The 1,015,938-nt window shown below is 41.1% G+C and overlaps 2 protein-coding genes, 2 long non-coding RNA genes and 1 other non-coding gene across 11 annotated transcripts; 1 reads left to right on the top strand and 4 right to left on the bottom strand.

Annotated features, from left to right (window-relative positions):
• Nucleotides 1-69,911: 69,911 nt before the first annotated feature.
• On the bottom strand, nucleotides 69,912-965,466 carry MACROD2 (mono-ADP ribosylhydrolase 2). Of its 6 annotated transcripts, none has more exons than XM_062610792.1 (19): nucleotides 965,224-965,465; nucleotides 960,706-960,822; nucleotides 943,309-943,416; nucleotides 773,990-774,019; nucleotides 691,386-691,502; nucleotides 440,436-440,557; nucleotides 365,753-365,783; nucleotides 335,198-335,271; nucleotides 157,714-157,795; nucleotides 143,758-143,799; nucleotides 136,525-136,605; nucleotides 124,270-124,332; nucleotides 120,816-120,884; nucleotides 111,459-111,536; nucleotides 110,773-110,847; nucleotides 110,076-110,180; nucleotides 81,151-81,234; nucleotides 75,370-75,438; nucleotides 69,912-73,442 (listed from the first exon to the last, which is right to left on the bottom strand). In XM_062610792.1, the coding sequence occupies exons 1-18, from the start codon at nucleotides 965,267-965,269 to the stop codon at nucleotides 75,377-75,379; spliced, it is 1,386 nt and encodes a 461-aa protein (XP_062466776.1). In that variant the 5' UTR covers nucleotides 965,270-965,465; the 3' UTR covers nucleotides 69,912-73,442; nucleotides 75,370-75,376. The 6 variants fall into 6 exon arrangements, with proteins under 6 accessions (XP_062466776.1, XP_062466777.1, XP_062466770.1 ...); XM_062610793.1 differs by having other exon boundaries at nucleotides 69,912-72,999; XM_062610786.1 differs by having other exon boundaries at nucleotides 69,912-73,446; nucleotides 965,224-965,463.
• On the bottom strand, nucleotides 553,694-553,883 carry LOC134160201 (U2 spliceosomal RNA). The gene has a single exon (XR_009963478.1). It is a non-coding gene; the product is annotated as a U2 spliceosomal RNA (small nuclear RNA).
• Nucleotides 850,390-863,210, top strand: FLRT3 (fibronectin leucine rich transmembrane protein 3). Its single transcript, XM_062610749.1, has 3 exons — nucleotides 850,390-850,559; nucleotides 858,014-858,745; nucleotides 859,854-863,210. Exon 3 carries the CDS (start codon nucleotides 859,899-859,901, stop codon nucleotides 861,846-861,848), a length of 1,950 nt encoding a protein of 649 aa, XP_062466733.1. The 5' UTR covers nucleotides 850,390-850,559; nucleotides 858,014-858,745; nucleotides 859,854-859,898; the 3' UTR covers nucleotides 861,849-863,210.
• Nucleotides 965,467-975,717: 10,251 nt separating the features above from the next.
• On the bottom strand, nucleotides 975,718-982,872 carry LOC134159610 (uncharacterized). 2 transcript variants are annotated; one of them, XR_009963215.1, is made up of 5 exons: nucleotides 982,530-982,872; nucleotides 978,946-978,986; nucleotides 978,063-978,249; nucleotides 976,767-976,871; nucleotides 975,718-976,007 (listed from the first exon to the last, which is right to left on the bottom strand). It is a non-coding gene; the product is annotated as an uncharacterized LOC134159610 (long non-coding RNA). The 2 variants fall into 2 exon arrangements; XR_009963216.1 differs by lacking the exon at nucleotides 978,063-978,249 and having other exon boundaries at nucleotides 975,724-976,007.
• An 18,723-nt stretch (nucleotides 982,873-1,001,595) lies between these two features.
• LOC134159608 (uncharacterized) lies at nucleotides 1,001,596-1,009,083 on the bottom strand. The gene is made up of 3 exons (XR_009963205.1): nucleotides 1,006,754-1,009,083; nucleotides 1,006,031-1,006,137; nucleotides 1,001,596-1,001,699 (listed from the first exon to the last, which is right to left on the bottom strand). It is a non-coding gene; the product is annotated as an uncharacterized LOC134159608 (long non-coding RNA).
• Between the last annotated feature and the right edge of the window lie 6,855 nt (nucleotides 1,009,084-1,015,938).

Here is a 1,015,938-nt window from a genome sequence, read left to right as displayed (position 1 = left end):
CTCCCAGGGCCTTTCTGTGCACTTATCATGCCCCTGATGAGGGGGACATGTCCTCTCTTCCTCTTTCACCCCAGCATTTGGCTTTGCTAGTGCTTCCCAAATCAGAAAGTGAAGGTTGGATGCTTCCTGGGTTTCTGTGGTGATCTGAGTAACTGGAATCTGGTGTTGCTGCACATGTTAATGGAAGATTAGTAACTTCACTTGGCTATTATTGCCCTGATGCCCATATGAGTGCTTCAGAGGCCAGAAGTGGGCATTGTATTGTTAGTTTTCATATCCATCCCTAAATCTCACTTCAAAATGAGAGTCTTTCCCATTTCTCCTTCTTCCCTGGCCTGCTTCTCCCTCTTACCTCACTATAATTCAGTAAGATAAAGAATTAATGCTTCAAGAGTTTTAAAATGTGAATTTTACATCAATGTAGAGCGTTATTTCTTGTGTGGCACTTCTATGAAAGGACCTGGCAGGCCAGGAAATGGCAAGCTGCTTTATCTGCTGCACAAACCCGGTTTCCACAGATGTCCTACCTGAAAAACAACCGCTAGTGCCAAGCGCTTTCCCGTGGCAAGCAGTGCAGTGCCTGACAAGCAGGAACTCCATATTGCCACCCAGCAAACGCTAGTCTGTGAGAAGGGCTGAGCGTGCAAGACTCCCAGAGGTAAGTCCCATGCTTCGTGTCACTTTGAATTTGGAGAACCTGCTTGAGAAAAACACGACCAGACAGAGAGCTGAGTGAAAAAAAAAGATGAATATTCGTATTTTTCGCATGAATTTAAAAGAGCGCTCGTACTCGGCTCCTGTCTGCAGTACAAATTAATTCAGGGAGGACCAGATGCTCTGGTGGTATAAACCTGCCAATAAGGTGACTAATTTATGTTGCCTGGTTTATCTGGCCCGCAGTGTTGAATGTGTACGTCGCAAATAACAAAGTAAAGGCCGATTAATCTCTCCATTTAAAATGTCATCAAGTTAAAAGCTACAGAAATGCAAGTGTAAGCATGCAATTAGGACTACAACCCCAGGCTACCAGCTTTTCCCACCTTCTTATCTACCCTTCAATGATATCCAGAGTTTAATCAATGACTGCAAGATCAGGCTAAACTAAGAGGCATCTTTTAATAATATCATCAGTAAAAAATACCATGGTTCTTTATAACCTGCGGTCTTCAAACCCAGACTTCATGAGAAGTTTTCAATAGAAGCCGAGATGCATTTAGAAATTATTAACCAGTTTCAAGGTGTTCTAACTGCGTTTCTGTGAAGATATCCTCAGGCTCTCAAGTTCTCCATAAATTTTATTTTCCAAGTATTGTCACTTTCAGAAACGTTGTGAAAGTACCTCCAGGGCTGGTACAGGTTGGTTGGTTTGTGGTTTTTTTCCACAGTGCCTCTGTAGCTCGGTGAAACCCTAACTTGTATCACGGCTGTTTATACTTCAAGCAAAGTGTTCATTTAGGGGTGATAGTATATCTGTTGGGGCCACTGTTGTTACCCATGCAACTGAAGTTGTGCCTCCATCTAAGTCACCAAACCACTTGGCTCACATCCTCGCTGACCCTGAAGCAATTTTTTATCAATAGGGACACATAAAAGAGGCCAAAAAGCACACTGGAGGTGGTTCTGGGCTATTTTTATGTATAACGACTTGATCAAGATGCAGAAAACTTTTGAGCAAAGCCTTCTTTTTGGTCTTGAGCCTCTGCTTCTTGAACTGAAAGTGCTTTCCTGAATATGCTTCTTCTCGTAGGAAAGCAGCCCCAAAAGCCCTGCTGATAAAGGGACTGCTACTGGCAGTCCCTCGCTCCCAAGAGCCCACAGAGTCAGTCCAAAAACTGATGCTCAGATGCTGCTGTTGGAGATGACTTGCTCCAAACAATCAGACCCAATCTTTCCAGTTTCATCAGCAGGCCTTTAAAAGCTATTGCAGATTTCCTCTTCACTGTCCATGCCACCTATACTGTATATAAAAATAAGAAACCCATTTGTACTAGACTGTGATAAAGCTTGAAATTTTGTATGCTAACAGCTCGCTAAAGCCCCCAGAATGGAAGGAATTAAGTATTTTTGCCTTAGCAGGATTATTATGGCTGCACTGGGTTTGTTTTCTCTGTGTTTCCTTAGATCCTGCGGAACAAAAGCCTCAAACATTTGATAAGCTGAAGAGCAAAAATTCGGCTTCCAACCCCATCAAGGGAAATGGAAGATGTTTCCATAGGAAAGACTTCATGAGCAATTAAGATCCATGGCGTTGCATAGGCCCTGAGATCCAGTGGAATGGATGTAATCCAAATTTATTTTCTTGGCAGACCTCTGAAGTGAATTTTTGATACACTGGATCCTGCCACTTTTTTTTGTTGTTTTATTACTTTATGAGACTAATTTATTATAATGGGTTGCAGACCTGAATGCTATTGGAGATGCACTTTGTTTTCTAATTACAGCACAATGACAACAAAGTTACTTAGGAAAATAAAGACAAAGAAACAGGTAGGGAACATGAGCTGTGGCCTGAAAATGGTTTTTGTGGGAAACAGGAGAACTTCCCTGATGCCATCCTGTCTACCGTGGTTAACTCAGGAACAGAACTCATCCAGCTGGATGAAAATACCAGATCACAGAAGACACTGTTCTTTTGTGTTCTTGAGATTGACTTTTAAAACAGTTTTAAAAGGAATGTGTGTGGGGGGAAGCCTTATTAAGGGATCACATTAATGTTTGATAAGATGGAGGCGATTTTGGACTAGAGGCTTTAGCCTTGTGACTGGTGCATAACAAGCCCTAGGACCAAAAAATGCCAGTGGCAGCATGGAAAGCCCTGTTTGTATTTTCCTCTTTATAAATCTATTTTCTTTATAAACACTGCCACTTCTCCCCAATGTCATGCTGACAGCTGAAGTGTCAGCTCCCCATGGCACAGCTTGTGCGCTCACACAGAGTTTCAGCAGCATTTTTATTGGGGTTTTTTGAGATACTGGTCTCAGAAAAAGAAACAGGTCTAAGCAATAAAGTCTACAGACTTGTTCAACGTCCTTCTCAGTTTCTTTTGATAGCTTCTGTCTTCTCAGAGCGGTTTTGTCCGAATGGCTTGTTCTTATTCTCTGTAAGTTTTCAATTATTTCCCTTCTGTTTTCTTGTTTTACAGATGGTTTAGAAGAATATGCTGGGAAGAGCTGAAGAAAAAGGAAACCCTTTATTATGTGAAAAGAGAGAGTTATCTCATCATCTTCTGATCTAGCAAAGTGGAACACGAGTTTTTGATCTTTTTACATATTGTGAACTTCTGAGCCTTCAAAGGTCTCGCATGCTGCAGCTTTTGGGGGTGTCATTGTACTTCTCCGTGATCATTGCTGTATTCTTTTCCGTTGTAATTAACATTTGACATCAGCCTTTCTTCAAATGATGTGCTTGAGGAGAGGGAGCCTTCTACTTAATGGTCTGCTGAATTCCTTGTTTAGGTTCAGTAAGTCTTTGTAGGGCTCAGCCTTTTGTCACCATTCTTGCCCAGCAGTGTATTTTCTCCATGTTAACCTGTTTCGTTTGACGTTACCTTGAGACAGTGTTAAAACATTACTAGGAATGCCTTGTTTTTCCATTTCCTGAAGATACGGATCAGAGATCACCGACTGAAATCAGGTTCTAGTCATGTTTCTGTTGCAACCAATGTTCTTGCTTTTTGGTATTGTGAAATAAAGCAGAAACCTGAATCTCAAAAATGAGGAGGGGAATTATTATGTGACCTGGGAAATCTCAGTGTGTTTTCAGGACTTTTGCATCACTTTTCCGTTGTCTTTTATGTGGATAGCTAAGAGATGCATGGGTTAGAAATTGTTCCTTACCAGCAGTGAATGCTTCAAGAATTTTCTGTGTAAACTGAAAACATCTATGTATCAAATCAGCTGCTGTTCCCATTCAGTTTAACAGCAGACAAGGTAATGCACTACTGCTGAAAAAACAAGCCATGGCTCATTTCCATCCATAACCACCTCTAATTCTCATCATTTTAGTAGCTGAGCAACAGGAGGACTGCTGGACAACGTAGGGGCCATAACAACGCTCTGAAAGGTTAGCATAAAACTGTGTGAGCAATCAGATGCAGACCTCAGTTTGTCCCGTATTCAAATCTGTCCAGTTTTGAGCTTGGGAGTATTCATTAGTGCAGTGTGGGTAAAAGAAATTGCTAGTTCTGGGAAGCAAGAGCTTCCAGAAGTTACAGTGGATGCCCTCTGTGCTTCAACACGGAAAGGTTGCTTAATAGTGTGTGAAATCAGTGTCTTGGACAAGCTTCCAGGCTGCCTGAGCTTATTGATTCTGGCACCTGCTTTCATAAGCAGGTGCTCAGGTTTATGTGTCCAGATAAAGTTACCTCTTAACATCTTAATTACATGCCAGACTTTGGCTTTATCTGTTGTACGAGTAGCACTGGGTGTTGTTAGAAAAGGCAATGGAGAATGGAAATACACCCCCAAAATTGCAAAGAAATTAAAAACAACAAACAAAACAAAACAAAGTGTTTGTTCTAAAAACCATCTAGCACTAATTTCTTTATCTGTGGTAACAATAACGTTTGCATGGCATTATCTACTGAATGGTACCACAATTGCTCAACTGTGGCAAGTCCAGCAAATGAGAGCATCCTTCAGCACAGCTTATCTCATATGCAAAAGGATTTCACTTCCCCCGTTCTCTTGTAGTGATGGAGCAAGGTTTTAGGGTGTCAGTGAGAAATGCAGAGAGCTTGCCAGCCTTAACTGGGACTCTGTTAGGGTGTATTTCATTCTGTGTGAGTTAAATCAAGGGTTGCATTTGAAAGTCGTACTGAGTAGTCTGGCCTTTAAATTCAGGATGAAATTCTACAGGGTGAGTTTTGGCTGCTTTATTAACACCCATCTGGCATCCTGCACATTGCAGGACAAAGGGCATGTAATAATTTTCACTATATCATTATGAAGGTCGTTGTAGTAGCTTTCCAGCAAGAGCTTGACAAGGCTGCTAAATGAGACTGCCTCAGTGATGTCCTGGAAAATCAGTAAGAACAGGACTTTCTTAGGCTGAGTGATTTATTATCCAGGTAGAGGAGCTGGGATGGGGTTATTGAGGCTGCACAGAGCGCTCTGCTGGAAATTTAATGGTCAGTATCTCTCTCCTTGGAGATACTGTCATGGTTTAACCTGGCAGGTAGCTGAACACCAAACAGCCACTTGCTTACTCCCCCTACACCCCCAGTGGGATGGGGGAGAACATTTGGGGGGGGGGGGGGGAAGTAAAATTTGTGGGTTGACACAAAAACCCAAGTGGAAGAGAAAAAAATAATAAAATAGGATTAGAATATACAAAATAAGTGAAGTATATCACAGTTGCTCACCACTCACTGGCCTTTGTCCAGACAGTTCCCAAGCAGCTTTCCCCCATGAGCATGATGCCCTATGGTCTGGAATATCCCTCTGGCCAGTTGGGGTCAGTTGTCCTCATTGTGCCCCCTCTCGGTGTCTTGTGTCCCCAGCCTCCTTGCTGGTGGCATGGTGTGAGAAGCTGAAAAGTCCTTGACTTAGTGTAAACACTGCTTAGGAACAACTGGAACATCGGTGTGTTATCAACACTCAATCCTAAATCCAAACACAGCACTATACCAGTTGCTAGGAAGAAGAGTAACTCTATCCTAGCCGAAACCATGCTGAACGTACAGTAACTAATTTATTTTGTGAGCCTGTGATCTGTCTACACTTTGGCCAATGTTCACTGCTCAGGTAGAAACTTTACAGCCTGTGGTAGGTGCCCATTCAGAATGCAGGGTACTAGAGGTGGCAGGAGGGTAGAGGCAGACGGGGAGCAGGGAAGGTCCCTCAAGAGCCCTTTCCCCAGGTTAACCTGCCTGACAAAGCTCAGCATCCCTGACTGCACCCAGTGGCAGAGGAGCTGCTCTGTGGTTTCTCTGTGGGTTTCCAATGACATTCAGTTCCTCTGGTTCCTTTGCCCAAGCCCTTTTTAATTTAAATCACATTTCAGTTTCAGTTATTTTGGAGATTAAATGCATATGTTGTGTTGATCAGTTTTTACTGCCTTGGTGTAATCTGTTTGCTGTGCTCTTACATATTGCCAGAGATATGGGTTAAAACCAGAAAGCTGAAGTCCCCATTTGTTTTTGTATTTCCTCTCGTTTCCTTCAGCTTTATGGTGTTCAAAATCCCCTGTTTTCACCTTCACATAGAAGTACACCTTCAAGGACAATTTTACACTCTGATTAGTCTCCAGGTAACCTAAATTTTTCATTCCCTTATTATTAAACCTAAGCTGGTAACTGAAACCGAACTCTCATCCCTTTTCAAATTAACCCCTTAGTGCAAAATGTCAAGGATTTTCCAACTCTATCAAATGGAAGTCAGTGAAGCTGGGAACCTATTGACACCAGGGGGGTTAAATCTACAGAATCACAGCTAGTGCTGTGACTTACTAACCCCTCCACAAAAATGTCCAAGAGCTGGTGTTATTAGGTTTTTTTATTTAAGGATAGACTTGGGAGAAAAACCAAACAACTTCACACCTGTAAAGGAAAACAAATAAAGGGCCCGGGGGTGGAAAGCAGCAGTAATGAGGTGCATCCTATCTCAACAGCCTGGGGCAAAACCAACTGGTAATTATAAAAGGTTCCTCCAGGTTTCTAATCTCAGTGCAGCTCTGTTGGGATGGGGGATGTGGTACCTGCAGCACCGTGGGGGCTGGAGGGGACTGGGCATACTGGTCTGGAGTGGCTGCCCATGGGAGGGCTGTTGGATTTGGCTGAGCTATGTCTGATGGATCTCCCGGCTCCAGGCACGTTTCTCCCCAGCAACCAAGTCCAGCTGCATGATTGGGTGTACATGGGACCACGGGAATGAATGGATGCTCTCAGTGGATGCTTCAAAGGGCCACTCCAGGACACAGGAGGCACTCCCCTGCCTCTGCTCCCAGCGCTGGAGCTGTCAACAGATGGTTTGCATGTTTGAGAAATCAAAGCCAGGGTTTCTGCAGATGCACGTGGTACCCATGAGAACCCCTCCTCGCCAGCTATTAGCTCAGGTAACACAAATAGGCCAGGAGCAAAACACCAAGCTTTTTGTAGGACTCCATCGCCAAATGCTCTATATCCCCACAATGCATGGGGTGGGAACGAGAGCCATGGCCAGATGGTGAGGAGGATCCAGAGGGTGTAATAAGTAAAGCCAGGACAAGTACTGCCTGCCCTGCTCCCAGCTCTGCACAGCAATTTGTCTTGTTCCTCACATTACTCAGGTACAGAATGGGAATACAGCATTGTTTTCTGGCTGCACAAATCATGTGTTAGCTTGAAAAGCAAAACTTGAACGTGATCTAACACAGGGAGATGGGCAGCGAAATGGGACACTGAGGTTGGATTTGCAGAGGATGGTGTAACTTTGGGCATTCAGGGATTTTTTGAGGAGTGGGCTCAAAAAAGATTTACATGTATTGTTTCTTCCTTGGAGAAACACTGGTTACAAGTAATCCTGTGGTGTAAGGCTCCAGACTGGCAGTATAGCTTTATGTTGTTCGAAATGCGCTGCTTTCCTCTTACTGTTGCCTGTTTTTTCTTCTACAGGAATGCTTTGACAAGATATTGCAGCAATTTTCCCAACAGATCTGATAGTCCATCTCTACTGCAGAGGCTTTAGAAGGTATTTGTTCAAGGAGAGCATCTTCCCAGTACCACCAATTCTGTGAAAGTAGTAAATTGGGATATTAGTTATTAAATTCAACTACACAAATTACCATTTATATCATTATAAATCTCTCCCTCCTGAGCAACCGTTTTTATGGTGATGATCCTAGTATTTACATAAAAATCGCAGTACGCAAGGTGGATTATGTATTCCAACCTGCAATTTTTGTTGAGGATTTACACACGCAGAATAAATTATTTTCTCCTTCTTGAGCACCAGTAGTCATAAATAACGTGCTGAAACAGTCGTAACCATGGTCTCACATGAAAGCTACGTTTCTTCCCTCAGTCACCTGCTGTAATTACAGTGTACATCAATCCCTCCATAGGTAGATACACCAGGTTTTGTTCTCCCCTTTTCCTCATACAATTTTAATGACTATCCCTGCTCAGAATACAACATTTTAAATTAAAATATTAAAAATTTAGAAGTGGATTGTTTCCCTGACAACAGCGACAGCAGCATTTAATTCCCCCCCGTGTCATCTGTAAACAAATGCATACAGTTGCTGATACTAGTGAGATAATGTGCCTGAGGCTAATTGTGCCATTACAAATATTTTGAGCCTGAGCTTGATAATGCAGGTCATGGTGCTTAAATATGTATGAACTGAACTAATTCGACCTTCCTGCTGCTTACCAGTGTATTGACAAAACCTTTTGTAACAGGGCTACATGGGCGTCATGAAGCAGCTGAGTTCCGCAAAGTTGGGTGTTGTGGGATTTGGATTTCTTTGGACTTCTGGTGGCAGCCCAAGGGAAGAGGCCTATATAGGGTCATGGTGGGTGCAGATCAGATCCTGCCAGCTTCCTTCAATCCCATGGATGTTTTCTGGGGCTTTAGGGTGGGTTATACTTAGAGACGTCCCAGACCTTTCAGCACGTATGGTATTTAAGAGAGCTTTGCCTTATTAAGCCCTGCATAAAGATGGCAGGCTCAGCTCTTTGATCTATTAACTAGCCACCAGGACCGGTCCCAGGAGGAGCTGTGTGTGGATGGGTTTTGCTCAGATCCACATGTGAGGCTGTTTAGAGCCTGGAGCTCTGCAGAGCAGTTGTGTCATGCTAAGCTCCTGATAGTGAGGCTGGTCTGGGTATGGCCGGAGGCATCAGACACCCCAGAGGTGTCTGGCAAAGGCCAGATGTACTTTTGGCACTGCAAGTTAATGAGTCAATAAGGTAGAAAAACTAGAGGAGAAAAATGCCAAGCATTTTGGTCTAATCCCCGTGTCTTACCCTCTGGCTATATGAGAAATCATTTAAGTTTACAAGCTCCCTGTTTGCAGGATGCTCTGCCTGCCATGAACTCAGCTCTTGGTTTTGTCCTACCAGGCACGGAGCTCAGCGGGAAAAGCCCCTTTAAAGCCCTCTGTGAGCATTGCTCTTAGGCTCAGCACTGCTGGTTTAGCCTGTAAAGAGCTTTGGCCAGGCTCTGTGGTGCTGTGCCTCTCAAAGCAGAGTGCAGCTGGAGGCGAAGAAAGCAGATTCCTTGTCTCTGCTCCTCTGATCTCTGGGTTGAGCCTCGCTGGGAAGGGAAGTATCTCCTGCAGGGCTTTGGCTTGGCATGCTCCCTCGGGCTGGTGGCAGATGAGCTCTTGCGGCATTGCTGCAGTATTGAGTTTGGCTACAGACAGAATCCAATGTTTAAGGTACAGGTTCTCTTAATTTTCTTATCTCCACTGCTAATTAAGCAGGTGCTGAACCAAGTAAAAATTTGCTGATGGTGTTAACCCCAATTCCAGCAACAGGAAACTTTGGAAACCAAACTGTGGTCACCTCCGTCTTGGCATGGCACCGGCTTATCCTTCTTAAGACTTGTGTGTGTCAGCTGAAGGCTGCGACCAGCACAGCGTACATGGATTTGCTTGGATACGGTAGCTGGATGGGTTTGTTGCCCTCATTGCAACTGTTGAGGCTGGCCCAGATCCTCAGCCCGTGCCTGCTGCTGGGGCTCAGTCACAGTCAGTGGCGCTACGATGTTTTATAGAGCCTGAGGCACTTGCTGTGTGCTGTGGGGAAATATAATCCTGAAAGTAACGTGTTCTAGGGGCTGCAATTTCAGCAGAGAAGAGAGTTGCTCCTGCAGGGCTCTTAGCCGGGAAATGGGCTGCCACAAGTCACCTAATAAAGCTCGAGGCAACATGCTATGCATGTACCATGATGGAAGGAAGGAAAAGCAGACATAAAGGGAGAAGTAACAGGAGAGAGAAAAGGCTGGAAAACCCGACCATCATGATTTGAGTCACAGTAAAAGGATTATTTGGCTGTGAGTAACAGGGTCAGCAATTCTATATCTAACTGGAAGAACCATATACATCTTATTACAGCAAACTGTACTTAAAGCTTGTTAGATGTAATGTGTTGAAATAATGTTACACATGGTCAGCCTTGGTCCAGGCCAGTAATTAATGTGAGCGCAATTAATCTGAGAGGAGATGACACCTTTTGTCAGCAACAGGTAATCCTTCCTAGCAAAGGTAAAGCTGAGCAAGCAGGTGAAAGGGAAATCATTAACAACATTCCACTGCTATCCAAAGTCTCTTCACATCTTGTTGCTTCCTTGGATGCATGCACTAAACACGGAGAATAACAAAACAGGTAAAAGACCTTCATGAGCTTCTGAAGCTGCTCTTGCTGGTTGAAAGGGAAGCTTCCCTTCGTCTATATTGGTATTTCTTAAATGAGATGCTTTGATGCTCCCTGAGGGATTTAGCTCATCTCTCTGTGAAATGTAGAATTTAAAGGAAGTATGCCATTTGTAAGACAATCATACTGTTTGAGGAAAGATTGGTTACAAGTGCCTTTGCTCAGATTTAGCACATCTAGGTGTGTTTAGATCCATTCCTTCTTTGCTGGAGTCTCTTGTCAGCAATACAGCCCCCATTTGGGTACCACGCAGGATGAGGCGTTAAGCTGCTTTCTATGGCCCGGCCAGCCAGCACTGCGTGTGGCTGTCTGGGGATCCCTGCAGAAATGTCAATTAGCAATAAAAGTTCTGCAAATAAGCATTATGCCATCTCCTTATAACTCCCCTGCTGCTGCTCAGTCACACAGTAATGTCCAGAGCTAAAAAATGGATGTCATGGGCTTCTGCGGCTCCGCTGTTGCTAAGATCAGTGCAAGCTTTTTCTGGACACACTCTCATGTGGAAGCTGGGATGTCAAACTGAAATAGAGGATTTAGCTGTTGGTATGCTTTCTCAAGGGATGTTTTTCAGATTGGAGTGCCTGTAGCTTGCATCTAATTCCTCTTGGGCTAAACATCTTTGCTTTTGGTTCCTGAATGTGCTTTTCTCTCAGGTGCCGTTTCCGCAGGTGACTTGGGAATCTCGTACATCCACAGGGCTCAGCAGGCAATATCTACCATTTCTGTCCCCAGTTCTTTTTATCATTATTTCTTTTTTTATTGCAATCCCCTGATTTTAAAAAGGAAAAGCTCTTATGTCTAGGCTGTCTTCTCTCCAGTGTAATTAATTATCTATTCAGATTAGATTGCTCCATCAGGGGCTGTGTAATTTAGGGAGGCTTTCCCAAGTAGCAGTCCCTTCCCAAGGGGAATGAGCTATGGATTTGCCCTTCCTGTGTGGGTGGAAGGAGAAGCCCAGAGGCCTTCCCAGCACTGCCATCGCACAGCACAGAGTTGGATGCACGATGCACAGCCTGGAAAAAGGGTGCAACAGCAATTGCTGCATTGGTGACAGCCTTGCAGGGGACGTGAGAATTAAATCAGGAGCCAGAGATCATGCCTGTTTGTTGCTCTCAACACCACCTAGAAAAGCGTGTCATGGTGTTGGACTGGAGAAGGGCTTGGGCTAAACCTTTCTTCCATTAGGCAAGTGCTTGTGTACCGAGCGGCTTTTATACTTCCCACATAGTACCTACAAGGCTGATGCGAGTCATTAGGTGCCTTTTTCCTACCTGAACACAATGCCTCTCCTACCCTAGGGCTACATGTCTGATGTATGTCATCCATCTGGCATTGAGTCTGTCAGGCAGAGCAGCACTTTGGTTGCAAGCTGACACGGGCTGTTTTGAGCACTGTCAGCAGTCTGCAGATCTGGTATGTAGCACTCCTCTGCATGGAGATGCTTCCTCGCTTTTGAAACACTCTTACAAAGCCAGTGTGGTCCAGAGATGAAGGGTGCTGTGGGTACACCTTGCATTTTGCTTGGCTTAACTAATTTGTTCTCTTAATCATTCATTATCCAGTTGGGAGCAACTTCAGAGTGCTGCTTCTCAGCAAGATGTGTTCACCCCTATCACTTGAATATGCTCAAAGCCTCTTTCCTGCATGACTTGACTTAACTTTTTTAGTGTATAGTATTTCAGAATTGCCTTGTGATTGGACCAGGATCACTAACAATTCAATTTGTTATGATCCAAAGGTGTTTTGAGGGCATATTTTTACCAACCAGGGTGCCAGCATAAAGGGCTCAGCTGCAGAAGGCCTCCAAGTGCACCACTGCTCCACATAAAGGAATAATAATGGATGTTTTCATTAATAAAAGTACAATCTGTTGTTTATTTATTCCTAATCCTGGAGTAATTAAATGTCTGGAGAGGACGGTGATTCATACCAACACTCACTACTCTCAGAGTTCATTTTCTGTGTGTTTGAATGTGTCTCTAAGAATGAATTTGCTTTGCTATATCTTGTGAATAATTCATTATGCTCTTGTTAAAAGGCTTTCTGGGAAGGGGAACCTAAAAATCACTGTATTTGGTTATCATGGTTTACCACACAACCTAACGTTGACCAGTGAGCATTCGAGAGGAGCAGTGTGAGATCTTGCAGGAGAGCATTTCTAGTCCAAGGCGAGAGGGAGATGCAGCCCTGTCGCAGTTTTGGTGTTGTGAGCCCCTACTGCGTGGCTCGTGGTGTTGGAATTCTCCACTTCTCTGTGAATATCAGCTTTCATTTAAAAAAACATTTTGGTTTTCTATTTAGTTCTCATGACTTCAGAAAAATGGTCACAAATGTAACCCTGCAGGCTCAAAAAGAACTCGAGTTCACTTCGCATTTATCTCGTGATTAATATTGGGGCTGACTGGCCGATTTATACTACTTGAAAGGCCGACTTAAATAACCTGTAGCATTTATATACTGCCCTTCAGATGTGGATTGAAAAGCCCTTTCAGATGTGAAACTCTCTCCCCTGTGATATACTTGTGATAGATTGTTACTGTGAATTCCGGCTAATTTGGTCTCATTTTTCTATGGTGATTTTTCTTAGTTCACTCTCACTCACCCATGAGTGATGGGCTGTGCATACACATTGCTCTTGCTGGGATCTATAGAACCCTGCAGTACCCAGTGATTTCACCACAAAATTATCTGGCTGGGGACTTCACCTGCCCCAAGGTTAATCTGGAGAAGGGCATGTGTGCAGAAAAGAACTGACAAACAAGAGGTGATATTAAGGAAACCTAGCAAGGAAATCCCCCAGGAAGCAGAGCAGCTTCATGTATTCTCCAGCTGAATTAGCTCACAGGTCTTTGAGAATATAGAGTTTAGGAGCAAAACAGAGAGCCTTTCTTCTGCTAACTTTCAGAATGATCTTTGCTTTAAGTAATGCCAGTCTGCTTCCAGGTGGGTTGGGGTTGTCCCTGTGAGTTAACACTGGCCCAGGAAGGCTTGAAAGGGATCAAACCCAACCTCGCAGCTAATCCCCTGGCCAGTATCACTTAGCATCTCATCACGTAGGTCTCCTTTCCCCACTTGCTCACAAATAACAGACACTAAGGTAATTTATAGGGCACCACAGCAGCACTAAGAGCAAAGCAGTACACCCCAGAAATCTCACTGCTCTGTGGTACATGTAGCACCAATTGTTTGTACACTGACATTGGCACCTCTGGCTTCACTGTAAGTATTTTTCCTACTAGTATTTAGGAGGAAATTTCCCTCCTGTATAGCTGTGAGCTGATGGGAGTTCAGCAGAGCTCCCTTGCCAAAGTCTTGTTGTCTTTTGCTTTGCATTACCACCCCCAACTGAGCAAATATTTCAGTAATCCTCAAATGTGTGACCCTCTCTTTCCAATATTGAGCTTCTTTCTCCTTCAGGTTTTCCCAGCTCCTCCAGGTTTTCTCATTCTTCCCCTTTAGTGCTGTGACCCACCTCTATGTTGATAAAGCCTCTCATTTGCAGTTCATATCTGACTTCCCTATGGGTATTATGTCTGTTGAGCAAACCCGATTGCCTCCACTTGTCCCTCAAGTGTCCCAAATACAGGCACTGGTGAGGGAGTGCAGGAAATTGCACTGGGATGCTGCCAGGGGATTTATGCAGCGATGCTCTGAGCATGTGTTAGAGAAGTATGAAATGTGTTTGTCGGGTTTAGGATTATGCTTTGACTCAACCCACCTCAGAGCATATAAATAGACCCCAAACAAGCCACCTGGTTTATAAGGACGTGCACAAGATGCACGTATGCGTGAATATGTTATTTAGGCTCCCAGGAGTCGGTTCATACGTGTGCTCCCCCATGGAAACATAAGTCCATTAATAACGTGAGTGTGAGGTGTTTTTCTTTGCAATAAAATGTGAGTCATGGCTCCCCACACCCAGCTGGCAAACTGAGCCAGGGTGTGCTTGGGGGAATGGGTGATATTTAATTCATGTGTGAGCATAATTAAAGCAGTTTCAGTCTGCAAAATCAACTCGTCAGAGCGCTCCGATTGCCACCTCTCTGCTCCTTTCTGAACCTCCTCCTGATAAAAGCACAAGGCAGAGATGGTGGGAGCTGGGCAAGCCTCCCTTTATCTGCCAAGATTAAGCTGTGATTTGCCCACACACCTGAGGTGAACAATATCACTAACCAAATCAGATTAGAGAAAACAGCAGAGAGAGCAGCACAGCTGCGGGAAAGATAGGAGCGTGAGAGTTGTGAAGGCTGGAGTTCTCCTCCCAGCAAATGAATGGGACCAGATGAAAGGATGAGATCAGTGAGCAGATGAAGCACAGAAGTTGATAAAATCTCAGACTTTGGAAGATTTACCTGAGCCTATTAAAATGCAGCAGGCTTCCCTCACTGGGGCCATGTGAATGGAAGCATGATTGACAGCACAGCCAAGCCTTTCACCTAACAGCAGAATTAGCAGGGCATGAAAAATAAGCAATGCTGGTGCTTGAAAAGCTCGTGCAAATGAGTCTGAGGCAAGAAAAGGAGAAGGGATGTGATGGTGCAGGTGGTGTGAATGCTGAATCAGTGCTATTAGCTGTGAGTCTGGTAGAAGGCTTTGCTGTCCTGCTAGAAGTGAAGGGCTGCAGTTGGTGTCTACCTTGTCACACTCACCTCAGTGCTGGGAGGGTGCAGAGGAAGGCGAATGCGTTCCCTTTAATATTTTCTAGTGATCTGGTCAGGAGCCTGATTTAGGTTCATTGGGATGCTCTGAATCCCTTCCCCGCCCTGTGGATAGGAGCCAAGATTTTTCATGGCTGCACTGTGTTGCCCACTTCCAGGGATGTAACCGTGTCCTTGCTCTGTGCAGCAGGACTGTAAATCACTGCAGCGGCATTCACACTGCTGGGATTGGAAATCATTGAGACACTGATATTTCCTTCTGTCCAGTTGTATCAACTAGGCTTCCCCCCCCCTTTATTTTACATTTCTCAGCTCATCTCATTATTGCAGTATGTACATTTAACTCAAACATAATGCTTTGGAATTAGCATGAAGAGAATTAACCACACTTTCCCAAGAAGACCATTAACGCGCACAGCAAGGAATCCAGCACGGGGACTGATAAAAATCCAGAGTCAGAGAGCTCAAGAGGGGAGGTTTAATTAGCCTGTGAGGTTTGTCTTTAAAATTCTGAAAAAATTAAAGATATTCTCCAGGAGTTTATTATGGGCTCTTAAATGACTTTCATTTAGGAACTTAAAGGTTTGACCCAAATCTTGTCCTTGTTACACCTTGGAGAAACTGCAGCATTAAGTACAGGTAAGCCTGGAAGCTGAAGACAAACCTTACAAGAAGCTGACCCAACTCCACAGCCAACATGGTCAGAATGGTCTCCCTTGCAGAAATAGGGAGGCTTTGAAGCCAAGTTCTTGGTTTAGAACAGGTGCTTCTCTACACAGGGCTTTGCTCTGCTGCATACCTGAGCCTCCAGTGGGAAAACAAGGGAGATAAGACTAGAGGCTGCTTTCCCAAGTTTGCACGTTGAAGGCAATTTAACTCCAGGCTGCAGATGAAAGGCTGAATTTGTTTAGTCACTGTCTCCTGGGAAATTACCAAAGTCTTTGAGGAATGCTGCGAACCTCAAGGCAGGCGCTTGTTGTCCCTCTGGACACTTGGCAAATCAGCTTTTTAAATTTAAAGTTGTTTCTAAGAATATAAATAGGAGGAAAATGTGTTTGTGAGGATGTAATACTTCCCCAGAGCACAGAGAAACTGAGCTTATGGCTGAAGCATCGAACACCAACCAGTGGTGTGGAGAACAGGCTATAAATACCTCAAGCCTCCTGAAGCCCAGGATATCGGTAGCCTTTTCTTTCTTGTTTTTCATGGGTGTGAAGAAATTAATTACTTAAACTGCACTGTAATTTGATGCAGTCAGATAATGGCCCTGAAATTCAAATGGGGGACATCAGTTTTTGCTTGCTATGAGCCAGGTCTTATTTCTTTACCATGTTTAGGTTTCCTCTTGTGGCACAAACCAGCCAAAGGAACTGCTCTACCTTTGGTCCTTGCAAGGTGCTGACAGAGGAAAGGCTGTCTTAAATATACAAGTGGAAGATCTGGAAGTTTCTGGAGGCTGAGTGGGATGAGGAAAAAAGCCCAGTTTTGCTGGCAGAGCTGTGGGAAAGTGATTTCAGACCTCTGCCTCTTGACCTGTCTCATCCCAAAGTGATATTAGTCTGCAGTCTCTAGCTCGGGCTCTGATCGTGCAGAGCATCCAAAGCCTTATTGCTTCCTCACTGTCAAAATCAGATGCAAGTAGCTCAGGGTTCTGGCAGGGCAACATCCTGGTAGAAACCACCCTTCCTCCTCTCGCCTGCCATTCCTGCTGCCTTCCAACCCATGGTGAGGAGCCTGCAGTGCCAGCCCAGCAATGACCCGTGGTGTTTGGTGACCCCGCTCCCATAGCAAGATGCTCTGTCAGTTGCTGCCATGTTTAGGCTGCTCTGCTTTCTACCCTCAGTGGCTCGTTCAGAGGTTGGTTAATTAAGCATCTGGGCACAGGGGGTTCCTCAGTTAGTTTGCTGCATGCTCAAGGATGTTTAGCACTGGGCAGCATATGCCCAAATTTCCCATGTGTGCTTTTGCAGTAGAGGCTTTATATACCCGTCCTGGTTTGCTGCTTCTCCAGGCATCTTTCTCAAAATGACATTCTTAGGTAAGGGAGGTTGTTTCCTCAGCACTGGTACCTTGGTGATGTTACCAATTTTCCCCCATTTTAGTGAGTGCTTTTTCATTTTCTCTGCTCCTCCCATTACTCTTCTTCCTGAATCTCTTTGGATAACATTGCTCTTTTTCCCCAGAAAGCCGCCTTCCTTCTCTCCTTCACACATAATCTGACAGCAGCTAACCTTCCTGCATCCTTATCTCGTCTTAAGTTCATTTGCACTGAGCAGGTTGGGTTTCTTTTGATTCCAATTGTAAAAGCACAACAGAGTGAAGTCAGCCTTGCATTTGTACAAAGAGGGAAAACCCTGGCCAGTGTGGCAATTAGAGATCTGACAGATTAATGCCCAGTGTAAGAGCTATATGAAAACGTTTGTGCTCAGCACTCACTGTTAATTATTCATCATTCCAAGGCAGACCTTATCTTTGGCTCGACATCCCAAGGTACAAGGAAGCTGCAGGGTCCCCTTGAAGGAGGAGACAGGGAGAGATGAACAAGGTAGCACCTCATGTTTTACTGTCTCCTGCAGCTATGGAGGATCTCAACAGGGTCTAATGGCTGTTTTGTTTCTGCAGCAAAACTCTTGAGGCATTTTGGTGAAAGGAAAGATTTATTAGTTGGGCAAACATTTTACATGGGCCTCCCTTGGCAGCAGTAACCACAAGTGGGCTTTGCTGGGATGTTTTTTGTTTACTCCCCCCTCCTTAAGGCAGCGGTTCCTGTAAGGACTCAGGTATTTATTGAAGTTCACACTGAGGAAAGGCAGCATTCCTGTTGGAGGGGCCAGCAGAAGGAAGCAGGAATGGTGGTGGAGACCTGAATACAAACGAAATATGTTTTATTTGTATTCTAGTGTTCTAACCCTGAAGAAAAAGATGGTACCTGTATGTATAGCTGTACGTATAGCTGGTATCTTCAATAGCTGAAGGAGGCCTACAAGGTTGCCAGAGAGGGACTCTTCCTCAGGGACTGTAGCAATAGGACATGGAGTAATGGGTTTAAACTTAAACAGGAGAGATTTAGGTTGGATATAAGGCAGAAGTTCTTCACTGTAAGGGTAGTGAGGCACTGGCACAGGTTGCCCAAGGTCGTAAATGCTCCATCCCTTGCAGTGTTCAAGGCCAGGTTGGACAGGGCCTTGAGCAACGTGGTCTAGTGGAAGATGTCTTTGCCCATGGCAGGAGGTAGGAACTGGATGATCTTAAGGTCCTTTCCAGCCCTTCTATGATTCTGCTTTGATGGTGTTTGTTGTTTGTCCGATGTGTTTTGTGTCCTTTCGCCTGTTGAAAGAGTTCTCAGCTGCCCATGTGCTGACCAGAAGTACCCTCGTATATAAAATCCTCTAGCTAACACCAATATCTTTGCATCATGTAGACAAAATACACAGTCACTGCTTCACGTTGGCTTCAGGTACTTTCTTACACAACTCAGGCCTGCTCTCCTCGTGCCAGCTGTGCACATCTGCTTCTATGTCCTGCAGTTACATGAGTCAGGGCTGCACCGAGGTGATGGAGGCTACAAGAGCATGAAGTGGTGTCCAGTAGAGTCAGCAAAGGGGGAGCAGATCCTGGGGGTGGTGAAGGAGCCCTCATGCAGCTCCCTTGCCTCAATGGCATTTCTCAGCTATATGGAAATCTTGGTTGATCTCTGGTACAGGTTCCCTCTGGATGTGTCCCAGGCTGATGGGACCTCCATTGTTTTAGGTGTTACATTGTTTTAACTATCTTTATTGATATCTTTGACCTTATCTCTTCACCTGCTCTGCAAGAGTTTAACAAAAAGGAGTTTTAAATAGCCTAACCTATCTAATGGATGAGTTGGAAACTTCATTGACTGACTTACCCAGGAGAGATGTGTGCAGCTCATCACACTGAAATTAAATTATATCTTGAGCACCTTTCCTTTGAGCACTGTCATTTTCATCCAAGAGGCTGTATAAATTGCTTTTTCATTTTATTTGATGTGGCAGAAAGCCAGGATTGGAATCTATTGTTCTCCAAATCCTGAGCAGTGGTGATGGGTCAAAGCAATCTAACATGAAGGTTATTATCACCAAATGTGTGAGTGCGCACGGTTGAAGAAAATAATGTATTTGCCTGAATTAACACCTAAGTGCATCCTGACACAGAAACTCTGTTCTCACAAGACTTTTTTGATTCAGGAGCTCCTGTGAACTTCATTGATTGCTTCAGTCCCTGATTTCCCACGAGTGACAGAGGAGGCAAATTCAGTTTATGGCAGAAAGTCTTCTAAAGATTGTGTAAATCTTTATCCTAATTCTGCTAATGAAGCAGGTGGGGTAAGCTGAAGTGGGGAGTGGACTGCACAGTGGAACCGTACAGGGGATGAATTTTGAGTCACTTGTGAAAAAATATCAACATTAATGACGGAATTTGGTTTATTTTCCAGTCCGAGTACGCTTGGTCCATCGTTTTCATGGTGACCAGTGCGTTTGCACTGCAGGTTGCAGGTCAAGCGAGTCAGTAGTGCCAGAATATGCTGCCACACCAGCTTGGAGATGTCCCACTGCCAAAGGTCTGCAGGGCATCTTACTGAGAATGATGGGTGCCTTGGTGCTTACCTGTGAGATCCCTTAGTTTTACGTATTTGAGGTGTACATCAGCCAACACGTACAGTATATATTCCCCTTGCAGATCCTCCTTGTGTTTGGCAACAACTGCATGAGCTGAAGTGACCCAGTGATGGGTGGTTACCCTAATTCTGTTCCCACTGCACCCCAGACTGCTCTTCTCCATCTTCCCAAGCCTAATATAGGACAGAGCACAGAGCTGTGAGGTGGTGCCAAAGAGGCAAAAGAGGTAGGAGATCATAGAAAGATCATAGAATAGTTAGGGTTGGAAGGGACCTTAAGATCATCCAGCTCCAGCCCCCCCCTGTCATGGGCAGGGACACCTCACACTAAACCATCTCACACAAGGCTCTGTCCAACCTGGCCTTGAACACCCCCAGGGATGGAGCTTTCACAGCTTCCTTGGACAACCCATTCCAGTGCCTCACCACCCTTACAGTAAAGAACTTCTTCCTTATATCCAATGTAAACTTCCCCTGTTTAAGTTTTAACCCGTTACCCCTTGTCCTATCACTACGGTTCCTAATGAAGAGTCCCTCCCCAGCATCCCTATAGGCCCCCTTCAGATACTGGAAGGCTGCTATGAGGTCTCCACACAGCTTTTCTTCTCCAGGCTGAACAGCCCCAACTTTCTCAGCCTGTCTTCATACAGGAGGTGCTCCAGTCCCCTGATCATCCTTGTGGCCTCCTCTGGACTTGTTCCAACAGTTCCATGTCCTTTTTATGCTGAGGACACCAGAATTGCACACAGTACTCCAACGCTTTACACAAGTCCAGGTAGATGACATCAACTGCTCTACCCCTGTCCATCAGTTCCGTAGCCCCATCATAGAAGGCCACCAAATTGGTCAGGCAGGATTTCCCCTTAGTGAAGCCATGCTGGCTGTCACCAATCACCTTGTTGTTTTTCATGTGCCTTAGCATGCCTTCCAGGAGAATCTGCTCCATGATTTTGCCAGGCACAGAGGTAAGACTGACTGGTCTGTAATTCCCTGGGTCATCCATTTTCCCCTTCTTGAAAATGGGGGTTGTAGTACCCTTTGTTTAGTTCTGCTCCCATCTGCATGCTTTCCTGCCCTCACAAACACACACCTACATTTGTGTGACACAGGTATCCCAGGACAGGGAATAAGACATACTAAGTATGCAATCAGAACTCATTTAATGTGTGAGTGATTAGTAACTGCATTTGTAATGGTGCAAATTGAGGAGGAAATCAAACCATCGTCTTTATACAAAAGAGCTTTGGCTAGTTAGTTAGGATTTGATTTTATTTTGTAATTTGCATATTTTATACATATGTATTCACACACATACATATATGTGTCTCCTGTCTGAATCTGACATACTAAGGAGTTTGGGATCTTAATGGTTGAGTTGAAGCAGGTTAGAGTTATACAAATGCAAATTATTTCTGATGTCCAAGTACTTTTACTAATGGTACTTCGTGGTTAAAACAGGGTTTATGTCCTTTAATGCTCTGAAAATACTGCTAGTCTCCACAAGAGCTGTGAAGTCAGTGAGCATTATTGCCCTATTGTTGTTTAAAACTAATGGATTTCTCTTGGCTTTTTTATAGCTTTCTGTGTTGGCAAGAAGTGAACAAGGTAAGTTATACAGTGATTAAGATCCAAAGGCCATTAGAAGCAGTGAAAAGATGACCACTGACTGCTGAGCTTTGGATCAGACCCTAATATTTTCTTGGAAACAATTTGTGTGGCAGTTCAATCCTATTTATGTTACATTCCTCTCTGGTTTATGGTTCCTTTTAGGTTTGATTCAGTAAAGGACCCGATAAGGATCAGAGTTGAGCAATGGCTGCTCATCTCCCTCAGTATCCCAGCTCCTGGCCAAAGGTTTGCATCTCACAAGACAAGGGTTTTGCTGAAGCCAGGAAGTGATGCTGCCTGTGTGCTGCTTCTCCCTTATGGATCCTTCCTCCTCTTGGGGCTGGTCCCACCCTGCTCCAGCTCTTGGCTCATCAAAGGTATTATCTATCCTCACCACTTTGCAACACCTTACTTACATTAGCAGAGCATAAATCTATGCAAGTTGTCTCCCACGATGTTAACAGCACAGATGTGCTATTCATTTTCAGGCCATCACTGGCCACCTGCCACTGGGTTTTATAATGTGTCTGAAGTTGATAGACAACTTGTGAGTGCTCCGACCAGTTTTGAAGCATCACTTTGAATTTTGGTGTTGTTTTCCTTTCAGACTTCTCCTGACCCTCCCCTTTAAAGCTTTTCCGAGCAGAATAGGAGTGTGTGGGGGGGAGATTTTCTTATGGGTCTCTCTTAATTTTTAATTAATCAGTGAGGTTCCTTACTGATTTGGGTTCCATTTAGCTTTAGTGCTGCCATCTCATTAATCGCAGCCAGTTAGCACAGTGGAGACGCAGCCAAGTGTCAGCTGGTATGTGCTTTTTGTCTCCTTTGTCGACATAATTAGAGAGTATTCACTGGCTATCCTGTTGCTCAAACATACTCCTTTGTGGTGTTTCCTCTGTTGTGTAGCTGTATCTTATGGCCCCTTGGCTGAACTTTGGCTTCTGCAGTGGGGAAAGGTGTTTGGGAGGGGATTAATTCATGGTGCTAAATAAAAGCATGGCTCGGGATATAAAAGTGTTGCTGGGAAGGATCTGCAGGCTGATGAGTGTGTTTCCTTGGCAATCCAGGACCTTGTGCACAGCGCTCAGCTTTGTGATGAAATGGCAAGGGAACCACATTGCCCTGACACGGTGAGCAGGTCTGGAGAACCAGGATATACCCTCAGTGCCCAGAGTGGCCTTCGCAGGCCATTGTGAGGGGTATTAGGGACCACTTCAGGGTGAAGGGGTCAGAAAGATCTTCCAGGGACTGACTGCATCACCAGAGAAACCCCCAAACCCTGGTAGTGACAGGACAGCAGCATCTCCATTCTCCCAAGCCATCACTCCCCTTCATTGAGTGATGGCTTGGGAATGGCCAGCCAGGAGGGATTGGACAGGAGCCTTTGCATGGAGACATCAGGCTCCCAGTCCTGGCGAATATTTTCCATGATGTTCCTGAAGTCTCAAAGCCAAACATCTTGTTTATGATTGTATGTAATGTCTCACTCAATTATGCAGCAAAATTTAACAAGGGTGGGGTTTCTTAGGTAGCCGGTGACCTGCAAAACCACTGATGCCTTACGCATGGATTCAGCCTCATTTATTGTCCCAATCTGGTGCATAAGGCAAAAGCAACCCCTGCCCACTGTAAAGCAAAACTAAGGCAAGGGAAACTTAAACCACTCAAGCTCTTCCCTCCTCCAGGACAAAACCACCCAGCACCTTTGTGCCACCGGGGCATCTGCTCACTGCTCCGAACTGGTGTGTGGTCCTATTCTTTTCTCTCCTTTCACCCCAATTTGAAAGTGGAGCCTCATGCAAGGATGTAAGTTACAGTTCATCTGCACTATGCATTTCCCTCTCTGTCTTCTCTCTGTGATCAAAGAGAGCAGATGGAAATCTTTGCAAAGAGAACAGACATCTCTGCTCCCTGCTGCAAGTCAGGAGGGGGCTCAGGTGTTCTCTCTCATACTTCGTGCTGCAGTTAACTGAGTTTGTCCAGGGGATTTAGGAAGAAAAGATGCCATTGCCAGGCATCTGCGTGTGGGTAATTTGTCTTGGTATGTTTTCGGTGTTAGTGATGAGAGAGGGAGACGAATGCTTAATTAGGGAATTAACCGTCTTTTAAAAGATTAAGTTTTCTTTGAACTCATTTATCAAAAAGAGGGGATAAAAAAGTGCTGCAAACTGTTTGACAGAAACCTCTTTTCTCAGTGTGAATGAAAGGCTGAACAGGTAGAATAGAAGATGCGTATAATTACTAGATAAACCTAGGACTAGGCTTGCCCTACAGGTCTACTGCTTTCCCTCATTGTGTCGTGTGATGGTCCTGTTTTCCCCCTGGGAAAAGGGGGCATCTTCAGGTCACCCTGATTCTGCCCCATCACGTAACACAGAGCTTGGCTTTGCTCCCAAAGTCCCTCTCAGTTATCCATATACCTGTTAGCTGGAGTGATCAGAATTTTATGACACCTGAGCACTTGGGGGAAAATGGGAGCTCGAGCGTACGCATTGGTGCAAGACAGTTGCGGGTATCTCAGGGTGACATGGAAAACTTGTCTGATGCAGTGCTACTTCTCACAGTCATATCCTAAGTTGTGCCTCAAATCTTGAAGCCAATCAAAAGTTAATTCATCCCTCTTCTATTAACAGGGATGAATCCAGTTTGCTATGCGAGAGGGAATAACCTTTTTTCCCTGGGATGCACACCAGGACCAAACGTGTGCACGCACTCACTACTCCTATGCGCATCCCTCTGGTTGAGACTTAATATTCAGGGTGGTTAAAAATATTCACATTTTATGAGCAGAAAGAAGCATTGTACAAACAGTGACAATATGCTTTGCCCTTCATGAGCAACTGATATTGGTGGGTTTTCTCCTAGGTTCCTGCCTTGCATTTTGTGGATATTCTCCAATTCAAATAGACAGGTGCTTGTACAGCAGGCTGAAAAGCTGGATAACAAGCTACAGTTTACATCTTTATGCATATATGAGTGGAATATGAATTATTCCAAATTTATTGTGGGAATGGCAGGAGTTATCCATTGTGGACTACCTTTGGTGGTGTTGTTTCTGGTGAACTTCATCTGCCCCTCGTGAACCTCAAAGAGCGCACAGCTATTTATTAGTGGTTTCCATTTGCAGCAAAGAAACACCTCTGATGCTTCTTTAATACTTGCCATCGTATGGTTGGAGAGGGGGGATGATTTTTGACTGTGAAATGCCACACTCAAACTCTGCCCCAGGCCTTGCTTTGAGGCTGTATGTAGGAGAGGGATGGTACACAGCCGCAGGTCCATGGAGATTCAGTGGCCCGGAGGCGATGCCACAGCCTCATTTCCTGTGTGTCTTGAGCAATGATTTAATTTTGCTCTTGGCAGTAAAGGCTGTTACTGGTCTCTTGCAGGAACAGCAGCTTCTGCAAACACATCCCATGTGAGTGCTCCCCTGGTGCCCATGTGCAGGTGGGTCTGTCGCAGGGGTCCCTTGAGGGCTGCAGGTGAGACCCTGGGTGCTGTGCAGCTTTTGGGTGCACAGGGAGGACGGGCAGCCCCTTGGGCATGGGGGTTTCCTAAGCAAACAGAGAATCATAGAATCAGACTGGTTTGGGTTGGAAGGGAACTGGCTCATCCAGTTCCAACCCCCTGCCACGGGCAATGACACCTTCCACTAGACCAGGTTGCTCCAAGCCCTGTCCAACCTGACCTTGAGCACTGCCAGGGATGGGGCAGCCACAGCTTTTCTGGGCACCCTCTGCCAGTGTCTCACCACCCTTGAAAGCATGTTTCAAGGGATGAGAGTGTAAGCAGATGCCCATGAGCCCAGGAGTAACCCCACCATTGGATACTCCTTTGGGAAAGCCCCACTCGAGTCCCCATCTCCAGGGGCTCCAGGTGTCCCCATCCTGGGGCATCACCATGGAGCCCAGAAGAGAGGACCCATGTGCACATCTGTGCCTGAGCTCCCTTCTCTCCTGCAAGCCTTTTCAGGTAAAGAGCTATTCCCTGCACTGGACACGGTAACCAGGAGATGTTTGCAGGTCAGAAATGTTTGCAAGTGTGCTGGGAGTTGTCTTGAAGCTGTTGTTACTTGTGTGCTGAAAAAAAAAACAGTGTAAAAAGAAGAGCCAGCTTCACTGAAACTAGAAAAAGCAGCTGTGTTTGGCTGGAAACCTGGAGCAATAATTGGCACCTCGTTTGCTGTATAAAGCTGCAAGGGTAGCTTCTTAACATGATTCAGTGCTTGTTAACACCTTTGTAAAGTGAAGGTTATGGGTACGAATTTGCTGCACTGGAACGAATCCCTTTGTGTCTACTTCTTAAGCTAATGGAGCATCCTTGGTAAACCTTGGTCATGCGAAGAGAGCTGAAAGCAGACTTGTTCCCTGAAAACAGGGGAGTGATGCTTGTGTACAGCACCTGGGCCTCATCTCTCAGGCAGCATTCTTGAAGGGCACATCCTTTGGGGCAGGTGTTTATCGTAGGATCATTGCAACCATATGTGTTATTTACCATGAGTAAATAAAGATGTTCCAGATCCGTATCCATCGGCACAGCATCACTGAAGGGAGACAAAGCTGTGGTTTATTATTTAATGAAAGCTGCTAACAAGGTGTCCCCATGGCATGAGGGCTGCTCTACTGCTGGGAATCCCTCACTTTGGCGGGAATGATGCTTTCATCTCTCCTTCCTCTCAAAGGCTATGGCCACAAATGTGTTTCCTATGGAATTGTTTAAATGAGCCATAAAACGAAAAGGCTAAGGCAGAGATGCAATAGGTAGGCTCCTGTGTTGGCAGAGTTGTGTTACCTTTGGATTATTGCTTGTTCTGGTTGCAAAGCAGGGCTTAGTCAAGTCAGACCTTCTATCCCCACCTGTATCAGAATAGGCTGAAACTAAAGGCGTTTGAATGATACCCAAGTGCTCCTTTTGAGTGAGCCCTCCACACCAGCTGCAAGCTTGTCTTCACACCCACCCCTGCAGAGCACTAATCCCAAGTCTTTTGAGTTTTTTGCCTGCTAAGGAAAACTGAAATCAATGGGACAGATTTACCAGACAGCTAATCCATAGCAGTGGTCCCCCCTCCAAGCTTGGTATTCTCTGCAGGCAATGCAATGATGATTAATTAAAGCACCCCAACCCTTTCAACTAAAGTTTCTAAAGTGCTCACTAAGCATTAGCTGCAGTGATGCTACGTGAGACAGCGTATTGTCAGCCCCAGTTTGGTCAAAGATCCTGAACTAAAAAACAGAGCTAAAACCCTTGTACTGTGCAAATCCATGTTCAGAGTCCCGTGGTGTTCAGTAGCACCAAGTTTCCACTGCAGGGACCTCCTGTGCCCAGTAACCCTCACAGGGAAATAGTTCAAAACGTGAAGGAGAAGAAAACCTGTTACGTTGTCCTCAGATTTGCTTCAACATTTTAGATCATTTTCCAATAACTTGTGATGAGGCACCTGTAATTACTGCATGAGTTTAATTTAGACGAGGTATTTACCAATCAAATTATATCTGACACAGTTCTTGAAGGGATGGAAGTTATCTTAAAAAAAGAAATCACTGTGTGCATCAGTAATATTCCAAAAATCAATGTTGTTCAGCAGCCCATATTGACCTTCTTAGAAGCAGAGATTTTTTTTAATTACACCTTTGGAATAAGATTAAAACCTGTCATTATACCTTTAGAATTGCCTTAAAATTAATAAACAAAAAGCACCAAAGCATTTCTTAGTGAATTAAAGCTATCTCCAGGCTCGTAATACGTCTTTAAATCCAAACAAATCAACATGAAAAAAAACACCCAAGCAGCCCACCCAAACAACCCACCTCTGTTATTTTGTGCATTGAGGGGAAGTTAAGCTTTGACATACATTTAGTAAATGTTTTATTAATGATTCCCGCACTGCTTTTGTCGTTGTTGTTTCTCCTTCACTGTGCCAGCAATAAAACCTACCTCTAAGCTCCCAAGGCCTCAGTAGAGATGGTTAATAAATGTTATTTTGGCACCTGAAACTATGCAGCGAGTAATGCCACTCTGTTCACGCCAGCACCGGCATCTGTTGCTCGTGAATCGTCGTTAGAATGCATAACTGAGGATCTGCTTAAATAAAAAGAAGCTATTAGCAGTGGGGAAATGAATACACAAAAAAGGTTTCAGCTCCGTGAGGAAGAAGGAGCATCCCTGTGCTGAAGTGTGCCCCGAGCTCCCGTCAAAGCCCACCCCAGGGCCTGAGGCATGTGTGGATATGTTGGGAGGAGGCAGGCAAAGAGAAGATAACTGTATCTAGGGAGATATAGGCAGTTTGCAGGTTTTTTTTGGGGGGGGGTTTAGCTGCTCTGGACCAGTCCAGCCCTTTAGGTTTTGTCTGTACACGGCTGTGACTTCCCCAGGTGCCCCCGATGGTGTAGTGCTGCTCCCGTGTGCCGGGCACACTGTGGTCAGTGATGCTACACATGGAAAAGAGATGTTAAAATAAGCAATTCAAGCAGACAGTTTTGTGGTGGTTTGGTGGTGGTGGTGTTTTGTTTGTTGTTTGGTTTGGGTTTTTTCATCCTCAGGGGGATTTTTGATGGAGAAGCTGGAATATTTTCAGGAACACGGGAAATATTCACGTTCTTAATACAATTGGAAAGTAGTTTGCGATGAAGAAAAGGAATTTTTTCACTTAAAAAAATTGATTGTTTTAGAATGTTCTTTTTTTTTTCTTCTTAAGTATTAATTTAAACCCTGTTCTCTGATACTAGCTTTACTAGCTTTAAAACAGTGTAAACAGGTTAAATGGAGGGGGAGTATGGGGGAAAAGCAAAACAGGAGAAAAAATGAGCAAGTGAAAGATGGGTGAGATGAAGGTGTCATTCCAGGGGTGCAGGTTAATTTGGGAAGTGAGGAGGTATCATCAGATGGGCTTCACCAAGATGTAGATTTTGATGTTTCCCCTTTTCCCTGATGTTTCCCATTCCTTCAGTGCCTTGTTTGGGAATTCACCTGCCAGCGGGGTTGCAGTGTATGGTGAAGAGTCAAGGGATGAACAAAACGTCATCCCAGTGCTCCTCCCCACAAGCCAAAGTGAGATATATGCACCTCAGCACAGCAACCCAGAGCTGTTGGCTCAGTTTTAAGTAAATGCCTCTGTGGCTGGAGGCCTTCATGTCCAAATGTATCCTTTGATGGCTCCAGCACATCCTCACGTGTGTAGCCATCCCCAGTGGGTCCAGCACAAGGGCGAGCTGCTTCTTGACCTACAGCCAGACAATCACTGTCCCGGGCTGCATCTCGGTTTGTGGCTTTTTCCTCAGGACAGTAGAGCTCCAAGATGGAGATGTCAATCTTCTTCAGTCCCGGACTTGCTGCCTGCTGGTGGCTAGGAGCCCCAAGGGCTACTGTGGGGCTCAGCTGGGCTGATCTGCTGGATCATCAGGGCCACATCCCCTGGTTGGTGTCTCCAGAAGAAAGTGAGAAAGCATGATGTCTTCTTCTTTGTACTGTTCATCACAGTACATCAGCCAGGTAGACCTGGTGCCTGCACTGCACAGCGCTTTCCCTCTGGATCTCTTGGAGGATGCTGACCTTAATACTCTCTTTGCATTTCAGTTGAGCATTTGCTGATTAAAGCGTTGGTTCGTGCTTTAGGAGAAGCATGCCTGATAGCAAAACTCATCCTTGCTCCAACGTGTTAAAGTATTTGGGCAGCATCTCCCCCACAGGCTGTAAGCTCCTTGCAGCTGGGATAATACTTTGTTTTGTATTCAGGACAGTGTCACATAACAGAGTCCTACTCCTCAGGGCTTCGTGATACTGAGATAATACAAATACAACAAATAATGAGTAATTAAGGATCTCTGTTAGAAATGCTTCTGCTGCTTCATGGTCCCATCATGGAGAAAGACAATGTGAAATGAATTATTGCAAGTCTGGGTGCCACGGTTTGTAGCCTCTGCCCAGCAGCTCTGATCCCCTCCAAGGCCCCATTGCGTCCTGCACTGCACCCGCAGCACTGGGGCTTGTCTCCCACCACAGGGTGCTGTGCCAGGTGCAGGTCTCAGATCTCTTGCTCCTCTCCTTGTCTGGTGTTTCTGGACATGCTGTGGCAGCCCCACCGTGTGGCTGCTTGCTGGTTTCCTCCCTTGCCTTGTAGAACGGCCCAGTAGCATCCCTGCAAGCACCAGTGGGTGAAGTCAAGCAACCTCATTTCCCCTCTTTAGAAGAACACTTACAGTTGCTGTCTGTATTCAATCGCTCTTCAGCGAACCCAATGTAATATTCATACCCCAGCTGGTGCATGCACGAGGATGAGCAAACACAGTGCTCATAAGGAGGGTGCTCAGCAGGCTGGGGACACTCCAGGGCCCAGCATGGTGGCTGAGATGCAAAACTTCAGTGCCCAGCACCACATGGGCAAAGCTCATCTGCAGAGGAGTCAACGCTGCCTCTGGAGCTGTGGGGTGAACTTAAAGCAAAGCAACAGCCTGCCCAGACGTCCCACCCTCTGCTCCCCGGACACAAGGCAGGTCGTTGGCTCACCTCTGTCATAACACAGAGCCACGTGTGTGCGGAAACAAACATAGATCTGCCAAAAAGGAATCCCAGGACGAACAGGCAAGTGCCAAATGTTGCTGACAAATGTTGATGTTGTCATGACCTTAATGGAGCTACATTATGTAAGCTAACAGCTGAATCTCATCCCGTGTTTTTGTTTTGCCAGTATTCAAATTGGGATAGCAGCTTTTGATCACATGGATGCCATAGTAATTCTGGCTTTTCAGGCAGATCATCAAGTCCAGCAGGTGCAGGAGGGCAGCGCTTGGAGACATGTCTCACTATGAGGGGATGCTTTTGTTTTTAGGTGTTCGGCAGTGGTCCCGGCAGTCACCTCTGTGTTTCCATCCTTGCAAATATGTGTCTTATAATTTCTCTCCTTTGCCCAATTGGTCACAAATACCTCTGCCCCCAGCCCTGTACTTCTCTTATTTCTCTTCAGTTTGTTTAGTTCCACCTTTTGCTCCCTCCAATGTAGCCGCATTAATTGCTGGAGGCATTGTTAATGTCCTCTGCTCTGTAGCAGCATAAAATAACATCAAGGACCTGAAGTGCACTGAACACAGCTTTTACAAACCGTCCTGTTGGCTGGTGTTGTGTTTTACCTGCTCCCCTAAAGTCTACGTTCGGGTTTGATAGTTTCAGATGAGCCAAATGGGCACCAGGAATCCTTTTTGTTTCAATGGAGAACCACAATGGCTCAGGAAAGTCAGTATTTTTCAGAGAAAGCACACTGCACCTAAAAGAAATTGCATATTCTATAGAGACATAAAAAAGCACGTAACATTTGCAAACAGCTGTAGCAATTTTAGGAACGTCACAATATGTTGTTTTTCTTCCAAAGAGGAGTGCTTATTGGTGTGAAAGGGGAGCCAGTAATTTGATTTTCTCCTAGTAATTTCCTTGTCTTTCATTTCATACCTTTAAAGATGTAGGGGGATGTGTGCTAACATGTTCGTTTGCAGCTATGTTTTGTTTTGGTGACTTAATTTAAGCAGTACTGGAACTCAAATTGAAATCAGTGTGAAAATGGAGGAGCATTGCAGAGACAGTCCTGAAGGAGGGAAAAATCCTTTCCATGTTGCTATCTTCAGCGGGGAATTTCCTGTTGTTTTCAGAGCTAATCTCTATATTGTGCCTCCATTGTTAAGCATTTAAGGACCCAGGCTGCAAAGAATTGATTAAAAATCTTGGCAATTGCTGCGTGCCATTAAACTTCCTTTCTGCTGTAACATACTTTGCTAATTTGCTATGATGTGTCTGATTTAGTAGTTCATTTAGCCATTGCCAGAAGCATTCGAGGAAAAGGTTAATTTTCAGCTTGTTGACTTGTTTAATAATTTGATTTAGCCCTTCCTCTTTGACAAGTGTATACCAATGGCAGCAAGAGCTATAACCATCACTCTGCCAGTACTTGAGTTTCCTTGTGCGCTGAGAAATACTTCAGGCTATAATGGGGTCAGGCTTGTTTGTGACTGAAGCTTTCTGAACAAATGTTACAGCAGCATAACCAATTCCTCCGTTTTATTTTTTATAATGAATTTCTTACCTGCAAGCTACTTTGCAAACACAATCACACACATTAAGTTCATATTAATTACTTCATTTTCCTGATTGTATGCATGCCCAGCCTCAGAGTGAATTGCAGAGGCAAGGGTTTATAAGTTAGCATTCCTTGACAGCAACCCCTGGGAGGATACACTTACTGTGATCAAAGCCTCGGGAAGAAGGACTTTGTCCTTAAGAGGTTGAGTCAGGTGGATACAGCTGGACATTGTCTCATTGCCTAAAGTAAAAACAAATGCTTCCAGTGTTTTGGAGTTCACTTACTATGAGCATTGGAGCAATTGAGTTTGGGAAGAGAACGTTTCAGCACTCAAATATTCATGAACTTCAAATATGAGCCAGAAATGCTCCTAGTAGACATGGTAGGGTTTTCTCCAACGAGGTTACTGCAAATTACTAGAGTGCATTTACCAGCACTTTATGAAGGCTAATGGTTTGTAGGTATTTTATGCCACAGTTAATCAGCTGTTACAGGCAAACTAGTAACCCAGTATGGGGCAAAAAGCACCAAATCACTCTGGATTGAAGGGCAGTTCAGTGAAGCAGTGTAGGATTCTGTATGTCATGCACACAGAGTTGTGGTCAATGGCTCAATGTCCGGCTGGAGACCAGTAACGAGTGGTGTCCCTCAGGGATCGGTGTTGGGACCGGTCTTGTTTAACATCTTGGTCGCTGACATGGACAGTGGGATTGAGTGCGCCCTCAGCAAGTTTGCCGATGACACCGAGCTGTGTGGTTCGGTTGATACACTGGAGGGAAGGAATGCCATCCAGAGGGACCCCGACACGCTTGTGAGGTGGGCTGATGCCAACCTCATGAAGTTTAACCATGCCAAGTGCAAGGTCCTACACCTGGGTCGGAGCAATCCCAGGCACAGCTACAGGTTGGGCAGAGAAGAGATTCAGAGCAGCCCTGCAGAGAAGGACTTGGGGGTGTTGGTTGATGAGAAAATGAACATGAGCCTGCTTCAGTGTGCGCTTGCAGCCCAGAAAGCCAACGGTATCCTGGGCTGCATCAAAAGGAGCGTGACCAGCAGGTCGAAGGAGGTGATCCTGCCCCTCTACTCTGCTCTTGTGAGACCTCACCTGGAGTATTGTGTGCAGTTCTGGTGTCCTCAACATAAAAAGGACATGGAACTGTTGGAACAAGTCCAGAAAAGGGCCATGAGGATGATCAGGGGACTGGAGCACCTCCCGTATGAAGACAGGCTGAGGAAGTTGGGGCTGTTCAGCCTGGAGAAGAGAAGGCTGCGTGGAGACCTCATAGCAGCCTTCCAGTATCTGAAGGGGGCCTATAGGGATGCTGGGGAGAGACTCTTCATTAGAGACTGTAGTGATAGGACAAGGGGTAATGGGTTCAAACTTAAACAGGGGAAGTTTAGATTGGATATAAGGAAGAAGTTCTTTACTGTAAGGGTGGTGAGGCACTGGAATGGGTTGCCCAGGGAGGTTGTGAATGCTCCATCCCTGGCAGTGTTCAAGGCCAGGTTGGACAGAGCCTTGTGTGAGATGACTTAGTGTGAGGTGTCCCTGCCCATGGCAGGGGGGTTGGAACTGGATGATCTTAAGGTCCTTTCCAACCCTAACTGTTCTATGATTCTGTGATTCTAACTGCAGAGAAACCACTTTGTCACTTTTTTTTTGTCCAGGATGTTGTTATTGCCTATATAATACCGTGATTCCATAATATGTTTGTATTTTATTATGTTTTATATATTTCTGGTTTAGATGTATGTGTTTAGCCTATCACATATCTATGTATTTCATTATTTAGCCGTAATTACATCATGAGCAGTAGAAAAGAGGAGACTGATAAATGTGCTGGAGTCAGAGAATACTATGAACTGGATCTGAGGTGGCTAACTTGCTATTTGAAGCACCTGTTGGAGACACACCTTGGTGCTTTGAAGATGTGTAGAGGGAGAGTCTAATATAAGCATTTAACCTAAAAATGACAGGCTGTCTCTGAGGTTTACATTTCTTTCTGTCAATTACCTGAGGTCCTGCTTCTCTACGCCTAAGGAGAATTTTCTCCTCTGCCATAGTGTTTCTCAGCAATGGCCCTTCCACATGGTGCTGTAGTTGGCTAGAAGATATGTAAACCATCACTAAAAGTGAAGAAATCAGGCTCTGCTGCAAATCCATGTTGGCCAAATGCTCCAGGGATGTCCCAGTCTAGGTTGGGAGCAGATGCTCCCAGAGATGAGAGGGTTTCTCAGATCCGCCTTCAAGCAGCTCTTTTATAGGAGGTTCATTACATTTATTTTCTTTAAGTAAAGCATTGGGCATGCAATTGTAGAATCGGAAAACAGAAGAAAACAGAAACTGTAGAGGAGAAAACCAGGAAAACAACCCAAGTTTGCAACAGTACTTGAGATTTTACCCTGAGGCCCCACAATACTGATTTCAAGCTATGGCCCCAGGGTGTGTGGCAGAGAACTCTGTCTGTGAGCTCCTCACTTACATTTGTATTTGAATTCACTTGCTTCTTCAGGGTTGTTGCCACGTTTCAAACACATCTTTATCACCTGATTCAGGTTCTCTTTTCCCCATCCAGCTTCTCCTTTGCATATTGGAATCTGCAAGATGTTGAAGACACTTCTGGGTATACGTGAGTACTCCTTTCATTACCAAAGGGGAATCCTGAGGGCTGTAGAGCTGTAGGAATAAGCTGGAGAGGTTTAGTCTGGAGATTAGGAAGCATTTCTTTACTGAGAGGTTGGTCAAAGGCTGGAACAGGGTCCCTAGGGAGGTGGTCAATGCCCAGGCCTATCACTGTTTAAAAGACCTTTGGACAATAACATGCTATAGTTTATATTCAGTCCTGAAGTGGTAACGCAGTTGGACTGGGTGATCATTGTAGGTCGTTTTCAATTGGAAATATTATATTGTATCGCATCCCATCCTATCCTATCCGTCCATTATGGCACATTATGAAGCTAGATGCCCCAAAAGCATCATGTAGTAGATTAACCCTCCCTGGAAAGCATGACTTGCAACAGGTTTGTTACTGCAAGCACAGCCTGCTGTGGATGGTGTTATGGAAGAGCATTATTTACACAACCTTTTCCCCACCTCTCAATTCAAGCTCCATTGTGGTGTTTCCAAATAGTGTACATCTAATATCAATATCAGTTACTAACTTGGCACACGAGTGCCTCAGGTTTCCCATTTGGAGGAATGTAGGGCATTGTGCCACCGCCCATTGAAAACCTTTGGGATGCAGAATCCTTTCCAGACCCATTCTTTCAAGGTCTCTGAGAGAATTAGAAAATTATTATGGCATTGATGACTCCTGGGCCACATTTTCAATCTCTTTTTTGCTTTAGGTGCAGTAAAGCCTGGAAACCCATTTTCGTTAACACATCATTGAGTCTTCCTGACATTTTCTTTAGTGCAATGTAATTATTATGGCTGCATGTGTTCGTTTGATATTCATCCTTTCACGTGGCTGTTCTACACCTTAATGTTCATCTGCATGCAGTCGCCGTCATCTTATGAGTGGGTATGTCCCTGGCAGCAACAGCTTGGTACATCCAGGTGTTCACAGGCTTGTTTCAGAGCATGAAGCCTGAAAGCACTTACAGATACACTTGGAAAGCTGAATGGGGTCCTCTATTTCCAGCCCCTCAAGGGAGGCAGGATGGTCTGTAAAACTTTATGAATAGGCTGGGAGCAAACAAGCAATTAGCAAGATGCCAACGTGTGTGTGAAAAAATGGTGCTGGGCAGGCTGTGCTGGGGCAGAGCGTGGTGCTGGTCTGATGGTGAAAAACCCTTAGGGGTGCAGGCAGCTGGACCTGGCATTGGGCTGAAACCCTTCAGAGCAGTTGTACTACAAGAGCCAACAGAAACTTTTACAAAGTACATCTTCTACATGTCACCAAATGCAAAGCTAAAGCAGCCAAACCAGGTGAAACTGGAGTTGAGGGTGTTCCACCTCCACTGAATCTGGCCCACAAATGAATACTGAGTGATGGAGACCAGGGATACAGACCACCCGGCTAAGTGGTGTGCTTGATAGGATGCTTCCCACAGACTGCTTTCAGCAGGTGTGCAGATATGCCCTTGGCTTATCTGAAACTGAGAAAAGCTCTGGAAAAATAAATGGCTCTTCTTCACAGTGCCTGAGCTGGCTTGTCTTGAGCGAGCATTTAAAGAGCATCCTCAGCACTGCTGGTGGCCTTACTGAAGGCAGAGGGCATGGATTCAGTGTTGCCGTCACTGAGCATCTCACCTATGTGAAAGAAACAGTCTGGAAAACATACCAGGTTTTGCATCTCTTCTCCTAACAGAGGTGATCAGCTGAAAGGGGAAGAAGGGTGGCACAGAAATGTCTTCAAACCCCAGAAAACGGTGGCTGGCTGACGCCACAAAATCCATGTAATCAATGACTGGCCACCAAAATAAAAGTGCCCACATCTCCTGCATCTTTCGGGTCTGTACCCTTCATGTTTGCATAGAAAAGCTTTGAAACATCATTGAAACAAACCCTGAAATTCAGAAACCACGTGGCAGCCCTAGTCCCAAAAAACCTCTTTTTTTTTAGCTAGTCTTATGATGGTTTGAATGTCCGACTCAGGGGTTTCTGTGTGTGTTTGGGATTGGCAGTGCTCCGGTGGACACAATGTAAAAGCAATCCACATGGAACCGGTTAGACTCTTTTTCTGCAGAAAATATTTGTGAAAAAAACATACCATAAACCACCCAGTAATTGCTTTTTAAATGAAATTTGAATGCTGAATTTTCCAACCCAAACTCCAGGCACAATTTTCTATCACTTAAAGTTTCTTCATAAACTGAGAACATCCTTCTGAAAACCAGATAAACCCATGACATGTTGCAGCATATTTTGGTTTTAAAGGTAAATAAAACCAGCTTGCTTCGTGCTGACCTTGGGGAAATATGGCAAATTATCAGGGGAATGGGGAAACTTACTTTCCAATGATTTTTTAAAATAGAGTATGTGTTATTGAAGATTCTCACTTAAATTCAAGTGTCTTCACCTTTTTTTTGCAGCTAAGTGCTGGAGAAGTTTTGCAGAGGCATATAATCATAGAATAGAAAGTAGTGAGAGAGACAGATCTCTGAAGAGAAAGGGAGCAAGGTGGGAGCCCCCAGGAGAACAAGAAGCAGCATCTACTGCCCCAAACACGGGTGTAATGAGCTTGCTGTACCTTTCTTCTCGAGCTGCCAGTGTGCACAGACTTTCATGGAGCATCCTTAGAACCTGGACCACCTCTCCAGTCCCACCTGCACTGGGCGCTGCTGAAGCCACCTCTGCACGACCAGGGATTCGTTTCACTTGTAGTTTGTTCCATGAGCTGCCACTGTTGCTATGATAATTCTTCTGTAGCTTATTAATAAGGGAAGAGTAACAGTTAATTCAGGGAAAATGAAAACGTAAAATATTTATGGCTGACTTCTGTTTTGTTATTGCTAGTTTTCTTTTTTTTATTCCCCTTTATAAGCCCAGCTTGTGGAAGGACAGATTGGATTTCTGTTTCGGGACTGCTTTATGTAATTAATTCGTAGTCATAAAACAAAACAACAAAAAAATAAATCCAACCCTCAAAAAGAGAACAACACAGAGGATCAGCTGAAGCCAGACTTGTATGATGGTTTTCATTACGTAACCACAGACAGCACCGACTGAAAGGGTTTATTGATCACCAAATAATGACGGAACAAGACTAAGCTTCCAAAAACGCAGCACCCAATCTATATGGACTGATAGACATAATTGATTCCTTTCAGCATGGAGGTGTTAACGCAGGAAAAGATTAGGTTATCTGAGAAGAGCAGCCTGAATGTTTAGATTGCCATTCAATAAGGGCTTTGTATGGCACCAGCACTTTGAGGGGGCTGTTTCATATTTTCAGCCTTATCAGTCAACAGCTGTGCATAATCCGCCACGGGTGGATCAATACCAGCCAAAGGTATTGCTTAACAGGGTGGTAATTCCTCAGAAAAGAGAGCATACATTTAGGCTTTCTCTGATAGCATTGATGTCAGTGGGCAAGCTAAAAGCTGGTAATTATCCCTCCCTCCAACATTGATTATGTAAAATTTCCCATGGATTGACAACATATGGTGCATAGACCGTGTGGAAGCGGGCAGCAGAGGAGAGGGCACCTGGCATGGTGCCCTTGTGTCTGATATGCCCCATTGCAACCAAAGCAACCTCTAATGTACATCATACATGTGATGGAATATATCTCTTACGAGGAAAGGCTGAGAGAGCTTTGGGGAGACTCCAGAGAGAAGTAACCGTGTCCCTTCTGTTCTTCACAGAGACCTACAAGAAAGGTGGGGAAAGACTTTTTAGCAGGGCCTGTTGCGATAGGAGGAGGGGTGATGGTTTTAAACTAAAAGAGGGGAGATTCAGGGTGGACGTGAGGAAAACAATCTGTATGATGAGGGAGGATGGTGAAACACTGGCACAGGTTGTCCAGAGAGGAGGCGGATGCTCCATCCCTGGACACATTCAAGGCCAGGCTGGATGTGGTTCTGGGCAACCTGATCTAGTTCAAGATGTCCCTGCTCATTGCGGGGGGGATTGGACTAGTTGAGTTTGAAGGTCCTTTCCAACCCAAACCATTCTATCATTCTGTCATTTTATCAATCACATCAGAGGCCCACAGTCAAAGAAGGACTCTTCATCAGGGACTGTAGTGATAGGACAAGGGGTAATGGATTCAAATTTAAACAGGAGAGATTTAGGCTAAATATAAGGAAGAAATTCTTTACTGTGAGAGTGGTGATGCACTGGAACAGGCTGCCCAAAGAGGCTGTGAATGTTCCATCCCCAGCAGTGTTCAAGGCCAGGTTGGACAGGGCCTTGAGCAACCTGGTCTAGTGGAAGCTGTCTCTGCCCATGGCAGGGGGCTGGAACTGGATGATATTAAGGTCTTTTCCAACCCAAATCTTTCTGTGATTCTATGATTCTGTCATGTCACAGGTCCACAAGCTGTGGGAAGAAATTTCACACCACACATCACAACACCCGACACCAAGGGGTTTCAGTGGCATGATCTGCATCCTCTATGGTCCCTGCCTTCAGACCTGGCATGACAGGGTCTAATGGAGGAGATGGTTTTGATGCTTGGCATTTCTTGCATGAGTGCTTTCATGGGGCAGGAACACTGCTGCCAGTGTTTTGCCACCTGCTCACTGGTGCTATGGAGCGATTCAGCCCTGAAAAGGGCTACCTGTCCACCCTGCTGCAGGACAGAGGAGCGGAAAGCAGCACCATTCGCATGCTGGCTCTGAACCAGCTGTGTCTGAACTCCTCCCCCTGTGACCATCGATATCAGTGAAAACCCTGAAATGAATTTTGAGCACTTTAAAAACCCTCGCTCCAGCTATCTCTGCCAGTGTCCCGGATCCCAAACCCAAGCAGACAGGGCATTGTGAGCTGGAATGGATGATACTTTGTGGCTGTGGCAGAGGTAAAGTATTCACTTGTATTGATCCATCCATCAGTTTAGAAGCTTGTGTCAAATATTCCTGTGTCCATTCCCACCTATGAAGGGTCATGTAATCCACAGGCTCACTCAGGAGCTGTAGTGTAAAGCACCAAGTTCACTGCTAAATTATAGATAAAGAGAATGCATTCAAGTGTACTACGTGTGAATGCATGTGTTTATTTTACACCATGAGGTTCTATTTGTAAGAACTGTGTTTTTCCCCCCCCTGTTTATATAAGAAAAGGAGGCAGCTTCCGAATGAACATCTCCTTTTGAGCAGAGACCATAAAACTGAATGAAATAACAGCAAAGCCAGAGCTTAAAGTTTTCAGACTGGGGCTCCAGATTGGATCAGAGCAAGAGCACCCATCTCCAGCGAGCTGGCAAGGCAAGGGCATCAAAAAGGCTCATGCCAAGCAAATGCCACGACGTTGCCCAGAAAAACCTGGGGACAGAATTATACTGTCTGGAGAGAGCTGAGCTGTGCTGAGAGGTCTAGAAATCCAAGATGGAATGATTCTGGCTCTTCGCTCCCAGCCAGGGGCAAGACAGTGCCGAAAGCCCTGGCCATCGGCCAGCGCTGATGGAGTAATGAGAGGAAAGCCGGCTTCCTGGCTGTGCTGTGCTCCTGCTCCCAGCCCTGAGCAGGGATCCCTTCTGGCAGCCCTCTTCTCATCCATCAGCTGGCATGGAATCTTTTGCATCCTAAATCCGCTCTTTGGGGGGATTAGGAGCTGGGCCTTCGGCAAAGAGGGGAAAGGAGGGCATCCCTGGTGGGATGTCAGGTGAGGGTTTATGGTAATAACTCGTTGGCACTGTGCACTTTTCATCCAGTTTTTAGCAACGTTATTCTGCAAGCTGCTTGGTTTAATTAAAGCTCCTCAGCATGAGCTTCTCCCTGCATGTACTAAATGCTGCCTTTAGGTCTTTCAGTGAGCTAACTATTAATTTCTGGAAGTTAATCTGCTTGCCTGCCTGCTCTTTTGCCTCAGGGGATGGAAGGTTTCTGTGCTTCCTGTTGTCCCATCAACCACTCAGTATCCGTCTCTGGATGGACATGGCATTGTCAAACCTTCATCTGTTACTTGGTGCCTGAAGGCTGCGCCCAGCTTTGCCCAGAGGTGCTGGTGGGGAAGCTACAGCCAAGTTTTCCCACAGAAAGAAGAGATTTTAATGTGCAAATCTCCTTCTAAGGAGTCATGGGGTGGCCGAACAAACATCCCAACAATAATTTGGTTTGTCTACCTGTTGTTTTAAAAAGCAAACACACGAAGGAAAAGCCTTGCTCTGGTTATGTACATCTATTTACAGATAATACACCCAGCAAAGTGAGCAAGTGTCTGCCCCAAAGTCAAAGCCAGCCTGTTTGCTTCTCCTCACCTCTTGTTTCTGAAGTTTTCCTCACATGCATATTTATAAGTCCCACTGAAGAAGAACAGAGCTGTTTCCTTCTGTCATTGGAATGCCAGAAAGAGCCTTTAGCTCCTCAAAAACTAATAACCAATATACTGGGATCGTTTCGCTTCCCGTCCTTCCTCAACAGCACATTAAACAGATGTCACAGCCTGCACCAGCGAGACACACGTGGATAAGCAACGACTGTCTGGAGTTTAACAGAACTGAGGGAGAAGGGAAAAGAAACATGTGGAGGAGCTAGTCAGGATCTGATTGTCGGGATCTGGTGGGGACGCCTGCCCTCTCAGCAGCAAAATGAAGCAGAGCCTCAGAGGCACTGGATTCATTTCTGCTCACTGACAGCTACATGCCCGCAGGAGCAGCTGTAATGCAGTAATGTCTGCATGTCTCTCGAGGAAGCATTGGGTATAGACACGTACGTCTCCAGGCTCTCCACTACTGCATTTCCCTTACAGCAGCATTGTCCTCAGACCTCTGCCCAAAGCCCACTGTGGCTTTGTTTCATGCCGTGTCTGTGAGCAGCTGAAGGAGCCAAGACGGGCTGAAAATATATCAGGTGAGGGCCCTATGCTCAGTGCTGCTCCTACTGCAGTGCAGGGTCTTGAATTTAGCCTGTGAAGCAAGCTGGATTATGGCTTCCCTGACATGAGAGGAATTAACCCTCCCTAGACCTAAATCTAGGGTAGGAGGGATGGCAATAGCTTGTTGAATCGCAGCATCGGTGGTGCTGGGTGAGCGCTTCTTCTGGGAAATTGGTATGTATGGATCACGTTCAAAACTCAACAAAGACCTCAGCTCCCCCAGTCTTCACCCAGAGGATCTCAAAGCAACAAGTCTGACAAAAGGAGATGATTGGTGAATGAATGAATGTATAATCAGAGTGAACCCTTAGCTAGAAAGCACATAGAGGTATTGATTAGGGGTTCGTGGTTTGATTCAAGGTGTCATGATTGTGGTCTGGTTGAGAGTTTGGGGACAGGATGTATTTTTGGCCAAGAGAAGTCTTTCTTAAAAGGCAATCATTCTGCTTGAGCCCATATTAGAATATGGATTTGATGTAATGAAACTATAATATAGTAGATCTAATCTATAGGTGCATTGCATTTAGTACTGACTGTTTCTGGGACATCTGTTCATGAACTCAAGCTCATCTTGAGAAAGCCAGAGGTTGCAGCTGTGACACTGGACTAATAGTGGTAAGGCTGTTGTCCTGATGAGATATCAGACCAAACACTTTCAAGCTGCTTCAGGTGACCAGGCCATAACAGTGCCCTAAAAGGCAAATATAATGTACTGCTATGGCTGCATACCTGGCAAGGGAAGGCTTCCCTGCCCGCAGTGAGCTCCTGATGCCTACCTGAAACCACTCATAGTGCTGCCTGGTGGACTCTTTCTGTTTAAGGACTTCAGCATTTATGTAGGGTTTTACCAAAGGGTTTCATCAGGAAAGCAAGGGTTTGCTAAAGCTGTCTCCTCCTTCAGCTATAGCATTTTGCTCTCGTGTCCACATAATGCAACTTCCTGAACAATCCCTATATGCCTTTTCCTGAAGCCATGATGCATAGCATCATTGTTGACAGGAATTACCATTTTCTGTAAGTCCTTTCCTCTTTCTTCTGCCATACAAAGAAAGGCTCATGGTTATGACTCAAGGATCCTTTGCCGAGCCTGTAGGCACCAGTAGCTGGAGTAGTCTGTCTACATGCTTTGCTTACTCTTACATTTCTTTTTCTTTTTGCTTAATTTAGACCGATGGCCCAAATAATGAGCTTTCTCTGAAAGCCTGGAAGAACTCCGAAGCAATGTCAGTGCCATGGAGAGAGACCAAAAGGAAAGTACATACTACAGACAATTCTAGAGCAGGAAGTGACACAGCTCTTTCTTTATAATGAAGAAAATGTTAATTAAACCCCTTGTAAGCCTAGAAAGAGCAGTTTCAAAAATTAAGCACCTATTTTGTCATATAATGAGGGACATGAAACAATTCTTTTGCAAAGGCTGAAGAGCTGTTTTGGCATCTGCTTGCTGGGTTTGTGGCAGTCTCTCTTTGAAAAGAGAGAACTGATGCATCTGATTCACCCTTACAAGAGAGAGCTTCCTGCCTTTCTTTATTTGCCTCTGCTGCTGGACTGCATTACTTTCATATATCCTGAGGTGAGGGAGAGAACAGCTCAGGTTTGCAAAGGCAGCAATGGCAAAGCCCAACATGGCTGTGCCTGTCTGCACTCTTTAATGCTTTGGAGGCTTGCACAAGGAGTGAATCATGCCAGAATAATAATGCCACATCTTGTAATTCATTCTCATCAGTTTTAATGAAGATAAAGGGGCTCACTTTATGAATCCACTTGGGCTTAACAAATTAAACATGCTGCTGAAAGGGTACGTGTGAACAGAATATTTGTCCTTATAATGTTCATTTAGGTGGACAAAGTTAACTAACCTTATTCAATATATTTTTGTTTTCTTCTTGCTGCCTAAGGCCTCACAGCCACACTATCAACTCTGATCTTGTTCCCTGCTCACGAAATACATTGATTCATTATCATTTTACCACCATTGCTGGTGGTGTAGCATCATTTTGGATGTCTGGCAAGAGGGAAAGAGCAGCAGGGGGCAGGGGAGAAGGGGGAGCAGCACGAGGAAATCTCCCTTTATATCTGCAGCAGCAAACCCAACCACCAAGCAACCAGTCCCACTCGCAGGCAGTCCTCCAGCCCCTCCACAAGCTTCATTTCATGGCCTTGTGTCTATTGATCGCTGCCAGACTGCAGCAGCCACCTGGAAGGGAGAGAGTAACCCTCTGCCTTGCTGGGGAGCTTGGCTTCAGTCTGCAAGTTGCTCGGATTTGTTACGAGCAGATGCTATGGGAAAGGCTTAAAGATAATGCTGGCTTTGCCTGCAGAAACTCGAAAGCAAAGCAAGCAATATCTATTACATCAAACACCTCCTCTCTCTAAACTGCTAAGAAGGATAAGATAATAAACACTAGAATGGAGGTCAATTAGCACCCTGACAAGATTTATTTCCAGTAATAAAAGATCTCTTGCAAATAGCTATGGAAGTGTTGCAAAGACTCGCTCGCCTGGAGCTGTGACCTTGGATAAAACACAGCGCAGAAGTGGAGAAGCCGATGGGAAACAAAGCTGGGCCGGGCTGGGGATCAGCGTTTATTACTGCAATCTGGGCAGCAAGGCAGGCTGTGCACAGGTGGTACAGGAGCCACAGAGGATGGGTCCCTGGTGAAGCCGTGCCATGGAACAGGTACAGCAGCTCCCTGCCTGCAGCCTGCTTAAAACTGCAGTGATGCCATTCACCACTCGCTTTTTCTTCCCTGTTAATGGTACGGAATAAATAGCTACGTGGAATATGAGGTGGTAACTAGGCTTTGACACTGAGCAGTGCTGCGCAGCTAAACAAGATCTGTGTTTGGCCTTGACCTCTCATAGACACTCACAGGCATTAAAACGTTATTTTTCCTTTCTTCATCTTTTAAGAAAAGGAGATGCCTCCAGTTCAGCACTCTGTTGAGAGGAAGAGAAGGCCTGAATGTCTCCTGGAGGACCGAAGGGCAAAGAGGGAAAGTTACTTGAGCTCTTGCAGTCCCTTTTGTTCTGAAGAACGGATCTTATTTTCTTGAAGACAAAACAGTATGTGCAAACACTGAAGAGGAGAGGCAAGAACACCAGCACCAGAAGATGCAGCTTTTGTTCTGCTGCTGTCTTTTCCTTGCAGCTTCATTGCTGAATAAACATAAGCACAGCATGCGGTATTATCAGTCACTCAAAACCTCTGTCAACATGTACCAGCATCTGTCTGCTCAAAATATTTGATCTTTGGTTTTGGTCAGGGACTCACAGCAGTTGTTAGAAAAAATCCCTGGTTTGGCAGCAGTACTGGGCTCTTACTGGCAGGAGGTAGAGAGGGAGGATGAGGAGGAAGAAAAGGATGCACAGGGCAGCAGCAGGACCACGATTGTCCCACAGATCATAGAATCACAGAACCACAGAATAGTTAGGGTTGGAAAGGAACTTAAGATCATCCAGTTCCAACCCCCCTGCCATGGGCAGGGACACCTCACACTAAACCATCTCATCCAAGGCTTCGTCCAACCTGGCCTTGAACACTGGCAGAGATGGAGCATTCACAACCTCCCTGGGCAACCCATTCCAGTGCCTCACCACCCTAACAGGAAAGAATTTCCTCCTTATATCCAATCTAAACTTCCCCTGTTTAAGTTTTAACCCATTACCCCTTGTCCTGTCACTACAGTCCCTAATGAAGAGTCCCTCTCCAGCATCCCTATAGTCCCCCTTCAGATACTACTGGAAGGCTGCTATGAGGTCTCCATGCAGCCTTCTCTTCTCCAGGCTGAACAACCCCAACTTTCTCAGCCTAAAATTGTCTTCAAAGACAAAAATGGGTTCAGTGGTGCTGGTTTGCACCAACTTACACTTATTTATAGGGGCTGCCTTGGAACACTGCCCATCACTAGCACAAGCAGCACCCACAGTTAGGATGCAGAGGTGGGCCCCAGCCCCACAGGGTGAATTCAAGATTTTCCAACATAAAAATCATCTCCCCATGGATCATTGGACAGACTTGTGTGGCCACAGCACTCAAGGCGACAGTATCATAGAATCATAGAATTATAGAATCGTAAAGGAGCAACTAGACCAAAAGTTAAAGCACTTATTAGACTGGCAGTGATTTAGCTCAGTGGTTTTCTTCTAGAAAGGAACAAAGATTTTGAGGCCATTATTTAAGGAAAGCTGTCTGCAGCTTTCAAGAAACAATGTTTGAGAAGAGACGATGGTGATTATGTCTAAAGTATCTCTAATAATTATTTCCCACCAGTCACCCATGTGTGAAGAAGAACAAAGTTTTCATCTTTTATTGCTGCCAATCTTGTCTTTTCAATGATTGTTTTCTTTTCTCCCTCCTAGTGAAAAGCCTTCATCGACAAGAATTCCTCATTAACCTGATAAGACAGCTGTCCCTTTCCTGAACCATTTCAAATATCCCCCTCCAGGTTCTGAGGCAGCTTCACTTTCTAGGTCACGCCACTGCATTTCATCGCTTAGGCAAGACCATCTAATTCGGGAATAATACAATAAAAAATAACAAACAATGATAACACAATAAATTCTGACTGAAACAAGAGAAAAGACCCAAGAATCTGTGCCTGGTGAGGTTAATCACAGTGCAGATCAACCTGACCAGCATTGTGCCTGCCTGTTCTTTTCCCTTTCCCCAACATCATTACTGAAAGTACATTAGAAAAACGTGGCACAGTTGTTTGCTTGCCATATGCTCTGGCTAGCTTTGATTTGCTTAACCATCTTTGACCTTTCCATCCCTCATGGCCGTGTCCAAATAGATATTGCCCGGTGAACCACTATGGAAAGGAATCAGTTCATGCAGCCCTCTCCAGCGTTTCTGAGCCAGGATCTTATTGCCCTCTCTGGGGTGATAACACATTAAAAACCCTCTTTTGCCATCTCATTTATTACCTGAAATTGCTTTGCACCGAAATATTAGAAGATCCAGCATCCACTGAGATAGGCTAATTTTAATGATTAACTGAGGAACTGTTAGATTTTACTTCAGTGCTCCACTGTCATTATGGAATTAGTATCAACGGCCATGTACTGAGAGAGCTGTAATGAGACTAGCTGGAAATGACAGTGCCAGGGAGCTGCAGCTCTATAATTATAAACTTAGCACATATCATTAAAAAAAAAAGAGAAAAAAAAAATAGGAAAAACCTCTCCAGAGCCTCACTTTGTTGCCAGATTGTGCTTGGGTCCCTGGAACGGGAAGTCCAATAACTTTATTTTTCCCCCCTCTCCTCCTCCCTCTGTCTCTCTTGCTCTCTCTCGTTGCTTTTAATTAAGCCTGGGTAAAATTAGCGGACAGAAAATCAACACTTGTAAAAATGTCTCATTACAGGATGATGGCGGGACAGCTTCCTGAGAACTCCAGCAGCTTTTTACCACACCAGCCCTAAAGGCTGTAGTGATGCCAGGCCTCCTGGTACGCCTGCCATGGCCACTTGGGAAAGCAGGGGAACAGAAGGGGCAAGTGGATGCTAAATTCAAGACTTCTGGTGTCACCCCCTTCCTGGCTGGGCGCTGATCCATTACACTTTACTGGTCTGTTTTATCGCTGCCCTGAAGCTCACATTCCCTCTGGTCTGGTATCGGACATTGACAAGCCAAGGCTGCGCCCTTTGCTTTGGTGGCACTTCCCTCTCCTGCACATGAAACCCAGGCTCCCTTTGGTCTCTGCCTATGCCGTGCGTCATTTGTCTTTGGCCCTTGACTTCATCTCTGTCTCCTTCCCACTTGCTCCCTCCCCCTTCTGAATACCTTCCTGACTGTATCCTTTGCTTCAAAGCATTTCAGTTCTCCAGTGAATAGCCTGGCACTCTTTGAAGATCTAAGCTCCCCCTTCATCAGTTGTTTTGGCTGTTTTCACTTTTCTGTCATGAGCATCTGATCCACCCATTGGAGCTTCCTATCCTCTGACAGCCATTTATGCCTCATTATCTCCTTGACAGTTGCATTTTTCACTCTGTCTTCTCTACTTGATCTTCCCAATCTTTCTCAAACATTTGTTTTCAAAGTTATTTTAACTTTCACCATTTGTTTTCGTGTGCTAATGTCTCATGTTCTCACACCATCTTCAGGTCAGTGCTCACCCGACAGTCCTCCCTTCAGTTGTGGATAGTCTACCTCTCATCTGAAGTCCTGAAGAACCTCCTGTCAGTCTCTCACACATCTGATAGCTGAGTAAGTGATCCTCTGGACAGATAAATCAGGTAGGAACAACGTTTCTGTGGTGAGTCCTGGTGGTCTTCTGCTGAGAGGAAGAGCATCCTCTTGATGGCAGAGGATATAAAACAGAGGCTCTGCCAGTACAAAGAGATATCCTGAGGCTTTTTGCTTTTCTCTCCAGCTGCTTTCCCTGGGAAGATGCGTGAATATAGTCCTTGTTGTTATCACCGGTTTGTAATACCCACAGGGGGTTGAGATCCACTTTCTGGACAGATTTTCATTTTATCTCTAGTCCTGCATGTGCTTTGATATCCTAAACACAGGAGTTATTTCTCACTGACCTTGAATAGCAGCTCTTGCACCGTGAGAAACGCGCTGCTCCTTCCTGCAACCTTACTTGAATGTCAGGGGTCTTGTGGCAGTATTACAGTGTGAATGCCTGCTCTGTATACCAGAAAACCATTTTCATTAAACACTCTTCCTTTTGCAAGATGCAGCCTGTGCACTGCTTGGTTACCTGAGGGGGATCCCTTTGTGATGCTCTCCCTTCCCTAAACTGCCCTCTCTAACATTTATGACAACCATGTCTAATACTGTTTTAAAGCTGCTCTTGTTCAGCTGAAAACACGGGACAGTACTTAGCTCCAAAAGTTTTATCACGTTCTCTTCTGTGTCTCCTCTTATGGAGAGATCTCTTTTGGTGTATAGGGTCTATAGGACATCCTGGAACAGACATCCTGAGACGTCCCAGAGCATGCAGGCGATGCCACTGTGCATGCTTTAAAGCTGATTCTAGAGACTTCCTTCCATGCCCACATTTACAAACTTGTTGAAGGGAAGGCTGGGGAGAAAACTCCTGTTCCAAACACTGTACCCCAAACTAATTAAATGTTAAGAGGCCACTTGTGCATGAGCCACAAGAAAGGAGTTATCTGAAGGGGTTTCTTTTGTCAGGAGGTACCAAGCCACCAAAACAAAGAAGTGAGTTGTGTTGAAACCCCATCTCTAAAAGAGAAACCAGCTCAAACCCAGTTAACCCAATGGCTTCCAGTTTGACCTTAAACCTTCAGGCTACATCACGTTCCATGTTACAAAGAAGTGGGGTATTTCTGTTGCGCGGTGGAAGCTGTGATACCCTTTCTTTAACACTACATCAAAATGCAGTGGTTTACCATGCTAGGGATTTATTTAGACCAAACCAAGCTGCAGGTAGTGGTTGATATCCAGTCAGCACAGGAATCTGTACTGCCAGTACTTGTGTTAGCACCGAGAGGCCACTCAGAACCAAGGTCCCACTTTAAGTATGTTATGGACAAATACTCTGCATCAAAACAAAGGGAGAACTGCATGTGGCAATGCAGTTCAATAGCTGTGTACTTTATCTCTGGAATAAAAAGGGATTAACAGACTCTTAGATGAATCTGACCTGTGTCTCATCAGACACAAAATTAAGACTTTTTTTTTTTCCAATTCAAATAGTTTCGGGACTTAAAATAGTTTAATTGTCAATGGCATTGTAATGACAGCACAAAGCATCACAAAGACAGTAAAGGCTATTGGGCTTCATGAATTTGCACCTCCACCCCCTTCTCTTTTAGCTAAAACCTTCTTCCTTACATAGAAAAAGTTAAAACCTCCAGTGCCTTTTTACCCTTTTCATAGGGATTCATTTCCTACCAAATACATCTTAGCTTTGCCCTGTGCCTGTTGTTCCTTGTAGAACCAGGTTATCACTACATTAACGCTTTAAAAGCTGCAATTCAACAGAAGCTGAAGATTCAAATGCCTTAGAAAAAAACCTCTTTAAAACTAATTTGAAAACCCAGCTTTAGGTCACAGGTATCTATTGATTTTTCCCTATATATCCTCCTTCTCATGTTCCTTCTGTTAGAAGAATCTTTCTGAAACAGTAATATCTTGACACCATAATTAAGCAGGCCTTTAAATTTCTGCAGGTATCACAAACTTTCAGACCAATCTCATGATAATCATTTATCTTAATAACTGCTCACTTGCTGGGGTATTGATCAGGCAGTGCGTCCTCATGGGACCTCTTGCCTCTATGTTTCTGCCGCTCTTCTGCTGTATCTCTGGCTTGTGTTAGCATGCTTGCCTAAATGTGACACTGTTAAAACTGACTTTATAAACATGATATGAAAGTTGAAACCAAGGAAAATAGGAGAAATATGCAATTCTACATCCCCAGTCCTTGAACTTCCTATTGGGAACGTGAGGCAACTCAATTTGCCCAACCTTTACCTCTGGAAATTTCCCTTTGGCTGAGGCTCTTACTTCAGCAGTAATCACAACAGTTGATAAACGTGGGGGATTTTCTGTCATCTTTTGTTCATTACATCTGCAGAAAAGTGAGCTTATTGCGGTCCTTGGAACTTCCTTCCTCTGTCTTTCTGCAGCGATTTCTTTCCTTGGTGCTGCCTGCTGGAAGCACTGCATTGTGGCCCACTGCAGTTTCTTCTCTGCAGTTTTCCACATGAAAGGGGGGTAAAGCACTTTCCAAGATACAAAAGGCTCCTGATTTATTTCCTGGAAACTCCTGTGTTTTCAAAACATCTGAATTCTCTTTATAAGCCTGCTGGAAATGGGTATATTTTATGTTTATTAAATTCTCTTCCCTTCAGAAAGCTGTCATGCTAGTGGATGCACTACACCATTTGCCTTCTGAAGGTATTGGCTATTATGTACCACTAAGCATTGCTCTAGCACTTCAGAATGAATTAGCCACTTGAAAGGATATGAGAAAGCAGTGAAAAAAGGAAAGAGCTAGGAGCTGATTTGAGATATTACCAAGTCACTGGAAAACTTTCATCCGTGTACAACCATGACACAGTTTATGATGACTTGCTTCCAAGATTTACCTTATCTATTTTATTGACAAAGTGGCAGCTTACCCAGAAGTAGATCTGTGAGAACTGGCTTCTTGTTGATGTGTTGATGCACAGTGACAGCCTGAGCAAGGGATGGCATTTGGGCCACAAGTACCATTTCATGAATTATCTTGTTTGGTCACTGAGCTCTCAATAATCAATACAAATGGGGTCCAACCCTCCGAAATGCCTCCTGCATGATTTACCAGGTGGGCTATGCAGTAAACAATAATATCAGCTAGAGTGAAGAAAAGTCCATACTGTTGTGATCCAGAGCTCAATATACACAGGTGGAAAATAAAGAGAGGCAGACGTGTAGACGAGATACTCTGAATGGCAAAAACATGAAGGAAAGGAAGGGTGTCTTAGGAGCAATGTCTTCATCCTTAAGCACTGCACAGATCACGTGGGTCGGAAAGGTACACCAAGGGAATAAAAAGATATATCTGTGTGAGTGAAATAAGTAATTGACTATTTTTTTGTAGCAATTAAGAAAATAGAAGGAAGGGGGCTAGATAAAGTAAAACATCATAGCAGAGTGGAAATGATGAAATGGGCTGCAGTGGGGAAATAAAGAAGAGTAAATGTTTGATAAGGATTATTGAAGTAGGGGATGGAACAAAGACGGGGATAAATGAAGGTAAAAGAAGGTCTGAGCTCCTACAGCACACAAGAAACAGAACCCAGGCAGGGTGCCACTGGGGCTGTTGGAGAGCTGAGCAGAGGAAGCTAGTGGCAAATGATCCCCAGGCAAACCGGCAGCTGTCTGATGCAAGAGGATCCTGGGGAATGGCGAATAGAGTGGTTATTCATTCCTTAGGTTCCAAAAATCCTGGGATCTCTTGCAGGATGTCTGGCCTAACTAATGTCAGGAGTTGCTTTGCAGTCAGCATCAACAGAGCCAGGGTTTCTCCTCTGACTTTGGGTGGCATGTGCCTGAAGCAGGTACTTGCTTGACCAAATTGTTTATTCTCAGATCTCTTTACTCCAGTTTCCTCCAAATCTGGAGGAAAACATCACAAATCTATCATTGGTTGGTGTATACTGGTTTGTATGCTTATTGCCTCCAAAGGACCTGTATCAATTCAGGCTGTCCAAAGGGACTATGTTGTTGGATCTGATGTACTTTGCACAGAAGACAGCAGTAGAGACAAGATTCAATTGCTAGAATTGATCCAAACTGGATCACTAGATAGTTCTTGTAATGCTTCAGTAGCTTTCTGTAGAACCAGAGGAGAGAGTTTCTAGTCTGAGGATTGACATGTTTATAATAATGTATGTGGTGGTGTCTTTGGGGTTCAGAGGAACCTGACAACTCAAAATCTCCATTACGAAAGGCTCCTCAAGGCTTTTGCTATATTAATAATTCAACATGTTTTCTTGTGTAGCAAGTTATTATAGCTTGTCTAAAATCAGGCAGTTAATGGAAGGATTAGCAATGAAATTGGAATGTCTTTGTAAGGGCCATGAAAAACAGACCATTTTAATGTGATCCCAACTTTCTCTTTTGCTATTTCATATTTTTATTTGAAGATTGACTTTTCCAGCAGGAGGTTCATTAAATCTTTTCAGGGTGTCTCATTTCAGCATACCAATAGCTTCTCATTTTCCAAATGAAACATCTAGAAGGGCTTTCTAAGAACTTGTCTGGAACTAAGTGGCATTTTAAAGTTTTCCAGGGGCTTCATCTAGAATGGGTGAAGTCCAGACACATCTGTCAGTTGCTTTTACGATGCTCCGAATTAGATCAGTCTTGCAGGATATTTTGATCTGCATCTGGTCTCCATAGGCAATACATGCAAAAGCTTTCTTCCAAACTAAGCAAATTTACCCATTTTCTGTTTCCCATAGGTTTCTTGAATGGGCATCACTTGGAACGCGGGCTTGGTTAGCACCAAGGGCCTCTGGTCTCTTCACTCCCCACTTCCCCAGCTATCGGCTTTGCCCCCTGCAGACACTGGCTAATGCAAGCAGAAGGGCTCTTCAGGGAGGAGCCTCTTTGGGGAGCTGCCACTTCACCAGTTGGACTTCTTGCTTTTTTGTTCTGCTACGAGCTCAACACGCCAAGTATTTGAGGACCAGCTTTGGCTGAAAACACAAGGCTTGAAAGTTAAAGAAACCTAAGAACGCGTCCAATTAGCACCAGGGGGAGCCTCTGTAATTCATTCTGTTGGAAGAGGGCACCCAATCAGCAGCACACATATGGCGCAAGTGTTTGAGAAGTTCATAGCCTGGCAAACGGAGCCGCGCCGCTCTCATCCAAGCTCGCAGCAAAGAGACCAGCCCATCTGTGAGCAGCGTCCTTGTGCTGGGGGCTCTTCTCCTGTTCCCTGTCTTTTTCTTTTGGTTGTTATTTTTTTCCTTCTCCTTCACTGTCATTTTTCAAAGGAGGTAACAGCATTTCAGGAAGATGGTGCAGACAGCACAATCAGATTTATAGCATTTCCACTCTCTGCTTCTCATTAATATTGACTTTTTTATATTTCATCTCTGACAGCAAACATGACTCTTACAAAAAATGAGAAGTAATTCCTCTCTTCAGTTCCCAGCTTTCCATGAATGGGAGATAACATGCCTTACTCATTCTGAGCGAAACATTCACTGCTTCTCTGTGTGGTTAATTACAGTGCTTTGCTTTATTGTCTGGCACTCCTAAACAATTGCTGCGAGTTTCTCACTGAAGTCTGCAACTGAGAAAATAATTTTTTGAGGGAACTGTATTCATTAAGTTAAATCATAATGTGTCGCTCTTTTTTCCGGACTTCAAGGCTTGTGTAATGCTGGGGCAGTGTAATGTGCACTTGTAATTAAGAAGATTCAGGATTCTTGGGAAAAGAGCTAGAGAAAAGTTCCAAATGGGAAATTATTTCTTGATGGGAGACGGTGATATTTTTGTTGTTACCACTCCCACATTTTCAGACAAAGGAGTTAATTCACCTCCCCACCAATTCAGGGCAACTGGCCTAAAATGGTAAAGATGGATATGAGAGCGTTTGGCTTTTTATGTTTGTTTTTCCATTGTCTGATATCTGCAGATCTAGAACAGTTTGAAGCACAAAGGAAAAACCTTTCTGTCCACTCCACCAGCATGGGTGACAAAAGCTATCCCGAAGTCTGAAAGATGCTGCTCCTGCCTAGCAGACTGCAGGCTTGGGTGGCATTAGGACAGTGCCAGCATGTAGCGCACAGCCATAAAATGCTCATCATGTGCAGCGGGACCTCCTCTAGCCTGTGTCCAAGAAATGCTGGGTCTGCCTTCTTACTTAAACTTCAGATAGAAGGGAAAGGCCATATGTGTGCCTTTTCCTAGAGCCTAGTATGTATTTTTTAAAGAACAGAGATTTGGGAAGGGGGAAATCCATTAGACAGGATAGATTTGGCTTATCAGCCTGTCTTTTCCCCATGCGTCTGAGATCATAGCTCTCCAAGAAATAAAGCCCAACAGATTGAAATGGAAACTCACTTTTATTGACTATTTAAGACTCTCCTTCGTTTTCCTGAAAGCCACTTGCTTGTCACAGGCAAAACAAGTAAGGACTAGACCACTAACAGCAAATGAGATAGTCCTTTCCTTGCACCAGGAAAATCCCCAACCTGCTCAAATTAGCCAAGTTTGGAAAGGTCAACCCTTCATCACAGGCCTATCCCATAAGCTGGGGTGTCCTCCAGGGAAGTATTGCACCACTTCTGCTTGAGTGCTGTCAGTGAGGAGGTACACACTCCACAAAGCAGATTAAAAAACAAATAAATCCTCTTTTGAGAGCTGTTTACAGCTGTAGCTTTTCTTCCAGTATTGAAAAAGGCATTTGAGTGCCATTCAAGCATCCACACACAGCACAGCAGTCATACTTGAGTTTTCTCACCACATTTGAGGCTGATTCAGTGTTGCGTTGATTGCAAATCCCCCAAATAAGGGGAATGAGGAGGGCAGGAAGAGGGATGTTGAAACTGGAAGGAGCATGTGGTGATGGAGGACTGGAAAGATGGGATCAACAACTTTTTGGCCACTGGGTGCCTGAAAGGGGTTTGAAACGGGGTGTGAAGTTATCAATAGCTGTCAGGAAGCATTGCCTGTGTTTGCTGCTTCACTCCTGGCTCGGTACTTAAAATGGAACGATTGATTGGTTTCAGAGCACGCCATAATCGATACAGCACGTTTGGATGAATATTGCAGCTTTCCACCTAATTAGAGTTGACTCGGTTGTTGAGTATTTCAAATCAGTAAAATGCTCGTATCAGTGCTGTAATTTCTTAAGAAGGGAAATACCGCCCTGTTTGGTCTTTACTTTGTTTTATGCATGTGCATCCTCATTTCTGTATTTGTTTATGTTGTTTGCTTTAGTGAATGTGCTTTAGTGAATATGCTTTAGTGTTTTTGTGGGCTTAGATTGAACAGAATTTGCCTTTGGGCAAAGCTTGACATAAAAGCTTAATCTGCAGCCAAACCACTTTTCTTTTTCCTCATAGGGTCGTAAAAGAACAGAGTGCACAGAGCATGGTCATCGTGCTCCAGTGCTCCATCACCAGTGGTCAGCAAGAGGCGCTGCGAGCTGGCTTTCAGCAGCAGCTTTGCAAGCGCCTGCAGAGCCTCCAGCACTCCACCGGCTGTCACCATGCACAGCGTTACAGAGACAACATCTCAAAATCCAGGCTAACCCTTTCTTAGAGCTCCATTTGTACTGTAGTGTTTTAATGTCACTATAAAATGCCAAGCGATGCCCTACAGCAGTGTGATTGATGAGCACATGTCTTGTGGTTTTCTCGCAGCCTCTCCAATTAGCCAGCTCTCCAGCACACGCCAGAGGTGCCTGAAGGGGGTTTCTGCTTGCTAAGGCCATCTGCTGTCCCTGCAGGGAGATGTGCTAATGAATTAATCACATAGGACTGAAGTACATGGGTACAAAGGAGGAGCAAAGGACCCTGCTGTCACAGGGTTGAGGGAGTCTTAGGTGCCCCAAACCACAACTTTAACATCCCTGGCAGTGTTCAAGGCCAGGTTGGATGGGGCATTGAGCAGCCTGCTTTAGTGGAAGGTGTCCGGGCCCATTGCAACTAGGTGATATGTAAGGTCCTTTCCAACCCAAACCATTCTATGGTTCTTCGATTCTCTGATTCTCTAAACCCAATAAAATCCAGATCAGGACAAACTGATCCAGAATCAGGACAAAGCAATGTCTTTGACCTTCTGAACAGCACATCAGCAATAATGGGTTCTTCCTAATTGTTCTCCTCTTCTAAGGATGCATCTGGCAGAAAAAGCGGCAGGTCTATCTCTCTGGTAGATATAGAAACTGAGATGCTTGATTTCACATGGGGGAAGAGTGAGGTCTGGCTCATAGATATGGCTTTGCCGTGCTCAAGTGCAGGGAGCATTTGCAGAAACACTGTCTGCAAGAGAACACCTGATGAATGGATCCAGAGAGGCATGCAAAGATAAATGAGCTCCATAACCCTTGGCTTTGTCCACTCCTCTAGTCTTTAATAACATCCCAGACGAGGTTAATCTGCATCAAATGCCTCCAGAAGCAACCCGAGCATGCTGAGACAGACTATCGCTTAGGCTGTTAGCACACCTAGCCACAAGGTTTTTTTCCTGTCACAAGGCTATTTAAGCTTGATGCCTGGCAATTAGTTGCCAGTCTGCTGGAGAAGCAGCTCAAAATAGGACATTTGGTTGTTGGATGAAAGAGCTTTTATTATATATAGGGGCATATATATATATATATATATATATATATATATAAACTAAATACAGCCTTATCCCCTCTTAGCAGCTGAGTCTGTTCAGCCATCCCCTGGCTGCGAGTGCTCTCAGAGCCTCCCCTAGTGTCACCAAACCCCACAAAGGCATATTTCCTCCAAAGAGAATATAAAAAGGGCAATAATCCATGGCTAAGCTGCAGCAGGAGCTTGTCTGGGGGCACTTGGCAGCAGCCAGCATGAAATGCCTAAGCAAGCAGCCTGAGCTGCCTGTTGACTACTTCTGCTTCTGGTTTCACAGCTGAAGCTTCCAGTCTTCCCTAAATTGCACCCATGCTTCTGTGAGAAGACTCAGAATAGTGGGAAAGAAAAGGACAAAAAGCTTTTGCCTGTTTTGGTCTGGGTTTAATTGCTGACATGTCAGAATTTGAAACCTCCAATTGCCTCTCAGCACCACGCTGGAGATTTCAAGAGGCTCCTGTTGGTATTTAAATGTGCATCAGGGTGGTGGGGCATCTAATTAGGGGCTGTCTAATTATGAGGATGTTGTCCCAAAATGCAGTGGTCTCTCAGAGATCAGAACAATCTTTGAGGTAAGCAAAGAGAGAGGCTTGCCATCAGAACGGGGCTGCCATCATTCCCAGAGAAGAAAGAGATCAAATTAGACCATCCCTCGTTTCAAAATGGGATTCCTTCACCCATAGGTTACCAGCACCGAGCCTGAAAGTGATGAGCAGTGGAGATGGGCGATGATGAGACGGTGGCGACTTCCGAATGTTTCTTTCATTGTAATGGCTTGAAAACCCTGTGAAGCTATAAAAGCTTTTTTCCTGGCTGTTTTGGACTTCAAACCAGCCTTTTCTAAGAGGTATTTTTATACAATTCTTCCTCTTTTCATCCCTTCTCCTCTCTCTCTCTTCCCCCCTATAACCTTTCTCCTCTGCCTGTATTATCCACCAGCGTGTTGCATTTCCCACACCACATGCTGCCCACAAGGGGAGGAGAAGGCATGGGTCTTTTCAAGGGCAAGGGTTGCCAGGCATTGCCCACCAGCAGGACCAGACCTCTCTGGCCGTCCCTTAGGGGACCATCCCGAGCAGACTGCACAGCTCCCAAGGCACAGCTCCTCCTGAGGCTGGTGGAAATCACACAAAGTCAAGTGAAATCCAGCTTCGCATCACCCCCTAACCTGCCTTCCCCAAACCACAAAACCTAAGCTGACATCACCAGACGCATCATGGAACACCCATCTGGAGTGTGACTGGTGGGCCTGTGCCTGGCTTTCCCCTCGAGGTCTTTCTGATCGCAGCAGTTTTGTTAAGAATCAAATCATCTAAATTCTCTGGTGGTTTTATTTGCATGTATCGATTCCCGGAGAGGCAGGAAGTTTAAATTGGAGTGGTTGACGTGCGCAGCGTTAGCTCTGATCGATGTGGCCCCTTTAGATGAATACAGTCATCTTGTACTTAATTAGAGATGACTTGGTTATTTCACTGAGCATTTCATGTCAAGACAGGTACCCAGTGTGGCTGTTCAGCTCGCTGCAAGGGTGAACGTGCCCAGAGGATAGTTCTGGTTTGCCCATAGATGTATAAAAGCAGATGAGAGAGAGAGCAACAGAAATGTGGAAGGGAGGATGTAGCAGAGGCCCTTAGGCAGGAGGGGAGAGTGGATTCAGGTCCTGGACCACATTCTCCATGCTATGGTCTGTTAGTGACGTAGTCACCGAGCAGACCTCTGCCTCATGTGTCCTTGGGAATGGCTGCAGGAGGAGATAGTGCATTTGTCAATGAAACAAACATTTATTTGACCCGCAGTGAAATCACTTTTTTAAGTGAAGAAACAAAACAAAACAAAAAACAAGTAAAAAAAAAAGAGAAAGAATAAAGGTAAGATGCCCATTTGTTTGTTTATTTCCACTTGGTCTATTTGACAGCATTTACGAATGTTCCCTTTCCTCATCCTTGTGCTCTGAGGATTATTTATTTTAGGGGAATAAGTCCAGGAGCTTCATCTCCACATACAGCTGGACAGCATGAGAGATGCCCCCAGTGCCCTGAAGCGCAGTGGTCCCTGAGGCAGAGGGGTCTGGGAGACCTTGGCGATGCTGCCCCATCTCTAAGTGAGGGAGCAGATTCCCCATCTATCACTGCCCTGGCACAGGCACCTGTTGGTCCCCTCCTCCAGAGGAGCTTTCTGAGTGCTGCCATCCCTGCTTTTGCCCAAGGTGATGCAAGGAAAGCCCAGGCTGGAGCCCAGTGCTGGGTCCGAGCCAGTGCTTGGTCCTGGTGGAGTTGGTTTAATGCCTGCACTGCTTAGCATTGGCTGTTTAGCCACAGATTCCCCAGTTTCGTGTGGGCAAAGCACAGCTGAGCACTCATCAGGCATTGTTATTAAGATTGTATTATGTAAATTAATTGCACACATAAGCACTGGCATAGCACAGTGGAGCGCAGGCTCTGCAGACTCAGGAAATGCTTGCAACTTCTCTGGATTTCCACAGTTTGAAAATGTTTCCTTTCCCTTCCAGACACCAAAGAACACAAATAGGTTTTTCTTACCCCGGGGCAAGGAGATAAATCATCCAGCACAGAAAAAGGGCATCCTACATAAAGAAGGAAGGATGCAGCACTGAAGTCTGCTGCTCACACAGCTTCTCAGTGCAGCAGCGTTAAGAACCACCTTGCTATCGCATCGACAGTGTGCTATCTGAGGCATATTCATAGAATCATAGAACAGTTAGGGTTGGGAAGGAATAGCTAAAGGTTTCCCCAGATCCCCATTAATTCTTTCAGATGAATGTTCTCTATAGCTTGGCTGTATTTATTGACATTCAAATATGTCTTTCCCAGCCCTCCTATTTGTTCTTGCCATTGATCTTCAGCTATCATCACCCCTGCGGTGATTTGGGAGATGGTTCTCTGCTGGCGCTGGGTGGGCAGCCATTATCCTCCTGGACCATGCTGCAGGAATCTTGGTATCTGTCTACCAGATCTTAATCTTGGTATCTGTCAGACTGCAGACCTCCTCAGAAGTGTGCTCCAGAACATTACATTTTCCCTCTGCAGATGTGATCCCACACCGGGTGGAAACAGAGTCCAACTGTGCCCTGGTGTTTCCTGAGCAATGTCACTTTGATGCTAATTTAACTTCCCAGGAGCCTTTTGTGGACAGACCCTCCAGTGGAGTACCTGTAACCTGCCTGTATCTTCCTCATGCTCTGTGTCTGGTTAGAACATTCCTCATCAGTTCACGGAATTAATGAAGACTGCATCTGCTAAGCTGATTTATGTAAATAAAGTCAAATACAGTTTAACAGTGGGTGAGAGGGTGAGCCTGGGTACCAGGGATGGGATGGAAGCTGAAAAGGTTTGGGCTCACAGGTGGGGAACCTACCACAAAGGGCTTGAGGTAAGAAATGGGGGAACGTGTGGCTCCTTCCAAGCATGCCAAGGCATCAGTTGTTTGATAAATTACCTTTCAGATTAAAACAATTCAGCTCTGCTTCCTATCAGTTGCTTTCATTAATGAAGTTTGATGTTAATAAAATCAACCACCCCATTTTTTCGCCTCCTTGTCCTGGAGGAAAAGCTGTGGGAAGGCACAAGTAATGGACCGGGGTAAAAACTGACTCCATTCATGGCTTCATCCCACTGAATTCCCTCTTGGTGTTTGGAATGGGAATTCTTAGTTTCTTTCTCAGGCAGACATGTTTTGTCACAAGGTCACCCACCCCACACACCCTTATGCTCAGCAGAAAAAGGAGCACATACTCCCTGTCTGTTCATAATTTGGGATAAATAAATTTGGGATTTGGGAAAACTGGGATAAGCATTGGGATGTGTCTGGTGCAATGGAGTTGGGGGATGGCTTGCAAAGCCACGTAGCTCTGTGGAAATGGAGATTTTGTGGTACCATAAAGGGTGGCAGATGGTGAACTGGCTCGAGATGCGTTTCCTCTGTGGCACATCCTTTCTTAATCCCCTCTGGGTCCCTCCACACTCCTGGAAAAAATGAAAAGGTCAACTGAAAATCATGAGTAAATAAGTTCAAAGTGTGTCAAGATCCAGGCAATAAATAAACCACCAGCTCTTGCATTGCTGCTGAGAGCTGGCACACGTCCCTGGTATGCAGGGACACGAAAAGCTGCCTGCACCTCTTCTTGCACACCCTCACCCTTCAAGGTTGGATGTATGAAACACTTGGACACACACATGCATGAGAAATGTGTAAAGGCTTTCATAAGTGATGCAGCTCTTGTATTGCCCTAATAGGAGAGGTGAGAGTGACTCTGGTATTGTGATCTGTGTGAATAAGGAGGTGCTTGCTACACCTGGGCTGTAATTTTGGGCTCATTCCCTAAAGAAGCTAAGTAAGTTCTCCACATGCTCTTCTGTCCCATCAGCCTCCTTGGCAGCACAAGGGATTCAGAGGGTGGGTTTGGTGGATGTCCATATTCCCTGCTGTGCTGGGTTACTGCAGCCCATGTCCCTGAGGGGGACCAGAGGAGGTTTAGCTGCGAGTGGAAGCTGATGTGAACCAGAGGGACCCAAAGCAAGCCAGGTAGATGCTCCTGGGTTGGGGGTTATGAACGGGACATTGGCCCTACAGTGTGACCCCAGATCACTTGAGGCTGCCTGTGGATGGGGTCTCATGTAGTGAGTGGCCTGAGTCAAGTTAAAGCACAAACCAAGCAAACTAAGAAACAAACCACCTACAAAGAGTTCCGTTTGTGTGCCTGAAACAAAGCATTTGGGATTCCTCTGCAGAAGGTAACAGAAGTCCCCTACTGAAACTGTTCCTTCAGATAAACACCATTTTTAACTAAAGAGATATCTGAATGCATTCAGTGTGAGACCGGGGGGAGAGGGCAGCAGGATCAGGAGAAGCAGCCAGGAATGCTTCGAAGATCCATCTTTGGGAAGAGAAAGCCATCCTGTCACCCTGATCGAGTAATCCCCTACAGTGGCACTGCCACCACAGCTCGCCTGCACATGGCAGAGTGGGTTAACTAAGCTCTAACAGAGGTTAGAGTCAAGAGGATTTTTTTCAATATATCTTTATTTTGATCTCCTCTTAAGCAGAGCCACTCAAAGAAAGCTGTAATTACTGCAGTATCTTTTTCCTCTTCCTATTCCACACATGCACTTGGCTTTGCATGGCCTCAGAGGCAATTTTATGGAAGAAAATGTGCTATTTTAGTATTTATTTTGGATACATTCCTAACAAGACTTGCCAGGGAAAAGGTTTTCTTTTTGTGGGGTTTTTCTTACGAGAGATGAAATGCCAGCACAGGCCATTATGGATCAATGAGATCTGGCATATAATTATGAAGCAAGCTGCTAGCTCTGCAAACCCTTGTCTGCCCTTGGCCCCATACAACAGCCATCGAGACTGTAATCCACATCTGTTGGTCCTGCCTCTTCCTCCTCCCTTGTACCTTTGATGATGGTGGCTCCATCGCCTCTCTGTAATTACCTTGCCAGGCAGCAGGGACAAGGCACAGGGGTGCCCTTGGGGGTAGCAAGGTGGGACTTAACTTTGGGGCGTGCGTTAAAGACATGCCAGCTTGTGTTTGTTTTGTTTCTAGTTGTCCCTTGTGCAGCCACAGGCCAAACCTTTCAGCCCCATCTTTCTGCAGGTCCCTTTTATTACAGTCTAGAGGAAGGTTTCCTGCAGGATTTCAGTCCTTCCTGGAGCAGCGTGACATCTATGGAGGAGCATGGGGTCTCTCAGCCCCAAGGATGCACTTGCAGCTGCTGTTGGGTAATCCATAAAGGGAAGAGCTGCCTCCTGGAGAAAACAAACCAACCAACCCCAAATGGCCACAGGTGGGGGAGATTTAGCACCAATGTGGTGTTAAATTGTACCTTCAGCATCCTTAAAAAGCCAGTGGGGTTAGATCAGAGCATGTTCCATTGCAGTGGGAGTATAACTGGGGTCCCCTTGGTACGAGGTTTAGGGGAGGACCTGGACCTCTATCTTGCTGAGTTAGGACAGGATCTGGTGTGGGATCTGCTTTTAAGATGGGAGCTGTGATGATGCATCCTCTTCTGCCAACCCCAGGTTAACTGATCTGATTAATCACTGTTGCATTTACTGACAAACTTTGTTAAATCACTGTTTTACATCCATAAACACATTGCTCTTTCTCTCTTCCAAGTGAAATATATCACTTTCTGTGACAGCAACTCAGCCTCTGCCCTTAGAGGGCCCTGGGTCAGTGTGTGCATCAGGTCCATTTCAGCCAGGTTTGGGGCTCCTCTTTGCTGCTCCCTTCTTATGTGGAGGTCAAGGGGTGTCTTTGGCCCTGGTGCTGCTTTCAGTCTTGGTTGCACTGGTGCTCATGAAGCCTGTCCTGTGGGAAGGGGCTGTGCATGTAGCTTGCCCAGCTCTATCCCTCTTTGTTTAATAATGGGGCTGCAAATCCCTGCATCTCTTTGCCTTCCAGTCTTGCTTGAGTATGTGCCTTTTCACAGCTGTCAAGGACACCTCCTGCCTGTGCTTAGCCTGCCCCTAACAAGACTGTCTTTGGGTGGTTTGTTTAATAATTACCACAGTGCTTAAACCATCTTTTTTTATGGTATCTTTTGGGGACCAGAAGGTGCTCCTGATACCTCTCTTTAATGGGTATTTCATGCCCTTGAAACAAGCTGCTTTAGAGAAAGGATGTAAAGACAGGATCAGTTAAATAGGGGGCTGTGTCTTATTTCTGTGTAAGGTGCTGGGGCTTCACTGAGAACAACAGGTTTATGTTCAAGCTGACTGCAGACAGAATTAGGTTGTGCCATATGAGTGGCTGCAAGACAAGCTCTTTGTTCATTTCATGCTGGCTTAAACAACAGCACCCCCTGTTCCCTGAGGTTCAGGTTCAAGATGAGGAAGAGAGGATCACAGGAGCCCAGCATAACTGGGGCATCCCAGCATTTGCAGGTGGTTTTGGGACATCACCTCACCCAACAGGTCTTTGGGGATAGGGAGCTTGACTAGAGGAGTCTGTTCTGTAGCAATTCTAGACCAAAACTGGCATTTTCTGCCTTCAACCCCTTACACTTCTTGGGAGATGCTGAGAACTTCTGCGATTCTACTCTCTTTCTAGACACTTTTGTAAGTCAATGGGGCTAGAACTGAAATACCTGCTCAGTCTGCTAAGCACGTTTGGATAGAAGTGATACAGGCAAACACAACTTGGTGAAACACACAGAGGTCCTGAATTTCAGCTGTAGCTTTGGGGTTAATGGTGATAAAATATCAGCTGTGTGGGAAGGGCACAGGATGCCCCCCCTGTTTCAGGCAGGCTGGAGTCACCCTCGGCTCAGGCACTGGCAAAATAACCCATCCCTAAGCCTCCCTTTCTGGGCGTTCGGCAGTGCAAGCCGGAGCTTTAGCAGGAATGACTGCAGTTATGGCATTGCTCTTGCTTGACACCAGAGGTCAGCCAGTGCAGGGGGGGTCTTGCAGGGTGTCTCCACCAGCAGCAGGAATTGCTGGCGAGCCGGGCTCTTCCTTTGCAGGGAAGGAAACAGCGATTCATCTCAGTCCTATTTTCTCCATCCACAGCGAGGCTAAACCACCAGGAGGCATCTCCATTGCTCACAGCTCCAAATCTCTTTTCAGCTAACAGGTAATGAAAAGCACTCTGCTTTTCCTTGGGTCACACTGCTGGGCTGCCATGCGAGCTCCGTGGCCGGATCGATGTTCCTGCCGCTGTCACGTTTCCCATCCCTTCTTCCCAGGCACGCAGCCATTCACATCTGCCTCCTGCTCAGATTTGCCAGGCTCCTGATGGGCCTTTGGCCTGAATTTTGGGCAAGGGCTGCTGTTTCGGAGCCCTTGGCTCTGGGATGGGGTTGGTGGCTGGCTGCCTGGAGCTCAATGGCTGATGTGGCACCCACCAGCCTATATAATTTTTTGCTGTCCCTGTGTCCAACTGTGTATTAACAAACACAGCCCAGGGGAAAAAAGGGCACTCCACAGCCTCCCCTTTGCAGCAGGGGAAGAAACAAGTGTGCAGCTTTGCCAGACAATTTTCTCTTTATCACAGGTTTTGTCATGCTCGCTCTGTGTGACAGGGTAAAACCAGAGGGGATTGCAGCCTTTTTTATTAGTTTGTTTTTAAATTAAACTTTACGTTTGTCTTTTACATTTGTCAGTAAAAGTTTTGTATTTTTCTCTTTTATATTTGACTGGAAACAAACAAAAAATGCTTCTTGTTATCCAGGTTTTTTAAGCTTTGGTTTCTGTCTTTAGATGATGGCACAAATCTACTTAACTTACTGAGGGAGACATGGATCTCATTTCCAGAGATGTGAAGCAACAAACCCACAATGCCTATAGCTTTAGCTCAGATAAATAGCCACTATTCAAGTTCTGGTGTCCTCAACATAAAAAGGACATGGAACTGTTGGAACAAGTCCAGAGAAGGGCCACGAAGATGATCAGGGGACTGGAGCACCTCCCATATGAAGACAGGCTGAGGAAGTTGGGGCTGTTCAGCCTGGAGAAGAGAAGGCTGCGTGGAGACCTCATAGCAGCCTTCCAGTATCTGAAGGGGCCTATAGGGATGCTGGGGAGGGATTCATCATTACGGACTGTAGTGATAGGACAAGGGGTAACGGGTTAAAAGTTAAACAGGGGAAGTTTAGATTGGATATAAGGAAGAAGTTCTTTACTGTAAGGGTGGTGAGGCACTGGAATGGGTTGCCCAGGGAAGCTGTGAATGCTCCATCCCTGGCAGTGTTCAAGGCCAGGTTGGACAGAGCCTTGGGTGACATGGTTTAGTGTGAGGTTTCCCTGCCCATGGCAGGGGGGTTGGAACTGGATGATCTTAAGGTCCTTTCCAACCATAACTGTTCTATGATTCTATGGTGCAAAGACCATTGGTTGGGGACTGGAGTTCATCTGCTGTCCAGAGCAAAGAGCTTGTAGGGACGGCCAGGGCTCTGAGGACTGTGGTGAGACACTTGGCAGCAGTGGAGTGCAGCACCCTGAGATGTTCTGGTGAGTTTTGCAGTTTGAATCAGGTCTTGTGAGGCGGGGAAGGAGGGATTTGTCATTGCAACTCCCCTCCTTCTGTGGTCACGGTGAAGCACCAGGATCCACAGGGATGTTTGTTCTCTGGGCTGATGTGAGGCTGAGAAGTTAAGTTTCTTTTAGGTAGGCAGCAGCAGTCTTGCTTATAACTTGCCTGGTAGGAGGGCTGCCATTCTGTGCAGCTTATTTCTGCATGTGGTAGTGGAGTGGCCACATGCAGAAACGTTATGATTGGGCAAGTCTTGATATCTAGACAGCAAGGACCAAGAGCACTGAATGGCTTCACAGGAGTGGTTCCATAGACTCAAGTGGGCAAGCACACTTGCTCTGCAGTGTGTGCTGGGTACTTATTGGGCTCGATACTAATTGCAAGGACTTCAGTATGGTGGTGAATCAATGTAACTACATCAATGTCTGATGGCATTCATACATTGGTCTGAAAAGCCAGGTGGTGGTATGGGGATGTGTGAGGTGGCATGGCCTCTAGTCAGTCCTTCCCTTTTGATTATGGGGAATATGCCAACTGAGCTGCTTGGGCAAAAGTCTTCTGCCTTCCTGCTCTCAGCTGAGGGGCTGCTTCCAAAAGCCTCTTGGCCTCAATACTCCCTGAACAGTGTGCAGGACCAGGAGGCCTTGTACTTGGCTCTTATCACCTTGCCCTTGGCGCAGGATGTCTTGTGCAGGATAAGTAGGTGCCCATCAGCACTGACTGTGCCATTTCTATATTACTGCAGCAGGCACATCACTGCAGAAATGAAATGGGGCAGCCCTCAGCCACAGCAAGAGGTTGCTCCCCCTGTTCCTGTTGGATCTGCACTGGAGACACATCAATTCAGAGGCAGATTTTTGTTGCTGCTTTCTGCTTTGTGCAGAGGATGCTGAAATGCAGCAGTAGAGCCTGCTTTCCCCTCCATTTTGTGCAGAGAACTGACCTGATTGCAGGGCAGTTTATTTCTCCCTTTCTCTACCTTAGACTGTGGAATTGCTGTACAGCCCAGAGCTCTCCATTTGTAAGATCCTTTCTCTTTCTGTCACTATCTTGTAACTACTCTGTACAGCGCTGCCTGCTTCCCAATGTATTATATCTGCGGGTTGATGGAAAGGGATGTTGAGGTTTCATCAGAAGCACTGGTTCATCCAGCAAAACAAGCCTGCAACCCACAAGCCCACACATAAAAAGGAAAATGCTCTTGTGTCAAATTGTTGGAGTGTTTTGCTTTGGGTTTGGAGTGGGGTTTTTCCACCCTAGGTTTTCTGTGGGCAGAGAGAGGAGGCACTTGGATATGGGGATGCACAGACAGCCGCTCACCTCTTGGGACAGGTACACATATATACACACAGTATGTATCTCCTTAGTAGGTACACACACAGAATCCTGTATACATACACCTTATGTACATATGTATATGTCACAGAGCATACGTATGGAGTGTCTATATACTTACACCAAGAATTATGGCTAGCGTGTATCTTCTGTAAGCTCTCAACTCTCAGTTTCCACAGATGTACCTACTACATGTATATACCATGTTTATGCATCCAGTAATGCTGTATGTATTTACCACAGACTACGTATGTGTAGTATATATAATATACAGCATATGTAGTATGATGGTATAATTACTGTTTTGAATGAAACAGTAAAATATATAGGAATAGTACACATCTCAGGATACTATAGAATAGAGATAATATACTACATAATATAGACTCTTCTGTACAGATATAGCTCCAGTTACATACATACTACATAAAATGCCACTATTATATTGTAGAATATATCAAACACCGACTATTAAACAGTACATGGTATCTATGTTACCTATAATATGTGGTCTAGAACATAGCATTTTTAGTAGATTGCTGATATAAACTCCATACTAGATGGTACCTGTAGGGTATAGGTTACATAGTATTTACATACAGGATACTATATATTTACTCTATGCTACAGCCTTTACCTTTATTGTTTACAGGGTGTATAGAACCAAATTTGATCTAAACCAAGTTTTCTATAGAGTACAAAGGTTATGTAACTGAATTAGATAGAGTATGTAAAGTATATAATTAAACTATACAATCTAAAATAATATTATTAACTATACATCTCTGACAGATAGTAGATACAGCATATATACCACATCATGTATTATGTAGTGTATATCCAGGCAATTCACAAGCATTCCCCACCATTCTCCACCATTTCCTGCCTTTCCTTGTAATCCCCTGCAATTCCATCTCGTTCCCTGCAATTATACTACATACAGTGCATACTATATATTCTATGTCTAATATTTTGTATTAGAATATGAACTAGATTATGTATGTTAGATGAATTGTCTTTTATGTACACACTATATGTCTCTCCAATTTCCCTTTCCTGTGCAAATATAACCCCCTCTTTACCCCCCCAGTGTGGTGGTGATGTGACTTGCAGGGCAGAGAAGAGAGTTTCAAATTCAGGATGCCTCTGGGTTGGTGGGCTCACCTGTTTGCTGCTCATTTCAGCTGTCTCATGATTTGATCTGTCTGTGTTCCATTGTTTGCTGTTCACCCTTCTATTCCAAAACTGATTTCCTGGGTTGGCAGAGAACAGGGGATAAAAAGGAAAAATGAAACTAAAAATCAAGTTTAGGCTTATGCTTCCCTTCCAGAAGGATGCTTCAAGTGAGCAGGTGCTCAGTAGCTGGTGTGAAACGAGTAGGAGTTGGAAGTATGCGGCACAGACCCACCCGTCTCCCTGGGCTGTGCAAAACCCAGCACTGGTGGTGGTGCTGCTTCCGAGGCTCCTGCTGAATGATATTACTACAGGCTTGTTCTGGTCTCCCCTGCACTGCGCTACTTTGGGACAGCAAGGTGGTTCTTGCAAGGCTTGACCTCCTTGCCCTTTTCCTTGAGCAATCGCATTGACTAAACACCAGTTCTAAGGGGTGGAGGGGGTTATTGTCTACAGTTTGCTGCTGAACACCATCATTTCTTTCTGTTGGAAACCAAACTTGATCACAATCCTGTTTTCTCAGTGATATCATTTCTAGGTGAGACGTGTCCAGGCACATTGACTGGACTATACAACCTGTACTATAACGCAATTTAGGTTAACCAGGTGCCACTTGCTCTGCAATCTTGCAACATCCCCTTCCTGTGGTGAGCACACTTACCTGGCATCACAGGAGTCCTGTGAAGCTCCTCTAGCACTGCTCCCTCCAAGAGCTTGCTGAACTCCTTGAGACAAGGCTTATTTCAGCTCACAGCACCAACGCAACCACTGAGTTGCAGACCTCCTGCATGCTTGGTGAGCTGGGTTCAGAGCTGGCTTTGGGCAATGCGCGTCTTTGCACCAGGAGCAATGGGAAGGTGAAAATTCTCTGTGGCAGACACAAAGACATTCCAATGTCCACCACGTGCACATGTGTGTGCCCTTCTACCGAGGAGAGGGCGATGCTCAACAGGTTTAAACACGAAAGAAACCTCATCTGACTCATGCAAGCAGTACCCCACAGCGACAGGCTGCCTGAGCTGCCACCAGATGGAGCAGCCTCCCTAAGGACATCCTCCACCGGCTGCGTTTTCATCAGGAATCTCCCCACCTCCCTTCTTTTTTTTTCTACAGGAATTCATCACGATAAATGTTTTATCAGTGAATTCCGAAGGAATTAACGGTGATTTGCCACTTACTTTAAAGGGTTGCCGACAATTCTAATGGAAGGAGAACTTAGGGTATTTAAATGTCTCCTGACAATTTTATTTAAAAAAAAATAAAAAAAGACCAATTCAAGCCTAATTAAAATCCCAAAACACAGTTTTCACCGTAAGAGATAGATCGAGGTCATAAAGACCCCTTTGGAAGCTTCTGTGCAAGAGGAGAGGGAGGCGGGGGGTGAAGAATGAAAGCCAATTTAAGGCATACACAGAGCTCTCTGAGGAGTGGTAGGTTCACAAGGAAATCCTGAAAGGCAACTCAGTTCCTCTTGGAGAATCTCTCTAAGAAGGCTGAGCAGGAAACGTGGTAACCGGGCCTCCAGACTTTCAGTGACCTCTGATGTTATCAGCTCAGCACAAGACTTCCCCAGCCACAATCTACCACCTTCCCAAACAAGATGTGGAAGGGGAAGTCCCAATCTGGCCAGCAGCAGCCAGAGTATAACCAAGGATAGTTTATTGCTCATCTCAGCCTAGCAGACTCACCTGCTCCTTGCCTAATCCATGACATCTGGACAAACACCCATTGCTGCAAGGCTGAGCAGCCTCAACCATGTGCCTTCTTCATCTTCGAAACAGAGGTTTTCCTCTTGACCCTGTGCTATTCAAAATGGGTGGGAGAGATAGTACTTGTTCCTAGATGAGAGATGAATTTATTTTTCTCCTTTTAAACATATACATTTGCCACGGACAAAAACATCCCCTTGCAGCAGAAACAGTCTTCAGGATGGGGAAAGCGTGCGCCTCCTTCTAGGCTGTGCAGTTCTTCAGATACAGTGAAAACAGAGTTCTTGAACTGAATCCAGCAAAATGCTGTGTTACAGCGACTGTTGGCATTTCTCTCTCTCAGGTTAGCTCATGCTACCAAGACTGTACATGACAGTTGGGTCCTGCATCAAGCAAAAAGGCAGGCATTCCCCACTGCCACGTGTCTCCTGTGCCTTTTCCTTTTCCATCTGGCAGTCAGAAGGTTTCAGGCAAGGAAAGGTCAGATTTCAGAGAGGGAATCCATCCGTTGCGGGGCTTTGAACACACAGAGCCACCCCCCTAACTTCAGTTATCAATGATTAAATCCTTGGCCTTGGATAAGAAGAGTGATGGTCTGTATGTGTGTTTTCATCTACACTGGTGCCATGGGAAGAAAAAAGCCACCTTCCTGACCTTTGCAATATCTTCTACTGATTAGTCTTGAAAGAAGTGACAGCACAAAGAGCAGATAACATCCTGTGTACGCTGCGTGTTCTCTGTGATACCTATGGATTGCATATTTGGGAGTATTCTTTGCCAGATGATAGATGTCTGGGATTTAGTACTGGTACATCTGCTGGAGTGGGTTTTATAACATCACTGGTGCGGCCATGGGACCAACTCCTTTTTTGTCCTACAGGGTGCAAAGTCCCTGTTCTCACCCTTTGCTGCTGCTGTCCAAAAATCCCTCCGAAGAGTCAGTTCAGATTCCACCATCAAGTGAACAATATGAAATGAGGACCCAGTTGGTTGCTCTGTCCAAGCTGAAATATGCCCCAGTGATAACCAAAACAACCCCTACACAATCAGTGAGGAGGGAATAAACACACGAGTCGCATCTCCTTGGCTTCAGGACAAGCTTTATTAATGTTTCACTTTAACAAACATCATAGTATGAAGGCATCAGTTCTTTAAGTTCTCCAATACGTGGCACAGACAAAGGAAAAATAAGACTTGGAGGCAAACTGAGCATGTGAGTGGGAGAGTAACAGAAGAGGCATGTGTTAATTGATAGAGGTGCTAGACCATCTATTAGAAGACATTTTGCAAGCAACAGTCTACACTTCTTTGCACTGACGTAAAAACATATTTTTGGATCAATAAAATTACTTTTTTAATTATTATTTTCTTAAAATGTTCATTTATATCACAAATGTCAGGGTAAGGCAAATCCTGGATGAACCATATGAAAAAAACCCTTATTCCCCAAGAAAATAGATCTGCATACTCTGTTAAGTTTGTAATTCCAAAAGCAAAGCCGGCATGCACTGCATATAGAGAAAAGTCTTTGTTGTTGTTGTTGTTTTAATTATATTTTTTATTCAAGTGCCTAAAGCAGAACAGTGTTAATTCACAGAGAGGCTTTCTCAGTGCTTTAGAGAAAGATTGACAATTAGTTGCAGCAAACGTGTGACCTGTTATTACAGACTCTCTCAAACATCCCCTTTGGATGTCTACGTGGAAGGAAACCCATTCGTCATTGCAGCAGTCACAGCCTGAGGAATACTGCGTCTAATGGTAGGGATGAGTGCTTCCAGACATAGGAGAAATAACCATCAAGCAGAGCCTGATACTCTGTATGCAAACATGAGCACCAAAGGGCTGCTAGTTCCTTTATGCCACCTACTGCAAACACATTTTGGGTTTAAAACAAAATCCTTGGTGTAAGTCCCTGCGGGGTGATCTGATGTGAATCTTGCTCTTCCACAAAATCATCTCCCTGCACCTCTGCAGCTCCAGCAAGAATGGTGGAGACTGCATCGAGGGGCACAGCTCCAGCCCCAACTACTAACTCAGCTGAAGTACTCATGCTGCCAAACTGTACTCACCTTATGACTAGTGAACCCCCCACACACCTCAAAGCAAAACACACCTGAAGAGACAAACCCTAGAGACACAGCTGCAAATTGTCCTGTAAGGACTTTATCAACTCCTATGTTTGCTTGCTTTTACACTTCCTACCTGGGCTTCATGCTTTGCTGCTCCATCCTTGGTTCATGATTTCAAAGACTCACTGCTGTTTGAGGACCAAGATGAAATGAAAAGTGTAATGAAATTACTGTCGGGGATTAGTGTCTGATGTGATGCACCTGATGATCTACCCACCTTGGATCTCCTCAACATATCACACAGCTCAAAGTTGAGCTTGCCCAGTTCATTCCCCACCCTGCAGGCTTAATTCCCTCACTTACCTACATAGAGGGAGCCCTGCAGTCCTGGTCTTTTCACACACAAAATGGGAATTGAGAGGACAGGTGCCCAGTGCATTTACTCCCCTTCCTCCCAAGGTATTTATCCACTCCTGCCCCACACATCAGGACAGGCTGTTTCGAACAAAGTTAACCACTGTGGAAAATATACAGGAACATACAGGATGCACCCATGTAGATGTACTACATGGTCTCCCACTGAGGAGGACAAGGGCCAGAGGAGTGGTATTTAGCAAATTTAGGTAAACTTAGCAGTATTATAAACCCAATTTATAGGATTTTACACCAGCTCATTTACTCCTTCCACAGTTGATCCAATTCAGAGTTACACATTCCCTCATCTCCAGGACAAATACATGATGATGAAGCTCCTCAAGATCTTCTGTAGCACAAGTGCCACCTGGGTTAAAATGCCACAGGAGCTGGCACATAGAAATACTCTTCTGATCCCACCACAAGGAAACTTGGTGGAACTATGCATAAGGAAGCAGGGGGCTGCCTTTTTAGGGGCTGTACTCTCCAAGTGAAATCTGGGGCTTTTCTTGCTTCCCTTTCTAACCCTTGTTTGTCATGACACCCTTTCTAACTAACCTGCTGCTGATGGGAGTCATCAACTGCTGTAGCCAGTGCTAGGTGCATTATGGCCACATTTGACTTGCTGTTACACCAGAAGATGATTTATCACCAAATCTAGCTGGGATAAACCCACATCATAGGAGGACAGAGCTACATATTACCTTGGTTTTTACTTCCCTCCCCCCCTTTTTTGTTTTGGGCAGGTAGTAAACAACTATTTTGGGATTCATGCATATTTGGGGAAAAAAAAAAGAATATAATCAATTACATTCCTTATGTAATGATCAAATTATCAGCCGTATTTGAAAACAACCTGGACACGGGTTGTGTGCTCTTCCACAGAGTGTACCGTCTATCGGTTTTGGTTACAGCACGGTTGGGAAATGTATGTGAAACCCTTTTGTTCCTTTTCTAAAAGTCTCAGCGCAGCATTTGCTGGCAGAACAATTGACATATGGTGAGACAAAATAGCTGCTAATTGCTTTTTTGTAAAAATTAAAAAAAAGGAAGAGATCATGCATATGCAGTAGAAGATATAATGAGGGCTCACACAAGATACGGTGTGAAGTTGTTAAAGCCAGGAGCTGTATTTAAAGATGCCTTGAATGCAGAGCGCCTGTTATCCTGTCACTTGCAGGACTGAGGAGGTATCTGTTGCCTACCCATACCTACAGCTCATACTTTCAGCACTGATTCTATGGGAAAGAGCAGGAATGATTTGCTCGAGGCCCAGTGAGTTATTCATGTGTAGGACCCACAGAAGAAGATGGCACAGGGCAGGCTGGTCATAGGTTAGCTTTCTCATGCCAGAGGGAAAGGGAAAGGACAGAGCCTCAGGCGATCCTGAGGCACTGGGATGACTGAGTTAATGTGCAAACTCTGCTTCTAGCACAGACTCAAGGGAATCCGGCCTCTTCTAGCAGCAAGGGTTTGGACATGATGACCTGCTGTCTGGTGACGGCAGAAGCTGCCCACCGACAAGCCTGGAGGTGGGCAACGTGCAGGGCTGTCTGTAGCAATATCTCTGAGATTCTGGAGCATCTAGTGTTTCAAGTCTCTAGCACAAGGAGGGCGGTTGTTTATCAGTGTGTGCAGATTATAATCCTTTGTGGCAGCTCATGTTCTCAAAGATTTCCATTTATATCCTAGGGAGGAGTTAAAAAAAAATAGGAAGCAGGGGAAGGAGAAAGCTGGCTCCTAGAGGTTGCCTGCAGACAGTACTGCAACTGGGAAACAAGATAAAGATGCTAGAAAACAGGTGGGCCTGGAAACAGGCTACTCATGATACGATGCAGGAGGAAAAGAGACCCAATATAAGACAGGGACCACAGTTCAGAAGAAACTGTTGTAATTGCAGGGATAATTGCAAAACATTGTTAGAACTCGGAACTCATGTTTCTTTCTAACAGGCTTACAGAACGAAATGCAATGAAGAACAAAGAGAAATTAAAGCAAAGAGTCATTCCCCCAAAGCTCCCTCCCTCCCAACCCGTGGAGCATCTCTGCATGCTCTTTTCTGCCAAGAATGATGCCATAGGATGTCAGCGCCTGCCCGTCTGGTTTCCTCGGGTCTTTCCTCTCCTGCATCCTTCCTTTGGCACAGTGTGGGAGAGAAAACATAGGAAACAAAAAGGAAACAAAAGGCACAATTTCAAATATCTGCACATGAACCCAGGCCTCATCTTTCTAGTATGTACCTATGGCTGCTTCTTCTGTCACACGCAGCACGTATATGTGTCACACTGTTTATATATAACAGTCACTATTATCTCTATAGCAAATTGTGATCATAAGGATTTCTTGCACCATGCTATCTAGGCTGATATCAGAGACCCCCAGCTCTCGTGGGTGCTTTGGTGCTAGATCACATATGTTAAACCCAACACATTAAAATACTAAACAGACTCAGCAAAGGGACTTCCTTGGCTCTGAAAGACCCTAATGAAACCCTATGAAATTTAACAGGCTGATCAATCCTCCCTGGGGACCTGTTCCTTGCAATTAAAACAGAGGCATCAGTGTCAGGAGGACGTTGATAGAGAGCTGCAAAGGATTTGATTCCTGCTTCTAATCCTACACATGCCATTAAAATGCCGAGGAAGAGATGGTGTGCCCCAGCTCAAGCCTCTTTGCTTTACAAAGGTGCCAGCAGAGCCAGGTCTTCAAGTGGAACTGAAGAGATTTATTAATTGATTGCTAATTGTGATATTACTCCTGTGAACTCTGCCTTCCTAAAGCAAAAATTACTCCAGCTCAAAGAATTCACAGATACTCATTTCCATGGGAAAATGCAGCATGAAACAGACCTAAAGGCCAAGTGAAAGGAGTAAAAATCATCAGATAATTCTTTTAAATTGCAGGAGGGTATTAACCTTTCCTTGTATTTTTAACAAAGATTCCATTAATTCCTCTTCCTTTTTTGATTGAACAGAACATCCAACCAGAAGCTAGGGGAAAAGGAAGACTTGTGGAAGCTGTACTTTAATGGTAAGGGCTTTTTCTAGTTTTTCTTCAGTACTTTTTACCAGGGACCCCATCAGGCCTATTTCTCACGCCAGCAGTACAGCAGCGCATCCCCTATGTGCTGACAAGGACAAAGGGCTAGGCTCAGTAATAAGACCTTGTATTTTAAATCTCTGTGATGCAGCTGCTGCCACTGTAAAGCTGCTAGATTTGGTCTTGAGCTACATGAAATTCCATTATAAGAATAAATAACACATTTTGCTGTATGTGAAATTGGCATCTCACAACAACACTACACCAAAGGAAGCACTGTGCATTAATGCTTAAAAACTACTTTCAAAAGAGAAATGACAACTGTTTCTTGTTGTAATTGGGGATGAGCCTCAGACTTCTGTCTCCCTACCAAATTATCTGTTTTTATCTAGGGGTGTGGCTGTTTATGACAAACTCTGCTGCAATAATCACCATTGCATGCTCCTGCCATAGCGCTACCATTTAGCACAGAAAGCCATAAAAAGCTCCAAAAGGCAGCAGAGCTCCAGAAGGCAGCTCGCTGACTTTGCCTTGTTTTTCAGTGCTGTTGCTACATGTGACGTTAAGGCATTGGAGAGCCAAAGGCAATAAACCCCTTGTGACGTGAACTGTTATTCCCAGAATACAGATCGTACGGAACTGAGCTTGGTTCCAACCACTATAAATTGCCTGTCATTTTCCTAAGCAATGCCAACATTTGTTCATTCAGTTGCTCTTCTGTTCCTTTTCTTGGTGCTGTCTTGCCTTCTCATGATCTAAGACTGTACTGTCTAAATCTATTACAGTTGCAGACTGCTACTATAATATTTACTTGACAAATCAAGTCTACTGGGTGCTTTCATTTTTTGGTGTAATATGGGCTGTATTAGACAATTTTTTCTTTTCCTTTGAATTCTGTCTTCCTCTTTTTCTTTGCGTAAATTCTATCTAAAAAATTACAGTCATTTTTAAAGCATGTTTTCAAAAAGAAAACGAACGGAAAACGGTGTGGGTGTGTGTAATAGCCATAAAGGTCTTACCTGTTACTTAAGCTTCCCTCTCTGTTTCCTTAGGATCATTTATACTTTCAACTTGACTATTCATTTCAGCTGAAAACAAAATGAGACAATCATCAAATTGTATTCATGATACTTAAGTTTATCACATCGAGTAATAACTGCTTCTAACCCAAAGGAGACATTTATTGCATTAAAAATTCTATGCCATAAATCCACAAAAGGTCTCTCGGGCCACTCCTCCTAACATGCGGTTCCATGGAAAGCCTGATGAGCAGTGCTGCCAGGGTACAGGCTTCAGCACTGCTAGAAACACCAGCCTCTGGATCTAGATTTTCCCTTGAGTCTGCATCACCCAGTTTGAATTTGGCAGCCAACCGAGGTGTCCAACTCAAGAGCTCAAAGACCCTCCTCTGCCTCTGTAGGCCACAGGCAAAGATACAGGTACCTCCAGAGGGTCATTCAGACCTCTGGGCTAAGTGGTCTCAACCCTCTGATTGGAACATCCACAGGCTTCAGCCAAAATCCCCAGCAGGACCCGGGGCTGAGCTGCAGGCTGAACATGGATCAATCTCCAGTCACAAGAGATGCTGACTCTGCCTCCAGGCATCCTTGAACTGCAAATTGCTGGAGCCTGGGAGAGGATTCAGGGGCAACATCACTATTCTCCTACACATACCAGTTTCACTCGTGTACTATCCATTTACAAAACCAATCTTCTTTTTCTTTTTATATTTTATTTAAAATTACCAAAAATAAGAAATAATTTAAATAGAGAGCTTAAACCCATTTCAGCCTGACCTTTGCTAAAAATATCATCTAAACTATGGGAGGTGTAATTGGTCCCATCTAGGCTAAATATAAAAGGGTTACTTCAGCATGTGGATTTTTAAGATTGATATTTAGTATTTGTTCTGCAATAAATTGGTATGAAGCCATTTATATGAAGACTCTATTTTTTTTCCCTTTCTCTAACCTTACTTTATGTTGTGGCATCAACTGCAGATTACAAGTCATTTGATGTGGGAGACAGGGAAAAACCTCAAACCTCAATGGGAGGTTTGGAAAACTAAGGGAAGATGGAGGGAAGAAAAGCCAAAAAGTCAATAACTATGCTACTTCCAGACAGGCAGTATGATCTCCTTCTGAATCAATATCATGTCAATACACCTGTTAGGGTTTTGATGGATTATTTGTAAATTATTCATTATCTATATGCAGAACAGATACCGTAAATGGCTTCCTGGATGTATGCAATGAATAATAAGAAATGTATCTGCTCCTGATTATGGTGCTCTGATGCACATCGTGTTTAGCTATGTTGTGTTCTTTACCCGCATTTGCACAGCAAAGACAGGATGCTTAATAAAAAATCATTAAGTGAAGGCTGCTGCACACTGACAAGAGCAGCCTCTCCCAGCCTCTTCATGCTGGCCAGCTTCACTGGTTGGGTCTTCTGAAAATACTATAAAGCTTCACTCATGTTTTACAGAGAGCTCCTGCAAAATGAAGCTTGGTTTGAAACCTGCGGCTAGGCTCTGTCAGCATCCCAGATGAGTACACCTCCTTCTCCTTCCTTATTTATGGCTACAACCCTGCCATGCTGATAGCACATCACATAGAGGGACATGCTTCAAGGGTAACGTGAAAGCACATGGGAGCCCCAGTGGTGCAAGAGCAATCACTGAGCCCCACTATTTTGCAGTGAAAATGGCAGCCAGGCATCACCATCACTAAAAGCATGCACACTGCAGCAGGGAGGTGGCTCATGATCGCTAAAGCACCAGCAGGTTTCACTATTAGCTTTATCCTATGTGTTTGTGACTATGCTCAGCTCTTTACCTTAATGCTGGTAGGGACAGGAAGGTCTAATTGAAAGATAAGCTTCTGCAGACCACTGGGTGAACCCCCAACAACAGATGTCACTGAGAGGCCACCTCCACAATCCACTATATTTAGCTGTAAAATAACATAGCAGCGAAGCACCTACCGCAAGAGCAGATGGAAGAGCTGCCACCACGTACGGCAGGGATGTGACTCACAGCCCTTGTGGCCTCCCAGCACGAGTTAGTGGCAGAATGATGCTGTTAGCCCTGAGCACGCTCCATCCGATTGGATTGAAAGCCAAGAGTGGTCCTCTCCCCACTAAACAATGCTTTTAGAGGTGTTAAACTGCTGCCTTATGTTAGTGGTATTTTTGCACCTACCATAACAGGCTACAACAGCCAACAGCTCAGTGAAGCACCTGAAGTTCAAGGAGGCTGTGTATCTCCTAAATTCAGTTTTACCTGCTGCCCCTTCTGCAGCTTCTCATAGGGCTTTTTATGACAGAAATGGACATTCCCATGCAATGGAATCAACCAATCTTCTGCACTCTGTTTTCCCTTTAATTTTGACCTGCTGGGGAGGACCTATCTGTACCTCCTCTCTCAATGTACAAGCTGCTTAAATTATGCCCAGGGAAGGCCCTTCCCTCAAAAGCAAGCAGGTTCCCTGCAGAGGAGAAGAAATAACCCAGCAAATAGTTCTCATCCATCAACTGCTGAGCTGGTGGACGTGCATCGGCAGCAAGTCATCCCGCCTCTCCCCTGCAAGAAAGCTACGTGCTTAAAGGTCAGCTAGCCAGGAGTCACAGCGTGTCATCTAAGTAGAGAAGACAGGCAAAGAGGAGACTGCAAAACTAAGTTTAGTCATCTACAAGAGAGCCAGTGCACTTCCCCACCCCAGGATATTATGCTGTAGACCTGGCTGGCAGATGACACTAAAATATTACTGTCTTGATTGAAATAGGACCTTGGTCAGACTCTTACTTGCAAACATAACCTATTTACTCAGCCACTTGCTAAACGATGTTTCCTCCTTGCATCCATGTAGCTTGGCTATAGCACATTCAGCTGTAACTCCAGACTGCCTAGAAAGAAAACCATCTATCTTGAATTCAACCTGCTGTGCAGTGATGAAACACATGCGCCTGTTTACTTGGTAGTTACTTGTTTCTTGGATTTTACATCAACACCATAACGAGCATAAGGGTGTTAGCTCTTGAGATCCTGCTTTTATACAGCTTTGGTGAATCACATGAAGGTGAGGTTGCTGATGGCGCATTCATCAGCTTGCACAAGCTTATGAGAAAAAGAAATAGGAAATTTCAGGTTTGACACTGCCTTCATCTTTTTCTTTCCTCCTATTGTGTCAGCAAGTCAGGATGCAGCTTTCCACAAGCTTGAAATAATAAAGGAGAATGAGTAACCCCATTATGAAAGGAGGGAAGAGTTTGATCCGCCTAATACCAGCTGGAGAGTAACATCTGTCTTAGTAATCTTTAAAGCTTTGGTGGCATGAATCAAGGAAAAAAAAAAGAGAAGAATAAAAAAGACAGCTGTCAGGGAACAAACATCTAGAAAGCCAATCACCAAAGGTGGGGTTTGTCTTCATTAAAAAACACTTATCAGGTAATCTGTCCTGGGTACAAGAAGTTTAATACCTAGGGGTTTTCACTCCAGTGGCCAATGGAGATTGCCAGTAGCAACCTGCATACTTGCCTCTATTCATGTTTATGGGACCACCCTCTGACAGCTTTCCCAATGGAGAATCACACACAGCTTTCAAATAATAGTCATTTCTGAAATGTATCACTACTGCAGCCCTGCCCACTAGATGAACCAAGATTGAGATCCACCCAAGCTGCCTAAACCCTCTGCATCTCTAAAGTGCTTTTCGCGGCGACATGGTACATGAAATTAAAACACAAGAGCCAGGCTGCCAAGAGGTACCTGGTGATATATGCTTGTGCTTTCAGCTGTGAAGCGATGAGTTCTCCTGGGGCGGAAAGAAAGGGACCAGAGAAAAAATAGGCAATTTACATAAAAATTACTGTCAAAGAGAACCTTTTTCTTGCTTCCTTTTTTTTTTAAATCTCAGCTAGTACCCACTACATTCAAAAACGTTAGGGCTTTTTTTTTTTCAGCAAAATTTAACCCTTCAGGTAAAACAGCATGGGGAGTTTGATCCTGCCTCTGTTCTGATCTTTTTTAATAGATAATATATGTCCACAAGAAAAATCCCCTGTAATATAAGCCCAAAAAGCAATTTAAGCTGTAGTGAAATGAAGACTTCCCTGAACAGCAGAGCACTTTTCTGCACCCATAGCAAACACCCTTTTCCTGTCCTTTCATACAGCTTGGAAAGATCACAGAAAAGGAAGTTAAAAGATGCATGACATGTGGAGAAGACCTTATAGGATAAGCAAGTCTGGAAACAAAAAAACCTATCAAGATCATCATTTCAGAAGCTGTCGGCTGATCCAGCTGTGCTGTGCTATGGCACATGTTACAATGGATATATGACCACTTTTCTTTCCAGTGGGAAATCCCTTTAGATGTTCTTTTAGTAAATTTGGACTTGTTTTCACTAAGCAGCCCAGATCCTTCCAAGGCTTCGAAACTGAAGTATTTTAATGGGAGTATGACTTTTTGGTGTGTTTGTTCAGAGGATGAGGAGAGAAGGCTGGTTTGGCTTTATTCTGCATGCTTAATAGTAACAGCATTATCTCTAGTATGTTTTTGCAAAGGAAATCCAATTATACATGCTTTCTTTCCTTGTGCCTGCAAAAACTTCCCTACAGGCCAGTATCGAAATCAGCCACTGATTCAAACCCTGCAGCATGATCTGACATCAGAGAAAGGAATCAGCATTAGGTTCCTTGTGTAATCAATAGCAAAAAGAATAGAACTGTTTTGTCTTTGAAATGCAGAAAAAAAGTATGCCTTGAATTTCTATTATGTGAGTGTTGAAGAGGGTAAAGGAGGAGTTAAAAATCAGCCTTCGTTATAAAGTCTACAGTAATAAAAGAAGGACTGGAACCCCAATTCCAAACCCACTGCCATTTGGAGCAGTAAAGAGGATGCTTTGTGTAAAACCCAAGAAAACCCCACACGTAGCTCTGTTAAGATCTAAGACCTGACCTAGAGGAGTGATAAAGGTCTGTTTCACCAAAAGTTCAGCCCCAGAATGTGGATCCCATCTCTTATTTCTTTACATACAGGAAGACCCTAGAAGGACAATTATTTTTGTTTATGAATACGTTATGCACTGCAGAGCTCAAGCAACATCCTGTTACTCAGCCTCTGCCAGGGCTTTGCCAGACAGCAGGGTCATCTGCTCACCAAGGTCAGTGTCAAAACAATTTCATTTCCACATCAGGAGATCTGCGTTGATAATGTCCATAAACCTGACTGGAACTGCTGCTGGATCAACCAAATTGTGACAGCTTTATCAATAGTAAATGTCCTAGGGAGAGAACTTCCATCTGCTACCAGACTCAGCTAGGCATGGACTCTGAAGGAGGAGGAGGAGGAAGGGAAATCAGCTCTGAGCTAGAAGGAGGCCAACATACAAGGTCAGAGTGGTTATACACCCAATAGCTGCCCCACAATGGAGCCAGGCACTAGCACAGAAATCTTCAGCAGTATCTTATAATTCCTGTGTGAAACCACACATATCTTGGCCAATTTGATATCCAGACCAGAATTACAATGGGCCTAAAGTATTTTGTAGTTAAAAGGCAGGCAGACTGAAGATACCAATGGAACACATAAAAACAGTCAACTAGAAAAGCAGGGCTACGGCACTGAGAGGTACTTCCAACAGACTTCCAAGACAGTAGAGATTGTGTAAACTTCAAGAAGACTCAGCTGAAGAGATTATAAATGTAACTCTTGTTTTAGGGGAGAAGTGTACAAACAAAGCCCAGAAAGGCACGCTATGTATCCGCTTCAGGACAATTACAGTTTTAAAACAGCATACCATCCTTATTTGAAACGTCTGCCGCTTCACATGCGAGGTCAACTTTCATAGGCTCTGCAGATGTTTCCTCTTTCTCTTGCATCCCTGTAAGAAAAAAACAAAGGAGAAAAATCAATACTTACAGTACCGATTAATGTATAATTCTCAGACTGCATATGCCTGTTTCTTTCTTTTTCTTCTGGGATGCTCTTACCTTTATAGACTCTACTGCGCTATAGCAGCAGCCATTAGAGAAAAGGGCAGAGAAAAGGATACAGGGGGAGAAATATGGCTTGAAAATAATTGCTGCAATATTTGTAGCAATTTACACTCTTTGCTAACCGGGACTGTTAAAACCACATCATGGTTTGTGCTTCTGCCTCCCTGCCATTCTTTTCTCATCATTTTTGAAGAAACCCTTATGCTCATAAAACGCAATATATGATGGGGACCTAATCACACTTTCTCTAGCTAGCAGAATAAAAAATAGATACAGTGAGAGTTCAAATATTCCAGTTAGTCAGACACAAACTAGAATTTGAATTTAGGAAAATACATTTTATCTCAGTAACTCAACATTTTTATCTCTTCTGCCACAGGCTTGCCCGGAAGCTTAGATTCAATCTCCTAACAATATCTGAAATGGAAAAAAAACCCTGTGGTTTTGCTGTTTTGTGCACATTTCTCCTAATATTCCACCATTTAGAGTGCTGAGAAGGCAATTTTTAGTTAATTTCCATCACACTACTACCCTACTTTTGTGGCAGCTATAAAGCCTGTTGCACCTATCCCGCACTTGAACTATAGGGTGTCAGGCTACCGGTTGCTAAGCAATCTAGACATTTGGGTGATTATTATGAGGCAGCAAAGTGTAGTAAGGACTGAGACACTGCAAAAATGGTTTACTCTTAAGCTGAAATAATTTAGCTCTTCAGCAATAGAGATGAAATGGTCACTGTCCCACAAACACCTTCCCCTTCCTGTGGAAGTCTGGAGTTGTTTCTTAAGCGCACTTATTTTGTCCATAAACATATATCTACCATCGAGGTTTTCAAACAGTCTCCCTTCTAATTGCATCTGTGAGCAAATACACTGTCATGGAGATTCTAGTTTCCTCTGTGCTTGCTTTGTTGGCAATGTTATTCTCACAGGCAACTTTCAGCGCACCTACCAAGAATTCAAATGCTCCAATAAGGACACAACACACAAAGAAACCATCCAAGAAAGCTCAGTTAGCCACCTTGGCAAGTGTAGGGGCAAGTGCGATGGATGACTTTACAGTGATGGAGATGTCACCCATCATTCTGACAGATCTTACTTCTCCTGCAGAAATCCCTCAGTGCATTACCTTATCACCAGCTCCACCTCTCCCTCGCAGGTTTAAAATCATCTCCCCAAACAAACAATCAAAATGCCTGTAAACATCTGTGACTGTGAACCCTGTCTGTCAGTGAATGCCTGAGATAGCTCCTTTGTGGGTGCGTCAAATCCCTGATGCTTCTCCTGGGAATTCAGGAGAACGAGCATTGGTTTTCTCTTGAGGTTTCATATGCACCAACGGGCCCAAGCATTCCCAGCACTTGTCCATAGCTCTTTTTGGTTCAAGCAAAGGATAAACCTAGGTCATCCCATCGCAGAAGTGTGTGCACATGACAGGAACTTGTCAAGTACAAGAAGGTGTGTTCAAAATCTCTGCCTGACTTCTCCTAGCAATACGGAATTGGGTGAGTATGAAAGCATGGTCTAATCAAGGAAGATACAATGAAGTTCTGCTGATTTGCTGGGGGAAGCAGCTCAGTGGAAAGTAAAAGTTTGGAAAATCAAGAGTCCCACCACAAGTGCAGTCTGGAGTGGACGCAGCCCACCAAGACACTTGGATGACTGATGCAGTGATTTGGGATCCCTGCTAAATCCGAAGGCACTCCAACTGGCAGCTGATGCCTCTGAATAGGACTTCACCTCCTCTAAACCACTGTCTATTAACCAAATAAAGCAGATTATGTCTTGGCTCCCAGTCTCTCTAACAGCTAACAATATCTAGTTGTCAGCTCCTGAAGATTCCTGCGTGAAGTTCCCAGGCCCTATCCCAAGATCTCCCATTAACTATCCAGCACGCTTGACTTCACCACGCTGCCAAAGGTTTCTCGCTTCCAATTTCAGAGCTCTCTCGTGCAGCTGACAGGTGTGAAGGATTACTGGCACGGTGCTAGGTGGAGACACAGACTCATTAAAGAGAAGACATTCTGTGCATACGTGTGCATGGGTACACGTATGCACATGGGCTAATTAGGGCTGCCCTTGCAGAGATGAAAGCAGAAGGTGTTGAGGGCCCTCAGTACCAAAAGCTAAAGGTTCCCTGCCAAGGTGAGCAGCCCTAGATAGAAGCTGGAAAGAGTAACGGCAGCAGCGAATGTGCAAAATTACCTCCCAAGAGGTTTAGGGCCATAAACACTGTCAGAGAGCACTAATGCCTGTTCTGCTTTTCCACCTTCTTCCAAGTGTGAATAGATGATTCCTCATCGGTCTAGGAAGGAATTATGGCCGTATCAGGGTTTTTTTTTATAGTGTGTGTTGATTGTTGGATGCTGTCAGCAAGAAAGTGATAGTGAGAAACAACGTTCAGGGACAAACAAGGCAGAAGATATTTTAAACCTTAACAAAGCCAAGCACCACTGCAAACCTTGGGAGGAGGCCTGCACATTATATCATCCAATTTTGGGGAAGACTTTCAAACTTGGTTAATATAAATCTTCATTTCTTCCCTTGCTGTTATTGTGGGAGGGGGACAGGAGCACTCACTATATTGCCACGCATGTGGAAAGGGTATTATCCAAACAGCTGCTTCCCCACAGTGCAGTAAACTCGAGTGCCACACACAAATGAGCCCATTTCACATAAACAGCAGAACTCGATCAATACCAGAACCACGTTGACAACCAATTTATTCTAGAGGCCTCCTCTCACTCCCTTGTTTTGATTGCTTCAGGTTAGAGCACAAACAAGCAAAGTATTTCAGGTCTCCAAGCAGGAGCTGAGAGTTAGGGAAGAGGAGGGAGTCTGGGAGATACCACTTTCAATTTCAATTACCATTTCCAATTGCGCTCCTGACAGAGCTTGTTACCCGAACCCTTTGCAGGCTGGTTACACAACCAGCCCTGCACTAAGTGAAAACAGGCTTCCAGTGCAGGCAGGGATGGCTCCCAGCCCTTTGAAATGCATAAGGCAGGTATATAGCAGGAAGATAGAAATCTTTGTACTGTTACTTCATCTTTATTTCATCTTTTTTCCTCCTTTATAGTCACAATCTGTCAATAGTTCCACGTGGTTACAGCTAATACGCTGCTCTTTCTCTGGAGAAATGTGGTTCCGGATTCATGTATGAATCACAAGATTAACATGAAGATGTGGTGGTTGTTGGTATATTAGAATCAATTTAAAAAGTGCCCGAATACAGAGGTCAGACATCTATGCTCTATACCCCTGAAAAATCTCAATAAGTAAGAAGTGTAACCCTCCTCCTCCTTCTCCCTCTTCACAAGGCTTACATCTATTTCAAGTGATAAAAGCAGGCAACTATGCAGGCTTAGAAGCTGTAACACACAGCAATCTATAAAACTCATTTTTCACCTGATCATCAGCAAGGCTTTGCTGCGTACTGGAAAGCACCTCTGTAATCAGGAGAGGGAGGCAGGCTCCTCTCCCTAGTAATTCAAAGCAAAGTCCCAATGTAGTCTCCCTAGAATTGATGAATCATGCCTGAAGTGGGCTCCTGCTCTGAGCTGCCCCACTCAGCAGGAGCTGAGAGGTAGGGAAGGGGAGGGAGTGTATTTTCTCTTTGCTGACTATTGAGGGAGCCTGGGAGATCAGGCTCCCTTGACAGAGACCAGCCTCTGAGACCAGCCTTGGCAAAGTCCTTACACGAGGTGTGGGTAAGGGATTGTCAAGTGACCTCTGAATCAGGAATGTGGATTGCTGCTATCAGTTCCCAGCTTGTTGTAAGGTCACAGACTAGCTTTAAGATGAACAGAACAACAGATTTCATGCATTCTTGAGTTCTGTCAGTGCAAACACCAAGACAACTTAAACCTTAAAAATTCCCTAATTTTAGAAGGCTTTCAACTAAGTGGCAAGTCCTGGCCCTGAGATCTTTCTGAACATTTGAGGAAGAAAAGGTTCATCAATAATACAACAGTCCAGACAACTACTATTTTCATAGGCAAACCAGCAAGATCATTATTCCTGTAGCATGTCTGCCCAGCAATTCTGGGTGTTGCCACAGGAATTCCAATAAAATACTATCCTGCCCATGGACAATTTGCAACCAGGGGAAATTTATCAGTTGTAAATTATTTGTAGAGCAGTTGCTTCTACTCATGTTATAGACTTGGAAAAAAATCACCTCTGTCATTATGCAGTATGAAAACCACATTGCAGCTATTCTGAACGATCCAGATTTCCCTGATTCATACCCACTGAATGGAATTTATTATTTTGAGTTTAGCTGTAAATACGCTCCCCTAATTGGGAGACTCTGAGAGATGGAGGCTCGTTAAAATCTAAATTTCTCTGGTTAAAACTCGAAGGCACCATTTTTCATCTGCAGCAACAAAACAGACAAAGCTGTCCTGACACACAGCTGCATTGTCTTATCTGCCAAAACCAGTTCCATTTTTCTTGCTCTGCAAATAGCCAGAGCTTTTTTTTTTACCCTTACTCCTTTCACTGTAGCTCTTTGCTAATGTGACTGTCAAGCCTTCATGTACTTTGTTTGCCACTGTATTTTAGTAGCATTACAAATGATGCTTCACTGGGAAACTGAAGCTGTCTGTGATACAAGGGCTCAGTTTGACTCCTGTTTGACACCCCCACCTGAGATGACTGACCCTTTTAAGCAGACCAGATTCTACCACATAAAAGTTGCTGTGTTCTTGTATGGCTCTATATGCAAAACCACCCAACCTGCTGCTCTCGGGGCTCTAATACAAACAGCAATCGCTGCCTGTCTGCACTCTGTTATGCTCAAGTCGGTGAGCAGTTTTTCCCCTTTGCTATCCCTTCTGCAATGCACAGCACAGGAATGACACTGCCACAAAGGTGCCTCTCACTATTCAGCGAGGCTTCCTTAACAACAACCATCTCCATCCATTAAATCAGGAATATTGTACATCGATCAACACCCCCACACACCAATTAGGCACCATAGAGATGAAAAGAACACTCAAGGATGCAGATTTTGGAGGAGGGTTTGCTGGCTGGGCCACTGGCTTTGCTGAGGTTTTGAAGGCACTGAGCATCATTCCTTAATGCCACACATGCACTGTCAGGATTCACGTCGCAGCCCCTTCACCGTTAAATGGAATGTTTACCCTCTCTTTTGGCGTTTTGGCTTTGTCTCCCAGAGTAACCCAGTGCAATGAAGCTCCCCGTCCCTCCAGTGTAGCGTGCATCATCTCGACTCTCTGTGTTTGTGCATGCAACTGTACCTAAAGGCATCGCACTGCTTCCAGCCACTGTTTTTCCCAGCTCAAGCTGAACTGCAATTTTTTTAATGCGATTTAAAAGTGTCTGAGATCCGCTTATCCCTATCCGCTTCCAGCCCTTTATTAAACATACTGTTAGTAAATCTCATTATGCCTCCTTTTCCCTAAAGGTGGGAACTGCAGGGCAGTGAGGATTGTCTCTCAGCAATATGGTCCATAAGATCCATACAAATTGGGCTTCTCTAAAATTGCTAATGCCCATCAGGAGCTCTTTGTGGCTTTTGTCTCTCTGTAACAACAGGATAAACCAGCACTCAGCAGGCTCTTGATGAATACAAGGGTATACCGTTTTAAGGAAAGCCCTTTCTCATTTTTCTTTAACTCTCAAAAAAGCCTGTGTAAGAGGCCACGTTGCTGTTTTCCTGATGCTCTTTCTGTGAAACCTCATATCTGAAATGGAGCACCCAGAAGCTTCCATTGCATTCCTCAGTCGCTGGCTGTTAACGTAGCTAAAATGTTGCCTGGTTGTATTCAGTCTTGTAGATCACCTGTCCTGTGCGGCTTCCAAAGACCTTGTGCTCCATTTCCCTTCCTAAGAATAAGGCAGACAGCATGGTCGGTGCTGTTACGAGATTAGATGGGTTTCTGAATGAATAGAAATGGCATGATCATTTACCTTTCATTCCCATTCTTTTTTCCTGCCACCTTCAACCATTTATGAAACTTGTGATTTGGTTCAGCTCCTGATCAGTAGCACCCCGATCCTGAAAATCTCTATAGGTGTGAGGAATTACAGCACTGAGGACCCTTTGGTGTAAGCCACAGGAAATCTCTAGGTCTAAGGCTCAGCTTTCATCAGGGGGAATGATGTTGGGCATTCAGAAATGGTTTTCTAATGCCATGGCCATGGCAGCAAGCCTGGTGATTGACCACCCACTGTCAGAATGGTACCTGCACCTCCACTCTTCTCTCTTTATTTTCTCTGCACACTTAAGATGTTCCTGTACTGCAGCCTCTCTGCAGCTGTCCTCATAGAGCAACTTTAATTCCTCTTTTCCCCACTAATCTGGGGTGAGGACTTGGTCCTTAATTTTGAAGAACTGATCCAGGAATTTAATGGTTTAATAGGCCTTGCTTTCCCCTCAACATGAACAACTTAACAGCTCGTGCTGCCACTGGGTTTTCCATCAGCACATCCTGTGCCCCTGCTCCATTTCAATCTTGCATTCACTGTATTTTCTGAGCATTTCAAATGATCTGGAGTCAAGTACAGCAAGGCAATAGCCTGTGAAAGCAAAGATTTGTCAGAATGCCACACTATTTGTTTCAGAAAAGGGGAAGAAACTTTCTGTATCCCTCCAAAAGTGCCACGCCAAACAGGAGAAAATGGGCCAGTCCTCATTCTGGACTATGAGAAGTAGGTGGGACTGAGCCAGTCCTCATTCTGGACTATGAGAAGTAGGTGGGACTGAACAGAAATAAGATGTATAACAGAAGTTATAAGGAAAGGATGGGGAGGGAGAGGGTAAGAAGCTGAGAGGACACAAATAGCAAGCTGCCCAAGAACTGGAAGTTGGAAAAGTTCCTTTCACACAAGCACCCTCCTCTTTATGAAGTCCTTGCTCCCCAGATACAGTGGAGAGGATGATGGGGTGAAAAAGCATGCCATCCGCACAGGGCAAAAGGAGGCTTTGCCTGAGTTTCTGATAATGCTCAGGAGGGGCTGCTCACCCTTATGGCTGCAACCATTTATTTCTGGGGTCACTGCTTCTGAAGGAGATTACTGCTGAGTCAAAGAGTAGCCTTGGAAAATATTCTATTCAATTCCTTTTCAAGGACACTATTGCCAAGTGTATGAAGAATGAGCTTCAAAGTAGCAGGGAACAGCAGCAGAAGGGTAAGTAAGGAGGGCATATGGGTCTACCTGAAAGGCATTAACAATACACAGTGCAACAGAAAGACTCTTCCCCATTATTTATCCAGAGGCCCCAACCTCAAGTTTGCAGCTTAAAATAAAACAAGGAGGGACACATGAAGTTCAGCAAAGTTAAGCTAACGGAGGTAACCTTGCAGGCACACAGTAAGTTTCAGACATTTTGTGATGTGAAGATACAACAGGCAGCATGAAAAATAAAAACTAATTAAAAAAACCCCAAACTCACAAAACCCCCCAAACCTCAATGAAAACTTGGATAACCAGAAGTAGAGCATACAGATCACTCTTGCTCTTTGGACAGAGTACTTGCCTTTCCGAAGGCCCATCACCTCCTGACCAAGCACCCTGTTTTTACTTTTAGAAGCCTGCTAACTTCCTAAAACCAAGCTGAACATAATAAGAAACTCACTTGCTTGAGAATGAAGAGGTAATTGGCAGCACTCAGTAATGGAGACCTCAGAGATGATACTTACCATACCTTTTTCCCCTACTGAGACCTATGTTCAATAATGACCTTTTCCCAGAAACAATTAACATACCCTTTTACTTTTTTAACTGAGCTCTGCTCTGCCTCCTTCAAAGCCAGAATGTTACAGTCAGCTTTCACTATATGGTGATAAACAAGAACCTGTTATAAAGGACTAATTTTGCTACTAAGCTCCTGCTCACCTGCTCCAGTTCTCTGGCCTGTTGTTTCAGACCTGGATGGTGACTCCTCAAAATAGAACAGATGTTTAAATAACACACAGAGAGGCACACTTGTGTGTATATATTCACGTTTAAGGGCAGTAAGCAATTTTTCATGAGTCAATGGCTGGGAGTTGTTTTCTCTCTGTAAGGAAGGGAAGAACCGAGTGATAGATGGTGGTGCTGGATGCGTTACCCAAGGCGATGCTCCCCATCCTGCTTGGGAAGCACCATGCACCCTGTGGAGAGAAGCCATTGCTGAAATCTTGCTTCTGGAGATCCATGCAGCTTTTGCTGTCAGAGGATGTCATTAATGCTGACTGCTGCCCTCATTTCTCCACTGAAAGCCTGGCATCCTCCTCTACAGCAGTGCGTGAGCCAACACCAGCCAGACTCAAAGGAATGGGAGGGAAAGAAAACATATTGCAAGTGCTAAATTACCTCCTAAGTGTGGATGCCATTTTTAATTTCCACTGATAGCTGGATGAATGTAAGAGCACAATTTTACCATGATGACATGGAGTAAGATGTTTCTTCAGGAAATAAGAGAACTACATGAAAGCAAGGGGTGCTCTAACCTTCAGCTGCCCTATGCCAGCAGGCAATAACCACATCCTCCTTTGAACACAGAGCATATACAAATAAGACATGACAAGACTAAAATCTCTAAATCACAGAGGGAATTGCATGCCACCTACTCCCACTCCGAGACAAGCCTAAAAGAACAACGTAGCTACTACCGTGGGCATTTCAGTTCCATGGTGGCAATCATGCTTTTCTAGCCATTTCAGTGGCACTGACATTTTGGGGAGCGAGGGAGGTGCAGAGGCAGACAGTGACAGTGTAGCTGGTATTTAACACCTGAAATACCCACCTGTCCTCCTGACACTCTTCCCACGGAGCCAAGAGAATTTCCACAACACTGAAAACACAATGGAAAGTATGTCTTCTGTGGGTTGCTTTTATTAAATAGCAACCCACCAGCCTGGGTGTTATCATCTGCACCATAGGAGCGTATCACCACATGACAATTGGCTTGGCCAGTATTTCCTGGCAAGGCTGAAGACTGGATTTAGATCACCAAACCAGTGAGGTTTATTTGCTCTGTTCCTTGGTCAAAATTTTAAGACCAAATCCAGAATTCACAGTGTGGGGTAGAAAAATGTTGCCCACAGCAGAGCTTCCAGAGAAGCAATTCTGCAGGCCAGGAGAAAGCAAGTGTCAGTACTGGCAGTCATGGGCTCGCTTCTTTTCCTTGCAGAGAGCCATTATGCAGTGTTTTCTAAAATTGTAAATGTTCTTTCTGGCTCACAATGAGAAACAATGCTAATATGCATCACAGGGTGTGAGATAAAATGTGCGGTGCTATTGTTGCCTTTGATTTGTCTCCCATTTATATCAGCTCGCAGTAAGAATTACACAAAGACAGAGCTGCAGATTTTGCTTCTCAACTTTGTCAAATTTCAGCCTTTGTTTGGTTCATAAATTCTAGGGTCTAACCAGGATGTTACATCAGAGGCAGGAATTTACATTTAGATAACAGGATGCAAAGAATACTAACAATCATAATCTTCTCCCCTCTAAAAAGCTCCAGAGTACTTCCCGATTGACCTCAGCTTTGTAAAACAGGGATCTGACTTATCTCCTTTAAGCTGAACATCTCTTTCTGCAGTAACCTACCATTCAGGGGGGCTATTTTATCTTTTTTTGGTGTTGTATTTGTTTCCTTTTCTCCCCCTCTTTTCCTTGATTTTACTGAGCCTTGCTCCTTGTGCTGTCCCTTGACTTAGCCTTTCCCTATGGAGATGGCTCCAGTTTGTAGTGTGGGAAAAAGCCTAGGAAAAGACCCTGAGCACAGTAAGATAACTGCAAGAGGAAGGCCATTTTGTTTTTTTTGTAAGATACCTAAAAAATAGGTAGCAGACGCTGCTAAGAACTGCTTTCTGACTGCAGGACACTTAAGAGAGACAGCTTTTCTTGCTTGGTACCCTATACAAGGACTCACTAGTCATGCGCAAGTAAAAAGCCAGCAATGTGCATTAGAGCCATAGTAAATCACTCTGGAGAAATCCTCAGTCAGGTTCATCAGCTCTGACATGTACCAACGGTGATACCCAGGTCCACTGATTAACCACATGTGCAGCTCAGTCCAGGTGAAGAAGGCAAGTACTGCTTTATTCTTAATAACACTTCCACTTACACAAGCTCATTGCACTCTTTTATATGTGGCATGTGGCATTTCTGAGTATCCCACAGCACTGGATGCTGCATTCTGGCTGATCTTCAGGGCACCTCATTGTAAGGAACCCATGTCAGCCATCAATTATTAGGAGAATTTGGGGAGATGTTATGGACTTGGTCAACAGCTGTTGAGCTGGTCACTCTGACAACTTTCTAAGCAGGAGAACAAGGGGTCAGAAATTTACTCTAGGTTTCACATATATCAGAGACTTATTTGTATCAAAATAATGTAAATTCAAATAGCAAGTTAGACTAAGGCTGGCTTAAAACTAGAATGTTACTGTTACATTGGGTAAAAATTGGAGCAACTCATCTGAAAAGCTTAGGCATAGTCTTTCTCTCAACCATCTTGCCTCCCCTCCAAATTATGGAAGATTCCTCAAAGTCTCCTTATACTTCGAGGCACCAAATAGGAAGTAGAGGCCAAAAATACAAACCACATAACACAGAGTCTGAACAAAAGTCTTCAAGACAAAAAGAGGGGGAGGAGGAGGAAACTTTCAATTTTGTCTCAATATGTTTCTGATCAGAGACCATGCTTTCAAAAAGACCAGGAGCGAGTTTTCCCTTTAGCACTGGAGATCGTATCCCCTCTCTCCATCAAACGCTCAATTTTAAGGCAGAGATTGTTCTAGATGCCAGCAGACATAAGTCAGTATTTTCAAAAACAGGTGACTAACATTAAAAGCTCTTTAAAATTGAGTTTAGATCCTGATTCTCAAAAGCTCCAAGCACCCAGCAGCTCCAGCTGGCTTCGAAGGGTCTTGTCTTCGTAAAGTGTTTGGAATGTGATCAGTGTTTCTGAAAATCAGGCTACCTATTTGGGATCTTAAAAATGGACTTAAATATTCAATTCTCCCTGCGCTAAGGGTGACACAACCTCTCTAACCCATGCTTAGAAAGCTCTGTGACATTCTAACTAACAGTATGGCTTTTGCCTTCTTTTTCCCACAATAGAATTTACAGAACTGTTAATAAACCCGGTGCTTATCATGAAAACTGGCAGACACTTGAGCCTAACAAGATAACAATGATTTTCCTTGAAGCCATTGAGCAATTCTGTAACATCTCCCCAAATCCTCTTAGTAACTGACAGCTAACATGGGTTCCTTCAATGAGGTGTCCTGAAGGTCAGCCACAATACAGCAGCCAGGGCTGTGGGATACTCAGAAATGCCACATTCCATACAAAAGCACTGAAATCCAGGCTGGCACACTGCAGTACTTAGCTCTTCCCATAACGCCATCCCCCTGCTATGGGGTGCCAGAAAACTTACACTCAGGATCTTAGAGCCAAAGTCAAGCCACAAGAGGATAATTGTATTAGAAGCTGATAGCAGAAGACTTTTGCCCTGCTAAAGGAAGATGACAGGCACACATTAAAAGCACTTCCTCAAGCTAAACTCCTTCAGATTGCTGGATTTGGACCATGTTTTGTGATTTATTCATAATGAAGAGCGTCTTAGCTCATGGACTTGCAGATGCCCAAAGCCTTTTCATTATAGAGCTTTCAACTATTCTGGGCTTAAAAAAAAGGGAAGGGAAGGGGAAAGGGAAGGGGAAGGGGAAGGGAAATGGAAAGGAAGGGAAGAGGGAAGGGGAAAGGGAAAGGGAAAGGGAAAGGGAAAGGGAAAGGGAAAGGGAAAGGAAGAAAAGAAAAGGAAGAAAAGAAGTGAAAAGAGAAAAGAGAAGAGAAAAGAAAAGAAAAGAAAAGAAAAGAAAAGAAAAGAAAAGAAAAAAGAAAAGAAAAGAAAAAAGAAAAGAGAAAAGAGAAAAGAAGAAGGAAAGGGAAGGGAAAAGGGAAAAGGAAAAGGGAAAGGGTAAGGAAAGGAAAAAGAAAAGAAATTGATATTGATAAAGTGCTTCCACCCATGGGTCAACCAACAGCAACATCTCCCCACTTCTTCTCTCAAGTACCCACAGCTGGAGGACAACAAAGAGCTTTTGCCAGCACCTAACACAAGGAGCAGAATTAGAAGCTGCAGATGTGCACTATTTCTCATGGTCCAATGAGAATCCAATGCAAGGATTTGCATGCTGGTGTAAGGATTGCCACTACCCACAGACTCCAGAAATGCCTCGGTGCCCATTACTTTCATGAGAACTACTGAAGCTTTCAAAAGAATGCAAAAAGTCCTAATCCCCTGGTGCAAGTGACTTCAGCCTTGACAGACGTTTTCCCAGAGTCACAGATAAAACTGAAGGATTCGGCTGTAAAGGATTAGGAGTGGTGTCACCTAGAATTAAGTCACTGGCCTTAAACCATGGTTTTGTTCAACCCCATCAGTAGCAAATTTCACAATCTTAAAAACAAGGTTTACTGACTTTCTTTAAACGTATCTATATCCTTTCAATTCCCTGAATAGGTTTAAAGGGGAGAAATAAGCCTTGTGTCCTAATGTTATTTTTCAGTTCACACTGCATATCTGTGACAATGGCGAGCACTGATTGAAAATCTTATGAGGGTCCTAAGCATAGAGCACCACTGATCCTCAGCCTGGTAAAACCTGCTGTAATTTGGGAGTATTGTGCAAAGCTAACTTTGACTTCATACTGAGCACTACAAGTCAACAAGGAATTTGCATGGCAGAGGCTAACCTGCACTTAAGTGTGATCGCCAAACATTTTGGCTTATTTAAGGAATATATTCACACAAAAATGCAACAGCTGAATAGAACAAAACCTTAAGCCTCAAACGTACCTCAAACATGGGGAAGGAGGAGGAAAGGGTCACTCTCCATGCCATGCCACGATGTGCAGCACCTCACACAAGTTTTGGCTGCTTTGCCTCCTGACATCAAAGCTTGTGAAAGTGTCTGAGTCGGGCTGGAAACTGTCTGGGCAGTCGGCAGCAGCCCTGACACTGTGCCAAAGCCACTGCAGCTCCTGTGTCCTGCAGGCAGCGGGTGGTCCGGCTGCACAGGGAGCTGACTGCAAAGGCACATGTGGAGTTGATCAAAATATTTCCAACAAAACCTTATCCTGAATCAAGTTACTTTTCCTTTTTGCCTTAAAAAAACCCAGGGAGTTTTATGGGGAATGCCATGTTTGCAGGGAGTCATGCAAACGTAGCCTGAGAAGCCCAAGATTTCCAGAGAAACGGTGCTGGCTCTTGCCAAAATTATGAACTGAAGCTATCAGATTTCTGTTTTAAAAAAAAAATTAAAAATTAAGGAAATGAGTATTTTTCAATTTGTAAAAAAAAAATTCATGGAGGAAGGAAGAAGAGATTTCTGACTAGCTGGCAGGAAGCTCCTATGAGTGTGTGTATTGGTCATTCACACAAGAATTATTTCTGGCAGAGCTAAGCAAGCTATTCTTTAACCAGTTGGAGCTGGAGTAAGCCTGATGGATATATGTATACAAGAGCAGTACAGCTGTGTTGGAAATCCATGAAAGGCATGCTCCAAGTGGGCTGATAAGCACTCAAAGCCATGAAATATAGGCCGTGCCCTCCTTGGGTGGAGACAACCACGTACAGCACCTTGCACCATGTTATCTCTTCAAGTTTAGGAACTGTGTGGCTATATGGCAGTAATGATTAACGATGATAGTAACAACGGTAATGGTTACAAAGATCCTGGTTGTGCTTCTGCATGTTCCCTGTCAGCAAAATTCTTCACTTAAATTTCATTTCCTTTATACAGAGTAATTCATAACCCGAGAAACAACTTAATAGTGTACCTATTACAGCACAATAGAAAGCATAATGAAAATAGACCCAAATTAGAGCTCTTGGAGTTCCGTTTACCAACCCTTCACTCTCATGGCACGTTTGCTATAGCAAGCTTGAAAGTTCAGCTCCATTTTATTTCTGCCTGTCTTCAGGTTTACCAATGCTGAATTAATGCAGCTCCTTCTGGAGCTCAAACACGAAAGAGCTCTGCAAATAACTGAAAGAAACGATAAGGACTCCAGGTGACACAGATCACATACTGTACACAGAATTACTTTCCCAGAGCGAGCCCATGTAGCAGCATTTTGTGACATTCATCATGAAAGTTCAGTCCTTGGAGTGCTGCCATTGTGGTCATGCGCAGCCGGCTCTCCGCTGCTAGAGCGGAGCTTATATCCAAATGCCATCCCTCCTGAGGGCAGCGCAAAGTGATTTGAATATCAGGCCTCGGGAAAGGTGGCTTTCAATCCTTAGCTGGTTTTATTTCAAACAGCCTTTCAAGGGCTGCTAGCGGGCCAATCAGTTTAAGCGTGTGATGGCTCGTAGCAACAAAACTGTGAAGTCTCCAGAAACTAGAAACCGGTGGAATGTGGAAAAAGAGTTGCCTTCTTGCCAGAACAAAATCCCTGGTAATAGATAGTGCTGGATCAAAGACAAAGTGTTCTGCAGAAACGCAGATCTTGCACAAACCTTGTCACGAAGGCTGTGGGGGCTGCTGGGTGGCAGCCTCTCTGGTATCCTAGGCTGGACCAGCCTCCTGCTATGGATATCTCCTCCCAACTCAGATGCATTCCCCATGTGGGGACACACATCACCAGCTGCAGGGCTGCTCAGTGAGCCACTGGGGAGTCCTGGCTGTTTGGGGCAATGCCTGCTCAGCATCTCCCAGCAGCAAGGCAGCAAAAGGACAAGTGAGACAGTAATTGTGAAGTGTGCCCAGCAATTTGTACCTGCTGCAGCTGCTCTCGAAGGGTTAGAGCTCGCTTCTTCATTTCCAAAGCCTGCAGCAGGCCTGACTACTTCAAGCTATCAGACAGCACTGGGATACAGTAAAGCACAGAGCAGCTTCAACTGGTGCGTTTCTTTCTGCATACATGTCCTTTGGGTCCTGGGGTCTTTGCCCAAGGACTCTTCCACCTCCCAGTCAATTAAGAGAGAGTGCAAAATACCAGAAGAATGGCATTTCCCAGCAATTTTGATAAACAAAGTATATAACCAGCTACTTTAAAAGCAGACTTTGAAATGCCACCGGCTTGCTTCCTTCTGAGCACATTCCCAGGGAGAATGTCAGGTCGCATAACTCATTTGTTATCTTTACACAGAGGAGCTCCACTAAGCACCAGCCATCATAAAAATACATTCTTTTTTTGTGGAAAACAAATAGAAAAGGAAAATACAGCATCTCTCTTAAAAAAAAAAAGCCAGTTAGCACTTCAAAGTTTACCACATGGTCTGTAAATAGCAATGTCAATACACCAGGGAGCTGCTCTCCTCTTTGTTTAACGACAGCCTGAGTTACTGACATAGAGGTAGTAATGTTACGGGCCTTCCCAGTGACACACAACTACATTGTGCATTCATTTAGACACGCTCTTTGTATTTTATTCCCCTCAATGGCCTGAAAAATACCAAGAATGGGAATAGCGTAAGAAGAGCATTTCAATCTAGCCTTGTATAAAGCATTGCTCTCCTCTGGGCAGTGCACACTCAGCAGCATTGACTTTACACACACCATGAATGGGAGTGTTAGGGAGAAAACAGCAGTAACTGAGGGCACGTCCTCTGTGTTTGTGAGGAAACCCCCTCCCAGGTTTTTCCATCATCCCTGGACACTTCCATGTATTTACAGCCAGCCATTTTAACTGCATCTAAGTGTTTATCTCCCAGGTGCCTAAATTAGCAGGTATTTAACTCTCTGATGCAAACACCTGATGTCTGGGTGCTCTCATTTGCCTGTGAATGCCAAACACAAACCACTGAATTCAGTGGCAAAAGTCCACAGGTACCTCTGAGGTATCTGACATCCCACACAAAATCTGTGCTTCACATGCTTAAACAGCTCTCTCCCATGCTTTATAGGAAAGAAGGTAAAGAGTCGTGTTTTGGGGGTTTTTTAATCTCGTTTGCAGTTGTACTGCTAAAGCTCAGGGATTAATAATAAAAGTGTGTATGTGACAATGCAGAAACAAACGCTGTTCAATGTCAAACACAAAGCAAGATGCAAATTCTTTTTCTCTGTTAATTAACCAAGCTTTCATCTCAACTGCTCTGATCTGTAAATAAAGCTCACAAGCCAGATTCAAACAAGTCTGGGAATTGAGCAAACAACCCTCGCTTCCCCCCCAACCTAAACCAAAATACCCCAACCCAACAGTCTCATAGCACTAGGTTAGCTAATTATGTTTGCCATTTGTCATTCAAGGGGACCTAAACAGATTAAACCAGGTTAAATGCAACAGCAGTCAGGCGCTGTTCAAGGGGCTCTGAATACCACCAGCCATCAGACACTGCCGAACACCGCCAGGAAAAAAAGGGGCATCCCTGACTATCCCAAAAGGTAAGAATGGGGAAGGAAAGATGGGCGGAAGATGGACTGGAGGACAGACAGACAGACGGAGAGAAGGGACAGAAGAAAGAACAAACGACTGGTCCCCAAGGCTAAAGAACATTGCATACTCCTGCTGCTATGCCTAGCCTCTAAGGATTTGCTTTCCAAGCTCTTTATTGAAATTGTTCAGGTCCTTAACTGATCTCCTGGGGGGTGAACTGGGGAGGGCTGAAAAGCCTTAAGCTAATTAAGCATGGCTGAGACATGCTTGATGAGATGGAAAAAACACAAAGCTTTTGAAAGGGTGAAAACTTTCCGACCATCTGGTAGGGGTGCTGCAAAGAGAAGAAAGAGGAAGGACAAAGGGGCAGCTCTTCACAGTCAGGAGGTACAGGACTTCTTTAATTACTGGGTCACTGAGACCATTACTGCTCCAAATGCAAGTGAAAGCCTGCAAAACAAGCTTAGGAGGCTCAGCAAAAACAACACCTCTTAGCAAGAAAAGCATCTGCAAGAAAGCGAATTGGAGCAGCTTTCCCCAAGATACATCCGCTAATTAGAAATGATAGCTAATAGATGGGGTCAGCGAGGCCCCCAGATCAGAACAAGCCTTTTCCCAGTGACCTCTCCCTCTCTCTTCCGACTGCTGTTCTCCAAGCCCTGCAGATGGTGCTCGCTTTAAATTAATACAACCCCACCAGCCAGAAGGAAGCTTCTGTTGTACTTGGCAATACAGGTGAACAGCCTGCATTTAGGTTCCAAAATGAATGCCCCAGGTGTTTCATCAATATGGCAAGCAGCTGATGTGCTCCAGCCTCTTCAGGCCTGGTTAAGGCTCATCTGTGTTTTCTCATCTCTAAGACTGGCTAGAGAAAATCACAGCATTCAGAGAGCAAACTTTGAACACCGGAGCAAAATCTGAGCTATCTTTGCTCTAAATGGCTTTGTCAGCCATGAGCAGCAAAAGCGCCAGTGTGATTCAAATGAAGAGCCCTCCCTTGCCTTCTCCTCTCAAATGAGCTGGATACAGCCATGGCTGACTACAGGTGCAGGCTAGCAAAGAGCAAGCTGGTTTCCACACCAGAAGCTGTGAGCAAACCCTTGCCAAAAAGCAGCACTATGCTAACTCTCGCTTTGGGATGTGAATACATGCAGCTGATTTCCTTCACTCCCACATGCAGACTCTTCTCCAACTATTCTGGCTGTGTGCTGTGATCCAGTCAGATTCACAAGCTGAGCAAGAACAGGCTATATCCATCCTTGGATGGGAGGCCTCATTAAATGAAGGAAGCAGCACCGACAATGTAACGCGGTGCACTGCCCTGCTGTCTCCAGGATCAGATATAAAACCTACGCCTTGACTACCTGTGGCCATTAAATATACCGAAGCAGATGTGATAAGAACAAATGGCATTAACTCCATTCTTTGGCCAAACCTCGACATGAATATCTCTTCACTAGGCTCCCCTGGAAGATTCATCTGGAAAGAGTTCCTGTGTCTTAAACTATCACACTTTTAATTCAGTACTGTTAAACATTGGCTGCATTTAATGCCAGAGGGAACAGTTTCACAAGCAGATTCTGTGATCTCTGTATATATCAGTTTCTAAGCTAGCTCGGGTTCCTTTAGATAGGCACCAGATACATACGTATTTCTTATTATCTGCTTTTCATGCTCACACACTTCAAGAGCCAGCTGGATCTGTGAGAAGAACTGCATCCAGAAAATCTACTCCCTTCCATGTCCTACGTAATGCTGGAAGCAGGCAATATTAGAAACACTGTTTAAGGACTTCTTTCTTTCTTTCTTTAAGCAAACTTGTTGCAGGGCCAGGAAATTCAAGATCAAGCTAACAAAGCATCTAAACTTTGGGATGCTTACCTGAAAAGCAGCTGTGTTCCAGCTGGTCCTGGATGTTATGGGGGGCTGCAGTACCCCTGTGTAGTTACTAAGCCATCTGGTGTGGACCGTGCAGTTCAAGACTCACGTTTATATGTGCAAGCAGACTTATGATGGGACAGCATTAAGGAAAAAGACAACTGCATAAAGTGCCCACAATAGCTGTACTTACTACACACTGGACAGTTATCACTTTGGAAGACAGAGAGATAAAACAAACCACAAAGGATGTCAGTATTACCACTCCAAGACCACTGTGGGTGCCATCAGCTACACTAATGTAAGAGGAACTGTAAAATGTCTGCTGTCTCAAGGAGAAGGCCCCAGAAGATGAGGGCACAACTCTGGTCTCTTTCAGAGATCCAGCTTTGTAGACGATTGTGATCACCAGAGAGGAGCAACCAATATCCAAAGGAAGGACTGGATGTGGTGGTAGGAACCACACCAAACCACTGTGAATGCACAAGGTGAGATGCCAAGAGGCAGGGCCAGGACTGAACAGAGACATGATTGCAGGGGCCATGCAAAACTCTGAGCCATGAGCATCCAAACCCAAGTGAGGGAAAGGAACTGTACCAGTGCTTACCACTGGCCTCATGCCCTGCTGATCAGAGCATGCTGGAAATAAATCTGAATTCAAGTCTGTCTCCATGCTGGAAGATCTCAAACCCCAATCCTCATGTCCTAGAGATCCCCTCAAAGCAGCCCCTTCCATCCCTTCCATGCATGTTGGGACACCACTGACAAGAACGTGCAACCTGCAGAGCCCTTTCACACTCGGAAAAGACCAAAACAAAAGGCAGTTTAGCTACTATGCCCTTGAAACAGCGAGTCCTGCTCAGCTTTCCATCTTCTCCAGACCAGCTGGGTCCTGGGCTGATGGAGGCACCAAGCTCAGCACCCCAGAGAGGGGGAGATGCTAAGATACAACGCTGCCAACTACCTCCCTGTTCAATCTGCGAGCTTTTCTGTTAATCTTCCCTGTTGCCTGGATAGCTGGAAGAATCAGGCAATTTAATTTCCTCGAATTGAGCTGCTGGAGTTAGGTGCTGATTTTTCAGCACAGTGACATCTTATTTTGAAGCACCTGAGGTATCTCCATTTGCGCTCGTTTGACACTTTTGTGCTACATTTCAGGCTGACAGATCATACAAACACATCCAGCAAATGTGTTCTAACTGACGAAACATCTTGCAGCCATGATAGCATTTGGCCACAAATTGGGAATCTCAGTTTCCTCCAGGCACTGAGACAGTGAATTTGCCACCCTGACCCCCCAGTTATTGACCAGTGTTAGCTGTAACCAGGGGGCAATGGTGAAAAGATTATTGACTTTTTCTTCTCAGAATCCAGAACACAGTTTAACTGATTTTCTATCCAGGTAAGAATGGTATAGCCTGTAAGTGACTGCTTATTTCCTCCACAGAGGAAATCCTGAACGTGTAAACATGCTGTCTTTCAAGGGCTGTCAAGTAATGTAGGTATTGAGTGGTTTTTGACAGGATGCTGTAAATGGAATAAAGGCATTTTTTGGCCTCCGCAGTAGCTATGCTTATTGGCAGAGCTATGCCCTTCACACCAGTGACTGGGGAACAAACAAACAAACAAGGCTCCACATCTGCAAAGGCTTATGCATCCCAACATTTCAGTTGCTCACAGACTGCCTACCGCTGCAACTCAAAGTGCATCATTCAGAGCACCGACTCTGCTGGACTGGTTTAAATGCATCTATGAATACATTCACAGCACACAGGAATGCTCCAGGAAAGGACCTCCAGAGCTCATGCAAGACCCCAAAAAGCAGATGCTGAACCCTTTCGTTAAATAACAGGAAGTCCCAAGGAGCTGCACCACTGCTGAGATACCACTACTGCATGATAAAAATACAGGTGCACTAAAGGAGATATAGGAGGTGAGATTAAATGTTAGCTTCCTCCTTGGCAGATCATTCACAGTGACTAGAGACAGGGTCAGCTTGGGCTGTTGGGCTAATGCTACGGGCCGGGTATACTGGTGGTGACCTCACACGCTCATCTGGAGGCAAAACGCGATGAAAGCCAACCAAGCAGAGGAAAACTGTTCCAGATGGCAAGATCTGCTTGAGAGAACACTCACCTGTCAACTGCATTAGGAAAAGGTGAGGGGACAGAAAACCTGCTGCCAAAAAATTACGAGAAACAGGCAGAAAAAAGAAGGGGAAAATACAGAGGTATGAGGAAAGTGTAATGCTTCACAGAACGAGACTGGGTGGGATTTTCCCCGCTCTAGTCTGCAGTAGTGAGAAGCAGATTTAATCTCACTTCAGGTCATGACCTGTCAAGACAACCTCTGCTTTATAAGTTGTAGACACGTCTTCCCCCTCACTGTGTAACAGTCCCTCCTTGTACAGCACTGACCTTCTCCAACTGCCAGGAGCGAGGGCACCTATGAAGCCATGGTGCACATCCCTGGCAGAGCCAACACTGTGGGACGTGCAGAAGAGAAAACAGAACAGAGCTGAATCACAAATTGTGCCTCCTGACCCCCTGATAGTATGCAGAGGGAGTAAATGCTGCCCTTCTCATAACAGAACAAGGTTAACTGCTCATCCACACCCTTTGGCACAACTACAGCGAAGGGACAACGTCGTTCCTAGGATCCTAGGACGTATGCTGCTTTCTTTGAATTTGTTCTTGTTCTGTACTTCAAATAAGGGAAGACTTAGATTAGACATGTGAAAAAAAGTCTTCCCTGTGAGGGTGCTGAGGCACTGGCACAGGTTGCCCAGAGAAGCTGTGGCTGCCCCATCCCTGGCAGCGTTCAAGGCCAGGTTGGATGGGGCTTGGAGCAACCTGCTCTAGTGGAAGGGGGTTGGAATTAGATGATGTTTAAGGTCTCTTCCAACCCAAACCATTCTATGACTCTATAAATGACAGCTCTCACAAATCCTCCTATCCCCACTCCCGCTGCTTGTGCTTTTTCCCCACACTTAGTTACGTCCACAATCCACTCAATTTCACAAAAATCACTGGCTTTGTGCAGTTTCTTTGTCGGCTGCCCTAAGTGTGTGGCCATTTGTGTTTATGAAATAGCTATAAACCAGTGCAACAACCTGGGCAGCATGGTACATCCATACATCATGCAACCAAGGGGGAGTACAGCATTTTCAGTTCCCAGAGCCAGCTTAGCTGGATCTGTGTATATTCCATCATAAAAAAAGGACTTTATTAATAATAAAGAGGTAGGATTCCAAAATCAATCAATGCAGAACAAAATGAAGCCTCTTTTTGTAGCAGAGAGAGCACAAGAACATAAAATCTGCCCACAAGGGATCAGATTCTTTCCTTGTGTACCTCCCTGCACTCCATTGGTGTGCTGGACCTGTTCTAATTTAAGACTGAAGTTCTTACTGTCACAAGCAGGAGTTAAGCCCACTGCTCAGACGCCTCTGTAGCTGTATAGTATATTTTAAAATGGTGCCGTTTCTCTGGAGGTGCTAAATCTAATTTCCAGATACACTGTTAACTATGATGCCATCTGTAACAGTGCAGTCCTTGGCCAGCGAGCCCTACTTTTTCAATGTGTCACAGGAAAACGTTTCTAAGATGTCACTGCCTCTCCCATATTCCTTTCGCTTGTTCCTTGGGTGCTATTTGAGATGCTTTGAAAGAGATACGTGTTTCGTTTGCATAAGGCAACACTGCTCTGGAGACTGAGCTAAACCCAAAGCCTAGTAGACTTGGACACCACCACATGAATATGGATTCCATTATCTTTCCAGTTTTCATATGCTAAAAGGGCATTATCAGTGCCTTAAAGCTCTTTAAGCCTTGTAGCTCCCAAGTACAAAACATGTAACACCATGTAATACTATTACAAACATATGAGGACTTAAAATGACTTCATAGCGTCTGCTTTTCAGTGGGATTTCATGACTTTATGTTTTTTTGGCATTCCTGCCATGGAAAATAAAAATGAAAACAGCACTTCAAAATATTCCATTAAAAATATCTAATTTCTCCTCCAGCTTCTCAGAGGATTTATTTCTTTTATTTCTTTTTATTTTCTGGATATGGAAAAGAGTTATAAAAATTACTTCACTTGATTTAATGGTGAGTGTGTTTCGGTGCTGTAACATGGGTTAATTAAACCAAACAAAGGCTCCGTTGTCAACGCTTCCAGCAAGAACAAAGAGATGATATTTTAAAATGAAATAAAAATTGCCAATTCATAATAGGATTTCTGTTCTGCTTACTGAAAATGAAATGAAGAAAGCAATCAAATACACCGAATAAACCTTAAACACTATCATTCTTAAAGTATTCCCTTCTCTCGTTTCTTTTCTTTTCTTTTGGCTTTTGTCTTGTACCCTTACCATCATGCCTGATAACAGAAAGTGACTGTGACAGCAGGCAAAATGTTTAAGCTGAAAAATTCCTTATGTTTTCTACTTTTTATTAGAAAAGCACACACCAAAACGTATCATTTGTCATTGAAAGAGATGAAAAATAATTAAAACTTAAAATTGATCTTGCCCTACCTATTCTTTACATATATTCAGGCCAGAATCTGATATATGGAAAATAATGAAAAGAAATGGATTCCTCCTGTGGCAGGGAGAAATGAGACTTTTTCCCTGTCACAGGAGGCTGAAATCAGTACCTGGGGCTGTCCACTGACAGTATAATAACCACCCCATCCTGCCAACGCATAGTGCTGCACAGCATCGCCCAGGCAGCAACCCTAGGGAAGACCTGCAGGGCCTCTGCATCCCATTTGTCACTTCTCTCAGAGCCAGGGAGGAACATTATGTTGGGCAGAATGTGCTGCCAGATGGGGTATGACTTCTGCACCGACCTGTGCTTAGAAAATGAGTGACCCCATCACCTTCATGGTCCTGCTGATCCTTTGCCATCAGTGAAGCAATTGCTGATAGCATCTACCCTTTGCTGATGTAAGAGCCTGGAGACCTCCTAGTTCAGCACTGACAAAGCCACCGCTACTATAACCACAGACACTGGGACAGAAAAGCCCACTCCTCTTCTTCAAGCTGCACCATCCGAGTGGAGCACAGAACATGCCCACACGGAGCCACTCACAGGCAGGTCAGCCTCACTTGGCTTCAGCTTTTAACAGAGCTACCACAGTTCCTTACCCATGCAGGACCTTTTAAATACATTCATGAAATTCAACATACCCTTTGCAAACTTAGAAGAAAAAGCCACCTCCTCTTCCAAAAGTAATCTTTACGTTCCACAGTTTCTTTTCCCTGCCTACAATTATGCCCTTTGCTACTTCCACATGGCATAGGAATTACCTGGATGTACTTTTCTGGCACAGCTATAGTGCCTTCAGAAGACCAAAGTCCTTCGCACTAAGAAATACAGACCAAACAGCCCTTGGGCCACCACAGCTTAACCGCAGCAGGCTGACAAGCAGAATCCGGTTGCAAAAGCTCCTCATCTGGTTGATATTACAACTGCAAAGTTGATAAGTTTTGTGAAGTTCTCAAGAAAATAAAGGCATGTAAAGCGAGGCTGCTTAAAACCTGAAGTTATCCCCTGGGTAAACGCACTTGTTTGGCTTTCCAGTGATAACTGCGTACCTGCAGCTACTTCCAGCTAATTGCTTTGCAACAGTCCACCTCTCTGCACAGATTATAGCTTTAGACACACAAGTTGAAATACCCATTTGCAATTTTGCGGCTCTAAATCACTTCCAGCATTTCTGCACAAGGTCCAAAGGTGCGCTTTTTTCTTTGCTAAATATCAATACCCGTCAGAAGCAGATTTTAAAGACATTTTTCATATTTATGGCCAGACTACCCTGTAACAGCCCCCCAAAATAGCATCTGATCTATTCAGTATCGGTTGTTATCAAAGACAAAACAAACTGTATCTAATTTGGGATATTTAATCCTTTTTTCCTTGGGCAATTGAATAGAAGAAGTTGAAGCCTTCATACTAGATCTTCAGAAGCCACAACACTCCAAAATATCTCTGTATTCTTGTCTTTCCAATACAGAAAATATCCTTTTAAAGACATGCAAGGAACAGCTTTTATATATCTTTTTTTTTCCCCCAAGATGTCTCATCCATCTCCACTTGAAGCTGAAAGAAGTTTGATTAAGAAATAATAGGTAGTTACAATTACCATGACTCAAGAATAAAGATGTCAGATTTGTCCGAAAAGATCTTTCTCGAGAAGTACTTCGTTTCTCTACAGCCACAGTGTCACTTCAAACCAAGACATTATTTCGACATTATTTATGACTGTACCAATGCATGTAAAATCCTATAAATGCCTGAGACTGAAACTATAAAAAATTGAGAGCTCTTTTCCTGCACGTTTTGGAATATTTAATTCCCTCCAAGATTATGCCATAAAATTCTCTCTCTCGCTAAAGTACAGGTGGGTAAATGACTTGAAAATCCAGCTGTTGAAGTGAAGAATGGATGAAATGATGGCTACTAGTTACAGCTATTTATATAACAAAGATGAACAAAACCTGGCTGAGCTTGAACAGAAATTATGTGGAATTCAAATTTACAGTAAAGAGGCACTGACCAGAAGACCAGCAAAGTAAATCATGTATACTGCAAATGATTTAAACTGTGTCACCTCCCCCAGCCTGTTCCCAAGCCTGCCTTAACATTGTATGGTTCATAGAGAGAAAAAGATACAGTTCCCTCAAAAAGTCATTCAAACAGGGTAAGATGCAACTGCACAGTAATACTAATTGTAAGGGCTGCATCCTGCTCTTAAGTGAAAACCCAGGAGATTTCAATATCCTTTTTATAGGCATTAACTATAGCATTGTGCTCCTTGATTGGGCTTCAGGAACAGACTGCTTCTGCATTTCTAAACTTGTCCAATGGAAAAAAAATGTGTTCTTTGCCCAGGGAGGATGCTATCCAAACACTCTAGATTTGTTTCATGGGGAAGAAACATGACAGGTCAAGCCTGAGTCATGGTCCAAACAGCACAAGACAAAATATTTTACCCTGAATACAAAAGAGATCCAACAGAATTACTGGCTATTTCTGCAGTGCTCTGGCAGAAATACTATCCTTCAAAGAGGTAAGAAGCTTCCAGAGATGCTCAGTGAGGTAAATCACCGTAGCTGATGTCTTGATGAAGGGAGATGGAAGGAAGCAGGAAATACGAAGACAGAGGGCAGAGCAGGCTCAGAGGAGGGACTGGATACATATTCACACAAACAAACATGAGCTGTATTTCCATATGCTGCAAATTGTGTTGTGGAAAAACTGGGATGATTAAAACTACAATTAAATGCTGAATGTATGGTCATTACAACATGACAGGACTACTTCCAAGCATACATATAAAGGGGGTGCCGAATGGTCTATTAAACCCATGTATACTTACCTAGTCAACAAATAGGTCAGTGATGACTATTTACTCTGCTTTTTAATAAAGGGATTTGAGAATATTCCCTAATCTTATAAGAAACACAGATTTTCATTATTCTTTTGTGAACCAGAAAGAGTGCATTATGGCAGATGGAAAAAACGAAAAAGGCATCTTGGTTTGTCTTTTTTCTTCAATTGCTCCCTAGTAATACATAACCTTAAGTTACAGTAGGGAAAAAAAGGGAATAAATTGGCACATGTTGTATTTTATTACTGATTTTAGAGAAAGCAAAGGCAGGTTTTTATGAAACACACACAGTGCCTTACATTGTTAAATTCTTCAGGGTAATCTGGTTTGTTTCTTGATGCTGGCAATGGGAAACAGTAGTGAGACTGCCAAGTCTTTGAGTCTTCATTCCCCTGAGCTCCCAGTGTCCCAGAACCTCGAAAGCACTAGGATCCATGACTCCTTAGTAATAATGCACTATGGAGTGACCCTAGAGCTGTGAAGCCAAATGAGCTATACAGAAAGGACCCTCTAAAATCCCCCCGAGCACGTAGATGAGCTGGCAGTAAAACTTGCACAGTTAGATCAGAAGTTTACCTGTGGTTTCTCAGAAGTTTGCAAAATCTGAGACACATCTCGAAACCAGCAAGAAACGGTCATTTTTTAACATGGAAAATGAGATCACTGAAAAAATTCCTAACACATTTCAAAGCCACTATCAGTAACTGAGCAGAAATCTAGCTTTAGGTTGGAAAAGGGACTTTGATCTTTTTTGGTCATTTAGTAGCTTCCACAGCTCCAGTGCTGGGGACAGCACAGGTCACAGATGACTCCCTGATGGTTCAAGGCAAGAGAAAGAGAGGACAGAAGCAGCAATGTGCTACCCTTTGCTCCAGGCTGAGCTTGCTAACACAAAAAAGGCAGAACAGAAAGACCAGGCAGTCTGCAGTTTAGTAGCTGTTATGTTTGGCTATGCATATAGATCTAGTACAGGTTAAAATTACTTAAGATCCATGTATTTCTATTTAATGGGACTAGCAGTCCCATGTTAGCTTTTTTCCCATGTGTTCTCAGACAAAAATATGCCGTTTTATCATATGTCAAATATACGGTGGACTCTGCTGGAAAACTATTTAACTGAATTAGTTTATGAGGTAGCACTTGGGTTACATAAAATAAAGTTACATATCTCTAGCTTATGCCTGGTAATCTCTTTCCATTAATAGGAGTCTCTCCTTGAGGAATATATCTTGTTTTATCAGCCTGAACTGCAGCTGATATCCTTTTTTTACTTCCCTTTGTCAAGATGCACCTTGCTTTGTGGCACACACAGACTCATGTGGCAGAGTTCTGTGTGCCCACCAGAATTAGAAACATCTAGCAAGATGGGTGCTGAGTGTGCTCTACGTATTCTTATACCTGTAAGAATGGAACAAAGCAAGGCAAGGCCTTAATTTCCTTCCTTTCTCAAAACCCTGAAAAAGCACCCATTTCTTTCCCCTGCCACAAAGACAGCGTGTTTGGAAGAAGCTAAACAAGAGTATCTATGCAGTTACCTAAGTAACCTGCATGTAGATTCAACACATCATCTTTTATCATGGAACTGACTGAGAGCTCACTTAAATCAATGAGAGTTCTTCTGTGAACTTCAACAAGCTTTGGATCAGATGAATCCTGCATAGGAGCAGTAGGAACACGTTCCAAAATGTTTGGGAAGAACCTTTCAGTTAGTACTTGAACCTTTCAAATCAGGGGCAGGAAAAGTGCCAAAACCAACCCTTTTCTGACATTACCTTCTTTTCCTTAATGTTGCATATTTTAATAGTAGGTAGAGCAGATGGTGAAATATAATCTCTCCACTGAGAACTGACAGTCACTAGCTGCAGGGGACACTAAAGTATCAAAGAGAAGGAAATGTACAAATAATGAAAGTACATTTTGTCCAACTTGCTTTTGACGAGGCATAAAATAAAATGTAAATAATTTCTATTAGGAGGAAATTAACACAACAACGTTGGTATCTGCAATCAGAGTGAGTTTACGTAACCTGGATCCACAACCGAGGTAGCACAGTATCATTTACCTGGATTTGAAGTAAGGGTTGCATCAATTCTATTTTCACCAGCAGTAGTAACACACAAAACCGATACCATTAACACGACTGATTATAAAAAGAGGTGATTAGTCTCAACTTTGATAGGCAACTAACAAAGAAAAGGAGAGGAAATGTTGTTTACCTGTATCTGAACAAAGAGGCTCTATTAACCTGGGTTTGCAGTGAAGAAAAGTGTCAATATTGCTAACACAGATTTGCAATTAAGTTAGTGTCAATGTGGCTGGAAAAGGAGTTCATAATTAGGATGACACAGTTAGTACTGACCTGAATTTTCAATAAAAATCAGGTGTGTGTTTTAATTTGGAACTGCAAAATGCATCCCTGTGCTCTACAAATGACCATTTAATTATTAACTTGCAGTTACTTCACAAATAGAGAATTACTTACATAATATGTTATTCTTTATGTAACTAGGTGTCTGTTTCAACTGGTGACCTGAACATAGGGTTCACTTGAAATGAAACTTCTAGATTTCTTTGCAGAAGCATTAAGGATTTAAATACTTAACTTCCAGAAAAATATTACTGCTTCAGCAAGACTCTGTGTTCCTGTTCAAAAACTGGTTTCTTTATTAAAATTACTAGTCTTAGTTAATTACCAGTTAAATTTCTATTAATGACCTTGCAAATAATTATCATACTCATTTATTGTAAATACTCTCGAAGCTCCTTGTGTACATGATCAAGAGGGTACTTAAATGGACATAAATTGGTTGTTTAATCAGCTTAATGCACTTTAATGCAGAAAGCCAACAATGAGGAGAGTATTTATTTTGAAGCCACTTTAGAATCGGAGTGGGTATTTTTTATACTTATTTTTCTATGTAAATCCAAGCCCAATATATCAAAACAACACTCAAGGATAGGCAAAAAAGGATTTTTCTCAAGAAAAAAACCCCACAACCCCATGCTTTTATGTCTCTTTCCGTGTTTCTCACAATAGAAAAGGAAAACATGAGCCCAGATGCCATTCTCTGTCTCCATCTATTTTATAAGTACCCTCACCTCCTCCTTCTTCTTTTCCTCCTTCTTCTTTTTCCTCTGCACCACGAATCAAAGGCATTTCGACTTCTGTTGTTTCTTCTTGGTTCAACAATGGCTCTGAATAAGTTGGGTAAAAGAAGATGAACCGTAAGGACATAAAGGATTAACATAGAGCTTACCAGTAAAGCACTGACAGAGGAAAAGGATCCTTTTCCCCAAGAGTACAGATGCAACAGCTGTCTCAGGAAATCCCAGGGGCTGTAGTTGAAAGCAAGGCCTTCATCCTCCAGGATACTGAGCTTTCTGGGACTTAGCACAAAATGCCCGTATCCCTACTTCAAGCACAGACCTTTATCAGGACTTGTTGCAAGCTCAGACACACATGTACTTAAGTGTTTTGTTGGACTGGGGACAGAGCAGTCAGTGCTCTGAACATAAAAGGCTGAAGTGCTTGTCATCAGGAATATGAAATGCAATGTTAACTTCTTTCCCTAGCAGTCACAGTCACTAAAACGTCAGCTTTTATCACTGAGAAGCCATAGATACTCCCCTGCTCAGGGTGGAATTTAGAGTTACCATAAGAAGATCTGGCTCCACAGATTTAACTTAGTAGGTATGGAGAAAGAAAGATAACTTAAACACTACTGATAAATCGCAAGCAATAGCTACTGTTTCTGCCTGTTAATCTTGCTCTTTGGTTTCAAGGCATACGCAATACCTTCTATTTCCATGCAGGAGGTTTGGGAATCTGCCCCAGTTTTCATCTCCTCCTCTGCTAAATCATCCTGTTGTCCTGTTAACACGACAAATTGAAAATGACATCAGCATGATGGCTGCATGCAGGCAACAGCAAGTTCCTTAAAACAGGACCCAAACCTAATATATAGCATGGTACTTCCCAGCCAAATACCACTTTTCTTCTATTTAACCAACAACGTTGAACTTAGTTTATAAGTGAAAATGTCACTTAACAAACTCCAAGCATTAAGTATGAAATGCCTGGTCAAAACTGACCCTTGCATCACTTTTTTTTCTTCTTCCGTCAGCCTTGACACTGTGTTTCTCATAGGAGCTGTTGCAAAGCACTTGCACTTGGCAGTCACTTTAAAAGGAACAGAATCACCCCACAGGCTTTTAGAACAACAAAAGGAAGGATAATAATAACAATGCTATGAACCTGCGATCAATATGGTTAAACCCACATATTTGGAGAGGAGCATCTTTTCCAGTAACATGAGATTACTGCACCACAACTAGTTGGCACACAACCTCTAGCAACCAACTAGCATTTTCTTAATGTGGTAGAGGTCAGGCTGAACCCCCCCGGATGCTGAAACTGGAAGAACTACGGCTCCCAACTGGTTCATTATCTCTATCTTTAAGAATTTTGATACAAAACTTTACCTTTGGCTTGATCTTGATCGCACCCCATGGGATACGCTGGGTCATTCTCCTGCGCGCCTTCGGAGTCTTTGAGGGAGTCTGAGGAAACAGCAAACAAACAAACAAATGCTGCAGCAGTTTTCATGCTGGAAAAGTCAGGTAGTTACTTCAGACATGGGTAGCCCTTAGGTGTTCGCTTCACATGCTAGAGACACTGACAGATTTTCTACCTGTTTAACCACAGTCTTACATACTACAAAAATATACTCGTGGGTTTCAATTATTCAAATTGATTTCAGAGCCTGTACACTTACTGTGCAGTTTTTTGCCTGCAGTACAAATCTTAAACAAGGAGCTGGCAAAAAAGGATGTGTAAGAATAATCGGCAGCGCTATGTAGAATTCTATTTCTAACGAATGGAGTGGCACAACGCTATGAGAAACAGCACGAACCATCAACTTGATAAATAAAGTGATATCTTACTTATTTAGAACAACACTTTTCATGGTTGGATTTCCACAAGCTTGACAAGTATTAAATCCTGTAACTCCTAGTGCAAATCCTAGCCTCATTTCACTTGATGACAGAACTCCCAAGGTCATTACTGTGGCCAAGACTGCTGTTCTTTCGGGAGCAGACCACCGTAATGAACTGCCCAAAGCCATATTTTGAACCAGTGGCACGTAAGTCTGATCACTATGCTCTCTGCAGTCTTCATAAACACAGGGCATTATTTTGTGTGTCAAACATTTTCTCACAACAGCCACTCCTTAGCTTCTGCTTGGGGATGGAGAACTGCATCATTCCATCGCAGCCAGGAAATCACAGCAACACAGCCACCCGTTTCAGCTCTGCTCATCTGTGTAACACACAGCTTCCATGGATAAAGAGCTCTCCGAGCCTCATTAAGAAACACCTCTGATCTAACTGGACATATCTGCAAACTACAGGGGTAAGTACACTTGAGGTCATAACAACAGTAACAGATAATCAGAATTCTCATTCCAGAGTGAAACACTTTCTGAAATGCTGCTGGATGGAAAACCTGAGCAACAGTGCCAAAAGATCTACAGTGCATGGTAATAAATTATGCTATGACAGCTCTACTTCTGGAAGGTTCCTTTCTACAATACAGCAGAGCAAATCTTACAATATTCCAAAGGATGCCTCTATAAAACCCGGTTCCTGAAACTTGCCAAGAATAATCTCTGATGGGTAAGTGAGAAAGCTGGGTTGTTAACATCTGATCCAAATTTAATAATCTGTGGAAGAGGTATGCACTGAAAGTGTGTGGCTTTAATTAACTGCAAATAATCCCCCAAGGCAAATATTTAATTACCTGCACAGCTTCTTACCTCTTTTGTGGCGTGACAATAAGTTATAAATCCAAGTTTGAAAGCAGAATAACTCACTGATACACAATTTGCTAAAATTTGCCCTTGCTGCACTTTCTTTCGCCCTACTGTGGACATAAAATGTTACTCACTGCTATCAGCTGGACCACTGTGCTGGCCTTTCACACTAGGATGCCACATTGTGCTATGAGTTACAAGGGATTACCCTATCTGCCCAAATCAGAGCAAAAATAAATCAGAATTTCATCAAATTCCAAGTTTAATCAGAAAGTGAGTTGAAGGACCTCTTGGTATAAATGGGAATGGCACTAAAAATCCATAGGGAATTTTTCAAGCAAGCTTTAAACCACTGAGTGAAATTCTGGCTTTGCTGAAGTTTTTGACAAAGCTTTCAGGACATCAAACAACCCAAGTTTTGTACCACCTGTAGCCCCATACTCTCAAGTAATATAATCTTTTCCTGTATGATTGAGTTGCATGTTCTTAAAAGGAGCTGTACAGACAAAGCTGGAATCAGAAGTCCTCTGCCTTAAGTACTGTGCAGACCTTAAGTACTGTACATAGCCCTTCAAATAGCTGAAAGTGATGACACAGTGTGGTATTACCTCCTGTGGGTGGAAGAGATGCACGTGCTCTGTCCCATCAGACCCTTAGAGCTATCTACTGTACACTTATTGAACAGTACTTCATACTCCTGGACCTGTGCCTTTAATCTCAGTTCCCAGGTGTCACGTTTTCTTCCAGAATGAGGAATGACTCCAATTTCATGCAAAAATCAATCCTCCGCATCAGAGGAACAATTACACACTTTTGGTCAATAATAACAAATGGAGTTTAAGGAGCATTGTGCTTGGCTGATATATGGGCCCTGTCATGCTGCTGTTTGTCATGGAGCATCGCATAGCTTATGGCAAACTACAGTCATCACATCGTGTGGGGAACTGTTATTCCCACCCCTGGGCACAGCTGGCAGCCTGACTCCACAGCTGTGCTGAGCATCACTGTTAGGCACCACAGCTAGGGTCCACCTATGCTATTTGGCACATCTTCACACGTTCCCATAGCTGGCTCTGCAAAGTTTATTCTTATGGGATTGCAATTTTGTGTTAAACATTCACTTATATTATTAAAGAGTTTTCGAATTGTTCCAGGGCTCAAGAAAACAATTTCACTGAACAGAATTCCAAGTTATCCCGGACAATATACAATGATAATTTTGCACAAGTTATATTTTGTAAAGCTTGTTTCTGAAAGGAGCAGAACATCGACAGAAGTTACTCTCTGTAAGAGTCCACTGCTCTTATTCCAGCAGCAGAAATCAGACTGTGCATTACTAAGCAGATTCTGAATTTCAAAATCTTTAGGGTCAAGACCATGTCAAAGATTTCTTCTTTTCAAATGCAAATATTAGATCAAATATTCAAGCCAAAAGGTCCAAAGACAGATTTACTTTTAGGATTAACACAAATAAATTGAAGAAAAGGAATAAACCCAGATTTATGAAGAAAATCTGAGACAAGCAAAAGTGTAAGACCAAATGCATCAGTCAATTAAAGCAGTTCCCAAATTGGACACAAAGCGAGAGTGTCACCTCCATTTCAGTTGCCAAGGAGCTCTGGGAATCTCACAAATGCTGATGATATGCTACTTTCTGCAAGCAAGTTTTCACCAGGGAAGTTGTATTCCTCAGGCTCAGCTGGTTCTCTGTGCTCACTTAGCCCTTTAGAACTGTATGGAACTGGGCAGAAGCCAGTACCATAGTCCTAAACAAGTCCAGGCTCTACAGAATCTTTGGTCATTCTTAAAGGCCTTCATTAACATCTAACTGACTACAGAACTAACCCTGATTTTTTAAATGGCATGAAGCAGTGTTAGTCTTCTCTTAATACAGCTACTTAAGTCATACTGCAGAATGCAAGTCAGGATATTATTTTGCAGCACAGCATGCTTATTTTTTTGGTAACACAATGCTGGGCACTATTTACCTTGGGTAACAGCAGATTGGGATTGTAAGGGTTAACATTCCTGCAGGCAGGACTGAAAATAGCCTGTTTCTGATACTACGCTGGAGCACACTTCCTAATGTCATCATTGATCACACACGAATGAACCAAACATGACATTTAATTACACAAATGAACCAACGACAGGCCAGTTTTACCTACTGTACATCAAGCATTGAAGTGCTCAGTGAAATCTGAGCATCCCTTAGTTCCTCCAAACATGCTTTTACCTAGTGGCCGCAGTGACAGTAGCAGGAGTGCTTGGCTCTGCACCCCTCCATTGTATTGAAACAAATGTCTTGTGGTGCTGCATGGTTAAACCCACCTGGAAATCAGCCCTAATCTTTAACAACCCATGAAGAAGATACTTGGACTATAAGCAAATCAGAACACCCCAAAGTATATTCACGGTTCCAACATATCAACTGTGTGCTGAATTCAGCTCCAAGAAAAGCATGTAGCTTGCAATAAGCTATCAATCCTACCCTTCCTGCCAATAATCAGACACTATTTTGTCTAAATACTGCATAAACCCCCATGCTTTTCCATGTCATTCATATTTTTTCTTGACTGTATAAAGCAATGCTGCTCAAACAAAATTTTGCAAATGCTAAGGAAGAGGAGAAATGGTAAGATCTGAATGTTAAGTGATTTTAATGATCTTTTAAAATTCACTTCCCCAGCTCTCTCTGTATGGCTTATTTACTGAGTCGTTTCTAATGTGCAACACACCTGGGTCCTGCACACAGCATAGATAAATCACCATGTTTTAGGGAACTGTAAGAAGATTAAAGAGGGAAAAAGCTGGTCATTATGAAAGAAACAGGTTCAGTGTGTTTTATTTTTTAAGCATGATACTGTGAAAAATGACTGGAATATTTCCAGAGTGAAAGAAATCAAGCAGGCGTCTAAAATTACAGGTAATGGTGTGCACGGAGGCTGCCACATGATTAGGGTATTCTTTTGCCTCATAAACTGAGGAAAATGTGTTAAAATGAAGTCCTATAAAATGGTGATTTATGAGAAGTTAGGGAGATATTCTTGAGCTTTGGCTTTAAAATGTTATTTTTATATCCACCAAGATTTCATTTTAATCTGCCTTTATGACAGATTAGATTTATTGGAGTTTATATGCCTTGGTAGATCAGACCTTTTTAGGTGTAACAACCTGTAGAGATATTTTTGCAAGTGTTCAGGCAATAGACCAGTTCATCTCCACAGGTGGGGTCCATCAAATAATGCTCTCACCCACCTGTGCTTTGAGCTGACAGAAGAGCATCTCCTCTAACCTCACCTTCTGTCCACAGGAGGAATTTCAGGCACAGCTGGTACAATATCTGTGGGCATCCTGCTGCTGCCATAAGGGGCAGGACCTGTTGTGCAGGGCTTTGGGATAGGAAAAAGCTGAAGCAAACCCTTGTCTGCTTTAGTCAGACCCTTCCCAGGAGAAGATGCTGCACAGCTGAAGCTAAGGGTTGAAGCAGGGAGATGGAAGGAGCCGGCACTCACATCAGACAGACGGGAGCACAGCTGGATGGCTCCAGGTCAGCTAATGTTTAAAAACAAGTAGTATCTAAATAAACCAGCTCAGGAGATTAGTGTTAGCTGTTGCAGCTGCCTGTACTGGTGAAGGGCAGAGCAGAAAAATACCTCTTGAGTAGTTTACGGGCTACAGATAGGTCAGTTTAAAAGGAAAAGTAAATAACCTGCATTATGCCCAGCTCGTCGGGACCATTATGGAGGGTGTTAGAACAGGCACTTGGTTGGAAGGTGATAGTTATGTACCTGGTTTAAAAAAGAACCAAATCACACCATTTAGTCCATGTTAGCCAATTTGCTTCCATATAAATCCTTCTCACCGAGGGAGAGAAAAATGCTATCACTGTAGCTGGCACACTGAGCCACAGCTATGGTTGGGGGTGTTGAAACTCTTCCATTAAAAAGGTTCTTTTTCAGTTACTTATAATTGAAATTTTTCAGGCTGAAATTTTCCAGGTCTAATCATAGCCTGAGGGTGAAGTGAAAACATTTCATTGGTAGCTGCTGAGCGCTCAGCACTTCTGAAAATCAGGTCATTCATTTAGATGTCTTAATATATACTTAAGAGCTGATTTTAAACACCTCTTTTTGAACATATTGGCCTTTCAGTCAACCTTTTTCACCCACTTATCAATGTCTAATTTATGTCGATTTTATGTCCCCTGCGTTTGAAATGCTCTATCTTCCAGTTTATCCCTTCTCCATCATTTTAGGACATCAAGATTTTTCTATGGTTAGAACTGCAGCTGGCTAAATGGGAAGGTCATATCCATGATGTTTTACAGGCAGGATAATTCCAGGCTTCTGGGTTGCACAGAATGCATCTTTAGGGCTAACCCTAGCCAAAGCATATATCTAATTCTGTTTCTGACAACAGAAGCCCTCCAGCTGACTGCATCTGATTCTATTTCAGAGAGTGTAGAGGAATAGTGACTTGCTTTAAATGGGACTCCCACAGGAGCCCAGACTTTGGTGAACACCTGGAAATAATTAATCGCTACTTTATTTTTAAAATTAATTAGCATATGATTTAATTTAGTTGACCTTCAAATGAAAATTCAGTTCTTATTAAGTGCTAATGAATTAAAATCAGCGCACTGTGCAGAGAGACTTTGCCTATGATTGCATAAGGGGGAGTTCATTCTTCACCTGTAGTAAATTCAGTTCCCTTTTTCATCTTTCCATCTGAAAGCCCTACCATTAAATCAGGTTAAACAGTAATTGGTAAGACAGGTAACTGAGGTGAAGATGCAGAATATTCTCTCCCACACACACACAAACTTGTTCTTTAAGAACTAAAAATAACCACAGGTTCAAACCAATCCCCAGTGATATACAATAGGGTCCATTTAAAATGGGTTTGTAGTCCTGGCACAATCTTGTATGGACAGGCATACTAGACTGAGTGCAGGCTGTCTGATATGTGTTTTATCTGCTGCATAAACTTTAATGACTTTAATCACTTTGCTCTGCCCTTACACTTCATAAAGAGAAGCATCTCCAACTTGAAATACGCTGTGTAGAAAGGATCTACTTCCATATGCACAGTAATGAAGCACTGCGAAGGTGCTGCCTGGAGATGTCAGCTCTCCCCCTAAGAGCTAATAGTTATGCATGCAAGTTTTCAAGGGTAAAATTGGAACATATCTTTGCAGTATTTCCAGACAGTGGAAAGAGAAACTTGGCACAGACTGGAATAACAGGATATCTCCACAGCATAACAGCAAACATCTTGGTATTCTTCAATATGACTGCTCTGCTTCCCCTTTTTTTTTCCTGAGGACAGAGCACTAAAAAATACAGTCTGCTCAAAGGCCACTTGCACACTGAGTCCATAAGGATGTTTTTATATGAACAGTGTCTCTTCTATTGTGAATAACAGAAAAGGTCCACTTTCACATTAATATGAGAGTTGTAATCTCACAGTAGGTTTTTGTTCTAAACAGAGCCCCTCAAAACATGATTCCTGCACTGTTCCATGCACTTAACACATACATCCCCTTTTATGTTTTCATCTTTGCCCTTTTCCTTTACAAAAACATGATCAACATGACTCAGGTAATACAAAAATACTACAACTTCATGGTAGCAGAGATGCCTGTGGTCTGTTTTGAATATCACCACATTTTAGAGCAATAAATAGCTACTTCAATGCCATTGCTATATTCTAATGCAGGAAATATGAGAAAAAATAAGCAGAAAACCTACTAGTCAACCTTAATTGGAGTCAAAATGCTTGTTTTGGTTCACTCACCAGAACTGCCATTTGAAGGACTGATGGACTTCCACAGTAGGCTTGGCAACCTCCTAATCCAAATGGTTTAAACTATACACTTTGGGAATGTGAAGCCTAGACTTATTTGCCACAAATCTCCTTTCAGGACAATTAGATGAAAGGACTGGAAAAAGCATAATTTCTTTAAATGCTTTACATCCCGTTCATTTAGTTGAAGATAAACTACAGAAATGAGTGTGTTCCAGAACCTGGCAGGTTTTAGCTGTGTTAACTCAGTGTGCAAACAATTTGAAGGCTGAAATATATTTTGGGAGCAGCAGGTGTTTTCAGAAATGCCAGGATTTTGTAAAAGTGCCATTTCCTGAGCGGGAACAAGTTTTTTGTAACACCAATGTTCCTTTTAAAACAACTCAGAATCTAAGATCTGAAAAGTTGAAGATCTACTAATGGAAATCAAGATCGAAACCATGGCCTGGTGGATGCAGCAGCCTCGTCACTCACAGGTCTTGGTCACATTTAGAAAACTAGCAAGTGAATCCCCAAATATGTTCTTTTCCTCAACATTCCTTCTTTCTACCTGTACAACTTTACAAACAAAATATATGGAGGAGAGTAAGTCTTGCTCCTTTCTCCCTGCCAGATGTTTTATGTCTTAATTTTGAAGAGAGGTAGGACATCAAAGAGAAACTGCTCTTTGGTTTTCTCAGGATGCTATCACTTCTGTCAACTTCTCCAGAGGCGAAAACACTAAATTCATAGCATATTATAGGAAAAGTGAGACCTAGAGCAAGATGGCTATTTTCCTGAGAAGAGACAACTAATACAATAGGTCAAAACCCCAGAGTACTGCATGGTCACTGAAAAGCTTATCAAAAGACACTGGCTTCATAGTCAGGAACAAGCACTCAAAACAATACCAAAATGGTGGGATCTCCAGTAAGACTGCAGACAGCAAAAAAAGATAAAATACTAACCCTCACATGATAAAAAAGGACAAACACACCTGATGGGGGAACTTACAGATACAGAATACATAAAGAGGCCAAATGTCAGTGAAAAAAGAGAAATGAATGGCAGGAAATCACAAACTGTGCTGGGGCTGAAACTATCCCTACTTCTGTATTCCACTAGCCTCGCCATGACTTTAATCTGTGAAGATAGCAAAAGCAAAAGCCAGTGCTTTTGCAAGGGTTTGTGGGCTTTTTTCCCCTGCAGGATAAATCAATCAGTTAAGAGAGCACTTAAATCAACCCGCACAAGGCTTTGAACTCATAATCAGGTAAGTATGTGGGTTCTTTAGCGTGTGTCTCTGGAACAAAAGGGCAAGATCTCACACCCCGTCACACTTATCTAGAAAAATGAGAAGAGAGTCAAGCAGTGATGCTGAATTAAACGTTAAATCTTTTAAAATAAATAAGTTAATGGATGTTAATAATTATGTTATCTCAGTAAAAAGCATTAAACGTTTCTATTAGTCTTTCCTGAAGGCTGTACTGATGGAGTGTCTTTATTATAGATAGCATAACTCCTGTTTTGAATTACCAGTAGTGGACAATTTATAAATCACCCAGGCTTTTTCCAGACGTATCCCCCCAAAAATGCCAGAACCTGTAGACTGGCACAAGCAATTAATAGTGTGATTATCAAAACCAGTACATCTGTGCACTGGATCCTATCTGTAAACCAACAACTCCACAGGAAAAAACTCAGCTTGAAACATTTAAATTAGATCATCTCTCTTGTTTTCTAAACTCCCTGTCATTTGGCCTCATGACACTTTTAAATATTTATCACAAACTAAATGATCTGAGTGCCCAGCACAGTCTGCACAAGACAAACATTACTTTCTCCCTCTCAATTATGACTTCATCTCCTCCTGTCTCTTCTTGATGTGTTTATAGCTATTGTGTTTTTCTTTTCCCCCATCAGGAGAGCACTGAATAGGAAGCTACTTTCTGCCCCAGAGAGCCCAAGCTTTGGGCTCATTTCTGATATGTCATGTAGGATATTTTAGTATTACCTCTATAACAAGGGGACTTAGGAATTCACAGCATCTCTCCTACCAGCACAACAGCTGGTGCCACGTACTTCATTAGAAAGGCTTTTGCAAATGAAAACTCAAGCATTTACCTATTTCTGTATTTTTTAACTGTGATTCTGGCAATTTCCAGGTAAAGGAAAAATAAAGCTTTATGAAATGTTCTCTTGGGACTGGATATTTTGAAATACAATTTGCAATCTGTACCTTTATCCTCGCTCAGCTCTATTTCTTCTGATGATGATAGGCTGGCTACAGCTGAAGGTTTCGTCTCCTCTGTAAGAACCAAAGGAAATGAAAAAGAAGTTATTCATTAGATAGCAAACTGATGAACCACTTCACTGAAAAAAAGCATTATGCCTTATTGAGGCAAGATACAAAACCTGAATTTGATTTGCTGGGCTTCCATCCATTCACATTGCATTCACTGGCCATTACTGGCCTGATTGTCTTCCCTAAGCCAGGGCTAAACTTCCATTACAACACTGCCAGATCAAGTCTATATTTCAATTTCTCATAATACAGAGAGGAACAGCTATCAGTTTCATAAGTAGCCTGGTGTTGCTATTTGCTTTGAGATTCCTATTTTCATTTAATCCATCTATTTTGAGACAAAAAAAAACCCAATTAAGGCATTCTTAACTTTAATCATGTCCCTGAATCCCACTGGAATCAAAATGATTACATGCAAATGCTTTCCTGAAAATAGAAGCTTTCATCAATCAGGCCTGAAATTTAGGAAGTCCCTGAAAATCTGCAGACTGGAGTTTTGTAATGGTAGAACCCACAGGTAAAAACTACCATAGTTAATAGATAAAACTAGGACCTGAATTTAATAGAATTAACTTCCACCATTGCTTTTCCTTGCCAATTTTCATAGTTCTAACCCCTTTATAAGCCCTTGTATTGATTCCTTTCGAAAGCCTTGCCTCTGATGATTCTGACAGAATTTTTGTCCTCATATAGGGGAGCATTTTTAACTAGCTTGAAAGAAGAGCTCTGAACCACCTGCCATTTTGTTTTTCCATGTGCTAACTGGGAAGTTCCCCGATGATGGACTGGAGGCCCTCTTTAAAAGAAACACACAGTAATAGCTGAAAAATTTCAGTCTTCATACACTATAACTGGCTTTTTCCTACTGCATAATAAGAATATATAAATGTTTATGTAATGGACTGGGTAAGAATAGCATCTATTTTTATTCCTACATTTTCTCATAATATAGAAGAAAATGATTTGTCATTTGTTACACTCGGATAAAGGTTATGCTTTTTGGTTCAGAAAATACAAATAAATTTAACATTTGATGGGATTGCTCCTTACAGTGATCATTCATAGTGATTAGAAATGCTTTAGGCATAAAAGTGCGTATCTTAGAAAATCAGGTCATTTCCTACTGCCAAGAAAGGGTGCAGAAGCAGCAATCTAAAAGTTCCTGATGACGTTTTGTCTGCACAATGCATAGAGTAGATAGCAGCAGCAATTCATTAGCTGAATGTAACTAACTCGAGGTAGTTGTACAGCTTCCTGTTCCTGTCACTGGGTGAACCAGTAGGGATAAACTTTAAGCCACATCATTTTCCCCTGTAACACTGTGTGCCTGGGGCCAAGGAGGTGATGCATGGACTACGCGCAGGCACAACGCTATCTTAAGGCACGTACCTAAAGCATGTTCTTAACGTATGACATTTTCTGGAGCTGGAATCTAAAATGTCTGGATCTTTTCTTTGACACTCTTCATGAGGGCAACAAAACACGACTACCAGTATGAGATAGCAAAAGAATGTACATCATGGCTCTGATAAACCAGCTCTGACAGTTTGTAACGTAACAAGTCATAATGATGGTTTGGGGAAAAACAGTGCATTTAACACCTCCTGTAGCAAAGCAGTAATTTAGAGAGGTATATATTCCTTGATTCTCTTGGGGAAAACGAAATATATCTCATTTAGTGAAACTGCTTTGGAGATCAAAATACCAGGAAAATACATATCCCTTCCAACTGAATGTAGCTGATAAGCACAATGGGCTGTATTTGGCATCACTAGTAAAACTGGGTTAAAAGAGGAACCTCTGCACTCAGAGCTAGGAGCTCTTGGAAGTACTAGCTCTCAGGTGAGCTAGCAGGCAAGAGTACGTGGTATGGTTAAAAGCTCAATGCTGCTTGGGCAAAGATATGTCCCTGCCTAGTCAGAGATTCAAAACAGAGCTTAGATTTAGACAGAGCAATTCATTCCTCCCTTTTCCCTGGTCCTTCCTGCCTGTTTAAATATAACTAGCATAAAAGTAAAAAACACAGGAAAGGAAACGTGGTTGTCCTCCAGCACTTAGAAAATACCACTGCATGCTTATCTCGGGAAGGGTCAAGGGCTTAGGTGCAAAGTTTGCTGAGGCCCATGGGAATCTTTTTTGTTCTGTATTACTGTGTGCCTATGGCTTCACCTCCCACTGCCTGCCCCGTGTGAGGACATAAAGAAGAGGTGATAAAGAGGACATGAAGGACTTCAAGCACTTGTGGACAGCATCATCTGTTAACACCTAGTTGCGAAGACTGACCTGTGGAGTGCAGGGAGAAATGCTGCACTCCCACAAACACAGTGCTTCATGTATAGGACAAATAGGACCCCTCATCAAAGGAATTCCTCCTCTGGAAACAGCCACAATGCAGTAAGCAAACCAGACAAGCCGAGAATATAGGCCTTCTGAATTTTTCTGCTGCATTTACTGGCTGGCCTTCTTCAGCTCAATCTTCCACAGACCAAAACCAATCTTCAATTCTGATTAAAACCCCAATGTAATAAAAGTTCTGACGGAGAGAGTTTGATACTCTCTGGATTAAGTATGTATAGGCAACATCCTGCACTATAATGAGAAAACCCCCAAACAAACAAGAAAAGCATTGTATTACATGTAATACTACACTAAAAGAAATCCTTGAGAAATAAGGGGATTTAGACATTTTGATTGTCGCACCAGCTCTTTTGGTAACTGATTCATTCCAGTTGTCTTTTGCATTGAAAAGAGCTGGGTAGGATGGAAACCACAACCATAAACAGAAAAATAAAGAATAGAAAACCTATTGTGAACACAGAGTGACACTGTATTTTAAAATACTGAACTGACTATAATCTATATGCATGCCACCTGCAAAACCCACTGCTCGTGAACTCTGACATTCCTTCGTTGTATATGAAATATCTTTCTGTATAGACTTAGATCTTCATAACCCCTGAGATTTGTGCAGACAATTTATTAAAACTTGAAAATACCCTGTAAAATCTCCAAAAGGGCAGTTTTCACCCGAAGCCTGCTTCCTCCTCCTCCAAATTTCCTTTTCCCTCGTTTCTATCCTCTGCAGAGGGCTACTCTGTTGTAGACAGAGGGAAAACAATTTCTTTCTAGTTAGAGGATTAGCTAGAGGTAAGTCCCCCTTAAAGGGAGAATGTAGAGCTGGTAAACTAAAGAGGGAAGTCTGCATTCCTGCACTGCAATACATTCATTCATAATGAATGGAGTTTGGTCTCTACTGGGAGAATTGCTCAAGACCTGAGCTAATCTGGTGAAAATGTACAAACATTCTCCTTCAATAGCATTGACTAGGGTTATTGTTCACCAAGGTGGATAAAAGCTAAGAAAGTCCTTTAAGAAACTCAGCACAAACCTGCTTTTTCACTCTGGGCCTCCATTTCTTCAGTGTTTTGCTTCTCCTCTGTGCTGTTACCACCTACAGAGGAAAATACATAAAAAAATATTTATGATATCTTTTATTGGCCACAGCAGCAGCAATATTAATTGTAACCAATTCAGCATAACCTGCTAATTTATAGCAAGGCACTGTGATAAAAGAGGAGAGACATAAAGGTAAAGTGAAAAAACCTGCAAACATAACCAGTCACATTTAGACCAGTCACATCTTCACATCTCAAGCTGAGGAAGGGGGGTTAGATTAAATATTTTATTTCAATAAGCACACTGGAAATATCTGTATGTCAAATAAAGGTATGTTTCCCTAAACACTGCCTGCAATAGATGAAATTGTTGCTTTATCTTAGTCTATGCATTTTATACAGATTATTTTCTAGGATTCTTTTCCTCCAGAAACACTTCCACCAGATCCTTTGAAGTGACTGCTTCGGACTCACGGAACCTACTTTAATGCCAATGGAAGGTAAGAATCAGAGGGAAAGAATCACCTGAGTTTAATTTTAAAGCAAAAGGCACAGTGCCACTTAGCATAAAGTATAAAAATGCATCACAAACGACTGCAAAGAACAGAGCAAAATAAACCCAAGTAAGACTGCTAGCATTGAATGCATTCTCCCCCTTCACAGTCATTCCCAATTTTATCCACTACTTTGCATTCATATTCATTACCCATCTTTTTCCCTTCAGCTCCCTTTTGGAAGGCGGGTACTGAACAGTGAATTGCCACAGAGAAAACTAACACCCCAGGGAACATCTATGGATCAAGCTCTCTTAACCTTTGCTTGGCCTGATTAGAAACGTATTGGGAAGTCTGTATTTTCAATGATGGAGAAGGCTCTTATAGCTTCATAATCATATTAGAGGCTGCAGTGCAGCATGCTGGATCAGATGCGGTGGTTACACTCCCTCTTCTCCAGCATGGCAAGGTAGATGGTGAGAACAGCTGAGTACCAGCCTTAATGAGGCATTTGAAAAACTGACTGCTGAGAACATATACAGGGAGAAATGAAATTCATTCCCAGGCCTGTAAATGGCTTGGTAATGATACACATATTTTTTTTCTGTGATCTTTTCTGGCTCCTGGGTTTTTCTGATTACAGCTTCTCTAAAGCAACATGGTTAAAGTTCCTCGTGTCACCACTTTGCTTTTACTTAAAACACGGAGTCTGTTGAGGAGAACAGCAGTAGCCCAAATGCAATTATGGGGATGGAAGAAAAACTGAGAAAGCATGTGTTTTTCAGGAGCAAATACACGTCTGGTGGCACGCAGCATTCAGCTCCTACTTAGAGGCTGAGGTATGATGCTCTCCCTTTCCAGCAGGCAATACATCCTGGCATCCAGCAGATGGGACTAGTGGAGAAGTATTTCCAGGCTGACCCTGCACGGAGCTGCTCTCAGGAGGAGAGGAGATAGAACAGGAGCTTGACACCCCACCTGAGAGGTGAGAGGTGAGCAGGGGGCGGCTGACAGCCATCAGCGGGGACTCGGGCCTCCTGCCTGTTGGTAACTCTTTGTACCGACTTCAACCAGCCTCGATGCCTCGCTATAGTGATTTCTTCTCACATTAGTGAGCTCTAACCTGTAAAAAATTGCATTACATGGATGACCAAAACGGCTTGATAAAACCAGCTGGGTTTTCCCTTCCCCTGCTTGAAATCCAAAAGCATTATTTTCAAACTCAGCATTCTGCCTGTCCACACATGACAGGAGGACTGCACACAAAACAGACTTAGCTGAGCTAGAAGATAAACTTTTCTCTCCCCCTCCCCTCCTCTTTTAAAACACAGGCTTGAGACTTTGCAAGCTTTGCAGCAAGCCATTAACAAATAAGGAAACACAGCCTTTGCATCACCAGGATGTGTGTTTCAGAGGGATAAAGTCACCTAGCCCAGGAGTCGCAGGAAGGAACAGTACGTTCGAAGCAATCCCACAACACAACAGCACAGTGACACTTGAAAAATCTTCGCCATTAGGTCAGATCCAAAGAGAATACCGCACCACTGCGCAACAAGGGGTGCCAAAGCTGAAAGGATTTAATTACGGCCAAGTGCAACATGTTCCGCTCAGCACAGATTTTACATTCAGAAAAAGCAGGTCAGGGATAAATGGTAACTACCTGAAAATCACTGAAAATCATTTCAGCAATCATCTTACTGTGTTCACAACATAAAACTGTGTTTCCAGATGATCCTTGTTTCTTCACTCATTACAAGGATGACTACAACCATGAGTTATTTGGCTAAAACCAGGTATTTCAAAGGCTCGTTCATGTTTATTGTTAAGGGATGACATCTCTTGTTAAAGACACTTATGCAAAGAGAAACTATCGTCTGATTCATCAATTATCAGATAAAGCACATATTCACCAGTACGCTTTGTCAACCCAAAGTCTATTATCTCACTGGAGATTCACTGTTTAAAACTGATAAAATAGAAGGATAATTACAGCAATACACTGGATTCTCAACATGTTTTCCATCTAACACTTCATTTCATTCCTTTAGAAAGAGAAATGTAAAAGACTTCAAGCAGAAGCTTCACCTCTTGTACTCTGACCCAGTCCAGCAGACTGACTGGATTGTGACATGAAAATTAATCTTGAGCAGCATATTGAAAGTATGCGTTGTGCCTCTCAAGGCACTCCAACAGAATTAGAGAAAAGGAAATGCTAAAACATTAAGAGTGGACAGGTGATCCTCTAGTGAATGGCCAGCAGAAGGAAGGGTTAAGCTCTGCTCGGCCTGGAGAATCTCTTCATCTCAGGAGAAAGGGAGGAAGCGGAGTATGAATACACCAATAAGAAAGCAAACTATAGGGTGGAGACGTGACTAATCCCAAAGCCTCTGACAAACAGTTTTTTCCAGTTTTTAAAACCCTTCTAATGAGCCTCTCACTGAGTGTCTTTTACTGATGAAGAGTCTGTCTGTAATTATTGCTCTCCATTGGAGCTGGGTGCAGAGCAAATGGAAAGGCTTTAAGCAGCACATGCTCATGGCAAAGAGCTGGAAACATATTTTACAGAAGTAGCAAGCCAATTTTTCACCATATTTTTATTCACCCCAGCTCTCCCTTTCTCCAGGCAGAAAAGCCAGACCCAGCGCATTTCCCTTGAGTCTTTCCCATGACATTATTTGTAATAAAAATGTCTTTTCCAGTGGATGGCTTCTACAGTATTTCCCATCCTTCTCTTTCCAGTACTGCAGCAATTGGTGATTGCATTTCCTTTAGGTGAAAGCCATCCTCACAGTATCTGCGCTTCTATTATACTAGTAATTGAACAGCAATCTGTCATTCACTCCAAAGGAGACAGAAAAAGTGGCGAACGGAATGTCATGTCATTTTAGGCCAGCAAATGTAAATGATCTTGAGCCATATCAAAAGACGAATGGGAACATCTGTTTCTTTTCCCTGGCATGGCAGTGAGTTAAAAAAAACGGAGTTTGAGAATTACAGTAGCGCCATATGAACAAAATAAGCACATCAGACACTAAAATACCTACTCCTGGCCATATATTTTTCTTTCCCTTGGCAAGTTAACTTCTGCCTTATAGGTGCTTGCTCTGTCCTCCTGGCCTTTTTCTTTGAGATCAGGAAGAAAATTCACCCCCCAAATGATACATACAGGCTAAGCAGTGATCAGTCAGCACACTCAGCAAGTTGGCATTGCAAGCGGCACTTCTAACTAAACTAGGAAACCAGATACTCTCATAGTGCCTGCCCACTTTATGTTAAGGAGAGGTATTTAGCATGCACGGTGATACGCCAGCTGCAGTAGCAGCCCCAAACAAAGCAGATAAAATGATAAATAATAAGCCTGCAGTCAAATTTGAGAGGACAAGATCCCTATGAAAGTCCAGAGGACAAACTCCCAGCAGCAGCACCAGAGCAGGCTTTAGTATTCTTCCCATTTTCACTGTGAAAGCCTGGAGACACGAGGCTTTTTACACCTCTCCTTGTTCTTGCAACAAACATGGCCAGTCAAAAATATTAATAGCCTGCTGGCCTCTTGGCTCTTCTCATTCCAGAGCTGAGTAAGTGCCAGGTTTGCTCATACACCTACTCCTTTTCAGCAATACCTTTCTCCATAAGCAGTGACATACTGGAAGCTGAGATTAAAGTCAGCACCTCAAACACTGGTGCAAAAAAAGACATTTTCCAGAAGAAAACAGAATTGCAGGTAAGGTAGTTTTAGTTAAAGGAAGAAGTTCTGCGTAACCAGTACAAACCAGTCTACTTCTACCCCTCCAGCAGAGACGCTATTAATAGTAAATCTGTCTTCATCACTGAGAAAGTTGTACTTACATCATTGATAGCGTGTCAACAGAGTAATGTTCCTTCAAACAACCTCCTTCTTTCTGGAGTAGAAATAAAAGAGACAGAGAGCCAACACCTCAAGCTCACATCTGGTTTGCCACTCTCACCTCTCTGTGTATGTACCACACCAGGTCTGACCCTGTTACAACCCTGCTCTTGCCATGCGAGCCTGAGTGCATCCTCTGGCTCCCCAGGTGGCCAGTGGCTGAGCATCAATCCTGCGGTCTGGCCTCTGAATGTCTCTTCAAGCTGAGCCACGCTTCTATGCAAATGCAAATACAAACCAAGATCTGGCAGATAAAGGATGCCAGTTTTGAATTATCTTTTTTACAGCACAAAAATATTGCCATGGTAATCATACTAATGATATGAAGGTCCTTCTATGATACCAGGGAAACTAATTAATGAGAAAATTAAAAATACAGGCCTTGATCTTACAGCTGTTACATTCTGCACACGAGTAGATATGCTGACTACAGTGAAACTCCTAAACTGTGAGAAGAAAGCACACCTATATCCAGATATACACTCAAGATTACACAGCCTGAAGCCATTTTCAGACTATTCCAGTGGCAAAATGATATCACACGTAAAACAAAAAGCACATACACACAAAGACCATTATTGCAGAACTACAAACGCATTAAGATGAATCATTAGGGTAGTGGCCTGAGGTTACTGAGCATTTTCAGTTTGCATTTTAATTTCTTTTAATTAAATTATGATTTAGGTCAGTTTTAATCACTACTTGTATATAACCCCTCTGGGGTAAATTTTAAGAAGGGTTAGTAAGGAGTTATCGGCTGCAATTGTTTAATGGAGTTATGAGACTTCTTCCCTCTGTGCTGCTCCAAGGATTTATCTCACTGTAGATGCAGACCTGAACACAGTGCTGCCTCTGCACCCAGCCTAGCCAAGTTGTCAGCGTAATAAATAACAGGTTTTCATTTTCAGGCAGCATTGTCAAGGAGTGTGGGAAAAGAATGAGCAAACTGTAGCTCATGGGGATTATCTCAGAGGTTAAAAATAACACTATTGTATTTCACCTATGTAACGTCCTGAGAAATATAGGAGCCTAATCTAAAGCCCACTGAAGTCACTAGGCGTGCTCCACTTGCCTCACTCCTCCGTGGATGGCAAGGCAAGTAACTCTGCTTTGTTAGACCTTTCCTGGCTGGGGAAGAACCAGGGGACAACAGCTACAGCATCAACTTAGGTGCTTGGAAGACCCTTGCGCTCAAATTTGTCCCAAACCACTTCGTGCATAACATTGATGGGAACGTTGTGCTAGGCTGTTTTTTCACTGGGTGTAATTCTTCTTTCTGACATACAGCATGACTCAGATTTTGCAATACAGGTGCCTGGCAAAAGACATGTAAAATTTCATTGCCAAAGAGGTCAATCATTGCTATTTCTGACAATCTGCAACTGTGACTGCTCAAAACAAATGAAAGCAGACATCTCCTGGAACTTGAGCTGCCTAACATAACCAGAATATGGACATCACACCCTAGATGTCATATGCAGCCAGCACAGAGGACAAAGACACAACTGGTATTTGGATGCAGAAGATACATGTGCTGTGCTGCACAAGTGTTATCACTGTTATCATAGTATGCAGAAGTTGACAGAATCTGCTCATGTGAGTTGGTGCGTGTCAAAAAGCAGAGCTCAGAGCAGAACAGAGGAGCCCTGACTCCCAGCCCTTCAGGCAGGTCTACCTAAGAGACAGAGAAAGGAAGGGACCCCATACTTGAGTGAAGGTGCACAGTATGACCACAGATTTTATTGTTGCTACATCAATTTACAATGCATTCATACATTACTAGTGTGCCCTAGAGACTAGGGAACTGCACACCACTAAGGACTGAGGCACAACTGCTTTTCCAAGCCACAGTCAGAATTAAACATGAGACCTATTTCAATTTTTCTGCCTAGAGGTCATGAAAGCTTTCGGTGGGGCAATGTAGCAAAGTGAAGAAACGCACAGAGAAGCCACACAGGAGATCATACTTGGTAAAACCAGCAGGATGCAAACCATGCACTATTTTACATCAATATTTCAGAAGTAAGCAACTAGCCCCATCTTCCACAGTGGTCCTGAGCAATCACGATGGTTTACTGCTATTCACGTCACGGTTAGAAATGAGAAATGAATTCCTTGACAGATGAGCCCCCTGCAGGTACGCTGGTTTGTCACTGTGTATAATTCTCTTCTGACAACACTGCATTAGTCACTTTAGTAACTTCGTATTTCGCACCTCAGCTCATCCCAGGAGAAAGAAAATCTTCTCTGAAACATCTAGTGTAAAAACAGGAATTGCAACTGTTTGCCTGGTACAGTTTACACAAACATATGTACCGCTGCTAAACGAAACCCTAACAGGTAAATGGTCAATGCCATAGAACTGTGTGTCACCAGCAGAGGCCAACATGAGCTTCACTTTCAAACTTGCCTTGTGTAGCCTCTGCATGACAATTTAATGAAACAGTAGAAGCCACTTCAGCAATGAAAAGAATCTTCTAAGAAGGGCTTGCTCAGAGAGTGAACACAAACAAAAATACAGATAATGTCCTGTTTTCCCCTTGGCTAAGAGGAAGGTGATCACCCGATATTCTGAGAGCTGTAATCAGTCAAGACAGATGGTGGACTTCAAAACAGAAGTGAAAAAAGAAGCTATCAACCAGAGTGGATAGGGGTTATTAGCACCACTTTAAATATAACCGATCTGCGTTAAGGTGGAACGTTTCACAGGCATGTTTGATACACATGCTTCCCAGGGATTTCTTCTGTAGTACTTTATCTTCATTTAAAAAAATTTATAAGGATTTGGTTTGGTGGCAAAAAGAATACAGTAACTTCTAAGCTATCTTAATAAGAACTAGCACTTTTAAGGGCGAATAAGAGAGTGTGTGTGTTTGAAGTATAATTATGTGTCCAGATGTTCGTTTTTAGTAGATTGTGAGTGGAGCAGAAATTTACTGAAGAATATTGCTTCCCTGTGTAATGCAAAGAAGAAACATAGCTACAATTTCTCAACTGATAAAAGAACTCCTTGGTATATAAGCCAAAGAACTTTCTGAAACCAATCAGAAGTCAAATCTAGTTAATATTAATCCATATCTTAAAGAGAGAGACAATCAGGAACGCAGAGTATTAGAAGGCCCTTAGAAAAGATGCTCTGAGCACCGCTGTGTAATGGCAACACACAGCAGCTGTTGTAGCCATCCCCCAGCCCGAGGGAGGATTAAGCCCACCTCGAAGAAAAGCAGCACAAGCCAAGTAGCACTAATTTTTGTGGGTGCATACACTATATCCCTGTGAAGCCAGGGAGTGAGCCGCAAAGCTGCAAAATTCATAGTACATAAAGGAGAACCAGGAAGGGGAAGCTTTATTTTAGTCTCACAATTAAAGACTAACCTCTAGAAGGAGTTTTATTTTCTAGTCCTAAAATGAAGCACTTTTTGGGAGAAGGGATGAGAGAGGCCAGGGTGTCTCCTTGGTGACAATTCTACCCAATTGCCATGACCTCCTGAACCAATGCGCTGTCGAGATAAGATGCGACTCCATTTCATCTCATTTCTGCTGTGAACTCCAATTACTAGACTGACATCTCCCATGGACAGAGCATCCACTGAGTGAGGCAGGTCCCTCAGACTCCTGACACTACCAAACAACATTTCAGACATTTGATGTTGCCCTTGAAAGTCGAGGGGTCAACAGTGTGATGACCCCATCAGGCAAAGGAACCAACTCTACCAACTACCTTAAAGGTGATTTGTGTTCATTTTGACCTTCCTGGCTTGGCTTATCCATCAAACTGTTCTCCTTCCCACCAAGTGAACAGAAAGCAGACAAAGTTCATCCCATACAAGCAATTCTAATAGACCAGCTCCTTGCACATACACTGAGCTCAGGTAGGGTGATCATGTGAGATCAACAACCTGTCAGTCTATCAGGAAGAATCTGGTCATTCGTTCTGGGAGAAGCTTATGAGAAAAGCTGGAGCAAGACAACTTGCAGAGCTCCAGTTCTGTCTTCACATCCCTTGAGGCAGGGCAAGGAGGATCCTGACCTCAGGAGGCACAGAATGGTTTTTGTTTCATGGATTGATTATTTTTCTCCTGGAGAAGGAGAAAGATCAGGCATTTCTGCTGCTGTTATTAGATCTATTAGTTGTCTTTGCTACAATATTGATCACCTGCAGACCATGGTGGGAACGGATGGGGCAGCCCTTGGGCAGGCTTCATTTATATCTGAGAAATCCTATGAGAAAGGAAAGAGCAAACAGTTTTGCTTCTCCCAGTATGAGGAAAATCTATTGCACACACTTGCTGCTCAGTACATACAGGGGGACATTTGGGGATGTAGCTAAGAGAAACAAGGAACATTTTAAATTTGTGTTTTATTAGACTTCTGTTTCAATTGCTTGCTTTTGCTTGGTGACAATCAGTAGGATGAGAGCAGGTGCCCTATGGCATTTGTGCTAACTCGTGGCTGCGATGCTGTTGAAAGCACTGCCATTTTGTCTACGCAATTACTTTAGGATTGTGTTATGAAGCTACTGAAGTAAGACGTGCTAAGTTTTGTTTAGTGCCAAACATATTTTTCTCACCTGAGACTTTACAATCACTCAATCGCTGAGTGCACCTGACCGAGGGGAAAGGCAAAATTACCACTGGCTGATTTTACTCTCCCAGGCCCTGGGAAAGGGGGTGAAGAGAAGAAAATTACACTGGATGTTTACACATGTCAAACCTGAAATACTGCAGGGAACCTGGGAGTAAAGAATGTTTCTCCATGTATCCAGTCTATCCATTTCCCCAGACAATAACCTGCGCTACAATGAAAAACTACCAAATACAGCCACTGACAGGAGAATCTGCTATCCAGCTCGTACTTGCTTTTCTCTATCAATGGTCTGATGGCAGAGAACAATATATCTAATAGCATAATAACAGACACCATTAATACTTCAGAGGTTCAGTATAAAATTGCTTTCATTAGCATGTCAAGTGTTTATTTTAGCTTACTGCAAAACAAGCTCCTTACACACAGCCACTTATTTGACTTCCCTTGATTGCAGAGAGGGTAATAATGAAGAAGCCTACTTTCCCTGATCTTCTGCGGAGATTTTTACATGCACTGAAAAGATATTGCTCCATTACCTCTAGCCAATGAGCCAGCTTGGTGTGCTGGAGAGAAATATTACAGCAGAAATATTACTGAACTCAGTGGAATAGCTTTTACAGACTGCCACAAGGGCAGGCATGCGGCTGTGAAAATTGCAAGTTGTATTCCCATCTTCAGCCTAAAAGGACGCCGACTAGTAAGCAGAGGAAAAAATATCTGGTTCTTCCTTTGCCTTAGTGTGCGTTTGTTAAATATTTATATCTGGTCATGTTACTAAGAGGAAAATAACGTTTTATGTTAAGTATCTTTGGACTTTCACTGCTAAAAGCTATGCGTTGGGTTTTTTGTTTGCTTTTTTGCTGTTGATGCTTGGGTTTTTTTAATCTTGGGGTACATAAAGCATGTGAATTATCCCAAAGTTAAAATACAGTGAACACAAAGCACTTCGGTTTTACCATGAGGAAAACTCAGTTGACCTCAGGCAGAGTTTGGCTTTATCATGTTTTATTGGAGACTGTTTATATGCATTAGCTACTCAGATGTTTTTTTACAAAGATTAAAAATAGGAAAAGGCATCATTTTGGAAGTGAAGACAAACTCCTCCCTAAATAAAATTACTCACGTATGTAGTTTTGGTCCATGTCATATTCAGAGCTCTTATAATCTTCAAGGCTCCCCATTAAAAGTCCTTTTAATTAGTCAAAACCAACAACTAATAATTAGGAAGTAGAGACTAAATCCTGTTCTCAGACAAATGCGTGCAAATCCCATTTACTGAAATGGAAATGGCTCACAGGTGTGTTACATTAGACTTCAACCACTCAGCAGCTTTATAGGAATTCAGTGTCTGGAGCCTAACTGCTTGACTCCTCTTCAGAACAGGGGCACAGGTAACACCACAGAAACCTGATCCAGGTTTCCTCCCTAGCTCCCCTCAGCAAACACTTTAATTACCTTTTTGTTCCCCACCACAACAACCCTCAAGTCTAAATTTAGACTTTCAATTCTAAACATTACCGGCCTGATTCCTGCCTAAGGAGAAGAGGACTCCGTCGCCGGCTAGATTAAATTCTGCAGCAGTGATTATGTGTTGCAAGCCTCAATTCTACATCAGCAAAATCTACTGTATGGCATCAAATTCAAGGAGTTCAGGCGTTTTACAGCTCGAGGGTAACGCAATCATTCTATTGCCATACTATTTACTTCACCCTTCCAGTGCATTTGTTTGTGCTCCACAAGGTGAACTGTAGGTCACCAGGAAACATTGTCAGGCAGAGTAAACTAGGAAACCACGTCTAGTAAGCCACAGAAATAGTGGAATAAAAGTTATTTTTCCACTGGAAGAAAAATCTTACAGCTTTGCAATACTTCCCCTCCTCCCGTTTTTTTAAAGACACTGATACAATGACAGCTTCTAGCCATACTCCATATAAAGATACCTCATAAAAACTATTACTGTTTCCCCTATTTAGGAATATGGAAAATGACACCACAATCCCACACGCTGTTTAGCCTGCATACAAACTGACATGTGGTTTGTCATCACCGAATTCTCTAATCCAAACATAAAATTGGTATTTTAATTTCAGTTGGGTTTAGTGCACCATGAAAGGAAAGACGACCAGTCAGGATGAGATTTCTTGGGTCCACCCACACCTTCCAGGTGATGACAGCTATTGCTTTAAGTACTTGCCATTAACAACCAGTCACAATGTTAGTGACAGGATGTTACTAGCAGTTAGTTAAAGTGATAAATGTTAACATTTTTCTGCTCTTTATGACTCACGCTATACCCCAGTCAGAATTATTTTAGGAGCTGAATGCAAAGCGCTAGGTCAAAATGATGAAGATTGTGGAGCCACTGGTTGAGGTGCAGAATGAGACGTGTCATTTGAGGAACATTAGGTCAAAGAGAATCTATGATAAGGAACAGGAATGAATTAAAGATTGAGGTTCATCCTTTTAACTATTTCACATAAGGGGAAGTCTCCAGCATTGGGGCATTTTGCTCTTTCCACGCATATGAGAGCAATGTGAACTCTGCACTGTAAAATTAAGTCTTTGATGTTAACATCCTTTAACAACCCTCCCAATGAGATATAGATTAAGAAGATACTTTGATCCAATCTTATAACAACATAGACCACATTTACCTCCATACACATTGACAAGCTGCCCTGTGAAGACTCAAGTGCAGGAAAGCGCTCTTACAGGAACAGCACTATAGGCATTATGTTAAGCACCTGTGACTTCTGACCATGGATAGATGTAATACATGCACAGTGTCTAGAGCCATGAACACCATAACTGGAATGGAAAAGGATACAGCAAAAAAAGTCTCGTAGTAAAGGAAAGCAAGCATTTTATTGCTCCATGCTTTGCAGCAGATAGCCGATCTACCTGACCAACTTCACCAACCAGATTATGACCCAAGCCCTGCACAACATGCATTGCATTTTGTATTATTAATTACATAAAGTCAGAACAGGTTAAACATAAACCAGCAACAGTTTCTCGTTACATACCAGCAATAATCAGTAGCCCACCACACAAAAATAGCATTTTTAATCCCGAATCTACCTTGAGGTGAAATACACTTCAGAAGAATTACAATCCATGATCTAGGCCAAAAGGTACTTTCCAAGTGTGTGCAAACACTCCTAAAGGAAAGTTTTCCAGTTCTTTCCCAAGAATTCTGAGTAAACTTTTACTCTAACATTCAAAATTGGTTAATAGCTCTGAAAAGGTGTCAGACCACCTACCTTTAGCATCATCTTGCAGGTCCTCAGGCTGCTCTGCTTTGCCCTTTGTGGGAGATGGAGGCTGGCCTTCTTGTTCCAATCCTTTAAACAAACAGAAAAAATAATTGCATATATTACTTTGGAATTGTTTTACTGTATCAAATATTATCATGTGAGATACCAGAACTGTGAGTCCATATTATCTCAACACGCCATTCAATATCCAGTGCCTATCTTTCTATTATTAAAATTCATTACTGCATCATCTGGTATAAAAGTCATAATAGGTGTCTTTCAGCTGGGACTGGACTTCCCTTAACTTTCACATAGCAGCAGTGAATAAAACCCATACCAAAATCATGTACTTCTTCACAAGCTCTTAATCTCTTCACAATTAAAAAGAAAATTAATAATGTTTCAATTTGTAGTTTTTAACATGATACATGTTATACTGCATTATGGAACTATGGGGAAAAATGTGAATGAAATTATCTTTCTCTCTGAGCTCAATTCTCTGTTCAATGTTATAACACAGTAACAAATTAATATTGACTAAAATCAGCAATGAAACGAAAGGTAGGGAAGCAAGTCTGATAGTGAACTAAAGTTTAGGAAATTAAAGCTTTACGAGATAGAAATGTTCAGGTTGAAAAAAATCCATTCCAACCTTCTAGCTGGAAAACAAGGGAAAAATGGAGGAAAAGGAAAACCCTCTAAGTAAAAATCATAACTGAGGCCAATTAAGTTTAAGATCTTCCCTATTTGTGGGGACCAAAGTTCAGTGTTTGGTATCAGCTGGGCAAAGTTTTAAAATCATAAACTTTTTCTACATCGTTTTCAAACTCTCCTGTTATTTTCACACACAGTATGAAATTACTGTTTGTTTGCTATGATAGAGGTGCAAGCTGGCAGCTCAGAAAGGCCGTTTGTACAAAAGGGAGGCCAAGCTGGAAATTAATCATAAAAGGTATTTGTAAATTAAGAGATTTAATGAAAGCAGGTTCACTAATTAAAACATTCTTCAAACACTGTTCCTTAACCACGAAAGCCGAGACTGGCAGACAATTAAAACCCAATTCATTGCACCTACTGAATCTACTCAACCGTGATGAGAAAATTACTTTCTGTCATTGGACTTCCCATCAAGACCCCTATTCCCTGTGGCCAATTGAGGGCCTGGGTGAAAGAGAAGCCTAATGAAAACATACTTCTGTGCATGCTGGGAAGAAACCTTGACCACTTGTAACCAGGCAGTTTTGGTAGACATACGACCTTGCTTGATTTACTCCTACCTGCCGTGATGTGAGAAAGTAGGAATCACAGTATTACCTCAAACTGATTAGCTAATTAGCACCTGGGAGAAAAGCTACCTACATGTGCATAATAAATTGCTCCAGTGTTCCAGAAACTCCTGTCTGTTCTGCTGTCATACATACCCCACACAATCATCTGCTCTGTATGTCGCTGGAGTTTTAAACAGCTCTTAGCAATCAGGTGCCCAGTTCTCATAAAGGACTTGGCTCTGCTAAGAGCTGTAGATACTACCCTTGTTATCTTCTACCCTTTCACTAATACATGTATGTAGAACCAAAATGCTACAAGTTTCCAAGCACGAGGTATGAAAGAAATAAATATGTGGAAAGGGAACTTGCAGAGTCAAGGGGAATATTGTGCTCGTTCGAGAGACAAAAAGGGAGTGAATCGTTGGCTTTGCATGGAGCCCAGGAAACTCAGAAATGTTCTCTGCCTGCCCTCCTGGGAAACTGGTTATTTTGTTGTACTTACATCCATAAAAGAGAAGAGATTCCACAGATTGGGAAGATGGCAGGAATTTACAAGAAGCAACAACTCAAAATGCCAACATAAATTCCAAAATGGAGATTGGTATGCAAGTAATTAAATTCCATCTCACTTGCTTAATTTTAAGGAATTAGCATTAACCAAAAAAGCCGAACAGTATTGTTCGTGAAAATTCCTTCTAGAATGGAATTTGTGTTTCATTATAGAATTCCATATAGCTCAGAGCATGGAAGGCCCTTAGCAATCACTAAATAAAGCCAGTTACTGCAAAGCAGTACATGCTTTGAGGTTTGGCTCAGGATCAGGAGGTAGACCTCTCCTGACAGCACTTAACATAGGACACATCATGTGTCATGTCATCACATTTGCTCATCTGAATTTGAAATTCAAATACAATATTTTGAGGAAAACAAGAGTTTTCAAGTGCTAAGATGAATTTCTTTTTGGAGCAGTGAGGATGTAGGAGTAACCACAAGAAATGCTGTGGGGAAAAACCAAGGCAAAACCTGCCAAATAAAGACACACTTTGTCAAACCTTTAAAAGGGTTACTCAGGAGCAATGGTGATAGAGTTCAACAAGAACTTCAGCACAAAAGAGAGGTCCTGAAAATAACCAGGCTTTTAAAGATTGATTCCTGCCAACATTCTCCCATTCTTTTAAAAAACAACTTGAATATTTATAATGGACCATATTGACGCAGATCTTCTTTGGTCCTAATACCACTCTGAACTACCTGCCACGCTCCCTTTTTTGGTTGACAACGATTCACATCAGGGGACTGAATCGATAGGAGTGTTTCAATCAACACTCACCCCTCTAGTGAGGAATTTTATCATCTAACCAATCTGTGAGGCTTCCACTAGTCCCACAAGTCAAATGTCAAGTTTAAGTGCAAATGTCCAGCCAGGTCTGTCAGGAGTATCTGAATACATTAGATCATATAACCACCAATTTAATTGACAGCAGAAAGATGGAGAGGGAGGAAGATTACATTCAGAGAAGTCAGAACTGTTACTATCTCAAAAGAAATTATCTTTTTGCACTCTATAAAGAACCTTAAAATGCTCACAAAAGGCTGCAGAGGCAGTGTCCCAGGAGAACAAGATTTCAATCACAATTTCACTGCTTTTTTAGCAGATTTCCCTTATTCCAGACACAGAAAAGGATTTGCACAGGCTTTAAAATAATGTCTTTGTATTACGGTCAAAATATAACTCTTAACCCTTTCTGCTCTCCACCAGTATGTATGTTTTTCAGAACAGCTAGCCAAGTATTACAGAAATTTTGCCTGCAAATTTCTGTTTAAAACCAGCACACCCAGACAAGTGCATGAACTGATCATATTGAAAGCTTTTCTCATTGTGATCATCTGTGCAAAAAGGTTTCTGAGCTCTAACACTGGGAGAAATGATTCTTCTTTACAGGCTGATTCAGAGGGCCAACAAGTCACTTAAATCTCACAGTCTGTCTCCAAGTAAGTTATTCCCAAAATCTCTCACAACTTCCAAATCTCCCTGGTTACAAGTGATTGCTATTTTCACCTCAGGTAAAAAAGAAAGACTCCCTCCAAAACCTATATCTAAGTACAAGAGTGTGCACACGGTGAAACACATAAAGAAATACTGTATTTATACAGCATACATATAGGGTTTCCCGGAATTGTTTAAGGCAGGTTGGATGGGACTTTGAGCAACCTGGTCTACTGGAAGCTGTTGCTGCCCATGGCAGGGGGTTGGAACTGGGTGATCTTTAAGGTCCCTTCCAACCCAAACCATTTCTTGATTCAAGGATTCTCTTGTTAGTGTGAATGAGATCCTTTGTCCTGCCATTCTAGGCTGTAAGAATCTGGACTGTGCTTTTCCTAATAGCACATGCTTCTATAATTTCCACATGCAATCACTACAATTGCACATGCAATTATGGTAGTATTATTACACTGCACGATTCTGTGCATGGATATGTGAATCTGTGGATATAAAAGCAAAATCCTTCAGAAGTTAAAGTTTAGAATAATCTTCCCTTAATGGAGCTTGAAACATTAAGCATCATGACTCTGTAGTGTTAAATCACTGAAGTTAAAGGTAGACAAGACTATTAGGTCACCTGGTCCTTCTCTTTGCTTATGTGGGAAATCATTCACAAAGGAAAGCTGAGATGTGGAACTGCACAGGTCCATACCCGCTACTACTCTATCTGCCCTTTTGACTCAAGCTGTTCTAACAGCAAACTGTGTGACATATGATAACATCAAAGCACTTTAAATTAAATGGTGCCGTTAAGTCAGCAGCTGCTACAAGATACAGCATCCAGAATAACAAACCGATGGGTTAAAATCCCGTGAGTCAAACACCATTAAAAGAGTGGGTTTGGGTATGTATATTTAATAAGACTAGGTTATTTTTTAAATGTTTTTCTTATTCTAGTACATCCAATATAAGCAGTGCCGTTATGTGATTAACTGGCTAAAATGATCATTATGCTTGTTGATTTTATTGTATTAATGTAGATATTAATGGACATTATCTGGCAGATGTAATTAAGGTATTCCCTTATTTATTTTGAAGAGAAATCATATAAAGATCTTCCTGCATGTAATGAGATATTTGCACTTCAAGGTGGTGGAAACACAAGACAGATTACTTTCATAACGTATCCATTACTCAATAATACACACATTTGGTCATCTGTTATTCCTTACTGCCAGCTAATTCTCTAGCTTTTCCCAAGGCCTGATCTGGTGTGCACTGAAGTCAGCAGACAGATTCCCACTGACTTCAGCTGTTACCAGACCAGGATCTGTGGTTTTTCCCCCCTAATTCTTGTCACCATCTTTAAATTCTGTAACCTCCAGCTCATTCTACTACATTCTTCAAATAAAAACTGGCACAGATACAGAGTGGACAGCTCATTTTTGTCCTTATTCTCTCTGTATTTTCTCCTGTTTTGATGTTGGCCGTCAGAAACACCCAACCAGTAGAAGTTGGAGGTATAGGAACTTAGGTGAAATTTAGAATACCTGGATCTCTGCCTAAGATCCTGCACATGTCTGCAATATGTGCTCTCCAGGAGCCCAACATTTCTTTTCAACCTTTATTTTTTTCTTCTTAAGTACAGGAATTGGAGAAATAACCCCAAAGCAGATTGAATATGGACAGCTCAAAAAACCAGGGTCATCAGTATTGGTGCCAACTGCTGACTCCATCTGTTGGAGTCATGACCCATGAAGTCAACTGGAATGAAGAATGATTATTCAATTAATATCTCGAGTGGTGACTAGAAGTTGCTACTCTGTATTTCCCTTAGAACAGGGAAAAGCAGATATCCTTCAAACTGATACAAATCTGAGTATAAAAATGAAAACTCCCCTCAATGCAGAAACTGTGTAATTATTATTCCTGTTAATACATTCTACTATTATTAGAACATTCATACACAAATAGGTCAAAAGGACATAACTTTTGTACCTCTGCCCCACTACTGGAGCAGATACACAAGACACTTCTTTTTAGCTGTAGGTATTGACTGCTGACAGTCAATGAACTGACTCCCAAAATATCTCCAAGTGATGAAGAAATAACCAAGAACATGTTGAAGCTCACAGAGCCTTACAGGCAAATCTATGAGGGAAGCTATGCTCTCCTCTATCTCATAAGCACAAAGAAACAGGTGGGGAAATAAATTCCTCAGATGACTTAATTCAGTGATAATTTCCCAGAGCAGATATGTAGCTTCACCTAAATTAATGAAGCCGTGAAGGATACAAGGCAAGAAAAAAAGAGACCAGCCATTAAGTGGAAATGTACTTCCTTTTAATTCTAATTTAAAATGCTTTTTAAAAAATCAATGAAATTTGCATAATCTCCATAAAAGCAACAAGTCAAAAAAAGCAGACTAATTGGTCTTATAAAAGTATACATGCCACGATAATGGTAAAAAGCGACACTGGAAACATTAGATGAATACTGCAAAATTCAACTGTAGAATAATCTTTGGCAAGTATTTGTTGTTTGATGACTGTCTTTATTTTTCTACTTTTATGTATCTACGTACAACTATACCAATCACACTAATTGTATTAAAATTTCTGAAAGTTCCTATCCTGAGATCTTCACAAGAAAAAGTTATTATATGTAATAAAATCAGCAGGCCAGAACAGCCATACAAGAATGTGCTAATCCATCAGTGTAACACGTATCTATGAATATCCATGTTTTCACATCTGTGCATATACACCATTCTTCAAGTATTTCTAAGCTAATTAACCAGTTGCATAAATCATCATAATCCATTTGTCTTTAGGACAATCTTGACGATTTAAGCATCCAACATATTGCTTCAAAAGCTTTTACCTCTGTTTTCTGGCTGGTGTATCTCTCTCTCTCTGTGGCTCTCCTTTCCAATCATCTCCTATCTTTTCATAATGAGAAGAACTGTAAGTTCCTGCACAGTCACTGGGCTATGATGGGATTAGGGTCACAGAGATCTGAGGACAGTGCACATGCCGGGTGCGCTGTCACAGATGGGTACCTGCTGCTCGGGAAGGAAAGGCAGAGAAGAGTAGGGAGAGCTATGCTGCATAGAAGAGGAGGTCCTTCACCACACAAGTCTCTTATGGAAAAGGAGATGTCCACTGAGAACCTCTAGGTGAAGGTCATCAGGGAAAGAAACACACGGTGCTGTGATAGAAGCCTGTTACAAAAAGCCTGATCAAGAAGATGAAGTAGATGACGCTCTCTACAAAGAAATAGCAGAAGTCTTCTGACTGGAAGCTTTTGTCCTCGTGGGAAATGTCTAATCCTCTGTCCTTTCCTCTTCTTGTTCCTCAGGCCTTTCTTTATACCTATCCACCATTTCCATTTCAAGCCTATTTACACCACCAAACCCTAAACATCAACATTTGTTTTAAACAACAAACTTGGATTGGGAAAAAAGTCCTCTGAAATATTGTCCAACATGTCCCTGCCCACGGCAGGGGGGTTGGAACTAGATGATCTTAAGGTCCTTTCCAACCCTAATTATTCTATGATTGTATGATTCAAGAGGCTGTGGGAGAGTTTTGCTACCATTTTCATTGCAAACAAACCATGGCCACTGATCAGAACTGCAGATGACTCACGAATTGCTGTATTCACACCCTTTCACACACAAAGAGACTGCAGAATTTTAATTATTTCCCATTCATATTCAAACTAGTTATTAATAAAAAAACATCAACCAGAGGCTCATTACAGATGATGACACCAAAAAGGTACCCTCAGCCATTCTTACTGTTTATTTTTTATTAACAGGGATGGTTTACCCTCTGTCAAGAAACAGAGATGACTGTTGTAGCATTGGCAATAAATGATTGGCACTGCTTATCACAACCAAGGCAATTAGTTTCAAGAATTCCTTCAGTTCAGTTGATGCTCTGGAGAAGTGATATATTTTAGCACAAAATATTGTTTACTCACCTGTCTCTTCATTCAGCTTAGTCCCATCTTCATTAGCATCATCTGTCAAAAAAAATATTGAAAGAAACTGATTATTAAGAATACCAGGAAATACCTAAAATTAAATATTCCATGTTTCAAACTGCTCATATCTTAGTTTGCCTCCTCCCATTTAACATTTTACAGTAAGATCTGGAGGTGGATGAGAAAAGAAGGCCTTGATGCTGGACTGTTACGACCACATACAGGAAACGCAGGGAATAAAAACAGGGGAAACATTTTCAGTATAATTTACAGATTTCTGCAAATTATGGCTTATATAAAATGAAACTGCATTCTTTTTTCTATCAGAGTGTTTGCTTGTTAAGTTTCAGTTTGCTTTGTTACCTGAGAACAGCTGACTATGTTAAAAGAGAACTAGTTATCCAGAAATCATATAACATGAAGAAGTTACTATGAATTTGCCAGACAGGACAGGTTAAGATGAAACTTGGGCTAGCCAAGAATCGAACACTTGTCATTATTAAGATACTGTATGAAGAAAGCAGATTCTTTCCTTCTGCAAAAAGCTGCACTTCTGTAACAAAGGAATTTCATACTACAAGTATTTTTGGTGAGACAAAAATCAGTAGCTTTAGTTAACATCTAAATAATTCAATATTCCAGAGCCTTAAACATTTAACGGAGAGCTTGATGACCACAGAACTTTATGTCAACTATGCTCCTAACTCATCTAGACTCCATTTGCACCCTTTTAAATGGTTTTGGGCATGTGCAAATTCTGTAGCGAGCCTACAGTTTCCATTGAAAACTTGACATCTTTCAAACTTGTGTATGTGCATATTATTTAGCCATTTGAACCCAAAGGAGTTTTGCAATATTATGATCAATAGTAACAGAAACTAGGAGTCGTGCTTAGGTCCTAAATATGTAGGGTCAGATCTTTATCCAAATGCTGTGACACTGGCACAGGTTGCCCAGAGAGGTGGCGGATGCACCATCCCTGGAGATATTCAGGGCAAGGCTGGATGCAGTTCTGGGCAACCTGATCTAGTTGAAGATGTCCCTACTCATTGCAGGGGGATTGGACTAGATGATCTGCAAAGGTCGTTCCAATCCAAACTATTCTATGACTGTATGACACACACTATGAGGGATTAAGTTCTGCTTTCATCAAGATTTAGAGGCTGATACTTTATTTTAAGAAGCATAAGAACAGAACAACTGGTTAATAATAGAGGCCTTGTGTTTGTTACAAGCATTAAAATCATGAGGCTGAGAATTTTCATGGATGCTTGTGAACCTACAGTAGATGGATCTGTATCCATTCTTCTCCCCTTCCACCTCATTCAGACATGATCTGGAGGGCAGGACTTTCAGAACCCACTATATAGCAGCCAGTAACACCTCTCTTGAGTCCACTTTAGTCCAGCCCGAAGGACCAGGGCTGAAAACTATCACTGCAGATTTTACTTCCTTTCTCCTTATTCTGCAAACAGTTGTTTTGGAGATCAAAAAGGCACATGAACCCCTACTGTACAAATACGAATTTTTACACAGAAACTTTAAGGAGCTTTGACAGGTAATTTTTGAGACAAGAAAATGAAAAATCTTGTTAAAGCCAATGGGAATTCTGCCACTGACTTCAACAGAGCCAGGATTTTCAACTGGAGTCCTGACATTTTTCAGCACACCACTCAGAAAACATTTGGTTAACACAGAGATTATTAATTATTCAGTTTCCAATAACATGTTCTTTACATGGAAGCGTTTATAATGAAACCACCACGATAAAATTTCAAATTAATCTAAGACTTTACACTAAATCAGCAGAACATAATATCTTAACATACATATATCACCTGGTCTTCTGCGGAAGTTCTTAATTATAGTTCTGTAAGCGACTTGGAATCTGAAATTCCCAAAGCAACAGAATAGCTTCTAAGCTGCTGATAATGGACACAGACAAGAAATCTGATGTTATTAAAAAGTAGTGAAGTCATTATGCAATATAATTATGAAGAGGCAAAAACTGTTTTTGTGAACTAATTGTGAGTTAAAGGCTGTTTTTTTTTCTGGGAACAGGAGCCTAAGTCTCACTAAAAGGCAGTAAAGTCCTTACATCATTTCTGAAAATGGGAGTTGGGCTCCCAGCTGTTTTGTGACATGATCTCTGGGTCATTGTGGTGCCTTTGTGGACCCCAAATTGGATCTGAATCTGAGCTGCACTTTGGCACACGACTCCCCAGTCACTTCATGTGTCTAGAATTCCTACTCTCACACTATGAATGCGTCTAGTGGAAGTGCTGCCCTGTTGAATATAAAGCGGTCTCTTTCACTGACCTTGGTGTGGCTGTCTGAAGTGATAAACACCATGTTTAGTTGACAGAGCTTTATGCCAAAATCAATTACTTGAGATAAAAAACGCCAGTGTTTTAGAAATCAATATCCAAAATTCATTCACTTTTGCCCCAAAAGAATCATATTAAAGTCAGTTTCTTGGTTCCTGGTTCTGAAGAAGTAAAAGGAAGTAAAAGTATTTTTTACTGAACCTCTATGTACCTAATATGAAGCAAAATCAGTGACAAGATGGCCATAAACTAGATTTGCAATACCTAGGCCTTGGGGTGGTTTTTTTATGTTCGCTATGCGTTTTTCTTACCCCATCAAGAGGAAGCCTTCTGGAGGTTTACTTTGGTTTGAAATACGCATCACAGACAGTGAATCTCAAAGCAAAATCAAGTAAAACCACAAAAGAATCGAAGAGTGAGTCTTTGATACCAGTAAACACTTCCTTAAAAACATATCATCAATATTTCTTGGCCAAACTCTCCCACCTGACAGGCTATAGCTGAGGTTCCTCTGTAACTCTCTCCTTTACCCAAGGGCTGGAAGAAGGACTCGTCATTAGGGACTGTAGTGATAGAACAAGGGGTAATGGGTTCAAACTTAAACAGGGGAAGTTTAGATTGGATATAAGGAAGAAGTTATTTACTGTTATGGTGGTGAGGCACTGGAATGGGTTGCCCAGGGAAGCTGTGAATGCTCCATCCCTGGCAGTGTTCAGGGACAGGTTGGACAGAGCCTTGGGTGGCATGGTTTAGTGTGAGGTGTCCCTGCCCATGGCAGGGGGGGTTGGAACTGGATGATCTTAAGGTCCTTTCCAACCCTAACTATTCTATGATTCTGTGACTGGGAAAACATGTTATAGTGTGTGTATGCATGTACCCACTTCCATTACCCTTTTGGCTACAGATGCAGAACAGCGACCTTTCATGTCGCTTCCCCATTAAAGCCCTGGATTTTGGGAAGCTCTACCAAGATGGCCTTGCTGGAAAAGAAATTGCAGACCTTGCAGCCCTGAGATAGAGGAAAGCTGGCAGTGATTCCCTGCAAGTGCCAGTCCACCCCCGAGAAAACACACATCAGTATTTAGAAGGCTTAGGATACAAGGAAGCCATCTAATCCAAAATGTGGGATATGGTTGAGAGTGCAAGATTTTCTGGCATGTAAATTGGGCTGTAGTATATAAAATTAACGTATTGGATTGGCAATGTATGGGAAAGCAGTTTCCAGTCCAGTATAAAATGATTTATATCTGAGAGTCAACCTGTGATTGAAACTCACCCCTAACTCGTGCTGTCTGGGATAACTATGTCTCGGAAGAGCACAGAACTTTGCATTTGGGAGCAAGCTGCTCGGAATATGCACATTTGTACAAGTCACAGGCTCCCTTTTAGAGTCATGTAGCAAGTGATGCCTGTTACTCCTTCATTCCCCTCTCCCTTGTTAACCTGCTGAGCTCTGTGAAACAGAGTAATTGCACTATAGCTGCTCTTACCGACACTGGGGAAGAGGATGCCTTCTTCTGTCATATACTTTTTATTTTTCCCTTTGCCTTGCTGGTGAGGTTCTTTCTCTGTCTCACTAGTCATTGCATAAAAGCAAACACAAGCCAGATGGCTAAGACCATCAATCTGTGTTAAGATTTATGTTAGGAACAGAGAGGTGAAAGGCTTTAAATACCGCTGCTAATCCCCAAAGCCATTAGACTGCTGCCTCCTTGCTGCTCATGCTTCTATTTGCATTCTACTTCATATTAGCACGCAGAGCCAACGCTGTACAAACACCTTTTATTTTTAACTGTGCATGCATTGAAGAGCTCTTAGTTGAGAGCCAGCTCCACACTGCAGGAGGCTGCTGTTTCATCTGCATTCAGGGCTTGCATCCCAGGCTGCCAGCGCTCCCTCAATATCTCTGCTAGCTCCTCCCTGCCTTCCTCTAACCTTTCCTCAGCTGCCTTGTTTCATCCCTCAGGTTTTGTTCCTTTTCTCAGCACTTTCTGCTGTCGCCTGATTTCATAGAATCAAGGATGGTTTGGGTTGGAAGGGACCTTAAAGCTCATTCAGTTCCAACCCCCTGCCACGGGCAGGGACACCTTCCACTAGACCAGGTTGCTCCATGCCCCGTCCAACCTGGCCTTGAACACCGCCAGGGATGGGGCAGCCACAGCTTCTCTGGGCACCCTCTGCCAGCACCTCAGCACCCTCACAGGGAAGAATGTTTTCCTAATCTCTAATCTAATATCTGCCAGTTTAAAGCCACTTCCCCTTGTCCTACCCCTACATGCCTTTGTAAAAAGTCCCTCTCCAGATTCCTTGTAGGAGCCCTTTAGGTACTGGAAGCTGCTCTAAGGTGTCCCTGGAGCCTTCCCTTCTCCGGGTTGATCAAAATTTCCAGACATTTCCTCATTTTCAGCCAGCACACATGCCTCAGCCTGCTCCCCGTGCGAGTGCGGCTCCATGTACTGAACATAACCAGGGAGGAGCTGGGAGGACGCTGGGAACAGACCAGTCTCCCCTCGTCAGGCTGCATGCACACGCACTGGCAACAGAGCAATGAGATGGGCAGAGCTCTACAGGAGGCTGAAGTGGCAAGTTGGTGATCGTACTGCTGATGATGTTTCAAAACAAGACAAACACAAAAGCCCCCATAAAACCTTCAGTACTGACAGCTCCAGCCATCCTGTTGAGCTTATTTACTATACAAAACCAGGGGTCCAGCTGAAAAAGTTCCTGCCGTGAAGCACTCACTGAGCAGGTACTCCATGATCTGCCTGTGCAGTTTCCATAGAACAGCAGATGATGTGCAGCACAACAACCTCGCAACATTTTGGAAAATGGATTTTGGGGCCATCTCTGCTTGCTCAAACAAAAGCATCTTGTCTCCAACCTGAGTAGGCAGCAGGGTGGGCCAGGGTACTTGCCTCATGCAAGCTGTCTAAATTGTGACATTATCAGGTTTCCAGCAACTGAAAAGACCCAGTGGGTTCTCACTCTCCATATTTCTCTCCACCACACATGTCTTTCCACAGTCTTGTCCCAAAGTTTCACCCATGGGTCTTCATGATCATCATAATATCCTTACGGAGCTTTACAGTCACGTCTTGTGCTTTTTCAATCCTTAGTTATTGAAAAGTCACTTCTTTTTGATTGCTTACAACCACTGCAGCTACCCAACGGGAGCTTCATAATAGTACAGAGGCTCTATGTCCATCTCAACCTAGAAGAGTTGATATTTTCTAGCATAGTAAAGCACATGAGAACACCCTAGGGTTTGATGAAGCCCAAACGTACATATGAGGTTTGCAATAACCTAGAAACTCACAAGGTCTTTTGGTTGTTTCGATCCTTCCAACTCAGTTCTCTGCTGGGAGAATACAACACACTGACCAATAACACAGGAAAAGGCAATGTTTTCTTTGAGGAAAAGCAGATTTAGAAATCACTGCCAGATGAGATCAACTAAACCCAGGCCTGATTCTTTTCACATCGAGTTGTTAAAAATTATACTTTCCATAAAGCTTTCCCTTGTCCTCAGTGCTCGTAAGAAGTAGACGTAAAAAAGAACACGGTAAAACAAAAGAACCTTTTCTGCTTTGGAATGAAAAATAGGTCTTCTTTCGGTTGTGAACATTTGTATCCTTTAATCATGCAATCCTGCATACGCAGCAATAGGCACTACGTAAAGCTCCATCTGACACTAAGCAAGTTTAATGAAATTTTTTAGTCTGATTATAAAGAAACTTCCTCTGATACACTCTGTACATCCTGGCCTTGCTGCAGCATCGGTGCAGTTTTTCTTCCCGTGTTGCTTAGTTACACCAGTCCCACAACACCAGAGTCTCACTGAATGTACAATGTGTTTGTAGCTTTTGAAGCCATATCAAATAGAAATCCTTAGTACCAATCTCCTAAGAAGTTAGGCACTGTTTTTTCCTGTCACCACATAGATGGCTTCTTTTATGTGCTGTATCACTTGATCTGCTGTAAAATACATATACGTGTACAAGCCTCAGCTGCATAAGAAGGCTATGTGGCAGCTGCCATTCCCACTGCTAGGGAACTGGACAACATTATTCCTGTGCAGGAAATGGTGCTCACAGCTAGGATCAGATTTGGATTTCTATTTCCCAGATGCTTCTACCTTACACAAAAGGAATGAGGCGCTCCTTGGGAAAATAAACATCACTTTTTAAAACAGAACCTATTGCAAAACTTCCTTATTTCCTCTGTGTCCTAAAATACTGGAAACAACTGGGCTTTGTTTACAAGTGCTAAAGTGGATTTCTCACCCCCATGTATGCTAATGTAGTCACACACAAAATGGTATGTTTTGCATGTGGTGACACTTTTCTAAACTCAAACTCCTAACAAAATCCCATCAGTAACCTAAAGCAGAGGTGGGGACAAATGAGACAAGCGCAAACTTAACTGCATCCTCTGCAATGAGAAGCACTTTGCGGTTAAAAGCATTTGCAATTAGAAGTGATTTGGTATCAGTGGCCAGAGAGGACAGGATAATTCTGGGAATGATAAAAAAGTGCATTTGGAATGTTTTACATGGGATGCCCAAATATACAACACAGCAGAAAGAAAAGATCCCTGATTTATTCACATTTGATGCTATACAGAGAAAGCTTCTGCTTGTTCACCTGCTGGAGCCAGGCATCCATGTGTGAAGGACTGCAATACACTTCCCTCTCTCCTTCCTGCAGCCTCTCCCAGAGCCTAAGGCTACATATAGACCATGCTGATTAACAGCCTCTGTTGGACCTGTTCTCTGGTGGTTGAGCTAATCCTCTTTTTAACTATATTTAAGACCTACAGGCTCTGCATCACCTCAAAGTGAGCATTCTTAGACCCTAACAATGTGCTGGGTGAAAAACACAACTACTTCCTTTTGCTTGTTTTCATCCCAGTTCATCATTTCCTGGCATACCTTGTGTTTCTTGTGTTGTTATAAGAGATGGTAAATAATTGCTCCATAGTCGTCCTTCTAATTACTGCACTCATCATCTTCCCTGTGCTCTCCCACACTGTAAATGCATGCAGCAGCCTCGTTCTTGCGTCTGTATAACCCCTGTGCTTTTCAAGGACATCCTCACTGCCTCCCTCTTCACTGTTTCAATACAGACCTTATCCAGGCACCATCCCAGGAGCTGGAGAGCTCAGGGATTTGGAATTGACAAATACATAGAAGCAGCCATTTCCCCTGACTTCTGGATTGACTGCAAGCTCCATTGTCAGTTTGACCAGAGGAGACAAAGAAAATGTCTGCAAGATGCTACTGGAGTAAAGAGGAGGAAGTTCTGCTTAGCAAAGCTCTTGAGTGTTGCTCTTGACACAGTTATGGTCTATCCATACCCTGCTCCAAGCTGTGCCATTGCTGCTATCAGGAATGAGGAGGCAAACAATTTTCCAGACCATAGAGCAAGCAATGTCATGAGCCTCTGTCAAACTGCGTACAACCAGAGGATCCAAGCCCAAATTTTGAGGGAATTGGTACTTTCAACACACAGCCAAAGTCTAGAGCAATGCTCTGTCAGCAGTTAGCCAGGAAATAATTCAAAGGGATAGTAACAGCAAGTTTAGTTAGGATTCAAACTGAAGGAAGAAAGTGCCCATTAACTTTTTATTAGGTACTGGAAACCCAATGCCATGGAACCCCCTCATAGTCTGCATATCTCTTAAGATGATGAAAATTGTATCTGAGCCACCAATTACATACATAGCCTCTCAAGCACCACTCCTGAAATGCTGCTTGTGCATCCTCCAGCACTACATTGAGATACTGGCAAAAGCAGCTAAGACAGACAACTGCAATGAGTGGTAGGACTGGCACATCAATGCCATGGCAAACGAAGACAAAAAGCCATAGCAAAATTTTGTTTCACAGGTTTTATGGACACCTTTAACTTTTAGTTAGCTTGAGGTTTCATGAGGTGAATTTCAGACACATGTAAAATGCACAGAAGCTTTAAGCATTATGTCTATATTAAACTTCTGGATTGAGAAAAAATTTTACAGCATCTTATTTATGTTGAAGTGTATTTTATCAGGTGAGAGAGAAATAGAGCAAAGCCAGCATCCTATTCAGGTGCACAGGCTCCTCCAGCTCCCTCATATAGGCAATGCTTCCTTTGAAGCCTCAGTTACTGAGGGGCAAGGATCCACCATGGGAAACAGCAGGGCTGTGCTTCTGCCCAACTGTTCTGAATGAAGTCCTTCAACAAGGGGTCTTGCAGAACCCCTTGTTGATCAGAAGGAGAAAGCCAAAGGGATTTCAAACTTCCCCAAATCTTACTCCCTAATGTCTATTTCCAGCGGCCTTTGCATGCCTGCCTGAACCAGTAAGAAAAACCAGAGCCCTCATGACTTACAAGGCACATCACTGCCCAGGTGAAATCTCAGATAAAGGATATCAGGTGCTTCCAGTAAACTGCTTGGCACCTCTCCACATAGTAAAATGAAGCCCATGAAAAATATTTTGTGGAATACATTCAGGTGACGAATTAAGGAAACGAATCGGCTCATGAACATTGCAAATGCAAATAGAGAGGCTAAATTTATCAAACAAATTACCCATTTGATACAGGATTACTTACTAAGGGCTAACTTATGATTCCTTTGCTCACACCCAGGACCGCTTCAGCCCCAGTGAAGTCTGCCATACTAAGCAGTGAGGGTGATGCTTCTCAATACCAGTACAGAAATTACAATCTCTACTTAAGAGTTCGCTCACGTATTAGTGCAGGGATCTGCCTTTTTAATACAAAGCCCTTCATTCAGCCATTTAGACAGTTCCCAATTTGATTCCAAGCCTGGGAGATCTCTTAACAATGAATTTCCTCTGCAATTGTAATATATTTGCACATTTATGCACAACTAGGATGCTGTGCATCCTCCTGAAGTAACAGGGCAATTAATAGTAGCTCTTATCCATATGCTTTGGGTAGAGGGGACAGTGTTTTCATCAACCAGGACAAAAGCAGAAAATGCATTAAATGTCATAACCTGGAATAGAGCAGAAAGTTTTTTTTCAAGAAGCAGCAATTTCTCTCTCTTTTTCCTAATACCAACTGATATGGCTCAAAAAAAAAAAAAAAAGAACAAGCTTTTGGGCTCAGCATCCTTTCATTAGCTCTGAAAGGACACGGAGTCTAAAAGCCTGCATCTTCCATCTATCAAATGGTCTAATGAAAGTGCAAACCTGTCCTCTCTCTAACAATTTTAGCAATGCTTTAGTGAAGTAATTTTGTTACTCTGTTTAAAGTAGTAAGGATGCGATATAACCTTGAATGCTGCAGCTTCACATACCCTTTATAACATTAGTTTTGTGTAAAGAACATTTTCCCCCTCCAAAATTATTCCCTTCTCCAATCCACTGATAACAGTGATAGTTTTAGAAATACTTTAAGCATTACAATTTAACCTTTCATAATATACAACAGCCACCATGAAAAATAAGCATTTGTCAAAGGTCCTTAGAAGATCATCTGCCTGACACATGAAGTAGCTAGGTATATACGCTATACAGGAGGGGAAAAAAAAGGTATCCTTGCTTCCAGCTGGCAACTGTTTACAAATACTCTTAATTTTACTCCTTTGATAGCATTGTAAAAGTATGGATCACTAAGGCAACTGTTGGTAAATCTAACTTTTCAAGGGGACTGGTTTTAATATCATTTTCCTGGTCAGGCTTATAAATTTATATATTTAACAATAAAAGCAATGTCTAGTACCAAGGCTCCATGTAGCAACAATGACTTCCAAGAGAAAAAATGGTACAAGTATCAGCTCCTTTCCCAGAAAGCTCACTCATAATACTAGTAGCAATGAACCCAGCTGAGCCAGAACTGCAGGGAAGGATATTTTATTTGCCTGAAATATATGTAGCAAGCCATTCTCTCGGATTAAGCAGAGAGAATTTGCCAGCACAGCTGAAGGGAATAGCTGGGCTACTTCCTTCCACCAGGAGACAGAACTTAACTGGTAAAAAGAAAAGGAATGATTAGAAAGAGTCACTGTTTGTTGCACCTAATGCATTAAAACAGTGATCCATCTTAAGCACAGGAGTTTGGTTATTCAACCAAAATAGTCTTCCACCGTTGCTCTTTATCTACCAGGACATAAAACCGCTCCTCAGCAAACCCCCAAAGGTTCAACAGAAAATTCTGTGTGGATCAGGACTCTTTACTTTCTAACCCAGTGCTTTTCTGGACAACCACTAGGATGAGATCCTAAGCCTGAGTAACAGATGAAGTGGTGCTCCCCTTGGAGCATGCTGGCTTTGGCTCGGGTTCTGTACAGGCTACTGATTACTGAGATTAAATCAGAAATGCTGAGGCTGTGACAACTGTCTCAGCATTTCTGAGTGCTTTGCTACACTCCTAAGACATGAAATTACTTAGAAGTCTGCCTCTTCCCCCTATATATTTAAAGTTTGCAAATGACAAGGCTCTTGGCAGTTGTCTTAATATCAGTACTATTACTCGACTAATTTCTTTGGCATTCCACTTGCAAAATAGGCCTAATGATATGTTCAACTAATGGAACAATTTCCCCATATCTATATTCCACTTACTCTAATGCACTGAGGTGTAACTCTCGCTTCATTTCATTATCACTTGACTAGCTCAAGCACTTCGATATCTTTTTGGATTTATTAATGCACCAGGTTTAAAGTAATAACTATTTATGTATATAACTCCAGGAATATATTCTTTCTAAGCTTTTTTGTCCACATCTATTAAAGTAGATACATTCCATAATGTTTCGGAACGCGAGACATGATTTAAAAATGTCTTGATGTTTTTTTCTCTAAGCTTAAAGCAATATCTCAGTGTTATTCTCTCCTGCGAGTGTTCAGATAGTGTCCTATTAATTTAAATTTAGGGCAAGTCTATCCTTAAAGACTTTCATTTCACTACATTAATAGATTCACTTAACACCAAAACAAAAACACCAGAGTTTTGGCAATTCCTTCCACAGTCTAAATATCAGGAATTAACTGTCAAACATAGAGACAGTTGCTAATTCCTTGACACAGAGCCATGCTGATGAAGTCCACTGTGCAAGAAACCAATCCTGCGGAGAGATGGAACAGCCCTGCAGAAGAAGAGTCTGCTGAAAACTCATCCAAGTCCTCTAGGTTAAATGCAGATGGCAATTCACAAGACACCAGAAAAAAAGAGCAGACGTGATGGTCATCTGGTAATAACCATCCAGACCTTCAGCTGATGTTCTCACCAGTAGGCTATAGCTGATTGAGGATGGGGCTTACTTCTGCTGACATCTGTTGTATTGGTGCTACCCTGCAGAAAAGCATCAATTCAAGATGGCAAAGAAAGCCTCAGACTGTATATTGATTGTTAGGGTAGTCCTCCAGAAGATACACCCAAATACTGATCATTTCTCCAGGGATGCTTATGGAAAGCCATCTGGGTAGCATGTATCTTCCCTGCATCTCCTTGCTGAAGGTCTAAGTGACTCCTAAAAGGACATACTGAATGTCTGTAGTGATATAAGACATTGCAATCAGATCTCCCGAATCACTGACTACTGACCTAACCACAGGAAAACCTTCTCTGAGCTTTAGATGCTAAACTGTTTCCTTTTAAAGCTCTGGTTCACCAGCCAGTAGATGCTCAGGTCCTTTTGGAAAACAGCATCATTAAGGCATATCAAAGCTGTCATTCAAAATCATTAGTTAAGAGAAAATTACAGTGGGAAGCATCTTGAAAAGAGCCCTAAGATCTTTTACCAATCTATACCAGACTCTTGTTGCTGAGCACTAAAACGTTCTTCTCTGGACAGCTGTTTGTGTAAGCATTGGACCAACCCTTCTGCACAGTCACATCCCTCCTAACCACTGCATTTGCTGCACCTTAGAGGGTCCCTACCACGACCCCCTCTTCATGGTCACATATCAAATTCCCAGTTTTAGTTCAAGCAAAAAAAATTGCAAACATTTCAATGCATGAGGATAAACATACTGTTAAAACTGTGTTACAACTGATCGTCTACATAATGTGGCGCAATGCAATTCTACGTCTTTATATAACACGACACATGACCACACATGTTCTCTGTGGACAGGAGTTCAACAATGACAGGTTTCTAAAACCCTCCAAAACAAATTAATCTCTCATCTTCCTCTCTTTTCCCCTTTGAGCTTGTCATGTTTTAGCTCTGAAGCATCTTCTTGTCTCCCAGGCTTTCAAACCCAAGCAGGTTTTACATTTATAACAACAATACCACCCTTTAATCCATGATTTCAAAGGCCTTAATGATGAAGGTGAGTATTATTACTCTAATCTGTTGACAAATTGACACTGTAGTTTACTCTTGCCTAATCTGAAGGGCAAGAATGCAGGCAGAGCACTGCCACTTTATCCTATGTGTTGGGGTACACTGCCAAAAAAAATTATATCACACAATGAATGGATTAGACATGAATGCAGTCTTTGAAATGCATGTTCAATGTGCTCCAGACGAAAATATTAAGCAGTTAGACACCATTCTATGCTACCTGAATAATTCAATAGGTCTTTAAGTTTCAGCTGTCAATCACCACAAACTGGAGATTACAAAGTCATCTACAAAAAGCTTTGTTCTAGTGAGATGAGACAGAAACATCACAATTTCCATACTCTCAGCCAAAAAGAAAGGAAAAAACCCACTGTGGCTACTGTGACAACACGGTCCTGCAGAATTAGTAGACACTCACACCACACCAAAGCTCTGCTTCCTATTACTCAAAGGCCCATTCCACCAGACAGACAGACAGGACAGCGAGTATTTAAGTTGACTCCCACTTCTGAAATGGGTGATAAAACAAAATACTAAAACCTGGATCTTGTCACATATAGTAGGACTGACGTCACAGAAAACAAAATAAAAAGGGAGAAGGTTAGGGCTGATAAAACCCCTTGAACACAGATTTCTAATGATATATATGATAAAAATAAATCACAGGCATATGGGGGAGGGGATCAAGGGGGATTAACAAATTTACTATCCACCACATTTTCTTAAATTGTAGGAAGTAACCTCCCATGTGAAACATAAGATGAATGGCTAACATTTCCCAAGTGCTCCAGCGAGAGCCATCTTTCTCCCATTCATTCTTGCACAGGGACAGCTCAAGTTTAAAGTTCTCATTCAGACACAGTTGGGCTCTAACCCCTGTGGTATCTTTTCAGACCCAGAGAAACCCTACCAGAATCGTTAATGAAAGAGCAAAGCATGTACAAAGTGCATGGAAAAGCAATATACACTAGGAGCTATATACATTAGTGCAAATCATTTTCTTCTCAGAGTCAAGAGAGCCAGCGCCACATACCAGGTCTCAGGAGGAAACACAGATACAGCAGAGAATGAAGAAACTAGCTGCACTGAGCATACAGAAGCAGGCCTTGACTTTGCAAAAGCATTATCACAAGTAGTTTTGCCGGTTCACAAATTTTAAATGTCTGCATTTGCCCGGGATCAGAGCCTCTATGTGCAGCTGATCTTAAAGAAAGTTCACATTTTAACATTCGGCTGAGGCAGGGAAAGAAGAAAGGACGCCAACTGTTTCCTTTTTGATGCATCATTTTTCCAAGTCAGATGGCACTTGGTTACTTTTACCTACCTAGAGGGAAAAACTCGCCCATTTTCTTCTTGAAAATCTTGTAGTCAACCTCCAAAAAGACGCAGAAGATGATCCGATCCACCTGTAAGAAACAACATTATTCACAGTGAAATGATCCCAATCATAGACATTAGAAGAAAATAATAAAAGCAAAGAAACTTTTAAGCCAACATGCTTTAATGCTCCAGGCAAGCATCACAGGGACATGTGTTTTGACTATTGTGTGCCTGTATTGTAATTTATAAACAACATTTGCAATCACAGCTCACAACTGTATCCTTTGTTAACTGCCTCCTGTTTATGCAAACCACTCTTCGGCACAGTATAAATGACTTTTGGCATCCTAGATGAGTACTGGGATGCAATGTTTGATGAAAGAGTCACATGGGGGGCTTCTAATAAGCATACAAAAGAGTAAATGGGTAAGCAAAGAGCTCTTTCTCCAACCCTTGTCCGACAAACCTATTGCAAAACCATTTAGTATTTTAAAATGGCTTTAAAAGGTTTCATGCGGCTTTAATTTACATGAAACCACTTACTCTTGCTATAATACAAGCAGAATGCAGCAAAAACAAAAGCTGATTAGACGACAGGTAGCACACAGGGTAAATAAAACATTTAATATGCCATCTACTTAGCGAGGCTGAGCATATCAATGAAACCACAGCCCATAATGTATGCGCCACCCACCAATGACTTCAAATAAACTGCTTGGGACATCACTGTGTGTGAAAAGCTTTTCTAAAGGAGACCAAAAAGAAGCTAAACAGAATAAAAACCAAACACAATTAGGAAGCCTTTAAGACTGAAAAACACCTACAGTGGACTTCACCCCAGCCTTGCTATTCCTTTGTTTCATCTGTTTGCACAGCCCAGCATAAATTGTCTCTGCAGCCAAAACCCGGCTCTGGGAGGGAGCTGTGGAAGTCAAAAAGACCTTCCCACAGCTGACCTGAGGGACCTGCAACCCAATAATCAAGTTTTTCTCTGAAGTGTGTGAAAGCTTAACTGGAGTGGGATGAAGCCCAAGGATCAGGGAATTCAGCATCTTGGCTGGCATTATGCTGCCCTCGTGTCTCTACGGGCAGTAAGCCGATCTGTCATAGCAGAGCTCCTCAAGAGTGCCTTTGCACACGCTAGAAAAGGCAGCAGCCTCACCCTGCAGGGAACCCAGCAGGAGGAACGCTCTCCAAAAAAAATGCCTTCTTTCCCTTATCTTCAGAAGAAAATGCTGTCCTTTTGCTAGAGTGGCTCTTCGAAGCAAAGTACAAGTCTTGGCTTCAAAGATACCATTGTGCTGAGCAGATGAGGATGTCATTTTAGAGCTCTTTTTGGAGCAGCCTGGTAGAATTCAGAAGGGAACAAGAGCAGGCAATAACTGCTTATGCTGGAAAATGCTAATAGTTGGTACCAAGGACATCTGTGAATCAAAGCTGTCTGCAAAACCTGAAAGAGCGAACTGCAGGTAGGAAATAATAGACTGAAGGTACATGTGATTTGGGTGTTAAGGAAGAAAGAGGCTTGTGAGCAGGAGAGAAAGCAGCAGGGCAGAGCTTGGGCAGGCACTGCTTGCTAGGCAAGATTTGTGAGCAGAGAAACTGCCTGTTGCTGTCTGCTCCTACGATGTCCACAGAAACAAACTGTTCTGGGCATCCCTCATAAACAAACCAGGCTAGGCCTTAGAAGTATTCACCAGCTACTCTCCCTAAGGGATATACACAATAAAGAATTCAAATACCGGTGAAGTGCTCAAGCCAAAAAGCCACACTCATCTGTGTACTCTCAAACATATAACGTAAAGCACTAATGACAAGAGGTGCCATATTGTACCTATATGAGAGTTTCCACCTAAGAAAAGCATGTCTTCAAGAGGGAAGCTTTAGACAGTGAATGCTTAAATTACATTTCTTGTGCAAATTGGTTTAGGGTAGTGCTGGGCTGATGCTAGATTGTCATCTTCTATCTCCGCCTCCCTAGTAGATACTCAAATCATTACTGTGATAGGCTCAATACATGAACCAGGAGAGGCATTAGAGCAAGAATGACAACTCATAAACCACAGGAGGAACGATATTGCCGGGCAGAGAAGTTCTGAGTCCTCTTCTTCTACAGATAGTTTCATATTCTCCTCTGTAATTACTAGAGGCACTTCCCTCATTTTATCCAGTTCCACTTCTCAAGGTGTTCCTTTTATTTATTCTGCGCAGTTGATAATGATAAAACTTTTGCAATTCTGAGAATTTCTGCTACTTCTAACATAATCCCTTAACTTAAAGATAGGGAATCTCTCTAGAAATGGCAGACTATTTCAAAATTTCTAGCCTCCTGAGTGTACACATCCTATATATAAACCTGTTCAGTTTCTTCTTGGTGTGAGAAAAAGTGCTCTATTTTTAAGTATGCATAAGATATTGTGATGACAGCTGAAATCCTGTGTTTATCTGATTGAATGGCATGTGTTGGCAGATAGTAAATCTGAAATTAAACCATATTCTATCATCCTGCCAGTCATTGACTATTTTATCTAACATCCCCACCTAAAATAACTTGAAATTAGGTACAGAAAGTAACCCTTGCCCTCACTGTTCCCGTTCCAGCTACAATAAGGAAAGGTTTAATCCAAGTGACTAGAAACCTGCCTTGCCTGCCGGCTCACAGAAGCTCTGTAGGCCTTTTGGGATGCGCACTTATGAAAGCTTCTCCGTATTCAAAGAGGAAATCTCTGCTCTCATGTGCTTAGGAAATGCCAACTTGATTAGATGTTTCATGCCGCCCCTTTGCAGAGGGCAAGGAATAGGCCCCCCAGGACCCTCCCAAGCATGCCCAGGGAGCCTCCAGTGTCTTTTGTAGGTGCCTGGCTCCTCCACAGCTGACCAAGCACCACTGAACTGCAGCAAAAGTTTAAAGGAACTGCAAGTTGAAGGTATTAAAGCTCATCCTTGATTGACAGCTCCTTTCTGGATGCCGGTATTAGAATCAACCCTCCCCTGTCAGAGCCTGATTACATTCTGCTCGCTTCAAAGCTATGAATAGGTGGATCAAAAAACCCCCAAATTAAGAGCACCACAACACAGGAAGAAGGGAGCTGAATTACATGAGCTGTTCACTTCGTAGGCAGCATCACAGCTCAAGGCTGCAAGTACAGTGATTGTTTTCAATATATTTATATGTTTGTATATATATATATATATATATATATATAAATCTATTTTTTTTCTTGGGCCCTGCTCTCCTTGCCAGGCTCCATTTACTTTGGAGGGGGGATGCCTTCCCACTGGTTTTGTTAGCTGCACCTGATAGGGATCTGTAGACTTCTGAGGTTCTGCATGGCTCACAGGGCTCAGGCTGGTTTGTAGTGGAATGGAAACAGAGTCAGTCATTGACACAAGGATTTTACAGGGATACAACCAAATCTAGTGAACTGAAAACCCTTCCACTGGGTATAAGAGCACCATTGGTCTTAATAGCAGCAGCACTGATCTTAATAAAAAGAAGCTAGCAAAAAATACCTCCTTCCTGGTTTTTATGCAGTGGGGTTTTGTTTGTCTGTTTTTTTCCCCTATGAGTTTGAGAGCACTTTGCATATAGCAAGTTTTAAGATTATTGGTGGGTTAATGCACCTTGGGTTAGATCACTCAGAGCACTAATGGTCTGGAAGAGTTCCATGGGAGGCTGGGGCAGGCAGGCGCTCTCAGACTGCACTGTCACTTCAGCATGGGCATGATGAAAAGCTGCTGGGGGCCACACAAAGCACTCAGCAGGGCTGGGAGCTGCACCCTCTGCATAGCCGAAATGCACCTACATGCAGACATCACCAGCCAGAGGCAATTCAGCTCACAGAAAGCAAACAGAGTAAGATGGACATGTTCTGCTTGAAGAAATGATCGCAAGCCTCCCCACATCCAAGGCCACAATAAAGTAAGAGTCTGCTGACACTTTCTGGCAACTTTACGCTCTTTATTTATGGATTATTTGAGAACAAATAAAAGCCCAGCCTTCCTAGCAAACTAAAAGCACACAACAAGTACCCTGAAGGATCCTTTCCTCTACAGCAGTGTGCAGGAGAACAGTGCACGCATGTGCAGGAGAACAGTGCACGCATATGCACGTATCTGTGACTGCAGCCACTGATACAGGAGTTCACACTATACAGCTGTACCCATATACATTTTAGGATCAAAAGTGTCTCAGTTTTTATCTCCGCTCTATTGCTGTGGCCTCTGGCAGGTTTCCCCATTCCTCTGACTTCATTTCCCTATCTGTCTGGGGACAGTACTACTCAGTTGTGCACTTAACACATCGCTACAAAGAGGTATTGCCAAGCACAATCCACAGGACAGCCAAATGCTGTCACACGTATAGCTGTATATATACCCAGGCACCAAGCTGCATATATCAAGCACAGATTTAAACAGAAAACTGATCAAAAGACATTCTAGACTATTCTGTCTAATGAATTTTTCCATGTCATTGCCACCTTGAGTCCTAACAAAATGACAGCATTTCAGCGCTACTGAGTATTTCAGGCATATCCCCAGTACCAAGACGTTCACCCAGCAGGCAGTGACTGCTTTTTATCATATGCTGCAACAAGTTTCATCATAATTTAAACCTTACTAGAAAATACACAATAGAAAAACAATACAAACTGGTAACAAACGTTTCCTAATCCCAAATCAAATTAATGGTAACAAACAACAAAGAGACTGAAGCAGCTTTCTGCTCTCTGCCTGCACAGCAAATCCCTTTTATGAAATGCCTTTGCCTGATCCCTCCGGGACCTGTTGTTGCAAGGTGATGGTGAACACCAGAAGCTTGCTGTAACATTTTTAGTTTACCAAACATTCTGTGGACTTAATTCAAAACTCAGTGAAGCCAAACAGAGGCTTTTTATTGAGTTCAGCGTGGTTGAGTCAGTGCCTATGCTCTGTAACACCAGAAATAAGATTTGCCTCCTTAAGAATTAAAGTTCTACTGATATCCAAATTTCATTAACCTAAATCTTCAGATACTTTCTCAAACATGCCATTAACAGTCACAGTGCAGAGCTGCCTGTACCCATTAAGACTCCTTGACTACAGTGCCTGTAAGTGCCCTGAACCTTCAACAGTGCTGCAGTCCCACGTTTTCCCTCTGCTCGGGTAGCCCTGCTGGCTTTCTATGCCTGGTAAGACTTCTCTTGTAGAGACCAGTGGGAACAAACCATGTAAGTCAGATTTCCGAAGCCTTGTCTCATGGAATCAAAATCCCAGTTGTGGAAAGCAAAGAAGAAGGAGGAAGAGATTTTTAATGCACTACAGGATCAGGCTACGAGTGTCCTAGCTGGTCCCTGGTTACTCTACTTGTGGCAAGGGCTCTGTTTGCTGTTCTGAAGTCTACATCTCTCTTCTCTCTCTTGCTTATCTTCATGGATAACATTTTCCACCTCTTTCTTTTCTGTTTTTCTAACAGAGTTCCTCCCTGCCCAGGACAGAGCTGATGTTTTGAACTGACTATATACAGAGGTACACTTCAAAAAGACCAACATCTGTTTCTGTCCCCTTAAAGTACTGGTAAATGATGCGCGCGATGCTGACTGTCTCCCCTTCAGCCTACCCTCTGCCCAATTAGATCCTCTGGTAATCCTATTGCAATCAACTAACAGATGGAGAAACCAGCTTTGTAAAATAACACAGGCATCTGCCATATCCCTTGCAGCAGCTGGGATCAGCTTTGCCAGAGGTGCTGCCTTTCCTGAGCACCACGCACATCTGGCCAGCTGTCCAGATAGCAGTTTGCCTGACCAAAAAGAAAGAGGAGAGAGGACTTCATTCCACTTGGAAATGATCCATGGTTAAGGCCATAAGTTTTCACACATTCCTTCCAAAGGTGAGTGCTTCAGGCACTATAAAACCTACTCATTTCATAGCACTGTAAATTAAAATTCAGCCTCCTGGTATTATTACTAATTTCACAGAAACCATTAAAGCACAGAGCTTAGCTGACTGTCTGCTCCTTTCGGCATGACATCACGGTCTATAATTGCAGAATTAGTCTCAAAAAGAACCTCAGCCAAGTATTTATGACAAATACAAAGCTTCGGCGCCGCTTCCATCCTCATAACAAGATTTAAGTGGGGCAGAGGTGTCAGACTGGTGATACGCTGAATTTGACAATCAACGAACTGTGTGATGATGTTCACAAAGCAATTCACCCAGCTTTAAGATCACCTGGCCCAGCTTCAAATCCACTGCAGACCTGAGCCAAACATCCCCCCCTTCTCATTTACCTGAACTTGCAGCCTCTCAAATGAGCCCAGCTACAGGCAAACAGGCAATCTTTAGATCACCCATCAGTGCTGGGGGAGGCAAAGATGTGCTCTCTTAGGACAAAGGTCTTTGATTTTCATGGATTTGAGTTTTGAGATTCTTTGAATTTCGTGTAAAAAGCTAACTAAAAATCCACATTACTCTCAATCTCCTGCAAGTAATGATATTAATGGAGCATTGTGATGCCGCATCAAGAGCAAATACCTGTTGAGTACCAGCTGTGAAGAAGCAACTCAAACCATTATATTACTTAGGCAGTCATTGAAAGAAAAAATAATACAAAACACGTGAGTTATAAAATGACTTATGCTTATCACAACTAGAGTGGAATGTTTTCTATGGGGGTCTTACTGAAGTTAAAAAACAGAAACAGAGTTATTATTAGTGCTTTAATATCCTACTTCATGATGGAGAGCACACTTTGCTTGGAGTGAAAGATAATTAAAAGTCCAAAGGCAATTTAATTAAAAAGAAAGGAAATAAAACCCCAAAACAAACCCACAAACAAAAAACCCCAAAACAAAGACTAGAAATTTATTACAAGTTTAAAATATTAATACAAACAACATCCCAAAGGAGCAGTACATAAGGCTTTGCAGCAATCCCTGCCTCTAAAGCAAAAGGCAGTAGCAACGCACTTCGCAATGAAACTCAAGATCAATTTAAAACATGGTCAGAATGTCTCTCCCTCCCTATTGTGCCTGTCCCTACAGCTCTGCTCGTATGCAACAGATGAGGGAAAATTTCTCCTTGCATTATAAGGGTACCAGACACGCCACTGCAGTTATCACTGTGGCACAAGCCTATCTCCGTATTACTGAAACACACTGAAAAGCATAATATCTTGCAGTGAAGAAGCACTTTTACCCATAGATCTCCAACACAGGCAAGCATTAGAGTTTTGTGATAGTCCTGATAGATGTCTGCCTCCAGGTGGAGATTTGACATGCCAAGGTCACAGAGAACAAGAGCAGCAGAAGTAGACCAGGACCCTGGGTTGGTTTTTTTTTCCTCCTGTTCTCATTCAAGCAAAGACGTTACAGAGAAAAAAGATCCCATCAATGGTCACAAGCTTCACTGCACACCACCAGTTTTCCTCTGGCGCATCCTTCCAATGTACCCATGTATCGTGAGAATCAAAAATGATAACTCTTTTCCCCTAATACACTGGGGTTTTTTGAATGTTACTTATTCTCTGTGTGAGAAATCACTCTGTGTCATCAATACTTTTTTAATACAATGTATTATTCAAGGACAGGTAGAGACTTCCCTTTTGGACCTGGCAACTCTCTGTGCTGAGGTCTTACTTCTTTTGTGTGAAGAAAGCACCTGCCAGACAAGCTGAGCGGCAGTCTTAAAGAAGCAATTTGGATCTAAAATAGGGAATTATGACAATGTTTTGAGAAAAATTTTCAAATGGTCAGCAACAAAATGGTATGTGCTCCAGTTACTTATATACTGCATGATTATGTGACAAATAAGACATGATAGTCCTGAATTGACAATATAAACACAGACTATAAGATAACCAGTAGTAAATCATAGAAACATAGAATCATAGAATGGTTTGGGTTCGAAGAGACCTTAAAGCTCATCCAGTTCCAACCCCCTGCCATGGGCAGGGACCACTTCCACTAGACCAGGTTGCTCCAAGCCCTGTCCAACCTGGCCTTGAACGCTGCCAGGGATGGGGCAGCCACAGCTTCTCTGGGCACCCTGTGCCAGTGTCTCACCACTCTCCCGGGGAAGAATTTCTTCCTAATATCTATCTAAAACTTCCCTCTTTCAGTTTAAAGCCATTCCCCCTTGTCCTGTAACTACATGACCTTGTAAAAAGTCTCTCTCCAGATTTCTTGTACATCCATTAGGTACTGCAAGGCTGCTATCAGTCCACATGTTTGGGTGTTTTTGCTCAATAACTAAAATCTTTTCAGTTTCCTAAAGGTGAAAAGCCCTGTAAAATCAGCCTAGGATTTAAGGCAACATCTCAGTATATTTCTTTTGATGGTCACTAAAACTTGTCAGGAAAGGGGCAAGACAGTAGTTTAAAAATGCATTTGTTTTTACCAAGATATCCATCAATCTGCACGATTCACTTTTATGCCACACAAACACGATGACATAAAGCCCATTAATCTTTTCCAGCTTAATACCTACTGTCCTTTGAAGATACATGTTTGGAATATCTGAAGGCGACCTCCATTTTTCACAGTTACCAGTCATAGGGCAGCTGACACAGCCAAGATAATCCTGTATTCAGCGAAACCGGGGGAATGAATGGATTCTGATGAATGTAATTTGCTATCTCAGTGACAAATGGCAAATGTGAAGAGAGGGTATGCATGCAAATATAACTGCGTTAAATAAGGGCTTGTGAAGGATAGTACTCTGAAAATATCTGATAGGCAGTTTTACAACATCCATGCGTTTTCTGAGGAGAGAAATCATCAGCTTACTTAAAGTTATCATTACATCCTCATTGTGGATCTCCACTGAATAAGATGGTATTGAGGCACACAATCAAGCAGAGCACTGTAATCCCACAGGGTGAGTTTTTGCACCACGTTGTACCTTACAACATAGATTTTTCAGTATCTTCTTAGTACAATTTTGACATAGATACCTCAAAGTTCCCAATGATTATGAGCACCTGAAGTTTATTTGGGTGTCAAACCTGCAGCAGAGTAATTCCCAGAAGATGCCATGTTCCACTAAGATAAAAGTCTTTGCTGGATCCCTTTGAGGCTGAGATGTCACTGAGGGAGATTCTTGTACTCTTGATGCTTTTACCAGTTTTGTTGTAGTACTGAGTAATATCAACCAATACAATTTCCACTCCTTCCCAGGGCCAGCAGCAGAATCAGCACTACTTGCTCAGAGTCCGCCACTCTGTGCTTGAAACCAGAAATGTAATCTCCTGCTTGCCATCCCCATTGTGGCTGCTGCAAGATTCTAAATATAAACCAGCCTCAGGCTTTAAAACCACACAGAGACACCAAGAGATGGTACCTCCTACCCTTCAGACAGGTACAAGTACTTTAGGTTTGGATGCAAAAGACAGTGCCAGGAGGAGGCAGAGCTGCCTGAGGCTGGGAAGCAGCAGGGAGAGCAATGAGGATTCACGTCCTGGAAAGCAAAGCTCCCTACTGCTGTGCTGCCAAGGGGAACACAGTGACTTCTAGGCGTTATGAGAAGCCACCAGGTCCCTGTGCAGTGGGAACCAGCTGTCAGTCCTCAACAGCTCTGCCTCCCACGCTCTTCCCAGTGTCAGGGGTGTGCATCCCCTCCTGCCATAGGATCAGGAGCACCCTGGTGTCTCCTGGCTGGGACAGAAATGTTTGTTTCTGGCTGTGCTGCTGAGAAGCCTTGAGCAGGCTCCTGAGGATGCACAACCAATGTTTGAGCTTAGAAAAAGAGCTGGAGAAACAGTTCCCAGAAGCAGCAGATGATGGGTTAAATACATTTTTAAATGCACTGTTACAGGCAGGGTAAAGTTGCAGTCATGATAAACTCAGAACCAATTTTGTCAGTGAAGTCGAGCAAAGGTTTTACCTCACCTTGGGGCTGGGGTACTCTACAACTGTTGGCTGCTGTCACTCGGGCTGTCACTACTTTCTAAATTCTGTCTCCATCTTACCAAGTTGGTTTAAAATTCAACTTCCTTAAGAGTTTCCATCAAAAGAAGCCAGATACACAAGGATATACACACCTAGGACCAGGAAGATTTCACCCTAGAGAGCTTTGCACAATACCTGATTTGATGTGGAAGTCCCTCCAACCTAATGCAATTGAGAACAGTCCCTGAAGAAAGCTCGCGCTGGGTATCTCCTTTGTTATCAATTCTTTAACTATTCTCACCTTCATCCTACATTAATGTTCACGTTGGTTACTCTTTATCACAAAGCCATTGACATCAAAGCGGGGTTGGATGAGCACAGTTAAACGTTTCCCACCCTGGTGGGAAGTCAACAGCAGAACTCTGGACACCAAGTTTGTCTGATGACAGCTAGGTTTCCAAAAATCCAGTAAATGTCCCTGCACGTCGAGGGATGAAGAGTGCTCACTTTAGCCTGTATTAGCAGCACTGCTACTGCAATCACAGAATCATAGAATGGTTTGGGTTGGAAGAGACCTTAAAGATCATCAAGTTTCAACCTCCCTGCCATGGGCAGGGACACCCTTCACTAGAGCAGGTTGCCCAAAGCCCCATCATCTGCACTGTTTTGCAAGTTCTCTTTCCCATATATTCTATATTTGAGTCAGAACAACAGTACAGAAAACACTGATGTGGAAAGTTAGCAATTACTCCCCATTAGGGCATTCAAACTCCTGTAGTGGAAGCAAAGTGAAGGGGTAACATACCTGCTACCCAGGTTATAAAGGAACAATATGCACAGGAATGTTTGCAAAACTCTTATTCAGAAAGTTTGATGCAGATAAAAAGAGACTTCTACAAAAAAAAGTAACAAAAACCCTGCTTTCTGAAGAATACAGGCTACACCACATAACTTGAAACAGCTCGGAAACCATTGCTCTTACTAAAACCTGGACTGAATCTCATTTATGTAAATATCACCTTATCCCTCTCCTTGAAGAAAATGTTTTACGATTAACTTATCTGTCATTTAGAGATCAAATTACACTCATTGATGCAAGCTATTAAAGATCATTTTTAAAGGACAAAGGCTGATTTTCTCAAATAGTGTATGTCTCTCACTCTAATGCTAGAGATAATCTATTTGCCACCTGAAAAAAGACAGAACCAGGCAGAAGAGGAAGCTATTAAATTTCCAGTACTGCTACAAAACACACTTCCATTTCCAGGATGATCACTGCAGTGTCTCTTCCAGAAACAAAATCAACTCAGGATCATTTCCTTACTGTGGATCAGCTAGACACCAGGTAAAGTATATGTAATTTAAAGAGAAGGTCTATTTATCTCCTTCTGACACGTAAGTCCTTTTTTCTTTTTGCAGAAAGTCACTTCTTGCAATCACAATTACACCCCATTCATGCCTGAGAGACTTTGTGAGGCATGACAAAATAATGTGGGTTTATGTTAAATACGAAATGACTGTAGAGTGATGAGTTATTTTCACAGGATTTCACAGTGGTTGATTCCCAGCATCCTGAAGCAAACCAAGTCAGGAGTCTGTGTGATCTAAATGTAACCTCTGTGTGTTTCTTGCTACTCAGAAGGGAGCTCAGGAGGAACGATGAGCAGCGAGAGAAGATTTGAAGTAAAGCACTTATTCCCCAAGAACTCAAGAACCTGAGCTGGTGGCTGGGGCAGCTCGGGAGGTGACTGCACTTCAAAGCCTGCCTTTGGAACATTTGCACCTGTGAGAGTCTGGGATCAGTAAAGGAAGATCTATGCTTGAAAGCAGACGTGATTATAGATTTGGCATGTGAGCCCAGTCTGTGATTCAGCCAGAACGTCCTCATGTGAAAGGTCATTAAGGCAGCTTGATACAATTGACAAATGTCTTCCCCAGAGGATACTGCAACTTTAATATAGGATGTTTAGAAAAAATCCGCTAGGATATAAATGTCAACTGTATGCCAGCATTTTTCACTAGGATTGGGAAGGGAAAAAAGCGATTCATCTCTGAGGGATCACTTCCAAATTAATTTTAATAGATGGTAATAGGCTGACAGTTCTCTGAAAATAGCCAGCAGATGTTCCAGTGCTTCACCGAGTCCCAGTGTCTAACCTTGGGTACACTCATTCCACAAAATCCATCTTCTAGACAGAGCTCTGTTTCTGCAGCTGGAATGCTAATGATGGCTTTTAGTGGTTTCTGACTTCTACCAGTGTGTTTATTTCTGCTGCAGATCACAGCACACGAGCCCCAGAGGTGACTAAGTGCAGATTTATGTTTTATTAGAAAGGACAAGAAGTTACCTTATTTATGGCGTGCTACCTACAGATAACCTTCGCTCTACCTATCTGCTCATCATAAGATAAAAAGCGTCTAAATTACTAAGATGTTGCTCAAATACAATTGAGAACATTAGTACAATTCATATGAGCTGCTCAAATGCACTGGCGCATATAAAATCTCCAGAACCATTTATTGTCAAAATGTCAATGCTAAATGCACAGAAATGTTACTTACTTTATGCCATTAATTAACTAATGTGTGCACAGCACTTTGAAAACGTAAAAAGCACTTTGAACACAGAGAGCTAAGCAGCATTATTTTTACTCGTGTGGACTCGCTGTATGAATCATACATAATAATCACCTCTTGTGGAAAGTATTTTTGGTCCACAGCCAAAACCTAACCTAAGATTTGGCACTTCTGTTCGGTAAAGCATCTGTAAATGGTCCTGTTCGGGTTTCAGCTGGAAATTTTCTGCAGCACATTCATTACTGAGTTCTTCACAGTATATACCAGGTATACGGTGCAGGTTTGTAATTAACGCTGCATAGTGAGGCAGCAAACATTTTATTGTATCCTCATTTGCCCAAAACGTTTGAGAACAGCAGCTCAGCAGTGTTAGCCGTGACTTAACTCCTTCTCTTTGATCTGTACAAGACGCAACAAGCTTACTGGATATAACACAGGATTGGGATTCCCTTTCACCTTTGTGAGAGCTGTAGCTCTCAAAATATTTTGTGATCTCCCGGTGAAAAGCATTACATGAAAACTAGACGGTATCATCATTATCTGTTTCCATGCTGTGATTTCTTCCCCTCTGATCACCCACTGTCTGGGCTTTTTTTTCCCCTCTTACCCTTTGTGACTGAAGAGATGCCACAAGCATGAGTTTTCCTTCCCAAGCTAGAGGGCAGGGAGCTTTCACAAGGTCATGTTTTGTACCTACAAGCAGATCTGTTGCGTCAGCCTTGAACAAATAATGCTTGTCTATCCCATCCTTGCACAAAATCGCTTCTCCGTGATCACGTTCATGGGGGAAATCAAAGTTGAAAATAACCAGAAACCAGCAAAACTTCACTATTCTCCTGTTCTGATTAACAAGAACAGTGATGACTTACAGCTGGCCTCAGCACCACCTGCAGTCAGGTCAGCCCATGTTTCCAGAGGTTCTGGCTTTCTGGTTGACCTGGCGGTGATATGTTCCATCATTGTTACAACTCTCAAATCAGGAGATACTTTATGCATACCTTGTATTTGTTTAAACACATGTCCATCCATAATATAAATTAGTCTGTGTGGGATTAACCTAACCAAGAATTTCTGTTCTACAGGTCTGTCCGGACATTCAGATTTAAAGAACCTTGTCTGTAATACACCCCACCCATCTCCAAATCACCACCCTGCTATACCCTTGATGGCTGATAAGTGTATTTATTCAGCATCGGTTTTTACTCTTGAACTAACAGAGAAAGAAAAACAAGACTGGGAAATACCTGATGTGGTTAAAATAGATCTATAAAGCTTGGCCCTGTTTTCTCCGCTTGAAATAGAGAAGCTAATGTAGAGGTTTTTAAAAAGAAAGGAGGGATATTTGAACCGCCTGACTTTGAACAGATGAAACATTTTAGTGTTTACAGTGTAAGTTTACAAACCGCTCCTGGGGCAGCAGCACTGCGTATCTTATCCATAAGGTAAACACAGCGAGATCATATACTGGCTCCCAGCATCGTGTGGCCTTGCAGGACTAGCACTCCGTTTGGCACAGCCACCACGTTGGACTCCAGAGGGGCCCCCACGCTGAAGGCGAGGGGTGCACCGAGCTTGTCGAGAGGGAGCTCAAATGCTGGAAACAGTGCTCAGCACCTGCTCGTCTTCTGCCTGGCTCCGTGGTGAGCTCTCAGTTTTCCCGGCTCACAAAGCAACATCTTTATCTCATTTTAGCTAGGCAGAAAAAGGGAAAATCGGGGAGGGCAGAGGAGAGCTGGCTGCTGTGAATGGAGTGGGCTGGCCCTGCTCTAAGTCAGTGTAGCTGCCAGGGGGCTACAGCAATTTACAACAGCGAAGTCTCTCGTCTGGCACATCACTGTCATGCAGCCGCTCTCCAGGTTCGGTAATTATTGGTGTTAAAAATCTGTACAGTCAGGATTCCAGATATAGACATTATTCAATAATAATAAGGTACAGACTTAGGTAATAATCTCCACTGCCTTTTAATCTGCTGTAGGTGGAGGGGGGACTAAAGAAAGGATAAAAGCACGTATCATGCAAATACTGTAAATAAACCGTTTCAGCTCAACCAACTGACATAATAGATGTGAGCCTACCAGGCACCTCTTTTCATTAACTCCTACTGATTCCCAGTTCCCTGCAACCTCTGACGGGCAGCCCTTGATCTCATACCTGGGGTAATTTGTGGCACTTTTCCCCATTACACAGCTGGGACCTGACTGCAACACCTACAGAGATGAGCAGCTCTATTCAGGTTCATTACTACTGACTTTGCCTGCAAGTCCTCACAGAGCATCTGCAGAGCTGATTTCAGAGATGACACCAACTGATTTAGCTTCTGACGTTCAGCAGCCCCGTGCTAAAATCCACACCGCATGTTCCTGTGTCTGCATTATTCGTTATTTATAAAACCAAATTATTACTTGCTGTGGATGATGTAACACCCAGCCAAAGCTCCACCTCCTTGTATCTGGTAACTCACCAACAAATTTCACTTCTGTAAATCTAATGTGCTGAGCGATAACTTGAACACGGCTAAATCTCTCAAAAGCCAAATCAATTTTCTCACGTGTTTTTTCTGTTATAAAAATATCTGCTCCAGGGCTGTGATTTTTATGCCAAGTTGCAGAGCACAATGACTGTATACAGTTAAATTACAACCCTCCACAGTGTGGATTTATAATACATGTAATAGAAGCCCTATAACATTTCAAATGTGACATTCCTACAAATGCCAGTTTCCAAGGGACGCTGTATGGTGGTTTGAGCGCCCCTTGATCCATTGCAAGACACTGCCATCTTGGGGGAGGAAGACTTTAATTATTTTCTGATTATTGTACAGAATGAAGGCGGCATCTTCCTCCTTCGAAGGCAACTCTGCCTACTAATAAGCGATTCCATTGGAGTGATAGATGATTGAGCTTCTGTGGGACTAACGCAGCTTTCGGTTCCTCTGTGCCTCATTCTGTTTGCAGAACTGAAAACATACTGTTGCTGTAAACACCGTATTTACATCCTTAACCATCCAAAATCATGACAACAGCTTAAAGCTCACAGCATTTCACAGATTAATAACTGCGGGCATCTCTTCTGCCTCGTCATTTCTGAGCTTTTAGGAAGGCAAATCATGCTTTCACCTCAGTTTTTCAACTACAAAGACTAAAACATATTAAAAGCACATATATACAATAGCTTAAAAAAATAAATCAGTGTCTTGTATGCCTTCAAAGCTCACGCTTTAAGAAAAACATCAAATATCACAAGAGTTGTCAACAATGTAGACTGTATTATCTATTCTTCAGAAGTACAGGAACACGAGAAAACCACCAAAGCAAAGGCATACGACCGAGTGCAAAGTCCCTGATACGATGTGCAAGGCTGCTCTGGCTCTGACCTGTTCTGACAGAACTCAATCGGGCTCCTTTGAATATGAGGGGACATGGGTCAGGCTTTCTGGGATGGCCCTTGTACACTTCTACCTCTGTGGAAGAGAACAATGGGTCACATCCCTCCTGTCATGATCCGTACACAAGCATCTCTGCATGGATGTTTTCTCTTTACTGTGCTGAAAAGGGAGGTGGCATTTTTTTGCAGAGTGGGTCATTTTCTCCTGAATCATTCAAGAAGGGGCTCTGAGGATCTGAAGCAGCAGAAGGAATTAACTTTATTCCTGCTGCACTTTTTACTACCGTGTGCCCCAGGATGTACCTTCACTTGGATCTCTACTTCTAGGCTTCATTTCCCTGCAGAGCTCTTCCACTGGAGCCTGTAACGTGGCACTCAGGAATAACACCAATGACGTGAAGACCTACTGCAGCAATGCCGTCAGGCACGGAGTGAGCAACATTGCAGCAATCGGCTGTCTCACACTCAAAAAGCTACCGCTCTCCTAACTCTCCCCTCACTAAGAAGAAACTGGCAAGAAATGCCCAAAATAATCTTGAGAGGATCCCACCTTTGGCCTTGGAAGCCTTTTGTGGGATTTTCTGTACGAGGTTTCAACCTGACCTAGTAAGTTTGCCCGGAAAGTTAATGACTTCAATAACGTTGCCTGTTGCAAACTCCTGTGAGTGCGTGTTGCTTGATTTGAGAGTCCATGAGTCCAGGTGGTGAGTGGGGAAGTGGTGCGCACAGGGTTCCTTCGGTGAATAGCAGTAGAACTTGAAAAGAAAACACTCATTGTCAGTAAACACTATGGCCACGGACAGGTTTGAAAGCCTGCTGCTAAACATGTTCTGGCAACAGAAAGTAGCTATTAAAAATATTTTCAATCAGAGGAACTGAAACGTGCTCTCTGTTGAAATGAGACAAGTATACAAATCACTGGGTTTAGGAGTTTTTATGTTTTCTTACCCCGCCATAACATTCAGAGCCATTTTATTCACATTGTATTAATTTAAAAGGTTCAATCTGCCTTAATTCAGAGCAATTTTGATTTCAATTCTTTTTATTTTATCATTTTTTATGTGCTATTCTTTTTCTTTTCTCTTTCTTTCATTTTTTTCCCTCCTCTGAAGCCAGGTTACAGCAGCTCATCAAAAGGAAGCGGCCTGAATTTTATCTTACTGTTATTGTGATATAGCTGCAGTGGGCAATCTAATCTCATCAAGAAACAATTGCAGTAAAGATATCTAAGTGGATGTCACAGCTCTGCTGAAAGATAATAAAGTGAAATGAACCAAAAAAACAATCTTTCCAATACAAATCACATAGTTAAGTTGTAGTGATTTGCAAGCAGAACAGGAGCGCAGGAGGAGGCAGATACAGTCAGAAATGCCCAACAAACACTTCCAAACTATTTTTAACACATTTGGCGAGTGCATAATTAAGGGATTTACAACATTAAAACCTGGAGCTGTTGTGCAGCACTACACTAAATGAGACAATCAGTAACAAGGGAAAGGGTGAATTACACACCTTCCACTGCAGTCTGAACTACTGTCTCGTAAGATAAACACTATTGATTGCTTTTAAGCCTCCTCTCTATTAGAAAGGGGCTTCTAATTTTGTGAAATCAATAATAAAAGATAGCAGAAAAACCCAGATTCTCTCACCATAAGCCTGCAAACAGGAAAGGGCAGAACCTCCTATTAAACTGGAAGATCATCCCTGATTTGCAGGGTGGAGGATTTGCCCCTTGGGCCACATTCTTCTTCAGCTCTGAATCTGCATCAGCATCCACAAACTATTGTTTTAATTTCCTGGCAGAACAAAAATGTCTTGCCACACGTGTTTTAACATCATTATTTTTTCCCCCTTTTTAATGTCAACTCTGCCTTCAGCACGTGAAAACCAACTCCTTAAGTAGTTTAACAAATATCTTTTCTGTTCCAAAGCAAAGCTTTTGTTAGGGACCAAAATAGCATCAGCTTTCAAGCTGTGGGGTCCTTTCTACTTCCTTTGTCTATTTAACAGCAAAGGAATGGGGTGGCAGTATTGAATTACCAATGCTGATGTGCTGGGAGGCTGCTTGGGTCTCTGCTTTCTGGTGGAGGGCTGTTTTTAAAGGCACATATTATATAAACCCAGTAGACAATCCCAAATCTTTAAGAACAGATATACACAGAACACTTCATAAACCACATTTGGGCAGACAGTGTGCACTATATACCATGCAAGATGCCCAACGTGCCTTCCAAGAAAAACACCAGCACTGACTGAACACAAGCCAAAGATTTTCTCATTAGCATGAAGAGAGGTTAGGCAAGCACCCAGCCTTTCCCCCTTCTGTTTTCCATTTACAGCAGCAACCACTCCTAGGCATGTTATACCTAACCCACAGCTGGATCTTCTACAAAGAAATAGTTGTGGTTTTGCCTGACTTCTACTGCTAAACTCCTGTCTGCTTGGAATTCGCATGATTTCCTCTGAAACCGGTGAGGTTTACCATAGTATGACACTGCTTTTCTTACAGCCTAACTGGGAATGGTCATCTCAGGCTGGTATTAAAATGGCAATTTCAGTGGTGACTTTCCTGTTAAAGCCATTATCTAAATGCATCACTTAGTCTTTGGTGGCAAATTGTTTATATAAATAAGACGGAACAAAAATAGCTAGCAAATACCAGGAGATAATTGTGTGGTTAACCCTATAACTGATAGTGTTCCGAGAACAGCAGAGGAATTTTTAATAAACTAATCACAAACAGATTAATAGCTTGGAAAGCAACAGGGGATTTTCTCTTCCACAGCAATGGGATTTTCAGCAGACCCAAACCAGTTCTCCTCCAAGTAGAAATGTGCTTATCTAGATCCATCTCCCCTGATCGCCTCACTTCTCACCATAAAGGGAAATCAATATGAGGACTTGTTATTCAGAGGAGTCTCAAGAGTCAGGCACTGTGATTGCACCTTTAATCCTGCAGGAATCTATTTCCAACAACTACATCATATTGAATGCAACAGGCACATTGTTTACAGCTGCTTTGTGAAGCCTACAATATAGGGAAGCATATAAAACCAGATATGGGGGATCCAAGCTGAACTCTGGGTCTGGCTTTTAGTACCAGTTGCACACTGAATAGCACAACTTAGTTGTACTAAAATAATTATTTCTGACTGCGGACCTCTGTTATTAGAGAAAACACTTTGATTCTCAGCACAGTGCTTATGTATGGATTTCTCCTGCAGCCTTTTGGCTGACCAATTAGGAAAACAAGGGCAGTGTAAGGGTTAAACATCGATCTCCAGGTTCCCCTGGCATGCTATGGAGCTGCTGCTAATAACCCTGGTGGCAGTTTCCTGAGCTGTAACTCACAGCATGATGAGAACAACTTCTGATCTGATGAAAATTCCTCCCTCACTGCAGAAAAACACCCCATCGTTTAAAAGTTTTGAATGTGCTAACAGCTAATTTATTAAAGGGACTCCTGCAGTGTCCATGTTTACAGGGCTCAGGCTGCACACAAAGGCAAGGCCTATTCGATGCACATAAGGGGAGTAGAATTGAGCTGTATTTTTGGAAAGGCAGCACAGTGTGCCAGAAGAACGGCTGGACTGATGAAAAGAACAGTTATGATGTTGTGCTGAGACTTCTTTCAGCCTTTACTAAAAAGAGCACAATTACGGACTGGAAAAGGAGAACAAATAAGAATAAGTTGTATTTTAGAAACACCAAAAAAAGTGAAGTGAGTCCAGGCCAGATTTGTACTGAGAAATATAAAACTTTCCCGGGCTGTTTAGTTACGGTAATGAAGGAGAATGTACATGAGGGCAGACAGAGTTGTTGGGTGTTTTCTTTTTTCAGGAAGGTTTATACGTTTCCCCATAAATCCCAAGTGAAAATCTCTCCGCCTCAAAATCTCTGCCCCCAAACCAGGGGCATCAAAGGGCTGGGAGGGAAGGGAGGCTGCATTTCCCAAAGACTTCTGCTTTTAACCAAGAAAATGAGATACCTTCCGCAAATTTTAAATGAGACAAATCCCCCTATCTTCAGCACAAAAACGCTGTGACATTTTTAGCCACCTCCAATAACAATCCCATTCCTTGATGTCTCTGTCTGACAAGCTGTTAGACTGAAAATGGAAGAAGTCCAAGAAAGAATTAGGTGTCCTCTACATCTAACAACATTACCTCATTACCTGCAAGTAAATATCAGGCATAGCCTGAGTTTAGAAAATAAGGCTAAGTGCAAGGAGCACCTGGTTAACAAGTTAATGGGCTAAATAATTCTGTATAATTTTCAGACACTAACACTTATGTGTCAGATTTCCTCCTCCCAGCTGTGTCGCTTTGCTGAGTATTCATAGAATAATCTTAACAACTTCGCAGTATTCATTTAAATTAAATATATACTTCAGCTTTCACTAAAACACCATTGTTAGAAGCCAACCACTTGATGTGTTGTCAAGTGACACTCTAATGAGCATGATTTTTAATGGGCTTTAAGTAGCTGAGGGGAAAGAAGTAAAACCACAGATGAAACGCCATGCTGAAGGTCTGTGTATCTATTTGAGGTACCGAGTTATCCCAGAGCCTCTGATGAAAATACATGTTTCTGTAATGAGTACGCATACATCAGTACACTGACATTACATTTTCCTTACTTCATTCAGCCTATTTTTAAAGTATCAACTTAAAATATATTCACAATATTTTTGGCTCTGTGAATAAATTTACATATTAAGTAGCACTAATTATAAGAAGCAACGTTCTGTTCCTTGCTACGCACAGTCCATACGATCCACATATGTCTAGATTAACACCTTTCTCGCCTTGGTGGGGCCCCAAAACACATGGTATGTTCAGCACAGCACAGTCACATGTGCAATGGGCTGGCGTATGCACAATTTCTTCCTCATTCAACTTTACTTTTCACCTATCTCTTCTTATTTTTAGCTCCCAAGTCTCCTTGAAAGAAGAAGCAATGTTCCTAAATCCTTTAGGGTCTACTATGTTTAATCCTTTCTAACTTCCAACTTCTAAGCTTCATCCACTGAAGCTCCCCACTCACCCAAGCTGTGATCCTACCACTGTCTCATCCTCCCTTTTCCTTTTGAAGCAAGAAGGTCACAGTGCGTTGGCTAGTTGTATCATCTGAAGTACTGTTAATATCTCAATTTACTTCAAAAGGCTTAACAGTCATCTTCCATCTGTGGTCTTCCTACGAGCGGGATATTTCTGTGCCTCTGCCCCAGCCTGTTTCCATGTGCAGCTGGCTAGTTCTGCCTCACTTGCCCTATAAACAGATTTATATCCAAGTTCTTCACCAAGGACTCATTAATCTCCTGAAGCTGGTCAGCAGCCTTTTCAGTGCTTTTGTTCCCTTACCCCAGAAAGGCACCTAAGCAATATTTTCTGCCACCGTTCTTCTCAGCAAGGCACAGTGGGAGGGTTTTAAGATGACCTTAATGTCCCGTTTCAGATGTCCTGCTAGCTAAGCCTCATTAGTGCCTGGCATGATCGATCACGGGCAGATATGGCTCCATGTTGCTATCAGGAAAGCCAAGTGGCGATGCCCCACAGTGGGGATGTTGGAAAAAAGAACATCAGGTAAAAGGGACAAGAGTAAACTAGTCTGGAGGAACACACAGAGAGCTCACAGAAGAGCATTAAACCTCAGGGTTTAACTGACTGGAGACCAGTACGCTCTTTACAGTAGTGTTAGAGCTGTGAAGTAACTTGAAGAGTTATTTTGATGCCAGTGGCTGCTCAGCCTATGGGCCAGGGTGCTTTCGCAGCTCTGGATGCACATACACCTCCTACCTGTTTGCACCTCCACTGTGATATTGGCTGGTAGCACAGTGATGAGCTATTGGGCTCATCATCTCATTTAGTCATCACATTAGTGTCCCTGTTAAAAAGCATCCCATATCACCCTTCTGCAGTTTCTTATATCGCTCACAATATTCCACTTATAAACAAGTCTGTGACATTTGATGTGAAGTCATCCATGATCATAAGGTACTGAAAACACATTAAAAATGACCCAACATGTTTTTTTTTGTGCATGTATATATCTTTTGCAGTGGTGACAATATGTATGCACTGGGCTGAAAGGCAAAAACTACTTTAGTTATCCATTTGCAAGAGGCCAGCGAACTTCCCTTCTGAAGGTTAGGCATTACATTAGACAATCCCTTATTTATGGATGACAGTCCCTGTAAAAGTCACCACAAGGCTGGAGGAAGAGGGAAAAATATTTTATACATTGTTCTTTTAGAATGTAACAAGGGAAAAAGTCTTGATGTCACAAAGGACAATTTCATTGCAGAGGGAACCATCCTGATGAAACACACAAGTACAAATGTGCAACCTGGTCTGAAGTCTCTCTGGAGCACAGGAGCATCAGCATAGGCTAAAAAAGCTGTGAGGCACAGAGGGGATGTGAAGTGCCCCAGCCCTAACAGCACAGGGCAGAAGTGGGGGCCAAAAGACACCTTTGGTGTTGCTGAGCACAGCTCAGCACCTTCAGGGGCTACGGGAAATTGGGGAAGTTTCCAGAGAGCACTACAGAAATTACCCTGTACCCTCCTACTGCATCACCTCTGAGGATATTGTAATTCTACCTGATAATGAATGCATCAGTCTGAGATATTCAAAAGAGCCTGAATTATTCCAAAGCACTGATCTGATCTGCCTTCAGAAGCTCTGGTACTAACAAGCTGCTTCCCTCCATGCATTTGATTATTTTTCCTAAGCTGCTGGAGATTTTGATGGCAGTCATGATGCAGACTCCACAACAGAGTTCAGTCCATTAAAACAAATTAGGCAGAGAAAAAAAACCTCTCCACTTATTGGTACCGCATTTCCCAGTTTGTCCCATATATTCCAGGAAATCCTGGTCATCATATGGACCATAAAGGCTAAGCCAGTCACTGCGTGAGGATGTAGGCATCAGCCTCCAATGCCTATAAGGAGCCATAATACTGAATCCAAACTGGTTAAAGGATGCTGGTGGGGTTTGTGTCTTCTGGGGTTTTGGCTTTTTAAAGTTCTAGCTTTTGTTGACCCAAAAGAGGAAAGCTCCATTCGAAATCAGTTACTTCTAAAGAGACATTTAAGTTCAAGAGTCAAAGCACCGATTTTTGACAGTCTCAAGAAATGATACTGCTGCAGGATTTGCAAACAGAAACAGCAGAAGCAACATCCAGGGCATCTCTGAAGAGACATGTCAAATTTGTTTGCTGGCTAAGCCCAGCAAATTCTGTCATCATTTGGTACCACAGAAATGTCTGTTGGAAAACAAAGAAAAGCCTTCTCCTAACAGTTAAAGAATATTTACAGATTCGTTACTTACGCTCTCTCTAATCGTCTGCTCTAAGCCTGTGGCTGGGGACTAATTACAGTAACTACTGAAAAAACAAAACATATATTACGTTGTGTATTTTACTGAAAATGTACTATAATGAATTTCAGTGGGAGAAGACAAACGGGGTATTTAAATCTCCTGGCTGAAATGTGTATTTATGAAAATCAGCCCCTAGGATGAGGTGATGAGAAGTATTTTTACCTATAAGCTAACAAGATTTCCAACATATGTACCCCTGTAGGTCAAATAAGAGACAAAAACCCCATCCTTGGGATGAAACTTTAACATTCAACAAATTGCAGACTAATTCCAACCTGACAAGTACAAGCTGGATGGAACAATTATCCTCAGAAACAGTAATTGTGAAACTTAACACTGCTATAAAAGACCTGTGTGCAGATGAGACAGGGGTTTCTAACATTTTCTCTAGTTTTATTCCTTTCTTTTTTCTCTCCCATAAAATGCAAGCAGCACCTATTCCTCCCCATTCCTCTGTTTTTAGAAACCCATAGCATCGGTTTGGACATGATCGATGAAGAGAACTTGTAATTCATAACATATTGTTGTCAAAATCTTTATGCCATACCTGGCAGATGGCTCAGTACTTAAACTAGGAACATCAATAAACACAGCAAAGAGCTGTTCTAAGTATGGTCCCAATCCTTCTAATGTACACAGTGCAGCTCCAGCATATGCAGAGGACACCTGTGAGATGCTCTTGCTTGCCGCAGCTAGAAGCTTGGCATGCTTGTGACTTCCTTCGCTTAGATAAGCTGAGCTGTTCCCAATGCACGTGAAGAGGAAACTGCCATAAGAGTAGGACGCTTTGAACCCCTCTCTTTCTCTATAGGGATGTGTTTGTGAGGCACCTGGCTGCATGTGGGTCCCTGAAAGAGTCTTCTCAGGTCGGGACTCACTGATGTGACCTCCGTTTCCCCTATTTCCTCAATTCATGGGGCAGCTTTTCTGCACAAACATGATTTCTTTGCTTCTCTTCAGGCGCCAAAATGAACCCAAATTGTAATGCACTTGGGCCATGCAAACCTGGGAAAAGCTTCTCTTCAGCCTCTGTGCCGAGCTGTATGGAAAGGAAGAAGAACCTACTCCCCTGTCAACCGGACATGAACACGGAAAGACCAGGCGGTTCTGAAGTGAGGGATTACAATCAGCAAGGTCCCTCCTTTTATCTTACACATTAGAAAAGAAGAAATAAAAGAAGACCTGAGAATAAAGTAGGAATCACTTCAGCTTTCCTGCACAGAAGGGCAAAAAGCGGCTTCAGCTACCAACTTCATTATTTTTGCAGCCTTGCAACTTACAGCTCAAACAAACTGCTCTCAGTTCTAACATTTGTTTCTGGTTTCAGACTAGTAGAAATCTAATTTCCTTCTCCCCAAGAGCAAATGTCAGCACAAGCGGGATCTGAAATTTGTTGCTTGACACCTGCAGCAAAGAGCTAAATTGAGAGTAATATTTCAAAGAGGTACTTGGGAGGTATGCGCTTAAATTTGGTTAACAGACAAGCAGGCTGGTATATGTTCCTCCTGCATACCGCCTCTAAAACGTATCCCCCGTCACCCTTGGCTTGACCTAAGGCAAAGGAAAGGGAACTGCTCGAACTGCTCTGATTGGAACCATGCAGGCCAAATTCGGCATTCTAGGGAACTTCATAAGTCTGGCTTCAGAAATGAGTGTTATGATTTTACACTTCTAAACACACAGGCCAAAAGAGCCTGCCTAGCTTTTGTATCATCTGCTGCATCAACAGTAAAAACAGCCTCCAACTAAAATTCATGTCTGATATTTGTGATTCAGGATAATTCCAGATCAAAATCCTGACTGCTTTACGCAGTCAGCATCCTCTTCTGCTCTTACCCTTGCTTTGTGGTCTACATTTCTTCACTGCTGCAGGCAATATGCTTCTGTTTGCAGGAAGAAATCAGCAACCAATACCGGCTGTAAGGGGTTTCTGGAGCGTTTATGACTCTCACGGACAGGTATTCAGAAATTCAGTATTTAATGTAGCAAATCAGCATACTCTGTAGTGCTATTTATTGATATTTATTCTAGCTAATCTGCAAAATACACTATTCCAAATACAACGCTTGGGCAGCACAACATGCAAGCTACTTCTGGTTTGGTAACTTACTCCAAGCTCAGAAAGCAGGCTAACTCCTGCCCAGGTCTGACTCCACATAGCAGAAGCTCACAAATTCACTGTATGTTACTACTTAACTGGTGTGGCTTGTATAATCCTTCGGTATAATTGCTTGGCACAAGTCTGGAATTTGCAGTACAGATTTTCATTTTGGGAACGGGTCCCTGAGCTGGAAACTGATAATACTTGAAACTACACTGGCAACTTCTGTTTGAAGATGTCAAAATGCATTTACAGTCATCACATCAGCCTGAATGGACACGTATCTTATTTGTACCTAAACAAACACACACTTTGGACAACTGAGCCACAGAAATCTAAGCAGGGAAGCAGGTAAGATTAAAAGTCAAATTGCTTGGCTTTTTGTCCGCTGCTACAAACACACCAGTATGAGAACGTATATGGCATTTCAACTTAATAGAGCATAAATGATGTAAATTAACATTGCTTCCACATTGCAAAGGAACAAAGTAAAACTAAAAGGATGCGACAGATCTTAAACTGATATGCAATTGGCATAGCTCCATTAAAGTCATAGGGACCAAGGGTGTAATCCGTTCACCTTCTACTCAGAAACAGCAATACTTGGCTAACAGTTATTAGTAATTCCACTGGCGTACAGTTTCTTTAATCTTAAAATCAAGTGATATCTCAAAGGTGCTAACTGGAAGACTGCCATTACTTTCAGCGCCCTCTTCTAAAGCTGCTACAGAACCAATAATTAATGCAAAGGGCAGATTATGCACATGCACTAGTACAAACATATTCAAAGTTTTGATTTAAGAAAGGAAAAAAACCCGACTGCCTGCAGCCTGCCACCCACAGGGACCATTCTACTATTTTTAAGTCAATTAGTTCACTTTCTGTCAAAAGTCAGCCCTCTCTATCCTTGTTAGTGGTGACAAACACAGTTTACTGCACTTATTATTCCTTTAACAGCTCATTAGGATTGGAATACATTAGTGCCAAAGGATCTAAAGGTCATTTATCATCAATTTTTTTAAATTAAAAAAAAAGACAAAAGCCATCGAAAATATCCAGGATTGCAATTACTGTAAATGGGATAACTCTGAAAGTGGAACAAAACCCAGCAACAATCACAGAATCATAGAATAGTTTGGGTTGGAAGGAACCTTAAAGCTCATCTGGTTCTAACCCCTGCTTTGGGCAGGGACACTTTCCACTAGACCAGGTTGTTCCAAGCCCCGTCCAACCAGGCTTTGAGTTCTGCCAGGGATGGGGCAACTGCATTTGTTGATCATTCCTAATTAAAAGAAAGTGGGACTCACTTTCCTAGCTCCTACCGAAGAAATAATAATATATATATATGTTTATATTATATTTTCTTCAGTTTCAAAACTGCAAACACATTCAAAACTCAATAGGACAATTCTCAGACACTGCACTGATGAGGAACGCTGATACACCAAGAGCAGGAAGAGTCTAACTGACTGATACTATCAAATGCAGGATCCTCTTACAAGAAACATCACTCAGAAAGTGCCATATTCACCATTAAAGCTGGTTGTTTTCCAGGATAGTGACTGCACATATCTAGTAAATGTCCACAGAACCATATATCTCGTTATTACTCACTTGCATTGGGCTTTTCCAGAAGCGCTGTATTACGATAAAAATAATCAGATGCATTTTAGGAAAAATAGTTAAGCTTTCTGCATGGAAAATTAATCATTATGTATAACTACAACATAATAATAGGAATTACCAGATAAATAGTGTCATCAATTCCTATAAGGAAAATGCCTCTGGATGCCTTCAGCTGAAATTAATTGAGTTGAACAGGAAAACAGTCTGAAAAGCTAAAGAATCTACCAGAGAGTGACAAGCTTTTTATGCAGTTTGGAACCATCTTATGATTTCTATCCCATAGGCATAACAGTTTGTGCTTCATTTAAAAAACACCCAAAACCACCTCCACAGAAATATAATCGTTACCTCTTAAATGTTACAGTAATTTCTCATAAGGGAAACACTATTCACATGTGGGGAAACCTTTAGTACATGGGAAGAATTCAATGTGTATGAATTAAGTCTGGGAAAAAAAGAAATGTATTCACAAACAGGTGAATCAGAAGCCAAAGTGCAACAAAAATCCTACACAAAATGGATCAAGGAAAAGTGTTTTGAGGCTACACGAGAGAGACTGTTAAAAATACAGATATAAATAAAAACTGGACAAAGACCCTTTTCAATATCCATCTAGCCAGCCTAGCAGAATAGCCCTAGCATGGCTTTGCATTACGAGTCCTGCCAAGGTCAGAAGAGCTGCTAAGAGGAATCCCAAATGGCAGCCCTGAAGAGCACTGAGTGCTCTCTCACCTCAGGTAGCAAGAGCAGAGGGTAGCTCAGGGTTCACAGCCAGCATCTGAAAAGCTGACAGAGGGCTGAAGTGGAGCAGAAAGATTTCCTCTGAGAATCTGGAGACCTCAGAGAGCGTTGCTGTGTCCTGCTGAAAGATCCTCTGCAGGTGGAAGGAGGCCAACCAGCAAGATGTGATTTACTACCAAGATCCTTTCAGTCATAAAACAAAATGCTTTTTGCCAAGGCCATGATCTTACACTTCAAAATTTAGGTTAGAAGCAAAGAAAGGTGATCAAGTTAATGCAAGGTAACAACTTACAGCTCCTCACCCGAGCACAGTAACTTATTACTCCCAGCACTAGCCATTTATAAGTGAAACACTTTAACTCACAGCACAGAACTTTAACCCCATAACTTTAATTCAAGTACAGTTTTTAATCAGCATCATAAGCCATTTAAAATGGAACATTACGGAAACACCAGCAATTTCTTCCTATACGGACAAATTAGAATCATTGACAGCAGCTTCTAATTTTACCCAAACCTATGCAGGTCAAAACGACAGTTTTATAAAAGCATTAATGCTTTAATGCTCTGAGTTAATGTAGAGAAGCCTCAATTAGTCAACTTCTTTCCTTAGGGAGAATCTCTGCTCTCTATGTTTACTTTAATTAAATACCAAACAATGTCACTGAAAGACTTTCCCGGCACCATGCAGGAAGCAAGGTAGCTAATCCGATTCTTCTTCTTTTTGAAGATGTAAAGACAGATGCATTCAGAGAAAGGGATAACTGCTTTTAAAGTACAGAACTGATATTTCCTACCTAATGAATTGGGAACCACAAGTATATCTAATGCATATTCATAGAATCATAGAATCCACTAGGTTGGAAAAGAACTTTAAGATCATCAAGTCCAACTGTTACCCCAGCATGGACGAGACCACCACTAAACCATGTCACTAAGGGCCTTGTCTACAGGGTTTGTGAATATTTCCAAGGATGGTGATTCCACCACTGCCCTGAGCAGCCTGATCCAATGCATGACTGTTCTTTCAGTGAAGAAATTGTTCCTAATATCCAATCTAAACCTCCCCTGGTGCAGCTTGATGCCATTAGCCTTTATTCTATCACTTGTTACGAGGGAGAAGAGACCAGACACCTCCTCTCTCCATCCTCTTGTAGAGAGCAATAACATCCCCCCTGAGCCTTCTCTTCTCCAGACCAAACAACCCCAGTTCCCTCAGCCGTTTCCCATCAGACTTGTGCTGCAGGCCACATGTTTATTAAAGGCAACATTTAACCACATTATAATATTCCAAATAAAACCCCATAGAAGGTCTGTGCAGCTTATTCTGAAGGCTGCCTCACACATATCAAAGAACAAAGGTGCAGACACCATGGGTCAGGCATCAGGCATGAACCAACAAACCTCTTCACTTGCTATGGAGGGACGATGAAGGATGCTCCACCCCGGCAGTGTTCAAGGCCAGGTTGGACAGAGCTTTGGATGACATGGTTTAGTGTGAGGTGTCCCTGCCCATGGCAGGGGGGTTGGAACTTGATGATCTTAAGGTCCTTTCCAACCCTAACTATTCTATGATTCTATGGCAAAGGCCCCTGCATAGACACCCACTCCACACCCAGCTTCTCAATGCTCAATGCCACTCGTAGGCAAGACCATCGGTGTATACAATAGCAGCTATGCTATGCCCTACTGTTCTTATCTGGAGTATTCCCTTTAACTTTGTAAAAAAAAGAGTTTGTTGCTCTCAAAACCGGCTTGAAAAGTCCACTCTTCAAGATAAGTGGTCTCAGACATTTCACAGGGCCCAAGTGTTCAGCGTTATTAATGTTCTATGAGGTTTTCATCATGTCATTACTAAATAAAACATCAGCCGAACCCTTCTTAAGTTCTACAGATATATGAGGCAGTTGTTAACTATATTTATATGGGACATCTCTGCCTTGCTGCTATAAAACTCTTCTTACTGCAGTAGGTTCTGATTCAGCACTTCCCCTTCAGGTGTAAAATTCATGCAGAAAAGGTGAAAATCTGGTTTGCTCATTTCATATGGAAGCACTAAAGAAAGTCGCGCTTAATTAACTTGGTGCAAACACATTAATAAGGTAAGAGTACCCATCCACACCTGAGAAATAGCTATGCAATGGCTCTGACCAATGTACCAGAGAAGAAAACCCAACCCTTCCCAGAGCAAGTGTAATTAGTAAGACGGGTTCCCTGTGGTTAAGCTGAAATTTCTGTAAGTGTTGCAAAGACGGCAACTTCTCCCCATGCTCAGCCTGTCCAGCCACGGCTGAACGCTGCGTTTGCTCGGGGAAATACAGACCTTGATATGCCACCTGCTTGCCATACTCTGCAGTGGCAGCTTTTGCTGGAGTACAGGGATTTATAGGGCCTGTCTACAGAGCTGGCGGCTGGGGAGAGACTGCAGTTCCCATCAGGCATGTGCCTTCTGTAAGGGCATCTACGAAGTATTTCCTTCCCTTCTGCTTTAGGGACATGGACTTGCTCAAGCAAGTATAGAGGAGACCACGAAGATGAACTGAGGGCTGGAGCACCACTCCTATGGAAACAGGCTAAGAGAGCTGGACTTGTTGAGCCTGGAGAAGAGAAGGCTCCAGGGAGACTGTGTAACAGTCTTCCAGTATCTGAAGAGGGCATACAGGAAAGTTGGAGAGGGACTTTTTACAAGGCCATGTAGTGACAGGACCAGGAGAATGGCTTCAAACTGACAGAGGGGAGATTGAGATTAGACATTAGGAAGAAATTCTTCCCTGTGAGGGTTCTGAGGCGCTGGCACAGGGTGCCCAGAGAAGCTGTGGCTGCCCCATCCCTGGCAGTGTTCAAGGCCAGGTTGGACGGGGCTTGGAGCAACCTGGTCTAGTGGAAGGTGTCCCTGCCCCTGGCAGGGGTTGGAACTGATTTAAGGTCCCTTCCAACACAAACCGTTCTAGGATTCTATGATTCCCTTCCCCAAAAGTACCAGCCAAGAGAACAGAGACAAAGGTGCATCAAAATGGAAAGTTTGCCACTCATTTTAAAAGAACGAGAAAGCCAAGAGAAAAATAAATACAGATTGAGAGAGATGAGAAAGAAAACACAGCTGTTGAAAGAACAAAAAGAAAGAACAACTGAGATGGTAAGGAGGAATATTATTTATATATGCTAAAGACCATTTCCAACAGCAAATAGAGAAAGCCATCCTGGGTTAATCATCCCTTCCCTCCAAATACACAGGAGCCCAACGGGCTTCACGTTGCATTTTGTGATCTGGCCAAGTGGCCACAGGGCTGTCTGCTCGCACCTCCTCTGCTCTGCTGGGCCACTGAGGAAAACAGGGAGGAATATTCTTTCTCTTTTTTTATAGCCTGTAGGTTTGGAGTAGAGACAGAAGACAAAGGGCAATGTTAGTAAATGCAAGATGAAAGGTGAGGTGTCATAAGTTAATGAATTCAGAATTAAAGCTTTTGGCTTGTTTCAGATCATATTTGCAGAGCTTTGTGCAGCAGGAATTCTCCCAAGACACACCTCAATGTAGCTCTGTAATTAGGCACATGTCTATGAGTTCATGATTGTGAAATCCCAACCTCTGAATCCTTAAATTCCCTGTGTTTAGCTCCAACCAATTTTTGAACTAAAGCAATCTTGCTAATAGGTGGCCATTGACCACAGGCTCACATCCAAAGGATGTTAACTTCACTTCAGTTCTGAAACACTGGAACTGCTACATTAGAAGAGACCAAGGGTCCAAAACCCTTGTCAGTGCCAGATGCTTCAAAACAAGTTAGATGATTAAATTTTGCTGCTAGCAAGATTAATTCACATACTAAGCAACTTGGCTGAAACCAAGACAGTGTAGAGCCCTAGACCAGATTCTGACCCTTACTGTACAATTTACAGCGTGGGAAAATAAGAAAGATTCCTTCTGACCACAACAGATGATGCCCTGGAGCAAAGTGACTGATAAAAGATTGGCACGCAGTGGTAATTTCATTTAAGCTAGTGTATCCAATTTGGTGTTTTGATCTTTGAGGATAATGTTACAGGGTAACATTTTCAAGAGTGCTCAAGCAACCTAAGCCCTTCGGCTCCACTTGCCTTCAGCAGAGTTTATACACTAAATCACGCAAGGACGTTTGAAAACTGTACCAATATACTTGAAGCTCTGGATGGAAATCAGCAGAGGCAACCAGGCTTTGCACTGTGTGCTCCACAGGGCATTTTTTGAGGGAGCAGAAGTGGCTTTTATTTCTGTCCCTAGTCTCCACCAATGTTTTACCATCAGCAGAGCAGCAATTCTCATTTCTCCATGGCTTCACCTCACTATGGCAGGAGAAACATGGGCAGCATCCCTCCTTTCCCCAGTAGACTCCCAGACTCCAGTTTGTGCTCATCTGGCCAGCTCCAGAACACAGCAAACACGCTCCCACTTCCCATAAGTTAGTGGGAAATTTCCTTAGGGGAGCCTGGCTTTTACTTTTCCAGCTCCTCTCATCTTGCAAAGAGGCAGAATATTTCACGCTTAGTGCAAGGGTAAGAGATGCGTTGGAAATGCAGGTCAGTTGATTTTGAACATTATTTTTAATTATAGACATGTCATTATTTATTTTGCACTCTGAACAGCTTATCAGGGTGATCCATTCCTTGTAGCATTAATTAAATTCTGTTGGCATAATGTAACATTTCAAACCCCTCTTTCTGCTCATTGTGTGGCCATATACATAGAATCATAGAATTATAGAATAGTTAGGGTTGGAAAGGACCTTAAGATCATCCAGTTCCAACCCCCCTGCTATGGGCAGGGACACCTCACACTAAACCATGTCACCCAAGGCTCTGTCCAACCTGGCCTCGAACACTGCCAGGGATGGAGCATTCACAGCTTCTCTGGGCAACCCATTCCTGTGCTTCACCACCCGAACAGTAAAGTTCCTTATATCCAATCTAAACTTCCCCTGTTTAAGTTTTGCCTTGGAATTACAGGCTGTTTTCTTTAATTCACCCAGATTCTGTTCTCTGAGTTTGCTTTCTACACTGCATTCATCCCAAGATGTTAAAATGACATACCCAGAACACCACCACTTCAGAGCATGCCACTGATGTTCTCCTGGCTTGGAAGGTGTATTCCCAGTTTGATGGATGGGGTAAAGCTCTCTTTTTCAGGTAGGAACGTACTGCTAAATCTATGCAGATGGACTATTTTTTCTGTGGTAGAGCAACATGAATATGGATATCCAGCTGTAGTGCTTAGGTGTAATCAGGGAGGGAGATGCAAAACCACAATGACAAGAAGGTCAATATGTTTTGATCTAGTAACAAATCCTACTGTTGGTGCAGCTGAAAAAGAGCTGGAGGGAAAGGCAGGCAGTAAGAGAAATATATTTCAATAATTATTTCATTCTGGGAAATGTGATAATTGTGTATGCACAGAATAGTCACCAGAGACCAACTGCAGAAGTTATGTTGTGTCATGGGTTCAGCAGTAGCAGTCATTTTTCCCCTTCTTGGTAGCTGGTGCAGTGCAATGTTTTGACTTTCAGCTCGGGAACAGAGCTGATAACAAGCGATGTTTTGGTTTGGCCAAGGACTTTGTGAGCCTCATGCTCTGCCAGGGAGGAGGGGAAGCCAGGAGGAAGCAGAGACAGGACACCTGACCCAAACTAGCCAAAGAGGTATTCCATACCACAGCACGTCATGCCCAGGAGGTAACTGGGAGCCGGAAGGGCCGGACGACGGCAGGGGTTGGAGGAGGTATCGGTCAGAGCTTGGTCGGGCTGGGGGGGCGAGTTATCGGTCGGCTGGTGGTGAGATGATGTATTCTCTTCCCTTGTTATTTCCTTTATCATTATTATCACTGGTGGTAGCAGTAGTGATTTGTGTTATACCTTAGTTGCTAAACTGTTCTTATCTCAACCCGTGGGAGTTGCATTCTTTTCGATTCTCCTCTCCGTCCCTCCGGGAGCAGGGGGAGGGCAAGAAAGGGGGGGGAAGTGAGCGAACGAATTACCTGACTGAGTTTAAACCACGACAGTTCTTTTTTGGCGCCCAACGTGGGGCACGAAGGGTTGAGATAACGACAGATTTGACTGGATTAATAGTCACTCGTCACAATGCTGATTTATTGGCTCTCAGAGTTGTTTCGCTTGATCTCACAGCTTCAGAATGTTGTAACTTACGTAGAGCCGGTATTTGCTGTGATAGTGTTTATCAAGTGTGGGGCCTGGGCTAAGGTTCTTGTCTCACTGTGCTTTATGGCAATGGCTTGTAATACGGACGGGCTCCAGCAGCAGGGCGGGACGGACGTGGCCGTGGACTTGTACCTGGCCGTCCGGCTGCTCTTCACCGTCCTGGCCCTCGCCCTACTCTCCATCTTCGTGAGGCTGCGGGGAGCCGAGGGGGAGCGGCCCCGGGAGCCGGCGGCAGCTGAACCGGCCCGGGAGAGCGGCCCCGGGCACCAAGCGGCGGCGGGAGCGGGGCCGGAGGCCGCGAGGGGACGGCTGCCGGTGGAGGAGGTCGGGGCGGTCGAGGAGAGGAAGGAAGCGGCTGCCGAGCAGCGGGAGAAGGCGGCGGAGGAGCCGAGCCCCGCGGCCGAGCCGAGCCTCGCGGAGGAGCCGAGCCCCGCGGCCGAGCCTCGCCTCGCGACGGTCGAGAGCGTTTCCCGGAAGCCGCCCGCCGAGCCCCAGGAGGATGCAGGAGACCAGGCAGCATTTCCCAGCAAGGCAGAGGAGGAAGAGCTGGACTCAGGAAAAGAGAAGCTGGTGGTGGGAGAGCCGGCAAGCACAGCAGCTGCACCAGCCCCAGTGACAAGTACAGCAGCTGCACCAGCCCCAGTGACAAGTACAGCAGCATCGTTTGAGAGTTCTGGAGGTTTTGAATGGCCTTTGGGTGTCCTTGGGACCTGCCTGCTGATTGTGATGGGGATCAGCATGTTGGCACACACACAGGCTGTGTTCTACCCGCGACCATTTTGTCTGATCTCAAAAGTTAAGCAGAGTCAGGTTTGGGTCTTGTCTGGGGTTAGACAAGGATATAGGGGGACCAAAAGGTTTTCTCCAAGGCTGGACAGTGATGAGTGGCAGGGTGTGTGGGACAGTATGGGCAAGTATCTAGTCCACTGGGCCCCTCCAGTGCTTTGGAAGCGTCGGAGATGGAAGGCAGCTGTATGGAGTCCCCAGCAACAAGCTGCAGAAACTGCTTAAGGGGACAGTGAATTATTTTAAGCCTGGTGGGCCCATGGCACTTCAGGCCATCAGAGCAGAGATGCAACACAGAGATGGCCTCATGATCAAGGGGTGGACTTAGCAATGGACACTATTGCCCAGGTTATTCACAAGTGTGAACACTGCACACAGTCTCTCCTGCTCTGGAAGACTGTTACAAGAGATGGAGCCTGACATCATGGACCAGATGGACTCAGCAGCTTTATAGGGACTGGTCCATGCACTGAGATAAGAGTGATGGTATATTGAAAATGTGGGATCTGAGCATGACATGAATGGTATGGAATAAGGGGTGGATAATGTCATGGGTTCAGCAGTAGCAGTCATTTTTCCCCTTCTTGGTAGCTGGTGCAGTGCAATGTTTTGACTTTCAGCTCGGGAACAGAGCTGATAACAAGCGATGTTTTGGTTTGGCCAAGGACTTTGTGAGCCTCATGCTCTGCCAGGGAGGAGGGGAAGCCAGGAGGAAGCAGAGACAGGACACCTGACCCAAACTAGCCAAAGAGGTATTCCATACCACAGCACGTCATGCCCAGGAGGTAACTGGGAGCCGGAAGGGCCGGACGACGGCAGGGGTTGGAGGAGGTATCGGTCAGAGCTTGGTCGGGCTGGGGGGGCGAGTTATCGGTCGGCTGGTGGTGAGATGATGTATTCTCTTCCCTTGTTATTTCCTTTATCATTATTATCACTGGTGGTAGCAGTAGTGATTTGTGTTATACCTTAGTTGCTAAACTGTTCTTATCTCAACCCGTGGGAGTTGCATTCTTTTCGATTCTCCTCTCCGTCCCTCCGGGAGCAGGGGGAGGGCAAGAAAGGGGGGGGAAGTGAGCGAACGAATTACCTGACTGAGTTTAAACCACGACATGTTGATTCAAAATGCATTTTTGAAACAACAGATTAATACACATTAAATAGTGAAAAGATGTATTAAATGATGCACCGATTATAAGAAATACATAATTTATGGCCATATTATTAAAACAGGGGAAAGCCTGTCATGTTCACACATGCATACCCCTCTCGCCGCAAGTATACTCACAGCCAGCCTGTGTATGGAGAAGTGTTAAATATAAACTGAGGCACTAGAGCAAGTTCACCAAAGGAAGACTCAGCTATGAATGGCGAAGTCTTGGGATCATATAAGCAATGCCATAGTGTAGCCATGGCCGTGAGTGAGCGGCAGCAGTTCTGGACACAGCCCTTTCTTCCCACTACCTCTGTTGAGATGCCAACAAACAACCCTGTGGCATGTGATAGACACAAGGAGCTCAGTCCTATGTCCTTCTTTCTGGGGCATCCCACCCAGATGTTCCCTACACAGCGGACCTGGGCAGATGGGGCAGCAATCCCTGCAACAGCCCCCACCACACACAGAGGTGCTGCACCACTCTCTGTGTTGGCGCTGAAGAGCGCTGTGGCCATAGGAGAAGAATGGGAGGCTTAAAAACAAGCAAGTCTCTCTATTTGCCCATTCCCATGCCCACTGCCACAACAGAAGTGAAAACTGAGGCACTTCAAGGTCCAACAGAGCCACACTCCTTCTGCAGGCGAAGTCTCTTCTCCAGACCTGCAGCGCCGATGAGAACGATACCACGACACCGTAACCCACCATTCTGCATTTTACCATTTCTATGCCGTATCTGAATCCTGATAGGCAAGAAATATGAAAAGGTCACATCAAAAGCAGAATCTCTTTTAAAACATTGAAAGAATTAGCAGCAACAGGCCCGTGTGGATCTCCAGGGCTCACTCATGCACCACTAGACATAAACTCTGCCTAAAACTGTTGACAGCAATTTACAATAAATCAATTCATTGATCCCTCCACTGCTGAACAGATATATGTTCCCATACAACTTCAATTAGCCCTGTGAACAAACTGACACCTGGCAAACAGAACCATAAATTACCCTTTGATGTTATCACATCCTAAGGCAAAGTACACAGGGGTTGTTTATTTTACTAGCGGGTCCACATTCCTGAGTGTGCTTTACAAGAAAAAAAAGGAACCAAAGGCACTATTAACACCTTTGTTTAGGGGACACTTCTGTAGCTGTCACAAAGTCCCTAGTCTTTTCTTCCTTAGAAAGGAAGGGAGCAATAAGGAGGTGCCACCTGAAAAGACTGCTACTGGAAGAGGCATGATGAGTGTTACAACATCATAAAATAAGAGAAAGTAGAAAATGCTGAGGTGTTTTCTCAGCACCCCTTCCAGTCAGCAAATACATAATGAAATGCAAAAGCAAGAAAAGAAAAGAATTAAAATGCTGAATGGGGACCATCTGAGATGATGACAGGCAATGAAGCATTTGTTTCAGAGCTCGCAGCCAGCAGAGTCCTGCTTTCTGCCACTAAATCATTCTTGGGGAAAACAGTCCTTAAGTGTCCATCTCTCCATCTGCAAACTCTCGTAACAGCCTCTTGTAATTCGATTGAGTTTGGAGAAAGTCACTTAATATTCAGAGAGATATAAAGTCCTTTAATAGTGTGAGGTAATACTATAAAATATCACGGTTGCACAAACAAATCAATAACCTGAATAAGGAAGAACAGCCAAAGACTGAATCAGGGAGATGAGAGATGGCAGTCCAACACAATGAAACTATCACAACGTGCTATTCATTTCTCTGCAGCTCCTATGTTCTGACAAAAGGGGTCCAGAAGGTCTGAAAGTTTGGAGTTGACACTTTCATGCCAAATGCTAAGTGATCAAGTAAGCTATGAAGCCATGAGTCAGCTTTAACAGTGACAGAAAGTTTCATCTATGTTGAGCACTCTCAGAGCTGCTTCCTAAATCATCCATGGTGATTGCTCCCTCACCAACATTTTGAACAACTGTTGTTTGGAAAAAATAAAGTCATTTGGAGCAATTTTTTAAAAGTATTTAAGTGTTATAAATTCTTGCCCTGTATCCAGGATTTTGTCTTCTTTCTGCTTTGTTTTGTCAAGCTCACTGTCAAGGAGGCTGAGATATCGGGGATCCCCATCGGAGATGCCCTGGTTGGATTTTGCAGTTTTTCCCTGTCAATCAAATCAGTTTCTGGCATAGTTTAGCATTAAATTGAGTGTATCTTGCAAGATAAACACAACACACTCAGTAATTCATTGCATGCTGTTAAACGAAAAGCAAGCAACTAAAGCATTAAACCCCACAATATACACTGAAGATTAATAAACAAAGTAATTAACATCATACTCTGCTAGATATATTCCAAGCCTAATGGTCCTAGAGGACAAACTGACAGACACAGTCCTCCACAACCACAATTCCTCCTCCAGGACAGCACAATCTGCAAAACCCAGCGCCAGTGAAAAGTACAACCTTTCCGACTTCAAACCCTTAGCTCAACTATGCAGCGCCCTTGTTTTTGAAAAGCAGGACTCTCTTCTAGCTTCCAGCTGAAACACTGCAGGCCAGATCCTCATCTGCAGTTAATCAGCATGGCTCCACCAAAATCAACAAATCTGTGCTATTTAACACTAGCCCAAGAACTGACCCCTCTGATATTTCTCAGCGCGTTGTCTTCAGCTGGGACTGCAGATGTAATTATTTTGATTCCTGCATCTGAAATATTTGATCAAGGGTGAGTTAATTATGTTCCTGCCAGTAGAGTGTCTGAAACTCCCACCAGTTTTGATGTTCCTAAAACAATACAATATTCTGCAGCTGAGTAAATATTTCTTGGGGGAAGGTAACATACAAATTGGTTCTCACTCCAGATGTAGATGGCATTTATACTAATTTGCAGTGTGGCTTTGATGTGAATCCTATCATCCTCTGCTCTGGGATAACCAAATGCCTATAGACTCACAGCTCTATCAATAGTGAGACTCTGAACTTTGGTAGTGCCTCTTTCTATTTAGTGCTTCATGCACATTAATGAACTGAGCCACAAGGATCCCATGTGGGGTAAGACCTATTCATTCTTCATATGGGAAATTTATGATGTAGAAAGATAAAGTCACTTGCCAAGGTTGTGTGAGAAGTGTGGAGTAAAGCTGGAGGGAACTGCAATCAATACATGAGAAAAGTTCCAGCCTTATTGAACAGTGAGACATGTTTGCAGAATTCAAGCCATACTTCTAATATGTTGTTAGGCAGACAAGTGCCATTTGATATAAGAGCAAGCAAGAAAAAAATACCATGTTATGTTGCCGAATGAGGATTAAACGCAGCGCATACTTATTGAATATGAGAAGGTTGTTTTAGTCAGCAAATCATTTTCCCCAAAGACTTCAACTTATATGTATTGGAATTTCCTTTGCTGGGAAAAAAGTCTCCCTTAGTGCATCCAGTAATAAGATAGCACAAGGAATAACTATTCTGGGTGGAAATTACTGGCATTCATTAACGGTATTGGCTCAGATATTTGGCATTCTGGAAGGGCTTGAAAAAAAAAGGGGTGTTTCATCACTGACCTCACTGACAGCAAAGGTAGACAAGTCCTGAGCTGTTCCTTAATCCTGCCCTCTGTTAGGGGGGAATTCTTCAATCAGATGTTGAAGAACAGCTAAAGCACAACCCACTGAAATTTCATAAGGAATCAGATTTTCATAGTCAGATTGTGTTTTCAAGTTAAATAGTGCAAAAGGATTGTAGACAGATATCTAAGAAGATACTACAGATCACACAGCTCAAGCTAGACAGTATTTTCCAATAACGATGGTTAACTTGACAGCCAGTAAGACAAATAACTACCTGAGGCAGTAACAACTGTGGCAGCAGAATGAAATGCTGGGGGACTAAACAACCCTTGACTCCAGAATGGCTCTGGCTTTAGAGCTGAGTATTACAGCGTGTTTGAGAATTACTTTAGGAAGGACTACCCTATCATTACCCATACTGGCTCAGCAGTTATAAGGATGGCAATAGAGGTGCTGATTCAGGGGAGCTTCCTCTTTCAGGAAGGAAAAAAGTCACGCCTGGTTGAACAATGGACTTCATCTTGTGCCTTTGAAGAGCACTAGGTGCCTGTGTTAATGTTCTAACAATGCAGAAGAAAATAGCATCACCATGTATTTAAGGAGAAATGAAATTAAGCAAAACAGGCTTTCTAACAAATATCTTGCTCTACCATACATAAAAAAAACAACCTCTATATCAAGTTGAAGTAGAAAACTATTGTACATTTTAATTACTAGATAATATTCTCTCTTTAGCATGGAACTATCTCTTTCCCTAGCTAATGTTCTGTATTTGCAGTGGAAATACGACAATTTGTTGAAAATGAGACTCTGGTCTTGTACATTCTCATATTTCAGAGGTGAATTTGCATACCAATCATGCACCTTTTCTATATTCCACGACACAAACAAGTTCATTTTCAAAATGTGGTACAAATTGACAAGGCGTAATAGTTTCTGTTAAAAATACAAACATGAACACTGTGGAGCTCTATTTTTTTTTTACCCCCCTCTCCCACTGGTGATAATCATTGGATAGACCTGGCTTTTTAATGCTCTTTTCTGACAAAAAAAACCAACCAAAACAAAATAGAAAATTTGTGTTTTATTCTTTACCCATTCTTCAGTGACACACACAAACGCTAACTACTCATAAAACCCTAAAAAGAAAGCATCGCAGGAGAGTTCTTGCATGGCTGAAAATAAAACCTAAAATCACATCAAAAGTGTTGGCCCAAAGTCATTTTCAGTGAACCACAACTGTTATTTCTCATGCCAGCTGGGAACATAAAGAGATTTTATTAATGCATGATTTCTGCGTTTACCTCATATTTCTTACTTGGAATAAATTAGAAACAGACTTAAAGGCCCCATTCCACAGCATGAAGTAAACAAATGCGTTTTACTATATATGCTTTTCAGAATGAATTAAATTCACACAGCATTTGCTCTATTTGCTCCCAGCAGACAGCTTCCATTCTGTACAAAAGTCGGTAAGAACATCAGAGAAGACAGTGAAGGCTGGCACTTAACCTTCAAACAACAGTCCTACCTCCCTCTGCCGTGTTCCCACCACTGCTGGGTCACTGCACTGAACAGCAATGGTGTTAACTGTATTTTAAAAACAGTAAATCCATTTCCCTGACTACCAACTGAACATGTAACTTCTATTCAGTGTTGTATTATATGGCAAGAACACTGATATCTCTAAATCTAATAGAAATTTGATGCAGGAAGACACATGGGAATGAAACCCCAGTGCTCATCCCTACTGAAAATGAAGCAGTAAACAGAACCAATATGAGATTCACAGAGAAGCTGTGGCTGCCCCATCCCTGGCAGTGTTTAGGTGCTCAAGGCTAAATGGGGCTTGGAGCAACTTGGTCTAGTGAAGGCCGATGGAAGGGGGGCTGGACTACATGATCTTTAAGGTCCCTTCCAACCCATTCTATGATTCTATGAGACTGGGGATATAGTGGCTCTGGAAGGCTGCCTGCTGCCCAGAGCTGGCTACATCTCATCCCTATCAGTTTCATCTCTTGTCCTGTGCAGAGAAGGATGGTCTCACAGGTCAACATGTGTGATCTATTAAACAATACCTGACCAGAAGAGCTTCCACTTTCACAAGCAAAATGAAGTGGGTCTTTTGGGGGAGGATGGAGAGGGTGTCTTTTGAAAGTTGAGGATAAAAAAGGAGCTCTGTTGCTCCCAGACTCAAAACCATCAGATTATTTGTTCTTTGTTTAAATGGGAGCACCAAATTCTACTCTTAATTCAACCTCATGGTTCTGAGTTTGAACTGAACTGATGAAAGTTGGGTCGGGATCAGGCTGAAATTTCTACCTTCTCTCAATAGAGAAGAGAGGCTAAAAGCACCATCAACACTCACTTCTTTTCTCATTTGGTGTGGTGAATACCTAAAATATCTTGGGGTCTATCCAATGGAAATAAAAGGGAACTCTCTCTTAGGGTAAATGTGAGAATTTGCTTAAATTCAGAATTTCCCCACTAATTATGGTTTACAGTGAGACCTGCCCTGGGTTCAGCAGTAGCAGTCGTTTTTCTCAGTCTTAATAGCTGGTGCAGTGCTGTGTTTTTGACTTTCAGCCTGGGAACAGCACTGATAACACCGATATTTTAGTTGTTGCTCAGTAATGTTTACTCTGACCAAGAACTTTGAGTCTCGTGCTCTGCCAGGGAGGAGGGGAAGCAGGGAAGAAGCAGAGACAGGACACCTGACCCAAACTAGCCAAAGAGGTATTCCATACCACAGCACATCATGCCCAGTATAGAAACTGGGGGCAGTTACCTGGAAGGGATAAATCACTGCTCAGGCTGGGCTGGGTATCGGTCGGCAGGTGGTGAGTGGTTGTATTCGCTTTCCTTGTTATTTCCCTCATCATTATTATCAGTGGTAGGCAGTAGTGGTTTGTGTTATACCTTAGTTACTGGACTGTTCTTATCTCAACCCATGGGAGTTACATTCTTTTGATTCTCCTCCCCATCCCTTCGGGAGAGGGGGGAAGAAAGAGGCAGGGGAGGGAGTGAGTGGCTGCATGGCTCTGAGTTACCGGCTGGGCTTAAGCCACGACAGATCTTAAGAACATACACAGTGCTGCTTACATGGCAGTCACTATTAAGGAAAAAAATGCATGGAAGAAGTAACAATTACGAGAAACATTCCTTACAAAATATATTTTCCAAGTTGTTTCTATGACAATTTTACAGACATATGGGAGGTTTTGTAGCATAAGCACAGATTTCCATAAAGAAATTCTTAATCAGATTTACTACGCCTTCATTTCTGTTTTATATCAGTTTTAGCATCAATGAAAATAATCTCGTTGTACTGGTGAAAGCCTGGATTCATACATTAGGGTGCCTCAATGAGAGTTCTTACTTTAGTGACAGCAATTTATGTTCCAAAGGAGATGCACAACACATAATAAACATAATGACATGAAATAAAATAAGACAAAATATTGAATCTTGAGTTAGCCCCTCTGGGGTAAATATATTTAGACATTCCAAACGATCGATGAATCAGGTTATCCATATAAATCTGTAATTTCTTAAGTGGAGTGCCTGTTTAGGTCCCATATGTGCTGCAGTTATGAATAACAGAAAAGACTGTATATCTTGTCTCTTCAAACTGTGTCTGAACTGGTGTTTTCACTGACAGGGATTCTAGTCATGGTGCAAATATGATACATACCAAATGCAAAAGCAAGTACATAACAACCCTCCATCTACAAGCAAATTAGAAGGAAAGATAATCACATTTTTAGCAGGCACATCTTAAGGTCTCTGAATTCAGGTGTTAATCAAAGGTTTAAGCAACCTTTCAGTAGGTGTTATGTGCCTCTCTCCTAATCACCACTGGCCTTGGCAAGCTCCTAAGAAGGTTAACTAACTATTAAAAGTAGTGTGAAAGTCTCATGATTCAAATCAGTATCAGGTTACTGTACTTTTTGAAGGCAGCACTGTTTCTCTTGGAGGGAAGGAGATGGCACCTTTCAGGTGTACGTAACCTTTTGACTGCTATATATGTTCAACCAACACGTGCAGCAATACAATTAAATTAGCCAAATGCTGTCATTCAGAGAACATTTCTATATACGACCCAGGGGCAAGAGGAACAAGGGGGTTTGGGTACAAATTCTGGCTCCTGTTCAGGAGAGCACTTTAGCATACTCCTGAGCTAAGCACTGAGGGTCTTTAAAGCCAGTGGACTGTAAGCAAATGCTTAATCACAGAATTTACTGTTTGCAGAATTCAGTCCAAACAGCTTGATCTTGCAATAGATAAACACTCTCAGCTGCCATTATATGGAGAGCCGTTAATGCTCAGTGCTGAAGTGACTGAAAAGTTTGGGTGTGCATGTGTTAGCTGGAAATCATCTCTTCAGCATTACAGAAGAGAGGCAGAGTGCTGAGGCTGAAGATCGGTCGTTCTACCCTTAGAACAAATTCAACCCTTTGAAATGTGGTACATCCCCCTTCTACTCCATGAAGAAAAGAAATACAAATAACTTCCATAGTAAACCTACAGAAGGATGGAAAACTCAGACAGAAATCCAAAAAGAGAGGAAAAAACAAGTTTAAGATTATAAAGCAAGTTTGAAAACATCTTCTGTGGCCAGGGTAGCATGGGGTGAATTCTGTGAGCACAAGTGGATTCTAAGTGTTTTAAGTGAATTCTAATGAAAGACTCCTTTTCAGCCCTACCTTGCTTTTAGCAGCATTATTTCATTACTATTAGCGTTCGAGTTTATTAATTGTCCATTGCATGCCTAAAAGTACTTTTGGGGAGCTATAATAGGAGCACTTTCTGTGATGGAGGGATAGACTTTGTTAGCACTTTGGCACTTGAAATGTGTTAAGTGGTTTGAGAGTGGTGCAACTTGAGCCCTGCGTGAAAGTGTAAGTAGCTTCCAGAACATCTGACAAAGTGGGATTTAGAGACACAAGTTTAACAAGTGTACACTAATGCAGATGAGTGTCAAAACAGAAAGGAGATATGTCACCTCCAAATGGCAGATTTTTTTTACCTGCTTGAGACTTTAAGAATGCATATTTGATTGCTCATTAAAGTGATTATTGTTATAGAGTTTCTTAAGTGCCTTGCGCTGCCTCTTTGCAAGATTTTCTATCCAAGCCATTCAACTGCCTTTGTTTTCTGTTTAAAGAACATTTAAATTATTTAACAGCAAACTGGTGCAGTCTGGTGACCAAAAGTTCAAAAAATCCCAGCAGAACTTCTAATGAATAAATTGTGGGAGCAATTTGAAAATTGTAGGGCTTAAAGAACACTACAGATCTCATCTGAGGAATAAAACCTCCTCAAAGAATACTATTTATCATTTCAAACACATTTCCTTGCCTGCTGAGGAAGGAAGGAAGGAAGAAGTCTGAGATCTTTAAGACTGAGCAAGTTGATGAGATTTTGTTATAAGAATAGAGTGCACAATTGCAGTAGCCCCAGCCTAAAGCTTCAAAGCTCAAGTGTTTCCTGTTGACAATTTATGTACATCAGAGGCCAAAAACTGAGCACACACCAAACTCAGTATATACCAAAACTTAGCACACAAAAAATAGGACCAGAAATCTGAATACTTTAAGAGTACATATGTATCTTTTCCTCCTTCTCCATATATACCCATTATGCCATCAAGGCATTAACCTGTAAGAAGATACAGTCTCTACCCTAATTAAAAACTAATCAAGAAGCTTGCCTATAGAAATAATGGCAGTAATGTGATCTATACACATGTATTCCCACATTAAAATCTTATTTTCCATTGCTTGCCTAAATAGGAATCCTTTTAAAAACCTGTCTTCAGCTGTGGGAGCCAAACTGTGAGACTCTGGCCCTTCGTGCCTGTTAAATCACTGACACACAGACATGGCAAGGAAGCAGTAAGGAACAACGGAAAGCAATCTGAGGAAGATGGTTTCTATGTATTTTCTCGCATACATTTCTTGTTAATAATTTACAGGAACTACAGCTGAAATTCAGGATGCTGTGTTCAAGTCCACAGAGCTACCAAATCTGCTTCCATTTTAGGAAACGTTAACGAATCCAGCAAGAGTTGCTCCTTTTACACACAAAGATTAGCTCTCATATTACCAGGAAGTTTAACAATAGAAGAAACTTTTGCAATATGTTTACATCTTCCTCCTAAAAATGTGGAATTCCCAGGAAAGTTTACTATCTGGAGTACTACTGTGGAAGTGAGCCGTGGTGCTGAGGCAGCTTTCCTACCCAAGTAAAGGTTATCATTTTTCAGAAACTGGCATTCACACAGATGGCAAGAAATAAGAGATTTACTGTTAAACTCATAGTTTTTCAATTATTTTCATACTGCAGACTTGGATTCACAAAGTAGGACTCTTGGCTTTTCCTAGTATTTCCCAACTATATACAAAACAGGTATGAAAATTATCACTCTACCTGCCCAGCTCTTTGCAATGCTAAAATTTAGTTTCTTTTACTTATAAAAACTCATCTTACACCAAACACTGAGCTTACTCAAAACATTTGTGCTCTTCACAAACATACATCTTTTTATTTTTGCAATCATACAGTTTTTCAGTCTAGGTTGCATGGAAATAAGAGGAAGTTTTGTAAGTGCTATCTATAGTCCTGTAGGTTGACCAACAGCCCCATGCTGAGTATGAATCCCCTGGACTGTAATATCTTATTTAACACTTTTTCTCAGCTTTAGGCAGATTTGTAGCAGCAAAGGATTTGTTGCTTACAAATTAATATTTACATTAACTTCCTTCAATTTTCACTAAATCATAATTTATAGGTTGGAAAGCAGATCCTCATCTAATTAAACTTAGAGACTATAGTCACCATTCTAGCAGTGGCACGACTGCACCCACAATTACATCATCCTGTCATATAGGAAATTTCCAACGTAATTATATGTAATTATTTTGAAATATTCACAACCAGAATGAGGGGGACGTGAATAAAGCTTTTTCTGTGTGTATGTGAGATGCTGTGTGTCAATTTTCTATTGAGAAGCCAGGACACCGTCACAACAGGCCCCTTACTTGCAGCACCCGCCTAATGGCACCAAGTCCCCTCTCCTCCTTGTTTCTACTCTTTGTTAGCCACAACACAGCCTCAGTCATTCAGGAGTCTGCCAACACTTTGACTTTGTCTTCCAGGAGTTATTGATGAGCTAATCCTTGTTATGATCACATACCTAGGTCTAGCCTGTGCAGGAATGGATGCTTGCACAGCCACACTACGTAAGTTTAGCAGTTAGACCAGGTTACTTTGCAAAACAAGCTTAACACAAAGTAGAGTAGAGTGATACGAACATCATTAAATGAAGCAAAGCATCTTTTCTTTTAAGGGGTTTTGCTGAGCAAAAGGAAAAGATTTAATGACACTTCCCACAAGTCTGGGAAACAAAAAGACCCAGAGCCCAAACACATGAAAACTGTGAAACACGAAAACAAAAGCTGCACCCCCGAAGCTCTCAGGGCCACATTTGAGCTTGCTCCCAGTTCCCAGCCCTGCTGAAACACCGTTTTTCACATTTGGTGGCAGTGTTTCACAAATCTCTCCCCAGCCCTGCCCTGCACCACCCTCCGCAGTGAGCCCAGACGCTGAGCACAGCGAATGGCATCAGGGAACTGATCCATCACAAGACAGACACGAGATAAAACTATGCTTTCTCAGCTGCCAGGCATGGAAAACGACTGTCACAAGAGGCTCTGCTGCCCAAATGGGTTTTCCCTTTGCTTCGAAAGGTGAGATCTTCGTCCAAAGCAGAGACCTTCTGCAGGGTATTCCCTGCAGAGTGCTGGCTACAAACCCAGCTGGAAGCGGCACGGCAGCTGCACGCAGCCTGCTCCTTCCCTTGGTAATACATCCAATCTGGGTAGCTGGCTTTGAGGGAATAAACAAAAACTTGCCCAGCTACAATCTGGCCTTTTATTTCTTTCCACCACGCACCATACCGTAATAGCAGCTTTCACTATCAGCCTCCCTCAGTCAGGGTTTAAGCCTTTGCAGATGCCAGCAAATCTTCCATTTCGCTTCCACATGAACTGCAGAAGCCAGCAATCCTCCCCTAGCTCGTTACAAGTTTCCTAACGTCAACCTACACAGTTCTGAGCAGCAGCAGAAATTGTGTGTGCATTCGAAGGAGGCTGCAACCGACTGCCTGTCCCCACGAGGAGCTGTGTGCTCAGACACCAACCTGGGACACAGAAGGCAACAGGTCAGCAATACCACCTAAATACCAGTTTTCTCCCCTTTGACTCTGTGCAGTCTGTTTTCTTCTCATAGCTGTAAAACACAATCAAGGGACAGACTTACTGAAACTTCAGGTGTTTCTGTCAAGAAAACCATTTAAAGACTTGTTGCTCTATGGCATGATACCAATTCAGTAATGTTTTGTCAGCTCCAAGAGCTTATCTGCTTTGGGTAAATGAGACAGACTGCCCACAGCTTCCCAACACAAAATCCAGACTCTTTCAAAGCCTGGTGTTGCTGTGATAAAATGCACATGATGTTGGTGCTGTTCAGTAAACAGAAAGCCCCATAGCAACAGTTGCTTAAAGGAACCTGTATTTTAGAAGCAGGCTGTGATCAACAGTTATCAGAAGCGATGTCTCCTTGTTACTGCTCTCTGCTTGCTTTTTGCAGGCACCTGGGCTTGCCTTTTATAAGATACCATCACCTGTAGAGTAAATCGCAGTAGCTACAGGCATCTTTACTCTCCCTGGACATGAATACATCCTAACAGTTTAAAAGTTCTCAAATCCTAGATAAACCTTAGCCCTTGGAGTATCCTTCTGTGCTCCTGTCTATGGCCTATGAAGCAACTAAAACCTGCTTCAAAGCAAGTACAACACTTCTCCATAACAACACACTCCTGCTGCTGCTTTAAAACGTGGATGAAGTGAATCCAGGAACATGCTGGAGCTGGTGTGATGAGCCCCTGTGCCCAGGTGTGTGGGGATGCTGGGGCTGCAGTGGAGTGCATGGGGTGGTGGCAGCTCAACTCCTTCCCTGCCCCAGAGACTGGAACTGACCCAAGATGTGCTGCGGCTACCGCCTTCATGGGCCCTATGAGCCTATGGGCTGTGTTAGTGAGATCAGCTCTGGTTGAACTGCACATCAAGAAATGAAGTAACAAAAAATGTAGTAAAGAATGAGGAAAAAAGCAGCATCTGCAGCAATTAAATGGTGGCCTCAGTTAATAGTCCCAGGACGTTCACACATGGAGATACAGGACTCTCTGGCATAGGCAAGCCTTCATTCTGTCTTTGCTCCTGGGTTTGATGCACTGCTGATCTCCCAAGAGAAAGGCAGTTATTTTTCATCTCATCCAGGAGATCTGTGGCTGAATTACTGACTACAATACAGGTGCTTGTGTGGAAAGAGACAGCTTGCCAGCCCACAAAGCACATTTAAAATGTCTGGGGATCCCTGGAATCACGCATTCAAACCCCAGCAGGGCTGCCTCAAACCTTCAGCTTTGTAAGCAAAGTAAATCACAGGGGATGTGCTTTAGGGCCCGAGGTCTCCCTCACTGAGATGAAAAGCAGGAAGAAGGCAAGAGCTGCCAGCCCTTTGGACAGAGCTGTGTCAGACCAGCTGCACCCATGCTCTCCAACTAGGAGACTTAATTACAACGTACTTAATTATAATGGAGATGGAGAAATCATTAAAAGATGGGGAGGGGGGGAAGAAGGAAATACATGTTATTACCAAACTCTGGTGAGTGGCACAGAAAAAAGGTGAGCAAATCTGACAGTTTTATTCATCTTTAAAACCAACGCTTGTGTCCTTCAGACTCTCATAAAGCCAACCCTGGTGTCTTAAACACAGTCATAATATACCTATACATTACCCCTGTGTCACTTCATCTGAATCATTAACATCAGGATGAAGGAAACAGTCTTACGTACCAGGTAATTACTGCATATCTATTAAAATGAATTAAGTTACTATTGAAAATGCTTGTTTGTTCCATATCCATCCTGCTAATGTGCATCTTTTCCTTCATTATATCAGGTAAAATGTCAAACCCGCTATGCTGGGGGAATCGATAATTAAATGGCTTTACAGTAATTACTCCAATAACACACATTCATGCCATTTAACAATACAATTTATATGCACTAAATGAAAAGTTACACTAACAGACAAAGATGGGCACTTCAAGCACTAGCCCTCAAAGAGTCTGCGCTGGTCAGAAAGTCATTACACTGAGGAACAAGTCTTCTGCATTATATTTTACAGAGTGTTTTATTTGCTCATTTGTTTTAATTGGCAGCGTGTTTCAAGGTATGAGAGGCGAGTCAATACAAAACCACAGCAAGCAGCAGCTGTGAGGAAAAGAGCGTGCTGTTCTCATAGGGCACAAACAAACTGAAAGCAATTGCAAATCATCTCAGTGTAGCTGACCCCATGCATCCGATCCGGTATTTACAGTATATACCTACATGGAGACATATGCAATATGACCAGCAGGTCGAGGGAGGCGACTCTGCCCCTCTACTCCACTCTCGTGAGACCCCACCTGCAGTACTGCATTAGCTCTGGGGTCCACAACACAAGAGGGATGTGGAGCTCTTGAGTGAGTCCAGAGGATGCCACAAAGATGATCAGAGGGCTGGAGCAACTATGCTGTGGAGACAGGCTGAGGGAGTTGGGCTTATTCAGCCTGAAGAAAAGAAGGCTCCAGGGAGACCTTGCAGTAGCGTTTCAGTATTAAAAGGGAGCCTCCAAGAAATCTGGAGAGGGAGTTTTTTTAAAGAGCCTGTAGTGACAGAAAAAGGGGGAATGACTTTAAAATGGAAGCGAGCAGATTTGTATTAGATGTTAGGAAGAAGTTCTTTACTGTGAGGGTGGTGAGACCCTGGCACCGGTTGCCCAAAGCAGCTGTGGCTGCTCCATCCCTGGCAGTGTTTAAGCCCAGGCTGGACAGAGCCTTGGGTGATATGGTCTAGAGTGTGAGGCATCCCTGCCCATGGCAGTGGGTGGAACTAGATATTCTTAAGGTCCTTTCCAACCCTATGATTCTCTCCCACCCTCCCTGACTGCTTCCTTATTTCTGAGGAATAAGGAACATTCACCCCAATGCAGCCTCACAGTAAAATTGATTTGGGATCAGAAAGGCAAATTTTTATCTCCATCATTGCCATTCTCTGTCTCCCCAGGGCTGCAGTGAGAAAAAGGGTGGGCAGGAGCCAGGATCGTCAAGCTGCTGCTTTGCACGTGGTGGAGACATAAACTATAATCTGGCAATCCAAAAGCTGAGGTATCTGGATTCTATCTGAAGGGCGAGCTCTGTTTCTTTAGGCCAAATTCTCTCCAAGGAGTAACTTTAATGGCTTAGTCATATTTGCTAAGATATGAACATTTTCTGATTCTTATTACAGAACAACAAATATGTGGACCTTACCTACATCAAGGAAAACCTTTCTTTTTTCTACAAGGGGGAAAAAAAAAACCCAGTCCAAAAATCCCATCTGAAATTATGACATAGACAGGAATCCTGCAATTACTTGCAAAAAATATTAATCTCACACAAGTATACTATATTCAAATCTACTCTCATTTAAATATCACTTCCTCATAGTTTGTAATAGGTATCGGTGGCCCACATGTGGAGCTAACCAGCAACCCCAAATTTCTCAATTGCACTGCAGTATACAGAATCATAGAACAGTTAGGGTTGGAAAGGACCTTAAGATCATCAAGTTCCAACCCCCTGCCATGGGCAGGGACACCTCACACTAAACCATGCCACCCAAGGCTCTGTCCAACCTGGCCTTGAACACCACCAGGGATGGAGCGTTCACAACCTCCCTGGGCAACCCATTCCAGTGCCTCACCACCCTTACAGTAAAAAACTTCTTCCTAATATAGTAGCATTATCTTGATTTGCCTGTTATCATATATAGAGAACAATTTCATTTATTGAACATCATTACCCAGACCTGAGCACTGAGCACAGATGGATGCAGGGGTGACCTCAAGCTCAGCGCTATGCTGCTCACAGGAAACCTTTGCAATGCTCTCCTACAGTGAACCGAGGATCTGGGCCCACAGAGGTATTTAGGCTTTTCTCTCACTTATGGGAAAGATTCGATGACCTCCTTCTTTTTCTAAGTTCAGCTGAGCCACTGATATTCAATTTTTGCTGAGAAGTTTACAAAACAATCACTTGACATTTCACAAAATATCACTGTATTCTTCCTCATACAAACTCTCCTGCTCAAGCCCTAGCTAGAGGAAATGGATGTACTAGACTACTGCTGTCAAAAGACCAAGCCTTCACCCCACTCACCCTTCTAACCGTACTGACTGAGGCTGCAATGATGACAGAGTTAATTCCAAGGCCCCTGGTTTATGCAAGCATATACCAGATTCTTTTAGATGCTGTCATTGAAAAGCTTTAGGTGAGATCAAGCGGCTGCAGACGGAGTGGGCAGAGCTGCTCTCCTGTCTCTATCACTATCCTCACTACCCTGGACATTCCTATTTTCGCTCTGTGGGGCTACTACTTAAAATGTGTGTTTTGACAGCAGGGAAGCGACTCCCTAGAAGAGTCTGAGCGGGATATCTGCTGTCACTCAACCTGAAGCAAACGCTCTGCATTAGGGTGTCTGATCCTTGAGATGAGGGCATTTCACATGCTAAGTGTACTTTCAATATCACACAGGTCAGGAAAGGCTAAGAGGTGTGGAAGAGACCAGAAAGGGAGTAAAGTGTAATCACAGAGGGAAAGGGGGGGGGGGGGTAAAGAAGCAAAAAGATCAGAGACATCTACAGTGGCAAGCACTGCATTATTGACTGATGTTTAACATAGTTATCACACAGAGCAGTACTCCATCTTTTTTAGAATACACATCATTTTTCTTTGTACGTTCCTATTTATATTTAACAAGACCTTTCACTCACTCTCTCTGTACCCAAATAATAAAAATAAAAAAATCAGAAAGCAAGCCCCACTGGGACTCAACTAAGCGAACACTTACACACTTTTGATGTGAGGGTAAAGAGACCAGCAAAATCATGGTTTCCTGACCTATATGGGAAGCACTGATATTATGCTGAGGCAGCACAAGAAAAAAAGATAGAATGCTTTGCTTTGTAACAGGTACGAAACAATGCAGAGTGTGCTGTGTGCTAAGTGTACAGCTACTGCTGCTCTGGCAAACGCTGGCGTGTTCTTTGCCCACATATTGCTTCATGAGAGCAAATTAAAAAATCCAGGAGAACATTTGAAATGAGGCTGAAGTTGAACTTCTTCCTGCCTTTGGAATTTCATTGCTGGATAGATGCTAACATCTCCCTTGACTGCAACGGCGTTCATCTAATCCATTATTCGCATCCAGATTTTAACTTGCACATTAATTAAGAGGATATGGCAGCAGCTTCTGAACTGGTGCCCTGATTGTGTTACAACTGGGAAATGGGATTGTATCAGCCGTCAAAAAAATATAAATAGTGCACGAGATTTGTGAGTTATGAATTATCCATGGATGCTAAATTAGCAACAGATATCTGAAATGTACCCTTTACATCATATTCATCCAAACAGAGAACAAGAGTGCCAAACTGCCATCACTTGCATGATTTTCAAAACAAAACCATACTCTCTGGATGTCTGGTATTTGTGTCATATCGTGCTACTTGTAAGCTGTCAGTTTAGGCCATGCTTTCCCTAGATTGGAATCTCCTCTGTCCTCTCCAGGTAAAGCAGCCCTCTCTGCACATACATACTTATTCTCAACAGAACGGTCAGTACTTAGGAGAGCAAGAGCATCCTGTTGAATGTTATAACCAAAATAACAGACGTAGTCACGGACAAGCATCCATGGTAGCAGAGAGGTGACAGTAAAGACTGACATACCTTTATGAGCATGTACAGGACAGAACGGGTAGGTTTTTCGCCTTGCAGGATTATTGAGACTCCTGGAATCATCGTTTAGCCAACTTGAGAACAGTTTACTCAGTCACAGAAGTACTATGTAAAACTTATGGAAGCAATGGACAAAGACAACAACTGCATCTCATTAGCTCTTCAGATAACGTTTATTCCAGGCCTGGGAATAACCATGTTATTAGCTTGCAAACGAGCAATTCAAACCCAAAGCACTGAGCTTTGATTCCCTAGCTATTCAGCTGAGCCAGTTCCCAGATCCTGGTCCTGCATAACTGCTCTGTCAGGAGCCCTTCTGACATGTGGCCGACAGGCCCACAACCTCAGCTGTAGCTCAATGGGCTGGAGCTTGGCATTGGAGCAAGTGGCAGGAACCTGGCTCAGCCCTCCCATTAATTTGGCAGTGTCAGACTGCTACCTAAGCTAAGGCTTTCCTGAGCACAGCCCTGTTCTACCATCTGCGTCTAAGATGGGAGTTGGTTGTGTCAGCCCATTTCCCAGCTTCAAAGCCAAATCTCAGCCACTGTCACTGCTGGAGACTATAGCACAGCTCCTTGCTTTGGCTGAAGAGAAAATATTCTAACACTTTTTAAAAATACTATGAAAGACAGACCCAAAATGAACATGCCTGGAAACATGGAGCATATCAGTGCATGTTAAACTTCTTACAGAAGAAAAAAGAGCAGAAAAAAACACCAAAAGAAAGAGGAACAATCCATTTTCCCAGAATTTAAGTGCATTTATTTAGGGTATGCATTTCCCATGTAGCAAAACCCCCCTCTAAATATATATAGATATATATAGATATATAACTCAATCATAAATACACCTTGTGATGGTCTTGCAAGTTATAACAAATATCTACATGGCACACTCTCAGTTTTTATATTGGTAAAGAATATGTTCTTTTTTTAATTGCATCATGTCATTTATTTCAGATGCAAAAGAAGAAAAGCGTAATTTGTGCTCCCAAAAGCACACCAAATCTATGTATTTTCAGTCCTGGAGTTGGTGGTTATGGCAGGTTCCCAATAAAGGGGATTTGTGGGGTGATGACCTCCCTAGCCACAATGGAGAGCCATAAAGACCAATGAAAGAAATTCTTTGTTCCAGCCAGTTCTTAAAAGTAATGATTACAGAAAATGCAATCTTGCTTTTTATATTATTAAGCAGTCCCGTCAAGCAGTGGGATGGAGCTGTGATTTCCTTCTAATTAAAGTATCATTATTACCCTATGCATACTGTTCAAAGGAGCTTGAAAAGGTCAAGGTTTCTGAAGAGAATCCCTTACTCTTTCTGCCTACGTACCAATCGTAAACCATGCAGACCTTTCATATTGCCAGTGAACACCTAGGGTTCCTTCAGTCCCAGTGAGCTGCAGGCTTATAGTGATGGTCCAATTTTTATAGTTAGATGAATATTTGGGTAATAGAGTTTGTCTGAGGCCAAATTAGAAATCAAATAAATGATAATATGACATGTAATCATTTTCTGTGGCTGATAGCTTAATAATAAGGAGCCATTTTAATGCCATGCCAACTCCATAATCCCACAAAATTGAATACATCAAAATGCATACCTCCTCTATTATATTTAGTTAGCAACTTGCTAATATCGCTCATCTGTTTCAGTATTTTCCACAAATCCTCTGCTTGGAACAGGCCATTATTTTATGATTGAAAAATCAGCAAAACTAAAAGGAGCAGCTGTTAAACTCAGCAGTCACAGACCAGATACAAGTATAAACGAATCAAATACTAATTTTTTAAAAATCACCTTTTTTTCCACTTCTCTCCATTTGTTGAAATCCCAGTTTGGATCCACAAAGATGTTGCCAATTAATCCAACACACAGCAGAATGATCACTTAGCTCTAAGCAAATTATTCATATTCCACATGACATTTAGGTGTCCCTGCCCACGGCAGGAGGGTTGGAACTAGATGATCTTAAGGGCCTGTCCAACCTTAATTATTCTATGATTCTATGACATCCTCATATTTACTCTACTGTTCTACATTTGGACATAGCTGATAACCTCCATTAACTGCTCTGATATTTCTAAGTCCTGATCAAACAGGATGGACTGCAGTGGGAATCCACTGAACCATCAAAACATTACCTGGCTTCACAGTTCTCCTTTGCTCAGTGGTTTTATCAAATCACTGCCAAGAATGTCACTTCTAAATGCCGATTACAGAAGAAGATTTATCCAGTGCAGAGTCACTGACACATAACTCATTCTACAATAACTACTTGCTTCTCATTTTTAACAGCATTAAAAGAAAAAATGCTGATGAGAAACCAAAATGGCATATGGAAAATGAGTCTGTGAAAGTGTGTGTGGGGGGGTTGGATCTGTCAGCATGGAAGTTCTGAGGAAGGAGCTGACCTTGCTCTATGTGAACGGGTAAAACCTCCATGGGGAAATGTAAGCTGGGAGAGGAGAAAACAAACAGGTGAGATGGACTGGGATCACATTAAAACCAGGGGAAGAAAGCAGCCACAAACATGAGACTGGAGAGCAAGAGCAGGACTGAGTCAGGGTACAACATGAAGAGGGCTGGGAGCCCCACAAGCAAAGACTTGACTAGGCAGCAGGAAAACCAACGAGGCAGGAGTAACTAGGAAACAGCAAAACAGTCCAGGTTAAGGGTCCAGGCAGTTTTTCCTGGGGGATGCATGGAGAAGTGACTGTGGGAGCTCATCATGCCTGTCTACAAGCCAGTACTCCCGAGAGGCTCTATACAGTGCCTCTCCAGAGCTGTGTCACATCAGGCTAACAGTGACTTCTGCCACCAGCTCCTCTCAGCAAAGTACAGAGGGCCCTGATGACTGACAAGTGGATGCCTCATCACAGCTTCTTCTTTTAAAACCCTAGGCAGCTGCATTTAAAGACCTACACAAAAGAACACCAGAAAGGCTGTCATCACAAAAAGTTAAGAAATGCATGAAATGAACGGCCCTTACAACCTTCCTTCAGCTCCGTTCTCCATATGCAGATGCCATGGTAACCCAGAACATGAGCAACACAAGGCAGCTGGATTCATACTGGAGAAAAGCTCTTAACATTGGCATTTCTTAATTTTTGACTGCTTTGCAACCATAATAAAGCTTACTTCTTTCAAATGTTGAGGGCTGGTTTTATGTTCTTTAGTAGCAGGCTTCTGAATGCCATCATTACAGCGTGGCATGTGCAATATCGCATGAGTTGTGCCTGCTGTCTGAGGCTTGGGATTGAAATTGAAGCCCCTCAAGATCTTCAGCCTTTTTGTTCAATGTATGTAATCTTTTCTAATATGAACTTACACATAGGTTTTGTAGGATAAAATTCCTTCAGGCACACACTAATGCTTTTTCCTCCTGGACTAAATTGTTGGAATGAGCTGCTTTGAAAGCTGTCACAATGACATAAAACACTTACTCTATCTGCCTCTTCCTTCACCGCCAGTGGGCAATATTATTTCATAAACAGTCGAATTCTCGGCTGATGTTGCCCACAGTACAAAAGGCACTCTTTTCGGAACATACATTTTAAGCAACCCAATAAGGGCTGAGCACATGTACAGTGTCACATAAAAATAAATGGGAATGTTTTACACCACAAATGAAGTACCTGGTGGAAGCAGAGGAGAAACAGTAGCAGAATAGTTATGACATCTTGTTAGGGATGCAGAGGGGTTTTCCAGACTCATGGCAAAAACACTCCCCTACTGACAGCCACAATGGGTACTCATGTCCATGGCCTCGCAGAAACTAGTTTAACCAAGTGAGACATTCTACTGCCACCCCAGTATCCATGACCTTTTGCTTATGAAGGCAGTCAGGGAGTATCTGCATTCCAGGCTGCATTCATCTTCAAGCATGAAAAGTAGTTTTCTGCCAATTCAATGCTTCTCCAAAAGTGACCACTTTGTAGATATGCTCCACTTTTAGTGAAAAAGACTATTAAAAGACTATATAAGGTGGGAAGCATCAACCCAAACTAGCCATGGAGCATCCAGTGCTTCAGCACCTCAGGGGAGGAGCTGCTCATCATCTCCTGCTCTTATTCTTTGCACTTTAGACTCTCAAATGAGACTACAGCAACCTGGCACTTCAGGGCATTCTCCTTTTCCTGGGCACACCATGAAAATCAAAGGGCCATGGCATAAACAAGGCATCTGAAGGAAACTTGTTATGAAGAGCATCAGTGACTTTTCTGACACAAAGCCTTTTCCCTCGAGGTGTTGTCTTTTTCCCCTGAGAAAAGGAACAGAAAAGGAACAGCAACAAACCCAAGTAATACAGATTTTCTCCCTCATTTCTACAGATGGATCTTTAACCAGATCATCTGAAACGATCACAACAGAACTTTGAAAACTTCCTTCCTTTACGACAATACACTTACCTTCACCCTCTTGCTCATGAATGAGCAACTGCAACTGCACAGAAACAGCTTAAAAAGCCAGTATTGTCTCTATCCTGCTTTACTTGAAATGACTGCTGCAATTGAGAGGAAAGCCAGAAGTAGATGAAAACCTATTTTCACTAATGCAATAACAATAATTCTATAAACATGTTAACAATTTCCTGCCTCACTCTTAATTTTATTTTCTCTCTCTTATATTCATTTAGAAGGATAATGATGTCATTTGTTATTCTGTCTAATCTTCACTGAGCATACAGGCTAGGAGAAAGACAAATGAGATTGTTGGCATTTAGACAAAAAGGCAGATACTGTGGGACATAATTTGGGTATAACAAATTATTAGGCAGGTACATAGTTGTAATTGGTACTTAGTTCTGCAAATTCATCACAAATTTGGTTGCATTTGTAATGGGTCCACAATGTGCTTTCAGCTATTACTCGAGGGAGTAAATCTTACTCAGGCAAGCTGAACAGAATTCAAGATAAACTCTTCCATGATGAAAGCTCACAGAAACCAGTGCCATGTGAGTTGGGATCGATTGATACATTCATCACCATTTATGTTTGGGTTTTCTGTGTTTTGTTTTTGATTGGTGTTTGTTTTATTTTGGGTGTTGTTTTTACTTTATTACTTCAAATTAAATTTATCTGTAATTTCATTTGCAGAAAGTGGAGACAAAACATTAAACCAGCATGCTTTCAAATAAATCCTAATTACTTACAAATGCAAATGCATCAACTAGCCTTGGACATGCAATTAGATAGCTAATTATTATGAAAGAAGACAACAGCAGATTGCAATACGCGCTGTCAGGTCCTGCGTTCATGAAATGTAATATCAGCTACAAGTGGCCCAGGAAGAAGCTTTTGCTGTTGTTCACGGGATATAAATGATGGATGGAGTCACCAGGGGGATCGATACGAGTCTGCCACAGTGGGAGGTGGTGATGTGTCACCTTGTGCTTTCCTTGGCAAGGACTTGTAACAGGAACAGCAGGACTGGGGTACTGGTTAGAAACACTCCTAAGTTGTGGCCGCCTTCTGGGTGCTTTCAGCTGCACCGAGGCGCCCGTGTGAGCAATGGAGAGGCTGTGAGAAGTGAGCAAGAAGCACATTTCCAGTTCCCCAATTTCAGGATTCTCTTTGCTTTGGGATTTTGAAACAGCAGTTGCACTGAAATGAATATATTTTTACGATTCTGCTTGTCTGCAAAGACAATTCTCCATGAAATCCTTCCTGTATAAGCCTCATTCAGATCACTGGCCTACCCATAATCCTTCAAAGGCTCATGTCTCTTCTTACAGACATGTAGCCTGACCCAGCAACGCCACTCTAACAACCCCCCACCGCGAGCAAAGCTGGGAGAAAGCGAAAACAAAGCTCTCCAGAGTAAATTTCCATTCCTAGGCTGCTAAAAAAGCATAGAGCTGACACAAAGGTAATAAAGAAACCTTCCCCGCATGAGCCACCAATCAGCAGAATGTGATTAGACCATGATAAAACCAGATTTGCCCAAAAACGATTCTGCAGAAGCAATAGCTGGCTAACAATACACCTCACGGGATGCTCTCTTGCTGATGTAAGGGAGATCTTAATCCTCCTGGAAAATTCACCAAAGATCAATAAAAAGCTGTTTATTTTCTATATGTATTTTTAAATAGTTTTCCTGTTGATAAAGTCTCTGTGTTTCCAGATACTTTTGAGACTTCATATATCATGGCTCTGATAGCAATTAAGAGAATGCTACACGAATCCACCCGAGTTATCTTTTTGCACCAGGATTTTGCCATGTTATATTTCCATTTTGAAATGCTATCACCGCTCACAGAAACGTAAAACAAATCTGTCATTTACCTTTGTTGCACTGTACCAAACACAAAGTCTAAAAACATTGAAAGCATTCCTAATTCACTTTGCCTATGGGAAGCAAGCAGCAATACGAAAGGCAGATAGCAGCGCTATTCGCTGTGCATCCACAGCAGCCAACTTCCCCCTTGGACCACTCCTTGTGCCGACTATTTTGTAGCCTGTGGCACTGGCATGAGATGATTTCAACTGATTGATTCAGCTCATTCCCAAAGCCACAACAACAGTAAAAAGCAGGAGCCAAGCAAGGGGCAGGGAGACAGGAGCCAGACGATCAGCCTCGGTGTAAGAGTAAGTTTAACCCAGGGATCTCAGCAGAGGCAACTGTGGCAAGATGGGATTTGTCATAAATCCCTTTAGATCCCGCCTGGCTGGTGCGAGTGCAGTCAGGAGAGAAAAAGCAAACGTCATCTGCACAACCTAGGTGGCATTCAGCGTACCCAACTGTTTCTGTCCTTTGGGATTCTTTTTAAGGGCTCTCAGGGATTTCTCTGTGTACAAACCCCTCACAACTCGCCTGCCGTTTTTAGGGCAGTGCTTTGAAGCAGCTACTCAAAATCAATACTATCCTACTGTGTGAGTAGCCCTGTTATAAGCGAGGAAACCATACATAAGGTGAAGTAGATGACTGTGATTAAAGGATTGCAGCACTGTTTCCTTAATCAGCAATTGACAGTCCCTTTTCTTCTCAAGTATAAAGTACCACAGCTACTCTAACTACAGCGCGAGATACTTTTTCCTCTCAACAGCTCCTTTACTTCTGGTTCCCCTTTTCTCTCACTCACACGCTTTCATTTCTGTTTCACAAAGCTCAACTTGGCTACAGTACTAACTTCTGTTCTTATTCCAGTATTCTGGGGTGTCATATGATATTTTGTTTTCCAAGATAGGAACAAAGTCAAGCCGTACCAATTCCAGCCACCACAAACACACTAAAATGCTTACAGTGAGAAGCAGGGAAAAAAAAAACATAAAGCCTTAAGGTGCTTAAAATGCTATATAGACAGGATCTACACACTGTGCCCTATTCCTGCTGAAATCTTTGATTGTTTAGGCAGCAGTCTATGTCAAAATCCATTTCAATAATACCCTAACTGGCTCAGCAGCCTCCTCTCATTTAATAGATTCAATCATTTCTTGCTGATGGAAGGCAGAAATCACAACTAAAAGATGCCATTTATAGTACATTTCTCTCCTGACTGTAATGTTTTATCACTTACAATCTTTTGGACAAGATTCCGTATCTTGCTCAATGTGTCATGAAAAGGGAAAACAAACATGAGGCAGCGGCAGCTTTGTCACCATCTTTACTGAACTCATTAATCAATGTTTGTACCGTTAGCAATCCAAAAACCAAGCAGGACAGCAAAGGCCCAGAATGCTGCCTGCAGCCCTGAGGCTTTTTTTTCCTTCCCAATGCAAATAATCTGCCTGTATTTTATAGTGCTAGAAGCCACATCTAGCATTCAATTATTCAGAATACTTCAGCATAATTCGTATTTTATGAGCCCACAGTAAACCCAGGTTAATTGGTTTCCGTCAGATTAAGAGTTTAATCCAGGAACTCCAAGCAGCCGGGTCAGATTAGCAGTGCTTCATTCCCTTCTCAGAAAAATCCATTATGCTGAAGAGGCCTGATCCTCTACAGCTGAAAAGTGTGGGAAAACTGTCATTAAACTGAACAAAACCGCTTTCAAATAATACAACCCAGTCGATCTTTGTTGCAGTGGGAAAGAGATGTATCTGATCAAAAGTGATTTCAAATGTTTCACATCTCTCTTTTACTAATAACCCCCCCCCAACCACAAAACAAAAACGCCCAAAAACCCACAAATATTTGGAAAAGATTCATTTATAACAGAAAACATTCATTTTTCAGAGTGCTTTAGGGCTATATATATTTCTGGCTGGATAAGTAGATTATTGGAACTGATTTTCTTTCCCAGCGCATTCTGCATGCTAAATTAAGGAGGAGGGAGACCTGGTGGGGTTTTGCAGTAAGAAGCATTGATTCAAAGAACGCCCTCTGATGTGTTTATGGCAACATCAGCTAATGACTATTCATTACATACAGTGAACATCTTTACAACTTGCTCCCTAGGTCTGCTGGAAAGGGAAACAACAAAGCCATTAGGATGCCAGCATGCCCCCTTTGGAAAGCCCCAGATGATGTAGTCTTCCCAGATGGTCTCTTCACTTCTTATGAGGAAAGGCCCTGGCTGTCAGAGGTGTTGAGCACCTATAATTTAGTCAAGAAAATTTCTTCTGTAGACTCGAAACTGGGAACTGACTTTGTAAAACTATTAAACCCTCACAATATTAACTTTGCAAAGACTGCTTATCTTGTTATCATGTTGTATCTTCAATTTCCAGGACAAAAATGCATATAAGACAATATGCATTTTTGTCTTATATGCTTTTTTGTCCTGGAAATTGAAGGACGAAACAGATTTAGGCTGTATCTTCCAAGGATGCTACCTGCAATAAAATGTGGAGCTGGAGATTGCTTATTCACTGAGTGCGCACAGTGGCTCAAGTTGGCCACCTTCAACTTCCCCTTCCTAACGTCTTCAGCTTTGCTTTGCCCTTTTTGTAGCTAATTTCTCACATGTCAGTTATAGTGCCTACGTCCTTTGTGTGAGGGATGTAGAAGCCAAAACAGGGGTGTTTTAAAGGACTTGTCTTGAACTTTTTCTTGTAAGAAAGATATTCACCCGGCATAAAGACTGTAACTACTTATTTTGTGAGGGACTGGAGAGACACTGAAAACTCATATGAAAATATCAGATTCCCATTACTGCTGTGAACGCCTTTTAAGATCAGATTTAGGTAAGTAATTAAACTAGAAATGTCAATTATAGTAATCAATCTTTCTACTCACACCAAAGGCAAAACCCGTTGGATCAAAGATGACCCTCAGCATCCCCGCCTCTTAGACTGACTCAAGAACTTAGTTCTATTTGCTCACATTAAAAGTCTCAGGTAACATTCTTTGCTGCTGTTTCATCAATGGTACCTGAATTCTTATCACCTTCACAGTTCAGGTAAATGAAATAGTAAATAATCAAAAGGCTGTTGGTCATGAACGAACAGACATTTCTGAACAGAATCTTCCATAATTAATGGATTATGTCCCTTAATCGACATAAATGAACACAAGAACGAATGCTTGAGATACAGCCACTTTTTTGGAAGGGAATTAAAATGAGGGTATTCTCATATTTGCATTTTGGTGATGGCAGATGGCAGGGGTCATATGCCCAGTAACAGCCAACTACACACCCTGTATTTGCTGTAAGCGGATAACTGACCTGCAGATGCGACACACTAAAATCAATAAGGGCACCTGTAGGGATTCTGTAATTTACCCTGCTGTGAGACAGGGAGTACAGGGCAACCGGTTATCCACAGAGGGTATGATTACCCAGCATGAAAAGGAATTTAATGACCTTGCAATGCCCTCTCTTTGATAGCCACTTGCTCTGTGTGATCAAAAGTATGAGGCTGCACACCGCACCACAGAGTTAATAAACAGTTTTTCCAGGAAATCTTTTTCCAGGCACTGAGAGGCTACAGATTTCTACACATACAGTTGACCTTTACATAACACTTAATTCCCATGTGGCATCCAAAAATGACAGACCCACCTGTAAAGTCATTCTTTCATCAAATTAAATGTTTGATGGCATCCAGCAGATTTAACTTTCATCTAAGCAGACAGATAGTAACTTGCCCTGTTTTCACCAGTGTGAAATTTGAAGGTGAACACAATGATTAATTATCTCTTTTCTTAAACCATTGCCATTTTTAAGATAGAACTTCAGCTCTCTGGTGGGGAATATGCCTATAAAGTACAGATTAAAAAAAACTCAGAATTGAGTAGATGCTTTATTCGAGATCAAAAGATAGGCAGGTGTCAAAATCCATCTTTGATAACACACCATCCATCAGCTTTGAGCCTCTTCCTAAAGTTTACATTTTTCTTTCCACCGCTACAGAAATGACATTTTGCACAACACATCACGCCACACTTTATATTCTCCTATAAAAGCAATTTTCATTCTTGTTTCCAAGCCTGTATCCAAGCTTAAGCTTTGCATTTTTGATAAAGTAAATCATATAAAAGGTGCACAATTGCAAAACCAGATTCTTTCCTGTTATAATCTCCCCAGTGACTACTATCAAAAGGCAGTGCATACCCCATTAAGAAGTGTTATGCTTCTGTATACAAACTTTACTCCTAATAGCTTGTTCTTTTAGAATAAGATTACCTCATTAGCATGGAGGAATGAGTTTGGGTAAATGAATGGCACCTATATTATCCATAAAGCTGAAATACTATTACATACATACTTCTCTAGGGAGATTCAAGTAAGATTTAAATCAATTCACAGCACATTTTTTATGATATAAAAAGGGGGAAGAAAACTGGTACATCTGGTGTGAGCTGACCTTCCCTTGGGATGCAAAACTATTGATCCCATTTTCTCCAGCATCTGTTAGATGTCATGGTAAATGCAATTAAAGATGTGGTATGCTGTAATTCTCATTTGTCTTGCTTTCCTGCAGGCAGAAAGCACCTTTCTAAATTCTAATATTTACCCCTTATAATATCTGTCCCCACTGTCAAGCAATAACAGCTGGACTTCACTAATCAGGAAGAAACTCTGAACTCAGACCTCTACTGTTTCTCTAATGAAGAGATGACAAATTCTTCTCTTCATCTGGTTTCCTGATCATTTTTAGGGCACTGACCTGCTCAACACTCAAATTTACAGGTGCTAATTGAACAGGCTCTAATTAAGCCATTTACTACATATGTAACATCACAGGAGAGCAATTTAAATAAACTAAGGATTTTAACACAGAGAAAAGGCTGTTGTTAGGATGTTGGAAGAATACCTGCATTCACTTACATTTCATATGGTGACTTTCCAGTTTTAATATAGACTTGGCTTCACAGATCCAAAGGATTTTTAATGCAAACTTTGTTTCACTAACCAATTCAATGACGTGTGCATTATACATACACTACTCGATCTTCTATCTGTATTCCAAACAGAGATCATGCTCCAGATAAATTCTTCATTATTAGCCGACAATACTCACACTGAGCTTTCTATTTTCTATCTTTTATACACAGACAAAAGATTGAGACCGCACTATATACCCATGGCATTCAGAGACCATAACCTCCTTTTAATCATGCACTCCCCCCCTCCCACTTCTTAATATTTGATAGCCACTCAGTCCTGAATGGACTGAAAATCAACCTATAACTTTTCTATACCAGCAACTTTATCACCAATGAATAAGACTTTATTAGAATTTCTGAAATATGATTATTTTGGGTGCAATTTTTAAGTCGCTCCCAGATTTCTGTGGAAAATCAAATCAACAGCAGCTTTAAAAGGATCAGAATCTGGCCAGGTTTTGAAAGAGTTGCTAGTTGTTGTGAAGAACTAGAACTCAATAAAATCTGACTGCTTGTTTTCAAATAAAACAAACAGCTTTTTTTGTCCATGTAATACTTGCATGAGGGTCTTAATAAAATCTTCATTGAATTTTGCCTGCTGTAATACAAAGCAATTACTTTTACAGGGGACTTGCTTAAGATTCATGAGCAAAAGACCTCCAAATGACTCTTCCTGCAAACCCCCACCTTTGAAAACTTCCTCACAGAAGTTCTGCCGTTTGGTGCCACCGTGCACCAAGCTGAAGAGCAAACTCCACACCACTAAAACAAACCCTCCCACCACTACAGCAGGAACCTCAGTGTGCATTTCTATGAGCACTGAAACAAAGGTGGAAAAGACTGGCCACATAGGTGGCATAAGGAATCTTCCAAAATACACTGACCTGCTCTAGGGCAGCCTCTGAGTAAAACACCATAATTCTCTCTTAGCAAAACTGTTATTCACAACAGCTTTGTTCAACTTCAGGGTGAACTTTCAGAGAGATTTACCTACAGAGAAAATCTAACGATTAAAAAGTCAGACTTCAACGTAAAAAATACAGTTTCCAAATGCGTTAAATGTTAAGATGCACCCTTCCTTCCAATATTTTCATTGGCCCTCAGATAGGCTTAATAAATCTCAGATAGATTTCTGAGCGACTGCTTGTGAAGTAGAGCACCACACAGCAGGAATAAAGCTCTGACACCGAGTGATCTGCAATGTTAAAACTGTCAGAATTCGCAGGTTTTCACTAAATCTTCAGCCTAAATTGCTTTATTAGCCAGAGCTACAGAGAGATTAATATGGCCTCAGAGCCCCAGAGCCAACTTAATTTGGTACCACCATCTGTACTGGCTAGTTAAATGTTTCTGTGTAGTCCTTCTTCTCTTCCCATCCCACTCAGATGCTCAGACCATTATGGGAACCTGTTCAAAGTTCAGAAGGCCTTTGAGGTTCTTTTGGTGGACATGAAAATCAGAATTTGCCATTTGAGAAAATGCCACCATCACCCTGATTAGGGCTTGCTCCATTTCCCACGAATTCTTTTCGTAACAAAGACACAGAAGTGAGCTAAAGTTACTCATTTTGTAGAAGGGTGCATGTAAAGAAACTTGGTGCAGGGTAGCTGATCTTTTCCCACTAACCAGTACAATGCAATGACTGTACAGTTAATATCAGATATTAGTTAATATTAGATATTAGGGAAAAATTTCTTCACTATGAGGGTGGTGAGACACTGGCAAAGGCTGCCGAGAGACACTTTGGCTGCCCATCTCTGGCAGTGTTCAAGGCCAGGCTGGATGGGGCTTGGAGCAACCTGGTCTAGTGGAAGGTGTCCCTTCCTGTGACCGGTGTGGTAGAACTAGATAGTCTTTAAGGTGCCTTCCAGTGCAAACCTCTCTGTGATTCTATGACTCTATGAATACAGAGTCATAGAATACTATGAATAGAATACTATAGAATACATAGAATACAAAATAACTTTCTCATATAAAGAGCTATCCTTCCTCTCTGCTTTTGCAGCTAAAAGGTTAAAGAATTTGGCACATTTAGAGCACACACTGGAACAGCTTCTTGGCAGTTGCACAGGTTTCAAGATCCAATTTGAACATGACGAAGGGATAGCCCCTGACCCAGGAAAGCACTTAAATGTATGCTGTACTTTATGGTGGCAATCCTAGTAGCTCAGTTTTAGTGAGCTAACACTGTGCTACTAACCCCATCTATTTCTCAGTATGGAAAAACAGAGAAGAATGAAGCTGTCCTGAATCTGGCTTCTGCTTTGCAAGGTTTGGGGACTTTTTTTTCCCTTTGTTGATTTCACAGCTCAGAAGTAGAGAAACAACTCTGCCTCTTGTCTGAAGATGACTGTCTACTTTACCAATAGAAACACACAATTTTCTCTTTGCTGCTCACAAGGAGTTTTCAAAAGAAGTGCGAAGGCTGGAAAAAGTTGGTTTGATATAAAACATTAAGGCTTGATTCTCAATCACCAACTTGGGTTTTTGACAGGAGAGGGAAAAGGCAGACAAGCAGTCCCAAAAGTGATAAACAAGTGGGAAACTCCTCAGGACAGATGACTTTCTGTTTAAGTGGAAACACAGGCTTGACTGGAAACTCTGGGGATCCTGATCAAAGCAGGTCACCCGCCTTTGCAAAACAGACCATCTGATCTCCATTTTATATCAACAATAGATGAACTGACGAACTAGCCACAAGTCTGACATAATAAAGGCAAAAAGCTTTCAGCCTACAATAAACTTGCCTTGAGGCTACAGGAATGTCATATTTGAATGTTTTCTGGCATTACTTGATCTGTCTCACCCAATTAATACTAACAAACTACCCAGCTAATACAAGGGATTCGAGGATTTGTTGCTCATCATTATGATGGTAATGAAGCACTCAGCACAAGATAAGACTCATGAGATGGTTTTGTTGTGGTTTAAAAAATATATTCAGAGAAGTAACATCCAAATATTGTGCTGCAATACGCTTCTATTACGTGGAGGTTTATAAATTCTTCTCCAGCACCCTGTGGCTTAAAGTTTCTTACAAATGTTATTTTAAAACCTTAAAAATTCACCTGCCATTCACTCTCACTGTCTTCTCTTTTTTAGGAAACTCAGGTTTAGGTACACACATGTACACATAAAGGGATATACCTATAGAAAAGCATGGTTTATAATTGCCAGTAATTCTATCAGCACTGCTGTAAGTTAAATGTTCTCTACAGTCTCATTCTTGAAAGAAAAAGATCTGTATTTCTTCTATATGAGAGAATGTGAGATTTTCAAATTTCTTCCAGAAATGTGCACGAGCGAGCTGTCCTAGCCACATCAGCATGAAGGTTCATTTACCTTGATGAAAACCAGGGTAAGGGAATCTAAGCAGAGCCTCCCTACACTTCCAGGGCTAAATAGCTCCTCTAAAGCTTTTATCTACCCTGAACTCCCACTGGGAGTGTCAACATACCTTGATCTCTTTGTACTCTATTCCCCATCTATAAAATGGGGATTAGTCAATGCCAAAAAGGAGCTCTGTAATATATTAAAGAGTGTCAGGTTCTTCAATCACATGAACCACAAATTCCTAAGTACCACTGCACAAATAAGCTCACTTCTGCTTCCAATGTAAAACGTTTTGGGCTTTAATATTATATTTTAACATCTCTTTTTAAAACACAAAACCTATCTCCTTTGCAGAATATGAACAAAAATAATCTCCTGAGACAGCTGCAATCTCAGCACAGTAATTACTACAGCTTCTAATATGCTGATGTTAAAAGGCACAATTACCGAGAAAGAACCTATGTGATTCTGTGTGTTTGCCAATATCATAAACTAATAAACAGTGGTAAGAAATCTACAACGCATTTTATGGGCAGAGCGTAACATATTCCATAAAAATTGATCTTATTATTTTGACTGTATCTAGACATTGGATCCCGTCTGTCATAAACGCTCTTACTGCCAGTTAACCTTCGATTTTAACAGGCAGCCCATGCTTGACATTTAATTAGTGACCCAATTAAATCTTTTGCTGTTCTCAGCTTATTTTACCACTTAGAAGTAAAAGAAAGATATCCAGACAGGCTTCCATGAGGAAGAAATTACAACTGCTTTTATTAGCTGTTAGAATAGTTATTCTGGCTGTATAATGAGATAAGGCCTTTGACCATTTCCTTAACATTGGGATGTTTGTCTTAGATCCTCAAAACCATTCACAGGGATTCTTTTAGTAGTTTTATGGGAACATGGCAGTTGTAAAAAAGAAGAATTGTCAATGTATGATGTACTGGCTATACTGCCATTAACAATACTAACACATGGTTCATCCACCAAGCTATGATAGAAACATGTCCATAGGCACAAAGGCTGTCACAAATTGATAATGAATACCTAAACGCTGGTCTATAGAGTTCTATGACCTCCCTTCAGTTTAATTTTACTCGCCTTACAAAGATTTCACCATTAGCTAACTAGACACTATGCTACGGCATCTGCTCAGGGTGGTTTCATTATGTCAATACAGCACAGTTAACTAGTAACCCTGCGTATCTGGCAGCAGTACTAAGTATCTTTCCCTCTTCCCAGCTCAGGAGAGGAAGGTTTTTGTTCAACTGTTTTCTTTTCAGATACCTTTTCCCTGGTGTTTTGATTCTGGAAAGAAGCTCCCATAGAGGGAAAGTCTTCTGAAGGTTACAGCTGTTACTGAGAAGTCATTACGAAGGCACTGGTGCAATGGCCGTGCTTGCAGCAGCATCCCTGGGCTGGCTGCCTGCTTCCTGCCTGACTACGCTCCTGGGACAGCCCTGGGAATTACTCCATGCCAAGGAACGAATGGAAGCCTAGTCCCATGAGATCCCTCCAGTTGTTACTGTTCCTGCATCTTCCTTGTATACCATCCTTCATATGGATCCCATCATATTTGCCAGTGGTACCACAGGGTTGGCCCACAATGCAGCCAATATCAAGGATCATCAAACTTATCTGCATCGCCGGGCTGATGGGAGAAAAACTGAAGTCCCCCAAGCTAGCTTGCAAAGTACTGAGTGTGTTCACAAGAGAGTTAAAGCAGAGCAACTAATGCTCTGTGAAATCCCACCTTGAATTACTGCGCACAACCATCCCACACACACGAACCCAATTAAGGACAACTGAAATCAACTGTTTCCCTCTTGCTAGCAGGGATGTGAGACTGATGTTCATCTTTAGAAGGGAGGGATACAAGGCAGGAAATCTTCTTACCCAAACTCACTCACTTCAGGTTTTATGTATGCCATGGCATTGATTTAGAAATCAAAGAGAATTTTAATTCTTTTTTTAATTATGAATTACAGAATTGTTGATGGAACAGCCAGAAATGTCATTGGTAGAAGTCTGTGCTAAGGGTATCTTATTAGAAAGTCTGCTTATAGATGTCCAAAAAATATTTATCTTTCTTTAAATCAATTTGAGTGAGAGTGACTAGCACCACATAAGTTTCTATTTTTACTAATTACAACTAAAGAGCAATATTAAGACAAGACAGTTATAAATAAAGCTTGTTGAGCAGCATGTCGTTATTTTATAAAGCTTAAGTTGTGCCAAGTTAATGGATGGAACTTCAAGCACATGTGGAAAGAACATATTTTGTTAACCCTTCCTATGCTAGTAACTGAAGACAATTGCTATTTCATTAATAACTGCCAGGCTGCATCAGTATTTACATCATTCTTTCGATGGCAGTCAAGGAGTTAATGGACATCTGGAATGTGCCTTTTTAAAGATCATGGACACATTCAAACTACTTTTATCTTGGAAGTGATTCGGTGCATCTGATCTACTGTGGTATAAAACTGGAGGAGCTGTCACATACAGTAACTGAATGGTTTGAAGAGAAAAACATTTCCAGCTGTAACATACAACAGTTCCCATGCAAGCCGGAATGCATTTAGTAAATGATCTTTTTCATGAGAAAGGGGCTACACTGTAGCACAGGATTGAAGGACAGCCAATGAATATACACTAAAACCAGGATTTAAAATTTATTATTAAGGATTTGACAACTGGATTTTCTGAATTATGAGCTCCATCCTCCAATAACCGAACTAACTCTTTTTCTTTTCTGCATCATCAGCAGTAATAAAGTTTTGGGTGTGAGTGGAAGAGTTTTGTTCTACTAATTTTTCTGTGGCTAACACCACCTGTACTTACTATGCTCTGTGCAGGTTCCAATAGGCAAACAGCTGGATAATGGTAAATTAAATGGTAAATTAAAACCTACACAAGTTAGTAAGATCTGACAGAAGAACAAGGAGACCAGCATTGAAATGAGTTGTCTGATGCAGAAATACATCTGTAGACTCACAGCACTGGAGATCCCTTGAATCACAGCCCAGTGAAGTTCCGGCTGTCAGACTTCCACATGGCTAAACATTGCAGTCTTTGACAGAGTGTCAATGAATTTTGTCTGTACTGGTCTGTGCACATGCTCTCATTTGCCTACCAGGCAGATTTACAATCTGCAGTTGAACTGCTAAACCCTTAGATGATGTTGGCTATAAGATGATGGTCTTGCTGTTTAGGGCTGGAGCAGTAACAAGCTGACCACCAGTACCATGTGGGATCTTTGTCATATGTGGTTGTGGGCCAAAGCAGCTAGTGGTAAGTAAATACTTTTCTGTGGTAAGTAAATACTTTTCTGTGGAAACACTGGGGTCTTCTAGCTATGTGTTTGGTGGAAAAGAGGGGTAACCTACTTGGCTGGCCTATCTTACAGTAAGATATCACTGTATCTGCTGTTCACAGTTAATTTAAAAATGATGAATGACATTCTACAATGTCGTAAGGAAACAGTTTTTTACTGGACTTGGCCATTTTCTCTATTCTGTATTTTAGGATATAAGAAAAGCAACTGCAATGAAATTAAAATAAATAAGCTGTCATGTGGTTCCTAACTGAATGCCCAGATAAGACATGCACTGGCCAGAAAGGCTGTCCCCTCTTTATTTTCTCAACATTGAGGAACACAACCTCTGCAACAAAACATTCTTATCTGAAGCTAATGTACTTCATCCTTCTGGATAACAATTGTGTAATATTTCCTCCCAAATATTTTGGACCTGCTTACTTCTGCTCATGCAGGCTAATGTCTTACCTGGAACTAGCAGGCTGGACAGCCCTCTCCCACTCACTTTTCAAGGTACGAAAGTAGAGCTTCTTCAAAAGAATTTCACTACCCTGATCCAATATTAGGCAACTGCTGCATTTGAGTTTGTCTTCGATGGATAAAGAACATTAACCTGTGAAGTTTTCAGTAATAAAACTACACACCATCAGCTAAGAGATTTTTACAACACGGCTTCATCTGTAACCCATTTCCCTCTCCCATAAGTACTACGTGATTCTGCTGCAAGAATCATACTATTCAACTATGTCATATTTCTGCTTACTGATTCTCGGTTTTGTGCAGTTGATGAAACATGCCCATCCACTGTGATGAAACAGCTTTTAGCTAACACTTTGTCTAAGTGAGGAAAAAACAATGCATAATTTTGTCACTAAAGACTCTCTAATAATATTAGTTAAGACTAATCACTCCGTATCTTCTCCTATTCTTTATCTATATTACATGCCAAATTATTCCATTATTTATCACTTTTCCCTTCTTTCTAGAGATTCCTCCCCTTGATTTGCTATATTCTTTCCCTTCATTGTTCCATTCCCCCTTCAAATCCCAGCTAGTCTGTGTATTTGGAAGTTGTTATTGTTCCTTTGTTCTCATCACTTAGTCTCTCACATCTGCGCAGTGACACACATCTGCCAGTCCTGGTCCTGCCCCTCGCTCCAGTGTTGCTATCCGAATGTTCCTCCCTTTCTCAGATTCTTCCTGCAGATGAACAGAGCTCACTCCAGCTCTCAGAGCAAAGAAGTTTTCAATTCAAAACTAAGGCATCTATTACTGGAGTTAAATAATTCCTTCTTAGCTATCATCATCAGTGTGCTCCTTGCCTGCACAGAGGCCAGCTGGTAGACAGCAATATTGCTTTTTATTCTGAAGCTAGCAGGGTCTGTATTAAGCCCTGAGTTATACCTTTGCAAACTTCTTGTCTCCCAGAATCCAGAAAATATAGTCACTCGCTTCCTAGAAATATACTTCATCCTCCCCTTGCTTACTGCACAACTACTTCATCTTTCCCTGAAGAGGAGGCAGAAGAGCGGAGGCAAGCTGTCAGTCCCCACATGCTGGGAAATCATCCACCACATGCACTTTGGTTCTGGAGCTGTGCTCGGTTAATCACAGTAAGCTATGAAACCCCAAGATGGCATCTGCTGTATCTAGAGAACATCCTTCTCTGGCAGACGTGTAAGACAAGCTGCCAAGTCCACCAGAGCAATGAAAACGTTCTGGCCCATGCCCTCTAGTAACTGAAGTCACTGCACAGCTTCCCATTTGCCTTACACAATTATTAAGAAAGAAGCAGTCTCATTGCTGGTTCACAGGCTGCAAGACGCAGAAAGGAAATACTAACTCCAGCTTACTTGAAAGCAGAATTTTTTACTCTTTATTCCTCACTATAGGTATTAAGAGAAGCTCTTTGCACTCTGCACACACAGAATTGACACATAAATGAGATTCCAATGCACTTGAGGCTGGCATAGCAAACGGAAGGCCCCTATTCCCACCAGCATGCCAACACTGCATAGACGCTTCAATGTTTTAACTTTAAATAAAAACTTAAAATAGTCCACATTCTTGTTCCAAAAGTCTTCTAAGAAGAATAAAATTTATCTTTTGAAGATTATTTGTTTCCATGTCATTCTATAACAACAAAAAGTTGTTTCAATCTATGCATGAAATTAAATTTCCCTGACAAGAGGAATCAAAAGAAATAGTTAATCTTCTTTCAAGATGCTCCCATTTCTGGCTGGCCTGATTTCCAAACAGTGCTTGCACCACAACTGCATTTCAATACCTGAATCCGAGCACAAAAAGCACTCTTGCTTTTCCCAGGAACCAGCTGGCTAACAGGGTCTGTAGTGCTCAATCACATGGCGCTTTTACAGCCTTGAGAAACATTTCTCTCCCAGATAGCCTCGGCCATATTTCTCCCTTTTCTCCCTAATTATCATGACTATACATGCATTAAGCTGAGGTCCTTCTAATGTTAAGGATTCATTTGCTACTGGGTGCACTTCCTCCTCCTTAAAATTTTAATCTACCATGATAACAAAACAGTTGTTGAGGTATCAGTGATGCTGTCACCAATGCACAGCTTTAAGTACATTTGGAATGATTTAGAGGTACCCTGGAATTTAAGATTAAATGCAGACAGCCTAAAAATAAGATAAGATATGGAAGTAAATTAATATCCGACATAAAATGCAACAGAGACAACACTGACCCAATACACGCCTAAGCTGCAGTTGTTTAGGTCCATTGCTTGCCTATATACTGTTCACACCATGAACATGGCAAACCAGGCAGGATAAAAATGAGGACAATTTATCTGGATTTAAAGTACAAAAAATGAAGGATTTGGATTAAAATAGCAATTTCTAAGCAATTTCTATACCTGCCTGTAAGAACTGATCAAGAAAACATAACTTTTTAAGGCAGACAGTACCAAAAATTCTATTAGTCTTCTTTTGGGAAACACTTGATATATAACTTATCAGATGTCACAATCAATAAGCTATCTTTCATTTTAACATGGTACACGCTAGTGTTTACAAATGTAATCTTTCCCTGTCTCTTGGAAGACTCAGCAGAAAGCATTACACTGTAATGCAGAAACTGGTAAAAACTAAGTCTTCAGAGGCAGGTGAAATGAAAAACATTTGCAAAAAATACCCTTTAAAAAACCCAGCAACGTGCAAGTCCAGCCATAAAATAAACACTCTAATGCCTTATTGTCTTGAGAGGAACAGGAAGTCTGTGTATATAAACCCAATGAAAGGATTGCTCAATTTATCTGAGCAGAAGTGCTTTTAAAACCTTGATAGAACGTGCAGATACTCATTAAACATTGCAAGTAGCTCACGGGCAAATGGGCATAACTTTCTCCCATGGGAATATGCAGCAGATGATCAAAGACAAGCAAAGAAGAATAAAACTGGCTAATATGACAGTCAAGGCTGGAAGGATTTGCTGAGATAAGAAATGGTTCTCGGCGTTCTGGCAAGTGTATTATTGTCAGACGTTCAGCACTTTCCATTTACAGAGAGTTTCACTGCTCTTTTTTATTTCAAGAATTAGCATATCAGAAGATGAAGCCTGGAGCCTGTGGGTTTTTTTTTTGCTTATTAGCTAATCAAAAGCATGTGCTCCTCTACCTTTTGATTTAGAGTACAAAGGAAAAAGGAAGAAAATAATTCTATCTTTCAAAGTTCTTGCTTCCCTAAAAAATACTTACAGGCTCCCTTGGCTGAGGAAATGGCATAAACGCTGCTCAGGAAATCAGAGAATGCATTAGAGTGAGCGTTAAATGAAGGTAATTTCACAGGTACTATTACACAGTGGATTTGTGATAATTTTTTTCAATACAGCCATAAATTACAGGGACAATTTCCTCAGAATTTCCAGAAACTGCAGGTGAAAATTTGGGAAGTCTACAGAAAGAGAAATTCAGCATTGGAGATCGACTTGAACAATTAAAACTGACTGACCACATTTAAAAGTCATGAGCGCCCTGATAGAAAAGATCGAGACACGATTATTTTTACTGTACAAAGAAAATAATCTGTAATAGTTGGAGGCTTTTTAAGGAGAGTGAGTTCACCAAGCCCAAAAGTGTTTATGGACCAAGAAACAAAAATAAGGAGCCTCAGTAAGAAATAAACCAGATAATTAAAAACTGTTTAAATATATGTCACCGACTGCCTCGTAACTCACAATCAAGATTAAATATACAGGGAAAAAAAATTGGCATGAGAGACAGAGAACAGCCCTCCATGAATAAACAGGCACACATACTCAGAATGGCTTAAACAGGGGGAAAAGAAAACAGGAGTGGCCATTAAAAACACAAAGGGAAAAACAAAGATTCAGACTATGAGTATGTGCAAGCCCTGCAGCAACCTGCAGAGTAAACATGTCTGGAGACATGCATATAAATAAACTCTATTACTTTTGTTATATGATGTATCAGTAAGGCACTTAACAGAGGTGATGATGTACTTCAAGTAGGAATTAAAGGAGACAGAAGAAATTGACAGTATTGGAGATGAGAGTAATAAAAGCGTATTTTTCTTTAAACTGTGTTAGGAACAGAATGAGCCACAGCTCTTTTGCCTGTTGATTAGCAATTGGAAAAGATTAGTTGTCAATACTGATGTAAAAGGGTACAAGCATTCAATAGATTTCTCTTTCTTGTGTCTGGAAAATAAGGCAGAAGACAAAATCATACCATCTAATGATGATAACATTTATCTTTCCTTCTAAAGTAACCGAGGGTGATGTTAAAGAGAAGCTTCTAAAGTTAGGCCCTTTTAAAACAGCAGGGCAGCATAAGCTCCAGGCCAATGCCTTCAAAAAGTATTTTGAAGCAATTTTTACCGTCAACATCAATTTTGAATAACTCTTTGAACACTGAGGGAATTCAAGAGGTTTGGAAGAAAGTCAACATGCTAATATAGCAAAAAGAGCACTTAGTGAGTGCCACCTCAAATCAGTCTTGGGCAAAATTATGGAACAAGCACCACAGCTTTCTTAAACAAGTAAGGAAAGAAGGACGACATCAATCAAAAGTGTTTATGAGCTTGTCAGTCTAAGTCAAGGTATGTGCTGATGACATTAACACACTATAGGGTTAATAGGGTTAAAGGTGCTCAGATGATAAACTGCCCCAAGGTATGAAATTCACTGTTGTGTAATATTTTGCTTAAGAAATAAGAACACTACAAATTTAATGTAAGATATGAAATATATCAAAGATAAGCTGATGGGTTTAAAATTGAATCGGATATTTTCCAAGCAGAGGCCAAAGAGGACAAAACCTCTACCCTACTGCTAGTGACCATAAATCCAGAAACAAAGAATAAAGACCATATTTAAGGAGTAAGGACTTTATCTTAGAAAGTAGCAAGTGAAAAGGGCACAATAAGTCACTGGTCACAATGACTAAGGGTGCTGGGCAGCCACCCAATGCTACTGCAACATCATCTTCAAAAACACATCACAACTGTGCACACATCCAAGAAAGGAGAGGAGAAGGATGCAAGAAACTACAGGTCAGTCAGCCTCACCTCAGTTCCTGGGGAAATTGCGGTGCAAATCCTCCCAGGTCCATCTCCAAGCACGTGAAGGACAAACAGGGGACTGGAGAAACCACCATGGATGCACCAAGGGCAAATCTTGTCTGACAAACCTGGTTGCTTTCCATGACTTGGAGAACAAAGGAGGACTAGCACATACTGGTGATCTGCATTTCAGCAAAGCTTTCTTCACTGTCCCTCACTATAATAGCCTGTAGTCAAATTCTTGTGATGTGGTTTGGATAAATTGTCTATAATGTGAGATCTTGATCCTTGGAGAGATTAAAAACTGAACTGGGCACAGCTGAGAGCAGCGCTTTGGGCAGGGAACAACAGCATGTCTCCAGAGCAACCTTCCAATCTGAATTACTCTTTGTCTCTTACTCTATAATCAAGCAAGCATTCGCTCCTAATACAACATTACAGTCTTTAACCTTGCAGATTAAAGCAAATGTGTAGTAAGAAGGTGCAAATGTTAACAGCAATGTAACTAGAACTTCAGTGACCTTACCAAACAGTGATGGATTTTCTAAGATGTTTTTCAGTTCAAAACTAAGACATGAACGTCAGAGTATTTCTATACCTGGTCTCTTCCAGAAGGCCTACGGGTTCATCAGAATCTTCTTCTCCAGCCTTATAATGCGTGCATCTCTTACAAGGCAGCGGTATTTTTTTTTCCTATTCTAATTCTTAGGAGAATTATACTCTATTATCCCGGTGATGGAAGGAAGAAATAATAAGAGAAGGTGAAACAACTGCAGTGCAAATAAACCAAGAGTAATGTTCCAGCATTCAAGAATCCAAACATTGAAATTAGTCCCGACAGAACATTAAATCACTGCTCCAGGATGCCATCAGAAGTATAAAGCTGGGTAAACTATTAGGAACTCTACAATTGCAAGTATCACTTGGGGAGAAATTCTGACAGAGAGAAGTGATAGACACATCATATTGTGAATATACAGCATTACTACTTTAATGTTTATATGCCCACTGTGTTTCGAAAACAAATGCTTTGTGCATAAAGAGACATAATAAAAATTCCTACTACTTCACAAGATCTCCTTTTTGGTGAAAATATTTTTCCCTATAAACATTTGATGTACGCATCTGCTAGGGCTAAAAAGTCAGAAACTTTGAAAAAAGAATATCACTATTCCCAAAACCTGTGTGCGTTACTAAAACATTATGTGCAAAATGCACATAACGTAGTCAGGGAGTAAAACTTTGCCTCTTATGTTTCTACACACCCAAATTAAAAGCTTTACAGGATTCCTTTTGTAACCTTCTTCACTGAAAACAGTAATTTTGAAAACTTTATTTTTAATTGTATAATGTCTGTGGTGTTACTCAGTGCACTGAAGTCCATGGATGCAATTTGCAGAAGAAAATTAATTATGATTGGTCATAGTTTCACAGGCAATTTGAAGAAGTTAATTACACATTCAAAGTGCTTCTTTCTCTTTTCAAATTAAAAGCAGAACTGACACCAGCATTACTTAACAGTTTATAAAACATAATTATATCCTTTTATTCACGCATAGGCTACATTTTTATAACAGTGATTTTGTCCAGTGTGTAAGTTTGTTCCCGAGACCAAGACAGTTCCAATGTAAGATTCTGCTGGGATTTTTCCCACATAACCAAAGCAAAGCTCAGGAGATTTAAAGCACAGAACTCCAAGCTCTCGCCAGGCTTTCGGAAGAGTGCTGGGAAAGCTGGTTCAGTTTCACCTGTTCACCCCTGTTTGGATCTGCCCGCTCTTACACTCGACACTTGGGAACACACGGTTTCCACTTTAAATATTGTCAAAACCCCAACTGTCATTTACACTTATCTTTTATCCCCTCTCTGCCATCGGATCATCCTTTCATCTCCGACCACCCACACAGCCTGACGGTCTGGATTTCAGCAGAACAGACATTCTGGAATGTCCACAATATATATAGTTCTTGCCATATGCACTTCTCTTATTACTTTCTAAGGACTTTTCTAGTGTCGCTTGCTGACAACAGGCCAAATGTTTCTCCTTCCACAGAGAAGGACAAAGAGGAGATGGGAGATGGGAGAAAAACAAAGCCAAATAAGAGATGATTTTCCTGTACAAGTAGCAAATCAGCAAACTGAAGAGCTGATGAACCCAAAGCAAGGATGAAAATGGTGGCCCAGAGATATAAACACCTGAAACTCCACAGAGAGAAACACACAGTTATGCTCTAGGTCATCACGGTATATGTAAGAGTACAGCTGATGACCGCCCTCAAAACACGCACAGCTTGATCCAAGCAGTCTTCCAGGGAAACACTGCCTAAATGGCAAGTTTAGAAACGTATTTCCCTTTTTTTTCTGTGCATTTGTTTTCTAGCATACTTGCAGGCCAGAAAAAATACCAAGCCAACAAATAACAGAGAGGTAGAGAGCATCTTCTACTCCCTATTTCAGATTTTCCTGACTATCATGCATAAACAAGCAATGGTTACTGTGTGGTTACAGTTACTGAACTATTGGGTTATAAGCCTGACAGCGATCTTATAACATTCTCGTGTGAGAATATAAAATGCTGCAAGAACAGATGCAGTAAGAAAAGAGCCTGTAAATACATTAGAAACAATAAAAGTGAAGGAAAGGAAAGGTCCTTTACTTAAGTACTAAAGTAACGGACAAATGGAGATGACTGAAGCATTCGATGCCTTTTTGCTTCACTCTTCACAAAAATGGTCCATTGTGATCAAAGCCTTGACATAATTTCAATGACAAAGGCATGAAAAAATGGAGGAAGAGTACATTCAAACATATGTAGCTAAAAGATTTGTCAGTGGAGCCTGACGAAATCATTCCAGAGAGTCCAGGGGAATACTGACCATCCTCCTAAGAATTCACAGATGATGAGAGGAATCCCAGAGGACAAGCAGGAAGCAAGGAATTTCTAAATTGCCGGCTACTTCAACATGCACATTACTCAGTAACAACTCAGTTAGATGAGCTTGAATCTGGTTTTAAGAACAGTTCTGAGTCAGGAAGAATCCCAGTTCTTCACTTTTCTAGCTGAACTAGATTTCATTGCATTATGGCATGTATAAACCCTCAGTAACTGTGTAAAAGTGTTTGCACACCTACCTACCATTTTCTCTGACAAACCTGCAGTGGGATACAACCATACAACACATGAAGGTGCTTTAATGGGACTCCATTAGAGTGAAACAACAAATCCCAAAGCTGCCATTTTTCCTGCTCCTTCAGACTAGATCACAGAATGGTTTGGGGTGGAAGGGGCCTTGAAGATCATCTTGTTCCAACCCTCTGCCATGGGCAGGGGCACTTTCCACTAGACCAGGTTGCTCCAAGCCCTGTCCAGCCTGGCCTGGATGCTTGATTTCTTTCAGCCTGAGCCACAGCTTCATCCAGCAAAAACTGCGTAGAGCTCTTAGCCCATCCTCTACAGGTGAAAGCTGCTAACTGTGCCTGCTTGGGTAAAAGGCAGCAATATGAAGCAATGGTTATTTCTGCTGAAAACTTTCTAAGGCTTCTTTAAGATTCTACAACTAGGAAGCTAAAACGAGGATGTGCCTAAAGCAAGTACAGTAATTTATATCATACCGATCCTCTGCAAGGGATGTAAACAAAACATAAAGTGCTATTTTAGCATACATGCAGCCTCTCGGGTTTGTTTGTAAAATGTTCTGGATCCCATCTGCAGTATCAGATGCATAAGTTATGCCAGGAACAAAGGAGAAAGAGTGCAAAGCAGACTTCACTGCCTGCAGCTGTCCCTTCCAGGTACAGAGCGGATTCTGCCTCATGCAGCTACCTGTCTTCAGTGTGTCATTCCCTGTTTCTCACAATTAGCAGGGCATCAGGCCAAAAGAATGTGTGCTCCATCCCACTGCCTTTGTATTTTTATGTACTTGGCTGGAGAATTTGGAAACACGCACATTTAATTCTACATATAAGCTGCCATAGATAAACTGGGCAAGGAATAAAACACAACAGTAACAAACCACTACCCCAGGAATGACAGAGAAGATACACGCTGTCTTCCTCTTTGAAAAAGAAGAGCGATTGTAATTAGCCTCTTCCCTTGTTCTTCCTCCATGAAAAATAGCGTTTTACCAGATCTTTAACATCAAAGAGCTGATCCTCACAATAATTTGTGAGACAGGTAAGTATCCCATTTCTTTTTATAGAAGCAAGCAGAGACAGATCAAGGTCCAGGCTGTAAGCATTCACTCACCAGAGTCACCACATTGCTTTGGTACTAATTTTGTGGAATAGCTGCTCCAGTATGGAAGTAAAGGTTCACAGGTGGGCTTTAAATGATTCTCTTAAGTTCACAGTGCAAATCATTATCAGAAATTCAATTTAATCACAGGAGTTCCCAGGGGTGTTTTATATGCTCAGTCCGTTACAGTAAGCTACCACGAGGAACAATGATAAGGTAATAAACTGGCTCCTGAAAAATTACTAAATGTGGGGTTTGTATTACTGATACCCACAGAGATGACTGAGTTTTTCAAAATCCTCATGCCATCCTACAGATTGCTTTCCAGAGAAAGGGTTACGAAGCCACTCCAGCTCTTTAGCGTTGTGTCTATAAACAATTTGAAGTGAAATGTTCTCGTATTCTGGTCATCAGGGACAGAGCTATACAGAATGAGTATCAGAAAGAAAATGTCATGCTTCAGGGGCACAGGCTGAATATACAAGGGGAAGGAGGTGCTTCATCAAGATCACGTTCTGTAGGTACCCCATATGTAATCCATTTGGAAAATAAAGCAGACTAAAGCAAGGCCAAATTGCAGCAGATGTGGAAAGACACAAGATTTCTGGCCCAAATACAATTCTGGTGCTAGCATTTAGATCAGAACTAATGGTTCCTTTGGAGCCAGAAAGCCCTGAAGAGGTTACATGTGCAAAATAGAAAGACCTGCTACATACACAAGTGGAGCAATTGCTCCACATTTTCATAGCCTTCGGAGATGCACGTGCCTAACGCTATCCCCCAGCTTCATTGCTTCCACTGGGGAGAAGCAGCCTCCCTTCTCTCACTTTAGCTGCTTTCCTCATTTCTAATACCATCCTCACATCACTTTCAGCTAATTACACTCTGGCCCGTGTTCAAAACCAAAAGCTTGGGTAACCAGGCAAGGTAATGGTTCCTGAGAGACACCTGAATTCCCGAGTATATATATATATGTACATACATCTTTACCCACTAGGAAACCTGCTAATTCTTTGGACGTAGCCCCTGGCAAGCCTCTTTCCAACGTCGCTGCACCTGAGAAAGGGGCTTTCATCAGGCTGTATTACACTACACAAATGGAATAGGCTGCCAATAATCTACTCCATTTGCACACCTAACAAAAATATTGCTTAAACAATTAGTTACAACGTTATTTTTAAATACCAGTACAACTCATGCATAGTATCAGTGCAGTAGTAAGTATATAGTATGTCATTGTCTGGTTTCTAGGTGTTTTAAATTAGGGGGGCTCTCTCCAGAAAAGCAAGCAGAAAAGGATTTAGGACAGTAGTTTATAACATGCTATTTCACACCAATCTCAACTATGGTTATTTTCTGTCTCCACAGTGAGGATGTTCAACAGGTGTAGCTTAATGTGCTTGAGAACAGGTCAAACACCGGGAGTACCTGAATCTACACACCTAATAGGAGCTGAGTATTCACAATAGGTGGTTTCAGGCACCTGAAGTCTCTTTCAGCAACCTGTACCCAGATGGGATATTCCTTTGCACAAGAGGCATCCACTACCCCAAAAGCCTTCCCACCTGCTAAAGAAAGCACCTAAGCCAGCAGGTCCACATCATGGGGCAGCAATCTACAAATTCACATTCCCAATCCTACCTTCTCTAGACCCTCAAGCAAAAAAGTCCATTAGAATAAAACAGCTTTCAGACAAATAAAAGTCCCTCACAGGGGACTATTCAAATTCATATTTCCAGTGACTGATGACTTACTTATTTCATGCTGTCTTTTCTGTGCTGTATATACCTTATCTAAAGGTGCCCATAATATTTAAGTCTTGCAGTAAAAGTTGTGAAACAGGGATTCCAGATATTAGTAATTCTTAAATCCTGGAGAGCATCCTCCCCCAAACCATTTGAACAATTCATTCCCAAGCTATGTATGCACTAAAACAACTTAAGTCTGTTGTCAAAAATTACAATACAAAATTACTCCCCAAGAAGCTCTGCACTTTATGATAAACGCTAAAAAGAGATTAAGTATCCATGTTACAGCATCACTCCTGCCTGAAAAATCATGGGGATAACCATTCATTTCTTCTTGGCATTCCAACTAATACTTATCTATGGTGTTCAAATACATTTGATACTAGTTTTCAAGGCAAGCAAAGCCACCATTGGCTTCTAAATATTATGCAAGTTTTCACTTAAAATATTGGGGATAAACTGTTCATTAATGACAACTTTTACTATTACACTCCAAAAAAGCACAAACGGTTGTCTGCACTGGTCACTTTTAGAAGGAAAGATACAGTAAGTTAGTAACAGGACATCAAGATGATAACAAGAAAGCTGTGATTTACGGCTTTAAGTAAAATGAATAATGTGAATTAGCACCAAGATTTAGAACAGTTGGCAGTGATGGAATCTGTAAAATCTAATACCTTTCATTTTAGATGTGCTTATTATAAAATAATGATCTCTTCTGAAAACCTTATTAGATCCAAGTGCTGGTAACCCGCCCACTACGCACCACTGGAATACGAACAGGATCACACAGAGGAAAGGTTTCTGACAGCGAAATATGATGAGCACGTTCTTCAGCATATTGTTTATGGTAACTCAGAACTGTCGTGGACAAGGAAGTCCCAGGAGGAATTAATGAGGTGTCAGTCCTTGGACTGCAAACGGGAAATGTCAACCAGGCACTTGCAGCTTTGTACAAATCTGTTACAGGTAAAGCAGACATCTTACGGACAGGTGGCCAGGGTTAGACAACTCCTTTTGCTGTGTTACTACTAGCAACACTATATATCTATATCTGTATGTGCCTCAGTCTTGTGCCATATGAATACAGAAGATACACTCAATACATTCTTATGAATCCCAAAGTGTTATTACCATATGTGATACAACTAAATCTGATGTTGCTCCTGAAACCAGACTATAACTGTGGGAATGCCAAGCTGATAAAATAACACACTTTTTGTTCCTAAAATGTCAAAATCCCCAAACACACAACAACCTCTCTGTCATTAGTGTAATCAGCCTGTATGAATTATGAAGAATGAGATTTTAGCAAATGTCACTGTTTCTGAATCCCCCCCCCTTACAGCCTGTATGAATTATGAAGAATGAGATTTTAGCAAATGTCACTGTTTCTGAATCCCCCCCCCTTACAAAAATGTGTATATTTACATGCCTATGTGTACAAATAAATATATATATACATTACAAATCAATGTATCAATTCTAGATGATTTTCTGGTTATTTTGCACTCTTCTGTATTCACCTATAGAATCATAGAATAGTTAGGGTTGGAAAGGACCTTAAGATCATCTAGTTCCAACTGCCCTGGCCAAGGGCAGGGACACCTCCCACATAGAAAGGTGCCATTTCCAATCATTTTGCTCTGGAAACCTCAGGCTGGGAAACACTGGTTGAAAACATTATTTTTGTGATACAAATAATCACTGCAAGCTTGTCAGTTATTTTCCCTCTCCCCCCTTTCTTCAAACTGCAGTTAATCCTCCACACCTTTTCCTACATCCATCCATTCTTCCTTCCTGCCTAAAGGATAAATGTCTCAATCTGCTTCTAACCGCCCGCCATCTAACTCCTTCACTTGGCTATTTTGTACCAAACTGTCCCCTACCCAAAATGATTTTATCAAGATTTTCTCAACACTTCACTACCATAAATCTCTGTTTTCTATATTTCAAAGCTACGGATACACAAAATATACATTCTGCTTTGTTCCCACAATTTACTAACCAGAAGGGAAAGCATTTGAGTACGTAAACTCAGTGGTTTGGGGTTTTTAACTCCGTCCCTCAAATCTCTGTGGGTGTCAGAAATGGTGGCAGACACTCATGTATGGGGAAATCAGGGAAAAATACAAATAATGCAGTTCCAGAGAGAATGATAAGTGATGGTGGAGTGAGATCAAAAGGGCTTTGGCTGAGATCCTAAAATTGCAGTCAGGTCCGACTGACCTTTTGTGCACTGAAGTTAACTGCAGATTGCCGAGGGTAAAGGATGAACTCTGCACCCATTTCACAAACACCCTCCTGTCAGCTAACTGGCAGCAGTGGCAAAGCCCTCCACTTGTCTCAATCTGCCATGTCCATCAACAGGCACTTCAGTAAATTCACCTCTAGCTACACTTTTTCTCTCTTTCAGCTACTCAAAAGTTATGACTCAACTTTAAGCAGCAAAGTGTTTTCCATAAAAACGGTATCCGTGTCCACTTCATGGAATTAATACAACCCAATGACCAATCCGCAGCCCTGCACAAATTGCAGCCAACAGTAGAAAGACACACGACCACATCATGCCATTGATTTTTAAAATGAACTCCCGATTGGAGTCAATAATGAAATACACTTAAAAATCAATGACATGACTGCTACGTGGTGATTAAATCTGTAAAATGAAGAAAATCCATTAAAACTTTGATACTTAAGCACTCCCAAGTCGCTAACATCCCTCTTTCTGCAATTCATCTTGACTGAACGTCAAGACAATATATTTGACTCAACTGCAGCAGGAGGAATTAGGATTACAAGTCTCAAAAAATGCCCCAAAGCAATTTGGTTTTCAAAAGCTGCAACACAGAAAGGCAGTTTGTGAGTGACCTCCGACTGCCTCACGGCCATTAATGCTACTTAAGAACAAAACTCTGGTTGTGGTGTTAAAATGCAAAGGCAGAATGATGGCTGCAATGAGTTCTCAAGATGAAACTGTTGACTCACTAATATCAGTTGCAGCTCTCTGTCCAATCATCCATTTTCAGATTTCATCATGACAAAAATCTTGTCATTGCTACTGAGATAAAACCAGGTCCTGGCTACACCACCTGCAGGAAAGCAGCACTAAGGAACACTGAATATTAGCCAAAATTTCCAGTGGGATTAATTTGTTTGCACTGATGTCTCCATGTTTACAAAGAGAAACAATCTTTACTTTCAGGTTATGCAGGGATGAAAGTGAGATATGCTGGACTACTTGTTTGCCCTGGATGGCAATCCCTGTTCCTGTGTTTTTTGGAACCTCACTGAAAATAAGACTGCACTGTTTGCTTGTGAATAAAAATGCAAGCAAATAGCATGGTACGATCATGATTTACTGTACACAAGTGTACAACAACCATTAATTACCATTATCTCTGGTTGTTGCAGGTGCAGTCAGGAGCAAAAAAAAGCCATTTTCAATTATCCACGGATTCCGCCTTAAAGGTTAAATGCCACCACCCAAGTCCCCACCCAGAAATGTGGGAAAAGTTGGTAACCTCCCTGGAGCAATTTTTATAGGTAGTATAACAGTACTTGACTGAATTGTAGGGTTGCTTTACTCAATTGCAGGGTTTAAAACACAGAGAATGCTGCTGGTAGGTGGGAAAGGAAGAAACATCAGGAAAAAGTTGGAAAATTAGTAAGTGATAAATCACTGTCTTTCAAGTGAGATTCCAATCCCGAGGGCATCTGGCAATTGTCTTAGCTTCAGCTCTCCTCCCGCAAATTTGGGTGGTTAATGGTGCAAAACTTGTCAGTGTTGCTGACTTGCTTTTCACCATTTTTCCCATACCCAGGTGCATTTACAGGTTGGTAGAAGCAGAGACTGTTGGAGAAGCCCAGAATTTCAGCAGGTAACTCTGGCCCTAAGAGATGTGCATCGTGGGCAGCATCTAGGGATGTAGCTGCAATATTAAGCAGTTCATGCCAGGACAGTTCAGGTACACATCTATTGGTAGGTCTCCCTAAGCTCAAAGCTACCTAACTTTGGGCCACTTTGCCCTCCCTGCCAGGGATGGAAAAATGGCAATATGCAAAAGCACTGACAGTGGGAGCTTTGCCACCAACGCAGAAACAAAAGAGAAGGTATGTGCCCTTTTAGTGAGTCATCTTCTTGCCATCTTTCTGGCTTGCAATGGTTACAGCCACCCAACCTTGTCTGTCACCGATCTTCACCTACACACAATATGTGCTCTTCAGGGTTTGACACCTCCAGCTGATCTTGTATCTGCTCAATCAAGAACACCACAGACTGACTCTTCACTTACAAAGCCAGCGGACACAGTGGGTACTTTCCAGGTCATGCCAATTGAAGATGGACAGAAAATTAAGCCCTGGGTTAATTTTCATTCAAACATAATAGATCTGCGTATTTTTATAGACATCAGATTCTTAACCTACAGACAACAGAGCCCAGTCACTGAAAATATTGCCACCATAGAGCACAAATTGACTTGGCTACAATAGTTTCTTTTCATATTGCTTAAAAAAAAGAGAAAACCCTGCATTCTACTGAGCATTTCTGTATCTTCACACTTATTCGATGGCTGATCTTTCTCTCAACAGCTTTAAAGTCCTAGAAAACAACACTTTTCCTCAAGTTTACCACAAAGCGATGTGTCAGGAAATGAAGGGTTAGCCTTTTAACTGATTTTATTCCAGCATCAACATCTAGGTAACATAACCATACAAAACCAGGCATATAAACTGCAACAGCAATTCACATGCTCTTTGAAGAAACACTACAGAATGTGCTCAAATCCAGGCCCTGTGACTAAGAGTATGCATAAAGCTAAGCAGTGCTGAAGTGTTTCTGAGAGAGCACCCACCGTGTACAGTGACAGCCAAGACACTCACGTTCTTCTCTTACAGACATCTACTTACCACTGGTGGCCCTGAAAAGAAACGAGCCTTTGCAATGTGCCCTGAAGGTCAATGCAGCAGCTAACAGAAGGTGTATTTTAAACTACAGGCTTTACAGTCAGCTATTAAAGCACCTGTTCTGCAATCATTTCTCCTAACTCAGTTTAAATCATTTGTGAGGCCTCTGATGTTTTAAACATATACATGAAAAACTCACTTAACATAGAATCACAGAATGGTTTGGGTAGGAAGTGACCTTAAAGCTCATCTGGTTCAAACCCCACTGCCATGTGCAGGACACATTCCACTATACCAGGTTGCTCCAAGCCCTGTCCAACCTGGCCTTGAACACTGCCAGGGATGGGGCAGCCACAGCTGGTAGGACAACGGGTAACGGGTTCAAACTTAAACAGGGGAAGTTTAGATTGGATATAAGGAAGAAGTTCTTTACCGTAAGGGTGGTGAGGCACTGGAATGGTTGCCCAAGGAAGATGTGAATGCTCCATCCGTGGTGGTTCTCAAGGCCAGGTTGGACAGAGCCTTGGGTGACATGGTTTAGTGTGAGGTGTCCCTGCCCATGGCAGGGGGGCTGGAACTAGGTTATCTTAAGGTCCTTTCCAACCCTAACTATTCTATGATTCTATGATTCTTTGGGCAACCTGTGCCAGCTCCACACCACCCTCACAGGAAAGAATTTCTTCCTAATATCTAATCTAAATCTACCCTCTTTGAGCTTAAAGCCACTTTGGGGATGGTACAGATGATACTGCAGTTTTCCTCTTGGACACTCTAAAAGCTATGGGTAAATTAATAGTTCAGTAATAGAAATACTAAGTGGAGCTTTGGCATTTGGGTTATTTTACCCCATTCTTTTTAAGACAGATTTACACTTGGGATGCACCGGCTGACTTAGAAAACACCCAGTTAGGCAGTTTTGTTGGCATTAACCTAAAGATTGGGTAAATTATGGAACCAATAAAATTGCCAGGATTTGTACTTTTCAAAACTAGTTGCTGCATTCCTGATTTATTAGCTAGAACTTTAAAGGTTTGTCATAAAGATAAATAAAAAAGCACAGATGGGAGCATAATACATGGGCTCGACAGGTCTAAAATACACTGTTTACAGTGAACCAGGAGAGAGCAGTATTTCAGGTCATATTTTATACCTAGCAGAGCGGAACATCAGAACTGATATAACTGATAACTGCTGTGAAGAGTGCAAAACCATTTTCCCAAAGATGGAAAACCTTTAGATAGAGCTGACCAGTGTCCAGCTTGAAAAACTAAAAGCAGACGAAGTGTTAGAAACGGACTGATGTTCACTGTGAAGGCCTAAGCCCATTGCGAAGAGGAAGACAGCAAAATATCGCTCTCCCATATGATAAATAGAATGTAAAAATACAAAAAGTAGCACAGGTAATTGATTATGCAGGTTCCTGCATCAGAAGAAAAATGCCCCTTGTTCACCACCTTGGTAAATTCAGGACAACAAAAGGGATGATACTTTAACCTTCAAAACTCTATTTGATTCATATGTTGCTAGAGAGAGTACTTGTAGAGCCCTGTAAGCAGGTAACAGGCATATGAAACAAGAGAAGCAGTTCAACCAGTTTTAACTCCTTAACAGAATCAAAGCAGACAGTGGCTCACAAATGACGTCCTGGTACTTGGTGAGGTCAATGCCAACTCTGCCATTCATTTCGCTGAGGTCGGGCTTTTACAACGTCCCTTCACGCTGGTTCTTGGCCACACATGCCAAACACTTTTTCACTTTGAGGACCAAGCTGTCATTTTTCACTTTGTTACCCTGCCCTTTAACTGTCACTGAAGTGACACTGATGTATACCCCAGGAAACAGAAGGACAGGTTTCTGTAAGTTATTATGTGCCAGGAACTCGTTCCCTTTTAGATATTACAGTTGCTGAGTTACAATTGCCTCACACCTTATTAAGGCTAACATTTACAATGTTGGCATCTACACAGTACACTCATTAACTGGTTTTGCTTTGTTACCAAGTCCAAAGTTAGTATTTAATTGCCTGGAAACACTGTTTTTTTTTTTTTAATTCAAGTCCTCTATTCACATTATTTCCCTTAAAAAGGAGTATATTCTGTCTCTATATCATTTCACAAACACGAGGTTTTGGTGTGGGTGTTTTTTAAATAACTCTAAGCAATTAACTAGGAATATATCAACCAATACTGAATTTTAAAATTAGTGTTTAAAAGTGAAACTTTCCCAATCTTAAAAAGCAGTGATTTACCAGAAAAAACTACGGCTGAATCTAGGCAAGCCTTGGCATACCACAGCTGATTTCTGGACAGAAAGAAAATATAAGAAACCTGAAATAATGGAAAACATTGGTTGAAAAAAAAAATATTATATCAATGAATTCAATGAAGGTTTACCCTGTAAGGGATCAGATTTGAACCAGGGACAACCTTGTCCTGAGAGATAAGAGCACCGCAAAGCTCTTGTGGGCAGCCCGGGAGGGTTGGGTTGAAGGCAGCAGATGGGCCAGTGGCTGGAGCGGATGTTCTGCAGCAGCTGTACAATGCTTCCTATTTGCATCCACACAAACCAAGACTTTCTCCACTTCCTTAAGAACAACCTCCACTTAGCCTTTCCCTGCCAGGTGTGAGACACTATTAACAAAGATGTTAATAAGGCAGCAAAGGGCAGTGCCCAGAATTCATGCTTGAGGGGATCCATCTTCTCAACTCCTTCATGCCACACTAGATATCTTCTTGGAGAGAGGTGCTCCCTACCCACTTTTATGCCTCAGCAAAGCCTCCCATACCTTTCACAGAAGGATGAACAGCTGTCAGCTCGGTGGTGTTCAAACAACGTTTTCCTTCTCTCAAAAGTCTTTCTGTGCACTTAGTTGGCCTTTTTTCTTAATCTAAAGATATACCCTCAATATTAACGCATGGAGAATTTTTACAACATTATTGCCATACACCAGCAAAACCCCTCGTGTATAGTAGATTCTCTCACCAGTAGCCATAGAGCTCCTGTGTGTGGCATGGACCTCCACCATAACACAGCACAGCAAAGAGAGGCCCCTGCCATGCAGAAAAACATGCTCCCAAGCCCTAGTCCTGGAGCCTCAGTTTCTTTCAGCTCCCCTAGTCAGAGCCCCAGATTAGGGAGTGCCTGCTGGAATTGGGAACATTCCAGGAGAAATTCAGTCCCTCCCCATTCCACAGAGTTTGGACTGGAAGGACCCTTGAAGATCATCTAGTCCAACCCCCCTGCAATGAGCAGGGACATCTTAAACTAGATCAGGTTGCCCAGCACCACATCCAGCCTGGCCTTGAATGTCTCCAGGGATGGTGCATCCACCACCTCTCTGGGCAACCTGTGCCAGTGTTTCATCACCCTCATTGTAAAGAATGTTTTCCTCACATCCAGCCTGACTCTCCCCTCTTTCAGTTTAAAACCATCACCCCTTGTCCTAGCACACTGGCCCTACTGAAATACAGCAGGCACTGAGGGCTCACCAAACAGTGATGTTCCCTCAGGCTCCTTCCTCATTTTCCCCTATATCAAGTACATTTTTGGCCTCTAGAAGGGAAAAATGACTTCCTGGCTCCGAAGTGTATTCTAACAGTTCATTTCGACATGAGTTTTGACAGTTCACAAGGAGATGTGGAATCCACTCCTGCACACTTCTTACAGTCACCATATTTTAGTTTAATGGGGACTTTTAAATAAAAGGAAAAATACGAAAACAGCTTTCAATGGCTCTTTTATTTGAATCACGATGGAAATGGGATGTTATCGCTCTGCTAGCATTTGGAATGAACAATGGTGCATTTACTTGGCCAGAACCTCACCGCAACCCAGTGGATCTGATGTTTTCAAACTTCAGAGTCCATAAATATGCACGGATGTTCTCAAAGGCTGCCAGTGTAGCCAGGCTGAGCTCACAATGCAAGCAAAGGGAGCAAGAAAGCCAATGCTCAAAAAGAAGCTTTATGTAACTGTTCAGAGAGTAAAAACTATATAAAAACCCCCAAAGTCCTTTTACAGTAATGCCTCAAATTGAAAAGTTTAACCAATGACAAATTCAGTGAAAACTAAACCAAACTCTGCTGGCTGCCTTTGCCTTGCTTTTTTCCCTTCTTTTCCTAAATACTTTTAAAATGTCACTGCTCAGAAAGGCCAAACCAATGGCCCCAGATCCTGAAATCCTCTGCCCAAACCTCCTGACAATGCCACCGCATTCCGTAGCAAAGAGGGTTACCACATTTTGTACCTACTTCACCACTAACCTCTGTCAAACCTGTGCAGAAGGGAAACACAGAAGAGCAGACAAACGCATGTGCTCAACTCTCCAGCAGATTGTTCACTTCAGAAAATTGGTCATATAGCAATATCACCATTTTCTCCAATTACCTGCCTGCACTCAAGATAAAGTGGTAAAGTCTAAAGCCTCTAAGCCTTTAGCATTTCCCTTGAATATCTAAGACTAAACACACTGTGTAAACCAAAATGTTAGTATTCAAAGCTGAAGTTAATCTTTGGCTGTGATTAATAAAACAAACAAAAAAATACTTTCTGAATGACCTGATACAGTAAATGTACAAATTCCCACTGAAGTTTTAATTAAGAAAATCTGGAATGTCTATTTGTAAGTTTTCATATAACGCCAGAAACGTCAATGACCAGTTGTTTGCTACAGTAAAAGCAATGCTCTCCAGAAACTTAACCATTTTGCTTAACTTCTGACCGTGTTCTCATCAGCCTGAGGTGTTCTGTGACACAGGAACAATGCATTGCTCCCACCCGAATGCTGTGCTGAGCTCCACAGATAGAGTAGAAAAAGCAGAAAAGGAACCAACCTAAACAATGACACAGCCCAATATGAAAACTTGTAATTTTCCATTTGATTAAACAAAAGGATAGAAGTAGTGAGAGAAAATACCCTGTTGGGAAGCTAGAATAAGCAATACCAAATTTGCAGTCACATCAAAATTTCTAATACTTTCAGTAGTATTAAGAAGCATAGACTTCTAATATTTTACCTCTTGATATGCAGTCCTAGATTCTGTAGCTTTTAAGTGACAATTCCAGTCAAAGCGCCAGAAACAGAAGAATAAAAGTCTAATAATTGTATAGAAGCACCACGCACTTTTCTCCTGCAGCTTCGTGCTCAGGTAATGAAGCAGGATGACACCACAATGATTTTCTGCTTGTTTAACACTGAGCAACACGGTGTCTTCTAATGGTTTATGTGCCTGTGTCCTTAAAGAAAGGGAGTATACTGACACTCATTGCAGAAATATATGTTTTCTTGAAATTGAGACATTTTGCTGCCTCTCAACCCTATAAGCTATATTACCAGTTATTTTCAAAGCCACAGGATTTAGGGATTTAGGTAACTTGGAGAAACTTGAACTCTAGATGATGCATATTTCTAGGCAATTGCATGCCACGCTGTTCTCCTCTCTGTAAGCAATAGCCATAAAAGTTCTATTTCTTGACATCTCAAGCACATTCCCTCTAGTAGGTTGGAAGATTGAAATCTTCCTAAATACCCAATTCTCAGCAAAAAAAAATTATATCCTGCCTCAAAGTTAAATGTAGTAAAACTATGACATGAAGAAGTCGCAAACATTTATGAATGTAGTGACATTTACATATACCAAAGACACTTTGACTTCAGATCAGCTGAATCCCTCCAACAATGCAGTAAGATGGAACACTGGAACAGGCTGCCCAGGGAGGTTGTGGAGTCTCCTTCCCTGGAGACATTCAAAGCCCGCCTGGACACATTCCTGTGTAACGTTATCTAGCTGTTCCTGCTCTGGCAGGGGGATTGGACTAGATGATCTTTTGAGGTCCCTTCCAATCTCCAGCATACTGTGTGTGTGTGTGTGTGTAATAAGATTTTCTGGTTGCTTTCTACTGCAGTCTCTAAAAATGCTACACAATCAAGCTGCTTATGCAAATCACAGAATCAACTAGGTTTGAAAAGGCTTTTAAGATCACCAAGTCCAACCTTTAAATGAGCACATCCTAATTGGCAGTAACTGAGCTTAACTTCTAATGAGCCTATCCAACTGTATATGTCAATGTCTGCTGGGATTGATTATTGGAGCTAATAGCATTTGAAGTTCAGGTAGTTTGTTTGTCCCCCACCTATACAGTTTTAAGATATCCGTGTATTGAGCAACATTATCTAAATTTAGGTAGAAGTGATTTGGTCAAAAACCTAGATTTTAGAAATACTTTATCAGAATACTTCTGAATTCTGATTTAGGTGCGTATAAAATAGGACAGATATGTGGGTAGCACTTTATATTTGTAAAATATACCAATGCCCTTCTCAAGAATCACTTGTTCTTACAACCTAATTGATGATCTGTCCCTGTTCAAGATCTATCTCATGTTTTTGGAAACAGATTAAAGCAAGCAGCAGAATTTATATGCCTTCTATTTACACGGCGCACAGCCTAGCCTGGCCTAGAGCACACAGCTTCTGCACTCAACAGCGCTGCAGTGAATGGTGTGATTCCTACCCTTTGGGGCAACTTTGGCCTCTTAACCTGCATTGACCAGGTAGCTGTCAATACCTTGCTCGGAGCAGGGTCAGCCTTCAGCACAAACCGACAGCTGCTGTTTCAGTGCGCCCTATGATGGGACCTTCCACGTTAAAAAAGGGGCTTTATATAAATATGTATTTGTATCTGTATAAATGCTCTTTTTATATATAAAATTAAGACGGATCTGAAGAATTTTGGACTTTGACTTCACCCATTTTGGCATCATCCTGTGCTGAAATCTTTGCAAATAAACTCACAATTCCACCACATTACACTGTGGAGCAAGACAAAGGTCTATTTGGGATGCAATTAACTACCTTTATCACTAGCCAATAATGGCTGCTCACTTAAGATGGATGAACTGAGCATGCAAATAGCAGCACCTCCCCTGAATGCCATTTTATTATCAGGGAGAAAGCATTTCCAAAGGCCAACAACTCTCTGCATAAAACCACTCGACACCGAGACCTCGAGGTGACTTTAGCTGAATGTGCCGGCTGTCAAAGTGGTGATGACTCAACCATGGAAATGTTCCTCGTCTATAGTCACATCTTGAGGGCACCAAACCTTGACCACATCTTTCCTGGATACACTGCACACTGCAATCTGCACTCGAATCTTTGCACTACATAGCATTTCGCTGCCTCCCCCAGGACCCAGAATGAACCTGTTCCCATGTACTTCCCCACAAGTGGGAAACAATCTGCTAGGCAGCATTGCATCAATCCAAATAATGTCATCTACACAGCACTTGTAAGCTCAGCAGTGAAATGAGTCATTCATTCAGGAAGGAATTTCACAGTCTGTAAGTAAAAAGCTCTGTTACGAACATTTGCTTTCTGATGCTAAGAATTTGGAATCACGGAAAATTCAGATTGACTGGTCCCTCAAACAGAAAAAATGCCTTATGTAACACTGGTAAATGGACCATGAGTATGGGTAGAAACATCTGTTACTTTAGCAACTTGGGCTTATTTTTCTTTCAACGTGGTAACAGGAAGCACCAAAGAGAAACGACATCTGGCACAGAATATTTCACTGTCAGCTAGACCTTTTGTGACTTGTAAATGTTCTTAGACTGGGGATGCAGAAAACAAATCTAACAAATATTTTCTGGAACAAAAGCATTAAGTGGAAAAAAAGATTTATATATACACATATATAGTTTTTCCCCTTTTAAATGGGGAAGGTATTTTGCCTTTCATAGTCGAAATGGAAGCATAAAAATGTTCTGGAAATCAAACCATCCCTGATAAACTTGTTTGTGTGAGTAGAGCAGGCAAACGTCAAGAGACAGCTGGCACCTGAAATTTTGTAGGAAATACCAATACTATCACTCCTCTGTATTGTTACTGACCAGATGGTTATTTATGGGCCTTTTGACCTCAATTTCTTTTAAACTGGGAGTAGTAGAGTTGAACAGCACAGAAGATAAGGGTAATTATTTTTAAAGAACTGCAATGTAAAACCAGAGCATTATTTTCTTCTAGACTGACATCAACTTCAATACAAACCAAAGGCAAATTGTCTGGCAGGAAATGAGACCATTTCAGCTGCTGATTCCAACTTTTACTTCAGTTTTTTTATTTCCCTAGGTAGAATATATCAGCTATAGAAATCATCACCAAATTTTGCTAGGAATTACCCTAGAGAGTACTGAGTCTATATAGAGAAGTAAAAGATTTATCCCAGTATCAGTTTGAAACCACATGGAAGTGATCTCTTTTAAATGCAACTTCTGTTAAAAGTGGGTTTAAAATCACATCCATGCAGTATATACTCAAATAACAATGTGAGCAACTATGTTTTCTCTTTAAACAAAGACAGCATGAAGGCTATAGTCTTTCTAAAATCACTTTTTCAGACTCACTGAAAGCCTAGTGCACTTAAAAAACCCTAAAACATCAGTTCAAAACAGATCACAACAGAGGTAGGTAACAAAGCCTGCCTGGATATCTTCCCTTTTTATGCAAGTGAGGAAAAAAATGGTCCTGGGCACACACTGCCACTACAACTACAAAAATGAACACCTACACAGCTACAGCTCCACTAAAAACACTCATATTTTTACTAGAAGAATATGGAGCATATGATATTTCACCTTTTCCTTTGAAGAATCCCAGACTTGGCTGTATCCCCTACAGCCTTATCCCAGAGTCTTTTCAGTTTTGTCTCCCATGGTATTTTATTGTTTGTTCTGTAAATCCATCACAGAAGACCCGCTAGCTTCCAGCTCCCTGCAGACGTTCCTTTGGATGATCACATTCTTAAAAGCCCGATACTCGTTTATAGCGAGACATGCCCATTCTAAAGCAGGCCAAATCTGTCATTTCTGGAACATTCAGGGAGAGGAGAGGCTGAAGCTGTTTTAATTCCAAATTTTTATTACAGAAATTTAGCATCGAGCCCTTTAAAAATGTACAGAAGCAAAAGCTTGATGGATGAATGTGCTCTCTGTGCTCTGCAGAAGGCAGGGATGCAGTACACGTTCTCATGTACCTTTATAGGTCACACACATTTATGTTTTCTGTTTGAAAGTGACAGCGTACAACAGTACCCAAAGAGCATGTATAATTGGTAGGGACTACTCTCCCACAACTTCTCTCATGAGTAGATGTGGGAAAAGTTACTCAATATTTCACTCACAGAAGTAACAGCCAAACAGTTAAGGAAAGGATAACACCAGATGTGCTATGCATTGCCCATGTCTACGGAGCAGTTTGTTGTGAGAACTGGTGCACTGTCGCTGGAATGGCAATTACAACAAACATCCATCCACTGAAACAACCTGGGCCTGTTATTCTCCTTTATGGCGTTTCCATTCCCGATGTTGTTAGTGAGGAAAAAAGTACTCCACCTGACATGCCATAAAGAAGGAGAGAACACAATATGAGGATATAATGCACTGTGTACCTTATAAATAGGTGCCCCTCAAAACTTTGGCAGCATTGAAAAACCCCGCTGAAAGCAAACATAAAGTAAGCGGAGGACACGGAATCACAGAGAAGCAGCATAAAACAAGGGAAACTTGTTTGTATGACAAGTAACGAAACCAACCTCCAGGAACAGAAAAGGATAGCCGTGGAAGAAACACCACAACAAAAAAAATGCACAGTATAAGCCCCCAAATTCTCGCTCTCCCATAAAACTGCCATAGCTAACTTTATCATGTTTACATGGGATGTTGGCATGAGTTTAAAGGAAATACTCACTATACTATATATAGTTGGCAAGAAAAAAGGTTCTCTCCAAAGCTTCTGGGAGCTTATGTTTTTCTGAATACACGGAATAAAAGTAGCGATTTGTGCCATTAGAATATATATTATTCTAAAATGTGTCTGCATAGCTCAATCAGATTTCTTCATTTAAAAATCTAATGCAATGTAATTTTATTCAACTTTTCAGAAGTGAAATAGAACCCATGAATAACCTCTTTCAAATCTCTGCCATGAGAGCAAGTTCTCTAAATGTTATTCTGAAGTACGAGATAATGACTCCCAGCATCTAAACCCCAAACCACTTGTGAAAATTCAGCCTTTCAAAGTGCTCTAACTCTATTACTTCCAGCTGCTTGCATCTGCCCAAATGTACTGAATCTCACACACAAAGCCTGTAAATCAAAGGAGGAAAGTGGAGGAAAATGAGAGTAACAGAACTCTAAAAGACACATACTGAAAAATAATTTGCTGCTATTAGGGTCTACTGAATTCTACGTAGTTTCAAAAACGCCACCAGCACTGGAGTTCCTAGACAGCTCTTTCCACAAAAGAAGCCATTTCAATCTTAAACATGCCTTATATTTCAAAGTAGTTTTTCCTCTAAACCTGCCCATTACCACAGTCAAGAATGATTCTGAGAGAAATCTCCCAGTAAACATATATCCTCAGGCATGACACTTTAAATATCTGCATATACATATAACAAGTAGCATAAGACAGCTGAAACTGTCTTTCACACTACAAAGACAATATATTTTATAGAGGAAGCTTAAATACATACATAGCCGGTTGAGGTAACCTGCACTTCCCTCATCAGATGCAAAGGGGTCAGTAAAAATCAACGTCACATTTCAGTAACTTTGAAGACAAACACTTAACAAACACACACAATTTCTGATGCTTTCTGATTTTAAGTATCAGACCACAGACTAGCAAATGTTCTCGATTCTGTTAAAACACTTAGAGATCTTTTTAATGTTAGACAACCTTTGGTTTATTGGTTTTTTTTCATACTTTTCCAGCCTTCCTGCTTATCTGGATTGCAAGAAACTGTGATTGCAGTTTCCTTACTCCCTTTGGTTAGGTTTATTTTTGACAAATATGCAACTGAGATAAAGCCACATGCAAAGACACTCACTAGAACTGGAGTCATTTCCCTTTCTCTCAAAGACTTTTGTCCTTCCATCACCAGAGCTAAGGACACTTGTTTCATTTGGTAAAGTCAGCAGTACTCTCATCCTTTCCTTTCTGCATGGCCACTGCAGAACCACCTCTCTCCCACACATGTAAAAGATCAATATTGTATATTCCTCTCTGCCATTGAATAGTACAGTCCATTTCTTTCCTCTTTTAATTTTTTCCATAAAACTTCATTTTTGACTCCAGTCAAAGGAAAATATCAAATACAGAAAAATGCAAACCTGGAAAAACCTTTTAAAAGTATCTTCATAAGTCTAATTTTTTAAATCATAATGGTACCTTTTATTATCCCAAATTAATTAGTTAATTTAATTATATAACTGTCTTCAGAGGGAGGCACGCATGTCCATTTTCTAGAGAAATCATATAGATGGCCTAGTTTCCTTTGAATTTTAACTTCCCTATATTTTGCCAAACGTGGCCAAATGCTTTGAAGTACAGCTAAACACAGGAAATAACCCCACAGTTTTACTGAAACCAAAGAATTCTCTATAAAATTCAAGGGGAATAAGATTTCAGTTTAAGGGCAGGCTTTAGAACTGAGAACAAATTAAAATTACAGAGATACTGAAGAGCAAACCAAGTTGAGAACATATTATCCCAAGGATGTCCAACCTGCTTTCAAAATACACCAGCAGATTTTGCTAGACCTCATTGCTAGCTCCTGTGCCTCTATATGCTGTGTGTACACAGTCATTCTTTCAGACATTTGTCCCAGTTAAAAATGGGACCATTTCACACAAAAGATGCTTGGTGAGCATCTTAGACCTGACACATTCCTCACCCCACTCTTAACTGTTGCAGATTCTTCCAAATTAACTACTAATATGCTGTCGTGGTTTAAACCCAGTCAGGTAATTCGTTCGCTCACTTCCCCCCCTTTCTTGCCCTCCCCCTGCTCTCGGAGGGACGGAGAGGAGAATCAAAAAGAATGCAACTCCCACAGGTTGAGATAAGAACAGTTTAGTAACTAAGGTATAACACAGATCACTACTGCTACCACCAATGATAATAATGATAAAGGAAATAACAAGGGAAGAGAATACATCATCTCACCACCAGCCGACCGATAACTTGCCCCCCCAGCCCGACCAAGCTCTGACCGATACCTCCTCCAACCCTGCAGACTCCCAGCCCTTCCGGCTAACTCCCAGTTACATCCTGGGCATGACGTGCTGTGGTATGGAATACCTCTTTGGCTAACTTGGGTCAGGTGTCCTGTCTCTGCTTCCTCCTGGCTCCCCCTCCTCCCTGGCAGAGCATGAGGCTCACAAAGTCCTTGGCCAAACCAAAACATCGCTTGTTATCAGCTCTGTTCCCGAGCTGAAAGTCAAAACATTGCACTGCACCAGCTACCAAGAAGGGGAAAAATGACTGCTACTGCTGAACCCAGGACATATGCCCAGGTGGAGATGCTCTATATAATTTCGTTTATTGGAACCTAAACAGTAGGTAATGACAAAAGTGTCAGGACACACTATTAAATACTTCTGCTGATTCTTTCCTCATTAAAATTGAACATCAACAGACTTGTGGTTAGAGAATACATTTCAACCTGAATTGAGATGGCAATCTATGAGAATGTAACGAAATAATTGACCTTAATGAATCAAGTGTCAGAAATATGGGTTCCTCTCCAAGCTGCCTGTGCATCCCAGCCATATACCCTATGGCAAATGATCTTTTCCTCCCTTTGCTTCTGAATGGTCTATCCATATCTTCCCATAAGAGAACCATTTTAAAAACCTGTGCTTTTGAAGAAAGCACTTTTATTTCCTCTTCTTCATATTTTAGGCTGGTTTTCACAGAAAGTAGTTACTGTTTCTGTAGTAAGAAAATAAAAAGATCCCTATCATCACTATTCCGAGCATTACATACTCTGTTTTACGGCTTTGAGTTATGGTGGAAAGTAGAGCTTCATTATTTTACTAGTTCTGTTAGTAAGGGGCAGTTGTTACAGTAATTAGGAGACTAAAATTCAAAGGAAAAAAATGTTATCAACTTCACCCTGCTACGCTGGCAAAATACAAAGAGAGAAGTTCTTACACTTCCCTACCATTAGCTCTGTCAAAGAAATCTGTATGTGTTTGAGCCTTAGAAGGAACTCTGAAGGAATAAAGGAGGTATGTCACAACCCTTCCCAAATCCACTCTGTGCAGAGCCACTCATTCGATCTCCCACCTGGGGCTTTGGCAGACTCTTGGTAGAGCACAGCTAAGCCCCACCAGCGAGACTGATGGCTTGTATCAAACATGGTCAAAACTTCAGTGACTCACTGGTTGAAACAGAGAATGAGCAAAACCCTCAGCACATTTGAGCTGATGGGGTCTGGGATGTGACCTGCTCCTTTGACAGCTTGATCCTGGCACTAAATTGGCAGGACCGTTCCCATGTGCTTCCTATCCAGGCAGGATAAAGAGCAGGTATCACACAGCCAGTATGCTCGATGTATACGCTGACAATGAGAAGACTCTTTGGGAGTCACATTAGGAATGCTAACCATGAGTTGTGCTTTGTTACAGTCACTTACTAGCAAATATTCATGTGGTGCAGAGCAAGTACTTGAAAAAGTGGAAGAGAACAGTATCTTTAAAAGCCAGCCCAAATGGTATCCACTACAAATTGCTCAACATTAAATGTAAGGCACACTAAAATTACAGTAACGTATCCCAGAAACTATCAGGCCAATGGGTTAATTTGAAATTTTATGGTGGGATTTGTAATAGGAAAATCAGACAGCAAACCCTAGGTAAGCTAGACTAGGAGGTGAAAAGGAAGTTGCAAAGACAGATGAATGGTGCAGCCAATATGAGAGATGAATATTTTTAACTATAAACTCTGAGAAAGACTAATGCTGATTCAAAAACTGCCTTTCAGAGTCATTCCATAGAAACGGATGTGGGTCCACAGTGTTCAACACTGTGCTAAAAAGGGGAAGGACAAATATTTGCAGATAAGTACTCTGATTGACAGAAAATGGAGAAATCATTTTTCATGCTGATAGGAGTATTCAGAAGGGAGGTATCGGGAAAAATGAAATGAATGAGGGAATGCAGCGTGTGCTAGAACGGTTGAAAAAGCAATGCCTTCTTCAGGCCTTGGCTCTGAAAACAGGAGTTAAAATCAGAGCTCCTGGGAGCATGAAGAAAAAGAAAGGGTTTCTCAAAAATATAATAAACATTTTAGCTAATATTGAACTCAAATCACTGCTACTGTGTGCAACAAACATCAACTGAAATAATTAAATCAGCACCCAATTGGTTTGGGAAAAAAAAAAGCAATATACTTCAGCTTAAATCAATCTTGTTTCTTTTCTCATGCTCTCTGCCCCTCATATTACTTATAGCATTGTTACTTGGTAGACAGGTCATCCTCTTCTTGTGCGCTTTCTTTTTTTTCTTCTTCTTTTTAACATGCCAAGTGAGATACAGAAAAGGTGCACTTCATCTTGTCAGGTTGTGTCTTATCCTTGCTAACATCCACAAAATAGAGAAGCCCTGTCTAAAAGAAATAACAAGTGGCCTCATGTGAAGCCTAAAATGTCAGCATGAAACATGAAAGCTTCTTCTCCACAGTTTTCACCATAAGGTATCAAGGCTTCCAAAGCTTCCAATTTCAAATAGAAAAGGAGGGATTAGAGCCACAAGACATTCACCTGAATTCATTCACTTACAATCTGCTTCCATGCTCAGGATCTCAGTCGTTAAGAGTATGTGTGCAACATCAACAAGCTCCTACAGGGAAAAGCCCACATTGCACTGCAGAGTGTGATAAGAGATGTTCCTTATTTAGCTTCAAAGGTAAGGCAGATAAACATTTACAAGATTAGCTCAGCACAGTTAACACAAGACTTCTGGGAATCTTGTAAATGTAAAGTTAGAGATGTCACCCTGGAAAAATCATTCCTCAAGTGGAAGCAAATTAAATGAGTCTTTTCTCTCTAAATTAGCAGATTTCATGGTGTGCTCATGGCAAACGAGCTTGAAGTTTCAGAGTCACCTTAAGAGTTAAACTACTGCTTTATTCAGATTTACTTGCAGCCTCTTTGAAAATCCTAAATCCTTTTCAACCATATACATATGCAGCCAAATGTCTAATTATATTTTGCCATACAAAGTAGTATGAAATAAACATTCATTTAAAATATCATTATCTTAATTATGGTAATGGCTTCAGGAGAAACCCACAGAATTATGGCTGATGATATTAGTCTGCTCAGTCTTAGAAAATAATACACACCCAACAGCTACATAGATCTAATAATGAGAAACAGCAGAGCAGAAAAGTAACTATAGCTGGAGCCATCCTGACAATTTAGTGAATGCTGCTAAAACTAGTGGATAAAGATGCCCTGTTTTCAAAGGAATTGGAGCTCAGCCTAGATTCTTAAGTCGAATCAAAAGAAGGCAGCTTCTTATTGTTATTGTTATCCCGGTAACATCCATGTTGGTTTCCCAGCTAATAATGTGTTCCCTGCCTTTGCAATTCATGACTAAACAAGGCCAACTCCCATAGACTAGAAATCCAGAAGTGCTCTTCAGGAGTTTTCCAGCCTGTAAGCAATGGGCTGCACTTCAGCATTAAAGATGACGGAAGAGGAACCAAAAATAGGAGAGCAAGGAGATGGAAATTTTTGCATACATATAAACATGAAGGATCTATGAGTAGAGGAAAGGGAGGGGGAAAGGAATTAGGAATGCCTTTATCCTTGTAGATAATGTTGCTTTGCCCCTCATCTAGTGTCACTGTACTGTGCTTCTGGCAAATGCACCCTGAGTTAATAAAGCATAACCATGAATAAGATAACCACACGTCATCTATTTCTGACTCTAGTTTAAGACTTGATTTCTTTTCTTGTAATAACAACAGAATTGGCTGCAGGTCTTAAGAAATAATTATCATTTCAGTTCACTTTAGATTGATGACGGTTTCTTTGCTGCAGCAAAACAGGTCCAGGACCACCATCTGTGTGCAGTGCACTACCCAGGGACATGCACTGGACAACCAGTGCATGTTCAGCCCTGTTTTCCCACAATTCCTGAGTAAATCTGATGTTCCCAGGGTGCCTCAGAGGAATTGTACTGTTTATGCAAAACTCCCTCAAATATGTGCTCTTATTGGGAATTAATGAAAAGATGCAGCTGTGGCTCTTGCTAGGAAAAGGAAAGGCCTTTGATCATACTGCACAAATGGATGCGGTGTCACCACATTTCAGAGAAAGACTGGCAGATTACATGGCACAGGAGTTCTGAATCTGAGAGAATGTAAACACCTTGATTTTGGTGTCACCTGCAAGTGACAAATACCTGCTTGTTATAAAAAGGGCACAATAGCTGTTAACAAATAGTTAATAAAAATAGCTTTGTTTTGTTTCCTCAGTGATGGATATGCACCAGGAACACACATTTTTCTTCTCTGTCTTCCAAGGACTTACACTGAACTGCAGAAAGTAGACTAGACTGTGCTTCCAGCAGCAAATCTCAGCCTGTTGTTCTTAGAATGAAGAACAGCTGGTTATCTAAGAGGTGTACTTTCTGGATTGCCAGGGATGTTATGCATAGTGTACATAGCAAAGCATAAGGAGATACAGTCTTTTCACCATCTGGGAACATCCCCCTAGTGTCATTTAAAACTAGGTTATACAAAGGAGATGCTAATGGCAAAGATGGTGATAATAATGCCCAGGCAGAAACTCCTTCAGTTATCAACAGCCTGTCTGGTCCTGACAACAATAGCTGCTGCAGCACTTCAGAGGTCACTGGCACCGGCAAGGCTCACTGAAGAAATATTGTGTGAATTTTACAGCCTCATTATAAGATAAGAGACAACAGATGGATGCAGAGAGATGTCAACTATTTTGTATTGTGCCAAAGGATATTTTAGGGAAGGACTTCCAGGGTTCAACAAATTCTAACAAATGTTTTCAGGGAGAACAAGGGGAATAATTTGCAGGACGCGTGGAAGGTCTTAGAATATAACAGAGAGGCTGGTCCAGCTGAGGAGCTGGCTTCTTAGTGCAGAATCATAAGGGAAAAGGCCACAGAAGTGACCACGTCCATCTGTTGTGCTAGAAAAAGGCAGTGTAAAAAAAAGGAGTAAGGCAGCCAAAGCAAAAGATAAAGATATGACCTTTACAGCAGCATCCTAAACAGAAAAGAGACCACAACTGAATCTGGGAGAGCCAGAGGAAAAATAAAGATAGCTGGAAACAAAATGTGAGATGAACTTTGGACCAGTTTCAGTTGAGCGGCTAGCTGAAAAAAAGAGAGTTAAAAAAAAAAAAGTGTGTATCTTAAAAACCTTCCAGCCTTAGGCACAGCATGGATTTGAGGTCCTAGAGAGAAGTAGCAGTGGCCCTTCGTTGCAGGATGAGGGGCAGCAATTCAGGTTGCAGTGACCAGTGAAGGAGAGAGAGACACTCTGGGAAATGTGACTGTCGAGGAGCTGAGGCAAGGAGTAAAGAACTGTAAACTTCATGCTTGGGTAGGAGAGAGCTCACCCTCATTTATGTGCTTTAAACAGGTTTCTGAATAACAGACCAAAAAACCCTCACAACATCTGAAACCCCTTGTTCTGTCTCCCTCAAACAACAACTGAGGTGACAGCACTGGCGCAGTTTTCCAACTCTACGGAATCGTTGTACTTTATTCTTCTGAGAAATGGTTTCCTGAACGAAACTCCCTTAATGCCTTAAGCATTATATGCTTCAGTCAAAGATGCACAAAGAAAGTGAGGGGAGAGCGATGTATTTAAGGCAATTAGATATGAGATGACATAGCTGTCATTGCTCATTGACTTCCTTTGACAGTATCTACTGCAAATGGCACAGATCCCTATGGAAGTCTTTCAGAAGCTCACACTATTTAATCTGCCGGCATTTTAATTAGAAATAAGTGATATTTTCTTTAAACAGCCTGAGAACAGGGTGAACAACAACAATCCAGACAGTCTTAAGGCACTTGAGAATAAGGCTTTCAACAAGCGATCCGCTTTGCGCACGCTCACAAGCCGTGTACATATCTTGGCACGTCAGAAAACTTGAATGGCAAAATCAGGAATATGTTTTCAATGGCATGAACATGAGAAGTGGGTGGTGTTTGATTCATTCTCCAAAGAATCCGAGTATCTCGTCTAGCTCAGAGGACAAAACAGGGGAGGGGGAGAAACAACTACACACACACACACACACACACACACACACACACACACACAAAGAAAACCAACAAAACAGCCATGTTCCGGGATGCGCCTAGAACATAAAATCTTGCCTAGCATATGTTTTATATATATATATGTTATGGCATGTTATTGAACAGAAACATGCTGTGCCCATATGCTGCTTGCAAAGAGGTGACCCAGCCAGTAATTTGGGGAGAATGTCTCTTCTACTGCCATCCTGTGGAAAAGCTCCAACAAAAATCAGCTTTGGGCAAACATCAAACAGGAGGTGAGGATGAAACCAACACAAAAAGCTCTAACCTTCAGCACTTGGTAATCAGCAAGTGGGTTTTCCAGGCCAAGGATGAAACAAGCCCCCATCTTCCTCCCATGCTGGCAGCCATGGTTTAGCATGGTAGGGTTTGTGATACAGAGCACTTGCCTCGGGCATTCAGCCGCTGTCCTGCCTTTCTGCTCGCTCAGCCCTCACGCCTGCAGAAATCAGCTGGCAGGATTTTAGAGGGGGATGTGCTGACTGCGTTCACTTTACATGTTTATCCAGGTTCTGCTTCACCCAGGCTACCCCTCGAGAGCCCAGAGTTGATTGTCTTTGGTAGATTCTCCAGTAACTCACAGCTTCAACAGCAGCTGGCCACTGCCAGCCCAGGCAGCAAGCACAGAGTGCTGCTCTGCCAAACAGAGGCATTAGCCCCTTATCATTAGTTGCCACTTTTTTTCCCATTTTGTGACAAATCCCAGGCAGTCAAAAGCATATCAAGCAAAGATACAATTTACACAGGTCACTATGTTTATTCCAGCTGTGTGCCTCCTCCGGGAGAGGAAATATCTCACTTCTGAATAAGGCATCAAGCAAATACAGAGCTACAGAAAGCATTATGGATATGGAAGTTCAATGCGTGAAAACAGGAAGGTATCAAAGCTTTGCATCAAATTTCCATTTGGAATCAACCGTTTGCCGCAAAATGAACCAAGGGAACCCCATAGTTTTCATAAATAGGTGACTTTTCAATAAAGCCATAAGGCTGCTGCTCGTTCCATGGTTTTGGACTCCAAGATATAATCTCTGACACATGCTTTTACTAGTTAAGCAATTATCTTATACCTTAAATATTGAGAAAGTGGGACATATGGATAAAAAAGTCCAAGCAGCTGAAACTAACAATTAAATCAAAAAGTGACCATTTTTTTCCCCATGACGGGCCCAGGTGTAAAAGTTCTGCAGATTCCACTTCTAACCCAGCAGAATATTCGTTTCTAACAGAAAAATACTGCACAGAGAGATGCATACTGAACAGAAGGATTACAGGCACCGCAGAACTCTCTGGGATCTGTTTTCATCTTAAGCCCAGTGTAGGTTCTGCTTCTTCGACAATTTTCAGTTCCCCACTCTGTGCTGTGTTTCTCAGCAGCACAAGTCCTCTGGAGAAATCTTGCACAGATTGCTTGTACCAGTCCAGCCACAGGCTGAGCAATCTGTTCCTGGCTTTTTGTTTTGTTTTGCTTTTTTTTCTTCTTGGCAATGAGCTCTTTAAAGGTACCACAAGCTGTTCCCTTCTACACCAGAGAACAAGAAACTGTCCTGAAGTTTTAAGTTCACCCTTTGAATTCCTACGTTTCACACCAAGAAATACATGCTCTGAGTGGATGTTTAGCTGAGCAGGAACACAATAACAGACATAGATTGCTACCAGCAATTTCAGCATTTATCATTTCTGACACAAGACCTTGCAAAAGTTACAGCCATACAGGAGTGTAATTTTGATAATAAATTGCAAAGTCAATTTCTAAAAACATCTTTTCCCTCTGCTATAAACCCAGACATTCCAGGAGTTTTCAATACTTGTACCAAGCATCTTCATGCTATCCAATGACAAGTATGCATAGTTCATGTATTTTCTTACATGTACCAACAGCAGTCTGCTTGCTTCCTGGTACTGCTAAGGGACGAGCAAAGAGCTTTGCCCTCGAGTATTTAAAGGGGCCAAGAAGAAATCTGGAAACAGACTTCTTACAAGGGCATGTGGTGACAGGACCAGGAGAATGGCTTTAAACTGACAGAGGGAAGATTTAGATTAGACATTAGAAAGCTCTTCCCTGTGAGGGTGCTGAGGCACTGGCAGAGGGTGCCCAGAGAAGCTGTGGCTGCCCCATCCCTGGGCTTGGAGCAACCTGCCCTAGTGGAAGGTGTCCCTGCCCATGGCAGGGGGCTGGAACTGGATGGGCTTTAAGGTGCCTTCCAACCCAAATCAATCTGTGATTTCGCAATATGTAGCAGTTCAAAGCACAGACTCATTGCATTACACATGATGCAGAGAACTTCCCATTCATTCCCAAGAAAGAGACAAGAAAAGGCTATCAAAAATGCCTCAGAGGTTTCTAGGAAAAAGAAAAGACTTGAAATGTTCAAATGGACAATCGACACAATATTGTTGTAATATGAAAGGTGTTTGACCACCTCTGGTTTGTGTAAAGTCTGTGTTATTTCCCATTTTGCAGTGATTATCTGATTTAGAAACCCCAACAAATCTGGGAGAGCGCCGGGAAGGACCTGAGCCAGCTGGAGTCACTGCCCCATGCATTGACCATGAAACTTCTCCTGTTATCGCCTGCTGTCTCTCAGGACGGAGCTCTTCACACATGGTCACAGAATCTTGTTTCATGCCCAATAAAAAGTGTATGGCTGTTGCTAGGGATTAACTGCTCTTGAAAAATGGAAGGATGAAAACCTGGGTAGAGAGAGAAAAACACTTCTAAGTATAGATGGCTTGTTCCTAATCCCACGGACCACAGGACATCTAACTGGCTTTACTGATCGGTGTCAAAAATAGGGAGGAAGCTGCTTCAATACTGCTGACAAAAAGCATGAGCTGGGTTTTAATGTAGAACCACAGAAAAAAGGAGAGTTATCTTGAGTAAATTACATTAACTTCAGGTAACAACATGTGCTCATCAGGCAATCCTCAAAGCCACAAACAATGCTCTTTTCTAACTCTTCATATGTGCATTGCTACATCTCTGAGCATGCAGTTAAGAACCTTTTACACTGTACACTGTAAAGGGCACATAAAACTTAACAAAACAAAATTTCTTTCCCTTCTATTAGAGGGAAGGGCCAGTGACTGAGCACTGCTCCAAAACAGAAGGGTAAGTTATAAAGCTTATTTGTTCATGGGGGTTTTCTTGGTGGGCTCCTTCTGGTGTTCTGGGCTTTTTCTGTTCCCTCCCCAAGGCAGAAAAAGATATGCTTTTCATGGAAACGAAATTAAAAGGAACATGGATTTAATAATGGGAAAGAGCAGAGGGAGAAAGTCACATAATTCAAAACTCATTTTGTGATATCCAAAACGTTTGGAAAATGTTTTATCTGCTTTAGAGAACTTTGAGCTGTAGTAAGTTCCCCTACCCCTACCTTCAACTGTTAGCTTCCTAAGTATTTTCCCAGAAGGAATATGAATTAAACATTAAAGGAAAAATTCCACTAAATACAGCCTAGAGAAAGCAGGTGCAGCTCGTAGAGAAGTGCCTGGCCCCAGTTCAACTTGACGGCGTAAATTACATCTCCAACATCCATATTGTTGGTATTAAATTAGGAGTGGATCCTATGAAATCCAAAAAGTGATGCTGATGTAAAAGTATGATAAGAGAAGGGAGAGCTGGGAGTGGGGAAAGAATGATGAGAAAAAATGAGTAAGCATGGCAGAGTAATGTAATGTATATGAACAAACAAACCCAGTATGAGTTATAGTCTCCATTAATTCTTTTCCTTCCTAGATTTACTTTTTTCCTTGCCTAGAGGGAATGTAACAAAAAGGAGAATTCCTTGGTTTAGATTATGGTTCTACTATCCAAAAAAAAAGGAAAAAAATTCCAGAACCATCTGAGTCTGAAGACTTCAGTAATTGGACCCATAAATCACAGCAGGTTATCAAAATAAACTTTTATTCTGCTTTGCAGAGCTGGTTATTTCATAAGTGAAGACCTAGGAAGGGACCAGTGCTAAGCAGTGCTGCATGCCCCCTGCAAGGTGCTAAGTGCCTTCAATGTCCATTAAAGTAAGTGAGAATTGAGAGCAGCCAACACTTCACACAAGAGATGCTAAAATACTTTGCAACACTGAGCTACAGATATGTCAGATCCTGAACGCTTGTTTTGTTGTTTTTCCTTTTTAACAAGGTCTGCGTGATGCCACTTTCATCCCTGTTCTTCAGAGGTGAAGACAGCACTGGAAATGTGCTGCAGGCAGAACTCTGCCATCTTAGAATCCCCTCTGGTTTTGTTCTAACTGGTACCCACTGCTGTGCAGGAGTAGGGCTCCTCACACTACTGATGAGCACCATGGGAAGCTGCTGAGCTGTGACAGCAGCCAGAACAAAGTCAGAGATCTCTGTCCTCCCCAGCAGCAGTATTTGGCCTTTGAGCTCCAGCACATTTCCTTGCTCCTGAATGCTGGAGTGTGGGGACCTTGTGGGAGCCAAGCACACCCTCCACGCTGCAAATAGCACCTGCAATGCATATTGTCCCTCTCCCTGCACAAGCACTGAGGTGGCAATGACCCGCTTCATCCACCCATCCATCCATCCATCCATCCATCCATCCATCCATCCATCCATCCATCCATCCACCCACCCACCCATACCAGGCTGGGGGAAACTTTATTTAGACACATCTGGTACATTCTTATCCTATTTACACGATGGCAAACAGCATGGGAAGAGTGATATGCATTAATACCCCAGCTGCTCACGCACTTCCAACAAGGAAGTCCCTGTTTGTGACATGATACAGCTTAAACTGATGCACTGTGGTTCCTTACTAGTCCAAACATACAAATCAGCAAACAAATGAATGTTCTATAATCTGTCAGTTATAAATGCCTGGCTATAATCGAATGGGGCATTTTTAGAAGGAAATGCAGAAGCAGATATTGGCTGTGCTGGACAGCATAAAGCAAGGCACTTTCATCTTGCATTATCACGGCTTGTCACATTAACAGGAGTACTCATTTCAATTTCTATGGTTTGGAGGAGCCAAAGGGAAACTCGCAGCTGATATAAAACCATGAAGCAGTCCCAGTAGCTTTCGAGCAGGCACAGCGTTTTCACAAAGCAAGTACAAGTGCTTTCTGTGAATAGAGAAAACACTGCCACGACAGGACTGACCTGCCAGGAGGAGACCCTGTGAAAGAAGGGGTAAACACAGGAACTATTTCAGTGTGAATAAATTGACTCTGAACAATTTCTTGTCCACTGCTATTTTAACAATCAATTATACATTTCCTGCAGGATGCCATAATACACGAAATAAAGGCAGCAGCAGTCAGACTCACTAAAAGAAACGGACCTTTAAAAGACAAGAAGTGACAAAATCCATTCCCTTAAAACACAGCAGGAGGGGAGGAGGGGGAAGGAAGAAAAAAAGAAAGGGAAAAAGATAAAAAAGAGTCACGTCTCCTCAATTTGACAATATTTCATTTATATAAAGTTAGACCGAAGCAAAACAATAGGGTGGTATAATTTCAAATCACAGGCTGCCTGATATGAATTGATGGGGCATTGAAAATATCCCTGTCTAAAGCACTGGTTCTAACTAATTTATTTCAATTTAGTGCTTGCCGATACAAAGCTTCGTTAAATCTTTCCCCCCTTCAAATACCTGTCAAGGAACAGAAAAAACTGCTCCTGTGCTTTCGTTTCTCTTTAGGAATTATCTGACTTGGAGTGGTAAATGGGAATTGGTGAGACAAGTGCAAAAATAATTGGGACCTGCATGATCTCTGTTGGTGTGAACATCCCAAACCACAACCCAGCCATTAATAATGTAAACTGCAAGGCTTTGGGAGGCCAAGAGCATCTCCTAGGATACGTCCTGGCATCCAATCATGACCGTTTCAGAGACAGGCACCATCGGGAACGTGTGGATTTGGGAGGTGTATGAGTGCTGGGGCCACATGGGTCTGCTTGCGTTTTGAGTGACATTAGGCAAGTGCAAACTTGCAAACAGAAGAGATGATGCACAGAGATGCTGAACAGCATTGGATGGGAACAGGTTTATATTGCTTGATTGTTGTAATGAAAAGACATGCCAGAAAAAGGATTTGTTAAAACGTAAGGAGAAGGACCACATTTCCAACACTGAAACACAGTCTGTATATCCAGACCTAATGTCTTTTGGATTAAAAACAAGAGCAGTGGTCACATCGCCCCACAAGCAAGACTCTGATCTGAGAAAGCAATTCAAGTGTGCCATAGCTGCTCTGTTTGTTCACAGCCTGTGACAGTTATAACTACTTTAAATAGCCATAATGTAATAACCCACAACACACCAACTGTAACAGTTTACCTACAATGCTCTGTTAAAACTCCTAGGGTGCTTTAGAAACCTTTAGCTACTAAAATCAAGTCTCTGATTCTCTTTAAGTCAGAATCTGATACCTGGCATCACATCTGTAATTGCCTGCGACCCCTCAGAAAGCCTCGTGCAGCTCAGCAGCATGAAGAGCATGGCTTGGCTCTACCTTCTTTCTCCCCTGCAGCTAAGGGAGGAGAGGCATGCCACACCATGAACCTACATTATCAGATTCAATTAAAGCTCTAGAGGGCAAGTCAGCAGCCAGATCCTGACTAAGTAGTTGGAGACAAACAGATGACAGGAAAAAAACCAAACCAAAAGAGGCCCTTAACAACTGATTTTCTCCACTAACCCAAAGCAGGATGTGGAGAGTTCTGATAAATAAAGGAAAAGTGAGAGAAAAATAATCTAGCTGAGTGGGTTTAAAAACTGTACTTTGCAGAGCACTCAGACAGCTTTAACCAGGCACTGGCCTTGAGCACTGGGAGCTGAAGGGACAGGAAGGATTCGCAGGAGTAACTACAGTGCAGTGCTGTGGAAGAGTCAGAGGTGTTCTGAAAACCTGAGCATTAGCTATGGTTTTAACGATAACTGTTAAGCAGCTGCCTAAACAGGGGCTCAGTCACAACACAGCACAAGAAACGAAACGTCTCTCAGACTGCAGGGATGAACTAATACAAATGAAAGAACAAAATCACATTTTCTCCTTTTGTGATTTTTTTCCTATTTTTTTAATTATTGTAAAGGTAATGTGTGAATATAAAATCCAGGTATAAGCCACCCTGAACGCAGGGTGAATGTCAGGAACCCTCAACACGCTAAGTCTGTTTATGATAAGCAGCATAAGAAAAAAAGCATTTTAGCAATTGCTGCCATACCCAAATACACAATCAATCAGAGACTGTTTACTATCATGGGACAGGTGTCCTCATATCAGCATGACAGATAGGAGTTATGACCTTACTCATACACCAGGGGTGTATATGTTTCTACGTACTGCAGCTGAGATTACACTGATAATCAGGGGTCCCACAACATAGGATGCTATTTGTCAAGACAACAAAAATAGCAAAGGTTACAAAGTAAATCCTGACCTTCAGGAGCCGATGACATGATTCCCATTTGAGTCAACAGAGCTGGAGTGCACCTGCAGTCCCTGCTGCAAAAAGCTTGTGAATTAGATTCATAGCAACAGCATAGATGGAGTGGCATGAAAATGGTTGGACAGTAGGATGGGTTGAATGCAAAATGAATATGTCTACATAATATGTATCACACATAATATATATATATGAATCAAAATGGATTGGCGATTTTCAGTGCACTAGTATTTTATAAATCTTCTAGGTGAGTTGAGTTCAATGTGTGCATTTTACCTCCTAAGCAATGAGAGATAAGTAATGGATTATGAAGATAGAAGAGATTTTCAATTCACTTAAGTTCTTCATGTGATAAGGCTAAAGAAAGCATTCAATTATGGTGCAACATTCAAGTTAACATGGAGATAACAATGGGCAGGTACTTGTTACCCAATTAGCTGAACAAAAGAAAAACGAATATTTGCAAGGGGGAAAAGAAAGACTGGGTAAAAAATAATTAATCTTGACTACCTACAAAAGTGTAGGTGACACTTGATAAGCTCACTCATTACAATTGCAGAAGCAGTCTTTTTTGAGGAATTTGGTGCACTGGGATTTCTAGACACACATGCTCCTAATTCTCCCTTTCCCTTGAAGAAATGTGAGATTTTTCACAGCAATCTGCTCACTAATGAGAATTTAATGATTTAATATTATTTGTTGCTTGAGAGTGCTCTAATAAAGTGGAGGATAGTAGCGAATCTAATGAAGAAAATAAGGCCGGTAAATTCCTTTGCACATTACCTGTCAGTCTTTTTACTTTGATTAGTAGGAAGTAAGAAAATGTAATTAATTCTCACAGCCTACATGTAAATGACATATTGCCTAGGGCCAATAAAGAGAGAATTTATCAGTGCTGTTCATATTTCTCTGCTCACGTGAAAGGCAAATGCCTCTTTTCAGAATGCCTAGGCAGCAGCGAAATGAAGTAATCACTATTATTTATCACAAATACTACAAATACCTCTTACATAGAGTCACATTGTTCCTACAATGAACAGCAGTTTCATTTCTCGAATAAGTGCAGGAATGTGCCACGTTCCTCTGGATGTTTACAGAAACATATGTTAAGTGCGAACGAAACAATTGCTGGTAAATATGTTTCTACAGAAAAGGAAAATGTTTATAGGAAAATGTTTTATTCCAACTACCATCTCTGCCCCTGTAAACCTGAATGGGAGGCAATACTGACAATGCCAAGCTTCTTAACAGAGAGGAGTGCCTCAAGAGCAGCATGGTAGCAAACCACCTCCCAGTACAGCATGTAAAGCCACCCTGTCACTCTAGTACTCAGGTTCTTTCAAAGCTCTACATGTTTCCACAGTTATGAGTTGCCAGATTGTTAAGATCGCGTGCTCCAGTCAAGTGACAATGTCATCATCAGGTAGAGCTGGAGAGAAAGAAACTTGCAAACTACTGGGTTATCACTAGGGAGAAACTGTTGTGTCCTGTTTACAATTCACTATTGCCTGGGCAGGCTTCTGTGTGGCTTAAAAACAGATTACAGTGTACAGTTACAGATTCTCAGTGCTCCCTTACAGCAGTCTCTTTCAAAAGCAGGGCAATTTCTAGCATCGGACTCATCACCCAACACATTTCCTACAATGGCGATTTCAGGAGCCACTATTTCTGGGGATAAATGCCTGAAATACCTTGTGATTTTCCATACCCTGTGTTCAGGTGCTGGAGTGCTGTATTTCAGACACCCAGTGACTGGAGAGTCTCTGACCTCTTACCAGATAGTGAAACCTCAACTTTATTTGCTAAGATGTGGGGTAGAACAATGAGGATAGTCTATCCATCACATTTAGTGTTGCTCCCCTTCCTCAGTAATAGAAAACTAGCTAGAAAAAGGTCACTTCTAATGACTTGACTTAGGAGAAATTTCCTCCAGGGCAGTAGCCCTATATTGATGTAAAACATCTTAAATATTAAGGGTCACTCCTGAGTAAATACCTGCAAAACCATTCCAGTTTAGGTGATATGATAATCACCTGAGGAGTATTTGATACTAGCTTCTTAGCTGGTGCTGCTAAGTGTGCCCGTGACAGGAGCTGCTGAGCTAACTCAGCATATGAAATTAAGTGATAATTCTAAACACGGGTAAGAGAGAGCTAATTGGAAAGTCCCCTAGCATTAAATAATCCCCATCTGTCTTCAAAAGCATAGTATCAATCACAGCAACTGTTGCACTGGTCTTCCTTTTCTGACATTCTCCAAAGAGGAAATGGGAAAAGCGCAGAACATATAAATCATTTTGATATAAAAAGAAAGTGCTTAGGCAGCCATGTAATGAATCCCCAGCACTGTCATCTAGGTTAAAGGCCACAAAAAGTTTTGTGAGGCCCTGAGTATAAACAGCATAGCATAATGGAAACCTGGTGTACAGCCTCACACAGCAATATGAAACTCCATCTTAAACAAACACACAAGCTAAATGCTAAATAAGCCCACAAACCAATAATCATAGTAAGATAAGGTCTAAGCTGTGCATCTTATTCTGAATCTTACTTTGCTTTTTGCATTTTAGCAGTATATATCAGATTGCCGCTTACATTAGCCACTTGCAATCATTTCCATATTGTGAAAAACGTCTGGGTTGCTTTCAAACAGTCCTTCTTTCTTCTCCACTTATGAGAAGGCAGGAACTGAAGCAATCAGTGGAACTCATGATCTGAAGGCGATGCTATCTCACACAGAAAGACTGCACATTATCATAAACCATGAAAACCACCCAGAACAGTGACTAGATAAGGAACCAAATGACTTGTACCTTGTTCAGAACAGAACCATGCTCCTCTCTGTTAAAAAACAATAGAAAAGAAAAAACCCCAGGTAGGGCTATTTTTAGAAATGAACAGGTTTTCTCCATCCTACTCAACACATGCCATCCTGGACAACTTGTAAGTCGTGTCAGCAAGTTTGCTGTGGGCTCTGCAACACACTGTGTCTGCAATTGCCTTCTGAATATTTATGTGTTTATGTTTCGTACACTCATGTTCATTTAGAAGCAGCAGCTCTTCATGCGAACTTAAGAGATGATAGATACACTGAAATACTTGATTCCAGGTGGGTTATGCCCTTCCATCCGTGGCCCTTCACTGCTCTGCCTGCCCCTCAATGACCAAAGGAATGGTTGACCAGGGTGTTTGGACTCATACTGCCAAGATTCACCTCTCCTCTTTCACATCTAAGTGGGCATCTTAAACTGCTCTGCCTGATGGTTTAGCCCTGCATGCATAAAGCTGGTTATAATTCACATATGATGTCCTCAGTAACAATGCTTTGAGATTTACCAGTGAAAATTAAGCTATAAAGGTTGTGTATTGTTAATAAAGCAATGTAAAAGAATAACTGGTTGTTGGCTTGGAGGACCCTTGGAAGATACCTTGGCCAAAGCATGATGCAGAACAACAGCCAGTGTCAGTAAGCATGAACATATTAAGGTTGGCATTGTAAAAGATACAAGAATTTGACTTTACATAGAATTATGAGACTACTGATTCTTTTAAAATTAATATAATGATGCTGATTTCTCATACACTTTCGATCAAGCCGATAAATATTCATGTTACTTTCATGCTGCCACACAGAGAAGAATGAACATGACATACAGCTCACCAAGAAGCAAAATCTGAGCATTAAACGCACGCATTACAGAAAGGGCATTCAGCTATGACTAGATAACTCTAAGCTCCATTTTAGTGTGGTTTAAGAAGAGATAGGCAAAAAGCCAAGGATATTTAATAATAACATTAATAAGGGCAACAAATTTTCTTTCCTTTCTCTACAACCTAGGAACCAATTCACTATTTTAGAAGGTATAAAGATTCCACTAATCTATGGACATCAATGTAGCGCTTACAAATCTGCAGATTACTCACATTAGCTTGCAAAATTTACTTACACTTGCATCAGGCACCATTAGTCCTACTTTTTATGCACCTAGTGTTCTCTCCTGATTCCTCCCTGTAGGATTATCAGTGATTTGCCTTTAACAAATTCACTTTCATAGTATATTAAGTGGATTTCCCTAGCTTTTTGGGAACTTCTTTGCTCCTGCCTTTGTCAGACCAGTGGAAAAAGACTTAAAGCGCTTCTGCTACTGACCAAATGCTGACATTCAACTGGGATAATCTGACTCAGATCTCAGGATACAAACCAAAATCATGCCCGTAATGAGGGATTAAAAATTGAAATAAGTATGTTTTCTTAGGAATTTTGCAATCTATAGAAAAATTAGGGCAAGACCAAATACTGATAAAGCCGAAAAACCTCAGGGTATAGCAATTGATTAAAAAAAGAAAAGAAGCAACAAGCAGTTCTATTTGTTTGGTTTTGAATTTGCAGCAGAAATGGACTATTTTGTCATTCCCACTAAAGTTCTCCACAGTAGTAATGCTACCTTTCTGTTTGTCTAAGCCTTTTCCACCCCTAATCATGAAACACGGAATGGTTTGGGTTGGAAAGGACCCTAAGACCACGTAGTTCCAGTCCCCCTGCCATGGGCAGGGACGCCTCACTCTAGACCATGTCACCCAGGGCTCTGTCCAGCCTGGCCTTGAACACTGCCAGGGATGGAGCATTTACCACTTCTTTGGCAACCCATTCCAGTGCCTCACCACTCTTACAGTAAAGAACTTCCTCCTTATATCTAATCGGAACCTCCCCTGTTTAAGTTTAAACCCATTACCCCTTGTGCTATCACTACAGTCCCTGATGAAGAGCCCCTCCCCAGCATCCTTAGAAAACTCTTGGTACCTTCATTTCTACAGCACTAGGAGCCCTTGTTTCCTTCTTTTAATGCTTTTCAGACACATGGCACAATTCCACCTTGTCTCAGGACAGACAGTACTGCAACAAAGCCCAACTGACAATGAGTTTGGGTAGTCTGTATTATTATCTGTGGGATAAGCACTATAGAGAGTCCCACTTTTGAATACCCAGCATGAACTTAAGAAAGTCTCCAATTCCGTAATTCAAGATTGACTGAAATAAATTTACTCCACAAGATGACATTAGTCAAAAATTGGTTTGATGGATTAACAGTCCCACACAAGGCATGAAGCTGTATTAGGAACTTTCTGTGTTTCCACCCTCATTCCTAATATCGTAAGTGCCATATTGCATGCTTTAGATAATGTGATCATATGTCTACATCAGGTCAGATAAAATCTGTACTTCTGTTGATGCAGTAACACATAGATCTAATATTTATAGGCATAAAATTGTGGTCTACATTTCCAGTTCCAATTGTTATTTATCCAGCCAGCAATTTCTGTCTTTTCCTGATTTCTTCAGAAACTGATTGACCATTTCCATCCACATCAGCAGTAATGATTCTGAACTCCATCAGATACTCATTTAATCCAAGTGACTGCATAGTCAGTCTCAGGCTCACTGTCAGGTCATCCTTCAGTATGGAGACAGGTCCACTTCTATGCTAAACTCTCAGGCTGAGGATCACTGAACTAAATGCACATAAGCACATGGAAGAAAGAGGCATTTAGGATAATTTTAGTCAGGTGGGCTTAAAACTGACACACAGCACGCATTTCAAAGTCATAGGCTGAAGAAACTGTATCTCCTCTGGAGGGGATTTTCTAAAGAATAAGCAATAACTTCTACTATTAAATAAAACCTTGAGTCTACAAAGTTTTTGTTATACCTTTGAAATTGTAATTTTTCCATGGGCGCACCGCATCAGTAGTTACCATTGTTGTGGTTTCTTTTATTTAGCTGACATTGGTACAGGCCTTCTCTGCCACTATTAAAGGTGCCACAGTAATTGCTATAGCTATCTGGGATAAACAGGAGAATTGTCCTCAATTTTCACTGCCTCTTACTTGCATTCACTTTTAAATTTGGCTTTTGATCAGAGGTTCCACTTAAACTTGAGAAGAAACTTCTTCTCAGTGAGGGTGACGGAACACTGGAACAGGCTGCCCACGGAGGTTGTGGAGTCTCCTTCCCTGGAGACATTCAAAACCCGCCTGGACACATTCCTGTGTAACATTATCTAGGTGTTCCTGCTCCGGCAGGGGGATCGGACTAGATGATCTTTCGAGGTCCCTTCCAATCTCTAGCATACTGTGATACTGTATGATCTCTTAACTTCATTTTCCACTAGCGCTGGAAACCTATAAAATAACTGTATTTTCTTTTATTTTCATTCTGATTTTCACTATGAATTTAAATTTTGAATTGATGAGCTGTAAAAAGAAGCGGTCCTGATCCTGGTATCGCGGGATTGAGGCAAAAAGAACTGTTGGCACACTTTAAGTCAAGGACACATTTCAGTGCCTACGTGCTGTGGGCTGTGATGGTTTTGTTAACTGGGACATTTGACTAGTCAGGAAAGAAACACAGATTTTGGACTGTCACAGGATGAGCTTTTATTCTCCATCTGATAGTACCCCAGGAAAGAATTGACCAGGTGGAAAGAAGAGCTTGTAAGTCATGTGGAGACCAGCTGAGCGATCATCAGTCTTTCATCTGTTCTTGACAGTGCTGATGGAAAACCAGAGATTGAAATTGGCTGTCCAGGCCTATGAAGATCTTTTCCAAAAAAGAGCTGCCTTTCCCCAAAGCTAGGAAGGTATCTCATATCCTTCTTACGACAACGACAACAGATACCGCACAGGAAAAGCAAGCTTCTTGAGCACACACAGCTCAAGAGGAAGGGGGAAACTAAGGGAAGAGGGCTCATGGTAGTCACAGCCAAGAGTCCAATGTCCAAGGTGAAAAGACAGCAGCAGCAGGTTGGTGGCCCCTGAACTAGGGCCAGAGACCAGCCTCCCACGACAGCTGCTGGGCTCTCATCCAGTCTGAGACCTATAGATCCCTCTGAAGAACTGTCTAACTCTTTCATCAAGGCCCCTAAAAGGACCAGAGAATTTGGTTGCTCTCCGTTATGGAGCATGTCCCTTCCAAGCCCTGCAGTGGACAAAGTTTATGTCAAGTTATGGACATGTAATATACAATCTAGCCTGACATTTAATCCTATATGTGGTACTTCCATAGGCCTTCACCCCAGCATCGAAACCAATGGTTTCATAACATCTGGCTGCATTCTGGCTTACGTTATCACAATCCACACAAAAAAGAGCAAAGCTTATTTCAGTTGGATGATGGAACCAGTGGCATTTGGAACCCGCTAGGCTAAATGTTACTGATCATACACAAGGGAAGTGGCAGAAAACTGCTACAGTCAATAGGATGATGTCTCAAACTTTTTGGAAATTGGCAAATGCCCCATATCCATACGTGACATCAACACACACCAATACCTGAATCCATGGTTATGACAAGATGGCAATAGTCTTGTATAGAATGCTATCAATATTTTTGCCTGATCTTTACTTTCTCAAACCTATATCAAACACACAAGAGAACCTGACACATAAAGGTTAAACTTAAAACTCTGAAGCATTAAAAGCCTGCTTCTACGAATTCCTACAGCACAGAGCCTTTCTCACCATTTCTCATCTTTTATCCATTACTTTAATTCATTTAAAACCTCTGTTTAAAATATTCTGGGCAAGCAGCACTATGCATTTCAGTTGTCCAACTGAATGTGTTACTTAAAGAATGTCTTTCTACTTATATTGCTCATTTTTGTACTAGCTGTGAGAAACAACCAGTCTTGACAGCTTATTTTAAGATTTAGATGTTTGGTGTTAAATGATGCTGGGCTTAGAAAGTAAGAAAGTTATTGAAGAAGTTTATAAAATATGTGTTAGCAATTATTAGGCATATAATTTCTGTTTACCATAGTACTTGTGCTAATAATCAGGAACAGGGGAAAACCACCTGAAACCATAAAAAGTCATTAAGTTGTCATCTTGCTATAAATCCCCATTCTCAAGTATGTTTTTCAATTGCCAGCTATGCCAAGTGGAAGATACATTATTTGTTCACACAGCTGGACTAGAAAACTATAGCAAAACACTTATTTCAGTGGGGTTTCTTATCCACATTCTTTTACTGCACCTTAAAGCAGTTGCTTATACCAAGTGGTTGTTGCTTAAAACTAAGTTACTGCTGGTCATGCCAATGTCAGGTTTCTTGTTTTAGCTGGAAATGCAGATCCTGTTACTGTAAACATACAGGCATACTCAAAACATTTAGGTAAATCAGACAAGCTTGGAATGAATAAAGACAAGCTTGGAAATAAAGAGGGGCATTTGCCATTTCATGAGTCTCCATTGGTTTGGGATCTGCAAGGGAAGAATTACCCAAGCTTCATTTTGCATGTGTAGTGCTTAAAGACTGATGGGATCTACACAGGTCTGAGAACTGTACATACCCCGAGGCACTACTAGATGTTGTCACTGAACAGAGACATGTGAGTCCAGTTGCTCACCCTAGGGATGGAGCCATTCGCAACACAAGTGCTGCACTAGCTGTCTTACAAGCATTTTACCAAGCACGCTTCAGGAAGAGCTTCTGAAAAATCTTAGTGCCTCTCACTGGGATTTCTAACAGTCCTTTACAGTATCACAGTATCACAGTATGCTAGAGATTGGAAGGGACCTCGAAAGATCATCTAGTCCAATCCCCCTGCCGGAGCAGGAACACCTAGATAATGTTACACAGGAATGTGTCCAGGCGGGTTTTGAATGTCTCCAGGGAAGGAGACTCCACAACCTCCCTGGGCAGCCTGTTCCAGTGTTCCGTCACCCTCACTGAGAAGAAGTTTCTTCTCAAGTTTAAGTGGAACCTCTTGTGTTCCAGTTTGTGCCCATTACCCCTTGTCCTATCATTGTTTGCCACTGAGTAGAGCCTGGCTCCATCCTCGTGACACTCCCCCTTTATACATTTATAGACACTTATAAGGTCACCCCTCAGTCTCCTCTTCTCCAAACTATAGAGACCCAGCTCCCTCAGTCTTTCCTCATAAGGGAGATGCTCCACTCCCTTAATCATCTTCGTTGCCCTTTAATATTCAGTGGGAAATGCTGGCTGTGTCTATAGGTGCACAGCTTTAGACACCTATGTCAAAACAACTCTAGACGTTTTCCCAAGAAGAGAGAGGCAAAATGCTTATCATAAATTTTCTATTAACATATTACGAGTTCTCTAAGAGTTTGAACTATTTTAGATTTGCAGAAATGTTCAGAAAGATTTCTAATCTTGTCATGCATCTCCGTTGAACAAGATTAGTACCTTCATACAAGCTTTTATTGCAAAGAACATGAATACAAGGATACTGAAGTCAAAATTCCACTACTGTACCTAAAATTCTCACAGCACGACATTAGCTCTGGAATCCTGAAGAGATGCACATATTTCTATGCTTACATCTGTTGCCCAAGTGTAATTTTAGTCACTTCAGCTTCCACAGAGTAAGTCATGCACATAACCTAGAGAACCCTGGTAGGTGCAAGAAGGCTTCAGCACATACTGGTCAACCTGCCCCACTGTTCCCCTTGGTACCCAGATTTCTTGACCATAAATGTAATCCTTTGCCTTCACCAAGATGTAAGCATGGGTTCCCGGGTGCTGCCTTTCCAGGCTGGTAGCAGTGGACAGTGCTCACTGTAGGATCATGGTTCTTAATAGCACTGAGGTAACTGCACAGAAATAATAGACAGCTGAAGAGGCACAACTATTTCAGTAAACCTGACTGCAGAAATGGGGGAAGGTTTTCTTCTCTGCCACACTGAGAGCAACTTGCACTTTTGTTCTTCCCCTTGACTCTTGGCACGACAGAGAAAGTGTTATGAGAGGAACAGCACGTGAAAAGTGCTTTCTACCAAGGGAGAAACAGCAAACACTTCTGAAGAGAAACACTTCTCGCTCACAAAGATGATGGCACAACTCATGCAACTTAGCTTGGGGACTTCTCTAGAGCAGCTTCAGGAGTCGTGCTGCCACAGAAATCAGGGCACAAATCAATCTTGTGAATGACAGGACACAAGTGTCATCAGGACATGCATTTAACAACAGCCATAAGTATCGGAGATTCTCTTTTTAACACCGCGAAGGTTAAAACAAGCCCATGTTATCAATCTGTCTGGAGAGACCAAATGTGAGAGAATGAGGTGGTGCAGTTTCACTGTGTGAGATGATGATAATGTGCAAAAACAACCTGGACATCAATATAAGCAAGAAAAAAGGAAACGGAAAGGCCAGTTGCTTCCCTTTATCTCATGGATAGGGTGATGAGGATCACCAGACTAATCCCATGAGGAACTCAAGGTCCTTGGTGCTGCCCTTGTACCCTGCCCCACAGGAAAGACAAACAGACCTACATGCCCTGGCGCTGGTATGCAGGAAATCCCACTGCAGCTCCCAGATCCCTCCCTATGCTCACCCAAGCAGTTTAACTGTCACACATGTAGCAAGACAAAAAGAAGTGCTCTCTTCTCACCTTATTTCTTCCTCCAGGACAGAATACATGCTGTAAAGGGTGCCCATGCAGTTCCTGAAGATTTTGGTAGGGAGTGCAGGTACTACCGTAAATTTAATACCAAGCAACTACATAAATCTACCTAATTTTTAATTTCTAATCCCACAGCCTGGCTTGCTGATCTGGCCAAGTCCATGACAAAACTTCCTCCTCTTTTCCCTTGCTAGCACCCAGTTAATAGTAGTCACAATCTATTTTTTACTGCAAAAATAGAATAGAAGAATTTGTCAGGGATTCAATTGAAAACCACGTTATAATATGAATCACCCATTTTCTAATCCCCCCTCCCCCCATTAAATTATTCTCTGGATAACGAATCAGATATTCTTTTATTAGCATATTTCATTTCTAAGCCTTTCAATACATAAAAATAATATTTTTTAGCAAGAGACAGCTCTTAGACAATGAGAAGATATTAAATTGTGGGCTTAAAAAATTCCTTTCTGCTGCAAGTCCATATATATTGAGAGGGTAACAGAACAATTGTGCTACCTCAAGATTCATTAACTGCTGATCTCACTAACAGACGGGCAAGAGAGAAAACGAGGAAGGGAACCTTCTGAATATTTCATTAACTCTGATATTCAATTATTATCACAATGCCAGCTTGCGCTGAATTTCTGGTAGAGATTGTGATTTGAAGAAAGCGATAACTGATCAATTTGAGCACTCACAGCATGGATTTCCAGTTTTGTTACTAACATCGATTACTCACCCCCCCTTTGGAAACAGGAAAAACTGTTGACGTTGTGCTAAAATTCTTAGAATTTGAAGGAAAAATAACAAAAAATTCTAAACTTGCATGTTTTGACATGAATGCTGACAGATGCTTACACAATTTCTGTGTTTACAGAATGGAAGATATACAGCATGAGGAATCATACTTTTTTCTTTCTTTACCCTCACCAGAGCCTACTTGTATGACAGAGTGGCTTTTTTTGAATTGTTCCTATTTTTCACATTATTCTCCTCAAAACTGTTACCATTTTTAACTATTCTCCTGTAGCTTTGATACTTGCAGCAAGGCATTTCCTTTTCATTAGTAACAGGCATGCTTTTATTTTTCATTAATTAGACATCTACAATATAAATGGGGCCTATGAAATACTTGCCATGCCATTAAAAGCCCTCAGCAGAAGTTATCCTTAAATGGTTACTGAATGAAAGCACTGCAGCACTGTTTCCCCCACTGCATTGCCCACCCTCCTTAGATATCTAGAACTGCAAAGGAAAATACATTGGTTTAATGCCTTTCCATTAAACTCATTAGAAACAGAACTGCTTTTGAAGGTAAATTACTAATGACAGCTACAATAGACCCAAGGAAAGAAATCTTCTATCTCAGCTGATGGAAAACCACTTGTCAGTTGGAGGCACAGCAACCTAGTAGGAAAGGTAGGTAAGTGAACACTAGTGAGAGATTTTCAAAGGATGCTCATGCCTAACATCTGCTGCAATTAGCAATTTACAGCACTTTATTCCCTGTGAAAGAGTATATGGATCCATTCTTAGCATCTTGCTTTAGATACCAGTGAGACGCTCCCACCTGACAGCCTATGCACCACTTCGCATTTTACTGTTCAAACAATGGACACTTGGCTTTGTTTTACTGAAACCAATCTTATGATATGATTCACGGTTGAATTTTGGGGCTAGTTTGTAATATTAGACCACTCTATAGCTTGTCACAATTCCATTTCCAGCTACATTCAGAGTTCAATACGCATATGAGGAAAGACAGGGGTTGCTGTTCTCCACACTAATCTTTACTTTTCAAACACTAATTATTTTGCAGTCTCACATTACATCTTTGATATAAAGATCAGATGTCACAGCCACAAGTGCTGGTTATCTAATTACACACAAAGCATATCTCTCTATTTTGAAAAACACAGTTAATGCACACATTTCTCTTGCTGAAAGCCAATTCCCTTTAATTGCATTGACTTCAGCAATAGCAGATGAGCAAAACTGTCCCTAAAACACAAGCAGACAAAACCATCCCACGACAAACCTTTTATCTGCAGCTAACAATTATGGGCCATTAATGTTCCCTGACAAAAACGCACACAAACCCCACACTGAAGCTAACCCAACCTAAGACATCAATTACATTCAGCAGGATCTAACCCACATATGAAAAGATGTGTCTCTCCTGCACACTGCTCTAGCCTCAACCCAAGCTGCTGCAGTGTGGTCACACCAATAGTCATTTGTAAAATTACTGCTGATATTTAAAAGTTTTAATAAAAAACCTGTATTCCATGATTCAGGAATTCTGGTAATACACTGAAGTCTGTCGAAAAACCTCCTACCCGAAACCGAAACAGCAAGCACCATGTGAGTTCAGATGCTGTTAAAGACACCTTTAACCAAAGCCTTATGCTCCCCATTTCTAAAACTGAGATGATACCACCAATGTCACCTACCAGTGCTGTCAGAAAATCATTGGTGGTATCTGTGATGAGCCGAGTGCCAACGTTGCTCTTTGATGCTGATTTTGTCAAGATTCTTCTTGCCCAAGGCCACAGTCAAATAAGACTTGACGATAAGCTGACCACTACGAGGCAGGCCATAATATGATAGAGACTGCCTTTGAAAAATAGCTTTAAGGAACAGTTACGATTGCAGTTTATAGGATCTCTCTATATAGAATAACTGCATTCAGTAACTGTTAAATGTAATACCCCCATACAGACAGAATTAAGCACTTTAAAACTTCAGCTCCTTTTGTCATGGGAAAGGACTTTGTTCATATAACACTGAGAAAGACTGGGTTTTTATTTTCCTCAACACCACTATTGGAAAAGATATTTAGTGTGCAAATTAGATACACCTTCAGATTTTTTCTCTCTCGAGATAAAACCAACAACAAACATATAAATTCCCTTCACTTTATTTTCAATATAACCATTTTATTTCAGCTAAAAACATGTTTATTAAAAGTTCAATGATTGAAGATAAACTAATCTTTAACTACTGTTGACAAACGACTGCTTGGGGACTCCTGCTCATCTAATAAAGTGAATCTGCGCTCCCCACATTCCTCCTTACTATCACACCATAAACTATTTTTATAGCATCTTCTATGCAATGCATCACCAGGCACTTTACATTATAAGAGTAATCAGCAGATAAAACACCACTGGAGCTGATAGCGCTGACATTAAACTCAACATCTAGTAAATCAAAACAACATCTAAATCAAAAAGGTAAGTTCTTCACATCGATTTGCAAACTCAGAGAAACACGTGATGCTTGCACTTGAGAATGGGAGACAAGTTCAGCAATGTGGAGTGGAGCAATTCAAAGCTTACATTCAATAAAGCTTGCACACAGACCTTAGAAGTTACTTTGGGAGACTTCAAAGGGCCTAATGCATACAGAATGAACATGTCAGATGCTAAGCCCATGTAATGTACATCCAGTTTTCTAAGAATATGGGTTTTAAATGTGCATTAGAGCCTTAGCCAAAAGCAATTCCAATTCTTTCAAAATTGTCTTGACAATTGCTTGTATTTTCTCCATTTTGGGAAGTTATAAGCAGCTGTTTCTCTCGCTACAGCAGCAGTCAAATTATTTTATTGAACCACTGAGATGGTAGAGAGATAAAAAAGAGTTTGGGAGGTAAACGAACTCGGCCAAAACCTGATCAGAAACAAAATAATTCAACATTTCAGAGATTCTGAAAATAACAGGATAATATAACAGTCCATTTCAGAATTTTTTGTTGGGAACCCACTAACCCAAGCCTCACTTATCAGGATTTGTATACATAACTACACAAAGTCAAACCAATCATAGTTATCAACAAAGTATAGAGATAACCATAAACCATTTTGGGTGACATGGTTTAGTGGGAGGTGTCCCTGCCCATGGCAGGGGGGTTGGAACTAGATGATCTTAAGTCCCTTTCCAACCCTAACTATTCTATGACTCTACGATTCTATAAAAAATCAAGTGTGCTTGTTAACTTATAGTTGAAAGAAGTTGCGATACTCAGTATAAAAATACTCCTCTATAGGAATAGCACTCCTGCAACAGTGATTATAAACCAGATTACCTGGGATGAATTCCAAACTTACATAAATCAATCTCCAGTATATTTCAGGGAAGAAAAAAAGCTTTAAGAGGCTGAAAAAAACTCAGCAATGAAATGACAGTCAGGGCTTGCCAAAGTCCACAGTTTAGATGCAAACCAACCCTATTCCATGAGCTGAGAAAAAAAGAGACCTTTAGCTAAAATGCCCTGAACTAAACAACATTTTAAAATAAACAGTAGCAGAGGACACACTTTGTGTTGAAAAACAACGGTGTAGCAAGTTCTCCAATGTGGGAAGAGGACAGATCACAAGCATTATCATAGGACTTTATATAGAGAAACACCATTAGGTGGGCTGTACATGTTAACAAAAGCAGTCTGAAGAGTTTTCATACAAATTGCCACATGGAAGCATTTAAAAACTTGCAAAATCAGATTAAAAGACTTCCTCTATAGGAATAATGAATAAAGGATCAGAGAGGGAAAAGGGGTTTGAAACCGTATGGCTAACAAGGCCAAAGGATGACCAAGCCTATTAGCAATGCTAAAGCCTGTAATAGTCAAACAAGATCTTCTGAGATCTATGTACCATTCTATGTATTAAACTAGATTTGCAACTCAATAGTCCACAACTGCTCAGCTATACACTGCGAAAGCGAAACCCCCTTCTAATTTTATTCTTCTAAATCCAACTAACTTATTAGCAGGTACCGATTAAGTCCCAATGCAGCATGCAGCAAGTTAAGTTACTGCTGCAGTCACTGTAGTGTTTGGCTTTCCATAAAAGCTCAAATTATACATACTGTTCCTTGCAACACAAACCAAAACCTGATCTACGTATATATATATATATTATATATGTATCTCGCTTGGATTTAAAAAGCACAATCTTTGCAGTCAGAGAGCGGAGCTGGCTACACATTGTGGCTCACAATCCCCAGCCTCACCTGTAGTGCTTATGTCCTGGCAGAGGATAGCGTTAACACTACCCCACTCAGGGTACTAGCACATGGCTGCAACACAGCGAGGGCAGGTATTATACCCCTGCAGCAGCATGAACGGGCATGGAGAACAGCCTGCCTTGACCATGCTTCCCTCTCCTCTTTGGGAAACAGGCGATACAATAACAAACAGGAGTCTGCAAGAGTAAGGAAGGATGATACCCGACATTAACACTTAAGCGTTTTACTGGAAGATAAAGTCTGATTTTATTCTGGGCTGCTGCTCTGTGAGTACAGAAATGAGAAAGAAGAAAGTGTTAAAAAAGTATACCTTGATATGTGGCTTAAAGTCCTAGCAAAATAATCCCCAATCCTCTTATATTTCCTAGATCTAATCCACACAAATCAGGAAGACAAACACAGAGGTAGCAACCTTGGATATGGCCAAATGACCTCACAAGATATGGCACTGATATTCACGCTGTTGCTTATGACCTCGCAAGGTCAAAACTGAAACTCTTCAAGGGGCTCATATGGCTCCTCATTGATTTCAAACTACCGAAGCACCAGACATAGCAACTGCAGTATCATCTGCAATAGACATGGTATACTGTATACTCGGACAAGTTCCCTCACAAAGAGCCAAAATAGGGCTGTGAATAATTATAGGGGAACAAGTAACTATTACAGGGAGCGTGGCCTGCAAGTTGAACACCAGTAACAAAGAACTAGATTGCAATGCTTTGTGATGAAGAGCAACTGAAAACCCCTGCTCAGTGGATTGTGGATTGAAAAGCTCTGCCTGAATTGGCCAGAAATTTACATGATGATCAAAGGTAAAATAAGTTTAGCTGAAGAATAGCAGAAACGCGCTTCCATTTTTATAGGCAGGATGGGAGATGGCACACTGCAGGCAGGAAGATGGAAAGTAGTCTGAGTGCTGCAAATCGAGGCCGAGACATTTGTCATTAGATCCAAAATTCAGCTGCACTTAAGATTTTGTTACTGCTGTGCAGGTGTTCAGTCACTGTCACATTAAAGCTTAGGCTGTGAAGCTATGCGCACCTCCAATGGTCTGACAAGATGGAATTGCGATCATGACCCTTGTTTACTCAGGATGTAAGGTGCAGAGGCAGTGGAAGTAATGAATTGAAGATCCCAGTTACAGAACTGGAGGGCAAAGGGTCCTAAGAGTATTCCTGCTACATAGCTCTCACTGCCACAAAACTCAGTCTAATTGGTGCCTAAACAGCATCAATGCAGAGAGGGGTACCTGCATGTACACATGAATGTCATGAGTCCAAACCAGCCACTCCTGTCCCACTTCGCATCCAGGAGTTGCCTTGCTGTGTTGCTAGGACATTTCTATCAACAGGCAGATACATCACATTCAAGAATCCACTGCACCTTTCGTCAAACAAATAGACAAAGAGTTTTAATACCTAAGGGACAGCCTGAACCGTAAGTATATCTTTCATAATGCAGAGTAAGATTCTGTTGCTGACAGAGCTGGTTGTCTTTTACATATTCCAGATCCTAAGGTCACTAATTAAGAAATGCACTTTCAAGAAAGCTGGTGTTCAGTTGTGTTAGGTTAACTAGGAATAGGTAGTCACTCAGTTCACCCGTGCTCAAGAAACTGAACTCCAGCAGAAGACACAACAGATACAGGCAACCACAGGGCAAGAACCTAATGGAAGGCATCAATGGCACTACTGAGAGGCACAGAGGATGCCAAGAGATTAACACGTTGTCATAAATGTAGTGCCCTTGAATAGCTTTCAATTTGAAGGCCTTAGCCAAGTTTATGAGTGCAAATACTAAATCATGACATATCTGAGTAGCATAAGGAACTAAACACACTTGCTTCCTGGCTTAATTATGATCTAGTCAGAGAAGTACATTTTTATATATCAAAAAAGTCTATAATCAGAAGAATCATTATCCGGAAGTACACTGTTAAATGGGAGATGGCAGCCAATAGCTATATACAAAATTCAAATAGTGAGCTGGGATTACTCACTGGTTCACATCCCCCTGGGCCCGAAACGTTAGCTCCAGCAGTCATCAAGACAGCAATGCAACAATACAAGTTGATGAACTCACAAAGGAAAATCATCTCACCACTCTGAATAGACATTTACTAATAATAAAACATAAAGAAATGAAAACTCAGGACAGTGTTAAGTCTAAATTTTGTAGGGAACATAGACGTGGGAGAGGAAGCATTTCCAATACTTCTATTTCTCACAGAAGAAAAAATTCCCTGACAAAGCTTGTTTCTAATTTCAGCTGCTACCTTGTTCCCAATATTTGGCATACTTTGAGCAGATGATAAGGAACAGACACTCAGCCCGAGGTCTGTGCTGGAGAATTCAGCAGTTGCAAACCCCCCCTCGTTCTCTGCAATAACAGTTATTCCTGCTTGCAAACCTGCAAAATTTTTGACGGAGTGAAAAATGTCTTTCCAATGTAGACAGATGAGCTCTGGCCTATGACTATCAAACCCAGCATTTCTCTACTCTGATCATGACAGCAGAGCAGAAAAAGTGAGATTAGATTCTGATTGCAGTCACAGGAGTAAAATCTGAACAACTCCACTGATGTACTCGTCATACAGCCAGGGTTCAGTCACTTGAGTCTAGAAATGAAACCTGACAATAGTCTCAATCATCCTTCTGAAAATCTCAGTCTCTTTAAATGTGCCGAAGCCAACCAAAGATGACCACCAGCTGCTGACAGTGGTTACACCCAATTTTCTTATGGAACCTGACAGAAATGTGATGCATCTCATGGAAAGTCGTCTACCTGCATGCAACACTCATATAGACAGCATCATGCCGTGCTAGGCGCTTGGGTTCTCAGAATTACTTAGGAATATGAGAAAACACTAGGAAGCTGTAAAAGAACACATGGAAAACAAAGTGCAATCTTAGTGAAGAAGAAACATTTAAAGCAATCAACGGTGAGCAGTTAAAAAAAAAACAAACTGGAAAGAAGTAAAACCTAAAGCCTTCAGCGCAATGTGAGCTGCCTCTCAGCTGGATTAGCAGACTATAAAGAAGAGGAATCAACTTCCTAATTACAATGCAATTATTTCAACAGGTTCTTCCTCAGAAGAGATAATTATATTCTTGCAATTACTAAAGGGACATAAGAACAACAAAACAAAATCTGAACTGTGGTGTTGCAAGAGACATTTCCTAGTCCAGAAAACCAACAGGCAATTCTGCCTTCACCTGCGAGCAGGGAGACAGTTACAGGCAAGTTAAAGAGAAATAATAATAACAAAAATTAAAAAGCTTCAGCATCTCATATTAGCAAAGCCCCGATTCAACCGACATTTCATTTTATGAGCATGCAGTTTAATTACATGCTAGGCTAAAGGAAGTTTAAAATAGGTTACTATATGAACTTAACGAAGAAAACAAGCCTGGTTCTGCGAGGAGATGGAAAGCTGGAAGGTTGGCTAACCGCTGTATCATGAACAACTACATTCTTCCATGACCTTTCACTGCATTTGCCCACAATAAAAATAATCTCATTCCAGATTTTAAGCATGACATTATGGAGAGCTTGCTCTGCCCCTCACAAGGAGTTACATTCTACTAACTGCATCATGTATGCAACATTAGGCAAAACGCAGAAGGCAAAAAACCATGTAGGCTTAGGGTCGTTCACAACTCCTTAAGCTCCAGATGCTTCCAAGCAGAAATAAGACAAGTAGGTTTAAAAGAAACCCCTCTCCTGTTGGTTTTTACTATCGTATGTTTAAAATCATCTTTCACTCTTTCCATGACTTGAGGCATACAACAGTATGCTCCTGTGAAATCCACTTGGAAATCTTTGCTCTGCACCCAAAACCTGCCAGAGGTTAGGGAAAATAATCTTCCAAAACCACTTAATACTTAAAAAATAAGCTCCCTCTGATTAACTCTTTATAAAGGAAAACCGACTTAAACGCTGATTTCTGAGATTTCCTTAAAAAAAAGTAGGAAAATGAGCGCCTTTCATTGCTTCAGCCTTTGCTACTTCACGGGCTTTCCGCACTGTTTGTCTCTGCCACCTTGAGGAACAGTAACTAGGATTATACAGTGCAAAAATCAGTAGCATTAGCCCTAAGATCAGATGGAACACCTAAAATTTTCTGACTCCTTTCAGGGTTATGAAAATGTACGTTGACTTTCCCTCTTTTCCCCTAATAATTGCCTGAGGCCAGCCAAGTTCCAAGCGGCTTAACTAAGGAGCCTTAGTACAAGTGTGATTACTCATTGCCTTCTCCTGGATGACCATTTTGAGTTCCTTTGTACATTATCAAATGTACCTTTAAGGTAACATTCCAACAGTGCAGGTGAATATTTAGAATAAAGAATAAATAGATAAATGAATAAAGAAAAGCTGTCTTCCCTTCCCCATCTAGCAGTGTGCATCTCTGTAACAATGAATGCTGAGTGTCCTTTGTAAAAACAAACTATAGAGAAAAGCTGAAAGACTCAAAATGTTTGGCTGCACAGGTTGATAAAAGATTAATGTTATAAAGAAACAACAGGAGTTGATCAAAACCCTACTAATTTGGTCTAAATGCTTAGGATTTATAGCTGTGCGTGCCTTGATTTATGTAAGTGGTTTTGGCAAGCATTCCTATTGCTATAACAAAAAAACCAACAGTGCTATTGTCTCCTCCTACAACTTCACATCACACTGAATGGTGGAAGCCCACATCCCTATCACTTTTACTGCCATAAAAGACAGTTTTAGCAGAAGAGATGTTTAGAGGATGTTACCTCATGCATATATGTTACAAACCATGGGATGGCTGGTGCACAGAGGACAACAGATATTAGCAAGTCCCACCATAGGTTTACCATATCCACAGGCACCTGATAACATTGCTCATCCTTTTTGGATGTGGTACATTACTGTCTTATATCAAGACAGTCCATAGCATACACCTACATTCACCTGCTTTATATATGCTTTACAACGTATATAAAGCAATATTTACCACCTTACAGATCCACTATTTCACTTTAATTTGAGCGCTGGGTTCAATGATACTATTTGCCCTAGAGAAAAAAATAGCAGCATTTTAGGAGGTTATCCAAAGAACTAAAAATGAAATATAAGGGGTTGACAGGCAATTAGCACAAGCAGCTTTTCCAATAAAGCTAAAAATGCCCTTTAAGTAAAGAAGAAAACATATTTTATTACATTAATTCTTACAGCTTCACGAGATAATACTGAAAACAAAGCAGCATAAGTGTAAATTCCGACTAATACCGATAAAACTAGGAAAGGGCAGTTGTTTTTGGCAAATGTGAGGAAGCAAGGCAGGCTTGCAAATCCTACAAGCTTACAGCAGAATGACATTGCACACACGCAAAGTGGGGTTTGACAAGGCAGACTGGAAAACAATCAGCAGCTAGTCTCAGCCTTTCTAGGCTGGATGAATTCAGACAGAAAGCAGCATGATAGGATTCTACCCATGTACATATTTTTCACTTGAAGCTCCTACCAAACCCTTTCTAACAAACTGTGAATTGTAGGTTATGGCTCTCTTCATATAACAAGGCTCCTAGCTAAAAGCAGACCTTGCCTTTTACTACATTCAATTCAAACTTCTATAATGAAACTATAATAGAATCAGGCCAAAAGCTCAGTCCATTTAATCATCTTTAAGTCACACTTGCTGGACCCAAATCCAGATAAATCACAGAATATCCCCCAGCTCAGTGGTTTGGCCACACTCTGCTCCTAAAATACAGGAAAAAGATGAATAAAATAATGTTTAGAGCAGGAGCTCATGCAGCATGCTATCTGAAGACTCTGGCTTCATGCGGGCACCCTGATCTTTTGCAAACACGTGCCAGGCTCATTGTGCAACGCTCCTTCCTCTCTTGACCCTCATGGTGCCAAGCTTTCCCATCTGGCTCACACGCCTAAAATGGTGCTACAGCTTAAAGCCAATTTAAGGTGCACAAAAATAAAAGCATTTCATGTGGAATATCCCAAATAAGCAGCACAGTTCCCGAACGTTTATAGAAGACAGAGGTGAAGAAATGAGGAAAGCTTTAACTATCCTGTCTCCTCTACACATCTCTGTGCTCACTGCAGTTTCACTCTCAGTGCATAGTTTATGCCTGCGGTTGTATCTGCCGGAGAGCACCTACATCTGAGTTTTGTCAGAAAATTTCCCTGTAAGGGAGAGTTTCCCCATGGAGAGCTTCCAATAAAAGAAAACCCCTGGAAGCACCTGTCAGGGCTCATCCTCACGTGGGTCCACCTTCCTGAACATGCAAGCTTTTACAGCTAATCGCTCCTTTGAAGCGTCCCAGGCATCCAGACAGATCTGATCTTTCATTCCCAAATGCGCTCTAATCTCCCCCTATCCAGAAGATGGTCTTACTACTTTTTCCTGCTAAAATAATCATCACTTTCCTCCCTTAGAGATGCAAATGTCTCCATAAGCACAATGGCACTAGAGAGTGGTTACTGAGCAACTCTCCTTGCTTTCACAAAGGAAGGAAACCTCTCCCTGCTTCCCTTCCTACTGCAGTGCTCCTATATCACTACAGGATATGTGTGTATACATATATGCATTTAATAGATACATAAACATATATAACTCCTGATTTCACTCTGGACATATATGTTGTTAATTAATTTCCCTGGGATCATAAAGGGCTTGTAGTGATTTATAAAACCCACTGCATTGTCTTTATTCTTATATTTAGAATTATGCTTGTGTTATCCACACACGGTCAGAAATACATCCTGCCACATCCTACCTTGTATCCCCTTTCTCAAATTTTGGGAACAGCACTAAAATACACCCCAGCTGACTCAGGAGTCATCTGCTTACCCCTTCTGAAAAAACACTTTTGAAATAAACACCCTGAGATTCATCACATCTTTCAGACACTTCTCCAAGTGTTTTCAGGGACTGAAAACAAGATGTTTCAGTGCAGATACTTGTGGTATGGGTGTTTAACATTGCCCAGTATGGGCAATGCTGAGCTGATGGGGAGTAAGGTGTATAAAGCGTGATTCTTGCTTCTTTCTATTTTCCTCGTATCAGATCAGTCATAGAATCATAGAATAGTTAGGGGTGGAAAGGACCTCAAGATCATCCAGTTCCAACCCCCCTGCCATGGGCAGGGACACCTCACACTAAACCATCTCACCTAAGGCCTCCTCCAACCTGGTCTTGAACACTGTCAGGGATGGAGCATTCAGAACCTCCCTGGGCAACCTATTCGTAGAGCTTGGGAAATACAACTCAGTGCTCATTCAGTATCCAGGAAAACATTTCTGTAGTTGAATAGGCAAAAGATAATTGCAGCCATTCAGAAGTCAGATCAGGAAACGCGACAATAGGTATTAAATGCACAAATCCCTTTCTATTGTCCTCATGTGTAAGCACAAGCTTTGCTATGCTGTTAATAAATTCCTGCATGTCATACGGGCTCTCCTCAAGGTGAATGAGTGAATGAAGCAAATCATTTCAATAGGCTGGAAGTTTTAATGCAGCCACACAGTGCTTATGCTTGTTCTGTCATTTGGCAAGACCATAACATACATTTGGCAGACCACACTACACAGTGAAGTGAGCTAATCCACCCCTTGCCTTCAAGAGCACACCTACACAAACCTTTGGTAACTTGTTCTTGACATTGAGTTCTCTGTATGCTACACCCAGGAAATGTAAATTTTCCCATTTGCTCCATTTACTAACTTAAAAACACACAGAGTTGGCTAAAACCATGGAAAGAGTTATATAAGTCGAATCATAGAAGTATATGATTGTATATTGTACTTTTCCACATTGCTCCTTCTTTAGCCAGTACACAGAATACAAACGTTCACAAAACAAGCACAAGTTTAATACTCTGCACGTGTGACCAAGAGAGGAAACTAAAGAGGTAAATACTCTTTTCCCACATCATCATCTTGCTGACTGAATGCTATTCAAAATATTCTTAGCTTTTCCCTAGTGTCCAAGCATGGTGTTTCTCCACACTTTACAGACACTCATGGATTTACACCAGCAGGTGAACAAGAAATACTGCAATACAACTTACAGGCAGGGAACTGGGGACAACGAGGATGAGTTAAAGAAACGTTCGGTATTTCTTAGAGTTCTATTTGAGGTAACTGAGCTTTCTCACTCGTGTTGACTCCAGTCACTTAGCTATTGAAAAACAGATCTTAATATTTCTCCTTGGACACGTGGAAGCTCTGTTCCAGTCATGCGGGATGACTCACTCACAGGCCCAGACAGGCACTAGCTCTCAAGGCAGCTTTCTTGGCCACCATATGATCCTTTCTCTCTTTTACAAGCAGCTATCATTTTTTTTTCATCTTCTCAATTCTGCTACATATGGTGTGACACAACATCCTTATGAAGCTCCTTGAAACAACAGCATCTTTTTTCTACTTAGCTGTGATTTGTCCAAAGCACATGCCATCTGTGCATCCTGGAGAGAAAAAAACTGTAGCTACTGAATGCTTGGCAAACTTTTAAGCAAAGGAAAGCAGGTCATAAAATGGGACATCATGGGCTACATCAACTACAGATCATGAAATCAGCCCTCCCTTAATTATACATGCTAGGACATTATATGTTAATTTTGCTGTTGCATATTGATGTGATACACAATCTAAATCACAGATCTAGACAACAAGCTACCATCGTCACTCCTAGTTTTGGTCTGATGGAGATTTGGAGAGGCATAAGAATAAACTCCAATGCCTTTCAGAACACAGCAAATACCCAGAACAGCCACCACAGATCTAGAAGGCCTGACCTTAATGGGTACAGAGAGACATCTATACAGAAGCACAAGTAATTTCACTCATTGAGAATAGAGAAGGGAGGGGAAAGAGAATCCCCCTAACACTGAAAGTTAGAGACATGCTTTCAGGATGCAAGTGAATCCTGGTGAACACTTATTAATGTTAACTCAAGGTTTTCATTTTCTATGCATTTTGAAAAATTAAAATAGCTGAAATGAATTACAAAAGCCTGGAAAGGAAATACTATTCATCCACTTTTATGACATGGAGCTTAATGCTCTGCCAGCATGCCTCACCACAGACACCTCAAGGGGTGACCATTCTGCCTGACCATTCAATCCTTCACATCTTCTGCAACACTGCCGACAAGCACACCAATTACTGCCAATGACAAGAACACTTTCTGAGCTGTGAAATGGATACCTGGCACTGGACTATGCAGCTCATCTCACAGAGGGGAGCCGTTGTCAAACGATAATGATTTCTGGCCACTATGGAAAAAGCCTCTATAGGAAACTCTAGTTAAAAAAGGAAGTCATAAGACAATGACACAGAAAGAAAGAGAATAACAGCAGATGTGATATCATCCTGTCATGGTGTTATATCTCTTTCCCCTTTTCCTCTGTTAAATATGTAGCACCACCAAAAAGCCGATCGCTCTAACTATTTTGCTTTGGTGCTCCCTGGGAATGCAAGAACACAACCGTCTGAGCTGGTCCTGGCAGGAGCAGCCTTGAGACCCTCCCACACCCCTACCAGCCTCTGCTTGTTCTCCTGATGCCAGTCCTGACAGCAAAGCGGGAAAGGATCGGACAGTGTAGCCCAGAAAAAGAACTGTAAGACCCATGAGGATTTTAGGAATAACTGTGGTCCTCTGTGGTTTTTTTCTTGATTCTATTAAGTATTTTATCTGGGATGGGTCCACAAGAATGAAGGAACAGCACGGGGCACATGCCTGCAAGGTGAAAAGCATTGTATTTTTTACCCCCAGCCTGAAGAAACTCAGTCCTTTTCCAACTTTTAAAAAACCTATTATTTTAAATGGAATGGTTTAAACACAGTGACTTTCAAATTTTGACTTCATCACAAACCCCTGCGTGTGAGCAAAGTTCAGCCTCGTTAATGCTGCTTAAGTGCACACATGTCCTTGACATTTTGCCATGTCTGAGCAATAGCATTTATTTTTTATTAAGGTCTGGGTGCCATTTTTCAGCTCCTTGAGCCAGTTCTGTTCAGATTCACACAAAAGCCTTTTTCAGCATTATCATGCGAGATGATTCACTTACAACACTGGCTTCTGGTAAAATTATTCAATTCTGACAAAACAAAACAAGCACATAAAAACCCTCTAGAACACCACCCAAGCTCTTAGCCTACATAATAGAAATGTTTTAATGAGAACATCTCCATTTTCCTTCTGAAATAGTTGTTTATAGGAGCCCACATACAGTCACTACAGCCTTTAGAAGATTTACAAGTTGTCCTCAGAAGCATCTTTTATCATTGTTTCAAGTTTTCACCTACAGACAACCTCTCTTGGGAGTTCTGAAAGGGAATTTGCATTTGTTAACCCTTCTGTTCAGAAACCTTTATTAAGGAGGTTACAGGTTAACCGACAGGTTAAGTGGAGCTGCTGACAATGGGAAAACATTGAATCATTTCTAAAAAGAACTGCAAAAACACTATGTGTAAATAAAGACTGTATTACAGATGACAGAGCAATCTACTCTTTGTTCCCGTAGCTCTGCTAACCAAGGATTATGATACCACCTACCCGCCTTTTACCACCTATGACAATGGTACAACATCCTCAACAGCATCTGGTGGTTTAGATCTTTATTTTGTGGAATACTACAGCATGACATACTTGGTGTTTACACGGCTTAGGTTGAGGCGTCCCTGTTCATGGCAGGGGAGTTGGCAGTAGATGATCTTAACATCTTTCCAACCCAAACCACTCTATGGTTCTATATCTGCAATCAGCCCCTGCAGGAGTAGAAGAAAGTCTAGAACAAAAAATACAGATCAATATGCAGAGGGTGAAACTGTACTGGGGAAAAGGCAGCAGACTCCTTCCTATCTCCTAGTTCAGGATAAGCTACATCCTTTTCATCATTTCTAATTTTTTTTACACATTCTGCAGCCTGTAACAAAAGATGACCTGCAGGCACTTTCTGTCAAATGCCTGTCAAAGTTATGTTGTAACAACCTAGAAGGATAGCAACTAAAATGTGCTAACATTTCTTAATGCTTTATTTGAAACTGTTGCTGGTTTGGGGCTGTATTGTAATATACTTACTGAATGTCTTTATTGCCACAGTTTAAAGTGATAGCAACTGGCAGAGCAACTGATACAGCAAATACTCTCTGAGTGTCACTCGCCATCGTTACTAGACTGGGAATGTGTAAGCCATCTGGAATAAGTGTATGCACAAAGAGGTTTAGGGGGATCTAGTCCAAGGACAAGTTTTGGATGATTTAAATGAGGTTATTCAAATCTCCTTTTTAATAGCAAGAAATAATGTAGAAACAAAAGGAAAGAGAAAAAAATGCTGTCCTTTGTTCTAGCAATGATCAAACCAGAGCACACGAGTAGAAGTTCAGCCTAGGATGTACAAGGCAGCTCCCTCCTCTAAGTAAGCTCTCCCTGTTGTTTCCTGGTTCCAGGCTGTTCATCCTTCTTAAACACAAGTGATCACAACAGCACGCTGGTTTCAAGCCCAGGTTTCTCTAGTGTCTTGCACATCATGACTCTGCCCCTGTTTTTACTAGAATATTTCATACCATACCTACTAAGATTGCATTTGCCTTGGCTTCATCACATGGCTCTTTCCCAGTCATTACGTGATTTAATAATCCCAGGTCTTTTTCCTCTGACATTTCCAGCTGATGAAACTCCATGATATAGCAGAAGTTTTTATTATCCGCAACGTGTATTACCTTATAACTGCCCTGAAAATTTAATCATGTTTCTGTTACTCAGTCTTCAGCGTTATTTGCTATTGTATGGACAGCAAAAGGTCCGTGACTTTGAATCAATTCCATTGGTTTCATTCAACTCTCACACTGAGGCCAAGGGTGGAAACAACAAAGAAAACCAAAACCATGGCCAAAGTCTGACCTTTCTCTAACCCATTTCTTATTGTAGGTATCTCATCACCTCCACAACCTTGGCCAGTCATCATACGATTTTCTACAGATCTTCACCTTCCTCAGCTAATGAAATTTTCCTACATCCTATTGCACAATGTACTTCACCAAAATGCAGGTGAGATCTAACATTTTCCCTTCAAATTGGAAGTCAAGCCCATTATCAAAGAAAGGTATTAGGTAATATCTGAAACAATGCCTTTGCCAAAGTTGTTCATATTGTTCAGAATAGATGTACAAGTCTGTAGTGTGGGCCAGATCACTCTTTTGATGGTCATCCCTGATTTGAAAGGCTTATCAGCAACCCTGGCTATTAGAGAAATCATTTCGTATTATCAGGTCTTACTGATTTTTGGAAAGGAGATCATGTTGGCTCCCATGACTTCAGGGCATTTATGTAAGGACTTTAGAGCTTGGCGTCCAGCTTCATTATGATACTTTTTGTTTCCATATAATAATTCCTGTGAGGAACCCTCCGTCCTACCTTCTGACTGAATGTCTATTTTTGAACCACATCTGTGCTCCTTTAATGCAGTCAATATTAGGGAGTGCAATGATGCTATTTATGTGCACACTGAGAACGTGTTACTGTTAAAGGGGGGTTTCTCACGGAAGAGGAATTACTTGGTATGACTAGAGATGGCACAAGGCTCTTGAGCCTCAGTCTGAGAAACAGACCAACTGAGAGGCATCTGTAGGATTACCCTGGAAGGAAAAAAAAAAAATCAGTCTCTGGGATGAAAAAATAAAGCAAGCAGAAGTGTAATTGCCTCCAAACCTCTGAGACAAGCACCAGCAGAAATGGGGAGCCTTCTGCCAGGTTATTTGAAGGAAGGGTCAGAACAAGAGACACGGAACTAAATCAAAGCCTGCACCTCTCAGAGACAGGCGATGGCACCGGGCAACTGTCAGACTGCATTGCTCAGGGGAAAAACAGCAGCATCTCTTAACGCTGCCTTGCTTTGCCTGTTTGTGGTCACCTGTTTTAATCCCAGGAGAGAGGAGAACAGAGTGTGACAGCAGCCAAGGACAGGCAGCGCCTTGCTGGGTCAGAAATATGAAATTAATCTATACTAAGCTGAGAATGTGAAACTAATCTATACCAGGAGGAGAGCTGCCGACTTGGGCAGCTAAAATTGACAGTTTAAGATAGCTTCTGAATGTGTGAACTAAGCCGGGATGAGAACCGTTTTTATAGTGAAAGGTGTGATCAGCCATTGCTGGGAAAGGAAGGCTGAAATAGGGAACAGGAAACACCAACCCATTATGGCAAGAAAAAGCTGTTTGAGATGTAGGAGGGCTCTGAGCTACTGTTATCTGAGTAGGAGTGCAAAGCCTGGCGATGGCAGAGAGGACAGAGTGAGAAGGAAAAAAAATGAGGCAGCAAAGGCAGAAAGTCAGGAAGTTACTCCTCCTAAATAAGGCAATATTGCCACATGTAGCTACAGTGATAGGAGATGTATTCTATGTTCAACAGAACAGGGTAGGCAGATGAAACACATTCCTGAAGAGGGTTTATTATTGTGGGCTCGATCAGTAAGTAGCCCTTCCCAGGCACAATCACGTCCATACCATAGGAAATCCAAAGTACTTTTCCCAATTTGTTGTTGCAGTTTCACATGCCAAAGACATACAAAAGGCTGGCTGCATCCGTATTCCAGTCTCCTGTCCCAGCACACAGCAAACAGTGATGCCATGGTCCAGCACCGATCTCTTTCCAAAGCACTGCTGCCCAAAAAACTGCCTGCAAACTTATGCAAGCTGCACTTTTCTTTCTCCCACTTCAGATCTGTCTTCAAGATGTACTTTGAAGCTGGAAAAAGCCCCAAGCACCTAAGCAGTTATGGTCAAGTAGTAGCTGGGGATAACTGATTGAAAAATAAGCTTTTTGCAAACAATCATGCAACAAATAGCCAGTGTAACAGTGCGATTTTAGTTTGCACTAATCTGTTTTCTGTTTCTGATCCTTTCATTTGTCACACTTGCACTTCAAATTAGACTGTTGCCTCTTTAGAACAGGGGCTTCCAGCTACATGGCACAATTATCTAAATGGTGATCATACTAAAATAACACATAATAATATGTTCTCACGGCATTACACAGGTACTTGTTTAACACAGAGATGCCGGGATGAAATTCTGCAATGTATCTTATCACAGAGATGCTTTGTCTTGGTATTTCTTTTAATCCCTTCAACATCCCCCTAGGATTATATTGTTACAAGGGAAAAAGCATCTCAAAGCCACTGTATGTGCCAGTTTAACGATAACTACTGCTAAATAATTCACTGCAAACAACAAAGGCTAAAGAGTTTTGTGAAGATGCCATTGGAGCATTCTGTGCACTTTCACCATCTTAATTCCAGTGCCAAATGATTTTGCTTGATTTCTATCCAAAGGCTAAAGGCAAAACCCTGTCACTGATGAAGAGGTGCAAAAAAGTGCTGATTTCAGAAAACAAAGCGATCGTGGTGATGACAGCATTTAGCTTTGGTCTACTGGTGGCAGATATGTCGCTTTTATTCAACTTCATCTAGAATGCACTAATAAAACATGATAAAAGCCTGCTCTACTTATGGAGGCATGCAGCTGATGATAACCCACAGTGGAAAGTTCGTTTTAAGAAGTCAGCATTTTAATTCTGCAGGCAACTTTTAATTTTCCATTTTAAAATGTACATCTTCAGAAAAACATGTTTGATTAGTAAAACTATATACTCTGTGCTGTTATTTGGGTTGAGGTTCTAAAATATGCTGCTATTTACAGCCGAGCACTCTGAAATTAAAACTTCCTGAACGTTATCAAGTGTACTAAGATTTATTTTAGAAAGCATTAGCGCTTGAAAAAGCAGCACACACTGAAATAACACCACTGAAGGGAAAGTTTGTGTTTGAATGCAGTTTAGTGCATCCTGCCTGACTCGGTACATAAGCACCGAAACATTCTAAACTTCTTCAAAGGAAATGCCCAGATGATCTATACCATTTTCTGCAGCGAACAGGGCTGATAATCTCACAAGAATAGCTCTTCCTACATCATTTGTCCCTTTTGCTTTGAGCTCTAGCTGGATCCCAAAATGAAGACATTCAAGACACACAGAAAACTGGCATACTTTGAAAGTGAGACTGACTGCATGTTTTTCGGTTCCCCTGATGTTCCTTTTTACTTCAAGGATTAAATTGAAAGATTATACTTGCTCTACGCGAATCACATCTCTAACATTTGCCTATCTGAAGGAAAAGAAAACATCAGGTAATAACATCTAGCAGTTTGGGGACCACTCTCTGGCAGAATTCTCTAGCTGGCAGAATACTGGCAATCAAAAGTGGATCGTGCACGATACATCTTATGTAAAGGAGCCCACATGCCTCTTCGCACTGTGCTCGGCTCTGCTGCGCTAAGCATAGTGTTTGTCACTGTCTTTTTGAGCAAAGCCATGCCTGCAGAAGCAAGCTGAGCCTGGGGTGCTTGAGTTGATTTAGATGGACTAAACATTATTTTTTTGGTCACAACATCAGAGGAAACTTTCTTCTAATAGATTTGGGCAAACAAATAAATGGCTTGCCAAAGCCTTTAGATCATCACAAATATCAACTCTGACCTGTAAACTGTAATGGAAAAAACCTGCGGATTTCTTAAATGCGAACAAGGTATTTGTGATCATTATAAATATAGCACTTCATACTTTTCATTCACTTCTGTGCTCTTTTTTCTTGCCCTAGATCTAATCCGATTTACCAGAAAAGTTGTTCTTTTTCTGTCTCATTCACGTCCACACTGCAGCATTCAGAAGCCAGGAACATACACTATATAGCATATGCTGATACTTGCAAATATCGGCATTGAAAGCAGCGTAGTACAGTGCATGTCTCTGAAAAGAGGCTACAATGAATCACTCCAGCATCCTGATTAGCATTTTTACTACTTTGAAATTTCAACTTTCATTTTTTTACTGCATCTTAATGCACTGTTCTTTCCTTCTTTGGCTGCCTGCAACTCACTGTAACTAAAGAATTCTTTTTCTGGTTTATCTCTGACTGTAAAGTAGTTTACGGTGTTCTGCATGGCAAACAGCATATATAAAAATAAATTGTATGCTAAATATGCTCAGAAGGTAATATGATAGCAAATCAAGGAACAGAAAGATTTAAACCTCCCTTGCTGCCCAAAAGAGAAACAGCTGAGCAGAGATGAGGGATATCAGTTTTGGTTCAGTATTCTACTTCTCATGTAGAATAAATATTTATATTACATATATGGATATTATGTTTTATAACAATAAATATTGTTTCATGCCACTGCAGAATATTAAATAAGATGAAAGGCTGGACAGGCAGCTGCATTTCGATTCTCCATACAAAGCTACTGCATTTGATTTTAGCTTTTACTGCCATCCAACTAAAGGAATGAAGCAAGCCTGAAATTACATTGTGCAATGTCCTCCATCACATGTTCAGAGGGGTTAGCAAAGCACCCAGGCACATGCTAGAAGTTAATGCACTTGCTGTAGTACTTTGCTGGGAGGGGGGGGATAACTGTGGAGCAAGGCCACTGAAAACACTGACTTCCCAATAGTTACTCTCGGTGCATGCGCAGCTTCATGAGTGCTCACTGGAGCAAAGCGCTTTCCCCACACTGCCCCATCCTCTCCCAAAACCAAACTGAAGGAAAACAATCCATCCCCCACAAACAACTTCCTAGAGTGCACAATATATATACCAATAGCTTAGAAAGTGTTTGTGGATCTGTACACATACTATTTATCAAATTAATTACATTTAGGAAAAAAAAAAGCATTACCTTTAAACCAGGTCTTCAGAAGTTAAAAATAGCTATTACACTGTGCTACACACTTTACTACTCAAGATCACTGAGGAGGAAACATATAACCATAAATAACATACCACATTTAATAGGGAAACTATAAGAGGGCGGTATATCAAAATCTGCTATTTACTTGACACAACTCACACAGTAAGCTCATTTTTGTTGTAAGTAAATCACCTCAATATAAACAAGGACTTCAGAAAAAACAAGCAAGAATTCATAGTCTAACTCAGGAGAACCATAAATCTGAATGCTTCCATATGAAAAAAAGTGACACAAACCCACTACTTGCATCAAATATTCCACATCCAAGAAATTTATCTTGTTAGCATGCTTCATATCATTACAGCACCATTCACTGAGATGCCAGAACTGAAGGCTTCCCAAACAGTCTGAAATGGGCAGATAGGTAAAGCTTTATGATGTTCCCAGAATGGCTGCTTTCATGAGATGCCTGAAAGAAAACACAGCCCCTGCTTAATTCTCCTCCTCTGAGTCACTATGCTTCACCGAACAAGACGCAGTTCAGCAGCACATCTCGAAGAGTGACGAAAGCGAGCGCTCCATTTACAGCTCCTGAGAAATGAAGATCAGGGCCGGGTATGCCAAGAAAACTACATTTAGCCAGAAACAGATACTTGTTCTCTATATGAACACCCTACAGAGCTTTAAATATCACACTTGCACACTCAAATTAATTTTCAGAATTGCTTCAGGTGCAGAATTCCTGTTGAACAAGATAAGCAGAGGCCATAAACCTGAAATGTCATCAGTTCTCAGCAGCACCGCACGGGACTTTCCATGCTCACACTGATTTATCTTTAGCTGACTAAGAGCAAACCTCCCTGCTTATGATACCATCTTCATACCACCATCCAGTGGGTTACTTCACTGCAATGGCTTTTAGATTAAATTGTATTGATAAACCATGGAATTGTTAATAGGATCACACAATGAATTTGTGTTCTGAATAGCTGAACCGACACAAGCAGAAAACGTGAACTGTAAATCTGAACTACATAATTTTACTTATCTTTCTACAGTTGGAAATGGCACACACAGCAACCCAACCCAACATTTTTATGGCCAAAGTAGGAAATAAGCAGCAGTGGAAAACGCTGTCTGCAAATATTCATCCCACGATACACTCCTGAACATCTATTTTGTGCTCATTACCCACAAAATTCCAAGGCACATGAGTTTACTCACACTGCTACTCACCAACAGCACATTTTGATCCTACAAAAGCATTCAGAAGAAAATTATCTACAGTACGTTGCCCTACTGACTTTCTGATTCATGCTGAGATGGCTGTTCATTCAACCCTGCAACATCAACATCACCATGTGACTTATAGGTCTAATTAGCACTCCACAAATTATGAATGGCAAATATTCCCAGTGAACCGCTCCTAAATACCCTGAAAGCTGAGAAATAAATACAGGAGAAGCTTTTTATGACTTCATGTTTGAGAAATTCATCATTTTATTATCGGGGGGAAAGGTTTCTCTGCTATTATCAACCAAGTAACCGACCTGGGTACCGTAACAAGTACAAAAATAAATAAGCAGCAACAAGGGGAAGAGATTTCTGTCTAGTTTTGTGACTGTATCTCACTTTGCCTTCACAGCTAGTAATGGGTTAGCATCCTGTTGGACATCAAAGGCAGGCGTGTCAGAGGAGTAAGACTTAAGAGTTGAAAGTTTTACACTAAGGAATTAGTAAAGTATGTAAGAGCATCTACTTCCTGTGCAGAAGAGCTCCATACATAACCATTTCCCTCACTAGCTGGCTGATGGGATTAGCATTTGGTTTTTACTTAAACTGGATCAGCAGTTGTTCTCTTCTCTTGCCATCAGTGCTTCTTACGCAAAACTTCAAAGACGAAACTTGAAAGGCAAGAAATAAGTCCGGTTCTTGGAAGCAAAGCGTGAGCAGCTTCAGTGAGGCATTTCATAACTACATTAAACAACAAAAAATAACACATTGAATAAACCGGAATAAACTACTATTTACTCATGTAAGTGCAGAATCTCATGTACAGATCCTGTTGAGGTTGGAGAATCTATTAAGGGCTGCTCACAAAAATGAACAAACATTCATAGTCAGATGCTCTTGCCACTACTCGGTATTCACTGAGTAAAATCCCCCACAATTAGAGCAAGGGATAGCAGGAGACCCTCAGTTACGCTACGTGCGAAGTGTTTATTTCCCAGTGCTTTTCTAAGCTCACATCTAGCTTGCCTACATCAGAACTCTGTGATTGCTCTGGCACACACACAAATAAATACTTAATATTCTGTTTACATCAAAGAAGCTTCATTAGTGGCACCGATCAGCAACAAATAAATTTCATGCTGCCAACACAATCCAAACACATATCAATCTCTGTTTTTTGCAGGCAGGACTGAACCATGACAAAAGACTCAAGGACGATCTTAAATCTAACGTGGCACATAGAGTACTTTTCCTAAAAGTTAATTATCTTGTGATGCTAGTCCAACAAATATAAATCTGAGAAAGTACCGAAAATAATGACTGCGAGAATCTGGCAGGAAAGAACACTTTGTATTGCCTAATATTTCATCCCTTTTATCCCCCCTCCTCTTCAAAGCACCTAGCACTGGTCGCTCTTAAGAAACAGAACGGGGCCAGCCTGACATTTGGGTTTAGTCACTGTAACCGTTTCTACATGTTTTCACAAGTCTGGGGTTTTCTCCTCTTTGTCTCTGGGTTTGTTAGCCTTTTACACTGGGTCTTCAGTTTCCTCTAGAGCCACTGGAGGAGGAAAGACCTTACTTTTTTCAATGAAAGCTAAGATCTTTATATGCTGCCTGGACCTGAGGCTTTGAGGTGATCAAGCAATGCGGAATTCCTAATAAAATCATGTTAGTAAAAAGCAAAATTATCAGAAGCAGCAACTGCGAAGTATTTTTCCTGAGGCATCAAGGTCATTTGGCATGTATCTTGTGTGTGCATACACGGTAAAATTCATTCCTGTGCAGAGGGATGGCATAAAACCTGTGAACCACTGCAGCCTTGTTTAAGGCTTTAAATCAGGACTTAAGTGATGCATAGGCCTTCAACTGGATGCTGGCATGGAGCTGACTTTTATCCACGATGGATATTGATCTCATCACAACTGGTGCTGCTCTTACATTAGGTGTAAATTCATGCATAATTCATCTCAGATGAACAAAATGATTCTACAGCTACCAGACATTTACTCTCTTGCTGAATAAGCCACATCAAAATTTCATAAAAAAAATGAAACCAATATTTCAAACCCATCCTCATACAGAGAAAACAAAGCACTCTGAACTACATTACTTCATCTTGTGATTGCCTAAAAATACCTGCCCATCAGCACGTGCCAGGGCAATAACCCCAGAATTAGAATTTAGTAAAATAGTAAGATATTTCCCATTGATATGCCTATACCAACTAAGCAAGCATTTCATAACAGAAAGCGTTTGGTGCCACAACTAACATTGATGTGTGTATTACTAAGACTAGATAGGGATATCTAATGGAGTCGTTTGAGACCCTTTGCACATATCATACAGCAGTCAATCACTTCAGGATTTACTGGGGGCAGTGCAGAAGAAAGAGTACTGTTTTCATCAGGAAGTAACACCATGTAAAAGCAGTGCAGAAGTTCTGACAGTGTCCCTGCGCTTCCGAACAGATCTATTTACTTTGCACAAGAACGTGTGACCTGAAATCCTGTGCTGCACACTGTGATAGATAAAAAGAGAGGATTCCCCCTGAAAGATCGACTCTCAAAAACTCACGACACAGAGACTACCATTTACTGCAAATGCAAAGATTGCCTTGGGAAACCAGCAACCAAGCGCACAGCAGTTGGGAATGCTAATGGAAGATAGTGACACGGTAACTGTGTGATATATACAGAGACAAGTTCAAAGCTGCAAATATAGTGCCCAAGGGGAGTGGCGAAGAGCCAGATGCTTCTGGCACAATGTCCAGGAATCACTGCATTGACAGCCATCACAACAGGACAGCATGTCAGGAGATGGTGAGTGTAAGCATCATTTCCTCACACCAAGCACCTAAAACTGCATCTGTTTTCAGAGAGGTTAATACAGGAAAGGCCGATATTTGGACAAAGAAAAAGATAGGCAGAGAAAAATATATCAAACTCAACAAAAGGCACCATAAACAATGGTGCAGGGGCTGCTCATGGTTGTGTATCACCACATACTTGTGGTGGCCAACCCCACCCGAGGAGGGAAGACTGGCTTCATAAAACCAGGTAAGCAGATAACACTATGCAGAGATACTGAACCAAAACAGTTGCTTACCACTGAGCTTGGATTCAGCTAATGAATAGCCATGAGAGCATGAAGGAGAGCTCACACATTATGATGATGCAGAGAGAAGTGCCTAGTATTACTTGGAGATGTCGGTGTAAATAGATGCACCCTAATAAGTCTCCTGATGATAAATCTCTTGTAATTTCCTTTCTAGGGCCAGAAACTTCCATTGGCACTTCCATTTTCTTGTGTGTAATGGGTAGGAGGAAGGCTAAAAATGTTGCTGATTCCCTCCAGCAACAAGGGGTGGGCAGGAAAAGGCACCATGGCACTAGTGCCTTATGGTGCAGCTCTGCCAGCTGACTCTGCAGGGGATGGGGCTGGCAGGGTGCTGACCTGAAATGTGAGGGGAATACATTTTGCATTTATTCCAAAAAGAATGGGGATGTTTTAGGTGTTTTTTCTTCTGGCTTAAGCTAAGAATTTCTGGGTTCTTCCATCCAAGAATCTGACTCATTTTGCAGTCTGGGGAAAGACACAAGTAGGAACATTTGTAGCTCCTCTGTCTCTGCAACACAATGCGTAGTTGAGTCTTCTTAGTGGCAAGAAACATTTGGCTGGAAGCCTGCCTGGGAGGAAGGAAGTGAACATTATCTAGTCAGAGCTTTCTGTAGCATGCCTTAAAAGCAGCACCTAGATAGAAAAAGAAACAAAGAAAACCAACCAAACCCAACACATTGGTTCAAGACCCCATGACTTCCAACTGGCTTGAAAGCCAATTTAATGCTGTGGATTTTCATTTATTATGCCACAGCTTAAACTCAGTTCAAAATCTCTAATGGCTTAAGGGTAGCAAAGAAAAAGGAACTCGATACCAAAACGTAAGAGCTACTCTGAAAATATCCAGATAAAAGAAAAACAGAATGAGAGAAACAACCTTAGGTGAAGACAGGAATGCAGCCATCCTAACACAAAGCAAAATTCAGTGTCAGAAAGTCATTTATTGAAGAGGACAAATAGAATAAAATAGAACACCTTCTGATAAACAGTACTCAGAAACAGAAGGGAGAGAGAAACTTAGAGGATAAAATATAACACAAAAATCTAATTGCATTTTTCAGATGATCATTTCTATAATTGCTATGGATGTTATTGGATTATACATTCCAAGACAGAGGCCATAACAAATACTAATAAATTCATGAGAAATGGGAAGTCTATATCAAGTATTTAGGTCCTGCAATAACAGAGCTTTTGTATGAACCACCAGAAAGAAAAAGGAAGGGTCTTTGACAGGTTGTTAACAGCAAAACACTGGAGATGGTCATGCTTTGACACAGAAATTGCTAGGGCAGATATTACACTTTTAGAGCTCTAAGAAATGCTGTAATTTATTTAGCTCCCAAGGCAGCTTCCATAGGTTCAATTGTGGACACTTCTTCAACAAAGCATTCATTAAAAAAATGTATTTAACTTTGACTTTTACTTTGTACATTAACGTCTCTGAACTGGTGTTAAACGCTACAGATTCAGTTCCTCAGCATGAATCTTCACAACAGTGACATCACAAATCAATCAAATCCTTCTGTCTATGCCAAATGCATAGAAGCTTTCATCAGTTTGAAAGCACAGATAATATACAAGGACGTAATCCAAATATTTGACAAACACACATCTCAAAGTTACAAGCACATTTACAAAGATTTGCAAACCATTTTTTCTTTATTTTAGTGTAGTCAATAGGGCTTAGATTCCCAGATCGTGAAATTTCATCATTTCCTAACCCCCCAAAGAAGGCCAATCCACATTTATTATCAAATATGAGGAAAAAATGCAACATCTTTATGTTTATATACAGAATTATGGAATCGTTGGGGTCGGAAAGGACCTTTAAGATCATCTCCTGCCACACATCTATGCACGCATTTTCTCCCCTGTGAAACACATTCAGCAGATGGCTCCATCTCAGCTTAAAGAACCATTGCAGAGTGATGGATTGAAGCAAAAAAATAGAGAAGGAAGAGTTAAACAGATGTACAAGGCTGCTTTTGCCTGCCTGAAGGGCTTGATCCTGCTGAGAAAAAGTGACAAGTGCTCTATGGAGTCATAAAAGCAAGAGATTTATTCCCCAAGCTGTTGCGTGTGTGCCCAGCAATCCTGAGGGGTCAATTCTCAGAGCAACCAAACTTTAGGAAAAAATACCTTGTTATTTTCTTTCTTCTTACAACTCAGGAGCTTGGATGGCAGCCTAGGAAAGAGGTCTGCTTTCAACAGAGAGCTAAACAGTTTATCGGGATTACATCAGATGATCAACAGGGGTCTCATATATCTGATTTGCAGCTTAATATTTACCTTGTACCGCTGATTTACAGGCTCATAGGTATTAACTGGACTGTGAGCAGACCATGCAATTCTTTCAACTTTCAATGTGCTTCTTGTAACTTTGCCAAAAGTCGTAATTTTCCAGCATCCTGGATAGTTGCATAGCCAAATGACAAATGCTTTCTCAATGAAAAGAACATAATTTGATTGGATTTCTCCTTAAGCTCAAGCCCCCATAATAATAAATACACTGATTAAAATCCTGCTTGGAAACAAAGGACAAATTAAGTAACTGCTTCACTGTGAGAATATGTGTGTGTGGGAATCTCCACTTCTATCCACAGCTTCACTGAATTTGGTGAAACTGTGCAATAGTAATAGACTGTACTTGGTTAAAGCATGTATCAGCTGTCAAATATTTTGCATGTATTCCACTGAAGAGATACTGTTTAAATAATAAGGGGTTTAGATACAGCTCAGTGAGCTGTCCTGCTCCACGTCATATAAACAGTCCATTTGGTTGAGTTAAATCTCCAGTCACATTTCATTATTGTGCACAAAAAGATAAAATATACTACTTCAGAGGGTCTGTACTTTTAAAATAAAACCTATTTGAATGGGTTGCTTCATATAAACAATGTTGATTGTTCCAGTAGTGGAAATGGGCTGCAGGTAACCTGGAAAGAAACCTGACATAACAGATTTACACCAGGAATTCCTCTAAGGCCATCTATGATCCAGTCACATCTGTTAGTTCAGCCTTACCTGCTAACAGAAGCAGTCAAAAATGGTAAAATACCAGCTTTGTGCCACCCCAAAAGGCACTCATGCATGCCAAGGGACCTGATGGTTACCAGCGACGTACATCAACCACTACTGTGATGGCTAAATGGGCCCAAGGAGACAATGTGTACCTGTCACTACAAAACCTGCTCTACAAGTTACAACCATTTTAGGAAAAGCACTTACTAAAGTTGACAGATTTGGGAAAATTTGCTTTTAGAGCACCACAAAATAATGGCTTCCAACTTGCCTTTAGCAGAAAGCCTGAATTTCTGGTTCTGATAATTTCTGATAATTTCATACTATCGGATCTTAAAACCACCGATGCCACAGAAAAGCACTGAAATGCTTTGGCACTGGTTCAGTAGTAGGTACCAGGGGTACATATGTTCATGGGTATGTACCAGGCCTCACACTGGTTTAGTTTTCACTACTTGAAATGTCATTTTGAAGGGTTCCTCATTTAAGATATAAATGCCAGATGCCAGAAAGATGTGCAGTGACCTTCTAAAGTAATAGCACTATCATTTTGCTTTAAGGTACACTGATTTTCTCCTAGGCATGGTGCCCACAAACCAGCCTATGATGTAGTAGCACCATCATAGGATGATATCGGTGGAAACAACCTTAGACTAGAAGTGACAGTGGACATACGGTGACAATTACTCTGAGGCACGGTCTTGGCAGCTCAGGAGCGTTTGTATTTCCATGTGAGGTATCCAAGTCCAACTGAAATAAAACTGTCAGAAATACTTCACTGCATAGGAGCTCCAGTTACATTTCCAAAGGTTACTTAGTCATTCAGGACACTAGCTCCCATGGAAAGCTTCTGAGATTTCTCTCTGAAAGTTAATGAGACCGTGGCTCCTAGGTGCATGAGGTACGCTTGAAATAAGCCTTAAAAATTTGAGTAACATAAGCATATGTAAAATATTTGCCTGAATGCACCACATTCATCTTGAGCTTAGGGGCTAATGGCAAAGTTTCAAAACCTCTGGCAATAAATCCAAATTTTAGTCAGTTTTATTGGGTCACTGAATCACTGCATTTTTATAGATGTTACTCCCCATCCCTTGCATCCTGGAGGATGATGACAGTACTGTAAAAGCGTCTCGAACTGATAGGAGAATGAACATAGAGTAAAACCCAGTAGGGATTTTTGTAAGCATATTGAGCATAGTGTTGATGCTAGATGCTACCTGAATCTCTATTTAAGAGACCTCTCTGACCGAGATTCTTCTGGAGTTCATGTTAGCCTCAACATGGGGATGATAAATGTGTAAAAAGAAAATCTGGCAAGGGAAGAAAACAGACAGTATTTTAAAGTAAATTATCCCATGACAAGATAACCTAACACATTGCTTCTAAATAGAGGTGAAAGGCAGCACTGCAGGGACACTTTGATTTGATTACCCTCCAACAGCTTGCCTGCCCATCTGATGTAGCTCAATTCAGGAAAACTTCTGCACTGGCCACAGTCTTGCAGCTCCGGTTTGGGGAAAAAAAGGATTCTCTCCCACACAGAGCGATTCAGTAGCATCCTCCCCAGCAACAGGGAATGCTGTGGTAGACAACTGAAAATGGAACCCCTCACAATAGAGTATTTGAAGTGTGAACTGATACAAAATGTCAGCTGCATCTTTCTTAGATGTGGGCAATCACTCCTTCCTCTGTTCTACCTGAGCAAAAAGCTTTAGTTGCAGGAAAGGGAGATCTGGGTACATCTCGCCAATACTAATAAAAAGGCAACTGAAGGAGTGTTTGGGGGAAGACCTTGAACTAGTGGGAAAAAATAACACCAAAACAGCTATTTGTTTCAAGCAAATGATGTCTATTAAAGCCGTCCTCTGCCTTTACAGCATCATGCCTATACACATGTATTCTAAGAATAGACTATTTTCAGAGTTAGCAAAACATGTACACAACGCACACAGATCCATGGACACTTTGAGTATAGAAAAAGAAACTATTTTTAAACAAGGAACTGAAACCATAACATCCTCCACCCCATACAATCCAGTTGTGAGTTTTATCTGTATTTTTCAGATAGACTTACAAGCTGTATCCGCCTAAACTGATGCAGAAAAAAGGGATACAAAAGTACCCCCAAACTTCAGCAGTTTCCTCTAGGTCTCAAGGGACTCGGTCCTAATCAAGAACTTATAAAAAGAGTGTGACACACTTGTAGCTAAAAGAATAATTCACTTGTGACTCCACCCTATTGTCCATTTATGACCTTTTGTTACGCAAAGCACCAAGAGGATGAAAATATTTGCAGACAACATCCTCCTTACCATTAGCCTAGTAATGAAAAAGGTCTGGCATGCCTTGTCTGGAAGCAGGGAAGACTTCCTACAATACAGCACTAATAGCTACAGTACAAATAAAGTTGGCAAGTTTGCCAGTGTAGCATCTAGATACAAGGTGCTCTCTCTCAAACCCATGCTCTTAAACAATGTTCACTGCCATCACCAAAAGAGAATATGTGCTAAACTGTATTAAACGGCATTTTTTTATTAGCTTAAAATAGAAGCTACACTGCTTTTAAACTCTGACCTTTTGATTAGGAATACTCATTTAGAAAGGTAAAATTAATCAGATGAAATTCACAAACCTTACTCAAGAATGGCCCTGAGCACCTAAATATGTCTCTTGTTACAAACCAAAGGAAGAATTTTACAAGATGATACAAAGAAACTTGAGATGTTAAATGCAAAGTTATCTTTGGCTAAGCTGAGATGGTTAAACTGAAAAAGAATGGAAAAAAAATGGAAAAAATATCAAATCCCCACCCAGTCATTAAAGGAAATTTGATTTCCAAGACACAACCCAACATGCCTACATGGTCCGGTTCTCTCCTGAGACTTAGTAGTTTACAGTTCTACAATGGGAAACTGGAGAGATATAGATGATACTGTACTCTGAGAGGGTATAATAGCCTCTAGCTAGATTATTAGATGAAACATAGGGCCAGGTCTTCATGTATGATAAACCTTCCAGGCTTCACTGGCAGGAGCCAGGAAGCTGCACTGATATTGTAATCATATTTCAGTGGTGAGAAACTTTTCTCATTTATGTATTGTCTCCATGCATTTCTTCAAACTATTCTTTCATGTGTTTTATTTTACAGTTTCAGTTTAAAGTCAAATTCTTCCACTGTTTGGAAACTTTACTTTTCTATTACAACAACTAGATTGGGTACATCTAGATTGAAATAGCTTCCCTGTCAACATATCTCTAGAGATCTTTGATGTTACTCAAAAAGACATATCCAACATCACATTTTCTCACAGTAAGACTTGATTTCTAGGTATGCCTTAAAATTGGCATCTGCTAGAAACGTTTTCTGTGCCGCTTCTAAAAGAATCAGTATGTGAATTAAATTATAAATCTGCCTTGTCAAGTAATTACCAGTTTGTTGTAGCATCCTTCCATAATAATGACAGTACGGGAGGACTTAATTTACGATTTCTTCAGGAGGAAGATTGCATTTAGGTCCCTTACAACTAACACATTTGCTGAAGCTTTTATTATGCAACTGTTGCTGCTGCAAAATGCTGAATGGATCTTGTTCTACATCAAAAAAAAATAATTAGAATTATACAGAATCAATAGGCTAGCTCATAACTTTTGCACTACACAAATCACAGTTTGTTCCCCAAAATAACTTTTAATTCAAGATTGAAAAGATTTTGCCTTGCTTAGACCAGGGAAAGAAGTTCTGAGATAGAAACTACACTTTACACTCCCCTGATATATTACCCATAAGTAATTAAAGAGTGCTTTATGAAATAAAACATTTATTCCAAAATCAAATACTCTTGATGTGCTCCTCACTTCTGCTCTGACCCAGTACTCCTACTTAACCATATTAATAATGAACAGCTTTCAAAAAGCCAAAATGGTTAATACATTCCTCATAATCTCCTAGTCCTGGAAGCTGAAGATAGTAGTATAATTAATGTTCATGATGAACGTCAGAAAGCTGCTGCTTTGTTTCTTTATTTGTATGGGGGGAAACGGGAGAGGAGGGAGGTATACAAAAAGCAGAGAAGTCATTGAACCCTTTAACATGTAGTCATTTTCTTTTAAGTATTCCTACAGAAGACCAGTCTCTGAAGCACTGGAAATAATTGACTCTTTTCACTGTTCCACAAAAGGAGAAGCAAGTGCCCCGTCTTGCAGTGTTGCCACTGCACAGCAAAGACAACCCATGTGGAAGAGATAAAGAGCCTGCACATTCCCAGTTCACCTCCATGTGGATGAAAAGGAACAAAACCAGAGGGTGCTGCATCTTTATCAACAACTGCCAGTCACTACTGTTATGCCATATGCAAACATGTTAGCATTCATTTGCTGAATTTGTTCACCAAAGCAAAATGCTTCTGGAAGCAGAACTGCTGACAAATAAGAAGAGTTGTCATGTGAAGCACTTTGGCAGACCTGCCTTAAACTTGTTGCCTATTGTCATTTTTATTGTGCTTACAATTGCAATAATAAACAATACCTCATGTTCTCCTGCTCTCTTTCTGAAGATGCAAATTGCTATTAAAAACCTGAATACTTTTGATCTAGCTTTCTGGGGCTGCCTTCTCTTCAGTATTAAAGTTCTTGCCATACTGTCCACATAGCAAATGGATGTTTTTCCATTTAAGATGCAAAAATTGTAGGTGTTTTGGCAATAATCGGACCTCAAAATCTCAACCCCATCTCCCAGAGGCTTAGTACAACAACAACAAAAAAATACATACCTGTGTTCATTCAAACCCATCCAACTGTAGGCCTCTGATTCCTTCCCCAAAAGGCTTAACCACATGTAATCACCAGTGCTCCACTGTGAACAAGCCTACGGCTTCTCTATGGATGTATTTTAATTGAAAGTAAAACTACCACATAGCTAATCCATACCTACTGTATTCTAAATAACAGCAGAGTATCACTGACCCCAGAAAACACAGAATTTCACAAGGAAAAAAAAAAGAAGTCATGGAGATAATTACCTTTTAATATGGTACTCATAGAATTGTATTATAATCTTTTCTGTTTGTCACTATCATTTCTCTAATAAAAAATACATCTAGAACTGGCACTTGCAGACTGATGAGCTAGCACTGTTCATGCCTCATACAACAGTGGCAGTGTCTCATATAAGAGAGTTGAACATCAAGAACCGTATTTTACAAAGACTCCAACTGAGATAGTATGCTGTTCTTTCCATAAGAAACAAAAGATGCACCTCTAATACAGAAAAACACAGGTTCCTCTATACTGCCTTCCGGAGTGAATATCTAGGTTCCTGCAGACCACTTCCATACACCACTATAAACCCTGCCTTTGTCCACCTCAGCAGCACATGGCCCTGGGCTGGCAATCCACAGCTCTCAACACACAGAAGTATTTCCAAGTTGCCTAGAAACTGAGCAGGAAGAGAGTACTCTTGCTGAAACACAGAACTATGAGCTCAGCTTCTGTTTTACATTCAGCTGTTCTACTAATCAAACAAATGATCGGCAAAGAGATAAGATGTAAACAAAAGACCTAGGTCAAGAGCAAATTTCCACCTGGACCTTGACCTGCATTTCATATATGTTACAGTGGCACCTCCCGAGCTTTCCAACGTTGAACAAAACATCCCGAAGACACTGCTTTAAGCCCAACTTGTTATTCGAAGCAAAATGCCAAGAAACAGAACCAGCCAAGGCACCAAGTAGGCAACCAATTTTTTTTTACATGCCACTTCGTGCATTGCTTTTGTTTTTAACCAAAATGTAACCTGGCAGTAAATGAACAGCGGAGCATTTATTGTTACCAGATCTCTGAAGTGACACGTCTTTAATAAGGCTGCCTTCTGCAATAAACCCTTTTGGTATGAAGAGATGAAAATTGTCCCTCAAAACATATTAGTTAGATTGGATTGATTTATATAACAGCACAACAGAATAGCAAGTCATGAAGGAGAAATAATTACCTTAATAATGTCCACTACAGTGATGAACTGAAGCAGTTTGTACATTAGTGGGCTATTTATGTACCCTTTGATTACATTACGTTTCTCTGCCTATAGGCGCCTTAGAAGTACACCGAGAGCTCTGTAATTCACATCTCTTTATGGTTTACTACTGAGTGCAGCAACAAATATTTCACTTTCTTCCCAATTTTTAAAGCAAACTTTTTTTGCCTTCTAATTAGTGGGCAGTGGAAGTAAGACAGAAGGAAGAGGGTAATATATAATCTTTGTATAATATTTTGATATTTATAGCAAAATAATCTGTTGTTTGGTTTTTAACCCTTCCCAGATGGGTCATTTCCACAGACAGCTGTATCATGACCTTTTCCTGTTGTCAAAGTATTAAACCCTAAAGTAATTCCTGGTAAACAGAGTCCGTATCTGTACTCACAGCATCACTGAAACAAGGAAATGCCATATCGTCTCCTCTCCAAACTCCTGCTTACACACAATCTTAGCCTGGGAGGCCGAAAATCTTAAAGAAGGGTAATATTGTCAAAGTCCTACAGCAAAGGGCATTTCCCAAATGAATGATTCTTCTAGCACTGATAACAGCTGAATACAAGCAGCAAAGATGAGCACTGCTTTCCATTCCAAACCACATCTCAGCAAGAGCAGTTTACTCTCTTGGCCATCTGCAGCACGTAAAGAGCAAATCAACAGAGTTATACACTGTGGTCCCCAGCACGAAGTATGAGGAAAGACATGCAAGAGGAAGAGTTGGATTCACACAGGCTTTCGGTGTGACTCTGTTTTGCTTTCTCTTTATTGGGAAGGGGGGGGGGGGGGGTGTTTTGTGGTTGGTCTGTTTTGCTGTTCGGGTTTTTTAATGAAGAAAAGCATTGCCATCCAAACTGGAAACTGTCCCACACAGCAGTGTAGATAATGCATATGGAGCAGCTTGAAGGATTGGAGCTATTATGAAGGTATAATCAGGTTACATAGAAACCACTGAATATATTTTTCAGTGGTCATTCAAGATTGCCTGTTGCAACTTCAGATTTTCCAGCATATCTCATTCTGCATCCGAAATGAATTGTCTCTCTTTACAGAATACAAATCAGCCTCAATGTGTGGGAGTCTTATATTTAGCAAGGCACTTAAGGTACATTTAGTAATATAGCATTTTTATATATTTATCATGTCATCTTGTATTGTCTTCACATGGCATAGAAACAAATAGATATGTTTTTTTTGTTTAAAACAAACAGGCATATCTTCTTTGTTGGGGTTTTATGACTATTTCCACCTCTGTTTTCCTTTAAATGCTGTTAAATGTGTTTGGTTTTAAACAGCTTTTGAGAAATGATTACTGATAAAAACATTCAGATAATGGCTCACCTGTTTTTGTACACACTGATATATCAGATATGCCATTCTTTGCTGGATTCTCAAAGAAGGGAAGCGGTATTCACCACCCCCCAGTCTTTTTGTTAATCATCCCTAATCAGCTGTTGCTTCACAAATCAACTTCCTAGTCCTTTCAGGCATACAGTGTGATGCTAATGTGTGGCAACAGAATGTTGATTATAGACCACTGGGTAGCACTAGCTGCCCCATTAGTGGCATCCAGCTGTCCAGATTCATGCATGACCAAAAAGGATTTAATAAGTTAAGATGAAGAGCAGTGAAATGCCTGCGATGCAAATAAGGACAATACAGAAATAATTAATGTGAGGCAAACCATCTTTTCAAAGCAGAATTAGTTCTGAGGTAAACAACTGTAACTTCATTAATCACCAGGTGTGTCATACACTTTTAAACTGAACTGCTTTGACACCACAGAGGAATGCAGGGTATTACAGAACTGCTGTACGTACACATGAAACTGAAATTAAGTTGTTTCAAATGCATGAACCATTCCTACCCAGTGCATGAGAACACTACTCTGACTATGATGTGACTATTCTGAGATTGTTAAAAAGCCTCAGCATTTAAGAACTACCAAAAGAATTCACTACGCCATAAGGAAGGGTAGTTCTTATTCTGAGTGGGACAGAATGAGCACAGCCGCATTTGTGGATGCATCAACCTCACAGCACAGTGCTAAACCCCAAGCAATGACCAGAGTCTGCAGTTCTTGTCCTGGCCAGAGAAGCAGCAACTCAACAGTGCAGAATGTTGAGAAAAACAGCACATTCTCCACAGAACAATACCTCGTGTATATCAATGACGAAGCCAAGCATCTCAGCTGTATTAAGGTCTTCCCAAGACAGGAGAGACATATTTGTTTCAATTCAGCAAAACAGGACTTTTACTCCCTGTAAGTTAGACGTTGGTATCTTACAAATATTTGTAATGCTCCCGTTAACCCTGTTTCTGGCATAAAAGCCAGAAAAGAACATAAAAACGGAGTGCAAGAAACTGGGCATTCCAAAGTCTACAGCGCTAAGAATATCCATGAACAGCTTGAGCACAATTTGAAGAAATAACTGTTCAAAATCATTTCATTCATACAGAAGCCTGCTACTCTTTTGGGTTCCCTATGTTTTCAGCTGTAGGAAACATCACAGTATTACCAGCCTCAAACTTCAGTTCTGATGACACTAAAAATAACAACTTTCCTACATTACCTTTTCAAATCAGAATCTGGAAGCTTGCATATGGGAAGCTTCTGTATTTTTCAAATGCAAATCACTTGTGAAAGAACAGAAAAGAGCATTCAGAGCGCTGTTATTGTACCTTGGTTGTTCATTACTAACTCTTGTTCCTCTATTACTCAGTGCTAAAGGCTTTTCTAGAGGTCAGTCCTTTTTTTCACCCCCTGACAAACTTTTCCATGCCTGCTATTTTTTGCCTTCTGATCGCAGCCTCCAAAGACCAAAATCCCCCAGCACAAGTTTCCTTCCAAATTGCAAGTACATCCCCAAACACCACGGTAGTTCTTTACTTTCATATCCAATAGCTGTAAGTTCTAACAGGCTTCAAACAAAAGTGCGGAAGGTTGAGACTAACCCATCATTACTTTAAAAATGAGCACAGTATCATTTTTCTTACTTTATACATCTTGGCCTAAATTTCCTCAGGGTACAGAACTTGGCTTTGCGTGGCTCTGATATAATAAAAAGTCAATGGTTCCAAAAAGACCAGGGTCCAGCTTCCCAGCTGATGCAAATTGAGTTAAATAGAGCTAAGCAGACTGACACTGGCTGAGGAAACAGCTCTGTGTGTCTAATTATACACACAGCAAAAAAGGCACTAAGAGCTCTATCTCAGTTCAGCCTATTTTACGTAATTAACTGTACAATAAAATGTTCCATGATCAAATAGCTCAGTTCCTTTGAAGTACTCACTTTCCATTTCCTTCAATAAGCACAGCTAAGAACAAATTCCTTTATATGTCCATGAACATTTGAAACTATCAGCACTAGAGGCTGCCGTTTGCTATTTTGTGCTTAATCCCAGCTACTCTGGAGAAAAAAAGCAAAATCTCCAGCTGGGTGCCGTGGCTGCAGAATAAGACTCTTTAAATACATAATGTTCATCAGTTCAAGCAGAGTCATGTCAGTTGTGATAGGGACCAAAGCCACATTCTCCATCTCATTCTATGCCGGACAGGCTGGCACAAGGGCCGAAAAGCTCTCAGGCATGAACAGAATGGTCTGGATTTGAATCGGTGACCTGGAGGTGAAAGGCTTCTTAAGTAACTTCCCCAGCTTCACTCTGCCTCTCTTCTTTAGTCCTCATTCTGAAAACAAAGATGCATTCACTTTAAGCTCTGCTAACTTTGGGAAGAGGGGGAGGCAGTAATTAGCATGCCTCAGTCACAAACATGGTTCATTTCTTAAACTCCTTGTCAATTCATTACTCCAATTTTTGACAAAGCAGCCTGGATTAAATCCATAAGTGAATGGATTTATGTCGTGTAGTCCCTCAGATCTGAAAACACTCTAAAGGCTCAGTGCATCGCCCTACTCCTACAGGAGCTTATACGCTATTCCCACAGGCAAAACGTACAAAGTCCATTACATCATTATTTTTAAATCAAAATTCTCTACATATCTTAGTAAACTGCTTCCTAGAATCAGGGTATACACAGTCTGAGAACCGTTACGTTAAAATAACTTTTCTTTGGTTATCTCTGCTTTATTTCTCCCTAGAAGCCTGTAAGCCATTCACAGCAGTTCCTGACAGAATGTGCTGGAATACAATAATATGTCAATTAACTACAGTCAACCAGCTGCTAACACCATTTCTCCAGAATGTCTTCGTTATTAATGGAAAGCACTGTGGCGTGGCAACATGCTGGAAAGACTAACTGAAAAAAGGAATTATGACCCGGTTTTATGAATAATTATATTGCATTTCCTAACATTTTCCTATCACCTTAACTAGTATAGCTGTGGTTTTAAGTTCACAGATCCAATCTGACCTCTTTTAGCAACAGCCCACAGAGGCCAACTGGCCAGCAAGACCCCATACTTGTCATATATTTTCACATCTAAGGGGCGGATGAGAGCAACTCTGTGTTAAGTCTTGGGGGGGCACTGAAATCTTATCTGAAAACGTTATAATCTCACTCTCTCTATATATATAAAAGGAAAAGACATGGTGGGTAAAGACAGAATTGAGATGGGGGACGATAATAAAATGCCAGTCAGTGTGATTGCCAAGGCTCATAATTCACCAACAGCCCAGCCATGGGTGAGGGTTGGTTGGACCAGATGATCCTTGAGCAGCCTTCCAACCTGGTATTCTAAGATTTGATGAAATGATATACCCTCAATGGCTTTCCATTCATAGATGCCACTGAACTTGTCTTCAAAACCACTTGCTAGAGTATGTAGAAAATAATCTGGAAAAGAAAAAGGTAACGGCTCTGCATGACTCTGTATGGAATTGCTCACACGGGTGCTAATTAATCTAGTAAAAAACTGGGATGTGAGCTCTGGAGACTATTATAAAATACAAAGCCTTTTTTACTTGTCCATCATTAGGGCAAACACAGCCCAGGTGACGCGTGTCTAAAAGTATATAGCAGCTGGGAGCAGGGCTGCCTGGCGGCTGGTGTGAAATGCATCGATTGTCTCGATCCAGCTCCAAAGAGACACGCGTCACCAGCACAAAACATGCTCCAGGAGCTGGCACAAACTGACACCCCCGTTGGCAGCCTCGGCAGTGGTGCCAAAAGCTGAAGGGAGTTTGTGATTGCTCTGTTCTTTCGTTCACAGATGTTGTCATTTCTGATAATGCTGACATCTCAACACATTCAGAGCCCAGCACCCTTCAACCCCTTCCTCTGTGCATCCTGCTGGGCAGCATCACTGCCTTGGCCAGCAAAACCAGTGAATTACCAAAATACCTTAGATGGCACATATAGACTGCTTCTAGAGAGACACACTCTAATTACATTCAAATCTCCTTACTTCTCTAAACAAACGTAAGTTTGAGCAGTAATGCGCTGCACAATAAACAATACATCATTAAAACATAGGACTGCTGTGTTAGAATTTAGAGATGGCACATGGCTTGATAGCATTTCATGTTCAATTTTGTTTTAAATAACAGCTGTCTGTGCTTCTCCATGTCCCTGCAGGAGGAAAAATCAAAGCTAATGCAGGAAAAAGTACTACTCCCCTCCTCCTTTCCAAAAGGAATTCTTCTACTGTTTAGTCTATTCAAATCTAAAAATAACTGGGGAAAAGAAAAATACTTGGAAAGAAAAAAGAATGCTTTCCTAATTGCATATTAATTGCTATACCCAATTGTAACTTTCTTTTGCACTAGCAAGTAACATCATTTGTGCCATTATAAGGCTCTCAAGAACCCTGCCAACAGAGAATGTGCATTTCAAATAAGCGATTCAACCTGCCACTTCCCACAGGGTCAATAAGGAGCAGTTGGACTTGAAATCCCTACCTAAAAAACAACAGCTGCAACACTCAAAACAGACCCAGAGCAGAGGTACAGTCTTTGTTCCCTCTCTCCTGATCCACAGCACTTAGTTAAATGCCCAGGCAACAGAGCAGAATATAGACAAGTTCACCGCTCACACAAGGGGTAGAACAGGGATAACTGAAAGGAAAAAATTGCAAAGGGAACGAAGGTACAAACAAGGGGAGAGCAACATGTATTGGAACCTGCCAAATCCCTGCCTTGGGAGTTCACTTCTACTCTAGGCACCTGCTCTGGATATGTAGGACATCCAAAATCAACTTCTTCCACCAGCAAGCGTCAGAAAACCGGGTAGCTAATGCTGCGCTTTCAAGGTCTATTGCAGCTTTCCCTTTCAACTAGGCTATGTGGAACTAAGAAGCCGAATCAAATAGCTTCTTAGCACTTCACTCCTAAAGCTCCTGCCATACTCTAGGTAAAATACAGTGTCGGCCTATCTTGCTCCTGCTTACACTCCCAGTCCTGACCAAAGGGGAAAAACCCCACCCACACTCTTCATAGCTATCCATGGCTCAACATCAGCCCTCTTTGGCAGGCTCACTGGACCTCAGCAGGATCCCTTTTTCCCCACATACAAAACCTAGAAGGTAACCATAAATTTGCCCATAAGGACAGGTTACTGACTATTATGTGCAAATCCCAGTTCACTGAGAAACCTGGCACTGAAGCAGTATTTATACTTGTTATTATCTGCCTGTAAAGAATTCTTTATTCTCCTAATAGCCTCTGCACAATCTTACGGTTACTTATTTCCCTCTCAGCTTCTGCTATTTGGAGGCACCAGAGCAGCTAGATTTATTTTTGTCATACCATGGCTATAAATTGCATGTGATGGGATTGTCCCTCAAATACATCTCTGTCTCAAAGTGAGCCTTGCAGAACTTGAAGCACATTGCTCACACCACCAGAAGGGCTGGTAAATATACAACCATATATTCTGTAAGTACTTGTACTTTCAACATGGGAGCAAATTCAGCCTTTTCCATCTACCTCCTGTAACAAAGACAAGTGCTGCCACCATTAAGGATACTAAAGCCTGCCCTTCCTCATTAGCAACAGGGATGCAAAACTTCTCTCTCCATTAAAATTTAGAAGAGCTTTGAGGACTAGCATTAGCCTACAGAAGCTCACCTCTGGATTTACACTCAGAGCTTTGAATAAGAACTATCTTTGATCATCTATGATGTTGCAGTTTCTTATATCCACAACTCCATGCTGCTAATAGGAGCTTCGGTGCCAACAGCATGCCATGCACTTTCCAAATTTCCCTTAAGATTGAGGCCCCATCCTGAGAAGCACACACACATAAGGAACCTGTTGTTATAATGAGATTCTATTCTCATATAATATGCCCCATAAAAGTCACACTGGAAAAAAAATGCTTAGGGTATTCTGCAAATATAAGTATGTATATTAATTAGATATTGCACTTAACCTATATGAAGCTGTGTTGATGTTCATATAACCCAACAAAAATAAAGGAAAGTTGGGCCTCAACTGTCTGAAGGGAAATGTATTTGCTTTGTAAATATTAATGAACTTAACATGGTGTCTGTAGGGAGAGATTTTAACAGAGAACACAGCAGTGAGGCAGCAGAGTCACAGTGAAAGCCAGTAGGACTAAAGCACATAACTTCTACTGTGCCTTTTGAAACATTCCCCCATCATGAGGTTATTGTGATGCAGATCATATATTATCACTGTGAAGTCCCAAAGGAAGATGTTTGTTAAATGTCCACAGTGAAGAGGTTATCACCTGACGGGTATCAAGATTAAATTCAGGGCAGTCAAAGTGCTATGTGATAAGTTGCTTTTGTATTAGAGCAAGGTTTGTGCATTCACCTCAGAACAGTAAGCAGCAGCGCAAGTTCAAAGACTTCTTCCACACATGGGAAAGGCATTTACATGCACTCTCGCAAAACAAGGCAAAAGCAAAAAGAATGAGTGAAATTAATCAAATATACTGCATTTTAGCAATAAAACAAAAGCTATACATTAATATCTCCACTAAAGGAGAAGACTAGGAATATACAAGTAGAAGACTAAGGCTTTATAACCTTTTGGCTTACAAAACCCAAAGGGACAGTAAATGAAAGGTGAAACTTCCAGCAGAAAAGGCTGAAAGCCATGTATAAAACCCTCTCCCCCAGTTGAGGCTTAAATACACAGCCCCTTGTATGTGTTTGGAAAAGCTAGATGGAACAGCCAGAAAAGAATGCAGAGCCTGAAAAAATCCCTTCCTTGCACCTCATCAAATCCAGGACATTCAGAGATGGGCTCATGAAAGGCCCCAGTTTCTTGCAAGGGGGAGAAATCAGGAAGACACCTATCCCCTGGATTTACGGTGCAGTGATCACAGGGCTGAACACGTAGGAGCTGGTTCTTAGGAGTTTCTTTCAGACTTCAGCACTAAGGGGCACAGCAGTGTATTAGCATGTGCTATTTTTAGTCTAATGGCAAAGACAAGACAAATATACTGGCTCAGAAAAGTTCAATACTCCTGGTTCAGAAAAGCATCCCAAATTCAGTTCTGGTAATGTCAAAATGCACTCCTGAATCAGGATGAGACATGGGCAATGCCAATATGATTATTTACAATGCATAACTGTAAGTCAAATCTGTGCCCTGTGCCATAGCAATTTCCATTTCAGCTGTAAAATTATACTGCTTTAAACCTGGTTAATTCTGCTTTAACCCTCAGCCAGTATTTTTCCTAACCACTGATTGTTTTCCAGTTATTTTACTAGTCCCAAAGTACAGACATTTATTTTTTTAATGTAAAAACCAAAATATACAACTTTAGTAAATTAACCCAGTTTAGATTTAGTATCTATAAGCACCTTACGCTAGTAAAAATTAACCCACACTTTTATCTCATATGAGATGAGAGTAGCAGCCAGATGAGAACCTGAGCAAGTCCTTCTGTAGCCTTTGTTCAAAAACTCTTCTCAGGAAGCATCGTTTGTTCCTACTGAAGTAAGGAATTCCATAGCTCAGCTAATTTATGCTACATTTTCCATTAATCCCAAGTAAATTGAAGAATCACATCTTGAAATCCAGAATCTGCCCTGAAATCTAAGCAGGCAGGTGACACACACCCTTAAACTGTGCTCACATTTGAATTTAAACAAGTTGGTCTGTATTAATTATGAGGTATTTTATCTTGGAAGCCTGCCAGTCATTCCCATGTTTCCACAAGTTCTCATTGATGATGCTCACCACATCCTCAGTGCTCTTCTCATCTGTTCTGTCATTTCATACGTAATAGACAGACCCATTTTTCACCTCCCCAGGAATACAGTATGATACAGAAGCTATGAAGTATGTGGCCAATATCATCTAACCTATTAAATGTCAGAATCATATATCTCAAACTATATGTCAAGATGCTGTAGTCTAGCAGCAATAAACTCATTTTGTTCCTCACAGGGAACGCACTCTGGCTTTAAGAATCCATGTGGGCTTCCTTTGGTATAGATTTGATTGCGACCTACTGCGGATGGCTAACATGCTCAGAGATGATGGTAGGAGCTGGCCAGAGAAAATCTCAGGTGGAAAGACAGAATGAAACTTCACAAAATATTCCCTTTTATAGTTGGCTAGCTTGTACCAGTGTTGCCCCTTGTAGGGGTGATCCCATGCTTGCTCCAGTATGAGACCCACCTACTGTAGTTTGATATTTTACTATTATTCCACCTTCATGTGCCATGCTGGACATTCTGCTTTGAGGAAAATCGTAGGCAACCCAACTGAATTTAAATCAAAGAGAAGTGGCAGCTTTCCAGCAGCAAGACAGCTACGTGAGTTCATTGGAAACAGAACACCAAAAAGCAGACATCGTACGCTCTGCAGGATGCCAGGAAAGTGCCAGCAAAACAAAGCATGTGCTCTTGGCTCGTGTGGAAGGGCCGCTGCCCATGCCAGCAGAGTGGCTTCACTTAACACTGCATTGTATGCTGTGGCTGGGCAGGCAGCGCAGCCGTCAGCTGGTAGCCGTCCACCCCAGCCACACATGCCTCCAGCACATGGTGGGCTGCACAGCTCGAGCACCTTCAGGGCATGTGGAGATGCCCAGGTCACACGGACTGACATTTCTTGTCTAAGACTGATGGACACATCACCTGAGAGTGACTTTCATGGAACTGAAACCCCTGTGGCTGGAGGAAACCCCCAAACCAAAACCATCCTCTGCAGGCTGCGGCTGTGGAGCAGGAGGCTGGGCACTAGGCTTCCTGCCCCAAGCTGAGCCAAAAGGACTGTGGCTAGGTTCCTGCCAACACCCTGATGAGGTCTGGATGCTGACTGGCATCAGACACAGACTTCAGCTGGGCACCTGGTTTTGCTGCTGCTGGCGACTTCCTGGCCGTACCCACCCTCAGCAGACAGCTTCCACTGCGAGCCTCCCAAAACTCTCTTTATGGCAGGAACCTTCTTGCAAATCTTCACACAAGAGGCATTACGTTTTTCTGCCTCTCCTTCCTCTTGCCCCATCTCAGCTCAATTCCTGCTAAGATCCAGCTGCAATCCACAGATACAGGTCAGTTGGACATGAAAGTGCAGCAAAACATAAATCAGATTTATTAATCTAAAGAGCTCAGAAGAAAACAAAAGACTGTAACAGCAATTTCTGTTACACGAAGTACTTTATCCATGTACCTCACTAGAACTACACAGATTGCTGCTCCTCATTTATTTCTCTATTCCTACACACCCATGGAGTTAGGAGCACAAGTGAACTCAAGAGTCTCCAGAAGGGTAGCGTCAATAACGGATTCTTCCTAAAACGAAAGCTGAACCTCTTCTGCATTGGGCTGACTGACAAGCCAGTTGCAAATATTGGGATTTCTGGCCGAAAGCCAGCACTGAAATAAAGGGACATTATCATGATCCTTTTTGTCATGCAAGAAGTAACAGCAAGGAAAAAATATAACATTGCTTCTATTTATTTTTAAGGTCTTTTCACAGAGCTCACTACAGCCCCCAGCCCCCTCCTAACACACAGAAATCAGACAGAAAAAATCAAAGAAATAAGCTAAAACCTCAACGCTGAAGTAGCAAAAACTTTGTTACTTTAGCTACACGCCTGCAGAATTCCAGTGATTCAGGTTCCTGTTTCTGACCTGCCATTCAATTGTAAGGATAAAAAGAATAAATGCTTTGACAAATTTCAATTATTAGATAGTTAACGACTGTAAACACAAAAGAACCCATGCAGAGACCTGACTTGTATTAGCAACACTCATTAGCTGTAATGGAGTTAACAGCAGACATTATTTATGCAGTACACTACGGGTATATAAACCTTTACAAAGACCTATGCTATGCACAGAAATGGAGTACAACAGGAAGCAGTGTTTTCAACTCCTCCCTTAGCCCTCCATTTTTGTTTGGGGTGCAAGTAACTCAGACTCTGACCATGTGAGACATTCACAGCAATCCCAAGCTCTAACATTTCTTTCCAACAGGGGTTCCTTCCTGCCTTTCTCTCCATAGCTCTATCAAAATAACAAAAGCTTTTTAAGTTTAATAAATAAAGTATCATGTGTGATGAATAGGGGCTTTGTCTGCTTTGCTTTATCAGCCTTCTACCTAAATAGCGGCCTGAAGAACATACAAGAAAGCATCGCTGCCTTGGTGGCTTACTTATCATTTCAGAAAATGGCTTGCCTGTTGGGATGATAGTTAGGCTTGGGCTTTGGGGACAGCACTGAATCTCTTTGAGCCCAGTGAGGGAGCAGCTACACAGAGCAAGTAAATCATTTTAATTTTGCACAAGTTGAAAAGCATTTTTTCCTCGACTTCAGCTAGATGACAGTGGCATGATGGCTGATTTTCATTTCAATCAGAGCAGCATATGATTACCACCTAATTAGAATGTAGAAATAGAAAGGAGATCATTTTTTAACCTACCCAGGAGAACAGTGCTGGGGGAGGGGAGGAGATTATGTTAATCAAATGATACTGGCAGAGAAGAGCTACCGAAATAGCCGTCTGAATTTCATCGGCACCCTTACTGTCCTTGACGATCTGTCAGTGGCTTCAATCAAAACCCGCATTATCAGAGCTTTATTTCTGAGTAATAAATACACTCCAAAATAAATACATGTCACTGCAGGCCCAAGCTCGCCATAAAAGATCTCACCTTAGGCATAAAGACATACATATATTCTCAAAATTACCTATAGTTTTGTTTTCAGCTCTAAAACTGCAAGCATGAAAACCACCAAAGCAACACCAAAAGTAATATTATCTTAGGGGCAGTTGCTTGCATTAGTTATTAAAAACAACCAATAAAATATTTGCTTTCATTAATTAAACACTGTCAGCTTGCTTCTCCACTCCTTTTTAGAATAAATGCAGAAACCCAGTTGCTCTGCCTAAGGGAATACAACTGAGGTTACATTAAAGGAAACGGCATCAGACAATGTTTTCCAACTCTGCGTCTCCATCTGCGTCCTTCTGGAGAGATAAAGGCAAGACCTCATCTCAAGATGCCACTTTGCTTAATTGTCTCTGAAGAATGAAGAGCCAAAATTAGGTTGCTGGGACCACTGAAGGGAGGGGGAAAGAGAAATTAAAAGAAAATAAATAATAGAATGATCCTTCAGGCAAGCAGTCTGCAGAAATAGGGAAATTGGGTTTCCTGATGTTTTCATGGGCTCAGGAGGTAAAAACAACCTTTTGTTAGCTGCCTGACCTGATATTGAAGGGAGACACATGAGACACATTCCTAACCCACTGCCTTACACCTGCTAGGTACATGTCTACCTAACACCGCACAGCGCAGGCACTGCCAGACTAATGTGGTACCCAAATGGATGCCATGCTTGCCTGCAAAGAGCTGCACATAAGAAAATTGTGATCATGCTGGTTTATCCCAAAATCATAGAATAATAGAATAGTTAGGGTTGGAAAGGACCTTAAGATCATCTAATTCCAACCCCCCTGCCATGGGCAGGGACACCTCACACTAAACCATGTCACCCAAGGCTCTGTCCAGCCTGGCCTTGAACACTGCCAGGGATGGAGCATTCACAACTTCCCTGGGCAACCCATTCCAGTGCCTCACCACCCTTACAGTAAAGAACTTCTTCCTTATATCCAATCTAAACGTCCCCTTTTTAAGCTTTAACCCATCACCCCTTGTCCTATCACTACAGTCCCTAATGAAGAGTCCCTCTCCAGCATCCTCACAGCCTCCCTTCAGATACTGGAAGGTTGCTACGAGATCTCACTGAGGCACACCTGCACTACCCTGCCTTGTGCAACAGAGAACAGTGGCAACTCCATTTGCTCTGTCCTCCTGGGCAGTGTCTGGCCAGCAGCACATCTACCTCTCTCCAAACTAGGCACCAGTGCCTAGCACTATTTTAGGTGCCTGAGATATCCTGCCTGGCACACAGATATCCCTCTGGAGCTCAGTACCTCCCCTTGTGGGTCCTGCGTCATATCTGCCAGCCCATGGGGAGATCCTGCCCTCCCTGAGGCACTTAACACTAGTGTTCTATTTATTTCAGCAAAAATAACTCTTTGAGCTGAGCTTCTTCAAAATGGCCAACACAGCACAGCTCCTGTAAGTCCTGCTGGACCTCTCAAGCTGCATCCTAGACTGCCCTCGCTGCCCTCACTGTGGCCTTCCTGCCCAGGAGGAAGCATGTGCTTACCATACCATCAGGGTGACAAGCTCTGTGAGAACAAGGAAAAGAGCATAATCCCTAAAGCTCCTCATCACAGACTGTCCCTTCCTCAAATTCCTACGTACCCTCCCCATCCTTTGAAGCTCAATTGTTCACACAGCTTTTATCAGCAGGATAAAAGTCTTCTCCTCTCCCCATCCAAAACAGATTTCCACTAATTTCAACTGCTCCAGCATTTTGCTCATCCTCTTTTGCTGGCAACATACAAAACTTGTCTGTCAGTGGGATGACGCATAACCACTTGCTAAAACACAGGGACCTAAATCTTACATACTTCAGGCAAAATAAGAAAAAGTGTCTCTTCAGTAGTGATTCTAATGAAAAGGAATCAGGAATATGTTGATTTATTTTCCATTTATGTGCTTTTAATCTGCATCAGTTATTTGGATGGAACGTACATTGCAATCACACTCTGCTGTTTGTTGTTCTGCTGGGGTGCGTAATAAATGTTTTGAGATATTGTGCAAGAGAAAGAACAATACTTTGAACTAAATGTGCTGTTAAATTAAAGTCTGCTCTTGAGCAGTGAAACAGTCCTGGGGTTTTTCATGTCAGTGACACATAAGGTACGACATACAGTGAGCTTTTTTATTGTTCACCCTTTTGAGAAGCATAGCATAGTACTGAAAGTAAATAACAATTTCTAACATTGCAAGTGTTCAAAGATACCTGCCACAAACACCCCAAACATAACCCTGTCCTGCCACCCCCTAAAATGTAGTGGGGTCCAGAATTCAAACGTTTCACCACTCTTTTGTAATACCATTATGGGAAATCAGGTGGCAAGATCTCAAACTTGGCCAAATTATCCCAGAAAGAAACACTCATAGAATCATAGAATAGTTAGAGTTGGAAAGGACCTTAAGATCATCCAGTTCCAACTGCCCTGCCATGGGCAGGGACACCTCACACTAAACCATCTCACCCAAGGCTCTGCCCAACCTGGCCTTGAACACTGACAGGGATGGAGCATTCACAACCACCCTGGGCAACCCATTCCAGTGCCTCACCACCCTTACAGTAAAGAACTTCCTCCTTATATCCAATCTAAACTTCCCCTGTTTAAGTTTTAACCCGTTACCCCTTGTCCTGTCACTACAGAGCTTATGAAGCATTTTTAAACGAATCCCAGTGTATCATTTTCTAAAAGGTGGGATCCAATTCTATTTTGTGCTCTGAAGAATTGTGTTAAACCTCTAGAGCACTTTGGGAAATGTGAAAATGCAGTTTGCTAAAGAGATAGCCTAGGTGGTCTGCAGTAAATTAGCCAGTACTGCTGACTGTGGCCATTCCTGTCAGTTTGCTCCAAGGGTTTTCTACACTTACAGTATAACACCATTTACCAGCTTCTAAACTAGATTTGCCCTCTGGCTGCAAGTCAGCAGACCCTGGTGTAAAACATGGCCAAAAATTAGTTTGACTAAGAGTTGCATTGGAAGACCAGAACAGTGCTGTGTTACCTACAACTAAGTGCAAACCACTACTTACAATACTGTTTTCCCTTGTGGACTTTATGTAGTTAAGTTTTAGGCTGCTAAGACTAGGATGGCTGCTGCCCTGCCTAGCTGGTGTTCCCTGTTCACTAAATTACAATAGATCTCTCTCTTGCTTTGTAACAATTAACCTCAGAAAGGAGCTAACTCCATTTGCATGGTAATGAGATATTCATCTGAGCGACATCAGAGTTAAGCATGCTAATAAGTTTTTATGCAAACACCTGAGGGGTCAAGCACAACCATGGACTCGGATAAGAAAACCTTTTATTAAATGCAAATCACTTTTCTTGCAAATCCTGTGACAGAGAATTCCTATGCAGCTGCAAGAATGGAGTCATTTAGGTTACATTTTCAGGCCCCCAGGCTAAGGAATATAACCACTGATTTATTTGTATTTTTAATTAATATCAGTGTGGATAAAATCTTCATTATAGCATCAAAGGAGAGAAGTACTACAGGAAGGTAGAGAGGAGAAAACAACAATATTGCCTTATCTTTCCCAAATTTGTCACAGTTTCCTGGGATGCAGGAAGGCAGATAAGACACTGCTGCTACAGAGCACAGCAAGAGACTTGGAAATTTGTCAGGTCTCCACCTTGCCCACCTATCTGCTGTTGCCAAGCGTACTGTTATGTAGGCAAATTTCCTAGTGAGCAGGTTATCACTATGGTCTCCATCCTGCACCAAAACTTCTTGATTTCATTCAATCAATTCACATTCTACACCCAAAGAGTTTGAGATCCGAGTTAGAACAACCAGCACCTAACATTACCCAGGGGATAACTGCCTGCCAAGCATCTTAGGGACTAAAGGAGCAGAACCTTCTCAAAGGCAGACTGCACAATGAGGAATGAAGGGAAGAAGCAGACCGATTCATTTAATTCTGGCGGAGCCAAGCGCAAGAGGCCTCTCTTGTTCAGGAGAGGCTGTTAGCACGACACACTGACTCGTGCTGACAGCGCAGCCAGCGCCAGGGGAGTGGTTCTGGTTAGCAGGAACAGGAGTGAAACATGGGCAGCCCTCTGAAGTGCTGGCCTCGTGGCAAATCGTTGAGAGGTTTTGCTCCTGGACTGGAACATGCGAATTTAAATATCCAGTGAGTGCAGTGGGAGTTGCTCTATTTTTATGACAGAAGTTTATAGGAAGGATAATATCGCATAGTTGCAGTAAGAGGAGACTCTGCTGTTGAGGCCTGCAAAGTCTCTTTCATTTCTGTTGCTGTATGACGAGCTACTTTGGGGAAAAGTTTGGGTGATGTATAATATTGCTACTCAAAGCCCCAAAAATCTAATCCAAAGGAGTAAATATACACAATATAAAACAGATCAGATTAACACCTGGCCCAGAGCTATGCCAGGTCATTTAAATCAGGTGAACTAGGCTCACCATGCTATATGCATTAAACAACAGCAACTCAATTGTATGCTTCGCCAAGATCTCTCTCACTGCACAAGTTACTGCTACCTTCAATACAATCGTTCAGTATTTCTATTTTGCTGCTGACCTATTTATGATGTGTAAAACATGCAAGCATGCCATAGCTTAAAATTCAAGCCAGTAGATGGACAAAAGCCCTATGAAGAGAGGAAGGTTTGTACAAGAAAAGTACAAAGCTATTGGTAACTGGACTCTCAAAATGTATCTTGCTTGACATCTAGTACTACTTCTGAAAACAACAAAAGCTCTTGGGGATTAGCTCTGAATTGTCATATTCACTGATACATAATAACTGCATCAAACACATCACGTGTACATCTTCTAGCGCATCAAACAGCATGAGACCAACCTGGCGAGTTTGGCATTGAGGGTGTCGGGAAACATTTAATATAATAACTATTAGCGATACTAGTCCAAAATTCAAACCCCAGCTGTGATGTAAGCTCAGTAAGATAGCTTTTACCTGTTGTTTTGTAGTCAAGACAGCCTGGGCTCCATTCACTGTCCAGGCATTGTAAGCTACAGCTACTTATTTAAAAAGATTTCAGATTAAACTGGAGATTGTGGGGAGCAAGACAGGAGGTTTAGAGCTAGGGAGCCAAGAAGGCCAAGAATTAGAAGGGAATTTATTACAGAGTGAGAAAGGAGGAATCATGCATAGTCAGTGTTCACAGTTTACACTAATCTGTGTGGACCGTAAGTACAGTGGCATTTTGCAAACACAGGTAATGAACATACATCACAAATACTGTCACTTCAAGCACTACCTGCTAAGAACCATAAGTATTCTTCCAAAACAGACCTGGATCTTTCTAAGGAGAAGGGGAGAAATTCACTCGAAGTCCATGGAGGGAACCAGAAAAATGTGGAAGTGACACACTAACTAAAAGAAGGAGGGAAAGGTGACAGACAGGCAGTCTGCCAAATGAAGTCAGGTTTCTTGTAATATCACTAAAAGAAAAGTAATTAAGGGACGTATATACAATACATGCTCAGCTTTTGAGGAAGAAAAGCTCATTTCTGGAGCCAAAACAGATTTTTAGCCTATTTGTTAAAATTATGCGGTAAAAATGCAACACAGAGAAATTACAAGATGGCAAAGCAGCACAAACATAGAGGTTCTAGCCTTACACTCAAGCATTAAAATTACATACTAATAGTCTACAACTACAAAGAACTAGTGTCCAAACATGTACATACACTCCTTAGTATACCTTCTGGAATTTAGCATTCAAATCTCAACACAGTATTTCCTTTCAGTTCAGCTGGTAAAAACCAAAACAAACCACATAAAACTGCTACATTCAGATTCTCAGGAGGAAAAGACCCCCTGAATATGCTGCTAGAGGAAAAATCCTACTAATTATGCCCCTGGATTCAGTGCTTCTCCACTGGATGCTTTGTTACATATTTTCAGGCAAAATACTCAACAACTCCAGCTGTCTGAAATGCGCTGGCTGTCACCGGGAGGAAACAGGCACATCTTCCGTTTAAGACATCATGATTGTTTTATTTGTCCTGTCACTTCTCTGTTGCATTTCTCCAAATCAACACTAGGAACTATCAGCCTGCTAGGAACTCAAACCTGAGAAAGAGAGAAGTAGAAAGGGGCGATATGGAGATCGTTCTGTTGAAAGCAAGCTGTTTTGCCTTGTAAAAATAATCACCATCATGTTGTCACTGGAAGAGGACCAGTCCTGGTCAAAATTCACAGCTGTACCCCATATTCAGTGAGTGCTCCAGGGAAAACTAACGCTTAACTGTGAGCAAACCAAAAATTAACAATAACAGAAAATATGTCTTTACTGTAAAGTGACCCCTGGCACACCACTGACCTTTGGCGCCCGTTTCTACTAACAACTGGCATATACATTTCCTTTCCACGAATCTCCTCATCATTACACAAAAACTCTGATGCTCAGAAGCAGTTTAGGAAGAGAATAGTCTTTTACTTGGCCAGGAAAGATCACAATGCACAGGAAACGCACAGTGTGGTTTCAAACAAAGGTATTTCCCTTCAACTCCAGTGTAGCTTTTAACTGTAACAGTTTTCGCTGGCTATATTGTCCTGACCCGATTTCATCAGTCTTACAACTAAATAATAAAGGACTTTGAAGGCTTCAGCCTATGTTTACTTTTTCCACACTTTTGGAGTCAAACCCAATAATCTCAAAGGGAAATTTGGGAAATTTAAATTTTATTCCATACCTCATTGTGATTCTTGCTTAACCATTCCTTAATAGTGTTTAGGGCAATGACAGCAGCAGGCTCATTTGGAAAACCTAAAGACAGAAGAAATAAGAGATAAATAAAAGGCATACATTTTTCTACACATACAGGAAAACAAAGCTGTTGCCTTATTCCCCCACCTATTCGGACTATTTTGGGAATACAGCTGGACAATTCCTTCTCCACAGATTTGTATGAAGGTAACATCAATTGCTTTAGGTAATATCAATTACTTTTTTTACTCAGCTAAACAAATATAAAATAGAGCCAGTGATTATTTTATTGGATTTTAATTTACTTATTTATTATTTCAAACTCTAGTCTAGGGAAGCTCCACTGCTCAAGAGGAGGAGAGACAACAGAGAGCTACATGTGTCATCCTAAGCAGGCAGCAATACAACGTATATATCACAATAACACATACTAGGCTTACATTTCATAGTATCATAGAATCATAGAATAGTAATTCAGAGATTTCTTAAGGTATAAATGCTTTTTTTAAAGCTTTCTTTCTTCAATCCATCTGTCAGCAGAACTATACAACACGATGACCTCAATGCCACAGGCATTTGTGACCTAAAATATAACAAACAACTCTGGAAATTAAGGCATTCATGAAGCATAAGCGTATGAATTTAAGGCCTGATGTTGCATGATATACTAGCAATAAACAATATGAGCTATCTTTCCAGGGATGCAGACTTTTTGCTTTGATGGTCTCTATCTATCAAATCTAAAGATGCTTTCACTACTTAGACAGCCTTAATTTAATTTTCCTTTAAATTCCTAACTTGAGGGCAGCAAATCATTTTTGCAAGGGCTGAAAAATAAAACCCCATAAGCTGTATGAATAGCTCTCAGTAGGGTAGATTAATAGAGAAGTCTTTGAAGAGGTGGAGCTGCAGGCACAGTGTACAAGCAAGCAAAGGGGCAAGATAGAAACAGTCATGAAATTTGGCATACAGCTGGCATACATCCAGCCTTTTTTACATCATAAATCACCCCTGCACCATAAACTGAAATGCAGGCATCGTACATTAGCTGATTTGTCCAGCTTTCTGACCTGACATATTACAGAATCATAGAATCAGCTAGGCTGGAAGAGACCTCCAAGATCAAGTCCAACTGTTACCCCGGGAAATACTCCAAACTCATCCTGTTATCATCCAAACTCTTATCTTCTTTAACCCTTTTTCAGAACTTGTGAACTGATAGACTGGGGGGAATGGGGGAAAGAAGAGAATCCCTCCACACTGAGTAACATCCCCCAAATACTACTCCCTGTAACTAGACTTTGCAAGGATTTTGTCCAGCAGCGTGTGTACTGTTTTAAAGTGATAGGTGACAACTATCCAGCAAGAGCAGCAAGTAAACCAGTCAATGTTTGGGTAATACTGACATTTAACGTGTGCTTCCTTTGCACCTACTTCTCAATAAAGCATATTTTTTATTTTTTAAACATCTTTTCTTGTTTTCAGGGTCCAAGATGGAAAATTATTTAAGATCCTACAAGTGTTACTGTGGATACTTCCACTAATGCTAGGAAAATATATTCCTGTGACATTTAATAACGCTGCCGCTATCATCAAGGCATATTTCTTATGGCACGAAGTAATGAACACTAATGAAACCCAAAGCAGGGACTTCCAACAGCCTCATTTTCATCATACAAAATAACAGACCTCTAAGCACAACGTCTGCTCAAATTAGTAATATCCTCTCTAACAAACTGGGACTTTTAACACTGAAAGTCTGTAGCCTGAGCGTGGTAGATCTGCCTGGACACACAACGAACACCATGCAGAGGGACAAACGCGTATTTGAGACAACTGATATACCATTGTTTATACACTGAATGGTTTATTTCCAGAACAATTCTCCCTCCAGCAAGATTAACTTTTCAGGCTTATTTTTCACTCCCCTGCAGCAGGGTATTCATCCAAAACTGTGATAAAGCACTGACAATTTTATAGAATCTCTCTGGAAATTGTACATTATTTAGGAAGCTGCTGCCATACGAACCTATCTTAAATAGAAACTCATCTAGGAAACTGGTCTTCAATTACGCCCAAGTAATCATAATATAAAAGAAATAGTTTAGCAGCCAAAGTAAAAAGCCTTGAATTCTGTGTATGATTTCAGAAAATATCTTGAAATCTATAGAAGCCTTTTATGACCCGCTACAAAAAGTATTAATAAGTATTTTATACACATTTCTGGTAATTTTAATGAAACAACTACCTTATTTGCTTTACGCAGAAGCAGGATGGGATTTAGCCTCCTGATCCATACCCTGCTGCAGCACAAAAGACCCTGTGTCTCTGATTCTCAAGCAGAAAAACACGTTGTTTTACAGGACTGGGTTAAAGGGAGATAAAGCGAGATGGGATGCTTTTAAACACATCTTTGCGCTGCTTGTCTCTCTAAGCTACATTTGTCTGCCATAATGTCCCTGGTCTGCTCCCACACGTGCACCCAACCCCCTTCCCCACTTTTCAGCAAGAAAGCAATCTCAGCGAGCACGTGGGAACCAAATTACTTGAGAGAAATGAGCTCGAGGACCCTCACAGTTAACCGACTGCTAGAGCAGCAGCTCAGGCAATTCTGGCTAAAGGCTCAATTTCACAAAAGATAAAACAGGTAAAGTAATGAGTGACACTGGCCCATGTTACTGCAGTGAGTGCTCCTCCAGAATACTGAAAAGGGCAAGGGCACAAAAAGGCAAAGAAGCATCAGCTGTAAGGTACAGGCAAGCAGTGCCTCCGTAAGACTTCACAGGGTTTATCTGGCTGGAGAAGAAGGGAGGGTTGGCAGGCTGTATGTCATGGATAGGTCTGGGGTGAAGCACGTACCTATCCCCCCACCCCAGGTCTCTAACTTGGCCTGGGCTTCCTACAGCAGTGCCCACTAATCACATCTCATCATCTATTACCAGCATCTAGTCCCAACCCTTCAAGTACAGCAAATCCTAGAAGCAAGCAGCCATCACCTCTTTTGCTCCTCTCAGGTCAGGGGCTCTCCTTTAAAGAACAGATTTATTCATTACTGCTGTTATCACAGTGGGTGCAAGCCTGATAAGTCGGTAAGAACAAGGGTGTTTGGAAAGCTCTGCATGGTTTGAAAGGCATGGTGTGTGAGGGAGAGACCCCATGTGCATGTATGGCCAGGGCTGAGCTTTGCTCTGCTCATTCACCACTGCTGACTCTGGAAAGTACGTCAGTGCTGACCGTCTCCACATGCCTCTGGCCATATGGGTAAAGCCTGTATTGCTTCTGTGTCTCCAGAAACACACAAGACCTTGTTACTCTAAGATCTTTCTAATTTGCTTGGAAACTGTTAATGAAAGCTCTCCTGTTCTTGCCCAGTTGCTTCACAGCTAAAATGTCCCTTTAAACAGGACAGCTGCCTTTGTATACGTTTGGAAATGGGACTGCCAGCTTTAACACTGACTTGGGCACCAGCACCTGCCAAACTTAGAAACCTCCTTTCCTTCTCCTTGTGTGTTGCTAATAAAGGTGTAACTAATACATTTATTCCCCCTAACGAGACACCTTCACACTCCCCACTACAAAACCCCCATCCTACTACCACCACATAAAATATACCTCATGTGAAACCTGCTCCTTTTGATACGTCCTTGCACAGATATTACCCACAGTGGCAGCCTATGAAAGCTTTAAAAGGTCTTCAAACTTATGAGCTTCTGCTCCTCTTTCCAGGACTTCACCACCTTATTCCTGGAAATTGTTTGTTACGCTGACCTAAGAAATGGCTGCTGAAACAAGGAGCACACTGTGCAAGTGCCCGCAGTCATCATGGCCACAATTTTCCAAAGAAGCCACGAGAAGATCTGGCAGAATTATTTTGGAATATTTGATATGAAAACAATGCGCTGTTTTAGGGGAGGAGAGTGTGGAGAAGAACTGAGAAAATAACTGCAGAGAGACACATCAAAGTGCCACTCACAGAACATTAAGTCCCCTTAGTTCATTAATATATGGAAAATATGCAATGAATTCCCTGCTGCTAGACTAGTATAAACGCTCAGCCTTTTGTGCTGGGGGATCTAGCAGAGAAACATTCACACTATTGTGTCTGTTACTGCATGCCTAATCTGGCAGTGCAGTATCTGAAAAATGTCTACTACAAGTTGTACAATGAATACCACCCCATCAAGGATTTGGGCAGATAACAGAAATCTAGTTAAGGGACCCCAAAATTGTATGGAGATGCTGGTAGCTTTATCTGTCTCTCCCACTGTGCTCAATCCAATGCTGCATCTCATTAAGAATGCCTAACTTGCAATCGGGTAATGCCACCTCCACACAAAAAGCCCATTAACAAAACATCAGTTAAACAATCAACCTTTAGTATCATACAGCTGAAGATGATCAGAATGGGTTCTATCGGTTAAGTTATAATACTAAGAAGCAAATGTCAATCCAGAAAATCACTTCAGTAGCTGCAGGGGTATACGTTATAATCTGTCAGTTTAACTGAGATGCCTAATGTTTTCTGTAAATCAACTCATCCTGATAGAAAAGGGTCTGTATCTTTTTTCTTAGCGCAGTTCAAGTGCTCAAAAGATTTTTATTCATATAAAATACGCTCCCTTTTCTATGGTTTCTAAAAGGCTCATCACAATCTTAATATTCTCATTCATATTAGTTTTAATGGTTTCATTTTGAAGCAAGTCATGGAAAGAACCAAATGCACATCAACACAAACACTCATTACGTGTTCCTCATGCTTTCTCAGAAAAATATCTACACTGGCATGTTTGTGCATATATCAAAATGCAACAGTTTGCAGACTGTGCCCGTGTTCTAAAATCAAACCCAAGTCTCACTGTTTAATCAAAATGACTGTCAAAATATAACAACTTCCATTTATTCAGCTTATATATTTGTCAATGATGTTTAATAATATGTGAAGGATGCCCTTCAAAGAGTAGCATAACAGTCACATTTTTAATTGCGGAAGTGTACCAAAGGCCCTCTCTGCAGTCAGTGTGACAAGGTATTTCCACCATGCATCAAGGCATTTGTTGGGTGGGAATTGTCAGCACCAGATGGCATGAAAAACAAAGATGTTTCCCAGGTTGCTTTAAAAAAAAGAGGCACTAAGCACTTATTCCATATATATTCTGAAATGCAATATTATTATTGTTGCTACAAATGCTTTCTGAATCACAACAAGCACGTGAATAACCGAGCTTCATTATGGTCATGTGGGTTAATGCTGGCTATTGACAACACACTAATAACAACACTTCAGCCTTATCACTTTGTGACAATAAAAGGAAACAAACGAGATGCACAGCCCAGCATGCCTGGGGTAGGGTTAACTCAATGCATTCACTTGTCCTTCAGCTGTGAAACTAGCAGTATAATCTTGCAACTGATCCCATATAATCATCTTGTCAAAGGTATGTTTTAGTAGTCAAAATGAATTCACTCATGCTAGGTTGATTCCCATTACCATGGTAAATCTGGCCTGCTTGGAAGAGGAGATAGGAGTACCCTACCAACAAGCTTAGCTTGTTGCTATTGTTGAGCTTTTTCTCTTTTTTCTCTCTTTTTTTAATAACCATGGTCATGTTGTGACTGGATAAGCAAGCTGACAAGTTGCTGGCCTGATCATTTTCGTGGATACTTGCAAGCTGGAAAAGAAATATCCTCATTTGTATCAGCTGCATTGAAAGACTAAAGAGAAGAGCCATGAATCTTCTGTTAAATAACCCACCTTGCCTTATTGAACTCATTCAGCCAGAGAAAACCTTATTTGCTGTCTGCTCAAAAAGTAACTCTCAGAAAGACTGTGAAATCAAGTATTGTGAAAAGGCAGTAACATTTATGTCACCCCAGTCAAGAAACAGAGCTGCACAGATTCACTGCATCCTTCATAGCCTGTGCTAGAGTAATTAATTAGCATGCATACAAAATGTCAAAGGAAAAAGGGAAATCTTCACAATACATAAACAAAGCATTCTTCTGAAGAAACCATTGTATGACTCTCAATTCCTCTTATGCCTTTTCATTTTCCTTGAGTGAAAAAAATCAGCAGCAACAGAAAAATACATACAGTTCCTGAAGAATGATTGCCAATTGCGTTCAACTCTGACAGGATAAAGAGGCAGCTGCTGGAAAATGGTTAATAAAGAAGCCCAAAATAAGCACCTAGGAACTAATGCTAGAAACAGAATGTCTCTACTATGGCAGGGACACAAAGTAGGTGGAGTCCTGTAATGACAGTCCTTCTTCACCCACAGAAGTGTGTTGAGTAACGCAGTGATCCCTGGTTAAGTCGACCAGGGTCCACGCTGGTACCAAGGCACATCCTAAACCTCATGCAAGTCAGCGAAACCAAGGAAAGGTGCAGGCTGAAATACACTGGGGCTCTTCACAACAGGGCTGGCTCAGTCTTGGCTTGTCAGAGAAGGGGCACACATATCTGTGCTGACTGACACCTATCTCCTGTCTGATCAGCACAGAAATCCACCTTCACCAGCTACAACTCAGCCGCTTCCTTTGTGCGAGCTGCAAATCTGGACCCATCTTACAGCTGCAGTCAGAGAGGTCAGTTACAAGAAGGTGGCTTAGATACAGGAAAACCCATGCCATTGCTGTATCATCCCATGCTTCACACTGTACTACACTGATACCATCAGAAAAATACCCACCATACAATTGTTTTAAGTCAGCTAAGTACGGACATACTGTGATTATTTAGGTCAGGTGAGCAGGTTGAGGCTTGCACTAGCAAGCCTGAGGATTCCACTGAAGAAAAACTAGATTTCAGGTTTACCAAGCTGCTTAATATCTGCTAGCATTGGGAGGAAAAAACACAGGAAGTTTTACTGAAAATGCATTTACACTTGGACTGCTGAGGAGGAAGGGAGCTTCCCTGTAAGGACCTTACTGCAGGAGGTATTTTACTGTGGTTCTGCAGGAGAGCTGAGTATTTGCAAGAATCCCACTTTTCTGCAGCAGTCAGTAGATTTTTTATTAGAAGTCAGGATTTTGGTTTCATTCTTTCTCCAGCATTTATAGGGAGTATGCTTGCAGGGGGACCACATCATGGATAAATGGGTTCTCTAACTGTCTTGTAAAAAGATACAGCAAGCAATACTCAGAGCCTCTCTAGGAAGCAAACAGCTTCATAGCTGTGCTGTTTACTGCTCTATGTGATGGAGCTTTTCTGCCTGTCAGGGTGTTTCTAATGCCCATGTGCAACGTTAAGGCTTCAAGCTGAGCATAATCAGGGAAACAGCAGAAAGGTGCCACCACAACATTGAAAGGGAAAAGACCTTGCTACTCTGGCAATCAGCATTCTCATATGGTAAGAGAAAGTATATACAACGTAAATGCAACCGAAGGAGACACTTACCCAGGTAGTTTCACAATTAACCTACTTAAGAGAGTGTATATGCAGTGTTTGCATAAATTACACACCCGCTTAGACACATGTATGCAGCTGCTTGTGAGCTCAAGTACATCATTATTCTTAAATCACACTCTACACCGTATCCAGAATTGCTGTTCCTGAAACAAGTGTTGTACAGAGAAACGTTGAAAGAGGTTGCAAAGTGTACATGAGCTCCTTAATGCAGAGTGTTTAATCTTCTACTTATCTGTATATAGCAAGTTGTTTTTGTAGGGTGGCAACATAATACAGCAAAAGTAATTTGAAACTAAGTGTAAAGCACTAGTCAACTGTGAAATCTCCCATCATACACCAAATTGAACAGCGATGGGATATTGGCTTTGTCATAGTTACAATTCTAACAAGGTTAAACGTTTATTCTACCCTCTGATTTAAATAAAAATGCCTTGCTGTTCTCAACGGAAGCAACACGTAGGGAATCAATCCTGCCTTCCTGAAGTGCCCTGCTAATGCTGCAAGAGACAAAAGCAAATACCCCCACTCCCGCTCTGAATTCCACTTGAAACTGGGAGGTTGTCTACAAAAAATATGGTCCTGTGCAGCGATGCTTAACCTTTCCTGACACCATCCCAGGCTCTCCTTGACACACAGTGCCTCTAAGCTCTGAGTGAAGTCTAAGTATCCAAGTATCTGCTGCTCAGCATTAGGAATGAAGTAACAGACCTGGACCTTGCACAGCTCAGTTCCCTATGGAAATGCATATTGCAATTGATTGCAGACTCTAATTGAAGGCTCGCCTGAAGTTGAGACATTCCTGACGTGCCTCTCCTTGCCGAGTCCCCGATGTCTACTAATACATCTGCCACTACATGCTGGGCAGGGAAAAGAAGGGGGAGAAATGGCTATAAGCAGCTCTTAGTTCTTGCTGATGGAATCTTTTCACAGAGACTGTGAGCTGGGAAAGTACACTGGAGCGCAGCAGGCTGTGGTGGGGAAAGAGGAGGAGAGGGAGGAAGCACAGGACTTCTTGTTGCAAGACAGCCTGTGGGGTTTGGTGGAGGACGGCTGAATTCGGCAGACAATATCAGGGTGTTGGCTTCACTAGAGCTCTCAGTATTTCAACTAGAACAGGCAGCACATTGTGACAGGGGTTACAATGACTTGGGGATATACATGTATATAAGGGACGTGAGGGAAGACAAGCTACCACAGCAAAATGAAGGGAGATGTCAGCCTAAAAAGTCTGGGAAACTTCAGAGGAAGAAATACGGACAAAAATACAAAGTCACATAAAGAAAACAGACAGTGCTGCCAGCCCAGCTCTATCCTTTAAATCACTTCCACCACATTCAATTGCTCTGACAGATGCAACCCAAAGACCTAGCTGGATTATCTAAAACCAACAGAGTACTTGGTGAAGGCCATACACGTACAAGAACAAACAAAACAATCTGACATTATTTCTACTGAAGCACAGTTCTTATCTCCTCTCTAAGGGAAATCAAAGATTTCCTAAGAGCACATAAAGAAAATCAGCTGAAACAACACACACTTACTCCTTGTGGGGAGAATAAGGGAAAAAATAAGGAAATAAAGATGTTCTTTTATCTTTTTCCCCAAAAGACATACATGGAAAAAAGTCATAGGGTGGGTTGGGTGAAAAAGCAAGATACTACATGAGGCGTATTTAATCTACTTAATTTACTCTTAAAAACAAATGCATTATTGATCCCTGGTTTGTCTCTATTATTCACACTGTGGATTTTTTCCCATTCTTGCCTCAGGCAGTAATAAAACCACACAGACCAGCAGCCATCATACTCAGGAAAACTACCGCAGCTCAAAACTGAAATATTTCCAGATAATCTGGAGTTCAATGCATTTTAGATGAATGGGGAGGGGGGAGCATTTTATATTTGATGCTAAACGGCTTCTGTTCTTCACTGTACAGTGGTGCACTTCCTACTACATCAACACCAGCTACATGAATGCTACTAAAACAAGTGCTTGAGCAGGATGTTTGACTGGACACACCATTGCACTGTCACAACATTTTATGCATTAATTTTTTAAGAGGAAGCATTTTTTCCCTCCTTGCCTAGATGCTGTTTCATTTCTGTAGAAGTCATTTGACCAGCAAGTGGTGAGCTCCATCTGAAAGTACAGATCCTCCTTTTTGTCCAGCAAAGGTCACAGTGTACCTTACTCTATTCTATGCTTCTGTATTAGCAACCAGACAATTTACCCTAGATACTTCATTTCAGGCTGCACAGCAGCAACTCTGTGAGCAAAAATTACACCAAAGCCACCAGAAGCCACTGAAACTACCACCCCATATTGCACTTAAAACTCTTTTTGCTTGTTCTGTTGCCTGAGAAAGCAGCAATATACACAAAAGAAGAATTAGAAAGGTTTTGAGGGATTGGATTAATGGGAAAACCGGTTTAAAGAAAGGATAATGAAAACTTGCATTATAAAACCCTGAAATTTCAGCAAGCCTGACTGGTTACAACTGTGTATCTCATACTTCTGATGCTCTTAGCAAGTCCCCATATGCTTAAGAGTACAGAACAAGCAATTAATGGGTAAAATACAAAAATAACAAACTTTAGGATAACCTTGACTCTTCCACTTTTTTTTTGTTTATAAGGACTAATTCAGTCACAGGCTAATTATATATACCCGCAATAGTACTGCCTTATTGCAGCACTTCTGTTGACTGACAAACAGCCTCTAGCATCAGTTGCCTTTTAAACCCAACAACAGCAGCTGATCGAGAAAATATCCCAGATCTCATCAGGTTCTTCAGTGTGCCAAAAGTTCACAGCATTAACTGTCAAACAAGTATTTCTAAAAAAATATGTTTTCTGCTAATATCTCTAATTTGCATTTCACTCACAATTATGCATTTACTGAGTCTTGCATACTTCAATCAAAAAAGGAAATTAAATAACTAGTTAATGGCACTTCCAATCCCACAAATTCCAATTCAATTTAGGCTTGATATGAACTTTAGGTCTTATTAACACTTGTTTTAAGTAACATTTCCAGCACGTATTCTGACAAGTTGTCACTGTGATTTTTTATTTTCTTTTCTTTTAATCATACAAGCAAACGTGTTCTGCTTTAGCAAGGAAATTCCTAACGTTGAGAAAGGTTTATCAAACATCAGTGTTTCTGGTTAAACCGACACTGGTAAATCCAGCCTTAAAGTCAAATGATTTCACCTTGTAGGACGCCAAGGTGAAGGTGAAACCCCCAATGCATGCTTTCCATGTCCTTTTGAACAATATCCACATTGATATAAGGAGACAAATGCCAATGCAAATGACAAGTACTGTAGTCAGAAGCAATGCCCGTATTTGCAAAGCAGGAGCCTATGGTATGTTTGGTTAAATGAAGCAGCGAAGGATACGGAAGGCTAAGAAATTTCTTTTATCCAACAACCCAGTACAACTAAGAAGCTGCTTTGGACAATTTCAATGTAAATTTCTTACCACCTGTCAGACAAGTGAGATTTAAAGACCCCCACTTAAAAAAACAGGCATCTGCAAGCTCAGTCCTTCAGTGAAAATTGACCTCCCAGCTCAATTTCCGTGTGGATGTAGCCATGTAGCAGCAAAAGGGGTTTATTTCAGAGCTTTATTAAATCTGTCTTGTGTGTACGCTGAGTATGAGGTGATCCATGTTATGCCTGGGGAAAACGATGCTTCCGAGGCAAATCTCCACGCTCCACACCACAGGCAAACACAACTTATCCTCTGAGAAACACGACATCCCAGGTAGGTTAGAGGCAGGCGTACAGAAAAACATTTAAGCTTATTGGACACAGAAACCTCATTGATTATTACTTAATGAAGCAAACTAGAGAAAATAAAAGATCTTTCATTAGGATAAATGTAAAAAAGAAGGGGGGGGGGTCAGTTTCAAAAGCTTTTTACATAATCAAAACTGAATGTGTTAGAGTCACGCTCAAGGAGCAGCTTTAGCTAATGTGATTTCCGTTAATTTCATCAGAGTCCACTCTATAAATCCACTGAAAACAGCTTGCATTAACACAACAGCTGCACATCTCCAGACTGGGAAAAATACCTCTGCAACATCGCATGGGGTCAGGATTATTTCAGTGAGTTACTGATACGCATTCGTTACCCACCACAGCACAGTCCTCTCCACGTCTTTGGGGACAGAAACCAGCAAAAAACCTCCAAAACTTCATCAAGGAGGGAAAATTAACAGTGTAAGAAACAAAATATAAACTGGCCGTGGCAATTACAGCAGATTTAGAAAGATTCTGGCTTGACTCTCCTTGCAGGACTTACCTGGAGGGGTGAAAGAGCCTCTGCCAGCTCTAAGCCTTTAGAGTGAAAAAGGGACTTCACACACTCTCCTCCAGCCACTGCAGTGACCATGGACAAGATGGCAAAGAATATGCCCAAATTAAAGTAAGACTTCATAGTATTTCGTGGCCTCCATGGAACCCCTGTGAGGAGAGACTGGGACAGCTCCATGGTGGCTGCAGCCAGTTCCACCTTTTTCACCTTATTTCCAACCCCTGTCCCGGTCCTGTCGAGGAGATGGAGTAAGAGAGTGCCTGGGCAGGCATCTGGCAGCCAAGGTCAAGCCACCACACTACCACAGATTTAGCTGGCATAAAACAGTCTAACTACTCTATTTTGCTTTCACCAAAGCATTTTGAAAGCCTGCAAAATGAAGGCACAACAATATGCGGAAGAAAATCTATAAAAAAGGCAGGGAATGGAAAATTAAGGCATGAGAGCTCTTACACCAGTGTAAGAGTTTGTTCAAAACCAGTCAGAGTAGTATTTTTGGGGATAGGGAAGCAACTCCAGTTGGATTTCTCTAGTTAGATTTACAAAAGCAACAGACTGTGGTTCTAGCAGAAATAAAGGTTGATTTTTATAAATCAATTGCTAAAACTAGGACCTCCACAACAAAGAAGAAAACTCACACTACTGACGAGTCAAACCCAATGAGATCAATACCGATGCTTACTTGAAGTACACTTATTTATATATGAGCTTTGCAAAATAATCTCATCCAGCTTGCTTATGCAAATAAACGCTACTGAACTTGCAGTAACTACCTGGGGACAGGAAAAGAACAGATGAAGTGTGTAGGGTTTGCCAATCTGAACATTACTAAAAATCATTCTGAAAAGCAAACAAAGGTCCAGCCACTATCTAAAATAGTTGAGAATAAATAAATTATACTAACACTGTAACTGTTACTAATCAAACCATGTTAAAACCACTGTGTGTCTAGCACTTGGTATTTAGAAGTATTCTAGGAATAGAGAAGAAAAAAAAAGTGTTGGACATCTGAATGCAAGAAGGATCTCTAAAATTCATAAGGGTCAAAGAAGAAGGATTTGTGTTCCTTAGAAAACAGGAGATTACAATTAAACCTATATGACATAAATGAATATGAACAAAGACTAGTTGCTGCACGGCATCTGAGCTCATGCAAACACCAGAAGAAGGGAAATGAGCTTGAATTAATAAACCCCCTCTCAAGTAAGAAATTGGAAGAAATCTCTATACAAACTGAAAGAACAGGAAGGAGGAAAAAACCCCACTAAGACAGCAGTCAGACTAGCTTTTGCAAACAGATTCAAAACTGCTTAGAACATTATTTAAAGAAAGAGCTAGTATGCAATAAACAGTGCTAAGCCAAAGGAGGAAACAATGAATGCGTGAGCTTCTGGGACATTTCTTGTGCTGAAATTTTAATATGGATCTTGTTTCCTATCAGTTCCAATCACATTCCACATACATCTTTCATGTTCTGGGTATGTAAGAGTAGGACACCACCACCAGGTACACACTGATGATTCAAAAAGGATTGAGATACTTTTGAAAACTCAATAATCAAATGAAAAAGCCCCCACACTAATATTATCAAATCAAGATCAGAGTGCGAAAAAACATCACCTTCTAAATCCAGTTTTAACCCACGTAGATGCTACTGCCACAAGCAGCTCATTTCTCTCCCCCCGGAGTTGTGCCACACTCAGACCTGCTGGCTGAAATGTTTGTGTGAACACTCCTTGCTCTGGTCCAAATCAAGTGGGACGGGTTGGTTTCAACAGCTTCAATCTAGGAGGCTTTTTTTCCATCCATCCTCCTTGGGATAGAAATGGCTCAGCAAGCAAGTAGATTGACAGGCCTGGAAAGGCTGTGAATGCTGTCACGGGGCAGCTGAAGGAATCTGTGGGATGAATACTTGCATCAGCAGGTGGATTAGGTTGGATCGTCTGGGTGTTTTGGTTGTGCTTTGGTGTTTTTCTTGCTTGTTTGCTGGTTGGGTTTATTTTTTAAGCAAAGTATCTTGTAAGCATCTGTATCCAACACGTATTAACATCATGATACCGTCTTAAAGGCTGCAAATTATAGACAGATAATTCAGGACTGGACTGAAGCACATGATTACCTCCTAGTGTTTACTAAGGATATTTAGATTTGTTGTGAAGGAAGAGGAAGAGAGCTTCATCATCGGTTCTGACATTTTAGGGGAAGAAAAGAGCCTTATAATTTAGAGATCCACAGACATTAATGTATTTAGTAGGCAGTCACAAAAATAAGCAATAAATAGAGAGTAAGCTAAATAGCAGGGATCATACATTAAAAGTTACAAATTAAGACTGTATATGAAATTCAGGCAGAACCATTTTGTTTAGTAAGTAGAAAACCAGTGAAATATGTTGACAGTAAGAGTCATAAAAACAAATGATAAAAATAAGTAGATTAAAAAAAATTGTGGAGGTAAGAGAAAACTTAAAGACACCGAGAATGATAAAATGTGAAGCCAAGGCTGAAATACATTCAGTGCAAATATCAAGGTGACCTCTTCTGAGCCAGGAGCTTTGATACTGTGAAGCTCCAATAATTTGTGACAATTGGTCTATTAAGTAAACATAAGTTAGTATCCAATGTAACTGTTTTCCAAATAGATAATTTCTTCAAATCACATGTAATTTAAACATGTGACATCTTTATGAACTAAAAGTCTATGTTTTACTGGCATAAGTGCTGATGGAGAAACATTTCTATCTATTCCTTATCAGAAAGTGTTCAGCTTAGTTAAGGTCAGCATAAATGCCAAGTAATCAACATGGGAAACTCAGAAGAAGGTCAACTACTAGGAACAGTAATCTTGAAAACATGAAACAAGCTAAGAAAGGAGTTGGAATTTAATTCTTTACCATCAAATGCATGAACTAGAACATCTCTGTCTGCCCTTAGTGAGACAATTCTCAATATCCCAGCATTATTAAAGAAATTCAGTAGTAGTTAAGTATTTCCACATCGCTTCTACATAATTTTGAAAATATACATAGGGAATTGATAAAACCTTGTGTATGCACATAAATTAAACAGCTAGAGATTCTTGTAAAGCCAAGTTTGTCAGTTGTACATTCTCCACTTTGTGGTTAACAAGCATGGTAAATGCAACCATTGCCTCCAATTGCCTATAGTCAATAAAATGATGACAACTCATTAACCAGGTCACACAATAGCAAGACTGGTATAAGATTCCACAACATAAAATCCTTATTAGGAATGACAGGGAAGCACTCCCAGTATGTACCTATATTACCTGCATCACGGCTGACGGCTTTGTTTGAACGGGAGCTTTGAACCTTACATCTTCCTTTGTGAAGAGCCTACTATATACATCATCAGTAAACTATTGCTTTACTGAAAACTATGCTTTACTGATAACTATGAAGTCAATGGCAAAATAAAATAGAAGATTCCTAGAGCACTGACCATCACGACTCCACATTATATCATTCTCAGTGACTTGATTTCTCTTACGTCCACAATTTTCTTCACTACTTTCTTCAACATTAAATTTAGCACTGTGGAAAACACAGCAACTTTTCCTTTCTGTTCACTTTGGGAAATAGGCTTTACTTTTCTAGAAGAGACAAAAATCATCTCTTAATTAAGCAATGCCTGGTGATTGAATTGTTCTCTTCTCTCATTCCTCAAGGCAGGGAAAAAAAAAAACACCTTAAGACTACAATCAGGTAGCAAATATAGCTCAAAATGTTGTTGTCTTACAGCAGTAGTGTTCCTAATGGCACTTGGCTAAAAAATATGTTCTGGACTCATAATGGTCTCTTATATTGTGTTTACTAGTTACAACAAAAAGAATGGTTAAAAACCTGTCAGTGGCATAATGTTTAGCACCTATTATGGACACAGATATAACCACCTTATGGCAATTAAAGGCATAAGAAAATGATTAATGTTCTGAAGCCATAAAACTGCATCAGTTGAAAAGCTATTATGATTGCACTGTCTACAGCTCGCAGCCTACATCGGGCAATTTACGTCAATATGCATTCTGCATAAAACTGATACTCATTTTTTCCAACACTAGATAATGAACTGTTACATAAAGCTTAAACTACGCACCACACACTGGTCACTGCTGGAACAGTTGATTTACTCTCATCCAAAGGATGCAACTGGTTTAAGATTAGGTTCTAGATCTTCCTATTCTGCATTTTCCTCATCTAAATGCCAAACGTTTCACACTGTCAGCTTCTCCATTTTAGAAATGCGCTTTTGATCACAAGAACTGAGAAACAGGAAAATGGATACAGAAAACATGCTACCCGCCTGCCAGCTGGAACAATGTGCTGACATTTATACCAGCTCTTATTCAGCTCAGGGATGTCTGAAGCAGACCCTCCCCAGGCAGGATCAGCATAATATTATTCATATTGAACAGTACTTTCCTCAACAAGTGACCTGTAAGTGCTACTCAATTTGACTAAGCAAACCAGAATTTGGTTTCTTTTGACAGAACAAGTCACAACGTGTGATGAAAGATGATATTTTCCATATGGGATACTTCCAACTCTCCAAAAAGCAAGGGTTTAATGCTCTTATTCCAGAAAGAAATGAAAACAGAAGGGGACAGAAAGTCTTCCACTGCCACAGCATGACATACAGTAAATTATTAGCCTATAAATGGCATTGCACATTATTTCTGTTAAAGCACTCTTTGAAACATCACAGAGAGAAGGGAAAGGGGAAAAAAAGAAGCGATATGCTGCATTGTCCAAAACGAAATTGGAAAATGATAGATACGGTTTATCATCTAGTAATATACAGGAAAGCAAGCGCTCCACTCTTTCGTATATAACTAATATATTGAAAGGAATAAAAAGAGAGACACGCACAAATCGCTTACAAATCAGACTTTAAAGGAATGTTCTTTCCAAGGGGCTAGATACTCTTTCAGGAAAGAGATAACAAAGTCTTCCCTGCCCAAAATGAAAGTTATAAGAAAGGTATGATACATTGAACCAGATTTCTCTTCTGCTGAAGTCAATGAAATTAGAGTCAAAGTGAAAAGGGTCTATTATAAAAAGCAGCATCTATTCCTCTAAATGCAATGGAATATTTCACAGCTACTGTAAACCACTATAGCTTCTCTGAAGCCTATGGATATCGACTTACATCAGCATGAATTTAGCTCTGTTTCCATTTTAGTTGGCATTCAAAAACCTAAAATCCTAGCAGTAGATAGTACAAAGAACATTATTATGAGTAGGTTGGTTAAAATAGGGTCTCATATTCCAAATATAACCCTAGAAGCCACACATGTGCTGCACCATTCCAACAAGTACAAAAGAAGAAAGCTAACTAAAATATCAACCAGAAGATCCCAAGCTTTTTTCCATAGCTGACGAAATAAATCTAGTTCTTCAGGTTACTGTTCTTTCCTTTCCATCTGGAACCAACCTAGGTCCTATTCCCTGCCATGACTTCAGAGACTATCGCTGCTCAGACCGGTGAGCAATAATTGTTGTGGTGACAGGCTTCTTGTACAGTAGCCATAACAGATCCGCCCAAACCAAGGAGCCATCTCAGTTCCTATGGGATCAGACACAAAATCACAACATCTCTTAGGTCGCGCTCACTCCAGGCACCTCGTAAGCCACAGCCTAGTGAGTCTTCCTCCTCAGGACTAATCCAGGTGATCCCCATCCCACAGCAGTGATGGAGGAGGTCCCGCGTGGCACTCAATAACCTTTATTGCACCTGCCAAACCCTAGCACCAAGAGTGAACAGTTTGTTTATGGGCCGTGCTGGCGACAGGCACACCACCAAGTCCCCTCGTTCAGTCTAACAGGGTGAATTGAAAGATTAGTCTGTCATGCTGGCATGAGGCCTCATTTTTCTTCTGTGCTACATAGGTCGCCCCCTTCCCGCAGCCTGTATTTGATTGTGATTAATTCGTCAAGGCTGGCCGTAGAATGGAAATGAAGAAATGGATTGCCAATTACAGTTAGTCTTCTTGCAGAATACCCCTCAAACAGGAGCTATTCTGCAGCGGTGACAGCTCGGAAATAAACTGAATGTGGCTCTATTGAGCAGAGAGCTGACCCAAAGTGTGTTTTAAAGCAGAAGGTGACTTCCCACCTCCCCTCCCTCCCCAGCTCTTCAGTAAACGGTTGGCAGGTACACAAAGAGACCATCCACGTTTATTTCTGTAGTCACCTTGTTAAGACACGCTGAACTTCTGACTTAACACTCTTCAACAAGGTGCACATTTGTTTCTGAATACCTTACCTTAGGTAAGCCTGAAGGGGAATTTAATATGCATACTGTTAGTGCTAAGAAAACAAAACTAGCAATGGCTCTGCTCTATACAGAAGCTCTTAAAAGCATTCAAACTTTCCCCTGAGCAGTACTCACAGAAAGGTAAGGTTTGACTCTTGCTGTGTTTCCTCTGCAGTAAACCTCATATGTTCTCACAAAGCTGTTTAATATTGCATTGATACAGACAGCTAGCTTAAACTGAATAATCGGATTCTGATAGATTAAGGAAATAGGAAACAATTCCACAACAGCCTGATTTTTTTTTGTTAATAATTATTAATATGGAATTTGAGAAATAATACCTCATTCCTGGCAATGCATGCATGCAATTCATTTTACACACCAGCAAATTACTCGTTGCATAAATTCAAAGCATGTGTACAAATCCAACTTTCTATTGCCTTAGAAATTCGAGTTTTAAAAAAATAATCCCTTTTCCCTCAAGAAAATTCAGAGCACTGTAATAGATGCTTCCTTCCATTGTTGAAATTCAGTTAATTTTATACTATTGTATTGGGTATCGCATCTTCAGACAGAAGAAAGTGAATGTGCTTCCACTAGTCAGAGGCACACGGTGGCTTTAAATGTGCTCTGAAGACAAAAAGGCACAGCTCTCTTCCTTGCCCAAGGTGGCCTTCCATTAACACATCCACTACCGAGATCTGTGATGTGCAGCACTGCAGAATACGTCTTTATAAACAGGATGCTGGCTTAGAAAGAGGATTAGTCATTCATTACACTGAATCATCTGACTTTGCTATTCTTCTCCTGCCTCTGCAGCAGTTGCCCTTTCCAATGATATATGGCAGCATTCCTATCTAACAAAGATGCAGAAAAAAAGGACACCACAGCGAACGACCCTTGGAGGCAGAGACACCTTTAAACTGTCTTTCGGGTACTTTGATGAGACACAGAATAGCAGGTTTGTTCTGTTGATCTTTTCTTTTGTATCAGGATGAAACGAAAGTATTTGCCCTAACAACAATACATTTTTACCTCCACAGGCCACCTCAAAGCACCAATATTTTCACACACACTTCTTCCACACTTCTTGAAGAACCTTCAGATATCAAACATATAAACAAGAGATGATCGTGGTAATATAAATTTATTTATATGGTGAGTGTCAATATTTGTATTTAGGGTCTCCAGCACTGACGAGGCCCATTATGACAGGTATCATATAAATACACACTAAAAGACAATGTCTGCTACAGAGAACAAAAAATAGAACAAATACTGGGCAGCTCCACAATATTCTGCGGCCAGACCTATCACTGTGCACTAGAAATAAGGAAAGAATGAGAAGGAGGAGCTGTTTACCTCAGGCATTTACTATATAATGCAGTCACAGAAGTTCAAAAAGATACAGTTGATACCTCTGCTATAAAACTACTTGATATACATCACACCACAAATATTATTCACAGAATCACTGAATGGTTTGGGTTGGAAAGCACCTTAAGATCAAGTTTTGACCCCCCCTGCCATAGGCAGGGATGCCTCATACTAGACCATGTGTCCAAGGCTCTATCCAGCCTGGCCGTGGACACTGCCAGGGATGGAACATTCACAACTTCCTTGAGCAACCTGTTCCAGGGCCTCACCACCTCACTGTTCCTGTTCAACTTTACTGTCTCATGGCTTTTAAAAGCTATTTAAGGATACAGGAGCACAGACTAGTATAACTGCTCTGTTCTCATCAAGTAAGTTCTATACTGTGAGTGGGATTCAATATTAACTGAAAACATCTAACAGTTTTCATTTGTAAATGTCAGATAAAACAACTGCACGGTATTACAATGATTGTGGGCGATGATCTAGGATTAAACATCTTACCCTAGGCATTTTTTTCTAGCAGCTTAAGTACCGAGAATGTGTGCTGTGTAACTAAGATTACATACAAGACTAGTTATGCCACAGTGCATGGGTAAATGAAATCACTGCTAATATGACACACATCACCTCTAGTGCAGGTTTTCAAAGCCAGGAGTAGTCTCACAGCTGTCAAGATGATACCTATTCTTCTTTAACTAGATTAATTTTCATTCAGTTCAGCCTTTCAAGGAAGCTTAGTTGCATCATGAAATTTGACTGAAAGCATTAAACTAGCTGTCTTTTTACAATGTGTTTAAAACTCAGGGGGAACACAGTTCATGTTCAACGTTTTCTGTACAAATGGGGAAAGTATGAAAAAGATGTTCTTACAGTTACTAAATTGTCACGCTACAGTTAATCATGAATATGGTTAAAAGACACACACAACACCATAGAATCATACAATCACAGAATAGTTAGGGTTGGAAAGGACCTTAAGATCATCCAGTTCCAACCCCCCTGCCGTGGGCAGGGACACCTTACGCTAAATCATATCATCCAAGGCCTCCTCCAACCTGGTCTTGAACACTGCCAGGGATGGAGCATTCACAACCTCCCTGGGCAACCCATTCCAGTGCCTCACCACCCTAACAGGAAAGAATTTCCTTCTATCCAATCTAAACTTCCCCTGTTTAAGTTTGAACCCGTTACCCCTTGTCCTATCACTACAGTCCCTAATGAATTGTCCCTCCCCAGCATCCCTATAGGCCCCCTTCAGATACTGGAAGGCTGCTATGAGGTCTCCACACAGCTTCTCTTCTCCAAGCTGAACAGCCCCAACTTCCTCAGCCTGTCTTCATACAGGAGGTGCTCCAGTCCCCTGATCATCCTCGTGGCCCTTCTCTGGACTTGTTCCAACAGTTCCATGTCCTTTTTATGTTGAGGACCCCAGAACTGCACACAATACTCCAGGGGAGGTCTCACAAGAGCAGAGTAGAGAGGCAGGATCACCTCCTTCGACCTGCTGGTCACGCTCCTTTTGATGCAGCTGAGGATACGGTTGCTTTCTGGGCTGCAAGTGCACACTGAAGCCGGCTCATGTTCATTTTCTCATCAACCAACACCCCCAAGTCCTTCTCCTTGGGCTGCTCTCAATCTCTTCTCTGCCTAACCTGTAGCTGTGCCTGGGATTGCTCCGACCCAGGTGTAGGACCTTGCACTTGTCATGGTTAAACCTCATGAGGTTGGCATCAGCCCACCTCACAAGCATGTCGAGGTCCCTCTGGATGGCATTCCTTCCCTCCAGCGTATCAACCAAACCACACAGCTTGGTGTCATCGGCAAACTTGCTGAGGGCGCACTCAATCCCACTGTCCATGTCAGCGACGAAGATGTTAAACAAGACCGGTCCCAACACCGATCCCTGAGGGACACCACTCGTTACTGGTCTCCAGCCGGACATTGAGCCATTGACCACAACTCTTTGTGTGCGGCCATCCAGCCACTTCTTTACCCACCGAGTGGTCCATCCATCAAATTGATGTGTCTCCAATTTAGAGACAAGGATGTCGTGTGGGACAGTGTCGAACGCTTTGAACAAGTCCAGGTAGATGACACCAACTGCTCTACCCCTTTCCATCAGTTCTGTAGCCCCATCATAGAAGGCCACCAAGTTGGTCAGGCAGGATTTCCCCTTAGTGAAGCCATGCTGGCTGTCACCACCTCCTCATTGATTTTCATGTGCCTTAGCATGCCTTCCAGGAGAATCTGCTCCAAGATTTTCCCAGGCACAGAGGTGAGATCATGTTCTCCTTCTGAAAACCTGCTTTACTCTAGCACCTGATGAGATCTCACCAAGGAATGTGAGGTAATGGTGTGATTCCCTGGTACAAATCTTGCTTGTCAATGAAGAAAGCATTTAGAATCTTAGAATCACAGAAAAACCCAAGCTGGAAGGCTACAGCACCTATGGAGGTCATTTGTTCCACCTTTCTGTTTAAAACAGTAACAATTTCAAACATGGATGAGGTTACTCAGGGCTTCAGAGAAACCTGAGAGCATGCCTTTGTCTTGCCTTCAAAATGCTGACCTCCCAAGATGGAATGTAGAGTAATAGTCATGAATAGCAATATATAAGCTTAACTGGTTTACTTAGTGGTTTAAAAAGGTATCTAAATGATTAGATTAGTAGCTTCTTAACTCTTTGAGACAGTAATTTTAAGTTATCTTAGGCCAGTTCATTCTTTATTATACCTTTAAAACTAAATGAGGTGAAACTGCATAAGTTTGAGCTTTGGCATCCTTCTGCTTCTTCCACAATGCCGTGCTATGTTCCATACTCATTAAAGCAAATGGAAATGGTGAAACTCACTAACAGATTGGGCTTCAAGTTCAGTTTTAGAGACATGCTCTTTACTGGGTAAAGGGGCAAGACATTATCAAAGAAAAAAATCTGATCAGTATAACTGGGTCTTTTACCAAGAAGTATTTTAAACTTCATGTCTCATGTTAATTTAATTTCTCCAGAACACGGTCCATATATCTTTATTTTCTTACTTAATCCACTTCTTAACAAACTAACTTCAAAGAGCTTCAGCCTTTCCTGATTGTGAAGCCACAGACCAAACAGAAAATTATCTTGTTGACATCAGCAAGGAAAATTTAGGGAAGATAATTAAGTGATGTTGCTGCTCTAGAACAATAAAGAGTTTTAACTTTCATCATGGTAATTGAGACACTTTTAATTCTTTGAATGGATAACCACAAGTACCAAAACAAACATTATATCTGACCAGCTGAAGCCCTGTTTGTGATATCAGCAATATGCTTTCTGAATACCAGAGATTTATTACAGCTCTTTTATGCTGTGCAGAATGGTTTGCCTGTGAAAAAAATACAAAAAAAATGACAGGAAAAGGGGGAAAAACACCTTAAGGGCAATGTGGGTTTGATGCCTTTGGAGATATCACGGCTTTTCTTCAGATAAAGTCTGCAGATATCTATGTAGCTCACTGCAAAAACAGCTAGACATAAGCCATGCTAGGAGCTTCAAGATGAAAGCCACTATGAAATAAGAGCAAGAGAGCATATGAGCAATTGTTTCTTGCAGAGTAGAACCAAGACAGCGAGGTTAAAGAGTGCAGGCAGAAGTTGCAAGATTGAAGGGGCAACTGATAAAGTTGGATCAGTGGATAAAGAACTGGCTGGATGGCCGCACACAAAGAGTTGTGTCAATGGCTCAATGTCCAGCTGGAGACCAGTAACGAGTGGTGTCCCTCAGGGATCAGTGTCAGGACCGGTCTTGTTCAACACCTTCATTGCTGACATGGACAGTGGGATTGAGTGCGCCCTCAGCAAGTTTGCCGATGACACCAAGCTGTGTGGTTCGGTTGATACGCTGGAGGGAAGGAATGCCATCCAGAGGGACCTCGACACACTTGTGAGGTGGGCTGATGCCAACCTCATGAAGTTTAACCATGACAAGCGCAAGGTCCTACACCTGGGTCGGAGCAATCCCAGGCACAGCTACAGGTTGGGCAGAGAAGAGATTCAGAGCAGCCCAAGGAGAAGGACTTGGGGGTGTTGGTTGATGAGAAAATGAACATGAGCCGGCTTCAGTGTGCACTTGCAGACCAGAAAGCCAACCGTATCCTGGGCTGCATCAAGAGGAGTGTGACCAGCGGGTCGAAGGAGGTGATCCTGCCCCTCTACTCTGCTCTTGTGAGACCTCCCCTGGAGTATTGTGTGCAGTTCTGGTGTCCTCAACATAAAAAGGACATGGAACTGTTGGAACAAGTCCAGAGGAGGCCACGAGGATGATCAGGGGACTGGAGCACCTCCTGTATGAAGACAGGATGAGAAAGTTGGGGCTGTTCAGCTTGGAGAAGAGAAGCTGTGTGGAGACCTCATAGCAGCCTTCCAGTATCTGAAGGGGGCCTGTAGGGATGCTGGGGAGGGACTCTTCATTAGGGACTGTAGTGACAGGACAAGGGGTAACGGGTTCAAACTTAAACAGGGGAAGTTTAGATTGGATAGAAGAAGGAAATTCTTTCCTGTTAGGGTGGTGAGGCACTGGAACAGGTTGCCCAGGGAGGTTGTGAATGCTCCATCCCTGGCAGTGTTCAAGACCAGGTTGGACGAGGCCTTGGGTGATATGATTTAGTGTAAGGTGTCCCTGCCCATGGCAGGGGGGCTGGAACTGGATGATGTTACGTTCCTTTCCAACCCTAACTATTCTATGATTCTATGATATATGCAAATCTAAACTCAAAGCATTGAGCCTAACACAGGAGCCAAATCTTTGTAAAGTCTGTAAAGATTAGGTTCATTATACTTCTGCAGATTTTAAAAACAGTAACAAGGTAGAATCATAGAATGGTTTGGTTTGGAAGGGACCTTAAAGATAATCCAGTTCCAACACACTGACATGGGCAGGGACACCTTCCACTAGAGCAGGTTGCTTCAAACCCAATCCAACCTGGCCTTGAACACTGCCAGGGATGGGGCAGGCACAGCTTCTGTGGCAACCTGTGCCACTGTCTCACCACCCTCACAGTAAGGAATTTTTTCCTAATATCTTATTTCAATCTCCCTTCTTTCAGTTTAAAGCCATTCCCCCTTGTCCTATCACTACATGCCCTTGTAAAATGTTCCTCTGCGGCTTTCTTGTAGGGCCCCTTTAGGTATCGGAAGGCTGTTCTAAGGTCTTCCCTGAGCCTTCTCTTCTCTAGAAGAGAACAGACTCTCTATCTCTTACTAAAAAGAAAAGGGAGAAAACAAAAAGCAAGGCCACGAAGCAACTCAGTAGTAAGTGTCCAAAAGTCTAAGTTTTCAAAGAGAAATTTCTAAGGACAGTCACTAAACGCTATTTTAATGGAGGACAGAATTTGTCCTCTAATATTCAGGGAAAATGCTGTAAGTTGGACCAGTCAGCAAAAACTTCAAAATAGATAAAATTCTAGATAGTCTAACTACAGGATCCATAAAATGCTGGTTTTCACTGCAAAGCAGAGCTTATTAAGTCTCTTGTCTGGAATCAAGTTTGAGCTTCTTCTTACTAAATACATCATATGAATGTTAATTTTAGACTGTTGAGAGCTCATTGATTTACACTTTCCAGTAATAATTTTTTTAGTCTTTAAAGTATGGGAAGAGATCAATTAATATCATGGACACGGCACTGTCTGAAATAAGAACACTGTTAAATAATGCATGCAACAAATTTTTATACAAGCAGTAATTAGATTTCTAGGATTACTTGAATATTATAATAGTCATTTCAGAGCTGTTACAATTATTAATTTTAATAATAATCTCGGTTAACTGGTGATCAGTCCCAAAAGCAGCAGCAAAAAATGAGTTATAGAGCTTCCTCTTTGCTAAAATATTACATTATACAAATCATGGAGTAAATAACAAAACACAATTAACTTCCCATGACTTACAAAAAATTACTGTTAAAACCACACAGTAGTGTCAAAGAAAATGATGCAGTCTGAGTTGAGAGATAAAGAGCTGCTGATCAGATCATAAAATTGTCTTAGTTAAGAGAATCTTCTTAATGAGAAGTTTCTTTACATGACCTACTGGATTTTCACTCTCCCCCTCCATCACAGAGAATTTATATGACATCCATTTTCCTAGGTCACCATAATTGACATCACAATATTCAAACGCTGATGATCACGTACAGCATCGGGCCATTGTGATGGTTACAGGGACTCAAAGCACCAAGCAGGAGATAAATATGAGACTGCTTCACTGTTACTTACTATACATTTGTGTATAGTTGCTCTAAAAAAAATTCCAGCTAGCTCCTTCCTTGGGAAGACGCAGCACAACCCTTACTAGAACTGCTCATTAGAAAAAACATATAATCTTAGGAACGAAATGCCAACGGAAAATGAGACAAAACAGATGGGAAAGATGGAAATAGATTGCCTCAACCTTTAGCCCTGTGTCAGGAATTTATTCTGCCTTAGAAAACATTTGGTTTAGTCTTCCGACTCTCATTTTCAGAGGGCTTTTATAATTCTTCAGTAGTGCACCTGTCGGTTAATCCCTTGTTATAATCTATCCGGGATCACCTCACGGGGAGAAGAGCTGATGGATACCCTCGCAGCCCTCTGAGGATTGGCAGGATGAATCGCTCTTTGGATACCGAGGAGGACACACCGGAGGTCAGGACAGCTGTGACACGAGCTGGCACTAGAACAAGGGACCTCTCTCCCCAGATAAAGACAAAGCAGAGCAGAGGATCTGTGCTACCTCCCTGCATCCTGCCTTGAGAGCATATTGTCTGATTCTATTTCCTATACACACTGCACACTGCTATTTTTCTCCTCGCTTTCTAAGCTTGCTTTTCAGACCCTCCTTTAGAAACACATAATAAATTTAACCTTGCAATGTTTTGCCATGACCAGGCCAAAAGTTACAAGTAAGCATAAGCGGCCTGATTCTAAAAGAAACAAGTCTTACTCCAATGTAGTAAAGCTGTTTAAAATGTGGTGAACCTCTGCATTTCCACTGCCTAAATCACCGCAGACATTCTGCACTTTCAAGGTGTCAAGTCGTTTTCTTTCCCTTTCTCTGTGTTTTTAAAAGAAATGCAAACATACATTCATAACAAAACCTAAGAGCTGCCATTATCTTCTCAGAAAGGACAGATGTTATCATTTTAGTGAAAGTCAAGCTAAGGCAAAATATACAGCTATACTTACGCAGAGACAAAGAAAAAAAAACCAACTGGAGACTTCTCTTAGTTTCATCTTTTCCTCCCTCTTTCCTTTTCTTTTTTTCCACTCCCTTAAATTTAAAATAACATTTAAATACTTGCTTATGTTGCCAACAGAAGTATCTAGGAGCAGAAGCCAAATACTGTATTACTTTAAAATACCGCTAAGAAAGTAACAAATAGGTGTGCATAGACCATAACGTCTTCAACTCCTTCCATATGCAGTCGACCCCATAATTACCTCTCAACAGAGTATTGTGACAAACATGAACATTCCTGTCTTCTCATATCCATCTGCAGAGCCTCGCTTTAATTTTGCGGCTCGTAAGGTTTGGAGCACTATATATCACTATGTATCAGACATCCTTGTTCACTTTGCAGGCTGCAAACACCAGAATCGGAAGATAGCTTCTTAAAGGCGTTATAATGAGGTGTTCTGCCATAAAATCTACTGAGGAAAGTTGCTGCTTTTTTTCCCTCCCTCCTTCTGGCAGTACCTCAGACATAACGAGATGGTAATTATGGGGAAAGCGGATGTGTAAATGGTGATTCACTGTGTATAAGGTGAAAATCTGACACACTACAGCCTAAAATAACAGTTTTTACCCTCAGGATTACATATTTGTCAGTAGATTTATTTTTATGACTTTTTAGTTTGTTTTTTTTTTTTTAAACAGATAGTAAAATAGCTTTGAAAAAGGAAAAAAAAGAGACAAACCAGAAGAAAATCCTTAAAAATGTAGCTGGCCTGAGAGAAGCTGTGATAAGGTTAAGAGTGCCTTGCTCGAGTGTTATTGAACCACTCCCGAGGATCTGTTGCTCAATACTCCAGTACCTCCCCAGTGATACGGGAGTGCTGCAAGGCTTCTGTGCTCCTCCTGAGCAGTTTCGTTTAGGAATCTTCATGCTTTTGATATAAAGGAAAGCATTTATTGCAACAGAAGAGAGTAACCCAGGAATCCATGGGGATATGACTCTTCATAACCTTTTCTTTCTTTGATTATCAGTTTATAAGCATTTTAGAGGTGATGGGGATCTCTTAGGAAAAGATAGCACCTCCTCCTCCAAACCCCTGAGTGCCTTTAAGCTCTTACTTGTTTTGCAGTCCTTACAAACATGCAGCACTGGTTGCTTTCCACTTCATTTTTTAAGGATTGAATCCCCCGTTTGAAACTATCAGACTCCCAAACCAAAGATCCCTCATGAGTGAATTTGTTGCCAGCGCTCTTTAAATAGGAGCACATTAAAATCAAAGTTTTGTCTCCTGGCACAGTGCCTTCGTGGCAAACAGCCTTCTCGGGGCTTTAACTCATGCAAGCTGGAACATCCACAGTGTTATGGGTGGAGATGGAGTGTCAGGGAAGTGTTTGGGGAGGAAAGGCAGACCTTCCCTCTATCCAAGACCCTTCTCATGAAAAGCCATCTGCCCTTAGCCAAAACCTCGGAAAGAGGCTTGCTTGCCTGCTTCTTCCCTCTTTTCGTTTTATGGGAGAAAAGGAGTGCTCTGCAGTGATGCAAACAGGAAAGGACTGCTTTCCAGAGAAGCATGAATACTTTCTCGCCTGATAATAACAGAAAAGGCAAATAATCGAAGCCTTTTCAAGAATGTGAAGCAGAACACAATTCAGATTCCTAAATCGGATACACTCAGTTTATCTCTTGCAAGTTTGTTCACTTCCATTTGGAGGTGAAACCCAATTCTCAGCCAAAGGCTCTTAAAGGGACAGCATTTGTTGATATGGATCTGAGGTGAGAAATCAAGGCAGTGTGTTCCTTCAATAACATTTTATTGGGAATAGTCCAGTGTTAACTGCGAGATACATGAAGCAATACTAATCGGCAAGGCCAGCAGGAATGAAGCTGATCCACTTGCTTGTCTAGACACTGACTTGATATAAAGGAATGTGACTATATGGAGGGGAAAAAATCCAGACAAAACCAGGAAGATGAAAGCTTTGTGGCTTTTGGGTGTACTTTACACCTCAAACACATCACACTGCATAATTTTAGCAGTGCAACTGCTATCAAACATTCCTGAAAACACTGACACCTGAAGCCTGACGCAGGATTGCCTGTTTAATTACTGCTTTCAGGCAGAGTGTCTGAGAGCCTAGAAAGAAGGCATTTATTTCATTGAGGAGTACAAAGTCTGTTAAAATGTAAACAGTAAAATCAATTAGAGATTGTATTCTCCAAACAAACAAACAAACCAACACAAAGCAGCACCAGATTTTAGCAGAAATGCGTCTGAATTCATTTCCAAAGGTGAAAACACCAAACAACTACTGAAAAGCATCTGCCACACTACATAGCGTTTCAGTAGTGCCACAGCTTTCCAGTTAAAATCAATGCTAACATCAAGAAAAGCAGCCACTACCTCAGGAAAAGAAAACTAGAGATTCCTACCAGAGATCCTTTCCCACTTTCTTTACTGACTTCAGGGAATCATACTGCTCACCTGCTGAAACCTTTTCTATTAACTAGGCCAATTATAAAAGACAATCATGGGACCATAGAACCAACTAGGTTGGAAAACTATAAAACAAAATCATAGAATCAACTAGGTTGGAAAAGACCTTTAAGATCATCAAGTCTGAACACCACCCCAGGACTGCCAAGGCCACCACTAAATGAACTCCTACTATTTGTAAACTCCATTTACTAGTAATTTCCATATATTTATGCCATGTCTTGCCTGTTTTCATAAACTGATAACAAAAATGCATCTATATTAAAGATCAAGATTGAAGCCGAAGAGTCCAAAACTAAAACACAGAGCTCTCCTCAAAGTTCAAGAAGGGGACCTGAACTAAGGACCAACACAGAGCAAAAGGTTTCCTTTGACTGGAAACCACATTCAGTGAGTTCTAGTGTTTGTGGCAATGACATCTGCGTGTTCTTCTGCACTACTGGAAATGCAACTCAAGCAGAAAAGGACCCAAAAGTATTTAGATTCTACCTTCTGAAGCCTAATTAGGATTTACAATCAGCAGTCAATTTCAAATTAGAAGTCCTTGAAAAAGAAGAAAGAACCCTAAATATTCCTGTCACTTCCCCCCACATCTGCAGTGCATGATTAGACAAAACTAAAATTACTTTATCTAAAAATTACTGTGGTATTTTCACACAGTGGCAGCTATGTCAAACTACGCTGTTACATGATGACTGCGTTTTTTGAATCTATCGCTGCTTATCATGTTTCTTTAAAACCTTTAAACTGTACAAGTAACCCAACCTATGCACCTACTGAACCGAAATGGAAGGAATAAATCAGCCTCTGCTATTTTTAAATGAAACAATATTTTTGTCCCCTGGTAACGTGCACATCCTTCCAAATTTCTCCATGTTTTTCTAAATACGGAACAGTTTGTCTTCCTCCTCCTTCAAATACCATGCCCACTTCTTCCACAATGTCAACCAAAAAGCAGCTGACTTCTCGTGATGGATTGCCTTAAGATTACAACAAAGCAAGTGACAAATTTTGTAATAACCCTTTTCCCCTCCAGTTCTGCAGGCAGCATTCATTTGCATGTAAATTAATAAACTAAAAATGTGGAATCACAACTCAAGGGAGCTAAGAGAATTTCATACCATTCTAGCAAATTTGCTTGAGGAAAATACACTTTTTACCCAATCTTGGCCATCGGGAAGCCCATTTTTCCCTGCTGAAGCCACAGTAGTGAGTTTAAGAGTTACTGGAGCTGCAGAACTGTAATCACAGCTGTGGGTCTCGGCTCACAGGCTAAGGGCTGTGCTAAGGGCTGCACACAGTACCTCACTTATCAGCACCCTGGTATCTAGTCACGTTCAAAGGTTTTGGGTCTCTGTTATTTAACACAATATAAATAGATTTACATTCCAAAATGACATCTGATATGAAATATGACTGTTTAAAATTGTAATAATAGAAAAGCCAAGGAAGCGATAAGCAACATCTAAGGTTGTACTTACCATAAATTCCTGTTGAAATACAGGGAAATGCCTGTAAAACAAATGAAAGGGGGAAAAAAAATCAGTGGGATTTCTCTTTGCTGAACTTTTTATCAAAACCAAGGGTATTTTTAAATGCCTGTTTTCCAACACCCAGAGATTAGATGTTGTAGCCTTCGCTGTTAGAGCAGTCAATTCATGGGCATTTTCATGTCATTATATGAAACATATTCCATATGTATTTCTTGCTGCCATGTTAACAAAGGCACATTCTTTTTCTCATCTTGAGCTATGAGCAACATTTGAACTTAGAATTGTTATTAAAACTGCCTTTTGAGCTAAAAATTAATGCCATGAGCTAAAAATTAACACCATAAGCTGGTACAGTAGGAACACGAAAAGGTTATATTCTCTGGATAGAGTCAGACAATGTTTCTTCAGTAGTAAAATAAGCTTGGTCAGCTTAAACCCTGCCCTCCCCTGCCTCTTTGCCATGCCCTCATTCACTATACCCTCCTTTTTTGTTTGAGAGCCTTTCATTTTTAACCTCGTTTCTTTCAGACATGTGGTTTGTGGTGTAACCCAGCACAGCTGTACTGGAACAAGTCAAAGGCTTGCAAACTGGTTCAGGGACATGAACTAGAAGACACTGGGGGAAAAGGGAAGGTACATTTTTGGGTCAGCTTGGACACCACAGAAAACGCATCACGCCACAGGAGATGGTTCTAGACACTGAAAGCAAGAATGCCCGTTCATGTTTCTCCTAGCTGTAGATTTGCATTTCTGTGAGCCCGAGTCAAGTTTTCCACCAGGAGAAACCAAAGCCGTGGTTTCACAAGAGAGACAATTTTCTTTGTGTGCCATTGATACGTGATAGCACCTTTGCCTCCCACCTCTAGACTGACAGCAAACACAGCTCAAAGGTACAGGAGCACCTGGGACCACAGTCTCAAATATCCACCCTGAGGCTCCCTCCAGATACCCCGGCGATGAGTCACCATACAAAAGAAAGGAATTCTTCTTGACTTAATCACACAGGAAAACATTATTCAAAGCTAATGCTTGCTTTATATTTAACCAGGGAATTAATTAGGGAATGGTGATTAAGAAAGGAGAGGTCTAATGGAAAGAATACATCCTCCCCTCCCCTCTGAAAATACTTAACTAAAAATAAAGTGAGGGAGAATTACAGGCTCATTCCTTCTCACAACCACTACAACTTACATCCTGAAAAATACTTAGCTTTGTAGTTTGTACCCAATAAATCACAACGAATCAGCTCTTTAAGGAAATGAGGAATGGAGTGGGGGGGGGGGGGGGGGAAGATATCCACAGGGTTACAGAGCTCAGGCTGAGGTGGCAACAGATGCTCCAGCAATAAGAGAGGCATAAAGGATGATTTTGTCCGGTTTAGAAACAGATTATAAAATTCACCACTGCTGAAGCTTCACATTAAGAGATAATGGAAAACACAACACTTGTTGGGAGCCATTCTCTGCCAGAACCTGAGTAACAGCACATGATTTAGATACTATTACTGGCCATGTGGAATGAGTAATGGAGTATTCAAGGTTCCTTCTCTCACTGGCCCCACAACTCTGGGCATGGGCAAACGGTCCTGCAGCACATCTGAAATCTCATCAATCCCATAGCTCCTTGGGCAACACCACATACGGTGCATGCGGGAAGGAGCACTGCCACCACCGACTTCGGACGGCCACATACGGGGCAAAGCACCCACTGTGGGGAACCACGTGCCGAGATGGGTCGGCAGCCCCTGGGCAGTGAAGAATAACCGTGCACCACCTGCCCCCATGTCGCTACAGGTCTATCACCTATGCAAAGCAAAGGGCATCAGGCTGATAGGGTGCCCAAGCAAGATGCAGCTACTTAAACCTAGATGGTGATCTCAAAGGGATTTCCAAGACCAGCCACTGGACTAACGGATGGGCTCGGAATATGCTGTTTAGATCTCACAGTGCAACTGTGTTTATTTGGGCCCCTGGAGCTGGGAGCCTTAAAGGAAGCCTGTGGGCTCCAGGGGACTAGGCTTCCTTTTCAGCCCTGCTTGCAGAAGAGGTGAGATGACTGCATTTTCAGCACTGCACGACAGACACCTGTTGCATTTGTTCACCTCCATTCACAGAACACGCTGCTCTGAGGCTGTTTAGCAAGCTTTAGCCAGTAATTTGTGTGTTGTGTGTGTTTCTTAACACCTACTTGAAAATTACTGTGCAGGCACATCATAATCATTACCTTGCTTTCAGTTTCTGTCACGCAGCTGAGACATGAATGGAGCTACAAGAGCGCATAAAATCCCATCAAGTTCCCTTGGAATACCGGTCTGCGCCATAACTTAGATGAGCTCTGTCCTCTCCCTCATTCAGAGATGATCACAGCATATAACCAGCAGATGTAATTTTGTAAGATGTGACAGTGCTTTTATTCACTCAAGAAAGGCCCGTGCCTGAGATCACATATCAACTGTGTTTCTCTTGGCTCCTAGGGAGACAATTTAGTCTAGATGCCAGGCTGAAATTACTGGCAGAGCCCTAATGGGGAACTCACAGCATGGATATCAACATACTACAATATTTGGCTTATGGACAAAAGACGTTAAGGTTTCTAACCTTTTCTGTGCGTAATAAAATCTTAATTATGTATTTGATTTCAATAAAAAATTCAGGTTCACAGTAGGAAATATCCATTCCCATTTCCACAATAAAGTGTTTCTCATCTTAATTTGTTGCTGGTAACTGCTATTTACTGACTAACCTTTCATTTCTTTGCTACTGAAATAATGCGTTTGCTTTACTTTGAGGGCTGACAGCACTCAAAACAGATGTAACTCTGGAGTAGAACACAAGTAGTAAGAGTGAGAGCTTACTACCACTATGCTGCTGTCACCATCTAAAGAGGCCAAATGAAATCAGCTGCGTGAACACTCTAAGGCTGAGAGTGATTTAATTCCTGTAGGAGAGGATGTGGGTAGTCAGACTCTGGTCTCTGGTACTTTTTAATTGAATGTTTCTTTATTAAGGCTATAGCAGCAGTGTTAATTAGGATGAAATGTAATGCAGTTTCATGAGGAAAACTTACAATAGTCACCATGTGGAAGCCAGGTTGGGCTCTTAGGACATTTCAATAGGAGGAACCTGGGTATTTAAATACTTAAGGGCTTGTCTACAACAAGGGATTCTAGTTCACACTGAGCTGCAATGTATTAACTGTTATACATTAGATGAATATAATTGCTACATCTACATGACCAGCCGCCTCCTACTGCAGCCCTAATAATTGCTTCCAAAGAGCAAAGACTGTCTTCGAATTAAGTGCTTGGCATTCTGCACCAGCATCCCAGTGCCATTTCTGCCACAACCCAGCCACATACAAGGTAAGCACTTGTCTTCCAGCACATAACACAGCAGAGAATAATAAAATTAAACACAGATTGAGCTTTCTCTGGTTTCACTGCATCATCTCATGAAGCAGACGAGCACAAATGCTTGAGAGCCTTTCCCTTGTAAAACTGGCATTGCTGAATCTTCACAAAGAACTTGGAACTGTTTAAAAAGTCTTAGCTTTCACTAAAATTGCAAGAGGAAACAATTTTAGCTGATTCTTCAACAAAGTTAAAAGTTCTTAATATCTCTGGGTTGATGGTAGTTAAATGTGTTACGCGCAAAACAACACCACGAGCTTCTCCAGAAAGTTCAAGGTAACACATATTCCTTTGGATATACTTTATTCATATCTACATACGCATGCTTTATGCACTCTATATACTTTATACTTTGACCTTTTCCTTGGTCATGCTCCTTGCTAGCTAGAGCCTGTGCCACTACTGCAGAGAACCTTGCATCTGAACAAACTTGAGGATGTTAGGTCTACTGTTCCCACTATCTCACTATCTATGTATCACCAGTGCTCTGGGACCTGTGATACAGGTATTTTGCTAGAGGATGAGCAGATAACTGACTCTGGGAAAAGATTTCTTCACCAAGCAGCTTGTTCCTTTGTAGCTCCAGAAGTGGCCTCTTCATCTCCTCTTTCTTTTCCATAATCTGAGGTAGCAGCCAACCTGTGCTCAATGGAGATGATGTCCCCCAGTACCAGCTCAAGAGGGGTTAATTCCCTTCCCCTACCACCTTCCTCTAGAGCCTGTGAAGCCTCACATGCTCCTGAGCTGCTTGTTTTATCCCCTTAGCACTGCAAGGGGCTATCTGTTCATAACCTGTCTATTAACCTTCTCCCTCTTATTTGCCAGCAAGTGGGAAGTTGCCCTTCAAGCTGGGACATGGCTTTGAGCATATACCACAGGCCAAAAATAATTAACTTGCCTTCCACTTTAAAAGACTATCTCTACAGTTCCTTAGCAGCATTAAGAAACTGCAAAAGCACTAACACCCAAATCAAAGAAAGACCCGAAACTCCAAAAACCGAAGTGCCAAACCACTCTCCATGTCAGATTAAGCAGAAAGTCGAATCATTGCTTCAACAGGAGAAAGCTCCGTTCCTGCTGCTCAGAGGACCTGACCCAAAACTCAAACAAACTCTGCCCTTACAGTGCCTCAGTTTATTATTTCTGAAATTTGACTTGAGTTTTTGTTTTTCACCTTGATTCATATAAAAATATTGAAGTGAGATGAGTTCCTCTGTGCTGGGAGCATCCTTGTCTGAAAAGTAGTACAGTGAGCTCCTCTGCTAGATTGTTTGTCTTACAGTCAGTGATAGCCTCATGAACTGAAGTGGCAGGTGAGTGGGCAGAGAGAAAATTGCTTGTTTAAGAGCAGCCCTGACAGCACTGCTCTGCTGTGATTCACGAGGGTGAATGCCAGAGGGATGCTGCAGAGGTAAAGCAGAGCATTACAAGGTAAAGCTGCCTATGCTGGAATGAGTTTTGCTGCACAGAGTTAAAGTATAATAAGGAATTTTTCACACCCTAAGTTCCCACGTGTGTGTTCAAAAAGTTCACTGTAACATAAATATCTATTTGTAATAACTTTGTAGAACATCGCAGATTAACAATGTTCCTGTTTCCTTGGCACTTTACTACCTCTATGACTTGCCATGTCCACCTTCAAAAGCCAAAAGTATTTACTGCCTAAAGCCGTGCCTTCTGCCAGAAATAAACATGTTTCGATAGCATGCTATGAATATCTTTTTAACATTCAGCACCGAAAAGCTGTGGCACATACACAGCGGCACTGCAAAGTGCTCTTACAGAGACTGCAGCACAGTGCTATGAAAGCTAACTATCAGCTAAACCACAAAGTAAGCCAATTTAAATGATACCAATTGTTTGAATAATAATTTGTTTTTCATGACAAGATTTTATGATTTGAATCTAGTGGGTGGTAAAGATGTGTGGTGGGGAATAGAGTGGTGTATGTTCTAACTTGGAGCATGTAGTCGAGCTGCTGCAACTGCAGGGAATATACAGGACCACAAGCAAGCAAAAACAAGCAGAAGGATTCAAAACTGGAACCCTTCAAGCTCATCCATGCCCATCCTGGCAGCATCCACTTGGGCCGCTGGCACACACAAAGGTATCATCAGATGTGCACAACAGTACCACTCCCCAAGGGTTTCATTACAGTGTTGACACCAGGGGTCCCATACCTGCTTCAGATTAACCCATCTCCACTGTGCAGACTTGGACTTATGGTACACAACCACAGATAGCACCATCTACACCCAGAGTTCAACAGGAGTATGACCTCTATAGCTCAGGGACAGCAAGAGGCATGCAAGTCCACTAACTAATCATCCTTAAGTCTAGCATCAAGCAGTGTGAGTTTGTACCCCAGGAGAACCAGCAAATAAATTCCTGTTCCCTATCCCTTGCCATGACTGTTAGCCTGCCCTAGCTTCATTTCTGTGAGCCTAAACAGTCTGACCCCAGTTACAGCACTGTTTTTCAGTGTTCATCAAGTAACTCCAGTACCAGCTACCCTGATATTCCTGTTGACCATCCAATGCTCCTAAAGCACTTGGGGTGCCTTGGATGCCTTTCAAAATGACATGCTCTATAAAACCACCTATCTCCAAAAAGCACAACAAACCTATAAACTTCAGGGCCTACCGTACCTCTTAAGCTGTACAAAATATCCACAGGGTACATGCATACATATGTAAGATACCAGGAATATTTCAAACATTTCTGAGCTAGATTTTGCTACTTTTACTAGATCAAACGTATAAACCAAACCATTTCATAAACCACTGACTATAATACTATCCTGTTGCCTTTTAAAAGTCCTTACACTACCGCTTGGAACAAAAAATAAAGAAAAACTTATTTCCCTGTAAATCTCCTGCCATAAATTCTGTATTTGTCATCATTCTGAACTGTAATTCAATGAGCAATAAATTTTGCAAGTAACTGTCATACAAATAAGATTTATTAATAGAGCATTCTAATGCAACTCCCTATACTGAAAATGAAGAGAAAAAAAATTAAAGGGAAGAACTGAACATGGGAATGTTTAAGCTCAGTTTTCATTATGGACCATACTAGCATGTTTATTAATCCATCTTTAAAGAATACAAACATAATTACTGCCTCAAAAATGAGTCTCTCGATCACAGCAGATCACCCACAAACCTTTAGGCATTCATACGAGCTTCCTCATTCACACAACATCCAGATTCACTATGAGATACAACATCCAGCTGCTCAGCACTGTTAGAAACACCAGGCACACGCAGCTGCTGAAAAAACTTGAGGGGAATATTGTAGTATAAACATAAGCACCCAGCTATTTAAATGCCAAGAAGTTTACATCCCAGCTATGTTGAAGGTTCTCTGTGGGTACTGATGGGTGACAAAATGCTGGTCAAGCAACCACAGCTGAAGCTCAGATTCAGACCCAATGTGAAACATCCCTTCTGGATGGTGGCTCACGACTTCTCAATGCACCTTCATTTACCAGACTGCAAGTTCACATTGCACAATTGAAGGTCAATAGGTTTAGAAAATGATACACAGCGGTATTTACATTTCAAATAAAACCCTAACAGCTGGGTGGCAAACGATAACTGAGAGAAGACTGCTGCAAAGCTACTGAAAGCTTGAAGGACTCCTATTGAGTACAAATGACTTGCAACAAGCGCGTAGAGAACTTCATCATAACTCAGAAAACACAGAACCCAAGCCAAATATGTGGCTGTTGTTCAGAGGATGTCCAAAGCTTCCCCTGCTGGTCACACTTACAGACTGCCCCAGGTAAATATCTACCACAAAGACTGCACTTCTTCAAGTCTGTTTATTTATACAAAAGGGCAGTTACTGAAAGAGGCCACCTGAGAGGTTAAAAGGGCCAGAAGAACATATTTAATATTTCCTGTTACGAAACTAAACAGATCACGGGGCTGTGGGGAACCCTCTCCTTTCATGACCTGTCTCCCACAAAAGTGGCAACGCTCTCATTGACAAATTGCGTCTCTCGCCTCACGCAAGGAGTGAAAATTTAGTTTCATTTTACTGAAATAATTAAAAATTTCAACCAAGACATACAAAAAAAAATTACTGAGGAACCACTCCCAAAGTGTGTAAATTATTTTTAGCATCTGTGCATTGTAGCTTCATGTGAATTTAAAACAGATTTTTGAAGACACTGAATCCAGCTGCTACAATGAACTATGCACGACAGTGCAGCATCGTAGCATGGAATTAACTTAAGATTCACTACTTGAGGAACGTCACCAAATTAATTACCTTAAAATGTTCAAGTTTACTATCGTTCAGTAATTAAAGGCAATAGCTCAATCGACCGCCTGGATAAAGACCTGCACTGAAAGTTGGTCGAATAGTTTATTTCATTTCCCCAAGTACAAAGTGAGTAGTTGGATGAGTTTTGGTTTTGTTTTCTTTCTGAACTATTTGCACATATGTAGTTAGAACAGAAAGCTGATGGGGGAACTATGGGCTAACAGCTTGGGAAGCATTTTTAGAAATCATAGATCATTTGTATGTAGAAATCCTCAGAAGTGAAACTGGACCTTTTAAAACAGCACAGAATAGCTGAGGTTGGAAAGCTCCTCTAGTCTATCCCACCTGCCCAAAGCAGGGCCGACTAAAGCTAGACACCCAGGACAGCAGCCAATCAGGCTGGAATATCTCCAAGGATGGAGACTTCACAACTTCTGTGGTAAACCTGTCCTGCTGTTTCACCAGCCGTAAGTGGTTTCTAATGCTTGAATGGGATTTCCTGTATTTCAGTTTGTCCATTCAATGGGCACAACTGAGAAGAGATTGCTCATCTTCACTTCCATCTATCAGGAGTTTATACCCATCGATAACATCTTGCTGCTGAGCCTTCCCTTCTCCAGGCTGAACTGTCTCACAACACTTCCCTCTGTGTTATACAGTCCAGGTCCTTAATCATCTTTACAAACCTTCACTGGAGTTGCTCCCGTATGTCTGTGTAAATCTCTGAAAGGCAGCACAACCATCTGGCATACTGACCACTCCTCCAAGCTTTGTACTGTCTGAAACCTTGCTGGGGTGCTTTTCTGCCCCATCATCTCAGGGACTAAGGAGGATCTTTAACAGTATTGGCCCCACTATTAGCCCCTGGGGTGCACTGCTAGTGAGTGGCCTCCAGCTGGGCCTCGTGCCACTGGCCACAACTCTTTAATCCCAGCAGCTCAGCCAGTTTTCAGTCCACCTCTTACCCAGCGAAAAAAATATAGACAAACATAATAACTGGCATTATAAGACAGCATCTGCCCAGGATGTTCAGAAGCCATTGCACTTGAAACACCAATTAAAGCAGCAAAAGCACAGACGATGAAGAGGAAAGACTAAAACATCAAATGAGAACTTAGAACAGATTTTGGGTTTTTTCCTTTCTTTACCAACCCATGCCAAAACAGGCTTGAATTGAATGACAAAATGATTCCGAACCACATCTGTGATGCGCTTTTTGCCCCAGTAGAGAACAGTTATGAGTTTTGTCAAGAACTCAGAAATCCCCTTGCTGTTTTCAAGAGAAAGGGACATCCACCTACACACCCCATATTGCATCAGCCTCTCAGCAGTGCAGAGCATGGAGCAGTCGCTAGGTTTGCTTCTGGAGTCCCTGAGCTATCAGAGTCTATTTTGTGAACAAAAGCTTGAATATGCAACTTCCTTCACAAGAACACTACAGATCCAGCCCTTATTACTTTTTAAATGGATATTGACTCTTTTCAGAAGACTAATAATACTGTTTAATCATACTCACTTCAATAAGACCCTGTTGTATTAAGGGATTCCATTCGTTTAGCTTGAGAGGCCACCTTCAAAGCAGTTCTTGGGCATTCACCCCCTCTAGCATATTTCTACTCCCAAGATCCTGCAGGATCCACTGACCTCATCTTCCACGTGTATCCCCTAAGAGAAAAGCTAGGAACTTGCTTCATCTCAGTTAAGCCATTTTGAGGCTGGACTTCTGGTCTAAGGTTCTCTCTACAGTTAATAAAGAGGGTAAATCAGCTGTTTCAGGTCAAATGAATGGCTCTCATGGGGAACTGCTGACTACAGAGTGAAGCTATACACCTAAGCTAAATTTAGGTGAAACAAATCTCTCTCTGAGCACAGGAAATCATACGTGTTTGCCAGAAAGCATATTCAGGAACTCTCTTTCTCTTGAGTCCTAACCACAGGAATATTCTTTCCATTGATTCAATATAAAATTACTGCTAATGAAAAATGATGGGCCAGACTTCTCTGGCTTCATGAGATTATCCTGCATGGCAGTCAGCCTCACGGGTATGATGGCAAAGGAGAGCTTAAAACAGTCCAGGAAAAGGTCTGTCTGGCACAGTCCTGCCTCAGACAGAAATACTCACATGCCCGTGCTGAGCAGGCACCTCCTGGCCAGCAAATACGCTCTGCTTCTCAAAAGGGCTAATTAAGAACTACACAACCGCCTCAGTCTTGTGCACTGCTCTCATTTCCAGGAGCACAGCTGTGAAAATCAGATCCGCTGGCCCCAGCACAGGCTCCTGGTAGTCCAGGGCAATTTCCACCCTAATGGACGCAAATGCTGAGACATACACTGTGGTCAGAATACACAGACGTTGCAAGCCTGGCTCAAGCCCACACAGGCGGGTAAGAGAGGACATACCTAAGGCAGCATCAGCAGTTCTAGCGCACAGGTCATTAACACTTATTAATTTGTTCTTAAAGAGCTCAAATTTAGAATGTAGGGCCCTGATCCAAACCAATATTGGGCCACATCTGCAGATCAATATGAGCTTTATATTTATAGTATTTTCAAAAGAAAAGAAAAAGGAATAAGAACCCACATGACTGTATTAATATAAAAGCATCTGAAAGGAGGTATTCAGCGGCAAAAGTATTTAGTGACTGCAGTGACAGTAACTGCTTCATCCCCAACACTAGGTTAGCCTGTCCTTACAGCTCCATGTAAACCAACATACCCAAGGAAATACCACTGCACCTTTACTGTGGTCTGATTCAGATCTGAGACAACCTTGCAAGAAAAAGCCATTAAGTGACATTAACGTAGTACTGAGAACATTCTCTGACAACCAAGAATAATGAGGTAAATTAAGGGCAGATGGATATTGAGGCTTTCCTCTAAATGCCCTTAATTTTGTAGGTTTTAGACATACTGTCTCCTGAACCTCGGTGCAATTTTAGTTTTACTATTTGTGATATTTATAGCTCCCATTTATATAAGTAATCTGTAATTTTAATGCAGGTCTAATGGTTCCAACTGCCATTGACACAGATTGTAAAATGAAAAAGGGAGGATACCTTGTTGAGAAAGACACTGCTTTATTTCCTTCCTGCCACCTTAGCCACTGTGATACAGGGGGTTAATGTCTCACTTGGAATCCAACCTTGTCAACACATCAAAGATCCTCCCAGGTGAAGAGGAGCAGGGCTATGCAATTGATCTCCCCTAACCTGTAATGTCGGTGTCACTCTGGTCCAGGGTGAGTGACTGAAATGCATATTTCTTTTTGAGAGAGGTAAGAGAGCCACCTTGAAGAAGTACATGATGATGAAAGGTATGAGACAAGAGTAGACCTTGGGAAATGTCAAGGGAGATCACAGTGAAAATTGCCTTCTTTATCCAGAATAAATAACAGCAGTTGTGGATTACACGACTGTAATTCTGTTGAGGAGGTCTGGTAACATAAATCACGATAAAGACAACTTGAGACTCTTTTTAACGACCAAGGAGGTTATTTGTATTTTCTAACTTATTTTCTACTGTTCCCAGGCACAGTCTCCACAGACATTTCCATGGCTATCCTGAGTCCCCTCAATGCAGTGTCTTTCCCCACCCTATTTATTCTCTGCTGTCACCCCACTCTAGCTTTTTCCTTTCCACCCTTCCGCCTCCCGATGACAGATTGCTGCCATCCGCCCCGTTCTGAATTCACTGCTTCCATTATCACTTCCCTTACAGCTGTGGCACATCTGCTTTCAGATCCACTTTACAATTTTTCCTAAGGGCCTGCCTTGCTCTTGCTTGCGTCTGTGCAAGGACAGCAGCAGCTACAGGAGCCTCATCTCCATCTGTGGCTTCATTCAGAGACACTGCAAGCAGCAAAGCCTGCCTCAACTTCAGCTGCAATCCAAATCCTATTTCTATTGTTTTTCCTCTTTCAAACTGCTGTTGAATGACAAGTTAAGCTGCACCAGTACTGCCAAAAAGTGGGTCAACAGGTCAACAACTCTGGATACCTCATTTCTGATACTGTAGGTTTGGTTCAGAAAATGGAAATAACTCACTGAAAGAACTATCTGAAGGGGGGGGGGGGGGGGAGTGGCAATATGTTCAACAAGGCATGTGGAAAACGAGGAGTCTCTGAAGGAAGGTCAGTCCAGGTTTGCAGGTTCTGACGCGTTTCCTCATTCTCAGTAACCCCAACAGTATTTCTATCAAATTAAAGGAATCTGCATAATGCTTCACTTGGCATCAGTAAATGTGTCAGAAGATGTCTCAGTAAAAAGTTCAGTGCTAATGCAAGAAAGGCCATCACACACGTAAGTAAAATTAAAAACAAAACCAAAAGAAGCTAACAAAATCCCCTGAGGAAATAAGTATATTTTTCCCAAGTTCTTCCAGCTTTCACTCTCTTACAGACATCTGTTCTTTCCCTTGATAGGTCCTACTGCAAAAGCACAAGGTTAACAATCTCAAATGGAAGTGCGACTTTCATTTTCTATCACTTCCTATTTAACATAATCATCCGGACAGATTTTTGCATTGGTTTCAAGTAACAATGCCTTGTCAAAGCCTTCCTATTTTGAAATGGTTTGTATGGCTATAAGTGGTACATATATGTTTAAAATAGTAAAAGTGGCAAAACTGAAGAAAAGGCATAAAGATTTCTGTCTTTTCTTTAACTGCGTATTTCCCAAATGAAGAAAACTTCACAGAGCAATCAAAACGGAACAGAAAAATACAGCTATCGCTTTGATTTCCCCATCTTTTCTGGCTGAGTTGCCCCCAGATGCCCTTTTCATTTCTAAAGAAAAAAAAAGCATATTGAGATCTTGGTGCTGTTGCTTTGAATTTTTTTTCCTGAAGGAAAGACAGACATGAAAAGGTCTAAACCAGAGCCGCATTATTATTCAAGAAACGTCATGAGGAACAGCCACTTGCCTTACTAATACTTTATCATTCATGCAAACCATTTAGTGCGAGAGACAAAAGCAGCATATATACATCTAAACAGCTACGTATGCCAAATAGATACCAGCTCTGGAGAACAAATACAGCACACAGAGGGGGAAAAGAACCCCAACAGAAAACCACACACAAAATCCCAAAGCAGAGAGGCAAATGAATGAAATGAACTTGCATCTGTGGGTGGCAAAGGTTTAAGAAACTGATTTTATCATTCCTTGTTTTCAAATACTTTGAAGAGAATCAAGAAATTACTGAAAGGTTTTGTACCACGTGCTATGGTAAAGACTGCATAAAACAAAACCAGAAATATTAATATTAAGGCCCTAGCTCTTCCTTCTGTCCTTCCTCCAAGATCCCATTGATTTCAGTGAGAGTTCTACACATGCAGCGACTCCAAAAGGGGCTCTGATCACTTGTGTTTTCAGACTGATGCAAAGGCATTACCACAGAGAAATTCCCATTTGTGCTAATGGGATCTGTATGGCCAATGATACTTGGTTTTCTTCCTGAGAATATTCCCCTGGTTTTTGTTCTTTTGAGGTCTGCTTCAACAGAACGCCTCTGTCTTGCATTAAAATACAGTTATGAAATTCATAACTAAACAGTACTTCAAACCATATTGTTTAATCTATGACTTTTCCTCTGACAAGTGTGAAAACGTGTGCAATGTGACAGAAGGTTTGCTATAGTAATTGCATGTTGTGATTGAATGATAGAGTAACAACCACGGAAATAACTGTCTTGCTGAAATTGCCGCAGAAGGTAAGTTGCTCCTGTACAGTTTTAACTTATGCACCATCTGTTTTGCCAGTCCTTTAAGTGTTCCTTTAACTAGTTTAAGGGATTTTATTGTTGTTTGCAGAGGCATTGCCACACTTTCTCTGACCTTTTGTACATTCTACTTTGGAAAGAGTCTCTGTCCCCTTCAGCCTCTCTCCCTTCAAACCCTGTGCTCCCCACCTGGGACTTGTTCATCCACCACCCACATCTGACAGACCTACCACCCATGTTTTCTAAATAACAGCCACATTAGCTAGCAAAGAAGAGGATATATATGGGCAAAACACATAGGCCCTTGGGAGTATTCTTCCAGCAGATGGAGACACATCCACAAAGTGTTTATTTCCCTAAAAGCTGACATTATTAACCATCAGCTCAAGAATAAAGTAATATTCCAAAATTACTATTATAGTCAAGACTTACCCAGTTGTGAGAGAAGAAATATATTTGGATAATAAGCTCATTTTAGACTCGAATTAAAATGGTAAATCATTTGCAATATAGCACTAAGTAACACTACATTAAACTTAACAGATTATCAAGACTCTAATTCTGTATTAAAAAAAAAACCCAAACAGCTGAAGTTAAAAATGAATTGATCAAAAACCCTCTTCAGCCAAAGCATATGCTTTGTCCCCTTTACACATCAGCAAAGCCCTACAATGAAATAACCAACACAATAAAACCGTGCTGTTATACTGTGGTACACAGTGATAGTACATTACGTTACAACAATAAGAACGAAGGCTCCTTCAAATCCAACTTGCAGGTGGATAAAAAAAACAGGGGATATCAAATGAAACCAGCATGTTGCAAGTTCAAAACAAACAAAAGGAATTGCTTCTTCATATCAAGCGGAGTGGATGCCACACAAAAGAGAAAAGTTTATGGGAGCTGCAAAATCAATATTACAGATTCACCTAAGAAAAAGCCAATGAGGGATTTGAAGTGTGAAGATAAAATTTGTGGATCATAAAGTCCCTGAGCAATGAAAAACCAGGGCTAGGAAAGCATCTGACCACTCTCATTAAATGCTTGCTCTGGCCTCACACTCCTCACTAAGCACCAGCTGTCTAGCAAAGCAAAGGCAGCGCACCAAATCAAATGGTCTGACCCAGCCTTTCATCCAGTCTTCAACAAACTTCTTGCATAATTGTTGCGAAAAGTATGGACAAGAGGAGGGTTTTTTGTAGTCTAAAATCTGTGAAAATAACAATAATCACCAAGTAGGAGGAGAGCCACCAAAGCAGCAAACAGCAGACATGCACAGAGCCACAGCTCACAGAGGCGTTGAAACACCACCAACAGTCAAGGAGCACAGCACATGTTGGTTGGACACAAACTAGTGCTTGTCCTCACTCTGAAGTGACAGGAGAATCCTCCTACTCAGAGAATGCCTCCCTGTCCTCTAACCAAGATGTCACAGTCAGCATAGGTCAGAACCAGAAACAGCCTAAAAAGGCTCTATATAAGTAAGGTACTGCATTATCTTACATTGTTAGTGCCTTTTTGCTCTATGACAAAATAAGTATGAGGAAGAGGCATGTTTTATATCCAACTTTTGGGAACATATTAAATATACCAATTGCCATAATATTTAAAGCATTTGTCAGATCTTTACTACATCTACAATGTCTTCTTTTCTGTAACTCAGTGTTCTACCTGATTGCAGCATTTGCTTTATATGCCCCCCCCAACCCCAAAAATCATCCCTAGCCACAATCCTACCAGCTGAGCATTTTATTTGCCTTTCCAGCCAGCACTGTTTTCAAGAAGTCATTCAAAATCCCTTTCAGAAGAACTTTCCCCAAGGAGTTACAACTAATTAAGAACCCATCCATGTTTCAGTCATTTACACAATTCCATTGTGGATTCTGCAATTTTTATCTAAAGTCTTTGAAGTTATATATAATGTCAGTCATTCTGAGTCATCAGCAAATTATAGCCCTCTTTACTGTACTGCTGCAAATGCTGTTAAATGGAGCAAAACTGGTCCTGACACTGCTCCCCCTAATAGTACTGTTAACCTCTTTCATCAAGAGAATGACATTTTTTTTATCCTTTGTATTAATCTATCATCTGCTAACTGATTTTTAATCTCTAACTTCCAAAGGCTATCAACTCCACCTTGTGATTTTGTCTACTGTTAATAAACAACACTGCTTATTTCCTCAACAATACCTGGCAATGAAAGGGAGGTTGTCATTGCAGCACAAGCCTTCCTAGTCTAGTTGGTGTTAGAAATCAGGCAGGAGAGACTGTCTCTGGGGCTGATGGACAAGACAGTCAGGACTTCCATCCTTAGCTCAGTGAAGGGGAGCACACACTGCCCAGGACTGAGGCAGAGCTGGGCAAAACCAGCAATACCAAGTGCATGTGGGAGGCCAATACACGTAACATTTCAGTTCAGTTTTGACCTGTTCTAATAATAAACAAGAGAAACAGTTCAAACACTGCATGTTATTGAGCAGTGGTACCTGACCTTTGTTAATCTGTACACCGCAAGCAACATCAGCCACTGCCTTGCCTGGCGCCCAGACCACAGTGCCAGCAACCCTGTGTCCCGCTTGCTCGATCCCAGGTCACAGGATGGAGAGCACTGGTAAAAGGTCTTTGGCTTTTCTTCTTATGAAGAAAAGATTGTAATTTATAACTGTTATGACATTAAGCACCACTCGGAAAAACAGGGGCACACTGATTAATGCTGTATCAAAACACTGTGTTTTAAGCTTTACATGGAGTAGATACGGAGTAATCCAGCTGATTACCACAAGTGAGGTATGAAGCTGTCTCACTTCCATCCTTCAAATTATTCCTTAAAACCTTTTCCTTTCCCATCAGTGTCTAAAAACCTTGACAAAACATAACCTGGTGTTATGCTGAGCCTACTTCAAGGCATGACAGCTAACACTACCTCTTCAGTGGGCTTCTGGTGAGCAGCTCTCTTAAACACACCAGCAATAAAAACCCATCAGCTGTGACCGATTCGGTCTCTTCAATTGCTGGGTCAGTAAAGACAATCCATAAATTCTTTATGGACTAAAAAGCAGAACATTAAAATATACAGGTTAAGCTAAACCCACTTTACTGTAATTCAGGATTCTGGCTGCCACTTCAACTATAATTAACATGAACACTAATATGTTTAACTGTACTAGACCAAGCATAGCCATAGTACATTTACTGTACTAGACCAAGTATAGCATTACGGTACAGAACAGAAAGGGGACAACTCCAGAGCGTGATTCAGGGAAAAACCATAAGTGATCTGGCAAATTGTAGTCCCTTCTCCTGTGTCCACCCCTAGAGCTGCAATACTCTTTGACGACGTTCCAAGCCCTCAGAGTTTCCGGGATGCGGCTGTGCCATCATTCAGGACATCAAGGGGTCAGTCATAGCACACCTGTAATGGATTCTCATTTGCAGAAAAGGCTTGTTTGGGAACTGTAATATTATGGCAAACTGAGGAAAATTGTGGATGATTTTCCATAATAAGGAGAAGGCCGATGAGGATCCAAGTTTTACTCTAAGAACACGTGTCAGATCAAAGACCTTTGACACTGCAGACACCATAAACCATTAATCTATCGGCATTTTATTTTAATGCAAGAACTCCAAGAAGAAACAAGTAGTGAACCTCTTTCCTAAAATACCAGCACAACCCTCCTACCTCACTACATGAAGCTGTGTGGACAAATAAGAGCAGAAGGGGGGAATGGGTCCATCCCTAACTCAAAGCGTCTTAGGAAATTCCCTGAAAGCTATATAATTATAAGGAAAAGATGACTAGTTTTGACACAGACGATGTACATTAGTACAGATTTAGTAGATGGTTGTATAAAAAACTGGATTTTTTTTTCCTCACTATCATCTCTACTTTCCAAATCTACTTTACCAATGGAAGACATTTTGCTAACAAAGTTACAGTGCAACCTCAATGCTTTTCTATTGCAAAATAACTTACCTCCCTTCATGAAGGGCAGGAAGCTCCATTCTTTTGCCTTTCATGCCAGAAAGGCAACATTTACCTCCTCTGTTTCTAATTACTAAGATACAAAAAGAAACTAGTAAATGAATAAATTCTACTCCACAAAAGAGATGATAGACAATACTTTTCACCACAACCTAGACGCTACACTATGCCAATGAAAGCATATATAATGGTCTAAATCACATGTCCAGGTTATGAATTATTATGGGAAACACAACATAAACTGCTCAAGGGAACTCTGACTCAAAACAAGCCCTGACAATCTCTTACTGCACAAGCCAGGAAATAAAAGTATCCGTGTGTGATAGAGACTTGCTATTGGCAGTATATTTTACACAGACTGTGCTCAGAGTCAAGCACTGGAAGGCAATACAGCACTCAGAGAGTGACCCAGACCTCTGCCAAAAAGGAAAAGGCTGCAGGATCAGCAATGCAACGACCAGGGACATGAGACGGCATTCCCAGTAATCACCTCTCTTGACATCAACGCTGCTGTGTTGACGCCTTAAGTGCTCAAGTTTTGCAATATTGGCTTTTACGTAGTAGAAATAGCAGTCTGCTCAAATAAAAATAATAGGAGTGCACCACATTCTTCTCTGTAACTGCTGTTGTGGAGGTGAAGTCAATCCTGTCACACATGGGACTGTCAACGGCTGTGCTTAGGTGGTGTATTCAGTTTCTGACACCCCTGAAACATTTAACTTTAACTGCCTTTTTGTCAATACTACATTCATTTCACAGATATTGAAAACACAGAGGTAGTTTAGCCACAGAAAGTCAGATTTGTAATCTCACCAATATATTCACTTCTTTCCCGACAGACAACTGAGGGAGGAAATAAAGTTGAACATAGATTATGCATACTACGTGAAAATCAGCTTCATGTAAGCATTGCTCTATATTCAACCAACATTTAAGGAAGCAAGCTAATAATTTCATTAAAGCATAATGGGATGCCGTGGTTTAAACCCAGCCAGACAACTCATTCACTCACTCCCCCCCCCTTCTTGCCCTCCCCCCACTCCCGGAGGGACGGAGAGGAGAACCAAAAGAAAGCAGCTCCCCCGGGCTGAGATAAGAACAGTTTGGTAACTAAGGTATAACACAAATCACTGCTGCTACCACCAGCAATAACAATGATAAAGGAAATAACAAGGGAATACAGCACCTCACCACCAGCCAAACAATAACTCGCCCCCCCGGAGCCCGACCAAGCACTGACCGATACCCCCTCCAACCCTGCAGTCACAGCCCTTCCAAGTAACTCTCAGTTACATCCTGGGCATGACATGCTGTGGTATGGAATACCTCTTTGGTCAGTTTGGGTCAGGTGTCCTGTCTCTGCTTCCTCCTGGCCTCCCCTCCTCCCTGGCAGAGCATGAGGCTCACAAAGTCCTTGGCCAAACCAAAACATCATTGTTATCAGCTCTGTTCCCGAGTCGAAAGTCAAAACACTGCACTGCACCAGCTACCAAGAAGGGGGAAAATGACTGCTACTGCTGAACCCAGGACATGGGATAATAAAAACACCCAACTGGTTGGACACTTGGAAACCCAAGAGAAAATGAGCACATAAAAGCCATCACCTGAAGTGCTGCCAGCAGAGGTGCCTCAGTGGTGCATAGAAGAGTATTACTTATCTCGCGTCAACTCAGATACATACAAATCTGAAGCTGACCCAAGACCTAGCCCGTGAATAGGTCATTAGCTTTTACATTTTAAGAAAAGCATAATCTGGGCACTACCAAAACTGCAGCGATAGGCTTAGCTGAACCTATCCTAATCTAGGAGCAATTTTCCCAGTGAGCTACTGTCTCAAGGAGTCCCTTATTGAAAGGACATGGGGGAAATGTCAACATTTCCATGGACTGAAATATTACAACTATGCCACTCAAATGAACCAATCTGCAGTGTATCATGATAAGAGATGTTATTGGCCCTGTAAAACCTGCAAACCCCAGGAAGACTGCTGCATATTCTTGACTATGCTGATTTCTCCATCGAGGAACTATTTACATACAAACAGGCTTTGCTATAAAAGCATGCCATGCCATTAAAGATAGAAGGGGAAACAAGCAAGACTGTTTCCAAACACAAACATATCTGAAGTTTGCAAAGCATTTCCTTCAGCACACAAACCACTTTTTATTCAGCCACCTCTCATGTACATTGTTAGAAGGGTAAGCTCTCTGAGCTACCAATTAGGCCATTTCGTTCCTGGGCACTGATATAATAATACTCTGCATATAAAGATTGTTGTACAGTTTTTCCATTCATCTACTCTCCCTTGGATATGTATATTACAATTCATTTCTTTATTAGTGCATTTCTTTCTGTTGAGCTCTGCCTCCTTCAGTTCACAGGAAGGACAACACAAGTCATCAGCATAAGCATCTTCTGAAGGCTGTACCTCAGCTTCCTGGGCCTTCCTAACTCTCCAAACCACACGTACAGCCACACCACACTGGCTAGAAAGGCTTTGTGAATGTCTGGATCCATCAGCAGCATAAACTTGACCAGGATTCAGATGGACTCATGACTGCATTCCAGCTGAAGGAGCCAGAACACCAAATACAAAGTTTATGTTGGCTTTGTGCTGGCTATACTATAGCAGACAGTCTCTAATCCAGCATAAAACTAGTGAGGTGCAGAGAGGTAACACCTAATATGACAAGGTTTTAGAAATTGAGCCAGTGTAATGATTTTATGCTAGGAGAGTATTGTTCAGCACATGGCTGTGGCAGCCTCACCGCAGCAGTGAGAGCCCCCAAATAGATTTACTGTATCATCAGACCTCAGTGGAAACAGAAGCAGCTTGATTTCCTACTGTGGGGTATTCACACGTGAGGAAAAAAAGATCAGTACCAGAGTTAGGCACATCGCTGCCTGACTCATCTCAAATGAGATTTCAAACGAGCTGGGGAGAAACCTGTGCATTTCTTTTGATCCCTGATGGGCTCTCCCCTCACATCCAGCCTTTTAGAGCTACACCAGAAGGACTACTTTAGGGAAGAGCACACACCTGTCCCTCAGTTTGGCTGACCCAGACGGCAACCCGGCACAGAGCATCACACCATTGTACTGCTTGACTGCTGGCCCAGTCAACTCCTGTGCTCCCAGCAGCGATGGAACCTCTGCTTGTGTTTTGACAGTGGCAAGGCAGAGGAACCAATACTTCTTGCCAAGCTCCAGGTTTTGTTTTCAGACTCACGGTCTGAGCGCTGACCTAACACTACCCGGTTCATCATACTGTCTGAGATGCTCAGGCTGCAGGCAGCCTTCAAACTGCAGCAATGCTGCTCAGGCTTTCAGCTCTGCTCACTCAGCATGCATTATACAGCTGCCTCCTAACAACAGCCAGCTTTCCCATTTTATGTTATTGAAACAATTTTTTTCTTCTCAATTTTGAAATGTTTACTTTAAATCTATTCCCAAAAGAATGGGATTTTCACATTAAAAGTGAATTCATGAGACACAAATAGCTGAGGAACAAAAAAAACCCACAAAATACAAGAAACAAGTCACTGCTGTGCTTCTAAAAGCAACAGTTTTTCTCTAACAATTTAACAAGAATTTCAGTTCCATACACACATGAGCTTCACCCACATTATCTCCTGAAGGATTTGCTTCTCTACTGGGATGAAGTACCAAATTCCAGTTCCCGTTGCTTGTCAAGCAGCAGCTTACGTGGCATGAACCTTGTATTTCTGATGATTTCAAGCACCAAATTACTTGATCAGACACTTCTTTCACAGCATCTGCGAAGCTCTGTAACTTCCTTGTACTTTAGTTAAACTTGATGTCCATCAGCTGCCCAATTAATGGCAGTCACATTATCTGCCTTCTTAAATTAACGCAGTGTAATACAAGCAGCCTTCACTGTGAGAAACACTTTTGGTCAGACAATGCCTGGTTACAGATCACTGAAGAAAGTATTCAGATATGTAGATAAAAAAGGCAAAAAAATCTTCTCACCTGTCAGCAGAATCAATCAGTCAGAAGAACCTTTAGAATCAATCTGCATTTTGGTACACTCCCAAGTGCAAAATTAAACTGCTTTTACTACCCTACTCGCTATTAAATATTCCATTTCTATTTGCATCCTTGAATTGATGACATCTTACTGTATATCAACCTTTGGATGGAAACAAACCCCCCAGAACTCATCCTACCGGGATCTAATTACCACAGCTGGATTATGTTTTTATCAAACAGATGCTTGCAGATTTTCTCCTTCACTGTTGCCTTCTGGAAAAGCTCTCTAATATCCTTCTGGAAGTTACCCACATTGGCTGTACTCTGCTAATCAAACTTAACGGAGTGCAGAAATAGCTGTGTGTGCTCTACCTGTGACAGAGTTTTCTGAGTTGGTATTTTGAAGCAGCTTTTTCAGAGAGCCCTTGGTCTCAGCAGCCTGCCCTCACAGATCAGCCCAAGGCTGGGGCTCTGTAGAGTCATGCTCATGATGCGGTAAATCAGCAACATGAACCAGGTACATCATTAACATAATCTCATTAGTTTACAAAAAGCACCATACTTGAAAATCCTGTTTCCCTAACAAAGCAGAAACAAACAGCCACAGGCAGCATCTCAGCTCGGCTCCGCAGTGCCCATACCTGCAGAGAGCCAGCCAAAGCTGGAAGGTTGAGCTGGTGATTGGCGCTAACCCCATAGCAGATGGGGGCTCCTGTCCTACAGAAACAGCCAGAGGCACAGAGGCATAGGCCAAGGACTAAAAGGTGACACAGGCGATGGAGCTGCCAGAGAGATGACTATTAGAAGCTCTCCAGTGGTTTTGGCTGGGATGGAGTTAATATTCTTCATAGCAGCTAGCACAGGGCTAAGTTTTGCATCTGTGCTGAAAACAGCATTGATAACACAGGGATGTTTCCGTTACGGCTGAGCAGTACATACACAGGGCTAAGGCCTTTCCTGCTTCACACCCCACCAGCAAGGAGTCTGGGGGGGGCACAAGGAGCTGGGAGGGTACATGGGTGCAACAGCTGACTCCAACTGACCCAAGGGATGCTCCAGACCATAGGATGTCATGCTCAGCAAATAAAACTGGGAGAAGGAGGGGAAAGGGGAGAAAACTAGCAGTGATGGAGTTTGTCTTCCCAAGGTATCATTGTGTGTGATGGAGTCCTGCTGTCCTGGAGATTGCTGAACACCCACCTGGCCACGGGAAGTGGTGAATGAATTCCTTGGTTTGCTTTGCTTGTGCTCACAGCTTTTGCTTTACCTATTGAACTGTCTTTATCTTAACCCAAGACTTTTTTCACTTTTACTCTCCTGATTCTCTCCCCAGTTCCACCTGGGAGCAGCAAGTGAGTGGCTGTGTGATGCTTAGCTGCTGGTTGGGGTTAAACCCATGACATCCACACAACCCCAATGCCACTCTTGTAAACCCTATGGCCAGAAAATCCTATCTGCCTATTTCAACTTTTGGTTACATTCACAATGGTATTTTTCCATCTCTCCTCACCAAGTACCTCTAAGTCTACCAGGAGTACAGTCACCACCTGCATTTGTAAACATTACTTCTCCCTTTTTAACAATATTCAGTAAAAGAAAAACAAAATTTCAGGGGAACACAATCTCTGCTCATCTACATCATCTCTTCTGCCTCTCTGGTTATGAAGCCCCATGCTATAAAGCTTTCCCCCTCCACCCCTGGAGGTATTAAGCAATTCTCCCAGGCTCTGCTGGATTCTGAACTACAGCACTGAGCATCGTCAGTGCTCCAGAGTCACTACGCTCCAGTTATTCTTTCTACTCCTTCCCAAAGGAGTTGTGTCCAAGTGAAAGACCAGTAAGAGATCTGTCTTACAATAGATGTGTTCTTCAGTTTTAGATGCAGGAACAATATACAACTGCACATGGCAAGCATTTCTCTTGCTGGGTAGGTGCCCCACAGATAGTTGATACGGGAAAGCTGAAGCTGATGTGCTGCTGACTGGATCACAATGAAAACCAGAAGATCCAAATAAAAACAAGCTGAGGAAATATTGGCAACATGATTGTTTATCTCCTGCTGTTCTCCTCTTTTCTTTGAGCTCAGCCAGGTTGGGCTGTCTAAGCTTGACTTGACAGCACCACGTTTCCCTCATCCAACCTGCTATTCATGGGTTCAAATATAACAACAGGAATAAAAATTGCTAATCTCATATCAGCAGCTGAAGTTTACAGGCTTCATATCCATCAACATCCTCCAGCTCCAACCATTAAAAACAGAATACCTCAAAAAAACCCCAACAATGAATAGAGAGAAATGGGAATAGCTCCAAAACGTTGACATTCCTCCTAAAATATTTCCCCATTGAGTTACAGACACCGCAGGTCTCAGCAGACCCATCTCTATAATGACTGCTGTATGACATAACTTCCCATAACAACAGATATATCCATGTAAAAATATGATAGTGATCAGAAATCCCTACAGTTATAATTGTGCTATTCACTATTATTAAAGTATCTATATATGCACAGATAGCATCCCAGAAGCCTTTGGCTGGGGAGAGGAAGAGGACAGGGATTCACATCAGCTGATCAACAACTCCCTGCACTCCCAAATTATCATTTTTTAACCTTGGGGAAAAATTGAATTCTGCTACTGAACAGATTTAGCATAGAGTCAACCTAATGATCACATTAGTCCCTGTCTGTTCTCCCAGTGCCCATTCGCTATTTAATTAACCTATTTTTGTAGGTTACTTCTCGGAGCTATTTTTAAGTAGTTTAATCGAAGTTGTCCCTCCTCTGAAGACAGTTACACGAGTTACCTTTCTTCTACCAACTGTATCATCGCCATTTGGATGTTAGCAAGGAAATGGTTGTACCAAAGCTTGCTTTGGTTGAATTTGCCAACATACCGCCACTGAAAATCCACGATTTCTCTTTCCTGGTTTATACGCAGGACAACAGAAATCATTCCTGCTACCTTACCAACCTGCCAGAAGATGGATTTGCTTCATTCAGGCCAATAATGCAATCATCGTCAGGGGCTGATTTAATTACAGGGGGTAAGAAAAAGACCCTGCACGTCATTTTCCTGGAAGCAAGACCCGCACACCAGAGATCTTATGACAAAGCCCTGGCGTGCCAGCCCGCACAGATTGCAGCTGTACCAGCCAGAGGGGGTCTGGTGGTGAATACGCTGACAGAAAAACCTCATTATACAAAATGGGGAAGTGACGTGAGCATCCCTTTTGTCTGCAAAGGGTGCAGGATGGTCATGCCTCACAAGCGCGAGAGTTGTTATTGTGGTTTGTTTGCCGCAGCTCAGAGTTAACTGCAAAGCTAGAAAATAGGCAGCTAAAAAGCTACCAAAATAACTACTAGGACAGGAGCCCGGGAAAGGCTTAAAAATGTATACATTTGCAGTTTAGAGCATGGGATTTGCCTGAACTGTTTGAAAAGGGAACCTTACAAAAGAGATCCATAGTGAGACTGGGCATCTTTTGGAAGGAATTTCTAATTACCAGGGTAGCATTTTGAGCGATTGTGATATTGGCTGTCAAGATTCCCACATGTCTTTAGCTGTAACAGATTGCTGCAGACTAGTCTCTTCCCTTTGAGGAAAACATCATGTCTGAGACTTTATCTGGAAATAACAAACCTGTTTGGTTCTGTATTCTTAGTGCATTTTCAGCTAATCTGCTAGCACATCAGGCTTGCCATCCTCATTCTCTGCCTGTTGAAAACACATCAAACAATTCCCTATACCTCTAACAGCTAAGAGATGATGACTAAGGCTTTCAAGTTCCTTTTCCAAAATATTCCATCTTTGTTTCAGGGAAAAAGGGAGCTTTTTGTACTTGAGGGGAGAGGGGGGGGGTTGTCCCTTGCAGAAGACCTCGGCTATCTCTGTTATTTTAATAAAGTCAGCTAAAGTCCCTTAAAAGGGGGAGATACAATGCACTCTGTGTAGTGAAGAATCTAACTCCATATTCTCTATGCTCTTCCAGCAAGCAGCTGAAAGTAAGAAGCAGAAAATAAAGGACTGCCTTTAAAATGTAAAAGGATTTAAGAAGTTTTCAAGTAGAAGTCAGAAGCATGTTTGACAAACACAAGAATAACACGAAGGACAACAATAACAAAAAGACTGAGTAATCAGATTACTAGTGATCACAAAGCCTCACCTGTAACTAGGTGCTTTCAAATTAACACAGCAGAAGCATCAAACTTTTGTCATTTCTAACCTTCATCTTGCAAAAATAAAGTTCTGTTATTCTGACGTGTTACTAGACATGCATAATAAAATTATATTTAACTTTAATAATTTTAATATTACAGTTTCTGATTATGTATCATTACTAATAATAAATATTTTTCATTTTATAGAAATGTTACATATCATGTTAGCAAGAAAACTGTTATGGAAAAGCTTTTTCTGCCTTAATTTACCCCTACACCACTGCCCATTATTAATGAAATCACAGAAATCAGTATATAACAATTATGCATATTAATAATGATATGTAATTGGTGGTTTATATTATATATCTGTGTATAAACCCATACTTATAATACAGCACATTTTGTCACCTTATGTACTTGTTCGAGAACACTAGAGATCTGCAAGATACATAATTTTACAACAAAGATCTTCTCAAATAAGGATACAACCATCTATTAGGTTTTCTTTAAATATCAGCAATGTTTAGGGTGATAATAAAACAGGAAAGTTAAATACAAAGTACATGTAGTATAAATCATTAAAACGTACAGTTTACTCAGGCTGGCAAGTTTTCAAGCAAGACAAGAGTATGCATACCACAAGTATCTGTTCTTTATGTATCGACTTTAACTTCCAGTATACTACTGGGATCTTTGTAGACTGCCACCCTAATTCATCTTTGGAGACAACATGTTCATTAATAAGAAATCCTGGAATATCTGCTATGGATATTCGTTTAGCATACTTTATAACTGCAGAAAGCAAGAACTGGTGCACAACCTGCAAAGCTCTTGCTAGATAATTGTTCTGAGCGTACAGAGGAACGTGCGGCTGGCTGCGGCTTCTTGGGTAGGTATCTCACTGCACCAGCAATGTTCTGCAGCAGAAAATGCCCTTATTATTGCAAGATCTGCCAGCAGATACAACCCCAGTCGCTGTTTTTGCTACCTCTAAGAGTAAAATTAGCTCTTCAAAAGGATGCCTGCAAGAATGACAAGTTGACACAAACCAGAAACCGAAACCAATAGTGAAAAATGGAAGGAAATTCTTTGGGGTCTTAAACTTCATGCTCCTGCCTCCCCTTTCCATAAAAATCCATACTGAATTTGATAAAAACAACCAGTTCAAGAAAATTAAACAGCATCTATTTAAGGAACACGATTATTTTTTACCTTTTCCAATATCTGTCTCTGAATACCTTTCTCTTTCAAGCATATATTTCTTCTGATAACTGCCTTTAAATACTGTAAATATCATGTAAAATCCCCATTGAGCTGTAAGATTACCTTTCAGCTCTGCTGCAAGTTGATATGCTAACAACCAGCAAGCAGTAAGCTTTCTTGACCTTGACAGGACAAGTTACTGCAATAAAGTCAAGCCTGTACTACACCAGAACTGTGGAAACAAGTCCCAGTCTTACTTTTCTCATCCCAAGCCCAGATCTGAGGGGCTGTTCCAATGAAATTTAGAAATCACACGTCAAAGGAACTTTGCTAAACCTGGTGTAAAGGCAAGCTTCTCTTTTGTAGGAGCTGACAGAGAAAAGACACAGTGTCTGTAGTGCCAAAACTTGTATGAGCATTCACTATCCAGAAAATCAGTTAATAACTACTTGTTGCTCAGATTTTCTGAGCTCTTCCAAAGGGACTTCATGAAAGCTGATCTTTACAATGGGGGGAGGCAGACTCCTGAAAACAAGTGTTTGGAGGTTCAACTGGGAACTGCAGTGATGACACAGAAATCTTTCATTACTCTTACTACAATGCATGCTAAGTGTTGATCAAAATCCTCTATTCAGGGTCAGGCTAATGACTGTGACTGCTTGTCACACAGCCATCAATCCAGACTGTGGAGAAGGTTAATGGGATTAGAACTAAATTTGTGATGGTCATGACAAAGTCGTGTTCAGTATGCTTCTAGAGGTAGTGGGAGAGCTCTGGCCTTGTTAGGTGCTGGCTTTTTGTGGCTAGGAGAAAGTTTACGAGGATTCTTACAAGGGATTTTAGTGACAGGACAAGGCGGAATGGCTTTAAACTGAAAAAGGTGAGATTTAGATTAGACATTAGGAAGAAATTCTTCACTATGAGGGTGGTGAGGCGCTGGCACAGGGCGCCCAAGAGAAGCTGTGGCTGCCCCATCCCTGGCAGTGTTGAAGGCCAAGTTGGATGGGGCTTGGAGCAACCTGCTCTAGTGGAAGGAGGGCTGGAACTGAATGAGCTTTAAGGTCCCTTCCAATCCAAACCATTTTGTGATTCTAGGATTAATGAGGGTATTGCTGGCTGATCAAAAATACCGATTTATTTCTGTGGGGCAGAAGTTGTCAGATATACAATCATTTGGTCCTTACTCAAAATGTAGTACTCTGGAGTCCATGCTCCATGCCTGTTCCTACTGCTACTGTCTCCTTTTTTGATTCAGACTATGGAGAAAGGCTGCAGTGAGAAGAGAAAGCCTTCACATCCTCACCTGATACTCTGTGCCTCTTTGCCTCTCCTCATGCACACATAATGCTGATTCTCCTTCCTCCAGACAACACCCAAGGACTAGTTTTATTTTCTTTACTGCTCACTGAGAATGTCTTCATGTGCCTGACATCATTATTATAATTATGAAGTTTAAGCAAGACATGCTGCCACACCAAAGAGCTGGATTAGTACCATGACTGCTGTAATGATTCCATATGCTCCCCTGACAAAACAGGACCAGGCACCTCAACAATCCTCAGAGATCCTCTGTGCAGAGCTCCCAGGAGCCTGCTCCATCACTCCTTGGTTCTGTATGCACATGGGATGCCAAAAGGAAGCACTGGGATACTTTGGGCACTGATCCATATAGCATCCACAGCATAGACTAAACTATGAAGTTTCATAGGGAAAACCATAGTTGCTAAAATAACCACGCATTTGAATTCCTTCCTTTTCCCATGTCCTCAAGGCAAATACCTTTTATAAAGTTTACAGCAGTAAACTTTACAAACCCAGAAATAACCACTATAATAATGTATTCTGACCATACTGCAACACACCCATAGTTCTTGGTTGAGTAATATTTACTAGGTACTCAGTAATTGTAGCTTAACAGAAGACAGTTCCGGAAAGACGCTGCATCTTGCTTTAAAAACTTCTAATGGACTGAGCTTAGAGAAACCCAAAACTTGATTTAAAAACCAAAACAAAACTTGTCTTTGGGAGGGAACCATGCAAGTTTGTTTTATTCTGGTTCTCCCTGCATTTCCCTACCTCCACGCCTCAGACTCCTTTCCCCACCCATGAACCTGTGCCTTCCAGGTATTCGTCATTCGAGTGGCGGAGGTCTGGAGTAAGAAGCCACAACTGGACAGCTGAACTAGCTTCAATTTCATTCCGCAAGTTTTCTTGATATAGGGTTTGTTCCTAAAGGAAAGTTGAGGACAACACTGAATTTTTTACATGCTGCTGCCTCCAGTGATTCAGGCTCATGTAATGAATGAGGATTTAGTCTATAAAATCTATCGAAACAATTTGCAATCTCTATGTCAACCAATTTGCCCTGTCTTCTAAAAGTATCTGCACAGAGGTTGGAATGACACTGCACTATTACGAGAGCTTTGCCACTAACTTCGAGAGGCACAGATTGTCCCTCTTTCTCTCATTTTCTCAGCTTCCCCAAGGGGAAAAACTCAAAGCCATGCAAAATTTCAGACAACTGGCTTACACAGAGAGCTAGAAGAGAAACATAGAGGGAACACAGATGTTACACAGAAAGCCAAATTCACTTTAGTAATGCAGCAGCAAGCAAATCGCCTAAAAACAAGTGAGTGACAGTTTAAATGCAAGGATTTTCAATACTCTGAGTTCAAAACTTTAACAAAAATAGACAAAATAGTCTAGTTGCAAAAAAACCCATGAAAAACAAAGTATCTCCACAGGATGCCTGCATGACCCACGCATTGAATCATAAGAACCATTCATAACAGTACCTTTTATTCTGTTTGAGTAAGACTTTACCCACCAATAGCCCTTCTAATGTCCAAAAGTGGCAGACTGATGGAATCAGTACCCCAAGCAGCATGTAAAGCATTGAATTTCCAGTCTGAATAGCTCACTACATACATTGTCTATTCTTTAAGATAATTGCCACAGGACCTCTCTAGAAAATCGCTGCAAGAAGCCTTTAGAAAGCTTACCAACTCTGACCAATACATTAGCTACAGTTTCAATTACCCTGTTAATGTGAAACGTTTTTCAGCATGCAGCCTCACAGAAACCAGCTAGCAATACTATTAACTTCACACTTAGCGGGTGAAGAATTAAGAAAGATTAACATTCAAGCACAGAAATGCTTAGCTGACTATTGCAGGTAATAATCATGAGTATATAATTATGCCAAATGGAAAAAAAAAACCCTACCCCAACATACAAAAGTAATGAAAATGCCAAATCTTAAAACAATCTTATAATGAATAGTAAGGCACAAGATACACTATTTGTAGGCAATGCTGGCGTACAAATGAAACACACTGAAAGCAAACTACCCAATACAGAGCGCAACTGGAAATGCTGGCAAAGTGCACTCCATAAATTCATGCAAACAAAGGAAATCATTAAAACCAAGTTTGCTTGCCAAAATCAACATACAATAATACATCTTCTTTCAGACAAGTTGTCCTTTGGTACAACAAGTAACTATGTTAGCCAGCAATGCAATGAGGAAAAGATCGTGTAATCACTGCAACCCAAACTGTTCTTGCAGAAGTAAATGACCCTTTAGAATATACCTTATATGCTCTCCATATTTAAAATATGGTTTTTATCAACTATGCTATTCTTGTAAGAAGTTTTCTGAATAGCTATGAATTAACAGAAGTTTCTGTTGGTATTTTTCTTCTTTTGGTAAGAAACAACATGAGCTCTGATTGTAGAAACAACTAATTCCTGCACTACAGTCCACCGCTGAACAAAGCACTAAGGTTCTTATGTGCCTGCTGCAGGCCATACGTGGTGTAGGAAACTAATGCGCGTTTCTAGGCGGCAGGAATCAAATAGAATAGTACTCCTTTGGAAAAAAATAATCCTTTTCCTGTCAAATGAAACCATTTCAAAATGTCTTCAGCGCTCCTCTCCTACTGCCTGCAGCTCTGGTTCTTTTTGGATTGGACTGTCCGAACCCAATTTGGATGCCAGCACAAATCCTTTGGCACAGACTGCACTGCTGGCAGTTGGGCAGCTCCATTGGCAATTTCAAGTTAAAATAAATAAATAAATAAATAAATGAGAAAAATCAATCTACAAAACACAAAACGGCCAAAGAGATTACTCATTGGCTGGTAAGCCACATACCCCTGAGGCTGTTGATCAAGCTCTACCCCTGGCTGCCAGCCTGCTGTAGTACAGATGGAAGAACTGGCTGTTAAATCGCTTCTCTCGCCCACAGCTCGGCAGGAAAAGGGATCCCAAGCCCTGCTGGAGAATATTTCCCTGGCAACTTATCTTGTACTTACCAGTGCCTTGCCACTGCAGAAGCAGCATTTCCTTGCCTTCTGCGAGATGTGAAGGAGATTATTAGTAATTTCCAGGTATTTCATTCACATCGGTTACTCCTTGCAGAACACTGAGCACGGTTAATTGGAATTGTTTCCTTGCTCAAAGATTTCAATTCTACTGCAACACAACTGGAGACATTAAAGATAAAAAACTTTGTAGCTGTTATTCTGTGGGCTGAACTTCCTCATCTCCAAATATCGTATCACTCTCTTGCAGTGGTTTTGACAAGGTCTTGCCTGTGTTTATACTGAATTTGCAGCGTTTACATCTTACACACTACCTGTGTATGTCTATAACAAACAAGAAGCTCAAACCCAAACAGGTTCTCGATTACATCATGATGAATTGAGGGATTTAAACACCATTTTCTTCCACAACTCCCTGGGTTTATTTAGACAGCATGGTATGGTTGGTTTCAATCCCAAAGCTTTGTTTACAAAAGCATTGGTATTGTATCGTGTGCACTCTGCAGATGCCTGGGAATGCAGCAAAACCAATCCCCAGTTACGATATGCGCCTGACATTCTGACATGGATTAGACTATGATGTGCAGACAGAGATTTATCTTTTTTCTTTATTTTTATGAAATCCTGCAAATTCAAGCGGTAAATGAAAGGAAGTTGGTGACTTGCAAACATCACTGTGCATGGCCCTCCCCTGGCTGTTGCCTATGCTGCTGTTTGCGGGGGACATGCTCCTGTGTGATGTGCTCTAGGTGGCCCTCCCTTGGCATGGGGGTTGGACTAGATGATCTCCAAAGGTCCCTTCCAACCCTAATGACTCTGTGATATGGTCAAGATTAACACACATTACAATAACAGTCTGTTGAAATACAAGCTGATAAGTGAATCCCGCAAGCACCAAAAGCAAAATCTCACAAACTTCGAGAGTTAACTGTGATATTGCTTTGGTTTTTACTTAATTTGTATTGTCCCATCCATTTCCTTAGCACATAGTATATAATATACAAAACAAGTGTTTGTTTTTACTTTTCCAGTTTAGTGAGTTCTCCTAACAATCTCCTGGTTTTAAGGTGGCCTACAAGAAAACTGGAGAAAGGCCTTTTACAAGGGCATCTAGTGACAGGACAATGGGAAATGGCTTGAAGCTGAACTAGAGGAGATTTAGCTTAGATATTAGGAAGGAATTCTTCCCTGTGAGGGTGCTGAGGCACTGGCACAGGTTGCCCAGAGAAGCTGTGGCTGCCCCATCCCTGGCAGTGTTCAAGGCCAGGTTGGATGGGGCTTGGAGCAACCTGCTCTACTGAAAGGTGTCCCTGCCCGTGGCAGCGGGCTAGAACTGGAGGAGCTTTAAAGCTCCTTCCAACCCAAACCATTCCATGATTTGGATCTCCCATCCCCACCATCTTGTTTTTCTTCTCCGACAGTGCCCCGTGGAATCAGTGATCAATGCAGAGGAAGCGTTACTCAGGCCAAAATCTCTTCTCCCAGCCCCATCATTTGTTCCCATTAACTGTCACATTTAATCTGTGCCGTGCAAAGGGCGTGATATTAATCAACTGCTTGTATAACTCTTACTTCTTAAATTATATCCTCCACTTTACCCGGACCTGCTCTGAGCAGACAGTTTGATTAGATGACAGCTGGAGGCCCCTCACAAGCGACGTGACTCTGCGAGTCCTTCAGCCCATGGTTTGGCACTGGGGATGTGCCAGGATGCAGGCGCAGCCAGTGAAGCAGCAGGACACCCTTGAGAGCCTGGAAGGGACTTGCCAGTCACTGAGGTGGCAGCAACAGCACGGCACATTATCATCTTCTTGCAAGTTTATTCCCAAACTCCTACTAAGTATTTAATTCTTCCTGCAACCAAATCAACTTCAAAGCTGTCTGGAAGCAGGGAGAGGTGGAACAACCTCAGATCCCATGGAATTTGTCACAGCTCCTCTTATTGAGGAGCAGGCTGAACCTGGAGAGCCCATCACTGTGCACATGTTGCATGGCTCTCCAGAGCCCAGGCATGGACTCCTCATGAGCTGGCAGGCTTAGGCTGGGGACTGCTGGTGCCAAGCACATAAAGTGCAGCACCCCTACACAGATGTCAGGTTGGCCCCTCTGGCAAAGAGCTGTGGAAAGGAAGTTTACAGGTCCAGGAACAGTCATCTGGGACAAGTTTCTTCTTGCCAAGAGTTATGGAGTAGAAGGACGCTTGTTGGCAAAAGGGAAAATACTTTGATTGCTTGGCTAGCACTGGCATGGCAGAAGAAAACAAGCAAACCTACCAGAAATCGCTGAGGCAATGATATTGGAGAAAGTAACAGTCTATGTTTCCAAAGGGCGAGTAGAAGGGGGAGGAAACAGGGAACTGTCATAACCAGAAAGGTGAGGGAGATCATAAAACACTGAAGAAAGCTGTTTCTGCATATGGCCAAAACTAAACCTAGGCTGTAATAAATCTTTGGGGAGGGTGCCCAGAAATAGAAAATAAAAAGTACTTCCTCAATCATTTTCATTAGGAAAGGCAACATCCGGACTGGATAAGGGTACTTCAGTATTATTTTTTTTAGCCAAACAGAATCAATTGTAAAGGTTTAGAGAGAACATAATGTAAGAAAGGAAAAACCAAAATTCCTCAAAATGGTAAGGAAGTGCCTAATGATCAGCATGAGAAGGCCTTGGAGTTCATGCTGAAGAATAGAGTCAAGAGAGAAAAACATTCATCTCTCTAATATTTTTAAAGGGGTCCATAAACAAGGAGTCCATCAATATCATTTGATCCCTTTCTAAGTGGCAGCTTCACACTGAACTGCCACCCTGGTTTTCTTACCCCTTGATGTTTTCCTCCAGCACCTGCATTTGACTCAAGTCATTGCAGTAAGTACATGGGAAGCTGTGGAAAGTGTTCTTGGTGCATTAGTATAACCTACAGGCTCTTGGCAGGCACAGCAGACAGTTGCACTGATTGCCTCAGTGTTGCCTCGGCCACTTAGTTAAGCCAGTGATAGATTTGGTGGAGATGCTACACCCTCCTTGTGCCACATCTGGCTCTTTCTCTGTTTATTCTTAAAACCAACATATTCAAAACCAATGTGAGAAACACAAATATACCACCTGAGATCCAAACGCAATGTACTTCTGCTGTTGAGCATAAATGTATTCCACCATCAACCAGCAACTAACAGCAGTTCTTGGTGTGCCATGCAATTGAAATGCTGGAGCTGAAAATGAAGTGGTGGAGGAAAAGTGGTTGTAGAAAAGACAGGAATGAAATGGGACTATTATTATGAAAGTCCTCTAAAATAACATATAAACCATAGAGATCCAAGCTGGTTTAGCAGCAACATGCTGTTACTGCCGATTAGGAAGCTGGAATGTGTCTGTTAAGTCTGTCCTTTTCTGCCTCAGATGTGAAAGACTTTTCCTTCATCTATTTTTAAACAGTTGGAGAGGAAAAGCTTTTGAGTTTCCCAGTTTACCTTCTTACCTTTAGTGCATGGTCACTCAGACACAAAGTGAGCAGGACAAACAGTCCTATAAACGAAACACAAACCAAAAACCCCTCAAACTGTTCAGTAAACTGCCATTTCCCCTTCAGTTTTTTAATAGAGGGGAAAGGCCTGATGAAACATTACACAATCATGTGCCGGAGATGCACCCAGAGCAGTGGAGCTCAAGGACAGGCTCTTTCCTTGTTTCAACACCTTTAATGAGAACAAAACATAGCTGGCCACCACGGGCTTGACTCCTGAAAAATACATGCAAAGGATATTGCAGAATTTAATAGGGGCAAGTTGGGGTAAGCAGGGTGTCAAGTTCAAAAAGAAAAGAGATTTACAGTCATACTAATGAATAGCAGCGTTCCCACAGGGCTCTATACGTACTATAAGTCAAACTGAGCCATAAGAAAATAACAGTGCAACCAGATAATATAGGTGCTTTATAGTATAAAATAATCACAACAGCTGACTGACCGTACTTTCATAATAGTTACAATCCACACTCCTCAACTTTTTCTTTATGTTCTATTGCCAATAGTAATCATCTGTAATACCACTTATAAGAAAGATACCACAACACACACGACACTGGTGCTCCATGCCTGTTTATGGGAAGTGGCCCTATGCAGGAGGAGTTTTATGGTTTGCATCTCAAACCCAGCACCCACAAAACAGGATGCAGAATGATCTTGTTTAATTGAACTGAATCAAGCACAAGCATCTTCTTGCCTTAGACATCTGCCTGCAAGTGACTCCTGCTGTTGTTTTTAGTTTGCATACATGACCTAAGTTGCATGCCAGAGCAGGAATCGTTTTCACTGCTCCCATCTGGTATGACCCTTCTCTGATTGTTATACTGCTGGACAGCATGGGAGGCAGGGAGAAAAGTGAAGGCACGCAAGCCACAAGACGCTATAAGAATAAATTACATAAGAAATACTTACTAGGAATTTCCAGTCCCTATCAAAGTGAATGAAACTGAGAAATAGTTGAAAATGCGAAAGGAAACAGTGCTTGTTTGGTTGTTTTTATCTAATACAGAATTAATCACAGAACTAAGAATGAAATTGAAAGTAACAGGTAAACAGTATACAGATACATGGAACAATAAATTTGAATGCAAGATATCTGACATTATAAGCATTCTAAAAGAGATGCAATGTCTTCTTGGTTGAGAATTGATGCTAGCCCCTGCTAATAAGGGATGAACAGCAGGCAACAGGCAGGATATCCCTTTACCATGTGCCATAGGCTTTTTTCCTTGCTCTTCTGAAGCAGCTGTCAGAGAGCAGACTTTGAATTAGATGGACTCCCACTCTGATCTGTAAGGGCAACTCCTACACAGCCCTAGGCAGAGTGCCAGCAGCGATGGGTGAACTCTTTGTAGAGCCTTGCTTGTACATATAAATCTTGATCTAAAGTATGCCCGTGATTTCGTTCTAAACTGCTCTCAAATCAGGCAGGCAAAAGTGTCAAACTAGGTGGTGGTTCCTGCCATGTCAACAAATGCCAACTTGGGCTCAGGCTGACATTACTGAATTAATTTTCTCTTCTGTTCAAAAGAACATTCAGTTTCTTACAGTGAAAGACTAAAAACTAACGGAGTTTCTGGAAAACGTGGCAGCAAAACTGCCTAGCGTTTTAGTAGCTTGAGCCCTTCTCTCCCCTTCTCCGAGGATCAAAATTAGGCTAAATAACATGGGAGCAAACTGACAACATCGTTATACACAATAATTGTAAATGTAAAGCAGAAACCCAAATTAGGTTATTCCTGTGTATTGCACAAGTCTCACTAGAATTCTACATCAAATGTCCTTCTGCCTATATATAATATAAACCTATCCATACATAAAAATCCAAGTATTTGTGGATTTATTGCTCCACAGTAGCCAGAAAGCCTTGAATTGATGCAAATAAGGGATGCAGGAGTTATTTTACTAATGTGCACTTCTCTGGCTGTCTTCAACAGATTCAGACTTTTTTTAAAAAAATACATATAAGACTTTAACCAACTTACAACAAAATTGTCTCTTTTGCTCACAAAAGAAAAGCCATTAAAACTACTCTTCTAATTCAATCAAAAACCTCAGCACCGACAATGCCAAGAACAGCACACACTTCAGATCTTTTCCCATTTCCTAAACTATCACAATCAATTTCTTTAAGACCTGGAACTTATCCTAATTAAGATCGTTGATTTGATATGCTGTGAATGACCTCAAGGATTCATTCTAATAAACAGAAATGATTCTTGGTAGAATGCAGCCCTCATTCTTTGCAACAGAAACCAGTTAACTCATTCCATGACAAAACTTGTGGTTTATCATTCTGTCCCAAACAGTATCTGTAAGCCCTGACATAGACTTGAAAAGCAAGACACAGACAGGGTGGCTCATCTGAAACAAAACTTAGAATGATAGAATCATAGAGTAGTTAGGGTTGGAAAGGACCTTAAGATCATCTAGTTCCAGCCCCCCTGCCACGGGCAGGGACACCTCGCACTAAACCATGAACTGGTTTGAGGATTTCTTCTGTCAATGCAATTTTGACAAACCAAATGAATCAGCTCATCAGTGGAGAGGAAAAAAAACCACCACATGCTAAATTAAATGACACCTTGCTGAAGCAGGTAACCTCATTCATGCCCCCAAAAGACTACAGTGACTCAGTTATCTCCACAGGCTCGAGACTTCCGATCTCACCCAAATATCCTACTAAGCCGACAGTTGGCTTTTCACAGGTTTCAGCCGGAGTAAATGACCACAGTGGAGATGTTACACGGCTCTGAAGAGTTATTTAGAAAGGGTTTTTTTTTCCTAAATTTGAATAAAACATACATTGTCATCCCATCCTAACACAGCACTTCCAAAAAATGCAAACTTGGCATAAAAATTCCCTGGTTACCTACTATAACAACACTTACTGTGAGGGTGATCAAATACCAGAAGAGGTTTGCCCAGCAACATTGTGGGATCTCCATCTTTCAAGATAGTCAAACCCCAACTGGACACAGTCCTTTGCTATCAGATCCAGATAGCCATGCTTTGAGTAGGGAGGCTGGACAAAATGATCTCCAGAGGACCAGTCCAACCTCAGCTGTTCTTAGTCTGTGAAACATTCATGAATTATAGAGTGAGAGATCACTACACTGTGGTCTATGAACGATCACATTAATTTTAGTCTAAATGTGACTCATTAATAACTAACTGTAATTCAGAACATAGGCAGATTTCATCAGGAAAAATCCCATGGTCACCGAAACATCCTCCCCCCTCACCTCAAAACAATTCTTTATGTCAAGAAGCTACTCCACACAGTTAAAACTTCAGTCTGCTTTTTATGCATGGAGAAAAAAAGTCAACACTGAATAAGGCTTTCTCAAACATCATTCATATGCCAGTGGAAAGGATAAGGTCATATTATTAAATAATAAATCTTATCTGCTTTTACAGATTCCAATATATTACTGAGAACTGATATCAAACTGGGAGTACTTTGAGCCTCTGTTAATGAACCACGCTACTGTGCTAGGTCAGCACAGTTCTGCTATGCTTTACTGAGGTGATTCTTTTTCACCCCCACTTTAGAAAGTAAACCTCAAACAGTCTTATTTTAGAAAAGAAAGACAAGACAGCACTAAGGCATCAGGCTTTTCTGTAATCCCCAACCCCCATATTATCATCAGGGGAGCATATCAATGTGCTAATATGAAAAATCACCTCAATTTTCTACTGCCTCACAGAGCAAGCAATTTTATCCTGAATACTCACTCAACTCTTGGACATGTGCAAGTGGACGGCAGTATATGCTTCGACTACAAATGCCAAAATTGCTTCTGGATGATACCATGAATCTTATGGTTATAATGTATTGGGGAAATAAGGAGAATGCAAGTATTCTATTCAATATGCTTATTTTCTTGTGTCGGTCTCAACAACAGAGTCTGTTCCCCAACTTGGCGTTTGGTCGCTCAATTCCATCTCATAATCCTCCATTTTTCCTTAGTGACAATTACATAAGTATTTTTTAAAAAAGCTCATTTATTTGTCCCTTCAACAGCTAGGATAGTTAAATAGCTCTGCAGGTGCTTTTTCAAGCTTTCAAGCTACTGACCTCAATAATGGCCTGCAGAAAATTTGTTATAAAGCGGAGAAATAATTCCACTTTGGGAAGGGCTCAGAGCATAAGCCTCTAATGAACCCAGAAACCCACCAATTCTGCATCAGTATTTAAGGTAGTTTATCCAGAGGTCACACTTGTGATCTTCAAGCTCATTTAGCATGGTAATATGCATTAAGACACAAATCACGTGTTTATCATTGCGACAGGGTGCTATACAAGCCCATTCATACTTGTGTCTCTGTGGGGCAGCTCACTTACCACAGCTTTATCCTGTACATGTAGGTGAATCTGACAACAGGAATGGAAGAAACTAGCACCCGCTTAGATAATAAAATACTCAAACCACCAACCAAGCCAAAAATGAAGTATAGATTTCCTTCACACTCCAACAGATTAAAACTCTGATTCGCTGAAATCCATTTTGAGATTTCAGCAAATCCATTTATCTCCGTTATGCACTCTGCCGTCTTTCCATCTTTCTTACACCATGACCTAAGGTTAGGATAAGAAAAGGGCTGGCACCTTTAGATCTCCGCAGAGCATACAATGGAGCATGTAGAAGACCCCAGCCCTGCAAGAAACACTACAGAACTGGATGTCCAGCTGCAACACCTAAGAGAGCATTACCTTCACAGCCAGGAGGGAATTGCTGAAAAACACCATATTCCCCATTGACCAAAAACATCGAGAAGGATCTTCAGTAACATCAGAGCACTACTCTATCCATTTGTTATCACGTCAGGGCAGAATTGCAATGGACTTCAGTGAATTTAACATACTCGAAAACCTGCAAGCAGACCCTCCACTAAAATTATTTGCTAATACTGATCTAAGCTAATTTAACATCCAGTAGCAGTAGAATAAAACATGCAACATACAGTAACGTTCACGCATGGTATTCCCCATTCCAAGTACTTTTATTTGTATTTTTAATGCTTCTTTCTCTACGTTTGTAGTGTCTACAACAGTTTGACCCAAACAGTTACAAGTAAGTTACCTAACTGCGCTTGCATCAAACATGGCTAAAGTCTTTGGGGACAGATACATGCCAAGCTTGAAATGTAAATGCAGTTTATTGTCACTATTACAGTCACAGCTAATGGAAAACAATACGGTGCTGGAACTGCTATAACAGCACAGGGGAAGTGTGTGTGTCTTCACCAGCTATTTACAAAATAGTTTTGAAACACAAAGGTACATCTTTTTCCAACCTAGCCTATCCTATTATATGTAGCAACGAAATAGCTTAAAATCCATATGGAAGAAATATAAAAGAACTTAATTGAGCTGAATGAGCATAAATATTACTTTTTGAAAGGCCAGTGCCAAGCTCTCTCTTTCTACATAAGCAATACTGCTATCACTTGCATATTTTGGCCACATACAATGAATTTGCTCATGTTATGTTATAGAAACATAGAAACATAGAATAGTTAGGGTTGGAAAGGACCTTAAGACCATCCAGTTCCAACCCCCTGCCATGGGCAGGGACACCTCACACTAAACCATGTCACCCAAGGCTCTGTCCAACCTGGCCTTGAACACTGCCAGGGATGGAGCATTCACAGCTTCCCTGGGCAGCCTACTCCAGTGCCTCACCACCCTCACAGTAAAGAGCTTCTTCCTTATATCTGATCTAAACTTCCCCTGTTTAAGTTTGAATCTGTTCCCCCTTGTCCTATCGCTAGTCCCTAATGAAAAGTCCCTCCCCAGCATCCTTGTAAGCCCCCCTTCAGATACTGGAAGGCTGCTACGAGGTTATATAGGCAAATGATACATACAAAGCCAGAAAAGATTAAATTTGATGTCCTGAATGCTTCACAGAAGAAAACCCATCTCAACCAAACTTGCTAAGCTTCTTCCTAATGTTTTATTCCATTTCTGTTTGCTTCTGAACACTGCCAATTTGCACTCCTTGTCTGAAGCAGGGAGAAGGTCCTTACCTGGAATTGGTAAGAAGCTTGCTCCAAATCTGCAGCGAACATCATCATCAGGGATTGTAGTGATAGGACAAGAGGCAATGGGTCAAACTTAAATATGGGAAATTCAGCTTAGATATAAGGAGGAAGTTCTCTACTGTGAGGGTGGTGAGGCACTGAAATGGGTTGCCCAGGGAAGTTGTGAATGCTCCATCCTTGGTGGTGTTCAAGGCCAGGTTGGACAGAGCCTTGGACAACATAGTCTAGAATGAAGCATCCCTGCCCATGTCACGGGGGTTAGAACTAGATGATCCTGGTCCTTTCCAACCCTATTCTATGATTCCGTTACCTTACGTGGCAGTGTTAAAAGGACTAGGGTATTCTTTTTTATGTAATAGTGTTTTAATACTTCAGTAGTTACCTCTCATTTGTTAGAATGGCACATTAGTAAAATAGTGGTTTAAAAAAAAAATAAAAAATCAATCTGTCAAGCATATTCTCTTTCATGTTATATTAACATTCATGTATCACACATAATGGTGTACAGATACATATATATCCTCTCAGCCTGAAAAGACTAAAGGAAGAGAGAAATGCTAATTTGGGGCTCATACTGAGTGAAAAGGAGCAGAATAAAAGTTATAGCAACCTCGGCAGAGAAATTCTCAATATGTATGAGAAAGACTTGGAACCAATTTTACTTCTCCAGTGTTCTGCTTATAATAGAATCCACGTCCACCCACGGAATTAATACAGCTAAATTTATGGGCACTCCTTACGCAAATTTCAGCTCACCTCTTTTTCAGGTTATTTGGTCAAGATTTGTCTTATTAGACAGTGGCTAATAAAAAAAGGCCTTGTCATGCCAAAAAAAAGCCTTTGTAGTTAGCAGAGATCGGTGATTTAAGTAATGAGATACAATTATGAATCTGATTCATGGTGTTAAGATTGAAGCTAAGATATACAGTAAGTGAAGGCATAGAAAAAGATGCTTGGCCTTAGAAATAGGTGCAGCAACATCAGCAAGGTTGACTCTGCAAGCAGAATAACATCAAATGAAACAGCCAGCCCAAGCAAAATCATGTGAGAGTAAAAATAAAGTTACATATCATTTGACAAAGGCTAACTGCAGGCATGCAATCGTTATACATTTCTTAGCTACTGGAATGGGAATCATTTTATCTTTGGGCATAAAATACATTGCAAAAAACTGTATAATCACTAAATCCATCTCCAAGTTATGCTAAGTACTTCCACAGATACAAAAAAATGGGTCAAAAACCCCACAGTGAAATTGAGGATATGAAGAGATAAAGGCAGTAGCAGAGAGAAGCCCCTGAATATACACTTTATCAGCTACATCTTCATTTTCAAAGGGCACCATGCAAACCTTCCTGTCCCCAAAGCTTCTCATGTGCTGGGTCAGTGGTTCTCAGCTGATGGTCAGCAAGGCACAGGCAGTAGCTTGCAGCTGCTCTGCCAAATCACGTTAACCAGTAACACTGCCACATCTCAGCTCCAAAATGTTTGCCAATGAACACCAAGACCCTGAAAGGAGCCATTTCCTCCAAAAAGTTTGTGAATCACCATCTTGGGTGTCTATTAGAATCATAGAATCATAGAATAGGTAGGGTGGAAAGGATCTTAAGATCATCAAGTTCCAACCCCCCTGCCATGGCCAGGGACACCTCACACTAAACCATATCACCCAAGGCTTCGTCCAACCTGGTCAAGTTAGGTGAGTTATGCCTAAAGTAGAGGGAATTAATGTACTTGCTTTAGTTTATTCTCAATGTTACTGTCACTCTCAATTCAAACTATAATGCTTCAGCCTAACAAAATCTTTGTTCCAAAACAAAGGTTTAATGCCTTAAATGAAGGTCATAACTATTTGCCTGTCTCTAACCTAGATTCAATATTTTCTCCACGCGATTTGAAAAGATCAGAACAAAGGTTCTAAGGTGTATCATAAAACAAAAAAGCAGTCAGATATCACTAAGACATCTGCCCTTTACCCAAACCTATCTAATCTTCACTTGCGTACAATAATATCTTAGGGAATTAATATTCTGTGATAACCAAAACAGAATCCTACCTTAATTGTTTGACAATAATCCGAAAATGTTTTGCTTGGAACCAAAAGCAAATGAAAGAATCAACTAAAATTGGATTTATTCTTTCGCTGAAGAAAAGGTATTCTTAAATGTCACCAAAGCCATTTACTGCAGTCAAGATAAACCACCAGCTCCTCCCCAATTATTAAAAGAATCAAGCATCACATAATTTTTGGCAATTATCTTCATTAACATTCCTTAGAGACCAATTCCATTCACTATATGACACACACTCTTTCTTCTTAATAAAGCTTGTTTTTCACCCCAAAAGAAAACTCTGAACAAGTACCAGAGACAGGGAATATTCCATTTTAACATCTTAAAACTAACTTCCAGTGTCATTAATGTGCAATAATCTTCAATTATGACCAGATTAAAAAGCAACTCAGCTTCTAACAGAAAACCTTGTGCGTGCTTGATTGACACTGTATTGAACTCAGCAGACTAAAGAAAGAGAAGCTGTCATGGAGTGATAATATTATAACCAAGTTTGCCAAAAAATAGACTTTTTTCCAGCTGCAGCTGTAATGACAGCACACAGCAGATCAACAAGGTGGTTTATTGAAGCAGACAGATTTCAGAGGTGGCTTATTTCACATCTTTTTCCAACTCATATGTGTTTCTTCCTCTTCAGTCACACATAGGATAAAGTTTTCTGCTACAGTGACTAGAAGCTTTAGATACAGAAATCAAACAATGAGAAGGAAAGGTCTTCTGAAACCTGGCGAGAAGCAATAGCTATTTCTTGCATATTCTCTTTGTAAATGCTCCTTCAGTGTGATAGAAGAGTACATATGGTACAAGGTGATGAAAGCAGTTAAATTCCTTTTGCCACATACTTCAAGAGCGCTCCCCTACCCAGCAGACTGAGGATCTGGGGTCTCTCACTTGGTCCCTTGAAGCTAGCTGCTCCAGCTTATAGAGATGACTCAATATTTGTTTCCTTAGAAGAGACAGGACATTACATGGAACCTGGGTCTCCCACATGATGAAAAAACTCCTAGCCCTTTGCATCAGTCTCTCTCTCCATATCCATACCAAATGTTCATCCAAATGAATACTCGGTTTTCTGCAGTAAGTAAAATAGGGACATGAGGAGAAGCTGAGGAAGAGGCTGACAAAACCACCTGAGGTTCAGAGAAAAGCTGCAGCACCAGGGAAGCATGCATTTTTCACAGCTCAGGAGATTACTCCATCTATGAGGTTCTTCCATATCCTCAACCTGATCTCCCAAATCATCAGGCAAAGGCTTTTTCCCCCCATTCAGTACCTCAAGACCAAAACTACCTCTCTGAGGCATTCAGACACACCAGTGTTAGCCCTGGGGATGGAAGGACATCATGCCTGATGCGGTTAAGGCAAGAGAAATAAGATTAGGAAGAAGTTATAGGATGACAAAAAAAATGTTAAATAGTATGGGCTGGAAGACTGCCATAAATGTCAACCCCAAGACATCAGCAAGTTCTGGTGAGGCTGGTTTAGTGAAGTATCAGCCAGGTAATGCTGCTGTAATACATTTTTGATGCTGGTATCCTCTGTTGAGATTCTGGAAATGTGCCTTTGTGAGAACAAGTCTACAAATATAAATAACACGCAGGTTGACTAAACAAGCTCTCATTCATTTCACATGGATTTTACACTAACATCCACAGTGAGGTAGTGATTCTACACTGAAACTGTGTGATACGTTTCATAAACCTCCTGATACCATAATCCAGCAGGTAGCAGAGCTGAAGCCTGCAATTCTTACTTCTACAAGTAAGAACATCAGCCTCACTTTTTTACCTAAAGAAAAGCTTCTTGCAGGGCACAGAGAAATATTGCAAAGCAATTACCTGTCTGTAACTGCACATCACCCAAGAAAATATTTCTGAGTGAACCTACTTCCTGTATGTCCATAGGTTAACACTACAACTGCCCACTCGGGCAGTCCTTTGCTAATCATGCGTGTATTGAGGCTGAATTACTCACAGAAGTGGGTATATCTCTAAAGGTAAGGATGTGTGTTGTAGGTTCCTGCTGTTAAACAAACACCCAAGAAGTGGGGACCTCTCCTACAGATTTAAATAAAAAAAAAGGAATATTTTATTTTTCAAATGCTTAAAGATATTTAGGGTTTAAAATCTATGCGTACCAATGAAGTTTTAGCTTTTGAGATGGAGGAGCCCTTCATACTGTTAAACTCACTTATTACAGGAGACATAAATATATTAGTGACAGGAAGAACCTATCAGCTGCAAAAATGGCTGTAAAAATGTGGACAATTGGAAGGAGAAGAATCTGTAGGGGCTGTAGTAATATTACATCGAAGAGATAATGGCAGTTTCATAGCAGGCTGCAACTGGCAGAGAGGGAGAAGGGTAAAAAGCATTTCAAATTAGAGCTTAAAAGTTTACCCTACACCATCTACTGCCTCTTTTAACACATTTAAGTTAAAAGAGTTAGTTTTACTTTATGTTTTAGTCCCTGGTTCGGCAGGTTATTTAGCTTAATACAATCCCTTCACAGACCCATGCTCTTGCTAAATGCATCTTTACAGATTAACATTACATCAAATTCTCTCAGACTTCTCATAATAGATGGAGGAGTGTGCACAGCAGCAGCTTTAAGACTGTCAAAAACTCACAGCATTTCTATTTTAGACTATTTTGCTTTCAATATGGTCTGAAATTTCTGCCTATCGGGCTGTGTCCTAAGCTGAATTTTTTTAGGCACTTAGAAGAAATTGTTTCAACCATTTTTGCATGAAACATTTTTCATAAAAATTTAAAAAAAACCAAAACCTTTCTTCAACTTCTCCAGTGCTGAAACAGCCGGGAGATGAAAAAAGTCACTTTTCTGGGATAAGTAATCACATTTTCCAATGAACAGTGCTTTGATTTCAGGAAGCTTTTGGAAACTATTCATGGAGGATGTACAAAACTCTGAAGAACAACAGTGACAAATTAAATCAAGTGATTTGTCTCAAAGAAAGACTGGTAAACTGCACAGGAAGGTGTAATATAACCCAAGAAGGGTTTTTGCTACCTTGAACCTCCAGTCTCATTTGCTCCACTGCTTATACACAACGCAAGAAGTCACTGACTGGAAGTGATGAAGTTTCCAACTTAATATAGGAAACACAATGTCTCCAGGAACATGGGTGTTTTTTACCTTTTAAGAGGAGAAACTTCCACAGCGCAGACATTCATGTTTTCCAGATTAGTGGTAATGTGTAATTTTATGTCTCAAATCACTTTATTTTTGCTTACTATGTTTGTATTTATATGCATTACCTAGAAAGCACCTTCCTCTCTTGCCCTTCTTCATCCCCTCCAAGAGACCTGCCTAGTAAGCATTTATCCATATGCCCAGATGCATCAGCTGTGTTGAAAAGCAGGCACACAACAGTGACATGACTTTGCTCATGTCCAAATGTGCCACTGTGGAACGGTTACCAGTTACATGTACAGTAATCCACTATGAATTTATTAATCAATGAATGAAACCAAAATGTTAGAGGGAGCTTCTTCCCCAAGAGTCTAAACCATCATCCATTTCCCAAGAGTACTGCAACCCTTTAAGCACTTAATTTGCTTCAAGCAAGATTTTGTGCAAGGATTTGGGGCATGACAAGACATGCAGGTACCTCGGCCTCAGATTCCCGCTATTCTTCCCCATTTATGTCTGACATCGGAACAAAAAACATGACCTAAATCAGGCAGTACTTATAAAAAAGGCTTTTTTCAGCTCTCGCTGTTTTCTCCCTGCAGACTGCCTGGGATATTTGCACTTTGTGAATATCCACAGCTAAACATAACATCAGTTTTCCTCCTGGCTCCCAGCTTCAAGATACCTAGTCTATATGGTAAATCATTTAACAACAGTTATCAGCTCTTCAGGGGAGACAAAACCACCCTAAAACAGGCCTAGAAAAGGTTGTAGAAAGAAAGGAGAAAAGATGTTAACATATGTATCAGCTTCTGTGGGTTGGCCCACACCCAGAAAGAATCGCCTCTGCAATTCCTATGAACCATCATAGCTTCTTCAGAAGTCTTCCCATGTTAGAGCAACCAGTCATTCTGTCCTACTCTGTCATCTCAAGCTGTGCAGTGCTCTTATAACTAATGAAGAGAAAGATCCATTCCACCTAATGTGTATCATCAATAACACCATGCCGATGCAACTCTTACATTTCTCATATTGTTAAGTGGCCACAAATCATAATTAAAAGTGTAATTCTTCCAAACTATCTATTCGTACAGAACACTGCAACTTCAAACAAATAATCCTTCAAACCCCTGTATTAACATTTTACACTGTTCCTTTATGTTTTTTAAAGGTTGTGAATAGAAAAAAATCCATAAATTATGTTTGGTCATGGGATATGCCTTTCAGCATTTTAAATAACCTCATTTTCCTAGCTTCCAAGTAGTTAGATGATTGGAACAACTCTGAGACAAATTCTCCGCCTCTCCATACAAAATACTGGTGTTTTACTTAGTATTATAACTGTAGTACTGTAACTCTAAAACATGGTATTTTCTGAGTAACAGTTAATACATTGTAATGCCTACGTGCAAAAGGAGGATGTTGTTAGATCATCGACTTGGTTACTACTACTGTAACTTTTCCTCCAGTACAAGACATGACCATTACATTTTACGTACATTTAAATATGTGTCTATACAGAAAATTAATGTGTGCTATGATTTTTAGGACAAGGGAGCTCAATAACATTTGCTACAAACCAAGAGTGATGGTATTCTTGACAGAGTTTTGCTTTGGCAATTCTATCCTCACTTACAATCACAGAATAGTTAGGGTTGGAAAGGACCTTAAGATCATCCAATTCCAACCCCCCTGCCATGGGCAGGGACACCTCACACTAAACCATGTCACCCAAGGCTCTGTCCAACCTGGCCTTGAATATCCCCAGGGATGGAGCATTCACAACTATCTTGGGCAACCCATTCCAGTGCCTCACCACAGTTTCACCTGCTGCTCATCAGGAACTCCCATTCTAGAAATACAGTGAATTGTGGCAAAGGCTTCCTCTATATTTCAAATGTCTCTAAATCTTCTCTTTGTTTGCAGTCCTACCCTGCAGGTTTTTGTACATGTGTGAGTGCACACTGACCTCAAAGCATAGAAGAGTATCAGATTTTCCAAACAATTCTTTGGACAGAGTAGAATATGAAAGAAAGCATGTTTAGCCTTAAGGAAGGGTGAGGAAGCAGAGGAATAAACTGAGGATATTAGACCACATTAAGCATTCGACTAAAGTTCATGGACTGACATTAATAAAACCAAGTTAACCCAGAGTTAAAGACAACAAATATTTCATAACAGTTCCTATGTATTTTGATATTGCAAAAATATTAACTAGGATCACTGCCATGAGGAAAGCACAAGATACTGGGAACACTGGGGCATGCAGTAGGCAGGCATCAGCACAGATGATTTGAGAGGTTATGAGCACACCAAGCACCAAGAGAAGTATTTTGTAGAATTAGAGAAGGTTCAAAGACTGCCTAGAAAAGCCCTCATCAAAAGCAACCGAAAAACAGGAATCATTTACCTTAGGCTGCATCTTAGGGTTACGTGCAATGAAGCAGAGGAAACCAGCCTGTGCCAGTGCCCATACGGCACTGCTGCACTGCGCTTGGTGTCCCAGCTGTCTTGTTTTAAATGGAATTAAATATTCAGTGTACTCGTATGTCAGAAGGAAGATGCATAACAAGGAAGAAGACTGAAGTACAGAGAGGGTGATTAACACACAGAAAAAGCAAATTATGACTTGATTTTCCTTTTATTCCATATTGTCACAAACACTTTTATCAGTAATATAAGATTGAACTGTGGAACTCACTGCCACAGGACAGTTCAGAAACAAGTTTACATTACTTCAGAGCCTTCTTGCTAATGGTTTCAAATAAGCTTGAATCTTTTCATTCTAACTAAAAGACAGTATGCATTTGCAGTGTTTGTCTCAAAATGGCAAGGAACAATAAACCCTATGACATTCCTGAACAGAAAAGGGTTAGTGTCGACTGCTTCTCTTTCACATTTGAACATGACAAAGCATATCCATATGGACTTTCTTGTTATTAGTATAGGAGATTATTCTTCTGTGATACTTATTCATAAGAGAGCACTGTGTAGCATTTTCATTATGTCTTTCTGACTCTGCTTGACAACTGCTTTCATTATCAGTATTTTTCAGTAAGAGACCTCAATGGACTAGCATGACATTTTCAATCACCACTTTTTGCCTTCCCAAAACTGAATTAGAACTCAAAATAGTTGAAATAGTAATAGTAATAATAATAATTTGCAAAAACCTAACCCCTCTCAAATCTTTCAATACAGAATTGCACATCTATCTATCAATGGAATCATGATGCAATTAAAACTTCCACAGCTTTCAGCTGGACCAAAATGTTAACTGCTAACACCCAAGTCCTGCAAAATGAGAGCCTGTAATGCAAAAACAGCAAGCCACCTCTGACTATCCTAGTTCCAATGGGTAAAGCAGCAGCAAAGTGTGATTAATAAGGCAGTTAAACTGCTGCATCTTTCTGTAGTCCTTCAAAAATCATTCAGAAATAAAGAACAGCTTTTCCCTGCCTGTGAGATCAGATTTGGAGATTTTAATGAATCTTCCAAAATCCAATATTCCTGCCAACTGCTTTGTTACAACCTGTTTCTACTTCAAAACCTTCTGTCTATCACTTTCCGACAGTCGGCAAGGATTTATGGCATCTTAGAAAGCTGCCCAATCACCGCTTTTGCAAGATTTCTAAGATACATACAGATTTAAAACACTGTGTCCTTGACTTGGAGCATTACACCAACCTCCTAATTCTCTCACAACATTCGAGGACGAAATACAAGCAGTAAGGTTAGAAAAAAATTCTACTTAATTATCAAGAAATGTAACTGCCAATGATTGAAAAAAAACCCACTTTATTGCAAGTTCCCAGGAACAGGAATAAAACCAGAAAACTTATTAAAACTATTATTTAAAACTGACATTTAAATTGTGTTCTCTGCAGAAGATAAATTGTCAAAAAAATGTGTCATAATTATTGAGAAAATAAGCTGTCCCACAGTAGTCATTTAAATGACTAAAGCACTCATTAAGTATTTTCTTCCAAATAAATCCTGTGTTAAACCTATTTCTTTATCAACTTACGAACATAAAAAATCTCATGCAGCACCTTGACAGTGTTTTGAAGCATCCCTTTGCCTGGGAAGAGGAAAGACAGGGCTTTGATTTTTTTATTTAAATTTAGTTGTTTCAGAGCAAGACATCATCAATTAGACACAGATCCATTTCTCAGTCACATCCTTTCTTACTCATTCGGGTTTTATTCCTGTCACCATTCACGTGCTTTCCTACTCTCCCCGGTAAAATGCTCCTTTAGTAGGAAGTTTATTTCAAAGGCACATAATGAAATAATTATATATACAAACAAGCCTCAGCAGACTAAAGGGAACTTCTTTAAGGAGGCAAAAATGTGCTGCCTCTCGCCAGGCACACAGTGATCAAAACAAAGCCATATCTGTGCAGATTTACACAAAGAATCTAGACCACCTAATGGCTCATATCGAAAATTAATTAAAACAAAATGAAGCCAACAACAAAAACTACCAAGCACCCAAACCCGACACTCCTCCCCCCATCCCACAAAACCTCAACCCAAACTAATGATACTGCAGATGGTGTGTAGTTCCATTTTTTTTCCCCAACAATATAGCACAAACGTGCGGCAGTTCTTGTCAGGAAACAAATAATCTTTTGACAGTCATGTTCTTGAGACACTAATGAAAGACGAAGTAAATGTTAAGCAGAACTCCTTTATTATCTTCACACCAGCATTCATCTGCTGACTTGTGCTCCCCGCTGGGAGGCAGGCATCCCAGTGTCTCTCACTGGCATCTATCTAAGAAAGCTGACAGCAGCTTAGTTTAGTTTCCTAGTACCAAAATTCACAGCAAAGGTGCCTTTAGCCGGTGCCATGGAAGGGAGGTGTGCCAAGAAGCATTTTCTTGCTTGCAATCCAGTGAAAAGGGATCGCTCCTGAAGATAGCATGGACAACAATGACAGCAAAACCACTAATCAGAGCAGAAAAGGCATGCGGATCATTGAGAGCCAACAGCAGTGCAAGTGAGAGTACCTTTACGTAGAAAAAGGCTAAATTATAAGATTTGGCAGGTTTGGACTATGACCTGTCAAAAGAACAACTCATAGCAGAAACTTTAACCCATACAAAACCCCAGCATCTGCAAGGGCGTACTGTTTCTGACCCTAAATACCTTTCACCATAAAAGTCAAACGAGACTAAGCCAGCAGTCAATTCAGATGGGCATGTCAAACGACGAGGACTTGGAAAGACCAGTGAGCCCCCTCTAACATCATACAAAAGCCCTGATGAACTCCTACTGTAAGAACTTTATCCTAGAAATGGCAGCAAGCTTGATCAAAGCTCAAGAGCATTTCTAACAGCACTAGATGCAATTCAGTCCTTACTGAAAGATTCTCAAGAGTTACAACCCTTAAAACTAATGTCTTGGGACAGTCATGCCACCACCGCCTCCTCACTGATTTCTCCAAGGCTCAGCGCAGACCACTAGCAGTCACCAAAAAGCACCCACCAACAGCCCTTCACTTCAGCAGGGACCTGTGCCTGGGCGAAGCTAGTCAAGACAGCTGAAAAACAAATCCTACTGCAAACAGCTGCAGAGAGATGCCACAATAATTGGCTGCTTAGGTGATGAAATGGCAGATGAAATGCCATGTTGACAAATGCAAATTAACATGCACTGGAAAAACATTCCTGACTTTACTTACACAATGAAAACTGTAATTTAGCTATTACAACTCAGACACAAGAGCTTGGAGTTATACGTAATGCTGCGAAAACATCAGCTCAGTGCTCAGCAGAGATTAAGAAAGTCAAACAAAGATCAGAAATGTTCATATCACTGCACGCTTCGCCTTCACTTATACTTTTCTCCAAGTATTTGCTCTTGGCCACTCTTTGACAGCAGACGGCAAGCGTTAGGTAGGTCTCTGGTGTGACTTCTTAACACCTTTCTGGTGCTCTTGCTATAAAACAGTGCAATTTGATAAGGAGACTGTGAATCAATACATCACTGAATGTATAAGATTTTTAATTTAATAGCATCAATGCTAGCTAGGTATAAATGCTTTCCCAATTGTCACACATTTCATTTACAGGATGAGCCAGATGGCTCAACAAAAACTGATACCAATTAGGAAAGGTTTATTATTGTATATTGCCATTGCAGGTCTAAAGAAAGCAAAATACAGTGTGTCAGGTTTCAAGGTGCCTCAACACCCTATCAAACTGTGTGCTTAATTGTGACTGAAATTACGAATACATGAAGAAAACAGTTGCAGGTATTTTTAAAAGGACTTTTACCATGGATTGAAATCAAATACTGAAATAACCAACAGCAAAATCCCATTAATGAAATGGGCTTCTACACCCGTGTTGACATTCTTTTTACTTAATAGTAATGACCTAGAGGGAACAGACAACATCATCCACCCCAGAGAATTCATCCATCCCTTACTACACAATAACGTGTTACCTAAGAACATCTCAAGGAAAACATAATGTTTTACTGCCAGACTCCTGATCCGAGTATGGATTGCAGAATTCCACACCTAAATGTCAAGATCCAGAGAACATCACTGTTTCTGAGCACCAGCACTATGCCCCCTGGAGGAATAGACCATGAATTGCAAAAAAAACCAAAATGAAAACAACCGACACCATACAGAAAACATACTGCAGTAAACCAACTCAATCCACAGTGTAAGGTGCCAACAGTTTGTCCCTACCAACTCAATGGCTTCAACTCTGACATTAGGTTCAAGCGATGTATGCTTCCTTGTAACTGTTCTGGCTACCAACTCAAACCAGAAGCTAATTACATGTCAAATATGCTGAGCTCTTATTGCAGCAGCTTTAAGATTAGGTTGTTGGGTTTTTTTTTCGCCTGAAGCCACTCTCCTGTAAAACCCTTGAATCACTTGTGTGGACCTTAGATACACCGAGGGGCAAAAAAAGAAACGAAGTGAAATATTAACATTATGAGTGAGACACTAAATGTAAGTAAAAGATATCCAGGAAAATGCTTTAAATGGAGGAGGAAGGATTTAATTTCTATCTGAATTCCAAGTGCTCAGGAAAAGAGCAGGAAATCCAACTCTAAGTCCTGTGAAATGTGTTTGATTGGTGCTTTCATTAGACAGAATTCTGCAACTGAATCCTAAAGAGGAGCACTACCTTCACAAGATAAATCTGATCAAAGCATTTCTTTCAGAAAACATCTACTTTTTAATACAATCATGTAGAAAACACATCAGAAAACATCTTTATAGTATCTTCAGTATTATTTTGACTTTGAAAAAATATTAGAGCAATTCCCTGACTTAATGATAGCATTAAATGTATTTTCCTTACATTTACCCGTCTGCCATATATTTTATATCAAAATAGACTATAAAATGCTCAGGAACAGAGGAATTCCTCTTTGAAACATTCATGTACACAACCGATATAAGTAAAAGATCTCTTGGAAACTGAGCTTTTGCTGGCTTTCTGAGAATCAGCGTTTTAAAGATAACATGGGAAACACCTTGCAGTCATCACGTTGCTACAGGTGCTGTTATTTGCTTGCTCAAGAAATTCTTTCCTTGCTTCCAATTTTACAGCACACAAATTTCAAATTATAAATCTGAGATACAAGAAATTTCTCATGTAATAAGAACAAAGACTCTGCAGCATCCCATGAACGTTTTGACTCGCTGTCATTTTCTTCCTTCACCACATCCAGAAAGACACATGGAGAATAACAACTAAAGCATATCAGGAGCTACAACCATTCAAGACTGAATGAAATAGAGAAAGGCAGATTTAGTCCTGCACTATCATCCAGGAAAAAAAAAATAAAGATCAAGAAAATCCCTCTCACATTCATTATCAGCAGAGCTCCAAAAAGCCATTAGTTTAGATAATCTTTCCTGAACCCATAAAACTGCCTTTCTGGTTGCCTATAAGAAACCAAGCAAAATTGCTAGGCAGAAGGTACTCATTCAAAGAGCGTGACTAAGCTTTGTGCTGAAGTCATTCCGAAATGTACACATTTTTTGGTACACAAAACTGCCCATGGATTCTCAAAACTGATCGTTTAGGTGTGATACCATATATAAGCTCAGGAATTGCATTACAGCCTTTACTAAACATGGAATTGGTCTAAAAAAACCCAAATCAAACTACTTTAAAATACCAAAAATACATTCCCCCCCCCCCCCCCCCCCCCCCCCCCCAAAAAAAAAAAGGGAAACCAACAACCCGATGTAGGGCTAGGACAATTTTTAAAGCTTTACTTTTTTTAAGTCTGTAAAGCCCTAATTTTCTCTTTTTTGTGGTTTTCTCTTAACCAGTTGCCTAGTGACCAGTATATTGCCCTGTTGGAGCAAGTCCAGAGGAGGCCACAATGATGCTCTGAGGGCTGGAGCATCTCTGCTATGGAGACAGACTGAGAGAACTGGTCAACCTGGAGGAGAGAAGACTACAGGAAGAGCTTAGAGCAGCTTCCAGTGCCTAAAGGGGGCCCTACAAGAAATATGGAGAGAGGCTTTTTTACAAGGGCCTGTAGTGACAGGATAAAGGGAGAATTGGTTTAAACTGGAAGAGGCTGGATTTAGATTAGACATTAGGAAACAAATTCTTCCCTGTGAGGGTGCTGGGTCCCTGGCACAGGGTGCCCAGAGAAGCTTCAGCTGTCCCATCCGTGGCAGTGTTCAAGGCCAGGTTGGACGGGGCTTGGAGCAACCTGGGCTAGTGGAAGGTGCCCCTGCCTGTGGCAGAGGAGCTGGAACTAGAGCATTGTGCAATGTCCCTTCCAATCCAAACCATTCTGTGGTTCCATAGTTCAATATTTTGATGTTGAGGGAGTCGCAGTCACAAGATCTTTATTCAGATTTCACACAGCGTAAGTCACAGAGGAGACCAGAAGGTACCCCAGTCAGTCACACAAAGTCAAAACACGTGGCACCTTTTACATGTGTTGGTGCTCCGATACCCACATGCAGTGCTCCATTCCGTCTTGGAAGGGGCTGTCTCTCAGCAGCCTTCCTCAGTTTCACTGTCTCACCTGGACACATCTGCAAAGCTAACTGCCCTTCCAAGAAGCAGAAATAAGCCAGCCAGCCAAGGCTGTGTTAATCAAAATGGGAGTTTTCTAGCAGGGCTTTCGGTCTTGCTCTGGAGAAAAGAATCAGAGCTGGGGGGGATACAATATCCTGGCAGCCTGAACAGACACCCCATCTCCCAGATTCGCATTTACAATTTGACATGACTGGAACCATCCCTTGCTGAGTGCAGAAAACAGAGTTCCTTAAATAGCTGATCTGGCAAGCACCACTCATTCAGGCTCATCTGGCAGAAATAGCATCTGCAAAATCACTGGGAGTTAATAACGCATTCATCGACACCGAAAATGACTGAAAATTCCCTTTTCACTTATTATCCTACCTCTCTAACATGTTTTAAAAGGAACTGTAATTACCATTGTGCACTGTTGTTAGGAAAGAGAAGATCAAAGCTGCTCTATAGCAGTCACACGGTCCCATCTCGCTTTTGCTCTTTGCTAAGTAACAAATGTGTGCCTTGAAGTGATTGCTCTGCCGCGAGAAGCGACTTGTGGGGACGAATTGCAATGACCTTGGGTTGTTTACTGGGGAACTTATCAGAGCTACCACTTAGGTGAGTGCAAAGAGGTCTGATGTAAGCAAACCCAAAGAGTTATATCTAGAACAAATAACACTGCATCCTCTAAAGTGCCTATGGCGCCCTAACAAATACAATCCCTGCCTCCAAACTTTATTATGTTCAGAGTGATGATTCTTTGATATGGTTCACATCTGATCAGAGAGCAAGCAAGAATCTTTCCTAAGAGAAACGTTAATGTTAAGCTCTCTTCCAAGTTTCAAATAAAACAAAATAAACAGAATACAAAATAACCAAACCTCCCTCCTCCAGGTTCCTGTCACCGGGATTTCAAAAGTGCAACTAAAGTGGGTGAAACATGAAAATGAAACAAGACAACAAAAAAAATCCTGCTGCTGGAAGGCTTTAAGAAATGCTTAAATGTGTCACCTATTTGCAACACTTTAACAAAGCTGTTGCTGATGAACGGCTATAAATATAAGAGAAATAGGACATAAACAAGAGCCCTAAACAACAACAGAAACATTGTCTGACTGGAGCAGTAACTTATAGTTTAACATGGGATTGATTCACTGGTAATTTATGGGTCTTTTATCTTTATAAATATAACTAATAGGAACCATAAATACAGATAACCAATGTTAAATATTAATTATCATACATTTTGCTATGCAAAAAAAAGATATATAATAATAGTAGATGGTCAGCATGCAAAAAAATACTTTAAAAGCTCAGCAGCATTTGAAAGCAACAACAGTTCGTCCTTTTCTTGTAACCGCATGCAACCTTCAGAGCAAATTAGGGACAGACTAAATCACAGGTTCCTTGCTGAAAAAGATGAGAAAAAACAAACCTTTGAAGAATGAACGCTGTATGTAATTTAGGCACTGAAAAATGCATATGGCATCATTAGGAAGTTAATAGCAGGGAAAGTATCAATAAGGAAATGATATATGCAGCAATTTTTGAATTTCCTCTCGTGCCAGAGGGTTGAGGGGCAAAACAGAACCCATTTTCACTGTTAAATAATAAACTGGCAAAGCACAGCTCAAACAAGCCTCATAAAGGTGAGTAACCTATGTGCTGTCTTTCACTCTTTAGTAGCCTATGTGGTCTGTTGCTTGAATTACCAGACACTGCGTGAATTATAGATTGCTATGACATATGATTATGGCAAAGTTGGCCCTGCTATGGGCAGTCAGAGCAGTGAGTCACAGGCAGAAGGGGACAGGTGACAATTTGAGATCCAGTTAGTAACTAATGGCTTCTAATCAGCCAGCTGGATTACTTACTTGATGATCCTTAACTAGCCTTTTCCCAGAGATCAAATCACCAAGAATACCACTATATAGTACATTTTCTATGCAACAGCTGCATAACAAACCAACGCCTGCATGACATAGTACTAGTTACTTAACTTAAACTCTGCTCAACTAGAAAATAAAAATCACAGCTTCACCAAAAAGCCTGTGGTTTAGAAGCTCTTTTTTCCTGGAGGAATAAATTGGTACTAGCATGTCTGTATCTGATTCATAATTCTGCTCCATCTAGCTCTAGCTAGCTTACTTTGAATTACAAACAACTGAGACTCAGTGTGTTATTTTCCCCACAGTATTTAGCTGTCAGAGATACTGATCTAGAACATGTATTGTTATTTACCCTTTTAAAACTTTCTATAGTTGACCTTCCACCCAAAAAACAACGCTTTCTTTCTCAACATGATCCTTCCAACATTAAGCATATAACCAGGCTTTGTCTTGTGAGTGGCAGCTGGTCTCGAGTAGCACAGGGACAGGAGGCAACCTGAACCCACAGCAGAAGGAAAAACCCACCCTGCAGTGAGGGCAGCGGCCCCCATCCCCATAGGGAACTAAATGCACGTCCTGATGGCAGGGCAGGACCCCCCAGAAGATGCTTTCTCCCCCACTGTAAGCCATTCCCAGAGCTTGCCCCCCTCTTGCACTTTCTAACTTGGTGCTGTTCAACAGCAGCTCATAAAATAAAGTTCTGTAAATGCTCCCAGTCTCTTATCTCTGCTGAAAAAACCCACAACCTCTAGTGTATCAATACATATGTGACTAAAGCAGCATTTCATGATGCAGGGGCTGGTAGTTTAGATGGCACTGCGCTGTCATTCAGTGCAATGAAGTTTTCACATCCTAAGGAATACTGAGAGATGCTAAAAACACCATTGACGCTTTCATTTCAGCCTCGGCCGAGAGGGCACAAGAAAGTTCACAACTGTATTTTGCTGTCTATCAAACCCCAATAAAAATATTACAAATACAAAGCTTCTATTTCAGGTATTTTTTTTTTAATATATACCTTCAGTATCTATCTATTCTAATTATTTAAAGGCTTGTGGACAAAAAACCCAACAATAATACCCAGACATAAAACAGCAACAGCAGTCACTAATGGTTGGTGCTCTCACTGAGATTGAAATATAACACATTTAAGGTGCTAGGTGTCATATGCTTTTCCTCTCTTGTCCTTACATCTCTCTTGCTGTTCTCTACTAAAACCAGAATGTGAAGGGAAGTATCCAACACCATCACATAAGAGAAGACATCAGCTTATTTTCTGAGGAAACTCCGCAGTCAATGGTTATCATAAACTGTATTATTTGGCTGTCAAGCAACCAAATTTTACATTGCAGCCATCTAACTGCTCTTAGAACCATTTCTTATTTAAAAATGTATTGGCAATGAATGCCTTAAAAGAAATTCTCTCATATTCTGGAATCATCATGCAGAAAATAGCAGCTATACAAATTTATAAGGACTTCAGTCTTTCCAGTGACTGGAACTAACAAAATGTATGGCATACCAAATGAAATGGTTTTGCTTGACAAAGGCTGCAAGCTCTTTGAACAGTGAACCAACTGGGATTCAATATTCTAATTCTCAATCATATAAAACACCATGATGGACAGCCCTGTCAAGCTCATTAATACTAAAGCAACTGCTGATAATTGCTCCAGGTTTCAACCTAATTAAAGCTAAGTGGCTGGATTTGCATATAGTACAATAGAAGTTTCTTGCAATCACACTCCCAAAGGCCTTATCAGCTTCACAAATACAATATCATTAAAACTTGAATGCTAATTACAGTTAATTTCTCAATGCAAATAGGAGTAATTCACTGGATATTTAGGTCTTTCTTGCTCAGACTTAGCACTGTAGTTTATCTAAATGCACTCCAGACACTTCCCAAAAATAACACACCAGGAAGAACAAAACGTTCCACCACTCTCCCTTCTCCATTCCCTGTTAGAAAATGATGTCAAATGTTATCAAAAGCATTCTGATAAATTGAGCAAGGTAAGTCAATTAGCCCTTCCCCATTTGTTCCATTTATCTGGCTAACAAAGTAAAAAACAAAACACCCTTCATTAAAAATACTTCAGGTTAAGCTACTGCCCTTGTTTTACAAACTGGTATCATTGTAAATAGACCTTTCAAAACTACCCTCTTTTAAATGTTTTCTATATAATGACAAAAATAACAACAATGTGGAAATGTGCATCTGTTGGGAAAACGTGTAAGATGCATTAAAGCATCTTACAATAACACACTTTTAATGTATTTGTAATCTCGCCTTTAACCTCCTGTGTCAACTGTAAGAGGGGGGAGGGAACAAGGAAGGAGGAAACATTTTCTCCCCTGTGAAATAGCAGCCAGCACTCCAGCGGCCTCAAGAGCAGGCTAAGAAACCAGCTTGGTGTGGCTGCCTGCATACCGAGAGCACTGGAGAGGATGGCGATGCACAGCACCGTGATGTTGTGCTAAGCTTATAGGAGCAGCACTCTTACTCAAAGAGCCCCGCCACTCAGCAGCATGTGCAGCAGTTGATGCTCAGAATATGCTATCCTGTTAGCTCAGGCTTTTTCTATCCACCTGCAGGAGAAAAGCCTAGGATTTTCTCCCACCCGCTTCATTTCAAAGCTCAGCGTGGACAAAAGACCAAGTTTCTACAATGCAGCGACAAGTCACCTAAGAACATAGCTACTATAAAAACATTAGTGCAACACTGACAGCGTCGGCGACTAATTACTGACTCCGAATGTACCAGGGAGAAGTTACAGTTTTCCTCCCGCTGCTCTGAGGGCTGCATTAATGAGTCAGGTGATGATTTCAATTGACAGTCCCTACTATTTTTACATGCATCCCTGTGTGCTGCCACACTCCTCCAGCCCACACCAGTTAAATAACAGGTGGAAAGTGAGTAATTAGGATTCAGAGATACCTGTTTCATGACAGTTGTGTCATGCAAAGAGAAGTAAACTTCACTTGCCATGTGAATATTCATGTATGTGCCCTCTATAGGGTCACCAAGGCACTCATGTTACTGCTTTGTATGGAACCATCCTGTCCTCCAGTCTGCCTCTGTCCTCACCTGCCTGTCTAGTTTTCCACAGAAAAACCTAAACCTCTAAGTAGCCCATTTACTTGGTAAAACCTTATTGTCTATTCCCTTTTTCTTCTTTCTTCAACAGCCTCTCACCTTGGCCTTTTACACAAAGGCTGTGATCTTCAGGTCACTTCCCAAGGCTTCTCCCAAAACACCCAGGTTTTTGTTTTACTTCGACCTAGGATTTATTAAAACAAATAATAATAATAAAATAACACTTGCTATCTATTCTGCCTCCATCCAATTGCAAGGTATTGTGACTTAAACTGCGTTCTGCAACCAGATTATCTATCTGATCTGATAGCTTGTTTATCTCCTTTAAATGGCATTATTTTTCACTGTTTCTGACAGTGATTCCATGATCAGAACTCTTCTAGACTGAATTTCTTATCCCTTTAGGAGTGTCTTTTTTCTATACTGGTCATGACTACAGGAATATATCCAAGTTAATAGTATGCCAAGGTTTTTAACCCTAAGTCAATCAAAAGAGGAAGCAAAGCTTCCTCCATGAAGCTCTTGCACGCTAACCTGTCAACTAAACAAAAAAGCCTTCATGTTACTTTGCTAGGAAAAGAGGTTAAAACCAAGGGAAGCAAAATAAAGCAAACATAAGACCAGCCTTGGTTTTCTGTGCACACTGCATTACCTGCTACAGTTTAGGAATCTGAAACTTACCCACATCAACTATTTCCCTGCATGCTGAATGAGGCAGGCTTACTCCTGTGGTTAGCCCTCCGTACATCTCCGATTATTTGCAGCTCTTTCACTGCTGGGGCTTTGTCCGTCACTACTCCTTATGGCAAAAGTTGCCTATTAGCTATCAAAGTATTCCAGTATTTTTGTCTTTTAAATTATTACTTTTTGTAAGCCCTTAATCATTTTTGTTACATTGAACTGATTGAAAGCCAGGGACCATGATCTTCAATAAGCACATTTAAATGGCTTGCAGCAACAGCTGAGCACTTCTGCACTGAAACCCAAGTATGTGATGATTCATGTCACATTAGAAATGAAAATTTATAGCAAATTATGTAAATTTCTGGCACTCTTCTGCAGAATATTGCCCCTCTATGATAGTTTCCACTGGTGCTGTTTTCTGACATCAATGCAGTGATGTGCGATGTACCAGAACATTTACAGAGCCTGCCCTTCTCCACTCTGAAATTTGATTATTACTTATTGATTGCGTTTGTTATGCCAACTGAAGTCTGTTTAGGTGCTGAGAGTTTATGAGATGTAGTCCAGTTACACACCACGGGAGCTTGACTCCAGTAGCTTCGGCTGAGTCCAAATTCTTTACCCACAATAGCTGGGAAAAAGCACATTTACGGTCATTCACAACCAGTCTATCTGAGAGTCAAACAACTGAATAGTTTTTGTTTTTGTAAAAACAAACGTTTCCTAATGTGTACCCATCAACTGCTCAATGACTGTGTGTTCAAGAGCCCTTGAAAGGTCTTAATTCTCCTGGTAATACCTCAGAAGAGGATAGTGGTGTAGCTGCTACTCACCATTTAGCTGCTACTCACCATTAAGAGGTGAGTGTAGCTGCTACTCACCATTAAGAGAGCCTGCTGCTCTAAAGGGGTTTGATTTATTTAATCTTGAGTATAAAATGTGAGAACAACATATTCTGGAAGAGCTTAATAAACACACTAGGAACACTAGAAAAACCTTGGGAAAATAGGAAAGGGGCCCAATGGACACATACCCTTTACTTACAGATTTCATGCCTTCTGAAATTGTATAGATAAAAATCCCATTCTTATTTTAAGTGAGCTATGATTTGACATGAACTTAGCTCATTACTAATACTAAATCTTTCAGGATAGCGCTTTCCTTTATGTCTACAGGATCTACAAAAAAAAAATCTCCTAAGCCATTCAAAGAAAGGAAAAAGAACAAAACCACTTATAGTCTAGAAACACGGAAGGCTTCCAAAGACCTTTTCAAGGCAAACATCTGTACGTGCATTCATAAGTTAATGCTTTTTGTCAATATAAACCAGCTCTTCCTACTGAAGGAAAGATCCAAGAACTACTCACAGCACAACTCTTGCTTACTAATTTTTGGAGAGACAGTTCATCTTGATCAGCTGCCATTTCTCTAATGAAATTCAACCTCTTTGGGAGACCAGAGGATACCAAGATGAGACATGCAAACACCTCAGGGACAACCTCACTGCTGACCTCTGCAGTGTCACGTTTTCAGCACACACCAAGCTGAAAAACGCATGCACAAGCAGGAAGCACCCTGTAACTCTTTCTAGGAACAGCAACTGACATCATCTACAGGGATGGGTGCAAGACATGACCCTGTCCCACACAACATCCTTGTCTCTAACCTGGAGAGGCAGGGGTTTGACAGATGGACCACTCGGTGGATAAGGAGCTTGCTGGATGGTCCTGGGCTGCATTAAGAGGAGTGTGAGCAGCAGGTCGAAGGAGGCGATCCTGCCCCCCTACTGTGCTCTCATAAGACACCCACTTGGAGTAGTGCACCCAGCTCTGGCACACCCAACTTGAGGACGACCTGAACCTGTTGGAGTGAGCTCTGAGGAGGCCACAAAGATGATCGGAGGGAGGCCTGGAGCACCTCCCCTATGAAAACAGGGCTTGTTCATCCTGGGGAAGAGAAGGCTCTATGGAGACCTTATAGCAGTCTTCCACCTAAAAGGGGCCTACAAGAAAGTTGAAGAGGGACTTTTTACAAGGCCATGCAGTGATAGGACAAGGGGGGATGGATTTAAACTGACACAGAATGGATTTAGATTAAATATTAGTAAGAAGCTCTTTACTGTGAGGGTGCTGAGGCACTGGCACAAGTTGTCCAGAGAAGCTGTGGCTGCCCCATCCCTGGCAGTGCTCAAAGCCAGGCTGGATGGGGCTTGGAGCAACCTGGTCTAGTGGAAGGTGTCCCTACCCATGGCAGAGGGGTTGGAACTGAGCTTTGGGGTTCCTTCCAATCCAAACCATTCTAGGATTCTTTAATAGTTTAAACATCAGCCACATAACAATACATCAAATGGTTATATGGCAGATGTATTAAGTGTTTTTAGAAAGTCTTTGACTTCAACTGTTCCAATGCCTGCTACCACTCCCACTGTAATTCCAAAGAACTAAGCATCTGCTTCTAATTAGCCCTCTCCACAAGTGTTCATACAATTTGCAAGTTTGCCTTGGGTAGGATTTTTCCTCCTGACCTATACTTATGTTGCATTCATGCCTGAGTATTCCTGCCTATTTGCTATTCTCCCTTTCGGATTTAGCCACTGAAAAAGGTACTATTCACAAGTCAGAATTACAAGGGAATTGTTATCTTTAACAATCTTTCATGATTCAGCCCAAACTATCTAACATTTTATTTGGCTGGAAATGCTTTTATTAAGTTCAGGCTGTTATTTAGGTACTATTGAGAATTTAACTTTGTATTTTATTCTCCAAAGCCTTTTCTGGAGCCTGTCATTTAAACAAAATCTCCCTGACACTTAGATAGCATTCCATTAGTCTCCCCAGACTACCTCATAAAGACTTGTAAGGTGCACGCATCTTTTAGAAACCATCTCAGCTCTCCCTCCTCTGGCAGGACTACGTACAAAGGGATTCAGCAGAATGTTGTTCTGTGAAATGACACTTTGCATATTTATTCAGAGAAGCCCTACGCTTGGGAAAATGCAAGGGCTAGTTTTCTTAACAAGGAGATAATAAAGAAAAATGGTTTCATTTATTTAAAGCACATCTGCACTGCAAGGAAAGGTATGATGATAAATTGTAGTAACGCATCCAAGCCACCCAGCTCAGAGACCACAGCTGGTATAGTGATGACGGAGCTCTTTTTGGCCAAGATTCATGAGTCTTTAGGGTAGAATGAGATAGGTTATACTGACTGTCACCTGTACCTGCAGAAATCCTTCAGATGGTGTTTATGACACTAGATTAGGCCTTCTGAAAAACAAATCCAATCTAGGCCAAACACATTACAATGGCAAAATGTCCCGTCCTGTCGTGTCGTCGTCCCCCCCCCAGCTATAAATGAAGGAAACAGATGCACCACTGAAATGATGCACAATAGATGATGATGAGGAACACCAACAGTTCCTGCTTTTAAAAACATCTATCATTAGCAATTTTAATTAAAGTCAACAGTGCAGTAGGTGATTTGGCTCAGCATCCTTAAATTTATCAAGTGGGTTGTTTCTAATGCCTGATTACAAGCTGTAGTCACTACCATCATCAGGCCTAAGCAGAATTAGCTGTCATTAATATCATTAGCTTCTGGAGGTGAAGTCCTGAAATGAAATACGATGGCTATACATTCTCTTAGATGACAGCTTATTTAAATGAAGCAGTGCCAACATTGCCACCTCACAGTTTTTTAGCAATATGTTTCTTGAACCACCACATGGTTGGTGGTCTCATTAAACTTTTACTAATTTTATTATTACCATCTTGTAGCATTTTTTTTTTAATATTTTATTTTGAATATACCCAGATACGTGCTATAGGCTTGCTTGCTTTCAAACAGGGAGCTACATTATGTGAACTGGTGAATTACAAACATGCAGATATTAGTACTACGTCGGTTTATATGTCACACTCCTCATCTCTGTGTCAGGGCAATGGAGAAAAGATTTGTGAGATAACCAAACAAGAGCCTTTATGTATCTGCTGGTTTAGTTATGGCTGGATACAATTTGCTTCAATATAATTCACCTCTGACAGTCAAAGACCCCTAGTAATTGATTCAAAAGGAGTGAAATAACAAACACACAAGAGGATACAGAACAAAAGGGAGATGGGGAGAGATTAGGGAAATTCATAAACAGATGCTTTATGGACATCAAACAGGAATGTCTGCATGTAGCACGTATGAAGAAATTCATAGAAACACAGAATAGTTAGGGTTGGAAAGGACCTTAAGATCATCCAGCTCCAACCCCCCTGCCATGGGCAGGGACACCTCACACTAAATCATGTCACCCAAGGCTCTGTCCAACCTGGCCTTGAACACTGCCAGGGATGGAGCATTCACAACCTCCCTGGGCAACCCATTCCAGTGCCTCACCACCCTAACAGGAAAGAACTTCCTCCTTATATCCAATCTAAACTTCCCCTGTTTAAGTTTTAACCCCTTACCCCTTGTCCTGTCACTACAGTCCCTAATGAAGAGTCCCTCCCCAGCATCCCTATAGGCCCTCTTCAGATACTGGAAGGCTGCTATGAGGTCTCCACGCAGCCTTCTCTTCTCCAGGCTGAACAGCCCCAACTTCCTCAGCCTGTATTCATACAGGAGGTGCTCCAGTCCCCTGATCATCCTCGTGGCCTCCTCTGGACTTGTTCCAACAGTTCCATGTCCTTTTTATGTTGAGGACCCCAGAACTGCACACAATGCTCCAGGTGAGGTCTCACAAGAGCAGAGTAGAGGGGCAGGATCACCTCCTTCGACCTGCTGGTCACGCTCCTTTTGATGCGGCCCAGGATACGGTTGGCTTTCTGGGCTGCAAGTGCACACTGAAGCCGGCTCATGTTCATTTTCTCATCAACCAACACCCCCAAGTCCTTCTCCGCAGGGCTGCTCTCAACATTCTTTGTACCATTATGTGTTTTGCTTTTAAAAGCAAAATTCTGATCTGCAATTACCCACTTGAAAAAGGCACTCATAACAGGACTTATAATGGATATAAATGAGAACTGAATAGAAGATTAAAGATTAACATCAAGAATCATTAATGACAGCATTTCCTCCTTCTGCAGGAAGCAGGCAGGTACAAAGGTTTCTGGATCACGCAAACACTTGGATGTTCAGGGTCAGGGATGTGACAAGGTGGGACACAAGATGGTTCCAACATTCAAAACACAAAGAAGCACATTTACAAGGGTAGCCCGAGATGAATACAGGGCAGGCAGAAACAGATCACAGCACAGACACATCACACTGAAATAGCATCATCTGCTTACAAACTAGGAAGGCGAATTGCAGCACTACTACACCAGCAAAGCTTCCTGAACAAAGCCTGTGTTTCTATGCTTGACCCAGGCAGGGGCAAATTCCACAGCAAGGAATGCCAACAGGTAGTAAATATAAAAAGTTGCTGGGCTTGTGCTCTAGGCACCTTTCATTACAGGCTCTGACACACTTCTGGGTTTCCTCTTGTTTTGTGAACAAGGGAAAAGAACTGTACATGCTTAGGGAAGGACAGCTCAGTCGATAATTCTGACCCAATGCTAAGTTTTCTCAGCTCAGATAATCATCCAATTTTTCTGCCAAAAATATGTCATTTGGTATGACCAAACACTGTTGTCCCATGTCTGCTCCTCTTCTGGAAAAGTGCTTGGTTGTGCGGAACAGGCACAGGTTGAGATTTAACCCAGTCAGTATATGTCAAGGGAAGTTCAGAGAGGTCTGACAACTCACAAAACCCAACAATATGCTGATCTATTTCCTTATAAAAAGAGTAGATTTGCAGTGTAACATAGTCGATATTCCAAAGTGAATAGAACAAATAGAAAAGTAAATGCTCAAGCTAACCTCAGTCTACAGAAATGTGTGTTCTTGGCTTGTAACTCTGAGAGTCCTTTTTTAGGAAAAGCATAAAAGGAAAAATCCCTTACCTATAATTATCCCAATTTAAAAAAATTCCTAATTGTCAGACACCACCAGGAGCTGATAAGGAAGTCAGCTTTGCAAAAATAAGGCTACTAAACTGTTTGCTCGGATATGGACTGCATGTGGTTTATATTTAGTGAGAACAGTTTTTCAGGTGAAAGAAATGAATACAGTACTGAACTACCGGTTACATCACTTCAATTACATTATTTCTCTGATTCTATGATTTGAATTACACTGTACAGGCCTTAAAAGATAACGTGACCTCATCATACTGGAATAACACTTAAAAACCTCTAAGGTAAGGGTATAAAGTTTGTAGCCGACTACTGATCACTGTGGTTTCTTTATATGTAGCTATGCAATAATATATTCATTCCTGTGCAATGTGTGTGGCTCCAAGCGACTACTAGCAATTCAGGAAAAGCATATTTAACAAGCTGGAAAACAAGGCTCATGAAAGCATGCCCCTTCAGTTTATTTTCCAGCACTTCTTTCCAATATATTCACTCTGATCCTAAATTGATATTATGCTCTAATGAAATACTTCATTTTTTAACCTAGTTAAGTATTACGATGCCCGTCTGATACACAGAATTTATGCTCTTAATTTTTGATTTTGTTGCTTTAGCTAAGTAAATATTACAAATGTTGTTCAACATAATTTGCTATCTGAAAAATGGGCTCATTTGAAGTGAAAAAAAAACATACAAATTTCATATTAACTAAGGCAACGCTTCGAAAAAACAAACGGGATGTGCAGAAGTGTCTCAAAATTATTGGATGAAAAATGTCAAGTGACAGGGACCTTGCGAGCACCACACAGTGCTAAAATGCAGCATCACGGGTTCTTTTCCTCACCATCAAATTGCAAAGGAAAGAAAATCTGGTAGTGACAAGTCACTATCTGCCAGACAGCCCTTCATACACTTCTACGCGTCACGGAGGGTACCTCCAGCATGAAAACCTGTGAATAAGTGGCTTCTAAGTTCAGCACAATTTGACTCTGTTTCTGGTGATGGAGAGAGTCGCTCTGATGCAGTTCACATCAGAAAAACACACACCTCACCCTTTTGAAACCAATATTTTCCGCTACGGCTGTTGTGATTCCCATAAATGTTTACAGGGATTGCACCTTCCAAGCACACAGACAGTCCTTACAGAGCCAATACAAGCCCTCCTAAAAAGTCTACAAACTGCAAGCAAGATGACAGAGAATAAGTCAATGAAAGGAAGTAAAGCTGGAGGACAGCAATGGCTTTGCACAGAGCCTGATGGCCACAGCCCGCCAGCTCTATGGGCTTTGTTAGGAAATTGTATATGCCATGAACTTCCACTGTGAGTTTCCATTACAAGAACCTGCTACTCAAATAATGACAAGCACCTTGCACACTTGACTCCAGACAGCTGAGATCTGCATGCAAATAAGAATTCCCCCAGTCTACTTTTATTTCCTTTTTTCTTTTCAATCAAAATGAAGATTCCCCCCCCCCCCAAAGTACAATTTCCTCTGTACAGAAACATCAAACAATCTCTTCCCCTGCACTTTATGGTGTAGACTTCCTAGCAATCCCTAGTTTTTATGAGCTGTCTCATATAACCAGTATTGCAGTCCACTGTCAGGCAGATTTGTACTTTGTCCTCCCCTAATGAGACAGTTCCCCAATTATCAAGCCAACAGGCAGTGTTTGTAGAAAGTTTCATCCTTTTAGGGACAGAATTCCCACAGGGTGATGGGCAAATTATCCCACGTTATACCCATCACATACACAAACTTGCAGGATTTACTCCTGAGCAAGACATTTCTTTTTTATTCCATCAGTTCACATTCTTTTTCCAAGTGTATCGTCAGTGTTTCATTAAACCCAACAAAACCAACTAACCTCTCTCCCTCTTCCCATCACAAAATCACTGTGTTGCAGAGCTGCTACAACAGTTACATCACAGACCAAGAAAAAGGAGAACTGACTCCTTAGTAATGCAATCTGTTTATTAAAGCACCACTGTTATTTCTTCATACTATCTACATAGTTATTTGTGGTCAGGCGAGTGGAAGGACTATAGTGGCTTTTGTCCTATCTTAATGCCACTTGATGCAGCATCTAATCCCCAGCATTCTGAGATCTGTCGGCTGGTAGAAATTCAAGCACTTGCTCAGTTCCTGTCCCTGTCTGAAACAAACACTGTAATATATTTCAAGCATCCCATAAAACAAATCCACTCTGCCCCAGGAAATACATACTGAATATATAACTTAAGTGTCAGGAATAAAAATTACATTGATTATTAAAACCCACAGAAGTGTACAAAAGTCTCAACGTTACTGCACATGTTATATGTGCACCCTAAGCTAGTTATCTTCTCAGTGCCTGCACAGAACCCTCAGCAGTGAGAAGGAAGGGTAGCCAGACGGTAGGAAAAACAGCAATCAAAGGCATTTATCTCATCAGGAAAACCATCCCCAGTGGCATGCTGGCAAGGCAGAAGAAACAGAAAACCTCGTGCAACTGTGATCAAAACAAAAACACAACAGAATTAAAGCCATTTTTTTAAAGGAATTCCGCTTGCAACATAAACTAATGTGTCTCTGCATTGTACAGCCAGCTCCCGCAGCGATCAAGACGCCTGCCGATCGTCCCAAGGCTGCAACAGCCTTGCTGCTGGAGCTCAACCTTGTGGCAGCACTTCACGCATCAAGAGCCTGGGTTTCAACAAATTCTGATGGTGGCCCATGTACAGATACTGGTGGAGCCGTAACTTCCCTAAACAGTTCTCCCAACACTTTATCATCCTTCTATCTAGGAAATTACTCACTCTCTAAACTAAAACTCCATTCCTATAAATTCAAACTCCTTGTTCTGTCCCCAGCAAACAAAAATACTCTGCAATAGCCTTTTATGCACTCATGACACTTTTTTTTCTCCTCACCTTTAGTCTTCTATCCTCTGGACTTGAACAGCTTTTTCTTACGCTCTACTCTCAGTGCCGTTTCTAACTCCATAATCATCCCCAGTTGACACCCTGTCTTCCAGTTCCCCATACAGTAGTCCAGTTTGCTCTGCTTAAGTGGGGCAACAGGTAACTTCATGGATCTTTCCTATTTGTCACTCTATAGCTGCTCTTGTCTTGGTTTTCCCCACAACAGGGCGATATTTCCAATTCATTTTCAGTGTATGATCCACTACAGACTCCAGCTTATTCTCCGAGGAATCTCTGCCCAGGGCTACAATTATTCCTCAACCTTTCTCGGTTGAATGAGCATCTCTGTTTAGGTGCAACGATTTACACTTGATCTTGCTGAATACATCTCATTTAACAAAATCCTCATTGAAGAAACAGGATTGTGAATCAATCTGCCAAGATCATTTTGGAAGAAAGAGCTGGGGGCACATGCAACACAAAGCAGCAGGTTCCCCTTGGGTTAATGAAAGCACAGTCAGCTATAGCAGTTTCTGTAACCAAATCGAAAGACCACAACCTCCTCGTCTGATGCAGATGTAAAAAGTCTCCATGGTAATTAAGCAGACTTAAAAACTTGATGTAGTACATTAATTATCAGAGATATTATCTGGGAAATCTTTAAGAGAAGATGAAAGTAAATAAAAACAGGAAGAAGTCTGAGCTAGAGAGAAAACAAGAGTTTGAGAATGTAAGATCAGTCGTGTCATTGCTTACAAGTTAAACAAGTGTTTCAAAGAAACAAATTAAGTAGATTTATGACGCTGCAGAGATTTCCTTCCAAAGTAACTGTTCTGATTGATGGATATGAATCTGTATCAGAAAACCAGATGATAGAATAAAGTTAAGCTTTAGGAATTTCAGACTTCTAATTCGTTGCTATGGCAACATTCTCAGCAAGGGATCTTTCCTTAAAAATAAAAAATAGGAAAAAATGCTTTACTTTTCCCTAAAACATAACTTTGCATGATGAGAGAACAAGGCAGGTAAAGTCAAGACTGTAAAATCAATCTGTTAGACCGATACTTTTAGTACACCATTCTAAATGTCTTTCTACAATTCAAGTAAAATTCCCCTTCTGTGACTTTTATAATTTAAGCTAGGAGGAGCTGAGGACACTCTGGGTTTGAAATTGATATTAAAAATTCACGTCTCAGAGTTACAACTGAAGATTCAGGCATCACAGAGGCTAAGTATGTCTTCACTCAAACAAAGCTCAAAGAAACAGTGCAGCATATCAGAAGTACAACTTCCTTTTAAAGGTGAAAAATACCAATTAAAAAGACAATTTGGTTCTTTAAGTGCTGTAAACAGATAAGCGGCAGGCACCCTTCTTGTGGTTAAAAGCCTTCTGTGCAAGGGATCAGCACCGACTTCTCTTCTCTGCAAATGCACTAGACTTGGATCCTACCCACAACCATATACATCCTCTTCTATTTTCTGTAGTTCACAAAGTGGCCGTTTAGCTGCAATCCTGGCTCTGATTGACATCAGTTAATTAAGTTTTGGTTTTTTTTTAAACCAGGAGCAAGTCTGAATGAAGTATACGGCAGGGAAACACTTGATGTTCAGAAAAGTTGCAAGGTATCAGATAGCTTCAGAGTGGTGTGCCAAAGAATAGCAGGACAAGAGGTCCCTCAAAAAAGCCAGGGCACGCAGAGTAAATACTGTCAAACAACATATAAACAGGGGACCAATTTACCCCTGAAAACAGTGATTGCAGCTCCCCCAGTCTGCCTGGAAACCTAACAATTAATTAGCAAGACTCTTATTTAGAAAAAAATTCATACAGAAAACCCAGAAAAACAACTATTGAGCTATTTTTATCATTTCTTGTTTCAGTGAAGATCGGTGCCTATAATGTATCCCCTGTGTTTCAGGCAAATGAGGCTTAATTGCTGCAGGACAGCAATCGCTACTAGTATGTTAGAGACCAACATCAAAATACAATTTTTTACATTATTAGGAAAATATGAACATTTAAGAAACTTAATTTGCTTAAACGCTAACTATTTATTCCTAGAATAAACTCCTTGTATTACCTTACATATTTTTCCTCCCGTTTATCTGTATGGATTTAAGTGGAGATAAACAGAAATAATGTCTCAAGTATCCTCTTAACCAGACAGTGGACTGTATAAACAAGACTCATCCAACACAAAGGTTCACCCAGCACCAATGACATCACAAACAGCCAGAGAAACGCTCGAGTGTCCTACAGCGGGCACAGCTACATAAAGTGTGAAGGAAAAAGTAACGGGTGCTTCCAGGGATGCCATGTCAAGGACAAACAGAAACGTAAACTTTACTTTGGTAACCTAAAAGGTAGATGGAGCAGATGACCTGAGACACACGAACTCCTGTATGAAAATAGCTGATACGGAATTTGAAGGCTTATGTCGAGCATGACAGATTTGAGAAGATGAGCGCAGGAGACAAATGTCAGGGACTGTTTGATTTCACTGAACAATCCTGCAGATAATCAAATCTGTTCCAGAGGCTCTTATTTCTGCCTTAATGGTTATGAGAATCATGGAATACCAGGTTGGAAGGGATCTCAAGGATCATCTAGTCCAACCAATCCTCCCCTATGGCTGGGCTGCTGGTGAATTATGAGCCTTGGCAATCACACTGACTGGCATTTTACTATAGTCCATCATCTCAATTCTGGATTTACCCATAATGTCTATTTTTTATATACTGAGTTTATGACATTTTCAGATAAGATTTCAGTGCTTCCACAACAGTTAGCACAGAATTGTTCTCATCTACACGTGGACACCTTGGACACAAGGACAACCCAAATCACTACCATCTACACCATTTAATTATCATGTTGTCATATTCATAATGATATCCTTCTCCCCTCTCCTCCCCCCCATAAAGCTGCATCTCACAATTCACAGTATTTCAAGATCATTGCTCCCTTTCCTCAATACATAAACCATCTACACACACGTGTGAATTTTGATCTAGTCCAAACCTTATTCCTGTTCCCAGTCCTTTTTGAACAGAAGTTACAATGTCCATGGCATCTATCATGTCTCTATAGGCAGCTCAACAATATGCAACACTGAAACAAAACAGTGACTGCTGTAAGTAGATCTAATTTGAGGCTTATTATTAGAGACTATTTCTTCATTATGCTAGCTTTCCAGCATGCTTCTCCCTTTGCCTATTTGCAGGCTGGGTTATTTTTCTCCACCATATGCTACTTCATTTTCTCCCATGCCGAATTACGCTGTAGCTGTCAGCTCTGGTTCTGACCTCTCTTCCACTGCAGTAGAGGCAAAACCTCCTTTCTGGTGCTGTAAGTGGATGCTGGATGAGGTTATAGTCACAGTGTCTGTAATCAATTGTCATCATACATCTCTGTCCTTTTCTAGTGTTTGCTATGCTGCCTAATGTAGTATCATTTGTAAATATAATTAATGAGCTGTTTATGTACTCTTCAAAAATCATTAAGATGTTATATTAAACTGAGTTTAGTGGTGCACCCTGAGTCACCCTGCACACTTGTGCCCAACTTGATATACTGCCATTTATCATTACTCTTCATTCATAATGGCTCCAGCAATTCTAATTCCCATGACACAATTCATGTTCAAAACAATTTGAACTGTGGGGTTTTTCCTCTCTTTGCATTAATTTCTACAGTTGCTGCCCTTTCTGTTCCGAAGGATAAGCAACACATTCGTGTTGTTACAATTCTTTTATGTCTTCCTGCTTTCTTCTCACTTGCTACAATTACTACTGCTCTGATGCTTTTGGGTTTAGTTAATTCCTATGGTATATTACAAATTTCTATCATCAATACCTATTTATTTATAGGCGAGAAGTATACTGCTTTTCCTGCCTTTCCTCAGCGCTATTTTCCATTCCTCATTTTCCTCTTTTCCATAATTACTTAATCTTCTTGTTCCAGGGGCAATCAGAATATGCTGTCAATCAGGACAGCTGATTTTCACTTCCCTATCTTACACAGCTAACCCTCCTCCATCCCCCAGTTTCTGTTTGTCTTCTCCCTATCGCAAATTTATCTGTTGTCATAATCCAGCCCTCACTTGGACGTTGTCTATTTGAGTACCTCAATTCCCTCTATGGGGGTCTCAGAATCCTCAGAAGCCTGTACATACGTTTACCAATTTTCTTTCCTTCTATGTCTGCTGCACTGGGATCTTGTGAGACCCACTTGCACTTTGCATTCTTGCCTTCAGACTCACAGTAATCTACTGCTCCTTAATTGAATGAATTACACATTTTACTTTGCTCCAGGCTTGATTTGTTCACTAAGGTAGACACTCAAGTAGCCTTCACTTCCCAAAGCATCACTGAAATCGCTGGACCTAGGGCTTTTCAGAGCAATCCATGATCTGTCATGTGGACTTTAAAATCCATATTGCTTGCTAAGCTTTTTAATGCCAGTATGAATGAATGGCTCCTGGCTCCCGTTCAGCTTGTGCAGCTGTGTCCTGCAAGTCAGGGTGTTGAGTATTTTTTTATCTCAAACAGGTGCACAGTCAACAGCTCTTAACCAGCAAGGAAATAATCCATGGATGATTTATCCCGTGGTCATCTTTTCAAACTAAAATATCAGGGTAGCTTTCATTAGACCCATGAGCACGGCCACTGTATTATTCCATGTTAAATACCAACCTACCACCTAGAATATCCCAAAATTACAGAATCCCTATAGATGCAAGAACTGCCAGCCATGACCAATGCCCATTAAACATTTCCCTTCATTATTTCACTATTTTTCTTACACTATCTCATATTTTCTCCCTCCCCCCTCCCGTTAAGAACTTTCACACCAATTTGAATGCCCTTGAAGAAGCATTTAACAGAGCCTAAAGCCAGGAATGAGGATGAATGTAGAAGCAACAGCACAGGTATCTTACTGGCTCCAATAAGAATCGCAGCAGGACAGAAACAGTTTTTTTTAAAATCAGTAAGACAGTAGAAGAATGAGCCAGGGGACCAGCTCCTTCCCTTTCTGTTGTATTAATGAGGCGGTTGTTGTACTCCTGCTACCAAGCCAACTTTCCTTAACTCTTAAGATATCCCTTTCCTCTAGCAACTATTTTGGTTAAACAATATTTAATTTCTTGGGATTTTGCACATCACAGAAAGCAAGAAATCCTCCTGGAATCCTACCATTATACTTATTCTACAGAGAGGAAACAAAGATCCAAATTAGAAAAAACAGTAAGTTCTCATACAGTACTTACAATTGATCTGATGTTGTTTTCTTTTGCCAGTTTCAGAGAGGATTTATAGCAACTTGCCAAGTTCTCTTTATGATCATCAGTGAGATAGCCTCTTGCGATCGGCCCAACAGTATGGATCACATCTGCAAGAAATAAAGATGACAAAACAAGTTAGACATCCTACAGTGGGTTTTCTGGCTTATGCCATGTCTCTCCAGAGCTACTACACTGCAAGTCAATCCATTTTGGTACTGTACCCAGTCACAAAGGGAGGAATACTACTGCAAGGAAAGTGCTTGTAACTGGAAATCACAGAATAAGCTACAGCTGTGATGATTAAAAGTTAAAAATAATCAAGGCTATATTATTAAGTGTTTGGACTAAAGGAAAGTGAGAAAGATGCACTACACGCTTGTTACGGGCGCACTGCAATCCACATGCACGATAGATGAAATGTTTTCATAAATACCCTCATTCTTCAGGGCTATACAAGTGTAAATACTGTACAACTTCGAAAGGGTTCTCACCCGTTGAAGGTCACTCGCTGGGAAAGGTCACTACACAAAACCTCAGCGCACTGATAGCGATACACGTCAGGGTTTTTTGTCTAAAACTAAGTCTTTCCTCAGCAACCATTGTAAGAAAAGCTGTGAATTATGAATGCATTATTCAAAGAACGCGCTTTCCTCTCACAGCAGACCAGATGGAGACACCATGCAATAAAACAAAATATTCCGTTTGAAGAAACTTATAATGAACAAAGAGAGAAAGTACAGTCAAGGAATAGCTTAGGTATGAAGCCTCTGGACCCATCAAAATCAGATGCTGCAATCAATCAAAGTCTCTAAAGTGCCATAAGGAAAATGGAGTAAAAAGCCTGGAGTAAAAACCCCTGAAAATTGCAAACTAAAAGGTGTCTCTTTCATCCATTCTCTCCCCCCACCCTTGACTAGTAGGAAGCACATTTAGTTTCCAAACATCATTATTCTATAGCACATGCGAACACAACACAATGTTATTGTGACAGGTACATAATTTTTCCCCTTCTTTGTCATCCCCTACAATGTACAGCAGCAATAATAAACAGTGGCACTATGTTTTTTTGCAGCATTGCCACAAATAGGGATTAGGACAATGCATTCAACTGCTGGCCCCATTGGTTAGGTTGTGTTTCTGTCCCATGTGGGACAGGTTTTCAAGCAACATCTGCTGCGGTTACACGCTGAAATACTTTCATTTACTCACAAATCCTGCCGAATTCACACCTTTATACTTTGTGCAAGCTGCCTTTCATTATTTCCCTCCAATCTATATGAAAGCGTAAGTGAAGATGCACAAATGAACATTAAAATGTATGCTGCCTTTTTTTTAACCTGTCAAGTCCCAGTCATAGAATCATAGAATAGTTATGGTTGGAAAGGACCTTAAGACCATCTAGTTCCAAGCCCCCTGCCATGGGCAGGGACACCTCCCACTAAACCATGTCACCTCAAGGCTGCGTCCAACCTGGCCTTGAACACCACCAGGGATGGAGCATTCTCTACTACTTACAAGGTGGCTTATGTGCTGAGGCAGAATGTTTTGAACCTATCTAAATTTTTTCTTTACCTTAGTCCAAAAGCATTGATAATTCAGCAAAAAGAAGCATGTAGGCAAATCCCAGTGCCTGGAAACACGGAGAAATCGGATGTGATTGGAAACTGAAACCCCTGAGAGCTAAACTTCCCAACTGCTACAGAAAACCTCCCTACTGACAAGTAAACCCAAGGTTAACTACTCTCCTTTCCCTCTTGATCACAGTAATTTCCTCCAGTTGTGGGAACAGGATGGCCAGATCGGATGATTTCTGTTGAATGTCACAGCTGCCAGACAGTGACTCCAGCAAACCCTCCCTACAGCACTTCAGGCAACTGGACCATCAAGTAGGTGGTGAGTATCCACTGATGAGCGGGATGACAGCAGGTGAATGAAGCAACCACAACGGCTTCAGCCCGGGAGTTCAGGAGAAAGGTGTGTTTTCCCCCACAGGTTTTAGCCGCTATAATAAACTGAGACCTAAGACATAGAACAAAAAAACAAATAGCAAAGCTAGTTCAAAATCAGCTTCTGCTTGCAGGAGTGTGAGTACTTCCATTAGGAAAGACTATATATTCAGGCTATGACTGCAGCAGTTTCCTTCAGATTGCAACTTCCCAAGTAAGATTTCTATTTGGAAATGTTGGCACTTGGCTGCTGGCAAATTTAGAGAAAGAAAAAGCTTCTCTTGCCTTTTTTATTCCTTCTTGTTCTTTTGTTTTTGCAAGAGGCAAGCTGCAATTACTCAACCGGGGGAAGGAATATACTTGTGAATCTGATCTCAATTGAGGTCATTCTACATTTACAGACACTAAGATCAGAGGTACCGTGATGTATTTCAAACTCATAGCACTCACCAGCCCACAAGCAAATAAAGAAATGACTATAAAAACTTAAAAGGAAAGGGTGAAAGATAAATAACAGAGAATCATAAAAGGTTTTCCTCTTTCTGCTAAGGCGGAGTTAACTTGCATTTCAAAGGGCAGCTGCTTAAAGGCTGAACCTTAATGGCTTAAATTATTAAATGATTACTTAACAACAAGGAGTTATGTAGAACAGCCCAAGTATCAAGTTCTTGCTTGGGTCTTTCTGTATAAAACTCCCCTTGGTATAATTTCTAGATGTATGTCACTCATTAAGTGCTGAACTCCACTCCTTTAGTGTTCCATTCATTATTAAACACTGATTTTCAAAATTCTCAGCTCAATACATGGGAAGTGTTTTTCTTGTCATCTTTTTTTCAGAACCTCCTGATTTAGCATTTTCATGGTGCCTCATTAGCAACCCTCCATCACTGCACCAGACACTTGATGGAAACAGGTAACCTTTAATGCGGTTATCAGCTTTTATGTTTTAATTTTTACAATCCCAGAGGTGGCTCTTCAGACAGAACGCTGAAGGTGGTTATGAACTGGTTTATAAAAACCGTTGTAATTGTTTATAGTGTATCACTGCCAAAAATTGCTTTTCTTAGGCACATTATTATTCTGAAACACATGATAGAGTAAGATTCAACTACCAGAGTAGCATTAATAATATGCCCATGTTTCATGGTCAGTAGATGAACAGGAAAGCAATAATTTATTGTTTACTTTGTCAATAAAATCACTGTATCCCCACATTACCTGAACTATACTTTATTCTGCCCAAGCTATTCCGCAGTACGCTAAGCTTTGCTGGTAGGCAAAGCCCTTTGAGATTATACAAGCGTAAAGCAAACAAACCCAAAACCAAAAGAACTCTCCCCCACCTCCCAGCCCATGCTGTTAATATACGAGGATCAGACTTCACAGACTGAAGCAGAGCCATTTATTTTTAATATATCTACGAAGCTTACGTCAATCTCCCAGCTTTTCTGTCACAATGAAGTTCTCTTTCTGCTCACACATTCCCCCCCTCACTCAGCTGCACAGAGATGGAGCACTGATTCACTATGGAGATGGAGGATAGAGGTCTACAGGCATTTGCTTACAAGAAAATGAAGGGGCAGTAACCCAGTACAGCAGCAAGCCCCAGGTGCAAGCCTCCAGCACTGTTGCCAAGGCTGAACACAGATGTGCAAGCCCTACTCATCACCTTCCCCACCAGTCAACCCGCGGCCAGAACAAGCATCCGCCCTAGAGAAGTGCACAGCCCTTCTAAAGCCAGCATGACTTCCAGGTCAGACTTCAATGACAGTAAAGGACCATCACAAACAGAAAGATGAGAGATTTAGACTAGATATAAGGAAGACATATTTTATGCTGAGGATGGTGAAGCACTGGCACAGAGAGGTGATAGATACCCCATCCCTGGAACTCAAGGCCAGGTTGGATGGGGCTCTAAGCAACCTGATGTAGCTGAAGATGTCCCATGGCTGGGAGGTTGGACTAGATCAGCTTTGGAGGTCCCTTCCAACCCAAACTATTCTATGATTCTAGGATCATGGGACAAGCGCACGGATAAGTTTCACTGCAGGAGAAGGCAAAACAACTGCAGAGGGCAATGCAGACAGGAGCACCAGACACAGGGATGAGTGGGATGACAAGATGAAGATACACTGTGCATGCAGAGGCACAACGCCATGGAACAGAAGCCATCTCACCACCCAAAGATCTTTAAGGGAAATGCAGAGAAACTTTGGCTGGAAAAGCCTGGTAGAGATCCCTACTACCAAACAGGTTCTTTTCCTTCTTGGAGATCCTGCACCCCTCTGCTGACTGAACATTTCTTAAAGGGGTCAAACAGGAGCAGGGGATATGAGCATTTCTCTCAAATGTCCTTCAATATGTTTTTTTGTTCTTCAAAACCAGGTTAAGAGAATAAAACTGGGAGCAGTCAGACTCTCAGAGAATGCCACACTTGCCATTTGTACTACTTTCACATCAAATGAAGCTGCCAGCACTGCTTTGAAGCTTTAGATTTAGTATGGTCAGTCTTTCCAGCCAAGCTCATTGATAGGAAACTTCATTAAAAAGCTGCTATCCATGTGTTCGTAAATCACTTTCTCTGTATACACAGAGCAGAGATGTGTGCTTACATTCTAACAGGACCAAGGTGGAGGGAGCCACAGGGAAAGGTATATTCTCACTTGGCATTCAGGCCACAGCAATGGATCAAGCTGGTTTTAATGCTAATGAAGCTTTAATTTTAAAGGGATATTTATAAGGGAAGGTGATATTAAGTTGAATCAACACTTGGAAAGCACAGTGACTCTCCCCTTAAACTCCTGTATTGGGCAGTAAAAAATGAAACCACATCTGCTGCAGCATACAAACTCCATGGGCAAAAAGGCCGATGAGGCTTGTTTTCTATGGACTTTTTTATTAAAGAAGTCAGTCCACACATCTTAATTTGCTGTTGGTCTCACAGTTTGATTCTACGCTGCTAAGGAGAAAGAGCGGAGCAGCGTGGGCAAAGACAAAACACAACTTCCAGCTGCAAAAGGATGAAGAGAAGTGAAAACCGACCTGGAGGACTGATGTGATCTACTCTTCCCTTGTTCTTCATAAAGGTGACACTAGATGGCAAAAATATTGGTATAACAAGCTTCCCCCAACTACTGCAAAGGTACAAATAAGTTTCTCTCATTCCTTCCCTTCCAGACGTGAGTGTGGCACATTCACACCGTTAATGAACCAGCCGACCAGGGCTAGAATCAATTACACATTTCTCTCATTCATCCCGTTCACACATTCATAGCCATAATCGGCCCATCTAGCTGACTGCATAATGAAGCTGTATCCTGTCAATCACAGCGGGAACCAGATGAATTTTAAGAAGGAAGCTACCGCACTGCGTGTGCCACTGAATAAAAACCTGACGAAAACTCAGGAGCATTTACAACTCCATTTGTAAACCTTATCAGTTGTCTTAGACAATAAAAGCATCCACCACACTGAGTACTGAAAAGGGGTAGCTGAGATTCAATTGATAGGAAATGGACTTACCTCTGGACATTTGTATGTACTCAATATCCCTGTTCCTAAGGAATGCATGTAGCATAACTCTAAGTATACAAATTAGCTCAACTTGTTAATTCTCTATTTCTTGTTATATATACTTGCACATAAAATGGGCATTTTCAGTGTGTAACAAACAACTGCTAAATTAAGTTCAGCTTAAATAAACACCCCAGGACCACAACCTAATTTAAGTTATTTACCAATATATGTCTCTAAAACTGGATTAGCAGAGATGAGTATTTTAAATGACCGACAACACCTTCTATAGATCACGCAATGCTACGTATAACTACATATAACACAGCTCCTCAGTTAAGAAGTATTTATTTGCTTTATATAGATATATATTGCATGTATCAGCAGTTAAAGAGACTCAGTTTTTCAGGCTAGGAGCAATGAGCACTGCTCAGTCTGAAGTTTGTACCTTTTATAGCTGCTTTCAGTGATTAATTACCTGTTTTGAGTGAACCAACAAAATGTTTATTAGCCACAAAAGCTATGATGTCTAGAAGTCATCTGTGTAAATTATTTAGGCCATTTTTCACCTAAATGGCATTGTCTGCCCAAGAAAAGGTAAAGAATATGTTTATTGTAAACGATTAACCAGCATCCCCCTTTGTGGGTTGGCTGTATATTTTAAGTATGAGACAGCAGAGACAGTCAGAAAACAATATTCCCAAAGGGAGAGGGGAAGGATTTGCCAAGCCTGAGAGATCCTTTGGGGAGTTTGCGCTCAATAGCCTGCATTTAGCAAAGCAATCGCTCAGCATCCGTGGGAAGCTCAAAAACACAGAGAGCTTGTTTGCAGCGGTTATACCATTGCCTCAACAGCCGGCCAGAGAACAGTCACACAAGTCAAACCCCAAACCTTTTTTGCACTCGTGCTTGTCATAAAATACAAGGCCCAAGTATGCCTGTGTAATCCCAGAGCAGTTCCCCTCCCATCAGTGCACTCGGAGCATCGCTCTGCCATCAGGGCCTTGCCATTAACGTCAGAAACAGAAGTAGGCTCTGTTCAGGCAGGAGAAGCAAGTGGTGCAATTAAGAGACACTAAACTATATCCCAAAGTAATAGGTTTTACAAAGCAATTTAGTACTACGATGACAGATGTCAAAGCAGCGACTAGACAGACAGCCCCACAACTTCAATGGAAATAATTGCCTACATGTAAAGCTAAAAGGCAACGGCTCCATTTGGGATATTCATAATGCGATGTGATACAAATGAACATGAAATGAACACGACGTGACTTAACATGAAATTATGACATCCATGACTTGCTATTTCTATTTTCTTTTTTTTTTAATCTGGCCTGAAGAATTTGCAGCAGAAATGCTCAAAAGTTAGCCTGTTCCCCCTACAAATCATGTGCCCAGCTAAACTCCTTAATATACCTAGGAAAACTGAACAGATGAAATGAAATTATGTTGCCCCAAGCAGACTTTGTCCTCATCACGCTGCAGCAAACCTCATTTTGCTGCAGCAGCAGAGGAGCTCGGCCAAGCACCATCCTCATTGAGTGGCTTGGGAAGCACATACCGAGTGACCCCCTTAACCCAAGTAATGCTCTCCACCTCCCTCTGACTATTATTCTTTGCAAGTGCGCAAGGCTATAGACAAAGATGCCTTAATCTTTCTTTTGGTTTATGTTTGCTACATGCAGGAAAGCATGAACCATGAAGATTATCCCTTTACTTCTCTCTTTATTGAGCACCAAATGATGTTTGGGAGTGAGTCTGGTTTTAATTCAACTAATAATTCAGTCAGGAGGCTTTTCAGCAGTCAAAAATAAGCATGTTCGCCTTCAATTTCAGAGTGCCTACTCTTAAGACGCTGAGTAAGAAAGAGTTTCAATCTGCTATTCCACAAGAATTTCAAACCAAAATACACGGCACAGTGAAGGATGGAACGCTAGTGACATGAATTTAAAAGGTATATTTAACCAAACGATTCTTGATTCCAAAGGGAAATGTGCGAATATCACTCTCAAAACAAGCAACAGAAATTAAGTCATAAAAATATGCTTAAGTTAACTTCAGTTTTAGTTTTGGAACTGGATTACAGGGGCACAAGTCAGGAATGAGCTAACAATCTTCAGCTTGTTAAAGCACAGACCCTTGGCCACACGTGGGCTAGTTTCAGTGTCCAACCCAGTTCCCCTGAAGCTTGTTACCTCTGCTGGTGTACTGCACAACTGAAGCATAAATATGCCCTTTAAGGTCTTGGGAGGCTATTGGGAAACACAACAAAAAATCCCTCCCAACCATAAACCCCCACTCAGCCTCACTACAGAACATGGCACCAAACTAATTTCATCCAGAAAAGATTAACACTCAGAACTGAAATTCTTCCAGTCTCCTGTGAGTGCCCGACAGTGCTAGAGTGCCCTAGAGAACCCGGGACAATAATTTAACAACAAGCTATAGCAAAAGCCTGCTATTTCCTATTTTAAGGATTTTTTTACTCTGCAAATTGTCTTTTGCTAATATTAAAACCATTTCTTATACCACCTCGTATTATTTGGTTGCAGGGATGCTGAAACAAAGGCAGGCTTCCCAAGACAGCTACAGTAAAATGACTAACAAAAAACCCATACAACCCAACATGCAATGTGTGCTGTGGCCATGGGAAACCTTGAGCTGAGTCTTGAATACAAGCAGCTCCCCACATTGGTTGCAAGTGTCAGAGCCAGGGCTCACTGTGCCAGTACTTCAAGGCTTTCTTTCCCTTCATGAAATTATTTGAATCACTCATATTATTTGTCCTTCGCATGGGATTTATGAATATCAGCATAGAAGTTTATGAAACAGTAATCTTCATTTGAAAGGACCAGTGATTATAGCAAAACATTTCCAGAAGACCAAACTAAACAACCCTTAATCATACATTAGCAGCAGAGTAACTGGAGGTGAATCAAGAGGAAACTGCCAGCGCTGTTTTCATCTGCCTAGCGAAGGGATACAAATTGTTTCATCAGATCACTTCAGGTAAAAAGGTTTTTAAAAAATCAGACTGACAGAATTGTTTCTTTAATAGGAAGTTTGATGGGCTTCTTAAAGAGGCAATAAAATACAACTGAAAAGTTTCAAGTAAAAATGTATTATATTTCCAGTTTCACTGTGTCGCATCTCTTCCTTGATGGCCGGACATTACAGAAAGTTACCGCTCATTTTATCATTTACTTTTTCTATGTATTTTCTTAAGAACAAGCAAACTTCTTCCACCTCCAAATACTCTAAGACTGCTTTTTCATGTGGCACTTCTCTAAATCAACCTTTGCAGTAGAAAACACACTGAGAATTTTGCATGTCCTCTTTAAGAAGAGAAAAAAAAAAAGATGATAAAATTACAGGCTCCCAACAGATCTCCCAAATGAACAACCAACAAAACAGTGGTAGCTAAATCAGCCTGATGAACTTCAAAGTCTGAACATGCTGCTCCTGGAATAAAGACAGGAGAGCCTTGCGTGGCCTGTTGGTACCATTTATCACGTCTCACAGCAGATTAGATGCAGAGCAAGGAGAAAGAAATGACAAAACTGAGACCATTAAATACTTCTTAGAATACAGATTCCCAGTTTAAAAAGACAGAGCTGAGGAGACGTGAACTGTGCTGCAGGACTGCATTTTTAACAGGGGATGCTGTATTTTCCTCATCAGCAATAAACTGATGAGGAAACGTGCTCTGAACTTGCAAACTGCTTTCAAGGCTGGCAGCAGTCCCACTGAAACCAGTGAGACCTTGGCATTAAAAAAAACCAAGAATCCAAGCACAGCAAAGGAAATAACAACACATCTTCTCCAGGATGAAGAGACACACCTTCATCACTTCAGCTTTTAAGGGAAATTGACAATTTTTCTACTTGTATTTTAACAAGGACAGTACAGTCTCTCCAGTTTACTCCATCTTAAGGGTATCCCTCTCCTGAACAAAAGTTGCATTTCACAGACTTCTGTCTACAGTCAGTTCCTTTAGAGATGGGTTTCCCCTGCTATGCCTATGAGCCCACCACAACAACAAAAAGAGGAAAACGTTAAGCTTACTATCCCCACCTCTCTCCCAGAGTCACTCAAACGCAGTCAAAGGAAACAGGAACCCAAAGGTAAGTTCAGCTCACTTACAAAAGCCAACGAGATTTCAAGTTGGTAGTGCCGCTTCAGTTGCTTTGTGTAACTGTGATAAGGAAAATAACTGGACAGCTCTTTGAACCAGAACATGAGACTTCATGCCTTGAAGAGGAATCTTGCTTTCTATCATCAACTTTATTTTAATTCTAGGTGGCTGAAACCACGCTGAAGTGCCCTCCTGATATCAACATATTCCAGATGCCAACTGGTGGGAATGCAGAACATGCCGTGCATCCGTGATAAACTCCTCTGTTTCCTCCCAGTCTCTTCCCTGGAAATGTTCTCCAGTTTGACAGGCAGGTTCCTCAGCTGGTAATGAGACAAACGTTAGCACTTGGAATTCACTGCTCTGCAACACATCTTGAAAGCAAACCCAGCAGATGATGGGGACATAAAGAAGCCTGAACCTAATAAAGGGAGGAAAAATGGAAAGGCATGGCTCTACACAGACTATACTACACCACAGATGCAGACTAAAGTAAAAGCAATAGCTTTAGAGAAGAATTTCAGTGCCTCAAGCATGCTACCTGCATGCTTTATTAATAAACCGCTTCTCCAAATACTACAAACAAAATGAGTATACAGGCTAATTTATGTTATTAATAAAAACAACAACTATTTGGCAGAACTAAGTGAAAGTAAGGCTTGAATCAAGACCAAGAATAGATCCTTTGCCCAGGTGAGTAAGGGCATAGTCAAGGTACAGTTGCCGTAACAGCAGTCTGCCCTGCAAACAGAGCCTGACCAATGCAAACAGAAGACAGTCCATAACTTCCCAGCTATGTCTTGCTCAGTCTTGGGACTCCTTAAATTTGAGCTCAGGCTTACAGCTCGCACTTCAGTCTGGTATCCCCACAGACTGGCAGCAGGATGCACGTTGGAGCAGGCGACAGGAAAAAGAAACCATTGTTCTGGCTGATCTGGCTCTGTCCAAATGTGGTGCCTTCTCCTTCATGCTGGCCCTGCTTTTATCAGTTTTCTTTCAGAAACCTCTGCAGAACTGAGCTTTCACAGGTACCAGAGAAACATTGCATTGAAATCTGATGATCTTTACCCCCTTCCAGCTCAGAGATACACACACCAGAGGAGACGAATGCAAGTGTAAACAAAGCACTAAGAAAATACTACCCATCTTTACCCCATTTACCGTCTGGATTGCATTCAGGTCACAACACCCAAACTGGCAGCATTTTAAGGCATGTACACTCTCTGACAGACTATGACCAGCTCACCCAGGCTACCGGTCCAATGTGGTGTGAAGCTGCCTGCTTACATTCCAGCTTACCTCACCAATGACACTGCTACGCACCACTGCATGTGGAAAGAAGCTAAGAGTCTCAAAGTGCTGGCAGATACTGAAACCTAAGTAGAGACCTGAAATGCATCCAACAAGGATATGTAACAGAAATTGTGGTATGATATTTTGTACAATATGTAACGCCTGCATAGATTCAAGTGAAAAACAAGCTTTGACAAACATCTTGAGAGTGTTTTTGCATCAGTGGAAGTTGTAAACAGTTGAATTTGCAGCAATTTGGAGCAAATGTACCAAAATAAGAAGCAGGAGACTTTTTTCTATTTTTTTTTTTATTTGTCAAGATAAAAGCAGATGTATTGCAAAGTGAACTGTTAGTAACTTGCAGAGGCTTATTGCACTGCTCATGTTCTCCACGTCATTGTCGCTAGGAAGAGCCCTTGGAAAAACACTGGTGTCACACCTCGTTCAGCTCAATCAAGAAAATTACTGAAACAACCTCCTGGAAAGTCATGTAATGACCTAAAAGAGATGCTGAAGGACAGTCTTGAGCTTAGCTTTGCTGTAAAAGAAACACAGTCAACTTATGCTCTAAGTGACATTGTAGCATCCCGCTAGCCTGTCACAAGCATTTCATGCTGATTCCAAGTGGGGAGTTTCAAACTCAAGGCTCTCAAATAGGCTATCGAGGTTTAGGAAACGTGACCTAGTAAGAAGGGGGCTAGAAATCACAGAATGGTTATGGGTGGAAGTGACCTTAAAGATCATCTTGTTCCAACCCCCCTGCCACGGGCAGGAACACCTTCCACTAGACCAGGCTGCTCAAAGCCCCATCCAATCTGGCTGAACAAGCTCATCTCCCAGCCTGTCTCCATAGGAGAGGTGCTCCAGCCTTCCGATCATCTTCATGGCCTCCTCTGGACTTGCTTGAGCAGATCTGTGTCCCTCTTGTGCTGGCAGCCACAGATGGTGGAAATCACTTGAAAATGGTGGAAATAATTTGTAAACACAGAAATGCCTTTGAAAAAACACCCTAATGTGCAATGGTGAAGCTTGCAGTGGTGACAAGTGGCAGAACAACATGCCATTTCCAAATGTGAGCCTACCCTTTGCTGAGGGAGCCTGCTCAATTCCTGGAAAACCATATAGAGAAAAATATTTGTACATTCTATTGCACTTGTTATTGAAGCAAAATGGTTATTTTGCCACCTGTAGTGCCCACAAGCTCAATGCATCATTTCTCCACGAAGAGAGGCAATCTGCAAAACTCACATTACCCACTTTCACTCCAGCCTGAGGATTCAGCGGAACGCTGAGAAGTCTGTGTGTAAAGCGGTACTTCACAGCACCATCTCCCCTTGTGTGGGCTGTCAGAAAGACAAACTGATATTTTCACAGTAAAAGCAATTGGTTCAAGACTAATGTCAGCTCTCATTGTTCACAAAAAAAACCTAGAAATCAGAGCACATGAAGCAACGAACAGTATGGCTGACCTTGCTCACTGAGCAACACAGTCCAGCAAGAACATGTTTGGCAAGACAGCAGTAAAGAAAACAAAACATGGACATGGGCATTCACAGGGGGTTGGAACTAGACGATCTTAAAGTCCTTTTCAACTCTAACTATTCTGTGATTCTATGTTCTCATGAAACCACTGCAATTTTTTTTTCCAGGCAAGCCAAGTGCTTGATGTTACTCATGGGAAAGCATCCTGAGCAAATGCACATGGATGTTTTCAATGTAGTTCCCATACCTGAAGATAATGCATTGGATAAAGCTAAATCCACTTGCTTTACACTACAGCCATTTCCATGGTAAAGCGCTTAAACACACCTGAGCTGGGATATGGCTCAGATCACTTTGCAGCAATGGCTCCTGGTGCTTTGAGAAGGCTGTAGATACTAACAGTGCTGTGGCAGCAGATGGAAGAGGTGAAGGATGACCAACTGGGGATGATGATTTTACTACACTCACAACATTTTAGAACAAGGCAAAGCTTTTGCATAAGCACAAAAGCATCTTTCCATTCTTCAGACAACTCAAGATGAAGCTTTTCAGAAGTAATTTAGCTCATGCTAGTGCTGACAGTGTTACTTAGTAGATACTTCCTCTTTTGAAGCTAGGTATTTTTCTGCATATTTACAGTAAAATCTATTAAAAATTACTAATCTAGAAGCTTGTAACCTTTACTTACAAGATCGTCATTTCCTCTGTAGCTGCCTTCAGCTACTTTCAAGATAACTTTTTCAAAACTGGTATCTTTGCTTAAGGGGAAAAAAAAGCCAAGCCAAAGACAAGGATACCCAACAAATTCCATCCCCCTTCCTGATTTCCCACAGAATGAAACTCTCATTCTGTGAGTGCTCCTTTTCTCCTGCTTCTCAACCAACAAAGTTTTCTGTGGGGAACTTCACTTCATTATAGACTCCTCGTCATCTAAACAATGTTCAGCACTAACAAAGTACCCTGTCATAGAGCTTTTGATAGATGTTTCACAGCCAACACATTACGGTCAGGATTTATGGGAATGATTTGGAAAAGTAAAAAATAGTCCTATCATTTAGCAGAGAAATTACAAATGCAAATTCAGAGGAAGATGGTTTCCTTTTCTTTGTGGCAACAGATTTTTAAACTAGTTTCTGGAAAGGGGGACCATATAATAAACTTCTAATTGTGATAGTAACATTAAGTGAGGAGGGAAAATTACAATAGGCCAGGTACCAAGTCAACCCTGATACACTACTACACTTCTTTATGAGCACATTACAATTCAGAGAGCTAATAATGAAAAGTGATGCCGAGATGATGAATTGATGCTATGCAATTAGACCTATTAGAATTCACAAGAGTCGACAGGCAATAATCAAACCACTTTCATGCTGCCCATTGCAATTATCTTTGCACTTAAGAATCAACAAAGCACATAATGACTTGCTCTCGATTAAGGAATTCATGAGAAATGGAATTTTAATTAGTGTGGAGAAAATTTGGGCCATTTATTACTTTACAGGACAACAGATTGTAAAAACTAGTTGAGTAGTTTTAAGTTTTCAACAGTGATTTCAGGTCCAGGAAGAACACCCTGATGCTTCCAAAAAGAAGTCCCTAATAACATCCCTTGCAACGAGATTGCCAGGGTAGAGTGCACGTTCACTTCCGCTGAATTCTGGAAATAAACAGAAAACCAGAACAACAAAAAACAAACCCACAAATAAAACTGTTGGAGCTTGAGAGTAAAATAGAAACCGTTGCTGCCGTTTTCAATTACTAGTGATGAACAAGTCAGGTAGAATTACATTTATTTGCGGTACAAACCACAGACACCCAAAGGTCTCATTCCACATTCTCTTCACAACACGAGTAGGACAACAAGGCAAGGAAAATGCATCATCAGTTAAAATAAACAGAGTCTGAGTAGTAACTTGAATGCTGATTCAAGTTTTCTTGTGACAGCCCTTGAATAGGAAGATTACTTAGTTTCAAGCAAAATTACTTCTCATTGTTTGCTGATCTTAGTACAAAACAATTTAATAATACTTGGGAGAAAAGCACCAGTTAAATTCTGAAAGTGGAGCTCCTTGATAATATGAAATAGAGGTTGATGGGGAAGTCAAACAATTACACTGAACTCCAATGCTATAAAAAGTGCTTTTTAGGAAACACAAACAAAAATCCATACTTCAAGTGTGAATCCTGGTAGTACAGAGATGACTATAAACTATCTGCTCAAGGAAATGAATGGTAAGTCAAATACTGCATCAGCTTGTTACATAGGAGTTGGTTTTAACAAATACAGTAAGAGGTCCAAAATAAAAAGCAGTAAATACCGGGGCGGGGGGGGGATCGTTTACAATCAAATAATAAACAATTTGGATTATATAAGATGTGCCCCATGCTCTAAGCCTTCTGAATTTCCCATTTTGCTATGGATAAGCAGTTGGATATTTAGTGCTTCAAGCCTGTCAGAATGATGATCTTTGCCACTGTTAGGGACCTATTTCAACATTTCTGGTTCCCGGTTCTGCAGGGAAGCCCTGCCTTCCTAATAGCCCCATTAAAACAACATTCACAACAACCTGAATGGCTTCTTGTAAGCGATGATACTTCAGAAAAAGAAAATAAGTCACACAGGGATTCACTCCTAAATTCACCTACGTGCTCTGCTGTAGCAAGAGCTTTGGGAGACAGCAGGGAAAGCAGCAGACTGCTGCCCTAGGGCCACCCCTCCCATGAAGGGAACACTTACACACTGCTGCAGAGCCACCATCTTCACTGCTCACAGAATTTACAGGCAAAGGGGCTTTATGGATACATCTTTGTCCCCAGCATCTCCAGCACTGCTGGACTTTCCCCCTGGGATCAGGGAGAGCTCGTCACAGGTTACAGCAGCTCAACGTGCTGCTGTCACTTGTGATCAGACAAGCACTGGCGACTGGCTGGCTCAGACACAGGGATACAGAAAGCTGGCACCAAACCCTCCCTGCCTCACTTCCCACCTTCTGGTCTAATGTCAAGTGCAGCATGTTGAGCCCAGCACATCTCAGCCAGGGTATTAAACATGCTGCTGAAACCTGCCCCTTCTTCCTACCCAGAGCTCATTCCTGTAGTTGCAAAACAAAGAGACTGGGGAAGTGGCATAACTTTGCTCACAAAAAGCCAGCTTTGCTGCAGTTCTTACACATAAGCTTTTTCTGTGAAAATAACAGAATTCAACTGGCCTAGGTATGGCAGCAAAGATGCTTTCAGAAAGGATCTGAGAGCAGTGAATCCCCTTGGAGTCCCAGGGTGAACAGTTCAGACACACCAGGAATTTTTGTTCAGAAGGCAAGCAACAGTATCATCACTTGAAAAACATCACACAGTTAATTCAAAATATGCTTACAAGGTAAAGAACAGTTACTCCAAAAAGGGCTCCCAGATTAACATCAAAATCTGTTAAACAGTCATAAAAAGCACCGCGCTCTTGAGGATTGTTACAAGTGAACCTGAACTAAGCAATTCTCTGCGCTGCAGAATTTACAAGATCATGGCTCAGTACCTCATTAAAATTAGGGTTCCGTTAATTAAAGCCTTCTTTCAAGTGATAGATGACTACTGTGGATATAAGCTGTGCATACTGTTGAAACTTCATATTAGGAACAGATAATGCACATAAAGGATATACCCCTGGGTGGAAATAAATATGGAGGACTGTTCTATAGGAGCAAAGATTCACTAGGCTGTAATACAGAAAGGCATGCGAGAGGCAGAAGGTGCTGTAAAACTCAGGGAAGGTTTATTAGCACCCAACCTCATCTGAAAGCCTCTGAACTAACAGTACCTCCTTTCCACAGGCTTCCAGCCTTGCTGAAAACCACAGAAAGGCTGACAAGGAGACCTGATAGCCTCAGGAATGACCTTTTTTGCACCACTGCCCAAAACCCTTTCATCTTACAACTTAGAAACTATGTATTTCATTAAAAGGCACAGTGATAAAGAAAAACCCCGATGGATAGAAGTGTGCTTGACACACCTATGAAGACACAGAGTGTAATTTATTTTATCCTGAAACCTTACCACCTAAAAACACCTGATTTCTAGGAAAACAGAACACTACTTTTTAATGTTGAAAAGGAGAGAGAAGGGGTGTCTCCTTCAGAGAATGAACCCGACACCCCTTAAGAAGAGGACAAAACATCTTAGGATTGAGATTCATCAGAGGTGACATGGAAAGTCTACTGACTGCAAGGAAGTCAATGAGGCACCTCTAAGGTCATGCAAATGGAATGCATTAGCTGTGCTATATGATAAAGCAATAGGTAGCACACTTTAAAAACTTATTTAACCAATAAAATTGCTAAATACAACTTCCTATTAAAGAACTTTTTTTTTCTTCAAGAAGCTGCCAAATGAAAAAGTGTTTGAGAGAACAGCATTCAGTGCTATGTGGATATTCAAGTCTATATATATATGTACACACACACATATATATGTATAGACTGGTCTATATATATAGATAGACCAGTGTGTACATATATATGTGTGTGTATATGTATATATATATAAAGGATCAGTATTTATATAGCTGACCCTTCTAAGTGCTTTATTTGATTCTTTAAGGGTTTCTGTGGTTTCAGTGAATTCAAATTCTTTCCTTATTTCCATGACTAACAGGTAAGTCCAAAACCCAAATATTTTGTTACTTATAAATTAAGCATGTGTAGAGTCTAGGTTCTGTTGCAAGTAAACATGGAGAAATTATGGAGGCCAGAACATGCTTTTTATCTCCACCACATCAGAAAGAGTAAAGAACACGCCATTAACTGTATCAATAGTTACTAATAGCTCTGCACCAAGAGGAACCCATCTACAGAGACATCAGATAGATGAGCACCTTCTGCAAATGCTGTAAGCTGAATGTTTGGAGTCCAGAATTAGCTACAACCAAGGAGGCTCAAAACCAGGGGTCTTCCTCCCAGTTTTGGCACAACGAATGCAAATGGTGAGAAATGGTACAGACCTAAAACTGAGCTCATGCTGAATGCATGAGCACCTTATTCCTGTGACTTCAGTGGGAATAAGCTAGCGGGCAAAAAAAACAACTGCAACATATCCTTAGTATTTCCTTGCTTTTGACCCCTGAAAGGGTCAGCAGCAGCCTATGGAGTAACTAACACTGCCATTGCAATAATGAGTGTAGCAAACAGACAAAACTTCCATCAGCTGGCTACTGTGTGAATTTTCTGTTTGTAACAGAGGGAGCTGTTCCCAGATGGGGCTTAGAAGTTTCTGTATCTTCACCTGGTATCATCTTGATGCGAATCTATTCCTCCCCTGCTTTCCCCCAAAGGGGAGCATCCTTGCTTTGGGGATCTAATTCCCTGCCATGGCTCAGGGCTCCACGGAAAGCCACTCTCGGCAATTAGGTACAGCTACATGAGCCTTTTCAAAAGGATGATGCTTTCAAGAAAGTACAGAGGCAATCGGGCCTTGTTGACCAGAAACCAGGACAGGAAAACCCTGGAGAGTTTGTACTGATCAGCGTTTTATTTGTGTGTTTTATCGCAAGGAAACCAGATGAATGAAATGCAGCCAGACATGTTCTGACCGCACAACAAATTAATTTAAACCCAGATTTTCTGCTTGTATTCCCATCTTTTCTGTTTGTATTCCCATCTTTTCTGTATACTGGTGCTCCTACCTTTCTCACACTGCCCCTACCCATCTTACATATGATAATGATTTTCTGAAATACAGAATTAAATCAAGCCATATTTTAATAAAAATAAATGGAGCAGGAGATAAATCAATACTGAGCAGCATTTTTTACAACTTTCCCAGAAATAAAACAATTAGCACATTAGCAGCGAGTGTAATAATAAAATTAGCCAATTAGGATAATTAAGTGATTACCACATTGAATCAAAAGATTAGCTGAAATAAATATGGATAAGCTCTGAGATGAGGAAGAGAGAGTCTGCACTGTCCTCTTTCTGTGTCAAATGGAGAGTGGTTATGCAACCCAGTAGATTTATTGCCATACACCCAGCCTAATCTGATCCATTACTCTCGCTGCACTAGCATTTGAAGAAGATACCTTAAAGGCGAATGAGATTATAGCTCTGCCCATGTTAATTGTTGCTGTAATACTATTTGCAGCATCCTTTGACAACAAAATTTACTACAGTTATAATCAGTTTTTCAGGAATGCTACCAACTCTAAAAAAATCTAAAAGGCTTAAATATTAATAGCACTTGAATGCTTCTCTCCCAGATGGCAACACAGCTGACTGCCGTTCCCTCCTGTAACACAGTGCTGTTTATCCTCCGAATGTCCCCAATAGAAAACCATTTTAATCTTTTGTTGCTGTTGTAAAACTTGATCTACTGTGGAGCAACATAATTAAGTGTCAACTTTTAGATATACAGCACAAAAAGTAGATGGAATAATCCAGCTTGTATGCCACCAATAATTCAGTGTACAGCTCAGCGGTAATGGGGTTCCAGATTATCAGCTGAAAGGTGCAGTAATTTACCCTCACAACACTGGACTGAGGTGCAATTCTGCTGTACTTGGTGCATTTTCAGCACGTTTTCTTGCTGTTCCCTTTTCTCCTCCATTAGCCTGCTAAAAGCTTTATGATACCTGTACTGTACGACTGCACTGTGTAGCCAACTGGAAAGAAGCAGCACTTTGATTACAAGTGTCTGATGACCTGTTAGTTCTTGTAAAAGTTATGGAGCGATTACACAATCTAATATAGGGTGTGTAAGGAGATTAGCAGAGGAATGGGATTTAGTATGACTACCTTAAGGAAGATGAATGAAGGAGAGTGAGCAATTAAAGCAGTTGTTCTTGTCTGGGGTTTGAACGCCCTTTCAAATCCAGACTGCCTATGCCTCTGCAAACATGCACACAGAGGACTGAGTACCATCTACAAGCAATTCTTTAGTGTCTATCCTTGCTGTCCCTACCAATAAAGAGTGGGAAATAATATACTCTGTTAGGAAAAACCTGATAATATCTACTACATACCTTTATAACCATCTAGTAATAGGCATGTGACTATAGCAAAGCTACATGAAAGTGAGAGAACAAGGGGAGTGGGAGATTTAGGACAAGTAGAAAAACTGAAACTGAACATTAGCAGAGCTATTACATGCTTTAAATAAATAATTCAAACACTAAGCATCACGCTGAAAAAGCACCTGACCATCAGAATAGGCCTATTCTGAACGACTCAGAAGTGACTGTAAGAGGAACTAAACAACTCACTCTTCTGTAGCCACAATTTATCTGTGGGACCTGATTCTCCAAAGCCAATCGCAGTGGAGGTTTGCCCCCATGGGGTCCTGTCCTAGTGCACTCAGTAATACCAGCTGAGCAAACAACACAGCCTTTGAAAGCATCAATTATAAACCAAGATCCACATGCACTCCCCAAGACGGGATGCTATTACAGCCACACAAGTCTGACAAATACAGCAGCTGCCACACTGGCCAGCTCTGAAGGATTCATCCAACAAACCACCCTGCTCCACCATTACAGCTCTGCTGCAATCATCTGGCGACCTGCAAAAGGGGACCACACGTGCACAGAATTCCCTTTGCTTCCCTTCCCTTTTAACTGCAACGACCAATCTCTGCTCCTGAGGGCTGCGTAGTGCGATTTGAAGTAACACAGTAAGACTGCATCTGTGAGGCGCTGCCACGTAAATGAGTTACACGAAGGACAGAAGGGTTTGCTTCACTGGCATATAACCTCTATCTACAACAGTTAACCTAATGTGTTTACTTTATTACCCACAATATGCATCTGTCGAAAGATGCCGCAGTGTGTTATTTAAACACAAACCACCATGAATATTTTTATAGAGCTGCTATTCCCCCTAGCGCCTATTATTTCCATTTGAGCTCAGTAGCTTTCTCAACAAAGGCTCGTTGACGTAGGTCCACGTGGGAACATCAACTGATAAGTCTTTAAATCAGCCTCCTTGTTAGTGGAAGCACACAGTACTATTACCCAGTGACTTGATATTCCTGCTAAAGAGCAGGAGGTCAATTCTCTTTGCCAAGTTAATGCCTCCACAGTATAATTCCCTGGCTGGTGCAAGAAGAGACAATCTCCTCGCTGCATGGCACAGCCCGGGCCACCAGCACTCAGCAGTGACCCCAGGCACCAAGAGCTCGCTGGCAGCTGCCACTGCATTCAGATCTGGGCCCGATGCTCTGCCACAATTCACCCACTTAGCCCAAAAGGCTATTGTGGAGAAAATAAAGCTAACTATGCTAAGGTAAAAGCAGGGCAGTGTATCAAGGAATCAGGCATGATATGTTTTTTCTTTGATGCTTTGAAGCCAGCAGGGCTATGCATTTTAAAACACTGTTTCTTTACATAGGTCTATTATTCAAAAAATAAATCCAACTAGTTTAAACAGCATCTGTATATCAGAATAACCCAAGGGAAAAAGCTTTTACTTTTTGCATATATATATATGAAAAAATAAACTTAGATACTATAAGCAACATAGAAATCAGCCAGTACCACGATTTCACCCACATACCGAAATAGATGTAAAAACACACATACATCCAGTGAGCATATAATAGCGTCTGTTTCATTTAAATTCTGCTACAGTCAATCAGGTCCAAGCGTGAATATCTGTCAATGACATTGTTCAGTACTGAACTGGATTTTAAACTTGATGTCAAATTCTCATTTTGACTTTGGTCTCATACAATTTTAGAGCAAAATAAACCATACCCCACACCTTTGTGGACTGCGTATCAATAAAAACAAGTCTCTAGAAAGAAGTGGTTTTGTACCAGCTTTTGAGACATTCTACAGTAGCAAAATAAATCATTCACACCCACCCAGTGATTCAATATCCACCTTTGAACAACTGTGTTCTTGAACAGACAATAAGCCTTGCATCAAAAATGGTTACACTAAGCATGGACTAGAGCAGTTTGACATGATCAACAACACTGGACCAGTTGTCCTGGTAGAAGACAAGGTGTCATTACTCAACCCAGACATGAATGCTAGTTTTCCTCTTCTCAGGCAGTACCTAGTACCTGAGCACTCCCACCACTCACCAGGAATCAGGCTCTCGATTTTCAATCGAATGAACTGAGATCTATGAGACACCACCATCAGATTTATCACACTACATATACCAAGGGTATTTACAAAAACTTTTAAAACACTCTTGTGCATTCATGTGTGCTTCAAAACAATACTGTAGAATACTGTCATTATAAATAATTGCATGGCGATTCCATCATGAGAAACAGAACTATACAGTTAGAAGAATAAGGCTTAAAGATAAACATTATGAGCACACAGAAAATAATGACATTCTAGAGATGATGACATGGTTAGAGGGCTGGCAGATGCTTAATTATAAGGTTCAGACATCAGGGACTGACCATGTAACACATGAAAGGCTGCCAGTATGGTAAACACAAAGCAGTTGAAGCTACTATCATATAAAATGCTGAGAGCCCACAAACAAAAGAGAAGAGTTTCTTGCCCTTATTTTTAGGGAAGATTTACAGTTGTGAACTTCAGTGCTTGCAAAAAGGACTGAGGCATTTTCTGCACCACACAAGGAATGACCAGTGACAGAAGACATTTTGCTTTATTATCATGCCCATGTCCCAGCTGGGATCACTTGAAGCACTGGAGCCTCAGCTCAGTTCTGTACCAATTACTCCTTGTCCTTCTGGCAGCACTTTCGCCAGATGTCATTGGCATTGAGGGCTCTCTGCTTGAGTTCACGTGTTCACATGTTGTGAACATGTGCCACTTGGAAACAGAGCTGGATTTGTCCCTCTCTGAATTCAGTTACGCATTTTCAAAACCATCTGGTGTTGGGGAAGAACCAAACATTCGCAAACTTCCAGCAGAAACAGGTATTTTTGCTACCGTGTCTTTGAAGAAACCATTATTGTTTCCCCATCATTTGGCCATCCCTTTGGAAGAACCTGACTGGTGTCTGGGGAAAAGACATTTCCTGCTACAAAAATAAGCCAAACGAGACAGTCCTCCAGGGCAAGATTTTACAGTGGTAGTTACTGTCTGGTTTTATCTTGTCCTAACAAGTGAACCAAAGTGCATCAGCAGCACCAATTTCAGGAGAACTGTTTAGGAACACCCTCGCATCCCATCCCACCACATCCATAGGCTCCAGAACTTTTCAAGCTGTAACCAGAGGATAAACCCAGCTGCTGTCAGGAGCAGATTTTTGTATTTTCAATTCAAAACTCAAAGCACTGACAGGCAAATTTAGAGGAGCAGCTGCCATGGTACACAGGCAGAGCTTGTTGTTCTGCCCACACTGGAGGAAGTTCTGTGGACACTTCCAGCACAGATGGACTGAACCTAAGAATGTGTTTTGTGAATGAGTGGAACAAGAAACGACTATAGCAAATTCCTGACAGCACTGCCATGAGTTAGATGCAAGGCTATCTGGATGGCTCACAATTACAGATTATTCGTGTCTCGCACGATGCTTCTGCTCAGTACAGAGCCCTCCTCAGTGCCAAAATTACTGGGAAGAGTTAGACAGCAGATGCTAAGATCCCCCGAGCCCTGCAATTGGAGCTAGAGGATGATCATGATCTTTGATTATAATGCTGGTTTACTCTGAAAGATCCCAAGATGGGATCAGGGCCTTTCCGTACTTCAAAATGGCAAAAGCCATTTGAAAAGGCTGGCCAGTTACTCTGTGTCCTGAAGCACAGGGCAAACTGAAATCCCACGAGGAGTTTACAAATACAGCTGTAACAATGCACTCATAGAGACAAAAATGTCAAGGGTCACTAAAGCCAAAGAGATGCACTCCAATTCAGACAGTGTAAAAGCCACTGCCTTTGCAAGTCCTATGCTCGATAGCATTCTGGCAGTGGTGTAGGTTTAATGGAAATTCCAGTAAGTCCCAACACCATTAAAAACCAAATAACACTGCTGTATTTATGAGCCCCAGATCTAAGGCCCGACCCCATCCTAGGCTTCTCTCTTACAAACCACATGACAGCAGGCTGGTAAACATCACGTTACCAAACATCTAGACCCAAAATCAGGATTTAATGGTCAAAAGAAAGGGCATTTAACCAAATTTATGCTCAATTTAAATAGCTATGCTTTCATGGTCTGCAATTCTTTGATTTTTAGGTTTTATTTTTAAAGGGAATATTGAAGCACTGCATTAGACTGTTGCCTGCAAGTCTCTCCTCATTTCAGATATCCTGAATTCCTGTGTATTATCAGCAAAAAGTATAGCCTGCACATATAAAATCAATACAATGAAAGCTTTTCAACAGAAGAGAACATGCATGACAATTACAGCGCTTAAGGCCAACTATTGTTAATGTTTTTGAATACCTCATGACTGTAGGAGAGGATCTGGCTTGAGACCATCTTAACAACCTGAATGTGCACAAGTCCATGGGACCTGATGAAAGCCATCCGAAGGTCCTGAAGAAGCTGGCGAATGAAGTTGCTAAGCCACTGGCCAACATATTTGAAAAATCATGGCAGTCAGGTGAAGTTCCCGATGACTGGAAAAGGGGAAATATAACCCCCATTTTCAAGAAGGGGAAAATGGATGACCTGGGGAATTACAGACCAGTCAGTCTCACCTCTGTGCCTGGCAAAATCTTGGAGCAGATTCTCCTGGAAGGCATGCTAAGGCACATGAAAAACAACAAGGTGCTTGGTGACAGCCAGCATGGCTTCACTAAGGGGAAATCCTGCCTGACCAATTTGGTGGCCTTCTATGATGGGGCTACAGAACTGATGGACAAGGGTAGAGCGTTGATGTCATCTACCTGGACTTGTGCAAAGCGTTCGACACTGTCCCACACGACATCCTTGTCTCTAAATTGGAGACTGTCGTGGTTTAAACCCAGTCAGGTAACTTGTTCACTCACTCCCAGTGAGTGGTACCGAGCTGACAGCAATCGAGGTCCGTGTCCGTCCCCCCCCACCGGGGTTCTCCCCCACTCCCAGAGGAACGGGGAGGAGGATCGAAAAAAAAGTGCGACTCCCACGGGTTGAGACAAGAACAGTCCAGCAACCAATGTACACAAATCACCACCGCTACTATCAACCACAACAATGATAAGGGAAAATAACAAGGGAAGAGAATACGATACCACCGGCCAAGAGAACGAGTTCCACCCGGAAGCCCGTGTCCTTCCAGGTAACTCCCAGTTACCCCCCACCCCGGGCATGACGTGCTGTGGTATGGAATACCTCCCTGGCTAGCCCGGGTCAGGCGCCCCGTCTCTGCTTCCTCCCGGCTTCCCCTCCTCCCTGGCAGAGCATGAGCCTCACAAAGTCCTTGGTCAGGGTAAACATCACTTAGCAACAACTGAAAATATCGACTTCACCAACACTGTTCTCAGGCTGGAAGTCAAAACACAGCACTGTACCAGCTACCACAAAGGAAAAACATGACTGCTACTGCTGAACCCAGGACAGAGACACAACAATTTGATGGATGGACCACTCGGTGGATAAAGAACTGGCTGGATGGCCACACACAAAGAGTTGTGGTCAATGGCTCCATGTCGGTGGGACCGGTCTTGTTCAACATCTTTGTCGCTGACATGGACAGTGGGATTGAGTGCGCCCTCAGCAAGTTTGCCGATGACACCAAGCTGTGTGGTTCGGTTGATACGCTGGAGGGAAGGAATGCCATCCAGAGGGACCTTGACACACTTGTGAGGTGGGCTGATGCCAACCTCATGAGGTTTAACTATGACAAGTGCAAGGTCCTACACCTGGGTTGGAGCAACCCCACCACAGCTACAGGTTGGGCAGAGAAGAGATTCAGAGCAGCCCTGCGGAGAAGGACTTGGGGGTGTTGGTTGATGAGAAAATGAACATGAGCCGGCTTCAGTGTGAGCTTGCAGCCCAGAAAGCCAACCGTATCCTGGGCTGCATCAAAAGGAACATGACCAGCAGGTCGAAGGAGGTGATCCTGCCCCTCTACTCTGCTCTTGTGAGACCTCACCTGGAGTATTGTGTGCAGCTCTGGTGTCCTCAACATAAAAAGGACATGGAACTGTTGGAACAAGTCTAGAGGAGGCCATAAGGATGATCAGGGGACTGGAGCACCTCCCGTATGAAGACAGGCTGAGGAAGTTGGGGCTGTTCAGCCTGGAGAAGAGAAGGCTGCGTGGAGACCTCACAGCAGCCTTCCAGTATCTGAAGGGGGGCTATAGGGATGCTGGGGATGGACTCTTCATTAGGGACTGAAGTGACAGGACACGGGGTAACGGGTTCAAACTTAAACAGGGGAAGTTTAGATTGGATATAAGGAGGAAATTCTTTCCTGTTAGGGTGGTGAGACACTGGAATGGGTTGCCCAGGGAGGTTGTGAATGCTCCATCCCTGGCAGTGTTCAAGGCCAGGTTGGACAGAGCCTTGGGTGACATGGTTTAGTGGGAGGTGTCCCTGCCCAAGGCAGGAGGGTTGGAACTGGATGATCTTAAGGTCCTTTCTAACCCTAACTATTCTATGACTGTATGTTTATTCTCCTTTTTCTCACCAGCTAATAATCTTTGTGGCTTTTTTTTGTTTGTTTGTTTTTGGTGAGCCAACCTTATATGTTTTGAATAAGGAAGGATTTTATTTCAAGCACAAGAAGTCAAAAGATTTAATCTTAATATAAGCTGAAAAAAAAAAGTAGCTTTTGTTTAAACCATCAGAAGTTAAGCATGTGGGGCTGGAATGTTAAATTATCAATACAGATCTGTCAATCTGTATGAAGTCTTTCCTTTTATTAAGTAGTTTTTCTCTAACAAGATGAACAGCACATTTATCAACCTCAATTTGCTTTGTGCAAACAAAGTAGCAAGGTAATCTATAAATAATATATCATGCAAAAAACCTAAAGTCTGATGACCACTGTGAGCTAAACTATAGTCCCTTCAGATATAAATCCTGCTCTTCTCTGCTCTTCATCCAGTTGGCCTTTGTATCACCTTTGGTTACACCAAACCAGCCAATTCTATCATGTATTCATTATCTCTTACGTTACATAGCCAAACTCAAAGCAGAGAATTGAAATACTAAGCCCAATTGCTACATATCTTACAACAGAAACTTCATTTGCATTTATAGTAAATTCAGCTGCACTAATTTGATAACACAGAAACCAAAAAGCTAATTACGTCTCAGAAGTTTCAAAGCTTCCTCAAAGTGCTTTGCAGTGAACAAAACTTTGAGTATCTCGCATATGTCTACGCAGAGTAAGACACGAGAGGTTTTGCAAGTGCATTGCACAGAACAGACCTTCTTCCTCAACGCAAACTGCGTTTGGAATTAAAATAAGGGCACAAGAAAGAAAAAGATCAGAACAGGGATTGTTGAAGAACACATGAAATTATCAACAAAATCTCAAAAAGAACTTTTTCATTCTGACAGACCCTACAGTAAACTCATCAAGAGGGATTTGAAATTCCTGTGGGGATGGAGGATTACAGTGCAGAATCAGAAACTGAGGGGCAGAGCAAGGGAAGTCACACACCAGCAGACATCAGTAGCTAAGGAGTCAGTCACTTAGAAAAATGAAATAAAGTGGGAGCCCCTGGCTCCCTGCAGATGAGGTTTTGAGTATCCCCAACAACAACTTTGCCAGGTGACACCTGATGAAAGCAAGGAAAGGGCAAAGCAAACTACAAGGTTAGAAAGGTTCAGAGAAACTCATGCTGACATTCACAGTTGGAGGGGAAAGGTGGGAGCAGCAAGCTCCACTCCACCAACCTACCCCATGCCACCATGTTAGCTCTTTAATTTGTTCTACCTGTCTGCTCAGATTACCTAATGTGAATCTCAAACTGAAATTACACTGGTGGCCAAGCCATTGGGTAAATTACTTTTGACGGAATTAGGAAATGTGTGCTGTAATTGGCTGCTCCTCAGTAATCGACATGGGGCTCTGCCTCATCACCACACTGAGCTGGAAAGGAGATTTCAGGCCTGGTGGGGTTTTCAATGCCAAGAAGAGATGATTTCGGCAGCTCCTTGAGACTAGAAGCAAAATTCCTCCCCAGACCATCAACTAAGCCGCTTACAATGCTTCCTAGAAAACAGACCTAGTACTGATGCTGAAGATCTTTGCCAAAGGCTTCAGTGGGGGAAAAAAGTGATGATTTTACAAGAAAGCTTAGTCGAATATAAGCTTACATACCCACGGAGACCACGGAAAGTAAATGTGTACCCCCCTGTGGGTACCCAAGAGCCAGAAACAGAAGGGAGAGCAAGACCCCAACCCTTGTCGGCTATTCACATCCTGCCACTGCTCTTCCTAGTAAGAAATCAAGTCCATCCATGAAATTCACACCAATACATATATTCCCAGACATTTACTACACGACTTTCAGAGAAATATACTTCCCCAGAGTGCCTGAGTTCACAGAAACCATGGCACAGTTTGGGCCGTGTTTTTCCCCATAGAGGAACAATAACAATATTGGAAGACTCAACTAAAAAGTTGAGTACTATATAAAGTGTGCAGATCTATATTACCCATCAGCATGCACACAGCAGGTATATTTTTCCTTTCCAATTAGTCTGGTATTGGACGGAGGAAAATCCCAACGCAGTTTCAAGAGCACAGAGCCTGCAAGTGGACTTTGAGTTCTTCAAATGATTTGTAGCTGATCTCCTGAAGGAACAGAAACTAATGAGAAAAACAAAGTCCCTCTAATCTGTTTTTGCTTGCAAATTCTTTCCTATAATCCCCATCTTTGTTCCCTCCTGGTAGGCTGTTCACCAAATTTACATTTCAGAGTCTTCCCAAACATTCCTTTAGTGCTGCTACTGGCACAACATATTATCACCCTACCTGAGCCTACTACTTATAAACAAACAAAAGGATTGCCAGTGTTTTTGTGAGACTTTGAAAAACCTAAGTGATTAAATATTGAGAACAGTCAAATATTTAACAATACACTCGGCTCACACAAAGAAACCTGGAAATTTACTTTTCCAACAGGGGCTTTCACCCATTTAAAATGAATAGGATGGTGGAGAGCTACAGGTGGATTTTACTATCTTAAATTATATTTACAGAGTAAAGAGAAAGCAACAGAAGGTGTATGTGACGTACCACATAAATATTAAAAAGTAAAGGGAATAACCAGATCTGCCCAGAGCAATGTGAGATTATATTAAAAAGGGAGGAGACCCAAAGGTGAACATAAAACCAGTTATGTTCTTGCATCAGCTCTGAAATCCCAGGTTTTTCATAGAGAAAATCGTAAAACAAACTTGGATATGCATGGGGAACAAAAAGTAGTGAAAAGTTTTTATTCTAAAGCATTACAGCTGCCATCACTCGAGCTAACGATTGCCATTAATTTCCATCACCTTATCTCCCAAATTAATGAGCTCAGAGCACAATAGTCCATAAAAGAACTATAAATCAGTTAAGGAGCAGACGACTTTTCATACATATAAATACACAAAGAAAAATTAACCCATCTGGTCAGGTTCCAATTAAAAAGAGGCAAAGAATACAGTCTTCACTATGCTGGCCTCCTTACTTGGACAGGTCACTGAACAAATCTCTCCCCCAGGCCCCACAGGGGCTGTCTGAAAACACCCAGACCAGAAAACACTTCCTCAAAACAGGAACACTGGGCAAACAGCGTGTGTCCTTTTGTCTCCCCTGTGCTTCAGCACCAGGCTTCAAAAACAGGAGGGGGAAAAAAAAATCCCATTTCCCTGCACAGCAATGCTATCGCAGAGCTGCATTTGAAAATCTTCCCGAGATACCTTTAAGATTGAGGGGCTGGAAGAGGTCACTGAGATAAACTGCATACAACCATTTCAATCACAAAGCCAAGAGAAAGCGGGGGATGAATTTCAAAACCTGGCTCTCTCCAAAAAAAAGACATTTTCTTCTCTCTACGACTGCATTAATTTTGTAAATTCACTATTTAGGACTTTTACCCTCCCTCCTGGGAGTCAGGTACCAGCTAAAGCTAGAAGGAAGAGTTTTCCAGCCACGTGGCCCAGCAAACTTTATGGACATGGCATAAGTTACTGCAGGTTCTGAGACTTACAAATCAGCTACGCTGACAGCTTCTTTTTCAGCATCTAAGTGTACATGAGCCATTAACAACAAAAAGTGACCAATTAAAAGAATCTCTTTATAAAAGATATAATTAATCTTCTAGAGATTACTTGCTAACCAGGACAGACTTTTAAGAAAGTAAAACCCATGCCTTTTCAAAAGGAAAGCTCTTTAAAGTCTTTAAAAACACTGCTTTAAGGGAAATGCTTAGCATCCACTAGAAGTTTGCTCCTATTTGTTGGGGAGCAAGGGGCAGTAATCACTAGGGAGCAAACATTAGGTCTATTTGCCAGGATGAATATTTAGAGTCAGTAAAAGCTGGGGTTGTGCCACAGCCCATGTTAAACCTGTTAGATCTTTATAACAACTGGCATTAGCAGAAGCATTTGAGCATTGAGGCTAATGAATACACGGGTACTCTCGGGTTCTCTGGTTTTAATCATCAAAAGGCAATTCTTATCCCAATTCCCAAACTTGGGGATACATCTGTTTGAATATTAGTGCTGGTGATCACAGCGATACCAAACCAAGTCAGACAGCATCATAAGCTCACAGGAAAAATGGAATAATAATGAGATTTACGTCAGTGTTTCTCACTACGGTTTCAATTAAAAGTATGCAAGAGTGATACCGTCAAGCTCAAAATTGGTTCTGCATGACTGAAATGAAGGCCTACTGCACTGACTGTATTTATACTCAATTATTGAGCGGTGACCCTTGACTTTCCAAGGAGGCAGGCAGCCAAAAAGTTGCATTAAAACATAACTTGAAATCCAGCCAGTTTCCAGAATTCTCCTGAAAGGGATTGAACTCTGCGTCGTGCAGAATTAGATTAATTTGATGATGGTCTTTTCACCCACGTTCAGGAACCGTGGCCCTTCTTTCTACTGGAAGATCATGCTTTGACTTGCCAGGCCTCGTAATGCAGTGCATGGAATCAGTAGAGAAAACAAACGATTTTCATCTGAAATCACCCCACCCCACTCACTCCACTTCTTGGTATTTTGTCCCCTTCTCCCTCCCCAGACTTGCTGGATTTTCTGGCAGGCTCTCACTTTACTTTTCATTGAGCAGGTTACTCCTGCGTTTAAAAGAGACACATACACACAGAACCCATTTTTTTCTCACTGCAAAGGTGTGATTCAGGAATTAATATCCACGTTCCCAGCGCAGCCAGGGTCCAACACAGATTTAGCACAGAGAGCATATGCTCTACTTGTTACTGTCATCCTGACAATGTGTACCTGAAATGGGGTTTGAACTGAGACATAATTAATATGAATTGTGAGCTAGGTTTATAATTTAGCTGTTGCAATATAAATGAAATTGGCACCCACCACTAAGCATGTCTTTGACTAAGGAAACACACACAGGTTTCTTACCCTGTCAAAGCACATCCCACATTCAACCACTGTTAAGTTTCCAATGTTTAAAGTTTAGTTGCTTTTCCAAAGCATTTCACCTCGAAATGTTTCAGATTTCTGTTGCTGCCAGAAATTTCTGGTAGTGGCAAATGTATTTAATAATCTTTTAAAATTACAAACACCAAGAACCTACACTTGTTTTAGAAAAATGGGTATAAAGCACTGCAAAGCAATGGAAACCTGCTGATTCTATTGCTATTGAAGACAAGATGAGCTTAAACAGCATCTGAATTGAATGCTTTTATGTTACATTCATATTTAATTCTCACACTGAACGTGGGGATTGGAAGTTTGCATTTCATTACAAACTGTCAACTGAAATCAGGGGGAACACTGGGAAATAAAACCAACCACAGTTCCAATATCAAGATTTTTACTTCTTAACTCCTCATTTTTCTTGAAAAGGAATAGCCAAGCACATGCATTTGAAAAACCATCATTAAAATAGTCTATTAAACACAGATATGATTTTAAAACCTACTTCAGCAACCACACTTATGAATATGCTTAGTGCATTAGAAGACATACTTATTCCAGAACACCACAAGTCTCATCCAAAACTATATTATGATGATATCAGAACATATATATATGGATATATATATACATAACATATATATAAGGATATACATATATATAAGGATAGACACACATAAGTGTATGTGCCTGGGAGCCTGCCTCAACACATGCCTTCAGTCTTCAACACACATATTTACAATGAAGATAGCAAAACGTCCTCTGGAAAGCCTTGCTGTGTATGACTGAGCACACAACTCGAGTTCACACTAAATGTTCCCCATTCAAGGTCTGCAGGAACAGTGATAAAACATCAGGCTGCTGAGATTTCTGAGCAGTGACTTCAGCTGCCCAGGGCACTGGAAGGATTTAAACATTATGGGTAAAACCTGCAATGGGCTTTGAAGGGAGGTGACGGCATCACACCTAGCCGGAGGCAGCTGAGTCTCATCTAGGTTTCCCCCTTTGATGCAAACCTGTGTCTGTGGTTTTGATGGGATAAATAACATAAAAGCTTCATAATGGAGAGGGCTCAGCCTGCCTGGGAGCTACCAGTCAAACTGGGACCACGCAGAATCCAAGGATGCTACATTCAACAACAATAGGATTGCTCCTCCGTCCCTGGGATTCTCATGTATGTACAGGCAAGTGCTGTGTTTTGCATGGGACTTTGGGCACAGTCTGAACACGCCTGCATGGCTGAGTCCCAGAAATGTCAGATTTGTGCCTCTGCATTGGGCTTGGCTGCAGGAGACATCCTGAATTACAGAGAATAGCTACACCAGGGCTGCCCCAACACAACATATAGACAACTATGCAGCTTTACACACCACCTATTCAGCAAAAGATGTAGTTCTTTACAGGTACTACTTCACACCAGTTATGTTTCCTGATATTCTGAACTCCTTCAAACTATGTCTAAAGCTGCAAGAATGCCCAGGCCTTTACAGCTAAGATTTGAAGGATCTTTCTCAAATTAAAGGGCAAATTATCCAAACCTGAATTATCACCACACTGGCTGCTTATTACTTTGAATCAATCCAATACTGTATTTGGTCTGACAATCAAAGAGAACATGCCTGTAGCTGCTTTCTTTTCATTTAACTCACAAAGAGTCAACTGAACAGCAGCCTGCTTGGGTCTTGCAACATTAAGCGTTAGAAATACCTTTCTTTCTCTCTGTCTCCCAAAGCAGAGATAATCCTTGCTGAAACCAGCCTAGCAAAGCTTTTGCCAGCAGCCCCTAAAGTTCACCAAGACTTTCGGCTGTGGGAGACAGAAGAGCTGCTTTGGTAGGGCTGGTGGTAGGCACAGGGCACTTGAGCAAGCAAGTCCAGCTATGAGGCTCACAAGGGATGGGTAACGTCTGCTTGAGCATCTGTTGGCAGAAGCAACTCTAACCCAGTCAGCTTTAAATTGGAAACACCCACTGAAATGACGCTACTGGCAGTGTTATATTTCATATAGCTCGAAACAGACCCATTTATCCTATTACTGCTGATCCAGCTTCTTTTTTTCCAATGCACGTCATCAAAAATAAATCTTTTCCTGTAAATATGGTACATAGGCAATATTAGAGCAATTACAACGGCATTATTGGTAATGAATATAAATCTCATTAAATCTTTAATCATATAATATCTTATTCAAAGAAACACACAGGTATCTCAAGAATAGACATAACTATCCCAGTTAACCTTGCACCTTACTGTTGTCTGGCTTATATCCTTTTCCCCATCTGCTTTTTGTTTCTGTGAAATAAAGCAGATGTCTGCCACAGAGTTGAAATCTTCTTAGCCAAAATACAGAAGCCAATCAAGTCGAGCCCACTCTCCCTCCCTCTCCACCCCAATTCCCTGATGATAATAGCTGCAGACGAAGCCCATACATATAAAATGCCAGATGCTAGACCAAATTACTTGTGGTTACCTGACCGCAATAGAGTTTGTGTATATTCTTCTTCAATATGAAGCCATGTATGCCCCTTCCCCTAGGCGCTCTTGATTTCAACAATTTATTCTAATAGGTGTCTGTGGAAGGGAAGTAGAAAGGAGAAGATTGTAGACCTCTTCAGAGGCTTCAAGTGCAAGCTTTGAAGATTTGATCTCGTTATACCTGTCATCTCTTTATTGATAAGGCCAGATTGTGTTCAACTAGGAGGCAAAGCAGTGTGCTGCTAAAAGTAATATGGCTGCTCTCAAAAGAAAAGGGGCAAGATTTGCCCAAATTTGGCTCAGGCTGTACACCAAGACCACAAGAGTTTTCCTGTGATGAGTGAACGTCTATGACTCCTCTCTATCACGGGACAAATCTCATACGCACGAATTGCGGTCCAAACTGATCCCACTGTTGAGGGTTAGGTCTTCCCTTGCATACACACAGTTTCCAAATTGTTTTGTAAAGTTTGAGACATAACTAAAACATGCAGGAAAAGACGCATATTGAACAATTCAAAAGGCTAAATCTGACTATTTGAGTTCTAAATTGCCTGTGCAAAATCAAACCCCATGTAATACTTCAGAGACAAATTAAGGAACCAAAAATATAATAACCGCTGCACATTTTACCATGCATGCCAGCTAAAACTCCTCTCCGATTTGCCCCGAGTGTCATGTAAATTACCATGTAACATCCTTCTGACCACCAATAGATTGTAATTTCATCAAGCAAGCACATAAATCAAATAGCCTCCAGATTTTCTCAGTATTAATGAAAAAGCATATGTTTCCAGGCACACAAAGTATTAACTTACTCGAATTAAGAATGCAACATACAAGTGACAGTTGATCTGGGGGAAAGAGCTTACATCTCTAAAACCCCTCCCTTTTCTGTAGAGCTTTAAAGCAAGCTCCTGTGCCCTGTAGCAACACTGATAAGGAAAATGCTTTGCCTGGGGAACTAAGCCCTCCATAGGCAGCAATTAGCAGCGACTGACAGACCCCAAAGTGCTGGGGAGCCCAAGACAAGCTTTTCTTTTTCTCTTCAACCTATCTGGGTTTGATTTTAACTTCTCTAATCATCCTCAGACCCCTTTTTGTGGAGCATACGGGGAAGAAAGGGAGTGTCTTGTATGTATTATTAGCCCAATGCTGACCTGCCAACTGGATCCAACCGAAGTGCTGGCCATGCATATAAGCATTTTGGATATAGAGGACAAACACAGTGGTTCACCATCAGGAAAGGGTGTGTCTGTAGGGCAAACGCTATCAACATAGGAAAATGGAGAGCTGACAACTTCTCAAGCTGCAGGCAGAAAGCGTCCTTCCTGCTACAGGCTCAGGGAGTTTGGATTGCAGAAGTTCTCAGCATTAAGAAAGCAACTGAAAAAACACCTAAGCTGAAAACAAAGATTTGGCAACATCCACTATAGAGCAACAAACAAATCTAAGCACTTATGTGGATGGTCCAGCAGTAACATATTAGTATAAGGCATCCCATATACTGGAGCAAGAGGGTACAATCTTGATCTTTCTTTTCATGTCCTTTGGCTCTATTACCTCAACGGAAACAAAAGCTGCACGTGCTGACCTGTGGCAGAGCCTGATAAGCCATGTCCAAGCAATCCCAGCTGGTGAGCTCACTTGAGCAAAGTGGGCTACACTCACCCTCCCTCCTCCCCTGCTCTCTCTCTCCCGTGATCCTCCACATCTTTATTCACAGCACACCCTGCGACTGAAAGACCTTTCACTGCCTGCCCCAGCTGGCCTCTCTCTTTTGAATCCCCAACAAAACACCCCCCCCACCCCCAAAAGATTGTCATGGTTAATCCCTCACTTGCAGAACCGCATTATCTCTTAGTGAAATAGCAAAAACTTCTTCCAGCCCAAATCATGATGCGATTGTTTCATTTCCTGTTCGCTCAAAGCTGATTTTCACAGGTCCTGAGCGCATGATCTAATTGGAAATTTTAATGAAAACACCACATTTCATTGGAGCTGAACCATTTCAGAGAGATACTAGCTTTGAGGGGTAGACCTAAAGCATTTAAGTCGACAGGTCAGTAGCCAAGAAGATGGGAGGGCTGGACTCAATTCTATACATTGTCTAATTTTGCAACTTGTGATGAAAAATCTTGCCCTGCCTGACACAGAGCAGGGAGTTGAATTTTTATTTCCCAGCTCAGTAATGTAACTGTCCATCTGCAGGGCTTATACATCTTCTGCACACAAAGAGACTTTTGTAGCTCAGCAGAGGATGAAAGCCCATTGTGAAAGTTGAGAGGCACTGCAAGAAATTCTTGGGTTTTGTGGAGCAGCCCAGACTCCAGGTGTATTGCTTTACAGCTGGAAGGGTTACATTACTGTCTTGTGTGACCTCCTGCAGGATGCAGGGCACAGCATTTCTCCTTGCCAAGCCTCTCTGTCGAGCCCAACTACTTGTGATTGCAATAGAGCGTAAAGATGTGATTTAAACACTTGCAGTGATGGGCAGTTTCACCGTGTCCATGAGCGAGTTGTTCCAAGGACTAATTACCCTCACTTAAAAATATGTCTTGCATTTCCTGTTTGATCTCTGCTGACTTCAACTCACAGCCGCTGGATCGTGTGGTTTTGTCTGCTAGCTTAAAGAGTCCTTTGCTCCAGACATCTTATCCCTCAGTGGGTACTTACAGACCATGATTAAATAGCCACTTAACCTCTTCAGTAAGGTGAGTCCTGCGAGAGCAGATGGTGCTGAGCACCTCTAAAAATTAGCACTACAGCTATTCATGTCTGTAAATTGCCATCCCATTGTTTTGTTAGGACTGGTTATGGAGAGCTGCTGGCACCATCAACATGCACCGTACTCAGCATGGTCCAGCCTTTGTTTTTCATACCCCAGTTCCTAAAGGCCAAGGACAGTCTTCTGTGTCAACTAGCCCTGCCCTGACACAGCAAGAATCACCCTCTGCCGCATGACATGAACACTGAATAAGACAAACCTCCATGGCCTCTGTACTGCTGGTACCAAATCAATACCCAAAACGGACTTTGTTGCCAGTTTTTGGCACTCTGAGGAAACAAGAAGATCTTGGACCACTGAAGGGAGGAACTGAGGCTGCTCTATGCATTGAGGGTGAAACAAGCTCCTATTGGAGGCACTTGAGTGCCAGGCTTACTGAAGGACCATGGCAGCACCAGCTCTTCCCTCTACTCAGAGCAGCAGCAGCCACACATTGAGGTGTCACTGTCAAATTGCTCTGCAGCTTTCAAGCTTTTCAGACATTTTGGGTCTCTTCTGCCCAAGATGCTGCCTTTTGAAGAGCAGCAAAAAGAGAAGTGTCCCTTACCTGAAATAGCCCTTAATCACAAGGGAATTCTCCCAATTCCTTGGCTGCTAGTGCTGGCCCATACACATCTTGCAGCTGCAAGCTACTTCAAATGAAGACCTTAAAAGGTTCAGAAGGTAAGTCAGTGGATGGCTCTGAGGAAAACCTTTTCATTCACAGAATACTCTCTTGCTAAGCAATGAAGTGGCATAAATTCCTGAGCACACAGGGAAACATCCTGGGAAGACTTCTGGGGTGTCAGAGCTACAGCTTTGCATCAGATGAAATAGGCAACTTTCCAGTCTCAGCAAACTACAACCTTGGAAATCTTTAATCAATAAACCAACCCCAAACCATCCAACTCAAGGCCTAGTCATTCCTCTTGCTGTTATTTTTACTGCCTTGTGTGAAATAAGCTCAACACTTCCCGTTTTCTGACAAGTGCCTTAATAAACACTCAGGAAGTTGAGAAGAGAGGACACCAACATTGCCTACTTTAAACTGAGAAAGCCTCTTGTGCCCTTGCCATTTAAACCACAGATAATCAAAAGCAAAGAAAGCACATGAAGTGTCAGAATAGGGTCCATGTTGTTTTCATAACTGATAATGACTTCCAATGAACTAAAATCAGTTCTAATCTGAAACAAACTTTTGCATCCAGTGAAAGGAGAAAGAGGGCTGCAGCTTTTTAAACCCACTCTCCCCCCACAAGAGACTCTGCATACAAGTGTGCATACATGAAAGGGGCACACAAGACCACAAGAGAGAGAGGAGACCCAGGCAGAAAATGTAAATAAGGAAGAGGCAAGCTATAGGCCTGCATAATACTCACCAGATTTCCTGCCAGCAAGCATCAATTGAATACGAAGCTACTGAAGTATAATTACCTCCTTGTCAATCCTGACATTAACATTTTTGTAACTCTTCAATGACAATCACTTCTTTCAACACTCCTTAATAACAATTCATTTACTTACCCTTTCACGGATGCGTAGGATTGTCAATAACAAAGCAGAACTGGAAAGCTGTGGATCAGATACAGCTACTGAAACTGAACTGCATTTCTGAACAGCCAGGATTTTTCAGAGGATGCTTTCCACTTCTTTCAAGCACCAAGCACAAGAACAACGTGTTACAAAAAATTACTTGAGTCATTCTTTTCTCTTGGATTACTGAAACTGGATAAATTAGTACTCAAAAGGCAAAGATTATTACGGATAAGAAATTCGTAAGACACCCCCCACATACACATTTCTTTTGGGGCAGCTCAAGAAGAATTTTTCACACATATATGTATATATATATATATATGCGCACATAAAGAATACAAGACAATCAACTTACTGTGCTAGTCTTCAGCGCTGACATGTTGCATGTCCTGGGCAAGTCACTTAGCATACACTGGCTTATTTTTCAATAAATACAATACTGTAATGCTATTCACCTTCAAAATATCAGCAAGAGTAAGGAAAGAAAAACGTACTATTTCAGTGCTTTACAGAGCATCAAGTCCTGATGAGGTCACAGCAACAATAGCGCATGACACTTGTGGATGCTTTCTAGTCCTTCTGAGCCACAACAAACACGGTTAAAGCAAATTACTTTGACTAAGATTAACATCACATACTTAAGTATAGCACAGTCCTAACCAATCCACCTCCCCTTTTATTTTCCTCTCATTTAAAAATCAAGTTCTAGTCCTTCAGACAGGGTTTCTTGAAAATAAATCCCAATGAACAGACAGCATGGGGCAACAGAGATGGCTTTCCCTTAGTTTTCCTTTCTCCAAAAACAGAGTTACCGAAGACTGTAGAAGCTCCAGCATCCACACTACACAAGCACACATTTGATCACAGAAGATGGTTGTAGCTGCTCTAGTTGGATGCAAAGGCAACAGAAGAGGTGTGCCAAGTAACCAAATGAAGCAAAGACACAGAGGAGACTGCTTACTAAACCTTTTCTGTGACTGCCATAAACTCAAAGTATGAATTTAATCTAAAAAATAATCCTGTCATATGAACAATATGAACAATACTTGCAGGGACCTCACTCTCTGAATTAGTCATACATGGCCCCATACTCTAGCATCAGGATAAGGACCTAGGGTGAATCATGATGTCACTGTAATTATCCTGGTCTCAGTTGGCATATTTAGATACTTAATGAACCCTTTAGACCCAGTATAGATAGAGAAACACACCCAGCTCCCAATAGATCATCTCTCAATGGTTCTTGCTGCTAAACAGATTCACAAAAGCTCATACAAGAGAATCCAGATGTTAAAAGGTTAAGAAGTTTCCACAGCATCGCAGGAACAAATTACTAGGAGCAAGCCTGGCCTCACAACCCAAAAAACCCTCCTTCAGAGAACAATTTCTGTTCTTGATGCACTGCATCTCCAGGGCACAGGCACAGCAGTCTTAAATCCAATACTTAACTCATTTGCCATAGAGATGGGCCTATCAGAAACACTAAGTAACCATCAGTGCTAGGCATCTTTAAAACCACAACTAACAGTATGCTGTTGGGAAAAAAGCTTCCAATAAACTTCACCATTTCTCTGCATCTTTCATTTGTAACACCTAAAACAATAATGCAATTAATAAATTCCTTACGAGAGCAGCTGAGCAATGTTGTGCAAAAGCATGTAACTTCAGCTTTAGTCTGGCAATGAACTCTCACAGGGAAGAACTCTCATGTATAGATGTCCTAAAGAGAAACCTAAACAGCTAAATATTACCCAAAAGAAATAAGTGTTAGGCTTTTCCTATTAAAGACCTGCAGCCAGTTCTCTCACCTTGAACTCGTGCTCTTGTTGAAGTCAACAGCAAAACTCCCATTGACTTCAGCAAGAACAAGGTCATCGTCCTTCTGTGCTGCTGACTGGGTGATAGCACGGTCAGAGGTCCTCAATGTAAAGAAAGAAATCAATAAGAACAGCCTCAGCTGCATGGTTACATCTCCCCAGCTACTTAACAGGCACACACTGGGGAGTGTCAGTAAATTTTACTGTCGGGAGAAAAGCTTCATATGAGAGTATATGATACATTAGGCTTTATCTGGACCCTCAAACGGGTCGTAGCCAAGATAACACCATAATAAACATGACTTGCAGTGTCTGGGTGCCCCACCAATGAGGCTGTTCCTTGTCTGTTACATTCAACCCACTGTGAGCACACAGACAAATATAATGCTCTCTTTTATGAAGCAGCTAATGTCAACAGTGGTGCCTGCACCACATGATTTTATACATCAGGGAAATCCAGCCCAAACACTTCCTACGTTGCACAGAAGAGGCATAAAAAGTCAGACCAGATGACTACAACGATTTTGGTATCTGCTTCCATTCATGCAAAACGAAGCACAAAGCTTGCCCTCAATATGTCCAAATACAAAACTACCTTGTCTTTTACAAGAAAAATAAAGAAATAAAGACCATCTGTATGAGCATCCATAGGAAAAATACAGGTCCTCAATACATACATTACATTCACACATACACAGGCGCATGTATATATATATATATATGTGTGTGTGTGCATATATATATATGGGAATCTTAATGTTATGCCTTGCAGAGAACTGAATTTAATTTACAGGAATTTCAGGCACTTTCAAACGTTTTTTAAACCCTCCTCATTACATTTAGTGTTTCTTTTGCTTGGCATGGAAATAGTGTAAAACCAGCAAAATTAAGAGCATAAGAACAGTTCTGACTGCAATCTAGGGATACAAATGAACCTTTTGTATTACCAGCATCAACTGTCCCTTGCCTAAGACCCAAACTGCTTAGAAGAGTGCTTAAATGTGCTTTCACTGAACTCCAGCACAAACTGTCAGTGTGTATTCAGTACACTTTGCCCCAGGATTTTAATTAAAGCCATCAGCCTTATAAAGCACGTTGTTTCTACTCCTTTTTTCCCCTCTGTATATGTCAGCTTTCTCTTTCTCCAGCTTAAAGTGAAGAGGCAGATTTGTCTGAAGCTACAGCCAAAGCCAAAAATCAAAGCCAGTTCCATTTCCTGGGATGGCTGTGAACACAGTCTACAGCGAGGAAATACACCCACACACATTATGGATGACCTTGGGAGCATCAGTTCATTGATGACGCTTCTGGCAGCCGAGAGCTGGATCATCAAAAATCCTCCTGAACATGGAAACGCACGCAGTGTTGGCAGAGAGACAGCGATCAAATACACTCAGCAAAGCAAGGCTCAGGGAAGGGAGGGGGAAAAAAGCCCATGCATACAGTCAAAAGCAGCCAATCGTCTCTCATTCGAGCCTTGCAAACTGGCAAAAGCAGCACAACACTTACCTGCTGCGTGTTTCCACTCTGAGATAACTTCTTCCATACATGCTGCAGGTTACACACACAACCCATGACAGCTGGCCAAGGGCTGTTTCACAGAAACACACTGGCTTATCTGGAGCTCTACCACCAAAAAAAGTGTCTTTTTTCTAACCATAACGATGGTATTCTTACAGCATAAAAATAAGACAATGCTATAGGAATAGCTACCAAACATTAACCCCTTGGTAATTCATGGCCGACTAACGGAGGAGTAAAACTTCAGTGACAATACTGCGAAAGCTGTCCATGTTAAAGCCAATATTCAGAATGTTAAATAAGTAGCTACAGAGGCAACTTCGGATGCACTAAGAATGCAACCCTTTAATTAGAAACAACACATTTGATTATTTTAATCACCCAAACCGCAAAACACTCTGCATTTTTGTCAAAAATTGTTATCTATTGCCCGAAACTTGAACAATTCCATATTAGCAATACCCATCAAATGACTTGAACTTTCAATCAAGCACTGCCTTAGAGGAATGATGAGGCAAATTAGGCAGCAGTAATTTAACGATCAATCCTTGTCATTTTGGGATGACAGTACTATTTGGAAAAAAGCGAAAGGAAAATGGATTAAAGTGCTAAAATAAAGACGCTTTGTTCATCTGAATAAAACATTTGTAACTCTGGTCTGAGAGGTTACTTTCATTTGCAGCCAGTTTGATTTGCCACTCATCTTCCTTTGGGAATCTTTCTGTTTCAAGTGCATTAAGAGATGATTTATTTGCATAAGCCAACAGAGGGTTATTCTTTCCTCAAAAAACACAGAATGACATTGCCGTACAAATGAAAGAAACTGTTAACAACTCCTGAAAGTTCTCATAGGTGATTAAAGGAATCATGCCACATATCACAAAGTGATTAGCACCAATGCGGCATTTATTACATTTTAAGCATAGCTGAGCTTTTGCACTGTTTCCTTAGCTACTAACAAACAGTTTCATACTTGATCTTCAGAAGCATCTTTCAGGCTAAAAGCAGAAATTACTATCCCCCATTTAAACCTTTTTAATATATAATTAGGAAATAAAGTAGCAGCCCTACACATTTACATCGGCATCCATCTTGAAAGAGGAGAAAGCTGAAGATGGTCTTTGATATTGTTCTGTTGTTCCCTATTTCTGGGGCAGAGTTGAATCACAGCAAGGCAACAAGGAAGTTATCACAAATCCACTGTTGCCATGCCTCCTGTCTGTGGATGTCACTATTGCACTTTCTAATTACAAATATGAAGGGTGACATTCCATTCCGTCTCCCGTGGCAGAGGATACTTCCACAGCAGCCCCCCAAGCAACCTGACATACCCTAGCAGATACAGGCACTGGTAGCCCAAAGCCTTCTGCCCCTCTCCTCTCACATCCCTGTAACACTGCTTCATACAAACGTTTTCATGACCTTCAATCCCATACATTTCATCCTTTCAGGCTACAACCGTATCAGAAACTGCACACCTGGAGCACAATTTGACCACTGGCTTTAAGCTGATGCTATCCATTCCCCTATTCCTATCTCACACCTCTCCAAAAAACAATTGCCTTCCCAAACCAACCCTTGCCAGCCTTGGAGAAAGTTGGCTTTTCAAGCACATCCAGAAGGACCACTGAGGGAACCAGCTCCACAACCAAAGGTCTTGACAGAGCAATGCATTACAGAGCCCTCACGCACCCAGAACAAACCCCAAGCCAAAACCCAAACACCCTCCTGCTGAATCACACAAATCATTATCTGAGGAAAAAGGAAAGATCAGTTGTTAAAAGCTGAGACCATCTCCTTGAGTTCGACTGGGAAGTCTAGGAATGGCAGAATAGAACACTGTAAGACAGTACTGCTGAAAGTAAACTTCAGGAGTAACTATTTCCAAAGGTTCTATGGTAGTTCCTTTTCATTTTCCCATACCACCCAGATTACCTTTCCTCTCCTGGCGAGCCCAAGGAATTGGGCTCCCCCTTTCAAATCAGGATTTCTTCGTACAGTTGACCTCAAAGTAGTAAGTCCCTGACTGGAAAAGTATCATTGCTGTTTTTTCCTTTGGGTTTCATAAGGAAAAAGACCGTCAGTCACTCACTAATTTCTCTAGGGCCGTTTTCCACACTGAAGATAAAAATCATATATACTGCTTCCCCTCCCTCACCAAGCCACATTGCAACCAAAAACCGTGGGAGACAGTGGGGCACAAGTATGAGCTCAAGACTAAAGTTTTTCAAAAGCTCGTTTTTTTTTGCAACTAAAAAGAAAAAAAAAATAAGGAAAGAAAAAGGGGCACAGGGATGAGAATACTGAAAGTCATGGTTGCCACCTCCTAAACTCACCCAGGGCACAAGCCAAAATTGTTACAGACAGACATATGTCGATGGCAATAAAGCAATTACCTACATTCTGTGCCTATTTTAAATATTAAGTGCTAGCAACGTGTTGCTTAGACATTCAAAAGCCCCCCAGTTTCGGTTTCAGGCTGTGTGAATAAAGCACTGCATATGGAGGGAAGTTGAACCCAAACATTTTTCTTTTGCATACTGAATGCCTACGTTATTGTGTAATCAAAAATTATGGTTTAGAATGAGTTTAAAGCTGCAACTGATAAGTAAGATTTGGCATCAAGGATGACCATTTATATGCTAAAGTCTGACTGTACACTAAAATATGTAGATACATAACAGCTTATCTTTTACAGATAATATACTGCACACATAACTGCAAGTGCTGGATCTAATTTAACAAGATTTGTGGTTATGAACACATGGACACCAAAACTCCAGGATGAATGGTTAAGTTACAGTCAAATGCAGTTCCAGCTGGCTAAGATATAAACAATTCTTCCCCAAACTGCAGTTCCTAGAAAATTTGATCATACCTACAGCAAATGCTATATATTTTTCTCTTTCCTAAAGTAATGCAAGCAGCTATTTCAAAGGCCTTAAAAGTATCCTTCCAGCTTTCCTCCCTCAGTTATAGGGACAATTTGCCTGTTCAGAAAACAGCTGGTGGACCAAGACGACTGCGAGTCTGGAGATCAAGCCTGGGACTGAACCTGATCTCACTTTTATTCTTTAGTAGAGCATATAGGCGTGTAAAACACAGAGTCGGAAAACTACCGCAGTAGGAACTCATGTAAAAGAAGAATGCGTTATTGTAGCCGTAAAAGCACATTCAGGCAGTAATGAAAGCAGCACCAATTACATATGTAACAGGCATAACATACACTATCTTCTCTTAGAGTAGTGAATAATAATTAATTTGCACATTGGGGTCCGTGTTGAAGAGAGACTCAAAGCATTACAAAAGACTGCCCAGCAAAACTGGTATCACAGTTTTGTCTTCATAAGAGAATTCACATCAGTCTTCAACCAAGAAAATGTTTTTAAGAAAAGCAATAATTTCACAGCATACAGTTAAGGTTTCTTACTTTGTTGGTATCACTATAGCTGTAAATTGCAGGACACTGAACATTAAATTAACCACAGCAACAAGAGCCAAGTAGCAATGGTGCTGACTTCTGACTGTTTAAATATGTAGCTTGAAAAAAAAAAAAAAAACCTAAAAAAAAAACAAAAAACCACCCCAAAACAAAGCACAAACCAAAACAAACCAACAGAACAGCCACTGCCTTATTTCAGAAACATTATGGTACTACTGAAAGACATCCATATTGGTAAAACCATCAATAACCCATGGATTTGGTACCTACAAAACACATTCATTTGTATTTCATGCTCACAAGAGCCCCTTGAGAAATACTGCCTAAGCCAAATTTAACAAAAGTTAAATATTTATAAATAAGACACACTGGAAGCACAGGAAACCCCTACAGAAGATATACTCCAGTATGATTGACTATTCATGTACAGAGTATGACATATGATGGAAATGAATAAAAAGTAAACAACATACTCCATTACTCCCAACATCTGCAAAGCCTATTTTAAACTTCCTAAATTACACAGATGTAACAGCATGGAGCTCTTAAGCCTCGAGTGCATATTGATGAGATTGCGTTTCTGTTTCTGTGATCCTGAAGTGAACAATTACAGAACATACATTTCCGTACCACAACTGAACAAATCCAGAAGGTTAGTATTGCTATTCGCAAGGCTGTCTGATGTGCACATCTGAGAGGCAAATTAGCAGCTTGTCAGCAGTACACAAGGAATACCTCCTTTTATTCTTTAATAAACCGAGGCGGACTGTGGCTAACTTGGGTGTGTAACAGAGGCGTTATAACAAATGTTGACACTTTTTCTTCTTTATAGCACATCACTCACATTAACAGGGGTAAGAGAAATCTACATAAGTAAGTCCAGAGAAGGGCCACAAAGATTATCCAAGGGGTGGAGAACTCCTATGAAGACAGGCTGAGACAGTTGGGTTTGTTCAGCCTGGAGAAGAGAAGGTTCCAGAGGAAACTTAGAGCCAGTACCTAAAGGGGCCCACAAGAAATCTGGAGAGAGACTTTTGACAAGGACATGTAGTGACAGAACAAGACAGAATGGCTTTCAACTGACAGAGACTTAGACATTAGGAAGAAATTCCTTACTGTGAGGGCGGTGAGGCAGCTTGCCAGAAAAGCTGTGGCTGCCCCATCCCTGGCAGTGTTCAAAGCCAGGTTGGACGGGCTTGGAGCAACCTGGTCTAGTGGAAGGTGTCCCTGCCCATGGCAGGGGGTTGGAACTTTCCAACCCAACCCATTCTGTGATACATCAACCAACAAAGAATAGCAGAAACTAAACAACTTACACTCATTTCAAAGATAACTTATTCAGCTCTGGAAAAAATACCAGGGTTTACCACCTCATTTTCTCCCCCAGCTTTCCCTCTCACCAGAGCTTGTTCTGTACTATCCTACCTACTGTCCTCCAAGAATAAAAAACGCCCTCAGATTCCTGCCCAAACACTGCAGTCCAGCAGAGGTGAACAGGAATGATGATCTCTGTAACCTCTAAAATTATCATACTTGCACAGGTGAAAAAGTAAACCCTGCAGCTGGAAATCAAGGCAGGCCTTTATCAAAAGTCACCTGTCAAGCAAGAGCGGGCAAATACACTGACCCCTGTATGCATCTGCTGATTGAGGTCAGTAAAACCTGAGGACTCCACAAAAAATGCTGTTATCACAAGGACACTACTTCTGAGAAATAATTTATTTTCATTACTTTAACCCCCCCCCCCCCCCTTTTGGTCCCAACAGTGTTCAAATGAGAGCAAAGCACAGCCTTCACCATCTATCTTTTCTCTTCTCCTCTTCTGCAATTCCCCTGATGGGAAGTCTAAAAGAAAAACTAGTGAAAGAGAGGGTGACATGAAAGCAAATCAATAGGAAAAAGAAAGAGTAAACACTGCCAACTTATGTATTCCTTCATAATAGAGTCCAGAAGCAAGCACTGCACATGCTATCCCACTAGGAATAGAAGCAATGGTAAAGCTGTATCTGGAAGAAAGAGGGGAAAGTGTTAGTGGAAACAAGTTCTTGGAAAGCCTCATGTTTAAAACCATGCATTAAGATGACTGAAGTTAGACTTGCCTGGAAGCCTCAATGAAATAAACTGCTACACAAAAGGCAAAAATTCCCCATCCATCAACAGTCTCGAGCAATGAGGGGTTTGTGTTGTTTTGAGAACACAGCCAAGTAGCTGATACATTGGCATCAATGGCCACAGAGCTACATGAATACTACTACAAATGGGCGACAGGATGCTTTACAGTTGAAGATCAGTGCAACAGCTTTGTAATAGTTTTATAACTCAGATCCAGTGACAGCTTTGATAAGCAACATAACTATCTTTTTCCAACTAGTCGATCCCTTCCCATCATAATCATTGGTTCAGCTCAACATTGCTCCAAAGCGAGACCATCTAACATTAACAGATAAAGATGGCGTTTGTGCTATTATGTACTTACCTCCGTAAACCTTTTCTCTTACAAGTAAACAACAAAAACCCACATAAAGATAATCCTCTTTTCCTGTAAGAATTGTTCTAAAATTAAACATATACACACAATAAGAAAAATGAATATTTTATTTTAAACCAGTAAGACTGGAAACTGAAGTTATTTACTAAAAATCACTGAAATTCTTCATTACAAAGGATATTTTAGCAATAGAGAGGAATTAGTGCCAACAGAATGCTACAGGACTCTGCAATCAAAGTCCAGGGCAGTAAAACACATCAAACAGCCTTTGAAACCAACGAAAGTGGGTTCTCTCTGTGTGCGAAGACTCTTTGTTATGTGCTTCTGTGTGCTGTTGGCCTCCAAAATGTAATGCTACCATGATGTCATGGTTCGCATTGGAGCTCTAAAAGCCTGACAGAAACCCTGTTTTCAATTTCATCGTGGATTATTACTTGGAAAACATTTAGGAAAATATGATGAGCCCAAGAGGAGACTCAAAAGCCAACAGATCCTGTCATCTGCCTTTTCAAACAACCTCCAAATCTTTAGCTCAAAACTATTCAATTTACACTTTTCACTCTTTTTTCTGGAATGGTTTCCCATTTTCCACACCCCATTTCTATCAATAGCTTTTTCCATTCAGTAAACAAGGAAGCTGCTGCTTACTTAGAAAGTGACCTTCAAGGCTAAGAAGAAAACCTGCAGCTACTAAACACAAAACCAACATGAGCCAAGTACAACAACACACAGAAGAATTTTTCTGAGAGACACCTCAACCCTGTAAATACCAACCACAGACTGGATAAGGCTTAGCAGAAGCTAAGCTGTAGTTTGACATGAGAGTCTGGAAAATTCTATATACTGTATTATTCTACTCTAGACCCCCCATGTACATGGGGAGGACTACAGCCAAGGCAACCCTGTGGGAAGGGAGGCATACCCACACCATCATCACGTTCACGTTTTACACTTCTTTCAGTTTTGAGCAGATCTGCTCAACTAGAGGATAGGTCTTCATGCTGCAGACAGGTAGAGGCCATAAGCCAAGGACCAATGCGAAACGAAGGCATCTGTGAAATACACTCAGGTGAAAGATATGATGATGAGATGCAATAGGTTTTTTAACTTTTTGTTCTCTCAGCTATTTCGTGGAAGTTTTGCTAAGTATCAAATCACTCAGAAAACACCGAGTACATTGTTTTAATGCATGTGTGAAGGCAGCGTGATCTCTCTGCTTCACAGACCCACCGTGCGTATGTGCTCCTGAATAACAACGTACTGACATATGTGAGAACAGGCTTGGTTAGATTTCCAAGGCCTGTAATAGCTGAGGAACAGCAAGTTCACTAGTAACAACAGGGAAATGAAAATGCAAGAGGAATGATTCAATACACAAAACTAATAGTCAGTGCTCAGAAAATGTTGTTAGCCCTATAATGTTACTGTCAAAGGAAGCTACAAAATCAAAAGATACAAGTGGACTTGTTAATTTAAAAGGAATTAAAATTCCAGGCTGAAGCACAGAGAAAAGAGATGTTTTATTTGTCCTCTTTTTATTCATTTTCTGTATTTGATTACATGAGTTGGAGCCTATAATAGAAACAGATTCCATGAGCAAATTAGACAATAACATTTTGTTCTATAAATCAAGCATCACGCATTAATGTGGAAAGTACTTTTACATTTTAATACAATCTGTAGAGCAAATATCGCCTTGCAAGAAATTCAGGGGCCACACAGTCAGTGTTGCTTTTGCACAAAGGCACATCCTGTTAGTCTTCACTGATTAATTACATCTGTAAGTATTGCTTCAAAGATCCCAAACCTGAAAGTTTTAACAGAGAACTTCCACTGGAAATATCTGCCAGGAACAGAAAACAGCTATCATTAATAATAATAAAATATTAAAAGGTATAGCTGAGACCAGGAACTGGAATACCCAAGAACTCAAATATGAATGATAGTGTCCTGCACTGTGATGACAGAGCGTGGTGGGTTGGTTATTTTAATGAAAGTAATGTATCAGTATGGATTCCCAAAGGGACACACTTAAGACAGACATCTAAGCACGCTTTCAGAAATGTAACTGCAAGATCTCCACGTGTAACAACACAGGCATATTCCTTCCAAAAATGAAGCCAGCTTCTAATAAAGCAAACAAAAACTCCACGGTAGTTGGAGTTTGTTACAGTTGCTCATTTCTATTCTCCTGTAAACACAGGGTTACTGGAGCTAAAACCAAACAAAGCCATCTGAAATGTCAATCTCACAGTGCTGCTAATCAGGTTGGTTTCTATGAGCTGCAGGGGCTTCCCTGGCCAGTGGGAAACCCTTTGCCAGGCTATCACAAGGACAGGGATCACACGCAGGCTTAGCCAGGCCAGGCATCGGCATGCTTTTAGCCCAGCGCTGGGCTAATATCTTTACCTTCCCCGCTGAGCTGTGGCACAAGTACAACACTGCCAGTTCATTGACAACACGTCTGTCATGAAACCGAACCCAAAATGCGAGCAGCAGCAACTTCCTAAGCACTTACTGATCCCAGGGGTGATAAATATGTTTGTTTACTTGTGTGCAAGTGAAGCGGGTGGTGGAAGGGAAACCGATCAGACTTAAGTGGCTGCAACTCGCATTAAAGAAAATCAAATGATAATATAATCCCCAGGAAAGTGCCAGGATATAGAGATCGAAAGTGCTGCAGTACCCAGGGCCACGCTGGCATCGTGCCAACAACCTGAAGGTCAAAGAGATTCTGCATGTATATTTACATAAATTTACATTTATTTTGCATAACAAGTAAACGCAGTATTACATGCGCTTCATAGACGGACCATCCTGAACTAACTTATCCACTCTTGCGAGAACACAGGGCTGGTGATTCCCTTCTCTATTTTTACACTTCCCGTATAATAACCTAATTTGGTTTTCCAACGCAATCATGCGATAAGACTCATCACAGGAGTGCTATTCCTCAGAGAGGTTGTGTGCAAGAAGGACAGAGCAAGAAAGAGGGATACACTGTCCATGTGTTTTATCAGGAGTTCAGATCCCCTTCTGCTATGCACGGCATTAAAGAAACTTTCAACTGCTTTTTTCCTTTAGTCCTATGGCTTTTCCCAAACACAAGCTGTAGATTCAAACTTTTCCTTCTTTTTTTCTAACAGAAGGGGTCAAGAATCTTCCTATTAACATTCAGGATGAAAGGAAAAAAAAATAAGAAAAGATATGGAAAAACTTGTTATCCATCCCCCTATGCACAGAAATGCAATCCTTACTGCAGTATCTATGGCCATATACAATCACATCTACGTGTGCTGGGAGAGCCAGAAAGCATTTCCACTGTGAGAGATCAAGTACTCACAAACATTTTCCTGGAATGAAAATGTGGATGTGCCCGCACATTACAACACAAGCACAAGCAATTCCTCTGCAGCTACAATCTGAGTAATGGCTTTCAACTCTCTTTGTAGGATGGTTTACTCTTTGCAACTACCAGAGTCAAACTGCAAGCTACGCAAAAATGCGAGTTCTATCATTGTTTGCAACACACTGCACCATTTCAGGAAGTAACTAAACCTGAGCTATGCATAAGATTTCCTCGGAAACAAATTACTTCAGGCCACATTTCTAGACTTTACTCTCATCTCAATTCATCTCTTGTATTTTGGCCTTCAGTTACAGATTCAGGATTGGATCTTTCATAAGGCTGCCAACTGACTCAGCTGGAAATTTCAAACCTATAAAAGTAACCCAATGCTTTCTGATATTATTGCAAAATAGGAACTAATTATCTGGAATGAGAGAGTGCAGACTTGCACAAGCAGCAAAGAACAGCAGGGGAGCTGCACTGAATGTGCCTTGGACTACGCACATGTCAAAAATCCAGACTTCAAACTATTATCCCTTCCTAGCTTCCATGTTTGGGGAACATCTCAAAATCCCAGGATATCAGAAACTTCTAATTATGATTAAAAATTGTAATCTTAAAGAAGGATCAGACAACCCTAACAGCACAGAAATCAGATTTCCAAGTGCCAGCTCTGCACTCCCTGAACTCATTCTGCCTTCTGTCCTGAAAATCCAGACACCAAATGCCAAACAAGCATTACAGCCTCCAGGCTATTAAGCCCATGCTAACATTTTTCCCTTCTTTTTTTTCCCCTAAAAGTCTATCTGATCTTGTTTAGAGATTCTTTTGAAAAGCTGATGTTTCACACCACCTTTTGCTTAGCAAAACAGACCAGTGACCAAGTCAAATCTCCTCAGAAAACCTACAATAACAAACAGGAAAGAGGTTGGGAAATTTGATCGAGTACCAGATTTCACGCTTAAGCTTCCAGGGAGTTTGACTAAACCAATCAGATTTTGTTTTTAAAGCCAGTTGCAGAAATTATCTGTAATAAAGTAATTGAAATACTTTGCTCCTCCGGACTGATTGTTGCTGGGAAATGAAACCAATGTGTCTCTATAAAAAACCACACGCCTAACCATACATTCCCCTCATCCCTCTAGTCATTTTCTTCTCATCTGTCCAGCTATATTTCTCATCACCATCAACTGCCAATTTGTACCATCATAAACTCAAGCTGTTTTACTTCAGCAAAGTTGATAAATTCCCTATGCTGCTTCATAATATCTGCAAAGAATTCAAGTGAGATTTGCCTGGACAGCCATCACATTTACCATGTTAGCGCAGTGTGGCTCGAGACAGCAGTTCATCTTTTCACTTCTAGTCTTGTATTTTAAACAAGGCAAGACATCCTAATGTGACTGCATAGTTTCACAAATGCAGCAGCAGCAAAGGCTTTATTTTCTGTTATGCTGATCTATGTAAATAACATATAGTCTGGGTACTTATTTATCTTCTGAACACTGCAGCTGAATGCAAGGCAAGGAGAGGAAAGCAGGGGGGAGATAAATCCCTGAAGGATGACGGCTTTCGATTTTCTTCTCCTACTTGTACATACATAGCAAGAGACACAAAAGACAAGCTCACTGGAATTTAATCTTATTATGATCTGTTTCCACCCATACTTCATAGGCCTGGATGTTAAACAGACACTTATCTGAGCCCTGACAGTACCCAGTAGTCCATGTGCCCTCACAGAAGCAGCAAATAAGGCATCTGTCATTGACAATGACGATGCTGCTGGCTGAGCCACACTGATGCAACACGGACCCTTTAATCCTCCATAACCTGAGTTGCTGAAATGCTTGAGATCCACCTGAAGTATTTTTATCACTAGCTGGGGGAGTTATCATAGAATTACAGCCCATATTCAAGAATGAAATATGGTGCGCTGTGATTGGCGTAAAAGCCCAGCAGACTGTTTGGGGAATAGTTTGTTCTTCTAATGTTGACATTATATCATTTGTTTTTGGCAGCTCAACACCACCGACAAGTTTCATCTTATTCAAATTGTCTTGAAAAGCTTAATAACTCTATTTGGCGTATCTTTTAGGAGAAAAAGAAAATAGATACATTATTTGTAAAGCAACATATGCCCGATGACTTTGATCTGTGCTGATGCAATCCCCTTCAAGGATAAAAGCAGAGTTGCTTAAGAGGAGGAGTCATCATATGAATATACACTTTCTAGCAGCTTTTTGAAAACACATTTTATACTCAATTAGCACTTACAGTGATAGCTAATTTTAGATATTGAAGCACTGAACTTTCCTGTTGTCATGCTTCCATGCTACAATCCTCTCCAATTAGAGCGGAATTTATTCAAAATGTTTCCCTAACACATTTTATGTATTTTCTCTGCTTAAAACTGTTGGCTTGACTACGTAAATACACAACACAGAGGCTGAAACACAGGTTAAATATTCAGCTGTTAAATTCCTCCAGAAAAGTGAAATTACAGCATAGCACAGGTTAAATACAGACTATAGAGCTATAACATGATAGGGGACATGTTATTGCTCTTGATTTGGTTGTGTTGAGATGGGAACTAGTGGTGTGATTCAGTCTTTGGTATGTAGATGGCTCTTTCAGGACTTCTGACTACATTTAATCTGATGTCAACTTTGAACTGTTCATTATGCAAATGTAAATATACCAGTTATAGCAAGAGAATCAGGGTTAACGCTTCCTGGTTTGGGGTTTTCACTTGTTTGGTGGTGTTTTCTTTTTCCTTTTAATACTGCAAAACCACATGATAAATAACACATCTCCCCGTGGAGGATACAACCCAGCCCCACATGTGCTTGCCATTCAAGTTTACACAGATGCTGACCCTTCATCTGGGTTATGCTTTGCCTTTAATTTTGATCATCCCAGACTGTTTATATGAAAACAGAAAGAGCATATATAAAAATAAATCCCAACACATCTCCCCTCTATCTGGGGCTGTGTAGTTTATGTACAGTGTAAAAGAAGTTCATTGTGAATACACACAGGATCGAGAAGCACTTATTAAAAACAGAAGCAGATCAGGACTTGGAAAAATGTGGGATGTCGGGTTCTTGTGGTGGTCAGAAGGCTGGAGAACTGAAACACTTCAGAACGTTATTTTCTATCCAACTGCAATTAAGTTCTCACCTTAAAATTCAAACTTGAGTCATAAAGCCACCTAAAACCTGTGAAACAGTCTAAATCCAAATCACAAATACAGTAGGCATCTCTGACTGTCCTGGCTGGATGTGACTTGAAAGTAAGATCCAAATTCTCTTAACAGTTCAGAGAAGAACAGATTTCTACCACATCCTTTTTTCATGCAGTATGTATTTATGCACTTTTACAAGTCTGTGTGATGCTAGCCTTTAGCAACTGGGCACAGATACATCAGTGTCTTTATTTTGGGTTAAGCTTTTCGTGTTGTTGAGAACTCTGGGTATCATCTTCCCTATCCCAATCTCCACATTTTGTTACCTGTGATACTGAAGTCAGAAAATACAGTAGTTTTGTGGGAGACCAGCTATGTTGCGTGACAGATTTGAGAGAAAATTATTACATCGTTTTCTTGAATTCTTATGCTGACAAAAAATGCTCCTCTGACTGTTCCTTGTACTTTACCACCTTTTCTCTGAAAGGCTGCCATAAGATGTCCCATGTATCATCTCTTACATGACAGATACCTTTCCTGATCTACTGCAGTCACTGTCCTCAGAATTATCCTCCAATTGTTCCTGATTGACTACTCAAGTTCATAGGAAGACTACTCCACCCCTTTCCACAAACAGTGAGACTATAAAGTCAGAAGTACATCTCTGACAAAAGCACATGTGATTCACTTGTCAACAGAACTGACTTGCCTGAAGTAGGTAGATGCCACGTCAGTTTTTCCTGTATCTCACCCTAGGCAAGTCAATGATACTTCTAAAGGGCATCCTTCCCATAGTCAAATTCTTTACATTCTGTAAGCCACATGTTCACGGGTCACACAAATTTGTATCCTCTCGACAGCTGCCTGTCAGCTATTTTCTAAATTCCTTTGGAGTTGACACCATTTTACTGTACCCAGTGATACACTGTAATGGACTTCGATTGCATTTGCCTTTCAATACACATTATGATCAAGTGGCATGTTCACGTTTAGAGTTTTCTTTTAAAAGTACTTTGGAAGTTTTGGACTTGCCAGTCATTACATACTCAAGAGTGGGTTTTGCAGAGAAAACCTAGGTATTCCATTCCTGCTTTCCCAGGCATCACAGAACATTTCAGTTTATTTGATTAGCCACTAAAACTTTTTCCATAAGAAAAAGTGACTTACGTATAACTTGGGAAGTCACAATACTGGCAGTATTTTTTTCCATTATGGTTTCATCTGCACTGTTTGCATTAGCATTTCTTTCACATGAATGTTCACAGCCAGCCACTTCATCTGAATCAGTTGTGAAGCTTGTCTTTTTGTGCTCTGCTACTTTTTCCATCAGCTTTTCCACTGAACTTTCATTTCAAGATCAATAGACTTAGCTGACTGCAATGCAAGGCCTTCCTGCTACCGTCACTGCAATTTTAGTCACCTTTAGAGGCTTACAAATTCACTTTCATTTGGAGAAATTCAAATGGCCTAGTAGGCAAGATGAATGCAAAGTGTGATTTTCTTTTTAATGACATATTATGAATACAAGTCTTAAAAGGGGCAGAGTTAGTAGCTGTGCCCTACAGTAAGAGAATGGATTTATCTTATGCATCCCATTATGCATCACAGCCTCAACACAGTAGCCTTGACCAAATCTAATCAGGACTGACGCTGTTACCTGAAAAGCAGTAAAATTCAAAGATCAGATTTGAAATCATTTTTTTCCCAGGCATTATGTGTGCTCTCTGCATCACTAAAATGATACAGCAGGATTTTTCACGAAGCTGATTTGATTACAGTATAAACTTCTTAAGAAACCCAAACCTAATCATGAAAAGCAATGGCACTGGGAAAATAAAATAAGATCAGTGTATTAGAAAAGTCATGTTACAATGGTATAACAGAAAAATTCAGCCTTCACTTGGACCAAAAAAAGACTCATTCTTCTTTCCTCTATTCCCCCTCTTCCTGTGTGGGACATAGTAACATAACATGCTTGCTAAATCAGTGACAGTTGAAAATCTAATTGGAAATACCACCTCACTCACAGCAAAAGTACAGTTAACATATCCCAATGCCTGCTAAAAATCAACTGCGTGAAAACTAACAGGAATGGTTTTGCACTGATTTCTTCGCTCATCTTTTGTATGTTCATGTGTGAGCAGAAATACGCTGAAGACAGCAGTGCATATTCAAAATTGCTATTTTTCCTGTTATCTAGAAAACCTGATCAAGCTTTGTTTTGTAAAGGAAAACCAGACTGAATTCTTGGATATGGATAAGTTTGGGGGGGTTGAGGCTTTTTTTTTAAGACTCTATTAGTGAGAAAAAAAAAAACCAACACACAATCCAAACATGCACAGCAAACCCCAGCCCTGGCTTCTTTCACATGAGTTTCCATTAAAACTGATGTTCGCTGGCGTCAAATACAAAGCCCTTGTCATTTCTACCCAGTGTGATTTAATTTGCTAGCTGTAACACTACAGGTGGACTGGCACACATGACTGGCTAATCAGCTGCCACCATCCTATGTCTGAGTCAGCACAGAGGGGGATTTAACCTTGCAGTCACAAGGTCAACAGCCCAACATTCCCCTCTTCCCCCTCAACGCAGCAGCAATAATTGTGCAGATCTGTTGAGCAATTTACTTCACCAGAATGTCAGAGCGTCAACCTTTCTTGACGTGCACCAGGCTTGGTGTACACTGCGCAGACATGACATTTCCGTGCTTTCCCCAGCAATTCTGTTTCAATAATGATCAAGAAACAGAAAAGAGTAGGGAAACGAGGAAAAAAAGAGACCACAAAACAATGCGATCGGTGTTAAAGCATGCCTGTAATGGGTCAGCATAAGAGAAGGTGAACATATTGAAGCTAAAGTGCCTTTCTTACACAGCAGCAGGAGTCAGTTGTACAATGAATCACACTTACGAAAATAAGAAACCAAAAACTCTCCTATTTTAAAACAAAAAATTGTAATTGCAGGAAAACCCTGACTCAACCGAGCTGTTCCAGCCTATCCACCTTGAATTGCTAAAGAAAATAAGAACATGAAAAAGGAAGGAGGAACCAGAAGCTAACGACTCCAAACTACTATAATCCCTTAGGATGAATGATTACTTTATCCCTATTACCATAAACAGAATTCTTGGCTGAAAAGCATGATAGGAACCATGACTGAATAAAGGCACACTGCACAGTTAACCAATCACAAATCACACTGAATTTTGATTTTAGAGGGATGCCTTGAAAATAGGAATTAAATATCTACAGCTCCGGAGACTTGCAGCAAGATTTCATTTCAAATAATGCCTGCGAGTAGAGAAAACAGTAAGATAACAAATGTCATTTCATAGAAAATGGATTCACAAAATTTTTAAGCAAGGTATTTTAGAAGCCTTCCATGCTTGAGAAAAACCTCACACCAAGAAAGCCACTGGGTTTTCTGTTCACACTGTATTTCAGCTAGAAAGAAATTGTGCGCCATGCTCCAGATAGCAGACAATTGTGACATTTTAGTGCCTCAATTTAGAATTAAAATGGGAGAACAATTCACATTAGGGCTGGGCTAAAGGGAATCTGAACCCTTTCCCCCAAGCTCCCTTTTGGGGAAGCTGTTCATTGGTTCTGTCTTACAGAGAACCCTATGGCAACCCAGCGGTACCTACAAACATGGTTATTGGCTTGCAGACATCAACCAGCTACTGCCACCACCTCCATAGGCCCAGATGCACCGACTCAGAAACCACCCAGACCTGCTTCCCAAGTAGCAACTGGAGCAGTTTCCCACCAAGCCCTTGCAAAACAAGGGCTATGCAGCTGAAGGACAGACCAGTACAAAAACCTACCCCATTTAAGAGCAATTCAAGGCTACCGCATTTGAGGATTTCCAATTGTGTGATTTTAATACCAGCTCATAGATGTAACAGAACACCATTTATCATCAGTTGGCTCCGGGCTGAAGACCATTCATTGAATTCCCCCCCCCCCCCCCCCCATACTGGATCCATCACACTGGATAGCTTCTCCTACCATTAGAAGTTCTCAGAAATCAGTCACCTTAACAACACGCAATACAAAGTTTAGACACGCCAGGGCAGCAAGCTGCAGAAAAACACTATAACAAGTAAATTCTGAGCTCTCCCCATTAATCCACCATCCACTACAGCTAGAAGGAAACAGAAGCCTGGAATCACAGAATTCCATTGCCCTGCCTCAGCCCATACAAATCCCTTCCCCTGGTGTTTGCACACAGCTGCGAGCATGGTCTGTTCTTCTGATCACCTCCAACTCTGTGACCTTTAAGATCCTTGCATACTTTCCCTCCCTACAGAAAGTGCCTTAATCTAAACTATAACTGACTTAAAAACCAGTGCAAAAGTGTATTCACTGTTTGGAATCCTACTGCAATTTAGCACTGTAAGATACAAGGGAGATAAAAGTTGTAGAGCTAGAAAGTTGTATATCTAACCCACCCACTGTGGGCATAATCCCTAAACTACGGATAAAGAGCTGACCACTTCAAAATCCCTTTCCCATTCTTCCTTGGCTCTTGCAGGGGGCCTATGCAAGAGACGGTAACTCGTGCATATAGAGTGGCAAGAAAACAGCAGCTTGTATACCCAAAACGTCCCTTCTGGATTCACACAGCAGCTGCAAAAACACACACTGGCCAACTTCACTAGATGTCCTACACTTGGCAAACAATCACAAACACAAGGAGCCGCTGGGGTGGAGGGAAAAGCCGAGGGAGATGCAACAAAACAGAGAAAACAAAATCCCAAAAGAGAGAAAGGAACAATAGAAAAGGGTGAGAGGGGGAAGATGAGAAGGTCCATGCAAGGCAAAGAATGAAAAGGGCAAGAGAGTCTGGGAAAGCGGTGAGATAAGTGAAGCATATGAGGAAGCAGGCTGTGAGGAAGATGTCCCGCCATCAGCACATAAAACAAGGCTCCTGCTGGAAGATAGTTTGGAACAAATAACTGGCAGAAACAAAGAAAGAAAGTCTGCAAGACACAAAGAGAGCTCGGTCACATGTTAGTAACCAGAATGGCCTTCCAGCCCACAGCTGCCCGGTAACAGAGACGGCAACACACTGAAAGGCTTGGACATTGTCACCGGCTGAGTAAGTAGGTTAAGCTCGAGAAGAGATGATGCATATCAAACACAAAATGGATAAAATTAAACATTTATCAACAACACAAACAAAGTTGGGTTAGACTTCCAAAAACACTGAGCACTACCAAAACACAAGTCAAGTCCTGAGCTGGAGAGACAGCCAATTGAGCCTCCTACAGCTTTTAGCTTAAATGGCTTGCGAGCTATTCCTTCAGGTCTTTCAGAGCAAAATTAGTGCTTCAGTTCCTGCTGACTGCTTTAACTGCTGCACCTGTGACTCTTTAAATTTGCCACAGCTGGGCTGCTCAGTGCATAATGGCACTGTGCATCAGGGAGGGCCTCGGCACATAGCATGCCAGATCACCTCGGGGTTGGGGAGGAAGGAAAACACAATGTTGGTTCTCACTCAGGTAGGGCAGCGTTTATGTCCACATGTTCCTGTTCAGAAGAGGCAAATAAATGAAAGCTTTTCTCTCGTTCAGTAAGAGACACCCATCTGCCGTCCTAAACCCAGCAAGCCTCATGGTAAACAGGGCAAAGGGAAAAAGTATGGAGAAGGCAGAGGAAAGAGCCACTTATTTTCTCTGCTGGAGAGGGGGATGTAGTGGTTTATAGTGAGGTAGAGAACAGGTAAGAAAAGGGCTCATTTGTAAGTTGTATTCACACACTATTCGTATATTACATTCCCTTCTACATTTATAGCAGCTTGGAGTCAGAAAGAAACTGAAACCTCAAACTGCACATTCCCTGGGCCCAAGAGAACACACATAAAGCTGCTCCTGAGCCACTTTATTCCTGCATTATCCCTGCTCTGAAGCTACACAGTGCTTACGGGCACAAAATTATTCTGGATAGGAGATAGCACTGCACTGTTTGCTACTGGGTTTTGGATGGAAGATATTCTGTTGCTCGTTTTGATCTCCCCCACTCATCCCTCCCCTTTTCCCCCACCACAGTTTTGACTATCTCCAGGATAACAGATGTGGTTGCATGGTAAAGATGCATTAGCCTGACACAGCTTACTCTCCTTCTTGCCAACACAGGAACATCCATACTGCAGCAGTCCAGAGGACTAAAAGGTTCATACTCCAGTACCACCACACTTCCATAGCTAACCGATACACTTTGGGTACACAAGGCTTGACCCCTAAAGGAGAAATAACCTGCTCCCAGAACCAGATTTATTCTTGTTTTAATTTGCCTGTGAGGATTTCTTTCTACCCATTTTTTAAACTGTGTGATACAAGCTTGCTTACAGTTAATCCATTTTTCTAATTACATTGTTTCTCTCCCTATAAAGCAACAGTTGATTAATCAGACTCTTCAGTGAAGCAGCAAGGTGTCTGACCTTACTTGCTGTATTTGTAATGAACTTCATATCATATTCTTCAATGAAATAAAAAAACCCACAATCCATTTCAAGCTATCTTTAGAATAGCTGACTGACTACAGGGAACACATCAGGAGCTCACCTGTGGGCAAGTCTATCAACTTTATTCTCTGTCAGCACTTCGCAAGTCTTGTATCTTACTACACACTTGCTGTTAATGAAGAAATATTTCAAAAGACCTTTCCATAACTTCACCTGCGTGGGCATGTGACAATTTGTAGCTCTGCAGGATGACACACATGCAGCGAGTTGTAATCCACTGCAGCAGAAAGCTCTCCTACGAAGCTACGGAAGACCTCTGTTAGTTGTGAGACAAACAGTTATCACTTACAAGAGATACAAGCACTTTTTCCTACATTTAAAGGGTGGACTTCAAGATCTTAAAGGTCTTTCCCAACCTACACGATTCCACGATCCTAACCTGCGAAGTGACTAAATACACAGTGTGTCAGCAAGTCTACACCCAGTCACTTTCTCACACTCCCAGGCGTTTGCCAGTGCATAAATCTCATTCACACAAAATGGAGGCAGAATACAGACCCCAGTCCAAGAGCAGGGCTGTCAGGGATTTGGGGAAGTTATTTCCCAGCTTTGAAAGATCAACTAAACAAGATGAGGTTTTCAACTGTCCTTAAAGATTCCCAAAGATGGAAGCTCCACTACCTTCCCATGTTGCTTTATTTCACCAGTTTGTTGGTTTTATGAACAGGGGGCTCTTCCAGGCTTTAAAATTTCTACCTTTGGCCATGTTGGTGATGATCATCCTGCTCTTCACAAAGGGAAACCAAATTATTCCATTCTCTGTAATGCAACGTATTCCAAACAGCTCTTACTTCTCCTTTGTTCATTTCAGGCTGTCTCCTCCTCCTCCTGTTCACACCTGGTGGAGCCACGTTTTCTACACCTTCAGTTTTCTTCAAGTGGCTATTCTCTTTCCAAACCACCACAGTATGCTAAGCTGAGAGTTTGGGAAAACTACTTGGTACCTCCGACAATCTATTACCCCATTTATACCTTCATATCACATGGGGGTTTGTGTGACAATAGGATTTCCTTGACTCATCATCAGCTTGAATCAAGTTCCCTACCTATCTCCTATTTGAGTGGCCAATTTATGCTACTAAAAGCTGGTAGCATAACATCCATCCACACTGAATGTCATCAACTTTTTGTGTTTGATTCACTAATTTAAGATGACTTTGAATTCCACTGCTGCCTTTCAGTGTGCTCACAGTCCGGACTGAAACACTTACAGATTTAATAAGCACACACTCCATTCCATCACCCAGGTCATTAAGGAAAGTACTGAACAGGTTTACGCTGATGATACACATTCACAAAGATCAATAGAGAACAGGCCATTCCTAAGCCCTGACTCAAGGTTTGTTTAATCCAATGTATTACATCTTTCGATTCTTCTCATAGAAACAGAAGTTGGGGTGTCATCACCAATACCTTTTCATCCTTATGTCACGTAGCCCCATGAAACAGTAAGGAAATGCAGGATCTGTCTAGTATCCACCCAAAAGATGCTATACTATGGCAAATAGTATATTTGTATAATGAGTCTCAAAAACCACATAGAATTCAAATCCCTTCTCCCCAATCTTAAAAACTTTTCGGAATTGGTAAATGCCAACCCTAAACAGGGCCAAGTTCCTGTAAACTTCCAGAGCTGGAACAACAGCCGAGTTTGAGTATTGCAAGTGAAAAAGCCTACAGTTGGAGTGAATTACCTTACTTCTACTTTTAGAAAAAGCTACATTAAAGTCGATCTGTTTCGGCAGGCTTATTTCACAACATATTAAAGGAGTTCTAAATGCATATATTACATAAACCAGGAGAATTGAGATTTCTTCTCTCCCTTAAAAAAAATAAAGAAAAAAGATAATTCATATGTAAAAGACAAGCACACTGAAAAAGAACTAGTCTGGGCTAGCCTGCTGCTTCATTTGTCAAACCTGTTTTATTTTAACACTCTGCTCTTCCCAGGGCTCCCTACTAACATTTGGCTAGCTGACTCACTGAATGTTCCCTTTAAACTTACATGGTATCAATTAATAGGTTATAAAAGAGACATTGATTTACCTTTAAAGTTCTAGTTTGTGATCTCTGATCCTCTGGGAAGTGTGCTGTCACTACACAGGGACCCACTCACATCTTCAGCCGCCTACAGCAAAGGCTTCCTTTACATTCACTGAGGTAAGACTAAGCAGGACAGGGAAAATACTACATGCAATTCAAGTAGCAGGGTTTCTAGCAAGGAGTTTGGCTCGCCTAAAGCCCACTTGACTATAGGCTATTTGTTTAGATAGGCCAGAGACTGTAAAGACAGAGACTGTGCTGCTGGGGCATGCATTGAAAATGATAGGAATGTTTTCTATTGACTCAATATTTCAAATTCAAAACCCATAGAAGTATAAAGAATATCCCTCAAACTAAAACACCACAAATGGAATAATTGGTGGATGGAGGCCAAATTGAATCAGGTTCAAACCAGAGTCTTCCTCAGGCATCCACTCCACTGAAGGTACTCCAGAGTATGATCACACTGCTTCCCAGTCTTCACCTGAGGGATGACCACGTTCTTGGTCTGAACTCACATGCTCCCATAGACACCCACACTACCTCAAAGACTCAGAACAGATACCAAGTTTAGCTACCATATCAAGAAGAAAGTCTTAGTGCCCTTGACCAGATTAGTTACCAGGACAAACACCACCTGAAAATTACAGAATGGCCATTCCAAAATGGAAACAATAGGAGCTAAATTTAAAGCAATTAAGTGGGTATTCTAAACTATGGTCTTTATTGCTCTTCTTCACTTACTAAACACACCTGTGCAATCTGCATATTGGCCTTCATCCAACCTTACAACTTCAACTTCTTGAGCCAGGCTTGGCAATGGCATACTGAAAGTGCAATTGTGCACCAAATCCAGCCCAGATACAATACAGAGCATGTTAGTATTTTCACATTTAGTCACTTATACCACTTAAATCCCTGCTCCAGCTTACATGCTATGGTTTTTTTCCTTAAGTGAGCACTCCCTAACTGGAGTCTCCTGTTAAGGCTCCAAAAATGCCATGTTCATTAATTGGAAGATAAGTATTTTCAAAACTTTTGTCTTTTAACTGCAAGTTATAAAACACAGTGAAGTATCTAAATGGATGCTGCGGAGAAAGGAAATGCATCACAGCAGTATTAGCACACCAGCTGAAGGAACCTTACCGGACTGGGTGTTATTAAAGTTACTTAGCTATTTTTAAAACCCTTGAAAGATACAGAAAGGGTGATTATCCCTTCCTTCAAAATCCCATCTGCTTTGAATTCTTGCAGCTTCAAAATAAGCACACAGATCTAATTAATTTTAATGATCCATGCGGTATTACTTACCATCGAAACAAAACTATCTAATTTGCTAGTGGTTCTGAATTTTATTGTTTCATCTTTGCAAATTTATAAATGCTTTTCATAAACAGAAGCTACAGCTCACCTTGAAGGAGATCTTTTCAAGTGTGATGCATGGCTGCAGAGGCCTGTTGTGGTTTGGCATGCTGGCAGAACAAAGCTGAATCCAAATTAATACACGGAATTTAAATACCAATCACATGGTGCTTTCTTTTTGAGGAGGCTCCCAAATGAATGCAGATCTCAAAGTCAGAAAATGGCTATCACACTTAAAAGGACCAATCCACATTCAAGTGAATTGAGGGCAAGGAAGGAGAAAATCACCATTTAGGAAACTTGCACATCTTTCTCAGCTAATGTAATCGTTTATCATCAAGGAAAGCTTGCATAATAACATCTTTTGTAATGGTTTTGTTGTAAGACACACTGTATTCAGCAGCCCAGTTTTATATGGCTGTAGAGGGATACAAGAAGAAACATGAATATAAAAAAATGAGGATGGAATTCTGACCTCAGAATTGACACAAATTTTGTCATTTAACTCAAGAGGACCAGAGTTTTCCCCCAAAATATGCTGGTAAAATGAGGAAGCAGACTGGGAACTGTAAAGAGATCAGTTTATATCCTTGACCTAAAATAGCACATATATTGCTAATCTCCAAAGTTTTTCTCCATTCAAGTTATTATAGCACAATATTGGCAATCACTAACAAAACACTGTCTTACTTGGCATGGGCAAACAGCAAATTCTGACCTAAACATCCGTCCCCAGAAGAGATCTTTAAAGGCACGTGAAACTTAGGTTTGAAAAAAGGCATGTAATAGCAAGTCCCCAAATCAACATTTGTTTTCCCCCACCTTTCATCATTCGTCTTTCTTTTCAATACCCTCTTTTGCATCTGCACTAAAAACATCACAGAGCACAACCTAATTCCATGAATTAATTTAATGTCAAAATACCATCAGGCTATGCCTTCTTCCCCCCATTTTCTTTCAACTCAAGGTTAACTTTGTAGCACCTGTCATGTCCTGCTTTGTGGTTTATATTAGAATCTTATTTCTCTTGCAGTCTTTGAGTTTGCATCAATGACAACTGGCATTTAATAATTAGTTTCCCTATTTCCACAAAAGCACTTGGATTTCAGAGAATATGACCTGTGGGTAGTTTGCATACAGGCACTTCACCCTCACTGAGGCTTTCTGGAAAAGGAATGGCTCATTACAATGCAAATTAAACCAACCTATGTCATGGGTTATTATCAATTATAAAACACCCCACACCAAACAAAACCCAAAACATCCTCCTTATATGGGTCACTAAGATTCACTGCAATGGACGTATTACACTGGAGCTTTATGTACAAGACCATCGTGTTTTTTCTGGGCCTAAAATCTAAAGGTTTCCAAGCATTGCTAGCACTTAACCTCCCCCCAGGAATCCCATTTAATCCTTAAATATTTCTTCTCCCCAAATCAGCTTCAGTGTTTGATCCATACATACTAGAAAATGTAGACATCCCTTCACTGATAACACACCAGAAGCCACATTTCTCCAAGTTTATTTGCATGCTGCAAAGGGAAAAATCATCTACCTGCTAAATTTAGGCCATCAGAATACAGGGGGAAGAGGTTATGTGTTTGTACAATAAAATGTTCCTCTGCTTGCAAAATATGCTATATAAATAATACATTATTCTATTAATAATAGATTAATGACCTCCCTCTCCTCCCTGTCACGGAAGCTTCAGTCACTGAAGACAGCAGTCAGAGCATGGCAGGAGTTAGCAAGGTGTTTTCCATAACTTCAGTTGTGCAGAGAATACTGTAAATGTGGGCAACGTCTTGTAAGTTATTCTTTAGCATTTTACAGGGGATGGGGGGGAAGCCTTCTTACAATTTGCTTGCTACCTGGAGAACCTCCCCTCAGCTACATGGCAGAATCTAGCCTATCTCATCTCCAACCAGCTAAAACTCTCAGTATTTGTAGGCAACTGATTTAAACTGTTAGAAAGTGTTATTTGTCTGCAACTCTCATTTGGCAAGACCATTACTACTCGCCTTTTCCTTGGAAGTGCCAAGGCTATGTAGACTTGACAAGAAATATTTTGGACTTGACACTGAAGTGTTGCAGATGAGAGACAACGTTTGTTCCTGTTTTCCATAGGACTATGGAAAGACAGGCTGAGGAAGTTGGGGCTGTTCAGCCTGGAGAAGAGAAGGCTGAGTGGAGAACTCATAGCAGCCTTCCGGTATCTGAAGGGGGCCTATAGGAATGCTGGGGAGGGACTCTTCATTAGAGACTGTAGTGACAGGAAAAGGGGTAACAGGTTAAAACTTAAACAGGGGAAGTTTAGGTTGGATATAAGGAGGAAATTCTTTCCTGTTAGGGTGGTGAGGCACTGGAATGGGTTGCCCAGGGAGGTTGTGAATGCTCCATCCCTGGCAGTGTTCAAGACCAGGTTGGACGAGGCCTTGATTTAGCATAAGGTGTCCCTGCCCATGGCAGGAGGGTTGGAACTGGATGATCTTAAGGTCCTTTCCAACCCTAACTATTCTATGATTCTATGAAACAGATTCAGGGCCAAGACCCGAGAATCTGAAAAGTCAAGAACTGCATGCTGCATTCAATGACTTCACTCACAAAGTGTGCTCTCATTCCAGCATCTAATGCTTTGTTTATCATTATCCGAGTTTCTTCCTTATGTTTTTTTTTTGGCGAGAGGTGGTTTATTTTTCTTTCCTGTTTTGTTTCTTAAAAAGCTCCACAAGCTGGAGCCGTGATCAATTGACTATTATTTCTCTGGTGACTTGTGCTGCCCAATTATGACATTTCATTTCAACCTTACTCTCCCAACACCTTGCATTAATCCACCCAAATAACTACTGGAGACATTTTTGAGATGATTGATTTTTCACATCTGAAAGGCATTTGTTCTGGTATGCTAACAGTAATAAATGAGAGAGGGGCCTTCAAGAGTACAGAATGAAAATGAATGCCAAGATAAATGTTACATTTCAAAGTATAATGACTGAAAAACTTCATATAAACAGGCTGTTTTTTTGAAGAGACTTATTTTCTTCCACGATGTATGTATCTATTTGCATGTCACAAGGATGTGAATATGACATTATCAGCATGATTAGACACAAATTGACCTATTTGTCATATCGATAACAGCTATAGCCAGAGGATCAAATATCCAAATATGCCCTTACACATCAGAGGAACCTCAAGAAAGCAAACTAATATTTCAAGGACTCAGCAGGGAATACATGACAAATTAGGTCTCAAAAATAATTATGACATCCCAAAGGGAAAATGTACTTCACTTGCAAATTACTCCTAGACTTATACATACCTTTTAAACTGCTTTTTAAAAAGGGCAGTATTGTCAGAGTTCATAAAAGATTGTTTGCAGGATCTAAAGGCTCGTGTTTTGAAGACCTGAAATAGACCCCTAGCACACGACATACTTCGAAGATCAGGATTCTTTGCTGTGAAAGGCCACTGACCTTCCCAGGAAGGGTATTTTCTACAAGGCTTATTGCAAATGCCATGGCCTTGGTAATTACAGTCTCTCATGCTTGTGTTTATACAGATAATACCCAAAATATGGGGTTCAGAAATATCCATGTGTACATGTGCAATTCACACAACCGTTCCCACAGAACCATACAGTGGAAAGCAGGAAAACAGGCGGTGGGGAGGAAGGCGAGATAAGGGTACAGAAAACACTGGAATAATGGGTGAAATTGCTAGAAACCACTCCTTCAGAGGTGGCAGATAAGCTCCCTCTCTCTTCCCAGCCCTTCAGTACAACTGTGGCATAGATCTGACACATAATATTTACCTACGGGAATTGGATCATTTTTCAAAAGAGAACCATTAATTTCTCTGCAAGACAGGTCAAGCAGTGCTCTCATTTCTTCAAAATGAAACCAGAATAAAGAAGAGATACACATAATAACGTGGGGCTTTTAAAACCAATCCCATAGACTTTATGTCTATATAAATCACACATACAACTACACACTGTTTTCCTTTTCTCAAGCTACACAGATCTGTTGCCTGAACACAATCAGAAGTCCAACATGTTAGCAAATTTTCAGCTGATCACTTCTCCAGCTTTACACTACTTTTTACTTCAATATAGAAAAGAAATAAAGTGGCAATGCCAGGGGCACCTTCACATCCAAAAATAGTCAGATCTGAAAGCATCTTTTTCTACAAGTCAAGGAAGAAAAGCTAAAGAAAAACCTCTGTAAATCCCACCGGCATAACACTAAAAGCAGTGAGTAGGCTAAAGTACATTACTTGTTAGTAGGAATGCACGAACAGACAAAAGGTTGCGGTAGCTTTCGTATGTTCTTCTATTAAGAGACTTTAAACACTGTGTTGTGGTGCCAGCTTATAAAGAGCAGTGAAACTGAGTTTTTGGATGCTATAAAAATGAAGTAGGTGAAGCAAGGAAAACGTTATTGCATCTGTCAAGTTTTTTAATACAAAGGGATCTGACAACTGCCAGGAAAGAAAAAAAGCAATATATATAACTAAAAAAGCCATATCAACTTTTCCATATAATTCTATGGTTTATTATGTTCATCTCTTTCCCCATTCCCTTTAATGACTTTGTGATTTCATAGAAAACACTTTTCAGAGAAGGCTCAAGTATGAACACAACCCCACCAAAGATAGCAGTCTTACATATGGATTGCTGAGGTATCACAACCATATACATGTTTTATGAAGAAGCTTCTGCATAACTTTGGTACAAAAGCAAAATCAGAAATAGAAATGAGAACAAACATATTCCAATATTCAAACTCAGCACCAGTGTTCAATAGAGAAAGACTAATTGTCTCCAAGTACATTCCTGGTGTTGGGGCCACAAATCCATCAGTTCCCCAGTCAGATTGAGGCCTGGGGATTTGGGCTTGTTTCCACAATCTGTGGATTGTGGAAATATGTAGGAATATGTAGGAATAGAAGGAATATGTAGAACTTCCATACAACTCAAACCATAGCACTGCCAGGCAGGCAAAATGTTACACCTACTAACTAAGCTCCAGCAGCTTAAGTAGGAATTGAGGAAAGCCTCCTCTTCAACCACATGTGTATTTTCCCATAAAGGATGGAGTCAGAGGCTGGAATCAGAATAAATTTTGGTGGGTATTTTAGTATTTTTAAATAAAATTAAAAAAAAAAAAACCAAACACATAAAAGTCACACATTTTAACATTTCCTTGCATTCTGCAATCAAAAAAATACCCTTTAGAATTTTGAAAGCAAGCTTCAGCACACTTTCAGTGCTTTCAGCACAGGCATATCTTCTAATTACACTCAAGCTACAGCCATCCAAGTTTCTTACAGCATCTATTGTCTTAACCTGTTAAAGTTACATTACAAACTGATCAAATGAGTGAATATTGCGTATAAGGTTGAGAAAGTCCAGTATGTCAAATCTGACACTGTTCCATCTGCTACTCACAGCTCAAAGCAAGGGTCCCGTATTTCTTTTAGACAAGCTTAATTTCATTCATTCAAGCATGCAAGGAAACACAGAATCCCATAGCCTTTATGTAAAAAATGGCAAGCCACATTCAAATTGCCTTTTACTACAACTTAAAAGACACTTCTGTACATAGGCATCGATTCATTTAAACAGACTTAAGTATTTGAGAATGGCAGGACAGAATACAATTAGGATAGTAGTACTTTTATATAAGCTTCTTTATCTTTCTTTTGGTCATTAAATCCACATACACCAGCAGCAAGGCACAACCTGACTGAAACACAAGAGGAGCACTCAGATACATGATTGTATTTCACAGTTCTGAGACACAACTGCATCATGCCCTAGGGCATGTCACTTCTCTACCTCAGCTTCCGCTCTACAGGCAAATGAAGTAACAAATAATACTTAAACACTTCCCAACCCTTCTTTGAGAATGAATGTCCTAATTTTTTCTAGATGCCACATCTGCAGGGCCATAAAATTGAGATGAAAGAGACAGAACTTGTAACACTGCAACTGCTGCACTGATTCGGAGCTTATAAACTTCCTAATGCCACTATAAATACCGCTGCGTTCATCATGATGTGTATTCCTACCACACAGTTCAGTCAGCCTAGGGAGAAAAAAGCAACACCAGTGAACATCATCTATTTGGTTCGTGAAAGAGTTTGTTGCAGCCTCTGAGGTCTGTTCTTCACCATACATGTGCTTAATTCCCATCAGCATTAGTAAAGTTTAATGAAGGATTTACAGAGAAAAAGGAGGGTTTTGTATTAGGCTAAGTAAATGAATTGCTCTGCCTTTTGGTCCCTCTTAATGAAAAATAGCAGTTGCTTTTAAGCACACTTTGTAGTTAGACAAGTCTTTGTTGCTGCAGAGAAATGTAAATTTATGGGAGTAACAAAACAAATTGATTAGTGACATGGAAACCACTTAATTCTTGCTTCCCATATGGGAGACTGTTTAGCAACCATTTACCCTGTTTGTATTTTGTAAGGAAGATACTGCAAACCATCCACTGAGATGCCAAAAATTGAAAGTCATCATCTTTAGTTGTAACCTGCCTGCAGTGCTACAGTCTCCTTAAAGCTCTGCACAAGGCTAAGCGGCCAAGTAAGTTTTCAGAGCACAGCTAAGTTGTGATAGGAAAGCAGGAAAGAGTGCCAACAGTCTAATTTAAAACAGCTAATTGCTGCTGTATGTTATCCAGTCAACTCAAGGCAAACAAAACGATTTTGAGTACAATATATGCAAATCCAAATACCTAGCTAACAAGTCCAAATAGCAGACTCACATATGCAAGCCATGTACATCTCTAGCTAGGCAATTACAGTTGTGCACAGTAACATATACAATTACCAGGTCCCCATTTTCACATGCAGAAATTATACATTAGATACACCCTAAATGCCACATGCATTAGAAGTGGTAGGAGCCGCATGTAAACCATCTGCAGTGATCAAAAAGGCTTAATTCACAACCAGATACACTTCCAAACATGCTTTCCAACACATCTAAATGTGATAAACATGCGCCAGCCACTTCACTCCCTCAATTCTGCAATTTCATATTGTCAAATAGAGTGAATCCACAGGCATTTTAGAACAGAATGTAGAATTACAGCTTATAGATAATTTTACAAAATGCCAATATAAAACTGTCCCTTCCTGACCAAATAGCTATATGTTTATCATTCCTCTACAAAAAGCTCAGTATTTTAAAGCAAAATACAATAGCAAAGTATTGAACTGACATTTATGATAAAATGCATTTGATTAAGACTTAATAAAGTAGTCTGTATATTACCAGTGAATAATGCATTATAAGATAAAGGCAGACATAAAGCAAATAAGAGTGTCAAAGCTAATTCCAATATGCATTTTTCAGCCATATTACTTACTACTGGATCTTAAAATGCACACCGAGATTCAAGAGTCTCCTCTTTTTTCTAAGCAAATAACCATAAATCCCTTGAAGTTTACCCGATTTAGTTGCATTGCTAAATTAAAATCAATGCAAACTTTCCAGGAAACCAGTTAGTTTCTAGGCTATCTTCATACTCCAAAAAGCATGGTTAGAAGCAGAACACTTCAAGGAATAAAGGTGGTGTGATTTTGTTTTCCCCTCCCATGCACCAGGAAAAACAAAATACTACGGAAGAGAATCATAATATGGGACTCATTAAATATTTTAAGCTGAATTTTCCTAAAATATTTCAATATTCATTATGAGCCTACCCAAACGGACAGGCCGTACACCAATTGTTTCGATAAATGATACTGCACACACTGAATGTCAAAGCACAGAAGCAAACACTTGAGGCTTATGTAAATGCATCTTTTTCCATATAGGTAGCAGGCTGACCTTAACTGAACCACAACAATAAACCCAAAACCTACCTGCCCAGTAATTAAAGTTTAAAGGAATTTGTAAAGGCAAATATTCGTACACAAAGCCAACAGCACATTGCTTGGACAATATTTCATATTCAAGTTGGAAGTGAGGTGCTTGGAACATCTCCAGTTTCACCAAGTCCCCTATACAATTCCCAACTAAGATTTCCAGTAAAACTCTAACCCAAAGTGTACAACAGGATATGGAAGAGTCCCTGTTAAATTACACGACTCCTAACAATGCAGCTGGTTTTCCTATAAGCCAACTAGACTCAGAAACCACATCCCAAGGCACAGAAGCAGCACTGCAGCATGAAATAGCTGAAAATGGACCAGCCTCGCCCAGACTCTGTCCTGCTGCTTTCCCTGGTTTCCAATCTCTGCAGGAATAAATCCCACACAAGGAGGGATCTCTGCGGTATACAACGGTCATGTTTCTCCTTTTGGTCCTCAAGGTCTGTGGATCGGGTGAGATAAACATGCCAATGAGGGAACTCGCTCTTAGATCAGGTATCAGAGAAAACCAAGACAAAGCACTGACACTCTCGAGCATTAACACGGGTACAAGGCTTCAATTGCTTCCCAATATTTTTACCCAGGATTTCCTCCCTTGGTTTTCCAGCACAGCAGGCTCCCTCCCTGTTGTTTTCCATCAGTGAAATTCCATCCCTGCCTTTCATCTTCCTTCTTATTTGGAAAGTTAAAATTTTACTCTCCCTCTCCCACACATACCAATAAATATAGATAGTAACTGTAAACCACCACTTTGCTTGCACATTAAAGCCCTTTCTTCCACGCTGTGTTTATCTTCCTTACTACAGAGATAGTCACCATATACATTCCTACCCTCCTGAAGCCACAGCCTAGAAACAGAAGGCACCACCAGCACAGCAGTTTAGAAAACATTTAGAGTTCAAAACCATCACAAAGTTCCAGGATAAACCACCAATTCCACTGAATTGACAGTGACTCCCCTTATTTTACAACTTTAATAACTGAATTTTATATTGTGTTAGAAGTTCTCATGCACCACAGTATGCCATTTCAAGAAATCTTATTTATGAACTCTTAAAGAGCTTTAAAAATGGAACATTTTAAATCTTCAAGTATTGCTCGATAGCTTATGATGTCTCACAAAAAGTTAACTTCCCTGTTCTCCAAATAAATCTCAAAACGGTAAAGGCAGATCACTGGAAAGCAATTATGAAGATCTCTGCTCTCTTTTGTTCATTAAAGTATTCTGCAATACAGTGTGCTCCTAGTCTTCCCTGGTAAAAGGGAACACTGTCTCCTATCTAGAACAGTACTAGTTAACAGAAAATGGAAAACATTTTTGTTAAGAGACTGAGGTTTCCTGACCTAGTGCCTCTTGCCCTAGATGCGCCCAGACCATTCAATATCCCTGAGCTCCCTGCATGCCACAGATCACAAACTTGCCTTCAATTCTGTGTACAATTGCAGAGAAAGCCCCAATACAACAGTTTCCATGCACTGTTTAAATTGAGCCTTTTAGTGAAGAGCAAAGCTCAGTCAGGATATTAACAAAGTTTTAGTAAGAGAAAACTTTCTATTGTTTCTCTCTAATCTATATAATGGAAGAGTAAAACCAGCCCAAAAGTGTGATTTATAAACTGTGTGAAAACTGACTGCTAGTCCTGTAAAACTCCTTAGGAGCAACAAAAGCATCATTGTGTAGGACGAGTAGCTCTGTAGCAAGTACAGCATTGATCTGCTTCTGACTGGTTTGCAAGGGGTGATGTGCTATGCACAATCTGAGCCCGAGTGCTTGAGCCACATCCTGGGAAGGCCTGCTCAAGTAGGTACTGCCCAATTTTAATGAAAACTTAAAACCACTGTCTGAAAACCAGACAAAAGCAGCCTCTTTTTCAAGAGAGCTCAGTAAACACAGTATATGAAAACAGCATTCTTCCCCTCATCTTCAAGCACCACAAGTACCAGCCGAGAAGAGCAGTAGGATGTAGCCTAAGACTTCAATTTCCATGTGCAGCCCCATGCATCACTTCAATCTCCAAGTTACCAGGTCCTGTGAACTTTAACATATCAAAAGTAAAAAATTACAGCTTAAAAAACCTATTTTTCCCCCTCCATTTACTACGTTTTCATGTTACAGCCAATGAATAAGAACTTCTGTTAAAAACCCTTATTTTACAGTGTCTTAAACCTGCAGCCTTTAAGATTGACATTCTAAAAATGTTCTTTCCAATTGGGAAGAACAACTCAAGTAAAAAGCTTTTTTGTATACAAGCTCACTCTTCATGCTGAGTGATGATTGCTCTCCTTGCTGACTTTCCAGGGAAAGAAGAAAAGGATGTTAGATCAGGCCCTGGCAGCAAACAAGCACTGTCGGGGAGCTTCTAACCAGCTCAGAGTATAGGCAGAGCTTGTTCAAGTTTGCCTGCAAATGACCATTGTAATACAGACTTCAGTAATATAGACCTCAAACCCCTCTCTGTCCTGATGGCAGCACTTGGAAAATGTGCAGAAAACATCCATGGCCCAATTCCTTGTGCAGCATAACTAAGCACAGCTCAGCCTAGGATGATCCAAACATGATATATTTATTTCTAATTATATTAACAATTGCCAAGGTTCTCAATGAAATATCAGGGCCTTCTTAATATTACAGGCACAAGAAATATTTCAAGGTATGTTACTCACCTTCTGTCTCTATCTCAGACTTACAGGAGAGCAGAAGATCTGTGTAACTGAAAGACAACAGCTTAAGAGGAGAAAGCAGAAAACAGCCAGGAAAAGGATGCCTGACCAGAACACAGTGCACAGGAGTCAAGGTAAGTGCACATCACAAACGCATACAGCAATGCTTGCTTACACAGCAGCCAGGACACTGACAATTTCTTCTTGCTATTATTAAGAGCTATTTTTAAAGTTTCACTATTTAATCAGGTCATCTCAGTCGCAGGGAAGACCAGAAAGCTAGTTCAGAAGTAAATTTCTTGGAAGAAGATTGGTTTGCTTCACTATTATTTTGTCATGTCAAGCAGTCCGTTTAACTGGTTCTTTATTAGGATACAGCAAAAATTACAACAGATGACAAACTGCAGATTGCAGTACCTGCAGCTTAAAATTCATTTCAGCCACCTACCACAAGTCATAACTACTAATGCGCAATACAAGTAGCTATCTTGGTCAAAGCAAGAAAAAAATTGGAAGATCAGAGAAGTATGGAGCTGGAAGAGATTATGTAGCTCCAGACCTTCTAGGGAAATACATTTCCATACAACTTCTATAGAAGCACATTTGCATATCTACAAAGCTGCTTCAGATAGACAGATAAGTATATAGGAATTCTCTTCTATAATGGAAATTCCATTAAAAAATTATTTTAAGCTTATGACTGAAAAGGTTTTCTGACATCCACAGAAACCATCTTCAAATTAATCCAATGGCTTTTTGAGCTCCCCCCACAAGACAAAGTGAATTATTACTGTAGTTTTAACCAGAAACCTTTTAAAATTAAAGGCCTGTTCCCATATTACATTTCTGTAAAAAAAAAAAAAGGAAACAATGCCTACATTGTTTTCCTCTCAAGTCACAATTTCCATACTTCCTTACACTCTCATGTCTTCTCTGGAATGGGCAATGTAGTTGTGAGTGTGCAACCTCGGAAGGATCGAAACAGACTGTTACTCACCTCCCCGTACATAGGCATGCAATTCCTAGTTATATGCTCACTTGTGCACTGTTTTCTGCCTCTTCACCATACCCATGACACTGTGGTCAGCAAAACAATTCCAAAAATACTGTTCACTTTAGAAGCCTTTACACACTTGCTCCCTGACTATGGGCAGCCAGGATGCCTTCATGCCACAGTAACCAGCTGAGACTTAGCTGGACATTTCCATGCTTCACACCCCTGTTGCTTTTGTCCTCATAGCAGCTGCTCTGAGGTTCAGCAGCTCAGCCAACTTTACCTCTTAATAAATCTTATTTTATATTTACATCAAATTCACAAAGGAAAGGGTATTTTGCTCCCAAGTCCATCCTCACGCATTATTTGGGGTCTCAAAGAAGGCAGCATTGATGTTTCTTTACATTTTCACTTATGTGTAGCCCTTTATATAAAACAATCTAAACACAGCATATGACTTGCCAGACAAGATGTCTGCTAACCAATAGGTACTTCCCTCAATCCAGACATTTTATTCCAAAAAGGAAACCTTGTAACTTGCCACTACCATACAAGATGACAAACTCATCATCACTTACCTGGCTCCCTGACCTTAGAAAGCCAACAAAGAGAAGCTATCCTAGTAGGAATATATCTGCATTTGAACTCCGAAAAAAGGAGACTGTATGAACCGGTTCACTTAAAACTGAGTACTTTCTAACAGTTCAACCAACCTGTTCAGCAGAAATCTAATAGGAAAAGGCATTGCATTTTCCTTCCAACCTTACACATAAGTATGAAAGAACAAAGCTAGCACTTGCAGCCTCACCCACTTCCATCAAAAAAAGATTTTTAAAACATAGGACTTAATCTCTTTAACCAAACACTACAGTTCTGTCCCAGAAGCATGTGCTGCAGAGCTGCTTCAGCTACCATTAGTTTACAATGGAGGTGGCCCTGGCAGGGTGCACAGAGACCACCAAGCTCTTCAAGAGAAGTAATTGGAAGGAAAGGAAAGCTTGCCATCGATTTCAAATGGCTTTGTATAATTTACACTTAATATTTCAAACCTTCACTAATGCAATCAAGATAAACAGAATATTTAATTAATCCCATTCCTAACACAATTTCATTTGAGTTGTCAGGAACAATCAGCAAACGACAAGTTCTACATCATTAGTCTTTCTTGCGATTGTTTTCAAAACAACTAAATTGTGATCACCAGAGGCCTAACATACTGCTGCTCTTATTGATTATTGCTGTGCAAAGACATTTTTCTTTCCTGTGTTCTCTTTCCAGCTTTGCACACAAAGATAATTAAGCAGCAAGACAGAGTGGTGCTGATAATGCACGTCCCCAGTTGGGCAGCGAGGCGCCTGGGCGAAGCCAAGCGCCTTCGGTATGCACAAGTGTGTGCTCATCAGCACTCAGCTACCGCACAGGCCAGCACATCTCCTCTATGGCTGCAACTGCTTATTCAGAATAATAAAGGCACAAAACTGTATTCCTATGCAAAGAAACAAATCCCTAACAGATTCGCTGACTACTACTGGAAGCAGCACCCTACTCCCCCAAAGTGGTTTATGAGCATTAAATTGCAATTAGACTTTTTTAATTTACATTTGTCAAACAAACATTGTTTAAAGCAATAATTGAAGAACTGGGGTTTAATATTCTGGGAACTTGAAGTTTTCTTCTTGAAACGCAGTTTCTGAATAAACACAGCCACGTTCCTACTCTGTGGACTGATAGTCACAAGAAAGGTTGATTAGCCATGCAGAAATGTCACTGGGATGTTTCACAGCACAACAACTGAAAACAACTAAGATGCAATAAGCCAGGCTTGCTATGAGCTGAGAGAGGAGAAAGAGTCCCCGGATGAAAGAATAGCCTTTTGTAGGAAATATTTTGCTGTTTTGGTTTTTCTCTTGTTTCAATACTGAGTTGTGGCTCCATTCATCCAATTTCGCTTTCCATTGCAAATTCATGTGGGAACTGCTTAATGTTGCTGCAACCCACAACATGGAAACAAATTAGCCACCTCAGCTGCATCCTCAGCTTAGGAGCAGCATCAGGCTCACCCACAGGTATTTTTTCTGAAGGTCAAACAGCCGCTTATTTTCCATAATCAGATAGCTCATCAGGAGGAATACCAGAGAGATGACCGAAAAGGATTCTTGTTCAAACCTGGCATTACACAAAGCGTTAATAGGTTTTGTGCATCATGTGAAACACACAAATCATAACAATGTACACGTTATTAAGTGCATTACATATAATTTGTGCAGATGTACACATTATTATGTACCTTACGCAGTATAAACAATTCCACTTGTCTTTGCAACCACACACACAAAACAGCGTCGGGGGAAAAGCTCTTGTACAGTTCACATACTGGATCAGGGGGCTTAAACAGTTCACAGATTTGCTACAGGGGACATTTCTACAGCATACATCAAACAACTGCCTGACCTCTACATCTATGCATTTTAACTAGCAGTTGATCTAAAATGTGTTTGTTGGCAATGCTGATTTTCTGTAGTATCTCTGCATGCATAAGCTATTAGAAGTGTATATAAGTCACAGGAAAATATTCTCCTGTGCATTTAACAAGCAAATAATGTGGCTGAACAGGGAATAAATGCGACTAACATTGAAAAAAAACCCACAGCTACTTAGGAGACTTATTTGTAATTTTCAATCTTCAAAATTAAACATATTTCAGGACAATTTCAGTCATTTTATTTAAATTTCATACTAGCTTTAATAACTTAATAGTGTGATTGTATGCACAATCTGGCAAGAAACTGCCGGAAAAAAATCTGCCTCTTTCCGGTTACTGTAAACATCATCAAATTCCTGTAACATCTTATGAAGTAATATGCAAATTCCACTCATGATACTATCACTGAAAGTTTCATAAGATGTGTGAATCAGTAAAAGCATTTGACTTGACCCATTAATGAAAGCGACTTGTTAATAAGTCATCATACAGCATTAAAAATTAAGCAAATGTACATTTTACAAGACTTGCTCATCTGTGAAATAAGTTCATTTACTAAAAATCTGGGTGTTTCAGAGCGAAATCTTCAAAGGAAATGTTATTTGCAGTATTTTAATTCATGGCAAAGAACACTTCCCACCTAATGTTTCTCTTTAAATACAGTCAGTGATTTGGTAGATCATCCATCAAAACTGACAAAACCAAGAGAAACTCAAGAAAAAGAACAAACATCACACATCAATTGCCAACTAAACATATATGATATTTTACTTCCACATACTTTCCTCAGTACACAAAAGCCAGAGCACACGATATCCTGTATTACATGGTAATATGCCAATCCAGTGTGATCATTCCTTTTGTGCAAACGATGACTGTGACAACTAACATTTGTACATGCATATTTCGCAACAGGACCAGTGCAAAAGCTTCCTCACTTGAATCAGAGAGGCAGTGAAGGAAAACACTGGCTCAGTGATAGATATGAAGGGAAGATATGCAAGACATAAAGAATACTAGCTGAGTGTCTGCTCAAACGGCCAGGAACGTCTGCAACAGAATGAGACCTTGTTTAACAAATGACAAAGAGACTCTACACATTCTCTGCCTTTTTAGCCGTTTGTTTTCTTCCTTGGCTTACCACCATCTCCATATGAAAGGGTCTAAAAATACAGAACTAAGGCAATACACACACAATCATTCAGGGAAACTGTTCAGTAATGGCAACATGTTCCATAGCACGGGTCTTGGTGCAGCACACCCAGCTGCAAGGCGACCCACACATTCTTCTTTTTTAGCAACCTGGACACAGCTCATCTTCTTTATGTATATACATATATACTTTACGTGGGGCAACAATGTCCTTGAAAGTATCAAAACAATAGCAAAACAATGCCTTGTTGCAATGGAGAAAACAAGATCATCTGCTAAAGGGAAGACCAACATATTAAGGTATAGAAAATGAATGCTGAGAAGGGAAAGTGGGAAACAGTCCGGTGAAGAACCAACCAGAATTCTCTTAAATAAGACAACAAACATACACAGCATCAGGTAAAGTCAGACTACTTTCTGCCACACAAGTGACATTCTTATCTTCCAAAACCCATAGTTAACACGAAGACTACATGGAAAGGAAGAAAAGCTCAGAAGAGAATCTGATCCTGAGTGAGATATACGAAAATTTATGATGCTCATTGGATAACATTAGAATATAACAAATTGCTATGTAACTTTGTCACTGTTTTAAATATTTACTGTCTTTTTCAGAGCCTTAACTGAAGTTTCAGTATTTTACTCCTGAAGCAGGATCCTGTACAATAATAAAATGTAATCTACCTTTCCCTCAATTATTGCCTTAAGATCTTTTTGCAGGGAAACCATAAAACAATGGACTCAAATTCATATGCAGGTAAGTCAGGAGCTACGTGCAGACTATATCATGCTGCCACACCGCCAGGCAGTAATATTCATATGCTGTACACTTCAATTATTAGGCCTGCCCAGAAAAGTGCAACTAAGAGGAAAAAGAAGAAAGAAGTAATGAAGAGAAGAAAAGGGATGAAATTCATTTGTTGTCTGTCAATAAGCCTATAAACCCAGCAGCCTTGTTAGCGGCTGTTTAAAGTGCAGTTGGAAGCAATAGAGCTGGTATCACCTGGTTTTAATTTCCTTTCCTTATGCAAGCAACTGAAATAGAAGTCTTCCTTATAACCAAAGGATATAAAAGACCTTACAAATTTTATTAACTCCTTTTCATTTTCCTATGACAAAAAGCACAAAGAGTAGAGAAACAAAACACTTGAGACTTGAAAAAACAATAATCAACAACTCAAAGCTCCTTACTTCAAGGTTAATGTGAATGAAATTTACTCAAGTTGAACATCACACCAATTACAACAGCAAAACAATGGCAAGCTCTGATTTTCTAACAGTAGAGGTAGACATGCATGTTTCCAGAATGCCCATTAGATATAGATTTAAGTTGCTCCAGGGACTGATTAAGGCTAGAGAAGTTCTATCAATACCATTAAGCTCGCTAAGATGCAGTTCTCCCCTCTCAATGTATTTATACCTTTGAAAATGAGGACACAACTACAAGCGTTTTAAAGTATCATATGATCTTAAGGTCCTTTCCAACTCTAACTATTCTATGATTCTATCATGTCATGGCTGCTCTTTCTTCTTAAACTACAAAGTAAACTATCTTAAGTATCAGCTACAACAGACACAACATGATCTCACCTAGGCAAAAACCAGCAATGCAGAAACAAGCCCTTCACAAGCTGCCAGTACAGCAGGTCCGTTATTTTGGATGTTGAGTCAAAACCTGAGAAAAGTGTATCAAATAGAAGTGTCTTAAAATAGCATCTTTAGAAAGGCTGAGCTCTTTGAGACTGCTATGCAGCCAAGATTTTTTCTTTAATGTTTATGTCATCCTACACTGATATTTTTATACCCAACTTCTACAATATCAGCCTATGAAGGGGCACTTCAGATTCAAGAACACCACCATCAAAAGCATGTCCTTATGCAACTTCAGATTAGTTCATCTTCATATCAACATTTCCATTACTACTTTGCAATGAAAAATTGACTAATAATGGTTTTCCTTTCTAAGGGACAACCATAATCCAGTTGAAGACCATGATCTTTTTGCTGGTGACATAAAGTGCGCCTTTAGAAAAGCAAACCCCAAGCATGCAATTCCAATTCAATGTTGACAACAAGTCAGAGTATAATCTCAATCAGCTTCCTAGCCACATGCTTCATGGAAAAACTGGGTTAAACAAGGAACTACTGCATTTATTCCAGAATACAATTATCATCAGGAGTAACAGGAAAAGTTAATTGCACTCATCACCTTTGAGAGCTGACCTCCCAAGAGCATTTTCCTCATTCATCTCCAGGCGCCAGCACAGACAATAGCAACAAATTACATGCTTATTTCTTCATCAACCACAAAGTATTTCCCCCCTGCATGACATTTACAAACATCCTGAACTGATGCAAGCATTGCTAGGTAAGGATTTCTACTTTACCCAATTCAATACATCTGTAGCTCTGAGTTGACATATACACACACCTCACAAAGGCTGCATGTACACACTGCCAGAATCCAACAGCTTCCAGCAATGGGTCAACCAACTAGAAACAACCAAGAGAAACCAGAGAGTGGTGGGAGATATCTTTAATTTCTAGTCAGATGACACATCAGTCCTTTAAGCTAGACTGAGCAGTGGTGAGGAGCCACTGGTAGCTTCTATGTTGCTCTACTGGAAGAGATGAACTCTAATTCAACAGGACACAATGAGATTGTTCTTTTCTGCTAGATAGTGCTGGAAAAGGTACTACATGGGTCTTGTAGAACAAGACCATCTAGGTGCTAGATGATTTGAGGGGCACAATCAATGCATAATCCTACAAGTTATCTCCTACTAAAAAAAACACAGACTTTTCTGCTCATGGCCATGTCGCAAGCAGAAATAGAGTCAAAGCAAACTTCACTCTTCACAAACCTGTGAACTCCAAGTTATCAGCTATTTACAGCATGAAAACAGAGTCCAAGCACCTCACCGCAATCACTGCATGATAATGACATCAGGCAAGCATAAACTTATTTTTGGCACACCTGAAAAAAATACATTCCATCTTGGAGCTCATTCTGACCTGAAGAAAGCACTGCAGTATTTTTAGTAGTGATATTTACCCTTACTCAGCACAGGTAATTGTTCTTTATTTAGAGCATCATTTCCCTGTTATTCTTTCAAACAGCAAATGTCATTTTAATCTTCATAGCATGCGAGAGAAATATGTAGGTGCAATAAGGCTAACTGTACAAAAAGCAGCGCTGCCCTGGGATCCATTCCAAGCCAAAGCATCTGAGTGCAGAGGGGAGAAGCAGAAGGGAAAATTCATTAAAGAAAATTAAAATATTTTAAGCACAGAGAATGGCGCACTTGAGTCTTCCAGTTTCAGTAAATAGTTTCTGTTTTCCCTAAGAACAGACACAATCTCAGATGAGCTGTTTCCCATTATCCTTGAGAAAAATAAAACAAGATCACCTTTTAGCTCCCTGCATTACTACTATCTTCTTGGGAATGTTTAGCTTCTTTAGTGAAATCAGATGTCTTCTGGATCCCAAATCACTTTAAAGACATACAGATGGTCTAAATGCTTTGCTTTTCATCTTCTTGTCAACTCAGAAATGTCAGTCCTGTGATGGCCAGACCATTATTGATCCTATCAAGCACTTAATTCCCCTGCATTTATATAGGCTTTCCTGGCTACCAGTTTTCCTTATTTTTTTTTTAGAGCCACAGGATTTAGATGCTCATTTGCTAAATGATTTGTTCATTACTAATGGGTGGGTGGGGAAAAAAGAGCAGTCATCTAACATGAAATACTGTTTGGACAGCACTGCGATTACCTATAAGAAAAAAGGTAACTAAAAATCTTGCATCACCAGCTCCCTACCTCCCTTCAGGCAGTGCAGTTTCCATTATGTAAGGAACAGTAGTAGCTGGAAAATGGTAGGATTTAATATATTTAAATTATATGAATTTTAGTTGGATACAGCAAATGTACCAATTTCCTTCGAATTATGCACTTTACTGATGAGAAGATGACCTTTTACACATCAGGAGGGGCCATTCCCGTTAAGACTGAAAAGACTGCTCCATTAACTACTCATGTAAACAACCAACACAATTCCTAAAAAGCACGGAAAATAAACAGAAAGGAATATGCATGTTCTGAGCGGCACTCGGTGCTACTGACATTACAAACACAGCATCTAGTAGTTTTCCTCCCCCCTCCATGCAACTTTCCCCACCAAAAGAGGGAAGATCATTCTTCTCAAAGAGATTATCATGAACTAGCAAGAAATGCTGATGTTGTCAAAGGAAATTATCCAATAATTATTTTCTTATTAAGAACCAAATGCATTCCTTCTTTTGGCCTCTTACCAAAACACTAATTCATGTAGATACTACATTTTATTCGCATTATGCAAACAGGAGAGGCAGCTAAGCCTTGCAGAGGTTTTAAGAGCTGCTCAGCCTGGATGAACAAATAAATTAACTGCTTCTAGATGTTTTCAGTTCCTCACATCTCTACCTGCTGACTAATGCAAAGCAACCCATTAGTCATCCAACAGCTTGTCCGAGGAACATGCTAAATGAGCACACGCTGGGCATTTACATGCAGTTACCTTAATTTATCAGTGGCTCCACTCCTGCATTTTTTTAACCAGTGCAAACGTCGCTTTGACATTTTTAATTTGCCAGAATCATTCAGCTCTCACGACCTGTGTCCAATCACGCAACCGCTCCTTCAGGCCAATAAAACTGAAAAATCACAGCCAATGATGCATATCTAAAATGCATGGCCTGCAGTTCCATCTTGCATTCCACCTTTATTTAAGGTCCGAGTGCCTAACGCAGGTTTACACAATGCACCCACTGCACTTCAGAACTGAAATTCTTCGCAACTTCCATAGCTTGAGGGAAGGGGCAAGGAAAACATGACTTCATCTCCAGAAGGCATCTCATTTACCGTCCCATAATCACAGTTACATTGAACAGTCAGATGCAGCTGACAGAAACAGATTTTCCCAAGCAAGAACACTGAATCCAATACATTTTGCTGCGGAATTCAGCATTTTATCATTTATAAGCAAAATGCACTGAAATAATGAGAATGTGTTTTCACATTCTACTAGCGATCTATTCCATTAGTCAGATAGGCAGTCTGTGAAAATAGGGAGTCTCAACAAAGGCATGACAGTATCCTGAAAATATTCTCTGTGCTTGTTCAATATTTCCATCCTTTTCCATTTTGAGAAGAATGTAGAATGTAATTAGTTTGACAGTTTATGAGTTGTACATTACTGTGTGTGAATTGCAGCTATCATAAACAGATTAAAAAAAGGAGGAAAAATCAGAAGAAATGATAGTCAAAAGATGCAATTTAGAAAGATTTATATTCAGGTATTCATCTTAAGCAAGTATGCGACAACTTGGAACATGGGTTTTGGTAACTGAGATACATCCCAAGCATTTACAATACAATCCCACATATTCTTCTTTTGTTAATGTGCCAGAAATCACAGGTGATGCCAGGGGAAAGCATTACTTCTGCTTAGGTAACAAAGAGCAACAACAAAAAGCTGTATTGAGCTAAAGCTGTGCTCTTGCCTTCTACTCTCCTACTGCTTTGTAGAAAGCAGCTCTATTTCACAATACACACACTTCTTGTTTCCATTATTTTAGGATAAATAGAAAGTCTAAGCTTTAAAAGGGTTTGAGTCCTCCTTCCTATTGTATTTTTAGGAAGACAGCCACATGTGAAGCTGAAAACTAACCATACTATCACAGGAGGGGCACTTACTTTCCCAGTTCACGCACAGAGATAACCATTTCATCTATTACTATACTGGAAGTAGAATTTCAAGCTCAAAAAATAAAGTGAAAATGTTCTGAGTAAAGCACTTAATTTTCTCTTCTGACACATCCTCACAGGAAAACAATCAGGGAGCATATATATCAAGTCTCTACCACTGCTTGTCTTCACAAATATTTAGACTTTTAAATACATTGCAGGGCATGGCAAATTAAATATTTCAAACACATTCCCATTACAACCCAAATGCGACTGTGGGAATACTCCAAAGCCCTGTGAAATCAAGAGGAAGGGGAGTGGGGTGTTAGAAATGCTCCCCAGCTTCCAATGGACTTCATATCAGGCCAAAGAATTATTAATACAGGATATTATCAAGTCAGATCTTCTTTATAGATTAAACCCTACTTAGCTTACCATAAGCTTCAGAATATTTAGCTGTATTTCTAGCCAACACTGCTTTTCAAGACAGTAATTCTGTTTGTAATCAGACTGGCGATGCACAAACCTGAGTGCTCACACGATGCAAAACGTTTTGTCCTTAAGTTTTTTTAATCCAGGTGGCTTCTTAAACAGAAAACCAGTGTACATTCAGGCTCTGGATAACAGTTTTCCATACACCCTGAGGGAATTCACTCTCAACCTTTGAAATAAATAACTTACTGTAAAGAGCAGAGCATCAAACAGCAGCAGTGTTCTATGGGCAATAGCTCTGGTGTTCCAAAAATACATGCTTCAAACTCAGTAATTGAGAAATTTAGATTTATATAGAAATTTTCCCAAGAACAGCATTCCCAAGGTATGGTGGGATGGCAAAGCAGTAACACTGCTAACATGAGACACAAACTTGTCTGAAAGAAATGAGCAGCATAATGAAAGAGGACATGCTTGGATCATGCATATTTGAAAGCCACTATAGAAAGTAATCTGGAATAATTAAAGATGGAATAACCCCTGACAGACGTGCTGCTGTGCAGAAGGAAAGAGAGAACACTGTCCAGATTTTGCTCCCCACTGGATATATAAGCTTTAGTTCTCTCCAGATTTAAAACAGATAGGCTTGTAATGTTTGGGGATGGTTTTATTTTTATGGCTTGCTTCAGTATAGGAAAGAGCTTTCCAGAGCACCAGATTTCCAAGCAGCCTTTGGTTGTATGACACAGGACAGCACAGGCTCAGCGAAGCGCTGGAGACATGCACACACATGAAGGGCCACTGCACCCTGAGTGTCACCAGGCACAGCAAACACTTGTTTCATGCTGCAATGTGTCCAACTTCAATAAGCATTCACTTAATCAGTCTAGAAGCATTTGAAATGCTTCCTTCTCCTTCTCCCATGGGAGGCTTAAGAAACTAAGCCTGGAAAATGCCTTTCAGCAGGACAAGGCGGTACTTCAGTCACTGCACCGCAGCCAACAGAGCAAGGGTGGCACTGGCACAGCTCTTCCCTCTGTGCCAAGCAACAGCCAAAGGAACGAACCTATCTCACATTTTTGTTAGCATGAACTTCTCAAAAAGAGCAACTAAAGACAACTTTTTTCCCCTTTTCTTTCACAAACTTGGACTACCCTGACTCTTCCCAGCTGTTATCACAAGAAAAAAGGGCAATTTTGTCATGGGAGCTCCTCTCTCCATTGCAGGAACAACATAAGCTGAAGTATTTTGATTTAGATACTAACAGCTTATGAAAGCTGTATTTTCTTAGCTCCCCTCTATTTATCCTTCATCTCCTCCCCTACACCTGAAGAGGACCTTTGTGATCCCGACTGACTGACTCGCTTGCACTGACACTCCCTTTGTCCTGAGATCCTCCCTATGCTTATAAAATGGAGATGGTGAAAATAAGAAGCAAAAAGAAAAAGAAAAGCCCCAACACGTCAATATGCCATTTTTCCTCCACCTTCCTATGCAAGCCAAGTAATTCCAACTGCATCAGAGCCTCCTTGCCAACCCACTGAGCTGTGGTGGACTCTGTTCTCTTAGCTTAAGATCTTATTTCAACTAAAAGAGAAAAATAAAGATCTTAGAGTTTCAAATACCACCAATACCTCAGACTTAAAGAATGCACTCAACTTGCATGATAATGACCATAATTAGTGTGAGCAATCATTTACTGTCAGGAACTAATATCTCCAACCAAGTATATTAAATTCAATATATTTTCATTAGTCATAATAGACAGAGACTTGGCTTTTAACTGACATTCACAATATATTAATTGTTATTACTAGCTCTATACAAGAGAATGGAAATGTGGATGGGGAGAAATGGAAGATTTAAAAGGCACCATGAAAGGCAGGTCTTGGGTTTTCCATATAGAAAGCTACCCCAAAGCTGTGTAAATCACCTCTCGCAGCCTGACAAGCCCTCTGCATTTTCAATCAGGCCTCCTATTAGCTATCACAGAACGTATGAGGAGCTTGAACATGCTGTAAGCCAAGAGACTTATGATTTAATGAAAAAATATTATATTCAGCAGCTTACGTAAGTAAACGTACTTCAAAGAATTCTCATCTACTGTGATTTCAAAGCGAGGTGAAAATAATAAAGAGCCAAATTCTTTCGTGGCTTGGACCCAGTAAGCTCCAAAGCCATAAATAAAAGCATACTTTGACCCAAAGCACAAGTTCTTTGGCCCTCCTAATAAAGACCTGCTGGAAGAAGCCCCACACTGCTTCCTCAAAGAGCATGAGGCATTTTATCTGCATTATTCCCCCTGTAAGAAGCCATTTCTGCACGGAGCTCCTCTTTAAAGAGCTGCAGATTTAGCCATTTATGTTTTCCAACTACCATTCAGAGTATTTATCTTCTCGTGTGACATGATACTACACAGTAATGCAACTATTGGAAATTAATTACATGAAATGGCTCCCATGAGAATTAATCCATGCATCACACATTTAATTATGAATATTTTTGTAGTGCCACTAAATCCAGGCGATATTCTATCTGTATATGCTGATGTATTTCAGATAATAATCCCCTGCCACAATCTATTTCTTTCTAAAAATCTCTTTATAGACACAACTGTGCTTAGAGTGTTTCAGCTCACTTCCATTACACCCCATAATGATTGCCAAATAAGAGAAATGATTGCATGCAGAAAGAAAAATACAGAATTAAGGGCATAACAACACACTTAACTCTGCTGGAGTGGTTTGTGTTGCTGTTTTTCAGGGTTTTTTAAATCAACACTTGTTACATTCCATGATTGGTTGAGAACTCTAAGTACAGTATGAAAAAGCAGATGAATCTGCATAACTGCACTGAACTGGATCATATGTAATTTACTTCCACCACTCTACCAGACAGCAAAAAACAGTGCTCACCAAAAATAACAGCATCGCCATTTGTTGTATTCAATATTTATTTGTCACCTTACCTTTTGCTCCCTGAACTCCAGCCATCCTACTACAGGGTCCAAACCAATGCAAAGTTCAAGTTTCTTCACCAAAGTAACAGCAAAAAAACACAGCTGAGGAAGTTTTTGCAGTAGGTACAAAAGGCTTCTCACATGACTTTCCTGAAAAGTAGTTTCCCCTCAACAGCACAGTAACTGGCAGCAGTACTGGGTAATACTAATATCCAGTTAGTACCTGGGAACACGGAGAAGTATGCAACCCCCTGCCAGCTCCAGTACAATATCACATAAACTTTCATGAGCTTTTCAAGTTCCACCTTCACTCCCTCCCCAGCAGTCCCAAGTCAACAGCAGAACCTAACCTGTGGAGTCTTTTACCAGGTTCAGAAAAACAAGGCCAGCTCATGCTGCTATCAACATTTCTCTTCCACCTCCCAACCTGATGTATGCATATCCGCTAGGAAGGGATAGCCCTCATTTCTCCAAGCAAGCAACACAACCTCTCCTCCAACAGCTCTTTACCTATTCCAGAGAGATCGCTCTTGAAGGTAGAGGAACAGAATCACAAGTAACATTCCAGGAACTCACCTTCCCCAGCACCATTCTGTTGCTCTCAGAGGCACTGCAGCCTGCTCTTGTCTTTTTTCCACAGCTGCACAGCATGAGCTGCTGATCACCACCCTCTCCTCAGCTCATCTCCTGTGAAGCTGCACACCTGGGTCCTTTCTCCCCACCACCCTTTCCAAGGTGTGGAAAGCCTTGCCCACAAAACGGCAGTAGCCTTTACTATTCCTTCATTGCACAAAAAAAAGCCCATTTCCACCCTTCAGCTCTTCTTACTGGCCTTACTGCAGAACTCTGTGACAGATGTTGCCAAGTCCCCCCTCATACTTAACTTGTTTCTTGTAACTCACAGAATCCTAGAATGGTTTGGCTTGGAAAGGACCTTAAGACCATTTAGTTCTCACCACCCTGTCATGGGCACGGACACCTTCAGGACACTGTCCAAAAATTCCAGGGAGCTCATGGAAGTCCCTCCATAAAAGTGGGACTTCCACCATCAAACTATTACAATTCTTCACAACTGTTCTTCCCCCGTAAGAATGGCAGAGATTGAGCTAACTGAACACTCATGCAATGAAGAAATCAAACCTCTTTACATGGTAGTGGTTAAACAACCGTCCTCTAAAGCAGTCAAAGTGAAAAACACACAAAGAAGAACGAACTCTTATCCAGGGTGTTGGTTTGGACACGGGCCACACTGTACCTGTGGACCTGCAGAACACAGCCCACAGAGCACAAAGCCACAGTGCCCAGGGCATATACTGCATTCTGCAACAGTAATGTTGAAAACCACTCCCCAGATCTTTCCTGAAGGGCAGTTCTCCATCCCACCTCCTTCTTTGGGATCTATCATCTCCTTTGGGTATGGGAGGCCCACAGTCAACAAAATATCCCTACTGAAAAGCCATCTCAAGATGAAGTTAAGCAGAGACACACTTACATGCTACTGCTGACTGGAAGCCATTGCTCAATTTAGCAAAGCAATTAGATACATGATTATTCAGAAGTGAACTTATAGTCAAACCATCTGAACCTGCCTTATGCTTATTGTTAAGCAGCTTTGAGAGGAGTTGTCTGCGAGAAGTCATATGGATCTGATTTTTTCAGATTATTTACAAGCAAATGTGTAGGGCTAGCTGTCACAACACAGGAAACAAATATGTCACATGCAAATAAACCTAAACAGTCCCTCATTTGCAAAAGCTTGGGAGGTTTTCCATTTCTGAACATAACAGAATTCAAATCACAAGCCAGGATGATGATGTTTCACACGAACAGCGAGATCATCTTTTGTCATTCACAAAGTTGTCATCTACAGAAGATTTCATTTTCAATCTACTAAGGATTTTGCTCCACCCTGAGTAGTGCATCCAATGCGCGATACCACCAGCTGGCAATATGAGCACTAACGTTTGGATCTTCTTCAGGTGCACGTGATCAGTCTACAATCAAGTTACAGCAAAAAATTCCTCGCACCAGAAACAAATCAGCTACTTTCTGCTAGAAGCAGTAATTCATAAACCCCAGTATTTTTATTTTAAGCAACATTTTCTGTACAGGAGCTTTTATTACTTCATTACTATTCGTGAAAGTCGCTTATTAACCTTGCACAATGGGTGTAGAAAATGATCAAAATCTTTTCTAATGGAGGATTTGAAAGATGAGGAGGACAGTTTGAATCTAACAGAAAATGGAATTTGCTACTAAAAAAATCACTCAACTTGGAAGCTTCTTTTCTGAAGACGTGGGGAAACAGGATAAGGAGACCACTATGGAATCTGCTTACAGCCCTTGCCCAGGTATCTCTTTCTGCCAAACAGAAACTATAAGAATTGCAAAGAAGTTGTGGGAGCCTACAAGAGAGTGTTGTTGTTGGAGCGAGTGCAGTTTCAAACCAGCACTGGTGCGGAATATGGGCACAGGAGAAACTTTAAGAAACCACTGTGCTGCCTAAGGAAGTTAAAAGAACTAAAAATATTAGGTTAAAAAACTTTCTTCAGCCCTCTCCAAAAGCTCTTGTGGGAATCTAGGCAGGAGTGTACTCAGAGGACCATTAACTGTCATAAACTGACAGAAGACATTTAAGTTCAAGGCCTGGTCATCTTAATTGGGAGAAACTATTAAAAGTTAAAAAGCCAAAGTCACTTCAATTTAAAAAGACCCAAAGAGGGTCAAATGCAGTAGAGAGGACTCTGCAATCATCCAGTAATGGAGGTCTCTTTTAAATTCATTTACTGCACTTTGTACTACTAGAACAGAATGGAATCAAGGAAAGCACTGAAAAAAATGCTGCTTTGCTATTCCCTCCTTCCCCATCTTCACTCCATGTGAAGGAGAACACTGAATTACTCCAAGCATCTGCACCTGTGCAAGGCAGCCTGAGCATGGATCTTGGAACTGAATATAAGCAAACACAGCCAACCTTCTAGGGATTACTTGTAAGCAGGAAGGGATGGGAGAGTCTCTTGGCCCACTTTGATTTGGGGATGTCTGTTGCAGACCTTCACATCTCTCCTTTCAAGTATATATGCAAGTTAATGACGTGAAAGCCTTGGTTATGTCACATAAACCTGTGCCAGTCTCTTTAAGCTACTCATTGTGACTTTTTTTACGAAGGCCTGTACCACTGTAGTGAGGGAAGACCAATTCTGTGCCTGTTAGCACCACGCCTGATAGCAGGGAAGTTCCTACATCTTCATAACTCTCCTCTCCCAACAACCCATCAGAGGAGACCACCAGCGATGCTGCTCATCCATGACAAGGAACCCCAGAACGGCTTATTGAGCAGGCACATGGTCCTTCCTCACTGTCCTATTTCCACTAGTTTGCCTGCTCTAGGAATATTGTTTCAAGTAAGATTTTCAAAGGCACAAAAGACGCAGGGGGGAATCTTAGTGGGAAAAATTTCTTACAGGAAATTACCACCTAAAAGTCCTGTGTCATGAACAGTCTCTCCCTTTGCTTGTGCATCTCCATCCAGAAAACAAGAATACCAGTAGTTGCTTCAGTATCTTTAATAATGCTTTAAAAATGAATTCATTCTAGTGCCATTTAGGTGTCACTAGAGGTAAGTATAGGCTTTTGAAAGACAACAGCCTATGACTGAGTATGTGGAGACTGGATTAACTGATTGATTCACACAGGAATCCTTTTGACCATGTAGTTTAAAGCTGGCAGAGCAAAAGCCCTGGACAAGGCTAAGCAAATAAACCACAAAAATACTTGGACAAAAAGCAAAAGACAACAGAGTGAGCAAAAGAATGGCACCAAGAGATGAACTTTTCAAAGAAGTGAAAAAACAGAGCTAGGAAAGATAGGAGAAAAATAAAAAAGTGAATTAAGGCAAGAAAAATCAAATGTAAGAAATAGGATAAATTGTATTAGAGAATTGGGAAAAAATACCATATAAGGAAAAATACAACTAAGCTGTGCTACAAACAAAATCCCATATAAATACACCGCCAGTTTGCTGAAACCCAGTCATTTTTACCTAGATGTGGAAAGCAGTGAAGTTCTCCAGCCTGACCAATGCTGTCTATGTATATGAGGGTAGAAGTTCTCCCTAAGAAACTCTTGCTGCATCTGACTAAGGTTAGGAAATGCCTTTACATCCAGTTAAAAGCAGGAAGGCAAATCAGATCTTCCAATCTGGAGAGTTTCCTAACACACATCTCTTTCTGAGGCAGAAGCAGGGCTATTAAACCCCAAGTCAGTTAACAGGCTGTTAACGACTCAGTAGAGTCTCTCTCATAAGCATTTTGGAGTAAAATGTTAAACCTTCCTATTTAGGAAGTAACCAAAATGTAAGTACTTTGTACTGGGACTGGAGAGAATGGCCTACCTTCCTCCATCCTTACAAGGAAATATGAGATATACTTAATTCTTTAACCACCACAGATTTTCTATGTAGATTCGTGCAATCTATTCCAAGATTATCTTCAAGTACTTATATATGCAAGGAAAATTTCTGTATTAGCCTGTGAGGTCTTTGATCTTCACATTCTTTCATTTTATTCGCTTTTATTAGACTGAAATTTCAAAGGAGCTTTACAACACTTCAGATTGCATAGCACAATTTGTGTTACGTGAGTCAGGAAGCCATGCAGGGAACTTGTGCGTAGAGCCACAATGGACCAGTGCTGAGCATCACCTGAATTTTTGCACCTTTTGGTTGGGTGGCATGCTCTAAGGGGCCAATGTCACACTTTAACACCTGGATTCTGGCTTACTTCAGATCCTTATGCAGTAACCAACATTTCATTTAGTGTATTCCAGTTGATAGCACGCTTCAGTTTATAGAGAGGCTAACTGTACATTAGGATATTCAAGCTGTCTGTCACAAGACATGTAGGTCACAGAAACACAGTGTCAGATAATAGGAGCTAAGCCTGCTCCTTCTCTTGTCTCACAGATTACAAGCTATTCCAGAGTCTAAAAGATGTGTAAATCCTGATTATTCAAGACTGCCACAAGTATCAGTTTCTTGCACGAAGGAACACTTAGCAAAAACACCTCCTACACAAATCTGACGTGTGTATGTTTTTAGAGGGCTTTCTGGGGAATGTCTTCCCTTTGCAGGGAGTACCTTCCCACCCTTCCTTCCAGTGTGATGGGAAGCTTAGAATTATGCTTAAATCATGACTTAATTAAGATGATCAATTAATATAATCACCTATAGAATCCTATCTTCCAGCCTGCACATGGCTTCAAACTCAATCCTTTACTCACAGACAAGGCTCCCTTCAACAGTGATTCAGACATGTGCCATATTGATTCTCCTGCCGTATATAAGAACAGATAGAAGTAATATGAGGGTTCAAGCTTGTGCAAAATATGGCTGCTCAGAAACATTCATTAGAATTTCTGCAACTAGAAGGGAATAATTTGTTTTGCAGTCCTTCACGGATATTAGCTTATGCTCCTTGTAGATTCCAACTCACACCTATTCAAGCTGAAAACCTCTATTTAGATCTCCAGAGCCATGCAACAGAGCAATCCTTACCTGCATCAATCAGGGATAATATATCCCTTTCCACATGCCAGGCTGCTGCACTCCTGGAGGACTATGCAGCCTGTGAAGCCCATGGATGACTGCATGTACCATTCTTGTTCAGAAGGACTTGTCAAATGAAGTCTTTGAGCTTGAACACATTTGCAAGCTTTCTTATCCAAAAGAACGCTTTCACAATACGCAGCACAAACAAAAGTATTATTCCCCAAGCTTGGGTTTCCTTGCCTAGGGAATAGGCACTGCTTCAGAAGCTAATACCAAATGACAAAGTGTATTCCTTATATAATACTTCAATACTATTTTGGTAAGAATAAGAGACAAATGCAATACTCTAAGATGAAAATCACAGGATCTTAGCATCATAGAATCAGAATGGTTTGGGTTGGAAGAGACCTATGAGACCATCCAGTTCTAAATCCCCTGCAATGGGCAGCGACATCTTCCACTAGCCCAGGTTGCTCCAAGCCCTGTCCAACCTGGCCTTGAGCACTGCTAGGGATGGGGCAGCCACAGTTTCTCTGGGCACCCTGGGCTAGTGCCTTACCACCCTCATAGGAAAGAATTTTTTCCTAATATCTAATCTAATCCTCTTTTCCAGTTTAAAGTCATTCCCCCTTGTCCTGTCACTACATGCCCTTGTTGAAGAGCCCCTCTCCAGCTTCCTTTCTTAGGCACTGGAAGCTAAGGTCTCTGCAGAGCCTTTTGTTCTCCAGGCTGAACAAGCCCAGCTCTCTCAGCCCACCTCCAGCGCAGAAATAGTCCAGCCCTCGGAGTATCTATATGGCTTTCTCCGGACTCGTTCCAGAATGTTCACATCCCTCTTGCGTTGGGTGCCCCCGAGCTGAATGCCATACTACAGGTGGGGTCTCACAAGAGCAGAGTAGAGAGTCAGAATCACCTCTCTCGACCTGCTAGTCACAGTCCTTTTGATGCATGATACGGTTGGCTTTCTGGGCTTCAAGCACACACTGCAGGTCATGTTGAGCTTCTCGTCAATCAACACACCCAAGTCTTTCTCCTCAAGGCTGCTCTTAATCCATTCAATTTATTTACATATTTACTTTACAGAAAACAACTTCTGTGGTTCTATTGCATTTGCCTATAAATGCAAATCCAGAAGACCTTGACATAAAAAGTTCATTTTCAGCAAAACATTATTTACCAAACATTCAAAGCTGCTAAATTCAAAGGGAACATCAACTGCATGATTGGCTTAAATACACTGTGCAATTTCCCTTTCTCAATTTTGGCTTGAATACCATTTGACATATTTCCAGCAAAATGCAACAAAATTAATTCTCTACTTGTGCCCTGTACACGCTATGTGATTTACTTAGAGGAAATAAAAGTTTTCACAAAGTGTCTGATAATGGACCACCTTCATCAATCACTATGGCATTTCCCTCCCATGGCTTCCTGCAAAGTCTCTCAATGATCCCGCTTCCTCTTCATCCAAAAGGCAACGTGAGTTTTGTTTAACCTCCCTAACCATAAAACACAGCTCTTCTGTTAATCTGTCATCTACTAATCAGGACTCCATCCGGAAGGGCCCTGAATATCCATTAGCAGCTGGAATGCTGCATTCAAATCCTGGTTCCTAGCAGGAAAGAAATGACAGATTTTGGAACTATTATTGGCCCAGGATAATTCTTCTTCCGCAGATGCAGGTGCTCGTGTGAGTAATTTTTAACAGTTGTAGTGCAAAACACAGCATAAATCTCAGAAGTGCTAATGCAGAATCCTCCTGTCCGCCACTCTGATAGAAGTTTCCTAAACACATCTCTCTATTCAAGGCAAAACTTTTCAGTAAGCACAAAGTGTATTTAGAACAATGTATGTCTCTGGTGAAACAACTGAAATTATTGTATCCTTTCGTTACCAACACAATGAAAATAGTGCTTCTGACAATGAAAATCAGCTTGTTTTCCTGATGGTTACAGATAATATAGTGAGGGAAGCATGCTGCTGTTCCTATGTAAAATGACAGATTAATTTGATAAATTATAGCTCAGCATGTACTTAAACAAGAAGATTTATCCATCTTTTTTTAGCAGAAGAAAGTGGCATTTCTGAGGTTGGCTTTGCAACTGCAATGTATTCCCAAAATCTCTGCGTATTTCAGAAGTTTCTGAAAGTTGGCACAAATTAATATATCTCATATAATATTTATTACCAGCACCTTATTCATAAGGGACTTATTTCGCTCTGTGCTGACATCCAGCATGCAATGTGGGACTCAATTCAGACTTTTTTCATCATCTGTCAAAGGATTGAGAACTTCTTTACTCTCAGTGTTTTAAAGAGGAATGGATGAAATTTTGCACAGAACTCAAGTCTCTGCTTTCTATACATTTTAAACCCAGATTCTGACAGAATCCTTTTTCCCAAGCCTGTTTCACAAAGCCATCCTAACAGTTCATGCAACAGAGAAGGAGCTGGGAGCAAATATATTTTACTACCTTATATAAATTACCATGAAATGATGGCATATACTATAATGACACTGATGTATTAAATGTCTTTTAACTTCCAAAACATAAAAAACCCTCCCAAATCCCCCACTCCCCCTTCCAAACCCCTGCATTTCCACCAGCAGGCAACAGCTGAAGTACAGAATACATAATAAAGTGCATGTAATGACTGTATTCCATGAATTTTACCAATATGAAGATTTATGACTGTCACTTTACCCCAAAATTCTCCAACATCAAAGAGTGGTTTTAAAGCACCGTGATAGCCAAGAGAACAGCTATATGGATAAAATATGGCTTCTGTAACACCTACCCTCTTGATGTTAGAAGTTCAAGGGATGCTGCTTTCATAGCAATGTCTTCTGTAAGTTCATCAGTAAAGCCTACCTTCAGGCAGTGAGTTTCTTTACAGTGACTGTTAATTGTGTAGGAAAACATATTTTAAGGATGACATGGGGGGGGTGGGTGGGAATCTGAGTTTGCCTTGACTGACATTGTGAAGGTTAAATACTGGGGAAAAGCTGCTGTCAGAAGTTCGTGCTCATTGGAATTCCATACATCAAAATCAGGACTTTCTGGAGCTATGGAAACTTACTCCCAAATTCATAGACAAGCACACAATATCGCAGATGAAAGGCTGCTGACTGCTGTGCAGTTAAAACTACTAATTTACTTAGCATATTCTCTCTTTCTGAGATCTCCTTGCAGCTGTTCATTGCAAATGATCCAAGGCAACGTTCACACGCTTGAGACAAGCATAGCAAATTTGAACTAAGGAAAAACATTCAGGAAGAGGTGATAAGGGATCTGAACTTAAGAGAAAAATACGAACACCTCCTGGTTCTAAAGCACTCACAATGCATGCACTGATTCTGGAGTTTCTACAAAAGCTGAAAGTGAAACTTCACATTAGGAGGATTAAAGGGTAGAGAAATTCTGCTCCTTTTAGCAATAAGGGCAAGCAAGCGTCAGACAGTAAAGTCACAGAAGTTATTTTGTCCTTGTCGCATTTGCAGTACACTGTTAGAGTTCAAATTAACTTCAGGAAATAATATTAAATATAGGTAAGCGCAAATATTAAACGGTTGAACAATTATTAATCTAGTCTAGAGGAAGTGGATTAGCAGCATTTTGATAAGAAAAACAAATTAAAGGAATATGAGAGAAGAGAGAATGTTTGTTTTTTTTTGCAGCACCTACTCAAAGGCTTGGAGATCTCCATGCAGACAGCTCTGTAGAACCACACTGCGGCCCAGCTGGGACCAGAGAACTTGTTTTGTGAAATGGGATTGGGAAGCACTCAAGACAATGGGGCAGGACTTGGTGAACGACAGTACATCTCTGTAGACTTCACTGACCTGCAAGGGGTTGGAGGCTGCTGTTTTGTGGCACTCCCTCGACCTCTGCACGTTCTGTTTGGATCGATACACTGAAGTTTTGGTAATGGAGCTCTGTTTCTTTTTGCTTTTGTGCGCTACAATTCAAAGACTCAAGAGGCAAAGTAATTAATAACTGAGATTCTGAGGCTTAAATTCTCTTTGCATTTTGCTTATTTATCTTGTATAATTTTCCTTCTTTGCTCAAATAAACCCAATGTGTGTCTGCTTGCTTCCAACTAATCCTATCTGCCTATTAACAGGAATGAAACAAAATGAAACAGACTAAGTTGCATATTAGAGTTTGAAAATCTGGGCGTGCTTCAGGTAGAGATGGCTCCTGATCCTTTTATTTAAATGTAATTCCTAGAACTCTCTGAAGAAACAGCTGTTATTGTTAATGACACCTCACACAACATGTATATGCCACCATATGCGCATACATGCTCCACAGCCTTCGTGCATGTCTCGTGGTGAAGACTTACTGACATAAAGGCACTGATGCAATCAGCCATGCAGTTCTTTGTACAATATTTCTTTCCACTCTTTTCATAAGTCTCCCACTGTTATTTCAACCTGTCAAGTTGTCAGGGAAATAGTGTCAGTCACAGTTCTTACGTTATAACTAGGCATGGTATGCACCCAGGTACTCTCAAGTTGCCTTTGGTGTAAGTTAGTACCAGCTCAGTCTCTTTCTTTTGGCAAGTGTTACTGAGAGAGATAATCCCCAGCTTCCCTGGCCCTTCACAGCACCTCGAATGAAAAATTAACAACCTGATAGCTTAAATCTACCCATTTCTCACAGCCCGTTCCTTCTGAGCACCCTGTGTTACAGAGCCTCTCTGTCTCCAGTGACTAGGCCTGGATGACATATGTAACACGCAGCTTTGTTAAGAGGTCCTATGAACCTCTACTTTAGATACGCCAAGAGATAAAAGAACCTGGAAAAAAATAGAAAAAACATTCCACCATCCCATTTCTGCACTCCTGAATGCCTTTTGGGATTTAGCTGAAACCTCCTGACGTCCTCTGGCACACGGTTTTCCTTCTATGTAATGCTATCCCTCTGTCCTCCAGCCAAAGAGCTCCATCTCTCAAATACTGCTGAACTACAGTGATTCTACTGAAAATCCTGGTTGGTTTCTTTGCTCTGCTTCTGTCTCAATTCCCTTTCTTCTCAAGACTCCCAGCTCTGCAGGGGAAGAGGACACAGGAATCTCAGGTTTTAAGCAGAGCCTACATTTTCTTTTGTTCTATGTAAATTATTACAGCAGTTGAGAAGACATCTGATAACAGTAAACAGATCAGAGGCTGACAGCTTGGCCCTGCTCTCTGAACGAGTGGCTAACACAGAATTCAGTTAAACAGCAGTCATTTAGCCCAAATTAATTACATACAAGGCAAGGAGCAAAGAGAAGACTGATTTCCTGGATGCTCCTGAAAAATGCTTGGCTGACCCAAAAAGCAGCACTGGTAAATCTTCCCCTGCCCTTGCCCTTTCCCTTCTGACTAGGCCATAACGGCCAACACAGCAATGCAATTAAGTGCCAAGCACCTCATCAGTGTCAGTGTAAATACCTAAGGGAGTGGGAAGATGCAGGCTTCTAACATACGTCCCCATGATCACTGGCCCACAACCAGCAGCCCTACTCTCTGTCTAAAGTTGTCCTATAAAACAAAAAGTCCAACCTTTTAAACACTATTCCCTAAAAAAGAGAATTTCTGTGCAAAACAAATACGTCTCCATAGAGGCCAATGGAAAAGAGCAGGATGATCGATTCTTTCAGAGTTTCTTGATACTCTACTGTTTCTCTTGTGCCTAAAAGTGACTTCGTTCCAATTTCATAAAATCAGATTAACAGAATGGCTTCAGTTGGAAGAGACCTCAAAGCTCATCCAGTTCCAACCCCCTGCCATGGGCAGGGACACCTCTCACTAGACCAGGTTGCTCCAAGCCCCTTTGTCCAACCTGGCCTTGAACGCAGCCAGGGATGGGGCAGCCACAGCTTCTCTGGGCACCCTGTGCCAGCACCTCAGCACCCTCACAGGGAAGAATTTCTTCTTAATATCTAATACAAATCTCCCCTCTTTCAGTTTAAAGCCATTCCCCCTTGTCCTGTCACTTCTAAAAGGTCTTTCTCCAGCTTTCTTCTAGTCCCCTTTAGGTACTGGAAACCGGCGTTGTACAAAAGCTAACACTGCAAGCTCCCCACCCAGCAGACGCTGCAAGATCCATGTAAGACTTATTTTCCTGTTATGTTTTTCAGATCCAGCTTTTAAAAAAAAAATCTCATAAATCTCACAAATCTTGTAGCAGTATCAGATCATTATATAGTGAGTCAACTGTCTATTGAAAAAGTGATTCACTCACAATACTGAGCAAACCACTGCTCTTTTGTAAAATCCATATAAAAGAAAGAAAAAGAGGTAACGAAGAGCTCCCACCACCACCAATGGAACACTCAACCTGTTTTGTCTGTACCTGTCACGCAGGCTCTGAAGTCTTTGGACAGGAACCAGTTTTGCATTCACTTCTTGCACAGCCCTGAGTATGGGTACATAGATGTAGGCACACATCTAAAAATGTCTAATTGTTGGTAATAATTTATTAACTGCAGATGCCCAATCTCTCTCCATCATTTGGCCTGGGGGAAAATTGTCAGAGAGAAAACAAGCCACTTTCCAACTAGTGAAAGCAGCTGCAAAAGCTGCCAACAAGAGGTACTTCTGGTGATTCATACATCTAAAGCTTTGATGTATTTTCCTGTGCTAACTGCTCTTTCACTTAGCAGACCATCTTTACCTTCCCCTCCTGCCTCTACCCTTCACTGGATATAATATATATATAAAAAATACATAGGATAAATAATACAATAAATAAATAAACAGTTTCACTCTTTAATAATTCCTCTCTTTTCAGTGTCACATTTCCTTTCAATTACTTGTATCTTCAAAATCAGTTTTTCTTCTTCCTTTCTCTTCTCTCTCCCATACTCCAACTGGAACTAGGCTGATACTTGCTGATATTAACTGTTCATGAATTTTACCACAAAATTCTACCGGTATCAGTCACCGTGGCTAGTACAGAGATTACAAACCTGTCCCCATGGGTTCCTACATTACCGAGCAAACTTGGTCTTTAGGCATTACCAGAATAAACAGCAATCTGTTTGATTCAAAACCCTCTTTGTATGGTTACAGCATTGATTTGCTTAAACCACACATGCAAAAGAGCATGTAAATTTTCATTACTTTTACTGATTGAGAACCTCTCACTTTTTAAAATGCCATTGAGGGAAAATCCCACAAACACATTTCTGAGGTTAAAGACTGCAGCTAAAGTAAACCAGGCTTAAAATAAAAAGTTGGCACTTTAAAGGCCTGCAAATAGGATTAGATCTACCCAGACTGTATAAACATTAATAAGTGGAGCTCCTTTTAGATCTCATGTAGGATGTATGCATCTGTGAGTCGCGTGAAGACCAGCAGGAACCCTCTTTAATTTGCAACCAGAAGGTCTGGAGGTTGAAAGAGGTGAAACAACTTAACAAAAAGGTTTGCCAGGACATAGATTAGGATCTTACACTTGCAAACCTCTGTTTCTCTTGGCTGCAGCTCTGTCTGATTTCTGCTGAGCTTTGAGCACTCACCCACTATACATCTTTAGCACTCAAAAGATATAAAAAATGGAATTCTTTATCCAAGCTGCTTCTCAGCCTAGCACATCATAAGTAGCAGGTTTCTGGGCTAAGATACTTCTCCCTCCCCACCCACTTCCAACCCCATCAGTGCTGAAAAATAACACGACAGTAATGAATTAAATGATACACTTGTTCAACTGTTCCTGTTTTTCAGTACTGTAGTTCTACTTCTGAGTTGTCCTGGCTAATGTTTTCTGCAATTCCCCACTGATACTCAGTGGAATGTTATCCTGCTGTAAGCTACTTGTACAAGAAGCCTTTGCTCCTCTGGTGAGCCATTGGCAGGATAGGTCACTGACTGCTGGGAAGAAAACAGTTCTTGGTGGAGAGCTTTGCCCTTCCTAGCTTGTTGAAGGATATTGCAGAGCAGATGCATCATAGACACATCTCTGCCCCTTAGTACAGCAAAGCAGAAATAAAAATCAAGAATAAGTAAAGTTTAATTTTGATTTGGGGCTTGTTTTTCTGGGAGTTTGGTTTTTTGAATGCTAAGCAATGAGAAAACATACAAGTAAGGATCAAAATCCCACCTCTTGGTTTCAGTATGGTTCCTGTAATAACCCCCTGCTTTTCCACATGAGGCAAAATGCAAGGCTTCAGTCTAGACTTACAGCAGTGACCTTCCCGATGTGTCTACCACCAAAAGAAATGAACTGTAAAACCTGAAAAATAAACCAGAATTTACTCAGTTGTGTGTCCAGCCATGCAATGCATAGCACTTTCCACATCCTCTATTCTTTATTCAGATGAGCCTACTGAAAAATAAGGATGTATCCTTAGAAACCAAGATCTAAAGTTTAGGAGTTAACAATTTAGAGAAAGAAGTTTATAAAAGTCTAAATGTAGCTTGCAATATATAATATGAAAACTGACAATATATAACATGAAAACTCATACCACTTTCCATATCCTATAATCTTTATTCAGATGAGCCTACTGTAAAATGAGGATACACCCATAGAAACCAAGAGCAAAAGTTTAGGAGTTAACAATTTAGAGAAAAAAAAGTTTATAAAAGTCTAAATGTAGCTTGCAATATATAATATGAAAACTGACAAGGAGATGGTGGCAATATACCATCAAATCCTTTGCCAAAGTAAATGAAAAAGTCACCCGGGCAGATAGCATCTGGATATGTGCAATCCTAATTTAGTCCACATCCCAATGTAAACAAGTCCACTGATAGGGGAGGGGTAGCTGGGCATTCTTCTAGCTTTGGATAATCGAAACCATCTTCCTTTCCTAAAAAAAATAACAAACCTTTCAATTATCAAAGTCTGAGGAAGCAGCTGACAGCTACTGGAAGCATTCCACAAAAACTGCAGGTTTTCACTTCGCAGACAAACACCCCTGCATACAATGTGTTTGTGTATACAGGTTATAAAGTGCAATAGCACTCAAAGAGCTTAATACTTTCAAATAAGCGTAATATACAGTACATGGATTATATATAATATAAACATAATATGTTTTGATCTAATTTATTAGTCTGGGGAGAAATACATGTTCTGCTAACTCTACAATGGCATTACTATTATTTCCAGTGATATCACTACTTAAAGAAATCTGAATGTAAATATATTTGCAGCTGTGTAACATGGAGTTTCACCCACATATGCACACCTCCCTGCAAGGATCTTAACAAAAATAGTAGCAGTTACTCTGGGAATGGTAACAATGCAGCAAGAGAATTTCATTTAAAGGCTGGGTAGGATCAGTGGAAATGTATCGTATTGCACCAACCTAATTATACAATGCAATAGTCATTCAGTCAACCCCTATGTCAACTGAGTGCATTAGTATATTATCACTGATAACGAAGTTTTGACAGTAATCTGAAACATCTGCAGCAAGAACCATCAAAGCCACTGAACACAGAATAGCATTAACAAAGTATTTCTTTTTTTTTTTTTTTTTCTTTCTTTCCAGGGCTAGCAATACAGTTCTGGGCTAAATGTGACATTAGAAATAATTGTAATCACCTTTGAATCAACTTCCATGCCTATTGCTTGAATGCACAGAATGCAAGCAGATTTCATGCACAAAGCTGGAGCCTATGCAGCAGGTCAAATACTAAAGAGCACTAACCAGGTTAGGGAGCATTAGCAGGTTAGGAGAAGAAAAGAATTCCACCAACTTCCATTGCAAAAGATAACAATCCAAAGGAAAAGACCATCCATGTGTGCCCAAAAAATCCCAATGGCAACTCATTAAGAATGAACTCTAAAAACTCTACAATTCCATGTTCCTGTAGCTAACAAAGCTAAGCAGCTCATTTTTTAAAATAGGTCAAGTCTCTCATCTCTATGTAACAGTGACAGAAGCAAGTATTAAACTGGTTTATTCAAAGAGAAAGGGATTATCAGAACACTTATTTGCACACAGTTATGCAGGAAAAATCACCTCAAATAAATTCAACAGAGCCATATTGGATCAAGCAGAATACACAAGTAATCCTGGTAAACAGAGACAACTAGAAAATATGCCATGAAGTTTCCAAAAAACCAAAATCAGAGGTAACCTCATATTTCAAAAGTTAAAATATCCACAACTGGAAAGCTTGATCACCAAAACTATCTAGTTCACATGCAAACAAAAACATTACAAGGTGTATGTGATGTTCACTGATAACTTGGTTTTAAGATATACCACATCCTGCCTGAGAGATCAACTGATTTACTCAACTTTCATGTAGTGCAGAAGGTACAACAAATATGAACTAGCTTTCAGGTTAGGGATGGAGATGAATTTCAAACTATGGAACCCCTCAATTGATTTGCACAGTAAAAAATACATTTCAGTGCCATCTAATAATGAAGGAATCTGGAAGAAATTATCTGACTTTTCTTGAGCACACCATAGCAAAATACCTGTGGACATCATTTTCATAAGTGCGAAGATACAGGGATTTAACTTCCAAGGCAGACACTGAGACAGCCTCAAAATCAACCATTATAAAGGTATTATTCCATTGCCTTGAACTTTGCATAATCACAGCCTGGATACACTCTGTACTACTGTATCAATTATATATGAGTGCGTTAACAGCGCTACATTAGACATGAATGACATAGTTCCATCAATCTAAGTCTCTGCGCTTAAACCCCATTTTTCTATTTATTCTCTAATGGTGGGATGCTTAAATATTCTCATTCTAATGACAAATGGATACATGGAAAGAGGTCTCGAAGAGCGTGTTTCAATCTTTCATACTCCTGCTGCACTTAGACTATGTATCGTGCCTATACTTGAGGATGTTGTGTTAATTCTAAACAACTTTTCTTCTACCGAAGAAAATAAAACTCATTCTAAAGTTATTTTATTGTTCAAGCTTGTACTGTCAGCTGAAAAAGGAATGACTTATTTCTGCTGGAATGTAAGTTTCCAAATAGAAAATCTCAACTGAAAACAGTAGCTCAGAATTATCAGATTAGACAACCTATCGATCTCCTAAATCAAGTTTTGAGACAGAGAACATGTCGAGAGTCCATGCTTCTTTCAGATATTACAACTCAAACCTTTCAACTACATTAGTGTCAGTATTCATCCTTGGGTTCATATTAAAACAAAGGCATGCTGGGGTATGGGGTATTTAACCTGCTGCTTTGTCGTAATTCATAGTTCAGTCAGCCAAAAAGACTCCCATTTAAGAGGCACCCACAAAATAGCACTGCAGTGTGCCTTCCAAGGGCTCCATCTTTGGAAACTGCTCAGGGTCCTCTTCTGAGTGTACACTGTGGAAAAAATACTTCAGAACTTCACCCAAATGACATGCTTCCAGCTTAGAGATTCAACACTCCAGAACTGGAAATTCAGATCTCTACCAGTGGAAACACTTCTCCCTTCCTGAATTCTTCTAGGAAAGAAAGAAAGCAAAACACATGTCATAGCTGAGATGCATCCATCTGGAGGATATTCAAGTACCACAGAACCCATCAGCATTTCTATCATATTCTGTAATCACTGCACTGCTCCGTTTCAGAAATAACATTTCTGGAAGGTATTTATACTATGTTAAACTTAGATCCCCTGAGCAATGCATTGAAGGTAATCACTGGTACATCTGTTTCTGTCATATCTAAATTCATAGCCTAATTCAATTGCAAATAATTAGCTATTTATCACCATAAAGTTCACATTATAAAATTAGAAAGGGCCAACATGATCCCAACCATTTGACAGAAGATACAGGCCTTAAAAAGAGGAAAGGGGAGACAACCAAAACAAACCCTAGCGATCAATCCCCTAGTAAATCAAACGCAATCAGTTCTGCTTGCCCATCATCCCCCTGCACAACCCAAATCCCTTTGTTTTTTCACAGACATACAGAATATATTGCCATACATACCACTTAAGGCTATCTTTCATTTTTATAGCCTGAGGAGGAGAATCATTTAGTCAAAATAACATGAGTACACAGCTCTTGTAATACTCTTGTGACCTCGGTTTCCTACACCTACTTCGGAACATTACTATAACTCAAGAACTTTTTTCCCTTGCAAGGACATCTTAATTATCCCACCCATGACATGAATGTTTTTGGAAGATAAAGTCTGTAATTAACTTGTTGCCAAACAATATGTTTACCGTCCCTGAAGGTCAGTTCTTGTATAAAGACATAAGGACACTTAACTTTGGGAGATGTGTATTGTAACTGCCATCAAACATTAACCAAGTAGTCATCCATTATCTATAGTAGCAGCAATGCAGTGTAGGAAGATATTCTGAGTACCATAAAATGGCTGTGTTAAAATAAACATCTTCTGAGGCTTGCAACAAGTAAGTACAACTAGAGTGGTAGTGTTTGACCAGTTGTAACAGGGTTTGTTAGAATTTCTACTTAATCTCAGTAGTCAGTCGGTAGTGGGAGAATTTGCCCAAGGCAGACAAACAAGATTAGTCCTACAGTATAAAATCTGTCTTTGCTGATTGCCCTTGTCAGGAGAAATGAATTTCTGAAACTGTTTTAAAAGATTTTACCAAACCAGCTCTTAAGTTCTGAATTTACACTAGCAATTTGCACACACCAATTTGACCAAGAGACCAGTGATATGCAATGGGCAGTGTGACAGGGCTGGGTAGAGCACAACAAGTTTCATTCACCCCACAAAGCCATGAAGGGCAGCTCAGCACTCCTGGTACAAACCCTGTAGGTAAGGAGCTCCCTGTTCCAGGCAAATGCGAAGGTAACCATGCTTGATTAAAGATCTATAACACATCAATCAGTTGCATATGTGAGGTAGGAGAGGTACAAAGGAAAACAAAGGACAAACAATGGAATAAAGAAAGAAGCATTATAATAAAGAAATACATGTAATGTTCTTTTATTCTGCGGTTCCCAGTGTTACTTGGGCTCTGACTCACATCCTCATCAGCATTCTGTATTTCTACAGAAAGCCTAACAGATACTTGGCCCTTCCTTTGCCTTACACTCTGCTTAAAGTCAGAGACAGATGGAAGGAATGGAGGGCAAAAAAAGCAGCTAAGAAAATCAAAGGAGGAATAAAATAATCTTTGCCCAACAAGACATACTCTTCTTATCCTAAGCTCACAGCATGCACTCCTCCTGTAGAGGAGCAGGTAACAACTGAGAACGTGTGTTTCCCTCAAAGTGTTGGACAATATGGGAACTACTTGTGAAGAAATGGCATATGGAAGAGCCTAAACATGGCAAACAGGCGAGAGTAAAAAAGTAAACAGGAAGAAGAAATTCATATGAGAAAAAAGGAGAAATGGAACTGATGAATATTCAAATAAGGGACAGGGAGAATCAACTACAGAAGGGAAAATATTAAGATCTGAGAAAGGGAAAGAATGCCAAAATCACTGAACATAAGAATTGGAGGAGGATGCAGCGTCTGGAGACATTCGCATCCAGGTGTAGCTGTTAGCTCTGCAGTGAACTAGAAAACAAAGCAGTTCATTTGGCACGGGAAGTCCATTAGAGAAGACACTTTGTATCTGTACCTTTCATGCAAAAGTATTTGATTCAGGGTCTTTGTTCTTTGAAAAACTCACTTATGTCAGCACTTTAGATACTGGAATAGCTTATTCGTGTTGAAACATGGACTATTTGCTCTTTTTCCATTGAGAACAGATTAAATTTCAAGTTCCCCCACTTGGTTAGCAAAAGCATTTCCATCAGCTGGAAACACTTTTCAATCCATCTTGCCAACTTTTGACCTATGCTAGTTTCTTTTGGAAGGTGAAACCAGTCAGGATCAGGCATGGATAAGCAATTCTCCGCTGAGAGCATGTCAAATAGACACACAGCCTTCCCTGAGCCGGAATGCAGCAAATGTGTATTTCTTGAGAATAGACGCTTACTCAGAGCTATTCATATGGAAGCAAATAACAAGAACCTATGTCACTCCGCAGTTTCTCTTGTAGATGAGCGTAGGCATCACACGTGCTATTCATTTACTGGAATAATATTGGAGAGTGCTGTTTATATACTGCCTCTAGACCATCTAATTTAAAGAATGTAGCATATTAAAGCAATTGAAAAAGGCATTTGTTTTTGCAGCACAAAATGAAGAGTCTGATTACTAGACAAAATAATTGACATACTGTTACACTATGCACATTTGCCTGAATACTATGGTATAATAAGCCATTATTTAATAAGAGAAGACTTCAGCTAATCCCAGCCCAGAAACATTCAGTCTTCCTTCTTTCACTACTGTCAGTGATCCCCCTGAAGCGCCAGCCAGCTGCAAGTTGATTTTTGACTGAGCTCTCCCCTTTGTATGTGAAATGGAAGACAGAGATCCATTGCTACAGCTGGCTGGCAGCTCATGGCACCTGATGCCATAGCAGCATTGTCTTTGCAATACTGCAGATGGAAGTACACCTAAGCCCTGCCTCACGTTCTTCCCATTATTCTGCTTTCACCATCCATCCACACTATTTTTTTTAGCACAGGTCATCACAAGACCAGCTCTCATGGCTCTCCAATTTCCCAGTGATCTGCTGATTGACTTCTTGTTTGCAGGGATGAAAGCTTCCTGCAGGCTGGTTGCACCCAGCAGAGAATACAGATGCCTTGTTGCAGCAGGAAGAAGAAAATCAGAGCTGAAGTCATTATCCCCTTCTCCACCACCATTCTCCATCCTCTGTGTAAACGCTGAGACAACATTCCCCCCTTCTTCTGGAGTGTCAAGCAAAATGAAAAGGTTAAATTTGAAGGCTTGTACGTGGCCTTTGGGTTAGATATCCACTTTTGTGTATGCCCTACATACAGCAAAATATTTTTAAAATCACAGCACCAGGAAGGTTCAAAGACTCTATTTGCTACCTTAGATGAATTACATGCAAACTCTAACACTGCTCCCCAGAGAAATACTTCATATCATGCTTCCCTAAACTGACTATTGGAAGACAACTTCAGAACCAAAACCTTGCACCAGCACCCAACATGTCACAGGTGCAAACCTCTACACTCTGAAACACCAAACTCTTTCACCTTGCTCTTCAAACAAAAATATAGGGATACTAAATCTGGCCCAGGTTAAGTATTCTCAACTCCAATCTGGTCAAGGTTTCCCTTTTTATTGTCTTTATTTAGCATCCCAGTTCAATCCTCTTTCCCTCTTTCACATACCCACATTTCCTTCTCACAGCATGAGCCATAGGCAAAGCTTCATGTGAAAAGTGTTAATTGAGCATTCAGGTTCCAGTACCACATGCCAGCAATGTCCACTAGATGATGGACTGCCCTGCAGACTCCCTCTGCATGCCGTCACCCATGGCTCACCAGTGGTTTGCTACCCCAGGCTGAAGGCCACTGAATGGAACAACTTTTAAAGTAGTTTACTAATCTTTGCAAAACAACAGCTTTGGGGATTTGAGTGTTTTACAGTTAATTCAGAAGTAGAGGTGCAAAATGTATGGGCCTAGATTTTGCATTAACACCAAAAATGATCAAAACAACTCCTTAGCTATGATTTATCTATTTGTTTAGAAATGAGAAATGTCAGTACTGTCAGGAAGGGAAAAAATTTATGATTAATCTCCATCTATATTCAATTCCTCCTAACATCCACTTGAAGATGGTATTCAAAAGTATTTTTTAAAGATTCTGTACTTGATTTTCCATCTAATTCATTAAAAGAGTATTACAGAGAATTCAGAGAAAATAACATTTCTGTAAAACACATACTTCTACATTCCATACTGTTGTATGAAAACGTTTTACAATTACCTTAATTTTAAGGCAGAAAAATAACAGAAAAGACACAGGGTGACTGGAATAAGCATAGAAAGCACTCGTGTTTAAACACATGTGAACACTGAAGTCAATAATCTACAACTCAATTGAAAGCTTGTGTGCAGTTTTCTGTTGTCTTAACTGACTGTTTAAACACTGACAGTCTTAACATTTCCGCTGCATGAATTTCTGACTTCCCCTCAACGAAGAACAGGGAAACTACACAGTTTTATAGCAGGTACAGAGTAACTAAGCAATCCATACCATGCTGCCACGGATAACATCCCCAAATACGTCCTCTCCATCAATGAAGACCGCTGAGGGAACCCCTAAGTAAGAGTCAGTTTAGGATGCTTGATTCACATTATGTTCATCTTTATTTGTTTGTCATAACACAGATAAAGTAGTAAACCAGGTAGTGCAGATTGCACAGACAGCACCTTCCTTTCTCATGAGAAAAGGCTCTCCAGTGAGGGAAGAGCTGTTACCCTAATGCAATCTCAGGCAATAATGAAATATTGCACACCTTGGGTATTTTGAACATGGAATTAAGTCATTTATTTAACTAAAGTATCGTGTAACAGCTGTAGAAATAACAGGCACGGCAACTTTAACTATTTTTTTGATGTACGAAAGAGTTCTGCACATTCATACCTGCTGTCTTGCCATGTCATGACTGCAGAACTGCAGATACTTATCGGCTCAGCCTTAATTAATTTACTCCCAACTGAATACCACATTTAGAAGGAAAGAAATTGCAGTTTTATCCTGGAAGACCATTTCAGTCAAATGGGACAAACTGATACCTTATCTGATTTGTATCTATTCTCTCATCAGGCAGAGACTTACTAAATAGGAATTAAAATTAATTCTAAAAATACCCAGCTGCTATTGCACTTACATATTGCATCTTCCTTGGACTAAAATCCTTCTGAGGAAAATAGCTAAGTTGCTTGAGGCTTGTTTTTCTTCCATCTCACATGAACGTGCCTCAACCACTCATATCACCGTTCCATCAAATTTTTAATCACCTATGTGGAAATACCTACAAGTTCAACAATGTTCTACCGCTTATGTGCTGCGATTTTGGTGTTTTAATTATGCTACTTCACACAGCAGAACAAAGTTTGACATTAGTAATGAATCCCATAAATCGTCACTTTAACAAAATACATTCCCTTGAGGAGACGTAATACAGGCCATATGAAAGCCCCCATTTCAGCTTAAAACCTTTTCAAACAATCCTAATTGTTTTCAGAAAGCCGTTGGCAGGATTATGCTCTGTCTGAGGCATAGAAGAAGTGAGTGAGTTAAATTTCTGTTAGCTTATTTTTGTTTGATATTTATTGTGGTGAACATTTAAAAAATAATATGATTGAAAATAAAAAATAAAATGAAAAGGGAATACAACATAAATTCAATAGTACTGACTCTGGAACAAAAGCATGACAGCATTGTGCTGGAGATGTGCGGTTAACTTGCTGCTACAGATGTACAAGCCTTGCCATTTTTCTTCATCTCTTCAAATCAGTTTACTAAGGAAACGTCCAATGCTGTAGTACAAAGACCAGTGTACAGCACACCGACATCAAAAAAGTGTTTCATATTAATATCCAGTGATTCAGCATGTTGGACACACTGACTTTATAAACACCAAAGCTTAGCATGTTGCAATAAATTCTATTAGGCTAATTTCTTAGAATGGTAATTGTTGCTTTTATAATGGTGAAATCAAGACCACATAGGTATCCCTCTCTAAGGGGAACCCAACAATCTGGCCTGATTTTTAACTGAGTAATGAAAGCTAATTTAGAAGTTGGGACAGCAGATATTTTGCCCTTGCATGCCGTAATTTCTGCAGTAACATGGGCTTACGCTTGAATCTAATACAGATCCACACAGACACAGATCAATATCAAACACTATGATAGCAACAGGCACACACTGTCACCTGTAAGAGTTCAGATGTTTCTCACAACATCTTCCTAAGAGAGCTGAAAAAGGAAGAAAGAACACAATTCTTTACAGAAACCTGTCCAACTCTTCCCACTGCTCTTGTTCTTTCAATTTGCATATCAAGAATATACCACTGAGCCCCTCTCCAAGGATAAGCATGTCCCCTGTCAGATGAAACATGGCAATAGCAATGGATGCTCAGTTTTGTAAACATATTACCATGCATAATCTCAGCACTCGGCATTCTCTCTTCCATGTTTTCAACCCATTTACAAAGGGAAGATTTGGCTATTGCCAAACTGTCTACTTTTCCCCTAGTGCACTGCAGAAAGGATTTCTGTGTGCTAAAAATCAGCGCAGCAAAATGCAGACCTTTACATTTCTCCAAAGGCTGTCTCTGGAAGGCAGACCTTTCTACCTGGTTTTAGGGTTCAGAACCACTCAGAAGTAGAGGGAAGTGGACATGACTGAAGGCAGAGAGATTCTACTACTTTTGGGCTAAGAAAAAGAGAGCCTGCAGTCCTACTGCTATAAACAAGTGGCACACAAACCCTCCCTTGCGCTGTCCTGAGAGACACTCTTCAAAGATCTAGCATGCGTGTGCTGACCTGGGGATAATGAAGACACTTCTGGATGCTGGCCTGTATCACAGGTTTAAGTAGCCTGTGGGGTCTGGAGCTGCCCTCACCTCACTTGGGCGAATATAACTCACACTAAATTAATTTTCTCAGAGAGAGAAAAGAGAGAATCAATATTTAGTCCAGGGTGAAAATGCTTTTCGCTTAAAGATCTCAGCAGTCAAGAAAAATGAGGAGCAATCATTTTGTTCCTGTGACAAACAAAAGCTTCCTTGCCAGTAGACACTGTATATTGACAATAACCTGTAAGCATCGTAGCACACATAGTAATAAGATGGTATTTTGCTGCAGTGGATTTCTATCTTGTAAACACTAGGTTTTGGTACTAAACAAAAAATTTAAAGAATGAAAATATTGCATTTTCCATTAGATAGCAACATTAAAATATTTACAATCAGCAAACACCTAATCCCCCCTCTGCCAACATCAGTTTTATTCAACATCTCCTAATTTAAATACTGATGTCATCAATAATGACTAAGAAACCACCAAACAATTCAAGATGCAAGAAACAGGAAATATGGGTGTTCTGTTGAAACTACTGTTTTATTTTATTGCTTTATTTTATTTACTTTGGTAGAGCACCGAGCTACCACCAAAACCCGCCACACCAAATTAACCAGCTTTTTATTAACCATGGCAGGTCAAGTAATTAAAAACCCGAAGGTTTGGTAATGAGACTTAAAGACACTAATTTACAATGACACAGTTTCCCATTTCTGTATTACCTCACATACTTAGTATGAAATTCTTGAAGGGACAAATCCTTGTGTCATCTATAAATGATTTTGATCACCCCTATCTGAACTGTACGCATTTTGCTTCTAATGCAACTTCCAGTCTTCACCCTGTCACGTCAACTTGGCCTTTAGTGGCTTGATTCTGCTTCAAAAGATGTTTATGTCATCACCTGCTGCACTACACAGACCTCAGTGGTAACTATGTCATAGGCCAAATAAAACCAGCTTTTGCTAGCCACCCCCTGCGACAGGTATGGACAGTTCTGGACCTTCAGTTTATAGAATGGCATAAGCTGGTATTTAATTAATCAAAACCACTCAAGTGAAGACCAAATCTCCATAGTTTTGGGTGTATTTCTGAATATATTTTTAAACATTCATGACTGCAGTGTGTCCTCGAAGAACCTGATTGCATTAATTCTTTCCAATGGCCTTTAATCAAACCAAATCAAATCCTACATGCACCATTTCACCATGATGAGGTGTAGCTTCTCTTTTTTTTTTTTTTTTCAGTTATTTCCAACTGCTATTTTATCTCATTTTCCAGAAAAACAGCACCGATATGAGTGGTCAGTGAAAATAAACACCAATTATTCAATGACTTGCTCTTCAACAAGGATGAGAGTGTAGACTCACTTTAACTGGTAAGTACAAAGTAATGCCCAGTCCTGAAGGTGATAACCTGATGTTATAATACCATACGTTAGAAAATGGATATTGATATGGATTGAGAAGACAGTGAAAACAAGATTAAAATGCAATCAGAAGTGTTATTTTATTTGTTGAGGGTTTTTGCTGAGCCTCAAGAAAACTCCTGAGCTGAAAATAGGTGGAGATTAAGCGAGTACTTTAGAGAAGGATAAGATATGCTTGCTCTGTTCCTCCTCTTCCCTTCGTATTCATTTATGGTCATTAGGGGACTTACTGCCTTTTTTTCCTTTTTCTTTTCACACCAGTCTAGAAACACAGCAACAGCCAGGTTCGTGCATGGAGAGGATGGCGTAAGCTCCAAGTACATTTCCCAGTCCCCAAACTCATTTAATATAAAATCCTCAAGTTGAGGACATAACAGATATTAAACTGATAAAAACATATGCTCCACTTGATCTTTGCCAAAAGGTCAAGAAGCAAACAGGAATCAGCAGACTCGATGGTTTCTTGGTCTGACTCAGTGCACACACCGAGACTGAAACATCGTCAGACTTTAACACTGCAGCAGCAACAACAACTATGTAGTTTTCTCACTCTGATTTACCTCAAGAAGCTGCAGACCCCAAATAAATCACTCCAAGATCTCAATGAGCTCATGATTTTGCACACACAGTAACCGTTCCAGAACAGGAACTTGGGAAAGGTAATGATGCCATGTCCATTCTCCCAAAATATGGAGTCTTGGTCTGGTTATTTCCTCTTTGGTTAACCAAATAAAAAGAATAAAACACTAAACAACCTCCCCTCTAACCTCCTGTTGCCCCCTACCCCTGTCCCAAGCATTTAAGAAACCTTCTGATTGCTGAATCATTATGGGGTTATTTTAGAACCTTCTCCCTGTGGGCTAGAGAGCAGCACATCTCCCCTACAGAAAGTATTTCACAGAAGTCTAAAAGTTGAGGGAGTTTTTAATAAGCAGCACACTAAATACAGAACTACACAGTGCAGTGCATTTTCTTAATGCTTGCTTGACTCATTAGAGCATCCTACACGCTAATTCAAAGACTACTTCTCAGTCTTGCCAAAGCATGAGTTTTAATTACTCTGTATCAAATTCCACAAATATCCACACACAAAGAACACAAAGATAATACTGCTAAGGCTTAATAAAAAAAAAATCATCCCTGTGCATGGAAACTAGAAACATCTTTTGAAGTTAATGAGTAATAACAAAAGATATTTGAATAACTCGAAACAAGACAACAATTTCTCTAAAATTATTTTGATTTTTAAGACCTTTGTAAACAAGCTTGGAAAACTTTTTATTTCCCATTATATTCTCAATCATTCATTAGAATCACTAATTATTTATAAGAATAGAACAGTGGGTCAAAAGTAAAAGGAAATGTATTGTCACAGCAGAAATACCCAGTTAGTATAGTCATGTTGGTGTTCCAAACTGCACAAGAGAGACAGCCAAATATAAGGCAATTGTTTTACTTTCAATACAGAGTATCCAGTGAATTACTATCAGTAAATCTACTGGATTTTAATGAGTTAAAATATTTTAAATGCACAGCTTTGTTCTTCAGTTTAATCACCTTTCCCTAAGGCTCTGAACAACATTTCAGCATGTGCTTAATCTGCTATTGAAGTCAACAGAACTTTCAGTGAATACTGGACGTTAAACAAGCGCTTAATGAGATTTACTGAATCAGAATGCATAAAACCCAATGTGAGCAGAATCAAAGCTCAGAGGCTTTAGCCAAGTCCACCCTGAGCTCCCCTGAAGATATGGAGCCTCCAAAATGCATATGAAGACTTTATAATTCTTATGACATGTCTACTGTACATTCTTATTGCTGAAATACTTGGATAGCAAAGCACATACCAGACTTTATTGGTCTTTAAAGTAGGAAAAAGGAAAACCCCTTGAATTTACCCTAAAATACTAAGTGGAAGCTTTTGTGGAATTTTGTTTGGTATCAGGAGTTCAGCAATACCCTTTGACTCAAGACAACTGTTGATATGTCTCATGTTTCCCCCCAAAAGAATATAGTATAATTAAAATGTTTTGACTGGAGGCAGGAGGGAACGAAGGGTTGGAATGAAGAGATATATTTTAATTACTAGTTGCTCTGTGAAAAAAGGAGAAACGCGATGCACTATCAGTACCTCACTTCCTCAGTCATTCAGGCAAACTGTGTTGTCCTCTCCAATCTGCATATGAACATCTGCAGTATATCAGAGGATACTCTTTCTCAGATTAAATTACCTGCATGCTTTTCAGCCCTCTTTTTTACTAGCAAAGACAACCAGTCCAGTAAGTATAAAAAAAAAAAAGAGATTTGACTCCAAGAGAAAAATTCTCCAGATCCCACACTCACTGTAAGCGTTCAAGTCTGACTCAGCAATATTTTAATTCTTTCTCTTCAACCTTATACGGAGGATCTGGCTCTGGCAACAAATGTCAGAGAGACTCTTTTTTGCTGCCCAGGAAAACTAAGAGTATACAGGAGAAATATTTAGCAATTTCTCTTCACAATATACTGTCACTGTACCTTTCTCTAATATGCTATCAAAATCAGCAAAACTGTTGAAGACAATAATTTGCTGATTTAGATTTTGAACATACCAATCTTCAATAGGGCAGTCATCAGCATGGAAGGAGTTAAACTTGCCCACTCCTTTTAAGAGTAAAAAAGGCTGGGAACAGCTGTCACTCAGGTGATGAATACAAGCTGCCAGCCTTTTAAACAGCAGGTACAGCATTTGAGCTCTGAATCAATTAGCATTCAAAAAGCCTAAACACCGCTTGATAACTCCGCAAGATCATTTTTGTCCCTTCCTGCAAATTAATACTGCTACTAAGATGAGGAAGGACACAATGCACATTGTAACTGTACCGATTAAACAAAGCTTCACAAAAAACAGATTAGGGGGTCTAGCCAAGAATGCATCAAGTCAAATAAAGCACTGCTGCAGATAATGTACAGGAATTCATCTTCACTTTTCCTGGGCATTCACAAAAACACCTAATAGCATGAATTCCTGTGCAAATGCATTAAATGCTTTCTGCATATAAACACAGGCTTCTCAAAAGTTCAAGTTTTTAAATGTTTAAACAGTGGCTTTGTCTCAGAAGTATTCCAGTTACTTCCATACAAGAGCCACTTTTAACATACAGATACACACTGAAATGACAAGTTAACAAGGCACGGGAGAGTATACTTTATGTCTCAAAAACAGGGCCTCCAACAAATAATGTTGAAGCACCGCAACAAAGTTACACAACCCAGTGTGAAAACCTTTCATCCTATATATCATTTCATTTAAATGACAGCGTATTTTAAAAAGCACAAAAAAATGACTGATAGCAGAATTTAATGATGTTTAATAAGTGGCCATCTGTCAACAGTCACAGTGTAAAAAAGAAGCACATTATGATTTCCCAAAAGATTAGAAATATTGATGCTAATTAAAAGGCACATTATCGTTATCTCAAAGCAATGTCTAAACACTAATCAGACTTCAAGTCCAGCAAACGGAAAGGGGGAGAGACCTATGGCTGTAACTGTTCCCCAAATGGGTCATTTGAGTTGATAATCTCTAAAACTGGTGTTAGACAATGTACAGATCAGAACTTGGCAAGTAGCAGATAACTCCCAACTGGGTGGGCAAGCAATTAAACCCTGACCCGATGTATGGAAGATTATCTATTTTAAACTCAACTCTTTAGAAGAAATCTTTGGTACATTTTTAAAAAGAACTGCAAAAGAAGGGAACTATGCTAAACATGGCATTTCACTATTTATTTTTTCCCAATTTTCCATACAGGGTATTTCAAAACAAAGTAACACTTGGCATCATCGTGCCCAAGCATATGCTTAATTGCACGACACTGAACTGTGGTGTACTAAGTATTTTTAGTTGAGAAATGGATTGATGTCACACACCATAAGGGACTTGCATGGCCAGTTATGACCAAAACCCACACACAGAGGAATAAACCCACGAAGATGGTGTTCTGAAACACTTTTGGCTATTTGGGCCTTTAAGAACACCATTTTGGCGTCCAGAGCTGCTTTGGCTTCTCATGCTGAGTGCTATGAAGGAATTAGGTACATAAAGTAGGTGGTTCAGGCTGCTGCTAATGTTTGCCTGGAGCTTCAATGTTAATAGTCAGTTTATTATAATTTAAAATGTGGTATGTATTGCTATTTCCATAATTCATCTCGATCAGAACCTCTTTTAAGCAAACAGACTTCTGTTAACCTCAAATCCATGCTTCATGTTTGAACAGAAGCAGGCAGCAGCCCTTAACACACTTCTTTGTCTCAGTATGTATAAAGCTGACAAGACTTTTTTTTGCCTGCAGAGATGTGAAGTTATAGACCGTTGGCAAATGTTCCCTGCCCTTGGGATACAAGGGATGGGAAGCATGATATAACTGATCCCACCTCCCACATCATGGAAAATGTATGTAGAGTCCCAGGTACAGCAATATTGATTCTGTTAGCCTTGTTCATCAGTTTAACAATTTTATGAGGCCAGCTGAAGAGTTTTGTGTTGCCAGAAGAAAGAGGCAGGCGGATGGTGAGGAATACTCCAGTATTCTTTGCTGAAGAAGCGAAGCATAGACAAAGTAAAGGCATGCTGGGAAGAGATGGAGAAAACAGGGATGGCAGAATCACATTGAAATTGTGAAAAAAAAGGGCAAACTCAAAGTGTTACTGCCACGCTGCAGAACAGCACAGCTACCCTGGCAATTGAGGCCCAGGGCCATGAGAACCAATACAAAATTAAGAGCAGTCATTTTTTCCCTCTGTATTTTTCACAGCAAACTCTTTCACCTGTAACTGCCATCATCAAACTAGCATCTCCACAGTGTTAGCTCCTCTAGTCTTCCTCCTCAGGTCAAGGAATCCGTCACCCTCAAGTGAAGCGTATTTCTATTTTTACTTGTCATTTTCAAACCATGGCTTCACACAGGTGTGACCTCTGATCCTGATTTTCCCTTCCTGCACTCCCCTTGCTATTCTCTCACAGTCCTCCATTATCTCTTCCCTAAGAAATATTAAAAAACATTTAAGAAAGATGCCCCTGGTTTTGATTGCCCTATTCCAATCTAACTCCTTGATCTTCAGTATAAACACTTCAATCATTCTGGCATTTTCATTGACTTAAATTAAATGCAGAGCGAGTAATTATTTCAAAATCCCCTTGTCCTTTCATATACAGGTCTTCTGCCTTACACAATGACAAAGTATTACCTCCCAGGTCCTTAAATGGTTCAGATACTTCAGATACACTTTGGATATGAATCTGACATGAGGGGACTCTTAAGTAAACCTTGTGAGGTTTACCCAGTACTAATTATTAGCAATTACAGGGCTTTGCTAATGTTGAGCTTCAATGCTCAAACATGATGTGAGCCATATAACCATACAGTTCTTCCACTGATTAATAGGTTCCTCAGGATCCTCATAAGCACTAGCTGCAAGAACCCCTGTATTTTGCAGCCTGCTAAATGCAAATTCAGTGGAGCTGACGCCAGAAGGGAAATTCACGTTACTGGGTAGGTAGATTTGAGACAGGAGGTCTAGACAGACATACAGAAATGAAAAAATACCAACTGTATCCAGTTTTAGCTATGTTATTTACTTCCATCTTCACTACATTTGTTTTAAATTGTCACCAAATACTTTATTCTTTGTGCTTCACAGATTTGCCTTCTGACTCTGCGCAACTGTTGTACATTGTATAGCTGTTGGAGCAGAAGTGCAATGTATTAAAAGCTGAATAATTGTAACTTGGGGCATATGGCGCTAAGGAGAACGTAGGAGTTCGGAGGAAGAAGGGGGTTTTGTTTTGATTTTTTCAGGAGTCCGGATATGACTAAACTTTTATCCGGTGGGCAAAGAAAATATCCCTTGTTGCTGTGTCTCTCCACAATTCGAAAAGTTCCTTGTTTTTTTTTCTTTTTTTTTGGGGGGGGCCAGGGAGGTGGGGGTACAGGGAAAAAAGAGAAAGGGATATTTAACATTGAGTCTAATTTACATGAAAAATAATAAACCTTTCTTCTGGTTCTCTCCTTGTGTCCCAAGAAAATCCGTTCTCAAACAGCACTGAGGTTTCTGCTGAAAGCAGCACAGAAATGAGCTAGCTGCTGTGTAAACATGTCAGACTTCATCGCTCACATGCATTGAAATGACCAGCACAGTTCACGCTTCTCAAAGGTATTGCTTCAAGCTGATTGCTGACTCAAGACAAGAACACAACTCTGGTCACAGTGAGTTTCTGAGCATTTTCTCTGCAGCTGCAGGGTATAGAGGGCTTTCTGTTTGTTTTGCTTTTTTTCCCTTTTTTCATATGAAACCTCAGATTCTGAAGTACAGTTTGGCAGCATCAGGCTGAATTTGCTGCCAGTTTCCTAAGGTACAGAATCTCTAACAACACAAAGCCCTGACTATCTTCTTGCCCAATAAATAATTAAAATTGTGCACCACGATCTGCTTTAAAAATATGACTTCTTGGTTTTACCTCTTGGGTGCAGCTAATCCTTTCTGTCAAAGGGGTTTCATCCCTAACCAGTCTGCCTGTGACATGTTAGCTCCCAATGCATCTCTTAACAAATCCTCCATGCACAGCGTGGTTCATGGAGCGTACAGGTTGCAGAAAGGACCACAGGGACTGAGCCTCTCCTCTCAAATGGGATCAGAAAGGCTGTGCTTTCACAGGGAAGATGCTCATCAAATGAGAGGATGGGAGAGAGCGCGCTGTCAGGGAAGCCTAGGCTCACGTATCGCATTTCGGGTGCATAAGCAGAACAGAGCATTCGTGGTATTTGTATTCCTGAGCACCTCTGCTGTCCGGTTGAATTACTGGTCACGTGTTTATTGCTGTCATGCTGGAAAGCTGCCCCAGGAGATGTTTGCTTCATACTCAGCAATTTTAAACAGCTTTTCCCTAGGCTTTAAGGGCTAGCATTGTGTAACTTGCTCTCTAGGACTTGTCATTCCTTTTCTCCTGCCCTCTCCTGTCTCTGCTTTAAAGTTTGTTCATTTTAACCCAACGTATCAAAAGCAAGCACAAGAGGCAGTAAAAGATGGACATAATGTTTTTGCCAGCAGTGAATTATCAGAGAATTCCCTTGGTTCTGCAGCAGGAATAATGGGAATAAACTCAGTGAGACCTACTGGCTCCCCCACCTACATAGGTTTCTTTAAACACTGCCTGCCCCTCTATCAACAGCAGTCCACATTTAACGCGCAGCTGGGGAGGGGAGGAAGGTGACAGACACCACCGTGCTTTCCTGCTTCCTGTGGTACCCTTACTGACCTCTCCTCTCACACCATGCAGCCGCTTTCTTCTGCTTTCTCAGGGAAACAGCTCCATTTTCATCCCTTTGACAAGGAAAGGAAAAGCACATGTGAACTCAGTGTATGGATACTTGACACCTAGGGGGTGTTTCTCCAGTTATCTGGGATTTTAAACAAGTTCCCACAGGACTCTCCAGGCTTCTCTGACATCTTCCATCAAGACAAGAGTTTCAGTTCACTCAGTAACTGCAAGTGCTGCAAAAGCTGTTCTTGATGGGTGCCAAACTGCTAATAACAGAACAATTACAGTAGCCCTGTAACCAAAACTTAAAGGTAGTTTTGTCTTCCGAGATGTCTGAGAAAGAGTTTGCTCTGTATATAACCACAGGCACATCCATTACTACAGTGAAACCATATAACCGAAGATACTTTGAAAAGCTGTTTTTATATTCTGTTCTTGGATCAAGCACATGGTGCAGCAGAACAACACAGTGACATGTCAGCTCACATCCTGCACCACTTTAAATCCTTTCAGATTTAGCATCTTCTATCACCTCAAAAAATATCCGCAGCAAGTCTTCAAGTAATTCTATTATATACATTATGCTCTATATACTTATTTAATGTCACAAGCAGTTGAGACACCCAAAGTATACTCTATGGAGTTTCATCTTGGGCTTTCTCCTGAAGTGCTGGTATTGCGAAACCTCTGTGGGACACCTGCACACACATAAATACTGCTGCAGACATTAGAAAAATTCACAGACACAAGTCTATATAAAACGTTTCCTATATACAAAAATCCTAAATGAACTGGAGGCATTCATTAATAATGTGCATTAATGGGCAGAAATTTCTTCACATAGACTCTATAAATACTTGCAGGATGAATACAGTGCTGTTTTCTGCAGTGGGAGTTCTTCTCCTGGAAGCGCAGGGACCAAGACAAGCTGCGCAGGGACACTTGTCAAAGTGAGTCTGAATAAACCAAGTGCCTCCCTTCACAGGGAGGTTAGACCCAGCCTCACAGTTCCTATGCTGGACAGCAGTAGAACTCCTTGAATCAAGACCTCCATGAACCTACTGGCTTTTCTGTTCTCAGCATCCATGCAGAAGCATCCTATCTGTCACCATTCCCTTCCATATCTCAATTGCTTTTACGGTTTGACTCAATGATCTCAAAGGTCTTTCCCACCCTAAATAATTCTATGTGTAGTGAGAAATGACAAAATTTTGGGTTTGATGAATCACTTGGACCTAATTCTCATTATATCAATGCTTGTACCAAGCACAGATGGGAAGAAGTATGAATTTATTTTATGCTCCCTTTCATATGTTCATAGCAATACAAATTCAGATTTATTGTATTATTGCTAACTGAACTTCACATCCATTCATGTGAGGAAAACATGCAAGGAACACCCAGATTCCTAAATGGATGTTATTTGTTCAGGTAAAAAGATTTAGGACACATTCACTCTCTACACCTTGTAATTAGGCAAGATCCTGAGGATTCAGAAAAAGAGAAAGAAGGGCCATCTGAACAGATTTAGCCATCTGAACCCATTTTCCCATCTGCTTTCAGAATGGCTGGTCAGTCAGCTGTCAGCTAAACGATTCCCAAAATTAAACAAACAAACAAAAAAAAGTTAACTGACATGATATACTAACTGTTAAATAAAAGCACACCAGCAGCAAACCCACACAACACTTCCAAGCAGTGAAGCCAGCGTACACTTATTACAGAGGGACACTTGTCTCTCTGAACAGAAACCCTGCTTCACCTAATAAATTGGGTTTATGTTCTTATATCCAGTAACTTCAGCTGAATTTAGACACCTGGTGAACTTTGTTGTTGTTGTTGTTTAACTGAATATAAAAGTAAAAAGACCTACTTAAAGAGACCTTACAAGTGAATCAGATCTGCTGCAGGAAGATAATAGTAAAGATAAACACAAAAAAATGCACAAATACCTTGTAACAGTCAAAGACTTTGGCTTTTCAAGGCATCTGGTGATCTAAGCAAGTCTACTGGGACCACATGGCACGTAAACAAATTAGCATTTTGTTCAAACGTCAATCAACAAGATCCTTCCATTCAAACCCAGGTCAGCTGCACTGGCAGCTGTTACTCCTGTCTTACAGGGAAGCTGAGGAGTGGGTGGAACACCATTCTACTTTGAAAACTGCTCCCTAAAACCTTACACTTTTCATTTTTAAAAAATCTATACAAACAAACATTACAATTCCTGGGAGGAAACTCCCCACCTCCTTACTCCATCCCCTAAAATGCTGGAGATTAAAAGCCAAACTATTTCACTGTGAACTGCAACCAGTCTGGTTTTCATACATCACACTATATTGCTCATTGTCACTGCCATAATGGACCTTAGACCTGTTTTTACACACTAAGGTTAGTGACATAATGCAAACTCTGAGAAAAACACACCTGGAACAATACTAGTATAAAATGTCCATCACCAGATCAAAGGATGCTTGCAAAGAATTCTGTCAGATTCCCTCTAAAATTCATTGCAGAAGGGCAGCATCTCACCACTGAAGCAGCACAGTGTGAGCCAAGGAAGCCAGGCAGGTAACACCGTATAATCCCAACAGAACAGCATTGCCCATCAATGTGAGTCTTCAAAATCCTTATCAAAGGTACCACATCCAAATACCGCCTGAAATATGCTGAGGGTGCACCTGGGAGTGAGGTGGGGAAAGGTGGGGCAAAACCAGGAAGAAATGAAAGCCAGTCACAAAAACAGATAATTTTCTTGGTCTTTTAACTGTTTGTCAAAATTCTGAGTAGCTTTCTTTAATGAGGTTTGTTCAGTATGAAGAAATAACTCTGAACTTTGCTAAAACCAGTCTTAATTTGTTAAACAGACTATGAACTGCAAAGAACACACACACACATTCTCCCTCTTAGCCAGGTAAGAAAACAAAACGTGATGAAGTCGCAGGTGATAAAAAGTCAAGAATAAAATACAGTCTCCTTCACTGTGCGTGAACAAGCTGTGCTCATAATCCCTTTCCTAGATATTCCTAGCACACTGTACAAGAGTTTAAAAATGTGTCACACATGACGGTTCCCCTAATACCTTTAATTAACACTACCAGAAGTTATAATGAAAAAGGATTACTTCTTTTTTAATACACTAAGACCTCGAGCTCCTGTTATTTTACATTCTGGTAAAAAGGAAATGAACAATGAAGCTACATTTTGGGATTTAAGATAATCATAAGATTTTAAGTTGAAGGGCAGGAAAGAGGCTTCAGTTTTGAATTTGCTTTTAACAGATACAAGCTTTATGTTCTTTTTTTATTACAAAGACTCTCATTTAAAATTTCACCCTTTTGAATCCCCAACATTTGTTCACAAGCTGCATCTTCCCTCTGTCTCAATATAAATGACAAACATGGGTTCCCACTGAATGAAAGGAAGCTAGTTAATAACTGCCTTTATTGTTATTTCTGGCTGTCTCATAACACCCTCTGGATCTTGCTCTGAATGCAAAATTCTGAGCATCATCCTGGCTTCCATGCATGTTGACATGTGCCTGCTTAAAATAAAGCATGGCTATTTACTGTTTGCAAACTCTCCTGCTCCCATCTGACAAAGGCAACTGATCGTCTCCTGGCTAAAAGCTGGGGTACAGGGACACAGCAAGATGATGGTTAATTGACTCCAAAGTTCTTGGATGTCCATGTGAAAAGCTGGCAGGTCCACCTAGTATTCACTTCCCAGCTTTTCATGAGGTTCACTCTTCCCTGATTTCAGTGGCAGCTGCAGGAACTGTAGTTGTTCAGGCCTCAGTCTCTTTGCTCCAGGAGTGACTGGAGGCTTAATTCCTAGAGCTTTATCATCTTCTGCAATCAAAAATCCTTTTTGGGCTCTATGATGAGATCATTAAAAACTGAATGATGATGATTGATGATGATCAATCATCATCAAATTATGATCAATCATGATCAAATGATGATGATATACAAAGGAGGAGACTTAAGCAAAAGTGTTCAAGCGATTGTAACTCACTGACCTTTTAATGCATAGTCTATAATGAATTTCTGGGATTTGGAGGCTGGGATAAAAGACTGAAAATGGTTTGTTTGGATTACCACTTTTTCATGTAAGCTGTTTGTTTAGGGTTTTTTTTTTGTTTGTTTTAATGTAAACTGGAAAGCCAAACTGATATCCCCTTACAGAGCAGGATGTTGATGCCAACAGGCATATCATCAGTTCCAAAGACCCACTTATCAAAAGTCTGGTTCTTAAGCAATTGAAAGTAAAAGACAGAGGTAACAGATTATCTCCCATGATAACAGGACGATAACATATGTATCTACTACTGTGTTTCATACAGTATTTGTTAAGGCAGAGAAAAATCCTGAGTTCAATTCCAGATTCTTGATAAAGGTGCTGCACTTATTACAGATCCATCCCACTCAGCTCCACTCCTCTTGAAGAACACAGCTCTACAACATTCACACCTCTGCTGAGCATGAGGCAACAGGGGTGTTCAGTGCCTTACTCTACCTTGGAGCAACTTAGGCAGAATCTTTTACAAGTAAAAACAAAACAAGCCCTTAAGAACTTTCAAACCCTTGCTCCAAGCAGGGGCTTTGCTTCCTAAATAAAATAAACCTTCTATTTTTATTTTAATAAGGACAAAACAACATTCTATTTTACTCTTGTCTCATAAACAGTTCAACTTTATTCAAATGGGCTTTTCAGGGGAAAGAAAGCAACAAACAAAACCAACCATGCCAGGGCACACAAGGGGTATAAAAATATCTCAATTCAAACAAATGAAATATGAAGAACATATAAGCAGCTGACAAAGAGAACTAAAAATTAAAAGTAATAAACAATGTGAAGTAAAAATACTACACTCCACCCACAACTGTATTACTTGAGTACTTGAAGATCCAAACTGGCACAGAGTTCCCCACCAGGAACTCTGGGATGACAAAGTCCCTGTTCTGAAAGGATTTAATGAATGTTGGCCTTAAAATCATGCCCTGTTAATGCTGCACTGCAACTCCAATGAGAGCTTGTGCTGCACTTAGAAAACCTGATTTAACAGACTGAAATAAATTTGGAAGCTAACTATAACGTGATGTAAGACAGAATATAAATTTATTCCCACTGCCAATGTATTTTGTCCAATTGCTCTGGCATGTTATATTGACCTGAAAAAAAGCAGCATGCATTTGCAGCATGTGTGCAAATCTGAGCGCATTACACAGACACCTCTCCCAGAAAGCATACCTATGTGGGACTGATGGCTGCAGACAGTATTTCTAATGGCCTTTTTAATTGGCACTATGATGATTAATTGAGGCCTTCACACAACTCTAGGAGTTCTCATTACTCAACAGCATGGTGCCCTGGCACACTGTTTGTGTGACTGTTATTACTAAATAGTCACCAGATCATGAGACACTGATAAGATCAATTTTATACATGTCTACGAACCCCAGAAACTGAAGCCTACTACTGAGGCAGCGGGCGAATTCTGATTCCTTCTTAATATATTGTTTCAGCAGTGCTCATATGCTCAAAAGGCCTTCAGAAAGATATGGAAAAGAGGCTATGCATGTAATAAGGATAAGTACTCTGTGTACTATTTCTTGCCACTGCAGAAGTTTACGTTTGCTTATGTGCACACACAGGTATTGCGGTTATCCCCCAGACTACAGCAGGAGTCAGCCAAGCTGGGGGAGGTTATCACACATCCGCGACTGCTGGCAGAAGAGCAGAAAAGGCCATCAGACAAACACCTCAACTACACCTGGCTGCTGCTGCCTTTCACTGACAGAAACGCCTGATGTGCTGCCGCTCGGACAAGGTCCAGCTTGGGTGTCCATTGAGGACGCTTGCCCGCCACCGGCAGCCTAACATCACGGACAAAAAGCATGAGGGAGGAGGCAACCTGGCGAGGACTTCGAGGGTTTCTGCTTTTGCTTTTGGGGTTTAAAAATCCTCTCATCTGGTCTGCTCCATCCGTCCTTCTGCCGTTCCACCACAGCACACACGCTCACCGCGGCCAAGACGCTGACAAAGCCACACTTGTTCCACGATTAAAGCAGCATTTGCTGCATTAAGCTTCCAGAGCCGCTCCCCCCCGCGGTGCCCCGGGATTGCCGGCCGGGCCCGGCGGCGGAGAGCACCGAGAGGCAGACGCGGCTCCCGCCGGCTCCCCACAGACACACGGGCACAGCGGGGCGGGGCTTGGGCGCCGCTGCGCATCGGACGTAACGTAACGGCTACGGCGGCGGCGGGAAACGGTCTGAGGGGAAACGGCGTGAAGGGAAACGGTGTGAAGGGAAACGGCGTGAAGGGGAATGGCACGAAGGGGAACGGCACGAAGGGGAACGGCGCGGCAGCCGCGAGTGGAGCTGAGGGGCGGCCGGGGCTGCAGAGCCCGACCCGCCGCCGCTGCCGCAGCAACGGGCCCCGGGGAGCAGCCGGCCGAGGAGACGGGGCTGCCCGGCGGGGAGCCCGCACCCGCCGTGGGGACGTGGGGTTAAGGGGAGCGGTAGGTGGTTCTCTCACAGCCAGGCTACGGCAGGGAGCAGTGCTGGGGTTGCTTTTACTGCTCAATGTGATTAAAAACTGCTTAATTAGCAAAAAAACAATTGAACTGATTGGAATTCTCCCGAATGAAAGCCGGTGACAGCACGTACACGCAAGTATTGAACTCTGCCATTCTGCTTTGGTGCTGAATAATTAATACTGCGGTGACAGTGTGCCCAGCACATCTGTACAGCGAAGGGTAACGGGCTTAGGTATATTCTCAACCTCTACCAGCAAGACCATGCATAAACCCATGAACGTCTTCAGCACAGGATGAAGAAATATTTAGCCATTTTAAAATATTCTGTAAATAATCTCGGATACCATTAACGCCATCCTAAATTCTGTGAATGATTTAGGGTTTTGGCACGCACTGACAAATGACTTGGATTCTCATTAGGATTCTGTAAAATCTTCTTACACAAATCTCCTGTCAGCTTCAATCCATTAAAAATAATAAAGGTATGCTCCAAATTGGGGACCAAAGCAAATTTTGTTTAGACTTAACAGATTCAATTTACAATGCTGCTAATTGGATAGCACCGATACACTCCTCACTTTGCCTTGACAATGTGATCTAACATGACATTTAGCCCCTTTTACATCACATCGTGAGTCTATAAAATGCTGGTCACAGCACAGATTCACCCTTCGGCACTTGAGGAGTAACCAGGCAAAGCATAGGCTGTTGTGCTGAGCATCCTTTGTACTTTGCAACATCCCCTTCAAAACCAGAACCTGCAATAGTAATCACCCACCAGCCAGCAGAGGAGAAAGGCTGGAATCATCTCTTCCCTGATAAACTGGCTTTTCATGCTCTTCCTTTTGTCTTCCTGCTCCAAAAAAAACACAGTGGCTTTGCTGCATCTGAAAAGACTTAACAGCCTACATGGAAGAATATTGGGAATAGACAGCATTATAGAATCAACCAGGTTGGAAAAGACCTTTATGATCCTCAAATCCACCCATTACCTCAGCACTGCCAAGGCCACCCCCTAACCCATGGCACTGAGGGCCTCATCTATATGGTTTGTGAACACTTCCAGGGACAGTGATTCCAGCACTGCTCTGAGCAGCCTGTTCCAATGACTGAGCACCCTTTTGGTGAAGAAATTTCTCCTAAAATTCAGTCTAACCTTCCCTTGGCACAGCTTGAAACCATTTCCTCTTGTCCTACCACTTGTTACTTGGGAGAAGAGCCTAGCCACCTCCTCTCCATCCTCCATTCAAGTAGTTGCAGATATGATGACCAGCAGAATGCAAGTCCCACAAAAAGATGGGAGTAGCTTCCAAGTGTATGTTTCCTTTAAAAATATTTTTTAAATTATATATTAAAAAAAAACCACTCTTCTGATGAGAACAAAGCTCAGAACTGTGCTTCCTGAGCTGAGCCTGTCCTGCTAGAATCCAGCCAGGACCCAGGTACCATTAGGGCAGTCAGCACACTACAGATACACACATGACACACCATTACTTTGGAGGTTTGCTTGTAGTTGAAGCTCTCTGATAAGACACACCTATTCTCTGAGAAACAACATATTTGCCGTGGTTCATCTGCAGCCGAGTTCCACCAAAAGGATATCACAGTATCACAGTATTACAGTATGCTAGAGATTGGAAGGGACCTCGAAAGATCATCTAGTCCAATCCCCCTGCCGGAGCAGGAACACCTAGATAATGTTACACAGGAATGTGTCCAGGCGGGTTTTGAATGTCTCCAGGGAAGGAGACTCCACAACCTCCCTGGGCAGCCTGTTCCAGTGTTCTGTCACCCTCACTGAGAAGAAGTTTCTTCTCAAGTTTAAGTGGAACCTCTTGTGTTCCAGTTTGTACCCATTACCCAATATTGCTGCAATGTATTTTTACCTCATTTAGTGAGCTAAGTAAAGACAATGCCAACTAAAACCAAGCCAACCAACCAGTCACTTGTCATGGAGGTGTGCTTTTTTAGCCATGACAGTACTGCCGGAGTAAACTGGCTTTTAAAGATTTCTGAGTTTTGTGGTTTTGAGGACTTTATGAACCACTTTTTAATGCATTTGGATCATTAAGAATTAGTTTAGGTTGTACATCCCTAGGAAAGAAACTACTGCAAATCAATCTTATTTTAAATACACATGAACAGCTTAAAATTGCACCATATGCCATCACTAACATGCATTAGCTTCCAACTCCAAAGCAGGTTTAAGTTTCACAACAGAGCTGAAGACATCATTCAGAAACAGATGTTCAAGTGTCATGAAAAGCAGCTCTTACTGAATAAATGAACTTCCTTACAGCATAAGAATCAAAGATAGGTTAAATAATAGATGCCCCAATTCAGTATTTTTAGTTGGTGTAAATAGCCACCTCTCTGTATCACAAATCATGAGAAACTGCCATGTTTCTGGAAACTGATATTGATCTCCTTGAAACACATGCCCTTGCACTCGTGACTCGGCAAGCTTGGTCAGGAGAAGCTCATGGAAAGAAAATAAGGGAAGAGGGGGGAGAGGGATCAGAAGAAGTGACACATGTGACACAATTGTGAGAATAACTGAGCTGGTGTATCACAGACCCCAGCCTTTGCCCAGAAGCACTGCTTCTACAGAAAAAAAGAAGGAAAAACAAAAAAAGGAGAAGGAAAAAAAAAGGAAAAGGGGGGGGGGAAAATACATCCCCCAACAAATTATGTCTCTGTTTTGAAGCCATCTAAATTTTTTTAGGCTATTTTTAAATTTGAAGATTATTCTATTTTGCCATTCTGGAGCAATGAGGGTAGTAGCACACTAGCTATTGTTGAAATGCGCCTTGCCTTCAAGTGTGATTTAATAAGGAGTTTGTAAAAATACTGCAGCACAAATGAACTCCACGTGTTCTCTTCCCTGGCCTCCAGTAGACAGAAAATTGTATTTTCAAAATCCACTGACGTGAGTCCAATTGTCTTGCCTGTAGAATCTTTATGGTTTCAGACACATCTGACACATCATTTTTGCTACCCTCTCCACTCTCTCCAATCATTAGCAGCATTTCAGGGTACAAGCAGAGAACGCTAAATTAAAGAGTAGAATTCAGTTTTTAAGCCCCAGGGCAGAAAAGGTTGAGCACATCACAGAGAAAATGTATTTTACTTCTAACTTGGATTGTCTGTGCTCTCATTACACTACCTAGGCACCCTTTCAGCTTCTGTGTGAAGCAGAGGTATATTAAGCTCTGAAGGGAGCTCATTCTTCTGTCTTATAAGCTAAAGAAAGGCATTTCTGGAGTGATGAGAACAGCTTGAGTTGGATGGAGAAGATACTTGAAAATGCCTCATGGGGTTCCAGCCATACAAGCCTCAGCATAATAGCACTGAATCGGGGGTGTGGCACACCAGAAATTTGTAACTGGTGGTGGACAAAGCTTTTATTTTTTTCTTTTATCTTTATTTTATTTTATTTAGAAACACTAAGATGAAAAACTACGGGGGGGGGGGGAGAAAAAAAACAAAAGGCAAACACACGCAATGAGGTTTTTATGCATTACCCAGACAAGCTTCTATTGCTGTGGGACTTTTTTCATTCACTGAGCTAAGAGGATAATTTTGTGGTGTGTCAGCAGACCGACCAAAGGGTTTAACTGCAGCGAGGAGGCCAGTTGGTTCATGCACACCTTGACAAATGGCTAATTGCAGCTGTGGGCTGTTTTGAAATTCTGAGCATTCGTATGTCAGCTACAGAAATCACAAGTGAAATCGGGTAGAAAAGGAGAAAGGAAAAGCACAGTGTGGAGAAGGGGAGAGAGGGAGTATTCGTTACGCACGGCAGCAGAGTAACTACAAAAGGACGTGCAGGAAGAGCACCAGTGTGCGGCTGGTGCCAGTCACGAGACGTGTCTAGAGGCATTTGGCATAGAAAACAAAAATACAACAGAAGAATTAAAGTGAACATGTGTCTTTTTGCACAGTTCCTAGAACTACAGGCTTTGGTTCCAAGAAAATAGGGATTATGAAAAAGCAAAAAAGGAAAAACAAAACCAAACCAAATCCTACACCAAACACCCGCCACGTACAAAATCGACCAGCCTCCTTCCCACCCTCATGTGTCTTTCCGTTTTCCAAACCCAGCAACTCTAGAAGGAATGAAAAATACAGTCAGTTCAGTTAAATGAAGGCTGGGCAGAGAGTGGAGCTTTGAACATGGTGAAAATGATGGATAAGATGACTGCATAGACAGCAAAAAGCAGCTGCAGTAACTAAGTATAAAAAATGTGGTTATTCACAGAAACCTTGTTGCTACCTTAGTCATGAAGGACATCCTCTTGTAGGGCCTAAGCTACCCAAGGGAAACTGTTAGACCAGGCCCTCAGTGTAATACCTTCATCATTCCATCTGATGGAATCACTCCTCATTCTGCAAGGGCTGAAGACGCATTGTGTCATTTCTTTGGGGACTGATACACTGGCAAGAAGGGGTTGGGAAAGAAACTGTCCAAAATATTTCAAATTAGTTTCAAAAAATCTCCTCAATACACCTCACTTTTCAAAATACTGCCTTTTCATGCAGCATTTTCCAGTCTAACTCCTCTGAAGAAATAAATTCAATTTAGGAGGGAAAAAAGGTACAATTTTCTGTAGCTGGAAAAGGCAAATCAATACTTCATAAGTACGGTATGCGCTAAGATAATTAATTTTCCACAATATGCTCAAATCTCAGCAGTGAAAACAGTATAAAGCCAAATTAATGACTAAATACATACTAAGAGCAAGAAAACACTCTTTCGTTCTTGCTAAATAGATTAAATGGGAAATGGTTTCTATGGCTGTCAAAATGCAGCCAGTTTGAACACCCTGAATTCTGAGCCCTATGGATAGTACCGTAATTGTCCTTTCTTAAGGGTTTGTTAGAAGCTTCATATTGTATCAAAAACCTTTTTGAAGGGAAAGGCAACCTTTAAAGGTCTCATTCATTTGGACTGAGACTCATTTCCATTATTCCCAAAGCTCACGTACATTTTATCCCTCTCATTCTTTGCAAGGTCATATTCCACTGTCATTTCAGTTGTTACACCCCGAGCTTCAAGATCAGCAAACACAGCCTTAAATGTACTTCACCTTCACACTGGAAAACAAACCAAATTCCTTTAGAAGAGGCGATTCTGACATTGCCTGCCTGCAGTTTGACTTCGCACTGCTTCACAGTGAGATTAAGAATAATACTTCAATTCACAATGCTCACCTTGAGATTGCATCAGTAATGAAGCACTCCAAGCAGGGATCAGTTAGAACAGCAAATGGCTTTAACATTTTCAGGGAGCAAAGGAATTGAAACATGCCATACTGTACATTTTCAGAACAAAGAGGGGGCTAAAAGACACAGAAATAAGAGAATAACAACAACAAAGAATTATTCTTGGTGAAATGTCTTGGCAGAGTGAATGTGTATGGCTCATTGTAGCTGCTCAACTGTGTAAGGCACTACAGTTTTGTTAACCACAGCTTAAAATCAACAGTAAGTGCTCGGTAAATTCTCACTAGAATATGTTCTGCAAGTATTTCAGCCTGTTTCCACTTTTTCATGCAAGCGAGTACGTGACCAAAAAGCCTTTCTGAAGGAAAGTGTTGCACTGCAGAGGTTTCTTCAAGATTAGTTGCAAATTTATTCCCAAATTTCTAACACCACAGGCAGATATACATAGGAAGTTCAAAAATGCAGACGGCAAATGCACAAGCAGAAGAAATAAAGTACAATCCAGTCATAAAATCTGCCCCCCTCCAAGTGGGATTTCACAGAATCTCCACTGGAGGAAGGCAGGCAATGAAAGCAAATCTGTGGATGTCCACACTGTACACAAGAATGTGTGCAGGTGTATCTCACTGCATGACATACGAGATATTTCACTGGGAATTTCACATCTTCTGACATGTCAACCCTACAGATGAAGAATCTGGTCTAATTTTGATCATTTCTGACAAGATATTTTTACACAGTGATGCGGGAGCAACTCAATGCCAGCCATGAGCCTTTAGAAAAGGTATTGTTACCCCCACCTCTTCTGAGGCCAGGTTGTCTGTAATGGACAGAGGACCTCTCCCCTTCAGAAAAATGACTGCTACTGCTGAACCCAGGACATTGAATCAAAGCAGAAACAGTAATTTGAGCCTCAGCTTTTTCAACATTCACAAGTGCTATTTTATCCTTAAGGGTGACAGGTTGAAGATAATTCCTCCTATCTTTAGATCTCATCCATGTGCCTCCAGTAATTAGTCTGAAGCTAGATAGGGAGGTGACTGTTAGCTGGTTAGAAATCCTGAAGCCTGGCCCTGTAACTCTTGGAAGAATAGCCAGCTGCAGACATATATTTTTATTTTTCAATGACTCAGATTTATTTAATCTGAGTTATTGAGACAAATGAAATGCAGCAATTTCACACCTATGATTATATCCCCTACATTCACTTTTCAGAGCATAAGTATGCCCCTAAAAGAAAAAGTCTTAGAGCTGGACTTTCCAATGTAGTGAATCGTTACTAAGCTCAAATGGGGCTGCAAGGATGGTAGTCCTGAGGATCATAAAAGGGGCTGATGACACCAGCTAATGAAGTCACTCCTTCAGATCTGTCAGTCTCATCCCAGTCCTCACTGAATATTACCTGCAGAGGCTTACACTTTAAAGCTTCCATGTCTATTTTAAGCCTACTTAAGGAAAAAAACTGTAGTATTAAAGGGCTTCTATTTTAATGTAACACTGATTAGCACTGAGAAATAACCTCAAGATCCTGTTTTCTGAGAAACTCTGAGTTTGAAGTAATACAGAGTAATGACTGGAAACTGAAACAAAAACCATCCTGTTTCTTGAATTTGGTGTTTGCAGACTGGAGCTAATGCAAGCACCCCCATGTATTGTCTGCCACTCAGACTTGCCAGTATTCTTAAAAGGCATGTAAATATTTCAGATTATAGCGTAATGATGCAATATAGATGTATTTTCTCTCATTTGTCTGTCTCTGTTTTGTAGTTACAGTAAATATTTTGCCATATTTTAATTTTAAGATAAGTCTCAATGTACACAAGGAGGAGAAAAAGTTTTCCATTAAAGAACATAATATTGGAAAATCTAATAAAAATACCTTCAGAAAGTCCACGAGGATTTTAGTTCAAGGCTTTCTTATTGTACCATTAAATGATTTAATGTCCACACTGTGTATGAAGCAACATTATTTATTGCTTACCTTCTTCCAGAGGAGCACTTGAATATTTGCAGAGAAGTACAAATACATCATAAATTTCCCTCTAACTAACATTAAAAATGAAAACAACTGCTTTGTATTAAAGAATTGAACAGTGCCAAACAATGAATTTGGAAGAAAAACATCAAAATTGCTTGAACTGGATCTTGACCGCTACACTTCAGTTGTATTTTGTCCCAGGGTTAATGTCAACCATCTTAGATTAGTTAAAAAGCTGCAGTATTTTCCACTGGTCTGCTGTTTCTGTCCCCATTGTTGCACACAGACACCAAACGTTTTTCTGTCTGCTGTAGATATTATGCCAGGCTCCCTGGCTACTGGTTGGGGACGGGATACTGGGAAATCTAGTATTTAACACTTCTCTGCTGATGTAGCACTGTGAAACAGCTCCCATGGGCATCAGACGTGGACCACCAATGGAGCACAGGCACACACCCAGGAAGGAAGGTGCCAGATGACATCTGGGCTGCCTTGGGCTACCAGGAGCCCCATCAGAGGATGTGTAATTGATCAAGAGCAACTTTTTTGTCTTAGTCTGGTTTCAAACCCCTGGCTTTCTTCTCAAGTTAGGTGGCAAGTGTTCAGATTGACCCAGTGACACCTGTACATGAACAGTGCTTCTGTGTGTGTAAAAGTAACAAAAATGGCATTCTGAGCAACAAAACTTTGTTCCAGGAATTTAGTAGATTTTCTTCAAAGGCACCCTGGAAGTTTGGTTTCCACATGAAAAGTAAACTTCAACATAATAAACCCTATCAATTCGTATGACTGGGGCACTACTGAATCACATCAGCCACATTTCAGAGGTAAAGCTCAGCTTGCTCAAATCAGCTACGGTATAATAGACGTCACTTGGAGTATTGTGTGCAGTTCTGGTGTCCTCAACATAAAAAGGACATGGAACTGTTGGAACAAGTCCAGAGGAGGCCACAAGGATGATCAGGGGACTGGAGCACCTCCAGTATGAAGACAGGCTGAGAAAGTTGGTGGCTGTTCAGCCTGGAGAAGAGAAGGCTGCGTGGAGACCTCATAGCAGCCTTCCAGTATCTGCAGGGGGGCCTATAGGGATGCTGGGGAGGGACTCTTCATTAGGGACTGTAGTGACAGGACAGGGGTAATGGGTTAAAACTTAAACAGGGGAAGTTTAGATTGGATATAAGGAAGAAGTTCTTTACTGTAAGAGTGGTGAGGCACTGGAATGGGTTGCCCAGGGAAGCTGTGAATGCTCCATCCCTGGTGGTGTTCAAGGCCAGGTTGGACAGAGCCTTGGGTGACATGGTTTAGTGTGAGGTGTCCCTGGCCATGGCAGGGGGGTTGGAACTTGATGATCTTAAGGTCCTTTCCAACCCTAACTATTCTATAATTCAAGAAGTACAAATAAGAGAAGTAAAAGCAGTAGAAAAAGCTCAGTATTGTGCAAAAGAATGATTATGACAAAAAAAATAAATAAATAATGGGAATGTTTTAAATGACAGAACTGCGTATTACAGTATCAAAATCTAAAGTCTCAAGGACAACCTTGCAGAGGTGAGAAGAACCTTCACACAGAACTCCCCCTCATGAAATAATCTGTACTAATGTGAGACACCAGAGAAGAAGCTGGGATGAACACCAGTCCCAGAGAGCACAGATGGGAAGTCAGCTACCAGGGACTTCAGTGGAAGATGTCAGTCTTTCCAAAACCATTGTGAATGTCTTTGAGCATTATGGGAGTATTCCTGTCACACCAGAAAGTCTTCTGGGGAGGTTTGGGAAGAACCAATCTGCTGTGCTAGGACTGAGAGGGAACCCAACCTGATCCCCAGTGAAGTGGTTTGAGTTGACTCAACTTGGAAGTGCAAAGCAGTTGGCAAGAGGGACAATTCAAGCAACAGGAGCCTGAACAGAGACTTTCCAGCATACAAATGAAAACCAGGAACTGCAGTAAATAGTTCTCAAAAAAAGTAGATTAAGAAAAGCCATAGCCCTTACCCAACCTCTGTGGCCAGAGACCAATAACTGTATAATGATACAGGAATTGTGAATGGTGGGTCATTGTTGGGAAATGTGTAACTACAGGGCTCTGCCTGGTATCAGGGCTTATCGTGCTTAGCTGAAGGGATTATTTTACCACTCAAAACAGTCCCCATTTGTAGAGTTAACTCCTGATTTCTAAGAGGGTCAGGTACTTGACTACACAAGGTTATCTCGGGTGGCCAATTACAAGCTGGGATCACTTAACCAGCCTGCTGAGACTCCTACCTGACAGAGATATTAACACACAAAACCACTGTCAAACGCATGCCAAAGAGAAATATTCACTAACAGATAGAAGATGGGGACCCTGAGCATTATCTAACTTCTGAAATTCAAAATGAAGATTTTTGGACACTTGGAGGTTTTGCTCAGTTTATTACCTTTTCCCTGATTTTCAGGAAGAAAAATTATAAATCAAGTTTGTGAAGAACTCTCAGGAAACACTGAGGACTAGAAGGGATCTCTTTAAGAATAATTAATAAAAGATTCATGAAAGTTAACCTGAGGATTTGATTGGACTGTAATTATCCTCTTGAAACTCAATTTTGCCGGCATCCCACCTCAAAGATGAGCAAAACACAACATGATTCTGCGATTGAAACCTGTCTGCCGTCAATCCACATAACTGCCTTATACATCACATGGACCTCCTCATCTTGTCAAGCAAAGAAAAATCTCATAATCAGTTTTAGCACCCCGGAGCCCTTCCAATTCTCAAAGTAATATTCCAAACAGCTCAAGTAGAGCAGAGTAACGCACAACCCAGCAGCCAACCTATTGTAATGCTATGAAAAAGCAGAACTTCAGATGATAGAGGCCATAAATTTATACAATCCTTTTAAGGCAATCCATACTGCAGTGTGAAACTCAGATGAGTATTTCTCTCACCTGTTTGTTATGTAGTGTTTTTTTCCTGGAAGAACTGGGAAGCAACAAAAGGACAGAAAGTTGCTAGCGCTGTAAATCTGTGTGTTAATGTATCATGTCCTTCTCTAGTCTACCCTGTGTGCTACTGAATAAGCTATACACATACAAAGAGCTCTCGAACCCTACTTTTCCTGTGTATGTACGCGTAGATGAGTGCAAAGGTGTCCTTGAACTGGAGAGGCACCCTATTTCTTACTAACCAATCCCTAGAACAGCATCACAAGAAGGAGTACATACCTATAATTATGCTTTGCAGGCTGTATATACACATGGTTTTGGGGAAAAGCTTCTGGGTAATAAATGCTAATTTATAGAAATGTAATACATTTATCATTAAATGCAAGTATTCCTAATAGAATCTTGGAATGATAGAATGGTATGGGGTGGAAAAGACCTTAAAGATCATCTAGTTTTAACCCCCTACCATGGGCAAGGACACCTTTCACTAGACCAGGTTGCTCCAAGCCCTGTCCAACCTGGCCTGGAACACTGCCAGGGATGGGGCAGGCACAGCTTCTCTGGGCAACCCGTGCCAGTGTTGATAGTGTTTCAGTATTAATACTTAGTAAGAATTCAGAATGATTAATATAATTTTGTTACAGTCTGCAAGTTAGATTGGAACCGAGTACATACAATGAGCAATTTGACCACAGGTATGAGAGAAGCTGCATCTTGGCAAACTCTTCAGAATACCTGCTTTCTAATGCTTCTGCTACTTCTTAAATCAGCCTGTGTTGCAGTTTTTTAATTGATCTTCAAAAGCATTACTATTACAGAAGTAGTAAAGATGCCTGTTTGCTGAAATGTATGGGCCACAGAAAAAGGTTGAGGTCAAATTGCTAAAGAACCATTAATTCTGTGTGTAAATACAATTGTATCAAAATCAGGGTGCTGGTACAGGGCATTGCTTACATCCTGATGATGTTCATGATTCAATAAATCACATTTTTGAGTAGGAGATGGAGTACAGAACAGAAAGAAATGAAACGCAAGGGATGGAAAGGAGGCAGTGCTGGTTTAACATGCTATTTTCCCCACATATGGCATCCAGCAGTGGGAGCCTGAGGAAGGGATTAGGAATTCATAATTCTAGATCAATATTTCAGCCTAACAGCGAGTTGTATCATCTGGCTAAAGAATGTCTCATTTAGGTGAAGCTTAAACAGCTGTCGCTAACATTAATTTCTGCACATTTCTTGTAAAGCTCCTTCAATCTTTCATCTAAAAGGAAGTTTAGCACCAAATACTTAAGCTATTTTTCTAGAGAACAAGCCAGCACCTCTCAGGCAGAGGGAGGTGAGGGCTTGGGCTGGGGTTTTGTGGAGGGTTTTCTTGTTTTCTTTTTTAAAGGCCATAAATTGGTGCCAAACTCTGGCCCCAGTGATAAATACTCTGGCTGTCAGGTCACACTTGGGTTTCTCTGTAGCTCAACTCTGCCAGCTCTTTGCAGGCTGTAGAGAGAGAAATGGATCTGCCAAGTCCGTTCCTCTCGGCAGTAGGTTGTTTGAGCTTTACTTGTGAAAGGGTTGCTGGAGGGGACTCACTGAAGTGGCAGTCAATGCCTTCCCAAGGCCTTTTCACTTGCAGAACCACTTCTGTTGCGTGTTGGAGTGTGGAAATAGATGAAGTTGCACACTGGAGTATAAATACAGAACCGCAGAATGGGGTGAAAACAGTGCAAAAGGGGATTCACTGCTCAACGCTTTACAATTACAAAGCTCCTGCAATCAAGGAAGCAAATTTTAAAACAGACATCAGGAAAGTGAAAAATGGCGAAAGAGAGACAATAAGAAGTCAACAAAAAGGAGAAAAAAAATGTAGAATTCCATTTCTTGAGAACATAGTTAATAAGATGTAAAAGCGTTTCCAAAGATTTAGTTGCCCATTTGCCAAACCTTCTAGTCTCCTACAAATCTGCATTTCATTCCTATCAAGACACAGTAAATGCAATGCAGACTTACACAAGGAGTCCCCCCATCAGTGGGGAAACGAAAGCTGAAAATTCCTGTGGTCCTCAGCAGTGGCCACAGCATTTTCCTACTGCATAACACCGAAAGCACAGGTTATCTTTATACAAATAATTCCCCATGTGCTTAGTGCTTAATTTAGGTGCCATTTCAATGCTGTTTGGTGAATATTACACTTCACCTTTGCTAGCAGTGCCAAACTCTAGATTAAACCCTGAATCAAGGGTCTTGCCAAAGAATTAATTTGAATCACATGCTCTAAAACAATTCCCACCACTAACTATTCTCTTAGTAAAATCAAAGATGAGGACTCGCTTCCAATACCTGGAAGGCAATGTTTCAACTTACTTTTATAGTTCAAATTAAAAGCATGTTTCTGCCTTTACAACACAGTGCTAAATTTAAGTTTACCACAATAAAACAAGACTGACACTAATATTACACTGCCGTGGTATCTCTCCAAACAATTACTCTTTACATGTTAAATTAATTGTCTGAACTTTTAAAATGAAAAGTCTTTTGCAGTATTTCACAGCAAAGCTACTAAACGTGTCTTACCCAAGTCCTGCAGGTATGTCATTTAGCGACAACGTAATTGTATTTTAAAGTGTGTGTGCAGAAGATTCCCTAGTCCAGTTTATACTGAGGCTTTAACTACATAATCGCATCAGCTAGCAAGGCAAACCTGTCTTGACTGTAGAAAAGATCTCATTAGGTTGTGTCCTGTTATAACAAATCCATAACAATCCCTAATGAAGCACTTGCCATCCAGTGAAGTAAGGTGATCGAGTAAGCGCTGCGGCATGACACCATGTGGTAAAATGCTGTGGGGAAAGGTTTAACTACAGAAGCTTGCCTTAAATGCTGAGCTCCAAGCAAGCTGATCTGAATCCAAAGCGATAGGAGAAGGAACAGAGCACTCTTAAGCAGTTCTGGGCTGTACATCTAATTGCCTGTGGACGGAAGCTAATGAAGTCCAAAATCTGCACAGCAAAGCAGAAAACATGAACATGACGATGTGTCTATCTACAAGCACTTGTATTTTTTAACCTCTATATAACTCACATCCCGGGGTTGCTTATAGAGTGCATACGCTGGGTCACATACATGTATTTTTACAGTTGTTACCAGGCAGGTCTCCTGTCAGCATAAGCAAATGCTGAACAACTGATCTGATAAAAAACCTCCAGCCAAATAAATTAGAGGTGAGCTCTGCCCATCAGGCACGGTGTTTTGTTGTAGGAAGTTTACATCGCCTTCAGGTGCATTCTGGCTCAATGGAAGTGGAACTCTGCTTCTTGGCAGAAAACAGCCAAGTTCTTGCTTTTCCATATTGTTCTCCACCCCCAGCAGATCAGTGCAGGAATGCTGAAGATTTAATTTGAAATTTTCATGAGACCTTCGATAACCTCGCCATAGAATCATAGAATAGTATGGGTTGGAAGGTACCTTTAGAGGTCACCTAGTCCATTTCCCTTAAACGACCAGGGCCATCCTTACCCAGATCAGGTTGCCATCTTCCAAAGTGATATATATGCCAACATATCACTAGAAGCCAACAGGACCTCAGATGCTGTGAGCTCCAGTCACTTTGTATTTTTAAAGACTTGAACATTTTTCCTCTTTGAAAAGAAGAATCTTCTCATTTCCAAGGCATTTGATGACTTGAACACTGAAGACTTCATTGAGCTCCCCAACAAACTTTCTCATAGCACAGCAAAACACCTGAGCATTTGCAGTTTTATGAAGCTTTGAAAAACACGGTTCACAAATGACAGCTCAGCTACTGTAGGTGCTGCACACCAGCAGCCAAGCTCTGATACTGTTTTAGCTGGAATGTACAGCCAGACTTCCAGACAGACTTGGCCCTTGATGCATGCAAATACTAGACAGCAGTAAGGAAAACTGCTCTTTGTTAAATGAAGTAACACAGCTTGAGAGAGTTGTTTTACAAATAAACAAAAGCCTGAAGAGCCAAAGAGGCACTGTGGTTTTGGAGGCTGCGTTATCCTCTTTGCTTTGATTAACGCCAAGTCAGAACATCTGCCTCAGCTGGACAGTGCACTCCCGCATCCCCAGCCGGGGTGAGCCAAAGGGGTTCCAAGCGTGGGCTGTAGAAAGCATCTCAGAAGGATCTGTGGGAAGGTCCTCATGGGACATGTGTACTGATCACCTACCAGACCACCCAGGCAGCGCCGGCGAGATAAATGTGTGCTGCCCGCGTGCTCCTGTGCCTGCTAGTCCAGCACTGATAGCGAGTGCCATGGACACCGTGAAGTTATCGCAGGGAGCAGGGCCTGGGATGCCTGGGCTCTGTTTATTTTTAAGCGTAGTCTGGGAAAATAAAACATGCCATAAGCTAAACAATTAGCCTTCCAAGATAAATGGAATGGGGAGGACAGATATTACAGTGTAGCTTCTGATCTGCCTATGAAGTGGGCTACAGCTGCAAGTCATTACACTGAAGTGAAAATAGATTAACTGAATACATAAACTGCCTGATCCTTCTGTAAAACTGAGCATGGGATTTGCAGGATCTGTAATCCTGGTATTCAGGTCTTTCCTTACACTCAGTAGAGATGCCTGAATCCGTTTGGGGCATGTCACACAGATGCTTTCAGCGAGTCCTCCAGTACTGGAAATCTTAAAACAGGCCTTTGGAACAATATTTAGCTACGTTAGACATTAACTATCATGAGTTTTAGGCAAATGCCTATAGGTACTGATATTACCCTTGGAGGGGAATGTATGTAATGCAGTATTGACAGTATTCCATAGTATTTGGAGACTGTACTGCTGTGACATTACTACTTTCTGAAATCACCTCTTTTTAGGTTCAATTTGCAAATGTTTGTCTTTATATATTAAAACTGTCTATATTATAGAAAAAATATTATCTTAGGGCCATCACTACTTTGATATATATTCCATACAGAATGTCATGTGAATATACATGGTGTTTGTGCACGTGTACACATAGATAAACCCAGGTATGGAGGCGCACACTTAGAAAGTCATCAAAATAATGCACTTTTCCTAGAAATTAGAATGGAATTTAGCAAATAAATCACTAAATCTAACCAATCAATTACCAAATAAATACCAAAGAACAAAACTCGTCAGGTGGTAAAGGTGCTTGAGGAAGCTACGACTGGCAGCTCATGCTCTGGAACCCAAAGCTGCTCTTCAGTTCATCATACAAGGAGGGCAGCAAAGACTAGGAGAGGCTCCCCATAATATGTCATCCTTACAGCTGGATGAAGTCCTAAAATAAATATTCTTTTAGCCATAGATAGTGTCACTGAAGCAGAGAACAGTATTAAAATAAATAGTATGCTTCAAGAGATCCACCTCATGGAAATGGTCTCCTATCCTAGGAGACCTATGCAGGTCTCACTGCTATCAAGTGGAGACCTGTTACACACAGTTAACCTAAAATCTTGGAAGGAATCTGATTAAACGCACAACACTTAAGCCATGTTAAGCATATCTGTACTTTTATTGAAATTCTCCCTTAATAGTTCAAAATGCTCTCTCCTGGACCTTCTAGAGGAAGCAAAACCAGCCATGCAATCAACATTATTGTACAATAAAAACCTCTTCCCTTAAACCACCATTTTATGAAGTTACTATTGCAACTCTTACAAAATCATAATCTAGCCTGTTACTATTAGCATTCACGAATGTGCTATTCATTAAAGTATAGATATCTAATGTATATTGTTAAATGATTATGTGACAGCTGCAATGCAAAAAGCAGCATCTTGTTCAGATGCTAATGTTTCTTTTTGATATAAACCCCTGCATATTTGTAATACCCAAACTTACATTAGTAAGCGACAACCTCTAGAAGTTTTCTCACACTGTTAGCTTTCAGTACCAATATGCTCCAACTCCAAAAGCAGGAGATAAAAATGTGCACGAGAATCTGCAAAGAGACTCAAGTTTTCTTTGAGGAAATCAGGAGTAATGAAATTCTCATAAGAAACTGATGGATTTGAAAGTTATCTTTGTCAAGTTATCTTGAAAAGTGTCACTTCCAGATCACCGTCAAGAGAGGGAGCACAGACTGATGTGCCAGCGAGGGAATGCAAGCTATCACAATATTTCATAAGAGAACACAGACCTCCTGCCTCGATGCTATGCTCCGTGCATCAGAGAACCTACTATTAGTTCCTAATCTAACAGCAATATTGTTTTGGCAAGTAATTATTAATCCATTCAGGAAATAATAGAGTTGAGTGAAAATCCAGCTGCCACTTCACAAGTTAAAGAAAGAGTCTGACGATTCTAGAAGATGGTGATACCTAAACTATTGGCATGTGTTTTAACTGAGGTATAAATTAGTCACTCTCTTAATGGGCTTTCAGTGAGTGCCCAAAAGAACTCCTTTAAGCCAATTCCCTTTGCTTTTCTATCAAACTTTAAGCTTCAGTTACTTTGTTCCACAGAATAACAGTTTTCTGATTTAAAAAAGAACTGCAGACAGGTATAGTTTAGGAATTCAGAGTTTTGTAATGCCATAGGAACATCTGTTCTCTGTTTAAAGGGATGTCAAATAAGTAAATCTTAAAATCACAGTTTATATTTTTATCTCCATGACCAGCCAGGTCATGGAAAGATCAAAACAAAACTGTATTTTCCCTCTGCTCTCAGTTACTGTTGTGTTCTTGACAGGTTTATGTGGATGATCCGTTCAGAAAGCTACAATCAATTATTCTGTATATACGTTCTATGCAAGCAGCGGGAATGATAGATACACAAAGTAAGTATTCCTGTAGGTATCTTCCTGGGTTGGTTTCCATCACCAAGAAAAATTAAATGTTTTTTTTGACCAAACCAAATCCTTTGTTTTCTTCTTTTCTTTGTTAACTCATCTTAACTCTTGGGATACTTTTCTCTCCCTGTTCCATGATTTTGCTGGTACACTCAAGCAGGACAATTGGCTGGGAAAAAGGACTCGTTTGCTTCTTTCCACCTAATGCCTCAGCCTCCCGATATCTCACCCAAACCATCTTCAATACTTTTGCTAATGAGGCTTTTCCACTCTTCTGAAATCCTCTCTTTCAGACAGGACTATAGTACGTAGTCACAAGAGTTATTTGATCAACCACAGTCATAAGAGTTATTTGATCTACTATGGATGCTGAAGTAAATATATTCCCTTTAGTTTGTTCTGGAAAATTTATGTGCCAGAGGCAACAGGAAGATAAAATCACAGAATCACAGAATAGTTAGGGTTGGAAAGGACCTTAAGATCATCCAGTTCCAACCCCCCTGCCATGGCCAGGGACACCTCACACTAAACCATGTCACCCAAGGCTTCGTCCAACCTGGCCTTGAACACCGCCAGGGATGGAGCATTCACAACCTCCCTGGGCAACCCATTCCAGTGCCTCACCACCCTTACAGGAAAGAACTTCTTCCTTATATCCAATCTAAACTTCCCCTGTTTAAGTTTTAACCTGTTACCCCTTGTCCTACATTCCCTAATGAAGAGTCCCTCTCCAGCATCCTTATAGGCCCCCTTCAGATACTGGAAGGCTGCTATGAGGTCTCTACGCAGCCTTCTCTTCTCCAGATCCTGGATTCCACATATCCTGTAGCCTCCTGTAAGACATAATCAAAGCCCTAACCAAATCCCTATGCAGTATACAGACTCTTCAGTCCACAACGGAAGCACCCTGCTAAGAAAAGTCATTCCTTACAATTGTCTGCGGGCATCCTGGATGAGTGAAAGGTTTCATTTTCATTGATTTATCAGCTATCTTCATGGCAAAATATTTTATCACTTAATTGAATGTTTTTCCTCATTCTCTGCACTTTCTCAGAAAGCAAAACACAGAACTCCAACAAAACAAATGAAAAAGCCAGTCCTTCCAAGCAGCTTCACATCTGCAAGCACAATTCAGTGTCTCTCAGAGCTGTTAACTTTGGCAAGGAAACATAATGTAGTCCAAAGGTGAGGGGGAAGTCAGTACAACTCCAGAGACAATCAAGTCCTGTCCAAAATAACACAAGGTTTTCAACATCTTTTGGGGCCCACCTAAACCAGAAATCATTTGTGTTTATGATTAATATGTCATTTTTTTCCCCCTTGATGGAAGAATTCAGATAGTCAAACAGCTCTGATTCCTAAAGCCTAAAACACAGCGTGAAAGCACTACTACTTGGTAGTACAGCAAAACTGCAGGCAGGAATCATGGCCATAGATATGAAAACTAACACAACAGAAAAACGCAAGTTTAACCACTGTTTGGCTAAAATGGATCCTGTTCTTTTCTAAGGGTAATACCGATGCCACAATCCGTCTGCATCCTGAAGAACTTGTGTTAGGCCAAAATCAAAAATATATATTCCATGACACTGGTGCATATTTCTGCTTGAAAACTCAAGGCCTGAACTGAAAACAGCTCTTGTGTTTTGGTTGGCTATTTGCACAATGCACAAGACCAGTGTGTGCACTGACATATATGTACCAGAAATGGCAAAGTAGTGAAAAAACAAAGAAAGAAAGAAACCCTCTGTTTAGTACAGTAAATAAAATCTTATTACGCGTGAAATATAAGGTCAACAGCTCTGGTCTTAAAGAGTTGCTCTCCATTTTCAGGCTAGTTTCATAAAACTGAACATGTCAGTTCCTAAAATATAAATGGCCACCAAGAGACTTAAGTCCACTGAAAATATGTAGCGTTTCACGTAGGGCAGATTTTGGTTTTAAACATTCCTTCTAATAGCAAGAAAAAGAAATTAAATAACCCAGTGGAGCGCATCTACCTGTTGCAGCCTCTGGTAGCTGCCCCGCGCAGGGGGAGAGGAGCACGCTTTGGATACCAGCACTGAAGGGTGGTGGGTCATTAGTCTTTGCTGTCAAGGACAGAGTTATGCTCGGATGGCTTCTGAGCATGTACCACTTCTTGGATACGCTTTAAATCAAATGAGCTGAGTTCACTTTGGTTCTGTTTCAGACCTTCTGAATGCACTGACTAATTATCATCTGTAATACAGGAGCAACGTGCGAAGCAACTTTCCCATAGATACAGATCTTGACCCTTTCATGCAGACACACCTTCTAAGTTCAGAAAGTCAAGCTGTGGAAACATCTTCCACCACTGCTGGTAGCTGTTACTCTAACACCTTACCTTGCTTCTTCACCCAGCCTAAACTCTGAGGCCTTTTGTTTCGTTCTTCTTGCATACAACATTGGCTAAACAGTCTTGCAAAACCTCTTGATACTATTTTTTTTCTTAATTAATGCTAATTTATACAATTATTACTACTCAGAAGTCAATTCTTCAATAACAAGATGCTTCCTTGTAACCAGAACAGTTTATTCATCTGACCCAAAGTTCACTGGAAGTCCCAGCTTTCAATAACCAACCCTCAGCAGACAGCAAACCAGTTCAGAATGTATTTCTTGCCACACATGGGACATGCTGACACACTGCCAAGACTTGAGCCTACAGCAGTTGTGTTCAAAATGAGGAGTCATGAGATAAAGGTTTCAATTCACACTGTTGGAAAGGGAAGTGCTCGCAAGGGAACCATCCCCAGATGAGACCCAGAGCCTAGATTAATTCTTATAATGCACATATAGACTCTGTTTTCCTGGCTCCCTAGAATAAACAAGACTTAGGCAATTTCTTTGCATCTACCTGCCTCTCCATCCTTTTCCATGACAATTGTCTTTTAACACATTTGGAAGCTGTTAGTTCCAACCAGACCTGGAAGAGCAGTGGGAAACAGTAGGCAATCAGTTTGGGGAATCAACAGATGGGCAGCGGGGAGGCCCCTGAATTCACCCACACACAGAAGCAAGACAATCCTGCCACTGCTGGCACTGCCAGGCACATCCTGTAGGTGCCAGATGGATCCAGGCTTTGAGCTAGTTACAGAACACCAAAGGGGTTCAGGAACCAACAGAGATTTTGATAACACTCAGGTTTTTTTTTCCCTGCCAGCCACAGGACTCTCTATTTCTCAATAGCTGTCATGATTAAGGATGCTTTCTGAAGCTTGAGGTTATGGATCATACTGAGCACAAGCAACCACTTCACCTACCCATGCAACTATCCCTCAAAGTCATTGAGATGGGAGCTGTAAGCCCTACTTTATGTGACATTGCAATCCATTTTGTTATTCCATTAGCTTACTTTATATGTCTTCTCCACAGATTAGATACAAAACAAAGCATGTTGGTTGAAGAAAACCCACCTTGTTTCTCACAGTACATCCTACCAGCAACATGTGGACAAGCTTTGGTTTTTCACGAACTAGTTTAACAAAATGAGGAATGGGGAATAATTAAAAGTGTAAAAGCATTTTGCATTACAATCTTTCTAAAGCTGGTGTGTCAGTGGTTTGTTGCCTTTATTCTAAATTGAAAATAAAATTCATTTGGATTTGGCATCTATGGCTTGGGGTTGGATTCCAAGTTTTAGAGTTAAATAACTTTCTGTTCCATTGCACATGTGTGCATCTGCAAAAAAGAGCATTTATATATCTGAAGAGATATTAATAACAGATAACAGATTAACTTTCACACTAAAAGGCAAAAGACATTAAATATTTGAAAACACGTTGAGTCATGAAAAGAATTATTAAAAGGGCATTCTGACAGTATTCTAATATATTTTCTTACAACATTAAAGCATGAATTTTTGGCTGTAAAAAAAATACAAAATCCAAGTCGCTACATATTGTACACATTTGTCAATGGAAACTTCAGCCTTTGCCAGTGGGCACAGAATCAGTTTAGTTTTGCAGTTGAGAACACAAAGTTCTTTAACAGGCTTCTAGCTGTATTTGAATGATACGGATGCAGTCCTGATAATAAACAGCAAATCTGTTTAATGACCTAATCAAATATACTGGTAGCTATTACCTCCAGACAGAAGATGCTGAAGAACCAGTCTCATTTTTTAACCCTTTTTATCATGTTATGCCGTGGTGCAAGCTTATTTAAAGAAATAAAATAAAACGCAATCTTAGCTTAGTACTTAAAAACTCTGAAACCTATTCAAAAGAAATCTCAGCTCTCTGCATGTTGCATGTAGCAAGGGGGGAGGGATTAAACATCAATTCATAGACTAGTTAGGGTCAGAAAGGACCTTAAGATCATCCAGTTCCAACCCCCCTGCCATGGGCAGGGACACCTCACACTAAACCATGTCACCCAAGGCTCTGTCCAACCTGGCCTTGAACACCACCAGGGATGGAGCATTCACAAGCTCCCTGGGCAACCCATTCCAGTGCCTCACCACCCTTACAGGAAAGAATCTCCTCCTTATATGCAATCTAAACTTCCCTGTTTAAGTTTTAACCCGTTACCCTTTGTCCTATCACTACAGTCCCTAATGAAGAGTCCCTCCCCAGCATCCCTATAGGTCCCCCTGCAGATACTGGAAGGCTGCTATGAGGTCTCTACGCAGCCTTCCCTTCTCCAGGCTGAACAGCCCCAATTTAAACATGGTGTGGAGAGATCTCACAAGCAGGGAAAAACATGCTTTACTTGGTGTTCCCATATTCCCATATAAAAGAAATTAAAAAATATCAGATACTGTGTAAAAAAAAAGAACCCCAAACCCCCTACCTGCAACATTCACACTGCAGCAAACCAGTGTCTCACGTTCCACAGGCTTCACAACAACTCCATTGCCATTAGCTTGCTTTGTATAATTAGTGTTATTTTAGTAAACACTTCACATTCCAGCTACTTAATACATTATTCACTGCAAATGGCTCCACTCTACTCTCATTAAGCCAGTATCAATATTCAGCAACTATTTGGGATTGAGATTAGACTCAAAGAATATTTTTCTATTGTTTTTATAGAGAGAATTTTCTCCATCTGTCTTTCCCTCTACAAGGCTTTCATATAGACAAGATTATGGGCCAGTTTGGGGCATTTCCTCAATTCATTTGCACAGCAATTCCCAGAATGGAAAAGACAGCAGCAAGCAAGACCTGTAGTCCCAGATCCTAGTAATTCCCACATTAGGATTGATGTATGGTGAAAGAAAATGACAGAAGCTTCATCTTTTTACTAGATTTAAGATACTTCTTTTTTCCCTTGATCTGAATTCTTTTTAAATTATCATACCTGTATGCTCCAGGGAAACCAAAGCATCACATCTTTCTTTGCAAGGCTTATAGGGCATTTTTTGGATCAATACCTCAGTGCATTAGAGTGCTCTCCAGTGCCAGCTTTTATCCTTCAACCTGTTTCCTTTCAATAGTTTTCCCTTTTTTCTTCCCTCACCAAACTGACATTCTTGGTCAGGGCTTGCCTCCACCCTGCCTTGCCTTCAATCTTTATTTTCTGCCCTGGTTGCACACATCTCAGGATGGGGTAGTTTTGTGAATGCAAATGTAGGATGATTTTAATTCCTCCATTTTCTGCCCGCCACCTCCAGCTGTTCCCTCTGAATTGCAGCAGTGAATGCTACTTGATCTTAGCTTTTATTTTTAACTCTTTCTCCCCTTAAAAATACAGTTTCCCTTTGTCTGGGGTATCTGCAGCGGTTCTAGCTTTGTGGCAGTGAAAGAATGGGATGAGGAGAGGGGGAGGGTTTGAGCACTCCCAAATGTCTACCTAGCACCAACTGAGAGCAAATATAAACTCTTCACTTCTAAAACCCTGCCTCCCCAAACATAAATCACGCTCTGTGTCTGTGGGAAACGAGTGAACCTTGCTTTAGAAAGGGTAATCTTCAACAGAACTGGACATTTTGGAGACTTTGCACATGCACAATGAGTGTTTCAAGGGGAACACGGAAACAAATGTGACAGGAACATTTTGGGGAAGAACAGTGCCCTCCTGAAGTGGAGAACTCCCCACCTTTCCCAAGGGCTCCCAAATCAAGAGGGGATAAAGCCACTCCCTCCAAATCAAACCACAACACTTACCACCTATACATGCACACAAGTATTTATTCAGCTCCTCAAATACTCTCCCAGAATAGTAACTTTTCAAAACAGCCAATACCAAACACTGAGATATTCTTCCCTATTTCAATATTCTCCTCCATCACCCCAGTGCAGGTAAAACCACGTCAGTATCAGTATCCTAGATGGACAACACTGTTTCAGGGAACTGTTCTGATTTTAGAGAAACTAGAGGGGAGCTGGTGGGAGGGAGGGGATGGGGGATCGTGTTTTCTTTTAAGAAGAAAAAGGATAAAAAACCCTCTAACTTTTCCAATATGAAGAAACCCAACTTTCTTGAAAGAGAGAGATGTCATCAGGACAAACCAGTTAAACTTGAACTTGCTGACTTTAGCTGTGTGGTGTTGTTACTCTGAATAACAAGTGTCTGATTTTCTGTGTGGTTTTATCACCTCACCTTTAGCTGAGTGCTTTCTCCCATTGCTGACTGTAGGTCTTTCTCTCCATGAATAACTCCAATAGCTGTGAGCAGCAGGAACTCCCCTATGTACACCCTCCCCTTCCCCCTGATTCTTGTCAATACTACAGTTCCCCAGCAAGACCCCATCAGTACTGATTTATTGGTTTGGGTTTTTTTCCTCTCCTTGGGTAGGTTGTAAGTAAAGAAACATGGGAGCCATCTGTTTGTGGATGTTTGCTGATAAACTCACAAATGTAAGCCCCTACAGGCCTATCTTTAGGAAGATAAAATTCATTTTATTGTAATAGAAAACTTAATTTCCTAAGAAATTGATGAAATGGATCCCACTTCCTACCATGCCCTTCCAGACACAATTTCCTACTCACCAGTGGCAAACTGATCTTCCAGTGTTGTCATTAGCCCAGACAAGTCCCATTGAAAATTTAATCTAAATGAATCATGGAGGAAAATAATTGGAGGGGTTTGTTTTGCCTTCCAAAATCTATTCTTAGCATTAATTAACTATCCATCACCTCCATATTCAATATATTCCAGCATTCCTGTAGCATAAGGATCAAACTCACGACCATACTTCCATGCTTGTTTTCCCCTTTGGTTTAGCCACGGCCTTCACGTAGCAGATCCTTGTCTGGCTCTGGTAAGGGCATGGTTAGGGTAAAGCAGGCATTTCATATCCTTTTTGGTGTCATAATCAGAACATGGCATCTGTCTTCTCTTTCCCACCAGTCACAAGTCGGGCTAGAATTCAGGAGCCTGCAAAGGACACAGTCCTGTGGGTCTTGGGCCAACTTCTGTTGTAGTACCATACACTGGGAATATATGGGAACTGTTTGACTTTCCTCAGCCTCTATAGCTGGAAGCAAAGGAATGCTCCCACGAAGACAGGGAACGTAAATCAAATTAGTCCTGTTTCTGAACATTTCACTTTCTGGAATTCCACCTTCCCCAAACAGTGTGAGCACAATTTTGATGTGTATTAACTTAAAAATGAGGGGAAAAGAGAAGGAAAAAGTAATTGGAAACTGAAAATGATGGCAAAAATATAACCTTTTCTGCTCAGGTACTGACAAAGTGCTGGGCTTACCTCCTTACCAGAGACATGGCCTCTGGTTTTCTATATTGGTGAAAGATTTATTTAAGTCATACAACCAAATCACTGCTGAAAGGTGAATGTTAATAAACTGCATAAGATGCTGTCCTCTCAAATCTAAATTTAAACTTGCCATATTTACATGTTTTCCTTTCTTGTTTCCCCTCCATACAAATAAAAAGCCATTCAAAGTCAAGTTCTGAATGTCTAATAAGAATTCAGATTTGAAATACATTGGGTGCCTCTCAGTTTATCAGACTCTATGCTGATTATCTCTTGGTTCTCCACTGGCTTTAAGGGGAGCTTGGAAAACTTCCTAGCTCTGACTCTCAGCAGCACTGTCATCTCTTTATAGCGGGCTCCTGAGGGAAGTAATATTTAATTGTTAAAATACATTACTGCAAGAACCTAAGAAAAAGCAAAGTTGATTTTTCACTTTATTACAACCAGCCATGCTAGCCTGCTAGCTGCTCTTCTCTGATTACATTGCATTGGGTCTGGCTTGTGATATGGAAAAAGATCCCATTAGGAACTGACCTAATCCAATCATGCAAAGAGCCCACAGGCTTAACGGAGAGGTTGGCCCTGTATCACCCATCTATCAAGAGTCCTGCGCAATTGTTGTCAAGTAGTAAAGGGCATCAATAGAGCCACAGACTCTGAAAGTAGTTCAGGTATAAAAGCACTTCACAATCAATAACAACCGGGATTATTTATCTTGAAAAAAAACCCGACAAACCAACCTTCTCCCACTGGTTGGAAACCTGTCCCGACACATAACAACACATCCAGCCATTTGGTTTTGAGCCAGCGGACAGGTGAGAGCAGAAGCTACATCCCTGATTGCTCTTGGTCAGTCGATGGAGTGCCTGTTGTGGCTGGGCAGTCCTCTCGTCCCGACCCCATACTCGGAGTTAGCTTATCCTCCCATAGTTCTTTCAGCTGCTTCCCCTTAACACTGAAAGCTGCACAACCCCGTTTCCACTGGACAAATCCTTTCAGCTGTCAACTCAGAAAAGAATCTAAATGTTGGCAGTACTCATCTGTAACATAATTGTTGACAGAGCATCAAAAAGGCTGTCTCTGATACCTGCGACCCAAGAAAACTTCTGTCATAAAGCTGCTGGAGGCAGTGGCAGAGGATGAACCAACATAACACTGGGTGGTTAGGAAAGATGCGTAGTGCACCCTCTCGCTTCCTCCTCTCATTTACCTTGCTAGGTAAGGCCCTGTGAGAATACAGCAGGTCTTTCCCAACAGAATGGAGACTGCTTGGTGCTCTGGTCCAGGTGGGCCTGGAAACCCCACCAGTGCTGAGAATGAGCACTTGGGCCCTGCTGAGGAAGACAATGTCATGCTAACACAGCCCTTTGTATGTGGAGCTGGGTTCTGGATGCCTGGCTTGGAGAACAGGCAAAGCGTTATGTCAGCTTGCAAAAGAGAGAGGAAAAAGGCAGACAGAATGAGAGCCTGGCAAGTTCAGTGCTCTGCAAACAGCACTCCCAATGACCACTGAGGCCAGATGGGCATTTTTATAGAATGCAAAAACAGTTCATACTCTTATAATATCATTCTAGGCGTAAAGAAACTAAAACACCAGTTCCTTTCCACTGGTATCAGAGCACTAAGGTGAAGTAGGTGTGTGTGTCTACACATCCTCTCCTCCCTCCAGCAGACACAGTGAAAGTATTTCCCTCCCAACCCCTCTGGCTGCAATAGAAATGACCAGTACAACTCAAACTAAAAAGGTCAGAGACACCTCCAGTTGTAGAGGAGAGCTGAGCTAGGGCCCAGCTGTACAAACTGGATATATACAAGTCCATAAAAGAACTCTGCTATAAAGCACTCAGAGGTCCTGACACACAGGAAGGTGAACGTGAGTCAGCACAGCACCTTTGAGGTAATAAAGACAAACCATGTCTTGGACTGTAGTGGGTCAAGGGATGCAATTCCAGCACTCTATTCAGAGCTTGTTACGGTGTCTGGTTTTGGTCCCCCCCAAATATGCTGAAAACTGGACAGTGAAGGGCCACCAGGATGACTGGAGAACAACTCATACGAAGAAAAGTTGAAGGAAATGGGCTTCAGAGGAAAGGCTCAGAAGATCTAGTTAAAATCCTGCAATAACTAAAGAATAATAGTTCTTAGAGAAAGCAGAGGTACTCTTCTCATCACAATGTATTTTGACATGACAAGAGGTAATGGGCAAAAGTTGCTACAGGGGAAGTACAGCTGGATATAGGAAAAAATCCTTCGCTGTGAGAGCAATGGAGCGTTGGAACAGATTGCTTGGAGAAGTGGTGGAATCTCCTTGCTGGAAATAATCAAGGCTCAGCTTGATAACCTAATCTAAGGGCTGAAATCTAGGGCCTGAAATCTAAGGCCTGCAATGCAATGCCAGACCAGATGATCTCCAGAAGCCCCTTCCAAACCAGACTTTTCTGTGGTTCTGATTCAAAACCAAAGTGTGTGGGGAGCAGCATTTTTCTCTATAAGGAAATACTTCCACAAATTGATTTCCTTCACCCACTTCATTTAGTAACAAGCTTTTAAGAATAATATTAACTCGCTCTTAAAATCAAATTAAAAAAGAGGGCAGCAAAAGCCAACCGTGTAACCTGATACGTGCGAATTAAACCAAACTGCAGGGTTGTAAAGCTATGCAGCTTGTTGGAGCTACTTTTACGTTTCAAATGGTTAAGATCCAACTCAGTATCAACGGCAAAGAGCTTAAGCAGCCATCAATTTAAAAAAGCATTGTTTTATCCCAAATATAAGTGACTCTGGTACTGAAAAGGGAGAATTCCACATGACTTCCCTGCAGTGTTCTGAGGGAAATCAGAGAATGGAGCTGCCCGGCATGCAGCTTGATTGCTGAGTGGTAATCCAGAACCCGATAAAATGACAAGTGGTTGTCTGAGACAGAAGGCCTAAGAAACGGCTAATAACAGGCTTCTGATGAAATACCTCATCAAAATCAACACACATGAAAGGAAGAAGATTGTCAAGATGATTTACTAACAAAGATGAGACTCCAGGATCATCTTAATAAGAGGAAGTGTTATACGTTATTTCTACATTCAGATTTGGAGGGGATAAACCATTCCTGTGTAGAACCTTAGAAGAAACAAGATACTGAGTTATGTTAGGTACTTACACAGTCTGATCACAATGGTCCAGCGCCATGCCAGAAACCACTAGCAAGACAGCATTAAGACACAAAAATTACAATAAAGTAGCCCTAATTCAGTGCTTCTCCAGGAACTGAGGAGTTCCAGTTCTTCCGAGGCTGGATGGGGCTCTGAGCAACCAGCTCTGGTTGAAGTTGTCCCTGCTCATTGCAGGGCCATTGCACAAATTGACCTTTAAAGGTCCCTTCTAATCCAAACTATTCTACGAATCTATGATTCTGTTACTTCAAGGCTTTGAGATTTCCAAGTTCAGTTGTGCAATCTGAATGCTCATGGTAAGTTGCACATGTTATTTAAACATTGCCCCTGAAAACTCAGTCTGCTGTTGCCTTATGCAGTTAGGAAAAGGAATTTAACCATCAAAGCAATGCTCAACTGGAATCAAAACTGGGCAGAGACTTATGCTCACCAAGTGCTCTTAGTGATTCTCTGAACTGCTCATACAAAGTGATGCTCATACAAAGTCCCTCCTGTTTCTCCTCTAAAATCAAAGCAGCACCACAAGGATATCACTCTCTGAAGTCTCACTAATGGGAACAAAAAAGGGTAACGGAAAGCTCCTCACAGATGTCTAGCAGGGGAGGAAAGATGCACCCGGTGTGGAGTGCAAGATAGCTTGTTCGGTCTCCCATTGGGAAACCAACAGGAAAAAAAGGAGAATAAAAAGCACACACTGAGGGCAAGCAAAATCTGGGAGATGAGGAGAAGAATAAATTACTTTAAAAACAAAATAAAGGACAAGAGGGAATGGGAGGAAGCTTTGGCAATTAGAAAGGAGATGCCAAAAATAATCAGGAAGAAGCCTAAATGACACATCAGAATAATGCAGTTGGTTTGCTCCAGTTGCTGTGCCCCCTTGTAGAAGGCAGGGAATGGGAGGAGAGGAGAGCAAAGCACATTGCTGAGCACCGTGCAATAGGGGAATACTCCGTCTGCCTGATGCCAGAGTCTGTGGGAGGAACAGCATAGCAGCTCCTTATTTCCCCAGGTTTGATCTCTGAGAAACAGCACTTAAGTAAATATATGCTCCTGTGGAAGTTCAGCAATGTCCCTGGAGCTCATTCATTTTCTAACCTTTTACCAGCTGCTGGCCTGCAATGGCAGGAGTTCACTTTAAGCCAGACTGGAATTTAAAGGAAAGGTCCCAGAGGTGACAAGCTGCTCATTAATTCACTGTAATGCTTTAGTGCTGGAGGAGCTGTTTTAAACGCACTATCTGAAACCATTTAGAGCCACCAAATAATTGTATCACAAGAAGCCACCGCACTCTGCACATTTACCACTGTTCAAATCTCGCTATGTAATCTGCTGATAGAATTAATGAAGAAAAAGGAGGAGACTGTCATTTTATTAAGAAATGCTAATCAACCTGCTTTTGAAGTGTCCCTCATTTGCATTACAAACATTATTATGAAAATGCAGCATTCTGCTTCTCTGTGCGGCATTGTGCTGCTCTGCTGAACATCAAAAATATTCGCTTCCTTAGCAGGGAGAAAACGGGAATGAAAAATCATGATCAAAGATAACTTCAATTACTTGTTAATTTCACCTTAATCCCACTCTTGGGATAATAAGCCTTCCTCCTAAGTTCCCTTCCCTGAAACAAATTCTGATATATGCTTACAGGTCCCTAAATATATTCCCACAAGAAGCAGATGAATAAATATACATCAATGTAATTTACATAGCCCTCACCACAAACATGGTAGGACTGCTCATAAACTCACTACTGTTTACTGTGTGAAAAACTCATTAAGCTCCCTTTTGAATACAGGAACGAAACTTATTTTATCATTTATTAGACATATTCTCATTGGTCTTCTACTCAACAACATTGCGAGGGATGCACAGAGACACTTCTGTTCTGCAGTAAAAGCAGAACGACAGCGATGAAAAATCAGAACTATATCCTTGTGATCACGGAGCAAAACTTCCCACACCCTTTCCTGAATTAAATACTTCTTTTGCTGTTGTAGAGGTTTGATAAGTTGAGAAAAATGAAATGCTTTCAGGTGGTTTACCTGTAAAGTATTTATTCATAGTAGTATGAATATACATTTTTCCCTTCTCACAGAGCACTGAAAGTTAACTGCAAAGTCTTAGGGAAACACATCTGACTCACTGATTATAGACAGGCAGAAAACGAGGGAATTGTTAAGTTTGAAAAGCAGGCAACAAATGGGTAGAGCTCAGTTACTTATTTAGCTCCATCAGCTGCATGTGAAATTGATTTCTTGAAAACATTTCTCTTTTGAGGAACTGGTGAGCTCTGAAGAAAAAACTTTATCCTGGATCATTTGTGACCAGCTCTGCCTAAAAACACACCTATATAATGTAACCTGAGAATTATCAGTGAGAGCTAACTCCGACAGGAAGAAAACCTGTAAAAGATAGTTGGCCACCAATATAATACATCTCTGACTATGGCTCTGAAACTTAACTGATCAGAGGGAATGACAATACAGCTAAAATGCAGCAAACACATACTACTGCTTCTTAAAATACAGTTACTTGGAAAGGAAAAGTGAGCTTATCTCAGCTTCTGATCAGAAAAATACCCGTTCATCTTTCTTTTGTGTGTGTGTGTGCGCTCAGTTTAGAAAGCAGAACCTGTGGACCAAAGGTTGCCACAAGTCCTGTCAGAAATGGAAGCCACCATATGTTGGGTATCAAAATGGGAAAAACAAGCCCCCTTTTACAGACACATCAGAGGATGAGAACAGGCTCCCCAAAAATTGTTGGACTAACTGAAATCATAAAATGCAAGTCTTCTGGAGACACTGCAGGAATTGTCACGGCACACAGAAGGAGCCCAACCTGCTGTCGTCTTGCACATACCATGTTTTCAGAGTGGTTTCTGAAGCATGTTAGCTCCCCAGCCAGCCCCAGACTTCATCCTTGAGATAAGCTGGAGCAAACCAAAGAAGAGCTGGGGGAATGCCCAAGATTGCTTCATCACTCTATTTAGCAGCAGAGATGAACCCAGTCACACTGGGCTTTTACTTCCATGTGTCTACTGTTAGTTACATATTTTCCTTCTTTCCTTGGAAATAAGGTTAAACTCAGGGATGGGAAAATAAATGTGTGTTTGATTCTACCTTATCTGTTTGGTAGACTATGATTACGTCATCACAAAGCCAAAATGCGGATGCTCCTGTGGGATACTAGGACTTAGTAAAATAACATCTCACATTGGCCCTTCGCATGAGCAGGGCTGAACTTTAAGCCTACAGAATGCTTTTTGAAGACGTGGATAGTGATTTGAGAATGACTAAACCATAGGGTACATAAGGTACATAACTCACTCCTCTTCTCCTCTGTTTGTCCTTAAACTCAAATTCCCCACCATTTTAATTTCACCAGTGGAACAGCTGACCTAATGAAAAGCCAAAATACACGGCCTTCTGCTGTTACAAATGCTTTCTCTGCACACTGAGAGACTTCAACATTTTCTCCCTGCCTGAAGACCAGGCCAAGGATCATTTGGCCATGGTGTGTTAGGAAAGGCTCTCACTTGCAATCTAATAAAGTGATAGATTCAGCAGCAGTCTGCTTCTCGGTCAAGAGGGCTATAGATTTTCCTGACACAGTAGGTCTGCCAAAGGAAAAAGGTAGACAGAAAATAGGCCATGTTGTGTAAGAGAGGGAGAGCTAACCATCATCAGGAGTATGTCCCTAAAATGCATCCTTCTCCTATGCATTTCTGGCTGCAGATAAAAAACTACCCATCTCCCCACCAAGCATGCTGCGGTGAATAATACACTCATTACTCTTCTTTCTACCTGGACTGCAATTTTAGATGTCCTTCAAATTTGCTTTTATTTTACTGATCTGGATGGTTGAAATGTCAAAACACCTCAAGGGATATCTAAAACATTATTTATTCAATTGAAATTTAGTTTCTAAACCACAAACACTGGTCTGTCCAATCAACACGACCTGAAACACAGCATGCTTACACAACAAAGTTCTGTTATATCTTCTCTGGATTCAGATTACTTTTGAGTTCTTTCCTCTGCCACACAATCCTAAGGATATAAAACCCCAGGTAGATCAGCATACGATTTGTCAAACAGGCTGCATTCATTTTACTCAGCAATTTCCAGTCACAGTGTTTAGATAGGGCAGACCTCAGGGAGTTGTTTGAGGAGCCACTCAATTCTCGTTTCCCCTTTCCTTTTCAAATCGTGCACCTGTATTACGGAGGACTGTGATTTAGGAAAGACAGGAATAGAGCAGACACCTTGAACCATTCTGATTTTCCCTCTTGGGCTACCACATTTTAAGTGAGAGCACTGGTTCTTACAGTGGGCACTTCATCTTTTATTGGGGAGCTCCATCATCCTCACTCCTACAGTATTTTGTCTTCTAAGGTTCAACTGCTGTAGCTGTCCTTAATTAAGTCTTCTCTGGTCATATATTTTCAATTACATAGCAATCTAATAAATAGTAGGAAAACAACATCTATTAAACAGAGTTATTAGAAAAAGAATAAAGAGGAAGAAAAAAAACATCTGGATACAGGCAAAGCCACTACTTAGATGGCTTTTGAATAAGCACCTGGAACCAGATTCATCAAATCCAAGGAACAAATTACATTTGTGGATGCAATCTATGAAGAGCTGTCTTTTTTAGGTTTTTGGGTTTTTTTTTTTTTGCTAATTCACCCTATTCACTGTATTAATTCTCTTGGCTTCCCATTCATATCGAGTTTCCCTTTTAATCAATACTTTAAACCAAGGGCTTGATCCAAAGCCAACAGGGACCAAGGAAAAGTTTCTTAGACTTCAGCAGAATGCAAGCACCACGACTGTGTTAAGTAACTGGTTTTCACTGTAGCTTGACTGTATGCGAAACAAAGCATAAAGTATTTGAAATAGCAGCTTTTTAATAATGCTTCAATACCTCTTTAATCACACAGACATTTGCTCTGGGACTCTGCCTTCATATACTTTCATATGCCTTCATAAATTCAAACAGAAGCTATCATTTTTGTCTCATTTACCCAACAGTGTAAACAGAAAAACATACATTAGAGTACCAATATTAAAACTATTCTGCAGCACTTCAAAAGACAAGTCCCAATTTAAACCTCCATTTCTTATAGTCTGGATTGCAACCAGGATACCTGGGGCTAATAATTAGACTCCACAGAAGTTAGAGAAAGAGAACAGTGGGGGAAAAAAAGTCAATAAAGACACCTTTTAAAGGAATCTACCTTGAACAAATGGTTGCAGTATTCACTGTATTAAACTGCACTGAATGAGAGAAGACTTTAAACCAGTCCTTAGCATAAACGCTGCAGGTGCTAGAGAACAACTTCCTATCACTTGCCAGCTGCAATTTCATTGCAGGGTGCTTTACTGCCTTTTAAATGACAAACAAAAAGAAGGCAAAGCTCAAGTTTACTGAGAGCCATGGCATTAACTTTCATTCACAATGCCGCACCACAGTAACCACTAGTGATGGATGCCAAAGTTGAAACAGCAAGACTTTCCTGTCCCATGTGCCTAGGAAAGTCCCATTATATTGTCATTCAGGGATCTAACACATAGCAAGTGCTGCCTCACTTTATTCTTTGGTTGATCTAAAAATAACTCTTCAAATGATAATGTCAGGGTGGTACCTCAAACTTGCATGAAACTGCATGGAGCTAGGGTAACTGTTCACCCCATTTATCATTCCTTTGTTTCTTGCTTGACAGGGATGATAGCCTAATTTTTCCTCTGCATTAATAGAACATTCACATCACATCAAATTCCGAAGTCATTAGTTAGTATATTCACCAGATCTACATTAATAGAGCAATAACTTGATCGCTGGCTTTTAAAGTGCCAATTCAAAGCAGAAAAAAAGCAGGTGCTGTTTAAACAGCGTAATCATGATTCTAATTGATACCTTATAGTTAACTCTACAGAAGAGGGAGTAACTATGAGCACTGAACTCCCACATACATTTGAGTTGAAGCACGTGTCTCTCACTCAGTGTTTAAGGCACAAGAGTTACTGGCATGGGAACAAGAACTGCTCCAGCTAACGCTTGTGGATCTCTGTCCTCATGAATGTATGCTATTGATTTAGCTTCCAAATGCTGAACTATCAGACTTCCTCATTGTGGGAGAGTTGTAGAAGAACAGGAACTCCAGCCAGAGGCAGGATCATTAAATGAAGCACCTCTGAATGGACCTGTTCCCGAGAAGAAAAGTGCCTGCTATGATTCTGTACTCCGTAGGTCTAAATCTTTTCCAGAAGATCCAAACCCCTTTGATATTGCAAAGTATGTCAATGTGAATCCCAAAGGCAGTGAAACAGAGAGACGGAGAGAATTTGGGTTAAGAGGCTTCTCCTCATCCTCTGGAAGCTGAAGGATTGCAGAAAACGTCTAAAGCTCGGGAGAAGAGTTTCAGTCATCTTTCCAGTAATCCCTCATGGAGTCTGTTGGTTCGGCCTGCAACTCATAAGTTGGAGGCTCTGGACTTGAAGTAAACATTTCTCCAAGTCCTATCAGGGACAAAAAAAAATGAAGTCTGAAGTTGTCTTGTAGTGGGGAGAGATGGGGGAAAAAAATCCCATACAGCCCATTTGACAGTAACTGCCTGACTGTGCACCCCGTTTACTGACTGACCAGAACAACGCTCTCGCCTACAGTTCTGACTAACCTGCCTCCAGGTATCATTAGTACATTCTAAATAGGCATAACCCCAGTGTAAACTGCAGCATAGATTAATCTTCTTAAAACTTACCAATATTTGGAGTATTTTAGTGTATCATTACAAAACCAAATGCAGGGAGGAGAGCCTCAGATTTACCGCTAAATACCCTCGAAAGACTGCAGCTCATGTCCCAAGTAAAATGAACAAAACCAAGCAACAAATCTTATGGATTTGTTGTTTTAACCATCTCTTATGCAAAATAAACGTGCAAACAGCAAGAACAACAGTACTCAGATTTCAAACGTATGCATTTCACACAACTGTTTATTCATCTGTCTTTTACATGATCCCTGTGACAGGCACTCACAGAGGAACATAAAATCTGTGTTCCCTGATGATACAACTGCACAAACAGGCACGTTTTGAAGTAGTTCAGGCACATCTCTGCTCTGCCTCCAAATCTGGAGGCTTTACTTTGTTTAAGGTACAGGGGTGTGTGTAGGAAGGTAGTGACCAATTTACTGTTCCCTACGTGAGAACACAGGCAACCACCTAGAGACGCTTCTTCTACCAGTATAAAAAGGTTAAGTAAAAGAAAAAAGCACAAGCAGACTATATGAAAGGGCACCGTGTCTTTGAACCTTCGTATGAAAACTTCACTGGAAACACTGAGGTGGTGCTAACAAAGCAGGAGCACATTCTAAAGCTAGCATTTTGCAAAACGTGGAATAAAAACTACCACCAAAAAATTGCTGCATAACAAAGTGTGCTGCAACCTTTCCAAGAGCAGTTTCAGGATGACCCTCAGAGCAACTGCTCACATCCCAGACAGTTCTACTCTCCACTGTAGAGAAAATAAGTGTGGTAGAAGATGAGTAGTGGCCACTGAGGGAGAAAAGGGAAAATATGATAAAAAAAAGAAGAGACACCAAAGACAAAGTTCAGTATGGAAGCAGAAAAAAGACACATACCTAGCCAGGGAACTAGGTGGAGGAGCTTTCAAACATTTAGCTTTACAGTGCCTCTGAGGTAAGTAAATATTACCTCTTTTCGCTTCATAATTGAGGCAATAAGGGTAAATGATTTATCAAGATCACACAAGAAGTCTGAGCCAGAGCCAGGAACCCAGATTTATTACCTAACCTCTGCACCACGCTGACTCCTGTGAACGATGTAGACAAACTGCAGAGAGTTCAGACAGAAAAAAAACCCTAAGACTCCAGGCTGGCAGGACTGAGATACAAAATGAGATTTTGGAGATAAAAACAGTGGGTTTGGCACAGGTTTTCAATGATAAAGTGAAGAAACTCATAACCTCGCACTTAATTAGATACACAGCAGCTCATGCGCACTGGGGAAGACCCAGCAGAAACAAGAGTCATGGCCTGCATGCTTTGTGCCACTGGTGACCGAGTAAGGGAATGAACAAGAGGGACAGCAATGAGTTCCATTGCTCAGGTCAATGCTTTTTGACATGCTGGACGTTTCTGACACGCTCTGGGGTAGCATAAGACCTGTGCAGAACAGTGAGCTTAATAATTCCTGGACATATTCAATCCATTCCTTAGCTAAGGAATGATTAAGTAGTAGTGGGGCTTCACCGCTTCCATCAGTGGCTATCAATGGAAAAGAAAAGATAAGTTATTTGGGTTTATCTGGGAGTATGTATTACTGGGGATATTGGGTTGAACGAAGAACCATAAAATTTAGGCCTGAAAGAAATAACAAACCAACTATGGACAGAAATATTCCTTGTGTAAGTACGGAGAAAAAAACCAATGCAAAAACACACCGGACAAAACTCCCACCTTAATAAATAGCCTGAGCACCTATTCCAGCTTTAAAATATGTATTTGTTGGGAAATAGAACAACGGACTGTTTAGTGGACCCAGTTTGACTTATTCAGAAGCAAAAGCCAACAGCCGCATAATTTCTTCTTTGAATGCAGTATCTTCATGAGGGGGGTGAGTGTTATAAAGTGGAAAACTGCTGCTGAAGCAGTGACCTTCTCTATAGAGGACCTGTCAACACATGAAAGATTTGAACATCAAACGGGTTTAAGGTCAATTTTAGCTGTAACCTTTTAACTATTCCTTTAGCTTTAACATACGTAAGTGAGATCACAGAAGTGACATCTATCCTCCAGGTCCTCCGCAGAATTGATGAAAACAAGTCCAATTTTAGCAAACTACCCTGAAGAAATCTGTTCCTGGGATACCACTTCTAAGGACTTATTTTACCTATTTATTTTTAATTTAAAAACCATTTAACACAATACAAAGATGAAATGAGAAAATATAATTAGTGCAAGCCTCAGAGATAGGGCAGCACTTACTGGTCAACCAGGATGAAAGAGGTCACGGACCTTTTCAGGTTTATGGTTTGTGTCCTCAGGTCCTATTTAAGTTAGCTGGTTTTGAAAGAGGTCTTCTTAAGGCAGGGCGTCATCCGTCCTCACTGACAAGGTATATGGCACACATATGTATTTGTTTTTCAAGTGCAACTCCCTTTTGTAGCCACAGGCTCACAGTAAGATACAATTTCACTGTGCTTGATGGGCTTGTCAAGATAGAGAATGAATCCCTGTTGCATATTCACATTCCTTTCCCTACCAGCACCACCAGCAGCACCACCACCACTCTCAGTGTCTATCCAGGCAGGCCAGGATGTTGCTGCTTGAACTAAATCAATTAGCAAGTGGCAGACGTCCAGGGCAAGTCTCTTCCATGGAAGTCTGGTTCCTAGGAATCAGTCGAAAGGCGAAGACAACACAAGTTACAGACTCATGCCTGTCACAGGGATGAGACTGATCGCAGACAGAAATCAGATCAGCAAAGGAGAGCAGATGAAGGCAGCCCTATTAAAATAGTCAGATACAAACAGGAACTTACAGTGTGCTACGCAACTTCTTGCCAGATACAACTCTAAACAAATTAGTTTAGCAAATCTGACACCTAATTAAATCTACTCTTTAGCGTGTGCTGCTCTTCTTGCAAGTCCATGCAAAAAGGGTTACAGGGTATTTTTGATGACATTAAACATTAATTGCTAGCTGTATTCTTACATCCTCATTCCAACTTACCAGCTCCTAAATCAGAATGTATGCCATGCACTGTACAGCCCACGTGAACACATCAGGATCTTGTGTTGCAAGCAAATCTAAAGGCAAATCTATAAAGATCTAGTAAGCACTGGAAAAAACATTAATTAAAATTAAAGGGGAGGTACCAAGACCTGTTTTTCTATCAAGTAATGTGTGAGTACTGAGGGATTTGAAATCATTCCGTGCTATACCCATACACACTGCTGACAGCCAAAACTCATAAGGAAACCAATCCTACTGCTATTTGATGACTGACAATCTCCATGCAGCACGATTTTCATTGGCAGAAAAGGAACGTAACAAAGACAGAAAGGGCAACTTTAAGTTGCCACTGATCTGTCAGAACAAGTTAGAATCCTCATATTATTAAGTAGATTTTTTAGAAAGCTGAACATGGAGCAAAAAGGAGACTTCAAACTTCACAGGGCCTACATCCATTCACAGTAAGAAAATTTTAACAAACGATTCTTGACATCACACGATGAAGATATGATATAGTGGGAAACTGTCACCTTGAACCATCATTATACATCTCTGCACATCTATCTTTTTATCCGTGAGCCTTGTCAGAATGTTTGAAAAGCACATTTTAAAAGGAACTGGAAATACAAGGCTATGGAGGTGAATACTCAGCTAGGACTTCTGCAGATCAGCAGAGGGGTAGAGGGCTCGTTTTTGCAGTGGTTTATTTTGACAGTGCGTGACGACTTTTCCATGAAAGTCCTGTCCTTACAAAGGTAATAAAAAGATAAATGTATCTGAGCAAATGAGACCTGTACAGTGCTCCTGACTGCAAAAGTGACTGCATGTCATACACCCTTCAGGTGGCTGCAGAACTGAGTCTTTGCCACATACCCAATGGAGTTTATATCATGCATGTCCCTATTGCTGTTGCGTCGTTTAATTTACAAACATTTACTCATCAAAAAACACCCTTAATTGCATCATGATTTATCTTCTCAGTAGGCTGCCGCTATCATGCATTGTGACACCTTCATATTTTGCTGCATTTATGGTTTTCAAGTGTCACTAAAAAAGTAAGGTATGAAATTACTCATCATTACATAGGCAAGCACACAGTCTGCCACGTTTACGCTGCTTGGGGTGCTGACTCTAAATGGCATACATGTTTATCCAACCACAGGTAACGCTGCACCTAAATATTCCCAATGCTGAATAATGCTTAAGTATTGGACAATAAAGAAAAATGTGATTTACTTTAAGAAGCATTGAGAGAAACTGCAAAACCTCAACAGAATCACACACGCAAAATTTAAGGTCAGTGACTTCACTGATGTTGGACCAGTCATCCCAGGTGACTGTAGCACAATTTGACAGTGCAATTTGAACTTCATGTTTAATAAAATGCCAATTAAAGCTAGATAAAAAAGCAGAATCTCCATTTGTTTCAGATACTTGATTAAATATACACAAAGTTATGTCTTTATGTGGTATGTGATAGACAACTGCAATTCAGAAAATGCAGTCTTGGGACTTGGGCAGGTCTTGGGTGGCTGTGGCTGATGGACAGAAATCTGCTTCTGATGCTAAAACTGAGACTCTCCTTCCCTAGCCTTGCTGTTTCCATACGATACACAGAAAATAAATCTTTTTTCCCCTACAGTACTCTCTTTCTTTTGGTTGTTTTCATTAAAATGGAAGAATCTTGGCCTCTTTTCTACTCTAGCGGCTGTCAGAACCCCCACGTTCCACCCATCTCCTTGACGGCCTTTGAAAATCTATAGGCCATTATGGGATCCAGGAACGCCAAGCATAAACTCTTCGTGCCTGGACGTATCAATTAGACCTGCTCAATCCATGTTTAAACAGCAGAGTGTTTAATAAGATGCTGTAGCCGACAGTCCATCTTTATTGCTATTTTCTGAGCTGTTAGCACTAGGGAAATCAAAATGAAGCTAGCAAGACCAGGTACACAGCACTGCAAATGTATCCCGCTAGCTCTCCTTAGGTTAAAATAGGAGTTTCTTATTCCTTCAGCAATTTGGTTTCCACATAAATAAAAGTAGACCAGAGAAAACACAGGTAATTCACAGACGGCTCTCAATTCTTTTGTTTTAATCACTTTTTCTCTTTTCCCATTTAATTTTCCTGACAACTTCTCACTTCTATTACTCCATTTGCTTTCTTGCCCATGCTGATGTCCCCAGTAGAACTGTGAAAACGCTAGTGTGGCTGGTAAAAATGGGTTTGGTTGACATTAATAGAAGGATTCCTCTGACTCATGAATTTGGCCATCACTGTAAAGAAGTAACTGGGTCCCATTTGAACGTCACAAAGTATGAAACTAGCGTATCTCAAACAAGGTAGATTTAGATGAAGAGCCTAAGTATGTGTGTCAAAAGTTCACCCTCTGCTCTGCAAAAAAAGCATGAGCCATTAAGCTTTCCTGGCTGTTCCCCACTTGGTATACAACCTCCAACTCAAAATGTTACGTTATTAAGGGTCTTTAGTGTATTTTTCTTGTACTTCTTACCTATTGCCTTAGTTACACAAATCACATTTTAAACTACTGCTGTTGATGGAAATAATCACAGCTCCAGATGACATATTTCTTATTTTTGCTGTTCTGATTGTAAAATTGATTAATGAGCCCTGAATTTAGAAGCATCTATACTAACAACCTTGCTTTTTAAATAGTCTCATCTTCCTCAGCTAAGACAGAATACCTTGTTACTTCCTGATGGTGAAATATGTACTTCCAGAGGCTTTAGTTCCACAAGAACATATTGTTTAGTAATAAACAGCGTAACCTCCTGTCACACAATCAAGGTAAAGATGTTGCTGTACAGACACGCTGTCTAATACCCAGAACATCCAGAAAGAAAACCTCCCAATGGTTAAGCACAAGGTCAAAAGTAAGAGTCTGATGCTCAGAACTTGAAAAGTGGAATCAATTTAAATTCTTCTTCATTCAGATGTCAGTCTTGTTCATGTAAGAATCCTTATGCTGGCTCCAGTTGCTAGCACAATGACTACTAAAATCGTACCTTCTTTATATTACCCCCAAAGCCACGTGAACAGGTAATCAAAAAAAAAAGATAATAATTGTTTGATGAAATAAAGGTGGAAGAGCTCCAATATATTTATCAATATATTCTAAGTTTCTTCTGCAGATTGACCATCTTTACAGCTGAAAATCATAGAATCATAGAACAGTTAGGGTTGGAAAGGACCTTAAGATCATCAAGGTCCAACCCCCTGCCACGGGCAGGGGACACCTTATGCTAAATCATATCACCCAAGGCTCTGTCCAACCTGGCCTTGAACACCACCAGGGATGGAGCATTCACAACTTCCCTGGGCAACCCATTCCTGTGCCTCATCACCCTTACAGGAAAGAACTTCTTCCTTATATCCAACCTAAACTTCCCCTGTTTAAGTTTTAGCCAGTTACCCCTTGTCCTGTCACTACAGTCTCTAATGACGAGTCCCTCCCCAGCATCCCTATAGACCCCCTTCAGATACTGGAAGGCTGCTGTGAGGTCTCCACGCAGCCTTCTCTTCTCCAGGCTGAACAGCCCCAACTTCCTCAGCCTGTCTTCATACGGGAGGTATAAATAATTACTTAATTTACATCCAGATGCAATGGTCCGTACACGCGAAGTAAACTCGTTTGTTTTCAAACCATTCCCATAAAAGCAAAGACAGAATATACCAGCACCCAACCAGCATCTCTTTAGGCAGAATTTTGTCGCTAGGGAAAACAACTGCAGGAAGAGGTGAATTTTCAGTTATTTGACTGCTCAGCCATTAGCACCAGCATCTCTCAGCATGTGTGAGGAAAGAGAAAGTCCCTCATGGTGAGATGGGGTTTTTGTTACAAAACTGTCTTAAGAAAATGAAGAGGGATAATCAATACTAATTATAACTAATAAATACATCTCATAATTTAGGAACAACATGAGGTGGGAAACACTTCATCCAGAGCAGCAAGACACAAAGAGTCATGTTCAAAAAGAGAAAGTGTGTTTCTGAGCGAGCAAATGTATTGACACCTCCTTCCCACCAGAACACAGTACCCCAAAAGGCAGTACTGTCAGAAGAACCAGAAGTCACCCTGGCAGCTTTGGAAGTCACTCATGAGGCAGCACAGATGAAAGGAGAAATCCAATGTGTCGGTTTGCCCCTAACTGGGGACGGAGCAAAGAAGGATTTCTTCCTTTTTCGAGAGGCGAGCAGTTGCAGGGAGAGCTGACCCTTCACCCTGCTCAAGTGTGTGGGAACGGAATCTGTAAGACTACACATGATTTATTGAAGGGGCAGGATCAATTAAAAACTCATGTTTCTAGCTGAACATTTAATTACCAATAAGTCTTAAGTCACTATCACGACCAAGGGGTAATAAAAACTTCTCCGGCTGTGGGATTTTCTTCCCTCCGGTTTGGCCAGGTAGCTCCCAACAGCTCATAGGAATAGTTCATGTTTCAGAGTGATAAAAACAGGCCACAAATGTGTGTGTTTAAGGCTAGAAAAGTTCAGAAAGATGTCAACAGTGAAATACCTAAAACGACTCAAACTCCTTCTATAGCAAATTTGAAATATATAGGCTGTATTTACAGAGAGTAAATATACAGGCAATATAAATGCTATCTAATTACAGAAATTGTCTACAGCATATTACATTGTATGCCAAATACATAGTTAATTATCAAAGTTTTAAGTATAGCAGGCTTCTTTTCAAATATTAGTATCTTCTAAGTGTCTTTCAGGTTATATGTTTTAGATGCACCTTTCCCATCTACTGTGTGTTATTTCCAATGAAGCAGACCCCTGTAGTGAGAAAGTTCTTTAACAAATAAGTGAAAATCTTCCTGCCAATCTTGACAGCTCAGAAGATGATGCAGGTGACATCTTAAAGGCAGTTCTCAGAAGGCAATATGCTATTTTTTCCCACACACACTTGTAGGCAGTGTGACACAAAGTACAAATTCCCTCAGGAACTTCGTACACAAACCAGTTTCTTCAAGTCTTACCTGAAGTGCTACCAGCAGAATGGGTGTCAGCACTATAACAACAGCAAATATGAATCTTAGGGTTGTGACTTCTGGAGTAACAGGGCTGTAACATCATCTTTTGTGCAGCCTACACCTATCACAGACTACGAGGAGAACACGAAAAAGAGTCTCCTGCGTTAGTATTGCCACTCAATACAAATTAATGTGGGAGTACTGCTTGCAGGTCTGGGGTCCCCAACATAAGGACGTGGACCTGCTAGAGATGCTCAGAGGGCTGGAGCATCTCTGCTGTGAAGGAGCCTGAGAGAGCTGGGCTTGTTAAGTCTGGAGAAGAGAAGGCTTCAGGGAGACCTTAGAGCAGCTTCCAGCGCCTAAACAGAGCCTACAGGAAATCTGGAGAGGGACTTTTTTACAAGAGCATGTAGTAGGACAAGAGGAAATGGTTTTAAACTGAAATAAGACAGATTTTTACTAGATATTAGGAAGAAATTCTTCCCTGTGAGGGTGCTGAGGCACTGGTACAGGTTGCCCAGAGAAGCTGTTGATGCCCGTCCCTGAAGTGGTCAAGGTCAGGTTGGATGGGGCTTCAAACAACCTGCTCTAGTGGAAGGTGTCCCTGCCCATGGCAGGGGGTTGGAACTGAATGATCTTTAAGGTACCTTCCAACCCAAACCATTCTGTGACTTTGAAACAAGCCTCAGCTTTCAGCCACACAGTGCAATATAAGCATCACTTACTCCAGAGGGAAACACATAGCTGAGTCTGGAGGTACCCAGCTACAGTTTACCAAGATCCCACCCACTAGCATTGAGTAGGCAGAAAGAAAAACGTGCTGCAAATCAAACCTGCATCCATGAGAAACTTTCGTGTTGTTCCCAAGTTGGAACATCAGTTTGGGTTCCACCAATTCACAACGAAAACATCACAGCTCTCTCAGGTACTGTTGTGCTGAACCACAGGCTATCAAACAGCATAAACTTCTCAGGTGTCTCAGGCACAAACTAAGAAATGCGTGTGCTCTGAGAGAACAGAGCTTAAATGTATGGATTTCAGTCACCCATCGTGTTTTCTTCACAAGGTTCCTTGAATCTGTGAAGTGTTCACCTTCACAAGACCTCAGTGGCTATGCTGCTGGGGTCAAACATCTATTTAACACTACACAAAACACAGAATAGGTTGATGATAACCAAGTATGTGCAAATAGGGAGCGACAAAGTAGAGCCTGAGAGCTAGTTTTATGGGTTTACTGATTTATAGTATGTTCACCTTCTTTTTTTTTTGAGGCCTCATTCTGCGTCCTAAAAACACAACAGAAATCCACTTGAGTCAGGACAGAGGTCAGCAATCACCTAAAATATCTCCATTTAAATGCAAATGCTAGCCTTTCTTCCTGACCTTTAAATGCTCATTTCATAGAAATGGAATAGAAAGTGTAAATTTTGTGTCTTGGTATCTCTAAGCAGTTCCCATGTCACGTTTTTTGTCACATAATTCCTTCTTATTAAATATATTCTTCCTGATTAAATATATGTCATTGTATCAGTGTGCTCCAGCTCCTCAGAGACAAACCCCAGTAATTTTGCATGATGTTTCATTTCAGAGAGTACACAGATTAAAATGGAGATTATCATTGCTTCTTGCTCTCTATTGTTTGAGATAAACCCAAGTTTATGTGATACCAGCAATAACGCTCCAATATTCTTTCTGAGGCTTGGTAATAACAAATTTCAGCAATACTAATGTTCAACAGAGGCTTGCGAGCTCTCCTCGAACCAGTTCATCTGCCTCAAAGCCTCATTCCCCACTTCAGCTATGTATCACCCTTAAATCTATTGGCAAATAACAGCCTATTATATGCACTTCAAAAAAGAAAATAAATTAATGAATACATCTTTTAATATCAAGGGGGAAACAGTGGTTACTGCCTAATAAGTTAACAGCAAAGAGTTTCCAGATAGGGCAGGACAAGGTCTAGTGACTAGTAAAGAAGTGTGAAATGTAATATTGAGCTATTTATTGATGTCTTAGCCCTGCTGGACATGGTGTGGCATGATTCCCTTCACTACCTGCATTGTGGTAGCATCTGAGTCAAGCCCTGGCCCGGCACATTCAGCCACACAAACAGACCAAGGAGATTCCTCTCTGCTCCTAGGAAGAGCCACCCACTGTGTTTCTCTTCCCACCAAAGTTCTTCTGCAGAGGTCCTCTGCACCTCCAAAGCAAGGCAGGGAAGGCTTCGTTCCTTGAAAGCTCATTTTCTGCCTGTTTAAAAAGAAACCTGACACTGCCATTTCAAGGAGCAACAACTTTGTGAAATGTCAGATTTTCGGCTAGAGGGCAAAAAGGAACGAGTTCCGAGGTCACAAAGAGTCACATCATCATCACTTATTCAATTATCTGTACCATCATTTCACAAGGCATGGTCTCCCTTCCTTGTTTCACCAGCGAATGTTTATAAGTGCAGTTGTCCTCTCAGGAAGGCAAATAGGATTCTCTGTGCCTGCACTTGCGAAAACATTTCTGTTGTTGCAGCTTGCACCAATCCAGTCATTAGTTTCTTAAATTAGATCCCATCCTTTTCCAGGTATTTTACTTCATGACTCAAATGTGGACAATTTTACTGTCAATGAATTACATAAGCAGAATCGCTTTGGTGCTCTGGCAAACGTGACTCTAACTTTGATTAAAAACCCCCGTAATTATGCTTCATTATTCCATTTATTGGGGGATGGGGTGAAAAGTTTTCAAGATTGATTTTCCATGATGGCATTTGCTCCTCCTTGACTATCAATCTGGCTAATGGCAGTGGCAAGTCAAAGGAATCGTCAGTCTCATCTCTCAAATCAAAAAGTAATGAAGAAAACCCAAATGTGAAAATCAGTGTTTTGTACAGATTATCAGAGTCATTGCTGGAAAATATTTTGGAATGAAAGATCATTGCTGATATTCTTCATCACTGTATAAAGAATTTCTCAGCCAATTCTCCAAATTAGAGTTTAACTATTAAACAAATTAACTCCTTAACAAATTGTATGGAGTTTAGAAAGACTTAGGCATGCAAAGGACACAGCACAGTGTCAGACGATCACTAATCACAGCAACTGGAGATTCGCAGCACAGTCAATTCAATTTTCAGTGATGCCTCTTTAAGCTCTAATGAACCATGGTGCCCTAATGACAGGTTTCACTGAATCCTAGCCAATCAAGCAGAAATTTGATGGAGAAAAGGGAAAAGCTAAGAAGCAAAACCACTCAATAGCTGTTTTTTACATCAATGTATTCAACCGTGGATTAATGGTTACCCTTTAAATCTGCAAAAAGCTATCATGATAGAATTTTAACATAGCAGTGCAGGTTTGACTTGTTTCTCCCCTCTTTGTGCCCTTCTCCCTCTCTCCAGGAGTCATGGAAAAGAAGAAATACACATTGAAAACCAGTGAAAGACATCATGACAGCCTGGTTTGTCAGATACTGTGTCAGTATCTTAGGCTGCCCTCATAAGTTGAACCACTTTGATTTATTGGACCATTACAGTTCTAGTAATAATTCCAGCACGCTCCCACAACTAATGGCTACTGACAGGAAGAGTTTCTGTCTTTCCACTTAGCAGTGTTAAAAAAATAATGGATGCAATCCTGACCTCACTGAAGTCAATAGCAAAACTTCCACTTGGGTTCTGACTGATGGAGTTTCACACAGACACCTCTTCCAAGCTGTTAAATGGTTTTCTAAAAGAACAATTAAATTATGCCAAATCAGGATTGTCAGATGGCAAATTCTGTGCCGAAAGGAAACCTCTCATCAGAGGGTTGGGTAGTCTTTTACAGTGCAAAGGACAAAAAAGGGTGAGCTGCTAAGTGCTTGTCTTTCAAAATCTTCTTGGGTTTGACTACGCTGCAGGATGAGATCTGTTTCCACAGCAAGCATCTGAATCTGCTAAGGAAACATGAGCCTGTGCTACAGATTCAACTTTGGTCTTCCTAGAGCAAATCAGAAGGAAAAGAAAGGAAGAAAAGTAATCAATACCTCTGAATGTTTTCTTCTTCAAAGGGGAAAATTTGGATGTTGCTGACTTAGCAAAGATTGTTCTCCTTATGAGAGTTCAAGCTGGGATGAAGAAACAGCTCTTTGTGAATTTCAGGCCCATATATGCTTTCTCTTGAAAGGATGATGTTGAAGGACAATATAGAAAAATACTCTTTCCTTTCTGGCTTTAAGAATTACAGTAGAGATTAGTGTGTCAGCAAATCTCTCCCCTCCTCCTGCAGAAGAAGTGGGACATGTCACAGTTACTGAAGCTCAAGAGCAAATTAATGGATTTTGGGCCTTACTCTTCGAAGACCCCCAGAAAACCCCTCTGTTACGAAGAAAATTACTTCTACAAAGCACTTAACAGAGGTTTCATGGGCCAACTGGCACAGGAGATTCTCTGAGGAAAGGATATAAGAAGCTAGTCTTGCTTGGCATTGGAACAGATCAAGAAAAGTCATGTAGCGCTGCCTTTCACCTTTATGTTATGTTCAGTAGGTCAAACTTGCTTCCATTCTCCATCTGTAAGATGGGAATGATATCAGTGGAGTAGTATCATGGAATAACATCAGTGAATAATAATAAAGTAATAGAAAGGGAATTCTGATTCAGCCTCTCACACAAGGACAGTATGTCAGATCTGGGTATTAGTACACCCCTTCAGTCTTCAAACATGTTTTATTTTGAAGCTACAATTGCTCTCTTCGTAAGAGGAGACTGTCTTACAGTTGTGATGCTTCTAAACCGTATAACCTTGTATTTTAAATTGCGCATAAGATTCTAGGGCTTCAAATTCTAGACTAACTAGAGACAAATGTGCAAAAAATGTGCAAACCAGAGGAGCAAAGACTGCTTCCACTGCTTTTATACGAGGAGCTAATGAAAATTTAAGTGAAAAAATACTGTTCCATGAAGGTCCTAAAAATTAACTGTATCAATGAATTTGAACAGACAAATGTAATTATACCATCTATATGCTTGGAAGCATTAAAATTAAGAACTAAATCGAGAGCTGCTGTATTGATTTTTGTGACAGGCATCCACCAGATCCTTCCCTTTTCAAAACAGTGTTTCCACTCTTTCATTTTTTGGTCTTAATTTCTAGGAGTTTTGTTAAAAAATAAGCATCTTGTATGGATGTTTCTTACAGGTCAATAATTTTCTCTCAAAAGTCTGGTGCTTTTGTGGACACCGAAGTCCACACAGCCTGAAGAAAACACAAGATTTAACAACACTTCAGTTTGGCACGGTCTAGGCAGTATGAAGAATTGACATCAAAATAGAGAATTTTTCACTGCTGTACCTTCATCCTGACTCTGACCCGAGCTCATAATTACCTTCATGTCAGTGAATCAATTCAGCTGTGCTGCTCGAATTCATAAGTACTGACCTTTGATAAATGTGAAAGCAGATGGCTTTGTTGGATCACTGGAAATTTGGCACATATCACACACCACAAAAACTATGCTGGCCTGTCAGCATCTTTTTCAGCCCTCCCCTCTTCTCCCCCCCCTTTTTATAAGGGTAAAGAGCAGGATCAACACAAAACATACCTACTGTTCCAATTCACTCTTCGGGCATGTTTAAGGAAGGTAACAAACCAGCCCTTTCTCATCCCTCCACAAGAGATTCATGCTTTCAAATTCAAGAGCATTTAGGGTTAAAATTTACCTTTTAAGATCTCTCAGAAGGAATAAAAAAGTCTTGACCACACAGACAATAAATCACCAACACACAACAAAACTACTTAGAAAAAGAGTATCTGTAAGCTTTAATAATCAGGATGACTAAGACAAAGTGGTACATGAATGACTTAGCAGTCTAGGAATTGCCAGACAAGATCATCTAAGTGATTCAACTTCTTCCGTATCATTTCACCAGCTATGGCCAATACCAGATGTTTCTAAGGAAGACACAAGAAATCCAGATGGACACAGTTAAGGGATAGCATTATGCTTAAAGATAAATGTTTTCTCCACATTGTGAATGTAATCCGAGTTCGTCTTTTGCCCTGAAGCAGGGTCATTTAAACTACTTCCAAATCCCAGGTTTTCTCATTTAGGACTAGTTTCACATAGCAAGAAGGCTTATATGACCGCTCTGGTCATGACAGTTTCCCTTCTTCCACCACCAAAACGTGACTTTTGAACCTTTCAGCCAACTTCATCAAAACTAAAATGAAAGGGCATGAAAGTCGGAGACAATCATATTCCCAGAGTATCATGAAAGTCAGCTGACACACCTAAAGAAACACCCAAACTCACGCGCCTGCTAAGGGAAAGACAGGCTGTAGCCTGCAGCAATACCTCCTGTTTGGCAGCGCCCAGCCAATCAATCACATCACATTTACAGGCTCATCAACCCAATCATGCCTAACCCCAGCCAAAGCCTGTTGACCCGGGAGAGGTAAGGGTCTCCTGCACAGTCCAGGAGAGGAGAAAGAAAGGAGTTGCTGTTAATCCATTGGGGATATTCAGGTGACAAAGGACACGTCCTCAGAGGAAACCTGGTTTCATTCATTTGATTGAACACTGGGTAACTTGAGAAGCCTTTCCTTCTATGTGTAACTATTGACTCTACAAAGGTATACTCCCAGCACCTCCCCTTCCACCTTTTGCTCTTACTTCTTTTGAAGGCTTGGCCTAATATCCCAGAGCTGTAACTCTGTGTATTTTTTACATCAGCTTTTGCTTTCTGTGGCTTGTCCCATTTCATTAAACTTCTCCCACCTTTTTCTTCATGCACTACAAAGCAAGTTCTCACCTCCGTGTTGTAACAACTATTCAATGTTTCTCTGCCTTCCTTCACAGGGAAAACAATCTTTTGAGTCTTTCTCCATAAAAGATTCTTTCTATGCCCCTAAATTTCTATGCCTAGATGTGAATCATTTTAATTTCTGTGCGAGTTTCTGTCTGAACAAAACATGTCTAGAAGCCAACGATGTGCAAACATGCAATGAATCCATCATTACAGTATTTTCTGCACATACTTGCAGTCCATGGTCAACATTCATGATAACAAACATTTTTTAAAGGCTAGTGTCCAAGATTCAATATCTGTGTACATAGAAAATCACTACAGCTTTATCAGCAATACAAACCTCTACAGCATAAGGAATGTAGAGATGTCTGAAATTCTGAGATTAATTTCATCTGCTTCTCTTGTGGGTGCTACAACGACAGATGCAATACTATAATATTGGTAATATATAAGAGCACAGTAAAAATATTCACTAGGAATTGGAATAGACTTTCAAGGATCATTGCAAACCTGGTTTATGACAGAAGGTACTCATGCACAAACCTGGTTTATGACAGAAGATACTCATGCACAAAGTCTGCACAGCAACAGACAGTAAGAAAAAGCAAATTAAAAAGCAAAACCAGAAGGGAAGGATGCCACGGCATTTTATTGCCACTAATTCTACTGAATAAAATTGCTACTAACACACTTAAAGGCAGAAAATTACGTGGAACAGGAGGAAACAATTCACCCATGCTAGAACATAAGCTGAACTTCTGATACAAACTTCCTTGTGTGCATGCCAGGGCACAGGGATCAACTTTGCCTGACACCCAAACGATACATATGCCACTGCAACACATCCAAGCACACACCACATAAGATACAGCATAATTCCTCATGTAGAGGAAAGGCTCCTGCACCTCCTGACCATTAAACAAGAGGCTGATCAACGTGTCCTAGAAAAAATAATTCTTGCCAACCTATAGCTTTGGCATCATTTTATCCTTAAAAGCCTCAATAATGAGCATTGATGCCTTAATTTGTTCATTCAAACATTAGAGGCTTCCAGATCTATTAATCTGATGCTCTATTTAAATAGCCTACTGAATTGCTAAACTTGACTACATTAAATCTGAATTTTAAGTGATTAATTTAAAACAACTTTTCTCCTGGAACAGCAACTGGCATTTAAGCTTTTAAACTCCTGTCAACATTTAAATTAGTCATATATAAGTGTTTCAACCTGAAGGGGCAATAAATTAATTAGGATTCATTTACTCGCCTTATCATGAACACGTCCCAAATATAACCTGGCAGTCCCAGGGCGCTGTTTTAATATCTGAAGAGAGAAAAGGAGTGGCTGCAAAGCAGGATGTGGTGGGTGCGCATCAACACAAAGCAGTGCAACTCAACAGCGACACCAGATCTGCCAATACCAGAATAAACTATTAGAATAATGAGGACGTGGACAGTCAAGAGTGTGAGAATGTGTGCTAAGATCTAGATGGATGCAGTGTAGACAGTTCTCTGTAACAAATAGGAAGCATTTCCTCCTGGGAGGAGCCAGACTCCTGGGGTTTTATGCAGTTGGTCTGGAAGTCTTTTAAAATGCCTCTTTATGCATCCTTCCTTTCATAAGACTTTATTCTTTTGAAAGCATACTTCCTACTTCTCTATCAGACTGCATATGATTCATATTCACTGTGATGAAGCTACAGGACAATAATTTGCTCTTATAATGACTGTCCCCTCAGAAATGTAACTCAAATGCATCTTATTAGAGTAGTCTAACTTCATGTTGTCTGAAAGAACAGATGAGAACGTACCTCTGTGACTGACACATGGGGACTGAAGTGCTGCTCTCAGCTGGCCACTCACTGCTGCTCACCATTTGATCTAGCAGCAGCAAGCAGAGGCCAAGGGATGCACTAAAAACATTCACTCTTGGACCTGTCCCAGTCACTACCTTCAGTATGAGTTGCTACAGAGTGGAGGTGAGGCCCTGGTACAACACAGCAAGCCAGGTTACATGCCTTTTCTGCTAGTCAACAAACTGTCTAGGATTTATTGTGGAACACGGATACTCAGCACAAAACTATCATCTCTAAATCATATCCCACCCTTGATTAAAAAAACTAGGAATGTGCAGATTAGCAATGAGAAATGGTACAAAACACTTAATGACCGTTGCTTACGTGCCCACACACAAAACTCCACAAGCTGTGCTTGTATTAAATTTGATATTTTCTATTACTGCTATTCCTGTTATTTTCTATTATTTGATATGAAGCAGAGAGTGATGTGACTGCAGCTCCTAGTCAGGCAAGGAAGCAGTGCTAAGGGTTTTAGTGTGTCCAGGAGTAGGTCCTGGCAGTTTATGCTCTGTTCCTGAAGCCATGGTGATGGAAGTCTCTGACCACTCAGTGACTGGGAAAGCTTTTGCAACCAACCTCGCTGTGGTGGTCTATGCAACAGAAAACAGATTTGGAAAAAGAAATAAGAAGAAAACCAAGAATTGATAATCCAAATAAGTCCACATGGCAAATAATAGGAAGCCAAACTAACCCCTGCTAGTATCCCAAAATTAATCTCAGTCAATTTTACTTATTTCTGCCAGGAAATAACTGTGAGAGCCACCTGCCAAAGTACTACTAAACCCTCTTCGTGTTACTGCAATTTCTACAGGAAATTTATTTAGGAATATTAAGGGAAAACAAATGTTCTCCAATGGTAAAAAAAACAACAGTATGGACAAAAAGCAATTGAGGGGAGGAATGAGTGACATCACCAGATTTGGGCTGGCTGGTCTGAACTGGCCCCTTCTGGGCAATGAGATGGAATAACCAAAGGTCACAAAAGGAGCAAGTGGAATGGAAAATCTTGTTTTCTCTAATCAAATTTGGTGCATACAGGTATGTGTAATCTAATTCCAAGATGCCAGATTAAGATATTAACCCAATTATGTTCATTTTATCATCTTGTAAGAATGAACCATCATTTTATTTAAATTTGTTCAACTGTTAATGGTTAAGAGAGTAATATATTCCAGTGTCAATACAGTGCCAAAATACATTTCATATAGAAAGCATTTATTTATACGAATCAGAATCAGTCTAGACAAGTGCAGAAGCACTTCGTAGTACAGACCCAGAGGCACAACGGATAGTAAATTGAGTGGGCATAGAGAAGATTTACATTAGTGAATCTGAAAACTCATTTCCTAGGCCCATTCATAATGGGGAAATTATTGTCCCATTCCCTACAGACTTTCCATTATCCCATTATAAGGAAGCCAGAACTTCTATCCATGCTTCCACGCCCATGCACATACTGCATCAGGAGATTATGTGAACTTAATTTAGCCAAGGGCCATAAATTCACTGTGAAAGGCAAATGAAGATCCTCTCAATCTGGTCACTAAGGCATGACAGCCTAAAATCAAAGTAAGACAGAGCTGAAAAGCCAAGTTGAGTACAGCGTGTTCTACCTAGGTGGTAAAGACCAACTGTGCTCTAACACATGGGTGTCCCCAAATTAACAGAGTAAATACGTATATATATAACTCTCTCCTTGAGGCCAAGTGACCAATTTTCAGACTGTCAAGCACAAGCAAACTGCGAAGGAAAGTGCACAGTGCTGCAGCTTAGTGGCACTAAATTCTTCTGAATTGTATCCAGCAAAGCCAGCCCAAACACCAATTCGTCTAGAGCTACAACGTTATAGCAAAGGCAAGGGAATATTAATGCTAGAAAATGGCAATTTGGAGGAAAATGGGATACCAGCAAAAGGGAAAATGGAGGTTTTAAATCAAACCCCTAGAGAATTTCCCTTGTCAGCCACTTGCTCAGCAGAGCTCTTCAGCCCAAGCTTAAGTGCTTGGGTGAACTGGGGCCATGCCACCTTATCAATCATGTTTAAGAAAAATACCTTAAAGTATTTTTAAGTTTTTAAAAAACAATATACTGGAAAATTTGAAACAAAGTTTGCCTATGGAGCAACACACCATATCCTTGTCAGGGGAGACCTGTTATTTAAAGTGTCACAGGATGAGGAAGACACCTATGAGAGCTTTCGAGGTCCACAGACAAGCATTCTCTTTTCTCAGTGCTTTTTCCCCCTTTCCTGTTTTTGCTGCCACCCTTCTCAAACACACAATCATCATCTGTTATGAAGATTTGAGAAAAACCACTGCTTTATCCTAGCTTTTACCCGTTTCCGTTCTTTGCAAAACCAGCCAGACGGAGTCACCTACAGGTGACTGAAGTTTGCTCTTCAGAGAGGGATTCTGAAACAGCTATGAGGTTTTTATCAACACTGTCTAAACAGGCCAGGCAGGACACGAAGGAAGCAGACAAGTGAGAAAGAGGCACGCGCGTGGCACTGACCTCTCTGCTATGACTGATGTGCACTGACTAATGTGCAATTTATTAAGGCAGGTTCTTGTAGAAGCTATTTGATGTCAACGAGAAAGGACAGCTTACCCAGTAAGGGAGGTTTCAGTATGTCTCTACCAACCCTCAGAGCTACCCCACAGAGCATGCAACTAACTGTTAGGGTTTACTACCCCAGGAGATACGTCATAATTACATTAGGTGGGATGCCTGTCTCTCTTGCAGCCAACATATTAAGGCAAATGTAACGAGGATTACATTAAAGCAGATGTAAAGCAAAACACACGTGATGTAAAACAGATGGAAATAAACTATAGTGTACCTCCCTTTGAAAAATGAGTATCTGACCACAGGAGCAGCAGCACTGCATTAAGAAAAAAGATTGCTTGCTATGCAGGTGATGCACCTCTCTCTAGAGCAGCACAGGTAAAGCTCACCCTCGAGAACAGAGCACTGGGTGCTTCCTGGGTGCAACACAAACCACAAGAGCAGATCAAAGGTCTTACCTTGGAGTTGTAGAAAAAGGCAACTCAAAACAAATGCAGCTCCACGCACCCCTTCAGCAATCTAGCAATTACTTGTGTTTATATGAAAACTGGACACCACCCTCTTCTCATAACAGAGAACTCCAGTAGGTTTTCCTTCAAATCCCACTCCAAGGGCCCCGGGAACAGAGCACGTAGCTCTAACCAACACACAGAGAGCATTCAGTATACAACCCTCCCACTCTCTTTCATTAATTAACATTAATATATCATCTATAGTAATTATTCCTTTAAAAAAGTTGTGATGAAGGATCCTAGTAACTCAAGTGGCCTGGAGAAGGTAAGTAGCAAGTGTTCATCACTCCTTCACATGCAAGAACCAGAGTCAAGTACAACAGGCACCGACAAAGATGAAAAAAAACCCAAACAGAGGAAAATCAGAGGGATACAATTCTTCATAAAACATGCAACCAAACAGGGAACCAACGTGACAGAACGCTGCAGATACGAAGCATTATGTGCCTTCAAAAGCAACAAGAGACATTCGGGAAACTAAAATCTTCTGAGAGTTTCAACCTTTAAACTCCACTTCCAAAACTGTCACACACGCTCCTTGCTATAAAGGCCACAGGTCTCTGGTGAACTGTTAGCTTGTATCTGTCAGTTTTTCAGGCTGCTTTGCAATTAAAAGTTGGTTTCTTTTAGTAGCCTTCCAGTAGACTGTGTCCTCTATCAAATATCTTAACGTAAAAACCTATTGGGCTTCGTGAAAGTTCTGTTTTACTTATTTAGCCCGTCAAACACTTCCTTCTTCCTGTTTACACACAATTATTCATTTGTTTTATCATTTTACACAACTCAAATGCAAGTCTGTTTTATCAGAAGGCATAATAGAAAGATCACTTTAAGGCCAGCACCCCGTATAATGTAATTTACCTCCATTACCCAGTTTGCTTAAAACATTTTGCCTGGGAACAGCCAGTAATAAAAAGCACTTCAATCGATCTCATCCTTGAGCTATGCCGTAATTTTCAATTCAGGGTGTTCGCACCATGACAAGAAAGGTAAAACCAGAGTCTGTTATAAAAATATCAAGCATATTAAAGCAAAAATTGGTGGAAGAACTTGAGAGATCATTGTTCCCTTGCCTCTTCAATCATTCTAAGAATTTCAGTCTGAGCCCAGCTTAAACATATTAATGCAGCCATTTCCACCATCCACACTATTTCATGATACACCACATGGAATTTTAAAGGTACCTTTTTCAAATGCACAAGTCCAACTGACTTTCAACAAGATACATATTCTGACCTCGTAGAGAAGTTGTGTGTTGGGGTTTTTTAAGCCTTGACTTCAGGGCAGGAATCTTGAGATGTTTTCCTCTGCTCATAGCTGCTCTAGCATGGATCTTAACTATTCCACTAACAGAGTTACTTAGATTTCACACCACCACAGCCAGTTTTATTTGACATATCAATGATTCTAGAAGGTATTACTTCTTCTTCCCTATTTTCTGACAAACTTTGATTTTCTTACAGGGTGAAAACTATCACTGTCTCTAATGAGAGTGTAGAGATACATCCCTCTCTTCTTTAAAAATTACTTTAACCAACAAAGCAAGGAGATATGGGTACAACCACATCTTCCCACTCCCAAACCTGAACATTCTGGAACAGTGGGATTGATGAGATGTCAGGATACTCTAAGAAGATTGAAGAAAAATCACTTTTTGTCAGTGTAGGGAGACTGACAGCATTCCTTGACCCTCGGAATATAACAAATAATGTCTTCACTGGTGTCTGATCATAATACTGGAGTTCAATGAGAAACTGTAAAAATGAAACTGTAGAAACAAAGAAAACATAAGCAATAAAGTAATTGAGTGCAAGACCAGCAAAAAAAAAGAAAAGGCCAAGTATCACATACGTCAAATAGTCCCTATTATTCACCCTTCTCCTTGCCATCTCTAGTAGACAGCTTGGAGATAATACACAGACGCAGGAAGATCCAAAACCAGATTGGTTATTTTTTCTACAGGGACCTAAACTCATGCAGAGACCATTCAAGATCATAAACAAACTCTCCCTCAAAGCAGGTAACAACAAAAGACTCAATATTAAAGTACTGTGTGCCTCTGATGAAAGAAAGACTTGATTCAGCAAGTCATTAAGAGGCACATACCTGTACAGATTTACTTTGACAGCATATTCCATGTCCTTTAAATAACAAAGTTAGAATGTTTTATTAATCAAGCCACTGTTTTCCTCTAATTTATTAAAACAAACACCAAGTTTTGTTTCCTTTTTTTCCACTTGTTTTCTGTTCTTGAGGTGAGAGTGCTGGCAACTGATTTTAAACATATTTAAAGCCCACTTACAGTAGTGATATTAGTGGCTTGATATGTGACAATCCCCTTGTCAGAGAGTCACAGTTAAACCCAAACAAAGGGTCACATAGCAAAAATAAATATTCTAAGACACATTTGATAGCCTTTGGAAAGCCAACCCAACCCAACCCACAGAAAACCTCTTGCAGATCTGCACAGTTACGTCAAAGTGGATTATTTGTTACTAAGTTGTTTGCTTTCCTCCTTTCTTTTTCCGAAAGTCAATACATTCATATTTCACACAAGAATCTGTTCTGTTTTCCTCTAATTCCTCCTATGTCTCTAATAATTAATTCATTTTGCTTACACTGCAGCAGCCTCAAAATCCTGGTTTCAGTTTCTCAGTAATAGAACTCTGCCAAAGGCAATATGCCATGCCATAACCTCAATTACAACTTACACAGGAGAAGGCTCCACTTATTTTCTGCTGGAGCCACACTTTTGTCTTAAACGAACTTCTCCATGGGTTACTGGGTGCCAAAGATGTACAGCACAAAATGTACCAGATAATAAGAAAAAAATCCATTTCAGAGACAAGATGAAAGATCCATGTCAGAAAACACAGATTAGAGAAGTGCATCACCATTAGTAGTTATCCTGTCAGATGCTTTCATAACTACAAAATATAGCATCTACAAAACATTTGTGATTTAGCCTGCAACAGAGATTTAAAATAGCACAGGTAATAAAAAATTACTTTTAAAGCACAGGATTTTCCTACAGGAATAACTGACAGGAACAACAGACAACTTTATGGGAAAGGGTTTACTCATAAGAGAAACTTTTAAAAAATATATAACATAGTAAAGATTAATTCTGAATTTCCTAAGGTCTTAAAAATTCCATTTTAGTTTAAAGAGCAGTGCATTTACCATAAAATAATGAATTACTCCACCCCCACCTAATCTTGCAGTCACCTCAACAGCATTTTAAGGGATACAGTGTTCTTCCACTTCCACAACTGGGTGTTCCACCGCATCCATTGCCCCTTTTCCAAGCTGTTGACAGGTATCAACATTCAAGTGCATGTTGTAGGCTACAGCTAATCCTCCTGGAGCCACTACTGCCCCAGTAAGCCTTTATGGGGCTACAAAAGCACAACGCTCCAATCTACCTTGCTGACAGAAATTCCCAGCAGCCATCCCAGCACTTGCTTTTACAATCCCCAGTTCTCACTCTCATTTGCCCAAGAAAGGACCTCTTTGGTGGCCACACACAAATACTTTCAACAGACTTCATGCGTGTTGTTCCTTCATTTATGCGTCAGTCAAAAAGGTCACCCGCTCTCTATGAAACAGAAAGCAAATTATGGGAGGCTCGTGGCTGGTATAACTGAAGGAGGAAGAATTAGCTGTGCACTTTTTAGAGACAAAGCCTAAAAATCATTTATTGCCCAACCCCTGAAGTAGGGCAAAAAAAAACCTGGGTTCCCTGAATGCTGCCTTTTTAGAGATCTGACATTCCAACACGAGTTCAAAGAGTTTCCACAAAGTGAAAAATCAGACAGAAGACTTTGAAAGGCGAATGAAGAAATGCTTTGTCCAATTAACCTCCAACCTTAAGAAAAGACAAAGTCTGCTGGCATAAGATCACAGAAGGCAAACTAAGTGAGAAAGGATCCTTTACAGGGGAATGGCAGAAATGTTCAAAATCCTCCGAAGCGTCAGGAATGAGTTGGTGTGAATTTTATTTATGAAATCACCAACACAGCGACATGAAACTCATTTCAATGAAGGAGTTAATTGTTTATCTTCATTAACAGTATTTATTCACCTGAAAAGGCAGAAAAGGATTTTGTTAGGCCGTTTATGCAACTCCTGTTGGACATGGACAGCCAAAAGTAACTCAGGGATGTGAATATGACAGAAAAACCCTCCAGTCTGTTTTTCCTCCTGTGATTCAACTAAACAGTTGTTAGAAGTTAGGTTTTGATTCCCAAGCTGTACACAACTTCCTGTGAAAAGCAGCATTATGAATCAAAATCCTGACAGTGGGCAAGCATTCAGTTACGCATAAAACAACAAAACAACAGCAGCAGACAAAAAAAGAAAGCTCTTGTAAAAATTTGCAGCAACTACTAAAAAATGCATCACAAATGGGATTTAACGCAATGAAGTAGGAAACCACATGATGAAGGTCAGACCAAAGGCAGAGTTTTCAACAACTGTTTAGATTTTACAAGCTTTGTCTTCTCTTTTGATTACAGCTGGGAATGGTCTAATGCTTTTCTCCAAAGTGACTTCTGTGCTCAGCATAACTTTAACATGTGTGGCATGTGGCCCAGGGAGGTTGTGAATGCTCCATCCCTGGCAGTGTTCAAGGCCAGGTTGGACAGAGCCTTGGGTGACATGGTTTAGTGTGAGGTGTCCCTGCCCATGGCAGAGCGGTTGGAAGTTGATGATCTTATGGTCCTTTCCAATCCTAACTATTCTATGATTCTATGATTCTATCTTCCTTTAATCATCATATTCATTGTGAAGGAATAAAATGGTCAAGGCACTTGCAGTTTTAAAAACTGGAATGTTAAATATAAGTAAAGTGATGCACTGAGAAAGAAATAGTGTGATTTAAGAAGAAACTGAAGGAAAAACTGACAGGTGACAAAGACAAGAGCAGAATTTTGGCATTTTCCAAAGAGGGGCTTTTACCAAAAAAAAAGGGTGTCCCTGTTCCTTAATGCATCTTACTGCAATGGAGATTAAAAAATACATGGAAAACTGAATTACTGTATGACCCAAAATACCTGAAGCCAAAGGGGAAAAGGATATAGCTATCCAGGATAACGTTAAAGAAAAGAGCAATTCTACCCTTTGCTTTCTCCAGACCTGCTCCTCTTGTCAGAATTTGTGAAACCAAGTGACAGCAGTAACTGATGCTCCCAACAACCTCAAGCTAAATTCAAAATCACATAGTCTGGGGATGAAGAACACAGTTGGCCAGAATACATAATGTGTTGGGGGTAATGCTGGTATTTGGTTTGTCACCTGTCCATCAGCCTCATCCTGTCCTACCACTGATTGATGCACATGAAGTATCTTTAACAAGAAGCAGTGAAAAGATATTTGTACTTCATTCAACTTAGAACATAGATTTGTGAGCAACATCATCAGTGATGACTCTGACCTGGTTCAGGCTCAACAAAGAAAATCTAAAGGACACACTCTTCTTCTAGACTTGGCAATATGTTCTAGATAAATTCTACACATACATATGTGCATATATGTAGTTATAATGTACTGCTTCTGTAGAGACATTCTAATCTGAAGTCATAACCAGTTAATTTACTCCAAATACAGTTCTAAGCCAGCTTTAAAATAATATGGAGACAAATATAAGAAATGCCATTTGGAAGTTGAACTGAGGCTATCAAGACTATCTTGAAGTTTAGCACAGTATTAAAAATTCCATTAAAAAGTGCTACTTCGGACCAAGAAACTTAAACTTCATGCATCAATTCATCTTTCCACACGAAATCTATCTCATGTGGCTCATAACTCAGTTCACATTGGCTGTCACAAGCCCAATCTGATTCACAAGAGTAAAACTAAAGAAGGAAATAAAAGCCCCAAACCATCAGCGTATCACCTTTTTAAACCTTCAGTCTGAACTTTCCCCTTACTCTTTTTGGCTTTTGACACCTCTGTCATTCTACCTCCTAACTGTTACATGGATATCTGGAGTTGATACCAAAAGCAAAGCAGATGTCTAAAAGTGAATCTGATCTTTCTCTCCGATGTCACCTCACTTAGTTATGCTCCGCTCTATCCATCAGACCTTTTCATACAACGTACCACGGAGTACCTTTCTGATTTATTTTTGTTTCTACTTTTCCAAAAGACTAACCAAGCGTCAAAACTGAGGTGATAAGAAGCATTAATAATTAATAAAAGAATTTATAGCATGTACAACAGCTTCGTGAGCTTTCTGAGCAGAAATCCTTCATAGAGGCAAGATACACATACTCTTGTTTATTTAAACAACCATGGGCGTATCTTGGAGAAAGCATTTTTAATTGCTCTGCGAAATTAGTTGGTCAGTGCATCACTGATATGGTCAGTATCATATCACTGATACAATACTAAGCTGAAGTTTTCCTTTCATCTGCCTCCATGTTCTATCTTCCATATACCCGAGTCCCAGAGAGAGTAAATGCTCTTGGACTACATGAAAGGATAACCACAGTGAATACAGAGAGAAAGTTAGGCAATTAAGCAATACAATCTCTATGACCTTTACTCATCTAAGAAGAATTTGACCTGATGCTACCAAAGTGGTCATTTAATGGAGTGTGGCTCTCCGCTAGCAGTTTGAGCAAGTTCATTTCTGTTGGCCTCTGTATTTGCATTTAATCTTTTATTTAGTCACAGAACACTGAGGTCACCTTTTTAGAAACCACCTACAGAAACAGGGGAGCGAGTGTTACGTTTCCCTGGTTCCCGCAGAATGTTGCAAGATAATGGCAAGCGGAGACTATTTCTTCCATTAACCCTTTGACCCTTCCAGTTAATGGCCTTTTGGTTCACAGAGATGCAACAGACAAAGCTCACTCTGAGATGCTAAGCTATAGGTAACCCAAGCAAGTAGGGGCTCTGCAGTTACTTGAAAAACGTCCCAGATCTATATGATGGACATAGACCACAATTATGCACCAAGTCAGAGGTTCACAATTTGGCCCATTGGTTTAATCACCTCCTGCAACAGATCATTCCTAAAACATGGTATACACCAAAACATTTTAGTATTGAACACAAAGAGCACAAATAGGCAGATCAAGAAAACTTCCCATGAAAACAGTCTCCTTCAAAACAGCGGTTAAAAAATGATGGTAGACCCTTTTCACTCAAAAAAATCACATGGTTAAATATCACAGGATAGGTTTCAAAGTGAAAATCAACATCACTGTGATAAACAAGTACTTATAGCTAAACCTTTAATAATAATCTTCTTAAGGTGATATAGGAGTTATTTTCACAGATTTCATGCATTCTTATTACTGTTTTGCAATGGACTGAGTGGGAAACATTTCATGCAGTGAGAACACCTCATAACATAATGGAGCACCACTGGAAGGGGGAGGCAGCAATCTTTTTCATCATTTGGTGCTGAATCCCAAGTTAAGGTGCGCCGATGTTTCTGCTGCCACCCTCCCCAAAATCTAACTCGTGGCACGAAGATCATAACTGACTACAAGGGCTTGGCTGCAAGTGTAACCTTGTGCATTTTGCACAAGAATTATGAAGCGCTGGTTGCACTTGGGATTTCATAACCACAGAAGTTGGTATTCCTGGGATTTGGCATTTAAAAAAATAAGAAAAAATACATATATATTCCAAATTTTAAAGAGGTCTGCAGAAGTCGAACATTTTGTCTTCTATATTGAATATAAAAATAAAAATATCCTATTTTAAAACAAAGCTACACAAACCCATTAGACAAACACACAGCCACGGGAGTGCCAAGCAGCCAGAGTGGGCTGCAAGTAGCAGTGTAGCAGAGATGTAGAGATGGCTCATTCCACCACCTGAGAGAGAAAAGAGACCTCTCAAGTGCCTGATTTAAGGGCTTCAAAAGCACAGGGAAGACAAAGTATAGATACTCCTGTTCTGATTCCCTTTCTCCCTTACACATTCCCATCTTCATACTCTTTTCCAGCTCTTATCACAGCATCACTACATAAGTTTAGTTTTCCCACACATGAGCTATCTGTGGATTGACTTTGCTGGCTGACCTCATACACCTACTCCACCAACGTAACTTTTGGAGACATCAGGATGTGGCACATGGACCTGTTCCCACACTGTTCCAACCTTAGACTCACCTCATGGGAATGGGAAGGTGCCATGGAAGACAAAGTTGAGAAAAACAACACAGAATTCCTAATTAAAATGGCTTTCTGTGGCATGAAAGGAAATGAATTTCACCCCAACGATTCTCATTAAAACAACAGTAAAATAAGATGAATATCAGATCAAATTTTCACAACTCCGCAACACTTTTGCGGGCTTTGGTTCAGTTTCTACAGGAGGACAAAACAGATGCTGTGGCCCACTACTGTGCCTGAGAAAGAATAAGGGTGGAATATCTGTCTAAGTGGACGGAAAACACATTAAAGCTCAGTAGCATTTTCAACATTAAAGTTGATGACAGCGTTTATGTACAAGTTCATTTATATTTTAATTTGTGCAGAAATGGTTATTATTTGTAGACATTCCCATGGTGATTTTCAAAAGAGGATCAGGGTTCTGATTAGTGGCACCCTCTGAAATTAAAGTCCTTAGGAGTGGCTTTTAAAGAGAGCGGCATACTGCATGTGAAGTCACACGATGCTCAAAAATAGTTCACTGTGAAAAACTTGCTTGCAAACAGATTATGATGTGGGGTTTTTGCCATTCCTCATTCTTTAATTGTCATAAAGGAGACTATATTGCATTGTCCATAAACACACTTGTTAGGCTGAGACCTGTGGTATAAGGTGGCCCTACACAAACTGTGAGAAGGATCCCTTTGTTAGGGGCAGGCAGCTGTTAGGATTCCTTCTGTGGGACACATGATAGCTTAACCACCGGAGTGCTACTGAAACTGTATTTGATTACCATTTTCTCAATGAAAAGCACTTGTGAGACACATCACCTCCTATGTTTTAAGACCCGATCAATTTTCTCTTATGGATTCCAGTTGTTTCAGGATCAGAACGCTCCCCAGAGCTATATGGATCAAACACTGTACTTAATCTGAAGATGAGGCAGGCTAGCAGATGATTCACCTAGAAATACAGGTTATTTTTATTCTTGTTTTTTGGCGACTGGCACTCATAAAATATCTGAGAAGGCTACAACTACACAGTGTTTAAGAAGAAAAAAAACAACCCACAACAAACCACTTACAAAGAATTAGACCTTTAGGAGACTGTGAATTCCTCCTAGAGCCAAGCGAAAAGCAGACTGCCTCAGGCTGCGTGTCATCTTCTTAGCTAACACATGTTCTTCTTCCCCACCCTTTTAAGTGAACTGTTGGAAACGTTTTAGATCTTGTCTAGAGATAAAAGTTAATTTTACACAGTGCATCAAAGACACAGCATCAACTTATAAACCAAATAATATTTTTCCAGTAAGGCCTCTGCTTGGCAATGCAGGAGCCTGACTTTGCACTGCTGCAGAACCTCCCTATAAAAGCAAGTTTCTACATATAAGGGTTTAACTTGTCTATCAGCAGTATTCAATAAAACAAGTTCAGATTTATCAGGTGATGTTCATCACTGTTTAATATCAAACGCTCTCTTCCTCTGCTAAAAAGGCATTTAAAATTTTAAAGCAATTCAAATCACCTCCCATTACGTGATTAGAACACACATTCTCCTCTCTTGTACTGAGAACAAACAGGCACAAAACCCAAATGAACTATTAAACAATAGCCATTGTCCTAATTATTAATTTAGTTATTTTTTGATTATATGCACAAATTAGTTATTACATTTAGTTTGCCCTTGCTTCAGTAGATTGGTTTTAATGCTCTGCTTTTCCTTGCACAAAAAAAAAGATGAATGCATCTTCTGTGGCACTTTCTGCATGCATTATCGATTTTGTTTGATTGAAATTATCCTTTGGAGTAATCCATGAAATTCCAGAAGATGAAGAACAGCCCAACCTATGGGGCTCCTCTTTTACAACCAGTAAAAGCTACCAGTTACTGTGCACTGAATGAGCTGCTCTTGTCAGGAGATGCATTTATCAGCTAAGAGGAAAACATTGAAAAGAAAGTCCAAAACAATCTCTGATGCTGTATCTGTAATACAATAAGAAAGAATGTTAACGTGACCTCAAGGATTGAAACACAACATTTCATATGTCAGCACAGGTACGGGATGCAGCCCAGGTAACCCAAGGGGTTTGAGATACAGGTGTCCTAAGCTAATGACTTCATGTGCTGAGGACAGCTGCACAGAAAGACTGTTTATCCGAATGGTTCTTCAGCTTGACAGGAAAACCTCCCCTTACAACAAGAGTGCTCTGGCAGATTACCAAATGATTCTTTCATACCCAGATAAACACTTTTAATCCTTACAGGCTACCCTAGCCAATCCTCTGCCAAATATGATGCATGCAATTAAAGTCCTACCCTACAGTACTAAAGCGATAGCCTCTTGTGAGAAAAAGCCAGCTGAAGACACGTAATAAGTAACTTCATCTGCCCATATTAAAAACTGAGGCAAACAACCTTCCCAAACAACAGTCAGGATTCCTGCTCTCTTCATTATTTTGTCTTTTAGAGAAACAAAACCAAAAGAATACACTATAAATATGAAATAATTTCAAGGAAAAGCACACACACTAAATTGTATTAGCCATTACAAATACAGAGCAATATGAGAGGGACTGCTGATGAACTCACTAGTATGACATAATAATACCAGTAAATTGAGTATAGGAAACATCATGACAGTAGTACTTAAATATTTCCCATGTGCCTGAACAATTTGTGCATTAGGAGCCTATTGCCTCATCACTTACCCCCAACCCAATCTGGACTCGTAACTCCTTCTGACAAAGACTGCCATTTATTATCTATTCTTACAGCACCCAGAATAGTGGGATACAATTTATATCAGTAATAATCAAAGTAATAATCATCCAGTTTGCAACACAGAGCCCATGTCCAAGAGGGGATGCGATTTGCAGCCCATCTGCCAATAAAGATGCGCAGAGGAACCTACATTGGCAAGGGCAGCTTCACAGAGCCATCATGAAAGGGCACATATAGAAGAAGTCTGGTGCATATAAGGCCATGAAGATGGATTTTCCTTTCTTGCTGGGGACCTGCTGTTATTTAACCTCTTGACCTAAGGCCAGTAAGCAGGTAGCATGTCCCAAAAGACGCCCCAGCACTGGAGCTGAGCAGAAGAGTAAGATTTACCAGCATGTGCAGTAAAACTTAGACCAGAGCAGAGAAATTGTTCTCCAACACAAGAAGGATGTGGACTTGCTGGAGCAAGTCTAGAAGAGGGCCATGAAGATACTGAGAGGGCTGGAGCACCTCTCTTATGGAGATAGGCTGAGACAACTGGGCTTGTTCAGCCTGGAGAAGAGAAGGCTCCAGGGAGACCTTACAGCAAGTTTCCAGTACTTAAAGGGGCCAACAAGAAATCTGGAGAGGGACTTTTTGTAAGGGCATGTGGTGACAGGACAAGGGAGAGTGACTTAAGGTGACAGAAGTTAGATTGAGATGAGACACTAGGAGGGTGGTAAGATACTGGCACAGGGTGCCCAGAGAAGCTGTGACTGCCCCATCTCTGGCACTGCTCAAGGCCAGGTTTGACAGGGCTTGGAGCAACCTGGTCTAGTGGCAGGTGTCCCTGCCTGTGGCAGGGAGCTGGACCTGGATGAGCTTTAAGGTCCCTTCCAACCCAAACCCCTCTACCATTTTATGATTCTATAAAGGGTGCAAGGTTTTGGTTGTGCCTCAGCTCTGCTCCCCTGTACAAGACAATAAAGAGAGACAAGGACATCACAGGGTGATCAATATGGCCAAGATGTATATGCAGGGATCGGCTTCCTCATCAGTGCATAGGAGTAGCACTTTTTACCCATCTCTTCCTTTTCTTTGCCTCTCTCTCTCTTATGCTCATCTTTCCATTACAAAATGGTAGTAACTGAGGTAAGACCTTCCTCCAAAGGGATTTTACACATGGTGTTTTTCCAAATACATATTTTCTTTTTGAAAGTAATACAGGTTGGTAATATAGACAGATATAAAGCAGTTATAAATACAATTACACCACCAAAGGATGGCAACCTGACATGAAGACACTGAATCAGGCTGCTAAGAAAATGAATACCTTGTCAAAAATATGGAAACACTCTGTCACTAACAAGTCTGAAGTGAACCATTTACACAAAACACCACCAAGTCAATTAATTGACAATAACCGATTCTACTTTGAAGCATCTTAAATTCATGTTTAATTATGCTTAATGCATCATTTTATTCTCCTAACATAACTGGTTAGCATAAGCACATGAAGTGCTGACAGCGACCTTTCTGTCTCAAATGTGCTATTCACAGCTATTTAATTAATCCCTTACGTGTTGCAGGACATACAGCCTAATGTCCTGCAGAAGGGCACTGAATTGGCCTTATTGTCACCATATGAAATGGCATTCATCTCCAAATGCCAAAGCCCAGCATAAGGAATGCAGAATAAGAATAGAAAGCGTTTAAAAGAACAAGAGGAGAAGAAACTCTTGAATAGCTTGCTCTTTGATTATCATTGCAGATCAACTTTTTCAATGAGAAACATCTATGAGATTGTTTTCCTACTTGTCCTGTCCAAGCCTTTAAACACAGTGACTGCTTTTGCACTTCAGAAGAGTGTTTCTTCACCAGCCAGCAATTAAGAGCCCAAGGTCAATCGAGGCAAAATTCATCTTCTGCAATTTTGTAATCTTCCTTCTTATCAAACTGTGTATGTGTATGAAGCACAGGCTGTGAATGGCTGTCAGAAAACAGCTGGAAAGTTTCACAAGCAAAGAGAAAGGGAACTGTATTTAGCTGCTATGGCTCAAGCATTACTGACAATTTTGATTTTAAGAGATTCCGCTTCTCTCTTTTCTGATCCATGAGCCTATTTTTAATAGTTCCAAGCACAACTTGAAAATAAAAACTGAAACAAAATAAAAATAGAATTAAAAAACAACCGTAAGTTACTAAAGGTATAGAATGTGCTTCACGTTAATAATATTACATTTAAGACACGCCTGTGATTCCCAATGTATTTACATGTTCAGTTACTTGCTTCAAAAGCATAATCTCTGGGTAAGAAAGTGCTTACACCACTTGACAACTAAACCTGCAGCCTGCCTCCTAGTGCGCCCATTTAAATTCACACCACAGCTCACTGACTGAATTGTCAACTTCTACCTTTACCAAGAAAACCAGCTTAGAACGGGTTACATATCACTTAACAATGGCAGCTATTTACGGCTGCAACCTCTATACACAAATTAGCAATTGTCCTATTTTTTTCTTGCAAGAGGGACAGTTCCTGTTCCTTACTTTGCTCTGTGAAGTCTCAAGCAAACTTATGTCCATGAGGCACCAGGTAAACACAATTATAAGCAAGTAATTCAAATGTCTCCTTTACACTGGAAATGAAAAGTAAATGTAAATGAGATCGACAAAAAACGTAGCTGTATAATCTTTAAACAGTTCTACTGAACTCCTTTTACCAAATACAGTTCCCCAGATCTTTCTGCTTCATAGTTATTACCAATCACATGTGCTACTTCTACACACAGGCTAAGCTATTACAACAAATGTATGCTGTATGCAAAATCAATTCTTATTGATTCCGTCTGAAAAGCAAAACTACTTCTCTGTTTATATTCCTTTCATCTTTGTATAAGAAAAAAAACCCTTCGTTTCTCACAGCATGAATCCATGCTACATTTGTAAGAGAAATTCTCTTTCCTGAATATGCTTGCTCTGTATTTACAGAAAGCTGATGGTGGGTGAAAGGCAGGGAGCGCAGTTTTGGGGTTCCTGGGCTTTTCTAAGAGTTATAGACACTTAAGGCTCATCCCAATGTTTATGTGAAGTCAAACATACCTACGTGCCTGTTCCAGCCCATCGAGGAAAGGGATGAGTATTTAGTCTGCATTTTTTTCAGGCCCCAAAGTCTCTTTTCAGCTGAGCAGGACCAGTTCAACTGCAGCTCTGAAGTTTATACTGTCACAAGTATGATAGTTACTACACCATCAGACTGCCAGTGAAGAAATCAACAGGAAAACACTCTGTGTTACTTCACTGTTCACTGGAAAATTATGGGATTAATAATTAAGGAAAAGGTCAGCAGAACTTTGTCCTTTTGCACATGCACAGTACGAACTGGACTACTAACACAGGCTTACATAAACCTGAAGAGTACAGAAAGAAATATTTCCTGGCACTTCTTGTCCCTGGGCACTTACCTGGCATGGTCCCTGCGTAGTCTTTTTGTGTTCTTTTGCAAAACACCTGCTGATGTTTCCAACCCATTTCACTGGGGCATACATTGAAATGCGGTATTGTGCTATTCAGAAAGCACATTCTGCTCCTGAAATGAAGGGACACGCTGGAAACCCAAACAGTTCTTTCAAAAAGCTATCTGAAAAGTGGTGGGATGCTGAAAAACATGCATGTAGCAGGCCTTTGCTTTAATAGCAGAAGGAATTACAAGGTAGCAGGCTTGTTAAGACAACTGATACATCATGAAACGTGTTCATCCAGAGCTGTGTGCTGTGGGGATGCATGATCATACACTTTGTCAAGAACAACTGGAAAAATGCTGTCACATTACAACACAGGACTGCACTGCACTAAGCCTTACATAATTATTATTATTATGATGAACATTTCAAGCAGCTTACACGCGTTCACGCTGTGTGTGTCACAGGGATCTTCCTGACATTTGCTGATAGCTGCCTTTCAGATTTGACAGTTCATACACTATTAATGAACACTGTAAATCCCAGCAGTCCCTCATCACCTGCTGAGGGCCTTAAAAGTAATTTTTTTTAGTGTTTTATCAAAAGTGACTGCAGAAACTCAAGTCAGAAGATGAGCAGGGGTGCGTCACTGAGAACTGCAATCTGCTCCACGTAATAAACCCGAGATTCTCTTTTGGAGCAGCTGAGTTTCTGCATCTCCCTTTTCTCTTCTGAATCGATTCTCTATTACTTCTGCAACTCTATACTGATGCTAGTCTTCTATTTGGGCCACTTTTACCTTTAAAGGGTCATGACACCTGGCCACCAAAAGCATGCAAAGGGACAGTGTGAAAGCCCTCAGGATGGCTGGGAGGAAGAATATAAAGTATAATCCTTGACAAACTGAATAGCTCTTTGAAGCCTGCCATCCCCTGCTCAGACATCCTTTTAGTACTAGTCTTTCTGCTCCATCCTGGATCTCAGCACTAATTAAAGCCTCTTCTCAAAGGCTACAGATATTGATTCTGGATCAGTCTTCTATTCCCAAACAGACCCATAATCTCTATTTACTTCCTAAATTAAATCTTGCACACTTTTCCCGGAGTTGCTGTGCTTCCATTGTCTCCAGTTGAAATTGCTAGCGCTCAGCATCTCCAGGCTCTGGCTGGACAGTGTGAAAGGCCTGGCTTGTGCAACTCTGAAACTGCTACAAAGAGGAGCCCACGTCAGAGACAAAAGGAGTCCTTTGTTCAGTCCACCAAATCACACAGCTTCACGTTATCAAGTCTCCTCTCACAGCAAGAGAGATTACACTGCTGTTTTCCAAGGAGAATTGCCCAGCTCCAGACTGCAGAGTTGTAAGAAACTTGAAGCAGCTCCTGGACCATGAGTGACCAATCAATAATGGTCCATCCACCTTCAACATGGCCAGCAGGAAAGTGGGAAAAGCAGAGCAGGAATCCTGCATCACTGTGAGGCGGCTCCCAACAACCTATCTCTTCAGGAAAACGAGCTCTGAACACCAACAAGCAGCCTGTATGGTTGCTTACACAAGAGGCAAGCAAACTAGTGAAAGGAAACCTCCTCTGCTTATTTTACTTTAAAATACGTGAGCCTAGGTAACAGATGCTCCTTGATATTTCCTGTGTTGTCTCAATTAGTGGCCCAGAAATCCTGGGTTTTGGATTCACTCTGAATTCCCCCTTTACTAGACTTGCAATCTGGCACACAGCAGGCACCAGAGAAAATGACTAGTGTGGATAGGTATGCAGCAGAGATCAGAAGTGTGGGTAGGGTACACCTGTCCATTCAAGTACTGTGTGTTTTCAATATCCAGGCATTCAAGTCTCACATTCATCACGTTCAGAGCAAGACAGAATACTTGCTTTTACCTGCGACCTATTCAGTGTACACAGAATCCATATCCACATCCATCACATTCAGTGAAATAAGAGTCTATCTGCAAATGTTGAGCTTCGCTTTTCCTGCAGTGATCTGAATTACAATATGCTGCAGGTGAACATGTTCAAATTTCTGAATTGGTAGATGTGAATAAAGTTCTGCTGGAGTCATTAATAAACGTGACTAATGTGGAAAAAGACTCATTTCAGAATGTAGCTGTGCACCATTAAGGGTGCTGCAAAAAGCTCTTTTTCAGCGAGTAAATATAATACTTATGGCAGATGTCAGTGTGTGTAATGGAGATAAAGATGGAGCATCTGCATTTGCTACTGTAACATGTAAAACACCAGTATTCACAGTGTAATCTACCCAGGCAATGCTGCTTTTAAACCTTCTAAGGCAACATCATGCACTTTCAAATTCATTTATCACATCCACGTTGAACTCTTATTTTACCCCACTAACAACCTATCAGCGATGCCAAGCACCAGTGATGAAAACCTGTTTGGGAAGGAAAAGTCTATACAATACATAAAACAGTGAACACCTATCAGCCTCCTGAAATACTGTTATTGTTTTCAGGGACTGCTGGTCACTGCTGTGCCACACGGAAAAGAAGGAGAGCTTCAAGGGAAGCACATTGTCAGTGCTCCTGTCGTGGTTTAAACCCAGTCAGGTAACTCGTTCGCTCACTTCCCCCCCTTTCTTGCCTTCCCCCTGCTCCCGGAGGGACAGAGAGGAGAATTGAAAAGAATGCAACTCCCACGGGTTGAGATAAGAACAGTTTAGTAACTAAGGTATAACACAAACCACTGCTGCTACCACCAATGATAACAATGATAAAGGAAATAACAAGGGAAGAGAATACAACACCTCAGCACCAGCCGACCGATAACTTGCCCCCTCAGCCCGACCAAGCACCGACCGATACCTCCTCCAACCCTGCAGTCTCCCAGCCCTTCCGGCTCACTCCCAGTTGCATCCTGGGCATGACGTGCTGTGGTATGGAATACCTCTGTGGTCAGTTTGGGTCAGGTGTCCTGTCTCTGCTTCCTCCTGGCTTCCCCTCCTCCCTGGCAGAGCATGAGGCTCACAAAGTCCTTGGCCAAACCAAAACATCGCTTGTTATCAGCTCTGTTCCCGAGCTGAAAGTCAAAACACTGCACTGCACCAGCTACCAAGAAGGGGAAAAATGACTGCTACTGCTGAACCCAGGACATTATCCACCCCTTATTCCATACCATTCACGTCATGCTCAGATCCCACATTTTCAATATACCATCACTCTTATCTTGGTGCACTCTTAACTTAGTGCATGGACCAGTCCCTATAAAGCTGCTGTGTCCATCTGGTCCATGATGTCAGGCTCCATCTCTTGTAACAGTCTTCCAGAGCAGGAGAGACTGTGTGCAGTGTTCACGCTCGTGAATAACCTGGGCAATAGTGTCCATTGCTAAGTCCACCCCTCGATCATGAGTCCACCTCTATGTTGCATCTCTGCTCTGATGGCCTGAAGTGCCATGGGCCCACCAGGCTCAAAATAATTCACTTTCCCCTTCAGCAGTTTCTGCAGCTTGTTGCTGGGGACTCCATACAGCTGCCTTCCATCTCCGACGCTTCCAAAGCACTGGAGGGACCCAGTGGACTAGATACTTGCCCATACTGTCACGCACATCCTGCCACTCATGACTGTCCAGCTTTGGGGAAAATCTCTTGGTCACCCTGCATCGTTGTCTAACCCCAAACAAGACCCAAACCTGACTCTGCTTAACTTCTGAGATCAGACAAAATGGTTGTGGGTAGCACACAGTCTGTGTGTGTGCCAACATGCTGATCCCCATCACAATCAGCAGGCAGGTCCCAAGGATGCCCAAAGGCCATTCAAAACCTTCAGAACTCTCAGCTGATGCTGCTGTACTTGTCACTGGGGCTGGTGTAGCTGCTGTGCTTGCCGGCTCTCCCACCACCAGCTTCTCTTTTCCTGAGTCCAGCTCTTCCTCCTCTGCCTTGCTGGGAAATGCTGCGTGGTCTCCTGCATCCTCCTGGGGCTCGGCGGGCGGCTGCCGGGGAATGCTCTCGGCCGTCGCGGGGCTGGGCTCGGCCGCGGGGCTCGGCTCCTCCGCGGGGCTCGGCTCCTCCGCGGGGCTCGGCTCTTCCGCGGGGCTCGGCTCCTCCACCGCCTTCTCCCGCTGCTCTGCAGCCGCCTCCTTCCGCTCCTCGACCTCCCCGACCTCCTCCACCGGCACCCGTCCCCTCGCGGCCTCCGGCCCCGCTCCCGCCGCCGCTTGGTCGCCGGGGCCGCTTTCCCGGGCCGGTTCGGCTGCCGCCGGCTCCCGGGGCCGCTCCCCCTCAGCTCCCCGCAGCCTCACGAAGATGGAGAGTAGGGTGAGGGCCAGGACGGTGAAGAGCAGCCGGACGGCCAGGTACAAGTCCAAGGCCACGTCCGTCCCTCCCTGCTGCTGGAGCCCGCCCGTATTACAAGCCATTGCCATAAAGCACAGTGCGACAAGAACCTTAGCCCAGGCCCCATACTTGATAAACACTATCACAGCAAATACCGGCTCTACGTAAGTTACAACATTCTGAAGCTGTGAGATCAAGCGAAACAACTCTGAGAGCCAATAAATCAGCATTGTGACGAGTGACTATTAATCCAGTCAAATCTGTCGTTATCTCAATCCTTCGTGCCCCACGTTGGGCGCCAAAAAGAACTGTCGTGGTTTAAACCCAGTCAGGTAACTCGTTCGCTCACTTCCCCCCCTTTCTTGCCTTCCCCCTGCTCCCGGAGGGACAGAGAGGAGAATCGAAAAGAATGCAACTCCCACGGGTTGAGATAAGAACAGTTTAGTAACTAAGGTATAACACAAACCACTGCTGCTACCACCAATGATAACAATGATAAAGGAAATAACAAGGGAAGAGAATACAACACCTCAGCACCAGCCGACCGATAACTTGCCCCCTCAGCCCGACCAAGCACCGACCGATACCTCCTCCAACCCTGCAGTCTCCCAGCCCTTCCGGCTCACTCCCAGTTGCATCCTGGGCATGACGTGCTGTGGTATGGAATACCTCTGTGGTCAGTTTGGGTCAGGTGTCCTGTCTCTGCTTCCTCCTGGCTTCCCCTCCTCCCTGGCAGAGCATGAGGCTCACAAAGTCCTTGGCCAAACCAAAACATCGCTTGTTATCAGCTCTGTTCCCGAGCTGAAAGTCAAAACACTGCACTGCACCAGCTACCAAGAAGGGGAAAAATGACTGCTACTGCTGAACCCAGGACAGCTCCCTTCCCATAAGTTATGCTAATACAAACAGGAAACAAGGAAAATGGAACTCCACATAAAGACTAATTCAATTCCCAAGTCAGGATAATGCCCATAAGCCAACTGGATATATAAATACCTTTTAACTGCAACCTTGAAGAAAGAGATTTTGTTTGCTGGAAATGAACAGAATTAATGGCTGAATACTGATTAGTTAGGCAAGAGCACCTTGGTCCCTCAGCAACATTCTGATTTGTTTTCTTTTTAATCTCTCCTGCTATGCTGTTGGGAAATAGAGCATCTACTGGTTTCAATTCTGAAATTAGTTTTGAGATGAAAGTAAAAACTCCTAATACAGAAAACATTATAAACAAATGAATCTACAAAGATTAGAATCAAAATAATCTTTGGGCAGTGGGTAGAGGGCTAACAGAGACGTTAGGGGGAAAAAAATCCCACCCTTGCTGCCATAACCAGAGCACACACGCTATTCTGAAATGAAGGTCGGAGAAAAGGTTATATGAAATGACTAAGAAACGGAAAAAATTCTATTATAACCCCTCAAACAGACAAATTCCAAATGCAAAACTGAGTAACAAAAGGGATGATTCCGGGATGACTTCCGTTTCAGTCTGCTTACCCCAGAATCCTTCCCAGCCAGGTCCCTCACAAAAGCTACAGCATCTTTCCCCAGAGCAGAGGTTTCTTGTGGAGCCATCCTGCTCCATACTCTTCACTCCTGAATAAACCTCAGTGGGCTTCAGGAGGGATGGCAGAGATGCACTGCACTCTGCTGACGGCTCCCAGCTGAGATGTTGATAACCATTCAGTGATGGGAGCTGGCCCTGTCCCACTGACAGGCTCTATCCACTCTCAGTGCATCAAGTTCAAAACTTAAATAACATTTACCTTTATTCAGCTTTGTTCCAGACCAGAAGCTACCTGGTTAAATTAAACATGCTCCCTACTACACCAGGGCTATCTGATGCAAGACATTATGTGCTTCTCTAACTGGTAGAGACAGTAAAAATGATTTGCAACAGTCCCTTTCCAGGATGGTCTGAGAATTCGGTAAGTTCAAGTCTACTGATCCTGCAGAAAAGTACAGACCCACCCAACTGTTCCAGGGATTAGCTTGAGAACCCTCTTAACCATGAAATAATGACGCTAAGATAGAACAGCACAGAAATTGTACCAAATGGAGTGTGGAATGAGTATTACATAGGAACAATTTTCTTGTAATAACAAATCTTACTTATTTTTATAGGACTCTAAATAATTTCTTCCTGGACTTTCTATGCAGCTTTTCAGCACTGCATAAATTAATATCAAACAGATATTTAATGTCTTTCCCGTTCCTTCTCTAGTTGCCTCTTGGCAACTAGACTTCTTTAATGGGAAAACGGTAGATATTTATGTCTGATACGGCATTTCTGTGATACAAAATGAAGTAAAAGCCATCCATCCAACAAGATGGGGGGGGGGGGGGGGGGTGAAAACGCGTTCCTAAAGCAACCTCTTTGAGACTTTCACCCAAGTTTTTCTCATTAAGCTTTTACGTTTGGAAGAGGTCATTATTAAATACTGAGTCTTGAACTCCCACTGGACTGGACTTCATTTAGTGTTCCTGTTAACCAAGATGTTCTTCATACTTGTGTGGTCTAAATTACTTCCATATTTTTTCACCCATTACTAAGACTGTTTTTTTTTGTTGTTGGTTTGGTTGGTTTTTAGTAACCAGCTGTCATAGGGTAGCATTAAAACATCACCTGCAAACCAGCAGTAGAAATGGATCGCTTCATACCTGCTTCAGCAAGCAACTACACAGACAGTATTTCTCGTGGGTCATGGAATCCATGGCAAGTCCCATTTGTTTGTTAGCGTTTTATGATTACAAAGCTGACAGTTCTGTCATGAAGAACAAGAGATTTCTATCCTTCAAAGAAGGGAACATCATTTCTGCATTAGGTCTTCAAACTGAAATGGAGGATTTCAAGTTTTTCTCCAATTCATAACTATGCAATTTTTCCACTTGTGTTTCTGAGCTCACATGTTTGGGCATGCAGGTTATCCTCTGCAGTCACCTACTGGATGCTGCCTTTTTGTTCAGCAGGGCTATATTTCACTTAATGTTTCCTCAGTCTCTGTTGGAATTAGGTATTTATTTTAGTGCATCAGATGGTACAATTCGATAGACTCATGCTTCTGTGGTTTTGTTCTTCAAAACCAGTTAAGGTTTCCATCTAGTGTTTGTTGAAGACACATCTAAGACTGATGGTAGCCCTAAGAAATGGGGCCATTTTTCATCAAAAAACTTTTGCTATGTCCTCCTTTCCTCCTTGGTCCCCTTCAGCTCACCCCTTCCACTCCTCCTTCTGACCTGAACCGAGTCCTCTCAGCCACTACCACACCGCTACATATCCAAACTAATGGATTGATTTTTATATACTAAAAAAATAACTATTTTCTGCTGCTCTCTGAATGCGCTGCAACCTTTTCAATCTTTCATTATTTTCAGTTTTGAAGAAAAGGTTTAAAAGCAAAATTGCTGACCTCATTTAAAGCAGAAACAGAAGTTTTTTCCGTTCACTAACAGAACTCTATACTCATCTACAGTCTCCACTATCTAACCTACCATTTCATCAATACTAGCACTATAGCTATGCCTTTCCTTTTGGTATTTCTGCATCCGTTGCTGCATCCTCTCATTACATGATTTCATCTTCAGGTCTTCAATGAAAATGTGACATCTAGCTGTTTTCTTCACCTGCCTTTTGAGCAAATACTTCAGTCAGTAGCACGGAGGGCTACGTCCTTAATGTTCATGGAGTCTCCTTGCCTCCATCACTTCCTAGTTTTGCATCTGAACTCTACTGCGGAAGCTGGATTTCAACTACATATATAACATGAACACTCTTTGTTGCTGCATTTAGTTGTCTGTCTTCCCCTAACTTTTTCTTCAGACTGCCTTCTTATTCTAACACACACAAACTAAGAACCTCATCTAGGTTTCTCTACCTACCCAACACATGTTTTCTGGATTTCTGGTTCTCATTCACTGGCTATTGGACTTTTCCCACCCACTGCACAGGAGAGCTCTGCCCCTCATTTACACTCAGCTGCAAAGCTGGGAGGTGCACTTTCTGCTCTCAAATGAATGGCTTTTCTTCCATTGCTGGCAGGCAGCCATCTGTTTCCTAGAAATTCCTCCCTGCTGCAACCATAGCTACCAACACTGTTCAGTCACTTCTCCTTCCTCAGTTCAGTTTCACCTGCCCACTCAAAAAAGAAAGCAATTGGTGAAGACCACAATTAAGAAAACACCATTCAGGAAACCATTCTTCCCAAGGGACTGGGAGAGTTATGCCGAATGCAAGAGGACATGAGTATTTCTTGAAAGTCACCAGTTATGAGTAAGAATTAAAATATTTATTTGAGGAACTAAGACTAGCAAACATCAAAGGCTTAATACAACAACTTCAAATGTCAACTAAATTTCACTACCAAATTTTGCATTACCACTTTGTTTCTTTGGGGTTTTTTTTAACACTCTATTTTCTTCCTTCCTTCCTTCCTTCCTTGAAGTATTCATGGTATATGTAAAACATGTTGCAATCACATCCTTACTCTTTATTCTATTTAGAACAGATACAAATCTAACCAGAAACATTATTAGGTAGATATTAAAATACAAATTATTGGATCAGATAGGAAAATCTGATGAAGAAAGATCCTACTTGCATAAGAAAGCAAATAAATGCTGGTTCCTTATAACACAGAAGGAAACTCTGAACTTTTCTGCAACAAAAAAAAACCAATGCTTAATGATCCAGCACATAAGTGTAATTTGTACAATGAATAATAAGTGAACCTCAACTGCATACACACTTTGAAATTTGAATTCTTTCTTCACAAGTATCACTCTATAGACATGAATATAATTTGAATTTCAGGTTCAAGGAGCATTAATTCCAAAACCTCTTGTACCTTACTTAACACATAGTAAAACAGTACAAATGTGGAAAACTCCAATGCTTTGCAAACTCTTTAAGCAGAGTATCTACTTAATTTCTGGGATGCAAATTAATAAAAAGGAGAAGCTTGAAAACTAAAGAGAAGGTCACATCATAGAAAACAGCGGCATAATTGGTGTGAAGACAGAGTGTCGTGTTTGAACATTAAAAGTGTGAAAACATTTATCTCTTCTTAGATGTCAAACACCTTTTTAAATTATGCACAATTAGACCTAATAAACATCACACTTCTTTTTCAAACTCCTGCACTTTGACTGTGGGCTACACGTAGTCTAAAGCTAGAAGTGTTGGAGAGACATTTTATAATGCCATTGTATGGAGAGACGAAATCACACGAACTAAGATCTCTGAAAGTTACAGATTGTTGGAAGACACTTTTAACTGTAGATGCCATATTAATAAATTGCTTTAATCTGAAATGCAGGAAGACATCCCTGAAAAGAATTCTACTTTCATTTATATCTTGTTTGGTGCACTGTACTCTGCCATGTATACCGAGGTTTTATGGGACCTCTGATAGATAGAGTTATTCACGCTTTTAACTGAAATGCGGCGTGTTCACATCTGGTTAGAGCAGTTTTGTCACTAGACATTCAGTCTGTTTTATTCAAAAAGATACTAATACATTGGGTTTATATTACAGACAGCACTCAGCTCCTTCAAGGGAATTCTTCTTTCTCTGCTGTCATTTCTCAAGAACATTTGGAGAGGTAGAATGAGACCCCCCAGAAAAATCATTCCTATTCACTTAAAATTGTTAACAGAGCAAAGAATGCATATTGTGTCAACATTTAAAATCAATGCACTTTCCTCTGTCATTTTAGATTTTTTTCAGATCAATATTTAATGATATATCAGGGACTCAATGAAATCAAACAAAAGATCCTACTGAATGCGTTTAGCAGAAGCACCCCTCCCTGTGCAGAAAGTGAAGAAGCAGATGGTGAACAGGTTAAGTCCAGCTCAAATTCATTTCAAGGAGCAAGTGTAACTCCCATGAGGTTGTGATCTGACCCCTTTTGTAGCTAACCCAGTTCAAGGAATACTATCAAAAGCAGCCATGCTGTGGGAATTATGTGGAGAGGAGACACCACAGAAATGGAAAGATTAAGATAAAGCTCCTGATAGAAACAACTGAGGCTGGTACCTCTTGAGTTTTGCCTGACAGAGTTGTTGCCTCCTTGTGTATGAATGCTCCAATGAACTGGATTCTCATGGACAGGCTTCTTTGGGATAAGCAACTATCGTGCACTTACTGCCTTCTGTCTGCTTAAGCAGAGGGTTTTATAAACAGTATTTACAAATGACAATTTGTAGAACATTCCAACTCAGCAAAGAGGTATTAAAATGTAGGTAAATCAGCCTGATCAGTGACAGAAAATAAACTCATGACACACACCTTGTTTTTTAAAGACCACAGTATATCAGTGCGTGGTACTGATTTGCTTAATAACAAATACTTGTAATACTTCATATATGGAGTTTAATGCATCTTTGTAAGAAATACTTAAGCATTATTTTACTGCCAAAAATGATTTCACACCTTCAAGTAGGTGGTAAAATAAGAACCACGCTGCCAATTTACTGAAGCTGTGAATTTTGTTTTTCTACCAAAGCAGAAAAAGGGCCCAAAATCACAGGCACGTTGTAAAAATAAAGCCCTGTAGATCTACAAGAACAACAGAAAGCGAAGTCATCAAGTTTTCCTGTGAAACCACAGAAGTACAAACACCCACCGTGTCTTTGAGTTTATTGAACATTTGGGTTTTTAACTGAGCTGGGCAAAGCATTTCTGGAAAACATCCTAATCAAAAAATCAGGAATTTCCCATTGGAAGTACTAATGCTGAAGAATGAAGCTCAGATGAGAGGGGATGTTGTCACTGACATCACCTAGCTGTTTTCCATTCTGGAATTCAGCAAAATGTCTCCGAGACAAAGCCCCCAGCTCTACAAAGCCAAGTCTATGCAATATTTACATGTTTGTGTACAGCCAAGAGCATACTAGTGGAAAGCCCATACAGTATTTTGTGATTAAGACAGCATGGTAGAAATATGAATAAAAGATACCTCCTACTTTTCAAAATTGGATTTGAATAACTTAGACTATCCAGCCTTGCCTTGAAAGGGCTCAAGGCATCCTGGTGGGAAAGCCACACCTTCTCCCCTCCCTCATGTCCTCCCATGTATCAGAGACCCAGCAAAGACAAGAAGCTGGGACACCAAGCCAACTGATATGCAATCAAGCAAATCAAGCGTTACTGAGGCATCAAGTTTAGAGACACAGGTTGTTCTGATCATAAGGATACCAGGGAATTTGGCAGGTGTCTATTTCAGCTGGAGATAATGTCTGTGGCATGGAAAAACAGAGTTATATCCGAGGAACCCATATTTTTCCTGGAACAAAAATTATAGAGGACATCTGTGAGCTTCCAAAGACCACCGCCACAGAGAACTCACTCTATGCAAGGAAGCAAAATGGAATGAATGTAGAGCACACAGAGTTCTAACTGCGGGTGCTATGGCTTAGACTAACTCTGTAAAGTAAGGCAACCTCATTCTGAAAAGAACGTTATTATTGAGTATTATGCTAGGTATATGCATCTGCTTTCTAGTTTATGTTCTTCTTCGGAAGAAGCTATTAGCATTAGTTTACTATGAAAGGAAAATGAGTGTGTACCAAACAAGTACCTCATCCCAAATCTTCATTTTAACACCTAGGTCTCAGACAACCCTAGTGTGACAAGACAACAGCCAACCCGACGTGCATTCTGGGTGTGCACATGCAAACAGCACGGCAAATGATCTCGGATGGCTTCAGATTGTTATACCTGAGTCTGCCACGAGAAGTAGCTTTTGAACTAGAAACTGTTCAACCTCGGGAGCACATATTTTATATTCTTTGGAGGCTCATTAGCACATTTCAACAATCTGCCTGGGAAAATAAGGCTTGCTACAGAGCATAACAGCCAAGCCAAGAATGGGAGATACTTCCACGATTCTGGCTTGCAAAACAGACAGGAACGAACCATGTCATTCACATGCATGCCCAAACCTGTTTGTTCCCAGAGCTGAGACAGCAGCCTGCTCGTAAACAGCTGTGAGCGGGGCAATGGCATGCAAACGCTGAGCATGTTGGATTTCTTTACTAAGCCAAAGAAATATTTATGTATAATACATACTGCCTTCATGTCTTAGGGTATCACAGCCTCAGTGAAGCAGTGATCCTGTATAAACCCATTACAGAGGGTAAGTTTTATGAAATGCATGTTCATATCCAGAGCTGATGAGTGAACAACCAAATTCATGGCACTGCATCCCATTCATAGAAGAGACACTCTTCTTCAGAAACTCTCAAAGGACTCTGCCGGGAAAACAGCAATTTCTGATTCACTCAATCATTCCACCTTGAAACATTAATAATAGCCATGAAGCCTTACGTTTTAATATAGAGGGCTCTTTAAGCAGAGGATGATAGGAAATCTCTTCTAAAGTCCTGCAACATTTCATCAGACTTAGTGACTAACAAGCCAGGGCAGCATAACTGGGCATGCTTTTTCACTGCCCCAAAAATACTCTCATGGGTTATCCTAAAGGCAAGAAATGAAGAAAGATTTGTCTATGCTTTACAGTGAGATTGCAATAATGCATTCTGAACCCTGATACTCATGCTCTAGACTTCTACTCATGCTACAGCCACAGAGAAAGAAGTTCACACAAGGCAAGATCTCCTTGACTATAATATGTGCAAGCCATGATGTTGACACATATGTAGCACCTACGTGTTTAAACAAGGAGTTGCACCGTGTGATTACTTAAATTACAGCTTGGAAATTTAGTCCCCATTATGGCCTTATCTGCCAAATGAGGTAAAAGATGGCTTTTGAAGAGATTTTTTTCATTTCAGTGAAATGAGAAAGCAGAAATGACAGATATTCCCCCAGCTTAGATAGAACTTGAGCTGTATTTTGTTGAGCCAAAGACAGGTGATGCAGAGTTTCCCTATCTTTCAGAGACTCAAGCGAGACCCTGTTGAGCTCCACTCCTTGCTCACAAGCCATGTTCAGAGCTAAATCCAGCATGCCATATACTTGCACCCAATACTTTGGAGGCAGCAAAACAGGAGTCTCACCAACCGAGTAAGTCGGGCACCTCCCATCAAATTTGTTTTATCCAAAATGCTTTTGCATAAGCTGATTTGTACACATTGCAGAAAAATCCCATGTCATGCCTTGTACTGAACATGCTCAGTAGTCTGAGTAACGAGGTTTTGTTGCCATGAGCATCAAGAAGATTCTTTGTTATGTTTTAATCTAGGAAGACATGCAATTATAAAATTAACACAAGCAAAATGTTTGGGCTTTTTTGCTTTAACCTCATGCCTTTGATGACTTTAGACAGTCAAACAGATTACAGAGGCATTTGCTCAGCTACTCAGCGGGTGTCTCCTCAGTAAAAGGTCTCATGATTGGATCTCAAAGAGAATGTGTGGGTAGTCTTCAAGGAAAAGAGTCCCCAGTGATACCAGTTCAATTAGAAAGGATCTGATGCCGCAGCTAAATTCCTTTGTAATACTATCTGATGTAGGTGACATGAGGTGCATGTAATTTCTGGGCCATCCCCGTTCAACTGCATCATAAGGCCTATTTGTGGAACACATCTCATTTGCCCTCCACCCCAAAAATACCACAAGAGGGCATGTCAGAGGGTAGGAACTGGAATATTTTGTACTATCTGTGCTTGGCAGAGTTGAAAGAAAAAGTAGTAAGACTAAGATAATCATACCCAGTCATAAGTCATGCACAGTATGCAACACCCTGAAGAAATGGGATTACTATGACCCAGTCTGAAAATAGGTAACACGCACCTGAAGAGGCCAGAATGGATCACCTCTCAGAAGGCAACAACCCTCTGGACATGCTGGAACAGACTAGCTCTGACCTATGCAAAGAGGATGTAATCCTTTGAGTGAGACTGGTCCCGACGAGTGTAAAAGGTGTTATAAACCCCAGTAATGCACAGTGGAGATTGGGAAGAAAGGTGACACCCACTGGCTTCCCTCGTCAAAGAGCTCTCATGCTGAGCCAGCTTGACCTCAGGGAAGAAGAGCCATCATAGTCTGCTGCCAGCAGAGCCAACAACACAGCATCAGATGTATGCTACTGTACAGCTAAGGTTTGACCGATACGTACGATTAACGCTTGATTTTTAGTTGTTAAATGGCATAGTAATTGTGACTTCTACACAGTAGTTCAGCATAAATAAACCTTTCTTTGCGGTTCCTGAAATTTGCCAGAGCATTCCCATCGCAGTGTTCCCCAATTTCCTAACCAAAATAGCTTCTACACTTCCTAAATCACCCATATCTGAGCCATCGGTCTGCACACCAGCTCTCACAAATCACACAACTTGGACTGGATTGTTTCCAAAGTTGAGCCCAATGTACCGATTCAGAAATCTCAAATTCCTTGTCGCTGAAAAGAAATGAAAAGCAATTAATTTACTGTGGAGACAGGCAGGATCAGCTAACTATCTCTGGCAAACATGCCTGAATGTTGGATACAGACCCTATCTACAAACGTACTATCTCACCCAGGCGATCAGACAAACACATCCTCCAAGAACACAAACATACCTGCTAGGCTGGATTGTACTAAAGGACAAGCTTTCCAACTCTTGTATTCTCTTAGAGCAACTATGTGCACAGATAAAGACTATGGATCAATGCCCACGGGATTTCACGAGTGCAAAGAATCCCTTTCATGTGGTAAGTTCCCAAAACTGAAGCGAGCACAGAAAAGCTTTCTATTTAATGCATGAATTAAACGCCCAAGACACAGAGGTCATTACTGCAGATGGCTATGATTTCCAACTGCACAACATGCAGGCAGCAGTCAACGTAACTGCTTAAGCAAAAGTTCACTGCTATCTGCGATAAGGAGCGTAAACACATCTTTTCTCAAGAGGCTGGAAGCAACCCAGGGGACAGCAAGACAAAGCGAGCTGTGTCACAAAGACATGGGTTATGTCTATGGAATGGTAGGCTGTGCAGAGGCATATAGAAAAAGAATCTTTGGAGAGAACAGAGCTGTAAACACAAAGAAACACAAGGATATGCAAAAGGCAGCTAAAACTGAGGTCTTGGTATACTGAAAACACGAACGGTACTTTTCCATGCAGGCAGCACTGCATTTCTCTCAGTACTGGAACGCCATCGCAGACGCAGTGGTATGACAGTCCCCCAAGTGTGTATGGGGTGTCTCTTTTGCTATTAATGCGACACATTAAGGGTGTGAAAAAGAAACAAGAAAAACTGAGACAAACTATATTGGCTCATGTCGCATCTTTCCAAATAAAGGCTAAGTGATGTGGCTGGTTGACTACACCAGAAGCAAGATGTTATGCAGCACTTGCTCTTTGATAATGCCCTACTTTAGAACCATAGAGCAGGTTGATTATGTCTTGAAAGCTACATGATCAAAGGAATTCAGAAAAAACCTTTTGAATCATTTTAGTAAATGCCTCTATCAAACTGTATTAGGCCAAATCCTTCCTTTCAGTTTGAACAGTTTGAGCCCTCGCATTAGTCTTCTGCTTTTAAACCTATTCATAAACAAAAAATAAAATCCTTCCCTAAAGAAATGACCACACTAACCCATTATCTTGTGTAACCAAGTGCAATCAAAGAGCTTCATTTACTTTATGTAAATGTTCTTTCCCTTTCCCAGGCCTAATGTTTTCTCATTCTCTGTTGTGTCACCTCCTATCTAACCTAGATACTAAGATCGTCTGGGTGGAGACTCTGGGTAAAAAAGTCACTACTGACTAAAAAAAAATGAGTGTCTTAGTAACTTAGGTTACTTTGGACAAATACCCTGACTCCTCCTTCTCTGTTTACAACATTTTAAGTGAGTGTGCATGCAGTAGATCCAAATATTTCCATACTAATTGCAATCTATATTCTGTCAATAAAGTTTATCATTCTTTATGATCTAAAATCAAGACTTTAGTATATTCCAGAATTGCAGTAGCCTGTTTAGAGCAGACAAGCATACAGTCTGGTATTAAATACAGAATTCCTTCATGCTTACAGCATTTCCTCTGTTAATGTTAAGAAACCAGGTGTAGAAGTCAGAACTGCTTCCTCCAAACAGACCCCCTCAATCTGCCGTTGTTTCCAGTTAGGTTTCTGATTCAAAGCCTGGTAGCAAAGAGCCAGCACATGCCAGCTGCTCCATTGTCAGCACGTCCTATGGTACAAAACCTTGAGTCATGGCATAAAGAGGTTAAAGTGTGTGATGGCCATGACAGGATTCTGGGGAGACATTAAAGCTCTCTGAAGCCTTGGCAGTTTATTGCTGAAGTGTAACACATTCCTATGTTTCCTTCTGCAGCTGGCCATGACAGGGTGAGGTATTTACTTGTCTGGCCATTCTTACTTCCACTCCACTTCTCTCATGAAAACTACAGTACAGTATTGGCAGAAATAAAGGGTGACGACATTTAGTGGACCAAGGACTCCTCTAAGACTCAAACACTAGCATTCACTAAACAAATGTGAAAGGAAGACTTGCCTTATATGCTTTGATTCAATAGAGTTTGATGGAAGAGATTTTATCTCCATTTTCCCTTGTTCTGTTTTCACTTAACAGGAAATCTTTATGCACTGGCAGTCAGATTTCACAGCTAAAAAAATAATACCTGCCTTGAAAATTTGAGCGTCTTTCATCTATTTTCTTTTAGTGCATATCAATGGATGTTTCATCTGAGGCATTAAGATACACACTAAGCTCTTAAACACATTAAACTAACTGGATCAAGTCCTTCAAATGTGTTAACTCATGTCTGCCTTTGCTCTTTCATGAGCAAAGATCCCCTTTTCATTTATTAATTCTACAAACACCATACTAAAGCAGAATAAACTAGAATTGTTTTTTTCTCAGGCCATTTTCTATCCCTTTCCCCTTCATCTCCTTGACACCTGATATATTTCCAGTAATCACACCCTGGATAGGCGGTCAGTATCTTAAATACAAGAGGAGGAATAAAATCACTTGTTCCTCTTTCCTGTTGAATCTTTTCTGGTTCCAGTCTTCAGTGACTTTTCACTGGCAGCTGAAGTTTGTACTTTCTTTTTTCTTCCAGTAGTTCTTTCCCTGCCAATAGGTTCTTCAACAGTTTTGTCTTTGTTTACCCATTGCAGAACTTGTAATAGCTACCTCTTCAACCCTTTTCATTTTTAAATTTCCCATTCCGGTCCTAAGTATCTTCTATGAAAGGATCCTCCAGTTCTTGAGCTTCCACACATTCCTTTTGTATACATCCAGAATATTGCTACTACAGCCATTTCCCCTCTCCTACCAATTTGTCTATGATCAGCTTATGATTATCCACATTTAGCTATTAACACTTATTTAAACAAAGTAAATCTAATCATTTTACTCATCTATCTAATATTACATTAACTCATACCACCATTACAGCTGAAAGACATTAACTCTAGTATTCAAGCCTTGTACTGGAAGTTGACATTATTATTGCTGTTGTTATTATTATTAGTTTACTCTGGCATTCAGCAAACATTGTGCTTTAGAGCAGCATGTGTACTGATTACAACACGGTATGGGAGGTCATAACCTACATCTACTCCATGGCAAAGATCTGCTGACTTCAGGGAAATGCTTCTTTCCTGCTCTAAACTCGAGTAAAGGCGATGTAACATATGATTCCAACCAAAAGGAAACTGGGAATCCAGACAAACTGAAGATGGAGGTGAAGTTAATATTAGAATTTACACTGGCAGCTTGCAGAGGATGGCAGTTTTCAGCATCATACAAGGTCATCAATGTGGCTACCGCAGTGAGCTAGATCACATAATGCTTGGTATCTTTGTTTCATGTATGCACACTACACACAACCAAAATAACAAGAAAGAGGAGCCATGCCATGGCCCTTTCATGCAAGTTGGAAACTACCATTTAAACAGCCAGGAAAACAACCTGTACAATTTCTGAAGCTTTTTTAACACTGTCTCTTTTGGTAACATCACAGCAGAGCGCAAACAGCCACAGCTATTTTATGTAAGTGCTTCACATAAATGTTGGTGGGCTTCTTCTACCCAAAACACTTGAAATAAGTAGAAGGAGGCAATTTCTTTATATATACTATGTAATTTGGTCTATTTGTCGAAAGAGAGGAGGAGTTGATGACAGGGCCATCATTGGTGCGACTTTTTACATATGTAACTCCTCTCGGAAGCTCTTCATCTCTTTGGCTCCCTGATAGCTCCAACCATGCTAACAAAAAAGGGAAGAGGCAGAAATTTTAACCCCCTAGACACCAAAAAGGAATCCCAATGCACAGAAACAGAAAGGAAATACACACCTGAAGAGCCAAAGTTCAGACTTGACTGTACTAGGCCTGTGATCCACTGTGGCTCACTGCTAACAAAGGACGGAATCTGAAGCTCAGATTCATTCCTAATTTCGTTGTTAAACGCTATGCCAGTGTGATGCAGGCATCATGAGCCCAGAGTATGGAAAGCTTGTGCTTAATCCTTTTTAACAACAATTTGCTTCTAGGAATGACTTGTATCAGTTTTTATTTCAGGTCAACCTATGTAACATACATACACTTTGTTTTTACCACACACACACTATATCTGTATATTCACCTATCCATACACCCAGTTCTTCAAGACCTCCCATTCCCATTTCATTGTAGTCCTAGATGTGACCATGAACAAAACACTGGATTTTCCATTCCCAAGGCCATACTCAAGGAACTGAAAGGGCAAGAAACCATCTGAATCTGAAACTTCTGTAGTTTCTGCTACAATTAGCTTTCCCAGAAATTATGTTAGAAACATAAAGTATGACAAAAAAAAAACCTAAACACAGCTTTCTGCATAATAATTTGTCAATTCAGTGCAACCTACAGTGAGCAGTAACACATGAGCTTCGGATTTTAAAAGACATTCCCCCTCTGCCTCAAGAAAGCAACTGCTGGGTCTAAGCAGTACAAGTGACAGAATGAATATGCTACTCAAAGAGGAATATGTAATGTGAATGCAAACTGCACATGGTGAAAAAGGCTAAAAAAGAGAGGGTAAGGAGGGTAAATCTCTAAAATGGAAAAACATTATTAAAAGATATCTTTGTAATATATGCAAAGCTGTCTTTTTGACTAAGCTATGGACCAGAGGAAAAGGACTACAGGTCTTTGCTATTGTAGTGTGCTGCCAGCTTTCAGCTTTATAGACTCACTTCTCCGGTGAGGTTTGAATATCCCAGTCCTTTGCCATTTTTACCCTCTCTCCCCAACATTTGAATGAATTTTAAATGTCTAACACATTGAAATTCAGCGAATGAGATGGAATAAAAGTGTGCAGTGAATAATCAGCAGTGAATAACATCCAGAAAGCACTTCTGTATTTCTTTCCCACTGAGAAAAGTGTCCTAAACAACATTTGATTTATTTACCCCGATGTTCTCCTTACAGGGAATGACACTGCTGTTGACTGGGCATTTATTTATGATCAGTTGGTACCAGGCTCTGTAGGTTTCGTAGCAGGAAATGTGATATTCATTACTCTTACCACACTACACAGTCCATCTTTTATGTATTATGTAGTACACTGATTTACCACAGGTGTAGACTTGAAAACCTGAAAAATTAATATTTAATGATTATAACATTATATATCCCTGTATTTTGTTGTAAGGAAAACGTATCAGTGTATTTTGCTGCATATATTACGTTCTTCAAGCAGGTCACTATTTGTAATGGCATCATCCAGCTGTTGGTGCCAGACATTTATTTGTGTTTACCTGGCATCACTTCAACCCAATTCTTTCTAGTAAAAGAAGCTCTACTAAAGACAGGAAAAGCAAGATGACACATCTTCAGTGAGTGAAATTATTGAATCTGATAAAACAAAAGAACTTCTCCTGAATCCGAATTAGTCTGGGTTTGTATCTGTGTCTGGTAACCAAGCTGTTGTGTGGCTTAAATTAAACGACCATTCAGAATACGAATTTAACAGCTGAGCTTTGATATAAGTATTTTTCAATAAGAAGCATTTTCTAAAGAAGAAAAAAAAGAAAAATAGTTTATAAGTTTTCCTTCATAATATGATTAACATGTAATGTAATTCTGTAACTGTTGACCTCAAATACAACTTGAGTATAGTTCCATTTATAAGCTAAATAACTATGACACAATTACTTTGGATTATACTCTATACCTTGAAAGTACATAGCCCATCATATTAACTCTGCTTAATTTACTCATTTATGTGTTATCACATGTTATTAAGACACATAGAACTTCTGTAACAAAAGCAAGCAGACTAACGCTTCACATACCAGACTTGATGTCAAGCATATAATGGCTCAGCCAACCCAGCATTCTTGATTTGCTAATCTATAGCAATGAAATGAAGCATAAAGGGGAAAAAAGGGGAGAAAGGGGAAGAAAACACAAAACCTCCAAAGAAAATAGCAATTCAGTTATAAGATTTTCTATGAAACCATGAATATTTATGAAAAAGCTAGAAGTTTTTTTCACTTAGCTTCAAACGTCTCCTGTAAAAACTCTTCTCAAATATTAAGACACATATTGAAAAAAAAAATAAACTGTGCATATAAAAGAAGGCCAGAATGAAAGACATGCAGCTTTTAAGATAAGCGTGCTTTCAGTGCAAGCATCTGCACTCAGAAGAGCATTTACACAAATTAACATATTTTATCCACTGTAAGGACCATAAAGCATTTCCAATTCAGCATATAATTTTTATTTCAATTGGTATGACAAAATCTTTAAGTGTAGCACTAGGAGAAGATATAGGAAACTGCAGTGACCAAAGGCAACAGTGGATTTGGCTGCACAAAGAAATGAGTAACAATCAAAAAAAGAAGGTTTTGCTATTTGGGGCAGAGGCAAGGCATTATTCTCAAATTTACAGAATCAGCTTCTTGTTACCATGAGGTTTTAAAGTAAATATTAAGTCTTTTGGAGTGGAGACAAGGATTATGTGGTAGCGTACAATCCCTTCTCTAGAAACATGGCAATTTTGTCATCAATGCACAGCTGAAAGATGTCATTACTCTTGGAAAACAAAAGAATTAGAAAGCTACCATGCAGCTATCAGGCTCAGTGCTAAGCCTGGAGAACAAGGTCACTCCACAGTCAAAGCTCCACTACTTGCAGATTAAGGCCTGCTAACACTGTCTAGTTTCTTCATCTACCAAAATTCAAATTGCAGTGCTTTGGTACATGCCACAGATAGGGTTGCTATGGTAGAGCACTCACAATGCAATCACTGCTTCCAGCACTTTATTTCATGGCTGCAAGGACTTGTCTTTCTTGATTAATTTTAAGTTAGTGTAGTGATGAAAATACTAATAACACTGAAATCGGAAAAACACATTTAGGAGCTACACTGGTTCTTGGACTAAGCCATGATGTACTTCTCTGCAGTAAAACTCAAAAGAGATCGTTACTTCTTAGGTATACATAGGAAAAATATTAAACTACCCTCTAAATAAACAGTGTATTTAATTGTGTATATATAAAGCATCAATATAGAGGATAAGAAGTGAATTAGCTTCCTCCATTTAACTTGTGCTTTGATGAATTTAAGACATCTTAAAATGTTCAGAAAAGAAAAGAGACAAGAAAACCTATTTTATTCTACATTAACGATTAATGAAAAAAGACTTGGCTAAATACCTAATGTCCAACATGTACTGTCATCCCCAAAAAAGACTTTTCCAATAATAACTTTTCTTTTGCTCATGTTTATGGGTCACATTTATCTGACCCTACCATCAGGCTTACTGAATATGCCTAAACTATCAACTTAGCTCTCCCTGTTCAGGCGGGCAGGAAAATACATAATAGAATCACAGAATGGTTTGGGTTGGAAGGGACCTTAAAGCTCATCTAGTTCCACCCCCCTGCCACAGGCAGGGACACCTTCCATTACAGCAGGCTGCTCTCAACCCCGTCCAACTTGATCTTCGTTCACACCAGTACATACCTCAATTCAGATCCCTCAGTTAAGCACTGAAAGACAGACAGCACAGATTGGGGTCTTACCAGGCCACATCTCCCCAGCAGACTCCATGTCCTCACCTGAATATTTTTAGGGATTCAAGATATTATTTTTCTGGCCTGAGGCAGACTATGGCAGAACTCCCTTTCGCAACCCGGTTTCTCAAAAGGTTCTTAGTCAATCAGATATTACATTTTTAATAACACAGGTGCATATAATACGGCAGATGCACAATAATCTGTCTAAAATCTATTGCAAATTATTCTAATGCCTATTACTTTTAGCGTATTTCATTGCTTCATGAGCACCAAAGTCTCACAGAATTAGAAATCGTTACCTTAATTTGCAAACTGAGAGTCAGGATCCTAAGTTACAGTAAAATTTGGCCCAAAATAGGTGAAGATACTGTGAAGAAGCGGCCCTCGCTGCTGCATTTCAACCCTCAAAGCTAGAACTTGCACCTTGAACCTAAAGTCAGAAATCCACCTATGCAAGAAATCTTGGCAGCTGCCCTGTTAAATAAAAATCTCATGGAAATACGTCTGAATACACCAGTCATTTGTTACTCTTGCTTAAACAGCGCGTAGGAGAGAGAAGGCTCCTGGTGACTCAATGTACCAGCAAACTGGCACTGTATTTACCCATTGTCGCTATCTGGAGCTCCAGAATAATAAATGGATGAAATGCAGCTCATAAAAATATTCATGTGATGAAATTTATGGCTTACATTAAAGCATGTTTAACTTGAAAAATGACTACGTAAAGCTCAACTGATCTGTTCCCCGTGTATACTCACAGTCATATCTGTTTACTTTGGAGCTGCATGTTTGAATTTATTTCTACTTGTGCATATCCAAACTGTGTGCACGTCCCAAATAGCTGAAACTTTTTTCTCTCTTTTTTTTATTTTCATTACCAGCAGGTACTGTATTTAAAACAGAGCCTGGTACAATTCAGTATTCCAGACCACAGACAGAGCCAAACCCTGAGAAAGACAGTGCAAAACTCCAGTCTCCTTCCCTCTGCAAAGCCAAGGTGGAAAGGATGGGATGGATGCGAGCTTCACCGCCAGTGGTGGAAACAACTAGCCCTGCAAAGCCTGGCTTGCTGAGAAGAGGACTATGTTCAGAGACCACATTCTCCTTTCTTTTAACACGCTGTTCACATGGGAAGAAACACAGCTCTCCTCTGTGCACAACACAGCTGTTGTGGGACCATGGAAGCCAACACATCTAATATCGAGCCATCTTTGCCCACCTCAAAGGCTGCTGGGGGCAGGAGGCAGCAGGAGGAGGCTGGCCACATGAATCAACCTAAGCAGGCAGAGCCAGCTGGCTGCCGGTTAGGCAACCCAGCCTAAAGCTCTGACCAGAAAACTCTTGCACAGATGCCAGTATAGATTACATAGGTCTTCTTAGTTATACCTCAATTAGCATAACTAGCAAGGAGTAAGCAGGATTCTTTTCCAGCCCATATGTAAAGCAAGCATCTCCTTCAAGTGTTTTTTGCTATAGATAAAGAGTGGAAAAAATGCTCTTAAGCGTTTCAATTTTCCAGTAGCAAGAACACACTTTCTTTTGGGAAGGGAGACATAATACTAGTACTTCTCAACTTAACATCCCCTACGGTTTTATTCTGGTATCTAATTTTATAATATAGCGAGGAAAAATAAATATGAAGCTTCACAATGCAATGGTCTGCGTTGTCTTCAAACAGCACAGCACATACACAACGTGACTGAGCTCCATCAGGAATTTGGAGTCATCCCAAATTCCTTACCAACATACCACTAAAAGCAGCTAGTAATGAAACACCTATGGACAATGATACTCTCTGGACATACTACCATGAAAAATTATCGCTCTGAAGATATAGCTGGGGTAGTAACAGGATGAGGTGTTTTGCAAGTGGACTTGCACTCAAAGGGATAGTGCTGAACCAGAACGTTTCCAGCACAGAATTATTTCCCCTTTGCTTCATTCACAAATCCAGGTCAGCTTTATGTAAGTAACACTTCAAAGACCGAAGTACAATTTCCAGCACGTACAGATCAATTCATGCTGCTGTGCGATTCATGCCTCTCATATATTGAGCTTCTTTCAGTTGATCTGCTTTGCATGAAGAGCTGCTATTCCTTCTGCCTCAAGAAGAACCTATCCCTTCCCTCATATAAAGTTGAGGGCAGTTTCTCTTTCTTTTCCCTTTTTTGAAACAAAAAAGCCCCAGTAAGATGAAAACCGAATCAGCAAGAGAGAGCAGAGGACAATCAGACAGGGAGAGCTGGGAGCAGTCAGATGACTTCCCAAAACTGTTGTATATTTAGATGTGAATATTTGCAATTAAATGCTATTATAAGTGAATAGCATGTACAACTTGTCCAAAACCAGCATCTATTCCTAGTTCCATTGCATTCAGTTTGCTAAAGAACAGTCTGAGCGACCTGTAATTTACAGAACAAGCATTCCTCTGAGACAGATGCATTTAATCGGGGTGGGGAGAAAGATGTAATTCAGAGGAGACATGTGGATTCAGAACCAAACTCTTCTTAAATCTTTTCTGAACTGCCTTTTATTGGCCAGTTGAAAGGAATTTGCAGTGCAAAATGGTAAGAAATACAAACCACCTTCTTAATACATATGCCAAAACATTTACTTTTCTTTTTAATGCCACTTTAATTTCTGGTAAAATTCCAAACCAAGGGTTTATATTTCATGATATTGTCAACTTTGCATAAAACTACTGGTGCTCCTCATGACTTATACAGCCTCAGGGAGATTATTGATTTTTTCCCCTTCATAAATCTGAAAATGCTCTGTCTCTTCCCAGAGGACCCATTATATTTATTGGTATCTATCCCAAAACAACTGCTCAAGGTTATAGCTATAAAAACATTCGGGGTTTTAATTCACTATGCAGAGACCAGAGAAGCCCACAGATTTTGGCTCAGAACCTAAAATTTGCCCTGACTGCAAAAGATACATAGTTTTTTTATTGTGTGTCAGGACCACAGGGTAAAACTTCTTCCCTGGACAGGGCTTACATGCTCTCTAATGGAATATTAAGCAAATTCTAAAGGAAGGTGAAAAGCGAAACAAGCCCTTCTTTATAGGAAGTTGAGACCGGACAGTGACAGTTATCAAGAAACACTGGTTTAAGTAACTATTCCACAACTATTTATTGCACAAATATTTCTCCCCAAACTGAACTTTTCTTATGGAATAGCTGAAGTAAAGAAATTATTCTAGCCTCAAGAAGAGACGCCCAGCTTTTGAAAACCATTTGAATGTCTGACATCTCAGATGGAAATAAAATACATGGAGGTGTGGTCAAAGATGAAAACGAAGATTTAAGCTCTTCAGGTCATTAAAATACAGTCTGCTGCAATGACTGATTATGGTGCTATTGCTTTAATTGGTGTTTGAATCTTCAAAGATAACTTTGCATCAACTTTTAAGCTAATTTATGAAGGAACACGGCATCACGTAATAATCTTTTCCTCCCTCTACCTGTACTGAATCCAAATGGAAGATTTGCATGTGATTTTTTTTTAAAGCCATACTAAGCCACATATCCTGTATTATAATGATCTTCCAAGAGAGTATATGCCTGTGGGATGTTCCTCTCAACACACAGAAAACTGCTGCCAATGTACACCAAGGCACTTTAATCTGAGTCATGGGACTCCTTGTGAACTGATCCATGGCTACCCCTGGAGCAGGTGTTGGAAACAGGCGGAAGAGCATTAGAGTAATGATTTTGATTTCTTTCCCTATGTTATTAGTATGGACTTGAAAGGTGGGGGGAGAACCATCACCCTGAGCACATAACCTGTTTCACAAAGCACCAGTGTGCTGCACTGCAAGGAAAAGAACACTGCTGCCTCCGAAATCAGCAGCTACAGTAATGTCATTTAGTTTTAAGACATGTAAAAATATAGTCATCACAATAAAAACTGTAGTCTTTGCCAACAGATTTCACTAAGTGGTATCTGAGACACCATAGTTTTGATTACATTTAGAACAAAAGCATATGCCTACTGTGCAGTTAAAGGACGCAAATGCTGACTGCATATTGCTTTGCACTGTACTTTAATAAATTAAACACAGAAATTGCAGTATGTTATCCATATTCTACATGAAAATACCTACAGCACAATTTATAACTGGCAGCTGACCAGCTGGCAAGGCAGGCCTAGACTTTGCACATCACATGAATACGTAGTCTTTCATTTGTAATCTAGCTTTCATAAAATGAGCAGTAGCAAATTTTCAAGTCTGTAAATTCTATACTGAACCAACACAGTCAACTATAAAATCTTGTGTCCCAAGAGTATGGCCTGCTCCAGAAAGAAAACGGCTTCACTTTGGATCATTTTACAGTGTCAGCTTTTATGAACATGTTTGGTAAATATCTATCACAGCACATACTCCTGTTTTGCCATAAACCTTTGAAAGAAAACAGCTTTCAACAAGAATCCAGAAATGAGGGCATTTCCAATAACCTGAGATTATCAAATGTTAACACTGTGGGGTTACTTGCTTTCATGATGTGCCGCTTATTTGTTTAATGGCAATATTTCATAACACTGCTCTTTTCCTTTACTCTTCACAATATTAAGTTGTTATCACCTGATTACTGTAGGAAGAGAATTATCACAAATCTTTCCTGCTTTGCCTAAGTTACAGTTAACAGACTCAAAATGAGAAAAAGACTCCGTGTGTATGTAGCACTAACCACACATGGAGTATGTTATAGGTACACAGTAATGACAGAAACAGTACCTTTCACAGATTATTTACTAATACGTTATCATTAAAATGTCGTATCTACAACTTAAAAACTGGCTGTCAAAGTAGGAAACAGTCTACAAGCACTGAAAAAAACAGTACTTCCTACAATTTACTGAGCAATGTACACACTATATTTTGAGCCATTCACATGTCAAATTGGTTTTTATATGACGATTTGTGAGAGGAGAATGTGGAGAGTGAATTTACAGATCATTAAAATCTCCCAATATTTAACAATAAATCTTTACATAAATTACTGAGGCTGAGGGTAGGGAGGAAACACAGAGAGAACCGAGGCCTGTTGCAGAATTCAAGTCAGTGACTTCAAAGCAAATAAAACCACCTCTGACAAGCGCAAAACATGATAAAAAGCACCGTTTTTCTTTTCTAAACAGGACTCATTATGAAATGAAACGTCTCTCTCCAGGGGAAAGCAACCATGTTGTATGTTCAGAAAAGCACTGGAAAGCACTGCGCTTGGGCTGAAAGACACAAACACCGTGCTGCAGCTTCCTTCCTCTCCTATTAGAAGCAGTGACACAGTCACTCAAGCGCTCAGCTGATACAGTGTGCAAGACAGGTTTCTTGACAGCCCTTTGCTTCATCTTTAGGGAAAAAAAGGGGCAATTTGGGTCTGTAATTACATTTGGAACCTGCCTTTGGCTGTCCAAGAGATCACCATGCAAATCAAAGAAGTCACAAGGTAAGAAATGATGAAAAGTATTTGGTGTGATCTCAGTATCAACGTGCCATGAATATGGCATGATTCACTTGTCCTGACAAGCTGTTTCTCCCAGTACAAATCTGATTCCTTCCTGCTTCCCTTTTTCTTCTTTGGGGCACAGAGAAAAATGATGCCTATCATGGAAATGATCATGGAAAATGCCTATCATGGAACCCTACCCCATGATCTCCCATCTTTCCCAGCCTGGCCTCCGCTGACCCCAACATAAAAAGCCATCAAGCAGTGTACGCAGAATTCCACATGGAGATTGCTTATATACATCTGTATGGCAGAATGAACAAGGGATCTAGCATTTGCTGAACTTATTTTATGTGTTAGATAATTTACACTATTTTTCCTTTCCTCTGCTAAGCAATGAGACAAGGAGCAGTGGGGCTAACCATGATAGCATCTACCTTTTGAAATCACACTCACTGAAATAAATATTCGTAAATAAACTTATTCAGTTAGAAATAGCTAACATTTCTACTAGAATTGTCTATACAAGTTGTATTTGCTTTGCATTTACTCAGTGTGCTTTACAACTGCAGAGACAGAGACTCTCTCACCACTCTCTTAGGTGTTACAGCTCTGAGCAAAAAAAAATAGCCTAGTAAACATTTTAGTATGAAACACCACTATGTACTTAACCCTTTTTGCAGGGAATAGTAGCCTGAGTAATACTGTTAGGGGAAAAGATGCAGTTGCAGCATGTTTAGATCACTATGGAATTGTCACTGTTGTAAGAAAGTGCCCCAAGAGGCCAAGACGCATGTCATGACACTGCGATTTTGCATTGATTTTATAGAGAGGATGTCCAAATACTGCAGTGGAGAGTGATATATTCCTATCCTCAGACCCAGAAGGCACACCAGAAATGGGTTAGTTAGTGAGAGTCATTAACTGTAAAAGAGAAATTGGAAATGGAATTTGAAAACAAGATGTGTGAGGAGAATGTAAGATTTCTAGCAAAGATAGCAAATATTTGGAAATGCCTTGAATGGTGCCTGTAACAGTGTCTCACTTTCCCCTGCACAGGGATTACCTTCCCAGAGGTAAGGTTAAGGTACTGCACCACATTACATTTCCCATTCTCCTACCTCTGTGTCTACTGCAGCTTCAAAGAATGTGTACGAGCACCACATGAACAGCAGCAGGAAATAACACATTTTTAATGGGAACTACTTAAATAAAGTTTAAAAATCAAAGCCAGATTGCTTAATTTTTTAAGGGCTTTGGCTCTGCAATGTACAAGGGTGCTCTAAGATGCATATACCCAAAACCCCGATTCACTTTAAAATTAGTGCTCTCTTAGAAGTATGAATTGCTCCATCTGGAAGTGATTAGGGTTCCAAGGATGTGCAGCATTAAGTAATTTAACTTACTGAAGTACTTCTTTTTTAATAAGCTCTTCAATTTAAAAATAAGAATAGTTCAAAAAAACACCCTTCCTAGTACAGCTGTTGGAGTCACATGAACCACTTTACTCATTTAATGCACTGAAAGAGGTGGGGGAAGGAATTACTTGAAGCCGACAGTAACAATTGTAATAGCAACGACCTAGAGGCACAACTGTACAGGAAAAGAAAGTCAAATACTTGACCTAAAATGTTTGCCTGTGATAGGCTATCCCTTCACATAGCTACCACCTGGATCCTGCTGATTTGCACTGGAAGATCTTGCTGGAAAAACACAGGGAATGCATAATACCTGCCCTGGGTGTTTGATCGATCAATAATGCATATACAACTTGCACATGATAAATAGTAAAAGCAGCTGTTGTGAGTACAATGCGAAGGCCAGTATTCTGAGCACAGAAATCAAAGTGCCTTTCAGAGTGGCAGAGACTGATGTATGCTGACACAGATGACTCTTTTTTCCCTCTTAAAAGGAAGGGGGGTAAATAAATGACTTATTAACTTTGGCATTTGCTTTCACCACTTGTCTCGCTAGGTCATTATTTGAAGCCAGGCCCAAGAATGTGTTGGGTATCTTCCAACTGGAAGAAGCCACTGAAGCACCACGGACTGCACAGCCCTGCCAAAGGGAAAACTGCAGTACACAACTGAGGAGGTCAGCACTGCTCGAGCACTACTGCTCAGTCTTCCTCGGTCAGAAGTACACAGTTTATTTTTATGACTTCCCAGTTTGCCATATTTAGTATCCTGATGGTATCACTACTGAAAAGATTCTCTGTAACACCTGAAAACTCTTTTGAGAGTATGTCTTGAACACGTCTTTAAAACTGGCATTTTAAAGTTCAGTACCTCATGCTGCAAATTAGAACAAAATTAAGTAGTTTTATCTTCTGGTAGGAACTTCTTCCTTGAAAACCATTTGATTACTATTTCTTAGCTGCTCTTAGGGGGGTTTAACACAAGGGAAGTTAAAAGTTGGTATTTAACAATGGCAATGTTGGCATTTTTCAGGTTAAACTCTCTGTAATTTTGAAGGGTTGAGATGTTAAAGGAAGAGATGCTGGTTTCTCTAGGGAAGATGAAAATTAAAATATATTTCCAACTTGAATGAACTGACACGCATCATCAGTTGTATTTTCAATTAAGGTTCTGCAATGTTGATTAATTCACTCATTTGAAAACAATTTACATACAAGATGGTCAGGGAAGTGGAATGTTGCCCTGGGGGAACTCGAGAGAAGAGTCAGGGATCAAAGTCTGAAAGCAAATTGACATATTTGGGGAGTTTTCAATAGCATGATAGCAGTGGTTGAAGATCACAGCAGTCAGAAGAATGTTTCTTGCTTAGAAGATGATTACTGAAGACGATTTAAGCCTTCCGACTCTTCACAAACACACAGCCTTGTAATTCAAACTATCAGGAAAATGCCAGCCATCAGTCTAGGGAAATCTCTGAATACCGAGATGGAAATTAGCCTTAAAATTTGCATTTAGGGATGTGTAAGCACGTGGATGGGCTTTTCCGTTGTGAAATTATTTCCTGGTTTATAAAACTGCACTACCTTTGCCAGCTCACTCCAGAAAATCCCTGATCTTCCCTCTATTTTTAGTTATTACTATTAACCAGGCATTTTAATGACAAATTGAGCTGTTTATAAAGAAATTTATAGAGAAAGATTACCAACAGTTCTATACTATTTCAGTGGGATGCTCCAAGTTAGATTTCAATTTGCTACACTTATATTGCAAGAACAATTCAAACTGCAATCAACAGCATGGTCTCTTTGAGCTACATAGAAATATCAGAGATGCAGCATGCAAGGAAATGAATGTAACTAACATGCCAAAATGCCATGCCAAGTCTGTTGGTTTCACACTTCCCACATCAGGAAATGTTTAGTAAAAAGCACAGATTCTATATAAGCTAAATCACTGTCAAGCAGAAATAAAAAAATCAGTAAATATTAGTTTGAACTTAGGGACAACCTATGAAATATGAGAGCATGTGCTTTTTCTTAATCCATCTCATAACGAACGGTGCAAAGTGCCCTTCGCCAGCTGTTGCTGGAAAGCTGTCAGTTCATTTTTAAATAGAGATGTCAAAGGTCTGCAAACCTGTTACTGAACAAGACTGAAAAGCATCTGAGTATGAACAATAGGAAACGACTCCGGGTGATGGGGTTAGGTGCAGGGACACATGATTTTAGGCAACCTTTTGGCTTGCCATGCTCTTTGAAACTCGGTCCTCTGGAGCTTTCAAGGCTCTACTGTTACCCCAGTGACACATAAATTCCCAGCTGCAAAGCATACCTCAGCCTCCCTGCTCCGGGGCTCCTAATGAGTCAAAAATGAGAATGTAAGCACAGAGGAACTTTCAGAAGTGAAAACTTATGCTATGTATCTCCAGAGGTAAAAAGTAGATCTATGCCTAAACTCAAATGCAACACACTTCTGCTCTAACAGAAAGCATCCATGTCAATACCATCCGGATAGTGACTGATACACAGAAAGACATTTAAAACTCTTACACTCTATGATGAAAAATACAGTTCTTTATTCTTTAAGGATTTTTCCTATGACAGTGTGAAGGTCTGTAGTTACACTGATGTCATTCTGTACTCTTAACTCTGATGTGAACACTCTAAGCAGATAACTGCATTCATGTATAACCCATGCCAGTATGTGAGACAGGAACAAAAACTATTTGCTTCAAACACCTAGTGCCACAAAAGTGACTGTGTCTGGGCAAAACTGAACGTGAAGGGAAATTACGTACATATTAATATATCAGTAAGTCCTCTTTGAATGAGGAATGAATAATACTGTGCAACCATTGTCAGAAATCAAGGACAAGTTGCCCCCACCTGCTACGTTTAGCAGCGGCATCAAGGGCTCATTAATGTGAACAGTGAGGAACATATGCTCCCTTGTGCAGTGTGGGGAAAAAAGTACAATAGAGACAAATGCATGAAATGCAGAAACAAGTTGCTACATCTCATGCCACTGGTATCATGCAGATAAAGCAATAAAGCAAAACCACAGAGAGGTGTGGCTGAGCTGGATGTCAGTCCTCCCGCATGGTCCTTGGATTAGTGCCGGGTTCTTTTTGCAGCACTTGTGCGTGGATCAATGCACCGGGCATGTGAAAGACTGGATTATGCTTTTAAAGATAATGAAGATACAAACCCAGAGTATGGCCAAACACTACACACGGTGTTTCAAGGAAGTAACACAGTGCAATGTGTGTAGAGATTTAGATATCACGAAAATATTCTCCACTATGAGGGTGCTGAGGCGCTGGCACAGGTTGCCCAGAGAAGCTGTGGCTGCCCCATCCCTGGCACTGCTCAAAGCCAGGCTGGACAGGGCTTGGAGCAACCTGCTCTAGTGAAACGTGTCCCTGCCTGTGGCAGGGGGTTGGAACTAGATGAGCTTTAAGGTCTTTTCCAACCCAAACCAGTCAATGATGCTATGCTTGTTTAAATGATGAAAATTTGACTACTTAATGTGTGCACAGAAACCAGCAGATTATCCAGAAGACTAACTGCCCATTCATGAAGAGTGCACAGATGAGGAAAAACAGCTTCTAGAGATGGCAAGTCAAAGTAATAAACCATACTGGTATTATCAGCGTCTTGCACATTCCTAGCATCTCCACAGGCACAGCGGAGTCCTTCCTGTGCAGAGTGATGGATGATTACATGTAAGCTGTGCAGAAGGGATGCTGTTACAGATGCTGTCACAAGGCCCTTGGTTGCTGAGCTTAAACTGCGGGAACTCAGGACATTAGCTCTTGAACTGCCTTGTTCAAATCAGAGCATGCCAGCTGAAAAGGCAGCCGGCAAGCATCTGTAAAACCCTGTTCCCTCTGTGGGCTGCTCTGAACTGGCTTTCCATGCAAGTGAAGGGCTGGATGAGCTGACAAAGCCAATTCAGCAGAAACCCAAAAGCCAAACATGTTTCTTATTTTTAAGACATAGAAGTTGACGGAGGTGTCCATCCACTGGCAGCTCTGACTCCAGAACCTGTGCATGCTTCATTTTTAATGCTGTTTACTTGAAGTGGCTGACAGCACCAGCAATAATCACTGCTGCTGTCTTGCTACAGGCAGCTTTGCAGGATCAGTGTCTATGCTACTCATGCCCCCCAGACACGGATCTGTCCCTGGCAAGGATTTAAAGAAACAACAAACAGGAAAATATGATCATGAGAAAGTTTTAGAAGAAAGATATGGAGCACACATTACAATTGAAAATATTTTAACCATTCTTACCTAATGAAGGCAAGATGAATCTAAAAGACAGAAAGGAAAGACAGCAGACTGCAGTTTATATGTAAATAAAAAGGGGAGAGCAAGCAGTTGCATACCTGGATATAAGCCTTAAGTAAGGCAATGAAACATGGCTACATTTTCAATTTCACTAATGCTTTTGTCAGATTATTTATTTTCAGGCAAACCTAACATAGACTTAAAGCCCTTTTAACAGAAATATCTAGTGTAAGTGCATGACTGCAAGGATTCTTCTGTAACAAAAGCAGAAACATCCAACTATTTCAAGAGCAGACACTTCTAAAAGTCATATTAGGCAGTGAAAAGAATACGTCCTTTTCCCTTCAGCAGGCCTATTTATATGCCTAAAATTAAACACATGCCTAATAATTAAGCATGATTAGGTTCCAATTACTTCATTTGTGCTCCTTTAGCGCTTCTTTCATTTAATTCTAGCTGCATCAAAACGTGAAAACCAGGGATGTGAATAGCTGAGACTGACTGCCATCGCTTTCAGACGCATTTCAGCCCACCCCGAAAAATGTAAGCTTCCTGTCATACCCTGTCAGTAGAACTCGTGTCTTCCAAATAAAGGTTCTGAGAACAGAGCTTACACGGCACCTTTAGATTTTATATTTTGTTTGACATCTACCATTTGTGAGAAATGGCATTTTATAACCACTTTCCATCCTATCTGTCCCTATCACCACCACCCCCCTACACCAAACATAATTGCTTTTGCTATAAATACCTGACAGGGCTACTGAAAAGTAATAGAGAATAAGATTTAGAAAGCTCTTTCTGACTGCCTAATAGATTTGCTATGTAAGTGCAAATCTTCTAGTGTTAGTGTTAAGTAGTTTCTTTTATACTGAGGGGAAAAAAAAAGAAGGATTTAATCATCTTTCACAAGTGGATAGTACAGTCTGACCAGGGCAAAAACAGTTCTTCTACTTAAAGCTCATTTGAAAGGTAGCTGATCATCAGGCAGTGCACTACAGACCTGCAAGTTCATCTCAGAGATTTAAGATTAACATCCTTTTTTATCAGTTTCTTATTTGAACATATCCTAAGTTGGGTAGGTACAATATATTTAATAATCAAGATGAAAAGGAATCAGGTTTGCCCAGGAAAATCCCACTGTTTTCTGACTCCGATACTCACCAAAGTAGGAAATAAGTGATATGATGCTGCATCAGCTGCTATGGAAAACAACCCTCAATGAATGCTCCATTTACTGAGCGGATCTTAAAAATGTTCCAGAGCTGCCAATAGTAACTGAGCAGGAAGCCTTGACAGCAGCAAGGCAAATCAACTGATCTAAAATGACATAACCGGAAATCACTCCTGTACTAAAAAGAGACTGGAGCAAATCAAACAGATTTTCACTTTAAGAGCTAAATATTCCAAACGAGTTTTAATGTACAGGTATAACTCAGATTACATGTGTGATCCAGAGCACCAAAGAGCTTCCAGATTGAAATTGCAGGAATACCTTCCTTACAGAAATTGTTCTGGTCACACTGAAAAGAGATGAGCAAGAGATGATCTAAGTAATTCTTGCACTTCTCTTACCACCCAAGTAATTCTGTACACTGACAAGAGCAGACCTAGGTAGGAGTTACTGTGAAGACACAACCAAAGCCAAAAGACTCTTCTGAAAGCATTGTTCATATGTTTCCTTCAACAAGAGGCCTGGGTTTCAGAATGGCTCTTCACAAACAGCCAGCGCTTGCTCCCTGGTGCAAAAATTCACCTATGTAAAACTTATTTTGCTAAACTCAGTGAAGAACAGGATCTCAGCCAGAAGGTCCCACCTTATCCCCAAGATCTTGGGAAATTACGAAGTCCTGAAGCAGCACCAGAACCGATGTGTATCTAGTTATTTCTCACCTGATTACACAAAATGTGAGGAGGAGGAAATGTGATTTCACAATTGTCAAAAAAGTTCATGAACAGATTATGGCAAGCCCTGGAAAAACCACCCTTCCAGCAGTACCCCCAACAGGAAGGCACCTCCCCCAGAGGCCACCCCTTCACAGCCCACACCTTGTTCCCTGCCAGGTACCAACTCCCTTCCCCAGGCAGCATCCTCTGATACACTCGTATGTTCTTGGATCATCCAGCACGGTGAGTTGCAGGAGGAACTAGCCCGAACGTGATGGTAACTTGCCTTTGAAGCACATGGGACAGCTTGTACCTCTCAGAGCTGCCGTTTCCTAACATCAAAAAGTAATTAATCTAAGCTGACTTCCATCATGGAGTGAACAGTTTGCCAACAGTTACCACATAATATTATGTTAGAAATTATACACGTTCACTACACTGGAGATGTGCCTAAGGCATTAACTGTAAATGGTATTTTCAGCAGGGATGTGTATGTGGGCATGCGCACTGAAGCAAGAAAAGCCGTGACAGTCATGGATTGCACAACACTTTCCATAAACAGAATCTTCTGCTGAGAGATTTTCCCCCTGCTGTACTAAAGTTTTCCATGATTGGCCTTGGAAAAAAAAAAAGCAGAATTACTCTAAATGCTTTGGGAGTGAAAGAACTGCACCCATCTCAAATCCATCACTGGGGAGAGAAACAGCAGTCTGATTTCACTGTGTTTGTTCTCTTCCAAGATCTGCTTCAACACATGGTACATCCTCCATTTTAATGTTTAGTTTTTGGTTCTTCTCTTCAGAAAATATTAACTGAGGAAAAGTTTACTCAGATGGGTAAACATACCTGAGCAGAGGGAAGCCCCCTCAGTGCTTTAAATCAGTTAGCACATCTAGGGATGGAGGGCCCATCAACTGAGCCTTGCAAAGCATGGACCACTTAGGAAAGGCTGGACATAGCTTATGTCCTGCTTTCTCTATTCTGGAGCCTGGAAATGGACTGAAAAGCTGAAGCAGGCCTTACTCCACACAATATGTAGACGTGCTATGGAGAAAAGTGGCACCTACCAAATTAAATCATAAGTATGTCAACATCACAGTAAAATCAAAACCTAAATTCAGTGTGATGGACAAAATTTGTACACCGAGCCAATTCCTGCCCTACATATCATTTAAGCTGTTATTTCCTCAGGTAGTGCAGAAACCCTCTGATGGCATTTTAAGCAGGGTGATTTCACACTGACCCATTTCCAGAAGTCCTGTGAGATACGAAGACCTACTGGGTTGTTTACATATGCTTTGTTCAAAAGAAGGCTTTCTCCAGAAACACTCACGACATGAGGTAGATAAGCCCCAAGGAAGGTATCAGTCACACACACAAAGCAAAGTTTCTCCTTTACAATCCGACATTATCTGCCTAGGCTGAAATACAATCTGTGTTTTCTTCTAAACATTAGGAAAACAAAACAAAAGCCCAAGCATATGCATTAAAATGCTATCAAGAGGAAAATCCATATTACGCAGGTGAGAGGTTCCTCTAACAAAGCATTTGAAACAGCAAAATATGGGAAATACCACTGCATGCCTTCAAATGCCCACAGAAAGGATTAAGGAATATAGAAGGCAAAAGAGGAAGAAATATTAGCACGCAACAGCATAAGCTAGGAGTGCAAAGTCTGTTCATTAATGTATTATAATGACTTCTGACAGCTTCACATAATGCCTTTTCATCATCACACTGTTTCAATTACGCATTCTCCACTTCCCGCATTAAAACCAGCTTCCCTATTATTTTTCACCTGCTGCTTCAGTATTAGGTTTAAGCACTTATGTCCTTCAGGAAAATGATTTTATTTTCCGGAAGTTAATCACTGATTCCTACAATAAACACTAGGGGAAAAGTTCCTCTGCTCTGTGAAAGCATAAAGGGAAAAGAAATGGAAACATTACAATGTGGAATGCTTTGTTATCTCCAGTACACCATGATGCTCCATGCTTCACAAACCCCTCGATTAGAAGCCAGTCATGCAGCACAGAGGTGGAGCACACTCGTACAGAAACCTTAAAGCTGGGCTAACTTTCCCCAAATGCTGGAGGAATGATGAAACAGGCCATTATTTTTAACCAGCTATTAAAGATGGAAACGAGCATTAAGACAAATGTCTGGAAGCCTGATCTACCAATGGTATAAATTAAAAGATGGTCTGCTATTACATTACCAGTGACCTCCTGGGGAAAGACGTACCTTCCTATTTATTGTTTTTAACATTGTGCCATGAAGAATCACAAACAAGGAAATCCCAAATGAATGCATAAATGAGCCTAAATTCTTCCTGTATTTAAAATAGTGGATTATTTCATTGCAATAGGGCATAGCGAAGACTGGAAGATGACCTCGCTCGTCTCCATGAGAGGACAAGCAGTACACATGGCAGTACACAAGCAGTATACAAAGCAAAGCAGGATGCGTACTGCAGGGCAGTGTGAGCGGATGAAAGGATCACAGCTCCATGGCAGATCCCTACAGCCACTCACAGGAGCAGCAGACCTGAGACATAACGAATGGTGTCCTCCTACGCATGCCTCTGAGCTCACTCGGGGAAGAGGCGGCAGCAGGAGGACGATCATTGCCTCAGGGAAATGATCTTTCCCATCCCAAACTTCGTGGGGCACACCCTATCTCCAGTCATGGTACGGGTGGAAGAATTTTTTCCATGCACTCATAGACCACTCTGTTCCAACAAGTTTGGTGCATTCTTCCTCCATCCAGTGCTGAAAGGTGCCAAGAACCTGTAAAGCAAGTTGAGATTTTTAGCCGTGCTCTAGACGTGCCCAGAGCCTTATAGGGTTTGTGTTCAGAAATCCACCACAGGCAGAGAAGTGTTACACAGGGCAAAGGATTGTTTAATGATAGTTTGCTGCAGTGAGCTTCAGCATACCCACGTTTTCAACCACTTCTCCACTCATTTGATGAAACAACCACTTAGTAAGAAAACTCTTGACACAGAGCCACAAACCAGAAACTCCTTGAAATTTTCATGCAGCAACCAACCACCCAATTATTCCTCTTCCATCTCACTGAACTTTAACATTGAAAATGGCATGGAGCTAAGAGGCACCTTTTTGGACAGAATTCTGTATTTGGTCAAAGTTCTCAACTCCTCTTCTTCTGTGGCCCCTCCTCCCCCCCAACATAATGCTTTAAGCCCTTAATTAAAGTTTATATGGCTACAGGGACACTCCCAGGCAATAAAAATGTATACTTGGAGGTCTGACAGCACTATCTTCCATCAAGCGATGCAGCACATTAAGTAGCTGCAACCTTTTCTGAAGGCATTTGGATGCTTGTAGCAATCACGAATTGCTGGACTGAATATTCAACCCCAGGCACCTTTTAAGCAAGACTCCTCAGGCTCCACAGTGCCATATATATGTGTGTGCATATATATATGTGTGTATATATATATATGTATGTATGTTTTATTTAAAGAGCTATTTCATGGCCAGATTTTCCCAGGTGCCTAGTACCCATGTACTCATTCTGCAGTCTCTCTGAACAGGCGTCTGGTAGGATCTTAAATCAGCACTGGAGTGCTTAGAATTAGTATGTATTAACAGATTTAGGCAATAAAATTTTAAGCTACTGAAAGCTTATTATTTTCATCCTTAAAATCTATTCATGTAAGTTCAGTCACCTTCTAATTCAGAGCAGAAGATTTGAGATTTAAATGTAGGTTCACTTGAAGTGAATTTAACACACAAAAAGTGACAGGAGTTGGAATACGGCTCTTTTGTGAATTGCAGAAAAAGAAAGGAAAGAATAGAAGCAGCAAACAAATTACAAGACCTGTCAACCTCGTTAGATATTGTGTTGAGAGCAGTAGGGATGAATGGGGACTTCCCACTTCTATGCCTATCACAAACAAATGAAAATATATGCAAGGCTTTGAATAAGGTATTTAGGAAGTGACAGATAAGTCTTGGGAAGGCAAGTTTGCTTTCCCTGCTGAGAAAATAACCCAACTCAGTAACACTACGTTCTTTCAAATCCTCAGGACAATGATTCACATAGGGCGATTTTATTTTGACTGTGTGCTCCGTCTTGACAACCTGAATTGGAAACTTCCTATGCTCTACTGTAGGAAGCAGTCTTAAACGTGACAGCTCAAGCTGCAAAGAATTAATACCTACAAAATTATACATCTCTTAATAAAGCATCTTTCTTCCCAGCTACTCCAGCCTTAATTCCAGCCTTCCACCTTTCTGTTTGTTTTGTCCAAACGGAAGGCATTGCAATCCGGAATGTTATTCTTTCCATGATTTTGGAATTACACACCTCACCCATGTCTGGGGTAAGGCCAGAAAAAATGAGGAGGAAAAAAACCCAAACAATTTGGAACATTATTTCAGTGGCAGAAAGCATATCCTCCAGGAAGATCTGGGCTCATTTATGTACTTGTAAAATTCCTTCTCTTAAGACTTCCCTTATTTGAAGAACAGTACCATATGCTATATGAACATAGAGAAGCACAGTGCCATCCACAATATCGAAACAGATTTCCCCAGACGGCATACTGAGCTCTACAGTAACCATCGTAGCACAAAGGGCACAAGCCAGAGAAAGACAACCAATCTCTGCTTGCATAACTAGGTACTGCACCACTGCTGCAACCTAACCAATCGCTTTTAAATGTCACAGAACCCCCCACAAACTACATTAAGCTCTTGAAAAGGCTTTCCAAGGAAAAAGTTTCCACCACCACCTTGCTCAGGCAGAAGTGACATTTTTAACAGCGGGCAAGCAGGAGTTTCGTGGTCTCAGAAGTCTCAAACAAGCAGCACTATTCCTCTCAAGTGAGGCACTGCTTTTACTTCCATTCCTTTGTCTAAGCAGAAAAAGTTCAACCTACTATTTGATCACTGTTGTCAAGTAATCTGAAAAGTAGAGGAATGTAAAATTAGAGCTCTAACAAAACTGACATACGCTTCAAAAAATCATTCCACATCATTTGAGGATTCCTGCTTCACTAAGTTTTATTGTTCTCCAGTTTAGCTCATCTTCTGATATGTAAAGGTCACTGTTCCATGTATTTTTGAAGGTTTATACTCATAAAGGAATGTCGGCATGGTTGTGTAGGTAACTCCAAAATCAATCCCATTAGGGTGGAAAAAAGAACAGACACCAAAACTCCTCTCTTACAAAGATAAAATGTAAATGCTCTACAGAAAGTGAAAACAGCTCCTCAGGGAATTGTTAGGAACTGGGCAAAAGAGCAACGCAAACGTTTCATTAGTCAAGTAGAAACTTGAAGAAAGAGAAGTGGGAGTGCTTATGAGAACAGCACAACTCTGCCAGCATGGTGCAGTAAGGGAGAGAGCCCGTGCCAGCAAGAAAGCTAGAGATGGGCTTTTTACAAGGGCATGTAGGGATAGGAAAAGGGGGAATGGCTTAAACTGACAGAAGGGAGAGGCAGATTAGATATGAGAAGAAATTCTTCCCTGCGAGGGTGCTGAGGTGCTGGCACAGGGTGCCCAGAGAAGCTGTGGCTGCCCCATCCCTGGCAGTGCTCAAGGCCAGGTTGGACACAGGGGCTTGGAGCAACCTGGTCTGGTGGAAGGTGTCCCTGCCTGTGGCAGGGGGTTGGAAGTAGATGAACCTTAAGGTCCCTTCCAACCCAAACATTCTGTGACTCTATGCCTGGTTCACTGACCTTGCAGGCTGAGGTAATGTCAATAAAAGGAAATCAAAATGTGTACATATAAAGTATATCCCGTTCATTCTTTAAAGCATTTAGTAAATTCCACAAGTCTTCAGACACATAACGATAAGCTAGCTACTCACAAAGGGCAAAGTGCTGTTAGTTTTCCAGCCAACTTCACTGAGTTTAGCAAGGATTTCAGGGGGAAGTAGCATTTAATAATACCTCTTGCTGTTCTTAAAAAAAAAAGATACATAAATGGGATTCATTTCAGCTTCTTCCCTTCAGAAAACTATTCTCAAGAAGACTTCCTTCAAAATGAAGAAGGAAAAAACGATTTAATCGTCTTTTTCTCCACTTGTTAGCTATGATTGAATTCTCCATACATTACAATTACATCCTGAATGCATTAAGGATGACTGAAAAAAAACCCAGCAGGATTTACTAATGATCCACCTCAATTTCTTTTACATATTTTTAATTTGTGTTATAATTTAACAAAACATGAAAATGCTGAAGAGTGTTCAGCTGGAAGCGGAAAATGGAATGATTGATAAATATATCACAGGCCATGTAATCCAAATATTTTCTTTAACATAAATTCCACTTTCAAGCTTCATTTACAATCTCATTTGCACAGAGTTGCCAATCCTGATTAGCCCAAATAAAAACCCTAAACATGAAGGTGAAATCTCCCAGACAGTGATACAGCAGATTAGGGCACCTGCAGACATCCACTGTGCCACAAGAGACTCGCTTTTTACTTGGAATTGCCCTCAAATGAATGCTTTCAAACATAAATGTACAAAAGAAAGGCTCTCACAGTCCTTAGTTAGACAGAAACCTCACATTTTAACAACTGAAGAAATGTGTGCGGCTCCAGGCTAAAAGCTAAGAGACAAAGATGTTTCTCTAGCTTTCTAAAGCAATGATCACTTAAAAAAAAGGGAGAACAGCGGGATTTTTACCATAGTCTCAAGACGTTTTTAATAGGATAACCAGTCATGAGTGATGTTACAGTAGCCAAGGTAAAGACATATCTGTTCAGCCCACCAGGAGAACACACAATTCTTCATGAAGACCCAGAATGCAACCATCTGAAAAGCCACCGTTTCTTTAAAAACCAAACCAAAACCTGATTTTACAAATACTATGCATATTACGAGCCTGATCACAGATGAAACTCATGTCATGAAAGTAACAAATGCCTTCATAAAGGAGGATTTTCACACCAGCAAATCATCACATGCCATCTATTCCTGTTGATTATGGCATTTATTTGGTCAAGTATTCACAAGTTAAAACTCCATGTGTTTAATCATAGTCTGGCCTGTTATAAACCATTATGTCTTAAGACTTTATTTGATCAGAAGGCAAGCTTAGACTAGTTCTTGCAACTTTGAGAAATTGCAGTCAACCCTTTCTCAACATCTGATAGGAAGGAAGCAGAAGGAATGCATTTTAAAATGTGTATGGTTTGATCAATGATACACACGCAATACTTCAGCAGTTGTGACTGTTAAAAATGAAGGGGTATTCCCTGTATGTAGAGTACTGCACACATTACACCTCATGCCGTAAAAAGAAATGTTAATCATCCTTTTAATGCATACAATAAAACAAAGTGTAAAAACGAGATGAAAAATAAAATAGCTTCAGTTATTGAGCTCATATCGTGAATTAAATACAGCCTGGATTAACATAATTGTTTAGATGAGAAAATAGCATTTCCAGATTAACTGGAAATGCCTGAGCTTCGCTACACAGACACCTAATAAAAGAGGACTGGTTTGCTTCTGAGATGATAACCTTTCCATCTCCTTACAGCCCAAGCTCAGATGCTTCTCTTACATTTAGTAGGAATGAACCCTAAACTGTTATTCAAACTTTAATGAAACCCAAGATGTAGACCCAATGGTATACTAAGAAGTGCTCCTTTCATTAGGGAGATGATAAAAAATAGAGGTAAACACTAAAATAAAATAATCAAAAGAATTCCCATCAAACAGAAGCAAGCTGGATAATGAACGCAGAAGGAAAGACATCTGAACAAGGGTGAGATCCAGCTGGGAAAGCACTAACCTGATGGAGGATGCTCTGCCAGTCTATGAAGAGACAAAATAACGATATGGAGAGATCACCACTAACAGTGACCGCCCAAGAAAGCAGTGGAAAGAAGGGGGGGGGAACTTTGAAGAGGCAGAAAAACAGAGGGGTAGGGGAGGGATAATATATTTCCAGACACAGCATTTAGAGAAGAGACACTGCAGTTAAATCTGTTAATTGTATGCCTGCCATTTTATCAATTTGGAGGCTAAAGGTGCAAGATATAATGGATGCTGGGCTTGGAGCCAAATCACAGCTCCTGCTGTTGAACATCCAGCTACTGTAAGCCAATAGGGGTGCTTTTTATTTTTCAAAACACTGGTAGGTAAACACATTGCTTTCCAAACATCAACAGCACATCTCCATTGCAATTTCTCCAATAAAATAAACAATAATCCAAATGAGCATTAGCCTCGGTTTCCATTACAGATAGCCTGGAGCTAACAGTTAAATGCAACACCCACTATGAAAGAAACACAGTGAATTCCACTGTCATAGGCTGGGAGACATGTTTGGCTGCTTGGGTAATGTGGAAATACGGGAGGAGAGCAAACATCTGCACTGCACATGTGGACAAAAATGGCACTCCCAAGAGGTGACCACCTTGGAGGTGCTTGTTTCAGAGCAGGGCTCTGTGCAGGTGGCCCTGCTCAAAGCTTTCACACAAAGACACTGAATTCACCTCCTAAACGACGAGGTAGATCAGGAAACAGTTCTTTCACTTTACAGTGATACATCGATATCTCAGGCTGCTCACACTGCTGGCTGCTGGAAAAGCACAAGACAGGGACTCACCACACCTGAGTCTAATAGGAATTGCCATTTATCTAATAAAATAGGATTCTTATGAGGAACTAGACCAGATAACGGGTTGCACAGCCCTTTGTTTACACATTTCTGCTTCAAATCTGACACTGAATAGCAGTGACAGAAAGTTATTACCAACTGATGCTGGTTCAATGGGTTACCTGGAATCCACTGATACCCTCAGCTGTTCTCAATGGGTAAGAGATACTGATACAAAAGTCACATCCACAGTTAGAACTAACTCAAAGAGTATTGTTTAAGCACAGAATACTCCAAAACGTGGAAAAACAATTATGTTCCTCTCCTATTAAAAGACAGTCACCCTAAGTGAGATTTGGAAACTTGCTATCATGGCAGTCTCCCTGTCTACTGCGAGTTACACTGGAGTCTGCACCCTGCAGACATGAGCACAGCCCTGAGCTGTCTGGGAAAGGACAACAGCAGCAGCAGGAGCTCTGCAGCTACATTTTCTTCATATACCACAGAAACACACAGCACACCAAACAGCACCACAACATGTGTAAAAGGCTGAGGCTCCCCAAGGTCCTTGGGGCATGAGGTATGGGCTTGTCCCACCGTAGAGGACTGCCTTTCAGAGCGTGCTGTATCTGCTGTACAGGGGATTTATTCATTTGTGCTGCCCTGATTTCTTATTCATAGTCATTGTGCCCTTAAAATATTGTTACTAAAGGAAAAAAAAAAAAGGACAAAAAAGTCCTCTCTCATTTTCAGTCTCACCCTCTGTGTATAATCACAAGAGATTCTCTGACCCATGAACTAACTGCTCTTTTTGATAAGACCATCTGGTAGAAAAGCTAAATAAAGCATTGTCTAAAACCAACAAGAAAAAGGCAAGGGGGCAAGCAGATGAAACCTTACTGTGGTTTTTAGACAAACTGAAGTGTTACAAATTACAGTAACTTGACAAAAAGTGTCTGGAGAACTTAGAGAAAAAAACGATCTCCCAGTTGCATAATTGAAGTTCCAAAAAGAAAGAGGACTCGTGGATTTGTAGCTGCAATATGACATCCATGTATCTGCAAGATCCACAGACCTCCAACACGGAACTTCTTCCTCTCCACTGACTCCTTTAAATTACCCATGGTGAGGACACCTGCATGCGAATTTGCTTTACTTCTACCTTCATTATTCCCAGCATTCCAGGTGATCAAATGTAATTTGGATTTTCTTTCACACTGCTGTTGGGAGTGTTGGATGGACCCTTCCCCTTGCCAAAAGCAGCCAATGCCAGAAAGGCCAAAGTGGTGGATGTCTCATACAAGAGCTAATTTAACTCAGGAGCATGAGTTAGGCCAGGACAATACTGGAAGCATTTTAACTATAGCCACTGCAAACATTTTACTCCAGACAAGATTTTTTTGTTTTTGTCTGTGGGGTTGGGGTGGTTTTTTTTGGTCTTGGTTTGTTTTTCTTTTGTAACCTGAAGGGAAATATCAGTCTTGGCTGCCCTGGTTTCAGCCAAACTAACTCTTATGTCAAACGCAGTCTCCATTTACATGGTCCCTAAGCAGACATGTAATAAATATTCTTTAACAATAAATCACAACAAGAGGGAGTCTTTACGTCCTTCAAAAAACATGCAATAAGGAGGGATCCTGGCAGCGCTGGGGAGGCATTTTTATTCTTTACTTGTGGCCAATTCTTCAAAGCCAAAACTCAATTTTCTGAAGTTCTTGCTCATTGCCAAGTGCAAGATTCTGATTTAAAATGACCTGTTTTGCATCTTTGTTTATGTTCAACTCTCTAAACTGTAAGAAATCCAACAGTATTCATGGCCCCCCAGTCAATTTTGTGTTAACTTCCCTTTCAGCTTCTCATGAATAGGGCTGTATTACACCAAATTAATTCTAAATGAACAGTCTTCCCTGGAAACATTTCTGCTCCATTTTGAGGGGGGAAAAGAAGTTGTTTAAGCAAGATTACACCTCTGACAGGATTACCTGACACAAATGCAATCTTGTATTGAATGAATTGTGATTTTCAAAACTGCGGGCTTTCAGAGTGTATTATATGATGTTATTTTTGCCATCCGTGACACCTCTCAAAGCCTCAAGGGTTTTTTTTCCCCTCTCTGTTTCACATAGAACATGTGCGGGGTTTTCCCAGTTCTCCTGGAGGATTAAAAATGAATCATGTGGCTGTTAAAAAGCTTCAACGAGAAACTGTTTTCTCCTTTGTCTTCAGGGTTACTTGAAACAGTTTACACTCTTGATGACCTGCTGTTTAGAACCCAATGCAGGCAACAAGATACTGAACAATATCCTTACTGTATTCTTACTTTCTCAAAACCGACCCACAGGTTTCATGCAAACACTGTGCTATAAAATCATACTCAAAAAGTAGTGCAAAACTTGCAAAAGCATAAATGTGATCCAGACAGACACACATATAATTAGATATCAAAGGGGTTATTTTTAGCGTTGCAAAGCATTGCTCATTTATGCATTTATGTATTTATAAGCCTGGAAAAGCCTTGGAAAGCTACCAACTGTTTTTACTGAAAGCTAAATAGGAAGCATACTTAGACGGGTGCACTGAAACACATTCTTTTTTGCCACGTTGAAACATTACAGCGGTCAGACATTTCTCTGCCCATCTCTCTGATACATCACTAGAAATAAAAGATTTCAGACCACTGTGTCTGAGGTTAAAGGGAATTCAGTATAACTCGCTTTCCCAAGAAGCCAGGAGAGAGATTTGTGGCATGACAAATAGCTAAGAAAGTGCATGCAAGAAGATGTAATTTAAAGTTGGTGACAGTTGTTTAATTAACACTTTCTTCTGGCTTCTTACTGCGTAAATTATATTACACAAATTACACTCACCTACAAACCAGCATGTGGGGAGAAACAGCTATAAAAAAGTTTACACTGGAAGTACTGTATCTTGCTTTAGTACACTGGCCTCCTAAACATGCTCCTAGAACTCTCATCAGTCAGAGTACTGCTGGGGCTTTTTGTTAGCGTCTGTTGTTTTGTTAACATTCAAAGCCACACCGAAAGGTGCAAAGCCCAGATCAGAGTGAATGCTGTGCTCTGTAGATGATGCATTTCCAAGTTCCTCTGCATTCCCTATAGGGAAACTTTAGCCCTAATCCAGCAAGCCAAGAGCCCCATGCTGCAACCACTAAAAACTAATGTTTCATCCCTGAGCACTGGCCAAAAATCATCTCATCCAGAAACTATTTTTTCTTATCATCTAATTAACCTGAAAGACACTGACATCTATCCAGAAGAGATTAAGCGGTAGAACATTTGCAAGTCCCGCAGCGGTGTAAATAATAACGACTAGCAGGCACAGAAAAAATATAGACACACATATAGATAAATGGATGTATAGCTACAGATATGAAGTAATGTAAATGTATCCCCTCTTATCATTTGGGTTTGTACAAGAGCACTGCTGGTAACTCAAGAATCTTCATAAACATTACTGAAAAATCACAAATACCAAAAAAACAGAAGGAAAGAATCAGAGAAATCCAAAAAGAAATGAAAAAAAACCCCTAATTCCTTATATATTTCCAGTTTTGCACAACACCACCAAAAAATGTGTGATTTTGATACTTGAAGGCAAAACGTGGTGGATGATGGTGGTTTTTCACCAGTGGTGAAACAGCATCTTCAGCATGTAAAATAATACCTTTTTTTTTTTTTACTATTACTGTCTGGTTAATCAGTATTTCGATTCTTTCTTACAGCAATTAAAACATTATTTGGGCCCTGCAGTACCACACCTGATGTCTTCTCCCTGAAGAGAAATGTTTCACCAAAAAGCATGTTTTGGTCTGTGCACTCGGTTTATGTGCGACGGCCTCAAGATTCCTCTGCTCAGCGAAACAAAGATCTTTATAAAACCATTTTACAGAACCTTCCCATCCCACCCCTTTCTTAGAGTGGTCTAAAGGAATTAGAGTACAGGTAAATAACTCAGAATAGTCCCCAGCTTTCATCTGGGAAAAATATAATCAGAATAAATAAACACAAAATTAGCAGTTTTAAACCTTAAGTAAGGAGCGAGCTTTGTGGGCGAGTGAAGGCAACTCAAAACAGCTCCTTTCACATCTGTATTATTCCTCTTGCTTTACTTCAGAATAGTCGAATGAAAATAGCTGTGTCCTTATTTATTACCTACAATCTGATTATTTCCATTTGCAAATAATTTGTTGTATTTTTGGCTGAGGAATACGCAGATTCAGCGCAAAAAGGAACCCTATACTTTGCTTGCAAGAAAGAAAATTAGGCTGTACTGTTTTTAAAGCATTCCAGCTACAATAACATAATTATTATTAATCTAAAGAAATGATATGAAGTTAATGGCCTCCTAGAGGCTACAATTTTAAACCTTTTTCCTACCCTAGGGAGATGGAGGATCAGCAGTCAGTGTTCCAATTCAAGCCCCAAGCCTGTGACAACATATTTTATAAGCTAAATCCAGGTTTGGGAGACAGGCTGCATATTTTTCAGAGACCAAACCCGCATAAATCACAAAGTGCCAACCCACTATGAGGTTAATGTTGTGTTTTACTACAGTAAGCAATTTCTATCACCATTTAAAATGAGACAAGCAAAATTCAGGCAGACAAAATCTCATGCATCAAAGATTAATTTTTCAAGCACGCAGCATAGGCTTCGGCTACTGAGGGAAGGTATCAGAGTGGGAGCAGCAGCAACCACTGCTTAAAGGAGCATAAACATCTCCATTATAACCCATTATAACCCCTTCTCCTTTTCAGCTGACTGTAGCAACCAGAATTCTGTTTATTTTCATGCTATGCTTTAGACTTTGTATTTTTTATTATTATTATTTGAGTAAAAAGAACCAACTACATCCAAGTATGGAGGAAATAAAATATATCAGCCTTAAGGGCACAACGCCCTGCTCCAGTGCCAGCATGCCTGAGGAATGACTATACACTGCCAGTGTGGAAAGGAATATTGCAGTGGAAATTGTTTTTCACTGAATCAGGAGACATTTTAAATAGCACCTTGCACATAAATTAAGCACTAGGAAAGTGTTTACGCCTTGTAACTTACTCTCTGTTTCATCAACGGGGTATCCAGAGAGTGAACCCCAGCTCACTGGATGCTGACGCCAGGGAACAGCGGTACTGAACAGCATGAGCAGCAGTCACTGGCACACTGCACTGCAAACTCCATTCTCTAACTGCTTTCAGTAACACCAAGAATTAGACCTTTACAGAAGCTGTAGATGCCCAGATTTACAGGAAACAGGCCAGGGAGGGAAATTTGTGGCATCAAGTTTCTACCACCTGACACTACACTGTATTAACGCACACACTGCAAGCCAATGGTGGACCCAATTACTGAGCAAATGGTTCAGTCCTCCACTTAATTATGTCCATGCCCACTACAGACCTGGATGGAGTTCAGTGTTAAATGACCAGATTGTATCAAGTGGTGCCCAGAAGAGGAGGATTTAGATTTAGCAGTGAGGATCAATAGTAAAGCATTCCCTTTAGCCACAACGCATACATTTGTTAACTGAACTATCTGATGTGAAATGATGGTTTCCAGCAGTACATACCATAAGTTAACCATAGCATGACACTACAGAGAGCACTGACAAATGCACACTCTGGTCCATTCACAAATTAAGTTTTCAAGAATCTATCCATTAAAAAATGTACATGAGCTAGGCTCGAATCCAAGGACAAAGACCATCTACTGTCATGAAGGAAGAGTCCTGCTGATTCATAATCCCACATTTCAACTGGTAGCTACAGCACTTGTCCTTTTCTACCCAAACTGATGACAGACCCTGAGCAGACTTGGAAGAGAAGATGTTTGAACTTGTTTAGTTGAAGTTGATAAATGCATTCCCCATCATTGCCCGTGAGTCCTACCTTCTCCCCTTCTGTGTGTATAGAGAGGGGGTTGTGTATAAAGGAGAGACAAGCTATAAAGCTTTACAGTATACCATAAAACCCTCTCTAAAATCTAAGCAGGTTTTAGGACCAAAGAAGTAATCAGTAATATTTCCTTTCCAACACATTTACAGCGTATGCAATGTATGCTATTGTTAATGGTGAATACAGCAGGTCATTAAGATGACTGGAGACAATTAGACCAAATTAAAACACAGTAAAGACATCACTCCATTTATTTTCAAAATAGCCATAAAATACATAAATTGAGCTTATAAAAACCCCATATGAAACCTTGACACAACTCAGGAGACAAACACACAGATACGTAGTAAGTGGTTTTGTTAACCAGAAAAAAATCCTTTTCCCAAAGAAATCTCAACAACAAAAGTATCACTGAAGAACAAGGGGTCACGGACCTTTGATTAATATTAACTTGCTTTGCTTCATTTGAAATTTAAATATGGAAGCAATGCTAAAGATTTCAGAAATACAAAAAAAAAAAAAGGGATTGAAATGAGCTGCTACAGCTCAGTGCTGATTCAGGAAATCCCCATTTAGAGCTTTTTCTGGCTTTTTCCATCTTTTTCCCATCGGCGTCACGCCATTTGGGCACAATAGTGACAATAACATGATGTTACCCAGCTAAGACAAAGAGTATAGAGACATTCCTCCTGGAAAACTAACAAAGCATTTATGAAGCTTCAATTATATTAAAGATTGTGTCTCCCTATGCTTATCAGCAACCTTTTTCAACTGAAATTGCATCAAACTCCAGTCTAGTTATGCATCTTTTCCACTTCTCACTTGAAGTTTTTACTTTTAACACTTAAAAGCAATTGTGGGAGAAGATCAGGGACCCTGACCAACTGGGACTAAGTAGCCAAGTGTGTAAGCAATCCTGTAAGCTATCCTCTCTTATTCACATACTGCTCATTTCTAATGCCCACCTTTCCAATTTACAGACTTGCCTCTTCCCAAAGCAAATAGGGAGGTAGCAAACTGAACAATCATGCAAAGATAATGTTCTTCTGCACATGAGACCCATGCAGAAGGAAGTATCTGTTTGAGTCTCACATATCAGAAACCTAAATTGCTTGAAACAAAGTTTATGCATTATTATACCAACCGCAGTTTTGAAAGTAAGGAAACAAAGAAAGTTCTTTGTTGAATCCTGGAAATTCACATCATACACTTGAGTATTACGCCCCATTTTTCCAACTGATCAGTTTTGGTGCACTGGAGTCGAGGTTTGGAGTTCCAGTTCTGCATAATCAACCTTTTAATTACAGCTCTGCAAGCAATCTCCAAGAAAATAAAGGAGAGATTTAAAATCACTACCCTTACAGCCTCACTTTAAACTAACACCCTCCAAATAGTCATCTTTTAAATACAGAAAATTATGTGTATATAATGGAAGCACGCTTTTTAATCTCTACTTTTTAATCTCCACTTTTTAATCTGATTAAACAAATTTAAAGGCTGATTCCTCCTACTGTGCTTAATACTAGCACTCCTCCTAACTACTTATTTCACAGCAGGAACTGTCTTTGAGAGCACATTCACATTATGGCTCCAGACTGATCTACACAGTCACTTTGGACCAGAAGACTATGTTATATATGCTATTTCCTAAAGGATATTGCTTGAAGCACTAAAAATATCAAACAAACAGAAAACTTTATTCCATATATTACAGATTTATTAACAACATAAAACAATGTATTAGAAACTGCCTAGCATTTCCAGCAAGGTACCGCCACTGAAAGTCCGCCTTTCAGATTTAATTTACCCATGGTTGGCTCTTTCCCATATTAGAGGAGATAAGATTTTATTTTCCTAGGTTTAGGGGTTTTATTCTCAAACATTTTTCAGAACAAGAAATAAACTATTACTAGAAATAGTAACAATAGAAAAAAGTTAGTTTGCGGGTCCTTTCCTGCCAAGGCTGGGGCACCACTTACCTGTGCTGGATGCTGTCACCACATCTTCAACTGGATTTAAGTCCATTAAATACCCTGCAGAATGGGACTGTATTTTCTAATGTGTTCTGACAGGGTCTTTTTTTATAGTGAACCTCTGCAAGCAGATAACAAGCCATGAGGCTGTTATGGACCCTTGGTTCCAGCCATAAACACAATTTACATTCAGACCATTTTCTGCCAGTAGAGCCAACTGAGACTATTAATCAAATGAGAAAGAAAACAAGCATTTGTACAGCATTTAAACAGACACAGTTTATCTGTTATTTAAAGCATGACAGTATCAGAGTACTGCTCAATGTTTGAAGACCAGTTGTACAATATTTAGAATGAACCTTCCTTTACAAGGAACAACAATAGGAAGCACAGAAGTTAAGTAATTGATGATGGCTCTGGGAGAGCATTAAAGGAAAACATCTGAGAGTAAAAAGCACTGCCTTTTCCAGCCCTCCAAAGAGCAATGAAAACTTGGGCTTAGGTGTACACTGAAAAACAACAATAGATGACATCAACCAAATTATGTATTCACCAAATAACTCAGTTGGCATTTGGGGGAGCTTTGTGTAGGCCTTTAAAGCACAGAAGGCAGATGGTGATTACACTGACTTCTGTAAAACTGTACTGAATGTTACATTAACTGGTAATTAGAAAACTCAGTTTGATTTCCTTTCTATTTTCACACAGGCTATTTTTTGGCATTCAAAAATATGTATCTTGGAAAATTCATATAGCACCATCTCTAGGCTATACACATGGTAATCTTGCTCTGTTCACACTATTAGAATAAAACGATGAAGAAAAAAATGAACTACTTTATGTATTTTCTCCCCAAACACTGTTGTTTGTATATTTCACAAATTGCTCCGACTCAGCTGCAACAAGAACAAATCATGGAAAGCCAGCCCAGACCCTAAATCTTTGCTTTTTTCACTCAGACACTACTTTTCAATCTTACTCTGCAAAGCAATTGGTTCTCAGACCTGTTCTTATTTAACTTAAGTAAATACAGCAAAGTAGTCAATAAAAATACATAGATCATAAAGGAGATTGCCAGTGTTTTTTATTTATCAACTGCCAGCTTCCTGACAAAGCACACCTTCCCTTCAAGGGCCAAATTTAATTCCAGCTTCCTCCAAGAAGTCTAGAAAACAAAGCAATATGCTGCATGATCTTTGAATACTAAATCTTCTTTAACATGGAATCCTCAGCTTAAGCCCAAGCCCTGCTTCGTACAGTACACATGCAGGCAGCTCCATCCCAGAGCAGCTTTGCTGATTTCAGCAAACTGCTTCCAAGGAAAGCATTTCAGGATGAAGAACTAGAGATAGGAAAATCCCAGGGGAAGGAAATGCAATTGTAACATTGTGCAATTCAGTTAAATAACAACAAAAAAAATAATAAATCATCATGCTAGGAAATACACTTCCCATTTACTATCATTATTCATCCAACTACAATCACGAGAAGGGCAGACAACCAAATAATCATTGCATTACTCAAACTGTTAATGGGTTATTGTAGCTGGTCTCCTAAATACAAACAGATAAGTAAAAAGCAAATTCATTGTGAAAGCTGGCAGTTATCCATTCACCTATAACCTTCAACAAACTGCTGACACACAAAACTCCATCACAGAGCAACTGGATGGGAAAGTCCAGACCTCCCATCATGTTGCTGCTCTCATCACACAACTCAGATGTAAAATAGTTTCCACGGTTAAATTATACTGCTGTGACAAAGTGACACAGAGTGACCAAAGATAACCAGTGCCTCTATAGCTTTTAAAAGAGGAAAACAGAGTCTTGGTTGTTTGATCACTTCCAGATGAAGGGTCTAAAAGGTAAAACAATTTAATGAGCCTACAACCAAAAGCTTCTAAAGGGAAAAGTAAAAGAAAACAACAGTCGGTGAACACAATGATGTTTTAAGGAAAAGATCTAAGAAATCAAGAGGATCCAGTTCTCAGCTTTTGCATGCAAACTGTACGCTAACCTCTCCATACCTGTCAGCTAATGTGTCCTTCCCCCCACCACCACCATGTTGATGCATGATCAAATCCAAATAGACATGTCTTTGATGCAATTTCAATTTTTAGGCATATTGATTAAGCAGAATATTGACTTTCCTCTATGTCTGGTCACAGGTTTTATTTCCAACTGCTAGTGATAATGGGTTTTCTCATTGTTTTATTATTCCTACATAAAGCACAAAACAAAAAACATCCCCATAGTCTTCAGACAGGATCCTGTTCTACACATCTAACTTAAGCAAGACCCATTAAACTACTATAAAATTTAAAAGGAGGCCATGCCTCAGACATGACCCTTTCTCTTTCTAACACAGTTCAGTGTTCATTGCTTTAATGCCTTGTATTTCATTTCTCTCATTAAAACACACGGAAGGAATTATGCCCCTATGGATAAGCAGCTTTGCTGTCCCTTCCAAGATATTTTTTTTTGTTGAAGGGGTAGAATTAAACATCAAAAATGCCCAGCAGAGTAAACGACAATGTGTTATCTAACAATGCTACCCTTTTACAGGACTCTGCTAAAGTTTTTGGCCATATACAAACCCAACATAACTATGACATTGAATCTTCCTCAACCTCCCTGACCTCTAGCCCAAATCACTTTTCATAAATAACCATTAATATGTGGTGAAGCTCTGTATGAAATATGGCAAAGTTTTCCCATACATAGCAATTAGCACTGTCAAGGAAATAATTGGTGGCTCTCATCATCATCATAGAAGGTGCCAACAAATGACTGGGAACACAGCTTTCTTCTTTACCTAAGGCACCAAGGGCCACAGGAACCTAAAAAGCCACCTACTACTGCAGCAGGCATTTGACTTTACCCAAAAAATGTGTAGAGCAAATTGAGAAAACGGATCTAAATACTTTTGAATGAGCGATGTTCGTAGTGCAGACTGCAAATAAAAAGCAAGAGCTTGAATTCCAGTTCTCTGCTGTTTGTTATGCTTTTCTGGTATGTGTCTCATCACATCTTAACATACTATTCTGTAAGATCCTAACTTGCAGAGGTTTCCTACTGTTCGTTCGTACATAACGGATTGGCCGAGCAATGTGCTGTCAGCATGTTAATTTTTTTCCAAGACAAGCTCAACATCTACACAACAAGGTCAAATAGCCAACTTCCTATTTTGAATAGGATGGGAATTATGACAATTCCACTTTCAAAGTGCAAAAACATTCCGGTACCGAGCTGCACGCTGTCAAAAGCTAAAGTGTGACAGATGCCTTCCCAGTAATTGCCAATCAGCCTCTACGTAGCAGCTGAAAACACAATACATCACTTTGATCTCCTCGGCTCTCAAAGTATTCATAATCAAGGAATCTGCATGAAGAACATGAAATATGCAACATTTCCCAAAACTCTCTCCGTGGAACTTAAATATGGTAACGTATATTTTGTTCATACTTCATAAAGCATTTCCCATCTTTTATTATGCATATGAAATGAGACGTTTTGGCTTACGAAAAATAAACATGAAAGATGCTTTATGTTTTAGAGACATGTAGGTTTTCATTGGGTAACATAGGTGAAATAATCATTTAGAAAAGCCTGAATTGCTTTGAGGGGAAGACATTATTACAGAACATCCTTAATTAAGTCCCACTGCTAATTTTGTAAAATGAATACCTTGTTGAATTAGACTACAGGGAAATAAAGCCTGCATACCAACTCCACGTGCTTAGAGCAAGATGAGAAAGCCTTGACTTACATTTTGCAGGTAGGTCGTATCCACACGTGATTTTGGCTTGTCCAGTCTCACAGCCACTCAGGTTGCGGCATTCAGCAACTAAGCAGGGCCCAGCAGCTCTGTGTATGCAGCCATCCACTGCAAAAGAAACCCAGAAACTGTCATTTATTAAAAGCCAGTCTTTCTGTTGCCTTCACACTAATACACAGTCACAAACGTTTACTGCTCATGTTCACATTCCCAGAGCAGACCTACTCATCTATAGGCAGATATGCAGATATACACAAACTTCTTTTCTGCCAGAATTAGTCCATATGTTTATCAAAGAAATGACATTTAGTCAACTTCTGCTAACTGCAAGCACCTAGAAGAGCTAAAGCAGAATTAAGATTTCAAGGTTGGAAAAGGGTCTCGTTCAAGGCTTTAAGAAAGTCTCATGAAAAGCTACGAAAACAAGTTTAATCCCCAGCTAAGTGCAAGCCTCTCTTTTACTACACACCTCTGATACTTCTGCAATTAAGCAGACTACTTAGTGTCCCCATCCTATTAATGCCTTATACAAAAATCCAATCCAATGCTTATGGACTTGAAATTTAAAAATTACCTTGTTTTGACCTTTCTTCCATTTTTTAATTCTACATTATTCATGCAATACCTTGGAGTTAATGAAATAATAATTACTGAAGGTTGCAATTGCAGCTAAGTATGCAAGAAAATTAGTAGAGTGCATAGATCTTATTACTCTTGAGAGTCAGCAAAAGAATAGTAGCAGTGGCAAAGAATAAAAAATGGCTGCTGGCACAGCATTTCTGCCCTCTCAACATGCAATCAAAGACATCATTTACTGTAATTATGGCAAAAAGTTCAGAAAAGGGAAACAAATAAGGGAAATCCTGTGTGAATGAACATGTTAACTGCAGTAAGGCCCTAAATCAGCAGCAATGATGAAGTTCAACTATGAGAAATAGTATCAATTCAAAAAAGGTAAAGGAAGCTCAAAGAAAGGCTAAACAAATACTTCTGGAGACAAGAAAGGAAGATTCTGCACGCATACAGTTCAATATTTAGTTCAGGTTTTATTTCAGATTTTATTTCAGATTTTATTTCAGATTTAATCAGTTCAAGGTTACAGCAGTACCCAACAATATGTTTAAAGCAAATAAACCCAAAAAGGTTTGGAAAGCCAAGCATAGATGGGTTTCTAACAGATGCCCATAAACTGTGTAGGTTTCTATGGGCTAGCGTAGCAAGGTTTGAGTAATACAAGGCTTGGGCACACAGCATGCCTACCAGCCATTCACTGCCCTGGCACTGGGATGCAGGAAGACTGGGCAGCCCTCTCACTCTGAGCTGTTTTGTGGACCTGTGTAATGAATGGCAACCTAGCTGACAGCTGATTCCCTCTCATGACTAAGAGACATAACAAAGTATGTTTCTATCAAAGTGCATTTGGTAGAGTATATGTTTGTGATCGTAGCAACTGTCTGTTAGAAAAAAGACAGGAAAACAGAGGTGTACAGCTGTTCTATGACCTTCATACTTGGCCACACCAGGGCGCCTGGCCAATGCTCCCAGCGTGGACAACAGTGAGATCATGAGAAACTGCATGGCCCCACGAGTAAACAATCAGAGATCTGGCATAAAGCCTTGTTTTTCTAAGGGTATAAAAGCAGGAGCCTCTTTTAGCTGAATCTGAAGCCTCACCTATGGGTAGATGCGCCACACAGGATTTTGCCCAATTACCTCAGACTCCCAGCATCGGCTACAACAGGACTTCCCATCTTGAAGTGTGGGGCTGAATACTGATTCAGTGATAATTTGTAATGTATTTCTTCTTGGCCTCTGTTCTGTTTATGCAGTAATGAGTAGACGCATTGCTCATTTTCCTCTGTACTTACATATATATAAAATACATATATCTGATTTGCTTTATTGTACTTATTTACTATATATATATACCCAATTCACATTAGTGTGCTCATTTCCTTTAGTGTGCTTATTAACTTTAGTGTTCTTGTTTAATAAACTGCACATGCTGCACAAGAAGTGTGTGGTCGTTTTGTTGTACCCTGCCTGTGCGCAGAACAACCTGCAAAGGAAATGGTGACTGGCATTGCTGCGTTAAGGTCAAGGCTGGTTTTGCAAGGTGTTGAGTATCTCCCTCAAGGGGAAGGGCAGATATTATCTTTATCTGAATGAAGCCGCCTTCTACTAAGTGTGGAATAAAACTGATTGCCTTTTCTGAGGTGTCCTCTGCCAGAGTTAATACTCGGATGCCGCAGTGAACCTGGCGAAGTGGTTCACTGTAATGCTCCATACTCATCTTGGACACGGTGCCATTAGTTTTTGAAATGACATTTTGGAATACTTTCTATTAAACTGAATGAGAATTACAGAATCGTGTGAATTTGCACTTTCAATGACACTTTATATATGCTCTTGTTGCAAAGAAGTTGGATGCCACTAGCTGTAAGCATATCAGGCAATCTCTGCGCCAAGACATCGAGTCTTCTTCCTCCACCTTAGCTGAACTTTTGTTTATAACTTCCCCAAAATCTCTGCTTAACATACTCCAAGATGCTAATGCAAGAATAACACTTTGTAACCTTGAGGGGAAAAAAGAATGCCTGAAATCCATCCTGTGCCCAGAATGTCCGATTTAATTATTTTAACTTAATTACTAAATGCTTTTCCAAACCAAGCAGGATAAGTAAACCAGGGTGCGTTGAAACCTCAAGTATATTTTTATGAGCACCAGCACCAGCACGATCTTTACCAACATTAATATTTCCTGAGACATTAATGTAAAAATAGCACTGATGCTTAGGACCGGCACTTTCTGCAGGATTCTTTACAGAGGAAGAAGTCTTTCACCTCAGGAGTACTGGACAAGGGCTCAAGTCCATGCAATTATTCCCTTGGCAGCAGATCAATCATTTCCACCCCTGAGATCCTTCTTGTCCCTAACAAACAGGCACCCTCCCTGAGCAGAGTCTGTGCAATGATTCCTTCAGCTGCCCTCTCCACCAACTCATCGGGACAAATCAACCACTTTTTCAGGTCCCTTTAACACAAGCCCAGCCAAACAGCAGAACCTGCAAAGAGAAGCCACTGCCTCTGGCAGGAAAATGGAAACCCAGGCTTGCCACTTCTAAATCTGCAGTGTATTAACATCCCTAATGTGTTAGCATACCAAGTGCCAGAACAGCTGGGACAGGCAACACTGTTCCCCATCGCTAAACCATCTCATGACGGAAGCATGCTCTTAATGCACATATAGCTACAATACAGACGGTCTATCACTAGTTTCCTGGAGCTGGTTCCACACGGGTCCATGTCCAGTCTTTATAATGGAAGCAGCCTCCAGAAAGATGAAAACATAATTGAAAAAAATTGAATTCTTAACGGAGGAAAATCAATTTAATCATAACCAGTTTTGACATGTGACAAGGAAAATGGAAGACATCTGCCAAAACCAAACAAGTAGACGTGCATATTTCCCTTATAAAGGTGGCATAACAGAAAATGATTGAATACTTCAGACAGGCATAGATGGAAATGCAGACATTAGCATTTGATACACTCCAGTGACTGATGACACAGAAGAATGAAGGAGTTGGGGGGAAACGACCACCAGAAGAAAACCAAAAAAGAACCCTGAAAAACCATCCCCAATTTTCTGAATAACCTCTTTTTTTCTACCATACTTTATTAAATACTTGAGCAGAGATGACCTCTGGCATCTGTATGTATTTTCCATTTAATACAACTCAATAAATCATGTTAGAAACAAATAATATATACAACCTATTACACAAGTTTGATAATTCTTAAAGTAAAAAGCCAAGCAGTGAAATGTGTTGCCAAATATGAGCACTCTGCATAACATAAAGAAGAATATTTACAATGGTAGACTAGATTAGCAGATCTAAATGAGAGACTTCAGCCTCTGCTAAAATATGTCTTAGCTGTATTAATTCATTTTAAAAAAGCCATGGAATGGGCATGCACAAAACATTTGTGTAAGATATTTTGCTTTCTGGAGGTGTGCACTGACTAGTAATGGAAGTGTGAGCATTGTTAGCATGGAAACTTTATGGAAATTACAGATAGTAGCAACAACCTCAGGAGGGAACAATGATGGCCAAAGATATATTGTCATTGTGTAGTAAGGAGGAAGAGATTCACTTGCTAGTAGTGGCATGCTGCCAAATTACTTTTATAGGAAAGTGATGAATCTTTGATGTAATGGCTCCAGATCCTTCATCTGTATCATCGGTTTGATAGATGCTCATCTGCATTTTTGAAAACATATTTGGAAAATGTTAAACCATATCCCACTGTTCCTTCCCTGGAATTCCTTTGTGAGACAGGCTGAAAAAGCCAGGCACTTATGGTCAAATCTGGCTTGCATCATGTGGCAGTGATAAGGCATCGTGCATTAGCACTGTTTTCTACAACCGATGAAGAATGCTGCTTTACTTTGAAGCTATCACTCTGCTTCACAGTCTGCCTCTTTCCTACAGGCTGCCTTGCTGTCTAGGTTTATGGAAATCACAGATATACTTTGGGTCACTTACACACACGGGTGACCTGTCATTTCACAGCTATGAGAAAGATGTGGGACAATTCCACAGACAATCTCCAACCATTTACTTGGAGAACTGGCAACAAACCCCATCTCTGGTCTGCATGGTCATAATTGGGCAATTCTAAGTACTAGTAACACTTGAAGGTACCAAAGACAGGGCTGCTAAGCACCCCTACTGATATTGTGCTTTTTGATATGAGTTTCATGCTTATAAACCAAGATATTTCTAAGGAATTTTGATAGCATTAATACTCAGAGTCCTGCCCAGAGCCATCAGTGAGGTGGCAAATACCCACTGGATGGTCCCTCTTCTCTTCTGCATTCCTCTGCCAGCAAGGAGGCTGCCAGGCTGCTTGACACTCCCCACCACCTACCCCGAGGTAAAACAAATGCTTTGAAAAAGCACACAACCCTTTTGCTTTCAGATGACTACAAAGACTTGAGCAGGTCGACTTATCTTTGAAATGTGATCCTGTTTGGAGTGCACTTTCACGTATGGAGAGCCCACACAAATGGGGTTTCTGTATTTACTGTTTCACTGTGGCTTGGCTGGACAAGCTCATGGAAGATGTTTGCTAGTTTTGAAGACCCACATACACAAACTACATTTTGAGGGCTGAGGAACGGCTCATGGAGCTTCAGATTCAGCTCTATAGTTCAAGCAGTTGATGCTTGCATAAAGCTATTAAAAATAATACTCCACATTTTTTCACTAAAAATAATATTAGCAATCTCATTCCATGCATCTGGAAGTTTTAAGAGCCACTAGGGACAGAGTTCTCTTCTCCCAACAATTCAGCAGAAGCCATTAATGAAGAAAAAATCTTCCCGAAGCTACTGCAGCCAATAGTATTGGTTGCACAAAGAAGTCACCTGAAAAGAATTGCTTAAAATACATGGACAAAATCAAATATCAAAATAAAAGTTATAGACAAAATGGCAGTGTACTCAAACCAGTGTGTTAAACAAAAATACAGAGGTATTTGATATCTTTCTCACTGCACACTAAAGGATGCGAACAGATTAAATCCTTTCTTGTTTGATTTGTTGTAGTGCAACTGTGTTTGTTCTCCAGAATTAAAGGGTTAAGGTTATGCAGTAAAAACTGGCTAATTTAGTGATCTACGCTATAGAATAAATTTATTTCTTATAGAAAATCTCTTAAAATTGCAAATGAAGCAAAAGTGCAGGAAACACAGAATTAAAGGTATCAGGGGATGCTGCTTAGGAGAAAAAAATCACCTCAGCAAAACTAGCCTTGTGGTGCAGATGGTAATAAAAGAGGGGAAGGTAATCAAACACCACAGCAAAAAAACACAAATCCCTCCAGGAATAATAAGGCCCAAACTTCTTTTGTGACCTTGTGCATGAGTCTGGATAAATGGAAGTTACACTGTAAACAACATATGCAGATTTATCACATGATAAATATTCTATCACGTGATACATATTCTATTTCAAGAATCTACATAATTCTTTTTTCATAGGAATTCCTGTTCTCTGGTGCTTTTCCAGATTTTAATGTCTTGTTTTCACTAGGAAATTCGTGAGACTTCCTTATTTAAGAAAGTAAATTGTGCATGAATTATCTATGAAGCGGTGCTGTTCTTCCACATGGCAAATGCCAGGAGGGAACAAAAACAGGAAAATGTCATTATATCACATATACTTCTAGGGACATGGAAGAGGAAGCTGTATTGCCTACACTGCAGCACACCTCTATACATGCCCTCAGTCCTTGTGGACCTTTCAGAAACACCCATTCAAGGACATGTGTGGAAACCAGAAGGAGGGGGGGTGGGGGGGTGGAAACCACAAAATGACAGAAATAATCCCAAACACACCCCAAAGCCCCCCACTGAAACCCACCCAAAAAACCAACTCACATCCAAAAGCAATCTCGTTCTACAAAAGTGGTAAAGCGCCTCTAGGAAGTTCATTGGAATCAAGTGCTGCCAAAGTTGCAACTGCACCTCTGAGGCTGATGTCAAGAGGAAATAAATCCGGCCCAGCAAGAGACAACAGCTGCTGGCCTAATGAACAAAGGTGGGATCCTCAAGAAGATTAGAACACAGATGCCAGTCGGCCGCCGCTGCTAGCAGCAGCAGTTTATATTACAGAGATGGCCTCTGCCATTGGGAAGTTTAATGAACTGAAGATTTTTAATCAATGCACTGGTTTATAGGCCTCCAACATAATTAATTTTAAATACTTCGCATTTATACAGTGCTTTCTGGCCAAGATCTCCAAGAATTTAAAAGCATGATCTGCTTTAGCCTTAAAATTCTCCATTTAGGGAAAAAAAAAACCACAGATGAACCATTTACTTGGAGATGGCTCTTTCACTGAATTAGGTTCACGTTTCATCCCAGACAATATAGGTTTATAGTTCCTTAAATATTCTTATTTGCAGAAATTCTTAGTGCCTACACTCACATTAAATCAAGACAAAACTGAGAGCTGAAAGTCTGGATCCTTAAGCTACCAGTCACCTAATGTGCCAAATCTCATTCTCTAGATAGTGCCTATCTTTAAGAATCAACATCCTGCGGCTGCACAAGGGGCCTCACTGCACCCAGAATTAAAACTCTGGGTCCCCCCAGCTTCAACCACTAAACCCTGCTGCAGAGAGAGTTTAATGAAAAGTAATAATAAGATGTAATAAAAGTATTATTCCAGTACAAATGGCAAGGAATAAAACTACTCATAACAATGGTACGTGTAAGCCTTGTTGTAAAGTCATACATGAGAAACCTGTACTCTAGAATACTGTTTAGGTGACATTTAGGATTAAACCCTACCAGTTATTGCCTTCTATGGTGAAAAGTGCTGGGAATTAAATTTTAAAACCTACTGGTTGTTTAAGAGAAGGCTGCCCTTAATCTGGATGCAGTTCACATTCAAGCATAACAAAAGCAGCTGAAAGATCCAATATAATCAATGCCCATGCTATACGCTGGCAAAAAGACATATGGAAATTAAGAAGTCAACAGTGATTCAAAATAAAGCTCACTTACCCATGGACCTGTTAAATTTTAAGTGTTCTACATTGCCTGCACACAACCAATCATTCTTTCTTTGACAAAACCACAAAACAATAGTAAACTTACACATTTTGGCAGATTTTTTTATTTTAGTCAAATGTCTTGGGATATCAGAAACTCCTATTAAAAAAAAAAAGAGGAAAAGCCAAGTAAAAGTTGCTCTGTCACGTTAGCAAAGGTAATTGGCAAAAACCTTCCGTTAATGACTAAGCTATAAAGAAAGCGTTTGCTTTATTTCGTGCTCAGGACATCATCCTTCTCAGTCTCCGAGTGCTCCACTCCAATTATAGGCAGTTATAATGTCAATAGGATTCACACTTTTGTCAGCCCACTCAAGCAGCATAAGGGCTCGGGGAAACACAGGTCTGATAAACCTCTCTGAATGTCACACTTTTGGCAGGGGAAAAAGAACTAGGAGAGGCTCCAATAGTGTTTTTTCAGTTTTTCCCAGTCCAAAATGCTGACATTAAGGCATGCGTGGAGGAACCGTTCACTTCCTTTTAATTGTGTTAGTGTTGAAACACCTGACACAACCACACTCTTCTGCTACAGATGGAAATGAGACAGCAAAGCCATAAATACCTCACTGCAGCAAGCACAAAAATTACATGTTATTGTTTGTTGAGGAGTGAAGGGGATAAGCTGCAGCCTGGTGAAATCTCAGGCTACTCTATGCTATTAAACCAAACTCAGCTCACATTCATCCCAAGTGCTCCCCCAGCTTCCCAAACTGACTATTAAGAAGCTGTGAGGATTTTAATGTGGTATCATCCTGAAGAAATGGGTCTTTGACTCCAAAATCCTTTCCTCAGCCTCCTGGGCAGCCACAGGGCTTCATTTCCAGCTGAAAACCACAGCTGGAAGGGCAGATTGGAAAGACAGAAAGGCCTATCTGTATCTCACTGCTGGGGTGCCTGCTTTGTCCTGGATTTCTGTTCATGTCAGTCTGCTATTATTACAGGACTCTCATTCTTCACCAAGAAAACAACTCTGAAATCCAATTTCAGGCATCAGAGCCTCTTCCTAAGACCACTAAAAACATGAAGTGTGGCACAGATTAAGACCATGTGAAAAAAGTTGTAGCTGTGTTCCTATGAAAAGGCAGGAAATAGGGACGGGTTAGTTACACATTGCACTACCCAGTATTAGGGATACAAATAAAAGTCTATTTGTTAAGCTTTAACCTACCCATTAGGGTTTTACACTTTGAACTTAAATGATGTAAATGTTTAGAGAGATGACACCAGAACTTTTCCTAGCCCTCTGCAAAGTAGCTTCTGCTTAACATTTCTTTCTATTTCCACACAGAAAAGTCAATGCCCACCTCTGCCTGGACAAGATGTTAGCATCCTTCAGTTCCTTCACTTGCTTCTTTTCTTAAACAAGCATCTTTGTGCTTCCTCCCTCAAGCACAGGATAAAATCACAGTAAATAACAATATTATTGCTTTTAAAATCTCGCTGAAACTCTCTTTTCTCACCATAGCTATTAAGCTGTGGATGAAGTTAAGCTACTACGTATCAATCTCTGTCTAGTTCACAGAACTACAGAGTCTAATTTTCCTCCTGCGCTGTTTGGAAACACTAAGTTAAATTCAGAGAAACAGTAAAGAAACAAGTACCAAAAAAGATAAAAAATATGCCTGAAAGGTCAATGAAACTCAGATTTTATTACAAAAAAAACAAGTGATTTACTCATGTTCTGATGCTGTAAATGTAAATCAAATAAAGAACACAGAAATGGATAAGACTCCCTGGTAAGACCCACTGTCCATCTGTCTCAGCAACCCATCTCAGACAATGGCCAAAGGAAATGCTTAAAAGAGAGGGCAAGACCAGAGAAAGAAGTTACCAGTGCTTCCACCAGTGTTTCTTCCAGCCTGCTTCAGTACTGGCAAAAGCCAGACCTGAGCAAGATGTTTTTTCTGCACCACTCTGGACATGCCTTTTTCTTGGTTTTTTTTTCTGAGTGTTTTGTGAGCATTTCAGACTGACACAAGTATTTGGATTCGTATCTTACAATTCTGTGTAGTCCTCTGTGTAATGTGGACAGCAGCATTAGCAAGGAAATAAATACTGCAAGTTATTTTGAGTAAAAGCATGTTGCTAACCTAGGAAAAGATAACAATCCCTAGGAAAAGATAACAAAAAAGAAAAAACACTGCAAAGTCTTTAAGGAAGTATTTCTGTTTGGTTTTTCGCTGATTTACAACACATACAGACAAGCACTTCCTCTCTGTTCAAGAACTGGTTTCTCTTCCTTCTCTCTAGGTTTCAGCATTATAGGGCTCCCCATAAAAAGACAAGAGACTTGCAGTGGCAAGCTCCATAACTTGCAAACATTCCAAAACTACCAAGTGCATGGGCCTGACATGGCAGATGACTTGTATTAAGCCAGAATAAGTATTTGTATATTTGGAATGCAGATATTAAGCAGTCATCACACAGTGATTATACACATTTCTTCGTATGATCAGCTAGCAGTTGACAGGCACAGGTCAAGGATTTAGACAGAGCAGGCTACCAAGTACTAATTGTAAAAGAACTGTGTAAAAGGAAGCCTTGTAACTGTGGTGCATCCTCACAGCCCAACAGGCCGTTGGCATGTCATTCCTAAGAGTTTTACAGGAATAGGAAAAATTTTAACCACATTTTCCTCACTGAAATGCAATGGAAAGTGATCTAAGACCTCCTCTTTACAGAGAGCATGGGAAGAAAGGCATTCTCACATAGGTCTTTGTGGATTTAAAGCCTGAAAGCTTCTGTAGTAGAATACAACTTCTAACTGAGTATAACTCAACCAGACACAGGAGAATGAGACAATTCTCTTCAGCTATTGAGGGCACCAATCACTAGAAACACTATACATAACTGCTAGAATAAAACATCTGAGCCTGCAGATGGAGATACATGATGCAAGGTGAATAGCTCCTCTTTCCTGAAAAACCTTGCAAAAGAAAGAAGGGAAAGTCTGCCAAGATAAAAGCCTTTGTTACTTATGGCTTCAAATATTATATTCTAAACACCTTTTAGTAGTAATTTATTTGTTTGTTTTCAAGTCATCTCTTCTAACCCACATGGGTTCAGCTTGACTATGACAGCGCTGAATCTTCATGCAGGTTTAGGTGATGAGCTACCTACAACTAGGTAGGTGAAGAAAGTAACAGAGGAAAGGTTAGTTACAAAAGCAGAGTATATGCATTTCTGGACACACTTCAAAGGGGACTTAAAAAACCACAAGGATTCTAGGGACTGAATTAGGGCAGCAGCTGGAATGTACAAAGGAGTAAGACTAAGTATCAACAAGGAGGTATTCTTTTGCTTGCAGTAAGGCTTAGGAGGCTATAGGAACACTACAGATTATTTACTGAGTAGCAGCTGGTTTTCTTATTTCCTGGACCATTTTCACTTGTGCCAATTTACTTTTATCATGAACCACTGAAGGGAGAAAACGCAGTTGAGATACTTCTCAGTCTGCAATGATAGAAACATCGTCACCATTTGGAATGTTGCTTCCAGCCAGATTAATTAACAGTATTATTTATAGAAAAATTGCCTTGCAATAGGTAAATCCAATTGAGCACATTACAATGTATTCAAATGGAATAAATATAAGGGAAGAAAAAGGTAAACACTAGATTAACTGGAAAATGGTGTATGAACACGGTTTTTCCACACGGTGGTTTAACACAAGCCTGAGAACTCATTGCCCATGAAAAGTCTCAAGCATTCCTTTCTTTTGTTCAGAGGCTATGACAAACTCTATGTGCAACACGTGTAAGACAAAGAGAACTTAAAAAATCTTGCCAAAAGGTAATTTGAGAGGTGCAGGACACAACCAACGTTCAACAGTGCTGAACTATCAAATGTTTTCCTGCAACATGTAAAAATATCACAATTTCCCCTATGAAACAGTATCGTATCTTGATACAGACTTCTCCCTCGAATCAAATACAGAAGAAAAAACTACTTCCTCTCACTAATATGTCAGAACCCACTGCAGAATCTGACAAGTCCGTAAAAAAATTAGAGACATCAGCACAACCGTCACACATAATTAACTGTATATGGAGGAAAGGGGCAAGCTGCCATCAGCAGGCACTCCCTTCCATTTCCACTCCTGGACAGATTGTCTCTGACAGTCAAGTTCTGTTTCCAAGGTAAATGGAAAAGCATTATATTAACCTAAGATTGTCAGATATATTCATGATGATTATAATGATTTGTAATTCAAGTGGAATTTAAGTGACTGCTTAACTGTGAATAAAAAGGAGCAAAAACTCCTGAGCGTTTGCTTACTTATTTATTTCATGTCAGAAATAAAAACAAGCTCATGGAAAAAGTGTGACATTAAACAAAAAGCCTTCCAAAACTGCCCACTGGACTTGGGGGAAGGGGTCTGCAGTGTAGTCACTTTGGATCAAAATAATTTAAACCAAGGAGAAGGAGACAGAGCCTGATAACAGCATGTTACCTTTATAGGTAATGGAAGACTCTGGATCCACAACTTATTTGGGGCAGTTCTCTGAGCTGTTTGCTCTCCAGCCCTCCACAGGGCCGTACCCAACAGCTTGTTTAATCAAGTACCACACAGGCTGCTTTAACCTACAAGAAAGGTAAGCCTGTAATTAATGAACTTATCTGAGCTGGCTGCAACCCTCCTTCTGCTGCATGACTTGTGGGAAGGGAAATTAAAGTACTAAGCACAACTTAAAATTACAATCCAATAATTTTCGAGTAAGAAACCAGGCATCCCACTCAAATGGCTATATTTACCAGTTCTGTAATTCTGGTAATTCCCTCCCAAATAAGTTTATGTTTGTCCTAAAACACTATTAAAAGAGAGATAAGGAACAGAAGAACTAAAGAGCCGGCTGATCCGTGCAACATCATTATGTATTATTTAGTTTAATATCTTCTTGTAGTAAATATAAAATCATTATGTGCCATTTTCTTCAAGAGAACATTGTAGTAAATTTGCTGTTGCAACAGAACCATTAAAGTATAATAGTGTACACAGAAAAATTCTACTGATTAGCAAGCAAAAATATGTAATTATAGCCACAGTGTGGGACTCAGTTGGCTGGTGCTTTATTGCATACTGCTTTGTAAGACTACTTTGCTGCCAAAACTAATGAGGAAAATACTGAGTTGTTACTTCCAGTTGTACTAGAGGGTTTTGTCTTGATTTCATTGACATTTATAAAGTGATCATCGCATGTAACAAACAAGCCACAGTGCCAACACTGTGAGCTGCAGTGTACAGTAATTAATGAGTAAACAGCATCAATTCCATAGCAATGTTCCATGGATACATAATGTAGTAACTGAGTTGTAAAGAGGCGATACTGAACAACAATTCACCCAAAGCATCTCAAGTTCTCCTCAGATCAAGCAATATTAACAAAATAATACACGAGCACTGAGACATGACTTTAAAAGGAAAAAGCAGCTCAATATTATCCTGTAAAAGCTGTAGTAAACATATTAATGCAATTTTTAAATAAAAAGTAGAAAGAACAATACATATCCTGTGATATTTTATATTATACTTAAGCCTCCAGATTTCCCTTTCCAGCTTGCATTAAAAGGGGAGGGGAGGGAGGTATGAAAGCTGGAAAGGGAAATCTGGAGGCTTAAGTATAATACAAAATATCACAGGATATGTATTGTTCTATCTTTCTACTTTCATTAAAAGGGGAGGGGAGGGATGTATGTTTCTAGCATTATACAAAAAGATGGAAAGTTTCAGTCTAAAAAGCTTGCAGAGAAATAAAAATAAGCATTTCTCAGAAGTTACACCAGAACCTTTAAGCCAGATTCATTCAATTCAGTGGGTTTTTTAAACTATGCAGTTTAGATCTAAAATACAGCCTGATATCATTAGAAAGAACTTATCACTCCAATATGCTGAAGAATAAAGTGAGAGGACATGCAACACTGGCTGAAGATACCAAAGCTCCAAAGACTGTATGGACCATCGGCATAGATTCCACTTGCAGATCTCCCTCCTTCCCGGAAACGTTTATGGAACAGGATCTTTACCCACATTTAAAAAAGAAAAAATACTAATCTCAATAGCTTATGTTGGGGCCACCAACTGCAGAATAAATTTCAACATCATTTTAACATTACTCCACCCACTGTCAGAAAGTGTACTTTTAAAGACAGCTTGGCCTACTTACTTTCATAGCAGTCAAAGGCTTGCAAATAGGAAGTGTTATGCAAAGAGCCCAGGGTGAGTTTGGAAGCTTGGAGAGGCATTGTCAACTGCCAGCTATACAAAGGGTACACTAAGCCCCATCTACAATTTTCTATTAAAATTTAGCACTTCAGGTACATCTTCATTAGCAAATATAGAGAATCAGTAAGATCGCACCTATGGAGTAACCCAACTGGTGTTGAGAACCTGTTCTATAAACGCTATCCACATTTTGGGGGAGGGTTGTATGGGTTTGTGTGTTTGGTTTGGTTTTGGTTTTTATTTTGGGCTACTTGTTGTCTGGTCCTAGGACTGAATGGCACTTTTCCAGTGGAACGCATCAGGGACACATCCTCCAGTCTGCTTTTGCCAAAAAGAAACCAAACTCATGTGCTCCAAGATACCTGAAGATACCAACACAGTGAGGAGAGTCAGGGCATTTCTTTCCAAAGCATATTTTTAGGTCCCAACTATAAATAGCAAGGTAAATGAACCCTTGAAATACTGGTTTTAGTTGAAATGTGCTTGAATTTTTCAGTTTTTTTATCAGTGCCTGAGTTAGTACCTGCAAATAAAGGGGGAAGGTCCATTCTCACCCCCAAGTAAAACAGATTTGTGTATTGTAAGAGGGCAGCAGTTTTGTTACTGATCCCTAACAACCTGTGATAAAGTCCCTGTGTTAAAAGAACAATTCCCATCAAATTCAAACTGTGCATCAGCCCCACACAGAAGTCAGCATGATAGGATGGATATCTGTCCCTGAAGGTTTTAGTTGTAAAGAGGCACCACTGAGCAATGGCAGAACAAAACCATTCAGCAGCCACCTTTAGGTACCAGCATAAGCAAGCCTTGTCTTAGAATAACTAATAGTTATAGCTTGCAGTGGTGATGTTAAGGATGAAGTGCTGGGAAGCAACACGACTGAGGGAACGATGGAGAACCTCCTTCAGAGCATCGAGACAATTTAGGCAAATAATGTAATGCCACAGTTCTAGTTACTTCTTATGGGAAGATGATCAAGAAAAGTAATTCGCTTCTCCCCCCACCCACCTGCCTTCACAATATTACACAGAACATTTTACACAGCCAAGTACTTGTGAAATACTTATCTCAGTTCAACCTGAATAAGCAAAACGTGTGAATATGCTGGTGAGCCATTTTATAAGGCAGTCTCCACAGGACCTATGGTTAACTTACAATCCCACACCGTAAATATGTCACAGGTTTCAGGATTACCAGCATCACACTGTAAAGACAAGTTTGTCACAGTCCTAGGGAAAGACAAAATCTTTCACTCCAATAAATGGGCATCTCAGATTTACTTTAATAGCATTAACGTATTTTATTTTCAACATCTATCCTTTCACAGAATCAGAGAACACCTTACGCTGGATTGGATGCTGGAGGTTTTGCAGACCCACCCCCTGCTCAACTTCCATTTACAAAACAAAAGTGTGGTTGAAACAGATCTGCCTTCCACCCTTCTGAAGTGATAAAAACCTACAGAAAAAGTTGAGGAGCTGTTCTACCATCTCAAATCTTTCTATTGTTATTATTTTTACTAATTATGTTTATGCTCCAGGGTAAAACAACAGCCAACACCTATGTGTTATTGAAAATAAATGTTTTTCATTATTAAGATGGAAGAACGAAAGCTAAACAATAACTGGCACAAAAGGCTCACTTGAAAACAGTCCCAAGATGACACCTATTCTATTTGGAAGGGCACCTATTTGTGATGATAGCAAGAACCACAAAAAATAGGTGTAGCTGAAGGATTTAAGGCGGATGAAAGGTCTAAGCTGACAGCAAATACAGCCCAGATCTGAATGCTCCCATCAGACCTCTGTTGTGAAGCCCAGGCTGTTATTTGTTATCTGAGGCCCGAGGTATGCACAACCTGGGCAGGCGCTGCAGGCAGGGGCCTGAGCACACGCAGCCTAATGAGGGACAAACTAAAGCCTCAACTCTTTCAATACGTACCATGGTGTGACTCAAAACAAGGGCTGCCTTTGACCCACCTTTCAGCAGAGAACGGGGGTTCTCACTTCCTTTCCTCACATCTACATTATTTTTTCCTGATTTTGCTCTTCCTTTTCAACAAGACCAAGACTTTTATAACTACCTCTTCTAATGAGAAAGCCAGCTTCCTGATCTATTGACCTAATGCACAAGATGATTTTCATTAGCTCACGCTGCCATACAATGCCTGCAGTTCAAGTATTGGTTCACCTGAACAAATTTATTTGCCCATTGAAAACATCTACATAAAAGACCCAACAGAAGCATTTCCATAAGTATTACTGTATGAAATCCAGGCGATACAGTAGTCAATGGCCTGACTGTTGCAAATGGGTGAGAGTGAAACTGACATTCGCAACCTTCTAAAAGGCAGTTTTCTTTACTGAACTACAATTCCTACTTGATGTTTTTGTTTAAAACTAATAGCATTAGTCAAGTACCAATATACTGTTCCTTCTCCATTAATGCCTTATGTGTGTGTCAGCACAGATACAGATATTACAAGAATACTTTTGAACAGAAGTCTCATTGAGCAATGTTTTACAGACCAGACATAATTTGAAAGCAAGAGGTTTTATCACATCAAAACTCCTTAAGGCCTTACACAGCTCTTTAATTAGAGGATTTTATACTTCACAAAGGAGATGGACACCAAACAGGAAAACACAGACAGGTTAAAATGACACATGGTATTTTCAATACCTTCTAGACGCAACCGGTATCTCCAGAAAGTTCCAGATCTCCAGCCTCCCTTCACTTACTCTACACTCAGTTCTTCCATGCCTGCAACCAGGACCTGTTTGATTTGCTGGCAGGGTACAAGCCACACATGCTGTACTGAATCTGAAACACTGGCCAGCTACATGATGCCAACAAAATACATAATGCTTGAGTCTCCCTGGATTTCCCCACCTCCAGAGAAGTTTTTGCTTCTCTCTGGACATCAGTTTTCAGGAATGTGCAGAAACCAACTTGTTTTGAAACTTGTAACCCTTTGTCAAGGACATCTGCAAATAACCATTAGATTAAATAACATGTTGGCAATTAATAGTAGGCAACAGACAGCACAAGGAAACCAGAATAAGGGTGTTTCAACATCTGCAGACTGCGCATATAGGATGGGACATAAACAAAGCACAAATGGATACTATCACATATTTCCTTTCCAGTCTGACAAGAAATCCCTGACAAAACTGTCTTGGCCTTCAAGAAGCCCCGGGTTTCACTACAACAATCTGCCCATCTGTGAATGAGTAAATGAAGCGTGTTCACCTGTGGTCACAACATTTATGAAACACAATAAGGATCACGGATGAGACTGACAAGATGACTCAGTGAACATCAGGGTTTGAACTTCCACCTCTAGCATTTATGGAATATTGACCGAGAAGTCATTCAGTCTGAACATTTTCTCATGTTCAGCAGATTCCCTATCGAATATGAGACAGGTTGGTGTTGCAAGCCTAACTACTTGAAAGCAAGAAAATAGCTCCACGAGACGGCATTTGCACTTTTCTTAGATACCGCAGAGTTAACTATTGTAAAACTAGTAATGCTCTCTTGATACTTCAAATAGATACCCCAGGAGAGCACAGAATAAAAAGTGAAAAGAAAGTTTTGATAGCTGTGTTCAATCTTTCCCTTCTATTATTCATAAACCTGGCGGTTTTAAAGTAGAACACAATTATTAGGGGTTCTCAGAGACACCTGGCTTAATTAACTTTTCATTCTAATAGACCAGGAGGTATTCTTCTTCCCTGGAAGTACGGAGCCACATTTCAGCAGCATTTCAATGTTCCTTGATTATTCCACGATGGCAGTCTGAAACTTGGCACCATCTGTATGTCATAACAGGCCTTCATGATTCAGGAGGCCAACAGACTGCTTGTCCATAGCACTCCAGATAGCCACCTTGGCCAAAGATGCCTCCGGAATCCTGTGAGGAATAAAGAATGCAGAACAGCTCCAAAAATGTCCCTTCCTTCCTCTTAAAAGGTTTTTTTACTTACGGGCTTAGGGATACACTTAAAAAGCTGATTCAGAAACAGTGAAATTGTATTACATAAGGATTGATCCCTTCAAAACCAACAAGAAAACATCAGAAAAAGTCAGAGGGACTGCAGTGAGGGGAAAGAAGAAATGTAGACATTCGTATGTAAAGTTTTTTGGAGGGTATTAATACTAGGACGAGCCAGAAGGCCCAGCGGTCAGTGCCCCTAATCTCATTGCCATCAATGCATCCCTAAATTAAGCCTGAAGGAGAAAACAGACTGTTCCAATTATGCAGTTGACAATAAGGGGAGCAACTTCTTGCAATACACAAGACTCCTTGCAATACACAAGACTTCCTGCCTCACACGAAACCTTCACCCATGTTGCCATCAGTCTAGCATACTCTTTAATGTCACTTTCTTTAAACATGTTCTAGTCCTGAGCTTTGTGAAAGAGTTAAAACTGAAGCAGTGCTAAAACACACTTAAAAATAACATCTGTATGGGGCAGTCATCACTACAGTCAATTAGGTATTCATGGCTCTGCTCCCGTTTCTGCTGCAGTAGGTGCGATTGTTGTACTTTACTGTTTCCCTAATTCTTACGCTCCATTTAGCTCTACTGGTCCAGATACCGCTTCACTACACATCAGAACAAACCCGCTCCAAAGCGAAGCAGAAACGGATTTATAACGTACAAAACAAGGCACAATTTTCCTAAAGATCCCAAACAAGATTCAATCCACCTAAATACCACAGATGGTAAATGTGGGTACCTGAAAGGGCTCTTCAGAGCTGAGGATTTAGGAGCGTCCTTTCCTGAGTGCTGAGGCATTTCAGTGAGTGCACAAAAGCACCAGGCTAACTGCAGCACGGACTTTTCCTTGGCACAGGTATGGGAAAACAACAATTAAGCTTTTGTCAAACATATCCTTTTCTCCAACAAACAAACAATTTCTTTCTAAATAGCTGTGTGCTGCCAATGCTCTCGCATACACAGTTACAGCCTTTCTTATAAAAACTACTAACATTCAAATGGCATTGTTAAATAACCAAATGTGTTTTCTCTACCTTACTTTCGATTACTCAACATTAGCACATAAATTGACAGTTATTAAGCAAATGATAAATGTTATCTGTTCATACAAAGAGTGCTTTACTGAATCAAAACCATTAACAGTTCCCAAGAGCATAAATACAATTCTTTTATAATACTGAAAAGGAAAGCTCAAGAAAAATAAGATGTGTAGATGTTTTTATACTCAGAAACATATGCAGAGATTCCCCAGAAGAGGCAAGAAACATAGCTGACCTAACACAGCGTAGCTTAAAAATCATTGCAAAAGGAATTTAATGTGTGTAAGATTAGAAAACATAAAGTTTGATTTCTTTTCCTTATGCCTCAGAGCTTCTGTTATGCTTCTAGTCGATCTTACCTAGCTGAAGAAATACTATAAATTTTAAGCATAAACCTACCCTTGTTCAATTTTTTAGCTCTGGAATATATTAAGCATCCTTTGTCAAGCACAATGACCACATAAAAGAATGGGGATTTAACATAAAGTTATATACTCACATCTAAGTTATATATACATAACATACATATAACATGCTATATATGTTATATATGTTCAAATACCCTTAAATCAACTTAGAGGATTCAGAAACACTGCAGAAACTGGAGGGATGGATTCTGAAGATCCTTCTCTTACAGGTAATGGTGCCAAGTAATTGAAGTTACCATCTAGGAGATGGCCCCTGCCCTTCTGTCTTTTCAAACATGGTATTCTGGTAGTACTTTGCTGTCTGCCAGGGCAAATCAGAAAGATGCTGTGAAAGAATCAGCACTGTTCTTCTGCTTGCAGAAAAGCCTGTCTCCTCAGAGCTGTAAGATATCCCTTGTCCTTCAGATGACTTCTTGACCTACCAACGCCAAAGTTTACACAATGTCCATAAACAGAAAATCAACAAAGCCAAAGCGAAAATCTTTTCTCTTGGCTTCACTCCATCACACCTTCGATGCAAATGAGCGATATGAGGTCTCAGGCCATAAAGTGAATATCCTACCAGAGAGTTAGAATACGGTTCTCCCTAAGAAAGGGAACAGAGGTACTTGTGGATAATGAGACAGGAAATGTGTAAATCCCATCCCACTTTCTCGTTCAGAGAGTTTAATAAAGCAGCAGTGTATCGTGGCACACCAAAATATTTTGGCAGCATTTGGAAAGATAGCACCTCCTGAGCTGTGAGCACCGTATTTTACTGTACCCTGTCAGGTTAGATAAAAGCTGTCTGCAACTTTTATATTTTTCCTAGACAGAAGAGTTACACAACATTGCCAAGTCTCTGTAGAACCACACTTGCTGGCCTAGCACTACTGCCAAATCATTTTCTTAAATTGTATTTTCCCCTCTGCACAAAAAGTGCTCTGGCAACTCCACAAACATTCAAGAACACAGCATACTCTCCATCTACTCTGCAACATGCTTTGAGACAGGGCCTTGGAGAGCCTGGCTTTGGAGACTGAAGTCTTACAAAGTCTTAAACTATTTATAAACCAGCCATCATGTGAAATGATTTTTCCTTTATTTTTCCAGTTTCACGTTTAGAGAATAAATATTCTTTAAAAATTAAGTTCCCTCCTCAAAAATTAGCCTTAAAGGAGAAAGGCACAACGTAAAAAGAGCATGGAAAATAGGGAAATAAGAGCATGTACTAAATACATCAATTCTTTTAGCATGTTAAATACGAATGGAGAGGAAAGCAACTTCAGTTAATAGCAGCCTGATTATTCCAGTAGGGCCACTTAGTAGTAGTGATGGAAAGATAACACTTGCTTAACTAATGTTTGTAAAGTACTTTACATTCCTCAGATAGAAGAACCATAGATATGCAAATTATCATCATCATTACACTGGCTGCTACTATGGCTCCATGACTTCTGTAAATAATTAAAGGCTGTGACATTATCCCTGGGAAGCATATCGGAATATAACATCTGGGGGAGGGAGCAACAGACATGACCAATTCCTCCGTCCTATATTTTATGCATGAGGAGTGATACTTCATGGTGTGGTCAGAGGATGACCGCCAAGAGGGATAGCTTGTAGCTGATAATGTTTCCTGGAGAGACTGCAGAGCTCCTGAAGACAAAAAGCGATCAATAAGCTCGAGAGGGAAGCTGCAATAATAGGGGTGGACTTTCAAAGCAGCCTTTCTTTTAAAGAAATGTGTTCCGTTTACCTTTTTGGAAGCTCTTAAAAAACATCTTCCAGTCCAGTGCTCAATACCTTCAAGGGACAATTACTCCCTTACCAGAAGCATTAATTAATTTTAATTACTCCTCCTGACGAACATTTTGTACAGTATGTAATGTACAAATGTTTTATTCATGATCCAAGAATTTATTTTTTCTTATATCAGGAAAAAAAAAAACAAAACAAAAACTTTGGTTATTATAACAATAATTACAGCAGGAAAGATCCAAAACATGCAACACAAAATCCATAAGATTCTGATTTCCAAACCAAGGAGGCAACTTTGTGAAACTCTTTTTTTTTCAGACTATTTACAGTAAATACAATTTAGATTGACTTCCTTCTGCCCAAGTGATTCTTGTTACTCATCAATCAGATGCTGGGCAACAGGAGCATCCAGTACCAATGATGGTGTAGCGAAGATGGGAAGGCATGAAGTGAGAATAAACCTAATAAGTCTTTTTCTTACACAGAAGAAACACAAGAGAAGTTAGGAGACACTTAAGTTATGAGAGATAGCCATTATTTTCAATGGTGAGGTGATTCATTAAATGATCTTGAGCAGACACATCTGTCAATACTGGAAGAAAGCTACATACAAAAACATCGTTTTAATTAAGGTCTTAGTGGATGTCCTGTGAGTTAACAGGCATTAAATCATGTTCAAAGAATGTTCTTATTTCATCTGATGTGTGTTTTCCTCCAGACATTCATCTTACAGGAGGAACACCAAATGCAATGATAAAATGTTTTCTGCCTCTCTGTGTAGGAAAAGATTACCAGCAAGCAAGGAATTAACTTCCATTGGATAATCACTGCACGGTAGCTAATTTTATATGCTACACACGGACAGTAAGTTCACAGTAGCTAATTTTGTATGTTACACGTGGTTGTATTCCAGTTATATATATATATATACTTGATTCATCTAGAAATTGTAGTACCAGGATGCCGCTTTAAAACATCTAAAAACATGCACAAAATGAAAGCAGGGAAACACCACAAAAAAAGGACCTTGTTAATTATATTACAAACTGAAGCTAGTTAAATCGCTGACACTCAGGGCATCGAAAAGTATCTCTTCGTGCCTACTAGGATCTCAAGCCATGGCTGGAGATTGATGGAGAATTGCTAAAAGGAAGAGCAAATGATCTCCCCTGCATGCCACAACACCACAGAAAACTGGTTTTATTCCACAACCCAAGAGCAAGAAAGGAGGCAAACTGAAATATGCTGTGCAGTAATCAGAAATACTGGTGAGAAGAAACCTCTGGATGGTTGTTGTCCAGTCCATCCCCTCACTCAGGCCAGGACAACCTCCAGACACCAGACCTGGTCAATGTATGCATGTGGCATTCCAGTGTCTGGAAGGTAACTGCTCAGCAACTCACTTTCAGAAGAGCATGGTCCCTGTTGCCTCACTGCTGCTTCTCCATCTCATTTTGTGTCAGAGGTACCTGCACAGCGCTCTCACAGCCCCCTGTGAGAGCAGGAAAGCATCTCGGAGGAAACAAGTCAGCTCCCTAAGCCCAGACAGAGAATATCTTACCCACTGCTTCTAGGAGGTGACCTGCACTGTGCTCCCCCCATATACACCAATTAGCAATGTGTTTCAGGCCCCTTACTTCCCACTTGGGTAATGAGGAACATTTATCAAAACCAGTGTCTTGATTTTTTTTTTTCTGGTACGCTCCAGACTTTGCAAAACTGATGCTCTTTCTGCAAATACATTTTCCTCACCTTACCATAACATCGGTGCATTATTTATTAACATCATTTCTGCAGAAAGATTTTCTTTTGAATAAGAAAGTTCTGACTACGAGCACTGCATTAAATATAATAAGAGAGGAATTTTCCACAGATCTGCTTTGGTTTTAAAGGCATGTTTCAGTGCTTTTCTGATTCAAGGCCAAACTCCTTCTTGTACGCACATCCCTCAGTATTACACATGAGCTAATTTAAACTCAGGTAAAACCTAGTTTCAGTGAAAGACTGAAATGAAAATGAATGCAATAATTTAATACAAAGTGCTGTAATATGATGAATAGTACATTTTAGAAGGGCATGCTAGGAAAAATAATTTATATTGTATACTAAATAAAAAGGATCATACTCTCAAGAGCCTTTGAAACATTACTTTCCCCTTGATGTATTACAATGCAATTTTCTAGCCAACTAATTTCACTAAAGAAGATAATGACTGCAGCAAAAGGCTAATCAACTGCCAGTCAGGATTCCTTGAAGCACAGAATGTCAAATATTAAAGCAATTTTTTTACAAGTCATAAAAGCACTTAAGTTCCATGATATGTCATAAAACGTGTGATGGAAAGCTGAAGCTGATGAAGCATTCTTAGCTCTCCAGTGATATTTCTAAACAAACAAGTTTCAGCTTTAACCGAACCTTCCATTAATATTCAGATCTATTAGAGAAGCATCATCACTACACAATTAGCTGTGTAAATGTCAGTCAGAAAGCTAAACAGATTAATCACCCAGGTTGTTTTCTCTACCAAGTGTCTGAATAATTGTCAATGTTATTTAATATCTTCAGGAGTGGAGGGGGAGAAAGGAAATATATTTTAAATCTTCACTTATTAAAGTACATTTTTACCACGCTAGGAAGTGCTATTTGATCATGGGAATTTATTGCTAATTTAAATCCACTTTGGGTTTGTGTTCTGTAATATTCCACTTACACCTTCTTGTAATTCAGCAGAAAATGTTTCAGAACTAAAGCTGTGTAGAAAAACACTAATTGTCATCATCTTTTCTTCACAAGAAGCGCAGGTCGCTCCTCTTTGATGTGTGGATAAATGGTATTCTCTGAAGGCAGGACTTAATTATTTTTATGTAGCTTGTCTCTTCCTTTCTATTTTTAAAGTCAATAATTAATTATTTGTCTGGCTTCTAGTTCACCATCTTGTGTATTCTTCTGGGAAAAAGCAAGGCAGCCTGAACCTCTGTTACCCACTTGATCTTGTTATGATGTTTTAAGTTGGATACGTATTACAAAAGCAGGATGTTAATGCTGATGAATACTGGAGAACGGAAAGTAACATCTTTAAGCAATGTAAATCAATGTGTTTTCAAGCTCCAAAACTTCTGGATACCAGGAAAGAGAAAAACAGACAGTCCAGTCTCAAAACCTAATAAATCTATTTCTGAAAATTGAATACACTGCACAATCCCAGAAGACACTGGAAAAAAAGGTTTAGAGATTACAGCGTAAATGAAACCTTTTTAAACAGGGCATTGTGTGCCAGTTAAAAACTATTTGATTCATTTCTGGTCCTTACACAATTAAGGACCAGATCTATATATAAGAAATCAAAGTAATCAAATGGTTTATTAGACTACCGTGTTTCATTCTGCTTCCAAAATCTGCTTGCAGTACAAGGCCTGTATTTACTTATGCAGAGGTGGTGCAATTCCTGTGATGAGCTTACAAGAAGAGTGGGTATGATGTCAGACACGTAACGAAAGCCCACGCTCCGAAAAGATAATTGTCCTAACCACAGTTCAGAGCAGGTAACTCCCCCTACCACAGCACAAGTTCTCCTTGTGTGAGCACACACCTCCTCACAGAAGTCCCCTCTCCTCTGTTGGGCTTGGCAGACACAGAGAAAACATATTCCCCTCCTTTCTCACAGTGCTAATTGCTATATACAAGATTCAGGTGGTCTTACTAATACAGGGTGTTTGATCCTGATCCCTTCCCTGCTTATAGACCACATACAAACAAAAACCTACAGCGGCCTACTCCAACAAGGGAGCTGCTTCCAGCTGCTGGCATGAAGAATTCCTTGACAGTGCCTTGGTAGCTGCTATGCTTTGCATATCGCCCCACCCAAAATTCCTGATCACCTCTCCATTGTGCTGGGCTTTCCAGGCCCCATTTCTGCATCTGCTTGTTGTCTCTTGTCCTCCCCTGAGCTCTTCAGGGCAGGGATGGTCTTTCATTGTTCCATGTTGGCAGGGGCAGAGAACACAGTCACTAATTACAGCAACCTGGAGCTATAGCAATCCAAAAAAGAACTTTAAATCCTTATCAGGCGTCAGAGGCAGCAGAGCAACCTTTACAGAACAAAGCAACACGTAAGAAACAAGAGAATCAGCTGTATCCCCCACCTACAGATAGGGCTTGCCACTGCTGAACCTCACCCTTCTACACACTGGGGACAAGAGCACTTTTCCATGGAACAAAAAGAGGAGATCTGGGGAAAGACAGGAAAACTGGAGCTTTCTAAGGCAATAGGCCAACTCCTCAGCCAATAGAGCAGGGACAGGAAAATTTAATTCCCTTTTTTCAAGGAAGAGATTATTTTTTTATATATATGTGTGTGTGTGTGTATGTACACACACACACACACAATCCAGGAAGAAAAAAAGACATAAAAAAAGTCTTTTCCAAGGACCTACATCTTCCATTGGCCTCCATCTATTCCTAGAAAAATCTCTCACAATGAAACCACTCAATATCTTGTTATGCTCTTTACCTTCTTTCTACCTACCAATCACAGTGGAAACAATTGGTTCATCTCAGGGAGGGAGCAGGAAGAAGTAAGCTTAGGTTTGATGAGCAGCCATTCCACCTTCCAACCGGGCTCCCCACATCCCCCTGGCCTGCAGCGGGCTGTTGGTGATGACAGAGTCAATCAGCTGAGAGTCCAGTTAAAGCAAATGCATTAGTACGAATTCTCACTGGCCAAACAAGCACAGAGAGCACACAGCTGGAGAAAGCCACTTCTGAACGTCAACCTGTCCATTGCACGTGCTTGCTCCTCAGGAATTAAGACCGAGGTAAAACCAAGACCTCTACAGGCAGTAAACTGTAAAATGAGTTACAGGGCTGTAAGCACAGTAAGACGCTACGTGTTCTATATTCTTTGGATATTAACTCCAAGAACATCCTTCTGTCTCGCCAAATACTTGCTGAATGCTTAAGCGTTTTAACATATCAGGTTTATTAGATCACTGTTTGGAAGTCTTTCCGAGAGAAGTGATTCTGGTAAAGCAATCACTGTTTCAGGGAGCAGAGCCGGGCTGCGGAAAGCCACATGTGCTAGAAAAGTGTCGTGGTTTAAACCCAGTCAGGTAATTCGTTCGCCCACTTCCCCCCCTTTTCTTGCCCTCCCCCTGCTCTCGGAGGGACGGAGAGGAGAATCGAAAAGAATGCAACTCCCACAGGTTGAGATAAGAACAGTTTAGTAACTAAGGTATAACACAAATCACTACTGCTACCACCAATGATAATAATGATAAAGGAAATAACAAGGGAAGAGAATACATCATCTCACCACCAGCCGACCGATAACTCGCCCCCCCCCAGCCCGACCAAGCTCCGACCGATACCTCCTCCAACCCTGCAGTCTCCCAGCCCTTCCGGCTAACTCCCAGTTACATCCTGGGCATGACGTGCTGTGGTATGGAATACCTCTTTGGTCAGTTTGGGTCAGGTGTCCTGTCTCTGCTTCCTCCTGGCTCCCCCTCCTCCCTGGCAGAGCATGAGGCTCACAAAGTCCTTGGCCAAACCAAAACATCGCTTGTTATCAGCTCTGTTCCCGAGCTGAAAGTCAAAACACTGCACTACACCAGCTACCAAGGAGGAGAAAAATGACTGCTACTGCTGAACCCAGGACATTATCCACCCCTTATTCCATACCATTCACGTCATGCTCAGATCCCACATTTTCAATATACCATCACTCTTATCTCAGTGCACTCTTATCTTAGTGCACGGACCAGTCCCTATAAAGCTGCTGTGTCCATCTGGTCCATGATGTCAGGCTCCATCTCTTGTAACAGTCTTCCAGAGCAGGAGAGACTGTGTGCAGTGCTCACACTTGTGAATAACCTGGGCAATATTGTCCATTGCTAAGTCCACCCCTCGATCATGAGTCCATCTCTGTGTTGCATCTCTGCTCTGATGGCCTGAAGTGCCATGGGCCCACCAGGCTTAAAATAATTCACTGTCCCCTTCAGCAGTTTCTGCAGCTTGTTGCTGGGGACTCCATACAGCTGCCTTCCATCTCCGATGCTTCCAAAGCACTGGAGGGGCCCAGTGGACTAGATACTTGCCCATACTGTCCCACACACCCTGCCACTCATCACTGTCCAGCCTTGGAGAAAACCTCTTGGTCCCCCTATATTGTTGTCTAACCCCAGACAAGACCCAAACCTGACTCTGCTTAACTTTTGAGATCAGACAAAATGGGTGTGGGTAAAACACAGTCTGTGTGTGTGCCAACATGCTGATCCCCATCACGATCAGCAGGCAGGTCCCAAGGATGCCCAAAGGCCATTCAAAACCTTCAGAACTCTCAGTTGATGCTGCTGTACTTGTCACTGGGGCTGGTGCAGCTGCTGTACTTGTCACTGGGGCTGGTGCAGCTGCTGTGCTTGCCGGCTCTCCCACCGCCAGCTTCTCTTTTCCCGAGTCCAGCTCTTCCTCCTCCGCCTTGCTGGGAAATGCTGCGTGGTCTCCTGCATCCTCCTGGGGCTCGGCGGGCGGCTTCCGGGAAATGCTCTCGGCCGTCGCGGGGCTGGGCTCGGCCGCGGGGCTGGGCTCGGCCGCGGGGCTCGGCTCCTCCGCCGCCTTCTCCTGCTCGGCAGCCCCTTCCTTCTGCTCCTCGACCTCCCCGACCTCCTCCACCCGCAGCCGTCCCCTCGCGGCCTCCGGCCCCGCTCCCGCCTCCGCTTGGTCCCCGGGGCCGCTCTCCCGGGCCGGTTCGGCTGCCGCCGGCTCCCGGGGCCGCGCCCCCTCGGCTCCCCGCAGCCTCACGAAGATGGAGAGTAGGGTGAGGGCCAGGACGGTGAAGAGCAGCCGGACGGCCAGGTACAAGTCCACGGCCACGTCCGTCCCGCCCTGCTGCTGGAGCCCGCCCGTATTACAAGCCATTGCCATAAAGCACAGTGAGACAAGAACCTTAGCCCAAGCCCCATACTTGATAAACACTAACACAGCAAATACCGGCTCTACGTAAGTTACAACATTCTGAAGCTGTGAGATCAAGCAAAACAACTCTGAGAGCCAATAAATCAGCATTGTGACGAATGACTATTAATTCAGTCAGATCTGTCGTTATCTCAACCCTTCGTGCCCCACGTTGGGCGCCAAAAAGAACTGTCGTGGTTTAAACCCAGTCAGGTAATTCGTTCGCCCACTTCCCCCCCTTTTCTTGCCCTCCCCCTGCTCTCGGAGGGACGGAGAGGAGAATCGAAAAGAATGCAACTCCCACAGGTTGAGATAAGAACAGTTTAGTAACTAAGGTATAACACAAATCACTACTGCTACCACCAATGATAATAATGATAAAGGAAATAACAAGGGAAGAGAATACATCATCTCACCACCAGCCGACCGATAACTCGCCCCCCCCAGCCCGACCAAGCTCCGACCGATACCTCCTCCAACCCTGCAGTCTCCCAGCCCTTCCGGCTAACTCCCAGTTACATCCTGGGCATGACGTGCTGTGGTATGGAATACCTCTTTGGTCAGTTTGGGTCAGGTGTCCTGTCTCTGCTTCCTCCTGGCTCCCCCTCCTCCCTGGCAGAGCATGAGGCTCACAAAGTCCTTGGCCAAACCAAAACATCCTTGTTATCAGCTCTGTTCCCGAGCTGAAAGTCAAAACACTGCACTACACCAGCTACCAAGGAGGAGAAAAATGACTGCTACTGCTGAACCCAGGACAAAAAGCTTGACTTGTTTAAAAGCAGTCAGTCGGAAGGACAGGGTGGAAGAACAGGATAGAAATAACTTCCATACAAATCCAGATTTAAGGAGATCAGGAGAGAAGTAAAAAGGTTCACGATGGCCTACCAGAGCTAATAAAATCAGACTTCCTAAGACTTGAGTTATTTTCTAATCACGTATATGGACACTGTAGACAAAAACCACAGCCCCAGACTTTCCAGTCCAGTGCGCTGCTTCCAGATCCTTGTCTGCTTCTCTGGTGTTTTACTTTTCTGACTCAAGTGAGACAGGCTTGTTCTTCGATGGGAACATTTTAAGATCATTTGAACCAGACAGCTCATCTGTGTCCATACTGAGGAAAAATACGTGTAATTTTTACACTGCAAATTGCTGCCACCTTCCTCACAAACTTCTAGGTTTACATTACTTATGTAGGATTAGTCCTAACCCATCTCCCAACCTGTTTCAGGTACGTCCCTGGGTGGCAGGGAAGGAGTCAAAGTGAAACAAAAATGCCAGATCTTTCTTGATAGACAAAAGTATATCAAGAAAGAGACGATGCAATACAGTATTGCAGCTGACTGTCAGAACATCCTGAACCCCAGCTCCGACTTCCCAATAGCACCGCAGAAAATTACTTGCACACAAACAAATTAAAAAGACTGTGACAAGACTTGCTATGGAGATATTAGGGAATCGCTGAGGAATTTTTCTTATATATATGCATATATGTAACTGCTCTGCGCCAGGATTATTTTATGAACAAGTGAATCTCAGATGAAATCACACCAGGGAGTGATGGAGTGGAAAGCAGTGGTGAAGACTGTAATGGGGTGGATGAGGCGGCAGGCAGAGGCTGGGAACAGCAAGGCAGGTTCTGGGAGCTGTGCTGACTGTGGGATTCTTCGCATCCCTGGCACGTTGCAGAGCAATGAAGCACCATCTGTCTGAGGGGTTTGCAGTCTGAGGGCAGGGAAGCGACAAAGGTACTTGCTAACCTGATGACCTGTGACTGAGTTTTCCATGATGACAGAAGAAGTAGTGCAAATGTAATTTGTGTGAGTTTATGCTGCATCTCATTTCTGAGTGCAGTTTCATACTGCTTTTCCCATTTCTGAGGAATATGCACTAGACTCCCTAGAAAACTAAAGGCCGATGCTTTAGTTTTTTAAAGGTAAAGCAACCTTTACGCACCAGAGCACGGTATCTTTACATGCATGAGATTCTAGCTTTCAAGGGTAAAATGAAGTATGGGCAGTGAGAATACTACCATTAGATCACCTGTCTTCAGAAAACTGAGTAAAGAAAAACTATTTGCAGTAGAAATCTTCTGAAATCACTGGGGTACAGTAACCAAGAAACAGGACACTGATTTTTCCTGCTTTTTTCCCCCCTGTATGCCATCATTTTCCAGGTTTTTTTCTGGGTTCCCTTGTCACACACATTTGTATTAACACTTTCTCCTTCCATTTTCCTGTCTCCACCTCAGCTTTTCCAACAAAAGAATGGCTTTTCCCATCTGTCTCGCTCTGCTTCTGCCACTGCCACCAGGGAACAACGTCACTGACTAAGCCTCATCTAAGGCTTAGATCTAAGATCTAGTGAGCCACGGGACCTTGATGATTTAGGGACAGTGGAGTGGCATGCACCAGATGACCATGATACCACTGCCTGGCCTTGCAATAAACACACAGGAAGAACATGTATGCCCCAAAGACACCTTGTTGCATGTCCTGTGGCTGTTGAAAACAACAAGCTTGGATTGAAGGGGTTGTCATAAATAAGTGGCATCCAAGTGAAACGGTTGGATTTTAGTCCTACTTGCAATTTGCAACTGATTTGTGAGGTTCTTTTCTCTTGAACGTGACATTCACTGAAGTTGTGACTATGATTAAATACTGAAAAGGTTTTGCACCCCTGTCTGAGCTGACCCTTGTCAGTGTCCCAGGGCTTTCAGAGCCGAGGCTTCACCCTTCAGCTTTGTTCACAGCAAAAAGTAGGACACAGGCACATTCTGGAAGCAAACTGGAGACATAATAAACGCCTCCGGAAGCAAAAACAGAAGAACCATATTCAACATGAGACAAGAAAAGCTACCTAATATAACTTCTATTTATTACTTGCAGTACTTTTTTTCCTGCTGTTTTTCTTTGCTATGACTTACCAACTTCTTATATTTCAATGTGTAAGTTAACCCTCTATTTAATCAATACCTAACTATATCGTATAGGGAAACAAAACCATTTGTAAAGGCCCACTGCTGAGAACTAAATAATAACTGAGCACTGTGTTAATTTTGCTTAAACTGGCTTCCTCTCCATGATCAAACATCTGGGTAGATAATTCTCACCCAGAAGCTCTAGAAACAAGGTGCAACACTGAACAAACTTAATATACGGGTATGAATTTAGTTTCATAGTCATAAAAGCAAAAGATCCACACGGCACTAAGAGCCCATGAGTGCAATTCTTTCCGTAGATAATGTTCTCTTTTCTGCTTTCTAAAAAAACTCATTGATCTAGTTTATGATTCAAAGTCTAGATAAGTGCCTGAATATTCTGCTTCACAACTCCACACCTCGTTTTCAAATGTAGGCAATTTAGGAATAATGAAAATCCGTAAGTAGTCAAAACATACGGCGTATAACGAATCGTAACACTTGGGATCAGTGATGGGTAGATTATGAGGAGCTGTATAGTACTGTCTTACTATGTAATAGTAGAGAAAAGCTCTGTGAGGCCAAGCAGAAGCCAGTGCGTGGCAATAGTTAAGTTCTGACTGTACAATAAGTAGAAATGTCAAAACTGCTTTCTCTCCCTTCTTACAGCCCTTCCACCTTCGGTTCAGTTGTACAACTCCTCCAGTCACATTAACAGCACTTTGGGGGAGCTGCTTCTATGGCATGTATCAGTACAGTGATGTTTTCTAATGGCCCTCAACAAGGCACAGTGCTGGAAGCTTCATCTGGATGTCATTTGTAAGGGGTAGCAGAAGATACACTGTCTATTACATGCTCTGGGGCAAAACTCCCACTGACTACAGATGTAACAAAGCAGCCAGACACAGAAATTAGCATGGAAATAATGAATTTCTAGCTCTCCAGGAAAGTAAAGCCCTGTTTTGGGAAGGATCAGCCTCGTACAACATAGAGCAAACCAGTAAAATAACAGAAGGAAACTAATTAGTTGAGATATTTTGGAAGTGTCTGCCTCCCCCACAACACACACAAGCCAAGGACACAACCAAGAAAACTGAAGTTGCACACAGTCACTTGGCACAGCGCAAGTACACAAAGAACAGACACTAGACAGGAAAACCTGAATTCACACTACTGAATTTCCTCAAAAGCATGAAGGTTGAAACTACTGAAAGTGGGGCAGGCGGGCAGTGAAGCAGCACGAGGTTTGCTGCTCTTGCAGGAGGACATTTGTGATGAGAGGGAGCTGCAAATGGGGATGTGGTACAGTGAAGGCTGCTTGTTTTCTGAGACAACCAAGTACAACAGATGCTGGGCTTTTTCAGCCCAGAAAAGAGAAGGCTCAGGGGAGACCTTGTAACAGTCTGCCAGTACCTAAAGGGGGCCTACAAGGAATCTGGAGAGAGACTTTTTACAAGGGTGTGTAGGGATAGGAAAAGGGGGAACGGGTTTAAACTGACAGAGGGGAGATTGAGATTAGATATTAGGCAGAAGTTCTTCCCTGTGAGGGTGCCGAGGCGCTGGCCCAGAGAAACTGTGGTTGCTCCATCCCTGGCAGTGCTCAAGGCCAGGCCAAGACCTAATGGAAGGTGTCCCTGCCCATGGCAGGGGGTTGGAACTGGATAAGCTTTAAGGTCCCTTCCAATCCAAACCACTCTCTGACTCTATGATTTGGACTTAATTTGGTTGCTAACTTGTGTTGCTGTACCTATGCTGCAGTGCAGTGTACAGATAGCTGTGCTAGTCTTACAATGCCTATGGCAGCACAGAGCTATGTTAACCAGTCTGGTGTTTATTCTTCAGTAGATCTTGCAGGCTATGCTGGAATCCAGGCTCCAGCAGCTCTGAGTTATTGCTAACGCCCAAACAAGATCTGCAGTGACCACAGCCCACATGCATCCTCAGAAGTAGGCAAAACCAGCAGATTTGATGCAGAACGAGGGAAACCACAATTGTGTTATGAGAAGAAACTGATTTTGACAGAAATTTTAGCATCTAATCCAAACCTTAAGAGCAATCCTACTGCAGACCAATTCTGTTAAACTGTTGCAATCTGAAAGCAGTTTTATATCAAAAAGTGGCATTTTCCTCATGGTTTATTCGATTTGAAAGGGATCTCCTTTATTTTACTTCTCGGCGTACAGTTACAGTGTCACCTCTACGCAGGGGCATGGGGAGAAAGGGATAGTGGCTGTGGCAGACAGGAAAGGGGGAACCCTAGAAAGATGTGGGGAGCCCAGAGGCTGCTATAGCAGGCATGGGGCCAGCAGCCAGCTCTCTGAAAGCTTCTTCCCATCACCCTGCTGCTATCTGAGGGCACGAGTTGACAGAAATAGAGTTTGGAAGCAGGAAGCCGCCTGCCAGGACAAAGGAGGAGATTGTCTAAAAACCCTCTTTATTTTTGTTCTGTCTTGCCTAATCACTTCAAGTTTTTTTCTGTTTGAGATGAGAGATATTATAGTTCACATCCAAATACAATATGGCTTTTTGAGTTTACAGACTCTGCTGCTGGGCAGATCCCCCCTTCCCAGCTCTGGTCAATTGAAGGTCTTGCAACAACTTTGCTTCTCCCTTCCCCCAGGGTAATCCAAGTATTATTTAGGGTATCTCACCACCCTTAAATGTACTGTTCTTTCTGTAAGCTTTTATTCTATTCCTGAAAACACTTATTTCTTGCAAGCCAGTGTCTCTTTAATGCATTACCGGGCAAAACATGATAGCCAGTACATAGCATTTACCATCAGTTTGGAAAATCCTAGCGGGTACAGGAGGTATAGAGCTGCGTTTGGTATGTGAATGGCAACTTCATACTAGATGGTGGCCAGTGGGTGCAACTTCTGGCTAACAGGTAAGTGGAAAGTTGCCAGGAGGAAAGCATCTTTCCAAGCCAAACCAACCTGCACTGCATCTGTATGGTGATGTTGTCCAAGGAACTGGTGAGCCTCGGAAACTGGAAAAGAAAAGGAGCCTCACCCTGTGAGGGGAAGGGGCAAGGGACACCTAAGGAGGAGGATCACACACACCATGCTATGAGTCCCCTTGATGTCCTGCCCCTGAAAACAAATAGCCCAGGTAACACTGAGAATGGATTGGGAGTGAAAGATCAGTAGTCTGGGAAAGGAAATACATTTTGCATTGTACAGTGTAAAGACATTAATAAGAAATCACATTTTTCAGGCTGAAAAAAAGACCCCGTAAAAAACCTTAATCTCCACATAAAATTATGTAAATCCCACTTCAAATAAACAGCAATCAGTACCTATTTTGATTTTATTGTTAAGAGTAACAATGTCAGTAGCGGCACAGCATAACAATATTTAAATGCCATAAAACACACAGTAGAATTCTGCACATATTATATTGATAAGTTGGAGCTAACCTCATTAACTGCCTGCAGCATTCCTTCAGTTCATTACGTGACACAAACAGAACAAATTCATATAACTGCGTCTAAAATTACAAACAGGTAGTGCAATACTTCTGTGACTGTGTCTCAGCAGTGGTATTTATGCAGCCATGAATACAGTCCTGCCAGGAGTCTGGTTATAAAACAGTACTTGTGGGATTATTTCTTATAGAAGTTGGTTGGAAAAATGCGATTTGCCTTCAAAGTTACTATTAAGATTTTGCCTTCAGTGACTTTGTACAACTAAAATGCCATAGAATCACAGAATCATAAAATGGTTCGGGTTGGAAAGGACCTTAAGATCATCTAGTTTCAACCCTCTTGCCATGGCAAGGGACGCTGCGCTCTAGACCATGTCGCACAAGGCCCTGTCCAACCTGGCCTTGAACACTTCTTTGGGCAGACTGTTCTAGTGCCTCACCAGTAAAGAACTTCTTCCTTATATCTAACCTGAACTTCTGTTTAAGTTTAAGCCCATCAACCTTTGTCCTATTGCTACAGTCCCTGATGAGGAGGGCAGACTGTTCTAGTGCCTCACCAGTAAAGAACTTCTTCCTTATATCTAACCTGAACTTCTGTTTAAGTTTAAGCCCATCAAACGTTGTCCTATTGCTACAGTCCCTGATGAGGAGTCCTTCTCCAGCACTGTTGCAGGCCCCCTCCAGATACTGGAAGGCTGCTATGAGGTCTCCACACAGCTTCTCTTCTCCAGGCTGAACAACCCCAGCTTTCTCAGCCTGTCTTCATATGTCCTTAGTATCTAGAGTAATTTTACAAGAAAAAAAACCTCCATAGACTCAAATTAAAGGAAGTCAGAAGTACACAATTAGAATATTTCTCAGAAAGGTATGGGCAAGTTCACAAGGACAGAAAGTCAAACTAAGCACAGACTTCTCAAATCTAAAATGGTCTGTGGCGAAGCTGAGCATTCATTGCAATGGAGGTTTGTAAGGGAGAGAATCCTTACAGAAATACTGTAACCATCTAAATAAGGGCTATTAAAATACCAAGAAATTAAAGGCTGGGATTAAACACACATGCAAAAACTATTTGCATCTGCAGATGTTCACATCAGATCAGTTCACAGCTGGATTCCTTTGTTGTCTTAAAAAAAAAAAGAGAGAATAAGAAAATCAGACTCTACAACTACTTTTTTCTCCCATAACAACAATCTCTTTTGTCTCGGACACTGAAGCAGAGTCCAAGCAGCAGCAGGGTGTATGGTTTAGTTAGGTTATAATTCATCTCCACTAAGAGTTATCTGAGAAAACCAGTGTGAAGTGTCATTCTTCCCTTCCCCTGGAAGACTGGGAAAGTGAGCTTGTCTTGTTTTATCTGTCCCATACAATATAAGGTATCAGAAGACCTCAGGTTTTTCTGGCATCTTTTGTCTGTTTTTATCACTTGGGATTGTACCCTCCCATGAGCTTATAAATCTTGGATGAGATCATATGCCACTGCTCTGAGGTCTATATCTGGAAGGTGCCAGGGGTGCAGCACTGTGTGATACTCGCGTGTCAAGAACTACCCAAACATCACTTAACTCTGAAGCCACTGCCATTTACTAATTCCTTAGGGGCCAGATCACAACACGGTGATAGAAACATGGAAATAAGTGCTACAAATGCGTACCTAGGAACATCACCACCCTTTCCCTCTTCCCTGAACATAATTCACATGAATACTAGGTATATTCCAGTATATTTTAAAATAAAAAAAAATAAAATAAAGAATAAAATAGAGACATATGCCTGATTCGAACCAAACAAACCAGCAGCTGAGGGGTATGACTCTAGGATGGGCTTAGCTGTCCAGTGCTATGTATCAGCTGTTATTGCTTGGGATGTAACAAACCACGAGCTTGGAGCATGGCTTCCTGGCCCCACACAAGACAGAGGATGCATCAGCCTAAGCACAAGTCAAGCAAGAGACCACTGTCTGGAAACCACCACATCTGAAGCTCAGAAAAGCAATGGGCAACAGTCTGGTAAACATTTTTTCCCCAGTGGACAAGAAAACTATAATGAAATAGAGAGCACACTGTCTCCCCACCAGTCACCAGCCAGCAGAGATAGCCGACATTAAAGGGCTCTTTGATAGAACAAAGCAAAGGCGCACTGGTTAAAATCTGCATCCAGAAAAGTTCAGACAGAAATAAGGTTCATAATTAACTTATATAATGAACAAGCTGGAACAGGTTCTGACACATGATGCTGTAAATCACTTAGGGTACAGAAACCATATTTTTGAGGGGTAAAATTTCATTCAAAACTTTCTAACAGAAATGCTGTTTTGAACCCAAAAAAGTGACAAAACAAAACAGCTACCAATCAAAACATTTATAATCTTGTGACTGATAGGTAGTTTTTCCTAATGTGAATTAAAGAGACACAAAGCTGAAAGCCTCTGCAAACAAATTGTGCAGGTCAAGCGTTGCAGGATCTCTATGGGAATCTGAACAAAACCTGACTTCATCAATACACTAATGCCCTGGATACAGCTCTAACAAGATGCATAGATTGCTAAAGAGTGGTGGTGTTGCTGGGGCGGGGGGGGGTGTACTTTTTCAGTTATTACTCACAGAGGTAAAGTAATACCTTTCTTTTGAATATGAATCATAAGCTGACACACTGCATTAAAAAAATCCAGGCGTTTATATGGCACGTCTCACAAAGTAGCTGCCACTGAGATGCATCAGACTATCGTCTGAAGTGTGGTCTCCAGGGGGAAGTGGAACACTAAGTTGGACAAAAAGCTATCACTGCTTTTGTGGGACAACACTGAATGTGCCAGACAGGAGAGATGACCTAACAAGTTTCATCTTCAAAGTGAGGACTCAAGGGATTAAAATTAAAAAAAAAAAAAAACAAAAAAAAAGTGTAAAAAAACCTTAACATTTACAGTTTGAAAACTGTACAAAGAAGTATTTGTTTGCAGAAAGAAAAGGCTAGTGAGAGAAACCCATTTAGTAACTGCTTCTAAGAAAGGTGATGAATAGGTTTATCAGGAAATTATGGTTTCTTCATGTTAACCCTCCTCATCATAAGAGGGGAAAGAGCACAGCTGTCAGAGACTGCCTTGGGCAGCAGGACTGGCTCCTGCTCCCAGAGACCCCTGGCTGAGGAGAAACCTGTGCAGTCCCCAGCTTCAGTCCATGGTGGAGATTACCCAGGAAACACAGATACCCTAGAGGAGGTTTCCATTCACACCATCAGTAACCCTTGACTTCCACTGAAGGGAGCCCTACCTCAAATGAACTGTAAAGCTTATTTCTAATGGCAGTGTGACATAAGTGGGTATCCAGCATATCAAGGGAGAGTGCACCTCCCAGGAAGCAGAATCACAGAATCATAGAATCAACTAGGTTGGAAAAGACCTTTAAATCTTCAAGATCATCAAGTCCAACCATTACCCCAGGACTGCCAAGGCCACCCCTAACCCATGTCACTAAGGGCCTCATCTACATGGTTTTGGAACACTTTCAGAGACAGCGATTCCACACCACTGCCCTGGGCAGCCTGTTCCAATGCCTGACCAGCCTCTCTGTGAAGAAACTTTTCCTAATATCCAATCTAAACCTCCCCTAGTGCAGCTTGAGGCCATTCTTGTCCTATCACTTACTACTTGCGAGAAGAGACCAACCCCACCTCACTACACCCTCCTTTCAGGTAGTTGTAGAGAGTGATAGGGTCTGCCCTGAGCCTTCTCTTCTCCAGACTAAACACCCCCAATTCCCTCCCTCATTTCCTATCAGACTTATTCTCCAGACCCAAATGTACACAATCAATGTATAAAATGTATACCATCAAGGTAAAATACCACCCTTAACAGTCACGAATGGGTAAGCAAGAAGCAGAAATCTCACCACATTTAAAACATCACAAGCTTAAAATATAACAAAGCTGAAAGACTACGTAACACATCACCTGGGGTTAGCTCGTGTGCATATGAAGTTTTAGAACTGAGCTGGTTAAGCAAGTGCCAGGGATGAGTCTGACCACATCTCCAGTCTTCCTGAGGTGTTTTCAAAATAATAGCTGTCATTTAGCTGGAGGGGAAACTTTTTCTCCATCCCAGTCTACTACCTACAGCCTGAAGCTGTAACAAGACCCTGTAACAGCATTTTCTGGTTACAGTTTCTCTGCTTAAAAGCAAAGGACATTTTCATGCTGCTGTGGGTTCTGTTATCAGAAGTTCCGATTTACTGAATACAAAGACAGTGGTATTTCAATTTTTCCAGGCTTACATGTGAGGCAGCATTCAGCTTGATTTAACAAAGCTTTTTCAACAATGAGGCAACATTTGGCTCCAAGTCTGCCATTCAAACATCACCTTACCTTCGGGAATGATGAGTACGTTGCTTTCCCAGAGCCAGATTTTTGCAATGATGCAAAAGTTCCTGTTAAGCATTGATGCATGTAGCTAATTTAGAAAATTAGGAAACTCACTCTTTGTTCATTACCTGAAATTTACAGTATCTGTGGGAAAAATAGCAGATTCTCATAATGTCATCTGTGTATCACCAGTGCTTAGTAAAGACATTTCTAGATAAGCTTGCTATTATCTGATAGTAACGGGTCCTCTTCAACTGCTGAACTGCATTAAGAGGCACAAAATACCCCTGAAATATTTATTTTCCTTCTGAGCAACAGCTGAAGTATTGACAAAGCAGAAAGGCTGCATATGCAGTCAGAAGTGGAATGCACAATACTGGCAACCTCGAGTACAGCTAAAACGTTGTCCACACTATGAAAACATTCACAAACCCTTGACTTGAAGCATTTAGAGAATAACAGGACATCCGCAGACATGCTGTATAAGGGCAACCACTTACATATAGAGTGTAAGCAGAAAAAAGGACTGAGGTTATGAACAGGGGCAGAGCAGCTACAGATGTGTAACAACAGCAAATTATTCCACACACTTTCAGATATGGATCTCCTCAGCATACAGTTTGGCAGAGATATCACTGGCTGCATAGAAGCTGTTTCTTTTACATCAAAATTATGGTTTAGGGTAAGAATTGTATGGAGAACCACTTGAGAGTTAGGAAATGCCAGTCTGAGCTGTATATGTACAACCTTAATTCAGTCCGTTACATTAGACTGCATGAGTGGCTGCTCTTCCCAAATAACATCTGCCTGACTCAGTACAAAGAATGGGCGATGCTCTAACTACTCCAAATTGTAATTCTTACTGTTCAGCATGAGGCCACTTCTTGTTTACTTTTCAGTTTACTTTTTGCTCAGATGATTCCCCAGACCAGCCATGAAAACCAATTTATAAAAACATCCTGGTAGGAGTCATGACGTTTGACACGGAATTATCCGTGTGCATAGTAATGCGCAGAGCTTATTTTCATACTAATGAAACAGCACTATTACATGCATTTCTGAACTGCGTGGAAACAGAGTTGCGTAAAAAGTCTCTTTCACCTCTGAAGCAGACGATGTTCCACTTGGATGCACTCCTTACTGAATATATTTGTTAAAATATTAAGAAGTCTAAAAATTCAGCTATTTTTTAAAGCTTGGCCAAGTAATAAAATACTCCGAGGAGGGGGAAGGGAATACTAATCCTGTAGCCAAATATGAAATTTGTACTCTGAAAATCATGAGCCTTAAAGCTATTTAAGGAAAAGAACAATTCTAGTCTTATTTTTGAGAACTGGAAAGCCAATTTACCTGAAAAACATGAAAAATGAGTAAGTCTGGCAAACATCCAGCGATGAATATTTCATTTTGAACAAATAAGTGCATAAATTTACACGCTATAAGAGGATGGTTGCATGCAAAGGATCAAGCCACCTAGAAGTATCTAGCACCTTCCCACACAAACCCAATAGACTTCTTTACTTATAAACACTGCTGCAAATGTTTTGACCATTTTCCCTTTGGTATTGCATAAGTAGGTAGGACTTTGGTTTTAATAAGAGAATCAAGTTTAATACCCCTCATCTCAGACCACCATTGGCCTTGTCCTTCAGTTCCCATTGCAAAGGAGATTAATACATCCAAGGCACTAACATGCTTCCATTTGTCTCGCCTGGGAGCCACAGGAGTACCTGAGCCAGTTAGAGCTGGCACTACCAGGAAATTTCAGCAAATGTGTTTTTAAAATAATTCATATCAGAGCAACAAGTTTTTCCTTTAAAGAGAATATGAATCATTTATTGCCCCCCAAAATCCACTGCTTTCACGCACTGTAGGAAAATAAATATTTTACAAACAATGAACTTCTGCCTCTGTGTCTCTGAATTCCTTTTCATCTCCAGTTCCAAACTGTTTTAATCCTGGTTTCCTCTCTTACAGAGTTACACTACCCTGAAATGCCAGAAAGTTTCAGCATAAAGGAAGTGGTCTTTTCCCAGTATGCTTCCTGTTTAAACTCACTTAATTAAACATGTAAACCTAATGATTTGTCTCAAAAGTATCTGAATATGCATTTTAAAAAAGGCAATATACAGCAGAAGTCTAAGATCGTAATGATGAAGTCAAAACCTACCATCCTGTAGAAGAACCCACGACCAAACAAACCGACATGTGGAACAACTAATTCAGAGGCTGAGATCTGTTTAATTAGTCCATTAAAGCAACGTATACAGTTGTGAAATCGGTGTCATCAGAAGCCTTTTCCTTTAATCTATTTTGAACTGCTTCTCAAATCATTTCCACAAGGTATCAGCAGGTCTTTAGGATCAAGTATTGTTAGCAAATGTTCTCCTGATGCAACCCATCTGTTAGGTGTTAGGGTTGATCTTTTCTCAACATTCAAAATACAGTCTCTTCTCTATTGCAGATTATAAATATCAGCAACTGTGCAGAAGCAGCTTTGCTTAGACCTGCCAAGACCCTCAGTCCTGCAAAATGTTGAGTATTAATTTGCAGTAAAACCGATTTTCAAAGGATTTTTAACAATTAGAGTGTGCTTTTTAATATCATTGAGAGTATAATCAGCAGGTGATTTGTTAGGTAAGAACTTTGATTTCTATCCCTCAAGAACAAAACATCAAATGTGTATTTTATAGTACTAATACCTTTTGGCGATGCTCAATTTATCAAGAAGCTGCCAATTTACATCTGAGTCACTTGCATCTCTAAATCTTCCAGGGAATCTGCTTAGACATAAACAGTTGCGCATTGAAAGATGAAGCTAAAATAGCTGTAGGAAGGACAAAGGAGGAGGAAGCACGTTTTCTACATCTGAGGCAAAGCAAACAATTGCAGCAGTAATTACAGCCCTTTTCTTTAAAGGAGACTTTAGAGCAATTGTCCTGAGGCCACTGAAGGAAGAACAAGATTTAGTTACAGTGGCCATTTGATACAGCAATTTATTGCTTGCTGTATTTTCCTTGAAACAAGATATTTGAGGGAGCCAGTTGCTTGGTGTTAAAAGCTTAATTTTCAAAGCAAATTTGAAGAATGATTCCAGATTTTGACATGGCCACTCTCCTTATTGCTGCACACATATTTTCCTTTGCCTATGAAAACAATTCCAGATTCTTTTTTCATTTGGACCATGGCAAATGAATAATGCACCCATGCAAGTGATACAGTTAAAAACCAAGGTCATGCAATTCTGCCCCTATGTTCTTTATTAATATCCTATATTGACATTGCATTATTATTAAATTACATGCTGAAATAAGCTTACTTTAAAGCCACTATGTGCTTTATTAAATATTATACTTGGAATATTTTTTCATTATTAGTTCTTCAAATAAGAACTTCGGATGCCTCAGAAGTATTTAAAAATATTGAAATGAATAGACAAAAGAATTTCAAGTCAGATCTATAGCTATACGCACACACATTTTTAAGGACTCAGTATGTAGACATGAGACCAAAATCATCTTTGGGATGATTTATGTGAGCCACTAAAAGTACATTTTAAAAAGTATGGTTGACGTATTTCAAACTTCCTACACTGATTTGACTTTGAACATATTGAAATGGGTTGTCACAGTGATCTGATGTGGGCAAGTCTAACCTGCTGCCTGCCCTCAGGTCTGGGAGAGCTGACAGAGCTTTGAACCTTCGGAGGAGCAGCTCGGTACAGCGCAGGATTGGATTTGTCAAGCACTTGTGAGATAGAGAATTAGGAATATGTAAATGCATCCCGATAGATAAAACCTTTTTTGAAATGATAGCTCCCTTCACTAAATGTTCGATACACAGGAGTCAGTTCTGGCTCCCAAAAGCTGGCAAAACAGACATGGATTTGCTAATACAACATGCAAGCAGCAGGAATATGATGGTCAGTAAATACTGAGTGAGCTAAGCATGTTCCCTCCCTACAGCTGGAAGGCGGTTGTGCAAGGAAGTTATTAGGAAAGTAAAACGACAAAGATGATGTAAGAAAGGACATAATCAGAAGGCCAAACCGAATGAAAAGCAAAGAAGGAAACAAAGAAAAAGAGTAAAGGAAAATAGCAATAACATTCATATTAGACTAAAAAAAAGAGTGTGTGAGAGAGGACAGATGTGTGTTCAACGCACACCTGCAGATGAGATAGGCTGGAATAGAAAATGGTGGGAATGGGGAGACCAGGAACGTCTGAGAGCTTCACATGCAACTGGTTTTACAGGCTCCTGCCAACTCAATCTCTCTTCTGAGCCTGTTTCATCTCTGCGACGCTCTTCTTTGCTAAAGCCACATCACACAGAGCAAAGCAGCATGCAAAGCATCCTGCTCCCTCTTCAGCTCCTGCATTATCTCTGCTCTGACTGGTCCCATGCAGCTTCCTGAGGACTCCCCCATCCACACCCAGCAGCCTACTCTGGTGTCAGCGAATACGTATGCTCAAGTGCTGCACAATTCATATTCATCCATCATTCTATTCACCAATCTCTGTTCTCCTGCCACAGCTGGGGGAAACAGAAAAATCCCTGTATGTGCAGCTGCTGGAGGAACAGATGGGAACTAAGAGAACTGATGAATCTATAAGGCAAGCTCCCAAACATCTCACCATTTAAAAAGTACCAGAATTATTTTGCTTAGGTTTTCTTATCTATACACTGGGATTAACTTCTCCAAACTATTTGTGCACAGTCCTCTCAGATACGATGAGGCAAATTCCTTTAGTAATGTTAAATGTCAGTACCATTAACGCCACGGCGTGGTTAGGAGCATTTGCTGAGTTCCCATCCCACCCAAACTTTTGAAACAATGGAATGGAAAAAAACCTGAAAAAGAGAGAGAAATGCTGACGCTGCTCGTTGGAATAATAAGGAAGAGTTAAATATCAGTGATCTCAGCTCGGCTTCCAATAGATGGCTCCTCAAAACGTGCAGCTGCTCCTGATTTTCCCTGTCATTACTAATAGTAAATGTCTCAAATGTATCAGATGAAGACATTAAATAAATTAAAATCTAATTTTCCCATCAAAAGTAATTAGCACATTTTTTGCATCCCTGCCAGGTACTTCTCTCATTACTGGTTATTCTCTCTGGCACGTACATTGAATAGTGAGAAGAAGTTTGTATTTTCCACTGTCCAAGAAGAGAGATTTATTCTTCAAGGAGTACTAGCTAAACCATTTGATATATTCGCTAAGAAAAAAAGAAATCAGCAAAAATAAATATGCAAAATCATCATATAGCTGGCCACGAGAAATTCCAACGTAACTGGTTTTGGCAGAATCACCGCTATCTGCAAGGAAGAAATTAAAATACATTGCTGACATTAAGACTACCAAAATAAAGTGGCAATAAATTTGCAAAGTGATGCTGTAATTAACATGGCCCCTGGGGTCTTGAGATGATGTTCTGGCCAACTGCAGAGAAGAGGGGAGAAACTTAAAAGGCACCCGAATGCAATTCCAGCCTGGCACAGCGCTATGTATGACAGCAATAATTTGTGTCAATGGCTTCAGAATTACTGTCGCTGAGATGTACTTTATCATGTTTCACCCCTCCTTCAGCATACTTTCAGTGCTAGAGAGCAGAAGAGGAGCGAGGTCAGAAGCAATAACTCAGTACACAGTGAAGTCTTCATCTTGATAACCAAAAAAAAGAAGTCTAGTTACCATTTTCAGTCAGAAGCTGCCTCTTTATACCACTTAAATGACAGAAAAAAATCAAAGAATATTTTGCTGTATCTAGATTCAGTCATCCTAATATCCTTAAGACAAATAACATTGTTATGGATCCAGTCCATATTTCCAGTTCCTGAAGCACACAAGGCTTTTGTCTCATGAAGTATTCCAGCTTTCCCCATTTTTTTCCTCAGCTTAGTTGTTTTCTAAGCTTTATTCATCCACCCATCCAAAGCAGCTACACCCCAGATAGCAAGCTAGTTATAAACACTTGTTTACTTTTGCCTCCTTCCTCTATACTTAATTTATGTTACATTTTAGAAGCTTTTAATTAGGGAGCATCTACTGATAACAGGAAGGAAATGGTTTAAAAGTGCAAGAACAAACTCACAGATAGGAATCAAGTCAAAATAAAAAGAACACATGAAAATGCATTTCATCCTAACTCACAGCTGGGAAACTGTGAGTTTCCCAGTGACTTCCTTGTATCACTCACTACAATTCCCGCTTTAGCGGACTACCTGGAGATAAAATGCTTTATTCTAGCAAACAAAGCCTTTGCTTCCTACATGAGAAAATATTAATATTGCAAATTAATTTGTATGCTAAAAGATTTTTCCAAATTGCTTTATCATTGTTCAAAACACTCTCTGAAAATGACAGGCACCAGGCTTTGTCACACAAGTGTTTTAAACACCATTTGGGTACACCATATTTCACAGGCAACAATGGCAGAAATAAAAATAACAGTAATAATAATCACTAAAAAAAAACACAGCCATTTGTGCACAGATCAGAGCAAATCGCTTGGGATACAGCAAGGGCTGTGAGACTTGCAGCTCGCCCAGGGCAGGCTGAAGAAGCTCCTCTCTGTAGCTCTGGATCGAGTGGGTGCTCTACTCTGAACAGATCCCAGCAAACCACTTCTTACTATTAGATGGAGAGCTGGTCCACAGCCCAGAATAACCACTTGGAAGAGATCCAAAGCTCTTGGCTCTCACATCTGCTTTCTAGATAGTGGTCTTGCCCTTGTTCAGATATATTTATGACCTTCGTAAATTAAAGATAAGGTTAAGAATATATCGCCCTTAATAATGGGCTTTAATAATTAATCTCTAGAATAGATTATTAAAAAATCGGCCTTATTTCCACAACACAATAAATCAAGCACCCTTAAAACAGAAAACATACGAATCAGTAAGAACTGGCCACCAGGACTTGTGCGAGTATCTCTGACCTTTCCACATGCATTTTTTCTGTCCTTCTCCTCTCTATTCCCTGCATTATTCTCTGACTTGTAACACTGCTTTTATTTATCTGAGCCGAAAAGCTCCTGGGACTCTGTCTGACCTCTCAAACGAGATTCCCAGAATACAGCCGTCACAAGAAATCAAAATGGTGCCTCCACAACCAACAAGGTTAAAAGTTGGACTCACCACAAGTCATTTTAATTATCTTACATTGCATTGGTACTTCTCCTTGGGGATACCAATTACGTGAGTATGTTTTGTTCCTTTTGCTTTCAGAACGCTCCCTTTCTCCGCACTTTCAAGCAATGTTTTGAGCAATACTTTCAAATGGCACAACATTAAATTCAACCCTTAATGGTAGATTGGTTTTAATCATCTGAGACACACCAGGCCATTTCTCTAGAATCAGAGAGAGGCCTGACTCATTGAATAACCTGAGTCACACTCCTAGCAGGTTTGGTACCTCGACTGCCACTTACTTTACAAGTTCAAGTCTTGATATAAAATATAAAACTATGCAGAACGGGTTTCAAGTCGCAAAGTAAATGCCGTGTGCTCCAAAAGTGATTTTTCAGATTAGTTAACGTAATTTGTCAGTATTTTTTGCTTGGCAAATCAATGTGTTCCTGCCCATGGCAGGGGGCTGGAATTAGATGAACTTTAATGTCCCTTCCAATGTAAACCATTCTCTGATTCTATGATTAACTAAACCAAATCAGCCAACAGTAAGTGTTTTACTGCAGACAGATATCCTTCACTGTCAAAAGTTAAGTTGTTCTGTTTTTGGTACATAGATTTTTATTTTCTTTAGAAGCCAGCAGATTTATTTCGGAGAGAACAGGGAGGCTTCTGTTCAGCTCATAACCATAAAATAAGCCAATACCAGACTGTCAAAACCCACAGTTGCAGACAAAGTGATATAACCAAAAAGATTAAGGAGTTATCATGTATTACTCTCAAGAACATAACTTCCCTCCAGCCCCCCTATTCTTCTGTCTTCTCACTCTGTCTGCAAAACAGAACAAGTCCAGTATTAACAACTGCTCAAAACAAGGCCAGCTGAATTTTTTCATCTTCACCTGAAAACAAATCCAATGCAAGTCAGAAACGGATGTACTATTAGCAAGCACAGAAACAGGAATGTATGTTTAAATCAAACAGAGGGCTCCTTACATTAGCTAACTTGATGTTTAGTTTTGATCCCTTGCAATGCCAGGTTTTACCCCCACAGAAACGCTTTACAGCCTTGCCTGGGTAACTGAATGCCAACTCTTGCAGATATATAAGAGTGACAAAATTATCCTTGGCTTTTTCCTGATTTAATCTAGAGAATTTACACATAATTTATGTGGGCTATGTATATGAGGGATCTGCTTTTACCAAAATGAGTATTTTCACCAATCTACTTTGGCTTTATTATTCTTCTCAAGCCTTTCTTCAAATGACAAGCAATTCAACACATCTGCCAAGCATCAAGCCCCTAAAACTGTGTTGGTTTATATCCAATGTAATGTGCCCCCAACAAATACATATTCTTCATTTTCCTGTGACACATTATATTCTCCAGTCAACAAAACACATTGTATAGGAATAAATGTCTTCCTGAAGCATATCTCACAAAAGCGGTGAGGGAAACTAATACCTTGGATTGTTTTTCTTTTTTCTTTAATCACAATCATCATATGGGAGGAGAGGAACTCCCCACCATGTTGTCAACAACAACAAAAAGATAGGCTTTAAATGCAGGAAGGGTAGGAATTAAAGTTGGGACATATCTACAATTCACTGAAAACATTTATAGGGAAGTTTAATGTCAGCTTTGCAGGTAGAAGTCCTCCAACATGTAGTCACAAATGACAGAAAGATGGAATGACTGAAGATTGGGAATGGCACAATGAAGGAAGAGGTTCATGTGTGGTATTCCAGGAATCAGATCTACAAGGTGTTGAATGCCCACACCTCAGGTGGTATCAGTTACAGACACAGGATCACTTATTCTTCACAATAGACGGATGGATGGATGGATGGATGGATGGATGGATGGATGGACGGACGGACGGACAGATAAAGCCACTACTACCCTGAAATCAGCAGCTTCTAGTACCTAAAAGGGCTTACAAGAAAGCTGGAGATGGATGCTTCACAAGGGCATGTAGGGACAGGACAAAGGGCAATGGCTTTAACCTGACAGAGGGAGGATTTAGATTAGATATTAGGAAGAAGTTATCCCCTGTGAGGGTGCTAAGGCGCTGGGACAGGGTGCCCAGAGAAGCTGCGCCTGCCCCATCCCTGGCAGTGCTCAAGGCCAGGCTGGATGGGGCTCAGAGCAACCTGGCCTGGTGGAAGGTGTCCCTACCCATGGTAGGGGGCTGGAATTGGATGAGCTTTAAGGTCCCTTCCAACCGAAACCATTCAATTATGAGGGTGATGATAAAAGCAGAATCAAAAGAACAGTCTCCCTTAGCCCTTGTACAATGTCAGAACACACCAACAGTTTAAAGCTTTAGACTTCTCAGTACAGCACAAGTGCTATCTAAAGAGATAATTTTTCACTGAGCAACTGAATGTAGGAACATGGATTTCTCACATAAAGTACATGGTTCATTTACTTTAGAAAAGAAACACATTTTTACGGATATTAAATACAAACTACCTAAATGCATTGCTTAGTTAGATACAATTGCCGTTCCTATTCTTTCATAAGCAATACCATATAAAAGGACAGAGCCAGGGTTAAGACCTTCATTTAAACTGATCAGAATAAATGTCAACATAAGCATCAGCACAGGAAGGCATCACAAAATTAAACATAGAACAGAATCACAGAATCAGCTAGGTTGGAAAAGACGTTTAAGATCATCACGTCCAACCATTACCCCAGGAATGCCGAGACCACCACTAAACCATGTCACTGAGGGCCTCATCTACTCATCTTTCTAATAGAAAACAAGTTAAGCCATAACAACCAATAAAGCTTGCTAAAACTTTGGGCACTGTTTTATCCTTAGATGCAGTACAAAATACTGAAGGGCAAGAAAAAAGAGGTTTACTCAGTTTCCATTTGTTTAAAGGATCCAAACATAGAACACTGTCCCTGTGCTTCCTGCCCACACACCATTTTGAAGTAAGTTGCTGTATTTCTTTAAGGAGCTATCTGTGCTAAGCACGGACATTTCTGAAAACACAACTGTGTTCAGTCAGTGTGAAATAGAGAAACGATACAATAGGAAAGGTTCTTCATTCCCACCTCCTCTTGGGCAGGGAGGCAGCAGGTTTGTACAGACACAGGTCAGCTGCTCCTGCTGGGAAAGGCACATCTGAAACAGTGGACTGCATTTAGATGACATGCTCACAAAAGTTATGTCCAGTAACTGCCACTTCCCAAACCTGCAAGTTAACATTCTTTAATAATTGTTATTTGTCTTAAACGCTCAGAGCTATGAAGACACAGTCATGTCTGGCAAACTGGTAAAATTATAAGTCTCACAAATACAAACCAACTGATAAGCACTGCTCAGCTCCAACTGCTCAAATCTCTGGTTGGCACCTGTAAACATTCATGTCAGAATTCTTTGGATAAGCCTCAGAGGTGGGTCCACTCATTAAGTACATAGCTCCCATTGCTCAGGTGCTGACCTTTGCTAAAGTCATCTTCTGTGTCTGGACATCAACACAGACACAGCTCAGTAGCCCAAAGCATTATGGGCTGTGTAATGTATTATTTTCTCTCCAAACTGAAAGGCAGTAATTAAACAAAGAAAAATAGAAATCGAAATAGGATGATTCTAAGATGATTTAAACATGATCAACAAAGGATGCTTTTTCCCAAAGTCTAAAGTATTGACAAACTGATGTACTGCACCCATGACTACATCAGCTCTGCTGTCAGTAATCTCTAATCAGGTCTAGAATGTCATGATGCATTTAGTCATTTCCTTTAAACACCTAGCAGTCATCATTTAATGTGATGACACAAACCTGGATTGTAAAATGACCTACTGTAGTCTCATTAGTCATGTTCCTCTTTAGCTTGAAAATGCAACCAGAATGAATCTGCACAGATTGAAGCAGACTGCTTTTAGGTAACTGCCCAAATCCATCACAAAGTCTTTTCCTCTTTGCTTTCATGGCTACCAGCAGCCTTGTAATTCTTTAACAAAATTAACCTCGATCCAAGGCAGTTGTCGCTACTATGAGTGACTTGGTGAACATTACTATCATAAGCAACACGTATTGAAAACATTGCATTGGTTCTACTAATGGTAAACTTACACTTGCAAGACACATTCTCTCTTTCTGTAATAACAGAACAAAGTTGAATTAAATGAAGGAAGAGACATGAAGCCTCTAATCTGTAAACTGCAGGAAAGCTTTCAACTCTAAACCAAGAAGGTATGTATGGACTTTGATTCCGCATCTACGACAGATCTCTGAAACAGACCATTGCATCTGGTTGGGAAGTCTTTTATTTGGGAATATTCAATTGCAGGATTAAATGCCTCCATCTACAAACCTGAAAAGCCAGCATTTTCCAGATTCTGTAGGAGTTATGCATGTTAGCTGTAATGTGTGGAACTGTAAAAGATGATTGTCTTTGGAATCCTCATGAGTTACAAATAATTGTGTTCTGACCGAATAACATATGTTTTAGACATGCAACTATGCTCACATACTTTCCTCTACTTCCTACCAAGCTGACTGACTTGAAGAGAGACACATACTGGTTTGCAGCTTGGCCAACCTGAGTGCACAGGATGTGAACAGCACAGCAAATGGTTAACACACATACCATCATCCAGGGAAATCAAGAAATACAATCTCAAATGACCAAAGATTTCCCCCAAGGAGAAAAAGGGCTGAGTACAGCTTCAGTAAAGTGCTACACATTGTAAAATAATCACCTAGCACTTTTAAAAGTAAAGTAGAAGTGAGAATCAAAGGGTTTAGGTGGTCTAATGCTGATCATCCACTAACACCTCTAATGACTTTTGGCAATTACAGAGATTTCATATATGAACAAACACCTTTTTTTCTAAACTGCTGAGCACATACAAATGTGAATTAAGCATTTAGTGAGACAAGCAATTAAGACAAATTAGAAAACAGTTTCATGTGCTTTCTGCCTCACAAATACCTTATAAATGCCTTTCAGTGACCCAAAAAGTGAACAATAAGGACTATGTTAAAGGCTACTGTCAGAGAGACAAAGAGCAAAGACATGCAAGCTTTGTCTACACTCATCCAGAGAAACTCAGCAAATTGCTCTGTCATGCATCTTGTACCTCCCCAGCAATCATGGGAACCTTTGCCCTTTTGCCCTGACAGATTAAATCGAAGCATGAAGGAGTGGGATCTTAGCCAAAGAATATTACATTTTAAAAGCTGACCTAAGCTCTTTTTATTTGCCCTTTCATTTTGATCTCATGATGATGTTTGAGTACTTTCCTCAGATATTAAGTTCATCAATCTCTAACCCTCTCTTAATGTATTTTAGGTTTGTGCATTTCTTCCATTTCAGGGAAGGGTAAGGCATTCTGCACTTTACAGATCAACTTCAATTAAAAGGGTCTATAAGATACAGGAGATCCAGGGTGCTTAGTCATAAAGAAAATCTGTAATCCAGCCTTCTTTTACCTCTCAAATTATGGATATTTTTATGCATTAAGACTTGAAATAGTAATAGATTTATCACTGGTTTAAATACTGATTTTGTACTTACATATAATCCATCACTAGTGAAAGGATGTGCGCAAACATCCCTTTCACTCACCTACCCACCCACCCACCATCACCCTTCGTTACCCGCTTGCATTAAGAACCTTGTAAGTACTTTGTAATTGGGTGTGTGGCTTTTCTTAAACCTCTACAACTGACATGAAGATTAATGGCATTTGACACTGTGAGTGAATAACGGCATAAACTCTCATACTATTTTATTTGAAATTAGAATTCTCTAGCCTGCTACAGTTACCTTTTAAATGTGCCTCTGGCAGAAAGCTTTCAGACCTGAAAAGCATGAGTGAAATCCACATGGCTTGGGACTTAAATAATGAAACACTGAATCTTCCAACTCTTTGGGTCCCGAATTTTTGAGAGGCTTAAGCACCTTACAAAGGTTAAATCAAACCAGTTACCTCAGACGAGCTTTAAAATGGATGTATCTCTGTTATTAATAGGAACCAAAGCTCATGGATGTCTGAACTACCTTCATACTTCACAAAATACACTTTCCAAGTTAGGACCAAAGTATGTAATAGTTTGTATAGGAGCTATAAAAACACTTGCTTAGGCAATTCTACTTGTGGAAACATGTTCAGCTCATATAAACCAAACAAAACTGCTATTATAGAGAACAGCATTATAACATTTTAGACAAAAATCAATTTATGAAGCAGCACAGTAGAGTCAGAGTATATCAACTCTGCATTTTTATCTGGGACTCACTCCACACTGAGCACACAGACTGAGTTTCTGTAATTCCTGATGACTAAGAAGCTAATGTCTCTTCTTTGTACACAATGATCTAATATTACACACGATCACCCGAGTCATCCTGACAAGGTAGCAGAAAAAAGCACGCGTATTTGTACACAAAGGATCAATATTTAGAGACTGCATAATTTTTCATCCCTTCAGATGGGCCATCCTAGAAATTGCTCATCTTTAAAAACCGTATTCCCAGAAAAAAAAAAAAAATAAAAGACTTTTTTGCAGTGTGCAGGTTGCTGTGAGAGATCCAGGACATTCGAGTCCTCGAGATATCCTCTGCTTTCTCTTTTATAATTGGAAAACTCAATTTTTTCCTTTTCCATTTTTCAGAGGTAACAGTATGGAAAGGTGGTGAAGCAATATTCCAGATAAGAGTGGAGTTAAATTTGATTCTGAGAAAAAAACAACATTTATTCAGATTGTTTAAAACGCTCCTTAGCAGTATTTTATGACCAACTTTCCCATAATTCAAATCTTCGGTGAAGGCTGCAAGACACTGCTCAGCTGTTAATGAGCCTTTATGCCTTGATTTAAAGGCTGAGAAAGTTCATAACAGATACCCGAAACTTCCAGTAAATACACTGAAGATAATCCTAAAATTTAAGCCTAACAACAGCAAAGAAAACACAAAAATGAAAGGTAAAAAGGAAGAGAGGGAATGAAGAATATTACAGCGGACACAAAGCAAAACATTTGCATGCCTTAGTCTCTTTGACATAAGTGTATTTTTGGCATATCGATTTTTATGCACCTAAATCTGATACTAGTTAATCAGCTTTGCAATACATCAGCCTGTTGTTGATACATCCCAAGAAAAAGGGGTTTCAGGGCAGTGTTTCAATGGGCTTGACTTTGGCTGTTCCATCCTTAACAGGAGCCTGTTTCCAAATGCAAATTCCACCTTGTTACACCGTAACAAATGTAGAATATTCTGACTAGCAACAGTAAATTCTTTTTATTTAAAGGCAACTGTTTATATTAAAGAACCTCCCAGAAGGATTTTGCATACAAGTAGTCATCTGTTAACTGATGATCACTAATAACAGTGAAGTTATTAGCAAAGTTATAGTCTATATCAGGATGGCTTTTATTATTATGCACCTATTAGCACTTCATACTTACCAGAGGACTATGCAAAATGTTTCTAATAGTCATTGAAATAAAGCCATTTCAATTCAACAGGGAATGTATATGTACTTAGATAGAAACTAAACCTGTTCATTATATGTATGCTTAGAATGATGACTGAGACATTAGACACCTCCATTAGATGTAGCGGGCAGCTTAAGAACAAAGTCTCAAAATCCCTTTCTGGTCCTACATATTGCTGAAGAGAGCAAAGTAAAGGGTTTGTGGTCTCACAAATGTTTATTCAGCATGCTTTCTACCTCAATTTTATGTATTTTGTATAGAAAAATGAGCTAGCTGGTATTCCAAGGAAACAGATTTGGTAGGCCTCTAGGAATTTCACTCTATTTCTCCAGAAAAGCAAGCTAAAGATGTGGATGGCTTCAGGGATGTTCCAGTCAAAGCATTCCGAGAAGATTACACTTTAAATGGTTAATGTAATTCTGCCAATCTCTTGATTCCTCTCCTTATCCGGCAGCAATAAAGCTCAATTATATAATCTGACACTTCCTATGCTTGGATGCCCAATTAGAGAAATTGAAATAAGTGAAGGATTCCTCAGAAACTGGGGGTTTTCTACCCCCCAAAAAAAGGAAGTCACTCTTGATATGCTGATGTAAATAAGGAGATACTTCTGCAGACAGAATTCATGGAAATTAGGAACAGACCTCAGGAAGTCAAGCAGTCCACCATCCTCTGCCCTCTGATGCTAATGAAATATCCAGGGCATCCCTGCCAAATCTTTATCTAGCCAAGGTTTAAAAATCCTTTCTGCCTATTCAGTATTTAACTGCTACCTACCTGAGACTTCCTTCTATTAAATCTCCTTGCAACAACTTTAAGTTGTTATTTCTCCTAATGTAGCCATCAGGCACAGAAACAATTGTTCGTTATTCTCTTTCAAACAAAACAAATCCAAGCCTGTCAACATTTTCTCCAAGATCATGTTTTAAACACATTTGGTTTTGACACATTTCTCTGGACTCTGTAAAACTGACTGCTGCACACGAGAAGCAAACAGAAATACTTTGTGCTAAAAAGGCATTTTGAATCCTTTCGCAGCACGAGAAAGGTATTCACTTTAATCACTCAGGCTCCTGTACCTTTAAAAACCCAGGCCTGATCTTCACAAACTCCTTTGTAGCTCCTAGATGTGTGGAGGCTCTTGGATATTCCAGACTACAGAAAACCTTCCAAAGCCAATTAAGCTCCATATAGAATTACAGAACCAACTACATTGAAAAATACTTCTAAGACCATCAAGTCCAACCATTACCCCAGGACTGCCAAGACCACCACTAAATCATACCAGTACTATTTGCTATTCCTAAGCAAAGATGTAAACTATATAGCATAGCAATGATCCCATATTTTAAAGCATAAAAAAGTCTACGTGAAACTTTGCCAGGGTAGGTGAAATTTCTAAACTTTGAAGTATTTTATGTACTTTGCCCCCGTTATACATTTGGCAAGAGCGGAGAAAGCTCCTTAATTGCCACCAAGTGATCAAAGGCAATTCCTTCACAGTGGTCTCTGTCATCTAAAGATGACACACAAACAACACGTTACAAATACCCCTTTCTGTTAGGATGATGGAGCTAATCCAAATATGCTACATGCGGGTTATGTCTAAGCCATTTTACTAGATTTGAAATAAAAGAGAGGACCTTTTTCTATTGTTAAAAATAGAATATAAGAACTGAAAATACAAGTGAGGCTGATTGGTATTTGGTTGGGTGAACAGGTCCTTCAGTTATCAACCCCCAACCCACAGAACTGCCCAAAGGAAGAGGGACAAAACCATGAAATGATTCTCACTCTGGAATCACAGTTTTGGTCGATAATACAAACAGATAGTGGACAAAACTGGTAGTAATTAAGTATTCAAAGACAAGATATACAGAGGTACAAATCCCTCTGCAGATCTGGAACATGCAATGCAAAGAAGGATGAAATGCATCAGTACAAAGAAACTAAGATTTAAATCTGTGACAAGGTCCAGAGTTTAGTTCAAAACTTCACCAGATTTTAAATTAAAAAGAAAGAAGTTTCAGCCAAGAAAATTCAATACTTTGAAGAACATGTCTGGACTATTTAATCTAAGGACTGAATCACACAGCTTGGGGGCAGGGGAGGAAAACTAGAGAGAAGCAAGAACTTGGTAGAACTCCTAGTTGGAAGGATGGGAAAATAATCCAGGACAAAAGAGCTAAGAATTAGAGACAAGGTCACAACTGGGGAGGCCTGTGCACTGATTTGCAATTTTCTGTGTTATGTTTAAGTTATTTTATTCCCAATTCTGAGTTTATTTTACCTACATACAGCACACATGAGAACACACCTTCACTGCGAAATCTTAAATTCCAAGAATTAAATTATCCCTATCTCTGCATTAATAAACATCAAGAGACTGGGGTGAAACCCCTTCCTCTCCCTTTATTTTTAAACAAAATGTGCAAAAGTCAGCAGACAGTTTAGCACCTTTGTGTTAACAGTATGAAATACCATGTTTCATAAAGCCTGATGCTTGAAATAAGGAAGGCAGTACAGGTTTGGCCAAGCCAGAGTCAGAGTCTGAATGCATGGAAGGTAGAGTAATAATTAGGTTTTCACAAAACAAAGTGTTCATTTCATTTCAGTTAAACCACAGAAATGTTCTATGTTTACATTATCTACTCCAAAGTCTCATTTCCTTTTCACTTATTACATATATGAGACAGGAACTTCAAAAAACAAAGCTGAGGTGCATTAATGAAATGGGGAATGACTTGCTCTGTTATTTACAGCATGTATGGAAGAGAGAGTCGTATGTGCCAACGGAACTTGGGTGAGTGTCAGCACTCTCTTTACCTTTTCAGATTTAAAATAAATTACTCCAACACAGATTATCATATGTCTCATGCAGTGTTATACACTAAGGCAAGGAAATAACTCTGATGAAAAACAAAACACACAGGAATTCCGCAACTGATTTGGTCATCAAAATATCTCTATGGAGCGAAGGAACAGATTACGCTCCCCACCAGTGTTTCAAGGGATATCTTTATTTCTGGAAGTGAAGAGGTATTTCTTGCCATTTTACATTCCTGACTGGCAATGAAGGTATGTCTGCCACCCTCTTAATATACTACCTTTGTTCAAATAAATCCACTGCAATATAATAAGGAAGTTATCTGTTTAGCACAGAGCCAATGCAGAGAAAAAATCTATACACAGAGGAGCTAACCAACAGAGACTGGTTTTGGGTTGTTTTTAATTCTGCCTGTTATTGTTTGTGAACATCATTAGAGACATGTAGATGTCTTAAAAAGCACCACATTTCGGGCAGCTGCAGGTTTGTGCCTTCACTGCAACAACCTACTTTTTGTTCATCAACAAAATGAAATTAAAACAGTGATTGTTTCAATATGTCAGTGATGTTTAAAAGAAATGTAAAAAATACTTCTTTAAATGTATTTCCAGAGATCACTCCAGGCACAGTATCTTGTGCCCAGAAAGGCTGTACTGTCTCACAGCTTCCTCACAAAAGGTTTTCTTTTCATTCCATGATCAAGCAGCAAGCCAGGTAACATTCAAATACCACACGTAACTCCCTTTCATCTTATTCATGCCTTTCTTCTGATGAGAATCCCCTTTCCTCTGAGACCATGCAAACATCTCCCCTCTTCCCTACTCCAGCCACGGAGCAGGAGGGGGAAGACACACGATCCTCCTTCACTATGTCTTTGAAGGAATCAGAGCAACAACATATCCTTTAGTATTTTCTGGTATTCATCTACGAACTATCTTTGCTTCCTAAATAATGTATGTAGGCATATGGACACCACCACATTGAAGGAATCTGTGATTTATATTACCATGGGTACTTCATGAGGTACTGAGAGAGACTGTTAGAAAATGCAAATAGGACAGAATAGGATTTTGCTTTCTGAATGGGCTCCATGCCTGCACTTAGAAGATAACCCACTGAGGATCAATGGGATTTTGCCCTGAGAGGAGTCTGAAGTGGTCTTTTGACCCCTCAGAGAAACACATAACTTGGCTTCTAGAAATGGAATAAATACACAAAAAAGATCCCATCCCAAAAGCTATATTGTTCTGAGACTTCAAAAGATCAGGCCCATGCTGAGCAGCTTGTCAATCATTTTACTGACCATCCATCACCTCAAAACACTCAAGTTTTTTTGTTTTATTGTGTTTTTTGCTTCTTGCAAGTCCCATAAATCTGTTATTTTATAAACTTTAAAGGAACAGCTCTCAAATATTTTTAAAATCATGGGTAACATCTTTGTGGTAACCCATCCTGCATGCAGGACTGTAAATACAGCAACATCCCTTCGCAACTAATACAGTTGTTAAAAAGAGTGAGAGCGTGAAAACTGAACTGAAATCTGCTAAATTCAGATCCTTATATCTGTACTTATGTATATATATACATGCACACAAACGCATTGAGATAGACTAACATATGAAGAAAGCCAGTATCAAGGGCTCACTTGAGCCCTAAGGCACTACCACCAAGTGACTTGAAGACAACTGCAAGTTTCAGATTCAAGACAGCTTAGCAGCCATGGTTTTAATTTACACCAATTCAATCCTCCTCTTGCCTGATGCTTCTACAAACGCAGGGAACAAAGTCAAGTTCATATTTAACATTTGGGCTGCCTTTGGTTTATCAACCTGTGTCTTTCTCAACTTCATTCTTTGCTCCATTTCTAGAGCCAGAAGTCTCAATCTGGTAATACCCGATTTCCCAAACAAATAACCATTAGTAATTTTTTCTCAGGTTTCAGATGCCCAAACTGCAAGGGAAAGAAGGTTGGCTGAGCTTACAATCAACTCAAAGCCACAACTTCAAAGGAACCCAAGGCTTTATTAGTCCTTGTATCCCTAAAATAACTTGGTTTTACTGGTGGCTTGAGGGCAATAAAACTTAAAAAACTATGATTTCTGTTCTGGAAAAGCAATGTCCTTAATCAGAGAGTCACTTCTTCTGAACACATATGGTTAATGTGCAATAAAAAACCCTCTTTCCCACTCCTTGCTTTCACCAAAGTGAAGAGCCGCCTCTTAGTAAATGCAGCTACTAGGCAAGAATTGTTTTAAATAGCCTCAACTTCTTGATTTCTAAAACAGACTCCAGATTAGCTCAGAAGTCACATCTTAATGTATTAACTGCACATCATAACAACTGCTTCTTAAGAATCTCTATAGAAAATCCTCTTCCGAATTAGAAGAAAACAAAAATCACTTGTAGTGTGATGCCTCAAGTACAGAAAACTACTTTTCAAGAAACACACATACCTTAGTAAACAGTAGTAAGCAGCACCCAGGTGCTGCCTAAGTAGTGTGCAAAAGGCCATCTTTTTTAGGTTCCAAAGCTTAAAATAGAGGAAAGCAGCCTCATCTAAAGGAATGAGGCTTACAGATTCCCCAGCCCTGTAAGCCTGATGTTGTAAATAATGATGAGCGAAGGGGATGGCAGCACAAAATGGCCAGCCACGAACAAACTATGGGTAGTTGGGTCTTGGAGGGATTTATTTTGAGAGAGAGAACATTTATTGCAGAAAGATGACCTTCTAGGATTCATATTCACAGGAGTAACATCTCCCATAGTATAAATGTGCCAATCGACCAAAGTTTTTGCTTAAAGCTCTTCTGAATGAGTTGGATCCTCCTCATGGCTTAGGTACGTATCACAGCACCTGAGGTTGGAAGGGACAGATATACCCTCAAAAGGCAATTAACTTCAGTGCACTTCGGTACTGTTTATTCAGAAACAGGTCCTTCTGGCCAACATTTAAACTGCCAGCATGCCAATTTTTTTCTAAGTGCAAGGTCAGAAAATTCCCCCAAAGGAAAACAAACTAAAAGATACGATGCTGAATAAGGTTCTAAAAGACATTCAGAAAGGTGATTTCTATGTACACATTCTCCTACAATGACTACAGTCTTCATTGTACTACTCATAGGCGTTGCTGTGGTACTGAATACAAATCAAACTATACATTCCAGTATCTCATCTGAGCATGTAATCACTCGACAAATCAATCAGCACTCACTTCACTCAAAAATACAAAGGGACAGATGCACCCCTTGATTCCAGGGGGATCTGCAATCAGAGACTCAGATGAAAAGAGCCCAGTACTGCTCCTGCTTCTCTGCTCTGCCTGTTCTGCTTCAGGCAGCTCCAGCAGGAAACAGCCCATACCAATGCTGCTTGCCAATTAAAAGGAGGAACACCTTCCCTTCAGCTGGCTTTTTAAAAAGTCCGAAAGCCAACACAGGAATGGGAGATAAACTGGGATCAAACTTGGTGCACGGGCTTCTTGTCTTGTACCTTTCCAGTACTGCCCTTACAGAGGATGAGCCACACAGCCCACAGCCAACCAGGCAGGCACCGCATTCCATCCTAGCTAACTGTATGGGAGTTACAGGAGAGAACTAGGACAAAAGTAGTCTACCAAAGGGAGAAATGATTTTTCCACAGGCAGTCTTGAGGGAAGAATCTAACTTAGAGATGAACCAGACATGAGGTCAAACTTAAAGAAACATGAAACTATGACTCTATGCAATGGTGCTGAAGAAGAAAGATAAGTAAAAAAAAATCCTATATAATAGAGACAGAGCTTTGTATTTGTGCTACCCAAAACTAAGGGGCAAACCCTGAACCCAGAGATCAGTTAAACCTTGCTGCACAATTCACTGCAGCAGACTGACACCTAAATCCTGTGAAACACAAGTATTTCAGGAATTAAAGTTCATTTTTTACTTTGCAGTGGGAGAAACAGCATTTATATCCTTAATAACACATTTTACAGTGGAAAGACTGGCTTATAACCAAACCGAAGTAGTCATTAAAGTATCTATAATGGCAGAGATTGTGCCATTTTCCTGCATGCTTCAAAGTCGATGTTTGAATCCAAAGTACTCGGGTCCTTCCCAAAGGAATTCTTTTAGCAGGTGGTGTTAATAATCCTTGAAACAGGATTCTCTTTGCTGCACCAGCAAAAAGTTCGGGGAAAAGGGATTATGACAAAGACTTCACCTGACCCAGTAATGCCTCTGTCATTTGTTACCTATCATGTCAGTTTTAGAATAAGCAGGTATAACATTTCAATCATAATACTGCAGACTTACTTCTACATTCGCCAGGGTTGAAGGCCAATGTGCTCTTAAGGAGCCATTCTCTGCAGGAAAATCTATGGAAATTAGAAAGAGCAACATCATAAGAAGAACTGTCAGTTTTCTTGAGGGCTTTTACAAACCCTTTCTCCTCTGTTTCATCACTCAAATACTATCAAAACCAAAAGGAGGAATGGTGAGGCAGAGGTGAAAGCAGAATGTCTCCAGTGAAACAGCTGTGTGGCAGTTTGCTGAAGTCACCTTATGGAAAGGAACACTTAACAGGAATGCTTTACAGTTTTCATCTATGTTCATTGCTCATGCAATAAACAATGTCTGGGGCAGCAATGTAACATCACATAAGGAAGAGCTGAAACATACGATTCCTTCCAAGTATCTAACCCCAAAGTTACAGATAATCAGAGTCATTACTTTGCCATTAAATTCCTATCTTTATAATAAATTGAAGACCTTTGGACTCGTATTATACACTGGAGTTATTTAAGTACATAAGCAAAGCATTTCACTATTAAATATGTACTTTTGCAAAAGGCAATAAAAATAATTTATTTCATGTGGGACATTCACCAGACACATTTTAAATAAAGCATACAAATCTTGGGTATTTTCAGATAAATATTTGAGGTGCAGATGAAAAACTATTACAGATATTAAAAAACTTTAATTGGTTCATTTATTTAATTTCAAATTATGTCTTTCATCTTTTAAATGGCAATATAGCACTTTAAAATGCTACGGGATGGGTATATCCATATATTTGAAAACAACTTCAAAGGCAAAATCACTGTATTAATGGGAAATGTAGAATATCTGTGCCTAGAGATACAATTTACTGGGAAGAGGGGGATGCGTTGCTTTGTTTTTTTATAGGAAAACCAAACTTTTCAGGAACTGGGTCATATCAGAAAGAGATTTCATCTTCTAGCGCTACTGAACCAGAAACGTAAATCTAAACCACCCTTACTTTGATTTGTCAGCTTCGATGCATTCAGCTGTGACTGGACCGAGCTACTGTGTGGATTAGGTTTCCGAATAAAATTGTAATTTTCATAAATGGTTATTCTGTGAAATTCTACTCTGTGGTGGTTACAGCGTCATCAGTTCTGCGGGGTTTCTATCAGTTTTTCAATTCAAAGCAGACTATCATGAACACCTTAGTCACTAGAACCAGATTTTACCCAGGGGCAACTCACATTCCTGTTGCTATTTTCCCATTGCTATTCCCATATTCTATTTTCAATTCAACTATTCCCATATGCTGTAAGAAGCACTTGGGGGTGTTGGTTGATGAGAAAATGAACATGAGCCGGCTTCAGTGTGAGCTTGCAGCCCAGAAAGCAACCGTATCCTGGGCTGCATCAAAAGGAGTGTGACCAGCAGGTCGAAGGAGGTGATCCTGCCCCTCTACTCTGCTGTTGTGAGACCTCACCTGGAGTATTGTGTGCAGTTCTGGTGTCCTCAACATAAAAAGGACATGGAACTGTTGGAACAAGTCCAGAGAAGGGCCACGAGGATGATCAGGGGACTGGAGCACCTCCCGTATGAAGACAGGCTGAGAAAGTTGGGGCTGTTCAGCCTGGAGAAGAGAAGGCTGCGTGGAGACCTCACAGCAGCCTTCCAGTATCTGAAGGGGGGCCTACAGGGTTGCTGGGGAGGGACTCTTCTTTAGGGACTTAGTGACAGGACAAGGGGTAACAGGTTAAAACTTAAACAGGGGAAGTTTAGATTGGATATAAGGAAGAAGTTCTTTACTGTGAGGGTGGTGAGGCACTGGAATGGGTTGCCCAGGGAGGTTGTGAATGCTCCATCCCTGGCGGTGTTCAAGGCCAGGCTGGACAGAGCCTTGGGTGACATGGTTTAGTGTGAGGTGTCCCTGCCCATAGCAGGGGGGTTGGAACTTGATGATCTTAAGGTCCTTTCCAACCCTAACTGTTCTATGATTGTACGATTCTATGATTTTCAGCTCCACTAAAGTAGGTGCTACAATAACCTGCTAGAAAACCAGGGTACTGCTCCTTACCTGTGCAAAGCAAAACTAACCAGCATGTATTCAGTTTCAGCAAGAGTAAAATGACTATGAAGTTTTCAGCTCCACAAATGATATACAGTTGTGTAAGATTTTAAACCCCTTAATCCTTCAGCATTTGGGTGAACTGTCTCTGGTTAGAATATTCAGCTAATGAGGAAGTACCTTTTGGTGCTCTGGCTCTTCACAAAAGAAGCATTAATGTGCGTTATTACTCGTTTTAAGCAGATACAGTATGTCAAGATCTGGTCCTTAATGAATAAAGTGGAGGCTATCTTACTGTACTAAAGAAAAGAGCACCACGTTTCAGGAATTTTCTTCCCCCATCCAATTCATTCCTGCCCACGTTTCCCAGTGCTCTCAATCCCACACTGTTTTCCTGCTCTTTCCACTCCCTTTCACACACTTGTAACTATTCTTTTCCCTTTCCTTTTCAGCCCATCTCCCTTTGTCCTTCCAGCTCCATTGCTCCTATGAATTCCCCTCTCCTCCCACTTCTGCTATTTCCATATTTCTTTTAAAACAAAACACACACACACAAAGAGAAGTCCTCAAAGAAAACCCCCCTTAAAAAGAGAAAAATAACCCAGAAACAAAACCTTGAGGAAAACACTGAATAACCCTGCAGCCGCACAGAGCTCAGTTGATCTGTACGCAGTATTAGACCGTTACCTTTTGCCTTTTTATTTATTTAGACTACAAACCAAACAAGTTAAGATCAGAGATTTAATTCAGTTGGTCACTATTTTGATTTCAGGATGCAAACATGGATGGCGGAAGGAGTTTAGGTGGCTTAAGCAATGACTGCAAAAAACAGTCAAAATTAAGCTTCCATCAAGGAGATGCGAGATCCTTCCTAAAACTCACCTTAAGAGCATCCTAGCTGCATCAGTAGGATTACTTACATCTTGTGCTACAACCAGTAGCAATCTGGAGAGCTCTGCTGTGTCTGGTTGCCATGTAACTATCATCTACATCCGAAGATACATTCATGTCTGGAATGAGAACTAAGCTCTTCTCATGTTACTGGCCTTAACTGGAGTGTGGTTTCCCCTTTATCCTCCCCTCTCTGACTTCTCTACTTCTCCAGGCACTGAGATTACGTTCCTATATATCAAAGAATGATTGCCAAGGAAAGCAAGGAAAGATTATATACACAGAGCTCGAGACTCACTCCTTACACTCCTCATATGGCTGGTGTCAAAACAATAGATGTTCCATATGCCTCCAGACACATTCAGCCTCACGTACTCTTGTCCCTTCATGAGGCATGTGCCACCAGTCTGCAATGAATAGTGCAAAAGCACCTGCACAGACCTAAAAATTTAACCTGAAGTTCACATGAATAATGAAGCACTCCAGGTGGTCTGCAAGCTGGGACCATAATGAGGAACTTTCAGTGACACATTAGTTATCAAATGTTGAGCCAGGTCACTACACATGAATAAAGTGATCTCCCTAGAAGGATGAAAGGGGAATTATTTTCTCCTTTTAAGAAAGATTACACTTGCCTTCTGTAAAATGTCTGAAGCAAGACAAGGCGCTAAAACATTCAATTTGATGAGACTGGAACCGAGTAAGACACACCAAGATTTATCAAAGAAGCAGAAAATTATTCTGAACTGTATATGCAACAGTGGCTAAATCCTGCCTGCTGCCCTCTCCACCCCTGCTCACAGCAGACCTCCTCACTGTGGTTGCACCGCCTGCAAAACTGGAGGAGGAATGACACTCATCTCAAGTGTTGCTTCTGGGGAAGGAAGCAGGGACACAGGGAACACAGAGGTGATAGCACTGGCCCTGGGAACCGGGAGCACCTTTCTCACCCCGCCTCTGCTCCCCACTTGGCAATTCCGGGGAGGATGTTGCCTCCAAGCTCAGCAGGGACAGCCTTCAGGAAGAGCCAGGACAAGCATCTGAAGGAAAATCAGGGTCTCTTTCCATCTGCAAGAGCCTGAGCCCCCATTCGCTGTGCTTCATAACTGCCCTGTCCCCTGGCAAGTAGGAGGGATATGAGAACACTCTGGGACTCTTCACAGGGAACTTGCTCAGATCAGAGAATGAAGGACAGATGCTGTCCTTTACAGGACTGTTCCTGCTTCAAAAAGCCCAGGCAGTGTATGTGTAGGGAAGAACACAGGTAGGGTACGAAACTGATGTCCTATGTTGCCTATGCATCAGAAGGTCTTCACACAGCCCTGATGGCAGGTCAACACAGCAGCCAGCCATAAAAGCAGCTACATAGCAGTTCTGATCTCTTCAGTCCCATATGTGCATGACCCACATAGCAAGCCTAGTCCAAACAACTTTGAGGTCCTGGGTGAAACCAGGCTTTGCCCTTGCTAAGGAACAGTGGGAGGAAGTAACAGCATACAGAAGGCAGCTCACTCATACAGCCACCTCGAGCGTCCCCTTGCATCCCACAAGGAGAAAACAGAATCAGGATCGACGAATGAGAAAGCTGAGAAGATCTTTACAGCATTTTCTGAATTTTTACCCCAATAGCTTTCCATAGAGGAAAATTACTTTTAAAACTTTGCCTACTGAGAAAGAAATGCCAGTTATGGTAACAGAGCGCAAAGAAATATCGGACTGCACACTCAGCAACATGTATCGTGACTGTATAGGAGCCGGCTGATGAAACCTGGAAATGGGGAAGCAATGAAGAACAGGATGGTCCCTAAACAATTAACAACATTAGGCCTGTTTGAAGCTCCCTACGTACTGTAGTATTTCTGTGCCTAAGCTCTAGAACAACACTGTGATGTTATAAATCAAGTTCAGTTCAGAACAGAGAAGTTCTTCATGTATTTCACACATGGATATAGTACAAAGACACAGAAAAATACAAGAGTAAAGTCTCTGAATTTTGTACCTTTTCTTGCTTACTGTTTTCTACTCTGCTTCTTTATGGAAAAGGCATTTCAGTGAGATACCCAAAGATATAATAAAAAGTATCCCCAAAGATACAATACATCAGTTAGTTGTTCTTCGCATAAAGATAATTAAAGCACTTTACAGAAATTATGGGTAAGTTTCCTTGCCAATATGCACAATCCAAAATCAACAGCATTCAAACCTCTTCAGAAAGATGAACACATATGCAATTGTACCAGCTTGAAAAAACAAAAACAAGGCTATTTACTGCATGACTCTGGAAACTGAATGTAAAGCTTTCCCTGAGAGAAAGCCAGCTCCAAATCTTACAAAGCTGTTTTAGCTTAATTGTTTTGAGATGTAAATGTAAACAGTGCAGAGTGACATTCTTCATTTGGGAGAAAAACCAAAACCAAAGAATAAACACAGTTGCTGGATCTGAAGCAAGCTGTTCACTGTCCTGAAATAATATAACTTCCTTAGCCATGTTTTCATGCTGAGAAGCTGGAGAAGCTGAAGTGTTGCTTAAGGGCCATTTGAGACACTTTTGCACCTAATGAGGCCAGCGTATTTTTTGCAAGATCATCTTATTTTCTTGTTTTTCCAAGCATCCCTACGTGGAAACAGATACCAACTTCTGAAGTATCACAGCCTGTGTATTATCACCCAAATAAATCATTGTACTTCTGGGAGGTGGGGGAAAAACAACACCTGGAACTGGAATAATGGAAAAACTAATCCAAAAGCAAAAAGCATACAGGAACTAAGTGACAAGTTATTATTCCCATCAGTGTGCAGGCCTCACTGTCAGAAAGAATTAATCCTGGTACTAATTTGAAGACTTCCATGAACTCACACTAAACATACTTTTTTTAATCTTTTTAAAATTTAACCTTAGTAAAACCTGACCACTACCTCCAGCAAGCTGCTCTCACAAGTCAAACTTACCATTTTTCACATCACCTGAACCGTGGTCTTGTGTCCCTAAAGGGCTCTTTCTGAAGAAACAGTGTTAGCATTCATGACTGTAAGCCATTGATGTATATTTTATTTGTGGTTTTAAACTTTTCAACCACTTTTCTTTGATGCAATGCATAATCAGTAGTAGTTAAAAGACTACCTTAAAAAATGGAAGCCTCTGAACAAATTTGGTGATAAACCATCAAAGGAATGGAGTTTGAATTAAAAGCCTGAAGGGGAAGAAACAAACCGAACTTGAAACAACTGAGGTCTCTAAGAACAATGGCAGGGATGGGGGAAATCTCTACCCTTAACAACACTGGAAAGCTGAATTCAAAACAACCATCAGATACAGCTTCTTTGTCTACCTGGATCTAGAATTAAAACAGGGGATGCCGTCAAACTTGCACCAGTATAAATGCGAACCTTTGTGTTTCTATACTGAAAATGGTTCAACAGTCAACTGTAGAATCATACTTCAGAGCCCAATGAAAAGTGATCACACAGGATCCTTATATGAAAGGTAGCTTATTTCAGGTCACTGCTACTGATTTGTGGTCCATGGAGAGCTTCAAATCCTGCTTTGAAGGAATCCACAAAAGGTAGCTAAGGCTTAAACTCATGGCTGCACTTCTACTACAAAATGCATAGTCATCCACAGATTACAAAAAGCTGAAAAATGCTTCTGTAGACAACTTTCATGCATTAGTAGTGGGAATGTTGAATGGGCACCTTATGCTTTAGAACAAACACGCATCAATCATTTATCACATTTTTCTGTTATGCTTAATGCCAAGCTTATGTAAATATAAATTACTAATGGATGACTAGACACTAGAAAATACAAGCTTAACTTATTTTTACTTAACAGATGCTTTATCTGTTAGCAATACCAATCTACAGGTAGAAAAGTTTACTGCGATTCCTGTTCACTTTATTTAAAAATGACCATTCTAATTTCAAAACCCTTTGAGAGCCACTTGCCTCAGAGCAGCCTTTAACATCATTTCAAAGCTCAGGTCCTTGAGCTTTAAAAATAATACTTGACTTTATTATTCCAGGCAAAGAATTCGACTAAAAACTCTCCTTCAACGTTTGAACAAGCATTGATGAAATGGTGGCAAAAAGTTCACAGCCAGGCTGGCAGTCACAGAAGTAGTTTTACCATGAAATTCAGATTCAGACAACAGGACCCCTACGTAGTTCAGACCTTTTCAAATAGGCAGGGGCAGATCTGTCGTGGAGTGTGGGAAGTCTGCCAACCCTCAGAATCAGCAGTCTAGCTGGGAAAAGAAGTCTGAACTATTGCAACACCTGAAACCAAAACCATAGCACTCATAAATAGTTGTAAATACATTTAAACTGAGTAATATAAACTTTCAGTCCTCATTAGTTCTTCCTACATATCAATAAGAAATATTAATATGACACCTTGGAACAACTAAATACTCTATGCATTTATTTAACTGCAAAATCAAAGATACAGAAAAAAAGTCTTGCGTAACACAAAGATAAAAGGTTTCCTTCTGACTTCAGCTACTGTTAACATTTGCACCTGGTGCTTACATAATTAAATACAGAAAACAACAATTGTACCCTAAGAAAAACTTAATTAGATTAGGCATGTAGTAACAAATGCAAAATTACCATCATTAGTATGTCAGTGTTTTACAAATGGCAATGCTTAACTGCCAAGCCTACAACTCTCATGTCTGATTTATTCCCACAGATGAGGAGACAGCCATTTGCACCCTGTTGCAATTTCAGAGCAAATGCATCCAGGGGAGATTTACTCACAAAGGAGCGGGCAGGAGCACTGCTGTCATCTTTCCCTCTCTCAAAATTCAGAAGATGTACTTTTGTTTACAGATGTTTGGTGCTACAAAAGAAAAACCAGGTTGGGCAACCTGCGACAAACTAATGAGTCTACAAATCTCTTAGGTGTCCTGATCCTTCATCATTAGCCTTGTGGGCTGCTTCACAAGCACCTGCTTTTCTCACAGATGAGACATTGTGAATGACATGACAGCTTCCTTCCGTCTCCTGCCCCCAAGCAACAGGAATCCTTTAATTTTAGGCTGTAACCAAAAAAAAAAAAGTAAGATTCCAGGGAAAAAAATATTTCAATGGCATAATCACAGCGCTGCACTGGAAAAGATTGTCTACTGAAGTTTCAGAGTCATAAACAAGAACACAAGGAAGAGTTTGACAAGTATCAGGAGTGACATATTATCACCATATTATCATCACCAAGAGTGAACTAAGCAGAAGCGATACTGTCTGATCCAGCCTTGCTTTCCTCTGATTATATATAGAATCTTTTAAGATACTTGGAATACTCTTACCCAGACCTGCCAAAGAGCAGCAGCTGTGATGTCTGTGTGCAGTCACGTGAGAGAAAGAACTGATCCCCCAGTTATAATAAAACCAGAACTTTCCCAATTGTCTTCTACCAGCTCAGTCAGGGGGAACATTACTCCCCAACCTTCAAATCCCACCATGACCAGAGATCAGCCTTAGTATGACTATGTATGACAGATGTCACAGCCCTGTGACGCCAAATGTTCTATCTCACACAGAACGGGCACACTGCTGTAAGGCCCAAACTTACTGCAGAAGTCTGTAATTCTCTAAATGCCAAGATACTTTAATTTGTCAGGAATTAAAGTGAGCTTAAAATGGATATTTAAATGCTTTGTATATTTAATCAACTTTCCTCAATTATTAAACAGTAAATATTCCCTGAGTATTAGGACATTAATGCGCTCCAAGAAGCTCCTAGAGACTACAGCAGCTTTCCTGGATAGTTCATGCCTGCAAAGGTGTTCAAACATTACCAGTGAAATTGTAAAGCTAAACAAGTCTTCCTCACTGGGTCTCCCCTGGCAGGGCAGATATTTAACTAAAGCTAGCACCTAAAGCTGGATAATATTTAAACTGCTTTTGATAGCAGTTCCAGGGGAGGCCTGATACAACTTGCTCAATAAGAAGAATTATGCTTTAAAAGACATAAATGCAAGGAAAACACATGATTAAGAATTCAGATTGTTTTTTAAAAACACATGCCCGTGTGCTTGATAGCAAACCTGTCTCATGACCAGGGTGGACTTTGCCTTCCTTGTGCTGCGATACTAGAGCCTGCAATCACCTTGCAATCACCAACTCTTCTGGTGTTGCAGAAGGAAAAAAGCCTTCCCTTCATTAAGCAAGTGCAGAGGAGCACTAGGGAAAACTGTGGTCTGACCTTAAACTTTACCATGGAGCCAAGGAATAAAAATAAGAAGTCTGTTTAATGAATTTTTGAAGTGAAACTCGCGTTAAGTGTGTATGGGGCATAGACGAGATTGTTTCTTGAGAGAAGTATAGATACATAAGGTTACCCAGCTGTGCAGCCACGAAACATATTTTTCTTGATTAAATAAGGAACTATGGCAACGAAGGGTACTATGGCCTCCCATATGCTGTAATAATGAGACATAATGAAAGGTCTTCTGGGAGCTCTCCCACAACTGTGCAAATTTTATAGCATAAAATTTGGGAATTAATTTTGAAAAAGAGAGAATCCGATTGAATATTTGATGTGCATTGGTCCTTTTTTCCTTCATAATGGAACAATTTCCTCTAAACCCCACATTCTTTAGACTGAAAAAAAATCACCTGCTCCTGCTAAATCAACTCTCAAGAGAGAAGAAGATAATAGTACTGCATATGAACTTTACAGTATTTGCTTAGTATATCCTATTTGCAGATATCATCTTATTTGAATAATCATATGTTTGCAATTTTCCAGCTCCTGATGAAAAACCGACCTGTCATCAGAGCAAATTTCCTTCAAAACCCACATACGACTGTTATCTGTACCTGGTGTTATTAAGAATATTCATTTCTTTTTTGACACTCCTTCCACTACATCTGAAGTTCTCCATAGGAGAGGTCTCATCCCAGCCCATGGTGAGGTCATGTTACTGCTCTGTAAAAAGTGACTCGAAATAATTGTCTGATAAATCTGCCGCTTCTTTGTCCTGTTGTCATTTCATGGGAGCAGTTTTCTGCTGAACCTTTTGTTCCCTGGGAGGGCGGGCTCCTGGCTGCAGCACTAATTGCTTGTAAGCCCAGAGAAGAGGCTAAATTCCACCGCAGCTGGGTTATATCTGGATTGAAGAGAGGCCCCACCCCTGAACAAATAATCCCCGTGGAGAAATTACTGCCCAGTCATCAAGGGTGAAGCCATACAAAGGAGGTAGTAACACCAGGGGGTTTATCCCTTTACACCAACAATACTGCCTTCATTCCTCAGAGCAAGGGAACAGGGAAAGGGGCGACCACCATGGTACAGGGAGGTTGGGCTATGCATTTTAAATCAAAATAGTGATTAAAAGATAACCCAGGATGACAACTGTAACTGTAGCTTTCATAAACTTTTTCTTCACTTGCAGCAACTCAGAAATTAGCAGTTCTCTTTCATTTGCTTGACTAATTAATTCATTTGGCTCAAAAAATCATCTGCCCGTTCGGAACACTTCTCCCTTCATCCCAGTACAAACTGGTGAAAGGAAGGAGTGCTACCTGTATTTAGGGGTGGATGACATGACTCAAGATGAGCACTGGATTCTAAAGCTGTGATTAGGATATGGCATAAGAGTGAATCTGGCAATGAAAGGGCACAGACAAGCAAATTCGAGGAGAATCCGGGAAAGAGAGAGGCCTGGTACTAAACCTAGAGCATCTCCCAGTAAAGAAATCAGTGACTTGGGAGCAAAGAGAAACCTTGACTGGGGAGACACAGTTTTTAGAAGTGAACATTATGGTAAGAAGACAGAAAGGGTACACCCCACAGCCCAGGTGTTTGACAACAGGGTCTCACATAACAACCTGCCCAGCAGCAGAGGAAGTTGTCACTCATCTCTTCCCTTCACACTCTTTTCCACACCCATCACTCCTCTCTCAGACAGCTCTCTGCTCCTTAGTCACCTCAAAGCAAACCTTTTTATGACCACAGTCTGAAACTACGTAAGTAAAAACCCTCCCTAAAACCAATCCCTCTCTGATAAGTACATTTAGGCCAGCAGACTTCTGAATGGATGTGATTAAGGGAGCAATACACTGTAAAATGCAGGTAGTGGGGCTGGGAACAAGAAGTAGAGAAGAAGGTGGGAATCTCAAGGTGAAATTCAGTCTGGTGATTTACAATGTTGCGTTATATCCTGAGTTGATACAGAAGTTCCAGAATCACTTGGGATTTACTAGACCTACTTCTTGAAATATAAGGACTTCCATTTCTTCACAGGAATCAGACCCTTGGGCCTTTAAATTACAATTCCAACCTTAATCTCTGTTTTTTCTTTATTCTTCTTTTTGTTTTGCTGAAGATAACACCATTGTTTTGGGGCAGACAAATAAATTACCATGAAATCTTTAATTCCCTTATGAAATCATAGACCAAACTGTGAAGTACCATAACAAATACTGGTTTGCAGAATTTAATTACACAAAAAGTAAAACATGAGTTTGCTTTGAACAAAGATGGGATGACGTTCCAGCTGGAAAACCAACTCAATTGTACAGTTAGAGACAATATCATAATACATATATGCACAGAGACTGCGAGCCTGCAGGCAACTTTCATTTTGGCACTTCCTAACTTTAAGTACTTGGTTTTGCACCTTAATAACATTCTTTTAACATAGTGTGTGTATAATACACTTACAGATCACTCAGCCAGGACATAACTGATTTAATCATGCACATTTGTGAATGATTTGGGAAGCTTACTTGACTTTACCAAGTTGCAGCCCTGCCCAATAAGAACTAAAACAGATGCCTCTGTGAAGCCTGGAGAAACAGCTGATGATGTAAAAGGAACAGACTGAACTGTAACAGGAGAAGTGTGACAAAAAATATTTTGTTTTTTTGCCACTGTATGTGTAGCCAAAACTACAACACTGCAGAGCTGTCAGCCCAAATGGCAAATGTGGGGCTCTGCATTTTGAAAGGATAAATTAGCTGTAGAAGAAACTTGAATTGCAAACGCTACACACTGCAAGGCATTTACCTAAGAACGAGGAAGAAGATGCAAATAAGGGGACTTTGTAGAAAAAGAAAACAACACCCCAACCACTATTTTACACATAATTCTGTGTGTAGCATTTTCAATTGTGGAATCACTGAAATTCCTCTGCTGTTGGAAGAGGCTACATTTGGTTGACAATAAAATCAGATACTTCCCTAATCCAGAAGATTCTCTCTTTCTGTCACCAAAGATTTTAAAGTTCTTTGTTGTTTATACTATACAAATTAAAACAGCCCTTCTCCAACTGAAAACAGAAAATATAAAAATACAGTAAATACACAAATTGTTGTATATTTATAATTATTAACGGTGGCAGCCTCAAACACATCCCATTTTTTTCCTATATACAGATTTCATCTCCATTAGTGTAAAAGTGGATATCTAGCAGGATCTTATTTCCAGTTGGTGGTCCTTCTGCTATTCCTTTAGAGAATTTGCTGTGTAACCAATTAAGGTCTAATTGTCAGGAAGCTGCTCTCAGTAGAGAATGCTTTCTCTATTTCCAAACACCACCCTGTTGCGACCCATGAAACTGGTACTAAAATTAAAATCCCTCTTCCTTCCAAACAGGAATCAAAACTCCTTTTTGCAGGACTGATGCAGGCATTATGAAACCCCAGTGAGTTATGCTCTGCCTTCAGAGAGCAGATTTTTGCTCTTTTCTATTTGGACCTTTTGCAAAACATACGGTTTCCTTGTCTCATTTTCCCAACTGTAAAATGGAGAAAACATTACTTCTCTGTTTACAGAGCAATTAGGATAAATACACCGAAGGGCTGTGGAGCATTTGGATTCTGTGATAATAATGCTTATACAGATGAAGTTCATCATGTGTTTTCTTTCTTATCAAAGCCATCTTCACCAGTTCATGTCCCTGGTTACTTCACACCTCAGTTTACTGTTCCCCCACTGCAACTGATTTAAAAAATAAAGTTTAAATTGAATGCACAAAATCATTCACACTGAACTTGAAGCCCAAGAAAGGCTGGGGAGCTCTTTTGTTTCTTAAATCATAGGAGCTGTCTACTTTGTAGCTTGCTGCATGGCATTAGAAAGAGAATTAGCAACTGGAAGCTGTGTTACCATCCAGTATCACCTGTCAGAAAAGTGAATGCTCCATCCCTGGCAGTGCTCAAGGCCAGGCTGGACGAGGCCTTGGGTGACATGGTTTAGTGTGAGGTGTCCCTGCCCATGGCAAGGGGGGTGGAACTGGATGATCTTAAGGTCCTTTCCAACCCAAATTATTCTATGATTCTAAAAGATAAGCAACTGCAAAGGCAGACTTGTACATGCAGATTTTCCACTAATGTCCCTTAAAAATCAGTTCCACCTATATAACAGTTTTAATCCTTCATTAGCAGTCACCACATTTCATTTTTCTTATTATGCCAAAAGTTCATCCCACTTTATACTGGCTGCCTGATAGAGGCTTCTCAAATCTGGAAGGAAGATAGGCACACAAAACTAAGGACAGACCTTTCCAAGACTCAACCATCCTGCCAGCTACTCTGCTGAAGGTTTTCTTGGCTTTTGAAAAGCAGTATGCTATAATCTGTAAGCGTTTTGCACAGAACAAAGGAACTTTGGAAAACTGTGGTCGGCAAAGAGCCACTCATTTCTGAGTAGTGAAGCTCTGTGGCAAGAGCAGAAAACCTGAAATGGAAGGAGAGAGGTGACTGCAGACCTGATTTCATTTCATAATCCTTCATTCTATGCAGCAAGCAAAGTGTAAACTCTTTCTACAATACTAATACTTTCAATACTTGCATTTTTGCTTGCCTTTATAGACTAATCATGTTTTTTATTTAAAATTTCAGTTCAAAATTGAAAATACAGTGACTAAGAAGTAATTGCTTTATTCAGAAACAGAATGAACTAGCTACCGTAAATTCTCTCCATTATGGGAGGTGGTCTTTACTATGTGTTTAGGCACACCAGCGTGAAAGCCTCAGTGAATGGGCCGATATTCAAAAGTGCCTCTATGTCTACAAGTCAAGTATCTCCATCACTTCTTTATTTCATTTATTCTATTTCTTTTAATATTAAAATTTTAAACATTGAAATTGCATTTTGCGTTTTCCGCCTACTGAACCCCAGTCCTTCTGCAGAACCAGGAAAAACAGCTGTAGACCTTACATCTGAAAACCAGGCTTAAAATCACCACCACTCCTGTTTGAGACTAACAAAACACGTCTTTAGTGCAGTGCTCACTTCATTCCTACCTCAGCAAAAGGGACACCGTGGAGATTGTTAATGTGAAACTGAACAACTTTGACAGGTGTCCCAATTTACAGATTTATCTTTAAGTAATCTAACAAATGCTTAATTTTAAAAACTCTTCTGTAGACTGGCACATGCAGATACTGGAGTGCCTGACTTTGCACTCCCAGATTCTACTTGCACCCCAGGAGCTGTGCTCTTCACCTTCAACTACAAGGAGAGAGTCTCAACAGAAGGATTCCAAGATACTTGAACAGCACCTTGATAAACGAAAGAGTAACTGTGTTTTCTGCATAAAAGACATACATGTGGGGCATACAGGTATCTGCCTGCACGTGGAAAAAGTGTTTAACATTTTTAGAGCATATGTCCAGTTCCTGTAACAAACATACTGTGAATAGCCATATATCATCACATGGTATCTGTGAACTGGGGAAGGTTTCTTGTGATCTCTCATCCTGATTTGCAGCTCTGCCCCATAACATGAAACAAAAAGGAAATAGGAAGGAAATACATTCCTTACATAACTGCCTGCCTTTTCGACTTGGATTTTTACCATGAGCGCCTTATATTTTCAATGACCATGAATGAAAGGTCTTTTCCAGTCTAACAAAATTAATACCATATTTTTATTTACTTATTAATACACACACACTAAGTCTGACTTTCTGAAAAGACTGCAAGACTCAGTCACAAATATAGATAGTGACATGCATGCATAAATAAGCATGTATATGTGAAAGCCACATATATATATACATATATGGCAGAAGCTGTGTATGTTCATTTTTCAGTTGTGGGTAAGTAACACTGTAATTACCTGATAACAAATGAAACACAATGAGGAGAGTCAGCACGTCAGTCTATCTGAGAAAGAAAAACGCCTCGATTAAAGTGGGAGCTCAGAGTGTTGTGGACTCAGCACTCGGTAACTGATGACTGAAAAATAAAACATCACTTTCTAATGCCTAATTAAGTCAACACAGCAGCAATATTAAAAGGCTGAGGACAGCAGTGAGTAATTATGCCTGGACACACGAAATGTTAGGTTATTTGCATGACTGAAGCACTCAGTCACGTTCCTGTATCAGTGGCTGGGACAGGAGCATCACTTCAGAGAAACGCAAGCTCAACATGTATTTTTAAGAAGTCATCATTAGGGAAAATCATTTATGTGTATCAACGACTATATGTACATGCCTCAACTGAACACCTGATCACATACCTGCACCAGTTCCTGTAAGCAGCAAAACATCATGTTTTTTTTTTAAGTAACTGCTGGCAAAGTGTAATTAACAGGATACAATTAGGCAACAACTAAGAAATACTTTAAATCAATCCACACAGACTTCCTGTTTATGATTATTACCCACAACTGTAAGAATGTATCAAATGACTGCAGAAAGGAAGTTAGCACCCTATATAGCCCAAGCGCAAAATATGTATCATATTTAAACAAAACCAACCTCAACAACAAAAAAGAAACTACAGTAGAGCACACACTTTAAATACAAGCATGGTAGTTTGAGTTAAGGGTCCTTGGAAATAAACTTACTTATTTATTTATAGAGCTATCATCATTATACCTCTAGATGCACTGCAAAAAGAGAAAATCCACTCATTTTAATTACAGCTAAACGAAAACTCACATAGAAATATCCACTGCAGTAACAGAAGGCAGAAAGCAAACATACATGAACAGATTGAAAAACAAAGAAAAAAACATTTCAAGAATAATCGACCTGTAAAGAAACACTTTGCTTACACAGGATGTTTGAATGTATTCTATAAATGCAGTTAAATTACAGAGAAATCTATTTGCTTTGATCTGATCCAACAAAATCCTCATAAATAATAACAAGATTTTGGGCTGATCTAAACACCTTGAAAAGGTTACTGCCTACCCTGAGCTACTGGGGCACCAATGGAACTGGTATTACTGCTATACAGAAATACATAAATGCATAAATACTGAAATTTTAATTGGCTGATGCACTGTCACAGTGGGTGAACTTGTGGATACAGCCCTCTCAAACCCACTCTGTTTACAGAGATTATAAAGAACAGCATGCAAATAGTCAAAAGGGATAAAACACTTGAACAACCCTTCTGAATTGCAGTAGCAATCTTCTAGCAGAAAGGGATTAATTAGCAACAAAGGCAAATGGCCATTTGCCTTAAATTATCAGTTTGTCTTCATGATCACTATTCGCTAGGAAAATCTTTGTATCTCCATAGCTATTATCTAAATACCTAAGATATGATGATGCAGTGTACAAAGCAACCGAATGCTTTTGAAGATAGTCGAATTCCCAGATGAAGCACATTTGTTCCATAAAGACATTTGTTGCAAGCACACCCCAATCTGACAAATGCATTTGACATGATACAAGAACATGCCAACAGACTGACACAAAAAAAAACTACAAAATAATAATGCTTATTTTCTTGATGAAAGAATCCTGTCAGTGCTCCTTTTCCAAACTCTTTTTTCTCTTCTCAAGGGATGCATTCATGTTATGTGCACGTCATGCGCAAATTTGAACTTTGGATTTAAACCCTTGCTTCACTTGCATTTAAATTATGTAAATATCAAGCCCAAGCCTTGTGAAATCCAAAACAGAGAGCATCTCATCCTGGTTCAGGATAAAAGAGGCTTCTCTTCTTCCTGTTATACATTTTCAATGGGCTAGCGTAGGGCCAGTCTAGTATTTAAAGTATTCTCACACTGCTAGGGGGTGTTTTGCAAGTTGTCTCATTCCTGCCTCCAATTCTCTCTTGTAAAACTTTCACTTCTCAGCACCATGAATATTCATTTGCTATTTAAGTTGATGTGAAGTTACTATTCAGACAGTGCAAAACCTTCTTTTTTATTTTAGCAGAGGTTTAACTATCAGAAGGTAGCTGGAAATAGTTGTGTACCTGGGTCCCAGCTGTGAGAATAAAATCTTTATCCCTGGCCAGTGAGAGGGATGTCAAGTAAAGGTATTTGTGTCAGCTCTTCCTTCCTGCCACTACTGCCTGGATAATCGCTGGCTATTGGAACTCATTAGCCTGCAATTAATTGACAAATTGACAGGGTGGCTGGCAAACACCCATGACTCTGCAGCAGCACCCTGCCAGCAGTGATCCGCTGTTTCTGCAGCATTAGCAGCATCCGTGATGGTTGTGCTACACACCTGCTACACCCCTGCTTGAAGACGAGCAATTCCACCATCTATCTGGACCCAAGTGGCTGGTGCTCGAATCCAGATGCTCAAACAGTGGTACCAAATGTGACATCTGTGACCTTCAGCTGTCATTCTGGAATGGTGGAGAGCCCCACGCAACCATTCGCCCTATCTGCACATCCAAGCCTTTACCTTTGAGATCCCACTGGGCTGATGTGGCACTAGATGCTTTTAAAGTGGCATACTGACCGCCTCCTGCACCATGCAATTTTGTGCTTAGAACAGCAAAAGGCTCCAGCCACTGAATAGCTCATTTTCCTCCTGATAAACCAGTTCTCCAGGACAGAAGTCTGTGGTAATTCTAGCAGGAGAAAACACTCTTTTTTTTTTGCCTTTATCATAATCTAACACAGATAAAAAGGGCAAACAAAGAAGGCAAGCAAATCCCACTTTCAAAATGGAGCCCACCCAATAATGCACGGAGAAACCCAGTTCCCTGCTGTGATCATGAACACAAGCTCCCCATGCCGTAAGAGCTGTTTAAAATGACATGGCTACAAACCGTATCTTGGCAGACCGGAGAGGTAGGTCTGGTCTGCTTTTAAGATATGCTAACATACTTATGGCTATATAGGAATTAATTTTTCCCATGCCAGCTAAAGCCCTAGAAAAGACATAGTTACACCAGCCAAAAAAAAGAAAGAGACAGAAAGATGGAGAGAAACAGAAAAGCAGACAGATCTCTTGCAGCAATAAACTTAAACTGCGTCCAAACAACGCTTCCAAAAGACTGTGAATATAACTCAGAGTTTTTAAAGACAAAATTACCACTTTTAAGTACAGAGCTGACAAAAATGATGTTCACAACAGTACACACTAAATGATGATGTCTCCTTCCTGAACGCCAGCACAGGGCAACAGAATTTTATGAGGCAAAAACCACCAAAACTCCATAGTTTCCTCTTTAAATACAAACTCAATTTAAGGTTAAAGAAAGCGAGCAAATCCAGAAATCAGCATGTAACAAGAACTTGATTACAGTCAGAAAAATGAAGTAAAAGAAAAATGAACCCCAAGGAAATTAACTGATAATTAAGTGGGGACAGTGGGGCATAAAACCCCCAAAACCGTGCAGACTATCCAAAACCATAAGAGGAAAAAGAAATCACGTACAATCATTCCTTAACAGAGCTGTAAAAGAATGAAAGCAAAAACTGCCATACAAAAATAGGGCATTTCAATTTCTCGGCAGCCAAAACTTCATGATACATTTTTAAAAGGGGTCACTTCTTCTCAAAATACCAAGTGGTTTTTCCTTCACTCCCTCCAAATGCAGATAATTTTCTTAATAATTTTCACCTTTGCACTGTTGAACATAATGGGGCAAATAATACATGGTGCACAAATAAGTCATAATGCTCTGAGCAAGTGAACAGAAGCAGTGAGATGCTGAATGTGTGATAAATCCAGACCTGAAAGTGAAATACGCCTCCTAATTAAAAATCAATTATTAAAAACAGTAAAGAATGAGAAAGAAAAAAAAAGGCTCACTCACCAAAGTCATAATGAAATCCTGGACACTTCAGAGTTATTTGAAAAGCAGAAAGAAACCTTCGACATCTATATTTAACTAAAGATTCTCCTAAGACTCTATTGTGGGTTTCTCGATTTTATGATTAAACAGTGCAGTGAAAAATTGTTTCTGGTATCTTTTCTGCTTTTATCTCTTCATTCCAAATGGCCACGAAAATGAAGAGACAGCATTTAAATGGGGAATGCGAGAACAAATCAGTGCTCTGGCTCTGGGAAATCAAAGTACACGGATGCCCTGATGTGGCTCTGAGGTGACACAGGGATGATAAGCAGCCACCAAAACCCATCAGCACCTGAACATACAACCAATGCACTCCATTCACTGACAACGTTGCCCCTTGGGTCCCTCAGCGGTTCTCCTCCAGAAGATGTTTTTACATACATACTGAGTAATGCACAAATGCTAGAGCAGGGTGTTCAAATAACTATTTCCAACTAATCTGAGCTCAATTCTGGAAAGATTTCAAACACAGAACAGCCCGAAAGCAGCTTAACATCACAAAACCTGTTGCACAAGCTTGGACAAGTGGAAATCTCTGGTTTTCATTTTCTGGAAAACTAAGATGCGCATCCATACCCCCAGCAGTGACAAAGAGATTAAATTAACAAGCGTTACTGAAGAGATCTGAATCCCATTACTGGAGAAACTACCCTGGTATTATGCATTACCATAAATACTCAGTATCTTCAATCAAAAGAAGGCACTGGTGTTTACGTATACAATAAAGTTTTAATAATTCACTAGCAATATTTCACGTGGAGTGCTGCCGCCACTTCCAGCTGGAAGAAATATATCCAGAACTTAAAATCCAAACCCATTCAACTGGAAATGAAACGATCCCTTCTAGAGAGAGATGCACACGTTTAGTATCAAGTCCCTTTTCCCAGAGGCAGGGGCTCCCGGCTTCATCTACCTGAGGCAGGCAGGGGTGCCTCCATCTTGTGCTCTCCCAAGCAAGCTCCATCCTGCAGGCTCCCTGGACCCTTCCCTGCTCCTAAAGACCAATGGATGCACCCAAGGATAGAGCCACAGACACCCCATGGCGGCTGCACAAACCTGGGAGTACTTTGGCAATAAATTTCCCAGGATTTTTCCTCAAAACACTCAGAAAACCTAAGGGAAATGCAGCACTGTGAGGACGCACCAGAAACCCTCCCCAGGGGCAGTTCCGAGTCACAAACAGCCCCGCAACCATCAATAGTCAAACTCTTAAGCCATAAAATAGTGGAATTTGGTATTTTACCTGTGTCACCAGTCGGGGGGGGGGGGGGGGGGGTATGTTGCTATCCTTCCACTGGAGATTAAAGTACCTGGGGTTGGGGCTCTGACCAGGAGGGATGCAGGGAGGCCTCCTCTGTGGGAGGCCATGGGGCTGCCCTGACTGCCCACAGCCTGTTGCAGCCGGTTCCTCAAGGGACCCACAGCGCCGAAACCCAACCTGCCACAGGAGCTTACCCATGCTACTTATATTATACTTATTATAAGGGAACTTCTATAGAATCATAAAATGGTTTGGGTCGGAAAGGACTTTCAGATCAACTTGCTCCAACCTTGGGCAGGGTGGTAAAAGCCCAAAAGGCCACCAGGAGGAAGGGAAGAGGCAGAGGAGAAGGCGCAGCAGCATCCTCCCTCAGCCTCATGTGCTGCCATCACCTCAGCCTGCCCAGAGCTGGGGGGGCAGACCAGGGAGTCTGGGAGCGGAAGAGATGTTTCTAATTGACAATAGATTAACTTGATCGAATAGATTAACTTGATTGAAACTCCTCAACATTCACCACATAAGATGCAGGAAAAATCCCCAACCTGACCTGCAGCACAAGCTCATCCCATCTGCTGCAGAGGGAGAGACATGTTATCTAGTGCCACGCTGAACGGACATCAACTTTCGAAGTACAGTCCAGCTGAATAAATAGCACGGAAAGTCAATAGCCAAATCCTTTCGGCAGCAGCAGTGCTCTGGGAACCCGGCTGGAATTTGAATATTTGCATTGATTTATGATTTTCCTTTGACGTTACCAGCTGGGAGCAAGCGCCGCAGAGGAGGTACACAAATGGCTCCGCAGGACCAGGAGCGGCGAGTCAAGGATTACCTTTTAAAGGATTATCTTTTATAAAAAGAGAAGAAAAAATTTGGTACCCTGCAAACAACTTCCTCAAATCAAAAGAAACAGATTAATCCAACGGGATTACCAGGTAAGGCTTCCCTGGACTTCAATGTCCAGACACACAGCTGAGAAACGTGCATGGTTTTGTTTTAGATACCCGGGCACAGTTGTCAAGCACCTTTTCATGGGGCACAAATAAGGGTTGCCTGCTCGGTTAGGGTGTTAAAACAAAAGCTTTGACAACTTATCCTCAAGCTTCATAAGCCACAGCGATCTTCTGTCTTTTCACAGAGCCCTTTCCTTTCCCCTTACATATGTAAGCTCTGATCATCAAGTCCTTTTAACTCCAGCCAGGAAGGAAGATTAGTTGCTGCCTGTACCGCTCCTGCACTGTGAAATTTCCAGAACCGAGCTCTTTTACTTCCCTCTGGGAGTCGGGGGAAGTCACAGAAAACTGAGATCAAGCTCTTCATGGGCTTTTTTTCCCCTGAATTGTTAACACTTGTGAAAGGTTTGATGGCCACGGTTCTACAGTATTACAGACAGCAAAATAGCGTCAATCAACCAATATAAAACAGCATCCATGATTTGGAAAGAATACACTCTACATGCACTTGTGCATATCTGCCTTATTAGGAGGCACGCTGGTAGCATATCTTACACGCACTGAAGATTTGTATTGAATTCTGGCAAACAGAATAGGGTAAGCAACCAAGGTGGCTTTTTTTTTTTAAGTACAAAGATAATGCCTCATTAATTTACTAAAATGACTTTTTACTGTGTTTTAATTATTTAACATTTCTTTTGAAACTGTTTTTTAACATGGACTCAAGGTTCCCCTGAAGTAAATTAGAAATCCTAAATACTTAAACATAACATAAAGCAGCTCAGTTCCTTTATGTTTCAGTCAGCCTTACTGGGTCAGACTTGGTCTAATGCAGAGGAGAAACCAGATTCAGCAGCAGTCACAAACCCTGCCTCTTGATGATATGAAAGGTTATGGACTTCAGTGAGCCCTCCCACCTTATAATTTTACATTTCTATCTTTTGAACTTATCACACATTGTTTTATAACCAAGTAAACACTACATTTCTTCAGCATATATTTCACACTTACTTAAGAATAAATAGAACGTTAAGCAAAGACTCACCTCCTCCACCTCCGAGAAGGGTGGAATTAGCTGTAAGAAGAACAAAAGGAGAATTGTTAGCATTCAGCTTCCTAAATATAGATGGAGCCAAAACAGAAGATGCTTCACAAGATAGTTTCCATTGTTTCAGTAACTTTTATACTTTTCACTTACCCAAAAACATTTATTGCAAAAACAACCATTTATGTAATTTGTAATCAGCCTTTCCCTTTGCACTGTTTTGCAATATCTTTGAACATATATGCTAATAAATAAGGCAGTAATGCAATTATTAAAGCTAATGTGTTGATTAGCTTATGAAGTTACAATTTTGAAGTAATAATTCTATAAACCACATTCCTTTCTGATTATCAAATGAAGTAAAAGTCTTTCATTTTAGAGAAACTTAAATAGACTTTGATGCAACTTTTGGGTAGCTCCCCTTGCTTTCTATGACACTGGACCTTTGAGGATGACAACAAGAATCCCTGGCCACATTGATATAAAAGGGTGTTTTACAAATGCATGCAATTAAATTGGGATTTCACTCAGTATGCTTAATTGCTTCTGTACCACAATCATCCAGCTACCCATGCCAGAAATGGATAAATCACTTATGGAAAGCAATTTTCAGAGCATGGTGACACAAGACAGTCCTTCAAATTAAGCTAGCACAACTGGAGCCATGCCAAACATTTTCATTTCACTGCCTAGGCAAAAAAAAAAACAGAAGGAAAGCCTAGGCTTCTAAACCTGCCCTGTAGATGTGCGAGAAACAAATCTCTGTCATAGCATAACATAAATAGAGCACAGTATAGAAGCAAGACTATAAGGGATGAACACGAAGAAATACGCCAAGGCACTTCTTACTACTTGCTGATGAGTAAATGGGAGGCAAACCTCAAGCCATTTTCTCCTCCAGGACAAAGGTAGATGGCAAAATGCACAGAATAAATTAGGTCTTTTCTAGCATGCAAACTTTCTACCCTTATACATAATTGTTTCTACAACTTCCCTCTTCTCCTAATAGAAGACTGTAAATTCCCTGCTGCTGTTTCTTTCTCTCACTTCCTTGAGACTTTCACAAAAAACGGATAGTTACCTTTGTTTTCCTCATTTCTTTTTCAGACATTCTACAAACACCTTTGACTTAACATCCACTTTCTGCTCAACCATTTGAGCCAGCTTTCCTGACACTGCAATAAAACTGTCTTCATTGTAAAGCTAGGTTTTCCATCAAAGTAGAATACCCAAGATCTCCGATTTTAAAAGCAACATGTACCACGAATCCTATTACCTTAACAGTGACTCAAGAAGTAACTTTATACTATTCAAAATTCAATGTTCTCTAAAGAAATAAATATGCAGCTTTATATCCAGCACAGCTGATCATATCAAATCAAAGCAAATTACAGACAGTTATCCATCCCAGAACTGGTTGTTCCTACATTCACTAAGTAAGCAAATCATTGAGACAAGGACCTAGAGAGATGTTCTCATGCATCTTTCTGATCCAAGACCAGTTTTAGTACTCTGGAAGACTGGACAGAGGCAAATGGGCAAAAAAAATCTTTATTTCTAGCTGTTTTCAAAGAAACACTTGGAGATGCAGAAAGGCTGGAGCAACAGGCATAGGCGCAAAATGGAAACTTGAAAAAGAGGGCAACATAATCATCCATACTTGATGAACATCTCTTGGCTGTCCTCTATAAAGTACTAGCAGGGAAGAAATATTGCTTTATATAAATTGCCTTTGAAAAAATATAATGATAATAATACTAAATGTGTGCAGACATACAAAGAGTGCCACTGAACTTCCATCTTTCTATACTTACTTGCTCTTGCCCTCACTGAAATTAGCTATTAAAGACAGAGATTAAAAATGTATTTTTACAGCAGTTTCCAAAGGCTTCCTGTAACACGCAAAATCGCCTTCCCATCCATGCAGTGAGATGAGTTTATCCGAGACAAAAATCAGTGTACTTCATATCAGAAGAAAATACAAGTAACTAAGTGTCATTTGCCATGAGTATGCTATTCAAGCTTATTCTTTTTTGGTACAGTAGACTACACCTACAATTACTGTTCTAATTCTTAAATGAGTCAAATTCTAGAATTTCAGCTATTATGTTTGGGAGACTTGAGAGACACAGCTAAGACCTGTTATATGTCACTGTATCCAAAGTTTCCACTGCTAAAAATGTTCCTTCTGATACCCAGCCAACATCCCTATTGCAAACTCCCATTCAATGGCTTCTCAGAGAATTATGTTTCTCTCATTAACTTTTCCTGACAATGTTCATCTTTCCAATACTTTATAAAACTTGTCACTAACATGTACTATAAGTCAGCATCACACACTTCTCTATAGAAACAGCAAAAACAGTTCAAATACATTTTTGGCTGCAATGCTACAGCTATTGAAATTGCAGTAATAATTCACAGGCACTTTTTTGTAAAAGGAATTATGCTCGCATACTAGAAGGAAAATTAAGCCATTTTCCTATGATGCCAGGAAAGATCATGACTGACTTTACAGGATCCCTCCCTGAAAGATAGTGTGCCATTCGAAAAGCAAGGAGTTTTACTTTCAGATTTTTCAGACCGCACCTGAAAGGTTCAATAAAATACACCTCTCTCTGTCCATCTTTGGGAAAGTTTTACCATTAAAGGAGTAACTCGTCACTTAGCACCAAACGAAACCTTTCCCCCTGCCAGAGCTCAGAGAGCAGGTCAGCACAGCCCTGTGGCTGTCATCACATCGCATTACACTGGAGCAAGCATGGCCTCCCTTCTCAGTCCCTCTGTGTTAACTAACCTACAGCTGCATTTTGTCCATCAGTGCTTCCATATGATCAAGTCTCGCAAAACACTGCGAAAGGGGCTCCCACTGTAGAGGTACAACTATGGGTAGGTATGAGTGACCAGTGGTGGGACTCTGGGAGCTTCCATCTCCAGACCCGATGCAGTCCAAATTCCCCCCGGGCCTGCACCACTACACTGCACACTTGCACAGCTCCCCTTGTAACTAAGGGCATGCACAGCCTTAGGTAGCACCCACTACAACATTAACAGACAACTAGTACATTCATCTTGACCAACCTCTTATTTCTCTGTTCCAGAGCTGGACAAGATTCTGAAGTCACAGGATAATTGGAATGGGACGAAAGAGGAAGACTGAATTGCTACCAAGTTACCAAGGCAAAAAGCAGTAAAAAAAAACAAATAAGCATAAAAGGGCTCCAAAGAAATGTGAGGTAAAGACTCCTTGCAGCTGATTTCATTCCCCTTGTTACTCTTTCAAGTCAACCTTTCTAAAATTTCCTCCTTAAAAACTACACTCTACAATAGAGTCCTGGCCATTAATCCTAAAAATCCACTCACAATAAAAACCTTGAAATATTATTTTAATATGGACCCATTTATACTAAGAGGAGTGATGACAGAGAGTGGTCAGGCAGCCAGAATACGTACTTCCTTCTCAGACTGAAATGCAACCCACATGGATAGAGCCCCATCCGAAAAACCTCAGCGATGGCCTGCAAGGGGCAGAGAGCTCATCTGATTTCAAGTATTTCTGCCTGCACCAGTGACATAGGGTTCCATAAAAAATAGTAATCACAATAAGGTAAAACACAACCACATCTGGGCACCAGTTCCTGTGGTGTATTTTACACAGCGGCTTCAGGATGAGACAAATCACAGCCTAGGAGATGCTGTGCATCGCCACCACTTTAAAAAGTCTTGAACTCTCCGTTGTGAGAGACAGATCTCACTTCCAGTCAGCCTCACAACAGCAAATGGAAATACATCCAGAAGTATTAATATGGCTTTCAGCCCTTTAGTTATAGATTTAGGTACATTAGAACCATTAGCAGTAAAACGTGTTTCTACAAAGTTTAGGCTCATCTCTAAGAAAAACCTCTTTAAAAAGCAAAAATCCACTTAAAAGAAAACACAGCCTCTAATCACTGAGTATAACAATTTAGCCCTTAATGTGATGTTTATGACCCCAGATTCGCCAGAAATTCAGTATTTCAAATGACTTGGCCCCTCAATGGACTTGAATTTTTAACACAGAATAGCAGCATGAGGACAGAGCTACTAACCAAACTCCATGAACACTGCTCTGGTCTACCCAGAACACTCCACTCTTGTCCTAAGAAACAAAACTCCTTCCAGAACACTTCTGTGGGGGAGAGGAATAGGAAAAAAAAAGAAAAGAAAAATAGAGGACCTGGAAGGAAAGAATTTGAAGTCAGCTCAGTTTCTCATTATAGAATTCCCACAATGAGATCTCAGGTTACCAACACGTACAAATTTGAATAATGAATATACCAGCATATTTGACAAATAAGAACTGGACATGAATATTTTCAATCTCAGCCTTCTTAATGAGTGAAGTCATACAGGCTTCCAACACTTCTTTGACTGAATAAGCAGCTCAGAAACTTTGGCACAGGTCTTTTAACATTTCCCTCAATATTCTCTTTACAACAGCATCCTTGCCAAAAAGTAGGATTATTTGAAATTTCGTGGAAAGAAAATGAATGCTGAAGAAGTTCACCTCAAACGAAACTGAAAATCTTTCTGTGCTGTAAGCCAACAGTGAGAGAAAATGAAAAGGGAGGTATGCATGGGTTGCTGAAACAGACATTTGCAGACACAGAATTAGTTTTTCTGCTGTCAGTTTTGTGGAATTTAGAAAACAGAAAAGATGTGAACACCAGTTTTTTGCGATTCTCTGGGGATAACATGCTTTTAGCTTTGTTCACAACAGAGCCGAGTAACTCTGCTTACTTTTTGTTAGCATATACTCATCTGACAACATTTTAGAAACGTAAATTCTTCTGGGAGTATGTCTTTGTCAAGTATTAATGGCACTAGTAACTTAAATTGACATCTATGTCATACAGCCATGCATCTGTCAGGATAATAAAAATATACTTTTAAAAGATTACTTGATATTGTCTGACTTTGGCAGCAGATATTGGAGCTTATTTTGATGTAAAAAAGATTGAATATTTTTGTCAATACTTTCTAATTGTGAAATTTATTCAAGGAGACATCTTTATAACTGGCAGTGTTTTAAGACGCAAGACATTCTATTGCCTCAGACACCATTTTTATTCATCAATAAAACATCATAACAGGCAGCTGGTGAGCAGAGTACCAGTAATTTATGGAACGGGAAGCTACATTTCTTCCAGGTGTTTTGTGAGACATCCTTACCTGTCAGTGTGCTTTGTTTGATCTTCTCTCAAGAAAGCAGAGAGAACAAAGAAGAGAGCTAACAACTGCACCTTGCACGTTCAACCATTTTTAACACGGGATGTGTTTTGGTGCCTTAAAGTAAAAAGCTTTAAGCTTCAAGATCATGAAGTAACTCTGAAGTATATAGAATAAATAAAATACAGCCATACACAATATGCTATACTACAGTCGCCAGTATAATTAACTTGGCTCAAAATACTTCCTTGCACACAAAACCACGGCAATCAGGAGAGGTAAAATAACACTGGAGAACAGACTGGGCCACAGATTTGCAAAGTTATGTAAATGCCTAATTATGCAAAGCAGAGACTACTGGAAATTAGAAAACCACTCAGCCTACAAAGTAAGACTGACTTAAAACGTATAGGCATTATCAGCAAGCACCACTATTAGCATCTTCAGACACCTATGTGGCTTTTGTAAATACAGCCTTCAGATCCTTACTCACTCTGGAGGGTGTGACAATAACCTGCATGCAACCATACACCAGAAACAGCTCCATAACACAGGCAGCAGTAACTTACCTAACTGTTTTCTACAGTGCACAAGATTTCTACGAACAAGTTGCTTCACTCTATACCTGGAAAGAGCTATTGCCCATTCCTACACTGGCCAAATACCTGGCCTGGATCCAGCCTGTTCCTGAGAGCTCCTAAAGATGCTTTTGAGTTTGCTCAATAGTTTTGGGCTGTGGTTGCTTTTAATGGGTGATTAAGAGCACATCATATTCCCAATACACATTCAAAGACTTGAGCTTCCATGTATTAAGAAATCTCCTCCAACTCTGCCCATAAAAAACCTCTGTAAACAGATGTGAACATCTACCCAGTCTTGTATTATTGTTAGTAAAGACTACAAGCTCTCTTCCTAAAAACCCAGCATGCCCAGCAGCATGACCTAATGAGTTCAAACGATTCAGCTTATGGAGTTTCCAACACCTGTCTTAGCAAAACAGATGACGTGGGGGACAAAAGAGAGGGACTAAATTTTCCATGCCTAATTTTTTCCCAAATATTGCAAGTTTGTCCTACTTTAAAGATAAATCAAACCTAACGGAGGGCTTTGTGCAATTAAAAGTGCAGGTTTTATGTTTGCAACTAATAAAATGGTTTTGTGCTCATACAACCTGTGCTAATCCACCCTCACAAATTCTGTATAGAAAACAAACTGTTAGAACGACGTTTTGCCATCTCTGCAGATCAAGTGCCATTATCGCCAATTTCAAGCTTGCAAAGGGTATTTCATAGGCATATTAAGGGAAAAAAAAATCTGCATAATAGTAAGTGCTGAGGAGTTGATCCTGTCAAGGAGATTGCCTTCACAACATTCTGAATTCAATAAGGAAACAATAACTGTCCAAACTTCCCCACTCTTTTTCTTCCTCTAATACATTACCAACTCAATATATAACACGCATTTATGCAAGAAAGCTATTTCTAAAAGTTAAATATGGCACCCATTAAGCCTCATCAGCCAGATGCAAAGCATCTCTGAAATCTGATATAAAGAGTTAAAAATCCCCACCAAACCCACAAAACCCAATGTAGGCATGGCAGCGGTCAGCAGCAGCATACTGTTCATGCTCTACAGAAGTAAGCACGCAGCTATCAGTCTATCATTTCAAACTGGGAGTACATCAGAGGCATACCTCCATAGTAGGAAGTGCAATATGACAGGTTTTCCCCTTACAGTGAAATACAATAATTGCTCTAATGCAAAGTGAGAAAATTAGCAGAAACTGAAGCTAACATGTGAGAGAAGGTGTTTGGCTGAGAGTACTTCCTAAATGCTGCTGCATAAACTTCCATATGGACTGAAGATTAGGCTTCAACTTTAAAAGAAGCCTAAACTTTACCGTAGCCTAAGGACTCCACATCATCACAACTGTTTCTTGACAGAGAAGTCAAACAGCCACAGCAAAATGTGTAACTTAAAAGAATACCCCAAAAAAACAAATGTACTTCTTTTTAAGAATGGAACCCTTCAGTCCCAAACACAACTCTGCAAAGCATTTCAGGTGAACTCCTACAAAAACCAGCAGTTCACACATTCATACCAATGGAATTCATACCCTCCGTACCCATCCACCAGCAGTCTGAGCAAACCAGAAACACCTAGTCCAATTCAAAGGAAAGAAAGTGATGCAAAAGGCAAAGGTTTCCCGCCAGCACCTTGTAAAGGACAGTTAGAAGAACCTGTTTAATGAGGCTGACCTCATCATTGGGAGGGCAAAGATGACAGACTTGTTGATACAGAAGCTGCAGTTTGAAGGGAAGGAGCTAGAAAAGACTAAAACCGGCTGGCATCCATCGGCACGTTTTACACCAGCCCCGCTGCAGAAGGCATGCTCGTTTCTCACATCCCTCTCATTATTTTCTGGCAAACATGAGAAAGAAAGGCACAAAGCAGGCATAATTTCATTCTAAAACACAGGCTGATGAATTGCCACACGCGCTACCAGATGCTAAAGGGAAAAGCTATGAATTAAGATTTCATCCATTTTGCGTGTCAACCTGTGGTTTGCTCAATCACTTAAAGCTGCCTTCTAGATCATCAAGGTATTTTAGAATCTAGCCGAGCTGTAAAGCAACAGGAACTTATTTCAGGGCAGAATAAGGAGGAAAAATAATAGTCAGGTCTACTACAGCCAATTCTTCATCTCATAATTCAGGCCATTTGTGTGGTTTGCAAATGTAACATTAAAGGGAATCAAAGTGCTGCAGTATATAATTAATCCATTTACGTAGAGTCGTCATCAATATTTAAAAGCCTACGCAAAATAGAGTAAGAGGTAGTGCTGGGTTCTACCTGCACAATTACAAAGCAGTTTTGGTAGTACTTATTTCAAAATAATTAGTGAAATTTATATAACCTGTGCATCTTTCCACTACCCCGAAGGTACCAGAACACGTTATCTGGAAAACAGACTAAACTAGAGTGAAGTTGTTTGCACTTTCCACTTTTGTCTTCAAAACTACAACAACCTTGGAACCCCCCAAAATCCACCTATACACAAGGACACCATCCTATGAGCTATTTCTTCTTTTTATTCCTTTTTAAAACATTGGTATGGTACTTCTGGTATTGCTCGTCACAAGACTTCATTTTAGTTTCCATCACTAAGAAATAATTGCCTAATATTTCACTTCCAGAAGGGAAACATCTGATTGCAAAAAAAGTTTTAATAAAGCAACAATTATGCTCTGAAAATCCAGAAAAGAAATCAAAAGGTGATGAAAACTAACAGATTTCAGTCTTGAAACATGAATATTTAACATGCAGGCTTCAAAACCATAAAAACACCTTAACTCATTGCGAAATCAAAGGCCACTGCTGAAAAGAAGCTACCTGGGGCCTTGCCCTGACAGCAGCACAGGGTGTTTTTCCATAGGATACCCAGCAGTAAGAGGTACCCAGTGGTGCAGGCACACCCTGGGGTGCTTCTGATTTATTCAAAGGCAGACTAAGCAAGGTCAAGCTTGCTTAGGCTCACCTCAGCGGCCACATTACTGCTTCTTCTTAGGGTACTAACACTGAGGAACAATACTCAGTTTAAAAAAGCAAAGGGAAAAAGAAAGGAGAAAGAGAACATAAAGGCACACCTCCTGGCCTACCAAAGAAGCCCTCACGTTTTCTTCCAGCTAGGCAGACAAGACTTCACTTGCAAGTTTTGCCACAAAGTTAGAGGAAGGCAAGGTGTTATTGCACTGTTTTTGCAAGAGCAGCCTGGAAGGAAGATTTTGACAATGAATTACAAGCTCCTGCAAGCAACTAGTGCAGACATGTAGGATTTGAAGAGCCTGCAAGTAGAGCACTGAAGGAAGGTCTACTTTAAAATGTCTCCAACTGGGTTGAATGTAACAGGCTCTGCATATGAACATGTTGTGTAAGCTCTCTAATGATCCTTCCTTTATATAGCCTGAAATTAGAAGCAGCTCCCACTGTGGTCAGTGTGAGCCACATTACAGAAGAAACAGAGAATCTGGTCATGCATTTGACTCTACTTGATTTTGTTTTCAAACACAGGCCCAAACTGTTGCTATGGGGCTAAATATTTGTATAACAGTCATGTATTCCTTCATACGGGAAAGTGGAACTTAATAACCTTGGTATTACAGTCAAATCAGGAGTAATGCATGGCAGGATGCTGGAGAGGGACTCTTTGTTAGGGACTGGAGTGATAGGACAAGCGGCAACGGGTTCAAACTTAAACAGGGGAAGTTTAGATTGGATATAAGGAAGAAGTTCTTTACTGCAAGGGTGGTGAGGCACTGGAATGGGTTGCCCAGGGAGGTTGTGAATGCTCCATCCCTGGCAGTGTTCAAGCCCAGGTTGGACGAAGCCTTGGGGGAGATGGTTTAGTGTGAGGTGTCCCTGCCCATGGCACGGGGGTTGGAACATGATGATCTTAAGGTCCTTTCCAACCCTAACTATTCTGTGATTCTATGAATATACTGTTGTCAAATATATTATCCATACTTTATCAGAATTGTTTCAAAAAGTTACCATCTATAAACTAAAAAAAAAATCAAACCCCAAAAAACTTGTGAAAATCATGCAACATGTCAAGAACAAAGAGTAGCTATCAACTTACTTTATCAGAGAAATCAGAAATTGACCCTTTTATGATAAAAGTCAGCTTAGTCAGAGGGAGATTGATTATCCTCTCCTTTTTACTGTTCTTGGAACATCCAGCCCATGAAATGTCTTAAAATGGAGAAACATAATCTAAAATTTTGAAAAAAACACGGGAAAAAAACCTCCACTTTAACTGTTACCTTCCCATTTTCACATGCCCTGAGAACTGTAAGAGCTCTATTCAGGACACTTAAAGAAAAGGGAGATCACAAGTAATCAGAATGATGTGAAGGCCTGTGGGTATTTTCAAAGGCGTGACAGAGCCAAGAGCTCAGATGAAATCCCTGGCAATGACAGGATTTCAGATTGTGTGGGACAGCTCTTTGTGCAGCTTGTTGAGGGTTTCTAATCTCTCCTAGCTGCAGATGCTCACAGTTCATGATACAGCTCAACAATTGTCAGGTTGGAGCCATACTGCTGGGTTATTTGCCTACCAAACAGTGCCCTGAACCTAATTTGCCTCTGTATCAGCTGTGTATCTGTTCCTTGGCTACCCCATGGCTGCATGAGAACTAAACCAAGGAGTCAGGTTTATTATACTCTCAAGATAGCTCTTTAACACAAAGATTACAGGCACTTCTTAATGATGAAGGAGATTAAAGCTATTATAAAAAATACATGCAGTAAATAGGCACTGTTGTTATAAGATTATGCATTCAAGCAGATAATATCTGGCAGAAGCAGTATTAAGGCTTTGATGAAAAATTTACTGAGGCTGGGCTGGACAAGAATCTCTCATTTCCTCCAAAGCATAACAGGAGGGCAGGCTGGTGGCACTGTCACACACCAACCATGCCACCCAGAAACTGTCAAGCTACCACACCTCATCCATAACTTCATCATATAAGCACCAGAGCATCAGTCCTAAAATTTACAGTCCTTGCTTCCTGCTAACTCCAGTGGTTGAATTCAGATGTGGAAATGTTGCCCTTATTAAGCAGGACTCACACAAGGCTATTCCCATTAGACGATGTATTTTTGCTGTCTAGAGCAGACACAACTTCTGGATGGAGATCAGAAGACCACAGGTAGAAGACTGCTTTCCCTAAGTGCCCAGACGAGAGGTAGGCACTGTCAGGTGGCAACATGGGACCATCTGTGTTTTGTGAACCCAAACAGATGATGTGAATTCACCCTCTGGTGGCAAAGATGCTTGTGGTTAATTCACCATCACCACCACAGGCACTTCCACCACAAATCCTTTCAGCTATAACCACTACTCAAAACCGCAAGAACTGCTTCTACTTGCTATTTTTGCTAACATTTCCTTTCATTGTTTCTTGTAACAGTTTGCCCATTCATTCAAGAGTCGTACCACTGGGTAAAACAAATAGAAGAAACTAACAGTCTGACCCTTTGCCTGGGCCACAGCTCAATCACAAGCTTTTCTGTATTCCACAGCACCTAACTTTTGGAGGTATTCGCACTGAAAGCTTCAATAAAAAGGGCTGCGGCTCACTACTCAGAGCTTACAACAGAGCAAACAAGGCAAAAGATAAAAATCTTGCAAACAATTTCTACAGACAATTGGACCAAAGATATACTTGGGAAAGCAGATCACCCACTTCAAAATATGCTGCTGATTTTTTTCTTATTACTGTTTTTAAAGTGTTGGTCAAATAAGCACTTCTGCGTTTTTTGGTTTACCCATTTTTCTGCAAGGCAAAATGGAAGACAAATACATGTAGCACAAAAACCCACAGTAAGACGAATGTGTCCTGCCCATGTTTAGTCTTTTTTCTTCCAATACATACAGCTCACCTACAGCAACCTTCTGAAAACATATTCTCACTAAGTTGGCATTTTAGAATCATAGAAAAGTTAGGGTCTGAAAGAACCTTAAGATCATCCAGTTCCAATCCCCATGGGCAGGGACACCTCACACTAAACCATGTCACCCAAGGCTCTGTCCAACCTGCCCTTGAACATCGCCAGGGATGGAGCATTCACAGCTTCCCTGGGCAACCCATTCCAGTGCCTCACCATCCTTGCAGTAAAGAACTTCTTCCTTATATCCAACCTAAAACTTCCCCTGTTTAAGTTTTATCCCGTTACCCCTTCTCCTATCACTACAGTCCCAGTGAAGAGTCCCTGTAATGAGAGTTTCTATACTTTGTATCAGGAAAATCCAAAATGTTAAGAAGTTCCAAGCTTCCACATAGACCTTTAGAATCCAGGATTTGCATGTAACTCAGAGTGATCTATTCCACACCAAGGAAACACAAAGAGGGACCCCATAATCTAACTTGTGCACGGCAAACACTTGATTTTATCATTCTAATACTATTAGCATGATATACGAGTCAGCTGAGTACATCTGAAAAATGTGCTGAGAAAACAAAGGCAGAATTAGGCAAAGTACAAATGTTGTTTATATGAATACAGAGACCAGTAATGTCAAAGGCTATTACAGCCATATTATGCTATATATAAAAGCACATCTGTAAGGCAGGTAAAGTATGTTTTTATAGCTGCTCTGAAAAGGAAAAGATGAATCGTCCTTTAAAGCTCACTATAAAATTACTTCTCTAGTGGCAATTAATAGAGAGAGGCCCCAAAACACCAGTCACAGGCTCTAACCATCAGGGAGAAAGAAATTAAATGACAATTAAAAAACCCCCAACTTTATTGAACATGGAAAAATCTGTTTTCTCTTGGAAAGCAACTACAGCAATCTCATATCTTACAACCACATTAGCAAAGAAACGGTTCAGTGGAAAGCCAGAGAAGATCCTAAGTCCCTGAAGCATCAGGTAGGTACATTACAATAAGAAACCTACACTAGTAAATACATAACTTATGTTTATGGTCCTGGTTTGCAGGAAAAGATGTCCTGCTAATTTACCTCTAATAATGTCGTGATCCAAGAACATCACTCCTACCAATACATGTGAAACCCACAAACAGTCCAAAATTTGAGCAGCATTTGTTACAGACAGCCAAACCCACACTGCTGTGGCTGGGTAAGGGACTGCACAGGAGCACGGCTCTTTTCTTCCCCTCAAGTCTCAGGCAGTCCTCACTTTATACTTCAGACAAATTAAATCTACTGCAATTAATGATTATAGTTTTTCCTTCAATCAGCCCATATTCCTCTAGGAAATTAACTTAGCTATTAAAAGCCTAAAGGCTGGAAAGGAACCTAGTTAGATGAGTTTTACCTCCTCTGTATTGCCTGTGTAATCAAATGCAGTTTCCCCACCAGTTTAATTCTAATCAGTTTAATTACTGAAAATTACAACGAAGAAAAAAAAACACCCTTACTTCTTACACCAGAACAAAGGAGAAAGCTACACACGAGTACTGGGTGGTAACACTTTGATACTGCACGTGAGGGAGAGGAAATGACCAAAATAAAGACAAATTCTACAGTTCCTTAGCTATCAGACTGAGGAGGTGGAAACGACAAGCCACAAGAATCAAACTCAGTGCAGACTACTGCCAAGGTGTGAAACTGGGGGAAGAGTTTATTACTTCAGTACTGCAAAGCCTTGATTACACAGAACCCGTGTAGCTCTGCTGAGTCTTAAACTGTATTTCCTACTCAGTCTTTTGGCCAAATGCTTCCTGCACAGAGCAATGGAAAAGCAAAACATGCACCACCCAGGGTGGCTTAATTCTCTCTTCCCCACCAAGAGAAAGAAGCTTGCAACTGAAACATAGGAGAGCTGATCATACACAGGGACAGAAAACTGGGCTAGGAGCCACACTCTTTTCTTGCCATCTCTAAAACGAAACTGTTTTAACTAGTCCACACTGAGGAAGGAGAAACCAAAGGAAAACATGGAGGTAAGCGTTTCGACCATACAAAAACACTCTGCGGAACCCAAACTGAAGAATAACACCCCAGGAGGAGAATGGAGCCTAAGAAAGAAGTCCAGGATTGAGACACAAAGGAACTAATCCCTAAACCAGAAAAGGAGTGAAAGATACAGTATAAGCTGCTAACTGAAATGCTCTATTTTATATGATATAAAAACACTGAGATGAAAGGTCTCTTAAACAAGCCTGTTAGACACACACACAGTTATACAGAAATATTTTATGAGTAAGTAGGCATGTTTTTCTCTTTATTTCCTAATGTAATGAAACTCCCTTTTTAAAAAGTAATCATTTCGTGGTACTTTTATCTCTTGCCACCAGAAACTTCTGTGCTAATCAGAGAAAACTACAAGGTAATATCATGCCTTTATTTCTTCCGAAATACACAAAATGTAAACTGAATCCTTTCTTTTGTTGCTTCTTGGTTTCTTTTTACCATTTTTCCTCTTTGACCACAATGGCTTTGCTGCCTACTTCATCATTTTAAGGACCTCAGTCAAGGCCACTTTAAATCTTTTCCGTCCAGATGACTAATCCCAGTAATCCCATTTAAACTGCTAGTTTACATTCTACTAATAATACTGCAAAGCCATCTGAGCTGTGCAAGAAAGGAGTAGGAGGATGCTGGTGACTCTTACTGAAAGACATTGTGATTACTGCAGAAAGTGGAAAACCAACTGTCATAAAGCAAGGACTGGTGCTAGTCATAGAGATACCAGCACTTAAAGGCTAAAAATATTGGAAAAAACTGCTTTATTTTTGCTGAATTCACCAATCAGCTTTGTATTTTGCAATGTGCACTGCGGAAAAGAGGAATTCTGGCTCATCACAGACAAAAAATCGTGGTCCTGCTCTAAAAGGAAACTCGTGAGATCCAAGATAAGTTTTAAACTGTGTTCACCAATCTTTTAATAATGGAAATCGGGGGGTGAAGGGGGAAGTATCACAGCAGCACCCAGCATCCTGGGATCTGCACAGAAACATAAGGAAGGTGAACTAAATAAACTTTACCAAAAGGCAGCCTATGCATGTTCTTAGAGAAATATGTCATGTCTTTTAAAGAAAGACCACTTTGTCGTAAGCCAACTCACGTGCTTCTCACAAGGTCTCCTTCTGGGCCAAGATGTCTAGCCATGAAGTCTTTAAGAATTCCCTTAGCTTGTAAAGAACTGCAGAAAACAGTAGTATCTTGATGAGCAAACAGGCCTGGGCCTGAGTCTACAGCGCTCTCCTGAAGGGACTATCTAATCATGAACATCAAGATATGAACTCCCAGGGTAAAGAATCCTCATACTTATGGTAAATGCAAGTTACTTATTCACCACCTTTGTTCAAAAATACCTGTCTGTGAACATTTACCAGGCTCTAGTGTTAATGGGATCAAGAATATCTAACAGGACAATAGGACTCAATCAAAGCTTTTAAGTTCTAGACTTAGATAAGCTCCCTCATGTATCCTCACTCACTCCCATAGAATGGCTTGGGTTGAAAGGGACCCTAAGATCGGCTAATTCCAACCCCCCTGCCATGCCCCAATGCCTTTATCATCAGTAATTAAAAGGATACTTTAACTAGTCCTTTCCCAGATTTTCCCTAGACTTCTCTTAGAAGATGGGGAAAGCTGCAGATGTATCTTGAAAATCCTGAAGGTTCTGACTTTTGAAGCATTAATAAAACCTCCACTGAATAAAATGAGAAAAGACTTTAGAATCATAGAATATTTAAACATTCCAGAGGCATGGATCTATTAGCAGTAACTGCTTACTAGCTGATGGCTTTTTTGTCTGCTCCATTTGTGATACAATTTATTTCTTCTTCTTCAAGATCAACAATTATAAAACAGAATAACAGAGGAACAAAGGAAAGAAACCCACAAAAAAAAACAGCAACTAAACAACATGAACCACAAGGAAGCAAATACAGGCAAGACTGTGACAAAAGATTTGCCAAAACCCTCTCTTTTTTCCCATACACCAATGGAACTTTTTTTCTCATACACCAATGTATGCATATTCTCAATTCACATTACAAATTTTAAGTACATCTCTTGAAATGTATCTATGAGACACTTTTAAAAAGAATTATTATAGAAGCTGCAAAAGGAGCAACACAAAAATCAGATGTACGTGTTAGCAGGGGATAGAGATACCCCCATCCCCATTATGGGCACCTTTCCTGTAACAAATCAAAGACAACTTCCACTGAGACCCACACTAACTGAGTCTCTCTCATATGGCAGGCTGAACAGTTATTAATGCAATCAGATGACATGTTCCAATATTACAGTATCCAAATTAATCTTTAAAAGAACAAACCTGTATCTGTTTGAAGCACCTAAGACAGCTCTTTAAAATGAAGAGATAAAGAAACCTGAAGTAGAAATGAAAACAGCCCATGTTAGTTTTATAACAGAGAGGATATTAATATATACACTATCACCGCCATCTCACTGAAGCTGAGATTTGAAATACATTACATCCTGCTCATGAAACATCCTTTCATAAAGATAAATTCAACCATTGCTGGACCCAAAGGACTCTTGAGATGAATAAGCACACTTAACCTGTATTTCCTGTTCTTCAAAATCAATAATTCCAGAGGATGTCCATCTGGAGGTTCAAGCCCCTTTCACACAACCTGCAAACCAGCCAGAACTCAGAAGGGCATGGAAAGCTTTCATGCCACCACCACCACAAGGGTCAGTACTGACTAAACAGCCAGTCTTAAAATGATTCAACTGCCTAATCTGAGAAATACCATAGAAGCAGAAGGCTGGATATGTCCTAAGTATAGTTCCAGCAAACAAATCTCGCAGCTCAGCAATTTCACTTCTTACTGTTAAGGGATGTTATGACAGCTCCACAGTGGATTCATATTTAAATATAACTTTAGTCCCCTCTCGCATCCTCTGAAACATCCATCACTGTAACTTTAGCCTTTTCATAATTTAAATGAATAATCTTCAGTTCCTAAGTACTGCTTTAGTCTGTTTTGACAGACAAAATTAATACCTCTTGCAGTTACTGCTGGAAAGTACTAGAAGCCCCAGTTATCAGATGCTTTGACCTTGCCCCTCCGGCCAGTTACTCATGCTGTCAGCTAACTTCCATGGGTCCGTGTATCCAGCACCCTCACCGGGAGCAGCCCAGCACAGCTGCCCCACAGGAGATGGGAAGGGATGAGCGATGCTGGTGAGGATCTGCTGTGACAGCCCACGTGGGACTCAGCAACTGCAGATTAGCCCCAAATGGTGCTTTGAGAAACCAGGCTTCCAGTCACACTTTTGGCACTGCAGCACGAGAGAGTCTGTGCTTTTAGAAATGGTGTCTATCATTAGAGGAAAGTAAGTGTTTTTACAGCCTTTACAGGGAAAAATGTCCCAATAACCCTAGCAGGCTCAATTTAACCTGCTACAAGACAGAACTGTAGAGCTACTATTGAGGAGAAGGGAAAAAAGTTCTATCTTTCTGTCCCAGCTGGGTTATTTGGGGGTTTTGCTTATTTATTTAGGGGAGTTGTAGTTAATAGATGCATACTTTGGGTCTTTTGGGACAGAAATCCCTTTCTGGGTCTTTTGACTACACTGAGCCTACAGATCATATGAAGGGAAAAAACCACCCCAACCCCAACAAAAACGAGTTCTCTGCTTTCACAAGTCTCCCAGAGTCCCCAGTCACAAACTGCTTCTCTGGCCAGTAAAAGAAAATGAAAAGCAAACGAGTGCAGGAAGAGCAGCAATGTTTTGATACTGTTGCCATGGTGTAAAGTATTATTCCATCTATGAATGTTCATTAAATTTTTCATCAAAATCATATTCAACCTAAGTACAGGCATGGCAGGCACAAGACCCTGATGGCCAGGGGCTGAGAAAGAGCCAACAAGCTGGAACTGAATCTTGCCTTATTTCCCAAGTTATAAACCAAGTTTTACTAATATTAATTAAGAGGCTTGGTGAATGCATTAAGAATCCTCTATTAACATCATCTATTAACAATGGTCGATGACCATCTATGAATGGTTTTGTATTCACATGTGAAATCATTCTGCTAAGAAAATACAGTGGAAAAAGGATTACGTCTTCCACTTTAACACATCATTTAAAAAGCTCACCAGAAGGAACAAAATCCATGACAAAGGATGCACAAAACTGTTTATTCATGGGACAACTTAAAGTCTATAAACTGTAAGAAAACTCTCTGCATCCCAAAGGAATAGTATTCAAAGCTAAATTATCAGCTTTCATTTTTCTAAACAAGAAATACTTTGAGCATTTACTCAGTATTTACTCAACTAAAACTCTGTGCAGTATCACCTACTTATTAAATTCATCGAATTGAAATAATATTCATTTCTTTTGTTGAAAAAGAGGACTACTGAAATTTGCAGCAGCTTTCAAAGCTGCCAGGAACACGCAAGATTTTTCCCAACTGATATTGCTTTTTCCCTTCTTCCATTTTATTCTCCTTGTGTAAATGGCTGCATATACATCACCTCTAGAACATCAGGTTGAGATATTTTTATTACTATTCAACCGCTTAATGCTTCTGCTTTTCCATGATTTACATTTGAAGAATGTAGCAGCAAATAAATGCAATGACAAAAAATGTTTGCTCAACCAGCCAACTTCAACTAATGCTGCTGAAGCCACATAAGCAGAAAGCAAATTGGGAATTTATAAATGACAGTGTTTGGACTATCATATTTCAAAGGGTGTTCGCAAATAATCATTTTACCATAAGGTACTGCTGCTCTCTTTGGTTCCCTGTGTAGTCATCAGGCCTTCTAGAAAGCAAGCTGGAGCACGCAGTGGGTATAGCCACTGAACTTCCCATCCTGTGTAGCAATCTTCCTCTTTCCACCCACTGTATGATGGAACAAGTTAGCTTTTGTTAATATCCTTCTTTGGGTTCAGAAACAGCATTTGCCCTATGGGCTTTACAGCATTCACATCATGCATGTTCAGAGCTGGAAATCTGTATCTGGAGGAGAATATGGCTCTGAAAGAGCCTTCCAATACCTTAAGGGGGCCTATACAAGAAACCTGGAGAGGGACTTCTTACAAGGCATGTAGGGATGGAACAAGGGGGAACAGCTTTAAAATGACAGAAGAGAAGATTTGGATGAGATATAAGGAAGAAGCTTATCCTTGTGAGGGTGCTGAGGCGCTGGCACAGGGTGCCCAGAGAAGCTGTGGCTGCCCCATCCGTGGCAGTGTCCAAGGCCAGGTTAGACGGGGCTTGGAGCAACCTCCTCTAGTGGAAGGTGTCCCTGTCTGTGGCAGGGAGATGGATGAGCTTTAAACCATTCTATGACTCTATGATAAAGGACAGCCAATATCAATTTTCAAAACCTTGAAGAGTGAGAGGGGACTGCAGTTTGGGAGCACATCATCATTTTCACTTTGGTACAATTCAGTCAAACAACACAGTAGAAAAGTCTGAGTTTTCACCCACAGTAACAGTCTTAGGCAGAAATCCACAGTCAGAAACAAAGTGAGCCCATAGCAGGAATGCACAGCAGGTAGATCAGGAGAACTCCAGCACTCAGTGGGTACTGTCACAAGGAAGTGGAAATGCATCAGAGACTGATTCAGACCAGGTTTCCATCCACAAACACAAAGTTTAAGCCAGCTTGTATGAACTTAAAGTTAGCAGCTGCACTATCACATTACTTATATCTGGCCTCAGACTCCTGCAAGGGATTGTCTTATATGACCATTTCATCCTTCCACGACTGCACAGATGTTTAAACATAGACAGTTGCACCCCAAATACCACAATCTGCAGTACTTAATTGAAAGCAACCCTTCGGGAACTGCTACTCCTGAGCAAAGCAATCATCTTGAGCCGAAACAAGATGCTGCTCATCAGGGCCAACAAGCACCATTTGTCCTTTCAGAGGAAAGCCATCCCGTCTCAGCACTTGTGGTCTCCCTTACAACCCTTACATTTCTCCTCTCTTTCCAATGCTCTACACACGACATGAGGACAACCACATCCTCAACCAGGTACTTATTTCTTCTTCAGTTCCTCTCTCAGCTCCCTCCCTAGGCCTATGCTGCCTATCTAGTTTGCTTTTCTACACCCCTCTGCTCCATCTGCTTCTCTGTCAAGCTGCCCTCTTACCGTTTGCTATCAGCTTTCCACTGAGAAATGACATTTTGCCTTTCAGCTTCACCACATATGGTTTCCAGTACCCGGATTAAAGTGACTTAAGTTAGAAAGAAGGCAAATATGTAAATAAGCAGCTATTAGATGTAAATGCCTAAAGCAGGCTTCATCCAAGCAACACTCGCATTGGAGAAAACAACCCTTTTTTCACTGCCCCAATAAATATTGCCTGCAACATCCCAATTCCCTTCCATCTTTCAGAGCAGTCCTTCATTAAAGATACCTCCAAACACCCCTGGGTAGTAGAGAAAATTTCAGATTCAAATGAATTTATCAGGGCTTTCTCTTGGGAGGGAAGGCAGCTGCTAACTAGAAATCCTCACCTGATAGCTTGGGAGCTAAAAGGTCACATGGGACAGGGAAGCATCTTGATTGAAGAATAGCCATTATCTTTCCATATGCATTATGGTAATCCTATTTTTCCTCTCAAAAACAAAGCCCTTAGGAACATTTTACTGGACACCCTATGGATCATTTAAAGTTTGTCCCTCGGTGTCTCATAAATGTTGGCAATATAATTACACAACTGTAAACAAACACGTTGTGGAATCATACTATCCATTGAAAACACAAGTATGCAAGATCTAGTTGTATATGTACACTATTAAGATTAGATATGAAGCCGTTTTCAACTACAACTCAGACGTTCATGCAAAAAAGTTCCCCTTACCAGGATTCCACAGGAATATTGAATTATTAAGCAAACAACTTAAATTGGATATTGAATACCAATCATTACCACAATGTGAAAAAGCCTCACTCCCTTGAGGCTGGACAATTTAATCAGCCTACAGGAAATACAGAACAAGCTGAATTTAGTGCTCAGTGAGTGCTGGTTGAACCTCCCTGGTTCAGCAAGATTTAAGATCAGAAGAGTTACCTCTTCTCAAATTAACTTTACTCTCTCCATTCTTTCTTCCACTTGTTTATGCAATTAATAAGAAATAAACCTACAAAATCCTGTATTGCAACTGCATTTCAGCTGTAGTAGCTCAAACAAGAGCCCTTCTCCTACCTTTAACTGAAAACTAACATTTAGATTAAAGCCCCAGGGTTTTCTTCACTTATGACCATTTGTCTGGGTTTTATCCTGTATTTTCCTAAAGGAATACCGATGGCAACATCTAGTTTCTACCCACAGAATTAAACAGTGGAAACCTGAATTAACAACTGAATTGGAGCCTTTACGACATAAATTAATCTGCCCGTATCCTGCCACCTGCTCTACAGGAACTCCTCAGGGGTGAACTTGGGCTCTGGAACTGTGTGCGGTTAAGATTATAAGCGATGGTTAAACCAGAAACTTAACACCACAATACGTCATCTGGAACACAGAGACTGGGCAATGGTACTTGAAAAACAATTCTACCTAACAGTTCTTATATGTGAAGGCAAAGAAAACACTGAGCACTTCATAACGTGGATCAGAGTCTGCACAAAACGGCACACGCAGCTCAGCGCCAGGAAAGAACATGTTGCTGTCAGCACTCTAGGCTGCCTCCAAACGCCACAGCAGCTCTGGCCTGGGGATGTCACTGGAGCATGGGTGTTTCAAAAGACCAGAAGCTCTTCTGAAAGAAAATATGAGCAGTGCTTGCTAAGAGGAGCTTATGGGTTGTGATTATGGGAGAGGCAGTCAACCTGGGAAGTCCTCAGGAGTTCACATCCACCGAAGGAGTTTGGACGGGATGGACATGTACCAGTTATTTTCTCTCCAATGGGTAGAACAGAGGTTTTTTCCCTTAAACAAACCATCCAGAAATAAAATTGCTCAGATAGCCTCTACAGAACACGATGCTTTCAAAATGCCACTTGAGAGAAAAATGAGACAGAGTGGAAGCAGCTTTCACAAACAGGGGAAACCCCAGTATTTCATGACATGTGCACAGCCTTAAAGTCACCGACAGGCAGTCACAGAGCAGCCCACGCTATGTCCTGCTTTCCACAGCACTATCAACTCTCACCTATTAGCTGCCACATGATGGAGAACACAGAACTCACCTTTACACGCTGTTTGCCATGTTTGCTTCATGCAGGATTTTGCAGCCCGGAGTAATTGCTTTTACCAGCTTAATCCTTCCTCAGCACTTGTCTCTAATGGCAGTTTGTTCCCTCAATACAGTCTGCATGCTGCCCAATGGAAAACAGGAGGTGGAAAAGGCGACCAGTGCATCTCAAAACTAAACAGAAACATTACTGGCAAACTCACTTCTTTGTCCTGTTTTCTCCTTCTTGATGTCAGTAATTTTACACAGCAAAACACAGCCATCTCAAGCACCCTTGCCCCTGAAACACCAACATATTGAGCTAAAAGAGCTATAATGAGGAATGAGCTGTGAACAACAATGTAAGCAAAAGGTCCATCCAGCCTTCAGCTCCTTCTATTGCACCCAAACATTTAGTCACATATACAGAACAAAGAACCAGCTTCGGTTATTTTCAGCTGAGTGCTAAAACCCCTAGAAAACAAGCTTAAAAAGTTCATCTGTAGCTATTTTTCTGTTGTTGTTTTACATAATTAAAAGGGGAAACCTTTGGAGCACTTAAAGCACTTCATCATTGCCCATTTAACAAACACAAAAAGATGCCTCTCGCATCTGGCATCAGCAATGAAACAACCTCATTCGTTTGAAACAAAGGTTTTGGGAAGCAAAAGCAAAGCACTAACTAAACGGTGCTTCCCAAATAAAACCACAAACAATAGAAAGCATTAGCTGGATGAATTCCTGGATGATATCTTGACTCTCAAAGAGCATGACTTTAAAGGCTATGAATTTCAAAACCACTATCTCCAACAGGATTAGCAGGTGAAGGACCATCTCTCAGTACTATCACAGTGCCTCATCCTTGCTGTCAATGAAAAACCTGCTCGTTGACTCCATCAGGCTGAGGAAGAGATGCTCAGCTGCAGAACTGGCTAGACCCACTTTTCCAGGGAAAAAAAAATACTCATGGGCCAAAATCGTAACAGTTTATAATTTCAGTGATGGATTTGGATGCAAAAAGAGTGAAGGCCATTTTCTTTAGGTCCCTTTAACAAACCAGGTGATTCAAAATGATATATAATTTCTACAAACTGGCAAGTATCTTGTATCAGCAGCCACAGCAGCCTTCCTATGAAACAGCCCTCTGAAGATGCAGGTTTTGTTTTAATTTGAGTCTTTTCTTTCTCCTTTGATGTGGTGAGAGAAAACTTCTTGCTCCAAGGCAGGTAACTCCTCCCTGCACCCACACCTGGGATACTGGATCAAAGGATGGCTGTATTCCAGAAGTTATGCCCATAACACAGGTCAAAAGCCAGCTATTTTAAAATATTTCAAATATCACTGAAGAAGTGTTCTGTTCTGATTAATATAATGTATACACATAAAACTAGACGGTGAAATCCAGGATGGGTGCCTAAAGAATCAACCAGGTTCAAGTGACTCGGTCCCATCACCCTCAGTGGAAACTTTGTTTAGGAAATTTTAGGATTATCCAAAGTGAAGTTTAGAAAGCAGATAGGCAGAAATGCAATGTGTTACTTATGCGCATAAAGAGTTAAGGTTTTTCTACACTTCAATATACGATATGGAAAATATGCCTGTCAATCTCGAATCCTCTAATTAAAATAAGCAAGCACTGATTGCCAGAGAATGAGCAGCTTTTATAAACAGATATTCCCCCACACTTTCACAGCCACTGAAGATGGTTGTTCACATACACGATCCTAGGAAGTCTATTTCAGCATCTTTTATTATGGACTAAAAACTGAATCAGTGCTCTGTAACAATGGGGAAATTGTTAACAGTATTGCCTCTAGAGAGGGTTGGGTTGGGGTTGGGTTTTAAGACCTTAATTATTTGTTTTTCCACTGCACTATTTTCTGCTGTTGGCTTCAGTGCTATCAGCTGTAATTAAAAACATAAAGTATTTTAACCCTGCTTATAGCTCGCCTCTACAAATACTCATAAATTAATAACTTATTGCAATAAAGATCATTGTGTAAGGATATAGATCTGATATATTCCAAGGGTATCTGGCTTTGCTGGTAGTCAGACTTGTCCCATGATTTTTCTTTCTAAAGCAACTCTGCCTTTCTGATCCTGAAAATGAAATACTTCATTGCCTGGGTCAGAATGAGTGCTGCTGTTTCCTCTGTCACTAACCCAACAACCCAATGGTCCTAACAGACTGTCAAAAATTGATGTGGAAAAAAAAAACGCCACTCCAAACTAATGCTTCGAATTAAAAGACTCACACTCATCTCAGTGTGACCGCATTGCCTGCTCCTCCGCCAAGAAGAGAGATCCTTGTCACAGCATCCATGGGCAAAAAACACATCTGCATCTTCGGCAAGTGCCACTGGACCACTGCATGATGCCTCCATGCTGCAGTGCTCCAAACAGAAGTCTTGTCCAAATAATTCAACACGGTGATGACCCACATCAAACCTGATTATTTAGACACGCGTTTCTCCGATGTGTGATTCCACTTTCTCTGGAGCACCCTGTACTGTGCCTGTACAATAAAGTATGGATTCTACAAACATTCTCATTCAATACAACCTAAAAATGAGCAAAGTAGTGTCAAAGTAAAACTTGAATGTGGAAAGTTTGATGGGATTTTTCCTAATCATAATATTTTGATAGACCAGTGGCTGGACAAATGGAAGTTAAAGGCATCCACACTTCCATACAACACATCTCTGATTCACAGCCTCAGGAACTGAAAAATGAAAAGATCCAAAATACAGCCTATTCTTGCAAGAAGACAAGAAAGGAAATGAGTAACCAGGACTGTAGAAATTCAGGTCCCCCATGTCAGAGGGCAACTGACTGGAGTAAAAATAAAGTTACATGTGCTATTTATTCCCAAGAAGATGATCCTGTATGCACACTTCGTATTTTTTAGTAAGGCTTATTCTGTACTAATGTGACGGCTCATGGAGAGTTTGAAGTCCATGTTGCTTTTTATATACAACTTCTTACTGGACTGTGTTTTATCCTGCCCCTGCAATCGCATTTTCCATGTCCTGCTTCTCCCAGGAAGGAGCGCTCCTGCTGACAAGCTTGTGCCTGCTAATCTCGGCTAAAAAAGACAGCCTGCCACTTCGTAGGGAAGCAGCAGAACAAGATCTGAAAGGTCCTGCCCTCAGGAGAAGCACTTGTTCTTCCCTTTTCCACACACCAGCCTGGGAACCGAGCGGAGAGCAACCCCAACCCCAAGGAAAGAGCTAACGCTGCTCAGGGTTCACAGGGAGCAGCAGTGCACAAACTTAGGGGCCAGTGATAGGTAATCAGGAGCAAGGAATGCAAGCCACTAAACAAAACCAAATACTATTATTTGACCTCCCACTCCACTCCCAACATTCCCACCCATGTCCTTTGTACCGTAAGCCAGAGCACAGGATAAGGAACAGACTGTGTAATTCCTTTCAACCCTCCCGATGACCACAAACTCAGAGGCCCGGCCCTAACCTTGCTTGGGGCATTTCTTTGCCCTCTTGTTGATAACTCAGCATTGTTCTACAGACAGAAAGACAGGAGGACAGTGAGACATGATGGATACGTGACTGGTCTGCTGACCTCTTCCCTCATACTGCTATGGGATTTTTCTAGTAGGCATCGAAAAATCTAGCTGATTTTTCTATGTAGTTCTGCCATTTGCTAGTTTATTTTTGTATCCAGCCTTTCATACACGGCTGATGCATACACCATACATACACATAGACGGTGTTCTGGAAGACCATAAGAACTGCACTTCTATTTCAAAGCAAACATCCACCTAGCCTGAGATCATACGTCTAACACAGGCCATGAAAAGATGATCAAGAAAAAGCAGAACAGGATAATCAAGCACAAGATTCCCAAATACGGTTATTCCTGCTGACACTCCATACACTTTCAAGCTCAGGGAATTCCTGGGTTGGCTTTAGTTTCTAAATAATCCTCAGTGGCTTTCTTCTCCACGAACTCCTCCAGCCCCTCTTTAAACCATAAGCATCTGCAATACCCTCTGGCAGCAAGTTTCATATGCCTAGTACCCATTGCACAGAAAGCCTGGCTCCTGCATGCTCTGAACCTGGCACTGGCTGTATTTATGCAGGTGTTATAAGGTTTATTTTTTATTACTCTTTTTAATAACTTACTCAGAACATAAAAAGCTTGCAGGCTTGCAGCACTCAGCTTTCCCAAGCTGGATTCGAGATAATGTCATTACATCTGCCACCTTACACACCAAAACTGTTGTAGCCAACCATTTACACCATTAGCAATTCACCTTTTTCATTCTCGAGCACCCTTACATTTGGGAAACACCACCTCATCCTGGAAACGCGCTACTGGCCATTTCTGCTTGCTTCATAACCTCTTTCATGTGTATTTTATCTTCAGACACAGCCTCTAAATCTCTTCTGTAGCACAAACCTCTCCAGTCTCTTCCAGGGGTACTAAGTCATCACTTACTCTCCCTGGTGGGCTTCCACATGCTCTGCTCCACCTTTCCTGGGCCGCACATTGTTTCAATTGGCAACCACCTGAGACATTAGCAGTCACCAGTCCAGGCAAAGCAATTTTCCTAATCCTTAGGTTATAATCTGTGGTAGTTAGAACCAAATGGGTTTTTCACGGGGGCAGGAAAAAGAAAAGCCAGATGGGAGGCTGGAACGAGATGATATCAGGTCCTTGCCAACCTAAACCATTCTGTGAGTCTATGAATACACTATGGAAGAAACTTTTTACCAGGGCATGCAGTAACAGGATAAGGGGGAATGGCTTTAAACTGACACAGGGGAGACTGAGATATTAGGAAGGAATTTGTTACTGTGAGGGTGCTGAAGTGCTGGCACTGGGTGCCCAGAGAAGCTGTGGCTGCCCCATCCCTGGCTGCGTTCAAGGCCAGGTTGGACAGGGCTTGGAGCAACCTGCTCTAGTGGAAGGTGTCCCTGCCCATGGCAGGGGGTTGGAACTGGATGAGCTCTAAGGTCCTTTCCAACCAAACCAGCCTCTGATTCTATTATAACAGAATAATGAGCTCTGACCCTCATCTCTGTTTCACTAAATGAAACCAGTGAAAAACAGTTTTGTGCTTTGTACAGTTTCATTTAAAGTCTCAAGCCACCCAAAAAAAATCCTTTAAATTATTCACACTTGAATAACCAAATCCCTTATTCTTGTCCACGGTGTGCAAACTCAGTGCTGATTTGAAGTGCTCAGGTTTAGACTCCTTTAAAAGGGTTGAGGGCATGGTAAAACAGGGATTTCCACAGTATTTTGTAATTCACAACCAAGATACAATACAAAGCCAATAGAAAAATGAAACTCAGCAGGGAGCATTCACATCAAATTGTATATCCCCACCCAAAATTACACAGGAATGAGCTAGTCACTGACCTCCTGTAAATAAGACTTCTTTTGCTATGTGCCTTATTTATAGTAAATACTTCAGAAATGTTTTACATCCTTTCCAGCTTTAGCTACATCAGAGGTTGCTTTTTTCTTTCCTGACAAACCTCCAATGACATGGGACTCACCCTGGAAAGTATCATATGCAAAGTGTGTAAATGGGAAAACCTCTAGTAATGCTCAACTTAAAGAAAGACAAGTCCCATACAGAAGAAAAAGGCACTAAAAATAATCAGCTTAAATTCTGCTTTGGGTATTTTTAAATTCATTAGTATTTTTAGGTAATGTTAGAAGTAATGCTGAAGGCCTCCAGGGAACAGAGGATCTTGGGTAAAGCAAGTATTTGCTATAATTTGATTCTGATGAGAATAGAAGAGATGGAACTATCTGGAATGTATTTATAACAAAAAGACTTTACAAGTCACAGCATTTCGACCTGATCATCTTGGCATACACGTATGTAACTCGTCTCTACAAGCTCTTCTTTAACTGATGACAGAATGGAAACAATTGAATTTGAATAAGAATGTATTTTCCTATTGCAGAAACAAATTTCAGCCAACAATTATGAGGCAAGACTCTTATATACATGTAACTTTAACATATTAAAGAGCCTCACTGGAATATTCACACCAATTTCAAACACGAGACATTCTGCATATATAGAGACAATTACATTAGAAAATACTTTTTATAAATATCTTTTAATCTATGCGATTCTTCAGGCATTGCTGCTGCTATCAATATGCAATTTATTATAGTCTATGAGAGATTCTGTATATTCATCTGTAAGAAAACAAGATTCTTTGCTTTGCCTTTTGAAGGAAGACTATGATAACCTGGCTTCGCTCAGTGTTTCAGGGCTAGCAACCTCTCTGGCAAAGTCGAGGTGATGAACACAACTAAAAAAATCCATTTCTACTGATGGTACCTACATTCTTTTCCAAAGCAAAAATATTCCAATCCCTGATCAGATTAATGAGAAACAGAAACAAACAGGTTAATTATTAAAATTATTATTATGAGTTAAACTAATACGGTCTAATCAACCAGAAAGAAGAGACTAAGGATTGCAGAAGGATTACACTAGTTTAAGATGTGGGTTTTTACTTTCACAGTAATATTATATTCAGGGAACAAAAATCCAACGGTGGTCATGCTCCCAGCCCTTCGGTTGTTTGCACAATGCTGAAACTCAGACAAACCCAAGATGAAGATTGCAAAGAGGCAGATTTCTCTCTGCTGTCAACACTTTCACATTTGTGTTGGTTGGCTTGACTCCTTCATCTCTGAGGAATCGTCCCAAAGATCACAGGCAGATACAGAACCAGAAGAGCAAAGAATATTTAAGCAGCATAACTACTCAGTGGGAATATGCAGGGGTTTGTCTGCACATACATGAAGATTCTGATGCTTTCTTTTCAAGCTCCTTTCTAGGTTAGATTTTAAAGCAGGCCTTTAAACCAGCATACTATTTCAACCAAACTGATAATTCTTATCATTAAATGAGCAACCATTTATAAAGTTTTACTTTTGGTATTCACCTGAAAGTAAAAAAAAGCAAAACCGGTCATTTTATACTGCATTTTTCTTGCAATATCTGTTTCTTGAGGACAAGGGAAGTGTTGATTTGATCTCGAGCCACAAAACCAAAAAGCACACTCAGCTTGCACCATATCAAGGAGGCACTTCTGCCCCGAAACCCATGTCAGACCAACTCTGAGAATGGAAACTGGCAGAGGAGAATTCTCTGCTCGTTGTGGTTACCAGCATTCCAGTGCAAATCACTGCTGGCATGTGTATTATACCACAGCAATACCATTCTTCATGTTCTACCAAAACTCTCTATGACACGCTCCCGAGTTTAAGAACAGGCAAGCTGTCTTGGATCTTGTCTTGTCTGGGTACCAGAATACGCACCTGAAAACTGATTTCCGATAACCAGTAAAATTTATGTATCATCAACTTCCTCCATAACATTTGGGACTTAATAAACAAATACAGTAAAATAATGAATCACTTTGGAAATGATCCTAGCTCAGTGCAAGGGACTCTTACAACAGATGAAATATTGTCTTTTGCAATACAGTCTGGCCTGATCCTATTGCATGTCCTTTCCTGTTGGCATAAAGGGCTGCTGTGTCACGCTGCACATTTCAGCCCGTTTTCACCACCACAGTTTGCAGCTGAGTCTCAGATGCGGATGACTGTGCCAAGAAGGCAAAATTGAGTTCAGCATTACACTCATTTAATTATAAGCCTGTCGAGTCGTTACTCAGGGTAGGTTCAATGTCCAGTTAAGTGAAAAGAAGTCTTCCAGCTGAAGTGGAAACCCTATGGAGACCTGTATCAGCCTGATCAATGACATTACACACCTCCAAAATTTGGACAGATGCAATCAGCAAGATATTTTATTCCTCCTTAAGTTCCACTATTAAAAATAACTCTGAAAAATTAACTGTTTCCGAAATTTATTCTTCTAAAGATTCATCACAATAGACACCTCGTCCACATGCAAGCACCAGCTTCATACAAAGGAAAGACAGCAACAGTGCCATAGCAATAGTTATAATGTCTTATAGTTAGAATCATAGAATCATAGAATGGTTTGGGTTGGAAAGGACCTTAAGATCATCCAGTTCCAACCCCCCTGCCATGGGCAGGGACACTTCACACTAAACCATGCCACCCAAGGCTCTGTCCAACCTGGCCTTGAACACCACCAGGGATGAAGCATTCACATCTTCCTTGGGCAACCCATTCCAGTGCCTCACCACCCTCACAGTAAAGAACTTCTTCCTTATATCCAACCTGAACTTTCCCTGTTTAAGTCTGAACCAATTACCCCTTGTCCTATCACTACATTCCCTTATGAGGAGTCCAGTTATAATAGCTAGCAATAGTTATAATGTAATAATGTATAATGTAAAAAGCAGTAGTTATAATGCAACCTAACTTGGGAAATTAGGACAGAAAAAGTACTTGTGAATCTTAATAGTGATGACCAAGTGTTGGGAGAACACTGCAAATGTTCCATATCATCTCAGAAATACATCATTTTGCTTAGAATCTGATACGACTTTAACAACTCAAATCCTAACACCAAATCAGATGCTTCTGTGACATTCTGTAAGGTGCACCTTACAAAGTCTGAAATCAAAACCACTAAAATCAAATCACAATCATTTACCTGACTGCTTTGCAAAGGCCAGATTTCACTTGGAATTCTATTTTCTGTTATGCCAAATATTCCACATCTAAACCCTTTCCTATTCTGAAGTGGAAAAAAGCCAAAAGACAGTCACAAGCTTCTGCAATTCATTTGGGGAAAAAAAACTTCCAACTTTTTTAGTTTCAGTGTAACATTTTGTTCTAGATATACAGATATATTTTTAATACAAGCTTATGTTAGCAAAAATCCGGACCAGGATCCAGATCCAAACATTTCATGTGAAAAGAGACTTTCTTCCCCTAGAAGAAAAAATTCCCCATCAGCTCCAATTTTCTTTTTTTTAATTCCGTCAGATCTCCAAGTTTTTGAACACACAACATTTTCCTGAAGGAAAAGCAGCCCTTCAGTCTTTTAAATTGCAAACAGGCTCCCACACCACTGCAAAACCTGTTGATGTTACTGCTGGAGAAAAAAGAATTGCTTTTCCTGTCTAATGTAGCCTTATTTGTTGGATTTCTATGCAAAACATTCTGGAATTCAGTAAAATTATTGCCACGCAGATGCCAACATTGAAACAACTACAGCCTTGAAATTACACCTTGTATTATAGCTACGATGTACGCATTGTAAAGATACTGGTCCCAATCGGATCAGCTGTTACACCGGTATTAACCCACTGCAGCATTTGCTTTCCATCCGAAATTCAATGCATGAGGTAATGAGCTCTGGCAATTTGCAAAGTGTTTCTTTAAAACTTTGCTCTAAATCACATCCGAGACTACAGAGCCGAGCCTCACTAACATGGTTATTATTTCACAAAGCATTTCCATAAAATTATGAGACCAACAACCATTTCATGGCTTTGCTAAAAATAAGAAGTAAAAATTTATGCAGCCGCAGAATGAAACCCAAGACCATTAAACCCCACTGCATTCTATAATGCTTTTTTTGAGAGATTAACAAGATCTACACGATTTAAAGCTACTTAAACACAACTATCTGTGCATAAATAGTCACCATCGCAGCTGGACGCAGCTGACAACCGTTTCTGTCACAGAAGAGGTATGATACAATCTGACAGTGCTTGTCATTAAAAGGATGTGACATACCACTAGGTTTAAAATGATCCTGAAAAGGAAAAAGAAACAACTAAAATTGTTGGGGCTTTCATTTACAAAGTCAGGAAGAGTCCTGGGTTTATCACGTATTCTCAAAGCCAACCATCACAGGGTATTTTGTTCCACAACACTGTCTAGAACCACCTCTTCCCTACAGAAGAGAGACCTCCACGCTGCCCATGTCAACTGTCAGGGCACATGAACTCCTCACTGCTGGATTTCGAAGCAGACACTTGTTTTCATGTCACAAAGGCACCAGCAGTGCACAGAGACTCCTGAGGATTTGCTCGCTCCATGCACATCCCAGGGGATCCCATCGGGTGCCAAGCAGCCAGAGCCACAGGAGCAAGGAGCTTGGGGAAGGGCTTTTTGAGATACCTCTGCCTGTGCATGCTACCTTCCACAGGCCTTCACCTTCTTTTGCATGGCTGCAGCCCTCAGAACACCTCCTCACCCCCCAATGCACTCAGTTGCATCCAAGGAAAAGAAATGCTGGTGAGACACTGACTTTAAATCTGGGTAAAACCTAAGAGGTGAATGCAGCCTGAGCCCGGCCTCTGAGCCCATGCCAGCAGTGATGCCTCCAAGCATCAAGGCTTCATGCTTCCCTGCCTCAATACCACATTGGACAGAGCTTTGAGCAACCTGCTCTAGTGGAAGCTGTCCCTGCCCGTGGCAGGGGGTTGGGACTGGATAAGCTTTAAAGTCCTTTCCAACCCAGACCGTTCTGATTGTAAGCAACTCAAAACCTTCCCACTCCCTGAATCCTCCTGTTCTCTATCACTCCTCCTTGTTTTAATTTATCATGTAAAACCAAGCAGCCGTCTAGGCCATTCACCCATCACCCACAGGAACACAAAACACAACCTGGACCTTTTAGAGACAGTCCAGAGAAGGGCCACAAAAATGATCAGAGGGATGGAATGCCTCTCCCATGGGGAAAGGCTGAGAGAGTTGGGGCTGTTCAGCCTGCAGAACAGAAGGCTCCAGGGAGACCTTATGGTGGGTTTCAGTTCTTAAAAGGGACCTATAAGAAAGGTAGTGAGACTTTTTAGCAGGGCCTGCTTCAACAGGACAAGGGGTGATGGTTTTAAACTAAAAGAGAGGAGATTCAGGCTGGATTTGAGGAAAAAATTCTTTACAATGAGGGTGGTGAAACACTGGAACAGATTCCTACAGAGATGGTGGACGCATTGTCACTGGAGGGATTCGGGGTCAGGCTGGATGCTGGACAACCTGATCTAGCTGAAGATGTCCCTGCTCATTGCAGAAGGGTCAGACTAGATGACCTCAGAAGGCCCCTTCCAACCCAAACTGTTCTATGATTCTAAACAGGGATTATACACAGTTTCTGTTCACAGTTATTTTTTTCCCTCACAGCATCCAGGGTTTTCACAATTGCTGAAGTTGCTTTTTGTAGCCGAGTTTATCTCTGATCAACCCTTCTCCTCTGTTACAGGGAATTTGTCCAACAGCATTGTCAGAGTATCACCGCAGGGTAAATCTGAGCTGTCGCACTCACTCCTAGCTTCAGATCTCAGTGAGACACAACCAACGGGACACTTGCTCACAGCACACATTGGAAATTTTACATTAATTTATGCTGGGCAACCAGTTTTTAAGAGACTTCTAATATTCTGAAAATCCACTGTGTGCCACAATCCTTCACACAGTGTGAAAGTTCCTTTGCGTATCTGCAACAGCCCTGGTTGTGTTTGTACGGTAGTTGTGCCTGAATTTTAATGCATTAAAAGCCTTACTATGAAGTAGTAGGCACTTTTTTTCCCTCTTCTTGGAAAGCACACTCTAGCTCATCTGCAGCAGCAAAGACACCCATCTGAATTCCTCTCTCCCCAACCTCCTCAATACGGCTTTACAAGTTCCCACCTCGCATTTCTTCAGCTCTGTGAGAAGGTGACAGTCTCTGCAGTAACGATGTGCAAGCTAAAACAGTGGATTTTCTATAACCTTCAATGAGTTCCTACAACCTGTAAATGACACAGATTTCTCAGACAAGTAAATACCATTACAAAACTGTCAATTAAAGTACTCCTTACAGTAATTTTGATTGCAACCTACCCTAAAACCATGGCCATCACTTCCAACATCAAGATTACAGCATGCAAAAGGCTTAGGGTACCCTAGTTTCTGAGTGGTACTCACCACTCTTTCAGACTGACACAGACACAGAAAAAAATGGGGATAAGGGGGAAAAAGAAGCCTGGTATGGAGTTAACCTACTTGCTAGCAGTCCTTTCAACTCAACTCTCTTGGGGCAACCCTACCAAGGCCACTGCTTGCAGGTCAGTGCTGGTCCTGCCAGCCCAAAGTGCAGGGACTTTCCATTAGAAGATCCATACAAAATATGATGAGCCTTCAGCAGCTCCTTCCTTCTCTCCCCTCTGCTCCCATCAGGGCCATACCCAGCCCTGCTTTACAGAGGTGACAATCAGCCATCTCTTTTGGTTCAACGTTTTCCAGCACAACTTCCCCCTACTGAGCAAAGTTTTCCAATTCTGAAGGAGTTCCTTTCCCATCTTCCCCTTCTCCCTCCAAGAAAAGGGAAAAAAACTTGATATTTGGTAGACTCTGCAGCTCCAGGCAGCCTTTTGAAAGATCTTATTTTACAGAAGTATGTTGTTTCCAACCAGCCCATTCTCACTGTTCATTAGTACACAACTAGCTTTTTATTGCAAAATGATACTTAGCAAGAAATAGTTCTTTGGCAGATTTCATTCTTCCACTATTTTTCGCCCAGCTCCAATGTATACACACAATAAATAAGCTATAATTTTGGTTCTAAAACAGCTGTCATCTCGTATGAAAACTCGCTGCTCACAAACAATGTTTATTGCGCATTCAATCCCATAAAGATATAATACCCATAATTTTGCTATTGTTATTAAGGCAATCATAACAGATACCATATGGACTTTAAAGTGGCTCTGAGTACAATTTTTTAATAAATGCAACATCACCAACACATTTTGCAAGAAAAATCCATGCCACAAACTGCACACTCCTGGTACCGTCTCACAGCTTACTCTGGTTGGGGTTTTTAACGCTGTATGTACTGAGAATAACAATGCAACTCCCAGCTTCTATTGATATCTCACTTCCAAAGGCTCTCTAGACTCGCTGCACATCATGTTTTTAATATAACAGTGACTGCGTGCCAGAATTCAATCCTCCTGCAAATATGCCAACTTGTAGCTACTTTCAAAATGAGCTACTCACCGGGAATTAGTGGCAGGGTAAATCAATGGCACATTCAGCTAGATGTTCTAGCTCTACAAAATGAATTACACACTGTATACAGTCCTTTTGTATACGTCTGTCTTTTTTGCATCTTTATCAACAAAAGCTGAAAAGCCTAGAAATGAAGTTTCTGTCAATGAAGGCTGTCAGTTATCCAGCCAAGGATTAGCAGAACAGGAAGTAATCTTTTCCACCTGCATATTAAATATTGGGTTCATTTATTAGAGTAAATTCCGTGTTGCCTACTAACAGCTGAGAGCTGGGGTGTCACTGGTAAAAAGCCCAGAAACTTGAACTGTAAAAACTAAAGGGTGGCATGTAATTGGGAGGGAGCAAAATGGAACTTTTGAAGGCTTAAACACAGAGCTGCTACTTGCTTGCTGCAGCTGGTACGGACATGAGATAGATCCACAGATGGATCACATACTGCTTCTGCCTGGGGACAGTTAGACTGGGAAAGTGGGGTGCCAGAAGAAGGAGGTGAAGATGCTGGCTGGAGAACAGATCCTGGAATTCAGGCTCATCACAGAGGCAAACATCAGGGGACACCCAGGGACCCTGGCCCATGATGCTTGTAATAACACAGATCAGCCTGATTTTCAGTCCCACCACCCATGCCCAGCATCCTCCCCACTGGGAAGGGAAGCAAAGACCTAGTGAGGGTGACACTGGGAGGGTGCAATATGAGTTCTGAGATCATCAAACAGGGTGAAGTCTCTCATCTCGTTGGTTCTTAAATAAACCACAGCATCCAGACCTACTGCGGACTGTGTAGCCCTCCTCCCCTCCCCTTTTTTTTTAATCCTTTAGTGCTTCTCATTCATGACACGGAGTTTGTTTCCTTTTCTCTAAATAAGAGATGCTGCCAAGTTGCACACTTACAAACGCACAGTGCTCTTACTGCAAGTCTGATAAGAAGCCTGAGAGCTGTCCGCTCTTACAGTCAATACCCCTGACCGAACTCCAGGTAGATTTTAGAAGCAATTGAAGCTCATGGAGCTGTGACTGTGCTGGAGGAGAGGACAGCCTTCTCCAGAGTTAAACATTAATTTGCAGAAGTTTCAGTGGCCTGATTGTGTCCCATTTATAAAACCTTCTTATTCACTCTCCTTTCATTCCCTTCAGACAATCAATTTTCCATTCACATCTCAGAAGTACGACAGCCTTACCAGTTGTGTGCATCTGTACCACGTGCTAATCATCTCCTCCTACATAACCAGATTCCTTTATCTACTACAGCCTCAGAGGTGCATGTCTAATTTCACCTGACTTCACCATTCAGAGATAGTATATCGTATATACTTTAGTATGGATTATACACAGTGCCTTAGGTGCTTACACTACGGGCATTTTAGAAGTGTAAACTTGATTGATTGGTCACAAGACTGCTTTGGATAGCTATAAAATGGATTTGGCCCCCAGCCACAGTTTGCTCAGCACAGATATACTGTAGGGCAGAGATAATTCAGCATTTCAAGAATTCATAATGAATATGCTAAGAAGTATTACAAACCCGTATTTGTACGGTTGATATTATACATGCATTTCTAAACATTTCTCAATGGCAAAGCATGCTGCAACATATAAGAGAATTCTGGTTGGATATTTATCAGCAAAGATGCCTTATGAAAATGTGTTTTCAATAACTGGTGTGAAGTCAGCCCACTCTCTGCTGATTAGATACAGTGGCAGTTCAGAAACGGCCCTATTCAGCATAGTAGGAAGCAATCACTCGCTGTATGGAGCCCTGAATTGAGAGCTTCATGCTTTATGCTGAATGACTAAGTGCAAAAAGATCAAGAAGTCTGCATTAATTGCCATCTCCATCTTGAATGGCGAAAAGAAACCCCAAATCTAACTCAACATCTTCACCTGGGTTCTCTTTACATAGCTTTTTCAAGTGCTGTTTCAAAAAGTCCACTTTGTAGGTTTAACTCGCTATTTTAATGCTGTTTTATCAATGCACAAAAGCACCAATATCCCAAGAAGCTATGGGTTTTATATAAACTAGAAATGCTTAGTATCAAGGTCGCTTATTGTTTACAGAATAGTCTCTTCATACCATTTATACTTCCCTTTCAGGTTACTGACCTGACTTTTCTGTCTTAGCAGCTCTAGAGAAACCAGTCTTAGTAGATATAGAGGATCCCTCATGTAAGCTGATGCACCTCTTCCTGGAATGTGGCCTATATTAGTCTTAAGAGAACAACTGGGCAATCTTCAATGCAGTTAAGTTATCAGCATAACCATTTCACATAGGAGATTAAAGCAGGACAAAACACATCCACTATTCTATTTCTGCACTACCTTCAAATAATATTCAAACCAATATATTTCAGTTTTAAAGAGCGTCATATTTGAACCTCAGCTGGCAACTAAGCCCCACACAGCCGAGTGCTCTCTATCCCCTGCAGCAGGACAGGAGAGAGAATTGGAAGTGTAAAAGTGATAAAATTTGTGGGTTGAGATAAAGACAATTCAATGGGACAGAAAACAGTAACGTTAATCATCATCATCATGATGGAAACAAGTGATGCACAACACAATTGCTCAACACTCACTAACCAATGCTCAGCCAGCTCTCAAGCAGTTTTCCTCACGATCTATAAACTGAGCATAACGCCATGGGGTCTGGAATATCCTTTGGGAGGTTGGGGTCAGCTGTCCCAGCTCTGCTCCCTCCCGACTTCTTCTGCTCCTCCCAGTCTCCTCACCGGCAGGGCACGAGAAGCTGAAAAGTCCTTGACTTAGCATAAACACTACTTAACAACAACTAAAAACATTGGTGTGTTATCAACATGATTCTCATCTAATCCCAGCCACAGCACAGTACCAGCTAGTAGGAAGAAAATTAACTCCGTGACAGCGAAAAGCAGGACAAAGTGCAATTCTCTTGCTTTAATGCACTTGCATACTGACACTGTAATATGTAGCAACATTTCAGCTATCTCCATTTCAAACATTTCAATTTTATATGTTTAAATGCCTCGCAGTTGTGTTAATACGGTTTTTAAACAAAGGAAAACAGGCCGATTCTGATTTATTTACAAATTCTCTTACAGAAAGGGGTATATTACTGAATTATTGTGTAAAGTATGTATGGTCCGGGTTCTCAAAAACATTGAGAAGGAATTCCTTTTTAATCCTTATGCTTTGAATAATCCTTTGTATATCAACTCACACTTACGGCTTTATTGCAAGTATAAAGCAAAATCAGACAACTCAGGCAATACCAATAAGATATGTATGACATTTATAAGGGAAAATTATATTAAATAATTTAACTTATGCATATTTTTAGAACACTCTTTGAGTTTTAACTCCACAGCCACAATAAACTGAAGACTGAAGTGGTATCAATGAGCACCATTCTTCTTTCTCTGGTGTTTAATGAAACTATGTATTTTACTGCAAGAACCATGCTGTATCTAAGCACAGAGCTGAACTGCACCAGGAACGCAATGAGAACAGGGGACTGTTTTCCCCCAACCTTCTCAAGTCTAAAGAAGAAACACCCATTTTGACAGTAGAAGCAGCAGAAGAGGTGGGTGGCCTACCTCAATTACCCAGCGCACAAACGAGTTCAGAAACACCAACCTTTAAACAGGACAATGCTTCCTTTTAACAAACATGCCATAAGCAGATAGCAAATATTTTATTATAAGCATGTAAGAATAAAACAAGGATGCTGGGGAGGGACTCTTCATTAGGGACTGCAGTGACAGGACAAGGGGTAATGGGTTAGAACTTAAACTGGGGAAGTTTAGATTGGATATAAGGAAGAAATTCTTTACTGTAAGGGTGGTGAGGCACTGGAATGGGTTGCCCAAGCAAGCTGTGAATGCTCCATCCCTGGCAGTGTTCAAGGCCAGGTTGGACAGAGCCTTGGGTGACATGGTTTAGTGTGAGGTGTCCCTGCTCATAGAAGGGGGGTTGGAACTGGATGATCTTAAGGTCCTTTCCAACCCTAACTATTCTAAGGTTCTATGATTCTAAATGTGGTAGCATGAAGAGCATTTTTCTCAGAGGAGGGTTACCTTTTTGGAGAGAGTCTTCTCTTTAGAGAAGCAACGGGTCCAACCACAAACAGCATGAAACTCTCTCATGGGCCTCTGAACTTTTGACATAATAATTTGACAAGCCTCAGCCAAGGAAAAAGCAGTATTTGTCCAAGCCAGATACACGCACCTCTTCCTAACTTGCGAGTCAAGTCAGACTGGAACTATGCAAATATGTCACATTTTTTCCCCATAATAAAACATGAATTAATTTCCAAGGGGTGCCTCCAAAAAGTTCTGCTGGACATCACCCAAGAAACACTCCTAAGGAAAAGCCACCTTTTTCCTCTTCATGACAGTCCTGACATTCACTTACGAGTATCCTTGCAGACTGAATCACTAAAGCACCAAAGCATATGTTCACCTTTAAGAACACATATAGTCACGACTGACGTCAATGAAACAAGGTCCATGCTTAATAGTTTGCTGGATCAGATCCTAGTCCACATTTGGTTACCCATAAGCAGCACTTAATCTGTCGCTGATCATCTGTGTGCTACCGTGGCCTCAGAAGATGGCGTGGGAAAACAAGGAAAAAAGATAGGAAGCCAAGATGGACCATTATGACCATTCACTGAATCATCAAAAGGGCAGATTAACAACCACAGGCAACACTTAAACAAAAATAGGGCTTGGGGAACAATAAAATCACTTTGTCAAGATCATGCTGTTAACCAGCACCTAAATATAAACTAACATGATCCAGCTACCATGGGTCAGGCTACCGTTATGAGTCAAATCTCATCCCTTGGGCTGAGGAGCTTTTACCACCGTCTTCTTTTGAACTTCCTTAAGTTGATTTTTAAGGTAATTCATCAAATCATTATGGTCAAGAAGCGTGTTTTCCCCCCTCAACACAGAACGTCCCTTAGTGTTCAACAATTAAATGGGCATTCCTTATACAGCCATTAGTATCAGCATATGGGACAAGGAAATGCTCCCAGAAAACTGTAGGATTTTGTATCTCAAAGGAAAGCCAATGAGAGATGGGCCATCCCAGCTGGATGCCATTTACAAAATGAAACATGGCACTTGACAAAGGAAAGAATATCTTCTGAGTAGGATGCTTGCTAAGTAGGTCTCAGCTCTCAAGGCGTCAAAGGCAATCACTTTTTCGTCCTGTCATTCAGAGTACTGACAACCTATGTGTTACCATACTAAGAGGGATACTACTGAAATGTAAAAAAGTAACCCAACACTGGAATCTTTGGGCTTGTCACCTACAGAAGAACCCACCAAGGGGAGCACAAGAACATTAAATTTCTTGTTTGTGAAACTAATATTAAGAAAACATTTTTAAAAGCCTCAAATCAGACATAACCCCCCACTGAATTCCCCAAGTAAGTAGTTCACTAGACCAGGTAGCTCCAAGCCCCGTCCAACCTGGCCTTGAACACTGGTAGGGATGGGGCAGCCACAGCTTCTCTGGGCACCCTGTGCCAGCGCCTTGCCACCCTCACAGTAAATCTGTGCTACAGCACAGACCAAATGGTTCAACCACCCACTGCTGGGGCACTCTCACACAATCGTAACATCAACCAGGTTGGCAAGAGACCTTTAAGATCATCAAGTCCAACTGTTACCCCAGCACTGCCAAGGCCACCCCTAACCCATGGCACTGAGGGCCTCATCTACATGTTTTTTTAACACTTCTAGGGATGGTGACTCCATCACTGCCCTGGGCAGCCTGTTCCAATGACTGAGCACTCTCTCGGTGAAGAAATTTTTCCTAAAATCCAATCTAACCTTCCCTCGGCACAGCTTGCGACCATTTCCTCTTGTCCTCCCACTTGTTACCTGGGAGAAGAGACTGACCCCACCTCACTACAACCTTCCGCCAGGCAGATACAGAGAGCAATAATGTCTGAGCCTTCTCTTTTCCAGAATAACTCCCCTCCCCAAGATCCCTCAGCCATTCCCCATCACACTTGTGCTCCAGGCCCTGCACCAGCTCCATTGCTCTTTTCTGGACCTCCTCCACCACCTCAGTGTCTCTCTTGTCCAGAACTGAACACAGCTCATCTGCAACTCTGAAGTGCTGACAATAGCTGCAGCATCCAGGGAAGATCTGAACAAAAGCTTTTTCCTGTTCACTCCTAATAGCCTAAGTAGACACACTTCCCACTATGGCGTATGGCTGCAGGCAAAGACTGAAACTGAAGATGGTGCAGCTCCACACATTTCTTATCAGGACCGTACCCACCTGGAGTGCTGGGGATAAAACAACAGGGTTTGAGAGTAAAGACCCACACTGTTCTGCCTGAAGGGTTTTTAGGGGGAAAGAGGGAAACCATAGCAAAGCTACTCTCTTGCTTCCACTGGACACCTCTTTTCTTGAGGCTCCCAGCATGTTTCCTAAAGGCCTCAGAAAGTTCTTCCTCCTTTCCAGAACAAATCTTCAGTAGATCTTTAAACGCAGGCTCTGATCGACCTAGTGCAGTTAATGAAGTTAAATCCCATAGCGTGGAGGGAAGCAGCTGCCCTGGAGCAGAGGAACAGCACCAAAGTCTCTCTTCACTTGACTCACAGTTCCCCTTAGCTCCTGTGTATGTTTTGGCCCCACACCACCCCCTCTGCTCCAAGTACTCTTACTCTTCTGTAAGCCCAGGCTGGCTGCTCTAGTTCAGGCTGCGGTTACAATTCAGATTTCTCTTTGAAACTTGGGCTGAAACCTGTCATTTTTGCAGGGAACACAGCAGCAAACGCATCAAAGTGTTCATGGTCTCCCGATAACTTTCCCGCTGTTTGCCCTAAAGGAAATTCCTGCTCCAAAACTGTCACGAATAGCTTAGGCAAGGGGAGAGCTGAAGACTGCAGAAGCATCTTAGTAGAAAGAAACACATGATATGTCCCAAGATGCCCTCATGGGAGCACAGAAATAGTGCACAAACAATAACAGGGGTGTAGCTCTTGCTCCCTGTCCCATGGGTGCTCAGCCTCGGGCTCCTCCAGGGATCTACACCTGTACTCCAGGCAGCCCCTGCAAAGCAGATCACTGCCTGCCTTGGGTGCAGTACAGCCAAGCAGCAGCACCATGATGGCTACTGAGCTTAAATCAGGAGCCAGTTTAAGATTTCGGTCTGGCTTTATTAGTGAAGCTGATGGACTGAGAAGGGCTTGCACAAAGCCACTGTCTCCAAGCCATGGCCCTGGTGGGATGGAGGTAATTGTATCCACAAACTGTGGTTCAGGTAAGCGCTGCTCACTGCTGCTGTGTTCCCCTCCTGGATTATCAGAGTCATTCACCCCTTCTGATAAGCATTTCAATGACAGTAACCAAATAGTGCAGCCATTGTGATGGACAAAGGAAACACATCCCCAAAAAGCCATCACTGTATCACAAGAGATGAAAGATTTTGTATGGAAGGTTGCTAGCTTATAACAAAACGCATGTATATTTACAAAAGTATTTTCCAAAGCAAGGAAACTGAACACCAAAAACACAAGAAAAGAAAAAAGATGGGGGGAAGGAACAGAGGGCATCAGGCACTGAGCTGCAGGGACACCACACAAGGATGTTTCTGCAGTTAAAGGTTTTAAAAACAACTGGTGGGACAAACAGTAACCCAGCTAATCCTTGGTACTGGCACGCTGCCTGTGTAGAGAGAGCAGCAGCTGGTGAATCTGACGTAAGTCTCTGCATCCAAAGCAGGAACTTACTGTAATGAAACCACAGCCCACATTGGGAAAAAGACTGTAAACTCGACAAAAAAAAAAAACAAAAAAAAAAAAAACCAGGATCTCAATACTTTATGTGCTGCTTTAAATTATTTCCATCTAAATAACCACAGAGTATCACTATTAGGCTGATTCCATTAAAAAAGCACCCCCCAAAAATCAAAACCATCACTTGGACTGAGCCTCGTATCCACCAAAACACAGGGTGAGGATGAAGGAATTACACAACTGGCATCTTCTTGGCTTTGAAAAGTACAAATCTGAGACCTTAAGTGGCATAAAAACACCATTCCAGAAGCCCGAGGCACTAGGCAGAACTACTTGGACTGGAAAAAATAGCGCATTAGTGAACCACCTAATTCAGGATCCAGTTACTCTTCCACCCCCATTAGAGCACTGCAAGAATGTCAGTCCCTTTATCTTGGGCACCGTGAGAAAAGCACCTTCAGATACAAACATCCACACCTCTCCTTCCCCCTCCCTCCCTCTCCAAGGAGGAGGAGGAGGGCTAAGCCCACCTGAAGCTCTGAGCATCAATAGGTACTAACCCTCTGCATTTACCTGACCAACTGGTTTCCAGGACTATTTTCTTTCATTCTTTCTTTCAGTGAATATAAGGGGGGGGGAGAGGCTTTGAGGCACATGGTACCTTTTAATCTTTCTCTTAGTTGTTAGATATTGATTAGCAAGGGAAGAAATGTCCACCTGCACAATGGGAGCAGCGGTCACACGACGCCCCTGAATCTCATTTCAGGGATTTCAATTGCTGCACCTGGCAAGGGTAAGGGAAGGTGCAGATTTCACAGACAAAATCCTTTAGGGATGATTTTTGGGTGAAGGGATGGGCTGTGAGGCACACAAAGGGGTGAAGAGGGTTGTATTTCATATGGGGAAGAGAGAAGAGGAAGACATCAGGCCATTAAATCATTTAATTTGCTCCATAAGCAACTGCGTGCATAAACATCAAGAATCCTGGTTGTATTCTCTCTCATTGACCTTCAGTGTCAAATACGCTCAGTTTAGAAAGAAAATGTTTTCTTTTGTCTTTAAACAGCCAGCTTTGTAAAAATAGCTCTGGAGCTGCAAGTCAAGCTGGGTTCTTTTTTGTTCATGCATCACCATAGAAATTGGTTATGGAAAACTTAATAGGAATTGCCACTGGAGTCAGCAGATACAGGCTTTCAATAATCTTTGGCCGCGCCTGTGAGTAAGAAAGGGGACGTTTTCCAGAGCAGAATTCCTCTTGAAACAATGCGATTGTTCCTCCGGGGCTGTGAATGAATCAAGGGAGCAGAGAGGGGCTGTGCAAGATGGGGGGGGTGGGGACACAGGACTAAAATGACTCACTATTTTTGCCCCTGACTAGCAGATCTTTCATGCAACGTCCGTCTGCTGCCCCCCCTCGCCCCGGCCTCCCCCCGCCGTGCGGAGCTGGGTCACAGTGGGAAGCCGTGATTTGCTGTCTCCCTGCCAGTAGCTCCCTGCCTTCTCCCGGTGTACGGGCTGTGAACGTGGCTCCGAAAGCACGAGAAGCGCTCTGAAAATTCCAGCTCTTCTGATCAGCCACTCCTGCTTCTTAACCCTTCGCTGATCCCCTCCTGTATCACAGGCTGCTGCACAGCGCAGGCAGCCCAAGCTCGATTTGCAAGCGAGGAGCTCTGCGGAAAGAAAACCGGTGGAGCTCGAGTCAAACTCCAGACTGCCTTCACACCGAGCCCAGTTCTGCTGAATGTTGGAAATCGTCACAGATTCCTCTGCGCAGGCAGAAGAACCAAGCTCAACACTGAAACGGAATCTGTTCCACCTTCTCAAGATTAAGATCTTTCATTTCCAGCATTTAATTCGCAGCTTTTAATGCATCAGAAATAACACGTATCTGAATTAGCTTCTCCATTGCTTTTAAAGTCTGTATCGCACAGATCCAGGCTTCCCCAATGTAATTTGCTTTGGGATCACCATTGTCCAAAGGTACAGCAGTGGCAGAAGCAGCTCCACGCTGTGTGCTGGGCTAACAGGCGTTTCAGATCCAGTCTAGCCCCTTCCTCTCCCATGTAATGTACTAATGTGCTCAGGTGTAAGGAAAATCCATGCAGCTAGGAAAGGAGACCCTCTTCTCCCTTTCCCTGGAGAAAAGGCAGTTGGATGTCTCCATTTAATTTCCAAAGCGCTTTACATGCCACTAGCATTATGCATCTCACATTTTGACTCCAGCAGCTATTATACTGCTGTTAAACAGCATTATAAATAATATGTTGAAAACAAACTTAGAAGTATAAATTATATTCACTGACTCAAAAACAGTTGCTTGGGAAGTCCCACACTATGGGGCCACTTGCCTCTAAATTACAGACCACTGACCGTATTAACTTTGTCTCCCACAAGTGTCATCCCAGGGAAAATGGTGAGATACCAAGTTTGGGTTATAGTTAATAACGTTGCTTAGCACGGATGAAATTATTTCATATTATATTCATTACAGTAATCTTGCATAAAACAATTTCTTGGCTTCATATTTGCAGAATTTCAGCATTCTTCACACAGGCTTGCTTTAATTATCTGTAATGATTAACTCTACCATTTAAATGGTAATTTGAAACATTTCTGGCACTATGAGAACAGAGGAAGCTTTATGGTGATGCGATACAAATAGAACAAGACACAAATAGGTCAATGAAACACAGTAAATGTAATGTATCCACTAAAAGTTTTCATTATATTATTCAAATATTTAAGTCTTCATAGATTGATACGAAAGATGGGTTGAAACAACATTCTGTGTTGTCCCTTGCATGAGGATTAGAAACCGAGCTATCTGCCTGGTCCTTAACAGGAGCTGGAAGATGCTCATGGCTGGACATACTAGGACACTTCAAAGTACTACATAGTCTGGAATTCTGTGACTAAGGGAGAAGTAGCTTGCTGAATACTGCTGGTGGTAATGGATAGGCTCCTGCTGCTGCTGTATTTTAATTGAGAGATTTTTCTTCCAAGCTGTCTGCTGGGCATGGGTTCCTGGAAGACAGCAGAAGTGATTCGGGATTTCATTTCTGCAGCGGGCTTTGAAGGCACTCATTCCCGAACTAGAAATCTGAGGACAAGGCATGCTTTTGAATGAAAATCTTTGGGTGAGGAAAAAAGGAATATGTTTGGGGGTTTGAAGGTGTTTAAGAGATTCTCTCACTTTTAAAGATGTTTTACCTTATCCTGAAAAACTAGAGCAGGTCTTCAAGAACCCATGGAAACAGTATGTTTAACACCAAAAACCAGTGTACTTTTATACAAGCACAGCAGAGAGATGAAGGCTTTTTGGCAGACACACTCTGTTCCTTCTCCTTCGCAGGGCTTTCACAGAGCCGCACGCTGGTCTGCAGGCTTCCCACGGCAGCGGGAATTTCCTAGGACGTCAGCTCGGCTGTGTGCTGGGCACAGAAGAGCAAAGAGCCTCCACGCACCGTCACATCCTTCAGTCTCATCCTTCCTCTGACACGTCCCCCCATCACCGCTGAGTCAGTCGGAGTCAAGCTGGGTGTCCGGCAGCACAAACTGTCTGCGCTACGCTGGCTACCGCGCTGCTCATGCCAGCTGATGAGGAAGGGAATGGCTTTAGCGCTGGGAGATCATTTGCCAAGCTGTTTTGCTGCTCCTGAAGCTAATCTGTAATTTTACAGCATGTTATTTGGTGTTTATAAAAAGGCTTCTATTAAATCAGAGGAGTCTAAACTCTAGCCTGGGCAAAGCTCGTCTGCACATTCGGGAGAGGAATATCTCAGCCAAAAGCACGCTGGGCCAAGCTTTTTAAAGTAGTTTATGAAATCAGCCCCAAAATGTATACAGAAAGACATTTATAACATTTCAAACGGGATTGTGTTTCATCCCAATTTCACAGTTTTCCTCTTCCTACAGCATAATGACCTATGTTTCCAACCTTGCCGATGGGTTTCTTTTTGTTTCGTGTAGTCCAAACACAGGTTCCTTCATAATAGGCCACTTTGGATCTGTACTGCGAGTCTTTCCAAAAGATCTGACATCCGTTCATTAAAATAGGTTATGTCCCTGGTAGACTAAACGTTAACTTGAGAAGTCTAAACAGATGCTGTAGGAGAAATAAATGTTTCGAGGCACATGGTGAAATAGCAGCACTGCTGTAACCAATTGATCCTGTGACATTACAGCGAGAAGATGCTGCAGCAAAGAAAAACGTCAACTTAATTTCAGCCCCAAACAAGTTACAACAGCAGCAACATTGGCTCAGGGCATTTTTAAGGAATTAATAACCAGCCAGGGTTAGTAGCCTGAGGCAAAGTCAAGGATTAAGCACTATGAGGATAAACACATACAGCAGCTTCAAATAATGTAGTTGACTTCAGTTTAATCATTTTGTTTCGCTTTCAAAAAAACTTATGATCTCCAGACAGAAAATATAATTCATATCTGAAAAAGGATATCCACATACACACACCCCCCCGGGCGAGAGTTGAAGAGATAAATGGGCACACTGTTAAAAATGAACATTTTCCTCTTACCAACAGGAGGAAAAAGCTTCCATTAGTTACAATTAAAACATTAAACCAGAAATTAGGCAAATACTGCTAAAAACCAAATAATATTAATGACTGTACAGAAGAGAAAAGGTAGCTTAGGTGACCCCAAAACTCACCATTTTCCCCCAGGGAGAGTCGTGGACCACCCCTCTGCCACGGCCTTCCCCACCCACCACTCGTTACAAAAGTGAGCTAATACACCAAGCTGCATATAGAATCATAATATGCTCCCCCTTTTTTCGCACAACGAGTAAATAAAACCCAACTTTTGGTATTCCCACTGTTTAAAAGCACTAAATACTTCTTTTCTCTAAAATAAATCAGCCCAATAAACTTCTCTGCAAATGGGTAGTCAGAACAAGAGTCTGATCTGCAAATGGGTAAATTAACAGCATCTTTAAGACACTGTCATAAGCTGCAATTTTACAGGACAAACTCCAGTGGCGAAACTAAACAACAAAAGCAACACTTCCATTTTCAATAAATATATTTCCTCCCATCATTCAGAGTCAGGAAGGAAGAGCCACAAGATAACATGCTTCAGCATCCTTGTAGCTGAGAAGGTCCAGCTGCTATGCTATGCAGAAGGTTTCACGTGTATTTACTGTGGCAGACCAAGAGGAGAGAGAAGGCTGTTCTACCTGGATGACTTTTTAACACTTAGGTCTAAATACAGCAGATGGCATTTGCTCCCCTGTGGTAGGTACTGGTTTTTTCCCCTTTGTTGTTTCGGGTTTTTGAAGCAGTGAAAGGTCACTCCCTTACATCACTGCAAATACTGACAGGACATGGCAAAATTCAGATGCTGCTTAAAATGACTTCAGGACTCGTCTTCCAATATTAAATACAGTATAGAAAATTTACAGTGAGTAACTACAAAGATCCCGAGTTGAATCTTTCAGTCAACACCTTTCATTTATTATCTACAGAAAAATCCGTGGAGTTAGTTAAATATTAACATACAATGGAAAAGCTGTTCAACTTTTTCATCTCTAATTTATATTGATATGGTGATAGAAATGCATTTATTATTCACAATTTACTTTAAAAAATATATAAAAGGATAGGGATTTCCAGACAGCTTTTGAATACTTGAAATGTAATCTGACCTCAGCGAAGTCAGAGGATGCTTTGACATGGACTGAATTAAGACCTCACAATAAGCTTTTATTTGATCATTCTTCATTCAGAAACACAACAGTTGTACCCTCAGAGATTTGTATGACTGCACTTGATTCTCGTCAAAGCACTTCTCATGTGACCAACACTTCTCGACTCACCCCACATAGAAAAGCATCATCTACCTCCCTGAGCATGAGCTTTACAAGAGACTCAAGAGCTTTAGTCCAAGTTCTTACAACATTTTCCTGGAGCTCCGTGGGGACAACGTCCCTGTAGACTGAGGCTGTATTCACACATGAATATCACACAGGGATGTTGGAAAGGTTAACGCAGTGAGAGCACAACACCTCCTCTTTGGTGAAGGAAAAAATGCAGGAGGAACAGGAAAGTAAAACAACAACTTGCAAGTTATTGAAGACAGAATGGAAAACTCCAAAAACACGAAAGCAACATAAAACTTTAGGAGGCCTTATATTCTAATATGGAAAAAAATCAGAGTATTTTAGCAAAAGTTACTTTTGCAATTGCTGGTGATGAACTATGAATGAATGCAATTCCGAGCAGTGAGACCTGTTTTCATTGCCTCTCATAGATGGTATACTGCTGAATATTGAGCTATATTCTTGCAGTGCTTTTCTGTCTATAAATTCTACACTTAACGTAGGGTTATCCATTTGGTGAATTGCAAAAGCATATAATAAAGTACATTTTATCATGTATATGTGACAGCCTCCCTTGCTATTAAAGTACCTTCCAAACACTATCATGCTCTTGAAGAGCTCTAAAATAAACATCAAATCCCAACCACAAGTCAGAATCTCTTTCCTCCCGAACCATCAAGCGTTGCCGCAACTCTACCCCCATCTCAAAGCAGATGCATTCAGACTGAGTCCAGAGTTTGCAGGGAATGATCTCATAAATTGTCAGTGTCAGGTGCATCTTCTTTCTACCTCTGAGGAACAACTGGTCATGTCATCTTTTTACTCCTTAGACAAAACATTTTCCATGCCATCAATCCATAAAGTCGACAGTGTTATAAACCGAAACCTAACGTCCCAACTAACCTGTAATAGATTCAGGCTTCTACATTAAGTTTTATTTCTGCCTTTACTCCTAACTCAAAAATGCTACTTGGTCTCCGTGTTTCAAATGAGTATGGTTTTGACAGCTAGTGCCAGCACTTGGGAAGGTTAGCCGCCTCAAAAAATAAAGCAGGAACCACCAAACAAAAACCCCCCATCTTCTCTGTGCAGCTCATTTAGTGTCTTCCCAGACACTCAAGCGCTGGCCTCAAGTGGAAACAGCTTGGCTAAAACCAGCCTTATTAATCTCCAGACCAAGTACAATACGATTACTTATTTTTATGCCTTGTCAACATTTGCATAGTCTTTGTGTCTGTCAGCTACCTTCACACACGTGCTATCATTTGTCCTTCCTCTGAATATTTCTCCTCAGAACTCAGAAAATACTGGTTTCCAGTTAGACAACGTAACTGTCACATCAAAATACAGTCAATCACGTAAATTGTAACACATCGCTCACCCCTAAATCTCTTTCCAAAGCATATCTGTCACTGAGTTTGTGACATTAAGCAGACAGAACTGCTGTCTGCTAAAAGCAGCATCCATAATTAAGCAAGCAGAATATATGAAGTGTGGTACAATAACAGGAAGGTGGGATTTCAGTCAACTAAGGCACGGTTTCCGTGAGTTAATGTAACTAGCTTGCATTTAACTGTCAAAGTTTCCTCTAGACAATGGAAAGGAATAAATGGCTTAAGACAGCAAGGACTCTAAGTTATCTTCAGTTCCTAATTTTATCAAGCTGTATCACTTTCTGTGATTTATTTCTCTCCATTAACCGTACAGAAAGCTGAGAGATGTGTAGCTCACATTTAGGTGTTCAAAGGTTAGACATATAAAAGAAGGTAAGATGGATCTCTCCTTGAACTAAAATGTTTCATCCAAAAGCACGAGTTTGGATTAGAGGTATCCTCTGTAGCAAACTCAAGAAGGGTGAAAACTCAGTTTCATGAAAACACACAGTGTCTGCTGCTAGAAAAACCCCGTGTCTTGCTATAAACACATACAGAGAGATTGTCTAGGCTTAAATAACAAGTGTGGAGAAGTAGCATGATCTGATCCGACAACTGATGACTGTCATAGGTAGTGCAGGCAGCAAAATCATCTGCACTGATTGATGCTCTTACCACTCGAACCCCAATATTCTTGCAGGTATGTGTCAAGGACCTGATGCAGGATTCCTGAGTCCTGATGGTCATGCCTTCAGGAATAAAAAGGGCATTACATTCTGGTCAACTTAGCTGGAGTCCAACCAATTTTCTCCCCATAAGAAAGAAGCCAGAAGAGCAGATGCTAACATGGAATGTCAAACTGTTTACCTCATTGCTATGACAAGAAACCTCACACACCGCATAGAGTATAACTGGACCAGTAAGAAAGGCTCTAGTGTCTGTTTATCCGTCCTCTGCATGATGTCCTGGCACCTGCCACCTTAGATTTCCATTAACTGGAAATTCCAGTGGCAAAACTTTCCATCATTTGAGCATTTAAGGAGTAGAAAAGGCTGCCCAGAAAGGCTGCAAAATCTCCATCCTTGGAGATATCAGAAGCTGTGTGGGACACAGACCTGAGCAACCTGATCTAACTGGACCTGCGTTGGGAGACAGGGTTGGACTGGAAGGCTCCAGAAGTCCCTTTCAACCATACGTATCCCATGCCTGTTCTTTCAGAAACCAGCACCATGTACTGTAAAACTATAATCTGTAGTCATGTACAAGCAACCCCAGTAACACATCACCATGGTTCTGACAATTTACACCCAGAGAGAAGAAACTCACTTTAGTCTCAGATAAACATGTTAGAAAGATTTGCAAAGCTACCGCTCTCGTGGCCAAGCTACCATTTTGAAGGTGTGAACATCTTTTATTATTTGCTTTCTGGACCTGAATTTAGCACCTCTCTTCCTGCCCACCATCACACCACCCCCAGGGGAAGAACAAGAAAAAAAGTCACCCATACACACGGATCAACCACAAACAAAACCATTTAGAGGAACACTGAAAATTCATCTTTCATCATCTGTGCCACCTAGCAACACACAGCACCAGATCCGACACATTTGCAAATGTGACACAGAGGAGTGCATAAGCACCAGAACAGGAGGAGAGATGAAATCTCCTTTCTCATTTAAAGATTCCACAGGCACCAGAGTTTTCCACTAGTTTTGAAAGATTGTCATGCTTACAACAAAAAACATACATCATTTTTAAATTACACAGTCAACTTTTGAGTAAATATGAGATTGTTGTTTGGGGTTTTTTTTAATGTGATGCTAATTTCACCTTCTATAAACCAGAAGCAGGCCAGGTATCTCAGACATACTGAAAATCATGCTGAACTTCAAAATTAAACGCAGGGTGCCTCTGCTTTGCCTCATCTGTTGTGTGCAGCAGTCTTTTCTCTTTAAATTATTACAAATAAAGGGACAGACTTTAAGGCTTTAAGCTCACTTCCCCTCTCGATAACATTCAAATCTCATCTGGGATAGCGAGTAATGCATTACCCACAAAATTACATCATTATATGCACACTTTATGGCTAGCATGCTGCTCATTTAATAAAAGCTCTCAGTTAGGTACCTGAATTCCTTGCTTACTCGCACGTTCCTGAGTCAGGGAAACTGATGTTCACAGACTGCAAGCAATAGGCCACAAAATGACAGCACATCTGGGGATGCACTCGAGCCCTCCTGGCTTCAGTGTTCCAGCACTGGAGTGAATTTATTGCTCTTTTAACATGTATTTAATATTTAAGTAGTGTTATCTATACAAACCATGCACTTGACATTCAGTTCAACAAATGGCATGATGTATGTCATTTTCATTCCTTGGAAAAACTGCAAGATTCATCTACTACAATACTTGGAGCGTCAGTCTAAAAGAAACAAAGTATTAAGTATCTCTAATTTCAGTCAACAGTCTGGAAACTACCGCAGCTTCTCACTTTTTAGGCACTCCTATTCATAATTCACAACTGGATGCAACAAAAGCAGTACTTTATTTATTAGCTCCAGAGCAGGTTCTGTGATTTGTGCGTACAAACAACTTAGTTCAAGCTACATCTCTGGGAAACTTTCAAAGACATCCCAGCCCCTCCCGTGGTGTTGGTGATTTCCTAGCAAAAGTCGGTTTATGTGATGGTCAATGTGCATTTAAAAATGTATTTGGACAGATACATACATATTCATTCTGACAATTTCATCTTGATTTCCAGGCAGCCATTTCCCAGTTGACATATCTTTTATATATACCTCTATCTATCTTATGTTACCCACTCTGGACAAAGGGAACTTCATTATTCATCTTTTTCAGATTTTAAACGGTATCATCGTTCCTGCAGAGTCTGTATTTTATTTTTATAATTAGACTCTTAAAACAGGAACCTACTTTATATCTTTGCATGGGGAGGGGACCCCAGGAATGCAATGGAAAGTTTGCCACCCAAAAGAAGAGGCAACACAGAGACCAGAACTTAAATGAGCACAGGAGACAGAGCCAAAAAACCCAATTTTGAAAAGAAAATCAGAGTTGAAGATCAAAAGCTGATGAAGAAACAAACATCAAGACTGACAGCTGTCAAGAACTGAGTCACCTATTCAATCAGCTGAGCAGCTCATCACAGCCAGAAGCAGGCTCCTCGGAACACTTCACCAGCCTCCCTCGAATACAACCTAAAGCAGCTCGGATCTTGCTGTTACAAGCAACCCCATCTTTGCAGTGGGTCTTCTTAGAATTCTGCACTGCAAAGCATCAATCAGTAGTGACTGGCGATCCGGTAGAAGCTGGAAATGCATGCAAACAAGGCAAATTACATGGCTTCATTTCACCAACTGTCACCCATAGCAATTTCTGTTGTGAACTAGTACTTAAATGATATACATAGCACCTTGTCATCCAAATCAGAAGGAATATTTGGTTTTGTTTAAATAGGAGGAAGAGTCAGCCAAATGTGTAAAAGTGCATTCTCAGCTCTGTTTGCAATTGATTCTCAGCTCAGATTGCAATTACAAAGATAAAGCTGGAAACTGGAGCAGCACGTGAGCTTTCACAGAATCAAAGGATCACAGAATGGTTTGGGTCGGAAGGGACCTTACAGATCATTCAGTTCCCATGCCCTGCCATGGGCAGGGACATCTTCCACTAGACCAGGTTGCTCCAAGCCTGGCTTTGAACACTGCCAGGGACGGGGCAGCCACAGCTTCTCTGGGCACCCTGCACCAGTGCCTCAGCACCCTCACAGTGAAGAATTTCTTCCTAATGCCTCATCTAAGTCTCCTCTCTGGGGTCAAGCTGCCCAGTCTTCAAGGACTTCAAGGACCTCACAGAAGGCCGCTCTGAACACAGCTTTAGAAGAGATGAAAAAAGTTACTCCGTTTCTAAAAGCTTCTTAAATGCAGTACTAACTTTATCAAGAATGCAATAGGAGATAAGCATAGATTAGTCAATTTAAAAAATCAGTTCATTTTTATTAATACCAAAGAAATGTCGCCTATTAATTTGCAGTTCTTCAGGACAGACAATTTCACTTCAAATCAGAAAGGTGTGAGAACCATGGAACTCCTGTTCAGGCTTTGCTTCTATGTCTAGAGCCTCATGATCTCAGCTGCTGCACACTGCTAAATCACAGAATCATAGAATAGTTAGGGTTGGAAAGGACTTTAAGATCATCCAGTTCCAGCCCCCCTGTCACGGGCAGGGACACCTCACACTAAACCATGTCACCCAAAATATCCCTACACATCAAAAGAAGGGTATCTAAAAATCAGAAACATACTTTTCACTTCAGCTTTTCTGCTGCCACACAACCCACTTCAGCAGCATTTACTTTAGCATAGGGGAAACAAATATCTATCTGTCCTTTATGTTGCTTAGAGAGCTGATTCTTAGATTTCAATTATCAACAGATCTGTGCTGGTTAAAGAACTTAGAGAGGATTTTAATAGAGTGAAACAATAATGCAAGACACAACCCAGAAATCCTAGTACCCTGCATTAGCTCATTTCAAAGTAAACAGAAATTAAACGATTTCTCTATAATGTCTTACAAACTGCAAAACAACAATCAAAGGGTAACTACAATACTGAATAAATGTTTTTATAGGATCCAATTAAGATACTGCATTGTTGCTTTGCCTTTTAGCTTCTGTTCAATGCTTCTTTACCCGTGTCTGACATCCTTTACCCTCGCTTCTAGAGAAAAATTCTCACTAGCTTCCATTTAGTTCTTGACACAAGAACGTCAGGTTTCAACTTGATGTAAAGATTCAAGAGCTGGAAAGATTCAGAAGCTGAAGCTCTTTTCCCAATTTCCCTTTCATATATAACCTTCCTCATCAAGGAGATGGGAGAAAAGACATGATGGCACAGCAGATCTTGGGACTATGGCTGAATTTCCTGATGTTCTGAGTTTGAACGATCGGATGATGCTACAGAGGTTTGGGCTGATTAGGGAGACCAACTCCTACGTGCGTTTCAGCAGCCCACCTCACCATGGCAAGTGGCTGCTGGTTTGCATAATGAGCATCTAACTGACTTTTAGTTGATACTAGGAGGAAAAATACAACTTTTACCTCCTCACAGAACAGGCGAGTTGTGAAGTTACTTCCATCATTTTTACTATTTACTGCCTAAGTCCCTTCTCACCATAACCACTCACTGCCCTACTTTTTATTTACTGGGGCATTTTTTTTTTCCCCTGGATGCACAAAACATTTTCCACAAAGGAAAATAATTCCCTTTTTCTTTCCTTTTTTTATACATCGGCACTTTTTGACTTTGTCCAAGTATTATTTTCAAAGCCCACAGGTTAACTTATCATCCATCATTTCAGCCTGATGCAACGAAACGACACATATACTGATAAATCTCCGTTTAATGCAAATGGCTAATTGATTCAGCAACTGCCTGCACTGTTCTGAACGAGTCTGCTCATGGTTCTTTAACCAGTTTTCAATACGTTGTGGACTGTCAAACAATACCTACCAGTGATTTATTTTTCAGGATGCTTTATTTCCTGTGACACATACAAAAGGCCTGGGTTTATTTCAACTGTCCCATGTCCTTTGTGCAAAACTCTTGTAATAATCTCCAAAAGTATTTTTTCCAGCAATGCTTAATTATTTCAGGCTGATCCCACTTACTGCTCATAGCTCCATTATCCTCTGGCTTCTTGGTTTTTCCTTCCCAAAAGCTGTTAGATTTAGTTGGAAAGTAAAGAGAGTTTTTACTAGATAAAAACATTAAGGCTGCTTCCTTCACTGTTCATAAAACTTGAAATCCTAATCCCCTCTGTTGCCTTTGCTTCCCCCCAAAGGGATCAGCCTGGGATGCCGTTGTGAAGATAACTGCCATCATTTCACAAAATGAACTAGTTTCTTACAAAGTTGGTGCTATTTTGTCACCCAAACATGTCACTTACTACACAGAATAATTCTTCCACCCAGCCAAGCCTTCTATAGATGTATTGACAGGCTCTTCATCACTTTCTAATTGCCTGTGCTTCCTTCTTGCTAAAGCTGATCAAATTTTATTCTAATCTCAGCTCCATTCCAAGTGTGCTGGGTAAAACATCTTTGCTTCTTCAGCTAGGAAATGAGGACAGAATAAATGCACCACGTACCCTTCGCTGCATAAGGGCAAAACTCTATGAAACAACAGCGGCATCCCTGCCTGTGGTTGTGCCGGAGTTGGCCTCCTGCTCCCTTCCTGGTACTCCACGTTTATTTGTGTTTTGCTTCAAAACTCCTTCTCTGTTCTCCTTGGATTGGTTTTTTAGCTTTGCATTAATTTGTTTTCCTTCTAAAATGGAATGTAACAGCTGGTTAGTAGCTCATAGCTCATTTATAGTTGATTCACCTTTTGGTGCGCTACATTTTAGTTCTCCTTATTCAAATGAGCATTATGTGCTGGGATTTTAGCATTAAATAAATGCTTTTCTGCTCAGTTTCACCTCTTACTAGCTCCAAACCCATCAAATATGTTATAAACAAAGGCCTACAACAGAACATATAAAGCAGCACTTAGAAATCCAGTTTTCCAGTGATAGATTATGGATTTACATTCCCAAACTACCAAATACAGTGGTCTCCTTGACCACCCAAATACAGCGGTTTATACACAGTGACAGATTAAGCAGTCTTCCTGGTTACATATCATTAGTGGAAATCAAAGTCATGTCAGATATTGATGGTAATACCTTTCAAAGGTACATTACAAGCCAAGCTTAATGAGCAGCTCTCACATGAATTATTCAGCGAACAACAACACTTACAATATATGCATATATATATATATATATATATATATATACACACTCAGATCCTTAGACTATATTCATCACAGATGATTTTGAAGGAAGGGAAAATGTACTCCCACTTGGAGCTAACCTGTACACAGAAGCAGCAAGTTCAGGCTATTCAATTTATAGATTTACTGTTGCAAGTGCATTACAATGAGTGCAACAATGTATCTCAACTGCAAAAGCAGCAACTCTTAAATAGCTAATTTCTAGCATTCAATAAACACAACTCTTGCTTTGTGTGCTGCAAATCTACTAAAATCCCTGACCAAAATAAAATATTAAACTTTTAAACTTCCATTTAAAAGGATGCAGTCATTCTGGGTGACGTTATTGTACGTTATCAATACGCTATTGATTAAAACTAATCTCTTATAGGAACAGAATAATCCAGTGTTGATGCTTATTTTCAAATTGAGAAGTGATGAAAGCAATTTCCATAGCCCATTTTAAACTTTCACTCAGAACATGTAGCTTAATGGAAGTTAATATAAACAGCACGGAACAGAAGGACTAAAATCTGATGAGGAACAATCAGAATAATTTGGTCTAACAGCTGAAAGGATACACATGTGCAACTAAATTGAACTTTGTTTATGCATTTTGATTTTCAAGCCTTCTCCAAGATGATTGCCCTATCTCCAGTTCTATCAAAGCAAAAATGCCCCTCTCTCCCTTACTCTGCTTCTAAATTTGACTTTTTAAATACTGTTTTTTTTAATACTAAGTATGTCATGCTATTTAGTTTCTATTCAAAACATCAGCAAAGAAATGTACCTACTGCAACTCCCTGCCAGCTCCTGACTGTCTCTGAATCTGTTACTATTACTTTTATAGTCTCTGATTTGTTTTTGCCATTCTTGGATGTAAGCAAGATGAGGGGAAGCCCCCTTTTCTTTCTCCCCGTGTATACCTTTGAGAAATGGGATCATAATTACAGTGCCAAACCATTTATGCAGCTGCAAGTAGCACTCCCAGGCGCTTCAAAAGAGTTCCTGACCAAAACGAAATCTCGGGCACTTGACGAAAACTGAAGATGTTAGTTAGGAGTGGAATTAAAATGAAACTTTACCTAAGCAGTGGTGCACAGTAAATGATAAGATTTAACACAGAAAGAGGAGAGTCTCCACAAGCAGTCTGCATTATCCTGGTGTTTATATTACAAAAGCTGCAGTACTCTCTACCCCTAAGCGCTTGCTTCATTTTTGTACACAAATTACATCCACTCTGCCAGACACCATTTATAATGGCAGACAATCAGATCAGACACGACACTCAAGGCTTTTTTTAAACTCCGTAATAAAAAAGCAGCATGGCAGTACATTTGGCTACTACAAGTTTCCTCCCCGTCATTTAATTCACATTTGTCTTCAACTGATAAACGACTTCAAAGTCACTGTATGAAATCATCCACGTACCCACCCCTCACATGGTACTAGCCCAACCTTGGTGGAAATCACTGGGAAACATCTATCTTTGTGCCACTCTCAAAGTCCAAGGCAACTACAATGGGCTTCACACTAAAAAGTCTTCAAGTTTCCCAAATAAACTTTTTGAGACTCACAAATCATGAAAACTTGAGTTCAACGGGTTGATTTTTGTGCAGAGATGAGGACAGCAGCAGCTTGTTACATAAGAACTAGGGATAATTGGCTTCACTGTGGCAAGAACAGAGAGAAAATCACAGTATCTGATAACATGGAGATATCAGAAGTTACTTAATTACAACACATTAAAATTGGTCTTCAGAAGTAGCCTAAAATTCACTGGAAGTTGTGCTTGAGCAATTCCATTTCACACACTAAGATTAATATAAAACAAATTATCCCCCCAAAATAATTATATTATTCAGTGGTTTTTTAACAGTTCCCTTTCTGAATCTTTGCATTAAGCCTCCTCCTACCCAAGGTTTTTATTAGGAAAATGGATACCAAATCTAATAATACCCTGGACACAAACGACCTCACAAATTGTAAAACTTAAAACTAGAAGAATTTCATCTCCCATAAATCAGAGCTCCTCTATTAACTTCAGGAAAGGACTGTGGAAATTTCCATCCCTATCAAGTCTTTCCCTGAAAGAAACCAGACCTTTGAACTGACTAGCACAGGCTGTCCTAGAGACCATAAGGAAGAAGAATTATTTTCAGATAGGGGAAGACATGAGCCAGTAACAATGCCTTGAGTTTCACTGTAAATGAGAGCTCAGACAGTGGCATGACCGATGGGGCAAGGACTGAGAGCATAAAAAACCAGGGGCTTCATGGGGCTGTAATAAAAGTAGCTGCAAAAGAAAAGACCATGATTTTGTTGGAAGCAGGGGAGAGCTGGTAAGGAAAAGCACACCGTGCTGTCAGTCATTGCAAGGGATCTCTGGAGCAGCACAAAGGGTGTTGCTTCACGTGGAGGTTTTGCAAAGGCCCTCGCTGCCGTTTCTCATGTGGTGGCTGAAGCCAGTGAAGGATATGGGTTTTTAATGAAGACAAAGAATCCATCAGAACATGTGGCTACAACATGTGTCAAAACATAGGAATTAAATTCTAGCAAACAAAGTCACTATTAAGTTAGCAAATTGACTTTTAGAGTTGTTTCTTGGAAGCATATGGCACACAAAGTTGTAGCCACAGATCCCCAATACATTTTCATCTCTTACAGCGTTTATCAGGTTTGCAATTCTTTTATTATACCCTAGCAGTCAGCCTCTGGCAGAGAACCACTGCTGATCAACTGAGGAGATGTAAACCCCTTTAATACTCTTTATCAGTGGGACATGGAAATCATGTGTTGCTTTTTTCTTTTCCAGTGTTACGGAACAGTAGTACAATTTTATACACAGTTCTGAACAATATTAATGGGCTATCCAGTGCAGCACATACGTTAAGAAATCTAGAACTCAAGGGATCTCAGGTTACACTCTCAATGTCTAAATCAATCCATATACAAAAGAATGCAGCACTTACATTTTCCCACATCACAGGCACATTACAGTAGCTGGTTAGTGCTTAAATTTTGGGTGGTTTGTTTTTTTTTCCTTCTAATTATGTGATTCTGTCAGTCACATAAAATTGATTCAAAATAATGACCATTAAGAATAACCTCACTACTGACCATCAAATGCTCACAGCTGAAACAAACTCCAGCAACAGTATTTGACAACTCCCAGAGGACACTGAGCCGTGAGCTCATTACTTGCCACGTTACGAAATACCTTAGCTGAGCTGCTCTATGGATAAAGCACTGAAGGGTACACAGAGCTGCAGGGCAATAAGTGCAAGTGCTTCTTTATCTTGCAAGAGAATACCTTTGCACTAAAAAGTCAGCACTGAAAACAATTCTCCCTGTCCCAGGATGGCACTGGTACAAGGACAAGCAGTGTCTCACTCATTTAGTATTTAAGGTTCTATCACAGAATCACAGGATGTTTTGGGTTGGAAAAGACTTTAAGGTCATCCAGCTCCAACCCCTGCCATGGGCAGTGACACCTTCCATTAGACCAGGTTGCTCCAAGCCCCTTGAGCACTGCCAGGGATGGGGCAGCCACAGCCCCTCTGGGTACCCTGTGCCAGCGCCTCAGCACCCTCACAGGGAAGAACAACAATTTATTATTAACAATTTATTATTTACTATTAACTATTTACAATTAACTATTTACAATTTAATATACTGGTTTTCTGTGTTAGCAGTGCTGTCCCTGGTCTTCTGCACTGAGATACCCTCTCCCAGTGGGACATCTGTCCACGCCACGCTTTGCCTAGAAAGGTTGGACCAGGTGATCCTTCAGGTCCCTTCCAACCTGCTATTCGATGCTATGAAAGTCTCCAAAACACTAATAGATTGCAAGAGTTTATACAACAGAAGAACTGAAGGCAACAAGGCTAACTTTAGATGAAAGAAAATAGGTGCTAAACCAGAGTGCTTTCACAGGGTAAGATGGAAGAGTATCAGTGAAACAACTTGGGCTGGGGCATAAGTGCACTGTGAACACGAGGAACGAGGGACAGCACTTACCTCTCAAGTACTATGTTAGTGTGGAAGAACAGGAAACTGCCCTGGGCCAGGTCAATGAGAGAGCTATAAAGAAAGAGGCTGTACGTAATACGTAGCCTACAGGGCTGGAAAAGTACTACTGAAAAGTACTACCCTTTCTTGCCCCTTACAGCAACAAGAAGAAAATATTTAAACCTGATTAGAGTGGTCTGTTCTTTACCAGTATTAGAATAAAGGCAATTTTGCACTCATGGAACTTCAGACTGAAAGGAACAGAATCTGTTAAACATCAAATATTAAGATAAAAAACTGTTAGAAAAGCTTCCCAAAAAGTTAACAATACACCTTTCAGAGGTAGAAATAACGTATTAATGACTAATTTTAAAGAAAATACATATTTGTTATTCCCCTAATATGGCACAATAGAATAAGCCTGGAGAGATCAGCACTTACTTTGCTGATCGCCAGGTTTCCAAGTTCTTCTGGTACACTTAATTCCAGTGGATTGAAAAGGAAATAGTACACGGTCCTGCCAATCACAAGAGAAGGCTGTGAAACAGCCCCAGGTACCCAGGCTCTCCAGGCCCAGCATTAAGTCTTCCATCCACCAGCATCAGCACACGCAGTTGAGGGGAGACTCTGACCCCACGCTTCAGCTAAATTAGTTTTATATCAACAGTTCCTACTTTCCTGCTGTCAGCTATCCCGACGATGAATCGATAATGCATTTTGATGAGGGCAGAATATGCATGTAATGAAAAATATTGATTTGGCTTACATACTTCACGATAAAACTTTTTTATTCCTTTCATTCATTTTGGTGACTTACACATGCTTTTAGTTGGATTTCCAATCCAAGAATAAATTCTTAAGGTCCTTGTCAACCCTAACTATTCTATGATTCTATGATTCTAAATTCGTGGTTCACAGGGACAGTGTTGTACAATCGGGGGTTGCTGAAGATTCTTGGATACAGTGCACATGAAAGGACTTTGCTTGGTTTTGGGGTGTTCTTTTCCTTATGGGTTATTTAAGTACTAACCTAGCCATGACTTAACGTCATCCACAGCTTGTCATTTCTGTGCAACGTGCATCATTCTCTGCAAAAGCACAATAGTGCAGGTGTGCAAATAATAAGAGCTTATAAAGCTTTTTGCTTGTAAATTAAAATGATCATATGCTCAGTCCTGTTGAATTCTGATACAAATGCACCATGTTAGACCAAACCACCAAGGCCTATCCCACGAGGAATACATGTAATTCATCAAGCTAGCCATATTTCCTTTTTTAATTTAAAAAGTCTCATTACCCAGAGGAAGAGCCTCGGCATGTTTTTAATATACGTGGGTATGTTTTTAATATACGTGTAACTACTACATGTATGAAGAACTAACAGAAAGCAGACACATAAACTACATTACTCTTGGCTTGTGCCTCACCTCACCGCTGTGAAGGAAAGAGCACGTCTTTCATCAAGAATGCTAATATATTCTTCCAGCTTACTATTTTACATCCTCTCTGAGGCTTTTAACCACTGGACTGAATCCTGAACAAAGCAATCGGATGCCCAGGAAGAAAAGCACAGGGGAGCAGGGGCTATTTATCCACTCTTTGCAATATTCTTCTGACGGTGTGAAGCGAAGCAGCCCGTCGCCGATGCCCACCGCCGCTCGATATGGAATGCCGGCGCGCAGCGGAAAGGACCTTTCCATCAGATGTCCCCACAGATCCTCCTATTAGCAAGACTTAAGAAGGCCTTTGTCATACCAAATATGCTCAGCTGCTTACCGCATGGCGAAGCAGTGTAAGAACCATTTAAAGATGTGTCTGACATCATTAATCTATTTGCCCTCTGACCCGCGGAGCTGAACTGTAGCTATGGCGACCACAGCTTGACCTTACAACGCTGAGAAACTTGAAAGCTCCATAGTATTTTGGGTCACATTGTGAGGCCGAACAAAGGAATAAAGAAGAAATGTGTCAGTTTCCTGGGAATTAAGGTCAGCAGGTCAATTGCCCTAAAGCTTTATTGTTATATGATAAGCAAGACTCAGTGAAATAATTTTTCAGCTATTAGAATAAATAAAAAATAAAATACGAGAGCTTTTTGTTGTCCAAAGCAGAAAATTGGTCTCTGTAAAAGCAATACATAACCCATCATAGAGCAAGATTACTCAATAGCCTTCCCTGTTGCATTAACAGCACAAACACATGGGGAAAAATGGGCTGCAGGTATCAATTTCATATTCTCACCTCGGGTTTATTGTTAATTCAGGCTTTTGGGGGCGTGAGGAAAGTGTTTATTAATGTGCGACTGAGAGTGCATTTGATCAAATTGTCACTGTTTCCCATCCTCCCTTCTCAAATGATTCATGGAAGTAAGTGGGAATAAGCAGCCTGAATACACTGAATGTGAACGCCTGTGTAAAAGCAGCGTATGCCTTAGAATAAATCCAACATGCTCTCACAAATACCAATCCAGATATTTACAGCCTTAAGAAATTAGGCTTGTTAACAGTGTTTATACAATTCTGGACTATGGAGCAGTGTTCCCTTTACGGATGTGTCAGCAAAAGTCATAGGTACCTTCAATTTCAAAGTGGTTTAGATGCAGTCAATGAAAATTAATTCTACATTAAAATTAACTAATTTACAATGAAAAGCTTTTCAAAGTTCAGATATCCCAACCCACACCATGTAGGACCACAAATGTAACTTACAATACAGGTTAAAAAGCAGATAGATACAAAAGATCTAAGTTGCTGTGCACTGATTTATCATGTTGGTGGCTTCTTCTTTAATTTCTCATATCATTGCTGAAAAACTACAGTGATACCTATGTACAGCACAGAATGTACATGTCAGTTCAGCTGAGCATTACCCACAGAGGTATAAAGAGAAAGTTTCTGAAGCAGTGCCCTCTTTTACAGCAGAGAATTAAAAGTATATCAATATCTATCAATACAGTGTTTTGGGGTTCTCCGAAATTAGCATATTTTATTCAATTATCTAATAAATATCAGACCCCATAAAGTAGATGCTGAATCAGTGGGGCTTGTTCATTAATAAAGATGCATTTCAAGCTTCTGAGATATTCTTGTGACTACCAAAGAATAAAAAAGCAAAAATTCCATGCAGCCTGTAAGCCAGCCCTTTTTGCTTTCCACTTCTTTAATACTCCAGCTGTGTCTGAGAAACAGAATTCCACAAAACTGGTTTTAGAAAGTCTAAACTGCCAGCCTGACAAGAAAGCATGGCCAAAATTATGCCAAAGTGAGGATGCTTTACTGGTAAGTAAAGAATTCAAATGATCTGTTGTAGAGCACAGTCTGAAGCTATCATTGCTGCAGCTGTATCCACCCTGGGAAAAACAATGTTAATGGCTCTAGAAAAGCGCAAGAAAAGCTCTATAAGAACAAATTAAAAAAGTAGAAGATTTGCTTCCATGTGAGCAAGCAGAAGAATGTAATCACTATACGTATACAAGAGAGATTTACCTGCAGCCATTAAAACCCGGAACGCATGATAACTCTTATCAAGTAAATTACTCGTCTGGCAGAGAATGTCCAAAGCCACCAAAGTCAAATCACAAACTGGAGAACAAGTTTTAATAGCGAGGGCACTTTGGAAGGAAATCATGCAACAGTTCATATTTAAGATACACAGTAGATTCTTCGTTTCACCTTGGAAGATCGGATTCTCTTTGAAGTTGTGCTTGTGACAGCTCTGATAGCAAAAAAATATTGCTGAAAGGTTATTTGTGCTCCATTATACAGAAGGTCAGGCTAAATGGCACAAAGGCACACTAGCTTACTTTCATCCTCCCTGAACTTGACACAAAATATGTAAGAGTCAAAAAGCATCAGCTCTTAATAAACTATCCTCTTGAAATCACTGTATCTTAAGTTAAGTTGTAAAATAATGACAAACTAGCAAACTTGCCAGCTTCTTGTTCAACACAGGGTGCCAAAGCTTGGCCCTGAAGGGAGGTATTACCAGGTGCCACGCTCCTATTACCCACTGCTCTGGAAGTCAAAACAGACTCTTTGAAAAAACCCTAAACCCTCAACAGTTATTACTTTCTATACAAGTGATCCCAGCTGAAGTCACACACTGAAGTACTACTGAGTTGGCACAGGAATGGATAAAAGCCAGGAAATTCTAGGTTTAAGCTGACTCGCCATCCTTAGCACACACTATTGTCCTTTATCCCTAAAATTTAATTAAATCCCAGTCCTGACCAGTTGTAATAAGTAGTACAGAAAACTGATTATCGGAATTGCTTTCCTCCAACGCTCTATTGTGCTACACTTCCTCTCTGCAAAATACAAAAGGCTCTATGTACATTTTTCTTTCTCTGTGAAAAGAGGGCTGGGGGGGGTGGGGGGTGGTGGTGAAAATCCAGTCTGAACTTTTATTTAGTTGCCAATTGTGCTGTGGAATGAAACTAAGCATTTTCTTTTAAAAGCTGATTCAAATTCAGTACTTAATCATGCCATAGCCGAGCAAGAGCAGCAACAAATTATGTTACAATTACATTAGAAATTCTTTTACAAGATTTTGTTTTCAGTCACTTCTAATCTTTCAATAGCTGCCATTGCCGGGGCTGATATTTCCCTAACAACATTTTTGCCTGAAACTAGCTGCTCTGATCAGAAACATTTGGAATGTAAGGAAAATATGTACGTGCACGTGTGCGCAGAGCACAGAGAGGGAGGAAAGCAGTCACATTTGATTAGAAAAAGAGTTCTAGAAGCCATAAAATATTTCCTTTATTCTTCTAAATAGGCTTTTTTTTTCCCCCTTATTCTAGCAGATTATTTACTCCTCTGCTCCTAACCAATTTGTTTTCTGTGCTGCAGACCACTGTAATATACTATTTCAAAGCTAATTGTTTTTAAAATTTAAAAGGCATATTCTATTAACTCCATTTGAAATAACAGACCCAAAACACAGGCCTCAGGTCCTTGCATTAAACTAGATACACCACTAACTATGTGGATGACTAAGCCACCCAGAAAGAGGTAAAGGAGCTGACAGGCAATGGGACACACAAATTGAGAGCAAAGGGTTTAAAAGTCCTCTTTGTCTCCAGCATTCTCCCACCTAACCCAGAAGAAGTCAATGATTTGGAGATATCATATAACATCTGTTTTCTAAACAACAAACTAATGCCTGCAAAATGTGCAACACCCACGTTTGAAACAATCCCGAAAAGCCTCAGCTCTGGCTGCCTGTAAATCAAAAAAAAACATTAAAGGAACCTTAATTTGTGATTTCAAGAAGGTGCCTATAATCCAGACAAAGACTCCTACCATGAGATGAAATGTAAATGTAAATCTACTCATGGTATTCTAAGGATATCCAACAGAATTAGAAAGTTTTCAGGTAAAAACATTACACTCGGATAGCTTCAAAGAGGAAAGGTACAATCCTTCGCAGGCCAGCAACAGGTCAGTGCCTGTTTCAGCAATGCCTCATCATTATGCTTGCAGAATGACTTATGGTTTGGCTGCCACGGCTGCCTTCGCTCTCATCTACCTCTGCTTTTTGCCACAAACACAACACAGCAACATGTTTGCTGGCTGAGGTGAAAATGCACAACCATACCAGGACCTCCTGCCTCTCTGGCCCAACATATAGGAATAGGTTTTACTAGTATAGAGTCTTCTATGGACTGGGATTTCACAGCCAAGGACAAACTGCCAGTTCCTGGAATCATAGAGTTACAGAATGGTTTGGGTTGGAAGGGACCTTAAAGGTGATCTAGTTCCAACCCCCCTTGCCATGGGCAGGAACACCTTCCACTAGAATAGGTTACTCAAACCTGGCCTTAAACACTACCAGGGATGGGGCATCCCAAGTTCCCTGCACTTCTCCGTATCATTCCCAGTGATATTTTTTCAGCAGTCACTCCAAAAGCAACTAATGGCGAACAGTAACAACTTATCTTCGTCTACAGGAGGGAAAAGAACCCAAATCACCTTTGGATGAGAAGGCAGGCGGATCTCATAGTTGGCCACACAGGATTAATGAACTGCACTGCCTTTGGCAGCCACCAAGCAGCAATCCCACTGCTCAGGTGACTACCAGAATAATCTCTGTACACTTCATCAGTAATTTGAAGAGGCTGTTTCTACTTCAACTCTCAAGTAACGCAAGCACCACACTGCAGGGGAGCAAAGGGTTGCAAGTCATGACAAAACAAGCAGCTGCCACACAATGTGACAAAAGTGCCAGTTTCCATGCCAATGCCACAATCCCTTCAATGAGGCATTTTGCCAACATACAAGGATCTTTAAGACCATTGGGAAAACAACAGAGTAACAGCCCCAGCATGTTATGGGCTCCATCGCTTTTAAAAACACAGTGGATGTAGCGTTACAGGTTACAGACAGAACTATTTTTTCGTTTCGGGAATTAAAAAGCGAAGAAGAAAACTTTTTGTAGTAATATGACAGGCGACATAAACCGTAAGAAATCTGACAGCTGCATATGCCAAACTAACACGTTTACCAGGAACAAGTTTCTAGGAGACCTCTAAGGCAGAAGTTCACAGATGCAGCACAGAAGACAGTTTTGAATGGTGACGGGGGGGTGGAAGACCACAGCTATCTAGCAGGCAGAAGGGCTTTGCAGTTGTTCTGCAGGCAGCACAGAACGGTGAAGTAAATAAACAAATAAGTGAAACTGAGCCAGCAGCAATTTGTGATGTGCGCTGTCACTGGCTGTCATACCGAGCTGGATCCTCCGCTCTCCCAGCTGATGGATTCTACTTGAAACCATTCCAAGCACGCATTCAAAGAGAGGTATCGCTAAAGTGGTGAATACTAAACCAAGCCCCTAATGAGGTTTAAAAGTTGACTTTTTGTCCTTCTGAAAGGCATACCTGCAGCACGGTTAGAGCTGACCACAAAAGCCAACTGCAGCTACTCAGTGTGGCACGCCTAACCTCACCACCAAACCGCAGCAGAAGAGGATGGTCCCGCTCCCTTTTTGCCGTGGCACTTGTCTGGCTCTATCATGAGCTGGATGGAAAAGCAGCACTGCCACAACCTACTTTATTTTGGGAGAAAGTCTGATTTTCTGGCAGCTGAGCTAATGAAAGGGTTGGCCAAACACAAGCACTGATGTAAAAGCGGAGATGGGGCTGCCCTCTGTGGTAGCAGCCAGCCAGCTGTATTGTTAAAACCCATTTTTAGATGCTCTTGCCTGGAGTACCAGGGAACTGAACTCAATAACCTGAATCCCTTCTGGTTTATGCTTTTAGGCTCCACTGTGTGCACAGAGCACAGAGCTGACCCGGCACAGGCCTGAAATGATTGTGGTTGAACAATCCATAGCAATCATGACTTGTTCGCTAAAGAATTTACAATTGCAATCAGAGCCTCTCTACATCCCCTGGGAAAAATGATCAAGAAGAAATGAAATAGGCTTTGTTATATCCATGAACAATAACGTAAAACAACATAAACTAGAAATAAAGACAAATGCTAGGCAAGCTAACAACAAATTGAGTTTTCATTTCTCACTGGGGTTATTTTTAGATGTGTTCATATTTAAATATGAAGGTAATTTCCCAGTGCAGCTGTTAACAGCTCTTCCTGAGCTTCTCTTGGAGTTTGGGTGTTGCATCTGCTGGCATTTGCAAGGCAAACTTCTGGTTTTAGTGCTTTAAAACTACAAAAGCAAATGCTTTGAGCGTTACTTCCAAAAACTATACTTTCCATCTCAGGGGATCCTATGGTCATTTTATTTGTAAAAGGTTTGAAGTTTTCTGTATAAAACTACACTGCTCTTCTAACAGGCACCTTGTGTGGGTTTTAATCTAGCCAAAGACATACTGAGATATGTATCAGGTGAACAGCAACTATAAACAAGGTGCTAGCTCAGGCACTGCTGGTGATTTTAGCAAGGCATGACTTTAAAAAGCTATTGCTAAGGTCAAGAACTACCCCAGTTTTAATGAGGGGACTTGCTCTGTTTCCCTCATTCAAATGAAGACTTACTTTTTCCATCAATAACTGGAGATTAAGTGTTTGTCACACGTTACTGTATCTGAAAGCCTGCTTACCTGGAATCAGAGAGATTAATGCTTTAATGAGGACCATGGATATACTGTATTTGATTCTGATCATAGGTCCAACTAGCCCTGTTGCACCATCAAGTAGGTTTTTGCTTCCGTAGCAACATGCAAAACTTCTACACCTACAAGTTTTGTTATAAAACCTGAAAATTGGAAATTGATTTATAGTCTAGTTTTATAACCCACCCAGCCTGCCAAGCAAAGAAATGAAAAGCCAAATCACCTATGAGAGTGTATCACTGATCTCTCTATTCCACAGCATCACTTATACTGTAGTGACTGTACAAAAAGCCGTTCACCTCACTTGGCTGGGTTGGCAGACCTAGACCTGCCTTTGACCTCCTTTCCAAAGGGAACAAAGATGAAGCCTCTGGCACTGATGCACAAGCCTTCAGTGGAGATCTGTGGGGTTTAGGGTGGAGGAGCAGGTGGGAGAGTGACTGTGAAGCAGCTTTGAAAACCTTTTTCCCCATTAAGGACTTTCATAAACAGCTCCTACAGCACAGACCACTCTTAGGGGAGACAAACACATGCTCAACTATGTATGTAAAATGTAGGAGTTTGTTTTTCCAAGGTGAGAAGAAAAACAAGGAGCTCAAATACAAGACCTTGATGAAAGTGTTCATGTAACACATAGCTGACATACCTCAAAATTCCCATCCTGCCTTCTGCAATCTCCTACTTCTCTGAACCACTCAAAGAAAGCTAGACCCTGTTCTTCAGTAACAAAGCCACTGTTGTCACCTTCTCACAGAAGACATCTGTCTTAGATGCTGCACATGATGCAGGGCCACATCCATCCTGAGCTCAGCCAAAATGCCTTCATTTCCCTGAGTCATAGAGCTCAAGGTCTCTTTTGGGTTTATACATATTGCTTCTCTCCAGGATCCCTGACATTTCCTCCAAGGCCTTGGGATGGGCAGCAGCAATTAGTGCACACTCACAAAAGGCCAAAGAACAAAAACCTTGAGGAAGGAGATTAAAGATGGATTAAGGAGGAAAAGAAAAAGTAGAATGCCGCTCCAGATACTAAGCTTGAAATGACTTTCAGATCCCATTTCCCATGGAACTTCAGTCTCTTACCACTTCAAGAAACTTCCTCCTCAGCAGCAGCAAGGCATACCGACTAAATAATGCATTCCCATCACCTGTTCAAAGTAATTCCCAGGTCTCAGTCCCTCTCCTCACTTCCCTGCTTACCAGCCGGCTCTGGGCAAAGAACCACCGAGGGGAGCTCCTCTCCACCCATCAGTGTTCCAAATCATTCTCTCCAGGTGCTGCAACTGGGACACAGGTGAAGAAGGATTGCTCTAGGAATACCCAGTAAAGCCTCCAATATGAATGTGCTTCTGAGGCTTGAAGGAAACAGTATGCCTCCGCTGAGCATGCCAACACTTTAGAAATGAGATCTCTTTTACATTCGAGATAAATTCTAGTCCAAATTTCAGTGGTAAGAAGTAAAATCAGCATTAATAATGCATAACGAGGAAAAGTAAATGTGGAGAACATACATATGCCCTAAAACTGCTTTTCTTATTTTCTGTTTAGCTTCAAGGAGCTTTCCACAGTGCGCTCAGCCAGCAGATGCTGAAGACAAGCCAGCTTCCACACTGACTCACACAGATGGCGCTGGTGGAGTTGATTCTCGTACCAAGAGCGGCTTGTCTTCTCAACTGAGATAAAGTTCCTGCATATATATCCTTTTTCTGAGTCAGGATCTCATCAAATGTAAGTACACTCCTCATGGCCAGGGAAATTGCATAATTCCTGGTAACACATTTTTAACCACCACATCAGCTTGCAGCTTTCTCACTGCTGTTGTGCAAAGCCATTTCTGAAATGGCCTCTCCTGCTGAAGAGACAAAGGCAGCGTAATCACCCCTACTTACGACTAAACAAATCTGTTCAGACAATGTAAACTCAGGCCTTCCTGAGAATAAACACTTTTGAGTTATTCATATATTCCACGCTGGCACATAGCCTTTTGTAATTTCAAAACCAGGTATTACACAAGCAAATCAGCAAACGCACAGTCTCCAGCTCATTGCTGGAAGTTAAGATGTTAACACAGACTAGACACAAGCAATGCAAACAACCAGGGTGATGCACTGGGCCAAACCAGCATCCTAATGCTTTGATTTGGTTTGCATGCAAAGCAGGGGGTGTACATTATTTAGAGAGAAAGCCTTCCACAGCTCTATATCCACACAATTGCTTAAAGTTTAGAAGGAATACCAAATATTCACATTGAGTAACTAATACATTATAGATCTGCACAGAACTTGGCAACTGTAATTTTACAAGGTTAGTCCTATGTGAAGCTGCTCACCCAATTTGGGACCAATAGGAGAGGGAAAGAAAATAGGAAACTCTTTACAAGGAGACCAGAGAAAGCGGCCAATGAAAGAGAGAAGAAAGTTCAGCAGAAGCAGCTTCTCATGGCAGAAGATCAATGCACAAAGATCTGGAATGTAAATGCTCCTGTGTGGGTTTGATGTGCAGAAGAACAGCTATTGGGCATTGGAGGAGGAGGAGAGGAGGTGGGTAGGAGGCAGGGTGTATGCAGAAAGCCTGGCAGAGAGAGCATTGCAATGGCGAGAAGAGAGAGGTGGCAAAAACTGGGGCCAGAAGGGAGTAAAACATAACGCAGAGAAAGGACCCAGAGAAAAAAACATTTTTGTGGCCTGAAAATACACTTATGAGAAAGAATGTGACTTTCAAGTTTTCAGCATGGAACTATGAAGAACTAAGGTTAATGAAAAGTGCATAGGGAAATGTAACAAGAAATGTGAATTTTCAACCAAAGGATGTCTGTTTAGTATTTAAATAGCCAACAGTAGGAGCAGCAGAGTTCTAACACCAACAAGCAAAACAGGAACAAGAAAGGAGTCGTCCATTCCCAGCTCCTTCTTACCAAGCCGCAGGTCACCACTGCCTTGAGTATCTGATGTATTAGACTTTTTAGTAAGAAACTGTTCAGTGTGAGGTGCTGGCAGAGGGTGCCCAGAGAAGCTGTGCCTGTCCCATCCCTGGCAGTGTTCAAGGCCAGGTTGGACAGGGCTTGGAGCAACCTGCTCTGCTGGAAGGTGTCCCTGCCCATGGCAGGGGGCTGGGACTGGATGAGCTTTGAGGTCCTTTCCAACCCAAACCATTATGTGAGTCTATGATCTCTCTACTCTAGAAGGCCAGCTTTGGGCAGCTGTCACATAAGCAGCAATTAAAGCTCCAAGAAATAGAATCCAAGATGAAGACTGCACCAGAAATTTTTTTTTCTGCCATTTCAGAAGGTTTACTTTTATTTCTTTTTAAAGTATTTCTGCTACTGGGTCTCTTTATATAGAGGCAGCGTAAAAACGCATTTACTGCTCTGCTCAGCTCAGTCTAGGCTGCATCCATAAAAACCTGAGTTTGCAAATGTAAGGAATACCCTCAGGGAAGAACAGCATTGTCCTCTGCAGGATTCTTCCTTGCACAAACTAGTTTTACTGACAACCTCAGTTAAAGTTTTCCAGGTTGTTTTGGGAGGACGCTATTTTTCCTCCTTCTAACACATTCTCAACACCTCATCAAGCATAGGGAAAGCCTATTCAGTTCTGACAGCATTGCTTATGTTACATTTGCAAGCAAAGGCTCCATATTCTTCATAGCTGTGAAGGAATTAGCTCTTGTTTCTCCCAAAAATTTCATCGTGGTGACTTGATGGTTTGACAATATAACAAACAGAGAAAACTGCCTTCTAAATACAAAATCAATCGGCCATAAGTATTAGGAGCAAACTTTCTTGGTATGGACCTTACCCCGTCAGCTTTCTTTATCCATTTCTGTATGTTCTGTAAATCAAAAAACTAAATACCTTACTCATAGGCTTTGCAATTTCGAGTACCCTATTAAGTTACTTGATTTTGCTATCAAGAGCACATGATCTTCTAAGCAAAGCTCTTTATTTGCCTTAGGAAAAATAGCGATGCAGTTGCATCAGGGGTGTTTCTGACTTGACAGGGCTTTTCCCTGGGCCTGTTTAGGACAGCTGGATAGAAGAACAGGGAGAAAGCGTGGAGAGAAGGGAGAGGAATGGCAGAAAACACGGGTGCAGTGGTCTAATCTCCTGGCCTTTGCAGACAGACAAAAGAATAATTACAATTGCAGCTATTATCTCTCAAACATTCCTCTGGCAGGGAAAAGAAAAAAAGCAGCACTCCTAAGGCCACCTAATTTTAAACCAGTATTTAGTTTTTGACTCTTCATACCTTTTTAGCTTTATTGTGTCCTGTCTTGCATGATTACATTCTCATTTTTGTTGCATTTGATACAGAGCTGCTGCACCAACCTTGCCAAGGTACTTTCTGTACACACACAATACTGAAAGCTGGATTTGACAGGCATTTATTTTTTAAAGGAATGTATCCAAAATTGGATTCTAATTTTGACATGGTTGAGATCATTTAAAGATTAAACTCTAATACAAAGTGCAACAGATATTTGTTGTACTTAGTCAATATCAGAAAACCTTATAGGACATGTATCATACAAAAGTTCATATATTACAGTGGTTTCTTTCTTAGATGTCTCCACAAATCAGCCAATGCCTAGCTTGGACTTAGAACAGTCTGCTTTGAAAAATCAATATAACCTGATAAAAGCCTGGAGCTAAAAACCACTAACATTCATTTCAGTGTATTTCATTGAATATCAAACTATTACTCTCAGCTTTATCTAAAAGAAATCTGTCCTTGGAAAGCTTGAAGAAGGAACGGTTCCATTTCAATGCTTGAGACAGCTCTCTGCTCTGCAATGAGGATGAGTGATCTCAGATTCAATTTCACTTCCCTATCAATGTGCTTGGTTTCTTAACATTTCATAAATGTCCTGCCCAGAAATGTTTATGACTGGAATCTGATCTACAGCAGGGCAAAGTAGATCCAAATGCCTGTCAAATCATAGCAAGAGTCATTCAGGTCAACCTTTGGCTGAGGGAGTTCCCAGAACTGTGATTCTTATCATACCATCAGGGTGCTCAGAAAAAAACCAACAACCATCATCATTATCACATTGACCTAACAGCACCTTACAAGCCTGTGTTATAAACTTATATTAAAGTCCTTTGAAACATGTTATGTAGTGTAAGTGCTCTGAATTTCCTATCTGCCACCTTTTAAACCAGAGCCCAGTAAGGTTTAACAAGATTGCCAGGTCTTCCGAAGGTGATTTCCCCATAGGTCTGACAAGAACTTTAATCTCCATATCCCCAGCATTAATTAATTCTATAAACAAAATACAGGTTAAAGACTATTTTAACTGAGAAATTCAATTAAAATCTCTCATTCTATTCCTTGGGTTTGATATATCTGTATTAAATATTCATATTTTTATTCCCTACATATGAGTAACTCCATTGGTATTAGCAGTGTTCCTCCATTCTCCTGGAACTCAAGAGGCCTTGAATTTCTGTATTTTAAGATGATGGAGAACACGGTTGAGCTCTCCACATACAACAGTTACTTTGTGAAGAATATTTTACAGGTTACCTGCATTTTTAAGAAGTATATTTATGGAGTTTACATCGAAGAACACAGTCCAAAATCTGCTTGCAACAGCACATTAAAGACCTTTCAGTACTCCAGAGCAGCTGTGACCTGATAAAATCTAATTATTTCTAACATGCCCTTTGGAATTCTCCAGGAATATTTACTGTAATTTCTAACTGGTGCCATAAGCACTGGGATGACCTTGGAATAAAATTGAAAGATAGCTGAACGTGTACCCTATACATCTTTCATGAGTATCCCACAGATACATGTTAAGGTTTAGCAACATGGCACAGCAACATAACACCGGGATCTGTTAACTAACACAACAAAGTCAGGCATGAGAAATACCAAAGAGAAACACTACTGTAATAACAAAAGAATCTCAGTTTAAAGAAAATAACTACAGGATATTCACAGCATCTCAAAAGCATTACCATGCCCCAGATGATGAGACACAGACACACACTAACACCAGGAATACCTGTATGTATATATTATGTGTACATATACATCCATGCAGGCATGAATATAATGTGTTATATCAAGGTGTATACATGATACAGTTGTATATACTGGGCTGCTCAGGGCACAGCTCACTCTGTCAGGACTATCAAAACAGACAATTGTACCTTAACTTGTAGTCAATTTGTTATTAGTTTTCATTCTCCTCAGGGAAAGATGAGAATTGAAGCGATAGAGAGAAAAATCCTTTTCCCTCACTGTCAAGGAAAATCAATCTGGGCTTTTTCTTTTTTCTTTAATTAGCTGAATAAATACAGCAGATATATAACATTTCAAGCATCTGAATACCAAATATATCAAGCAGCATTTAAAAAATCTACTAAAATCCCTCTCAAGAAAAGATGAGGTTTGACACTTTCTGGTTTCTCTGTATTTGTTTTTGCCAAGAGGCAAACAATGGGAATTTAAGTAGGCAAACTCCATACAGAAAGTGCAACTACCTGGCAGTTTCCATAGGTCTTAAAGAAATCAAGCTCTCTTTAACAGAGTTTGGCCTTGCCATCTTCTGACACCAGCAGAAAGAACAACCACAAAAAGCAGGAGAGCTGGGATCAGCAGAGATGGATTTCAGGTGCCTACCTTCCCCCGGCCATCAGCTCCTTGTGCTGGAGAACACGCATGGTCAGAACAATGCAGGAGATGGACAAGATCACTTATGCACCACTAACAAAAGAACAGGACACTCATGAAAGCAGCAGCTGTCTGTTTTGAAAGAACTCCCCACTCTGATGGAAAACATAAGACAATGACATTGGAAACATCAACTGCACCTACCAAATACAATGCTACTTGTGTGAGTCAGTAAGCTATGAATAAAGGGAATAAAGAGATGTTCAATGAAAAAACATCTAGGGAATACGTTTTCTAGCTTGCCCTATGATAACCATAAACTCTGGGGTCTGTGAGTAGAAAGTTTGTTTTCTGATGAAAACCCCCTGAAGACTGTGGAGCAGCCAGGCCCCCCTCAACCTTGGTCTCGCTGGGTATAAGGTACCTGTGTTATCTCGGAGCGAGCGCTGCCCTGGGTGGAGCAGGAAAACCAGGCAGCTCTTATCCACTCCCTGATTTCAGACAGCACTAAGCACTAATACCTCGAGCAAACCCTCCAACCTCTGCCAGCGCTGCTGCTGCTGCTGCCTGCAGGGCCTCAAGCGAGGCGCTATGGCCAGGCCGCTGCTGTCAATGGACGACACCAGGAAGAGTGACACCACTCATGGCCACTTATTTAACAGAGTGATAAAAATTAACACCTATTTATAATTAGGTTGGAAGCGTTTCCGCGACTCGGAACCATTCCTGCTCCTCAGGCCAAACACCAAGGGGAAGTCATCAACCTGCCTTAACATCCCAGCACTGACCGCACAAAAACGGTCACTGTGGGGTTTGACGTGCAACACTGAGGGAACGAAGGGGCACAGCCGTCAGGGGCACCGCTGATATTCTTCCTACCAAAAAAACAGGTGAAAACCCTAAAAACCACCCTAAAAACGCGTGTGCCGTGCGCACCCCTCACCCGCTCTCCACAGGACCGAACCGCAGCCTCCCCTCCCCCGCGCTGCCGCGCTATGGCGCCGCCTGCTGCTCCCCCTAGCGTCCGCGCCCGCCGCGTGCCGGGCCGCTCCCCGCCCCGCCCCTCCCGCCGGCCACGCCCCCCTCCCGGTGACGTATGGCCACGCCCCCCACGGCTTCGCCGCTGCCGCCGCGACTTGAGGGCGCGCGCCGAGCTCCGCGGCTGCCCCGCGTACAGCTCCGCACCGCTCCGCTCCCCGCTCCCCGCGCCGGGACCCGGCCATGAGTGGAATTACGGCGGTGCCCGCCGCGCTGTAGCCGGGATCGCTTCTTTCCGCGCCCCGCAGGTAAGTGCGGGATAAGCGCTTTCTCCGCGGGAGTTGCGCGGGCTGGGGGATGAGGGGAGTGCGGCGATAGAACATGAGGAGGAGGAGGAGGATGCGGCGGGAAGTTTGGGAGCCCACCTTTCCTTCTTCTTTCCCCCCATCTCCCCAAGTCCCGGGGTGCGGGCATTGGCGCTGCGACGGGGAGCGCCCCGCTGTCTGCGCGGCAGGGCGCGGAACGCGGCGGACATCCCCGCGGGCACGGCGGCGGCTGCAGCCGGCCTTTGCCATCCCCATCACCCGCCGCATACTTGGGGCGCTCCCGAAACTGACAGTGCCGTACCGGCGTCGCACCAGCACCGGGAGAAAGAGCATAAAACCGGGTTCCGCGGGAGCGCAGGGACCCCCGCAGAAGCAGCGTTGGGCCGGCTCCCTGCGCCCCTCCTGCGCTGGGACCCCAGCCCCTTAATGGAGCGGGGCGGGGGAATTTTGCTGCTCATACCCCGCGTTTCTACCCTGGTTTGCCCCCTCCGCACAAACATATTTAGGGAGGGCGGGCGCGTCTGTATCATGTACCCTCCCCCCGCAACCCCGCGGTGTCTCCGCGGGCGCGCATATTCTGCGGGCGAGAAGCTGGGGAACAAAATGGTTGCACGTACGTTGAGGAGGAATGCAACAGGCCCCAATTCCCTTCAAACCGCCCCCCTTGTTGGAGGAAGAAGAGCTGGCTGATAATCCCCCCGGCATCCGAAAGGCCCTCGCCTAGTTTTAATCAACTTTGGTGGTGGCTTCAGTTTATTAAGTGATTGTCTGCCCTCCTATAAGCACAGCAAACAACGTTCAGAAACGGCTTGCAAATAAACATTTCATCCACTTGTTCCTTTGCACACTTCATCTCTACCTTCTTCTCGCCCCAAAACCCGTTTCACGGCTGCCAGATGTGCCAGAGCCTTTTGTTTCACCCATTTCCTCCAACAGCAGCAGTAGGAGCTGCAACTTAGTTGTGTAGGCAAAGCCCGAGCATCCCTGCAGATCCCAGCCTGGCATCTGCCATAGCATAAGGCACTAAGCACAGCTCTGATTTTTGGGGTTGGTTTGGAGGGTTTGGGTGCCTCTTTAGTTTCCAAGATCCACCCCTCTCCCTTGGTAGATTAAAGCTCAGCTCTTTGCCCAGCCAGCTGCCTTTCTGGCTCAGTCCTGTTTGAGGTAGCCTAAATTCTCCTCTCCCTGACCGCAGAGGGGTTTGGGTGCAGCCCTGGTGCAGCAGCCAGCCCAAGTTGTGAGGAGTGTTGCAAATGCCACGACGGGTGCATGTAATTAATTAATGCGTGAAGTGCTGTTAGCCATGGGTTACTAATTTGGACTGAAGACAAGTCTCTTCCCTTCTTCAAGGGATCAATTCTGGCCGGTTAAAGAGTGCAGCAGAGTATTTTGTACACCATATCCCCACTGAAAGGCAGGATTACTTCACTATTAAATCGTATTCCTGCAAAAGAGCATGTCAGCTGGATGCATTTTCTTATTGCCACTTGGAAATGCAAACCGTGAATCTTCTGTTTTCTATGTAAACCCTCTGTGCAGAGAAAAAGTGTGGAAAGAAGAGGCTGAAAATGTTCAGACTTTAAAAAAATTAAATCATTATCCTGACCCCAATTTCCTTGCCTAAAATATACTGCCCAAAAAGACAGAAGCATCAATTATGCTCACCATCTACTGCCTGGGGATACGGCGTCTTAATGAACATTTCTTTGAATTAGAGTGAAAAATGCATTTGTCAATTCAAGTGTGCAAAGACAAGAATGATTTGCTATAAAACAGAAAGATCAGTGTGTGTTTCCCTTGTCAATAGATGCCACACGTTAGGTCACACTGAAGAGGTTTCAGTGCCCTTCCCTCTCCCCCCACCCCGCCACCCCCCTTAAAAACCACCCTCAAGTTTCCTTTCATTTATTCCAAACCCATCCAATACAGCCCTGGTTTAAGATCGGTTTTCAAGTATTTCATAAACAAAAGGTATACCTGGGTCTAGAGAAAGCTAATTATCTTTAAATATACTGAGGTTATTCTAATCCTCCTATTCATGCTGCTATCAAGCTTCTCTATTTTTCCATCAACATTTAATCACTTCTAAAAGCTGTATTTATTTTCTTCCTGCCTTCTGCGCTCTTACATACCAGAAACAGTGACAACCCCTGGCATAGATTTAAAATGCTAATTCTCTTTTCCCTGTATATTCATACAGTTTTCTTGTAACTGCAGAAGGACCAGATAAATACTGGAGTTAATACAATCAACTGGGAAATAAGAGTCTGTAAACTGCCTAAAAAGAGTTCTTTTTTAACTGATTTTAATTCCCTCCTTTGGAGGCTGCCTCTGTTTTTCTGAACAGGAGACTCTGTTGTAATTAAAGCCGAGAAAACTGGACAGCAGCAAAACCCATCTGACTTGTGGCTCTTTAAAGCAGTTTTCATAGCATGTACCACCCCCCAGTGGGCAAAAAAACTCTGTAGTAAACTCAGAGCAAGCTTTAATCTGCAGAAGTGAAGTGGATGCCTTTTACAAGAACAAAATAAAACAGTGTTTCTGGGTTGGTTCGGGGGTTATTTTTCCTTCTTTTTTATTCATTTCCCCTTTGTCACCAGTAGCTCGAAGTTGAAGGAGCTTGTGGAAGGTGGTGGTGACTAATCAAAGCAATTGCTGGAGTTTGCAAACTTTGCACTGCAATTATTTGAAGTGGCCCCGGTTGGTAGATGGCCATCTTTGTCTGCTTCTTGCAGGAAGCATGGATGCTAATGGCGAGTTATTTCTGAAGTGTTTTCCTTAATCACTTCAAAGCACAGGGATGCACAGAAGAATTAAATATGGGATAGCTTACGTTTATTTTTAATAAGTCACCAACTATCACTCAGGGCAGGCATCTGGGGCAGTATTCAGTAAATATATCAGCACAAACTCTTCCATTTGTGAGCTGGAAGGATTCAAGCAATCTTTCAGCTTGACTTCTTTAAAGCTTATTTTTTGAGGAGCAGATTTAGTGCTCTGGAGATACACAAGCAACTGTTTTAAAATGGAAGGAAAGAAAGCTACTGGGACTTTATCAAGTGTTTAATATTTTTACATGCCTCATTATTTTGTGCCACGAATTCCCTATCATGTATAATTCCACCAAAAACTTGTCGAGAGGTGGGGGGGGATAGATTTTTACCTTGAAACAATGGCAGCGTTTGTTCTCTATTCTTTCAAGCAGGGGCGAGTTACCTCAGCAGCAGCTCTCAAAAGAAAACCTAGAAGCCATAATTGGCTAAACTCAAAGAGCACTAAAACACAAACCAAAAAGCCATTGCAAAACACTCCCCCTCAAAGTGCTCTTTCAACGTGCAACCTCTGCAGAAGCAGAGTAGTCAAAACAAGAGAGTGAGTAGGAATCACGTAATAGTCTGGATCTTTTCAACCTCGCTTCTTCAAAACGAGGAGAGGTTTTTTGGAAGTAAACTTCAGAAGGGAACAACTCGTAGTTCATTTCCATCCTCTGCAGCAAATACTGGTTTGGCTGATCTTAGGCGTGGAGTCAGGCTTTTACTCAGAATCCCTTTCTAAGTCAGATTCACTTGCATTTGAAGGAAGATCACATAAAAATTTGCATTTTTTTTAAGGCACTTGAGTTGGAACTAATAAGACAAAAGCCGTATTTTATATTCAACTGCTGGGGGGGGGGGGGGAGCAAATTTTCTACAAGTAAAAGCTGCAACAACAGAGCAAAACCAAAAAGCCCAAATTTCACCAAAACACAGAGATAAAACCTGACTGAAAGGGCTCACTCTCACTTTTAAGGATCCACTTTACATTCTTTACCCCTTGGAAAGACAGCTAGAGGACCTTCTGCTCGCCCAGCACCAAACAAAAGACTGGGGCACCTTCCTGAAATATGATGATCGTGGAAATTGCAGCTCCTAGACAGGGTGCTTAGAAAGCATTTTGCTGTCACTATCAACTAACCCTGAGTAATACCCTTAAAGAAAACAAAGTATGGGCATTGTTTTAAGGGTAGATTAGCACTGTGGAACTTCTTTTTGTTTGCTTTCAATAAAACAAACCAACTTGGTGAAGCTATTTAAGAGGCAGCATGACCTCTGGAAGCTGAAATGGATGTATATGCAGTAGATTTGACAAGTATTTTTAAAAAGGAGCACATTTTGTGCTTCAGATCCATTTCAGAATCTAAACAAATAGAGAATTCTGGAATGTAACTACACTGATGAAGCAGAATTAGGCTTACCATGTACATATATTAACTTCAAATGATACTCTTGTCATTTATAATATGAAAATCCCAAGTTGCTTCCCTTCCCCCTGTTACTTTGATGGTTAGAAAGAAGCCCCTGAACTACCAGAGTTCCTGCCGACGAACACAGAGGTAGATTAGAAATTCAAATAAGCATTGTGTGACCTCGAGTCAGGAGGTCTTGATTTTATTCACATTTTATCACAGCTTGGGAAGAAAAGAGCTCTTTGGCACCATTTTTGAGGGTAAAACCCCCACCTTTTCAAATATACCCAAACTATTTCTTTTCGTCTCCTTACAGCCTACAGGGACAGGGAGTACAGCTGGACTCATCCCTTAGAGTAAATATTCTTTGATACATTTTCCTTGTATAGTGCAAATTACTTTTACCATTTTAAAATAAGATGTCCCCCTGCTTAGCTGTGCTCCAGCGATAAGTACACACGCGAGGGCTCAAGCATTACCACTATCTGTAGTAATTCACTTGCTTTACAGTGTCCCAGAAAAAGTAATTGAAGCATGCAGTTCAGTGAAGTTCATGAAAACATTCAGCTCGGAATAAAGATAAGCAGAAAAGCTGCTGTTGGGTTGTTCCAACGTTACTTTTGTTACCAAAGAAAAGCCATTTTTTGCATTTTAAAAATGAATTTTAGCACATACTGTGTGAAAATCGGCTCCGTTCAAAAGTAATGGCTTCTTTCAAACCCATGTGGCCATGAAGCCTCCCAGTCTGATGTTGCAGAAACCTGGACACAGTGTCTGCACCAGTGGGGGTCACTTTTCTTTTCATCCTGCCGGATCAGCTATAATGACTTGATGTCAGGGAATATTTAGAGACAGCTCAAGAAGGGGAAAGTTGGAGCATGGCAGCAGGATTCCCTTCTTCTCTGTAGACAGATCACTGGAGCCTTTGATATGCAAAAACATTGTTTTCAGCTATGGCTTGAGATATAAAAGGGAAGTGCGAGATATCAAACAATCAAGACCTGAAGAAAACTATTCTAAGTTCAGAAAAAGGAGTGGGGGGTAGGGTCTTAATCCACATTTTTGAAACAGTGTCTCTTCTCCACAGAGACCTGCTTTTATTTTTCTCACTCTTGTTTTCATGTTTCAATTTGGAGAGAAGGGCCAAAAAAATTCCAAGAATTTAATGAGCTTTAGTGCTTTCATTTTAATCCTACACATTACTGCTGTTATAATAGCAGCAATAAATGAAGGGATGACTATCAACTGGAGCAAAGAGGAAACAGTTTATATGCTAGGAAAGTAAAATAAATGAACTGACTTTCTCATGTGTGTATGTATATCTAATATATGCATACTAGAACCTCTGGTTTGCTTAATACTAACTGGTTTTTTACAGCTCTAAGGAAATGTGGGGGGTTTCCTTAAGTAATTAAAAGTTATTATAACCTTCAAAGGCCTGTTTAAGAATTGTATATTCCTGTGTCACAGTAAATGTCCAGAAAATACCCTCTGTCACAGCTTCTCATTAGTTCCTAAGAGATTCCTTTTTTTCTACAGCTGTTGAGCACCTCTTTATTTCAGAGTTTCAGGAATAGAGCCTCGATTTCTATCCCCAAACACATCCGTAATACAGCACAAGAAAACTGGACACTGGAAGACTGTGGAGCTTTTTTTGTTCCGTTTTATAACGATTGCATAATTTACCCACATTATATAAGTTACCAAAAAAACACGTATTCCCTTATAGTCTAAAATGTGGCCACTCAGATTGAGTTTTGGCCTTAAATAAAGCATATGATAAAATATTTATTTATGCTACCGTGGGGGGGTGTCTCATTTTGAGTTACTATTTTCATTATACTGATGAAAACAAGGTGCAGAAACAAAGCTCAGATGGGCATGAAAGCAGCATCAGGAGAGAAAAGGCTTTTTACCATTCCCTCACTAAAGAGTCTCACCTTCTACTAAAATGGAGTTTTTTGGGGGGGGTTTGGTTGTTTCTCGAGAGCTTTTTTTAAGGTCAATATTTTCCTAAGAAAAAAAAAAAAGCAGTGTAATTGTTATCTATGTCAATAATTTTGTATCATTTCATACTCCTTGTTGCTATAGGAATATTACAGATTATTTTTTGATGGATTGTTCCAAATCGCAAGGCAAGGGGTTTAAAACAGAGATTGTTTCTGTTGAGGCCTAATATTTTCTAAAGGACCAGAAGCTACTCTAGTTAAGCTGGTAGGAAGGCAGCTAAGTAAGCATTACTCAGCATGCTGTTTCTTCCTAGCATTTCAGTTCCGAGGCTTGTGCTTAGTTCTCTGGACAACATGCAGCCATGAAAGGGAGAAGTAAGTAAACGTTAAGGGTTTCTCTCATTTCAGATTTCACCACTTCTATTTCAGACATACTACCTACATGCTTTGAGGGGACAGAAACTTGGTATCTCACTGGATACTTGCTGCAATAGTGATATGAAGTAGCCCAAGTTAATAATACCATTCAAAAAATAACCAAATAATTAGAGTTCTTCAAGAAGTAGGAAGAGCCAAGACTGAAAACTGTTTTTTTCCTGAAATGAGGAAAACTGGATAAAATGCTAATCTAAGCACCAATTCCACTGTGCAAAGTGACAAACACAACAGATCGAGCCCATTTAATGGACAAAACCCACATATGTATTTCTGTTGTCAAAGAGCTGACACAGATGCCTGGCTAGTCCCCAGTTCGGATTCAGCATGTTGCAGATGTCAAATACTAATACAGGATTTGAGAAAAACATTTCCCCTTTCATGCAGTAACTGCTGAATGGTAATTGGCTCCCTTTACATTTAAAACCAAGGAGAGGATCATCATTTATCTCAGTGTACCAAGAACACAAAGCAAGCAAACATTTTGGCCTCCTCGAAGGAGTTAGGACTGGTATTTGTAATCAGGTGGGAAACATCACTTACAAATACTTTGTTACTGCCTGTCAATTCAGGATGACTTTATTTTGTGCTGAAGGAAAGGAAGATGTAGTTCCAGCAGAACCGCAGTAACATGAGACCAAACAGCAGCAGTGTTTTCTTAAAGAGCTCTGTATTTTGCTGAACTACAACTACTTTGGGCAAACAAGATGTATGCAAGCCATGGATGCGATAAGCACAGCATGATTTACATAGGGAGTGCAACACAACTCATATTAGTGTCCACCGGTTGTGATTAATTCCAGTTTCTTTTGTTTCTCCTTTTGCAGGCAATTAAGAGTTCAAGGAAAGCTTTAAAAGAGGAGTTTTCTTTGAAGGACATCATATTTTTGTGGTTTTTTTTTTAAATGAAGAAAACCATCTGAATTGCCTGACATTTCTACAGTACTGTCACTTGCGTTCTCGCAGCGCAGGAGGAATTCTTTCCTGCATTACAAATTGGGAAGAAGTGTTAAAAAGTGAGTTCTCTGAGAGGCGTGGATGTATCAGGATGTAGCTACTGTGCAACGTTTATACTTGGATAATTCTGGACAGGAAAAAGCAGCTCCATTCCTGACCTCCTGAAGAGGCTACCATCCTTCAAGCCTCAGCATAATGAATAGTTTCCATCATGCGGCGCTGAAGTTACCACCTCTGACTACTACGCTGCACAGAAGAGTTTGTAAGAGTTACAAAGAAAGTAATTCCTGCTAAAGGCATTAAACCAAACAAAAGAGGCTCTTCATTCAGAGACTTTACATGAGGACAGAAATAGAGGGAAGCTGAAGCTTTTCTACGCCCCAGCCTGGTGTGCTTATGTACCATGATAAATCTTGGTTGGAATGCTCATTGAGTGTCGTGCCAGGAGCCAGGAAACACACAGCAGCGAGGAGGGCCATCTGAGTAAACACCACTGAGGAAAAACACAGCTCCATGGAGTAAAGCGTAAGAGTGACTCGTGAGAAAGACATTCCTTTACTGGATATCCTCAAGCACAAACTTTACTCATACCTTTAAAGACGGTAGGATCAATATTAATTTATTTTCCCTTTTTGTGCCTCAGAGAATAAAGTTCAATTAATATATGAACCCACAAGAGAAAAGGTCATGACACCATTTAATGCATAGGTCATCTTGCAGAAGTTCTCACAACCCTAATTACAATGGTAATTGAATTACGTTGTCTTAAAAGCTATAAAAATGCTAATGACCTTAGCTCAATGTACAAACACACTACCAATGCGAAGTACAATTTCAGTCTCAAGAGTTAATTTATATTATCCTACCATGCACAGTTTGAACTAATAAGATGGGAAAATGTGGTTAAACCTTCCAAATAGTCTCTTATTAGTGTACTGCTTAGTAAAAGACTTTTGAGAATGACTAATATTTAAACATGAAATTAAGCATGTAATGAAGTATTCTGTCCAGTCAACTAGAAAGCCATAGCTCTACCAGCTACGTCAGGTTGTTAGCTACCTACCAGTTGTAACATTCACCTTGCTAAACATTCCAGCTTAAAAAACATGGGAAGTAGGCTGCAGAATCCAAGAGATGCTCAACATGACATTGAGCACTTTGGAAAACCTTGGAAAAAAGTCTAGCTGGCCCTTACTTTTTTGCATATTGTGCTTTGCTGTTAGGACTTTTCTGGACCTCCAGAACAGCTACCACTAAACTTGTGGGTTTGGTGAGGGGTTTATAGTTCATTGAAGGGTGCCTGCGCTAGTTAGCTGGCTAAGGAACTACTGCTTAACTTTCAGATACAGAATGATGTACTTGAACTCTGGTATGACTTCAGCTCTGTACTTACCTGGTATTTGTGAACAAGATTGTCTGCACATGAAGTGTGAAGGGATTCTTAGAAAGAGCCTTTATGCTTAAGCAAAACAATTCACAGATCAGACATACCTGATTATGTTCCTTTCAATTGCTATGCAGAATAACCTATTAACTTAATTGAATTAGTACAAGAAGTAGTACAATTATTGATGTAAGGAAAGTAAAATGTGTCTAAGAGCTTGAATTCTGGTTTAATATGTGTGTTTCAGATGTCTTCTGTAATGTTTAATTTTCACTGCAGTTTCTTCGCTGATGATCTGGATAATTTTGTTTGTTTGGTTTTTTTAGATTGTTGAAGATCAGAACTGTATACAAATCTCATCATTCCTGACCATGATTAGTGTAACCTGGAGCATCTTCCTAGTTTGGACTAAAATAGGGCTGTTACTTGACATGGCACCGTGTTCTGTTAGTGCCAAACCATGCCCTTCAGTATGTCGCTGTGATATGGGTTTCATATATTGTAATGATCGCGATTTGACGTCTATTCCTACAGGAATCCCAGAGGATGCTACTACCCTCTTCCTTCAGAACAATCAAATAAATAATGCTGGGATTCCTTCAGAACTGAAGAACTTGCTTAGGGTGGAAAGAATATATTTATACCACAACAGCCTAGATGAATTCCCCACTAACCTCCCTAAGTACGTTAAGGAACTGCATTTGCAGGAGAACAATATAAGGACCATTACTTATGATTCACTTTCCCAAATCCCTTATCTGGAAGAACTGCATTTGGATGATAATTCTGTTTCTGCTGTTAGCATTGAGGATGGAGCTTTCCGGGACAACATCTATCTCAGACTTCTTTTTCTCTCTCGAAATCACCTTAGCACCATTCCCTGGGGCTTGCCTAAAACCATAGAAGAGCTACGCTTGGATGATAATCGTATTTCCACAATATCAGAGCCGTCCCTTCAAGACCTTACAAATCTAAAACGCCTTGTTTTAGATGGGAATCTTCTAAATAATCATGGATTAGGAGACAAAGTCTTCATGAATCTAGTCAATCTTACAGAACTGTCACTGGTCCGCAATTCGCTCACAGCCGCCCCGGTGAATTTGCCAGGAACAAACCTAAGAAAGCTTTACCTTCAGGAAAACCACATCAACCGTGTGCCACCCAATGCTTTCTCTTACTTAAGGCAGTTGTATCGACTAGATATGTCCAACAACAATCTCAGCAATTTACCTCAGGGTGTCTTCGATGATCTGGACAACATAACTCAACTTTTCCTTCGCAACAACCCTTGGAACTGTGGGTGCAAAATGAAATGGGTACGCGACTGGTTACAGTCATTGCCTTTAAAAGTTAATGTGCGTGGACTGATGTGTCAGGCACCAGAGAAAGTCCGTGGAATGGCTATCAAAGACCTCAGCGTGGAACTATTTGATTGTAAGGACGATGGCATGATGAGCACCATCCAAATCACTACCGCAGTACCAAACACCTTATACCCGGCCCAGGGCCACTGGCCGGTTTCTGTGACCAAACAACCAGACATCAAGACTCCCAACTTAAACAAAAACTACAGAACCACAGCAAGCCCAGTGCGCAAAATCATTACAATATTCGTGAAATCCGTAAGCACGGAGACTATCCACATCTCCTGGAAAGTTGCACTACCAATGACTGCTTTAAGACTGAGCTGGCTCAAGATGGGTCACAGCCCTGCCTTTGGATCTATAACTGAAACGATCGTTACAGGTGACAGAAATGACTATTTGCTCACGGCTCTCGAACCGGAATCGCCGTACCGCGTGTGCATGGTTCCCATGGAAACCAGCAACATCTATCTCTCCGACGAAACTCCTGAATGCATCGAGACCGAGACGGCCCCTCTGAAGATGTACAACCCCACCACGACCCTCAACCGGGAGCAGGAGAAAGAACCTTACAAAAACTCCAGCTTGCCCTTGGCCGCCATCATCGGCGGGGCGGTGGCGCTGGTGGCCATCGCGCTGCTGGCCCTGGTCTGCTGGTACGTCCACAGAAACGGGTCCCTGTTCTCCCGGAACTGCGCCTACAGCAAGGGACGCCGGAGAAAGGATGACTACGCTGAAGCGGGAACCAAGAAGGACAACTCCATCCTAGAAATCAGGGAGACTTCTTTCCAGATGATACCAATAACCAATGACCAAGTGTCCAAGGAGGAGTTTGTAATACACACCATTTTCCCACCTAACGGCATGAATCTGTACAAGAACAGCCACAGTGAAAGCAGTAGTAACAGGAGCTACAGAGACAGTGGTATTCCAGATTCAGACCATTCACACTCATGATACTGAAGGACATGAAAGACTGGTTTGGGTTTGGTTGGGTTTTTTTGGTTTTGTTTTTTAAAGAAAACAAGAAAAGACTGACATAACAGTTGCTGTTCTACTGCAAAACACTGGATTAAAAGACTGACAAAGCAATGTACTGTACATTTGCCATATAATTTATATTTAAGAACTTTTTATTAAAAGTTTCAAATTTCAGGCTACTGCTGCGATTAATGTAGTGGGGATACCTGACCACAATTCTATATTTTAGTATTTTTTAGTAATTTGTACTGTATTTTCCTTGCTAATATTGAAGTTACAGACCATTTAACTTTTGTGTTCTACTGAGTAAGATGACTTGTTGACTGTGAAAGTGAATTTTCTTGCCGTGTTGAGCAGTCAGAACATTCATCTGAGATCCTTGTAAGTGTAAGCACAGGCCATTTTTCACTTTGGTATCAATAAAACAATGTTGAACCTGGCAAATCAGGAACATCAAGAAGTGGTTGCAAAAACTCACAGAACTTTCAATGTTGGGTCTATTCAATCTGTAAACCACAACAATATTCAATAAACAAAAATGCGTGTAGTAATGGGCAATATCAGCTGTCTGGATATATCCATTCAACAATGGTGACATCCAATTTAAAAGAAAATAAGCAAATCGATGACATCCATGAGACTGAAGCTTTTGACATGTGTCAAAGAAAGAATTGATCCCTGGAAAAAAGCCCAATCAAATTCCTAACAAGGAATTCAGAAGTATGTACTAGGTTCTACAAACCAAGGGGGTAGACAGGGCTTATGGATAGGTTTCTGGTTATCAAAGCCAGTGGGCTGCTTATTACAGAGATAACAGTGATGGATGGTCACAGTCGTTTTGGAGGCAAGGGCAGGAGGACAGAGACAACACTTGGAAACTGCTTTGAACAGACAAAAGGCTGAAAGTGCAGTTTTGTAAGGAAAGAGGGGGACAAAACAGGCAATGTAACAAGGTCTCAAAAAGTTTAGTCACAAAGGTAAGCAGACAATTGGGGAATACAGTGAGCAAACAGTATACAGGTATGTGTTCAGTATACTGCCGTTACAGTCAGGAATACTGCCCATTACTGTCACAGTTTTCCAGAGATTTCCTGGATAAATCTGTAAGGGTAACATGTTTCTTTCTGCCTTCCTACTGAACGATGAGCTTTTCATGTTTAAACCCCAAGCCACTCTCTGTTGCCGTAATCATTTGTTTCTTCAACTAAAAACCAAAGTGCTTTGTACGCCCTTTGGCCAGTCTTGTGTGTGCCTTGATCCAACGCTACATGTATCAAGCTTTTAAAAACTTTAAAAAAAAAGGACAAAAAAATAAAATACCCATTTTTTCGTATATAACTTCACTATGAAAAATACTGGTCTTATTGATGAATAAAGTTGGAAAAGCAGGTTGACAGAACGCTGCATCTCTGCAGCGCACTGGAAGGAAACCCACTCAGAAGCTACTACTTTTCAGGTCATGGGCTTCACCTTTTGCTTTGTTCAGCTTGACAGTATTACACTTGCAGGGTTTCTTTAGTATTGATTACTTGGGAAACAGGTTTTCACAACTTTTAAGTGTGTGAACAATGACAGGGAGGGAAGGCACGGAGTTACCGACCCCCTGAGATACGAGTTTTTCCTGACTGAAACATCAAATAGAAAAGTATTTTGGACAATATCTCAAATGAGAAGGAATGTTTACCAAATGCTATTCAATTTTGAGAATTTTAGCAGTGCTTGGCCTGTTTGTATCCTTAAAACTGGTAAAGGATGGACCATGACAAGAAAAAAGTGACAGAGTGATGGTTTCAGCAGCCTGCAAATGATTCTCCTGCCAGGGACCCATCCTACTGCACAGACCCAAAACCTCCAGTAATGCACAGCTCTTTTCATCGTAATTTTCCAGATGTGCCCAGGGAAGTTCCTCTCCAAACTCCCTGTGCCATGGTTACTGGTTCCTCAACCTCACCTTCAAGAATGCCTGCTGTGGTTCCTGAGCAACAGAGGAGCGGCACCGTGCTTCCCTGCTGACCTTACACAAATCATGTCTTCTCCTTCACACGGAGCACTGAGTAGATCCACGATCCCAAAAGTAACAAAGAGGCATGTTATTCTGAACAGCAGTGAGCTCAGCTCAGTGTTATGCACTAAATGTGACTTAATTTGCCTTATTTTCCCATCAGGTACAATTCTAGGCATGGGGGAGAAAGCCAAGAGTAAGCACACGGAGCCTCATTATGTTCCTGTGCGAAAGGCTTCCCAAGTAGTAAGTGGAAAAGAAAACCAAACATGGATGGAGAAGACAGACCTGGTTTTCATCTAAGCTAGCACATAGGGACCCCTATAGAAGAGATAAATTTAACAGCTGGGTCACTGGCAATAGCTTACTGGTTCTTTGCCATCAGCTCTCAAAATTAAATGGGTTTTCCTGCATTTTCAAGCAATTTACATGAAAACCTCTCTCCTAGTTGACTCTAAATTTGTGTTGTGAAAAGAGTAAGGTAACACTCAATGGGTGCTCTCCCATGTCTCTCCTGAAGCACCTCTGCCAGAGGTAGCCTGGTAATGGTACTTCGCATCTACTACACATCTCAGTGATGCCATGCAAATGGGGTATAAGAAAATTGCCATTTAAGGAGGAGATAATTGCATGTGAATCTTAAGCACAAGTACTTTTCATGTGCAATATATGTACTGTGAGGCAGTAGTATACAAATCCAGGGCAGCTTCAACAAGTTGGCCCAGCTGTTCCTGCTTTACCTCCACCAGAGTGAAAACCTGGGCGAGTGATTCTGTCCTCTGCAAAGAACCAGGCCAGGTCTGCAGGGAGAGCTGGCATCCTCCTACCACATGTGCTGTCAGTGGGAAAGATGGCCCATCCATGCATGCAAGATCTTCCTTAGGTTCTACAGCAACCTGTATGCAACGTGCACAATATTAAGATTAATTTGGCAAGTGGAAGATAGATTTCAAACTAAACTGTAATATTTTTCCCTGGATATATATACAAATTCCTATTCTGCTCCATGTCATGCCCATCTCCTCAAGACTCTTCTACTTATCAAAGTGCTGCAGTTCCAGCACGCAACGCTCTAGCACCATGCATAAATCCCTTCTATTAGACAGTCAGAGACACAGGCAAATCGGATTACTACATTGAGCAGTTTACTGCACACATTTACCAAAATAACATTAATCCACATTAAATTTATCACAATTTTCAATGTACTGTTCAATGTTTAATTGTGAGCAAGGAGTGACTTTCATTTCAGCGTTGCATAAATTTATGTGCAGTTAATTTAATCAGCATCCTCTATATTAAAATACTTTGCCAAGTATCTTTTACACTCTTCATCATCATCCCTCTTTATTCTTAAATTTATACTGCTCTCCTGAATTGCTCACAGTTCTGTTTGAACCTGAACGCTGCCTCCAAAAACACCCCGGTACTTTGGAAACCGTATTAACTCTGTCTCATCTCAGTACCTTCCAGAACTAAATTTGCTCCATTTATAAGCCATTATTTTACCAGCTTTGTACAACAGCCTGAAATACAAGAACTGTTGGGAATTTTTATTTTTTCCTCCTGGCTTTAACAGTACCAAATTCAAAGTATTATGGTCTTGGAACACAGTTACCATTTCTGCTAATGCACTAGCTAGCATGCGAGCTATATTGTGCCAATGCTGTACATATTGAATGTAGAGCAGCAAATGCAATAAAGCAAGAGCAAAAGTAATAAAGCCTTATTTGCTATTAAAATAATTTACTGATGACATAATGCACTAACACATGTATAGAGACTTCTCTGCTCTGTAAAAGGATGCAATTTTGCATATTCACCTCCAGCTAAAGTTGGATAAGATCTTCAAACGTGAGCTGGCACATGCCATCTGCCTGGATTTATCCAAACCACATTTCTTTGGGATGGTTTTGGATGGAAGCATAATTTGCACAGATACCCTCTGCTTTCAGAACACCTTAACCTTGCTTCCAAATCCATACCTTGTTTTCAGCATCACCTTGGTACTGATCTTTAACTGTTTCTTCACCTATACCAGAACAAAAGCTTCAAGCCACAAGCCAGCCCTTGCCAACGGTGAAGTTTTTCTTACAAAGCATAATGTTACTACATAACTGGAGTTTCTTGTTCCGAACTAGCCCAGAGTGGTTTAGCTAGAAAGGAAAAGCCCATTGAGTGAAATCAGACATAGAAATTTTGTGATTTCTTCCTTTTCTTTGAAAATGAATTTAATTTTGTGGGTGACAGAGTGGGAGTTCCCCCCTGGTGGTGAAATGAGAGCCCTTTCAAACACTCTGAAGATACAGCCATGACTCAGGTATCACATTCAGGACATAGTTGCTTTAGAAGGTTTTTCTTTTCATAAGCATGTGTGTTTGATTTAATTTTAATACTTATTTCATCAAATCATTTCCTGCTCCTCTAAAAAAGTCTACATAAAACCCACACAAAGAACGTGGCTCTCACTAAAATGATCTCAGAGCATCATATAGTAGAGATACTCATTTTATGCTCATCTCTAAATGATGGCTGAGGGACATTCTTGCCCTAGGGGGAAACCAAAGACTTCAACAAAATGGGTATTAGAAGAAATAACCATCCTCTGGATTACTGATGGTCTAAGGCAAAGGTGCACAACACACATTCTGGAAGCTGAGCACATGTCCATCATGCATGGTCACTGTCAATATCCTACACCTGAAACATGCAGGCCAGGAGCTCAGAAGTGTATGACCCAACTTCAGCTGCTGTTCAAAGCCCCTCTGGGTTTTCATAGGATGAAAACATCGTGGAGTCACCATATAAACCCCCTCAAGATTAACAACATGACCTGAAAACACTTTCTGAAATCTGAAGCTGGACCTTCTAAGCTTAGCAAAAAACTCATAAATAACTTATAAAAATAGAAGCATCTTAATAGGGCTAATTAAGTAATCTGACTTGTTCAAGCTGGGTGATAGCATTCATATAGGCTGATGCCCTGTCCTGAACAGCCCTCTTAAGTAATCAAAACCAGGGAGCGGATCCTGGCCAAGAGCTGGCACATGCTCCTGTCCTCTTCCTGAGCTTCAGGAATACCTTATTTATAGACACAGCCAAGGAAGGTTTAATTGGTCAAAATCAAGGGACTGCACGATGTTCTTTAATCATTAACTGCAGGAACATCATTTACAAAGGGTGCCATTATGCACACGTTCTGCATAATTGAACTTCTTTAATTGGTGCAAAATGTTTTTAAAATATTTAGAACAGAAATGCACATCTGAGTAATGCAGTCCTGATGTCCTCCTGTGGCCTCAAGTCCCTCTTAGATGCCTACTAGGCAACTGGCTTTCCATAGGAAGACAGATGTCTTCTGGGGGTGTGGGAAGTGGTTTTATTAAGTTTATGGGGGTTTTCTGTTTTTTTTTAAGAGGGATAAATAATTCTACTCCAAATCTTTTTATTGGATATGAAAGTGAACTGGTTGATAACTTCAAGTGAACGCCTATCTCGCCTCTAGACACATCTAAGGTAGATGCAGGTGGGGTAGACCGTCTCCCCACAAACTTTCCCATCTCTTCTCACAATAACACTTTCCAGGATTTTAACTTGAAGCTTTGACTTTTATTTCAACAACTGCATGAGGACAAGGAGATAAGCTGTCACCGCTGTAAGACCCTAGTCACAAGTTGGGACTTCTTGATTTTGAGATGCACACAAGCAGACAAGCAGCTGTGCTTACATACATGTTTATGGACTAAAAGCAGAAATCTTTCAGGCTGGGTTACACAGAGCAGGCCACGTTAAATCAAAGCCTTTGTCCAACTCTGAGCCTGCCATAGTAACATAATTTCTTAAATGACTAGAACAAGCATTAACAGCTCAGAGTACAAGAAAAAGCATCCTTACCTTACACAGCATCTTAGGCTACTGCTTAGTATGTGTGGAGTTAATTGGGCTTCCTTAAACTTGAATGGTGTTTTTCATGGATTCAATGGTAAATTAAATAGACTTTTCTTAAAAGGTAAACCCTTCTGCCCAGGAATGCTGCTGTTCTGACGAAGCCAGGGAGTTAAGAAGTCACTTTGTAGCTCTTACTCCATGTAAGTAAGAGCATGCAAAACCCAACCTCTATAAAACCTACGCACCGTTTTTATATGCCCAGCCTCTATTTAAGGTACATTAATCAGAAACCAAGTTGTTTGCATTGCACTCATCTATTAGAGGGAAATAAACTAGAAAGTCTATTTTCATTTTCTACGCAGTTTGAACACCAACGTAAGAATGAGGGCAACTACAGAATCTAGATGTGCGTTTACCTGGCTTCAATAATCTTCCAAAGAAATGATGAAGACCCTTATTTTTGAAGCCTGACAGAATTCTCCAGTGCCCAGAAGGAACATGAGCTCATTAACAGAAAGCAAAACATATACAGGGAAAATGCTAACCCAGTGAGTAAACATGATTTTAGGGCATTAGCTGATAATGCAGAACTTCTGTGCCTAATGTCTTTAAAGCAATTATTTTACCCTAAGAACTCCTTAATGGCATGCTACCTACTTCCTCCACTAAAAACCTTTTCATTTCTCCGATATGGAAATGGCATACTAAAACAAAAATTAAGCAAAACCCCCACAGTATTCCCAGGTCTTGGAAGTCATTTTGTTCACTGAAATAGGGCACTTGGCGGCCAAGTGAAGTGAAAAGTACAGGAGAACGCGGCTGGGGGAGCTAAATTGCTCCATACAATTTACTTAGACAAATGAGAAAAGGCAGCGATGGAGGACATCAGCAGCTCAACCACAGCTGTCTCAGATGGACCCCTCAGCTCTCCTAGATATGTATCTTGCTGCTTTTGACTGCAAGAAAATAAAGAGTCAACAAAGTTGAGCACCAGCAGGACCCACCTCTAAGCTCTTCTTTCTAGCCTTTTTCTTTCTGTAAATAAAGCTCATTGAGAGAGTTTATTCAGTAAACATGACAGATTTGTATGCAAAATCCTCCTTCACTGTTAACTGCTGCTGTTGACAGTAGTGGAATAGTGCTAAACCCTCCTTAAAGAGCTTGCAATTAAATCCAAGGTAGACAGATCACAAAATATTTACCCTGAAGATCTCCACTATTACCTGAGCTTACAAAGAGATGGTGTTAAGGTGGGGAGGGGAGGAAAGAAAGTATCATATATTCCTAAGGAGCTTGCTGTCAACGCTGCTACTTTCCTCTGGCCCATACTTGAGCTTAGGAAGTAAACAAGGTCAATTAAAGAGAATCTGGGGGAAGAGATGTAACACCACAAAGTAACATTTCTAGTATTCAGAACTGAATTATACTGAAAATAATTACTGCTTGGTTTATCATAGCTTGTCTGTGTCAGTAAGTGCTCAGGTCTTCCTCATTACCAGCTGGCCTGGGGACCTAACAGGTGATGGGGCTGCACCGACTGGCACATTCCTTGGCTGCAGAGGAATTAAGAGGAGCCAGATGCACCCAAACAACAGTAATGAGGACTGGTTTTGTCCAACAAACACCAGAGAACAAATGACACAGCTTCCACGCATGGATGATCTGATGCAATGGCCAGTTTTACCTGTGAAATAAATCCTAGGGGTCAGGCCTATGTGAATTCATACCCAATGCTCACTATCATGAGCACATTTTGATTAAGGATGTTAATCCCCCCATTTTTTTCAATACATATTCTGCATAGAAGTAAATGGAAGTTTGTGCAGCACAGTTCATCAACATCTTCCCATTTTCCCTGTGTTACCAACTGTTATTTTTTAACATTTGAATCATTTTGGTCTTTAGTAAAAGCACAAGAAGTGGTTCATCAATTTAGTTTTTAGGGCATTGAAGATGGGAGAGGGAAAGGAAGGAGATGGATTACACCAGAGTGCAAATTAAGGCAAAAAGTATGCTATAATATTCTGCACGTAGATTCCTTGTTTTACTGATGGGGAGAAAAAAAGAAAGAAACTTTCCCAAACCCAGTTATATTGACAAAAGGACCTTTAGAGCTGCTCACACACACAAAAAAAGCATCTTGTTCCCAAAGCAACTGCATGAGGTTGGGAAGGGAAGCTGTTTCTTTGATACGGATTTGAAGGTGACATCCTGTGTCCCATGAAGGAGCACCCTGCTGTTACGGTAGGTACAGGCTTGTCTTAATGTCCACTTTAAACTCAGTACTGCAAAACTCAAGGGTGAGCAACCGAGTGTGTAGCTCCACAGACTTCAGAAACAGCCCTCAAAGCTAAACAGAAAACAACGAACCCTGCAAAATCCTCACAAAGCACCTATCAAAGTACTTTCAATGCAGTGATGCGGTACAAAGTCAAAGGATGTAAACACTTCTAATCCCACACTTTCAACTCCTCCAGGCTCCAGCCACCGTTGCCAGGGCCCAGCTGACGCCTCTTCCAGTGCCTCACCATGCATTTGGGACCTGACAGCTGCTGGCGTTGGGTTTACACACTGCAAAAACAACTCAGGAGGTGATGAGAGTGAACGGCACCTCGTTCTGGTCTGGGAGGTTTTATTACAGTGAGTTTAGCTCCAGGCAAGTTGCCGTAATCAGCACATTTTTGACAGGTATTTCATTTTTCCTCCAGAGAATACCTAACGCTACTGAAAGCACTGGCTGCCACATCAAACACTGTTGTTTTACTTAAAAGACCCCAAAACAACAACAAAAATTAAAGTTACCTATTGTTCTCCTCCAGCTAATAAAGACTAACTTTATCCCCCCTTCAGTATAATCCCTCCAAAGCAATTAAAGCGCATTCAAGCAGGTTGAAAGGATACCAGTGAAGTGTTAACAAAAGGCTGGTTTGGATTATGCAGAATTTCTGCATCAATTGGCTGACACAAAGATTCCAGTGGCAAAATATTTGCAAAAGAAGCAAAGTAAATCTGGCTGTTAAAAATATTTCTTACTCTGTTTTGCTCACTAGTTCTAGCGAGATATTAGGTCAGATCCCCTCGTCATTGACCTCTTTCTAAGGTTTCTAAGTCAATCTGTGAATAAAATATGCAGTCTCTGAGTCATTCATAGAAAATCTCTGCAGCACTGCCATGAACTGGTGCTTAAAGACAATAAATAGGAAAATGTCTTAAAATAGATGCAGCCTGTGTCTAAGTATGCTCAGATACGGCACCATCAACTGAAGAACCCATCCAGGATGTGCTCGAGCCTTCCCAGGAATGAAGTGGCATTGCTGAATACAGGGAAATACCCACACTGGGCACCCTCGGGTGCTGGAGACCCGCCAGGACATGTATTCAGATGTCTCACATCCTGCTCAAATGCTGGTATAGAAGGGGAGAAAAGGTTTCTCCCCTGCCCAGAAGCAGCTCCAGCAGACGTTGTTACCTGAGTCTGGTCAATAGGCAGCCACATGTACTGCTTCCTTTGCAAGAAATAAGAATTAGGATGAACTTCATCTGATGAATAAGACAGGGATCATGTTTTCTACTGCTTTTGCGTCTGTAGGAAGCTGCCTCTGATGTCTCACCCTGGGGCTTGATCAGACAAGGAAGGAAAAGTAGAGAATTTTAAAGACACTGGCAAGCGTCTGGTCTTTCAAAATGTCATCGCTAATCTTCACATCACCCAGCCCGCTCTGTAATCAAGAGAGAAGAACTGTGCAAGTGCAAATTAGTGTCACTTATGTCCTGAAAACAACTACGGAAGAGGATATGGAATAAGTATGCCTGAAAGCAACATCAAATACATTCTCCATGATCAGATGAGGGATAACTGAAGTTTGTTTCACCTCACATAAAAAAAGCCAAAGAAACATGAAGCTATCTCCATGACATATACCATTTGGCTGAGCAGGTTAGTGCTGCATTAAAAGGACCACAGGCTCAATGGCAGTGAGAACAGGAAGGCAAGGAGTGGTCCTCAGCTTCTCCAACAACCTTCACACAGAGAGAAGATAAAAAACCCAGCTCCTGCAAGACTTCCATTTTTATTTCTTTTGGGTCTGTTATCAGAAAAAGTAAGAGGAGCAACAAGGTTAGCTTAGGGCATTAAGCATCCCAATGACCTAATATGAGTAATGGTATAAATTCATGGTGTGTCACCTGCTCAGGCGCAGGACAGCCATCCGAAGAGCAGCCCCGTCATCAATCCCAAGACACCACACGTTGACCTGAAACATCTCTGTATTTTGGAAGAGGACAGCAGCATCGTGAGCCCACAGGTGAGTGACTTCAGCACATGAGACGATGCCAGCACTCCCCTGAACCACTGAAGCACAACAGGGAGCAGGGTGATTGATACACAAGTGCTAGGAAGTTATCCAAGACCCTTCAAATCTCATTCTCCTGGGAGCTAACCCAGATTTGACTATTTCTCTAATGGTCAAAGAACTGCCTGCTACTTTGTACCTGTGATACATGATTATATATTGATGATGCAGGTACCTTGAATGCTGCAAAGTGCTGGGGGGAGTTTGTTCTTGCATCAACAGTATTGCAGGAGTAATCGTACCCGCCTAGGAAAATACCCCCATGTGTGAAAGGCAATGATGATAATTGCAGGTGGTTTGTATTAGAATAAAACCAGCAGGAAATTAAAAAAGGAAAAAAACGCCACTCCTGCCCACCATAGGGACCAAATTCTATATTCCAACTTGATTTTAAAAACCTGGAAATATTCTGTGTCTGGAAAAATCTTAAAAATATGCTTTAAGGCCTTTTTGTAATATTCACTAATGATTTTTAAAAGCTCTTGTAATCAGCCTGAAAGAGACTGGTAATTCCTAGCTCAGCTGTAGCAGTGACAGAAAGAATCAGCACAGTATACAAGAGGAGCAGAAGGTGTACTAAGCAGACATGAAAACAGCTATAAAACACTGAAATCCAACTGCCATAGCAAATCATATGTTTAACACTACAAAATCTGTGATATTTACTTTTCCATTCAAGAATGCTCTTCAGATGACACCCTGAACTCCTAAAAGCATGTATTATGCACAGCCATAGCACGAAGGAGAATGAGGGCTTCTAAATCCATCTATTTTCCATTTTCTTCAAAAGCGTAACGTACAGTAATAATTTCCTTTCCCCTTTAAATTAAATTTCATCAGTCATTGTCCTTTAAAATAAAGATACAAACATATGGTCAGTTATTTTTCCGTCTACAGCATCATCATTCTTATGGTAAAATTAATAACTCTCCCAAGCAGTTTTTTGCTAACTAGCCAAAATGCAAAAGTAAAGACTGAGCAAATTACAACACTAATACTAATTTATTAAGCTACTTGCAAATGTGTTCAGCTTCCCCTTTTCTTTCTTTGCAGCATTACAGAACCGTTTATAAAGCAAAACTGCAGATGTTCAACCCTTTGTTTACTAAGGTAACTGTGGCTGAAAACAAAATGGAAGAGATAGCACCAGGGTTACCTCACAGAATCATAGAATGGTTTGGGTTGGAAAGGACCTGAAGATCACCTCGTTCCAAACCCCTGCCGTGGGCAGGGACACCACACACTCTTACCAGGAGTAAGGCTGTGCTGGACTGGCTGCTGCTGGAGGAAATTAAATAGGAGGAACTCTGAAGAATGACACTGCTGGGGTGCTCTGCAGCCAGACCCTCAAGCGAGTCAGGAGGGAGACCCTTGGAGAGCTGCTACCATCTCCCTTCTATAAGCCACTTGTCTATACCTTTCCCACTACTTTGTTTTCTGGGCTATGAAGTATGTTTTCTTATCACTGCCATCCATACGGAGACCTGGAAACATTTCATCAAGTCAAACACGCTGGCTACTCTTGGTATCATCAAGCTAGCCACATTTATATTCCTATCGGCACTAATTCTGCTGCCTTTTGTGGCAGTGATAAGTCATGTTGCTCTCTGCAAGCAGAGGTTCACCACAGCCAAGCACTGCTGAACACACTGTGGGCTCACAAGACAGATAAAAGCTCTTGACTTTTACTCACAGGTTGTCCTGTAAAATTCTCTCATTACAGGTACCCCTATCCCACAGCAACTTCATTTTACTAAGCTTTCCTAAAACAGATGCTTTTCACAGCAAGCACCACAACACTTGGCCTTTAGGAGTGCCTTTGAAATGGCAAAAGCTAAAAGGCTCTGATTAATCAAAGATTATTTTTTCCCCTACCAGAAGATCAACTGTTTCACACATCTAGCCTTGGAAAGAACAGAACAAATCCGGGCAACATTTTCTCCTCCCCACTCTTACTCAAAGAAATGTGTGTGACATTTATAACCACGGTATAAAAGCTCATTAATACTATACCCTGGCCTATATAAAAAGGGTTATTGGCTTAACACAATGGGAGACACTCTCGTGAAAAACAGGCAAGGAAAGGAGAGAACAGCTCAAGATAAGCCATCTCTCCACAAACACCGGCTCAAAGGATGAGATTATTAAATGACAGTATTAAAAGTGGCCAACATTTTTCACCTCCTCTCTGCTCATTTAAAAACTAGCTTAAAAAGGCACAAGAAAAGCCCAGCCAACATGCCAGTGCATTTTAAAAGGCAATTCTCTCTCAAAGGGCCGATAGCAGGCAGGGAGTGGGAGAAAGGTTTATTTTAGTTGAGCTAATCTGACAGACTGGCACCTATTCAGAGGTGTTGGAAGAAGTCTGGCGCGTCCACACAACCACCAAGAGCAGCAGTAAATCCTTAAGGAAGACAGGGCTGCCTGTGTGCTATGTTTGCCTTTAGACTACTTCTCCTCTGGAGGATTTCTTCTGTTTTCCTTTTTTTCTTCCCAAAGAGCTCATTTCAAGTTAGTCAAGACTGGTCAACGTTCAAGGCTCTGTGCCCATGGGGAAGTACCAAACAGGGTGAGAAATAACCTGCCTGCCAGCCTAAGTGGATTCTGAACTTACACCCAATGACTCCTCCTAAAACCATCCTTTAGCTTAAATAACTGTACTTTTCTCCTTTTTTTCTTTTTTCCCTTCCATATATATATAGAGAGAGAGCAATTCTATCTCCTCTCAGGTTTTATTTTTCTAGGCTGAAGCTAAGCTCTTCCAAGCTACTCATAAAAAGACCAGTCAATCCTTCCACCATCACCCTAATTACCCTTCCTCGACCTGTGGCAGTTTAAACTCACCTTCCTAAATTCAAGTAGGACACCTTCATTCTTTGTTGCTCCCAAATGATGAGGCTGAGCATACAGAATAAATTAATATCCCCCATCCTTAAGCACATGACATCCTCCCAAACCCAATTAACTGCAGAGGAAAGCGGTTCCTCTCACATAATGATCCCATCCTCCCCCGCCTTGCCAACGTCTCTCAGCTTTGGAGTTGGCAAATTTATTTATCATGCTTCTAATTCTTCTGTAAATGCTGCTAATGAAAATATTAAATAAGGCATGATTTGATCCTTGAGGAACTCCAGCCACAACTTGGTATATTCAGCAGAACAAAGAAAATAAACTTGTGGCGATGCAGGTTATCAAGAACAACGGTGGTGATAGACTTCAGTCTTTAAAAGTGTTTTTACCACCTTAAAACCCCTTCTTGCAGGATACAGGACTACCATGATGCAATCAAATTATGCCCACTTATCTCAAGTATTCTGAGCATCTGTTCCAGCCACCCACCCTGAAGAAAAACAGAAACTGAAGCAAGACTGACACACACAGATGCAGCAAGACCAGCAACTCGTTTTTATTCGAACTAAACCAAAAAGGAGGACATCATCATCTTCTGGTTCTCCCAAGAGGTCCCTATCATCCACACGAAGATGCTTTTTTAGCACCACAAAACAGCTTGCAAGCACAGATCCCCTATGATACCGCAATTAACTCATTTCCTAGACTGAAATCTCTTATACAGTGAACAGCATTTTAATTAATTCTTTAAATATATATTCCTCCAATAGGGTAGGCCTTAATTAAAATTAAAAGTGCTTGATAGCATCTTCTTATCTGGTTACAGATGCAGTTCTTAAAATTGGTGGTGGTGATAGAGCAACCACATTAAAAGGGATGCATATTTAATTTCACATTTCTTTCAGTTCAGCAGAATGCCATGAAAATTAATTCAGCCTGTACTTGCACTCACAGAATCTCTCTCCGGTTTCTGTAAGAACTGGTTTTGCTTCGTTTCAAACACAAGTTTTACAGAACTGTCTTGGACTCAGTACTGGGCGCATTCCTGACCACCAGAGATTTGCTGATGCTTAATATCGTATTTCATTCGTTATTGCTTAATTAGAATCCCATTTGAAAGAAGTGGAGTAAAAATGGTCTGTCTAATTATCATGAAAGAGGCAAAACGTTCCAAGCTGCTCCTCAGCAAGTTTTTATCGTGTTTATCACAGGCATCATACATGTCTCTACCTTCTATCTGTATTTCAGCTCTTCATCTCCTGATGCAACTCTTCAGTCAGCACATCTTGCAACTACTCCTACATTTGCCTTTACAACTTTCCTGGCACTGGGGAGCATCACGATCCCGCTGTTGGGAGACAGGTTCATGCAGCCCATGAACACCACCACCAGCCACTTCCCAAGCCCCACCTCATGCTTTATCTTACTTTAAAACCAGAAGACCAGCACAGCAACCACAGGAAAAGCTTCAGCAGTATCTTGTTGCTTGGGGTACACTCTAGAGTCCTTTTTAAACCTGGCAGAGTTTCTTACGGCTGTAAAGCAAGCAGCTCTTCTCCAATACTAGCACTGCCTTTAAATATTAATTAAAAAGAAGAAAGTTTATCTTGATTCACTCTCCTTAACTGCAGCCTCTTCTCTTTATAGCCACCTAATTAACAAACCCAAGAAGTTTACAATGCGAGCGCTGAATAACCAGTTTTACCCATTACACGCGCAACTGCATCATTTCAGTACTTCCCCATCATCCTTGCTCAGGAACCATTTATGCACAAATGCCAAATTACATTCTGTTTTCAGGCTTGGGCATCTGAGGATAATTTTGGCTTCCTGATAAATAACAAAATGTGCTCAAAACCAGCAATTTCCTTGAGAAGCATTCACAAATTTCAGTCATGTCTGAAACCACTGTCTGAAAGGCTTATTCATGAATTGTAAATTAAAGTGTTACTGCTCTATATTATGCAAATAGCCAAATTCTAGCATTGCAACAGAAGCAATGAGCTTGTTATCCTGTCAGTCCTGCAAGCAGACACCTTAGCCCATCATTTCCAAAAGTGCCTGTGTTGCCTTAACTGTACTAGTTTTCATACAGATGAAGGATTTACCACTGATTTAAATGAGATGAGATTCACCCAAGAATAAGCACTTGTGAAAAGCTGACCATTTAGCTGTAACTTGTTATGCAAACAATACTGTCAGACTTCATAAAAATTCCCATAAGAGCGTTTATAGTAAGAAATAAGATACCCACTGAAATCGTGCAGTAGAAAAGTAAGATACTAGATATTAGGACCCTCTCTATAAAAAGCATCACGCGATGCATCCTCAAAACACAGCATATAACCTCATTTGGGTGCTCAACAAGTAGCTTTGGATAGATATAGAGCTGAACAGTTGCATGTGAAAAATCAGAGTACATGCAACTGCCTGAAATTCAGCTCACATACATCCTGACAGACATCCTTTATGGAAAAATTATGCATATGGTGCATGTGGGTGGACTGACACCCCGAAGGGATGAGTGTTACCTCGCTGCATCTGTGTAACGCAGGCCAGGGTGGAGGGTTCAAAGGAGACTGGGCGCTTGGGACATACATCGGTACATAAATCAGTGTATCAGTATCAGCAGCTCAAGTCACATGGATCCCATTAAATCCTACAAAGTTACCTCGTCCCTACACCACTCGAGAAGGCAGCTTCAGACAGACGCTGCTGCCCACCCACTCCCACTCAGGTAACCGCCTTGCAGGTGACATGAGGATGGGCTGTGCCGGGGCACGTCAGCACAGCACCGGTCCCAGCATGCTGGGGCACGAGATCCACACCTCCCATGGAGTGGCTAGCACCAAATGGAGCCTGATGCTTGCTCCATTGCTTGGAGCCCTTGCTCCAGTGGGCTGGAGCACTTCTATGAAGACAGCCTGAGAGCTGGTCTTGTTCATCCTGATAGGAGGCTCCAGGGAGACATAAACAGACTTCCAATACTTAAAGGGGCTGACAAGAAATCTGGAGAGGGACTTTTTACAAGGGCATGTGGTGACAGAACAACGTGGAATGGCTTTAAACTGACGGAGGGGAGATTCAGATTAGCTATTAAGAAAAAATTCATCACTATGAGGGTGCTGAGGCGCTGGCAGAGGTTGCCCAGAGAAGCTTTGGCTGCTTCATCCCTGGCAGTGTTCAAGGCCAGGACAGACAGGGTTTGGAGCAACTTGCTCTACTGGAAGGTGTCCCTGCCCATGGCAGGGGGTTGGAACTGGATGAGCTTTAAGGTCTCTTCCAACCCAAACCATTCTGTGATCCTATGATTTAAAATACAGCCCTAAACAGACAGTACAGATGTGCCTTCTGCAGCAAACCATGGGATTACAGACATACTACATCATTAGGACCGTGGGCCCAGCTCTAATTGCTCTGCTGCTGCCCCAGAGAGTTTCCTGGCCTGTCTGGAGAGCAAGGCATAAACGAATCCAAGAACATTATGGAAGCTAACAGGATTCTGAAAGCAAGAACACATCTGAGCCCTCACTCCATCTTATTCCATCTTGGAGTGGGTAGCATTACATTTGCTTATATTCAATCCTCTTAATTTCCTCATTTAAACTGGTAACAGTTTACAAAAAAGTACTCAATTTTAATACATTCCTTCTTTAATCTTTCTCACTGCATTATGCTACTTCCTTTAGAGGTGCACTAGGGAACAGCTTCCAACATCCATGCACTTTTGTCCCAAACAGAGGTTTCAAATATATCTGTCATGTTGCATTAAATAGGAAGGAGCCAGGCTCTAGCACCTTGAGATAGATACTAAAACACTGACAGTATTTGCATGCTATAGCTGAAAACAATACACTGCAGAAGCACCATGGGCTATTTCTATCAGCACACACAGTGAGCAGAAATAAGGCTTGGATAGAAGCAAAAGAACTGGTACGGAACTTGATGAGGCACTTCTGCTTCCTCTCATTTTTCACAGGTATAAATTAGATATTCAGGTATATAACTGGTTTTGGGGGTAGTTTTAAAGCAGTTAACAAGGTTTGCACGGTGGGCAAGGTTATGCACATTATGGCATGAACAAAGCAGCCACTGCCATCATTAGAACCACGGCAACATCAGAGGTATCATCAGAAATGATGTTTTAAAAAAGGACATTTGTACGTATTTTGCTTTCTGAAGTATCATCACATGCAGAGCCCTGGCCTGCAATCTACATAACACCGGGGGAATGCTTCCTCTTAAAATGCATTGATTCTGCTCAAGTGAGTTTTGTGCTGATGGGTTTTATATGCATCTATGCTGAGCCAAGTGAGCTTAACACAATCTAGCAGTTCCATCATTCACCATCTCACAATAAAACACAGCTTTTTGCTTGTTTCTAATTATATTCTCAGACTGCACAACAGACTTATCTATTCCCAGGACCCTATAATTGACAATGCTGTTACAATATTTAGTCATGTATTTCCAAACCTTAAAAAAAAAAACCAAAATACAGAGAAGGAACAGCAGACACTGAACAGGAGGATACTGTCCATGCTTCCACAAACACTTGAACCGAGTGTACTTACACACCAGCATAAAACAAACAGGCACAATCCAATTTAAACACGAGTCCTGCAAGGCTTGTTCATTCATTAGTGTGTTGTTTATGCTTTTGTCATCTTTTGACTAGTTTTACTGCATAGTACAGGGAGATTTACCGTATCATGTTACAGCTCAGCTCGTCAGAAGAGAATTTTAAGAGGCTGATTTCATTTCTCTGTCTCAGAAGCTGGAGAGTACATCGCATCTTGCTGGTTTTCCATCAGTGCAGTTTCCTGGTATCCCTCTTTCCCTCCCTCTTCCCATTTTACATTAAGATATACATGTCTTATGTACTAGCGCTATTCTAAACAGGGAACCCAGGAACGCTCCTGTTCTTGTGTGCACTACCTCTCAAAACATCATAGCTTTAAATTTTGTAGCTGATTCTCTTTTGCTCCAACCTATTTTGTCAGGATCTCTGGTCAAGGAGTAATAGGCTCAGCAGTTCTGCACTGACCTCATGGAACAAAGACAGAGCACCACTGCCTTCATATTTCCCTTACACGGAACAGCACAGATGATTCCAGTTGAATTGGTAAGATACATTTATGGCCCATTTTTGAAGATGGGGACATAATTCTGGTGAGCTACTACCAGCTTTTTGTCTTTTATTGTCTTCCTTAAACAGTTGCTACTGCACACTGTCAGAGGCAGTATGCTGCTCTGCCCTGAGACTGCTGTGCTTGGGAACAAATCGCCACGTGTCCATTGCGGAGAGAAACACAAGGAATAAACCTGCTGCTGAACATTACACACACGTTTCTCCCCGTTTCACTGTTTAAATGATTTTTTACCTTGTTTTATTCATGAGTGTTTCCTTTGTATTTCTTAGTTCCTCAGCAGCAACACCCAAAAGGACCATGCTGGGGTCCAGAATACTGTCCAGAGCAAAAGCTCCCCGTGAACAGATCACCAAACCATAGCCTTGCTTAGAAGTTCAAGCCTGGTATCCCATATATTAACATAAAAAGAAGTTTTGGCACAGTACACAGCCCAGAAGAGACTAATGTGTATTAAGTGCAGAGGAACAGAATAAAACAATTATAGGGAGATTTAGATTAGACATCAGGAAGAAATTCTTCCCTGTGAGGGTGCTGAGGCCCTGGCACAGGGTGCCCAGAGAAGGTGTGGGTGCCCCATCCCTAGCAGTGTTCAAGGCCAGGTTGGATGGGGTTTGGAGCAACCTGCTCTAGTGGAAGTTGTCCCAGCCCATAGCAGGGGGTTGGAATTGGATGGCCTTTACGGTCCCTTCCAACCCCAAGCCATTCTGTGATTGTACAACACATTGTACATACAGCGTGATGCATGCAAAAGCACACTGAGGACAAGACACTTTGTATTAAGGATTTTCTAGCCTTTTTATTGGCAATTTTATTTGACTGCTCAAGGGTGGCTGTTGGTTCCAGACTAATTACTTCCAGATTGCGTCTGGTTTTCCCCCATTCAGAAACAAGTGGCCTGCTGACTTTGGTTAGATCAAGGCGTTTCCACCAGCTGCTTCACAACCACTTCGAGAAACTCATCTGGATGCAATTATGACATTACTGCCACAGCTTTTGTTGAGTTTTGGTTTTCTAAACCCTGGACCACGGAAATCTTGTTCCTCATTCAATGCAAGAAAATAAGATGGATCCCACAGACTTTGATGACTTTTGGATTAAGGTCCATAAAAAGATGAAAAATAACAGCTCTTTGTCTACTAGGGAGAGAGTTTGCTCTCTTAAAGGCTGCACATCAAAGAACTCAAAGTCCAATATGTGGTCATATCAGGTATCTTTATAAACCCAAGTATTTTCACCAGCATTGTTTTCTAGGTAGCATATTTAATGTTCCAGTCATAGTTTAAATGACATGAAAAATGTTTAGATAAAACACATCTCCAAGAATAACGACTTGGATGTAAAAAGACTCAGCTCTTCTCAGTGAGGCAGCAAGTTGTCAATTCAGAGAGATTAGCCTTTAAATTGGAAAAAAAAAAGATAAAAAATGCTAATTTTATTCATGGTTTTCTTTTCTTTTAGTTTCTCTACATCCAAGATGCAGCAAAGCCTTATGTGACTATGGTTTACTTTTAATCTGCTGTTTGTCACCACGCCTAGTAAGATGCATTCACACGTATTTTATAAACAGTCGATGTAGTTAAAGGTAAAACTGATTAAACACCCCAAGGGAGGGGAGAATCCATTAAGCCTTTATCCCAAGGTTAAGAGTTACAGCAGCCACACAAAGTTTTCAGCATGGTCCTCTTTGGGAGATACTAATCCCACGAGGCACTTTGAAAGGAAATACCTCTACAGAAACCTCACCTCTGAATCCAGATGCAAGCTGTACCACATGTGGTAGAGGTGTCTTTGCAACAGTCGGCCCCACTAAGCTCTTTAGCAGAGAGCGTAGCTTGTTAGTCACATACATAACACCCAAAGAGGCAAATTAAAACGTGTATTTATTCTTTTCTATCATCTACAACCAGTGAAGCCATTAAGGAAAGTGAGAAAGTTGTAGTTTTGCAGTAGTTGCTAGCTATGGGTGTCAACAATCTACAGGCTTCACAGCTCTGCTTTTATCCAGATACATCTGAAGCTTCTCTTGGTTTTCTGTACATCCATGATTAGAAGAAAGCAGCTGCCTTAAACGAACCATATAAAACATAGTGGAAAAAAGGGTCTGGGGCTGAGACCTCTTCTGCCTACTAAGAAGTTTCTCTGCCACTATTTTTCCTCCTTGTCACATACTCAAGACTCTGAAGTAAACAGACATTTCACTCCTGCAAGATACTTACAACAAAACATGTAACAACACTATATTCTGCCTTATACTACAACTGTGTTGGCACTGTTATTTTTATTACGTTAAGAACAAAGAAGGAGTAGGATCAAAGGAATATTCTTAGCAAAGCAGTTTTTAAGCAAAGTTTAAAAATCAAGTGCAAGAAGGTTGCCTTAGCAGCCTTTTAACAGAACTAGAATCCTGGCTGTTTCTTTCATTAGCAATGGACTGATTCCCAACGTATTATCATGCCGAAATACAAACTGCTGGCATTCTTCTCTGGCATGCCAGCAATGATACGGCTGTTTCATTCTGAATATGACAACTGCTGTTTTGCATATAATGAATAATCCTATACATAAGTGTTCACTTCTGTGGCTTGTTCATATCAGGCCAAAGTTAGCAGTAACTAAAAGCTATCAGACTATGGGATATTAAATGATGTAATGATTAACATCTTTTCACTCTAAAAACTTGGGGATTGCTGCCTGCAAGCCTCTCCTCTCTACCTGTTCTTCCAACTCAAGGGTAAGAGAAAGCACTTTTCACATACTGTAAAATCTAGCTAGAACCTAGAATCAGACATGTCACAGCAGGAGAAAGACCAGTTGGACTTGCATATGCTGCAGTGCAGGCTCAGAGGAAACCAGGGAAGGAAAAGATGGAGTTTATATCTAAATCTATACAAGCTACTGTAAGACTAACGTAAAGCAAACCTCCACCCTTCACCAGCAGCCATTAATTAGATGTGCCTTAGTTGGAATAACCAAACTTTATATATTCTGTAAATGTTTGTCCAGAGATTAGAATGTATTAATGAGGACTTTTATCTGATAGCTGTTAAGGCCAATTATGTATGTCATTATCTAATTTAATACATGTATTCCCTAAGAAAATGTTTCAGTAGTTTCTTGAGGTTATTTTGCCAATGAGCTCCACACAAGTTCAGTGATGTCATACGTGCAAATACCGCAGGCAAGCCTGTCAGAAAACAAATGTTTTAAAATGTAACCAGTGAATAAAATGTCATTAAAACAACAGATGTAAGAAATGTAAATGAGAAAATGCAAAATTGTTCAATAACCAAGGAAGGCATCAGCGTAAGGAAAAGCTTGATACATGCAGCCACAGTAGATTGTATTTGATTGTTTCTTTGCTAGTAGCACTGTAATAATGGTGATGATGTACCATATTAAATCATTTTTTTCACCTGTGTACCATATCTGAAAACAAACACAACACTGCAGAGGATGAAACCACATGCCACTGAAAGACACTGAACACAAGCTGAGAGAGTTGGGGTTGTTCAGCCTGGAAAAGAAAAGGCTCATAGGAGACCTTGGAGCAGCTTCCAGTGCCCAAAGGAACTGGAAAAAAAGTCCTGAGAGGGACTCTTTGCCTAAAGGAGGAATGGCTTTAAACTGACAGAGGTGAGATTTAGACTAGATATCAGGCAGAAGTTCTTTACTGTGAGGGTGCTGAGGCATTGGCACAGGCTGCCCAGAGAAGCTGTGGCCGCCCCATCCCTTGGCAGTGTTCAAGGCCAAGCTGGACGCAGCTTGTAGCAACCTGCTCTAGTGGAAGGTGTCCCTGCCTGTGGCAGGGGGTTGGAATTGTATGATCTTTAAGGTCCCGTCCAACCTAAACCATTCTATGACTCCATAAAACCAAGAGAAGTTTAACTTTAATTTAATGGAAACAGTATTTCCCCCGAGTTGAAGTGATTTGCCCCACGTGGCACTGGCAGTCATCTGTCCTCTGAATTTATTCAAATACCCCATGTAACTAAGAAATGGCCACAGATTTCATATTTTAGGTGAGGAGCTGGAAACCAATACCCACTGCAAAGAGTGCAGAAAATCCTTCGGCCTGACTATATTCAACTCAAAATGAGAATCCTTTCAGAGATCTCTCAAGAATTCAAGCCTTCAGTTCTCTCCCAAGCATCACTGTAACGAATCAGAGCATCGCAAAAGCTTCAGCAGAATAAGAATCAGTTTATCCCAAATGCCCCATAGGAAACATGTTGACAACATCATGTAAATACCAGCCCTTTCCCACCCAAATCTCCATCCAACAGCTTTCACTGCACTCGTCCACAGAGCACACACACTTTGCTAAGACTCAGTCATTTTATTTTTTAGTGGTTATCTGGAATAGACAAAAATCTGCTCACATTTTCTCCAGAGAACCTGCTCCAGTCACTGCAAGAATTACTGAGGGTAAAAGGAAGAATTCCTCACCCGATTCCTCACTGGCTGAACTGAAATCTGCCCAATTAATCCCCTTTTAAAAATGCCTACACTGCACTGAAAATTATACTTCTATTGCATGGAACACTGAAAACCTACCAGCCAAACTGCAAAAGATCCTTCAAAGAATAGTACTTGGGGGTTGGGTTCTGTTACTCTGGGCTGCTGGGGGGAGGTCCTTTACTAGCAGGAGTGCTTGGTTCGGGGTTTGTTTTGGGGCTTTTTTAAGAACAGTTTTGAATCTTAACTGTATACCTTAAGATAAAAGGGAAAATTCACACCAAAGGACAAAACTTACTGTTAAGCATCGATTTATCTGCTAAGTTAACTGGAACAAGAGCTTTGCTGCACAGAAATAAGGTATTGAGATAAACCAGTGCAAAGCCATAACAGCTGTCGTCTCAAACAAGTCCTTTTCCATCATGGGATGGGGTCCAGTGTCCAAACATCCTCATTGACACGTCTCAGGTACAGAAGATCTTGTATTCTGTCAGCAAACAGAAGCTACACAACAACTGCTGTCTGTTCCCTGTAGCATCTACAATTCTCTGATGCCAGGGGACTGCTTTCCACTCAATTCGCAAAGGGTGTTTGGGGCTTGCCTCTTCAAAATAGGCAAAATGGTAAATTAATGAGAAAAACTTGAACAGAGACTGCAAGAAGCCTGCATATTCTTGAAGAAGATCGATGGAGCCAAACAAAACCAACTAGGAGACTGTCATGGAGATAATAAAAGCTGGCAAGCTTCTCCTCGACTCCAGCTGCCCCTCAGCGACGTGAGACAGTTCTCATCTTTTCTCAAGACAGCGCCAGTTACGCATCAATGCTTTTGAGTGCCAGCCTCATTAAAGTCTACATTGGTACCGGCTCCTATAGCCAGTGCAAGATTAATATTCAAACTTTTGAGTGAGAAGATTGTCACAGTTGCTCCACCAGAGTTTGCATACAAGGAAAACAAGTGTTACAGAACAGGAAAATTACATTAACTGTGTTCACAAATTGCCACTCTGAGCCTTGCATACTAATGTATTAATATTTGTTTTTAAAATAAGCATCTGCTACAGGAAGACTGGAAGAGAACATAAAAACTGATGTTACCCAAAGTAAGACGATAGTTCAGGAAAAAGAAGGCTCCAGATCACCAATATCTGTCCATCACTGTAAGATAACAAGGACATTAAAACTGAACCTCATGAGGCAAGACCAAAGGAAAGGCCTTTCAGAAGTGACTGGGACTAAACACAGCTTGGAAACTGTTTTGGAGCCAAACTTCTGGGCAAGTATTTAAAACACAGATTGAAGCCAACTCCTGATTGCATAGCAGATCCTGAGTGTACAGGGAGAAAAGAGATATCTTCTTTCTTACCACCAAACAAAACACGCCTGGGCATCAGTCAGCAGTGGATACTGGAGTTGGAGACAGATGAGAATTAACTGATATTTTAGGGGTCTCCCATTCTCCCTCCTCCATCACCTCCTCCAGCCCAGTAGTGAAAGCAGCAAACACATGTGCAAAGAGTGCATGACCGGAAGCTGACAAAAAGCTGCTAAGCTAACTGATGGCAAATCTGACCTTGCTAAACCTCTTGGAAGAACTTAAGAAGATAAATATTATTGTTTCAAGGAGCAGGATTCTCAGGGATACCCATTAAACTTTAGGAATAGAAACTCACAACAGGGTGCAGCTTGGACACTGGCAGCAGGAGAGTGATGTGCATCTGTAACACCAATGAGAAAATTATTCTGGGGATTGAACAGGAGCATACAAAATATAAACCAACTTCTTTATTGTTTAATAACATGCTGAAGGCTCCCAAGCTCTCTGAGAAAAAAAACCAACCCTTTAAGATCATCATATGCTGTATTTGTTTTAGAAGCCTCATTTTTAAATGTGTGAATAGATAAACAATAGAATAGTTTAACACAGAGCAGTGCTAAACTCTTGACCACCACCTTCCCTGTCTTCAGGACAGGGCTATAATTCAGCCATGGTCCAAGTAAAAATGGGCTGATTAAGTCCTACTAAGTCTTATAACTTACTTTTGTCTTTTTAATGTCATTTATGACTAAGTGGAACAAGAGACTGGCAATCTGAATGATTCACATACACTTACATGTATTATTCAAAATAGTAATATTTTATCTAAAAATAGGTTAACAAATTATAACGCAGAATTCCAAGCTAAATACTGACATTTGCTCAATTTCCCCCCTGTAAAAACACAATTCAGCTGCTCTTTCAGTTTTATGGAGAAGTTATAATTACCTTTTAGCAAGCCCAAAAGCAATTTATCACTTAAAGCAACAGGACTGAGCTTTTACCTGTTGTCCCAAAAATAACTGTTAAAACATGCTAAATTCTTTCGTTGATAATGCATGAAAGAGCTTTTATAATGACAAGCCTTAAAGTCAGGAAACTGCTACCACAGATACCGCTACTGCACCTAATGCCAGTGAAGAGATGGAGAACAGCAATGGAATTTACAACTCTGCAGCCAGACTCAAGTGAATTTACCATAGCACAAGTTATTTTACATTACTCTGAATCAATTCTGTTTTTCTTAAGGACAAAGGTTGGATAAAAACCCAGCAACAGAAAAGCCAGACCCATAATTACACTTTCCAAGGGTGGGAATGCTTTGTAACAGAGACAGATGGCTCCACTTCATATGCTGCACTCCCCCTTGTTTAAAAAGTTCTGCTGCCATCTTATTGTATGGGATTTTAACTTGCTTGTTTGCATCTGTTGTCATATTTTTGAGCTGTGTGGCTGCTGAAGAGGAAAAAAAAATGTTTAGGTTTCTAGATGGGAGCAGATTTTGCCCATTTATCATAATAATCCTCTCAATTGGGATACAGCTATTTTCTCATTAAGAAAAATTTGAAGTGTAACATGATTTTATTGCTCTGCAGTCAACAAAGGCAAAATGGAGCGTTCTTTAAAAATGGAATAATGCCTCTAGATCAATAAAGGTCACAGCTACACGGGTAAACTACCTCTAAAATGTGCTCAGTGGCCTTTCGCTTCTGAATAAACCTGTCCACGTCCACAGCTAATTGGAATAACCTGGTCTCAGTCAAATAAAACAACCTTTCACCACTGTATAAGGGCTTCAAAGACCCAAGCTGAACATCAGATTAGTATTTCCTGCAACGGTCTTGTCATGTATCTGACCATTAATTGCTTTAAAATAATCCCATACTGTTTATTTTGCACATGCACTCCACTTATAACATTGGTCTCCATGTACCCATGAGGCACTGGAGACTCTTCTTAGAAACAAGAGTTTAAATAGAAGAATAACCCAGAAATTAAATACTAGGAAGAATTTTGCTATCAGCTTCAAGCTGATTAAGTTCCTTGTAAAGAAACCACAACAAAGTTTCTGCAAGCCTCTTTCCTGCCCTTGCACCCACCCACTGAGCCATGGCAATCCTGTGGGCCCCCTCAGCAAAGCTGCACCATTTGCACATCATTCTGTACCAGGCAGGATGCTCCCTTTGGCTGCCAGTACTGCAGTGCACTGCAATTTACTTTTGGAAGCCAGAGCTCTACTTCTCCTATTACCCTCTGCTGTGCCAGGGAACTGATACTCCTCCCCAGTAAGCTCTTGCTGACATGGTGTCTGGACATCGAGTTTGCTAGGAGATATATGATAGAAATATCTAGACAATTTCTCCTTCTTTTCCAGTGCTTACCACCACATCACAGAATGGTTTGGGTTGGAAGGGACCTTAAAGCTCATCCAGTTCCAACCCCCTGCCATGGGCAGGGACACCTTCCACTAGACCAGGTTGCTGCAAGCCCCTGTGTCCAACCTGACCTTGAACACTGGCAGGGATGGGGTAGCCACAGCTTCTCTGGGCACCCTGTGCCAGCACCTCAGCACCCTCACAGGGAAGAGCTGCCCAAGATCTAATCTAAATCTATGCTCTCTGTCAATTTAAAGCCATTCCCCCTTCTCCTATCCCTACATAGCCTTGTAAAAAGTCCCTCTCCAGATTCCTTGTAGGCCCCTGTCCTGGGTTCAGCAGCAGCAGTCATTTTTCTCCTTCTTGGTAGCTGGTGCAGTGCTGTGTTTTGACTTTTGGCCTGGGAACAGAGCTGATAACAATGATGTTTTGATTTGGCCAAGGACTTTGTGAGCCTCATGCTCTGCCAGGGAGGAGGGGAGGCCAGGAGGAAGCAGAGACAGGACACCTGACCCAAACTGACCAAAGAGGTATTCCATACCACAGCACGTCATGCCCAGGATGTAACTGGGAGTTACCCGGAAGGGCTGGGAGTCTGCAGGGTTGGAGGTGGTATCGGTCTTGGTCAGGCTGGGGGGGGGGGAAGGGCGAGTTATTGTGAGTTATTGTTTGGCTGGTAGTGAGGTGCTGTATTCTCTTCCCTTGTTATTTCCGTTATCATTGTTATTACTGGTGGTAGCAGTAGTAGTTTGTGTTATACCTTAGTTACTAAACTGTTCTTATCTCAACCCATGGGAGCTGCACTCTTTTCGACTCTCCTCTCTGTCCCTCCGGGAGTGGGGGGGGGGGGAAGAAGGGGGGGGACGTGAGTGAACAAGCTGTCTGGTTCGGTTTAAACCACGATAGCCCCCTTCAGGTATTGGAAGGCTACTCTAAGGTGATCCCCGAGCCTGCTCTTTTCCAGGCTGAACAAATACAAACTGCACAAACAGTTTAAACTCTGACGAAAATAAACATTATCAATGCTAAACAGGAGAGGTGTAGAACCCCACCATGTGTAACCCCACCACCAGGCATGAACCAGCATAGTACAACAGAAGTGACTCACAGCACCTGCAATGGGATCTCACGTTCTCAAGTATAGCAAAGGGAAGAGTCTGTCATAGTTCATAAATTGAGGTGTTACTCAGATACATACTAGTAGAAAAAAAATCACTGCATGCCATGCAATGGAAATATCTGCAACTCTGAAAGTAAAAACTTTATTTATTGCAAACACCAAGGAAAGCTTTGATGTTGCAGCAAGTGGGTATTAAGTTTATTTAGAGCACACTGTAATGCCCAGATTTTGTAGTCAGTATTTCAGCTAGTATGACAAAATCCAACTGAAGGATTGCTACATCACATGTGTGTCTTTCTCCCTCTACATCCACCTATACAGAAATTCTGTGCATAACAATGTTTCCACTAATGCTCAAGTCCCATTTTGGCCATTTTATTTTTAATCTCTTTCCACCTTACACTCTCCAATTGAGCAGAGGACACATCAGCTTTGTGTTCTCATTAGCTTCTGCATTATGCAGATGTCAGGTCAGGAGGAACTGTATCAGAGAACCAAAAATTAGTAATAATTAACCAATAGCAGTGCACATTGCCCAAAGAGACCCATTCCTTCCAAGTGGTAAATTATTTCTTAATTATCCCATCGAGATGGAGACTTCTAATTGCAAATACTCTAAGCAAGCAAAAAACATACACTGGGGAAATCCCAGATTATTAGCAACTGTGCAACTTTCTACATCGGCTTTGCAAGTACTAATAGATCTTCTCCAATTAAAAAACAAGGAAAAGAATTTCCTGGAACACTTCTTCATCGATGCAGATAAGCCTGAAATTGAAGTGCAGGAGGAGGATAACAGAATTGACAATTCAATTTTTAATGTCCAAATAAACAATTCCTCTTTTTCCCTTTTTAGTTAACAAAATGAATTGAAGCCAGACCTATTTAGAAGGTGCAAATATAAGAAAATGAAACGGGGCTTGAGCAGCAGACACATTAGCTTAACAGTAAGTGACGTCAATATGTACCTATTCATTTTGCACTTGAGAGGCACTTCATTTGTTCTAGTACAGTTTTAGAGATCCAGAATCACTCCTGAGCCCTTTGCCCCACCCTTCCATTACAGGGAGAGATGTTATTTAATACCTGGGAACTTCAAGCTTTTTCCAGTATCCGCAACTGTCAGATCCAGTTCCTCACACACTAAAAGGAACTGAGGAAGTCCTAAAGTTACCACAGATCTCCACCAGCACTGCATGGAAACCGTGTGTTTATGACCACTGTTGAGCACAGCAGCTTCGAATATCCACATAGTTTTGCTTTCAGTGGTCAGCAAAGCATTATGTAGTCATCCATTGCTGTCCCTTTCCAGCCCATGGGATGAAACATAAGGGAAACAAAGCTCTGACACATGTTTTTCCTGGCTCAGCCACAAAACCAGCACTTACCATCCTCATCCTTAAAGCAGGGGAAGTTCAGGTTAGATATTAGGAAGAAGTTCTCTGTTGTGAGGATGGCGAGGCACTGGAACAGGCTGCCCAAAGAAGTGGTAAACGCTCCATCCCTGGCAGTGTTCAAGGCCAGGCTGGACAGACCCTTGGGTAACATGGTCTAGTCTGAGGTGTACTTGCCCATGGCAGGGGGGTGGAACTGGATGATCTTAAGGTCCTTTCCAACCCTAACTATTCTATGATTCCATGATCTCATGGCCTAACAGTCCTTTAACTTGATCCTGCAAGAAAAGAGACAAGTAGTCCTCCACCTCTGTCTCCCAAACAAACCCAGCCACCTCTTCAGGGGCCAGGCAGTAACTTTCCCTCAAACTGAGCAAAATTAGAAGTATACATCAATATCCTGAGCACCACTTCTAACATGTTGCCTGTAATTCAATGATCACCTGTTTCTTCCCCCAATCCCCCCAAAAACAGCACTCTCAGGTGGCCAAAGGCAACAGGAACATTATACCTTCAGCACATTGATTTCTGAGGCCAAAACGCCCTGCAACAACAAGCATTTAATAAAAAAGTCAGCTATAAAATCCTAATGGCTAATTTGTCACTTCAGCATTTCATAACAAGCATTATCAACCTCTCCCAGGATCACAAGCAGCGAGGTTAGGACTAATGTGCTTCAGCCACAAACATTTCTATTAATATGGCTCATGCACACATTTTCTACCTAATTAGCCATCTGTCACCAACTGGAGACTTTCCTCTAAGTTTGAAGGGTAGAGGAGAATATTATGCACTAAAAGGTAGAAAAATCACAACTTCTTTCTCATGGCTGCATGGTTCTTTAAGCCAGGGTCTTTGCTGCTGAAAGTTGGAAGCGGTATCTAGGTGCAGAAGGTGCACAGATTTCAGCTCTGTGGGTGCAAAATATAGCTTATAGGCCAAGTGAAAACTATAGTCAGCACCCAGTGAACTGCTGGCCTTGCAAACAGCCTTGCTGCAGAATAAAGTCAAGTGTGTCCCCTGAGACACAGTCTTTGGGTGAGGTAGGGCACAAAATAAAAATAGCCTTTATTTTGGGCTCCCAGACGGTTTGGGAGGACAACAGTTTCTGAAAGGATGCCAGTAAGATGTAGAAAGCTTTTTGATTATTCAGCCTACATTCTTACCACTTTCATTCATCTTATTTTCTACTTCACATACAAACCCAGGCTGAAATGGCTGACTGTAAGCTCCATACGTCAAAAGAAATTGGGATTCTTCTCTAAATCTGTAGATAACATTATCCTAAGTTCCTAAGTATCCCAAGCTATTTTTGAGGTTGAAAAGTGAGAGGCATTATAACTGCTACATCTCTTCAGCAACTCTTTCATCCAAGAGTTAAGGTTTTTATACTAAACAAAAAAAAAAAAAAGCTAAAAAATGTTAACATTCTCAATGAAGAGAAATAACAGCAATTACCCTCTGCAGTATTTTCTACAGACTGCTTAAATATGCAGCTTTTTACCCATCACAATTCCATCAGTGCCACCCAATTTGCTTTTCAAGCCTCTGTCCAGATGAGAACCAAGGTCATTGCAAAGAAGCCACTGTACAGCAAACCTTTACCATACATAATAGGCCTAGTTTAGCCCAACGCAGCAAAAGTGACATTTAAGTCCAGGCCCTCTTTCTAACTTGCTCCCATTCTCGCTGGAGTGCTTATTTTCTCATTAGACTATTAGGGGAGAAAAAACTACCAAGAGGCCTGAGCCATGTCTGTGAGCTGACCTAAAACCACACAAGCTGGAACATCTGTAATTAATTGCTATCCAGTGTGTTGTCCGACACATGAGCAGAAGACATGTTAATTGGAGAGGCCCTTTCAACTCCAATTTGTCCAGTTCCTGTGGTTCAAAAAGACCCCTGAAGTCAGAGCAATCTTTTTTGATTGTCATTCCTGTTATTCCAGTGCAAAAGTAGCCCCCAGAAAGCCTACAAAATGAAAAGAAAATGTGATTTTATCTGCATCAGATCTTTCCTCTTTTATATAAGCTTTAATGTAGCTCATAATTAGGCTCTGTTATTTAAGGGAAATTAATAAGAACAAGCCTTCAGATGAAGATTTTTACAGCACATGTCAACAACACAAAGTTTTTTGTCACATTAACATATTTAAATGAGCAAAGAGTGGCAGAAACTGGCTAAACCACAGATGACCTCTCATTCTGCTTCAATACGTCTGATATGTTGTGATCAGATATACTGATACGCTAATGATAGCAGTGGGCTTTTCCTCCCCTTTCCCAAACGTGAATCAGAGAGAGAAACCAACGTCTACAGATAGGAGGGTTTTTTGTTATTTCTTTTAAAGGAAAACCTAGACATTATCTGCTGCCCTTTTAAAATATATCATTTTACCTGAAAACACAAACCTTTCTCTCCAGGTGCATGGGAGATATAAAACTTGCATTTAAGTACCAAAGTCAGTGAGGCCATTTCAGAGTGGGAAATGCTGCATTTATATTTATAATGACAATGCATGTAAAAAGCAGAGTTATTTCCTCCAAAATTTAAGAGGAATAAATAGCAATTAAATCAGAGAAACACATTTCTTTTCCCTCACATTTTAAGATTCCAATATTCACCAAACCCCTTTTGATAGAGTTTAAAATTATGCTCATCTAATAAATTCTTTACTCAGCACTACGGTTATCCTTTGAATACACCAATTATATAATTAAGCACGTCTCAGAGTGCTTTGGACAAAAAGACACATTACAGTATTGTCTTCTCCAGTAAAAGCAACAAAACAGAACTCTTTCTGAATACGGACACTGTTGATCTGTAATTGCAAAGCTGCCTCTAAGGCTGCCATTTCACCAAGAAGAAAAGTGCTAAACACACAATTATTTTAATAAGAATAAAATACTCCAATGCAAATACATACAGCAGCCTGATTTGACAAGGCTCAAGTCCCTCAGAGAAGTCTTGTAACTTCTGATTAGATTGATGCCATTTGCATTGCTGCTGTGATGCCAGATGCCTTTCCCACTTGGAACTGGACTTTGATGTAATTATTTATAATTAATACAATAATTTTCACCAATTAGTTTCACTGCTTTCTAGTGCTGCTGCCCTACTTATACATTGTTCTTGCAATTTACTACTAAGAAGAAAGCTGAGTAAAGGAGAAGAAACAATTTCATCCTCCTTTCTGTATTATGTTTTCTTCACTTTCAGTCCTTCTAAAATGGCTGCATTTCCTGATCAACTGATGTTAAACACACACTTAGAGCACCTTTCAAGAGCTGAAGAGCTAAGCAAATAAAGATCAGAAGAAAGTAAACTGCAGCCCCAAAAGGAAAACAATTAGATATGTCTACTAATATTTGATCTTTACTCAGCTGATCAGCAAAAACTGGTATAAAGAAAGAACTCTGTTTCTAGACACCACAATCATAGAAACACGGAACGCATATATATCCTGTTTTATTAACTGATTTCAAAGAGGTGGCTGTGGGATGTACAAGGCCCTCACATGTGTATCCGAGTAGTTACAAAGATGGACCACAGACAGAAGTACCAAGCACACGGCCAGTTCTCAAGGCCAAAGGAGTATCACCAGTGAAATCCCACAGGTGCGAGAGCTAAGGCTTGTGTTCTTCACTGTTCATGCGTGACCTGGGGAGGAGGTAAAACAGGGAGGTGATGAAGCTCACTGACTGTTTTCAGCATACAGCACTACAAGTCTTCCATCTGCAAAGGTGAAGGTCTTACAGGCGAGACTGGCACAGAGGTGGTTGCTAAGGCCTGCTTTCCCCCATCTTTTCCTATACAATGCCTAGGCAAAAGTCAATAAAACTAGCAAGAAGCAAGCTCAAAAGAAACCACTGGGTATAGAGTTAAGCTACAGTACAGTCTGAGCAGGCTTAAGAAGTAACTGGATAAATTTACAATGACAAATACTAATACCAGAGAGACCACTTGCACTCAAGCAGCCTCTGTGCTACCTGTCAGAAGAGGCTGAAAGAGTATTCTAGGAAAATCTATTACTGCGTGCTCACTGCAGTCAATCATGGATAGACCAGTATAACCCTTCTCATGTCCATATTAAACACTAGGTAAGTAAACCACATAAACACTGTAGCTCAAGGTAAGGTCTTGCCACCAAAAAGTCAGCAAGCAATTGAAATCAAGACTGGGAGAACGAATCCACTCATCAGGACACAATGGTCAAGGAAGGATTTATATGTGAACCTCCTAATTTCTTCTACACCTTCCTGTATGATCTGACTTCTGTCTGAATAGTCTTTTATTCTAGTTTATAATAAAACCTGCCTTTCCCCACCTCCCTATTTCAAAGCCTTTCAATATGCACTGGAATGCATGCAGACCCACCTGGAAGCTTCACCTGGCAGCAGGACCTTAAAACCTGCTTCTAAAACCAACAAGCCTACAGACTGCTTAGCCAAAACACACACAAACAGCAACAAAACCAACGGAAATCAAACATTAAATGCACCAATGTGCCTTTCATAGGTTTGCCAGAAGAAGAAAATGCATGTTAGTTACACATTTTTTGCTGAGCACAACCCTGCCTGTCCCTCAGTCTCACTGCCTCCCAAAACCTGAAGGGTTGATTTTTCATGAGTGAGAATTTATGATGGGACACCATAAGGAAAATGACAGGAAAAGGGAAAGAAACTTTAAAACTTGATTACTGGGCAATGAGCACATAGAATTTATCCAGATCTGCAGGTAATTTCTATCCCATCCTAAAAAAGGGATGCTACAAAGTAGCAGATTTCTTCTCAGGTTTTTTACTTTTATGCAAATCATCTAGAACCTACCTTCATAGTCTATTATGTAAAATAAGTCTTCATGGAAGAGGATATCACATTCTTTTATGTCAAGCGTGTTTGGAGAAAGCTTCACCTGAAAGGCAGAGGGAAAGGTTCTCCAGCTGGAGAATCAGCAGCATCTTCATAACAAAGTCTCAAAGCTGAGCTGGGGTTTCCACAGTTGCAGAAGTTCCTGGAAAAGCTGGACTCCATTTCTGCTCTTCCCCACCTCTCTTGGGAAGAGAGCTGAAGAAGAAGCTTGCACAGAAAGCCAATCTGACATCACTCTTCCATAAGATTAGAGAGAAGCAGAGCAGACCAGCAGAGAACCAGAGCGAAACTGATTATTTGAAGCTGGAAAATCGAAAGCACTATCGATATACATGAGGATGTAACTCTGTGCAAGCCTGATGAACAGCGAAAGGAGCACAGGTGATGGAAAAAGGTTTAACAGACATGTACTTTGGTAAAGTTTAGATTGTGAAGTATAAATTGCCAGATTATGAAGGAATAGAGAATGAAAAGTCTGATTAAAATAACTTAGGAGGCAGGAAAATGGAAGAAGTCACTGACAGAGCAAAAGACCATGAAAATGGGAAAAGTGCACGGCAAGATAAGGCAGAGTAAAGAGAGACACATAGAAGATAGTGCAAGATGGAAAAGAAGAGTGGATACAAGAAATTCAAAGCACGATTCTTATCTGTCCAGGGGCCCTATAGGAAAGCTGGAGAAGGACTTTTTACAAGGCCCTGTAGTGACAGGATAAGGGGGAATGGCTTTAACCTGACAAAGGGGAGATTTACATTAGGTATCAGGAGAAAGCAGCTTCACTCCAGCGAGTGACACTCTGGCACAGACTGCCCAGAGGAGCTGTGGCTGCCCCATCCCTGGCAGTGTTCAAGGCCAGGGTGGACACAGGGGCTTAGAGCAACCTGGTCTAGTGAAAGGTGTCCCTGCCCATAGCTGAGGGGTTGGAATTAGGTTAAGACCCCTTCCAAGCTAAATCATCCTCTGATTCTATGATTACTGTAAAAACTAATGCACTACAATGGTAAGCCCTAAGCCCAGAGTCACAGCTCTGCCAAAAGTTGAGAAGGTACCGACTCAGATGACACGCAAGCCTCACTAAAACAGCCAAGACTCTTGTCCCACTGACCTGCAAACTCTCTTCATGCAGCCTACCCAGTTACAGTTATTGGTCACTGGGTTAATAGGATATAAGGGAGAGAAATTTAACAAAAGAATAATAAAACTTTGAAGTCATTTTTACAAGAGAAGGGGAAAGAAATGCAATTCTCAGAAAAAAAGCTAGTGGGAAGAATTGATGTAAACCTGTCCAAAAGGGAGGCATGTTTTAGACTGAAACAAAACTAACCACATAAACCCCAGTTGTGCAACTGGCTGTGAATCAGAGACATGCTTGCACAAGTTGTCTGCCTTCAGGAGACAGCCACAGGAACACAGCTGTGAGGTCCTCCTGGCTTCTCCTGTGCACTTCATAATGCACCATCTGAGATCTGAGGGACATTATGCTTGTGTGGCAAAGCTGGGGTGGGGAAAATGATAGCAGACACCCCATAGTTTTATGTCAAACCAAACCACTTGGATGAATTTGAGGTTGTTGGGGGTTTCCCACCCTCAACATTAAACAGCAAGTTATACTTCAAAAAATACATGGCTGAAAGCATACACTCACGCAGCCACATTAGGAGGAGGAACTGAGAAGGCTGGGACTCTCCAGGCCAGGAAGGTGGAGGTGAGGCACAATCCAGGTTTACAAAGGAGTCATGGAGAGGCTGAAAATGTAACACAAAACTGAAAGGGGTTTAAAACTAGGAAAAAAGTCCATTTGAAACAGGTCAAATCATGTTTTGCCCAGCAGGAACAGGACCCCAGAGCCTGCTGTCACAGGTAGTCTCTGCAACATGGCATCAGAGACAGTCTTGGCTCCCTTTGTGCAATCTTCTCTCTTTCCTTGCCAAAAATCAGAGCAAGTAAGGAGTTCAATTAAAGGCTTTCCAATGACAGTGTGGGGACAGAAAAAGCCATCAGAGGTGTGGTTTGCACCTCCCCCTTGCACATCTAGAGCTCACCGCCTATGACCAGCTCACACCCAGGCACCGAGTCCTGCGAGAGCCATATGTCCTCCCATATGTCCAGAGAAACCCTGACTCGAGGGAGGAATTGACCCACCTCCACTAGAACACACTGCTGCTGCTACAGTGGAGGCTCCTGGACAAATGTATCTGCACTGACCCATTAGGAATACCAGGATTTAAACTTCACATTTCCTACACAGCAACAGAATTAGGTTACTTTGATTTGTTTCAGACTGAGATTTCTACCAGCTTCCCAGCTTCTTACATTTGTATTTCCTAGACGTAGCATGGTAAACAAAGAAGCCAGATTAACAGATGGGAGGGAATAAAACTGATGAACTTGGATCCATTTCTGCTAAACTGACAAGCCCATTTCTACAAACTAGGTATTATATACATCTCACAGCCTACAAATTAAGTATTTCAGTCCCTGACAGACAAAGCTACCCAGAAAAATTAGACATGCTGTTACCTTTGAATGCCCTCAGGGAAGAAAATAAAAAGGGGTAAATTCATAAACTTATTCATAACCACCTATCTTATTCATAACCACCTAATTTACTGCATTACAGATACAAGACCTCAGATTTTTACTCAGTCAGTACTTCTCATAGGTAATAAATCAGCTTCAACAGTTCAGTAAAGGAGTTAATTCATAAAGCCAAGACATCCCGTAACACATGAACATACTGCAGCTGTTTTATATTCAGTGGTTTGTGCAATATTGTCAGTTCTCCTCAGCTTTGTTTCTTCTAGCTTCTCCCCCAGAAGAATACAAGTTAACTCTGAAGGGGAAAAAAACTAAATCATTCCTTAACCATCTCGAGAAACGCACTATGAAAGCCAAGGAAACTTGAGGGATACAAGGCTGAGACATACAAATTGACAGAGCTATTTAAAAACACCCCCACAGATCCTCCTCAGGAACATCTGAGGAGATTCCATAAAATTTTATGGTATCGGAGAGAGCAACCTGGTGTGCGAAGGATCAGAAACGTACCTAAATGAATACAGAAAGTGTCTGATAAACTTTGCCCTCAGAGAGGGAAATGGAAATTCTTATGCATGAGCAGGAACAAGACCCAAGGCCACAGCCAGTGCCGTGTCCCCTATTCCCACAGGAATTAGAGAACATTAGAGAGAAATGAGAAATTCTGATGAATGACAAAACGTATGAGTGAAAGAACCTGGAAAGCAGGAAGACAGATCAGGAATGTGCAGCATTAAGCTTTTTAAAGTCTTGCCTTCCTGCAAACTACACACAATCAAGTATTCAGTTGATTTTAAATAATACATATCACTTAGTACAACTGTGATGAGTTTTTCCTCCAGAAATCATTAGTGCAAAAAGCAACCATGTTCTTAAATGTAGAACTAACAGCTGTTAGTAATGACCTTATTTTAAGAAGTACAAAATCCATACTATTTTTGCATTTTCTAGAACTCTAGTTCCTGACAGCCTTTGGGAGCCCCATCCTCTAAAGTTACTCCAAGGTAAGATACCGGCCAAGGCAGCTCAGGAGCTCAGAACAGCTGGTTTTCATCATGATCTCAAAAACAGCTGTACAAAGAGATATAAGCCAGGCCTAAGAAACAACCTTCTTTAATTTTATTCAGTTTGGAAGCAAATACAACCCACAAGAGCAGTAGCCATCAATATTAGTCTGAACTGAAACAAGCTGTGGCATTCAGAAGTTCAGCTGCAACAAGGGTCAAAGAGAGCAGAAAAAGAGTATTTGAATAGCACAGTGACCCATGAAACTAAAATCAAGGTGGTAAATAATATCTGTGCCCAAGTGAGCTATAATATTTTATAAGCAATAGCAAACAGTTAACACTGCTGACTGATAGAACGTATTAGATCATAGAACAGACAAAACTGTTGCCAGTGCTTGCTTTTTTCCTACAGAAATGAACTTCTGTGATCATTCCTCCCTGTACTAACTTTCAAGCTTGTCAAGCAACTTCAGGAGCGGAGATTAAAGGTATTTAGTCATATGTTTAGCAACAAACCAGTGAGTTAGTGCAGATTACAGAGACCTAGGTAACATCTCGCCCATCTTACAAAGCAGCATACACACACAGCATCAGCCAAGGCAGAGACCTCTTGCCTACCCAGCATCCGGGGAAAAAAGGGAAAGGGAGCTGTAAAGGTGGCATCTGAGGACCTTTACAGGTCCCTTTACCTGAGAGAGGTAAAGACTCACTCTGACACAGAATCATAGGACAGTTTGGGTTGGAAAGGACCTTAAGATCATCCAGTTCCAACCACCCTGCCACAGTCAGGGACACCTTCCGTTAGAACATATTAACTTTAATGCACATCTGCATGGCCCCTCCAGAGAAATTCCTAGACATCTCAGACCATTAGCATCCAGAAAACTGTTTTTACACTTCCAGCAATGCAAGGACTAAATTTGTAAGGCCAAGACATACTTCTGCTGGGTTTATTCATGACAGCCATCTGTTTTATTCCTCTCGGTCAGTGCCCATTGAAGGGGATGAAAAGCAGTCAGTATAAAAAAAACCAAACCAAATTAGTGCCCTGTTTGTGCCATATAAAGCACAAAATGCACAGGTTTCCTCCTCTTTTGTGACATAATGAAACTGGAAAAAAAGACTATAGTTCATGCTTAAGGGATTCTTCCCCTCAAGTGAATAGTAAAACAGAAGCGCTAAACAGGTTCAAACAATTTAGACAAGATCATTATTGAATTTATTTTTCTTCTAATCAAGATCCAGATTTTATAAAGTTTTAACTCAGTTTTCATATAAAGAACCACGAGAATCAATCCATTTCAAGTTTGGCCATCTACTGCTCAATCCAAGCTTAGTAAATACAGGAGCTAGAGTTAAAAAAACTCCATCAATCTACTACTATTTTCTTTCTCTCAGGAAAGAAGCATTTTGTATGACCCATTATACCCGGATTTTACCATGCTTTTACATACTGCAAACTGTTGACTGACCAACTTTAAATGTTTATAGAACAAGCTGACTTTATATATACAAACCCTAAAATGTTTGAAAACTAAACTAATACAGCCAACATCACTCTTGTGGTTTAGAGTCCAGGATACATCAAATGAGCATAAATTCAAGGTGCTACTACCAAGGATGCTCTAAGACAAAATAGCAGCTCCAACAAAATTGCTGAGAAAGTTAAACTATCACAGGTTTCTAGGATGGGTTTTAGGAGCTTAAACATTTTTCATAAGATAACTGATTTTTATTCAGTGTTTGAACAGTGCCTACGAGTACTATTCCTGTGTAAGGATGCAACAGCAGTGCTTCAGGAGCAGTATCACAGAATCAGGGACACCTCACCCTAGAACGTGTCACTCAAGGTTCTGTCCAGCCTGGCCTTGAACACTTCCAGGCATGGAGAATTCACAACTACTTTGGGCAACCTGTTCCAGTGCCTCACCACCATCTCAGTAAAGAACTTCTTCCTTTTATCCAATCTAAACTTCCCCTGTGTAAGTTTAAACCCATTGCCCCTTGTCCTATTGCTACAGTCCCTCTCCAGCATCCTTGTAGGCCCCCTTCAGACACTGGAAGGCTGCTATGAGGTCTCCACGCAGCCTTCTCTTCTCCAGGCTGAACAGCCCCAACTTTCTCAGCCTGTCTTCATACAGGAGGTGCTCCAGTCCCCTGATCATCCTCGTGGCCTCCTCTGGACATGCACCAACAACTCCATGTCCTCATGCCCTACCAGACATGACCGACACACATTACTTGGAGGTAAGAAATTTTCTTCAGAGAATGCGTTAATGTAGAACAGTAACAGACACCGCAGTGAAGATGAGTTGTTGCACACACGGCTTTGACAACACTTATTATCTGAGTGTTATCAAAATGCCTCACTTAATTGAGATCATCAGTGTGTGCTCCCACAGAGGGGAAGTGCTGCACCAAGCTGCTAGTGTGATCTTGGTACCCTACAGATATAACAGGCAACAGTTCTGACTTGTCAAATGATCCTTATTTACTTAATTAATAAACTAAACCAAACCTGCACTGTCTCTAATTCATTATGCAGTCTAAGAAAGTTCTAACATCCATATCAAAGGAAACAGTATCTTCCGAAAGAAATGCAAATAAAAATAAAGGCTGATACAAATCTATTGTTATAGCTAATTAGAACTGAAACTGAAGTTACATGTGGTAGAAAAGGCGACTGCTCTTTAAATGATGCAAGCCCATGTAGTAATTTGGCTTACAAAGAAAATAGCAATTATAGATTTATGTCTTATGTTAAACAAGAATCCTGACATCACAGAAACAACTTGCTGCAAGTTTGCTTTGTAATTAGTACTGGTGCACTTTGTGCACGTGGGGAATGAACATTCCAGTGACTGTTTAAATCACTTTACATGTATAAATCCGCATTGCAAAAGCGATAATAGCAATTAACCGAGATTCATGCCCATCATGACATTTCTGGTTATTGTAACTATCAGGTTATATATTTTATCTATACACACACATATACATGAATAATTAATTCTAAGCTAAATACGCCTTAAGCTGTCATTTGTGTCGCTGATTTAACATACTTTCCCTCCAAGAGTTTCATTTCATTCTACTCATCTGTTTTATACAATCATTTCATGCTAAATTCAGTATTTAAGCACTTGTACGCCAAGTGTAACATCACCTATTGCGCAATGCATGAAATTGGTTTTTCCTAACTCAATTTCTTTCAGAAAGTAGCTTTTCCTCATGTGTTTTTCAATTGTAGAACTGTAATAATTTCATTATTGTCAAAGAACTCTTTATTGACTGATGGTTGACGTGAAAGCATGTGCTGCTAGGCTGCACCTGAAACACTGCAGCAAGGACTGTGTCATAAGGGAGAAGTTACAGCACATCCTGGCTTGTTTGTGCCAGCCTTGTAATTTCTTTGCTTTTTTTGCAATAGAGCATCCTAAATTTCAATACATCTTTGAAGCAGCTTGCTGCTTTTAATGATCACAACCATTCTGAAACTAAGCAGGGTGGTGCCTTCAGGGCACCGTTATTAAGGGAGGAGAACTGCTCTGATCCAGCCTCCTCTCAGGCTCTATTCTTACAGACCATTAGGAATCTGCCATGTTTTGTCACATACTCTGGATGTGGCACTTCAGGGATTTGCTGGCGCCTGCCCTGTGTGGGATTATTCTGTCAAATCTTATGAATCTTTTGCTGAGTCTTCAGGGATTTTGACAAAACTCAATTCCACAATTCCAGCCTTGGTCCCCTTCCTGCCCACCCCCAGAGACACCCACTACCTTCAGCCTTTTTTGTACCTGTCTCTGAACACTCTAAGAAACTTTAACTCAAAGCAACATGCTTCTTAACAGGCAACAAGTCCTATATACGTACAATAGTATTTTACATCGCCACACATGAACTGTGTCCCTGAAGCTCAACGTGGCCAAGGATTTTTTAATCCTGCATAGTCTTACTCCCTTCAAAGACAAACACTGCATGCACCAATACATGGGCATTAAATGGATTCCCTATGGGTTCCAAAGGGAAGCTGAACTCTATAAAGGTATATGATGGTGATCAGCATCATGACAAGGAACATCCCTGCCTGAAAACATCCTCACCCAAGTTTGGGAGACTTGCTTTCCTTATTATTGTAACTTCTTGATAGCTGTGAATCATCCCCTACTGCTTTTGTTCAGTAAGATTTGCTGGAACTTCTTTTTGGCATCAAGCTCTGGCATCAAGTGGTACCAGCTGCCTTTATGCAGAAACAATGACTACTTTTGTATTTCTATTAATATACATACCAAACATTTTCATAACAAATATGATTTAGTCACCAGTACTTTAAGTTTCTTCAATCCCTCATTTCTGTTAAGAAAAAGAAAACACATTCATATACTCTAATTAAAGTCTAAATATTAGGTATCTGGGATGTTCCTCTTCTTCTGTGCTCAATCACTGACAGAAGCATGCATCCAATTCCTACGAACTAACAGAGTACAATGCTCTACAAGCAGCAAACAAGTGTTTCCAATGCAAATTCCATCTGAAGGAAGTTCAAAGAGGATTATTACACAAACTGCCTGGCTGGTAGCAGCGCTGTTGGGGACATTAGTAGGAGTTCTCAGAAAACTAGGGGGGGGTTAATTCATTATAAAAAACTTTGAAGTTTTATAAGTGTCCCAGGCACCACTGAAAAGCTCCAGCAGCTCCTGATGACAGCTTCTGCTCATGCGCACCTAAAGAAAAGCTGTCTGCTCCAGAAGTCATTTACTATTATGCTTACTTGGCAATATAACAAGACACACAAGAGGAGAACTTGGTTTCATTATAGCTCATGGAAACAAAACACCCAAACAAAGCTAAATTCAATCTGCAAAATTTACTGTGACTAAGTAAAATGCCATCAAGAGGACCAAAACACAGATGAAGAGCCTAACAAATTCCTATATCGCTTCTGAAACCAGATCCCATATAAAATTAGTGGCGGGTACAGACACGTGGCAAAGTGCTTCCACAATAATCCTGAAGCTCTGATTCCTGGTGTCCTCCAAGTTCTGTGGTTTGCTTTGTAATACCATGTTTGGTAGTTGTTGAAAACAAGCAAGAGTAAGTTCGGGAGAAGGAGCAGGGAAAAAATATTCCTATGGTTTTTGATTTCTTGGAACAAATGCCTACTTCTGAATGAATGTAATTAAAGCTTATACAAGCTTCCTTTATCAGATTTTATTACAAGAATTTGGCCATGACAATGTATGGAAAAGGTTACAAACACCAGGTCTGCCAAGGCACATGAGGACTGGCGGCAACCACCAGGATTAAGATATTAGGATCCACGGGGGGGAGGGAAATTTAAACAACTGAAGCAAGAGGAAGCAGAGCCAAGGAAACCTGTCTTCTCCATTGTCTTGGAATTACCAGCACCACCATCCCCACCCTGAAACCCTGAGCAATAAAAGCACACTGCCACCCAGCACTGAATACTTATGTTACAGAATAGAGCTGAACTGGCTGAGAAAAGTACTGCCTGCAGCAAACTTCTCATTTATTTGGATAATCTTTTCCAGCACCAGGATTTGAGGGTTTTCAGTTCTTTAAACAAGTGTTGCTCACACTTAATGCAATATACAGTGAGCACTTGGTAGGAGAGAAAAATAACCACCACACTGGAAACCTCAGGTTCTTTTGCAACACTGAAAGAAAACGCAAGTTATGCAGAGAATTTATTCATCTTATTTGAGGTTGGGTTTAAACCACGACACAAGCACATACCGTTTAAGAAAGGTAACCGAAAACTTAGAGAAGATTCCCCTCCACACACCTGATAACCGTCAGCCACAATTTAATCCCAGCTATCATAAGTAAGAATTACAGGTGGATTTTAGTTCTTAATACTCTGGAAATGGCTATTACATGCTTGTAATTGGCAGTCCTGAATTATTCATCTGGATAAACCATTATATGCACTAGAAGACTGAGTTTGGTGTCACTATCCATTTATGATCATAGTTTATATGAAGTTTTAAATCATCCTGACCTGTTTCATGGGACACGAGAAGCTACAGCAGGTCAAGACTCCCCTGCCTCATTGCTGGGTTTTTAACATGAAACCATTAATCACCTACAGGCATTTTTATCAGGATGACACCGCATGAAGATGCAATAGAGCAAGGCTGATGGCGAGCATTACACATATAACAGAGGAAAACCAGGACCATCAAGGTTACGCATGGCGTTGACAGCACCACACGGCACTAGAAGCCAGAAGCACAGCCTGAACCTTCAACAAGCAGGAACCATCTCCATCAAGGGATACAGACCTGGAGCATCAAACCATGGCTGCCTGGCAAGAGGGAGCATGGACCACCCCTGACAAACACCAGCAGCAAATCTGGAGGCAGATCTAACAGCCCTCAAGCCAGACTGCTGAGAGTTTTGATTCTGAGCTGCCAGTGGTTACAACAGTTTTAAGTAGTTTCCTAATAATAGGAATAACAGCAAGAATAGCAAAATTCAAGCTAACTGAAGTTGAACGATAGAAGCTAAGTCCATAGAAGGAAAACAAGGTCCTATTTTCTCAGTGCTTTAAGTACATCAAGACAAGTTTTAGTTTCCTATATAGAAACAAAAAAGGTAAACATTAATTACTGTAAGTGCTTTCCTGCTCTGCACATTTATTTACCCAGGGTTTGGGTTATAAAAGCAGAGATGCCCAAGTTTTTTGTTGTCTTTTGAGACGTCGCTGCACCCCAACTGTTCATTCTCTAATACATCAGAGACGTGTTACTACTCTATCACTTTTTTCCCCCTTTTAAAACTTTACATGCATAAAACTGTCTCCCACATTATTTCATTTGCATGGTAACACTAAGCAGAAAGCGTTTTAATGGAAGGAAAAAATTTGTACACAACCATTCACAGCACCAATATCTATGAATTAACTCAACAGCACAAAGATGCATTAAAAGTGCCCACCAGAACTGATTCCTTGCAGGGTTTAAGTGAGGCCACTGTTCATTTCAGAAGAGTGTCCCAAATAGCTTCCCTCTTAAATGAAAGTTGGCAACAGATTTCTTGCCAGGAAAAAAAGAAAAGAAAATGCATAAAAGACCTGTCATAAATTTAAGTTACTGGAAGCTAAATGAAGAACTAAAGTATTTTTTACTACCTGTAAAGTTTATAAGCCAATACTCTTGAAATTCGATGTGCAACGTTTTATTACAAAAATAAACTTCATTTAAAAGCAAATCTTGCCAAAAGTAAAGTCAGTTACTTAAAGAGTGCACAGCACAATGCTCCTTACCAAGTGCAAAACACAGCAAACACAGGTACTCACCTGCCAGCACTGAACATCCTCAGCTGCTGCTTTACAGCTTTAAAGAGTTTCAGCAACAGGAATTACTGCAATGCAAGCATGATGAATTACAGCAAAGACTTGCCCAGAAGCTAAATAATGTTACTACTTCTATTAGTTATGCATATGCACTGCTTTACTCATTTGTACGCATCTGCTGTATTTAACCTCAGGACTTATCGCTTTTGGAGCAACACAAACTCCTACAGTGTCCTCAGGGCAAAAATGGCAGCAAGGAGGTTTCTGGTTCTCCAGTCATCCCCTTTCTTCAGTACTTTTTCATGTGACCAGAGTGGGGGGAAAAGGAGAGGGAAACAACTATCACCATAGGTCAGAAAGGGAATTGGGTGTAATTCTATTTTGGAGTGTTAGATAAGGACTGGAACTATAATAAGTTTCCAAGTAAGGCTGCGTATCACTAATTCCACATTAATTCGAACACAGGAGTTGAGGAAAACAAGAAAAAACCCTACTAGTTTGTTTACACACCTCTTCCTGCCATGTTTCAAGGCGAGAGACTGACATTTATTTTTGCTTTCACAGAGGTGCAGTTTACAATTCCACAGTTAATAGCTGAAAATGCTTTCACTCAGCAATAAACCCAGCATTTACTACAGTCATAGAATTGAGACTACACTCAGCTTTTGATCGCTGCGTCAAGGAGGATATTCAACACTTCTGCAAGATGAGGAGGTCATAGTCTGCTTCCCAGCATTGCCATACTTGCTCCACAAGCTCCAAAATAAGATACAAAGCTGCACAGCCTGTAAGTTTTGCACACCAGAAACCAAAGAGCAAACACAAAAGGGTCACGTACAATTCTAGCAGATGCACGCTATGTATTCATTTTGTCTAGCAAGTTAAGGCAAAAACACAAGTCAGATTGCAATTACAGACAAGCATTCAGCATAAGAAATGGGGTTTGCAAATGCTGACATTCTCTTGACAGAAAACAAGTCGTAATTTTGACCTGCAACTTGACAAAACCACCAAAACCAAGCAGATGGCAGACTGTAAATTAACATCTGGAATTCAGGCCTGGGAAAAAGAGATGCATTGAAGGCATTTTTGTAACATTATGGCTACGGCAACATTAGTTAGAAGATGTGAAATACCAGATACCTATTTGCAGAGTATCTGTCATTTATATTTTGCTGACTCTTCAAGAAAGCAGAGGGGGTGGAAAAAACAAAACCAAACAAATTATAGTGCTGGTAAAATCAAGCCTTCTTCAGCTCATTAAAAAGACAAATGAAATAGCCAACCTGCCCTTTGGCTCAACAGTTTTATCTCCTTCAAGAAGGAAGACAGTGGGTTCAAAAATCTAAACCTAAAACACTTACACAAAGTATGAAAAAGGAAGCAATTTTTGTTCTGTTTTAACATTTCAAACTGATGTTAACCAGTCAACATTCAAAATGAACCTACTGCTAGTCAAATTATGGTTCTAAATCCACTTACTTGGTGGCTTGTCTTCTTGCATGATATAATTTAAATAGCCCTGGCTGCTCCATGAGCTCTCTTATTTAAAAGGAAAGAGAGATGCAGTTTTACAGGGTACTGCTGGTTTTACTTCCTGCTTAAAGGACAGTAACAGAAAAGATAACAAAATCATTAAACTACAAAAAAAAAAGATAACTTTCATGTTCATAATCACAAGAGCTAAATTGGCTAACACAGAGCTAACAGCAAAACTACTCCAAAATAGCACATTGCCAGGACTGAGCAGCACACATTTGTCTCAAATGCTATAGCGCAAGGCACATCGACTAACAATGACTTCCAGAGTAAAAGCAAAAAGCCACAAGCCTCATGACCCCATGGACTCAAGCACTCCAAAATCCTGCCATATCAGTTTTCCTGGTTTCCAACCGCCACATCTTTGGCTGAGCCCCTCTGTCATCCTTCTGTACCTGCTCAGCCAAGTCTCCCTGGCTCCAACACACTGAGAATGTGCTGGGAAGCACCTTGTTAAGGTGTCTCAGATCAAAGGCTGCCCGTGTTACTGAAAAAGAAGCCACTTACCTCAATGTAAACAGTTAGTAACATCCACTAAAGCCCAGTTCAACAAATGGAAACAGTCTGAAACATTAAAGGTGATAAAGAAGTGAAAGAAGATACTTTTAATGTATTCAAGATCAAGACAAAGGTCTAAATGAGGTATTTTTTTTAGGTTTAACACTTTCCATCTCTGTCTACAGGGAATGGAGAGACATCGATAACTCAAAAAAAGAATCTACCTCAGCTGTGGGGCACCTGTTTTGGGAGAGGTTAGATTGCTTTTTGAAGATGCACTTTTGCTCCACTGGCCACAGAAGCAGCAGACAGACAACTTAGATCAAAAGCTGAAATCAAAACAAATCTCATCCACAGGACTGCATCTACAGGAGAAACATGATTACAGAAACATCATGCTTTTGGCTCATCTATATAAAAGAGAAAATGGAAATTCCATGAAATTGAGAAACATTCCTTTCCTGCATGCAGAAAATTCTTTATTTTACATCAACAAGGCTTGTGCTCCGAAGTGCAGACTTGTAAGTGTCAACAAAGTGGACAAGAAGTTTCACGCCACTGCAACACTACTTACAATCCAAACACTCTATGACTTGAACTACAACATTGTGTAATTACATGGGTATAGTCAATCTGAGAACAAGCCCAGCATCTTGTAGAAGAGACAAAAATCAATTTTGTTATTACTTGGTTAGTTATGGCACAGTATAATTAGCCGTGCTCATTAAACCTAAGACAACGAGTACAGAGCATCTTGTATAAACTTTATTGGCAATACTGCATAGAATTTGCATCTTGCTGAAAGCAGCAGTAACTGCAGCAGTTTTCTTTTTAAAAGGATAAGCTTCATATTGCTTAATGCTAAAAGAAATTTAGATTTCTACAGAAATTATAGTTTCTAGCCATTACTCCTTGAAACAGAAGTCATATCAAAAAGGGATTTTACATCTTTGGCTGGAGTCACGCCATCCTGAAGAAGTGGGTAAAGTTCATCATCCCCGTTTCTTCTCTAAACATTCATAAGTTATCTGCTCCTTTTGGTTCTGCTAATTTCCACCTTCACCATTTCACCTCAGCATACCCACCACACTTTGTTTGTAGGGTGGTTTCCCCCCCCGTTCACTTCTATTCTCTCAACAATACTATCTTCTCCTTACCAAAAGTACTAAAAAAAGAACTCCCTCTCCACTGCCATCACACTATTCTCCCTCCATTTCAAACTTTAGCTATACAGGCTTCTCTCTGTTACTTAAAATACACTTTCAAGAAAGGAGCTGCCTCCTACCTGGAACTCCATGTGGACTGTGTTTCCAAGCACTTCCCACAGTACTTCCTCTCCACCCCCATTTTTCATTTTTTAATACACTCTTCCTCTGACAGTGAAAAAACAGCATAAAATGAGTGATAACTGCCTTAAGTCCCATTCCACTTATATGTAAGAGAGAGAAAGACTGAGTTTACAACTACTGCCAAGACACTCTGGACAGAATAAGCTTTCCTTCACTACTGAAGATTTACAAATTACTGGCTGTAAATATTTTTTCCAGGAATTGCAGCAGAGAAGGTTCTGGTTATTGAGAGAGAACACCAGTCTCCCAGTTTCCAGCGTGGGGGGTTCAAGCAGTGACTTAAGGTATCCCTGAAAGTACTGGCATGCAACTAGCATGACTTCTGAAAAACAAATAGAAGACAGGCAGCATTCAGAAGAGTGGGTACAGCAGCAAATGGGAATTGTTAGTTTATTAAAAGTAAATTGCATCTTAGACATTAACAGTCTGTGTGTCCTATCATGCATAAAATTTCAATCCTGTTTTATTTGTCTCACAGTTACACGAATTGTTTACAATATTCACTGATTACAGTTATATTAGAAAACAATAAAAGGAGGAGTATGAAAACCAAGTCCATTATTTAAACCTAATGTTTAATATTGCTGTGCATCGATATTCAGCAATATCAATTGGGAGCAAATAGGTTTTGTGCATGCTATTTAAATAGCAAGAACAAAGAAACTTGATCAACAACAGGAAAGGCATACAGAAACAAAAGAATGAAGTGACTACATTAGAAGTCATGAAGCGTTTTTAAAAGCATCATTAGATGTAGAAAGGTAGAAAAGAAAAAAATCCCTTTCTGGAAAAATCTATAAAATTACACAATTGAAATTACAAAGCTTGAGATTGCCCATAATGGAGGAAAAGAATGAAATCTGAAACTTCCCTTTACAGTTCAAAACCCCAGTCCTTATGGAAGCACACAGCTGCGTCGGAGTGAAAGAGATAGGCAGCTCAACATCTTGTATCAGTAACATATGGCTTAAGGCAGGTACAAAGAGATTTACTTCCCATGTGATCCATTAAAATCTCCAGATACATTTAAAGCTCACGCTGTGGAATTACAGTAATGGAACCGTCCTGGGACCTCAGAGCTCCAGACCACAAGTGTCTTTTGTTAAGAAACCTGCCAAGGCTTGAATTTCCATTTAATATCAGTTTTCTACAAAAATATAGATAGCCTACCTAAAACATATGGACAAATATGCTGTTCAACATAAACCTTTTTGAAAGTTTTTGTTTAATTAACCCTTTAAACGGATCTCAAAGTGCTTTGCTTGTCCAAATGGGACAGGGCTTCAGGAGAGCATTTCCTATTACTTACTGGGTTTAGGGCACTACCATTTACAAGTCCTAATTGCTACTCTCCCTTAGCCATGCAAACTAAAGAAACAGCAGCTAGATCATCCAAGACTGAATCAATATTGCAAGGGATGATTATTTTTTTTCAAAGTATTTGCATATGGAGAGAAAACAAAGATCACTTGTCCTATAATTCTATAGAGTACTGTACTATAAAAGAAAAAGCATGCTGAGGTATTGACATAAAGACTCTGCTTTTCAATCTTTCATGTGAATAGAGTCAAGACAACAAATGCAAAAATAAGGATGCAGGCCAAGCATCTCGCAACCACATCAGCTGCCCCGGTTGCTGTCTGCTCTTATCCATGCAGCTCGCATGCCTCTAGCACAGGAACCTTAAAAGCACATTAAATAAAAGTTTTCAGCAAAAGGAAACTTAACAGCTCCTGTTTTCATTTGCATCCTATTTGCAGTGTTACAGATGAGCTCTCCTGCTTTACAGGCTAAGTCTCACCATAATGCAGGAGCAAGCTTACCTCTGTTTAGGCCAAGCTGGCTGACTTGGAAGTTGACCTGTATACATCACTTATTACAACCACCACACTTTTGTCCACGTCCACAAAGGCTTGCCAGTATAAACTGTGATTACCACTTGCCTCATGACAATTGTGGGGGCTTCTGTTTTGTTTTAAAGATGAACAAAGTTGGGATTTTTTATTCTTTTATATATGTGTGTGTATATACACGTATGTAAGTCAAAATACATATAACCTGTCCAAACCTCAGGACTCTGAGTTGACATGGAAGGTAACAACTAAGGGAGCATTGCTTCAGTTCCGTGCAATCTTCCCCTAAATGCTCTGCCCAGATGTTACCTCCCTCATGACTGTCTAAAGAGACTTCCATTAAAACTAAACATCTGGAAAAAAATTAAATTGCAGACAAGTAGTTAAATGCTGCATTAATTAAATTATCAGTTGATTAGAAATCCAGCTCATAAATTCCTTCAACACTGCCCTGTTTCAAGACTCCTGTAAAAACCCTGGCAACCCACAAGGTCTTGCAAATTACCTGCAAAGAGATACTATTCCTGCTTACAATACACACAACTTCGCTTGCCATCATGCTTTATGAAGACCTGACTACTGAACAGCTCATCTGTTGCATAAAGCAAGAGCTTAATTCTCTAACATGTTAACTGATGAATGAATCCAAAGTCTTGCATTTCAATTTCCTTCCTCAGAACAGCAGCACTTCGTTGCAAATTTCATTCCATGAAGTAGTTTCAACTCCATCACTATTACGTGCTCCAAAATTATAAACCTGTGCGTTGAATGACTTGTTATTCAAGGCAGAAACTGCAGACACCCTCAGCTTCCTGGCTGCTTCAGAGGCAGAAGCTGTGCAAGGCTGGGCCATGCCTCGGCTCAGAGCTGGTGCAGGCAGCATGCTGCCTTCTTGTTTCATGTTACTGAGCCCAGCTGCTACGGCTGTCTTGCAGAGGAGAAAGCCCCAAAGTCTTCCCTAAGATCCAGTTTACTTTTTTACTCTCGGATTTATTCCAGTTTCCAAATCAAGAGATACTCCTTGCAGGCAAGCTCCTCAAATGAGTGGATGCACACCCTGGCTCCATTACACCCGCAGCACAACTCCACCCTCCTCCCCTCGCCAAGGGGATGCCTCTCCAGGCTGTCACCCAGACAACTGCATATTTTAGGAGTAAAACTGCTGCAGTGATTTCCAAACACTTGGAATTCAACACACGAGTATTTCTAAGGAGTTTGGTCACTTGTATGAAATAGTTAAGTTACAAAGAGGTACGTAAAACCTGACAGAGGGAAATTTATCACTGCCAAGGCCAGAGAACCTCCTCCTGAGGCTTACTACTGATGCAGATCACAAGCTCCGAGATCCAATTAAGAGCCTCACACACACCTGAAAGCCACAGTTTTGCTGTTATCAGCTAACTAAACGTTAGTTGACAAAAAGCTTTCAAGGAGCCCAGTAGGGGATTTCAAGGAGAATCAAGGTGCACCTTTAGCTTTATTTTCATCAAGCTGAAATGGTTAAGCAGAAAGCAGCTCCAAGAAAAATACATGTCATTACAAAGAGACCAAGTTCTACCATCCTTCCCATCCCTCTTCATTACACTGCAGCCTCAAACCTATACTCATCCTTACAGGATTTTCTTCCTTTGTATTTCTATGCCAGTGCCATATATACATGTGTCATTTATGCACCACGGAGAACAAAATGAAAACTACAGAATCATAGAATCATAGAATAGTTACGGTTGGAAAGGACCTTAAGATCATCCAGTTCCAATCCCCCTGTCATGGACAGGGACACCTTATGCTAAATCATATCACCCAAGGCCTTGTCCAACCTAGTCTTGAATACTGCCAGGGATGGAGCATTCATAACCTCCCTGAGCAACCCATTCCAGTGCCTCACCACCCTAACAGGAAAGAATTTCCTTCTTCTATCCAATCTAAACTTCCCCTGTTTAAGTTTTAACCCGTTACCCCTTGTTCTATCACTACAGTCCCTAATGAAGGGTCCCTCCCCAGCATCCCTATAGGCCCCCTTCAGATACTGGAAGGCTGCTATGAGGTCTCCACGCAGCCTTCTTTTCTCCAGGCTGAACAGCCCCAACTTCCTCATCCTGTCTTCATATGGGAGGTGCTCCAGTCCCCTGATCATCCTCATGGCCCTTCTCTGGACTTGTTCCAACAGTTCCATATCCTTTTTATGTTGAGGACACCAGAACTGCACACAATACTCCAGGTGACGTCTCACAAGAGCAGAGTAGAGGGGCAGGATCACCTCCTTCGACCTGCTGGTCATGTTCCTTTGGATGCAGCCCAGGATACGGTTACTTTCTGGGCTGCAAGCACACACTGAAGCCGGCTCATGTTCATTCTCCCATTGACCAGCACCCCCAAGTCCTTCTCCACAGGGCTGCTCTGAATCTCTTCTCTGCCCAACCTGTAGCTGTGCCTGGGATTGCTCCGACCCAGGTGTAGGACCTTGCACTTGGCATGGTTAAACTTCATGAGGTTGGCATCAGCCCACCTCACAAGTGTGTCAAGGTCCCTCTGGATGGCATTCCTTCCCTCCAGCGTATCAACAGAACCACACAGCTTGGTGTCATCGGCAAACTTGCTGAGGGCGCACTCAATCCCACTGTCCATGTCAGCAACCAAGGTGTTGAACAAGACCGGTCCCAACAGGGATCCCCTGAGGGACACCACTCGTTACTGGTCTCCAGCCGGACATTGAGCCATTGACCACAACTCTTTGTGTGCGGCCATCCAGCCAGTTCTTTATCCACTGAGTGGTCCATCCATCAAATTGATGTCAAATTGCTATAAATGAAGAAAACCTGGTCTGTATGCAGCTGTCAAGCAAGCTCAATAAGATGCTGCTATATCAAGGTATTCATGTCTGAAATGCCAACAGATAATTTCCTTAAGTACATTAAGTTAAAATAAACTATTGAATTTCTTTCCTAACTCCAAGAGGGAATTTCCAGGATTGCCCAAGACAGGTACATAGGACTCCTGGGCTTTCAATGGAATGCAACCTCATCCCAACCTACTTCATAAAAAACACCTTTTTTGCTCCCTTTGCCTGGATTTTCATATCTTAAATGTTTTTAACTTTATGTTAGAACAAATACATTAAGGAAAAAGCAAGTGTTCCTGTTTACAGTAAGGCTTTTCAGGAGAATCACAGAAGACAGACGAAGAGGCCCATATGGCCAAAAGCATAGAGAACACCAAAAGAACAGATTCAGCATCAACTCGGATCCCACACGTCTGCAGTCAGATCATGTACAACACTTGAGAAGGCTGGGGGGTGGGGAAAAGAGTTACACGGAATTAAAAGGAATTAAGGAGAGCCTGATTCAAAGCTAAGGTTCAAGAGTCATTGTATAAGAAGTAAGTTTTAACTAATTCCTCAATTAAATAATGAGTTTCCATGACTAAAAACGCATGCCATTCGTTTGCTTGCCTCTCAACTTCATTAGTGATCCAAGGGCAATGATTTCTGCATATTCACATTTCTTACTTGTACATCAGGCAGAACCGAACACTCTAGAAACTGTTGATAAATTTTTCATTCTCAAGGAAAACAATTTATTCAAAATACCTGGCAATGATATTCTACTGACTACTGAAGCATTGCTATTGTGAGGCAAGGAAAAATAAGAGCTTCCATTGGAGAGAATAGGGAATATGTATGTAACTTTTATTAGTGTCATAACAAAAGCACCACCTGGTGCTACCTTTCTGTTAACGTACGCTATAGACAGCATCTCGATATGCTACTGAACTCATGCATCATGGTTCCAAAAGAATGATCTTGCCTTGCTATAGGAATTTTGAAAGGAAATTGTCATAACATGTATTGCTTTAAAGATGCCTTTAAATTATTCAAGCACTCCTGCTGTTGATTGCTTGCAAAAGCACTGAGAAGTCTGAATTTGAAAAGATAAGACTTGACTAAAAGAAGCCTGAGCATGTGTATTCACAAATCCTTTCCTCATTTGGAAATACTAAATTTCTTATTAAGTCATATGAAACTTTACAAAAACAAAAAAAAAGTATTCAAAATTGTCATTCCACCAAACTGTCTCTGGGTTGATGAAACTGCATTGTTTAGACAGAAAGCAAGTTTAAGGTTGTCCCTCTCCAAAATAAATGGACAGACCCACCACTTTCCCCAAGAAAAGTTAGAAATACGAGAGGAGCTGAGGTTTAAACCTTGTTTTTCCTTCCTTTAAGAGCAGCAGCACTGGCAGGGAAGCAGGGAGCAGCTCTAGCACAAAGGAAACTGCCAAGAACTACAGCGGACGCTTCCGCTTCTACATTTCTCCTTGTCTCTGTCTCATTAACTTCTCCCCTACAAAGGATTTCTGCTTCCAAAACCCCAGCTACCTGTCTCACTTCCAGAAAAATCCCATTAATTATGACATTCAACACCACCAAGGAATCATTCCAAGGAATTCTGCTGAGCTAAATTTACTACCACCACAAAAGAAAAAAAAACCAAAAAGAGCCTTCAGGAAAACCTATACTGCTAGTTTATTTATTTAATTTTTAAATGAAGTGATTGAAAGGAGGAAACATGAGAAAGTTCATGCTCCCATGCATACATACAAATGAATTCACACATGGCTAGGTACAACCCTCTACTCCTTTCCCTTTTTCCCCCCATGCTGGAAGTTACATACATGAAAACGAGTGCAGCATCTGTCCGGAAGCCTGGCACAGGACTGATGAAGAGCACAGCACGGCCTGACATGGACACGCAAAGGAGCCTACAAGGCTGGAAAGAAAGGAGACTTGGAGGATGGGCTGAATAAATGCACTTCCTCACAGAGTAGGTAAATAAGCTATGGAAGTAAATAAGAAGTAGGTAATACTAAACCATTTCTCTTCAAAAATCAGATTAGACAAGTCTTATCTCAGGTGTCCTTGTTACCATGACAACATACATACACTGGTAATGACTAATACCATTAAACTGTTTCTTCTGTAGTTTAAACTGAAGAATTAGCGACAAACCCAGTTTCTCCTACTCACAGGTACATGTACAGCACAGCTAAGTCTGCATGTTCATCAGTGGGGAGGCAGCGAACAGTTATTACACCCTTGTGCTGTCATAGCAGTCGATTAATCCACCAGATATCGCTGCTGGAAGCGGATCCTCAGACCAATCTTACAAAGAACAGAAATACGAACAACATCTTTGAGCCAGTGACACTACCGTGCAAACTCCAAAACCAAAATAAACCCCACAATAACACACCCTAGCAGCTGAAAGTGAATGTTATTTCATTGCCTTCTCATGTCAAAAGAAAAAAAACAATTTACAAAGATGTAAGAACACAGGCACTATGACTAGGTGGGCATAAAAGCAGCAAATAAAGCCTCACTCTAAAGACACTTTAAGACTCACTCTTCCAATCCCGCAAGTCTAAATATCACCAGTTAACAGAAAACAAATTGATAGAGATGATGTTAAAACAGAGTTCACAAAACATGCAAGAATCACTTTCTAAGCTATACTCATCCCAAAGCCTCCTAAGTAACTCTTCCTCCCCACACAAAGCAACAAACACTATTTAAACCTTGACAGTATTTACTGAAATTTGTGACAAAACTACTTTCATTTTATTTCTTTAAATACCAACAAGTGAGAGGTGCTAACTCCCCGCTCTCCAGCCTTCAGCCCATGTAAGTTTGCAGAACACCAGCCTGAAGAACAAAATCCACATAAAGGGGGGGAAGGAGGATGAAATCAAACCTAAAGCTCACTAAGCTAATGATTTTTCATTTTTAATATAGTCTCTGAAACTGCATTTTAGCTCTTGCCATCATTAAAATATTACTGGTAGGAATTATAGTACAGCCTGCCATGTCAGTATATTTGCTGTGAAGGTTATGTATTTAAAGAGTTATGGGTTTAATTCAAGCACTTGCTTGCTATCTGCTACTTGCTCTTGGTTTATGCATTTTAATTATTCCGGAAACTTTCAAGATATCTACTTCTTAACAACCTTCTGTGACATTCTGTTATCAGAACACTGAAACAGCTTCGTTTTTGGGCAAACATTACATAAGACACAGGTACCTAAGATAACGCATAAGATCACTGTTCCCATTTTCAGCATAAGGATACTACCAGTTACAGCCAAGAAAATATTGTTCAGGTGGCTGAAACTGTTCCCTGCCTCCTCCCTTAAAGTCTTTTCTTTGTTTGTTGTTTTAAATCAGTGATAAAGCTATTACCATATTTCTTTCCTTATGTTCAGTTTTCTCCAGAAGCACCCAGAACCAGTTTCTTCCCACTTGTGCTTTCATAATCTGTTCTTAAAACTGACAAAAGTTTATATAATGAAGAGATTAAACCAAAAATAAAGTTACATAAATACAAAGATGCAGACAGAACAGCTGAAGGGTATAGTATTAGTAGTCAAAATCAGAGATCTCAGCTTAGTCTTTCAGTAGAAACTGTTCAGGTTGTAAAAATATATCCTAACATTAAAGAATAACCAATAACAAAGAATGTCGATTAATTCATAATGTTATAGATAAAGGATGTTAGCTTCTTCTGATACTGTTTCCTGATATGGTATGGTAAATTAAATCCAAATACAACACACATAGAAGCAAGCAGATGCATTAGCAAGAACACAGTGTTTCATCAGATATCCCACATGGAAGGGCAGCTTCAGCAAATCCCAATTGAGGCAAGAAATAGGTATCCACGAAACCCAACTCAACACTTCCAATACTTTCCAACACTCTACTGGCTGACTATTATAAAGCTATTATTCATCATTGCATATATGCATAATAAAGATGATGATTATTGGATTGTGGAAGAAAGCCACAAGCATAAAGGTGGACAACAGTCTAGTCATTATAAGTAGTATAGATTGTACATTCATATATGACTATGCAAGATAAACTTTTTCAAAAGCACTTTGTCTCTAGCTTCATCCATAATGCATCCAAAGACCTTTTTCAGAAGCAGTGAGGGTTATATGCAGATGAATCTTCTTCTCAGCTCCTAAAGTAACACAGAAAATAGAGGTACTTGGTGCAGACAAGCCACAGTTAAATTAGTTTCATGTAGTTTCATGTCTTAAAACCAAATGCTGCACTTCTAATAACCACACAAAGCACAAAGATCTTCAAACACAGAAGTGGTCCAGAATTTTAGCAGCAGTATCTAGGGATCAGATAAGTCCTAAATTCTCAGAGATCATAGCACACAATACACAACATACATATATACAGCCATTCTACAATTCTATATCAACAGAAACAGAGGAACCAGCTGACAATTAGGAGAGCACAAACATCAGGATTTAAAACCAAGCTTAATTTCAGGCTATTTCCAGGAATACCTAGAAGTCTCAATGTAATCAGTCTCCACATTTCCTATACTCTGCCCAAACCAACATTCCTCCTACCTCCCCACCCCTTCACAGTGGAAGACAGTCAGAAAGCTGCCTGGACATTTGGCAGTGAATTACACAAGTGTGCATGCAGCAGCCAGTCCTTGTCAAAGGAGCAGCTTCCCAACGGCACAGGAATTGCTCCCTCCTGGAAAGGAGAACTGAATGATAAAAAAACAAACATGCTCCCCCCCTCCAAGGTTGTGACTGGCAATACTGTACAATCATAAAGTCACAGAATGGTTTGGGTTGGAAGGGACCTTAAAGTTCACCTAGTTTCAACCCCTGCAACCAACAGGGACACCTTCCACCAGACCACTTGCTCAAAGCTCTGTCCAACCTGGCTATTTAAAAATGTATAAATTACGACAGCATCGTCATATATTATCAAGGGACTAAGTAAGTATTTTAAAGTTATTTAACTACCTTTCCTCTAAGCACAGCCATGTGAAGGTATTTCCAGCGCTGCTTGAAAGAGACCACTGCAACATATTTTGCAGGTCACCAGACTGAACTGCTTCCATACAACAGAACAAGATACCTTTAGAAAAATCTTATCTATTTTCTCATGGAGCCCAGTTCTCCAGCACAAAGTAACCAAGCAGTAAGTTCTCAGCACTTTTATCTTTCAAGTGGCATGACTGTAGAGAGACATAGCTCCGCAGCACATAGAGGAGAGGGATGGGGTTGTGTGTGTGATTACAGACTGCTCTCCATGGAGACAAGTCAAAGGGACTGTGTCTCAGCTCAGGCAAGACAGCAAAGAAAATAAATGAGAGAACTTTTGATCCTAAAGGAGTCCAAAAGGTAGCACAGGCACATCTCACCCACCATCAGCAACCTGATCAATTGAGAAAGAGGAGGGAAGTTTCTGATGCAAAACGAAAGCGGCTGCCCCTAACCTTCATTAAAAGTCAATGGGACTTCAGCTCCTGATTCTTCTCATTATCGCTTTTGAAAGTCCCCTTTTGTCCTTCCACTGCAGACCACAGATGAAAGCAAAAGCTTTTCTTTCTGAGGCAGGCGACAGCCACTCCAGTTAAGGCTGACCAGGAAAAGCAGTTTCACTTCTGCCTTGACCTGTTGGGATTTTTCCCTATTTACATTGTATTGATGAGCCAATGGGCAATATCAGAGCTGCAGTTGTATCTGAAAACAGATTAATCACAAACATGACCTCTCTTACCACTGCAACTTGGAAGCTTTGGGGGGGGGGGGGGTCACTGTAAAAGAGTAGATACTTATTTGTTCAAGTGCTGGTATGAAGCATGAAGAGCACATTTACTGTTACCAGTCATTCTTGATGTGAAATACTTAATACTTAAGCTGAGGTACTTGGTGATAAAAACCATTATGCGTATATACATGATATCACCCAAGAATTATCTTTTGACATACAAGTACTGAAAGCTCAAGAACTTACTGATTAAACAAGACATGTCATTTAAACACTACAGTTACTCTTCTGGCACTGTTTGAAGGTGTCTCCTTGATAATCATAATTTAATCCTAAAATTACAACAAAGCAAACAAAAGAAAACCAACCCTCAGCATGCAGTTTCTGTTTCAAACTTTTGTTTCCTACCCGGCATTGTTAGCCCTCAACCCCCCTAAATAAACCCCAAATCCAACAAGAAGGCTATTACAAGCCTTAGTGCCTTCATAAGCCAATGCATCCATTTTAATTGTTCCATCACAAACAATAAAGATCTGTTTTAGAAAAAGAGATTTAGTTGCTTTTCCCACCAAATTTCTGCATTAAAAAACAGGATTGAATAACTGGTGGGCAGTAGAAACCAATCCCCACCAGCATACTGAAAAACAAGTCATCCAGGACAGTATAACAAGCTAATCCATGACTTCTTTGATTTGTTTGCTTGTTCAGGGGCTTGTGGGTTTTAGTGATTAACATAAGGTTTCTAGATATCATTAGCAACTCAGACTGGCAAGTGCAGTTTGCCATGGGGTAGAGTTTTGAAAGTGAATTTGAAAGAAAATCCAGCCATCCACTGTGAACTTCACAATAAATGAGTCTTAAACATGGCATGTACTCAGAAACGTGATAATGCTTTCTCCTACATACTCTGTACTTGATTAAAATGCTGTGGTAAAAAAACCAAACATGTGTGCATGCACATCTCTATTTGAATAGTTATTGCTTATTAATGCACCCGACAGCAAATCCCCAGTAGACACCACATTGAGATCACTTAATTACAGACACTTGGATATTCCTGTTTCTAGGAATACAGTGCACTGCCTTACAGCACTGCCTTGGTTGCCTTTAATACTAGAATCCATATATATAAAAACACATACATGCCACCCCATGACATCCCAAATAAGTACAGGTTGCTGCAATAATTGAACTGTCAATCACTGTAAGGCAACTTGTGAACATGAAAGGAGGGGAAGAAAATCATTTAGAGGTGGACTTGGCTTACAACATTTATTCTTACAAAGGAAGAAGAGTTCCAGAGGTCAGTGCTACTGGAAATGAATGCAGAAGCATTTCCTCCATATTTTATGCAAATTGAAACTTATTTCTGATGACAGACGCAGTGAGGGGGAACGGGTCCATCCTGAAGAGCCAGAGCAGTTTAGCTTTTAAGAGCAAGAGATACCTACTCTGTAATAGTATTAAGAGGAAGAAATACCTTACCAGGTAAGACTAATGGTCTGTCTAACACAGGATTTTCTCCCTGATGGAAGCAACAGGGGACGATGATGATGTTCAGGGAGAACATGTCAGCCTGGTAACTGCCTGTGGTCCCTTCCTCTTGTATTCCCCCGGCATCCATAACCGCTTAATGAAGGATGCTAGAGCATACATTTATGTCCAGTCCTTTTACTATTTAGTTATGGCCTGTTGACTATGAATCTGTCTAATCATTTTTACAGTAAGAAGATTTAGAGGTTGAGAAGTTTAACACTGAAGCTACCTCTGTTATTCTGAAAGGATAGAGGCAACCAGCCCTCCCTCCCATAAGGGAACAAGATGGCCAAAACAGAGAAGTTCAGTAAAAAGTCAGCCTAGGAATTTTACACCAATAGCAGTAAACAATTTAACACACATTTCTGCATTAAAGTTGGGATTTAGAGGCTGCTGCTCGATGCTAAAGTCCAGGTTCCCCAGATCTATAAACATGGATCAGCACGTGGTGTCTTTCTCTGCAAAGGCAAGGAGAGCACAAACACACACGGAGGAACTGCCACAGCTGGGCAGTGGCTAACTCTCTCAGTAGGGTAACACAGAAAGACAGCATCAGTCAAATATGCTTATAACTTTAATTGTTAATGCTTCTATTCACCAAAATTATTAAGTAAAGCAACTGCTTTTTCTCACTCTTCTCCATGCACTCAGCACAAATATATTTTTCCCTTTTTATTAAAAAAGGTTTTGTTAGTTTTTAACATTACACATTGACCACTCTGGAGTCATCCATGGAGCTTTCCTAAACTGACATTCTGGTCAAACTGGTTGCCTTCTTCACAGTTTGAGGCAACAAATTGCTAAACCCCAGCTTAGCGAGCACCTGCTATGACTATGACTTATCCCCATCCCGCGGGGTTCATTAGCGTCACTTTCGACTGCCATTCCAGCCCAGTTAAGTAAGTCTCCTCTGTGCAGTTGCTGTTGAAAGCTTGTTGTGAACAGTTACAGATGTAAGAACTTGCTGTAAGGCTATGCTCTACAACAACAAAAATTCACAGGAAAGGAAACAGCATTATTTCATAATTGTGCTTAAAAATTATTACATAATTTATACATAGACGCTATGAAGTCAAAGCAAAGTCTTACACAACCTGTTTGATCTCATATGTTTACAATTTTCATATATGAAAAATACTTGGCAACATAGTTAATAGGCATAAAAGTGCCTCTCTGCAACCTGTGATATACCTAAGTCAATTTAGCCCAATACCTTTAATGAAATATCAGGGTTGAGACATCCAGAAACACAAAGTCAACTGACATTCAACCCCAAATCATGCTTTCAAGCTTGTCTCCTCAATGTTTCTCATTATATTCATGCACAATAGATACTACATAGTAAAATAGACATGCACAGGGTATACCTAGAAATACCACTTCAAAGTTCTCAGGTCAAGAAAGAGGACTAAAAACCCCCAAGTGAATTTGCAAGGGCATATTATTAATTACCCCAGTTGGAATTTAGCCAACCAAGCCTGACATCTAAATTTCATGCCAAGTCTCCAGTAGAGCTAGGTGAAACTTTAGAGGTAAAAACTTATTAAGTGGTATCTACAAGTGAAATACATCCAGTGTTTCTGCAAGTAGCTCTGGGTGATCTCAGCCTCCTCGTTCCATGTCTTCTTAGATCTTTTCCCTCTCCATGTAGAAACTGATCCAGCTACATTTAATAACAAAACTTTAACTGAGTTTTTAAAAATGATTTATCTTTAAGGAGGAAAAACAGTTGGACTAATAAGTAGTGCAAGCAGATGTATTTCTACATAGTTCTTGAGGCAAAAACATAAGTTTCACTCAGATACTGGCCCAGCGCCATTCCCAAACCCTACTAATGATTAAAACAAAAAAGCAGTGCCTGAATTTTACATGTCAGCCATAAGAAGCCAATGGAAGAATGACCTGCCTGGCTATGCTTTTAAGACACACGTGAGCACAAACTCCTTCCCAAGATCCATGCTGTTGTTTGCTGCAGAAAGTCAGAACTGCATAAGTAAATGCAGTACGCTGGACACTGGGAAACACCTTTTCAAGCTTTCCACCTCAAACTACAACATACAAAATTGCAAGAATTCAGATTTAACATGCTGAGACCAAACCTTGGCTGTATACACACCTACCTCCACATCAACACACATGATAGCAACAAACCCCAATAATCCAAATACGGTCCGTGTTAACCATTTCAGACCTTTAGGAACATATGGGTAATGTATCCTCATTATATAGTTAGCATCCATACATTCTCACAGAAGTCAACTACTGACACAGAGTACAGGATGTCCATTCTTGACAGTGCCTTAAGAATATTTTGAATGGTTACAGGTATCAGTATTTGCTCGAGGAACACATTTATAACAACAAATAAAAGAATAAATTCTAGAGAGTTTCATGATGGTTACATCACTTAAAACTGACAAACTCCAGATTGCCTTCATGACCAACAGCTCGGCCTGCAGAATTTGAGGTCAACTGTATCTGGCATATGAGAAGTTAGAGTATTTTAGAAAATTTAATATTTTATCAGTCTTTACATTCTAGGAACCTGTATTTGTTCTCCTGAATCTTGTACAGCTGTTTTAGACACACAGAATGACCCAAAGCTGCTTTTCTGAAACCAAAAGTCTTAAAGCAGCCTTTTGATGAAGTTTCTGAAGAGTTCCTCCCCACAAATGAAATCAAATAACAAAGGGAAAATGCAAGCATAGACAAAGAGACCAGTAGGTAGAGCTGGCAGGACAGGTAACTCCATATTGCGGCCAGAATATCACTGAACCTGCTAAAATAGACATACACAAAGGTAAATGTACACAGAGAAGGTTCCTGGAGCTCTTTTGCTGAAGACAGCTGCAAACACATAGCTGTTTGCGTTACTGATTGAGGAAAAGATTCATTTATTTCTAGTAGCAGCTAAGCAACCTTTGACCACTAAGACCTGACAACTTTAATTAGTTTTAGGTTAAAATGGAACCAAACTTGGCTTTGGCATCTCTCCAAATAATTTTCTCCCAGACTGCTCTCTGTTGCTAGTGGAGCATTGCAGTATAATTACTGTAATCTCTTCATAGGCATGTTCCATTTGCTAACTTCCCAAGGAAATTTACAACTTTAACATACAGTTCAAAAATAATACTACAAAAATGTATTTCTCACATGAGCCAAGCAAAAACTTAACAAGAAGCGTTCATCCCTCTCTGGCCTGACAAGAGAATTTGTACGTTACCAAAGTCAGTGTGCCAAACCTGCATTCATCTCATTCCATTAAGACACCAGACAGAACAGCTCCATGCACTGTATGAACAGTGAAGCTGCTAAACCTGTTTGTAGGGTTGTTGGGTTTTTTTCAGGTTCAGCTTCTATCATTCCAGACAAGAAAAAGACCATCTGGCACACATTCCAGACATACTAGAAGCTGTAACTATTTCCAGATTAAATAATGTTATCATGTTGCCATAAAACACTAATGCCACTTAAAGATTCTGCCTGTCTGATTTGGCCACTTCATCCACATGCTTAACAGAAAAATAGCTGGACAGCGTATCTATGCATAAAATCAAAGTTATCAGAGAGGAAGGAAAGCGGACCCCTTCAGTGGAGTATTTTGAACTCTGTGTCCTAATCCACCCTCATATTTCCTAGAGTTTTCTGTTAAATTGTCCAACATGGCCTGCCTTTTGCAGAATGAGTTATCGCATTAAGACTGGAGCACGCAACAGCACATGCAGCTGTGAGTAAAAATGAGGAAGGCTGCCTTGACAGCAACTTGATGTTAGTAACTACTGGCAATAGTGTTGTGTGTATCAGGGTGCCCCTGTGTTAGACTGCCTTCCACTAGAGCATTAAATAGTTTTTCATTCTTTGCATTATACTTAACTTCAGAAACATCTACATAACAGTGCTTTTTCTTCGGAGGCTTTTGGTTTCAAAACACCAAAAGACGTTTACTTACATGCAAGACAGGGTCATCCCCCACTTCAGATGGAAGGCAATGGTCCTTTGCTTCTGTATGAAGCCTCACAACTTTAGCCCTATCCCTATGAAAACTGCTCCCTACACAGCTGAGATTTTCAGTCTCACAGCAGAAACTCACAGCACGCCTGTAGAGGAGAATTGTCAACAGTGATCTTCATCCAAAAAGAAGAGAAGACATTATGGATTTCCCACTGTATTTCAGAGTGCAATTTTCATCAGAGGGTGAAATTAATTAAAATAAGACAGGACAGCAGAAGTAATAAAAAAAAATCCTCTAATTACATTTCTACAGTTTGGGATTTGTCCCCAAGCTACACATCCAGCCTGCCTCAGCCTACACCAAAAATATGAGAAGAATTCAACTGGGCAAAGTTTTCCTGACCAAGCATAAGAGCACTGAATGTCAAAAAAAAATTACTACTTTCAATTTGCACACCTCTATCAAATAATAACTTGCAGGAACATGGAGAACAGACCACATTTATTCTAAAAAGGCACAACTAAGACTTTCTGATAAAAGAAAATGAATACATTTCCAAGCACTGGAAACACCATGTGCTTTCTGCCATAGACAGCCTCTTGCAGCAGGTCTGAATTTTCATCCCCACAAAGCTCAAAAGCCCAACCTCATAAACATTACTACACAGCACCTATAAACAGTTTAATTAAACACTGCCGATAGCAACTCTTCATAAGCCACCAGCATGGCAACCTCGCATGGTCTCCTTACGCAGCAAAATAAAGGCAGCCGTAGGGACGTTCTAATGCTTAACAACACGATGCCCTCCTGGGGCACCCAGGTACCAGGCTAACAAGCCACCAGGTCATTCACTGGCAGGGAAGCAGGGTGTAACACAAAGGGAATAGCAGGGGAATTCGCTCAAGTTGCCCAGGCGACAGCAAAGCAACATGATGAAATACCCCCGGTCTCCCAGCAGCAAGGAAAGCACAGCTCAGACCGCTCAGGGCTGGGCCCGCAGCACACTCTAGTGACCTGATGCCTCCACAAGAAAAGCCGAATAAATTCGGCGCCGTGCTGACAACAAAAAAACCTAACCCAAAACCCAAAGAGCAGTGATTTGAACTCTGCCTGGACAGATGGAAGTGCATTTGGTACACCTCATAGCACTGCTTCAAGTCAGGAATACGTATGTTAAAAAACTAATAATCATTCTGGAGTGTAACTTTCACACTCTTAAGAGCATCGTTTGCTTGCTAGAAGGCAAAGGGCAGACCAGCGTCGGTCTGGGACCACCAACCTTTTGCTCTCAATATAAGGTGAGGGCAACTGGGGTTATTCTCCAGCCTGACACTTTAGCTCAGATTTAAACACTGATAGCTAATTATTCAGGAGCTGTGGCTTTGCACTTGGGTTCACTGGCTGAGAACTTGTGTGCAGCAGACAACAGCATTGTATCTGCGTAGAGAAGCAGAACCCATCAAACACACCAGATTCAAGAGGCCTTCGCACACCGTGGCATATTCCTGCACAGTTTCTAAGTTACAAGTGGTCTTGCACTGTAAAACATAACTGACAATCAGCAGCTTTAACAGGTGGGTCAGTTACTGTAAGAAACAGTCCATTTGCAATACCAAAAATAACTAAAGCCACAGGGTATTTCTCTCCTTCTCCTTATGCAAGACTTTCACAATTACCTTACACACATCATCAACAAATACCACCTACATACAGTCACAAACTCAATCGCTTCACTAAGGTTGGAAGGTGAAAGACATTCCACTGAATGGCTGACTTGTACATTTTCATGCACTTGCCCAGGACAGTATCGGGCTGGCAGTTTCCAGGGGAAGAGCTCAAGGGCACAGACAGACCCCACTCATTCAGAGTAAGGTGTTAATGGGTTTTATGGCTGAGAAACTTCGGGACTGCTGTATAATTACAGCCCTAACCCACAGCACCCTGCTCAGGTGACCCTCTCCCACTCACATCTAAATAGCCTCTCATCTTCTCCTAAATTGAAAGCATATCCTAGAGCCTTACTGATCAAACCTTAAGCACCATCTCCATCATTAAGATTTGGGTCCATGGAGTTGCAAGATAAGCTTCAATAATTCAGACCCATCAAATCACTGCCAATTTCTCCTGCACGTGCCCACCTGTATTTCAGTGCCATCTTCCCTCTGCCACTAATTTTCAGCGCTTGGGTTTTATTTCTCCCCTTTCTCTGACTTCCTCAGTGTTTGCTATGCCTTTGTTTCTCCTTTTCTTGCTTACATTTTTTCCAAATGTGTTTAAAAGAAGCTTTTAAATCATTCTGCCATGTCTGTAATTGTTCTTGCTCTTAGCGCAAACATGAAACACTGGTAAACCCAAAGCCACATAGACATTACACACAAACACACAGTTTCTGATATTCTTCTCAAAATGACTCTGCAGAACAGTTACTACTACACCTGGACACATAGAAGTGCATTTGGTGCACCTCGTAGCACTGCTGCAGGCAGGAATATGTATTTTAAAAAACTAATAATCATTCTGGAGAGTTTAAGTTTCAGACTGTTAAGAACATCATGACTACAGCAAGTACTTACAATGGATCATTGTACTTACTAATGAACAAAGCCTGTTGAAACACTAAACTACATGATTATTGCTTAATTTCTAGATGTGGATACACCTCATTGCCTCTCTGTACAGGCTACACTTTGAAGTTGAAGTAATGAACTACAGTGATTAGAGAGCAGCTTTTAAAGGGAAAAAAACTTAGTACCTTTTTATTAAATACCACGGGGGGGGAGAAAAAAAAGAAAGCTTCTATGAGAAATAGCCCTTTAACACATCATTTTTCAAGACTTGTATGTGTCCTTTAATTATGTGTGAACAATTCTACCAAAGTGAACGTGACTATGCCTACACTAGAATTTAAGAACTTGTGCAGCTTTTTTCAGGTTCAAGGCTTAAATCTATCCAGAGCCTACTGCCTTATTTAAAATCAGTATTTTCATATAATTTGCAAGCCATTGGATATGATGCAGGTATTAAGGTTCAGAAGAATAACATGTTAGTACCAAAGAGTCTCCCCTGCACTCCAAAAACCAAACGTTTCAGACAAAGGGGAAGAAAGGTGCTTTGGAAGTACCAGATTCAGATTTGTGATGCTTCAGATGAAATAGTTCACATAACTTGAGAATGGAAATCCTACAGCTATTAATATTAGCTTCTCCCAGTGAGGATTTCAGAAGTCAGCCACTAGATGTATCAGTATACAAAAAAAAAAAAAACATATACAAATAAACAGTCTCTTCAAACCACATCTTTCTTTCCATTCCTTCTTCCATCAGCTCTCTTCACACATGGATACACGTACATGGAAAGAAATTCAATTATGGTATTCTATAGGAAATAAAAAGCATTGAGAAGATTAAAAGATTATTTCATTGAACGAAACCATTGTAATACAAAATCAGTACTGTCATATGCACACCACTGAAGGTGAATTAATACCTTTACCTCTATCTTGCTATGAATTAGCCCACTGGGAGATACCTGAACCAGTTGGTATAAAAGTTGAGTTAAAAGCCTGGGGCTGTTCAGCAACCAATTTTGCTTGCAGCTATATATACACTTCCTTTCTTACCTAATTCACAGATTCATTACATGCACTCACAAGAGGTATATTGCAAGGGAACAGAATTCAGAATCATAACTTAAAACTCCCGAGTCTCTCTAATTATATAGGATTTATCTTCAGTATTTGTACAATGCCAAGCAGCCTGTTCACGGTGCAGACTATTTACTTTGCTAGTCTGGAGGAAACACTTAAAAGTGCAGCTAAATTTAAAAATAATAAAAATACAGAGAGTGCAAATATACACATATATTACATATTGCAGTATAGGCACTGAGAATGGAAAGTATTATGCTAAAAGGGCATAAACATCACCTAGAAAGACTGCATTTGGCCACGGAAATATAAAGAATAATCCCAGGATCCAGTTAGAGGCCATGCACAGCAAGAGACTGCCCAAACTGCACAGATTCAAAGTGCCTTATGTTTTCCTAAAGGCCTGGAGCTCAAGGCCATGTTGCCTCCCCACTCCCATAAGCAGGTCATTAGAGAGAGCTCCAGGCTCCACAGCTCACAGCTGGTCCTTTCCTACTGTGATGCTTTATCAACTACTGCACCAAACTCAGTGCATGTTTGCCTTGATGCCTCCTCCCTTAAACAAAAGGAAAATAAATTCCTAAGTAAGAAGTCCAATAAGGGTAGCAATGCCACTGATAAACCTGATCCACATTCCAAGGCAAGAACAGGTAACGATATGCTTCAGTTTTCTATTTGATCAAAGCAGAAGAAAAAGCTTTTCACTCCCTATCTTGGCTGAAAAGGGAACATGTCCTAGCTTAGCTCCATCATGCCTGCACCAGCAAATTGACTTAATTGTCAGCAGGGGATTACAAAATACGAAGTGACTCCAGCAGTGCTCAGGGGAGACTCCCGAGGCATGGTGTCTATAGCAAAGGCAAGGAGGAGCCATCCATCTCACTCACCCCCAGGCAAAGCACAACAGCCTCGGATCTCTAAAAGAGGCCGACAAGAAACAAGAACAAAACTCAGCTTTCCAGGATGATTTAGCACTGGCCCAAATAAGAAGTGGTTTTAAACACATCAGTACAGCTTCCCTGACTTCTGGTGTTCATGGCTGCTGAAATCAAAGGTAGAAGGTTGTGATTTGAAACACCCAATTGTACTTATAAGTACATCAGATTAGAGTTTATAGGGGACTTCCTAAGGAGAAAGGGCAACACTGTGTATCCTTCTCCTCTCACATCCTACTCCCTGAGAAGGATAAGGGTGCAGAGGGTAGAAAGGGAAGCTACAGTCAACACTAGCTGCTCTGCTGGGTGCTAGCACTAGGGGATGTGAGCAGAAATATTGCTCAGCTATACTTGATAACTCAAATCCTTTTTTGAGTCTGATGATGCCAGCATGAAGGAAGAAAAACCAGATGAAATTTAACCCCAGGACATGGGCATTAAGAAAGAAGTAGAGAACCAAAACCTTCCACTGTGTCTCTGAATATACAATAGAGAGAAATACTCCCACCTGAGAACACCCGTGTGCTGCCAGGGGATTCACTTTGAAATTAAGGAACAGGTTTTATTTTAATCTGATCTATTACTGGTGTTGAGGAATAGTCTGAACCAGAGCTGCAGCCTCTGAAACTGTCAACTTCTGACCTCAGGAGCCTTTCAGCTCTAAACAGTACCAAAAACCCAAGTTTGGACCTCTTAAGCAGGTTCAATTTCATCTAAAAGGAGATGTAAAGCAGGTACATCACTTTGTCTTAAAGCAGCCCTAACATTGATCACTCAGCTCTCTGAAATGCTGGGTTTGTCATCTAGTAGTGGAAAAACAAACCAAACCAAATGAAAAGAAACTGTAATTAGCTGGGTCATGGCCAAGGTTAGAACTGCTTATAGGCAAAGCTCTGCTGTAACACAAGGCAAAAATCATCTGCCCTACAGCACTTGGAGATGCCTTCATCCAAGGAATCAAAGGACAACTAAAAACTGCTGTATTTGTCCTAGTCCACCCTTCCTCCAGGGCAGATTCAGTTGTTTCAGTGTTTGTTAAAGTAATGGCCAACCTTAAGTGAAAATTGTTGCAGAATCTCTGAAATAAAAGGTTGTGCATAAATTCTCTGTAACTTTTCCCAATATAGATTAGTGAACACTGCAGGTAAAATGCACCAGGGGGGTGTGGGGTGTGTGTGTGTCCACTGTTCTGGACATCATTATAAGATTGGATTTTAATTTCAGAAGGAATAATATCAGGATTCAGATGTGCAGAAATTCAGAACTACTCAAATAGCAACTTGGACCACACAACTCAATGTAATCACTTAGGGTGGACTAAAACTAACAGGATGAAACCTACAGAGTTTCTCTAAAATTGGCTATACAACACAAACTCTTAGCAATGTAAGGGAAATGGGTTGCCAGTTGATATTATCTAGCATGTCAAGTCACTGGGAAGACTTACATTCCTCTATAACCTGGTTTGATGGAGTTGAAAGCAATACCATCTCTTTCTTAAATAAAGTTATTTCACATGACACAAGAGTACACTTCTCCTGAAAAAGCAATATGGTTCACACTTTAAATTTAAAAGCATTTCTAGCATGGATTTGCAATGCAAAACATTTTAAATACAAATCAAATACAGCTGTCAGAACCATCTTTTTGAGACAGCCTACAACCAGGCATGTTGATATTAACTATTTTTATTTATTACTCTACAGAAACCAACTTTAAAACATAAAACTAAGGTGCTATAAAGCTACAGACCTAATTAAGTGATTCATGTTGTACACCAGATGAAACTTACTGCAGAGTAGACGTGCAAGTGACAAAAGAGAGAAGTAGCGGTAGGCCTAAAGTTTTCTGAATCAGTGTTTTTCCACAGATTTCAACTACTCAAACACAAAAGGCAATAAAAGCTTGAGGCTTCAAGGCATCACTGCTGAAGCAATCTGAGAGCAAGGGCCATTACAACATAGCTCCTCCAAGAGCCAAGTCATCTCTTCTCAGGGCAGAAGTTGCAAAGCTCCGAATAGCTCCTCTGCAGTCAGGAGGTCAGTGTTTGGGACAGGGTGCCCCTAAGGAGGAAAGAGTAGTACCACCCATGTCCCCTCTTGGCCATATGAGCATGTTGTGCAAGTGACAATCCAAGAAGTAGATACTAAAATGAACCCTGAATGCTCTTGTCATCTCCGAGTGAGTCAGAGACGTATGTGAGCAGCTCATCGCCCCATTGGTGTGCAGAAAGCACAGGGCTCTGCAGCATCTTCAGTGCTATAATTAAAAACAATTCCCACATACATGCAAACAACACAGCATGTTTCAGAAACCACTCTGAACAACGGCATATAAACATTCAAGTGTCTATTACTTGCACATGATGCAAACAACACTTGCCATTGTGATGGGATTAACAAGCAAATCCTGCTTTCGCAAGCCTCCACTCTGCTTTGATGTGTAGTTAGCTGCCATTACCAGTTTTTATGACTGTGACAGCAGGTCACACAAAGAGTTTTGGAGCCCAGATTTTTAAATCCAAACCACATCTTTAATATCAATTTTTAAGGAAGATACATTCCAAATTCATAAAGAAAGCAACTTCTGGATTTGTTGTAGAAATGTTTTCCTTTTGTCAGAAAAGTCAGTTTTTAAACAACCATAGGTCAAACCAAAATTCGAACTGCATTTCACAGACCATAATTATTTATGTAACAAGTAATTGAAACTTTTTCAAATTACGAACATTTCTGAAAAGCTTCCCCAAGATCTGCACCAAATGGCAACAGTGTAGACAAATCAGAAATTATAATAAAGGGTGGAAGACACTTATCTTCTACTCAATACCAAAGAGATTAAGCAAAAGCAGTGCCTCCTGCCAAAGGAGAAGGAAGAGGAGACAGACAGGGTTAGCCAGGCTGCTACACAACAGCATTTTTGAACATCAACTCTCATTACCACCCTGGTGAGTAAGTATCCTGGCTTTCAGTGTCTCCTAGTTAGAGGAGATAAACCTGAAGCTTACTTGCTCCCAAAGTAGACCTTCCCTTAGTCAATACTTAACTACGTATATTTAACAGGATTATGTCACACATACAATTCTAACACTATCTATATATAATACAAAATACTAATTCCCACGTTAACCTGACTGTATTACATTGACTGAGATCATGTTGAGCCAATACCTGTACCAACCCAGAACAACCTAGTCCACCCCAATGCGTTTATAGTTACAACAAAGACAGGAAAGAGCAAACATACCCCCAGACAGAGAACTGAGAGGGGGCAACTTTAACACAACATGAATAACCTCAGCCTACCGCTGACCACCCGCCGCCAAGATTTTGTAGGTATTGCAGAGAGAGGAGACTTCAAAGAAGTCTTCTCTTTTGTGTCTTAACACGTTGCAATTACTAGAAGCTTGACTGGTTTGGGGCTTTTTTTATATGCGAAAGCTTGAAAAAACCCACCATATTACATGCCCATCTTGACTGAACACACACTGTTGCAACTATCGGCTTAAAAAACCCACAATCCTTTAGATAATCCCTCACAAGTCCTGATTAAAAGTGGATTTAATATTATGAAACGAAGCATAATTGTTCAAGACGACCTTGAGTAGTTTCTTACACCACACTGCTCCATCAGTGCACTCAAGATGACAGTCGCATTGTCAAATGTATGATGAGACAGGCTGATAGCAAGGTCCTTCCTAAATATTTTCCTCTGTGAAGTAAAACAGATGCTCACAGTTCTTCCAAACTATGTCTGTCTCCTGTTCTGTTTCAAACACACACTAGACATACATAATGAAATGGAGTAGACATTTAATAAGTACGAGCTGTATCGATGGCCTATCCAACAAGCAGCCCTAGAATACATGCATTTTCTTTCCTCTGCTTAAGTTATTACTGATTTTATGTCCAAGAAAATTAAGGCATATAAGTAAACAGTGGTTTCACGATAACAGTGACGCTATTGCCACCTGCTGTCAGAAAGCATTCATGGCATCCCACACCACCTTGCACTTCCCAACCGCAGGAAGTTAAAGACTTCAGAAACAGCTTTTCGGGGGGTTTGCCTGTTACGTTGCTATTTTTCTGTAGAAAGGACACACAAGAAAGGTCCAGGGTAACTGTGGCATTAACGATCAATAAACACTAGTTTGATTGTGAGCAAAGGCTACGTTACAGTCCTAGAATACAGGGAAAGTTCTACCAACAGAAGCAATGATTTTAAGCTACCACCCCCTCAAACCATGAAGGATATAATAAAGCTAAAAGAGAAGACGATGCAGTGAAAGGCACGACGTTTCACATTGTTACTCTTCCCCTTAATTACTGAACACTGTTAGTACCCAGATCCTCAGTAGAGCCCACACAGCTCCAACTGCCCTGCTCGCCCCTGGTTTTAGAGAAATAAAATGTGTTAAATTCTAGTGGCCAAACACAAACCTGAGAAGCAAAGTGATCAAGTGAAAGCACAAACACTACCATGAGTTACTTCTAAACCTGACAAGTCTCAAATTATACACATAGCTTCCTCTACTCCCACCCATTCTTTCTCTACTCCAGAGTCCGTTAAAGTGATTTTTTTTATTCAGCATTCATGAAGCTCCTAAGATTGTTGCTTTGTTTGCCGTTTTGTTTTTAAATGAAAAGGCTATCAACAACACAAGGTTTATATAGACAATTACTATCTCCAGGCAGCCCAGAAATAAGAGACAACAAATAAGTTCAACAACAGACGTACAAAGCAATAAGGAGAACATACTGGTGTAGGTAAAACACTGACCCGAGAGCATCAACGCTGAAGACCAGATTGTTAAATAAATCCACATACTATAGGCCATCAGGTTAGATTAGGCTACTGGAAAGTCTACCTTGCCTACTTTATGTTAAGATTCTCAAAAGATTAACAGACTATGCTGAACCCAGTCAGAGGAGATAGCTGGCCATCTAACTTCATACCATGGTATTTTATAGACTCACAGGATGGTTTGGGTTGGAAGGGAGCTTAAGATGATCTAGTTCCAATCCCCTGCCATGGGCAGGGACAACTTCCAGTAGATCAGGTTGCTCAAAGCCCTGTCCAACCTAGCCTTGAACATCGCCAGCGGTGAGGCAGCCACAGATACTCTGGACAACCCATTTTAGATACTAGGTATCCTGCACCCTCATCTCATTCTACTCAGAATCCTGTACCAGCATGGAATAACATGAAAATTCAAATAGCATTGCCCTGAACCTCAGCTTGCTGCAGGTCAGGTGCCCGAGTCTACAATCTGTTTTAGGAGCTTTTTGAGTGCACTGTCCCAATGGAAAAATGTATTTTCTTCTCTATTGCCAATTTTTTTTTTAATAGGCTTATCAGTAAGTCCTTGAACACTTACATCCCACTTGAAATCATTACTTGATTATCATTAACATGAAGTGCCTATCTGTTTACATATCTAGCCATATGGCAGGCTGATCAGCAAAGCCTTCCTTGTAGGCATGCAAGGTTTAGGTCTTCATTCCATCACCTGAGACTCTCTGCTCACAGGCACCACACGTGATTCATCAGGGTAACACCTAAGACTGTGTCTGAGGCACAGACCCACCAAGAATCCATCTCTGTTAGCTGAAGAACCCAGCTGCAAGTACACTGGTAGAATATACTGGCATAGTGAAAACATTTGCCCCCAAATTCCCCTTTCCCAAAGCACACCATACCTATGAAAAAAGTTCATTCCTGACATGCAGGCACAGCACTGCAAACCCTCCCTTTCTCTGTTCTTAAGTTCTGAGTTACACTAATTATACCTGGGATATTTTCAAAGTATACTATGACTATACTTGCTGCTGTATAATTCTGCATTAGTCTTCTCAATCTTAAGCTTTTGCCACATCCTTAGAGGAGACGGTGCTTGATCAAGACAACAGCTAAAGTAACCCACCTAAATTAAACAGCATCTCTGTTTAATTTAGTACAGAGAAGCTGTACTTCTTTGTTTTCATCCTCTTAACCACTGTCACTTTACCCAGATTTTTAGTTGTCATCCAAATGATTATCACACTAAAGAACTACACTGAAATCAGACCAAAAGCAGAGCAGAAGTTCAACCATGCCTATATTCTCCAGCCACACTTAAAATATTTTCCAAAGAAAGCAGAAATAAGCTCACTCACAGATGTTGTGATTGAGAATGACCCATTTCCTCAACTAACTTAACTTTGACTTTTCTGATGAGTAAGTGAGGACTACATATAAATTAGCCTGAGGTTTTATGCACAAGTGTAATTGTACCAACTGTAAATTAACTTGAGGAACCTTTGATTAACACCACAGTCTGCTCACACTAAAGATGAAAACCAAATTAGCAACAATTCGTTAGCATTATTGGTTCTATTCCTAGAGGAAATTACAACAGTGTAAGTTACATAGGCAGATGCCAGATGACTCCATGCAAGAGATTAATAGAGAAACTGAAAAGTTGTATCTGTACACAGGAAATAAAACATTTAAAACATGCATACAAAACATGCTACTGGACATCACTCAGTAAGAAGCTCCCAGCACAAGCAACCATTTATGTTTAGTTCAGTTGGGAAAACAAACACAAAACCCCACAAAAATCAATGTTAATAAATGCAAACATCGCCCACAAAAATCTTATAAGCAGTTTAAGGGCAGATTGTACCTTTTGTTGATTCCACTTTCAATAGTAGGAACACTTGAATTAAGGTACTTATTGTTATAGTGAAATAAAGAACTAACAAACAATTTCAAGTAAGCTACAGAGTAAGACCTACTGGTCACTGTAAAACAGAAAGGGAGAGACTATGTATACACTAGTTCAGGCCCAGCGACTGATTCAAACACCTTCATAACATTTAGGCAGGCCACTTCTGAAGTAATTTCTACTTCAGAAGCTACAAGATGAAAGTTTTGTGTGATAAATTAAGTTGCCAAATGAAATGGATTAGCAATCAGTGAAATTGCCTGGTGTCAGATCTGTTCCAGATTAGAATCCATCCTTTTTCCCCACCTGTTCATTAAGCACCAAGTTCAAGGCAACTGCAGTGACTGATTGCACATTAACAAGCTGTTTATGTGGAAAGGCATAGTTCAGCCACTATCTATACTTACACACTTGTTTAAGCATAATTCACTGATAAAATATTCAGTTCCCAGTTTCAATACATAGTACTTCTACCTTGATGTGTAATTTTGGACTTGAGAGAAATGGGATGTGTCATGAAATTAAACAGATTGTACTTCAAGGTCAAGGCCAGGAAAAGAAGAGTCCACAAGAACATCTGCTGCTATCTCCAGTTAAGAAAACAGGAGAATGAGATTGCTGTTACACTAAAATACTTAAACACAGTTGTAAAGTCAGAAGCCTGGGGCAAGAAAGGTGCATTTCATCAGGGAAAGTTAAGATTTAATATGAAAAGAGCTATTTCATCCTCTAAGTTGAATCATGTAGAGACTCCATTTAAAACCAGCCCTGCAGCAAGCAAAGTAAACAGGACATATTTAAAACCAAACATTTCTCAGTTCAATACAGCTCCTGCACTGGGACAGGGAGGTACAGTAGGACAAACTCTTACAAATGTGTTAAAGACTCAGCTGTAATTCACTCCCTGCAAACACCCTTGCCTCTGAAGGAAACCAAGATAATCATCCCCTCTGTACTGTTGCTCAGCTGGAACATGCCAAGGAATGTAAGAAACCTGTGCAGCCGGTGTCTGCCAAACCGGCATCACCAGCTGAGGTGACTCACTGCAGATGTGTGGACGGGTTCCCATGAAGGAAACCTCTTCTGCAACAGTAGGTGGTTCAATCACTGAATTCCAGCATCAGAGGTTAGTAAAAAAGGGTCATAAATTGTTGACTTATTTTCTTCACCAGCTCTTTTCACTATTTATCAGAGTAAGACCTTACTTCACTTGTTTTCCCATATAGAAAAAAATATTCCCTTTAGAAAGTGAGTCTCTCCCTGAATCTGGGAGGATCAGAGATTATTCCAGCACCCCAGTGCAGTTTAAGTAGAGCCGCCTAGTTGCTGTAACTGTAGAAATCATCTGATTGCTAATTTAGAAGCAACACTAGAGGTCACTACTGGAAACACCTACTTGGATAAAACTGATCACCTTCCTTTTTCCTGTGGATTAAGGGTTTCCGGTATCAGTACAATACTCCTGTACTGATATCCAGTATTTTTCAAAGCTAAGAAGAAATAAGACTTCTTGTGTTCTGCAAGCCATCCTACTCTCCCCGATCAAATAAAAATAAGGATAATCTTTTGTTCTCCCCACATAATCACTTCCCCTCGATCTTGCTCCTAGTAAAAACTCACTCACAACACATTAGTACATTCTTTAACTTAGAACTGAGCCAGTAAGATTTACTAACAGAGAAATGAATGAATACCCAAGGTCAGTAGTGATGAACTGCTGCTTAAGGTATACCAGATATACAGACCTACATCTCACCAACTCTGAAAATGCGACTCCTTGATCTATTTCAGGTTTAAAAGCTGCTGCATATGATGTAAGTAACATTTCCCTCCTATATTTATTAAAAATGCAGAGGCATTTAGCTTAGCTGTTGCTGTAAGGATTGCACAATTTAATTTTCAAACCTTGCTGTGACTTTTACTGTTTACTCCTGTTATTTGGGATTCACAAATGTATGAAGAAAACATACCTGAAGAAGCCTAAAAGCAAGCAGAATGAACTCCATGAATGACGGACTAATGCTGTTTTCAACTAGGCCCTGAAACCTTCAGTCAGGACCAGTGTTAATACATCAGCCCCACCAAGCCATGAGACCATCATGTCATACTGCCCAGATTTAAAACAGCAGAGGCAGCAGACAACCATACTCAAAGGGAATTAATTGTTTTTGAGTCACAACTTGGGACATACATGACTGACTCTGGACTGCTGCTACATTAACCACCAGCAGAAAGACCCACTCCCTAAACCACATCATACCTTGGAGAAAACAATTCAGCAATGTTAAGGTAGAGGGAGCAGGCAAAGCAGTAGGATGGATATTACAGATTGTGGCTTTAGCATTCCAGTATTATGTCCAGCATTATCTGAAACTAGTTTTCCTCACATAGCCCATTTGCTGCACAGAAATGCCTTCTATCAGGAAATGCCTGCACTATAAATACAACTTGTGTTTAAAGAGTTGAAAGGTGCAGATGGATCAAATAGCCCCATCTCCCTCTCCTAAACACACCCCCCCAAGCTCAGTTCCTAGGAGTTGCATAGAAGTAGGCTAATAGTGGTTATCTGGCTTCCAGGTGCTTGAAGCACTTTTGGCATCAGAATGATGTGACATCCAGGAATATTTAATCTGTTCAAAAGGCCAGTTATCATCGATTTATGAAGTACATGCCTCAAGGAGAGCCTGTTCACGTTCTTAGAGTATAACACCAATAGAAAGAAAATAGGAGTAAAAGCAGAAATTTTTATACAAATTTTACCTGAATCCTTAAACAAAAATGGGGAGAAGAAAAAAATCCAAACAGGACACCTTAGGCAAGATACCAAGTTAAACTAATAACAGTTTGCAATGCAGTCAGTAGCAAGGAGGTTTTAGGGAAGCATTATGTAAGGGTAACAGATTTACAGGGACAGATAATGGACACAGATTTCAGCAAAATGGCACATCAGCTCCCTTTTTGGTGCTACCTGCTCCATCACACTGCATCACAGGTTAACTCTCACTCTCTTCAGAAGCCAGAAAAATAGATCCACATTCTGATCACACGTGATTGCACAGTGCCTGTTTTGACATGGTGGTTTAGACAGCAACCAAAGAATTTTTTTATTTCCACCGTTTCCATAGTTGTCCTCTTCTAGCATAAAGTACTTGTAAGACATTTTTGGAAAGTAACATTCAGTTTGCCTATTACAACCCAGGGAAAAAGGGGAACTTTTTGTATCAGGGCTCAGCAGTGATACCTTGGCATTTAGCTACCTAAGATCACCATTAACACCTTTGTTAGCCCAACAAAAGAAATTCAGTGATCAATTTAACTGTCGCACTTGCATATGAGAAATTTAATAGGAAACAGAATTCAGAGCATAAGGCAAGCTACTAAATTTAGCAGAAGTGTTTGTATAGTACAGCTCAGAAATAAATTGGGCCATACTCTGAAGAGTCACACTGTTTATCTAGATGCCCAAAGAGGACATGACAGTAAAAGTCAGTGCCACAGGCAAGTTACCACACAGTCTCACACCCTGTGTAATCAAGTAAATCCACTGATGTCTTGCTTACCCCTCAGGCAGGCACTCAAAAATATAACTGCCAATATATTTGTATCCAAATCTGGAGACAATCTGAATCACCTGGAACCCTTCCACAGCCCCAGAATTTGCTATACTATTCCCTTTATTTATAGCATGTTTTTGTTTACATAAGTCAACGTAAATGAAAACATTCAAACTAAGCATCTTCCTGAGGCTTTAACTTGGCTATGACTTGCTCGATGTTAAATTATTTATTACAGGAGATAGTTAATGGAATTCCTAAATTCAGAGAGGAAGTCTCAAGAGGGTCTCTTCCTTCCTCCTGCCAGTTGCAAGCCCTTGGTTAGGGTCAGTCGTTAACATTCAAGGTAGCCAAAAGGCTTTAAGCATGAAAAGAACTTGCACAGATTTACCTCTAAAAAGTCTGTCTCATATTCCATGTTTGATGAGCTGCATTTTATTCAACTTACACACAGAAGCTAGTACTGCAACTAGCTTTTGCTTTCTCTCCTTGAGGCTTGGATAAATTTTAGTTACAGAAGGAAAAACAAAGTTCTTTGCAAAAGCAGAGTGCACAAACATGTTTTGAGATACCACCATCCAAGAGATGCTACAACTTCACTTAAACTTTGGTCAAAAAAAACCTCAGTGTCTCAGTGCAGCAACTCGAGTTTTTTGGATAATATGGAACTTGAACCAAAATATCCTCCTCCTCCTCATTCAGCTTTCCAGCTATCCCTCAATATGTCTAGAAGGTTTAACTTCAAAAGAAAAACACTGAAACTATGAGCAAATCAAAGGCTTACACTTTAATTACTGCACTGACATACAAAACACATTTCATTTTTAAAGGTAACTAAAGGTTAGCATTTTTATCTAAGGATATTAACAACTCATAATAGTTAATGTTTTATGCGCTTTAGGAAATATAAAAGATTACAGAAGAGGGATAGAAGAATCTCAAAAAGCCTCCCATACCCAATGCCCTGACCTAGGACTGCTGCTATTTATCAGCCCAATTCAGTGAAGCATCACTGTCCCTTCCAATGAGTAGTTCTACCAACATCTAATCTGCATCTCTCATTCAGCCCAGATCCAACTTCTCTTTAGTCTACTTAGGGAAGACATCAGTAGAAATAACTTCTTCCTTTTTGCCAAAGGTAGATAAAGGTCATTGGCAGGCTGGGATATGTTTCTGGACATTTCAAGAGAATGGGAGAAAGCCCCTCTAAATCAAGAAGGAAAAAAAAAAAAGAAAAAAAAAATCAAAGTATTTCTGCTCTAGAGCTAATCTGCAACTAGTTCTGGGCTGTATTTCAGGGCAGGCATATGAACCAAGAATCTAGACAGAAATTGAGAGAAGTATGCCAATAATGAGTTACTGTAAAGTGATAAAGTAAGGAAGTCAGTGAAAGCACTATTGGGAATGTCATCTTGACAGAATACAGAGGAGGGAAATTAAAGGATTAAAGCTTCAGAGGCCTCACTATCCCAGCGAGGAGAGGGTCATGTTAACATGTTGTTTTGTCTGTAATTTAGAAAGACCCGTGTGCCTCGGTTAACTATAAGATTAAAAACCTTTGCATGGAAATATCACCCTCATTACTTGCTGGAGTGCACAAATGCATTTTGAGATTTCTACCTATACTTCACAAAACACACTAGCTTGTCTCCACTGTAAAGTTAGGGAGCCATGCAGAGAGAACAACATCAAGCAATCCAAGAGAATCTGTTTACTAACTTCCACACTGTACAAGCCAACATTTCTCTACTCTTTATGGAAATGAGCCAAGTAGCTCCACACAAGCATACCAATTTTGGCCAACACAAAGAAGATAACTGCAGTATGTTTCCTTGCAATAAATTAATAACACAAAAACTCTTGAAAACAAATCCATGCTCCTAAGAGCTAAGGACAATGCCAGCAAAATACTAAGGAGGAAAAAACTTCCATTCTCAAGACACACAGGCTGTATTCTTTTTGGGGTGGGGAGTACATGCAAGATTTGGCTGAACGTATGTGTAAGAGTAAAGCTTCCCATAGTCTTTCCCAACCAGACCAATTAGATTATAACCTCATGCAAACACAAGCTAATTGCAGAGTCACACCACCACCACCACCCCCTGCTTTTTGTCATGAGATGCTACGCACAGTTTTTTATGTTGCATTCATGGAGACAAAGCCACTATGCAAGAAGAGGTACCAAAACATTCAGAACTCTGTAGGACAAATATGATCTCCCTACAAGACAGCAAATATTCAAACCACATAAATTCAGTTTTCCTATCACCTAATTGTTAAGGTTTTAATATTACCTAGCCCACAAATGGCTTGATTTATAAAAACACACCAGAATGTACTGCAGTAATAACCAAATTCAGCCTTCTACAACATCAAGTGTGAAGTCTCAGCTACTTAAGTCAAGAGATGCATAGATCATTATTTTTTCCTTTCCATGCTATTAAAGTTTCCCAGCAATCCTTGTCACAAAAGGTGCACAGGATGAGCAGATACACAACATAGAGAAATGAGGCTAAAACCCCCAGTTTTCAACCAATTTCCATAGAACATACCAATTTTATGCAACTTTGAAAAGTTCAAACTTGCAACGTGGCATTATGAAAGACATTCATGACATAATCCAAAACATTTAACCACCTACCAGCATTAACGATGGCATCGACCTCAAGCAGTGTAATGTCACCTCTGTAGAGAGAAACTTTCTCACTCAGACTTTTTTTCCCTTGCAGATCTTCTTTGGCGGTTTCACCTACAAACCAAGAAAGCATCAAACACAGATTATAAACGTGGTTCAGAGATCGCTGTTTACAAGTCCAGAGCAGATCTCAGCAATTGCCGTTATACTGTGTCTGTCAGACTGCAGCATCCTCCCGTTTCGCCTCGAGAGGGCACCGGTAACCCACAAAGATCCTAGCATTTCCCCCCCCAAAAAAACCACACGCCTTGCATTTGTTTCCAAATACAAGCACCGATTCCTTACCAACATACTATTAGATTAAAAAACTGAATGTACGTACACATTTTTTGAAGCTAGATCCGATACTGTCCTTTGGAATTAGTTAAGATAACCCTGCTACTGAAGCAGCCATTCATCCAACACAGAATTATTCCAAACACATAACACCACGCAGGAACCCCACTTGTCAACAGCCCTGGCAGCAGGTAGTGCAGAGAAGAAAAGCCTGAATGAAAACACCAGCACGTTTGACACTTGGAGCTTTGCCACCTTAAACAAATCGATTAGACCAGGTCAAAAAAGGGTGTGAGAGAGAAGAAGACACAACATAAATCAGCTGTCAAAAGATTACTGAACAATAGGTCCCTTATTCCAGTGAACTCTTAATTTTTGCATCACCAATTCATTTCCATCATACTCAACATACGTAACAGTTTGATTACCTCAAACACATACTGGCCAAAAGCTTGACCTAGTCATGCATTGTGAGATCTCCACTTAAAGTACTAATGAGAGAAAGAAAAATTGCTTCACTGCATTTTAGGTTATGTTTTGAAATTCATTTTTTCTGACAGAAACCAAATGACTCAAGAGGCTCAAGTTCATATACTGGCCAGAAATAAAACTAAATTGCTAAAGTGACAGTTTAAGTGGGAAACAGTTCCAATCTTGAGAAAATAAAATCTATTTCCAAGTAAAAAAAAAAAAAACACCTCAAGGGAAAATACAGTGAGAAGGTAGAAACAGTACAAAGAAACGTGGCTCTTCAGTTTTTACATCAACCTTTACTTTAATCAATCTCCACCTATTTTAGTACACGTGCTCAAATCTGTTAGCATCATAAGCACCCATAAGTAGAAATAAGAACATTTATTTTGGATCTTGCTCTTCTGACTTCAGCACCAATGACTGCTATCAAAAAATCATCATTTATCTCAACCACTCCAAAATAACCAGCCTCACTCCGTTCTACTGTAGATTAGCTATCACATGCCTCATGCAAAAACCATGCCACCTCCAGCAAGACAGATGTTGTCACTGTGAGATTAGCATAAAGGTAGTTTTGTATTCAAGTGTGTGTATTCAGGGGTTTAACTCCTCTACTTGGCTCTGAAAGCAAGTATCCCATTGCCACCAGATGGCCCTCCATGTCTTAAAGCAAAGAGCAGTTCTGTGGAAAGGTACCAAGTTCTCATTATCATAAGAACCTTGTGTCACTCTTAACCTAAAAGTTATACTGTTCATCTATTTGTCAACAGACGATACCCACTGCAGTTAGCTGCTGAGTTGTATTAAAATACAAATCAGCCTCTGTGACCAATTTACAGTCTGATTTACTATCTGCTCTAACTGCATTCTGCCTGCAAGTAGGACAGTTGCTTTCCCCATCTCTCCCCAGCGAGCATCACAGTGGAACTCTGCCAAATATAAAGTACATCCGATCATCCTCCCCCTCCACTTCCCACCCAAGTTACTGCAACACTAGTTACATCAAATCAAAACACACCAAATTCTCCACAGTAAAACCAGTTACTTTTAAATAGAAAGTACAGTTTGGATATTACAGTATTTGTGCCAGTTGGATACAAAAACAAATGAAATCAACCAGGAAGAGCCATGAAGACAACAGATACTAATAAAAAAAGCTAATTCTCATTATCACTACTTTCAAATTCAGAGGGAAAGCAGAGATGTCCCTCAGTCAGTTCACCAGCAAGGTCAATAAAGTTGTTTGAGTTGGAAGGCATCTTAAAGATCATCTAGTTCCAGTCCCCCCACCCGCCCCTGCCACAGGCAGGGACACCTTCCACTAGACCAGGTTGCTCCAAGCCCCATCCAACCTGGCCCTGGACACTGCCAGGAATGGGGCAGACACATCTTCTCCGGGCAACCTCTGCCACAGCCTCATCACCCTCACAGGGAAGAATTTCTCCCCAGTATCTAATTTAAACCCCCCTTCTTTCAATTTAAAACCATTTCGCCTTGTCCTACCCCTACATGTCCTTGTTAAAAATCCCTCTCTAGTTTTCTTACAGGCCTCTAAGTCATCTAACACTTTTTGTAGGGAGCCACATCAACACTACCTCATGATTTTCTATTCTCCACAGCCATCACCGTTTTTCCTCTACTTCTCACTCTTTGCAAGTACTGAATATATTTGAGTGTGGTTCTTCCGAGACTCCTTTCCCACAGAAAGGCATCAATAAATTCACTGCCTAAGGAGAAAACAAAAACAAACTACACAAAAACACCCTACAATACTCCTATATGATCTACCATGTCCTCTCCAGCAAGTCCCTTACCTGTTCTAGGAAGACTCCTGACGACTGCTGCCTTTAATACAATACAGCAGTAAAAACATGTGCTGCCTTGTACACCTTTGATAGATTACCCTGATTTCTTCCAATAAAAGTCTGATTTAACAGAGGAGTTGTACGTGCACTTTATTTCATTCTGGTTGTTACAGAAGAATGCTAGATGCTGATGGAAGCCATGGAGAGCCAAGGCTTGTTCATAAAGACACTCAACAAGAGTACTAATATGCCAATAATTACAAAAGTAATCCCAATATCATACAAATAGTTGTGGAAGAGACAACTGCTTTTCTTTCGCCATCTGTTCAATCTCTGGGGCTGGCAGACAGCATTTCCTAACAAAGTCAAAACTGATACAGAACACCCAACAAAGCAATTTGTAAGTCTTAAAGGCTTGGAATTTTTTCCACAAAGTGCTTTATCAGCCTTTCTCACATTTCTCTGACCTAAAGAATTCGCAAACTTTTCTCCTCTGCCTACTTAGCACCTTCCATCCAGGTCTTACCCATCCCTTCTCTGGGGTGATTTTGACCAGGGGTAGGGACAGAATATCAAGAAACAACATCTGCCAGGCAAATGTAGCAATACACTGCAAAATAGCCAATACAGAAAAAAGGCAAAAAAAGACAATTAGCTTTGGTACTGCTAACAAGTTTATTGTAGGTCCTATCAAAGCAAAGTCAGTGGTCACTAAATCATCTTTGCACTCACACATGAGAGAGTTCATCCTGTTACATCATTCCTCAAAAATCTGGTGTGTAACCTGTTTTTAAAGAGACACAACAGTGGAGACATCAATTGATCTACGTCCTCCTCTTTCCCTCTCTGCCCCAGCCTCAGGAATATATAAAGAGCTCAAAATCTTCACCATGAGCAGTTGAAAATTTATGTCCCATCACCATTTTTCCCCACATATCCATGCCATCATCTTCCATCCGTGTCTATACAACCCAACTTCCTTGAGCTTTTCCTCCTATGAGACACCCATCAGGCCTTTAACCATGCTCCCAACGTCTGTGAGTCCACAGAGCCACATCTTTAAAAGTTGTTCAGCTGATGCCTTAACACCAAATAGGCAGTCCTGTCCCTCAGCTTTACTTACAACTCCTATCTCACACCAAAGGAAAAGGCCCTTTACAGCTTACACATGTGCAGAAAAGCACATGAGATTTAGTAACCAAAAACTGCTTGGAAAGAACATGTCCAAGTTCTTCAGAACTGGGAGGAAAAAGGTCTTCCAGAACAGCTCACTAGAGGGAGCCCCCATAAAGGGCATGAATCTGCTCTACTGGTCCGCTCAAGAAGGATGGCCCCAACCTAGTATCATTGTAACATCAACTCAGCCCCAATCACTGCCAAAACAGGCAGATTTTAAAGTCTAGTACGCTTTAAAGTATCTTCATTTTTGAAATAAACCTCAGACATCCAGTTACATAAAACCATACAACAATACCAAAGTATTTGCAACCAAAGGGAAGAGAAAAGCCTACAGCTGGAAGAGCTTTTGTAAAAACAAACAAACCACCTTTTCAATTTTAAAACTACTTGATAATGAGAGACTAGAGTACACACAAAGTAGTAAAACCAATTACTAAAGCTCCATAGTATAAAGCAACACCTATGGCAAAGAAAAAGGCTCTTGGCACTCCATAAGTAAGAGCAGATAAGAGAAAAAGAATCAAAGAACAAGTGAAGAGGATTTACAGCAGCTCAGCTCACAGGCTTACAGTATTAAAATGAAATTCTGTTTAACCAGTCAGACAACTTCATGGTTTTCTTCATCTAGTTCATAAAGACAGGAGTAACTGACTGAATTGCAAGAAACAAAGTTGGAAATGGGAGATTTTCATTATTCATAGTCAGCTTTAGGATTCACAGCTGAAGGAAGTAAATTAACACCAAGTTAAAAATAAATAATAAGCCTGCCCTCTATCTCAACCCAACTACAACAGCTACTGGTAGAAACACGTATCCCCACAAGGAAAGCTTCGCCAACAGCACTCTATAACTTGATCTGGAAACAGTGCTGGGAAAAGAAACCGAGCAAGAGATATGAGCCCCAACATCAACCCCAACCAAGAGCAAGCCCTTCCAATCCTAGAAGGGCCCTCAGCAAAGTCTGGACTGGGACACCCATCCACTTTACTTCAGCTACTGAAAACACAAAGGAGCCAAGCGAGCTTTAAGAGTGCATCTGACTACAGAGAGCTGTGCAGCAACCATTCTGCTGCGCACCCTGCATGCTCTTCCCCTCAGTGCCTCCTTAATGCTTTGTTTTTACAAGTGTCTTGTACAGATTAAAAATGACACTATTAGCAATTACAAACCCCACTTACAACACAGCTTTCCATCCCATTTGTTTCTGCATCGGCTTACGGAACATTAGAAAAGACAGATTGTGAGATCTGTTACATTACGTGCCTGCTTCTACTCCTACTAACCGTGGATGACTGTACAGGAAAGGCAATTGCTTATCTAAATCAAGATAAGCATTACTTCCATATGTTCCATCACCAGGGGGAAAGCATTCACAGATGCACTCTAGTACTTCAGATTTGTAATACAGATTTACTCTATCACTGCTTGGACTTAAACGAGATCAGAACCCAAGCACAAGAAGGAACATCTGTTGCAGACAAATCTCTTCCTACCTAGCCAAAAATTCAGCACAACGTTCAAGTCAAAGGCACTTGATGATGAACACCAACACCTTCTCCCTGGCTGCTGCACACTCTGCCAATACACACTGCTTCAGCTAATTACCAAATGGCATAATTGGATTAGCCAAAGACTATAGCCAAGCACAAAGCCTAAGGCATACAGACACCATGAGGTTGGGTGGGACCTCTAGCAATGGGCCAAGTCCAACCTCCCTGCTCAAAGCAGGGTCACCCAAACCAAGTTGCCTAGGACCCTGTCCCAGTTAGATTTTGAGTATCTCCAAGGAGACTCCACAACCTCTCCAAGCAAACTGTCCCAGCATCCAGCCACCCTCACAGTATGTTTTCTTACACCTAGAATGTCTTGTTTTAATTTGTGCCCATTGCCTCTTGTTTAGTCACTATGTACCACTGAGAAGAGTATGGAGCCATTTTCTTCACATGCTCCCATCATGTGGTTATAAACATAGATCAGATCCCATCTGGGGCATCTTTTCTCCAGGCTAAACCTCAGCCTCTCCTCACAGAAGGGATGCTGTAGTCCTTCAATGATCTTTCATGGCTCATGTGGTGCATCAACTACACTTCCCACTTCTGTAACACTCACTAATCTGCTGATGTAGCACTCTGTCACATCTTCCAGGTCAGCAGATCATGCTATCTCTCATTCAAGGTGTTTCAGGAGGTACAAAGTACCCCCACCTGAGGACAAGTGCATCATCTGATGTCCACTAGAACCCACATTCAATGTGCCACACGCTGTCGTCCAGTCAACAGTGCTGTAACACACCTTTCTAAAGCTACTGCAAAGAGCTCGGCGCTAATTCACTTGATCTAAGTTAAATATGATGCTCTTGCTATCAGTAGCCCACAAACAGGGTTGTAAATACAAGCCTATACTTGTCAGCCACAATATTGCCCCATCCCTGGTGGCATTCAAGGCTAGGCTGGACAGGGCTTTGAGCAAACTGGTGTAGTAGGTGTCCCTGTCCATAGCAGGGGGTTGGAACCGGATAAGCTTTAAAGTCCCTTCCAATCCTTAGTGTTATGTTCCAACCCTTCCCTCAGTCTATCCTACACAGTTCTGTATGTCCCCCACAAAACAAAATTGAGACACATGAATACCCTTTAAGTCTGGGAGAAGACTGAGGAGAGAGAATGGAGAAGCTCGCCCTTTTCCTGAAGTTTCTGCAAAACTAGGGAAGACTTGGTACAGAGTGCAGAAGTACTGAGGACCCAAGTTTCAGAAATCAGTAATAACAAATAATGAGGACAAGAAAAGGAACACATTCTTGATTCCTATTTGTGATGCAACCTGGTCTGCAGGGACAAGCAATTGTCAATTCCTAAATCAAAGTCATCTCACTTCAGCAGCATATACAGTGACAGCGAAGACACGACATAAGTAGGCTGAGGCCCTTGGGTATTTGTGTGTTTGCTTGGAGAATCAGCATCCAGCTGCTATGCTTGCTTCTGCTAGCTTGAGAATTCATGATTTAGGGTCCACAGGCTGCTGGTTTAGCTGTGACCCAGGAGCTGTGCTTTGTGTATTTGAAGATATTCCATCACTGTCAGCTTCAGTTGTTTTTTTAATGGGAGTCTTCAGAGGGATTCTGGACCCTGTGACAACACATTGGAACTAAAATGTTGTTTGCGTATTTACCAAGTTCTTGCCTAAGCCTGAGTATCAGTACCTCAACCTGAGGGATACTGAGCCTTTTGATACACAGATCCTTCTTCAGAACAGCAGCATGAGTTGTACTGAAATATCTTAAATGGTCAACCTATGTCACATGAAGGCAAGAACTACACCACAACATATCCAGCTCATACTGCTTCATCCTCTACTACAGTCAATCTGTAAGAGTAGAAGTTCAAAAACTGAGGAAAAAATTTGCACTCCTTTAGACCACTGTTCATTGTGTCATAGAAATGGCTTCATATTTTTCTATCAAGCCAAAAGACTACAGACCATGCTGCTTCACTAGATCCCTTCAAAGACAAAGCAGATCACCTTCACTACAAGACCTGTGTCTTGGTAGTATCACAACATTCATGCAACTGCCTGGTACACTCAAATCAATCCAGTACCTCCTGGGATAAATATGAGCCTCCATCCAGAACTACCACTACCAGCAGCACATACTCCTTCACTCAGCTTTAAAAACTGACTGGAAAAAAGCCTTTTCATGACCAACCAGGCATTCAGACTTCAGCAGCATCTGTATTATTAGCCAAGAAATAAAAACCCATTTTTAATAGGTGGGAGCAGCAAACACAGCATCAAGTAGAAATATATATACTAAGCTTATAGTGGGAAAACAAATTCATTAGCTTACTAAGCAGTCAGACAACTTTTAGTCCATGTTCTCTGGTTTCTGAATTCCCTGCACCACTGCTAAGCAACAGCTTCTCCAGCTGAGCTTTACAGCCTTTCGTAGTACTTACTGTTGGAGCTTAGAAGTAAAAAGTTACTACCAGCAAACTATGAAAGTTCTGCTAAACTGCCAGCAAACATTTCACAGCATTGTCACTCAAGAACCTCTCAGCATGAGATATAGTGACAACTGCTTACCAGCAGGGAGTAGAAACTTCAGTTTTCTAGTACCGGGGGCAGGCAGGTGAGCTTTTATGCAAGTACAGAAGATAATGTTTTCTGCATGAAGACATTAGGTAGTGCTTACCTTGCAGCATTCCCCCTCCCCTACTCCCCAAGCTACCACATGTACTTTGCTAGCCTAGAACAGACTAGGGCTTTAATCCAAACAGCAAGGTGCACTGGGACATCTTCAGTATTTGAAGAGGACTCTATTAAGACCCATTAGTGTTGCGAGTCATACTTGCTTACTTTAAGGACTTGAAAAATAGAAAGCAAACTCACAAGCAATTAGTTACAAGCTCACTATCAGTTAGTAGGAAGATCTAGCTTTATCTTCTGCATGCCTAACCTAAGTCAATATAGGCGTATGTTGGTGTGCACCGCCTGTTGTGTCTGGATTTAGTTATTTGCAATACACTTACAAACCTTCCCCCATAAGAACTCTCGTAACTGAGCAAAGGGGGAGGAAAAGAAAATGGAACTCTAGTTTTCCTTGAAATATAACTGGTCCATCCCCTCAGTGACACTTGCATAAAGTCTGGGGTTTGCTTTCAGTTGACATAAACTCATTAAATATTACCACAAACTGGCAGCACTGCAGCACACAGTGTTTGTATGAGAGCAGTGTCTTTTTTTAAAAAGCACCTTATTCACACAGAAAATATTAACTATACAGGCATAAATCCAATACAGGCTGAACTCCAGCTACCAGTCATATTTGTGCAAAGGAGAAACACGTATCTACAACACCTTTAGACTAACCATCAGTACCAAGGAGACAATCAAAAAGGCCCATATTTGCACACAAAAAAAAAGCTTCTGTGAAAAAGCAAAGGGCAGGATAAGGAAGGTAAATGTTTCAAGGCAATACAGATGTGCAACCAGTTCTACACTTCCTTCATATCGGCATTATAGATGATCAAAGTCTTCAGACTGAATCCTCTTAAACTACAAAGCAGTCATTTCTAACTCGGCATTTGACCACAAACCTCTAGAGATGCTATTAATGCCAAGCTGCATGTAGAGAACTACTTCCACTTTCAGAAAGAAACGTACTTGCTACAGCAGCAGAAGGCTGAGAGGTTTAGTTTTGCAAGATGCCCATTCTATAGCATCCTGTCCACAAAATAAAAAACATCTGGAAACTTTGGTAGAGACTCTTGACACACTTCTGCAAACATGCCAAGTCAACACGCAACAGCTGCAAGCTTCAGTAGCTTCCTCCTGCCTCCCCATTTGAGTAAGTTACTTCTTAGTGAAATGGAGCCACACATACAACTGTAATTTCAGTGGTTTTCAAAGCTGTGCAAAATAGAAGTTTATATTTAAACTGGGTTGTTGAGCCTTCTCTCCAGCACAGAAGAGAGTTTTCTGTGCATCGTAACACATCTGTACACAGCACTTCCTAAATGGATGAGGAATTCCATGTCAACCAGATTTTCCAACTGCACATCAGCTAGGTGCCCTCACACAGAGAAAGCCACGTATCACTTCACACAGTCAGTAGTACAACAACTCCGTTGGTTTGTTAGAGACATTTCTATGTGGTGAGCAGTTCAGCTCTAGTGAACTGGAAAAGGGAAACCAAGTTTATCTACTTTCCAGTGATTGGGTTTTTAACACATGTGTAATCAACTGTTTAATTGTGCATGAAGCAAATGCAGCTGTGCATGAAAGTTGGTTAATATGGTCCAAATGGAGAGCTCAGTGAGCTTCAACTGGATCAGTGATCCCATTACCTTATCATGGGAGTTAAACTATCCATACGTGGCAATGAATTTTCAGGCTTGATCAAGCCTACCAGATCCAGACAGCAGCAGTCGACAGGCCTACCCTATGTGATCGCTAATTATTGTTAGCCACACGCAGCAAATCCTACTTGAAGCAATAGTTCAACACCTTCATAAATGTCTGTCATAACTAAGCTACAGTTAATTAAGACAAACCACACCAGTCTCTTACTATCTTATCAAAAGAGGCTCCCAGTCTTCTGCAGGGAAAGATCAGTTTTTTCCACCTATACTTGAAGATAGGCAGAAGTCACATAGCCAGTTGGCAGGGCAATAGGTCTACGTTAGTAAGCAATGACAAGGGTAAACATAACAGCTTGATCTTGGCCTCAGCGTCGTCGTAGACACATGGCTTCTAGTGAGGCTGGCACATTAGCTCACATCTGTCTGCAAAAGACTCTGAGGACATATGCCACAATCCTTCACAAATTATATATCAGGATTTTAGCCAAGCTACCGTACTGAGCAAAACTACATGGCTTTCTGAAACTGCCATTGTAGAGCAAGAAATTAATTTTGGGACTTGATCTTGCGGCCTGCCATGCTCAAAAGCTCATCCTTTATACACAATAAAAGGTAACAGAAAGAAACAATAATCAGCAGAGAAAAGACAGACATGCATATAAAAACTACTAGAAACCAAGACGTATAACCTATTCTTTCCCCCTGCACATATTAAAATATCTCAGGAAGTTACCATGCTGCTTTCCTTTAGTCTTGAATATGAGACAAGTCAGCCACCGAAAAACTCCAGGCTGGAACTTGAGAAACCCTATGCTTTTGTCAGCACTTTCTGAGGAATGGCACATACTGACTTACACACAGCATCACTGCTGCTAAAGCCATCCTTCCTCACACTCTGAGCGAGCCTACCAGCTGACAGCACAGTACATCATCCAGACTTCCTAACACTGGTTAGCACTGCCTTAGGGACCTCTGTGCAAAACTTCAGTGCACAGTGATGTTCAACAGCTACAATAAAAGGACTGTTTTTCATACTGCATGTGGAACAGAAGCTTGGCATTCATTAATCTGGTCAAGACTCATGTCACCAGCACTTAAACATTAGAAATATTTTTTCTGGCAAAGACATGCTTTGCATCTCCATCTTCTATTATTCTCAAAAACATGTTGAGAGCTTGTGGAAGGAACTTCAGTAAAGATATTAATTTACTCCTGAGAGCAGCATCCTTTCCTGGGATTAACTCTTGTCCCTTGAGGAGCTGGCTGCCACTGGAAATAAGAGGGTACTCTCAGCTGCATGCAAAAGGTCAAAAAACTATAGCTCTATCAAGGACATGTATAAGCTTAACACTGTGTGGAACTTAACTTGTTAAAAAAGGAAACAATCATGGAACAGCAGCTTAAAAAGAAGTCATCATCTTACTTACATCAAAGACAAGTGATTTATTTTCTTAGAAGAAGGATTAGCCACACTGGATTATGTGTTCTTAATCTATATAAGAAAGGCTGATTTTTTGTTTTTGCTTTTTAATAATCATCTCTCACACTTGCTGAAAGCAAGATACTTCTTTTGGTTTTCCCCCAAAGCACTTTACAGAGAACTGTACTGCAAGTGTCATTTCTTTGACAGCTAATCCAGCCTATAAAGGTTATACGCATGCCACTCATCAGGGAGTTACAAGGTCAAATAAATACATACTGGTTCTTTTGGTATACTGCATTTCCACACTACACTAAACATTCCGATTTATCCCCCTGTATCAGGGGATCGCTAACTAGATAAGAATACTTGCCTCAAAAAACAAGCCACCATCCCCCTCAGGTTATTTCAAAGTTTACACTCAAGTAAACTTGCACCTGGATTTTTTTTCCCTATCTCTGTGCTGTACAAGGCTGTATCTTTGGAAAAGAATAGCTGAGGTGTATGATTTGGAAGGGAGAAGAGTGGGGAGGTCAGTAGATCACATGGTCAGATTTGTATCACTCTGCAACTTTGCATCTGTCCAGGGCAGATCCCCAAAGGGCAGCTGAGAGCCTGGGAGAATCAGAGCACACAGGGCTCTGGTTACTCCCTATCGCTCTGGCAGCCTTCGGGATCTACTGCTGCCAGACGTAAACCACCTCAACCTTAAAGTCACCCCACATTATGCCATGAGCACAAAGTCCTGGACACCTTTAGAACAGACTAATAAGCTGCGGACATGGTTTGTTGATGTTAACCACACATGCATATATTGAGGAAGCAGCAAAGGAATAATAGACAGATAACAGATATGCACAAACAGGTTTATAGCCTCTTCCACAAAAAGCATGTCATTTCTTAAGTACTCAAAAGACTTCATTACCATGATCTTCACACTTTCCATAGAAGCTACAGATGGCGGTCTCTTAGCTGAGCTTCCCCAGCCATTACAGACAATTAATAAGCAGTGATCTCCGCATGCATTCAAATGACACAGCTTTCCAACCTTAAACACAACAGTCCTCAAGAGACCTCGTGATAAAATGTTTAGCATGAGTAACCGAGTGGCATGCCAATATATAAGTAAGGACAAAACCAAATACAGCAAGAGTTTAAGCAAAGCTGGAATTCACATTCAAGGCCACAGCTAATAGCAGGAGATCCTGAACTGCAGCACACAAGTTACTGCAGTTTTCTATGTGAATTCTGCAGAAAATCTGCTGTACTGTGAACTTAACCAAAGAGTTTCAGTAGCAAAAGCACCATTTTCTTTGACTGACAGATAGCAAGCATCACACTGAGCTAACATATCTCAATTTACTTTCATCCTTGTCACTCAACTAGAAATCAGTTCTAAAAGACAGTTGTTAAAGTCACTGAATGAAAAAAAAATAACACAGTGCAAGCTGATGGACTTGGTTTGGTGAGGGGGGGCAGTCTTGAAGCATACTCATTTCACACAGCCATTACAGACAGAACTTGTTGCTCGTCAGGCAACTTTTGACAATCAATGTTCTAACAGAACGCAATTTCTTTTTCCTGTATAACTCACTGAAAAGTGAGTGGTGGAGAGAGATGCTATTTCTCACTTATCTGGCTGAATTTCACTGCAGCTTAGTAGCAGCATTACTTTCCAAAGGCTGTTTGATGATCATCACCTTGATTCCTAGTTCCCACAGAACAGAAATTCATATCAAACAGGGCCACAGGGAGAAGCTCTGAAGAATGCCGCATTGCCTGTGTTTAGTTAACTAGCTCAAGAGATGCCGGTCAAGGGAGCTCGGTGTTACCATACAATTTCTTTTCAGCATGAAGCATTTTGAGTGGCTCATCCAGATGTTTTGTTTCTCTAATCTTGCATCAACTCGCTTTGAATATTTAGAAAACTATAAATTCAGAATACAAATATGCTTTCATTCAATCCAAACCTTTTTATTATATATAAAACCCTCAGTGTTAAAGTAGATTAATTTGAATACAGTTTGAACCATATCATTTTCTAAAAAGAAAGAAAATCCAGAGGCTGCCAAAACATCTAAGCATACTTCAAGACTTAAAACAAAAAACAAACAAAAACCCAATCCTGCAGACCTTTTATGTCATTTAATTTTAAATGAATATAAACTTTACAGTGACTGTGTCCTTCCATTTTAACTTCATCCAATTAAAAGCAGCTGTTACCATTAGCAAAGATCTTCAAACCATCACCTGAATTTGCTGTTTTCTTGGCACTGCTGCTACGAATCCCAGAGGCTGGGATACTTAGCAGGACTGACAGCTACCTCAAGTTAAACTACATAACTTATTCCACCTTCTGAATTAGCCCATTAATGCAATGCAACATTTTTCTACCAGTGACACACAGAACTCGGTGACAACAGAATTCCCAAGACCCTGATTTTTCAAAAAGCTTTCAAGGATATTTTCTTAAGTCATGTCTCACGTTCCCCACTGAAGAGCAAAGACAGCAAAGGAATAAGTATGAACCTAAGAAAGAGCTTATATATATATATTTGATTTCAAAAAATGTTCTATACATCTATATGGTGACATTTTATTCACCAAGCATGACAAAACATAAGCTACCACTGCTCTACAGGATGAAAGCCTAGCATCAAGTAGTATATGATAAATAGCATTGAAATAGAGGTATACAAATTCCAGAGCTTCAAAATACAAGTCCATTATTAGCATATCATGAGGAAGGAACTCTGCTTCAAAGTACATAACTGAACAGATGAGATGTGTCTGCCTTTGGAGCATCTGAAGGATAAGAAGCAGGAGGAACAATGGGTTACAGTATAAAGGTAATAGCCAGCCCTGCACGACAAGCTCATTCTTCATTTCCACAGCACACAACTCCGTATTTCCTTAATACATGCAGTTAAAGCAAAGGTTACATTTACAGAACTACTTCAAGAATTCTTCTCCTCCTACCATCTCCTTCTACATTAAAGAGGGCCACTTCCCAATGACAGCAGTGGAAGAAGGGACAGCATTACATACTTTATCTCCAAGGTTCGCTTGTGCGGCCTGCAAGTTGTACACAAAACATGGGGTGTTGACAATGTAGTCCTTCTGCAAACACACATACCCACCTCAGCTTGCTTTCATCAGTTCAGAGCAGGGGGCGCTGGGCTTAGTCCCTGCATTCCAGATTGCACACACTACCCATATCAAAAAGTATCAGAAATACTGACCAAATTCCATAGCAAAACTCACACCAACCTGGTTTCTTACAGCTAGTCATGTCCACGAGTAAACCTACAAAAATTGTAGGCTTTTGGTTTAGTCACAGAAGAGCAAACCAAGGATAAGAACTACACACAGCTGCTTTCAAATGCCAAATGCTTGCAAAGACTTTGCTGTTGTAAGGGACATAGCCCTTGTCAACTCACATTCAGAATTCCCTGACTTTACTCCTCAAAGCCTTTGCACCATTTACATTCCTCTCTTATAAAGACTTCCAGCCTTGCCAAAATTTACCTTAACATCAACTTACTCCAAGCTTTACTGGTTTTCTTCAGAACTGAGTTCTAAACACAACTTCATATCAAAAGGTGGAGGCGCAAGGATGGGGAAGAAACATTTTCATCCACAAACTAAGGTATGTTCTCCAAATTTGTCAATAAAGAACACACAGAGGTATCATGGCAGTTAGATTGGTTCCTTCCCAATATGAACTTTTTAGGTCATTTCAGTTCCAGCAGTTCCTCATAGATTCTTCAATCTTCTGTTAAACTTCCAGACTGGAATCTCCTAGTGTGGGGAGATGTTCATTTAAATTTGCATTCATAAATAGGTACCATAAAGCTTCTGTATTTTTCATGCAGTTTTCCTAACTGCCAGTACAAAAAAGTGTGCAGTCTTGAATACCCTTAATCTCCAGTTGAGTATCTACAGGGACTACTGCCAGCCCTTCTCCTACAGCTTCTTACTCCAGCAGCTGATTGATTGCATCCGCTTCACTTTAGTTGTTCTTGGTTGCTTTCTTGATTTCTCCTCATCACTCTTCCTGAACAGCCACTCCACACTTTACTAATCAATCCATCATTTTTGCCACTGTATACAGTGTTAGAAGTAAATGGTAGAGAAGTACTTCTGCATTCCCCATCAGTTGCTGGTTTGGCTTGACAGGCATACAGAGGATTTCCCCCCCACACCCTTTAGACTTCTCTAGTTTGTCACTGCAAGAAGTAGTTTTTCCCTTGAATAAAATATCAGGACTTGTGCATGGCACTGCCAAGTCATGACCAATTTCCTCCTACCTGGGCCTTTACTTGCTGTCTCCAGAGTCTCATTTAGGTTGTGCCAGTTGCCCTCCACCATGTCTCAGTACACAGAATAGAAGTTCTCACCCACAAGAAGACTTAAACTCTAAATTTTTCACTGTTTGAGCTCAGACAGTTCTTACTCTTGATACCTCCAAAGCGAGGGCAACATTTCAGGGAAATAGAGTGTGAAATGCATGAAGTAACAGTCACATTAATACACATATTTAACTGTACTGATCAGTTGAAATGCAGAAGCATTTCAGCAGTCTGTCCTCCTAGAAGTCCACTATTCCACATGGCTTACTTACAACAAACACACCAAAGATAACAAGTGATTGTGGATATTTCTCTCTAGAATGTACAGCGTAACAAAAGCTTCAAGTAGCAGTGTTTTAGCACAACTTTTGCCTTCCAGCACTTTTTGCAGTGTACTGGTACCAACAGAAAGAATGCAGGAGCAGCTACAAGAAAATGAATTCACCAGTGCCATGATTCAATACCTACATATTAGACACTGACATCTGGCTTATGTGAAGTGTAACAGCAATTGCAACGTGAATCCACACCTTGTCACATTCGGCAGCCCAAGTAATACAAGATCTGTGAATTTCAGCACATTATACAGAATCAGAGTAGTTCAAATGCAGGCAGCCTAGGTTAGAATGGCTAAAGAGCTTCCCAGTTAAACCACATGATATACTGCATCTCCCCATGTATCACTCGGAAAAGTCAGGTAATCTATTTTTATGCAGCCTTTTTTAATAGATGGACAGGCTTCATGGTATCCTAAGATAGAAAAGAGCTACTCTAATAGGAGAAAGAGGTTTATGGATACTGTTAGAATACAACTACTAATCACTGTTGAAGAGTTCATCAACCTCTGACATTTTCACTTCAAAAGTCATTCAAGATGCTTTTTTAAGAGTAGACGAAAACATTAGTTGTTTATGACGTCTGCAAATCTCTCACCTCCTCCACATTGTGCTAAGAAGTGCTACAGCTTTCCCATTTTATTAATAACAGCTGATTAGTTCCAGGCCTCACTTCACCTAAAGTATTACCATAAAGACCACATTCACCTGCAGCTCCATGATTACTCTACACACCTGTTCACACAGGCCACTATTAGTCCTTAATGATATCAAAAGGGTTAGAAAACTAGTCCTGTATCTGCAGAAGCAGGAAACACTTTAGTTCTCATAGTCAGATCCTCCTCCAAAACACACAAGCTTCCGCCAAGTAGGATATCAAGACACAGAAAGAAAAAAAAAAAAAGAATTAACCAGCTCAAGTCATCCCTCTTCTTTCACACTCTTACATCAATGAAAGGCAACTAGACTAAGAAAAAGGCACGGTTACAGAATACAGAATTCTCCAAGTGAATCAGATTCCCATTTTGGGTCAGCCTTCACTGAAGTAGTTAGACAACTCTACTGCTGATCATAACCACTATAACGCTGCACATGCTAAGGGAAGGGTAGTTAATCCAGACTTGGCTCATGTTCCTCAGTCCAAGAAAGCTGACAGGACCATAAGTAAGACAGGCTTCAAATCTAATCTTCTCCCACATCTGCATTTTCAGAAAACATCACAACCTGCACACTATCCCTCTGATTGTCAGCCACCTATAAGAACACCACTATTTTGCCTGGTTCCCCATATTACTACACTTGTAAGTTTCAAAGACAAAGTTCATCAGGCATGGCTGACTGCTAGACTATCTGGGAAGCAAGACCCATGTCCAGCATAGCTATTTTACACACATAAGGGTAACATTGATGTGTTGTTGTGACTCTTTCTTGGGATACCTGAAGAACTAGTGCATACCAGTGAGGCTTTAAGAAATTTTGTTGGGGTTTCCCCACCCTGTTCCTGAAGTGCTCTTTTCCTCGTGTTAGGCTGACACTGTTAGCAGTAAGACAGGTCCTAAGCCTTGCCCCCCCCCCCCCCCAAAAAGGAACTTTGGATTGAGAAAACAGAATAGTTTATATTTAAAAAGATTCTCATGGTTTACTCACCATCACCTTCACTCTTACTTTTTAAGTCTTCCATCCATGTTGGAATATTTTTCAGTGCAACATATTCCCTTAAGTACTCTTTGCGTCTTTCTTCCAAGGTCATCTTCAGCAGGCGCTCTGTTTAGGGAAAAGAGAAAAGAAGTTTTGCAAGCTTTCATATATTCTTGCACATTAGCCAAGTAGAGACCAAGTCAGCATCCCTGATGCAATTAAATATCACTTGAGAGAATCAAGCATGGGTGATTCAATGAGTTACAACTAAAGCTAAACACAGTCCATGTGAACAACTGCATGCACCTATTTCTGGATATCCCAGTTCTGCAAAAAAACGTCTTTTCACTACACTCTCAGCTATCCTAACTTCCTCCTCACATCACTCTTGTACCTCTTCTTCCTGACACTAGTTCAAGGATAAGAGAACAGCAAGTTTATCAAGCTGTTTTACAGAGCATTTTCAGGTACTAAATTCTATTCTTCAGTTTTTGCAGATATAAGCTAGAACTTTAAAACAAAAAAGGTAGGAAGAAACATTTTTAACTTAAATGCTACCAATGCCAGCAAGTAAAGGCATAGTACAAAATTAAAGTGCTACTACTACATTACGAAAGAAATCAGAGCTAGAGCAAATGTTCTGTCACTTTGTAGATGGCTGGGGTAATAATAAAGGTGGTTTCATTTGGTTGGGTTTTTTCTGTTCTGCACATATTGTAATTCTCAGCATGAGAAAACTGCTGTCATTTGCTTTAGAAACATCCAGTGGCATTTAAACCCATTTTGAGCCAAAATTCAGTAGCTGCAGAAAATAGTAGTGTATCTGTTAAATACCCAAGAGTAAGCAACACAAGTATGGAAGTGTGACAAACCTTGGCTGAGCATAACCCCAAGTGTTAGGACAGACCATTGCCATCCACTGGCTAAACATGTTTCTAAAAAGCAGACCAGGACCAGCAATAAGCTGCACCTGCTGGGTTTACAGTGCTGCAAAACAGAACCTGGGTTTAAAGTGAGCAGCATGGGTTAAGCTTTACTGATTTTAATTTGAACATTAACATGACACACTTAGTTACCACACTCAAACACAGACGGATGGCTGTTTTCTCCTGAAAAAGCCACCACGTCCTTTTTCAGACATTTAGTGAAAAGTGAAGCCTTGAAGACTGTACATTTATGACGGCTACTGCCAACCACACTCTTCTTCAGACCTGGCTATAAATGGACCGAGTTCTAAGATTAGAACAAACACATCTCAATGACCCAATACTGCAAACAGCCCCAGCACTTCAACAGGGCCCTGTACCTGATTTTTGCAGCCACATCTTCTGCTCCCTCCTCACATCAATACATAATACCAGCTCAGCATAAGATCCAGAGCTTTTCCCCGTCCAAAGGCAGGGGGGGAGGAGGGGGGAAGAGGGACAGGAAGGTAAGTTGCAGAAGGTATCAGGATGCCCATGCACTAATCAAGTTTCTGGGTCCACTTTTACCAGTGGCACTGTACTACTATTACCATAGTAATAGTTTTTCTTGACACATTAATCAGTAATAAATGCTCTTTGATGATTCAAGAGCTATTAGGGGAGGGCTAGACCCATATTATTTGCCTCTGGCATAAAGGACTAGATGGACATGAAAAGAATATTTTGATCTCAAGTTGAAGGAGCAGAGAGCAAGCTGAACACGGAAACTGCTTCTCAGATCAAACCTGAGAAAAAAAGAAAGTTACTTTCACTGGGTTTTGGGTTGTTTTTTTTCCTTACAAATTAAAGTTTCCTAATTATGCAGGCTGCAATCAGCAATCTAACAACCAGAGGCAGGTTTTAAGCACAGACTCCCGCATCACAATAAACCTATTTTGGTATTTTTGACAGTATTACCATTTCTTCAGTTGACAAAAAACATTTCCCTCCCATTATTCAGGCCTGGTATCTTAATTGGATATTTACAATTGCAAAAGTAAATCTAATGTGATTAGGATCACCATTATGCACAACAGACATGCACTTAACTCCATTACTTGATCTTCAAGCATACAAAACACCAAGTATTTAACAGCACATTACAAGCACTACAGAAAGGCAAACCTGAGAAAGCTGTCAAGTCTGAAGGACCAAAGCAGAGGAAGTTTAACTGCCTTTTGCTCAAGAAGTTACAGAGCCAGTTCTGTGCCTTCAAAACACAAGCTCCTCTCAATAAGGCTTTATAAAACTTTGCTCTTGAGAGGCGGCAGCAAGAACTTAAACTGAGTCTTAATTATACACAAACCTCCCAAAAGATGCTTCCAGCAGCCTTAGCCACAAGCATGGTTTTCTGCCTGCACCTTTATGAAGTGCCTTTGAAAGGTTGTGGGCAGACCAGGCTTGTGCCTAGGAATGAAATCAACTCCAGTCCTGCTCCTACTCTGTTTCAGCTGTCCTCAAGTAAAATCCCTCCTGGGAGAACATGGACCAACCCTTAATTACCAAGAAAGTAATTAAGAAAAGCAAGCGTATTGTCAGTGGGTTTGAACTCAATATTTAGCAATCAGTGCTTTTTCTTTTTAAGAAGTCGTTCAGAGTGTAACAGGCTGAGAGCAATTGCACTCCAAGCTTCGTTGGAAGAGCAGAATGAGGGATCACAGCCAGCTTTACAGGGGTTGAGGAGTACCTGGGAAAGGCAAAAGCAGACCTAACAGAAGATTGGATTTCAGAAGTGCAATCTAGGCAGGAAACAAAGAAGTTGAGCTTCTACAGTTTTCCTCTCTAGTAAAGAAGGTACTTGGAGAGAACAGCCAATCTGAAGAGCAGTGCCAACAATGAACAAAGAAGTTTTTTCATTCTCAATACCCAGGCCCAGCATCATCACCACAGTGCTGGAAAGCAGTTACTGGAGCAGAAGATGGGCAAACACTGTTCGTTCTCACTAGCCAAAGAAACACAGAGTTCTGGCAAGCACTCCGCAAACATGCCTCCCTGGGTAGAAAAACCTCAGCAGCAGTCCTGAGCTCCAGTTTGCTTTCCGTAACATCACTGCACGGATGGAGACCATCATCCTCACAGCTGACTAAGACAACAAAAGCATGCCTGCAGCCCAGGCTTTCAGCTTACCCTCCAACTTGACCCTCCTCACTGAGAGTTCAAGTTCACATGCCAGGCTATGAATTTACACAGACAGCAGCAGAGCTGGAAGAGACAAGTGGGAGTAATGGGAACAACTCACCAGAGCATACCAGAAACATTTCCCTGTCTGCCCCAGCACAAAACCAGCATTTCTGAACATCACGACACACAGCATTAGGGACTTACACAGAGAAAAGCCAGAGTTGATCACACGTAAGCAGTGCCTGAGAAAATTTAACTCTATCTTTTCTGTTGATAACAGAAAATTACAGCATCTGATAGGAATTTGTTTCCTCCCCTTAACTACAGAATATGCCTTATAAGAGTTTTCAAGGAGAAAACTATGCCACAAAACTCTATTCACTGAAGAGTGACAGGAGCAGCTAATCTACAGAGAGATCACTTTATCTGTGTTTTAACAGTTTGTCCTTAGACACACACACTTGATTTCTGCCACAAAGGATGAAACCCATCCTTCAAACCGGTCTCCTGCTTTCTTAGCTCAGAACATAGAGTCATAAGGATGATGGAAGAAAAGAAAGCTTAAACTATGACCTGATGGCATGGTTTTGTTTTAATACTCTTACTCTCTGTGTAATTCTAGGGGTTTATTTCATAAATACACCAGCCAAGAAGCTTTCCTCCTACCCCATGTAAATATTTTAATTCCACTGTACAAATTTACCTGAATTCTTACATTGCTTTCCACGTGATCAACATAAAGTATCAAAATGGCAAGATCTGCATAAATGCGTGTCCCATGGTTTTCATGCTCTGGAGTCTGACATTGGGGTTTGATAAACCGAGGTAACGAAGAGTGTGTGTGTGTGTGTGTAGGTCCTTAATGAAAAGGATAAATGCTGGGGGGGGGGAGATTTGCGAGCCCCATACCCCAAACGTTTCACCCCGGCAGACCAACACTAGAAGCTAAACTCAGCGCATTACACCCGCGGTAACAATAAACCGTGTTTCCCGTGCAGAACATCGGGGTTAAAAGGAGGAAAAGCACGTTTCGGCGGCATGGGCTTAACTTTTCGACCCGAAACACTTCCACAAGGTGACTTGGGGGCGGGCAGCCCTCAGGAGAGGGGCACGTTTCCAGCCCGCCCCTCTCCTCACAGCGAAGTTCCGTCCGAAATAACCGAGGTGAAGGAAAATGCCACCAAAATCCCTCCAGCGGCGGCGGGGGGGACCTCGAGCACGCGGGATTTTGGGGGGGGGGGGTAGGTGGGAGACCCCAGGGACAACAGCACGGAGCACCCCCTCCCCCACCCCGTCACCTCAGCGCCGGGCGGCGGGAAGCGCCGCCGGACACCCCCCAGCGAGGCGGCGGCTCTGAGGGGACGGGACCCCCCTCTGCCTCCCACACGGCTCGACGTGAGGTAAAAGCGGGCCCCGGGCGCGGTGTGAAGGTCGGTAATACCTTTCTCCTCCCGCCAGAGCTTTTTCCGCTTGTTGCCGGGGTACATGGTGGTGTGGCTGGCAGCGGCTTTAAGCTGCAGGTTCCCCAGGCTCACGAGGGGGTGGAGAAGACGCCGCGCCAGAGCCGAGCGCTACCGACGCCGCGCGTCGCTGCCTGATACCGCTGCTGCCGCTGCTCCCGCCTCAGCTCCGCGCCCGCCGCCCGGCTCTGCACGGCGCCCGTCAGCTGGGTCACGCCTCGCTCTAACCCGACACCCCCGCAGCGCCCGCCCCCCTCCCCGCCGCCCGTTGGCTCCGGCAGACGCCGCTCAGCAGCCCCCTCCTCCGCCCGCCGCCGCCGCCGCACCGGGCCCGGCGGACGCCCCGGACAGGAGGAGCCTGAGCGCGGCGGCGGGGCGGACGGCGGCGCTGGGTTGTGTATGTGTAACAGGGAGGGTGTTGAAGGGGGGGACGGGACCGGCGGGTGCGGTGGGTGCTTGGGTGCGACAGCGGCCGCTGTGCGCGGCGGCGCGCTCGGTACCCCCGCGGGGCGGGAGCGGGCGGGCGCCCCGCGGACCGGTGCCGCCCGCCACCACCGCCCCCCGCCCCGCCTCCTCCGCGCGGGCGGGCACAGCGCCCTTTGCTTCCGGGTTGCCGGCCGGTACCGAGCGCGCCGCCGATTGGCCGGGAGGGCGGGAGCCGTTGCTAAGCGACGGCGTCGTGGGCCGGCGGGGCCGCGGCCTGCGGAACGGGCCTGGCGCAACGTGTCCGGCGGCTCCGGGACACCGGGAAACGGCGCCTACGGGCGGTTCACACTCGGGAGCTGCGCGGTGAGGTGCCGGCAGCGGGGCTCTGCCGTGGGCACACGCCGAGAGCTCCCCACTCGTGGTGGACCCGCACGGTGAGGGAGCGCAGAGGCCACCTGGGGACCGGAGGTCAAGGAGGCGCCTCTGCCCTTCTCCTCCCCCATCCCGTCTCTTTCTGAGGTTTGTTTTCTCCTTCTCTAAACAAACACGCAGGCTCCTGTAGACTAAATAATTACAAACCTCCCCTGCAGCTGTGCGGATCCTCTTGGCTTCACTCGTGACCACGCGGAGGTAAATGCCAGGCGAAGGGATTTGGACCTGGAGCGATGAGGAGTTGGGCTGCCACAGGACATCCTCATGGCCCTCATCTGCATCATACTGGTCACAAACCAACACAGCTCTGCGCAGAGTAGTTCATGGTGGGACGTAGCTGTCTGATTGAAGTGGCATATGAAGGTTCCCAAGTGCAAAATGTACTCTTTCAGCTAAGAGAGTGTCTTATATACACCTTCTGGTCAAGAACAGGCTTTTCTTTGGTGATACGCTCTTTTGCTTAATCTGCAACAAAGAAAGGTGAGGCACAATGTCATTTCAACTTCTTTTCTAGTAGTTTCTGCTAAACGCATTAGCACCTACACTGTTACCATTCATCTTAGGTCATGGTACAGTAAAATCCTTCCTCTTCTCATACTGATGAGAGGGAGCACTCAGAGTTTATCTTTTAACCACTTAAAAATCAGACTAAGATTCTTCTTTATAAAGCACACTTAAATATTTGGTTTAGATCACCTCCCAAGGCTATGTTACCTTCTACCTGTACTTGATTTCTTCACTTTGCTCAGGTGATGGATGTGCTTTGGTAGGCCAAACCCAGTTTTCCCATTTTGATACTAAAAGTGAGAGAGAAGCCAACAGGTAAACAGGCATTTAAAAGAAAAAAAAGAGAGATCTTAGTTTAAATTCCACTTGCTTCTGTGGTGTGGAGCAAATATTTGAACCCATATCCCAGATCACTGCATATTTACCAAGCTACTGAATATTAGAGTGTCCTGTGGGATCTGTTCCACATTTTTTAAAATCAATGTTTATTGGACCAGAAGGGGAGAAACAGAAAACTCTCTTCCTATAAAGGGCATCCACACGCATTCTTCAGCTTACATTTGTAAAAGCAGCTACAGTAGCCATAATTTTGGGACAGAAGAAAGTATGTATATAATATAAAAAGCCAACAAAATTGTGATGCCTGATGTTTGCACCAGCACCCATATGGAAGACCAGATAAAAGATGGGAATAAAACTTTTCAACTTAGAAACGTTCAAATGTGCCATTTCTAGCAAGAAAATTACTATTACATCAGGTTTTTTTGTCCCTTTTTTCTCCCCCTCAGTTGCTGGTGGTACAATTGATTCCACTGAAGCAGTAAGAAATTATGACCCTGACTTCAGCATGAGTCCGCTTCTTCCACTTGTTGATTCTGGAAGCCTTAAACCAGACAAATGATCGGCAGCATCACACGTGGCAGGAAAATTGATCTAAAAAGCAGCATTTCAGTACCTGGATGAAAACCAATCATGCTGCAAAATAGTAGATTATTTTTCTGAGAAAGCTGCAGTGAGCTGCACACATGGTAGGCCAAAGCAATGCTCTGAAGGCTTAGAAATGTTCTGTTGAAACAAAGAGCATGAAAATAAGACTGATAGGAAATTGGTATTTGTCTAACGATCTGGGTGTGTTTAGTACATTCAAAGCCTAGCAAACACACCAGTGATGTTCTAAAGAGGAGGACAGGAAAACTGGGAAATGTCATAAAATACCATTTAAGAGCTACATAGCCTGAGCAGGATACTAATAGCTGTAAAATGAGCATTTAACATACGGATAAAGTAATGACTGCATAGATAGTTCCTATTAGAGATATAATAGGAAATGTAAATTAATATGAGTGTGGATACTACAATAAATATGTGAATAAATGTACCAAAGGAGAGCTAGAGCTTCAATTTAGGCTGCTCGTTCATGCACCCAAGCATTAAGGTGCCTACACTCAGCATTACAATTTCCACCAACCATCTTGACCCAAATAAAGGCAGTATCATGGCAGATCCCACACTGCTGAGCCTATAGCAGAGATGATTTGAGCAGTTTTAGGTCCCCAGAGGAGGCAGGTTGTAGCTGCTGGACAAGCAGTGGCTCCACATGGGTCAGCTGTGGTGTGCGGGATACACAGCACACCACAACAGAGGAGGGAGAGGGTTGGTCTGAGATGCAGATCTTAAAGGAAGGATAAAAGTATCAGTCAGTGGAGAGGACGGGAAGGTCAGTTGGCTGTTCGAGACCTTGATAGTTTTAAAGACATATGAAAAATTCTGTGCAAAAAGAGGGACACTTGGATGTGGCAGGGCCTGTATTTGCAGACTTTGAACTGAGGGCAGCAAAACTGAGCAGTTATGTGAGAAAAGCCTCAGTGTTTCAGAAGGAATTTTCTATCTTCTTCATCACAGAAGCAACCTTCAGAAACTGCTGCCCCATAAACCAGTTTAAAATATGCCTGTGAACTGCACTTAAACTGTGAAGTAGGTATGTTCATTTCAAAGGTCATGTAACATGAGTTACCTGGAATCAATCTTTACTTCCTTATACTTTGTTTCAGAAGACACATTTATACACATAATAAAACTCTTCCAGTTGCAGTCAATGCTGTTAAAAAAAAAAAAGTATGCTTGCTTCTTGGATTGATTCTGGGAGGTTTTTGGTTGGCTGGTTGGGTTTTAGTAATGCGCAGCAATGGTTGTACAGCCATGTTTACCTCATTTTTCAGATTTTATACTTTTATTATTTTACAAAGATCTGAATCAATAGTACACAAACTGCAAACAGAATCCAGAGCTAAGCTCAGTTTTCAATCATTTTAAGGTATGTTTTTATCAAAGGATTTGAGTTTTTCTTCTCCCTTCTTTCTTTTTTTAACTAGAAACTGTATTGGTTATCCATTGATTTCAAGAGCTTCTTGTACTGCTACAAAGTTAAATGCTGGGGCATGAAAAAAAGAAAAGAATACATAAAAAGAAATGAAAATGACAGTTATCAGCCCTTGTCATTGTTTACAATGGGAATCAGACCTTTATTTCAACAGTATTTATACTGTTTATTCAGTTTTTCACTGAATATAAAGAAAAAAAGGTAAAGATGAAAGATAAAAAAACTTAAATGGTTTTGAATTTTTGTAAGATATTATTTTAATTAATTTTAAAAAAAGCAGATTTAAATTAAGATTATTTCCTCCATTTCTACCTCACTGAAAACAAGCAACAGAACATTATAGATAGCTTTGCATGTTAAGAGAAAATTCTTTCCTCATGTATACAATCATAGAAATAGTTCAGCTTGGAAAAGGACCTTAAGATCATCCAGTTCAACCCCCCATGCCATGGGCAGGGACACCTCACACTAAACCATATCACCCAAGGCTCTGTCCAACCTGGCCTTGAACACTGCCAGGGGTGGAGCATTCACAGCTTCCCTGGGCAACCCATTCCAGTGCCTCACCACCCTTACAGTAAAGAGCTTCTTCATTATATCTAACCTGAACTTACCCTGTTTCAGTTTAAACCCATTACCCCTTGTCCTATCACTACAGCCCCAGATGAAGAGCCTCTCTCCAGCATCCATATGAATGGTATATGAAGGTACGTTTTTAAACGTGTAATTTCCATAGCCATTAAACAAAACTGATTTATTATCCCAATAATGAAAATCTAAAATGAGTTTATAAATGATTTAATAAAAATTTCTTTCAACAGTCATTATTCTTACCAAAGCTTGCTGTGTTTATACACAGGCATGTTGACTTTGATTAAATCCTATGCTGATGCACACTTCCATTGCTGGACAATGGAGCCCCTGCCCATTAACTATGAAGTCTCTCCTCCTGTCCATTCACATCACATGCTAAAACCGTTCTGAGTTCTTTTGTTACAGCTTCCACAACATCACTGGTAAAATGTCACTTTTCATTAGCACATTCAGTCTCAGATACATTACTGTGCATTTAAAACATAAAATGCACATCATGCATCTTTTATTAGACAGTTGCATCCTACCTTCTGACCTTTCAAGCTATTAGGACACCTGGGTCCAGGTTCTGTTATAAAATGACACCTCGTGACAGGTAGAGAGGGAGGTAAGCATTGTATAAACTGTTGCCCATAGTTCATTTGGTTTGCTGCCTTGGGCAAATGAGCTAGAAAGGAGGCAAGTAACTGAGCCCCATTTGTCCAACTGGGTGACCGGAGAGAGATGAAAGGCAAGATACGCGTTTCTTACAGCTTTATGAGTTTAATCCATTTTGTCACAGAAATACATTTTGGTCCATCAAATAATTTGGTGACCAAACTATTCAAATAGAGAGAAAAAGAATGTTTCTGTACTGTTGATATGTTCATTAATATGATTTACTAGAGGTACTATTTCATGAGCAGTCAGATGCATGGTATTTCAGTTTAACCACTAAGGTTATACTTGTATCTAGAAATGGTGATTTTTAATAGTAAAGAAATAAAATAATAAGCACATAAAACAAATAATTTGAGATAATTGTTCAAATAATCTAATATATACATATTATTAAGTACGACAATAAAGACTTATTTTCTAGTATTTAGATATACACTTGTCTTTATTTGATTTGTTAGAGCATCTCTAACTTAGAAAATAAATTTGTAGATCCTTTGAAGACAGACCTATTTTAAATCAACTGTTCTGGAAAGCATTGTTCCATCATAATAGTATCCTAATGTAGTTCAGTCTTGTCATTTAAATGAGTAGAGCACATTTCCACCTTGCAGAAGTCCCAGAATTGAATTACAGATCGGAAGTATCAGGTGTGATTTTGTCTACTATGCAAGACCCACATGTGTTTTAATTATTGCCATGGCTATTGTTTTGTACCTGAATTCTGCAGTCGGATGGATGCTACTGTTCACACCAGCTATATCCTATGATCAAAATCCATGTTGCAAAGCCAAAAGGAGAAGGAACTTTAGAGTTTCCAGAAGAGCCTCACAGACCTGAATCTTTTATGTAAAGCATTAAAAAAAAAAAAGACAGGAATGTTTAACTTGGGCTCTTGTCTGGGATCAGCATCACATGAAAGAAAATAAAATACAAGGTAAAAAAAAAACAGCAGTTGATCCAGGCTGAAACTGTCCTCTGCTCCTGGAACTGTTACTGACTTGGAGAGGAAAAGAGGAAGGAAAGGGAAGTATCCCTCACACCTTGGAACTGACTCAGCAGAACAGGGACTGGAATGCCTAACTAGCACCCTGGTTGCAGCTAGCAAGGAGTTTGCCACAGGTCAGATGTTCATAATTGTGATGTGTTCACACAAGCCTTTTCAGGCCTATGCCAGCAGCTACTGGAAACAGAACTACCTTTTAGTTTCAGTCATTCTATATCAGTACAAACTAAGATGTAGTTCAGAAAGTACTTCATAAAGAGGAAAACTTTTAAGCATGACATCAGTTTCCAGTATGCCACCTGAAAATACGGAATTCCTCCTCAGTCTATAGTGTCCTCAGTGAAGAAATGGAGATTGAAAGAACAAATAGAATGAAACAGTCAAAGTGACAACAATACAGAAGAACAGAATAAAAAAGAAAAAAAGCAGGTCTTAAATCACATACTCAAAGTGCATGAAAGTAATTCTATTGACTTCAGCTGGCACTGCTGAGGTACTATACGACCATTGGGAACTTGACCTTTGCTGGCTATGTACAACCTTCTTATACACAAGAGTCACAGCATCAAGTGGCTTTGGAAGGACAGAAGGTAATTAAATGTGATCAGATCTATCAGAGGAAAGCACAAAGATAATCTACAGTAGTAGCAGTAGAAATACTTCCTAACTATAAAATTCCTTAAACAATTGCCTCTTTCCAGAAAAACAACATCCTGGCCTTAGAAAAGTTGATGTGAGGTGACTATAAGAAGAGGTAAACAGATGCATTTTGCTGGTTTGGTTCTTCTATTGTCACTGCACACATCTACATCCATGTTTTGATTTGTACTTTAAAGCTGCAAGGGGCAGAAGGCAAGTGATTATTCCAATATGCTATGCCAAATCCCCAGAATACAACTGAACAACTGGGACTGGTTGGGCTGGGAACTAATTGGTTGCTAAAAACAATAAAAGATGGGAGTACTTTTAAAAGACATCTAACATGCTGACTGCATAAAATTAGGCTGGAATGGCATTATTAAAGAAAGCTTTCAAGTGTCAAAAATGAAAGAAGGTCATATATTCTCCACTGAGGAAAGCTAGATCTCACCAGAGGGGACATCCACTTTCATTATTCTGCTATTTTATCTTTGTCTTTTACAACAACTTTGTAGCCAGACAGGAAAAAAAAAAGGAAAAAACATTAAAAAAAAAACCCAAACCCTAAGAGATATGGTTGAGAGGTGAAAGAATGAGCACAGAGAGTAAAGGATGGAAGGTTTGGAAAGGTAAGTCAAAATTTCACAATTATATATAGTGCAAAGCTAGTACAAAATATTGATACTGATGAAAAAACAAGCTATTTTGGATGTAAATATCCTACATCTTGCTGTTTTCATTTTAAGAGCTATCACGTATCATCAAAATCAGTGGAATTATATCACTATAAATGTATGTTTAATTCACAGACAACAAGAAAACTGAATTCGTTTTTCAACTCTGCTTTTCCATCTCTACTTTGACTATTTTGTTTGTTTTGGCTTTTTTCCCCTCCAAATGATGCCATCTATTCATGGCTGTTTATTGTCACCATTTCTAATTGATTCTGTCAGTTTAAATACATCAATTCCTATGCACCTTTTGTAGACTGGAGGCAAATCTTTTATCAAGGCCCATTTCAAGTTACAAAGCACATCTGCTTGTCAGCATTAGTGAGATAGTGCTTGTGATACATATAGAACCATAGCTTGTACAAAACTAAGGAATCACACACTCATCATGGCTGGAGGCCTCACTACAGATCCAGTCCAAAGCTGCACTGAATTCACATCAGGGTGCTCAGGGCTTTTACAAGCTGGGTGCTGGAAACCTCCAGAGATAGCAGAGCTGAAGCCTCTCTGGGCAACCTGTCCCAGCCTCTGCTGATTTGCTCAAGTTTATCACCATCCTTCTTTGCCCTGGGTTCAGCTGTAACAGTCATTTGCCTTCTTCTTAGTAGCTGGTGCAGTGCTGTGTTTTTGACTTTAGCCTGGAATCCCTTTCTACAAGATGTAAGTGAAGAATCTTATGATCGCTATTAGAGGGGCCCCACCTCCAGCCAGGTGGAGGAGAGGGACAATCAGGTTTACTGGACTGTGTGGATCAGATGGCCTGGCACATCAGTCCCACAGGAGTATAAAGGTCTAGCAGATAGCAGTGCACATTTTCCTCTAAAGTTTAAAAGATAGCTTAAAGAGTTTCAGTTCAATCAACTGATTCACCACAATACATAAAAGTGTAGGAGCAAATCACCGTTACTCTATACCTTTCTTGCACTGTGTTCATTTTGACCATTGCCTTGGACTTCACACTGAATTACTCAGTGTTTAGGCAAATAACTGTTTGTGGCAAAAAAAAATCTTTTTATTTGTATGGAGTACAACAAGGGAAAAAAGGGGCAGTGTGGAAGGTGTCTTTCAACTTGGCCGAAACAATGGCAAGGTTATTTTGCCTTCTAATTTTACTTCAACTGTCTTGTCTTCTCTTGCATTTTATTTGCTTTGCTTAACATTTCACGTTATTTATTGCTCACCTTTGCACTGTAAATACAACACACGCTCCTGCTTCTTTTCTTATAATGCTTCTAGCACTCCAAAAGCATATCTACATTTTCCTTATATTTCTCTTTCATCTTAATGCAATATACCCCATACCCACTTTGCTACTTCCCTCTCAACTAAACTGTTCTAAATGACTTGTTTGGTGCAAGAGGAGAACTGTAATGCAATATAAATAACTGCTTTACCTTTGATCAGCTGGGTATCATAACACTTTAATGATATTCTATCACTTGGCAGAAATTAGTTCATAATTTGTGAGTACAGGTTTTATAAGAGATTCACACTAATACTCAGCCACAACGCTGGTAATTAAAATGTCCTCCCCATCAACTGTATTTTATTGCTTTGTGTTACTAAATAGTATGTTACTATATCATTGACATTATAGTTTATGACATATTAGCAAAGTAGGATAGTTACATCTTAATTCTCAGAAGATGTTTTAACTCTTTCATTTTTTATAGTACTCATTGCTTTTAGCTTTAATTTATGTTTACCTTGTTACAATATTTTTTGTTGCTAGTATATTAATGGCTTTTCCTACTGTGCCCTAATCGGTGCAAATCTTTTTATTAGTAATCCATAACCCATAAATATTTCTTAATCTGTAGAAATCAGGTTTGGTTTTATTCCCTCTTCTCAAGCTGGTCAACAGCTGGTTTCATGAGCTCTACTCTGCTCATACTGAACTTACCAGGAAACACTCTTCTTATTTTGACTGAGAATGAATTATTTACTGTGGAAACAGAATTTCATTTACTACAGTGAATCCGAAGCCTTTTGTGCTAACAATATTAAAGAAAAGCAGGAGAAAAACACTCCTGGTGTGAGCTGGGTAGGACTATAACGAGGATCCCAGTGATCTGGCAGCCGTGTCACCATGGCTGTCTTCCTCACAGGCCATCGCCTGGCTGTATAGTAATGCAGAAGGCATTTGCATTGTATACCCACTTCCATGGTTTATCTCAAGCTTGACAAAGGTCCTGATATCCTCTTTATCAGTGCTTATGTACAAATAGTACAATTAAGGCTGATACATAGCAAAGTCTCCAAATCATCCGGGGGGGTTGGAATGAAGACTTTCTGCCTGCTCATGCATAGTGATACGGAGAAGGACAGAAAAAGGGGGGAATTTGAAACAAGGGGGCACAAAATCACAAAATGGAATATAGAAACCTTTAGAATTAGATTTAAGTAACGTTAAGTTTGATGGCTTTGTAACAGTAGCAACCCAAGGAATAAGTGGCTGGATAACCAGTGAAACACCACTTAGTTTATGTTTCTTCATGTAGGTGGTTATAGCTATGTACTACATACTGTCTTTTGTTATAGGTTGGAAATGAAGCCCTTTCAAGAAGAGGTCTTTAGTGTGCTCATTACAATTTAATCTCTTATATTTTAATAAGTATCCTACAGGGTTATTAAGTTGTTCGAATTATCGCTCTAAAAAAAAATGACATTATTAGTTAGCAAATTAAGAAAATTCATCTCCCAAATGCATTCTGTTCAAATAGAAACAAACCAGTTTGATAACAAAATGTACCCTCTTCCTGATAACTTGTTTATTTTCAGCAGCAGAAAGCTTTTAAAAGCCTCGCAGAAATAGTGTTTCAAAACAAGTAAATGCTTTTCAAAGCATAATTTATCAAGATGAAGGTCTAATCCCTTCCACAGTACAAACTGTGGTGCATAGTCATTATACATGGGGACATTATCACTCAATAAATGTGAAAAATTGTCTTAAATACCATTATTTTTTATTAACACCCAGACTGCATCCACCCAGTTAAAGTTTGGAATGCTCCATCCCTGGCAGTGTTCAAGGCCAGGTTGGACAGAGCCTTTGGCAACATGGTCTAGTGTGAGGCATCTCTGCCCATGGCAGGGGGGTTGGAACTGGATGAGGTTTAAGGTCCTTTCCAACCCAAACCAGTCTGAGATTCTATAATACACAGCAGTCCCATGCATTTACTGTTTAGAGAACCTTTAGAGCTGGAGCATTAAGTGCCTGCTTGGGAAGCAGCCTCCAGGGGGTTCAAGGCAGGTTGTGGTGGTATCTGGAGCAACCTAAAGCAATGCTGTGGAGGCCAGCAGGAGCTGAAAACCTGGTTTAATCATCTGCTGGGTGCCATAGTAATGGAGTTGGCCAAGCTTGGCAAAAAGCAGCGTACACCATTCACATCACTGAGCAGTAATAGGAAGCAAGGGTCAGTCATTGTGTGAATCCCATTTCCTGGATGTGGGTATACTTCAAATAGTGTGATTGATATTTGATTGTATGAACAACATGCAGAGACTTCCAGGGCTGGAAGATTGTTATGACAATAATTCTACAGAGCACGCTGTAGGGACTTGCGTTTCTTGTTGAGCCCTGACTTGGAGGGCTATCATTCCATCTGGACATGGAGATGAATCTTGGGGATATAGTAGACAGGAACAAGAGAGAAATTGAATTATAGCCTTGGAGACACACACAGCTGTTACAAATTACTAGAGTTGTGAGAGGCAATTTAAACAAGTCTCCTGAGGGCAGCTTCCACAGAGAAGTTTACATGTGCAGAAGATGCTGCAGAAATAAGCCGATGCACTTAAGAGTGCAGCCACCTGTGTTCACGGTTTGGCTGTCCAACCCTGACCACCACAGATGTTGAGGGCCATGTGTTTCCAAGTGACTTGTCACCAGAATAATCAGGAGGTGTCAGGTCTGCACTTCACACAGCAGCAAAGTCCAGCCAATGTGTCATGTATGTCAGGGGGAAACAGGACCATCACTGGGATATGTTGCCCGGAACTAGGTGATCTTAAGGTCCTTTCCAACCCTAGACATTCTATGATCCTATGATTAGTCCCCAGGACCCCAGCAATAAATTCAGCAAATAGCCACTACCTCATAGATATTATCTTCCCTCCAAGCACCACACATCTTACTACAGATGAACTTACCAGTAATTAGATGAGCCACAAATGTCTCTCATCTTCTGCCCGCCTTTCTGGTAGCTGGTCACCAGTACATAAGTAGTCAGTGAAATACATTTGAACATAGAGCATCTGAAATGGGTAGAACAAATGAGAGCTGATTTTTAAGTCTTGAGTCTTAAAAACTGTTTCTTGCAGTAAGTGTTCTTTCATGCAATGGGTAAAAATTGTGGTGTTTCAGTCAAATTCGTAATATTATGATATAATATCATTACTGTGGTGAAATGCATCATTATTATTGGAGAAATTAAATAGCAATTAGCTACTATTATATATAATAGCATATAGTATCAGTGTCTTGTACCTTGCTGCTGATAGGAAAAGAAACTGAAAAGTACATTCAAGACTGATATCTCAGTCCACATTCTTAAACTAGGAACTGGATGGCAATGGAAATTCACCAAATACAGCAAGAGCTGCACCACAGTGTTTGAGTACAGCTACATTTTGCAAAGCGATTATTAATGTTGGAGCTGCTCATTTTTAGAATCCAAATCAATATCCCATAGATGTGATTTGTGAAGACACTACTTATCAAATGAGTTAAGGTGTTAAGCTGTAGCTAGGATGTAGGTAAGATATACTTATCAGACATTTGCTTCCAGATGTAGTTATTTCAGTAGTAAATTTTGGAAATATCCCATTTTATGCCTAAACCCAGTTGCATTTCAATGTTTTTATTTGAAATTAGAAGCTATAGCAAAGAAGGTTCTTATCAATGAACAGTATTATCATAGGCTGCTCTCCATAAGCTTTTTATTGCTAATCTTTTGCTGCTGGAGACTTCTGTGTATGTTAGACTGAACCTTTTTTTGCTGATGCTTTGCATGTGGAGTAATAAACAGGTTTATCAATACACAATCCACCTGAAACCAGTGTGTACTTATTAAATAATTGAGTTAGTTCCTTGGAGGTCGCTTAAGTTGGACTTGAAAACAGCATTAACTTTTCTGAATAGATAAATAGCATGGGAAACAGAAAGAAGAATTCTGTGTTCGTAATGGAGGACTTCTGTAGTTCCTGGAATAGTAACAGCTTTCTGTGTATGAAATACTGTTCGAGTTTTAAACCATGTTTATCATTATAGACTGCCTCCACAAAGGAAGCAAATCACTTTTCTGTTTACGACAATCATTCATTCATCATTTCCCACGTTTAACTTCACCCTAAAAATTCAGTAACATGAAATGTTACCAAAAATATTATTTAATCAAAACAGATGTGTACACACCAAACAAACACCTCAAACATGCCTTCTCAGACCTTAATAATAAAATGCTCCTTCTGACAATCTAATTGGACAACTCAGTGAGTTTCTTGTACAAGGAAAGCAGCTACTTAAACACACACGCACAAAGATAAATTAGCAGTTCATGTCATAGAGGCAAGTCTCTGCAAAACTTTAGTCTCTTGATGTTGCTCTAGTTGTACAAAATGGGGTAGAAACGGCCTTAGGGAAGAATCCAAGAGTAATGAGGTTAGTTCAAGTAGAGCTGACAGAACAACTCTCTATCAGTCCCCCAACACTAACCCGTATATCAAGATGCAGCAGGTAAAATTCAAGATTAAAATTATCATAAGAACAGCTACAATTTAGATAAGCTGTGTTCTCTGCTTCTGTTTTTCTAATTAAACATACAGCTGAAGAGAGCACCAGAAGGTATGCACCACAACATTTATAAGAATTTAAAATGCTGGATTAATAGTGGACTTTGAAATATATGACTACACCTCCCTTAGCAGAGTTTTGCAGTGAGTTTCCACAATTTTCCCATTCCTATAATAACAGTAAGACCTTAACTTTAAAACAGTTTCTATGTGAAATACAAAATACCAGAATGCATTTTAGCTCACCCTAGCCATTTGATGGCAATATACATGCTGGGGATACAATGTCACAAGAATAATTAATTGTGACATTGCCAAAGGGACACAACACTTCTCCTGATAAATTCTTTACGTCTTTCCAAAGGGTCACAGTCAGTAATTCAGCTTTAGGCTGGTTTATTGCCTAGAGCAAATTTGATTTTAATAGACTTACACAAGCTATGGTAAAGGTGATCTAGAATGATTACATGTTTAAAATGTTCCAGGGAAAATAGAAAAGCTGCTGCGCTTGAATTTCTTCATGCAAATAAAGTCTTACCTGAATATAAATGATGTATATTCTTGAACAAGTCTGCCAAGCTGAAAACAACAAAGCATATTAATATTATCATACCAAGATGAGATATTTTGATCTTAGTTTGATAGAAATAATTTAAAACCTAGATTAAGGACGCCTGCAGAATGCAAATCAGGACTAAGAGAAGGAAATTAAAACCCAGAAAACAGAAATCATAGCAGTAGTTATTTAGGAAAAAAAACAATTTAAACCTACCCAAAAAAAAAGAAAAAAGAAAAAACACTCCTGAATTTTCATTTTATTGGTTTTTTGCTAATTCTCCACTATCCATCCAGTATAGGCAAAATAAGGCTGATAACGAAGTGCTTTTGTTAGTACAACTGACTTTGCTTGATGAACCAAGAACAGCAGTTCTTGCCAAAATGTTTTTAGCAATATAACTCTGCCAGCAGACTTTTTCACGTGTAATATCCAGCCTCATGCAAGATCTGTCTCTACCTTTCTTTCTATGCTTAATTTGCCATCAGCTTCTATTTGCAGTTTCACATTATGCTATTCAAGTGAAATACTGCGGTGATTGAGCAGTGATATCTACAGGTTTATAACACTTGCATTAACTTGACTTCTTTGGTATAGCCTAATATAAATATCTATAATATATTGGCTTGCCTAATATAAGTAAACTGTATAGAACTGTCAAAATTGGTCTGATGTTAGAGCCTTGTTGGATTCTCATGGTGTGTTCCTGCATCTGAGCAGGATTAGAGAGAAATCTGAATAGGTTCTAGTCCCAAAGGGTAGTGGCTGTGTTTGCTGTCTTTAATAATGGTTGAGTATCATCCATAGTCACAGATGCCATTTTAAAAGTGATGTCAAGTTCCAGTTGAAAAAGTAACACCTTGCAAGCGAAGGCGAAAATGGGATAAGGAACTACCTGAACGTAACACCTTGCACTCCAAATTCTGATTGAATGATAATGAGCATGATGAATTTGTATCTCTTCAAAGAATTACAGGATTTTTCCCTTTATAGAAAATATCTTTATAAGAGTTTCCTTCTGGAAGCAGAAGTTGGTCAAGAACAGCTCCAAACAATGAGGGGCATTAACAAGATTTGTATCAGCAGTCATGGACAGTATTTCGGTGGGTGGAGGGGGTTGGGGGTGAGAAATGATATGTCTGTTTTGTTCTTAAATAAGGAAACATCAGTATGCTTTTCAGAAACCACACAAATATTTCAGTAGTTGGCTCATATATAAGAAAATAACTATAGGGAAAACCAGAATTTGGGTTCCCTGGCTTAAGAAACAGCTTCTGCAGGATAAAAGCTGAAGCAAGGTTTTTCTTTTTATAGGACAAATTCCAGCGATGATAAAACAAGGCACATAGCTACTTTCACTAGATCTGTATTTATCCCTGGGCTGTCAGTAGAGGCTATACTGATGTGCAGTGAATGAAACCTGACATGACCTTTCAGATGTGGGTAAGTTCAGTCAGGCTAATGGGAAATACAATCAGGCAGACATTGACAATAAAATCTTTGAACTGATTGTGATGCCTATGGCACTTCCACTGAATGAAACAATGGCTGGAGAGAATTTCAGTGAACTTCTATGTGCTTTAATCAGGAATGTTTCTTCAAAGTATAGAGTGAAGGATGTCACCAAAATGTGGGCAACGTTAGCTTAAGATGGAACAATCATCCCTAAGAAAAGCCAGCTTTCACGCTATGCCTGTCATGCTTGCAAGGACTGATACAAGTCAATGACAGTAGACCAGACCTCAGTTATTCTGTCGTTAAAAATCACCAGCCTAAGAAATTTTAATTCAGAGCCATATGGTGGCTCAAAATAAGATCTCTTCAGCTTTAAGTCAGAGGCTCCTGACAATAATGAAGAGAAGGTACATGGCGTTTTGAAGAAGAAAATATTTCATAACAAAAGTGATCTTTTGAATATTTGGATACCATATTTAGCAATATTACTAATTGCCAAAGAAATGCTGGACACTACTCCAAAACAAACTCTTGCTCTGAAGTGAGGGTGTTTCCCATCATACGTTTAACTGAGTGGTCAACAGCAAAGTCCTTGAGATCTGCAAACATTAACCACAACTGCCTGGGCTAGAAGCCTGGTTTGCTGCCAGTGGGCTGGGCTATGAACATCGACAGTGGCCATGAGAAGGGGAACAGCTTCACCTCAGGGCTTAGAACTGAAGTGGAGAGATGGTAACGTTTCACAACACATCACTAAGCAGTAAACTCTGAGTAGTCCACCTCCTCAGAGAAACACACACCCAGTTGTATTTGCATTATATTTGACAGATGTTATACTTGGAAAGAGTCTATCAGATTTATTTACTTATCGAGACACATGCTTTGTTCTAGGTTTGCAAATGCAAGAAGCATGTTAATTTGGGTGAAATAATTGTGATGCATAAATGTAAGCAAATACATCAGTCTGGAAAAGAGCAGGCTTCTGGAATGAGAGCAACTCCAGGGAAAAAAAGAGGCTAAAAAACCCAGAGATGCAAAATTATTAACAGTAACAAATGGAAGATGTAAATGCTTACTACAGAACCGTTCCTTTTGCTATTTGTTTGCTGCAGAATCTAAAACAAGTATTAAATATCATTAAGTATGTGATTTTGCATGTAACACTGGAGTCCTCATACCTGTTATAACAAATTCCTAGTGCTAATAAAGCAGAATCTTTAAAGTCTTATTGAAGTGTCTTCTGCTAAACAGAGAATGGGCCATTACTCCTGTTTATTAAAAGTCAATGCATACAGTGCACATTTTTCTTGCTGATCACATTATTTGCTGGTACCAATTATAACCTATTTTTCTTCAATCTAAGAAGCCCAGATTCCTTCAGCTCATACAATATGTGAATGTGTTTGCGCCATCTCAAAAGCAGATGAGTTCTTAGATGTTTTATTTATGGGATTTCAGTCTTAACAAATGTTGCAAATAGAGCTCAGTAGCTCACACAGCAGCATAACAGGACTGTTTAATTCATACCGTGTATATTAAGAATAAAGGTAGAGAACCGAGTGACATTCTATTTCAGCTATTGCTAATGTGAGTGCTTCAAGATATCTGGAAATACACTTAAATAGATGTATACCTTAAAAATAAAAATGGTTTTGAAAGAAATGGTGCATAATTTATTTTGTTCTCATATCCAGGACACACTGAATGCAATGCAAGGATTAAGAATGTAAGACATAACCTCTCCGCAAGTTAACAGCCTTGGCTGTAAGTGCTTGTTTTCCCCACGTGCCCTTTTTGCCTTGTACAAAGCACACTGACAATGTAAGACAATGGAATTGCAAAGCTTTTCTAAAACAGATGTCTCTAAAAAATCTAAAGCACAATCTTTAAGTTTCACTTTCTTTTGCTTTTACTTGTTAGATCATGTCCACTCCAGATGTCCCCTATAGATAATTCACTATTACTGACCAGTTTAATGAGGATTGTCACCATGGAAATCATAGTAAAAGGTCGCTTCTGCCTCTCTCTTCACATGTATGGTACAAAAATTTTTTATGCATGCATCAAAAAGCTACAAGTTGCAAGTGAAGCATATGTATAAGTGGGAATACCTCTTTGCGTGCAGATCAGGCAGAACTGTGTTCCCCAGTCTCATCTTCCTTACTACAGCTATAAAAGAGAACAATGAATCAGCCAGCAAACAGAAGTGTTACACTTGCCTTCTGCATACTCACATTTTTGTCTACCAAACGTGACGTGCTTTCCCGGTGCATCATGTTAATCCCACACAGGGTTAATTTTGATTTCATGCTCTGAGGTATTTCCATATGGCAAAATCTTTGAGCATTTATTGAAACTTTTAATTGAATGTGGGCCCAATCCATCACTTAATTTGGCATTTGGGAGTAGGTTATTCTTTATTTTCACCTTTCTGTAAAACACAGATTATACATTGTTTCACAATACAAGTGACTCAGTGGGGGATAGCGTGCAGTCAGCACATCGAAATGAAGAAAGAGTTACCCTTAGGGAAAATCCATGAAGAGAACTTAAACTTTTACATGTTCTCTGTATTTTAACTGTAAAATCCTGCCCCTCTGCTCTCATGAGACCTTAACCTGGAGTATTGTGTGCAGGTCTGGTGTCCTCAACATAAAAAGGACATGGAACTGTTGGAACAAATCCAGAGGAGGGCTACAAGGATGATCAGGGGACTGGAGCACCTCCTGTATGAAGACAGGCTGAGGAAGTTGGGGCTGTTCAGCCTGGAGAAGAGAAGGCTACGTGGAGACCTCATAGCAGCCTTCCAGTATCTGAAGGGGGGCTATAGGGATGCTGGGGAGGGACTCTTCATTAGGGACTGTAGTGATAGGACAAGGGGTAATGGGTTAAAACTTAAACAGGGGAAGTTTAGATTGGATATAAGGAAGAAGTTCTTTACTGTGAGGCTGGTGAGGCACTGGAATGGGTTGCCCAGGAAGTTGTGAATGCTCCATCCCTGGCAGTGTTCAAGTTCAGGTTGGACAGAGTCTTGGGTGACATGGTTTAGTGTTAGGTGCCCCTGCCCATAGCAGGGGGGGTGGAACTAGATGATATTAAGGTCCTTTGCAACTCTAATTATTCTATGATTCTAAACACAGACTTCAGATCTATATTGTGGTCAACAGTAACTTTCAGTGCTGTAGTATGTGTCAGAGGGATTTGTGAGGCAAGAGTTTTCTGACCTAGTGCTTTTAGAGCATTGAACCATCTACACTGATTTCTTTTACTGCTAGTCAGAAATCAATTAAACATTTATAGCTAGCAAAGTTTCTATTAACTACAAGCTAATTCTAATAAGCTACCTGTGTAACAGAAGCTCCAGCTAAGTTGAGCAACAATGACATTTTGTCTCCTCAGGAAGTATTATGCATGATTTTAAGGACAAATTACAGAGAAGAGCAAAACCCAGAGGAGGGCAGTTTGCACAATGTAAGAAATTACTTCAGTTTTCATTGGGGTTATTCAGTTTCTAAGTGCTTTGTCAGCTGTCCCAGGGCCAGAAGAGTTTGATTTGCTTTGCTGGCAAAAATTAATTTGAAAGTAAGATCTTCTACACTTCAGGGAACTGAGATCCAAAGCAACAGTTGTGTTGGTTTGGGAATTGCAATTTACTTAAATTCCTGGTTTTTCAAGTAACAAGTAGCATGTGTAAAACTCTGTCTGGAAACCTCTGCTAGAGCCAGACTAATTTGCTAAGAGGCTTTGGAATTAGCTATATCTACCTAAAATTATCCTTTACATTTAAACTGATGCCCATCTGGGATTGAAACTATTGAGGGATGCCAAGTGCAAACAAGGGGCTTCTACAAGTAGACTAGCAGCCAAAAGAAGTCTAGGGAAAATGTCAGTCAGTTGACAAAGAACACAGAACAGACCAAAGTACTCAATGCCACCTTCTTGTCAGTCTTTCCTGTTACAACTGACCTTCAGTGAAGAGAAATGCCACACTCTTCTCACTGGTATCCAGGCAGGACAAGAGGCATATTAAAGTATAGGAAACTCTGGCTAAATATAAGAAAATGCTCTACTTGTGTGAAGGTGTTTGGACAAAGGCTGCCTGGAGAGGTTGTGGAGGCTCCGTCCCTGGAGGTATTCAAAACCTGATGGGACAGGGTCCTGGCAACCTGCTCTGGGTGATTGTGGCTGGGCAGGGGTGTTGGACTATGTGATCTCCACAGATGCCATGCAACTTCATTTGTTCTCTTATTCTGTGATAAGATCAAGCAAAGAAAGCCAAATGCCTCTATTAGAAAAGACAAAAGCCATGATGACAGTATTTTCCCCTCAATATAATCTATCTATACCAAAGTACCCCAAAAGAATCTCTTATTTAAATTAACTGCTGGATTTTTGCAAGTAGTGCACTGCCAGTGCAATTTTTATTATATCAAGTTGATGTTGTCTGTTTGCTCATTTCTACTTTACTGTCATGTGCTGAGATTGTAGCTTCTTTCCAAGGTCAGCAAATACTCTGATTTTGTGCCTACAAGAAGATGCAATGAACATGTCATTTTCTGAATGGTAACTACAGATAGCAGATAAAATTATATTGCTTCCATTGGCAGTCCTTTTTAAATACATTGAAAAGTCTGTTTCTATTAAATGTTTATTCCTGAAGCTGTTTCAGTAAGATATTAGATAGGGAAGAAGAAAATCTCTACCTATTATTGGTGTTGTGTTTTATTTGAGTGGTTCTGTTTGCCTGCAGAACAGCCTGGCAGACCTCATTATAGTAAGGATAACTACCATTCAAGTAAAGGGACAGTCCCCTGCTAGTGATGATAAAGGCACACCAAACATAAAAGCAGATAGCTCAACCATCTATTAAGCACAAAGCAAAGCAAAATACTGCCAATCATTCTACAGAATGAATAATGACTTTCACATGCAGTAGTGCATTCTGAGAGTCTTAAAACAGTTTTATAAGCTTTTTTTTTTTATCTTTAAACTTGTTGAATACATATTGTTCTCTAGTCTGGAAAAGTGATGACTAAAAAAGGGCATGACAAAGATCTGCAAAATCATGAGTGGTACAGAGAAGTTGGACAGAGACCAAATATTCTATCGCCTCTTCCAAAACAAAAACCATGGGGGATCAAATTAAGCTATTGGGAGCTATGCTGGAAACAAATGAAAGAGTTTTGTTCATGTAGCACAGACTAGATTTAAGGAACCGCTTGCCAAAATGTATGGTGAGTGCCAGAAGCTTGCAGGAGCACTAGGGGAGACTGGACAATGTCATAGAAAATAAAACCAGTGGGCGCTACTTAATACTCAGGTGCCATATCTAGGTCAAGAAGTCTCTGAACTACTTGGTAGATAGAGGCTAGAAAGTATCCCATGTACTTACCCCATTTTTCAGACTTTCAGAGACATTCTTACTTGGCCACTGCTCCTTTGAGTCTCCTGTTCAGGGCAAACAGAAGCCTGTTCCCAAGGCTGAAGTGTCCTCCCTAAGTAACACAGGAAGGAACAAATAATGACTGAAAACAGAAGTAGAGGGGAAGATTAAAAAGTAAAGATAAGGGTGGGAGGTGAAGGTAAAACCATGGGAACTGGAAGAGATCCAGACCACCCCTGACAGCATTCACCACTGCCTTCAAGTACACATGATCTGGTGAACACTGGGCAGCGGTCTGATCTGTATGACCATTGTCAAATGTCCATTGACCATTGTGAAATGTCAAACATAGTATAAACTGCAGAGTAAATGTGATAATAAGAGGTATCATTTTACAACATTATTGCAATAAGATAATGTAACTTGGTGCAGTTATATTAATGTGATTGTCTAAATTATAAATACTGCTATTAATTTGTATCATATCAATGCATTACTATTACAAGTTAAATAGCTCCATAAAAATAAGATATTACATATGTCAAGGACATTATGTGTTGAAATAAAGCTTTTAAAAAATGGTGACATTCAATTAAAATGCAGCTTAGCCAAAACCACGCACAGCAATACCTGAATAAAATATTACATTTAGCCGTAATAAATTTTATAAGTACTACAAGGACACCTTCAAAGTACTATAAGGACACTTGTAACATTTGGCTGGGCAAGTCATGCTTTGCCTAGAAGAGTTGGACTGGATGATCCTCAAGGTCCCTTCCAATCCAGTATTCTAGTATTCTAATCTTTGATATAAAGTAGTCGTAGGTTTTAACATAACAAAACCAAAGGAAGAAATATGCAGGATAAAGTTAACTTTTAATCCTTAAAAACACACACAAAAATAGCTGAAAATCTCAGAAGTTGAAGAAAGGTAGACTGATAAGTGTGTTCTTCAGAACAAGGCAGCAATTTTTACTTCTCTAGCAGCCATTCACAGCCCAGACATGTAATAAACAATTCAAGAAATGACTTGTGGTGGCATACTGTCACTCAGTTTTATTATGGGAAAACAAGCATCCAGCATACTCAGTAAGAACATAAGAAATGTGCACTGAAAGGTTTTAGTAACTAAGGCACCTTCCTATAAAGGGCTGTTGTCTGATGCACAGCACTCTACAAGGAGAGCACTTATAGCTGTAGCACCCAACAAGACAGACAATACCCTTCCATTTAAACTTTGGCAGGACTGTTGTCTAATGTAACCCTTATCAAGTCAAACACCGCTGAGCAGTTTTATTTTAGCTAGGGACAAACATTTGAAACCACCCATTTTAGGGCATGTATTTTTCTTTTTTAAGAGAGCACTTCCCCATTTGTCCCCCAGAACAGCCCAGCTGACTACCAAGGTGCACACACAGATGTATATGCACACGTGTGTATATACTCTGCCCCCTGTCTTTCTCCTTAAAGGAAAAACCTCTATAGAAACAAAGTATTCAAAAACACTTTCTACCCAGAAATCAGACTTCAGGACAATACGTTTCCTACCAGAGGAATTACTGGTGATCACTTTATGTAGAACAGAGGAAAATGTGGGGTTTCTCTTCTGCTTAATCCTCAGAGTACAATTTCCTTTACACCAAATTGTCCTGGGTTCCGCAGTAGCAGTCATGTTTTTCCTTTGTGTTAACTGGTACAGTGCTGTGTTTTGACTTCCAGTTTGAGAACAGTGTTGGTGAAGCCGATGTTCTCGGTTGTTGCTAAGTGATGTTTACCCTGACCAAGGACTCTGTGAGGCTCATGCTCTGCCAGGGAGGAGGGGAGGCTGTGAGGAAGCAGAGACGGGGCGCCTGACCCGGGCTAGCCGGGGAGGTATTCCATACCACAGCACGTCATGCCCGGGGTGAGGGGTAACTGGGAGTGACCCGGAAGGACAGGGGTTTCCGGGTGGAGCTCGTTTCTCTTGGCCGGTGGTATCGTATTCTCTTCCCTTGTTATTTTCCCTTATCATTGTTGTAGCTGATAATAGCGGTGGTGATTTGTTGCTGGACTGTTTTTGTCTCAACCCGTAGGAGTTGCACTCTCTCGATCCTCCTCCCCGTTCCTCCGGGAGCGGGGAAGGGGAGAGCCCCGGTGCGGGGAGGCAGGGGGGGAAGACGGACACGGACCTCGATTGTTGTCAGCTCGGCACCACTCACTGGGAGTGAGTGAACAAGCTACCTGACTGGGTTTAAACCACGACAGTTCTTTTTGGCGCCCAGAAATCAGACTTCAGGACAATACGTTTCCTACCAGAGGAATTACTGGTGATCACTTTATGTAGAACAGAGGAAAATGTGGGGTTTCTCTTCTGCTTAATCCTCAGAGTACAATTTCCTTTACACCAAATACAACTATCTTACAGTTCCACATAAAGTTGAAGTTAACAGTGCACTGGTGCCAAAAGAAAGAATCATCTCTACCTCGGTCCTTTGTTCTTACCCCATGCCAGCCTTCCCTTGCACAGGGGTTGATCTGGGTGAAGAAACTGATCTGGGTTTACCTGCAACCGGGCAACAGTATTTTACTGGTCCTTCTCCTGGTGTCTTCCTTTAGGTTTCTGGAGCTTTCAGCATAAACCCAGCTCTGGCTTTAATAAATAAATACAAAGGGATTTAGGAGTCCTCACCAGAGGCTTTATGTAAGCCTGAACTAGACATCGTTTTTTCTCTAAAAGTTAGCTTCCAGTTCATCTTTTCTATTCCTTCAATGCTATGATTCTATTAACCCTAACCTGATGCTAATATTGATGTTACCAAGTAATAGTCACAGCAAGTTGAAACTACTGCTCTGAGAGTGTGGGAAGAGAAACAGAATTTGAAAGATCTCTGTTGCCAAAAAAAAAGTGTATTGTAGTCAGCTTGCAGACAGTGCTGTTGGTGTTCACAGCAGTGTTCTACACTCTCTACAACTACTCTTAAAGGCCTTGGGAAGCATTCAAATCAAATAATTAAATCGAACCCCTCAATTCTCAGTTACAGTCTACTAATGCCAACAAACCCACAGCCATAGGAAATCTGAATGCAATGGAAACAGTAGCTCCTAATTTACTCCTCACTTATGATGGCTTTGTGCACATAGTGCCACTGCAGCTGTGCTGCTGTGTGACAGCTTAAGGGAAAGAAAGGATTTTGTAAAAGCCAAGCTAAAAAGCACTATTTTATATTTTCTTTTTAAGTGCATAAAGCTTTAATTAGCACTACTCAGCTGAAAAGCTTGTAAATATTTGAGTAGCAGTAAGATGGAGTTTACTTTTACATGTATCCTAGCATAAATTGGGGTCACACGTAATTATCAAAATGACAGTATTCTCTTTGAGATCATTTTAAGAGGATCGCATTTCCCAATCAGTGTTGGGAATAGCTATTTTTAATGAGAGCCACTGAACTTTTAATGTACTTCCTTTTTATTCTTTAAAGGGATTACTTACGTTCAGAGCTTCATTCATATTGGAATAGGCTGTTCCATGTCACTTTCTGTGACAAGTACTAGAGTTCTGTTTCAGTCTGTGGTTCCAAAGATAATTGGCAATGTTTAACTAAATATTAAATATGATTCCTCATGAAGGTTTTAAACCTGAATTTTGACTGAGTGTATAAATGTGAGAGATGTTTTGACTGTTTTACTTCAGATGTTACGCTACCACTGAAGTCTGTATTCAGCTGTTGGAGTTACAGGTTTTTCTTTAAATGCTATCAAGGTTGAAATGCTTTCCTGTGGAAAAACATTAGTTATATTTAAAAAACAGGAAATATTTTAACTTATCACAAGCAACCCTTCTGAGTTGCTCAGTTCTTAAATACCAGATATAGTTTAGAAGAATCTCGGGTGGAGTATAACCCCTTTGTGACTACATAGGCATTAACTACACGAATTACAGGGCTTTCCTTCAAAGTACTGTGTTATTCCCAGCTGCTGTTTCCTGACGATTTATTCTAGATTCACTTCCCATTACGACTCAGTACCATTTAGTGTGCCTTCAACTCCAGAGCCAGCATCACCACCGGGAGCTACCCAATGGGGATCTCATTAGGAAAAGAAATCAGGAGCTCCAAACTTTATTAATTTCATTCAGAACTATCAGTGGATGAGATTCTCAGCCTCTGTCTGTTAACAGCTTCCCGGATGTTCCTCATGGTATTGTTTTGTACAGACTAATATTTAGTCCAACATAACTTAAAGTGCTTTAATTGATGCCCAATTTCAAATTAAGAGGGACCTCCAGGTGCCAAGATTTACTTGTATAAGCATGCTTATGTGGTGGAAGATACAGAGTAAAGTAAATGTGAACTACACTTAGCAAATTACCCTATCACTCAAGAGGGTATTTTAATTGACCTTATTGTCTTCCTGTTATGCCTGGTATTTCTCTTACAAGGTTTATGCTTTGGTTGTATGAATTTTCTTGTGCAGATTACTTTTTATTTTGCTTCAGATCCCATGGCAACGATAGGATGAGCAGGCATGGTTTCCAGTTCAAATTATGCACCAAACACAATCTCAAACATACATCTGGAAGGCAGACATTTGAAACAAATCCTTCAAGCAGAGCAACTATATCCTACATAGGAAAATTTCCAACTTCTACTGAGGTAAAACATAAGTTATTTTAAAGTATTCTTTATAAAAATATTCAAGAAACACCAGACTTACGCAGCAGGAATTGACTGCACAAATGCTGAGTTTTTACATCATCAGTCTGAAGAAACCACTGTAACAGGAAGTTCACTATAGACATCAACATAATTGTGTATTACACATACCTTCCCCTCCTGTTTTCCACAGCATCCTTGCATACTCAGCAATGCAGTGAAAGTCAGTCAAGTTCAGTAACTAAAAACCTACCCCAAGTGTTTGGTTAGAGCAGAATTTCTTTATTTCTAAGTAATGATAATTGTTAAAATAAAAATAAACCCTTAGGAACTGTAAGCGACTTCACACATTAGAAACCCTTCAAAAGAGTAGGTAAATGCCATATTACAGGAGTTGTTCACCTTTTCATAGAATCATAAAATGGTTTGGGCTAGCAGGGACCTTAAAACTTCCAACCCCCCTGGCCAAGGGGTTCATCTTCCACCCAATCTAGTTGCTCCAAGCCCCATCCAGCCTGGCCTTGAACACTGCCAGGGACGGGGCAGCCACAGCTTCTCTGGGCACCTTGTGCCAGTGCCCCAGCACCCTCACAGGGAAGAACTTCTGCCTAAGAGCTCATCTCCATCTCCCCTCTGTCAGTTTAAAGTCACTCCCCCTTCTCCTGTCTCTACAGACCCTTGTCCAAAGCCTCTTTCCAGATTTCTTGTTGGCCCCCTTTAGGCACTGGAAGCTGCTCTAAGGTCTTCCCAGAGCCTTCTCTTCTCCAGGTTGAACAACCCCAACTGCCTCAGCCTGTCTTCATAGAAGAAGTGCTCCAGCCCTCTGATCTTTGTGCCCTGCTCTGGATGAAGACAGTTGAAATTTCACAAAGACAAGCCATTTACCCATTCTGGCAGCTGGTGCTTTGCTTTTGAATTCAGTAGCTCCGTAAGCCTTAGCTAAGCTTGCTGTGCATTGCCTAGTTTTAGTTTTTCTCTGGTTTGAACTGTTTGTTTACCCATTGGGGAAAACAGGAAGGGATTGACATATGTGATATGCTGCAACTTGATGCCATTCCCCCAGGTTTAGGATAGAGAGTCTTGCACTGGAGAAGCATCAGCACTGTTATCAGAGCACAAGCTTTCTCCTTAAACTTTATATTCCTCCACTGTAGCTCAGAGTACAGTATCCTCAGAGTTCAATACATGTCCCAGCCTTGAAACACTTACTTTGCTGTAACTTCTGGTGCTGTCACATATACATATTTCCATTTATATTGCACCCATACCAATATTAGTACTTCAGTTACAAATCTGTACACCATGAAGTATCACTGATTTAATTCCAGTCTATTGTAAGCAGATGGTTTACAACAGTATCTCCTATCTGGGCCTCCATCCCAAACCCAGCACTTCCTACAATCTGGATAGTAATTTATGACAGAGACACCAAATCCTGGGACAGAATGCCTCCTTCCAGCAGGCATGGGTTATCCTATTAGCTAAAGGGCTGTCACTCTTCAGTGTGGCACCCAGTACTTCAGTGAGACTCTACTGGAGTCTTATTCAGGATGGATTAATATCATTTTTTTCCTGTTTGTTTAATTTCCTGTCATGGTAACCATGGAGATAAGCTCTGCAGGAATTAACAGAATCATTTGAAATTATATTAAATAGATAATGTCACCCAATATCCATTTTAATGTGTGCCATCCTTTAGATGTTAGCTCAGAATAGTGTTAGTGTTGAGATCCAATGCACTTCCGTAAATACTATTAAACTAATTGATCCAGCTACTAATGGTATCAAGAGACATTTGCTACCACTTAGAACATAGTATTTCACTTTTCTGGACCAGTTCCAAAGTATAGCATTGCATATGGGCAAGTCCCAAAGCTTTCTATTTACTTACTTAAGAGGGGAATTAAAGCATAGAACTGGAGCATTAGCCACGGTTATTAGGAATGCACCTCTGCTGAAAAGGTTTTAAGGATTTATTCAGCACTATCGGTGGTAGTTCTACAGACTGCTGCTCCATTTTATGTTCTTTGCATTCCTGTACACTGTGTTTTTTTTCATAATACTATTGTGCCATTTGCATTCGCTTGAGTAGGTGACTGTGGTGAATTTTGAACAGAAAATTATCCGGGGAATGTATATACACCTTGCTAAATTTGGAATGAAAAATGAGGAACAGAGTTTGCAAACAAGAAAATAAGTAAGGTAGATCTATCATCAACAGAATACAGAATACAGGAAAAAACATCCTTTAATCACAGGCAGCAAGGCATCATTATCTTGGAGTTAAGGTTGCTAAGCAACTTAGCTAGTACAAAACCTACATAGCAAACCCGTTACTGTTAATGAACTATAGGTATGGTAATAGAGATTAAACTGATAACATTATTTCATGTAGACCCTCATCTGTACAAACCAGACAAGTTGTAGTATAAGCATGCAATCTCATTCCCAATTTTCGTTATATTTTGTTGAACCACGCAATAATATGGTATAGAAAATACAGTCTATAAAACAATGCATAATGGACGGTAGAATAAATACAAAGTGAGGTATTTGCAAGTATTTGCAAGACTTACTTGCACTTACTAGACGTCCTATGGCAAGTGTCTTACCTGAAGACTTCTTGTGCGCTTCTCCTTACTTCCATTCATAAAAATCCCTTAGCTGTAGAATTTGAAGACCTTTTAGGAATTCCACGCTTCAGGTCTAAATCCTACTTTTCAATCCAGGTTCATCAGTTAATTTGTTTTAGAGTCATAAAAATAACTGTGGAAAATATTAGCGGATAGCTAAAGCAAGTACGTGGTAATAAATCCCTTTAAAACATGCTGTGGACATACTGAATTTGACCCAGTCATTACAAATTGTGATCCAGGTTTTTACTAAATAAGCATTTGATGTGAAAAGAGGCTGAATACACCAAAATGATGACTAGAGAAGTTCATGCTGTAGCTCTTATTTATAGTAAAATAAGTCAGGATATGTGAATCACAGAACAGGAGTGGGAGAGAAGGGAGATTACACTCAAATTTTACCTTTTCCAGGAGAGGCAAAAACTGAAATGCTCCTCATTCCATCAACACAAAATTCTGCCATTTCAGGACCTACCTCCCTGGCTGCCTTTGGCACTGCCCATTGCCCATCCGTGGCCAGACAAAGCCTTCATTGTACCACATGCTCCTCCTGCTTCTGTTCTTTACCTGCAGACTGTAGTCTAGGTATTCTGATCAGTCTTTGTGGGGAAATAAACCACATTCAAGCAGTGTTATCTAATGAAGGTTATGTCTTAAGCAGAGAATTCCAGAAGTTCAAACAATGGCATGTACAGCTTCAAAATTCAACTGCTTTACCTGATGAAATACAAAGACTTATTGGGTCAATGTTCATCTTCTTGGGCACTGTGTTCTGCAGTTCAGACTATAGGGATAAATGTAACGAAAGTAAGAATAAAGGGATTTAAAGTTGATTTAGAACTTGAGTTAAACAACCTTAATTCCCTTATACCTTTGAACCATCATGCCTGCAACAGTGCTTACACTGCTTAACTGTAGGGTTATGACTACTTTCAAACTATGAGTTTCTGGATCCTTGTTGCCTCAGTACCCATCCCAAGGGCTTTTACTCAAGCATTTTTCCTCAGCTGGTCCACTGACCATAAAGCATCACAGCAAGACAGTGAGGGGAAGACATTAAACACCCAGTGAAAGATTTCTGCTGACTTTGGTAAACTTTGGATCAAGCAAATAACCATGCATCAAACTATGTTTTGATTAAGGGGTTTCAGTGAGAACATATTTAATAAGCAAAGCTTGCATAAAGAAAACATACATTCTTGTTTCTCTGAGCTATCTCTTAGTGGATAGAGCATGGAGTTAAGAGCACCTCAGCAGTGATCTTTCCTGTTGGTTACCAGCATGGTTCATGACCTTGAACAAGAGAACTATGACACCAATTTCTCATATAAGAACCACAGAAGAAGTCAAATCACAAACTGTCTAGGGAACATGGGCTGTCTTTATAGTAACTGAAACTGAATACAAGTCTTCTGCTTCCCAGCTGAATGTCTAAGCAAGCATTAGTCTTATCAACACAGGAACAGCTCTCTTTAATGGGTATCAACTGTCCGGCCTCTTTGACCTATCTTCTTCAATCATACCGCTTTGAATAACTTGTTTGACTGAGCCTCAGGCAGTTTTAACTGTCAGATTTCTTCAGCATGAGTCTACCCTTCATTGGATGACACAGATTTGAATGCCCATTTTTCTTCTTTTACTTCTGTACTCAAAAAGTGACTATCAATCTCTTATGATATTATTCACTCAAATGTAAGAAGTTAGGTTAATTTGGACTAAAAACTTTCCAAACCCATGAGTGGAAATCATTTGTGTTAATAGCTGTAGACTGTCCCCTGTGGATTCTTTTTTTCTCCAGTACCATTTATAAACACTGCTTATAACCGAGCTCATTGTTCCACCTTATTTAAGAGCTATTTAATATAATGGCTTTCCTGTTTTGCTCTCTCTATTCTCAGGGAAAAGAAGGAAACCCATGAAAAGAAGGAAAAAACTAAAATCATCATTTTGATAGCTCTGCAGTAATGAATAGTTATTGCTACCTCCAGACTAGCAGGTAATGACCCATCTAGTGATTACCACATCTCTGGAGCTGATTGAACATGTGAAATCTGTGTGGTCCCTCAAGGGCACCTGCTTAACTTTCAGGCAGAAGGAGTTATCTTTCTCTGATCAGAACCTGCTCCTTCTCTTCCTCAGCAGGGTATTGACCTGAAGCCTCCTTGAAATCATGGTGATCATTCTCTGCTGTTATGAGTGCAATTCAGCACCCGCAGAACTCTTTCCTCAGAGGATAGCAGAAAAGCAGCTGATCATTGTCTCACTTTTGCAGAGCAGAACAAGTTTAGGACAAAGGCACTGGGGGAAAAGCAGATAAATGTCTATAAATGACTCATGTACATACTAATCAAACCAAGATTCATATCAACTTTGCCCACTCCACATATCAATTCTTGGATAGAGCAAGAATTTCTCTTCCAAAGTGAGGGTTCTCTCTCCACTCATTTTGCCTTTTTTTTTTTCTTCCTTCTTAAGATAAAAGGAACAACTATTTGAGGCTGAACTGCATCCACAGAGTACCCTGGCAGCATCTCTGTTTGCTCTTCCCCATGAAGTTTGCATTCCAAAGGAGTGGGATACCACACCTGGCACAGTTTGGTACCCTACCCAGTGACTGCATCCCACTACAGAGGAATTGATGCAAACTTGGATAGCAGCAGGTAGAGAGAAAGCACATGCTGGCCCTGCACCATTCACCTCCTTCTCTTGTTCTTACAAGTCAGATATTCTCAATCTGCTTCCTGTGTGCCAACTTTATTGTCAGTAAAACAATTTCACTCACCTACATTTCATGTGATGCATCCCACAAACAGACACCTGCGGCAGCTGCTCCTCTTGGGTTCATCCTGCCAGAGCTCTGACACCGGATGCGCTTTCCCACTTCTCTGTGGCACTCGTTTGTCATACATATCAAGGAACTGGATTAGCTCATAACTTCAGTTTCTACAACAAATCTGTCTTGTTCAGCCAGGAACTAGAGAGCTTGTATAGTGGCAACACCCTGCTCCTCAGCTGCTCCACACTCCCATAGCATCTCATGTAGCAAGGCTTCTTGTGAAACCTCTGCCTGGCAGCCTGCTCCAGTCTCCTGCAGAGAACCTGAAAAACCCATTTATCTTCCTGTAATTCTTTTGCAACATTTCCTGTAGTTCTACAGTAGACAAGATTAAAAAGAAACAAAATGCCATCACCAACAAGGAGTTCTGTACTAGGCAGCAATTTAGGCTGCATTGTACAATAGAAGATTGTTAGGATGGCACTTGGTTACAGTTCTGCAAGAAACAGCGTGCCACGTTGCAGTTGTATTTAGATACTGTCACTCAACTATGAAGCTTCCACTGCCTTGGTCAAGAGCCCCTCAAGCGCTTCAGCATGTTTTTCCTTTATACTTAACCAATATTTCAGAGTTGACGCTGTGGAAAAGAAGTTCTGTTTCTTCCTCATTTAACATCCCAGCACCTTGTTTTAAACTGCACAGTTGTTGGCTTTTCCTCCTTCTGACCCTTCCCTCTCCTGCAGGATGCTGGGCTGCAAATGATACACGAATTAGGCATTCAACTTCCCTCTTCCTCCATTTTAAAGGCTCTGAAGAACTGTTTCTTCCTTAAAAAAGAATTCATTACATAGATAAAATGAAAATCAATTAAATTTATCTCCAGGAATATTTTACACATGGTACAGCGCTGTTTCCTTAGGTACATGGAAGGAGCTTTGCTACAGTATCTGCAGGAGCTGCTGTAAATTCTTATCCTTCTAGCCTCACAATCATCCTTAGTGTTTTAATTCTAGATAGTAGCTACCAAAAGACTTGGAATACACGGAAAAATTATGTACCCCGGGTTTCACATCAGTTTCCACCACAGCCTTGATTTTTGGGTTCCCAACCTTCACAATTCTGTGATCATGTGCATTTATGAGTCATTGCCTCCAGTTCTATGTCCAGTTTTAGGTAGCCCACACTGGAAATAATGCCAATGTTTTTGAGATAAAGAACATTTTTATTCTAGACTCAACCCAAAACTTGAGGGTTTGATGTGGTTTTTTTTGTTTGCTTTATTGATTTTTTAATGAAACAGATGACTTAGATAGAGCGAGAACTTGGATTTCACCATCAGTCAACTAACTCTCTTCCCATTCTTCATCATAAATTCCAAGTGTGCCTATGAAATCTTCACTAGATCAAATGGGTATATTTCTTCCTGAAAAATCATTCTGGTTTGAGTAGTGGCATATCCTAAGACAAAAACTTCCAGAGCTTCCACCAGATAAAGTTTGATGCATTTTGTGCCACTGTAGACTTGCATCTCAAGTTTCAACTGTGCACTTGTGCTTTCAGCCAAGAAATGAATCTGACAGTAGAACTCTGCAGCTTTAATGGCTTCACATTTGATTATACATATACCTCATTTAGTCTTGCAAAGCATGAGAGAACTACATTTAAGATTTCATAGAAATCAAGCTCAGGCTGCAAAGCCATAGCTCATGAGACCTATACTGCTTCACCGAGGTTATAAGCAAAATCTGCTCAGCCATTTGAGTTATGAGTTCCCCAAATAATTTTTTCTGTACAAATGACTGTACCCTACATTAACAGTGAGAGTAGGTGTTAAGTTTTATCATACAATTTAGAACCATACTATTGCAATTTATTTAGGAGCTGACTAAGCTTCCCGTGGGAACTGGTGATGAGCTCCGCTCTGCAAGTGGCAGGTAGATATAGTAGTAATGCTGACCCTGATGCTAATGTGCTACCTAGAAGTTTCCCTAATTCACAAGATGATACTGTACTTAAAGAAGTAGCCGTGTTGTACCTTATGTCGTATGTTTTTACTTTGAACTTTGTTTCTAAACTATAGTGAGCTTCAGAAGAAATTGTATTTGTAATGCCTGAAACCATATTTTACCATTTGTAGTTTATATATTCAATTTCAGTTTTCTTATATCATTCTGTTTCTGCAGAACATAATTTTATCCTTAATGCATCATCAGTCGAATGTCAAGTTTACATGAATGATGGTAAATGAAAATATCTTGTTTTGCAAACCAACAGTCTTGAAAGAGTTCCATTAGTTCCATGTGGTGTAGTAAACACAGAGCTCCCAGAAACACCCAACATTTTGGTAAGTATGATCATTATTTTACCTTCTTTTTGGCCTTACATCTGCAGCCATGTGAAGGGTAAACTTGGTCATTTCCAGTGTGAACCCCACATCTGATTCTTTCCAACTTTTAATTCTTACCATTGCCTCAAAGAGGGCAAAACAGTGGAGGCTCTGTCTGCTTCCCTTATTTTTAGATCCAGCTCCTGTTGCACCATTAGCAAAAGAGTCTTTATGGTGATTTATCAGAGGTATCTTGCAGCTTTTCACATGTCACCAATATACTCGGGTACACAGGACCAGGAGGCAGGCCAGTCATTCCGAATCATGCTACAACAAAAACAGTAAAGCCAAGGCATTATTTCCTTACAAAGAAATCTATCTGTGTATTTTCCTCCATCCCCCCAGCATAACCCATTCTGTCCTGACTTGTTCAGGAACTTTGCCTTTAGTAAGGAGTGATCTTACACAAAGATACTATTCTTGTTTTCCTGAACCATCCAATAATTACTAAAAGGAGAAATTAGGAGCATTGGAAGTATTTTCTTGTGCGAGTTTATTCTAGTTACCCAACATGTTTATGCACAGTTTTATGTTTAACTGAAGATGGCTGTTTTGATGTCTCTGTTTTACTTTATACTGCTATTTCACTTCAAGTATAGTTCTTTTATTAACAACTGCTGTTAGGTTAAAAAGATCGAAGATATACCAGTTAAAAAAGCTGAGCCTTTAACCACTAAGCTGTGTATTGGCTAACATAGGCTTTGAGGGATACTCTCAAGTATCTTGTTAGAATTCTTTGGGGTTGTGGGGCAAAAAGGAAGCAGTACAAAAGGAAACACTGGTTTGGGTGTGTATGTGAATGTGTTTCAGCCCTCTGCTCTAACAGTGGTTCCTGAGTTTTGCTCAAGATCATCACTGCCCTGCACAAAGAACGTTTAGGTGTTTTGTAAGTCATTAGGATTCATTGGAAGGTATTAGGCTATTGGTTTCAACTGGATTCCATGCAGATACATGGGTTCATTAAGCACTCAGGATATGAACTTGTTGGACACAAATAAGGTGTTGGCACTATTACAACAGCACGTTTTACACAAAAAGTCATGAGTGTGCTAACTTTGCTCAATAATGTACTTTCAAATGAAATCTGATTATCCCCATTTACCTGCTTTGGTTCACATTACAGACCATTTTTGGTGTGCACTAACTAGACTAAGGCAAAACTAAACTGGAAGAGCACATCAACTATTAATGGGTATTTTTTTCATGGAGTCTTCACCTTCATAACACATACAGTGAGTACCTTCAGTGTGCCACACCGCTTGTGCAGATCCACATCTACTGCTCCACACTATTTGCTAACACAGACACAGAACTGAAAAGCTCACAGAAGAACAGACTGTATTTGAGACTTCTTGGAGTGGAAGCTAGTTCTTGTATTCGTTTCACTGTGCCCAGAATAATAAGACTCCAATCTAAATGACAAGAATTTCTATTGCAATAACCATAAACCCTAGAAATATGGCAAAAAGATAAACTGCAAATCTGGAATCAAAGTAGGTTCTAGTTCTCCAACTAAAGGGGGACTGAGGCTGCCAGACAGAATGAAAGGGATTGCTTTTCCTTCCCACTTCAGTGCTGTAGGAAAAGCAATTAGAATCAGAAGGTGAGTCTCTTCTCTTTCTATTCCTACTGTCAGAAAAGAAGATGGAACAACTCCTGACTTACTGGGTCAGCACAGTTTGCAAGGCTTTGCAAAGTAACAAAGATGCAAGTACTTTCTTATGCCTAAGGTTTGCCCTCTCAAAAAGACATAAGTATAAATCATACACACATAAATATATATATATTGATTACATTTTATACTTTGCTGAGCACTTTCGGAAATACTATCACCAGCTAGGCAGAGCAGGGAATGCATTTTAAGCGATAATCCTTATGGACACTAAGGCATGTTTCCACAAAAAGTAATGCATCTCCCCTACATTCCAATTCACTGCAACAACCATATCAGGTTGCTGCTTTGTGCGGTTCTAGCAGAGTTAACCTGACCTTGTTCTTTAGAGATAAGTCTTTACAGCTGAAATATGTAACTGTTTTCATATGACCTCAAAGTCAGTCACTTATCACCTCCCACACTAAGCTATGGCTATTTTGTCATCATAAATCTCTGTTGAGTGGGGTTGCATGTGCAATAATCACTTCTTTCTTTTGTAAGAAATTACAGATGAAGAACCTCACGAGTTTTGTGCATTTTACTACTTTTCAATCCACATAAAGTGAAAATGTATAGTATTATCAAGACTGTTTCAGCTTTTGGGGGTGGGTGGAAATACCACCTTATTTTAAAGAAAGCTTCCTATTATTTCATAAAAACAGCCAAAAAAGGGCATGGTAATAATATGGCATTTGGAAAAAAGGTATGTATTATTTTAAGGCTGATTTGATAAATAGCCATAATTAAGGCCTTCATAATGGCTTGCTCTGACACAGCTACTCAAGTAAATCAGAGTAATATGATCCCTGCTCTTTATTCTGAGCAAATGCTGTAGCTCGACTCAAGGACGGGTGACAGAATGGTTTGACTGCCACTACATCACACCATGTAGGATGGAAAAAGGCACAAAAGAGTAAAGGGCAGAACTGAGCAGAACAGAGGCAGCACACATGCATAATGGGAAGTGTTTTCTTATACATGCAGTAGTAAACTAGCTGCCTTCTCACCTATAGTTACCCTTAGAGCTGGGAAACTGAATTCCACTCTTAGAAATCACATAATAACTCAGTTTCAAACCAGATAAACTGGAGTTTGTGGCAGTATTATGCAAAGCAATCTCTGTCTCAGGTACAGATTAAGATAACTATTAACATACACTCAGTTTATACTGAAATCACACTTGAACCAAACTCAGAAATGCTGTATATTTGCCTACTGCTTAACTCCAAAGATACAGGACCAAGACCAAGTTACACTGAGCTTTTTGGTTATGAGACCACTGAGCTTATATCCCCCTACTTGAGGCATTAACAGGGGCACCTAGATCACAAGTGTGGCTGCCCTGCATTGCCTTATGGTCAGAAAAGGGAGAGAGGTGCTGTCAAGGGTAATGCAGGTCTTAGGTGGGGATCAAATCTCTAGAACAACTAATCCCTCTCTCATTTCTATAGAGAGTCTTAATGGAAGAACCTTAGTTATGTGATTTATGTTAAATGGGTTCACTTTAGATCTAGGACTCTGCAAGTTCACATGAAGAAATGTTTGGGTCCACGGTGCTTGTCTTGATCAAATTTTAAAACATGCCAGAGAACTGGTTTTAAGTAATTCTCACAGATAAAATTTAAGTAGTTAGTGAAATAAATAGAAATGTTATTTTGTTATCAAATAAAACAAATCCTCACTGAATCAATACAAAGCTGCTACCCAGATCTACATATTTTTCCTGTTCCCTGAGGTCTACTGATGTTTAAGTTTGCTGGTGTCCAGATAACCCACATCCAACAGAAATCTCTGAAGGAAGTCATTATTACCCAGAGACTGAAAGGACAAAATAGGCAAAAAGAAAGAATTCTCTTTAAATGGGATTCAAGTGGGAAAGAACAGAGCACATTTCATCTGTGATATTTCTGACTTTCCTGTCACATCTCTAAGGAAAAGATCCAGTTTTTATATTGACCAGATGTTTCTGGAAGAAAACATCAGCGTCAGAGCAGCTCTCCTGTCCTAAAGAATTTCAGAAAAGCTGCTGAAAAGGTGTCATTTCTTATGTTTTTAACATAGTATTACAATAGAATATTTGATCTGCAGTTAATTACGCAAGGAAACCATGTAATCCACTTAATGAGCAGAGTTAAATATAGAAGAAGTGCTATAATATATAATGATTTTTGGCAGCTGCTTATATTTAGGGAAACAATATATTCCATCCAAGAAGTTGAAGACTGAAAGAGGAAGCACTGTATGCCTTAAGTCTGAAGTGCTATTCACCAGGGTACTAACAATCTTCAGAGCCAATAGCTCCAGATCTCATTAAACCATAGAAAACGTCATGCATATTAAAACACTAACGTCTGGCTGATAGCTCAGATGTGCTGCAGAAGTGTAAAATCTCACTTAGTTCTACTCACAGTTTCCTGTCCAGCTTTACCAAAGTGTTTTTGAACTGGAAAGCTGCTCTAAGAACTTTCTGTACTGCATATTTTCTTTCTCAAATTGGCGAGATCAATCCACATTCGGTTTGGTACTGTGACCTGCAGGTATTCTGTCATCAAAGGATTTATTCTTGCATCAGTTCACAAAATAAGATACACTATAAAGCCTGAAGCACATGAAAAACAAAGGGCAGACAGTAGGTTTTCACATCCTCGGGTTGTACAACCATACTCCTCATTTACGTAATCATCATACATGAATATTCTCTGCATCAGAAATTATCTATTATATGTACAGTGTGCATATTTACAGCCAATAAAACTGTAAAAGAAAAAAACAGAAGTTGTCTTTAGCTCAATGAATCTTGCAGAAAAAATGTCATTTTGTTACCTCAAAGAACTGAAGGAAATCAAGCATAAAATTTGAGGGAAATAGGCAGAGGTTCCCTGTTAAATATACAGTATGCAGTTCAATTAAAAACTATCTCAAGAAGAAACAGTTCTATACACACCTACTTGATTCTTCATCCAAGTGTGTTATAATTTCATCTCCATCCACTCTTGAACAAGTTTTGACTCTGAAGGGCTAGAGTCTTATGAAGCAATCCTTAATCAATTCAACAGTGGAAGGTCCACATTTAAGGCTGAAAGTAAGGTTCCCCTTTCTAAAAAGAGAAAATAACTAATCATTGCAAATAAGATCTGAGCTAGGTTCTTTGGTATTTGAGCTCTTAGATCAGGATTAAATATCTTTGGGGTCCTTTACTGAAGTCATTCAGGCTGCTTTGGTGTTATGAATAATGCTCCTATGAAGCCAGCAAGGTCATGAAGATGGATGTCAAGCCCCTGAAGCAGTCAAGACCTAGGCACAAAAATCTTTACCAATCAACATGAAAAACTCCAAGACATTTTCAAGCAAACATGACTCCACTGCGGCCTTCAAAAACTAATGGACTGTATTATATGAAGCTGCCAACATATGAAGCAGACAGATAATCCTTCAGTACTTCTTCACCTGTATCTTTAAATCAATCTGTAATAACAACTCCTACTCCTGGGCCTAAATTCTTCTTCTAGATAGTGAAATATCTACATGGAAGACAGAAACATGCCTTCTCATCTGCCCATTTAAACCAGTTTTGCTCCTGATGCCTTCCCAAGTATTTAATCCCTCTGTGTGTTCTTACTTTTGTCTTAACAATTTGCATGTCAAGTTTCTCATTTTTATTATATTTTTAGCAAAGCAATCAATTACAAGAGGTGTGGAAGAAAAGAAAATAACCTTTCAGACCAACGGGATAGAAAAAACCTAACATAAGAAGGCAACAAGAGACAGACTCTCATAGCAGTTGCCATGGTACTGTCTGACTTCTTGTCTACAATGGCTGCAGACTTGCTCTCTCTCAGGCAGGTACAAGCAGCCACAGAAGTCACTTTTCATCCTCTCTAGGAGAGGAAATTTATTGTCCCCTCAGCTCTTGGGCATCAAAACTCAACCTCGTTCACAATGCTGAGAAATACTGAGCTTACCCTGAATCTCACATAGAGTGGAGTTACCCTACAGCCCTCATCACACTGACTCGTCTCTCATTTTCAGCCTCATACAGAACCTGTTCCTGTGAACCTCTCTCCAAAACTTTCCCAGTGTTTTGTATAGCAAAGTAATTCCTGTTGCTTGACTAGTTCTAAGCTTTTTGAATCTACAGCATTCACTTCCCTGAAATCTGACTTGTCCAGGCGACTAGGAAGACATTGACAAAGTCCAAATCTTATCTTCATAACGTTTTTTAATCTTTTTGATGATTGCACTTATGAATCTATATCATGTCAAGGAAGAAAGAAGTAATAACTCGTCCTCCTCCAACTTAATCTCATTGACTAAACTGACTAAGATGAGTTTCCTCTCCCTGCAGAGCCTTGAGAGGAGCTCTTTTGGTGTGCTATGACTATTTCACCTAAAAGACATCACCTATTCTCAGCATTTCCAGAAGTCATTTTTGCCTTTGAGTGATCTAAATCTCTCCTGGCTGTACTCCCAGCTCCCATTTTTAGCAGTAGAATCAAACATGTGCCTTGTCACCTCCAGCTAACAACAACAAAAAAATGTTTCAAGTTTGTTAGATCTCTCTCCCTTTTGTCAAACTTATTTTCTTCCATCACCAGAACACTCAAACCTATTTTTCCTTCAGCTAAGCTATTGCTAAATCCTATCTGCTTGCCTTTCACGTTGCTCCCTGAATCCTTTTCCCACTCTCTCTGATCCTGAAGCCATAGTCTATACATTTGACATTACCCCTTTTCCTGCTTGTCCCCCCTGTGTTCTTTGGTTTCTTGGGAATTCAGCTGCTAAAGACCCCCTGCCCTTGGCACCTGGTTTTGTCATTCCTTTATCTTTTGCATCTTCAGGCTTTTCATTTTCAGCTTCAGAGCTCTGCAGCTCTCACCTAAACTGACATCTCAGGCTTCAGTTTAGCCTGTGGTGCTGTCTGAGTTCTCCACTCCAAATACCCTGCTTCTGAGTCCTTTTCATAGTGTTCACTGTCAGTACTTTGACACATTTATCCAATAATAACCTTCTGTTTGGAATAACCTCTATAGATTTTATGTTAAGATGTTTTTTCTTTCTTCATGTCTCTTCTATTGACTACAAATCGTAGGATTCTTATCACAGAACGTGTCATTCTTTATGTACCTTCATTTTATCACCAGATAAAAGGAAGAAAACTTTGGGAAGTTCTGCAGAAAAAATAGTTTAAAACTTTTTTCCTCAGAAATACTTTCTAAATTTGAAATCAGCAATTATCACTCCTATATTTGCAGAACAGATTAGATTATAGCTCATCACAGCAGGACTCAACCCACATTCAATTTGGTATGCATCAATGAATGTGGTTTAGGTCCGTCTATGAGTACGATGGGACCACGGTGAAGCTGAACATACATAAAATTAACAAAGGAAAGAAGCAGCAATTGATATTGTGAATTTTTACAAGCTCCCAAATGAGAGAAAATTAAAAGGGGAGGATGAAGTGGCTACAACAGGCAGGTACACAGAGAAATACATGCCATAAGGAAAGTCAGTTGTGCCAGTCTTTTGGCTCTTTGGTTCTCTGGTGCTCCATGGACTACCCTCTCCCTTTGACAATTCTCACTTAGCATTTCCCTAAGGAATGAGCTAATCCCTGTAGAGTCAGTAATAAATAAATTGAGCCAAGAGGGGATTGGATGGTTTCAGAATAGCCCCTGTGCCATCAACAAAGTAAAATCTAGAATAGTTACCTTCCTCTGGGAGCATGGGGAAAATTGACACACCTTTAGTGTGTCTCAACCATCTGTCCCCTCACAGTTTATATTAGTCCACCTCTAAGACCTGTCTGCAAGAACGGAAAAGTAACTTTAAAACACAACTATAATCCCCCAAAATACGAATTCAGAGTCATGCCCTGGGTACCATTTATAGAATTCTGGGTCTACCTACCATTCTGTGATGAAAGGAAATTCTCTGATTCCCCACTCCAGCTAGTCTTGTGGAGCTAATGTAACTATGATAAATGAGATGGGGTTCCACCCACTTTTATTTCCGCACCCACCACGAGTTTTAAGTAGTTACACATAGGCAATCCCATGAAGGCAATACAGCTTCCCTTGCATAGCTGCAAACACTACTAGTTTCGTAGTACTTTCATTTTTGGTGACAAGAGGAAGAGCAAATGCTACCTTGAGTCAAGTCACAAAACAAAGGCTTTGCCCTTAGAAGTCCTTCTGCTTTCAAACTGAATACACAACTGTAACAAATAAGCCGCCCTGGACAGCTTTCATTCCATCTGCAGGGGGGGAAGATAGCAGCAACTTCTAAACCACTCTGCCAGCTTTGCACTTCAGGGCTTGAGTAACAAAGGGCAAACAGAAACTATGAGTAAGACCTATTGCTGAATTCTTTGTGCCTCCTGCTCTTCCTTTGCAGAGGCACACTCATCAGGAGCCTGCTGTCTTACACTGGAACTTCCAGCCCTGTAACTACCTGGGACTGCTTAGAACAACGACATTCTTTATATACTGACCATAAATGCCAGCTTCACTGTAGCTATAGCTTTTAATCCCTTTCAGAGTAGAATATTGTAATCATCACAAGCTTTAAAACACCACAACAATTTCATGCAGCAAAGGAAAACACATATTGCCCATGGCAGGGGGTTGCAACTAAACGATCTTAAGGTCCTTTCCAACCCAAACCATCCTATGACTCTAACTCGGTAATCTGGAGACCAGAGTTCCAAACCTGTTCCAGCCAGGTTCACGTGTGACCCACTGTCAGATTATACATGCAACTGTGCAACTGATTTCTGTGTAAGTAATAAAAATACCTGAGAACAATCCAGCCACAAGGTTACAATGACTAACCACATTCTAGTTCTGTAGTCACACATCTTCCCTTTGTACCTTTTTTCTTCTTCTATTTTCCAGTGAATTTGCCTTAGTCATACTGGGACACTTCTTGTATTTACTTTCCATGAGTGTTCAAATAAATGAGTTTCCCTGACATAAATACCTGTGGAGAAGGAATGAATGTCAAGGTCTTATGCCAAAGCATTTGTGGCAACCTGACTTATCATTCAACTCAGAAATGATGTGCCCTCTTTCATGCAGTAAATGGAAAGAAACACACTGTTGTGATTTATTATCAAGTACCTCCAAGAAACACAGCTTGAAAATTAAAAACTAGCCAAGAGTTGTCTACAGTATATAAAGGGAAAGCAGGGCATGAAAAGGTGAAATGAAAAAATACATAGGGAAACCTAAATTATTAAATAAGGTTAAGGAAAGATAGGACTTTTTACTTGTATTTTAACCTTGAGTTGATAATACTTTTAAATCTTTGTCACTAGTTTTAAATGTGAGCTTTAATATACAAGTTGTGAGCCACCTTTCTTCCCTTAGCTTCCTTCTTGAGTCCTTGGTTAAAGAGGCAGATCTTGACACTTATCAGACATACTCATCTACTATAGCTGTGCAGAAGTTACATTACTCTTCCATCATAAGCTTCATTCTCCTGCAGCAAATTTATACTGCACCATTGAGTAAAATACAGCAAAACAGAGATTTTCATACTTTGTTTTATAAACAATTGTGCTTTTTATGCCTTTTGAGAAAAAATTTAAATAGTAATATAGTCAGCTGTATTAAACATAGCAGGACAAGCTGCAAAACAACTTAATGCAACAATAACTGCAAGTCTACACACTAAAAAAGCATAATCACATTCTATATTTCTGCAAAGTACATTATAAAAGATGGAAGATACATGCTCTACTAAAATATAAACTGTATATGGCTCACAATACTGATATTAATGTCCTCATTACTGTTCAATTATTTTCTACTCATGTGTACCATTAATAAAAATATTGTCAGTTAATGCCACTGTACTGAAGTTTAAATTACTTTTTAAATGAAGTATGCTTAGGAAGTCTGTTCCACAAGAACACAGCTGAAAATATGATTGCTAGGAAAACACTAAGATCAGATTGATGTAGGACTTCCAATGAGTGGCTGATGGGGGTCACCGTAGGTCCCTATTCTGAACACTGACTACTGCACACATGTGCTGCAGTGTGCCAGGGTTTGCACTGCAAATCTTGAGCTGTAACTTGTGCGCAACCCAAAAACCGTGAGAAAGACTCTACAGAAAAGCTCTGACCTAAGAAAGATGTACAAGCATAGATTATTTACTGTTCTCATCATTGCAACGCTCAAGCATCTTTCTTAAGCAGTATCTCCTTAACATTCTATTCTCATTTCCACTTAGAAGTTTGTGTATGGGATTTAATTACTTTCCCCCCTTTAGTTCCAATTTCTCTGTTACGCAACAGAAAGCTAGTGGAAAACATATTCAGCACACATCTGTGTTGTGCAAGTGCTATTTCAACAGATATTTACACTCATTACAGAGCACAAGTGTTCTACTTCCAATGGATGGTGAAAACCTGAGCTAAAAAGAAATTATAGAAGAGGAAAAAAAATCAAGTATTGGACTGCAGCAGAAATATTCTTCCAAACTATAATGTTGCTTTACTTACCTGACCTTGCAGCCAGCTTCCAAACTTACCCGTATGTCCAGTTTTAGAAACTTCATGGGGAAACTGGGCTTTGCTTTGTGCTTGCATCTATTTAGTCAGTCCCAAAGCATTTTACAGAAGGAATACATACTTTAATTTCCACTTTAAGATTTTTACTGTTTAGCTACTACTGAAGAGAGATGCACTCTGGGTATGAATACCCTCTAAAGAGATGCATTTAAAACTCTGACCTACCTTTTCGGTCACTGTCTCTGAACAAAAGACCTGAGTACACTTGTCTGCGTAAGAATTTCTACTTTAGAAGAGTACAGCTCAGTCTGATGGAGGCCAGCAATGGTCTGCCTCATGCTTTTCTCCTCTTGCTGAGGGGTTCACACTGAGTTCAGGGACTAAAAAAATACACTTTAAAAAACTTTGATACCCGCTCTATATACTATTTCTTAAATAAGCTAAAGTTAGAAGACACACAAAATAAATTGAGTCCAATGAGGAATGCGATTGTTAATCTGGGACCAGTACACATATCCAACATTACATACTTATGAAACTGAAAGATATTTCTTTCTATAATGTATGCAATTAATACATTTTAATAAAGTATTTTACATTGCCCTGAGTTAAATCCTAGAAATGTAAAGATACATCTTTTAATGGACCTACAAACAAGTAAACTGAACACACTGCTTGTTTTGTTTGACAATCCCACACAGGCAGGATCAGCCACACAATTCCATTTGCTCAGTTAGCATTATACAGCAGAAGAGGAAGGCAGGCAAGTGTGCTGTGGAAAACTATGAGGTGGGACAAAGTGTGGTAGAGCATAAATCCTTAGCAAAGTCAGCGCCACACTAAGCTGGTGTTCTAATGCACAAGAACTAACTTGCTACTTCCATAGTTGCAGCTCCAATTTTATCCGTTCTACTTAACAGACTGATGCAATAGGAGTACATTTTAAATGGATTCACTGTTTAAGTAATTAAAGCATTTCCATGATCGAGAACCCTCCAACAGAGAAATCTTTCACATTCATCTTTTTCCACTAATGCCTGCTTGTGTAGGAAAGGTGAAAGAGTCCATCACAAAAACATACTTCAAAATACTTGTTTCTCATCTTCAAGCCTCAGGCTTTTTTGTTTGTTTATTCACCCTCTAGGGAACAGGCAAAGTAGAAGAAACTTCATGAAACACTACGTATGTGTTCTCATAGCCCATAATTTTTACCACTTCAGTCTTGGGGAGGTCACTGCAACTTAGCTAGGTCTTTCTCAGTTTTCTTTACTGTACTGCCTAAAAAACAGTCACAAAGAGAATTTCACATCAAACAATTCAGCTGTAGAAAGAAGGGCAAAAACGTCTTTTGGATTCTATCAGCTAGAAATTCTCCAGTGCCCCACACCTGGTTACATCCAATGAACTGTATTACTAGCAACTGCGCAGCAGCAGCTGCCTGAATCATGGTTTGAGAATCTATCGGCTGTAGGACTTGGCATCCCTTTCTCTTCTAAGTAGGATATTAAAATGTTTTTTTAATCTTTATCATGTATGTGTATAATCTTTATTATGTATGTGTATAATCTTTATTTAATGTATATACTACATTGAGAAAAACTGATCCAACTATACTTATGAGGCTGCACGTAGAGAACTGGCCCGATACGACCCATATCCTGACATACATTACAATATAGTCATAATACCATGTCTAAAAAGGACAAAACCCTACTGCTAACTCAGGCAAAAAAAAGCAGATTCTTTCTTGAAGGAACTTTAAACTCTATCATCATCCCTGTTTGAGCCAACACTTCAAAATCTCCTTCTACTGAACAGATTGAATTCATATTTTACAGTAATGCATTTTGTCAAGGCAGCATCCAATGGGAGCAAGTTACTGTACGGGCTCTAACACAGCTTGTCACATTTCTGCTAGTGTTTTCAATGTCCACACGACAAGAAACTGCCCATTAAATTTACAGACCAATTTTATGCTAACTGTACTCATTACAGTCTGTGAGGAAACTAGGTAATTGGGCTGTTAGACTTCTATCTTTAGAAATAAATTAGAATTACTGCTTAGTTAGAATAATTTAAAATGTCTGACTGGGCCTGTTCTAAGCATCCATTAACAAACGCTACTCAACTTCCCACTGCATTAAACAGGCCATTTCTCTACACAAGACAAAGCAGCTAATCAACTGGAGGGTGAAAATAAATACGCAGGGAGCAGGCATACAAACCACATTGTTAAAATACATTTTCCTTATGCCAAGATTCATTTGTAAACTCATTTCAAGTGTTATACTTACTAGGTCATGTTGCTGTGTTTTTCAAGATGGTTAACTGCTTGAAAACAAATAATATTTGCAATACAGTTAAATGGAGCATGTTATCCAAAAGTAGAACATGAAAAGATAGATGTACAGACCATTTGTATGCTGCAGTAATCAGCACTCTAACATCCAACTGAGATCCTTTTACAGCTAAGGGACTCTGACTTCCATGCTCAAGATCTCTGAAATGATGCCCAGTCTCTGTGTGACTGTTCAGAGATCTAGAAACCCAGTCTAACAAAGCCAAGCTGCCCGGTAGAAAATACCAGAAACCAGTGCAGACACAAGGTAACTTTGTGAAGATATACAGACTCTCTACAGTAAAACTTCCCTGCACTTACGAAGCCTTTGGGTTCATAAACCTGAAACCTTTCCTCTAAGTAAAAACTAAAAGTCTACTCCAAACATCTCAGAGGCGTATAAATAACCATACTATTAACTTTTAATTCCGTATTTTTGAGATAGCTAACCAGAGAGTTATAGAAGCTATCCATTAAATGATATCTTCTGAGTAAGGGATAATTAATCCCTAGCTACCAAAAAGTACCAGCCACCATGCTGTAAAATATCCCGAATACAGATACAATCACCCAATCCATTCATGTTCAAAGTTCCACTTTCCATTCAATAAAGATTCACTGAGGCAGAAGACAAAAACACACACACACAAATTCTAAGCAACTATTTGGAAAGCTCATGTCTAAATAAAACAACAGTTTAGTTTGTTTTGTGGAAGGTGGGAATCGAAGATCAATCACCCAAGCACCAAAAAAGAGCTCTATGTCTGTTGACTGAACAGTGCTGTGACAGCACAACAGCTCTTCCTGAGAACATCTTCTAAGTTGAGTCCTGCAGGCAAAATCACCTAAGGAATGCTTTGTTGGAGGTGTGACTAACAAAACCCCTTGGGCAGCAGCTATGTCTCTGCTATTTTTCGGAATTCCAGAAATAACTATAGGCAACTAAAGAAATGTACAGGAAAGAAAATCAGGCACGAATAGGATGCTACGCAAATTCACATTACATGGAAACTAAATTATGACTTTGGTTTTGTCCTGGGTTCAGCAGTAGCAGTCATTTTGCTCATTCTTAGTAGCTGGTGCAGTGCTGTTTTTGACTTTGACACTGCTCTGTCGGGCTGGGTATCGGTCAGCAGGTGGTTAGCAGTTGTATTCTCTTCCCTTGTTATTTCCCTTATCATTATTATTATTGGTGGTAGCTGTAGTGATTTGTGTTATACCTTAGTTACTGGGCTGTTCTTATCTCAACCCATGGGAGTTAAATTCTTCCAATTCTCCCCATCCCCCTGGGAGCAGGGGGAGAAAGGGGGGAGTGAGGGAGCATCTGCATGGTTCTGAGTTACCAGCTGGACTTAAATCATGACAGGTTTATATTTTAAACCTGGCTATCTATGAAATTCAACATCAATTTACCAACTAAATCTCGCTCTAGTCGTTGCCTTGAACAGCAATACTGCTCTAAGGTTGGTTGGGCATTCTGCTGTTAAGTCAAGAATAAAATCAAATTTAAAGTGGCGCTTTATGGGAATTACATTTTTAATTACAAAAGTGAAAGCAATGCTGGTATTAGGGAGTATCATTAGAAGTCACATACCAATTGTGAGTAAATTCAAATTAAAGCGGAGAATAATTCTAGCACTTAATAAATCTTCACAAACAGAAAAAATAGAACATATAGTAGAAAAGAAGTGGGAAACCCGTAGCTTTTGGTAAGAATGGATGCTCCTGCCATTTAGGTGCTAAAACAGTATATACTTTGTAGAGATGAGATGATCAAGAGCTAAAGGAGGGGCATCACATCCATCAGTCAGTGGCTCTCTTCAGGGAGAAAACAGCATACAGCAATTCCAGGATCAACAAAAATTTGAAGTTACTACTTATTTAACCTGTTACCTGTTAAGATTCCCTTAGTAAATTCTTTGTTTTGGACTGTATTTCCACAGAGTAAGTAATTTTTTAATATTGGGGTACTTCACCTTAGAAGTTCAAGAGTAGAGCTTCAAACCACTTGAATTAACACATGCTAAACCAGACACTTTTTAGGTTGTTCACTAGGTAAAAAAGGTGGTATTATGTGTATCCAATGCACTTCTGTTCTTGTAGTTTTGCTATCCATGAAAACAGGAATTTGATCAGAAATATGGAATTCTTCGTGGTAAACACATTTATTCACAAAGGTAGTTTTATTCCTCATTTTCTTCATGTTCTCACACAAACTCTGGGTGCAGTATTTAAAGAACAAGTCAATGATGAGAAGTCGCACAATGCATGTGCAGATCCCAACTTTAAGTTGCACTTCTACAAAGCATAAGGAATCCCTACAAAATGCAGGAAGAAAAATGCATTAATTTGGGTTCATTAGTGCTGGAAAAGCGGGGCCTCTTTATTTCATGGATTACCATTAGAAAACTGCTTTACTGTGATACATTCTGGCCTATAATGAACACTTTGAGGACAAGTAGGATTCCCCAGTATTTGTCATCACTCCTCCAACATAAAGTTTCAAACAGAAACATTATTTCTGAGAAGGACTTTGTCTCTTACTTTATCAATGTACTTTGTACCCAAAGGAACAGCTTCAAATTGTGGGGGAAATTCGCATAGCCTTCTCTTGGCAGAAAAATAAAGCCTGGACATTGGCTGCTAACAGCTAATGAAATGTTTGTGAACAGAATACCCAAAACTCAGAGGGCATTTGCTCAAAATCTGGTAAGGCTGAAAATGAAGACAATCATCAGCTACATTAAACAGTAACCAGGCAGTTACCAAGAGACCTGTGGGGGGAAGGAAGTCAGCTTAAAATCAAGCATAAAAAGCAGTAACATTTCCAGCAGGGAGAAGAGAGAAGCAGTCAAAATCTGGTCTGCCGCCAAGAAGATGCCCGCCTGCATTGCAGGCTATGCAGAGGCTTGAGGGAGGACCCTGCATGCCTGCCCTGGGCCCACAGTACAGGCAGGGTACAACCAGCACTGCCGGCTCCTGGGGTGTTTTTGCACCTCACCTTGTGGGCTGCTATGCCAGCAGGAGGGCGGGTTACTGGAGTGTAGAGTAACAGCACAGTTTACAGTGTCCCCACCTCCAAAGAAGATGGACGTTAACAGGGTTTGGCTCTTTAACCCAAACCTCCTGTTAAAGGGACAGAGGTGAGCACGTAACCGCAAACTTGCAGGAGATTGCTACAGAAGGGTATTTAGATATCTCAAGCTGTTTACTAAGGTTTTGTAAAGCTCTAGTCCAGTCACCCATCTGTTACACTGCTGCCATTGATTGTGTATGCATAGTTCAAGGACTAACATTTAATTACAAACTACTAACAAATCAACAAAATGACTTCAGCCATAAGTCATTTTCCCCTGCAACAAGCACATCCACTCTCTTCCATGCTTTCTACTTCACACTGATAAGCAGCCTCTGGCTGAAACTTCAGTGTTTCAGGTTTTTCTTCTCTTTTTCCTTCTCCTTCACCTGAGAGCACCTAAGATCAGGAGATCAATCAACTTGATTGATACCTGAGACATTTGTTTCAGTACTCCTAACCCAATCAAACTACTACAATAACTGTACTCCCCCCAAAATCAGCTCCAAACCTGCACCAAAATAGATCACACCTTTGTAAAGTGAATATTAAGTTCTTGGATTAGAGAAGTGAAAAATTCAAGAGGTTCAATATATATGCTAACTTTCTTAATGTGGCTTCTTGTGCTCTAATGAATTTAATCCACTAAATCAGACCTTTGCATCAGGAAATTCTAATTGAACACCATTGAAAGATTGGTGTGTTTCTCAACTGACAAAATTTAGGCCACTCTTCTAGAAAACACTGAAAAGAAGTGGCTATTTCTTTTTCTAGGCAGGGTAAAAAAGTTTAATTTCATTTGCTATGGTTCACTTCTGCACTTCTGCTGATGACATTTTTATAAATTAGAGGTAATCAAAAAGCTTTTCCCATGTTTTAACTTCACATATTCTCAGCCTTTTGAAAGCGTAAGGTCTGCAAAATCTAACGCTTGGGTTCCAAAGTGTAGGGCCTCGTTACTATCCCTATATCCTAAGCAGACTTGCATAATAATATTCATTGACAGATCTTGCAATCAAAGACACTGAAGAAGCATACTCATTGATCTGAGACTCAGAACCTTTTTGAAGGATCAAAAATCGTAATGTCTATTAAGTGTAAACATATTTCTTTTAAACTTTAAATATGGGCTCCTAATTTTTGATTAGTCAAAATAATTCTTTCAAAATTTTTTTCCATTCTTTTGTAATCAGAAGAAAAACATTCTATATTATGCATAAAGATTTTTAAAACTAAGCTTGCAAGAGATGTTATGTCACCTTAGCAACTACTTTTTAGAAGTTACTTACTCTGAAAAAGCTGATTTTTAACATGCACTTCAGGGTTTAAACTGGTTTTCTAGATTAGTAACTGGCAAACACGTTCTTCATTATAATTTTAGAAAGTCATAAAGACTTAAATCTGAAAGAGAGAAATAAAATATAACAGTCTTATGTGACAAAAACATCTGTTCAATAGTAAACCGTTTTCAAAGCTATTCACTCAAGTGCTATACAAAGAAAGAGTCTACTGGAGATCAGAGTAACCTAGAATTCCCAGAAGAAATACCACAGGAAGAAAAAAATACCTGCAGCTAAAAGACACACATATAAGGCAGTTATGAAAATGTAGTCAGCCAGGGAAATGAACACCTGACCTGCCAGTTACATGCCCCCTAATTTCAACCAACACTGCCTCAATACCGTATTTATTTCTCCTCACTTCTACTCCCCAGCCATTTCCAAGTGAATGGAGCACCTAAATTTCCCCCCTCCTCCTCCTGAGTGCTAGGAAAACTATTTTACTTCTCCCTGTTGACAAGGTACATTTCCCCATTAGCAAACCACATTCTCACTTACTTTACTGTTTACGTATTCCATCTGTGGAACATGGAATCAAAGAACTGGAAATCCTTCCTTTTGTCTCTTAGAGTCCTTCAAAGAAGTACAGTAGATGCACTTTGACAATTAACATTTACTCAGCACATTCCACCTCACCATCCCCTTAATGTGTCTGAGTCATGACCAGCAGCTCAGGTGACTGGAAATTAACCTACTACGGCAAAAATGCATAAGTCACAGTAATTTGACATGCAACTTCATCAGAACCTACATGTGAGAAACCGGAGAGCTCCTCCCTGAAGTAA

The sequence above is a fragment of the Pezoporus occidentalis genome, unplaced genomic scaffold (assembly GCF_034315485.1).
Source record: "Pezoporus occidentalis ecotype Australia unplaced genomic scaffold, CSIRO_AGI_Poc_V1 ctg10, whole genome shotgun sequence".
Lineage (NCBI taxonomy): Eukaryota > Metazoa > Chordata > Aves > Psittaciformes > Psittacidae > Pezoporus > Pezoporus occidentalis.
This window is presented reverse-complemented; position numbering and strand designations above follow the sequence as displayed.

Bases quoted from the DNA above. Each gene is read 5' to 3' on its own strand.
- FLRT3 (XM_062610749.1), top strand. From the start codon at position 859,899: ATGATTAGTGTAACCTGGAGCATCTTCCTAGTTTGGACTAAAATAGGG.
- MACROD2 (XM_062610792.1), bottom strand. From the start codon at position 965,269: ATGTACCCCGGCAACAAGCGGAAAAAGCTCTGGCGGGAGGAGAAAG. The intron at 943,417-960,705 runs GTGAGTAAACCA...CTTGGTTTGTAG, and splicing joins AAGTAAGAGTGAAGGTGATG to GTGAAACCGCCAAAGAAGAT. The intron at 120,885-124,269 runs GTTTGTGCTGAG...TGGTTCTTACAG, and splicing joins GGCCCAGAGTGAAAAAGCAG to AGGAGACGAAACCTTCAGCT.